The 962,524-nt window shown below is 44.9% G+C and overlaps 17 protein-coding genes, 2 long non-coding RNA genes, 1 other non-coding gene and 4 pseudogenes across 67 annotated transcripts; 9 read left to right on the top strand and 15 right to left on the bottom strand.

The window, feature by feature from the left end:
- Positions 1-4,250: 4,250 nt before the first annotated feature.
- Positions 4,251-241,135, top strand: PPP1R12B (protein phosphatase 1 regulatory subunit 12B). Of its 17 annotated transcripts, none has more exons than XM_050762836.1 (26): positions 4,251-4,695; positions 71,390-71,520; positions 77,589-77,707; positions 80,509-80,668; positions 81,915-82,059; positions 83,736-83,810; positions 85,910-85,989; positions 86,664-86,803; positions 89,819-89,931; positions 93,032-93,235; positions 95,956-96,038; positions 97,687-97,812; positions 100,289-100,471; positions 104,189-104,371; positions 141,330-141,420; positions 145,954-146,157; positions 148,111-148,300; positions 148,389-148,501; positions 150,338-150,379; positions 211,681-211,697; positions 215,486-215,630; positions 217,195-217,299; positions 220,546-220,596; positions 221,913-221,963; positions 227,815-227,995; positions 233,334-233,430. In XM_050762836.1, the coding sequence occupies exons 1-25, from the start codon at positions 4,405-4,407 to the stop codon at positions 227,947-227,949; spliced, it is 3,177 nt and encodes a 1,058-aa protein (XP_050618793.1). In that variant the 5' UTR covers positions 4,251-4,404; the 3' UTR covers positions 227,950-227,995; positions 233,334-233,430. The 17 variants fall into 17 exon arrangements, 13 of the variants coding, with proteins under 13 accessions (XP_050618793.1, XP_050618784.1, XP_050618811.1 ...); XM_050762827.1 differs by having other exon boundaries at positions 220,543-220,596; XM_050762914.1 differs by lacking the exon at positions 4,251-4,695 and adding an exon at positions 73,094-73,139 and having other exon boundaries at positions 71,448-71,520; positions 220,543-220,596.
- On the bottom strand, positions 65,034-65,137 carry LOC126944583 (U6 spliceosomal RNA). The gene has a single exon (XR_007722122.1). It is a non-coding gene; the product is annotated as a U6 spliceosomal RNA (small nuclear RNA).
- On the top strand, positions 93,296-95,943 carry LOC126939076 (peptidyl-prolyl cis-trans isomerase FKBP8-like; annotated as a pseudogene). Its single transcript, XR_007720301.1, has one exon. The product of XR_007720301.1 is annotated as a peptidyl-prolyl cis-trans isomerase FKBP8-like (transcript).
- On the top strand, positions 138,313-742,622 carry TMEM183A (transmembrane protein 183A). The gene is made up of 9 exons (XM_050763835.1): positions 138,313-138,331; positions 726,078-726,256; positions 726,454-726,543; positions 727,305-727,472; positions 733,966-734,125; positions 735,039-735,219; positions 737,615-737,695; positions 739,901-740,056; positions 741,938-742,622. Exons 2-9 carry the CDS (start codon positions 726,148-726,150, stop codon positions 742,121-742,123), a joined length of 1,131 nt encoding a protein of 376 aa, XP_050619792.1. The 5' UTR covers positions 138,313-138,331; positions 726,078-726,147; the 3' UTR covers positions 742,124-742,622.
- LOC126945155 (uncharacterized) lies at positions 180,708-180,825 on the bottom strand (annotated as a pseudogene).
- Positions 248,346-363,633, bottom strand: SYT2 (synaptotagmin 2). Of its 2 annotated transcripts, none has more exons than XM_050763964.1 (9): positions 363,435-363,633; positions 258,046-258,240; positions 256,893-257,059; positions 255,449-255,568; positions 254,825-254,992; positions 254,325-254,492; positions 252,819-252,936; positions 251,694-251,827; positions 248,346-249,435 (listed from the first exon to the last, which is right to left on the bottom strand). In XM_050763964.1, the coding sequence occupies exons 2-9, from the start codon at positions 258,221-258,223 to the stop codon at positions 249,229-249,231; spliced, it is 1,260 nt and encodes a 419-aa protein (XP_050619921.1). In that variant the 5' UTR covers positions 258,224-258,240; positions 363,435-363,633; the 3' UTR covers positions 248,346-249,228. The 2 variants fall into 2 exon arrangements, with proteins under 2 accessions (XP_050619921.1, XP_050619923.1); XM_050763966.1 differs by lacking the exon at positions 363,435-363,633 and adding an exon at positions 294,982-295,141.
- Positions 380,979-464,447, bottom strand: KDM5B (lysine demethylase 5B). 5 transcript variants are annotated; one of them, XM_050762293.1, is made up of 28 exons: positions 463,086-463,526; positions 431,317-431,394; positions 428,276-428,398; positions 426,733-426,903; positions 421,374-421,508; positions 420,847-420,954; positions 419,574-419,670; positions 417,687-417,796; positions 415,119-415,277; positions 413,096-413,215; positions 410,754-410,912; positions 409,657-409,838; positions 406,963-407,125; positions 404,746-404,865; positions 403,029-403,223; positions 399,599-399,780; positions 399,311-399,435; positions 395,827-395,977; positions 395,558-395,672; positions 394,528-394,883; positions 393,827-393,965; positions 390,671-390,850; positions 389,886-390,044; positions 387,260-387,745; positions 385,677-385,788; positions 384,763-384,917; positions 383,273-383,593; positions 380,979-382,738 (listed from the first exon to the last, which is right to left on the bottom strand). In XM_050762293.1, the coding sequence occupies exons 1-28, from the start codon at positions 463,287-463,289 to the stop codon at positions 382,601-382,603; spliced, it is 4,743 nt and encodes a 1,580-aa protein (XP_050618250.1). In that variant the 5' UTR covers positions 463,290-463,526; the 3' UTR covers positions 380,979-382,600. The 5 variants fall into 5 exon arrangements, with proteins under 5 accessions (XP_050618250.1, XP_050618227.1, XP_050618240.1 ...); XM_050762270.1 differs by lacking the exon at positions 420,847-420,954 and having other exon boundaries at positions 463,086-464,447; XM_050762283.1 differs by lacking the exons at positions 420,847-420,954; positions 463,086-463,526 and adding an exon at positions 462,947-463,011.
- LOC126939606 (uncharacterized) lies at positions 465,887-467,250 on the top strand. Its single transcript, XR_007720428.1, has 2 exons — positions 465,887-466,374; positions 467,121-467,250. It is a non-coding gene; the product is annotated as an uncharacterized LOC126939606 (long non-coding RNA).
- LOC126939143 (alpha-1,3-mannosyl-glycoprotein 4-beta-N-acetylglucosaminyltransferase-like protein MGAT4E) lies at positions 478,716-481,796 on the top strand. The gene is given in 4 exon segments (XM_050764126.1): positions 478,716-478,840; positions 479,265-479,361; positions 480,620-481,501; positions 481,504-481,796. Coding segments are annotated over 4 exon segments (1,137 nt in total). The 5' UTR covers positions 478,716-478,735; the 3' UTR covers positions 481,557-481,796.
- On the bottom strand, positions 506,352-517,818 carry LOC126939546 (tubulin alpha-1C chain-like; annotated as a pseudogene).
- On the bottom strand, positions 540,162-549,498 carry RABIF (RAB interacting factor). Its single transcript, XM_050764633.1, has 2 exons — positions 548,916-549,498; positions 540,162-540,950 (listed from the first exon to the last, which is right to left on the bottom strand). Exons 1-2 carry the CDS (start codon positions 549,207-549,209, stop codon positions 540,705-540,707), a joined length of 540 nt encoding a protein of 179 aa, XP_050620590.1. The 5' UTR covers positions 549,210-549,498; the 3' UTR covers positions 540,162-540,704.
- KLHL12 (kelch like family member 12) lies at positions 551,036-590,354 on the bottom strand. Of its 4 annotated transcripts, none has more exons than XM_050763572.1 (13): positions 590,197-590,354; positions 586,985-587,224; positions 582,300-582,453; positions 580,408-580,625; positions 577,622-577,663; positions 572,664-572,813; positions 570,004-570,118; positions 556,849-556,955; positions 555,433-555,628; positions 554,502-554,660; positions 554,092-554,190; positions 553,151-553,337; positions 551,036-552,574 (listed from the first exon to the last, which is right to left on the bottom strand). In XM_050763572.1, exons 1-13 carry the CDS (start codon positions 590,263-590,265, stop codon positions 552,448-552,450), a joined length of 1,863 nt encoding a protein of 620 aa, XP_050619529.1. In that variant the 5' UTR covers positions 590,266-590,354; the 3' UTR covers positions 551,036-552,447. The 4 variants fall into 4 exon arrangements, with proteins under 4 accessions (XP_050619529.1, XP_050619547.1, XP_050619537.1 ...); XM_050763590.1 differs by lacking the exon at positions 590,197-590,354 and adding an exon at positions 589,110-589,296; XM_050763580.1 differs by lacking the exon at positions 577,622-577,663 and having other exon boundaries at positions 590,197-590,316.
- ADIPOR1 (adiponectin receptor 1) lies at positions 607,474-624,423 on the bottom strand. Of its 3 annotated transcripts, none has more exons than XM_050764173.1 (8): positions 624,307-624,423; positions 617,050-617,284; positions 614,840-614,956; positions 613,390-613,561; positions 611,638-611,824; positions 610,426-610,613; positions 608,676-608,869; positions 607,474-608,357 (listed from the first exon to the last, which is right to left on the bottom strand). In XM_050764173.1, exons 2-8 carry the CDS (start codon positions 617,188-617,190, stop codon positions 608,229-608,231), a joined length of 1,128 nt encoding a protein of 375 aa, XP_050620130.1. In that variant the 5' UTR covers positions 617,191-617,284; positions 624,307-624,423; the 3' UTR covers positions 607,474-608,228. The 3 variants fall into 3 exon arrangements, with proteins under 3 accessions (XP_050620130.1, XP_050620141.1, XP_050620120.1); XM_050764184.1 differs by lacking the exon at positions 624,307-624,423 and adding an exon at positions 624,031-624,106; XM_050764163.1 differs by lacking the exon at positions 624,307-624,423 and adding an exon at positions 620,339-620,446.
- On the bottom strand, positions 627,670-771,526 carry LOC126939198 (NADH-cytochrome b5 reductase 1). Of its 2 annotated transcripts, XM_050764302.1 has the most exons (10): positions 771,523-771,526; positions 632,966-633,037; positions 632,524-632,673; positions 632,303-632,375; positions 631,662-631,768; positions 631,158-631,287; positions 630,394-630,477; positions 629,428-629,513; positions 628,851-628,950; positions 627,670-628,484 (listed from the first exon to the last, which is right to left on the bottom strand). In XM_050764302.1, exons 2-10 carry the CDS (start codon positions 632,978-632,980, stop codon positions 628,312-628,314), a joined length of 918 nt encoding a protein of 305 aa, XP_050620259.1. In that variant the 5' UTR covers positions 632,981-633,037; positions 771,523-771,526; the 3' UTR covers positions 627,670-628,311. The 2 variants fall into 2 exon arrangements, with proteins under 2 accessions (XP_050620259.1, XP_050620268.1); XM_050764311.1 differs by lacking the exons at positions 632,524-632,673; positions 771,523-771,526 and having other exon boundaries at positions 632,966-633,097.
- LOC126939515 (60S ribosomal protein L39-like) lies at positions 644,199-644,532 on the top strand. The gene has a single exon (XM_050764904.1). The coding sequence runs from the start codon at positions 644,199-644,201 to the stop codon at positions 644,367-644,369; it is 171 nt and encodes a 56-aa protein (XP_050620861.1). The 3' UTR covers positions 644,370-644,532.
- LOC126939171 (alpha-1,3-mannosyl-glycoprotein 4-beta-N-acetylglucosaminyltransferase-like protein MGAT4E) lies at positions 653,919-655,153 on the bottom strand (annotated as a pseudogene).
- LOC126939017 (alpha-1,3-mannosyl-glycoprotein 4-beta-N-acetylglucosaminyltransferase C-like) lies at positions 668,583-686,623 on the bottom strand. Of its 4 annotated transcripts, XM_050763864.1 has the most exons (5): positions 686,467-686,623; positions 686,211-686,340; positions 684,885-685,059; positions 683,808-683,964; positions 668,583-670,108 (listed from the first exon to the last, which is right to left on the bottom strand). In XM_050763864.1, the coding sequence occupies exons 3-5, from the start codon at positions 684,990-684,992 to the stop codon at positions 668,973-668,975; spliced, it is 1,401 nt and encodes a 466-aa protein (XP_050619821.1). In that variant the 5' UTR covers positions 684,993-685,059; positions 686,211-686,340; positions 686,467-686,623; the 3' UTR covers positions 668,583-668,972. The 4 variants fall into 4 exon arrangements, with proteins under 4 accessions (XP_050619821.1, XP_050619840.1, XP_050619811.1 ...); XM_050763883.1 differs by lacking the exon at positions 686,211-686,340 and having other exon boundaries at positions 684,885-685,093; XM_050763854.1 differs by lacking the exon at positions 686,211-686,340.
- LOC126939597 (uncharacterized) lies at positions 686,763-704,091 on the top strand. 2 transcript variants are annotated; one of them, XR_007720424.1, is made up of 5 exons: positions 694,009-694,070; positions 696,347-696,504; positions 697,222-697,426; positions 702,995-703,152; positions 703,968-704,091. It is a non-coding gene; the product is annotated as an uncharacterized LOC126939597 (long non-coding RNA). The 2 variants fall into 2 exon arrangements; XR_007720425.1 differs by lacking the exons at positions 694,009-694,070; positions 696,347-696,504 and adding an exon at positions 686,763-686,823.
- On the top strand, positions 745,620-798,393 carry PPFIA4 (PTPRF interacting protein alpha 4). 12 transcript variants are annotated; one of them, XM_050762548.1, is made up of 30 exons: positions 745,620-745,813; positions 757,795-758,427; positions 762,865-762,966; positions 763,398-763,562; positions 763,846-763,920; positions 764,159-764,248; positions 764,867-765,058; positions 765,335-765,481; positions 765,742-765,876; positions 767,706-767,789; positions 768,062-768,193; positions 768,402-768,464; positions 769,157-769,248; positions 771,244-771,352; positions 773,564-773,772; positions 775,211-775,451; positions 775,904-775,939; positions 776,159-776,292; positions 776,571-776,740; positions 778,970-779,063; positions 779,557-779,638; positions 780,029-780,229; positions 780,954-781,016; positions 781,632-781,658; positions 783,492-783,667; positions 787,707-787,804; positions 788,464-788,639; positions 791,408-791,476; positions 795,247-795,427; positions 795,989-798,393. In XM_050762548.1, the coding sequence occupies exons 2-30, from the start codon at positions 758,194-758,196 to the stop codon at positions 796,036-796,038; spliced, it is 3,627 nt and encodes a 1,208-aa protein (XP_050618505.1). In that variant the 5' UTR covers positions 745,620-745,813; positions 757,795-758,193; the 3' UTR covers positions 796,039-798,393. The 12 variants fall into 12 exon arrangements, with proteins under 12 accessions (XP_050618505.1, XP_050618492.1, XP_050618565.1 ...); XM_050762535.1 differs by lacking the exon at positions 795,989-798,393 and adding an exon at positions 795,638-795,742; XM_050762540.1 differs by lacking the exons at positions 745,620-745,813; positions 795,989-798,393 and adding exons at positions 755,069-755,364; positions 795,638-795,742.
- Positions 798,394-803,127: 4,734 nt separating this feature from the next.
- Positions 803,128-806,138, bottom strand: MYOG (myogenin). The gene is made up of 3 exons (XM_050764379.1): positions 805,510-806,138; positions 804,648-804,729; positions 803,128-804,031 (listed from the first exon to the last, which is right to left on the bottom strand). Exons 1-3 carry the CDS (start codon positions 806,053-806,055, stop codon positions 803,910-803,912), a joined length of 750 nt encoding a protein of 249 aa, XP_050620336.1. The 5' UTR covers positions 806,056-806,138; the 3' UTR covers positions 803,128-803,909.
- Positions 806,139-852,244: 46,106 nt separating this feature from the next.
- ADORA1 (adenosine A1 receptor) lies at positions 852,245-891,271 on the top strand. Of its 2 annotated transcripts, XM_050764289.1 has the most exons (3): positions 852,245-852,405; positions 852,893-853,214; positions 889,158-891,271. In XM_050764289.1, exons 1-3 carry the CDS (start codon positions 852,288-852,290, stop codon positions 889,795-889,797), a joined length of 1,080 nt encoding a protein of 359 aa, XP_050620246.1. In that variant the 5' UTR covers positions 852,245-852,287; the 3' UTR covers positions 889,798-891,271. The 2 variants fall into 2 exon arrangements, with proteins under 2 accessions (XP_050620246.1, XP_050620237.1); XM_050764280.1 differs by lacking the exon at positions 852,245-852,405 and having other exon boundaries at positions 852,822-853,214.
- Positions 891,272-891,640: 369 nt separating this feature from the next.
- Positions 891,641-899,763, bottom strand: MYBPH (myosin binding protein H). Of its 2 annotated transcripts, none has more exons than XM_050763823.1 (11): positions 899,401-899,763; positions 899,177-899,311; positions 898,279-898,446; positions 895,815-895,867; positions 895,213-895,408; positions 894,891-895,030; positions 894,122-894,281; positions 893,076-893,212; positions 892,729-892,915; positions 892,447-892,497; positions 891,641-891,915 (listed from the first exon to the last, which is right to left on the bottom strand). In XM_050763823.1, the coding sequence occupies exons 1-10, from the start codon at positions 899,603-899,605 to the stop codon at positions 892,481-892,483; spliced, it is 1,398 nt and encodes a 465-aa protein (XP_050619780.1). In that variant the 5' UTR covers positions 899,606-899,763; the 3' UTR covers positions 891,641-891,915; positions 892,447-892,480. The 2 variants fall into 2 exon arrangements, with proteins under 2 accessions (XP_050619780.1, XP_050619772.1); XM_050763815.1 differs by having other exon boundaries at positions 895,779-895,867; positions 899,401-899,758.
- A 3,362-nt stretch (positions 899,764-903,125) lies between these two features.
- On the bottom strand, positions 903,126-959,949 carry CHI3L1 (chitinase 3 like 1). Of its 2 annotated transcripts, XM_050764100.1 has the most exons (11): positions 959,940-959,949; positions 910,808-910,913; positions 910,502-910,531; positions 909,375-909,576; positions 908,764-908,820; positions 907,827-907,977; positions 906,919-907,040; positions 905,360-905,483; positions 904,665-904,847; positions 903,956-904,072; positions 903,126-903,780 (listed from the first exon to the last, which is right to left on the bottom strand). In XM_050764100.1, exons 2-11 carry the CDS (start codon positions 910,830-910,832, stop codon positions 903,640-903,642), a joined length of 1,152 nt encoding a protein of 383 aa, XP_050620057.1. In that variant the 5' UTR covers positions 910,833-910,913; positions 959,940-959,949; the 3' UTR covers positions 903,126-903,639. The 2 variants fall into 2 exon arrangements, with proteins under 2 accessions (XP_050620057.1, XP_050620048.1); XM_050764091.1 differs by lacking the exon at positions 959,940-959,949 and having other exon boundaries at positions 910,808-910,956.
- Positions 940,693-953,758, bottom strand: CHIT1 (chitinase 1). 2 transcript variants are annotated; one of them, XR_007720275.1, is made up of 12 exons: positions 953,639-953,737; positions 952,580-952,609; positions 949,683-949,884; positions 949,051-949,107; positions 947,501-947,666; positions 947,140-947,264; positions 946,204-946,327; positions 943,674-943,859; positions 943,226-943,339; positions 941,767-941,893; positions 941,400-941,560; positions 941,081-941,164 (listed from the first exon to the last, which is right to left on the bottom strand). XR_007720275.1 is itself a non-coding variant. In XM_050763847.1 (11 exons), exons 1-11 carry the CDS (start codon positions 953,661-953,663, stop codon positions 940,920-940,922), a joined length of 1,401 nt encoding a protein of 466 aa, XP_050619804.1. In that variant the 5' UTR covers positions 953,664-953,758; the 3' UTR covers positions 940,693-940,919. The 2 variants fall into 2 exon arrangements, 1 of the variants encoding a protein (XP_050619804.1); XM_050763847.1 differs by lacking the exon at positions 941,400-941,560 and having other exon boundaries at positions 940,693-941,164; positions 953,639-953,758.
- Positions 959,950-962,524: the final 2,575 nt, after the last annotated feature.

Genomic DNA, 962,524 nt, shown 5'->3' with positions numbered 1-962,524 from the left:
TTGTATTTTTAGTAGAGATGGGGTTTCACCGTGTTAGCCAGGATGGTCTCGATCTCCTGACCTTGTGATCCGCCCGCCTCGGCCTCCCAAAGTGCTGGGATTACAGGCGTGAGTCACTGCTCCTGGCCTATTTTTTATTTTTTTGAGACCTCGGTGGGCAGATCGCTTGAGCCCAGGAGTTTGAGACCAGCCTGGGTAACATGGCAAAACCCCATCTCTACCAAAAAATGCAAAACTTACCCAGGCATGGTGGTGCATGCCTGTAGTCCCAGCTACTTGGGAGGCCGAGGTAAGAGGATTGCTTGAGCCCAGGAGGTTGAGGCTGCAGTGAGCTGTGATTGCACCACTGCAAATCCAGAGTGAGACCCTGTCTCAAAAATAAAAAATAAATAATAAAAGAATGGAGTACTTATTTAGGAAATTTAAATTACCATACTTGTTTAATGAGCTGATTGTGTAAGTTATTCTCAGAAAGCCCTGGTTGGGAAAGATGTTTTAGAAAAAATAGGATTTTGATGTGAAAATCTTTTTAAGTCATTATAGGTAGAGGAATGTTTTCATGGCATCTTTTTTGGCCGAGCCTGTAAAATTAATTAGATTATAATAATTATTACTACTTTCAATAATCATACAGCCAGAAGCTATATTTCTTTCTCTCCAAGTAGGTATGCACTTAAACTATCCAAGGAATTTAGCTACTTACACTTTTCTGTCAAATCTCCAAAGAAGGTATTACATACTTACTTCCACAGGAAAAAAAAAAAAAAGAAAAGAAGCAAATAAAATAGGTATGGTAAGGAAGTACTTCTGGCTTCCTGGAACTTCCTTATATTGAGACTGAATTCTTGGCCTGGCGTGGTGGCTCATGCCTGTAATCCTAACACTTTGGTAGGCCAAGGCAGGTGGATTACAAGGTCAAGAGCTTGGCCAATATGGTGAAGCCCTGTCTCTACTAAAAATACAAAAATTAGGCATGGTGGTGAGCGCCTATAGTCCCAGCTTCTCAAGGAGAATTGCTTGAACCCGGGAGGTAGAGGTTGCAGTGAGCTGAGATCGTGCCATTGCACTCCAGCCTGGAGACTCCGTTTAAAAAAAAAGAAAAAGAAAAAGAGACTGAATTCTTGTTGAAATTTAAGCTCAGGCTGGGCATGGTGGCTCATACCTAAAATCTCAGTACTTTGGGAGGCTGAGGTGGGAAGACTGCTTGAGGCCAGGAGTTCAAGACCAGCCTGGGCAAAATAGCGAGACCCGTATCTGCTTAAAAATAAAATAACATAATTTTATTTTATGTGCCTATAGTCCCAGATACTCAGGAGGTAGGAGGAGAATTGCTTGAGCTCAGGAGTTCGAGCCTGCAGTGAGTTATGTTGGTACCAACTGTCTCCAAAAAAGAAAGAAATTTTAGTTCCTATCTCTTGGGAAAGTAAGGATTTAACCTGGAGTGGGTCAATTTTAGCTTATTTAAACAACTGGAACTAGATATTTTTTGCCTCCTAATTCTGAATACAAAAAGAATGCAGCCAAAAGAATCATCATTATTGATCCCTGAAAAATGTACTCCAGTTCAAAAATCCTTATTAGAAGACCAGTATGCCAGTAAAACATAAAGTTATATATATATAGGAGCAGCTATCATATACCAGGAACATAATACTGAAATGATGCATGAGGACTGTGAATAGGATTAGGCTTCTAGCTGAGTATTCCTACCTATTTGATTTAATACCAATTTTTCTTTTATCCTTTACTGAGAGTTCTATTTGGGTGCTTAAGGGCAATACAAATTATCAGCAAGAGGCTGAATTGGAATAAGAGGAGGTCCCACTGTGATATGTTACAAAGTAAATCTCATGAATAATTTTTTTTTTTTTTTTTTGAGGCAGTCTTGCTCTGTCACCCAGGCTGGAGTACAGTGGTGTAATCTTGGCTCACTGCAATCTCCGTCTCCCAGGTTCAAGCGATTTTCCTGCCTCAGCCTCCTGAGTAGTTGGGATTACAGGCACCTGCCACTATACCCAGCTACTTTTTGTATTTTTAGTAGAGATGGGGTTAGCCAAGCTGGTCTCGAACTCCTGACCTTAAGTGATCTGCCCGCCTTGGCCTTCCAAAGTGCTGGGATTACAAGCGTGAGCCATCACGTCTGGCCAAAAATTTTTAATTGCAATAAATGATGAGACATGACAAGTTCTATCATGGCCATAAATAAATGTATGTAGCAAGGAAAATGAGGTTACATAATGTATACATTATTATACCTTGATTTTCCTTATGTACATTGTTATTCATAGTTCACAGATTTGACATAAGGTTTAATTAGTATTTATAATGTATTTAAGAATACCCTACTAAAGCATATGGTGGGTAGACACAGTATTATTAAACATAATAATTTTTACATTTATATGTCACTTTTCATTTAAGGTTTTCAATTCAATAACTAATTGTTTCCTTAATGTATGATTTCCACTTCATTTCAGGGGGAATTTAGGAACAGGCAAATTTTCACATGACAGAATATAATAAAGTTTCCCTTTACAATACCCCGATCATTTTGCAACATTTTTAAATGAAAAATTTTAAACATACAGAAATGTTTAAAGAATCTAATATTTGCATATGTACTCCTTCATTATGGGTAACACATTTAATTATATTTTGTTCAGGGCTAGAGCACTGGAGGTTATAATTATTAAATCAATCGGACTGGCCGGATGTGGTGGCTCATGCCTGTAATACTAACACTTTGGGAGACTGAGGTGGGTGGATCACTTGAGCCCAGGAGCTCAAGACTAGCCTGGGCAACATGGCAAAACCCTGTCTCTACAAAAAATACAAAAGTTAGCCAGGCATAGTGACGCAGGCCTGTAGTCCCAGCTACTTGCGGAGCTGAGGTGGGAGGATTGCTTGAGCCTGGGAGGTTGAGGCTACACTGATCCATGACCATGCCATAGGTGACAGAGTGAGACCCTGTCTCAAACAAAACAAAACAAAACAATCAGACAGATATACGTTTTTTAACCCAGTCTTGGGGAACATAAGAATGTCCTATTTGCTACCTTAGGAATTTAGTATGATTTAGTATGCTTGATAGTATCTTTCTCTAGCTTTGAAAAAAAAAATCATGGGCCAGGTACAGTGGCTCAGGGCTGTAATCCCAACACTTTGGGAAGCTGAGGCAGGAGATCGCTTGTGTCTAGGAGTTCCAGACAAGCCTGGGCAACATGGTGAGACCTTGTCTCTATAAAAAAATAAAAAAAATAGCGGGTGTGGTGGTGGGCACCTGTAGTCCTAGCTACTTGGGAGGCTGAGGTGGGAGAATCACTTGAGCCCAGGAGGTTGAGTCTGCAGTGAGCCGTGATCGTGCCACTGCACTCAGCCTGGGTGACAGAGTGAGACTCTGTGTCAAAAGAAAAGAAATAAAAATCACGGAAGACATCTATTCTGTCTTGTAAAAATTTAAGATATATGAAAAGAGTAGAGGAGGAGGAGGAGGGAGAAGGAAGAGAAATTATTTATTGGGATGCAATATGTGCCAAAGATAGTATTAGGCATCCTTGCATGTATTATTTTATCTGATCCACACGACTACCCTGTGAGATATTATACCCATTTTTCACATAAGAAAACTGGCTCAGAGAAGTCAAGTAATTTGTCTACGGCTGTGAATTCAATTTAAATTCACAGCTTAAACTCTTCTCACTACATCTGAATGCATCATTTTCAAGATCTTTTCTGGGCCTGGAGTAAGTTGACAGTATTTATGTAAAACATGTAATACTGCTCCTCCTCCCCACGCACATTCACATTTACTGTGATTAATACACATGTTAATAAAACCCTAGACTTAGAACTAGGATATAGAATCCAGTCGTTTAGGTACTTAATGTTTAGTTCTCCCCTCCAGAAAATAGGAATAATTACCGCGTCTCTTCCACTCCAAAGAATTGATGTGATAATTAGGGAGCTAAGATTAGTTACCAGTCATAACAAGAATAAACTACGACTCCCAAAATGCCCAGAGGAAGAGGTTGACGCCAGTCCAGGAGACAGTTCCAGCTTTAGGGCAAAGGTGACCTCACTGAGTCCCGTGGCGAAAGAGCCGTCTGTCCTCGACTTTTTTCTGATGCATCCAGGGATTTGTAGTTCCCTTACGGCCACCAAGTGCACTTAGGGCAGGCCTCTTACTACGAGTCCCGTGATGATCCGAGGCCGGGCAGCGGCTGCGTATTGAAGCCGAGGGAACGTGCGGGCGGTGCTAGTGGCGAGAGGAGTAAAGATGGCGGCGCGAGGGTCTCCGCCCTCTGCTCCCGGCTGAAGCGCTCTGAGGGAGGCGGCAGCGGCAACCCGAGCCCCAACAGTAATTTAGTGTTGGTAGTTTTGGCAGCAGCTGCCGAGGCCGGAGCAATGGCGGAGCTGGAGCACCTAGGAGGGAAGCGGGCAGAGTCGGCGCGAATGCGGCGGGCAGAGCAGCTTCGGCGCTGGCTGGGCTCGCTGACAGAGCAGGAGCCCGCAGAGCGACGAGGCGCGGGGCGGCAGCCGCTGACCAGGCGCGGGAGCCCCAGGGTCCGCTTCGAGGACGGTGCTGTCTTCCTGGCCGCCTGCTCTAGCGGGGACACCGACGAGGTGAGAAAGCTTCTGGCAAGAGGTGCTGATATCAACACAGTCAACGTGGACGGCTTGACAGCCCTGCACCAGGTAACTCCTTTCTCGGTCTTAGAGGCGTCCAGTCTCCTACAGATGTGTCTTTGACCCTGCGAGCCGCCCCATGGAGAGTATCAGTGTTGCCGCCGAGTCCTTCTGCATGGACACTGCCTTTTTGGGCTAATCGGTTTCATTCTTGGCCAGCTTCCTCCACTAATCAAGTCTTTTTCTGACCCCAGGATCTCTCTACCTGAAGGAATAGTGTCACCCCGCTGCTTGGTCAGTGTTTGTGTTTCCCTCCACCTACTTGTGTTGTCATGGTTACTGGTGATTTTTGTCCCTGGTCGTATCCCTATAGATTAGTTATCTTCACTTATGTCTGGTTGGCGTGCCTGCACGCCGTGTCACTCATAGGCACAGTGTCATTTGTCTGATGCTCTTTCAGAAAATTCAGTTGTTGTGTGTCTCCATTATAGAATATCTTAGATCACTTAAAGAGTAAAGCCCTATACTGGGTAAAGACAAGCAGGTCTGAAACCACACCTCTTGTTTTGTTGATTTGTAGTACTTAAAAACAGTTTGTGTCGCCTCTAGGCTATAGCTCCTGGAACACCCCGGACCTCGTTGTTATAGGTATCTTAACTTTCTTCTCAGCAATGCTACCTCCCCGAGAGCTTCCTGTGGAGAACTAAGTTATTGAATTACTTCTGTCTGTTTGATACTTATGGAATAGCTTTTCTATTTTTCTATTTTTTTTTTTCTAAAGCGCTCTATAGAAATCCCATGCCCTATACGTAGCTATACTATATGGATTGTGGATAATCTGTGCTTGGTAACGACACCTTATAGTTCATCACCTAATGCAGCAATATTCTCTATCTACTGACTGCCATGACTAACTACACCCTCTCGCCTCAAATCAGTTATTTTGGTGAGCTGAGAGCCGGACACCCACTCTTAATCTTTTGTCTTTTTCTTCTTCTGCCGTCTGTGCAAAGTGAATGTGTTGGCATGAGAATCCACTTCTAAATAATAACTCAACTTTATGTCAGACCACTTCCCTAAATATATTTAGTCAATAGCTTAAAGTTACTTCTATGTTTGCAACCCTTCTCTTTCAGGTAGAAGAAACTTTTTCACCCTAATTTTTTCTAAACTAATTCACCCATTTTTTTTTCCTGCTCGTAATATTTCCCCATCTGTGGTAGTAACCAATATTTCCAGAGTGCTTTGCTGTTTGATTTCATATGTCTTACCCCATGTGAGTTTCAGCAGTGATCCTTTGAAGTAGGTGTGGCAGGTACTGTTGTTATTCTCATTTTACAGATGAGGAAACTGAAGCTCAGGAAAATTATTTGTGCAAAGTTAGAAAGTAAAGAAGTGACCCATAGGCATGGATTTTTCAGATTTACATCCCAGAGATCTATATCCCACTTAATAAGGAGCTGAATGTAAAATGAGATAAAAGCTAAGAGAACCACATTAAATTTTAAACTTTACATTTCTGAACTATTTGGGAAGGTGAATTCTTGTTTTTCTTTTTTTTTTGAGATGGAGTCTCGCTCTGTTGCCCAGGCTGGAGTGCAATGGTGAGATCTTGGCTCACTGCAACCTCCGCCTCCTGGGTTCAAGTGATTCTCCTGCCTCAGCCTCCCAAGTAGCTGAGATTACAGGTGCCTGCCACCACGCCTAGATAATATTTGTATTTTTAGTAGAGATGGGGTTTCACCATGATGGCCAGGCTGATCTCGAACTCCTAACCTCAGGAGATCCACCTGCCTTGGCCTCCCAAACTACTGGGATTATAGGTGTGAGCCACTGTGCTCAGCTTAGTAATCTATTGAAATAAGAGAAGAAGGGGATGACAGCTATTAATTTTTTTAACATCTATAAATGCAATGTAAGCGTTCCTTTCAATTTATAGGGCTGACAAGGAGTTAAATTGAATAGGTATACTCAATTCTAGACAAATTCAGGTAAAAATTAAGCTGCTTAAAGATTTGAGGTCTTCTGTTGAGAAATTATATCTTTGAATCCAGACAACGGGCCTTTATTGGCTTCAGAACATTGCAAGTCAGTTTCCAAAGAGTTACAATATGTTTTTCCATGACTTGGAGAAGTTTTGTTGTTATTGTTTTTTAAAAAAATAAAACAAAACAGAGTCTCACTCTGTCTCCCAGGCTGGAGTACAGTGGTGCAGTCTCGGCTCACTGCAACCTCCACCTCCCAAGTTCAAGCTATTCTCATGCCTCAGCCTCCCAAGTAGCTGGAACTATAGGTGCCCACCACCATGCCCGGCTAATTTTTGTATTTTTAGTAGAGATGGGATTTCACCATGTTGACCAGGCTGGTCTCAAACTCCTGGCCTCGAATGATCTGTCCGCCTCGGCCTCCCAAAGTGCTGGGATTACAGGCATGAGCCACCATGCATGGTCGACCTAGAGAACTCCTAAGGTATGTAAAAGACTATTTTCAAAAGTGAGACTGGAGCTATCTGTAGCTGAACCACCTACTTTACAACAGATTCACCTTCTGTGAAATGCAGAGTGAGTGGTATAATTATATGAATTATTTATTTAAAATGTCCATCTGTTATATAAGCATGATATAAATTATCTGGATAATTGCTTCTTTTCTCTCTTTTGACCATGGCCACTTGACCAACTGTGGATTATTGTCTTGGCATGTTAGTAGCCCCCAGATAGTACTGGGGGACAGTTTTTCTCCGCCTACAATGTCACAGTAGATGATTTGCACTGCAGCTTGTGGTGCCTTGATGCTTCTTTTGGACTTAGAGACCTTCTTTCCTGGCAGCCTTTGCTGAGACCACGAGGTGCTTGAGTCAAAGATAACAAGCTCCAGGGGGCCTATTAATAATACTTGAATTAGACTGGGATAAGAAGTATCTCAAAGGTTAGACCAACTCTGATGAAAGCCTTGGAAACTGATGCAGACTAAATTTCAGTGACTATATTAAGATTTGATGTGTATGCATGTGTTGTCCTAGAGTCCTTAATGAACAAGGTACTAATCTGATTATAGAACCCTTGAAAGCACTTGTTTGCTCACAAAGGAATTTCTGTTTCATTTGCATATACACATTGTAAGGCCAGGAATATTTGTTAATAATTCTATGTGGTCTAGTACTTTAAATTTTTTCTTTTATTTATTGAATAAGTTTGACTGTTAGCACCTATCTTGGTATCCTTAGCATTATAATCTTAGGTACTCTAGGCCTAGATACATGCCCTTAAAAACTGTATCTACCAAATTATTGCTGTTGGAAGAGGCAAGTACCTGCTTTCAGAAAAGAGATTTTTCTAGGATTCATTAAAATGAATGCTTACTTACTTCAGTATGTATTACATTGACTCTTAAATCTGTGCTGAGTGTGGTGAGGGATACTGGATGCCAATCACCATAGGTCTTGTCTCTTAGCACAGTCTGATCAGTTTTCCTTGGATGAATATCAAGGAGACTATCAAGGAGATTAGAATAATTCCATACTTGACTCAGAAACTCAGATGGGCGGCCCGGGGCAGTGGCTCACGCCTGTAATCCCAGCACTTTGGGAGGCCAAGGCAGGTGGATCACAAGGTCAGGAGTTCGAGACCAGCCTGGCCAACATTGCAAAATCTTGTCTCTACTAAAAATACAAAAATTAGCCTGGTGTGGTGGCGCACAACTGTAGTCCCAGCTACTCAGGGAGGCTGAAGGCAGGAGAATCGCTTGAACCCGGGACGTGGAGGTTGCAGTGAGCCAAGATCACACCACTGCACTCCAGCCTGGGCAACAGAGTGAGACTCCGTTTAAAAAAAAAAAAGAAAAAGAAAAAAGAAATTCGGACTGTCTTTGTGAAGTGCAGGGTCCAAATTTGGACCCTCATGGGCACCCCAGACTGGAATTGAATTTGTAGTTGAATAAGCCTTTGTCATTCTAGAGTTGCCTCAGTCTGACGCTGTAGCCTCAGGGAGGCTAAAATCACGTATTTCTCGTGAAAAGAGATGGAGATAGGAACAAGTGAGGGGAGGAGGATAGGCTGAGCAATTTACATTCAGACAGAGACAGAAGATGAGCAAGATGACTGTGTGTTCAGTTCCATATAAAATAGTATATTTTGCGTGCTAACTTATATGGTAAAATAAAACTTGTGCTTTTAACCTTTTCTCTTTTATTCTAAATATATTACTCATTCCTCTCCTAGTTCCACCTTTGAAGTTACTTTTTCCTTACCCTGAATGTTGATGAATTCTGCTTAGTGTCAGGACCCATGGCAACATAGGATTCAGAAAATCCTGTTTGCTCCTTTATTACTGTTCATCTAGAATAGTCGTCTGTCCTGAACCATTTTAGTAGCTTACCTCTTCAAATGGCTTAATATGTTGCATCAGACTATGTTGGACCTCAAAGCCATATTGGGAAACTCAGCTTTGTGTGTGTGTGTTTTTGTTTTTGAAAGTATAGATAAAAATGACTTTCATTTTTTTTTTTTTTTTTTTTTTTTTTGAGACGGAGTTGCAGTGGCACAGCTCAATTCTTTTACCCTTCTTCTTCTTTAGCTTCTTCTTTTTTTTTTGCTGGGATTACAGGCTTGAGCCACCGCGCCCGGCCAAAAATGACTTTCATTTGTTTCACAGAATTTCTTCCCTATTCTTCTTCTTCTTCTTTTTTTTTTTTTGGTGACAGGATCTTGCTCTGTTACCCAGACTGGAGTGTGGTGGTGTGACCATGGATCACTGCAGCTGCAACCTCTCAGACTCAAGTGATCCTCCTACCTCAGCCTCCCTAGTAACTGGGACTGCAGGCACACCCCATCATACCCAGCTAATTTTTAAAATTTTTTGTAGACAAGAGGGTCTCACTATGTTGCCAGGGCTGATTTTGAGCTGTTGGGCTAAAACAATCCTCCCCCTTCAGCCTCCAAAAGTGCTTGGATTACAAGTGGGAGCCACCACACCTGGCCTCTCCCCAATTCTTAAACTCATGCTGAATAACTATATATCACCATTTGGGCTTTTATAATCATCTTCTCCATGAGTATTTTGAAATAGGCAACCTGTTAAGATATGTGGATTAAGCACAGTTCTGCCAAAGGTAAGGAGTTGGACCAGTCTTGTTGGTAACAGAAAACTAAGTTGTTTATTTTTTTCTTTTTAAATATTTTAAAATTAAGATATACTTTGTATACAACAAAATTCCCTCTTTGTAGTGCAGCACCTTATGAGTTTTGACAAATGTGTACAGTTGTGGAACCACCACTATAATCAAGATGTAGAACATTACCATACCCTCAAGATTTTTTGTGCTCCTTGGTAGACAGCTCTTCCCACCCTCAGCCCATGACAGTCATTAATCAGTTATTTTGTTCCTATAATCACAATAGATGGAGGCTGAGGCAGGAGGACCACTTGGGATCAGGAGTTTGAGACCAGCCTGGGCCACAATAGCAAAACCCTGTCTTTACAAAAAAATAAAATTAGCCAGGCACATTGGTGCATGTCTGTAGTTGCAGCTACTTGGGAGGCTGAGGCAGGAGGATAGGTTGAGTCCATGAACTGGAGTTGCAGTGAGCCATGATCATTCCAGTGCATTCCAGCCTGGACGACAGAGCGAGACCCTGTCTCTAAACAAAGAAGAGCCACCATGCTGGGCCTAGAGTAAAGTTTTTTTTTTTTTTTTTTTTTGAGACGGAGTCTCGCTCTGTAGCCCAGGCTGGAGTGCAGTGGCCGGATCTCAGCTCACTGCAAGCTCCGCCTCCCGGGTTCACGCCATTCTCCTGCCTCAGCCTCCCGAGTAGCTGGGACTACAGGCGCTGCCACCTCGCCCGGCTATTTTTTGTATTTCTTAGTAGAGACGGGGTTTCACCGTGTTAGCCAGGATGGTCTCGATCTCCTGAACTCGTGATCCGCCCATCTCGGCCTCCCAGAGTGCTGGGATTACAGGCTTGAGCCACCGCGCCCGGCCAGAGTAAAGTTTTTGATATTTGAATAATATGCCATTAATTACATGTGTCTACTATATTTTTCTCTTTAGAAGTTTTCTTAGATTCTTAATTAACAGCTAATGTTGAACGTCTAAATGTTAGATTGTAAGCATGTACTAGAGTATATATGTGGTATAATTTCTGCCCTCAAGGAACTAACAGTCAGGTTTGGAGACAGATAAATAAAAAAATGATTCCTTTCAGAGTTCCAAATTCTATGATGCCCTGGAAAGGATGTGTTCCTAAGTGGGAGGACAAAGGAAGGCAGTCCAGGATGATAGAGCAGCATGGGCGAATAAATAGGAATGAGTGTGGTATGTAGGCAGAGGACACTAGGAGATCCTAATGGATGTGTTTGAAGGGTTAGAGATGAGAGAGAGTCGGGGTGACATCCTAGAGGGCTTTGAACATCAAACATCAGGCCAAGGAGGCTTGATGGACTCCTTAGTAGAGAATTTTTGTGGGTTTGAGCAGGGTTGTTACCCAACCAAAGCAGTATTTTGGGATTCTGAAGTGGCACTTGGATTTCTGAATGAATGGAGAGACAGAGTTGAGAGAACCAGCTGAGTGAATGGAGATGAGAAAAAAGTGTAGCACAGTTCTAGCTTGTGAGTATGAAATAATTGTGTTATTCAGGTAGAAATAGTATTCAGTCAACGATTAGAGTGAGGTACTCTGAAGATGTACAAGTAGAAATCTCCTATAAGTGCGGGGCATGGTGGCCCATGTCTGTAATCCCAGCACTTTGGGAGCCCAAGGTGGGAGGATTGCTGGAGACCAGGAGTTTGAGACCAGCCTGAGCAATGTGGTGAGACCCTATCTCTCCTACCCCCCCAAAAAAATTAGCTAGGTATGGTGGTGCACACATGTGGTCCCAGTTACATAGGAGGCTGAGGTGGGAGGATCACTTGAGCCCAGGAGGTTGAAGCTGCAGTGAGCTGTGTTCACACCACTGCACTCCAGCCTGGGTGACAAAGCAAGAGTGTGTCTCAAATAAATAAGTAAGTAAATATCCTGTAGGTGTCTATGTGACTCAAGGCTAGTCACTTTCCTATCTAGGCTTCAATTTTCTCATATTTGAGACGAGACTTGATTTTAGCATGAAGGTGAGAGTTGAAGTAATGAGTGTGAAAGAGGAAGGGGAGAAAATATATAGAGAAGAGCAGAAAACACAAACAGCTGGTAGGCAGAGAATGCAGAAATTCAAGTTAGAGCCATTGGAAGATGTGGTAGGATGACTAATGGTGCCCCAAAGATGTCTAAGTCCTAATCCCCAGAACATGTAAATATGTTACCTTACATGGTAAAAGAGACTTTGGAGATGTGATTAGTTTAAGGATCTTGAGATAAGGAAATTAACCTGGATTATCCAGGTGAGCCCAATATAATCACAAGCATCCATATAAGAGGGAGGCAAGAGAGCAGAATTAGAATAGGAGATGTGATGAAGGAAGCAAGAGATTGGAAGGATTCCAGGAAGGGTCTGTGAGCCAAGGAATGCAGGTGGACCCTAGAAGCTGAAAAAGGCAAGGAAGTGGATTCTTCTCTCAGAGCCTCCGCATAAGGAACCAGCCCTGCCAGCAATTTGACAACTCAGCCCAATGAGACTGATTTCAGACTTCCTTTTTTTTTTTTTTTTTTTTTTTTTTTGAGACTGAATTTCGCTCTTGACCCCCAGGCTGGAGTGCAACGGCATAATCTTGGTTCACTGCAACCTCCTCCCAGGTTCAAGCGATTCTCCTGCCTCAGCCTCCTGAGTAGCTGGGATTACAGGCACTCACCACCACGACCAGCTAATTTTTGTATTTTTAGTAGAGACAGGGTTTTGCCCTGTTGGCCAGCCTGGTCTCGAACTCCTGACCTCAGGTGATCCACCCGCCTTGGCCTCCCAAAGTGGTGGGATTACAGGTGTGAGCCACTGCATCTGGCCATGATTTCAGACTTCTGACCTCCAGAATGCTATGATAATACATTTGTGTTGTTTTAAGCAACTAAGTTTATGGTAATTTGTTAGAGCAGCAATAGGAAACTGATACAGAGAAGAACTGACAAACAGTGATATTGAGGTATTTCAAGGAATGGATGGTAAATAGTGTAAAAGGAAATTGAGGAGAAGGCCTGTAGAAAGACTGTTGGATTTGGTCATTTAAACTTTGAAAGAGCACTTTCAGTAGATATATTTTTGAAGACTTTTGTGGAGGTTATATGCAGGTTTTTTGCATTAAGGATAACTTGTCTTTCTGTTGACTTTTGGGTGAAAAAATATAGATTGTCCATCAATATAATTGTAATTTAAATGAGGGCCCAAAATATATGACAAATTCAGGCTAGTTCAGGTGGTTTCATTATTCATGAGTTAAGAATATTTTAGGATATTAAACCTGACAGTAGGGGCAAGAAGGTTATGTCCCTATTACTGATGGCTGATTATCTAGTTTATTTTACTTCTCAGTCTAGTTTGGCCCATTTCCCACTCATTAGCACTTTCACTGGAAGGCAGCCTTGGGGGAACAGTGATAGGGAGGTTAGTACCAATAAACAGTTTCTTCTGCCATTCTCTTTTATTTATTGAGTGTCTACTATGTATCTGATTCTGTGCTTCTTGTTACTTTTACTTAGCAGTAGATACAATTTAGAAACGAAATTGAATTTTGGGAAGGGTCTCCAGAATAGTTGGTTACTATTATAACTTATAATAGGAAATCGGCTACATAGTAATTTCTGTTCTAGCATTCTGGCTCTTGAGGAGTGTCAGGGGAGTACTATATTTATCAGTATTTGAGACTATTTTATGCTTATGGAGGAGAATTACATATATATCTTCTGTAAGATGGTGAGAGATGGCGGATGTCTAATAAATCTTTAATGGTTCAACATAGTAATAATAAATTCAGATTAAGATCTGGTCCAGGCGCCCGCCACCGCGAATGTTTTTAGTAGAGACGGGGTTTCACCGTGGTCTCGATAGGACAAAGGAATTGAACCCTCATTAATAATAAATTCAGATTGCTAATTGAATGCTTGCCCAATTTGTTGATGTTGTTTTTGTCTGTGAATATGTTGGGGTTTTTACTGCTTTTGAAGGGTAACTTAAAAAATTGTTTCTTAAACTTCTGATCTTAGATTGTAACCAGTTTGAGTAAAATTTGGGAGCTTAAAGTTTTATCAGGCATGCAGAGTTTATGTTTGTTTCATGAGGTAGTTCAATTGAAAAACTGAAGCTTTGGCTGGGCGCGGTGGCTCACGCCTGTAATCCCAGCACTTTGGGAGGCCAAGGTGGGCAGATCTCAAGGTCAGGAGATTGAGACCATTCTGGCTAACAGGGTGAAACCCTGTCTCTACAAAATATACAAAAAATTAGCCAGGCGTGGTCACACGCGCTTGTAGTCCCAGCTACTCGGGAAGCTGAGGCAGGAGAATCGCTTGAACTCAGGAGGTGGAGGTTGCAGTGAGCTGAGATGGTGCAACTGCACTCCAGCCTGGGTGACAGAGCGAGACTCTGTCTCAAAAAAAAAAAAAAAAAAAAAAAAAAAGTAAAAAAAAGAAAAGCTGAAGCTTAGTGTTCAGAATTGAAAATTGACTTGCATGTGGTTTTTAATGAAATATTCTACTTCATTGTAGTTATGGAATAGGTTTATACAAAAATTTAGAAATTATTTTATATTTAGTATACTTAAATGTTATAATACAGTGTTAATCTGTTAGAATATTAATCTAATGCAAATTTGGGGAACTGTTTTTTGGTGCAATGCTCTAAATATTCATGATATATCTGGCATGATATATATATCTGGCTTTTCTGTATGACTTATTGGTCTAGTGACTCTCTTTTTTTTAAGCGTTTTATTGTGGAATATTTCAAAATAGAAGATACAAAAGTAGAGAGAATGGTATAATGAATTCTCAAAAGTGATAAACTTATGGCCAATCTTGTTTCATTTATAGATCCTCATCTCCAGTGTACTGGATTATTTTATAGCCAATCATAGATATCACATACTTTTTTTTTTCTTTTGAGATGAATTTCACTCTTGTTGCCCAGGCTGGAGTGTAATGGTACAATCTTGGCCCACTGCAACCTCCACCTCCTGGGGTGTCTCAGCCTCCCAAAGTAGCTGGGATTAGAGGCATGTGTCCCCATGCCTGGCTAATTTTGTATTTTTGGTAGAGACAGGATTTCACATGTTGGCCAGACTGGTCTCGAACGAACTCCTGACCTCAGGTAATCCACCCGCCTCACCCTCCCAAAGTGTTGGGATTACAGTCATGAGCCACCGTGCCCAGCTTATATTTTATTTGTAAATATTTCAATATATATCTCTAGAACGTAGAACTTTAAATAAAAAAAATCGGCTGGGCGTGGTGGCTCATGCCTGTAATCCTAGCACTTTGGGAGGCCAAGGCGGGTGAATCACCTGAGGTCAGGAGTTCGAGACCAGCCTAGCCAACATGGTGAAACCCCATCTCCACTAAAAATACAAAAAATTAGCCAGGTGTGGTGGCGGGTGCCTGTAATCCCAGCTACTTGGGAGGCTAAGGCAGGAGAATCACTTGAACCGGGGAGGCAGAAGTTGCAGTGAGCTGAGATTGCACCACTGCACTCCAGCCTCGGTGACAGAGCGAGACTGTGTCTCAAACAAAAACAAAAATAAAAAAAAAATTTCATTAGCATACCTAAAAGTCAAAATCTTGTTTCTTAAAATTTTATTTTAGTAATGTTTAAATTTCCCTGATTGTTCACAGGTGTGTGTGTGTGTGTGTGTGTGTGTGTGTTTTAACAGTTGGTTTATTCAAGTCATGATTCAAATAAGGTCTGTTTTGATTGATATGTATTTTAATCTGTGGTTTCCTCCTCATTTTTTTTTTCTCTTACCTTATTTGTTGAAAAACTGGGTTGTTTATACTTTTAGAGTTTCTCTACAATCTAGACTTTTCTGACTGCTTGCTTGTGATGTTAATGTGTTCTTTTGTCCCACGTGTTTTCCATAAACTAGTAATTAGAGATGAGATCTGATGATTAAGGTTCAATTTTTTTGGTAAGAGTACATCTTAAGTGGTGGTATGTACTTCCATGAGAAGGCAATTAATGTCAGATTATCTCTCTTTGTGATTTAGTGGCCATTGATGGCCTGCAAAAATTTTGAAGTTTCAAGCCAGTGTTGACTAGACCTGAATTCAATTAATTAGTTAATTATTCTAGTTATCATCACATCACAAGAAGCTCCTTGTATTGAGCTTCCAATTGGGTTACCAGTGATCAGCTTAAAAAATGTAAATTGGCTGGGTGCAGTGGCTCACACCTGTAATCACAGCACTTTGGGAGGCCGAGGTGGGAGGATCACCTGAGGTCAGGTATTCGAGACCAGTCTGGCAAACATGGTGAAATGCTGTCTCTACTAAAAATACAAAATTTAGCTGGACCTGGTGGTGGACACCTGTAATCCCAGCTACTCGGGAGGCTGAGGCAGGATAATCGCTTGTACCCGGGAGATGGAGGTTGCAGTGAGCCAAGATTGTGCCATTGCGCTCCAGCTTGGGCAACAAGAGTGAAACTGTCTCAAAAAAAAAAAAAAAAAAAGGTAAATTGTGAATAAAATGGTTAACATGGGTTTAGTGTATTGACTGTTGCAAGGCTTGACAAGGTGCCCAATGTTGAGATTAGTAGTACTCTTCATATGTAAATTTTTTCAGTGATTGGCAATGGAGTAAACTTTTTCTACTGTCATTTCAGATCTTTACCATTAACTCTTAACCAAAGTTCCCTGTATTAGTCTGTTTTTGTTGCTATAAAGGAATGCCTGAGACTGGGTAATTTATAAAGAAAAGAGGTTTAATTGGCTCACAGTACTGCAGGCTATACAGGAAGCATGAAGCCAGCATCTGCTTGTGGTGAGGGCCTCGAGAAGCTTACAATCATTGCAAAAGGCAAAGGGAGAGCAGGTGCATCACATGGTGAGAGCAGGAGAAAGAGAGAGAGGTGGGAGGTACCATACACTTTTAAACAATCAGCTCTCATATGAATTACCAGAGTAATAACTTACTCATTGCCATGGAAAGGACCCCAAGCCATTTATGAGGGATCTGCTCTTGTAACCCACACATTTCCCACCAGGCCTCACTTCCAACATTGGGGATCACATTTCAACATGAAATTCGGAGGGAACAAATATCCAAAGCATATTATTCTCTTTATTTTGAAATATTGTTCAGAATTCCAGTTCAGTAATATGGTTTCTTATTCCCTAAGACAACTGCCAACCCTTGAGGTCCATTATGAAAGAAAACTTCAAAGGGAAGCCTCCAAAGAAAACTAAAAAAAAAATAGAGAGTAACTTGGTGATGTAAGGAGAAGAAAGAGACCTGCTTTATAAGAGAGAAGATAGGAAGTGTGTCCATTCTAGCTACATCAGTTTTGGGCAGTCAACTGTGGGCAAATGATGTGCTTGTCTTAGAAAATGGAAGTGACATTGGGCATTCATATGGAGATTGGGTTGGTTGGCTGGCTGTTGTGCTCTTTGAGGTCTAAGAGAAATTGGCCCTTCTAATTGAATGTGAATTTCACAGTGGGATGTATGGTTTTATGAACTGTTTTGTTTATATGCGGGCATTTCAGGCGAGGCAGGTTGCTTTTTTTTTTTTTTTTCCCTGCTTCTTGGCAACATTTTTGCCAGGTTTCTTTTTTTAGTTAGTGATTTTTATTTTTTTAAAAGTTGGTTGGTCTGGCAATGAAATGTGACTTTAATATGCCAAAACAGATTGTGTTTGGGTCCTGTGGATGCAGCTTCACTGTTTTATAATTATGCCTCTTGTATTGATTTTCCTCCCCATGTTTAAATTGTTCCTCCTTGACAGTAAATAGCATGAAAAATGAGGTCAAAAGAATAACTCACCTCATTATAAATCACTAGGGGTAATGGAAAGTGATTCTGAAGGATGACCAAGATTCCTTCTATCTGTTGAGAATCATTTCACCTGTTGAAGAGTTCCTACAGCGCAAGGACTCTAGTGAGGAGCTGCATCCATTCATACTTCACAATTGCCATACAGGGCTAGTATTAGGAGAATTTGACTGCTAGAACTCTAAGTGCTTAACAGGTATTTTTTAAAGTAGGCAACATCTTTATGATTGGCACCAGTTTTCAGTTGAGAATGGAGACTGCCTTGCTTCAGCTCTGTGTGTGTATAGTCACTTCATGACAGAATCACCAAGGCCCAAGGGTTTTTTTTTTGTAATAAGGAAATAACTTTGAAAAATTATAATTATAAACTTAATTTTTCTGCTCATTACCTAACTTATTGCAAGATTATCTTCATTTTTCTTAATATCAAGAGAAATGTTCTGTCCTATCTCTATAATGTACTTCTGTAGTTTGAATGTTTATTTTTTTATGTTTGAGACAGTTTCCCTCTGTTACCCAGGCTGGAATGCAATGGCACGATCTCAGCTCACTACAACTTCTGCCTACTGAGCTCAGGCGATTCTTGTGCTTCAGCCTCCTGAGTAGCTGGGACTACAGGCATGCACCATCATGCCCAGGCCGATTTTTGTATTTTTAGCAGAGATGGGCTTTTGCCATGTTAGTCAGGCTGGTCTCAAACTCCTGGCCTCAAGTGATCCACCCATCTTGGCCTCCCAAAGCGCTGGAATTGCAGGCGTGAGCCACCATGTCCAGTTTGTAGTTTGAATCTTTAAACAGTCAAATGATCTCTTATTAATTTTGAGGGCACATTTGTATTGAGCACTTTCTGGATGCCAGATGCTGTTGTATACTGGGATACAAAGATGGCATACAACTGTGTCTTGCTCTCAGGCATCCCACAGTTACTGACAAACTCATAATCTTAAAGATCTGTTCTGGTCTATATTGCTTGTACTTCATGTTGATTCCATTTCCTATTAATCTCTTCATAGTAAAAGTGGAGAAAAGGGTATTGATCATTATCTACACATTTACTTTTGTATATTTTAAGATAATCAAAACCTTGTCGTTAGCCTTCTCTAATCAGGATAAACATGTCTATTCTTTAATTTCCAAATCATTAATCGTTTTGTCTATCTCTCCTGTGAATTTCTGGTTCCTTTTGGGTCCACTGGCTCTGTGAGAAGAGACAGTAATGTCTTCAGCTCTGGGGACCACCACTAGGGTGAAAGAGTATTATAGGACCACTTGAAAGTACAGAGTTGCAGGACTATCATTATGCATTTGCTTTATGAGAAGATTATGAAGTTCCAGGATATTATAGCAAAAAGAACATTAGAGGACAACATTTGGCCCACCTGTGCCATTTTATTTTATTCTATTTATTTATTTATTTAGAGACAGAGTCTCCCTCTGTTTGTTGCCCAGACTGGAGTGCAGTGGTGCAATCTTGGCTCACTGCAGCCTCTGCCTCGAGGGTTCCAGTGATTCTCCTGCCTCAGCCTCCCTAGTTGCTGGGACTACAGGCACACGCCACCATGCCCAGCTAATTTTTGTATTTTTAGTAGAGACGGGTTTTAGCATATTGGCCATGCTGGTCTCGAACTCCTGTCATCAAGTGATATGCCTGCCTTGGCCTCCCAAAGTGCTGGGATTACAGGTGTGAGCCACTGTACCTGGCCCATTTTATTAATACAAATGAGAAATATGAGGCCTAGAAAAAAGCTAAAGGAATACCTTAAGCATGGTACAGATATAAGATATAACGAAATGTTCTATTTATCAAATTTCTGCTTGATATTCTTTTCTATCTATGGAAATGTAGTTATTTGCAAATTATTAGTACTTTGAGAAGAAGCAAAATGTGCTGTAAATTCTTGTGAAGAACTTTTGAAGAAGGATGATGCCTTATAGTTTTATTCCTCTTTCAAAAACGTCAAATTAATAGAAACATCGGGGTAATTATTCATGTTCCAAGATAATTAATCTAAGGATTCTATTAAGAATTGGTTTTACATTTGACTTATTCATCTCTATATCTATCTATTACTAAGCAACATGATAACATTACAGGGTCTTACTCTGTTACCCAGGTGAGAGTGCAGTGGCTCAATCATGGCTCACTACAGCCTTGACTTCCTGGGCTCAAGCATTCCTCCTGCCTCATTTTTTAGTTTTTTGTAGTGATGTGATCTCACTGTGTTGCCCAGGCAGGTCTTGAACTCCTGGGTGCTCAAGTAGTCCTTCTGCCTCAGCCTTCCAAAATGCTGGGATTACAGGCATGAGCCACCGTGCCTGGCCAGCAAAATTTTTTAAAACAGAAAACAATTAGTATAAATACCACCCTAACATATTAACTGTTTTTTTCTCTTTGTTCTTCCTCAGGCTATCTTAGCTTTTGCAAATATTTTAACATAGTTGAACTCATGGTATGTTAAAATTACCATAAGTAGTGTGGCCAGGTTTAGTGGCTCATGCTTGTAATTCCAGCACCTTGGGATGCCAAGGCAAGAGGATCACTTGAGGCCAGAAGTTTGAGACCAGCCTGGGCATTTTTAGACATAGGGAAATCCTATGTCTAAAAAAAAAGCCAAGTGTGGTCGCCCGTAGTTGTGGCTACTCAGGAGGCTGAAGCAGGAAGATTGCTTGTGCCCAGGGGGTTGAGCTAAGATTGCACCGCTGCATTCCAGACTGGGCAACAGAGTGAGACAGTCTCTAAAAAAGAAAAAAAAAAAAAAGTAATGTTTACTGAGTGCTGCTTTATACCAAGTGTTGCTATGCATTTTGCTTTTTAAAAATTATCTTTACATCAACAGCTCTACCAAATAGGTGGTTTATTCCATTTAATGATGAGGAAGAAGAATCAAAGAAGGTAATTTGTCCTCACCTAGGGATCACAGGTCATGGTGGTATTTAAACTCACATCTGTCTAACTCAGAAGCTTTTAGTCTTCTACCTAGGTTGTGCTGGTTTTCTGAAATCCTGGCTTACCTCTCCATTTAGACCTCTGTATTTTTTTAAAAGCCTCTTAGCACCTGTAATGCCAGCACTTTGGGAGGCTGAGGTGGGCAGATTGCTTGATCTTAGGAGTTCAAGATTAGCCTGGGCAACATAGCAAAACCCTATCTCTACAAAAATACAAAAAATTAGCTGGGCATGGTGGCATACCTCTGTAGTCCCAGCTACTCAGGAGGCTGAGGTGGGAGGATCACCTGAGCCTGGGAGTTTGGGGCTGCAATGAACTGTGATTGCACCACCGCACTCCAGCCTGGGTGACCGAGCAAGACCCTGTCCCCGCGCCCCCGCCTCCCCCAAAAGATCTCTTAGAGACATAGTTTTATAGAGGTAGGATTCTTTTAGCATTCCATTGCTACTGAGATTTTTATATTATCAGAATTCTGCACCTACTCAGTGTGAAGTAATAGCTAAAGCATTGCTTTCCTACCTCCTTCATGTCATGGTGTACACAGAAAATGACATTTGTATAACACCCCGGTAAACTAGAGGATATTTGCAAATTTGATACAAAAATTCATTATTGCTGGGTTTGGTGGCTTATGCCTGTAATCCCAGCACTTTGGGAGGCTGAGGTGGGCAGATCACTTGAGGTCAGGAGTCTGAGACCAGCCTGGCCAACATGGCGAAACTTTGTCTCTACTAAAAATACAAAAATTGGCCAAGCATGGTGACACATGCTTGTAATTCCAGCTACTTGGGAGGCTGAGGCAGGAGAATTGCTTGAACTGGGAGGTGGAGGTTGCAGTGGGCCAAGAACACACCACTGCACTCCAGCCTGGGAGACAGTGAGACTGTCTCAAAAAAAAAAAAAAAAAAAAAAAAAAAATCAGTTGTATTTTCTTAATACAGTAATGATAAGAAAATGCATTAAAAATCAGACATTGAGCAATAGAATAAAAATATATGAATATTAAATAAATAGACTAAGAACAACCAAGAAACTACAAAATTATGTTTTATTTAGGAACAACTAATAATACCATATGTATTAATAATGATGATATTGATTATAATGCTATTAATGGCAAACATACAGAAATTGTGGAGCAATTAGAGCAAATTAAATAGAAAACGTCATTTACATATGCGTGCAAAACATAGAACCTCACTGATGTTAAACAATGTAGACTAAAATAAAAATATAGGCTAAAATGATTCAACAGGAAGATCAAGAGAAGGGGCTATTTCATGGAGTCACTGTACTGTGCCATGTGCATAGTTTTATGCACCAAAACTATGGAACATAAGTGGTTCCACATAGTGAAGTCATGTTTATAGTTTTCCGTATCAAAATTATAATTAGGGGCCGGGCGCGGTGGCTCAAGCCTGTAATCCCAGCACTTTGGGAGGCCGAGACGGGCGGATCACGAGGTCAGAAGATTGAGACCATCCTGGCTAACACGGTGAAACCCCGTCTCTACTAAAAAATACAAAAAACTAGCCGGGCATGGTGGCGGGCGCCTGTAGTCCCAGCTACTCGTGAGGCTGAGGCAGGAAAATGACATAAACCTGGGAGGCGGAACTTGCAGTGAGCTGAGATCGCGCCACTGCACTCCAGCCTGGGAGATAGAGCGAGACTCCGTCTCAAAAAAAAAAAAAAATTATAATTAGGAAGTTTATGTAGAGAACCATATGAATCAAATATAACTTTACCCATCCTGAATTTTTAGTTGGTTGCAAAACATTTTTAATACAATACAAAATTTTATTCAGAAGATCTTTATATTACACTACTTATAAGACATTTTAGAACAATAAATGATTGGGAAGTTCTGATATAAAGCCTTTTAGCTCTAACATATTGATAGTATGCATTCAGTAAATATTGAGTATTGTTATGTTGAGTTAGTAAAACAAAGTGGTTAAGATTATGAGCTTTGGAATCAGACATACATGGTTTCTAATCCTGGTTTTGCTACTTACATAAGCTTTATGTAAGCTGTCTGTGCACAGTGCCTTATTCTTGGTAGGCATTTAGGTGATTTTCTTTCAGACTAAGATGAGGATAAAAGTCTTTAGTGAGTCTTCCCGTGACCTACCAGACACTGTATGATCTGATCCCCCATTAGCTCTCAATACGTGTCTTTCCCTTGTTCGACCTATTCCAGTCACATTAGCATCCTCCTTGTTTCTCAAAAACTCCAGTTGCTAGGAATAGATGCTTAAGGGCCTCACATCTGTTTTTCCTTCTGCCTGGAATGCTATTCCATCAGATACACACGTGGCTTGCAAATGTCACCTTTGCAGTGAAGCACTTCCAGGCCATCGTATCCAAAAATTTCAGATAAACTTTCCTCACTTTCTCATTTTTTAAAATTGAGGTAAATTTTACATATAGTAAAATACTAGCTTAAATCTACAGTTTGATGGGTTTTGACAATGTATATAACCATGTAACCAATATGGTTTGGATATCTGTCCCCCCAAAATCTCATGTTGAGATGTAATCCCCAATGTTGGAGGTGGGGCCTGGTGGGAAGTGTGTGGGTCATAGGGGAGGGTCCCTCGTGGTTTGGTGCTGTTCTCAAGATAGTGAGTGCAGTCTCAGGAGATCCTTTTTTTTTTTTTTTGAGACAGAATTTTGCTCTTGTTGCCCAAGCTGGAGTGCAGTGACGTGATCTCAGCTCACTGCAATTTCCGCCTCCTGCGTTCAAGCGATTCTCCTGCCTCAGCTTTCCGAGTAGCTAGGATTACAGGTGCGTGCCACTATACCTGGCTAATTTTTAGTATTTTTAGTAGAAACAGGGTTTCACCATGTTGGCCAGGCTGGTCTTGAACTCCTGACCTCAGGTGATCTGCCTCCCTTGGCCTCCCAAAGTGCTGGGATTACAGGTGTGAGCCACTGCGCCTGGCCGAGATCTGGTCATTTAAAAGTGTGTGGCACTGCCCCCTGCAACCTTGCTCCTATTCTTGCCCTGTGATGTGCTTGTTCCCCTTCATGCTCCACCGTGAGTAAAAGCTCCCTGAGGCCTCCCCAGAAGCCAAGCAGATGTCAGCACCATGCTTGTGCAGCCTGCAGAACTGTGAAACAATTAAATCTCTTTTCTTTATAAACTAGTCAGCCTCAGATATTTCTTTATAGCAACACAAAAATAGCCTAATATAGTAACCATCACCCAAATCAAGAAATAAGACATTTTTGCTTCCTTTGCAAGTTTTACCCACCACCCCTGCATCCTCCCCCAGGCCACCACTGTTATAATTTCTATCATTCTAGAATAGTTTTGGCTGTTTTTTTTTTTTTAAGAATATTAACTATTCTTTATTTGATATTATATATAAGCCATATAAAATGCCTTTTAATAAGTTAAAAGAACCATTTTATTTTGAGATAAGGTCTCACTCTGTCACACAGGCTGGAGGCAATGGCAGGATCATGGCTCACTGCAACCTTGACCTCCTGGGCTCAAGCCATCCTTCCATCTCAGCCTCCTGAGTAGCTACAACTACAGGAATGCACCACCCTGCCTGGCTATTTTTAATTTTTGTAGAGACGAGGTCTCTCTATGTGGTCCAACTTGTGGCCTCAAGCAGTCCTCCCACTTCAGCCGCAACAAAGTACTGTGATTACAGGCATGAACCACCATGCCTAGCCAAGGAACCATTTTAGACACAGAGAATTCTAATTAAATTGGCATAGTTAAGACCAGAAATATAAAGTAGACATTGCTACCTCATGTTCAGTCCTAGCCTTTAAGAGGCATGTGAACACAGAACACAGGTGGGTCTTGCTTGGTTCTGAGGCAGTGAAGACATTTCCCCAGTATTTAAATATATTCGTATAGCCAGTTATATAAACCTGAATATAAAGCCAATCTCCAATAGGTTTTAAGATGGCATTCACAATCTTTGTGAAAAGTTGAACACTACGAATTAAGTCCAATCATAGTTTTAGAAGGGGGAAACAGTGATACCATTTACTGAATCAGAATTACTATTAAAATAAAAAAAAAAAAAAACCCAAATGTATTCATTTAACCACAAGCTAGTCTTAATTAAATCAGGACTGCTCAACAAAAATAATGCGTTATTCATGATCTGAATTCTGGTGTATATAAGAGAGCTATTAAATTATGTACATATAAAAAAGTCATGTGGTCAATTATTACTCATTATTAGCTTTTCTGAGATAAGCTATCAAGTCTGTCCTTTCTGCCTTCTTCTTAGTGCTGGCAGTGGTCATTTTTGTTCCAGGGATGTGCTTCTTGGGATTCTACAAATACTCCATCAGTGTCTTCTCTCCTCAGGTGATGCCTCTGTTCTCATTGGCATCTGTGTGAGAGAATTCGGTGGCCTGACCTGTCTTCTGCATAAAGAGACCATGGAGATTTGTCTCACTGTTGTGCTTGCCTCGCTTTACCATGGTGTGGCACTGGGCACACCTTTTTTTTTTTTTAAGACAAATTCTGGCTCCATCATCCAGGCTGGAGTGCAGTGGCACGATCTTGGCTCACTACAACCTCTGCCTCCTGGGCTCAAGCCATCCTCCCACCTCAGCCACCGGAGTAGCTGGGACTATAGGCACGTACCACCATGCCTGGCTAATTTTTGTATTTTTTATCAAGACAGGGTTTCGCCATGTTGCCCAGGCTGGTCATGAACTTCTGGGTCCAAGCAATCTGCCCACTTCAGTCTCCCAAAGTGCTGGGACTACAGGCATAAACTACCATGCCTGGCCTTGGGCACACTTCTGAACAAAACGCTTCTTGCCTTTCTCAACATCACCCATATTTTTTTTTTTTTTTTTTTTTTTTTGAGACGGAGTCTCACTCTGTCCCCCTTGCTGGAGTGCAGTGGCCGGATCTCAGCTCACTGCAAGCTCCGCCTCCCGGGTTCAGGCCATTCTCCTACCTCAGCCTCCCGAGTAGCTGGGACTACAGGCGCCCGCCACCTCGCCCGGCTAGTTTTTTTGTATTTTTTAGTAGAGACGGGTTTCACTGTGTTAGCCAGGATGGTCTCGATCTCCTGACCTCGTGATCCACCCGTCTCGGCCTCCCAAAGTGCTGGGATTACAGGCTTGAGCCACCGCGCCCGGCGACATCACCCATATTTAATTCTGTCTCTCATCACTGGTGCTATGAACTTCCTGTTCAGAAGCCAGACATCCCACTCTTTCAGTTTTAGCTGTTTTAAAAGGAATATAGAATATGTACCTTTTAAAGTTTGGTTTCTTCAACTGAACATAATGTTTTTGAGATTTATTCATTTTTCATGTATCCATAGTTTGTTGTTTTTTGTGGCTGAGTAGTAGTCCATTGTGCAAGTATTCCAAAATTAGTTTATTCTTCTGATTATTGGCATTTGAGTTATTTCCTTTTTTGCTATTATGAATAAAGATGATAAAGATGCTATGAATATTCTACAAATCTTTTTGTAGACATATTAGTTTTATTTCTCTTGGGTAAATACCTGAGAATGAAATTGCTGGGTTATAGAGTATATACTTTTTTTTTTTTTTTTGAGATGAAGTCTCGCTCTGTCGCTAGGCTGGAGTGCAATGGCACCATCTCAGCTCACTGCAACCTCTGCCTCCTGGGTTCAAGTGATTCTTCTGCTCCAGCCTCCCTAGTAGCTGGGATTACAGGAGTCCGCCTCCACACCCAACTAATTTTTTGTATTTTTAGTAGAGGCGAGGTTTCACTATGTTGGCCAGGCTGGTCTCGAACTCCTGACCTCAGGTGATCCACTTGCCTCAGCCTCCCAAAGTGCTGGGATTACAGGCGTGAGCCACCATCCCCGGCTGCGAATATAAAATTTTAGCTTTATTAGCAACTTGCAGCTTTCTGATGTGGTTGTACCATTTTATACTACCCCTAGCAATGAATTAGAATTCTATTTGCTCCACATCTTTGATACTTGATATTGTCATTCTTTTTGAATACAAGTTCCATTTATTCCACATCTTTTTTTTTTGTTTTGTTTTTGAGATAGAGTCTCACTGTCTCACTCTGTCACTCAGGCTGGAGTACACTGGCTTGATCACGGCTCACTGCAGCCTCAATCTCCCAGGCTCTTGCCTTTCTCTCACCTCAGCCTTCCAAATAGTTGGAACTACAGGTGTGCACCACCACACCCAGCTTTTTTTTTTTTTTTTTTTTTTTTTTTTTGAGACAGGGTCCTGCTATGTTGCTCAGGCTGGTCTCAAACTCCTGGGCTCAAGCAGTCCTCCCACTTTAGCCTCCCAAAGTGCTGGGATTACAGGCATGAGCCACTGTGCCCAGCCCACATCTTTGTTCATATTTAATATTGTCAGTGCATTTTTTTCCTTTTTAATATTAGCCATTGTTTGTATAGTGTTATTTCATTCTGGTTTTAATTTACACTTCCCCAATGACTAGTGATGTTCAGCACCTTTTTGCATATTTATTAGTTATTTGGAGTGTGTGTGTGTGTGTGTGTGTCTGGTTTAAGTCTTTTGTACATTAAATTTGCTTTTTGCTTTTTATTGATTTGCAGGCATTCTTGATGTTTTCTGGAATAAGTCCTTGGTCAGATAAATATAGCTATTTTACCCCCGTCTATGCCTTGTTTCTTTACGTTCTTGTTTTGTTTTAATAAACTTTTTATTTTGAAGTGATTTAAGATTTACAAAATTTGCAAAGATAGTTTAGAGAGTATTTGTATACCCTTCACCCAGCTTTCCCGAATGTTAACATTTTACATAAACATGGTGCATTATTCAAAACAAGATTTTTTGTTGTTGTTGTTGATATTCTGAATGCCATTTCCTTCATTATAGTTTCTTTGTTTTCTTTTTTTGAGACGGAGTATTGCTCTGTCACCCTATGCACTCTACTGCAGTGCAGTGGCGCGATCTCAGTAGAAACCTCCACCTCCCAGGTGCAAGTGATTCTCCTGCCTCAGCCTCCCAAGTAGCTGGGATTACAGGCAGGTGCCACCACATCTGGCTAATTTTTGTATTTTTAGTAGAGACGGGGTTTCACCATGTTGGCCAGGCTGGTCTCGAACTCCTGACCTCAGGTGATCCACCCACCTTGGCCTCCCAAAGTGTTGGGATTACAGGTGTGAGCCACTGTGCCCGGCCCCTTCATTATATTTTCTAATCAGTTTTTCTTATATTAGAAAAGTAATTTTTGGCTGGGCCCAGTGGCTCTTATCTGTAATCTCAGCATTTTGGGAGACTGAAGTGGGTGGACTGCTTGAATCCAGGAATTCAAGACCAGCTTAGGCAACATCTCTAGAAAAAACACAAAAATTAGCTGGGCGTGGTAGTACGTGCGGATAGTTCCAGCTACTCAGGAGTCTGAGGAGGGAAGATGGCTTGAGCCTGGGAGGCAGAGGCTACGGTGAGCTGAGATCAACACCGCACTCCAGCCTGGGCGACAGGGTGAGACCCTGTCTCAAAAAAAAAAAAAAGCAATTTCGCCTGGACAAGGTGGCTCACACCTGTAATCTCAGCACTTTGAGAGGCTGGGCAACATAGAGAAACCCTATCTCTGCAAAACAAACAAACAAACAAACAAAAGAATAGCTGGGCCTGGTGGCACATGCCTGTGGTCCCAGCTACTTGGGATGCTGAGGTAGGAGGACCACTTGGGCCTGGGAATTCAGGTCTGCAGTGAACTGTGATTGTGCTGCTACACTTCAGCCTGGGCAACAGAATGAGACTCTGTGTCAACAAAAAAAAAAAAAAAAAAAAAAAAAAAAAGGAGTTTTTAAAAAGTAGTAGTATTTATTTGATTTTCTTACTGAACTATGTTATTAGTTTTCTCAAACTCTGGATTTTTCAGTTATATATTAGCATCTATTAATCATGATGATAATTTCTTTTTCTTTTTCTTTTTTTGTAAGATGGAGTCTTGCTTTGTCACCCAGGCTGGAGTGTAGTGGCACTGTCTCGGCTCACTGCAACCTTTGCCTCCCTGGTTCAAGTGATTCTCATGCCTCAACCTCCTGAGTAGCTGGGATTACAGGTGCACACCACCATGCCTGGCTGTTTTTTGTGTTTTTAGTGGAGATGGGGTTTCACCATGTTGGCCAGGCTGGTCTCGAACTCCTGACCTCAAGTGATCCTCCCTCCTCAGCCTCCCAACGTGCTGGGATTACAGGTGTGAGCCACCACACCTGGCCACTGATAATTTCCTTTTGTTTTTGCCCCAAAGGTTTAAATCTTTAACACTATAAGGTTTTTAATTTTGATGATGTCTAATTTCTCTAATTTTTCAGAGAAAAATTTGAGAATTTTGTTGCTTATACTTTTAGTGTCATATCTAAGAAATTATTGCCTATTCCCAAGTCACAAAGATTTACAGGTATGTTTTCTCTTAGAGTTGTGTAGTTTTAGCTCTTACACTTGGGTCTTTGATACATTTTGAGTTAATTTTTATATATGGTGTGAACTAGGGGTCCAGCTTTATTTTGCATGTGGATATCCAGTTGTCCCAGCACCACTGTTGAAAAGATCCCAATGTTTATGCCTTCCTTTTTTTATTTTCTGGTCTTCAGTTTTAACCAGAACATTTAGAACACTATTAATAATTGTGACAGAGGATGTCTTTGTTTTTTTTTTTTCCTTTAATGAGAATGTCTCTAGCGTTTCTACTAGAAATATGGTGTTTAGTTTCCAATAGCTTCTTTGATTAAGGAATTTTCTTATTTCTAGTTTATGAAGGTTTAAAAAAATCCCCTTTTTATTGCAAAATTTAACACAGAAAAGTGTACATAAAACACAAACGTATAACTTAATGGATTTTTATAAAGCAAAGGTTTGAGTTACTACCACTTTGGTCAAGAAATAAAATATTATTTCTAATGGTTTTAAGATCAAGAAGGTATATTAATTTTTTTATACCCTTGATTATAAAACTGTTAATAACCCTGGGAAATTTAAAAGGATTATTGGGATGATGTCTCACATAGTATGCTTTAAAAGTGACAGTTATCAGCTATAGCTTTAACTGAGGCACTGAGGCTGCCATTATTTTACATTTTCTCCTGAGCTTTATAAATACATATCCAGCTGGATTCTCATTATCTTTCCTTGGAGGCTCGCAGGTACCTCAGACTCAACATATTTTATATGAACTGCTTCTCCTCTGTTTCCTGTCTCGGTAAAGGGCACCTCCCTCTACCCAGTCATTATGCTAGAAACCTAGGTAACATCTGTGATTCTTTGTTATTTGTTCAGTAATGTTTATCCAGCAGTTACTATGTGCTAGATACCTAAGACTGTGAATATAGTAGGGAATAAAAGAGACATGGACCTCTCATGCTGGTCCTCTCATGAGCTCGTAGTCACCAAATCCTGTGGATCATACCTCCTATATATCTATCAAATCCATCTGCTTTCATTTGTCTCTCTCTCTTTTTTTTTTTTTTTTTTAAGACGGAGTCTCGCTCTGTCACCCAGGCTGGAGTGCAGTGGTGCAATCTCAGCTCACTTGCAACCTTTGCCTCCCGGGTTCAAGCAATTCTCCTGCCTCAGCCTCCTGAGTAGCTGGGGCTACAGGTGCATGCCGCCATACCCGGCTAATTTTTTTGTATTTTTAGTAGAGATGGGATTTTACCGTGTTGCCAAGGCTGGTCTCAAACTCCTGAGCTCAGGCAATCTGCCCACCTCTACCTCCCAAAGTGCTAGGATTACAGGCATGAGCCACTGTGCCTGGCCTCATCCACTTTAGTCCAAGTAATTGTCTCTCACCTGGGTTATAGAAACAGTCTGCTGCATAATTTCCATGCTTCTATTCTACTTTCTCCAACTATTTTCTTTTTCTTTTTTTTTTTTTAAGACAGTCTCATTCTGTCGCCCAGGCTGAAGTGCGATGGTGCGATCTCGGCTCACTGCAACCTCCACCTCCTGGCTTCAAGTGATTCTCCTGCCTCAGCCTCCCGAGTAGCTGGAATTACAGGCATGTGCCACCACACCCGGCTAATTTTTTGTATTTTTAGTAGAGACAGGGTTTCACCATGTTGGTCAGGCTGGTTTCGAACTCCTGACCTCAAGTGATCTGCCTGCCTCAGCCTCCCAAAGTGCTAGGATTACACAGGTGTGAGCCACTGCACCCTGCCTCTCCAACTATTTTCTATGCTTCAGCCAGGAAGACCTGAATATTTCACACCTTTCTTAAAATCTTTCAGTGGTTGTCATTGCCCTGTTCTCCAATCTCACTTCTTGTCATTCCCATTTTTTAATTCTACACTTCAACCACACTGATCGTTTTTCACTTTCTCAATTATATCATTTTCTCATCTCCAAGTTTTAACACATTTCCTTCTCCTACTTCTGCAATCCTTATTGTCTCTCTTTGATTACCAATTTTACAGGTCTCAGGTTCAACATCAGTGCCTCTAAGGAGCCTCCCATGGCATAACCCATACTGTGTTTTCCCTTTATATCTTTTTGTTATTTTTTTTAAGAGATAGGGTCTCACTATGTTGTGCAGTAGTATAATCATAGCTCACTGTAACTTCAAACTCCTGGGCTCAAGGGATCCTCCCAAGAAGATAGGACTACAGGTGTGTGCCACCATGCTTGACTAATTTTTTAATCTTTATTTTGTAGAGACAAGGTCTCACGATATTGCCCAGGCTGGTCTCAAATGCCTGACCTCAAGCAGTCCTCCTACCTCAGACTCCCAAAATGCTGGCATGAGCCATGGCACCCAGCCCCAACTTTGTTTCTTATAGCTTACCTGTCATAACACTTGTCATATAGTCTTACAGTTTAATTTGTCATATATCCTTATGGTCAATACACTTTAGGCTCTGGAAAGGGGGGGACTGTGCCTGACTTATTCACTATTATTTTAATTGCATCTACCGCAGTATCTGTTAAGTCTTAGGCACTGGGAATAAAGATTTGTTCAATGAATGAACTAAGCAGAGGAAGGGGGTGGTGGCAAAAAAACAGCAGTGAGGTGTTCCAGTTGATAATTTAATAAGAATAATCAGAGTTGGAATAATCCAAGTTTGTGCTTCAAACCTTATAACTTCTTTTGCTTAAAAATACTTTATTTTCTTTCTTAATAATTGACTCTTGTTTTAGTTTTTTTTTTTATTAGTTAAACTTTGGTTGGGTAGGGCTTAACAGGGAATTAGCAATTTGATAGCATGTTCTTATGTCTTTTAAAGACCAAGAGAACTAGAAGGAGAGCATAAACCAGGATTTTAGATGCTAAAAATATTACAGAATTTAGATCCTTGACCTTCAGGGAGTGTATCAATGTGAGGAGTGCAACTGTTAGGAATAAGTACCTCTGATGTTGAAAGTTCTTGCAAAATTTAGACAATTTGCTGTGTCATAGGTATTGAATCAGCTGAAAGCAAACTGAAAGTATAAATTGAATGGATGTACAGAAATGTGAGTGGTAGTAAGAATAAAACTAAATTTTAAAAACATAGTTTAGGGATTGGTATGTAAATACAATCTTATATGTAAAGATTGCATCCTTTTATAAGTTGTATGTGGATTAAATAGTCTTAATCATTTATTTGATGTAAAAATTACCCTGGAAGTTGTTATCTGTAATAAAGGAATATGGGAAGGATCATTAAAGTTTTTTCAATATAATGTAAATATTAAATAATAGGATAGTGGACCAACCAGAGTTCATCAGAGACTATTTTTTTCAACCTTGTACCTTTTTATTCTTTTTGAATGCTGGGAGGTGAACCTTTTACACCAAGCTTGTCCAACCCATGGCCCCTCAGGCCACATGCGGCCCAGGACGGCTTTGAATGTGACCTAACACAAATTCATAAACTTTCTTAAAACATTATGAGATTTTTTTGGCTTTTTTGTTTTGTTTGTGCTCATCAGCTATCATTAGTATTACTGTGTTTTATGTGTGGCCCAGGACGATTCTTCCAATGTGGCCAAGGGAAGCCAAAAGATTGGATACCCCTGTTACACCATTTGGTGAGCTAAGACATGGTTACATGAAAACAGTAACAACTAACTGTTTAAGGCGGGATAATTATGGAATGAATACACTGGCTAATTAGATGTTCTGAGAAGATAGAGGTTACTTTCAATTGGGAAAGGCATGGTTCCTGGCAGGCTGGGTATCTCGTAACTGCTTATGAGATAAACAGGTTGAATATTTTGAAGTAGAGTAGTAATGTGAGAAGGGTAGTATTTTAAGTGATTAATTTGATAAGACTGTGTTGGATGGATTGATTGGAGGAAGGAGGGATGAGTTAAGATGCACAGTAGCTTATTAGCCTCTAAGGCAGTAGTGAAAGGCATTTAAGAGAACAGTAAAGTAAGATGTGAATAGGCATTTAAGAAAAATAAAGGATGTTGAGACTTACTGGTTATGGGAAGCAGGAGAAAGAAAGGTCAAAGACAATTTTAAGATTTTGAGAATACTGATATTTAACAAATATTTATTAAGCATCCATTCTGTGCTAGATGCGGAAGTAAGTTAAGTGCCAGGGGGAAAAAATGGTGAGGAGTGAGGAAGATGGTCCTTTTTCATGTAGCTTTCATTCTGCTCTATGATATGAATGCAAAGGAGGATGGCAAGAAAGGAAGCTGATGTGGAGGAAGAGTAGAGCTTAGTTTTAGACACTTATAATTTGTGGTAAGATTGTGAGATACCAAACTGCTAATGTGTGGTGAACTATTGGAATTTAGAAAAAAGTTTAGGGTCAAGGATAGATTTTGAAGTCAGAATCAGCTGGATTCCCAATCTATTAGTCATTACAACTCTCCTTTCATAAGGGCCCTCATCTTCCTTTAGTTTGGGTTCAGTGTACTTTGCATTTTCCCAGTTCTGCTCTCCTAAACTTCATGGTGGCGGGGTGGCTCACGCCTGTAATCCCAGCACTTTGGGAGGCCGAGGCAGGTGAATCACTTGAGGCCAGGAGTTCCAGACCAGCCTGGCCAACATGGTGAAACCTCATCTCTACTAGGAAAATAAAAAATTAGCCAGGTGTGGTGATGCACGTCTGTAATCTCAGCTACTCATGAGAGGCTGAGGCATGAGAATTGCTTGAACCCAGGAGGCGGAAGTTGCAGTGAGCTGAGATTGTGCCACTGCACTCCAGCCTGGGCAACAGAGCAAGACTCTGTCTCACACACACACACACACACACACACACACAAAATTCCTTATTGACTTCATAACAACTATATTGATTTTTGTATTAAAGAAGCAGCACCATAGAGTGTTTAAGAGCACAGACGCTGGGGCCAGACCACCTGGATTTGAATTCTGGTTCTGCTACTTACTAGCTTGGGCAGATATTTAATCTCATTGTGCTTTAGTTTCTTCATAGGTAAAATGAAGATAGAGTTTCAAACTCATACAATTGTTATGAGAAGTAATTGCATTAATGTATAAAAAGTGCTCAGAACACTACCTCACACAAAGTAAGTGCTTACATGTGTTTTTGTTAAATAAAATACTCTTATCCTGGTCTTTATTACCTCCTGCCAATGTTTTAATCATCCCAAGTGGCTCTGTTTCTCATTTTCATGCTTCTAATCGCATCTTTACTTTCTTTCCTATTTACCACTATTTCTCAAAAAAAAAAAAAAAAAAGACACACTTTCAGCACTTTCCTCTCCTCTCCACCCCCAGACTATCTTTGTTATCATTCCTCCTTCTTTTACAGGCTAATACCATCCTTTCTGCCTCTTCTAGGATGATAGTAGATCAATTATCTCTTCATTTGTGCCTTCTCCTGCTGTCTTCTTTTCCTTAAAATGCCTCAAGTTGTTGTCATTCTTTTTTTGGTCCTTATTCTTAAAAATAAAAATGGCCACCAAAAGAACTTTCTTTCAGTCTTACCTCTCTTGCAAACCACTGACCCATCTCTTTCCTTTCTCTTCAAATTCTCCTTAAGGAGTAGTGTAAACCCCCTATGCTACTTTGCTCCGTTATACTGAAACTGCTTCCTCAAAGGTCATCGCAGACTTCCTAAATGCCACACCTTATCATCCTTCTAATTCTTTTGTTGTTGTTGTTTTGGGACAGAGTCTTGCTCTGTCACCCAGGCTGGAGTGGAATGGTGCGTTCTCTGCTTACTGCAACCTCTGCCTCTCAAGTTCAAGCGATTCTCCTGCCTTAGCCTCCCGAGTAGCTGGGATTACAGGCATGTGCCACCACGCCCAGCTAATTTTTGTATTTTTAGTAGAGATGGGGTTTCACCATGTTGGCCAGGCTAGTCTCCAACTCCTGACCTCGTGATCTGCCCACTTCGGCCTCCCAAAGTGCTGGGATTACAGGCGTGAGCCACCGCACCCAGCCATTTTTCTAATTCTTATCCTTTTGGAGCATTTTATAACATTTTGTCTACTTTATCTCCATATGAATTAAAACTCTTACTCTTTGGCTTCCAAAACAATGCTTTTTCCCCCCTCAGATCCTCCTCTTACCTCCTGAGTCACTCTTCTGCTCATGATTCCTCTTCCATTGCCCACTCTTTTTTTTTTTTTTTTTTTTTTTTTGAGACAGAGTCTCGCTCTGCCGCCCAGGCTGGAGTGCAGTGGCGTGATCTTGGCTCACTGCAAGCTCCGCCTCCCGGGTTCACGCCATTCTCCTGCCTCAGCCTCCCGAGTAGCTGGGACTACAGGCGCCCGCCACCTCGCCCGGCTAGTTTTTTTGTATTTTGTAGTAGAGACGGGGTTTCACTGTGTCAGCCAGGATGGTCTCGATCTCCTGACCTCGTGATCCGCCCGTCTCGGCCTCCCAAAGTGCTGGGATTACAGGCTTGAGCCACCGCGCCCGGCCCATTGCCCACTCTTTACCCAGATTTCCACCCCCAACTCACTTTCTCTATATTCTTTCTTTCTTTGTAACCTTACCCACTCCCATGGCCTCATCCCTCACTATGTACTAATGATGTCGAGATCTGTCTGACTGTGACCTGTTTAGACTTGACTTTTTTCCTGGACTTCAGATTTGCATTTCCAACTGCCCATTAGACATCTTGATATAGACGTCTTACAGGTTTCTCTTGGTCTCAGTATTTCCAGAGCAAAATTGTTCTCATCCTATCACAAAATCTGTTGCTTCTCCTCGTGTTTTCTCTTTTGGAGAGAAGTGTCATCAGCCACTCAGTCATTTAAGTCATTGAGTCCCAATTGACTGCATGAGAATCACCTGGGGGCACATGTTAAAAATAGAGATTGCTGAATTGTATCCTCCAAAGAGCCTGATTCATTAGGTCTATGATAGGACCCAGGGATCTTTTATTCTGATGCTTATCCAAGTTTGGAAATCACTGATGAAAACTGATTTGCTCCCTCCATCCGTATCTCCACCGTCTACTGAGTTACCAAGACTTATCAGTTCTATCTGTGTAATGTCTCATAACTCTGTCTTCTTGTCTCCATTTACACTGCTAGTATTCTAGTTGAGACTGTCATCCTTATGGGAACTTGTAGGTACATAGTAGGTATTTTTAAAATTCTTGTTGAATAAATGAATGCATCATTGCCATAGTCTGCCATAGGTCTATTTTTTCCCCTAATTTCACACCTTTACAGTCTATTTCTAATAGTACCTTGCTATTTTTAAAATACCAATCCAATGGTATAACTTTTCTTTAAAAAAACAATCCATCAGTGGCTTTCAAGCTTGGTTATACATCAGAATACTCATTAAATACAGATTCTGTCTGTTTAAGAATGAGGACAATTAAAGAAAAATACAGATGCCTGAGCCCCAACTCTGGCAATTTCAATTTAGTAGATCTGGAGTAGAGCACAGGAATCTGTATTTTTACCAGGTATCGCAGAGATTCTGATGCAATTGTGCATTTTGAAGCCATTCACATGCAGAGTAAAAGAGCATCTAAAATGCTTTCAACCTGTCTTACCAGTTTTTTTCCCTACCACTCCTCAACCTCACTCACATACCTTCTCATTTATTAATTGCCATCTCCTCAGCACTCCATGAACTTTTTGTTCATGCTATTCTCTTTGCTTAACTGCTCCTGCTCCCCTTCTGTGCCTGGTAAAACCCTCCTAATCACTTCAAGGCTTGGCTCAGGTGTCATTTCCTCTGTGAAGTTTTACCTTGTCAGAATGTATTCATCCTTCCTTCTTGTTCTCATGATACGTTGTTGCTAGTTTAGAAAACCACAGGTGATATTATCTTACACAAATTTATATTTGATTTTTCTCATGCTAGAGTGTGAGTCCTTGATGACAGGAAGCATGATTGTCTCAAACATCTTTTTCTCCTTGGTGCCCAGCACACTACTTGAATGAATGGATCAATGTTAAAAATTATGAAAGATGAGCTCTCTCATGGTTGAGATAAGTGGAAGACTGAGGTCTGTCCCTTGGGGAAATTACATATTTTGGGATAGGAAGAGGAAAAATAAGGAATGATCAGAGGGAGAAGCTGAAGAACTAGTTGGTCTATCATGGAAGCTTAAGGAAGGAGAGAGAATTTGTTCACTTGTTCATCCGATCATCCATCCATTTACTTAAAAGTGTATATATTTATTGAGTATTTACTATATGTCAGGCACTGTTCTAGGAAAGAAGAAATCATTCTTTAGAAAACTTGAATGTGTATTTGTGTCTAAAATAGAAAAACAAAAAATAAAAATAAAAATTAAAAAATCTTAACCTACCACAAAAAACTTGGTTTTTATCTCTGATGAGGTTTAGAATTGAGGCTTCTTCCTGCCTTGTCCTAGTTGGTTATCTTAATCTCTTAAAGGAGAGAAGGCCAATACACAGTATTGGTTGTGTTGAGCTGAGATGGTACCATTGCACTCCAGCTTCGACGACAGAGCGAACCTCTGTCTCAAAAAAAAAAAAAAAAAGAATCAGGAAATGGATGTTGAGACAATCCATACACCTTATTCAGATGTCACCAGTTTTACTTGCATTTATTTGTGTATGTGTGTGTGTACAGCTATATACAGTTCAACCACATGTGCAGATTTATATAGGCACCAACACAAGATACAGCAGGAAATTTTTAAGATTGGTTCAAGAGATTCTCCTGCCTCAGCCTCCCAAGTAGCGGGGATTACAGGCACCTGCCACGATGCCTGGATAATTTTTGTATTTTTTGTAGAGACAGCATTTCACTACATTGGCCACGCTGGTCTTGAACTTCTAACCTCAAGTGATCTGCCTGCTGCAGCCTCCCAAAGTGCTGGGATTACAGGCGTGAGCCACCACGCCCAGTCCCTGATTTTGATATCATACTAGAGTTATTTAAGGTGTCCCTGTGGAAGAAACTGGGTGAAGGACACACCGAACGTCTCTATATAGTAATTTCCTATAAATACACAATTATTTTCAAAGTTGTTTTAAATTCATTCTGTTGATTTAGATTATGTAACTTTTTTTTTTTTTAAGAAACAAATTTCCAACTTGGAAAGTTTGGAAAACAAAGCATGTTATGTTGGAGGAAATTAATTTCTTTGAGAGCTTTAAAAAAATTGACTGTGGCTGGACACGGTGGCTCACGTCTTATAATCCCAGCACTTTGGGAGCCTGATGGGGGTGGATCATTTGAAGCCAGGAGTTCAAGACCAGCCTGGGCAACATGGCAAAACCCTGTCTGTACTAAAAATAAAAATGTTAGCTGGGTGTGGTGGTATGCACCTATAATCCTAGCTACTCGAGAGGCTGAGGCAGGAGAATATCTTGAACCCTGGAGCCAGAGGTTACAGTGAGCCAAGATTGTGGCACTGCACTCCAGCCTGGGGACACAGTAAGACTCTGTCTCAAAAAAAAAAAGTTGACGGTGAGATGTGTATCAAAAATCCAAGAGTACTTTATAACATTATTATTTAATAGTGATATCAATGAAGTTTAAATCTTGTTGATCCATCAAATTATTTAGACTGGTTTCATTATATAGAGATAGTTATAGAACAAAAACAAATTGTCATTATATTCTCTTCATCCAGGACAAATAACTAAAAAATTTCAAGTCAATTAAAAAAAGTTTCCAATTCATATTTTAAGAACTGCATAGTCTAACAGACTGCCTTAGGGTTTGGATTTTTGATGTGAGGAAGCCCTAATGCTTTTTACAGTTCCATCTTATTAAACTAAGAAGTCCTATGAGATATTGTTTAACTGTGCCCCGTTGACCAATTTCATATAAGGTTTATGAAAATCAGCTTAAGAGATAGACCGGCCAGGCACGGTGGCTCACGCCTGTAATCCCAGCACTTTGAGAGGCTGAGGGAGGCGGATCACGAGGTCAGGAGATTGAGACCATCCTGGCTAACACGGTGAAACCCCGTCTCTACTAAAAATACAAAAAAATTAGCCGGGCGTCGTGCTGGCAGGCACCTGTAGTCCCAGCTATTCAGGAGGCTGAGACAGGAGAATGGTGTGAACCCGGGAAGCGGAGCTTGCAGTGAGCAGTTTGCACCACTGCACTCCAGCCTGGGAGATAGAGCAAGACTACCTCTCCAAAAAAAAAAAAAAAAAAAAAAAACCATTAGCAATACAGTTGAATATATCTTCATATTTTTTACTTCATAGGAATGTATTCCTAAATATTTTATAATATTGTCTTACATTTTTGTGATCTATAAATGGCATCATATTCTATTTATCCTTTTGCTATGTGCTTTTTAAAATTTCCCATATGGTCAGGCGCGGTGGCTCATGCTTGTAATCCCAGCACTTTGGGAGGCTGAGGCGGGGAGATCACTTGAGATCAGGAGTTAAAGACCAGCCTGGCCAACATGGCTAAACTCTGTCTCTATTAAAAATACAAAAATTAACTGGGTGTGGTGGCACGTGCCTGTAATCACAGCTATTTGGGAGGCTAAGGCACGAGAATTGCTTGAACTTGGGAGGTGGAGGTTGCAGGGAGCCGAGATCCCACTGCTGCACTCCAGCCTGGGCAACAGAACAAGACTCTGTCTCGGAAAAAAAAGATATAATCTAAATTATATTTGTTAAGATGTATTTCTTTTGATATATACTGCACCTGTTCATTTATCTTCACATTGATACATGTAACAATAATTTATTTTTTATATTGTCCTGTAGTAGCCCAGTGTATGACTATACCAAAGTTTCTTTTCTTACTGATGGACATGTAAGTTTCTAGGATGTTGTTGCTTGCTTGCTTTTCTTTTGGTTTGCTTTTAATACATAATGTTGAAATAAAAATGGACAATAACAAATAATGGTGAGGGCATGAAAAAATTGGAGCCTCATACGTTGCTGATGGGATTGTAAAATGGTACAGCCACTTTGGTACACAGTCTAGCAGTTCTTCAAAATGTTAAGTATAAGAATTAACATTTGACCCATCAGTTCTGCTCCCAGGTATATATCCAAAATAATTGAAAACATATGTCCACATAAAAACTTGTACATCAGTGTTCATGGCAGCATTATTTACAATAACCGAAAGGTGGAAACAGCCCAAATGTCCATCAACTGATGAATGAATATGCAAAATGTGATATAGCTATAAAATGAAATATTTTTCAGCCATAAAAAGGAATTGAATTACTGATATATACTACAACTTGGATAGACGGTGAAAACGTTATGCTAAGTGAAAGAAGTCAGACACAACAGGCTACATATTATATGATTTCACTTATATGAACTGTCTAGAAAAGACAAATCCACAGAAATAGAAAGTAAATCAGTGGTTGTTAAGGGCTTGGAAGGGGTGGATGGAAAGTGATTGCTAATGGAACAGGTTTTCTCTTTGGAGAGATGAAAATGTCCTGAAATTGGTTAGGATGATGGTTGCATAATTCTGTGAATGTATTAAAAACCATTGAATTGTACACTTTCAAAAGGTGAATTTTATGGTATGTTGATGACATCTCAATGAAGATGTTATAAAAGACTACTAAAAAATTTATAGTGCTACTGTGAGTATTCTTATACATGGTTTCATGTGTAAATGTGTTAGAATTTTCCTAGGGTTTATGTGAAAGATTAAACATTTGTGCATCTTCACTGGATAAGTGATGTTCAAAGTGATTGGCTATGCCAGTGTACACTTCCTCTAACTGTGTAGGAAAGCTCCCATTGTTCTACATTTCCACTTACAATTGCTGTTGTCATATTTTTATATCACTAATTTCTCAGATTAAAACTGATATAATTCTTTAATTGACTATTCTCAAACAATGCCAAGAGTGCAATACTATTTGCAAATGGCTCTTGATTATTGCTGTGTGGATTTCCTGGTGATGAGCTGCAAAATATCAAGTCCCAAGTAATGTATTGGTTTATATTTGGGGTTTGTGCATGACCAACTTCATATAAGGTTTATGAAAATCAGGGAAAGATTGGGCAGGTCTGTTACAGAAAATCTTCCTTAGCATCTCAGACAATTACATCTGAACAATTTATGCTTAGACTGTTCAGTTTGTATATTATTTAGACTGTTTACATCTTTTACCATCTCTCTCAATAGTTTCTTCTTCATGCAGCAGTTCTTTTTTCCCAGTGGCTTCTTCTTAGTTGAGGAAGTGTTGTGTTCTCTACTAGATGTTTTAAAAAGAAATGTCTAAATTCAACTTCAGATTCAACATCTGGAAAAAAAATTCATTCAAATAGCACCAGCAAACACCATAAAAATCTTATGACATAAACTCATTAGTAAAATAAAAGCATTCATTTTAGTTGTTGTTTCTCGAGGTTTTTAGGGTATTAAAATCTATTGGAAATTGTCCTAGACTCTTTGGGGCTGAGAGCAGTATAGAATAATACAGCTGGAAGCTACCCTAGTGATCAACCCTATCATTTTTACAGATCAAAAAACCTGAGGTTCAGGAAGGTGAAGTGATTTATGCAAGGGCTCACAGCTAAATCTATTTCAATCATACAATAACTGTCACATTTTCCTTTGTCTTATTATTATGGATTAAATGTTTAGTCCAAGAGGGTTTGTGTGTGTGTGTGTGTGTGTGTGTGTGTGTGTGTGTGTGTGTGTTTGGGGGTTTTTTTTGTTTTGTTTTGGTTTTTAGTAAGGATTTTATTCAAAAGGTTTACTGTAAGGGATGAAGGGACAATTATAATAAGGTGATTGCTGTAACCATGAGATTTGCAAGTGCCTGAAGAGCTATTTTTCTTTTCTTTTCTTTTTTTTTTTTTTTGAGACGGAGTCTTGCTCTGTTGCCCAGGCTGGAGTGCAGTGGTGCAATCTTGGCTCACTGCAAGCTCCGCCTCCTGGGTTTATACCATTCTCCTGCCTCAGCCTCCCAAGTAGCTGGGACTACAGGCACCCGCCACCACGCCTGGCTAATTTTTTGTATTTTCAGTAGAGATAGGGTTTCACCATGTTAGCCAGGATGGTCTTGATCTCCTGACCTCATGATCTGCCCACCTTGGCCTCCCAAAGCGCTAGGATTACAGGCATGAGCCACTGCGCCCAGCTGCTCAAGAACTATTTTTCTATAGTAAAAACTACATGTGTAACTTCAGAATGTAAATGTAAATTTGAATACTTATGATGAGTGTCTGTGTATTTAATATGTTCTGTTGACTTTCTTTGACATTTGGCAAATTTAAGGCACTAAATAATAGTGAATGGCTGAAGTACTATGGTATTTAACACTTTGACAGAGTTTTTTTTGGGGGGTGGGTAGTATATTTATCCTACTGCTGTTTGATTTTTATAATATGCTAGTCTTCATGAAGGCCATTTTCATAAGAATATATTTAGGTATATTTTTGCCTAAGGACTTTGCCAAACTGTAGTTAAAAGAATGGAATTACACAACTTTTCATGGTATCCTATTATTTTACAGAAAGGAATGGAGAAGTGAAATAAGAGTAAGTTAGGGGATAAGAACATTTTAGAAGAGCTTTTGTTCATTGCTAGTCCTAACTTAGTCTAGTGACTAAGAAGATGTAACTATTGATGTTCATATTTGCATGCAGTTACTGATTTTGTGTCAGAAAGTCTTCTGGTACTTGCTGTGGTCTTTCCAGTGCTGTTAAGCTGGAAGAATGACTTTGCTCTTGGCCTTTACCATAGCCTTTGAAAACAAAGTATTACGTTATTTTAAGCCTTTGAGTTTTTGCCATTCAGCCTTAAATTGGCGTACTCTGTCAACCATGTCAGTGTGGCATATCAACAAGACTAACTGTGCTCCAGAAAATGGGCTGGGTTAGTACAAGTTATGTAGAAGGTTTCACTGAGTTCTAAAATTTTACAGAGCAAGAAAGGTGAAACTTAGTCTCCAAAACATACGGGGATCATCTCTGCTTAGTCTTAATTAAGTGAAGACTTTGGCACCCTAAAAGCCTAAGGAGTGAGGTCTCTGTTGGTATACTGCTATTTCAGGTTCATTTGAATTAATCTCTGAGGTTGTTAACTAGATAGCTGTAACTCCAAATAGACAACTTAAACATGCCAGCTAGCTATCTGACTACTCCTTAAACTTGGCTTCATTTTAATGTTTCAGTGGTACAAGGTTTTGTTTTTTTTTTTTTTTTTTTTTTTGCTGATTCTCTTAAGGTAGAAAAGGATTATTTAATGATTTATTAAAAGGTCAATAATTACACTATTCAAAAACAAACTCCAAATTTGATCCCTTTCTGGCTGTCCCTTCAGATTTGACTGTTGTGATCTTATAGGTCACATTCCACTGGGTGAGAAGGCAGTTTTCTATAATAGATGCACTAGAAGTTTAATCTAGTGTTATAGGGTAATTCTGAATAGCAGATTTGGGAAAGATAGGAGTGTTGTCACTTTACCTTTAAAGCAAGTCTTTAATTTGCCGTGTGTCACACAATAAGAATATATGCAAGTTAGTTGTGGAATTAACACATAGTTATGGGATAAACTAGCCATTGTTTAAAAGCAGAATAATTCTAAGGTAAATGAAATTTCAGAAAAAAATTTATATAAATTTAATTTGAGTCAATACAAAATAGTTTTTGAAACCATCATTTGGAATATAATAGGTATACATTTAAGAATGTAATGAGAAAGAAGATCCTGTTCATAGAAGCAGAAAAAAAAAAAACAAAAAACAAAATCATTAGCAGTAAACCCAGGAAGAAATATGTAAGACTTTTTTTTTTTTTTTTTTGAACTTGAGTCTTACTCTGTTGCCCAGGCTAAAGGGCAGTGGCGCAATCTCGGCTCACTGCAAGCCTCCTGGGTTCAAGTGATTCTCCTGCCTCAGCCTCCCGACTAGTTGATACTACCGGCACACGCCACCACTAATTTTTGTATTTTAGTAGAGACGGGGCTAATTTTCATATTTTTAGTAGAGATGAGGTTTCACCATGTTGGCCAGGCTGGTCTCAAACTCCTGACATCAAGTCATCCACCCACCTTGGGCCTCCCAAAGTGCTGGGATTATAGGAGTAAGCCACCACACCCAGCCTATAAAACTTGCAGGAAGAAAATATAATACTTTATTATAAAGAACATGAAAGAAGGCCTAAATAAGTGGAGCTACTGATAGAAATAGTATTGTATCATCTCTCTTAATATTGATCTAGTAGTACTACAATAGTAACTACCTCATAGAATTGTTAGGATTAATTAATATATGAAAGATCTTAAAACAGTTTCTGACACTTAGTAGGCTCCATAGTGTTTGCTATTATTGTTTTTATTATAAAATCCATGTAACTCTAGTCAAAATTTCTGTGGAAAAATTTGGCAAGCTCATCCTGAATTTCATGTGAAAGAATTCATCTGCAGAAATAGTCAAGAAAATCCCTCAAAGTTCAATGAGGTAGGTCTTGACCTACCAGATGTCAAAATATAGTTAAGTAATTAAAATGCTATAGTATTGATAGAGGGATAGATAAATACATAAATGAAAGAAATAGAAACTCCGGAAACAGACTCAGTTATAGATGGGAATTTAATTTTGATAATGGTGCCATTTCAAATTAATGGGATAAAAATTGTGTTAGGAAAGTTGGCTCTCTACTTGGGGAAAAAAATTATACCCCCTAACTCTCACCATCTGCAAAAGTAAGTTCCAAGGAATCAAATAGTTAATATAATTTTTAGAAGAAATATAGGTGAATAATTTTATAACTAGTAAGCAAGGAAGAGGTGGAAGGGAGAAGGCTTCCTGAGTAAAATGAAACTCAGAACTTTTCTATGACAAAAAACATCCTAAAAAAAACTTGAAAGACAAATGACAGACTAGGAAAAAGATTTTGTGATCAAGGATTAATATCCAGAGTAATGAGCTCTTTATATAAACAATTTAAAAAATTTAACTGGCCGGGCGCGGTGGCTCCCGCCTGTATTACCAGCACCTTGGGAGGCCGAGGCGGGCGAATCACGAGGTCAGGAGATCGAGACCATCTGGGCTAACACGGTGAAACCCCATCTCTACTAAAAATACAAAAAATTAGCCGGGCGTGGTGGCGGATGCCTGTAGTCCCAGCTACTTGGGAGACTGAGGCAGGAGAATGGCGTGAACCCAGGAGGCTGAGCTTGCAGTGAACGGAGATTGCGCCACTGCACTCCAGCCTGGGCGACAGAGCAAGACTCCGTCTCATAAAAAAAATAAAAAATAAAAAATAAAAATTAACCGTTTGAAAAAAAAAAATGAGGAAAGGCTATGAATGGGAAGTAGTTTATGTGGTTAATAAACATATGAGATAATATCCACATGGAAGGCCAGGCGAGGTGGCTAACGTCTGTAATCCCAGCACTTTGGGAGGCTGAGGCGGGAAATCACTAGGGCAGGAGTTGGAGACTGGCCTGGCCAACATAGTGAAATCCCGTCTCTACTAAAAATACAAAAATTAGCTGAGACTGAGTAGTCCCAGCTACTCAGGAGGCTGAGGCAGGAGAATTGCTTAAGCCCGGGAAGTGGAGGTTACAGTGAGCCAAGATCGCTCCACTGCACTCCAGCCTGGGCAACAGAGCAGGACTCTGTCTCAAAAAAAAAAAAAAAAAAAAAAAATCCACATGGAATTGCCAGGGACCCAGAATAGCCAAGACAATCCTGAAAAGAAGAACAGTGTAGGAATACTCACACTTCCTGATTTTAAAACTTACTACAAAACAATGGTAACCAAGGGTAACCAAGACAGTGTGGTATTGGCAGATAGGTAGACATGTACATCAATGGAATAGAATTGAGATTCCAGAAATAAACCCATGCAACTATGGTCAACTGATACAGGACAAAGGTACCAAGACCATTCACTGGGGAAATACAAAAATTAACTCAAAATAGATCAAAGACCTAAATGTAAAAGCTAAAGCTATAAATCTCTTAGATGAAAACATAGCGGTAATGTTTTTCATGACCTCGCATTGATTAATTGATGGAATTTTACTGAGGAGCTATCAAATTGGATCCATGACCTCAGATTTAGCAAAAGATTCTTAGATATGTCACCATAGCATGAGCAACAAAAGAAAAAATAATTTGAATTTATAAAAATTAAAAGCTTTATTTATTTATTTTTAAGAGGCAGGGTCTCACTCTCTTGCCCAGGCTGGAGTGCAGTGGTGCCATCATGGCCCACTGCAACCTCAAACTCCTGGGCTCTAGTGATCTTCTAACCATAACCTCCCAAGTAACAAGGACTGCAGGTGTGTGACATCACACCCAGCCTTTTTTTTTTTTTTTTTCTTTGGAGATGGGTTTTGCTTTGGAGCTCAGGCTGGTCTCAACGTCTTGGCCTCAACTGATCCTCCCACTTCAGCCTCCCAAAGTGTTGGGATTACGGGCATAAGCCACCACCACTCCTGGCCTAAAAGCTTTAAAATACTTGAAAGGACACTATCGAGAAAGCAGGTAGATCACTTGAGTCCTGGAGTTCAAGACGAGCTTGGGGCAATATAGCAGGACATCATCTCTACAAACAATTTGAAAAATTAGCCAGGCATAGAGGCACACACCTGTAATCCCAGCTGCTCTAGAGGTTCAGGTGGGAGGATCATTTGGACCTGGAAGCATCACTTGCAGTGAGTTGAGATCGTACCACTGCACTCCAGCCTGGGTGACAGAGTGAGACCTTGTCTCAAAAAAAAAAAAAGTGATAAGACAACCCACAGAGTGAGAGATGTTTGCAAGTTATATATCTTGTAAGTGACTTGTATCTAGAATATATAAAGAACTTTAATAATAAATAAATAAACTTTATAATAATAATAATAAGACAAAATATCCCAAAATGGACAAATAATCTAAATAGACATGCCTCCAAGGAAGATACACAAATGACCAATAAGCACCTGAAAAGATATTCAACATCAATTGTCATCAGCGAAATGCAGTGAAAACCATAATGAGATACCACTTTGTAACCACTAGGATGACTAGAACCAATAAGTCAAATAATGACAAGTATTGGTGAAGGTGTGGTGAAATTGGAGCTCTCATATACTACTGGTAAAAATGTAAGATGGGGCAGCTGCTGAGAAACAGTCTGGCGGTTCCTCAGACAATTAAGCATAGAGTTACCGTATGATCCAACAATTCTACTCCTCGGTACACCCAAGATAAATGAAAACATATGTCCATACCAGCAATTGTACTCCTAGGTGTACTGAAGATAAATGAAAACACATATCCATACAAAAACTTACACAAAAATGTTATGGCAGCATTATTCATAATAACCAAAGGTGGACACAACCCAAATATTCATCAACTTATGGATAATCAAAATGTATATCCATACAATGGAATATTATTTAGCCATAAAAAGGAATGAAATACTGATTCATGCTACAGTTTGGATGAACCTTGAAAACATATGCTAAGAGAAGTCAGTCACAAAAGTCTACATATTATATGATTCTATTTATGTGAAAGTCCAGAATAGGGAAATCTCTTGGAGTGGGAAAGTAGGTTGGTGGTTGCTTAGGGATAGGAGAAGGGAGGATAAGAGGGTAAGGAGCAACAGCTAGAGGATACAGGACTTCTTTTTTTTTTTTTCTTTCTTTTTTTTTTTGAGACAGGGTCTCACTCTGTCTCCCAGGCTGGACTGCAATGGTGTAATCTTGTCTCACTCCAACCTCCACCTCCTGGGCTCAAGTGATGCTCCCACCTCAGACTCCCAAGTGACTGGGACTACAGGTCCACACCACACCTGGCTAATTTCTAATTTTTTGTATTTTTGCTAGAGACAGGGTGTCACCATGCTTCTCAGGCTGGTCTCAAACTCCTGAGCTCAAGTGATCCATCTGCCTTGGCCTCCCATAGGTGCTGGGATTACAGGTGTGAGCCACTGTGCCTGACCCCAGGGCTTCTTTTTGAGATGATGGCAATTTTCTAAAATTGACTGTGGTGATGGTTTCACTTATCTATGACTATAATAAAAAAAAAAAAAGTACCTTTGAAATTATATTTTTAAAATTTAATTAATTAATTTATTTTTCCAAAGACAGTGTATCTCTTTGTTGCCCAGGCTGGAGTGCACTGGTGCGATCTCAACTCACTGCAACCTCCACCTTTCGGGTTAGAGTGATTCTTATGCCTCAGCCTCCCAAGGGCCTGGGACTACAGGCATATACCACCAAGCCTGGCCAATTTTTTTGTATTTTTAGTAGAGACAGGGTTTTGCCATGTTGGCCAGGGTGGTCTCGAATTCCTGACCTCAAGTGATCTACCTGCCTTGATCTCCCAAAGTGCTGCGATTACAAGAGTGAGCCACTGTGTCCAGCCTGAAATTATATACTTTAAATGGACAAGTTGTGTGGTATGTGAATTATATCTCAGTAAAGCTGTTTTAACATTTAAAAAAATTTCAAAACACATGAGAAACTTCTCAGATTTCACTGTTAATTAGCAAAATGCAAATTCAAACACTCGTGTTTTTCTTTTGTTGTTGTTCAATTCTTTAACAGAAATTTAAAAATTAGTTCTTTTTTTTTCCTTGAACCAAAAGAATTAGTTCTTTCAAGCATAGATATTGATATGGAATTGGGGAAATGGGTACACTTAACTGTCTTGTAAAAGGGCAAAGCCTTTTCAGAAGGCAGTTTGGCAGAATTTATAAAAATATATGCAGATAATTTGGCTCCTAAGTTTTACTTCTTTCCTTATTCTAGCACATGTACAGAAAGGTGTATGTACAGAAATGTTCTTTTATTGCTTGTTTATAGTAAAAAAAAAATTAGGAAAAACCTAAATTTATATAAATGGGGGAATGGTTAGATATTCACAGTATGGAAATCTTTTGCTGTTATGAACAGAAGAGGTAGACCCAGGTCTGGGCATGATGGCTCACTCCTGTAATCCCAACACTTTGGGAGGCCAAGGCAGGAGGATTACCTAAGGCCAGGAGTTTCAGACCAGTCTGGGAAACATAGCACGACCCTGTCTCTAAAAAATAAATAAATAAAAATCAAAAGAGGACCTACATAAACCTGTATTAACTACACAAGAACATTCTATAAGAATTTTAAATTCACTGAAGTACATGTAATATGGCCAGGTGTGGTGGCAGTAATCCCAGCACTTTGGGAGGCTGAGGCGGGCGGATCACGAGGTCAGATTGAGACCATCCTGGCTAACACGGTGAAACCCCATCTCTACTAAAAATACAAAAAAATTAGCCGGGCATGGTGGCATTGAGATCGCACCACTGCCAAGATCGCACCAGCCGAGATCGCAGCCGAGATCATGCCACTGCACTCCAACCTGGGCGACAGAGCAAGACTCCATCTCAAAAAAAGAAAAAAAAAATTCTGAAAGATATATGAAAAGTACATGTAAGCACATAAGTATCTAGACAGTATATTAGCAGGATATATACCAAATTGTAGTTAGATTTTATTTTATTTTCTCTTAACAATAAAAATATACTCTGTGTTACTAGATTACTTTAAGAAAATCAATTTGGGGCTGAGCACAGTGGCTCATGCCTGCAATCCGAGCACTTTGGGAGGCTGAGGCGGGCAGATCACCTGAGGTTGGGAGATCAAGACCAGCCTGACCAACATGGAGAAACCCTATCTCTACCAAAAATACAAAATTAGCCAGGCATGGTGGCACATGCCTATAATCCCAGCTACTCAGGAGGCTGAGGCAGGAAAATCACTTGAACCTGTGAGGTGGAGGTTGCGGAGAGCCGAGACTGCACCATTGCACTCCAGCCTGGGTAACAAGAGTGAAGCTCTTGTCTCAAAAAAAAAAAAATTAAAAAAAAAAAAAAAAGAAGGAAGAAGAGAAGAGAAGAGAATCAATTTGGGCTGGGCCCAGTGGCTCATGCCTATAATCCCAGCACTTTGGGAGACTGAGGTGGGTGGATCACCTGAGGTCAGTAATTCAAGACCAGCCTGGCCAACATGGTGAAACTCCATCTCTACTAAAAATACAAAAATTAGCTGGGTGTGGTGGTGGGTGCCTGTAATCCCAGCTATTTGGGAGGCTGAGGCATGAGAGTCACTTAGACCCGGGAGGCAGAGGTTGCATTGAGCTGAGATGATGCTACTGCACTCCAGCCTGGGCAACAAAGTGAGACTCTGTCTCAAAAAAAAAAAAAAAAAGAAAGAAAGAAAGAAAGAAAGAAAGAAAATTAATTTGAAGAAAAAGGCTACAGTATACCTGATAGTGGATGGAGCTTTGGTTTGGAAGTTAGAAACCCACAGCGTTAGTTCTGCTATTGTCATAGACTTAAGCCCTCTCAAGTGGTTTAGGTTTCATTTGTCTCACATAACTGAGTGTTAGGAAGTAGTATTAGGACCATGTTGTTCCCCATTGTCACTTCCTGAGCATTATTTCCTATACCGTCTTATAAAAATAAAATACTGCTGCTCCTTTGATTTTCATGCCACATTTTAACCCCCTCATTCATCAAAGACTTAGCTCACAACTTACTCTCCATCTCATTTTGCTATCAAATCATCCAACATTCACTTGGGTGACTGTTCCTGAAAATGTTTCTCATTTGGGTGATTTTTTCCCTCCACCTTGCTCTGTCACCCATTTCCACAGTTGTACCCATGACACAAATTTCACCTATATCTGCTGCTACTCTAATGCATCTGGCTTTTTGGCCATAATATGGAATTGCTAGTTCAATCACTGCTATTATAACCAGTTCTAATTGGGACTTCCAATTCTTTTTCCCATTTACTTCTTTAAAGTGACCATCATGGTCACCAAATTCAAATAGATCCTTTCCATTGTGTGGAAACCCAGTCGTGTGTCCCTGGCCAACTCACTCATTTCTCTGGAATGGTCATTTCATTCTTCTGTATGCTCCTCACCCTTCTGACCATTCTACTTCCTCCCTTTTTCTTAACAGTCGATATCACCTCCTACTGCTTTGCTTCCTACTCCACAACCACTCTGATCTGGCTTTTGTCTTTATCACTGCACCAAAAAAACCCTTTTAACAAGTACTTTAACATGAGACTTGTGAAAGTCTCTACTGCCCTGTAGGTTGTTAAATTTAGAATTGGTATAATAAAATGGTTCAGAATTATGCTCTGGAGCTAGACTGATTGGATTTGAATGCTGGCTCGTTAGTTTTTAGCCATGTGACCTTGGGCATGTTACTTAATCTTCTAAAAATGATGATGATGATAATAATAGTAATATTTATCTTATTAGCTTGCTAGGAGGATTTAATGAATTAACATATATGGGGCAGTGTTTCACCCATATATAGTAAGCCCTTAATAAATATTAACTTATATTATTGCTCCTACCACTACCTCTGTTACTACTGTGATTACTGCTACTTCATAGATAGGATAGAAAACAGAGAAATTAGATGGGAATTTCTTGTTATTTTTTTTTTTTGAGACAAGGTCTGTCTTTGTCACTCAGGCTGAAGTGCAGTGTCACACTGCAAGGCTAGGCTCACTGCAAGCGATGCCTTTGGGGCTCAAGTGATCCTCTCACCTCACCCTCTCAAGGGTGGGACTATAGGTGCGTGCTATCATGCCTGGCTAATTTTTGTATATTTTGTAGAGATGGGGTTTCACCATGTTGCCCAGGCTCAAATTTTATCTCTAAACCACTCTACCTATGTCTGAGGCATTCTCTTTTCCTTCCCTCCTATTGCAGTGGAGAGTTTTTCCCATTTAAGGCTAATCCTTCTGTCTTTGTTTTGGAGCCTTTCTCTTTAAACTCACGCTATCCAACCTTATTTGCCAACCTTTTCTTTTCATGTGAATGCTTCCAAATGTAATTAAACATGCTCAAGCCTCTTTCATTTTACAACAACAACATTTTATGACCCCTTCCTGGCCTCCATATATCACTCTGTCTCTTTCCTCCCTTTCTTAGCCACATTTTTCAAGACTTATCAATGCTCTCATTTCCTTTCACTCTTCATTCCATTCTTATCTTGCTCTTGCCCCATTACTGCACTGAAACACTTCAAGCTCAGGTCCTTCATGACCTTTACATTACTAATTCTGACATTTCCTTTCTTTTTTTTTTTTTTTTGTTTTTGTTTTTTTTTTTTTTTTGAGACGGAGTCTCGCTCTGTCACCCAGGCTGGAGTGCAGTGGCCGGATCTCAGCTCACTGCAAGCTCCGCCTCCCGGGTTTACGCCATTCTCCTGCCTCAGCCTCCCGAGTAGCTGGGACTACAGGCGCCTGCCACCTCGCCCGGCTAAGTTTTTGTATTTTTAGTAGAGACGGGGTTTCACTGTGTTAGCCAGGGTGGTCTCGATCTCCTGACCTCATGATCCGCCCGTCTCGGCCTCCCAAAGTGCTGGGATTACAGGCTTGAGCCACCGCGCCCGGCCGACATTTCCTTTCTTTAGCTTACTTGACTGTTAGCAACATCAACCACTCTCTCTTTCTTGAAACCCTTTCATCCTATGGCTTCCATGACAAATTTCTTTTTCTTTTCTCTTCTCTGGTTATACCACCTTTGCTTGCTTATCCTTTCCTACATGGTTTTTAAATGCTAGAATTTCTCATAGCTTTGTGGTAGGCTGTCTTTTCACACTACTCTCTTGCCAGGTCTTGTCCACATGCCCAGCTTCAAATAGACCAGAAAAATATTGGCTGCTGTCACCAGTATTATGATATTCCTCAACCTCTCCCTTCCTTAGAGGACTTTTGGGAAGACACATGGGGATATATTTAAAATTTGAGTTTTTTGGAAGAAAGGATGGCATTATAACTTATATTATTCCATTGAAATTAATCTAGCTCTAAAATATAAGAAAACCCAATCCTTTTAATCAGATATATTAAAATAATATGTTGGAAGAAAAAAATTGTTGATAATAGTGTGTCTAAAGTTACTATCCCATGAGTTAGCAATTATGAGAATGTTCAAATTCAGCGATAATTAAATACTATACATGAAGGTATTTTCTGGCACCGAAGAAAATCATGATAACAATGGTAGTAGTAATAACAATGGCATTGGCAAGAATACAGCATAGTCCTAACATAAATATTTTCTTTTTTACTTTTGAGATGGAGTCTTGCCCTGTTGCCCAGGCTGGAGTGCAGTGGCGCAATCTTGGCTCACTGCAACCTCCACCTCCCGGATTCAAGAGATTCTCCCACCTCAGCCTCCCGAGTAGCTGGGACTACAGGCGTGCGCTACCACACCCAGCTAAAAAGTATTTTCTATATGTTTGATTTTTTTAGGCGACAGTTTGCCAAATTCCTTAAATTTGGCAGATTCTCATAGTATATGATCTCATGCTCTGCAAGAGGGAAATAGACCTCTGGAAAAATGGATAATTCTCAGCCAGTGTATTACACACACATGCACACACACGTTGGAAACAAAAGAAGCAAAACCAAAAACCCAAGGACAAACTGATTCTGATGTCATTATTTCCACAGCAAACAGCTGGGATTTTTACATATGTGACATTAACTTAGAAAACTTAGAAAATGGAAAGCTCCTACTTCATCTTCACTGCCATGTTAGTGTCACCTAGGGGCTGCGATCTGAATCTTCACTGGACTCTCTTCGTTATTATAGCATTATATTGATTTTGATGATATTAAATTGCCTTTTGGAAGATATTCACTATTTAGTTGTTGGAGTTCCCTTCCTCCTTTAACCCGTTCTCCCAAAACAGCTTTGATTTTTTTCAGAGACAGTATGCCAGGCATGCTGGTTAGCCTAGAATTAGTAGACACAAGGAACCTTCTGTCAGAGGGATTGCTGTGTCTGGCACAGGATCATTTGGGCACAGTATCATAGCTTGCCTGGCAGAAGTCTAAGCAAAGGGGCACAACACCCTTGGCAGGTTGAGAGTGGCAAGGGTAATGTCTTAGGTTGCCCAAGTAACTCTGTTTTAGTTAGAATCCTGACTAGCTGAGAAAGCATACTTCTCTCAATGGCCTTGGTGAAGCCTTTTGATGATTAACTGTTTCCTTAAGAGTTTAAGAGCAGGCTCAGAAAAGGGCTTTCATTCTGTTAACTTCTTGCTTTTCGCTATATACGTTGTTATATTGGTAGAAATTTCACATTTCATTATTTTATTTCCTTTTCCCCTCACTACTAAACACAGATTTTTTTTTTTTTGTAAATTCAGGTGGGAGATGAGCTTTTGAATCTCTAAAAGCTAGTGTTGTGATGATCAGTGTGTGGATTCTAAGATATCTGCTACCAACTAATAATAGTACCAAGACAAACTCTGGATGCTCACTGGATATGCCTGGGGATGGATATTAACATGGTCAATTTTACTCAAAATAGGATATTAGAAATTATTTTCATATTTAATTATATTCACATTTGTCATATAACTAGGAGATTTCTTTTCTTTTCTTTTGTTTTCTTTTCTTTTGAAAGGGTCTCGCTCTGTCACCTACGGCTGGAGTGTAGTGGTGCATACATGGCTTACTGCAGCCTTGTTCTCCTGGGACTAAGCGATCCCTCTGCCTTAGCCTCCTGTGTAGCTGGGGCCACAGGCATGTGTTAGCGTGCCCAGAGAATTTTTTAATTTTTTGTAGAGACGAGGTCTCATTTTGTTGTCCAAGCTGGTCTCAAACAATCCTCCCTCCTTGCCTTCCTAAAATGCTGGGATTACAGGTGTGAGCCACCGCACCTGGCCTGATTTCTTTCTTTTTTTTTTTTTTTTTTGAGATGGAGTCTAGCTCTTTCGCCCAGGCTGGAGTGCAATGGCGCGATCTTGGCTCACTACAAGCTCTGCCTCCTGGGTTCAAGCCATTCTCCTGCCTCAGCCTCCTGAGTCGCTGGGACTATAGACACCCACCACCGTGCCCGGCTAATTTTTTGTATTTTTAGTAGAGATGGGATTTCACCGTGTTAGCCAGGATGGTCTCGATGTCCTGACCTCGTGATTCGCCCAACTCGGCCTCCCAAAGTGCTGGGATTACAGGTGTGAGCCACTGTGCTCGGCCGATGTGTTTTTCCTTGATGATGGGTTAAAAAGATCTTATTTCATTTATTTTTTATAATTTCAACTTTAGATTCAGGGGGTACATGTACAAGTTTGTTACATGAGTATATCGTGTGATGCTGAAGTTTGGGATATGACTGATCCCATCACCCAGTTAGTGAGTATAGTACCCAACAGTTAGTTTTTCATCCCTGGCCCCTCTCCCTTTCTCTCTCCCTCCCTCCCCACTCTAGTAGTCCCCAGTGTCTACTGTTGCCATCTTTATGCCCATGAATACCCAATGTTTAGCTCGCACTTATAAGTGAGAACATGGAGAATTTGGTTTTCTGTTCCTGTGTTAATTTACTTAGGATAATGGCTTCCAGCTGCATCCATGCTGCTGGAAAGGACATGATTTTGTTCCTTTTTATGGCACATAACTAGGAGATTTCTATCCTCATTATTAATGTATTAGCTTGTTTTCTGTATTGTTAATATCATTAAGCAAATACATTCTTTGTGTGTGTAGAGCACTATTCTGGGCTCTGGGGATACAATTAGTAAGTCATACTACTTACATACTTACAAGGAGTCTTGCTGAGAATTTGACCTATCAAAGATAACTACAATAAAATCCAATATACTACAATAGGTAATGGGAAACTGGTGGTAGTGGCTAGTATCTGCTAGGATGAGAAGAATAATCAAGGCAGGCTTCATAGAGAAGGTAATGTTTAAACTAAGTCTTTCAGACCACGTAGAAGCTCTAAGCAGGAAAATGCATTCCAGGCAGAGGAAACAGCATGTGAGTGTGGCACACTTGCAGAATTGTTAGAGATTGTTATGGAAATGGTTTATAATAGCTAACAGCAATATGCACGAGCAGTTAAGTTGTGCCAGACACTGTTCCAACTGCTGTGCCCGTACAAAGTTATGTAATCTTCATAATAATACTGAGAAATAAATACTACTGTTATTTCCATTTTATAGATGGGGTAACTGAGGCAGAAAGAAGTTAAGGAACTAATACAAGGTCTTATAGCTATTAAGTTCCACAGCTGACATTTGAATTCAAACTTTCTGGCCAATGCACTAAATTGGGGTCAGCAAACTATAGCTCATGGGCCAAATCCTGCTCACTGCTTGTTTTTGTACAACCTATAAGCCAAAAATAGTTTTGCATTTTTAATTAGCTGAAAAAGAAGTAAAATATTTTGTGATATGTGAAACTTATATGAAATTCAGATTTTTAGTATCCATGAAATTTTACTGGAACCTAGCTATAGTCATTGGTTTAGTACTATCTATAGCTGCTTTTAAATTATAATGACAGAGTTGAATGTTTGCAAGAGACTATGATCTGCAAAGCATAAAGTACTTCTTTCTTTTTTCTCTTTTTTCTTCTTGTTTTTTTAGAGACAGGGTCAGGCTCTGTCACCCATGCTGGAGTATAATGGCACAATCATACCTCACTGCAGTTTTGACCTCCTGGGTTTAAGCAATTTTTTCATCTCAGCCTCCTGAGTAGCTAGGACTACAGTTATGCACCACCATGCCTGGTTAATTTTAAATTTTTTTTTTTTTTTTTTTTTTTTTGTAGATACAGGTTCTCGCCATGTTGCTCAGGCTGGTCTTGAACTCCTGGCCTCAAGCAATTCATTCACCTTGTTCTCTCAAATAAAATACTTTCTATTTGGCTCTTTACAGAGAAAGTTTGCTCTAAATCAATGCACTCTACTGCCTCACAGTATATTTTGTTTTATTAATTAACACGAAGAATATCATACGTTAATAGCAATACTTGGAGTTATGTACTAGTTATCTTTTTAAAAGTCTCTTTTCTTATTTGTCATCTTGTGTCCTCACATCAACCCTGAAATTAAAAAAAGGTTAAATTTGGTGTTTCTCTTGTATAGCTAGGAAACTTAGCTGTGGAAAGATTAGGATGGGCTGTGACATTAAAGTCAGACTCTTTTGCCTGTACAGCATCTTATAACATCTTCCATTCTGTTCTGAAATTTCTCCTCTACTTCTGTCCTACATACACAGTTGTTCAGAGTTTGGGCTTGAGGACACTCTATAAATGAGACATTTGAGACAGATTGAAAGCAAGGTAACACACACTCTTTCCTTAACCTTTGGTGCCTCTGCGGGAGCATCTGAAATTTTCTGTCTTGGCAAGCTTCACCTAAGTCTGAGCACCCTGCCAGCGAAGTGCTCCAGCAGGCTGGGATTTGATTGCAGATAAGTAAGCATTTACCGTCAAAGGAGACAGGGGGTGTTTCTCATTTTCATTTCCATAAAGGGATGCCATTGCTTTGCCAGGCTGTGTGGAAAGCCTTTGCCTTAACAGTGAATCTTGAGTCCCTTTCAGGTTTTTACCTGTCCATATTCTACTTTTGGAACATGAGGTTTCTACCTTTCTGCTATTCCTGATATTTTCCTTGGCTTAGGAATGCCTTCTCTTACCAACCAAATCACAGAAGCTTTTCTTGTTACCTTGGTACTACCACTAAGCTAGTCAGGGAGAGTGGAATCTAACTCTTCTATTTGTGACCTCAAGGGATGTTTGTGTTATTTATTGGTTTGTATTTTTCATTCTACTTCCCTTCTTCTAGGACGTAGCAGTCTGAAGTTTGAACTATAGGCCATGTTTTGTTGTATCATTGTGCTTGATGCTTTCAGGAAAAAAAACAAGTTATTTAGATTTCTAAAGTCTTAATCTCTAGTGTGTCTTCTGTTTTCAGCCTCAATAGTGAATTTACATTATCAGATATCCAAAATTGATTATACCCAGATTTGGACTGTTAAGGCCTAGCAGAAACAAGGTACAGCTTTAAGAGAGGTCAACTATGTTTCTGCTCATAGCCAGCATTTCCTTGGCCTCAGACAATGCTTAGGTCAGAGCAATGTAGAAAAACAATTCTCTGTCCAAGGAGTCAGATGCCTGAGAGATGCAACTCAAACACCTACAATGAGAGGTAACATATACAGACATTTGTCAAAATTTAATGAATGTATACTTAATATTTATGCTTTTTACTATATGTAAATTTTACTTCAAAAGAAAAATAATACTGTAAAGAGGTATTGAACTCTAGTTTATAGTGAAGTATTTGGAGAAATTATTACTAATGTCTGAAATGTGATGAATGGATGAAGGGATGCATACATGACAAAGCAAGTACAACATTAATGGTGGACGATAGCTTGTGTGGGTATATGCGGTTGGGTGGGTCACTGTGAACTTCTTTCAACTTTTCTGTGTTTGAACATCTTCATAATAAAATTTTTTGGGAAAATAAGTAAAGGGGATGGGCAGGTAATATAAATTAATAAAGCAGGCTTGGTATAACACAGTAGAGAGAGATGGGGCCTAGGGCACTGAGAAATGCATGTTCTGCCTAAAGAAGGCGGCTGCCACTCAACTCCAACCAGTTGTTGCTTTGTGGGAATCTGGCCCCAGTGTTGTAAGGTAATCTAATTTTTTAAAAGGAGTTTCAAATATAGAATTTTTGTGTGCAAAAAAATCTTTAATTTTAAAATACCATATGGGCCAAACAGTCTATTTTTGATTTACCAACTCATTTTCTATTCCAAAGATTTCAATTTTCGAGAAGAAATTGGGGGTGTCCTCTTGAGTTGTAAAGTTACCATTGTTATCACTAACACGTGCCTTTAAAGAGATTTCAGCTGTAGCAGAGACCTTATACTGTAACCTCAATTCCCCTGTTGTGTGGGCTGCTGTACAGTAATGCCTTGCCAGGCCCATGCCATGGTATTCATGACACTGACCCAACCAGGACTTTGCTGTGGGGCAGGGAACAGCTGTGAGGCTGGGCTGGTTGGCACTGATTTCTCTAGGCTCACTTTAGGATTATTTAATATGGAAAGGGCAACGGTAGTTGTTAGTTTGCTGCTCAAATATAGTTCCTGAGTGTAAGTCACTTAAGCTTTAAGAGAAATTAGCACTAGTTGGGAATCAGAAACAGAAAAGACTTCTAAGACTTCCTTATATTCCCTGTTTTGTCTAAGTGGTGTCACAATTCACCCACAGTCCTAAGCTCTTAACAATCTCCATGTTATCCTTTCTCACCACTGACATTCTAATAAGTGACCCCGTTCAGTTCATTCTACCTCAGGGGTACTTCTCAAATCCATGTCCTCCCCAGTGTCTTCGCTGCCAGTACCTTACTTCAAGACCTCATCCTCTCTAGCCTGGATTACAATTTCCTCACTGGTGTCTCTCATGAGTTTTCCCTCCCAGTGGTTCAGTCTTCATATTCCCACTGTAATTATCATTCTAAGATACAATTCTGATAGTATCACTCTCTGGTGTAAAAACCTCAATACCTCCCTGTTGTCTTCAGGATAAAGGTGAGTGAAACTCTTTATCATGGATGGGATATAGGGACCTTCATGACTGTCAACGTACCCTACCAGCCACAATTCCCTCTATTTTCCATTAGCCTATAAGGTAAAGTTCCAATTTCTCAGTATGGCAAATGAAGCCCTACTTAAATTTCTATGCATGTCCCCACCCCTTTCTTAGTCTATGCATGCATAGAATTCTCACTATTCCAAAAAATGGACATTTTCTCTCTCCTCCAGACCTTTGCCTATGTTATTCTTTTTGCTTCAGATCTCTTCATTTGCTGCTGTTTCAGTGTTCTCTTTCTTCTTTATAACTCAATTAAATAATTATTTTTATTTTTATTTTTAAAATTTTTATTATTATTTTTTTGAGATGGAGTCTCACTGTGTCGCCCAGGCTGGAGTACAGTGGTGCGTCTTGGCTCACTGCAACTCCACCTCCCAGCTTCAAGTGGTTCTCCTGCCTCAGCCTCCTGAGTAGCTGGGACTACAGGCGTGTGTCACCACACCCGACTAATTTTTTGTATTTTTTTAGTAGAGACTGGGTTTCGCTGTGTTAGCCAGGATGGTCTCCATCTCCTGACCTTATGATCTGCCCACCTTGGCCTCCCAAAGTGCTGGGATTACAGGCGTGAGCCACCGCACCCAGCCCAAATAATGTTTATACTGGGAGATTTTTCCTGTCACTCCTGGACCAAGTTAGCAACTTCGTACTCTGTACTACAACACTTTGTACTTATCTCTCATTTTATATTAGTGATTATTTCTGTTGCATTGTATCATTTACATGTCTCTTTCCACCACTAAATGGTAAAGTCTTAATCATTTTTTATTACTGCATCTCCACCTGAGGACCATGTCTGGCATAGTACAGGCCTTAGTAAATATTTGTTATGTGAATAAATGGAAATGCACATTACAGTCAGGGAACACTGATTACTGGGACAAATTCTTAACCTGTTCTTTGGTAATGTGAGTCAGTGTCAGATCCAGAACTTTATCTTCTTAGATTTTCTGCTTGTGCTAACTATTAGACTTGATGGACCCTCAGCAGCCAGTGACTCTGTTATGGTAAAACGCAGTCTAAAGCCCCTCAACTTCCTTTACCAGCTATAGGAGTCAGCTATAGGAGCCCTGGCCCATTGTTTTTCCTTTCCTCTAATCCTAGCTTTAATTAACTTTCATCTCTTATGAATGAAACCTGACTGTGATTTGTTTACATGTACAGGAACTTACATAGAGCTCATATTTATATTTAAGTATAACATTACTTATGTAGAACTATATTTATGTTTAAGTATATCGTTTTTGCTCTTGTGTAGAAAGGAGGGTCCCTTGTTAACTCTGGAGGTTATACAAGGGTAATATAATAATAGCAGCTAACACATAACATTTAACTGTGTGCCAGGCACGAAGTGTTTTTATGTACATTAGCTCATTTAATCCTAATTGTAACCCCATGAAGTAGTTCTTATGATTGATATGATAATTTAACAGATGAGGAACCTGAAGCAGACGAAATAACTTGTTCCGAGAACACAAAACTACTTAACTGGTAGACCTGGGATTTGAACTCAGGAAGTCTTACTTCATAGTCTGTGCTCTTAACTATATACTGTACTGCGTAGGGTTATTTAACTGCTTTCTCTCATGTCTTCTACCATGTAGTACTCTACCTCTGGGAGGACATGACAATAAGTGTTATGGACTAATAATATATTATTAGCTTTGACTATATAAAACTCAATGAAAATATGCTGGGAAAAATAATAACCTTTTATTTAATATCTCCTTTTAGGGATAATATTTGGTGTGCTGATTTATACTTTCTGCAGATTTAAACTGCCTGTAATTTCTTTGTGGCATTCACTCCTTACTCAACTCAGATCCCAGAATTGCCTTCCTTCTTTTCCCTGGACTTACTTAATAGCTATGGAGCATTGCCCATGCCGTAGCTTTCAGGCTGTGCTCTTGTGGCTTGTGAAATACTTGTTTATGGGCACAGAGTGATCTGGAGTTAAATAGAAAAATCCCTCTCCATGGGACAACAATTTACTGTACATGCCAACTTGGCAGCAGGGTAGACCATTGGGGGGCTGTGATTAAGACAGGTAGCCAAGATAGGAAGGAGGTTTCTAATCCAGACTCATGCTAATAAACAGAGTGGTAACCAAAGCAATTTAATGAGATCTTTGTGTTTTGCATTTAATCTAGTTAGGAGTAACCAACCTAAATTGACCAATTGGCCACATTTCTCATATAAAATTTTTGGAGGTGTAGACTAATATCAGTTAACACTGTATATACTGAAATAAAGCTATTTTTAGGGAGATGATATTAAGCATTGAAAATGTTCCATGAAGCAAGTAGTTTCTTGACCCTGGCCATGAACTCTATTTCGATCACCTCTAAATTGGTAGGTAGAAAGCATTTAGGTGGTTCTGTGACTGAATATATGACCTTAAATAAGAATCATTTAACTTTTCCAAGGCTGAGTTTCTTATCTGTAACATGAAAAGTCCTAATGCTTATCTCTCCAGCTTCCATATTCTTTTTTTCCTTTACTGCTTTGTTATAATAGACTTTTTCCAAGGAATGTCTTTGATCAAGTCTGTAAAGGTGTATCATTCCATTACTTAGTGTGTCTTAGCTCTTATGTGCAGAATTTGTAAGAAGGCAATTTCAACAGGACTTTCTTATATTCAAGTGTCAGAGTTACTCAGCTATCTCACCTTTGATCTGAAAGAAAGTCATACTTGGGATTTTTATCACAATTAGTAGGCCACATTTATTCCTCAAAATTATAATTATCAGTGAGTAACAAAGTAGAGATTTGGAGACTGGAACATACAACTTCTGTTTGAAGATGACTCATGAGCTTTGAGAAAATGCAGGTTTCATTTTCTGATCTCATTCTTCATCTTCTTTCTCCTCAACTTTCAAAAAAACATGATTTGATGATAAGAGATCAGACATGTATAACCATAGTGCAAAAGTTGCCAAATTGTAAGACAGCCGAATGAGTTTTTCTTCATTTAGGTGAATAAAAGCATGGGGAATAGAGAAGATTGAGGGAAAAGTTATTTGAAGCGAAGTGCTTGTTAGAATCCAAAATGAACACATTTTTGACACGTAAGTACTGTTAACCCTTAGGCAATATGATGCTTGCTCTTACTTGAAGGAAGATGTTCTTTGGTCCCAACTTGTAAGCATTTGCAGTCTTGAGGTAATATGCCAGTTTACTGAGAACAAAATCTTAATCAGTATGACACTTCATGGAAAATTCTTTACTTCTGCTCTCTTGGCTGTCTCTCTTGACAGGGTACAGTTCTGTGTCCAGAGCCTGCCTGATCACTGAGTACATAATCAGATATAGTTCTCATCATTTGAGAGCCACACTGTCTCTGCCAATGGGGTTATGAGTCTTTCACACAGTGCAGACAGTTGCTGGGGTCACCTGTCATATTGGAGCAGACTGCTGTGATGATTCCTACTTAAGCAATAGTTATATTATATCATGATTGGAATGAAGAGACAGGTACTTGGAAGGACTGACTGAAGCTCTGGATCAGTCAATCTTAACTACTAATAGGTTAAAGCCTTCATGTAGTGAAGATCCGATGGTGGAGATTGCCAGATTTACTGAGTCCTTTATTACCTTTAATTTATTTGTACCACTGGCCGTCTGTATCTGTGGATTCTGCATCCATGGATTCAACCAACTGCAGATTGAAAATATTTGGGAAAAATAAAAAATAAAAATTTAATATTAATAAAAATAATACAAACAAAAACAGTATAGTATAATGACTATTTACGTAGTATTTACATTATTTTAGGCATTTTGGGTAATCTAGAGATGATATAAAGTATTTGAAAGGACGTGCATAGGTTATATGCGAATACTATACCATTTTATTTAAGGAACTTGACCCTCAGTGGATTTTGGTATCTACAGGGAGTCTTGCAACCAGTTCTCTATGGATACTGAGGGACAGCTGTATAATTTCTTGGCATATGATTTCTTGGCCGCCTACTTGGGACAAGGGGACTTTGAACTTAGAAATGTTGGGTTTCACAGGGACCTCATCAATCAGTATTTCTATCCCAGTTTCAGTCCTCAGCCAGAATACCTTCAGTAAAATGCCTCATGTGAGAACCATGATTAGTTCTTTCAGGGTTTTGCTGTTTGAGCCAGAGATTGGTTAAACAGTTTCTAAAACTTTCTACTTAATGTAGTTGTCTTTTAAAAAGTCGTATGATAAATTTATTGATCACTTTTCATCTGTCAAAGAAGGGATCAGTTACAGCTGTGATTTTCAGTTATTAGTAAGGATTGAGGATATGGCAGACTCTCTAGGTCCTGATTCCCTATTCTATGGCAAGTTTATTAGTTTCCTGTGGCTTCTGCAGCAAATTAATACAAACTTGGTGGCCTAAAACAAAATTATTCAATCATTCTTCCACAGTTCTGGAGGCCAGAAGTTTAAAATCAAGGTGTTATCAGGGCCGTACTCCCTCTGGTATATATATACATTATATGTATATACCATATTTTACTTATCCATTCACCCATCAATGGGCTCTTCAGTTTCTTCCACATTGTAGCTGTTGTGAATAAGGCTGCTGTGAACATGGGTGTACACATACCTCTTTGAGAGACCCTGCTTTCAATTATGACTATTATTATTTCTTTCTTTTTTTTTTTTTTGAGACAGAGTCTCGTTCTGTCCCCCAGGCTGGAGTACAGTCTCTGCTCACTGGAACCTCTACCTCCTGGGATCAAGCAATTCTTGTGCCTCAGCCTCCTGAGTAGCTGGGATTACAGGCGCATGCCACCACACATGGCTAATGTTTTGTATTTTCAGTAGAGACAAAGTTTCGCCACGTTGCCCAGGCTGGTCTTGAACTCCTGAGATCAGGCAGTCCACTCGCCTCAACCTACCGAAGTGCTAGGATTACAGGCATGAGCCATTACGACAGGCATCAATTATTTTGAGTATATACCCAGAAGAATCCTATTTTTGAATAGAAAATAGAAATGGTAAGTCTATTTTTAATTTTTTGGGGAACTTCCATACTGTTTTGCATAGAGGCTATACCATTTTACATTCCCCTGAGCAGTGCACAAGGATTTTAATTCCTTGCCAACACTTTTTTTTTTTTTTTTTTGAGATGGAGTCTTCCTGTCACCAGGCTGGAGAGTAGTGGCGCGATCTTGGCTCACTGCAACCTCCGCCTCCTGGGTTCAAGCGATTCCCCTGCCTCAGCCTCCCAAGTAGCTGGGACTACAGGCACACACCACCACGCCCAGCTAATTTTTTGTATTTTAGTAGAGATGGGGTTTCACCATGTTGGCTAGGATGGTCTCAATCTCCTGATCTCATGATCCACCCACCTCGGCCTCCCAAAGTGCTGAGATTACAGGTATGACCCATCGTGCCCAGCCAGCACTTTAAAAATATTTCCTTGCATGCTAAAATTTTATTTTTATATTTTATTATTTATTTTTAGAGACAGGTCTTGCATGTTGCCCAGACTTGAGTGCAGTGGTGCTATCATAGCTCACTGCAGCCTCGATCACCTGGGCTCAACCGATCCTCCCTCCTTAGCCTCGCAAATAACTGGGACTACAGACTTATTTTGTTTTTTTGATAATAGCCATCCTAATAGGTATAAGGTGCTATCTCATTGTAGTTTTGATTTTTATTTCCCTAATGATTAGTGACATTGAGCATTTTTTCATGTGCTCATTGGCCATTTGTATATCTTTGGAGACGTGTCCATTCAAATCTTTTTTGCCCATATTTGAATCTGGTTGTTTATTTTTTGTTGTTGAGTTTTAGGATTTCTCGATATATTCTGGCTATTAATCCCTTAATAGATATATGATTTGCAAATTTAAAAAATTTATTACATACATATATTTTTGCTTATAAAAAATATGGAATGCTTCATGAATTTGCTTGTCATCCTTACGTAGGGGCCATGCCAATCTCTGTATTGTTCCAATTGTAGTATATGTACTGCCGAAGTGAGCACTGATTTGCAAATAATTTTCTCCCACTCTATGGACTGCCTTTTTACTCTTTCGGTAGTGTTTTTTGATATACTCCCTCAACAATTTTGTCCACATGATTTGTTGAAATCAAGGAAAGCGTGGGCTGAAAAATCCAAACAAGTAGGTGTTAGGCTGCACTAAGCCCAGCTTCTAGTGTAACATATGCCCAGACACCTGGAGCTGGGTTTTATGGGGAAGAGTTGTTCTGAGGCCAAGGCAGGTAGTATTCGTGATATTCTGAGACACAACAGCAAGGTCAGCTCTGAAAGCTGGCACTTGCTGCTGGCAACAGTTGCAGGCTATTTTGGGAACCGAGGAGGCTTTGTTTTGTGAGGCCTTCTCTGCACTGCCAGATTTAACCCTGGCCCTGATTGATCATCAGCCACTTTTGCCTTTGATATGAAGAGAGCAGTATCAGGTACAGTAGTGAGATCACAGTGCTCTTTCCCCAGATTATTGGTAAAATCAAGTATTTTTCCTTGGAGATTGTCATTGCCAGAGAAATGTGACGTACTGATGTTAGGAAGCTTTAATTTATTACCTGGCAGTTTTTCTAAATAGTTCCTTTATACTAGTAATTAAGTTATATCTCTATTTCTTAAGGAGCTTAGAACATGTTGTTACTTTAGTAAATTTTGATATGTCTTCAGGAATGCAAAATAGGAGGAAATGGCTTAAACTACATCAGAAGGAATCTAAGTCAAATGCAAAGAATTTCCCCATTATCATGGGTAACATCAAAAGCTTGTTTAGCCTGCTTCCGAAGAAAAGGAAAGACCTATCTCTCTGGAAGGTTTAGCATAGCGCTGTGTAGAGGCATGGTGTTGAAGTTCATGTCCCTGGACACAGTTTTGTAAGTGGGCGAATCTGCTCATCTACCATGTTTCAGTTGTGAATGAGTCAGCAGCGCAGCTGCAGATGGAGTGGGCAGAAGGGCATCTAAATTTAGTCGTTATTCACTGGAGAAGATTTTCAGGAACTATGTGTCTCTCATCCATGCTTTAGTCTCTTATCCATGCTTTAGTCATATTCCTTCTTCTGGAGGCAAACAAACAAACAAATAAACAAACAAAAACAAAACCAGAGAGAGAGCAAGAGAACAGTTATTCCAAGTTGCTTAATGAGAGTGAGTGTCCTACAACTCTTGATTGGTCTTACCTACAAGGATGATTCTCTTCCACCTTAACTGGGTGCATACTATTTTATTCATATAGCTCCTGAATTTAAGAACCCATGGGATTCTGAACATTAGAGAGGGAATTTTCTGCAGTTAGACTTACAAACAAGCTCCAGAATCTTGCTAGTTCAAAGACATTTTTAACCAAACTACTTTCCTCCTGTAAGGTACTGGGGGTGGGGAGGGCTATGATCAGTACTCAAAAATAAGTACTTTTTGAGTTTTTTTTTTTTCCCCTTGAGGCAGTTGCTGTGTGTTACACTGTTGCCTTAACAACAACAAAGTCAGGAACAATTCCAAGGGCTTATCTCCTTTAATCTTTACAAAACCTTATAAGGTAGGTGGTACTCCCAATACTATAGATGAGTACATATGCTTATAGTTAGGTTAGATACCCCACTGTGGGTTATGTGCATCAGCAGAGCTGGTATGCAAGCCCTGGTCTGTCTGACTCCAAAGCTGGTGCTTTTATTTATTTTACAAATAGAGATGGGGTCTTACTGTGTTGCACAGGTTCTCCTGGACTCAAGCGATCCTCCCACCTCGGCCTCTCAAAGTGCTGGGACTACAGGTGTGAGCCACCATGCCTAGCCAAAACTGTTTTAAACAATATACCATCCTTCACTTTGTGGAGGGTATGGGGAATGATTTAGACAGTTGGCCTCCTTTATTTTCTCTAAGATGGTTCTTCACAGATTGATGATCGCTAAATTACATTTTTAGAGTAGGCTAGTTTTGTTGTTGTAACTTCCTTACAGCGTCATTCCCATAAAATTTTGTATCAAACTGGCTGTAGTGGCATGTAGCTGTAGTCCCAGCTACTTGGAAGGCTGAGACAGAGGCTTTTTGAGCCCAAGAGTTAATGACCAGCCCTGGCAACAGAGCGAGACCCTGTCTCAGAAATTTTTTTGTATCAAGGATTTGAGATTTATAAGACACAATATCACAAAATTTGAAAGAAGAGAACTGAAGTAGTGATGAGGTGAAGGAGATTAAGAAAAGGAAAGAAGTAAGAGGGGAGGAAAGAGAAAAGATAAGTTTTCTCCCATTTGATACCTGGACTAGCTGGGCTTATTTTAGGGCCTCTGGAATGTGGCTGCTGTTGTCTTTAAAGGCCAAAGAATGATCTTGAAAACATTGGCTTCTAAAAGTCTGCTTGATAGTGGTGTGGACATTAGAGCTAAGTTTTTAGATTGTTCTTTCAGAGCCAAAGAAATTTTGCAACCCAGCAAGAAGCAATTGACCTAGCTGTCCTGGCCTACACAGGTTTAGACGGCACATTTGGCCTTCTTGATATAGGAGTATTACTAAGGGCAAAGAGTGTTTTTAGCACAACCTTTAAAATACTTTTTTATTCTTGGACTTCAGTACCTTTTTGAAAGTGTCCTCTTCCATTTTTTTTACTTAAAAATGCTTATTTACAAAAAAGAAAAATAAATAAAATAAAAATGTTTATTTACAGTTTTTAGTGAGGTACTCTGCGAGAAGTTGGCTAGACCTTGCCATATGGGATTGCAAATGGGCAGACATACAATATATGACCAATTTAGTGATAAGCATACTTATGAACTATTTGTAAATATGAATAATTATTAAACATTTTACATGGTAAAGAATGGGATATACTTGTGGAAGTTGATAAATCTAAGAAAACATCATAGAAGAAATATAATTTCTGGAGCTGCTGTTGAAAACTAGACCACTATGAATACTGGCTATAAAAGTCAGATTGGCCAGAAGGTCAGGTTGGAGGAATATATTATATAGCATCAAATCAAACCTAGATTGGCATTTTTAGCTAATCTCAGTAACTATAAAAGAAGTATCAAATATTTTGGGAAAAAAAAAACAAAGATGCTGTTTGTAACCAAGTTATCTAATTAAATTTTCATCTAAATGAAATCACCCTTTTTTCATTCATCCCCTTCTAGGCAGGATTGATATGAGGTTTATCTCTGAAGGGAGTTCCTGTAAGTTCTCTTGGTATGATATGTACTACATAAGTCCTGTAGTTACAAGGACCCTCTAGAGTTCTAACTTTAATTCTTTCCACAGTAATCTTTTGCCATTTAAATAGTTCATTATCACCATGAAATATTTTTTGGTGTGTTTGATTAAAGACAGTGGTTATCAAACTGATCTCAGGATTCCTTTATACTTAAAAAATCATTTAGGACTCCCAAAATTTAACCAGGACTTTGTTTGTATTGATTATTATATGTTACTGAGAAATTTTTAAAATATGTAGTTATTAAATGTGTACTTATTAAGTCATTTAAAGCAACAATGACGCTGATTACGTGTTAATATAAATGACATAATTAAAAATAATGATATTGTTTTATGTTTTTACAAATTTATTTTAATGTCTGTATTCAATCTGTTGTGATATATTATTTTGATGAAAGTATATAAAATGTGGCCTCTCAAAGGGAGAGGGAGGACCATTTAATAGTCTGTTCAGACAATTGTAGATGTTTTTCTTGGATATTATACCAAACTCCAACAAGTGATGGTTTGTTTCTTTTTCTTTTTCTTTTTCTTTTTTGAGACAGAGTCTCTGTGACCCAGGCTGGAGTGCAGTGGTGCCATCCTGGCTCACTACAACCTCTGCCTCCTGGGTTCAAGTGATTCTTATTCCTCAGCTTCCTGAGTAGCTGAGATGCACCACCATACCTGCCTAGTTTTTGTATTTTTAGTAGAGATGAGGTTTCACCATGTTGGCTAGGCTGGTCTCAAACTCCTGACCTTAGGTGATCCACCTACCTCGGCCTCCAAAGTGCTGGGATTACAGGCATGAGCCACCACACCCAACCTGATAGTTTCTTAAATGTAAGTTTTGGAAATGGTAGTTTAAGACATGAGTTTCTTAAATGTCCGTGCAGTGTGGAAACTGAAACCATATCAATGGACTTTTCTTACTCTCTTACATTAAAACGCATTAGTCTAACTTGTACTTTAAATGAATCTTTTACTTCATGCGTGATTTTCTAACACCATGCATTTGTTTATTTGGAAAATATAGGTTGATTGAGTTATAGAGATCTTACAAATCTAAATACATTTCATTATATAATATCAACAAATCAGATTTGTTGATAGACAGACCTTATCAGAAAAGTGAATACTGGGAAGCTGTCAAGCTCATGGTGGTAGCTGTTTCCGGAATTCTTATCTTCACTTGGATGGTCGAATTTTGTTGCAACACATACTGATTATTTTCTCTGGAGTGACAGGCTTACTTTGTTCATTTTCAAGTCCGAATTATCACAATTTGTTGGTTATTCTTTTGAGTAAAAATGGTGTTATTTTGATTTTAAAAAGTGGCTAGTTCATCTCACACCTGAAGCAGATGCACAAGTGGTGTGTTTTTATTTTTATTTTTGTTTTTGTTTTCAAGACAGGGTCTTTCCCTGTCACCCAGGCTGGACAGCAGTGCTCACAGCTCACTGCAGCCTCGACCTCCCAGGCCTAAGTCATCCTCCCACCTTAGCCTGCCAAGTAGCTGGGACTACATGTGCATGCCACCATGCCTGGCTAATTTTTAATGTTTTTGTAGAGATGGGGTCTGTGTTGCTCAGGCTGGTCTTGAACTCCTGGGCTCAAGCATTCCTACTGCCTCAGCCTCTCAAAGTGTTGGGATTATAGGCATGAGTTACCATGCCTGGCCTTAGGTGCTTTTTCCTAGAATCAACCATCATACCTCAAAATGCAGCAGAAGTGCTTTAAGTATACTTTCCATTTTCTCACACAGAATATTAAAAAATTTCTACTGCTTCTTCATGGTTATTCTTAAGTGAAACTGGCTTTCTTTTTTATTTTTTTAACTGTATGTGGTGGGGAAGAATATAGTGCCTACTGGTAGTTTTTGATGCCATTGTCTTGCTTCATGCTAAGGCACCAGCAGTTTTACTCACCATTGCTTTTGCATCATTAGTGTAAATGTCAATACAATGAAAATGCAAGTAATATCTTAATATTATTATGAAAATCCTTTGATTTGGATAATTCTACCTGAGCTGAAGTTTTAGCCTTGTTTTTTAAAGGAGGGGATTAAAAGGCAAGTTTTAAAAAGGGAGTCTCATTTGTTTCTTGGTCCTGAATTATCCCAATGGTTTTGTAACCATCGAAGCCTTGATAATGATTACCATTTTCACATGTGGACCTTCTACCACATTTTTATTCTGTAGCTATGTCAAGACCTTTTGGTTTTTTTAGATCTCATTGCTGTCCATGACTGTTTCTTTTAGTCTTATGGTAAGCCTAAAGCCTTTATTCAAAAAGTTTCTGCTGTCTCCTAATTGCTGCCATGAAATGAGCAGATGAGACTCCTAACCATCCATAACTGCAAGCATACTTTGCCATAGTGTTTGAAGCCATTCAGAAAATACATGAAAATACATTTTTTCTGTTTGAAATGATCACCTTACCATTTCTCACCAAAGCAAGGTTTATTTAGCAATTCTAGAGTCGTAAACTACAACTTCCCACTGAGAAAAACTGCATTTGATCCTGTGTGATTTTTTCTTTTTTAAATGAATGAATGAATGAATTTTTTTATAATAGAGACAGGGTCTCACTTTGTTACCCAGGCTGGTCTCAAACTCCCGGCTTCAGGCAATCCTCTGATTATTTTCTTTTAAAATTAATAAGCATCTGTGACAAATAGGTGGCAGTGAAATAAAATAAAATTCATATACAAATCAGTGTTTTGTGACATGCTTTCCTTTTCATAATATAATGATGAAACAGCTTATTCATTTATAGCACTTTTGAAATCACTTTCATAATTAATCCTAATAATACTATAAATAAGATTAAGTATCATTATACGTGAAACTGTGTTTCACAGTTGAGATATTAAGGCATAGAGACATTTAAGGAGCTTGTATAAGATCACAAAGCCTAGAAGTCATGCTCTGGAGACAGAATGGAAGAAATAGAAATTAATGTATTATTAGAATTGCTGGGCATTGTCAATGCCCAGAGCAGCGTCTGGCACATAGTGGAACCCAGTGAATACTTGTCGAATGAATGAACGGACTTTTCTTTTCAGGCGTGTATTGATGAAAATTTGGATATGGTGAAGTTTCTGGTGGAGAACAGAGCCAATGTAAACCAGCAAGACAACGAAGGCTGGACACCCCTTCATGCAGCAGCTTCCTGTGGCTATCTCAACATAGCAGAGTGAGTGAGCCTCTGTGTGTGTGGCTTTGCAGTATTGGTAGGAATAGCCTTCATTACTCCTCTATTCTTAGGAATTTGAATTTTATAAATAATTATAGTCTCTCTTTATTACAGATTACAAAAGCAGAAAGTTGAATTATCTTTAAGACATAACTAATACAATGTTTTGTAAAGCTGCTAAATCCATAGTTTTTTGGTTGAAACTTTTTGTTTGCTTCTATTTGCAGGTAATTTATATTTGCTGGGATATGCAGAGGTGGCTGTTCCACTGTCTGGGTTCACTTTCTGAACAACTGTAGCTGGGCATGTATATAGGCAGGCCTGGAGATTTTTTTCTGGATTCTTTGTAAACCTGTTTCATTGTTTTTTTTGTTTTCTTTTTTAATCAGTGCTTAGTACAAATGAAGGTAAAAAATGCCTAGCATACCAGTCACAGCACTCATGTAGTTAATAGCAGAAGAATGAGCCTAAACATATGGAACAAAGGAAAGGTGGGCACTGGCATGTGTTCTCCACATTAGTTGAATGGGAATGTTTAATAAAATACATTAGGAGGTACTATCTCCAGGACAACTAGTTTCCCCTCCCGTGGGTAGAAGAATCCTGACCATGTGGTACCTGAGATATAAGAGGCACTGAATAAATATCTGTTGTTTGAAGGAATGATTGGGGAGTTTAGTTTTAAACAAGGAAGAGACTTTGGCAGTCGAAACATCTTTAAAATGAGGCAGTTGAGCATATTCTAGATGAGGGTAAATTTATATTGTTAAGGTAAATTCCCTAAATAAAATCATGATATTCTATGCTCCTTTGAAAATCAGATTGCTTGTTTGAAGGCCCTTTTCAATAATATGAGTAGAACTCCATTACATTTCTCCTGTTCAGGAAACAGCAGGGAGAATTTTGTTGGCAGCTCTGTAGAGGCCTAAGAATGACTTCCCACAGAATCTGATTTGCCCAGGTTTCCTAAGGGAGAGTCTGAGTTGCTAGGTTTGCTGCTGACCCAGGGATGCTCAGTGGGAGAAGTTAGACAAAGGGAGAGTCAGAGCCAGAGAAACTTTAGGCAGCAGTACTGGTGTTTGACTGGGCTACTTGTTCTAAAAAGTGGATGACTGGGTTGGCCCCAAAGCAACCAGAAATAAACAGTGCAGTTTTCTTCACTCTTGATTCCTCCCTCTGTTCCAATTTAGTAAAAATCAGTAACCTCTTCATCCCCTAGGTTGCCCATTTTCAGAGTCTAACAGGAAGGAGGGCTCTTATTCTCAGTCTTATCCAGTAACGCCAGAATTCTGATGCCTAAGAGTTGAGGTGATTTTACTTAAAACATTTATTTAAGAAACATTTATAGAACATGTTGGCCTTTCAATTGCTATTTGTTCGGGTGGCATGCTTGTGATATTCGAGCTACCAAATCTCATTACATTCAAGGATTCAATTTTTTCCTAAGTTTTTTTCTTTCACTTTTCTAAGGAGAGCACATGCTTAGAATTAGGATCACTTGTGCTGGCATTATCCTCCTGTGTGTGAAGCTAAGTACAGAGAATGATTGTAATTGCTTTTTTTTTTTTTACAGTGATTTCTTTAATTCATCCTTATGAACAAATATAATTCTTCTGGAAGTAAGTTCAAAATGTAACAATCTCTAGCTCAGACAAATATTACCTTGTATGAAATAAATCTGTGAGAGCTACTATTTCCTAAGACAAATTATTACAAATTAAACTTGGAAGTATGACCAGGAGAGAGGTGATCTAGACCAGAATACATTGCAGAGGTGGGGTGGTGGTAGAGATGGCCTTCTTTATTTTATTTTTCACTATACATATCATTATTAGACAGGTTTTGACTTTACTGTCATTTATTTATTTGCAGTATGTAGCTTTTATATATCTATATACACACACACACATACATACAAACACAATGGAAAAAAAAATTGTACTATTCATTTTGGTTGCTTTACCTCAGGGCCAATGGAGAATGTTTTAAATAAGATCAGTCCCTGATCATCTCATCGTTTTTATTTTTGTATCTGAAAGATCTTAGACTATGCTCTTATTCCCAGAATCATTAGGAACTCTAAATTTCAAGGGAGTAGAAATGAATAAAGGCAAACTGGCTTTCTAGGAAGAATCCAAGTACATTCTATTTCATGTTTCATGATGATCTTTTTGTCTCAGTATGTTGCATCAAAAGGAGGGAGCTTCAGAGGCTTTTTTCCTCATTTTAAAATGAGTTCAGGCTCAATGCTAGTTAGCTGGGTGTTTTTACATTTTTATTATGAATAATGTTTAACTTAGAAGCAGCAGATTGACCCAAACGTACAGCATTTGGCTTTATAGTTTATTGAGATGCTAATTTATTCTCAGTTTTTGAACATATTTCATTTTCTTTCTTCCTCCCTTAGATTAGTAGCATAAAGACCTTGTATTGGTGTTGAGTTAGGAAGGACAAGAAGGCTTTATTTTCTTTTTTTTTTTTTTTTTTTTTTTTTTTTTTTTTTTTTTTTTAAGACGGAGTCTCGCTCTGTCGCCCAGGCTGGAGTGCAGTGGCGCAATCTCAGCTCACTGCAAGCTCCGCCTCCCGGGTTCACGCCATTCTCCTGCCTCAGCCTCCCGAGTAGCTGGGACTACAGGCGCCCGCCCCTGCGCCCGGCTAATTTTTTCTATTTTTAGTAGAGACGGGGTTTCACCATGGTCTCGATCTCCTGACCTTGTGATCCGCCCACCTCGGCCTCCCAAAGTGCTGGGATTACAGGCGTGAGCCACCACGCCCGGCCAAGAAGGCTTTATTTTCTAGGGGCATATTTATTGAGCTATGAGCCTTTGGGCAACTGTAAGGATTCTCAGAGATAAAGTAGAAATTACTTCATAGGTTGGTATTTATTCTTGTCCAGGTAAAGGTAAAACTAAAGAGGTTTTTAACTTTTTTTTTTCCCTAAAACTGGAGAAAATGGAAAAACAGAGAGCCAAATTACTTTCTAAAAATTCATCTTCTTGATTGTAGAACATGGGAAAAACAGGGTCCTGTATACCCAAGTGACATTATGCCTGATCCAGTAGGGATGGAATAGATGTCAGAGTAGAGTGGTTACATATTTCATGTAGTTCAAGCAATATTTATGGAATGCCAAGAGAAAAAAGCAAGTGTCAGATGCCATGGCGATGATAATAGTGAGGAAGACCCAGTTGTTGCTATGAACCAAAACGTATCTGAGACAGGTTTCAATCAATTTAGAGGTTTATTTTACCAAGGTTAAAGACGTGCACCCAGGAGACAGATCTGTGCCTTTCCCCAAAGATCAAGTTGAGAACTTCAATACTTAAAAGGGAAAAGCAGCCTGGAGGGGAAAAGGGGAGGGCATGGTCACATTCCTGAATTCACAAGGAAAGGAGCCGGTAGGGAAATAGTCAATTAAATGTTCATCTCATGCCCAGTAAATCTCACTTTACGTAAGATGAGGTGAACATAGAGGTAAACGTAGAACCTGTAGAGATATTTAACTTTTTATCTATAGCTATCTGCTTAGGAACAAAAGGTAAGGCAACTTCTTGCATGACTCAACTTTCAGCTTAATTTTTTTTTCTTTTGGCATAGTGAAATTAGGGTCCCAAGTTTTTATTTTCCTTTCACATTGCATTCAAGTAGCTTTCAGTCTGATGGAACGGTTGCATCGAGGTACAGTGTAAGTCATGACCGAGGTCTAGAATTAGTGTTTGTTGGGGAGGAGAAGAAGAAGGATGGGGTTAAAGGAAGGAAAGAGGGAATTCAGTGTGTGAGAACAGGCAAAGCTTTCATGAAGGCAAAAGCATTTTAAATGAACTTTGAAAGAAGTGAAAGGTTTCTAGAAGGGAAAGAGAAGGGAGAGAGTTCCACCTAGTTGGAAGAAACAAGCTGTGGAAGAGAGCTGGGTGAGAGTTGATGTGTTTGGGAACAGTAAGTGGTTTAGTTTAATTATAGAGTATAGGGTACACTTCAATCCAGGAAACATTTGTTGAGTGCTTACTATGTGTATTATTTGCATTTTGATATTTCAGGGTTGGGGAGGTGTAGCTGAATATTCCTTTGGCCTAAGGGAGAGGAATCAGAAGAGAGGAGCTATTGAATATGTGGAAATGAAGGGTAATTTATGAATGGAATACTAGGACTTGATAGAATTAAGAATACAAATAGAGGGAGTTAGTTTTGGAATTGAGTAAGGTCTGTCTTCCTCTGAGACTGTAAGGGAAAGAAGGAGATGGTTAAAAGTCAGGTGAATTGTGAAGGCCTTTGAGCTTCATACATGTAGAATGGATCTATAAATTAACAAACATTTGTTGAGGCCCTATTATACCAGGTACTAGGCACCGAGAAAGCAAAAACATGGTCTTACTCTCTATTGATTCTTTTCCCTCTACCAACTTTTTTTTTTTTTTTTTTTTTTTTTTTGAGACAGAGTCTTGCTCTGTCACCCAGGCTGATCTTGGCTCACTGCAACCTCCGCCACCTGGGTTCGCATGATTCTTGTGCCTCAGCCTCCTGAGTAGCTGAGACTACAGGTATCTGCCACCATGCCTGGCTAAGTTTTATATTTTTAGTAGAGACGGGTTTCACCATGTTGGTCAGGCTTGTCTCAAACTCCTGGCCTCAAGTGATCTGCCCACCTCAGCCTCCCAAAGGATTATAGGGGTGAGCCACTGCGTTTGGCCCCCTCTGCCAGTTCTTTGAATGCAGTGGCCAGTGGCCACATATTATCTCTCTCTTTTTTTGTAATCTCCTACAGTGTCTAAAATGTGGTTCCTATGGCTGGGCGCGGTGGCTCACACCTGTAATCCCAGCACTTTGGGAGGCCGAGGCAGGCAGATCACGAGGTCAGGAGTTGGAGACCAGCCTGACCAATATGGTGAAACCCCGTCTCTACTAAAAATACAAAAATTAGCTGGACATGGTGTCACGCACCTGTAATCCCAGCTAATCAGGAGGCTGAGGCGGGGGAATTGCTTGAACCCAAGAGGCGGAGGTTTCAGTGAGCCGAGATTGCACCACTGCACTCCAGCCTGGGCGAGAGAGCAAGACTCTGTCTCAAAAAAAAAAAAAAAAAAAAAAAGGGTTTCTTGAATATAGTAGGGGACCAGTAAACGTTTATTGAATTGTTGAATGGATTGAAGTCTAATCTGAATTATTTTTCTTTTTCCTTTAAATACTTCTGAGTATTTGATAGAGCTCCTAGCATTATTAGGGTTCTCACTGTCCCAAAAGTGACTTGATCTAGAGAAAAGATGAACTAGATTTAAAGTCAAGACTGGGGCTATACCCTCTGCCACTTGCCTGCTATGTGATTTTGAGAAAATTACTTAATATGTATGAACCTCAATTTGTTAAAGTCATGGTAATAATACCCACATTGCCTACTTCCTAATGTTGCCTAAGACTTATGATATAATTTTATGTGCTAAGACTTAAGATACAATTTTACTTGAAAGTACTTTGAAAATCAAAAAGGATCTATGTAAGGTATTGAATTATCAGACCTTTCTTCTTCAGAATCAAGTCTTCTATTTGGATTTAGAATTTAGTTACTTAACATTTTAATATTTCTTAAATAATTTAGTTTCGTCTTAGAGTAGAGGAAGATTTCATGTGGATGTCTGGTTGATAGGAGACTTTTGTGGAGGCATAATTTAGGCAGATTTATACAAATTTTAATGGACACTTTATTCTTTTATTTTCACACCCACAGCACTACTTAATAAGCTCCAATGTGGCACTGGGAAAGTTTAAGGCTACATGCCTTTTTTATGTTACTTAGAAATTCTCTTGCCATCCACTGAGAGTGAGAGGATGGGAGTTAGTAATATAAGTGTGAAAGAAATCTTGTTTGTTGGCATTGCTGTAGTGAGGAAATAGGGAAGCCTTTAGTCTTAATTACTGAAGTTTAAGGCACGTAGAAACTAATAATGGAATATCTTAACTGAGACCATATTTTAAACTCAAAATAGAGACTTCTCTGTGTATTCAATGCCAGATGCATGAGTAACATTTATATTAGATTGACATAAAATATTGATCCTGGATCTTGTCTACAACAGGTATTTCATTAATCACGGAGCCAGTGTAGGTATTGTCAACAGTGAAGGTGAAGTTCCCTCTGACCTTGCAGAAGAGCCAGCCATGAAGGATCTTCTTCTGGAGCAAGTAAAGAAGCAAGGTAACCTCATGGATTGGAGGGGGCCAGGAAAGACTCTCAAACACTGCCATTTACAGAAAATAATCCATTTGCTGTGTAGAGCATTTCACTGTCATATGACAGGAGAGGATTTGATCTGTCTGCACTGCATTAATCATTAATCCAGCATCAAGTATCCTCATAATAACTCACACAAGAGTAGGCCAGATGCCAAAAGGATGACTAATCATTCCTTGTTTTTGCCATTCAGAGGTTGCATACCCATTATACAATTAAGAGTGACCTGATGAGGAGTGTGAACATTTCTTACTGTGTGTATGCATGGTATTGGGATACAGTGTAAATTTGAGAATTGGCCAAATACAGTTTGTGACTTTGCATCTTTTCCCTTGTTGAGAGCTAAAAGTGGTGCTGGTAAAGATATTTATTGTAACTAACCATGAGAATTAGTATGATAATTTGTTAAGGTGAGGAAGCTAACTTAGAATAATATATTCTAAAAATGCTTATTCTTATTTTATAGTTTTAGGAGAATCAATTTCACAGAATAGGATGGAATTCTTCAACCTGGAAGTCCCTGGGTTCTTTTTCCATTACAAAACTCTGTGGACAAGATTTGTAGTGATTTTTTTTTTAAGTCCTTCTGCTGAACTACCTTACTCACAATCTGCAGTCCATCCCAGAGGATTTAGCTCCAGTGGTCTTTCCCAATTTGAACTTTTAGAACAGTCAGGGCCAATTCTTGCCATGCACATTGTTTACATATTATCCAAAACTGCTTTTGTGCTACAACAGCAGAGTTGAGTAGTAGTGATAGATTGGATGAACCACAAACCTGAAAATATTGGCCCTTTGGAGAAAGTATGTTGATCCTACTTTAATATAGTGATGTTCTAGATCAGTAACTACTTGCTTTTGCTGCCTTTCATGTATAGTTTTTGTGTCCTTTTTTTTTTTTTTTTTTTTTTTTTGAGACAGGGTCTCACTCTGTTGCCCAGGCTGGAGTGCAGTGGTGTCATCTCGGCTCATTGCAGCCTCTGCCTTTCAGGTTCAAGTGGTTCTCCTGCCACAGCCTCCTGAGTAGCTGGGACTACAGGTGTGCGCCACCATGCCTGGCTAATTTTTGTATGTTTTGGTAGAGACATGGTTTCACCATGTTGGCCAGGCTGTTCTTAAACACCTGACCTCAAGTGATCCACCAGCCTCGGCTCGCAAAGTGCTGGGATTAAAGGCATGAGCTATGGCTCCTGGCTTTGTGCCCTATTGAATTGAAGAATTTTATGCTTAGCATAACCTCCAGTTTCACTCAGTTTTATCTCCTAACTTTTGCTTTAAAATGTACAAACAACTTTTTAAAAAATCAGTTTTAAAAAATAGTTTTGATTGGAGAAACCACTTTTTCTATTTTGATTGCTGACTCTTCAGTGAGGGAGTATACGCTATTGAAAGGGGTATTCGTATATATGTTTAACTTTGCAGCACTGCTAACACTTCTTTGTGTTTGGAGTACTGATCTGTTTTAAATTGGTTTTAAACTGATCTCTTCACCCCATCCTCCTCCCAAAATCATACAGATAATACTTAGGTATTTGACAGGTTCTCTTTTTTTTTTTTGAGACAGAGTCTCACTCTGTCTCGCAAGCTGGAGTGAAATGGTGCAATCTCAGCTCACAGCAACCTCTGCCTCACAAGTTCAAGCAATTTTCGTGCCTCAGCCTCCCGAGTAGCTGGGATTACAGGTGCCCACCACTACGCCCAACTAATTTTTGTATTTTTGGTAGAGACAGGGTTTCACCATGTTGATCAGGCTTGTCGCAAACTGACCACAGGCAATCCACCCACCTAGGCTTTCCAAAGTGCGGGATTACAGACGTGAGACACCGCACCCGGCAGGTTCTCTTTTAAGAGCTGAAAGGGAGTAGACCAAGCACAAAGACTGCTAATAAGTGTAAAACTTTTTGAATGGGTATATTTGTATTTGAGACATTTTATTATTTTGTATAATGGGGTATGCCCCACCCTAACCCCTTTTCACTGGCACAGATATTGGAAAGTTATTGGCTAAAGGGAGTAACTCTTGGAGTTTTTTCATGTTTTTAAGGAAAACAAAATCTGCATTCCCTTGAAAGCAGACAGGTTTTTAAACTGCAGATCACCTACTAATCTGCCCTAGATTATATATATTCAAGTCAGCGTATTTGCCTGTATATGGAAATGAACTTTAGAGATAGTTCAATTTTTAAAGTATATCAATACCTGAAACCAAGATTTTGGATACTAATCCTATGGTATAGTGAGTGGATAGGGACCCAGAAGAAGAATGACACAGAGGGACCCAGGATATCGGAGTTCTAGTGGCAAGCTCTGTCACTAATGTGTTTTGTGGCTTTGAGCCAGATTCCTAATCTTTCTATTTTTATTTCCTCATCTGTTAAATGAAGATTGTAATATCTATTATATTTACCTTGAAAGATTGTTGGGAAACTAAAGTCGTATAACATGTAAAAAGACTTGGAAGTTTATAGCTTTGCACAAATATTATAATGTAAAAATAATGTCCTCTTTGTCTTTATGTTCTGTTGAAAACAATTTTAGGTGCATTCCCTTAATGGATCTGTATCATATAATATTTAACCTCATGATTTAATCCTGGTAAGACCATTAATATGTGTACAAATGCCATTGATCTTCTAAATTTGATAATTACCCAACTTGATGGCTAAATTGTTATTTGTATTTATATTTATGATGTGTTTTAATCTAAGGAAAATATCCACTCTTAAGTGGAGCTTTAGTAATCCTGGCTGTCCTGGTTTCTGTAGGAGTCGATCTAGAGCAGTCAAGAAAAGAAGAAGAGCAGCAGTTGTTGCAGGATGCCCGCCAGTGGCTCAACAGTGGGAAAATAGAGGATGTGAGGCAGTCTCGCTCAGGAGCTACAGCCCTTCATGTGGCTGCTGCCAAGGGCTACTCTGAAGTCCTCAGGTATTGTCCATTTACATCAATCAGGAGTGGTTCACTGGGAGAAGATGAAATGGGTTTTGGAAGCAGAGGCTGACTTAGATTTTCCACTATGATGCGTTTTCTTTTTGTTGGTTTGCTCTCTGATTGTACAGTCTTTCTCACATTTTGCTGGTATTCATCCATGGATTGTCTCCCTCCCTCCCACCATTCCTCTAGCTTCTCACTAACATGTATGGTGTGAAACACAGTTGAGGTATATGGTCCTAGGAGGGGACTGTAATACTTGTGACCATTTGTTCCTTTTTGACTTATATAATTTATTTGGTGTCATTAGATTAATTATATAGATCTTGAGTATGCAGTATCCAGCTGGCACAGGATAGCCAAAATTATGTGAGGGATTTGGACTCTACTACTCTGTCTGTTCCATTTTTCCTTACATCCATACATGCTTCCTGTAGCTCTTGGTACTTAATGTTGGCAGGCTTTCCCAAATACTTGAGTTGCCAAAGGCATTATATGTGCAGTTGTTAACTGGCCTCTTCCAGTATTTCATATTTCACCTAATACAGGGTTCCTAGTAGGTATAGCAGTGTTTTGGTGCTCCATTTCTGCCTGAGAGTGATATCCATAAGGGCCCCAATGTAGTTTGGGTCTTCAAGAGTCAAATCTTTTCTCTTGCATGCATACAAGTTAAATTATAGCTTTATAGTTAGCAAAAAACTGGAGTTATGTGGGTATACAGTAAATATAGTGTCCTAGAAAGATCAACCAGAAAGCTAGTTAGGAAAATACCCTGAAGAGAATTAAGTCTTCATTTTATTTTATTTTTTTAAACTTTATTGTTGACACTATTACAGATAGATAGAATGACCACAGCCTATTAGAGTCTTCATTTTATATGTTACTTCTTCCCTGCACTGGAAAATGGAAAATGTACCTTTAACAGAGTTATGTGATTTGGCTAATTGAATTATGCTTTGGTTAATCTTAGGTCCATACCTTTCCATATACTCCCCTTGTATGGTATAACATGGATATGCCTAGGAAATATCTTGACTTTTTCGAGAGGATTGATAAAGATCATCTGTGATTGGTATGCAAAGTAGTAACTATGAAACCCAAACTGTGCCTTAGAGGGCAGAAGTAATCATAAGACCCCTGTGGTTCAGGGCCAAAATCTGAAATATCAATTAGATAATAGTTTATTTGTCAGAAAACTGTAATATAGAGGAGATACATGTCTTGTTTTGGGTTTTCTTTTTAGACTTTTAATACAGGCTGGCTATGAACTCAATGTTCAGGATTATGATGGCTGGACTCCCCTCCATGCTGCTGCACACTGGGGAGTGAAGGAGGCTTGCTCCATCCTGGCAGAAGCACTCTGTGACATGGATATTCGAAACAAACTGGTGAGTGAGCTTGAACCTCTAAAAGAACAATGAGATTGGTGGCTGGGTCTCTAAAATAAAAGGCTTAAGATCTCTATTCACTGGCAGTCTGACTGTTCTGGTGAAATATACATCACTGGTAGCTATAATGTTACCCTCCACCACCCTACCTCTGGCCCTATTAACACAGAGTTATGTTTGTTATTTAAAATAAAACTCCATGGACCTTCTGATTGTATTTATGTTCAAGCCTCTAAAACAGGAAAAAAATATATTTGTTCTTGGCAAAAAATGAGCTTTGAGGAGCCTAATGTTACTGTCTGTGGTAAGATATGAAAGATTTTATGGTTGCTGTATTCATGTGAGTCATTAAAATGTTATAATGACAAAGATCCTTGAGTTCGGCTGAAAATAGTGTTATTCAGCCTCACTTCAAACAACTTAGAAGCTCTGGAACTCCTATCCCTATGTCTACTGATTTTATTTTATTATTATTATTATTATTTTTGAGATGGAGTCTCACCCTGTTGCCCAGGCTGGAATGCAGTGGCACGATCTTGGCTCACTGCAAGCTCTACCTCCTGGGTTCACGCCATTCTCCTGCCTCAGCCTCTTGAGTAGCTGGGACTACAGGCGCACCCTACCACGCCCGGCTAATTTTTTGTATTTTTTTTTATAGTAGAGATGGGGTTTCACTGTGTTAGCCAGGATGGTCTCAATCTCCTGACTTGGTGATCCACCTGCCTCGGCCTCCCAAAGTACTGGGATTACAGGCGTGAGCCACCACGCCCGGCTGATTTTGTTTTAATTAATTTTTTTTCTTTCTTTCTTTCTTTTTTTTTTTTTTTTTGTAGAGATGGGGTCTCACTGGTTTCCCAGCTGGTCTCAAACTCCTGGGCTCAAGTGATTCCCCAGCCTTGCCACTTGTAATCCCGAACTCTGTGTTTAAAGAATTTAGTGTTTCTTGTTACATGTCCTCTGTGATAGATGAAGGTATTATCATAATGTATGGTAGACTAATTAGGGAAGCAGTTGCTATTGGAATTAAAGGCAAAAAGTGAATATTGAATAATATTGAGTAATCCCAAAGTGTTGGGATTACAGGTGTGAGCCTGTATATGTACTGATTTTCTGGTAGTGCAGAGACATGGCCTTTTAATTAGTAGATATTCTTATCTGTGTCACATCTCTCCCGAACCCAGGTTTCATTCTCAGACTATGGGTCAGGATTCTTAATTATACTGATGCTTCCTAAAAGGAGTAACTTTCTTGTCAGTCCTCCCCTCACTTAAAGGAAGATGATTCCTGTGATTTAATCTTTATTGAACATGTGCCCTGAACCTCCCTCTGAAGTTTTGAAGAGCTCTTTATGGAATTTATCATAGCAATTAAGACCATTTTAGAACAGATACAAGTAGGGATTTCACTTGATTATTTGCCAGGTGGCAATAAGGATTAGAAATGGTGTGATTTCTGCAATACTGTTGTACAAACTCTATATTTAAAGGATTTGGTGTTTCTTGTTATGTGTCCTGTGTGATAGATGAAGGTGTTATGATAATGTATGGTAGATTAGTTTGAAAAGCAGCTACTATTGGAGTCAAAGGCAAAAAGTGACTATTGAATAGTTCCCTAATAAAGTCATGTGATTGCTGCTTCTGTTTTCTATCAGTCATGGTGCTCCTTTTCTCTGCTAGGGCCAGACACCATTTGATGTGGCTGATGAGGGTCTCGTGGAGCATTTGGAGATGCTCCAGAAGAAGCAGAATGTGGTGAGTCTCTGATTGGTGCTTTTGAAACTTTTCTAATAGTTTGCAGTTCACACTGAGTATCTCAATTGCTTGTTTCAGTTATGTCTGCTGAGAGTTGAAATGGACATATCTGCATTCCAGAGATGTTAATTGTTCCCTTCAGGAACTATAAACAGTCTGTTAGAAGAATATATTCCAGAAACCATTATTGCTCAGGATTTTTGCTCATTATAAGATAGCCTTCAAGGAGCTAAAAGTTAAAAACAGCCGCAAAAAACTAATACCCTTGATTTCTAGAAAATGAATGTGATATGTTCAAATCATATGTTTTTCCAAATAGAAAGTACCAGAGTGGAGGACACCTCGTAGCTTTTCTCTTTCTTATTGACTAAAAGACTATCTTTATTTAAACACATTGATTACAGAGAAGAATATATTTATTTCTTAAAAAATAAGGAAATACACACAATACTAAAACTGTCATTTCATATAGAGAGTATTTGATCAGTGATTCATACTTACTCCAGTTTTATGAAACATCCAGAATTCAGTCCTCCTTTCTCTGCTCCTCATTTTGAATCTTTTATTGTTTGGTCATGCATGCCTTTGGCTTAATTAGTGCTATACAGGAGAACTACATAAGTATGGTATTTGTGTTCAGACTGCAGGATGGAAAACTCACCCAATATACAGATGAAGAGTGAATAAGCCATATTTTTTACTCGTAAAGCAGATTAATAATTTGAGTGGGGAGAATAAAGATCAATGACATTAGGGGCAAAAAAATCAATGACGTTTTTTGTTTTTGTTTTTTCTTTTGCACATGCTGTCACTCAGGTAATGTAAACTAAAGTTTAAGACACATGTGGAAAACAGCAGTTCTGAATCAAAGAACTATACAATGATGGGACAGATCATACCTAACCTCTGTTGTGTTCAGCATTATGTCTGGTATGGTAAAGTGAAGATTCTGGTTATTTTAAGGCTCAGTGGAAAAGTCACATACATAAAGCTCAGACAAACACAACTTAAAGTTCGTTTTGTTCTCTTTGTTGAGCAGTCAGGATCACTGAAACCAGGATTTTCAAATACAGTGTCAATGCTGTTATTTAGCAGCAACAGCCTTCCTAATTATAAGTTGTATATTTTGCACAGTTAAGTTCTTGTAATTTTATTTTTTACTTTTATTTTATTTATTTTGAGACGGAGCCTCACTCTGTCGGCCAGGCTGGAGTTGCAGCGCACAGTCTCGGCTCACTGCAAGCTCCGCCTTCCGGGTTCACGCCATTCTCCTGCCTCAGCCTCCCTAGTAGCTGGGACTACAGGTGCCTGCCACCACGCCCGGCTAATTTTTTGTATTTTTAGTAGAAATGGGGTTTCACCGTGTTAGTCAGGATGGTCTTGATCTCCTGACCTTGTGATCCGCCTGCCTCAGCCCCACAAAGTGCTGGGATTACAGGTGTGAGCCACCGCACCCAGCGGTTCTTGTAATTTTAAAAACTTTTTCTGGAATAAGTTTAGACTCACACAGAAGTTGCAAAAATAGAGAGTTCTGTGTATTCTCTACCTAGCATGGTAAGGTTTTTGAACATCAATAGTATTATTCATGAAATAATATTTCTACACCAGTGGGAATGGTACTTATCTTTGCCCTCTGCATAACTTTGAGTTCCAGGGATATAAATACATTTCATCTAGAGCATGCATCTAAATAGCAGACCATTTTCTCTAAGGGCTTATTTCCCATTTGGTACCTGTGTTTTCTTTAGAAATATTGCCAGCTTATTTCAGTATATGAATCATAAAGAATTCTTTCAGGTTCCTTTTGGCTTTTTATCCTTCAGAATCTAGACTTTTTTTTGAAGATTGGGTTTGGATATTTGATAGGAGCAGTTTTATTGAAGTTCTTAACACCATGGCTTTTCTCTTCTACCTTGGATGAGTTCTGTCATCTAAGGAGACCCAACTGATATGTTTCTCTTTTTCTCGGGTTCCCCACTACCTCTTTGGTGTTGGTCCTATTTTCTTCAAGATGACAGTATCATTTTGGTTCTCAATACTGCTGATTTTTCACCAATAGTCAACTTCTTCCCTTTTCTCTCTGTTTTCTCCGTTTCCAGCTTCGAAGTGAAAAGGAGACACGGAATAAACTCATTGAGTCAGACCTGAACAGCAAGATGCAGAGTGGGTTCTTTAAGAAGTAAGACATTTAGGCTTGAGTAGTGGGATGAGCTTTGCTCTGTGTCAGTGACATACTTAACTTCAGAATTTATAAAGTGAAGAAACTCTGTGTTTGTATTTAGCCACATGATCTATAAACTTGTGGGAAAGTATGTGGAACAAGAGAGTGGCATTGATATGTGAGGGAGACACTTAGGAAGGTTGACTGTGTTTTAAACTTCAGAATTAATTTAGACTGTGTGCAGCATTTCAGCATTTAAAAATCCTGGCTTAGGCATTCTTAGTCTCAACTTCTGCCTCTGCTTACTGTAAGTTTCGTGAACTCAGAGACAGTGAGACAATGTCTATTTTGTTTATGACTATACCAGTGCCTACCATGATTCCTGGCATGTAATAAGTACTCAGTAAACATTTGTTAAATTATTTTTTTGAATATTTATCCACCGTCATCAAAATTCATAGCTCTCCTTTTTTCTGTGTGTTAAACAGGCCAGATTTCCTTGAGCCATACTCTGTAGTAAAATACTAAATCTTAGTCTGCAAAAATGAAGAGTTTGGAAGAACACACAGATGTAAAGAAGAATTTGAATGTGTTTCTGTTATTGCTTCCACATACAGGTTTATAGACTTGTTCCCTTTATTATACCTGATTATCACTTCTGAGTTACACTCAAGTTGTCATCTTTAATTTAGCAAAGAGAAGATGCTTTATGAGGAGGAGACACCTAAGTCCCAAGAAATGGAGGAAGAGAACAAAGAATCTAGTAGCTCCAGCTCAGAGGAGGAGGAAGGTGAAGATGAAGCTTCTGAGTCAGAAACTGAGAAGGAGGCAGGTAATGCAAAGATGTTCATAGTAAAGACCCTCTGTCTCCATAGTGTAAGGAGATTACTCGTTGTCAGAGAGCTAGCCAGGCCTCACAGGACTCCAAAAAGAGCTTGAAGTTTAGTTTTCAAGGATAAGATATCAAATTGCCGGTGACCCCCTTATATAAAAACTGTGAGCTATGTTAGACTATATCTACCAATTCCTGTGTAGCCATAGGATAAGGTGCACAAAGAATTCTTAGGTGCATGCTGGGTACGGTGCCTCAGCACTTTGGGAGGCCAAACAGGGTGGCTTGCTTGAAGCCAGGAGTTCTAGACCAGCTTGGGCAACATAGCAAGACCCTGTCTCTACAAAAAAATTTAAAAAGAAAAAAATAATAATTATTATGTGAGGAATCCAATTCTCCTTACCCTGGGTTGGTAGATGGCATAGAAACCAAAATCCAAAAGTCAGTATGCTGAGAGGCAGAGAAGATGAGATCTTGCAGAAGCTCTTAGGGTCAAACCAACTGGTGAATACTTGCATTTAATTCTCAGGTTTGCCTGATTTCCTAAACAGAATCCTAAAATCTTTTTTTCCCTCTCGTGAGTTGGGGAGTAAGGAAGGAAGAAAATCATATTTATCTTTATGGCTATTATTGATAATATATACCTCATATAGGGCTTCCTCTTTTTTTTTTTTTTTGAGACAGAGTCTCGCTCTGTTGCCCAGGCTGGGGTACAGTGGTATGATCTCAGCTTACTGCAACCTCTGCCTCCCAGACTTAAGTGATTCTCATGCCTCAGCCTCCCAGTAGCTGGGACTACAGGTGTGCACCATCATGCCTAGCTAATTTTAGTATTTTTAGTAGAGACAGGGTTTCACTCTGTTGGCCAGGCTGGTCTCAAACTCCCGACCTCAAGTGATCCGCCTGCCTTGGCCTCCCGAAGTGCTAGGATTACAGACATGAGCCACCGCACCTGGCCCTAGAGCTTAAGTTTATTGTTTGACAAGACAGGAACCCCAACAGTGAGTGAGATGTTGAACATGGTCAGACCAACAAGCTAGAAAATAATCCACAAGTTTTGATTTATAGTCAGGCAAACACTGAGAAAAGAATAGTGTACCTATGCCCCACATTCACTGCCATATTAAGATGAAATGTTTCTGCTATAGGGGAAAGAGTCACACATTATGTTTACAATGGAGTCTGTGTTTTCCTCTGAACTCTGCTATGGTTGTCCTACCTATAATATATATATAATTTAACTTACTCTGTTGTCTGGGCACCAGCTCCTCATGAGGTCTGGCTTTGCTGATATGATTTCTCTCCATGATGGGAAAATACTACCCTTCTTCATGTCTTAGTCTCTGAGGCTCACTGAATGTCAGTCACCAAAAGGAAGTCAGAGAACCATCCAGTTCTACAGAGAAGAAAGGCACCAGCTAAGTTTACAATATAGGAGTTGACCTTTTATTCATTGAGACTTGAACTTCTATTATTTATCATGCACAGTATGCTCTGGAAATGTTATTGTAGTACCTATAAGAATTTATAAATGTGCATCTTTTTGATATTTTATTATTTATTGAGTACTTACATGTTCTAGGCTTCAAATATTTGGAACAAATATCTGAACTTGCTCTATTCTCGATTACTTTTGTTAGTTGCTAAGGTATGAGAAAAATGGGAGGGAGCTGCCTGAATGACTGTCATTGCTTTGTGATTTGTACCCTTGCCTTAGATCTCTTACTCTCTGTAGCCCGTCTTCACATTGCTATTGGCATAAACACCCACAGTACCCTTTTGATTATGCTACACCTCTGTTTAAATCTATGACCACCTCCCTCACTCTATCTTTGCCTACAGAGTAAATAAACCCCAAGCCCCATAGTCTGGCCTTCAGGACTTTTCATAATCTAGCTCCAGCTGACCTTTCCAATGCTGTACATAGATAAGGACACATTTTGGCCAAGTTGGACTGCTTAATTTCCTCAAACATGCCCTGAGCTTTCCTGCTCCTGAACATTTGTACCATTTAAGCCTAAATTCATTTCAGGCCATTAATGCTCATTGAGTGATTTCTGTAGAAAACTATAGGATCTAGCAGGTTGAAAAAGTCTTTCTTTAGGTTTTTCTGGTATAGGAAGCTGAAAGGAAATGGGCCACCTCACTGTTCTTCTACCCCATGATTGTTCTCTGTTTATGTCCCTCTAGCACTGCCTACTTAACTCTGCTGTAGCACTCATCATTTTGGCTGGGAACTCTGGGTTCATTGTTGAACTCCCAGATCTCAGCTCAATGCCTGGTACATAACAGGCATTCACATTCATTAAATGTTTTTTGTTGAATATATCTAGTCAGGGAATACAAAGGTGTATACATGAATAAAATACATGTCACATGAGATATGTAAGTGTAGTCAATGGTATTCACTAGTCAGAAACATTATATCTAGTTCAGGGAATTACAATAAAACTTTACATTTGTATAGTGCTTTTTACTTTGCACCACACTTAAACATTTTTCTTTAATCTTCACAGCCACACTCTGAGGTATATATTATTATCACTACTTTTTAGAATGGGAAATTGACACTGTAGGAGGTTAGGTGAGTTAGGTTTCATAACTGGCAAGTGGCGTGCCTAAGATCTGGACTTTGATCTGGGACTCCTCAGAGTAGTAGGGACCCAGGTGGAAATTATCTGCATAAGAAGTGAAGGGTAAAACTGTAGAAAAGGATGAGATCCCCAAAGGACAGATTATATATGGATTTTATATATGATATAATAACGTGGAGATAGTTTTCAGTTTTTATCTGAAAGTTGGAGTTGGAGCCTACCAAGATGGGAATAACGTGGAGTTTATTTTCTTCTGCCAACAGTTGCAAGAGATCTTATGTTAGTTTACATCCAAGCATTACAAGGCCTTAATAATCTGTTTTGATAATGGGCAAATCTTTTCTATTAGCAGAAAAGGACATAGACACAAAGATAAGATTTTTATACTAGTAGTTGTTAATTCTCTTGTCTTAAATAACAGGTAAAAAGCCGGAAACCTTTGTCAACCATTCCAACTCCGAAAGCAAGAGTAGCATCACGGAGCAGATACCAGCACCAGCTCAGAATACCTTCTCTGCCTCTTCTGCTAGGAGGGTGAGTACTTTTTGCTTAATTTGGGAATTAGATTTTACCCTACCGCAGTAGCACACATCCAGAAAGGCCTTGAAGGTACATTCTTGCAAAATAATAAAAAATACATTTTTGCCTGTCGTAATCGGCTCCTATAACAAAAAACACAGGCTGGGTGGCTTAAACAACAGAAATTTATTTCTCACAGTTCTGGAGGCTGGGAAGTCTCAGATCAAGGTACCAGCCAATTCAGTTCCTGGTGAGGGCCCTCTTTCTGACATGAATATAACCACCTTCTCGCTATGTCCTAACATGGCAGAGAGAAGGAGCTCTGGTATCTCTCTCTCTTCTTATAAGGTAACCAGCCCTATCGGATTAGGGCCCCACCCTATTAACCTCATTTAACCTTCATCACTCCTCACAGACCCTTATCTCCAAATATAGTCACACTGGGAATTAGTGCTTCAATATATGAATTTTGGGAGGACACAAACATTCAACCCATAACATTGCCGCCCAAAATCTATAAGGTCATTACCAAACAAATTTGGCTACCATGTGTTAAGATAACATAAGATAGAGTAGTCCGAGGCCAAAGAGATTTTGTCATTTGCCTCTTTTCTTTGTATCTGAAGTTAAGATGCCTACATGTAAAGTGTGGACTGGGCTAGAAGATACCTAGCATCCAGTATTCATTGTTTTGGTGATTATTCTCCTTTTTATGTTTCTCCTTTAAGACTTTCATGAGTAAAGTCTTTATACCTTATGATAAGTAGAGGGCAGATGTAGAAATAACTTGTTGAAATACCAGAGGCACGTCCTCCTGTAACTTTGTGCAGGCCTCTGAGAATCTGTAGGCTTCTAGTCAGTGAGACTGAGTTGAATGATGACCCTGCTCTACAAAGTATAAAAGTTGTTTTGCGGTTAAGAATTGATTTGAGTTCTTTGGAGTGAAGCTGTTGAAAAAGCTCTGTGGTTATATAGGTATGAACTTAATGATCTTCTTAGCACTTCATGAATTGGAAAGATAGGCTTGTGGTATTCTTGTGGAAATGAGAGAACAAAGGCCTGGCTACTTATTTATCCCTAGAAGCATCATTGTGAATAATTAAAGAGGTTTCCAATAAATGTAATCTCACTCATTAATTCAGTCATTTAGGTGTACCTCATATACTGCCACTGCTTCTAAGGATGCCTAGACTTCCTACTTTTTTCAATAGAAAAATACTAAATTAGACAGGTACAGTGGCTCACACTTATAATCTCAGCACTTTGGGAGACCAAGGTGGGCAAATCACTTGAACCCAGGAGTTTGAGACCAGCTTGGGCAACATGGGAAAACCCCATCTTTAAAAACAATAAAGCAATTAGCCAGGCATGGTGGCATACATCTGTAGTCCCAGCAACTTGGGACTGGGAGGCTGAGGTGGGAGGATCACTTGAGCCCGGGAGGTCAAGGCTGTAGTGAGCTGTGATTGTGCCATTGCATTCCAGCGTGGGCAACAGAGTGAGACCCTGTCTCAAAAACAACAACAACAACAGCACCACCACCACCACCACCACACACACACACACACACACACACACACACACACACACACACACAGATACTTATTCTACTTTGCTAAAATGATGCTGGGGAAGGCATTTTCCCCCTTAGAATCAGAGTAGCTTGTAAAAAGCTGACATTATTGAACCCCTAAAGCTGGAAGGAGTACATACATGTGTACATTCAGATGACTGATGAAAAGAGAAAATCTTATGTGAGTTGGAGATTAGTGTTTAATAGTTTTATTTATTTTCACCGTATCAGGCAGTAAAGGTAGCCTCATATTGGAAGAAAGGCCTAAGTCTTCTTGAGAAGGTCTTGGACCTCAGGAAGGGTCTGTTGGCTTGTGTTCCAAAGACTAGTTGTACCCCAGACTGGTCCTTGGCCTAATGCTGATCTATGATGTTTCCCTAGTTTATGGCAAAATGAGATAATTAAGGACAATGTAAGCTTTCCATAAAGCTTTCTTTTTTGATATTAACATTTCATTTTTAATGAAATGGTGGTGATGATGAGTTCAAAAAGAAAACATCTTTCAGAATGTTGTTTTCTTTTGGCAAAATTAAATTTAAAAGATAAAAAGATAGCAACCCTTTGACCTCTAGTTTTATGGGGTTTTTTTTGTTTTTTTGGGGGGGGCTGCTCAGTGAAATCTAAAGCTCTCTAAACTGCTACTCTAGATCAAATAAATTTCCTTGAAATTAGCAGAATTTAAGTGGAGTGGCTTCTAGAATTTTTATCAATGTTAACTTAAATCACTTTATCATAGTACCTTAAAATGTATTTATAAATTAGCCTGTTCCTGGCTGGACATGGGCTCATGCCTGTAATCACAGCACTTTGAGAGGCTGAGGTGTGAGGATTGCTCGAGTTTAGGACTTCGAGACCAGCCTGGGCAACACAGGGAGAACTTGTCTCTATTAAAATTTAGAGAAAATTAACCAGGCATGGTGGTATATGCTGGTAGTCCCAGCTACTTGGTGGGCTGAGGTGGGAGGATTGCTTGAGCCCAGGGGGTCAAGGCTGCAGTGAGTTCTGATTAGGCCACTGCACTCCAGCCTGGGTGACAGAGTGAGACCCTACTTCAAAAAAATAAAAATAAAAGATAAATTAGCTGGTCTCATTTTTTCCAGTCTCCACATATTATAAGGGATTAAGCTCATTATCGTCATTTTACAGGTGAGCATGTTGAGACCTAGAGAAGTAAAGTATCTTATTTTCAGTTCCACAGTGAGTTAGAAGAAGATACATTACTCGAATACAATCTCCTGGTGTTCCAGGTCAGTATTAATTGCACAAGGATAGCAAATGGTATTTAATTTCTCATAACAACTCTGTCAGGTAGGAGCACCGTGTGAAGAATCTGAGGCTATTTTTGACTTAGGAAGAAAGAGCCTGGAGAGGTTATTAGTGTTTGCCGGGTGAGGGAGGGAACATTGGCAGAAAGACTGCCCTGTATTTGTTCTTAGCTACCTTATGTTGCCTCGCTGAACTTAGTTAAGTGTGGAAAAGGCAAATAGGCTGAAAAAGAATCATCAGAGCCTTTATTTTTCATTTCTTTTGCTTCTCTCGTAGTTCTCTTCTGGCCTTTTTAACAAGCCAGAAGAGCCCAAAGATGAATCTCCTTCTTCGTGGAGATTGGGACTGAGAAAAACTGGCAGCCACAACATGCTGAGTGAGGTGGCCAATTCCAGGGAACCTCTAAGGGACCGAGGCTCTTCCATCTACCGTTCCTCTTCAAGCCCTCGGATTTCTGCTCTACTAGACAACAAAGATAAGGTGCAGTTTGGGAGGGTATGGGGGAATTCCAATGCAGTTTTTTCTCCATGAAAATTCAATCTTAGGAACAAATGAAAATATTTTCTAGTCCTTAAGTTGATTTTGGAAATGCAAAGCCTTTAAAGGGAGACAGGCACACTGATAGTTTAATCAGGTAGCTATTTGCTTGCTATTATTTACTTGGCCAAAAAAAAAAACTTTAAAAATAGCTTTTCCTTTTGGTTCGTTCAGTCTTCCTTGCCCCCTTACCTAAAGCAAAAAGTAGATCAGAAACATAAAAATTTCAATATGGCGGAGGGGGGCACAGGACCGCAGGCAGGGGTCCTGGAGCCAGAGGGCCAATTCCTGTCCCCTCAGCAGCATGGCATCGTGTGCTGACCCTCTGAGCCCTCTGCCCCCACCTCCTGCCAGGGTCCCACTGCTCGAGGACTTCGAGGTGCTGGATGGGGTCGAGAATGCAGAGGGCAAGGAGGGAGAGGAGGAGGAAGATGACCTTAGAGAGCTGCCACTGCTGGAGGACATGGGACAGCCCCTGGTGGAAGAGACTGAACAGCCCGGGACCTTGGCCCGAGAGTTCCTCACTGCCATGGAGCCTGAGCCTGCCCCGTCCCCGGCCCCAGAAGAGTGGCCAGACATAACCAGCTGTTGAGGAAGAAGACGCTTGTCCCAGGGCCACCGGGTTTGAGCTGCTCAGTCAAGGGCCAGGTGGTCACCATGCATTTGCAGACATCATGAGAGAATGGCATGTGGGTGCAGGAGGAGCCGGAGCTAGTGTTCACCCTGAGCGTCTGTGAGGTCATCCAGGCCCTGGATCTCAGTGTCTAACTCATGGACGTGAGGGAGGCAGCCATGGTCACTGCTGACTGCATGTACTGCTACAGCCCCCAGGACAGGAGCCCATACATCCCCCGCACGCGGCCCTATGCCTGGAGGTGACCCCGAAGATGGCCGTGGACTGGCCTGACCTGGAGATGCTCATAGGGCAGGAGCGCGTGGCCTTGGCCAACCGGAAGTGGGAGTGCGGCAGTGCCCACTACCAGTGGGCGGACTTCGTCCTGGCCACCAACTCCTATGACCTTGCCATCAAGACCGTCACCTCCAGCGCCAAAGTGGACATGACGTTCGAGGAGGAGAAGCAGCTCCTGCAGTTGAGGGTGAGGTGTCTGAACAACCTTGTGGCCTCACAGGTGAAGCTCGACCACTACTGCACAGCCCTGCGCTCCTGCAACCTCGTTGGAGCACCATCTGGACAACATCAAGGCTGTCTTCCACAAGGGCAAGATACTGCCCCAGCAGGGTGAGTACAGTGAGGCCATCCCTATCCTGAGGGCGGTCCTGAAGCTGGAACCTTCCAACAAGACTATCCACGCAGAGCTCTCGAAGCTGGTGAAGAAGCACGCAGCACACTGGAGCATGGAGACCGCTCTGTACTAGAAAATGCTGGGCAACCCCAGCCGTGCCCCAGCAAGGGTGCCTGGTCCAGCCCATGGAAGTGGCTGTTTGGGGCGACTGCTGTTGCTTTGGAGGGTGTGGCACTTTCTGTGGTAATTCCTGCCAGGAACTGACGGCCCAGGTGGCCACCACCCCATCTGCACACCATGGACCCTGCCCTGCGCTCCCTAACTCCCCCAGGCTCCCTGTCCACTGCCCTCCCTAGTCCAGCCGCCTCCTCTGAGTTGGAGGCAGCAAGGATTGGGGGTTGTGCAGCCCAGCCAGTAGGAGGGACTGAGGCCCTCTAGGAGGAATGCTCAGAGCAAGGGGGCCCTCATTCCTTCAGACCCAGTTTCCCCCCAACTCCCCTTCTCCCGCTGGGCTAGGTCTCCGCTGGGGCTGGCCTCAACTTCTCCTCAACAGGCTTGGGGGCAGCCCCTGCTGCCTTGCCTGCCCCACGCTGTCTAGGCTGCTTTCCCGCCACAGTGAAATAAAGCCTCCTACCCTGCAAAAAAAAAAAAAAAAAAAAAAAAAAAAAAAAAAAAAAAAAATTCAGTATGGCCTAAGAGGTTCTCTGGGCTTTGAATCCAAATTAAGCTCAGGCAAATTAGTACTTGGAAAAATAATTTTTAACTTGTCATTCATTCATTAATATGGTTAGGCTAACTTCACAAATAGTTTGTATATTCATTCAAGATTAGTAAATTTTTATTTTCTTCACTCTTTAGTTCCAGATTTTATAGGACTCTCTTAGTGCTTTTCTCTGGGGTCACATCTTCCTTTTAATCACAGTCCTCTTGCTTTATATCTCTGGAGACTACTCAAAGAGATGAGGCATATTGGTTGGATTAACTCTGCAGCATACTATTGTACATATTCCTAAGGAAGCTGTATTTCAAGGAAAAGATGTACTGGGGACTACTGGGGACTACATAAATCTTATTTCATCAAGAATATTAGAGTGGAGCTTTCTGTTTGTGGCTTTTCAAAGGCTCTCCTCCTCTCTTGGCAGAGGTGCTGCTTTGTGTAATTTGTGCTGCTGTTTTCTTTATTTGCTCATCCTGACTTTCCCATGAGAATTATTTCCCTTCATACTGTTTTTTAATGGAAGAAAGTTAGGAGTAAGCTTTTGAAAGCTAACCTTTTGTAAATACCACTCAAAATAGAATTAGTGTTGGATCCAGAAATAAGATTATATAGGTATATTAAGTTCTGCTTTTTTACTCAAAATGTTTTACAGTGTGCCAGTATTGTACCTTTCTTGTGCTTTACTTCTTTTTATTTTACAGGAGAGAGAAAACAAAAGCTATATTAGTTCACTAGCACCCCGGAAGCTCAACAGCACAAGTGATATTGAAGAAAAGGAGAACAGGTAATCCTAAAACCAGCCAAAAGATGGTCCTCGTCCTCTTAGGTCTGCTGGACATAGTCATCTCCTGGGCATTACTCTTCTGCATTTTTCCCTCATTTCCTTACCACATTATGAATTGTTCGTTCCTTCTGCTTAGAACACCTCTCAACTCTTATATCCTTGCTTTGCTAGTTCTTTATTCTTCAAATTCTAACTCCAGCTTAGACATTACCTTCTTTAGGAAGTCTTCCCTGATTTTTCCACACATGCATTAGTTTTGGCCCACCAGCAGGCTTTGTAAAGGTAGGGTCTGTGTCTGTCTGGTTTCTCAAGGACCCCTAGTTCCTAGCACAGTGCCTAACACATAGTGAACACTAAAATAATGTTATTTAATTAAATTGACCAACTTCTAATTTGTCAGAAGGTAAAATTAAAGTCTTCCTAATTAGTTAAATATAGGGATTTTGAAGTATTGCTGCATCTCTGGACAAAATGTGATCTCAAACTTTAGCAGCATTGGCATCACCTGGGTACATTTTATTTTTATTAAAAAAAATTTGTTTTTAATAGAAGCAGAGTTTTGCTATGTTTCCCAGGGTGGTCTCAAACTCCAGGCCTTGAGTGGTCCTCCTGACTTGCCCTTCCAAAGCACTGGGATTGTAGGTGTGAGCCACTGCTCCTGGCCCGGGTTCATGTTAAGACTCCAGAATCTCAGGCCCTACTCCAGATCTACTGAATTAGAATCTGCATTCTAATGAAATTCCCTAGGTGATTCAAATATTAATACACATTAAAGTTTGAGAAGGATTGTGCTAGAGAATCTTGTGAAGCATGGAAACCCATAGGTTTTGCAGCAAAGACCCTGAGTTGTGGATCAAAAATCCTAGTACAGCACTTTCCTGGATACCTTTTCATTTATAATGCTAAAGAGGCTTCCAGCAAGTCTTCCTTCCCCTTCCCCTTCCCCTTCTGTAATAACCTTTTTTTCTCAGTAACTTCATCTTCCCCCATCATTTCCTTCTCTGCTTAACTTAAAAGCCACCTACTACTAAGACTGATTGCAACACACTTTTTTCTTTTTTTTTTTTTTTTTGAGACAGAGTCTCACTCTGTCGCCCAGGCTGGAGTGCAGTGGCACGATCTTGGTTAATCGTAGCCTCTGCCTCCTGGGTTCAAGCGATTCTTATGCCTCAGCCTCTTGAGTATAGGCATGTGCCACCATGCCCGGCTAATTTTTTTGTGTTTTTAGTAGAGATGGGGTTTCGCCATGTTGGCCAGGCTGGTCTTGAACTCCTGACCTCAAGTGATCTGCCTGCCTTGGCTTCCCAAAGTGCTGGAATTATAGATGTGAGTCACTATGCCCAGCCGCAAAGCAGTTTTTAAGTGAGGATCAAAAGTGACTTCTTATTACAAAAGAGTTAGAGACCTTTGACATGAGGAATTTGGTACCTGTTGAAATTAATTGGTTCAAAGTTGATAAAAGAAAGCAGGCAGTAATACTTCTCTTCTGTACAGAAAACAGGTACATAAAACAGAATCACCTGAAGAATGTGTCTATTAGCCATGTTATAGTTTGCCTGTTTGTCTCTTCTCTCTCTGTTTGCATTGTATCATGGACAAAAACTGGTGGTAGGAATCAGTGTTTTGTTTTCCTTTCATGCTTCTACAGAGAATCAGCTGTTAATCTAGTGAGGAGTGGCTCCTATACCCGGCAGCTATGGAGGGATGAAGCAAAGGGAAATGAAACCCCACAGACAATTGCCCCCTCCACCTATGTATCAACCTACTTGAAAAGGTACCAGGCTCAAAGGGGGTGGGAGATGTTCCTTTCACTCTAGCCATGGGAATATGGGTAAGGATTGCATGCCTTTTTATGTCCGATTAACACCACAGAAATGAATCAAAATGAATTACTTTCAGGTTTCTTAGAATTAACATCTTGAATAATTTAAAATTAAAATTAATTTATTCTCTTAATAATTGAATTAAAGTAAGCTAATTTCAGATTCTCACTACTGGCTTCATACTTCATCCTCTCCATTCTATTAAAATTTTCAGTCAGAAGTGGCTTTCAGTAATGTCTGGGCAAGACTGAATTTAAGTTATCCTTGTCCAGTAGCTGGTTCTCCTTATTCTGAAACAGAGTAGTTCTCATCCCATGTGCTATTTTTGGGGGGAGAAAGGGAGGGATACTATAAAGTGGGGAGGGATGGGAAATGGGGACAGTTTTCTATTGTATTAAAGAAGTTTCATACTGAAGCCTGTTAATTTAGGGACTTGAGTTGTTTTTTTTCTTATGACTTTAATGGCCCTCAGATCCATCAAGATGTGAAACTCGCAAGTTTGGTGCAGAGAAGGTACATGGGTTTCCTTCTTTTCTCATCTGTATTCCCTTTCTGCAATTATTTTCTTTGCCACATACTAGCCAGCAAACCAAGCACCTTTGCCAGAGCTATTAAGCTACAAAAATACTTAATATTTTAATTTGAACTTTGCTGCTAATGTGGAAGAATCTGTTTTTTATTGCCTACTTTGAATTCTTTCTTCACTTCCACTTAACCCCTCCCACTATCTCCTCATACCATAGCCTTCATCACTGGGTTTTTTTAGATGATTGGTTGGCCACCTTAGAAACAGGCCCTGGCCATAGACTAGATGAGCACGTTAACTCTTTGTAATCAACACTTATTTCCACTTGACAGAAAAACTTGTCAACTAGTTATTGTTGAAACATGGGAAATAGCTAGAAAACAGTCATTGTTGCCTTTTAATGTTCTTCAGTTCTGTAGATACATTCTATAAGAAAGGGCTCAACTTGGGAAGTATGAAAGTTTGATGGACTCACTGATGCTTTATTACACAAAAGAGGTGTTTCTTGCTCTATGAGGCTATCACCTATTTGTCTTAATGGCTAAGGCCTTGGTCTTCCTGGATGCATTATTATTCCTTATAGTTGAATCCAAGATCAAGAAAACTTTTCTGAGAAAATAATGTTCTAGATCAAGGGAAGGGAGAAAGCTGCCATTTAATTTCCAGGCATGGAGTTATTCTGTGGTGAGGTTGTTGATTTTTGTGATCCAAATAATCAGCAAATGGGTTGAGAGGCATTTGGTTTGATAGATGTAGTTTGGCAAAGTTATGGTGAACAGTGAAGGGACAGGCTGCCTCTATTTAGGATCAAAAGCATGCTTAATGATGTGAGCACTTTTTGAGGAAAAGATGTACAACTTGCTTCATATCTTGAATTTCCAAAACTCTTCTCCTGTAACCCTAAAGCATTTTTTGATTTTATAAAAGCCGATCTTATGATTTTTAAAAGGAAAGAATCTTATGCCATCACCATTTAAAAGAGCAAGTGTAAGGAGAAATTTGTCATTTCCCAGCTATGCCAAACCTTCATATACATTCCATTTTCTAGTTCATCTCTTGTGTATAGGCAGAAATTCCTTTCATATAGCCCATATTAAAATACCTCTTTTCCAAGGAAGGCTTTATAGCTTTTTTTTTGGTTATCTCCTCAAGTGTCTCATTTCTATTATAGTCAAGAAGTATTTTTGAAATTTGAACCCAAATAATTTTTTCCTGCAATTGAGATGGTTCTTACCTGTCTTCAATTGAAACAAATAAAAGTTGCCCTTTATTGCTCATACAGTATTACTTTCTAGACTTAAAACTTTAAATCCTCCCAGAGGCAATTTTGCTTTAGGCTGAATAACTGCAGTTCTCAAAGTCACTTTTTTTCACAGAGCTTCTTTACCCTTTTCCACTTTTAAATTTTAAATCTCTGCTCCACAACCTCTCCAAATTCTCTGGTCTTACTTTTGCTTTTGCAGTGCTAATTCTGTATCAGGTAGACATTTGGGGTTGCATGATTATTTGCATTGGGTTTGTTGGGAATTATTTTCTTCTAATAAAATTATCCTATTTCCTATTATTCCCTTTGTTAGCCTCTCCTCTTATCATATATTCTACTTTCCTGCTTTCCCTCATTCAGTATCATCTCTCTTCCTCCACGTTCCTTCACTTTTTTGGATGATTGACCAAAAAGACCATCCTTCAAAGAGTGATGATTCCTTCATTCTTTTGGATGATTGCCTGCTTGCTGCCAGTGACTCAGCTCTAACTGGAGTTGATCACTTCACTTCCCAGTTGTCATACCCTTTCTTTGGTCTATATTCATTTCAAGTGCACAATCTGGGTGGGAAGGTGGTGCTGGGAAATGGTGGGTGAGCAGCATGTCCTGAAGAAAGTGACTGTGTGCTGTTTTGCAGTGCTTCATTTGGTAGAAGTAGTGACCCCACAAGTCCCTACATTTCAGCCAATCGCAATTCATCTCCTGCTACCTCACCCATTACCATTGGTTCATCTACCTCTCGGGGCAGCCAGTGGCAACCTGCCTCTTCTTGCCCTGCACCAATCAGTGCAAACACTACTGCATCTGTACATCATGGCAGGTAAGGCTTCTTGGAGCCATTTGAGTTGCATTCATCAAAGTTAATGGCTCTGAAAACAGATATGAAATTTGAACCAAAGAGACTTTGTCACTATAAAAGCAAGTTAGAATTCCTGAGAAAATGTCTGAATTTAATGAAGATGCTTTTGCTTTGACTTGTATTAACCAGTCAACAGTTGCATATTCAATAATCAAAGGGTATGTATAATTGTACTTGGTGTTTGGACATCAGCTTAATATGACTGATTTCATCTCTCAACAACCTTACCAGTTGTGATTACAATTTAAGGGTCATACTATTGTGCTAAATTAAATATTGAAAATATTTTCATATTTTACTTCTATTAATTTTCCAGTAATTATAATAGGAATCTCTTGTATTTAGTCTTTTAAATGGCATGCAAACCCAAAGCAGAAAGAACGCTAACTCATTTTCCAAAAGCCTGTGATAGCCTTCTGAAAACTCCCAGCCAACGAGAGTATTTTGCTGGAAACATTGTGAAAAGGGACAGATTTGTGTTTGTCTAAACTGTGTTCTGGGGGGCAGTATCTTCTTGGTTTCTAGTTCAGCTAAGGGATAGCATGGTAGAATGTTATTGTGAAAGTACATTAGGACTTTAGCTGTAATTTTAACTGTGGCTTTTAATCCTTTATGTGTGGTGGGAAAGGGTCTCTTTTTTTGGGTCTGTGTCTACAACTGACAAAGAAAATGAAAAAAATCTTAATGATGGTGTTGGTGCAGGAACGCCAGTGATGGTGCTTGATTGATATTTGTCAGTTTACTAGATTTCTTTCCCTAAAATAAGTGGTGATCATTAATTCAGCCAGGAGGTAAGGGTTTATGATGGATTATTAATAATAATACTGTGTAATTACAGGTAAATTTATTAGGTCCTTATAATAATCCATTTGCATAGACATGTTAACTATTATCACCATAGATGAAGAAACAAACATAGAGAGGTTATTATTACTATATTATATTACTATATATATATATGTATTTTTTTTTTTTTTTTGAGATGGAGTATTGCTCTGTCACTCAAGCTGGAGTGCAGTGGTGCAATTTTAGCTCACTGCAACATTTACCTCCCAGGCTTGAGCTATTCTCCTGCTTCAGCCTCCCGAGTAGCTGGAACTACAGGTGCATGCCACCACACCCGGCTAATTTTTTGTATTTTTAGTAGAGATGGGGTTTCACCATGTTAGCCAGAATGAAGATGATCTTGATTTCCTGATCTCATGATCCGCCCGCCTTGGCCTCCCAAAGTGCTAGGATTACAGGCGTGAGCCACTGTGCCTGGCCATATTACTATATTTTACATATATAATATTACATATTATATAATAATACTATATTGCTATTACTATAACTATGAAGAGCTGCAACTGAGAGAAAATAATTACAACTGCAATTTGTTGGACCCCATTATGTGACAGGCATTTGGTTAGGTATTATATTGGGATTTAGTTTGCTTACATGTAACAATAAATCTAAGTAGTAGTGGCTTAAAGAAGATAAAGTTTTTTTTTCTTGCACTTAAGAAAGTCCAGAAATATGCAAAGCTGGCTCAGTAGCTCCACAGTCATTAAAGGATCCAGGTTCTCTCTTCTCCACAGTTCTTGTGTCATGGCTGCCATTTCCATGGGTGGCTTCGTGGTCCAGAATAACTGCTGTAGCTCTAGCTATCATGGCTGTACTCTATGGAAGAAGAAGGAGGAAAGAAGGAAGCAGACAAAGAAAGAATGCCTCTGAACTGAGAGTTTTCCCAGAAGTACTAGTTGTCTGCATATGTCTTATTGAGTACCTCTAGTGGCCAGGAGACTTTGAGAAGTGTGTACTTTAACTAGGTATATTGCTGCCATCAATAATATAGGGATTCAGTTCATAAAGAAGAAAGGGACAATGGATATGGGTTAGACAACTAGCTGTCTCATGCATACATATATCATCTATTCTCTTATAGTGAGCCCCCTATTATATAAAGTATTATTTTATAGATGAGGAAACTCGGACCGAAAGGTTAATCATCTGCCCAAGGTCACACAGCCAGTGAGGAACTGAGGTGGGATTTGAACCCAGATTTGTACATTTCAAAGCTATTATCTATTTTGTCACTGTTTGTTTCTGCTGAGTTTATATTTTATTCTGGGTACTATTTTAGGTGTCCTGCAGACATTATTTTATTTAATCATTAGAAGAACCCTGTATTTTAAGGTGCCACTATCTCTATTTTGTCAATGAAGAAGAGATCAGAGAGTCTACATTTAAGCAAATGTTGTGTTTCCAAAGCCCATGTTTATTCTACCCCATTGCATATCCTCTGATCTCTGCTCTAGGGCTGTGCTTATTCTAACAATCTACTTGTAAAATTACACTGCATTTCAAAATAATAGTAAAAGTCCTATTATGTAATTTAATAAAATAAAATCCTTGGCATTTCAACAGCATAAGAAATTACAGTGAGACCAAAACATGTTATTAACCTAAAAAGAACTTCAAGTAAGGTTTGGTTAAGTGTAATTTTTTATAGCTGTGTGTCTAGCTAATTTTATTAGTACTTCCTATAGATTCTTATCTTGTAAGTCTGAGGAATTTTTTGCCTTTTCTTTTTTTATTAAAAAATAACTATAAAATTTCACCTTTTTTTGTAGTCATTAATTGCTTCTGGAGAATTAGCATGTGTTTTTTAGATATTACTTCTATCTTTTAAAATAGTCTGCTTTTATGTTTTGTCTAGGTACCATATTTATATTTTTATATTTTTATTATTTTTTCAAGCTTGTAATGTGATTATTTGGAAGTAAGCTTAGAGCTACCTGTGAACATTTCTGCTAATAATTGTGAGTAGGTGAAAAAAATAGATTTTTAATATTTGTGCTTTTCATTGCTTTCTCCATCTCTGTATCAGTTGTGGACCTCTGTTACCCCAGCAACAGCTGTGACATCACAAATGATAGCTTTTTGGGTGGAGAGCCAATGGTTGCTCTCAACTCTTTGTTAAGAAACAAATATCTTGTTTTCATGTAAATGAGTTTAATTATACAGCTTGCTGTTGAAAAGTCTGTAGTTAAGGATACTTATAGAATCTGGTTTGGTTTTTGTTTCAATTTCTCACTTCTGCAGTTATGAATATAGACAGGCATTTGGTTAAATGGAAAGAGAGAGCAGTTACTGAACTAGGTGAGGGAGAACTAAGCACACTGAGCTGTAGTATCAGTTGTCTCTGGATAATCCAAGAAGATGGTCATCAAATCTAGACTGAGGACTACCACAAAGACTCCCACTGCCAAGAATTAAGGAACAGGTAGAGACTAATATCGTAAGTGACTTTAATGTCTTTTTCTTGTGTAGAGAGGCCCTGTCTCTGTGTGCATGTGTGGAGACCAGATGTTACTGGGGAGTCATTTAAAACACTCTTGCATATGTCACTATCTTGCCTTGTGCCATAGCTAATGATTTTTGTTAAAACGAAATCTCAGGCACACACATACACATACAAGTCTCATAAAATGTAACTCCTCAGGCAAAGGATGTCAGACTAAACGTGTAATTATACTATTCCAAACTGTAAGAGCTCAAAATTAAAAATCCAACAAACATCAGAGCAAGATTTCCTAGATGAACCGCTCTTTAATCCTTCTGTCTCTGTGCCAGTGCTTTGTTGTATAGCATGCCTAACCATTTCCTTTCTGCTTGTATCTTTTTTTATTTCAGGACTCCTCACAAATCCCAGGCTGACTCGACAGCAGAGAAAACAGCAGACAATGTCTCTTCTAGCACCCCGCTCTGTGTGATCACCAATCGCCCTCTGCCTAGCACTGCCAATGGGGTTACAGCTACTCCTGTACTCTCCATTACTGGAACAGATTCCTCTGTGGAAGCCAGGGAGAAGAGGAGGTATGTTGAGTTACTGATTTCATTTGTGGGGCTCTGCTTTGAGGTACAAGATAAAGGAATGGGCATAAAGTGCTTTTCCCAATTTCAAATACATTTATGAAAATTTATCTTTTTTTTTTGAGATGGAGCCTTGCTCTGTCACCCAACCTGGAGTGCAGTGACACCATCTCGGCTCACTGCAACCTCCTCCTTCTGGGTTCAAGCGATTCTCCTGCCTCAGCCTCCCGAGTAGCTGGGACTACAGGCGTGTGTCACCATGCCCGGCTAATTTTTTTGTCTTTTTAGTAGAGACGGGGTTTCACCATATTAGCCAGGATGGTCTTGATCTCCTGACCTCATGATCCATCTACCTCGGCCTCTCAAAGTGCTGGGATTACAGGGCTGAGCCACTGTGCCCAGCCTGAAAATATATCTTTAAATTATTGTTCTGTCTTTTGCCTCTGAGCAGTCAGTTTTTGGTGACTCAATTATTTATGATTATTTAGCATAGACACTTATACTGTTATGGATTTAGGCATATCTTTTTTCTGTTTGTCTTGTGATAGAGACAATTGTTAGGCATTATTTCACCATTTTGTAATGGAGAACCTGTGAAGCACAGAGAAGGATCTTTTGTTTTGTTATGGATAGTCTATGTTGACTTCTCTGGCAGCAAAGAAAGGGAGCAGTATGACACAAGGCTCAAAGAAATAGAGCTAGGATATAAACTTTTGATTACTTTGAGAAGAATACCAGAAAAAGAAATGAATAGTATGTGATGATATGGTAGAAGAATAGTAACTAGGTATTCTGTAATTTCCTTAGAGAGAAGTTGAGAGAACATTGTGAATTGACATAAAAGATATTTAAGGTAGACGCTAAGAAAAACTTTTTGATTGCCAGCATTAAGAGAAACCTTGGAAAATGTGACCAAGCAAGAATGGGTCATTTTCTCCTACTCGAGGAAGTATTAAAAATAGAATGTACCGCATTTGGGAGGTTCAAATGTACTTGAAGACTAAGGCTATAATTATCCCTTGTTAAGATTAGACCAGGTGAAATCTTATCAAAATTTAGATTTCAGTTTGACTTCGTATTATTTTGAATATCCAAAGGAAGGAGGTTTTATATTTGTGTGTATTTAGAGACTGTCTTTTCTCCAATGTATGTTCTTGGCACCTTTGTCAAAAATGAGTTCACTGTAGATGTATGGATTTATTTCCGAGTTCTCTACTCTGTTCTATTGGTCTGTGTGTCTGTTTTTATGTCAGAACTATGCTGTTTTGGTTATAATAGCTTTGTGGTATAATTTGAAGTCAGGTAATGTTATTCCAGTTTTGTTCTTTTTGCTTAGGGTGGCTTTGCTATTCTGGGTCTTTTGTAGTTCCATATGAATTTTAGGATTTTTTTTCTGTTTCTGTGAAGAATAGCATTGGTATTTTGATAGGGATTACATTGAATCTGTAGATTGCTTTGGGTAGTATGGACGTTTTAACAATATTGATTCTTCCAGTCCATGAATATGGAATATCTTTGTGTGCTATTTAATTTCTTACACTCATGTTTTATAGTTTTCATTGTAAAGATCTTTTAGTTCTTTGATTAATTCCTAGATATTTTGTTTTATTTGTAACTATTGCAAATGGGTTTACTTTCTTGATTTCTTTTTCAGATTGTTCACTCTTGGCAAATAAAAATGCTACTGACTTTCGTATGTTGATTTTAAATTCTGCAACTTTATTGAATTTTTCAGTTCTAATAGTTTTTTTGGTGGAGTCTTTAGGTTTTTCCAGATATAACATTGTATATCTGCAAACAAGGGTAATTTGACTTCTTCCTTTCCAATGTGGATGTCATGTATTACTCTCTCTCTCTTTTCTTTTTTTTCTTTCTTTTTTTTTTTTTTTAAATAGAGATGGGGTCTCACTGTGTTTCCCAAGCTGGTCTCAAACTCCTGGACTCAAGACATTTTCCCACCTCTGCCTTCCGAAATGCTAGAATTACAGGCGTGAGCCACTGTGCCCAACCTATTACTTTCTCTTGTCTGATTGCTCTAAGTAGGACTTCAGCATTATGTTGAATAACAGTGGTTGAAAGTGGACATCCTTGTCTTGTTTCAGATCTTAGAGGAAAGGCTTTCTGTTTTTCCCCATTCAGTATGATAATAGCTGTGGGTTTGTCATATATGGCTTTTAATGTGTTGAAGTATGTTCCTTCTATACCCAGTTTTTTGAGGGTTTTTATCATGAAAGGATGTTGAATTTTATCAAATGCTATTTCAGCATCAGTTGAAATGATCATAGGGTTCTTATCTTTCATTCTGTCAATATGATATATCATACTGAATGATTTGTGTATCTTTGAACCATCCTTGCATCCCTGGGATAAATCTCACTTGGTCATGATAATTATCTTTTTAATGTGTTGTTGAACTTGGTTTCCTAGTATTGGCCTGTAGTTTTCTTTTTTTGATGTGCCCTGTCTGATTTGGTATTAAGGTAATGTTGGCCTCATCAGGTGAGTTTGGAAGTATTCCTTCCTTTTCTGTTTTTCAGAATAATTTGAGTAAGATTGGTATTAATTCTTCTTTTTTTTTTTTTTTTGAGACAGAGTCTCGCTCTGTAGCCCAGGCTGGAGTGCAGTGGCCGGATCTCAGCTCACTGCAAGCTCCGCCTCCCGGGTTCACGCCATTCTCCGGCCTCAGCCTCCCGAGTAGCTGGGACTACAGGCGCCCGCCACCTCGCCCGGCTATTTTTTTGTATTTCTTAGTAGAGACGGGGTTTCACCGTGTTAGCCAGGATGGTCTCGATCTCCTGACCTCGTGATCCGCCCATCTCGGCCTCCCAAAGTGCTGGGATTACAGGCTTGAGCCACCGCGCCCGGCCTCTTTTTTTTTTTTTTTTTTTGAGACGGAGTCTCGCTCTGTGCCCCAGGCTGGAGTGCAGTGGCCGGATCTCGGCTCACTGCAAGCTCCGCCTCCCGGGTTCACGCCATTCTCCTGCCTCAGCCTCACGAGTAGCTGGGGCTACAGGCGCCCGCCACCTCGCCCGGCTAGTTTTTTGTATTTTTTTAGTAGAGATGGGGTTTCACCGTGTTAGCCAGGATGGTCTCGATCTCCTGACCTCGTGATCCACCCGTCTCGGCCTCCCAAAGTGCTGGGATTACAGGCTTGAGCCACCACGCCCGGCCGGTACTAATTCTTCTTTAAGTGTTTGGTAAAATTCAGCAGTGAAGCCATCAGGTCCCATGTGAGTGTGTGTATATGTGTAGTAAGTATAAAAGATACAATACAAATTAAACAAGATACAAGATACAATACAAATAGAACTTTTTATTTTTGCTTATTATAATAAGGACAGCTCTAATGTGTCTATTATAAAGACTTTTTTTTGTAAAGACACATTTTGAGAAGGAAGTTAAGGGAGATGTTGAGTTAGAAAATAGTGTTTTTCTTCTTTTCTTTTCATTCCTTCCTTTTTTCTTTTTTTTTTTTTTTTGTTTGTTTTTCATTTCTTTACATAAAATGGCAGGAAACTAATTTTTTGGGCTAACAGGTTTCAGAGCCAGTAACTGTCTTTTTAAAATTGGTCTCCAGCCAAGGAAATAGTAATAAGTCAATCTTGAATAGTAAATACTTATATACTTAATAGCCCAAATATAATTTAGATACTATTAGTTTCACCTAGAAACTAAATGCAAAAGTAATCTTTTCATTAGCTGACAAAAACTCTCTTTAAAAAATCTTTCTGAGCTGAGAGAAGTAAAATGAGTTAAACTCATCATTAAGACCTTGATGCCAGAAAGGATGGGGATATCAGGTTATTTATAAGACTGCATTATTAAATACCTTGTTGCATGAACTGTTATTTGAAGAAACTTAGTTTTACTGCCTTCTGGAAATGTTGTAACCTACAATCAATAAGATAGTACCTGTAACAGACCAAATATGTGACTCAAAGGGTTAAATCAAAATATTAGTGAATTATGAGTTGAATGTGGTACATCAAGTATAGGTCAAGATAAGTGTATTTTAGGAATGGCACAAGATAAGTAAGTAGGGAGATGTTAGATGTAGACTGGTTGGACTCATTCACTGGATATGTTCTAGCATTCATTCATCTTCAAAGTACTTATTGAATATTTTAAAGTACCTGTTGCCAGGTGCTATGAGAAGCCCTGGTGATGCATCAGTAAACCAGACAAATATGATGTGACCCCTTGTGAAACAAATATGCTAGTGAAAAAGAAAAATGTAAATAATTATATTTGTGTAATATATTATAAAGTAGTAGTATGAGTTGTTACAACAGTATCTTACCGAAGATCTGCCGACAGAAGACTTCCCTTCTTGGCCAGGTATGGTAGCTCACACCTGTAACCTTGGCATTTTGGGAGGCCAAATTGGGAGGATCACTTGAGACCAAGAGCTCAAGACCAGCCTGGGCAACATAGCAAGACCCCATGTCTACAAAAATAAAATTAACAGGGTGGTGGCATATGCTCCCAGCTGCTTGAGAGCCTGAGGTGGGAAGGGCTCTTGAACCCTGGAGTTTGAGGCTACCATGAACTATGATAACACCACTGTACTCCAGCCTCGACCACAGAGCACAACCCTGTCTCTAAAAAAAAAAAAAAAAAGATTTCCCTTCTCCTAGAGGATGAAAGAAGGCTCTCATGAAGATATGATACTGCTCAACCTGAGATCTGCTGGTTAAGTAATAGCTAAGTGAAGAGAAGGGAATGGGCATTCCAAACAAAAGGTCTGGCAATTGAAAAGACACTAAAGTGAAAAGGCACTTGATCTTTTGGAGAAACTGAGAGAAGGCATTGTGACTAAGAGTAGAGAATGAGGGGGAAAGGTCTAGGATGAAGCTTGAGGAGTGGGTAGGAGCTATATACGTATATACATATATATAGAGGGAGAGAGAATTCACATACCATACAATTCACTCATTTAGAGTGTACAATGCAGTGGTTTTCAGTATATTCAAAGATATGTGGAACCATCATCACAGTAAATTACAGAACATTTTCATCATCTTAGAGAGAAATCCTGTACCCTGTAGCTATCCCCCACAGTCTCCTCATTCCCCCTGCGCCTAAGCAACCACTGATCTACTTTTTGTCTATGGATTTGCTTATTTTGGACATTTTGTATAAATGGGATAAAAATACAGTCTTTGGTGACTGACTTCTTTTACTTAATGTTTTCAAGGTTCATCCATGTGATAGCATGTATCAGTACTGTATTCCTTTACATGGGTGAATAATATTCCATCATATAGATAATGCCACATTTTGTTTGTCCATTCATAAGTCAATGGACAGTTGAGTTGTTTCTGCCTTTTAGTTATTATGAATAATGTTACCATGAGCATTTGTGAGAAGTTTTTGTGTGAACATATGGTTTCATTTCTCTTGATTATATACCTAGGAGTAGAATTTCTGGGTCATATGCCACTAGAAGATTTTAAGCAAAAAGTACCATGACCTGACCTATAGTTTTTAAAGTTCTGGCTTTTAAACTCTGGCTGCAGTATTACATATGAATTGGATGAGGAAAAATAGACAAGAATGGATGTGAGATGACCAGCAAGGAAACCATTGCGGAAGAAAGGCTCATGAGAGAGAACAGTGGCTTGCACTAAGATAATGGTAGAAGAGATAGAGAAAAGTGTGAATGATCTTGGCCAGGCACTGTGACTCGTGTCTGTAAGCCCAGCACTTTGGGAGGCTGAGGGAGGGTGGATCACTTGAGGTCAGGAGTTCTAGACCAGCCTGGCCAACACAGTACAATCCAGTCTCTACTAAAAATACAAAAATTAGCCAGGAGTGGTAGCACACGCCTGTAATCCCAGCTACTCGGGAAGCTGAGGCAGTAGAATCGCTTGAGCCTGGGAGGTGGAGGTTGCAGTGAGCTGATCATGCCAGTGCACTCCAGCCTGGGCCACAGAGCAACAATCTGTCTCAAAAAAAAAAAAAAAAAAAAAAAAAAAAAAAAAAAAAAAAAAAAAAAAAAAAAAGAAAGAAATGTGAGTGGTTTCAAAATATGTTTAGGAGGATGATTCCAACATGGTAGATGGAACTTGTAAGGCTCCCTTGCCCATTATAAACAGAAATTCGTGGTTGAATTCAGAAGAATGATAGGGAACTCTCACATGACAAAAGTGAAGAGTACTCAAAATCCAGAGTCGTTTGAGTGACCCAGGGTTGGTGTCAGACCTATATGTAGATCATAAGGTCTGGACGCTCAGATTTTAATGCCACGTGTGTGTAGAAAGCATGGCTTTGGGCCTACTAAGGCTGCGAGCTGTAACTAAGAAACTATGTATCGAGCTAGAAATCTCGAAGGGCTGCCCAGTTCATGAAAAGGGTACTTAGCCCATAACTCAAGGAAGTGGCAAGGAAGGAAATCTATACAAGGATCATGGTAGGGGCAGACAACTCATTTGTGAGAAATTTTGACTATTCATATAGCTTAGAAATCCCAGAAGTCAAGGATTTAATACAGAAACTGTGTCTGTACCCTTGAAACTCTGGGGCCCTGGCACAAGTAAATTCAAAACCACCTTGAAGGAACACATCTGCAACCCAGAGTAAAAAACTGTAAACTGTAAAAACAGTTTGAACCAAAGATGAATTCACATAAAACATAAACACTGAAGGTCACCATGAGGGAGAGTTCTGTGATAAACTCATAGATGCAGACTAACATGTAATAAAAGTTTTTAATGCAGAAAGAAACCTCAGACTATATTGGAATAGGTAACAAGAATTACAGTTGACCAGCGGTAGTGAAGATAGACACACGTATAGGAAGAGTTTGGTAAATGAATCAGGAATGGTTTTTAAAGTATAAGATTTTGCAAAATAGTATTATCTATATAGAATCTTGTTTAAATGGGAACCCACATATATAAAGCACCTAACAACCATTTATTGAGAGACTGCCATGTGCCAGGCACAGAGACATTAAGGATACAAGACCAAAGAAAACATTTTTTTTGGCCAGGCACAGTAGCTTACACCTGTAATCCCAGCTCTTTGGGAGGCCGAGGTGGGCGAACTACTTGAGGTCTGGAGTTCAAGACCAGCCTGACCAACATGGCGACACACCTTCTCTACTTAAAAAATACAAAAAATTAGCTGGGCGTAGTGACATGTGCCTGTAATCCCAGCTTCTAAGGAGTCTGAGGCAGGAGAATCACTTGAACCTGGGACGCAAAGGTTGCAGTGAGCTGAGATTGCATCATCGAACTCCAGTCTAGGCGACAGAGCGAAACTTGGTCTCAAAAAAAAAAAAAAAAGAAAAAAAAGAAAACATTTTTTCTGCCCTTGAGGATATAACTATCATGGGAAGGCAAACAAGTACATCAAATATTATTGTATAATTGTTAAGTGCTGTGGTAAAGATATGTGTAGATTGCTATGAAAGCATAGAGAAGGGGAATCTCAATTAGATTGAATAGGGTGACAAGGAAGGCCTACCAGAGAAGGTAACTGGAGTTGAATTTTGAAAGGCAACTATAAGTTAGCTATAAGTAGTAATAGGGGGATGGTATTTGAGAGGAAACATAAGAAATTCAAGAAACAAACAAGTTCAGAATGCCTGAAGCTGGGAGAAGGTGAGGCAAGGTTAGCATTTCTGAAAGTGTCTTTTGTGGAATAGATTTAGATGAAGGAAAAAAAAAAGTATGCTGTGGCCAAATGAATTCGGGAACAATGGATTAAACAAAATTAGATAGGATCACTCAAAAGCCTTCTTAGGGTCATTCCTCTCTGGGGTGTGGGGAGAGTGGGACATGGGAGTGGTTAGGGGATTTGCAGCATTTTCCAAATTTCTGAGTCCATCCAGTAGTTTTGTTTTGTTTTTCAAAGAAACCCAAGACTGGTATTCCACTGGAGAAACTTTGGAAATTGTCAAACTAGAGAGTTAGGCAGGAACCAAATCATGTAGATTTTTGTCTGTACTGTGCTAAGAAATTTGAATTTCTAGTCTTGAAGCTGTGGAATACAATTGAGGGATTTCCAGCAGGGGAATGACTTGATCATATAAAACATATCATTTAAGCCTTTATAGAATTAAAGCCATTTCATTTCTCTGGCTAGACAACATAAACTGAAAGAAAAAAAAAATCAGATGTTTTGAAAACAGCTAAATTTTCCTTCTGAAAGAGCATGCTGGATGCTAATTCTCCGCTTGAAGCTGCGGCTTTCTCTGTAATCAGCTCATTGTGGAAGGATTTTGAATCCTACTGGGAAACCTTAATAAAAGCCTGAAGCCTGTGTTCACAGGTCCAATTTCAAACAAGTAGTGAGCATTGGGATAAATGGGGCTTTAAAACTGGCCACAGCTAGACCTGAGTAGTAGAAGGTTCTCTCTCAGAAATAATCTCCATTTGCAGTGTAATTAGAGCACTTCAGTTGGGGAGTGGGTTTTACCATTAAATTGCACAACTGGCTCTCCTTTTCTGAGAATGTTTTATCTTAAGAGGGAATAAGTGGGTATGTGCATACCAGTTGGCCAGTGATCAGTCTTAGCTTTACACTCTTGTGCTAACAGTTCTTTACGCAGTTTGTTAATTACAGATATGTTGCTAAATGAACAACGCTAGATATAAAAGAATACATTATGATATCAAATAGTAATAAACTTAGAAATGTTAATATTGGATTTTTGGGTCTATTATGGATACTTTTTATTTTTATTTTTTCTGTATTTTCCAAAGTTCCAAAATGATAAAGGATTATGTTATGATGGGGCAGAGGGAGCAGGAGGGCATGAAGGAAAATTAATTACAGGGACAACAGTCTTTCTTATAATGTAAGTCTGTGAAGAAGGCCGTGATCATTGAAGAGTAAATATAATAGAGATTCAAGGTTTGCAGGATTCTAGATAATTTATGGTTTTGCGTACATAACTCAGTGCAGAGCTTCTAAAACAGTTTATTCCTTTTGAGAAGGGCATAATCTTGGATTTGTGAAGTTCCTTTTTTTCCCCCCTGAAAAGCTAAAGTGTGCTTGAATGTATTCTCTTTACAAGATGGAAAGGACTAGAACATATGCTCCCTATTTTACAAATGGGAATGCTGAGGCCCTAAGAGCATAGAGTCATTTGCTTAATATCAAATTTTGAGTCAGAGGCATAGTAGAGACTATCACCTAAGCCTTCTTTTCCTTCTTATTGAATTCACTGACCATTTCTTCTATTGAATTTAAGTATTATCCATTCAGAATAAAGGTTTTGATTCAGGGGCCAGTCCACAGCTCAGAATGCAACAGTCTCTATCTTTAGGGCATTCTGATAACTGCCATTCAGTCTTTGGATTGCTTGTGAGAACTATAGAAACAAGGTCATCTGATTATAAAGGGACTGATTTGACAGGATAGAAATGGCAAGTGGCAAGCTGTTGGCAGATAGCTCTGCAGAAATACCAGGGCCAGGCAGCAGCTGTCACAATAGTGTAGTGGTTGGGTTCTTTTTCCAAAGCTCTAAGTTTTCCTTAGCAACAAAATGTAAACAATTCCCATTGCTAATATTAGAGTCTAATAGTGTCTGCCTTTGATTCTTTTGTTTCTCCTTTAGCTTTTTCTCTCTCGCCCAACCCTGAATTTTACATTTGTTTATGGTGCTCTTTCTTTTCTTTGTAGAAATGGTTAAAAATAGTTTTTCTCCACAATAAACTAAAATTGTCTCTCCCAAATAGCTCACATTACATATGACTGCTTGGTCAACATACAGTGAGTACTGGCTGAGTCATATATACCACACTTATCGACCTTCTTCAGTTCCTTGGGGTCTTTATAAGCTAGGTACTTGTACCTACTAATGTGAAGCTGTCAGCAGATTAATTTGGCATCATCTTTGGAATGTTTAAAATTTAAACCAAGAATTTAAACTCTGAGTTATGGTTTTTAAAAGTCATTTGATTTGTTCCTCTGTGTCCAAGCTAAAGACTGGCAGTTGTCAATTCAAAAAGGTACTCTAGAAAAGAGGTTCCACAAACAACTCCAATCTTTCTCCATTTTTGTTCTAAAGTGTTTAGTTTCTAAAAGTCTGCAGCCATGCTGCCACTACCAAGTTTTTTCTCTACTGAAAGAAATAAGCTCTCTCTTCCTAAGTATGAATATTGAACAAGAAGAGAGTGAAACGTATGTAGCAGTAGGTACATTTTCACTATATTACCATTCTGGAGGTTTCTGAATTTCTTATAGAATTAGGATTATGCTGTGGGACTTTGAACAACTCTGGAATAGAAAGAAAAAAGGCGATTCTTTTAGTGCTGTGGCCCTAATCCTTAGGTAGTAGAATGACAAGAGACTTCACCAGGCTGAATATACCTTACAAACAAACTGCTTTCAGTGTCATATGGCACCTCTATGTAATTTTTTTCAGAATATGTCTCTTTGAAATAGTAGTGATGATATGTTGCTGCCTGAGAGATGAGGCTACCCCTAGATAACTGTGAATGGCTGGACTTAGTGGGAAATGCACAGGATTGATTTAAGAGTTCAGTTCAAATGGGGTGTGGTGGCTGATACCTGTAATCCCAGCTTCTTGAGAGGCTGAGGCAGGAGGATCACTTGATGCTGGGAGCTCAAGGCCAGCCTGGGCAATATAGTGAGACCCCCATCTCTTTAAAAAAATTAAAAAAAGAAGAGTCCAGTTCAGCCTCTTGTATGTGTGATTTTGGTTAAATAAATCAAGTTCCATTTCTGACTCTTTCCTCATATGTCAAAAAGGGATAATGCTTACCTTGTTTGTATGTATATGAAGATTAGAAATAATTTACGAGTAACCTAGATTTTCCCAAACCTATCTCATGGAGTTACTGTGAGGATCAAATGAGACAGACTATGTGAACGTGCTTTGCAAACTACAAAACAATTTAGAGATATATATGATAATTATGTATGTCATTACCAGTGAAATGCTTTTTTGACTTTCATTAAGATCCATTCCTAGCTTCTCCAGAGCCAATACATTTGGAAATAAGATCCACCCTAAAATGCTAAATGTTAATACCATTTTAGATTTTAGGTTGTTTTATTTAATTTTTAAACCCTACATGCTATAGGGATTCCATATCTCAAGTGTAGGAGACTTAATTTTTAAATTTAAGCTCACTTGTCCTGCCTCTGATCTCCTTACCAATTATTTATAATGTCATACATTATTTTCTGCAGCCCTAAGGGAAAATCTCCATTGTGGTACCACAGTAAGTGGCAGCCATACACAGGTACCTTCTTATGCCTTTTTCCCCTCACCAAGCAGTGTCCAGGAATCTAAGCACTTGAACATTTATTTGAGGCAACAGCTAGTGAGCTGAATGTGATAATGGTAGCAGTTGACCCTTGCAGGAAAGTTCGAGCCTGGGCCTCCTATCCCAGTGGTATTCTTTATGCTAAAAATGTTAGTAATTCCCTCCCACAGATTCCTTTCCTGCCTAATTTAGTGAGGTCAATTTCTGTTGTTTCGCAAACAAGTACACTCCATACTATGCAGTAGTGGATATATTTGATACTAGGGTGAGCATGTTTTAAAATTGGTTATAGTGATGATTGCATAAATCTGAATATACTAAAAATCTTTAAATGGTACACCTAATGGGTATGTGAATTATGTCTCAATAAAGCTGTTTAAAAATAACGTTAGTACTGTTTATCTCCGCCAAACAGTTCTGGGAAGGGAGGCCTGGATGGTGTCTACTAAGAGTTAAAGCAATGAGATGTAGAGCCTTGAATAAAAGAGTCTATTTTATTTTTTGCATATTTCTGTTGCTAAACATGGCTATTGCCAACACCATCTCACTTCATTTTCTAGAGACAAGGGCATTTGTCATGCAGTTTCTCAGCCCACCACTTAACAGTTCAGGAGTGGAAGCTTAAAGTGTTTTCCCCTCCCCCTCAGGACATGTGCATTTAGAAGAAAGGACAAGAGTCCATTTCCTTATGTAGCAGAACCTCTGGTAGTTCTATCCCAATTCCCAGCCACTTCAGAGTGAAGACAGTCACCCAACACCTGCTACTAAAAGCCCTTATCAGTCATGTTTTTGAGGTTAATCTCCTTCTGATAAAGTGGTTCATTTTTCAGAGCTATGAATATTGGTGACATGTAGGAGGGACCAAACTTTTGAGCCCTCATTCAACCCTCCCTTCTCGTTTATCAGTTGATTTTCCCATGTTAGAAAAGGACAGTTGCTGGTACAATCTCATAAAATGGGCTCCAGTGTTTAGAGAAGGACAGCCAGAGGAGTAACCACCAATTTGTTGAAAATTGGGCTTCTGGGAAAGTTGCTGCACAGGTGTGTGGCAAGGTGTGTCTGAGGTAGCTTGACCTGCTCTCACCTGGAATGATTTGATCTGGCAATAGAGTTTCGCCATTCCTGGTTTTATGGAAATCAGAGGCACAGGAAGTTGATCTGGGTGTTCTGGGGAATTGAGACAAGCCTCTGCCATAGTTCATTAGCACTGTCTGTGTTTGGAGGCTAACTCCAGTGTGTTGAGTTGAGACATCAGCGAGTGCTGGACCTGGAATGTCAGAAGCAGCAGGTAAAACTTCTTTGTTTGATAGCTTTAATGTCCTAGATACATGTGTCTTTGGGAAACTGGCTTGGTTGCATACTTTGATTTGGTAGTATGGTTGGGCAAGTGGTAAGAATAAGATATAACCAGTTTGGAACTTCACTAGTGTTTGTTCACATTCCTAATGAATTTAAACATATGCACTGACTTATAAAGATCAGACCCAAAAGATTAGGGTAGCAGAGGACAATTAAGAGTTTCAAGAAGTAGAAACATGCTTCTCTTTTGAAGAAGAAACTGGAATTGGCACTGTTATCCTTAAGTTGGATGGTAAGACACAGGTGATGGTTTATTATTCTTTATATCTTTTTTGTTTACCTTAAATATTATATATGTTTTAAATAAGTAAAACAAAAAGAATTGTTGGATATTTAGGCAATTACAGAAAGAAGCTCGTTTACGTAGGTGAAGGGGCAGTTGCAACTTGAGTTGGCCTTTGAAATTATAAAATGAAGAGACTAGTTTGACCAGGTATAGGTAAAAGTTGTTTACTTACTACACACTCTACAATCGGATTGAATATTAATGGAAGTTAATGTTTTTCCATGTATGTAAGATTCCTAATTGATCTTGTTCAGAGGACCAGTTTCTGGACAGAATTCAAACACATGCTGAGTCAGGCAATATAGAAAATCCTACTGATCGTTAGTCATTTTAGTCCTGTAGAGAGAGCACTCACCAAACTCTGAATTCAGCCTACCCAGGACTATACTTTTCTCCCTATTTTTCTTATCACTTTCTCTCAACTCTTCTTCCTGGTAATTGAGTCACTTTATTCAGGTAGAAAGATTAGGCCTATTTCCTGTAGGTTTTACTTTCATGACCCTCTTTCTTTGTCCATGGGTGACCTTCTTTCTGGAGTGGTTTTTTCTCACCTTCTCTGCTTAACAAAATTGTATTCATACTGTAAGAACTCCTGCAAATTAGAACCCACTGCTGACTACCCTGCTACACCCGAGCCCCAGGCTAAAACACTCTTCAGTGTTCTTTTTTTGTAACACTGTTTTAGGATTGGTTTACTAATTAATTAAATGGTATGTTGTTGCTTTTCATTACCACATTGTGAGCTTCTTGAGGATGCTTTTTAATTGGGTTTTCTTCGCAGAGCCTAATACATAGTAGATGATGGGTAAATGTTTATTGAATAAAATTATTTCTCAAATGAAAATAAGCCCATGTGTAGTATCTTCTATGCCCATAAGATGGCAGCAGAAGAATGTCTGTTGATCTACTTGAGTGTGAAGCTAGCAAAGACCGTTTTGTGTTTGGATGAGTTTGCAGATGAGCCTTTCTATCCCATTCCATTTAAGTGTTTTAATATAGGGAATGCAGATATTTTTGGCACATGAGGCCGTTTGTGCATTTTCACTCTGGCACTTCTTCACACAAGAGCAACAGGTACAAGATATAAAGCTCCCTGGGTTGCGAGACAGGATACCTTGTTTACTCTCCAGCTAAGCCCACAATTTATGCCTTTTCAGGCAAGCCATTTAACTTCTCTTGTTCAGTTTCTTAATCAGCTAATTGGTGGAGTTATGAGATCTATAGGGAATATTAGATTATAAAATAATAGCCTTCTAAGTCATCAGTGACTGTCTTAGTTATGTGCTCAATATTGTGTTAAGAACTGTGTCATAAAAAAGGGACATGCCCTAGGTGCTCTCATGATCCAAGACATCAGATGTACACATAGTAAGGCATGAATGTATATTAAGGAATAGTATATCCTTGAGAGCAAAATTATGTTTAGGTAGGTATATTAAGAGTTCAGAGAAGATAAATGGTATAGGATGGAGTAGCCAGAAGGGGCTTCGTGGAGCCAGAGGAGATTGAGTTTGCCTTTAAGCATATGAAGGGTTTAAATGCTGTAAGAGAATTAATGTTTTTGGAAACTTACTATATGCTAAGTACCCTGCTAGATGCATTTAACCTTTGTAACTTTGTCAGATAAGTAATATTCTTTTCTTAATACACATAAGAGAATGCATTAAGGCTCAGCTAGGTTAAGGAATCTGTCCACAGTCACAGAATTTGTAATGAAAAGCCAGAATTCAAAACGAGGTCTTTCGGACTTTGAGGCCCATGCTTCCAAGAAAATGTGTCCAAGGGGTCAGTCTTCATTGGATATTTGTATACCATGAGCTTGGCAATATAAGCACAATGGTTAGAATCTCTTCATATTTATTTGAAGGGGAGGTAGAACTTCTAGGAAATGAGTCTTTGTATAGGGAGATATCACTTCTGAAAGTGAAGCAAATTGAAAACTTGCTAGCCTCTCTGAAATCTAGATGGGAAATAGGGTTTTTTTGTTTTGAGAACCAAATGAGAGGTTGTCTTATGGGTCACCTGGCTGTCCAGGGTTGGCTGAGGTTGCTGAGTATAAGAAACTTATCTTTGGGAGAGTTCCAGAGCCTTGGGCAGGCATATTTCTATTTTAACACGTATTTTTAAAAATGGAATTGGCTGACAGCAATTACCTGAGGGCTTGTTTCTGATTCTTCTTTAAATTAAACAGTGATTTTTTTCTTCCTCTTCCTCAGAGTCTCTTAGATAATACTGGATAGTATACTGACCTAACTTTTAAATTTATTTTTTCTAAGGAAATCTAGTCTTCTAACCTGATAAAGGGAACTAGAGTATGATTCAGAATCCTTGCCCAGTTGTGCTGAAAATGGCTCAACTGACATGTAAATAAAATATAGTAATAGCTCAAGAATCCTTTGAGAACTAAATTTCTTTATAATGAAACTGACAGTGTTTAATAGAACACTTAGCATACAAAATTCATAAACATTGGGAAGCAAAACTGCAAGCTTAGCTCTATCTATGACAAAAATACACCTGCACAATGATTTTATTTGTCCTTGACAGTTGCTTGTTTTTCCATCATAATAGAATTCACCTTTGACCCTGCACTGCTCTCTAGGGTTACCATATCTCACTCTTCCCTTCACTGTTCATCTTGAAACAGTCTTCCAATTTCACTTTATCCATTTCTTGGCCTTCTATTCACTGTTCAAATATTGAAATAGAAATTCTACCCACCCCCTCAATCCAGTGAATTTTTTCTGGCAAAGGGCCCTGTAAACTTTCTAATTACAGATTCCTTAGTCACTTCATCTTTTACCTTGAATCCCGGCAATAATTATAATGTTGACTATTGCCTTCCTAAATTTTTGTTCTACCATAACCTCTCTGATAGTATTCTTTCCTGGCTCACTTCTACCTTTTCTGATTGCTCCTTCTTTGTGTTCTTTTTAGCCCTTTTTTTTCTGTGAACACCTTAGGTATTGTTCCTTAAGCTTCCTTCTTTTCTCTCCTTAGGACTCTCCCTAGCTGACCTCATCCACTCTGATTGCTGCAGCTAGCACTCAGATCTCTCTCTATCCAGCTCAGACTTTTTTTTTTTTTTTTTTTTTTTTTTTGAGTCTTGCTGTGTCACCCAGGCTGGAGTGCAGTGGCGCCATCTCGGCTCACTACAAGCTCCGCCTCCCAGGTTCACGCCATTCTGGGGCCTCAACCTCCCCAGCAGCTGGTACTACAGGTGCCCGCCGCCACGCCCGGCTAATTTTTTTGTATTTTTAGTAGAGACGAGGTTTCACCATGTTAGCCAGGATAGTCCCGATCTCCTGACCTCGCCGCCTGCCTCGGCCTCCCAAAGTGCTGGGATTACAGGCGTGAGCCACCACACCTGGCCCAGCTCAGACTTCTTTGTAGAAGTTCATTATACTACATGTAAAGAACTTACTTAGGACAGCCTGACTTCATGTAGGCACTCCGTAACAATAGCCATTTCTGGCTGTTACTTTATCTCCTTATTTCTTATTTCCTTTTCCCTTTATTTATTTATTTAAAGTAGTATTATAGGCATGTATTTCTGTAAGAGTTCTCAAGTCCTCTTTAGGAAGAGAGAATAAGCAAACAGGTAAACCAAATCTTTCTTTCCTCTAGCCTTAAAAAGGCAAGAGAAAGTCTCTGTTCTCACTTTCTTTTAGAAATCTCTTTGCTAATGGTCTTACATGTCACCCAACTGAGAACTTGGAAATCAAACTAGAAGGCTTTTCATTATTTACTTCTCATATTTAGTCTGTCACCAAGTCCTGTCTTTCATTCTCCTTCAGAATCCTTCAATTCCATCCTCTCCTCTCTCTGTTAACTCAGGCCCTCCTAACTGGGACCTTTGGCCTTCCTCTCCCCTGCCCCACCCCACCATTCCACCATCTACAGTGAAGCATTAGTGATCTTTCTAATATGCAAATCTCATCCAGTCACTCTCTCCTGCTTAAAATCTGAGAATGGTCCTGCAAGCAATGTTGTCCTCCCTTGTTTTCTAGAAAGTCTCTTATTCTCTTTAGATTCTGCCCAGATCACGCCCCCTGCAGCATTTTATTCCTGATACTCCTCAGATTTCCTCTCCAGAGCTATCTCTTTGTGGCATTTTTTTGTCTTAAATTTTAATTATCAGCACTTAGTATGTCCAACTCCCTTACAAGATCTTGCTTCAGAACAGACATTCATTTTCATATGTAGTATCTGGAACAGGTAAAGAAGTGGTGACTGGGCACGGTGGTTCATGCCTGTAATCCCAGCACTTTGGGAGGCTGAGGCGGGCGGATCACCTGAGGTCAGGAGTTTGAGACTAGCCTAGCCAACATGGTTAAACCCCATCTCTACTAAAAGTACAAAAAATTAGCCAAGCATGGTGGTGCTCGCCTGTAGTCCTAGCTACTTGGGAGGCTGAGTCATTTGAAGCCAGGAGGCGGAGATTGCAGTGAGCTGAAATCGCACCATTGCACTCCAGCCTGGGTGACAGAGCGAGACTCTGTCTCAAAAAAAAAGAAAAGAAAGGTAAAGTGGGAAAATGGTTGAATAGAATGAACAAAATAAGTGCATGAACCAATACACTATTGACCAGACTTTTAAAATGGTAAATAAATATGTAGGAAATTAGGGTCAACCCTAAAACAAAACTGAATAGCTCAGATTCTGAGTTTTATCCATAACGTTAATTCAGTTCAATAATTGTTTTAGAGTACCTAATAAAGAGTAGGCACAATGCTGAATTTTAATGATGTAATGATAAAGAGTAGTTCTTACCTTCCTAGAACTTCGAGAATGATGGTTAGTTGTGGGTAGAATAGCACTTTTTTTGTTATAATCTACAGTTTAGTATAGTGGCCAACATCTGACTTAATGAGCTAAGACAGTTGCTGGTTTACATATTACTTTCTAGTGTGAGAAAAAGTCAATGTGTTTCTTCAACAGTGAGTTTTAAAAATAACTGTTGGGTACTAGGCTTAGTACCTGGGTGATGAAATACAATAATCTGTACAACAAACTCTGTGACATGAGTTTACCTGTGTAACAAACCTGCAGCACATGTACCCCTGAACTTAAATAAAAGTTAAAAAAAATTTTCCTTAGGCTAGGACTGGGGTGACCACTGAGTAGCATGAGTGAGGTTTGGAGGGTGACAGAATTGTTCTGTATCTTGATTATGGTGATGGTTATAAGACTTTATGCCTTTGTCAAAACTCACAGACCTATATGCTAAAAAGGGCAAATTTTACCATATGTAGACTTACCTCAGGAAACCTGACTCAAAAAAGAAAAAAAAAAAAAATGCCACTGAGTCTTAAAGGAATTTGATTCATCTGCAAAGTAGGGTAATTGGAAAGTGAAAATAATAGACTTATTTTAGAGGCTTTCTCTGAAGATAAATCTAATTTAGGTCTATTAGGGAGTTCTTTCTTTCTAGATCCTTTCGTTCATAATCTGAGCTAATGGAAAGTTCAGAAATCCCTGAAATTGCTAGCCAAATTTTGTGTATACGTAAGTGCTTTTTTAGGGGTAGGAGATTACATTTCTTATCTGATTGTTAAAGATGGGTTAGATTTCAATAAAGGTTAAGAACTGCAGGTCTAAGAGCTTTTCTGCTTCCCCAGGTACCCCCTTTTTCCCTACTGGAGGCCATCCTAGTGATTACAGGAGCTGGAGACCAATTTCTAGGAGTTGGTGAGAGTAGAAGAGTCTGTGAATCTACTGGTCGTAATAGAGAGAGTCCATGTATGCTAACACAGGTCTTTTCCTAATTGCCTACTTACACAAGTTAGAACTCCTTTTTCTACCACTTCTGACCTCTTTTCTCTCTCTTTGCCCCCTATGGCTGACCAGTTATTTTCTGGCATATTTAACTTCCTTTAGTATTTAGCATATACTGAGGAGTACCTGTGCTTTCTGTATCACTATCAACTATGGTAATAAAAAAAGTGTGAAATACAAATACATCTCTTTTATGTATATCTTACTGTTTGGAACAGTCCTTTAAATATTAATGATCATTTTTCCAAGTTAAAAGTTTCTAACCTTAACTTTTAAAAAATTTACAAAATTTTCCACAATAACTGTATTTTAAATAGAAAGTAAAAATTGCACATATTCTCACCATCAGCAGTATCACTGCTAACATCTTTATATATTTTATTTATTTTGAGATCATGCTGTATACAGTTTTTTCTTTTAAAAAATTATTGGCCAGGTGCGGTGGCTTATGCCTATAATACTAGCACTTTGGGAGGCAGAGGTGGGAGGATCACTTGCACTCAGGAGTTCGAGACTAGCCTGGGCAGCATAGTGAGACCTCATCTCTACAGAGAATTATAAAGAAAAAAGAACTAGCCAGGCATGGTAGCCTGTGCCTGTAATCCCAGCTACTCAAGTGACTGATGTGGGAGGATCACTTGAGCCCAGGAGGTCGAGGCTGTAGTGAGCTATGATCGTGCCAGCTGTACTCCAGCCTGGGTGACAGAGCAACACCTCATCTCAAAAAACAACAACAAAAAATGAAAACAAAAAGTTATTAAATATTACAAACACCCAATCTATCCATCTTCTGGTCTGATCAAATCCCAATATTTTGCCATATTTGCTTCCGTTATTAAGAATAAAATATAGTTAAGCCCCTGTGTATCTCTCCTCAGTCTCATCCTTTGATTCTCTCCCTAAAATTAATCACTATCCTGAATTTGCTATTTATCATTCTCAAATTTTTATCACTATTATTCATTTGCATACTTATATAATCTTTTACATATTTTAATACTTTATATAAATGGTATAATCAGCACACATCATTCTGAAACTTGCTTTTGTCACTTAGCATTCTGTTTGTTCATTCTAAATGCTTATTTTAATCCATTATATAATTATACCACAGTTTGTTTTTGTTTTTTTCCTGTGCTGATGGACATTTAGGTATTTAGATCTTTTTTTTTTTTCTTCCCCTAATACTAATGATGCTGCTGTTTACATTCTTGTTCATGTTTCTTGACACAAACATGCAAGAGTTTCTCAACAGTATTTATTTCCAAATGGAATTTCCGGATCTATAGGATAAGTGCATCTTCATTGGAGCATGATTGCTCTCCTGTTTACTCTCACCAGCAATGTACATGATTTTCTAATTATTTACAGCTAGGTTAGACTTGAATTTTCTTTTTTTTTTTTTTTTTTTGCTGCTGCTTTTTTGGTAATCTAAGGAAGATAAAATCATTTATCATTTTAATTTGCATTTTGTTTTTATTACTAGTGAAACAACATTTTCTTTTATGTTTATATGCTTTCTGGTTTCCTTTTTTGTGAATTTCCTGATTATGTATTTTGTTGATTTTGTTGTTGTCATTAGGTTGGTTCTTTTTTAAAAAATGAGTAAAAGTTTTTTTATATATTCCAGATATGAATATTTTGGAACTTATGTATATGTAGTACTTTTTAGTTTGTCTTTTAATGTCTATAATATTTTATCACATGAATGTTCTTTAATTTATTTAACCATTCCCCTTATTGTTTGATATATAGGTTATTTCCATATACATTTTGTATGTTTAATTTCTTGGGCTATCTTGTTAAAGAAAAATAAGTGGTGGTGCTGAATTTGTCTTGGTCTGCTTTGCAGTAAATGATAAATATTTGAGACAGTTGGCCTGGTACAGCTGATGTGTATGAAATAAAGCAGCACTCACTGGCTTTGTTGGTGCTTGAATCTGCCATTCTTACCATCAGTAACACTTGTTCTGACCAGGAACTAACTGTAGAGTGACCTACATAAGTAAAACATTGTTATTGTGAAAGTGGCTTTGGCACTTGAGGCTGATGTGTTTTTAATGAAACAAATATTCAGATGGAAAAGAATTAAAGATGATATAGTAGTTATCTAAGGTAGGTCACAGAAACACTAGACTCACACTTTCTCTAAAGCAAAAGGACTTCTCTGAGCCATAGCTTGGTGATATATAACTTAAGAGTCTAGAGCAGGGATCAGCAAACATTTTCTGCAAAGGACCAGATAGTAAATATTTTAGACTTTTCAAGCCACATTGCTTCTGTTGCAGCTGCTCCCTTCTGCTGGCGTAGCACAGCAAGCAGTAGTCATACAGCTTTGCCCATTCATTTATGTGTTGTCTATAACTGCTTTGGCCTCACAACAGAGCTGTTGAGTAGGCCTGCAAAACCTAAAAGATTTACTGTTTGACCCTTTACAGACAAAATTTGCTGACTTCAACCTCTGCAAACTCAGCACTCTTGACATTTGGGGCCAGTTAATTATAGGTCTCAATTCAAGAAATGCTTAGTTTGGCTGAGGGAAATTCTTTCTTAAAAAATTCTTAATGGAATTGTAGCTTTGATTCCTTGCTTAAACGTCAGCTCTGATCTCAGTGTTAAATTAGAGAGGCCAAAAATGACACATGAGCATTTGAATGCAGCTGCCCTAAACTGTGAAATCAGATCGTATTTTGATATGTGACACATATTAGATCTAGAAATCTTCCTGATCTGTAGCTAGCTTATCAAATTGAGTGGTATGTACACTCTTTCTCTATCTAGGTTTAACCCATTTATAGCAGATATGAAATTTGTTCCTGCATTTCTGTGTGTCAGGTGTTCCTTTTTTATCTATCTCTTCACAGCTGTTGGCATTTGCCAGCTGGCTATGCCTGATCCTCAAGTGAGGCAGTATTTACAGCTCAGTTGGATGGATGCAGCAACTAGGGTAGCTCAAGGGCAGATGAAATAGGATCCAGAATGAGAATGCTGCATCTCTCTTTGCTCTGTCTTCTTTCACATGAGGAAGAATTTCTCTTTCTCCCCTCCCTGTCAGATGAGAAGTAGTATTGATTGGTTTGGTACAGTGTATAAAACATGCATCTAATGGAATGTTATTTTGGGAACTATTAGCAGCATTGGCTCTGCCGAGGCCCAAGATTTTGCCTTCTTTCCGTTTTCTCCTCCCCTTCCTTCTCCTCCTCCTTAGTAGCAGCTCCTTAGCAAATTACAAGCTTTGCCTCTGGCTTGCTGTATAGCAGTGGCAGTGCAAGCCTTTTCCAGTTTCCAAGGGAGACCGGGTGCTGAGACTGCAGTCTTTCCCAGCAGCCACTTACCTTTCTTGCTATTCGTTTCCACGCGTCTCTTGACCTTCGTTCTGCTATGCAGGCCTGCTCGAGGAGGTAACAGCCTGTTTTCTTGGAGCTCTCTTTGTCAAAGGGGACAGAGGGAAAGTAGGGTGGTACAGGGTAAGGCATACAGAGACAGCAGAGTATAAATGCTGCAATTGGGAAAAAGTAGCTCTAAAGTGTGCTGTATCTGTGAGCTTGTTCCTATTTGCTATATCTATAGAACTGTTTGTAAAGGTAGGAACCCCAACACTATCGTACTACTTAAAGTACCACATATAAAAATGTAAGATTACTGTAATACTGCCTCCAGGAAGCATAGGAGAAAAATGAGAACTTTGAGAAGAAAATGGAATCAATTGCTTTTAAACTTAGCTGACTAACAAATTGCTTTTTTTTTTTTTTTTGGGAGACAGAGTCCCACTCTGTCTCCCAGGATGGAGTGCAGTGGCGTGATCTCACTGCAACCTCTGCCTCCCAGGTTCAAGTGATTCTTGTGCCTCAACCTCCCCAGTAGCTAGGATTACAGGTGTAGGCCACTATGCAATTTTTTCTATTTTTAGTAGAGACAGAGTTTCACTGTGTTGGCCAGGATGATCTCGAACTCCTGGTCTCGGGTAATCCGCCCACCTTGGCCTCCTAAAATGCTGGAATTATAGGCATGAGCCACTGCGCCCAGCCACAAATTGCATTCTTGATGAAATTTTGTTAAGTTTATGTTTTGTGAGTTGGATCTGGCTTTCAGGTTTGAGGAGAGGGCTTGGTAATATTGTCTTTTAATTGGGTTATTGGGACTTCTGGAGCTGTGATGTGCAGTATGGTAATCAGTAGCCATGTGTGGCTACTCAAATTTAAATAATTAAAATTAAATTTAAAATTTAGTTCCTCTTTTAAGTGCTCAGTGACCACATGTGACTAGTGGCAACCATATTGGGCTGTGCAGGTATACAACATTTCCATTATCACACAAAGTTCTGTTGGACAGTACTAAAGAAGGTAACCTTATAAAAGGTTATAAAAAATTTAGTATTTGGCCAGACTGAGGAATAGACATTTTAGTGAGGAGACTTAGAGGCTGTTTGTTCAGAATCAGCATAAATATGGATTCACCATGGTTTAAAGCTAAATGAGGTCTTTCAAATTTTAGATTTACCCCTTTATTTTACAGATGAAGAAACTAGAGTTCCAAGAGATTAAGTGATTCTCTTAAGATCAAACAAGTAATTAACGACAGAGCTAAAACTAGAACCCAGGTACTTGTTCTTTCTATTGTACCATAGTATTAGCCTCCCCTTCCCAATTAGAAACAGCAAGGAAAATTTGAACTAAAATTTACCTCATAGGGTCCTAGCAACTGTAGAGTCAACTGCATCCTGCAAAGAAGAATTTATCCCTAATATTTTTAACGTTTGTAGTTTGTTCATGGCAGTCTTATAGCATGTTGATGGAAATTTCTAGAAATGTAAAAATCATACTTTCCCAAGAATGGAGTGTTGATTACGACAGACTTTTGGGAAATGTCAGAGGATGCTAGGAGAAGTTTACTGCAAGACATTGTTATCCATTAGTTCCCAATATTGCAGGATTTGGAAGAAGAAATGTCTTGCTACATAAATCTACATAGCTAGAATACCATGGTACTGAGTGGAGGAAACAGTGTTCATTGTGGTGCAATATAAGAAAAGCTATACCCGAAGAAGGAGAACATGGTTAAAATCCCTTTAGGTATATAACATTGTTACCTTGGGTGTTTTAGCATCTCCTTAGGCCTTTGTTGACTCGTCTGTAAAATAGGAATACATTTTTTGTGTCTACCTGAAGTCTTAAAATTAGATCAAATGACGTCTTGAAGTCACAAAGTCTGTAGGCATAGGTCTGTGATTCCCATTATCTCCCTAAGTCTGCCCCCCTGCCCCCGCCCCCAGTAGCTATCCGTATATACTTCCATGTTGATATCAAAGAAGGTTTTTTTGGGATCTCCGAAAAACTTCTGTTGATGTGATCTTATATTAATACACACATATTGGCTGCGCATGGTGGCTCATGCCTGTAATCGTAGCACTTTGAGAGGCTGAGCCGGGCAGATCACCTGAGGTCAAGAGTTCGAGACCAGTCTCGCCAACATGGTGAAACTCCGTCTTCTCTACTAAAAAATGCAAAAATTAGCTGAGTATGGTGGCATGTGCCTGTAGTCCCAGCTACTAGGGAGGCTGAGGTGGGAGGATTGCTTGAACCCAGGAGGTGGAGGTTGCATTGAGCCCAAGATCGTGCCATTGCACTCCAGCTTGGGCAACAGAGTGAGACTCTGTCTCAAAAAAAAAAAAAAAAAAAAGGATATAGTTCAATGAATGATAAACTATCTTGTAAGACCATTAGATGTTCTGTAATTAATGACCACAGCATCCTCAGTGGTCGGTATTAGACATATACTATAAAATATTTATATAGTATGTCTTTAACAATGTTTTTATATATTATAAGCTATATAATATATAAATATAGTAAATTTCTATGGTTGAGCTGTGGTGGCTTACCCTGTAATCCCATCACTTTGGGAGGCTGAGGCAGGGGGATCACTTGAGGTCAGGAGTTTGACATCAGCCTGGCCAACATGGTGGAAACCCCATCTCTACTAAAAATACCAAAATTATCTGGGCCTGGTGGCACATGCCTGTAGTCCCAGCTACTCGGGAGGCTGAGGCAGGAGAATCACTTGAACCTGGGAGGCAGAGGTTGCAGTGAGCTGAGATCATGCCGTTGCACTCCAGCCTGGGCGACATAGCAAGATTCTGTCTCAAAAAAAAAAAAAAAATTTTTTTTTAAATAAGATATATACTATAAGAGACATCTATAAAAGCTATATACTCAACTTAGTTCCTTTCCTGTTTGGAGTGAACATATTTAAATACCATTCTCTCCTCAACAGATTTGAGGTATAGAACTCTAAAGCTACTTCAAAACCCAATTTCCTTCTGGATTCCAGACAAAATTTGTTATCATTCTAGAGAAAGCAGCGTTGTTCTGTCCTTGGAAATTATGGTTATTTCTTTTTCATTCTTCTACTTGGAGTAGTTTTATTTTACTTAGATAACCCTATGAACCTTCATGGAGAATATTTCAAGAGAATTAAGACCTCTTCCAAATGAATTAGCCATACCTGGTAAAAATAATTAAGGGGAACTCTTTGATTAAGATGTGATGAATATTGTAGCACACCTATCCTTTCTTTATTTTCCAAGTTATTACTGATGAGCTTTTAATATGACAATGAAAATAATGTAGTAGTAAGAGTGTTGGTAGTGATGATAGTAGTTCTGGTCATGGTAGTAGCAGCAAACGTGTGCCAGGTTCTATTCTAAGTGCCTTACATGGGTTTGCATTTAATCTTCACAATTCTATTAATATATCTGTGTATATCTATTACAACTGCTCATATCTTCATTGTATAAGAAACTTAGGTGTAGAGTGCTTAAATAATTTATCCACAGTCACCTACCAAGTATGTTGAGAAGCCATGGTACAAACAGGCAGTATGATTTTTATGCCAGGGTACTTTATCACTACACTATACCTGTCAAAAGGTAGTTTAGGTCTTTTATTATTTATTGTGACTTTTAAAATATTCACTGGTGATTTGCTGGATGTTTTGTACAACTTCCTTTTTCTCTTTTTTTTTTTTTGAGACAGGCTCTTACTCTGTCACCCTGGGTTAGAGTGCAGTGGTATAATCATGGATTACTGCAGCCTTGACTTCCTGGGCTCAAGTAATTCTCCCAAAACAACTTCTTGAGACAGAATTTGCCCATTTATAGTGTGTGAAGGGGCAGTGTAAACTTTAGAGGCAAAGTACAAAGTATATCTGTGAAGTCATGCTTAATTCTCTGTAATCAATTATTTGAATGCCACTGATTGTGTAATCTCAATATCATAACAAATACAAATAAAAATTATTCCTGCCCTCTAGGAAACATAGTAGGTAGAGATGGTAATAAAAGGACTTTGGCATCTGAATTCCTTCCCATGCTACTAGACTGCGAGTGTTAGCCTAGTTTTATCTGGATGCCAGAAGGTGAGGGGACAGATGAGAAGCCATGGCTTCCATTATTTTTATTTCTGTTTTGTGAGACTATATCTGTCTTTGCATGGCGATGAAGAATCCTGTAGCATTCAGATTCATGGATGGCTGCAATGCTTCTCAGAAAAATCAAGGAGTGTGGAGTGTGGGCTTGCTCTACCTAGGGGTCAGCAATATTTTTCTACAAAGGGCCACACAGTGATTATTTTGGCCTTTGCAGGCCATGTTGTCTCTGTTGCAGTTACTAAACTCTGCTCTGTGATTCCAATAAAACTCTATTTACAAAAATGTTGCAGGCCAGATTTGGCCCAAGATCATAGTTTGCTGACCACTGGTCTAGATTTTAGAAAGTGTTACAGAAGGACCTAGTCTCTACTGAAAACGTAGTATGTCCTCAACGTAGTTATAAGTTAGGCACGTTACTTCCATGATCCTTGGAGTGTCCATCTGAGATAAAGAAAAATTAATGAAAATGTTCCTTCAAAAACATTTACAGTTCAAGTACTGGAATTTATGGGTTTTGTTTTTATATATTTTTTCTTAAATAGTAAAACTCTCATATATTGACACAGGTTACAGAATATATGTGTGATATTCATAGTATATAGTTTTTTTATAGTTTTATAGTTTATGAAAAACTATATATAGTTTGTATAGTATATACATACAATCTGGACTTATATGCAGCAAAATAAAAATGGGATTATCTCCATGTGATAAAATTTTAGTTGATTTTTGTTTTCATATTTTTGTCTGTTTCTTACCCCTGGGAAAAAGTGTGATTTCACATGTGTGATTTCAAATATTTAAGATTCCAAGTCAGGTAAAATCCTCCTGATCTTACCTACCAGGTTTTTACGGGATATTTCTCTCATTCAAAAAAGACTCTAGAGTAGGCAGTAGGATAAGGGAGTTTGAACGCTTTTTCTTTCACTGTGCCTTCTATCCTATATGCAAAGAAGAGATAAAGATCAAGAATTCAGTATAATAGTGATACTGTATGTTTTACAGGTAGTAATAACATGTAAGTAGGTTTGCTGGTAATCCAGACAGAACTTCATGGGAAGTTAGTTCTCACCAATTCCAATATCTGGACTACAGCTTTAGTTTTGGGACTTAATTTTTTTAGTTCACTCAGAGGAGAGGAATTTATTAAGGAAATACTCAAACCTACTTAGACTATAGTGTATTAACACATGTATTGGAATTCCAATTTACTAATTTATATTGAGGGAAAAAATATGAGTATTAAAAACATTGTCTGGTTGGGGACTTCTGCTTCAGTCTGTGGCATATTTTGTTTTATGTAAAATCTGCCACTGAGAATAACTTGAAAAAACTGGATAAATATAAGAAAAAAGTTTTTGAAGGTACTTGAGAGTTATGAAGCAAGTGAGAACTTGAGAGATCAAGATCCTGGAGAGAAGGAAACTTTAAAAGGGTAAACACAACATTTGGCTCTACTTTTCCCCTTGAGGTATTTGCTGATTAGTAAAGCAGTGGCTATAAACCTGAGAAACTGAACAAGATTTTGGTAATCTCATGGGACTCGGGGAACGATCGGAGTTCAGAAAGAGAGCCCAGCAGATACCCCAGACTTTGACTTAGAACCACTGAAGGGCTACATTCTAAGGGCTTACCAGAAATTGACCAGCCCTTGAAAAGACTGAAGCCTAGCTTCCAATCAGCTGAGTCTCAAAGTGGATTAAGGTACTTCGCCTTAGTCTCCTGGTTCTTAAAGTGTGGTGCCCAGACCAGCAGTATCATCTGAACTAATTAGAAATGCAAATTCTCAGACCCCTACACCAGACCTGCTTAATCAGGACCTCTGGTGGTGTGGTACTCAGAAATTTGTATTGCATAAGCCCTCAAAGTGGTTCTGATACAAGTGAAAGTTTAAGAACCACTTCCTTAGCCTCACTGCCAGGGGGAAAGAATATCCTCTCTGAAGGGTAGCAACAACAGAGTCATGAGTTATCACTCACTACTTTTTTTTTTTAATTAAATATGCCTGATGTTAATTTAAAAATTAGCATACATACCAAGAAATAAGAGTTACCAAAAGACCAAAAGAAAAACAGACAATAGGAACAGGTCCGGATACTGATATTATCAGACATGGACTTTAAAATAATTGTGATTAATATGTTCCAGAAAATAGATAAGAAGTGGAGATTTTCACCAGAGAACTGCAATCTATTAAAAACAATCAACTGGAAATTCTAGAAACAAAAAATCACTGAAATCAAGAAACTCAGTTGGTGAGTTTGCAGTAGTAGACCAGCTAAAGAAATGATTAGTGAACTGAAAGATTGGACAGTAGGAAATATCTAGAATGAAGCACAGAGAGATAAAAGGATGGAAAATACAGAAAAAGCATGATAAATCAGTAGAACATGGCCAGTAAGCTCTAACATAAGTGTTTGGAGTCCTAAGAGAAGACAGGAACTAGCTTCATTTTTCACAGAACACTGTTTTTACTTCAAAGCGTTACTGATGGTCAAACAATGGTTATTCACACCTGAGTAATTTGGCAGACATTTTCTTGAAAATAAAGTCAACCGGTTGAGTATTTGTTGCCAATTAAAAATTTAAACTTTCAAGCAGAAATTAGAATTTTAGAAAACTTATATGCCACCATGAGTAATATTATTGACAGCTTCCCAATATTTGAAGTTCTAAGATCAAAGGTGATATTAAATAATTTATTTTTACTATTATTATATAATGTAGTATGTCAATACTGGGAAGATCTGCTTAATGCAGCAATATTTTACAAATGCACCAATATTTTACAAATGACTAATGAAGATATGCTATAAAATCATGCATGACTAAGAAGATTCTTTGAAAGTACAGATAGACCAAAGGATTTCAATGTAACAGAATATGGAAAATCTATTAATATGTTTTAGAGCAGTGTTCCCCAACCTTTTTGGCACTAGGGACTGGTTTCATGGAAGACAATTTTTCCACAGACTGGTGGAAGCGTTAGGTGTCGGGGATGGTGATGGTTTTGGGACGAAACTGTTCTACTGCAGATCATCAGGCATTAGTTAGATTCTCATAAGGCATGCACAACCTAGATTCCTGGCACGGGCAGATCACAATAGGGTTCACGTCCCTGTGAGAATCTAATGCCACGGCTGATCTGACAGGGGGCAGAGCTCAGGCATTAATGCTCACTCGCTCACCTCCTGCTGTACGGCATGGTTCCTAACAGGCCACAGATCGGTACTGGTCTGCGGCCCGGGGGTTGGGGACCCCTGTTTTATAGTACACATTGTAACTAACCACCACTTGTGTTGGTGTATCATCAAAGAAAAATATCTCCCAATTATCTGAGAAAGCTATCACAATACTGCTCGCTTTTCCAACTATTTGTGCAAGACTAGATATTCTTTATATATTTTAACCAAGACAATATATTGACTGTCTTCTATTAAGCCAACATTGAAGAAATTTATAAAAATGTAAAACAATGCCACTCTTACAATTTTTTGTTTTGGAAGATATAGTTTTTTGTTTTTTTTTTTTTTGAGAGATATAGTTTTTTTAATAAAAAATAATATTGATGTTAAAATGTATTAGGACTATTATTTTCATTTTTATTTTTAAATTTATTTGACATATAACTATATATTTATGGAAGTACAGTTTGATGTTTTGATACATAGCTATGCTGTATAATGATCTAATCAGAGTAGTTAGTATATTCATCATCCATGCATTTATCATTTTCTCGTGGTAAGAACATTCAAGCCGGGCGCGGTGGCTCAAGCCTGTAATCCCAGCACTTTGGGTGGCCGAGACGGGCGGATCACGAGGTCAGGAGTCGAGACCATCCTGGCTAACACGGTGAAACCCCGTCTCTACTAAGAAATACAAAAAAACTAGCGGGGCGGGCGAGGTGGCGGGCGCCTGTAGTCCCAGCTACTCGGGAGGCTGAGGCAGGAGAATGGCGTAAAGCCGGGAGGCGGAGCTTGCAGTGAGCTGAGATCCAGCCACTGCACTCCAGCCTGGACGACGGAGCGAGATTCCGTCTCAAAAAAAAAAAAAAATTCAAAAGCATCTATTTTACCTATTTTGTAATATACAATATTTTGCTGTTAACCGTAGTCACCTTACTGTGCAATAGAACGTCAGAATTTATTCCTCCTAATTATAACTTTGAACCATGAACCAACCTCTCCCCATCCTTCTCTCACCTCTTCCCTCCCCAGTCTCTGGTAACCACTGTTCTACTCCGATTTTATGATATCAACTCCCCCCACCTTTTTTTAGATTGCACATGTTAGTGAGGTCATGCGGTATTTTTTTTTCTGTGTCTGGCTTATTTCACTTAACCTGATACTCTCCAGATTCATCCATGTTGTTGCAAATGACAAAATTTTATTCTTTTTTCTTAATGGATGGATACTGTTCCATTCTGGATATACACATTTTCTTTACACATTCTTCCATTTTTGAGGACTCGATTCCATATTTTTGTTAATGTAAATAGTGCTGCCATAAACATGGTAGTGCAGATAACTCTTCAATATACTAATTTCCTTTCCTTTGGATGTATACACAGTAGCAGGATTGTTGAATCATATGGTAGTTCTATTTTTAAGTTTTAAAGGAACCTCCATACTGTTTTCCACAATGGCTGTACTAGCTTACAGTCCCACCAACTTGTGTAAGTGTTCACTTTTCTTCACATCCCTGCCAAAACTGGTTTTCTTTTGTCTTTTTGATAATAGTCATTCCAAGTGGTGTGAAATGGTACCTCATTGTGGTTTTGATTTTTATTTCCCTGATGTTTGTGATGTTGACCATTTTTTCTTATACTCATTAGCCATTTGTATGACTTCTTTTGAGAAGTAAATGTCTATTAAGGTCTTTTGCCCATTTTTAAAATCAGGTTTTTGTTTTTTTGTTTTGTTTGCTGCTGAGTTCCTTATATATTCTGGATATTAACTCCTTGTCAGATGTATAGTTTGCAAATTTTCTTTCCCATCCTTTAGGTTTTCTGTTTACTCTGTTTAATACTTTCCTTTGCTATGCAAAAGCTTTTTAGTTTGTTGCAATCTCATTTGTCTATTTTTGTTTTTGTTTCCTATGCTGTTGAGGTCTTATTTAAAATATCCTAGTTTAGCCCAATGTCATGAAGCATTTCTCCTATGTTATCTTCTAGTAGTTCCATAGTTTTGGGTTTCCATGTTAAGTCTTTAATCTACTTTGAATTGATTCCTGTATGTGGTGAGAGGTAGGGATTTAGTCTCATTCTTCTGCATGTGGATGTCCCACTTTCCCAGCAGCATTTATTGAAGAAACAGTTTCTCCCCTAATGTGTGTTCTTGGCACCTTTGTCAAAAATCAGTTGACTTTAGGTGTGTGAATTTATTTCTGGGCTTCCTATTCTGTTCCATTGGTCTATGTGTCTGTTTTTATGCCAGTACCATTCTGTTTTTGTTATTACACATTTGTAGTATATTTTTAAGTCATGTAGTGTGATGCCTCCAGCTTTCCACTCAGAATTGCTTTGGCTATTCATTTTTTTTCTGGTTCATGTGTATTTTAGGATTTTGTTTTATTTCTGTGAAGACACCATTTGTGTGTGTGTGTGTGTGGTTTTGTTTTTGTTTTTGTTTTATGGAGTCTTGCTGTGTCGCCCAGGCAAGAATGCAGTGGTGCAATCTTGGCTAAGATGTTAACAAGAAATTACAAAAGATAGAGAACAGGAAAGATAAATCTATAGAAGAGCTTCTAAGAGAAGCCCAAAAAGTATATGTAAAAAGAGAGAAGGACTGACAGAGGGAACAGAAGAAGTCTATGCCCAAAATCCCAGTGAGTAGTTTGGCGGGAAATACGGTTACAGAACAGGTGACTCAGGATGACTCAGGTCAGAGCAGGTGATCAGGGGTGACTCAGGACAGAGCAGATGATAGAGGCTAGGAGGGGATTGTTTACTGAAGCTAGAGGCAAGAGGGCAAAGAGAACCAGGAAGTTAAGCTTTAAAATGGAGAACAGAGAATAAGAGAGCTGAATATACTGACATACTGATTCTTTGAAGAGAAACTTGGAGTTCACTACATTTAACACCTACTGTTATTGTATTGCAGTCTATCTCTCCCTTTACCTCTAATAATACTTGCTTTATATATCTGGGCACGCTGATCTTGGATGGATGGATGTTTTTATAGTTTTTATATCCTCTTGTTTAATTATACCCTTTATCAATGTCTAATGACCTTCTTTGTCTTCTTTTACAGTTTTTGACTTAAAGTCTATTTTATCTGACATGGTTACTCCTGCTCACTTGTTTCCATTTGCATGGAATATCTTTTCCCCTCCCTTCACTTTTAGTCTATGTTTGTCTTTAATGGTTAGGTGAGTCTGTTGTAGGCAGTATATAGTTAGGTCTTGTTGTTAATCCATTCAGCCACTCTATATCTTTTAACTGGATAATTTAATCCATTTATATTTAAGGTTATTATTGATACAGAAGGTCTTACTCCTGCCATTTTGTTAATTTTTTTCTGGTGGTTTTATAGATCCTTCATTCCTTTCTTCCTCTTTTATTTATTTCTGTGGTCTGGTGGTTTTCTGTGGTGCTGAGCTTTGTTTCCTTTCTCTTTCTTGTTTGTGCCTCTGCGGTAATTTCTTTCTTTGTGGCTACCATGGGCTAACATTAAAAGTCTTATAATAGAATGTTTTAAGCTGATAGCAACTTAACTTTGGTTGCATTAAAATACTCTAGACTTCTCTCTTTTGTTGCTGTAATTTACTTTTTTACCTGTGATTGTGTTCCTTAGCTACTAATTGTAACTGTCATGGGTTTTGACCATTTTGACTTTAAACCTTCGTACTAGAGGACTGAGAGACTTACATAGCACCATTACATCACTGGGCTAGTCTGAATTTGATTTATAAATTTACCTCTATTGGTGGGTTTTATACTTTCACATCTTTTCATGAAAGTAATTATCTTTTGTTTCCAGTTATACCATTCTCTTAAATATTTCTTGTAAGGCTAGTCTATTGGTGATGGATTTTTCTCAGCTTTTGCTTGTCTGGGAAGCTCTTTATTTTTCCTTCATTGGTAGATGATAGTTCTGCTGGATATAGTATTCTTGGCTAAGAGGTTAGGGTTTTTTCCCAAAAAACTTTCTATATATCATCTCATTCTCTCCTGGCCTACAAGGTTTCTCCTGAGAAACCCAGGGGGACAGGGCTGCTGCTTGACCAACTATCAGGCCAAGCATGGGTAGAGCAAGGCCACACAACCTTGCAGTGGTCTGTCTTTGGGGCAGGGTTGCTGCTAGACTGGCTGTCAGGCACAGTGGTATGTGGCCACAGAAGGGTTGGGTGGTTCTGCAGTGGTCTGAGGGGTGGAACCACTGTAGGACTGGTTGTTGGGCTGGATATGGGTGTGCATGAGTTCAACTGGCCAGCTAGCTGTGCAGTGCAGGTACGTACTGGTGAGGGGACTGGCCAGCAGTTAGGCAGTTTCACCCCTGTGCAGGTTTGGCTCTTCCTGGGGTTGGGAGGGTAGTGTGCCACATGGGTGCAAGTGCAGAGGTCTCAGTTGTTCCATCTGGCTAGGCTTCAGGCAGCTAGGATCATAGTGCTACAGGCACCTATGCAAACATGGTAGAGTGATGGCAGGGCTACAGGAATGGAAAAAGTCCATTCCTATACTGGACCACAGGGAAGGGCACATTCTAGTAGTAGGTCCAGTTTCAAGATGGTACTGAGTAGCAGCAGCTTAGGATGTGAGGGTCGGGGGCAGGGGGTGCTCAAGGTGAGCTCCTACTCTAGGCACAGTAACTGCATGAACTCCTGGCTACTCTCCAAGCTGGATTCAGGGCCTGTGAGGACTGGGGGACTCTCCTATAGCAAGAATTTCTGGCATTTATGGTAGCAATGGGGATCACTGGTGATCTCCAGCTTACTTTTTCCCCTTAAGAAGCCCCCTCTGGCTCCAGGCTGATCCTGGTAGGGGAGTGTGGCAGAAGCAGAATGCCTTGCTCCCCTCTCTATGGTGCTGCCCTGGGCTTTTGTCTTCCACAGGGATTTTGCTGTTCCCCTGGTGCTCTCCAGAGTACTTCTTTGGTCATTTTAATTGAAATATAGTTGTTTATTCTTTGTTTTGGTCCCTTTTTGTGGAGAGGATGGGCTTTAGGTAACTCAATTTGGCCATCCTGCTGACATCACTCCAACTTATCTAGGGCTATTTTAATATTACTATTATTATTATTTGAGACAAGGTCTGGCTGTGTCAACCAGGCTGAAGTACAGTGGTGCATTCTCAGCTGACTACAACCTCTGCCACCCAGGCTCAAGCTGTCTTCCCATCTCAGCCTCATGAGTAGGTGGGACTACAGGCACGTGCCACTGTGCCCGATTAATTTTTGTATTTTTTGAAGAGACGAGGTTTTGCCATGTTGCCCAGGCTGGTCTCAAACTCCTGGGCTCAAGCCATCTGCCTGCCTGGGCCTCCCAAAGTGCTGGGATTACAGGCGTGAGCTCCTGGCTGCTATTATTTTTAAATTAATAAATACATTTTTTAATTTTTAAATTTTAATTTCTAGTAAGATAAATATTAATCCCCATATAAACAAAAGCTGTCTGGGATTCTCAATAATTTTAAAAAATATTAAAGGATCTTGAGACCAAAACCTTTTGAGAACCACTGCTCTAGATATTAAAATAACAATTAAATATAGTCTAAGGGTATTATTAACAACTTTATGCCACTAAATGTGATAATATAGACAAAATGGAAAGTTTCTTTAAAAACCAAAATAGAAAATTTGAATAAGCCTAACTCTTTTAAAGAAATTGAACCCTTTATTTAAAACTTTCCCATGAGGGCTGGGCACAGTGGCTCACGCCTATAAACCAGCACTCTGGGAAGTCGAGGTGGGAGGATTGCTTGAGCTCAGGAGTTCAGGATCAGCCTAGGCAACATAGCGAGACCTGCTCTACTAAATATCAAAAAAAGTTAGCCAGGTGTGGTGGTGTGCACCTGTAGTTCCAGCTACTTGCAAGGCTGAGGCAGGAAAATCGCTTGAGTCTAGGAGATCAAGGGTGCAGTGAGCTATGATCACGCCACTGTACTCCAGCATGGGCAACAAAGTAAGACTCTGTCTCAAAAATAAAAACCAAAAATCAAAAATAAAACCCTCCCACAGGGAACACTGTAAACCTAGATGACTTGATTGGTGAACTCTTCCAATCATTTAAGGAGGAAATAACCCAAATCTTACACAAATTCTTACAGAAATAGACATGTAGAGAACACTCGCAATTCATATAACCTTAATTCATGAAGCTGACCAGCATATTACAAGAAGAGAAAATTATAAGCCAATTTCTTTCATGAATGTGGTAGAAATTCTAAACTAAATATTAGTGAATATGTTTAAAAATCTATATAAAAAGATGATACATCTTGGCCAAGTTGAGCTTGTCCCAAGAATTCACCGTTGCTTTATCATTCAAAACTTATTCAATGTAATTCATCTTCCTAACAGAAAAAAGGAGAAAAGCAATCATCTCAATATATGGGGAAGAATAGCATGTGATAAAGTTCAACATACACTAATGATTAAAAAACAGCAATGAGAAACCCTCTTAGCCTGTTTTCTATAGGAATAGAAGGCAGTTGCTTTAGTTTGATGAGTAGTATCTGCATAAATCTTACCAAAAAAAATTACACTTAATGAAAAAATGCTGAAAGCATTCTCTTTGATGGCAGGATTACAGAGAATGAAAGCTTACTATCATCACTGCTTTTTAGCATGTCCTAGAGATTCTAGCCAAAGCATTAAGGCAAGAAAAGAAATAAAAATTGGAAGGATAGGAAAGAAGAAATAAAATTCTCATTTTACAGATGACATGATTCTGTGTGAATAATAATACATTTACAAATACAATAGTCCCCTGTTATCCATCAGAGATACATTTCATTTTTTTTTCTTTTGAGACCGAGTTTCACTCTTGTCACCCAGGCTGGAGTACAGTGGCGCCATCTCAGTTCACTGCAACCTCAGCCTCCAAGTTCAAGTGATTCTCTTGTCTCAGCCTCCTGAGTAGCTGGGATTACAGGTGCCTGCCAGCATGCCTGGCTAATTTTTGTATTTTTAGTAGAGACAGGGTTCCACCATATTGGTCAGGTTGGTCTCAAACTCCTGACCTCAGGTGATCCACCCACCTTGGCCTCCCAAAGTGCTGGGATTACAGGAGTGAGCAACTGTGCGATACCTTTCAAGACTTTCAGTGGATGCCTGAACCTACAGATAGTGTAAAACCCTATATAAATACTATTTTTTCCTATAAATACATATCTATGCTAAAGTTTAACTTATAATTAGGCACAGTAAGAGATTAACTATAATACTAATAACTAATAATAAAATAGAACAGTTATAACAAAATGCCAGCATCACTACTCTTGCATTTTGGGGCCATTATTAAGTAGAATAAGTATTACTTGAATATAAACACTGTGATATCACAACAGTGCATGATTTGCATCTCAGGAGGGACAGAATGGAACAGCACGAAATTTTACCACACTAATCAGAGCAGTGCACAATTGAAAATGTATGAATTGTTTATTGATGGAAATTTTCATTTAATATTTTCAGACCACATTTCACCATGGGCTACTGAAACCACAGAAAGCAAAACCACAGATAAGGGGGAACTACTGTAATGACTTGGATTCCGTAATGTTTACTGATGGTTGATAGCATTTCTTGTCATTAAGTTCATTCCTAGAATGTGGAAATCTCTTCAGTATGTGGAAGCACTTTGTCATTCCTCAAGTACAGGCAGCAAAGATCTTGCTTTTGCTATTACTCTTTTTTCTCTGCAGGTCCTATCTAACTCCTGTACGGGATGAGGAAGCAGAGTCTTTACGGAAAGCACGCTCCAGACAAGCTCGGCAGACACGAAGGTCTACTCAAGTGAGTGTGGCTTTTTTTTTTTAATGTCATTTTGTCTATCTACCCTTCTTTTGGAGGTATGATCAAAACACACTACAATATCCATGTTCATCTGCTGATTTGAACAAACACACACAAACACACACACACACACACACACACACACACGGCTTGGCATGGTGGCTCATGCCTGTAATCCCAGCAATTTGGGAAGTCAAGGAGTTGAGACCAGGAGCACTCCTGACTTGAGGTACGAGTTCGAGACCAGCTTGGCCAATGTGGTGAAACCCTGTGTCTACTAAAAATATGAAAATTAGCCAGGCATGGTGTTGAGTGCCTGTGATTTCAGTTACTCGGGAGGATGAGGTAGGAGAATTGCTTGAACCTGGGAGGCAGAAGTTCCAGTGAGCCAAGATTATACCACAGCCCTCCTAGGCAACAGAACAAGACTCCGTCTCAAAAAAACAAGACAAAATAAAACACATACATGAAAATGACTGCCCTATTCCAGCCACAGTCTTAAAAACTTTCATTGTGTTGAATCTTACACTACATAGAACCAAATTAATTTACAGCTACATCTACCCATTCTCACCAATATTCCTCCAGACTTAGAACAGGTTTATCTCCTTTCCTTCACAAGATTAATTATTCCACTTGTGCTCAAAGACCTTAAGAACCCCTGTACATCCCTATATCCCTACTACATTTTAAGAATCCCTAAGGGAAAAGAGTTTGGCAGTTCCTCAAAATTTTAAACATAGAGTTACCATTTGACTCAGCAGTTCTGCTTAAGAGAAATGAAAACATGTATTCATATAAAAACTTGTGTATAGGTGTTTGTAATAGTATTATTCATAATGGCCAAAAAGTAAAAATAAGCCAAATGTCTGTTAACTAATGAATGGGTAAATAAAATGTGATATATCCATACAATGGAATACCATTTGGCAATAAAAAGAAATGAAGTACTGATACATGTTACAACATGGATGAACCTTGAGAAAACATTATGCTAAGTGAAAGAAGCCAGACAAAAACACTCCATATATTATATGATTCCATTTATATGAAATATCCCAAATAGGCAAATCCAAAGAGACAGAAATTAGATTAGTGCCAGGGCTAGGGTGAAGGCAGAATGGTGAGTGTGTGGTTTCTTTTTGGGGTGATGAAAATGTTATGAAATCAGATGTGGTAATAATTTTATAACTGTGAATAAACTAAAAACTAAGGAATTGTGTACTTTCAAATGGTGAGTTATATGATATAAGGATTGTATTTTAATAAAGATGTTACAAAAGGAATCCCTGAGGGAGTCATTGAAGCAGTTTAAGGGAATATGACATAGTCTACATTATGTGTTAGAAAAATCACCCTGCAGATAATTGATGGGAATGGTAGGTAGAGGTACGTTTGCCAAGCCTGGAAGCAAGAAGACTTGCTGGGAAGCTGTATTGTAGTCCAAGCTGTATTGTAGTCCCAGGAAATTACAAGGCAATGAAATCAAGTTGTAATGACAATGAGAATGGAGAGAAGGCTATGAATTTCTTATTTAAAGAAGCAAAGAAAGATGAGCCCCTGAAGCAGGATGAAAAGAAGCAGCAAGAGCGGTGAAAAGAAAATCAGAAAATAGTAGCAGCATGGAAGTAAATGAAAAGTCCATTTCCAGTGAAAAGGAGAAGTTCCACAGTTTTGAATACTACAGAGGTCAAGTAGCAAATTTGATCACTGGAAAAGAGACATTATATATGGCAGCAAAAACACGCTTGTTGTCTTCCTTGACTCTCCCAAAGTAGGTTATATATTCTTCCTTTATTTTTACTTGATGATTGTCTATTTCATCCACTAGAATGTAATCCCCATGAGGACCAAGACTGACTGTTTTTTTGTTTTGTTTTATTGTGGTGAAATATATCTAACATAAAACTTACCAGTTTTACCATTTTTAAGTTTACACAGTTTAATGGCATTAAGTACATTTACATCGTTGTATAACTATCACCACTATTCATCTCTAGAACTTTCTTCCTCTTCCCAAACTGAAGCTCTGTATCCATTAAATAATTACTCCCCATTTCCCTCTGGCAACCCCGCTTCCACTTTCTGTCTATGAACTTGACTGCTAGGAACCTCAAATAAGTAGAATCATATCGTAGTTGTCCTTTTGTGTTGTATTTTACTTAGCATAGTTATCAAGGTTCATCCATGATACCTGACACATCATGATACATGACACATTGTAGCATGTGTCAAAGTTCCTCCCTTTTAAAGGCTGAATATTTCAGCCTTTTATGGATACTGCATTTTGTGTATCCATTCATCTGTCAGTAGACATTGGGTTGCTTCCACCTTTTGGCTATTTAATGCTACTATGAGAATGGCTATACAAATATCTCCTTGAAACCCTGCTTTCAATTCTTTTGGGTATATACCAAGAAATGGAATTTGCTGGATCATACAGTAATTCAATTTTTAATTTTCTGAGGAACTCCCATACTGTTTTCCTTAGCGGCTGTACCATTTTATGTTCCCATCAGCAGTGCACAAGGGTTCTAATTTCTCCACATCCTCACCAATATTTGTTTTTTTTTGTTTGTTTGTTTTTATGAGATGGAGTTTCGCTGTTGTCATGCAGGCCAGGGTGCAATGGTGTGATCTTGGCTCACTGCAACCTCTGCCTCCAGGGTTCAAGCAATTCACCTGTGTCAGCCTCCCAAGTAGCTGGGATTACAGGCGCCCATCACCACACCTGGCTAATTTTTGTATTTTTAGTAGAGACGGTGTTTCACCATGTTAGCCAGGCTTGTCTTGAACTCCTGACCTCAAGTGATCTACCCACCTTGGCCTTTCAAAGTGCTGGGATTACAGGTGTGAGCCACCACTCCCAGCCTGGTATTTTTGCTAGTAACCATCCTAATGGGTGTGAAAAAGAAGACTGACTATATTTTTGCTCATCTTTTCCACCATCATACAGTAAATAAATCACTATATATTTATTGAGTAAATAAATGAGTGAGAAATAAATGATATGGGAAGATAAATTGCTCTGGATTGATTTCAAGTTTGTTTATGAAGGAATGGGAAGAGATGGGGAAGTTGCTGGAGAGGGGCATAGAATTGAAGGTGGGAGAGACAGGAACATAGAACTGTCTTAGAGGGAAAGATTCAGTAGAGAGGGAGTGAAGGTCCATGTCAAAACTTGAATAGATCTTTGAACTCCTTGAAATGTGTACATAATTTTTGAGGAGATTTTATTAGATTCTCAGTAGTCTTCATGAGATTCTCAAAGGGACCACTGACTCCCAAAGAAAGTAAAATCTAAGCTTCTTAGCATAGCTTACAAAATCTGTTATGACCTAGCCTCTGCCTGCTTTCCTCAAATCACCTATCCTCATTCTCCCTCTCTCCTCCCACTTTCCTTTTTTTGTTGTGTGCTTCATCTTTGCTAAGTTACCTACATATTTCTAAATCATCCATGGCCTCTCTCGTTTCTGTATCTTTGTACAGGATGCCTCTACCTATAATGCCTTTTCTCCCTCCCCCTACCCAAGTTCTTTTTACTCTTTAGAACCCAGTGTTAGGTATTCCTCTTATATATTCCTGTGTTTCTGTTTTAATACTTACATTCTCTCATTATACTGGTCTGTTTTCTTATGTCTTTTCTGCTAGACTAAAAGGTTCTTGACAGTAATCATTTGATTTGTCTTTGTAGTTCTAGTGCCTAAAGACACCTAATTCTTTATTAACAGAATGAGTAAGTAAATGAATTAATAGTAAAAAAGCCAGGTGTGGGGAGGGGAAGCAAGTTGTGGATACAGTACCTGATCAACTACCTTCCAGCTTTGGAACTTCCTTCTTCTGAGGACTCACGCACATAACTACTTGAGTTGGAATCAACTCATGCTCTTTCTAAACTCCTTTTCTCCCTTCTCCTGTAGTTTTGTCATCATTTGCCTTTCTTCTGTCTTGCTGCCCCTATGACCCTGCAGGGCGAACGTTAATTGTTGGAATATCCATATATGATTCCTAGAGTGACTTGGGAATTGATGTTAGAGAAAAGCTAGTCTAGGAGTTTTAAGAGGTTGTGTTGTTGTTATTCTAGCCTAGCTCTGAATTTTCATCTTGTTGAGCTAGGTTTTTCTTTTTTTAAGTGAAATTTTTTTCCCAGTATCTGCTGTTTAGAGAATCTCTGTTCGTAACCATTTGATCTTGGGAGGGTAGGGACCTTTCAAATAAAGATAAGGAGAACTATTTGGTATGGAAAAAGTACATCTATAACAGGCAGACATCAATGTTGACCTATTTTCTGGAGATCAAACTAGAAAAACTAAAGTATTACATTCAAAATATACCTAGACTCAGGCCTGGGTTCTTTGTACAGTGAGATGCTTATTTTAAGCATATATTGCTTGAAGTGACCTCATTATGCATTTTGGGGGGCTTCATTTTGGTATTTGATAACTAGTAGATCTTTTTGGGAATACTGCTGCTCAATCAAGAGTTATTCCATGGTTAGTGTGAATCAGCCCTGATCTTATGATATTTTCCCAGGGTGTCACCCTAACGGATCTTCAGGAAGCAGAAAGGACTTTCAGCCGGTCGAGGGCAGAGAGGCAAGCTCAGGAGCAGCCTTGTGAGAAGCCCACAGACACTGAAGGGCTTGAGGGGAGCCCTGAGAAGCATGAGCCCTCAGCAGTTCCAGCAACAGAAGCTGGGGAGGGCCAGCAGCCCTGGGGCAGGAGTCTGGATGAAGAGGTGAGCTCATTTTTGCTGGCATGTACTGTGCTAAAAGCAGGGTAATTAGTTTGGGGAGTGTCTTCTTCACTGATAGTTCAAAGGCTATGTTCTACCTTGCAATGGACAACTTACTCTGTATGGCTGTCTTTAGTTGGGAAACCTGTGTGACAAAAATTTAGAGGATGTTGGTCCTTAAATGACCATTTTTTTTTCTTCTGAGAGTTCACTGATGCTTTTGAATAAATGTCCTTCTATTCTAAAAAGAGAGATCATAGTATGACAAAATGCAAATAAAAATATAAGCATGTATTGAGTGTTTACTTTACTCAATACATGCTTACTTTATGCCGGCACTATTTTAAGTATACTTCTTATGTATTAATGCATTTAATCCTCATAACAACCCTCTGAGGTAAATATTACTATTTCTATTTTATATATGAGGATATTGAATCACAGAGGTTGAGGAATTTGCCCAACATTTCACATAGCCAAGAAGTGGTTAAGCCAGAGTTTGAACATAGGCAGCCTGACTCCACAGCTTGCTCTCTTAACTGCTAGTGTATTGTTTTTCAAACTCTTATAACCTAAGGGCTTACAAAGCACTCATGAGTGTCACCGTTGGGAAGGACATTTTGATTTATGTTTCATTTCTCTAGTGGAGTTGGTAGTCAAAGGTATAAGTTTATATTTAGGGTGAACATAACTCGTGGTTTATCTAAGATGGTTCCAATTACAACTGTTGTCTTTGTGTAATTATCATTACCACTCCTTTGCACTCTCAAAAGTGTCCCAGTTTGGACAGATAAATATTATGGTCACTGTGGTTATAGAGGAAAGTAATCTCCTTCTTGCTTTGACTCTGAATGGCTAGATTCCATAAACTGAAGTTCTATTTTGTATTTTGTTTGTTTTATAAGCTACTATTTATTGAGTACCTATTACCAGCTATTCTTCTAAGCACCTAATGCACATTTTCTTATTTAATCCTCATAATCCTCTCTGAAGAAGGTGTTATCTCTGTTTTATAGATGAGGATGTTATGGCTCAGAGAAGCTAAGTAACTTATTCAAGGTCACACAGCTAGTAAGTGCTGAAGCTAGAATTTGAACAAAGATCTGTCTGACTCCAAATGTACTACATTTTATTGTATGTGTCTTTATAAATCACAAAAATGTGTACAATCTCTATGTCATAAATTTAATGTGTAGTAAGGATTTATCTATCTCTGAGTCTTCCATAAACCACGTTAAGGCTTATTGTTAGGCTCTATCTGTCCTAACTCTCAGGTTGGAAAAAAAAAAGACAACAAAACAGAATTGCTTGAGCCCGGGAGGCGGAGGTTGCAATGAACCAAGATCGCACCACTGCACTCCAGCCTGGGCAACAGAGCAAGATTCCATCTCAAAAAAAGAAAAGAAAAAGAAAACAACAAAACAAAACTACAAAAAGGAAAATGGGAACTTTAGAAAGTTTCAATAAGCCTGGTTATGGCAAGCTAGTAGAGTATTCAGAACTCGGTAGGATACATTTGTTCTCTGTTCTCAGATAATCCCTACATTCTGCTGCTTAATGCTCCTGATCTTTTTGTTTCCCTACATAAACCTTGCCTTTCAGCACTCCATCTTAAAAAGGCCATCATTCTTGTTTTCATTACAAGATCAAAGGAATTTTTTTTACACAGTTAATGCTGTGTAGTACCCTTTGGTCAATTGATGAGTAATTCGCTTGAACTGCTCTCAACATGATGGGATTCTCAGAGTAGGAGTCTAGCAGCTGTTTTTTTTCTGTCTAATTAACTGACTTTAGCTTAGTTCACTTATTGAGGACCTATTCCCAGGTACTCAATATTGATCATCATCTACTCATAAGCCTCTTAATATAGGAAAAAAAGCATTTTGTATAATCCTGCTGTCCTTATCCTTTAGATGGACTTGACTTCTAGTATCTCATGTTGTGGATTATTTCCAGCCTATCTGTCATCGCCTGAGGTGCCCAACTCAGCCAGACAAACCCACCACGCCAGCATCTCCTTCTACATCAAGACCCTCACTCTACACCAGTTCCCATCTGCTACGGACAAATAGATTTTCAGTCCCTGATTCTGAGAGTTCAAAGACTACCACAGATACTACAACTGCAAAGGAAATGGACAAAAATGGTATGTAGAGCTTCAAAAGACACAGGCCCCTCCACAGTGCACATCCCCCAGATTCTTAAAGTTCATACTTTATTTTATCTCTGGCCAGAGAATCAAGAAGCAGATTTGGATGAGCAGTATTCTAGGAGGCTGTCCGTCCGAGAGAGGAGGCGGCCCAAGGAACGACGAAGAGGTACAGGCATCAATTTCTGGACAAAGGATGTAAGTGGATTGGTGTGTGCTGAGGCATAGCGTATTACTCTTGGCCACCATCCTTTCAGTTGAGTTTAAAAGAAAGAGTCCTGCATGGTGCCGTGAATCTTGCAGATTCTCAGGAAGTATTACTGAGGAAAAAAGAAGAAAGACCTAACTAGTGTGGGACTCATTTGGTATGTTCCTGCTAGATTGCCAGTATCTAGTACAGTGCTAAGCACATGGCAGGCACTCAGTAAATAATTGGCAAAGAATTAAAAAACTGGAAATATACAACAGCCATATAAACAAGTATAACAAGTGAATAAGCTTGTCAAGTTTTAGTAGTCCTTCCTAATATTCCCTGAATGTCATGTAGTGAGTCAACAATATCTTAATGCCACATATGAGCAGAGATTCTAACTAAATATTGTAGGAGTACTACAAGAAGTTCAAGGAACTTAAAACCTCTAAGTAATACAAGGTCACTTAGTTTTACTCTTTTGGAGAAAAAACAGAACAAATAACATAAAATAGATGAACTTTGGCTTTCAAATAAAGACAGATATACCAATGTTTACTAACTACAAATACACATTCAGTAGTTCCATTCATCCTCTTCCATATCTTGTTTGGTACCCTTCTCATTCAACCTTGTTATTGGCATTTTAAAGAACAAGTGGCCAATAACTTGGACAAGAGGACCTGCCTACCAATGACTCATTTGAAAATTGGACAAACTTTATTCAGTGAGACAAGAAATGAGACAGTAATAGTCATCTATTATAAATTATTTATTTATTTTTTTTGAGACGGAGTCTCGCTCTGTCACCCAGGCTGGAGTGCTGTGGCCGGATCTCAGCTCACTGCAAGTTCCGCCTCCCAGGTTCATGCCATTCTCCTGCCTCAGCCTCCTGAGTAGCTGGGACTACAGGCGCCCGCCACCTCACCCAGCTAGTTTTTTGTATTTTTTAGTAGAGACAGGGTTTCACCGTGTTAGCCAGGATGGTCTTGATCTCCTGACCTCGTGATCCGCCCGTCTTGGCCTCCCAAAGTGCTGGGATTACAGGCTTGAGCCACCGCGCCCGGCCTTTTTTTGTATTTTTTAATAGAGATGGGGTTTCACCGGGTTAGCCAGGATGGTCTCGATCTCCTGACCTCGTGATCCGCCCGTCTCAGCCTCCCAAAGTGCTGGGATTACAGGCTTGAGCCACCGCGCCCGGCCTATAAATTATTTTTAGATAAAAGTATTTTATTGTTATAGGGCCAAATTGATAAGTATTGACAAAGATGAAATTAAGTCTGTCTGTCTGTCATCTGTCTTAAAGATATCCCTTTTCCGGTCGGGCACGGTGGCTCACGCCTGTAATCCCAGCACTTTGGGAGGCTGAGGCGGGCGGATCACCGGGTCAGGAGATTGAGACTATCCTGGCTAATACGGTGAAACCCTGTCTCTACTAAAAATACAAAAAATTAGCCAGGTGTGGTGGCAGGTGCCTGTAGTCCCAGCTACTTAGGAGGCTGAGGCAGGAGAATGGCGTGAACCCAGGAGGCAGAGCTTGCAGTGAGCCAAGATCGGGCCACCGCACTCCAGCCTGGGCTATAGAGTGAGACTCCGTCTCAAAAAAAAAAAAAATCCCTTTTCCAATTGTGGTCTATTTGACTTTTTAGACTACAGGTGACATTTCTAAATTGCCTGCCTGTGATGGCTGTGAAAAGTAGCAGTAACAGAGCATCACTTGGAAGTCAATTCTCATTGCCCATGTTTGAAATGCCAAGATGCATAATTGATGGGATCTGACCTTGTTGCTTTCAAGGATGCCTCTGACGATGAGCCTCTTGATTTTCTTCCTTTTTCTTTTTTAGGAGGATGAAACTGATGGCTCTGAAGAGGTCAAAGAAACATGGGTAAGTGACAAACCAGTGAGGCTTGTCTCTTGAGAGCATAGTCTTGCTCTTGTATATAATTTTAGTAGAAGAAAGGGCAAGACTTATGCAGATTTTAGTTGAGAGGGAGTTTGGAGATAGACATTCCTCTAAGAGATGGGGCAGGTGTTAGTTTGTGGTACTGTTTTCTCATGTGGTGTAACAACGCCTGTGCTCTTGAACCAGTTTCCTACATTTTTCTTTGCCTGCTGCCAATCTTTCACCCTGTTAGAGGATCCATCATTTTCTCTCTTCTGAGTATGTTATTGGATTATATGAAATACTTTGAAATCTTTGAATGAAAAGTGATACCAGTTCCTTTTTGGATCCACACTAATAGAGAGGGACATAAATGTGGAGAATGTAAAACATCAGACAGTCCCCAAGTCATTTATATTTGACTTTGAGATAAGATTAAACATCTGGCATCTTATATAACTCTGACCTTTTAAGGCCTGACATCCAACTCTTCCCTGCAGTGAAAGGCCTAAGTTCAGCTTTTCCGAAGATACTCCAGGCTCCTGTAAGCCACTCAGACATGATTGGTGGTGGTTTTCTTTTCAGTACTGTTTTCCAAGAAGGAAGGAAATTGGTTTTGACTAAATTATTTGAAATACACATGCTTTTCTATTAAAATTAAGTAAAAAGATGACCTTTTTGTATCCTGCAACTTATGGGAAGTATGTTCTCAGAGTATATTTAATAACCTATACTGAAAATTAACATCTAACTCATCATTAGCAGAGAAGATATAAATAATATACTGTCATTTAACTGCCTATATTTTTGTCTAGATCCAAAACAGACAATAGTAGCCTTCCAGAAAGTAGTGTCTTTAATGACTAATGGTGACATAGGTGAGAATTGCCTGTCCTTGGTTGAAGCTGGGGCTACTTCATAAAGGCAAGCTGTGTGGTGTGGAAATAGTATATAGAGGTTCCTTGGAGCAAGAGTGTGTGCATGTGTGTATGTGTATAAATTACAGCAATTCTTAGTTTCTTCAAGGGGCTTGGAAAGGCTTTTGGAGGTAGGAAGAGTGAATACAGGAAAGTTCCTTTGGGGAATTGTAACTCTAAAGAATATGTAACTCAGGAAATATAACTCAGAAGATCTGAGTTATAGATTATAGAGTACTGAAATGGAACATTATCCATACAGAATTACATAGGCCATTTAAATCCAGGGAATTGCAAAAGGGAAGTTTTTGTTGTCTAAGAATGTCTTTTGCCAGTGAAAATTCTTTTCTCTACTTTTCTAATCTTCTTGGCAGTGGAAAATCCTAGCCTACAGGGTACCAAGTAAGGAAAATTAAGATGATCTTGATCTTAATCTTGATCTCTAGGAAGCAGTACTTCCTAGAGAATTTTACTTTAGGACTGTTGACTTGAAAGTATGAACAAAAGCAGAGACTGTTGCAGTTTGATGTGAAAGGCATTTGTCAGACTAAAAATACTCCACACATCCAATTGCATAAGGCATTTACTAGTGTTTACCATGTGTCAAGAAAACAACAATGTGAATCAAAAAGAATAAACAGCCCAGTATCTCTGGACTGGTACATTTGAATTTATGCAGGTAAGCTAGGGATTGCTATAAGAAATATATTCCAAGTTCCAATCTCCAGCCTCGCCAATAGTGCAGAAAGAAAGGCTGATAATGAATCAGCATAGGGTGAGGCATCCTTTTTGTCAAAGTTTTATATTTGCTTGTTTCATTTATTTCAGTTAAATTCTTAACTGTTTTTCTCCCTTGAGCACTCTCTCCTAATGCTAGCAGGCATGATGCCGTTATCTATATGGGCCTACAGAGCCACATGCCTCATCATGACCCAGTGTAAATTCCTACATTTCTACCTCAAGACAATCAGTAGTATCTTATGACCACCTCTCTACCCTAAATCCATTTTCATCCATCAGGCAGTACAGTTTACTCAGCTCTGCAACAGCAAATGAGCCAGTCAGAGTGGGGGGCATTCTATTGAAATGGTGCTGTTAACTAATCAGCATGGATACAGTTGAGAAGCCAGGGCAGCTCTTTCCTTTTTTGGTTTTTGGTTCAATAAAACTATATCTGCTATTGAGGTCATGCCGACTTCCTTCTCTTCCCTAGCCCACTCCTTAAGAGTGATAGTATCTATTATTTTTAAAGTTATCTCTTCCCAAGACTCTAATATCTTTTTTTTTAACTGAAATATAATTTACAATTAATGCACAGATTTTAAATATAGTGTTTCCTGGGTTTTGACACTTCTATGTACCAGCATAACCACTACCCAAATCAAGATACAGAACTTTTCCATCACCTTAAAACATTTCATCATTAATGCTCAAGAATAAGCAATACTAATTTATGGTGATAGAAATCAGAAGAGTAGTTGCCTCTCAGGACAGAGAATTGAATGGAAAAGATAGAAATCAACCAGCAATAATGTTTAATTTTTTTTTTTGAGACAGGGTCTTGCTCTTTCACCCAGGCTGGAATGCAGTGGTGCAGTCATGGCTTACTGTGGCCTCAACCTCCCAGGCTCAAGTGATCCTACTACCTCAGCGTCCCAAGTAGCTGGGACTACAGGTGCAAGCCACCACGCCCAGCTAATGTTTGGAGTTTTTCTAGAGACGGGGTTTCACCATGTTGCCCAGGCTGGTCTCGAATTCCTGGGCTCAAACAATCCTCCTGCCTTGGCCTCCCAAAATGTTGGGATTATAGGCATGAGCCACAATGCCCAGCCAATAATATTTAATTTTAATGCTAGAAAGGAAGCTTTAATGGTTATTATCTTTATCTTATGCCTCCAGTCAGAGTTAGACCTAAATGATTCAAAATACCTATGGTTTTTTCCCCCCTCTTCTTAAAGATTTCAAAAGAAGATTGTTTAATACTTCACTTATATAGCAGTGACAACAGCATGGTTTAGGAGACCTTTCTGTTGTTTAAACTGAATCTCTATTGAGGTCATTGAAGTTCGTTTCCTTTTTTATATAACAAGAAAAATGTAACCAACATTTATGTACAGGTAAGATATATGGTCAGGAATGGCCATAATGTTTGCTGTCAATAGAATATTTGGTCAGGGAAATGCAAATCAAAACCACAATGAAATAGATCATCTGATCTCTTAGAATGGCTGTTATCAAAAAGACAAAAAATAACAAAACCTAGTGAGGATGAAGAGAAAAAGAAACTCTTAATACACTATTGGTGGGAATATAAATTATTGTAGCCATTATGGAAAACAGTATGGAGGTTCCTCAAAAACTAAAAATTGAACTACCATATGATTCAGCAGTCCCACTACTGGGTATTTATCTAGAGGAAAGAAAAACAGTATATCAAAGAGATGATGCTCCTGGTGGTCTAGTGGTTAGGATTTGGTGCTCTTGCTCTCTCTCATGCTCTGTCTCTCTCCCGCTCTTTCTCTCTCTCAGTCTCACTCTCTCTGTGTCTTTCAAAGAGATATCTGCACCCTTATGTTTATTGCAGAACTATTCACAATAGCCAGGACATGGAATCAACCTAAATGTCCATTAATAAATGAATAGATAAATTAAATGTGGTATATGTACATAGTGGAATACTATTTAGCCATAAAGAAAACTGAAATTATGTCATTCACAGCAACATGAATGATCCTGGAAGCCATTGTGTTAGGTGAAATAAGTCAGTCACAGAAAAATAAGTACCTCATGTTCTCACTCATATGTAGGATCTTAAAAAGTTGAGCTCATGGAAGTAGAGAGTAGGATTATGGTTACTGGAGTATGGAAAAGGGGGACAGTCAGAGGTTGGTTAACAGATATAAAATTACAGGTAGGGGAATAAGTTCTAGTGTTCTGTAGCACTAAAGGGTGAATATACTTAATGATAATTTATTGTATATTTTCAAATATTTAGAAGAGAGGATTTTGAATGTTTCCAACACAAATTATTTTTGGTGATAGATATGCTGATTACCTTGATTTGATCATTACATATTGCATATATGTATTGAAATATCACTTTGTACCACATAAATACGTACTATTATAATGCATCAATTTAAAATTTTTCAGAAGAGAGTATGTGATAGACTAGTCATGCATTGCTATGCTGGGGACAGCAAGGAACATGCTTAGAAGGCTGGGGACCCTACTTAAGCCCAACATAGTACATAATTTTAGTCCGAACCCATCCCCATTGGTAAATCCATGCACCAGTGAAACTAACATGAATATTTAAAATTGGCATCTTAGCACCTGCTTGACAGATGTGTTTAAAAACAATTCTGTTTTGTTTATCCACATTAGGTATATGACAGTCTCTGAGAATCTTAATAGATCCTTTGTCTTTCTAAATAAAAAATAATCTGCATCTTAATTTGAGGAATAGGGTTATTCTAATTATATCTGAAAACGCTTTTATATTCAGCAGTGTGTTTGCTGTTTTCTTTACTATAGTAGTAATCACATAGAATGTTTGCCCTGGAGGGAACAAGCATAGGTACACCACAGAAGGTAATGACCATTGGATTATTTCCATCTTTTTTAACCTGCATCTTTGGCCTGGATTCCATTTTCTTTACATTGAATTTTATCTATTGCTTTCTTACTGTTTTCCCTGTTTACTCTGGAGCTGTTTTCCAAGCCAATCCTGTTGTATAATTGAATTTATCACTAGAGGGCACAAGTGGTCAACAGAAAAGATGTTGGTGCACAGGCAGAATGGTGCCCTAAAGAAGCTGAGCAAAAGACAAATTGCTTTTGTTTTAAAGGAATTGTTGAAAGACCCAGTTCAATGTAGTAAAGGTACTTGCCTCCCAGCTTTTGGTATCATAGGATTGGAAGAGAATCTAGAGATATCTTGGGTTAGGAACCTCATTTTATAGTTAAGAAAACTGAGGCCCAGAGAAATTAAGAATTATTTGGGCATGATATCTCTGCTAGGTGAGCAACCTATACCTTTTTTCAGGGAACCTCTTTGTTTTACTATAGTGAGGCAAACCTGAAATTAGGACTTGTATCCTTTTTTATTCCCTATTCATCCATTTGGTTTTTTTACTCAGCAGGTTACATGTTCGAATTGACTTGCTAGTAGCATCTCACCTCCTTGAGTGAAGGAACGTCTTCTTGAAGGACAACTTAAAAGCCTACTCAGAGTATCAAGATTCAGTGGGTAGAGCATCAGCATTCTTCTGCTGTCCTTGACATAGGTGGGTAGTTATGTATGTCAGGAAGTAAGACTTTTCATACTTTTCTTTTCCCCTAGAATCTCTGTTGCTTTTAGATGAAACAGGTGGCACTCAATCTGAACAAAATCACTGAAACCTTACCCTAAAAGTTAGCAATGTAGCTGTCCCCATCCAGAATGCAACCAGTAGGTCTGGATTACTAATCATCCCTCAAAACTCATTGGTAAAGGAGATAGTACTAAAGAGTTACTGAATCATAGATATCAAGGTACCTGCCTCAGATAACTGGGGGTATGCTAGTGGAGAGATCTCTTGGTAAAAGTCTTCTAAAAGAGGTAAGCAATCAAATACAAGGTTTTCAAACTAAATAAAAGAACACAATTGGAATTTGCTAGGAGAGCTGAGTTTTGACCTTTAACAGAAAACAGATGCCCTAGAAATATACCAAAAGCCACTAAATGCATTTTCCATTTTGTCCTGCCTTTACTTTCATAAGCATCTTAATTCAACAAGTGCTTTTAACTGCCTATTATGATCAAGCACTTTTCTAGATTCTGGGGATGCAACAATGAACAAACAGCCCTGCTTTTATGGAATTTACATTCTAGTTGGGGAGACAGACTATAAAATAAATATGTAAATTAAATATTATGTTAAAAGGTGATATGTACTATGGAAAAACCATATAGAGTAGACTAAGGAGGAATCAGAAGTGCCAACATGAAAGGAGGATGACATTATAAGTAGGGTGGTCAGGATAGGCCTTACCAAGAAAATATGATTTAAGCCTAGACTTCAAGGAAGCAAGGTGGGAAACTATGTAGACATGTGGGGGTAGAGTGTTATGGACAGAGGGAACAACAACTGCAAAGACCCTAAGACAGGTGTCTGGCATGCCTGAAGACAGGTTAAAAAAAAGAAAAAAAATCAGTGTGGCTAAAGTGGAATGTGCAAGAAGGCCAAATGGCATAGACTGATAAGTTATTATAAGAACTTTGGCTTTTGTAGTTTTGAGCAGAAGAGTGACATGATTATACTTATATTTTAAAGGATCACTGCCTGCTATTTTGGAGAATGTACTCTGAGAAGACATTAGCGGAAGCAGGGACATCAGTTAGGAGGCCATTATAATGCAACAATCCAGGGGAAAACAGATGGTGGTTTGTACCAGGAGAATAGCAGGCAGTAAAGATGCTGAGAAGTTGTCATATTCAGAATGTATTTTGAAGTTAGAACCAATGAGATTTGCTATTTTCTTGGATATCAGGTGAGAAAACAGAAGGTTGTCAAGGTTGACACTAAGACTTTTTAGCTAAGGCAACTAAAAGCATGAAATTTTATTAACTGAAATGGAGAATACTACAGGAAGAATACATTTGGTGGGGGGACAGTAGGCATTTGGTTTTGGTTTTAGAATTGTTAAATCTAATAAATCTGATTGACATGTTTCCACATGGAAATGTCAAGAGGACAGTTAGATGTAGGAATCTGGAATTCAGGATTAAGGACCAGGCTGGAACTATGTCTTGGATATCAGTAAACCTAAAGATTGCATTTTAAAACCATGAGATTGAATGTGACCACCAAGAGAATGAACGTAGACAGAGAAGAGGCTGAAAGAGCCCTGGTGCACTCCGAAATTCAAAGTGAGGAGAAGTGGAAGAATCAGCAAAGGAAACTGAGCAATCCTGGTACCTGACCCTGTGAATATGGATGTAGTTTCCGCCTTTTCCCAAAACAAAATCAAACAAAACACATGGAACAATAGGCAGTTTTATCATTGTTCTTATTTTACTTCTTTTTTCGAGGGCTATTTCCCATGAAATCTGCTCAGTCTATTTCTAAATGGGCTATGCAGTGGTATAGGAGAGCTGGACATTCCAGAGCATCTTCTGGCGTCTTTTGAACTAGAAATTGCTTCCTTTCTGCAACGTTGTCTAGAGGCCTTTGAAGTCCAGGGATGTCATAAGACTCTTCTTACTCTTCTTACTACATCAGAGGGATTCTATTGATTACCATGTCTCCAAATGATCTGTTAACTTACCTCTTGGTCTCCTTTGCCAAATTTTCTTCAGCTCTATTACATCTTTGAATAACTGTCACTTGCAGTTAAGAATACTCTTGGGACCGGCCATGGTGACTCATGCCTGTAATCCCAGCACTTTGGGAGGCTGAGGCAGATGGACCAATTGAGGTCAGGAGTTCAAGACCAGCCTGGCCAACATAGTGAAACACCATCTCTACTAAAAATATAAAAATTAGCTGGGTGTGATGGCGCCTGCCCGTAATCCCAGCTACTCGGGAGGCTGAGGCATGAGAATCGCTTGAACCTGGGAGGCGGAGGTTGCAGTGAGCCAAGATCACACCACTGCACATCAGCCTGGGCAACAGAGCGAGACCCTGTCCCCCCACAAAAAAAGACTCTTGGAAAAACTTTTATTAGAAATAAAACACCTAACACGTAGAGATGTTACTGTATATTAAAATTTGATTTATTAATAGCTCTGGGGTGGCTAGAATGACAGTTATAGACTAAATTTAAAGCTAAAAAATACTTTAAAGGCCACCTAGTTAACACTGTCATTTTGAAGTTAACCGCTGAGGCCCAGGAGGTGTGGAGGTTAAGTACCTTGCTAGTATCACAGAGTCGTAGTCCTAGTGCACAGCTGTTGCACTACCTTCAAAATTTGTATCTTTATATGTGTTTTATCTCTTATATCATACCACATACTGTTATGACAAGTAATATGGCATAATAGTTAAGAGTGCAGACCCAGGAGCTAGACTCCCTGCGTTTAACCCCAGCTTAAACATTTAACTATTTTGGATAGGTTATTTAACCTTTCTGTGCCTCGGTTTCCTCATCTGTAAAGTAGGGATTATGATAGTCTGCCTCTTAGCATCGTGAAATGAAAATGAGCTAATACATTTAAATAGAGATAATTACGATCCATTTAAATTATTTTCCAGATCCCTAAGTTCCTACATCTGGATGAGAGCAAGGCTTTCGGAATACTTTTTTTGGCCTTAGGATCATGTGATTTTGAAGTTATTAATTTATCCTTAAAGAGTGGATTATTTGGAGAGTCACAGAAGTAGCCCCAAATCCTCTATAACTCCAACATGTGTTCTGACATATAACTGAAGAATTTTGAGGAATAAATTTTAAAGGAGATTGCTGAAGTAGGGAGAAAGAAATGAGTAGAAAGGAAAGGAACAAGAACTAAATGTTTTAAATGCTGTTTGGAACCTGTTGAGCATCTGATCAAGTCAAGTCCCTGCAGCTTCTCTGTCAAGCAAGCAGGCTTTCATTTTTATGGCCTAAATAACCCATCCCATTTATGCTTCTTTGCCAGTCCTTCCAACAGTCCTAGTTTCAGAGATCTTTACTATTTTTTCCCACCTTCTTTCTTTGAGTAAATAGCAACCCTTTTTCTCCAATGTTTCACAGCGTTGCTTCTGGCTATTTGCTGGATCCTTTCTGTTGAGCAGAATTTTTTAATCTTGTTACTTAATCTTGTGAAGCCTGTTTATCTGCTGGAGGGTATCCAGCAACTTTCTGTCCTCTCTCCACCACTAGTCAGTATTTTTGCCATTCTCCTTTTAGGTAAAATCCTAAGTCTGTTTTGTTTTCCTCTCTCTCTGGGGCCCGATTGCCTAATATGGTAAGGTATTTCCCAGACAAGATTGCACTGTGGAGTTAGAACAACAGTTTGACTAAGTTTAAAGACACGGTAGGTGAGCTATCTAATAGTTATTTATGTAGTAAAGTAATATTTTTTTTTTGCAGTATATTACATAACCACCAAGATCTATTTTTAAAGCAAGCCTCTGTTGCTTTTAACAGACTTAAAGAGATAATAAAATATAGATTTTTCTCCTCTCAACCTGTTTAATCTTTAGGCAGATTTTTTTTTAAAGAAAGGAAAAGGTAGCTCTTCCCCAGAATGAGAGGGTTTTGAGAAGTCTGAGAAATTTGATAACATGATAATGTTCATAAGGATATAAAAGTAAGGGTAAACTTAATAAGCAATGGCTGTTATAAACAGTCCTGTGGTAGCCAGCCTCTGGGAATTGGCAGGCATTCCACATGTAGAAAAGCAAGCTGTCCTGGATTTCTGCAATTTATGACAATGGGCAGTCCCAGGGAAAAAGACAGAGGTTGAGAAATGGCAGCCAACCAATTCTGTATGTGGGAAGCTGCCTGTTATCCAGCGTGCACTGAAGAATCTTCTCTAGAGGTTGACTCCATGTTGGCCTCGAAGGATCTTTCCTCTCACTGTACATTTGCTCTTGCTTTTCAACTATAGTTTCTTAAAATACTGCAGATGCTGTGATTTTCTATATATGGGTTGTGTCTTGCTGTAGCCCAAGCTGTATAAACCATCTTAAGAACAAAGTTTCTTTTGGCATCTTCCTTTTATGGACTCTATTAATTTTAGGTCGTGCTGTTACCCAGGAAATCTCAGTAATCAAAGCTCACATGTATTCCTTTGAGACCCTGTAATTTTTGGACCTAGTGTCCCATTACATCAGTGAATTCTGCTTTAATCATAAATCTTTTTTAAGATAGAATAAATTGATCTTTGAGGTATCTGTTTGGACTTCTGTCATACATCTCATCCAAAGATGTGAAAGGTTTATCCGACTACTAAGGATAGTAAATTTCTTGACCTTTTCTTTTTTTGATTTCTTCTTCTGCCTCCAACTGCTTTCAAGATATTAGTTTGTGTTAGTGACTTGACCTTATGTCTTTTTATTAGAGGAACACAGATGAGCTTAAAACTCTGCTGGAGCTTTAAAAAAAAAAAAGATTGTAAAAGATAGTAAATTTCATTAAAGAAAATTCATGAAGTATAGAAAAATATAAAGCAGTAGCTCTCAAAAGCAGCAGGAGAATTGCTAGAGGAGGTTGTAAAAATTCATAGAGCTACTTTCAGGGAATACAGTGATGGGGGATGTTCTACATGTATTAAGTGGAAAGCGTGAGAGATGCTAGATATCCTAAAATGCCCCATATCAAACAAATATCCTGAAGCTTGCTTGACTTTTGACTGTCTCCCTTGACAGTCATAGATGAAAACCTATCGGTTATCTGAGTCTAAAACCAAACTTGATTTTATGTATAAGCTCATTTTTGATGGTGGGGAGGAAGACAGTTCTAAAAATTCAACCACCATGTAAATGAGGAGAAACTGCTCTTAGTTTTATTTATCCCTGACAGCAATGCCACTTATTATGAGTACATCATGCTACACGTTCTGTAGATCTGCATTTAACCTCTGCCTTCATGATAATTATATGATGCATCCAAATCTCTGACTGATTCTTTATGCCTCCTAGTTTACAGGCCCAAGCATTAACACATTAAAATGCATATTTTATTATAAAGTGCTTTGCTTTTATTTCTTCTTCATATTATGTTACTATTTTTTAATGATTTTAGGTAAGTTTTATATCAGTGATTTTTATTTCAGGATAGTAAGGGGGTGTTAAAAATATTTGTTATGAAAAGGGATTGTTTCAGCTATAAAAGCTAAGAAAAAATTGTCCATAACCATCCGTAACCATATTTTTCAGAAGAAATTATTAACATTCTAGTGAATTTCCTGCTGTTATTTTTCCAAAGTTTTTCTTTTTAAAAAACATATTCAAAACCAACTAATGACATTCTTTAGAAAAGGATTGTTGTCAACTTGAGCATTCCTGGGACACCATCATTACTATGATGACAATTTTATAAGGTTATCTTCAAAGCACTTGGGTTCAACTCTTTTATCAAAGTAGTCCTATGATGGCTTTGATCATAGACAGCCTCCAGGAATAATTGTTTCTCTTTCCGTTGGAGTCTAAGGGTTACCTCAGTTACAGAAGTATTCATTTCTCCTGTTGATAGCATGGCTGGAGAGCCTTAACCATGGCTTAGGCTTAGTTAATGTTAGAGTTCTAGCCCCATGATTGAGGTAGAAAGCTTGATGAAGGATTTGAAGTCCTTTTTCAGCAAATGGAGTGTTTATAGATTTGCCCCAGCAGGAACGTTGAGCTTAAGGCACTAACAGACATTACCTTTAAAAGTGTTATTTTGGTAGAATCTCAAAGGTAGGATAGTTGGACTACCTATCCCAAGCTGTAAAGCTTCCTGTATAAAGCTTGTAAAAATGTAAAGATGAATGGCCACAACCTCCTAGTTTTAATTTTTCTCCATACTGTCTCAGTCTTCAGTAAAGCAAGTTCAAGAATCAGATAGCAGCCATTTAGTGACATGAATCTCTTCATAGAGAAACCATAGTTTTGTAACCTAGTATGATCCTTTAAGGTACATAAACGTTCACACAGATGCGCCTTCATAGAATATGTACTTTTAAAAAACTCTTGACTTTTTTATACTTTAAATTTTTAAAAATCTTTTATTACAACCTGAACTCTTACACCTTAAACTATGTCAGTATTATTGGCTACCAAGAGGAAAGCAGGGAAGTTTTAAAAATCTGTTGGCAAATTAATATGTAGCATAATACATAATACAAGTACTTATTATGGCCTTGGAGCTTACAGCTCTTGTTATGTTTCTAAAAGTTTTTTCAGGTAACAGAAGCATTTTAAGAGGCAAACAACATGTTTGAGTATTACATCACCAAATAAAACATTGTATACTTTATTATGGCATTTTAGGAGTTGGAGGACTTTCAAAAGTGATATGCCAAATGGGTGAAACATGGGGCTGTTTATGGTGGCTGAATGCTATATTTCTAATATCTCCAAATGTCTGGTATAGCTACTACTTGCTGGCTGTTGTGAAGAGTCAACACTCTGCCTTTCTGAGGCTGATAGAGAAAGCAGATGTTTATACCTATTCTCCAGCAGTATGTGTTGGGGGTGGGACAGTGGTAGCAGCCTCACTTCATCTTTGGCACGTAATGCTCTAGGTCAGCAAACTTTTTATGAAAAGGGCGTTATAGTAAATATTTTCCACTTTGCTGGCCACGTAATCTGTTGCAATGACTCAACTCCACTGTTATAATGGGAAAGCAGCCATAGATAATATGTAACTAAATGGGAGTGACTATATTCCAATAAAACTTTATTTACAAAAGCAGGCTGGTGGACTGGATTTGGCCTGCAGGCCACACTGCAGTTTGCTGGCCTCTGCTGTAGGTTACTGATACAGAAAGTATTTGCTAATGTCCAAATGTCAATTTTCTCTCATCCAAGCACTTCTCTGGTAACTCAGCATTGTGCCAATTCCCCTGATTCTTTGTTATCAGCAACAGTTTGTGGGGGAACATCATGTGTTGAGAGGGATAAATGTTGTTTGGGACAGCATTAATGAGTTTTGGCCATGCAGCAGGAAGCAAGCTGTAAAGCTTCCTGAATGAGAAAGTGAAGGAAAGAAGGGGAGTTGCTTCCGTGTCTTTTTAAATATAGTCTGTTATGTTTCAGTTCATTACCTTTTGAGGAGAAAGTCTGAAATGGTTCTCCCAGCGTGTCCCTATCTGTTTTTCTCATCTGATCCTATTCCTTCTTACTTCTCAAGGACCAATCTTTGAGGTTAGCTAAGATTACAGTTGGGAATATATAATCACTTAATACTTGAAATTCAGCTTTTGTAGACTGACCATAAGTAAGTTTGCCTTTGAAGCTCACAGGTTCTTGGAAGAGTGCCTGTCAGAAGATTGTTAGTTGCTGTCATTCACTTTAATTTAAGCTTGTTGTCATTTGAATTCCTTAGTTAGGAGTAGATTATGGAATTTACTAGTCTTTTTGCCTTGTCAACACTTAGTCTGCTGAATATGTACGGGAAAAACATTTTGGGGATTAGTGGAGGGGATGACAGAAATCTTCACAGTGATAACCCTGTGCTTGCTTGAAATGATAGTTAAGAGGGGTGGATCTGGGGGAAGAGAAGCTGAAATCCTGATTCTTCAGCAATTTTAAGGGAAAAAAGTGATGAAAACTGACATTAATATGTCACAGTAAAGGCTCATATAAGGTGTGGGAATTGAGCATGGGATGGCATAATTAATTTTGTGCCAAGTGAACAAAATCAGATCCTTTCTTGAGAATAAATGTTCACACAGATGTGCCTTAATAGAATATGTACTTTTAAAAGCTCCATATATGACATGTTGTGTGAGAAGGCCTCTCTTAGATCACTGGTGACCTCTAGTACTTTGGAATACAACTAATGAAATATTATTCGGGCAGTTTATGTATCATTTCTGGAGTTCTTGACTTAGAGCTAAGGGCATGTATAGATATTGATATCTAGCAAGCTGAGCCATTTTCAATTATAATAACCTAATGGGTAAAGCTTCTATAGTAGTCTCCCTCAAACCTGTCAATAACAGTCACTGGGGTTGTTTACAATGTAGATTTTTAGACCACTCCCCTTGAGATTCTGGATAAGGAGGTGACATGGTGCTAGCGGGTGGAAGTCCTGGAAATCTATATTGTAAAGGTCTTCCAAAGTGATTCTTAACAGGCAAGCCTGATGGATAGTGTTCCTAGAGGTATAATGTTTAGGGACTGCTAACATCCCAGGTGGGTCAATCCTTAAAGAGTAGGATTAACTGTAGCACACTAAAGGAACTTAGAGTCAACCTCTACTCCTTTCTGTCCTCCCAAAATACACATTTAACCCAGAGTACCAAATTCTCAAAGACCCTCTAGGACAATTGAGTCCCATTTGGGATGTCTTTTGCTCTCATAGCAGCATGTGTTTATTCAGTCAACATATATTTATTGATGATCCACTATGTGTCAGGCACTATGCATTAGGGATGCAAAAATGTACAAGGTAGACAAAATTCCTGACCTCATAATACTCACATTTTAATGGGGCAGGGGATATTTCTTTTTCTTTTTTTTTTTTTTTTTTTCCGCTCTGTCTCCCAGGCTGGAGTGCAGTGGCGCGATCTCCGCTCACTGCAAGCTCCGTTGCCACCCAGGTTCACGCCATTCTCCTGCCTCAGCCTCCCGAGAAGCTGGGACTACAGGTGCCCGCCACCACGCCCGGCTAATTTTTTTTGTATTTTTAGTAGAGACGGGGTTTCACCGTGTTTGCCAGGATGGTTTCAATCTCCTGACCTCGTGATCCGCCCGCCTCCGCCTGCCAAAGTGCTGGGATTACAGGCGTGAGCCTCCGCGCCCGGCTGGGGCAGGGGATATTTCTATTAGACATCCAAGTTGAGATGTCAAGTAGACAATTGTCAACTAAGAATTTGGACTTTATGGGAGATATTAAAGCTGGAGAAATATAGATGTGGAAGTCATTACTTTAGAGATGGTATTTAGAGTCAGAAGACTGGGTGAGATCACCAACAAGCATAATTAAAGCAGAAAAGAAGGCCCCTGACGAGGCTCTAGGATATTCCAGGGCTAGCCCTAGAAAAGAGCAGGTATATTTCTTCCATGGTACGTATACAGATACTTGTTGAATCTCTTGTTGTGAAAGTGAGATCATGCCGATCTGACTTATTGTGATACATACACACATACCCGTTTATACCTAGAAAGCAATTACAGCCTAGGGTCCAGATGAAAGGTAATGAGCTAAGTTTCTAATGGTAGGTATGGAGAGAATGGAACAATGTAAGAAATACGAAAAACTTGGCAGAATTTGATGTTTTACTAGATGTGGATGATAAAAGCCTAAAGAGCAGTCCCAAGGTATTTGGGAAGATGCATAGAATTGGCTTTGCAGCCAGAAGACCTAGGTTCAAAGCTGGTTCCATCTCCTATTAACTGGCTGGTCTTAGAAAAGTAATTTAACCTTTCTGAGCTCTGAAAGTTCTTTAATCTGTAAAAATGAGATTATTATCCTTGTTTTGTAGGCTCGATATAAGGAACAGCAGTAACAATGTATGTAAAGTGTTTAGCACAGTGCCTACCTTTGGTAAATTTTTAAATAAATAAAGGCAACTCATATGGTAGTATTTCACCAGTCTCCCCTCCTCCCATCTTTGAGCTTTCATACATGTTATTTTCATTCTCTAGAATCCTCTTCCTCTTACTGCCTCTTCCTCTCCCTACTCCACTTTTTAAAAACATATTCATGTTTTAGGTTAAGCACCACCTCCCCTAAGAAGCTTTCCTTTGACCCCCTCCCTGGAACTAGGTTTTATTAAATTGCACAGACTAGTTTCCCCTAGCACTGTGAATTTATTTTTAATATGGAGTGGTAATCATACTATGTTGTATTTGCCAACTAACTGAACTCCTTGAAGGCAGGGTCTGTTTCTTTTCTTCTTTTATTTCTTTTTGAGATAGAGTCTCATTCCAGTGCCCAGGCTGAAGTGCAGTGGTGCAATCTTGCATCATTGCAACCTCCACCTCTTGGGTTCAAGCAGTTCTACTGCCTCAACCTCCCAAGTAGCTGGGATTATGGGCATGAGCCACCATCCTTGGCTGAATTTTGTATTTTTAGTAGAGATGGTGTTTCACCATGTTGGTCGGGCTGATCTTGAACTCCTGACCTCAGGTGGTCCTCCTGCCTCAGCCTTCCAAAGTGCTGGGATTACAGGTGTGAGCCAATATGCCCAGCCTGTTTCTTGTTCATTATATTTACAAGAATATCTAGTATTTAGGTATGTCTTCCGTGAATAGAGAACAATGCAATAAATGATACTCTTTTTTTTATTATGATGACTGCATAGATAATATGCCATTAATAAGATTGAGAATTCAGGAGGAAGAATATGTTTGGGGATGAAGATAATGATTTTGATTTTAGACATACGGAGTTCAAGGTACCTGTCAGATGTAAGAAAGTAAATGTCCTATAGGCAATTAGGTACATGGGTATGAAGTATAGGAAAGTTCCAGGGCTAGAGATAAAGAGTTGGGGCCAGGCACGGTGGCTCACGCCTGTAATCCCAGCACTTTAGGAGGCTGAGGCGGGTGGATCATGAGGTCAGGAGATCGAGACCATACTGTCTAACACGGTGAGACCCCGTCTCTACTGAAAATACTAAAGAAATTAGCCGGGCGTGGTGGCAGTTGCCTGTAGTCTGAGCTACTTGGGAAGCTGAGGCAGGAGAATGGCGTGAACCTGGGAGGCGGAGGTTGCAGTGAGCCGAGATCACGCCACTGCACTCCAGCTGGGGGAACACAGCAAGACTCCATCTCAAAAAAAAAAAAGAGAGAGAGAGTTGGAAGGTATCAGCTTGCTGATAATAGTTTTAAGCTAAGAAAAACACATTTCCCAAAGTTAACTTTTAGAGCAGTGATTCCCAACTTCTTTTCTTCCCCAGCATTCTGATGGATATAAGGTACTCACTGTGTAACTGTGGTTCAATGTCTCAATGATTCTGAAGCAGGGGCAAGCAAAAGGAGCATGTTCCCCAGGGAAGGCCTATCCGAATGATTGTGGGATGCTAAGGAGGGCCACTGCTATGAAAAGAGTACACAGTTGAGAACAGAGCCAGGGCACACCACTGTTTGAGACAGGCAGAAGGGGAGAGGTACCCATGAAAGAGATCAGCAGGGTAATGGTCAGAGAAGAAGGAAAAGAGCCTGGAAAGGAGAGTTCTGCTTTTAGCTCTTTGAGGAATTGCCAACACTGCTTTACGCAATGAATACTCCCACCAATAGTGTATAATCATTTCCTTTTTCTGCAACCTTGCCAGCATCTGTTTTTTGTTGTTGTTGTTTTCTTTTTTTTTTTTTTTTTTTTACTTTCTACTAATAGCCATTCTGACTGGTGTGTGATGGTATCTCATTGTGGTTTTGATTTGCATTTCTCTAATGATCAGTGATATTGAGCTTTTTTTCTTTTTCTTTTTCTTTTTTTTTTTTTTTTTTTGAGACGGAGTCTCGCTCTGTGCCCCAGGCTGGAGTGCAATGGCACGATCTCGGCTCACTGCAAGCTCCACCTCCCGGGTTTACGCCATTCTCCTGCCTCAGCCTCCCGAGTAGCTGGGACTACAGGCGCCCGCCACGTCGCCCGGCTAGTTTTTTGTATTTTTTAGTAGAGACGGGGTTTCACCGTGTTAGCCAGGATGGTCTCGATCTCCTGACCTCGTGATCTGCCCGTCTCGGCCTCCCAAAGTGCTGGGATTACAGGCTTGAGCCACCGCGCCCGGCCTATTGAGCTTTTTTTCATATGCTTGTTGACTGCATATATGTCTTCTTTTGAAAAGTCTCTGTTCCTGTCCTTTGCCCATGTTTTAATGGGGTTTTGTTTTTCTCTTGTAAATTTAAGTTTCTTATAGATGCTAGATATTAGACCTTTGTCAGATGCATAGTTTGCAAATATTTTCCCCTATTCTGTAGGTTGTCTGTACTCTGTTGATAGTTTCTTTTGCTGTGCAGAAACTCATATGTTTAATTAGATCCTACTAGTCAATTTTTGCTTTTGTTGAGATTGCTTTTGGTGTCCTTGTCATGAAATCTTTGCCCATTTCTATGTCCAGGATGGTATTACTTAGGTTGTCTCCAGGGTTTTTATAGTTTGGGGTTTTACATTTAAGTCTTTAATCCATCCTGAGTTGATTTTTGTATATGGTATATGGTTAAGGAAGGTGTCTAGCTTCAGTCTTTTGCATATGGCTAGACGGTTATCCCAGCACCATTTATTGAACAGGAGTCTTTTCCCCACTGCTTGTTTTTGTCAGCTTTGTCGAAGATCAGATGGTTGTATGTGTGCAGCCTTATTTCAGGGCTATCTATTCTATTCCATTGGTCTATGTGCTGGGTATATACCCAGAGGAATATAAATCGTCTACCGTAAAGACACATGCATGTGAATGTTCATTGTACCACTATTCACAATAGCAAAGACATAGAATCAACCTAAATGCCCATCAGTGACAGATCAGATGAAGAAAATGTGGTACATACACACCATAGAATACTATGCAGCCATAAAAAAGAGTGCGATCATGTCTTTTGTGGGAACAAGGATGGAGCTGGAAGCCATCATCCTTAGCAAACTAATGCAGAAACAGAAAACCAAATACCGCATGTTGTCACTTATAAGTGGGAGCTAAGTGATGAGAACTTATGAACACAAAGAAGGAAACAACAGACACTGGGGTCTACTTGAGGGTGGAGGGTGGGAGGAGGGAGAAGAGTGGAAAAGATGACTCTTGGGTACTAGGCATAATACCTGGGTGATTAATCTATGCAACAATCCCCTGTGACACAAGTTTAGCTATGTAACAAACCTTCACATGTACCCCGGAACCTAAAATAAAAGTGTTTGTTTGTTTGTTTTAAAAAGAGTAGTATTCAACCAAACAAGGGAATGAAAACTTTCAAAGACTCAATGTGACAAAAACTTAACTTCATATAGCTCAAGCATAAAGGTTTATGTAGCTAGAAAATCTGCATATTCAGCCTGGCCTAGCTTCAGGCATAGCTAAATCTAGGAAACTGAAACTTACCAGATCCCTACTGCCTTCTCTGCATAGACTTCAGAGGAAGAAAGACCTCTATCCTAGTGTCCATATATCTTTTTTTTTGTTTTTGGTTTTGGTTTTTGCAAACATAATTTTGCTCTGTTACCCAGGCTGGAGTGCGTGGCATGCTCACGGGTCACTGCAGCTTCTACCTTCTAGGCTCAAGCGATCCTCCCACCTCAGCCTCCCAAGTAGCTGAGACGATAGGCGTGTGCCACCATGCCCAGCTAATTCTTTTTATTTTTTGTAGAGATGGAGTCTCACTGTGTTGCCTAGGCTGGTCTCAAACTCCTGGGGTTACGTTGTCCTCCCACCTTGGCCTTCCAAAATGTTGGGATTACAGGTGTGCACCACCACACCTGGCCTCGTAGTGGTCATGTATCTGATTGACCTTTCCTGGATCAGATGAACTTCCCTGAACCAATTTCTATAGCCAGAAATTAGATGAGATTTAGCTAGAGAGGCAGTGAAGCCTGAACTCTAAAACCAAGTTTAATTCAAGTCCCTCCTCTGCTACCTACTGTGTAAGCTTGGCCAAATTATATACTCCCTGTGTCTCAGTTTCCTCAACTTTAAAATGAGAGAAATCATAGTACTTATCACGTAGGTCATTTCTTTAAATGAGATAATACATATAAAGCGGACAGAACAGTGTCTGGCACATAGTAAATTATCAATAAATCTTAGCCACCATGATGATGATAATGATAACAATAGTGGTAGTGCTGGTTACAGTGATGAAGAAGAAACAAGAGCAACAGCTACCACTTGTTATAGGGGTAGGGTTAGCAGAGGGTCAGCTACGTGGAATAGATTCCCCATAGGAAATAGGGATTCTGTTATCAAAAGAAGAGAAAGAGATAAAGGGTTGGAAAGATAAATTATAGCTACCAATAGTCCGCTATAATCACATCCAGTAGTTTGAGAGCTGAAGAGTATCTCGTAGGTTTGCCAGTAAGGAGATGTTGCTGACTTGTGAGAGCAGTTTGGTGGAGTGGGGCTAGGGAGCATGAAAGGATGATATCTTCTCTTTGTGACTCATCTGCATGAGAACAATTTTGATGGATTTTCTGGAAGTTAATAGCCGTTGGTTAGTAGCCATTTGCTTTGTGAGCAGAGCTCCAAGATAGTTTGCCGTTAAAAAAAATCTTCATAAAGGCTTAAACAGGGTTCAAACAGATCTAATTGTCATATCATTTGGCACATTGTGGTACCTGATTCCGTCTAAATTGCTTTCCCCTAACAATCCTTAGTCCATGTTTCTGCTTTCTCTCCTTGTTAAGAATAGATGGCAGATCAACATTCTTGCCTACTCCTGCAAGAGCATCTTGAAGGAATGAAAGGCAGTTATACTTCTGCTGCAGAGGAGCATTTTTCACATGTTATGAAAAGAGCTAGTTACTGGATTAGTCAGTGAGGTGTGATTGTCAGTCTTCATCAGGTTCTCATTACTGGTAATGTTGCCCAGACCTACATTTTTTCTCTGAATGTGCTTCTGCCTTTTCTGTGTCTAGTTACTTGTTTACAAAATGTTTTCATAGAGAAAGCCTAATTCAGGGTTGACAAAGTTCTGCTAAGCCACCCCAAGATTATCTTGGCTAAAGAAGTTTTTACAGAGTACAGTTGTGGGAAACGGCTCTTAAGAGTTTCTGGGTTAATCTAGAATGATTTCCTAAAAGAAAAGTTTTAGAAGAATTATTAAAGGAATCTTTTCCTCCCAGCTCTCCCCTCCCAAATTACAGCAGCACCCACAGACAAATATCACATGTAAAACCAAACTGTATAACAGATAAATATGAGGAAAGAATCAGGAACCGACAACTCTAGCCTCCAACTTTACTATTAATAAAAGCACATTACAGTGTTCCAGACTTGCTCTGTGAATAAGCTGTTCTCAGCTATATATTTATGTTAGTTCCTTAGGTTCCTTCCAGAATTTATTTCCTAAAAATATTGGGGCTTTTGTTGTTACTTCAACCCACAACTGACCTTCCAGGAATAATTTAGATTTAGATAAGTGATTATTAGAAAGCTATTTCAAAATAGACAATAACAAGCATAAGAAAAAGTGTATAACCGGCCGGGCGCGGTGGCTCAAGCCTGTAATCCCAGCACTTTGGGAGGCCGAGACGGGCGGATCACGAGGTCAGGAGATCGAGACCATCCTGGCTAACACGGTGAAACCCCGTCTCTACTAAAATACAAAAAAAATTAGCCGGGCGAGGTGGCGGGCACCTGTACTCCCAGCTACTCGGGAGGCTGAGGCAGGAGAATGGCGTGAACCCGGGAGGCGGGGCTTGCAGTGAGCTGAGATCCGGCCACTGCACTCCAGCCTGGGCAATAGAGCTAGACTCCGTCTCAAAAAAAAAAAAAAAAGAAAAAGTGTATAACCTTACTGGTGTTCAAAACTAAAATTATAATGAAGTAACTCTTTTTTTTTTTTTTTTTTTTTTTGAGACAGAGTCTTGCTCTGCCACCCAGGCTGGAGTGCCATGGCGTAATCTCAGCTCACTGCAACCTCCGCCTCCCAGGTGTGAGCAGTTCTCCTGTCTCAGCCTCCCAAGTAGCTGGGATTAGAAGTGCCTACCACCACGCCCCTCTAATTTTGGTATTTTCAGTAGAGACAGGGTTTTATCACGTTGACCAGGCTGGTCCTGAACTCCTGACCTTGGGTGATCTGCCTGCCTCAGCCCCCAAAGTGCTGGGATTACAGGCGTAAGCCATCACACCCAGCCAAAGTAACATTTTTTTTTTACCAAAGGCAAAGACTTTGAAAAGATAATGCCCAATTTAGCTAAGAATGTAGTGAAATGGGCCTTCCCATATTTTGCTGTTGGGAATGCAAATTAGTCATTATTTTCTGAGAAGCAAATGGCTAGATTGACAAAAGTCCCAAATTGACCCAAAATAGCCCCCTATAAAAATGTATCTCTGGGAAACAGTTCTAAATATGGGAAGGAGGGGGAGTTTATGCACAGAAATTGTTATCACAAGGTATGTTATATATAGGCAGCTCTGTAAACATCCATTCAACAAATACTTGAGTACCTACTATGTGGAAGGCTATTATGCACTATTGAACAAAACAGACTTATTGGAAACAGCCTACTGTCCAGTATTCTGGCAGCAGTTAAGTAAACTATGATTCATCCATCTAATGGAACACTATGAATCATAGTTTGCTTTACCATTCCCCACCAACTAGCCATTTAGGGTGTTTCTTTAAAATAGAGTGGAATATAAAGCAGCCATTTAAAAGTGAATTACAAAGATAGTATAATAACTTGGATAAATGCTTATAGTATAGTATTACTAAATGAACTAGATACACAATTGTATATGTCATATGATTACAACCATAAGGGCGAAGTGGTCACTCAGGCCCAGGTAAAGAGACCAGGGAGAAAGTGAGCAAAGTGTTAGCAGTGGTTGTATTTCTGTGATGAGACTAAATGTGACTTTTTTTCTACTTTTCTTTATTTCCCAAATTTTCTTTAATGAGGCCTTGTTATTTGTGTAATTTTTTCCTGCCTTAAATGCTTTGATAACACACTTACAAAAAGTTTGCATGAAAGTGAAGACTGCTCAGTGGCTATTTTGTGAACTGAGTGGGAATTTTGTCAGGGAACTTTATCCCTTTCTTTTGACTGATGGGCTATTTCAGCTGTGGTGGAAGTATGCAATAGTGGATAGAATCTGCTGGACACCCACCCTTAATATAGTCTGCCTATACATATATGGCAATGTCGATGCAATACACTGTGCCTCACAAATAGCAATGTAGATGATAAGATGCTTTTTGTTGTTTTTTTTAGAAAACAGTATATCTTTAGTATGTTACTTGAAGAATCGGGATTATGGCTAGCTGTGTGCCAACTTTCCATCCTTCAGACCTATAAAGTCTGAATCAGTTTGATTTTTTACTGTATTGTGGTAAAATTAAACAATTCACATAAATTTTTATTGTGGCCCATAGTTAAGGTTCTAGGAAGCTCTGAGATTTAATCTTGAGTTTTCCTTGCCACTTAACCCAATTTAAAATATTTTTTTTTCTTTTTCTTTTGAGACAGGGTCTCACTCTGTCACCCGGGCTGGAGTACAGTTGTGTGATCTTGACTCACTGCAATCTCTGCCTCTAGAGTTCAAGCGATTCTCATGCCTCAACCTCCTGAGTAGCTGGGATTATAGGTGTTCACCACTACACCTAGCTAATTTTTTTTTTTTTTAGTGAAGATGGGGTTTTGCTATGTTGGCCAGGCCGATCTCAAACTCCTGGCCTCAAGTGATCCGCCCGCCTCTGCCTCCCAAAGTGCTGGGATTACAGGCATGAACCACTGTGCCTGGCCTCAATTTAAAAATTCTTAATCCACTCTTAACTTCCATTTAGTGGAACTCCAGTTTTATCCTTTCCTTTCTCATTGTCTTCTCTACATTTCTGTTCACATGAAATTTCTAATTGTACAGACTTTGCAGTGTGCAGAGTCAAATCTCTCATATCCTGTAACTTTGCTGCATGCTCCTTAGTTTTTTCTTTATCTACACTTATATCTGGTCAGGGTGATACTTTCTTTTTTGGTCTTCTCAGCTATTAGAAACAGACGTGTTTGTAGAAAAGAACTCTCACCATTTGTTGTGTCTGGGACTTGTGTGGAGGGTTTTTGTTTTGGTCTGGGTTGGTTTGCTTTTTCTATTTAAAACTTAGATTGTGTGTACACCCACACAGAAACTTCATCCAGCTACTAGGCTGTTCCTTTGCAGAGTGGTGATCAAACAAAAATATGCATCTAGTGATTCTTTCATTTGATTTGAAGACTGATTTCAGAAATACATGATTTTCTTCTTTTACCTGGCAGGTTATTACTGAGCAAGCTGAAGAATGGAGGACTCAGCCTACTTATAAAGTACCAAACTGTTAAGGTCACAGAAAATTATTTCTGGAAGGTACATTAGAAGTTGTTCTAGCCCAACTCTCTGATTTTACAGATGGAAAACCTGGGGCCCAGAAGAGGGCCTGGCTTAGCCTAAGCTGTATTATGACTTAGTGTTAGAAAATGAACTAGAATATTTCTGAATTCCCAGTCCAACATTCTTTCCACTAAGCTGATGGCTGTCTTCCAGGTGCAGGAGTGCAGGTTGGTGCTTATTACAGGACTGCTGGCTGCAGTGGCTCTTCCTGGTGCTGTGGAAAGTACCCTCTTCTTTGCTCAGTCTGATTCCATTTATGGGAAGCAGTGACGAAGTTTGTACATAAGATTTACAGTAAAGTCTGCTGCTGTCCCAAATTTCTTAACCTTTTAAAAATCATCTTCCTTCTACTTCTGATTTCCTAGTACATCTATTACTTATTTCAATGTAAACAAATTCCAAATAATGGAAATATGTCTCTACTACAGCTTATTCAAGTTTGAACTTTGGGTATATATGCTAATATTTACAGACTGGTGAGGTAAGGAAAATTGAACTGCTATTATTTCAAAAGTGAAAGCTACTCTGGGACTTCTAGGTCAGGGTGGCAGAGTGAATACTCTTGAATCTTAATTCCTCTCATTCAAAAACAGAGAAATTATACATAAATATTTTTAAAGGTTTTTAAAAATACATAGTTATTCTTAAAAATAAGAGAAAAAAGTCTCTTTGGACCAGTAATAGAAAAGCCACTGGCAGGGGGTGGTGCTATGAATGGATATGGGCAATTGGGACCAGGGTTTTTGCAATGATCCTGTCTGTGCATGAACCCAGGACCCAAGAGCACAATGCAGATGGGAGCTGGGTTAGTCTAACTTATCCCAGCAGTGTCACAGCCAGGAATAAGCTGCTTGTTCCTGACCAGAAGTAAAGAAGAATTGGCAGACACAAACAAGCACAGGAAACCACTCAAGATAGAACTTGGACCCAAAATACTTTTGGGCTAAAAATTCAGAACTGGGCTACCTAGGAGGAAAGAAAGCCCAGAGCTACCAACTTAAGGTCTAGTTCAAGGTTGCCACATTATCAGATTTAAGCTGAGGCAACTTAGAACTGCCCTATAGATACTTAAAACTGTATATATAGTTACAGATACTTACATTTTTTAGTCATCATTAAAAATTGAGCCCTCAAAACTTTACAAAGAACTCAGTAAAACCTAAGATCATGAAAAAGCAGTCAAGAGAACCCAACAAGTGAGAGAAGTTATATCTGAGGAAAAAAGAACACTCTGAAGAGATTTAAAAATAAGTTAAAAGTCTCAATATATGTACAGAAGAAACTAGATTTTACAGAATGAAGAGCAGATAATGAAACAAGAAAAGAAAGCTGTGAGAAAGGAGCATTTAGACATCTTGAAGTGAAAAATATATTGAAATGTAAAAATACAATATTGAAGTAAAAGAACAGTTATACTGTACATACTTTATATAGCTTAAGAGAAAATTAGAGAATTAGGAAATAGAACTGAGAAAATCTTTCAGAATGCAGTTTAGAGAAAGTTAGAAGAAAATGAAAGAGAAAGATGGACATGAAAGATGACCTGAGGAGCTCTAACATGCATGTGCTAAGAGTTGCAAAGGAGAAAAAAGAATGAATAAAAAAGTGGCATTAGTAATAACAGTAACTGCAGCTAAGAATTTTTTCAGAAGTGATGCTGAGTCTTCAAAATAGAAAATGCTGCCATGTGTAACACAGGATAGATAAATCCACAACTACATATATGATAATAAAATTGTAGGAAATTAACGATGAAGAGAAAATCTGAAATTCTGAATACAGATATAACAAAAAATTCTGAATAATGGAATGGTAGTTGAATTGGCAGTAGGCTCTGGCAACAGTAGATACTAGAAAACTGACTAGTATCTTCAAAGTGCTGTAGAAAAATAAGTATGAGCTTATAGTTTCATACAGTGGTTTATATACAGAGTGGGACCAAAATAAACACATCTTCAAGATACACAGAGCTAAGTTTTCAACTCACAAACTCTTGGTGATAAAAGAACTAAAGGATGTTCTTCAGCAAAGAAAAAAATAAATGCAGAAAGAAGTGGAATACAAAAGCAAAGAGTGTTAAAATATGAGATAAAGCTAATATGCTTCAAAAGTTAGGACTAAATATTAGCAATAATATGGTATTAAAAGATGTAAATGTGTACTAAAGTCCTTGTTTGGAGTAGAAAAGACACAGATTAATTTTATAGACATTTAAAGAAAAAATATATTTAAGTATGTTAAATATAAAGATATTCAGTACAGTAATAGAAGTATAGAAATAGAAGGTGCAAATTCTAAATCAGTAGAGGAAAGAGAAAAGATAGGTAATATTTTAAATGCTTTCACTCCATTCAATAAAGGGCAGGAAAGAAGATAAAAAGAAGCAAAGGAAAAACATGGAAATAGGAAATACAAAATAAAATGTGTAAGTAATCATAATATAAATTAATCTACAAAGCCAGAGAGATACTCAGATTATCCTTCCATATGCTGTTTTCAGAGTAACACTGAAAGACAAAAAATAAAAGTATAGGAAAAATTTTCTCTTGGTTACCACCAATTGAAAGCTGGCAACATGCATATCATTTGAAACATGAACATGTTTTTGCTTAAAAACATCAAATGACAGAAATATATGTCCTACTTATAAATAGGGAACAATCCACGAAGATGATATAAAATGACTCTAGATACTGAAAATATACTCTCAAAATATATAAAACAAAACTGACAGAATTACCAAGAAATGGCATATCCACAGTCAGTGTTGCAGATTTTAACACACCTCTCTTAGAAACCAATATATCGAACAGACAAAAATACTCAAGAACATAAAGGAGTTGAACAACATAATACACCAGCTTAATGTAACAGATATATAGCACATGTAGGGCATGTGTATTGTGACCATGCTAAATGAAAAAATCAACACTCATTCATTCAACAAATACTTATTTGTCCATTATTTGCCAGATATTGTTCAAGGCTCTTGGAATCCTTTAGTCAACAATGTAGACAAAGATCCTGACCTGCTGAAGTGTACATTCTAGCAGGGAGTAAGATGAAAAGGCAGACCATAAACAACAAACATAATAAAGTGTATAATATGTTAGACACTGATGCAGTTTGGAAAAAAAAAAACTAGAAAGGAGAATTGAATAAAGAGGATTGGGTGGAGAAAGTACAGGTTGTAATATAAACAGTGGGTCTGAGTAAATCTTATTGACAGGTTGAGATTTGAAGAAACTGAAGGAGTTAGCCACAAAGATATCTGAAGGAAGAACATTTCTTCAGATGTACTGTAGTGAGGTCCTCTAGCAAGAGGGTACAACTAGAGCAAAGGCCATATGGTGGGAAAGTACTGGCACATGAAAGAAATGACAGGTGAGAGTAGCAGGAAAGAGAATCAGATCATCTGAATGTAGAGCATCATAGGCCATTTACTATGCACAAAATGAGGAGCCATTGCAGGATTTTGAGTAAAGGAGTGATGTGATCTGACTTAAGTTTTAAAACAATCATTCAAGCTGCTGTGTTGAGATTAGACTTCAGACAGAGGTAGCAGCTGAGCAGCTATTACAGTAATCCAGGCAAGAAATGATGATAGGGGCTTGGATCACATGGCAGCAATAGAGTTGTTGAAAATTGGTAAGATTCTGGATATATTTGAAGGTAGAGCCAACATTTCCTGGAAGGGCTTGTGGGATGTGACAGACAGAGGGAGGAATTTTAGATGATTCCAGGGTTTTTTACCTAGGCAACTGATAGGATAGAGTTACCATCAACTGGCATGGGGGAGGCTAAAAATGAAGCAGGTTGAGGAGGAAAACTAGGAAGCCAGTCTTATTTATTTATTTATTTAATTTTTTTTATTTCCATAGGTTTTTGAGGAACAGGTAATCTTTGGTTATATGAAAAAGTTCTTTAGTGTGATTTCTGAGATTTTGGTGCACCCATCATCCAAGCAGTGTACACCGTACCTAATGTGTAGTCTTTTATCCCTTACCCCCCTCCCACCCTTTCCCCTGAGCCCCCAAAGTCCATTGTATCATTCTTAACACCTTTGCATCCTCATAGCTTAGCTCCCTCTTATAAGTGAGAACATACGATGTTTGGTTTTCAGTTCCTGAGTTACTTCACTTAGAATAATGGTCTCCAGTTCCATCCAAGTCACTGCAAATGCCATTATTTCATTCCTTTTTATGGTTGAGTAGTATTCCACGGTATATATATATATACCACAGTTTCTTTATCCACTCATTGATTGATGGGCATTTGGGCTGGTTCCAAATTTTTGCAATTGCAGATTGTGCTGCTGTAAACATGCATGTGCAAGTATTTTTTTCATATAATGACTTCTTAGGAATCCAATTTTATTTTTTATTTTTTTGGATGGAGTCTTGCTCTGTCACCCAGGTTGCAGTGCAGTGGTGCCATCTTGGCTCACTGCAACCTCTGCCTCCTGAGTTCAAGTGATTCCTCTGTCTCAGCCTCCCGAGTAGCTGGGATTACAGGTGCCCGCCACCACACCCAGCTAATTTTTGTATTTTTAGTAGAGTTGGGGTTTCACGGTGTTAGCCAGACTGGTCTAGAACTCCTGACCTCAAGTGATCCGCCCACCTTGGCCTCCCAAAGTGCTGGGATTCAGGTGTGAGCCACTGCACCCAGCCAGAATCCAATTTTAGGTATGTTGGTTTGAGATACCTATTAGATTTCCAACTGGAAATTTTGGCAGTTTGGTTATACAGATCTGCCAAATTGCTGTGGAGTATTTAGATGATATTTAAAGCAATGAGACTGTATCAGATAACAGAAAGAAAATATAGAAAAGGGAAGAGGGCCCAAGAAGTATCTGGTGTCCTTTCCAGTGTGAGTGGAAAAAAAAAAAAAAAGTATCAGGAAAGAGATAGTTGTCAACAGTGTTAAATGTTGCTGATAGCGTCATGTAAGATGAAGACTAAGAACTGACCATTGATTTTGATAACATTATGACCTTGATAAGAGTGGTTTTGTTGGAATAGTGAGACAGAAAGCCTGACTGAAGTAATTTTAAGCCACATTGAGAAGAGAGGAATTGGAAACATTGAGAAAAGTTATTTTTTTTTTTAAGATAAGTTTTTCAGGAAGGGGAGTTGGCAAGGAAATGGAGTGGCAGCTTTTGGGGAGATAGAGTCAAGAAAAGGGTGTTTTTTTGTTTTGAGACGGAGTCTTGCTCTGTTGCTCAGGCTAGAGTAGTGCAATGGCACAATCTTGGCTCATTGCAGCCTCCACCTCCCAGGTTCAAGTGATTCTCCTGCCTCAGTCTCCCGAGTAGCTGGGATCACAGGCGCCCGCCACCACACCTGGCTAATTTTTTGTAGTTTTAGGAGAGACAGGCTTTTGCCATGTTGACCAGGCTCATCTCAAACTCCTGGCCTCGGGTAATCCTCCCACCTCGGCCTTCCAGAGTGCTGGGACCACAGGGGTGAGCTACTGCACCGTGCCGGAAAAGGGTGTTTTTTAAGCTACATGTTTGCTCCTGAGAATGATCCCAATGGAGAACAACAGCAACAACAAAAGATGATGTAGGAGGAAGAATGGAGAGCTGCTGTAATGAGGTCCTTGAGTAGGGTCTAGAGTACAAGTTGAAGGATTTGACTTCAAATAGAAGCATGTTAGGTTCATCAATGGTAACAAGTGAGAAGATGGTAAATGGTGGTTAAATGTGGTGATAGTCTGTGGAAGTTCTTTTCTAATTGCTTCAGTTTTCTTAGTGAAATAGAAAGCAAGACCAGCAGCCAAGAAAGAATATGAGGAAGGAAGTGATAGGTGTTTGAGTTAAAAGGGAAAGGGGTGAAGTATTTATCTAGGAAAGTAAATGGAGTAGGGAAGTATCTGTGTGTGCATTAGAGTCCACTAAAGGTTCAAAGTAATGAATTTAAATTGAGACCAATGAGCATGGTTGTTTTTTTTTTCAGCCACATTTAGTTGCACAGGTGCAGGTGTGGAGTAGGCAGAAAATTTGATTTAAACAAGGTTGTAGTTTTGCCAAGCACTATGAGGGGAGAGAGGGGTGAGTGATGATAGTAATGATAAATCATGGAATGTAAGCTCGATAAAGAGTAGAGTGAAGGAACATCAAGTGCATGAGAGACAGTGGAGATTCCATGAGGTTGAATGATAGTTCAGGGTCACCCTAGTAGAAAGAATAAGCTGGAAAGATGGGATCTGGAGATACAGAATTGAGATTATGGAGGGGTTATAGTTTTTTTGTAATGGCAACAAAAAGTTAGCTGGAGAAGAAAAGAACACTTCTGAAAAGTATAAACTTCCTTGTAGATACTGCATGGGTAAGGAGGTAATTATAATGAGAAATACAAAATATTTAGAGTTAAACAACAATGAGATTACTTCACATTAGATCTTGTAGAGTAGCTAAAGAGAGAAAGCTATAACCTTAAATACATGTTTAAGGTTAAAAATTTTGAATAAGTGAAAATAAATGAGCTAAGCTTTAAACTCAAGAAGTTGAAAACAGAGTAAGCCCAAATTAAGTAGAAGGAATGAAATAAAGATAAAAGCAGAAATTAATGAACAGAAAACAGAATAGCAGTAGAATAGTGTTAATACCAGAAGCTGATTCTTTGAAAAGATATAAAATTCAATAAACCTTTTTATTTTGCAATGTCCACCTTGACTGCAGTGTTCTAGGACTCAAAGGCATCTTATATGCTAGTCTGGGGCCTGGGATGCAAACAAAAACAGATCAGAGGCAGTTATTTTGGCAACAACAGGGAGAGGGAAAAGTCTTCAAGGTCCCTTAAAGCAACACGTATAACAATTGAGCTGCATACATAACCCGGGAATCTACTTTTTCCAGCCACTGCACACTGAGCCCCATTAGGGAGGTTAAGATGCAGTAAATCTTTGACAAGCTGAACTAGAGAAAAACTAGGTGTGGGCCGGGCGCGGTGGCTCACGCCTGTAATCCTAGCACTTTGGGAGGCCGAGGCGGGCGGATCACAAGGTCAGGAGATCGAGACCACGGTGAAACCCCATCTCTACTAAAAATACAAAAAATTAGCCGGGCGCGGTAGTGGGCGCCTGTAGTCCCAGCTACTCAGGAGGCTGAGGCAGGAGAATGGCGTGAACCCGGGAGGCAGAGCTTGCAGTGAGCCGAGATCGCGCCACTGCACTCCAGCCTGGGGGACACAGCGAGACTCCGTCTCAAAAACAAAACAAAACAAACAAACAAAAAAAACTAGGGGTGAACAAATAGTATTAGGAAGAGAAATAGGGACAAAGTTAAGATAAACGTATTTAAAATATAAGATTATTTTGAGCAACTTTATGACAATAAGCTTGAAAACCTGATTTAAGTGGATACTCTTCTGGGAAAATATAAAATATCAAAATGACTTAGGAAGAAATGGCAAAACAAAGAAGTCCAGTAACCTTTAAAGAAATTTAATCATACTTCACCACCACCTCCCCAACCTGCTGCCAAAGACACCAAGCCTAGAGTAATTTGGGGGATGAATTTCATCAAACTGTCAAGGAACGAGTATAATAATACTTGTCTTACATAAACTGCTTCAGAGAATAAAAAGAAGGAAGCCAAAATCTAGATTGTTTTGCCTCCAACTTGTTTAGTAACAACAAAAAGAGGCTAAGAACTGAGGCAAAGAAAAACCAAAATAAAGTCTGAATACTTCCCACAAACAGCATTAGAAAAATACATTTGATAATACCCAGGTGGTACAGGTTTTAAGGATTGGACCTTTGACTTTGTACTCATCCTTCTGTGTGGATCAGCTTTGCTCTTTGATTCCAGTTATTTTAGTTCCAGTTGTAATGATGGGTTTTGGACACACTCAGTCTGTATTATGACCAACAGCATATATTTGTAAGATAGCTAGGTCACTAATAGTCTGTGGCATGGAAAAATTTTTGTTTTAATATGGTGCTAACTAAGCATACAGAGGTTGACTCTGTAACTTTAACTCCAGCAACACACTGTTATCACCACCCAAACTGACCAGCCTAGTTAGTAACATCATATGTGGTATCATACAAACTACTTAGAACCATGCCTGGGACACTCAGCTGTTAGCTCTTACATGCCCTTTGTGCTCAAAGAGAACAATTTGTGGTTGTATGCCAGTCAACTCAGTCATCATGGAGCTTAGTTGTTTACAGTATTGCATGCTAAGCAGTAGACTCTAGGAATCTAATTAATTTGATTCTCACATTGGTCCTGTTTGCCACAAACATTGCCATGCCTCATGAACCTCACAAGTTGTGTTTCTTAGAACAGTGCATATGTAGTTCTTATACTCTGCAACAGTGTTTGCCTCAGCATAATTGTGTTTATGTGGAATTGCATTGGCATTGCAATGTGAGAATGACAGAGTTGATAGGACCATTAATGTGTATACCCTGGGAATTATTTCCCTCATCCCCATAGCTGGCTGAAGAAACTTTATTTCTGAGTTATTATGTAGGGACTGAAAGGTTTTTGATTTTTTTTTGGTTGTTTTTTTTTTTTACATGTATGTACAGACTTTTTTACCTACAGTGAGCAAAAATAATCTGGACAAAAAAATAATGCTCTCCCTGTTTTTTCTTTCAAACGTATATATATATTTGAAATCTTAGGCATGGGAAAAAACTTTTATGTCATCTTCAGAGCTACAGCCATATTTTTTAGCTAGGACCAAATCTTAAATCTCTCCTGACAGAACCCTAATGAAGGGGACAAAGTGATCTCCAGTGGAAATGTGAAAGGCATAAAAACGAAAAGTTCGATATCTGGAGGATTCAGATGACACAAAAGAAAATAAGTTGAGGATAAAGGAAATGAGAGGATAAACCTGGTAGTACAATGACATCTTTCATCTTCAACTATTTTAAAGTATTTTTACCTGAAAACATGAAGATAAAGTGTGTATAGATGACACATAGACAACTGATAAATGAATAAACATTTACACTGTATATGTCAGAAGTATCTGCAAAGCAAAAATGGTGCATGTCAGTTCATTGTTGACCAGGAAGAGTCTTTTGTATACTCTTCCAGGATCTATGTTATTTAAAAAAAAAAAAAAGAAGAAGAAGTAGTTAGATGTTAAGTTTGGGAGTATTTTTAGTAAACCCAGATGAACAGAGCAGCTTTTATTTCTGGATCAACTGCAAATTCACAACTCTGAAGACTAGTTGAAATGTTTAAAGTTCTAGATGAATCATACATAGATTGCTTTTCTTAGGGCTTTTTCCTTAAAACTCTGCAGTTAACTAAAAATGGGAAATAATTATTTTTCTTAACACCTGATGGACCATTCACCCTCATTTATAGGCTTTAAAGAAAACTAACAAAATATTTTTTAAAATCAAGTTGATGACAATTTAAAAACTTACATAGAATTTCTGAACCTTCTTTAAGTTATAGGTTACATTTTCAAGAAACTGATCGTTATCAAACATGTGAGCTTAAATTTAAGTATGTTGCTACCAGGCAGTAATATGTTTTGCCTGTCATACAGATTATAAACACAACTTAACTATCATAGATACCTTTGAGAACTGAATGGATTTATTTATTTTAAAAGTTATTCTAAAATTAATTCCATACCTTTCTCCTCTGTACCTTTCTCCTTAAGTTTTTAAAACACCTTTCTTGACATAAAATTTCTGTACGACTACACATATTTAAATTGTAATATCTGATTAATTTGAGGAAACTATCTCCCCAATTCTCCCTAACTGTTAACTGCACTAAATATTTATAGTCTTAACAAAAATTTCAGATAAATCATATGCTTTAAAGCTACTTATTCAGTGTTTAACTGACACTATATAGAACCCTTTTGCTACTTTTAAGCTAATCAAAAAAATATATAATATACCCTGTTACTGCTTCTAATCAGTTCAAGCATTTTTTTTTTCTCATCAAGGTGCTGTGAGCATTTGGCAGGGTAATTCTTCACTATGTGGGTCTATTTCCAGAATAGCAAGCATTCAGCATCCCTCAGCCTGGCATTTGAAACACCAATAGCACTCTCCAATCATTGTGCCAATCAGTGTCCCCACATATTTTCAAAAGCTCTTGTGATAAGTGTTGCCCCTTCCCCTCCCTGTGACAAACCTCTGCCCCTTATACCTTTACTGATGTTTCTAGCCTATATGGCCTACAAAAAAAGTGTGAAGGGGGAGAAGCTATGTTGTTCACATTAAAAAGAGGTAGGTTTTCATTTCTGCTTTTTGTAAGCCATTGCTAAAATTAAATTTAATTTCAAAATATTAAACTCATGAACCAATTCTAGGACAGGTTTGCAGAATGATTTTCTTAAAGGACCTTTATAATCTCTTACCCTTAAATGAGTTTCTGAGACTTAAACATTCATGACACTAGGGCATGATTATTTAAATATATGGGAACAAGATTGGGAACATTTTGTCGGCTTGTAAGTTATTGTGAGCTCCATGCTGTGCAACTTGTAGATCCTGTCTTGCTTTGCCTCTCTGTTGCTGCCTTGTACTCCAAAATAGCACCATCTCTTCCCCCTACTCCTAGCAACCCACTAGAGTATGCATAAGCCGTTAGTGGATATATTTTGTTGGTCTGATTTTAGCTTTTTTTGCTTGTTCACAAAGTGTCAAAGGCCCTTTATTACACTGAAAGAATTGCGTGACTTTTCTGTATTCTGCATTTCCTTACAAGTGGAATGAAGGCTGACTCTTTAAAGTCATTTTAGATGATTACCATCACAAAAGGAGAAGTGATGGTAAGTGATTCATTTTGTGGTAAAGTCCCTAATATGTCTCCCTCACTCAGGAGCATCTGTACAGGAGTCAACATTAAATGTGAGTTATCATTATTGGTCTTTTCCATCACCCCCAAAAGGGGAGGATTTTCACATCACATAAATTAAAACAGGATTGAGATGGAAAAATCAAAAGAGAAGAAATGACTAAGAACCTCCTATTTCCTTTAGAACTTCTTATTTCCTGCCCCCAAGTAACATTTGTGGCCCTTCTAAGTACCCAGTAATAAAACGTCCCTATAAAAGCGTAGAGTAGTAAATGAAGCTGTTATGAATTCTAGACTATCTTCCAACTTGGCTGTGTGCTATTGATGGTCTCCTTTAAAAACAAATTGTTTGTTTAGTATGAGATCAAAATTATTTATATAAAAATATATGGAAGAGTAGGGCTTGATATTAATTTTAACAGTATGGAGATCTTTGTAGTGATACAAATTTTGAGATTTCCTATAATCTCTTTGAAGACACCAATCATGTCTTAACAGAACTTTGTATATCCCTATCCCTAATAGTACCTTGCATAGAATAAGAACTTAATAGTTGTTAGTTGATGGAAGAAAAGTATCAGTTGAAAATAAAAATATTTTCTTTGGATCTTATATTCATAAACGGACTGAAAATGACTGCCCTGTTCCAAAAGGAGGAGCAGAGAACTTAAACTGTACTTCTTAACTGGTAATACTTGACTCATCACCTTCTTACCTAAATCTGAACTAAAATACTGTGTGTTGTACCTACTCAGAAGTTTATAAAACTAACCTACCAAAAAAATTGCTTAGAGGAAGAGGCAGAGACATTTTTGAAAGACTAGGTAATGTCCACCTAACTATTGATATCCTTTGGGCCTTGAAGGATCTTGTGGTTTTGTTACCAGGAAGGGAGTTTCAGTCTGGACCCCAAGAAAGAGTTCTTAGATCTCACGCGAGAAAGAATTCAGGGCAAGTCCCTAGAGTAGAGTGAAAGCAACTTTATTTAGAGAGTGAAGGAATAAAAGAATGACTACTCCATAGACAGAGCAGCCCAAAGGGCTGCTGGTTTTATGGTTACTTCTTGATTACATGCTAAACAAGGGATGGATTATTCATGAGTTTTCCAGGAGAGAGGTGGTCAATTTCCAGAACTGAGGGTTCCTCCCCTTTTTAGACCATATAGGGTAACTTCTTGATGTTGCCATGACATTTGTAAACTGTCTTGTCACTGGTGGAAGTGTCTCTTAGCATGCTGATGTATTATAATTAGTGTATAATAGTCATGAGGACGACCAGAGGTCACTCTCGTCACCATCTTAGTTTTGGTGGGTTTTGGCTGGCTTCTTTATCGCAACCTGTTTTATCAGCAAGGTCTTTGTGAGCTGTATCTTGTGCCAACCTCCTATCTCATCCTGTGACTGAGAATGTCTTAACCTCTTGGGAATGCAGCCTAGTAAGTCTCAACCTTATTTACCCAGCCCCCATTCAAGATGGAGTGCCTCTGGTTCAAATACCTTTGACAAAAACATACCTATACCTTAGTCTACTATGTGTAATGCATTCCAGCATTTGCTATTCTGTTTATTCACTTTTTATTGATCTGGTTGTGGCCACTAAATTGATTCATAACCTAACAATGAGTTTCATTGTACCTTTAGCTCAAGTGACTACCTGCTTCCATTAGCAAACCCAATTCTTTGGTGAACATATAATCTTAGAGTCCTCTGTAATGAGAGACTATCTTTCAAAAGTTGTTAGGAATTAAAAAAGAAAGTCACTTCCTTATGCCCCTTTCTCACTGTAGTGAGATGAAAAAACTCTGTTTTTTTTTTAAACACTGTTAAACTTATAGAAATATTTCAAGAATAGATTAAAGAATTGCTGTATATCCTTTATGTAGAGATCACATTCACTTTTTTTTTTTTTTTGAGATGGAGTTCCACTCTTGTTTTCCAGGCTGGAGTGCAATGGCGTGATCTCGGCTCACCGCAACCTCTGCCTCCCAGGTTCAAGCGATTCTCCTGCCTCAGCCTCCTGAGTAGCTGGTATTATAGGCATGCGCCACCACGCCCCACTAATTTTGTATTTTTAGTAGAGATGGGGTTTCTCCATGTTGGTCAGGCTGGTCTCGAACTCCCGACCTCAGGTGATCTGCCCGCCTTGGCCTCCCAAAGTGCTGGGATTACAGGCGCGACACATTCACATTTTTACCAGTTGTCCTAATAAAGTCCATTGGAGCAGACAGATCCAATCCAGGATCACTATTTATACCCAATTTTTGTGTATCTCTAGTTAGACTTTCCTCGACTTATATGACCTTGTTTTTTTTGTTTTGTTTTGTTTTGTTTTATGTTGCCCAGGCTGAAGTGCAGTAGTGTGATCTTAGTTCACTGCATCCTCTGCCTCTTGTGCTCAGAGGATCCTCCCACCTCAGCATCTTGAGTAGCTGGGACTACAGGTGGGCGCCACCTTGCCTTGCTAATTTTGGATTTTTTGTTTTGTTTTGTTTGTTTGTTTGTTTGATAGAGATGGGGTTTTGTGACATTGCCCAGGCTAATCTTGAACGCCTGGGCTCAAGAGATTTGCTTTCCTTAGCCTCCCAAAGTGCTGAGATTACAGACATGAGCCATCACGCCTGGCCGACCTTGGTATTTTTGAAGATAGCAGGCCAGTCATATATGTCCCTCAGTTTAGGTTTATCCAATGTTTTCTCATGATTAGACCCAGTTTATGCATTTTTGGCCACAATGTCATAGAAGTGATACTATATTCTTCTCATTTCATGCTATCAGTTTGTCATGTTACTAGTGGTCTTGTCTTTGATCGCTGAATTGAGATGACATCTGCCAGGTTTCTCCATGGTAGTTAGTTTTTCCTCCTTTGTGATTAGTAAATGTTGTGTGATGTGATACTTTGAGATTATGTAAACTCCAATTTCTCCTCTACTTTTACCCACTACTTTGAATATCATTAATACTTCTTTCTTGGATTGATTTTACAGTCATGGTTGCCAAATGGTAATTTTTCTAACTTTATTACTCCTTCTATATTTATTAGTAGGCATTCTATTGTAAGCAAGAACCTGTTCTCCTCCCATTTATTCTTTTCATTCATTTATTTATATCAATGTCTACTCAGGGGTTCCTAGTCAGTGGGTTATAATTCGTTGCTATCATTATTCATTTTGATGCTCTTATTATCCCAGGTTTGGCTTTTTAAGCAGGCTTCTGTGTCCTTATGTCATATCACTTAAGTGTTGTTTGAGAACTTTCTCACCTTCTAGCGCAAGATATCGGGCTCATTTTGTTTCCTTGCGCCAGCTCTGGAATTAGCCATTTCTCCAGGGAGCCCTGTTCCTCTTAGCAGAAAGTGGCATTTAGAAACAATAATCTGGGCACTAGGCATGCTAAATGCTGCTGGAGTGTTGCTCTTCCCAGGCCCCTTTCAGTGGACAGAGCTAGGAAAGACATATGTATGGATGCATTTGCTTAATATACATGTATGTTTACATCTTTATTTCTTTATCTATCTATATTGAAAATCATAAGTTCATACCAATACCTTCAATTCCTACATACCAACATAGGGTTCTTTCTAGCTTTCCTTTTTTTTTTTTTTTTGTATTTATGCCTGCCTTCTCCAACAATGAGAAACCTAGTTGCCATTTTCAATATGTTTACTTATTTGCTCAATCCCTTGTGTAAAGCCAATCCTCTAACTAAACCCAAGTAGACCAGGCTACTGCCTCACCACTGTACCCTCCTCTTATTGCCAGGGCTTTGCCTTCTAAGAAATAAGGAAAGTTGGGAAGAGGTAAGGAGAAAGATAGGTAGAGATAAGTTTTTTCTTAAAGCATTTGAAAAGGAGATTCTGATGTCTTTTTCAGTAACCTTTTACATAATCACAAGGAAAATAAGTGCATAGAATATAAAAATTGATATTTAAGCTCTTTGCTTCAGGGTTTCATTTAGATTCTTACATATATTTTATACATGCATGTGCGTGTTAACCAAGCATTTTTTGTGATAATGACCATGTATTGAACATGACCACATGCTAGGTACTGTGATGGATGATTTTGTGTGTGTGTGTGTGTGTGTGTGTATGTGTGTCCTAAACCATATAACAATTCTGTAAATAAGCATCCTTGTCACTATTTTGGGTGATGAACCAAATAAGATTCAATAAGGCTGAAGAACTTGATCATACCAGTCAGTTAAGCAGGGGTTAGAATTTCAACCCAGGATATCTGACCTCAAATCCATACCCTTCCCAAACCATGTGTACTGTACTGTGCTATATTGGTAACATTGGAAATCATCACTGGGGAGCATTTTATCCAACATCACCCTTAAACCATGCCATTTAGGATTTTTCAATTTAAAAAATAAAAAGAGGAAAAAGTAGAAATTACTTAACTGGTTCATTAATTTCTTCCTTTACTAACTTTTGGGAGAATTGAATCAATGAGAGTCAATGATTAGGATTCACATCATGAGGCATTTTATTGGCTTATTCACACATTAGATGTGTCCCATCTCAAAAACAAACATATGCAGTTCTTCTGTTTGATAGTTCTTATATTTTTTGGAAACTCTGTTGAGCTGACTACCTGGGGCTCTTAATTCAGTTATAATAACACCCTAAAGTTTATAGACTTTTTTCCTCCCTCTTTTTTACCCACAAGAAATAAAATAGATGAACTCAACATCCTATCCTGCTTATCTGGAATGAGTTATTTTCTAAACAAGTGGCTGTTTGCAAAGCTCATCCTGTAGAAGTCTGTGGTCAAGAATATTTCCATTCAGTTCTTGTTTTCACAGGGGAATTAATGTCTTTTCAGTCAGCAAGGAACAATAAATGCTTGTTGGCTGTGTTGAAAAAAAATTAAATCTACAAAAAGACAAATGAAGAAAAAAAGAGCTTACATTCAGCTTTCTGGAGAACTTATCTATGTTCCTCTGTATATATGATGTGTTCCTGCAAGTGTCTCAAATACCCAGAATTTTACTGAAGGATTTGAATTGGTAAATCTTTTCAGATCTGTTTTTACTTTACTTTAATCAACCAAAGTTTATTCTTCAGGCAGTTGTGTTTTGCTCCCCTTTTATTGGCTGTGTGCCTTTGGCCAAGACACTTACCTTTCAGAACTTCACTTTCTTCATCTGTAAGATAGTAATATAGTCACAAGTCCCTTAACGACAGGGATACATTCTGAGAAATGAGTTGTTAGGCAATTTCGTCCCTGAGCAAACATCAAAGAGTGAATTTAATACAAACCTAGATGGTACAGCCTACTACACACCTCGGCTATTTGGTAGAGCCTATTGCTCCTAGGCTACAAACCTGTACAGCATGTTACTTACTATATTGAGTACTGTAGAGCTGGAACATGATAAGTATTTGTGTGTCTAAATGGAGAAAAGGTATTATAAAAATACTGTGTAAAAGATTAAAAATGATATACCTGTATAGGGCACTTACCATGAATGCACCTTACAGGACTGGAAGTTGCTTTGGGTGAGTCAGTGAGCAAGTGGTGAGTGAAGGCCTAGGGCATTACTGTGCACAACTATAGACTATTAACACTGTATACTTAGGTTATACTAAAGTTATAAAAAAGTTTTTTCTTTCTTCAATAATAAATAACCTTAGCTTACTATACTTTTTTTACTTTATACATTTTTAAAATTTTTTTAACGTTTTGACCCTTTTGCAGTAATGCCTAGCTTAAAACACAAACACATTATACAGGTCTACAAAAATATTTCTTTATATTCTTAATCTATAAGCTTGTATCTGTTTTTTTCTTTTTAACTTTAAAACTTTCTTGTTAAAAACTAAGACACACACATGTTAACTTAGGCCTATGCAGGGTCAGAATCATCAGTATCACTGTCTTTCACTTCCATATCTTATCCCATTGGAAGGTCTTCATGCATGGAGCTGTCACTTCCTATCATAACAATGCCTTCTTCAGAATATCTCCTGAAGAACCTGCCTAAGGCAGTTTTACAGTTAACTTTTATATATATAAGTAGAAGGAGAAGTACACTCTAAAATAATGACTAAAAATATAGTATAGTAAATACCGGGTGATAAGAATTTTTCAGTTCCATTATAGTCTTATGCAGCCACCATTGTATATGTGGTTTGTTGACCAAAACATCAGTTATATAAGGCATGACTGTATGGTGGTATACTTTTCAGTGTGGTTGAGAGGATCAGGTGAGATAATATATGTTAAAACACTTCATAAAATATAAAAGAGTTTGTTATTGTTACTACTTTCTAGAAGTGGACGTAAGATAGAAGTAAAAAAAAGACAGAGAGGCCAGTTTGGAGTAAAAGAGGTTTACATCCCTCTCTAATTGCCAGGGAGTGTGAAATCACTATATGAACCTTACAGAAACAGGTCAGGAAACTGTGTCTGATCAAGTTGTTCTTGCCATGTCTTTAAAGAATAATGTAAACCGGTGAGTTTCATTCACCATAACAAAAAAGTATCACTAAGCTTTCCCTAGCCAATCATGCTACCAAGCATGGGAATGTTAGTATTTAGGTTTACAACAGTATTTCTTTAAGTGAAAAGATCTAATGGAGACTCACCTTATCTGATGAGATTAGTTATATAAGCTATATCCTTAATATACATCATATAAGATCTGAATTCCCAAGATAATTGGCCCTTTTTTTTTTTTTTTTTTTTTTGTTCTTGTTGCCCAGGCTGGAGTGCAATGGCACGATCTCGGCTCACTGCAACCTCTGCCTCAATGTTTCAAGCAATTCTCCTGCCTCAGCCTCCCGAGTAGCTGGGACTACAGGTGCCCCCCATGACACCTGGCTAAATTTTTGTATTTTTAGTAGAGACAGGGTTTCACTATGTTGGTCAGGCTGGTCTCGAAATCCTGACCTCATGTGATCCACCCACCTGAGCCTCCCAAAGTGCTGGGATTATAGGCATGAGCCACCGCACCTGGCAACAGTAGGCCTTTGAGACATAGTGTATTCTGGTTTATGATAGAATTGATCAGTCTTCTTAAGGAAGACTAAATAATTTCCAGGACCCCTAATAAAGGGGTTCTGATTCATTCCCAACCTAAAAGAATGAGTTTGTAAAACTCTTTTCAACCTATATTCCTCAGACCAACTTCCAAGTAGCTGATCACTTCCCTTGATTTAATTTCACAAAATTGATCACAGGAATAAAGAAGTTGTCAAAGCAATTAGAGGGAAAAGAATAGCATGTTGAGAAAGTTTGAAGTAAAAAGTATCAATTTCATGTGAAAGAAGGGAAAGCAGGATAGAGTTTCCAAGAGTCCAGAGAAAAGAGAGTTGTTACTTTGGGGATAAACCCGTTGGCTTAGAAAGCATTTGGCCTAGAAATTTTGGTTAGTGTAGTGGTAACAACAGAGTGCAAAAGATTAAATTTTAGATGTTTCTTCCAGGTCAAATCCGAAAATCCTTCAACACTATGCAAATAAATTCCTCTCTTTTTAATTTCATTTTCCTGTACTTCTGAGTCCTGTAGTCTTGCAGTTGCACTACTGTCTATTTTCTCTCTTCATTTCTGACCCTTCTTTCTTTTCGCTCACCTTTATACCCCTTTCCATTGTCATTTTCCCTGATTGTGGCATCTTAGGAAACTCTGGTAAGCTTTATACTTACAGATCCAGCCAGTAAGGTCTGTAATGGACAGAGAACTTTCTTTGCAGTGAGCCAGAGCTTCGGTTTGCTTCCTCATGGTGCAACAGGAATGGCATCTCATTAAAATGGAACATTAAAGGCCTGGAGGTGCTTTGACTAATTTTTGTGTCTGAGCGTTGTTATTTAAGAGATCTAGAAGTTGAAAAATCCCCCTTCTCATAGTATTCAGAGCAATCAGTTTTAGAGACTTCTGCCTTCTCTGAGGCAGGGCACACTGGAAGGTTGGTGAAGTTTGCCCCTCAGCATGCCCCCAAAGAGCCTCCCTTTATTCCTAGAAGCTGGCAGGCTTTCTTTTCCTCCTACAAGTGGCAACCCGAATTCTGAGTTGAAAGTGAATCTTTGCCCTTGGCTCCTCTCCAGCATTCCTCACTGAGCGAATAGGGATTTGGAATGTCAGAAAATAGAAGAGGGGAGGGGAAAAGATGTGTGTATGACTGTGAGTGTTTATATGTAAAAGCAGCTTCGTCTGGGAGGACTTAGGGAAACTTGACTTCCTCAGACTGCTTCCTTCTTATAAACTCTTGGTTCCTTATTTATCCTTTTTTTTTGTTTTTGTTTTTTAAGTTGTTTGACCTGATTTTATCATAGTAGTTCCAAATGTCTTACAGTCCAGTGGAGTCAAGCTAAGGAAAGACAGCATGATTTCCACAGGATTTGTATTTCTTCCCTCTGGATAAAGTGATAGTAGTTGTTCCCAGACTCGCTGCCGGCAGGATCCAAGGTCGTCTTTCCTCTGGAATTTAATCTGGTGTCATCAGGAACCTAGACTCAGGTTTTATTGGAGAGCAAGCCTCAATAAGAAGTGTCCTTTGAGGAGAATCAAGGACTCAATCTAGGCATAAAAGGTGTTGCTTAGCACAATACCCTCTACGGTAAGCTACCAGTCCTGAGAACCTGTGGTCAAAACTGAATTGAAAATATTGATGGAACTCAGACTCTGTGGAACTGGGGACTGGTTCAGAGCTCAAGACTATAATTTACAGGGCTGCTTTTATCCTTTATTTAGTTCTATCCAAAGTCATCTTGCATCAACTCAAAAGGAGAGATTCTGTGAGGGTAACCTACAGGGGAAATTTCCCAGCTTTGTGTGAAGAATCCAGTGGTTGAGTGTCTATCTGCATCCTGAGGAACCATGTCCTCTTTATATACCCGAAGTAAAGAATTCACTCGGAATAGGAAATCTCAGTCTGATTCTCCCCCAGCATCTCCTTCCCCGACTGCCAAGACACTCCGAGTAAGCAGCATTTTTTATTTACATATGTTCATAGACGGGTCAAAGGTAGAGGATGTGTGTGTGTATGTGTGTATATATATATATATATATATATATATATATAACTTGGGGCGTTAGGTTTAGAGCAAAGGGATTTCAGAGCATACGGGAATCGGTACAGGAAAAAAGAAAATTTGCAAGTAAAGACCTTGTAAGCTTCTCTGCAAGAGGTTGTGGTTCATAATACTTAATACAGTCTTAAGTAAAAGCAGACTTAAATATGTCAGGCTGCAGTTTCTGCCTTTTAGCTTTTAACTATCAATTGTAAACTGCTTAACAGTAAGATTTTACAGTCCTTATCACTTTATCTTACGAGGCTTTTCTTAATTTCTACGGCTATTTTAGTCACTGCCTTTCTTGTGTTTTATGGGTCAATACTATGTTTCAAGAGAAAAACCTCCGAAATGGCCACAAAACTATATACATTAAACTTCAGTTGTGAAAGTTCCGTGGTGTATTTGTGTGTGTATGTATGTATGTGAGGTAGAGTATGCCTTTGCCTATTTTGTATGTCTGTCTGTGAGAAAGACCAAAATGAGCAAGGAGTTATGACCACTTGAAACTTTACTCCTTAATCACCAAGTACCTTCAGGAAATTTCTTGCTTAAAAGCCCAAGAACTAACTAACTGTTGGCCATTGACAACTACTTCTATGGAGGTATTTGTGATGTCGTAGGTAGAACCATTTGAGACTTTTCTCCATTTTCTCTAATGAATGTCTCAATGAAGTGATTTGCATATGGGCATTTGCATCTAATTTAGTGTCTTCCCCTGTGGGAAGCTGACAAAAGCAAGAACTGCTACCAATAGCAAGTGACGAGAAGTTCTGATGGGCATATTAGGTAGCAGGCCATATAGCAGTTACTTTTTCGGGAACTAGATTGTGCTTTGCTGTATATATAGAGTAAGAAGAAGGATGGCCATAGCTTCCTTATTTAGGGAGCTACAGGGAGAAAATTTGCAAGAAGCCTGGATAGATTAGTGTGGGGTTGTTTTTTTGTTTGTTTGTTTTGTTTTTCAATTATTTTGTATCCATTTTCAATGTCTGTCTTACCAGTATAAATTACCATGTAGTAGAATTTGTAATTCTGTTGGTCTAAGACCTCAGCTAAGGATGAGAATACCAAAGGATATTGTTACAAAGTTATTTTATTCACAAGTTTTTGTGAGAGCACCAAGAGGGGCTCCAATATATATGTTACTGTCATCGAGTTCCAGGAGTGTCTCTTCAACATGTAGACTGGTACCTTTTTTTCCCAAGGAGCCACAGAATGCTTTCACCCCACTAGCTATTGGGTATTCTTTGGTGGCTACCAATCGAGGTCCACAAAACTGGACACTTTACTTCAGTTAGTGTTTATCTTTGCTCCTTATATACTCAGTAGTACCTTTAGTTGTAAAGAGCCCCTTATTAATGTCTCTTCACCACTATAACCAAAGCTCCCAGAGCAATGTGGTGAGCAACCAACAATTACCTGTTTGGTGACCTTCCCCCATTTTCCCTTTCTGTTTTTCCTTTGCTTTCTTAGAGTTAGGTACTGCTTTCATCTTGTCTCACTTCTAACAGCTGCCATCCAACCTCCCTACCCTTGTTTCACAACCCCTCATCCCTGCCTTTTAGACAGAGGTCACAGTGGGAGAAAATCTGAATTATAGGAAACTAAAACATAGATGGCTTAATAAGAGACTGCTTCCCAATATTAGTGGTCACTGGATGTGGATTCCTACAATAGCATCAACTTACTCTAACCAACTTCCAGTGTCCAAATGGCTTGAGACTATGTTAAAGAGAATGTTGATTTTCATATACCACTCATGTTCCATTATGTTGCTTATGTCTTTAACGTCAGAATGAAAGATATGCAAGACTCATTTGGTGGCTGCTGACACTAAGGACTGGTTATAAAATTATAAAATGAAGATTTCATCTCTTAAGATCTCCCTAGCCTAGTTCATTTTCTCTCATGTCCAACTAATTAGGGTACTCTTTAAAAACTGATTTTGATTGTTCTTTAACAACTGGTTTTGTGATGGTGTTCTTGTGCTCATATGCCTTTTGATACTTGGTTGTAACTGGCTGATCCTTAGCCACCCCGAAAGGTGGGTATTGCTATCCCTATTTTACATATGAGGAAACTGAGATACACAGAAGAGAAGTGGCTTGCCCAGCATTGCTCAACTAGTAAGCAGCAGAGCCTTGATTAAAGCACCGCGCTCGGTGACTCTAAAACCCCATATTCGCAGCAACATTGGCGTACATCTCAAATATATTTAAAGGTCAAGTTTAAGAACATGCTAGGGCAAATATGACAGTTAAAAGCTTACGTAGCTGTGGGAGTCCAAAATTTATCCTTGATGGAGACACAGGAAACCGAAATTGCAGGAAGGAGGAAAGCTGTATTTATAGGCCAAGGGAGGGAATTGACAGGCCATAACTGAATCTCCTGTGCCTGCTTCTCAAATCCCAGTCATACTCTCTGGGACCATGGAGCCCTCAGAGCCTGAGATCTTGCGGGCTTCAGGGTCTTCATACTTCTCTTTAAAGTGGAAATGCTTGAGTCTTTACAGTAGAGATACTGGGGAGTTTCTGTGTGCATTTCAGAGTTCAGTGCATTTAAGAGTTAAGGACAGCTCTCTTAACTGTCCTCTTTCAAACTTCTTTGACTTGTTTGTATACATATACACAGTTTCTTCTAGAGATGGCACAGAGTTACAGAGGGACAGCCCCTGATCCAACATTCTTCAAAACAGAGGATTGAAATTTCAGCCAGCATTTAAAAGTTTGATTCTTTTTTGAGTGTTGTTAACAGGGCTAAATAGTAAATGCCCCCATATAAGGAAAATATCCTTAGAGAGAATTTTAAAATAATAGCTATTCACATGGAGAGAATATTTTGGACACCATACCCTTCGTCAAATGTTCAAGAAGTAGTAAAGGCAAACTATAAACTGTAAGTCAAACAGGTTATTATTTTTAACTTGAGAAAACAAAAGGCAGGATGATTTTTCAGTGACTAGAAAACAAACTTTTATCATATACCTTTACTTTTAAACTAGTAACAGCAGCTGATACTTTTCATAGTTCAGTGTTTCTATACTCAGTAAACCTATGACTCTTTTAAATAATATAAAAATCTAATGTTTGCCTTGAGATTATGTGTAGGGAGTATACCAATATACTCCCTAATGAAAAATCACTCATATGTGGAAGGTAATGCATGTTCTCACCAGCCAAGAAGATTTTTGTTTACCTTCTCTAGTTTGTATTTTGAAAATAATAAATATTTTTAATTCTCTGAACACAAAATTATGCTATTAAACATGGTTTTTAAAAATATACATCCCGGCTGGGCGCAGTGGCTCACACCTGTAATCCCAGCACTTTGGAAGGCTGAAGCCTTATGGACTACGAGGTCAGGAGTTCGAGACGAGCCTGGCCAACATAGTGAAACCCCATCTCTACTAAAAACATAAAAACTTAGCTGGGCATGGTGGCGGGCACCTGTTATCCCTTATCCCAGCTTCTCGGGAGGCTGAGGCAGGAGAATCTCTTGAACTCGGAAGGCAGGGGTTGCAGTGAGCCAAGACTGCACCATTGCATTCCAGCCTGGGCAACAAGAGCGAAACTCCATCAATAAATAAATAAATAAACAAACAAACAAACGCATCCCTCTTCCTCACTAGAGAGAATTTCATCCATCCCTTTGGCATGCCTTCACTCGCTTCTACCGACACTAAGAATGACTATTATAAGTGGTATGCTCCTAATATTGCTGTTTTGGTCTCTGTTAATCCTAAATAATGAAATAATTTTTTTTTTTTTTTTTTTTTTTTTGAGACGGAGTCTCACTCTGTAGCCCAGGCTGGAGTGCAGTGGCCGGATCTCAGCTCACTGCAAGCTCCGCCTCCCGGGTTCACGCCATTCTCCGGCCTCAGCCTCCCAAGTAGCTGGGACTACAGGCGCCCGCCACCTCGCCCGGCTAGTTTTTTGTATTTCTTAGTAGAGACGGGGTTTCACCGTGTTAGCCAGGATGGTCTCGATCTCCTGACCTCGTGATCTGCCCGTCTCGGCCTCCCAAAGTGCTGGGATTACAGGCTTGAGCCACCGCGCCCGGCCGAAATAATTTTTTTTTACTGCTACTTTTGGCTTTCATATGAAGTTTCCATTAGTTCAGCATCTTTTTTGTGTCTAAAAGTTGAGGAGTTCCCTTAGTAACAGCTCTGATCATCTCTGATTTGTTAGGAAAGGCGGAAAAACTTCCAGATTCACTTGCATTTCTAATGGGAACCACACAGGTAGATATTGATGAGAATTTGAAAGCTCAGTCTCTTTTCTCATACCGTGAAACAACCCTAATATAAGATGCTGGGTTCATACAATTAGTAGTAAAACTTTCTTTTGACAGTAATTTTACAACGTTAAAAAAAATTATTTTTCTTAGTCTTTGTAGTTAAAGAAAAAATTCTGAACTACAAATACAGTAGACACTTCTAGCTCTTGATTTTTAATCACTGTGTTATATTATTGGGTCTAATGTTTATAAATTCTATAAATTAGGAACTACTCAATTTAGATGATTTTGCATTTTTAAATCATCCTAAAAGTAAGAGCCAGGTAATCTTTGGTCAATATTCTCAAATTTTTATTATTTGCTAATTTAAAATTTTTTTGATACAGGGCATATTTAAAGGAAACAAATACTAGAGGATGTCCAAATTGTAGTGCTTATCTGATATTTATTATATTGAATAAATCTTGAAGTAAGTGGGTCATCACATGAACCCTGGGAATCTTTTAATTAGGCACATTTTCATTGTGTTGGTATTTGTTATAATAGGATTTAACCTGCATTTATAAAGCAAGATCAGTAGCATGTTCCCATTTAGTCTGGATTGCTATTCCTTCAGTTCTAACATCTCAATTTTTTAAAATGACAAAGAAAAACCAAAAAAACCCAAAGATTTTACATAATATTTTTCAGTCAACCATTAATGTACATAAAGGGAACATTTAATCCATTAGCTTTGTTTTATAACCAGTCCTACAAACTAATTAGGGTACATTTGGTAAATAATTGAATGATAAAGTATTGTTGCCTTCTTGAGAGCTTGTCTACATAGCAACTTTAGTTAGTAGGCCGGAGGCATTCTGCCTCTTTGCCTTCCAGACTGTCAGTGTTGATAATTATTTTTTGCATGTGCTTTGTGTCCTCCTCTGACAAGTACCAAACATTTATTTAGCATATTATCGTATCCTGTATACATCCAACACTACATCTGATGCACTACCAATCTGGAATCCATTTTTACTCCACTTTATAATCCATTGTCATGGAATGAGAAACACTTGGTTGAACAATGCTAATTAGGAGTACAATCTGTTAACCATTTTTTTCTGCCTATTTAAAACCATGAGTGTATTCTTTTTGGGGGTTTTTTATTTCACTCAAGGAAAATCAATAGCAGTAATTGTTCAGCCCAAGGAATCTTCCTAGAACAGTAAAACCTGTGGGAATAAAAGTAGCTTTCTCATTTGGACCCATTACACGAATTCTAGGTAGAGAGTGGCCTAGTTCACTCATATTCTACATAGAGCTGGAGGAGATGGCATCTGAAGTCTTGGTTTGTTGACCAGAGAGACTGGGAGCTTCGAAGGCATCAGCTCCCTTTCCTGCAAGCAGTGTCCTGCCCTTCTACTCTAATTTTTAGTTTCATGATAAATGTGTATCAAAGCCACCTGCCCTATTGTGAATCCTCCCACATTTTATGAGTGTCTGCTTTGTAGTAGGCTTTATATTGGACACCGGAATTCATAAATGAAAGACACAGTTCCTGCCCTCAAAGGATTGGCAGTCTAATTGGGGAGATTAAGAAAATCAAGAATTAGAACACCAGGGAGGTGAATTTTCTAATAAAGACATAGGTTCAGGGTGTTTTAGATCAGCCATGTGGTTAATACACTAGCCTGATATTTGGAGAACAATAGAAGCTAGATGGACAAAGAAGAAGGAAACAGTACATTACAAAGGTAGAAAAAGAATATGAGAACATAATGGCATTATTCTGAGAGCTGCATATCGGTGTGGCTAGAACGAAAGATATATTTAGAAATGTAATAAGAAATAAGGCAGGAGGCTTAGCAAACCCAGGTCATGTGAGGCTTAGTATGTAATTTTGAGGATTTGGGGAGTTATCCTGTGGATAAAGAATAAAGGAATGAAGATTTGAAGTAAAGTTGCTGTGCTCAGAATTGCATATTAGAGAATAACTTTGGCAGCTGTGGAAGCTGGATTGGGAGGGAGGGTCAGGATGTGATCAGGTCATTGGCCCTTGATTGCAGTATTCCAGGTGAGAAATGTTAAGGGCCTGGGCAGAGATTTTTTTCTGGGAAGTACAGAGAAGCATTCAGTTGTTTAGAAGGTAGAATTGACAAGACACGGACTGATAGAATGGGGATAAGGATGAGCCTGAGATAGGGCAGAGTCAGGAGTGACTACCAGGTCTCTGGTTTAGGTGACTGGTTAGAAAATTGTATGATAAGGGTCAGGTGCAGGGGCTCACACCTGTAATTCCAGCATTTTGGGAGGCAGAGATGGGAGGATTGCTTAAGCCCAAGAGTTTGAGACCAGCCTGGGCAATGGAGTAAGACTTGTCTCTTCAAAAAATTGTAAAACTAGCCAGGTATTGTGGCATGTGCCTATACTCTCAGCTACTTGGGAGGCTGAAGTGGGAGGATAGCTTGAGCTCAGGAGGTCGAGGTTTCAGTGCGCCATGATTGCACTACTGTACTCCAACCTGGGCAACAGAACGAGACCCTGTCTCAAAAAGAAAAAAAAAAATAATGTGACAAAATTGAGTTGGCAAACACAGGAGGCTAAATGCTGTTGAGTGGGGAAATGGTTTCACTTTTTGATATGTTGAATTAGAGGTACTTTGGGACATTCAGATAGTGATTTCCAGAAAGTAGTTGGTCTGACACTTAGAAAATTATGGGCTAAAAATACTGATATTTGTGATTGAAGCCCTAAGAGTGGTGAGCTTGTCTAAGGAGTAGATGTAACATAAGGAAGGGCTGAGAGTAAACCTTGAGAGGAGTAACCACAAGCAGATAAGAGATACGTTTCTTTTTCTAATGGTTCTTTCCTATTCCATCACCACTGGAATCACATGCAGGAAAACAGCAGGTCTTGTATCTGGTTTCTTTGTTCAGAGGTATTGTGGTCAAACTTATGTTACGGTGATAAGTTTCAGTTCTCAAAGGATTCAGAAATTTAGATTAGTTAAGGGTCAATTGGTTATGAGTTTTGTGTTGGGTTCTAGTTTTGTTTTCAGTACCTAACCAGCTGTGTGACAAGAGATTATTTTTAAAGTTTGGAAAAGTTCCTATTCAGCATTGGTTTTTAATTTCTTTCCTTAATCTGATAATATTTGGGTGAGCTGGCAATTCATTACAGTAAGAAGACCAAAGGGAAACAATCAGAGTTAGCTTTCATCAGCTTTTTATTTCTTTTAAGCCTCTTTTTTTATGCTATTCTCGACCTGGTTATCATGCAGTTGGTGATGGTTATCCACAACTGGGATGTTAGTTCTCATAACAGTTCCAAAATCCAACAGCCTTCTTTGGTTACACAGCATGGAAAGAGTTCTACCAGTGACATGATTAGATAAAGATACTGAAAGTGTGTCTGGACTTTAACCCTTCATAGTTCATTATGAAAGCAGCGTTTTCATATGGGAGTTGTACATAAAATTGCAAGTGGCTATTTTAAAAGTTGTTTGTAAAAAGTTAAATATTCTAGATTTGAATAAAATTGTAAAATACGTGAGAGTGTATTACAGCATTTTTAAAAATGTTTTGCGTTGATTTCCAAAATCAACTTTACATGGTTGGTTGTCTGAAAGGACATATATCCATCCAGACAGTAAAATAATGACCTTAAATGTTTGTAGATTAGAAAGGGAAGTAGGAATTAGCCTGGATAATCAAAATCTACAAATAATCAAAACCCTTTGAGTGCTGAGGAATTTATTTGAGCTTATTCCTCTTGCAGCCAACAAGCATTGGGAGAACCAAAAGACCAAAGAGGGACAAGAGAGAGAATAGAAAAAAATAGGGAGAACTGTAGTAATATCAATAGCTAACATTTATTGAATATTTACTCTTCGTCAGTGCTGTACCAAGCACGTACATGTATTGTCTTATTTAATACATTCGATAACCATAAACACCAAGTACCATTTTCTCATTTTAATGACAAGGACACTGAACAGAGAAGTTAAGTAATCATGTAAGATCACATAGTAAATGTTGGAGCCAGCAGTCTGGATCAAGAGCCTCAGCCTTAACCAGTAAGGGATGTAGCTGTTCCAGTGAAACTACTGTCTTTTCTTTAAATAGCTCCTAGATTGTTACCGGTATCCCTGACTATTGAATCTGACTTGGAAAGAGAGATGGCGACAACAAAAGCTATTTTAAGGAAAAATGTAACAGAATAACAGGAACAGACAAACCTAGATTAGTAAAAAGTCAGAATTTTTTCTTTTTCTTTTTCTTTTTTTTTTTTTTTTTGGAGACAGGGTCTCGCTCTGTCACCCAGGCTGGAGTGCAGTAGCACCATCATGGCTCACTGCAGCCTCAAACTCCTGTTCCTTCCATTATCTCCTTGCCGAAAATATCTAGTCAGTATCGGTCTCTCCCTTTCCTAACTACCCCTTTTTATTTACTGCATGTACTAGATGGTCTAACATTTGATTGCATTTAATCAATTACTTTCTTGAATTACACTCTTATTTGTTTTATGAGTGTGCGTATTTTACCTCCACAAAGAAGAGCTCTTTGAGATCAAAGAGCCATGTCTTAGATTCTGTAATTGTCGATTTTACTTCTCTAAGTACTACTCACAAGGCTGGGCACATACAGGTGCTTAATGTAAATGCAGGGAATAAATGCTGCTGCCTGAGATTTGATCTCTCTGCTCCTATCCCATTTAGCCATCTGGAAAGGACTGAGAGGCCACACACTTGCGAATCTTATTTCTAACATGAAGGCTAACCATAGATCTTCCCAAGTCAATTCAGATTCCTGTTTATTGCAATTTGCTAGTATATCTGTCGCTCCAAAATATGTGAGTTAATATTTTGGTTTTTGTGGGAATCAAAAGAGAAAAACCCTGTGGAAGCTACTCAGAAATAAAAAGTTCCACCCTATGTTACTTAGGTCCCAAGTATTAATATTTATTTCCTCATGAAATGTGAGGTCTGGAGAGCCTCACTAATTCCTTTGTAAAAGTTTTGATTCACAGCCTAGTAAATAAAGTTAAAGTGACTGCTACCCAAACAGGCTGCTGGACTGTGACATTTACCATATGAAAAAATCCATCTCTTCCCAGGCTTCATGGAAAGCTTACTTCCTAAAGAGGTATAATGGTGGTCCGTAACATCATCTATTGAAGAGCCTTGACAGACTAGTGGGGAGAGACCTGGAATCTCAATTAGAGAAATGGAGTAAAACTCAAACAGTGGGATTTAAGGCCTAAATAAGGACTTTTAAAATGTACGATACACTCTATGCTGTATTCTAACAATATTTTGAGGGACTGATCAGGCTTCTTTTCTCAGGTGTTCACTGAGGCTATGTTTTTTTTTAAAACCATCTTAATGTATTTCATAGTTTCAGATGGCCATACACATCTGTGTGAACCTGAAACTCCAAGCTATGCGGAAAGTAAATATAGATATTAAATGTAAGAAATGTGACCCGTGTGCTAGAGCCACACAAGTTTTAGAGCTCCTCATTCCCCTGTTGGTCATTTTCATCCCGTATAGTACACAGCATGTGAAAGGCTAGATGGAAAATATGCCTGAGCCTGCAAATGCGTTTATGAATCACAAGAGTTTATAAATTATAAATATAAAATGGTTTGCCTTAGATATTTTATGGAGGCCTTAGTATATCCATATATTTCCTTCTACAATGAGTGCATTTTATGAGTTCCCAAAAGATCCAGAAATTCTTCAGAAGCTGGGAATATTCACAAAAGGGAGGTACAGGTCTGCATAGATGCTGAGAGCTTTAAAATTCTAATAATATTAGGTAGCGCAATAGAGACAACAAAAGATGAGTCTATTTCTATCATTTAATGAACTTAATGGTTTTTCTTTTAAAATATAGTGACATGTACTGCAATATGTGAGGTGACATTACATGATATCATTTTTACATGCCTTAAATTGATAGGGTAGTCACAATCTGGCATATGAGATTTTTCAGAAATATTTATAATATGAACTGAATGTAAGTACTATATTTGACTATTTTAACTTTTTGTTCTATATGTATTAAGTAGTTGGTAAAGACAAATCAAGACATATAATATGATGAAGACATATGTGATTTAATACTTGCTTTTAAAAGTTAATGTGTCCGTGGAAGTGTGCTCTCTTACACATATGTATAGCAGGTCACATGGACGCCTGTTTTTTCCCTGTATAAGACAGTGCTTTTGGTATTGCCCTGATTCTGAATGTATGCAATCACCTAGTGCAGCTGAGAGGCCGTGTACTGTGGATGTTTCTTTTAGGATGTTACAGATAAATTTGACCATTTTTTTTAAGGGAGATCCTTGTGATAGTTGGAATTTCTAAAATGCCTCCCCAAAATGTCCTCGCCTAATCTCTATAACCCACGTGTATGACAAGATAGCTCTCCCATGATTGTTATGTTACATAGCACAGTTGACCTTAAGTTAGGGAGGTTTTCCTGGGTGGGCCTGAGCTAATCACATGAGCCTGGAAAGGCAGAGAGCCTTCTCAGCAGATGATGGAATGGGAAGCCAGAGAAATGTGAAGTGCGAAAAGAACTCAATGCTTCATTGCTGGTTTGAAAATCAGAAGGGCCATGTGAAAAGGAATGTAGGAGCTTCTGCAAGCAGTAAGCAGCCAGTACCCTGAAAGGCAGTGGGTACCTGAAACCCCACAGGACTGGATTCCTGCCAACAACCTGGATGAGCTTGAAGCAGATTCTTCCCTAGATGCTCCTGATAAAAGCCAGCAGCAGACTCCTTGATTTCAGACCATTGAGAACTTGAGGGAACCCAGCAGAACTGTGCAGACTTCTGACCTACAAAACTGTGAGATAATAAATGGGTTTTTAAGCCACTAAATTTTGTTTTGGCAGCAATAGGAAACTAATGAAATTGAAAATTTGATGGTATTAATTTTTTTGATGTAGAAAAACAGCATAGGCCTCATTATCATTGTCCTCTACTGTCACATCTTTGCATAAATCTTGGAAGTTCTTGTTCCACCCTCACATTTATTTCCAGATTATGCAGGATCCCCAGATAAATTACTAGAACAGTTCAGGCTTCACTTCAAAGTTAGAAACTGGTAGATTCTCTTTATTTCAAGTTTCCTAAGAATCTTGTCTGTTTGAATTATGAAGAAATATTTTCCCTTAAGATAGAAGGCTGGAAAACTTTAGTCTCTCTTGGACGTATGTATGAAACCAGAATGATTCTTAAAAGTTACAAAATTATACTATTTTGCAATTAACTCAGACCGTGATTAGGTTTGCAGTACCTCTGAAAATTTGAAGGGTCCTTGCTGCAGCCACACTCACATCATTGGCTTGTTCATCATCAGTCAATATTCTGAGAACACTGAAGGGAAAGAAGATGGTTCTCTGTAGGCCGTCCCAGAATAGCTCAAATTGTTTCCCCTGGCTCAGCTAGTACACAAGAACATAATATAAAATGTTCCTTCTGCTTAGTCCCTCTTTGGGAGAAAATGTAAATAGAAGTTTTTTCCCATCACTGTGGGGTCAAGCCATGACTCCGAAAGGAACATGAGTTAAACCAGTTTCAGCCTTGGCAGCAGACATGTGACTTGGTCTCATTCCTTTCCCTTGGGCCCAGCTTTCCTGAGCCACAATTTTATTTTAAACTTGGTAGAAGGAGTTTGGTTTTAATTATGTGCCTTCCTGAACTCCTGATAACTTTCAAGTTGAAAGCTTTTGTGGGGATTTTTCTAAGCCAGTCTCTGGTGTTTTAAGGGCCCTATACATTTCACAAATGAAAACCAGTCTGGTTTCTGTCCCTTTCTAAGATTGCCATCTGAATTAATGATGATCTTCATTCTGTTCTTTTATTAGAAACAGGTCCAAGCAATGAGATTATTATGGGAGAATTTCAAGAGGTATGAAAGGAAGAAGTCTGCTTCTTAGTTTTGGGACATTTTTAAAACTATGGTCTATCTAGCTAATCATTCTTTTTACCTGTACTCTCTGTATTCGTATTGGTTTCTGAGCAGCTTTTAGTCTCTTCTTCTCCAGAGTCTCATTCACATTATCTGTTGTCCCCAGTAGGACCATAAAAGCTGTGAAAGTAATTCCTTCTTTGAACAGTTTCTATCTAGTTCAGACACACCAGACAGTCTCATTTTAGTGGCCATGATTTGTCTTCAGTAGAAGGTAGAGCAAAACAATCTTTAACAAAAATACTTATAGAAGTTCTAAGACTTCCAGATTAGAGCATACAGCATAATAAATTTGTGAATTAACCTACCAATTAGAGAAAGACTCATGCCTTTTCTAAAATATATGATATCATCATGTGCAGATAAGCTATTCAGACTCTACTTACAGAGTAGACTAACTTCTGTTTTTGAGAAGAGAGAGGGAGTGTACAGAGGAGAGAGAATGGAAGGATGGGACCATTGCCAGAGCATAGATAAGATGAGTCCACATTCCTAGCCTCTAAAGGATCATTGATTTGGCTGGAGTCCCTTGGCCCTGTGTTCTAGGACTTCCCCTTATTTCCTGCCCACTCAGCTGACCTCTTAGAATCCTCTTCTCTGGGAGAAGCTTCAGTGTTCATTTCCCTACCCTATGTTATGCTTGCCTCTTCTGATGTCACTTCCTGGCTCACTGTTCCCTGAGATTACTTAGGCAAACTCCCACTCTGTCTTATCTCCTCTAGATTTACTCAGTAGTCTCCCTGCAGGATTGGCAGTCAGCTTTCTTGAATGAAGTCGTGTTAGCCTAACAGTTGATTTGATCTGTGCTTAGTTTGAATGACAGGAGGATGAAGAGAAAAAATTAAAGTTAAGTCTTCTGCATCAATCCAGCCACTCTGCTTCTTTACCCAAGAAACCCCAACTTCTCTCTCCCTAAATCCAACTAGTGTTTTTCATCAAACCCCGGATTATCTAGGGTATCAAGAAGCCAAGCAAAACAATAGTTTCTAGAGGTATTCCACCAGTGAAAATTAGGAAGTATGATCTAAAAACCCAAGCCATTTTATCAGAATTGGGGGAATTAAACATTAAACCCTATATACTTTTAAGCTATCTTGCCTTACTCTTTTTAGGCTAAAAACCTGAAAGGAAACCATTTCAATTACAATGAGAATAATTCACCCTTAGAAGTCCAGTTTTCTTCCTTTTTTGAAATAATATTGTTTGTATTAAGGTAACTGTGTTTCCTCTGCTGCATCCAAATCTCACTAATCTCTGAGGTTTTAGGAGGTTTATATGCTCTCCTTTAATTGGTAGGGTTGATTTTCCTAGGACATTGCTAAGGTTAGCCCCTGAAGGCAATAATATTTAAAAAAAAAAAAAAAAAAAAAAAAAAAGGATTCCACATAGCTCCAAAAGTCTGGTAAAAGCTGGAGGGAATTAGAGGTAGTGAGGAAAGATCGAGGATTAACTTGCAAGCTCTGTTTTCTCTAATATCTGGATCTAGGTAAATTGTCTACCACCTTGTCTGCTGGATCACTTATCACCTACACATTTTATAAAAGGTTACCCAAAAGTAAATTGTTAACAAGGGATGTTAACAAGCCTTTAAAAGCTAATAAACAACAGACTATGATGTTTGCTTTCAGTTACTCCTGGCAAGCAGAAGAAAGAGTGTAGGTCATCAACTTCCTAGGTGGCTGTAGGGAACACCTCCTACAGTAAGCCAATAGGGACAAAAACTGGTATGGCAATCACAAGTGTGAGCAGTGTTATCATTATCTTCCTCCATGTGCTGTCATTTGTGGAAAAATTAATCTAGGCCTCTTGAAAACCCTGTGGAATCTGCCTTTTCATATCCAGGAACCCTCTGGGCTTTTTCTGATTGCTGCTTGATAGTGCTAACCTATTTTTTGTGTTTTTCAATTTTTAAGTGTTTGTGTTTTATGTCAGCCTCCTCAGTGAAGGTCATATGGTATACACAGCCATACTATGCAGCCATATATCTGAGAACTTTCTTGGCTTAATTGTGCTTCCAGAACATTGTAAATGAAAAGCATTAATGTCATTAAAAAAGTAAAGTAATGGAAATTATTAGCATGTATTGATTTATAGATAATGGCTAAGATTGATGCCTGGTAAAATCCTAATTTCCCTGTTTTAATGGAAAAAAAAACAAAAACAAAAACTTGTTTCGTCACCATAGAGGCAGCTACCAGAGTCTACACAGCAGAATTTAAATCTAAAGATATAGTAAAATCTTACCCAACAAATAGGATATTTACAAAGAAGAAACTAAAAACAAACAAACAAACAAACAAAAAAAACAAAACTCAAGTGAGGTTTCACATTTCAAGAAAAAGTCAGCAAAAAAGCATGATTTAATTGTCAGAAAGTTAGGCCTCAGTCTGTGCACACCATGGAGAAATGGGCTCCTAGTTCAATAGGAGGAAGATAAAGAAGGCCCAAGGGACCAGTATGATTGTAAACAGGTCATTTTTCCATACCTAAGATGATGCGGAAAGTATATCTTTGAAGAGAGTGTCAAGAATGCTACCCCCATATGAAGGATATAGTTTGAAGGCTGTTCTACTCAGAAACACTGAGAGAAGCTAAATGGTCTTCTAAATTATTGTTCCATTTGGTTACATGTGGACTCAATTCCCTGAACCAAAGGTACAAAGTTTTAACTTGGTACTCTAACCAGCGTCAATAGCCAATATAATATTTTATTTATTTATTTATTTTTGAGACAGAGTCTCACTCTGTCGCCCAGGCTGGAGTACAGTGACGCTATCTCGGCTCACTGCAACCTCCACCTCCTGGGCTCAAGCAATTCTCCTGCCTCAGCTTCCCAAGTAGCTGGGACTACAGGCATGTGCCACCACACCCAGCTAATTTTTGTATTTTTTGTAGAGATGTGGTTTTGCCATGTTGGCCAGGCTGGTCTCAAACTCCTGACCTCAAGTGATCCACCTGCCTCAGCCTCCTAAAGTGCTGGTATTACAGGCGTGAACCATTGCACCTGGCGTAATACAATATTCTTACAATTTAAAAAATGAAAGCAGAGGAATGGTGAGGGGGAAGCTGACATTTTAAGAGTTCACTTCCTTGTAGTTATCACAGTTGATTCTTACTGTTAGAATAAGTGGTAACTTGCCAAGGTCATATTGCTAGATGTCAGAGCAGAAATTAGAACTCAGGTCTAGCCAAGACATCACACTTCTCAGAGCATTAGCAATTCAGTTCAGTTAGTGTTTATTGAACGCCTATCGTGTTCTGGCCCTGTAGGTACTAAAAATATAATTAGGAATAAGATGGAATTTTAGTGAAACGTTCCCTCCATAACAATATGGTTTTTTAAAAAATGTGTGTATCTCTTCTGGGTCTTTGTTATCAGAAAAAAAAATGTGTGTTTGTGTGTGTTTCTCTAATATGATCCTCCCAAAACTCATATCTTTTAGGAGGTTTTCTTAGTTGGGGCCAATGGGTTACCACTGTTATCTCCGTAAACATGAGAATACATAGTATGCATTCTCATGTTTTCCCTACATTGCTTCAGGTGAACTTGTTAATTACGTTCACAGTGCTCTCCTGGTTCTGTCATTCAACTTGTTCTGCTTCTTCCTCAGTGCCTCCTCTACAGGGCTCTGCACACAGTGGGTTCTTAAATACAATAAAATGTTTTGCGTTTGCTGGTATGGAGTTCAGGCTCAATTATTCACAAGTATTTGACATGTCACAATAAATAGTTTTCCTGGACCATGAATTTTAATTCACCCAGATGCTAGGTCTTCTCACAAAGCTAATGAGTAGCCCATAGCCCAGGATCTCAGCTTCACTTGCATACTTTTTGTTTGTTTGTTTTGTTTTCAGATAAGGCCTCACTCTGTCACTCAGGCTCAAGTGCAGTGGCACAAACACAGCTCACTGCAGCCTTGACCTCTTGTGCTCAAGTGATCCTCCTGCCTCGGCTTTCCATGTAGCATGGATCACAGGTGCACACCACCATGCCCAGCTAACTTTTAAAAAATTATTTTGTAGAGATGCGGTCCTGCCATGTTGCCCAGACTGGTCTTGAACTTCTGGGCTCAAGTGATCCTCCTGCCTCCAAAGTGCTGGGATTACAGGTGTGAGCCTCTGCACCCAGCCCTATATATGTGTTAGTTCTTGAGAGGTGATTAAAATGTAGTTTCTTTTTTGAAAAAAGACATCAAGAAAAAAAAACTTCAGGTAAAGTTGAGAAAGTAGGCATTGATAGTGTGGGGTATACATATGAGTGCCACTAGAGATTAGATATATAAATGTGGAACAGAAAAAATGCCTGGAATTGTCCTGAATTTTAGATTTCCAACTTTCAGGATTCTCAACTCACTGTATGAGAATATACCATATACTTTTCTTAATGAGTCCTAATGATTCCCCTACCTCAAATGGGGGCATATCTCCATGTTCAAAAACCTTCGTTTAGTCCAGTGGTATTTAACCAGGGCTGTACAGCAGAATTACCTGGGGTACTTTTTAAAAATACATATAGGAAGGCTGCATTCTAGACCTACTGAAACAGAATCTCCAGTACTAAGGTTAGGATATGTACAGTTTGCAAAAGTGTGCAGGATTATTCTGATGGGTATAACCCCTGATTTAAAGACAGATTCCATGAGGAAATGTCATCATTTATCAGGGTGACTCTATTCAGTCCTCTTTAGTCACATGTGCTGTCACTGTATACTTCTCCTGGACAGCTGTAGGGTGTGGTGTGTTGGGTTGTCCTGCTATGTTGTTTGACAAACCAGTGGCTTCCAGGGACTGTTTAATGCAAAACAGTGTCATTGAGTGACTCCTCAGAAGTTCAAGAATTCATTATCCATTTTGTAGATTATTGGACCTTTGTTTCTCTTCCTCCTCTTGTCTGTCTTGAAGATTTTGTTGTTCTGTAACACTTCATAAAAGGAAATAATTAAGTTTATTTAAACCAATTGAATTTTTATTTGCCAGAGTTCTTTTAAAAAAAAAAAAAGAAGAAGAAGAAGGGATAGGAGGGTAAAGGTCATCTACAGTAAAAAGTAAATGTCAAACACAGACATAAGCACTTTTTGTTGTTTGATTTGTTTACAATGACCAAGCATACTGGTTGTATCTATAAAACTCCTTTCTTTTGAGACCTCAAGAGTACCTACTTTTTTTTGTTTTTAAACCAGCATCCTAGGGACTAGGATGGGACTTTCTCCCCTCTCCCTTACTCTTCTGCTTTCACTAGCGATCTGGGAGAAACTGAGGAAGTCTCCTGAGTTTTCATATTTGTAGTTTATTTGTAGTTGCAGTATTCACTCAGGGCAAGGTTGGGAGTTTGTGAACTGAAGGAAATTAATAGAATGAATGTTGAGATCCAGAGAGGCCAAATGTCACATAGAAAGTCAGTGATAGTCACTCCTAGAACACAAGCTTGGCTAGTTAGTTGGGTGGGGAGTTGGAGCAGTTTTTGATCATTTTACATTTTGCTAACTTCTAGTTTAAAAAGATGCTATCCCTAATACCTCAAATCTAGTGAGTCATGGCATACAAAGAAGTGTGAACTAGGGCTAAGTCACCTTTGTGTAGTCAATTTGATTGCTTTTCTTAAATGGCACCCCCATCTCCAGCTGTGAAGTTCAGCCATCTGATTTGAAAAGTGCATTTATAGATGGAAATAATACAAATCAGTCTCTTGCTAATGCTGTTTTCTTTTCTTTTTTCTTTTTTGTTTTTGTTTTTGTCTCCTTTCTCTAGCATGAAAGACTTTCTAGGTAAGAACTCTCCCTGTTATATATGCATGCTTAATACTTGTGAGTGAATGCATGTCTAATTAAACTTAGCATTATATAGTAATTCAGTAATATTTCTCACATCCTTTCCTTCCTTTTCCTTTTCCACAGCCATCACAATAATTCAGACTTTTATTACCTCCTGCCCAAAGCAATGGAACAAGCTTTTCAATTTACCTTCCTGCTTCCAAATTCTCCTCTTTCCAGTTCACCTTGTAGACTTCTTCTAGATTAATTTTTTTAAAGCACCAGTGTACCAGGCACCATGCTAGGTATTAGAGAAACAACATGAATAAGATAGTATCCTTACCTTCAATTAGCTAACAAGCCCCTGGAGAGACAGATCATTTCAATAGAACGTAATAAGTGCCCATTAGAAGTACAGACAGGTATTCTGAGCACAGAGAAGAGCAATTAACCTAACCTGATGTTCAAATTGAGGTTAGATACTGTTATTTAATAGTGCATCCAGCCAAATACCTGGTACCTAGATGGTGCTCATTAGTAGTTTGTTGAATGAACAAACTAAAGACCTGTTTTGCAATTGCTGAAAAATTAAAAAAGGATATCAAAGTTGGGGGAATGACCCTCTGCAGTTTTTCACCTAGTATCTAAAGGTACAAAACTGATCTTCTGAAAGAAGAAACTAAATAAAAAATAATACACTATGGAGCCAAAAGTTGGAATCTTTCTTTTTCTACTGTTGCTCTGATGGAGAAAGTAAGAGATTGGGAGAAGATATAGTTATGGGACCATAGAGCAAATGAGTTTTCTTATAATTTGTTTGGTATTGAGCTGGTTCTGCCTTATTAATATATTCTAAATTTTATGTATGTTCTTCCTCTGCTTGTCCTCTCACCAGGCAGCAGCTGAGGACAAGTCATTTACTTCTAACCTAGCAGAAAATTACTTAGTTTTGCAAAATTGTTGGAGAGTGGTATTTTGTTGTAGTTAATCTTTTGTGAACTCTCTTGTATTATAATAGCCATTTGTGAAAGGAAACTTTTTCCCACAGACTTCAAAATATGCTGTGCAACTACCAATTAAAACAGTGAAGCACCAGCTCAAGAATAAACAAAGAGACCTATGGAACACAATCCATAGCCCCCCAAAAATCACAAGTATAAGGTGACTTCATCTCAGTAAGGAAATAATTATTCAATAAGTGAGGAAATAATTATTCAATAAGTGATCATTGGGACAGTTAATTATCTGTTTGAGCAATTATATCTTTCCCTTCAGCAATACCAAAAACAGATGGATTTCAGTTGGATTACAATTTTTAAGAGAAAAGTGTTTTACCATAAAAGTTAGCAGAAGAGAATATTTTATAATCTTTATATAGGAAAAGCCTTTCCAAGTGTGATACCGTTACCGAAAGGGGTCCTGATTCAGACCCCAAGAGAGGGTTCTTGGATCTCATGCAAGAAAGAATTCAAGGAGAGTCCATAAAGTGAAAGCAAGTTTATTAAGAAAGTAAAGGAATAAAAGAATAGCTACTCCATAGACAGAGCAACTGGTTGCCCATTTTTATGGTTATTTCTTGTTTATATGCTAAACAAGGGGTGGATTATTCATGCCTCCCCTTTTTAGGCCATATCTTGTAACTTCGTGACTTTGCCATGGCATTTGTAAACTGTCGTGGTGTTGGTGGGAGTGTAGGAGTGAGGATGACCAGAGGACACTCACGGCCATTTTGGCTTTGTGGGTTTTAGCCAGCTTCTTCACTGCAACCTGCTTTATCAGCAAGGTCTTTATGACCTGTATCTTGTGTCAACCTCCTGTCTCATCCTGTGACTTAAAATGCCTTAACCGTCTGGGAATGCAGCCCAGTAGGTCTCAGTCTCATTTTACCCAACCCCTATTCAATATGGAGTTGCTGTGGTTTGAATGTCTCTGACAATACCATAAAGATAAAAATCATCAAATTTAATAATATAAAATTGAAAATCTCTAAGTAAAAGACACTATAAACAGAGACAGAAAGTAAAGTGGGAAAAAAATATTTGCTGCCTATATTAGTTTTAAAAGCCCTACTCTGTAGGAGGTTCCCCCACTACTCTAAGAAAAAGATGATTACCCTACTGAACAAAGGCTATGAATTGGCAATTCAGACACACAAAAAAAGGAAAAATAACCAAAGATATTGATTGTTCATAATGATTTTAAAATATTAAAATTAATGACAGATATATTTCTGTCATCATAAGAAATATTTCTATCATAAGGTAACTGGACAAAGGCACTAAGGTTTATAGATAAGTCTGCTCATTTTAGCGTTGTTTATAATAGCTAAAAAATTTGAAAAATTTAAGTGTCTGTCAATAGAAGATTAGTTAAATTATCTTACAGGCATGTAATGGAGAAGACTGCAGTCTTTTTTTTTTTTTAAATGAGGCAAATCTATTTTTACTTGGATGGCAAGATGTCCACAATCATAGTGGTAAGTATAGAGAAGAGGAGGAGTTAGACAACAATATATGTTATCTGAATTTATTTATAGAACTATGTATTTTAACATATTTATATGCTTGACATTCTGCAAGGATATGAACTAAACAGTTAAAAGTAGTTATTTCTTAGGCAGGATTATGGGGTGACCTTTTCACTTTCTACTTTACATACTTCAGTATTAACTTTTTCTACAACCATATATTGCTTTTATAATCAGGAAACTTAATAGAGATTTCTATTAACAAAAAAAAAAGAAAAAAGAAAAAATGTTTTGAAGAATGTGGGACTTAGCATCTCTGTAAGTGAAAAGTGGCCACTATTGTCATTAGAAGCTAATTACTTTGCCTCTGCTTTCTCTGTGTCATCCTTATTGCTTCTCTATCTCTTCTAATACTTATTTCAGCTTCCCCACCCCCAGCTATGGCAAATAGCTACCACAGGACAGACACATCAGATGCAATTTTCACAATTGTGACTCTTCAAACCATCCCAGTTCAGGATATGGCACTCTGCAGGGCTGATTTCAGTTTCATATGTGCTGCCTTTTAATTTGGAAAGAGCAAAGTCTGAGAAAAATATAAACCAGCGTTAAGGATTTACGGTGATAGTTGTACACTTAAACAGGTAATCAGCTGAGAGATCCTTCCCTTAATGAACTTACCAATACTGGAAATAAAACCACTATCAACTCTGAGAGCTCAGTTGCTAAAATATGTAGAAATTCTAATCACAGGCACAGCAGTCTCGATGTGGAATATGGATAAGATGGTAGAAAACTAGCTGTTTGGGCACTGTGTTGGTATCCCTAAAATGTTTGGGATTCCAGCAAACCTGTAGAGCACCTTACCATGGCATACGTACCATGCCCTAGTGGCTGTTTCATTCCTATTCAACCTCCAGCTCTAAGTCCATATGTTTCTGATTCATTGACAGTTCATTGTAATCATTTTTCCAAGAGCCATTGAAATTCAAGAAATCTTTAATTTTAAAAGCACACTTTTGAGGGAAGCTGTTCAATGCTAAACTAATTTGAAAAGCTCTAAGATTTAAGTCAGCACATAGGTCCAAACCACTAATTTTTCAATAAGCTTCATTCTTGGCAAATGATGGTTAGCCTCCCTCTCCAAGCTCGTGCAGTTTAGCCCTGAGGTCTGGGAATGCTGGCAGAGAGATTGAAGGAAAGAATGTTATGAGTTGTTTCTGGCCAGGGCTCCGAAATACTTCTTAGAAAAGGCTCTAACTACCCCTGAGCATTACCTTCCCGCCACTACTTTGTTCTCAAAATCAATTTTTATCTTTAATATTATCTCCCACAGGTTGGAATCAGGAGGTAGTAATCCTACAACCAGTGATTCTTACGGTGACCGGGCTTCAGCAAGAGCCCGTCGGGAGGCCCGGGAGGCCCGTCTAGCCACCCTGACCAGTCGTGTAGAAGAAGACAGCAACAGAGATTATAAAAAAGTAGGGTCTTTATTCAATTTTCTGGTTCTTGGGTGACATGTAAACCTTTCAGCCTTCCTCCACCACACCCAGAAAAATTCCCATAGCTCTGAATAAACAGAAGAAAAGGCACTTAAGTAATAATAATTCCTTGCAGTTTTCTGGGTTTACTTCACCTCTCCAAAAAGCTAGATAAAGACCCCTTCATATATTGAGGTGTTTTGTTTTTTGTTTTTTGTTTTTTGTTTTTTTGAGACAAGGTCTCATTGTTATCCAGGCTGAAGTGCAGTGGTGCCATCATAGCTAACTGCCCTCTCAAACTCCTGGATTCATAGGGTCCTCCTACCATAGCCTCCCACGTAGCTAGAACTATAGCCATGCCACCACACACGGCTACATTTTTTATTTTTTATGGAGATTGGGTCTCACTATATTGCCCAGACTGGTCTTGAATTCCTGGCCACAAGCAATCTTCCCACCTCAGCATCCCAAAGTGCTGGGATTACAGACGTGAGCCACCATGCCCAGCCATATATTGCTTTTAGTACAGTAAGTATATAGTTAGAATCAGATATTTAGAAGTGTAGGGAAAAGTAAGAAATTAAGAATATAAAAAGGGTGAAAAACCTAACTCTGTCTCTCTGAGCCCCTGAGAATCATTTGGTAGACTGTTATTTTTAACAAACATATGCTTCTAATAAGGTCCTGTGAATATCAACTAAATACTACTTTGTGTTAGTAAAAAAAAGAAAAAATCATCATCATTGAAAAGCTCTAAGATTTAAGTCATCACTTTACAGTTTATTTCCTTTGTTCTTGTAGAATAGTACCTAGCTCCAAGAGTAGACTTAAAAACTTTCCCTTTCAGGTGTTTGAGATACCAGAAAAAAATATTTTTGTAAAGAAAATATTTAGGATGGGCATGGTGGTTCATGCCTGTAATCTCAGCACATTGGGAGGGTGAGGTGGGATGATCACTTGAGCCCAGGAGTTCGAGACCAGCCTGGGCAACATAGTAAGTCCCCCATCTCTACAAAAAATAGAAAAATTAGCTGGGCATGGTGGCTCATAGTAGTCCCAGCTACTCAGGAGGCTAAGGTAGGAGGATTGCTTGAGCCTGGGAGTTCAAGGCTACAGTGAGGGGTGATCGTGCTACTGCACTCCACCCTGGATGACAGAGCAAGACCCTGTCTCAAAAGGGAATAAAGAGTGCTTATTCTGTTAATGTTTTGTTAAACAGAACTTGACTAAAATCAATATACACAGTAGGCTGGTTCCAAAAAAAAAATTCTGTTTCTCATTGCTCTTTTAAGCAATGAAAATGTCCCATAGGATAAAATGTAATGACTGTTTTTTCCCCCAAAGATTAACATTATTGAAGTTGGAGCATCATCATTCTCTTTCTGTTCATCACTTTGAAAAAGCAAGAGACTAGTTGGCTGAATGTACTCTGCTCCCTACTTCCTTCATCTTCTCTATCTACCATATAGTGGTGGCTTGGGGCACAGAGCCCTGGGCATTCTCGTGTGATGAAATGGTGTGAGTTCTAACATGAACCCTGATCCTCTTTTTCCCCCTCCTCTAGCTCTATGAGAGTGCTCTGACTGAAAACCAAAAACTGAAAACAAAACTTCAGGAAGCCCAGCTAGAGCTAGCAGACATAAAATCCAAGCTTGAGAAGGTAACCCAGGTAAGAGGGAAGAAGAAGAAAAAAGATGGAAACCAAGCGTTGATGTAAGGAAGCAAACTGGACTAGGGATCTAAGGGATAAGAAGCAAGATAGAGTCAAGATCGGGCCTTCTCGTGGGCAATGAGATGGAAGCTTCTTCGATTCTAATTTGATTTTAGGTTTCAATCAGTTAACTTAAAATGGAAAACTGATAATTCAGTGAACAATTCCTGATGGTCTGAATGCTAATAATTAATACTATGGATCATCATCTACTTATTTATTAGTAGAAAAGCATAAACCAGCACTACAAAGCTAGTCCTAGACAGTTCCTCTTGTCCTGTTCATTATGTTTCAGTTCAGTTTATCTACACTTCACCTCTTGGAGAGAGATAAGCAAGACACTATTAAACCTAGGGCAGAGAGGTAACAAATTAAACCTAGAGAAGTAAGTGGTTTGCTTAGGCCATATAACAAATCAAGGGCAAAGGTGGTGCCACAACAGAGGATTAAGTCCCAAAGCAAAGATTCTGTAGCATATGTTATCTCCCCAAGCCATCACTCTTTTTCAGCCTACAAATAAGGAATATTAGTGGCAGAAAGACTGATAAACTATTTCCTCTCACTGCTAGGTTTGATTTAATTAGATGATGCTTTAGAGGATGCTGGAGGTAATAACCTCATCACCAGTGAAACAAACTCTGTAGCTGAAAGCTAAATCAAGCACTACCTTGGGTTATTGCTGAGTTATCAGGAAACCTGTTGAGTTATTTCCCTTCTAGAATGCCTGGGGACTTAGAATTTCGAAAGCTGAACTGAAGTAAAAATGACTCTTTACCAGGAACGCTTGAAATGAAAACCAGAGGTGGCTAGTCATTCTGGCAATATGATTGACTATCCAAAAGCAAAGACTAAAATGCTAGGGTTGTACGGTACCAAATACATGGAGTTTGGAGGGCAGGGGTGTTAATTACCCTCTAAACATCCTATTGTAACCCCTTTGGAATTGGATGAGCAGGAGGGTGCCAACACTTGGAAGACGGCCCTACAGAGCTGTGTAGGACTCCAGCAGGACAGCCAGGACCCTCACTTTCTGAGAAGGGCTTGCCCAGGTGCAAAATGTGAACTGCCTGTCAGTTTAGAAGAGCCACCCCCTTTTTCCTGATTGTAGTAGCCCAACATGGCTCTACTGGGAATTTCTGAGACTTACTGCAACACAGATAGATAATAACTAGGCTTAAAGTGATTTTGTGGAATAAGAAAAGTAGGTTTCTAAATCTAAAAGAGAAAAATATACACATAGCTATAGCCCTGCCATAGGGCAGGGGGTTAGACTGAATAAATCTTAAGGTCTCTTCTCACTCCAACATTATTGAGCCAGGCAAAAAAAAAAAAAAAAAAAAAAAAGTCTCATTCACAGTAGACCCTCAGAAGAAATCTCGGGCCAATTTTTTATTCTGAATGGCACCACATATTGGCAGTGGTTTATAAATACAGATCTTACGCTGGTTCTCATCAGTTATTACTAGGATTGTTTTACAGAAAATTAAGGAGCAGTCATGTGAGGAACCACAGGAAGAGCAGTTTCACCTGCTCCCCACTCTTCTCAACGGAAGCTTATGACAGCGTATGTCTTGACCTTTAGGGGTTCTCAGCGTTTCCACCAGCCCGTGCCTTAGAACAGTGAGCAGTCTAACAAGCTGCTGACATTGACTTGCACAGAGAGCACTGAATGTAAAATCAACCTTTCCAGTTGCTGGGGAAAAGCATTTACTCTCCGGCCAACTGCTTTGTTGGGTGTGTCAAAATATACTTAGTTGTGCCAAATACAAGTTATTGAAATTCAGAAGAAATGGTGCTGCTACAAACCAAGTCTCTGATGTTTACCAAAAATGGAGTTGTTTGGCAGGACAGCGGAGGGAGGGCTTCTCAGCCTCACACATTTGTATGGAGACAGTTACCACATGAACATACACAATATCTCTACATAAAAGATCCACCCCAACTCTAAGGGAGTCAAAATTAAAAACAGAACAAACAAAAAAACTAGTTCTTTGTGTATATAAACCTTGAAAATCATGAAATCATCACAACTTCTACAACTCCTCAGGCTTAGGAAGAAAGACTTATGAGGATATGAACAAGCTGTAGGATAGGATCTATTTTTGCATTTTTTTATTTTCCTTCTGCTTCATAGTAGATGCAGGATAAAGGCATACAGCCATGCCCTTCCAAACAGAAGGCAAAAGCCCAGGACAGGAGCCAGAATTCTGAGTTTCACTGTTAGTTCTGGCCATTCCTTAATTTTTTTAAAGAAAAAAGAAACTGCTGCAAGAAGACCAGCATAATTTCTATATTTATTGTTGTCTCTGCATGACACTAAGCAAAATAAAAATAATCACCCACCAGTTATTAAATGTCTACTGAATGTAAGAAATTCTGGTGAGTTCTATGACCCTAAGGCCAAAAGGGACTTAAGGGGTTTTTTATTCCCCTTTTAAAAAAGGATCATTATCTGAGGTTATTCTGTTTTTTTTTTACCATAAGGCTAAATCTTTTCAGCCCCTCTGCAAAATTTAAGTCAAAGATGATCTAAAATAAACATTCTAAATCTTTTATTCAAATAAAATTACCTTATCTGGAAGCCCAATATATAAGACAGATAAAAGTGGACTACCTCAGTTCAAAGCAGGGCAGATGCCATGAATGGACTCCTAACAACCCCTGAAAGCCCACCCACATATGAAAACTGCTGCTCTAAAAGAAAAATGGTATCAATTCCCAAAACAGAAAGAAGAGGGGAAAGGGGATTATTTAGGCAAGTGCCATTGGCCTTAGACTTTCACCCTCAGAAGTTGCCAGCCTTTTAAAGAAAAGCCTTTTTTAAAAAAAATTTCCTCTGGATTGTGATATTACTCATAGAATGAAGAGAGGAGAAGAATGGTGAGATGTAAAATTGTAATTAGCATCGAAGACCTAGAGAGAGAAAGAGAGATTGTGTGTTGTAAGTAATGTCTTTGTAATTTCAGGGAATACTACTACTGCCTTCCCCTCCCCAGAGGGAATCCTGCAAACTTCAGAGAGGTGATAATGTTAGGCCTAGAGATCTATCAGAACCTGCTTGCTGGGGATACCTGCTATAGGGGAAGTCCAAAGTTTTACTGTTTATTTCTAGATGTCCAGTAGTGAAGCTGAACTAGACTAGGCGTTCTATTGGCCCTGAGACAACTTAAATAACAACTGTTTTCCTTCCATTTGCACCAGCAGAAACAAGAAAAGACCTCTGACCGATCATCAGTGCTGGAGATGGAGAAACGGGTATGTGCATGTCTGTTTCCCCCCCACACCCCGTTTCATCTCTTCTTTCTGACTCTCTCCCACTTTGTTGTTCATGCCAATGGAAAAAGTCCATCTTAAGAAGGAGGGAGTTCTGCCACATTCCATTCCCAGCTTGATGATAAATTCTTTTTGTCTGACTCTAGGCAGTAATTTGATTGCTAGTCCTTTTGATTTCCTCAGATGGTCAGTACTTTCCACATATTTAGCCTTAGGGTGGGAAGGGTCCTTGGAAGGTCATATCATACACTGTTCTGACTGTGGGCAGAACTGCATACACACACAACCCATAAAATTTTGGTTTACTGTAAATCATTGCATACACACACACACACACACACACACACAAGTCCAAGGTCTCTTTACCCTTTTCATCACCTTGAACAGAAAGGAAGCTTTCAGTGGGACCCTCTGCCATTTAGGTCTTACGACTTGAAACATGAGCCAACACAGTCTTTCACTCATTTTGACTGAGGGGAGGATTTCTGGTTCAATTACTGATCTCCTCCCAACTGTACTCAGAATATTATTCTGGGATTTTACGTTCTTGGATTGGGAAAATTCAATTAGATTTATTGAGGGACTCTAGCTTTGATTTGACCCTAGAGATATAATATGTTCCCATCTATCCTGTTGTTTTCTGTTTAATTTGGAAAGCAGCTAAATTTTACATTTTATTCCTTTGGCCTGTAACCAAACCTCCTTGGTATCCCATCTGATCAAAAACTCCTCATTGGGTTTAGGCTAAACCAAGAGTCAGTTGCTGGGAAAGAGAAATGGAGTGGGAGAGGAGCAACTACAGGGGGAGGGAAGAAACTAGGGGGAGAGATGCTGTTTCTTAGACAATGATGTCTACTTCCCGGCTCACCATCTGCTCTCCATCATGAAAGAAGCAGTTTCCCTAGAATTTAGGGAGAGCATTACTGAAGATAATGATGCCTTTTGATCATAGAGAGCAAGGGCCCTAGTCACTTGCAGACATTTGAAATTCTATGAAATCTTCAACCTGCACAGAGTAACTGAATGTCCTGGTCTGTTTGCATATTAGCAAGTTGCTTCTCCATGTATCTACTGATTTTATGATAGGAGATTTAGATAATGTGATTTTTATCAGTGAGGTAGCTCCATCTCACAAATGGCAGGATCAGATAGTGCTCAGATCTCCTGCGTAAGGTTTGCCTGAATCAGTAGACAAATCTTTGACCATGAATCTGCTGATCACACAGCAGCTAGGAGGCAGCATTTTTACTCCCTTCTGAATTCAATAAATGTTCAACAGTCTCATTGTTCCAAAACAGGAGAGGCGAGCCTTGGAGCGCAAAATGTCAGAAATGGAGGAAGAAATGAAGGTATGAAAAGATTTTCTTTCTCTTTGTATGCCTATTCTCTGAATGCCTGCCAAGACTGGATATTTGAGCATAGGCCTGCCCCCTCCAGATTTCACTACAAACGCAATACCTGCAAGAAGAAATGATGTGTAAAAAAGTGAGCATCTCTCTTCAGCCATTTTGTAGGCTCTCTCAGCTCACACAACATCCATTGAGGCCACCTTAAAGGCGTTCTAGGAAAAAATGCTGCCTTTGGTTTAAGGAGAGATCTTGGCAGGCTTGAAACAAACTTGAGTTGAACTTTTAAGGCTTTTCAAGCAGTATCTTTGCCCTCTAGAGGAGAAATGAGAAGACTAGAACAAGTTCTCCAGCTCTGGGAACCTCCCATTAGGTGTCTGGGGAAGCCTGAGCATGGCCATAAGCTTTCCTCCCTGGTGCCCCTCCCAGCCCATCCCTTTGCTGGGAAGAACACAGTTTGAATCATTCTGCAACAGAATAAAAATGTATTCACATATTGATTTCCTGCCCCAGTCCATTTCCTCTGAAATATTCAGGGATGCTTGGCACTCTCCCACTGGAGTAAGCTCATGCCACCAGATACACCTCACAGCTCACTACTTTCCTTTCTCTCCTCACCATGACCTGCAGTGACCATCACCTCTATTAGCCACTTTAATGGACGACTGCCATCCTGGGCAGTTTTGAGTGCTAAGAACTGGAAATCTACCCAAAGGAGTCAATTTGCTGCCATGGGAGGCAGTGAGGCAGTGGGAGGGGAGGAGGGTGAAAGGGGGAAGATGGATACAGAGCTGCAGGGAATATAGAGCTGGTCAGGGTAGCCACCTGGAGATGATTTTGAAACATCTGATTCCTGCAGTGCATGATGCCACATGCCCATAATCACTTAGCACCTGCTCAGCATTTTTCTTTCTTCAGGCATCTTATTTTACCAGATACATGATGCCAAGCATTCATTTGGTGAGACATGTTTCTTCAGCTGGGAAGCTGAAGCACTGGGATAGTATTAGGCAGATCCCCAAATGTCTTTCTATGAGCAAGCATCCCTAGTATGCAATTTGGGAGAGACGTTTATTGTTCCAGTGGCCTAAATGGATTGGTTATTTGTTGAAAAAAAAAAAAAAAAAAAAACTTTTTAAGATCCGTTGAGGTTTTAGTTTACACCAGATCCAGTGCTCATAATCAATCCTGTTACTCTATAATTCCAGAATGAAGGCGAAATCTTGAGTCTTGCCCCTGCATTTCCTACCACTATCCCAAGGCTGTAACAGTAACATTCACATAGAATTATAAGCAATACCTGCTTGTATCTCAAACATTTTAAATCTTCCAAGTTGATTCAAAGCAGCAAGAAATAGAAATCATAAGTAATTGATTCTCCTGAAATGGTGGAACAGTATGCCCTAGCACCTAAACTTCTCCATCTTGTGATTTTTTTCAAACACACCTTACTACCACACAGAAGTATTCTCTCCCACTTAGAGCAGTGACTTATTAGAGATAACCAGTTCTTTTAATTTTTAAGAGATGGAGTCTCACTATGTTGCCCTGGACTTGAACTCCTGGGCTCAAACGATCCTCCCATCTCATCCTGCCGAGTAGCTGGGACTACAGGCACATGCCGCCACACCCAGCTGAGCTAACCGTTTCTTCACGAGTGAATATCCACAGCTCCTTGTTGCATGGAGGCTTCTCCATTTTTGAAACCTCCTGAGTTATACCATCTGTACTCTGCTGTTAGGCAGCTGTCAGTGTTGCTTATTAAGAAATGGCCTAAATGCTGATCTAGAGCATGTAATTGAGGCCAAAGCTAGAGCCTTCCAAGGAGTACCTGGGAGCCCAAAGCCAGCCTCCACCCACCAGTCATGGGGCTCTGTGTCACATCCAAGCAGACCCACACACAATAATCCAGAAAGTGGTCAAATTAGAGAAATTGAGGCCCTTTCTTATTTCTGTTCCAATTCTAAATTGGGAATTATGGAAGCCCCTTCAGTGGTTCTAGTTGCTCTCAATTCTGTAGGTTGAGATAGGCTTACATTTTTTCTCTGTCTCTTTATATTATCAGTCTATGATTTCCTCAACTACATCATGAGTTACTTCGTTTCCTCAAGAGATTATAACATATGAAAGTGTTTGCTTTCCCCAGCCATAAGCCATTTGCCAGCAACTCTAAAATCAATTGTTTAAATTATCAAGTGGAGCCAGATCATGAATGTTTAGTCCCCAAACCAATAGGTAAGCTGTTTTGAGACTGATTTTTTTTATTTTTATTTTTATTTTATTTTATTTTTTTTTGAGATGGAGCCTCACTCTGTAACCCAAACCTGAGTGCAGTGGCTCACTGTTGGCTTACTGCAACCTTTGCCTCTAGGCAGATTCAATTGCTCAAGCAATTCTCCTGTCTCAACCTCCCAAGGAGCTGGGGCTAGAGGTGTGTGCCACCACACCCAGTTAATTTTTTTGTATTTTTAGTAGAGACAGGGTTTTACCATGTTGCCCTGGGTGGTCTCGAACTGCTGAGCTCAGGTGATCCACCTGCCTTGGCCTCCCAAAGTGCTGTGATTACAGGCGTGAGCCACCACGCCCGGCCAAGACTGACGTTTTTTTAGTTAAAACATTCACTGATTCAGTCAGTCAGTGTCCATTATTCTGCATTATCCATTACAGAGCCAAATGAAGAAGAAATGCCTGTAAACTCTAAAGCCCCTAAACACTGCTCAAATCAAAGCCCAATGCCAGATTTGCAGCTCGTCCAGCACCCCCTAGAGGACTAAGGGGGAGAAGCATCTGTGCCTTTGCATTCTCACCAGTTTTATGTTTCTGTCTGTACCTACTTGAAGGCAAAACCTTCAAAGACACAGATATATAAATATAAAATTGGTATCACTGGCCCTAAATGAGTCAAAGAAAATACTTGTTTAGCTATCAAGCTCTTCATTCAGACTATGGTTTATGGTGACCAACATTGCTAGAGTGATTAATGGCCAAAATCTCTCTGTACTAGGCAAACAAAGGTACAGGTGACTTTCTTGCTGAACTGGGACCCAGTAGAGCTTGGGGCCAGTTGGTCATGTTTGTTGCATGTTCATTTTGTACAGATGCTCAAACCTCCTTGGAGCAATCAGTAGGGAACAGTAGAGGGGGCTAATATCCAGTGAACCCTTAAAAATACAGTAGGTTACTCAAGGAAAGAAAGTGACTTCAGTCCTATTTTTCTAACTCTACCAAATAAAGTACAAAGGCCAGGTGAAATGGGGGAACCATGAGATGGGCTAACCCAGATGTATATGCGGCTCTGTGGTTATGAGGTGTGTTGTATCTTTCTTGACTTTTATTGGAAAGGTAAGTATTTATGAATTCTTGTCAGGAGAAACTCCACCCAGATCCTCGATTGGAGTAGGATTATATGCCAACTTCTGACAGGTGTGCATGTCAGTGTGAGCTGTGCCAGGCCTGCACCTGGTCTTGGCCCACATCAGATGTGATTACTTCTCTACTGCATCCTCCATTCAGCATCAGCCTCCTTGTCAGAGCTCCCCTTCCTTTCCTAGGTCCTTGCATGAGAGGCACCCAGCAACCAATTCCCTTTTAGATTGATCCTGGAATTTTTATTTTTATTTGGAAAGATGACTAGCTGACCCTGCTCCTTAGCCCTGCCCTTGCCCATTCTGTGCTGGGCCCTGCCCCTTCTCCTCTCCTCCTTGCCTTGCCTTGTTTTCAATACTGCTTCCCATAGAACATTCCACCAGATTGTTTCCTGCCTCTCTCCCTCATGCTTGATAACTTCCAAAGTCTTTCACCTTGATCTGCTTATACTCACTTGTTAAATTGAGTCACTTTCATTATTCATGTCTTTAATGTTATTCCCTGGGAGGCAAGTACCACTTCATACAATGACAATTGTTTGACAATGATTATATTGAAAGCTTTGTTCCAGTGTCAACATCAAAGAAGGGTGAGAGCCAGGGACTTTCCATTGGTTTTTAAATTTGGTCCCTGCCCATTGCTTTAATCTTTTCCATATGCTGTACCATGATCTCCCTCCTCTGTCCTCACCATGGCCAAGATGCTTACAGTGAGCAAAGAAGATTGCCCAGTCCTCACCCTCCAATGGCTACATGAGACAGTTTGGCTAGCCTACCTTTATTCCAAGGTGGTCATTCTTTCTCTTTGGGAAAAGAGAGATTCAGCAGTTTGTCTCTGCTTGTTTTTCCTTTTCACTGTTTTTCCCCTTCATGCTACCATTCATTTTCTTGCTTCTTCACTCCCAAACAACTATAACTCCACTAATCTTTCATTTCTATCCTTCCCACTTATAGATATGAGAGACTTTTCTCTGATACCTGGCCACCTTTCTGTAGTCATCGTAACCCACAGGATTGTCCATCCTCATACATGAAACCCTGTTTGCATAAAAAATCATTATTCTCCTCCCAAAGAGTTGATGGTCTCAGTTTCGGGGCAGTGCAGATGACTACTTAGGAAGGACAGTAGCAGAGTCGGCAGGCCTTTGATATAATTCCATTTATTAAAGTCTTTAAATGTCTTATGGAATATGGGGTATCAGGAAGAATGTCTGTGGACTGGTTATTCTGTTCCACTTGCAACACTGACAGACAGGGCTGGACTAGCACATTGGTCCAACTAGTTTCATTATCATTGGACATTTATGATTTCTCCAGCTTTTTTGCACAGCTATAATTTCCAGAGTATGAGTCTGTTTATGAACACCTTTAAGCAGCTCCCAAACTGCTTGAACTGAGACAAAGAAAGCACAGTTAGCTGTGAATTTAGTGATGCATATAATCATATAGCAGGTCAGAGACAGGTTAGCAGTTATTGGATCCTGAAACAATCTCTCTGGACTGCAGAGGAAAACTAGCAGGGTTAATGAAGCTTCCTACAAAGCAGGTTAGAGGACGATCCAGAGAGCTGACAGTTCTTTCTTATTTGGGTATGTGTCACTTTAACCTTCTAAACAGTACATGCCCTGGCCAAAAAAAAAAAAAAAAAAAAAGTGCTTAAATAATAGGCCTCTCTTTTATTTTCCTTGTTTTATTTTTTTTAAATAAGTGAGGCCAAGTGCAGTGGCCCACACCTGTAATCCTAGCACTTTGGGAGGCTAAGGCAGGAGGATTGCTTGACCTCAGGAATTTGGGACCAGCTTGGGCTACATGGCGAACTCCTGTCTCTACAAAAAATATAAAAATTAGCCATGTATGGTGGTGCATGCCTGTAGTCCCAGCTACTTTAGGAGGCTGAGGTGGGAAGATGGCTTAAGCCTGGGAGGCAGATGTTTCAGTTTTGTGCCACTGCACTCCAGCTGATGTGACAGAGTCAGACCCTATCTCAGATAAATAAACAAACAAAGTGAGGGTAAGGAGCTGAGTATGGGGGGAAGGTTAGAGGAAGGGAGAGAGAAAGGGGCAGCAGCTAGATTTAAGAACACACCAAGTCCTCATCTCTAATCTCAGTCATGATGAAGGGTCCCTGAAGTTATGCCTCAACCATGTCAATTTGGTTCAGAAGGCTCCAAACCACATGCTGGGCTTTCATTCTCAAAAGCAATCCATATGTGCCTTTTGAGAGCCTGGCGGTTATATTCATATGGCATATTTAGATCTTAGCCAAGAATCAGACACAGCTCTCCTTCCCTGTTGCTTTTCTCCATCATCCTTCCACCTGCCCTCCATTTGCTCCATGACTGCTGCCTTTCTCATTTCCTTTCTTGCATGCAAATTAAAAACAAAAACAAAAAGTCACGTGATTTCTTTGTCCTACTTTTCTCTCCTCTGGTCTGTCTTGTCTCTCTCTGTCTTGTCTGTCTGTCCTTTTCATGTCTCACTCTCTACAGAACCTCCACCAGCTAAAACAGATTCAAACCTTGAAGCAGATGAACGAGCAACTGCAGGCTGAGAACAGGGCCCTGACCCGAGTGGTGGCCAGACTCTCGGAGTCCGTCGAGTCCTCGGACACCCAGGAGCTCTAGTTCTTGTCCCTCCTCTCCAACTCACTTCCCTCCTCCACTACTCCAGGCAGGTTCAGTCTTCTTGTTAGTCCCAGAAGCTCTGTGCTCATCCCCTCCATCCGAGCCTCCATATGCAGGTTCCTGTAAGGCTTGTTTATCTGCAGATGGAAGCAGCCAGGACTGAGATCATAGAATGGGACTTAACAGCCTAGGTCAAGGGAGGCAGTGAGACCTCAACTGGGCTACCAGTATATTCAGTTGGTAAGGTCACCACATTACCTTCTCTTCCCCTAGAGACTAAGTATGAATTTGTTCACTCAGCTACATATAGGTATACACAGTATGTGCATATACCTATGTACATACACATGTACATATTTCATTGACAGGGTCATTGCCAAATGGAGATTGATCTTTCTTAGACAATAGTAACCCAAGTGCAACCCGCTCCCCTGGAGCAGTTGGGGTTGGGCCTTGGGTAACCAACGTCAGGGGCTCTCAGTCTTGGCTGCAAGAAACATCTAGGAGCTTTTAACATATACCTATGGGTATATTTTAAACATATACATAGCTTTTAACATATACACATAGGGATGTCTGGGTCCATCCCCAAATAATCAATGGTCTGGGTTGAGACCCAGGCATCAGTGTTTTTTCAAAGCTCTCCTGTTGATTCTTTGTACAACCATGGTTAAGAATCATAACCCTTTGGATACCAGACGGTCCTCATGGGTGACAACATTACTGATGGAGAGGACTAAAACTCAAGGTTGGAACTGTTCCTGCCCAGCTCCACTACCAGCAAAAACACTCTCCATCCCACTATTCAAGCATAATTGGATAAGCATTCTTTGCCTCCTGCGGTAGTCTTTGCTTTCTTCTCCCTCCTTAGGAGGCATATCTCTCATTCCTGTCACAAATCTTTGGGCCCTAGAGATGTGCCCCTCCCTGTCCTTAGTGTGTGGGCTGTGAGGCAGATCACAGCCTATATAAATGAGACCCTCATGGAGCCAGGCCCTCCCTAATGGGGCCAGCTTTGCAAAGGAGATGGCAGGCAGTGGAGCAGAGATCAGAGATTTATTTTCAACTGAGAACCAAAACTGTGCTTGGCAAACTAGAGCCTTTCCCTGGCTATGGATCTGAAAGACAAGCTCACAGACAACTGGTTTTTCTGTCTCAAGATGGTATGATGGGGTCACCACTCCTCTGAGATGAATTTTTAATTGTCAGCAACAACCTAATTAGTCCTGGCCAGAGCCTGTTCTTTCTTTCAGCCTATTTGCTTTTGCCTTCAGGCAATGGGCTTATGGCCCATAAGCCATACAAATAGTCAAGGTTAGTAGCTTCAGGGTTAGTAGCTGGCAACTAATATCCACTAGAACTGAATCACCCGAATTATCATAGGACTGAGCTAATATCCCACTGTAGATGCTGTCATAGGCAGAAAAAAAATTGAAAAGGAAGTCCTACTATGGCCTGGCTGTAAGCAGCCACTGTTAGGTCCAGACTCCATGCTTTAACATTAGCCTCAAGATTCCTGGAAATTTTTACTTAGGGCAAACTAGGGACCCCCCCCAAAAAATGTCCCAGTTATTTTTAGTATCCCTTTGTTGCAAGATCGTATAGGATATGGGGCAAAACTAGATCTCATGCTTTCAGTAGTTAATAACCTTAACAGTTGTCATTTATTAAGGCCTGTGCTGAATACTTTATATAGTTTTTCTCATTTTTTCTCCAAAACCATTATTGTAAAAATGAAAAAAAAAAACTGAGTCACAGATTAAATAACTTGTCCAAGGTCACTCCGAGAGTAAGTGATAGAACCAAAATTCAAACCAAACATGTCAGGTTCCAGAGTGCAAACTTTTCACCACTGTAATATAAGCTGTCTGCATATTCGGCACAGTTTTCACCATTTGTTAAGCATACGGCCCAAACAATGCGAGAAGGATCTATTGAGCGACTACACTGTGCCCCCAGTATTACAGCTGAGGGAGGAAGGGCAGCATTCTGCTTTCTCAGCACTGTGACTTCCTTGTCAAAGCCTAACTTCTGAAGAGCCATTTACCTACCAAAAGATTTTGCTGCCGTGAAGAAAGCCATTGCCTGGTATATGACCATAGCAAGGGTTAGCAAACTGTGACCCACCAGTATGGCCCATAAGCCATACAAATAGTCAAAAAAGAAATCAAAAGAAGAATAATATTTTACAACATATGAACACAAACATTATATGGAATTCAAATTTCAATGTCCAAAATAAAAGTTTTATTGGAACTGAACCATACTCCTTTGTTTACATATTATCGTTATGTCTGTGGGTGCTTTTGTGCTACAACAGCAGAGCTGAAGAGTAGCAACAGAGACTGTTTGACCTGCAAATCCTAAGATACTTGTTGTCTGGCATTTTACAAAAAAAGCTTGCCGATTCTTGCCAGAAGGAAGGATGAGATAACTAAGCCAAACTGGCAGTGCAATCGAGAGATTTTGCTCTACCTTTTTTTTTTTTTTTAATAGTTCCCTGGAAAAATCATCTTATCTCAGCATGTAGAGCAAACCACTTACCAACAAAATACCAGAGGGAACTCCCTTCCCACTTTCCTTGTAGTTAAAAGCAAGACAGCTCATGTAAGACTCATCCTGAGTCCCTCTCAACCTATGGCTAACCTTGCCCTATGTCTCTGAAGCTTTAGGACCCCTATAGCCCCTTCCTCTTTAACACATTCCTCAAAGACTGTAAGAAGTAATAGTTGAGAAATGTGTACTTAATTTTATTTGCCCAGGGTATCTTTAACACCAAATTGTGGTAAGCTCGGAACTTACAAATTAAGAAACAAAGATCCAGAGATTTAAAATGATAAAGCTTTGTTAAACTTCATACTTATATCGTACTTTCACATATGTTCTTATTTAACCATTATTTAACTTCAAGTGGATATCAGATAACACTATTCATTTCCCCCTCCTCTGAGTTTGAACTTTGTGAGGCTTTCGCCCTGCCTTGATTTCTACATTCCACCTCTTACACTTTTTGCCACTCCCTTTAGATGTCAATTGTAGCATGTTGCAGCTGCAAAACTGCCTTGTCCAAATTTTTTTTCAAGGAATTGAGTTCTTAATGTGGAAATAAATCACTAAAACTCTACAAGACTCTACAAGTTGTTTATACATTTTTTAAGGCAGCTCAGTTCTGATTTGATGAGCTGCTAAGCAGGGAAATGTAATCCATTGCCATATATAGCTTCTTCCTACCTATGGAATCCTATTATGGAAATGTGGCTTTCACAGTCTCACTTATACCCAAGCTGCAGCCCCAGGATGGGGCATTAAAGAGCAGATTGAACACGGAAACATGAGGCCACCCTGGATTTTTTCTAAAAATCTCATTGAAATGAGTTTCCAAGCATTCAATCTGGTAGACAAGGCTACAGGGATAGAGGAATGAAGGAGAGGGCAGCCAGACCTGCTTTGATTAAATCAGAGGTAGGAGACCAGGGTCAAAGGACTGCAACTTTATTTTTATATTTTCTGGATCAGAGTCTTCTTAATGAAGTTTGCAGATTATTTGCCTGCCCTCCCACAGTCATGAGAAGACTCACAGTGATTGTAGGAACACTCAATATCGCAAAGCTGAGTATATATGTCAACACACTTCCACATCTGTTACCTCCTGTGAGCCTCGTAGAGTCCCTACCGTAGGAGAGAGTAGGACAGGGACTGTTGTTCTTATAGAAGTACAAAAATAGAAATGCAGAGAAGGTGAGTGATCTGCCTAAAGTAATAGATCACTAGTGACAAAGACAATGCTGGAATTTCAGTTTCTAGGCGTCAAACATTTTTGGTGTTTTGTTTTCCATCCCACGTGTAATAAAAGAAGGATCTTTGGAGTCAGGCACATTGGGATTCAGTATTAGCTTTGCTGGGTGCCTTGAACTAGTTCTGGCACTTTTCATTTCCTCATTTGTAGAAATCGGGATAACAACTGTATCATAGTCTCATGAGGCACTAGGGAGACCCTCTAGCACAGTGCCGTCCACATTATAGATATTCTGTAATTTTCCTTTTATTTCCCTGATACAAATTATGTATCTGTGATGCATATTTGTGTACATACACATATATTTATATAATTTAACCTGTATATTCCCTGAGAGATCAAGGAAACAGATTATATTCCTTAAGGCACAGTTAGATCTCCTAAGTGGTTAATAGCAGAGCCAGAGCTAGAACTAAATAGGCCTCATAACACCTCAGCCCAGGTACCCTTTACTGGGGGCATTACCTGCCCCTGGGGTCCTGTAAGTTTAAATGACTAGTCAAAGGACACCTGTATTGAACAGATACAAATGTAGCTTTCTGTAGCCTGCATAGTGGTGATACATTTACCCGCTGTCCTAAATCGCTCTTGCTGCCAGTGGGACCCACACATAAACTGTACCCTTATCAACATCCCATTAGGATTTTTCAGATGCACAGTGTACTTGTCAAAAGTGCCTGATCATGTAACAAAGACTTGGACTTCCAGGATGGGACTTGAGGCTATTAGTTTTCCTTTTTTTCACAAGTTAGACAACAGTATGTGTAATGTTCCAAGATGGCAGAACTGATAAAATTGAGTTTCTACTCCCTCCCCTGCCTGACAAGCATCTATTTCTGTGAATTACAATGCCATCCCCTAAAACTGCTGATAAGGCCTCTGGGTATCCTTTGGTGACTGTCAGTGGGGAGCTTTGGCAAGGATTAAATACATGCCTAGTGTTCACTGTGCCTGACAGCTCTGTGACTGTAAGTTTTCTGAGTTTTAATGATTGAAAGTGGATATGTATAGTATGGCCAGTGAGAATTTGGAGGATTATTCACTGAAGGCACCAAGTGGAGGACCCTTAAATCATCTTGTGCATATGGCAGGAAAGCTGAATGCTGCCTCTGTGGCCTTTGCTCTTGTTTTTGATGAGATGTGAAGCAGTATCCTCCTTTAACTCTTCTAGTTGACCACCACCCCCTTTCTGAATTCTTTCCCTATGTCCTCACTAGCCCATTTTGGCTCTCTCCCCAATTTCTTTAGACTAGGGATGAGTTTAAGGGCAGGAGAAATTGAAAGTGGTTACTGATTCAATAGAATGAAAGGATATACAGTGTGAAATGTGAGGTCTGCCTATGAAGAAATAAGATATTACTGCTAAATATGCCAGCTCAAAAGATGGAGGGGCTATAATCTCCCTGAAGATTAACAATACCAACTCAATAAATAGGAAGATTGAAAGGAATTTTATCCCTGGGACAAGGGACCATGAGACACATTGTCTCAAAAGGCCCTTGATCACCAGGTTGGCCTGGCCTGGTCAGGGAGGGCAAAGGAGGATCCTGCCAGGCTCTAACTCACCTTTCCCTCTGTCACCCTACAGGTGTTAACAGAACTGAAATCCGACAACCAGAGGCTGAAAGATGAAAATGGTGCCCTCATCAGAGTCATCAGCAAACTGTCCAAATAGGCTAGGCTCCAGATTTATGAGGAAACAAAGGGACAGTATTTACTGCCCCCACCCCTCTTTTCCAGTCCTTGCCTTCCAACCAAAAGAAATGGATGTTTTGGTGGAAGGACACTTCTTTCTAACACCCTCTTCAGTCACCTCTATACACTTTACATTTTCTCTGCACTTTCAATGCCCTGTTCTTCCAAAACCCCTATCCCAAGTTTTATGACAGTTTCAATTGAAGCATGATTGTGATAATTCGAGCCATCTGGAGAATGCTCTGGGGAGTACACTAGGCTCAGCTGTGGACCCCTCAACTTCCTGCTGCTCAGCTACTTTGTCCACATTGGATTTGGTCCAAACATGTAAGGCTTCTACCCAAATCAGTATCCTTCAGCTTTTTACATTGACCCAGTGTCCTCTGATATAGGTGAGTCTTGTGGTAGCCACTCCAGGATCCTGATTGGGGTGCCAAGAGAAACAGCAGGATGTTGAATTGATCATCAGATGGCCTCCAGAGCTGTTAGCATCCAAGGTGACAGTGACTGCATTGAGGTGCTCTATTCTTCTTCACCTCTCAGGAACTTTTATTTTTTCTATCAACACCCAGTAATCTCCCTAACTAGTTTTAACCTTTATTCCTCCCTCATACCTAGCCCTTTCCTCAAGGCTCAAATGGCCCTGGCTTCATTTATTCCTTTCCTTTCTATCCTTTTATTTTTTTCCCTCCCCCACCCCCTCACTCAATGGTATAAAAGCTAGGACAGAGCACCTGACCTCAGTTGTCTTTGGCCGTTGTGGGGAATCATTATTCTGGAGACAAGAAAATCATCACTCTGGTGCCTTGGTGGCAGCACCACTGCCCTGAAAGCTAGACTATGGCATAAGTGTCAGCTCATTGTTTTCATCTCCCACTTTCCCCTTCAAAGTGATTTTCTTTATAAGAAAATCTGGCTCTGAATACCCCATTCTGCCTCACTTCCTTGACCTTGTTTTCCTCTCTTCGTTCTGACACCTGCTTCTAATGAGAAATGAAGTCAGTGCAGGGAGGAATGAGAGGTGGGGAGGGGAGATTGTTGGGAGATGGACTAGGAAGTGGAAGCAGGCTGGAAAGACACATATGGTGAAGGTCAAGTATCTGAGGCCACTTGCAACATTGTGGCAAAGAAGGTAGAAGATAGCAGCCCACTGGACTGTGAGAATAGTGGTGAATTTGATTATTTCCAGTGGTTAGATTTAGCGGAGAGATTTACTTTCTTGGAAATTAATAGGGAAATGGCACTTAATAGAGGTTTAATGGAATGAAGTACTTTCAACCCATTGATGAGAGTCATGGAAGTTTAGAGTGGCAAGGCCCAGAGGTCATTAGGTCCAGCTTTCTATTATTGTGTCACAGGGACCCCTGCTACCACAGTTTTGACCCATGGGCATGGTCAGGTAGCCTCTGGTGGCTATGCATTTATTACTTAAAAGTTGGGCAACTCTAATCGAGAGAGTTTTTCCTGATATCAGCTGAAGTCTGCCTGTGGATTCTCCTTGTAGTCCAGATCTACTATCTGCAACTCTTTAACAGCTCTTCAGATATGTGCAGTGGGTGGTCTCCCCCTCAGTCTTACTTTGAGCTGCTGTTACCCTAGTCCTTTCAGTCATTCCTCATATGGCATGCTTTTCTTACCTGTCACATCTTGGCCATCCTCCTCTAGACAAAACCAGCCTTTAAAATATCATGCCCAGGCCTGGAAAGAATACTCTACACATCCAGTGCAAAATTAAACCATTAGTTCTTGATGATAACCTAGCATTAATACTTACAGTATTTTCCTTTTGTAGGAGCTTTATCCCTTGGTTCACTTGAGTGTGCAAGTCATTAAATCCTCATCATTTTAGGGTTACCAATGATATTCAGTGTTTAGAGTGGTTCATTTCCTTAACATACACTACCTCTGCCTGTTGATTCCTTTCCTGACATGACGTGTAGCTGTCCATGGCCCTCCCTCTGAAACATCACATGCTCTTTAAACTAGAAGCTGTAATTCAAGACCCCAATTCCATAACAGGAGATATGTTTCCTCTGACAAAACCCCATTTTTAGAGTATATAAAATTCTGTCTTCCATTTCCAACCATTTTTCAAGAGAAGCTGCTACTATCTTGGGACTTTGGATTATCATGGGAGTACTGTAAGTTCAGTTCTCAGGGAATGCTAAATTAGAGTAATAAGTTTTATATCTTTCACTATAAGCATTTCCTTCATTCTGGGAGAGGAAATCAACATAAGGTGTTGACTTATTGATTATCCTGGAACATTTTGAATATTGGGGAAGGAAGATGATACTGCTTTCTCAAGAAAAGAAAATTGGATTATTGGGAATACATCTTGACCCTTTTCCACTCAATAGACCAGGGAAAGGGGTTACAGAGAGTCCCCTCAGATCTGTTTGTGCCTTTCAAAAGCACTGGGGGCAGATTCTCAAAACTCTTAGATTGGTGTTGCACCCCTGCCACTTCACATGGCCCTTTCATGTTAAAGCTGACTTTTCTTGCCAGAAAGTTTTCCTTGTGACAAGAAATTTGCAAGCTTTTCAATCTCAGGAATACCGGATTCTATGGCCAGGAACTCATGAAAGTAAGTGTAAACTGTCCTAGGTAATTTCAGGTACTTTCTCTTACGCATTTAATTTTATTAGATGAACTGATTTCTGGTCTATCTCCAGAAATAAAATACCATTCCTTCACAACTGTATTGTCTGGAAGCCCCATGAGGTGGTAGTTATAGGCCTTCTACTAGCCAGCAATTCTCTCTGGATACTGGCATCAGCAGGTCTCCCTTTTCTTGTGCTGCTTGGACAGGTACCTACCACTGGCCTCTTCAGTGGCCACAATCCTCAGTCCTCACCTGCTGGTTTGGACACTCATGTCCAAACAGCTCAAGCTGAATCAATAGCTGCAGACTTGGCCAACAACATGTGGCACAGGTTTATCACTTAACTTAGAGTCTTTACATGAAATATCAGAATGGGAAAGAGAATGTTCTTGGCACAACTCTGTTTTCATTAATTTGTTATTTTTCAAAAACCGAGCCACACCTTTGAAAGTAATGATTTGGCCATTCCAGAGATTCTGTGGCTAAAGTTTGTTTTTCTAGGGCTGCTGATCCCTTTCCAGATAGTTCCAGAGTGTGATGACCCCTAGCCCCATCCCAGTCTCTAGCGAAAGGGTTACGCAAATCTCAGGGTGTTGCCACTAAAGAATCTAAAGAATAGACTTGCTTTGGGCTTACTTAGTGCACTAGATTCTCTAGTGGGCCATTCTCATTTGATGTTCACTAGAACCTCCTTGTCTTTCAACTGCAGGATGTGTTTGCTTCTCTTCTGGGTTTTCTGTGGTTTCTGTGCTAGTTCCCACCCCAAGTTTAAGAAGACTTAGATTCATATATTGCTATCTGAGGCCACTAGTGAGATTTCAGATCACTGTTTTGCAACATTTTACCCATTTCCCTTCCTCAAACCATGTGCTTATTAGATGGTTCCACTCAGGAAGCAAGGAAGCTAAAACTCAACTTAATAGTCTGTGGATCCCATGAAAGTGTGTGTGAACTACTGACCATTTCTCCATTAGAGGCATTTAATTGAGCCAAAGATGATGGAAGAAGAAACTCTCAAAGGCATGTACTTTGTTAGGTGTCTGGATTTTTGGCCCCTTTGCAGCCTCTCCTAGCGACAGACAGACACTGTCTCCTCTCAGAGAAAGGCCAGTGTTTCAGTCCAGGCCACTGGTGAGTGTCGGCACCCTTGAGGTGGGCATGGAGTGAGCAGAAGAAGCCTGAAGGAGAGAGAACTATTTAAAGTGTTGCCAGTTATTCAGCTTCCAGGTGGCTTTGCACCTCCAAAGGTGCAAAAAGGAAAAAGAAAGCAGAAAGGATTCAGCATTCAAGCAAAAAGGAAAGGGAAATTCTACTCTACCGGATGAGCCACTGGTTCCACTGGAGATTTTCAGTGAAGTAACACTGCAGGAGCCCTGATATCCTTCCCTCAGAGATATCATCAGGGGCCCTCAAACCCCATTGTTTATGCCAGCACTGACCGCACTTTAAGCACACACTTACCAATCAGAGGTGGTGCAATTGGCCTAAATCTAGGCCCAGTTATTATTGCAGATCTTAGTCACCATACTCTGTTGCCCAGGCTGGATTGCAGTGGTGTGATCTCAGCTCACTGCAACCTCCACCTCCCAGGCTCAAGGGATCCTCTCACCTCAGCCTCCCGAGCGGCTAGGACCGCAGGTATGCACCACCATGCCCAGCTAATTTTTGTATTTTTTTATAGAGATGGGGTTTTGCCATGTTGCCTACGCTGGTCTTGAACTGCTGGTCAAGCAATCCACCTAGCTGGGCCTCCCAAAGTGATAGGATTACAGGATTAAGGCACCATGCCCAGCCCACCATACTGATTTTCAAGGCAGGGTCTAACCCCTCATAAGATGTGAGTTCTTCCAACCCAATAAGAAAGGCAGCTTTGAGGACAGAAAAAGGCAACAGAAAAAGATAAGACCCTAGAAGTCAGAACATCTGTATTCCAAGGCTACTACACCTTCTCCTTTTAGTCATGTGACTTTGGGCAGGTCACCCTCCCTGTCTGTAAAATGAGGTTGGACTGGATAATCTTTATGTGCCCTTTCCTTTTGGCTTAAAATTCTGTGATTTATTCATTCTTAGGAAGATCAGAACATTTATTGGGATTTCTGCTTCAAAAATTCTAATCTCAAAAATCCAAGTCCAAAATTTTTTGTTTTCTTCTGGATTTAAACTGTTTAACATGAGCACATCGAGGTTGACTTCTCATCCTTGTTGGGAAGTGAATTTAATATTGAGGGTAATTGAATGATGTTGCAATGGCTTTCCCTCCTGATGGCTTGGTAAGAATATTAAAGCCTGCAGAGGTGGAAATTGGAGCTCATGGAGAAATGGATAGAAAGCAATTTGTTGCAGGCAGCCTTTGGACAAGTTGTTTTAATAGGAAACAGACCCGCTGCTTCATAGGTTTCCTCAACCACCTTTCCTCAGCTTTCTCAAAATGTGATCTACATTGGCTCTTCACACCCAAATAGCAGACTAATAGTTTTTCTGCTTAGCACCATCTGGTTCATTGTCTTGAACTCTGCCTTACAGCAGCAAGAAAATTTTCCTCGATAAGAACCTCAATCTTTAGTTCCATTGAGCTCCCCCTCTGGATTTTGGACTATCAGAAGTAGGAGGTTCTGATACCATTCTAGATGATCTTTCCTTCAAAGCAGGTCTGAAGAGGAGACTACCAAAGCAGTAAGTGTTTACAAACCCAGAGTCCACACAACCACATTGCATGGAACAGCACTTGGCTTTTGCAAGCCTCCTACAGGACCTGGTGTAATTGGAGTGAAAGGGCAGAGACCCTGGAAGTGGAGGTGGCTGTGTGCTGCGATGGGAAGAAGGCAGAAGGCCCAGGGGCTTTGGACATAGAGCAGGGTGGAAGCTGCAAGTACTGGGAAGGAAGAGAGTTTCACAGAACCAAAGCTTTGGCACACAGAGATGAGTTCTGTCTCACTGGTGACTTCATCCCTCAGGCTCCAGCTGAGCAGAGATTTTAATCAGCTTCCTTAATGGGTATTGACACTGCTCAGGAAGTAGTAGACCCTATCAGGGACAGCTATTGATCTCTTGTGTTCTGATTAGATTGGAAAATAGATCAACTTCATTGTAGTCCAGGAACTGTTGGTCACAGCTATTAGAAATGAGGTGATTTCTGAGGCCTAAGAAAAAACACAGAATCTTGACCATCAGCCAGCAGCTGCATGGTAAAAGAAGATGCATTCACTTCTCCTTGGAGAGTTGGGGTTGAGGGCAAACATAGAACCCAGGTTTGGCTTACAACCCAGTGTCCCGGAAGCCCTCCTTCGGGAGAACTGTAAGTAAGAGGTGGGTGTGTCTAAAGACAATACCATTAATGAATGTTTTGGCCTTACCTAAAAAGGTTTAGCAATTTGGGGATAACTCTTGCATCTAGCTTATGTGTGTTCACATGCACATTTGCTAGCCCGGAGCTTTTAAAATGAGGTCTGGCATATACTTGATTACAAATGAGAACTCAGAAACCAATTTTATCCAAGTATATTACTAAATCCTATCTTTTGTTTTTTCCCCCTCCCTTCTAATCCCCCAAAGGACCTATTTGAGCCGTTCCCCAATTCATCTGCTTATCATTTTGGACTGTGAATCTGCCAGAGTGATATTTTCTGTTATTTCTCCTCCAAATTTTTCCCTGATGTTTCCAATAAAGATTTGCTTGGGTGGCCCCTTAAGGTGACATCAGGATGCTCTTATGTCCTTCCAGGATAAACATACACTTCACTCCTCTCCCTCTCACCTCCCTCCACATTCTTAATTCCTTGCTTTTCTCACTTGGAGCCGAGGGTGCTTTAGCGAGGTGGTTTTCCATGAATCAGCCAAGATTCCCGGAGAAGTTGGATATACCAACTACCACCACCACCACCACTGTCCCCTCTTCCCAGTTTCAAAGCTCCCTGGCTATGCTAATGTCCCCTCAGAGATGAGGTTTGACTTGTAGGCCCGTATGACTCCTCCATAGCCTGGCCAAGGAGACCATGAGTAGCCATATCTGGTTTACTCTTTGTCCTGAGACTGTTTATAGCTTAAAACAGAAGTGTGTCTTCCCAGCACAAACCTAATCAGTGTATCAGTGCATCTGGTGGCAACAGCTCAGCCCATTCAAAGAGCAAGGATTCAGGAAAGGCACACTGATGGTGGGGAGCCTCTTAAGAGCCGCTAATGTTCTCCCAAAATCAGAGTTGAGAGTCAGAGTGCCGGTCCCCTGGGCCCACTGTTCCTGAACAAGGGACATGCTAGGGCCAGAAGTAGCTTGACTCTCGCCTAATATCTGTGCCTTTGCCTGTCCTTTCTCCCATTCTACTGAAACCCGGAACCGAGTCCTGCTTGCCTTCTGATGAAGAGAGGCCACATAAAGAGAGTTTGGAGGAAAAAAGACACCAGGAGGCAGGCTGCGGAGTAGGAGAAGGTTCTGAGAGGATGCAGCAATCCAGAATACCTCCTTTTCTAGCCAGCATCCCTTGAACTTTTGAAAGGTTGTGCCTACCACTGGCTGGCACACCAGGCAATGATTTCTCTGCAGAAGGAAGGAAAGAATGTTTCACCCTTGCATCCTTCTTGGTGAAGATACAGCCTATGCTCAGTTGAGTAGTTCACACTCAAGACTTTGGCTTTATGGTTTTCCTTTCTTCTTGTCTTTGCCCTGACTTTAATCAACAGGGGTGAAAAGAATCACCCTGGTGTCTTCATGCCTCTCCCATTTTAGTGGTAGCATTTTGTGTCTTTACTCCACCCTTCACCCTATTTCCACCAAGGTTAACGCACCAGATATAACTGTTTTTCAGCTGAGTTGTATGGATTAACTCAGTCCACTGTAAATACACCTGGGATGGGGTGGGGTTGGGGGGTGTTTAGGGAGAAGAAGCCAGACTTGCTTTGTGAACTGAATGTATTTTTATGCAATTTTGAGTGGCCTTTCAACCCTAAGATGAATGGTTTTGTTTTACTGGCTGTTATTATATAGTATTGAGTATTCTGTGTTTCAAAGTTTGGGAATAATAATATTCACATCTATATGATGCCTGTAAACACAACAGTATTTATAAATGAGTAAATAAAACTGTGTTTTAACTTTGTGACTCTCTCCACAGTTCAGAGCATGGGATTTATAGAATCTCACATCTGGGGCAGCCTCTTGTGATTTTACATCCTCTTTACCATTGGTGGGGGCCTTGCCCACCAGCCTGCTACAACTCCTGTCCACATAGAGGCCCCTTCCCCAGGGACAGCCACAGTGAGTCATGGCCACTGATAAGGGTCTCTGGTAGAATCAAGGAATTTCCTAAATGGAGTCAGGCCAAGGAGAAGCCTAGATTGGAGTTCAAAAGAACCATAAGAAGATATCAAGGTTCCAAGCTTCAAGTAACTAAGAGTGTGGTTAGTTCTTGGAAGACACCAGGTTTAAGTGACAAGGGTGAGGAGGCCATCCAGGTGACTACTAGCACCTGGGAAAGCTGAGGTCTAGGTGGTGATTTCCTCGGGCTCATGGAAGTCTCCTGCCACCACCCTTAGTCATCTGCTGTATACATAACAGTCTTCATGAGGTCATTGTTTAAGTCGGGAGATCCAGAACTATTCTGTAGTTCCAAACTACAAATGTAGTTAACTTGGGGGTTATTGAAGGTTAAATCTAAACTCAAAATGAAGGAGCCATGCCCAGAAAGGAGCTGTTCAGGCCCGCTGGCAGGGTTTGTACGTAGGTGGCCAGGTCTGACCCCAGGCAGCCAGGATCTGGGTCTGGTTTCTCCATCCAGCAAGCCCTGCCTCTGGCTTTGCTCAGCCTTGTGTTTCCTGCCAAGCGGAAATCCCTGGTCACTGACTTGGTGAGAGGTCAGGAAGGGAAGATTCTTTTCCCCTGCTGTCACCCAGCTGTTTGCAACCCAAGCAGCAGCAGAACAAACACACTTGATGTCATGGTTGAAGAATTCAGTCCTGTCCTGGGGCGCAAAACAGAGGCAAAGAAGCATGACGGATGCAAAGGGTTCCTAGACTGCAAATGTTTCTCTTTCTGACCCCCACTGGTTGTAGTAAGGTCTGCAGAGACAGTATCACCTAGCTGTCACGTGGTCCAGCCCTCTTCAAGGGAAAGGAGAAGGCCACAGCCTATTAGCAGAGTAAAAAGCTCACATTCTCAGCCAGGAGACCCTCAGGTGATCAATCCCAGTCCTGCTGAAAGGCTCATGCCCCTCACCCTACCCATCCTCAGGGACTGAAGCAGCAAGACAGGATAGATGTTAAAGGATCTGGGCTCATGCTCCCTCAGGTGGGCAGCTCCCGTCCCTGGCTTGCCTTCACTGCCCCCATGCTGTTGGACCTGATGGACAAACACACATCTAGCCAATGGTGTTCCTGGAGGACAGGTGCTGGTGTAAACTGAAAACGGTAGCTGCTGGTCTATCCTGAAGGAGATGAGACAGGTGGAAGTGGGAACTGAAGAAAGAGTTTTACTCTTCCCTGGTCTTTGGGAGCAATGCTGCCCTACTCTCCCTTTCCCTAAAATTCTGAAACCCTATCCCTGGTCCCTAACACCTTTGCTTTAGAAGTTAAAGACATTTCAAGTTCTTTGCAAAGAGACAATTGAGGACTTTGTAGAAATTCTTACTTTTCAAATTCCCATTTCCCAGGGCCAGCCTCCCTCTTGTCATTGGGGTCAGACTGTGGCTATTCCCTAAGCCCAGCTCTACTGGAAGGGAATTCAAGAATATAGTCCCCACCATCACCCCACGCAGCTTCCCAGACAATGTTCCCCGGCACCACCATGCTCCCCACAATTCCACAGGCCCGGCATGTGTCCTCAGGAGATGTGTGGGCCCCAGCACCCACGAGAGTGCCAATCTGGTCTTCCCCCAAACCCAGGAGAGAGGGGACCTCAGCCCCTTTTGGTGCTTCCCTGAAGGGAGATTCTGGGTTAGAGGCCAGAGCCTCAGGACCATCTCACCACCCTCACCCACCACACTGACCCTCACAGGCAGCTCCCACACCCTCACCCCCACCTCAGCGCAGCAAAAACAACCAGAGACACCCCCCACCCCCAGGTTTCTTTCAGCTCATTTCTTTAATAAGGAGACGCAGCTCATTACAAAATAACAATTTGACAAGAGATCAGACAAGAACAAGAGTCCACATAAGGGAGATGGAGAGCATTGCCAAGCAGAGGTGGAGAATGGGCCGGGGGCCGGGCTGTACATGTGTCCTTCCTATGGAGACAAAGGCAGGGCTCCTGGTGGGCTGACCTGGGGGAAGCTAGGCTCTGCCAGGCCCTGATTTTGAAGTTTTCAGCCCCAGGGTTTTCAGAAAGCAACAAATCAAGTCCTTAGATGGGCAGGAGTCAGGGCAGAAAGGTCAGCATCTTTGAAGAGGCCCCACTACAGTCCTGATCGCTAAGGCAGGCAGGATGGAGGAACTCCTGGTGCCCCACGCACACTGCTCCCATCACCTCACCAGACAGACACTCTCTCAACTCCTGCCTCAATTTCTGTCTCTGCTATGGGTGTGGAGAGTGGGAGGGCCCCAGAGAGAGCTGGAGGAAGCAAGACATGTCTTCACTCGTCCAAACACCTGATTCCAGCCTGCTCTGAAATGGTCCCCTCCACCTTCCTCACTCTTTCATGTCCCAGCACAAAAGTCCCTGGGACTTCTTTGTGCTCATGTGTTGTGGTTTGTGCAGGGCAAGCCTGCCTCGCCACCTCTGGCCTCATCGAATGTGCCCTGCCTGATTACCCTCCCATTCTCTCCATCCTTCCTCATACTCGTCACAGTTGTCAGGCCTGAGGCATCCTGGACCCTTCCCATGCAGTACTGCCCTCAGGTGCCCATGGGGCCAGGGGCGGCAGGCAGGGGGGCTACCTGTCCGTCTCAGTTCAACAGGATGACCTGAGGCCTCGGAAGCCCCCAGGCCCCTCTACTCGCCTCTCTGCTACTTGGTGCAATTGACTGGGGCTTCACTGGGGAGCAGGTGTGAAGGTCAGCGGGCTTAGTCCACACCTGCTCTGCCTGAGCCTCTGAGCCTCCCTCACAGCTGGACCTGCCCACCCCACTCTCAGGGGAGCCCTGGTAGCCCTGAGGTCGCCCTGCTATTGGGCTGCTTTCTGTCAGACTGCAGGAGGACACACGAGAAAAGAGCATCAGCCCCTGTATTCACCAGCCTCTCCCTGAGTCCCTCCTCCATCACCACCCACGACCCTCACACCACAGAGGTGAGTAAGCAGGGATGGTTCTGTCATCCCTGACTGAGCCCCTGGTTGAGCCACTGACTGGCTGCTCCTGAAAATCCTGGTTGCCTCCACAGGGACCCCAGGAAAGGTATCCAGAACCATGGAGTCCCACTGCTGCTTGCTCCTCGCCCAGCATAGAGATGGAGCTGAACTGTGAACCCAGGCCGAGGAAGCCAGCTCAGGCAGGGCCATCATGGGCATCGCCTAAGGCCCCACCGGAAGCCCTGGACACCATCCATTCTCATGACACAGGATTGAGGGAGCAGGAGGGGGTGACAACAGGTGAGCCCTTCACAAGTGTTCTGTGGGGAGCCAGTTGGAGGGACACGGGGGCTCCTGGGAGGAGCCAAGGGAGGCCAAGTCTCCAGCAGGAGGTCCCCTTTATGGCTTTTCAGTGAATTCAGACAGTGGGAGGAAGGGGCACACCACACACATACACAGAACACGGAAGCTACTGGGATGCCAGATACCAGGCTGGACACTGCACCGGGCCCCAAGGGTTGGCTCTGCAGACAGATGTGCAGCAAACAGGCCTTCAGGGCGACCTCCAGCATCTCCCGAGGCAGGGCTGGACTGGGGCAGGCACCGACTCCCGCCCACTGATGACTCCCATGGGGAGGTTTCCCGATGGGAGGAGGCAGGGGTGGGGCTGGGGGACAAAGACTTTACACAACATAAAATCAAAGGAGCAGCCTCAACCAGTTCTGTAAAATGGGTCTGAGGTTGGGGATCAAGGGGACTCTCAGCATTGCCATGCGGCTATTTACAGAAAGTTATAGACATGCATCTTGATTAAACAAGATTCTGTTCATATGTTTCTAGGTAATTATCTTCTTTTATATATAATTAAATATACATGGATGGGGGCAGATGAGGCTCAAATGGCTTCAGAAGGTTCTTATTTTGTTGTTGCTTAAAAAATAAAGTAATTCATGTGTCTTCAAGTCACAGTGTCCCCTTCTCAATATTGCAGTTCAAAAAACTGGTTAAGTCAAATCCTTGGGGTTCCTGGCCCCCTGGGACCAAAGGGAGAGGGGAAAAGTCATAGGGCAGGGTTCCCAGACACAATGCAGGATGGCCAGTTACATTTGAATTTCAGATAAACAACGAATTATTTTTTAGTATAATATGTCCCAACTATTGCCTAGGACATACTTACACTTAAAAATTGTTTGTTGTTGAACTGAAATTCAAATGTAACTGGGCATCCATATTTTTATTTGGCAACCACAGAATGGGGCTCTGGGCCACCAGGATCTTGGGACTCCTCCCTGCCTGCCACCACCCAGGGCTCCGAGAAAGGGCCCCAAACAGCTTTAAGTGGGAGGGGCAGAGGAAAGGGAAGGGAAGAGGCAGAGCAGAGGATATGAGGGCAGTTCCTGGCTCAATCTCTTTGTACCTTTGAGTGGGAGGGGATGCCCTCAGGAACAGGCATTTTCTCTATGAGGTTGGGTGAGACCCAGGACTCAGATGCCTTATGAATTAACCTAGGACATTAAGGGAACATGGAAACTGTCACTCCCCAAACCCAGGGAGGTTCATCAACCTCTTTGCTATCACCCACCCTTACCCCCCCACCCCACTGCATGGAGGCAGGTTTATAAGAGAGCTGCTTTTACCCGCAGGAGGGCTGTAGCGACCCCTCTTCTCCCTCTCGCTGAAGCCTTGGGCCAGCAAAATCATCCCATACTGATTCCGCAGAGACACAAGTTATGTACGCTTTCCTAGGAAGAAAGATCAGGATCTGAGACTGTGGCCTAATCCCTGCTGTCTCATCCTCCAGCTGAGGGACTCCAGGAAAGTCACTTCTCATTCATGCTGAGCACCTGCCTACTGTCTGGGATTGCCCCAGCATTCCTTACCCAGCCTTCCCCAGGCCTCAGCTTCCACTTCCAAAGTCCAAAAACCTGTCTGTAGCTCTGACAGAATTAGCATCCCTTCTGGAACAATTATTCAGGGAGGAAGAAGAAAACAAGCTTTCAGACCTTATCCCAGTTTCTGGGTGGGATTAGGCTTGGATTTTCATGGTCTCAGCTTCTCTAAAAATCACCTCTATACTACTTTCCTTTCTCTGGAACAGACTTTGAGATGAAAACTTATAGCCCCAGAGGCATCCAGAACACCTTACTAGCCAAACACCCTAACTCTATCCTGCTTAGTGCCTACACCCCAGTACCCTGACATCCCCAGAAATAAACCTGCCCAGCAGTGAGTGTTTGGCATGATGCCCTGTGGTTTCAGCTGTCAGTCCTTAGGTATGGAAAACACACAAGCAGAAGCATGTTCCCACCAAGCCTATGGACCAAGACAGATGCCATCCGCTAGATGGCACATCAGGACCAGCTGGGACCTGGGGAAGGCACTGCTCCCCACACCCACACTGGCTCCACACTGGTGCCAAGATTCAAAGTCACTCAGCAACCTGTCCCCACCCCTCAAGGCTGCTCACTAGCAGTGGGCTCAGAGTAATAAAATCCAGCCCTGGTCACCAGGCACATGGACACCCAGACCACCAGAGGTTCCTACCATTGCCTTTCCTCCCTGTCAAGGGAGTGCAAATCTTGGGCTTTGGAAGGGCTGAATGAAGTTCATGAATGGAAAAGAATCCCAGGTGGTAGAAGGTGAATTGGGAAAGGGCAAAGGAGTAAAGGTAGAGGGGATATTGACAAGGGGGTCTCCATGAATGAGTCTGTGGGATATGGGTGAGGAGAATGAGTCTGGGGAGAGACCCTGAGAAAGCACCAAAATCCCACAACTCTGGGGATGGGAGAAGAGTCCAGTGACTTCTGATGTCCATACCAGGAAATCCCTCTGTGGCCACCCAGATTCTGAAAGCACCCTATTGTCCTACAACTCTCTACCATGACCACACCTTTGGTCCCAAGGACCACAGTTCATAATCCTGATCAGAGTCTTACCTTCCCATCATTAAGTATACACACACACACACACACACACACACACACACACACACACACAGTAAAAATATAACTTCCCATGTACCACTAACAAGACAAAGAAGGATCTCCGAGAGACAGGGAGGCTTCCCAGTCTGTTTCTGGTGGGGGTATTCCCTCATTTCCCCCACTCCTTCATCCAAAACACAAAGCAAAACCAAAAGCTCCTTCCCCCTTTTTAAAATAAAATAAAAAGACACTCTGCAACTTCTTCACGCTGGATCCCCAAAGCCTGATTCCCTCCAACACTGTCCATCTGTCTCGGGTGTCTACAGGAAGCTGAAGTGGCCCAGATGGGGCAGGATAGAAATGCTGCCATTTGTACTGGGAAAGAGAGATACTCAGGCTTCTGGAGAAGCCATGAGTTTTCTGTGGTGAAAAAATGGCAAGGGCCTGAGGGCTTCATGGATGGAAGAGAGAGGCCAAAGGAAGGGAGGCAAGGAAGGATGGCCTCTGGCCACAAGGGGACCTCACTCTGTTGTCCAGGCTGAAGGTTTGGAAGAAGACTCAGTGCAAACCTGACTAACATATATATGGCTTTTATATCAGTGCTGGGGACAGAAGGTGAACAGGGAGTGGGACACAACTGAGCATGGGTAGAAACCCCAGAAGGTCTCCTCTGCTACTTATTTGGAATGGATGCCCTTTGTTTCTTAGTATTCATAAAGAGAAGCCCCCTAATGGTAGGACGAGTCCTCCCTATAGGTCTCCCTGGGCCACTCCAGCTACCTATCAGCCCTCCAGCATGGAGGGCAGAAGGCCAAGGAAGCAAGGAGTGGGAGTCTGGGGGGAATTCCAGTGCTCCCCTATATCTCCACCCAGGAAATCTCAGCCATCTGTCCCCCATCCTCTTCTTACCACCCCCTTCTTACCTGGACCTCAGGGGAACTAAGAATATTTAAACTTTCCTTTTAAAGTTCTCTGGCTCTGCACAGATAACGTGTCTTCAGACAGTGTTGCTCCACTTAAAAGAGAAACAGAAGCAAAAGCACAGTGGGGAATAAATGCAAATGAACTGGGCTGCTTATATTCTGGAAAGGGAGAAAGCATCTGTGTTTCCCACTGGATGGGGTGACGATCCAGGAGTTTAATTTTGGTCTTTCTGGTAATAGGACTTCTGTTTCTTCATAGTTTGATATTTATTGTCAATAAGAGTGAGATTTTGGGACTGAGAGTCCCTGTTAGAGTCTGACCCAACTAGTGAATAGCTCATATCCATGAATGTCCCCGGAACCACACTTCTGGGGAAACCATGACTGGCAGGAGGAAGTCTTTGATGGCATCGTTTGGTCCTAGTTCTGAACACATCCAGTCTTCACATCTTGCTGCCTCCCAAATAGCCACCAAGAAGAGTATGAAAGCCCCAGCATCTGAACAGGATCCTGAGACTTTGCCATAGATGAGAGAAGATCTCCCACTTAGTGGACTTCTTCATGTCAGGGTCCCCAAAGAGCCTTCTTTTCCCACACAACTTTACTGTCCATGGCTCATTCCAGGAATGAAGAGAGATGCTCAAAGACACACACACCACACACCACACACCACACACGACACACACACATACACACACACACACACACGGATCATTAGCCACTGTGATGCCTTCCCTGTCAGGAAGCAGGATGTGCTGCCATTTTGTTGGTCCAAAAGGCTCAAAAAACAGGAAGTGCTGCAAGCTTGCGCCAGTAGAGGACCTCGCTTGGGGTGAGGCAGATGTGAAGCTTTGAAAGAGTCGGGGGAACTGTGATGGCATGCAGCAAGGGCAGCTCCTGGGACCATGAACAGAGCCAGGCTTCTCTTTCACCTCTTAGGGGACTCTCCTCACACAGCCATCAAAGGGAAGTTGGTCTTTAAAAAGAGAAAAACAAGGAAAAACAAGGACACAACCACCAACAAATGAAAGAAAAAAGAAAACCTCTAAGGTTGCATAACTGAGGTATTGATAGCTCTGGATCTTGTCAGTGTCCGTGAAAGGTGTGGGGTCCCAGCCGCTGCTGTCTACTTGTTCTTGCCCAGGAGTGCATCCACCTCCTCCTCAGGCTTGAGCGAGTGCCACTGGGCGATGGGCCTCCGGGGGTTGGCCAACATGTCAGACCAGTGCCGCAGCTCTGTGCCTGTGGCGTTGCTGCCCACGAAGATCTTGCCTATGGCTTCGTTCTTGCCCAGCTTGTCGTAGTCCAGCACAGTGACCACTACCTGGACTTTCTGCAAGGAAAACAAAGGAGGGAGGGAGTTGGCAGACAGAGACGTGGGATCCCATGACCAAATTTATCCTCCATCAACCTCTACTCCAAATGATTGGGAAGGAAAGGCCTCCTGAGGCTCCTTGGTTTCATCTGTGCTCCAGTGAAGACTGAATTGACATGGAAGCAGAGGCCACGCCTTTGGCAGCCTTTGTTTCTACCACTGGGCATTTATTGAGGGTGTACTGTGCTCTAGACACTGTTAAGCACTTGTAGGGGGAGAAGAGGGAAGGAAAAATGAAAAGATGAATTTCACCTCAATGAGATCAGCAGACATGTAACTGAAAACTTACAACATGAAGTGATAAAGGTTATCCTAGAGAGATAGGCACAAGGTACTGTGGAAACTCAGAGGAGGTGACAGTCCTGCTAGGGCCAATCAGAAAAGGCTTCACAGAAGAGGTGACTGGGACATGAAGTCTGAGAATTTCTCTAGGAGGACAAAAGAAGGAAGAGGATTCCAGGAAAACAGATTATCTTGCGTAGAGGCATAGAGACCTGAGAGTACATTTGGCATCTGAGAAACATTAGATAATCAGTCATTGAGGTACAGGGTGAGAAGCAGTGGGGCAGGAAATGAGACTGGTAGAGTAGGTTGGGGTCAGCTGAGGAGTTTGCATTTTGTCTTTCAGGCAAGCAGTAGGGGACTCCTGACGACTTTAAGTAAAGGAGTGTTGTGGACATTTGAGAGAGAGAGCCCTGGCATTGAGGTGGAAGATTCACTCAAGGAGGAGTGGGCCTGATGGCAGGGAAGAGACCCGTCAGAGGATGCTGGAGGGTCTGGGAGGATGGATCCCAAATACCTGAACCAAGGCAGGCACAATGGGGATGGGAAGTCAAAACCAGGTTGGAGGGGTATTTAGAGAGACAATCAAGAGGACTTGATGATCAGCTGGATTTGCTGAATGGTTGATGCCTTTTTCTCCTGTGACTCCAGCCAATTCAGATTCATCCTTCAGGACCAAGCTTTCTCTGGGAAGCCTCACTACAGTCCTCCACTTCATGGACATTGAAGCTGTCGTCTCATTGTGCTTTACTAGACTGTTTACTGGTGCCCTCCTGCTGTGAGGTCCTTGACAGCAAGGACCGTGTCGATTACACACTTATTTCCTCATCCCCTAGCAAGTGCCTAGCACTTAGGAAATGCTCAGTAAAGTATGTTGGATAAATGAGAAAGGAAAAAGGAAACAGTCAGTCTAAGGTGATGTCCAGGTTTCTGACTTGGGCCACTGGGTAGATGAGGGACTCTGGGGTCATTCATTGAAAACAGAATTCAGATGAAACAGGCTTGGCTGGGAAGAGGTAGGGAAAAGAACATTACATTGGTTTTAGAAATGTTGAATTTGAGATGCCTGGGTCAGGATGCTCTAGATGTAAAATTCTCTGTAATGAGGACTTCTCTTGGATTAACGTTATCACTGAGCTGCCCAATGTTCCCTTGAAGTATTCCATCAATAACATCATACACATCTCCATAGATGACAGTACCAACTCTGAAGATTCTCTTGCACCCTTGCCCCCAGCCCTCCTATGGGGAGGAGAGGGGGTGGGATCAGTTTACTACAAAGAAGGAGAGACCAAGACTCCATGATAATCGACCACTCTGCAAGCCCCCAGCTGAGCTTGACTCCCCGCCCAAATGGGTGGGTCAGCCTTGTCCTACCATATCCAGATCCCACTCATACCCGGAAATGGTAAAAACCAGACCTCATCTCCAATATTTACAGAGCTTGCTGGTGAGAAGGAAGGAAGAGTGGAGAAGGCTGGAAGGGTGGCGGGAAAGAGGAGAGGAAGCAAATCAGAGGAGTAGATGGAAAGGACCTAGAGAGCAGTAGAAGTGGGGCAGGGATGACCAAGACAGGATGCGGCTGGAGAGGATGGAGGTGGCAGCGGCCAGTCCCACCCTCTCAGCCAGCTCCCAACACCTCTGGCACCTTTGCTACACCCCCATACACCTGTGCGCATGACCATGGTCCTGCAAGTCCTAAAGGAATGATTTGCAGAATTTTTTGAATTAGTTCATGTTTATCTCATCAGAAAAGGGGGATCCCTGAAGCACTTGGGAAGGAGATCCCACCTAGACACCATTAGACCTCGAGCCTTCCCCCACCAAGAAAGGCTATTCCGTGGTCTCTGGATGAGTTCCCGCTCTTCAACCTCCCCATACATATTTGCCTCCCCAAACCCTGCTCCATGCCTAGGACCCCAGGGCTCCAGCACCTGAATCTGCTCGAAGGGGATCTCAAAGCTGAAGGACTCGTTGAAGTATGGGTTCAGGGTCTTCTTCTTCACGGTTGTCTTCTTCTTCTTGAGCCGCTTGCCATTCTGCATCAGGTGGATCTTCACATAGGGGTCTGCGGAGGGAGAATCCCAACCCCAGAGAGGTTCCCCTTAGCCCCCAGCCCTCCTGCCGAATGTACCAAGGCCTGCCCAGAGCATCGGTCAAGATGGGGTCTTCATTCCGCTGAGACCAGGCCCTCAGAAAGCCCCAGGTCACGCCATCCAGTTCAAAGGTGGCAAAAGACTTCACCTCAAGGACCAACTCTGACCAGTTGGTTGTGGCTTCCTGAAGCATTGGGTGGGGGGCATTTCTGAATCTAAGGCCTTGTGAGAAAGGGTATGGGGATTCATCTGTGATCCTGTGCTGGGGAGGGGGTGGGGAGTGCTAAAGTCAGGACACACATCTGCTGGGTCATGATCCCAGTCCAATCCTCCTAATCTTGCAGACGAGAAACTGAGGCCAAAGAACAGAAATGACCTGCCCTAGGTCACACAGCAGGCCAGTGACAGAGCCAGAGCTGGCATTGAAACATGCTGGTTGGAGCCCATGCCCAGGGCTGATTCTCTGGGAAGGCGGCTGAAGCAGCAGGCTTCATTCTCCAGAGCCCTGTGCCATGGCCAGCCCCATTCACTGCCAGGTAAATGTGATATTCAGAGCATCTTCCACCCCTTTCCCTCACCCTCCCCTTTCCAAGGCAGAGCCAGCAGAGCCTACAGCTTCTTCTGGAAACATGTCCCGATTGTGGTATCACGTTTTAGGCGAAGCCCTGCCCATTTCCCTGGGAGAAGTAAAATCGTAAGTCATGAACTTATCTGGGGATGAAATTTCTCTGATCCTTTTCTCTGTAGCCCACAGTGCAAGGCCAGAGAGCACTGGGAAGGCAGTTCTGACGGGGACAAGGGGCCCTTGGAGAAAAGGAGGGGCTGGGAAGCCAAGGCTCCACCGCTCCTCAAGGAGACATCTCAGTCCTAGGGCAGCAAACTGTTCCTGTTCACTGGAGTGTGCAAACTCTGCTAACTGGCTCGCTGGTGCCACCCAATGGCAGCCAGAAGCTCTCCACATACCTGAAAGGCCGCCCACATCCATCTTCTTGAGGTTCTTGGCCTCCAGGATGCAGACAGTGAGCTTCCCAGCCGTGGGCACATAGCGCAGGGAGGTACAGATGTCGCCCAGCTTCTCTGGCTATCCGGGGGAAAAGCAGGACTTGGGTCATCTCAGCCATCCTAGTGCCTCTCTCATGGCTGGCCTCTTTCTTGCCAAAATTAGCAAGGCAGTGACGTGTCCCTGCCTCCCTCATCACCAGTCCCCATATATGTGATGGCTGAGAAGGTCTTCCAGCATCTGATCTTGGGGCCCCCTGATGCAGTGCAACAAAGTCCCTGAAAGTGACAGGTTGGGACCTCAGGAGCCATGGGCTGAGGATGAGGGGGGTAGAGGACAGCTGTGGATCCCTGGGTGGATCTGAGATCTGGGAGGTTGGCAGTATATTTGGGCTCCTACCCCAGGCTCTGGTAAGGTGGAAAGGGGTGCAAGAAGCCCAGGGGTTAGCCACATGTCCACCTCCAAGGGCCCTGAGGGACTGAATGTCTCAGAAGCCTTCTTTCCCTGAACACTCCCACCCACCAAGGTCTCTCCTTGTGGACCATTCTACTTGTAGTATGATTTGTGGTTTTCGGAGCAATTTGCATCCCTTCCTTTGTTACTATCACTGCAACTCTTTCATGTAAACAAGACAAGAATTCTTCGTAACCAATGAGAAACTGAGGTTCCCAGAGGCCATGGTTTGCTCAAAGTCACACAACAATTTAGCACTGCAGGCAGGCCAAGGACCCAGGGCTCCTAATTCCTAAGGCCAACACCACACTGCAGAGTCAAAGCTGCTCAAAGTCAAAGCCACCCAGGGCAAGACTGACCACATCACACAGGTCCTGGTTCAGGTGTGCTGGACTTCCTCCCAGGCACAGGGGACAAAAAGGACAAAAGGATGTCTTAAGCTTCTCTACTCAGCCCTCCATCACTGCCTAGAGTGTGCTGGGTAGCAGGGCCCTGGCCAAAACAAATGATTGATGCCCAGAAGGAGGAATGGTTAAAATGGAGTTTTAGGTACATAGCAATTGCTCAGCAAATATTTACTGAGTGAATGGATGCTGTAGCAGTTCTGGGAGGACAAGTCCCTCTGCTGAGTATCCTTTAGAACAAACATGAGTTTCCTTATGGGTAAACTGAGGCACAGAGGCATGAATCACAGGCCTTAGGTAATAGCAGAAGCTTAGGAGTAACAGTAATAATGGCGTTTGTATTTATTTGAGTACCTACCAAATACCAGTCACTGCGCTAGGCACTTTATGCAGGTAGTGAATCCTCATCTGTAAAAAAAGACTAAAGGAGGGAACCCGAGTCCAAACAGTGTAAGCAACTTGCCCAGGTTCACACAGCCAGGCAGTGTGGAGCTGGGATTCTAACCCAGGTCGCCTGCCTCCAAAGCCCATCCTATTTCCATCATGCCAAGAGGTGGAAGCCCACTTGTACATTCGTGTTTTTGCCCGACCTGGCCTCATCTCTGCTCTTACCTCCTCCTTTTCCCCGCCTTGCAGGTCTCTCCACTCCTCAATGGGCTGGCCGAGGTCCACTGTGTTCATAGGCACCTTTACCTCTCCAATGATGTCATGTTTGGAGAAGCGGTCAAAGTCATAGATGGCCATCACCAGAGTTTTGCCCCCGAGCTCCTGGTATGGCACCTGCAGGGCACAAGCAGAATCAGAGGGGGCCGGAGCGATTCACGCACCTCCAGGGGTGCTATGGGCAGAGGCCTCTATTCCAGCCCACAGGGTCCCAGTTAGTGTGCGGAGACAGAGAAAGACCCAGGGCTTTTGGGGAGCAGAGTGTGAGGGTGGGGTGGGAGGGATCCCCATCCTCCAAAGAGGCCAGGGGGGCCCTGCAGTCCAGGCTGCCATTGTTCCAGGCTGAGCAATGGCTAAAGACCAAGGAAAGGTCTGTAGAACTCAGCGGAGAATTGGGATCAGGGAGGGATCAGGGAGGGAGCTGGAGTCACCCTTCCAGCCCTCAGCACCTTGAAGGTGAAGGTTTCATTGAAGGCAGGGTTCAGTGTCTTCCGATGGACTTTGGTCTCATATTTCTTCTTCTTGTCAGGAAGGAGGAAGACTTTGACATAAGGGTCTGAGGTGCCTCCCATGTCCAGGGCAGGCAGTTCAGCAGCCTGCAGAACGCCCACAGTAAGCTGTGGAGAGAGAGGGGAGAAGGGGCCTGAGTCTCAGGACAGTTCCAATACCACAACTGGCCCCAGACCCAGTTCCTACCAATTCCTTCCCAGAGGAGGCAGTTGGGGCAGGGGAATGAGGGGAGGCAGGCTGGTGCTAGAGAGGAAAATTGGTCTCCATTTCCACCCCAAGGAATTTGGAATGGCATTTAGGGAACCTGAAGTTGAAAGAGAAATTGCTTTGCCCAAGGTTGGTGGGCAGGTTAATAGCATAATCAACTTGGAACCTTTCGCAAAGCAGGCTGGTGGCCAAGCCAGCATCAATGTCCAGAGCTATAGGCCCTGCCGTTTCCAGCCTGCCTCATTCTAAGGGAAGAGCAGCGCCCACACATCTCCAAGGGAGCTGTTTCTATCCCCCTTCCACCCAACTCTCAGGTCTCTCCCCATTCCCCACTCTGCCCCCACAGCCCTGCATACCTGATTAGCCTGAAAATCATAGTCCAGGGAAAACTGCAGTTTGCCCAGGTTCTCTGGCTCTTTCTCCTCCTCCCCTTCACCTTCCCCCTCAGTCAGGCCTGTCTCTGCATCGTCGTCATCCTGTGGGAGCTGGGGGAGAGAGGGAACAAGTTAAAAGGGGAGGACAGAGGAGCCTGGCTTGGCGCAGGGTGATGGGAAACCAGCCCCTCTGTGGTAGACCCTGACTCAGAGCTGTGTGTGGTGGGGGTAAAAGAGGGAATGTGGCCCTGCCATGGGACCCTCCTTCATGGCCCATCAGAACCCCTAGGCAGCTCCTCTACCCCCAGCCCTGTGTTTGAGACATGACTGGTTTGGGCACCGCTCTCCTGCCTCTGAGGCACAGTGCGCCAAGGGACCAGGCCCGTGCCAAGTGCTTCATAGCTTCTGGAGGCTGGGGTGGGGGTGGGATTTGCTTCCCTTGTAAGCCCTCTCCCAAACACTTTCCCCAGCTCAGGCCCCACGTATCCTGGGCAAGACATACCAGAAGTACGGTCCAGGCAGACAGGAGCAGAGTGAGCCCACAGACGTGGAGAGAGAAAGAAGAAAGTGATATAAGAGAAAATCCTGCAGCTCAAACCAGCCCCTAAAGTCACCACAGCCACTCATCAAGACCAGGAAGGGCTACACCCAAGTCATCCTGGAACCCCTCCCAACACACACTCACACACACTGCAGGTTCCTTTTGGGCCCACATACACACACATACCTGCATGTGCACAGACATATACACACACACGTGCACTCAAAGGCCATTTAGATCCCTGGCTTCTGAGATCAAGCCCTTCCCTCCATCCTCCATATGGATTCCTTGAGCAAAAGATTCCTCCTAGTCACCCCCAAACAAACATGGGGGAAAGGGAAGCACGCAGGGGCCTCTGCAAACTTAAAACAAGAAAAGGAGCTTTCTAGGCTGACCAACACCAAAAGACAGGGGAAAATAAATTATGATATGATTAATGATGGATTCTACTTGGCTCTGTCTTAGTGCCTCAGGGCCACTCTTCTGCCTCATTTGATTCCTGCCCCATGCCCAGTTAGATGCCTCCCATGAGATATTGTCCTTCAGTCTCTCTGGCAGGAAAACACAGGGTTACCCAATGGTGTCTTGCTGGTGGGGGGGTGTCTCTTTCCAACATTTTGTCCTAGTAGCCTCACTGGGGGGGTCAATATATTGTTCTTCACTGTCTTTCCAGGGATGAGTTCATGCTAACACAGGAATAAGGCACCCCCTCCCAGGGACCTCTAGGTAGATGGTGTTATACTAGAGATGTAACTGAGAGAGCCAAGTTTTAAGGAGGGGAGGAGGTTTGGTTGTGGAAGCCCAGGAGCTTTTGCTTACCCTTTCAGCATCAGGAAAGCCTGGGCTGAGCCCCTTCCAGTCCCCCTCACAACCAATGTGCCCTACCTGACCCCCTTTCATGTCCTTCATGTTCATGGCATTCTTCATGCCTTTGCCCTTTTCCTTTTTGTTCTTCTTCTTCTTGCAGCAGCACTTCTTGCAGATGCAGAAGCAGCAGGTGAGAAGCAGGAGCCCAGCAACCACAGCAATGGCGATCAGTGCCCAGGGTGGTACTGCCCACACAGAGAAGATCCCGGGGTCAGCAGTGCCATGTCTTGCAGCCCCTGACCCCGTAGCATTGGCAAAAATGGGTGAGGAATGTGACTGCCCTCCCACAATGCCCACACCCCACATTTTAAAAGCCACACACCCATCAGTGATTTGTATGTGAGTTGCATATACTTTGCATGCCTTTTCATTAATACCTTGCTTTTTTATTTATTATTTATTGATTGATTGATTTTGCCTACTGCCCTTGTTGGCATAGCCCGTTAGCTGAGAGGTAGCAAGTAGGTGCATGCATGGAAGAATATCAGTTTAGCTCTATTGAGTTTTACTAGTGTGATCTGTGGAGTACTGTCTCACACTGGAGAGGATGGGATGATGCTTATCAGTCCCTTGGCCTCCACCCCTTTTGCCAAGTCTTGAGAGGCGTGATGCATAGCTGGATAGGCAGGCCAAGCTCCGTAAGATTGAGTCTGGACCTAGACCACTGCTGGGCTTTGCAAAACCCAGCTGTTTGGGGATAGGTCCTGAGCTGCTCTCCGTGGTTCTGAAGTACCATCTCCCACCAGTGTGACTGCTGCCCCTTAATCTGCATCTCTGGTGTCTCCTATACAGCTTCTGCCAGAAATTCAAAAGCAGCGAGGGCTTTTATTTTCTATCTTCCAACATAAATTTCAAAGTATTATTGGCAAACTTGAATAGTGACTTCTGTTTCATAATTTTTCATTGCCTTTTGGTTTCATCTTTGGACAGTTTTATAAGAACTTTTCTTCCCCTGAGAAGTTGAAGTGCATAAACCCCCTTGTTTGCCACATTAATGGCAGACCCTACTTCCCCCTCCCTGATTCCTGCAAGGGCTCTCCAAAAACCCAGCCTGAAATCTAAGCATTAGGAAAGAGCCCAGTCAATCACATCTCAGTGGTATCCCCAACGCTTCTTCACCTCTCCCAGACTCTAGCCTTGCCCCACCCTCTCAGCCACCAGGAACACTCACAGGGAATCTTGTTGATCTCATTGAAGAACTTTTCCTTCAATTTGGCAAACATGTCCTCCTGGCTCTCCGCAGGACCCCCACTCTCGGTGGAGTTATCCACGGGTCCAATGGGCATCGTGGTGGTGGTGGTGGCAGGAGCCACAATAGGCTCCTGGTTCCTCTTGAAAATGTTCCTCATGGTGGCAGAGGGAACAGCTGGGGACGAGAGGGGAAGAGGGCAGGGTGAGCATCCCGGAGGTCGTCTTCCCCTCAGAAAGCCCTGCCCAAAGGACCAGGAGAAGCTCTTTATAGATCAAAGATATTTTGTACAATATTAACAACTCTAGTAAACCAATAATAATAGACATCATCCAATTAGTACATGGTCAGTCTGGGCACCATAGCAAGACCCTGTCTTTAGAAATTTTTTTTTTTTTTTTTTTTTTTTGAGATGGAGTCTCGCTCGGTCGCCCAGGCTGGAGTGCAGTGGCCGGATCTCAGCTCACTACAAGCTCCGCCTCCTGGGTTCACGCCATTCTCCTGCCTCAGCCTCCTGAGTAGCTGGGACTACAGGCGCCCACCACCTCGCCCGGCTAGTTTTTTTTGTATTTTTTAGTAGAGACGGGGTTTCACTGTGTTAGCCAGGATGGTCCTGATCTCCTGACCTCGTGATCCGCCCATCTCGGCCTCCCAAAGTGCTGGGATTACAGGCTTGAGCCACCGTGCCCGGCCAGAAATTTTTTTTTTCTTAAATTAGGCATGGTGGAGGCTGAAGTGACAGAGGATCACTTGAGTCCAGGAGTTTGAGGTTGCATGAGCTATGGGTGACTAAGTAAGGTTCTGTCTCTTAAAAAAAAAAATAGTACATATATGTGTCAGGCACTATGCAAAGCAGTTTCTGTGCATTATTCATCTAATCCAAAAAATACCCTAATGGTTTTTATTGTTTCCATTTAACAGATGGGGAAACAGGTTCAGAGAGGTTAGACGGTTTTTCCAAGGTCACTTAGCTGTCAGTTCTGAAACTGAGATTTGAACTGGTCTGCCCAACTCCAGAGCCTGTATAGCTAAATCACTCTCCTATGTCTCATTTAAATCTAACCCTCTAGGAAGGAGATAAGGTTTTACACTAAGGGCTCCTCTTTCAACCTCTCTCCTTGACTTCCAAGGATTTCCAGATACTGCTCTGCCTAGATTCTCTGCCCAGCTCCATGACGCTTGAACTCTCCTCATCCCTGACTCCAATTCCTCCTCCTGCCCTCCAAGACTCCTCAGCCCTCTGTGGTTTCTTCACCGGCTCCCTCAGTGCTCACTCAGGGTTTGTTTTGACCTCTCCTGTAGGAAGACCCACATCTCCATCTCTAGCCCTTCCTCCCCGGTCTACTCTGTAGCCCCTACTCCAGGTTCATCTCTAGCCCTTCCTCCCTGGTCTACTGTGTAGCCACTACTCCAGGTTCATCTCTAGCCCTGCCCCACATGCAGATGCACATTAGCTTTCCTGCATCAAAGATGTAATGTTTATTAATAACAGAACCCCGACCTACTGTAGACAATTTGGGGAGAGAGAGAAATCCCCCCCATAATTCTACCTTCCAAATCAACTAGCATTTGGGGCATTCTATGCTGGCATTTTTTCTGAATATGTTTTACATGTTGAGACCATACTATATATAGTTTTTTTGGAAGATTTTTTACATAAAATTTCATAAGCCTTTTCCTGTATTGTTTTTTATTATTAAATAGTTACATAATATCCTACTACATGGTAACACCATAATTTGCTTAGCCATTCCACTATTAGATTAGGCAGTTTTCAACCTTTTGCTAGTAAAACACTGAGCATAAATGTTGGTCTTCATTTAAGGCAATGTTCTTAACGAGCTTCCAAACTCTACCCCCCACAATTCTGTCCTCTCCTCCAAGCTCGGGGCTACGCACTCATTTCTCAACTGAAAGTCCCATGAGGGCAGATCCTGTGTTGGCAACAGCACCCCTCGTGCCAAGCACACAGTGGGCACTCGGGGGATATTTGTTGACTGAGCTCCTCTGAAAGAACATAGCAGCATACACCCACAGGTATTCCAGGATGCAAGAATAAACAGCACAACTCCCTGAAGCATCCGTTTTACTGAATGGCAATTTACAGTATTTTAAAATTAAAACAAGCTGGAAATACAGAGTAGGATGCATACAGCACAAGAATTTAAAGAAAAAATGTGAGACTTTTCTCATTGCATGTAAGGGATGAGTTAACTCTCCTCTGGACTCAGGGTTCTTCTGAAGGAACGTTTTAGGAGCTCTTAAGTTCTGTCCCTTCCTTTAAAAACCTGCTGAGATCCCCTCCCCAGCCCTAGAGACTGCTCCAGCCCTAAGTACTTCTAGTGACCTGCACATTGATGCAATGTAGGTTCATTCACCAAGCATTTATTAAACTCTTACTACATGCCATGCTGAAATAGCCTTGACCCCAAAACTGATCTTGAAGTGAAAAACCAAGGTCCACTGGACACTTCACCTCTGGGGGCAAAGAGATGGGTCTGGTCTGGCAGGAACTTGATCCAGGGGATCAAGATCTGTGTCCAGAGCCTTCCGCCGTGTCCATCTCCCCTCACTTCTACCACACTGTGAAGGCCTCTGTGGCCTTTTTTTTAAAAAAAACAGCTTTATTGAGATGTAATTCATATATCTTATAAGTCACCCATTAAAGTATACAGTTCAGTGCATTTTATTGTATTCACAGAATGGTGGAACAATTAGCACAATCTAAGTTAAAACATTTTCGCCACCTCAAAAAGACACCCAGTCCCATTAGCAGTCACTCTCCATTCCCATCCTCTTCCCAGCTCCAGCAACCACTAATCTACTTTCTGACTCTATAGATTTGTCTATCCTAAACATTTCCTATTGATGGAATTATAAAATATGTGGTCTTTGTGACTGGCTTCTTTCATTTAGTATGATGTTTTCAAGGTTCATCCATGTTGTAGTATCAGTATCTCATTCCCTTTTTATTGCCACATAATATTCCATTGTGTAGGTAGAACAGTTTTTTTTTTTTTTTTTTTTTTTTTTTTTTTTTTTTTTTTTTTTTTTTGACAGGGTCTCACTCTGTCACCCAGGCTGGAGTGCAGTGGTACAACCATGGCTTACTATAGCCTTCACCTGCAGGGCTCAAGTGATCCTCCCACCTCAGCTTCCTGAGTAGCTGGAACTACAGGTGCATGCCATCACACCAGGCTAATTTTTGAATTTTTTGTAGATATGGAGTCTCCCTATATTGCCCAGGCTGGTCTCGAGCTCCTGGACTCAAGCAGTCCTCCCACTTCAGCCTCCTGAAACATTGGCATTACAGGCATGAGCCACTGCACCTTGCCTAGAACATATTTTATATTTATCCATTTATCAATTTATAAACATTTGGGTTATTTCCACTTTGGGCTATTTTATAACTAAATATAGCTAATAATATCCCACTTGCAAGATATTATGAATAATGCTGCTAAGAACATCCATGTATAAGTTTTTGCGTGGACATATGTTTTCATTTCTCTTGGGTATATACGTAGGTATGGAATTGCTGGTTCATAACTATGTTTGACATTTTAAGGTGCTGGCACCAATTTGTGTTCCCACCAGCAATGTATGAGGGTTCCAAGCTCTCCACATCCCAGACAACACTTGTTATTATGTCTTTTTGTTTATAGTAATCCTAGTGGAGGTGAAGTGGCATTTCATTGTAGTTTTGATTTGCATTTCCCTGATGACTAATGATGTTGCATATCTTTTCATGTGGTTATGGGCCCTTTGTATGTCTTCCATGGAGAAATACCTATTCAAATCCTTTGGTCATCTTAAAATATTTTGTCTTTTTATTATTGAGTTGTAAGAATTTTTATATATTCTGCATACCAGTTCCTTGTTGAACATATACTTTGCAAACATTTTCTCCCATTCTGGGGTTATATTTTCATTTTGTGTGTGTGGTGGTTTTTTGTTGTTGTTTTTGAGATGGAGTTTCACTCTTGTTGCCCAGGCTAGAGTGCAATGGCACAATCTCAGTTCACTGCGACCTCCGCCTCCCAGGTTCAAGCGATTCTCCTGCCTCAGCCTCCCAAGTAGCTGGGATTATTATAGGTGCTTACCACCATGCCTGGCTAATTTGTGTATTTTTAGTAGAGACAGGGTTTCACCATGTTGGCCAGGCTGGTCTCAAACTCCTGACCTCAGTTGATCCGGCCTCCTTGGCCTCCCAAAGTGCTGGGATGACAGGCATGAGCCACTGTGCCCTGTCATATTTTCAGTTTTTAATGATGTCCTTTGAAGCAAAAAGGTTTTCAATTTTGATGATGTCCAATTTAGCTATTTCTTTTGTTGCCATATTTTTGGTGCTATATATAAGAAACCATCACTAAATCTAAGGGCACTAAGATTTACTCCTATGTTTTCTTATGGGAGTTGTATAGTTTTAGCTCTCACATTCAAGTCTACAATCTACTTATTTTTTGATACAGGGTCTCACTCTGTCACCCAGGCTGAAGTGCAGTGGCATGATCATGGCTCACTGCAGCCATGGCCTCCTGAGCTCAAGTGATCCTCCAGCCTCAGCCTCCTGAGTAGCTAGGACTATAGCCATGTGCCATTACACCTGGCTAATTTTTAATTTTCTTCTAGAAATTAGGTTCCACTATGTTTCTACAATCCACTTTGAATATGGCATAAGGAAGGGGTTCACATTTATTCATTTGTATGTGGATATCCATTTGGTATAGTAACATTTGTTGAAAAGACTATTCTTTCCTCCATCCAATTGTCTTAGTTCCCTTGTAAAATATCAACTGACCATAAATATGAGGGTTTATTTCTGGACTCTCAATTCTATCTGTATGTCTAACCTCATGGCAATACCACACTGGTTTTATTTTTTATTACTTTTTTTAATAGCACTTGCCTACTCTTGACCATACTGTCTTGATTACTGTAGCTTTGTAGTAAGTTTTGAAATCAGGTAGAATGGGTCTTCCAACTTTTTTTTTTTTTTTTTTTTTTTAGCCAAGGTCTCACTTTGTCACCCAGGCCAGAGTACAGTGGCGTGAACATGGCTCACTGCAGCCTTGACCTCCCGGGCTCAGTTGATCCTCCCACCTCAGCCTTCTGAGTAGCTGGGACTACAGCCCCATGCTGCCACAACTGGCTAATTTTTGTATTTTTGTAGAGACGGGGTTTCACCATGCTGCCCAGGCTGGTCTCCAACTTCTGGGCTCATGCAATCTACTTGGCCTCCCAAAATGCTGGTACTACAGGCATGAACTACTGCACCAGGCCTTGTTCTTCCTTAATCAGGATTGTTTTGGCTATTCTGGGTTCCTTGCATTTCCATATGAATTTTAGGACCAGCTTGTTAATTTCTACAAAATAGCTGGAATTTTGATAGGTATTGTGTTGAATCTGTAGATCAGCTCAGGGATATCAACAATATTGAGTTTTACATTATTTTTCCACTTATTTAGACCTTTAATTTCTTTCAAGATTGTTTTGCAGTTTTCAACATACAAATCTTGCACTTCTTTTGTTCCTCGGTATCTTATTCTTTTTGATGTCATTATCAATGGAATTGTTTTCTTAATTTCACTTTCAGATTGTTCACTGCTAGTGTATAGAAATATAATAGATTTTCGTAGCTCAGTTTTGTACCCTGCCACATTGCCGAACTCTCATTTGTTTTTGTTTTTGTTTTTGAGACAGAGTCTTGCTCTATCGCCCAGGCTGGAGAGCAGTGGTGTGATCTCGGCTCACTGCAACTTCCGCCTCCTGGGCTCCAGCAATTCTCGTGCCTCAGTCTCTCGAGTAGCTGTGATTATAGGTGTGTGCCACCATGTCCGGCTAATTTTTGCATTTTTAGTAGAGATGGGGTTCCACCATGTTGGCCAGGCTGGTCTTGAACTCCTAACCTCAGGTGATCCACCTGCCTCCACCTCCCAAAATGCTGGGATTACAGGCATGAGGCACTGCGTTCAGCCAGAAATCATTTGTTCTAATAATTTGTGTGTGTGTGTGCATGTGTGTGTGTGCATGTGTGTGTGTGTTGGTGGATTCCTTAGGATTTTCTATATATAGAATCATGCAAATGAAGATAGTTTCCCATTTTCTTTTTCTTCCCTAATTGCCGTGGCTAGAACTTCCAGTCCACTGTTGAACAGAAGTGGTGACGGTGGGAATTCTTGTCTTTTTCCTGATCTTTGGGGGAAAATCTTTCAATCTTTCTCCATTTAATATAATGTTAGCTGTGGGCTTTTTGTAGATGCCATTTATCAGGTTGAGCCTAGCTCCTCCATTCTACCCTTGCCCCTGGATTGCAGTCCTCCTCCCCTTTCTGCACACAGCTCCCCACAGCCGGTGCACAGTCCCTACAGCACCCCACCCTCTCACTCTCCACTGTGGGGCGGGCAGGAGGCAGCACAGGCTGGGGGAAGAGGCTGAATGTAGTCCCAAGAATGCCAACCACTTGTCATTTGACTCCAAATAAATCCCTTTGTGAAACTTGATTTCCTTAATATAAAATTGTGAAAAATAATACCTACTTTTCAGAACTGCTGTGAAAAGTTTAAAAACAAATTTGGTTGTGTCTGGCACATAGAGAGCATTCAATAAATGTGGGTTGGATGTGAATCTGAGAAGTGTTCACTGAACCCTGTCTGAGGCACCTGGAAGTGGCCTTGGCACGGTACAGGGACCCAAGGTTCATGGCGGATGCGGGCTTTCTCTCTAAGACTGACCATCCAGAAATGGTCCTGTAGCAAAGTAAAGCTGCTTGGGAGTGAAATAAACCTGCCAGGAATGAAGATGCTGAATGCTCCAGAGGTTCAGGGAACCTGCAGGCCAGGAATGAAGGGGGAGAACTGCATCTCAGGAGTGTTGGAGTCCAAGAAAAGGAGATTAGACCTCCCCCTATACCCAGCAGGGACCACTGAAGGGTGCTGAGCAGTTGTAAGTGGGGGTTTGTAAAGTTAGCTCCATGGGGAGTGGAGCAGGGAGGCTGGTTCCACAGACCAGAAATGGTAAGGATCTGCACTAGGGTGGGAAGGTAGGGAATGGAGTAGAGAGAACAGATGTGAGAGACACATGCATGCATTCATTCATTCACTCACTCACTCACTCACTCAGGTATTTATTGAGCTCATATCATGCTTCCCTCATGGAACTTACCATGCACTTCACATAAGTGCATATAAAATTGTAATTATGAGAAGTGCAGGAAAGGAGAGCCATCTGGTGGTGGTGAGCATCTATAATGGGGCATACCTGAACTAATCTGGGAAAGCAAAAGTGCTTTCTTGAAAAATTGATGAGTGAACTGAGACCTGAAGGGTGAGTATTTATCCAGGTAAAGAGCAGATGCAAGGGCGGCCTAGGCAGAGAGCACAGCCTGTGCAAAGGCCCAGAGGTGGGATGCAGTGTGGTGAGTCCAAAGCCTGAGAGAAGGCCAGGGCAGCTGGAGTGGATGGAGGATGGTTCAGGGTGAGGTTGGCAGGCCGGGCAGGGCAGGATCAGGGGCACCATAGGCTGCATCAAGGAGTTTTGTCTTTCCCAAAGAGGAATGAGAAGCTGTGGGAGGCCTTTAAGGGTGGGGGCAGGGGTAACATGTACAAATGTATATTTTGAAAGTTTCACTTTGGCTGTAGTGAGTAAAAAGACTAGGATGGAGCATAACTCCAGAGGAAAGGGGGGAAAGGGTTGAAAACAACCAATAACAAATGTCTTATCATCCCTGAGCTCTTATGACAGACAGACAGTGTTCCCGGGGAATCCACCAGAGGAAAATGACTTAGAGCTTCAGAGAGGGAATGTGGGGAGTCCATGAAGCAGCAGATTGGAGGCTTTTCCAGACTCCAACACAACCAGGAAGCTATAGCTGCCCAGACAGCAAGGGAATAGAAGATGCCTGAGAAGGAGCCTCTTGGTCAAAGGCAGGCATGGCCAGTGGGCCCAGAGAGTGGATGGAGTGGATTCAGGGCCCACCTCTCAATTATGCACCCAGTACATGGCACCAGGTGCTGGGATCAGAAGCCTTGGGGCCATCCTCCCATCCATGTGGGGTCACCCCCCACATCCCAGGTGTCTGCAAATTCATCAACAACCCACAATGCTTTCCAAACCTGGCCACTTTCCACCCTCTACCTGGAGTACCACAGTAGCCTCCTATCTGGAAGCTTCCACTCCCCTCCACTCAGCCTGATCTCCACACTGCAGCCAGACTGATCTATTTTAAACCCTCCTGTGGCTTCTTGTCACATTTAGAGTAAGATCCCTGCCTGGCCTGGCCCCTGGCTGGCTCCCACAGGCATTTCCTGTCCCTGCTGTCAGTCACTCAGTTCCTGCCATGCTGGCCTCTTGCCACCAGCCACAAACCCACCAAACAGACCCCCATCCCCCAGCCTCGGTACTTACTCTCCCTCAGCCTAGAATACTGTTCCTGGAGAAATCTCCCTGACCTCCCCAGGACACCATCACCCCTCTAGTCTTCTTTTCCCACCATGGTCCGTGGTGCCTACAACTTCTTCCCAATTCCCTACACTCCCTTGGCATTTTTGTGGTACTCGCCTGGCAAAGTGCCAGCCCTGGAGAAATCCCACTGACAGCTTTCTCCTTCTCCATGGCTACCCCCGACTGTTGAGCCCCCTAGTGAGATCCCCCTACAGTACGAGGGCAGCCCGTGTCCCATCAGCCCTCAGGATCACCCAGGCCCTCTGCATTGCACAGAAACTGTGGGAAACGCCTCCCCACCAGCTTTGCCTCCTCCTCCAGTCTCCGCAGGCCTGTGGCTCCTTCACACCCCTCCTCTCTCTTTGCTGTTATTTTAAGGAAAAATAGAAGTGAGAAATCTCTCAAAATGTCCCAACCTCGGGTCAAACCACAGACCTTTCCTCCTGACCCCTTCTCAGTCGAGGGCTTTTCCTCTGGTTAAGCCAGTTCCCACTCCTGCGCAGGAGCCCTCCTGACTTCTCAGGAAGTCTTTTCCATCCCCACCGTTTCTTGTGCCTGACACTTCCCCCTTCCCTCGGCTGAGGCTGGATCAGTCCAGTTTATCACATTACCCACCAAAAATGAGCCTCACCTGCTACCTTGTTCTTCCCTTCCCTTTGTGACCACACACACTTGCACACACATACACATATGCACACACACATACACACGTGTGCACACACACACGCACACATGGTCCCCCTTTCTTCACGTTCACCTGACTCGTCAGCCCCTCCGTTGTGGCTTCTGCCCCATCCCTCTGCTGAAGTAGTTCTTTGTAAAGTCAGGATGAGGACCACAAGGTCACTAAACCCAGGGCACATTTTCATTTTCCTTGAGTTGGACCCCTGAGCTGTGGTCACCAGCTGGCCACTGCCTGCTTTCGTCATAACTGTGACTACTCCTCCTTCTGTTGCCTCAGGCTTGCTCTTGAGGTCCTTCCCTCCTCAGCTATGGTGTCTCCCTGTGTGGTTCCTTCCGCACCCTGGCATCAGTGCCATCCTCTTCTGTCAGAGTCAAACCACTTCTGAGCTCCAGGCCCACAGGTCAATCAGCCCCCAACATAGCCGCCTGATCTCCTGAGTCTCCTCTTGCTCACCTCCAGTCAGTTCCATATTTGCCACCAAGGCAATCTTCATAAAATGCAAAGCTGGTCATGTCACCATAATGAAAAGCCACCCAAGGGAGACAGGCCAAAAGCCCTAGCATGGCCTACAGCCCCTCATGCTCTCCATCCAGCAGCACCTCGGCTTTCCCTCCCTGGGTTGCTAACACCAGCCCACACTCCTTGTTTCCCCTCATACACTGTATTACCCTCCTCGGGGCCTTTGCACATGCTGTGCCCCCTTCACGGAGCCAAAGCCTGTGATACAGTTTGGATCTGTGTCCCTGCCCAAATCTCATGTCAAATTGTAACCCCTCATGTTGGAGGTGGGGCCTGGTGAGAGGTGATTGGATCACAGGGTCAGATCTAGTGATAGTGAGTTCTCATAAGATCTGGTCATTTAAAAGTGTGTAGCGCCCCCCAAACCCCGCTCCCCTGCCTCTTCTTCCTGCTCTGGCCATGTGAAGGGCTGGCTCCCTCTTCACCTTCTCCCATGATTGTAAGCTTCCTGAGGCCTCTCCAGAAGCCAAGCAGATGCCAGCATCATGCTTCCTGTACAGCCTGTGGAACTTCGAGCCAATTAAACTTCTTTTCTTTATAAATTACCCAGTCTTGTTTCTTTATAGCAGTGCAAGATCAGACTAATACAGTCTACACATCTTTCTCAGCTCAAACAGCACTTCCAAGGACGCCTTCCTCCCCACACCCATGGCTCCCTCCTCCCCTACCCTGCATCAAGGCCCCAACCACCTGCTTTCCCGGCTCTCCATTCTCATCCCCATGGTACTCATGCAGCTTGTGACTGTATAAGCAGCCAGCTCATTTGTCTTGCTCACTGTTGTCACTCTAGTGCAGGCATTGGCCAACAGTGGTCCAGGTGCTAAATCCAGTCCCACACCTAATTTTTGTAAATAAAATTTTGTTGGGACACTCACTTGTTTATGCATTTTTTTTTTGTTCATTTGTTGTTGTTGTTGAGACCGAGTCTCGCTCTGTCTGCCAGGCTGGAGTGCAGTGGCACAATCTTGGCTCACTGCAACCTCTGCCTCCCGGGTTCAAGCGATTCTCCTGCCTCAGTCTCCCAAGTAGCTGGATTACAGGTGCCCACCACCATGCCCAACTAATTTGTTGTAGTTTCGTAGAGATGGGGTTTCACCATGTTGGCCAGGCTGGTCTCGAACTCCTGACCTCAAGTAATCTGCCCATTCAATAAATATGTGGGTCTGTAAATGATCAAGCAAGACAGACTTTGAGATTGGGTCACATTATGTCATTTCACAGAAGACACTGAATTCTGTGGGGAAGTGGCCTTCCCAGGGTACCCCCGGCAGTACAGGCTGGCTCTGGGCCCAGGGCTCTTTCCACAAACCATGTTAAGACTCATTTGTCATCAGGCTATATCCAGGAACACACACCCAAGCATAGATTGGGAAGGAACCAAGGCCTGGTGTGAAAGAAAGTGTGTGTGTGTACAGTGAAACCCCAAAGCTGGCATGGGAAGTGGGGGCATTGCACACAGCTCTGGGAACTGCCCACCCTTCCTCTCCTCTTGCAGCAGGCCTGGGACCATAGAGAGTCAGACATACCCCCTTCTGAGCCATTTCACCTCAGGTGGTTTCTTTCACCTCTCTGAGTGTCAGACTTTTTAACTATTGGAACGCAGCTTTTATTCCTAAACCCTCGAGGTGAGGCTGGGATTAAATGAGATGTTGCATGGGTAGTGACCACATGTCCTTCAGTCTGCCCAGCCTACAGTCTGGGCAGCATGTAGAGAACCACTGCTTATTTTTCCAAGGCTGCCCTTGGGTTGCATTTCATTTTCCCTGGAAGACACTCCAGTAGCTGAGAGACCAAGATTCCCTTGGCAGACTCTCCTTCTGATGTGACCCCTTATCGCCTGGCTCTGCTGTCCCTTCTAGAGTCAGAGGAGAAAAAAAAAAAGAAAACAGCAAGAGCCCGTTCATACCCCACATGCCACCTGAGACTCCTGGAGGCCCAGAGAAGTGAAGCCAGTTGTCCAAGGTCGCACAGGCATTTGGTGGAGGAAGAATCTAAGTTCCTGGACCCCCAGTCCAGTGCTTCCTTCCACAGCCCAGCAGCCTCCTCCGCCTCCAGGACTATTTCCCCCACTCTAGGAGGCAGAGCTCCCGTGGCTGGGGAGGAATGGCAGCGAGAACGGTGTGAGGGAGAGCCAAATCCTCAGGGACTCACAGCTGCCCCGGCTCCTGCATGGCTGGGAGCTGCAGTCCTGGGGAAAGCAGCCAGCTGGAAGACTTGAGGATGATAAATGGATCAGGGTGCCAGGGCTCCCAGGACAGAGTGAACTCCTCTGCCTGGTCAGAATCACCCAAGCAGAAAAGCATGAAATGGCGCCATTAGGTGAAGGCTGCAGCTGTCCGGGGAGGGAGGCTGGGGGTGGGGAGAGATGCCTGCTCCCAGCCTGCTGGGCCACAGGTCAAGGTCTGAAGAGGGAGGGGCCTGGGAGGCCCCATCAAGGGAGAAGACATACAAGGGAAGGGACTGAGGAAGGGTCGCTCAGGCTTGGCCTGCATCAAGACCCCCTGGGAAGTTTGTTAAAATGCAGACCCTCTGCCATTGCACCCTGTCCCCCAGAGCCTAACACAGAAAACTCAGTGGACTGGAATGTGCCCAGGGATCTGCATTATAACAAGCACCTCCATTTCCTCTGATGCAGGTGATCTGGGCACCACACTTTGAAAACATGAGGTTCTAAGTAATTAAGAAAGATTTGCCAGAGAGGTCAAAGTCCAAGCCCAGTTGCTGGAAGTAAAATAAGCCTCAAAGGCACTGCGGACCTGGAGGGCATCAGGGCAGAGCGGGCAGGAAGACACTGGTGGCAACAACAGGTTCAATCACCATAGCTCTCTTTGGTGAGGACAGAGATGTTCTCATCTAACCCACCGGGGGGGAGGGCACGATTACCACCATCATTTCAAAGGCAAATTCTGCTCAGACAGGTAGTAAGTGACCTGCCCAAGGTCACACAGTTGGTCAGAGTAAAGATCCAGGTCTAAATTTGACTGAGGCCAGGTCTCCTGCTCAGGAGCAAGGTAGGGGGCCCAGTCCTCAGGGAAAGCTCAGGAAGGGGGAGTCTCCAATAGTGGGAAATGATGCTGGAAAAACAGGGGTAGACCAGAAGCAAGGCCACTAAACAGAATCCACACAGGAATTCCCTTCTCCCCCTGGTCCACTGGCAGCTGTCCTGTCTGCCCAGGATGGCCACTTGGCCCCTGTGACGGTGTCAGTCCCAAGCACTCAGGCCTTTCCAAGTGGCCCCAGGGTTGGGAGCAATGGGTCCAGGAGGAACCATGCTTGGCATGCATGTCCCTGCACAGACCCTAGAACACGCTGGGGTCTCGGGGTACTAGTTAACTGCCTCTGGTCCCCTTTGCTAGGGAGAACAGCCACATTTGGCCTGGGGTAGGAGAGGAGTTGGGGAGCAGGTGACAACCTGGTTGGCTTATCCTTTATCTTATCCTTTTTTTCTATCATGTAGAGAGCTGTCAGGGCAGAAAGCAGGACTTCAGGTGAGTATCAAGAAGAATGCTCTCAACAGAGCCTAGGGATACACCGGGATGGGGAGTCAGGGGGAAGGGGCTGCCATCTCTCCCTCCATTATGAGCCCTCTTATTACAAGCAGAAACAACATGTCTGAAGGCTCTTTTTCCCTTAACTCCAAGGGCCCAGATGTGCTCAGAGCTCAGCCGCAGTTCTTGTACCTAAACTAAAGGGAGACTTGATTGACAATCAAGTTGAGTAGGAGGGAAGGGGAGCTAGGCTGGAGGAGGAAGGTGGGGTGAGACGACCTCGCACACTCACACTCACACTCTCAGTAATTCTGGGATGTTCTGCTTTGAGGGTCTTCATTCTGCCCATGGTCAGCCCATGTGGGAGAATCACAGAAGGCCCAGATGCCCCAGAGCTTCACTCTGTGTGGGCGAACAGGGAATGATCTCCAAGGGAGATAGTGAAAGAATCGGCATGAAGGGGAGTGAGCATGGTACCTGCGTAAAAGGGTGAGGGAGAAGTATATGTACGATTGTATGCTTCTATATTCACAGCACAGCTCTGGAAAGGTGCATAAGGAATTCATGACATTAGTTGTAGTTGCTTCTGGGGAGGGGAGTTGGGAAAGGAGGAACTAGAAAATATTTCACTGGGTATCTTTCTGTATCTTTAAAATTTTGAATCCCATGAAAATCTGCCCGTCTCTTCCACCCTCTGGTACTTCAGAACCCTGGAGCTGGATCCTCAGCCTTGCGAAGGAGAAAACAAATGAGGGGGTTTGTGTATTTTTAAATTTATTTTATTTTATTTTTTTGAGACAGCGTCTCACTCTGTTGCTCAGGCTGGAATACAGGGGCGTGATCATAGCTCACTGCAGCCTTCAAACTCCTGGGCCCAAGCAATCCTCCCACCTCAGCCTCCCAAGGAGCTAGGACCACACACGTGCGCCACCATGCCTGGCTACTTTTTTAAATTTTTTGTAGAGACAGGGTACCACTATGTTGCCCAGGCTGGTCTTGAACTCCTGGCCTCATACGATCTTGCTGTCTTGACCTCCCAAAGTGCTGGGATTATAGGCGTGAGCCACTGCACCCAGCCAAAAGAGAGAACAAACAAGTGGGTTTGTGTTGCTCACCCAGGAATCACCCAACCTGCTCCAGGTGGGAGGCATGCTGCAGGGAGAATGCCACCAGGACCTGCCCCCCTCACCCTCAGAGAATACCTGGGCTCTCACCTTGCCTCTCTTCTTCCCTACAAAAAGTCAGGAGACCAGAAGCCCTGCTCTCTCCTCTAGCAGGCTTCTGGGATCCCTTCGTGTGCCCCTAAATGAGGCTGCCTCCAAAATGGGATCCTGATGCCACATCAAAGATGGGTAAGTTCGATCCTCACCCTCACCAAAAGTGTGTGTGTGCACGCATTTAATGAATTAATTAATTAATGAATTAATTTTCTAGCTCATTCTGAAAATAAATTACCCATTTCTTTGAGTTCCTTGTGTACAGAGGCCTGATGAGCCTTCTTGGTCAGTCCACGCACTCCTCCACTTTGGAGCAAGGTTGTCATTCCGCACGCACAGAAGCAGGGTCTGTTCTTGACTGGCCCTGGGGAAGCTAACAACTGCTGGGTTCCTGAGAGTTGGAACGCCCTTCTAGAGTCTAACTTCAATCTCTCCTGCTGCGTCAACACTCATTTTCCTTCCCTCGCATCTACGCTGAGATCAGCAATCCCAGGCCACCTGATGGGCGCCTCAGAATCCAATGGCTGAGGATTGAGCCCTTCCTGCACCAATCTTGGGCTGGCCTGTTAGCCTCCCTGTGCGTGTGCGGCTGTGTGTTAAGTGAGGGTTAAGCATCCCTGCCCTGCCTGCCTTAAGGACGGCTTCCATGATCAAAGGTGAAGGTTCCTGAATAAGGCTCTGCAAACCTGCCGCATCTCACACCTGCCTCGGATTATTTCTCTCTGAACCTAGACCCCAGGCATGGATACCCTTAAATCACAGGCAAATATTAATAAAACCCAGCCCGTGAGGGCAGAGGGACTCTTACAGACAACGCAGTCCACAGCCCCTTTTCAAAAACAAACCGAGGCCCCAAAGGGAGGTGGCTTACCTCCATCACACAAACAACACCGCTAAATGGTAGTGGAACTGCCTGCGTTGTCACTTCCTGGAATCCAGGCCTTTGTCATCCCTCAGGCCACGCCGCCAAGCCCTGACTCCATTTGATCCTTGGCTAACTCTTGTAGGGTGCAGGGGTAGCAGTGGTGAGGGGGCAGAGGGATGCCCTGGCCAGGCCAAGCCCCTCAGCACACCCTCTGCTCTGCCACCCCAGCCAGGATCACGACTTGAAACAGGACAGAGGAGTCCGCCATCCCCCTGGGAGAGGAGCTGGAGCCGGGCTCCCTGGAGAGGGAGTTAACACTGCAGTGAGGCGCACTCTAGCCAAGGCGGAGGAGTTGCTGAGTCACAGTCCAGCCGCCTGGCCAGCTCTGAAGGCCTGCGGGGGCCCCCAGCTGCTCCCAGCCCAGGGGGCTGCCTCTGGCCCCCAGACAGGCTGCCTTCCCACCTCCTTCACCAGAGACTCAGAATCTTGGGCCTCCAGGGTTCCCCACTCCCTAGCACCCCACATCTCCCAAACCCACAGGCAGTGTCCTGGGGCAGAGGAGAGGGTCTTCCACTGGTTGGGTGTCAAGATGCTTGGGAGCAGGCTGGGAAGGGTGGGGGACCCCGAATGAGTGACTGAGTGTGGACAGATGGAGGTTTGGGGACCAGCAAGCCCTGGGCTGCCTGGTGTAGGATATGGAAAGTGTGTGTCCGGGGGGGCTGCACCCGTGAGTCCCAGGAGGTCTGTTGTGCACATGCTCTGAGTGTGAGGGAGGACAGGTGGGACCGTGGGGGTCTGCCCGGGTCGTGCTCCCAAGAGAGGTGCTGAGCGCGTGGGCAACTGCCAGCCGGGGGAGCACTCACCAGGGGAAAGGGGAGCTCTCTGTGGCTTAGCAGTGATGAACCCACACAATCAATGGATCCTCCGGCCACAGTGTGAGCAGCTCTGCCTCATGTGAGACACAAAGCACCTTCCAGCACAGTCCCGATACCCTTCATGCCAGATGCACATCTTCAATTTCAGCTACAAACCATTACAAATTGATGCATTTTCTTTCTGATTAAATGTTACAAGGTTTGAACACACTAGCTCTGCCGAGCACCGCCCCTCTAAGGGACGGGGTTAGAGGTTTGGCACGAAAGCAAACTAGCCTTTTACTAGGAGTGTGTGAGTGTGGTTGTGTGTGTGTGATGTGTGCATACGTGGTGTGTGCATGTGTGTGGTGGGTAGCGGTGTATGTGGTGGTGTGTGTGCGTAAGATGTGTGTGCTGCATGTATAGTGTGTAATGTGGGGGCTAGGGTGTGGGGGACAGTGGGGTGTGTGTATATAGTGTGAGAGGTGTGTGTGATGTAGGGGTGGTGTGGGTTGGGGTGGAGGGTCTAGTGGGGTGTCAGGGGGTATGTGGGTAGTGGTGGGTAGTGGCATATGTGTGGTGTGTGTAATATGTGTATGTGTTGTGGTGTGTTGTGTGTAGTGAGGTATGTGTGTGGTGTGTAATAGGGTGTGTGTGGTGTGTGTGTGGTGTGTCTAGTGTGTAGTAGGGTGTATATGTGTGGTGTGTGCATGTGGTGTATGTGGTGTGCAGTAGAGTGTGTGCGTGGTGTATGTCTGTGGGGCATGTGTGGTGTGTAGTAGGGTGTGTGTGTGGTGTGTGTCTCTGTGGTGTGTGTGGTTGTGGTAGGGTATGTGTGGTGTGTATCTGTGTGGTGTGTAGTAGGGTGTTTATGTGGTGTGGTGTGTGGCATGTAGTAGGGTATGTGTGGTGTGTATCTATGTGGTGTGTGTCTGGTGTGTGGTGTTTAGTAGTGTGTGTGGTGTGTAGTAGGGTGTGTGCGTGTTGTGTGTGTATGGTGTGTCATAGAGTGTGTGTGGTGTGTGGGTGTGGTGAGTAGTAGGGAGTATAAGATGTATGTGGTGTGTGTGTGTGGTGTGTAGTAGTGTGTTGTGTGTGGTGTGTGTACAGTGTGTGTGATGGGTAATAGGGTGTGTGGTGTGTGTGTGTGATGTGTAGTAGGGTGTGTGTGGTGTGTGTGTGATGTGTAGTAGGGTGTGTGTGTGGTGTGTAGTACTGTGTGGTATGTGTGTATGGTGTGTGTGATGTGTAGTAGGGTGTGTGTGTGATGTGTAGTAGGGTGTGTGTGTGGTGTGCAGCAGTGTGTGTTGTGTGTGGTGTGTGCATATGGTATGTGTGATGTGTAGTAGGGTATGCGGGATGTGTGGTGTGTAGTAGGGCATGCACGTGGTGTGCATGTGTGTGGTGTGTAGTAGGGTGTGTGCAATGTGTGTGGTGTGTGTAGTAGGGTGTATGTGTGGTGTCTGTGTGGTGTGTAGTAGGGTGTGTGTGGCGTGTAGTAGGGTGTGTGTGGTGTGTTTGTGTGATGTGTGTCATGTGTAATAGGGTGTGTGTGGTGTGTATCTGTGGTGTGTGTGGCGTGTGTGTGGTGTGTATGGCATGTAGCACAGCGTGTGTGTGGTATCTGTGTGGTGTGTAGTAGGGTGTGTGTGGTAGTAGGGTGTGTGTGGTGTGTCTGTGTGGTGTGTGTGGTGTGTGTCTTTGTGGTGTGTGTGGCATGTAGTAGGGTGTGTGGTGTGTCTGTGTGATGTGTGTCTGCATGGTGTGTGTCTGTGTAGTGTGGTGTGTGTCTTTGTGGGGTGTGTGGCATGTAGGTTGTGTGTGGTGTGTCTGTATGGTGTGTCTGGTGTGTCTGTATGGTGTGTCTGGTGTGTATTAGGGTGTGTGTGGTGTGTAGTAGGTTGTGTGTGTGGTGTGTGTATGGTCTGTGTGATGTGTAGTAGGGTGTGTGGTGTGTAGTAGGGTGTGTGGTGTGTATGGCACGTAGCACGGTGTGTGTGGTGTCTGGTGTGTATTAGGGTGTGTGTGGTGTGTAGTAGGGTGTGTGTGTGGTGTGTGTGGTGTGTATTAGGGTGTGTGTGGTGTGTGTGTGATGTGTGCCTGTGTGGTGTGTGGCATGTAGTAGGGTGTGTGGTGTGTGTGATGTGTATCTGTGTAGTGTGTGTGTCTGTGTGGCATGTGTGGTGTGTATAGTGTGGTGTCTTTGTGGTGTGTATGGCATGTAGTAGGTTGTGTGTGTGGTATGTGTGTGGGGTGTGTGGTGTGTAGTAGGGTGTGTGTGTGGTGTGTGTGGCGTGCAGTAGGATGTGTGGTGTGTGTGATGTGTGTCTGTGTAGTGTGTATGTGTGGCATGTGTGGTGTGTGTAGTGTGGCGTCTTTGTGGTGTGTATGGCATGTAGTAGGTTGTGTGTGTGGTGTCTGTGTGGGGTGTGTGGTGTGTAGTAGGGTGTGTGGTTCGTGTGTGGCATGTAGTAGGGTGTGTGGTGTGTCTGTGAGATGTGTATGTGTGGTGTGTGTCTGTGTGGTGTGTGTGGCATGTAGTAGGGTGTGTGTCTGTGTGGTATGTGTTGTGTGTAGTAGGGTGTGTGTGTGGCATGGGCTGGGAGTGTAAGGGGAGGGGGCATTGCCAGTGTGCGGGGAGGAGGAGAGAGGCGCGGGCAGGGGGAGGAGGACAGGGGCGCAGGCAGGGGGAGGAGGACAGGGGCGCGGGCAGGAGCAGGAGCCCTGGCTGGGTGGCAGGTGCCCCGGCTCAAGCTGCAGGAAAGTAGCTGGAGAGACCACCGCCTCCTCCCCAGCCCACTTCCTCCCCAGCCCACTTCCTCCCCACAGCCCGGCCCCGGCGGGGCGAGGAGACCTAGTGGTGCCCCCTGCTGTGCGTCCAGGAGCCTGCCGCCTGCCTCCAGCCCCATCTCCACCCAAGCCAGGCCCACGCCCTCCGCACACAGCCGCACCACAGCCAGGCTTCACTGCCTCCCAGGCCCAGTCAATGCTCACACCCTGGAAAGGAAGAGGTGGGCAACCGGTGGGAGGCTGGAGGCAGAAGGAGGCTCCATTAACCCAGTAATGGAGCAGGACATCAGCACCGTGGCATCTGCTAGCTGGCAGCACCGGGAAGGGGGTCCTGTTTCCATCTCTCAGGCCCAGCTGAGATGGGTGACAGCAGCCAGTGCAGGGACATGGCAGAGAATGCCAGAAAGGCTGTGTATGTGTATGAACACCATCTCTGAATGTATAAACATGCATGAACTGGCACTGTGAACATGAATGCAAGCAAACATTGTGTGCAAGTGCGTTACACGGCCATATGTGGGAATGTGAGAAGCCCTAGGGAAGGGAGGGCTGGAGGTCTCGGGCCACACCACTTGTCCAGGAAGCTGAGGTGATAGCTACAGGCCCTGTATGTGGGTAATGGGAGGGGGTGGACTACGGTGCGGGTCAACTTACAGCCTCGGGATTGGAAGAGACCACAGGGTCACCAGCCCCCACCCTCCCTCTGCAGCAGCGGCATCTCTTGCCAGACCCTCTGTCTCCAAAGGTGGCACGAGGTCTGGGACCTGAAAGAGGTATCAGGAGACCTGGTTTCTCTCCCCTTCTTTCCATCCTTTGGAAAGTGGCTTTGCATCTCCCAAGATAGCCTCTCAGCTTTCATTTTTATGTTTTTGAGACAGGGTCTCACTCTGTCGCCCAGGCTGGAGAGCAGGGATGCAATCACAGCTCACTGCAGCCTCCACCTCCCAGGCTCAAGGGATCCTCCTGCCCCAACCCCCATGAGTAGCTGGGACTATAGGGGCACCACCATGCCTGGCTATTTTTTATAGAGAAGGGGTCTCACTATGTTGCCCAGGATGGTCTCAAACTCCTGGGCTTAAGCAATCCACCTGCCTCAGCCTCCCAAAGGGCTGAGATTACATGCCTGAGCCACTGCATGCAGCCTAGATAGCCTCTCAGCTTTTAAAACCCAGCATTCTGAGATGCTTGGAGAGTTCTACCTCTGAAGGTGAGTGGCACAAAGGGTGGTGGGGTCATGAGAGAATGCAGGCTTTAGAACAGCTGGGGCTGCTTTCCAACCTGACACTTAGCAGCTCTGCAGCCCTGGGAGATGAGTTCATTTCCCTGGGATCATTTCTTAGCTACAAACCAAGGGTCAAGTGCCTGTCTCACAGGGATGTTATGAGGATTGAAGAGGCCACGTGTGCTGGCACGAAGTGCACCCTAAATAAATACTCATTTCCTTTCCTCGGTTCTCCTCTCAGTGGGGCTAGGCTGAGTCCATGCTGACCGTGGACTCAAGGACAGACCTTGTGTTCCCCACAACGAGGGCTGCAGTGCTCGCCAAGCCAGGGGTTCTGAGCCAGCCCAGGAGGGCAAGGGTTGCTGCAGAGGTTGTGCGGCTGGGGAGCCTGAGGCCCAGAATTCTCTTCCCTGGCTCTGTGTGTTCCTCTCGCAGAGACTGTGCCACTTCTGCCTGGTGTCAAAGGTACTTGTATAAGCAGCTCAGCTCCCAGAGGACCACTAGGGCTGTGAGGTGGGAACATGTCTTGTTTATGACTGCATTTCCTGCCAGCTCCCAGAGCAGCAGCTCGATTGCCGAGCCTGGCAGCAGGCCACAGAGGAGGTGGGGGATCTCACCAGGCACTGCCCCCCAACTCTGGCAACCTCCGTCCCATCAAGCTCCCTGCCAAAGGACAGAAGAGAAACCCCAAAGGTGAAAAAGGCACCCTGTCTAGGTCAGACCCTGACACCCAGGGCCTGAGTGGTCATGGGGCGGGGTGTGAACAGGCAGGTGCACTGCCTTGCGGGACTCCACTATAGGCAGGCGGGCCCATGGCTCCCCACGGGGAAAGGAGGTCCAGTGCAGCTCAGGTTCTCCAGAGAGTAATGCGCAAAGGAAGGGTATGAAGACCACTTCCCTGGTTAATGAGGGGCTCACCAACAATTGTCTGCCTTGCCCAACCTTGAAAATAACCCCGAGCCTGTTTAATTGCTTAAAAATCCACTCTCATCTGATCTTCACTTTCCTTTCCTCCAAATCCTGTGGCAAGCTCCATGCTAAGTGCTGGGAATACAAGATGAATAAAACCCAACCCCATCCCGAAGCAGCTCACGGGGAGATGACAGAGCTCAGGCCTTTGGGAGGTGCAGCAGATGTGGTTCTGCCCCTTGACAGAGGAGACAACTAAGGCTCAGAGATCAGCTTGCCCAAGGCCTCACGGTGCACTTGAACCCTGACTTCCTAGCACCCAGCCCAGGGCTCTTTCCTTCCCAACAAAGAGCCCCAGCGAGCTCCTCAAGCACACTGGGAAGGTGGGTCTAACGGGAAGATCACAAAGGCACTGGGCTCAGAGGTAGGTGCCGGAGGCAGGGAGGGAGGCCACGGTGCCCACTCCGTGCCAGCAGCGTATTCATTTCATCCGCGCCCTGTGAGGTGGGGACTGTGATTCCCATTTTGTAATTGAGGAAACTGGGCCTCAGGGGGAGTGAAACAGGTGGTTCGCTCACAGCACCCTTCCCCAGAGGATGGAAAGAACTGTACTCGAAGGTAGCAGAGTAGCTCGCTTTGGGCCACACCGGGACCTGGGAGAGGTCATGAGACATCTGGGAAGCCCAGCCTGCTCTCGGTGGGAGCTGGGAGCCAGCACCCAGGCAGGGAGCCGGCCAAGGAAGGTGCAGTCTGGTCCTCCCGTTTCCAAGAGCACCTCCATCCTTCCAGATGCTGGCCAGGCCCCAGGGACAGAGATGTGCCCATCACTCTTCAGACAGAGATGCCCATTATCACCAACACCTCTGACAGCTCATGGTCTCCAGAAACTAAAGTGGAGCATGCAAGTCCCGGGGGCACAATTAGGTGCTCCGAAGAAGCCAGCTCTCTCCTGCCTGACCGGGGGCTGGGACAGACATGGGAGATAGGGGCCAGGAGGGATGAACCATCACCTCAAAGCACCCATGGGCTGGAGGAGGGGAGCAATGAGGGGGAGAATTCCAAATTGGAAAGTCTCAACTTGGAATTCTATGTGGATCCAAACCTAGAAGACAGCTCTGCTGAGGAAGAGGAGCAAGTGAAACACCAGGTGCAGCCAAGTGGAGTGAATTAGCACCTGGGCTCTGGGCAGACTGACCTGGATTGGAGTCTCGGCTCTCCCACTTTTAGCCATGGGAACTTGAGCAGCTTGTTTAACCTTTCTGGGCCTCAGCACTCCATCTGCAAAATGGGAATGATAACGGAAGCTGCCGCACAGGGCTGCGAGGCTTAGGAGCACTGTATGGCATTATGTCCATGGCTGGTTCCTGAGCCAGGCTGGGCATGGGCCTGTCAGAAGCACACGGGGATGGCTCCAGTGAAGTGGTGGGGCAGCCTCTCTGCTAACCTCCTATTAAGGACCAGGTTAAGCCAACACCCTTTTTTTTTTTTTTTTAATTTCCTGGGATAATTCAGGTCTCTCTTAATAAATGGTCCTCCTTCTACCCATGCCTTTAGCTCCAGCCCAGACAGCCTTCTTGATAACCACCTCTGGGCCAAGTCCTCTCTTCTGAGACCATTCTGGGCAACTATGTTGCACTATCCCTGGCTTCTTTCCTGGTCTGTGGTTGTCAGACACCCACCCAGGTGGACGTCTCTTGCCTGGAGACTGGACAGCCTCTTCCAAGCCCACCTCATCTCCTCCTCCTAAACCTTGGCCCCTGCTGCTCTTCCAGGAAGCCTTTCCTCAGGGGCCGCCTGGCTCTAGGCGCCTTTGCCGTGTGGTTCTCAGCAGAAGCGCCTGTGCATCATGGGAAAGCCGGCTGGCGATGGGATGCACGGCGCTCCGTTAGGGTCTGCACTGGAGTGCAAGCCAGGACACTGCACTATCCCTGGCTTCTTTCCTACCCCTGTGTCCAGACACTGCCAAGCCTTTCCCCCTCCTCCAGCCCCCCTTCCCCAATACTCAGGCCTCTCAGCAGCCGCGGCTTCTCCAACCGTGGCTCCTGAGTCTCTATTTTGGTTGCTCAAGTTTTCAAGTTCTCATTTGTGGGTATCTGACCGCATCCTCCTCTCAGAAGTCAGCAGAGTCTAGCTGTTCTTCCTCTAGCTGCCACTCCCATCCTATAGATGACAACACTGGGATGTGAAGAGGTGAGGTTGCCCAGACTCCCCAAGGATGTCCCAGCCAAAACCTGCCCCTAGTGTGGTGGCTCACGCCTGTAATCCCGGCACTTTGGGAGGTTGAGGCCAGCCTGGGCAGCACAGTGAAACCCCATCTCTACAAAAAATTTTAAAATTCAGCAGGCATGGTGGTGCGTGCCTGTAGTCCCAGCTGCTCAGGAGGCTGAGGTGGGAGAATCACTGGAGCCCAGGAGTTTGACATTAGGTGAGACCGAGCCATGCCAGCGGGCCAGCCAAGCAGCCATACCCAGCAGGCAGCTGGGCGGGCAGGTGAATTGCTCAGAAGTGACGCCAGAAGTCACTAGCACAAAAGAATAATCCACTGGGGAGAGTGTGGGCATCAGAAGAAATCCAGAGATGGGCTTCTAGAAATATCAGCATTTGGAGGATTTGTAGAGAAAGAGGAAAGCCAGGGAGATTGGGGAATGACCAGGAATGGGAGGAAAGCTCTGAAGAACAGAAAAGGACTCCATGGCCATACAGCTGTTACACTGGAGGGGCAGGCAGGGGCTGGGAGGGGACAGGGATCCTTCTGGGGAATTTCTTTGGTGATTATACAGGTGCATATACCCATAAGTTGTGCACTTTGCTGAATCTAGGTTATAACTCCATCAAAAGAAAAACGAATGTGCACAGCAGAAAGAGCTGGGGGCTGACCCCTGGCTCCCACACACTCTGGCTTGAGCAGGTGCTGGAGGACACCATGGAGAGAGGGAACATAGATCCTAATGGAGCGCCATGCATCCCATCGCCAGCCGGCTTTCCCATGATGCACAGGCGCTTCTGCTGAGAACCACAGGGCAAAGGCACCTAGAACCAGGCGGCCCCTGAGGAAAGGCTTCCTGAAAGAGCAGCAGGGGCCAAGGTTTAGGAGGAGATGAGGTGGGCTTGGAAGAGGCTGTCCAGTCTCCAGGCAACAGACGTCCACCTGGGTGGGTGTCTGACAACCACAGACCATGATGGGACTCCTCACAGCCCCCACCCTGGAAAGCGCAGGGATGACAGCTGACTTGGGAAGGTGATGATACAGCCGAACACACTCCTGGCTCCAGAGAAGCCCTCCACAGAGCCTGACCTAGGGCAGGAGAGCCTCCCTGGTCCAGGACGCCAGAGGCCTCTAGGCTTTTCCTCATAGGAGCAGAAGCATCGTTCCCCACCACGGGCCCCAACAAACATTTGAGAAGGGGCCACTGCCCTGCCTAGCAGTAAAATACACAGGGCTCTGGCCTCCCTGCTCTGGGCCAGAGGAGAGGGGGAATGGAAGTGGGCAGAGGACTGTCCTTCATATGACCACTGGTGACAAACACTGTGTCCTGCAGAGCACGGCCCAGAATAAAGCACCTCCACCCACACACACAGCATTCGGCAGCTGCAGGGCCCAGCCCCACACCATTTCTGAAGGTCGACACACAGCACATATCACAGCCGAGGAAACTGACAGTCAGAGAGAGGAAGGGACTTGTCCGAAGTGACAGAGTAAGAAGCCTGCCTCCCAATCCAGTGCTCTTCCAAGCTGGCAAAATCCTGAGCCTCGGAGAGGCTTAACGAGCTGCCTGCCTACCAAAGCCGGCATGGGTGAGCATCTGTGGCTCTCTGGAACCGCATGGAGTTCCCATCACCCTGCGGATGACCCCTGCTCGGAGCTGTGACTATAAGTGGAATTCCCGGGGTAGCTCCCATCAGACGCTGACTCCCTGGAGCTGGCAACAAAGAGCCGGCATGTAACCGTCCCTGTAGACGGAGCTAGCGTGCAGCAGGGTTTCTGATGTTCTGCCACAGGCTCACTTCGCACTTGAGAAGCAGGAACGACTTCAGTTTTTTTCTAGCAGCTTCTCAGCTCTTCCCAGTGGCCCCTCCCCCAAGCAAAGTCCCCTGAGAAGAAAAAATCACACCACATCTTTGTGGATCAGCGGTGCCTCTGCCCCTACCCACGACACCACGCGTGGTTCCTCATGAAGAGTGACTTGTGGCTCCTTCGCAGCAGTGCGGGCTGGAGGCGGAAGATGGACGAACCCACTGCTGGGGTCTCGTCTCTTCATGTGAGAAAATAGATTTAGGCTCAAACCGAAGGAGGGTTTTTGCACAGTCAGCACCACCCATTGATGGGTTCATGGTCCCAGGAGGTAATGAGTGCTCCATCATTGGGAGCATTCAAGCTGAGGTTAGCACACTATTGGGAGGGATGTTATAGACAGGACTCAGGTAAGGGGACACAGCGTTGGCCTAGATGAAACTTGAGGTCCCCCTTCCAACCCTGAGAAGAAACCCTGTCTCTACTAAAAATACATCTAAATCTCTGACATCTCTATCCCAGTCCTTGCTGCCGACTGGCCTCATTCGCCAGGCCCTGCTGGTTTGCCAGGCAGTTTGTCCTCAAGGAGAAGTAGCTGCCAATTACATGGGGACCACAAGAGTTTCCTTTATGACATCACCACCCTGCAGGAAGGGGCTGAGGTGGGATAAGAGGGGAGAAACAAGACAGAAGGCGGCACCGGAGAAGGGGCCAGCTCCCGAGGGCCTGGAATCTGCAGTGTTGCCACCACTAGGTAATTTGTGGGGCACACTGCTGTAGGGGTCTGAGGAAGCCACATCTGGGCCCAGAAGGGAAACAGCCCAGTTCTGGCCTCCTGACTGGGGTGGGGGACTGTCAAGGGAAAAATGAGCCCAACCTAGCTCTCTGAGGTTCGTTAGAGAAAAAGGTGAATGTTGAAGACGTGTCATGGCAGGCAGCTCATTAAGCCCACGGAGCTTAAAAATAGTGAGACACACAGGCATTGGGGGATGGAGAGCTGGGGCTGAGACTCCGGCTCATCACACTAGAGGCAAGAACAGCAAACCTGGGAGAAACCGACTCTACAACCAGTGGAAGAAAGGCTGTGTAGCCATCGCCGGATCCCTGGGTAAGCCTGGAGCCCAGGCCTACTGGAAATGTCAGACCCTGTTCTGTCGATGAGAAGACTAAGCCCAGAGGAGGGCGTTCCCAGGCATTATCCAACAGGCTCCACTGTTCTCCATGCAGGGGAAGAGAGAAGACCCAGAGACACAGACCTGCCCCGAGGAATCCAGAGCCCAGCTGCCCAGAGAGGCTCCACCTGATTTCCCTGGGTCTGGGCACCCCCTTAAAAGCCCTTTATGCCATCTTTCCTTTCAGTCAAGTGACACAGGCTTTGGGACCAGACAGCCTTTGCTCAAATCCTTCCACTGTTATCTCCCGGCTTGGTGGCCTTGGAGGTATTATTTCCCTGTCCTGGATGTGCTTCCTCTTCTATAAAGCAGAGACACTACAAATTCCCACCACAGAGGGGTAAATGCACCATCCTGTATGTTATGTGCTTGGCACAGGACCTGCGGTGCAGGAGGCACTCTGACCGGTGGGATCCAGGAAGTAAGGAATATGGACTAAAGGGAGGGCCAAGGAAAAGTTTACAGGATGTGGCCTTGCAGTTGGAAGATGCAGACGCGCCTCGCTTGGTGCTGCCAGGTTGGGTTTGCAGAATGCAATGAATGCTCTTGCTGACTAAGGATGCGGAAAAGTGAACTGGGGAATCATGACCTAGGGGAAGCCACTAGGTCAAATACTGATCCCTATTTAAGTCAACTAACATACGCTGGGCACCCAGTGGTTGCCCAGCACTTTCCCATCAATGATCCCAAACCAGGATCTAGGTAGGCCAAGCCTCCAAAGGCGGCTGGGTAGTTCAATGGAATGAGGGCTGCAGGGACTCCAGAGGGAGCAGGACTCCAGAGAAGGGGAGCCGGGGAAGACTGAGGGGATGTGTAGGTGAAGTGGCTCTCTTCTGGCTCAGAGAATAGACGGTCCTCAGCCCACACCAAGGGCTCTATAATAGAAGGGAGGCCTAGGGTGGGTTCTCCCCTCTCCCCGTCTTCATCCCACTCAGCCCCTACCTGGCCTTGAGCACACTGGGTAGGAGAAGTGTTGCTGAGCACAGCAGTGACCTGAAGCCCTGGGCACCCAACCCAGCTTAGCTCCCCAGGGGGCTCCGGATGCTGAGGAAGAACATAGAACTTGTATAGGATGGGAGAGCTGGAAGGAAACTTAGGATCAATTGTTCCAGCCCCTAAATGAACACTGGGGAAACCCAGAGACAGAAAAAGGAAATTACTACCCCTTCCAAACCAGTGAGAGAGCCAGAGCTAGAATCCAGGGCTCTTTCCATGATATTGCACCTCCCATCTCAGCCCTGTCTCTTAGGAAATGCTATGTTGAAGCTTTAGGTATTGGGGAAATTTAACTGAGGCTCAAAGGGACACAAATTCCCTAAAGCCACATGGTGAGTCAGACATCGAAATGCAAAGTGTCTGGTCCTTTCCCAGCATCCAACAAACTTTTCTTGGGCACCTACTACAGTCAGGCTGGGAGCACTTTCAGACATTCTCTCACTTAAACCTCCCATGTGGGAGCAAGCTGGTGGCAGAGTGAAGGGCCAGAGGCCAGGGTCCAAATCCTGGCTCTCTTAGCTGAGTCTCCTTGGACAAGTCCCTTGATGTCCTTCAAATGATGCCTCCATTTCTTCACTTTTTAAGAGGGAGATACATAATAGTACCTACCTCATAGAGTATAGTGATAATTAAAGGAGATTATCCACACAAAATACTTAGAACAGAGCCTCATAATATAAATATGCCATTTAAAAATAAGTATACCAGCCGGGCATGGTGGCTCATGCCTGTAATTCCAGCACTTTGGGAGGCCAAGGCGGGTGGATCACCTGAGGTCGGGAGTTCGAGACCAGCCTGACCAACATGAAGAAACCCTGTCTCTACTAAAAATACAAAATTAGCTGGGCACGGTGGCACATGCCTGTAATTCCAGTTACTTGGGAGGCTGAGGCAGGAGAATCACTTGAACCGGGGAGGCGGAAGTTGTGGTGAGCCAAGATCGTGCTATTGCACTCCAGCCTGGGCAATAAGAGTGAAACTCCATCTCAAAAAAAAAAAAAAAAAAAAAAAAAAAGAAAAAGTATACCATTTGACAATCCTAGGCATATACCCAAGAGAAATGAAAACACATATCCTTATGAAAATCCTTCCACAAATGTTCATAGCAGCGTTATTCAGAGTAGCTGAAAAATGGAATCAACTAAATGTCCATCAACTGATGAATGGAGAAATAAAATGCAGTATATCCACACAATGGAATGTTATTTGGAAATAAAAAGAAATAAAGTACCGATACATGCTTCAACGTGGCTAAACCTTGAAAGCATTATGTGAGTGAAGGAAGCCAGTCACAAAAGACCATGTATTATATAGTTCCATCTAAATAAAATATCCAGAAGGTGCAATTTCATAGAGACAGAAGGTAGATGATTAGTTGGCTAAGGCTGGGAGGAACGGAAGAATCAAGGGTGACTGCTAATATGTATGGAGTTCCTTTTTAGGGGTGAAAAAATGTTCTGAAATTAGATTGTGGTGATGGTTGTGCAATTCTGTGAATATATTAAAAACTATTGAATTGTGCACTTACATGGGTGAATTGTATAGTATGTGAATTATATCTTAATAAAGCTGTTTTTAAAAAGTAAATATATATTTAGGAACTTTCATAAATAAGATAGTAAATCATATCCATTCCAATTTAATGATAAGGCTCAGAGCGAGTCAGTAACTTGCCCAAAGCCCCATGGCTAGTAGGCTGCAGGACCTGACTTTGGACTTTGTGTTGTTTGGACTCCTTGTCAGGAGTCTGACAACACAAAGCTTGACTCCTGTCAAGTTCCTAAGACCTGATCCAGCCCAGACTCATGGAGAGCAGGTCTGCCCTTATGTATCTTGGGGAAAGCCTCCATTCCCTGTCCCAATGAGGCCATTCAAGAAGTTCTCCCCGCCCTCTAATCTAAACCCATTCAACTTACAAGGGATGATGTTCAGGGGGATTTGAGGTCAGGAACAGGGTCACAGGAGACAGGCACTGGAAGGGAAACCTACATTTCTAGCCAATTCTGGATGTCTTCTTTAGGGAAGCCTGGGGAAGGGGGCAGATGAAATATAGTGGACTTCAAGACATGAGCCCACAGTTGATTTTGGGGGTGACCTTGGCCAAAAAACCTCAGCTCTGGGGTTCTTGGTAAAATGATATTCAGGAAGAATCTCTGGGGAAAGCTCCAGAAGCAGACATTTCTAAGGCCATTTCTAAAGTGGCCTTCCCTCTGCATATTCACAACTCACCCCAGATGACCAGGTGGGAAGTCTGTAGGGCAGTGGGCATCACTTGGTTGCTTGCTTGGCTATACACAGGCTGGCCACTCCCATGGTTCTTGGCAGAGGATACTGGGGCCAAACCATGAGGCCCTAACCTAACCATCAATCCAATACTGTGAGCAGGTCAGACTGGCTCTTCCTCCCAGTCAGGAAGGAGGCAAGAGGAGGAAGCGACAAGGGCACTAACAGTCAGGGTCCTTGTCTTACCTGGCAGGAAAGATGCTGACTGTGATATTGACTCAATGTGCTGCTTCTGGTCAGCCCCTGCCTGCCTCCCTGCACTGTGGATAGTCTGGTTGCAGGTGGTAGGGGGAAGGAGCTCCCACTTTTCACAACCCAGGGAAGGTATCACCTCCGTCTGTCTGGGGCTCATGGCCAGGGTGTCCCAGCTTGAAGGAGAGGTTCTCCTGCCCCCTTCTCTGCTTGTACAACTATAGACTGCATTCAGAAACACGCCTTCTCCCTTGCTAAGGAGCATTAGGAGATGCAAAACCACCATCCTTTTTCCAAGTGAAATAAGGAAGAAGAGAAAATGAGGAGGGCCATATTCAGCTCAGAGCCACCCAGAGTCCAAGTGGCCTCACTGGGAGAGCAGTCCACTGGGTCTGGTGCCATTGGGAGAAAGCCCAACATGCCAGGACCTCAGCCAGAAAGCCAGCATGTACTCCAGAGCAGGGGCAGGAAGAGGCCAACCTGTGCATCCGCTATGCTCACTGGCTTTTTCAGACCATCATCCACCTCATTTGATTCCAGGACATCTTGGGAGAAGTGAGGAAGACAGGCATCCCTCTCCACATTTTTTAATGGGGACCACTGAAGTCCAAGAGATAGGGAAAACCCGCTCGCCTGGGGCGATGTGCAGTAACTTAATAGTGGGTTCACTGGGTTGTACATTCTCCTCATTAAAGCCAATCATATCCCTGCCTTGCCCACTCCCAGCTCTGCTGCTAAGCTTATCTACAAAATATCCGTCAGTTTTCAGAAACACCATAACAACACTCTTTATAGCACTTGATAGTGAAATCTGTATAACACAGTGTGTCAGGCACTGCCTATTCTTAGAGCTATATGTAAATAGTCATACATCAAATCCTCATGCCAACCTGATGGCAAGCTATTTCATTTCCATTTTACAGATGAGGAAACTGAGGTAACAAGTGTTTAAATAACTTAGCCAAAGTCCCACAGATAAAAAACTGGAGGACCTGGCATTTGAACACAGGCAACCTAGCCCTAGCACCTGAGGTTTAACCACTGTACAACAGTGCCAAGCACATACAAGTACAAGGCTCCACATGTTCCAAGTCACACTAAGACATGGACTAGGGGCTGGGCAGATGGTTCACACCTGTAATCCCAGCACTTTTTGGAGGCTGAGATAGGAGGATTACTTGAGCCCAGGAGTTCGAGCCCAGCCTGGGAAACATGGTGAAACTCTGTCTCTACCAAAAAATAATTAAAAAAAAAAAAAAAAGAAACACCTCCCAAAACAAAAATTATCCAGGCATGGTGGTGCACACCACAAGCTATGTGGGAGGCTGAGGTGGGAGGATCACTTGAGCCTCAGGAGGTGGAGGCTGCAGTGAGCCATGATCACACCACTGCACTCCAGCTTGGGCGACAGAGTGAGACCCTATCTCAAAAAACCTGAAAACCAAACCAAAAACCATGGACTGGGGCGCAGCTCAGGACAAAGTACACATGCAGGAAGTCCACATAAGTCCAGGAGCTGGACTGTGCTCTCACCCAGGCAACCATGTGCTGGGGGCAGGGACGGGGGACAGGCTGCAATCTGTCTCTGAGCAGCCGGCTGCCCTCAAGTCCCAGCCCAGCCCAGCCCAGCAGTGGGGAGCAGGTTGAAGGCAGGCTTGGAGCTGGCAGGCTCCGTCTGCCCCGCTGTGAGCGGCAGCGTTGAGAGACTCTCCTGCCGGCTGCTCATAGGTGCTGCAGTATCTCTCCTGGCTGTAGGGCTGGCTGGGTTAAGGCAAGGCCAAGGGCCCTCCTTGTCCCCTTTCACCTTCTGTCCCTCCCTCAGTGCCCAGGGCCAAACTAAGGGCTTAGGAAGCTACTCTGGCTTTCTGGTCTCCAAGGACTGCCAGCCCTGATGATCAATTTGGTGGCTGTGGGACCAGGTTTAGGCTTGGGTGGCAGCACTGACCTCCAGGAATGTCACTGTGGCCCCTTCAGGGACAGGTAACAAACCTGGCTTATTCCCAAGACAGTAAGGAGGTCCAGTGGATCAGCTCCCACAGTTGTCCACCTAGTAGATTTGCCAACAGCGGGCAATTCCCCTGGTAGGAAGTCCTTCTTGTACCTCACATGAGCCCTTCCTGCTGCAGTATAGCCCCAGTACCTTCTACTAGAAACCCTTCTGCTTCCAAATGCACCCTTTGTTAAACTGCTAAGCTGTGATTCCATGAGCAACGCAGCCATCACAAAAGCCACTGAAGCAGACGGCAGCTGCTACAGGGTTCAAGAATTCCACTCCGGCTGGGGAAGGCTGTGGGCTTTGCCCCTCCTCTCCTCCCTCCCAGCCCCTCCCCAATCTCAGGACAGACAGAAAAGAGGAGCAAGATGTGGAGAAGAAAAATGGAAAGATAACAAAACAAAAGCAGAAAAAAAAATTCACAGCCTCTCTTGACCTGCCAAGGACTTTTTCCACATCTTTCCCTAGGCTCGGGGACCCAGATAAGGAAGCGAGCCTTTCTCACAGCTTCTGCAGCTTCTGCCTGAGAGACCCGCTCAATGAGCCATCTGCTCGGAGGCCTTTCTGCAAAAGCTTCAAAAGTTCCATTTCTCCAGGGAGCTGGAAGCTGGGGAGGTGTCAGCTCCAAACAATAAGGGAAATTTATTAGGGATCAGGGCTTCTGGGAGGATGGTGCCTGTGAATGGGGCCGGATGCACTCCGAGATACAAAGGGTTATTTAATGTGGAACATCCAAAGGCTCCTTTAGAAGTCAAATCCTCACAACCAAGGCCCTACACGCCGCAGTCTTCCTTTTCAGAATGACTCCCCACCACCCTACCCTGTTAGCCCCTACCCACCCCATCCCAAGTCAGACTTACTCCCTATCCTTTGCCACTGGGCAAATATTGACTTTCTTTCACTCAGCCTTGTCAATGGAAGTGAGACCACTGGGGCTGGCTATTGTCTCCCTCCTCTCTCCTCTCAGAGGGCAAAGCAGGCTGTCAGCCTCAACAGCTCTGAGCAGGGGCCAACTGAGACAAGCTGAGAAAGCAAAGCGTGGTCTTGGAAGTAATATTTCTGTCTTTTGGTCTTTTGTCTTTCTGTCCTCCCTCCCTTCCCCAAGCCCATCTGGGTTTATTTTTTTCACATTTGGCTATCCTGCTGCCCTGTCTGGCTCAAGAGCAGCAGTGTGGCATAGCTGGCATAACTGAGAGAGCTCAGGCCTGGGAATGCAAGTGTCTGATACTGGGTCACCTTATGCTAGTTGTTTAATTTTCTTGGGCTTCCGTGTTCTATTCTGCAAAATGGGAAGGTTGGATCCCATGATTTCAGTATCTAGATCAGGAAGTTCCTTCCTGTCAGGACTCATGTCGTTTCTGCTGCAGTCAAAGCATTTTACCTTGTGCTCTGATTTTAGAAAAGATGGAAAATAACTGCTTGGTGCTTAACAGGGAGGAAGGAAAGAGCATTGGACTGACGGTCTACAAGGGCCGGCAAGCTCCATCGCTGGTGCTAACCTGCTGTGTGGTCCTGGGCAAGGAGCTCCCCCTCTCTAAGCCTCAGTTTCCCCATAATCAAAACAGAGGGCTGGATGAGATGATCCCACAGCCCCTTTCAGTGCCTCGTCCTGCCATGCCACTCATCTAACACATCCCTGTGGAAGGCGATGTCCCCCCCTCCTTCAGCCTTTTCTCCAAGGCTGCATCTCACAGCCTTTCCTCATGACTAACCTTGAATGGAGGGATGCCACGCTGCTGGCTCGTGTTCCCTCATCATCAGGAGCCTTTTGTCAGCCACACTTCCCTCAGACTCATGCTTGCTTGGCCTTTGGCCTCTGTGGATGAGCTCTTCCTTTCTCCAGGCCCCATGACAAAGACCAGCACATGCAAACTCCTGGAGCCTGAGGCCAGTGCACAGCAGAAGGACAACAGAGAACACTGGGGCATTTTGGGGGAGCATGTGCATGGTGACAACTGCAGGACTGTGAACTGTATCCCTGCTCCTTTAACTTGAGCCCTCTCTGTGATAACATAGAACCTCAAAAACCCATTCCTTGTACATTAGTCAATATCACACTAAGGACTTCCTATTCCAGGTTGGTAATATTCCCTTTTCACAGGTGAGATAATTGAGGCTCAGAGAGGTTGATAATTTGCCTGAATTCACAAAGATATTAAGGAGCAAGCCAAGATGGGGACCTAGATATATCTATCTGCAAAGCCTTTGCTTTTAACCATCAGCACTCTTACTGAGAAGGTGAGGTCATCACCTCTCCCCAAGCTGACTTATAGGACTGGAATCAAAGAGCAGAGAACACCCAAAGCCTGAACGACTCCAACAAACCTCCCACCTCACCCCACGCCACCCCACCCCTCCCCACCCAGCCTCGGCAAAGGCAGAGCCAGAAGGGCCGTGGATCAACAAGGCCAGAAGGACTTTGGGTCATCTAAACCAAGCTTTCGCTTCACATATGAGAAAACTGAGGTCCACAGTGGTGTGCGACTTGCCTAAGGTCACACAGCAAGTCTACGGTAAACCTCAGTCCCGGCCATGGGGTCCTGGGAATCCTCCTCCAGGTTGAGCCAGTCCCTTTGCCACTCCTTCCACCTGGGTGTAGACATGCCTTCAGCCACTCACTCCAGGGACATCCAGCCTTATCCCTCTCTGCTTCTCAGTTGGTCCATTTCTAGAAGGTTCAGGCAATGGAGTAAAAGGCCCATTTTGTCGTAACCACAGAGGTGTGGCAGAGAGTGGGGAAGGAAGAACCAAAGGAAAACTGGTGTGAGCTTATTGGAAAGTCAAGCAGTCTCTCTGTTTCCCATGGAGTTTCTACTGCAGAACGGTCCTACTGGTCAGAGACAGAGAGACAGTGCTGACATTCCTATTCTGTAGCGAAGCTTTGAAGATGTTAGGGGAAGATCACACTGCAAGTCCACAATCTTTCCCTGCTCCCCATGGCCACTGCTCACAGCTGCCCTGCCACCTGCTTGCTACATAGCTTGTATTATTATTAACAATAGCTACCACTCATTGAGGACTTAGACAGCTCAGCACTGGACCAAGTATTTACATATGCTTCTTGTTTAATCCTCATAAAAACCCTAAAATACCACCACTATTCTCATTTTGTTTTGACTACTTAGTAACTGAAGCTCAAAGATATGAAGTAATTTGCTCAAGGTCACACAGCCAATAACCAGTAGAGCCAAGGTCTCCTGGGGAGTCCCTCCAGGGGTGTGCCGGGCTTTGAAATTCATACACAGTATTTGTCTCAAGTTGTCTCAACTCTGGTGACAGAAGTGGGAGGGCAATGCACTGGAAATTCCTGGAGTCCACCTGCTCCCATCACCCAGCCAAGCCTACTTCCTGCTACTCAGACACCAGCCCAGAACTGCAGCCACAAAACTGTGCGGTTGCAAGGGCCTGAGAAGTTATCTAGTTCTACCTTCTCAATGTACAGGGGAGGAAAGCAAGAAAGGGCCTTGACCCAAGGTCACACAAGGTCACACAAATTGGAGGCTGAGCCTGTGAATTAAACTCAGCTCTCTTGTCTCAAACTGGGACTCATCCACAACACCCGAATGCCCAGTAAGAAGCCATTGTCTCATCTCAACTGAAGACAGAACCAGAGTTCATCCCAAAAAGGAGTTAGATTAGACTTTCCTATGGCAAGGACTGTCACATTGCACAATGAGGTGCTCTAGGCTATTGCAGTGGAGATCTTTCTAAAACGAGAGGATTCCTTCAGATCTTCCTTATCTGAGGTGGAAGCAGCCCTGTCTGGAGGTAGAGAGCAGACAGCATGACCTTGTGAGGTCCTTGACATCACCCTTTAACCTATGGTCATCTATCTGTCACAGCGAACCTTTCCCCAGGGAAGAATCCGTCCTCTGCAAAGAGGATGTGTAATGCTGGAAAGCCAGCCTTTCTCCCCATCAGCTGAATTCTGAGAGTGGGGAGAGATGACCAATGAACAGGCTGAGGGTGTCACAGCCCTGCTACTTTGGGATAGGGGGTGCAGTAGGGGAGCTACAGTCTTCCGGAGGCTAGGTCATTCTACCCAGCTGCACCCCACCCCCAACCTTTCAGTGGGTGACACCGGCAGGGTGTTGGGGCTGGGAAAAACCTCAGATACCTTAAATTCCAAACTCCATTTTCCAGATGAAGATACTGAGACCAGAGCGGGTCAGTGAGTTGCCCAAGGTCACAGGACAGGTCAGAATGGAAGCTTTCGGACTCTCCCTGGGGCGCTGGGTTCACAGCTCCACCTTGCCACCCCCTGCTCAGGAAGTGAGCACTGAACTCACTTAAGAAAGGCCAGTGACCAAAGGCAGCGATTCCCAGGTAGAGGCTCGGGCAGGCATGCCCATGAGCTTGTCCCCCACGCACCCTCCCCCACCTCGTCCCCATTCCTGTCTTGGGCACCATGCGCCTCCATCATCTTGAGATTCAGAGAGGTGTAGCGGCTTGTCCAAGGTCACACTGCAAACTGAGTAGGACGTTGTTTCCACTGCCTAGCTGCCCCCTCCCATTGCCCGCCCGGGTCTCTGCAAGCTTGCCAGGATCCCCGGGAGCCTACTTCCTCCAATGCACAGAGCCGTGGTGCGTGTCAAAGTGTGGGAAAGTTCCTGGGAGAGGAAGGGGTGGAAAATGCAGCCGCGCATCCCAACTCTGGACGGCTGCGGCAAGGCGGGGGGCTCAGAAAGGCAGCCAGCCCTGCGCACCGCGGATGCCTCCGGCACACCCCACTCTGCGCCAGGGGCTCCCCAGTGTTGCGCAAGCGTGGTCTTCCAGCTCCTCAGCGAAGCAGGCGCGGCGGGGTCCCACGCGCCCCGCACCCACTTCTCCCCGCACGCCCACTTCATGCACCTCCCCACGCCCTTCCCACGGTTTCTCTGCGGCGAGGCGCCTTCGCTTCCCCGCAGGTCCCCGGTCCCAGCACTAAGACACCGCGGCTTCTCTTGCCTTCTCTCCGCGTTGGACCCTGGCTCTCCGAGGGGAGAAACTGGTTGGGGGCGAGGGGTTCCCGAGATAATTCAGGACACCTCCCCCGGATCTAGCCAGGTAATTCCGACGCCCATGGATTTCCAGATTACAGTTCCCACCAAGGGCTCAGTCCTGTACTTAGTTTATCCCGCCGTGAGCGCCAAGCCCCAAAAGTCGGAGTGTCCCTGTCTGGCGACCCCGCGTCTGCCCACGCCCCAGGCCCTAAGGATGACCACTGTCGGTCGAGGCGCGGCTTCGCTCGGGACTACTGGCTGCCCTCGTGGGGTGCCCTGCCTGGGGTTCCCTCTTACCCTGGGACGTTCCGGGCGCGTTCAGCCTGCGCTGGTGGAGAGGGCGGGGGCGGGGACGCCTGGGGTCCTGAAGTCCAGGTCCCTCTTCCCACTTCCCCGCCGGCCCTGCCGCTGCGGCCCTCGCTCCCGCGATTCTCTCCCTCTCTCTCTTCTCTTCCTCTCTCTCCCTCTCTCTCTCTTCTCTTCCTCTCTCTCTGCAGTAGTAACAACCTGATCCCGCTTCCCCCGCCCGCCAATTGAGATGCTCCTCACATCCGCCTGCACACAGCGCGCGCGGCCCCTCCGAGGGCGATCCCCGCAAACCGCGACGCAGGGCCCCCCGCCCCAGGCAATCCCCGCTGCGGGAGAGGCCGCCTCCGCGCGCCCACACCCCCCTTCTCCAGTCCGGACTGCCAGCGGAGGAGGAAACGGGCGACAGGGGAAGGGGAGGTGTGTGCGGGAGGGACTAGGCTGGGGGAGAGGGGTTTAAACTGGCGCGGCCCTACAGAAGTTTGGGGAGGGCGGGGCCGGCTCCGCGCCCCCGGAGCCCTACGGGACTCCCCCGATTCTGCGGAGGAGTCCCCGCCAGCTCCGTGCACTCCTGCGACACTCCCCACCCCACCCGCCAGCCTTGAGTTTACAGCCTCTCAGGTCCGGGAATTGGCTGGGGGGAGGGGACACCAGGGAGGGGACCCCCTGGCTGTAGGGAATGGCGTGCGGGCGGGGGTGGGAGGGAAACGATTTGCTTCAGGAGATACGGATGAAGGTTTTCCTGAGTCAAGGGAGAGAAGGGAGGGAGAAGAAGAGAGATGGAACAAAAGGCAGACGCTGGAGGGGAAGGGGAGCTGGGGAGTTCGCCCGGAGGACTCTGGCAGCCCGCGGTCCCCAGCCTCAGTCTGTCCCAGAGGGTGAGGTCAAGGCTGGTGCCAGGGCTCTTCACGGGCCACCTGGAGAGGGGAGAAAGGGGGATGGAGGGGTACGGGGTTGGGGGAGAGGAGGAAGAGCGTCTGCTGGCACAGGACCCTCTGCCTGCTCCCAGATAGGAACCCAGCAGAAGGGCTCTGCCATGGACCCAACACCTCCCACCTCCGCAGCTCTGCTTTTTCCCACTTGGGAAGGCGAGGCTGACACCCACTGTGAGCACCAGAAAGGGGCAGGGAGGACGGCGAGCCCGGGCAGCACTCCTGTGCCTCAGTCTCACCCTTGGGCCGCACCCTCAGTCCCCTCAACCTCACCTCGGGGCCCCAGCTGGCCAGGTGGAATTTCTGCTGCTGTCTGGCCATTAACCACCCCTGACCTTCCCAGCTCCACCCTATCCTCGCCCTCTCCCCTCAACCTCTCCTTCACCCTCCATGCCGCTGCTTTCTGTTTGCCTTCTGCTCTGCACACTCAGGACCAGGACTCGAGTTTGGTGTTTGACCCAGGAGGTGACATTCCTCACCCCCCCACCCCCAACACACAAAAATCCTGTGTGCATGTGTGTTGGGGGGACAGTCATTCAGGGCTTTCCACGGCTTCTCATCCCCACAGAGTCTGGGGAACTGGGAAATTCCCAATACCCGCAGTGAATCCCCCTTCCTCCCCTCCTCTAGGCATCCCCCGCCCCAGGACATACACCTCACTCCCGAAGCCTGGGACTGCAGTGTTGCAGCACCCGCTGCTCCTAGCTGGGCTGGAGCCTCTCTTCAGAATGGCAGCAGCTCGCTTGTCACAGACCCTGGACTGCAGAAAAGCTGATTCAGGGATTTCCGGGCTGCTGGTCCTGTGGGGGAGTGTGCATCTGCATACCTGGGTGTTGGGAAGGGTGTGTGTGTGTGTTCATGTGTGGGCTGGGGGAGAGGACCCATGCCTGAGACCCTCTAGTCAGGTCTGCTGACCCCTCACTGTTCTTCAAATGGAAAAGGGGACCTGGGGTAAAGGGCTCAAGGTCAGATGCTCAGCAGGAGGGCACCAGGGTTTTCCCCCTACTCTGGTACACTCCCGTAACCTACTCCCATCATGCCACCTCACACCGAGGAGGGGACCTGTCACCTGAGATGAGTATGCACACTGAAGAGCAGCACCTGCTGCTCCTCTTCGGTTTCTCCCTGGGGAGAGAAGTGCTTCTTTTGTGAAATCTCCCCCAAAGCTTCTTTTGCTAGGAGGGAGGGAGGATGGGACTGAAATTTCATTCAGCAGGCTGGATGCAGGTTTGACTTTGGGATTTCCTGATGCTAAGGGTCTGGGGCAGCATCCTGCTGACAGGGAAAGCTTATGCCTTCACGATTGGAATGTAGTGCTGCTGGATGAAAAGGGATGGATGAAATGACCCTCAGGGTTCCTTCTGATAAAATGGACCAAGAAATGCCTGAGCCTTACGCAAAGCTGCCTCCAGTAAAATAAAGTCTAATTACAGAAAATAAAGCAGTTATCTAAGGTTATGTCTGCTCCTTCTGAAAATACCGTGTTTAATGTCTATGCTGCCTCCAATGTGCCCCTTCCCCTCTTGGGCAGAAGTGGAATTCTGATGGCATGTGGAAGGATCGGGTGACATTTGCACAGGCAGAGGCTGGGCCAGAATGGGGGAGGATGGAAACACGGTGGGTCCCTGGAGAAAACACAGCTGTGCTTCACTCGGAGCCCCCTCAGGCCTCAGAGGACCCTTCCCCTGATAGGGATGACAATGACAGCCTGACAGTCTTAATTTCACTGGATTCTTATTGACTTCCCCAGGAGGCAGCAGGGTGAGGAAGGGATAATTCTTCACTCCATTGAGGCACAGGGAGACCCCAAAGGGTGGATGACTCACCCAAGGTCCTGACGTAGGCTAGGGCATGGAGCTGGGTCTTGTGAGTCTAGGTAGGCTGGGTGTATATCTCGACCTCCACCCTCCTCCCCAGGTGCTCCTTAGGTCCTGACTGTCCATCCTACCTTTTCAGGCTTCCTGCACCAGCATCTCTAGATGCAGCCCTTACCCACCTTCCAACTTCACCTGGCACTGCCCACTCCCTCACTGTCTCCTTGCAGGGCCCAAAGGGCTATGCTCCTTCCCGCTGCGGAGCTTTTGTACATGCTGTCCTCCACACCCCACTACACCAGGCCAACCCCCTCCATCCTGCCAGTCCCAGTTACCTGACCCCTCTCCCTGTGTGCCCTGTGCTTCTCCTCTGCAGCCCTCATCACACTTATCCTTCCTTGTTCTAGTCTCCAACAGTAGACTGTAAGCTCCAGGAGGGCAAGGACCCTGCTCACCTAGCCTACTGGCCCAGGGTAGGCACTCAGTAAACACCGCAAATGCTGCATCCTCAAATCCTTGTGTTGCCTCTGTATGCTGTATGACTACAGGCAAATCGCATAACTTCTCTACGCCTCAACTTTCTCACCTGCGACATGGGGATTTTGATTATAAAACAGACTTTTTGTAAGGATTAATGGGATAATGTATATAAAGAGACTAGTTCAGTGCCACTCTTGGCATAGCAGTGTTGGCCTTGCTGGGGAAGACAGAGGGCTGAAGGAATAAGGGAAGGAGCCTCTTACTCCACCCTCAGCCTTCTCCCCCAGGGTTCTAACTATCCCTCCCCTCCCTGACCCCCAACTCTGTCTCCTCCATAGCCTCACCTCACTTAGTGGCTCCTGAAATCCTAACTTCTCCCTCTAGGCTTACTGGACAAGGTGGACAGCAGCTGAAGCCAGTTCGTCCCCACCGAGGCTTTGCCTCTCCAGGTCCGTAGTCCAAGCACAGGATTCTCTGCACTGTCCCTGGGTTGGCCTCAGGTGTCAGCACGAACAAACCCCAGGCCTGGAGTTGTGGTAGCAGGCACTGGCAGAACCATGGCGGCCAGGGTAGGGTTGGGAAGACTTTACCCTCCTTCATGATCTCTATCAGCATCCTCCCCAAAGTCACCTCCAAATAAGTCCACAGACTAAAATAAAGGCCCCTTACCTCCCTTCCAATGAGATGGCAACTCCTAAACCCCTCCTCTACAGAAATGCTGGAGCTGCCCTGGAACTCTGGGCTCTAAGCCAGCGCTGCAGGATCAGGCTCCTGTTGCCCATATGTTTCCAGGGCCTGTAGAGGGAAGGCTCATGTTAGGAAGAGGTGCCTCAAAGAGTACTTTTGCAGTCTCCTGGGCCAGTTTTCTGTGGCTGTTCAGGTGTCCTCCTTTCTCTCTCAGCGATCTAGGCCTTAGTGAAGGCTGCTGCTTGGGAGGCTGGCGGCCCCTTCCCCCCAGCCATATTCCATGAGCACCCCCAGCAGCCGAACCCTACAACAGTAGCTGAGGCAGACCGCCTGGGCAGTGTGAAGGCAGCCTTCCTGGAAACCCCAGCCCTGCCCCCAGGCCCTAGCTGAATGAGGAGCGAGAGAGGAAGAGGGGAAGGGAGAGAAGAGGATGCTTGAGAAGCTGATGTAGTTCTTCACCTTGACCGAGTTCCCTCCCCACTTCAGACCTGCCCAAACAAAATAATGGCTCTCAGTATTCCCTTCTAGAAACGCAGCAACTAGATTTCTGCAAAGAGCTTCTAAATCCTGCAGTCACTACCGTGACCATCACTAGTGCTAAGAGAGACCGTCTCCCTGCTCCTCCTCCCCCTCCTCCCACCCCCTCCAAATCACTGAGCCATGGGAGCAGCAGCTCTTAGTGCTTGTATAGAGCCATAAGACATGGAATCATTGGATCTCACGGTAATTCTGAGCATTAGCATGGATACCATGATGGTTCAAATACAGGCTCTGAAGCCAGACCACTGGGAGTAGAATCCTGGTTCTGCCATTTAGCAGCTGTGCAACCTTGGTCAAGGCACTTCACACCCTATGCCTCATCCATAAAATGGAACAGAAACAGTATGAGTTAATACATGTAAAAAACTTTGAACATCATCTGGACATAATAAGGGCACAGTAAATGTTAGCTGTTTTGTTTGTTTGCTTATTTGTTTTGAGACGGAGTCTTGCTCTGTTGCCCAGGCTGGAGTGCAGAGGTGTGATCTCAGCTCACCGCAACCTCTACCTCCTGGGTTCAAGCGATTTTCATGCCTCAGCCTTCCAAGTAGCTGGGACTACAGGCATGCACCACCATGCCTGGCTAATTTTTGTATTTTTTACTAGAGATGGGGTTTCACCATATTGGCCAGGCTGGTCTTGAACTCCTGACCTCAAGCCATCTGCCCACCTTGGCCTTTCAAAGTGCTGGGATTACAGGTGTGAGCCTATAACTTCTATTATCTCTGCTTTGCAGATGAGGAAACTGATAAAAAAAAAAAAATACCTACTGGTTATTTTGTGCCTGCTATGTACCAGGCAGTTTATACATGTTGCATGGGGCAAGGCATCCAGGATGGGTTGCAGCTGAGACTGAGATGCATACCTCAAACCCAAGGCGTCTGCTGGCATCCATCTTCCAGAGTATGGATTTGCATCCACTGGGTTACCTGGGAGCTAAGGAGGAGTCCCTGGGGGGAAAAGCTTGAAGTGTTTTCACAGCCAGGCTCCAGACATATAGAGAGGTTTCTGGCAGTTGTTAAGTAGGGGTTATTGTCAAAAAGAAAGAATTAAGCTGACAAAACAAGTGAGTCTGCACAACAGGGCTTGAGGTCAGACAGTGAGACCCTCCAGCTTGGGCAGAGTGGCTGGCTCTTGACCTTGTCTGACCCAGCGATCCTGGGAAGAGGAGTAGCTATGTGTAGAATGAAAGAGCTGTCTCGAGAGCAAGCTCACTAAATCTAACACTTCAAGGCCCAAGCAACCTGCTGTGAGACTCTGCCCCTCCAATAATCACATCACCTAGGGAGGGACTGTTCTCATTCTCTCTTTGAAAGAAGGTGCTGAGCAGCTAAGGCTGCAGAAGATTGAAAGCCTTGACAGCCAGGCACATCAGCAGGAGGAGCAGGCCCCAGGCATCAGAGGCCATGCAGCAGCTTTGGACAGTGGCGGTGCCAGAGGAACTGGGGACATTGAAACCAGCATCAAGTGGCAGCCCAGACAGTATGAGGGTGTGTACGTGAGCTTTGCGGGTCTCCCAGATCACATGCTGGTATGAAGCAGATCCAGAGGAGACAAGATTTCCTGCAAGAGCAGGTAGGTGCCTAGAGTTAATGCAATTCAAGTGTTGAGATGATGATATTGATGAGGCTGACAGCAATGGTGACAGGAAGCACACATTCATGCTTACTATGTGCTAGGTACTATTTTAAGGGTTTCACATGAATTTACTTCGTACTTACAACAACTCTAGGAGAGAGGATTATTCTTATTTCTATTTTCAAGATGGGAAAACTGAGGTAAAGAGAGATATAATATCTTGTCCAAGGTCACACAGCTAGAGATGGGAAGATGCAGGATCTGAACCTCATCGTTGCCTCCTGAAGCCGCACTCCAAACCCCTGTGCTATATGCCTTGCCAGTTGATACAGGTGCCCTCCTTTCTCAGCCATAAACCGAACAGCATTGTAGACATTTGGGTCCTACCTCATCCCTGTAACTACTTCATGAAACTGGTATTTGTCCCCATATCACAGCTGGGAAAACTGAGGCCCCCAAAATGCAAATGACTTGCCCTAGTCTGCATAGCTGGGAAATGCCAGAGCCAGGATTCAAGCGCTGGTCTGTGGGGGCGCTAAAACCCATCCACCCTCTGGGGAGTGATGTGACCTGCCCAAGACCACACAGCTAACTTCAGTCTCCCAGGCTGCTGTCAGTCCAGCTCCAGACTTCCCTGCACAAAAGCACAGATCTTCTCCATCCCCTCTGTAAGGGCTTTTTCCAGACATAGGGAGCGATTCCAAGTCCTCTCTAGATTCAAGCCAGACATGTAGGCCATCTAAGAACAGATGTTTGGCAGAGGGCCCCGGAAGAGGAAAAGAAAATTGTGGTTGGGTTCAGAGGATCTTCCCAGAGAATCCAAGAAGCCCAAATAATCAACTCCCCTATCTGTGGGTATGTAGACTGTAGTCTGAGGAATCTACCTGGGTGAGCCCCGTGTTCCAGGTACTCCTGCCCACCTGCGAGCCAGGGTTTCCAGCCTGCCTCAGAGGACCCCAGAAAGGGTCATGTGCTTGCATGCAGTGACACTTCCACTGCCACCTACTGGCTGGGCACATATATAAGGGGCAGACCCTATGTGTACATTTCTTCCAGAGTAGCTGGGTCTTTGCGGGAGAGAGGATCCAGCAAAGATCCCTCTGCCAAACACTCATTTCATATGCTTTTTTTTTTTTTTTTTTTGGAGACATAGTTTCACTCTATCTCCCAGGCTGGAGTGCAGGGGCACACTCTTGGCTCACTGCAACCCCTGCCTCCTGGGTTCAAGTGATTCTCCTACCTCAGCCTCCTGAGTAGCTGGGATTACAGGCACACACCACCATACCTGGCTATGGTATGTTTTTTACTGAATACATACTATGTGCCCTGCACTCTGCCTGGCCCTGGGATACAGAGTTCTGTAGGACACAATCCCTGCCCACAAGAGTTTGGAAGTTTGCTGGGGGAGACAGGCACATAAGCAGATAACAGTGCAGCATGGGGAAAATAGCAGGTATGCACAAAAGCCCGTGGAGCCACAGGCCTTGGAGCCTCCACGGGGGTGAGGATGAAGGAACAGTCGGAGAAGATGGCTTCTGAGTGGCTCTTGAAGTAAGTACACCTCTGATCCGATCCCAAGGAAAGGCGGTGTTCCTGGCAAAGGGAACATGTAGTGCTCCAGCATGGAAGCAGGAGGACACTGGGCACGTCGCCTGGAGGCACCGGGCAGAGTGGGAAGGAGGGGCCGGGAGTGGGGTGGGAGGGGCATTGGAGCCTGGATGCGAAGGGCCTTGCAAGCCGGGCTAAGGGGGTGGGGCTTCTGCCCACACAGGCAATGGGCACAGTGGAAGGCCTGAAGCAGGGCGCTGGCAGAGAGGGGGTGTTGCGGTAAGTCAAGGGAAAGCTAATACCAGTCTGCACCATGGAGGAGCCATAGGAGTGGGAAGGAAGGGATGGATGTGCTCATCTAGAAACAAGACTCCACACCATGTGGCTAATTGGGGGTGGGCGTGAGGAATAAAGAGGAGTTCAGGGTGACTTCTGGATCTCTGGCTTGTGAAACGGGAAAGATGGGGACGTCAGTCACCAAGAGAGGAAGCACAGCGGCGGGTGGGAGTGAGGAGATCAGCCTGGGACATGATCAGTTTGGGAGCCTGAGCCACATCCAGGAGGAAATGTCCAGCAGGCCCCTAGAATTGTGGGCCTGGAGCTCAGAAAGGAGGTTGGACAGAAGACATGGAATTCATTGACTCATAAATCATACAGGAAAACTTGCTCTGAAGATGTTAAGAACCTCACACATGGCAGTGACTGGATTTGATTCCAGACTATTGGACTCACATGCTGGTTCATTCTTTCCACCTCAGCACATTCCTATCTATCAATAGTTATTACCTCACAGCTAAGAAGTTACAAAAGGCTCCTAAACAATCTTTCTTTTTCCTAAAGCCTTCAGGTATAAGTTTCCATTCAGATATTATTCTACCCAGTTTACAGAATTGGAAAGCTGAAGAATATATTTAAATCAGTCACACAGCGGCCGGGTGCGGTGGCTCACGCCTGTAATCCCAGCACCTTGGGAGGCCGAGGCAGGCGGATCACGAGGTCAAGAAATCGAGACCATCCTGGACGACACGGAGAAACTCCATCTCTACAAAAAATACAAAATTAGCCGGGCATGGTGGCGTGCGCCTGTAGTCCCAGCTACTTGGGAGGCTGAGGCAGGAGAATCGCTTGAACCCGGGAGGTAGAGGTTGCAGTGAGCCGAGATCGTGCCACTGCACTCCAGTCTGGGTGACAGAGCGAGACTCCGTCTAAATAAGTCACACAGCAAGTCTGAAATGGTGCCTATCACAGCCAACCATTCAACTATCTCTGGGAGAGTTGTTTCCTCTGCAGAGAGTTGGTGGTGGCTGATGCCAGTGGAAGGGGCCTGAGGAGCCGCATGTGCATCTGTTGAGGGAACAGCCATCGTCCCTTTGCCTTGGGTGAGTGGCATCTGAGGATGGCTCCCTGGGGAGAAATAAACATACGTCAAGGCTTGTGGTGATGGTAGAAGAGGAACTCCTGGGGTCATGCATGGATCTGGGGTGGGGGTGACAAGCAGGGGTCAGTGGAGTCAGCCTCTGTCTTCACTGTTCTTCATCTCTCACCTCTCCCTTTGAATTTGGGCACCTGCCTTTCTGTAGGAGGACAGGAGGCCTGTCCCAGATCAACTTTAGAGCACCAATGTGTCTTCCCTACCTCCTGCATCTTTGACAGTAATGGAGTTAGTACACAGCGACAGGAACTCAGTCCCCTGTGATGCAACAGCTGGAAGCTGGGGACCAAAGCAGGAGGCAGCTTGCTGCTGGGCCCTCTCAACTTCTCTGCCCAACAGAGACACTTGAGGAGCTTAAAGGAAAGGTGCCCAGCCCCATCTCCCAGAGACTCCCTCAGCTATCCTGGGAAGGGTCCAGGCATCAGTCATTCTCCATGTAGCCAAGGGTGAGGGGACCGCTTTGGTGGAAAGACCCTGGATTCAAAATCAGACCCAGAATCGTGGCTCTGCCTTGTGCTAACTATGTGACTTGGATTAATTACTTAAACTCTCTGAGCTCCAGATGAGCTCCAGTTTCATTTTCTTAAGGAACATTCATCACCAATTCACCTAAGATAACCCATTTAAAGCACAGTGCCTAGAGCCTGAGTTGGCCTTTGATGCATATCATTTTCCTTCCCACCCCTGCCCCGCCCCTTAGAGTTTGGATTTCCTCCCAACCCAGCCTTTCACGCAAGTCCCCCAGCTCAGCAGCCCATGGAAAGAATGCCCCTCCCTGATGGCGTAAGTTTTTCCTTGTCTTTTTGCATGAGCGGCTTGACATCTCATGCCACAATTTTCATTGAAAATCTCGATTGTCACCTTTTCCAGCTGCACCCAGACAAAAGGCCCTTCTCCAAATGGCCTCACCTGATCACTCAACTGTCGTGCCTCTGTCCCCAACATGGAACCCCCGAACCCTCCAGCCCATCTGCATCCTCATATTCCTGCATAGATTCATACTTCCCTATAGGTTCACACACTTACCTAGAGTCTTTAGTTCTCCCTCGAAGCCCCCTAAATCCATCTCCTCACTCATCACCTGACTGACGTGTCCTCACAGACACACAGCTCAGCATGTCACTATGCACCGGCTGGTACTGTTCTCCAGTCACTTTGCTTGTACTACCACAGGGGACTTGTCCCATACCTTGGCAGTTACCCCCACTCCACCCCACCCCAAGCATCAAGCACAGTCTGTGCACATAGTAGATGCCTGTCTTAACTGCTGACCTCATATGGGGGTCAAAAAGAGACCAGAACCTGTATGCCCACAGACCATCCCCAGAGATTGGGAATAGGGAATGGTGGTATCTCCAAGTCCACTCCCCACAAACACTGGCCTCATTTTCCAGACAGGGAAACAGAGACTGGGCGCTGGTGTCCCGCGATGGAGGCAAGTACCACTGCATGCTTCTCTAGGAGAGCTATGCTGTGTGACTACATGGCTGCAACCCGCTGGACCTCTGTGAGTTACCACAGTGATTTCTGTACCTCTTCTTTTCTTTCCTTGAAGAGGAGGTCCTGGTTGAAGAGGCTGGGAGCCTGGGTTCTAGGTCTGTCCCTAGAACTAATTTGCTGTGTGACCTTGACTAAGTTATCCTCTCTCTGGAGTGACATCCCTGGGGCCTGAAAAACTTATGTCTTGATCAGAAGGGTCAATGAAAGATGCAGAGTCTGAAGGTGGCCACTGGGGCTTCAAGGGCCCTGGCAGCCTGCTTTCAGCCAACCCTCCTGCCCAGGTCCCTCTACCCCTCCCACTCCAGGCCCCAAACAGAGGAAATTAATTGAGTGTTCAAGTCTCTTCCCTTGCCTAGCCACAGCTGAGCTTACTGGGGAAATTAGGGTGACATTGGTGCAAATAATTGAGTGTCTTTCCCCAAACGGTCTTCAGGCCCCGTTGCTTTAGCTGCTGCTTAAATGGATGGGCTAATTAACTTAACTAATTGCTCCCGAGGACTAATAGTTTCCTAGTCACGTGACCCAAGAAGGCACATTCTCCACTGCAACTCTGCTGCCCACACTCCCTGGCAGACCCACTTTCTGAGCCTGTGATAGCTGCCTCCACCTGCAGCGCCTGCACTTAGGCCAGCCCTGTTTCTTTGAAGGCACCAGAACGCCTTCCTCCAGCCTCTCCGCCCAAGTGCAAAACCTGACTCCAGACTCACTCCTGCCAATTCATTCATCCATTCAACAATCTTTTGTTAATTCATGTGTCAAATGCTGTTCTCAGCATCCATCAGGGAGTTAATGATGAACAAAAGCAGACAAGCTTGTGACCTCATGGGGTGTTCCTCCTACTTGGAGAGGTGACACTCATCATTAACCCCTGCCCCCGCCCAACACACACACACACACACATCAGATCTGTGCTACAACCAGCACTATGGAGTGTGGGACGGTGCTCTAAAATAGATGGACTCAGACCTCTCAGGGAGTTCAAGGACCACTTCCTGGAGGGAGTGGCCCTTGAACTGAGAGGCTTGAAGGCTGGGTCAAAATTAACTAGGCAGCGAGGAGGGAAGTGCATTCCAGGCAGAGTGACCAGCTTCTGCATAATCCAGGTGAGAGATGCTAATGGCTGGCCCAGGCTGCTGGAGAAGAGGCAGAGCGTTCAAGAAAGAAAAGAAAGTGACTGGCTTTGGTATTGGGTTGGATGTGAGCGGAGAGGATGAAAGGGCACTAAGAGCAACTCCTAAGCTCCTGGCTTGTACTATGGGCCGAATGGGGGTGTCACTCACTGCGATATAATTCCCTAGAGTCAGACCAGGTGTGAACAAGAGGGTAAGAGCATGAATTGGGTGTTGAGATGCCTTAGAAGTGTCAAAGTGGAGTCACTGAACATGCAGATCGGTGAGCAAGCGGGCTTAGAGGAGGGGTCTGGGCTGAAGATTCACATTTGTGAGTTATCTGCTTAGAGGAGGCAGTTGAAGCTGAAGGGTGTGGCCATTTCGGACAGCCGGAGATGTGAGCCCAGGACAGGCCTTGAGGAAGCCCAGAATTATTCACTGCAGGCTCATCCCTAGCAGACTTGAAACATACCTCATTTTTACAATGTCATTTTGTTCTTTTTTTTTTTTTTTTTTTTTTTTTTTAATCTCAGAGTCATTTAAGTTCCTTCCATTTTCTTTATCTACTGTTGAGACGACAGCTGATCAACTGCCTGAGAGTCTTCAGGGACAAGGGGACACGACCATTAATTCAGGCACAAGGGAACACCACCATTTAGCTACGCACTGTGCTGGGTCTTTATGTGCCAAACCTACGTGACCCTTGTGGGAGAGGTGTTCCTATCGTTGTTTTCCAGAACAGGACACTGGGGCTCAGAGAAGTTAAACAGTGTCCCTAGGGTCCTGCAGTGAGTGGCAGGGGTTGCACAATCCTGCTTGGCATGTTCTCACTTCCAGGTGCTGTCTCTCTAAAAGAAATGGTCATGTGTTTGTGAGGCTAAGGGAGGGTCTGAGGGACCCCAGGAGTACCAGTCACCTTTCATCTGTGTCATGGGCGGCAAAGACTAGAAGATGTGGATCTCTGATGTCCTCCCACTGGTCCAGGGCTGCACTGTGATGCTGGCAGGAGGAACACAGGGAAGGGTGATCACATGCAAGGTGACCATGGAGTAAGTGGGCCTGCTTGGGGCAGAAAGTGCTGGGCCAGGTAGAAGAGGGGGGCTTCCCTGTCTGAGCAGCAACAGGTGTGACCCCAGGCCAAGAAACAAGGACCAGAAAGTGTGGCTTATTGTGTGCAGAGAGGAGGGGGTGAACAGGCCATGCCTGTGAGAAAGGGGGTGAAGAGTGAGCATGCAGCACTGGTGGGAGAGTGGGCTTTGGAACGCACACACACACGTGCAAATATGCACACTTGCATGCATGCACACAGGCACGAACGCTCACATGCTCCAATCAGAACAGTCAGCCATGGAGCATCAGCCTGGTCAGGGTAACCCAGAGGCTGAACTCTGGGGTCCCCTGCTGGTCATTGCTGTTGGACTGCAAAGTAAATAGAAATTTCTCAAAACTCCAGATCCTCAGCCCCCGAGGGCTTTGGCTCCCCTATCTTCTTGATTTTAGACTCAAAGCAGGAGTGATGCAAGCCTCTGTCTGGGCCCTGTGAGCCTGAAACTTGGAGCCAAGAATAGTAGAGTGCAAAGACCAAGGGATCAGGAGCCAGACAGACCTGGGTTCAAGTCCCAACTGCTGCTTCCCAAGTGGACAGCCTTAGGAAAATGTCTTTAACCTCTCTAAGGCTCATTGTGTCATCTATAAAAGCAGGAAATAATGCCCTTTTTGGCAAGGATGGTGTGAAGCTTAGATGCGCTGGACCACATGTTAAGTTTGACATACCACACATACGTGGAGGGCCCAACCCCGTGCCACAGCCATGACATAGTAAGTTTCCTTGGTGTTTCCACTTAGCTATCCCCAGCCCAACCTCCTGCTTCATGCAGGAATTCCCTAACCAGCTTCTGCTAGAACATTCCAGCAACAGGCAACCCACCACATTACGCTCTTCCCACTGTTTGGACATCTTTAAGAGTTACAGTGGACTTCCTTATCTTGAACTAAAATCTCTCTCCCTGTGGCTTCCACTGCCAGAGTCCAGCCCTTCAGAAGACAGGACCACTCTCCAGCTCTCTGGAAGCAGCCACCATGGCTTCCCTGGGTGCCTTTGTCTAATCCAAACTGATCTCTCCACTTTTGTTCCAGTGTTTTCCACTGCCTCTGCCCTCCTGGCCAAATTCTTCCGGGCAAGGCTCAGTTTGTCTGTGTCCTTTTTAAAATGGGATGTCCAGAGAAGTACAGCACACCCTACATAAGAGCCAAATGTCCAAATTCCAGGTCAGACTGAGGCTGGGCCAACCTCATCATGGTCATGGCACAGAAGCCTTTTCATTGGGTCTGATCTCTGGCACAGCCAGTCCAAACACACCCACACAAGAGCCACGTTCACCATGGTCTTTAGAGCAACCCACCAGAAGAGTCCCCAGGGCAGCCTTTAGAAGAGATGCCCAAGATCCAAAGTGGGCCTCTTTCTCCACCTATGATTCTCTCTCCTCCCAGTGAGACCTGAAGTCCATTTCCCTGGGAGGTGGGGTCAGGACCCTGGACAGAAGCTGCTCCTGGCTTCTCAGGCGTTTGAAGGGAAGGCATGCAGTGACTGGGGGCTACCACAAGGCTCTGGGAGAAGTCAGGGAGGGAGCAGTCAGGGAGCAGCTCTGTGACTTGGAAAATGTTGATGTGGCAATCACTGCATTTCCCCTCTCCTCCCTCACACTGGAGAGCTGTGAGATTGCCTTGGGGATCCTGGCTCCTGGGGTGAGAGATATAAGGGATCCCCCCTTGCTTGGCCTCCTCCCTCCCCTGGTGTCAGCACCTGGGTCCAGAAACTGAGTGCAGTCAGCACAGACAACAGCTCTGGGATCCTCTCACTGTCCTTGACAAGCACTGGAAGCCAGCAGGTGGGTAGAGGGCTCCTGGAGGGTGAAAGCAGAGGGGTACAGTGGGGCCAGGGCCCTGGGGGGAGCTCAGGGTATGTTTGCTGGGGACGTAATGCTGATCCTTCATCTCCTTGGCCGCCTTGAACAGCTAATCAATGAATTCATTATTCAATCAGCAGGAAGTCACTAGCCCCTTCCTGGGGACCCTCTCACTTGGGTTCGCTCAGCATGTTTCAAAGCACTTTCTGTGCCACCTCAGGGCCCACACTGTAGGATCAGCTCTGCCCAGAGCTCACTGAGTGACCTTGGGCAAGTCACCTTTCCTCTCTGGGTCTGAGGTTCCTTATTAATAAACTAAAAGGATTGGACTAGATGATCTCTTAGGGCCCTTTCGGCTCTGATATTCCATGGCTCTGTAAGCTGGGAGACTGGAGTGGGTGGATGACAAAGCTTCCTGGCCCCTTTTTTGGAGAGAAAAAGGAAAAAATGATGAGGGCATCTGCACTGGATGGTGCCAGGAATGGGACTGTGCAGGTTTCAGCTAAAAGTGCCCTGAATGGTGGCAATAACCAGAGTGTGTGGCAAGGGCAGTAGAGGCAGCAGAGCCACAGACCAGGAAGCCAGCCAGGCCTGGCCACATGTCCCCTCCCTGGGTCAGAAATCCCCACCTTTGCCTCTACTGATGCCTCTTGGATCCTGTCCTGGGCCAGTCCAGAGCTGGGTGGCAGGATGGCTGGGGCCCCCTCCCTGCCTCTGGCCCCCAGGCTATGACAGCAGCTGCCAGAGGGGGTAAGAAGACCGGGGGCCTAGGTGCAGGCTGTGAGTATGTGTGGCGTGTGTGTGCCTCAGACAGCAGCTGAGCAGCCTGCACCAATCTCAGAGGCACTGCAATGCAGTGGTCGGATTTTTTTATTAGTTTTTTTTTTCCCCTAAAAGTCCCCATTTCCCAGGGAAATGTGCAGCCAAATGCTTTTAAAAAGGAGTGGCCAGATTGCCTCAAAATGTGTCAACCCCTCCCGATTCAGGGTGCTGGCACCCTCCTCTTGCCCCTGCTAGTGTGCGGCCCCCTGAACCCTGCTCCTGGTGAAGTCAGGAGGTCTAGGTAGAAAGAGTATGAAGTGGCCGATTTTCCCTTCCTAAAAGCTGGGACACAGACGGATTGAACTTAAATGCTTGCCAGATTGGAGCACTTCTCAATTTCCCAATCCCTAGGGGATCCGGCTTAAGGCTCCTTCACAGAGGCAGAGGCCTTTAGACTCAAGAAAATCTCTGCCTCTCTTTCTGAATGAGTTTTTTGACGGATGGAGGGAGGATGACAACACCCTTCCCACTTTGGAGTATCAAATACCAAATCTGCTGCAGCATTCTCAGAAGGGCATGAAATTGACCACCCTGTCGCCTTCCCTGGTAGAAGGGACCCCTCCCCTTTCCCAGTGCACAGCAAACTAATTCTACACACATGTTACCTCTGTCCCTGTTCTTCTGATCTTGGATTTCATTTTAAGGGAACTTTTTAGTCCAGCTCTGTTTTCCTCATTAAAAAGGTGATGAGTTCAATCAGCTGTGAAAATAAATCCAGAAGAAGGGCTGAATGGAACCAGGGGCAGACCTATCCCTGCCAGCTCAGCCCCTCCCTTCCAACAAGCAGAGGGTTTCCCAGGACTCCAACTGCCATGCAGGACACTGGGGGCGCTCTGCTGATAGAAAGAGAGTGGTAAAAAAAGACAGCTTACAAGTGTGGTCGGGCTGGCAGTGTTTGGCCAGTAAGTGGCATTTTAGCCTTGGAAAAGACTCTGAAAGCCCCTTGCAGGGGAAGTAGAGCTGCCCCTGCAGTCTCTGTCCCGGCTCTCAGGTGCCCGATTTGGGAACAGCAGGTGGTGAGCATCACAAGGTCCTAAGCTCTCTCCCCATGACCTGGAGGGGCTGTGAGAGCCCCGTCTGCCCTTCTCCTCTAATGTTGGGTCTCTCTTGGGCACAGATGGTTCTAGCTTAGGGGCAGCCAGACCACAGCCAAGCCAATCTGGGTACAGCCCAGGGAGAGGTGCTGCCAGTCGGCCCATCTGTCGAGCAGGTGACAGCTGCTGACATGTAAGTTAGGGGTGAGGGGTGGGGAGCTGGGCTGGTAGGGTCAGAGCTACTACCTGCAGGACCTCTCCTCCCTGCCATTAAACTCCCTGGGTCCCAGGCAGGAGGTACCTCCAGACCCGAACTTGGCACAGAGGTCCTTCAATAAAAACAAACTGATTCTCTGCCCAAGAATCTCCGTCCCTCTGCTTCGCGCATTTCCACCAAAACACAGGCTGGAGCGCATGCCCATTGCCAGTTGAGGTGACAGCTCTCTCCTCCTGAGGTCAGGACAAGGTGCTGGGCTCTAAGGACAGTAAGGGGGACCTGAGTTAGCCACAAGGGGGAACATCTCACCAGGAAAGCAGAAGGAACTAGCAGAGCAGTACAGTGTAATATGTACGAGCTGGACTTCGGTCCTGACTATGCTACCTTTTAGCTGTATGATGTGGGGCAAGTTCAATAACTTGTCAGAACCTCAGTTTCCTCATCTGTAAGAGGAAAAGTAATACTTCATAAGGCTGCTGGGAGGGTCACATGACAATGCATATATGCCCTCAGCTAATGGTGGCTACTACTTCTGTTACTGCTACTACCCCAGCATAGCAGGTGAGAAACACAGGAATCCCTTCCACAGCAGCTTTCACCACATAGCTCCCAGACTTTAACATGTATTGAAAATCTCCTGGAAACTTCCATAAAGTTCAGATTCCCAGGCCCAACTCCAGAGATTTTGATTCAGCAAGCTCAGTTCAGGTGCTCCAGGAGATTCTGACACAGTGGTCAGCGGACCACCTTTAATATTTTTAAACACTTTTAATTTTAAAAATATTTTTGTAGAGATGGGGTCTTGCTATTTTGCCCAGGCTGGTCTTTAACTCCTGGGCTCAAGCAATCCTCCCACTTCAGATTCCCAAAGTAGTGGGATTACAGGTATGACCACCGCGTTCCACCAGTGGATCACATTCTGAGAAGCGCTTCTCCAGAGGAAAGGAGAGATGGTTCTGAACCTGTCACTCCCAGGTGGTTAGATGCAGGCCCCCTGTGCTTGCAGCACATTGCAAGCTTCCTCTCCCCCAGCCTTCCTTCCATCCAGACTTAAGGACTCTCTAGTGCTTTTCTTCTTCTGCCACAGTATCATACTTCTACATCCCCTTTCCTCAAGTCACTTAATCATTCAGCACATGCTTATTGAGCATCTATTGATTCCATCAATGCTATGGAATGCTGACTCCTGCTGGGCACCGTGCAGGATGCAAAGGTTAAGTGCAAAGCCCTTCCTGTCAGAAAAGGGCCATGGAAGAGATAGCCCTTAGGACCACCTGCCCCTGGGAACACTCAGTTCCAAATCCCAAGCCAGAGTGCAGGGTCCAGCCAGTTATCACTTGCCACCTACTGGCTATGCCATGCAGAAGCAGCCTAGAAGAGATGGATGGCTTGGCCTTCCTCCCCAGCTCACTCATTGCCACTGCTGAGTACAAGGTATTTCTTTTTCCTCCGATGTAGCCTTGTCCCTTTGCATGATCCTATGCCTCATAATTACATGTGAGGATGGGCTAATCCCCCAAACACGGTGTCAGGCCATCGATAACATTCCCTCGTGGTTGCCCTGTGCCACTCAGCAGCCTTCGCACAGCCTGGCAGGGGGAGCTCAGCCCGTGGCCTCGATTTTTCATGCCAGTCCTGCATCCATCACCGGCCTGCCAACTCCAGTCTCTGCTCCAAGGGGGCAGGTGTTCAGAGAGAACACTCTGCAGGCGCTGGCCCTCTCCCTCCACCCCTGCGGGAGTGTTTCTAAAGCGCAAAGGGCCTTCGAAATTCATTGGATTCAATCCCCACATTTTGTTAGTGGGGTAACTGAGGCTCAGAGTGAGATCCTAATTTGCTCAAAATTGATCACAAATCTAGTATATTTACTTCATTAATGCACGCATTTACCCATTCATTGGTTCACTTGTCAGACACCTTGAGAGTCCACCAGGTACCATGGCTGTGCTAGTCACTGGACATACAAGGATGACACGCTGTGGTCATCCTTGTCCACAAGAGGCCCGCCCTCCAATAAGGAGACACACATATGATCACAATGTAATGTAAAACGTATGATGATCAGTGTGGTGGGAACAGAGAGGAGGGTGCCAAACTGGCCCGGGAGCCAGGGGGCCTGCTGAGCAGAGTTTTTAGGGGAGAATAGGAATTACCCAACCACGTGGTATAAGAAGGGCATCCCAGGCAGAGGACACACCAGGGGCAAAGACCAGGAAGCGGCAAGAGGCATAGTGTATGCGAGTTGGCGGCAGAATTGGAACCATGCCCAGATCTTCAGATCCCAGTGTTTTTCCCCTATCTCTGCAGCCTCACTACTTCCTAAAGATGCAGAGATTACACTCATTGATCCCCCTGCCTAGGGCAGAGCCCCATACATTCAAGGCAAGGAAGTTAACCCTCTAATTAGTAATGATGCTCAGGGCAGCATCTGGAAGACAGCACGTCAATTACTAAAACTCACTGAAGCCAAGGGCTCCTCCATAGTCTACCTGGACTATGAGAGTGCAGATACTACCGGGGCCAAGTGCTACCCTTCCACCAGCTCAGGTACATCATTAACCGAGGGGCAAGGGGTGGAGCTGGGTGGGTGGAAAGACCCTGTGTATTCCATCCTCTCTTGGTGAGTGCACACATCCCCAACTTCTCTGGGCACGTGCCAGGCTTATTAAGAGATGCTGTGTGTTATGGTTGCAGGTACAAGCTTTGGCATTACACAGAGCTTAGTCCCATCATGAGCTGAGCCTTTACTACCTGAGTAGCCTTGGGCAAGTCAGGTAACCTCTCTGGGCCTCAGGCACATCACCTGTAAAAGAGGGTTACTAATATCCATCTAATAATGTTGTTGAGGATTAAAAATAATGTGTACAGAATTGATTTGCAAAGTCCCAGGCACATAGTAAATTGTTGGTAATAATAATGGAGAATTGACTGGGGCTTTGAAGGGGAAATGAGCTCGTTCTTTCCCAGAGGAGAAAAGCAGTAGCAGGCTGCAGTACTAACTCCTTGGATATGCTTAGCAGTGTGAACAGTCACTTAACCTCTCTTGGCATCATCATGAGTCCTCTTTTCTGGAAGTTTTCCTGGGATTATGAGTATGTGGGGCAAGGGACAGCAATCAAAGTATCAGCCCAACACATGGGAGGCCCTTTCATGGCTACCAAGAAAGGGAACTCAAGCCAGCCAACCTTCACCCCAGGGAAAGCAAGGCGTTCAATCTTCTCAGAGGGAGAACCAAGGGATGCGGAGGTCATTACCTTCAGCATTAAGGGCTCTGGGATAGCAGGTTTTATGGGCAGCCATTCTAGCATGGACATTCAGTTGCCACGCCAACAGTTCAGCCTTGCTCCTGGCCCTGGCCTCCTCTTTCCAGTTTGCTGGGTGTTACCAACTGCACCAAGTACACAATACTTCCCCGAGAAAACTCCAAAAACCTTTGCCTCCAAACTGGCTCCTCTTCCTGAATCCCCTATGTCTGTCCACGGCACCACTGTGTTTCTGTTTACTCCACTTCGAAACCTCAGCGGCAACCTTTTAAATAGATCTTTTATTATGAATATATCCTCAAACTTACACATAGGTACAAAGGTGAGTATAATATGCCTCATGTGCTCGTCACCCAACTTCAATATATAAGAATATTCTACAATCTCCTTTTACTTCTTCCCCCCTCACACTTTTTCTTCTGGAGTATTTTAAAGCAATTCCAGACATTATCTCCTCTGAGGCTGGCTAAGGAACTTCCACTCAAGCTGCAGGGCTGTAGGAGATGGCAGGAAGACAGGGCTGTAGGAGAAGGGACAGGAAGACCATGGGGCAGCTCTGGATGCACTCACTATGCCTGGGATGCTCTGGGGATCTGGCTGCTCTGTCTGCTGGGCTCTTAGAAGAACAGATGCTCCTTTTTCTGGGTTTACACTAACTTTTGGAAGGGCTTGGGATCCAAGAAGTTCCTCCCCTGGATGTAAGGTCAGCCAAGTTATAAAACTCCAGGATTCCACGAGCACAGTGCCCTCTGGAATCTGCAACGAGGCAGCACTGGGGATGTCAGCTGCCTTGCTGCATGCTCTTCTACCTTCAAGTCATTGTCTTCTCTTTGCAACACAGGTAAGGAAAGGCAGGCTCAACCACTGCCTGAACCCTGGCTTCCCCAAACAGAGGATATGAATGTTGAGAGGGGTAGAGGGAGGACCCTCCCATGTACAGGGAGGAAAGAGATTCCAAGACCCTCTTTCTAACAGTCCACGAGGCTCTTGTGAAGTCCAAGCTCACGCCTCTCATTCTGGTTCATCCTTAACTAGGAGGAAGGTGGCTCACTGCCATCCCACTTGGGTTTCCTGCACGCACACAACAGCAACAAGGCTCCAGTCTCCATCACTGGCCTCATTTTACGTTTTCCAATCAGCTTCATTGAATTATAATACATACATATAATGAAATATCCACATTTTAAGCATGCAGTTTGATTAATTTTGTTAAGTGTATATGCACTTTCCCACCACCCCAATCAAGATACAGCACATTTCCATCACCTTAAAACATTTCCTTGTGCCTCTTTGCACTCAGCCCCCATCATCCCCAGCCCCAGGTAACCTCTGATTTGGTTCATCGTCAAATTTGCTTGTTTGAAATTCTTACACGAATGGAATCATTACAGGATGCACTCTTCTGGGATGGCTCCTTTTACTCAGCATAATTATTCTTTTTTGGAGATGGAGTCTCACTCTGTCGCCCAGGTTGGAATGCAAAGGTGCGATCTTGGTTCACTGCAACCTCTGCCTCCTGAGTTCAAGCAATTCTCCTGCCTCGGCCTCCCGAGTAGCTGGGATTACAGGGTGCCCACCACTATGCCCAGCTAAATTTTGTATTTTTAGTAGAGATGGGGTTTCACCATGTGGGCCAGGGTGGTCTCGAACTCCTGACCTCAGGTGATCTGCCTGCCTCGGCCTCCCAAAGTGCTGGGATCACGCCCGAACTTCTCAGCATAATTATTCTAAGATTCATTCATATCATTACAGGTAAGAGGAGTTCATTCTTTTCATTATTGAATGTAGTATGCCATTCTATGGTGTGCCTATTTAAGTTTTTAATTTCAATTTAAAATAATTTATTTATGTATATTCTGCCCTTATTCTTCCTACAGTCTTCTAAGAAACTCTGCTGCCTTCTAAGAGGGTAATGAACTTGTCCCTGGGATGAAAGTGATGAGGAGGAGGCCGGGCGCGGTGGCTCAAGCCTGTAATCCCAGCACTTTGGGAGGCCGAGGCGGGCGGATCACAAGGTCAGGAGATCGAGACCACAGTGAAACCCCGTCTCTACTAAAAATACAAAAAATTAGCCGGGCGCGGTGGCGGGCGCCTGTAGTCCTAGCTACTCAGGAGGCTGAGGCAGGAGAATGGCGTGAACCCAGGAGGCGGAGCTTGCAGTGAGCCGAGATCGCGCCACTGCACTCCAGCCTGGGCAACAGCGTGAGACTCCGTCTCAAAAAAAAAAAAAGAAAGTGATGAGGAGGAAAAGGGCGACAATAACAACAGGACAGTTTTTGCTGTCACCTCTTGCGTAAAGCACAGAGTCAAAGATACTTAGGTATGTCTCGTTTAGGGAAAGGATGAACCAAATAACTTCTATACTCCTTTTTAGTTTTCTGATTCCCTTTCAGTGACATTCATCAAAAAATTATGAGCACTTACTAAGTCCTGGGCTAAGTACCCATGACAAGGCGCCTGACCTCAAGGCCCTTGTCAGGGAGACAGGCAGATGAACATGTGATGCCTGGTGTTTCTTCTGGACTAAAGCAACCAAGAGAAAAATCTGTTTGGAGCTCTGACTCCTGGGCCTTCAGATAGTCTATAGCTGGGAAGATAAAGCTACTTTAAAAGTCCCCAGCTGTGACATCCTACAAGGCCAGAAGAGTGGGGGTATTGCTTCATGAATTATGGGTCTGTTTCTATACTTCCTCATTTTCTACACACCAGGATCTCTCGAGAGGGCCTCGGTGCCCTCTCTCCTCACTTGTTCTTCTCTCCCTCCCCTGCATCTGTCTCTCACTCCCCTCACTCGTTTGCTCCTTGTCTACCTTTCCACAGTCATTGGTCATCAGTGCAACATTTATACTTGTTTTGTTGTTTATTAAATGGAGCTTTGTGATCATGATTTGTAATTTAAGAAGTGAGTCATGAATTTATTTCTTTAAAAACCTAACTAAAATTAGTTAGTTTTGTGAGCAGCTCTCAGTAGGAAAAAAAGATTATCTAGTCCCTGGTCCTCATGATGCCAAACAATTAATTTCACTTAAACTTCCCCAGTGATCTGACAGCTTGACTGGCTGTTTCATCAGAATCTAGACCCAGTCTGCTGGTGAAAATGGTAGCATTCTCTTCCTTCAAAGAAGATTCCCAACCAGGAAATCGGGACAGACCAATGCCCCACCGAGCAAAGCTGGAATGCGGAGGGCCCAGAATTTTGCATCTTCTTTAGGCCCACACATCATGTACAGAGAGGAGAGGGTTTGAAGGCTGAATACTGGGGATGCTGGGGTAGGGCAGCAGAAGAGAACAATCTCTCCATGATAAATACCTACCATTTCAGAGGTATGCCACAGAGTAGCCCAAAGTGAATGACTTTATTGGTCTATTGAGACTCTCTGGGACCAATGTGCTTACCACGGTGAGTCACAGCACCTGGCCCCCAATCCTCCTATTAAATTCACTGTTTGAAAGACCTAGAAGGCCAGGCACGGTGGCTTATGCCTGTAATCCCAGCACTTTGGGAGGCCGAGGCGGACGGATCACCTGAAGTCAGGAGTTCAAGACCAGCCTGGCCAACATGGCAAAACCCCATCTCTACCAGAAATACAAAAATTAGCCGGGTGTGATAGCAGGCGCCTGTAATCCCAGGTACTCAGGAGGCTGAGGCAGGAGAATCGCTTGAACTCAGGAGGTGGAGGCTGCAGTGAGCTGAGATCACGCCATTGCACTCCAGCCTGGGTGACAGAGCAAGACTCTTTCTCAAAAAAACAAAACATACAAAACAAACAGACAAAAACCCAGAAGACTGTTATTATGTGCTCTTCCCCATATAAAGGATTTCTCTCTATTTGTCCCAGAGTATTTAAGCCTTGTGAATCTTATAGTAATTTAACAGGTGATAGAGAACTGAGAAGTCAGGCGGGGAAAAGACTCAACCGAAAGGAAAACAGTATTAAAGAGCCACTACCACTCCTACGGCTGGGAGGAAGAAAAGGAGGAGGTGGTGTTATCAGGACCCAGAATCTGGGGTCTTCTATTAAAAACTAGATCCATAGAGGAAACACAACTACTGCCAGAGAGGCCACTTGAGTCAAAGAGAGAAAGGGATTCTCCCCTCCTCCCACCCTCCATCTCCACCAGCACCTACCTGGCTGCACCTACCCAGAATCCACTTGTCAAGGGAGCTTGGGAAATGTGGTTTGCTGAGCAGAGGAAAGGATCTAAAGACAAACAAGCAAGTGACCAGCCGCGCACGCGCGCGTGTGTGTGTGCACTTTCCTGTGTGGATTTATCAGAAAGGGGTGTGGAGACTATTTTGTAGTGGTCATTCTAAATAAACCCCATTGCTATGTGTAACCATGAAGATTACGTCAATCAATAAATCAGTCAATACATAAGTTCCATGAGAGTAATGGACTGAGCCCATAGTAGGTTTCTCAGACACTTTCTTTTTTATTTTTATTTTTTTTATTTATTTTTTGAGACGGAGTCTTGCTCTGTTGACCAGGCTGGAGTGCAGTGGCATGATCTTGGCTCACTGCAACCTCCGCCTCCCGGGTTCAAGCGATTCTTGTGCCTCAGCCTCCTGAGTAGCTGGGATTACAGGTGCACGACACTATGCCCAACTAATTTTTGTATTTTCAGTAGAGACAGGGTTTCACCGTGTTAGCCAGGCTGGTCTTGAACTCCTGACCTCGTGATCCACCTGCCTTAGCCTCCCAAAGTGCTGGGATTACAAGCATGAGCCATCACACCCAGCCCAGATATGTTCAGGCAATCCGCCCTCTCAGAACCATCAAAGCCCATGTAGCAGCTCAACAGCACACAAATAAATGGAGAAGGACATTTTGGTGGGAACAGAATAGAGGCAGAGTATAAAATCATTGAATATATTGTAGGGCCCCAACACTCTAGTCACAGACACGTGGAGATATGGGCTCACACATCTCTCGTGTGCTCATCCACATCCGTTTGTACACTCAGACACACTCAGATAAACTGGTTAAGACACAGGTCTGCTTCAAGTCTTGTTTTCATTATGGTCTAAATCTCTCAGGTGTGATGTGGAAGATAAATAGAATAGTATATGTGAAAGTGCTTTATAAAGTTGATAGCACATTACTCAAATAAATGCAAAAATATAATCGAGATTATACTTTCATTCTGTAGTTTGTTAAGAGTGAAAACTGCTAGCAATGGTTATAGGTAGAATTACTATAAAACCCACAGGGTTTAAAGGCTCTGGGGCAAATAGAAATCCTTTATTTGGGGAAGAGAACGTAATGACAACACTCATTTATCAAGTACTTACTATATGCCAGACCTGTGCTAGCAATTTTATGTGCATTATGCCACTTAGAAGAAGAATAATTCCTTGCCTTGAAGTATTTCTTAAAGGCAGGCATTACTCTGTCCATTTTCCAGAAGAAAAGCAGGTAACTTGCCTAAGAGCTTGTGGCCACCAAGGGACACAGCTGGGATTTGGGCTTGAATCTGTCTGACTCCAAGGCCCACCCACCACTGCATAAGGCATCTCCTCAAAGACAGGGCATCGAGGCACTGACTGATGGCCCTGGGCAACTCAATGACCTTCATTTGAAGCCATATGTATTTCTTGAAGTAGAAGTCAGGAGGAGGCTTGTTACATCAGGTAGAAATGATTGGCTGAGTAGGAGGAGATCTTGTAGTAATCAGGTATCTGTGTCTCGTTTATGTCAAGCCTTCAGGAATTTGGGATCTGTTGATGCTTCTGAAAGTCTAGGGTACAGTTAATAAATTCAGCATGCGTTAATTCCACACAAGCCATGAAAATATCAGTGAGGCTAAGCAGCTAGTAACACAAAGTGAGATACTGCGAGTCACGTAACTAGACAAAATCTTTGCGTCTCTTTACATCTTGCATTAAACTGTGCACTAAAATATTGTTTAGAAATACTAATTAATGTTTAATTCTTATCTTTAGTGCAGGCTCAGTGGCTCACACCTATAATCCCAGCACTTTGGGAGGCTGAGGCAGGAGGATCACTTGAGCTCAGGTGATTGAAACCAACTGGGCAACATAGCAAGATCTTGTCTGTACAAAAAAATAATTTAGGCCAGGTGCAGTGGCTCGCGCCTGTAATCCCAGCACTTTGAGCGGCCAAGGCGGGTGGATCATGAGGTCAGGAGTTCAAGACCAGTCTGGCCAAGATGGTGAAACCCCATCTCTACTAAAAATACAAACAGAGAATTGCTTGAACCTGGGAGGCAGAGGCTGCAGTGAGCCAAGATCACACCATTGCACTCCAGCCCGGGTGACAGTGCAAAGACTCCGTCTCAAAAAAAAAAAAAAAAAAAAAAAAAAAAGTTAAATTAGCTGGGCCTGGTGGTGGACGCCTGGGGTCCCAGCTACTCAGAGGCTGATGTGGGAGAATCACTTGAGCCCAGGAGGTCAACGCCACAGTGAGGCATGATCACACCACTGAACTCCAGCCTGGGTGACACAGTGAGACCCTGTCTCAAAAAAAACACACCCACAATTCTTATCTTTAATAGATTTCAAGACCATAGTTGAGTAGTCAGAGCACCTGGCCCCCAATCCTCTTATTAAATTCATTGTTTGAAAGACCTAGAAGGCCAGGCACAGTGGCTCATGCCTGTAATCCCAGCACTTTGGGAGGCTGAGGTGGACGGATCACCTGAGGTCAGGAGTTCAAGCAGTCTCTCATTCAGTCAACCCACCTAGGAGCCCTGGCCTTTCAGATCTGGGCATAACCAAGGCACTGCCATCTGCCTGGTGACAGCTTATTCTCGTTGGTGTAACAGCAGAGGGCCTGATGAATACAAAGCTTGCAGGTCCAGATCCATTGAACAACAGTGCCACTCACACCCCAACATTCATCAGCACACCTGTACTCACTGACATATGCCAACGCTCGTGAGGAATAAGGGCTTGTGGCAACCCAAGAGGGAGAAAGACTCAGAGAATACCACTAATGCTATGAGCCTGGGGTCCTAAGGGAGGCGTTTTCAGCATTTAGGGCGATGCAGGAATGTTAGAATTTAGCCTCTCTGCAGTTTGTGAGGTCCCATGAGTGACCCGGCCTCACAGGAGCACTGGGAGCAGACCGAGAAGGAACTGAGAAGATACCGTTACTCCTGAAGCTCAGGAACCTAGGCCAAGACAGCATGGGATTGCAGGATCATAGAGAAGTGGGAGCATTGGGCGCTTAACCCTTTAACCCCTGTATTGCTAAATTTCTTTTGGTGCCCAAGGAGCTACTGGCTGAAAACTGTGGTGGGACTTCTGAGGTTCCAAGGAGCTGAAGAATCCCCCAACCCCAGCTAGCTCTCCCTGGGAATTCATTCTTTCTTCAGTCATTAAATGTGTAGAAAAATGAAGGGGAAGAGGGAAGAGGAGCACAACTCTATTGGGTGCTAAATCGAGATTAATGAAGTTCTCGCCAGGATCAATTACTGCACTCCCTAGTTGCTGTGAGCATAACATGGGCATGACCATTTGTAATGGCCAAGTCTGGTTGGAACAACATGGGTGGGCGAGATGGGTGACTTAGCCCTCTCCACACCTAATGTTTGAAAGCAACTGTCAAGGGAGCAGCATGAAAGGAAGGTGCCCCTGACAGCCTTGGGTCATTGCTCTGTATTAAAATGCATCTTTTATTTGTCCCAGTCTGTTTTGATCAATATGGGCTCTGACAAATCATGCACAGCCATCGGTATCATTGATAAAACAAGGGCAATCACTGATCCAATGAGTGGTGGATGGGGCTGTATTCTAAACATTCACCACCCCAAGGCTGCCCCGTGATCTCTGCTGGGTGAGCTGGGCCTGAGTCTGTTCACCTGGTCAGAGTTGATAGAGGCGAGGCCAAAGAACCAATTCGTTTTGATAAGCAGCCCGTCACTCCCATCGGCGATCCGCTGGCCTAACGAAGCAGTCAGACCAGCAAAACTCCCATCACCTGCATGAGCCTTCAACCTGTGTGAGGGGGGCAAGAGGGGCCCCTCCTTTTAGAAACAAAGTCACGATCAGCCTTCCCCACCTCTGAAAAAAGAACTCAAACACGATTGGGGAAAGCATGAGAAACAGAGGCAGCCCCTGATCTGTCAAGGCCTTGGAGTTGGAGCCAGAGGGAAGTGCTGCCACTCCTGCCTGCCTGGGACAAGCTCACGGCCATGGAGGCCAGTCCCCAGCACAGCACCAGGGCTCAGGGCAGCCAAGTGTGCATGGGCCAAGGCGGAGAGACCCACTTTTAGCGAGGGAAGTTAGGCCGTCAAGATTGACCCTCCCACTGAGGAAAAACGCTTAATGAAATACAAAAAGCACCTAAACAGCATCAAAGACAAGCTCATGAGCAAATGCTGGACCCAAATCTAGAAGACAACAAAACCCCAGAGCTGGAAGCCGCTTTTGCCCTGAGAGCATTTGTCCATCAGGAGGAAGCTGCTGAGAAACTCGGCTTGGCAGGGCTGCACTTTCGGCAGCCTCCCAGAGCTAGAGAAACGAAAGTCAATAATGTCCGGGATCCACCAAAGCAGGCCTTTGATAAACTACCTATTGCTTTAGAGTCGACCCCAAAGGGGCTCATCCCTTATCTGCATTGCAGAACAAAACCAGATGGGCTTCTAAGCTGACTTCACTCTCTGGCTATGAAAACTTAAGCCCTGGCCGGGCGCGGTGGCTCAAGCTTCAGGCGGGTCACGAGGTCAGGAGATCGAGCTATCCTGGCTAAACGGTGAAACCCCGTCTCTACTAAAAATACAAAAAACTAGCCGCCCTGTAACTACTCGGGAGGCTGAGGCGGGAGAATGGCATGAACCCGGGAGGCGGAGCTTGCAGTGAGCCGAGATCACGCCACTGCACTCCAGCCTGGGAGACACAGCGAGACTCCGTCTCAAAAAAAAAAAAAAAAAAAAAGAAAACTTAAGCCCTGAACTTGAATTAAGGTGCCCCGCCCTAAGAAAGGCCCCAGGCACACTGCAGAAGCAAACAAAAATTCTCCCTGAATACAAGAATAAAAATTAAAAAGAAAGAAAAATTTCTCTCTGGGGAAGATAGCAAATGATTTGTCAAAAACAATGCTTAGCACAAAAGGAACTCAGGCACACAAGGAAACAAGACACCTTGAGAAAGAACTGGCAGGAACAACAGATAACAGAAAGAGATCCACAGGGACTCCAGATAGAGGAACGGCAGGCACTGATTATAAAACAACTATGTTTTCAGTATCAAATAAATAAAAAGCCAACATCGAAAATTTCAGCAAGGAGCCAGAAACTATAAAACGTGCCATAGGATAGTTTGAAAACAATAAAATATAAAGCTTATAATTGACAAATGCAATGTTATGGACTGTATGTCTACGTCCCCCCAAAATTCATATGTTGAAATTCATTGAACCCCCAGTGTGATGGCATTTGGAAGTGGGACCTTTGGGAGAGAAATAGGTTTAGATGAGGCCATGAAATGGGGGTCCTCTGCCATGGGAAGAGGATATAGCCAGAAGGCGGACACCTGCAAGCCAGGAAGAGGGCCCTCGCCCAGAATCACATCTGCCAGCACCTTGATCTTAGACTTCCAGTCTCCAGAACTGTGAGAAATAAATATCTGTTGTTTAAGCCTATGAAAGTCTATGGCATTTCATTTTAGCGGCTGGTGCAGACTAAGATGGTAAGATTGTATGTTATTGTATTTACATACAATAACTGAAAATACAAGTTCAATGAACAGATATAACCTCAAGTTTAATACAGCTGAAGAAGACATTAATGAATTAGAAAACAGATCAGAAGAAATGATCCAGAACACAGTGGTAAAAACTTGGCAGAAGCAGAATAAAGGGTAAAAGAGGATGAAAAGAAAACACATTTCATTGGAATTACAGGTGGGAAATGAGCGGGCGGGGGAGAGAGAGGAAGGGAAAGAGATGGATGGAGGGAGGGAGGGAGGGGCGAGAGATGGGGGGGAAAGAGAGAGAGAGAAAGAGAGAGAAAGAGAGAGAAAGAGAGAAAGAGAGAGAGAGAGAGAGAGGCAGGCTAAGGCAACACTTGAGGACAGAAAGGCAGAAGAAGATACCAGAGCTGATAAAAGATATCAATCCACAGATTCAAGAAACCCAACAAATCCCAAGCAGCAAAAAATAAAAAATAAAAAGAAAGTCATGTCTAGACATAGCATAGGAAAACTGCAGAAAACTAAAGAAAAAGTCTTAAAAAGGTAGAGCCAAAATAACCAAACTAGCAGCTGGGAGGGCAGTACAGGCTCCAGATGTCTCACAATATCCAAACGTTTGTTAGTATGTAAACTGAATGAAAACATTTTTCATTTCTTCCCCAGAAATCCGGGCTTATGGATGGTGCAGGGGGAGGTACAAGAAAATATTGGAGATAGGAAACAAAAGGAATAACATATTAGCCATCCCCCAAGTGTAGATGGTGGGCTTGGGTTTACTGAACATTTTAATCAATCATCTGAAGAGGGGAAAACGTCTGAACTATAAGTACTATTAAGTCTTCTAGAATAAACAGCAAGACCCTGTGTGGCAGGTCAGCTTCAGTGTTGGAACATGGAAGTTAAAAGGTACGTGAAAATGGATCCAACCATATAATAAAATCATGGGCCTGGAACCTCAGTTACATTGCAGGCAAGAATCAGTAATTCGCGTCTAAATCAGGCCCAAACAAACCAAAAATGTATCAATGTTCATACTCTGAAAAGTTTGGAGTTTTGACTCAACAGGTACTTTTCCTCCCCGAATGGATCCAATGAGACGGATGTTTCTGTGTCACGAAGATCGATGCTCACCCACATCCTTAGGTGGGGGTCCCAATGGCTCCAGTTGAAGGGACACATTACCCAGGGAATGAGGCCATGGTTACCTTGGGGTGGCCTCCAGGAAGACCTGCCCACACGCCCAGCTCCTTTCCTTGCCCTGGACAGCCCCAGCTGCCGGCACGCCCCTTGCAGATTTACTACTCTGTTCCCATGGCTGTCTCCAGCCACCTCTAGTTTCTCAGCCTTTAATGTGTTTTCTACATCTGTACAAGATTTATTTGAGGCAGGGAGATTTACTTAGCACATTTATGCTCAACAGAGAGGACAATTCCTCATAGAGTTCTGATCTCATTTGCCGTTAGAAGCCTGAATGAGATTGCCTGGCTGATGGGCAGTGAGAGTTGGCTGGTTCTGGATAGGAGTGGATATGTGAACGTGCCGTTACATACACGTGCTATAGGTGTGTAACACATGAAGGCCTATGTGGCAGGTTAATGTGTATTTTTTTTAATGTGTGAGTACTCTTGCGCGGGTATGTGTGTGAATTTCCAAACAATGTGAGAGCACAGGTATATTTATTTGTTTTATTTTATTTTTTGAGACAGAGTCTCACTGTCGCCTGGGCTGGAGTGCAGTGGTGTGATCTTACCTCGCTGCAACCTCTGCCTCCTGGATTCCAGCAATTCTTGTGCCTCAGCCTCCCGAGTAGCTGGGATTACAGGCATGTACCACCACGCGTGTACCACCACGTGAAGCTAATTTTTGTATTTTTAGTAGAGACAGGGTTTTGCCATATCGGCCAGGCTGGTCTCGAACTCCTGACCTCAGGTAATCTGCCCACCTCAGCCTCCCAAAGTACTGGGATTACAGGTGTGAGCCACCACACCTGGACTAGGTGTTTTTAATTATGCATATACCCCAGTGTTAGCATGGTCCATTTGAGCATATGAACATCTGTGTGGAAGGATGTGACAGTCTGTGTAATATGATGTGATACGTATATATGTGTGAATATAGAAATATGAACTTTGATAAATGGCTGAAAGTACTTAGTGAGATTATGCGTGTTCAATCACTCATCCATATCTGTATTACTGATGGGAGTATGATCTGTTATCAGCCTGAGGATTCTTTTCAAATGGTAAACCAAATCATCTCTCCTCAGCTTAAAGTTTTCCAAGGACTCCCATTGCACTTAGTATGAAACCCCCACTGTTTAATCTGACCTTGGCAGTCTCGGCTTCCCACCTCACTGGTCGCAGCTCTGCTCTCTCACCTTCACACACTGCTGTGGTCACACTGGCCTCCATACACCCTCAGACTGGCTGGTCCCCTCCCCCACTGCCCAGCATGCTCTGCCTTGAGCACTTCACCCCAATCTCAACGTCTCCTCTTTATGAGAGGTCACTCATGATCTCAGCCTGCTTCGCTTCCTTCAGAGCACTTACTACCATCTGAAGTTATCCTGTTCAGAACTCACCTTGTCTATTGTCTGTCCACGCCTCCCAAGAAAATGCCAGGTGCTCAGAGAGGGCCATGGTTTTCTTGTTTATTACAGCATCCCCTGAACAGTGCTGGGTGCACAGGAGGGCCCAGTAGTAACTGTTGAATGAGGACGGTACATGTGCAACCATATGATGTCTGCATATGTGCACTATGATGTCTACTAAGGAAAAATAAGATGTGGTGAATACTGAGCATGTTGGGCACATGAATTAGAATGAGTCTGTATGACCATATATTTAATGTGCAGTCATTCATTCAACAAATTACTTACAAGTAAGTGTGTGCCAAACACACTAACAGGCCCTGCTCTAATTGAGTTTACAGTCTTGTGGGAGAGACACACACTAATTATATATATATAAACACAATTGAAAATTATGTGAAGACTATGAATGCAAAGCATAGAGAGCCATGAAAGTATTTGACCAGGGGCCGTAGTTGAGTTGGGAGCTCAGGAAAGGCTTTCCCAAGGGGCTGGAATCACTCTGAGAGCTTCAGGCACTCAGGGAAAGGCTGGGCTTTTCTGTTTCTAACCCACATGTGGATACATGCACTTGCAAATGTTATCACTAGAGGTCCTGGACACCGAGCAGGAAGAACCCCAGTCCTCAAGAAAGGGACATACTCATTCACTGATACCCAAATGGATTTCTCACATGACCTGCTGGCTGGTCCCCTTCCACCATACTCCATTTCCTCTAACCAGTCCAAGCAGCCAGGCTAATAATCCTGAAACAACACCTAAAGGACCAAATTAAAGCTCTCCAGCTTAGGGTCAAGCCACCTGTCATCTGACCCTAGCTTGAATGGTAATCATTCCTAACCTCTTTTGAGCATTTACCATGTGTTAGGTGCATTACACTGTGCTAAACACTTTGCATCTTTCCATTTAATCCTCACAGCCAGTTTAGGCAAGCGTTACTATGTCTATTTTACAGATGAGGAAACTGATAACTTGTCCCTCTGGTCATCTCACTAGTAATTGGCAAGCCAGGTTCAATCCCAACCCAACTCACTGGCCCAAAGACCAGTCTCACCAAGGCCACTGCCTTTCCACCCCTGCAGCCAGTTGGATGTCTCACTGTTGTTCCAGTCCAGGATACTCAGGCTGTGGTCCCAGCTTCAGAATGCCCACCTTCCTCCCTTCCCCCCACCCAATTCAGAGTCTGCTTAAGTCCCACTTCCCACATTCAACCACATTTATTGAACCAGGTGCCCTCCAGGGAGTTGGGGATGAGGAAATAGATGAGACACCATCCTAGCCTGGAGGAGCCCATGGGGCAGAGAATCCTTCCCAAAGCCAGCTCTTAGCTCAACACCCATCCTTTCCCACCCTCTCTGAACTCCTCTACTCAACTTACAAACCTTCTCCCTGTCTATGGGCATCTGTCTCTTTGTATATCTTACAACGCCTAGCATGCAGACCCTCATTCAATTCATTCTGATTCCGTTCCTCTTTACCTTTCTTGCTGAAGCTCCTGCTTAAACAATTGGCATGAATCTTGCATTTCACATCAGACAACCAGGCTTAGCTTTTTGGATATAATAGTGCTGATCAAAACAGAAGCTTTTCCCAGACTAGCATTTTGACTTTAATAATAGAAGGCTACACTGAAACCAAATTCATGATATTGCTAACAGCTCCTCCTCAATCCCTGGACGTGAACACCAGCCATGACAGGTATAAAAAAGTAAGTTCAGCTCTAAATTTCACAAACATAATGCTGAGTGAGAAAAAGCAAATTAAAGAATATAGACTATAAAATACTGTTTATGTAAATACTTTGCTATGGTTTGGCTCTATGTCCCCACCCAAATCTCATGTCTAATTGTAATCCCCATATGTTGAAGGAGAGGCTTGGTGGGAGGTGACTGAATCATGGGGGCAGACTTCCTCCTTGCTGTTCTCACGATAGAGTTCTCACAAGATCTGATTGTGGCCGGGCGCGGTGGCTCAAGCCTGTAATCCCAGCACTTTGGGAGGCCGAGACAGGCGAATCATGAGTTGGAATCGAGACCATCCTGGCTAACACGGTAAACCCCGTCACTTCTACCTTCGTGTACTCCCAGCTACTCTCTCTGAACCCGGGAGGCGGGGCTTGCAGTCTGAGATCCGGCCACTGAAGCCTGGGCAACATTGTGCCTGTAGCACTTCTTCGTTCTCTCTCTCTCTCCTGCTCTTGCCACGTGAATACAGTGCCTGCTTCTCCTTCACTTTCTGCCATGATTATAGATTTCCTGAGGCCTCCCAGCCATGCCTACTGTATAGCCTGTGGAACTGTGAGTTGAGTAAATCTCTTTTCTTCATAAGTTACCCAGTCTCAGGTAGTTCTTTATAGCAGTGTGAGAACAGACAAATACAGGTTTTAAATGCATATGTGGCAGATTCTCATCTCCCATCCCATATGTTCTTCTGATAGTGACTTTGATGTTGAGAGAGAGGGTCTGTGTACCCTCTCCTTGAAATTGATGGATTTTGTTACTGCTTTGAGTGGCAAATTATGGCAGAAGTGATGCTACATGACTAAGGCTAGGTAATGAAAATGTAATGCACTTCCACCTTGTTCTCTTAGGCACTTATTCTTGGAGCCCAGCCACCATGCTGTGAGGGAGCTCAAGAAGCTCACGGAAGGATCCATATAGAGAGGAACAGAAAGCCCTGGCCCACAGCCCTCACTGAATTCCCAGCTGATGACCAGCCCCAACTCACCATGTAAATGAGCTATGTTGAAGGTAGATCCTCCAGAGGCCCCAAGGAAACTGACACCATGTGGAACAAAGATGAACCATCCCTGCTGAGCCCTGTTCAAACTGCAGATTTCTGAGCAAAGTAAATGATTGTTTTTGTTTTAGGCCACTGATTTGAGGTGGTTTATTATGAGGTGTTTCATAATATCAGGTAAACCCAACACTATATGATTTATGAAATATGAACAGCAAAATTATCATGGGTGCTTTTGAGGAAGTGGATAAGGGGTAAAATCTCCAAAAGGGATTTTAGCTTTACCTGTGATGGTTTATATACATACCTACATTTTTATAAAAAAGAACGTGTACATATATTATTTGTGGTGTTCTTCACTATACAGGGAAAAAGACTGAACAAACATTAACATTTGTTATTTCTGTGAAAAATAGATGATTGGGGCCAGGCACGGTGGCTCATGCCTGTAATCCCAGCACTTTGGGACGCCAAGGTGGGTGGATCACTTGAGGTCAGGAGTTCAAGACCAGCCTGGCCAATGTGGCAAAACCATGTCTATACTAAAAAGACAAAAATTAGCCAGGCATGGTGGCAGGCGCCTGTGATCCCAGCTACTTGGGAGGCTGAGGCACGAGAATCATTTGAACCTGGAAGGCAGAGGTTGCAGTTAGCCGAGATCACGCCACTGCACTCCAGCCTGGGCAACAGAGCAAGACTCTATCTCAAAAAAAAAAAAAAAAAAAAAAACTAATAAAATAAAATGGATGCTTGTACTTTTCTGCTCTGTTACCTTTCTAATTTTTTTTTTAATATGGCACTGCAAAGATTCTATCATTGAGGTAAAATCAGATTTAGCATCTGTGATTTGGAGACTGCATCTGTTTCTTTCACCATCTTTCCAACTCTCCACCTCTTCTCCTCTTTCATCTTTTCATTCCAAGGCTCACCCAGTACACCTCCCTCTCTGAGATCCTGTTTTCATATGGCTCCCTTAATGTTCATGTCCCTCCCTGAAATCTGTATTCAGTCTCTTTCTCTGGGGCTTCCCCGCTACCTATAGGCCTCGAGAGGGACTGTACTTAGTTCTTTATAAGGTCAGTCCCTTCACTTAACCCCTCTTGCCTCTGCTAGGATCCTGCTCGCCAATCGTCCCCAAACTTCCTTCTACCTTCAACTCACTTTGCCTCTCCTGTCTACAGATAAGCTCAAGTTTGTACCATTTATAAATTAAAACACACATGACCTCCAGCTACTCACACATATCTTTTCTTCCCAATACAGACGTGTGGCTGTTCCCTGGTGCTACGCTCAGAGTCTCCACCACGCACCCTCCCAACTACTGACCCAACACCCTACATTCTGACACACATCGCCCTACATTCTGACTCTGGCCCTTCTTAACCAATGAAACAGCTTTCACAGAGGTCCCCAGTGGCCTCTGAAATGCCAGTTCTCAGGGACACTTCTGCCCCTGCCTGGCTTGGCCATGCAGGCATTTGCCAAGGGCCACACCCCTTCTGCCCTCTCTCCCTTGCTCTGAGGCGATGCCCATCTCTCGCTCCCCTCCTACTGCTCCTTCCCTCCGCTGAGCTTCTCCTCCTCAGCTGCTGAGGAGGAGAAGCTGGTCCCACTGGTGTCAGCATCCCCCAGGGCTCATGGCGACTCCCTTCTCTGTCTTCCTCCTGTTCCCCTCCTACAGCTGCCTCGATGGTGAAGACTCCCTCTCTTCTCCTAGGGCTTGGGCCTCCCCTGAGCACCAGCTGCCACCCCTCCCCCACCACGCCCCACCCTGCCACTTGCAGCTGTTTATTGGTAATTACCCAAAGGTACCTCAAACTCCCCATATCCAAACTAAACTCATTGTTTCCCTCAAATCAGGCCCAGTCTTGTTCCTGTATTTCCCTTCTCAGCTCCAGGCACCATCATTGACTCAGTTGTCTGGTTCAGAGGCTTAGAAATCATCACAGAGCTTCCTTTTGCTTTATCTCCCACTTATAATTGGTTCGCAAGTTTGGTGCATTACTCTTCCTAATTAGCTCTCAAATGCAGACTCTGTCTCCCAGAGGTCCAGGCCCTCATCATTTCTCACCTAGATTCCACAATTATCTCCTAACTACTTTCCCCGCCGTCTGCGCCACTCCCCTTCAAACCAGGAGTCACATGTCTGCCAGAGTGAACTTTCTAAAAGGCACATCTGGTCATATCACGTCCCTGCTTAGTATCGTTCAATAGAAAAAATCCAAACTCCTTAGCCCAGCATTCAAGGCCCTTCATGATCCAGCCTCCACCCTTCTTTCTAGCTTCAACCCCTCCCAGGCCCTCATTCAGATTCTAGGCTTTCTTAAGCCCTCAATGCTGTGCCACACCTTTCTACTGTCATCCTTGTTGCTTTCTCTGCCTAGAATGCCCCTATTCATCAAATGACCTCTACTCCTCCTTCAAAACATCTATCAGATGTCACCTCCTCTGGAAGTCCACCAGTCCTTAGCATAACCAGTGTTCCATCCTCCTGAATGCCATGTCACTGTACTGAACTAATAGTTTGCATGTAAGTTTCCCCAGGATATGCACTCTCTGAAAGGAGGGGCCGTGGCTATTTGTTTCTATATACCAGAGCCTAGCACAGGCCTGCACTTAGTTGGGGTTCCATACATTTTACCTAAATATAGAACTTCCTAAAATCAAACAGGAAAATTCAGAGGATTCAAATTAACATCTGCCATTATGTAATTGGTGCTGAAATGGGGACTAGAACATACCAGTTTCTACCCCTAGGAGCCATAGAAAATTGGACCTACCTATGGAATCTTTGTGAATAATTCTTTCTCTCATACATAGAACCTTTTGGTGACTAAATTTGCTACTGTTGGCCAGGCATGGTGCCTCATGCCTGTAATGCCAGCACTTTGGGAGGCCAAGGTGGGAGGATCGCTTGAGCCCAAGAGGATGAGGCTGAAGTGAGCTATAATCATGCCACTGTACTCCAGCCTGGGCAACAGAGTTACCCCAAATCCTACTTAACCACACAACTGGCATTATTCCCACTCATTCCCAGCTTCTTCCTTGCCCCTCTCTGCTTTTCTCTATCTGAAAACATTCCCAGAGAGTTGAAGCCCTTGCCCATATCAAACACCTGTGGTGCTGTCCAACAAGCGAATTCCTGAAGACAAACGGGCATGCAGAGCGATGGCATGATCCCATCATTCCAGAGCTTGCATGTGGATTTCCATAAGCCCCACTGCCTACTGTAGGCCCTGGGAAAATAGGGCTGGGCTAAGCTGGCAGGTGATTTGAGGAGCCAGAGAAGAACTCTTGACAAAAACACTGTTTCCCCATCACTGCTGCTGCTAAAGCCACTATGAGGCCTCTGACATGGGTCTCTGTTCAACCTTCCCTCAAATGCAGTCCAGCTAATGCCTCAGTGAGGTGTTAGATCACTCCAAATGGCCAGATCCTCCCCACACCTGGTCCCACCCTGGCTCCTGGTCTCACCTGGATCAAGCCACACCCCCTCCTCCTGCCCCCAGCCACAGCCAAGCCACGGGAAGCTCACTTTCCCTTGCTGCCCACAACCCTTTCACCCTCCTGGAAGCCACCCCTCCCACTGCCCTCCCTGAAAGCTGCACAAGGGATCCTCCCTCCATCCAAACTGCACCAGAGGTGAGAGGGAGAGTTAAAGGGACGAGTCCTGGGGTTGGAGCCCAGGAAACGAAGTAAGAGCCAGCAGCTGCAGAGACTCCTCCACCTCCCGACTGGAGTCTCGTCTTATTTAACTGGAGAAATCCCCAGAGCAGGGTCCTTAACTTCTCCTGCTATGGCCCCGCTGGCAGCAGGGAGCACTCAGGAAATGTTAAGTGAAACCTCTAAGAGGCTCCCCACTGAAAGCCCTTCATCCTTGGGCTGATAAAAAGCTTCAGACCAGAGTGCATGATCTTGAGCCCCGAGGGCAAAGGCATGAGCTTGGCCCAGATTCAAAAGGCAACAGAGAGCAGGACCAGCCCAACGATCTGTGGGCAGGGACGTTGTCCTCTGGGTAAGGGGACAGCGGGGCCTCAGATGGCTGCTTGGATGACTCCCCAGCAGTGGGCACGTGTGGCATGAGCATCCCCACTCCCCTGCCAGCCTGGGCTAGTAGCACCAATAAATCAGCTGAGCAGTCAGGGGATGGAAGGATTCACGTCTCCCAGCACCACCTGGCCAGTGAGGCAGGACTTGGGGTGCCTGGAGCAGACATGAGTGATGCTGCTTGCTTGAGAGCAATTATGAGGCTCCATGGGGATCAGATCCAAGACCACGACCTCATCAGCTACTCCTTCAAAAAGCCAACCGTGGAGCTGCTGACAGCTCCACCTGATGAGGCCAGGGCCACGGCGGCTGGTGAGCCACAGCCTTCCTACTCCTCTGAAATCCAGCCTCCCAGACCACTCTGCCCAGAGCCAGCCCAGCCCAGCCTACACTGGCTCTAACACCACCTCTGTAGCTCCCTGGGTCCCTGTCTTGCCTTACCAGTGAGACTGACCTCTCGGGGGTTAGGTACCATTCCCTGCCGCATTTCTCCCCAGCTGCCAGCTGGGAGTCAGGCACATGGGGGTAGACAGGGGAGCAGGTTAGTTGACTGAGCAACCTGGCAAGGGGGGTGGCACAGCATGATGGGGTTGGCTTGTGCATGACTTCTGACTGCCCCTCCCCTGCCTGGATCAAACACGCCCCCACAGTGGGAAACGCAGAGGTACTATCTACGTGGGCATAAATACAAAAAGTTAAATAACAAGCTAAGCTAGCAACAGAAAGGTGTCTCAAGGCAGAATACAGTTCATTGTGAAAGGAGGCAGACGGACAAGAAGGGCAGGGTCAAGGAGGAGGAAACCATCGTCTGAGTTAGGAAAGCTTCGAGGAAGAGGTGGGATTTAATCTGAACCTTAAAGGGGGTGGCTTGAATCAGCAAAAAGGCTGCTGGAGAGATTTCCAGCAGAAGAACACACCTGGACACGGGTGTGGAGTGGCAAAGCACAGAGCAGATTCAGGCCTGGGTGTACTCCCATCCAACTGAGGCACGGACTGAGGGTGGGGACCACTGAGAGTCAAGGCCGCAGAGCTAGCGTGGAGCTGATCATGGACTAACCTATACCCTAGATGCGGGGTGGACTTGATCCAGTAGGTAGGTGATGGTGGGAACAGGGATTCAATTAGCTACAAACCTAGCCCTTCTGCTTTAGGAGGAAACTCACAAGTGAAGGATCAGTGCCTGGGCCTTCAACAGAGGTGGGAATCATGCCCACAAATCAACAAGAAAAAGATGACCTAGTAGAAACACGAGCAGAAGACCTAAATAGTATCTTCAATAAAGGATATCCAAATGGCCAACAAGCATTTGGAAAGGGACTCAATTCTTTTAGTCATCAGGGAAGTGCATGTTGAAATGGAACAGAGATGCCATGTACACCTGCCAGAATGGCTAAAGTTAAAAGACAGAGAATACCAAGAACATGGAGCAGCAGGAATTCGCCATCACTGCTGGTGGGAGCGTAAGCTGGCAAAAGCATTTTGGAAAATGCATACCCTACAATGACCAAACAAAACATACCTATCCCATGACCCAGCTAGAGAAATGTGCTTCCCAAAAGGCATGACAAGTATGTTTGCAGCAGCACTAGTCATAACAATCCCAGGCTGGAAATGATACAAATGTCATTAACAGTGGAAAGGACAAATGAGTTGAGGCACAATGACACGAGGAAACATGACACGTCAAGGCAGATAAACCATAACCACATGTAACAACAGAGTGGATTTCACAAACATCACGTAGCAGAAGCCAGTCACAAAAGAGTGTATACTGGCAAATGTGGTGGCTCTCGCCTGTAATTCCAGCATTTTGGGGAGGTGGAGGCAGGAGGATTGCTTGAGCCAAGGGATTTGAGACCAGCCTGGACAATATAGCAAGATCCCATCTCTACAAAAAAATTTTTTAAAAAATAGCTGAAAGTGGTGGTGCATGCCTGTGGTCCCAGATACTTGGGAGGCTGAGGTGGGAGGATTGCTTAAGCTGAGGAGGTCAAGGCTTCAGTGAGCCATAATGGTGTCACTGCACTCCAGCATGGATGACAGAGTGAAACCCTGTTTCAAAAAAAAAAAAAAAGAATGCGTACTATATTATTCCAGTTCAAAAACAGGCAAACCTTTTCTATAGTGCAAGAAGTCATGCTTGGAGGAAATTGAGGCTTTTCCCATTCACTAAGAATCATTTCCAGCCTCTAGACTGCTGGAAATGTTCTATTTCTTGGTCTGGCTGCAGTTACACAGGTGTGTTCAGTCTGTGTATATTCATCCAACTATCAACACTCAGGATTTGTGCACTTTTCTGTGTACATATCATGTTAAATATTTACATGTTATATATAATGTATATTTTACTGAAATATATTTCAGTAACAAATTTTAATGTATTTTTGTATATATTTAGGTGTACAATGTGACATTATAATATACATATACATAGTGAAATCATTACCACAGGTAAGCAGATTAGCCTACCTGTCCCCTTCCATAGTTATCTTTGCTCTTTGCAAATGTTCAGCGCATGACGCAATATGATTAACTGTAGTCTTCCTGCTGTAGATGAGCTCCTAGTCCTGCTCATCCTACATGACTGCAAGTTGTACCTTTGACCTCCTTCTCCCCATCCCTGGTAACCACTGATCCACTCTCTGTTTCTATTTATTCAGCCTTTCTTTTTTTTCAATTCCACATATAAGTGAGATTATACAGTATTTGTCATTCTGTGTCTGGCTTATTTCAGTTAACATAATGTCCTCCAGGTTCATCCATGCTGTCACAAAAAGCAGCATCTCCTTTTTTAGACGGCTAAATAACATTCCGTCGTGTATATGCACCAATTTCTTTATCCATTCATCCGTCAGTGAACTTTAGGTTGTTTCCATATCTTGGCTATTGTGAATAGCGCTGCCATGAGCATGGGGGTGCAGGTGTCTCCATAGCTGAAAAGGGAGCATGTGTAGAATTGTGTCCACAGGAATTTGTCTCTGGGTGTCTCCGCTCCAACATCCCCCTCACCCATGATGTATTTGGTTTCAGTTGGTTAGTGAGGGTTACTTCTTTCGGCCCCTTCATTCTGACTTACCATGTCGCTCAGCATGTTGTGAAGCCTACCTTCTGTCCCCACAGGCCATGATGTTCTGATGAAATGGCCCATCCTGACTGATCCATCTCTAACTCACTGACTCCTAGCATTGACACCCAACCCCTCTCTCTGGCACCTGATGCCCTCCAGGACACAGCAGGGAGGGATGACATGCTCAAAAGGTATTCCAGGAATATCTGTGTGGCAGTGGGCTGCAGGCAGGGTTGGGGGAGTGACCAGCCTAAACTAGGATGAGGCCAGCAGCATGCAGAGGACAACATAGAACCTGGGAAGAGGGAGGTCAGACCCGGTGGTTGTCTGTGAGGGGAAGTCCGGGAGTTCAGCCCTGTCCTGGCAACCTGTTGATGAAGTGGCCACCTGAACAAACAGTACATTTCCTCCTAAGGAGTAAAATAAACTAAAATAGAGCCATTTCCCACTCACCTGGCTGGCATTCATCATTCTCTGGGTACAGTTCAGTTATAGGTTAAGAGAAATAGAAGAGGGGGCTGCTTAGAGGAACCAGATCTGCACCAGTGCCCCCCCAACCACCACCTGCTATTCCAGGCCCCCATCCTAACACCTCCATTGCTCACACCAACAGAATTCCACTGGCAATGTGGAGAATCAATTGAGTTTAATTATTCAAATCCAGGCATCAGGGGCTTTTAAATGAACTCACTCTTTCTTCCAGAATTCTAAAGTCACCATTATTTTGAAAATAAAAGGTCTCAGATGTCCTGGTCTCTCTTGTCAGTGGGCACACTGGTATTAGCCCTTCATTGACCCAGCTTCTTTCCCAGGTAATTCACCGCTTCACCCCGCCTCACCACATGAAGGGATGCTTGGGTGGGGAGGAAAAGAAAGTTTGAGGGAAATGCTACCCTTGGAAGCTGGTGTCTGGGTGAGATGCCTGCATTATTCCTTTTTAATGCTCTGTTGCAAACTACACCAAGTGTCTTATTTCAATCCACACTGAAGCATATTTCAGGGCAAATTTCCTATTGCCTGTCACAGCTCAGGGGAAAAATGAATGCACATTTCCCCAGCTCCATTAACTAGGGAAACAGGCTCACATTGCTAGAAGGCATGTTTCCTGCAAGCAAGGCGAGGGAATGAGATCATCGGGACACAATCTCAGAGGGTCTGGGGCATGGGGGTGTGCAGATGCAGGAGCTCTCACCCTCTACACTCCTGGGGAGGAGTGCTCCTGCCAGGAAGCCCCCAGGGTAGGGTCAAGCACATCCACCAGAGAGAGGGTCTGCCCAGGAGGATATGACCCTGGGCCCCTGATATGGTTTGGATATCTGTCCTACCTAAATCTTATGTTGAAACGTAATCCCCAATGTTGGAGATGTGGCCTGGTGGGAGGTGTTTGGGTCACCCTGTGGGGGTCCCCCTTCACCTTCTGCCATGATTGGAAGCTTTCTGAGGCCCTCGCCAGAAGCTGATGCTGTCCCTATGCTTCCTGTACAGCCTGCAGAACCGTAAGCCAAGGAAACCTCTTTTCTTATAAATTACCCAGCCGCAGATATTTCTTTATAACCACATAAAAATGGCCTAATACAACCATGTTAACACTTTGCTCCAGGGGTTCTTGCTGTCATCTTCTTGCCTCAGTCTGCCTTCATGTCATCTCTACCTTGTCTTAACCTCAGATAGACAGACAGACAGACAGACAGACAAGGTCTCAAGGAAAGCATTGAGCTCATAGCTTCTCTTTCCTTCTTGAAGGTGGATCCCTGATGCCTATGTCCCACTGGCCTGGGAAAGAAGTGCCATGATAATGAGAGGTAGGGGGAGGTCCTCAGGTCCTCCTGAGGGGCCAAGGACAAGTCATCCTGGTCATCCTGAAATCCATTCCCTGCACCTCTGGGCTTGGGCAGACAACAGCTACTGCTCTGACCAGTTCCCACCTTCTGTCACTCCTACGTCATTGTCCCAAACAGGCCCCTGATGCTAGCTCTCTGCCTCTTCCAAATATTTTCCATACCCTGCCAAATGCACGCCCCTCTGCCAGCGTTTGCTTTCCTCTCTAGCTCTTCAAAGCCCACCAAGGGGCTTCACACCTCTGAGTCCTCATTCTCGTGATTCCTTCTGCTTGAAACAATGTTCTTCCCTTTGTCCATCTGGAAAATGCCTACTCTTTCTTCAAGCACCAACTCAAGCTCCTGCTCTGTGAAGTCTTCTCTGATTCCCTTGGGTGGAACTGACAGTTCCTCATGCTCACTGAGCTGCAGCCTGACAATCTATATTCACTTACACTTCTGTATTCAAATGACCTGTTGACGTGCTTGGACTGTGAGTTCGTGAAGGGAAAGGGCTGTGTCTTAAGCATCTTTATATCACCACGGCTTAGCAAAACACCTGCCCTCCTGGTGTGTACTCCATCAAATGTTTGCTAAATGAATGGCTGAATTCTCACAGGAGCCACTGAGGTGTGTGTCTAGTTCAAGTGCCCTCCTCTCTGAGTCCCCTTCGCCCTATCAACCTAGCCCTTGGTTTTCTCATCACCCTTGAACTCCAAAAGCCCATCTTGGGTAAGCTGGCCCCACCTGGCCCTAAGTGCTCCATCCCTGTGACAGGTTTATGTTGCTGTCTCCTGACATTTTCTTCATCTCCACATGAGTTACTCTCAATCTCTATCATGTTGCTCAGAGACAGAGTAGCGCCTTAACTCCATGGGGCTGCTTTCTTCCTCCCTGCAGAACCTAGCCCTGGGTGGGGTGTGTGGTCGACTTTCAGCTAAGCGTGACAACTGCTTGACTGTCGGACAGAAGAAGCAGCTCTGCGGAACAGGGCCTCCCCTTGACCAGATGCCAGGGAGAAAGAGCCTCATACGGAGGTTGCAATGAGCCGAGCTTGCGCCATTGTACTCCAGCCTGGGCGATAAGAGCAAAACTCCATCTTAAAAAATAATAATAATAATAAAAGAAAGAGACTTATAAATGGTGCAGCCAACAGCATATGTGGCTCAGACCAGGGGGATCAAAAGGATTCTGCAAGAAAAGCCTTGTTTTTGTTTAAGAATAGATCCTGTTAATTTTTTCCTTTGGGAATCTGAGACACAAAAGCTACCCTTTTTCTCCTCCTGTCTCTTCCTATCTGCCAAGTTCTTTGTACCTAACACTGAACTGAAGCTGAAATAAGCAAGGGAAAAAACGTCTTTTCACAATGTCATCACAACTCTGAGGACACACTAATGGGATGGAGGCGGTGCCCTGGATGACAGCATGTGCCTGTGTCATGCTGCAGCCCATCTGGTCCGCGCAGCCCCTCCTGTAGCGCAGGAAGACAGCAGAGACCCCATCTGTGAGCAAACGCCTGGCTTTCTGGTCACTGTCACCCCCCATACCCAGAGGCTAGCATTCAGCACAGGACCCAAAATGCTTTCACGCTCTACTCTGCAATGTGAACTCTGGCATGCCCCTTTACTGAGTCTCAGCTTCCTCATCTGCAAAATGGGCTAATGTGACCTCCCATGGTGGCTCAGTCTTTCTCCTCCAGCCCAGAAGGGTGAAATGAGAGGATATGGGGAAATCTCACTAAGGTTTTTATTCATTCCTTAGCAGGGATGACCCTGTTGTGCTCTGTCCCGCCCCCTGTGGCACAGTTGAGGATCTGGAACAGGCTCGGACTGCATAAGGCAGGGGACAGCAGCAGGTCCTCCCTGTTTCCCCTGCAAAGATACTCCGATTCGGTCCCCTGAACAGGAATCAGGTATCAAGTGGAGAAATGTGTCAAGTTGGAGATGAGAGATAGCTACAGAGGGATTTGGCTCTAAACCCAAAATCCTGAATTGCATTTTCCTCTCTGTTAAGCAAGCATTACTCATCCGTCACCCACGCCTGTGATGTTACATGAGACCTTGAAGAGAGAGATCTGCAGCCCAAGGAACAAGAGGACATATTCATTTGCAGCAAGAAGGTCTCCAACTAGAGAGCAGGAAGAACTTTCTGACAGTGGAAGGAGCTTGTGAAATGCTGAAAGGGATGGTTGAGGGCGCTGGCCCTTCCGTGGGGTCTTTTAGAACTGGTGAGTGTGGTCTGGGTTGAGTTGTTCATTCCTAAAGTAGAGATGTCCCCAGGTGGCCTCCTCACCCAGCCTCAGATGGTGACAGAGTCATGAAGACAGTGTGGCAGGGGAAAGATCCAAATGGGGATCTTTCATGGGGAGTCAGGACATGGTGTTCTAGGTGTGGCCTGCAGCTCCACGGAAGGTTAACAGTTCACAGAGCAGCTCCAACGGGCCAGCCCCAGCGAGGGAAGGAACTTCCAACCCCCGTGTGGAGCCAGCCCCCAGACTGAATCTCCTGAGATCCCTGAATTACTGGATCTGATCTATGAGGGAAGGGATCACTGTCCTCCCTGCTGAGCTGTGATCAGGAAAGGCAGGAGCTGGTATGGCTGAACCACTCTTAGCCCCTTACTCCCTAAAGAAGGGAAGGAGATTAGCACATACCCCTGAGCACACATATTGAGCCCACCACCTCACATGTGCAAGGATGAGCCTCAGATCCTCCCTCAACACAAACACGTGTGCACATGTGTGCACACACACAGATGTTCCCGTAACCCATCCCCCATCAGGGACCAGCCAGCTCTCTCAAGCACATGGATGCTTGTGGCTATAATTCTATCCTGGGATCCCAATAACATAATTCCCACAGAGTCAGTGGGGAAGGTGAGGAGGGGATGAGGTGGGCATGGAGCGGGGAGAAGAGACCAAGGGACTATCTTCGCAGACAGCTCTGTGGAGTGGTCTTGTGGGAGGAGTCCAGCTCCACAACTCACCAGCTGTGTGACATCAGGCAAGTCATTTAATCCCTCTGAGCACCCCTTCCTCATCTGCATAATAAGGCTGTTCTACAGAGTTATTTTGAGTGTCCAGGGGGCAGGGAACATTGTGGGGGAGCAGGGTTTAACTCATTCTCTTTCCAGCATCAGCATCCTCCCAACCCTCTTAGACATCCCAGGGCTTCGGGCTGCTCCTTTACCATTAGTGATTCCTCCTGTTACTTCCCCAACATTCTGAATGTTGGGCAGTGTAGACACCCCCACAAGGTAGGTAAGTCAGGTCCCAGAATTAAGGGCCTTGCCCCATCCCCTGTAAAGTACTTCCCCTGGAAGTGCCCACCTATCACCCCACAGCTCTGAGAGTCAGGGAAACCCAGGAGTCCTACACCTACCAGGAGGGCAGCATGAAACATCTGATTACACAAACCTGCCACAGTCCCTGCTGAATATTTCATACAGGAGCAATGATCCATTAGTCACCATCAATTATTCATCTCCGTCAGGGCCAGAGCCGGGGACGCAGCAAGGGAACAGCTGGAGTTGAGACCTACACTCACTCTGCCTGTACTCCCCCTGAAGGCAACCAGCAATCTCTCCTACACCCCACCCACTCAGGGTCCTACTGAGCACCCACCTCTGAATACTGTATGCAGTCATCAGACGAATACCACCCCACTGAACAGATGGCCAGCAAGTCACAGGCCAAGCTGAGCCTGAGACACAGGAACCTCACAATAAAGATTTCCAAGAAAAGATAAATAGACACGCTCTCTTTATCAAGTCTGACAAGCATGCGTGGCAGCAGGTTGATGTAGCAGAGACGGCTGGGCAAAAAGTACTGAGCTGCATGTCCCTGAGAAAGACACCCACTGCTAGCCCTGCTCCAGCCCCATTCTAGAGGTCTCCTTTCTTCAAAAGAGGTCACAGATCCATGGATTCTCAGAGCCAAAGGGAAAAGGGCCTCAAGTCCAAGCCATCAGTGCTGCATGAGTCCCTCCAACAATCTAACAGTTTAATGGTCCCTGGCCTCTGCTGAGACATGCTCAAGGACAAGGCGGTCACATCTCCTGTGGCAAGCCACCGAGTCTCTGGACGGTTCTAATTCTTCAACATTCATTCGACAACTATTTACTGAATATCTTCCAAGTGCTAGGCACTGAATAGGGCACTGGGTTTACAACTAAAACAGACTAAGTTCTTGCTCTATTAGAATTGTCTTCCTAAGGTGAAGGAAGACAATTCTAACAGTCTCCGTGTAACTTGTGCTTCCTTGACCTAGTAGAAGATAAGATCCTCTCTAAGACCCAAAGCCTTAGGCTCACTGCAGTAAGACTACGGGACCAGCTTGCTCCCCCAGGCTGGCCTTGTGTCCCGGAACTGCTCCCATATCTGGGCAATCATTTTCAGGTCTAGACTTGACCAGTGGATACTCCTGGTATTCGAGGTTTAAGCCTCCAGTTCTCCCCCTACTCACACATGCACACAACACTCCTCTCTGCTAAGCAAGAGTCTGCCTCCACTAGGTCCAGACCCCTCCACCCCCCAAGAAATGGTCACTTGGCATCTCTGAAGGCAGCTTAAGAGCAAGACCTTCTTTCCAAAAGGGGAGATAGGAGGTAATCTAAATATTGCCTGAAATTTCCCCTTTTGTGTTTGGTGGGTTGTGGAGGGTTCCAAGTGATCCCACTCAGTATACAGAGCCTGGGCTAGCTTTCCCATGACCTAAGGGACAATAGATACACCTTCTGCTCCAGGCTAAGTGCCCTGGGCCAGAAAACAAGGAGGGCTTGAATTCTCAGTTGGTGAGAGGCATGGTGAAGACATGTAGATTGGCCAGGCACGTTGGCTCACACCTATAATCCCAGTACTTTAGGAGCCAAAGCAGGAGGATTGCTTGAGCCCAGGAGTTTGAGACCAGAGCTGGGCAACACAGTGAGATCTTGTCTCTACAAAACATTAAAAAAAAAAAATTAGCCATGTGCAGTGGTGTGCACCTGCAGTTCCAGCTACTTGGGAGACTGAGGCAGGATGATCACTTGAGCCCAGGAGGTCGAGGTTGCAGTGAGCTGAGGTCACGCCACTGTACTCCAGCCTAAGCAACAGAGCAAGACCCTGTCTCAAAGAGAGACAGACAGACAGAGAGAGAGAGACAGAGAGAGAGAGAGAGAGGTAGACAGGAGAGGGTGGGAAGAAGAGGAGCTAGAGGATAGAGAAGAGCTCCCTCCTCCCAGGAGGTTTTCTGGAGCCTGGAAGCAGAGGATGACCCTATTCAAATGAATCAAGAGGCCAGAAATGTGGTGCAGCCCTGCTACAGGCACACAAGGACACAGCTACCGTCTGGGCACTCTATTCTCTCTCCCACCATCAAGCACCCCCAGCCCTCAGAGCTCTGGAGAGCTGCCAGTCTCTGCCCAGTACTCCACTCACATCTGGCTCCATGCCATTCTATCCAGTCATGCCTCCTCCTCCCACTCCAGACTGCTCCCACTGCAGCCCAGCGCTCCTACTGAGGTGGTGTCACTGCGACAGAGTGAGGTAGGGAGAGCCCAGCTCTGGTACCCTGCTCTGACCTGACATAGAGAAGCCTTGGCTCTCCCCGCTAACCCCTACGTAGCTTGCTCCCCTCCAGGCGTGCGTTCAACTCCACCCTCATTTGGAGGCTCTATCCCCAGCTAAGCTCACGTGCCCTCTACCTGCCACAAAAACCTACCTAGCCCACCAAGACAGGCTGCATTTTTGCCTATGGGTGGGGCAGGCAATGAGGTATCTGGGATAATAAATATTACAGGGAAGAGTCCCCTGCTCTAAACATTTCAACAAGCTGAAGAAAGATGCAAGGCACTGACTTTGGGAGAACATTGCCAGACTGCAGGACCTGAGGTCATGGCTTCCTATCACCTACAGGTTAAACTGGCCCCACCCTAACTCAGGCCTTGCATGTTGAGATTACTTTTAAGGACTTTCTGGGAAAGGCAATCATGGACACTCAGGCTCAGAGAGTGACTGAGCTTGGAGTTCACCCTCCTCATTCTACAGATGAAAAAGTAGGACCTGTAGAGAGGAGGTGGCTTGGCTAAGATCTTACAGTCAGTAAAGGGCAGAAACAATGTCATACAACACTGGTTTTCTCCTCAGCCAGCTTCTACCTCCAAAATTGGAAAGTTAGGGCTGGGGGCAGTGGCTCACACCTGTAATCCCAGCACTTTGGGAGATCGAGGTGGGAAGATGGCTTGAGCCCAGGAGTTCAAGACCAGCCTGGGCAACATAGTGAGACTTTATCTCTACAAAAAAAGTTTTTAAAATATTATTGAAAAAGAAAGAGGAGGAGGAGGCAAGTTAATAACGACAGGAGAAGGAGGGGGAGGAAGACAATAGGACTCAGCTTAAATTTTTTTTTTAATTTCAATAGGTTTTGGGGGAACAGGCGGTGTTTGGTTACATGAATAAGTTCTTTGGTGGTGATTACTGAGATATTGATGCATCCATCACCAGAGGACTCAGCTGTGAGCAGAGGAGGGCAGCACTGAGCTCTGTCCATGGTGCTGAACCTCCCCGTCTGGAGCGGCCACGGCTTGCATTGCTAAATACTGTTGGGGTTTCCACAATTGCAAGGGTGCTATGGAGGATTCAGGGGCAAATTGATGACACAATCCAAGAGGTCAAAGTGAAGGTGGCAGAGACTAATTCCAAAGAGATAAATAAGCATACCGTGTTTCAAGACAGATACCCTTCAAGACCATGGGGAAGGGTTCAGTGCACAATCCAAAACTCTCATTTCTACTCATCACCTGGATCTGGGCATGACCACCTGACCCTAAAGTACTGAGATACAAGTCCTTTCAGAGAAGCTGAGTAGGAGAAAACAGCCTGACTTATACTGATGACTGAAACAGCCAAAGGGGAAGTGTCTTTTTTTTTTTTTTTTTTTTTTTTTTTGAGACGGAGTCTTGCTCTGTCGCCCAGGCTGGAGTGCAGTAGCGCAATCTCGGCTCACTGCAAGCTCTGCCTCCTGGGTTCACGCCATTCTCCTGCCTCAGCCTCCCGAGTAGCTGGGACTACAGGCGCCCGCCACCACACCCAGCTAATTTTTTATATTTTTTAGTAGAGACGGGGTTTCGCCATGTTAGTCAGGATGGTCTCGATCTCCTGCCCTTGTAATCTGCCCACCTTGGCCCCCCAAAGTGCTGGGATTACAGGCGTGAGCCACCGCGCCTGGCCCCAAAGGGGAAACTTTCTAAGAAGGAGGCCACCGGAAGGGCAAGATAAATCTGGAGCATATGTAACAGGATTTGGGGTGATTTAGATAGGTCTTGCCAAGAGGCTGTAGGTTTGGAATAAAGATCTTTCAAGGTCGTACCTCCAAAGTCCAGGATCATGACTGTGACCCTCCTGTGGGTCCCTGGAGTCAAGTTTGGGACAGTATCAAAAAAAACAGATGTGGGCGGGGCACGGTGGCTCACGCCTGTAATCCCAGCACTTTGGGAGGCCAAGGCAGGTGGATCACGAGGTCTGGAGATTGAGACCATCCTGGCTAACACGGTGAAACCCTGTCTCTACTAAAAATACAAAAAATTAGTCGGGCGTGGTGGCGGGCGCCTGTAGTTCCAGCTACTCGGGAGGCTGAGGCAGGAGAATGGCGTGAACTCGGGAGGCAGAGCTTGCAGTGAGCCGAGATCACGTCACTGCACTCCAGCCTGGGTGACAGAGCAAGACTCCATCTCAAAAAAAAAAAAAAAAAAAAAAAAAAAAAGATTAACTGTCCATTCCTCCTCTGTTGGTGAGATTGTGTTAGTCCATTTTTGCATTGCTACAAAGAAATACCTGAAGCTGGTAAGTTATATTTTAAAAAGAAGTTTAATTGGCTCGTGGTGCTTCAGGCTGTACAGGAAGCATTGCACCAGCATCTGCTTCTGGGAGGACTTCAGAAAGCCTGCGATCATGGTGGAAGGTGGAAGGGTGAGCAGGCACATCACATGGCAAGAGCCAGAGCAAGGTGGGGGGTGGTGCTACACACTTTTAAACATCCAGATCTCGCATGAACTCAGAGCAAGAACTCACTCATTACCACAAGGAGGACACCAAGCCATTCATGAGGGATCTGACCCCATTACCTAAACCCCTCCCACCCGGCCCCACTTCCAACACTGGGGATCACATTTCAACAAGTGATTTGGAGGGGATGAACATCCAAGCCATATCAGAGTTTTATGCATTTTCTAGCATAAATCCTTAGATATCCCTGGGATACATGTGTAATGGTATCAGATTTGTGTTAGAAAAAAGGAGCTGAATCTATCCTGAGCCCCAGACTGGTGTTCCTGCTGAAAGAATCTAGAAGCTGCATTCTTCACAAGGCTTGGTTGGACTCTTCATTCTCCCTTCAAAATTGAGGGTGGATGGCTGTGGCTTTCTGGCAGGGCAAATGTTCAGCATGTGTAAACAGACCACATATAAAGGAGCTGTTTTAGTAGGCGATGCACAGAATCCTGAATTTAAATGGGCAGCCTGCCCACATGGTGAGGGGTACCTGCCTGTCCTATTGCAGGCTTGACTATCGTAACTGAAGTCTCCTGAGGCTGAATTTACACACACACACACACACACACCATCCCTGACTCCAGCAATAACATTATGGCACTGATAAAGGAAGGGGTTCCACCCTGCTAAGCCCTATTATGTCCAGCATTATTCACCACCACCACCACCTCCCTCCTCCTTCTCCTCTTCGTTCCTCTTTTTCCTCTTCTTCTCCTTCTTATTCCTCTCTCTCCCCCTCTCCTCTCCCTTCCTCCTCCTTTCCTTCCTCCTCCTCCTCTTCTCCCCTGACACTTTAATACATTTGTATAAGTCAACTGGTTGACAACTGTGCATACCTTCCTCTCTCTAACATGTCTATACTCACACTCATATATAAACCCTTGGCTGCAAGAAATCGCGATGGACAGTTTATCTTTTTCTCAATGTCCATCCTATCCCAGACCACTCTTCTCCTTGAGGGAGGTCTCACCCCCTGCTTGGTCTTCTGTTACAATATCTAACCATATTTAGTGTTTGAAAATTCCTCCTTATATCTACCTAAAATCCTTCATGTTATAGGTAAATCCCATGCCTTTATGACCTTATGAACCATTTTTCGAAGGTGTAAAGCACCTTCCTCAGTAGAAATGGAAAGCAAGGTGTCATTGGACCTTTTGTAATCTGCAGACAGACACATGCATTAATGCAATACACCCCGCTCACACACACAGGGAGAACCTGCGACCACTGGTAACAACAACAGAAAGTCCAAGAACACAAAGGACCCTTGGGAGGGCATCTGACCCATCCCCTTGATCTAGAGATATAACTGCCTCAGGGCCTCCTGAAGAAAAGGCTTCACAGCAGCCCAATCCCACAACCTCGAGGAACCCATCTCCAGCCCTTGTTTCTAGGTCTGAAACATGAAACTCCCGGGCCTCCCTTAGCCTCCAAACCCAGCCTCCCCAGTTCCCACACTGTCAGCAACTAATACACTTCTCAGAGCCATATTTATATTACAGCAGGACAAGAGAGCAAAGGTGCAATTGAACTCAATTTGATTGAGTGTGACAACTGCACAGTTAGCCACATGTGTCACCGAGAGATGTGAACTGGGGAGAGTTTATGGTCAAAAATTCATTTCCAAGGGGACCTGACATCTTCCTCTCACAGACATCCAGACAGTGCTGACATCAGTGGCAACGTGAGGAGGGGAGATTCATGGATTTGTCTGAGGAAGAGACCTTGTAAGGTCATCCATCGCCCCTGCCTCCATGCAAAACACCTCCCTCTGAAAGGCTCTTTCTCTGCCTTTCTGAAACATCTATATGACACTCTCCCTTACACCTCTTTAATCACCTGCCAGTTGTCTCAGTGCTATAAGCAAGAAAACGCTGCCTAATATCGAATCTAAACTCTTCTCGTTGCAGTTCCCAACCACTGCTCTAGCTGCACCTTCAGTGCAGTGACATGTCTCCATCCCTGAGTCCAGACACCCTGGGGATGCATCTGCCATGTGCACTTCTCCATTTGTGATACCATGGTCCCCTGACTCTGGGCTTGCTCTTCTCCTCCTCCCTCTTGCTCTCTGGAATTAGTGGCCTTTTCAACCCTGTTTCTACATTCCTTTCTCAGTCTCCAGTGGAAAAACTCTAGTTTGCCTTTGGAAACCTCTAATGTTTTTCTGAGACTCTGGGAAGGGACTTCAGGGATTTTTCCAGTCAAATCTCCTCATTTTACAAAGGATGGAACACAGAAAAGAGAGAAAGTGACAAGTTCACAGTCACCTGGGGAACTAGAGGCAGAGCCAGAAATTCCAGTCCCCTTTACAACCCAAATCATGCCTCCCAGCTCAGAACTCTTCCTATTGACCCTTCCAGGGGTGGTGTAACATACATGCCAGGTGCACACACCCCTGGCAGTGCCAGAGAGTGGACCTGATGCCTCATGAAAAGACCCAGGATGCCTATGGCGGCTGCCCTGAGAGCCCAGGCATCATGGTGGCCATGCACCCACCATGTTCCCCGCCCTGCTAAGCCCCCATTATAAACCCTCAGAGCATTAAGCACTTTTTACTTCATGCCAGTGATCATAATTGTAATTAAATAAACAATCGTGTGATTATTTTGTTTAATGTCTTTGCTTCCCTCTGCCTGTGAGAGGCACGAGGGCCGGAACTGTTTGTTCCGTCTTCACAGCAGTTGCAGTCTGCACAGAGAGCTTGTTCCACGGATGTGTGTTCCTTGGATAAATGAACGAATGGCTGAGTGGTAGCCTAGGGAAATGTGGCCTGAGGCACAGGGGAGCCTGGCCAGTGTCACACAGATAAGAAGCTGCAAGGCCAGGGGTCCCAGCTTCTAGTCCTGGCCCCAACACTGAGGAGGGAGTAGAGGTAATGCCACAAATTTTCCTTCTCTACAGAACTTTGGACACAAAAAAGGCATCTTAGCACTATGGGATGTATTTGAAGCAGGGGTATCAGGTGAGCTCTTCGCATTGGTGCAAAGATTTAATGAGTCTACTTGCTTTCATCCATACCTTTCTTCCCCATCACCCTCTCTCCCACCACCTCTGTCATGAGGACAGTAATCTAAGTCACAAGCTTTGGTCCCAGACACATGGTCTCATTCACCTTCCCACCAAGCCCCCGTTTCTGAGGACAATAGCCCCTATCAATGCTGCCTCCAGACAGTGTACTGCTAACGGCCACAGTTGAGCAAGCTTCACTGAGAGCATTAGCTCCTAATGGCAGATGGCAGCTGCCACAGGGTCTGAAAAGGCAGCAATGGTTGGGGAAGCCACAGGTCCAAAGTCTGCAAGCAAACCACATAACTACAAGGCACTGAGCCAGAACCCAGCCTAGGATCCCACCTGGAGCAGTCCTGAGCCCAGCCGGGAAGTGGCGTGTGGATTAGGAGAGAGGACCAATGTCACCCGAGCAATCTCCTTCCAGCTGGAGATAAGGCTTCAGGTTCAATTTCATCCTCACTTTCCAAGGAATGTGAGAGAGAGGCACCTCTGCCCATGGGCAACCTGCCAAGAGCCACGTGTGTGGTCTGTTTGCATCTGTGCATGAACTTGTATAAAGTTGTGAGTCTTCCCTACTCTGAGCCGAATGTCCTGACTTGCTGCAAACCTCACACAAGAAGGGAATGTTCTCTGAAAGTAGGGCAATGGCCAAGACCCAGAAGGGGCTGTCTGAGGAATCTGTCCAGTTTATTTGGGAGAGGAAAAGAGCCAGAGCATTGTGTCCCAGGACTCAGGGTCCCAGGGGTCTCAACCTACTTTAGGTGTCCTCACCACTGACACACACAAACACAGACACACACACAGCAACTATGTGTGCTGATGGGTGTGCTGATTAATTCGATTGTAATAATCACCATATAAGGTATATGTATGTCAGATCATTACATTGTGCATCTTGAATATATACCATTTTTATTTGTCAATTACACCTCAATAGAGCTGAAAAAAAGAAAATGTTACATTTATAAAAGAAAACCCTACCCTAGAGAGACTGCTCCGGCCTGCCTCCAAGCACTCCCACATTCACTATTGATTTCGTCCTTGCCGAGAGCTGCCAGGCCCAGGGTCTGTCTGCAACACAGCTCCTTGGTATGGACAGGAGGAGCCAGAGGGAAAGAAAACATGGCTGGGGATGCTGGGAGGGTGAAGGATCAGGGACCCAGTTCCTGCGTTAGCTGGATGACCTCCACAGGGCAGCATCCAGGGTCTCACCACCCCCAACTAAGGGAAGTTCAGTCTGCTCAAGTGACCCCTCTCACCACAGGGAATACCCTCCCTTTCATCTTTTACCATGTCTAGGTCTTTCCCCAAGCATGGTCTAAAATGGGTGCTAGAAGCAGCCCCTATAGAGAGGCGCCTGGACAGCAGTACAGTCAAGGTTGGCCAAGCTGGAGAAGGAGCCACGTGCCAGGGCAATCAATTACCCAGGCCTGTGCCCGCTGAAGAGCAGAGAGACGTGTGCTCCCCGTTACACCAGGTGTGCCTGGGTAGACACCTGACTTCGTCTGAAGGTGGCTCCTCCACCATCCTGCAAAGCCTCCCTGCCCTTCACTCCACTCATCCTCCCAGGAAGAACTGACCACATTCTCTCAGTGCCAGAGCCACAAAAAGCCACAGAAGAGACATGAGGACTGTCTGGCCTTCCTGTGAAAAGAGCAGCCATCCTTGGAGATCGGGGTACTAAATGTTAACTACAGCAGGCAGTTGTTTAGGCAGACAGTCCAGACTCTCTATCCAGCTCTCAGCTTTTCTCTGTGGCCTCTGAACTCTATACACCCACCCCTAACTCACTAGGCAGAACAGGAAGGGTGGGTAGGAATAGGAAATAGGCATTCAGTACAGCAAGAGGAATGCGGCTAGACACAAGGAAGAACTTCCTCACCGTTAGGGGTCACCAGGGTTAAGGACTGATTTTACTTCCTAGAGATTGTACTTCCCAGCAGGCGACTCTTAGAGGGCCTGCTCAGTGAGGAGTTTTAGGTCCCCTATGAAAGACAGGCTAAGGGAAGCACTTCAGGTCCCCCATTTGTGGAGAATTCAAGTTCTGAGGGGGCTGGGATCCAGGTTTCCTCTGCATCCAGAGTTGTGTGGATAGAACCAGTAACCAAATTGTCCTTTTTTTTTTTTTTTTTTTTTTTTTTTTGACACAGGGTCTTGCTCTGTTGCCCAGGCTGGAGTGCAATGCAGTGGCATGATCTCGGCTCACTGCAGCCTCAACTTCCTGGGCTGAAGAGATCCTCTCACCTCAGCCTCCCCTGTAGCTGGGAATACAAGCATGCCACCATATCCAGCTAATTTTTTTTTATTATTTGTAGAGATGGGGGTCTCGCTATGTTGCCCAGACTGGTCTTGCACTCCTGGGCTCGAGTGATCCTCCTGCCTTGGCCTCTCAGAGGGCTGGGATTACAGGTGTGAGCCGCTGCACCCAGTCTCCAGTGCTAAAATTGGACTGGCACAAACAGCTCTAGAGAGAGTTCCACGAACACCAGCCTGCGGTGGGGCATTCGTCCATGGTCCCCAAACAGCGGACCACCTGACCCCCTTCTCTGCAGTGTGCAGCATGAGCAGGGTGTGGCACTGGGACAGAAAAACTTGAATCTGGATGTCATTCTGCCACCCAATAGCAGTGTCACCTTGGGGATATTTATTTACTTTTCTGGGACTATTTTTCTCTGTAAATAGGGGTAATAGATCACGTGCTCTAAAACTGCATTGTAGTGATAGCTGTATAATGTAAATTTACTAAAAATCACTCAATTGTACACTTAAAGCAGATGAATATTATGATCTATAAATTATACCTCAATAAAGCTCAGGCTTGTTGTAAAGATAAAGCAAGAGAATATACAGGAAGCTTTTTTATCCAGTGTATGAATATTTGCTGCGTTCCTGCTGTGCAGCACTGGGCTCTGCCGGCTGAGAGGCTCTGTCTAGCATGGTCTCGCACGTCGGTTTTGCCTTGATCACTGCTGAGCCGATTGCTTGCTGTGTATTCTCTGAGAAGTCAAATTCCCTCTCTGGGCCTTGTCTTTAAAATAAAGAGCTGGACTACAAAGTTTTGAAATCTTCAGGAAGCCTCAAACCCCTTCCTTTAAACAGAAGCTTAAGAGAATTCCAGTAGAAGAACCCCAATATGCAAGGCAGATAAACGCAGGGTTGCTCTGGTGAAGGCAGGGGTTGGGGCAGTCGAGGGGGACTCTCCCTAGACACCCCTCTCTCCCAACTCCAAGGAAAGCTCTCCTCCCCAGGCAGCCCTGGAGGGAGCTTCATCCCCAGAGGCCACCTGGAAGCCAGGGGTTAGGTGCTCCCTGGGCTCCCTTCACCCCGTGCAGCTCTGGACTGTTCTGTTCCATGCAGCCTGCCCAGTAAGGCTGCCAGGCTGACCCTGGACTTCTGAGATACAGAGAATGCCCCCAGGTTCTGCCCTGTGACACGAAGCCCGGCACTCTGGAGGAGCATGCGGTCCTTATCAAGCATTCACTGTGTACTCGGCTCTGGGCTGGGCTTCACCGAGGACAGTGGTTCTCAAACCTTTTGGTTCTAAGACCCATTTATTAAGGACCCTCCAAAAGCATTTGCTTATGTAAGTTAGATCCATCTATAGTTACCATATTCAGAATTAAAATTGAGAAATTTCTAAATTAGCTCAAAATACAATAGTAACTCATTACCTGTTAATACAACATATTTAATAAGAAGTAACTATATTTTCCAAGACCAAAAGAAAATCTAGTAGACATTTTCTCTAGTAAAATATCTAGTAAGAAGGAGGCCTTGTTTCACATCACTGCAAATCTCTTTAACGTGTGGTTTACTAGAAGGTAGCTAGAGTCTTATATCTCCTTCGGTGTTTGGTCTGTCTGCAATACGTTACTTTGATTGAAAGATGAAGGAAAATCCAACCTCACTCAGATATGTAACTGGAAAGGGGAGGGGTATTTAATAAAGCCTTTTCAGATCATTGTGGATATTTTTCTTTGATATGACATCAACACTCACCAAGTGGTAGTTTCTTAGATTGGTTTCAGTGGGGAACCTGAAACCTTGCACTTGGAATGCATGTTTGCCTCTGTGCATGATTTTGCGACATCATTTATTTATCATTTGGAAGATACTGGTTTGCCGAATTGTGCAGATCTTTCAAATATTGATGAATTTCATTAAACAATATTAACCACCTCCATTAATATAACCACTGATCTTATCACAAAAGTCCTTTTCATAGTAATATGTGTGAGTTTTCCAAACTTCTTTTTTTTTTTTTTTTTTTTTTTTTTTTTTTTGAGACGGAGTCTTGCTCTGTAGCCCGGGCTGGAGTGCAGTGGCCGGATCTCAGCTCACTGCAAGCTCCGCCTCCCGGGTTTAGGCCATTCTCCTGCCTCAGCCTCCAGAGTAGCTGGGACTACAGGCGCCCGCCACCTCGCCCGGCTAGTTTTTTTTTTGTATTTTTAGTAGAGACGGGGTTTCACGGTGTTAGCCAGGATGGTCTCGATCTCCTGACCTCGTGATCCGCCCGTCTCGGCCTCCCAAAGTGCTGGGATTACAGGCTTGAGCCACCGCGCCCGGCCCCAAACTTCTAATTTTTGCTTGAAAGCTTGAATTTTATCATTGGCCACAAATACTGTCAATTGTTTTTCTGGAAGTGACAAGCTCACTTCAATCATTTTTGCAAAAATGCCTGCTCAACACTCAAGTCTGAATAACTGGAGTTTGTCGGTTGTTCTTTCAGATAAAATGGTATCCCACGAACAAATGACTAGTTCAGCCTGCAACTCAAACAGATGCACAGGTGATTGGCATCGTTCACTTGCTTATTTGAGAAATTATTGCGTAATATTTTTGTAAGCAGCAGAAGTACTTTATGTGTACTTCTCATTCCATCACAGAGAATATTAAAAAGATACAGAATCAAGGTTCAATATAATTATAATCTTTGCTGCTTCATGAAAAGAAGACATTCTTAAGTGAAACCGGCATTTCGTTATTTACCAGTTACTTTGCTTAGCGGGTGTGTGGTGTGGAAGAACACAAAGACGGGTGCAGTGTGATACTACTACCTTGATTCACGTTAAGGTGCCAGTAGCTTCACCCACCACTGCTTTAGCACCATCAGTGTCAAGCATGGGAATGGCAAATAACTTAAGTGTTATCATGAAAACTGTTTTGACCTTATGGACCCCCCTGAAAATTCTTAGGGACTCCCAGGGACCCGTGGCCCGCATCTTGATTACTGCTGTAAGAAAAACTTCACAAGGGCCTGTTCCCTGCACGTTACTGTCTCCATTTTCAGCTGAGGATCCCAAAGTTCAGAAAGTTTAAGTAACTTGCCCAGGGACACATGGGCAGGAAGTGGCAGTCTTGGTTTGAACCCAGGCCATCTAACTCCCAGTCACACACATGCTGTTTCGGTTATGCCCTATAGAACATGCAAATATGGGAGCCTCTCCTCTCCCCCTTCCCCATTGCCTCACCTCCTGAGGTCTTTGGGGCTCATCACCTACTCCAGGGGAGGCGCAAAGACACCTCCCAGCCTTGCAGTGGTGAGGATCTGGGATTCTATTACTGTCTGCCCCAGGGCACCCCTGCCACCCTCTACCAGTAGGAGACCTGATGGGGGCAGAGCATGCCTCCCTGGGAAGCCTCAGACGTCTGGGGCTGGCTTGCCAATGGCAGGCTCAGTTCTTGATGCTTCCCTGCCTCCTGCAACAGCAGCAGCAGCAGCCAGCACAGTTCCCAGCATCAAAGAGCTAATCCAATTTCTCAGCTGTGCTTCCCCCTTCGCCTCCTGCAATGTCAGGATTGATTTGGAACCAGGGCAGCCTTATTAAAGTGATGCCTTTTCCTCCTCGTGGAGAGTCAGACTGGGAGAGGGAGCCCTCCCACAGCCAATTAACTCCATGCTTCCTGCTAACACTGATCCTAGCCACAGCCACCCTTGAGATTCCTGGGGTTTACCTGTAACTCTTCTTGGCTCCTAGTGGTGAGGATGGATTTCAGTTCTAGGTCTGCTTCCCTCCAAGACCCCAGAGCACTTAACCAATAGGTTCTTGTTCATCCTTCCTGTACTCCTAGAGTGTTGCCTGGGTGATCCCCTCTCCTCCTGCTTTCAGGCCTCTATCCCCATCTCCTAATATCCCATCTCAGTCCCTGTGACTGGGCAGGTCACTTGGTCCATCTGAGTTGATACAATGAAAGATCCATGGCAGACAATGAAAATGGGAGGCCAGACAGCCCCAACAGGGACAGAGGTAAAACCCGTGCATTTGTTAAAGGGGCTTTTCTCCAAATCAACACAGGAGGCAGAAGACAAGGAGGGTCCTCAGAGACCTCCACCACTCTCAGCCCAGGCCCCCTTCCTTGCAGCTTCACAGCCCTCCTCTAATGTAGGGAGTTAAGGTGTAGCAGAAGCAGGGGAGGTCCCACTCCAGAAAATGCTTCCTTTCTATAAACAACCTAAAAACTGCTTCCCCAGTCACTTTGTAGAAGAGGAAGGACATCCCAGCACATCTGGACCATTAGTTCAGACTGGAATCAATGGTGAGGAAAAGAGATTTCTCTCAAACCATCCAGCTCTTAGGGAGCAGAGGTTCTCTGAGAAGGTCTTTGGAGCTCAGAGCACTGGCTGACCTTGGGGCAGCCATTTCTGGTCTGGAAGGGAAAAAATGAACACCACCCCTTTGACACCCCCCACCCCTGCCCCTGACCATACACATGGCCCTACCCAGCTCGGCCCTGCACTAACACAAATGCCTCATTTGACTTCAGAGGAAAATGAAGCTAAGAGTAGGAATGAGAAAGGCAGTAAAAAGAAGCCGGGGGGTGGGGGGACCAAGTGGGGAGGGGGAGATGAAGGTACAAGGTACCCTCTCCTCTCTCTCACATGCACACTACTGCAGGTGGTCACAACTCTCTTCTCCGTTTCTCCACAGCTGAGCAGGAAACCGGGAGAAGAGCCCTTCTCCCCTGCAGCCTCTCCCTCTTGGCCTCCATCACCACTCTCCCAACCCCTGCCAAGCCCTGCATCTGATCCTACATGAGCTAAAGAAGCAGAAGGTCCAGAGGCAGCCTGTGATTTTTGGCTCAGTCACCTCTTACAAATACAATGGGCTGCTGGGCTCGCCCTAACCCTGCATCACCCCAGGCTGTTCCTTCAGTCTATTTGGGTATGGAAAGGGTTAAGCTCCTCCCATCCCCTCCCTCCCTCATCCCATTTCTCCATTCACTTCTATTTTCCCATCTGCCTAGTGCCAAGCTCACAGTTACAACCACTTACACCCTGTATTAAGATGCATGGAATAGCAATGGGTAAATTCCATCACTAATTGCAATATTCCCTAATTACTAAATTCCAGAGCCACCGTATCAACCCAATTATGGGAAGTTCTGCCAGAGTTCTCCATGGTCTGAGGACTCCCTGCCTTACTGAGAGGCACCTGACAAATGCCTCGGGGGAGCTTTCCTGACTCCCCACCCAGCTACTGTCCTTCCCTGGTCCCAGCCTGTCCAGTAATGAGGCCCTTGGGCTTCTAGTTTCTCTGCAGGGGGAGGAAGTGAAGAAAGTTTTGCGATTGAGGAAAGCCTTGTGTTGACAAGCAGCTATCCTGGAGTTGGAGAGCATCTGGGAGTCCTGTCACTCTGCACCAGCTACCGCCAGCGCTCCCAGCTTCAGAGCTCTACTTTGGGGGCTGGGGGGACCCAGGAGAGGAGGAGGAACCACATGCCCTGGCCCTGGGGAGTGCCCAGGCTGATAGAGGAGACATGGTTATTTTGAGTTCCCCCTTTACATCCCAGGTGCCTTTTACAGACTAGGTGCTTAGTGCATTGGAGTGGAATGTGGAGGAAAAGCGGAGAGGAAAGTAGGAAACAAGGAAGGAATAGGGTGCTCTGGCTCAGGCTGATTTTAGACTCTGGCTGCACCTGCATGCAAGGGTTGACTTTTGGGCTGTGAGTCCCATAGGGATCTGACTTCTCAGGTCTGGAGTCTCCAAAGGAGTGAAGCAGTCACACACCAACTAACTCCCATTCTCCCTGCCTTTGCAAGGAGCCCTCCTCCCCAGCCCACCCCTAGGACCCTGAATACACATATATACACACACATGCACACACACATGGCCACTGGGCTTCAGAGGAGTCATTTAATTGCCAAGTTGGAACCTGCAGGGGCTTTTGGTGCTGATGACATCAGCATGCCATCACAGATAGGGCTGCTGAGGCTGGAGCTGGTCTGGATTCAGCAGGGCATCCCATCATGCACTCAAGACGGCCCACCCTGAGGCCTCCCTCCTTGTTTCAGAGCAGGTGTTCCTGAAGGAGGTGCCAGAGCCCTTATGGGGAGCCCAAGGAAACCCAACACCAGGGAGGGAGAGTTGATTCAATTCCTCCAAGGAATCACTGCCTAATTTTTGTAAAGGCTGCTGCTTGATTTCAATCACCCAGCCTCCTGCTTCTACTCAATGCGTTAGCGGCCTCATCCCAAGGACCCGTACCTGTATTCTCGGGCTCCATTTGCCATAGGTAGAGCTGGTGAGAAGGGGCGAGGAGAGGAGGAAGGGTTCTGACCACTCAGCTGCCGTGGCCTGAAAGGCCCCCCCCAAAGCACCTATGATCTGGGGATTTTGAACAACCACACAACTTCTCTGGGCCTTTGCCCCTTCATTGTAAAGTGGGGACAGCGATGGCACAGCCGAGGACTGCAGTGATGAGAGCTTGACCGCCCTTACGAGCCGCTCTATCCTGCAGCAGGTGAGCGGGAGGCACAGGGAGTGGGGCAGGGAGGAGCTCCGAGGTTCCCTGTTGTGCAGGACCCACGCTGGCTTTGCCCTTTCTTATGCCTGATGCTTAGTGTTACTGACAGCAAAAGCTGAAATCCTGAGGTCCCCAGCTAAAGTGGCCAAAGAAGGACCTCTCCTGACTTTACAGCAGCAGGTAACTCCCCTTTCTTTCAGATTTGGAGGCTCCTTGGCCATTTTAATGGACCCAGCTACTCACATCCTACTTCCCTAATTGTGAGGGGCCTTCAGAAGCTAACCTCCTCCCTGGCACTCAGCCAGCGGGGACTTGATCCTCATCCGAAAATTATCCAAGGAGGAAGCTTCTACAATATCTACTGCTTGTCCTGGATGTGGGAGTCCTTTTTATTTTTTGATACTGGATCTCACTGTCTTCCAGGCTGGAGTGAAGTGGCATGACCATAGCTCACTGTAGCCTCAGCCTCCTGGGCTCAAGCGATCCACCTGCTCAACCTGGTGTGCCCAGCTAATTTTTAAATTTTTTGTAGAGACAGGGTCTCCATATGTTGCCCAGCCTGCTCTGGAATTCCTGGGCTCAAGAGGTCCTCCCACCTCAGCCTCCCAAAGCGCTGGGATTACAGGCGTGAGCCACTGCATGTGGCCTGGGGAGGCCCTCTGGATGTTTAGTTTTAGACCTAGCCTCTCTAGGGGAGTGGGCTGGCAGCTAGGTGCTCCCCTGACCTCCAGGCTCACAGTGACTGTCAGGTCCCTCTGGGCCTGGATCCAAATTTACCCATCACTCTGGCTACTTCCTCGAACCGTCAGTTCCAAAGATGAAAATGAAGGATTGCTGGGACAAATCCTTCCCAGAAATCAAGCTTTGGCAAGAAAGGACTCATTAGGCATAAAGAAGAACTGTCGGGTGAGGGGGATGAAACGCGGGAATGACCACCAAGACATGATGGCAGCTCCTTCCCTTGAGTTTTAAGAATATCAAAGGTGGACAATGCTCCCTCCGGCTGGAGCACCCAAGACAGTGTTCTGTGTGTGGGCAGGAAAAGGAGCACACAGGACACCAAAGGATGGAAAGCAGTTTCGCGGCACTCCTCCTGCGCCAGGCACAGTTCTACACGCTTTACAGGAATTAACCCATTTCATCCTCACCAAGAACAACCTACATCATAGTTACAAATTTTAGCTCCATTCTACAGATGGGAAGACTAAGAAACAGAGTGTGACTGACCTGCCCAAAATCACAGCAAGTGGCAGAACCAGGATGAACCCCAGCAATCTGGCTGTAGTCACTATGCTGCCACTTAGAAAAAATCTCTGACTTGATGTTTCTCCAATGAAACTATGTTATTTGTCACAGGCTTCTGGAGCCCAGGAGAACCCGTAACTGAATCCCAGCTTCTCTAGCCTGGCTTCTCTGACTGAATGGAAGACGAAGAATCGGCTTGTTGCCTATGGATGGATTATTCATGTGGGGAATTTAGAAATGCATCTGCCTGGTGGGCCAGGGGCTACTTCTAAAATAACACGAATAGTTATCAGTTCTACAATACTACCCTGAGAGTTAAGCATTATTACCTCTGTTTGACAGAGAAAACTGTGCAGACATTGTCAGGTCATCCTGTTACATGCTCTCAAAGCATCCTACACATCTTCATAACTCTCGGCACAGTCATGATGAATTCTTTATGTAATTATTTAATTGTGTGGTATTCACTAGATTGTAAGTGCCACAAGGGCAGGAAGCAGGTCTGTTTTGTTCCCCCCTGAATCTCCACTGCCTAGCATAGATTCTCAAAATGCAATAGTGGCATGAATGCAGAACGGATGCTGAGTGGCTCAGTAACATGTGTAGGGCCTGCCACTGTGCTCACTCCCCACCCAGAGAGACTACAACAGTGGCACACGGTAGGTACTCACTAATAAAATACTTGTTGCAAATAAGGTCTCACACTTTGTACTTGGCACCCCCGGAATTTGAACCCAGGCCTGTCTAGCTCCTGGCCTCTTCTTTGGCGCTTCGTATTTAACCACCGCACTGAGTAAATCCCCCCACCCCATTGCTCTCTCTGGCTTGCTGTTCCAGTCCTTAAAGAGTATCCCCACCACCCTGGACCTTCAGTGATGTCTGGCTTCAGCTAGGACCTGCCTAGATCAGGAAAGTCCACAGAGCAAATCCCAAAGCCAAGTGAAGTAGTGTTTCTACTCATCTGCAGCCTCAATTCATCCACGAGGATGTTTCTGTCCAGGGAAGGGAATGACAGCCATTCTTCCAGCCAAATGAACCCCAACCTCCTCCCACTCTGTCCTCACTGTCCTCTGTCCCCCTGCTTCCAGTGCACTCACTGCCCCCCAATCTACTCTACCCAGAGAGGGAGGCATAGGCCTGTCAGAGAAGAAAAAAGGAGACCCCACTGAGATAGCACAAAGTTCAGATGGAGGCAGAAAGAATGACTAGAGGTCAGGCTTGCCTAGGGGCTGGGGAACACTGGGATAGCGTGGTCCCCAGGGGGGCTTGAGAAGGGCAGGGAGGAGGCTTCTCCAGCTACCTCCAAAGCCCACCCCCAGGTTTCTGCAGTATCATAGACAGCCCTGTCACACCTGCCTGGAAGCTGCCTAAGGGTAGAAGGAATAGAATGAGCTCCAGCTGCAACGTGAGGGCAGGAGAGCCCAGACCCAGCTCCAAAAAGGGTCTCCCGGGCCCTGCGAGGTCTTCAGCAAGGTACATGCTTTGCCCAGGTGAAACCAGTTTCAGTCCTAAATTGAAACCAGTTGCAAGCTTCTCTAGGTGAAAGGTCAGCGTTTACAAACACCAACACTTTTTGCTTCCCCTGGTCCTGTTCTGTGGATGTCAGACCCCAAAGCTGAAAAAGAAATGTTCTTGAATAATCACCCCCTTCCCTCATAAGAAAACCCAAGTTCCCTGGACACAAGCTCCCGGACTGCAGAACAAAGCAGACTCACAGCAGAGTGGTCTGGTCTCTCTTCCTCCAGGGGAAGGTGGGCCAGGTCTGTGTGAGGCTATAACCTAGACACTTTCCTCTGCCTCCCTCTCCTCCTCCTCTGGCAAGGCGAGGAGGGGAAAAGGTAAGGATTAAGCCCAAGAGGTCTCCAGAAAAAGCCAGGCCTCTTGGGGGAGTCCTAGAGGGTGAAGCCAGGGATCTGCCTGGCAGCCAAGCAGAGCAGAGGGGCCACCCTGAGGGAAAGGTGGTTCAGTCAGGGTTCAGCGGGCACTGGCCATTTTCCAGGGGCATGGGAGGGGACGGGTGGGAGCTGGACTCCCTAGGCCACAGTGTGCCTGGCGTGGACCCCTGACGCTGACTCACCCCCAGGGCCCTGACACACGCTGCAGCTTGCAGTGCCTGCCAGGCTACTGCTCTCGTTCCACAGGACCAGATGCCAGGCACGTCCCACTGCATCAGTGCCACCCTGCCCCCTTCCACCTGTCACTTGGGCCTGCCTTAGGAGCCCTGGGCATGGCTATTTTTTTCAGCACCTCTGCTGGTCACAGAGATGTTTCTAGCAGCCCCAAAGCTGGCCTTGGTCCTAAGTAGGGAGAGATGGTTGAAAGGATTAAGGGCTTCCCTGATTCTCACTGTCACCCCCTCTAATGAAGTGCCAGGTTATGGGGAGCTGGATAGATTGGATGGAAGACAATCTATTCCACCTGGGAGAGACCCCTCAGGGCGGCAGCAGTAGGGGAGGGAGAAGGGCACCGTTTTGCTTTCCAGGTCAGACCCCAGTTCACCTTTCTGGCTTCCTGGGCGCTCCCAGATCCTAAGGACTTCCTCCTCCTCATAAGCCAACCCAACCTGGGCTACCTGCCCACTGAGCCTCTGTCCTTCCCTCCCCACTGCAGTGGCCCCTCCTGGGCCAGCGCCTCCTCTGTCCTTGCACTCTCTTCGTCCTGCTGCGGGGAGAGCACCTACTCTACCACCTCAGCCAGCGTAGGGGAGGACACTGCCCTGCCAGGAGAGACCCCACCAGCCGTGGGCTGGGGGTGTCCTGGAGGCACCTGTGGAATGTGGGGATGAAAAGGGAGAAGGAGACAGGAGGAGGGAGCCTGGCTTAGTGGGATGGGAAAGGATAAAGCTCGTCTTTTTAGTTGAAAAATAAAAACCCTATGCCCCAGAGGTGGGAAAAGGAACACAGGCAGGGGAAGGGGGAACCCCAAACGGGAAAGATACATGGAAGAGTCCAGAAAAGGGAGTCGGGTTGTCAGCACCCGCCAGGCTGCGAGCCCAGCCCTGGGGACGGGGCATCCTAGGTCGTGCTGAGTCATGAGATTTGGAGAGAGGCGAGGGGCGCCTCTATACCCTTCTTGGGCCCCTGCCCCAGCTCTTCGTGCCCATTGCTTCCAGATGGCCCCTGCAGTCTGTCTCCCCAACCTCTCCCTGACCCAGGGTCTCCGGCTCTTAGCGCTCAGACCTCCCCCCATTTCCCACGACGGCGGTGCCAGGGGTCCCCGAAGCTTGAGGCTGGGGCAAAAGAACCTTCCTTGGAGACCGCTTGGGCGGGCGGGGGCTGGGCTAGACGCGAGTGGGGGCGTCCCAGGGAAAGGAGAGAGGGGCGGGGGCGCGTCGCCCGCCCCTCTCTGCAGCAACTCGCGGGGAGACCGCGGGAGGAAATCTGCCCCCAGCCAGCCCCAGTCCCTCAGAGAAGCCGGCTCCTCGCCCCTCGGGTCCGGCTCCCCTAGACGAACCTTCCATCCGGACGCTTCCAAACTCCCCCAAAGGACGGTGCGGACTCCCGGCCCCCTTGGCCTCAAACTTCCCCAACCCCACTCACCTCTCGGGAGCCAGACCACCCCGTGGCCCCTCGACTCAGTAGCAGGAAACGAGAAACTTTGGAGAGGGAGGTCCGTGCCCCCACCGGCGGGGGTGTGGACTTACCGGAGAGCGACCCGAAGGAGGCGGGAGAGATCCGGGGTCCCCGATGTTAGGGGGCGTCGGGCCGCAAGGACGCGGCGCTGGCGACGGTTTCGCAGGGGCGCCCGTTCCCCTGGGGCGCGGAGTCCCCGCTCCGCCGCTGCCCCAACTCGGCTCCGAAGTGCCTTTGCCGCAAGACTTGCTGAGCTTAGCAGTCTGCGCCGAGGCGGCGGAGGGAGGGGGCCTGATCGATGAGCGCGCGCTGCAAGCGCTGCAGTGAGGGGAGGAGACCTAGCGGCGCGGGAGGGCGGGGACCGAGGCGGAGGAGGCCCGGAGGAGGCGGAGGGCGGGCCTGACCCCCTGGGACGGGTCCTCTCTGCGCAGCCCCCCAGGCGCTCGGCGACCCCGCCTCCTGCTCAAGGTCGAGGAGGCGGTTTCCCCAGCGGGAAGGCGAACGGGAAAGGGGCTCCATCCTCCCCACCCCAGAGGGCCGGTCTCTTTTCGAGCCAGCTCCTTCTCTCCAACTTCCCGAACCCACCGCAGCTCATGGCTAAATTATTGGGCTCAGGAGCCCCCTTCCCCATGGCCATTTTGGGATCCCTGAGCCCCTAGCCTCCCCTTCTCCCGTCCCCGCTTAGGTCACCGCTACCTATAGTGGCCACCTGGATGGTGGTGCTTCTGAGCCTAAAGGATGGGTGAGAAAGAGGAGGATGCTTGGGAGAAGACAGCGGGGCCTGAGGCCTATGGAAATAGAACGGCGGAGGGGAGAGGAAGAACTGCAGGGTGGCAAGGAGAGAGGAGCTGGAAGGCTGTGGAAAGAAAAGGAGGACGCTACCGGTTATTAAAGACAAGGTGTTCACACATGTTAGTTTGCTTAAGACGTAAGACATCCTTTTAAAGTGGGCATTTTGGGTGGGCAGTTTGCAGGTGGGGAAACAGTCCCTGAATGGTGCGTTGGGCCAAGGAGCTGCAGACAGTAAGTGGTGGCATTTCGGAAAAGCCTGCGGGAACGAGAAGGGTGGCAAGGGCAAAGTGGAGCCTTTCCTAACCTACCTAGGAACTGCCAGGGCAGCACGAGGACTTCCTTACAGCACAATTTGAATATCCACTTTAACTCTTTTGTAGTTAACTTTGGTTTTTTGTTGTTGTTGTTGTTGTTTTATTTTTTTTTTGAGGCGAGTCTCACTCTGTTACCCAACCTGCAGTGCAGTGGCATGATCTCGGCTCACTGCAACCTCTGCTCCTGGGTTCAAGGGATTCTCCCGCCTCAGCCTCCCGAGCAGCTGGGATTACAGACATGCGCCATCGCACCCGGCTAATTTTTGTATTCTTAGTAGAGATGGGGTTTTGCCATGTTGGCCAGGCTAGTCTTGAACTCCTGACCTCAAGGGATCCACCCACCCTGGCCTCTCAAAGTGCTGGGATTACAAGCGTGAGTCACTGCGCCTGGCCTGGAGTTAACTTTTATAGTAGGACTGTAGCATCCTGCCTCGCTTTTGGGTACAAAACCATACATGGACTGAGGTCAGTCTTCAATACACACTTGGTGAGTGAGAGGTGGAATGAATGCAATAGGAGGAGATGCAAAGAACAAGTGGGATTCAGGCTTGAGGGAGAGAAGAGGCAGTGGCGGGCACTTTGCAGATCACTGTGCCAATAATACCAGGTGTTACTGGCAGACCATCCCAGTTGGAGACTATCCCCAGTTTGGCTTGCCTCAGAGCAAGGCGGAAAGTGACTGCCACCTCAGTGGATGTTACAAAAGAGGTGGGGGAAGACTTCTGGGGAGTCCTCAATCAGACTGAAGCTGTGCCCACAGCCCCTGAGGCACAGAGGTCCTCCCCGTTCACCTGTGGAGCAATCATAACAAGGGCAGTGGAGGAAGTGGGGAGCCAAGTTACAATGGACTAGGAATGAGACCTTCACAGCCAAAGAGGATACCCACCACCCCCACCCTTAGCCAGGACTTGTTGCTTCCCCAAAGGGGCTGGCTCTACTCTATTCGCTCCTTCCTACTCCCCATGCTGACAGTATCTGCATGACTCCAGCCAGAAAGAGGGCTGCAGCCTCCTTGCACACAATCAAGCCCAGCGAACTGGCCTGATGCGCTTCAACTTTTCCACGGCAGCAGACTCAGCTGCCTACTGTTCTGATCAAAGCCTTTGTCAATCTGGTGCCCCAACTTCTTCTCCTAAGCACGTCAGAGGAAGCCAGCCTGCCTTCCCAGGCTATTAGGAGAGTCAATGCTGCAATCAATTTGGTTAAATGAAAAATGTGGTGTCCCTGGCTACGGCCTTAATGTTCTTTTAATTCATCAGGACCAGTAGTGTCTGGGTTACAAACCTAATCAGGAGCTCAGCATCCTTCTTGCTTATTCCCCCAGGCTTTGGGAGCTGGAAGAGGAAAGAATGGAAAAGACATACACCCCATCCACGCCCAGCCTATTATTAGATACTTTGCTTTTCAACTGTTCATCATTGTAGAAAGATGAGCCTCTGGTATCTTAGACCAACATCACTCAATTGCAGGCCCATCCAGGGCCACCAGGGCAATCCCTCTGCTTCCATGCAAGGTCATTCTGAACCCACAAAAGGTGGGGGAGGGCTGTCTAACACTGAGAGTTATTTAGGAAGAAAGTCTACAACTCCCTGATTACATTGTTTTACCACTTTCTGCTGAATAGAGTGCTTCCTGGTGGCTTCATTTTCTGTTTTTTTCTAGGGAGTAGAAAGAAGAGAGCAGGGAACTGCAGCATCTTGCCCCTGTCACAGCTTTTCCTGGAGATTGAAAGCCCCTGTACTTTTTTCCTGCCTGCCACCCACCTTCTGCTTAAATAATTCCCTTTTCGTCCATCCTTGATCATAGGTCCACTAGCACTTGCACTACCTCACACTTGGATTGTTTCCCTGATGTTCTGGTCAGGTCTTTGTCCTTGCAAACTTGTTCCAGGCCCTGCTGTCGTCATTAGAGCAAACAGAAACGAGCTGGGACAGGAGAGCGAGTCTTCATCACCGCTGACCCTGGCCAGCTCCCATTTTCTGCTTTCTCTTGACACACACAGAAACAAACACCTCTTCAGAAAGCTGTTGTTCTCTCCCTCTCACCCCTTGCACATACCCATATTATTTTTCCAGAGCAGTTTGTATTGTTCCTGACAATTAAGCAAACAATGACTAAACTCTCCTCTGAAACATGCCTGCTCTACTGGTTGTAACTGAGTAAATGGTTCTTAAAAGCTTACAGCTGGGCAAAGTGGCTCATGCCTATAATCCCAGCCCTTTGGGAGGCTGAGGCCAGCAGATCGCAAGGTCAGGAGTTTGAGACCATCCTGGCCAATATGGTGAAACCCCACCTCTACTAAAAATACAAAAATAAGCCAGGTGTGGTGGTAGGTGCCTGTAATCCCAGCTACTCAGGAGGCTGAGGCAGGAGAATCACTTGAAACCAGAAGGCAGAGGTTGCGGTGAGCTGAGATCATACCACTGTACCCCAGCCTGGGCAACAAGAGTGAAACTCCGTCTCAAAAAAAAAAAAAATTACATGCAATTCCTATCACTAAAGATCTTGGTTTTCTTCTTCTAATCTAATTTTGTAGACATACCAAGCTTAAATGTATTTTAACTTTTATTTAAATTACCCTCTACTCTAGCTCCACTGAGCTATTTACATTTCCCTAAGCCACATAACAGTAGCTATCTATTTTGCTAAGGCCCTGCTCAGTGTTTATAACCATTATACTACTTACTCTTCAATAATACATGTCTGGCCAGGTGTAGTGGCTCACACCTGTAATCCCAGCACTTTGGGAGACTGAAGCAGGCAGATCACCTGAGGTCAGGAGTTTGAGACCAGCCTGGCCAATATGGTGAAAACTCATCTCTACTAGAAGTACAAAAATTAGCCAGGCATGGTGACGGGCACCTGTAATCTCAACTACTCGGGAGGCCGAGGCAGGAGAATCACTTGCACCTGGGAGGCAGAGGTTGCAGTGAGCTGAGATCGTGCCACTGCACTCCAGCCTGGACAACAAGAGTGAAACTCCATCTCAAAAAAATAATAATAACATATTTCATACTGCAGTCAACTTTTAGATACCCCATGAAATATTTTCCTTTTTTTATTCTTTTATCTTCTTTATTTTACTTTATTTATTTTGAGATGGGGGTCTTGCTGTGTCACCCAGTTTGAAGTGCAGTGGCACAATCAGGGCTCACTGCAGCCTTGAGGCTCAAGTGATCCTCCTGCCTCAACCTCCCCAGTAACTGGGACTACAGGTATGCACCACCATGCCCCATTAATTTTTTAATTCTGGGTAGAGACAGGGTCTTTCTCTGTTGCCCAGGCTGGTTTTGCATTCCCGGACTGAAGCAATCCTCCCACCTCAGCCTCCCAAAGTGCTGGAATTACAAGCGTGAGCCACTGAACCTGACCCCAAAATGCTTTCAATACAGAAGACATGAACTGATCAGACGTGGGGAAAGAAATCAAACATGAGCAAAATAAAGATAAATATCATATATCATATAATCTACATGATATCTTAGGTTTTAATTAAAAAAGAAAAACCCTAGTCTTCTAACAGGCAGTGAAGGCCAACTCTTCCAAAAAGCTGATTAAGTGGACTATAATTATTTCTTCTCTATGCAGTGAACAAAATAAAAACGAATAACTCTGAGCTCAAATAAAACTTTTAAATACAACAGAATGGGGAAGACAGGGGACTACTGGATCTATAACATTATATTCCTAGAGGGGAAGATTTTTAAAGTTTTCAAGACCATCTCTGGCATATGGAAGAAAGTCACTAGGATGCAAATAATAATCACAGAATTTCATCAAATCCCAGGAGCTAAAGAATATCATTAGGACCTCGTCTTTTCTTTCTTTCTTTTTTTTTTTTGAGCCCAGGCTGGAGTGCAGTGGCACGATCTCGGCTCACCGAAAGCTCTGCCTCCTGAGTTCACGCCATTCTCCTGCCTCAGCCTCCCAGTAGCTGGGACTATAGGCGCCCACCACCACGCCCGGCTAATTTTTTGTATTTTTTACTAGAAACGGGGTTTCACCATGTTAGCCAGGCTGGTCTCGAACTCCCGACCTCGTGATCCACCCACCTCAGCCTCCCAAAGTGCTAGGATTACAGGCATGAGCCACCGTGCCCGGCGGACCTCGTCTTTTCATGTAGTAACAATGATTGTTTTTCCTTCTCAGATTCAAAGGGAATAATAACCTACAACACCAGAGCAGACCCTTCTTCCTTCTGCAGTGAAGTACCAGTCACAGTTTTATGTCCCAGGTAAGTTTCGCTGAGCCTCAGTTTTCACCCCTTCATAGAAGAGAAGGTTCTTCTGAGGCGCTCGCGTTCTGGAATGTGAAGAGCAAATGGCTCAGACTAATCACAGGAGGGCAGGATGTCTCTCCTTACCAGAGGGCAACTGTAGGCTTTGAAGCTACCCATCATGGGGGAGATGAAAAGCAAGTCGGTTGAAACATTTTCTGAATAATTAACCCTGGTGCTTTAATATCCCTGTGTCCATTAAAACTCTCCATAAATTGGAGTTGTATCACAGAACTGTCCTTGGGATGTGCCCTAGCTGTGGAAGGCAAGCACCAAAGCACAAGAAGCCACAGCAGAGACAGGTGGGGAAGAAGCTCTAGGATTGATACAGTCCTTTCTTCGTTATCCCAAGTCCATCTGCCACTCTTCTCTGTAGCTCAGGAGCAAATCTGAAATAAGTCTCTTAAGCTTCATATTTGTCCATGTACCCATCACCTATCCAGTCAATAACATTTACCACGGCCGGGCGCGGTGGCTCACGCCTGTAATCCCAGCACTTTGGGAGGCCGAGGTGGGTGGATCACCTGAGGTCAGGAGTTCAAGACCAGCCTGACCAACATGGTGAAACCCCGTCTCTACCCAAAATACAAAAATTAGCTGGGTGTGGTGGTGGGCACCCATAATCCCAGCTATTTGGGAGGCTGAGGCAGAAGAATCGCTTGAACCTGGGAGGCAGATATTGCAGTGAGCCGAGATTGCACCACATCCTGGGCAACAAGAGCAAAACTGTCTCAAAAAAGAAAAAAAAAAAAAAAAAAACCCGGAAAAAAGAAATTATCTAGAGTGCAGATAATACCACTACCCAGGGTATTATCTGTCAGGAGCCCTGCAAGGAGCGGGCAACGTGGAGGGGAACACTTAAACGCTTCAAGGATTTCACAGCCTCCTTGACGCAGGAAGTGAGATACTCGTGCCAAAAAACAAAAGTATAAGATGCTGTGGGAACCAGAGAGAGTCACTAACTCAACCTGGTAGGAAGTCAAGAAATAATGGCAGGGCTTCCCCAATGAAATAACCTTTCAGCTACCTCTAGAGGAAAGACTGGTTTTCTAGGCAGGCAATGAAGAGAATGGCATTCCAGGCAAAGACAGCAGTAGTGGGATAAAAGTATGCAGTGCACTCATTGAAGAGCTTAAGCATTGGAGTCAGAAAGCTGTGTGACTACTCCACAGCCTCAGTTTCCTTGTTTGTAAAATGAAGACTTCACCACCTACTTTGAGGGACTGTTGTGAAGATTAAATAGTATAATGGTTATAAACAGCAAGCAGGGCCTTAACAAAATAGGTAGCTTCTATTATGTGGCTTAGGGAAATGTAAATAGCTCAGTGGAGCTAGAGTATAGGGTAGCTTTGTGGAGGAGGGAAAGATCAGAGGCAAAGGCAAGCTCATGACAGATTCTGTAGACCAACTGTTTGGATTTTCTTCAGAAGGTAATGGAAACCATTGAAGGAATCTAAGTATGGGAGCAACCTGATCCATTTTATGCTTTTAGAAAAACCACTCACAGCTGGAGTTAGTTGTGTTAGAGGGCCTGTACCTTCCCTTCCCTTGCTGACTTCTGAAAGGCCGCCGCATACTACGTACTGTCGTGCTTACCAGTTTGGATTCTGGAGCCAGACTTCCTGAGTTCCAATCTCGGCTCACCTCTCAGAGGCCATGAGTTAGTGACTTCATTTCATAGCAGTGTGGTGAGAGTCAGCTGAAATTATCTGATATCTAGCACAGTACCTGATGCTCAGTCAGTGCTCAGTGCGTGTTGACTATTACAGTAACTGTTATTATTTCTGGCTCCAGAAGACCAGCAAGCCTAATGATGATTCTCTACATTGTTTGCTCCAGAGAGGTTGAGTGACTTTCCCAAGGAAGCTCAGTGAGTCTAGAAGCCATGGGATAGCTCTACCTCCTCGTACTGTCTAGGGCCTGGCTGGAGAAAAGTTCAAAACGGAGGATTGAACACCCTTTGTTAGATCCTGTTCCTCACCACCCCAACCCCTGGTCATGGGACATTGATTGCACATGGTCTCATTTCTAGACTCACGATGGCTGTGTGTGCATGTGTGCATGTGCGCACATACTAAGACCTACAGGAAAAACATGTTTATTGAGTCTTTTTAATTTTTTATTTATTTTTGAGATGGAGTCTTGCTCTGTTGCACAGGCTGGAGTGCAGTAGTGTGATCTTAGCTCACTGCAACCTCCGCCTCCTGGGTCAAGTGATTCTCCTGCCTCAGCCTCCCAAGTAGCTGGAATTACAGGCACCCACCACCATGCCTGGCTAATTTTTGTATTTTTAGTAAAGACAGGGTTTCACCATGTTGGCCAGGCTGGTCTCGAACTCCTGACCTCAGGTGATCCACCTGCCTCAGCCTCCCAAAGTACTGGGATTACAGGCATGAACCACTGCGCCCAGCATTGTTGGGTCTTTTTTCTGCGTTTTGGAGCACTGTCTAGGAGCTTCTGCCCAAAAACGTTCTGCTATCCCAAGGGCAAGCTACCTTGGGTCTGACCTGCCTAATGCCGTGGTTTCCTTTCCCTAGTCAGGCCAGGCACCTTAAGAGTTTCCACACATTTGTTATGCAGTTCCCCATCACTAAGGTCTTCTTGTATGGGATTTGCTTTGGTTGCCAGGAATGCAATATACCTGGCCTCAGTCCCAACTGAGGTGGCTTTGCTGATGGTGGGTGGAGGAGTTGGGGAGAGTTGAGTACCATGGTAGAACTGCCACCCACCCCCCACTGGGCCCCTGGGGGCAGGGTCCCTGCCTACAGACCTGAGTGTCTGCCCTCTGGGGCAGCAGGTACCATAGCCTTAAAGAGGCAGCTGAAATGCATTTGCAACTTGAATGAATTACCCAAACCAGTTTAGGAAAAAAAGAATGTTCACTCAGTTCTCTAAAAGAAGGCTTATATAAGCCTCACTCAACTACTGGTGGAAGAAAAACCACAGCCTTTAAGGGCATCCATCAGCAGCTATGTTGGGGAGTCATTAGGAATGGTTTACTGCTTTGCGGAACCACACATCTGAAAGGCGGCTCAGAGGCCTTCCATCTTGTTTACAGGGCTCAGCCTCAGGAGCCAGACTGTCTGGGTGCATCCTGGCTGTCTATGTACCAGCTGAATGGCCTTCAGTCTTAACCTCGCTGAAGCCCAATTTCCTCATCTGTAAAATGGGTGTGATAGTATCAATCTCATTGGGATGCTGTGAAGATTAAATGAGTTAATATATGCAAGGGATCCGGAGCCTGGCACGTACTAAGTGCTGTGTTAGCTTTTATTATTTCTCATCATGAAGTGTGCTAATGTGAAATGCCTTCTTCCTCAGCTTGCCCTAGATGCACATCTAGTTCTGGCCCCACAGAAGTCACTGAAGGTGCAGAGTGGGACTCCTGGGACCTCTTCCCTGGTTCTTCTCCATTCACACAAAGAGTTGCCTCAGTATTCAAGGTAACCACTGAGCCAAGGCCTGTCCCTAGTCAAGAGAACCATTACTGGAACAATTTGCAGCCAATGCCCCTGACTTACCTTAGGTGGTGCTTTAGGGTGCTGCAGTCAAACCAAACTTATGAGGGGAGGAGCAGATAAGGACAGAGTACCCCGGGGACCTTGTAAACTAGTCTTATTTTAAATATGCCAAGCCTCCATCTTTGGCAAGGCCACATGGTCAGTTTGACAATAACCTCACTTCAAGTGTCAACTCAAATCCAATTTTCACCTTTCCTAAGCCTTGCTCTTTCTTCTCTAGCTCCATCACAATGTGTAGGCACAATGGAACAAGAGACTTGAAACATTTTTTCACATAGTTTCCTTCTACATTAAATTTCAAGCTCCTTGGGTGCAGTGCAGTGTCCATGTTCTATACAAATCTACAAAGCCTAGTCCTGGGCTGAGAATACAGGAGGTGGTTAGTATGCTAGGCACATAACGGGGATCATCACTGGCTTAGGAATTGGCTCCACCTCAGGTAGAATGAGAATCCAAAGCCTGATCTTCAGTCTTAGGTCTACAGCCCAGTTCAGCCTGGGCAATAGCAAGACTCCATTACTAAAAAGATAAAAATTAGACTGGGCATGGTGGCTCACACCTGTAATCCCAGGACTTTTGGAGGCTGAGGCAGGAGGATAGCTTGAGCCCAAGAGTTAAAGACCAGCCTGGGCAATATAGTGAGACTTTATCTCTATTTTTTAAAAAACAGAAAAAAAGAGTAAAAACTTAAAACAACATTAAATCTACAACCTAATCTTCCAAACAGCAAGCAGGTTAGATTTAGATAATGAACTGAAGAATTTTGTGAGGGGCAAAACATTGCAGAAGACTAGATCCTGATGTCCAACTTTAGGGCAGGTCGCAGACCAGAAAAGGAACGGAGAGTGGCCTTGGGTATTCAAGTCTTTCCACCACCACTTTCCCTCCCGTGGAACTAGGAGGGGAAAGCAGCCCAATCCTAGTCCTCTGCTGCCCTCTTTTGTTGCTTATTAGAAGCTCCTCCTGGCTTGTCCCAAAAGGCCTGGAAAAAACCCACTTCCTCTCCAGTATCTCATCCCACCTGCCCCACCCTGTGGTTTCAGTATATTAGGGGATTGATATTACAAGCAAGAAAAATAACTGTGATTGCCATTAGTTCAGACTGGGCTACTAATTTGTCCTAGTGAGCAAAAAGCAGTAGACTTGGGCACAGCCTTCTTTTTTTTTCTTTTTCTGAGACAGAGTCTAGCTCTGTTACCCAGCCTGGAGTGCAGTGGAATGATCTTGGCTCACTGAAACCTCTGCCTCCCGGGTTCAAGCGATTCTGCTGCCTCAGCCTCTCGAGTAGCTGGGACTACAGGAGCAAGGCATCACGCCTGGCTAATTTTTGTGTTTTTAGTAGAGACGAGGTTTCACTATGTTGGCCAGGCTGGTCTCAAACTCCTGACCCCATGATCTGCCTGCCTCAGCCTCCCAAAGTGCTGGGATTACAGGCGTGAGCCACCGCAGCCAGCTAGCCTTCCTTTTCAGAACGCTGGAGTTGCCCCCACCTCCAAGGATCTGGCAGATATGGTGCATGCTCCTTATTTTGAACTCTAAAGCTAACAAATTATCCTATAGAGGCAGTTGTTTTGTTTTTTTAAGCTTACAAGTGAGGGCACAATTTTGCATCAAAATTCCAGCCTTCCACCCTCACCCACAGGGAATATTACCTCATGTGTTACAAGGATTAAATAACATATGTAAAGCCCTAAGAAGACTGGGCATGGTAGCTCATGCCTGTAATCCCAGCGCTTTTCGAGGCTAAAGAGGGACGATCACTTGAGGCCAAGAGTTGGACAGGAGTTCAAGATCAGCCTGACCAACATGGTGCAATCCCATCTCAACTAAAAATACAAAAATTAGCCAGCATGGAGGCACATGTCTGTAATCCCAGCCACTCGGGAGGCTGAGGCGTGAGAATCATTGGAACCCAGGAGGTGGAGGTTACAGTAAGCAGAGATCTCACCACTGCATTCCAGCTGGGGTGACAGAGTGAGACTCTGTCTCAATTAATTAAAAAAAAATATATATAAGAACAATATCTGGTAGTTAGTGCTATAGAAGTGTTTTTGTTGTTGTTTTTTGAGATGGAGTCTCACACTCTCACCCAGGCTGCAGTGCAGTGGCGCCATCTCAGCTCACTGCAAGCTCCGCCTCCCGGGTTCACGCCATTCTCCTGCCTCAGCCTCCCGAGTAGTTCAGACTGGGCTACTAATTTGTCTTACTGAGCAAAAAAGCAGTAGACGTGGGCACAGCCTTCCTTTTTTTTTTTTTTTTTTTTTTTGAGATGGAGTCTAGCTCTGTTACCCAGGTTGGAGTGCAGTGGTGTGATCTTGGCTCACTGAAACCTCTGCCTCCCGGGTTCAAGCGATTCTCCTGCCTCAGCCTCCCGAGTAGCTGGGACTACAGGCGCCCGCCACCACGCCTGGCTGAGTTTTGTATTTTTAGTAGAGACGGGGTTTCACTGTGTTAGCCAGGATGGTCTCAGAGTCCTGACCTTGTGATCCGCCCGCCTCGGCCTCTCAAAGTGCTGGGATTACAGGCGTGAGCCACTGCACCCAGTGTGTTTTGTTTAAACTCATTGAGGTGACAGACGTCACAGTATTAAAAGGACATGGGATTGGAGTCTGGCTCAGCTACTGGCCACAAGCCTCATGCCACTTCTGCCCATATCCCAGTTTAAGTCACATCTCCTCCACAACTGATTCCTCAGTGCTCAGTCTATAGGCCATCTAGCAAAAGAGATAATGATCCCTTCCTATGTCTGCTTCCCTGAGGACCTCATCATTCAGGACTCATAAAAAGCCCTCAGTAATAATACATGCCAATTCTGTCCCCCACCCTTGTCCAGTGAAGGTAGCTCTGGAGTAAGGAATTAACAGTGAAGTTTCAGATCAGCACTTTGGCCCTCTGACCAGGGTTACCTTTTCTTGTGGTCATCACTTAAATTGTAATGCCTACACCAAGAGCACCTCGACTCTTCCCATTTTCCCTTTGATATATACATAAACCTATCCCATGACCAAAGTTTAGGGGAGAAGGTATGCAAAGACGCAAAGGTTTTCTCCGCTAGTAGGGGCTGGAGCCTTATAACCCCTAATAATCTTATTGAAGATTGGTACCTAAATTCAGTGTCATGTTTTCCCCTCCTTCTGGCCAATAGGACCAGCCATCGATATGGCAAGAGGATACCTGGCCCTTATGGAAACCGAATGGTGCTGTCTGGTGGCCAAGCTGAGTGGCAGCCAGAGTTGCCCTAAGTTTAGCAGTGGCTCAAAGGAGACATACTGAATGATATCAATAGGAAAGATGTTGAGAAGTGCTTGCATATTCAGTCACACCGCCTTATTCTCTCTTCAAACTCCCCTTTGCTTAGCTCTCTGGACATTCTTTTCCTTGATCCAATAAGACCTACTTTAGTTGTTCACTCTTGCTCCTTGAAGGGTTTGAGTGGAGTGTGAGGTGGTATGGAAATGAAGAGGGCACAGAAACAGGCTGTGGGCACTCATGTCCACCAGGTCCTCTGCTAATCTCCCAAGGCATGCCAAAGTCCAGAAACCTGTGCCCAGGATCTGCCTCCTCTTGTGAAATTGCCTGAGAATATACGGAGTTGTCTGTGGAACACAACATGTTAAGGACCACGGGTTCCCAGTCTCAAGAGGGAAAAGGAAACTAATCATTGAGGCATTTTGGCCATTTGAGGGTGGCCACTTCAAGGCTAAACATGGCTGCTAGATTTCAAGACATCTCTAAAAAATAAAAGTACTCCACAAACAGGGCTATTAAAAAAAAATGATCTATCAGTGACTGGAGGTCAAACCCTAGGTCACATTTGCCCACTCTATTCCCTGCTGGCTGGGAGCAAGAGGAAATGTGGAGACAACGACAGATGAAGCAGGTTCACCAATTCCAAGACCAATACTCTTAGTCCTTTGAGACATGTAGAATGTCCTGGACAAGGAACTAGAAAGCAACTACACCAAGAGCTCTTCCTTACAATAAGGCTAAGGCCCAGATTAGGGATAAGGCCCTCATGTTATTCCAAAGCCCACCTCTCTTAAGGTGGCTTAAGTTTTCATGCCTGTGACATAGGACAGTGACTATGATGGGTTAAAAGCATTAAAAGAACAAAATTCCAAGTGTGCTATAACTGGCCAGTGGTTAGGATGGCTTCAGAATCTATGAAGCATCTTAAATACCAAGCATCTCCTAGGCGCTCACTCCTGTAATCTCAGCACATTGCGAGGCCCAGCCAAGCGGATCACTTATGGTCAGGAGTTGGAAAACAGCCTGGCCAACATAGTGAAACCCTGTTTCTACTAAAAGTACAAAAATTAGCTGGGCGTGGTGGTGGGTGCCTGTAATCCCAACTACTTGGGAGGCTGAGGCAGGAGAATCACTTGAACCGGGAGGCGGAAGTTGCAGTAAGCCAAGATTGCGCCACTGCACTCCAGCCTCGGTGACAGAGTGAGACATCTCAAAGAAAAAAAAAAGAAGAAGAAAGTCTTGCAAGAGGCAGACCAAATGATTTAAAAACACATACTCTCTTGCCTGTAATGCCAGCACTTTGGGAGGCCAAGGCAGGATGATCCCCCTGCTGAGCACAGGAGTTTGAGACCAGCCTGGACAACATAGTCAAACCCCGTCTCTACAAAAAATATATTTTTTTAAATTAGCCAGGCTTGGTGGCCCACACCTATAGTCCCAGCTACCTGGAAGGCTGAGGTGGGAGGACCGCTTGAAGCATGGGAGGCGGAAACTGCACTGAGCTGTGATCACGCCACTGCACTCCAAACTACGGAAAGAGCAAGGCCTTGTCTCAAAAAAACAAAACCAAAACCAAAAACCACACACACACAACCAGATACTGACACTCTCTTAAGCAACTTCGATTAACCTACACTCTCCCTCTACATTCCTTCTGTAAAATGTACTCAAGGTCTTGGCCTGCTGAGCACCTGTGGCCTGCTCTCTTTTATTCTCACCGAGTAGTATTTGTTCCTAATCATATACTAGTCAACTTGTTATAGTAACTATGTTTTAATTGACTATTACATAAACCAATGAAATGAGTGTGAAAATAGTTTTTTTAATAAAAAACTTGTAAAACTGTCAATTTAGGTGGGTGAAATTCTTACAAAAGATTGAGAAAAATGAGTAAATATTTAGAATTCTAAAATCAAATTCCTAGGCCAGGCGTGGTGGCTCATGTTGGGAGGCTGAGGCGGGTGGATCGCTTGAGGTCAGGAGTTCGAAATCAGCCTGGCCAACATGGTGAAACCCTATCTGTACTAAAAATACAATATTAGCCAGGCGTGGTGGCATATGCCTATAATCCCAGCTACTTGGCAGGCTGAGGCAGGAGAATCCCTTGAACCTGGGAGGTGGAGGTTGCAGTGAGTCGAGATCGTGCCATTGCACCCCAGCCTGGGCAACAAGAGTGAAACACTGTCTTTAAAAAAAAAAAAAAAAAGTCAAATTTGTTATTCAAATTCTTTATGCATTTTAAAGAAGTTCAATCAAGCTGACATCATAGATAACGCATTATGGCTATTATGAATGAAGGCCCTCATCCCCAAACTGTAATTTTTCTCAATTTTAGTTTTTAATAAATGGATATACATATTTATGATTTAGGTTAAATGTATCTTTCTCATCCAATAATTTAACTTTTTTATTAACTGTTGAACTACTTGTCGTGATCATATATAAAAGGGGCTTTTATGAGTGTGTGTGTGTGTGTGTGTGTGTGTGTGTGTGTTCGCAGCAGAATCATAGTCAGTGAAAACGTATTGGCAAAGGCAGAAAGAAAGCAGGGTTTGAAATTCCACTCTTCTCCAACTTCTAGCTAGGTAAGTTTGCCAGGAGCTAAAAGTTTTGGTGTTTAGTGGGGTGCCTTTGGACATTTATTTTAAATAGAAAAAATAACTTTTGTTTCCTCGGAAAGGCAACTTTTTAATTTCTCAATTTTCCCATCCAAGGGGAGGCAGAAAGAATGTTCTTTGGCCTCCACTCACCTGGAACAGGTCAAATGACCTCACCATTCCATTCCTCTACTGCAATGCAGCTGGTTATCCTGAAAATAAGAAACACACCCAAACTCACCACTTTCCAGCCCTTCATCCTTGCACAATTAACCCAGAACACAAACAGGGAGCTGGATTATCTGTTCTGTTGTTGACTGGCTTTAAATGTTCCATTTATACTGATAAAAACGTAACGTGCATTCCTATGTAAGCAATATTGAAACATGAAAAACTTGTTCACATAAAAACTTGTTCACATAAATTTGAAGGAAGAAGTGAAAATATAACTTTACAAATTGATTCTTTACACCTTGAAGATGGATTTACAACAGTATTACTTTACACAAATTCCTACTTTATACAATTTTTTGTTTAGGCAGCTTTTCAGTAACATTTCTGTAAGTTACATATGAAGCCTCTGAAAAGAAAGCTGAGAGGCTTAAAAGAACCACATGCAAAGCACTGGTGACAGAGGGGCAAAGAGGGCGAAGCCATCACTCTGCTGCTTCATAGTCACTAGGAGTCGAGGGACCCTGACCCTCATACGTAGCTCAATAAAGGCCGACACTGGGATCTTCATTGCTTTCCTCAGCTCTTCTTCCCAAGAAGCAATGTTTCATCAGAAGGGATTGTGTTTTCTGCAGCACTATGGCAAGGAAAGACTATTTTAATATAGGCTGACACTAGCATGGACTAGCATGTAGTCAGTCTGATAATGAATAACCAGCTCTGGCTTAATGCTTGACAATGGGCAATGACTTTAAAAATCTTTGTTGTCCAATTCTGTCTCCTGTTACAGGTATATAGCATCTGGAATCCATTCCGGTCTATGCTACATGGCAACAAACATAGGCAAGACTGAGCCCAGAAAAACACCTGTGGGTACTAAATACCAATCAATGCCTGCTCCAAGCCAGAAGCAGGTCTTAACAGACTGCCAAATATCCATCAAGATTTTTAAGTGGAATAAAAAGAGGCAGAAAGCCATTACAAAGGAGCTTCAGAGTACAACCCGAATCAGTAGAGAGCCATGTTTCACCCTCTTCCAGGTAGAGATCTGCTCTATTCTTAGGCTAATCTTGCACTAACACCCAAAGGACTGTGTTGCTTTGGATGGTGAGCATAATGGCAAATTAGGTGCATTTCAGACACTTCTGCCAAAATATCCAAAGCCTCATTTTCTTAAGCTCTTCACTGGAGAATGAAGCAGGGAAATTCCGGTTTTTACCAACCTCCATCACCACAAGTGGCATCTCTCCCTTAGGTTAACTCGAGATAGAAAAATGAATCCCGACCTCCTAGGATACTGAAATGAAGCTGTAAAGAAGTCAACTTCCTTTACAACTAGTCCAAATTACATAACCTTTCTCCAGGATAGAGGGTCCATATAATCAAGCCCTTTATTCTATATAAGAAATCCCTGGGCCGGGCGCAGTGGCTCACGCCTATAATACCAGCACTTTGGGAGGCCGAGACAGGCGGATTACCTGAGGTGGGGAGTTCGAGGCCAGCCTGACCAACATGGAGAAACCCTGTCTCTACTAAAAATACAAAAAAATTAGCCGGGCGTGGTGGCGCGTGCCTGTAATCTCAGCTACTCAGGAGGCTGAGGCAGGAGAATCGCTTGAACCTGGGAGGTGGAGGCTGCGGTGAGCCAAGATCGCACCATTGCACTCCAGCCTGGGCAACAAAGGCGAAACTCGGTCTCAAAAAAAAAAAAAAAAAAAAAAAAAAGAAATCCCCCAAAGTCTGATCTGGAAGGAAAAACAAAAAACAAACAGTATTCACTTAGGTGAGGTGGGAGGCACACCTCATCTACCCTTTCTTTCTTTACCCACTGACCCTCCTTCTGGCTCAGGCTCTAACTTAACACAGTCCTTCCCATCTCCCACCTCACAAAACTGCAGGACTACTGAGACAGAAACCGAAGTGTCAGTTTCCGTGTGCATTTCATCATTTTTCCCTACAAGTTCAGAGGTTTCTCTGACACAGGCCAGCTTCATTGCTAACACACAATGAAACATGGTTTTTAGATCCCATCAGTCTGTAGTCATTTTAGGGATACAACAGAAGGCATAAATTGGAAAGTAAATGTATCTCTGTGTTCATTAGTGTGATGGTGTACAAGGTAGGAGGAATACTGTAGGAAAACTGGAAGACAAAACCCAGGCTTTGTTATTTACTAGTAGTACAGTATAGCTTTGGGCAACTGACATTCTCTTTAACTTCAGCATCATCACACGTAAAATGATGAGTGGTTCTCATCCAGGAAGGGAGTGGTTCAAATACATACATGCCTACCTTTTCTGCCTCACTCACAGATACAAAGATCTGACCTCCTCAAAGATGCTATTGTCAATGACTATGTACCACCCACAGGTGAAGAAGAAAAACTAGTAGGGATTGGGGCAGGGGTTGTGCTTACTAGATGGCAAAAGCTCTCTAAAGGCAGTGGCTTTATATTAGCAGCAGGGTCTCCTTTTAAGCTTAATTTCTCAATGGAAGGTGAGGACTGGGACAGTTGGCATCCTATCTCAATGTCGGGGGTGATGGAGGGGGTTCTAAGAATTTGAACACTGACAAGGCCAAACCACGATGATTCCAGATTGTACTCTGGAGACTATTCTTCTCTATTTGCCCCAGAACCACCATCAGATGAGGAGAAACATCACAACAACTGCAGAAAACTGCAGACAACTAGAAGTCATTCTTAAAGAGATTTAATTATTTGAAGTGCATAAAAGGGGAGAGTACATTTAAATCTCTGCTATATCACAAACTGCTGTTTTTGTTGTTGTTTTATTAAAGACCCACCAGTTTTACTCATCTTCAGGTTTATGGCTATAGAATGTGGGGAAAACAAAAATTGGCAACAGAATAGGAAAAAGCAAAAGTCCATTCATCAGGATATCTTCTCCAGTGCAGAACAGAGCCCTTTAAAAAAGAAAAGCAAGGAAAATAGCTATGGGCTATCCACAGCCGTAACGATAGCTACAGTTAGAAAGAAATGAGAAAGGAAACCAGGAGGCAGAGTCTGGCAATTCACAAGTCTCTTCTCAAGACATACACTAAACCCGGACCTCTATGAGGATTAATTTTCCTTAGATTTCCTTCAATGTCTTAACCCTAAACCAAGTTCCCCTATCAATTCAAATATAATAAAGGCATCATTTCACAAGGAGGACTGATTTGAGGATTGAAGTGATTTGCCAACATTCTGAGAAAGCGTATTTTAAAAGAGCACGGCTTTAAAGATGGGTTCTAGTCCTTTAAGACAGAGGGGTTCTTTGTTAGTGAGGGCTGTAGGCATATGGCCCACCAAACAGAGCAGGACACAAAAGAAGAATCCCCTAATGTTGTTTGCAGGCTAACATCCACTGCTACTGCAACCTGGTTGGGCAGAGGCAAAAGCAAGCAGCCCCTTCTGGCTGTGCAACAGTAGAGGGGCAGAAGAAGCTGTGCTCTAATGGCTCTAAATAATCAGCATTTAGTGTTCTGTTAGGACGAAGGATTTATTCCACAATATAAACTGTAACATTTGATACAAGCTACCAAAAAATAGGGGAGAAAGGAAGGGACAGGGAGAAAGCCAAAATACAGCTGTGGCAATTACTTACAGAGAGGTCTCTTTTCTACATCACTAGTTCATCAGTGACACTAGAAACTAGACATTTGTGTTCTGTACATCAATCAATCGCTAAAGCACCAACACACTGTTTGGAAGTTTGTTTTGTTTTGTTTTAATTCCAGCCACTGAAACCAACACAGAAGTTATTGCTCAGATAAATAAACCTAGTCTACCAGGAAAAAGAAAAGTGGATAAAGGAAAAGAAGAAACAAACAAAAACCCCCAAAGTGAAAAACTTAAAAATTTCCCCAATGTGGTAACAGAGTAAACAAGGGAGAGTTTCCTCAAATGAGGATTTACTGGAATTTCTGGTGGGTGCCCTTTTGGGCACTGGAAGTGAGTTGGACTCTTAAGCTGGTAAATCCCAGAGAGAGGTAAAATTTTAATGCTGTACATGAAAAGGTGCAAGCTTCAATGCCTTCCAAATTGGTGGGAACCCCTGCAAAAAACAGTCAGCTTTTCAAACCTCAACAACCACAAATAGCTCTTAAGGAAAAAATACAAAAAGTGTCAAAAATTTTTTTAGTTGTTTTTTCTTTTCTTCAAAGAGTCCTGGAAAAATGATCCCATAATGAATAGAAATAGCACCGTTTACAGGCTGGCTTGAGTACCAGTCCTGTAGCTTTGCTGAGATTTGAAGAAATCCTCTTGGTTGGAGTCCTGAATTACATTAAGTTGGGGGGTATCTGTTTTTGTTTTTACTTTCGGCTTGGTGCGTCCTTCACAGTACAGCGCACACAGATGTAGTCTTCTTTCTCTGCCATCTCTGGGGAGACACCAACACAGACCTGATGAAACCACTGATTGCAGCTGCCATCACACTGGACCCAGTCCACCTGGTTACAAAGAGCAGGAAGATGGGGTTTTCAGAGGAAAAAAATGGATTCAAAATTGGGCAGGCCAGCCTCAAGAAATTCAGGCCGTTTGCCAATAACGGCCACTGTCTCACCACCAGGACCTCTGGCACAACAGCTAAGCCAAATGAGTGTAGCTGGCCCCCTATCCAAAGCAACCGAATCAAAGTCATTCTTCAAGTCGTGTCTGCTTTGGGGTTAAGACAGCGCTGCCCTGTGATAAGTAAGCCACAGGGCATCACATCAGCATCCCTCCCACCTTCTTAGCGCCGGGAAGGTGAAAGCTGGAAGAGCAAGAAAAGGAAAAAGGGAAGAACAAGAGTTTCTTCAAGAAAAGGGAGGAGACCCAGGAACGATGGTAAGAGCAGAGATATCAGTGGGGGAAGGGCTGAGCAATCCATTCAGATCAGCTCAAAGCAGATAAGCAGAGGAGAAAGACCCAGCGAGATGAGGTCTAGCTTACAGGGTTTCTGAGTTAAGGGAAAGCATGTCCTCTATGGCCCAAACCTCACTGACCTCATCTCCTTCTGGCTGCAGGCAGCTCACAGCTGGGCAGATGGCATCTTCATCCTCAGAGTCTTCCTGTTCAGAATAGGATGTGTCTGAGGGCAGGGAATGAGTTTCAGCAGAACGAACTAATTCATAGCTACGCTCTCTCTCTAACTTGAAATTGTTCATGTCCTTGGGGTGGCTCAGTTTGATTTTCTTCTTTTTGGGGGTCCGCATTTTCTTAACTCGTTCCCACCGCTCACTGGAGAGGCCCTCTCTTTCCAGGCGTCTCTTCAGTTTTCTCTCAAGACTGTTAATTCCATCTCGCTTCCCTCGGCAACAGTCATTCTGGGTAGAAGACAGGAAAGTTCAATTTTAGCCTATGGTTCACCTATTACTAAAACTAAAGAAGCTAAAGAGAGCACGTAAATTAGAAATCAGATGATCCCCCAGTCTACACACAAAAAAATACTGCATCTTAACCACTCCCTTCCCAGTCTTATAGAAGACAACCAGTTTGGGTTTAACATACTTCCTTTCCCTGTCACTGTTAGTGCTACCAAAGGATCACTGGAAAAAGGAATGTTGGCCAGGCGCGGTGGCTCAAGCCTGTAATCCCAGCACTTTGGGAGGCCGAGACGGGAGGATCACAAGGTCAGGAGATCGAGACCATCCTGGCTAACATGGTGAAACGCCGTCTCTACTAAAAAATACAAAAAAACTAGCCGGGCGAGGTGGCGGGCGCCTGTAGTCCCAGCTACTCTGGAGGCTGAGGCAGGAGAATGGCGTGAACCTGGGAAGCGGAGCTTGCAGTGAGCTGAGATCCGGCCACTGCACTCCAGCCTGGGCGACAGAGCGAGACTCCGTCTCAAAAAAAAAAAGGAATGTTAAAGATGTGATTAGCCTTCAAATTAGCCAACCAATACCAGAAGATGGAGAAGTGCCCACTAAGAGTCTTCCTTTCACCAAATCCCTGAATGACTGACTACTGTATAGTTTCTGTCTAGGTGTTTATGTCTATCCTTTGACCGATAGGCTCCTGAGGAATCACACTAACAATCTTCCTTCTTGAAGGATGTACACCCCCGACACCATATAGGAGTAAGGTGCATTAACTGAACACATTCAATGATCGTGCCATACTACTTGGTATCACAATGAAAAATGAAATTCTAAATGTCAACATCAGCCCTCATGCTATCTTTAGTGAAGTTCTTCCCTAATTTGGCTTCAGGCTTCCTAGCAGATTTCTATCCTAACTATATTCTCAGGGGTGTTAAATGTGATGGGTCAGTTAGTTCACTAGAAGGAAGTGGCAGCAGCCGCAGTATCCTTAACTATGTTAAGAAACTGGACATTAAGGAGTATCCTTCAAGTAAGTCAGCATTCAAAATGGGTCATCCTCAGTCTAATCACCCAGTGCTCACACCAGCTGCCTGGTTATGTTTGGAGGAGTAAAAGAAAGCAGACCCCCACCCCAGACTGTGTCTTGCCACAGAAGCCTCTCAGACACTCACCTTCTCACTGCTGGGTCTCACTGGTGAGCTTCGGTCAGTCTGCTGAGCAGGGCTTGGCTTTGCAAGTAAAGTCTGGTAAAGTTCCTGAATTTCAGGAAGGGATACCTGGAGCAGCTGGGCTTCCATCAACAGTTCATTCACTTCTGGACTAACGCCTGTAAAAGACCAGACCAAATCAAAATGATAACAAAGGGTGTTTCACATTCACATTTGGGTTTATGAGACAAATAGAAGGACCATCCCTAATACCATACTACCCTCTCCTTCTTATATTACAAATTATCTTCAGTTGAAGTGAGGTTTACTTAATGTGCCTAAAGCCACAATATAATAAACAGAGCCAAAACTAGATTTCCTAAGTCTTTGATTACTAGTATTAATTATACACTGAATCCCCTTCTCATTTAACTTATTGCTAACGCAGAAAAACTGTACTTCTGCCTTAATGGCTTCTAACAGAAAGCACAGAAACAAACTGATGGCCACAGCATGAACAATCTGAGTAGATCAAGGAGGTCTAACCACATTACTAGACACACACTGAGATGCTATGACTAAGGATCAGGATTCTAGTAAATGTGGATTATCCCTAAGATTCTCAAGTCTCCTAAGTAATGAAGCAACAAGGGAGCCCATGACTAGCATCTGACTTAACAGCTTGATGTTTATCAGTTGGTGTGGCATGAACCCTTTCATCCCTGAGGACAATGGATATAAAGCCTTCCTCTCTGTTCCTTTGCATTTATAAGCCTTCAAATAGGATCCCTTCCCTATTTTGCAAATATGTAATAGCTTATATCCTACATTACAGCATAAAGTCCTTTTTTATGGTACTTGATCATCTATAACAAAAACCTAGTAATACAAGATCACTCATTAGTATCCAGCCTTCAACATAACAACAAAATACAAACCATGGAGGGGGATACAACTTCGTCCAGTAGAGAAGGGAGAGTGCAAATATGAGGTTCTGTTGTCCCAGTCATCAGGTAAGGAAAATGATGTTGTGCCAGGAGGTTGAGATACCTAATGGAGGGAAAACGTTTTATAATAAAATCTCCTCAGGATTAAAAATACTCCCATTAGTCCAATGACAGTAGCTTGCATTACCCAGGCAGGCAACCAGGGAAAACAAAAAACAAAAAACAAAAAACTTGATTTTCCCCTGCTGAAGAGTCTTCTGGCGTTTCAGAACTGGCCAAATCAACTTATATCTTCCCAAATACCAAGCCTTCACTCTTTCCAGTTTTACTTGGACTGATTTCAGAGATGTAAAGAAGACCATTGGGAAATAAGCCACTTTCTCAGTGTGAGAACAGATCATACAGCCTTTTAATCCTTTTCTAATTCTCCTTATTGAGGGTTAAAATACAATAAACACGTATGTACCCCTTCGAGTAAATCAAATGTCAGAAATCATCCATAACCACTTTCCTATCTTCCTTAGTGTTTTATATTAAAAGAGCTAGGGGAAACACTCCTTTGACCATGGATTAATATAATAGTTGTGTCCTTTCCCTTTACTAAGAAGGGTAAACAACTAGCACATCCTGGGTAAAGAACACCAATGACTCCACTTTGGGAGTGTGCACAATGCCACAACTCATCTATGCAACAAATATTTAATTTATCATCTATGTGTCAGGCACTACATTTCAGATACCTGCAAAGAAATAAAAAACCAAGGAAATAAATATGACAGACTGTTTTGGGTTTTTTTTTTTTTTTTTTTTGGTCTTCATCTTATCAACAATGTAATTCATATAATCCATGTGTCTGTGCTCATATGGCACAAGAGAGTTGTGGTATCTCTGGTACGGAGATGTTCAGCAAATTTAAAAACCATCAGATTAACCTCATAAAGATTGAATACTGCCTTCCTAATTGTACTTTTCTATTGTCTTCACATTCTTTTACTGCAGCCACCTATGGAAGATGACAGAAAACTCTGCCCATCCGGTGATGGTCAAAAGAATCTGGCTTTTGGCAGAAAGATCACACATGGTGTGTAACCCAGCTTTCCTCTGAAATAACACAGTGCTCAAACACTTCTTCCAAAAAATATGTTCCCTTAAAGGGCAAAAACAGATGAAAGGCAGGAAGTGCTTTCCCTTTCTACTAATTGACTTACATGAGAAGAAGCAGGGTAAAAAACTTTTTAGTCAAGCAAAGACTTAAAGGAACATCATAGACATATATGTAAGATATATATGGGTCAGCACACATATAAATGAAAAGATCATTGGTATCTGTGAAAAGCTAAATATGTGCTCTATAGAAAGAGTGCCTAAGAAACAACTTCTATTAAGAGCAGAGGAAACTAAAAGAATATGTTGTACCTGCTGCATGGTCTTGAAGTGGGAAGCTACAGGTAAAGTGGGTGCTATTAACAGTAAAGTGATCACCAAGGGAATAGCAACACCAAAGCTACAGGTTCGAGAGAAAGATACAGAGCTTTGCAAATTCCAACAACCCAATAAGGAAAGTCCAAATTCACCTTGTTTGTGTCTGACACCTGTCCTGCTGAGGCCTGCCATCTGCTATATAACAGTCCTGAGCCCACTCGATCTTGCACAAATTTAAGATTCCCTGATGAAAGCAGTTGCTGGGCTCTGTGCTGCCAGTTCACGGTTCTTTCAATCATATATCGAAGTGCATCTCCCTCAGGAAGGCGAACTCGGATACGCTGAAGGGAGGCGAGCAGGGGCAGAATTTTCTCTAATGGAGGTTTCTCTGACCTCCGACAATGGGGACAAAGCCAGATTCGGGGGCCCTGTGAAATACTGGGTACCGCCACACAACTGGTGTGGAAAGCATCCCTGCACAGTTCACACTGAATCATAGGGGCAGCTGGGGCCTTCTGACATAGGCAGATTTTTATATCCACGTCTTGGACAGGTGACAGCAATTTCCCTTCGTTGGCAAGTCTGAGAGACTGCAAGGCTTCCATTTCCCTTAGGCGAGCTTCCCCGAGAGTTGCCATCTGAAAAAAGAGTTAACAATCAAGGATGATGTCCTAGATAACTTGGCCTTCCCCTAAAACTCAAAGTCCTGGTGGTTAAGAGCATGGGGGCCGGGTGCGGTGGCTCAAGCTTGTAATCCCAGCACTTTGGGAGGCCGAGACGGGCGGATCACGAGGTCAGGAGATCGAGACCATCCTGGCTAACACAGTGAAACCCCATTTCTACTAAAAAATACAAAAAACTAGCCAGGCGAGGTGGCGGGCACCTGTAGTCCCAGCTACTCAGGAGGCTGAGGCAGGAGAATGGCGTAAACCCGGGAGGCGGAGCTTGCAGTGAGCTGAGATCCGGCCACTGCACCCCAGCCTGGGTGACAGAGCGAGACTCTGTCTCAAAAAAAAAAAAAAAAAGAGCATGGGATCCTGAGTAGATTATCTGTATTCAAATCCTGACTCTGCCTCAGACTAAGCTGTGTGAGTGACCTGGTGCCACGTATTCCATTATGGCTAAATTTCTGCCTGTGTAAAATGGAGGTGATAATAATGCCCACCTCACAAGGCTGAGATGACAGTTAAGTGACAGATGTGGGATAGGACACTCTTTGCCTGGCACATAGTAAACAAGTTCTCAAAAAATCTGTCACAGTTAAAAAACCATTTCCAATCATCACATCTATCCCCTTTCAGATCCATCACGATTCACCAGATGAAGCAGCCTTACAAGGGCAGAATAAACTCTCCATTATCTCTATTATTTAAAAAAAAAAAAAAAAAAAAAATCTAAAAGCAAATCAGGTAAAGACCTTTGGTATATTTAAAAAAAAATCCACTTCTTTTGTAAATATAATATACAGGTAATATGTGTGGGTTTTATGATAACAAGGTAACTTCTCAAAGCTTAGAGATGGAAAGCAAATGACTAACCTTTGAGGTCTACCATAAATTAACAGATAATATGTAGGGAGAATTCTTCAACCAGGGGTCTACAGACAGATGGGCACAGACTAAAATCTATGAAAGATACTGCATGTAAAGTTTCAAACCAACATATAAACATCTCAGGAGGGTGACTGTAACTTTCAGTTAGTCTTTATAAAAACAAACCACAGATGGAATGGAAGACCTCTGATGGCAGAAATCTGTCTAGAACCTGACTGAATATACAAACATACACTAAAGACTTTATCTGTGTCAAAATACCTAAATAAATCAAAGCAACCCATGTCTATCGCAAGAGGTCCGGCAGTTACAAAGAAATCAATGGGAGAAGGTGCCCGGATCCACAGATGAACCCATTCAATCTAGTCCCAGTAGCAGGTATACAGTCCCACTCTAGAACGGGCAATGCTTCGTGCCATTAAAAGCATCACAAAACTATCCCTTTTTAATCCTGAGAAGGTGCTTAATGTGTAACATTAGTTACATATTGCTTCGTCAACAGTATGTTGAATCAGAGATTTTTTTTTTTTTTTTTTTGAGACTGAGTCTGGCTCTGTCGCCCAGGCTGGAGTGCAGTGGCCGGATCTCAGCTCACTGCAAGCTCCGCCTCCCGGGTTTACGCCATTCTCCTGCCTCAGCCTCCGGAGTAGCTGGGACCACAGGCGCCCGCCACCTCGCCCGGCTAGTTTTTTGTATTTTTTAGTAGAGACGGGGTTTCACCGTGTTAGCCAGGATGGTCTCGATCTCCTGACCTTGTGATCCGCCCGTCTCAGCCTCCCAAAGTGCTGGGATTACAGGCTTGAGCCACCGTGCCCGGCTGAATCAGAGATTTAAGGTCTTCTAGATGAGTATCAAAGTATCCAGTAAACTTTTAAATGCACTTCTTAACTATAAACTAATAAATTGGCACTGCAGTTTCATGTATCTATTCATATTAGTTTCAATATATTTAGTTAGCATTCCTGGATCAACCCACAGGCACTAACAAGACTGTTTCTGTGTCTGCCAGTCCCTGACTGGGAAGCCTACCCTGAATCTTTCGCACTTCTATGCATCTTACCATTCAAAACTCGTAACACTTGACAATTTTCAAAAAGTCTTTTTAGTAAAACTGAACACTTTCAATTTACTCTACTTGCCTTCTCCAAATTCCTATAAACCAGAGAGGGTCAGAAATTATTCTTCCCAATAACACAGAAAGGAGAAGAAAAAAACCCCTACATACAGCTGAAGCAGTCTCTTTGCTTTCAGTTAAAGCTCTCTCCAGGTCACTCAGACTCTCTAATTTGGTGCTTTTTTTCTTTCCATTTGGCAAGGGCTCCTTTAACTTTCTCTGTTTCCTTTTCAATCCCAAAAGGCCAATATCACATCGAGGACACAGCACCTAATGTGGGACAAAGCACAAGGAACGGTAAAATAAATTTCAGATAAAGCATTAGGTAGGAAGTCCCAAAATAAAAGCCTAAGCAGTAAAAAGGATGTGCATTTCTTAGTATTGAAGATTTTCTTTGGAATGTGCAACCCTCAGACTCTCCTTTACAAAAGGAGGAGGAAGACTTATGAGATTGACTGATTCCTGATTCAATTAACTAACAAGTAAAAAATGTGATATATACCAACTGATCCCAGTCATGAGGCACAAGCAACAGTTTACAGAAAATACAAAAAGTGCAGTTAAAGCACTTTTAAAAGATGGGGGAGATCATTTATCAGGCTTACGAAATTCAGGTGGGTAAAACATGGCCAAGTTTAAGAGTCCAATTTCAACACAGAGGAATTTCACCCAGTAGGAAAAAATTTTCTTCTTTAAGATACTGTTATCCTAAATGAACCAAGAAAACATTTAAAGGTTGCTTCACCAGAAGATTAGAAGAATCTCCCTGGCTTTTCTGGAAGAACAACTCACAGAATATAGATTAATCTGTGATGTCATCTTTGCATGTGATGAACTGCATGTTTTACCAAACTAGGAGATCTAAGGTCTTGCAGATGAGCTGGTTGTAAACTTACCTCTAAGAGAGAATATGGAGAATTCTCAGTCAAGAATGTATTAACAGCACATTCTTTCCAAGCCTGAACCTCAGCTACTAGGGATTCCAGTCTTGGCAAAGAATTCAGATGTACCGGGATAGATCGGCCTCGTGTAACAAGTTCTATGAGTGTGTCTAACACTGGCACACGTCCTCCAGCCTAATAAATCAAGGAAAATTACAGCAGTTTAGAAAAAAGAACACTTCTATGAAAAACAGGAAAAGCATAAATCAGATTGGTTCACTGAGTACTTCAGATTACTCCAAGATCTCAACATGCTAAATTCACAAAAAACATGCTAAATTCACAAATGTCAACCTGCCAGCTGACCAATAATGTTGGGGGTAGAAGTGACACTTAGAGAACCTAGTTTGGTCTTTTGTTGTTGGTGGTGTTTTTTTATTTTCTTTTTTTTTTCTTTTTTCTTCTTTTTTAAGACAGAGTATCACTCTTGCCCAGGCTGGAATGCAGTGGTGCAATCTCAGCTCACTGCAACCTCTACCTCCTGGGTTCAAGCAATTCTCCCACCTCGGCCTCCCAAACTGCTGGGATTATAGTGAGCCACTGTGCCGGGCCTAGAGAACCTAGTATATGCTAGACTCTAAGGATACAAATGTGAACATGGCATATACTGTGGTCCCTTTGTTCTATTTATACCCTTCTAAATTCACTCATCACATTGATCCCTACTGATAGTTTGAAAAAAATTTCAGCAGAAATGAAGGTTTGTAGAAACTCAAGACTTTCATACGGAATTATACAAATAAAAAGTAACAAAACAATATTTTACCCCAATCCACTCACCAATGATTAATTAAAGCAACTCAATATAAATTATTCAGGAAACTAAAATAAAAGTTGAGACAGCCCAGTGGTTCTCAAACTTTAGCATACATAAGAATCATCTGGAAGGCTTGTTTAAACAGTTTCCTTAGTCCTATCCCCAAATATTCTAATTCAGTGGGTCAGAGAAAGGTCCATAAATTTGCACTTCTAACAAGTTCCCAGGTGAAGCTACTGTTGCCAATGCTACTACTGCTGGTCTGGGAACTGTATTTTTAGAAAAAGATAGCCAAACTAGAAGGAGAGTAAAAGCATTAGGTTATGGAGGATGAAATGCATTGGTGTTGCTCTAATACAATGTAAAACTTAGCATCACTGATGTCAGGTCATCCAGATATGTCTCCTGTTGTGATGCAATATAGAATATACAGTATTACCTGACATTTTAATGCATTATATTAAAAAATGTTTAACTTGGATGCACCAGGGTTTTAAAACTAACTTCCAATTTATAGAAAATACAGAGAATAGAACACTCCACAAAGAAACCACCAAACAAATCCAGAAGGTGGAGTATACCACAGGATAACTGTCTAGTCAGTGACATGAGAAAAACTGGGGTAGGGAGGAAAATGCTACAAGATCAAAAGAAACTTAAAGAGATGCCAATTAGGTGCAATGTGTGTTCCTGGGTTAGACAAACAGCCATAAGGGACATTTTTGGGACAACTAGGGAAGACTGGGTAGGTTATTTTGCTGCCTTTGATATTTATTCTTAGAGGATTAAAACTGTTAGGGCATAAATGTTCTGATGGACACTTAAGAACGTGACTCATAAATTAATGCTATTCCTATGGTATTTAATTTAGAAATCCGAGTGCTTCCTATGTGTAAAGCAGAATACTGCCTAACATTTTAAAATAAATAATCCACTAAATAGAAAATAGTTCCTTGTTGTTAGTCATGTCTATTAGTCCTTAAATATATGATTCAAAAAAAAGGTAGGCTACTTTTTCAGGAATGAAGCAAAACTTGCCTTTTGCCCTTAATGGCACTGTTACAAACATAGTAAAAGTAGCATATACATATAAAATATGAAGGAAATAAACGCATCCAGAAGCATGCCCTTGCTTTCTGATTTTATATGCCAGCCTCTCCTTATTGCCATGAGCTCACCTTCTGGCTGCTAGCAATCATGGAGTAAAAAGGAGGACCATGACTAAAACTAATTACTACAGTACCAACTATCATTGACAAGTGCCTACATCTAAAACTCTCATTAACGAAGTTTACATCCATAGTAAATACTTTGTTTTTTTTTGTTTTTGTTTTGGCTTGCTGGAGTCAGTCCTTAATTATGTAATCTCCTCAAACAATATATCTTCTTTTCCCTATTAACAAGAACAGATGCCCAGATGCAAACATTTGTCTAGAATTGTCCTGTTTGGTACTTCTTGTTAGCAACTAGCCAATTAGCACCACTTAAAATTACACAAATATTCAGAAAGCCAGATAGTATTTTTATTTCTAGAATTTGAGGACTTCAACAAAACAGAACCTGAGACTTTTTTTTCTCAATAGGTCAGTAACACCTATTAGTTTATGATGATAAGAGATAAGGGAAGACATCCCCCATCAAACACTTTTCAAATTAAGTCATTCAGTCAGTCGTCTGAAAACTGGGAAAATCATATTAAATAATGCATTCTTTTTGTACCTTAACAATGCTACAAGTGAACTTAATTATTTTTTTAAACTTATATACAGGTCAAAAAGTATGACATCTAGCATAAAACCACAAATACTTGGTGGCAATGACTTTGGATACTTTGGATAATTACTCTGGAACTGGGTAGGTTTTTATTTCTTTTTAGGGTTGGGAGGGTACTTTGAAGTCACTACTTCATGAAAATTCTGGGCCTTGGGGCTTAGTTTGGGCATTTAGTCATATAACTAGATTTGTTGAATCTGCTATTACTGATTGTCAGAACTTCAAAGTTGTGGACAAGCCAACAAGAGGTAATCATACTTATCAAAGAGTAGAAAACTACTTTCTCTCACTACTTCATTGTTAGTTCTTTTGCTTCAATCTGCAGTCAAGTTTGTTATGAAAGACTCCCCAGCTCCCAGAAAAAGTTGGTGACACTGTCTAAGCTTTAAATATTTGAGACAACTGGTCAGGATAATAGCTGGTAAGTACATCCAAATAAATCTGAATAGAATTAGTCTTCTGGTCAACCCCTAAAATACTGAAACTGTGCAGCGAGATCCAACATATTATTCTTCACAACTTTCCAATATTGCTCTTTCTGGATGCACTTACACATTCCGTATATACTTTTTAAAACCAACCTGCAGGGCCTCTACATCCTGAAGCCAGTCTCTGGCTCTCTGCACTGAGTCTTTCAGAGCTGCACCATTGGGCAGATATGCGGGGATCTCTTCGATTTCCCTTACTGCCGTAGCAAGGCTATTCAATGAATGCCGTGGCCTACAAAATGCAAACAAAGACTTTTTAGTATTTTATATGATGGTTCATTTTTCTTTAAATGGTTACCAAAAAGACTAGCATTTCAAAGGAAATTCAGTATGGCAAAGAAATTTTTTCAAATGGCATTGTCTGTTCATGTTGAAAATTATCTGCACTGTTTTCTTGCAGAACAGTGCCTACTGACTCTCACACATTTCTCTTTAAGACTCCTTGGAACCGTATTAATTAACTGTGAATTTAAACAGCTTCACCTATTTGTAAGTATTTTCCTCTCTCAAAGATAGGATATTAACAGGATCCAGGGAAATTTTATTAAACCAACTCTAGAAAAGGTGTATCCAATTGAATTATTCATTTTATAATCAGTAAAATAAGAAAAAATTAACATTCTTTTATTCAGGTCCCAAAGCAGCTCCAAATATCTCAGCTGTTTCTACATGTCTTCCACATGCATAATAACCGCAGCTACTGAGCACGTGCCATACACCAATTGTTGTGCTCTATGTTTAAGATGGAGAAAACTGTCCAACCTTCCCAAAGAAAGAGAAGTCTGCTTTTTCACCTGGCCTTGAGGAGACTCTTGGCTTTGTCGTCCCAGTGCTCTGACACTGTGAGCAGTTCCTGCAGCCGGGCCATAGCCTTCTCCACTGCTGAATACGGGGCCAGCCCTACCCCTAGGTCTATGAGACGTCTCATATCATCTAAAGTAAGGGAGCTGGGGTCTAGGCAAGCTTGCTGCACCTCTTCCAGCCAACGGGCCTGTTCCAAACGGATACGCATCTCAGCAAGCTGTGGAAGTTCAACATCAAATTCAAAGCTGACATCTAGCAAGTCCTGCAGCTCCGCAGCACTAGGCATTTCCTCAGACAGTAGTTTCTGACTATGCTGTTGAAAATCTTCTACACGATTCAAGAGATCCTAAAAAAATACACAGGTTATTGCATTAAAACAGTAATTTTCAGTAATTGGCTTCTTTCAAACTTAGAATCTTAAATTCATATTCACTGAGATACTCTAACATCTCATTTAATTTTAGTAATAATATAGGTAAATAAGATAATACATAAGCCAACTGACAGCAAACACTGAGCAACTATAACGGAGACCTTATCCCAACTCGAACTAGCTGAGGTCACTTTCTTTCTTTTTTTCCTGCAACCTCTGTCTCCCAGGTTCAATCGATTCTCCTGCTTTCAGCCTCCTGGAGTAGCTGGGACTACAGGCATGTGCCACCATGCCTGGCTAATTTTTGTATTTTTAGTAGAGATGGGGTTTCACCAGATTGGACAGGCTGGTCTTGAACTCCTGACCTGGTGATCCGCCTGCCTCAGCCTCCCAAAGAGCTGGGGTTACAGGTGTGAGCCACCATGCCCAGCCAAGGTCACTTTCAAAGGAAAAATTTCCAACTTTATTTCCCCTCTGTGGGCCTACTATTATAATCCATTTATATACACATACCACTCAATGTATTATTAAAAGCATCTGCAAAAAAATGTACATACTAATCAAAGATTACTTAGTAATGTCAATCGAGTTTATATACAAAATACAGCATTACCAAAGTATTCTCCCACACATCCCTCTATGGTTACCTTTAGCAATGGTGTCTGACTGAGGACACATGGAAGAGCATACAGCTGTGTTACAAACTGCCGGAGCTCATTCACTGTCAACTGATTTTGGGATTTCCCTCCACCAGATCGATATCTATAAAGACAAAGGCCCAAGGAAGCCATATAAGAATATATATATATGTCCACCACACCCAGGTGGTCACAGAAATTCAAGACAGAAGGAGTCACAACAGGTTTCCAAACATAGGTGCCAAAGAATCCAAACTCACGCAGTCAGAAGCACATACCTAGTTTGCCTTTTGCCATTAAGCAATTGCTGCGCAACAGAGGCACACTTCTCTGCATCCTGTGTGACTAGGCGAAGGTGTCGCAAAAGATCATTGTCTGGGAATTTCTTCATTTCAGATTCTTCAATTAAAGCCTTGAAGCTGACAAGGCCTAGGAATGAAGAAAAAGTCATATTTTCTGTAATCATTATGTTTATTACTACTGGTATGAAATTCAGAGGAGATTGGTTTTGTCAGTTCTTGTCTAGAAATGTAACTTCAAATTCTTGCAATGCTTTAAATTATTAATAAATTTGTTGATTTGATTTTTCCAGGGTGGTGGCTGAACACGGAGTTTTTTTGAGACAGAGTCTTGCTCTGTCACCCAGGCTGCAGTGCAGTGGCGTGATCTCAGCTCACTGCAAGCTCCGCCTCCCGGGTTCACGCCATTCTCCTGCCTCAGCCTCCCGAGTAGCTGGGACTACAGGCGCCCGCCACCTCGCCCGGCTAGTTTTTTTGTATTTTTTAGTAGAGACGGGGTTTTACCGTGTTAGCCAGGATGGTCTCGATCTCCTGACCTCGTAATCCACCCGTCTCGGCCTCCCAAAGTGCTGGGATTACAGGCTTGAGCCACCGCGCCCAGCCGAACATGGAGTTTTTTAAACAAGTGTCTAGAGTTGAACTTAAATATAAAAATGCTAAGACCTGACATGTTTTAGGGCGGGTACAGTGGCTGACGCCTGTAAATCCCAGCAATTTGCGAGGCCAAGGCAGAAAGATCAGTTGAGGCCAGGAGTTCAAGACCAGCCTGGTCAACACAGCAAGATCTCATCTCTACAAAATTAAAGAACTTAGCCAGGCATGGTGGCACACAACTGTAGTCAACTATTTGACAACCTAAAGCAGGAGGATTACTTAAACCCAGGATTTCAAGGCTGCAGTGAGCCATGACCATGTCACTGTACTCCAGTTGAGATGACAGAGCAAGACCCTGTCTCAAAAAAAAAAAAAAAAAAAAAAAAAAAAACAACCTGGCATGTTTACAATAGACAAAAAGAAGAAAACAACTGACTTATGAAAGCAAAGTAAATATAAGTCTTACTGTGTGGCTTGAACCACTTCTTCCTCCTGCATTTTATTCTACAGTTAGTGAGTAACTAGTGTGCTCAGTTACTAAAGCACAGTAGACTCAGAGACAATGATATTGCTCCTTTCCCCTAAATAAAAGGGGGTGGAGTTATGTGTTGGGCTACAGAAATGAAAGCAAGTGAAAACACTCTGAAAGAGAAATGAACTGGTACAAAAACAGACACACAGGCCAATAGAACAGAATAGAGAACCCAGAAATAAAAATGCACACCTACAACTATCTGATCTTCAACTAATCTAACAAAAACAAGCAATGGAGAAAGGATTCCCTATTCAATAAATGGTGCTGGAATAACAGCTAGCCATATGCAGAAGATTAAAACTGGACCCCTTCCTTATACCATATACAAAAATTAACTCAAGAGGAATTAAAGACTTAAATGTAAAACCCAAAACTATAAAAACCCTAGGTGACAACCTAGCAATATCAGTCAGGACATAGGCACAGGCAAAGATTTCATGAAGATGCCAAAAGCAACTGCAACAAAAGCAAAAACTGACAAATGGGATCTAATTAAAGAGCTTCTGCACAGCAAAAGAAACTATCATCAGAGTGAATACACAACCTAGAGAATGGAAGAAAATATTTGCAAACTGTGCATCTGACAAAGATCTAATATCCAGCATCTATAAGGAACTTAAACAAATTTACAAGAAAAAAATATTAAAAAGTAGGCAAAGGATATGAAAAGATACTTTTCAAAAGAAGACATACATATGGCCAACAATCGTATGAAAAAAAAGCTCAAAATCACTGATCATTAGAGAAATACAAATCAAAACCACAATGAAAGGCTGGGTGCAGTGGCTCACGCCTGTAATCCCACTTTGGAAGGCCAAGGCGGGCAGATCACGAAGTCAGGAGTTCAAGGCCAGCCTGACCAACATGGTGAAACCCTGTCTCTACTAAAAATACAAAAATTAGTTGGGCATGTTGGCGTGTGTCTGTAGTCCCAGCTACTCAGGAGACTGAGGCAGGATAATTGCTTGAACCTGGGAGATGGAGGTTGCAGTGAGACGAGATCATACCACTGCACTCCAGTCTGGGCGACGGAGCGAGACTTGGTCTCAAAAAATAAAAAAAATTTAATAAATAAATAAACACAATGAGATATCATCTCACACCAATCAGAATAGCTATTATTAAAAAGTCAAAACGTAACAGATGCTGACAAGGTTGTGGAGAAAAAGGAACTCATACACTGTTGGTAGAAGTGTAAATTCGTTCAACTATTGTGGAAAACAGTGTGGCGATTCTTCAAAGATCTAAAGACTGAAATATCATTTGAACAATGCTATTACTGGCATATACCCAAAGGAATATAAATCACTCCATTATAAAGACACGTGCATGTGCATGTTCACTGCAACACTACTCACAATAGCAAAGACACAGAATCAACCTAAATACCCATCGATGATAAGACTGGATAAAGAAAAATGCGGTACATATACACCACGGAATACTATGCAGCCATAAAAAAGAATGAGCTCATGTCCTTTGCAGGAACATGGATAGAGGTGGAGGCAATTAGCAAACTAACACTAGGAACAGGAAAGCAAATACTGCATGTTCTCACTTATAAGTGGGAGGTAAATGATGAAAACACATGGATGAGTAGAGGGGAATAACACATGAACACATACAGGGGAACAACACACAGTGGAGCTTATTGGGAGGGTAGAGGGCAGGAGGAGGGAGAGAGTCCAGAAAAATAACTAATGGGTTATTAATAATAACCTGGGTGATGAAATAATCTGTACAACAAACGCCCATAACACAAGTTTATCTATGTAACAAACTTGCACATGTACCCCTAAGCTGAAAAGTAAAAAACAAAAAACAAACTATATTTTCATAAGAAGAGAGAGAGAGAGATAAAAAGGGTAGTAGTGACTTTCAAAGGTAATGACAAGTGCCAGGGACCTTAACCTTAATTAGAACTAAGAAGTGATAAACTACCATTTCAGAGACTCCTGATATAGTGTCATGCTGCCTTTGTCACAAGATGTTTTGGTTTTTTTTTTTTTTTTTAAAGAAGATTTCAATGTCTTTGTAAGAAATGTGAAATTTTTATTTCTGAGACAAAAATAAAGGTTTCCTAACAATATCGTTTTTGTTAAGTGATGTTGCACAACTCATATACCGAAATTTCACTATGATGTAAGGGCATCTGCATTATCCACTCTCGGTTTTAAAACCTTCTCTGCTGGTGCTCTGTAAACCTGGCTACATAGAGGGGATAACCAAGGATGAGGTCAGGCTGTTTCAAGAAATGTTTTGTTGACCTTAATTTGGTTACATCACAATGAGCCTCAATTTGCCAATCACCAAGTCACTTTATGTACCACATACTTTTCTTCTTGTTGATCTTTGCCTCCAAAGCTTCATTCACATTCAGGGCCCATTCGTTGTAAGATTCTGCTCGAAGCTTCAATGCATTCATCATAGGGTAGAGATCATCCAGCGTGTATCTATACCTGGAAATAATACCACCACATTTAGCTTTGAGACGTGTAGCTTTGGAGAAAACTAGATGTTTTATATTTAACATTTCAGCCCCAGAACTGCGAGGTCATTGAGCTTTTAGTAAGGATCAACTGTTTTCCATAGGGAAAAAAAAAAATCATTCTTCCTACTTACCGCAATTTATATTTATAAGGCGGACAGGGACACAATTCTTTCACATGATGCAGGCAAACAAGCAGGCCAGGTTTACAAGAACAGGAGATGGCAGACATGAAGCATGTAGTTTTGCATTTTACACACTGACGTTCATCATCTGGCAATAGCTCAAAATCCATTCTTTCCGAATCAATCACTCCCTAGAATAAAGTATACTTTAGAGAAACCTCCAAAGGATAATATAATCCACCAGCCCAAGACAAGCATGCAGTAGTACTTGAGTTTAAAAAAAAAAAAAAAAAGCCTTACCAAAATAGGGATGCATGATTTTAAAACATGTGGCATACAAGAAACAAATGACCTAGCAAATATAGGCAAGTTCATTTGTCTAGGGAGATCTCCTTTTTCAGACAAGGCAGGTCCTTATGTTTGGTCATTTTGATCTGAGTATGAACACAATAGGACTAAAACTACTGAGGTTAGTTGTCTGTTCTACTCCAAATTAGCCTTGTCCACATTTTGGGTATAGATAAGAGCAAAAGAAAGGAATATGCTTCCTACTTCTGAGGAAATATGGAGAATCTATTTTTTTTTTTTTTTTTTTTTTTGAGACAGAGTCTCGCTCTGCCGCCCAGGCTGGAGTGCAGTGGCGTGATCTTGGCTCACTGCAAGCTCCGCCTCCCGGGTTCACGCCATTCTCCTGCCTCAGCCTCCCGAGTAGCTGGGACTACAGGCGCCCGCCACCTCGCCCGGCTAGTTTTTTTGTATTTTTTAGTAGAGACGGGGTTTCACTGTGTCAGCCAGGATGGTCTCGATCTCCTGACCTCGTGATCCGCCCGTCTCGGCCTCCCAAAGTGCTGGGATTACAGGCTTGAGCCACCGCGCCCGGCCTGGAGAATCTATTAAAAGGACAAAAATAAAAGGAAAGAACATGGGACAAGTGGAAAAGACTATTATGCAGAAATTGTTGAGTTTGGGAAGATGCTGAGTGGTCTCTTAGCCTTTTACAGGAAGTTATCTGAAAGGATATCATTACCTGAATAGTTAGAAAATTTGTGCAATAGGAAAGACTAAAGCCATAATAAAACATTTCATCCAAAAAGACTGCCAGGAACGATAAGGTCTTGAACCAGTAAATTTCAACATAATCTGTACCACCGAACATCTAGAGAACCCTTCTTGGATATACCTTTTGTCATTCAATGACCAAACTTCTATCACCATTTTTTCCCTATCTAAAACTGGATCCTAATCCAGTCTTCAGAATGCCAGTCAGTTTATGAACCACTGGGCTTCTTTCATTTATTCTCTTATACTGTATTTTAACCTTTTAACTATTTCATATCTGCCAAGTATATGGGCCAACAAAGATGAGGAAGGTAAGGAAAATGCTAATTAGATTTTGGTTTTATTTTTGAATTGGTCATTAAAAAGGACTTCATGGGATGGAGAGAGTTAAAATTTTTGTTTAAAATAAGATTAAGGACCAATTCTATGGATTTTAGTTGAGAATGAATCATGTAGTTTATACCCAATTTTAATGTGTAAATTCCATACCTGGAAAAATTCTCAGAGTTCTAAAAAATGAGCTACCATTTTTGATGTAAGACTTTCATATAAGTCACTTAAACCCTCTGGACACTATTTTCCCCAACTGTAAAACATAAGGAGGGAAGGTAGGTGACCTGCTGTTAAACTATAATGGGCTGCAGAGAGCCAATATTCTGGGATTCTACCCAAAGAGGCACATTTAAAAAACAAACGAACAAACAACAACAACAAAAAAAAACAGTATTACTATTTGCAGATATTATTATTACAAAAGAATCCATGAAAAAGCTACTGGAAATTAAGTGACTTTAGCGAGGTCTCAGGAGACAAGGTCAATATACAAGTCAATTGTCTCTCTAAATACTAGCAATAAACCATTAGAAATTCAAAGCTTTTAAAAGTACAATTTATAACAGTGCCAAAAAACATGCAATATAAAATCATACTATGTTCATGAATTGGAAGACTCAATATTATTAAGATATCAATTCTCCCCCAAACTATTTATAGTTTCATGCAACGTCAATCAAAATTCCAACAGGAATTGATTTGGCAGGAATCGGTAAGTTGATGCTAAAATTTACATTTTAAAAAAGTAAAAGAGATAAAACGAATTAAAAAAAAAAAAGTTGGCCGGGCGCGGTGGCTCACGCCTGTAATCCCAGCACTTTGGGAGGCCGAGGCGGGCGGATCACGAGGTCAGGAGATCGAGACCGTCCTGGCTAACATGGTGAAACCCCGTCTCTACTAAAAATGCAAAAAATTAGCCGGGCGAGGCGGCGGGCGCCTGTAGTCCCACCTACTCGGGAGGCTGAGGCAGGAGAATGGCGTGAACCCGGGAGGCGGAGCTTGCAGTGAGCCGAGATCGCGCCATTGCACTCCAGCCTGGGCGACTAAGCGAGACTCTGTCTCAAAAAAAAAAAAAAAAAAAAAAAAAAGTTGGAAGACTCATACTACCTGATTTCAAGACTTCTTAGAAAGCTACAATAATCAAAACCATTTGGTATTAGCAATAGAATAGATGCACAGATCACCAGAACACAACAGAGTCCAGAAATAGACCCATACTTATGTGGTGAATTGATTTTCAACAAAGGTGCCAAAGCAATTTAATGAAGAAAAGACAGTCTTTTCAAGAAATGCTGCTGGAAGAACTAGATATCCACATGTTAAAAAATGAACCTTGACTCATATTTTTGAAAAACAAAAATTACTTGAAATAGATGAAAGACCTAAATGTAAAACTTGATGACTTTGACTTTGTAGGAGAAAAATCTTTGTAACTTTGGATTAGGCAAGATTTGTTAAATAGGAAACCAAAAAACCATGATTCACACAAGAAAATAATTAACAAACTGAACTTCATCAAAATGAAAAACTCCTGCTTGCTGAAAGACACTGGTAGGAAAATCAAAGACAAGCCACAGATTGGGAGAAAATATTAGCAAAACGCCTATCTGATTTAAAAAAAAAAAAAAAAAACTGGTAGGCAGAACACATAAAGAATTATTACAACAATCAAATTTTTTAAAAAATAAAGGGCAAGCCGAGTGTGGTGGCTCACACCTGTAAACCCAGCACATTGGGAGGCTGAGTCAGGTGGATAGCTTGAACCCAGGAGTTTGAGACCAGCCTGGGCAACATAGTGAGACCCTGTTTCTACAAAATATTTTTTTTTAAGGGGCAAAACATTTGAACAGCTACTTCAAAGAGACATATGTACATGTGGCAAATAAGATAGTGAATAAAAATTAAAACCACGAGATACTACATCTATTACAATGGCCTCAAAGAAAATACGCTTTAAAAAGACTGCTTTAAATGATATTAAAGTGCGTAAGAATTTTACTAAATAATACCCAATGACAACATGCAGTTGGATTTCCATAAGCCTTACCAATTTACGGACAGTTTCCCTTAAAGCTTTCTCATCCTCAATCATAATGGCCATGTCTTTCTGAACAGTTGAAGCCACTACAACATCTAGTACATCAGCCTTGGAAGCCATCTTGCAGATCATCTCATCGTGGGAAAACACACAATATCGATGAAGCGAGCGATAATGCTCCACACACTGTCGGCCTAATGGCAGCTGTATCAAAAGATGGAAAGAAAAAAATAACATTCATCTTTCTTCTATCTGCAAACACCTCTGACCCATTATCATCAAATTACCAAACATCACACTATGGGTCTTAACACGTATCATTTACCAACCCTAAAACCAGACTCTGGGCCAGGTGGATGGCTCACACCTGTAATTCCAACACTTTGGGAGGCCAAGCCTTGCATGAGTCTAGGAATTGGAGACCAGCCTGCGCAGTGTGGTGAAATCCCATCTCTACAAACAAATATTAGTTGGGTGTGGTGGTGCACGCCTGTAGTTCCAGCTACTCAGGAGGCTGATGTGGAAGGATTGCTTGAGCCTGGGAGGTCAAGATTGCAATGAGCCATGATTACACCACTGCACTACAGGCTGGGTGACAGAGCGAGACTCTGTCTCAAAAAATTTAAAAAAACAACACATCAGACTCATAAGATTCCTAGCCTAGGCCCTAGGCCTTATTTATCTTTGCATACCAAAGATCTATAATGTTACGTATCTTAATTAAAAAGTGTTTTTTTAATAAAAAAGACCCAATGTATTAACAATGTATTAGTATCTACAACAATGTAGAATCTAGTTAGAAGTATGACCTTATATATTTCCTGAAATAGTTGTGCTGAACTGGTAAGATCAACCTACTTCAGGGAATAATACTCCAAAAAACTACATAATGGAAAATAAGTATAGATATAGCAAGTACCATTATGACAAAATAATAATTCATTAGCTTTAACAACACTTAATCTAGATCTTTTTAGGTAAAAGTATTAATACAAATATAAAAATTAAACGTTACAACTAACTAAAACCAAATGTGTCCTTAAATTGCTGTACTGTAAATAATTTAAGCCAGTACTATACAAAGTATAGCCTTTAGACTGGAATTATTTATCAGTTTGCAATCAGATGCTGAGCTTCAGCCAGAATGTAAATCAACAGACTCCTTTCTTTATCAAGAAAATCTTGCTACAAAAGAAAACACATCAGCTGAACTAAGCAGTATGCTTAGGTAATTCATGCTTGATTTACACTGTGGTACAAGTGCTTTATCTCATTGTGGACTGGTAAATAATTTGCAGACTGACTATTTGAGCAGTAATGGGTCAAGGCAACTACCCGTGTGACATTTATTTATTTTTTTGAGGCAGAGTTTCAGTCTCTTGCCCAAGCTGGAGTGCAATGGCATGATCTTGACTCAATGTGACCTCCAACTCCTGGGTTCAAGTGATTCTCCTGCCTCAGCCTCCCAAGTAGTTGGGATTATAGGCGCCCACCGCCACGCCTGACTAATTTTTGTATTTTTAGTAGAGATGGGGTTTCACCACGTTGGCCAGGCTGGTCTCAAACTCCTGACCTCAGGTGATTTGCCCGCCCTGGCATCCAAAAGTGCTGGGATTACAGGCATGAGCCACCGCACCTAGCCCACATGACACTTTAAAACATTATATTCAATTTCCTCAAGAAAAATAATAAATTTGAAAAGGTTCACTAAATTGCAATTACATACCCAATCAACAGTGCAGAAATTAACAGCCTCAGCAAAATTAAAACCCTGGTTAAAACCACTGTGGTAGGCTCTTGGAAATGTAATCACAAACTCCCCAGCACACTGATTAGTTCGGTAAACCTAAAGAGACAGAAATTGAAGATTTTTGAGTTTCTTAAAGAGTGACATTGTTACTAAAACCAATCTGGACACAGACTATTAGATAATTTCCAAAAAAAGGCAGCTTTCTGAAATTGAGCCAGAAGAAACAAATTACTATAGTAGAATATCACCTAGCGATACTAATTTATGTCACAAGATGGAGCAGTATCCCAGACTACCAAAGTTGATTAGTATCCGAACACAAAACAAAAATGTGGCCATATTAAGATTCAAAGTATAACTTGTAAAAACAGCTACAATTAAGAATATCCTAATATATTATTATTACCCCCAAATAAGTATCTTCTACCACCAATTAAAGAAATCCCACTCTATTTCAAGAATCTCATAACATACAGAGCTCCTCCTCATTTGGAACTCAAACTTATCTCCCATCATTCCCTTCTTCCTACCACTACCCTCACCCCAAAATTACCTATAATGCTCTAGGCACACAAATCCTTACACTGGGCTTATTATTATATAATAATATTAGATTTCCTTTTCAAGCCTCTATATTTCTACACCAATGCTTACCTAGTGTATGGTCCCCCAGAACAAAAGCATCAACATTCACTAGGATGGAAATGCAAATCATCAAGCCCCACTCAGACTAACAAAATAGCAGGATCAGAAATTCTAGGGGTGGAGACCAGCCATCTGTGTAGTAATATGGCCTTCAGGGTTCTGTTAAAAGACCCATCACAGGAACACCATATCTTCTACCTGGAATACTTCTCCTCCTTCCCTAACTCTGCCAAACATGTGATAATTTATCAGAGTTCCAGCTCCTACTACAGATGTCATCTCATTTATGAGCCCTTTCTGATTCCCAAAAGAGTTATTAGATCAGTCTCATAGTTGGCACCACTGTCAAACGAAACCACCCTTTGATTATCTGTATAAGCATTATCTTTTACCTCATATTGTGAATCCCTAAATGCACAAGGAGTTCATTCATCTATCTCTGTAGGTCCAGAATCTAACCTCAGGAGGTTTGCTCAATTATTAAAGAACCAGGGTCAGGTCTCAATTAAAGCAATCTACTCTTAACAAATTGGAAAAAACAGTCAACATAAGGAAAGAAAAATATCAATGAGAAAAATAACTACGAGAAGATGGTGAGATTGTGGTGCTTACTGGTGATTATTTTCTAAGCTATGGTCTATGCATAATTTATAATGCCTCAAATAAAAATCCTTTCTGTTGTCTCCACTGACTAGCCTATGAACCCAAAAGCATAAAATTTAGGTCACAACAAGTTCAAGAATTCACTTTAACATTGTAAATGTATCACTGACATTTGATTTAGCTAAGATGGACTCTTCATACATTTCAATATGGCCTCCCAAATATCTTCAGAGTATTCTCCAAAAGGAAGCCAGTATAGCTGTGCACCACATAACAACATTTTGGTCACAGACAGACCACATATCAATGGTGGTCTGTAAGATTATAATACCGTATTTTCACTGTACCTTTTCTGTTTAGATACAATACACAAATCCTTACTATTGTGTTACAGCTATCTAAGGTATTCAGTACAGTAACATGCTGTACAGATTTGTAGCTCAGCATCTATACCCTATACCATATAGCCTAGATGTATAGTTGGCTACACCATCTAGGTTTATGTAAGTACACTCTATGAAGTTCACATGACAATGAAATCACCTAGCAATGCATTTCTCAGAACATATCCCTGTTGTTAGGTGTCACTTCATTTAGCAACCTCTAGACTTTTTGGTCTAGACTGTGAACCCTAAAATACAAGCCCAAGACCTTGAAATAAATTTTCACATACAAATATACTAAAACCAATGAATTGCAATTATTACTTGCAAAGGAAGGCTGTTTAGCAATCTAGTTACTAGCTGCAACAAATTAATTTTTATGGTATCTAAGGATCCAGTCCCACTGAGTAAATGTACAGTACCGCAGCAAAACAGCTGTTTCTGCTATCAACTTATGCTATGGAAAACACAGAATCAAATCAACATCATAAAAAAGTGAATAAAAAGGAAAAAGAAGTGGTAAATTAAGCTTGAGTGGCAGAAAGATTAACCCAGAACATACAGGCACTTCATGAGTCATCAGGGTATTGGGGTTCATGATGGTCACAAGCTGATGGAGGAGATCTGGCTGGGACACAAAGAGTTCTGGAGCTAGTTTCTTCATTACATTTTCTAGCTGCTCAGCAGCATACCCTGGGACTCCATACCAGGTTTTTGGCTCACCCCTGGAAATAGATTATAAAAATAAATCAATCTGCAACACCAACACAAACAAAATGGGTTACCAGTTCATATTTTTCAGACTTGGCTTTGTAAGACTACGCTACAAAGGAAACCGCAAACTGACAAAGTATCATTAGAAATGTGAATGTGGGCCGGGCACGGTGGCTCACGCCTGTAATCCCAGCACTTTGGGAGACCGAGGCGGGTGGATCACAAGGTCAGGAGTTCAACACCAGCCTGGCCAACATGGTGAAACCCCATCTCTAACAAAAATACAAAAATTAGCCAGGCATGGTGGCAGGCACCTGTAATCCCAGCTACTTGGGAGGCTGACGCAGAAGATTCAGTTGACCCCGGGAGGTGAGGATTCAGTGAGCCAAGACTGCACCATTGCATTCCAGCCTGGATGACAAGAGCAAGACTCCACCTCAAAAAAAAAAAAAAAGAAAAAGAAAAAGAAAAAGGAATGTGATGTGAACATATGTAATACATTTTCCCCCTTCAAGTATGAATGAACAGAAGACTTTCCATTTAAGGTTCCTCTCCCCCCTCCCATTTTTATCTGATTCTTTAGAAAATGCAGACACCTAGAATTTCTTTTTTTTCTTTTTTTTTTTTTTTTGAGACTGAGTCTTGCTCTGTTGTCCAGGCTGAAGTGCAATGGCGCAGTCTCGGCTCACTGCAACCTCCGCCTCCCAGGTTCAAGCAATTCTCCTGCCTCAGCCTCCTGAGTGGCTAGTATTACAGGTGTGTACCACCATGGCCAGCTAATTTTTGTATTTTTAGTGGAGACGGGGTTTCACCATGTTGGCCGGGCTGGTCTCGAACTCCTGACCTCAGGCGATCCACCCACCTCAGCTTCCTAAAGTGCTGAGATTACAGGTGTGAGCCACCGTGCCCAGCCGGTATCTAGAATTTCTAAGAATATAAGGTATCGTATTCACTTCAGGATATGTTGTTACCACAGTTTCCTAAAGCAACTGACAAGGGAAGGCAACTCGCCATTTTTCTTTTCCCTTGCCCATTCTGGCAGACTAGGTTAAATCAAACACTAATAAGGCAATTAGCATTTCTAAGGAATTCTTATTCTTCAAAGGACTTTAAATTATCAAACAATTTATCTGTATCATCCCTGTGAGGTATGGTAAATATAATCTTCATTTTACAGCTGGGAGCAACTGCCTAGGGAAGTAGAATTAATTCTATACATATATTTGCCAATTCTCTTTCTTGTGGTACATCCTCAAATTCCTTGTGTGAGGATTTGAGTGAGTTATAGATTTTCAAATATTTTTATATTTAGAAGAAAAATAGAGAAGAAAACAGATGTGAAGAAATGGCTTGAAGAGTTTAAAAAGTAAAGAAGCCCAAATATCTGCACATCCCTCCCACCTTGCCCCCTCAATGCACACACAAAGATAAGGCTCACTCTACTGTGCGTAGTGATACCTGAATTCAGCACAACAAAAGAGAGGCTGGTCATCACACAGACCTAGAGGACACTGTGGTACTACTAAAATTCACACTTCTCCCAAAAGGGTATCCAGACTACCACTGGCCATCAAATTCTAAGTAAAAGTAACTTTTACTTAGAATATGCTTTTTCTATAGGTAAAGACTTCTTTTTGTTTTGAGGCGGAGTTTCACTCTGTTGCCCAGGCTGGAGTGCAATGGTGGGGTCTCTTGGTTCACTGCAACCTCTGCCTCCCGGGTTCAAGTGATTCTCCTCCCTCAGCCTCCCAAGCAGCTGAGATTACAGGTGCGCACCACCACACCCAGCTGATTTTTGTATTTTTAGTAGAGACAGGGTTTCACCATATTGGCCAGGCTGGTCTCGAACTCCTGACCTCAGGTGATCTGCCCACCTCGGCCTCCCAAAGTGCTGGGATAAAAGGTGTGAGCCACTGTGTCCGGCCTAGGTAAAGACTTTTTTACTTCAGATAAAAACTACCTTTTCCCCCAGAAATATGTTGTTCTTGCAAAGTAGTGTGTGTGCAATTTCAGGGAATTCATGGATGCTCTAGGAATCTTAAGAACCACTGTCTTACCCGGGCACAGTGGCTCACGCCTATAATCCCGGCACTTTGGGAGGCTGAGGTGGGCGGATCACCTGAGGTCGGGAGTCCGAGACCAGCCTGACCAACATGGAGAAACCCTGTCTCTACTAAAAATAGAAAAAATTAGCTGGGCGTGGTTGCACATGCCTGTAATCCCAGCAACTTGGGAGGCTGAGGCAGGAGAATTGCTTGAACCTGGGAGGTGGAGGTTGCAGAGAGCCGAGATCGCGCCATTGCACTCCAGCCTGGGCAACGAGCAAAACTCCATCTAAAAAAAAAAAAAAAAAAAAAAAGTCTAGAGAACCACTGTCTTAACTTGTCAGGACGCCTGTTCTAATAGAAGTGAAAAACCTTAGGGAAAAAAAAGTAGTTCATTACTCTTTAGACACAGTTAAGACACATACATCTGCACTGAAAAGGAAAGTTTTCCTATCCAGCTTGCATACTATTCATGGGTTCTTTTTGGAACTTCTCACCAGTGCAAGTAGTTAATTGAATAGCTCCAGTGGTCTTCAATATGCCAGCAGAATGAAGAAAAGCACATTCCCACATACAACCAAGGAAGTTTCATGCCACATATATCAGCAGTAATATGTGCAAGGACAGACTGCTCCATCACTGGCATGTTGTTCAAATTCCAGCCACTATCAAGATACTCCTAAAAATAAGAAGACAAAAGAGGATAAAGGTTTAGCTATATAATGCTAACATTTTAGAACTCTGTTTCAAAAGGCCAGCTAAAAATATTCTCCTCCAAAATAAAAAAGAAATGTGGAAGAAGAGGGGCCACCATGCTGACCTTCTAGGATGCTCAGAGATTTGTTTTGCCCAGTTTTGAGCTTTGTGTAAAGGGATTTATACAGCATATACTTTTGTATCTATCTCTTTTTAAATATATATAGAGGAACATAAGCCATGAGTCCACTTTAACAAAGTTCAAAATCAGGCAAACTAATCGATAGTGTTAGAAGTCAGGATAGTGATTATCCTGAGGGCATAGTGCTTGTCCTGAAAGAGGAAAAGTAGTGAAGGAGAGCAGGCAAAAAGATAACTTCTGGGGTGCTAGGAATATCCTATTTCTTGTTTTAGTTAGTGCTGGTTACATGGGTGTGTTCAGTTTGTGGAAATTCATCAGGCTGTATACATAATAACTATGTACTTTTCTGATCATATGTAATATTCTCAAAGAAAACTACCAAAAAAAAAAAAAATCACACTTTCCTACCAAGATAGAAATAGAACTCTTCCTAAGAATAGTTTGCTAGTATGGAAAAAAATACTCAAAAATATTAAAGTTCAAAAATAAATAGACCTGGTCTCAGTCCTTCAGGTTTTCTTCAGAAAGAGAAACCAAGGTTATAAAATCTGAAGGCAAAGGGTGGTAAGTAATTTTCCCCTATGACCACAATACAGGACATAGTTAGGACTAGAATTCTTCTGTAGGCTCTTTCTACTTTTCTTGAAATCATTAAAAATCTGGTAATTAAGGATTTGCTCAAAGTAATCATAAGTTACTTCAAGCCAATCAAACAGACTTTCAATACCTCAATTTCCAAGCCACTTATATGCCTACCTCTTCCTCGGGTGAAAGTTTGATTTTCCCATCTCGGACAGGAAAGCCACTGCCAAATTCCTTTGAGGCAATGTCAGCTCCATATTCCACTGTGACATCCTCCTCAATAGTGCTTACCAGTCTCCAAAATTCTTTCTCAACAAGCTCTGTGGGGACCATCTGGAAATACAAGGAATAGAAAAAATGAGTTCCCTCACAAACTGTCTGTGACCAATTAAGCTTAGTGATGGGAATCAAAGAACAGCACTCTACGGAAAAATTGTGTCTAGAATGTTCTATAATTGATCTTAGGCAATTCAGAAAACCTCTACTGTCTAAAAGGAATTCATGTTCCTCTATCACCAGCCATGCCACAACTGTAAAAGGGAGCCAAGGAAAGCAATTATTTATGACTTGGAGATATTTCTGTGTTTCAAAAAATGTAACATAAACTGTATAGTAATAATGGTTAGTTGTGTTTGAATAACGTATAGTACTGTACAGTTGATAATAGCACAGTAATAATGGTTTGTTGTTTCAATGATGCTTTTATACTTTGAGATGCTTTCAAATACATAACCTGAGTCCATCCTTTCATTCTTTTCACTGGACCTGTCTGAGAGCAATGTAGGCAACCAACACAAAAAAGACAGTATAGGCCAGGCGCGGTGACTTACGCCTATAATCCCAGCACTTTAGGAGGCCAAGGCAGACGGATCACGAGGTCAGAAGATTGAGACCATCCTGGCTAATATGGTGAAACCCCATCTCTACTAAAAATTCAAAAAATTAGCCGGGCATGGTGGCAGGCACCTGTAGTCCCAGCTACTCGGGAGGCTGAGGCAGGAGAATGGCGTGAACCCAGGAGGCGGAGCTTGTAGTGAGCTGAGACTGCATCACTGCACTCCAGCCTGGGCGACAGAGCGAGACTCCATCTCAAAAAAAAAAAAAAAAGACAAGTCTATAGCAGTGATCCCCAATGTCCCTTTGTTTTTGGCACCAGGGATGGGTTTCATGGAAGGCAATTTTTCCATGGACCCCTAGGGAAGGGCAGGGCGCAAGGGCTGGGAGGTGGGGGGATTAGATTCTCATTAGGAATATGCAACCTAGATACTTTGCATGGGCAGTTCACAATAGGGTTTGCCCTATGAGAATCTAACGCAGCTGCTGATCTGACAGGAGCCAGAGCTCGGGTGGTAACGTCTGCCCACCAATCACCTCCTGCTGTGTGGCCCTGTTCCTAACAGGCCACCGACTGGTACTGGTTCATGGCCAGGTGGGGAAGGGGTGGTTGGAGACTGCCAGTATATAGGATATGACAAAAGGAGCAATTTGTAGCAGCACACCCTTAGAATAAAGAGTCACCAGATTAAATGTCAATCTGTTGTTAATCTGGTGTAAATCTAGAGGCAGGTAACATTTAAACGTCTATCCCTCAATGTCCTCATCTAATATTTCGTCAAAATATACAGTTAACCACAAATAGAAGAGGTTACATGCAAGTCATCAGGATTGGTTAAGCAAAACATATTGGCAAATATAACACATATGGAAGTCAAGAGAACTGAAAATTCAAATGGAGTATAAATTTAAGTCCATTAAATAAGCAAACATTTTAAGTAACTAATAGCTGATGTTAGAGGTGTTGGGGAAAAACAAGTTCACTCATACATTGCTGGGATCCATAAATTGCTACAGCCACTGGGATGGAATGAGGGAGAATGACTCTCATCTGACTTCAATAATCATCCCAAGAAAATCATCCAATTAAAGAGTACTACATGCATTAAGGGTTTGCTGCAGTGCTTTATTAGTAGTGACAAAAACCATAGTTTAAATATCCAGAATTAAAGCATTACATTTTGGTGTACTCATTTGATGGAATATTAAATGCTGAATGGAAAATGCTTATGCTTCAAAGTACATAAAGGGGAATTAAAAATGGACTCATCCTGAAATTTATAATACTAACTTATGATTACATAACAATATACAACAAATGTGTTCCCAATGCATAGTACACTCCTTGGCACATAGCAGTCGTTTAATACATTTTGTTAAGTATTCTTTATATTTGTTGGACCAAAACGATTGCTGATGATTTTCTTTATTAGTATTCTATTACTGGTGCTGTATGATCAGTGTGGAAGAGGTATCTTTAGAGAAATCCTAAAATAAAAAATTAGAATGCTTTTTAAAGTATTGTGAAATTTTAAATACCACAAAACAAATTAAAGGTTTCATTCTGCTTTCTGTGTGATAATGCCTAATAGAGTGAGGCCTCAACTAAAAATCCGTCTTCAGGTACACTTTTCTCCAAAAGCTATTAAAATCCTAAATCGAAGCAGTATATATGTACATACATGGACTGGCATGTTGAAGTAATCAGATTTGAACGCATCTGCCATTTCCCCAAAAGTACGGAGGGTATAGTCCCTGGCTGCTTGTTCAAAGCCAAATGCTTCTTGTGGCTTACTACATTCCTGAAAATAAAAAAGAAAATTATGTTCTAGGTGACACTGAAAACACCAAGTATACTTGGTCAATCATCAAGCTGGCAGATACAAAACAAGGCTCTGTGTATTCTACTGCTATGCTAGGTCTATATTATAAAAATAAACCTGCCTGAAAAATGTGGTTATTTTAATAAGCAAATGAAATACATTTTATTTATTTGCTAATGAGCAAATAAAATGTCAGTTTTAACAACCACAACTTGGATAAATTTACATACTTATAAGAGGCAGGCTAAAGATTCGACTTCCTTCAAAATCAAATAATGTTTTCAATACTGAAAATGAGAGTAATAATGTTCTCCTGGGAGTTAAAATTATAAAATCAACATACAATAGATCAAAATAGAGATAAACCACTTGATGGAAACAGAATGGCTCTCAGGCCAGCAATATTTGATTATAATCTAATACTGGGAGTTAACAGGGGCAGTATAAACTGCCTTAGATCTTCGTGAGCCAATAGACTTAAATATTCCAGATCCATTGATAAGGTCATCCCTATTACAAGTTATTAAATAATTTATCTAACATCCATGACCCCCTGCCCTGTCCCATGCTTAATGACCTCCCATTGATAGAGACATCCTTATGTTGTAACATAGCTACACGGAAAAGCACTCAAACCTTTATATCCATGCTATACTTAAACCTCCTTACTATTATATTACAATTTAACCCTAACAAGGGTAATAGACTGACTGCTACATAATATTAATACAAAATAATCCTAATGGCTGGACGCAATGGCTCACACCTGTAATCCAGTCCTTTGGGAGGCCGAGGCAGGCGGATCACCTGAGCTCAGGAGTTTGATAAAAGCATGGACAACATGGCAAAACCCTGTCTCTACTAAAAAATACAAAAATTAGCTGGGCATGGTGGTGCAAGCCTATAGTCCCAGCTACTTGGGAGGGTGAGATGGGAGGATCACTTGAGCTGGGGAGGCAGAGGTTGCAGTGAGCTGAGATCACACCACTGCACTCCACTGTACTCCAACCTGGGTGACAGAGTGAGATCCTGTCTCAAAAAAAAAAAAAAAAAAACCTCAAAAAGATAATCATAGATCCTTTTCAGATTTTACCAATGACAGCATGCACTATTAAAAACATCAGTAATCAAAGTGCTACATGAAAATGTCTCTATAAATGAAAAAAGCAGATTACTAAAATTACTTATATAATGTAGCTCCATTTGTTTAAAATAGAAAAAAGGCAGGATGAATATACACCAAGACATTAACAGTGGTTATGTATGCACTGTGAAAGCATAGCTCTACTTTTTAAGTTGTTCAGTGTTTTAATAATTCTTGCAAAGAGCATGTAATGCTTTTTATAAGAATTTTTTTAAAAAAAGATAGTTATTACAAATTATTTTCTGCCTCTTAACTACCCACATACATTGTGGAACTCACTTCTAAGACCTCTTTCCTATTCAGGTCCATCCCAGTTTTCTTCATGGACCTCATTACTGTCGACTGCCAAATCTAAAACTCAAAGGCAGGCCAAATGAGGTGGCTCAGACCTGTAATCCCAGCAATTTGGAAGGCCGAGGTAGGAGGATTATTTGAGGTCAGGAGTTCAAGATCAACCCTGGGCAACATGGTGAAACCCCTCTGTACAAAAAATACAAAAATCAGCCAGGCATCATGGCATGGGCCTGTAGTTCCAGCTACCTGGGGGGCTGAGGTGGGAGAACTGCTTGAGCCAGGGAGGTTGAGACTGCAGTGAGCCATGTTTGTGCCACTGCACTCCAACCTGGGCAACAAAGTTAGTCCTTGTCTAAAAATAAAATAAAAAATAAAAAAAACTCAAAGGCAAAGAAAAATGCCCTAAAAAAATCTTCTAGTGTTACCTCTACCATTAATTATTACCTGAGCCAAACACTTAGGACACCTCCAGTCTCCCTTGGGAACATCATGGAGAGGTGGGATCAAGCAAAAGGTATGGTAACTGTCATCACAGCCATCACACAACAGTAGCCGGTCTTCATCATTGCCACTGCCACATAAGAGACAGACATACAGATCCACCTGTAGCAATAAAAATGGGTAGAGAACAAAGGAACATGATCTATTATTTGATTTTCTAAAATTCTAGAAATGAAATGGATCTGAGGCATAATCTAGTCTCTACATCCTGCTACAAATGCTTCAACCTCTATAAAGGATACTTTAAATAAAAATGCTTCACTTTCTATGAAGGATATTTCACAATACCTCATGCATACCCAAATATAAGGTGGAATCTCCTAGCTTTCTCAATTGTCATATGTTTAAAGTTTGTTATTTAAAGTTTTTAGTAGGTTCCAAAACAACAAGATGCTAAGGTTACAGGCCAAGTGTGGTGGCACATGCCTGTAGTCCCAACTATTTGGGGAGGTGAGGCAGGAGGACTGCTTGAGCCTCGTAGGTCAAGGTTGGAGTGAGCCCTTATTGCACTGTTGCACTCTAGCCTGGGTGACAGAGATCCTGTCTCAGAAAAAAAAGAGAAAAAAAAGACACCAGGTAATAAATTACCAACCTAACCAAAAGTATAATTTGTGAAGGAAAATATAATTTTTCCATATTTAAAACAAAACTGTTTTAAAGTTCCTGGCACAGTGGCTTAAGCCTGTAATCCCAACACTTTCTGGGGGCCTGGTGGGACTGCTTGAAGCCAGGAGTTTGAGACCAGCCTAGGCAATATGGCAAGACACTGTCTCTACAAGAAATTTAAAAAAGAAAAATTAGCTGGGCATGGTGGTGCACACCTGTGGTCCCAGCTACTTAAGAGGCTGGGACAAGAGGATCCCTTGAGCCCAGGAGTTCAAGGCAGCAGTAGCTATGATTGTGTCACTGTACTCCAGTCGTCTCTAAAAAAGTAAAAATAAACTACCACTTTTAATTCTAATTAAGGGGTCATGGTTAAGAACTTCCCCTAATGCCCAGTGATAAGGCATAGTTGTTACTTTTTTTTTTTTTTTTTTGAGACGGAGTCTAGCTCTGTCGCCCAGGCTGGAGTGCAGTGGCTGGATCTCAGCTCACTGCAAGCTCCGCCTCCCGGGTTTACGCCATTCTCCTGCCTCAGTCTCCGGAGTAGCTGGGACTACAGGTGCCCGCCACCTCGCCCCGCTAGTTTTTTGTATTTTTTAGTAGAGACGGGGTTTCACCGTGTTAGCCAGGATGGTCTCGATCTCCTGACCTCGTGATCCGCCCATCTCGGCCTCCCAAAGTGCTGGGATTACAGGCTTGAGCCACCGCGCCCGGCCAGGTATTACTTTTTATCAGGTACACTGTATTCCCCCAAAAACTCGTATGTTGAAGTCCTAACCCTCGGTACCTCAGAATGTGACTATATTTGGAAATGAGTCCTTACAGAGGTAATCATCCAATATGACTGGTGTCCTTATAAGGACAAAGATATGTACAGAGGAAAGACCATGTGAAAGACAGCCATCTACAGCCAAGGAAAGAGGGCTCAGAAGAAATCAACTCCGCCAACACCTTGATCTCAAATTTCCCAGCCTATACAACTGTGAAAAAATAAATTTCTGTTGTTTAAGCAACTCAGTCTGTGGCACATCCTTATGGCAGCCATAGCAAACTATTACTCAATACTAGAAAGCTGAGAATTCAACTAAACGGGGAGTCTAACTGTTTCAGTATATTTACTGTAGCAAATAGGAATCTAGCTCTGTCAGTTTTCTGATTGTATTGGGGAGAGGGGGTGGGGCAGAAGGTGACATTTATGGAGAGAACACTCAATTAGAATAATTTCTAGTTCCATGAAAAAAAGCACTGTTTCAGGCTCTCAGAAGGGGGTAGAGAAGAACCAGATCCTTTCTAATGCCATCAGGCTTTACTTTTAATAAAAGTTTTCCACAGAATAAACAGCTCCCAGCCCTCTAACTCTGCCATGCCCTCCTCCCTACTCCCCACTGCTTTCCTTTGTTCCTTTTCTTTCTCTTCCTTCCTTCTCTACTTCCTTTTCATTCCTTCCTTCCTCTTCCTCCTTCCTTTCTCTTTTTTGTTCCTTCTTTCCATTTCCTTCCTTCCCTTTGCTAGCTGGAAAGTTGGAAAACACTAACTTGGATTTTTGAGCTAGCCTTCAGCTCATGTAGAAGGGAGCTAGTGAATTAAGAGCAATTCTACGTATAATGAGCTAGATTACAGTTCATTATTATTCAGTGCTAAAACTGAATGTATTCCAGAAAATGGCAGTCAATGCCCCCTCCAGATGTTACTACCATCTTTATAGTACGATCATGTATTTCCTCATTCCTCATTTATTAACTAATACTACAAACTGACTTCAAAAGATATTTTTATTGTCAGACACTAAGTTAAACAATCTTATTTAAAGCACAAATTTAAGTTTAAACTTGGGGGTCAAGGGGATTAAAGAAAGGAAGGGAAGAAGGAAAATAGGAAAGAAAAAGGAGAAAGGGAGATGTCACTCACAGCATTGGTGGCCTTTTTAGATCGACTCTTGGGCTTTTCCTTCTCATTTTCTACAATATAATCTTTCCTCTCAATAGGTTCTTGCTTGATGCTACTCTTCATTTCTTTCTCTGTAGGAGGCAATCCAAAATTAGCTCTTTCTGTACAATGCTTTTTTCCACTTCCTCCCTCAACTGATCATCTCCCTCCCAAAGCACATACCGTACACAAACACAATTTCATGTGTGTTTTCATTTTAGTAGCAATAGCACCCAGTATACTTTATTCAAGGGCTCAAATGCTGATTACTTTATGATAAAATGCAAACTCTTGTGCCATTTAAATTTCAGGATGTAGGTTACTTCTGAAGATGTCTCTCAGGTTTGTATGCTTTCAAAATAGGAACTAAGTTTTCTTAAGACCAACACATAACATATACTGATGAAATCAAATTCCTCTTGGCCATGACTGTAAGAGACCAACAGTTCCCCAACTATACCTCCTCCATATAACACATTATCTCTCCATGATCTAAGATGACTTCCTGGTCATCCTCCTGGTCTCCAAATTCCTGGTTCTGAAGACTAAGAAGTTTGGCAAAAACACTGGCTATCAATTACTGAACTATCATGTGGTAGGCAGTGTGCTCAATGCTTCCCATAAAGTATTTAATCCTTCACAACAAACCCATTTCAAAGGTAAGAAAACTGATGTTGGCCGGGCACGGTGGCTCAAGCCTGTAATCCCAGCACTTTGGGAGGCCGAGACGGGCGGATCACGAGGTCAGGAGATCGAGACCATCCTGGCTAACACGGTGAAACCCCGTCTCTACTAAAAATACAAAAAAACTAGCCGGGCGAGGTGGCGGGCGCCTGTAGTCCCAGCTATTTGGGAGGCTGAGGCAGGAGAATGGCGTAAACCTGGGAGGCAGAGCTTGTAGTGAGCTGAGATCCGGCCACTGCACTCCAGCCTGGGTGACAGAGCGAGACTCTGTCTCAAAAAAAAAAAAAAAAAAACTGATGTTAAAGTAAGTCAAGAAACATCTCTAAGGTTACATAACTAGTTAGCGGTTATGCCAAGATTACTGTATTACTTTATATTGTACTTTCCACTGCATTGTGCTGCCTTTCCACTACCTCACTAATCCCTAGGTGGAACACATTTTATTAACTTCTTAATTTGTATGTGCCTCATATATAAGATTTCTCTTAAGAGAATCTCGGGTGCTGACGAGTTGATGGGTGCAGCACAGCAACATGGCACAAGTATACATATGTAACAAACCTGCACGTTATACACATGTACCCTAGAACTTAAAGTATAATAATAATTAAAAAAAAAAGAAAGAAAAAAAGAAAAAAAAGTGCTGTGAATTATAAATTTGATCTCTTTTAGTACTCTTTAAAGATGCAAATAAATTTCAGAATAACTTTAAACAAAAAAAAAAAGAGAATCTCAAATCCACCTCTCAGTGACTTACATCAAGTGATAGCCAGGCAAGCAATTAACTACAATTCAGATTTAGGAACATGTCTGTTTGCCTTGCCTGAAATAAATCTATTAGACACTCGGTCAAAGGCACCTATGTTTTTCACAAATTACTTCAAGTAACTGCGTTAAATCAAATTTCAAAGTAGCAACTCACTAGAGCTGAGAAACTCATCCACACTCCTAATATGCATACATATAGTTTCTGTTTCTCTCTCCCACTAGTCAGTTAATTATGAGAACAAGGACATTGTTGATATATTAAGATTTTATTTCTCAAAGCTCAACCCAGTGTAATAGCTGCTCTAATGTTTACTTTTTAATTTTTTCCATTGACTTTTTCAGCTTATAATGTTTACTTATGAATAGTTATTTACTTTATTTTCTTTTTCTTTCCTATTCACTGATAAATTTTCTTACCATTTTCACATTTTGGAGTTGGACAACCCATTCGACGTCTCAGATTATGAGTTCTGGCTTCTGTTGTCTCCTCAGGTTCTATTTTAATATTCATGGCCTAAAAAAATTGTCACATATATGAATATTTCCTTTAAGAAGATATAATCTTTAAAAATCCAACTGGAATCTCAAGATGACTATATCCTACCAATTGCCTCTATTAACAGAGCATTCAAAACATACTTCTCTCTCTTCTTAAGGAAGAAAGCTCACCTTTGAAACTACTATTAAAGCATGGATGAGAAATTTTAAAATAGGGAAAAGTTGGCCAGGCACAGTGGCTCACACCTGTAATCGCAGCACTTTGGGAGGCCAAGGCAGGCAGATCACTTGAGGTTAGGAATTCAAGACCAGCCTGGCTAACAGTGAAACCCTGTCTCTACTAAAATTACAAAAATTGGCCGGGCATGGTGGCATGCACCTGTAGTCCCAGCTACTTGGGAGGCTAAGGTAGGAGAATTGCTTGAACCCAAGAGACAGAGGCTGCAGTGAGCTGAGATCATGCCATTGCACTCCAGCCTGGGTGACAGAGCAAGACTCCATCTCAAAAAAAAAAAAAAAAAAAATAGGGAAAGTCAAAGGATCAAGAACAAATTGTGGCTGGGTGAGGTGGCTCACACCTGTAATCCCAGCATTTGGGGAGGCTGAGGTGAGTGGATCACTTGAGGCCAGGAGTTTGAGATCAATCTGGCCATCATGGCAAAACCCCATCTCTAACTAGAAATACAAAAATTAGCCAGGTGTTGCATACTCGGGAGGCTGAGGCAGGAGAATGGCGTAAACCTGGGAGGTGGAGCTTGCAGTGAGCCGAGATCGCGCCACTGCACTCCAGCCTGGGCGACAGAGCGAGACTCCATCTCACACAAAAGAAATTTTAATTAGTTAGGCATGCATGGCATGCATCTGTAGTTCTGCATGGCATGCATCTGTAGTTCCAGCTACTCGGGAGGCTGAGGTGGCAGTTATCACCTGAGCCTGGGAGTTGAAAGTTGCAGTAAGCTATGATCATGCCACTGTACTCCAGTCTAGGTGACAGAGCGAGACCATCTCTAAAAAGAAGAGGCCGGGCGCGGTGGCTCACGCCTGTAATCCCAGCACTTTGGGAGGCCACAATGGGTGGATCACGAGATCAGGAGATTGAGACCATCCTGGCTAACACAGTGAAACCCGTCTCTACTAAAAATACAAAACAAATTAACTGGGCGTGGTGGCACACGCCTGTAGTCCCAGCTACTGGGGAGGCTGAGGCAGAAGAATTGCTGGAATCTGGGAGGCGGAGGTCGTAGTGAGCCAAGATCGCGCCACTGCACTCCAGCCTGGGCAACAGAGTGAGATTCTGTCTCTAAAAAACAAAGAAGTCTGAGAAAAATGGCTTTAACTGTCTTCTAACCACTCTGTTTAAAAAACCTCCTAATCTACATGTTTTCTAGCCTTAATCCCCATTAAACATTGCCCAACTTTGTGAGGGTAATGGGCAATCCAAGTAGGAACACAGAACACCAATTCTTCCTAAGGCCTTGATTGGTAACAAGCAGCAGTCTGTACAGGCAGCATAAACTTAGAAAGACTTCTTCGATTCCTTATCCCTTTGATGGCACAATTCACCCAAGTGTAAAAGTTGGAATACAAACAGCATCCCTTTGCGAGATTAACAAGGTTCAAAACTACAAAGAGCATACACATGAGAGAAATCCAGTGTCAGACAGCCATTGGTAATAGGGCTTGAGAATTCCTTCTAAATTAACCTCATGAGGCTCTTACCTCTGCTCTCATGCGTTTTGCTCGTCGGGCTGGGGGGCACGTTTCCGAAGGCTGCACAGACTGCCTCTGGGGAATATCATGGGGTTTGTACTCCTTGTCCTTAGTGTCTGTGGTCAGGTTTGGCTTCTGCAAACACTAGAAATAACAACTATACTGATAAATTCCTTCCCTTTTTAATCTTACAGAGTTTCAGTGGATTTTTGTAAGGTACATTTTACAACTATTTATCTAGACAACAGGCCTATAATTTTTAAAAATCTAAATAAAAATAAAGACAAGTCTGCAGTTACCAACCACATACATACATCTATAAAGGTTTAAAACATTTTAAAAATTTTTAACAGGGGGTTTTGCTTTGATTTTTCATTGCTGACATCATCAGGTTACAACAGACCATAGCTGTCTCAAGGCATTCCCAATAAACCACTTGGAATTATTTGTGCTTGCAACTGTCAGTTAATGGAAGGTCCATATTGTTAGAAAGGCCCCTTATAAGCTCCCAAAACAATTTTCCATATTAAAAATATCTCATTTTTTAAAAGTGTTTTCTAGATTTTACAACTGTATAGTTTCAGATATAACTAGCAAAGTTATCATCCAAAGATACCACCTGAATTGAGAAAACAGGTCATTTAACTAAAGCAGTCTTCCTCACTAGGGTTTCTATTTACCACAGTATATCCCTACAAAGTCTAACTCGCAAGGCAAAGATCAACTGGTAGCCCACAGCAATAACTTTGGTTCTGATCAAAAATGCATCTCTCTTCTTGCTTTGGTTTTTCTTTTTAGTTTTATTCTAAGCTATTAACACAACAAAATGTTGCCACTGAAGCTAATATGAATTTCAGGTAAGTACTACTCTTTCATAAGAGGACCCACAAACCTCATGAAAAACCTCTGTAAAAGTTTCAAAAGTAACCCTCTGGGGTGTGTTATAGCAGCTATATTTGGAATGAGATACATGGAAATAACAACCTTCCTGAAGCACTGACACTACGGGCAGTTACTACCATAGAATCTCACTAATGAGATTGGCCCCTTTCCTCCTCACATTTGCAGAAATACAGAGACGGGCAAAAGAACAAAAGAAAGTACAAAGCGACAAAATGATAAAATTTATTTCTGATAGTTAAGAAATATGATATACTATTTAAAAATACTGACTCATTACTTGTTAACAAGTAGTAAATCTACCACTGGTAATAGCACCCTATAAATATTAAATATTCTACTCATTCTACTTAAAACTACACATTGATTTGATCCAGAAAAGTTAACTATTATATTCCTAATAGTTAAGCATTTACATTCTGAAAAAAGTTGGTCAGGTGCGGTGGTGCCTTAAATAAGGTACCTTATTTAAGACTTACGGCTAGGTATAGTGGCTCACGCCTGTAATCCCAGCACTTTGGGAGGCCGAGGCAGGTAGATCACTTGAGGTCAGGAGTTCAAGACCAGCTTGGCCAACATAGTGAAACCCCGTCCTTACTAAAAATACAAAAATTAGCCGATGTGGTGACACATGCCTGTAATCCCAGCTACTCAGGAGGCTGAGGCAGGAGAATCGCTTGGACCTGGGAGGCAGACATTGCAGTGAGCCGAGATCGTGCCACTGCACTCCAGCCTGGGTGACAGAACATGATTCCGTCTCAAAAAAAAAAAAAAAAGAAAAAAGAAAAAATTATGAGACAAACTAAACACCAATGACAATTGAGAGAAAAAAATATTTTGTTTTTTACAAAAAGTAGTATATAGAACATTGCCTTCTGTTTTGTAACAAGTCCTCAGTTGAGCATTTACAGTATGTTTAATGAAAGCATGCAGAGGGGAATAAAACCTGTTCATCATGTAAATTAATCCCCTTTATGTATCCAACGTACTTTCTATTGGAGACACAAAAGTATGAGTGATTAGGAAAATACAAATTGAGCTGAATTACATAAATTGTACTAAGTGGATGATCACATATGTGGTTCCTCTCTCCTACTAGTTAGTCTCAATGGTTCCATCATCTATGGTCAGCTTGGTTCTGTAAGGACTTTGCAGATCTAAGACAATCATGCCCTGTAGTTTTTTAGAATAAATAAGAAGAGCTTTATTATTTTGCTCCAAACCACAATTTAAAATACACATGATATGGTTTTATATCTAGTGTTATTAACATACAGACGCTAATTTTAACCTTTATTTGAGAAACTAGGACTTACAGGTGATTTAATATCATCATCATGCCATAACCACATCATCCCACAAAGGCAGAGCAATCCCTTAAGACATTTAGAAAACATGATGATGCAAGATTGAGGCCTCTGTTCCACTGGAACAGTGTATCAACTTTTCTCAAGCTTCCTAAAATTTAACTTATACTCTCCCTTCACCCTTCTGCAATAATTCCTTCACTGTACACCTCTGTTTTTCCTAAGTATATGTTCTTCAATTCTTCTCTCCCTAATAACTATTTCAAAAATCAGAAATAGATGTGAAAATTTACATACAAGGAATGTTCATCATAGTATTATAATAAAAAACTAGAATCGACCTAAACATTCTACAATAGAAGAAATAAAAATAAGGTCTGGCTATAAAAAATGGATTGCCACAGTCATTAGAAATCGCATTTTCAAAACTATTCAATGATATGGCAAATGCTCATATGATTAGTAAAAAAACCCAAGATGCAATGATGTATACATCATTGAAGAAGAGTACACTTTCAATTTGTGAATGTATGCATAAAAATAGCCCTGAGAGAAATAACAGGTGGAAGGATCAGGAGTGATTTTATTTTGCCATACTCTCCTCCTGTGTTTTTAAACTTTCTACAATGAATGTGTATCACTTCCTAAAACATACTTGGCACACAGTAAGTCACTCACAAATATCTACCTTTACTGTAGATGCAATGTTTACAAAAGGGTACCTTTTAAATACTTACTCCTTTCAACTCCTTGATTGTATAAATATTTAAGTGACTTTTAACCATAAAACTACATTGCCTTTTTAAGTATATAAGTGACATGTTTCTAAAATGTTACAATCCACAAAGCATCATTAAAAGGACTCTCTCTTCCTTTATTCACTATAACTTCCATACTTAGGAAGAGTTCAAGAAGAGAAAATTAACCTATTACGGGTAACTGTATCTAGATGTGACTATGAGGCAAAAACGTTCCACATTCAACATTCTATTTTTTATTTTTGTTTCTTTATTTTTTGAGACAATCTCGTTCTAAGTCTTGTTCTGTCACCCAGGCTGGAGTGCAATGGCGTGATCTTGGCTCACTGCAACCTCTGCCTCCCGGGTTCAAGCAATTCTCCTGCCTTAGCCTCCCAAGTAGCTCAGATTACAAGCGCCTGCCACCACATCCAGCTTTTTTTTTTTTTTTTTTTTTTTTTTTGTATTTTTAGTAGAGACGGGGTTTTGCCATGTTGGCCAGCCTGATCTCAAACTCCTGACCTCAGGGGATCCACTTGAGGCCTCCCAAAGTGTTGGGATTACAGGTGTGAGCCACCGCACCCAGCCTATTTTTTTTTAATTTTTTTTATTTTTTGAGACAGAGTCTTGCTCTGTCACCCAGGCTGGAGTGCAGTGGCACAATCCCAGCTCACTGCAACCTCCAACTCCTGGGTTCAAGCAATTCTCCTGCTCCAGCCTCCCATGTAGCTGGGACTACGGGCGCACGCCACCATGCCCAGCTAATTTTTGTATTTTTAGTAGAGACAGGGTTTCACCATGTTGGCCAGGATGGTCTCCATCTCTCCATCTAGTGATCCGCCCACCTTGGCCTCCCAAAGTGCTGGGATTACAGGCCTGAGCCATCGCTCCCAGCTCACACTCAACATTCTAAACAATTTCATCCATGGGCTCACTAAACATTCACATAATGTACTAAACAAACAAACAAAAAGTTTTGAATGTCAGATTGGCCACTTTCTTCTATGCTAAAAAGTGTTAGCCAGGCCTGTAATCCCAGCACTTTGGGAGGCTGAGGCGGGCGGATCACGAAGTCAGGAGATCCAGACCACGGTGAAATCCCCTCTCTACTAAAAATACAAAAAATTAGCCGGGTGCGGTGGCAGGCGCCTGTAGTCCCAGCTACTCGGGAGGCTGAGGCAGGATAATGGCATGAATCCGGGAGGCGGAGCTTGCAGTGACCGGGAGATCGCCCCACTGCACTCCAGCCTGGGGGACAGAGCGAGACTCCATCTCAAAAAAAAAAAAAAAAAAAGTGTTCACCTGGAATCAATAAGGGAAAGAGGGAAGAAAAACAAATCTACTGGATTTAAGCATTACAGATGGTGTGTTTGTGTGTGTATAGTATTAGGACGGGACTTTGGTTAGTGACTTACCCCTCAAAAACTATGTTATTCTCTTCCTACCTCTCTACAGCACAGAAAACAATTCTTAAAATTATAGGGCTCACTGCTGTAGTCCTAAAATAACTCAAAGGGTGTGAATGGATAATGACACCCCTCTTCTTTCTACCAAGGCATGGAAATAAATGGGAAGCTTTTATAGTATTGTTTTACTTACAAGTTTTTAAGTGAATAATTTCACAAATACCATTTTGTCAGAAATGAACATGGCTACATAGGAACTGCTAGAAGAGGAACCCATTAGCTATGCAGCATTATAAAATCCCCTATCTTTACCATATCAACATTCTGACAATCTCCTAAAAAATCTCAGCTGGCAAAAGAGAATAGGTAGGTAAGTTATTTCACAGCTTATACCTTCATATGACAGCCAGGAATACTTTAGCTACTTTAAATTTAAAGAGAACAAAGTTGTAACAAGTAGATAATAATCAACTCCTCAGCTTTTGACAGTAAAAAAATTTCCTCCACAATCTTATTCATTCCAGAAACAAACTTCTAAGTATAGTTGCTCTCAAAGCAGAACAAAAACACTAGAGGAAAAAACACAAAACAAGGTATTTTTTTGTTTCAGACGGAGTCTCGGAGTCTCGCTCTTTGCCCAGGCTTGAGTGAAGTGGCACGATCTCGGTTCACTGCAACCTCCACCTTCTGGGTTCAAGCAATTCTCCTGCCTCAGCCTCCCGAGTAGCTGGGATTACAGGCACCCACCACCATGCCCAGCTGATTTTTGTATTTTTAGTAGAGACGAGGTTTCGCCATGTTGGCCAGGCTGGTCTCAAACTCCTGTCCTCAGGTGATTCACCTGCCTTGGCCTCCCAAAGTGTTGGGATTACAGGAGTGAGCCACCGCACCCCGACAAAACAAGGTCTTCTAAAACAAGGTCTTCCAAACACAATCAAGGCCTTTTCATTTTCCTGAAAAGACAATGTACTGATAAGTAGTAAGATAAAACAGGTTAAGGCTAGCCCCCAAAACTTACCCTTAAGCTGTCTCCGGACAGGAATAAGTTGTAGGGGTTAAGGATTCGTTCATAATGCCCTCTGATATGTGAGCCCACTGCTTTGCCAGGAGCAAATCCCATCTTGGTGGCAATTTTGGTCCATTTTCTATCCTTGCAAACAACTGCAAATCCACCTTCTTCTGCAACTAACTGTTAAAATAGCAAAATTAGAAACAACTATATGGAGTCACTTCTAATCGCACCTAAGTATGACTCCAAGGGGAAAATGTTCTTGGCTATGGTTATCTTTTAAAAACATGTTTTGCCAATCAAATATATATATACATACACACACACACACACACATATATATACTCACACACACATATATACACACTACTAATTTTAAGTTAGAAATTTTAAACATCTCTCTTGACAACATGGTCCATAAACATTTTGTCCCCTCTAAGCTACTTTTCACATCCCCAAAGCAATCATGTGGAAAGAATCAGTTTACCTAAAACTAAATCTCTACCAAAGAAGGGACTATAATACTTGGTCTTACTCTGGACTCTTAAATAAATCTCCAAAAACTAAAGACTAGGATGCATGCCAGCATGTTTGATGGAAAGAACGTAAAGTTCAGAAATCAATTGGGCCTGGTATTGAATTATGGCTCAGTTTTTTTTCTTTTTTTTTTTCCCTGAGACGGAGTTTCTCGCTTGTTGCCCAGGCTGCAGTGCAATGGCGCAATCTCGGTTCACTGCAACATCCGCCTCCTGGATTCAGGCAATTCTCCTGCCTCAGCCTCCCAAGTAGCTGGGATTACAGGCATGTGCCACCATACCCAGCTAATCTTGTATTTTTAGTAGAGACGGGGTTTCGACATGTTGGTCAGGCTGGTATGGAACTCCTGACCTCAGTTGATCCACCCGCCTCGACCTCCCAAAGTGCTGGGATAACAGGCATGAACCACCATGCCCGGCCATAGCTCAGCGCTTTTTAGCTTTTTATCACCCTGAGCCTCAGTTTCCTTATCTGTAATAAAAAGAAATAGTTTGCAGAATTTTTGTAAAGTGTGAAAATGAGAAAAACAGGTGGCAGCAAAATATTCCACAAGGCTTCAAGACCTGGGAAGCAGAGCCTGATGATCCTCATCACTCAACTGACTTGAGAACCTCATTTTGCACATCTCAAAAAATAAGTTTCTTTGTTCTTTCTTTCTTTTTTGGGACAGCATCTTGCTCAGTTACCCAGGCTGGAGTGCAGTGGTGCAATCACAGCTCACCACAGCCTCCACCTCCTGGGCTCAAGTGATCCTCCCTCCTTAGCCGCCCAAATAGCTGGCACATGCCACCATGCCTGTCTAATTTTTTAATTTTTTGTAAAGACAGGGTTTCCCTATGTTACCCAGGCTGGTCTCAAGCAATCTTCCTCCCCTAACCTCCCAAAGTGCTAAGATTACAGGCGCGAGCCATCTGACTGAGCAGTAAGTTCCTTTTTAAGGCAAAGAAGATCAAATTCATTCTGTCAGTAAGATTATTAAATGAGTAAGATGGTAAGATGGTCATTAGCCCATTACCTTATTAAGCTGAAATAAGTCCAAGATCTTCCTCTCCACATGTGGAATTTTCAGAGTACTTCCCTGTAACTCCCAGTACTTCGCGATCTGGTCCAAGAAATTCAATTTTACTCGAGTTTGAGCCTAAAAGACAAAGAATTGATTGAGTTTTCATCTCATTTAGCTTATTTTAAAGCTCCTATTACCTGCCCATGTGATATTTTCTTTCACAGAATATTTAAGTACAATACCATTTTTTAAAAAATTTTTTAAATTTAATGCTCTTTCAGCAGAACCATATAATACCACTTTCTGAATTCAATGAGAAACAGCCAAAAATACAGAAAATATAGCTGGTTAAATAATTATACATGGCCAGCTGGGCACGGTGGCTCACGCCTGTAATCCCAACACTTTGGGAGGCCGAGGCAAATGAATCACAAAGTCAGGAGTTCAAGACCAGCCTGGCCAACATGGTGAAACACCCATCTCTATTAAAAATACAAAAATCAGCCGAGTGTGGTGGCGCTTGCCTGTAATCCCAGCTACTCAGGAGGCTGAGGCAGAAGAACAGCTTGAACTCGGGAGGCAGAGGTTGCAGTGAGCTGAGATCACACCACAGTACTCCAGCCTGGACGAGACAGCAATACTCCATCTCAAAATAATAATAATTATACGGCTGGGTGCGGTGGCTCATGCCTGTAATCCCAACACTTTGGGAGGCCGAGATGGGTGAATCATGAGGTCAGGAGTTCAAGACCAGCCTGGCTGACATGGTGAAATCCCGTCTCTACTAAAAATACAAAAAATTAGCTGGGCGTAGTGGCAGGCGCCTGTAATCCCAGCTACTCGGGAGGCTGAGGCAGGAGAATTGCTTGAACCTGGGAGGCAGAGGTTCATGAGCCAAGATCATGCCACTGCACTCCAGCCCAGATGACAGTGCGAAACTCCGTCTCAATAAAAAAGAAAAATAGGCCGGGCGCGGTGGCTCAAGCCTGTAATCCCAGCACTTTGGGAGGCCGAGGCGGGTGGATCACAAGGTCAGGAGATCGAGACCACAGTGAAACCCCGTCTCTACTAAAAATACAAAAAATTAGCCGGGCGCGGGGGTGGCGGGCGCCTGTAGTCCCAGCCACTCAGGAGGCTGAGGCAGGAGAATGGCGGGAACCCGGGAGGCGGAGCTTGCAGTGAGCCGAGATCGCGCCACTGCACTCCAGCCTGGGCAACAGCGTGAGACTCCGTCTCAAAAAAAAAAAAAAAAAAAAAAAAAAAAAAAATAAAATAAAAAAGAAAAATAAAAAAATAATAATTATACATGGTCGGGTGTGGTGGCTCACACCTGTAATCCCAGCACTTTGGGAGGCCAAAATGGGCAGATCACTTGAGGCCAACAGTTTGAGACCAGCCTGGCCAACATGGTGAAACCCCATCTCTACTAAAAACACAAAAATTAGCTGAACATGGTGGTACACGTCTGTAATCCCAACTGCTCAGGAGGCCACAGCAGGTGAATCACTTGAACCTAAGAGGCAAAGGTTGCAGTGAACTGAGATTGTGCCACAGCACTCCAGGCTTGGTGACACAGCGAGACTCTGTCCCCCCCCCCCAAAAAAAAAATATAGGCCGGGCGCGGTGGCTCAAGCCTGTAATCCCAGCACTTTGGGAGGCCGAGACGGGCGGATCACGAGGTCAGAAGATCAAGACCATCCTGGCTAACACGGTGAAACCCCGTCTCTACTAAAAAATACAAAAAACTAGCCGGGCGAGGTGGCGGGCGCCTGTAGTCCCAGCTACTCGGGAGGCTGAGGCAGGAGAATGGCGTGAACCCGGGAGGCGGAGCTTGCAGTGAGCTGAGATCCGGCCACTGCACTCCAGCCTGGGCGACAGAGCAAGACTCCGTCTCAAAAAAAAAAAAAAAAAAAAAAAAAAAAATATATATATATATCTCCCCCCACCCCCCCCCCCCACACATTAACTCAACAAAAATTTAATTCAGGCCAGGCATGGTGGCTCACGCCTGTAATCCCAACACTTTGGGAGGCCAAGGCAGGTGGATCACCTGAGGTCAGGATTTCAAGACCAGCCTGGCCAAAAAGGTGAAACCCCATCTCTACTAAAAATACCAAAATTAGCCGGGCTTGGTGGCACACACTTGTAATTCCAGCTACTTGGGAGGCTGAGGCAGGTGAATGAATCACTTGAACCCAGGAGGCAGAGGTTGCAGTGAACCAGGATCATGCTGTTGCACTCCAGCCTGGGTGACAGAGCGGGACTCCATAATAAAAAAAGTAAAAATCTTAAGTGACTTTAAAAAAAAATTTAATTCAGCCCCTACCACGTGACAGACAAGGAATTAAACACTCAGTAAACCTTCCTGTGATGTAAGTAGGCACTCTGAAAGGAACTTAAGTAGTACTGTAAGCACAATTCCATATTATTGTTTAAAATTATATGACAAGTAAAGAAGCTTTTATATGCCCAGCTTTGGGAGGCAGAGGCAGGAGGATCACTTGAGCCCAGGAGTTTGAGACCAGCCTGGGCAACATAGGGAGACTCCATCCCTACAAAAAAAATACAATTTTGTGTGTGTGTATCTTCACATATGTAAATATGTATGATACAGGGTCTTGCTCTGTTGCCCAGGCTGGAGTGCAGAGTGCAGTGGCACAACCATGGCTCACTATAGTCTTGACCTCCCAGGCTGAAGCAACCCCCCCACCTCAGCCTCCTGAGTAGCTGGAACTATAGGTACACACCATCATCATCACACCTGGCTAGTTTTTAAAATTATGTTTTACTAGAGACAGGGTCTCAGTATGTTGCCCAGGCCAACCCTCCTGCCCCAGCCTCCCTAAGTGCTGAGATTACAAGTGTGAGTCACCATGCCTAGCCAATTCGATACTTTAAAGACCTGTTCTCTACAGAAATATTCTTATTTGCTCAAATACAAATCTAAAAACAGATTTACAATGGTGATTCTATAACAATTTTAATATATCCTAATAATTTCAAGGAGGGTCCCCCTGGAATACAGGCAAACAGAACACTAGTGAAGACATTACCTCCAATTCATTCAGTCTCTGGATACGTGGCGTAAAATGAAGTTTATCAACATCACATGCAAATGGTGGCTGCCAATCCTAGGAGAAAGCAAAGGCTCTTATTAGAGTAACTTGTAAGTATTTGAGATTTAAAATTTTGTTTTACAATTAAAACCCAGGTTAGGTAAATCTGATTCTAACCAGTCAAACAAAATAGAACACAAAGTAGTGGTTTCTCAACCTTTTGTCCAGGAGAACAGCAAAATATGTATGAACACCCTTTCCCAAATAAATATCACATATATACCTCTCCCCACAAATCTTCCCACTGAGCAATGTCACTGAGCCTGTTAAAAAAAAACACTCATTTAGGGAAAAGACACTTTGACTTCTGTATTACCATAGAAGTATCTCATTTTTTATATAACAGCTATATATCTATAACTTTAAAAAACACATTTAACCTTCCAGTCACATTAACTTTTTTAATTTTTTTTTTTTTTTTTTGAGATAGGGTCTCACTCTGTTGCCCAGGCTTAAGTGCAGTGGCATGATCACAGCTCATGGAAACCTCTGCCTCCTGAGCTCAAGCGATCTTCCACCTCAGCCTCTCAAGTATCTGGGACCACAGGTAAACACCACCACACTCAGCTAGTTTTTTAAGGTTTCTGTTAGAGACGAGGTCTAGGTACATGTATTGCCCATATCAGTCTCGAACTCTACGGCTCCAATGATCCTCCCACCTTGGCCTCCCAAAGTGCTGAGATTACAGGTGTGAGCCACCAAAGCCTGGCCTACATTAACTTTTCTTATCAAACTGGGGGTAAACTCTACAGTGGTGTCAGGGGGAGAAAAACTGACATCCAAATCCAATTTTAAAAGTCATCCTTGGCCGGGCACAGTGGCTCAACCTGTAATCCTAGCACTTTGGGAGGCTGAGGCGGGTGGATCTCCTGAGATCAGGAGTTCAAGACCAGCCTGACCAACATGGTGAAACCCTGTCTCTACTAAAAATACAAAAATTAGCCAGGTGGGGTGGCAGGCACCTGTAGTCCCAGCTACTCAGGAGGCTGAGACAGGAGAATCGCATGAACACGAGAGGCAGAGGTTGCAGTGAGCCGAGATCACGCCACTGCACTCCAACCTGGGCAAGAGAGCAAGACTTCATCTCAAAAAAAAAAAAAAAATTGTCCTTAATATGTATACTCATATAAACTGTTCTCTAGAGAATTGTCCTATCATGGAAGAACTGCCATCATGAGAAAGTAATCAGACAAGTAAAAAAATATATACATACATATTTTTATATACACACATATATATGTCAATTGTTACCTACAAAGGGAGAAAACTGAAAATGAATGTCCACAACAAGAGAAGAGCTAAAGGTATAAAAATGTGTTAATAGGTTTCAGTCTGGGATAATGAAAGGGTCTGGAGGCAGACAATGGTGACGGTTGTACAGCAATGTAAATGTACCCAATGCCAGTGAACTGTATCCTTAAAAATGGTTACAAAGGCAAAAATTTAATGTTATGTACATTTTAATATTTTAATACAATGAAAAAAGAAAAAAAGGAAAAATGTACCCTGTAGTATAGATTTTGTATGTATGTATGTATGTATTTATTTTGGAGATAGAGTTTCACTCTGTCGCCCAGGTTGGAGTACAATGACGTGACCTCGGCTCACTGCAGCCTTCACCTCCCGGGTTCAAGCAATTCTCCTGCCTCAGCCTCCCGACTAGCTGGCATTACAGGCATGTGCCACTACTACGCCCAGCTAATTTTGTATTTTTAGTAGAGACGGGGTTTCACTATGCTGGCCAGGCTGGTCTCAAACTCCTGACCTCAAATGATCCACCTGCCTAAGCCTCCCAAAGTGCTGGGATTACAGGCATGAGCCACCGCGCCTGGCCGTGACCTAGTAATTTTCTGATAGGAATTTATAAATATCTATTACCACTCACAACACCTGGATATAGGCAAAAGAAAATTCACTGCAAAATTCCTTCAAGTTAAAATTTAAGCACCTATCAGTAAGAGAATAACCTAAATAAATGTTGGTATATCTATAACCAACAATAAAATACCACTCAGCTATAGTAAAAAAAAAATCTAGATGTTCTAAATATGGAAAGATACCCAAGCTTCAATGAGCAAAAAACTAGAACAAAAACATGTATTAGGTTGGTGCTAATGTAATTGCAGATTTTGCCACTACTAAAAAAAAAAAAAAATACATACACGTATGTGGCAAAAGCTGTAATTTTGCCATTACCTACATACACATATGGCAAAAACCACAATTACGTTTGCACCAAGCTAATAACATTGTGTTGAACTTTACATATGCAGATTTTAAACAGTATCACAATAATAAGGAGAAAAGAGGCTTTTTAACATTTCAAATCTGTACTGTTGGAACTTATCATTATAGATTGCTTTTAGTTTAGAATAAAAATAACGGCCAGGCACAGTGGCTCATGCCTGTAATCTCAGCACTTAGGGCGGCAGCAGCAGGAGGATCACTTGAATCTAACAGTTTGAGACCAGTCTCTACCCATCTCTACCAAAAAATGTAAAAATTAGGCATAGTGGTGCAAATCTGTAGTCCTACCTACTCAGGAGGCTAAGGCAGGAGGATGACTTAAGCCCAGTGGTTCAAGTTTACAGTGAGCTATGATTGTGCCACTGCACTCCTGCTTGGGCAACAGAGCACGACCCTAGCTCTAAAATAAACACATAAATGAAACTGTTTTGTTTTAGTGATAGCAAAGACTTCAGTAAAAATGCCCACCAGCGATGCATGATAAAATGTTAAGCTAAAAAGCGATGGGTAAGGTCTTCAAGTGTTTAACATGGTTGTACTGTCTTTTTATGGTTAATGTTTAAAATGTCAGTTAAAAACATACTATACTTTGTTAAAGTTAAAAAATACCTCCATCCCAAGTGAAAAAGATTAAAGTCTGATTTGTTTTTGTTCAACTCAATAACTAAAAGCTAAAGTAATGTGTTTAATTTGTACAGAACACATCCTAGCAAAAGGAAATGACACTGCTTCTTCATATTCTATGGTAGGCTAACAGGAAGTCTTTATATTGCTCAGAGCTTTGCTTCTAGTGTGTTATAAAAGCTGTTGGTTTTCAGAAATGAATTGATCTGGGTTAAGGTGAGATCAAAAGCATATCAAAAATAATGTGTCAGAATATAGAAGTAAATGTTCAAATATTTAGTCTAAACAGTTTCAAAATGGCCTGAAAATTTTAACTAAGACTTACAGGTGATATATGTTATTCGCTGATTGATCAGATAATTTACCTTCTAATCCCAAAACACAATGATAAAGATATTAATCTGATGTTCTCAAAAGCCTATATATTAAAGTTTTACAAATTAAAATGAGCTTCTTTCTATGTATGAATATATACACAGTATGCTTATTTTGCCTAAAGCTAAAATGAATCCTGAAAATGATTCATCAAATGGAAACTAGTACATATCTGTCAATAAGAATGCTCATACAGTGGGTATGTTTAAAGAAATAGTTTGAGAAGATCATTTTTGCATTAAAAATAGATCACTACAAACTCTGTCATCTCTTCTGGTTATAAAGAATGAGAGAAGATATAAATGTCATTCAGTTTTGGGACATTCACTGTCAGCTGCAAAACTAGACTCCAATAAAAAAATCAAATTTATTTGTAATGTTCACTATCATATGGAACTAAGATACCTTTGACAAAGTCTGGTCTCTTTGGGACATGAATCTTTTTTTCTTTTCAAGTAGAGATGAGGTCTCACTATGTTGCCCAGGCTGGTCTGGAACTCCTGGGCTCAACAATCCTCGCATCTAGGCCTCCCAAAGTGCCAGGATTACAGGTGTGAGGCATGGCAGAAGCCAATCATAACTTTTAAATGGGGGGTAGGTGAAGTCACTATGAAAGGTAAATACAAGAGATCATAATAAAGCTTCTAAGGTGAAAATTTTGAAAAATAATCCTCGGGGCCGGGCGTGGTGGCTCACGCCTGTAATCTCAGCACTTTGGGAGGCTGAGGTCGGGGGATCACGAAGTCAGCAGATCGAGACCATCCTGGCTAACATGGTGAGACCCCATCTCCACTAAAAATACAAAAAATTAGCCAGGCATGGTGGCGGGTGCCTGTAGTCCCAGCTACACGAGGCTGAGGCAGGAGAATGGTGCGAACCTGGAAGACGGAGATTGCAGTGAGCCGAGATCGCGCCGCGCCACTGCACTCCAGCCTGGGCAACAGAGTGAGACTCCGTCTCAAAAAAAGAAAAAAGAAAAAGAATCCTCAAATTACGTAGCCAAATAAACAATCCAAATCCCCACTTAGAGACATTGTGATAATGTTTAACTTGATGCTTAAGTGTCTAAAAGGAATATAATGTAAGCTGGCCAAAAAGTAAAACTTATACTCCCTACCAATAAAATGGATCATAAATCACTTTTTCTAACATAAAACAGCCTTTACATACTAACTAGATGTAATAAGAATTTGTAGATTACATGCAGTTCCATATAAATTCCTTGCTGAGATTATTTTAATTTCCTTTACTTTCAAAACTTGAAAGTAAGCCAGGTGTGGTGGGGTTCACACTTTGGGAGGCCAAAAAGGGGAGGACTGCTTGAACCTGGGAGCTCAAGACCAGCCTGGGGGCTGGGCACAATGGCTCACGCCTGTAATCGCAGCACTTTTGGAGGCCAAGGCGGGCGGATCGCCTGAGGTCAGGAGTTCGAATCCAACCTGGCCAGCATGGCAAAACCCCATCACTAATAAAAATACAAAAATTAGCCGGACATGGTGGCACGTACCTGATAAAATAAAATAACTCTCATTCTTTATAACCAGCTACTCAGGAGGCTAAGACAGGAGAATCACTTGAACCCAGGAGGTGGAGGTGGCAGTGAGCAGAGATTACGCCATTGCACTCCAGCCTGGGTGACAGAGCAAGACTCTGAAAGAAAGACCAGCCTCGGAAACATAGTGAGGCTCTGTCTCTACAAAAACAAATTAAGTTAGCCAGGCATGGTGGCATGCAGCTGTAGTCCCAAGCTAATCAGGAGGCTGAGGTGGGAGGACTACTTGAACCGAGGAGGTCAATCCTGTAGTGAGCCATGATCATGCTACTGCACTCCAGCCTGGGCGACAGAGCAAGATTGTCTCAAAAAAACAAATAAAAATAACTTGAAAATGGTTTTATTTTAACCCTTACAAGATAAAGTACAAGAACCTTACTATTTAAAAGTTCAGGCTGGGTGCAGTGGCTCACGCCTGTAATTCCGGCACTTCAGGAGGCTGAGGCGGGTGGATCACGAGGTCAGGAGATGGAGACCATCCTGGCTAACACAGTGAAACCCCGTCTCTACCAAAAAAATACAAAAAATTAGCTGGGCGTGGTGGCAGGCGCCTGTAGTCCCAGCTACTCGGGAGACTGAGGTAGGAGAATTGCAGTGAGCCAAGATCGCACCACTATACTCCAGCCTGGGCGACAGAGCGAGACTCTGTCTCAAAAAAAAAAAAGTTCGATTAGTTTCCTTAAGACTCAAAAATGTATTTCCTTAGGAAGGCAATTAAGTAGAAAGTTGAAGCTTCAAAATCCTCAGAGGCCTGAGAAACATCAGGTAAACATTTTCCTCAGTGCCAGCACTAACTTAACAACTAAAAGCAGATTTTTTTTTTTTTTTTTTGAGACGGAGTCTCGCTCTGTCACCCAGGCTGGAGTGCAGTGGCCGGATCTCAGCTCACTGCAAGCTCCGCCTCCCGGGTTTACGCCATTCTCCTGCCTCAGCCTCCCGAGTAGCTGGGACTGCAGGTGCCCGCCACCTCGCCCGGCTAGTTTTTTGTATTTTTTAGTAGAAACGGGGTTTCACGGGGTTAGCCAGGATGGTCTCGATCTCCTGACCTCGTGATCCGCCCGTCTCGTCCTCCCAAAGTGCTGGGATTACAGGCTTGAGCCACCGCGCCCGGCCTAAAAGCAGATTTAACTGAGAGAAATGTTTAAAAAATAAAGTCAACCACTGTGAAAACAACTTTCAAAAGATGCTGAAGATTTTTCCAAAAAATGCCAGGAAAATTCACTCTGTAGAGGATCTGCTATTAACACCCACATATTTAATATATTAGAATACTGTTTTTATCTTTCTAAGTATAGAAAGGCTGTCATTTTGAGATCTGATAATTAGCAAAATCAAAAAGTATATGCTCTACAGAGGCTACGAAAGTTGGCTCTAACTCCCTGCAGACAAAACCAATTAGAAATCAGTGTCACAAAAGCACATTCTTGTTAGTTTACAAAGAATAACATCAACTAAGGACCAAAGCATTGTTTTAATTGTATATGTTCTATGAAACCCAGTCATCATAGAATAAATGCACTTGCAAGTTAGCAAACCTTTCAGGTGAGGATGACAAAATTTAACTTTAATATAAAGATCAGAATAACCGATATATGAAACATAATTTAAAAGACCACTTTCTCATCAAGTGAATGGTTTTAGGTCAGTAATATGCCCTTAAAACACCTGCACAGATGCAAAAGGTAGAACCAAGTATATCACAACTATTATAAACTCCTCCTATAAAAGACAAGCAGAGTTAACTATTGACGAGCCCCCGATGGAGTCTAATTGCCACTCACTGATAGGTATCTATCAGAAAAGCTTTGTAATACAAAGAATTGCATTCAAGATCTTCCAAACAGGGCCAGGAGCAGTGGCTCACGCCTGTAATCCCAGCACTTTGGGAGGCCCAGACAGACCTTGAGGCCAGGAGTTTGAGACCAGCCAGGCCAACATGGCAAAACCAAGTCTCTACAAAAAATACAAAAATTGGCCAGGCATTGTGGCACACACCTGGGATCCTAGCTACTCAGGAGGCTGAGGCACGATAATTGCTTGAACCTGAGAGGCAGACACTGCCCTCCAGCCTAGATGACAAAGTGAGAGCCTGTCTCAAAAAAAAAAAAAAAAAAAAAAGTACAGACTACCTTTTAGGACTATGGTGAGAACTGATTTTACAAATATAAAGGTTTTTTCATCAAATTGGAAAGTAAAAGTAACAATTATAATTATGTTAAGTTCTGACCACTGAAATATTAATTTTCCTCTACAAAAAGTGCTGCAACCTCAACTTTCAAGGAGCATCTGACCTCTAAACCTTACCTTTAAGGACCCTATCCTTCCAGCCTAACCCTAGTTGGCATGTAATTGTCAACTAGCATATTTTATCATAGCCACTTTAACACAGGTTAAAGGCCTCCTCTGTTTTCTCCATTGTTATTTCTCCAGTGGTCATTTTTTTCTTTTTTTTTTTGAGATGGAGTCTCGCTCTGTCACCCAGGCTGGAGTGCAGTGGCCGGATCTCAGCTCACTGCAAGCTCCGCCTCCCGGGTTTACGCCATTCTCCTGCCTCAGCCTCCCGAGTAGCTGGGACTACAGGCGCCTGCCACCTCACCCGCCCGGCTAGTTTTTTTTGTATTTCTTAGTAGAGACGGGGTTTCACCGTGTTAGCCAGGATGGTCTCAATCTCCTGACCTCGTGATCCGCCCCTCTCGGACTCCCAAAGTGCTGGGATTACAGGCTTGAGCCACCACGCCCGGCCCAATGGTAATTTTTATAGAACATAGTGATGCCATTTGCCTTTACCTTGTACATCAGAATAGATGTCAAAGAGGATAGATTTTCAAGTCACACACACTGCCTGGGTTCAAATCCTGGTACCACTGTGTGGCTTTGTACTAAGTTAAGTTCCTTGTACCTTACATATGTGAATAAAGGGATAATTGTGAGGGTTAAGTAAAATAATACAGGTAGAACCCTTAGACAACATTTACTTAACTTTAAGTAAATGGTCAAAAAAATACTTGTTTTGGGAAGGTGTGTGGTGGCTCAGGTCTGTAATCTCAGCATTTTGGGAAGCCAAGGCAGGCGGATCACGGGGTCAGGAGTTCGCAACCAGCCTGGCCAACATGGCAAAACCCACTCTCTATTAAAAATACAAAAATTATCTGGGTATGGTGGTGCACACCTGTAGTCTCAGCTCCTCAGGAGGCAGAGTACAAGAATTGTTTGAACCCAGGAGGCGGGTGTTGCGGTGAGCCGAGATTGCACCACTATTCCAGCCTGGTCAACAGAGGCAGACTCCTAATCCAAAAAAAAAAAAAAAATAGGGCTGGTTTTTCTTAGGAAAATATTCATGTTGCAAAGCTTTCGTTTCCAAGAGGCCTAATGCAGGCTTGTTTTTTGTTTGTTTTTATTTCTTTTTTTTTTTTTTTTTTTTTTTTTTTGAGACGGAGTCTCGCTCTGTCACCCAGGCTGGAGTGCGGTGGCCGGATCTCAGCTCACTGCAAGCTCCGCCTCCCGGGTTCACGCCATTCTCCTGCCTCAGCCTCCTGAGTAGCTGGGACTACAGGCACCCGCCACCTCGCCCGGCTAGTTTTTTGTATTTTTTAGTAGAGACGGGGTTTCACCGTGTTAGCCAGGATGGTCTTGATCTTCTGACCTCGTGATCCGCCCGTCTCGGCCTCCCAAAGTGCTGGGATTACAGGCGTGAGCCACCGCGCCCGGCCTGTTTGTTTTTATTTCTGTTTTTTAAGAGACAAGGTCATCCAGGCTGGAGTGCTATGGCATAAACTTGGCTCACTGCAGTCTCGATCTCCTGGGCTCAAGTGATCCTCCCACCTCAACCTCCAGAGTACCTGGGACTACAGGTGCATACCACCATGGCCAGCTTTTTTTTTTTTTTTTTTTTTTTTTTTTTTTAAGAGATAGGGGGTTGGAGGGTCTCACTATGTTGCACAGGTTGGTCTCAAACTCCTGGGCTCAAGCGATCCTTCCACTTTGGCCTCCCAAAGTGCTGAGATTACAGGTGTGAGCCACCACACCTGATCCAACCTTGCTTTTTAAAATAAGAGCGTATACTGTTAAGATTTCCATGCTTGAAGAGCTTTTAAGTTGTTTTTAGATATACAGTTCAAGGGTAAAGGAGACAACACACTGAGAGTAGAGTTGCTGGGATGGCAATGGAATTGAACTTGTATACCATAAAAGTTAACAATGTAGCCAGCAAACCTAGGTATGGTTCCATGATAGCAGTATTTCACATTTACAAGGTTGGTGCAAAAGTAATCGTAGTTCTGCCATTAAAGCAAAAATGCAAAAATGGCAAAAACCACGATTACTTTTGCACCAACCTAATACCATGCCACTTCTTGTGTGCCCACTATACAAAACTTCTTGACTGCATGTTCTCTTACTGGGGCAAAAGCTAAGCAACAGAATTGATTTAAAATAATTTAAATAGAAATGTAAGGCTTATTACTGAAGTTTTAGAAAGTACATATACTGGCCAGGCGCAGTGGCTCACGCCTGTAATCCCAGCACTTTGGGAGGTCGGGGTAGGTAGATTACGTGAGGTCAGGAATTCAAGACCAGCCTGACCAACATGGAGAATCCCCGTCTCTACTAAATATACAAAAAGCTAAGATCTTAGCTTTATTCCTACTGAGTCATGTCTTTGCAGAATCAAGTTTCCCTCTTTTTTTTCTTTTTGAGACAGAATTTTGCTCTGTCCCTAGGCTGGAATGCAGTGGCACAATCATAGCTCACTGCAGCCTCGAACTCCTGGGCTCATGCAATTCTCCCACCTTAGCCTCCTAAGTATACGTGCAGGCTACCACATCAGGCTTTTTTTTTTTTTTTTTTTTTTGAGACAGAGTCTTCCTCTGTCACCAGGCTGGACCGCAGTGGCATAATCTTGGCTCACTGTAACCTCCGCCTCCTGGGTTCAAGCCATTTTCCTGGCTCAGCCTCCCGAGTAGCTGGGATTACAGGCGCCCACCACCACACCCGGATAATTTTTGTATTTTTAGTAGTGATGGGGTTTCAGCATGTTGGTCAGGATGGTCTCGATCTCCTGAACTCGTGATGCACCTGCCTCAGCCTCCCAAAGTTCTGGGATTACAGGCGTGAGCCACCGCGCCCAGACCTCAGGCTAATTTTTTAAAGAAATTTTTTGTAAGGCCAGGCGCGGTGGCTCAAGCCTGTAATCCCAGCACTTTGGGAGGCCGAGACGGGTGGATCACGAGGTCAGGAGATCGAGACCATCCTGGCTAACACGGTGAAACCCCGTCTCTACTAAAAAATACAAAAAACTAGCCGGGCGCGGTGGCAGGCGCCTGTAGTCCCAACTACTCGGGAGGCTGAGGCAGGAGAATGGCGGGAACCCGGGAGGCGGAGCTTGCAGTGAGCTGAGATCCGGCCACTGCACTCCAGCCTGGGCGGCAGAGCGAGACTCCGTCTCAAAAAAAAAAAAAAAAAAAAAAAAAAAAGAAATTTTTTGTAGAGTCAGGATCTTCCTATGTTGACTAAATTGGTCTCAAACTTTTAGGCTCAAGGGATACTCCAACCTTGGCCTCCCAAAGTGCTGAGATTACAGGTGTGAGCCACCAATCTGACCAAGTTTCCCTTTTTAATCTGCAATAACTCAACATTTTGGCCTTAGGAGTCCTTTAAAATCTTAAAAATTGAGGGCCTCAAAGAATGTTAATTTACACGAATTGTATCTATAGATTTTTATCACATTAAAAATTAAAACTGAAACATTTTTTAAATGAATTAATCTCTTTAATCTGTAATGCATTGTATTATTTTGCAAATCTCTTCAATGTCTGGCTTGATATAAATAAACTGGGTTTCAATTTCTTCTCCAGTCAGGTGTGGTATATTGTTTTGGTTAAAAGTATGTCAAGTAGGCTGGGTGCGGTGGCTCACACCTGTAATCCCAGCACTTTGGGAGGCCAAGGTGGGTGGATCACAAGGTCAGTTCGAGACCATCCTGGCCAACATTGTGAAACCCTGTCTTAAAAAAAAAAAAAAAAACACACAAAAAAAAAAAAACACAAAAAAAATTAGCTGGGCGTGGTGGCGGATGCCTGTAATCCCAGCTACTTGGGAGGCTGAGGCAGAATCACTTGAACCCAGGAGGCAGAGGTTGCAGTGAGCCAAGATCATACCACTGCACTCCAGCCGGGGCAACAGTGTGAGACTCTGTTTCAAAAAAAAAAAGTATGTGAAATAAATCTGGCCTCCCACAGATATTTAGTTCAAAGGGGGGAGTTTTCTTGGATCCACTGAAAGGGTCTTGGGAACCCTCCAAGGGTTCTCGGCCCACACCCTGGAAATAACTGTCCTACTGGACGCCCTGCAGATCACCCCATATAATCTGTCCTTCCAAAGAACTCTTTCCATCCAGATTTAAAATACAGCCCCTTCAAGTGTATTCTCCATTCACTAATAGTGATTTATTGACCACCTATTTTTACAATGTCAACATTTTTAGAAAAGTTATACCTGGGTCAACCCAGTCTTCCCTAAAGTCCTATCACCAAAAAGACCCTGAAAATACCAACGCAAATCATGTGGACTTTTTTAATAGTCATTATTAAAAATAAATACCAAGGAATGAGAACTTATATTAAAATTATAACTTTTACAGATAGGTCATGGTGAAAGCTATCAGTTTTAAAGAACTTGTTTCAAAGATTATTTTAGCTTCTGAATATTAAATACTTGGGAATGCAAAGCACTGTTTCTAAGGAATATTAGTAAATAAAAATATAGTAGTAATAAAGGGATATACCGTGCTATTTACTTTTTAAGCATTAGTCACATTAAATTCCTCTTTCACCACTTTTAATAAAACTTAGCAATAATAATAATCTGTATTTGTAAGTCCTCTAAACAGGAAAACATTATTTCTTTCATGTCATTCACAGACATTTTATGATACTTCAATCACTGAATGGGATCAGAAGAAATTTCAGATCCTTCCCCCTACATCAATTATAACTGGTGCACATATTACTTCAGCATGCCTATACCAAGCCATGCTGTACTCAAGTATACATAATTTCACAGTTTTTTCAAGGAGGTTCTTTAGTAACTAGCTTTCATTGTGTTTTTTCCATACCTAGAATCCAAGGAAGAAAAAATTTCTGGCAGAAAACTGAGGCTGCCAAGGTTAAGAAAAGATTATATACTTAAAAAGATTCCAAAAATGATTTGTCTGTCAGGAGGAAGGGATTTAGGAAAGAGATTGGACTCTGCCCCCAACCTTGCCTAAGCAACACCCAAACCTACCTGGGCACTAAGGGCAGGGGAAGCTTAAATATACCACACCCTAACTTTAAAGCCTCATTAAATCTGTAAACAGACGCACCTTTAGTCCTTTATAAACTGGTCACTCCTGAAGATTCAACAGCAGGGTCAGGAAACGAACAGAAGTGAGACTAAAAATCAGTCTGAGCCTCAAAAAATACTGCAAGACGGCAAAATCTTTGTTGTGTCAATATCCCATCTAAAGATGATGCATTTGCAATTGTATTAAAAAAAGAAAGAAGGGCCGGGCACAGTGGCTCATCATGTCTGTAAGCCCAGCACTTCGGGAGGCCAAGGCAGGTGGATCACTTGAGGTCAGGAGTTCAAGACCAGCCTGACCAACATGGCGAAACCCCGTCTCTACTGAAAATACAAAAATTAGCAGGACACAGTGGTGGGCGCCTGTAATCCCAGCTACTGAGGAGGCTGAGACATGATAATCACTTGAGTCCAGGAGGCAGAGGTTGCAAAGTAAGCAGAGACAAGTGAGCTGAGATGGTGCCACTGCACTCTAGCCTGGGTGACAGAGCGAGACTCCATAGGAAAGGGAAAAGGAAAGGGGAAAGGAAACAGAAAAGGAAAGGAAAGGGGAAAGGGAAAGGATAGGGAAGAGAAAGAGAAAAAGAGAAAGGGAAGGGAAGGGAAATGGGAAAGGTGAGGGGGAAGGGAAGGGGAGGGGAGGGGAAGGAAAAAAGGGAAGGGTAAGAAAAGGAGGGAAGAGGGAAGGGGGAAGGGAGGGGGAAGGTAGGGGAGGAGGAAAGGAAGGCAAGGGAGAGAGTAATGGGAAAGTTAAGGGAAGGGGATGGGAAGGTGAGAGGGAGGGGAAGAGAAAGGGGAGGGGAGGAGAAAGGGGAAGGGAAAGGAAAGTAATTGAAGACAAATTCAAGACCAGCCTGAGCACTACGGCGGGACCCTACAAAAATAATTTTATTTTTAATTAGCGAGGCATGGCAGCATGCACCTGTAGTTCCAGCTACCTGGGAGGCTGAAGACAGAGTGAGAGAGTGAGGAGCAAGCCTGAGCAACACAGTGAGAAACCATCTCTACAAAATGTTAAAACATTATCCAGACATACTGGCACATGCCTGTAGTCCCATCTACTGCAGTAAGCTACAATAGCGCCACTACGTTCCAGCTTGGGCAACACAGCAAGACCTTATCTCTAAAAAATAATAATAAGGTTGGGTGCGGTGGCTCATGCCTCTAATCCCAGCACTTTGGGAGGTTGAAGCGGGCGGGTCACCTGAGGTGGAGGGTTCAAGACCAGCCTGACCAACATGGAGAAATCCTGTTTCTACTAAAAATACAAAAAATTAGCTGGGCATGGTGGCATGCAACTGTAATCCCAGCTACTCAGGAGGCTGAGGCAGGAGAATCTCTTGAACCCGGGAGGCGGAGGTTGCGGTAAGCCAAGATCACACGCCATCACACTCCAGCCGGGGCAACAAGAGTGAAACTGTCAAATGAATGAATGAATGAATGAATGGTAGGCCACGCACTGTGGCTCACGCCTGTAATCCCAGCACTTTGGGAGGCCGAGGTGGGCAGATCACTTGAGGTCAGGAGTTCGAGACCAGAGTGGTCAACATGGCAGAACCCCGTCTCTACTAAAAATACAAAAATTAGCTGGGCATGGTGGCACACGCCTGTAATTCCAGCTACTCAGAAGGCTGAGGCAGGAGAACTGCTTGAACCCGGGAGGCAGACATTGCAGTGAGCCCAGATGGAGCCACTCAACTCCAGCCTGGGTGGCAGAGTGAGACTCTGTCTCAAAGAAAAAATAATAATATAAAAAATTTATAAAAATAAAAATAAATAAAAGAGTTGCAGGAACCTACACCCTAGGCCCCTTTTGCCCTTCCACATACCAGTCAAGGCACCATCTTGAAAGTGGAGACCTGGCCAGCACAAGACATCAAACCTGACAGTGCCTTGATCTTAGAGTTCCCAGTCTCTAGTACTGCAAGAAATAAGTTTCTATTATTTATAAATTACCCAGTCTCAGATATAGTTATATTAACACAAATGAACTAAGATACTGACCAAGCTTCAAGGCTAGATCTCCCACATTAAAGAGATAAGGATGCACTAATAATACATAGGCATGCTCAATTTAGGATGGTAGATAAGTACGTCAAAAGATCTTAAAAGAAACTTACCCTATGATATATTTCAGACTATGCTGTGTGACTGTAGTAGCGTGCTGGTATTATCAAATGCTTTATTTCTTTCAAATGTATTGCCATGGTCCAAAATAAATTTGATTTGAAAGATAACCCACTTTAGCCTAAAATATGAGGAAGCTGCAGCCTGACAAAACTGGTTTTCATTTGAATGGCTGCCTGGTATCAATGGGATATACTCTATAAAAACTGTAAGTATCTACTTTTCCAGAGTTTTACAGCTGTGTCTAGAGTTGAGACTTCAGAAATATCACCATTAAGCCACCTAAGTCTGAAATACTAACAATGAACTTACTATTTTCTCCTTAGCTTCCTAACAACACATTTCCTGGTACCTCCAACCAAATTCTCTTCCTTCCTTGAATATTGTTGTTTTGTAGGGGGATGTCATGACCCTCATTCTCATTCTACACACCTATTTCCTCCTGCAACCCTACTCTAATCCAAGTGAAGCAAAGCCTTCCCAGACAGCTCCCTCTCATCCACCTCCATATCCCCCAACCTTCAACCACTCGGTATATAACTTCTATTCCTTGCATACATCATACTTGCTAATCTTTCTGACCAGTCAATTATGAGTTCCTTTATTTATTTTTCAAATTTATTTATTTATTTGAGATGGAGTCTCACTCTGTCTGGAGTGCAGTGGCGTGATCTCGGCTCACTGCAACCTCCGCCTCCCAGATTCAAGCGATTCTTCTGCCTCAGCCTCCCGAGTAGCTGGGATTACAGGTGCATGCCAGCATGCCCAGCTAATTTTTATATTTTTAGTAGAGACAGAGCGTCACCATATTGGCCAGGCTAGTCTCGAACTACTAACTTCGTCTAAGCCTCCCAAAGTGCTGAGATTACAGGCATGAGCCACCTAGGACTTTAACACAATGCACTTACTGACATATCAATAATAAGTACTGAATTGAGACCACAACCAACTCCAAGGACTCAATTCATTCCTTCATTCAACAGAGTTGATAAAAAGAATTGCCCAGTTTTCCATAGTAGAACTGAGAAATTTCTGATTAATTTGAAGTCAACAGGTAAGATAATTCCTTATTTTTTTCTTTTTTTATTTTTATTTTGTTTTCTATATTTTGGGGGATTTTGGTTTTTAGATTTTCTTTTTTTTTGAGAATTCCTTATGTTAGCTGCCTAAACCTGTCATGAAATCACCTAAACCAGTGGGTCTCAAACCTAGCAGAGCTTCCAGAGGAGCTTTTTAAAATTCAAACACTTAGGCCCAAATGAGATTCTAATTAAGTAATTCTGGGATGAACCCCAGAATGACTTTGATGGGAGGCAGAAGTACATTTATATAGGGAGCCCCGAGTCCTAAATACTCTTCCTATGTGAAGCTGAGTGGTCACTGGAGTTGATGAGCCACGAGTTTACATATGAATGAGCCAACAAACTAACAGTATATGAATGGGCTAAGCTCATAAATACTGATAAGTAGATAAAACACACAAATCTAAATGGTACTTTGATAACTGTATACATGCAGCATACTATTATTATTAATGCATTTAAGTTTGGGTAGCCAGAAGGAAGAGAGAGAAGACCACGGTCAAAAAAAGACTGTAAGGGGAGATGAAAGAGAGAAGCAGGCTAATATCTCGATCTATGAAGGGAGCCATTATATATTAAATTAGAAGAACACTGAACTTGGGAATAAAGAGTCATGGTTTGCAACATTCAATTTGTGCTTTCAAGGCTGTGTCACCTTAGGCAAGTCACTTCTCTCAAGCTCAGTTTGTTTCCTTTTCTATAAAATGGATCTGCCTTAGCAGCAAAAACCAACAAGTATTTTGTTTTTGGTTTTGTTTTGCTGAACCTACCAGGATAGAAAGTATATAAACAAAAATTAATAGATTCATAATTCCCATTAATCATCCCATGAAATCACAATTATATCATTACTATGGTTATATTAGAGGCAATACAGTAGTTAAGAGCAGTAACTGAGGACCTGCACCACCAAAGTTCAAATCCTGGCTCCACCAGGATTTGGGCAAGATTCCTTACCTCTTTAGGCCTCACTATGTAAAGAAGGGCTGATATTTTAGTCTGCCCATTTTATAGGCAGATCAATAGAATAAAGCTCTGAAAATAGTCATGACCCTCCTTAAGGTTAGGAGCTCAAGGATAACATGGAAATAATGGAACACATGCCAGAAACCCAACATTTTGGCTCCTACTCTAGTATTCTTTCCACAAAATCTCTATTATCTTGAAGATTTCATTTCCTAGCTGGCTAATGTCACCCATCAAAACCAAATTATCTTAGAATCCTAAATCAAATTCTAAGCTTTGTTCTTGTCAAAAAAATCTTGATGAGCAACTATATATTCTATAAATCAAAAATACATTTTAGAAATGAAAGATGGGAAAAGCCACAAAGATACCAGAGAAAAATAGTAGTTATAGAGGAACCCAGAAGAATAGGCTGCTACCAAGTACAATTTTTAAAAACCCCAAACCCATACTCTACCACAAATCCCTGAAGCCAGCCTCCCACTGGAAAATTTGGTGGCTGTTCTCAATTTGTCCAAATGCATCATATTGAATGAAAGCCTCTCTGACACAGGGAAAAGTTTAAAGATCTGGAATTTTACAAAGTGGAAGCAATACTCAAATTTCACTGTATAAACTTTTCTTATATCCACCCCTTTCCCCATTGTCCCATAAATAAAAAGATAACAGAATACAAATCCTAAGAGCTCCTACCTCTCATCTCTTCCAAGTTAAAGCTTGGCAAGGATGAGATATTACCATCTGGTTTAAATATCACCAAATGATGAGTTGGTATAACCACAGAAAATTGGGAGGATCCTGCCTTAAAGACCTTGTAATTATGTGGGCTTCATAGGGATTTGTTCTTTGTTTCTGGGGTTATGTGATTAGAGTAATATTATAATGTTTCAGTATCTGTAGCCTGTAGTATGTATGCCCCATAAGAAAATGTACTTAATGAAAAGTTCCAATCAAGTGCTTGAAACACACTAAGTTTAGGCTTTAGTTCTCTGAACATTACAATTTGGTCAAGCCAGTGAGATGGCAAAAATCAACTCAAGAATGCACAAAACTCTGCCTAAGGGCACATAAAGTACATAGCTGGGAAAAGAAATCTTAGCCTAGCTGTCTGCTCCTAACTAAAATACCTAAGCATTTGACAATTTTAAATGGTACATGTACCATTGGGGAGTGTCTTAATACATTTAGAAAGCAGTATTAAGTGACTGATTCAAGACAAAAAAATCCACATTAAAGTCACAGTAGCAATATAGTATATGGTAGTCCCCACCCTTATCTGGAAGAACACATTCCAAGACCCCCAGTGGATGCCTGAAACCATGGATAGGAAGTACTAAACCCTATATATACTATGTTTTTTCCTACACATACATATCTATAAAATTTATAAATTAGGCACAGTAAGAGATTAACAGTAACAAACAATGCACTGTAATAAAAGTTACATGGGGCCTGGTGTGGTGACTCACACCTGTAATCCCAGAAATGCGGAAGGCTGAGGCGGGCAGATCACTTGAGGTCAGGAGTTCGAGACCAGCCTGGCCAACATGGTAAAACCCCCATCTCTACTAAAAATACAAAAATTAGCCGGGCGTGGTAGCAGGTGCCTGCAGTCCCAGCTACTCAAGAGGCTGAGGCATGAGAATCACTTGAACCCGGGAGGTGGAGATTGCAGTGAGCCAAGATTGCGCTACTGCACTGCAGCCTGGGGGACAGAGTGAGACTCTGTCTCCAAAAACTAAGTAATAAAATAAATAAATAAAAGTTACATGAATGTAGTCTTTCTCTCGAAATATCTTACTATACTGTCCTCACCTATTTTGGACAGCAGTTGACAAATTTTTTTTTTTTTGAGACAGGGTCTCGCTCTGTCGCCCAGGCTGGAGTGCAGTGGCACAATCTCGGCTCACTGCAAGCTCCGCCTCCCGGGTTCACGCCATTCTCCTGCCTCAAGCCTCCCAAGGAGCTGGGACTACAGGCGCCTGCCACCACGCCCGGCTTATTTTTTGTATTTTTTAGTAGAGACGGGGTTTCACGGGGTTAGCCAGGATGGTCTCGATCTCCTGACCTTGTGATCTGCCCGCCTCAGCCTCCCAAAGTGCTGGGATTACAGGCCTGAGCCACCGCGCCCGGCCCAAAAGCAGTTGACAAATTCTATCCATGGTTTTCCTTTCTGCAGTTAAGAGGAGACTACTAGAGGCTGGGCGAGTGGCTCACACCTGCAATCTCAGCACTTTGGGAGGCTGAGGCAGATGGATCATCTGAGGTCAGGAGTTGAGACCAGCCTGGCTAACACAGTGAAACCCCATCTCTATTAAAAATACAAAAATTAGCTGGGCGTGATGACACGTCCCTGTAATCCCACCTACTCAGGAGGCTGAGGCAGGAGAATCGCTTGAACCCGGAGGCAGAGGTTGCAGTGAGCTGAGATCACACCACTGCACTTGAACCTGGGCGACAAAGTGCAAGACTCCATCTCAAAAAAAAAAAAGAGGGGACTACTCTCTACCTGGGTCTACCTAAGAGCCAAAGTTATGAGGTCCAATAACGGAAGATATATTTGAATTAAAAACTGGGAAATTTAAGTTTATATGATTATATAGGGGTCCTAATTAGCTTTTTTTAAAAATAAGATTGTCTAATTGTTGGTAAATAATAAAATATAGGGAGTAAAATACAGGGAGCCAGTCTTGATGCAAGGTGAGGCCAGAGCTGGAATGGGCCTGACCAGCCTCACACTGCACAAGCACCAGTCTAGAGCCAGGACTGAAGCTACATGATGACGGACTAGGACTCTGGGGGCATTAGCTCCCTCCAACAAATGGTGGTCTCAGGTTTCAAGGGCTGTGGTCACCTGCTTCCTCATGACACCCCTAGACATAGTGGAAGTTCCATTTCCAGTCTCAGTGCCTGCTGGTGGTCAGTGAGCTGACACCTTCCTCCAGACTTCAGAGCCTCTCTTATGCCAAGCTGCCCTCCTCTCTCCAATCATGTACTACAATGATATCCTGGAGCCTCTGTACCTATGACCAAATGGTCCCTGCTGTGCCACCTGGTTTTAAGACCCTACCAGCTTCACTGGTACCATGGATGCCTCTGTGAAGATTTTGAGGCACAAGGGCACTAGGACCTGTGGAGTGGCCTCCCAGCCACGCTGGTGATGGCTGTGCCAGCTACCACCAACTACTTCACTGCCTACAACCAACTCGAGGCCTTCCTGTGTGGCTGAGCCCTTACCTCTACATAACCTAGTAGCTGGTGTGCTGGCCCACCCGGGCACTATCACTGCAATTATCAGTGCCCTGGAGCTTATGCAGACAAAGGCAGGTTCAGCATATGTTATACTATGTGCTGATACCTGTAGTTTGAGCTCCGGTGTCTTAGAGTGGTTGGTGCTCACTGTGGCTGTGCCGAGACCCCACTATCCTTTGAGATGTGCCCTTCTCAGCCCTGTACTGGTTCAACTAGGAGCTAGTGAAGAGCTGGCTGAATGGGCTCATGCCAAAGGACCTCCATGGTCCCATGACAACCATGAGTGTCAGCTTTGCAGCTGGCAGCATCATGAGGATGGTGGCTAGAGTGCTGACTCTAACCTTTGTCGTGGTGAAGACTCAACACCGGGCCACACTGGGAGTGATGGAAGTTGTGGGAGTGACACCCCTGGATGTGGACTCTACCTGGTTGCTCAGAGGTAGATCTGTGCCAAGTCAGGCATCAGAGAGCTCTTTGCAGGCTTCCTCCCTTGGATCATTAAGGCTATCCCCTCCTATGCTATCACAATCACCACTTCAGCAAAAGCTTCTTAAAGAGACTCAATCAGGACCAGCATCTGGGCCATTCAAAGGGCAAGGAGGCAAGGACTCCCATCTCTCCAATGGATGGGGAAAGAGGGGAGGAGGGACTGAATCAAGTGCCTTTTCCTCAGCCCTGAGGGGATGATCCTTGTTTCCCCTCCTGCTAGTCCATAGCCCCAGGGGCCCAGGGGTAAGCTGCCCCTCTGGGCAGCCCAGACCTTCCTCAGACATAGTTTCTTCCTGCTGCCTCCATCGTGGGGATCATCAATTTCCCACCCTCCAAGTTCAAGACCAAATCTGCTATCTGCCCCTCCCCTGTGTTTCCCTCCGTGCTTGCTGTAGCTGGGCCTGCCCCAAGGAGCCAAGAAATCCTGGGACCTGGTCTAGTCTCATCCCTCCTTTGTTAATTCCCTAAGTCTAAATACAATTAACCTCAATAAATAAATAAATAAAAGAATAAAATATGATGGTAGCTCTTATCCTAAAATATTTTCTTAAAAGATCTAGGTAAACATTTTTCCTGCCACTCCTACTTTTCTCCCCACTTTACAAGTAGGATAATTGCAAAATTACTAGACTTCAACTATTGACCCCTCCTGTCAGACACGAATTGAGATTATTTAAATTATGTTAGTAAGTACAATATCCTTGTATTTGCATGGCTTCCACAACGTCACGGTCATCCTGTATTAGGGGAAATTTAAATCACTGTAAACCCTTCTTAACACAAATCTCACCAAACTAAACTCCTGCCTATATACACACACTACATAAGACACACGAATACATCCGCAAATTTTCTGAAATAATTTTTAACAGCTCTACCTTAAAAAAAATATTAATCTCATTAATCCGTTTAGGGACAGGCCGGGTGTGGTGGCTTGTGCCTATAGTCCCAGCACTTTGTAAGGCCTAGGTGGGCAGACTGCTTGAGCTCAGGAGTTCAAGCTCACCAGCCTAGGCAACATGGTGAACCCTGTTTCGATTAAAATAAACAAAAAAACCAGCTGGGCATGATGGTATGCACCTGTAGTCCCAGCTACTCAGGAGGCTGAGGTGGAAGGATGGCTTGAGCCCAGGAGGCGGAGGTTGCAGTGAGCCAAGATTCCATCACGCTGCACTCCAGCCTGGCAACATAGTGAGACCCTGTCTCAAAAAAAATAAAGATTCAGGGACAGAAAAGCTTCATCTAAACTAATAGAAGAATTATAGTCTACATATTCTAGGGGTTTTTTTGTTCAATTGGTTTTTGTACAGATAGGGTCTGCTGTGTTGCCCAGGCTGGTCTCAAATTCCTGTGCTCAAGCAATCCTCCCACCTGTGCCTCCGCAAGTGCTGGGATTACAGGTGTGAGCCACTGTGCTGGCTATACCCTCGTTTTGATGATGGGTTTTTGCCCTTTTTTTGGGGGGCGGGGGGCAACGGGGCAGAGGGGGTGCCTTTTCAAGTTTCACTTTTAAGACATCCCTTCATGGCCAGCCTGGCTAACATAGTGAGACACCATCTCTACAAAAAAATTTGAAAAATTAGCCAGGCATGGTGGTGTGTGCCTGTAATCTCAACTAAATGGGGGGCTGAAGTGAGATCACTTGAGCCCAGGAGTTCGAGGCTGCGGGGAGCTGTGATTGCGCCACTGCATTACAGTTTGGGCAACAGAACAAGAAAAAAAGAAAACAGTCCCTTCACAGCCAGGTGCAGTGGCTCATGCCTGTAGTCCCAGTACTTTGGGAAGCTGAGGTGGGAGGATGGCTTAAGGCCAGGAGTTCGAACCAGCCTGGGCAACATAGCAAAACCCTGTCCCTAAAAATAATAATTCTGGGTGTGGTGGCATGTACCTGTGGTCCCAGCTATTCAGGAGGCTGCGGTGAGAGGACGGCTTGAGCCTATGAGGTCAAGGCTGCAATGACCTATGAATGCACCACTGCACTCCAGCCCAGGCAACAAAGCAAGACTCTGTCCCCGGGGGGTAAGGGGAAATCCCTTCACTATATGGGAAAATGAGGGATGTGTATTTGGCACTAACTCTTGCCTCACTAAATCTGTCCCCAGACTCTTCTTAGCAATGAGCAAATAAAGCTTTGGGATTTAAGCTCCTTGCAATCCATCAATTAATTAGTCTGGACAGCAGCCCTAGGTCAGTGTCAGATCCCCTTAGAGCAGATGATAAGCATACGTTGCAGTAAAATGACTTTGTCCACGGTCATGATGTAACTAGACTGAAGACTCTACCCACCTATTTTTTTAAATCTAGAAAATATCCCTCCTGTCCTTTTACATAATAGAGGAACTGGCTTTTGAAAAGTAATTTTAAGCCGGGCACGGTGGCTCATGCCTGTAATCCCAGCACTTTCGGAGGCGGAGGCGGGAGGATCACCTGAGGTCGGGAGTTCGAGACCAGCCTGAACAACATGGAGAAACCTCGTCTCTACTAAAAATACAAAATTAGCCAGGCGTGGTGGCACATGCCTGTAATCCCAGCCAATAGGGAGGCTGAGGCAGGAGAATTACTTGAACCTGGGAGGCAGAGGTTGCAATGAGCCGAGATCACGCCACACTGCACTCCACACTGCACTCCACACTGGGCGACAAGTGCGAAACTCCGTCTCAAAAAAAAAAAAAGTAATTTAAAAAAAAGAAAAAACTATGACAAATATGTATATACACACAGTCCCCTTGATAAACCTCATTTTTATCCCTGCAAAATAATAGTTAAATTTCACAGCATGTTACAAGAGATTGCCATGTGAAATGAAATCAACAAGTTCTAAAAGGTCATTATGTGACCTTCTGCCTGGTGGCATCTCCTATCTGAGAAATAAAATTATTATTTCAGGGAAGCAGGGACAAGTCTTTAGATTTTAAGGGATATTAATAGAAAATATTTTCCAATGACCTAATTTTTAAGTTGAACCTAATAATCTAAGAAGAAATTCATTAGACTCTTCAAATTCTCATTTCCCTAAAACGTCTTTTCCAGAAAGGGACTTTCGTTTTGTTTTTGTTTTTTGAGACGGAGTCTCTCTCTGTCACCAAGCTGGAGTGCAGTGGCGCGATATTGACTCACTGCATCCTCCACCTCCTGGGTTCAAGTGATTCTCCTGCCTCAGCCTCCCAAGTAACTTAGTACCACCACGCCCAGATAATTTTTGTACTTTTAGTAGAGACAGCGTTTCACCATGTTGGCCAGGATGGTCTCAATCTCTTGACCTCATGATCCGCCCACCTCAGTCTCCCAAAGTGCTGAGATTACAGGCGTGAGCCACCGCGTCCAGCCATTTTGTTTTGTTTGTTTTTGAAACAAAGTCTTGCTCCGTTGCCCAGGCTGGAGTGCAGCGGCATGATCAGGGCTCACCACAACCCGGAACTTCTGAGTTCAAGCCATCCTCCCACCTCAGCCTCCTGAGTAGCTGGGACTACAGGTGCACGGCACCATTCCCAGTTAATTTTTTGTCTTTTGTAGAGATAGAGTCTCACCGTGCTTCCCAGGCTGATCTCAAACTCCTGATCTCAAGTGATCCTCCTGCCTGGAGCCTCCCAAAGTGCTGGGATTACAAGTGAAAGCCACCATGCCTGGCTAGAACGTCATTCTATTTCTTCGTTACTACTGATGTCAACTCTGTTTTGTCAGGCAAAATACCCACTCTGACCAGAAGGCCCCTTCCCAAGAAAGGAAAAGTTGAGATAAAGTCTGGCCAATATGAAAATGAACAGATAAAGAATGAAGTGATGTTAGCAGAGACAACCTCCACCCACCAACCAACTCCCACACCTCCATGTGCCAACAGACCTGCAGCTAGTCAAGTTACTTGACATGTCCCAACAAATGTGTAACAAAGCAACAAAGCCATTGACTAAAACTGAGAAACACTATCCCCAACCTAATTGGGCAAAATGACCATCACTGACTAAAGGCTAGAAAGCTCACTCCTAATTGCCGAAATGTCACTTATAACCTGAATAGGACAAAAGCTAAGCCAAGCTGTTCTTTACAAATGAAGATCCCTAGAGTATTCTTTCAACTCCAATGCTGCTACTCCACTTTCGGCTCTTCAATCCAGGAAAATAGCTAAAGTAACTATTCTTTACACTTTTGTGTATTCTCGACATTTTTCATAATAAAATGTTTTAATTTACTCCCTGTAAGTGATGGGTCTAGCAGAACAAAATGATTAGTTTTTATATCCGAAAGAAAGCTTAAATGCTTTAAAAAAAGAAGCAGTAGCACACATGGGATGACTCTAAGGCCATGTGTAAAGATATATGCTGATGGTGCTTTAAGAAGGATGGTCTACAGTTAAAGGTTTGAGTGTCTTAAACCATGGTGTGGGGAAGAGGACTTAAAAGAATGCATTCAGGGCCGGGCGCGGTGGCTCACGCCTGTAATCCCAGCACTTTAGGAGGCCGAGGCGGGCGGATCACAAGGTCAGGAGATCGAGACCACGGTGAAACCCCGTCTCTACTAAAAATTACAAAAAAATTAGCTGGGCGCGGTTGTGGGCGCCTGTAGTCCCAGCTACTCGGGAGGCTGAGGCAGGAGAATGGCGTGAATCCGGGAGGCGGAGCTTGCAGTGAGCCGAGATCCGCCACTGCACTCCAGCCTGGGCTGGGTGACAGAGCGAGACTCCGTCTCAAAAAAAAAAAAAAGAATGCATTCAGTCAAATTCTGCATCTTTGTTCCAAACATCCTACAATTATGGAACCGAAATGCCTCACTGTCCCAGAGATATCTTTTCTTCATTAATCTGGTTTATAAACTTGGTTGTAAAAAGCAAATTCACCAAAGAATTCATCTAATAATAGAAAAAGAAACATTTCTGGACGAATTTGTGGAGGTATTCAATTTAATTTTTCATTTAATTTTTATTTAAAATTAAATTTTCATTTAATTTCCCTCTTTAATCCCATGCAAGGACACAGCAGTAGAAATATTTAAGAAATACTTCTCAACTGCATACAATTCTTATGTCTAAAACAAGTTTCTCACAATCTGGATTTTATAAATCCAGTTATTAGTATCTCAAACTTTAAATAATCAAAAGTCAATGGCAGCAGCCCAAGAATATGGCTTTCCCAAGGTATTAACTCACCCACCCACTCACCCCAAAGGAACTTGTCGGTATGCCTCTGTTGAGTCCCCTTCAAGAGACCCAAACTTAAATTTGAGAATGTGTAGCCCTCCAGTTCCCAACCTTCATTCCATCTTTTTTTTTTTTTTGAGGCTGGCAATAATCTGTACTATAATAGCTATATTAGAGAACACCTAATTCTCTTAGAGGAAAAAAAAAATTGCACAGCAATCTCAACACAAATGAAGCTGAGAGGACTGTCCAAGGATGAAAGCAAGGTACTCCTAGGTTAGCAGTTTTTCAAACCTATAGATGACATTTGGAAAGAAGTATACGCATAAGACTTCAAAAACCCTGAACACCAGAGACCTAATTAGCACATTCATTTTAGGAGCATGGGCTTTCCCTTATTCTTTTCTATAGCCAACCTTAATGGGGTTCAATTAAGGCAACAATGAAAGGTTACAAAAGTCTACAAAAAGGTCCCATTACAGTATTTAAACAGGGTTCGATTTTTTAAAATCGAATAGTTTACACCTTTTTGTTGTTGTTGTTTTGGGTTTTTGTTTGTTTTCTTTTTTGAGCCTGTCGCCCAGGTTGGAGTGCAATGGAGTGATCTCAGCTCACTGGAACCTCTGCCTCCCAGGTTCAAGCAATTCTCCTGCCTCAGCCACCCGAGTAGCTGGGATTGCAGGCCCCCACCACCATGCCCAGCTAATTTTTGTATTTTTAGTAGAGACAGAGTTTTGCTATGTTGGCCAGGCTGATCTCAAACTCCTGACCTCAAGCAATATGCCCATCTAGGCCTCCCAAAAGTGCTGGGATTACAGACATGAGCCACTACGCCCAACCCCGTATTTTTTTACCTAAGAGAAAATTCCTCCACTGGCTGATTTCTACCCACTTATAAATGTAAACCAATAAACACATTTTTCACTAATCTATCAACCTGACATACTCCAATACTCTAAGTCTAGGCCAACAGGTCATAAAGAAAATTACCCTAGAAACAGAGAAAGAATAAAATTAAGGGTTAATAATTTTCTTTTAACTTTTCTTATCAGTGTCTCAACAAAATAATTCAGGCCAGGTGCACTGGCTCAGGCCTGTAATCCCAGCACTTTGGGAGACCAAAGCGGGAGAACTGCTTGAAGCCAGGAGTTCAAGATAAGCCTGGGCAACATACTGAGAAACCCCATCCCTACAATTTATTAGAGGCTGAGGAGGGAGGAGCACTTGAGCCCAAGAAGTGGAAGCTGCAGTGAGCCTTGATTGCAACACTGCATGCCAGCCTGGGTGACAGAGATTTTTTTAAAAAAAGGGAGATTTCAAGCCCTGGCTTTTAAGAGAGAAGTATATTAACGCTTTTCAAAGGTAATTCTCTACCCATTTCACTCTTTTAAAAGTTTAGATTGCATGTTTAAAACCATACCCTATAATCATAGGAAGGGAAGGAAATTTTTCCAGTGGGGGTGGGGACTCAAATCTTTAGCTGACTCATATTTGCAATATCATTCACATTACATTCTTAAATTCTACAAGTTTTGTTTATTAGTTCACTACGAATTACAACTGGGTAGATATGTTTTGTGGTTACTAATGTGCCCAATTTACCACTGGCAAAGTCAAATTTAGCTAAACACCCATTCAATAACTACAATAAATGAAGTTTGTTTTTGCTTTAAGGTAGACATTTGTGGCCTGGGTACGGTGGCTCACTCCTGTAATCCCAGCACTTTGGGAGGCCAAGGTGGGTAGATCAACTGAGGTCAGGAGTTCAAGACCAGCCTGACCAACACGGTGAAACCCCATCTCTACTAAAAATACAAAATTAGCCGGGCGTGGTGGCGCACGCCTATAACCCTAGCTCTCAGGCGGCTGAGGCAGGAGAACCGCTTGAACCCGGGAGGCAGATGTTGCGCCACAGCACTCCAGCCTGGGCGACAGGAGTAAAACTCCATCTCAAAAAAAAAAGGTAGACATTTGTGGCCTGGAACTGTAAGACTTAATCCAACCTCCTATCAAGTTTTTATCCTGGGCATTATAGTCTTAAATTTGTCTTTAAAAGTAGTTACAAGTGAGTTCAGGGTTTCTTTTGAGAGCGATGAAAATGTTCTACAATTAATCGTGGTGATGGTTGTACAACTCTGTGAAAATATCAAAAACCACTGAATTGCACATCATAAATGGGTGAACTCTGTGGTATATTTCAATAAAAGGGTTATTTTTTAAGTAGTTACAAGTTGTTCCCTTGCTCAAGGATGTTTCCACTGATAAGCCTCTTCTCCAAACGTTGAAGGCTTAAAGTAGCCAAAGATACCACAAGTAGGGAAAGATTTCGTGACACCAAAGAAATAGGGAAAACCCAGAGAGGGTTAGGTCTAAGTTAATCAAACTCCAAATTAGGGAGAATGATACGCTGGAAAGGGAGTAAATGAGCTCCATATCATTAACACTTCTACCATACAAAGTGTGTAAGTTCCTCCCTCTTCTCTAGGAGTGGAACCAATAGGCTCACTCAATAAAAGATGCTGACTGTGGCCGTCGCGGTGGCTCACGCCTGTAATCCCAGCACTTTGGGAGGCCAAGGCGGGTGGATCACGAGGTCAGGAGATGGGGACCATCCTGGCTAACACGGTGAAACCCCGTCTCTATTAATACAAAAAATTAGCCGGGAGTAGTGGCGGGTGCCTGTAGTCCCAGCTCCTCGGGAGGCTGAGGCAGGAGAATGGCGTGAACCCGGGAGGCGGAGCTTGCAGTGAGACGAGATAGCGCAACTGCACTCCAGCCAGCGCCACAGAGCAAGACTCCGTCTCAAAAAAAAAAAAAAAGATGCTGACTGTATTAAAACATTTAAGGGCAGTTTTACACTTGGCTATAAAGATGAAGGAATCAAACTAGTAACTACAAGGAGTTAAAGCTGAAAAAAATTCTGTCTCTTGTGCCCTTGGGTTTGATTTAAACCTTCTCTGGACACAAAGAAGAAATTTGTGGAATCTAGGCCGGGCACGGTGACTCACACCTGTAATCCCAGCACTTTGGGAGACCGAGGCGGGTGGATCACCTGAGGTCAGGAGTTCAAGACCAGCCTAACTAACATGGAGAAACCCTGTCTCTACTAAACATACAAAATTAGCCGGGCGTGGTGGCACATGCCTGTAATCCCAGCTACTCACGAAGGCTGAGGCAAGAGAATCACTTGAACCCGGGAGGGAAAAGTTACAGTGAGCCGAGATCGCACCATTGCACATCAGGCCTGGGCAACAAGGGCAAAACTCCGTCTCAAAAAAACGAAAAAGAAAAAGAAAAGAAACTTGTGGAATCTATCTATGGCGAAATGTGAGACATGACATCTGAAAGCAAGAAAATAAGTTACTAAAGCCATAACTATATTCCTATCAAAATTTGGGAAACAAAAAAGTATTTACTGAACAGCCAACTATTTTTCTGCCTAATAGTTACACCCTTAAAATTATTAATCTCCAACTACCACAAAGTGATATGGAAAAATATCATTTGTCCTTAAACAGACATCTAAGTACAGTATCAAGGAGGAAATTAAAATTTGCATTTTAAAGGTGACAAAACCAGAAACCATATTAATTGTAAATTTAAGGTCTTGGCCCAGAAAACAAACCTGGTTATCCTACGTAGTTAATATAATTTGAAACAAAGGTGTCTGTTAAACTTCAAACTCAGAATTGAAGTATAATCTTCTTGACTTAATTACGTTTTCTCACATTTATCTTAGTATATTTTCAAATTTCTGAGAACCCCTAAGCTGCCATATACAAAATAATATAAGCACTCTAAGGTTTTCAGAAGCCAAGCAGTTTTGGGAGTCTCACTGAGAAAGCAGCTATAAACTGAAGCTATATTAAGTACCATTGGTAAAGATACAAAGGTAAGAACAAAAGGAGACAGAAATGTTTTATACTTCTCCTTACCTTCTAACAAGTAAAATATCAATAGTCCCAGTTCCCCTTCTAATATAACCATTTGTGTTCCAAAAACTCAGTGAACAAAAATCATCCAGAAATACAGACATTACATATATGACCATGGAAAATATTTCACACCTCTTGAAGGGTTTTTTTGTTGCTACATATCAACTATATGAAACCACTTGTTCACAGTTAGCTTTCCTAAAAACAAAACAGTTTCTAAAACAAAGACTGTTTACATCTCTTAAGAAGCCTTTGTTCCAACAAGACCCCTCTTCAAGAGCTACAACTTCTGGAAAGATTTCCCTTTTTGTGGTTATATCAACAACAAATACTCTCAAACTCTTTCCATTTGGCATAGGAGTTTGTTAAACAAAGGAGGAAGCAAGCCCCCTCCACACAAAGGAGGTCTCCAAAACAGCACTGGTTGTATTTGTAGATTATTGGTGCCTCTTTAACCCCTTTCCTCAGGCTGTACTATGTAGTACTCTCAATACAAAATGGTGGCCATCATGTCTGTCTGACATTCAGAGGGGGGAAAAGGCAATTCGATCACACATTTTGCAAAGATTACCATTAATATTCTAGCCAAGATGAGGAAATGGGTAGCCAAGCCTAACCAGAGCAACACTATCTTTTCAGGAAAAGGGCCCTCTAAAAGGCAAAGAACAAGAAAGCAAGATAAAGGATTTACCCCAGCCCTGGTATACCACAATACCAACATGGAGGACACCTCCCAGGAATCTGACTCCCCACATTTTGGTTACTAACAACTTAGTCAAGTTACCCAATTTCTGAATAAAATCCCATTAATGCAAATGTGCGATATTCATATTCACCCCTTCTAGCATGTGACATAAAGCCACATTACTACAGTGTGAAACATGACCTATTATTCAAGAATTAAAACCTTGGCTCTAACCAGCCCTGTTATAACTTCTGCAGGCCTCTTTGCACTAAGAGAAACGTACTTCCCTTAAGCAGCAAGAATCAACCTTGCCCACTTCGCTGTAAGAAATGGATCTATTTTCAAACATTTCCCTCATATTCGCTGGCTAGTTATTTTGTGAAGCATATAGTTCATCTCCCTTTTCAAACTTGCTTAAGAAAAACTAAAGTAGGTGTCCATGTTTTAATTTGGGGCGGGGAAGAGTTAGGATAAGAAGCCTTATTTTCAGGGATCTCCCTGAAAACAGCTTTCCAAAACATAATGATTACAAACAGAATCCCTACAACTCAAAATGGCATTACAAAGAGCAAGCTTAAGGGAGAAAGGGGTGGGAAGGGGTCTTCCTCCACTTAGGAGTGGGGGTGGGGGAAGAGAGTGGGGAGAAGATTCTTAAACAGTAGGAAAGGCAGTTAAACCCCCTTCCCAACGGTCCCAGCCCGTCCAACCGCCGCTTAGGCCAACTCGGACTCAGACCCTCCAGAAAGGTGAGCAAAAACCAGGGGTGTAGGAGCGCACCCAGTTCCGGCCACGGGGGAAGGAGTTGGCCGGGCTCTCCTCAGCGAACGTTGGAGCCGTTGGGGATGGTTTCAGCAACACCCACCCCTCACTCACTGCCCCCAGGCCCGAGGCGCTGTAGACAGGGCTGCAAGGGCTGCGGTGGGTGACTGCCTTTCAGCGCCCAGAGGCCGAGGGCCGGGGAAAACGAGCACGAAATCTTCGGAGGTCTCTTCGTCTGACATTCCCCTACAAACACGGCCTCGCCCCGACCCCATCCCCAACAGCACAGCCCAGGCCTCCCCGGGGAGCCGAGCGGCTAAGCCAGAAGAAGCCGGGTGTGTGAGCCTTCGGGAGCGCGGGCGGGCATAGGGCCCACCACCGCCTGTCCTGCCCCCGCCGCCCCAAAAGTGTCCCCCCAGACACTAACGCCCCCCACAACACATCCGCTCCGGGGCCGGACCTGCGGCTCCTCCCCGCCCCCAGCCAGCGCTGGCCGCCCCCTTCTTGACCCCGGCCCGGGGGACACCTGGAGGCCCGGGGACCAGGCGGTGGAGGGGTGCCCTGGTCTGGAGGGTGGGGCGCCCAGGTGAGGGCCGCTCCGGGCCGACGCCGCCACCACACAAAGGACCAGGGGCTCCCGCCGCCATATTGAAAACTTTCCTCCTCGCACGACAACTCGCAAGTCCCCCACCCCCACCCCACCCCATCACACACCCCCGCACCCCGGGAGCGGAGGCGAGGACCAGCCTGCTGAGCCTCGCCGGGCCCACAGTCCTCCCTCCAGCCCGCGCCTCCGCCGGGCTACGTGAGGAAACTCCCCCGCGACCACCCCCGGTTCCTGCCATCACTCCATCCGGAACCGAACCCGAACCTCCGGACCCGGCCGCCCGAACCCCGCGGCGACCCGGCCCTCCCGTGGCACCGCCGAAGTCCCCGGTTCTCCCACGCTACTCATCTCCCACCCTAGAGAAGCCCCCATCTTCCTCCCCCAGCCTCAACTCCAACCTTCTAGGCAGCCTCAAACTTGACGAGGCCGGTGGGGCGACCGGCTCCCCGCCCCCCGCGCCTCGGGCCTCCCCAGACCCGCGCGTCCCCGCTCCCTCCCCCAGCCACGAGCTGGATCCGGGGTGCTGGCGTGACTCACCGGCGGCGGCCGCACCTTACAGATCCCAGTCTGCTCGGCTATAGGCCGGATCTTGTGGATGAAAGCGAAGGGGTCCGCGAACTCTTCCCAGCTGGGCTCGAAGACTGGGCACTCGGGGGGAGGCAGGAACTCGCCCAGCGGGCCCGGGCCCCCAAGGGGCAGCGCCGGGCGCGGGCCCGGGTGCAGCGCGGTGGCCGGCTCCATCACTGCAGGCTGGGCAATAGGTGAGGCGAGGGTGGGCTCCGGGACCGAGGCTGCGAGCTCCACTCGGTCCGAGACCCGTGCAGACGAAGCTCTGGCGACAGCAAGTCCGAGTTGTACGGGCAACGGCAGCACCTTGGGCTTTTTCAGCCTCCGACGACGACGTCTCGCCGCAAACCCACGCCGTGCGCCTCCGCCGCCACGGCGAGGAAAAAGAGTCCCACCCCACCCCCACCCACCCACCCTCCGCGCATGGCTCCCCGCCCCGCCCCCGAATTAGGAGGGGCCGCGCCTTCCGCTGTGGATGGAGTTTATCCTTAGGGTTTCAGTTGAGCCAACTTTTATTGACCATTTACTATGCATCAGACTTCCTGCCCTGAAGAAGTTAAGTCTGGTAGAAAGGATCAGTCCCATAAGCCAATCATTCAATCATGTCAGTACACAGTGGTAGGTGCAGTAAAACCCAGGAGGGGGTTTTGGAAAGAGTATTGGAAATGGAGAAGGATTTTCCAGTAGAGATAACAGCTTGAACATACAAACAGCATGTTCGTGAGAAGGCAATAGTAGTAATAATAATAATAACGTAACACTTTTGGTCACTTTCATATCCTAGGCACTGTTCTAATTGCATTGCATGATTAATCACACAACCCTATGAGATAGGTACTCTTATTTCCACTTTACAATAAGGAAAGTGAGGCATAGGTAGATTAAGCAATTTGCCAAAATTCACATGGATTTAATAAGTGATGGAGATTATTGGGAGGTGGAGATGTTGCAGGGAAAATAAATATCAACAATCTATGACAAGGTCAGACTTGAGAGGGGCAAAAGGCTCTTGAAATAATCCAGACAAGAAATGATAGGGCTTAATTTAAGGCAGTGGTACTGATGATTATGAGGAAGGGATGCAAAGATAGGAAATAAAATTAGGACACAGTGACAGATTGGGGGGGAAGTTGAGGTATTAAGATTCAGATGTCTGGCGTATCTGCCTGAGCAGATGCTAGCCGGTTGGCATTGGTGGGACGTTCACCCCAATTATATACACAAGGCGAGTTATTCAAGGGAAGAAGATGCTGTGCTCATTTCTGGACATTTTGAATTTGAGGTGTCTCTGGTACAAACAGGTAGAGATACCCAACGGGGTATCCTTCAACGGACTGGAGGGCATAAATCAGAAGGGGCGAGATCAGAATTGGAGATATAAATCTGGGAGTTATGTGCATATGGGTGATAGCCGCTATTTAATGCTACTGTGTGTAAGGCACTGTTCTAAACGCTCTGCATGTGTTAGCTCACTGAGTCTTCGCAACCACCATATTGAGTAGGTACGATATTATCTTCATTTTGCAGAGCAGGCAACGGAGGCAAAGCGAGGTTAACGAACTTTAAGAGATATGAACACTTTTGAGGCGCCTTTTTTTTTCCTTTTGGCGGGGGACGGGAGACGGGGGTGGGTGGGTGGTGTCCAGCAGCCTCAGAAAAAGGGAGAAAGTTCAAAAAGTAGAACGTCAACATTGAAATGACCTCTTTCATCCAAAAAGGTGCCAAACGTATGCAAGGACTGCTTGTCAAGATCTTAGTTCTGCTTTCAGATTCACCTAGTGGAAGGAAATCTTTTATGCTTAAGAAGTCTTCAATTAAAAGGGGGGATGGGCGTGGGGGGAGAGGACAACCGCGTTCCCTTCAACAAATTATTCCCAGAGGTACCTGACCCCGGAAAGAGTTCACAGTGGTCCTGGGAGAACGTAGTCCTTTTCTTAGATCTCTAGGGCTTTGGGAGCTGGAGCCTCTTCCTGCTCCCTACTGCAATGGAGAATCAAGCCCAGGGGACAGCTAGCACACTATTAGAAGAATTATCAGTGCAAGATAGATATGCGATGTGGCAAGTTATGATAGAATCTAGGTAGTGGGTATAGAGGAATTTGATGCAAATTTCTTTTAACTTTACTGAATATTTGATAATACTAAAGAAGTTGGGTAGAAGAATTCTTATCGTCGATGGCTCTTTGGTGCGCATTCTGTGCCTCTGTGGGTCTTGATGAAGATTATGTCTTGTTACGCGCCCTCTCGGGAGAGCGTTGACTATTTTCACTCTTAACGTTTGCATCCTACAAGCCAGGTAGGCATAACTTTGAAACAAATTCTAGACTTACATGAGTTATGACTATTAACTGAGATCGACAGCAAGAACAAGCCTAAGAAAATCTTCCAATTCTCAGCTGCGTCCTACTATTCTCTATTCTCTATACTATTCTCGCTCCCAACTCTCAAGGTCTCCCAGTCCCGCTTCCTCCATTTCCGGTAGTGACCCTAAGTGATGAGATTCTATTGCTCCCAGATCGGGCCGCAGCTGTTTGGCTCCCAACGGACCCGGTGTGACGTTAAGGGAGGGGGCGGTTGCCGGCGTCTTGAGGGGAACCTAGGGACCGAGAGGACTCTCCAGGAAGGCAGCCGCTCCCCCGCCCGCAGCAGACGCTCCCCTTGCCCTTTATGATGTTTACATGGGCGGAGGGATCCCTCCCAGCTGACAGCCACACCGCGCCGGCGCTTCTTTTTTTAAAGAGCCTAGCCACGGGCGCTGATTGGCCGGCGGCCGGGCGCGTCAGCCTCCGGGGGCGGGGCCCGGGCCGCATTGTCTCGTCTGGGGCCGGCTGGACACCCCAGAGGCCGGACCTGGGCAACCCCAGCCTGGAGGTGACGGGGCCGGAGCTCCCAGAGGGCTGGGTGCGATGTCTGGGCGGGGTCAGGTTCGGGTTCCCAGGCCATAGCGGAGCTGCAGCCCAGGCGACCTGAGCGGAACCCAGCCCCGCTCCGAGTGCCACGTCTCCAGGAACCCCCTCCTTACTCTTGGACAACACTCCGCCCCCGCCCGGGCCTCCGTCCCCCAAACCGCCCTCATTTGTGCAGCGCCAGATCCTTTGGACACATCCATAGGTGTCTCCATCCTCATCCGGTCCATCCAGCTCCCAGACCTCACGTCTCCAACCGGCTGCACCCCACTTTCCAGCCTGCGCCCCAGATCTGCAGCCTTCACCCCTAGATCCACCCGCCTGCTGATGAGGCGCTCCCCGCGTTCCTTCCGGTAGCTGCGTTGTGAAGACCACGCTGCCGGGTTGCAAACTTGGGGGGACTTCCACCCCCCCCTCCTTGGGCGCCGTGCAACTACCCTGGGACCGGGTTCGGGGATGAGGGGGGCTGGCCGAGCTCCCCAGCGGCCGGCGCAGCACGTAGCGCACGTGTAGGGCCCGCTCCCCACCCCCTCGGTGCCTCTGACAAGTTTCCAGAGCTCCCGGGGTCGTCCGTGAGCCTCCCTTCCGCCCTGGCCTCCGGTCTCTGCTTCGCGCGTGCTTCTTTTTTTTTTTTTTTTTTTTTTTTTTTTTTTGAGACGGAGTCTCGGTCTGCCACCCAGGCTGGAGTGCAGTGGCCGGATCTCAGCTCACTGCAAGCTCCGCCTCCCGGGTTCACGCCATTCTCCTGCCTCAGCCTCCCGAGTAGCTGGGACTACAGGCGCCCGCCACCTCGCCCGGCTAGTTTTTTGTATTTTTTAGTAGAGACGGGGTTTCACCGTGCCAGCCAGGATGGTCTCGATCTCCTGACCTCGTGATCCGCCCGTCTCGGCCTCCCAAAGTGCTGGGATTACAGGCTTGAGCCACCGCGCCCGGCCCTCGCGCGTGCTTCTACCACCACTCTTCTAGCACCACCCTTCCCCTCCCAGCCTGGTGGATCCTCTTGTCTCCCCCAATCTCCAGTGCACCGGCTTTCCCTCGTCCTCTGCGCAGTCCATCTCAGCTTATTTCTCCAATGCCATTCTCTCCTCACCACCTCTAGGTGCCCTGGAATGTTTGCTGTCAGATGTCCCTTGTGAAACCCACAAACCCTTGCAATTTGGCCTTCTTGTTTTATTTTGTGTATTCCCACAACGTCTTATTACTACCCCCATTACAACACTTATAACTCAGTATTTGTCTTTTTTCCGCAGTGTCCCTGCACTCTCCCCATACATGTTCCTCTCCTGCCAGATTGTAAGCCTCTAGAGGGAAGGAGTAATGTCTCTCTCCTTGGCACCAGGCACGTGGCAGACGCCCCACAAATATTTGTTGAAAGGGAGGGTAAATGGCCTTGAGTTTCTGTGGCTCCAATTGGCTGTGGATGGAGCTTTCGGCTGGACAAAGAGAAAAATCTGGTTGACCTCATGAAGCAGGAAGGAGGCTCAGAACGGTGTTGATGGAGCCTCCACAATGGGTGGGCACCACGGGTGAGATAAACCCATCCTCCCCCATTCCCTGCCCTACTTGACTCCCAGGAACCAGCAACCCCTCCTATGCTATCGTCTTCTGCTGAGCTGGTCCCTTATGGGGGACTTCGGTGCTCCCTGTTCTGCCCTAGCCCCAGCTGTCGGTGCTGCCCTTGGGGAATGGCTCACACCTTGACCAGGCGCTCATTTCTGGGTTTCTGTCCTTGGGAAGCTGGGTCTGGGTCCTAAGAGCCACCTTGGTAACTAATAAATGCCTCTTCCTCCTCCCATCTGCTCTTCCTCTCCTGTCCTGGAATCCCTTTCTGATGACTCAGCCCAACTGAGTTCCAGGGTAACTGCGCTCTCAGTCTTGGGCTTTGGTTTACCTGGGTGTGGGGCTCAAAGGGCTAGACCCTTGTTGGGGTCAGTCGCTGACAAGTGGAACATTCCCACGGTGCTGCCAGCCCTGCCCACAGGGATTGGGAAGGGCAGGGTTAGCCACACCAGGGCTTCAGGGCTTGTTTCTTCCCATTCCGGTTGGGCAACTTTAGAAGCCCTGGACTCCCAAGGAGCAATCCTGTGAGCTGCTTAGAGAAGCTATAAGGATTAGAGGGAAACTCATGTTCCCTGTTCATCCCTCAGTGGCACCACCAGCACCCCTAATTCGGGTCTCTGGGCTGAGGGGCCCCTGGCGGCATGCTCAATGGCCGTGGATAGCTGGAATGTTTGGAATTGCCTGCATCTTGGATGAAAGTCTTACAATAGAATGAAAACTGCTGCAACACTGTGTCAGCACTTTACAGACCACCACTGTAAATTCCCAATTGTAACTGGGAATTTGGAATTCCATGTTCAACCAAATCATGCTGAGTGCCCAGCACAGCATCTGACACACTAAATGCTACAGGTGAATTCCCTTTTTCCTCTTTCCTGGCAGGAAGCAGGGACATGAGAACCACTAGAAACACTGTAGTAACATGAATAAGACGGCCATTAGCCAGGTGGAAATCATAGTCTACTGAGCACATCAGCCCTGTGAAATGAGTGGTATTAGTGTTACCATTTTTCAGATGGAGAAATTGAGACTCAGAAAGGTTAATTAGCCAAAAGTCAGACAGTAATAGCAGAGCTAGGAAAAGAATGTTATCCTAGTACCTACCTTTGATCTTCCCAAAACACCAAACTGACTTTTCTAAAGCTGAGGAAAAAGGACACAGAAGCCTCATCTCAGATCTCACCACCAGCTGCCCCTTAATCTGCCAACATTGATCCACTCTCCCCTCTAGACTACAGTGGCTTCAAACTTTGACTAATCTCCAGTATTTTTGTTTACATAGCAACAGCAACAAAAGTTTCACAAAACAGTATTACCTTTATATAGTGATGGACTTACATATGCTGGTTGAAACTCATTAAGTTGATTTTGTGACTTACAATGGACCTGGGCAACATAGGAAGATCCCCAACCCCATTTCTATAAAAAAGAAAAAAAAGGCTGGGCGCAGTAGCTCATGCCTGTAATCCCAAAATTTTGGGAGACCAAGGCGGGCAGATCATGAGGTCAGGAGATGGAAACTATCCCGGCCAACATGGTGAAACCCCGTCTCTAATAAAAATACAAAAATTAGCCTGGCATGGTGGCACGTGCCTGTCGTCCCAGCTACCCAGGAGGCTGAGGCAGGAGAATTGCTTGAACTCAAGAGGCGGAGCTGCAGTGAGCAGAGATCGTGCCACTGCGCTCCAGCCTGGGCGACAGAACAAGACTCTGTCTCCAAAAAAAAAAAAAAAAAAAAAGGTGTGGTGGCACACCCCTGTGGTTCTAGCTATTTGGGAGGCTGAGGTGGGAGGATCACTTAAGCCCAGGAGTTTGAGGCTGCAATGAGCTATGATTGTGTCACTGCACTCCAGCCTGGGTGACAAAGCAAGACCCCGTCTCTAAAAAATAACAATAATCGGCCGGGCACGGTGGCTCACACCTGTAATCCCAGCACTTTGGGAGGCCGAGGCGGGCGGATCACGAGGTCAGGAGAGCGAGACCATCCTGGCTCACACTGTGAAACCCCGTCTCTACTAAAAATATAAAAAACTAGCCGGGCGTGGTGGTGGGCGCCTGTAGTCCCAGCTATCTCAGGAGGCTGAGGCAGGAGAATGGTGTGAACCGGGGAGGCGGAGCTTGCAGTGAGCCGAGATTGCGCCACTGCACTCTAGCCTGGGCGACAGAGCGAGACTCTGTCTCAAAAATAAAATAAAATAAAATAAGATTTAATTTAATTTAAAAAAATTTTTTAAATCTTAATTTCAGCCACTCCCTCTATATTCCCCATGAACAATGGAAATCTCTCAGAATATCATCTGAGATATCATATACAAAATCAATAATTATATCTTTTCTCTTCCATTTGTTTTTCACCATTTAATTTTTTCACTGGTCTGCTTTTTTTTTTTTTTTTTTTTTTTTTTTTGGAGACAGAGTCTCCCTCTGTCACCCAGGCTGGAGTGCAGTGGCGTGATCTCACTGCAACCTCTACTTCCCGGGTTCAAGAGATCCTCCTGGATCAGCCTTCCGAGTAGCTGGGATTACAGGCACAGGCCCCCACACTCGGCTAATTTTTGTATTTTTGGTAGAGATGGGGTTTCACCATGTTGGCCAGTCTAGTCTCGAACTCCTGACCTCAGGTGATCTGCCTGACTCAGCCTCCCAAAGTGCTGGGATTACAGGTGTGTAATCTGCCACCCTGCCCAGCCACCTTTTCCTCTATCTCTATCCACAGCCCTTCAACCCCAGGGATCACTTTGTGCCTTATCTTTATAGCACCCTATGCTAAACAGGTGCCACATATAAGACCAAGAGCTAGCATAGAGTCTTCGAGCCTCTCAAGACCTGAGTGAGAGCAGGAGTTAAAAACTCAAATGCCTGTGTAGAAGCCAGACAGGTACATGGGGGAGGTGAGCAAAGTGGAGTCTGTGGAGAGGTGAGAATGCACGTCCAGCTACTGGGGGCCATCACTACTCAGACCAGGGTTGCACCAAGTTTCTATTTTTCAAGAGAAGCCAGTTATTTAGGCTTTTAGGTAAGCTCTCCCAGTTTGTTTGTTTGTTTGTTGTTTGAGACAGGGTCTCCCTCTGTCGCCCAGACTAGAGTGCAGTGGCATGATCTCATCTCACTATATAAACTCCACCTCCCAGGCTCAAACAATTCTCCTGCCTTGGCCTTCCAAGCAGATGGGATTACAGATATGTGCTACCAGGCCCAGCTAATTTTTGCATTTTTAGTAGAGACAGGGTTTTGCCATGTTGACCAGGCTGGTCTCAAACTCCTGACCTCAAGTGATCTGACCACCTCGGCCTCCCAAAGTGCTGGGATTACAGGCGTGAGCCACGCCTGTTCAGCTCTCCCAATTCTTTTTTTTTTTTCCCCTGGCTGGAGTACAGTGACACGATCTCGGCTCACTGCAACCTCTGCCTCCCGGGTTCAAGCTATTCTCCTGCCTTAGCCTCCCAAGTAACTGGGACTACAGGCACACACCACCGTGCCCAGCTGATTTTTTACATTTTTATTAGAGACAGCATTTCACCATATTAGCCAGACTGGTCTCAAACTTCTGACCTCATGATCCGCCCACCTAGGCCTCCCAAAGTGCTGGGATTACAGGCGTGAGCCTTCATGCCCACCCTCCAATTCTTAAATGTTCAATCTTTCATCAGATTTTTAAGAAACAGTGTGTGGTGGGCAGGGCGTGGTAGCTCACGCCTGTAATCCCAGCACTTTGGGAGGCCGAGGCAGGCAGATCACGAGGTCAGGAGATCGAGACCATCCCATCCCGCCTCACACAGTGAAACCCCGTCTCTACTAAAAATACAAAAAACTAGCCAGGCATGATGGCGGGCACCTGTAGTCCCAGCTACTCAGGAGGCTGAGGCAGGAGAATGGCGTGAACCTGGGAGGTGGAGCTTGCAGTGAGCCGAGATCACGCCACTGCACTCCAGCCTGGGCGACAGAGCGAGACTCTGTCTCAAAAAAAAAGAAACAGTGTGTGGGCCAATCACACATGCCTGTAGCCATGCCCCTTCTCCACCTGCCAGAAGAGACTAGTGGGATGATGAGTTTCTTGCCCTTCAGAAAAAACAATGGTTGCCAAGGGAGCATTAGCTACGGTACCCAGAGACAAATGCTGGAATGGAGGTGAGCTCCTGGCCTATCCCTACCCTATGGGTCTAGTTCATGTTCTTAGGCTTAAAGAACTCTGGCTTCCAGCAAAGTGCAGAGCCCACTCCTGGAACACATACCGGCTACGGGCACACTGTCATGGATGGCCACCCCTAACTGCAATGTGGATGAGGAACCTGGGTGGGGTGTCAGAGCTTTTTAATATTTATTTCTCCTTCTCTATTTTTTGCCTCCTCTAAATCCTTTAGAAAAGTGGGAATCGGATGGCAAGATACAGGAAGGTTCTCAGAGTGTTGTGCATCTGTGTGAAAATCTAAAAGGAAAAAAATTGGGATGAGGGTTTAGGAGTAAGGGAAGGTGGACCTCTCAGGTATGATGGGAAAGCGAGCAGTGCTGGTCTCCGTGGTTGAAGATGGTAGTCATTCCCTACAGAAAAGAGCTAACATTTATTGAGTGCTTGCTATATGCCAAGTATGTTTATATGGATACTCTCTTTTTTTTTATTTTTAAGAATAACTATTTATATAGAATGATCTCTTTTGATCCTCATAAGAACTCTTGAAAGTAGTCATCATTTTACTTTATTTTTATTTATTTTTTGTTAGCCCAGCCCTGTCCTGGGTAGCCATCATTTTTATCTCCATTTTATAGATGAGGAACTGGGCTTCAGAGAGGCTGAGTCATTTGGCTAAGGTCACATGGACAACAAGTCTCGCAGAACTAGATTCCAGCTCTGCCTGTCTGAGTCCTGAATTGGAGCGCTTAACCATCACCCACATATTGCCCTTCTCTCGAGTTCTGGCCAGTCCCCCGACACCGCTGTGCCTCTAGCACCTAGTGTAGTGTTTGTCCAAGAAAGGTGACCATTCATCATTATCATGTAGTCCCTATGATTGGCGAGTTAATAAATACTTGTTTAGTATGTTCTCTGGATCAGGTTTAATGCGAAGTGCTACGGATACAGCACTGAATCAAACAAAGCCCCTTAAGGGCTTATATTCTAATCTAGTGGATGGAGACAGACAATAAACACACACACAAAGAAGTAAGTTAGCTTCTGGTAGAAATAAATGCTGAGAGGCCGAGTGTGGTGGCACACGCCTGTAATTCCAGCACTTTGGGAGGCCAAAGTGGGTGGATCACTTGAGGTCAGGAGTTCCAGACCAGCCCGGCCAACATGGCAAAACCCTGTCTCTCCTAAAAATACAAAAATTAGCCAGGTGTGGTGGCACATGCCTGTAATCCCAGCTACTCAGAAGGCTGGGGCAGGAGAATCTCTTGAATCCAGGAGGCAGAGGCTGCAGTGAGCCAAGATCGTGCCATTGCACTCCAGCCTGGGCAACAGAGTGAGGTTCTGTCTCAAAAACAAAACAAAACAAACAAAACAAAACAATGAAATAAATGATGAGAAAAACAGAATACATGATAAAAGTACTGGGAGGATGGAATGGGAGGAGTGGCAAGGGCTGTTAGCCACAATGATCTAAGGCAGCAAAGAGAACATCAGAACTCAGATCCGAATGTTAGGAAGAAAGCAGCTATTGGAAAATCTATAGTGGAGAGTTCTAAGAAGAGGAACATTGAATGTCATGAAGACATTGTAAAATTAAAAAAAAAATAGAAACAAATTTTAAAGAGGAACAGCATGTGCAAAGACCCTGAGTCAAGAAACAGCTTGGTGTGTCCAAGGGACATACCAAGAAAAACAAAAGAAAAAGAAAGTCCCTGAGGCTAGAGAGTGGGGAGGGAGATGAGGTCAAAGCAGCAGGCAGAATGCTAGATCAGAGGTGGGCGTGGTGGCTCACGCCTGTAATCCCAGCACTTTGGGAGGCTGAGACAGGTGGATCACTTGAGGTCAAGAGTTCAAGACCAGACTGGCTAACATGGCGAAACCCTGTTTCTACTAAAAATACAAAAATCAGCCAGGTGTGGTGGCAGGCACCTGTAATCCCAGCTACTCAGGAGGCTGAGACCGAAGAATCGCTTGAATCCAGGAGATTGGAGGTTGCAGTGAGCTGAGATCACACCACCGAACTCCAGCCTGGGCGACAGAGCGAGACTCTGTCTCAAAAAACAAACAAACAAACAAACAACAAAAAAAGCAAACACTAGATCAGGTGAAAGCCTGCAGACCATGGGTAGGAGTTTGGGTTTCAACTTATTTGCAGTGGGAAGGCACTGGGGAATTGTAGGCAGGGAGTGGGTATCATTTGATTTACAATTGGAAAAGTCTGTCTGACTGCCACGTGGAGAACAGATTGCAGAAGAATCAGAGTAGAGGTGAGAGATCAATTAGGAGGTGGTTGCAGTAGTCCAGGAGATGATTTTGAAAAGTGGTCATGTTCTGGGTAAATTTTGGAGGAAAAGGTAGCAGGATTAAATAGACTGTGGAGTATTAAGGAGAAAGAAGGCTGGGTGTGATGGCTCACACCTATAATTCCAGCACTTTGGGGGCCAAGGCAGGAGGATCACTTGAGGCTAGGAGTTCAAGACAAGCCTGGCCAACACAGCGAGACCCTGTCTCTATATAAAAATCAAGAGTAAAAGAAAAAAAAAGGAGAGAGGCACCAGGTATAACTCCTTGATTTTTTTTTTTCCTCTAACTGGGTGAATGGTGATGCTATATACTAGGGTAGAAAAAACTTGGGGAGGAAATTATTTGGGAGGTAGGAGGAATCTGTAGTTTTATTTTGGTTCTGTTAAAGTTGAGATACCTTATCATCCAATTGGAGATATTGAATAGTTAGGTAATCTGGAGCTCAGGATAGGGATCAAGATAAGAATCGGGGCTAGAGATAAGATTTGGGAGTTACCTGATACATACATACACACATTCATGTATGTGCGTGTGTGCGTGTGTGTGTGTATATTACTTAGAGCCATGGGACTGGGATAAAATCACCCAGGGAAAGTATGTAGGAAGAGAAGAGAGCCCTATGACACTCCTACATATATAGGTTGGGAAGAGATCGAGCCAAGTAAGGAAACTGAGAGGGAGCAATCAGCATGGCAAGAGAGATGCCAGAGCAGAAAGTCTCTCTTTTTTTTTTTTTTTTTTTTTTTGAGACAGAGTCTTGCTCTGTCACCCAGGCTGGAGTGCAAGTGGTGCAATCTTGGCTCACTGCAACCTCCGCTTCCCAGGTTTAAGCGATTCTCCTACCTCAGCTTCCCGAGTAGGTGGGACTACAGGCGTACACCACTGCACCCAGCTAAGTTTTGCATTTTTTTAGAGATGGGGTTTCACCATGTTGGACAGGCTCGTCTCAAACTCCTGACCTCATGATCTGCCCGCCTCGGCCTCCCAAAGTGCTGGGATTACCGGCGTGAGCCACCACATCCGGCTGTGCCCCCAGGAAGTCTTTAAAGGAGGTGGTAGCGGTCAACTGAATCAAAGTTGCAGAAAGGTTAAGTAAGATGAGGAGGGAGAATGTGAAATGAAGTGGGGCTAATTAACGAAGACAACACTTTAAAGGGGCTTTGCTGTGTGCGGTTGTAGAGAAATGGCACAGAACTGGAAGAGAACGCGAATTCAGGGAGGTATTTTGCTTTTTGCCTTCTTCCCATTGGGAGATAATAAACTTCCTTTTCCTAGTGATGAGAATCGTCCAGTAGAAAGGGAGAAGTGGATCATGCAGAAGAGGAAGAGGATAACTGCAGGAGTGGAGAACTTGGGAAGGCGAAAGGGAGTAGGAGTCTGAGCCTAAGAGTCAGTGGAACCAACAAGAGGGAAGGAGAGAATGTAGGAGAGATGTAAGGAAATAGGGTACACGGTGGGGGTGGGGAGGTGAGTGCTCAGTATCTAAAAATATACTGATGCTGGTCTTTAGGGTGAATGCGAAGTCATAGCTCCCAGTGATGAAGCACACACAGGTCACATGTAAGTCCTGCGTGTTCCTCTGACAATGGGGAGTAGGTGGCTAGGACGCAACAGTAACATCACAGAGGGAGCTTAGCTCAAGGGTAGAAAACTGGGGAGACCTTTGTTTGCTGTGCCTGGTCTCACCGTCTGTTCATTACTCCTAGAGTGACTGGTCCTTATCACCCCAGCTCCTTTTTTTTTTCTCTCTCTCTGTCTCCTGCCTTTTCCAGAAGTCTGTCAAGCTCAGAGGGCTGAATGAGAGCAGTCTTCCCTCTGTGGCTGGGAAACTACACAGGAGGTACCAAAGGGGAACAGAGCTTATGCCTGTGGTGGTGAAACCCTTTAACTGCAATTAGAGCCTTACTCCCTGCCTAAAGTCTTTTTTTTTTTTTTTGAGGGAGAGAGAGAGAGACAGAGAGGGTCTCACTGTCCCCTAGGCTGGATGGAGTGTGCAGTGGCACGATCTCAACTCACTGCAGCCTCGACATACTGGGTTAAGGCGATCCTCCCACCTCAGCCTCCCGAGTAGCTGGGACTTTAGGCACATACCACTACACCTGGCTAATTTAACTTTTTGTAGAGATGGGGGTCTCACTATGTTGCCGAGGCTGGTCTCGAACTCCTGGCCTCAAGTGATCATCCTGCTTTGGCCTCCCGAAATGCTGGGATTATAGGCCTGAGTGCCCACACATTTTCACTGGGTGATTTTTATCCCAATCCCACCTCACCTGGCCCTAAAGCCCCACCTCCTTTCTTTTTTTTCCCCTGACGTGGAGTCTTGCTCTGTTGCCCAGGCCGGAGTACAGTGGCATAATCTCGGCTCACTGCAACATCCGCCTCCCAGGTTCAAGAGATTCTCCTGCCTCAGCCTCTTGAATAGCTGCGATTTTACAGGCACGTGCCACCACGCCTGGCTAATTCTTGTATTTTTAGTAGAGAAGGGGTTTCGCGCCATGTTGGCCAGGCTGGTCTCAAACTCCTAACCTCAGGTGATCCACCCGCCTCGGCCTCCCAGAGCGCTGGGATTACAGGCGTAAGCCACCATGCCCAGCCCCTAGAGCCTTTTTATTCAGTGTATGTGCATATATATATATATATATATATATGACTAAAAGTCTTTCCTTAAGGAAGTCAAGTAAGAAATGTTTAATCTGTAAAGCCTTACTACTATAAGATTTTTTTTTCCTCATCCCTGTGATTACCTGGAGATATAAGTATTATTGTTATCATTATTTTTTTTTTCCTTAAACAGAGGTGGAGCTCTCCCTGTGTTGCCCAGGCTGGTCTCGGAACTCCTGGGCTCAAGCGATCCTCCTGCCTCTGCCTCCCAAAGAGTTGGTATTCCAGACGTGAGCCACTGTGCCCAGCCTACTTTTATAACTCATCAAAAAGTGAAGTGGCTAAGGGAGAGAAGCATGTTAACCTCTACCAAAATACTAAATTGGAAGGCATCCCTGGGGGAGATTAGCGAATAGTATGGCCTCAGGAGCACAGAAATCACTGACTACAGCTTTTTTTTTTTTTTTTTTTTTTTTTTGAGACGGAGTCTCGCTGTGTCACCCAGGCTGGAGTGCAGTGGCCCGATCTCGGCTCACTGCAAGCTCCGCCTCCCGGGTTTACGCCATTCTCCTGCCTCAGCCTCCGAGTAGCTGGGACTACAGGCGCCCGCCACCACGCCCGGCTAGTTTTTTTTTTTTGTATTTTTAGTAGAGACGGGGTTTCACCATGTTAGCCAGGATGGTCTCGATCTCCTGACTTCGTGATCCACCCGCCTCGGCCTCCCAAAGTACTGGGATTACAGGCTTGAGCCACCGCGCCCGGCCTACAGCTTTTCTTTTGTGTACTGATCACACAGGGAAAGAATCAAGAAGGGGTGAGAAGGCATATTAAAGCCTTTCCTCTGATCATCTTGAAGCAATCAGAGAAACACATCTCGCCAGAGAAAAAACACTCACAGAGGAAGAGGGCAGCATACAAGCGCTTCTGAGGCTGAGCCAGCCTGAATTCCAATAACCCAACACGCAGGAAAGGATTTTTTTTTTTTTTTTTACTCTAAGTTAACACAATCACATTCTAATCAAGGTCTGTGAATAAGATTAAAGATTGGAATAAACTAAGGATACTCTTTAGGGAAAAAAAAAACTGACAAAGACACCAATCTGGCATAACACTTGGCAACACTTCAAGTTTAATTGTTTTAATAGTTTGATTTTTGTTTTAAAAAGTGTGGGAGGCAGGGTGTGGTGGCTCACGCTGGTAATCCCAGCACTTTCAGAGGCTGATACAGGAAAATCACGTGGCCCCAGGAGTTCAAGATGACCCTGGGCAACACAGGGAGAGTCTATCCTAAAAAAAAAATAATTTTTTTTTTAATTAGCTGGGTGTGGTGGTGTGCATCTGTCATCCCTGCTACTTGGGAGGCTGAGGTGGGAAGATCGTTTGAGCCTGAGAGGTCAAGGCTGCAGTGAGCCATGATCACACCACTGCACTCCAATCTGAGCAACAGAGCAAGGCCTTGTCTCAAAAAATAAAATAAAAAAGCAGGGGTAAGGAGGGTACAATGGCCATCTGTTTACTCAGATAAATTGACTGTATCACTAAAGCCTCAGCCAACCTTCATCATTTTGAGTAGGGGAGACTTTGGGGAAGTTGAATCTCCAAGCATATGAAGTGAACGCAACAAATATTATCACGAGACAAGTGACCTTCCTTCTTCAGGCAGGGAATAAGGCTCTATTGTATCAGGTTCCTAGATCAGATAAAAGGGTGTGCTTGGATGGCGGGCACACGCCTATAATGCCAGCACTTTGGGAGGCTGAGGCGGGCAGATCACTTGAGGTCAGGAGTTCGAGACCAGCCTGGCCAACATGGTAAAACCCCGTCTACTACTACAAAAATTAGCCAGGCACAGTGGCACGTGCCTGTAATCCCAACTGCTTGGGAGGCTGAGGCAGGAGAATCGCTTCAACCCAGGAGGCAGAGGTCATAGTGAGCTTAGATCTTGGAAATAAGTTAACGATGAGGAAAGGTAGAATATGGGGGCAGACACAGGGTGGTTAATACAAGTGGGGAAGCCTTCAAGAGGGCAGAAGGGAAGTTCTAGGCATGGACTGGAGGGAGAGAGTCCTCCAGCTGTACACGTTGACTTCTTGCTGTAGGAACCGTATCCTGACACAGACGCGATGCGGTGTTCCATTAGGAAATGCTTCATACAGTCAGTGGGCATCGTATTCCTGTGGCTCTTCATCACTTTGAAAATCCCCAAGGAAACTGAAGATGACCAAAATGTGATGACTATCAAAGGCCAAGTAGCAAGGCTTGAGTCTTATCAGTTTGGGAACTGGGAATATCGGGTGGAAATGGTGTGGACAGGCAGATTCTTGAAAACCCCTGGGCTTTCTTCCTTCCTGTACCTTTTCACCTGAGAGCAGGAAGCTCCAAAGGGAATGGGGGTATGGACCTGGGCCTATTAGTCCATGAAGAAGCTGTATTTATTTTCCTTATTCATTAAGGTAAAGAAAAGAGTAAATACTGCTTGAGCCCTGGATATTTTAGCCAATGGACAGGTATCCTGAGAATGTGCCGGGCTCACTTTAGGGAGAATGGTTCACTCCACCTCTTTCCCTAGAAAAGCTGATGGGGAGCCACTGGGGTGTAAACTTTGTTCTTTTTATGAAAGGATATATATGTTTACCCTTGTCAATGCCCCAGGAGGCCAGTTATAACAGCAGGAAGGACCCAAGACCACTCGAAGACTGGCAGAACCTCACCTTCAAATATATGGAAAAAATCCAGAAGAGAAGAAAGAGTGAGTACCAACAAGAGGGAGGAATTCAGTATCCCAGGGGAAGTAGGGACAGCTAGCCAGAGATCAGGCAGATAGGAAGGAAAGTAGAAGAGGGAAGGAGAAAGACAGACTGTGCCCAGGAATATTAGAATTTGGCAGACAATGACCAGGTGTGGTGGCTCATGCCTGTAATCCCAGCACTTTGGGAGGCCTAGGTGGGTGGATCACGAAGTCAGGGGTTCGAGACCAGCCTGGCCAAGATGGTGAAATCCCATCTCTACTAAAAATACAAAAATTAGTTGGGCACAGTGGGGGATACTTGTAATCCCAGCTACCCAGGAAGCTGAGGCAGGAGACTCACTTGAACCTGGGAGGTGGTGGTAAAAATGAGCGGACATTGCTCTGGGCGACAAAGCGGGACTCCATCTCAAAAAAAAAAAAAAAAAAAAAATCTGGCAGTTAATTCTCTCCTCCTTCCCCCAAGGTAAATATTTATATATCAGCAGTATGAGGAGGAAGGAGGAAAAAGATAAAGTTGGCTACTACTTTTATTTTTGCCCTACTTGGCCAGTTACTAAAGTTAATTGCTATAAGAAGGTGGAATCACTAGATTAGAGAACATTTGGATTAGAGGGGGTCTTAGAGTCGCATAGTCCAACTGCCCCAGTTTATGGATCAGGAACTAGACTCATGGCTGAAGGGACTTGCTCAAGATCACACAATCAGTAGCAGAACTGGGACAAAAACTCTGGGCTCCTGACTTCCAGGGGAAGTCCTTTTCCTAATATATCTTCTTCAAAGGACAGCTTTGGGAAGATGACAATAATTGACAACAATATAATAACATAATTGACAACAATGATAACTAAAATAATAGCTAATATTTATTGAGCCCCTAAACCATATGCCACAAAGTTCCAGGCTCAAAGAAGACTGAGCAGAACCCACAGAGACTCAGCATCACCTAGTTTAGTACTTCTCAAACTTTACTGTGCATACAAGTTACCTGGTGATGCTGTGAAAATGCCGCTTCTGATTAAATCTGAGGTAGGGATCAAGATTCTGTATTTGAAATGAGCTTATAGATGAGCCTGATGTTGCTGGACTAAGGACCACACTTTGAGCAACAAGGATGTAAACATCCCCTCTGCCAAAGGGAAAAACAGGTGGGAAATAAGAGGGAGGAAGGAAGAGTGAAGGTCCCCCAACCCCTAACCCTTCTGAGAATGGTCACTATTACTGTGCACTAACAGTCATCCCTATTTTTACCTCTCCTCAGCATGGCTGACAGTGGGGATATCGTCAGTGCAGCAAGGGGACAGAAGCAGCCTCTTGTACACATTGGTCTCCCTGTTCCGTGTTTCCTCTAAGGCTGAGCAGAAACACCTCACGGTGCTGGTCCACCTGGCAGATTCTGACCTCACCTGGCTCAGAGAAACTGTTGCCCATATTTCAAGCCTCTTCAGCCCGCAGATCTTGAAAGGGCAGTTGCTAATGATCCATGCTCCATCCGATGCCTACCCCACTGTTGACAGCGTCAGAGATGAAGCCTTTTGTGGCGAATTCTACTCCAAGCAGAACGTAGATCACGCCTTCCTCATGAGCTTTGCCACAAAGCTCTCTGATTACTTCCTGTTAATAGAGGACAATGCCTTTTTTGCCCCCAACTTTGTTACCCACATTCATTCAAGGGTGAACACCATGAAGTCCAACTCATGGGTGCTACTGGAGTTCTCCAATATGGGCTTCCTTGGCAAACTGTTTCACAGCAGGGACCTCCCGCTCCTGGCCCATTTCCTCCTCCTCTTCTACAAGGAGAAACCCCTTGACAGCCTGATTTCTCATTTCCGTATGCTCCTGGTCCAGGAAAGCCCAATCCTCTGCAAACCTTTCCTATTTTACCGCAGGGTCTCCTACACCACCTTTGATCACAAGCAGAAGGCCACAGCACTTCAGAAAAAGAATGCTGATGGTCCCAACAACCCACCTGGAGCTGTCTTCACTGATATGCAGGTTTCCGACGTGCATTTCCCCTGGGAGGCCTACACTCTGGATGAGTCATTCTTTTGGACACACAACCTTAGTACAGGAAACCACCTGACAGTGATTCTGAACCATCCAGCAAACCTGAGCAGGGTGCAAGTGATAACGGGCTCCATTGTGGATGGGAGGTATGCCCTGGAGAAGGGGCAGGTGGAGCTGGGCTACGAACCTGAGGGGGTGCCTCAGCACTGCACCAGCTTCGCCTTGCTGGGACATCTTTTAGAGGGGCAGATGGATCAGGAGATATATCTGAAAGGTATGGGGTACCACGTGAGCTGTGTGAGGCTGGTGGTGACAGCTGGTCAGGCTGGGGGGCTCATGATCAGGCATATCTACCTCTGGGAGAAAAATCACAAATAGCAGCAAGTGGATCAATGCTGAAGATAAATCAGTAGGGGGATGAAAAATTAAAATCTTAAAGCCATTTCATTCTAGTCTATATGAGTAACACAGGGGAGACACAAGGGAATGAAGGGCAGACAGAGAAGACTATCAGTCTTTTGGTGCTGCCAAGATGTCAGGAGACTTGTTGCTTCCTTTCTACCCAAACAACTCTCATAGGATATCTTTTGCTGAGGCACATATAGCTTATCTGCATTTGGGGAGAGTTTTGGTCACTCCCAAATTCTTTAGATACCTGGGATGCTGAGATCAGCCCAAATCAAGGTGTCTGTGTGTACATGTGTGTGCGTGTATGCACTTCTGTGTTCAAACACAGGCAGAGGTGGGGATGAGGTATATGGTCATGGGAGGGCAGGCAGGAAAATCATGGCTGAATCCCTAGAATTGACATTATAAAAAGCCATAAAAGGGACTCTCATTAGAAGTCAAAATCTCTGAAGTGCAGGAAAGTAGCAGATAGACAAATAGCAATAAAACGAATCCCTTAACTCTATCCTTGAAGCTGTTTCACAGTGCCAATCTAGTTCCCTCCTTTCCTCACCAATAAACTTGGGCACAAATAGGTTGCAACTAGGCTGGGTATGGTGGCTCATGCCAGTAATTCCAGCCTTCCTTAGAGGCTGAGGTGGGAGGATCTCTTGAGGCCAACAGTTCAAGACCAACCTAGGCAACACGGCAAGACCCCGTCTCTACAAAAAATTAAAAAGTTAGCCAGGTTGTGGTGGCATGTGCCTGTGGTCCTAGCTACTCAGGAGGCTGAGGCAGGAGGGTCACTTGAGCCCAGGAGGTTGAGGCTGCAGTGAGCCATGATCATACCATTATACTCCAGACTGGGCAACACAGTAAGACTCTGTCTCAAAAAAAAAAAAAAAAAAAAGTTTGTAACGAAAGCTTCACTCTCTCATCAGCAATTCACTCCTTAACTCTGGTTTCTGTGTCCACACTGGCCTCTGCATCCACAATGCTACTGAAACTCTTCCCTATTTGTCATGACGAGAATAGTCAAAACCCAGTGACTTTTTCAGATCTCATTCTCCCTAACTTTCTGCAGCAATACACAGTTCTAATTATGTCTTCCTTCTCAAAATTGTCCTCTTCCTTGACTTCTGGGATTCATCAGATATTTATTGAGTACCTACTACATGCCAGGCACAAAAAAATGCTCCTATCTGTGAAGAGGGTTTTTGTGGGAGTAAGATATACACAAGTGTGTTAAGCATCACATTGAGGTTAAGTACAGGGTCCTTGGGAGACAGAATTGCTGTTCCCAAAACATTCTTGGGGACTTAGGAAAGGTTTTTTGGGAGATATGACATCTAAGCCTAGACTTGCCAGATCATTAGAGAAAATATCCAAGTGATATGGGAAGAGAGGCAGGAAGACTTTCCAGTAGAAGAAACAGCATGCGGTGAAATGGGCCAGAGGTGATACAGAGTAAATCATTTAGTGAATCTGGAGATGGAGGACAAGGCTGGGTGAGGGTAACGCAGATGATGAAGACACAGGACAAAGAAAGGGCCAGCTTAAGAAGGTCAAAGGAGGTCAGGCACAGTAGCTCATGCCTGTAATCCCAGCACTTGGGAGGCTGAAGTAGGTGGATTACTTGAGTCCAGGAGTTCGAGACCAGCCCGGACAACATAGTGAAAACCCATCTCCACAAAAAAAAAAAAAAAAAATTAGCCAGGCATGATGTCACGTGCCTGTAATCCCAGCTACTCAGGAGGCTGAGGCAGGAGAATCGCTTAAGTGTGGGAGGTAGAGGTTGCTGTGAACCAAGATTGTGCCACTGCACTCTAGCCTGGGTGATAGAGTGAGACCCTGTCTAAATAAATAAATAAATAAATAAAAGGGCCATAGATAATCAAGTGGGGGAAAGAATTGTCTTTCCAACAAATGATGTTGGAACAACTGAATATCCACATGCAAAAGAATGAAGTTGGGCCGGGCCTGGTGGCTCACACCTGTAAGCCCAGTAATTTGTGATGCCAAGGTAGAAGGATTGCCTGAGCCCAGGAGTTCGAGAGCAGCCTGGGCAACATGACAAGACCTAGTCTCGAAAAACAAGAAAAAGAAAAATTAAATTAAAAAAAAAAAGAATGAATTTGGATCCCTACCTCACATCATATAAAAAATTAACATAGACAGGCGCAGTGGTTCACGCCTGTAATCCCAGCACTTTGGGAGGCCGAGGTGGGTGGATCACAAGGTCAAGAGATCGAGACCATCCTGGCCAACATGGTGAAGCCCCATCTCTATTAAAAATATAAAAAAATTAGCCAAGCATATTGGTGGGCACCCGTAGTCCCAGCTACTTGGGAGGCTGAGGCAGGAGGATAGCTTGAACCTGGGAGGTGGAGGTTGCAGTGAGCCGAGATCACGCCATTGCACTCCAGCCTGGGTGACAGAGTGAGACGCCATCTCAAAAAAAAAAAAAAAAAAAAAAATTAACGTAAAAAAGCATTGTAGATCCAAATGTAAGAGTTAAATAAAATTCTTAGATGAAAACAAAAATATCAATCGTGATCTTGGATTAGGCAAGTTTCTTAGATATGACACCAAAACACAAGCACTCAAAGAATAGATAGATTACACTTCAATAAATTAAATTTTTTTTGTGCTTCAAAGCATACTATTAAAGTGAAAAGACAACCCACAGAATAGAAAAAAAATATTTGCAAATCATATATCTGATAAAAGACTGGTATCCAGAATACAGAAATAATTCTTTCTTTCTTTAGTTTTTTTGAGACGGAGTCTCGCTCTGTCGCCAGGCTGGAGTGCAGTGGTGCCATCTCTGCTCACTGCAACTTCCGCCTCCCAGTTTCAAGCGATTCTCCTGCCTCAGCCTCCTGAGTAGCTGGGATTATAGGAGTGTGCCAATATGCTCAGCTAATTTTTGTATTTTTAGTAGAAACCTGGTTTCACCATGTTGGCCAGGATGGTCTCGATCTCTTGACCTCATGATCCACCCACCTTGGCCTCCCAAAGTGCTGGGATTACAGGTATGAGCCACCTTGCTCCGCCACAAAAAGAATTCATACAACTCAATGATAAAAAGACAACTCACTTTAAAAATGGGCTAAGGGATTTCTCCAAAGACAACATACCAGTGGCCAATAAGCACATGAAAAGATTTCATCATCAGTCATTAGGGAAATGCAAATCAAAACCACAATGAAATACCACTTCACACCAGCCAGGATGGCTTTTTTTTTTTTTTTTTTTTAATGGAGACAGAGTCTTGCTCTGTCGCCCAGGCTGGAGTGCAATGGCATGATCTTGACTCACTGCAACCTCCGCCTCCCGGGTTCAAGCAATTCTTCTGCCTCAGCCTCCTGAGTAGCTGGGATTATAGGCACCCACCACCACGCCCAGCTAATTTTTTGGATTTTTAGTAGAGATGGGGTTTCACTATGTTGGCCAAGCTGATCTCAAACTCCTGACCTTGTGATTCTCCCGCCTTGGCCTCCCAAAGTACTTTGGCCTCCCAAAGTATGGAGGCATGAGCCACCATGCCCAGGCGGCTATAATTTTTTTTTTTAAAGGAAAATAAATGTTGTCTAGGATATGGAGAGATTAGAACCCTCATACATGCTGCTGGGGTTGTAAAATGCTGCAACCACTTTGGAAAAGTGTTTAGCAGTTCTTCAAAATGTTAGAGTTGCCATATTATCAAGCATTTCCACTCCCAGGTACATACTCAAGAGAATGAAAACATACATTCACACAAAGGCTTATGCATGAATGTTCATAGCAGCATTATTATAAATAAAGCATGGTAACAGTCCACATATCCACCAACTGATGAATGGGTAAGGAAACTGTAGTACCTTCATACAGTGAAATATTATTCAGCAATAAAAAAGAATGAAGTACAGATACATACATGTATGAACCTTAAAAACACTCTGCTACATGAAATAAACCAGTCACAAAAGGCTACATATTGTGTGATTCATTTATAGGAAGTATCCAGAATACACAAATCCATAGAAACAGGAAGTAGATTGGTGGCCAGGGGCTGGGGAAAGGGGAATGGGAAATGACTGCTAACAGGTATGGGGTTTCTTTTGGAATGATGATAATGTTCTGAAATTGACTGTGGTGATTGTTGCACTACTCTGTTAATATGCTAAAAACCATTAAATTGTGCACTTTGAAAAGAATGAATTTTGTGGTATGTGAATTACATCTCAAAAAAAGTTATTTAAAAAACAAACCAGCCAGGAACAGTGCCTCACGCTTGTAGTCTCAGCAACTCAGGAGGCTGAGGTGGGAGGATCACTGGAGCCCAGGAGTTCAAGGCTACAGCGAGCTACAATCACGCCACTACACTCCAGCCTGGGCAAGAGCGAAACACTGTCTCAAAAACAAAAACAAAAGGCTGTAGAAGCAAATGAAAGGGTTTAGGCTATCTTGATGGTAATAGGGAATCATCAAACAGTTTTCAGAAGGACAAAAAAATGCTCTGAGTTGTGCTTTGGAAAGATCACTATGGGCATCATGTGAGGACTAGATGGAAAGAGGTCACAGTGGGCAAAACAATTAAAGAAGAAAATATGGGCCAGGCGCGGTGGCTCACACCTGTATTTCCAACACTTTGGGAGGCCAAGGCAGGCAGATAGCTTGAGCTCACGAGTTCGAGACTAGCTTGACCAACATAGTGAAACCCTGTCTCTACAAAAAAATACAAAAATTGGCTGGGTGAGGTGGTGCATGCCTGTAGTCCCAGCTACTTGGGAGGTTGAGGTGGGAGGATGACTTGACTCCGGGAGGCAGAGGTTGCAGTGATCCCACCACTACACTCCAGCCTGGGCAATAGAACCAGACCATATCTAAAAAAAAAAAGAAGAAGAAAATATGTGTAAGGTGCTGATTTCAGTGCCTGGCATATAATAGATATTTGATAAATGGCACTTCCCTTTTCTTTCTTCATGGACTGAGATCATATCAGGGCACCCTCTGCCTTAGACAGTGACTGAGGCCTCATTCTCCTGTCTACAGGGGCTGCAAGACAACATAGCTGGGTAAAGTAGGCCTGGTGTAAGAATCCAGTAGCGGCCAGGCATGGTGGCTCACGCCTCTAATCCCAGCACTTTGGGAGGCCGAGGCAGCAGATCACCTGAGGTCAGGAGTTCGAGACCAGTTTGACCAACATGGAGAAAACACCTCTCCACTAAAAATACATAATTAGGCATGGTGGTGCATGCCTGTAATCCCAGCTACTTGGGAGGCTGAGACAGGAGAATTGCTTGAACCCGGGAGGCGGAGATTGCAGTGAGCTGAGATCGCACCATTGCACTCCAGCCTGGGCAACGACAGTGAAATTCCGTCTCAAAAAAAAAAAAAAAAGGGAATCCAGTAGCAAAAGTGTCATTATAACTGACAACTGAGGCTCAGCCTCCATGTCTGGGGGATGGTGGAGAGTGGTAGGCTCATGGTGAACTCGGGTCCGCATGCCCTCTCTGAAGCTCAGCTTTACTGGACAGGTGCCCTGGTGGAAAGTGGGTACAGCATTGCAGATCTGGTCATTTGTCAAGAGAAGCTGGAAATTTCCATTTTTATATTAGACCTCTCAATTTTCTGAATGCTGGCAACTAATTCGGAATGTTATCAAAAGATGATTTTAACACAATGGCCAGGTGCAGTGGCTCGCATCTTTAAATCCCAGTGCTTTGGGAGGCTAAGTTGGGAGGATTGCTTACACCCAGGAGTTCAAGACTAGTCTGGACAACAGAGTGAGACCCCTACCTCTACAAAAGTAAAATAAAAACAAAACAGAATCAGCATCAACAAAAAAACAACAAAAAACACTATGAACCACTGTTTTGCTCTGCTCCGGGGAGGCTTTCTCAAGTTAAGAGTTTGCCTCAGGTTGCCACGTACTTGATTGGGTTACAACTTGCTGGAAATCATTTTTAACTTCAGAAGCACTGGTCCCCTAAACGGATTCCTGGGACATACCCTTATCTCTATCAGTAACACTAAGCCCCTCTGAGCGTGGATTACTCTGCAGATGGCCAAATCGATCTGTTGTTGATTCTATTCACTCCACTTTCAGAGGTTGGCATTTTCCTCGTACTGACCCACCCACCCTATTTGAGGCTTAACATTGTTTAGGAGGAGCGAGCAGATGATTTACAATGAGTGTTATCATTCAAAAGAAAGTCCTATTATTTGCTACAGACTAGGGTGTGGTATCAAAGATTGGAGGGGCCTGGAGTTTAGGGTGGAGTTCGGGCGAGGTCCTGGCCAAGCCCTCACATGCGGGCGATGTGAGTTCAAGTCATACACAACCAAGTGGGCATGCCATGTCTCCGAGACAGGCCTCCTTTTCGTGTGCTGGGTTGTGGGTTTCACCTTGAAGAAGGTGAATGGCGAGCATAGACAATGAGGGAAGTTATTATGGGGCTGGCAGGGGAAATGCAGTTAGGAAAGAAAGGAACGTAGGTCACCGCATAGTCCCAGGGGCTGTGGTGATGAGTTCGGAGAATGCCACCCTTCCTGGGCCCTCTTCTCCTTAAAGGTAATGCCAGTCAAGGGAGGGGGTTTACTGACTGAGTGAGCCTTACTGGCCTCCCATCCCCCAAACCTTCTTCTCTGGGACATTCTTTTTTCCCTAAAGTGGAGGCCTTGCCTTCTGTTCCAAGTGAGGGTTAGGGCAGGGGAAGACAAGAAAGTCAGCGTGGTAAAACTTGCTGGCCAGACGTGGTGGCTCACGCCTGTAATTCCAGCACTTTGGAAGGCCGAGGTGGGTGGATCACCTGAGGTCAGGAGTTTGAGACCAGCCTGGCCAACATGGCGAAACCCTGTCTCTACTAAAAATACCAAACAAATTAGCTGGGCATGGTGGTGGGCAACTGTAATCCCAGCTACTCAGGAGGCTGAGGCAGGAGAATCACTTGAATCCAGGAGGCAGAGGTTGCAGTGAGCTGAGATCACACCATTACATTCCAGCCTGGGTGACAGGAGCAAAACTCTGTCTCAAAAAAAGCAAAAACAAAGACAAAAAACAAACAAAAAAAATCACAATGTACCTTAATTTTCCTTGGGGGACGTGAACTCTACAAGGAGATCAGCCTTGGTTACCAGAAAGCAAGATACTTCTCTGAGCATAAATGCTGCTTTGCCCTCCTCCAACTCCTTGCTTGGACTTTTTGGGATAGGTGAGATGTGGAGGTAAGGGGCCTTGGGCTTGGGTCTGATTTCTGGTTCACTCTAGGCCCTGGGCCCTTCATAAATACTTTCCTCCAAATCTTCTTTCCATGCTCTGCCGACCTCATTCTGGCCTCTCACAAGCTGGACACCCTCTTACAAAAAGCTCAGGGAATTAAGATTCTGTTTTTGGGAAAGAGGAAGGGTGACATCCTCAAGTTAAGGAAATGTTGCTTAAGAGGATTTTTGGAGGGTTGAATAAAAGTGAAGGGGCTTTCTAACAAGGAGGTTAAAACCATGGCTTTTGGAGTCTGAAAGGGTTCAAAGTTTACCTGTCATTTACCAGCTGAGTGACTCTGGGAAGTTACTTTAACGTCTGGACCCCATTTTCTCATCTGGTAAAAAAGGGTTATGAATACAGGCTCTGAGGATTAAGAGGTGAGAAGTACAATGAATACTTAGAACATTGCTTGGTACTTAGCACTGAAAAATGTTAGCCATCACTAGTTTTACCAAAGAAAAAAGGAGAAAAGATGATGTGGTTCCTGGCAGGTGTTTGGTGGCTCCCTGACACCCACATACTCTGCACTGCCCGGAACCTCCTCCCTCCTTGTCTGTATTAGTAATCCCTGCCTCCTCTGCAGGAGCCAGCTCAGCGGCCCCTCCTCTGAGCTCCCAGGGCACCTTGAGTTGGATTTGTCTGGACATTGGGTTCCTGTGTTACCTCCAAATCCACTGCTCGAGCTCAGTGGATGTTTGTTGAATTAGTGAATAATCCCTTGCATTTGTACGTCACTTCAGTTCATAAAGCTCATAGGAATACATTATCTGATTTAATCTTCAGAAGCACACTGCAGGGAGGATCCTGTTTTATGGATTAAAAATACTCGTATACAAGAGACGGGTTACCTGGAGTCTGCACAGTTCATGCAGATTGCGACAACCTAGACCCTGCCTGAGGTGCAGCTCCTGGGTCACCTCACGTAGTCAAAAGTGGGTGTCTCGGGGAGGTTCCCACCAGCGCAGGGAGGTGGTTTCTGAGCAACCTCACTGAAGTCTGCACCAAATTGCCAGCAGGGCCCAGACCTTTCCCTGACTGTCCCAGCTCTCTCAGTGCAATGAATCTGGGAAACCCAAACATACTGCCCCTCTCACCCCATCAGACCTGCCCTTCCAGGGATGTGGCTTTCCCTTACCCAGGGAAAAGGCTGAGGTGGCCTCAGGCTGCTGTGGGGGACATGGGTCCTTTCTTGCTGTCCTTTCTTGGTGAACAGCAATTTGACCTTAGCCAGTGTGAAGAGTGGGGGGCTCTGACGGGGGTGTGGGAGGAGGAAACGAAGTGGGAGCACAGCCCACCCCCATCCTCTCTGCAGCCTCTGGGGCCCCCCTCAGGTCTGTCTGGCAGCTGTCTTTCCCACTGACCTCTTTTCCTCCCTCTGTGTTGGCCACATCCTTCCTTTATCAAAAGCAGCTGCTTCAGGTTCTCCTGAATTGCCTTTTAGGGGAAAGGCATTTGTGTCTCTTGGTAGCCGGTTTCTGCTGAGAAAGGTGGGACAGGCCCTGGCTTCTTAGGTGAGACTGGAGAGGCCAAGGCAATCTTTCACTCCTGGAGAGCTGGGGAGAAGCCCACACCACTGGGGCAATTGAGACCCCATCCCCTCCCCTTCCCTCCCCTCCCTTCCCCTCTCTCCACCTCCAGGACCCAGCAGCAACCCTTTTTGCTCCAGGTTTCTCATTCATCCAAACATTTACTAAGCTCCTAGTGAGTGCTAAGCACCTGAGAGGAGGGTCTCAGTCCTCCATGAAGCTTTGGAGCTCTCCCTGGGAATAAGTAAGCTCTTCTCTGGTTACTGTGGCTCAAAGGAAGGTTCACAGACGGTGGTGCCACTCAAACCTGGGTTTTAATTCCAGTGCTATTTACTAGCTGAGATTTTTTTTTTTTTTTTTTGAGATGGAGTCTTGCTCTGTTGCCCAGGCTGGAGTGCAGTAGCACGATCTCGGCTCACTGCAAGTTCCGCCTCCTGGGTTCATGCCATTCTCCTGCCTCAGCCTCCCCAGTAGCTGGAACTACAGGAGCCCGCCACCACACCCAGCTAATTTTTTGTATTTTTAGTAGAGACGGGGTTTCACCGTGTTAGCCAGGATGGTCTCGATCGCCTGACCTTGTAATCTGCCTGCCTCGGCCTCCCAAAGTACTGGGATTACAGGTGTGAGCCACCCCGCCCGGCCTAGCTGAGAGATGTTATGTTATTTAACCTCTCTGAGCCAGTCTCCCCACCTATGAAACATGGATTCCAGCTAGCACACAGGGTTGGCACTGGCGCTAAAGGGAGTTCTCCATGTAATGCAAATGAGAGACACTCGGAGGACATCAGCTCAACTCTCCCTCTCCAGGAGATGGAGGTGCCTAGCCTTCAGCATTTGTCAAGTCTGGCACCCTCTTTCACTCCATCACATCCTTCCATGGGGAACCACAGGCTCCAGCCCACGCCAAGGGCCTCTGTTGCTCCTGCTGACGTATCCCTAGAGGCTCCAGGGCAACTGCACACTCAGCCCTGGTCTTTGGGCTGCCCCCTCACCGGGTCTGGGCTCCTTCTTTGTCAGGAAGCTTCAGACAGGCTCAGGCAGGCAGGACATTTCCACTGTTGCCAGCCCTGCCCCAGGTGGGTGGGGAGGGGCAGATTTCTCCCACCCAGTGGCCTCAGGGCATAGTTCTCCCTTTTCTGGTTAGGCTACTTTAGGAGCCCTATGCATGCAAAGAGCAATATTGTTACCATGAGGGCTAAGAGATGGGGCAGAGAGACCATCCGGGCTCCCTGGGTCCCCTGCAGGCATCATCACCTCCCTTGGGTGTGGTGGTGTCTCTGGTAGAAGAAAGAGCAAGAGGTGGGGCAGAGGTGTGGTCTGGATATGTAATTTCAGACATCTGACCTCCAGCTGGAATAAGGATTCCAATTGTCTTTATCTGTAAAACGGAGGTAATATCTTCATAGGGTTACTGTGGCAATCAAATGAGACTAATGTGTGGGAGGGTTCAGAACTGTAAGGCAAGAAATCCATCACAGGACGTTACCCAATATAAAGTCCTTCCATGCCTTCCCTATAGCTTTTGGGGTAAAAACATGTTTACCACAGCCTCCAACCAGCTCACTAACCTCATCTCCCACCATCTGACCCACATGGTTCTTGCAGCTGAGCTCATGCCTGCTCTGGGTCTCCTGCATGCGCTACTTCCTGGCTCGGACTTCCTCCATCTAACCAACTACTCGTCATCAGCTTTTTAATCTTTCTCAGAGAAGCCTGACCAGGGCTGCTTCTTACTTGCCCTCTTTGGACCTTCATCTTTGCACACTTATAAAGAGTTGCGTGACTGTCTGAGGTCTGCATCCACCCACCTGTGTTCCCTGAATGTGGGCTTCCTGAGGATAGGAACTGAGCACCATGCCGACAGTATCTCCAGGCTTTGCAGAGCATTCAGCACACAGTAGGCATTTTATTCGTTGAAAGAAAAAAGCAGCTGGGCGCGGTGGCTCACGCCTGTAATCCCAGCACTTTGGGAGGCCGCGGCAGGTGGATCATGAGGTCAGGAGTTCAAGACCAGCCTGACCAACATGGTGAAACTCCACTTCTACTAAAAATACAAAAATTAGCCAGGCATGGTGGTGCACGCCTGTAATCCCAGCTACTCAGGAGGCTGGGGCAGGAGAACAGCTTGCACCCGGAAGGTGGAGGTTGCAGTGAGCAGAGATCACGCCACTGCACTCCAGCCTGGGGGACAGAGTAAAAAGAAAAAGGCAACTGACTCAGAGGCAGCTCTGCCCCCAGGCCCCCAGGCTCTTCATCCACTCTCCTTAGCCTGAAGTCTGTGGCATTCGCAGTCCTCCCCAACTCCACCCGACTCAGCAACTGCTCCCAGTCCAGCAGAGGAATCAGGAGCACTGTTCTGACTTTCTTCCTTGCTCCTCCCTATCAAAACTCAAAATTCTGGTCACTTGCATCTTCCTTCTTGACTCCCTTTCACGAGGCCAGAGAACACATGGCCTGTTTACCATGTCACCTCAGTTTCTAGTTTGGGGCTGTTCTGTAGATGGATTACTTGCCTATTAGTAAACCTCATGAAGATGGCTCCCATCCCTCCCTGTTAGGCAAAGAGTAGAACCTCTCGAATCCAAAGGCTTGAGCACAGGTCCAAGTCCAGCACTATCCCAGTTGTTAAGGCTTTGGACAAATCAATTACTGCACCAGTTTCCTCATCAGTAAAATAGAATACCACTTCACAGAATGGCGGAAATCAGGAGGTACACAAATTACGGTGTGACACTGTGCTAAGCACTCTACCTGCTTTCATCTGTGCAGCTCAATGTGATAGACTCTACTTCATTTTCCATGTGGGGTAACTGAGGCATGGAGGGGTTACACTCTACCTGCTTTCATCTGTGCAGCTTGCTCACACCACCATTAAAGCAGTCTGAACTCAGGCAAGCTCCCCGAAGAGACCCAAGCTCTTTCCTAACTGCCAGGCTTGCTTTGTTCCCTTAAAGTCAGGGGCAGAAGAAGTGCTCAGTAGTTTCAGGTTATTTCGATTCAAATTTGGCCAGACATGGTGGCTCACACCTGTAATCCCAGCACTTTGGGAGGCTGAAGCGGGCGGATCACAAGGTCAGGAGATTGAGACCATCCTGGCTAACATGGTGAAACCCCACCTCAACTAAGGATACAAAAACTTAGCCGGGTGTGGCGGCGGGCGCCTATAGTCCCAGTTACTCGGGAGGCTGAGGCAGGAGAATGACATGAACCCGGGAGGCGACAGAGCGAGACTCCTCAAAAAAAATTAATTAATTAATTAAATAAAATAAAACAAGTGAACTCATACCTTGTTCTTGCAAGGGGGAACAAGAAATTACAGTGTAATGATGAGACAAGAAGAAATTACTCTGTTCAAAAGAGGTGAAGGAACTTGAGTCCCTAACACTATTTCAAATTTCTTAACCTTGGCAAGTTAGCAAACAAGGTTTTCTTTTTTTTCTTTTGAGACACAGTTTCGCTCTTGTCGCCCAGGCTGGAGTGCAATGACACAATCTTGGCTCATTGCAATCTCTACCTCCTGGGTTTAAGCTACTCTCCTGCCTCAGCCTCCCAAGTAGCTGGAATTACAGGCATGTGCCACCACACCCAGCTGATTTTGTATTTTTAGTAGAGACGGGGTTTTGCCATATTGGCCAGGCTGGTCTCGAACGCCTGACCTCAGATAATCTGCCTGCCTTGGCCTCCCAGAGTGCTGGGATTACAGGCGTGAGCCACTGTGCCTGGCCATTTCTTCATTTTTTAAAGCTACATTTTGTTTGGGCTATGAATGTCAGAATGAGGAATTTTTTTTTTTGGAGATGGAGCTTCACTCTTGTTGCCCAGGCTGGAGTTCAATGGCACGATCTCGGCTCACTGCAACCTTGGCCTCCCGGGTTCAAGCAATTCTCCTGCCTCAGCCTCCCGAGTAGCTGGGATTACAGGCATGCACCACCACGTCCAGCTAATTTGCTATTTTCAGTAGAGATGGGGTTTCTCCATGTTGGTCAGGCTGGCCTCGAACTCCTGACCTCAGGTAATCCACCCGCCTAGACTTCCCAAAGTGCTGGGATTATAGGCATGAGCCACTGTGCCCGGCCGAGGAACCTTTTTTTAAAGCTATATTTTGCTTGGGCCATGAATGTCAGATTGAGGAACCTTTTTTAAAGCACGCACCAACACAGTTTTACTGCATTCTTGTTTCCTTAAATGTCTGAGGCTCCTAGGGCAGTGGTTCTCAACTCCGCTGCACATTTGCCTCACTTAGGAAGATTTTTATTTACTTATTTAATTTTTTTTTTTTTTTTTGAGACAGAGTCTTACTCTGTCACCCAGGCTGCAAGGCAATGGTCTGATCACTGATCACTGCAGCCTTAACTTCCCAGGCTTAAGTGATCCTCCTGCCTCAGCCTCTCGAGTACCTGGGACTACAGGAAAGCATCACCATGCCCAGCTAATTTTTTCTATTTTGTGTAGAGATGGTATCTCACTATGTTGCCCAGGCTGGTCTCGAACTCCTGGGCCCAAGTGATCCTCCTGCCTTGGCCTCTCAGTGTTGGGATTACAGGTGTGAGCAGCCGCACCAGCCTAGGCTAATAGAAATGTTCTGAGCATGTTTAAAGGCGGCTAGGCTAAACTCTAATGTTCACTGGGTATATTAAATTGACTTATGATCAGTTTATTAGGACGCAAACCCATCATAAGTCGGCGAGCAGCTGTATTTATTAAGAGCTTCCCACGTTATTCCAATATGCAGGCAGAACTGAGAAGCGCTGACCTAGAACCGGTATTCTCAGTGTGGTCTCAGCCGGCGTTAGCATTGCCTGGGAACTTGTTAGAAATGAAAATAATCAGGCCTCACCCCAGATCTCCTGAATCAGAAACTCAAGGGGTAGGACCGGTAATCCGAGTTTACAGCTCCTGCAGGGGATTCTAGTACAGGCTAAAGAACTCTGATGGAGGCACTCAATTTTAAAGCAGAAAATAATCAAAAAGGATGTCTTACCTAAGTCTGTCCTTTTGTTCTCTGGGAAAAGGAGGGAGAGTTAAACAGCTTCCCATCATGTTCTTGGCAGAGTCAGACCTAGAAGCTGGGTTTTGCTCCCCACATGCAGTCCCCTCCTCCCTTGTTCTGTCCACTCTTGCACAGCCTTGTGTCAGTCCACAAAGGATACTATTCCTACTACCCTCTACATGCCTGTCACCTTTCCCATCAAGAGGCAGACTTGATTTCTCCGTTAGTTCACTAGGGTGGCTGTAGCAAAGTGCCACAGACTGGGCAGCTTAAAACAACCAAAATGTACTGTCTCATGGTTCTGGAGGCCAGAAGTCTGAGATCAAGGCATGGGCAGGGCTATATTTCCTCTAAAGGCACTAGGGAAGGATCTGTTCTGGGCTTCTTTCCTAGCACCTGCTAGCTGTGGCAGCATAATGCCAGTCTTCACACAGTCTCCTGCCTGCCTGTGTGTGTATGTTGTAATTTCTCCATTATAAAGGACACCAGTCATATTGGATGAAGGGCCCACCCTATTCCAGTAGGACCTCATCTTCATTAATAAGATCTGCAATTACTTTATTTCCAATTAAGGTCACATGCTGAGGTACTGGGGGTTAGGAGTTCAAAATTCAGTGTTGGGAAGACACAACATTGTGCCTCCCAGTGAAGGTGGACCTTAAGGCCTAAGTCTTTTTCTTGAGACAGGGTCTCATTCTGTCACCTGGGCTGGACTGCAGTGGCATGATCTTAGCTCACTGCAACCTCTTCCTCCCAGGCTCAAGCAATCCTCCCGCCTCAGCCTCCTGAGTAGCTGGGATTACAGGTATGCACCACCACACCTGGCTAATTTTTTGTAGAGACAATGTTTTGCTTTGTTGGCCAGGCTCGTCTCAAACTCCTGAGCTCAAGCAATCTGCGTGCCTCAGCCTCCAAAAGTGCGGAGATTACAGGCGTGAGCCGCTGCTTCTGGCCAAGGCCGAGGTCTTAGAAGGCCTCACAGTTTGTTTTCTCTCTCTGGAAGCCAACTGCCATTTAAGAAGTCCAGTTACACTGCGGGAGAAAAAAGCCCTGTAGGATAAGGGCTAAGGAAAAAGCAAGGGAGGCCCCCGGCCATGCCGGCAGAGATGTAAGACGTGCGAGTGTGGCCATATTGAATTCTTGAGTGGCCCCAGTCAACTCCACAGACAGGGTGCACCGCCACCAAGCCCTTCCACAAACTACAGAAACGTGAATCAATGGCAGTTGTTTAAAGCCACTCAGTTTTAGGGTAGTCTGTTACATAGCAAGACATACTGAGACATGCCTCACACAGCACGGGGCCTTTGCAATTCATGCTCGATTCCTTCTGTTGGAAGCCCTTCTGTCAGGCCAGTGCCTGCCTATCACTCAGATAAAATATTTGGGTCTCACTGCTAGCGGAGTGGCTGGGAATGAGGACAAAGTTGTGCTTGTATTTAATGAATGGCACCCTCTGACCTACCTAAAAGCTTCTGAGAGCGCGGGTGAGAAGCTGGGCCCCTGGCGTGAGCAGGGGAGGGCCAGAGAGGTACTGAGGGGCGCTTTGTGCGGGTGGGCTTACAGCCAGAGCTTGGGCGCACAGAGCCAATTGTGTGGGCTCCAGGACACTGGAACCTCAGGGGGTAAGAGGAGGAATACAAGTAGCGAGAGGCCTTGGCTAGGGGAAAATTGGAATAATTAACCATTGAGAACAAGCGTCTTCAAAAGAGCTTAATTTTGGGGAAATGAAGAGCTACAGAGAAGCACAAATAAGTGATTACTTAGAATAGGAACAGAGGATTATTATATGGAGAACAGTGAGGGAAGAGAAAGTGCTTAAATACATAAAGCCCCCTTTCCTCCCCCATGGTGGATTATGGTCCCAATCATATTGATAATAGTGAACACTGATGACCACTTACTGTGTCCCAGGTACTGTTCTAAGCACTGTCTATTTAATCCTCAAGATGACCCTGAGGGAAGTACTGCTGTTTTAGTCTCATTTTAGAGATCAGTAAACAGGCCAGTAACATGACCAAGGCCACACAGTTCTGAGGTGGCAAAGCTGGGACTCAAATTCAGGTATTCTGGCTTCAGAGTCTGTGTTCTTCATCACCTGTGCTGCTCTGTCCCTTTTTTTTTTTTCTTTCTTTCTTTCCTTTCCTTTCTTTCTTTTTTTTTTTTGAGACAGAGTCTTGCTCTGTCGCCCAGGTTGGAGTGCAGTGGCACGATCTCGGCTCACTGCAACCTCCATCTCCTGGGTTCAAGCGATTCTCCCGCCTCAGTCTCCCAGGTAGCTGGGATTACAGGTGCCTGCCACCATGCCAGCTAATTTTTGTATTTTTAGTAGAGATGAAGTTTTACCATGTTGGACCAGGCTGGTCTCGAACTCCTCAGGTATCTGCCCACCTTGGCCTCCGAAAGTGCTGGGATAACAGGTGTGAGTCACGATGCCTGGCCTGCTCTGTCCTTTCTAAGGCCAGAGCACTGTCTCATCACACCTCTACAGAGCCTTAATCGCAGCAATTAAACATGGCTTGTGCTGGGACTAGTAAAATCCACTCCAAGGGGCCTAGCCCTCAGGGTTGGGGACTATTTTGTAGTGCGATGCTCCGGAACAAGATGACCACACAGGCGAGGCGCTGCCGCAGAAAATCCTCCATGGGCCTGTCCACTACCTTTCTGACAGCCTGGAAGCAGCTCCTCCCAGAAGAGGCACTCACAACCCTTTAAGAACCTGCCCAGACTTGATGAGGGACAAAAAAAATCAGACTCCAGATCAGCAAGACAGGATAGGGTGTGGGAGGGATGCCTACACCTGAGACAAGACACCCTTATCTTTTTTTCCATTTCTTCCCAGTTGCTGGGTTCCACATAGAGACATGTGGTGGTCACGGTGGTGGTGCAGGGTGTTTTTTTTTTTTTTTTTTTTTTTAGACAGAGTTTCACTCTTGTTGCCCAGGCTGGAGTGCAATGATGCGATCTTGGCTCCCCACCACCTCTGTCTCCCGGGTTCAAGCCATTCTCCTGCCTCAGGCTCCGGAATAATTGGCATTTCAGGCATGCGCCACCATGCCTAATTTTGTATTTTCAGTAGAGACAGGGTTCATCCATGTTGGTCAGGCTGGTCTCGAACTCCCAACCTCAGGTGATCTGCCTACCTTGGCCTCCCAAAGTGCTGGGATTACAGGCATGAGCCACCATGTGGTTCAAGCGATTCTCCTGCCTCAGGTTCCCGAGTAGCTGGGATTTCAGGCATGCACTACCACGCCTAATTTTGTAGTTTCGGTAGAGACAGGGTTCCTCCATGCTGGTAAGGCTGGTCTTGAACTCCCAACCTCAGGTGATTCTGCCCACCTCGGCCTCCCAAAGTGCTGGGATTACAGGCATGAGCCACCATGCCTGGCCAAGGGTGTTCTTAGCTGGAGGTTTAGTCCAAGTCCCTGAATTTATAGACAAGTAAAGCATCCAGAAGAATTACTTGACAAGGTCTTTACGCCTCCCCCAAGTGAGAGAGGGGGTCATCTGTTTTCCCAGGGCTGATACACTGCACTGTCTTTCTTCCCGAAGACTGAGGACTGGGGTGAGGAGGGGTGGGGAAAGGAAGCACGTGCTGTCAGCTTCCGCATTCTTCCTGTCCGTAAGGGAATTCCATACAGCCTCCTTAACTGAGTCCTGCCACATCCTTTTGAGCAGGTGTTCAAGTCCCCGGTGAAGCCAGCATCAACAGCCCCCTAGCCTGCTCCTCAGGCTGCCCAGAGTGCCCCAGGAAGTATGTAGAGACAGTCCCAGCTTGACGCCCTGAACTTTCACTAGGATTGGTTTCTAACTTTGTTCCCTCTCTCCCTGGCCAATGAGCCAGCTTCACTGTGAAGGTATCAGGGACATGAGAATCATCTACATTTATTACCATCCCTTGGACTCTAATTCCCAGACATCTAAGGCTTTAAGTAGCCACCATCTTTCTCCCACCGTAAGTTAGGGCTCCAACTCCTATCATTCTGCCTCCCACTGGGTTCAACCTAGCTCAGTACCCGAGTATGCACAGGATGGGGTAACCAGGACTGCACGGCATGTGATTAACTCACACCCTGCCCTTAAAGCCTTATGCACTGGGGGAGCCCCTTCCTGTCACTCTTTGGCAGGAACCTTTCACTTTGGTCAGAAGATTCCTGCTCCATGGACACACAGCCTACCTGTGTTGAGCTTTCATCTCTTTTCCACCACTCTGCCTTTCTCCTTAAGCCCCAGCATTAGGGAGCTTGTTACAGTTCTGAGATAGTATGCTGCTCCCCCTGCCTTGTTCCTTCCTGGTCTGTCTGGCCAACTCAGCCTCCAAAATCCACTGCCATTTACTGCAGGTCTGCCCTGCTTCTGGACTTCTGTCACATTTCTACACATATTTGTCATGTTATGTTGTGATTTGTTTAGAGCTTCCCCTTCCTAACTTTGCCCTCTTCCAAACTTAGACTCAGAGGGCAAGTAGGTTTCATGCTCTATGTGCTGGGTACTCTGGGCCCTGTCAGGGCTCAGAAGCAGGTGGGAAAATGCATGCTGTTGATGGAACTGGGGGCTAGCCTTCACCTGCTTTATCTTACTACTTACTGGTACATTGTCTTTTCAGGGAAATAAAAAGGCCTTCAGTGTGTTTGGAAGATCTTGTTTTAGAAGACCTTGTTTGGGCTGGGCGCAGTGGCTCATGCTTGTAATCCCAGCACTTTGGGAGGCCGAGGCAGGTGGATCACCTGAGGTCAGGGGTTCGAGACCAGCCTGGCCAACATGGCGAAACCCTATCTCTACTAAAAATACAAAAATTAGCCGGGCGTGATGGCGGGTGCCTAAAATCCCAGCTACTCAGGAGGCTGAGGTAGGAGAATAGCTTAAATCTGCGAGGCTGAGGCAGCAGTGAGCTGAGATTGTACCATTGCACTCCAGCCTGGGCAACAGAGCGAGCCTCAGTCTCAAAAAATAAAAAAAAGTAAAATGAGGTCATAAGGGTAGATTCTAATCCAATAGGACTGATGTCCTCATAAGAGGAGGCAATAAGGACACAGGCCAGAGATGGCCATCTGCAAGCCAAGGAGACAGGCCTCAGAAGAAACCCACCTGCCGGCCGGGCGCGGTGGCTCAAGCCTGTAATCCCAGCACTTTGGGAGGCCGAGACGGGCGGATCACGAGGTCAGAAGATTGAGACCATCCTGGCTAACATGGTGAAACCCCGTCTCTACTAAAAAAATACAAAAAAATAGCTGGGCGCGGTGGCGGGCGCCTGTAGTTCCAGCTACTCGGGAGGCTGAGACAGGAGAATGGCGTAAACCCGGGAGGCGGAGCTTGCAGTGAGCTGAGATCTGGCCACTGCACTCCAGCCTGGGCCCCAGAGCGAGACTCTGTCTCAAAAAATAAAAAATAAAAAAGAAACCCACCTGCCAACACACCTTGACCTCGGACTTCTAGCCTCCCAGATGTGAGGCTCATTTCTGTTGTTCAAGACACCTCGTCTGTGGTGCTTTGTTATGGCAAGCCCAGCAGACTACTACATCTAAAACTGAATTCTTCTCCAAGCCCAAATGGGAAACATGGGAGGGAGAACATCTCATGCTGTCCAAGGCAGCAAGTCACCCATGACCCTTCTCCCTGTGTGCCATGTCAACTGGTCACTAAGTGCTGTGACCCAACCCTTTTACTCTTCCCTCCCCCATCTTACTGCTCTGGTCCAAGCATTGGTTTTTCACCTTGATTACTACAACAGCCACTATCCCTCTACTGTACTGTGCCCAGAAATCTATCTTCTTGCAACTGTCAAGCAATCCTTTAAGGCAATATTTTTTTTTTCTTCTTTCTTTTTGAGACAGAGTTTCGCTCTTGTTGCCCAGGCTGGAGTGCAATGGCGCAATCTCAGCTCATCACAACCTCCGCCTCCCAGGTTGAAGTGATTTTCCTGCCTCAGCCTCCTGAATAGCTGGGATTACAGGCATATCCCAACATTGCCCGCTAATTTTTTTTTTTTTTTTTTGAGATGGATCTCGCTCTCTCACCCAGGCTGGAGTGCAGTGGCGCAGTCTCGGCTCAGTGCAAGTTCTGCCTCCTGGGTTCACGCCATTCTCCTGCCTCAGCCTTCCGAGTAGCTGGGACTATAGGCGCCTACCACCATGCCTGGCTAATTTTTTGTATTTTTAGAGACGGGGTAACACCGTGTTATCCAGGATGGTCTTGATTTCCCAACCTCATGATCCACCCACCTCAGCCTCCCAAAGTGCTGCAATTACAAGCGTGAGCCACCACGCCCGGCCACGGCCAGCTAATCTTTTTATATTTGTAGTAGAGATGAGGTTTCTCCATGTTGGTCAGGCTGGTCTTGAACTCCCAACCTCAGGTGATCAGCCCACCTCAGCCTCCCAAAGTGCTGGGATTACAGGCGTGAGCCACTGCACCCGGCCTAAGATTTCTTAATTTCAACAGTATTGACATTTCTGGCAGGATAATTCTTTGTGGTGTGGGATGTCTGTTCTGTGCTTTGTAGGACTGAGCCACATCCCTGGTCTCTATAGGCAACACACCAGATCATTCCTACCCACAGTTGCAACAGTCAAAAAACATCTCTAAACATTGCCAAATGTCCGCTGGAGGGCAAGTGTCCCAGGTTGAGAACCACTGCTTTAAGGATGGGTTATCTCTGAATGCAGGCACCTGAATGCCACTAAACATTTTATACAGGAGAAAGTTAAAATTTCTTTGCCCCCCACAATGGCCCCCTAACATCTCAAATCCATGGTGCTCAACAAATATTTGAAAAAGAAATCCAAACCAAGGTCATTCAGTCCTGTAACTTGTTCTCTAGTTCCTTCCTCCATTCCAAATTCCATCTACAAGGTAGTCGAGATCACCCAAATATAACGTGCTCGTGTTTTCCATATTTTTTCCTGTAAGTCTCTGCCTTGAACCCTGCCCTGTACCCCAACTCATTGTCAGTATCTGGTGCAAGTGCCAGTCCTCCTGGAAAGCTCCCTTCGTCTTGCCTGAGGCTTCCTGTGGCCTCCAGGCACTGAGCATATGTCTCACCCACTCTACTGAGCTTTAAGCAGAGGGAAGACAGAAAAAGAGCAGCTTCCTCACTGCAGGTGGGTGTACTAGTGCAGGACACTGAACGCCTAGAAGCAGCAACATGAGTCACATCACAGGATCTCAGATCTGAAGGTGGGGATACAGGGTAGAGCTGAGAATAGCACAAGTCTTCATGAGGGAAAAGTTAGGCCCCAAGATCCTGTCTTTCACTTTATACAAGCAGACAACTAATGCATCCAACAGAAAACAAGTTTACACCCTGGGGCAGTTAAATCTAAAACTCTGGCCTCAGATACAGCTCAGGCTATAGGTGAGGAACCAGACTGAAAGCTGGGCAGAACTTACTGAGAGTCTGCACTACAGAGAAAAAGAAACAGTCAAGGTCTCCTGTCCCATCTATGCGTTCTTGGAGGTCAGAAATGGTTGGATTTCTAATAGGGACCGGGCACTTTGGAGGTGCTCTGTCTTCTCTTAGGCCACTTCCCCTTAGTTTTCAGTTCTGCATCACCAGAGTAACCACCCTCCTCTACAAGGACTCCATGGAGCCAGCTGAGCATGGGGACCTGGGTCTTGGGGGAGTTATAAATGGAAGCCAATGTGACCTGCAGGAAGTCATCTAGGTTTAGATCTTGTTATGGCCAGGACTAGGACTAGAGTCCATCTGCTGCATCCTCCAGTAACAACATCCGTGAGAAAGCCAGCCCAGGAAGGGCAATGCTTACCTATGCTCATGCTTTAAGTAGAATAGTTGACCATTGCACAATATGGGTTTGAGAGGCATGGGTCCACTTAGATGCGGCTTTTTCTTTTTTTTTTTTTTTTTTGAGACGGAGTCTCGCTGTGTCGCCCAGGCTGGAGTGCAGTGGCCGGATCTCAGCTCACTGCAAGCTCCGCCTCCCGGGTTCACGCCATTCTCCTGCCTCAGCCTCCCGAGTAGCTGGGACTACAGGCGCCTGCCACCTCGCCCGGCTAAGTTTTTGTATTTTTAGTAGAGACGGGGTTTCACTGTGTTACCCAGGATGGTCTCGATCTCCTGACCTCGTGATCCGCCCGTCTCGGCCTCCCAAAGTGCTGGGATTACAGGATTGAGCCACCGTGCCCGGCCAGATGTGGCTTTTTCAATACAAGTTGCATTGAGTGTGCCTGCCTTCCCTTTTACCTCTTCAACCCTCTTTTGCCTCTGCCACCCCTGAGATAGCAAGAACTCCTCCTCTTCCTACTCAAGGTAAAGATGAGGATGAAGACTTTATAATGATCCATTTCCATTTAATGAACAGTAAATATATTTTCTCTTAGATTTTTCTCTAGCTTACTTTCTTATAAGAATGTGATATGTGGCCAGGCGTGGTGGCTCAAGCCTGTAATCCCAGCACTTTGGGAGGCCGAGACGGGTGGATCACAAGGTCAGGAGATTGAGACCAGCCTGGCTATCACGGTGAAACCCCGTCTCTACTAAAAAAACACAAAAAACTAGCCGGGCGAGGTGACAGGCACCTGTAGTCCCAGCTACTCGGGAGGCTGAGGCAGAATGGCGTAAACCCGGGAGGCGGAGCTTGCAGTGAGCTGAGATCCGGCCACTGCACTCCAGCCTGGACGACAGAGCGAGACTCCGTCTCAAAAAAAAAAAAAAAAAAAAAAAAAAAAAAAAAAAAAAAAAAAGAATGTGATATGTAATATATTAATAATATGTTAATTGGTTGTATTATTGGTAAGGCTTCCAGTGAATGCTAGGTTATTAGTTAAGTTTTGGGGCAGACAAAAGTTATACGTGGATTTCTGACTGCACAGGGTCAGCACCCCAACCCGTGTTGTTCAAGGGTCAACTGTGCTTGTTAAGACTCCAAGAGTCTCTAAGTTTCAGGTCACAACCCCAAGACAAAGAATTTCTCTTCTCCATCCTCACCCTATCAGAGGTTCCATAGTTTGAAAGGAACCCAAGCAAGGCTCCCAAGGGACTGGGCCCTATCTGGGTTTGGAGGTGGGGAGGTGGGAGGTAAGGTCGGGCAAAGACTGAACAAAAACGCTTCCTGTTTATTTCGAAAGTACAAAGAGGGATGGGTCATAGATGAGAACATGACTTACCTTCCATTCTGTCTGGGGGCCAGGAGAAGAGGTATGGCAGCTGCTAGGTTATCCAAATAAATCGTCGAGCTTGCTACCCTCAGCTTTAACTGCTCATTCTATCTGTTATCTAATCACAGGAGAGTGCTCAGGGTTAGGAGTCCAACCCTCACCGGATGTTCGCCTTCCTGTGGCATGGGGCATGTGCTCTGGGAGGGGTGGTCTCTCTACATAATGGATTAAACTGCTAATATGTATGAATTCATGGGCCTAGTGAGAGGAAGAGAAGGAAAGAAAACATCAGCTCACTGGTTTCTGGGTGAAGATACTGGCAGAGCAGACTAGGGGCACCTGCCAAACATCAACAGATCCAGGTCCGTTAATAGGCACTTTATTTTATTTCTTTATTTTCTGGAGACGGAGTTTTGCTCTTGTTGCCCAGGCTGGAGTGCAATGGTGTGATCTCAGCTTACTGCAACCTCTGCCTCCTGGGTTCAAGCAATTCTCCTGCCTCAGCCTCCTGAGTAGCTGGGATTACAAGCATGCACCACCACGCCCGGCTACTTTTTTGTAATTTTAGTAGAGACGGGGTTTCACCATGTTGGCCAGGCTGGTCTCGAACTCCTGACCTCAGGTGATCCACCCGCCTCAACCTTCCAAAGTGCTGGGATTACAGGCATGAGCCACCGTGCCTGGCAATCGGCACTTTAATAGAGCAAGTTTCTCCCACCTCTTTCCCTTCCTTCTGTGCCCTTATTCCACCTCTAACCCCAGTACTAGAGGAACCAGTAGGTTAGGAGTCTCCTGGGAACAGCTTTGGTGAAAGACTCTGGAGTAAAATAGAAAAAATCAACCGCTATAGCAAGGGAGACTTGTGTTGCTTACATGAAAGAAAGAGGGCACACGTAAGGACACATACCCACGTCAGAGCCATGCTATTCGCAAATTAAGACAAATGAACACAGTAGGTTTAGGCCCTTGTCTTTTGGGGACTATGGGGACTCAGGCAAAGGGGGAATACAGCCAAGCAGAAGACTGTCAGACCTCTCTGCTCAGAAATGCAAATACAGAGGAAAATGGTAAAAAAGGAAGAGGGCCAACACGTGGGGACTGACCAGTACACAGGGCCACAGCCCCTCTGGACCTAAGCATGCAGTTCCACGGTAGGGGCAGTCTGTGACCCTGGGCACTATGCGGTAGGCTCTGGGATTCCATCCTCTTGGCAAATACCCGCCCAGGGATCAAGGAGCAAGGCTCACAGATGCTGGGAATAAGTCTCTAGATTAACGCTAGTAACCAGTTTCCTGAAACCAAAGCAAGGCCATGCACCACTGCACTGCAGCCTGGGCGACAGAGCGAGACTCCGTCTCCAAAGAAATAAAATAATAATAAAAAAATAATAATAGGCCGGGCGCGGTGGCTCACGCCTGTAATCCCAGCACTTTGGGAGGCCGAGGCGGGTGGATCACGAGGTCAGAAGATCGAGACCATCCTGGCTAACATGGTGAAACCCCGTCTCTACTAAAAATACAAAAAAACTAGCCGGGCGAGGTGGCGGGCGCCTGTAGTCCCAGCTACTTGGAGGCTGAGGCGGGAGAATGGCGTAAACCCGGGAGGTGGAGCTTGCAGTGAGCAGAGATCGCGCCACTGCACTCCAGCGTGGGCGACACAGCGAGACTCCGTCTCAAAAAAAAAAAAAAATAAATAAAAAATAAAAAAATAAAAAAATAAAAAAATAAAAAAATAATAATAAAAGCAGCCTCCCTGAACCTGGACTGTTCTAGAAAGGGCCTTTTGTTTAGCCATTAACTACTGCCAGAACCTTTTACTAATACACTGATCTCTGAAACCACATGTGAGCAGAAATGGTATGCCTCTAGAACAATAGTTCCTAATTTCCTCATTAGGAACTCCGTTGAGAATAAGAGATATGGATTTCTTGATTAAAAGTCTCATAGGCACTTTTAAGATTTACTTTATAGCCAGGCATGAGGTGGTACCTGTAGTCTACCACATGGGGAGGCTGAGGCAGGAGGATGGCTTGAGCCCAGGAGTCCAAGGCTGTAGCATGCTGTGACCACATCTGTGAGAATAACCACTACACGCCAGCTCGTGCAACACAGCAAGACCCTGTCCCTTAAAGTAAGTTGTTTTGAGGCCGGGCGCGGTGGCTCACGCCTGTAATCCTAGCACTTTGGGAGGCCAAGGTGGGTGGATCACGAGGTCAGGAGATCGAGACCATCTTGGCTAACACGGTGAAACCCCATCTCCACTAAAAATACAAAAAATTCTCCGGGCATGGTGGCAGGCGCCTGTAGTCCCAGCTACTCCGGAGGCTGAGGCAGAAGAATGGCATGAGCGCAGGAGGCGGAGCTTGCAGTGAGCCAAGATGGTGCCACTGCACTCCAGCCTGGGCCACAGAGTGAGGCTGTCTCAAAAAAAAAAAAAAAAAAAAAAAAAAAAAAGGAAAAAAAAAAAAAGTTGTTTCGCATCTTCATAGTCCCAGGCTGGAGATCACTGTTTTTTGTTTTTTGGAATCTTATTTCTTGGACCCTGTGTTTGTAAGGCATCAAGACAGAGCCCTCAAGTCTAAGATGGTTGCTGTGGAGACAACCTCTACTGCCCCCTCTTGGTCATCAGATGGGAGGAGTGGTTAGAAGTGCTTGACTCCTTGTGGCACTGAAGTCCAGCAGTTTCTGTCCCAGAATGCTGGGGGCAGAGAAACTTTTGGCAGCTTTCATCAGAACCTCCAGAAGGCTTACTCTTCCTCGAAGTGGGCTGGAGACAAGGGGGTACACATAGGGACCCCTGTGAAGTACTACAGCCTGGGTGCTGAGCTGGCGAAGAGCTGTCAGGGTGGTCCGCTCACACGGGAGGGAAGCAGTGCCAATCCTATACTAGACATGCCCTGGCTGGAGGCCCTAGCGGCAGAGGCCACCCTGCCCTTTAACTTAGAAAGACATCAAAGGAAGCTGAGAAGCTTAAAGATGGCCCACTGCCTGGGCAGAATTCCACAGAGTTCCACATTGCTTGCAACATCCATTGTATTTGTAGGGGGTCAGGGAACAGTGGAATGAGATGCACAACTGTGGTGCGAGAGACCAGGTATTACACGTGCCAGGACCCCTAGAACTCCTCACGCTCATCCTCGCTGTCCAAAGATTCTGTGCCTACTTCATAATCCTTCTCCAGGGCAGCCAGGTCCTCTCCGGCCCAGAGAGCTCCCCTTCCTCCATGCCCTCGTCCACATACCAGTGCATAAATGCCTGCTTGGCATACATCAGGTCAAACTTTGGGTTGAGGCAGGTCCAGGCCTTGGTGATGGCTGTGGTATTGTTTAGCATGCAGACTGCCCGCTGCACCTTGGCTACGGCACCCCCGGGCACCACTGTGGGGGACTGGTAGTTGATGCCAACCTAAGAAGAAACAAAGAAGTATAAGCACCTGGTTCTGTGTTTCCTGGAACGGTAGTATAGGGATCCCCATAACTGGGGAAGGGGCGTTTGTCAACTTGTAAGAAATAAAGATAGAGGAAGATGATCACCACCACAAGGAAACAAACAAGTCTAGAATGAGGGAGCTTCTGCAAGACAAGACTAGTGCCTTCACAGTCACAGTCAAGAAAAAGGGGGCCAGGTGCAGTGGCTCATGCCTGTAATCCCAGCACTTTGGGAGGCCAAGGCAGGTGGATCACCTGAGGTCAGGAGTTCGAGACCAGCCTGGCCAACACGATGAAACCCCAACTCTACTAAAAATACAAAAAAAATTAGCTGGCCTCGTGGCAGGCACCTGTAATCCCAGCTACATGGGAGGCTGAAGCAGGAGAATCGCTTGAACCCAGGAGGCAGAGGTTGCAGTGAGCCAAGATCACGCCATTGCACTCCAGCCTGGGGGATGAGTGAGACTTTGTCTCAAAAAAAAAAAATAGGAAGGCCGGGCGCGGTGGCTCAAGCCTGTAATCCCAGCACTTTGGGAGGCCGAGACGGGCGGATCACGAGGTCAGGAGATCGAGACCATCCTGGCTGACACAGTGAAACCCCGTCTCTACTAAAAAATACAAAAAAACTAGCCGGGCGAGGTGGCGGGCGCCTGTAGTCCCAGCTACTCGGGAGGCTGAGGCAGGAGAATGGCGTGAACCCGGGAGGCGGAGCTTGCAGTGAGCCAAGATCATGCCACTGCACTCCAGCCTGGGCGGAAGAGCGAGACTCTGTCTCAAAAAAAAAAAAAAAAAAAAAAAAAAAAGGAAAAAGGGTGGACTCTTATGCTAGGAGACAAATAAGCATAATGCCTGCTCCTTGATTAGATCATGACTGAAAAATTGACTATAAAAAAACATTTGTGGGCCGGGCACAGTGGCTCACACCTGCAATCCCAGCACTTTGGGAGGCTGAGGTTGGCTGATCACTTTGAGGTCAGGAGTTCAAGACCAGCCTGGCCAACATGGCGAAACCCCATTTCTACTGAAAATACAAAAAATTAGCCGGGCGTGGTGGCGCATGCCTGTAATCCCAGTGATTCGGGAGGCTGAGACAAGAGAATCGTCTGAACCCTGGAGGTTCCGTGAGGTTGCAGTGAGCTGAGATGGCACCCACTGTACTCCACCCTTGGCAACAGAGCAAGGCTCCATCTTCCCCAACCGCCATCCCCCCGCAAAAGTAGTGAGTTTAAATGGGTCAGTAAAGCAAAAATAAAAGAAACAGACCTAGATGTTAAATCCAGGTAGTGGCTATATGGGTGTTAAATGAACTAGTATCCCTACTTTCCGGTAGCCTAAAAAGTGTTAAAAGTTAGGGAAGCTCTCCAATTAGACCTACTTTAACCATTTGTCTACCCAGAATATGTTGTTTTATTTTTTAAGAAACAGGGTCTCGCTCTGTTGCTGAGGCTGGAGTTGGGGGTGCAATCATAGCTCACTGCAGCCTCGACCTCCTGGACCCCGGTGATCCTCCCACCTCAGCCTTCTGAGTAGCTAGAACTGTAAGCACACACTAGCACGACTGGCTAATTTTTTTTTATATTTTGTACAGATGGAGTCTCACATTGCCCAGGCTGGTTCAAACTCCTGGGCTCAAGCCATCCTCCCACCTCTGCCTCCCAAAATGCTGGGATTACAGGCCTGAATCACTGCACCCAGCCCAGAATATATAATACATTTTAGTGTTTCTCATCCTCAAAAAAAAAAAAAAAAAAAAGTCAACGTCCCATTAGTGTCTCTGGGGACAACAAGCTGAGCATGTCCTAACGGCAGTCAGTTCTTCCTGTAAGCAGCTAAAGATCTTCCTAATATGGAAGCAGAAACAGTCTGCTTCCCAAAGATATCCTACCCTGCATTTCCATTTCTGAGCTACAGGACAACTCTTCCACACTAGCAAGCAGCTATTATCCCTGCCTCTCCTCCTGTTGTGGTCATGTCCACAGCAGTGTCATGGGGCAGGAAAATTATATATGTTTTCTAATGCCACAGGTACCGTCTTTAATCTTTCTGGAGCCTTACCCCAGAACAAAACCCATAAACCAAACTAGGTCATATGCCCAGCACCCTGGGAAGGTCAACCGATAACAGGGTGGGGCATAAATGAGTGCTTCTTCCTCATTACTGCAAAAGGAAGAGAACGCATCTACAGACACAGAACACAAGAAGCCTCTGACCTGATCCGCACTTTCCCCATCATCTGATAATGGGTCTCTCTGGCTTCTAAAAGCCTTCCCTTCTGAGCAGGAGCCACAGCATGTGGTTATGTCCCTAGCACAAGTGACGAGGAGGCCATTCTCCCCAGTGTGACTGGCAGCCCTAGGGAACGCCTTTTTACCAGGCTAAGTAAAATGAAATGGATACTTTTCCTTTCATCAAGGCAATCTTTTTTTTTTTTTTTTTTTTTTTTTTGAGACGGAGTCTCGCTCTGTCCCCCAGGTTGGAGTGCAGTGGCGCGATCTCGGCTCACTGCAAGCTCTGCCTCCTGGGTTCATGCCATTCTACTGCCTCAGCCTCCCGAGTAGCTAGGACTACAGGCGCCCACCACTGCGCCCAGCTAATTTTTTGTATTTTTAGTAGAGACGGGGTTTCACCGTGGTCTCGATCTCCTGACCTTGTGATCCGCCCACCTCGGCCTCCTAAAGTGCTGAGATTACAGTGTGAGCCACCGTGCCCGGCCTAGGCAATCTTTCAAGTAGAACCCACCCTGGCTTACAGTCCAAGGCCTGGTTTCTAGACCAGCCAAGATCTATCTAGTTAAAGGCATCCTCTGGCAGGGCACAGTGGCTCATACCCGTAACACTTTGGGAGGCCATCGTAGGTGGATCACCCATGCGCAGGAGTCTGAGACCAGCCTGGGCAATATGGTGAAGCCCCACCTCTACAAAAAAATACAAAGTTAGCAGGGTGTGGTGGCACAAACCTGTGGTCCCAGCTACTGAGGAGGCTGAGGCAGGAGGACTGCTTGAGCATTGAGGTCAAGGCTGCAGTGAGCCAAGATCATGCCAGTGTACTCCAACCTGGGTGACAGAGTGAGATCCTGTGCATTTGTTCCTCACACCTGCTCTGTAGGAAGCTCCCTTCTCAGCAGGTATACAGGCTATGTGCTAACTACCCTTTACCCCCACTTGCCTTGAAACCTGTGGGATACCAGTCCACAAAACGAATATTCGCTTGGTTTTAATGGTGGCATTCTCATTCCTGGGCACCACTTCTTCACGGCAGAGCATGCAGCAGGCCATGTACTTGCCGTGGTGAGGTTCACACTTGACCATCTGATTGGAGGGCTCAAAGTAGGCACTGGTGATCTCTGCCACTGAGAGCTGCTCATGGTAGGCCTTCTCAGCTGAGATAATGGGTGAGTAGGTCACCAGAGGAAAGTGGATGCGAGGATAGGGCATCAGATTGGTCTGGAACACTATGAGGTCCACATTGAGGGCACCGTCAAAACGCAAGAAAGTAGTGATGGAGGACGCAATCTGGCTGATGAGCCAGTTGAGGTTGGCATAGGTAGGGCACACGTTGTGGCAGCAGAGATCATAGATGGCCTCGTGGTCTACCATGAAGGCAGTCTGAGTGTTCCAGTGTGGTGTGGGTGGTCAAGATGGAGTTATAGGGTTCTACAGCTGTCATGGACACTTGGGGGACTGGGTAGATAGAAAATTCCAACTTGAGGCTGGGCGTGGTGGCTCATGCCTGTAATCCCAGCACTTTGGGAGGCTGAGGTGGGCGGATCACCCGAGGTCGGGAGTTCAAGACCAGCCTGACCAACACGGAGAAACCCCGTCTCTACTAAAAATACAAAATTAGCCAGGCGTGGTGGCACATGCCTGTAATCCCAACTACTAGGGAGGGTGAGGCAGGAGAATCGCTTGAACCTGGGAGGCAGAGGTTGCGGTGAGCCGAGATCACGCCATTGCACTCCAGCCTGGGCAACAAGAGTGAAACTCCGTCTCAAAAAAAAAAAAAGAAAATTCCAACTTGAACTTCTTGCCATAGTCAACAGAAAGCTGCCCCATCACCAGGAAGGTAAAGCCTGAGCCAGTGCCATCCCCAGAACTATGGAAGATCAGGAAGCCCTGAAGCCTGGTGCACTGGTCTGTCTGGAGTAGGCGATAACATCACTACTTTGGCCTACAAAAGTGCTGGGATGGCAACACCCCATCTCTACAAAAAAATACAAAAATTATCTGGGTGTTGTGGTGTGCACCTGTAGTCCTAGCTACTCAGGAGGCTGATGTGGGAGGACCACTTGAGCCCAGAAGGTGGAGGTTGCAGTGAGTTGTGACTGCACCACTAGTGGCACTCCAGCCTAGGCAACAGAGCAACTCTCTCAAAAAAGGAAAAAAAAAAAAAAAGAGATGAACTACAAGAGGTTTGGAGTTCCTAGGGAAAAGATGACTTGGAAAGGCAGTGTGGTGTATATACAATGGTCGGGATGAGGCAGGACACAGGATTTGCAGTCAGAGAGCCAGGCCCTCTCTGTTTTGTTGCCGTGCCCCCTAGTTACAGCAGAGTGGGAGTGGTGGTGGCATCCTGTTGAACATACAGATTACCAGGCCTCACCTCAGACTGGAACCCAGGAACCTGCAGCTTTAACAAGTACCCCACGTGATTCTCATATAGCTGTTCCTTGGGTAAGAAAATCATCAGTCTACACCAGACACATGGGTAGTGACAGTATAAAAGAAGTCTAACGCTAGGAGGTTTTGTTTTGTTTTTGTTTTTGTTTTTGAGACGGAGTCTCGCTCTGTCGCCCAGGCTGGAGTGCAGTGGCGCCATCTCGGCTCACTGCAAGCTCCGCCTCCTGGGTTCACGCCATTCTCCTGCCTCAGCCTCCCGACTAGCTGGGACCACAGGCACCTGCCACCGCATCCAGCTAATTTTTTGTATTTTTAGTAGAGACGGGGTTTCACCGTGTTAGCTAGGATGGTCTTGATCTCCTGAACTCGTGATCTGCCCGACTCAGCCTCCCAAAGTGCTGGGATTACAGGCGTGTGCCACCACGCCCGGCCCCTAGGAGGTATTTTATTTTCATTCTTGAGGAAGGGAGCACAGAATCAGGTCACTTCCAAGTCCTCAGTCTCTACTGAGCAGCAGAGAGTAGTCTAGGCAATCCCTCTACAGCAACAGCGCCAAAGTCCTGGCTCACAGGTAGCCTCACTCGTAGTTCTCAGTGCCTCAGATAGGGGAAGGGTGAACTGGAGAAATGGTTGAGCGCTAAACAGGAGCCCCTCCCACCTGGACAGATCTGCGTAGGAGTCTAAGAACGGCAAGCTGAGCTGCTGTAGAGATAGATCAAAGGTCAAAGAAGGTTTGGATCAGACAGACCTGGCAAAGTGAGGAACCACCAGGGCAGAAGCTTGAGTCCACAAACTCAAGGCAGAGTAGGTTATTCAGGCTTCCAACTCTAGAACTGCACCCAGGACAGAAAACATGTATCCTCTTAGGAGAGAGTGAATGGACTGAGAGGCCAGAGGAATGATGTCAGGTGCCAGCCCACGCTGTGGTTGCCTCCCAGCCAGGAAGAGGGTTAAGGATGCAATGACCTCCTGTAGGTGCCGGAGGCCTGCTCGCCAGTTTTCCGATTCGCTCCAGCACCAAATCGATGGTCTCCTTCCCCGCAGTGTAGTGGCCACAGGCATAGTTGTTGGCAGCATCTTCTACGCCAGATACCAGCTGCCCAGGGTGGAAGAGCTGCCTATAAATGTCAGTTCTTACCCCATCCTGAGGGGAAGAAAGAACAAAGGTAAAACAAGCTGGTTCATCCCCAAGGGAACGCCAGACACCAGAACCTTTGCTGCTAAGCCTCCCCAGGTACAACTGCCCAACAGAGTGATGATACACGGCGTCCCAGAGGCCCACTTCTTTTTCTTTTCTTTTCTTTTCTTTTTTTTTTTTTGAGACAGAGTCTCGCTCTTGTTGCCCAGGCTGGATGCAATTGCACGATCTTGGCTCACCACAACCTCCTTCTCCCGGGTTCAAGCAATTCTCCTGCCTCAGCCTCCCAACCAGAGACCCACTTCTAAGGCTGGGTCCTGCCTGGGCCTAAGACGGGGAGAGCAGGTGGCACCTTCAGTGGTCCCTTCCCTCTGATCACAGCCACTTCATTGTGCTGGGTGAGGAATCAGAGTGGTGTTAAGGAGAATCTCACTTCACTTTTGAATGGGGTAAGAATACAGCCCAATGTAAATTTTCACCACAGAAAGAGAGAAAAAAAAAAAAGAATACAGACTAATGAAGAAACCCAGTCCACCATTTAACATCTAAAATAACAGCTTTAAAAAAACGCAGGAGGGGTAGAATTGTCATGATTAGGAAACTGAGGAGATCCAGATGCAGAACGGAGGAAGCAGGAAAGCCCCCGGAAGCCAGCAACAGCCAAGTTCACACAGGCCCACATCCTACGTGGGGGCCTATTTCAGTTAAGGCCGAGCAGGGGGCCATTATGAATGTTCTCGGCTCCCTGCTTCTTACGTAACAGGCTGCCCTCAAGAGTCTGAGGACACTGAAAAGCAAGTTTTAAATTTCTGCTTTTACATCTGCTCCTTTCTGCAGTCTGCATTCTAGGCCTGATCCCTGACTCCTATCTGGCAGTTTCCTGGCAGAGCTGTGCTAATGATCTTCCTCTCAATACAGGAAGCCTCCAGGACCCCCTCTGAGGACATAGTCTAGACAAAAGCAATAGACTTCAGACTTCAGTGCCGTTCATGGCAGGGGACTGCTTGCATCTCAAGTGTTTTCCCCTTAAACAGACATTGGCACTAGCAAAAACTATGGCCTAGGGGAAGGGGCCCCTACTCCTCCATCCACTCACCTATGACAGCAGGTTCCAGGTCCACAGACAGCCCAGGACGCATGCTTGCCAGGCTGGGTCTCCCTGAAGAAGGTGTTGAAGGAGTCATCGCTGCTCCCCAGGGCCTTGTGGCTGAGCATGGTGCCACTGCGCTGGGTGTCGTGCTCCAGGCAGTATAGCTCCCAGCAGGCATTGCCCATCTGCACTCCGGCCTGGCCCACATGGATGGAGATGCACTCACACCGCGAGGGTGAGCCCTGAGTGGTGCAGAGCGAAAGGTGGGGACCTGAAAAGCCTTCTCTGGGAACATCCCTCGTCTTTCCTCCCTAAAGGCTGAAACTTAGTGTTACCTAGTCCAAAGTTCAGACGACTGGCCGGGTGCAGTGGCTCACACCTACTTATAATATAATCCCAGCACTCTGGGAGGCCGAAGCAGGCAGATCACCTGAGGTCAGGAGTTCGAGATCATCCTGCCCAACATGGTGAAACCCCGTCTCTACTAAAAATACAAAATTAGCCGGACGTGGTGGTGGGCGCCTGTAGTCCCAGCTACTTGGGAGGCTGAGACAGGAGAATCACGTGAACCCAGGAGGCAGAGGTTGCAAGGAGCTGAGATCACAACACTGCACTACAGCCTAGGCGACAGAGAAAGACTCCATCTCAAAAAAAAAAAAAAATCAAACCAAAGAACCCAAATCCAGAAGACCCAGTTCTCTTTCCAGGCCTTCCCATACTTTAAGCCAAACCACCTCCAGGCCCTCATGTTCCTTCATTCACTCAGAGCTTGAGGTGGTTATGCCTAGGTTTCTGGGGCAGGAACTAGAGAAAGCCAAAACCAAACAGCCAAATCTCACTGCACAGTGTCCTCCTTGCTGTTTGGGGTGGCTTGGGAAAGCTCAGAGTCCTGTATTCCAAGACAGGCCCACCAAGAGGTTCTAGACTCAAGCACCGGGGCCTAGAAAAGGAGGTCTCCCATGGGCAGTGACTATCTCCTCAGCATCCCAAAAGGGCAGAAGACTAAGTTCAGACCTGTGGATCAACTGAGGAAGCAGCCTTGCAGTTAGAGCTAGCCTTCTGAAAGCTCACCCACAAACTCCCCTTTTTGGGGGACAGGCACCTATCCTAGACACCTGTCCCTGCCAACTGCAGTACAAGCAAGCGAATTCATGCAAGTACTCCTTAATTAAGCATCACAGCGGAGACCAAAAGACACACCCCACCTTTCGACTCTTTTCACTCAGGTAACTCCTATGATGGATAAACCCTCCCTCCCATCTTCTGGTCCTTCACCCCAACCCACAGTCTAGGGGGATCAATTTAAAAGGGCTGCGCACCTCCCAGATACTGAAGCGATCTTCTAGGATGACAGTAGGCAACAGTTTAACAGTCTTAGGAACTACCCTCCAAGACAGCCTCAGAGCCTTTAAGGGGGCTCAGAGCAGAGGCAGTGATCAAGAGGTTTCTGGGGTGCACAGGGACCTCTGTGTACCCACCTCAAGTTCTTAGGGTTTTTTGTTGTTGTTGTTGTTTGTTTGTTTGAGACGGATTCTCGCTGTCTCCCAGCCTGGAGTGCAGTGGCGAGATCTCAGCTCACTTGCAAGCTCCGCCTCCCGGGTTCAAGCGATTCTCCTGCCTCAGCCTCCTGAGTAGCTGGGACTACAGGCGCCCGTCACCACGCCCGGCTAATTTTTTGTATTTTTTAGTAGAGATGGGGTTTCACCGTGTTAGCCAGGATGGTCTCGATCTCCTCACCTTGTGATCCGCCCGCCTCGGCCTCCCAAAGTGCTGGGACTATCGGCGTGAGCCACCGCGCCCGGCGTTTTGTTTTGATTTTTTTGAGACGGAGTTTCACTCTTGTTGCCCAGGCTAGAGTGCAATGGCGCGATTTCCGCTCACCGTAACCTCAGCCTCCTGGGTTCAAGAGATTCTTCTGCCTCAGCCTCTTGAGTAGCTGGGATTACAGGCATGCGCCACTACGGCCGGCTAATTTTGTATTTTTAGTAGAGACGGGTTTCTCCATGTTGGTCAGGATTGATCCGCCCGCCTCGGCCTTCCAAAGTGCTGGAATTACAGGCGTGAGCCACCGCGCCCGGCCAGTTAAGTTCTCAGTTTTAACAGAGGGACCTTAAGTCCTTGGGTAGCAAACAGGAGAAAACTCAAGAACACTGTTTTCTAGGCCCCAAGAGCTTACAGGAATCCCTAGTCAAGTATGGGACCAAAGGTCGAGGACCTCTACCTCTGGCAAGAGTCGGGCGTCCAGGACAAAGACATTCAGGGAAACAGGTTCTGAACTGGAGAAACCTGTTAGAGCTTCCCAATCATCCTGGGCCCTGCCTCCTGTGCGGGAGTATGATCTCAGAGGGAGGCGGGGACCGCAGCTACAGGCGGGCACTTCTTTGTCCAGGACCGCAGCGGGAGAAATATGGGGCAGGTCCTAGATCCCCTCCAGGCTCCTGAGCGCGCTCCGCCGCAGAGCACTCTGCTGCCCGACCTTGCGCGCAGCGCACAGGCGACCCCACCACGTTCTCGCCCGCGCTTTACTGCTCGCCAGCCTCCCTAGTCCTGCAGCGCTTGTGGAGCGCTCAGAACGTTTCTAGCTCGCACCGCCTCCCGCAGGGGAAGTAGGGTAGAAAAGTTGTGCCGGGACTCCTCGGGCGTCCCAGTGCTTTCTGCAGAGCCCATTTTCGCCCTGAACGTCCAAACGCCCCTGGCATCCCCGCGCAGCCCACCCCACACCCTGGACTGCCGGGGCGCCCTTCCTTTCTGCGCTGCGGGACCTTCCCACCGACCCCCCGAGCGCCCCTGGCATCCTCGCCATCGTGCAGCACCCTACCCCGCACAGCATCCCTCACCACCATGGTTGATCCAGTAGTTGAAGTTGGTGGAGAGTCGCTGACTGCAGACACTCCTCCGGTCTTCAACAACACTACGAATCCCAACGCGCGGTTGCTGGCGGGCCTTATAAATCCCCGGAGGGCCGCCGGTTGTGCCTCCCAGCGGGGGCTCCCATTGGGTCGCAGCTAGACAGAGGTCGTCCCCCACGCGACTCTCACTGGGCCAGGCCCCCACCGAGGCCCGCCCCTCTCTCCGCTATTGGCCGGCCGCTTAGGAAACATCCCCGCCGCAGACGGTCATTGGGCAGTTTGTACAGCCAAAGGGAGGCAGGGTCTCGGGCGTCCGCGTCCTCCCGGCTAGCATAACCCTCTGCTCTGTTGGGGTGAGGGCTGGTTCTAAGAGGTGGAATCTTTGGGGAAACAGTTTCGTTCTGTTTTGGTTTTAGGACTTTACACCAGTGACGCCGCGGACCTGATTCGAAAAATGTGTCGGCCTTGGAGGAGGGTGCATACTTAACTTCAAAAACCACTAGAGAGGGAAAAATGCTGTGATGAGAACCGACGGCTGGGAGCTTCCAGAGCGGGACAAAATGCGGCTGGGGTGGATAGCATGGGCAGACAGGCATGGGAAAGGACACTGCAGGCGCCAGTAGTTGACGTTTACTTCCCTTTTGACCGAAGCAACTGCTAAGGTCCAGGTGACTCAGATTCCTGCAAGAGCAAGGGGTCCGGGCTGGCCAAAGCAGACTGAGGGGGGCCTGTGGGGTGGAGGTGAAAAGGAGGCGTGGGGCCTTCAATCCTAGGCTGGAGAGTTTGCATATAATTTCCCTGGCATATAATTTCAAACCATCGAGGGGTTTTGAGCAGAGGAGTGATGCGATCACTGCAGCATTCTGAGCAGTACTGAGATGTTACTTGTGCATTATTTTTTCCAGTGATGGTTTCATATTGTTCCATGCTAAACAGCATTCACATACTTTTCCCTTTTTCCAAACTTTTCCTTAGCTGAGATGTTTTACTTCCAAATACCTTAGTGTAACAAATTAGCGCCTTTCCTTTTGGGAGGGTTAATTAGTGTTTGGTTTATCAAATGATTGGCCACCCCGCCCAGTGATTACCCTTACTATTCGTGAGGCACATTCCAGAGGAACCCAAAGCATCACCATCTCCTATTCATCCCCACTTCCCGTGGACAGGTGATTGCATCCAGTTGGTATAGAATCAGGCTTGGAGACTTGAATTACCTGAGGAAAATCTGCAGCTGATATGACTTTCTGCTGACAGAACTCAGCAAGACCTTGTCATTGGCCAGTGTGACATCAGACCAGCTGTCCCCTGGATGCCTGCACCCATTTTTACACAAGACTCTAGCCATGTCATTCAAAACTGTCCTGAAATGTTTTGAAATGAAAAACTTAAAAGAAGGTTTAAATCCAGGGTGCAGAGGTTAACTTCAAAGTTTGAAAAGTATTATTTGGTCTCAACCCTTGTTAATGGGCTTCATGAGGCTGCCAGCTCTAAAGTGATGCCTCTGGTTAGGGGATAAGGTGAGAGAATGTGGGGAAACATCCAAATAAGTGCTTTTTGTAAACCTCATATATATAAAGAGTTAAGGCCGGGCGCGGTGGCTCAAGCCTGTAATCCCAGCACTTTGGGAGGCCGAGGCGGGCGGATCACGAGGTCAGGAGATCGAGACCATCCTGGCTAACACGGTGAAACCCCGTCTCTACTAAAAATACAAAAAGAAATTAGCCGGGCGTGGTGGCGGGCGCCTGTAGTCCCAGCTACTCCGGAGGCTGAGGCAGGAGAATGGTGTGAACCCGGGAGGCGGAGCTTGCAGTGAGCCGAGATCGCGCCACTGCACTCCAGTCTGGGCGACAGAGCAAGACTCCGTCTCAAAAAAAAAAAAAAAAAAGAAAAGAGTTAAGACACGGCTATTCATTGGCTGTCACTACCCCTAGCAAACAACTCAAATGTTGCATTTGAGTTGTTGCCTTTGACTGAAGGCAGGCCTATCAATGATTAAAATAAAGCTACCTAGTAATAAACTCAAAACATCATAAACTCAACACTATCATCTCTTGCTTGCCTCACCTCATGAAGCACTCATTCTACCTGCTGGTAGAGCCAGCCAGTTAAAAATGTCTTTCCATTCCTGACTTGACTCTAACCCAGGGATTATAAATACATTTGAAACAGTGACATTCAGTGTTATTTATGGAAGTTACACAATCCCCCACCCCTGCCATTGGCAGTATACTTCTTTAATCAAACTGATTAAAACTAATCCTCTTATAAGCTATTTGGAGTTATTTCTGTTATCCAGACTGCCTTCTAGCTTAGAGTTTTATTTCGAACTTTTCCTCCTCCTCTACTCTACATCACCCTACTTAACTCCTTTGCCATTACAGGCACACCATTTTCACACACCTCTTCAGGAATTTAAAATATTCCAAAATTCAGAGGGTCTCATTGTTGCTGGAAAAAGGGGTCCAATCCAGACCCCAAGAGAGGGTTCTTGGATCTCACGCAGGAAGGATTTCAAGGCGAGTCACAGAGTGCACAGTAAGAGGTAGTTTGTCCGGAGCTGCACGCCCCGGCCATAGCGAATAATAATTAAGGATTAAACGCCTGAGCTATATTCATTTCCACCCCACACCTTCTCCCTATCTTTGCCTTTTTTCCCCTGTACTAATACCTCATTAAAGATGGCGCTCTTCCTGCTTCTTCTTCACTCACTTTTCCCGCGCCCGGGAAAATTGTCACTTAATAGCGCAAGCGTAACATGACTTCCGACCGGAGAAACCGAAACTAACCTGGCCACGCCCTCGGCAATGAGATCATTTCCGCCTTAGCCCAACCCCTTCCCTTCCAAGTGTACATAAGGCAGTGCATTACCGCCATTAAACGAGACTTGATCAGAGCACTGTCTTGTCTCCATTTCTCCTGTCTCTTGTTCCCCAAATTCCCACCCCCTCCTCCAGGGCCTGCTCTGACTATCCCGCGGGCCGGGATAGTAGTTTATTGAAAGCTACTCAGTTACAGAGTAAGGCGTCCTCAGAAAGCAAGAGGAGGAACGTGCCATCCCTGTTTTAAACTCTTCTTATGTAGGGGTCTTACCTATGTTAAAGCTAAGTTGTGTCTACGTGCTGGTGGGCTGACAGCATGACAATTTAGAAGTTTGTTGATTGAAAGAAAGTTATCCTTGGCATTTGAGTGTGTAAGTACCTCAAAGCATGATTATAACTATCTTAAAAGCATATATTGTTACTCAATAGCAGGACATCTGGACATTCTGCTGTCATAGGAGTTTGTCCTCACAGGCATTACTAAACTGATTCCTTAGCCTAAACATCTTATGGCCACGGGTGGTGACTGGCAAGGAATGTGCCTTGCTGGTTTTAGATGGAGTTGATTTTTTTGTTTGTTTGTTTTTTGAGACGGAGTCTTGCTCTGTCGCCCCGGCTGGAGTGTAGTGATGTGATCTTGGCTCACTGCAAGCTCCACCTCCCGGGTTCACACCATTCTCCTGCCTCAGCCTCCCAAGTAGCTGGGACTACAGGTGCCCGCCACCATGCCCAGAGAATTTTTTGTATTTTTAGTGGAGACGGTTTCACTGTGTTAGCCAGGATGGTCTCGATCTCCTGACCTCATGATCCGCCTGCCTCGGCCTCCCAAAGTGCTGGGATTATAGGCACGAGCCACTGGGCCCAGCCCCTAGATGGAGCTGATTTTTTAAAATGGCATCACCCTGGCTCTCCTATGCTCCTGTTTCCCTAACATAATCCTCGATTTATAAGAGATCTCTTAATCTTAAGGAGAGATGAGGTACGAAGGTCATTCTTCTGTAACTTCTTCTTGCTGATTTTATGGGCATAAGATTGGAGAAGTAAAAATTCTCTGGATGCCCCATCTATGGGCCCAAAGGCAGGGTGTCTTTATTTCTTGGGTCAGAAAATGGGATGGGCTGGAAGCCTTATGCCAGCATCATGTAGAATTGTAATCTAGAAGACACAAACTTCACTAGGAGTTAAACAAGTAAGGGGCTAAGATTGGTAACAACCAGACAGCTATCAAAGGTCTTAAGAAGGGCAAAAAAGCTGGGCGCGGTGGCTCAAGCCTGTAATCTCAGCACTTTGGGAGGCCGAGACGGGCGAATCACGAGGTCAGGAGATCGAGACCATCCTGGCTAACACGGTGAAACCCCGTCTCTACTAAAAAATACAAAAAACTAGCCGGGCGAGATGGCGGGCGCCTGTAGTCCCAGCTACTTGGGAGGCTGAGGCAGGAGAATGGCGTAAACCCGGGAGGTGGAGCTTGCAGTGAGCTGAGATCCGGCCACTGCACTCCAGCCTGGGTGACAGAGCGAGACTCCGTCTCAAAAAAAAAAAAAAAAAAAAAAAGAAGGGCAAAAAAACAGTGAGACTCGGGAGGGAACATCTTTTTGAGATGGACTCTTGCTGTGTCGCCCAGGCTGGAGTGCAATGGTGTGATCTCAGCTCACTGCAGCCTTCACCTCCCGGGTTCAAGCAGTTCTCTGCCTCAGACTCCCGAGTAGCTGGGATTACAGGTGCCTGCCACCACACCTGGCTGATTTTTTTTTTTTTTTTTTTTTTTTTTTTTTTGAGACAGAGTCTCGCTCTGTCGCCCAGGCTGGAGTGCTGTGGCCGGATCTCAGCTCACTGCAAGCTCCGCCTCCCGGGTTCCCGCCATTCTCCTGCCTCAGCCTCCCAAGTAGCTGGGACTACAGGCGCCCGCCACCTCGCCCGGCTAGTTTTTTGTATTTTTTTTTAGTAGAGACGGGGTTTCACCGTGTTAGCCAGGATGGTCTCGATCTCCTGACCTCCTGATCCGCCCGTCTCGGCCTCCCAAAGTGCTGGGATTACAGGCTTGAGCCACCACGCCCGGCCTGATTTTTTGTATTTTTAGTAGAGACAGGGTTTCACCATGTTGGCCAGGCTGGTCTCGAACTCCTGATCTCAGGTGATCTGCCTGCGTTGGCCTCCAAAAATGTTGGGATTACAGGCAAGAGCCACCATGCCTGGCCGCAAGGGCACTTTCAATGGTTGACCAGTTAAGACACGGCCTGTCACTATTCTTTGCCTGTCACTACCCGCAGCAAAACAACTCAAATGTTGCATCCAACTGAAGGTGGGCATATCAATGATTAAAATAAAGCTACCTAGTAATGACCTAGGGATTGGTGTCTTGGTTATATTTATGCAACCAGGCAGTTTGTTCATATATTTTCTGTATATCTTCTTCTATTTGACTGGAGGCATTTACATGAGTGCAGCAGGGTTTACTGATTATAGTACATACTCCCCCTTGTTCAACCAGTAAGTAATCTAGTGCAAATCTATTATCCATTGCTGTATTTGCTAAGGAATCAAGGAAGAGTTTTGATGTATCTAAAGCCTCCCCCATTTTATAAGACAGTCTGTAAAATGAAGTAAAGTTTTGAAGAGTTGCCTTGGAATACGCAAATTTTCCCTGTAGGGCCAATAAGCCATTGGCAGCCCCAGCCCCAGCCAATATAAGGCCAATTGCCTGCTTAGCTCTCAGGTAAGTGATGTTATGTAATTATATATTAAAGAGCTTTGCTGGTCCTATTACACATTGACCCCCGAACCAAACATTATCAATACACTGGTATCCATGGGTTCCGTGATCCCAAATGAGAGACAAGTTATTTATAGGCTGGTTGAATGGGTGACCACATAGCCACAGGTATCCGTTGGGGGTGCAAACCTGTATGGGAGGGGAGTTGTTAAGAAGGTTGAGTACCTGTAGGAGGGACTGAAGATATTACTTATCTCTTTCTTTGCAAAACAACAGCTTTAGGTCTTCTAGGGGTTCACAAGTGTAGGTTGTGGTGTCTTTCTCAGGTGCCTGTGGGGACTCGTAAAAAACAGGTTTAATCTTGGACCAGGCATACTCAGCTAGTGAGATCCCAAAGCTCTACAGCAGTGGGGGTGCTGAGCTTAACAATACTCCCCAGAAAGGGCCCCTTCATTTTGGTTGCAATTGATTTTGGGGTGATCCTCCTTTCCAAGGTGTTTTTTTGTTTGTTTTTGTTTTGACAGAGTCTTCCTCTGTCGCCCAGGCTGGAGTGCAGTGGCATGATCTCATTTCACTGCCACCTCCATCTCCCAGTGCAAGTGATTCTCCTGCCTCAGCCTCCCAAGTAGCTGGGATTACAGGCACTCACCATCACACCTGGCTAATTTTTGTATTTTTAGTAGAGATGGGGTTTTGCCATGTTGGCCAGGCTGGTCTTGAACTCCTGACCTCAGGTGATCCACCCACCTCAGCCTCCCAAAGTGCTAGGATTACAGGCGTAAGCCACTGTACCCAGCCTTCTTTCCAAGTTTTTAATAAGATTAAGTCTCCTAGTTGAACAGGGGAGCTATGAATATTGATGGCAGTGGCCTGCCTGACACAGATATATTGAACAAACATGCATGTAACACATGACTCTATTTACATTGCGGTGAAGACTTAACCCGACGCCCAGTCATAGATCCTCTTTATAATTTGGTATCTTATTGCCATAAATAACGTGTTCTGTAATTCTTATGATCTCTATTTTAATGTGAATGCTTGTCAGTTGTGTCTGAATCGCAAGAGGGGAAATGTATAGTGAGGTGTGTCTGACCCCCAGTTTCCCATCATAACCTGAACTAGTTTTTCAGGGAATTTTTTTTTTTTTTTTTTTTTTTTTGAGACAGAGTCTCGCTCTGTCGCCTAGGCTGGAGTGCAGTGTCACGATCTCGGCTCACTGTAAGCTCTGCCTCCTGGGTTCACGCCATTCTCCTGCCTCAGCCTCCCAAGTAGCTGGGACTACAGGCGCCCGCCACCACGCCCGGCTAATTTTTTGTATTTTTAGTAGAGATGGGGTTTCACCATGTTAACCAGGATGGTCTCGATCTCCTGACCTCATGATCTGCCCACCTTGGTCTCCCAAAGTGCTGGGATTACAGGCGTGAGCTACCGCGCCCAGCTGTTTTCAGGGTATTTTTAAAATTCTCTTTGGCCAAGAAGGGGGTCTGCTCTGTTGGGGAGCTTAGGGTTTTTTTATTTTTTAGTTTATATTCCTCCTTTTCTGTCAAGGTATGCCAGAGGCAGTATTAAAAAACAAACCAGGCCAGGCACAGTGGCTCACGCCTCTAATCCCAGCACTTTCGGAGGCCAAGTCAGGCAGATCACCTGAGATCAGGAGTTTGAAACCAGCCTGACCAACATGGTGAAACCCCGTCTCTACTAAAAATACAAAATTAGCTGGGTGTGGTGGCGCATGCCTGTAAGCCCAGCTACTCGGGAGGCTGAGGCGGGAGAATCGCTTGAACCCAGGAGTCGGAGGTTGCAGTGAGCCGAGATCACACCATTGCGCTCCAGCCGGGGCAACAAGAACAAAACTCCATCTCAAAAAAACAAAAAACAAAACTAAACAAAACAAGAAAATAAAACCCCAAGAGTTTACATTTTGTCAAGATAATTCCTATGCTATGTTTATTAGGATTTTGGTTGCTAAAAAAACTGAGATTTAAAGGGTTAAAGCTTTTTTCTTTTTTTTTAAATACTTGAAGTTCTAGGGTACATGTGCACAACGTGCAGGTTTGTTACATATGTATACATGTGCCGTGTTGCTGTGCTGCACCCGTTAACTCATCATTTACATTAGGTATATCTCCTAATGCTATCCCTCCCCGCTCCCCCAACCCCACGACAGGCCCTGGTGTGTGATGTTCCCCACCCTGTGTCCAAGTGATCTCATTGTTCAATTCCCACCTATGAGTGAGAACATGCGGTGTTTGGTTTTCTGCCCTTGCGATAGTTTGCTCGGAATGATGGTTTCCAGCTGCATCCATGTCCCCACAAAGGACATGAACTCATCCTTTTTTATGGCTGCATAGTATTCCATGGTATATATGTGCCACATTTTCTTTTATTATTATTATTATTATTATTTTTATTATTATACTTCAAGTTATAGGGTACATGTGCATAATGTGCAGGTTTGTTACATATGTATACTTGTGCCATGTTGGTGTGCTGCACCCATCAACTCGTCAGCACCCATCAACTCGTCATTTACATGTGCCACATTTTCTTAATCTAGTCTGTCATTGATGGACATTTGGGTTGGTTCCAAGTCTTTGCTATTGTGAATAGTGCTGCAATAAACATACGTGTGCAAGTGTCTTTATAGCAGCATGAGTTATAATCCTTTGGGTATATACCCAGTAATGGGATGGCTGGGTCAAATGGTATTTCTAGTTCTAGATCCTCGAGGAATTGCCACACTGTCTTCCACAATCATTGACCTAGTTTACAGTCCCACCAACAGTGTGAAAGTGTTCCTGTTTCTCCACATCCTCTCCAGCACCTGTTGTTTCCTGACTTTTTAATGATCGCCATTCTAACTGGTGTGAGATGGTATCTCATTGTGGGTTTGATTTGCATGTCTCTGATGGCCAGTGATGATGAGCATTTTTTCATGTGTCTGTTGGCTGCATAAATGTCTTCTTTTGAGAAGTGTCTGTTCATATCTTTGCCCACTTTTTGATGGGGTTGTTTGATTTTTTTCTTGTAAATTTGTTTAAGTTCTTTGTAGATTCCAGATATTAGCCCTTTGTCAGATGGGTAGATTGTCAAAATTCTTCTCCCATTCTGTAGGTTGCCTGTTCACTCTGATGGTAGTTTCTTTGGCTGCGCAGAAGCTCTTTAGTTTAATTAGATCCCATTTGTCAATTTTGGCTTTTGTTGCCATTGCTTTTGGTGTTTTAGTCATGAAGTCCTTGCCCATGCCTATGTCCTGAATGGTATTGCCTAGGTTTTCTTCTAGGGTTTTTATAGTTTTAGGTCTAACTTTTTTTTTTTTTTTTGAGGAGTCTTGCTCTGTTGCCCAGGCTGGAGTGCAGTGGCAATCTCAGCTCACTGCAAGCTCTGCCTCCTGGGTTCACACCATTCTCCTGCCTCAGTCTCCCAAGTACCTGGGACTACAGGCACCCGCCACCACGCCTGGCTAATTTTTTTGTATTTTTAGTAGAGACGGGGTTTCACTGTGTTAGCCAGGATGGTCTCGATCTCCTGACTTTGTGATCCGCCTGCCTCAGCCTCCCAAAGTGCTGGGATTACAGGCTTGAGCCACCGTGCCCAGCTAGGTCTAACATTTAAGTCTTTAATCCATCTTGAATTAATTTTTGTATAATGTGTAAGGAAGGGATCCAGTTTCAGCTTTCTACTTATGGCTAGCCAGTTTTCCCAGCACCATTTATTAAATAGGGAATCCTTTCCCCATTTCTTGTTTTTGTCAGGTTTGTCAAAGATCAGATGGTTGTAGATGTGTGGTATTATTTCTGAGGACTCTGTTCTGTTCCATTGGTCTATATCTCTGTTTTGATACCAGTATCATGCTGTTTTGGTTACTGTAGCCTTGTAGTATAGTTTGAAGTCAGGTAGCGTGATGCCTCCAGCTTTGTTCTTTTGGCCTAGGATTGTCTTGGCAATGCAGGCTCTTTTTTGGTTCCATATGAACTTTAAAGTAGTTTTTTCCAATTCTGTGAAGAAAGTCATTGGTAGCTTGATGGGGATGGCTCTGAATCTATAAATCACCTTGGGCAGTAGGGCCATTTTCACGATATTGATTCTTCCTATCCATGAGCATGGAATGTTCTTCCATTTGTTTGTGTCCTCTTTTATTTCGTTGAGCAGTGGTTTGTAGTTCTCCTTGAAGAGGTCCTTCACATCCCTTGTAAGTTGGACTCCAAGGTATTTTATTCTCTTTGTAGCAATTGTGAATGGGAGTTCACTCATGATTTGGCTATTTGTCTGTTATTGGTGTGTAGAAATGCTTGTGATTTTTGCACATTGATTTTGTATCCTGAGATGTTTTTGTAACTGAGATTTAAAGGGTTAAAGCTTTTTTTTTCTTTTTTGACAGAGTTTCTCACTCTGTCGCCCAGGCTGGAGTGCAATGGCACGATCTCAACTCACTGCGACCTCTGCCTCCCGGGTTCAAGCTATTCTCCTGCCTCAGCCTCTTGAGTGGCTTGGATTACAGGCACCTGCCACCACTCCTGGCTGAGTTTTATATTTTTAATAGAGATGGGGTTTCACCATGTTGGCCAGGCTGGTCTTGAACTCCTGACCTCAGGTGATCTCCCTGCCTTGGCCTCCCAAAGTGCTGGGATTATAGGTGTGAGCCACTGTGCTTGGCCACTTTTTTTTTTTTTTTACATAAAATCATCCTCTTTATAACTTGCCTTACCAAAAATACATCTTCGTTTCCAAAACTTTCTTCTTGGGCAGTATCTCTCTCCCCTACCTACTGGTTTCTTTCTACCTTTTTTTCATAAGTAACCATTTTCTTTTCTTGAGATGGTGTTTCGCTCTTGTTGCCCAGGCTGGAGTGCAATGGCGTGATCTTGGGTCACCGCAACCTCCTAGGTTCAAGCGATTCTCCTGCCTCAGCCTCCTTAGTAGCTGGGATTACAGGCATGTGCTACCACGCCCGGCTAATTTTATATTTTTAGTAGAGATGGGTTTCTCCATGTTGGTCAGACTGGTCTTGAACTCCCAGCCTCAGGTGATCCGTCCACCTGGGCCTCCCAAAGTGCTGGAATTACAGGCGTGAGCCACTATGCCCAGCTTTTTTTTTTCCAAGATGGAGTCTTGCTCTGTTGCCCAGGCTGGAGTGCAGTGGTGTGGTCTTGGCTCACTGCAACCTCTGCCTCCTGGGTTCAAGCGATTCTCCTGCCTCAGCCTCCTGAGTAGCTGGGATTAGAGGGGCTGCCACCACACTCAGCTAATTGTTGTGTTTTTAGTAGGGACAGCGTTTCACTATGTTGACCAGGCTGGTCTCGAACTTGTGACCTCAGGTGATCGTCCTGCCTCGGCCTCCCAAAAGTATTGAGATTACAGGCATGAGCCACTGTGCCCAGCCATAAATAACCTTTTTTTTTTTTTTTTTGAGATGGAGTTTTGCTCGTTCCCCAAGCTGGAGTGCAATGGCATGATTTCGGCTCACCACAACCTCCGCCTCCTGGGTTCAAGTGATTCTCCTGCCTCAGACTCCTGAGTAGCTGGGATTGCAGGTATGCGCCACCATGCATGGCTAATTTTGTATTTTTAGTAGAGGGGGGTTTCTCCACGTTGGTCAAGCTGGTCTCGAACTCCCAACCTTGGGTGATCTGCCCGCCTCAGCCTTCCAAAGTGCTGGATTACAGGCGTGAGCCACCGTGTCTGGTCCAAGTAACCATTTCCAAGTCCATAATTTGAATCGACCCTTAGATAGCTTCTGAATTAGACAACATTATTCTTTTTCTCAATAAGACTAGTTCCCAGGAGGCTTTTGCCCTCCAATGCCGCCCAGAGAGATGCTGAATTAAACAACCCAAAGAATGAAAACCATCAAGACGAGAAGGAAAATGACAGGTGTAAGTTTAGGGCATACAAGCCGAGGGTGGCGTGTGTCACTAGTGAGGCATAGACAGCAAATATGCAACCGACAAAGGGGACAAGGGGGACTGAGAACTAGTAGGTGCTGGCAAATATGTCTCTGAACCTCAATTTATCCAACAACCCTGGGCAGGGGCCTCTGACTCCCAGTTCTCAGTGAATATAAAAGAACATGAGCATCCCATGACTCCTGGGGCTCAGAAGGCTCAGCAGGAAAAGGAACAACACAGGGAAGGGAAGGAACACAAAGGGCACTCACCTGTCTGTGAATCTGAAAACTTAAGAAACAGTTTGTAGAGAAAACCATTCCACAATTCTAGAAACATGTTTTTCCATATCATAAACTTTTCTTAAATGGATATAACCCAGACATCCATCAAGTTATCCAAGGAGAGCTGTGGACCAAAATTGTTGTTAAAATCTTTAGGGAAGTTTGGATTTTTGGGGGTTTTTGTTTGTTTGTTTGTTTGTTGTTGTTTTTGAGATGGAGTCTCACTCTGTTGCCCAGGCTGGAATGCAGTGGTGTGATCATGGCTCACTGCAACCTCCATCTCCCAGGCTTAAGCAATTCTCCTGCCTCAGCCTCCTGAGTAGCTGGGATTACAGGCATGCACCACCATGTCCGGCTAATTTTTGTATTTTTAGTAGTGATGTGGTTTCACCATGTTGGCCAGGCTGGTCTCAAACTCCTGACTTCAAGTGATCTACCCACTTTGACCTCCTGAAGTGCTGGGATTACAGACGTGAGCCACCACACCCGGCCGGAAGTTTGGTTTTTAAAAAGCCTTTTTCACATTTTTTTCCTCAGTGTCAAATGAGTCTCTAATGTTTCCATTTTATCTAGAACTCACTGAACTGCATAAGAAGAACAAAATCTCAGCCAGGTGCAGTGGCTCATGCCTGTAATGCCAGCAGTTTGGGCACCTGTATTCCGAGCTATTCGGGAGGCTGAGGCAGGAGAATCGCTTGAACCTGGGCAGAAGAGGTTGCAGTGAGCTAATATCATGCCACTGAACTCCAGCCTGGGTGACAAGAGCCAAACTCCGTCACAAAAAAAAAGAAAAAAAGAAAAAAAGTTATCCTTGACATTTGAGTAAGTATGTCAAAGCATAACTATAACTATTTTTAAAACATATATTGTTATGCAATATTGGACAGCTGGACGTTCTGCTGCGACAGAAGTTTGTTCTTGCAGGCATTACTAAAACATCTTCAAAACGTCGTCTGGCCATGGGTCGTGACTGGCAAGGAATGTGCCTTGCTAGTTTTAAGCTGGAGTTGATTTTAAAATGGTGTCACCCTGGCTCTCCATGCTCCTGTTTCCCTAACGCCATAGTCAGCTCTAGTTTTCAGGCAATCCAAAGTATCCTGATAAACCTGTGTCCTTTCTCTCTATATATTCTCCCCATCTTCCTCCACCACACAGCAATGAAATGACACTGTGAATTGAAGTAACACCCATCTGTCTGGGCAAGGGAGGGACAAAAGAAGTTGGAGAGGCTTTTGTGGGAACAAGAATATCCTGTTAACCTAGTGGTGAAGAATTAAGGTAAACAGTGATAGACCAGTATCATGTTTCAGGATTTATTCTTGAGCCAGTGCCAAGACTGTACATGCAGTACCTGGCTTTCAAATGGTAGAATTTCTTTTTCTTTTTTTAATTTTTTTTTTTTTGAGACTGAGTCTTGCTCTGCCACCCAGGCTGTAGTGCAACCTCCACCTCCCGGGTTCAAGTGATTCTCCTGCCTCAGCCTTCCAAGTAGCTGGGATTATAGGCACCCACCACCTTGTCCGGCTAATTTTTTTCTATTTTTAGCAGAGATGGGGTTTCACCATGTTGGCCAGGCTGGTCTTGAACTCCTGACCTCAGGTGATCTACCTGCTTCAGCCTCCCAAAGTGCTGGGATTACAGGCATGAGCTACCACGCTTGGTCTGGAATTTCTTACAAATACCTTAGAACAGTCGCCCAGGCTGAGTGTCGATATGAGCTTTCTTTTCTTACTGAGCTTGAAATTTATTTCCCCTTTGACTCAGGCAACTGCTCCCTAGGATAGGACCCCCAGTTTCCAGCCAATCCCTATTTTACATCTCATTTCAGGGCCCATTCAGGACACAGGAGAGAAGGGATGATGTATAAACCCAGAGCTGCTCACTCTCCTCTTACCTCCTTGGGGCAGTAAGTATTCCCAGCCCACATTCTATCTCCTCAGTAGTTTCCCTACCATTACATAAGTCGGAGTTTATCCTGATCCCCAACTTGAAATAGACTGTCTGGGGCTCACCACGTTTGGATTGTGAAGGGACCCTGCCCTCACAGCAGCAAAGGCCTTGCTCCTGGCATCCAACATTAGAATTGTTTGTTATAGCGCTGTGCTTCCGGTACACATATGGGCTAGTGTCATAGGTTAAAAACTACTCAACATCTATTGTTTCTCTCTGAGGCAAAATGCATTCTGTTTCAACTGACTTCAAGTGAATTTGGTGGACACTCCTGCCACTTAACTGTAAATTCTGACACCTACAGATTCCAGGAATTTAATTTTCCAAACACAAGAAAATCTTGGTCATAATTGAATGGTTAGCAGATTAGCTGGGCGTGGTGGCACACGCCTATAGGCCCAGCTACTCAGGAGGCTGAGGCATGAGAATCTCTTGAACCTGGGAGGTGGAGGTTGCAGTGAGTGGAGATCACGCCACTGCACTCAGCCTAGGCCACAAAGGGAGATTCTTTCTTAAAAAAAAAAAAAAAAAAAAAAAAAAAAAAAGGTTAGCACTTGCTGAGGTTAACATCTTTATTCCCTTACCCTCTGAAGACACAGCCATGGTCAAAACCGCATTGAAATACTCTTTCACTAACCTGTATAACTGTTTTCATTGTCTTTTTCAAACAGCATTGAAAAAAAGTACAGTATCTTTTTTTTTTTTTTGAGACAGTTTCTGGCACTCAGGCTGGAGTGCAGTGGTGTGATCTTGGCTCACTGTAACCTCAAGCTCCTGGACTCAAGCAATTCTCCTGCCTTGGCCTCCCAAAGTGCTGGGATTGCAGGTGTGAACTGCCACATCTGGCCCCCCACTATTCCTGTATCAGAAATGTAACTCGCCCACTCACCACCAGCCCACACTCTGGGTTCTCCCGTCACTCCACTGCCTGCTCCTCTGCTGATCACACTGGAAGAAGAGATCATGGCACTTGTCACTGACAATGGCTCCAGCACATGCAAAGCTGGCTTTGCTGGTTCAGTTTCCCCTGAGCCATGTTCCCCTCCATCATCGGGCATCCCCGGCACCAGGGCATGATGGTGGGCATAGGCCAGAAGGACTGCTACCTGGGTGATGAGGCCCAGAGCAAGTGCAGCATCCTGACCCTGAAACTGCCCCCTGGACCACCGCATCATCACCAACAGGGATGATATGGAGAAGATCTGGCACCACACCTTCTACAATTAGCTGCAAACGGCTCCCAAGGAGCACCCAGTGCTGCTGCCCGAGGTCCCTCTGAACCCCAGGGCCAACAGAAAGGAGATGACTTGGATTGTGTTGAGACCTTCAACACCCCAGCGAGGTACATGGCCATCCAGGCTGTGCTGTCCCTGTACACCTCTGGTCACACCACTGGTATTATCATACACAGCCGAGACCCACACGGTGCCCGTCTATAAGGGCTATGCCTTCCCCCATGCCATCCTGCGTCTGGATGACTGGCACCTGACCAACCACTCCATGGAGATCTTCAGGGAGCCCAGCTACTGCTTCACCACCACAGCCAAACGGGAGATTGTGTGCACCATCAAGAAGCTGTGTAGTGCCGCCCTGGACTTTGCAGAGATGGCCACCACAGCGTCCTCCTCCTCCCTGGAGAAGATCTAGGAGCTGTCCAAGTGTTTCCAGCGTCTGAAGGCACTGCTCCAGCCCTCCTTCCTGGGTATGGAATCTTGCGGCATCCACCAGGCCGCCTTCAACTCCATAAAGTGTGATGTGCACATCCGCAAGGACCTGTATGCCAACGTGGTGCTGTCTGGTGACACCTCCATGTACCTGGGCATCACCTACAAGATGCAGAAGACCACCACCCTGGTGCCTAGCTCCAAGATCATCACCTCCCCTGAGTGCAAGTCCTTGTGTGGACTGGCAGCTCCATCCTGGCCGCCCTGGCCACCTTCCAGCAGATGTGGATCATCAAGCAGGATTAGGATGAGTCAAGCCCCTCCATCACCCACTGCAAATGCTCCCAAATGGACTGCAAGCAGACACGTATCATGTGCTTCATGGATTAATGTAGAAGTATAAATTTGCCCCTGGCAAATGCATACACCTCATGCCAGCCTCAAGAAACCAGAATAAGCCTTTGAAAATAAACTGGTCCTTGAAGCTTGTATATCAGCACCAGATTGTAGAACTTGTTGCTAATTTTGACTTTGTCAACTGTTCCCTTGGTATTTAACACCCTGTACATATCTTTGATTTATACCCTTAGTACATGTGGCTCAGTAACTTCATGGCTGACATGAGGACATGCTTGTGGTAGGGAAGTTTGTGAGTTGGTGAGTCTGTGTGACCTGCAGTCTCCTTATGTCTGCAGGTACTAATGTGTCAGAGCTCAGTGTTCCAGGGTTTTTCTTTATTCTTTTCTGAGATGGAGTTTCGCTGGAGTGCAATGGTGCAATCTCAGCTCACTGCAACCTCTGCCTCCTAGGTTCAAGCTATTCTCCTGCATCAGCCTCCCAAGTAGCTGGGATTACAGGCATGCACCACCACACCCAGCTAATTTTGTGTTTTTAGTAGAGACAGGGTTTTTCCATGTTGGTCAGGCTAGTCTCAAACTCCCAACCTCAGGTGAGCCACTGTGCCCAGCCATTCCAGGATTTTTCTAGAGCCTGGCAAGAGCTCCTGAACCAGTTTCATTTCTGTCTTGCTGGTCTATTAGTGTTAAGTCTTGAGCTAGAAGTGGTTTGCATTTACACCTGTAAATTTATTCATTCTTTTAATTTATGTAAGTTTTTTGTACATAATTCTCAATTTTTAAAGAGATGACCACAAATTTTGGTTTTCCATTGTTATTTGTGTAAGGAAAAATAAAGTGCTGCAGTAAACCAAAAAATAAATATAATTTCCTCTAACCTTTAGCTCCATTTTGAAAAATCTGCATGAACTTCTTTAAATTAGTCCCATTAAAATGATAACAGTATTCAGCAGAGTTTATTTTAAATTCTCTTTAAAGGCCGGGCGCGGTGGCTCACGCCTGTATTCCCAGCACTTTGGGAGGCCGAGGCGGGTGGGTCATGAGGTCAGGAGGTCGAGACCATCCTGGCTAACATGGTGAAACCCCGTCTCTACTAAAAATGCAAAACACTAGCCAGGCGTGGTAGTGGGCGCCTGTAGTCCCAGCTACTCAGGAGGCTGAGGCAGGAGAATGGCGTGAACCCATGAGGCGGAGCTTGCACTGAGCCGAGATGGTGCCACTGCACTCCAGCCTGGGTGACAGAGCGAGACTCCGTCTCAAAAAAAAAAAAAAAAAAAATCTCTTTAAAACTATTTACTGAACTATTATAACTTTGTCAGACACAAGCCATGCACCAAGGGCAAATAGGATATTTATTCTGAGTCCTTATGCTTATGAAATGTATCGTCCTTAGAAGTGAGGAAGTAGAGTCAGGCGTTTAATTTTTAAATATGTATACATTTAGGAGATAATGGAAATGAAATGCTATCTGATTTTGAAGGGAAGAACTGATGTTTAGAAAAGTGGGCTTTGTATAGAACCACTACTTACATTCTTTTAAAAATCTTACTGTCGCCAGGCACAGTGGCTCACACCTGTAATCCCAGCATTTTGGGAGGTTGACAGGAGGATCACTTGAGGCCAGGAGTTCCAGACCAGCCTGGGGAACACAGTGAGACCCCATCTCTTAAAAAAAAAAAAAAAATAGCCGGGCATGGTAGCATGCACCTGTAGTCCCAGCTACTCATGAGGCTAAGAGGCAGGAGGATAATTTGAGCCTGGGAGTTCAAGCTTGCAGTGAACCACAATCATGCCATTGCGCTCCAGCCTCGGTGACAGAGGCCCTGTCCTCCCAAAAATAAAAACCTTATTGTGAAAATATATGTTCAGAAAAGTGCACAGATGTACAGCTCAATTTATTACATAGCAACTATCAAGATTTTTAAATATAGAATATTACCAGCATTGCAGAAGCTCTCCTCATACCCCCTCCAAATCATTACTCCTACCTTTATCATAAATCAAGTGTCCATATATATGCATAGGTCTGCTTCTGAGCTCTTTTGTTCCATTAGTCTATTTGTCTATCCTTGTGACAAGCTACACTGTCTGTCCAATAGAATAATTCTCCCACCTTGTTCTTCTCCATGACTGTCTCGGCTACTCCTGGTCCTCTGCATTTTCATTTAACTCTTACAATCAGTTTGTTGAATTTCACACACATAAACTTGTTGAGTTTTTGGGATTTACTGAATTTATATATCAGTTTGAAGTTGAGATTGTTAACAATATTAGGAGGTAACAAACTTTTTTCTTAAAGGGTTAGATAAGTATTCTAAGCTTTGTGGGCTGAGGCAGAATTGGAGATATTATATATTTATATAACCATTTACAAAACATAAAAACCGGCCAGGTGCGGTGGCTCACACCTGTAATTCCAGCACTTCGGGAGTCCAAGGTGGGAGGATCGCTTGAGCCCAGGAATTTGAGGCCAGCCTGGGCAACATGGCAAAACCCTGTCTCTACCAAAAATAAAATTAGCCGGGTGCACTGGCACGTACCCGTGTTCCTAGCTACTCAGGAGGCTGGGGTGGGAAGCTCACCTGAGCCTGGGAGGCTGAAGCTGCAGTGATCTGTGATTGTGCCATTGTACTCCAGGCTAGGCAACAGAGTAAGACCGTCTTAAAAAAAAGTAAAAACTATTTTTAGCTTGAAAGTTTCTGAGCCTCAATAGGTACTGGCTGAATGAATTTGGCCTGTGGGCTGTAGTCTCCTGGCCTCATGAATTTCTTTTACTTTCTCTTAGTAATGTCATATAAGGTTTTGTGTTGTGGTCTTACACATCTACTGTTAGTTAACTATCTAGCCCCTAATTTTCTAGTTCTCTCCTCAGTTGTGCCTAAGCTGCTGTTAAAACGTTCCAGTGAACTTGAAATTAACAGGCGGGCTCACTTTTGCCCTGGCTTGAGTATAGTGTCATCATCATAGCTCACTGAAGCTTCTAACTCCTGGGCTCAAGTGATCCTCCCACCTCACCCTCGAAACCAGCTGGGACTACAGGCAGGTGCCGCCACACCCAGCTATTTTATTTATTTATTTGTAGAGACAGACTCTCACTATGTTGCCCCTGCTGGTTCCACTGTATTCTTTCTTTTTTTGCGATGGAATCTCTCCCTGTCCCAGGCTGGAGTACAGTGGCGCAATCTCAGTTCACTGCAACCTCTGCTTCCTGGGTTCAAGTGATTCTCCCACCTCAGCCTTCTAAGTAGCTGGGATTACAGGCGTGCACCACCATACCTGGCTAATTTTTGTATTTTTAGTAGAGACAGGGTTTCACCACGTTGGCTAGGCTGGTCTTGAATTCCTGAACTTGTGATCCGCTGGCCTTGGCCTCCCAAAGTGCTGGGATTACAGGCGTGAACTACCATGACTGGCCAAGTTTCCACTGTATTCTTAATTTTGATTATTGGATTCTTACAAATTCTAGAATTCACTTTAGAAAAAAAAGCATGTCCACGTAGCTGCTGAAATTCCCAAACTGGTGTCTCTCCTTGAAGATGGTAAGCAGTTATTTTAGTCTCTTTGATAGCACCAATATCTCTAGCTACTATGGGCCTGCTATCTTGTCTCACATGCCTGCTTACATCTTGTTGTACTCAGGATATTGTATTAACAAAATTGTAGAAATAATCTGAAGTTTAGGATAATAATATCCTCTAGAGAGGGTTTTTGTTTGCTTATCCAAAGAGTTTGGGCAAACTACCACTCTGGGATCACCTTAATCTAATTTCAAAGATTAAGATCCATAATCAGAAGCTTGGCTGCAGTCCTGAGAGCCTGTTTCCTACACTGCCTCACCCTTATTCCTGGGGTGCAAAAGACTGAGGGCTTCAACCAAAAGTGAGGGATGGCCGGGCGCGGTGGCTCACGCCTGTAATCCCAGCACTTTGGGAGGCTGAGGCGGGCGGATCACAAGGTCAGGAGATCGAGACCATGGTGAAACCCCGTCTCTACTAAAAATACAAAAAAAAATTAGCCGGGCGTGGTGGTGGGCACCTGTAGTCCCAGCTACTTGGGAGACTGAGGCAGGAGAATGACGTGAACCCGGGAGGCGGAGCTTGCAGTGAGCCGAGATCGCGCCACTGTACTCCAGCCTGGGGGACAGAGCGAGACTCCATCTCAAAAAAAAAAAAAAAAAAAAAAAAAAAAAAAGAAAAAACACCAAAAGTGAGGGACACCACCAAGTCCATCCCCCTTTCACAGGCCCTGTCCCCTACTTCTGAAAGGCTGCTAAAATCACTGCTAAGCCTCTGATTCGCCTCCAAGTTTGGCAAATGCTCCCAAGAGAACGGTGGCCCATCACACCAAGCCCACCTCCCAGGGTTCCCATCTCCTCTGCCATCCTCGTTTAGCAATTCTTCAAAGTCATGTTGGCTCTCTTGGTGCCTTCAAACCAAGATTCTGAAGTATTTTGTCCAGCCTTTCTAGTTAACCAGTGAGCTGGTCAGTCCAAAGGACCTATCCACCATTACCAGAAGCAGAAGTCCTCATAGCTACTTAGTTACATGTGCAGCCTCATATACAATTTGTGAAATGTCGGTGCACCATTGCCCATCTTTCATTCTGTGTTTTTGTAAAACAACAGATGCTTATGTGGAAACAATCAGACCTTCGCAAAATCAACTGCTCTCCCCAATAGAAAACAGAGGTTTCTATACTAGGAGTAGAAAGCACAGGTTGCCTCTATCTACCTACAGCAAATAGCAGCTGATTCACAAGTATGCACTGAGAGCCTACTATGTGTGAGGGAAATGAAGAAATGACATTGGCATTTTATAGGAGACTAGATAATCAGTTGGCTGACCTTAAGCTAAACCCCAAGGTTCAGGTTTCAGCTCTCCTCTGTTTTTTCAATTTATATATTCTTTCCAAGGACATGCAGAAATCTAATTTCCATTGCTTAAATGCCTTTATTTCTTTCAGATCAAACTGAAAAGGCAGAATAGCAACTTGGTAGTTTTGGCTACTAGGGCAACATTTGGCAGTTTTCAAAAAAGGAAACAGAAATGACCGATACGTACATAAAAGTTTCACTAAAAATAAAATAAATGCAAATTAAAACAATGAAATACTATGGTTTCCTATTCAAGTCGCTATATATATATGTATGTATTTGTGGTTGTTGTTTGAGACAGGGTCTCACTCTGTTGCCCAGGCTGGAGTGCAGTGGTGTGATCTTGGCTTACTGCAGCCACCATCTCTGGGGCTCAAGTGATCTTCCCACCTTAGCATCCCAAGGAGCAGGGACTACAGGTATACACCACCATGCCCAGGTAATTTTGTTCATTTTTTAAATAGAGATGGGGTCTCACTATGTTGCCCAGGCTAGTCTCAAACTCATTTAAAATATGCTTAGCTTAGGTTCTGGCTTGTGATGTGAGGGGCCATGTGCCTCTAGAGGCATCTACTTGGGTTATGCTCCTGACTTGAGTGGATAACTTTGTTTTTCTTTAGATGCCATAACAATGGACATGTGACCGTTTGTTGGAAAAACACAGTTCTCTCAATTGCTTGCTTACTGAAGCTCATTCAGGCTGATTGGAGGAGGAAGCCACCTTTCCAGGGGAGTAGGTTGGTTGCAAAAGTGTGCCCAAGGCCAGCTTTCACTGCAGCGGGGGAGCCCTTAGAAAGTCTGGGGGTAAAGGAAGGAGGAAGCAACTAGAAAACAACGGAAGAGGCCGGGCGCGGTGGCTCAAGCCTGTAATCCCAGCACTTTGGGAGGCCGAGACGGGCGGATCATGAGGTCAGGAGATCGAGACCATCCTGGCTAACACGGTGAAACCCCGTCTCTACTAAAAAATACAAAAAACTAGCCGGGCGAAGTGGCAGGCGCCTGTAGTCCCAGCTACTTGGGAGGCTGAGGCAGGAGAATGGCGTGTACCCGGGAGGCGGAGCTTGCAGTGAGCTGAGATCCGGCCACTGCACTCCAGCCTGGGTGACAGAGCATGACTCCGTCTCAAAAAAAAAAAAAAAAAAAAAAAAAAAAAAAAAAAAAAGAAAACAACGGAAGAGACTTCAGATGGTAAGGTTTCTATTTAGTACTTATTTCAAGTTTAGGCCTCCTGAATGGTAGAGGTGGTGACAGGAAGATACCTGAAACCTTGGTTATATAATAAACTTCCTTCTATGACGGTGAGTCATTTCAGAATAGAAATGATGGAATAATTGGAAATCAAGTTGAAGGCTTAAACAAGTCTGCTGATATCAAACTGGGTTGGAGCAGCCCTGGAGCTATGGAAATAGAGGCATCTGGATGGAAGTTTGTATCCTGGGTTGGCACAGAGATTCCAGTTGAACCAAAACTCCATGAGGACCATGCCTAGTAGGTTCAGTAAATGATACTATCCATTAAAGAAGTTCTTGCCTGTGAACAAAGGCAGAAAGTTACCCGTCCAGATAAAGCGAATTATAAACTTGTGTGTAATCTGGCAAAGGCCTAACCCTCATATCCTACACCCTCCACTCTCATTCCAAGAGAGCCTGGGTAAACAGCCAGGGCTGGGTTTTCCTCTGGCTGCCAGATGGGGTTAAAAATCTGCTTCTCACCTTCTAGGCTGTAGCAGTGGGGAGTTAATATAAAAAGAAACAGTAAGATTTCAAAGGAAGAGGGACCACACCCATCTTCACAATAAAATGTCATTCTCAATCTAGAGCAGAGGCGCTCAAACATGGTACTGGAGATGCATCCCAAGTAATGTTTCTGGTTAGTGGTTTAAATACTGAGTTTTGTAAATGCTTTACTTTTAGTTTGATTAAATTACTGTAGATCACAAGGGTAGCTATACAACAAAGTCACTCTCAGATATTTGTATGCCTTCTTGAATGAGAAAAAGGCAGACTTTCAACTATTAGTACATAAGCATCTTTTGTTACGTGTCGTCATAGCTAAACGGTTGAATACTGCTCTTCTAGAGCAAGAAAAAGAGGGAGCCCCTGGGCAAAACAGAGCCTAGACAGAATGCGAGGGAAGAGATGAGATTTGTGGAGGTAAGCAGTGTCCCAAAACTGGGGGAAAAAGGAGCTTAGGAAATGTGACGCAAAGTGAACTAGGCAGGAGGCATGTACGTGAGGCTTTAGGAAGCAGGATTAACCCTCTGCATGTTCAAGTGGACATGCTGGTACTCAGTATTTATATTAGCACAGAGAAGGAGGCAGCAGAACAGTTAGACCACATTAAAGGCCAGTTCTTGTGGGGAGCAGGTTTATCTTTGGAGGTGGAGCTGGGTACCCTTCTCCTCAGTTACTCATGGGAAACTCGTTCCAAGGCCACATAGAAACTGTTCTTGTCATCTAGGCAATGCCAACCAATTGGTCCAATTTCACAGTCTGCGCAGACCAGAAACTTGATGTTGCCCACGTCCTTGGTGAAGCCCACATTCTCAAAAATGAACATGTCCTCAACCAGCCAGTGTTCCTGGAGGAGATCACCATCAGGATTGCTGCCGTCAGACAGAGCTGGCTTCTTTCTCATGGAGGGAAGGAAAAGCTGCAGTGGGAGAGAACATAAAGAATGCAGCAGTTGAACTGGCCCAGTTCCATCAACACCCCCATTCTAGGTACACTTCACATTGCTCCTTAGCAGGAATGACAAACTAAAAAAGAGAAGCCGTCTCGTTAAGCTGTAGACGATAATGCTGGGTGGCTCTTCTTTGCCTCTGGTCTCTGCCCTGATTCTTTTTTTTTTCTTTTTTGAGACAGATTATCCCACTGTCGCCTAGGCTGGAGTGCAGTGGCGTGATCTCAGCTCACTGCAACCTCCGCCTCCCGGGTTCACGCCATTCTTCTGCTTCAGCCTCCCGACTAGCTGGGACCACAGGCGCCCGCCACCAAGTCCGGCTAATTTTTTGTATTTTTTTTAGTAGACATGGGGTTTCACTGTTAGCCAGGATGGTCTCGATCTCCTGATCTCGTGACCTGCTTGCCTCGGCCTCCCAAAGTGCTGGGATTATAGGCGTGAACCTGATTCTTTTGTTTTGTTTTTTGAGACGAGTCTCGCTCTGTCGCCCAGGCTGGAGTGCAGTGGCGCGATCTTGGCTCACTGCAAGCTCCGCCTCCTGGGTTTACGCCATTCTCCTGCCTCAGCCTCCTGAGTAGCTGGGACTACAGGCGCCTGCCACCGCGCCCAGCTAATTTTTTGTATTTTTAGTAGAGACGGGGTTTCACCGTGGTCTCGATCTCCTGACCTTGTGATCCGCCCGCCTCGGCCTCCCAAAGTGCTGGGATTACAGGCGTGAGCCACCGCGCCCGGCCAATGAACCTGATTCTTAAGAGAAATGAAAGAGGGGCACCAGCTGGGTGGTCTGGGAACTCGGTCTCACTGCTGTCCTCAACATGGGCCCCACATGGTCCTAGTTTCCCTGGCTCATTATGCTTCAGACACACTGGCTTTCTTGCCTTCCTCAAACAGCATTAGTCTGTTCTGCCCTCAGATCTTGGCATGGCTAGCTGCTCCTCGGCAGTCAGCTCAAATGTAGCCTTCTTAGGAGGTCTTATCTAACCAAACAACCTGAATTAGCTTTACTTACTGCTCACTATATATATTTTTAAAATAGCTTGAGGTAAAACTGACATATGAACTGCACATATTTTAAATGCACATCAGCCTGGGCAACATAATGAGACCTAGTCTGTACAAAAAGCAATTTGAAAAAATTAGCCAGGGCTGGGCGCAGTGGTACATGCCTGTAATCCCAGCACTTTGGGAGGCTGAAGCAGGAGGATCGGCTGAGCTCAGGAGTTCAAGACCAGCCTAGGCAACGTAGTGAGACCCCTATCTCTACAAAAAACACAAAAATTAGTTGGCTGTGGTGGTGCACACCTGTAGTCCCAGCTGCTCACAGGGCTGAGGCAAGAGAATCGCTTGAGCCCAGGAGGTTGTTGAGGCTGCAGTGAGCTGAGATTGCACCACTGCTCTCCAGACTGGGCAACAGAGTGAGACTCTGTCTCAAAAAAAAAAAAAATTAGCTGGGCATGGTGGCAAGTGTCTGTAGTCCCAGCTACTCAGGAGGCTGAGGTGGGAGGCTCACTTGAGCCGGGGAGATTGAGATTGCAGTGAGCCACGATCATGCCACTGTACTCCAACCTGGGTGACAGAGTGAGATCCTGTCTCAAAAAGTAATAAAGTAAAACGCACAGTTTATTTCACTTTAGCACATGTATACCAGTGAAACCATTATCATAATCAAGATAATGAACACATTCATTTCCCCTGGAAGTCTCTTCATCATGCCACTCCTACTTGTTTACTTATTGCTTATTTTCTGAAATTACTGTATTAATTTATTGGCTTATTTACCACGTGTCTACCTCCAATAGAATATCAGCTCCTGGAAAGCAAGGAGCTTACCTTGTTCATTACTCGATCTCTAGTGCTTAGAATAGCAACTGGTATACAGCAGGATCTCAATGATTTGTTAAGAGAACGAGCATAGAATATCTAGCTTTGATCTATTCCATCACTGTTAGGGATATACTAGATTTATCTTATAAAAAGGAAAATCTAGTTCTACAATTTGGAATTATCAGCTCTAGGATGCTTGTACCCTCCAACCTATATGACTTCTCAATCATTAGGAGAAGGCCTCTGGCACACACAAAATTGCTTTAATTTCTTCCATATGGATAGTGTATATACTCTTAGCTGTCCCAGACTACTGCAAAATATCATGCCAGCCAAGTTTGCTACTCCTCTGCTCCTCATACGGCTGCTGTCATATCACTTATTTCCCATTTCCCACCCCATGATATACTTTTTTGGTTTTTTGTAATTAAAGACGGGGTTTCTCCACATTGCCCAGGCTGGGTTTGAACTCCTGGGCTCAAGCAATCCTCCAGCCTCAGTCTCCCAAGTAACTGGGGTTACAGTGCAAGCCACTGTGTAATACTGCTACTCCACTCATTCTTTATGCCTCATGTTCAAGGTGTCCTTAACACTTTGTTCTACCTTAAACAAAAACAGGAACAAGTAGAGGCAAAGAGAGTTAGGAATCAAAATTAAGGAACCGGGAAACCTGAATTCTGGTCTCATCTGTAACTTTCTGTGGGCCTCAATTTTACTATATATATTTCTGTCTTATCCCCTCTACTGTAGGAATGAAATCTCACACATCTTCACATAGACGGAGTAAACTTCAGTGGACTAGTTAAGACATCTAACCAATCAACCAAGAATTTGATGTGTCCAACAAAACAAAAGGAAAACTGACTAAAGCATGAGTGTTCAGGAGGTGCCCGACAAAAGACCACCACCTTCCCTCTCTCAGTTCCCACTTGTGGCACAAAGCGTCACCTGTCCAGTTGTCTCTCCTTTGATCTGTAATTTAAAAGTACTACCATAATTAACAATCCATTCAAGACATCATATTGGGTCCTGTTTGCTCTATTCCTCAACATTCCCATTTCAACTTAGACCCTCTCAGTCAGGCCCACAAGAGTATATCCATATATATGCATATGTATGTGCATCTCTGCCTGGATCTCAACCTATTTACTGCAATGCCAAGGACAACTGCTAGGGCCAGGAGATAGCTATAACACCTGGCATATAATGAGGCTTTCTGCATAGGCTACTGGGAGTGGCAACAAAAAAATTAGTGATTTGAGGCAAACTCAACTTGGTGTGAAGTTGCCAGTGAGATCCCTAACCAGATGGGTTACCTTTGTTCTGTCAGGACCCCAGCGAATCCTGGACAGCCTCTTTAGAAACAGACTGAACACCACAACTCAGTGAGACTGCTGATATACTACTAACAGCACCCTTTTAAAAACAAAATACTACCTTTCTCATTGTAAAAATACATTTTCATTATAGAAAACTTGGCAAGCATGCTATAATATAGATGAGAATAAAAACTGTTACAATACAGAGTACACTTCTGTTAACTTTTTTGTAATTTTTCCCCTTCTGGGAGTTACTTGTGGTGGTTTCAAAACACATCCGAAAATTCTCTGATAATCCTTCCACCTAGAGTGGAGTCCATACCCCTCTCCTTTGGTCTGGGCAGGCCATGGTGATTGCTTGATGAATGTATGTGGTGGTAGTGACAGGCTGGTTAGAAAATGGCATGCAACTTTTGCCATTTCTCATGGGACACTTGTGCTGGGAGCCTTCAGTCACTGTGTCGTAAGTCCGGCTATCCTGAGGGTGCCATGTAGAGATCAGGCTGGAGGGGGGGTCCATGTAGGGACAGAGGTGGCCCCAAATCCTGTTCCAGTGCTCAGGTGTGTGAGCCCTCCCAGCCCACAGGCAGACGCGTGACGGAATGACCTTTCTGACTGCCATCACATCAGAGACCCCCAGTGAGAACTGCCTGGCTAAACCCAGTCGAACCCTAAACTCCTGAGCAAAATATATCACTGTTTGGGTTGGGCACAGTGGCTCACACCTGTAATCCCAGCACTTTGGGAGGCCAAGGTGGCCGGATCATCTGAGGTCAGGAGTTCAAGACCAGCCTGGCCAACATGGTGAAACCCCCATCTCTATTAAAAAATGCAAAACATTAGCTGGGCATGGTGGGGGCACCTGTAATCCCAGCTACTTGGGAGGCTGAGGCTGGAGAATTGCTTGAACCCGGGAGACAGAGATTAGGTGAGCAGAGATCGTGCCACTGCACTCCAGCCTTTTTTTTGTTTTTTTGTTTTGTTTGAGACGGAGTAAGACAGCATCCCTGGCTTCTACCCACTAGATGCCAGTAGCACACCTCCCTCATTCTGACAACCAAAAATGTCTCCAGATATTGCTAAATGTCCTCTGGAGAGTGTGGGAGGAATCGAGAAACATACTGCTTTAGACTAAAGTACTCTGGAACATAAGATACAGTAAGTGCTAGGCCCTGGATCACCTCAAAGGTAGGACTGGCAGTCTAGTTCTCCAATTGTTCCCATCTGCAGGCTACTAGGCTATTCCACTGTGTGGAGTGAGAGAGAAAGCTGTAGGCCACCTCTAACCAGACTCCGTGCATACCTTTCTCCAGGCTTAAGGGCTGAGAGTGCTCCTTTAACACCTGCGGAGATGATTAACAGCCCTGCTGTAATTGCCCTAATGGTGGTTTATCTGCAATATGTCACAGTGATGACAAAAAAAAGAGCTACCCCAAACCTTTACGGGGTTTACCCCAAAGCTTTAGTTAAGGAGCTCGGCATCTCAGAAGCTGCCTGTTCTAAGGATGGAACTGTTTTTCCCCACCTTAAAATGTGTGACACAGAGCAGGGAAAGGACTAATAAATAACTGGTTAGAATCTTCCATGAAATTTTCTACTTTCTATTTACATCACGTCCTAGAAGTTATATTTTTGCTGAAATTAGTATTTGAGAAAAGAAAGGAGAAAACAATTAGGACTGAGAGTAAGGAGAACACTGGGTTGGATTACAGCTGAGTTGTTCGAGTCCAGAAAAAGGGATAGGATTCTTCCAACAATTCTTTCTCAAGAAATAGGAAATTTCCAGAAATACTAAAGCCATTGTTAAAAAACACAACAACAACAAAAAAACACCTTTTTGCGTTTTTAAAAGAGGGAAAACATTTTAAAACACACAAAATGCATTAAAGAAAATTCTTAGGCCTCTTTCTAGAATAGGGGCCACTGTGTTAGTTGAGAAACAAAAATAAATGTAACATATATAATTTAATTTGCTCACACAGTTTTTGGCAGATCAGTTTAAAATAGTATCAAACAAGAATTAAGAATTTTGGCTGGTTGGAAGCTGCAGTGAGCCATACTTGTGACGGAGCACAACAGGGAATGGGGAGGGAAGAGGAGGGGAGGAGGGAAGAGGAGGGGAGAAGGGAAGGGGAGAAAGGAAGGGGGGAACGGAGGGGAGGGCAAGGGAGAGGACGGGAGGGGAGGGGGACGGGAAGGGAGGGCAGGGCAGAAGGTAGGTCCTGTGGGGCGCAGCAGCTCACCTGGCCTACATGCTGAAACCCCATCTCTACTAAAAACACAAAAATTAGCTGGGCATGGTGGCATGCACCTGTAATCCCAGCTACTTGGGAAGCTGAGGTAGGACAATCACTTGAACCCGGGAGGCAGAGGTTGCAGTGAGCTGAGATCGTGCCACTACACTCCAGCCTAGACAAGAATGAGACTCCTCTCAAAAACAAAACAAAACAAAACAAAAGAAAGATCCTGGCCAGGCCCGGTGGCTCATACTTGTAATCCCACCACTTTGGGAGGCCAAGGTGGATGAATCACTTGAGCCCAGGAGTTGGAGACCAATACAGTGAGTGCGTCTATGTTTTTTCTGTTTTTTTTTTTTTTTTTTTTGGTGGTGGTTGTTGTTTTGTTTTTTGAGATGGACTCTTGCTCTGTCACCCAGGCTGGAGTGCAGTGGTGCAATCTTGGCCTACTGCAACCTCTGCCTCCTGGGTTCAAGCGATTCTTGTGCCTCAGCCTCCCGAGTAGCTGGGATTACAGGTGCCCACCAACACGCCCAGATAATTTTTGTATTTTTAGTAGAGCTGGGATTTCACCATGTCCGCCAAGCCAGTGTTGAACTCCTGACTTCAAGTGATCCGCCCAACTCAGCTTCCCAAAGAGCTGGGATTACAGGCGTGGGCTATGTTTTTTGTTTTTTGTTTTTAAGAAAAAAAAATGAAGAATTTTAAAACAAACTATAAACTCCATTTAGAAGTCTCTTAATTTATGTCAGTTGATAAATTTAGACAAAACCTTGCCATGGAAAAGATGGGAATTAACCTATACATACTACATACTAGGCACAGTGCTAAGTGCTTTTATATAAATTCTTCCATCTATCATCATCTTCATTTTACAACAAGCTTGTCCAACCCGCGGCCGGCATACGGCTCAGAACGGCTTTGAATGCGGCCAACACAAATTTGGAAACTTTCTTAAAACATCACGAGATTTTTTTTTTGCAATTTTTTTTTTTAGCTCATCAGCTATCGTTAGTATATTTTGTGTGGCCCAAGACAAACCTTCCAATATGGCTCAGGGAAGCCAAAAGACTGCACACCCCTCTTTTACACAATAAGCAACCTGCATCTTATGGAGGTTAACTTTTTTTTTTTTTTTTTTTGAGATGGAGTCTCTCTCTGTCGCCCAGGCTGGAGTGCAGTGACTCAATCTCGGCTCCCAGGTTCAAGCGATTCTCCTGCCTCAGCCTCCCGAGTAGCTGGGATTCCAGGCGTGTGCCACCACGCCCAGCTAATTTTTGTATTTTTTTTAGTAGAGATGGGATTTTGCCATGTTGGTCAGGCTGGTCTCGCACTCCTGCCCTCAGGTGTTCCGCCCGCCTAAGCCTCCCAAAGTGCTGGGATTACAGGCATGCCGCGCCCAGCCTAACTCTTTGAATGTTAATGAATGGTAAAGTCAGGACTCAATTCCATGTATGTTTTAATTCCAAGATCCATGTTCTTTCCATTGACTCCATAACGCTACTAACTTCGTAAAATTAATTGAGAACTCTAACTCCCAAACCTTGGAAGCCTTAAAAGAACCCCGGGACCTCCACCAATCTCTAGATCAAAAGTCATCAAAATACCTACAAAACAACATAGATTCCTTTTTTTCCTCCTTTGATGGAAGGCTGTTTTGGAGGAATGGGTGCTTCTTGCTCTTCTACTAGACTTTACACTTCACGATCTGTTCAACCACATGGAATAATAAAATGGTCTGCATATTTTTAGAAATAATTTTGAATGATAGGATGTTCCTATGGTTGAAATAACATATTTGCACTTCAACACAAAGTTTACCGAAATAAAATTTTTTTTCAACGTTCTCACTTGCGATGATGGTGGTAGGAAGGATATTAAAATCCCTAAACTGACGGGAAATAGTTTTTCTTCGAAATTTACTTCCAGGACGTCAGGGATCTAAGCACTTCAAATATGATTCATCTGGAAAACCAGAGGCTTCCAGTGCCTCGGTAAAGTGGATTGGTTACCAGGGTTATTTTGCCGCGTCCCCTACACCAGTTGTTTCTGGGGCTCCTCTGTGGAGCAGACAGGTGCCTGTCATAAATAAGATGGTGAATTCAGGACTGGCGGGTGGAGTATGAAGTGGGACAGGAACCCGGCCACACTCGCGGTGAGCCGCGGCCGACAGGTACCTGCCGGGTCTCCTGCAAGCCGGCGGGAGCTCCGGAAGCCGGAATGGGGCGCCTCCCTTCCACGCGCCCGCGGAGCAGCGGCCCTGGACGGCGGCGGAGCGCACGGCCCGCGCTCGAAGCCGCTCCAGGGGCGAAGGGCCGGGTGGCCCAGGGAAGGGTTCCCGCGGCAAAAGACGCCGGGGCGGGACCACGTTCCCTCCCTGGCCTCTGGCGGCCCCAGGGGCGGAGCCTCGCCGAGCGGAGGCCCGAGGGGCGGGGCTTAAGGCCGCGCGAGGAGGGCGCGGTCTCCGGAAATTGAGGAGCCGGGATTCAGATACTGCCCGTGGCAGCTCGTCCGGGAGACTGCGGGTGTAAACGGCCTCCAACCTGCCTCCCTACCTGTCGGCGAGAGAAGAGAGCGGTCCCTGGCTGCAGCACCCGGGAGCCGCAACGCTGGCACAGCACCGCCTTCCGGTTTCGGCCCTCGGCTGACACTAACTCGCTCAGCTGCTCCGCTGGTTCCATTGCCGCTGCCGCCACAAGCTCCTCAGCCACGGCTGCGCAGGCGCTGTTTCTGCTGGCTCGTTCTTCACTGCGCTGGCGCGGCTTGGCGTGAAGCGGACGGTCACCACGTCTCTGCGCAGGCGCCCGCTTCCCCGCTCTGGATTCTACTGCGCAAGCGCCTTCATTCATTGCCTAACCTGAGTGGTTAGGTGTCGGCAGGCTTTGTGACAGGGACACTTCTTGGGACCAGTGACATATCTCCATACCCACCTGGCCACTGGGCTTCACTTAATATTAAAACCTGTTGACCTGTTTAGTTTTCTGAGATCTGAATTTAGTCTCCTGAATGGGGACATTATTGGAGGCAATGTGAAGGTAATCTGGGTCGGACTTCCCATCAAGTTTTAGCCACACTAGCTTCTTAAACTACTTAGAGGGGCATGTATCTTTTCGGTATTGGAAAAAGATGCATGGAAGCTTTAATTGCTGGTCTCTTCTACTCATTGTGACCATTTACTATGCGGCAAAATGTCAAAGCGCCTTTAGAAACTTACCACATCATCACAGTTTCCTTACGGAATCGGCACTCTTGTGCAGGAAATGAGAAAGGTAAAGATCAGAAAGGTTGCAGCACAACTCTAAAGCCGCTGCTCTTCATTAACTAGGATTGTCAGGAAGGCAAGATTATTTCAGACAGAATAGTATTATATATGAACAAAGGTGAGAACAAATTTAGGAATGGTTAGTAGACCACTGTGGCTGATCCACATTACATCTGGGGAGAAGCGGTAGTAGAGGTAGGTAAGATCAGGAAGGTAGAGTGGACTCAGAGCTCCATGGATGTAATGTCATGCTAAGGAATTTAACATTAATAACATGAACAATGGGAATCTGTGGAATTTTAGGCCAGAAATAACTGTTCGATATTTACTGTCTGATGTTAAGTACTGTAATGATCCTATCTGTGCTTCAGAGAGACAACCTATGACTAAATGGAAAGGATTGAAGAGAGGAAAAAGAGTAGAGGTAAGGATATCAGTGGCTATTACCTTGAGTCTAGCTGAGAAAGGCCCTGAAGCTAGCAGAGGGAACAAAGATATGGGAATGGACTCGGAACAATTAAAATTGTACAGAACTTAGAAACTAGCTGGATGTCTGTGTTGTGATGGGGGTGACACAAAGCAACTGCTGGTTTTCCTGGGTTAGATGACTAAGTAGCTGGTTGCCAATTATGGGAGCTTGAAAAAATAAGATGAACCACCAGATTAGGGGTATCTCTGTGTATATATGTGAGCACGTGAAAGTGTACGATTGTGGAAAGAGTGAAAAAGGAGCTCTAAGTTTTACATGTTGATCTTTCTGTAGAACATTCCATCGTAGCTTCAGTGTATGAACTACTTGTGAAGTTGGTCTGAAACTCATTAGCACTGAAGACAGCATGGGAGCCATCAGTCCTTCACCCTCCCCTGGATTTATTCCTGAGATAGGAAAAGCCACGTTTTATAGGCTGTGGTTTAATTAGCAGGCGCAATCCATCTGCCAAAGTTGGCAGGTATCTTTAAGGAAAATAACTTCCTCATGTGGTTGCTCCTCCCTTTTGCTCTGGAAGCATCAGGATTGTTGCAGTTTTGCAGGCCTTCTGCATAGCTGTTTATATATCACATGCCATAATTCAAATCAAATGGAAAAAAGGACTAGTGTGACTGAAACCCTAAAATTCAAGTGGGTGTTAAGTGAATTCAAGATGTCTCTTCTTTGTTCCTTTGGTTTTCAAGTAACTCCAAGCATGAGAGGGAATAATGAATACAGCGAATCAGGAAAATATTTTACTGAAGAGGATCTCCAAAGTGTAAAGTGGCTACCTCTTACCTGTGTCTAACAGAGAAATAGCGGAACTAGCTGGCAAACACACAAGATGAACAGGTTGAAGAGACGGGAACTATGGCTGATCCCTACATCTTTCCCTCCCAAATATCTGCTAAAGGCAATGCTGGTTAGCCACAAACTCTCGGCACTTGACACCAATGATTTTTAATATTTTCTTAAAAAAATACAAAGGAAATTAACTCTGTAGGTCAATACAATTCAAGGAAAGAGGGGAAAATGGAATTTCAGAGCAAAGATTGTTTAGGTTATCACATTCCCACACTCCCAATACCCATAAAACAAGAATTTCACTCCATGACACGGAGGAACATTGAATGATAGCTCAGAAATGCTGCTAGCTGAGGTACTGAAACTAACAAAAGGATTTTGGTTGTCCTTGATTATTCTGTCCTATGATGAATAAAATCTACACTAAAGGACAGGTAAAGAAAACTTATACCAGAAAAAAAGACCAAATGTACCAAACACAGCAGTACAAACCACTCCTTGGCAGAAGTGTGCTTCTAAAAGAACGGGGCAGCAATCAGGTAGCTGAACTACTAGGCTACTGTCACTCCCAGCCCATCCCCAAATAAATAGTGTGGAAGTGTAATAGTGTAGTAGTATTTGATTCAACAAAGAAAGGCTTTCACCCCCATTCAAGGCAAACATTGCCATGGCTAGATAAGCCCTGGCAGGTAATAAGACGACTGTAAAATCACAGGTACTTCTAGTTTATCCCCAGTTATAGTGAACTCCCACATTGATGTCATCTTCTCTCATCCCAACATTTGTTCACTCTTTTATGCTGTCTCCAGTGCGAAAGACCTTGGGGAAATAAAAAGATCCTTCAAATAATATACCCTTCTCAGTCTTCCAGGTTATGTCATACTTCAGTGCTGTTCTAGGTTCACTCACATTCCATCACATTGAGTTTAATTCACTTATTCTAACTTCAATTCTGATATACAAACCCTGACCTCCAAAAGAAGTGTCAGATGAGTCTCTCTCTCCCTTGCCCCCAAAGTTTTGTGGGGCTCTCCCTTTGGTTTCCCTCTACAATGGAACTGTGTTGCCCCTAGCTACCTGTAGATGAGAAAATGTAGTTGTTGCTGGAAAAAAAAGAAAAAAAAAAGACTTGGATTTTACCAAGCTTACTTAAATTGGTATCTTTCCAATCATCTAGGCTGGATATTACCCACATCTAGTAGGCTATACTCACCTTGCAACATATGAGGCACAACATACATATAGTACACCAAGCACGTGGTAAGTTAGAAATGACAGGAAAATGCTCCCCAAAGCAGTGGGAAAGGCAATGTGGTCTCTCACATCCATTCAATGTGCATTCTTTTCTCTGGAGTATCTGTTACCCACCCTTCTCAGGAGCAAGACCCAGGACGAGGGGGAGTATGTGTCAAATAAGTACAATCATCACTGCACTGGTGCCTGTAATCAACCTGTGCACATAGTGAGAAACAGACATTCTGGAAAGGATTCTTGATTCTCCCACTAACTGTCCACTGGACTGGAATAGCTCTGGATGGTGCTCCAACAATGGTCACTTCTCACGGAGAACACACACACCAGCATCACAGCGCTGGGTTCCCATGGATGTCACGACTTCCCAGCTGTCGATGATAGGGTCATAACATTCAATGCTACTTAGCAGGGAATTACCATCATATCTGAGTGGGAAAGAAGCAAAAGAAAGAAATGAGTCAGTTGCATGCAGTGGCACGTGCCTGTAATCCCAACTATGCAGGAGGCTGAGGTAAGAGGATTGCTTAAGTCCAGGAGGGAATTTGAGAACAGCCTAGGCAACATGGTGAGACCCCGTCTCAATAAAATTTAAAGAAAGAAAGAAATTCGCCTTCTATTCCTTTCCACACAAGTCCTTCATTAAGGCTGCCACTGGAGGCCAGGCATGGTGACTCTCGCCTGTAATCCTAGCACTTTAGGAGGCTGAGGTGGGAGGACTGCTTAAGCCCAGGAGTTGGAGACCAGCCTAGGCAACATAAAAAACTAGTCTGGCACAGTGGCATGCACCTGTGGTCCCAGCTACTCTACTCAGACTCCAGCCTGGGTGACAGAGCAAGACTCTGTCTCTAAAAACCAAAAAAAATCTAATAAAAAATATCAGGTTGCCACTGGAGATATCTACCCCTACCCAAGTCTTGTCTCCATCCAAAAATGAGGATCAGATCACATAGACTCTTGGCTCTGGCTACATATTGAGTCTGGATTAGTTTCTAAATCCTCACCCTGCAATTGCATAGAGTCTCCCCCGAAGCACTGTGGCCCCTACATAGCATCGTGGAGTGGTCATACTGGTGACAGTTGTCCAGGAATCAGTGCGAATGTTGTATGCTTCAACGGAAGAAAGGTGGGCTGTACCATCAAATCCCCCCACCACATAAATATGGTCATTCAGCAGGGCTACTCCTGCACCTGGGGAAAATGAAGGCATTAGCAAACGAATGGTACTAAGCCTAGAATCTGAATTACAGAAATAAACTATCGTCACTAATGACTAGCTGAGTTCTAGAGTAGATGAGAGATATGGACTGGGTCCATACGGGCCTAGAATAATCTAGTCCAGCACAAGTTATTCCACCTATAAACCCTTTGGCTTGGACTTGAAATGATAAAAGGTAAGTAACAATTGTTCTCCTTACTTTCATTAACTCAGAGCCCAACCCTTCTAATTAGGAGAAAGGGAGGAAGAGAAAAAAAAGGCAGCAATAAAGGTTGATGGAGGGAAAGGAGTTGTGATTATGCTTCTGAAGCAATTTTTACCCAGAATAAGTAAACCAGAACGGCACAGTGTTTTCTCCTTTTCTACATCCCAGCCTGCTCCACTTCAAAAAGTTCTCGGTGAAGGTAAGTAGCTACTCTTTTGTCCTTATGCATTAGAGACTTTATTTAACATTTATTTAACATGTACTACACAGACAAAATTGTACTAGATATTCTAAAAAGTAGGGAGAGAACAAAGACATGAAGGCTTTTGCTTACAAATGTATAATCTAGTTGTTAAGTATCAACTGTCTTTATCTTCACTAATATTTAGAGAAAACAGAGATAAGGAGGAGAGCAGAATCTCATTTTTACATTAATCTACAGTTTGCCCCATGCACCACCATTATATATGCAAATGTCTGACAGTACCATCTATTGTCCCTTCCCTCAGATCTAGTCTTACCAGAACGCTTGGTGGCCATTGGTGTAACATTAGTCCAATGTCCTGTATGAGGGTCATATTTCTCAACGGAATTTAAGATATTCAAGCCGTCATATCCTCCTGGAAGACAGAGATCATTCCAGAAAGAGTGGTAAATCCTCATGCCCATTTCTGGTCGGTCTTTCTCTGAGTGCTTCAACTAACTATTTTAGTTTCAATTTTCCCCCAAGAGTTCCATAAGAGAAATCTGACAGTACCCTACTTTCTGCTTATAAGAAAAAGATAATCCCAATTAATGGAAAATATATTAACACACACCAGGGTTTTAGTTGAAGGGAAGTCTATGAACTTCATCCTAGTAAAAAGGAATCCTTACTCACAGTCCACTACCCATTGAGTTCTCTCCCATTCCTGCATCCCAGACTCGATACCTAGACAGTAGATCACTCCGCTGGCCACTACGAGTCCGGCACCTTCCCGAGCTGTCTGCATATCTCCCAGCATGCTCCATTGGTCAATGTTTGGATCATACCGCTCCATACTGGTGTGACGCCTGCTTCCGTCAAAGCCCCCAGAGACATAGATCATATCTGCTCAGAATAAACAAATTACAGACTATTAGAGAATGACAGATTTCTAAGAACTCTTTCCTCTACAAATTTTCCAAGGATTCTTTAAAAGTCTGGGAGCAAAAACAAAGTATTTTTTAATGAGATAAGTCAATTAAGTTTTATAGACAAGGAAGACATCCAAAAAGAATGGGGTAAAATAAAATCCTTAAAAGCATTCAAAGACCACCTGGGAGTTTGCAAAAATACAACTAGTGCCAATTCCCCACCTAGCACGTTGGAACTTGATTTGCCAACTTTGTAGTCAGTACTGAAACATCCATGAATATCGAACAGCTTCTATTACACTGATATTTCTGAAAGCAAAAAGGAATATTTGTCAGCTGGGCACAGTGGCTCACACCTGTAATCCCAGCACCTTGGGAGGCCAAGGCGGGTGAATCACTTGAGCTCAGGAGTAAGACATCAGCCTGGGCAACATGGCGAAACCCTGTCTCTACTAAACATACAAAAAAATAGCTGGGCATGGTGGTGCATGCCTATAGTCCCAGCTACTCAGGAAGCTGAGGTGGGAGGATTGCTTGAGCTTGGGGAGGTTGAGGCTGCAGTGAGCCGTGATCGTGCCACTGCACTCCAGCCTGGGCAACAAAGAGAGACCCTATCTCAAATAATAGTAACATTTGACCTTAATTTTTTCTCCATATTTCATGCTCCTGCCAGACAACAGGAGAGGTTAAAAACCCTGGTCCAGCCACAGTAAGATGGAAATAATTGCCCTGCACATCCAGCCTACCTCCCAGGGTGGTGGCTCCAGCAAGACCTCGTCGGACATTCATAGGGGCCACAGAATACCAGACCCCATCCTCATCTGCTGTGTAGTCTAGACATTCCACTGAACTAAGGCGGGAACGGCCATCATAGCCACCAATGACGTAGATCCGGTCATGTAGGGACACTGAGGCCACATAACGTCTCTTACGAGTGATGCTCTATGGATTTGGAGAGAAGAGGTACAGAGCATTTCAGTTAGGCAAGTTTTAGGCCTTACCTTTTGCTATCTTCCCTGTTGCATCTGCACACCTCTATGCTTCTTCACCTGTTATCATGAACCCTCCCTGAGTGGTTCATCCTCAAGTGGCTCCCAAATAGCTATCTACTGAATGAAATGCTTGTGGTGCTCTTAAAGATACAAGCTTTCTGCACATCTGCCTCTTTCCAAGGCTTCCAAAAGATTTAACAGCCTTCTGTTATCCAGTATCTGACTCCTTTCTTTTCCATAAGGCACTGGGCTAAGAGACTGATATCCTTCCATAAAGTGGAAAAGTATTCCCACACTGCTAATCAAAGGGCCAGGATTTATTACAAGAACCTTAAAAGGTAGGAGGGTTGGATTTCCATGTTTTCTTAGAAAGTACTATTGTTCATTCAGCACTGAAAGAGACATGCTGAGGAAGACAGATACAAACTTTTTTTTTTTTTCCTGAGTTGGGATCTCACTGTCACCCAGGCTGGAGTGCAGTGGCACAATCACAGCTCACTGCAACCTCGAACTCCTGGGCTCAAGCAATCCTCTGCCACAGCCTCCCAAGTAGCTAAGGACTACAGGCATGCACCACCATGCCTGGCTAATTTTTTTGTTTACTTTTTTGTAGAGACAGAGTCTCACCATATTGCCCAGGCTGGTCTTGAACTCCTGGCCTCAAGGGATCCTCCCATCTCAGCTTCCCAAAGGGCTGGGATTACAGGTGTGAGCTACCACGCCCAGCCCAAACTTAGCTCAACTGAACACTAGGTTCAATTACACACAATTTAACATTCAGTTCAGTTTAACACAGCATGACCAATGAAATGTGCTGGGAATTATACAGACAGCTTGGAAAGGCACCTAACTAGTGGTGGCCATCTGAGTTTACCTTGACACAGGGCCACTGACATTACTAAGGCATAATCTTCTAATCTAAACAGTTAAAAACTGTTTAGTGAGTACCTACTATGTGCACAAGACTGCTGTAAGAAACATGATCCTGTTATTAGGCTTTTCTACTCTTAAGGCTGGATTAGCTACGATCTGGAGCCAGAGACTAAGGACATTTAAGCTCCCTCCCAACGAATGGCTTTTCTACTCCTAAGGCTGGATTAGCTATGATCTGGACCCAGAGACTGAGGACATTTAAGCTCCCTCCCAACGAATGGTTTCACCATTATTTACTGGCAAAAAGCTCCACTCCTGAGTCTTGGGGTCGTATTTCTCTACCACGTCGATGGGAGACTGCTGGCTTCCGAAGCCCCCAACCACCAAAAGCACTTCATTGGCTCCTGAAGACAAAGGCAGAAAAAAGATGGGTTAGTTCAGCATCCCTGGATGGGTAACTAGTCACAGGGAAGTGTCAACAGAAACAGTTCTAGGATGTCTTGTTTTATGTGACTGAGGGATGCAATCTGAAATGGGAGATAATCATAAGGCTGTCGAATGGGGAGTTATTTCTCCTTGAGGCTGTAGCTCTCAAGTCTCTGAAACTTAAATTTCTGGACAACATTAAAACTCTAGAAAGCAAACTTCAACATGACACTGCACCATTTCTTTTTTTTTTTTTTTTTTGGAGACAGAGTTTCACTCTTGTTGCCCAAGCTGGAGTGCAATGGCACAATCTCGGCTCACCACAACCTCCACCTCCTGGGCTCAAGTGATTCTCCTGCCTCAGCCTCCCAAGTAGCTGGGATTACAGGCATATGCCACCATGCCTGGCTAATTTTGTATTTTTAGCAGAGATGGGGTTTCTCCACGTTGGTCAGGCTGGTCCTGAACTCCCGACCTCAGGTGATCTGCCAGCCTCAACCTCCCAAAGTGCTGGGATTACAGGCGTGAGCCACCGTGCCCGGCAACACTGCACCATTTCAACCTATTGAGATGACTGGCTGACATAATACTTGAGGTCTTAAGTGCAGGTGAGAGGCTAAAGGCACTCTCTGCACTTCTCAGCCTGAAAAAACCCAAATTGGGAGGGTTTTTTTGTTGTAATAGGGAAAGAACTCTCCTAACCTTGTCACAAAAAAAAGCTGCATGTTGAAACTTAGGATCCAAGTGATGGATTTAAAGTCTCTTTTTCTGAATTGAGAAAGGGTCTCGCTATATTGCCCAGGCTGATCTCAAACTCCTAGCCTAAAGTGATTCTCCTGCCTCAGCCTCCCAAAGTGCTGGGATTACAGGAATGAGCCACTGTGCCTGGCCTAAAATCTCTTTTTCATGAACATTTCCTTCTCCAATGTAGTCAACTATATGATCATATTCCCTGCCAATTCATCAAAACCACAAGGCAACAAAAGACTAGAGTTTTAAAGGAAAAGTCTTTTTCTCTATTTTCCCAAAGAAGCTATTCTGACAGCCTTTATATCTTCCCCTTCCCCTAAGGCCTTACTCTGATAAAATACTTCCTACCCTGGCTCTTGGAGACAGGGTCTTGCTATATTGCCCAGGCTGGTCTCAAACTCCTGGCCTCAAGCGATATTTCTGCCTTGGCCTACCAAGTAGCTGGGGTTACAGGTATGAGCCACAGCACCTGGCTTGGCTTTTTTCAAAGAGCAAAGTCTCTTTGAGAAAATCCCCTGTGCATGTGCTCCATTAGAACTCATGGAGAGAACAGTTAGCTGGAGCTTTGGAAAATTCAATCACTAGGAAGCATCTAGGAGACCAAAGTGATCTTACAAGTAACCTGGACTTGAAAGAGCAAATGTAGTACCTTGAAGCTGACAGGAAACACAGATAAACACCTAATGAAGTAATGGATTTGACAATTATCATCAATTGCTGGGCTAGAATCATTATTTCAAAAGCTAACATATTACTATGAGACATTGTGTGCTTCCTAATGGTGATGAATAGGAAGGACCACACTACCATCTAATGAGTCTTTTTCCTAAAAAATTGAGGCTGACTCTTAACAACCCTCTAGTCCAACCACTAGTTTACAGGCAATACATAGGAGAAGAACATGTTAAATGACAGTATAAAGATGCCAACAGCAGAGTCCAGAATGTGGGAAATTCTACAGGTCGAATAGCTTGTTTTCTTCAAGAAATAAATTGATTAGTAAAAACCAAAACAGGATGGAAACACTTTGTATTAAAAAGAGACTGAAAAGAGACATGAAATCACTAGCAACGTGTGGACTTTGTCTGGCTCCTGATTTGAACAACGTAAGTACTCAAAAACAAACAACAAAAAATTATGGAAAAAAAGTTACACAAACACGTACTTATGACAATAAGGAACTGTGTGATTTTAAACAGTGATAATGGCATTCTAGATGTGTCAAAAATTTTATCCTTTTTAGAGACACACGTGGAAGTATGACACATAGTGATGGAATTATTTCCAGTCTGGAATTTGCTTCAAAATAGCCTGGGCACAGTGGCTCACGCCTGTAATCCCAACACTTTGGGAGGCCAAGGCTGCCAGATCACTTGAGGTACGGAGTTCGAGACCAGCCTATCCAACAAGGCAAAACCCCGTCTCTACTAAAAATACAAAAATTATCTGAGTGTGGTGGTGCACACCTGAAATCTCAACTACTTGGGTGGCTCAGGTACAAGAATGCTTGAACTCGGGAAGTGAAGCTTGTAGTGAGCTGAGATGGCGCCACTACACTCCAGCCTGGGCCACAAGGCGAAACTCTATCTCAAAAAAAAAAAGCTATGTGTTGATAATTGTTAAAATTGAGTGATGGGTATGGGGGATCATTGTATTACTGTTTTTATGTTTGAGATTTTTCTTAATAAAACATATACACCCACACATAAACTGTGGAGTTTTTCTAAGAGGACACTTGTCTTATGTACTTGCAAATAAAGTGGACCCTCTCCAAAGTAAGCCAGCAAGTAGGTCTCAGGAGTCAGCTCCTTCGAAAATGAAAGCATGGCCAGGCGCGGTGGCTCACGCCTATAGTCTCAGCACTTTGGGAGGCTGAAGCAGGTAGATCATCTGAGGTCAGGAGTTCAAGACCAGCCTGGCTAACATGGCGAAACCCCGTCTCTACTAAAAATACAAAAATTAGCCGGGTGCGGTGTGCGCACCTGTAATCTTAGCTGCTTGGGAGGCTGAGGCAGGAGAATCACTTGAACCCAGGAGGCAGAGGTTGCAGTAAGCCGAGATCGCGCCACTGCACTCCAGACTAGGCAATAGAGCAAGACTCCATCTCAAAAAAAAAAAAAAAAAAAAAAAAAAAAAAAATTCAAAGCATATGAATGAAGGGTTCTTTAGTGATTGAACTCACTTATGTCTGCCTAAGAGTACTTCAAATTGGGAGAAGCCAGGACCACAAGTTATTTGTTTTTTCTTTGGGAACACTATTCCCCTACATATTCCTTTTTCTTACTCCACCTCTTCTCTTCCTGACTGGAATAGACAAGGTAAGCGTGATCCTTTTATCCAGACACATTTCCCATGTAGATGAATATGATGCCAGCAGATGATATATGTATGAATAAAAATTCCCACACCAACCAAGAGGTATTTCCTGTGCTATGCAAATTTTAAAGTTTTCTCCTGATTTTTCAGCTCTTATTTCTGTTGCTTTATATGACTCCCTGCCCCACCCTGCCAACCAAAAAAAAAAAAAAAAAAAAAAATATATATATATATATATATATATATATATGTATGAAGAGGTCAGATACAGTGGCTCATGACTATAATCCTAGCACTTTGGGAGGCCAACGTGGGCAGATTTCTTGTGCCCAGGGGTTCAAGGACACTTTGGGTAACATGGTAAGACTCCTATATCTAAAAAAAATAGCTAGGTGTGGTGGCAAATGCCTGTAGTTCCGCTCCTCCTGAGCCTGACATGGGAGGATCACTTAAGCCCAGGAGGTTAAGGCTGCAGTGAGCAAGGTTGTTCCACTGCACTTTAGCCTGGGGAACAGAGTGAGAACTTGTCTCAAAAAATAAAGTAACATAAAATAAAGAAGGCTGGGAGCAGTGGCTCATGCCTGCAATCACAGCATTTTGGGAGGCCGAGGCGGATGGATCACTTGAGGTCAGGAGTTCGAGGCCAGCCTGGCCAACATGGTGAAACCCTGTCTCTATGAAAAATATAAAAATTAGCCAGGTGTGGTGGCACACACCTGTAGTCCCAGCTACTCGGGAGGGTGAGGCATAAGAATCACTTGAACCTGGGAGATGCAGGTTGCAGTGAGCAGAGATTGCACCACTATACCCCAGCCTGGGTAACACAGCAAGACTCTGTCTAAAAAAACTAAATACAAATACAATACAAAAATTAGCCAGGTGTGGTGGTGTGTGTTTGTAGTCCCAGCTACTCTGGAGGCTGAGGAAGGAGAATCGCTTGAACCTAGGAGGTGGAGGTTGCAGTGAGCTGAGATCACGCCACTGCACTCCAGCCTGGGTGACAAAGCAAGAATGTCTCAAAAATAAAATAAAATAAAATAAAAACCCCTCTCTTTCTTGATATTTCATTCAGGTACCTTTTGAAGGGTGGGAGAAAATAAGTAGAAAGGAAATAGATTATAATAAAAACCCAGAGAACGGACAGTACTTCTTGTTGGCTGAAATTTTCCCAATAAACATTCTGGTAACTATATGTCTACGGTGGAACTTGGTAAGAGGTGTTGGTGTGATTTGCAAAGGAGTTTGTTTTGTTTTGTTTAAAAGACAGGGACTTCCTCTGTCACCTAGGCTGGAGTGTAGTGGCACAATCTCAGCTCACCACAGCATCGACCTTCCAGACTCAAGCAATCCTCCTACCTCAGCCTCCCGAGTAGCTGGGAGCACAGTGTGTGCCACCAAACCCAGCTATTTTTTTTTTTTTTTTTTTTTTTTTTTTTTAAATTTTTTACAGAGAGGAGGTCTCACTATGTTGCTCAGGCTGCTCTCTTAACTCCTGAAGCTCAAGCCATGCTCCTGCTTTGGCCTCCCAAAGTGCTGGGATTACAGACATAGGTTTTATGGCTCTAAATGGCTGGGATCCTTCCATCACTGATTCTCAAACTTCTTTGCTGTGAAGGACTCTCTTCATTGTTTTCCCCTGACAGATCCTGTGTTTTGACAGACTGTCTACCAAAGTGAGTTTAAGTAATTAACTTCCCCAGCAACTGCCAACAGAGCTTCTGATAACTATGAGAGCAACAGTGTTTCACACTGAATGGATACAATGTTAGCTAAATCTGAAGTCTTTATTTTGCCTGTTCAGCTTTTTCTAGCACAAAAATGATTTTCTTTTAGAATATTTAAAAATAACTCAAGGACTAGTATAATCACCATCCCCACTCACATATTACCCCTCCCTGTTAAAAAGACTTGAAAAGTTTTTTCCTTGTGATTATAAAACATATAATATACATTTTTACTGCTAAAAAACTTGGAAAATACAGACAAGTATTATGAAAAAAATTACCCACAGTTCCACAATACAAAGACACACCAAAATATAACATAATTTCCTTCCAGCCTTGTTTCTACACATTTATAAAACACAAATGGGGGCCTGGCACAGTGGCTCGCACCTGTAATCCCAGCACTTTGGGAGGCTGAGGCAGGTGGATCACGAAGCCAGGAGTTTAAGACCAGCCTGGCCAACGTGGTGAAACCCCATCTCTGGTGAAAATACAAAAATTAGCCGGACGTGGTGGCACGTGCCTGTAATCCCAGCTACTCGGGAGGTTGAGGCAGGAGAATTGCTTGAACTCGGGAAACAGAGATTGCAGTGAGCCAAGATTGCACCATTGCACTCCAGCCTGGGTGACAGAACAAGACTCCATCAAAAAACAAAAACAAAAACAAAAACAATCCAAAAATAAACAAAAAACCCCACAAATGTGACCATATTATATTATATGCTGATGTTTTTCATTTTGCAAATATATGAATAAGTCTTTTAGTACATGGTTATAATATTCTTAGGCATTTCGGGGTTCATAATTTTGGGTTATAAACAATCACATAAATAACCCTGTGATAAATATCCTGAACGTGAAACTTTTCCTAGTTGTTTTCTTAAAGAAATGGGAAGAATGCTGAGTAATTAACATGAATTAGAAAAAAAGTTTTTGAGCCAGGCATGGTGGCTTACACCTGTAACCCTAGCACTTTGGGAGGCCAAAGCAGGCGGATTGCACAAGCCCAGGAGATCAAGACTAGCCTGAGCAGCATGGTAAAACCTGTCTCTACTACAAATAAAAAAAATTAGCCAGGTCTGGTGGTGCACACCTGTAGTCCCAAGTCCCAGCTACCTGGGAGGCTGAGGTGGGAGGATCACTTGAGCCCAGGAAGTGGATGCTGCAGTGAGCCAAGATCATGCCACTGCACTATAGCGACAGAGTGAGACCTTGTATCAAAACAAACAAACAAACAAAATAGACGACCATGGTGGCACACGCCTGTAGTCCTAGCTACTGAGGAGGCTGAGGTGGGAGGATTGCTTGAGCCCAGGAAGTGGAGTCTCAGTGAGCCAAGATCATGCCACTGCACGCTAGCCTAGGAGGCAGAGTGAGACCCTGTCTCAAAAAAAAAAGAAAAAAAAAATTTTTATATATAAGGTGTCTTTTTGAAATTGTTACCAATTATACCCCCACCAACACTATAAAGGTGCCAACTCATTCTATTTTCTGAGGCACTGGATAGATTTTAAATCTCTGACACTCTGGTAGGCAAAAAATTGTATGTTTAATTCTTTATTACTAAGACCCTATTATTAATTAGGTTGCACTCCCTCCCTTATATCAATAGCCAGCTTTACTTGCCCTTCTGCAAACTGTGCACTCAAATCTATATTGTTTCTCTCATGCATTCTTGTTTATTTTCTTTTTAGATACAAGGTCTTGCTCTGTTGCCCAGGCTGGAGTGCACTGGTGTAATCATGGCTCACTGCAGCCTCAGCCTTGACCTCCTGGCTCAAGCATCCTCCCAGCCTCCCACTTCAGCTTCCCTAGTAGCTGGGACCACTAATTTTTTTCTTTTCTTTTCCTTTCTTTTTTTTGAGACAGAGTCTTACTCTGTGGCCCAGGATGGAGTGCAGTGGTGTGATCTCGGCTTACTGCAACCTCTGTCTCCTGGGCTAAAATGATTCTCCTGCCTCAACCTCCCCAGTAGCTAGGATTACAGGCGTGTGTTACCATGCCCGGCTAATTTTTATATTTTTTAGTACAGACAGAGTTTCACCCAGTTGGCCAGGCTGGTCTTGAATTCCTGGGCTCCATCGCCCACCTCAGCCTCTCAAAGTGCTGGGATTACAGGTATGAGCCACTGCTCTTGGCCCTGTCTCATGCATTCTTATGAGCTCTTTACACACAAATGGTTTTAACCCTTTAACGCTTTACTTATTTATCTATTTTTTGTTGTTGTTGTTGTTGTTGTTGTTGAGACAGAGTCTCGCTTTGTCGCCCAGGCTGGGGTGCAGTGGCCAGATCTCAGCTCACTGCAAGCTCCGCCTCCCGGGTTTACGCCATTCTCCTGCCTCCGAGTAGCTGGGACTACAGGCGCCCGCCACCTCGCCTGGCTAGTTTTTTGTATTTTTTAGTAGAGACGGGGTTTCACCATGTTAGCCAGGATGGTCTCGATCTCCTGACCTCGTGATCCGCCCGTCTCGGCCTCCCAAAGTGCTGGGATTACAGGCTTGAGCCACCGCGCCCGGCCTTATCTATCTATTTATGAGATAAGAGTTTTGCTCTTGTTGCCTAGGCTGGAGCGCAATGGCGCGATCTTGGTTCACTGCAATCTCCACCTCCCGGGTTCTAGCGATTCTCCTGAGTAGCTGGGATTACAGGCATGTGCCACTACGCCCAGCTAATTCTGTAGTTTTAGTAGAGACGGGATTTCTCCATTTGGTAAGGCTGGTCTCGAACTCCTGACCTCTGGTGATCTGCCTGCCTCAGCCTCCCAAAGTGCTGGGATTACAGGCGTGAGCCACTCCGCTGGCCAACCCTTTAACCCTTTAAAGGGTTGTTCCAAACCTATGTTCCTAATTTGTCATAATTTTGTATATTTTTTTATTCAAATATGTTTTTATTCTTTGTCATTTCTTCCACTATTTTGTGCCTAGAAAGTCTTTCTCCTCCAGAAGAACTCCTAAGGTTTTAATGTTTTAACCCTAAGTTGGAGACCAATACTTAAACAATCTGACTCGTGTAAAAGAAAGTTAATGAAAGAGTCAATCCAGAAAGAAGCCTGTTTGTTCTCTGCCAATGATGGAGTACTTGTTAAGTGAGATTTTTATCTTTTTAATGAGAAAACCTTGTCTAGGACATCTGACAAGAACAGTGTGAAAAAGCACATTTCTAAAACTGAAGAACCTGGCAGTGGCATGGTCATTATTTTTAGGAGGGGAAGGGGAGTGTGTGTATGCCGTGATACGTTTTAGAGGAATAGGTGCTGTGATACGCTGTTAGAGGAACAGGGCAGATGCAGGACTGCTAAATAACAGGGTTCAGAGACTCACATTTCCATTTGCATTGATCTTTAGTTCAAAAAAGGAGACAGCCACAAATTAGAAAAGCAATTTCCATTATATCTTCTTTGAGACAGTAATGGGTAAGGTTAATAACTAAAAATCCCTTATTTGGCAGACTATTTTTTTTTTTTTTTTGAGACGGAGTCTCGCTCTGTCACCCAGGCTGGAGTGCGGTGGCCGGATCTCAGCTCACTGCAAGCTCCGCCTCCCGGGTTCACGCCATTCTCCTGCCTCAGCCTCCCGAGTAGCTGGGACTATAGGCGCCCGCCACCTCGCCCGGCTAGTTTTTTGTATTTTTTAGTAGAGACGGGGTTTCACCGTGTTAGCCGGGATGGTCTCGATCTCCTGACCTCGTGATCCGCCCGTCTCGGCCTCCCAAAGTGCTGGGATTACAGGCGTGAGCCACCGCGCCCGGCCAGGCAGACTATTTTAACTTGGCTGTCAATTTAATTTCCTTCTGCTGTATGCAGAAGAGTCATTATCCTGGTAGCTGGTTTAGCAGCCAATATGATAGAGATGGGTAGAGGACATGATGGTAAGAACAATCTACTTTCTAAGGCAATAACAAAGCGATACTAAGCATCTAATTGGAAACTGCTTCAGCATTTCCCTTCTAGAACTTCTGAAAAATAACCTCAAGACTATGAAGATAGTAGATTCACAGTCTAATCCTTTAACGTCAGGGGAATAAGCAAGTTCTCTAACCAAGCAGAAGCCCCTTTTGCTGCCTGTTCAGAGATACGCAGGAAATGTACCTTCAAAGAATCTTCTGGGTTTTCTGATTCACAAAAATTTTCATTAGCTTTTAGTTCAATTTAATAAGCAAATAATGAGTACTATCATGCAAAAAGGAAACATTTTTCTATGTTGGAAAGTACCTTAGTGATTGAACGTTAACTCTCTTGATATAAAGAACTGGAAACCCAGAGAAGTTAAAGGACTTGTCCAACAGCAAGTTACCAGAGTGAGTGACGGACACGGGAGTAAAAATAAAAGTAAGCAAAATGTCTTATCTCCTAGTGCCAGGTTCTTTCCACTACGTCACTGGCTCTCATAGTATAGGTTGAGTAACCCTTATCTGAAATGCTTAGGACAAGAAGTGCTTCAGATTTCAGACATTTTTGGATTTTTGTAATATCTGCATTATTTATTTGCATAACTATTTGCACATCCCTAATTCAGAAACCCCAAATTCAAAACGCTTCAATGAGCATTTCCTTTGAGCATTACGTTGGCACTCAAAGTTTTAGATTTTGGAGCATTCTGAATTTCAGATTAGGGTTACTCAACCCAAATTTTTTTTTTTTTTTTTTTTGAGACAGAGTCTTGCTCTGTCGCTCAGGCAGGAGTGCAGTGGCGTGATCTTGGTTCACTGCAGGCTCTGTCTCCTGGGTTCAGGCCATTCTCCTGTCTTAGCCTCCTGAGTAGCTTGGACTACAGGAGCCCACCACCACGCCTGGCTAATTTTTTTTTTTTTTTTGTATTTTTAGTAGAGACGGGGTTTCACTGTGTTAAGCAGGATGGTCTCGATCTCCTGATCTCGTGATCCACCCGCCTCGGCCTCCCAAAGTGCTGGGATTACAGGCGTGAGCCACCGCACCCGGCCACCCAATCTGATTTTTAAAAATAATAATTATTTTTTAAAAAACAAAAGTAGGCCGGGCGCGGTGGCTCACGCCTGTAATCCCATCCAGCACTTTGGGAGGCCGAGGTGGGCGGATCACGAGGTCAGGAGATTGACACCATCCTGGCTAACAGGGTGAAACCCTGTCTCTACTAAAAACACAAAAAATTAGACGGGCGCTGTGGCAGGCACCTGTAGTCCCAGCTACTCGAGAGGCTGAGGCAGGAGAATGGCGTGAACCCAGGAGGCGGAGCTTGCAGTGAGCCGAGATCGTGCCACTGCACTCCAGCCTGGGCGACACAGTGAGACTCCATCTCAAAAAAAAAAAAAAAAAAAAAAAAAAAAAAAAAAAAAAAAAAAAAAAAATTAGCCAAGCATGGTGGCACACACCTGTAATTCCAGCTACTTGGGAGGCTGAGGCAGGAGAATCACTTGAACCTAGGAGGCAGAGGTTGCAGTGAGCAAAGATTATGCCACTGCACTCCAGCCTGGGTAACAAGAGCAAAACGCCATCTCAAAAAAAAAAAAAAAAAAGTTCCTACCCTGGGAGGAAAGGGAGAATTGGGAGTTATTGTTTAATGGGTACAGAGTTTCAGTCTCGTTAAGATGAAAAGAGAGATTGATTGTATAACAACGTAAGTGTATTTAACATGATTCAACTGTACATGTAAAAATGGTTAAGATGCTAAATTTTACGCTAAATATATTTATTTATTTTGAGATGGAGTGCAATGGCACAATCTCGGCTCACTGCAACCTCCGCCTCCCAGGTTCAAGTGAGTCTCCTGCCTCAGCCTCCGAAGTAGCTGGGATTACAGGTGTGTGCCACCATACTCTGCCAATTTTTGTATTTTTAGTACAGATGGGGTTTTGCCATGTTGGCCAGGCTGGTCTCAAACTACTGACCTCAAGTGATCTGCCCACCTTGGCCTCCCAAAGTGCTGAAACACAGTGCCTGGTCTGTTACATATATTTTACAAAAAAGAAAAAAAGACTTCCATCCAGAAGGTATACAAATATTTTCCTATAATTTCTTCTAATATTTTCATAGTTTTTCAACATTCAGTCCTTCAGTCTATCTTGTGTTGATATGTATCTTTGTACGAAGCATATGAAACACAGATCACATTTTGTCATCTTGCAGTAATAGAAAATACCATCAACAATGCCCTTTCTAAAAGTTCTCTTTTTAAAATACAGTATCTTTGAGTGGTAAGATTATAGATGATTTTTATTTATTTTTTGGTTCTCTGTATTTCTAAAGTTCTACATTGAACATACAGTACTTATGCCATTAAAAAATATAGGGGAGCTAGCCACGCATGGTGGCTCATGCCTGTAATCCCAGCACTTTGGGAGGCCGAGGTGGGTGGATCAATTGCAGCCAGGAGTTTGAGACCAATCTGGTCAACATGGAGAAACCCTGTCTCTACTAAAAATACAAAAATTAGCTGGGGATGGTGGCAGTCGCCTGTTGTCCCACCTACTCGGGAGGCTGAGGCACAAGAATTGCTTGAACCTGGGAGAGGTTGTAGTGAGCCAAGATTGCTCCACTGCACTCCAGCCTGGGTGGCAGAGCAAGACTGTCTCAAAAAAAAAAAAAAAAAATTTTATATATATATATATATATGGGACAACTGTAATCCCAGCACTTTGGGAGGCCAAAGCAGGTGAACTGTTTGAGTCCAGGAGTTCAAGACCCAGCCTGGGCAACAAAGGAAGGCTCTGTCTCTACAAAAGAATACAAAAATTAGCCAGGCATAGTGGCCGGTGCCTGTGGTCCCAGCTATTTGGGAGGCTAAGGTATGAAGACTGCTTGAGTCCAGGAGGCTAAGGCTGCAGTGAACCGAGATCATGCCACTGCACTCCACCCTGGGCAACATAGTGAGACCCCATTTCTATTAGAAAAAATAAAATATAGGGGATAAATCACCATTCTACCTAAATCCATCAGTGAGCTGCTTAATTATCAACACCTTAGCATGCATGATGAGTCCTCAGTCAGATAAAAGGAAACAATAAAACAAAATACCACCCCATACATATAGAGTAATTCATAACTTATAAAATGCTTTTATACATTATACACCTAGGCTCTTGGTACAGTGAAGCAGAGAGAATAGGAAATGTAAAGTATGGTAAATATCTGAGTACTTAGTGTGTGCCAGCTATAGTGTTAGGTATCTTATATACATTATCTCATTTAATCCTCCCAACAGCTCATTGAGATAAGACACTAACTCTCATCTTAGTGGTAGATGCATAGGCTCAGATAAAACCAGTTACTGCTGGGGCTTGGATGTGAACGTAGATCTATTTGCTAAGATAATAGCTAATACACATAGTTATTATGTGCCAAGAACTGTATTAAGGCTTTACATAAATAACTTTATTTACTTTTCATAACAATGTTACAGGCAGGTGCTATGATGATTCCAGATGAGGCAACTGAAGCACACAGAGGTTAAGGTTCCTGCCCAAGTTAATATACCTAGTACGAGGTAAACTGGTACCTACACTGACAGTCACTGCCAAAACCCATGTACTTTCTACCATACTGGGCTCCTTTTCTTCCTCTCTTCATTCCGGAATGGAAAAACCACACAAGGGGAAGTGAAGAGGTAGGTGGAAGCACTACGTGGCACTAAAATTATCTGATTCACAGAATCTAAATAATATTGACAAAAAATTGTAACATGTTATGTAATGCTTGACAATGTATCAAGTGCTTTTAGATTTTATCTTATTTAATTTCCAAATGGTTATGTGAAGTAGATAGAGAAGATATCCTTGATTATAGGAAAGAAAACTTAGAGTGGTAAAGCGACTTGTCTGAGATGATAGAAGAAAAGATCTGAAACAAGGTCTCTGTACTTCTTTTTTTTTTTTTTTTTTTTTTTTTTTTTGAGACGGAGTCTCGCTCTGTCGCCCAGGCTGGAGTGCAGTGGCCGGATCTCAGCTCACTGCAAGCTCTGCCTCCCGGGTTTAAGCCATTCTCCTGCCTCAGCCTCCCGAGTAGCTGGGACTACAGGTGCCCGCCACCTCGCTTGGCCAGTTTTTTGTGTTTTTTAGTAGAGACGGGGTTTCACCGTGTTAGCCAGGATGGTCTCGATCTCCTGACCCCGTGATCCGCCCGTCTCAGCCTCCCAAAGTGCTGGGATTACAGGCTTGAGCCACCGCGCCCGGCTGTACTTCTTATAGAGTGTTATTTTCAACTACGTTGTCACCTGCAAGAAGTAGCTGAAAAGCATGCCCTCATTCTGCCAAGATATCAGCTTACCTAGGCGAGCCCTTGTCCTGGGTCCCTGCATCTGACTCCGAAGTTCAGGCCTCAGATGAAACTTCTTTGCTTCATCAACCAGATCCCTGCATTGTAAACTACAGCGGATGAAAGGCTGAAATACAGCAGACAGTAGAGTGAGGCACAGGGGATACCTATAATACTATAAGAGTACAAATGGCACATGCAAAGAATTAACTTCTGACTACAGAAAACCAGTTTCCAAAGCCCTGTGATTCCAGGAGTACTGCTGGTAGTAACTATACTCTGAGTTTCCAGAATGATTTTTAAAATTTACTTGAAAAATAGATAATATATGAGATGAATAAAAAATCAAATGACATAAACATGTATGTTGAGCAGTATTTCCTATCTATCTCAGTGCTTACATTTAACTATTTTTACATAGTTTGTACGCCCTTTCAGGGATTACGCAAACATAAGTACATAATAACTAATAAGAATTTTAAGGGGGAAACCAAAAAGATTGTTATTTTCTGGGTGACAGGAAGAATCGTATTTTGTCTGAAATATCTCCCCCACAGTCTTGTTGTAATTACCATGTCTGTTTTGGATAGCTCTGTACTAGACATCTTTCATCTGCCTCCCAACTTGCTCTGTACCCTTTTCCATTCTGTTCTCTGGCTCAGAAGACTGGCCTATATGAACTGTGTCAATAGGGCTTTCTATGCCTTCTAGCTTCTGGTTGGGATCAGCCCAACCAAAGGTCAAGGCTTCTCTCAAGGAAGTGACTCTCCATGATTCTCTTTCCTTTAAGGTTCTAGTAACCACTCCTCAACCTTGTCCCTTTGGGCTTAGGGGTTGCTAATAGCTTGTGTCCTAGATCCAGGTTATTTCATGGTCTTTTATTGTTTCTCTGAACTTGCACCTTTGTAAACAGCTTCTTTATTTTAAAAAACTCTTCTGACCGGGCGCGGTGGCTCAAGCCTGTAATCCCAGCACTTTGGGAGGCCGAGACGGGCAGATCACGAGGTCAGGAGATCGAGACCATCCTGGCTGACACGGTGAAACCCCGTCTCTACTTTAAAAATACAAAAAACTAGCCAGGCGAGGTGGCGGGCGCCTGTAGTCCCAGCTACTCGGGAGGCTGAGGCAGGAGAATGGCGTGAACCCAGGAGGCGGAGCTTGCAGTGAGCAGAGATCTGGCCACTGCATGCCAGCCTGGGCGGCAGAGCGAGACTCCGTCTCAAAAAAAAAAAAAAAAAAAAAAAAAAAAAAACTCTTCTAAAATTGTCCTGTTTTAGACTATAGCATCTGTTTCCTGTTGGGACCCTAAAGGACACAGCTCTAATTAAATAGCACCTCTATTAACCTGAGCCAAGAAGTTCTCAGTTGAACTGGAAAGGAAAACAAACAATAAATAGTAGTAAACACTTATGTAGAAAGACATGGTTTTAAAAGCTTTCACATAGTTACTCAATGCTAACAATAACCTATGAGGAAGGTACTATTATCATCTCTGGTTTACAGATAAGAAAGCTGAGGCACAAATATATTAAGACATCTGCTAAAAGTTCACAGAATAAGTGGTGAATTTGGGATTTCAGGCCCGAGTGTGGTTCCAGAGTCTGTGTTCCTAACCACAATGTAAAGAACTGACACAAGGGATATGTGAATTGGTTGTAAGAAAGACAGAAATCACAAATAGGAGAAAAAGAGTTTCAGATGTGACACTAACCATCCTGCAACTTTTCTAATGTGAACAACTGAAGAACTGTTAGTAGTTAACTAAGAGATCTAGGACTGGGCCAGCAAGAGGAACTCTCTTGCTGGCTCACCTACATGTTATAAATCAGTGCTCCTTCGAAGTATGGTCCAGGCAACATAGGTGGCATATATGGTAAAAATTATGAAAAAGTATCACAGAGAACTTAAGTTGGAGAAACCCTTTTATAAATAAACTCAACATGATATGACTGAAGTTGACACTAAAACACAGCAAATTCCTTTCATGCTGGCTTCACCAGAAGTCAAAAATGAAGAGGCGGCCGGGCGCGGTGGCTCAAGCCTGTAATCCCAGCACTTTGGAAGGCCGAGACGGGCGGATCACGAGGTCAGGAGATCGAGACCATCCTGGCTAACACCGTGAAACCCCGTCTCTACTAAAAATACAAAAAACTAGCCGGGCGAGGTGGCGGGCGCCTGTAGTCCCAGCTACTCCGGAGGCTGAGGCAGGAGAATGGCCTAAACCCGGGAGGCGGAGCTTGCAGTGAGCTGAGATCCGGCCACTGCACTCCAGCCCGGGCTACAGAGCAAGACTCCGTCTCAAAAAAAAAAAAAAAAAAAAAAAAAAAAAAAAAAAAAAATGAAGAGGCTTGCTAAGTGTGGCATAAGGGCAATTTGGAGAAGGGGACAAAGTTTATTATCAGGTGTTTATACAAAACACTTAGGGGCATGTAAAACATATACAGCAAAACACAAAATTGAACCACAGATTTTCATTTGTGTCAAGAGTCTGCCAAGAAATTCACTTTTCTTAGAAATATGCTTGGGAACTACCCAGCACCACTCTCACTGGCATTCCTAGACAGGCAAACCAGGAGACTCTGTGCCTACGTTAAAATAATCAGTTTTGAATACAGAACACTAAGGTAAGAGTTTGTCAAGGTTTTGGATCCTGAGAGTGTTGCACCACTTACCTCAGCATCTATTACATCCGTGATATACCTGGGGGTCAGCAGGGGCATACGCACATACTGTAGCAGGTTAGGCAAGGATTCTTCCCGCTCTTTCTTGGCATGCTTCACCCAGTTGATGACAGCCTCAAAGACTGGCTCTTCAGAATCCACCTGTAAATGTGTAATTACACACCGTGGATCCTACTTTTCCAATTAGCTCACCATCTCAAAAAGTAACCACGTTCACTTTCTCCTTCCTGCTTTCCCATTGTCCATCACCATTATTTCCCATCTTCCAGAAACAGCTAGGCTCTTGGGAAAACATTTTTTTCAGACACAGCTAACAGACCAGGAAAAGAATTATAGTCAATTTGGGTTATACACACACACACACACACACACACACACACACACGAATGATAAACAGTACGTAATAAATCACTAGTCACATATTGGCCTTCGTTTCAGAATTTTCCCCATTCCTGAATTGCCTCGGGTCATCTCTCTAACTTTAGGGAAGGTAGGTGGGGGAATCTGTTGCCTTATTGACAATCAGCTCTTGAAATAATTTTTAGTCATAATTGTTATCTAATGATCTCCAGGCTCACCCCTCAAATTGTTCATCCAAGCCTCTGAAGCAGGAGCTTTTCTAACATCATTAGTTGCTGTTTTCAAAAGCATTATCGCCTTTCTGCCCGTGGATGCTGCCAAAGAAGTATCTTTAAAGTCTGTCTTCTCCCTGCCCTCAGGTCTAAGTCAGAGTCTCCTAAAGAGCCCGAACAGCGGAGGAAGCTCTTCATTGGAGGGTTGAGCTTTGAAATAACCAATGAGAGCCTAAGGAGTCATTCTGAGCAATGGGGAATGCTCATGGACTGTGTGGTAATGAGAGATCCAAACACCAAGCGCTCAGGGGCTTTGGGTTTGTCACATTGGCCACTGTGGAGAAGGTGGATGCAGCCATGAATGCAAGGCCTCACAAGGTGGATGGAAGAGTCATGGAACCAAAGAGAGCTGTCTCAAAAGAAGATTCTCAGAAGACCAGGTGCCCACTTAACTGTGAAAAAGGTATTTGTTGGCAGCATTAAAGAAGACACTGAAGAACATCACCTAAGAGATTTTTTAACAGTTTGGAAAAATTGAAGTGATTGAAATCATGACTGACTGAGCCAGTGGCAAGAAAAGGGGCTTTGCCTTTGTAACCTTTGATGACCATGACTCTGTGAATAAGACTGTCATTCAGAAATAACACCCTATGAATGGCCACAACTGTGAAGTTAGGAGAGCCCTGTCAAAGTAAGAGATGGCTAGTGCTTCATCCAGCCAAAGAAGTCGAAGTGGTTCTGGAAACTTTGCTGGTGGTCGTGGAGGTGGTTTCAGTTGAGATGACAGCTGTGGTGGTGGTGGATAGGCGGCAGTGGGGATGGCTATAATGGATTTGGTAATGATGGAAGCAATTCTGGAGGTGGTGGAAGCTACAGTGATTTTGGCAATTACAAGACCCATGAAGGGAGGAAACTTTGGAGGCCGAAGCTCTGGGCCCCTATGGTGGTAGAGACTAATACTTTGCCAAACCACGAAACCAAGGTGGCTATGGTGGTTCCAGTAGCAGCAGTAGCTATGGCAATGGCAGAAGATTTTAATTAGGAAATAAAGCTTAGCTGGAGAGGGGAGCCAGAGAAATGACAGGGAAGCTACAGGTTACAACAGATTTGTGAACTTAGCCAAGCACAGTGGTGGCAGGGCCTAACTGCTACAAAGCAGATATATTTTACACAAATACTCATGTGTATGGGCAAAAAACTCGAGGACTGTATTTGTGATTAATTGTATAACAGGTTATTTTAGTTTCTGTTCTGTGGAAAGTGTAAAGCATTCCAACAAAGGGTTTTAATGCAGATTTTTTTTTTTGCAGCCATGCTGTTGATTGCCAAATGTAATAGTCTGATCGTGATGCTGAATAAATGTCTTAAAAAAAATAAAAAGGAAAAGCATTATCAATTAGCCTTCAAGGAACTACTGTGTATTAGGCACTATGCTATTTGAGAAGATATAATTAATTAATCATCTGGAGAACTTAGGTCTAAGATTACATATGACCAATTAGATAATGGGAGATACACTCTAAAAAAAAACCTATTCTACAATACTGGAAGGTCCTAGGTATATAATAACACCTAGAACTTCCCAAAGACAGACACCTGAATACAGGTCCTGTGTCCCTTCTACAAGCCCCTAGAGAGTACATATTCTGGGAGATACCTTTCAGAGTGTCACTGTGACCAGATAAAAAAATCACCCTGTAAACTTTTTCCAAGAACTGTGATACTCTAAAAATGCAGACAGTGTTTCAAAAAGTGCATTCATTTGAGGGAGTTACTGAACTCCTCTCCTAAGTGCCAGGCACTGCCCTGGAAACTGATTACACAATGGTGAACAAATCAGATATGGTGAACAAATCAGATATGATCCATGCTCTTAAGTGGGGAGTCAAACTGCTAAATCAGAAAAATGAAAAAACTCACTATTATTACATACTATATAGGAAAGGTACTGGGGCTATGAGACAGAACAACATGAGATTTTCTGGTTTAGATTGGTGAGGCAGGGAAGGCCTCCTTGAAGAAGCAACAAATTGAAATCTGATGGATGAGTAGCAGTTAGCCAGGGGGAGTAAGACAGTACTCCCAGGCAGGACCCGGCACGGTAGCTCATGCCTGTAATCCCAGCACTTTGGGAGGCCGAGGCAGGCAGATCACGACGTCAGGAGATCGAGACCATTCTGGCTAACACAGTGAAATCCCATCTCTACTAAAAATACAAAAAATTAACCAGGGCGTGGTGGCGGGCGCCTGTAGTCCCAGCTACTCAAGAGGCTGAGGCAAGAGAATGGCGTGAACCTGGAAGGCGGAGCTTGCAGTAAGCCAAGGTCGCGCCACTGCACTTCAGCCTGGGCGACAGAGCAAGACTCTATCTCAAAAAAAAAGAAAAGAAAAAAAAGAGAGAGAGAGAGAGTACTCCCAGGCAGAGAGAAGAGCACACTCAAAAGCACCAGAAGTGCATTGTCCAATACACTACCCATGTGTGGCTATTTACATTCACCATAATTAAAATTAAAAATCAGCTTCTCAGTTGCATTAGCTACATTTCAAGTGCCCGATAGCAACATGGGGCTAGCAGGAGCAAACTAAACAGTATAGATATAGAGTACTTCCATCTTCGTAGAATGTTCCATTGAACAGCTCTGTCCTACAGCAAAAAAGAACTGGCAGCTTGAGGAAATGACTAGAAGGCTAGTGTAGCAGAGTGAATGAGGGTGATAGAGGAGTAAAATATGAAGCTGGAGAGTCAAGCAAGGGCCAGATACAGAGAGCATTAGAATACTGGATTTCACTCTAAGTGCAACTTGAAATCATCCGAAGGTTTCAAGCAGGCTACTGATATGATCATATTGATGTTTTGTAAACATTATCCTGGCTACTGTGGGTAGAACAGTTTAAAGGGCCAAGAGCTAGAAGAGCTTAGACGCTGCTCTGGTATATCAGGCAAAATGTGAAGGTGCTTACAGGACTATAGTTGTGGCAGTGGTGAGAGAGAAATAGACACATTGGAGAAATACTTGGGAGGTCAAACTAACTAACCCAGGCAATTGTTGGATAAGATGCAGGGGAGTGTACAGAAGGTGTCCTTGATCTTAATTTAAAACTTTTATATGATTGGCTAATAGTTTTAAGCAGATACATGCTAGACTCTGACACATTCTAGGTTAAATTAGATACATCAATTTAAAGATGGAGCTTTTCAATAATGAGCAGAGGTTTTTTAGTTTCTTTTTTAAGACTAATCAAGGCCGGGTGCAGTGGCTTACGCTTGTAATCCCAGCACTTTGGGAGGCCGAGGCGGGCAGATCACGAGGTCAGGAGATCGAGACCACGGTGAAATCCCATCTCTACTAAAAATACAAAAAATTAGCCGGGCATGGTGGTGGGCACCTGTAGTCCCAGCTACTTGGAGAGGCTAAGGCAGGAGAAAGGTGTGAACCTGGGAGGCGGAGCTTGCAGTGAGCCGAGATTACACTACTGCACTCCAGCCTGGGCAACAGAGCAACACTCCATCTCAAAAAAAAAAAAGACTAATCAAATGAAGCAGCAGGTGTGGAGCAGGAACAAAGAAATCTGTAACTGAGTATGATCAACAGTTGTAAACACCACTGCCCTCAGACCAGCCATGAGCAGATAATCATGAGCAGAATTTAGAATAAATTAGAATTGCAGAAAAACAGCTAATGGGGAAGAAAAAACCCAAACATTAATGCCTCACTACAGAGAAAAATAGATTTTCTCCACAATAGATTTTCACAAAGAATTCTCTTGTGTATTAGATACTGGCGTTCTTATTTTATGCTCGGAACAGTCCTGTGTACTCAGTACTAATATTATCTACATTTTATAGAAGAGGAAACTGAAGATTAGTGGTTAGGTAACACATACCACACAGCCAAGACTAAATCCCAGTTGGACTCTAAAACCCATGCTGTTTTAACCAACAAGACATCCTGCTTTCCATTGTTTTAAGTACTATTATTTTATTTAATAAGAGGAAGCATTAGCAACTGGGAGTCAGACATCTGGTTCCTATTTCTGGCTGGTATATGGAACAGAAAACAATATGTCACTTGCTTTCTTTCCAGAAAAAAAGCAAAGGGCAGTCTTGGCACACATTTAAAAAAAAAACTATACATAAGAGTTCTCAAGCTGTTTTTCATTTCAGCTTCTAAATAAGGTTAGTTATTTGTTCTCTCCAGCCCCATCCAGTTTTATTCCAAAGCCTGTATAGTTCCAAAAGAAATGACTTCTGTGATTGTTTCCTGACTTGGACAATTAGAAACAAAATGGAAACATGACCAGCTCATAGCTGAGTGATTAAGAGAATAGACTCTGGAGTCAGACTACTCGAATTTGAAACCTGGCTCTACCACTTACTAGTGCTGGTATGATGGTTAAACTCCAATCTTCACTTTCCTCCTGTGAAAAATGAAGATGTGAGAATTAAATGAGAGAAAAATACCAAGAATGGTGCCATTAGAATGGAAGCTCCAGTGGACAGGGATTTTTGTTTTGTTCATAATTTGATCTCTAGCACCTGGAAATGTTCTGGGCACACAGTAAGTGTTCAACAAATATTTAGTAAGTGAACCAACAGTAAATGCTGAGTAAGTATTAGCTATTATATGTAGTGAATGTAAAATCTGTAGTGCTCATTCTATTCACTGTATTTTCCAATATGTGGACAAATCAAGAAAAATCAAGATATTCTAGTGAACTGCCAGTTTCCAAGTCTGATGAATATGTTTTTTGGCTGTGGCTGTGATTTCAGCACAAGGATACAACGTCCTGCACTAAGAGGCTGAGAACTACGATTTTAGCAAATTCTTGACTCAACAGCATTTGCAACAGCAGCTTCTCTGGGCTGATACAGAGCCCAGTATGTCAGGCTAGAAAATAATTCCTCTACAGTTGGAACCAATGTCACTAATGTGCTCTAATCCTTTTTCCCTCAGAACAGTCACTAGAGAAAGGTGTAAAGAACCACTTGGCTAAAATTTGATAAGAAATATACTTAAGGCCAGGAGCAGTGGCTCACGCTTACAATCCCAGCATTTTGGGAGATCGAGGTGGGTGGATCACCTGAGGTCAGGAGTTCCAGAGCAGCCTGTCCACAACAGTGAAACTCCGTCTCTACTAAAAATACAAAAATTAGCTGGCATGGTGGCGGGCGCCTGTAGTCCCAGCTACTTGGGAGGCTGAGGAGGAGAATCACTTGAACCCAGAAGGTGAAGGTTACAGTGAGCTGAGATCACATCACTGCACACTCCAGCCTGGAAGAAGTATACTTAACACCTGTTATTCTATTGCACAAACATCCTAGTTTTAACAAAATAAATCAGGAGAGAGTAATCATTTAGTTTACAGAAGTATATTATAGGCTTTCTTTAAATGGTATTGCCTGAGCCTAGTATTGCTTGAGCCCAGCAGTTCAAGACCAGCCTGGGCAACATAGTGAGACCCCATCTCAACAAAAATTTTTAAAAATTAGCCGGTGTGGTGATGTGCAGTTGCAGCTACACAGGAAGATGAGGTGGGAGAGTTGCTTGAGCTCAGACATCCAGGCTGCAGTGAGCCATAATTGCACCACTGTACTCCAGCCTGGGTGACAGAGTGAGACTGTCTCAAAAGAAAAAAAAAAAAAAATTAAAGAATTGGGCCACTGGAGATCAATACTACGGGCTTCAAAGACATCTAATAACTATATTGGACTTCTCACTCCAATTCTTAGCCTCACTACAGACCTATATGGAATAAAAACTCTGCTACTGGTACTCTGATTTAGAATTAGGATTGACTTTTCTTCTGTGTAGGTTAAGTCACTGAATGCCTGCCTGGCACAGGTAGTATCCCCTGGTAGGTGAAGTATTTTTTTTTTTTTTTTTTTTTTTTTTTTTTGAGACGGAGTCTTGCTCTGTCACTCAGGCTGGAGTGCAGTGGCCAGATCTCAGCTCACTGCAAGCTCCGCCTCCCGGGTTTAGGCCATTCTCCTGCCTCAGTCTCCCAAGTAGCTGGGACTACAGGCGCCCGCCACCGCGTCCGGCTAGTTTTTTGTATTTTTAGTAGAGACGGGGTTTCACCGTGTTAGCCAGGATGGTCTGGATCTCCTGACCTCGTGATCCGCCCGCCTCGGCCTCCCAAAGTGCTGGGATTACAGGCTTGAGCCACCGCGCCCGGCCTAGGTGAAGTATTATTCCTTTTTCTTCGCCTGCAAGAGACAGGGTCTCCCTCTGTTGCCTAGGCTAGAGTGCAGCAGTGTGATCATGGCTCACTGCAGCCTCAACCTCCTGGGCTCAAGAGATCCTCCCACTTCAGCCTCCCAAGTAGCTGGGACCACAGGTGCTCACCACCATGCCAGGCTAATTTTATTTTTTTGTAGAGACAAGGTTTTGTCATGTTGCCCAGGCTAGTATCAAACTCCTTGCCTCAAGAAGTTCTCCTGCCTCAGCCTCCCAAAGTGCTGGGATTACAGGTACAGGTCACTGTGCCTGGCCTACTATTCCTTTAACATCCAGTTTGCGTGTCCCTTCCTTCCATCCCCTGCGCCCTCACAAGACAGTTATGATTTGGCTCCTGCTTCTGTAGATCCTCACTTCCAAACTTTTGTCTCTTCATTTTTGATCCACTCCTGAGCAAAGGTTTATTCTTCTTTCTTCTACGTAATGTCCTTACTTTGTATAGGCTCATTATTCTTATTATCCTCTTTATTTTTTATATACATATATAGAGTCTATATCTCTGTCTCTACTAGCAGGTTGTGAATTTTTTGAAAGCAAGAACTATATTTACCCATTTGGGGATCTGTAGCACCTGGCATAGTAATTGCTACATAGTAGATATTCTCAGTAAATGTTTGTGAAATGAGTGAATGGGTAACAGAGAAGTGGTCTACAGATATCTACTTTACTTCCAATTTCTGCTTATTCTATACTCTGTTTAATAGTGATTCTTACCCACTCGGATCATATATCTAATTGAAGAAAGTGGCAAACTCCCACTCCATAAAAATGCAAATAAATTTGGTACAGGAGGGGTTAATGAAATCTTTGAGCCAAAATACACACTTGATTATGAAGCCCTAATGGTAAGTAACTGCATCCTACTTTGCAAGTTTTGTAACTGCCCAATCTTGAAGAAACCATAACATCAAGACAAATCTGTACCTGAATTTCATCGCACTTGATTAGTTTTTCCACCTCTCCTTGACTCAGAAGAATGAACTCTTCATGCTGTACCACTTCAGGAAAATGTTTCTGGCTAAAAACCTCAGCTGCTTGCATCAGGTCAACACAATTGTGGGTTTCTGCAAAATCCCTAATGCCCAGGCAATTAGAAGGGTCCAACTGACTTTCTAAGAACTCACAGCAGGCTTGTTTCACACCTAGGACGGACACAGGAAGCAAACACTTTAGAACAGTTGGACGGATGTGATCTAGTCTATATTCTTGTATCTCAACATCTTCTCTACATGTTATCAGATGAACCCTTGTTTCAACACCTAAGAAACAGATGAGAAATTCTTTGCTTAAGGAACTTAAACCCTATTTCTGGCTTATGTACTGCGCCACTTTCAGCAAGACCTTTACACCTGTCTCTGTTTAATCTTTAAAGTGAATATTGCAAGATGAATCACATCCAGGGACCTCGCAAAATTCAACAAAAATGCCTACAAAACTCTTGGGAATCAAACTATAAAACTAATTACTAATTCAGCATAATGTACCCATTTTTCTACTCTACATGAAAACTTACTAAAAGACTAGAGTGAAAGAAAAGCAGAAGATAATAACAAATCTCATATTCATCTAATTGAAAAGTTCAGGGTATTTTAATTTTATGACTATGCACTAATGCAAAAGCTTCACACTGTTTAAACCATGTATTAAAAACTAAAAATGTATCAATTATGTATATATAAAAACCAAAAACATAACTGAATTTTAAAAAGAAAAAACTGAGGACCAGGAATGGTGGCTCATGCCTATAATCCCAGCACTCTGGGAAGCAAGGTGGGAGGATCACTAGAGTCCACGAACTTGAGACCAGCCTGAGCAACACAGAGAGAACCCGTCTCCACAAAAAAAAATTTTTTTTTTTTTTTTTGAGACGGAGTCTCGCTCTGTCGCCCAGGCTGGAGTGCAGTGGCCGGATCTCAGCTCACTGCAAGCTCCACCTCCCGGGTTTACGCCATTCTCCTGCCTCAGCCTCCCGAGTAGCTGGGACTACAGGCGCCCGCCACCTCGCCCAGCTAGTTTTTTGTATTTTTTAGTAGAGATGGGGTTTCACCATGTTAACCAGGATGGTCTCGATCTCCTGACCTCGTGATTCGCCCGTCTCGGCCTCCCAAAGTGCTGGGATTACAGGTTTGAGCCACCGCACCCGGCCAAAAAATTTTTTTTAAAAATTAGCTGGGTGTGGTGGCATGTGCCTGTGGTCCCAGTTACTCAGGATGCTGAGGTGGGAGAATTGCTTGAGCCCAATAATTCAAGGATACAGTGAGCTGTGATTGTACCACTGTGCTCTAATCTAGGTGACAGAGTGAGACTCTTGTCTCAAAAACAAAATAAGAAGTCTAAAAAACCTGGGAACTGTAAGGGAAAACAAACCACCTGTAATCCTGTGAAAACATACTTTAATATTTTGTGCATCAATTTAAATTTCATTTATCTTAATGAAATACTACCACTTAATGGCCAGATAAAGAGTATCCATGTAGATTATGTATAGTATCAGTTTTTATTATAGTTCCTTATAGGTGTGTTATATACATGTATGTAAGAAAACACATAATTTCTCCTTCCTACATTTTTTTTTTTTAAACAGAAAAGGTGCAAATGCTCTCTTTTATAGTGCCAAATACTCATATCTGGAGAAGTTCCTTTATAGTGCTATTGACATCTGATCTCTTATTGCTCAATGAGACAAAAGCCATGGCTAGTAAACATAAGCATCCATAGTTTGTCTCCAAAATGTTCATGATTAAGTTTACACTATTAATTTTCAATCTTTCCAGGGCTATTTCAACATAAATAATACCAAGTTTTAATGTCTGTACCTTTCAACTGAAGCAGACAGGCTGCAGGAAGCAGTTCTTGTACATTCTCCACTGTCACATGTACTGTTTCTGTGTACACAAAGTCCAATAAAATTTCCATGGTAGAGGCAGTCAAACCTTGGATGTCAACATAAGGTTTCCCCTTCTCTGAAAGCTGAAAATTTGAAAGGTAAAAAAGAATGATGGTTATAATTCCACAAGATAAAGGCAGAATCTCATACCTAAGAGCTTAGAGATGTTAGTAACATTAATTGAACATATATCTTTAAAAATTATAGGCCAGGCATGGTGGCTCACGCCTGTTATCCCAGCACTTTGAGAGGCCAAGGCAGGCAGATCACCTGAGGTCAGGAATTCAAGTTCAGCCTGGCCAACATGGTGAAACCCCATCTCCACTAGAAATACAAAACTTAGTCGGGCATGGTGGCACATGCCTGTAGTCCCAGCTACTCAGGAGGCTGAGGCAGGAGAACTGCTTCAACCCAGGAGGCAGAGGTTGCAGTGAGCCAAGATCATGCCACTGCACTCCAGCCTGGGCACCAGAGTGAGACTCTTTCAAAAAAATAAAAAAGAAAGAAAATAAAAAAACAAAAGTACGCTCTATTTTGTTGGATTTTAATAAAGCAAATATGGGCCGGGCGCGGTGGCTCAAGCCTGTAATCCCAGCACTTTGGGAGGCCGAGACGGGCGGATCACGAGGTCAGGAGATCGAGACAATCCTGGCTAACACGGTGAAACCCCGTCTCTACTAAAAAATACAAAAAACTAGCCGGGCGAGGTGGCGGGCGCCTGTAGTCCCAGCTACTCGGGAGGCTGAGACAGGAGAATGGCGTAAACCCGGGAGGCGGAGCTTGCAGTGAGCCGAGATCGCGCCACTGCACTCCAGCCTGGGTGACAGAGCCAGACTCCGTCTCAAAAAAAAAAATAAAAAATAAAAAATAAAAAATAAAGCAAATATGGCACAATATCTGTAGTTTTCCAAATGAAGTGGGTAGTTATCTATACCCCAGGAGTAAGTAATAGGTGACACCTTCCTGGAATAGCAATTTTGCCAGTGAATAACTTTAAAAATCAATTTCTTATTAAAATACAGATGTGTTACAGAATAGAACGCAAAAGTTCCCATGAACATAACACTGTCCATGAATTTTTAAGATAAGACACAAAATTTCAAAGAAATTTCATGTTTGTAGAGGACCTTGTGGGTTATAACTTCAGTCTCTCCAGGATTACCTAGTTCCTATCATCTGTCCTTAGATTACATTTTTTCTTCCTTGAGATAGGGTCTCACTCTGTTCCCCAGGCTGAAGTGCAGTGGTGCGATCCCAGCTCCCTGCAACCTCTTCCTCCCAGGTTCAAGTGATTCTCATGCCTCAGCCTCCCAAGTAGCTGGGATTACAGGAGTGCACCACCACATCCAGTTAATTTTTTTTTTTTTTGAGACACAGTCTTGCTCTGTTGCCCAGGCTGGAAAGAAGTGGCACAATCTCGGCTCACTTCAAGCTCCACCTCCCAGGTTCAAGCGATTCTCCTGCCTCAGCCTCCTAAGTAGCTGGGACTACAGGAACGTGCCACCATGCCCAGCTAATTTTTGTATTTTTAGTAGAGATGGGGCTTCACCATGTTGGCCAGGCTGGTCTCCAACTCCTGACCTCAAGTGATCTGCCCACCTCAGCCTCTCAAAATGCTGGGATTACAGGCGTGAGCCACCATGCCTGGCCCTTAGACTACATTTGGTAATGATGAAAAATAACATGCAGATCATCCTAAGGGACTTTCTTATGTAACACCATCCGAATACAAATAAACTATTTGTTACTTTTTCAAAATATTGGGTTAGACTAACTTAATTACTACCAGAATATTTAGTCTGAATTGTTGTAGTATATCTTCTTGAAGCCATGAGTACTGATGAGGCCAGATAATCATAGAAAACTGTTTAGCTAAGGGAAGAAATCTTCAACTTTACAGGAAACTATCTGAAAATACCTTATGAAAATTTTACTAGATCTTAATCTTAGTTTAGAAATTCATTTTACTCACGAAAGTCTGGTGCATCTCCATTATTAACTAAACGGCTTTATTATTTTTGATTTCTCCATCAGCCAGAGAATAACCAAAAAGCACTCTCTACCAAAGCCAAGAACAAAATCAGTCCCTAACAGTAAAAAAGTCACTAGCACATCATTTTGAAAAAACATATTAGGGTTTATTTACATTTAATACAGTACTAATATTCATAAACAATTACTGTCCCAACACATTAAATGCATTCAATAATTATGATACTGAAATATGTAAGTACATGTATTCCAGAAATTTCTCATTCAATAAACTGTATTTCCATCAAATAGTTTAAATATGGAGACAATTTCACTATGTAAGAACTCAGAGCAATTATACATTTTACATTTATATTTTGCTTTAGAATTTTTCAGCATGCTTCTCATTTACTACTATTTCATCTGATTCTCACAGCAACCTGGTAAGGTAGTTAGGTCTGATATTATTACTATTTAAGGGATAAAGGGTCTAAGGATCAAAAAAAGATGCAAGACTTAACCAGTCATTTAGCTAGTAAGAGACAGATATCCTTCCTATCAAAGTATTTCAGAAAAAGAAGAGAGAGAGAGAGAGACATAAAACCCAGGTCCTCTTGCCTCAATCTTGTGATCTTTCAATCAGATGACATTTGAGGAGCATTTCATGGCTGAAGAGAACAAGGAAACCATCTAGTTCAACTGCTTTATTTTACAGATCAACCCAGTGAAGTGAGATGGTTCCCAGGGTTTATACAGAATTGCTGAAAGAACTAAGCCTAGAATCCCGGTCTCTGGACTCTCTCCTTTAAACAATTACTCTTAAAAATAAAGACAAAACCATCTAGCATTTTCTTGCCTGATGTCAGTTTTTAAAGAAAGAAATCATCACTGAAGAGAAAAAAAGAATTTCCAAATAATGAAAGAGTAAAGACAGACTATTTTCAAGCTGACAACAGGATGCACAATATATAATTAGCAATCAGCAGTTCTAGTGCATTTCATGCTCAGCAGCTGCTGGGTGACACTCTCTTTACCCAGTTAAATTCCAAATGCTTCTGATGATCTTGGGTATATATCATGGCAAACAGTATAGGACAGGGATCTGCCTTGTGATATCACACAAGTTCATTTAAAAATTAGCCTGGATTAGCTGGAATGACCTGTCAGGTTCCTGTTTTCCCTACTAGCCATGTGACTGAGCATTGGCTCATAGTATTTTTAACTATACCGGTTTTAAAATTAGATTGTAGGATACTTTGGAGGCTAAGGCAGCACAAGGGTTAAAAACTGTTCGGGCTTTAGAGTTGGAAAATATAAAATTAAATCCCACCTCTAGCACTTACAAGCCATGGGACTTTGGGCAAGTGATTTAATATCTGAAACCGTGTTCCTTCATTTGTAAAATGAGATGGTAATACCTACCCCTAGGGTGAGTCAGATATGCACAACAATCACTAGCACAGTACCTGACCCATAAAAGGTAGTTATCACCATTATACCATTCTGATCCAGCAGCAATATCTTCACTAAGATGATAGAACTAAAAAAAAAATACTTGTGCTTAAAAAGACTTTTAAAAAAGTGTTTTCATAATGAAATATTTCAGGCATACATGTAAGTGTAAATTATATAATAAACAGTGGTGCACCCACAACTGAGCTTTGAAAAAATAAATCAAGATAATTTATTTAAATGTGCTCTTAAAATCAGACTTGGGATCTTGAAAAACAAAGACTTGCAATGTTCTTTTCTGTTCAGCTTTCTAAGAGTATTCAACACAATATATTCAACAGCCTTACACTACATTTCAGGTATTTTGTCAGGCAATTACTAAGCAGTTTTTCTTAATACTTTGTGAGCACTACCTGTATTCTCTCAAGCCAACCTTTTCCTAATTCCCTTTGTTAAGTGCTTATAAGTTAACATCTTTTTTCAGGTTATACACTCTATGCCTGCACAGCTATTCATTAAAAACTCTTCTTCCTTTCATTTGAAGTTATCCTAACATCTACACTGATTTTCTTCACATATTGTTAGGAGGAGTGGGGTGAGGTCTGAATCCTACTCTTCTCTCCTTCCTTCCTCCTCATCCCTCTGGTACTCACTTAAAAATTTTTAGACTTTAGAAGGAGAAAAGGCCGGGTGCAGTGGCTCACACCTGTAATGCCAGATGTGGCCACTCTGGGAGGCCAAGGTGGGAGGATTGCTTGAGCCCAGGAGTTCAAGACCAGCCTGGGCAACACAGTGAGACCCTGTCTCTACAAATAAATACATAAATAAATAAAATTAAAAACAAAAAAAGGAGAAAAATTGGAAAACAAATTTAAGAAATAGTAAAATCCAATAGCTGACATTTGTGTTTTACTGCATATTAAACTACTCCAAGCATTTTGTACGTTATTTCATAAAATAATCTTCACAATAACCTTAATAACCAGTTATTACATATTACTATTATTCCTAACTTAAAGATGAGGAAACTAAAGCATAGTCATCTAAGTGGTAGATCTTATCCAGAATCTGCCAAAACATCACACTGTAAAAATTCACAATTATATCAAAGTTCTACTATTTTATTCAGTGAAATAAGACAACTAGAGTACCACGGGAGTTTCATTTGTGTGGGGCTAACTTATCACTTACCTCACTAGTGAACATGGCACAGAAGTAATCACTACAGGCAGCCAGCACAATCCGATGGGCAGGGAAGTCCTTCTGCTCTACTCTCAATGTCACATCACAGAGGGTATTGCTCTTCCTGAGGGAGTTCATTGAATTGAGGATGGATTTAGCATGAGTATTTGTCATTATGTCTTTGGGGGCCATAATGCCTCCCATAAAGCAGTGCGGAGAAAAAACAAAATGGGTCCTTGGATTCTGAAGCTACAAGAGAAAAAAAACAATGAGCATATTCAAAGAACTAGGGAAACTGAACATATTTAATTAGTTTTACAAATTAAGAACCTAAGAGGCTTCCCTCAGACCCAAACATACACAAGTTGAGGGCACTCCTATGCCTGGCATCACCACCACTATCTAGCCACTATCTAGTACATGTAAAAGTTCTCTCTTCTTTCTCTGAATTCCTCTATCACGGAGTGTCCCTACCACTTGACATTTATTATGATCAATGCTGAAACGTAAGTAGAGATAAACAATATATGTCCTGTAAATCTTCACAAGGTTCTTGTCTCAAATGACAAATTGAAAATATACAATTTCTTAAAGGTGTTATATCATTACTATTTAATATCCTTAAGTAGATAAGTATTTAGAGGCTGAGGATCCTGCTTTATATGTATGCTTTCTATCCTAGAAGTTGCACAATGAATGTTTACAATTTAATGTAAGAAAAAGTGTGTATTCAACTTCAACTTAGAGAGAGAAAGGCCAGTCAGTAAAAATAAACTTTTTTCTAAAGAAGTAGCCAAATAATTATGTCTGATGACTTTCAGCTATATCTGGATTTCTTCTTAAAATGAAACTTCAGGCCAGGCCCAGTAGCTCACGCCTGTAATCCCAGCACTTTAGGAGGCTGAAATGGGTGGATCAGTTGAGGTCAGGAGTTTGACACCAGCCTGGCCAACATGGTGAAACCTAGCCTCCACTAAAAATACAAAAAATAGCCAGGTGTGGTGACGCGCGCCTGTAATCCTAGCTACCAAGGAGGCTGAGGCACGAGAATCGCTTGAACCCAGGAGGTGGAGGTTGAATTGAGATGAGATCACACCACTGCACTCCAGCCTGGCAATAGGGCGAGACTCTGTCTCAAAAAAAAAAAAAAAAAAAGAAACTTCAATTGACCTATTACCCTAACTGAATAGTGGAAACCACGCAAGTTATCGATGGACTTACACTTGCTTAAGATATTGAAGCTCCTCAACAAGAGGGTATTCCTACTCTATATCTGTAAATGTCCATTACTGGTTAACGAATCAATATTGGAATCCAAAACTTTCTGAAACGATCCGGCGGGGCGGGGGTAGGGGGACGGCAGGAAATCAAACTGTGGTCTCCAGAAGTTCGCAACTCACAAGTAATTTTTCAACAGGAAAAATGAGATCCTAAATTCTCATCTACTTCTGTTTATAGTTGGCATTTTACTCTATAAGCACTATAGATAATCTCTCCAACAACTGCATGACCCATTTTACAGAAAAGGGGGTGATTCATCAAAGCATATGTTTTTCAAAAAGACTTAAGTCAACTTAGTTTCAACTCTAGGGGTGCAAAAAGAGTCTGGAACAAATGTCCATTTACAGTGAAGACAGCCTGGGGGGTGTTTTATCGTTTCCGTGCCAAAATGACAGTACCCCTAGTGCAGAGTGGCCTTCCTTCTAGAGGATTCCTGCCTCAACACTCCAAGTCTCAGCATATCCTTCACCCTCACCCTTCTGAAGTGACCTATTTTCTAGAACTTCCGTTAACATCTGAATAGAGGGATTCCACTTCGGGAGATTCGGGGCAGGAATGGGGTAGTAAATTCCGGAAAGACTACATTCTAGAGAAGGAAACGAACTCCTTCCTTCTGATACCACCAGGCATATGACCGGCGCCGCCAGATGGAGGTATCGCAGGGGGGCAATTCAGGGGAGAGTTGAGAGGGCGACTGAGGCCAGATGCCCCGCCCCCCGCCAGCCTTCCTCCTCTCTCCGGCATGTCTCCCATTCCGCCTTACAGGGAGACCAAGGATGGGGGGTAGGGCCATAACCCGGAGTTGACGGACAGGAAGGGAAGGGCTGACTGCCATCACTTCCGCGCAACTCACCTCCGCTCCCGAGCCCACACAGCAGCGCCGGGCCCGTCCCCAGCCTGTGGGGATGGAGTGGGGCGCGGGGCCAGCAGGCGGCTCAGGAAGAGCCGAAGAGCCGCCGCCGCCGCCCCCACCCGGAGGCTCTGGAGGCTCTGGAGCCGTCCAGGTCTGGTCCCTGCGGCCGCGCGACGTGATGACGCAATGCAGCTGGAGCACCGCCCTCCTCCCGCTCGAGTCTGCATCACGTGAAGAGGTGGTGTCACGTGACCTGCCTGTACCCTCGTGCCGGGCCTCTGCACGTTTCTAGGAAGCCGAATTAGAAAAAGGTCTGGTGGGCAGGGCATGGTGGCTCACGCCTGTAATCCCGGCACTTTGGCAGGCCGAGGCGAGCGAATTACCTGAGCTCCGGAGTTCCACACCCGCCTGGGGAACACGGCAAAACCCCGTTTCTAAAAAAAAAAAAAAAAATTAGCCCGGCGTGGTGGCCCCGACTGTAGTCCCAGCTACTCGGGAGGCTGAGGCAGGAGGATCACTTGAGCTAGGCGCAGCGGTTGCAGTGAGCCAGAGTCGCCACTGCAGAGACCCTGTTGAAAAAAAAAAAAAAAAAAAAAAAAAAAAAAGTCCGGGCGTGGTGGCTCACGCCTATAATCCCTGCACTTTGGGAGGCCAAGGCGGGTGTATTACTTGAGGTCAGGAATTTGAGACCAGCCTGGCCAACATGGTGAAACCCCATCTGTACTAAAAATACAAAAAACATTAGCCGGGCGTTGTCGCACGCGTCTGTAATCCCAGCTACTCAGGAGGCTAAGGCAGGAGAATCGCTAGAACCCGGGAGGCGGAGGTTGCAGTGAGCAGAGATCGCGCCACTGCACTCAAGCCTGGGCGACCGACTGAAACGCCGTCTCCAAAAAAAAAAAAAAAAAAGAAAGAAAAAACAAAAAAGGCCGGATGTTGTGGGGTCCGGCAGGGAGCCTGGGAATGTATCTACAGCTCAGCGACTGTCTGAGCCTGAGTTCCTCCCTACTGCTCACGAGGCAGGGCACGCAGAGAGAATTCCAACGCTTAATATGCCAAGCATCTGATTGCAGCAAGTATGTTTTACCTTCCAGGTACTGAGAAACTTTTTGACATCGAGAAAACCCACAGAGGCCTCAAATTTTTTCACGTCCATTGTCCACAATGGCCTTTTCGTGCCGAACAACGCTGCGGCGAGAATCCTCTGAGCCCTACGACCCACAGACCTCAGTATATACTCTGCATCATAATGGTCCCTGTCATCACCTATGAATTGATTCTAAGGAAATTCTAATTGATTCAGTAAATTCTAATTGATTTTGGTGCACTTATCTTAGTGACTGAAAAGGCAAAGAGGTTAATTAGTTCAGCTTATCTCAATGTCTAGACAAATTGTGTTTGGTAATACTATTTTTCTCTGTGAGCCCTTTGATTTTTTTTTTTTTTTTTTTTTTTTTGAGACGGATTCTCACTCTGTAGCCTAGGCTGGAATGCACTAGCGCGATCTCAGCTCACTGCAACCTCCGCCTCCCGGGTTCAAGCGATTCTTCTGCCTCAGCCTCCCGTAGTAGCTGGGACTACAGGCGCACGCCACCACGCCAGACTAATTTTTGTATTTTTAGTAGAGACGGTGTTTGGCCATCTTGGCCGGGGTGGTCTCGAATTCCTGACCTTGTGATCCGCCCGCCTTGGCCTCCCAAAGTGCTGGGATTACAGACGGAAGCCACACCCCCTGGCCCTTTGATTCTTAAGGATTCTAAAACCATAGCCAAGTGGGTAGCATTCTAAATTTACATTGTGTCCCCATCTTCCATATCATACCTTCCTGATCTAAAACTGTCCCTGACTTACATATTGTAGAGAAGAGTGCAAGATTGGTATAAAATTTATTGGGGGCATTTTGGAAATATTCGTCGATTTTAATAAAATTTTTCTTCACATATACTCGTGCACATGTAAAACAATGTATGTACAAGATTGCTAACTGCAGCATTGTTTGTAGATTAGATTGACAACAACCTTAAATGTCCGTTAGTAGGGGACTGATTCAATAAAGTATAGTACATCCATAAAATCCAATACCATGAAGCTGTGAACAATTTATATACTCTATTATTGGTGCAAAAAGGTGGAAGATATATTCATATTTACATGTGTATGTGTAAACTGTATTTGAAAAGACAAAATAAATTGGTAACATTGGTTTCTTTGGGGAAAGGAACTGTCTGGTTGTGAGACAGGGTGGGAAGGAGATTTTTGCCCTTTATAATTTAGTTTGCCTTTTGAATTTTGCATCATGTGAATTAAAAATAATGTTAAGAGCCTGGTGCGGTGGTGTGCACCTGTTGTCCTATCTACTTTGGAGACTGAAGCGGGAAGATTGCTTGAGCCCCGAAGTTCATGACCAGCCTGGGCAACATAGCAAGACCACGCCTCAAAATATATTTATATGTTCAATTTTTTTGAAAAGTAAAAATAGGCTGGGCACAGTGGCTCATGCCTGTAATCCTAACACCTTGGGAGGCCGAGGCAGGCGGATCACCTGATGTCAGGAGTACCAGACCAGTCTGGGCAACATGGCAAAACCCCGTCTCTACTAAAAATAAATTAGCTGGTCATGGTGGCCTGAGCCTGAAATCCCAGCTACTCGGTAGGCCGAGGCCAGATAATCGCTTGAACCTGGGGAGCAGAGGTTGCAGTGAGTTGAGGTCACCCCACTGCACTCCAGCCTGGGCAACAGGGCAAGACTCCATCTCAAATAAAGTAATTAATTAAATAAAATAAAAAGTAAAAATACTTCCTTGTTTTCAGGATGTGAAATAGTACTTTAATGATATTGCCTAATTCCTGGTGGCTAAATTAAGGATTTTTCCAAATATGAAAAGGCACTTAATAAAAGCAGCTTTGTTTAGAGTATGCCCACTCCTTTTATTCACAAAATAAAAGATGAAGAAGCTGTTAGCAAGAATATCACACCAAAGGAACTAGTTCAGACTTCTGACTTTTTTCTTTTTTTTTTCTTTTTAATATTTGTGTGTACATAGTAGGTGTATATATTTAGGGGGTACAAGAGGGATTTTGATACAGGCATGTAATGTGTATGAATCACATCATAGAAAGTTGGGTATCCATCCCCTCAAGCATTTATCCTTGTATTACAAATAATCCAAGTATACTTTTAGTCATTTTAAAATGTACAATTCAATTATTATTGACTGTACTCACCCTGTTCTATCAAATACTAGGTCTTATTCATTCTTGCTACTTTTTTGGTACCCATTACCCTCCCCACCTTCCTCCAGTCCCCACTGTCCTTCCCAGCCTCTGGTAATCATCCTTCTACTTTCTGTCTCCATGAGTTCGAATGGTTTGATTTTTAGATCCCACAGATAAGTGAGAACATGCTATGTTTGTCTTTCTGTGCCTGGTTTATTTCACTTAACATAATGACCTTCAGTTTGATCCATGTTGTTGTAAATGACAGAATCTCATTATTTTTAATGACTGAATAGTACTCCATCATGAATAAATACCACATTTTCTTTATCCATTCATCTAACCTAAGTTGATGGACACTTAGGTTGCTTCCAAATCTTAGTGAACATGCTGCAACAAACATGGAAGTGCAGATATCTTTACAACACACTGACTTACTGTATTTCTTTTTTTTTGAGACAGAATCTCACTCTGTTGCCCAGGCTGCCGTGTGGTGGTGCTCTCTCAGCTCACTGCAACCTCCGCCTCCCAGGTTCAAGCAATTTTTCTGCCTCAGCCTCTCAAGTAGCTGGGACTACAGGTGCCCACCACCACGCCTGCTAATTTTTGTAGTTTTAGTAGAGACAAGGTTTCACATATTGGCCAGGCTGGTCTTGAACTCCTGACCTCGTGATCCACCCACCTCAGTCTCCCAAAGTGCTGGGATTACAGGCATGAGCAACTACACACAGCTGATTTACTTTCTTTTGGGTATATACACAGTAGTGGGATTGCTGGATTGTATGGTAGTTCTAGGTTTAATTTTTTGAGGAGCCTCCAAACTGTTCTCCATAGTGGTTGCACTAATTTACATTTCCACCAATAGTGTACAAGGGTTCCCTTTTCTCATATTGTTGCCAGCATTTGTTATTGCCTGACTTCTGGATAAAAGCCATTTTAACTGGGATGAGATGATACCTCATGTAATTTTGGTTTGCATTTCTCTGATTAATGATGTTGAGCACCTCTTCACATGCCTGTTTGCCATTTTTATGTCTTTTTTTGAGAAATGTCTAAATATTTTGCCCACTTCTATTTTTTAAATATTTATTTATTTATTTTGAGACAGGGTGTTATTCTGTCACCCAGACTGGAGTGCAGTGGTATGATCTCAGTTCACTGCAACTGCAGCTCCCCTGTGTCCGGCTCTAGTGATCCTCCCACCTCAGCCTCCTGAGTAGCTAGTATTACAAGTGCATGCCACCACGCTCTGTTAATTTAAAAAAAATTTTTTTTATGAGAAGAGGTCTCACTATATTGCCCAGGCTGATCTGGAACTCTGGACTCAAGTGATGCACCTACCTCAGCCTCCCAAAGTTGGGATTACAGGTGTGAGCCACTGCACCTGGCCTTAACCAGATATAATCAGATTATTAGATTTTTTTCTATAGAGTTGTTTGAGCCCCTTATATATTCTGTTGATTCATCCCTTGTCAGATGAGTAATTTGCAAATATTTTCTCCCATTCTGTGGATTGTCTCTTCACTTTGTTGATTGTTTCCTTTGCTGTGCAGAATCTTTTTAACTTGATGGGATCCCATTTACCCATTTTTGCTTTGGTTTCTTGTGCTCGTGCAGTATTACGCAAGAAATTTTTTCCAACCCCACTGGAAACAAGAATTAAAAAAAAAAAAATAAAGAAATTTTTGCCCAGACCAATGTCATGGAGATTATCTCCAAAGTTTTCTTATCATGGTTTCATAGTTTGAGGTCTTAGATTTAAGTCTTTAATCCATGTTGATTTGATTTTTGTATACGGTGACAGATACAGAGCCTAATTTCGTTCTTCTGCATGTGGATATCCAGTTTCCCCAATACCATTTATTGAAGACACTCTTTTCCCCAGTGTATGTTCTTTGGGAGCTTTGTCGAAAATGAGTTCACCATAGGTATGCGGATTTGTTTCTGGATTCTCTGTTGTGTTCCATTGTTTTCTCTGTGTGTTTTTATGACAGTACTATGCTGTTTTGGTTACTATAGCTCTGTAGTATAATTTGAAGTCAGGTAATGTGATTCCTCCCATTTTATTATTTTTGCTCAGGATAGATTTGTCTACTCTAGGTCTTTTGTGCTTTCATATACATTTTAGGATTGTTTTTTATGTTTCTGTGAAGAATGTTATTGGTATTTTAGAGATTGCATTGAATCTGTAGATTGCTTTGGGTAATATGGACATTTTAATAATATCGATTCTCCCAATCCATTAACATGGAATATCTTTTTATTTTTTGACATTTTTCTTCTATTTCTTTCATCAGTGTTTTATAGTTTTCATTGTAGAGATTTTTTTTTTTTTTTTGAGATGGAGTCTCGCTCTGTCACCCAGGCTGGAGTGCAGTGGCCGGATCTCAGCTCACTGCAAGCTCCGCCTCCCGGGTTCACGCCATTCTCCTGCCTCAGCCTCCCGAGTAGCTGGGACTACAGGCGCCCGCCACCTCGCCCGGCTAGTTTTTTTTTTTGTATTTTTTAGTAGAGACGGGGTTTCACCGTGTTAACCAGGATGGTCTCGATCTCCCGACCTCGTGATCCGCCCGTCTCGGCCTCCCAAAGTGCTGGGATTACAGGCTTGAGCCACCGCGTCCGGCCTTTTTTTTTTTTTTTTTTTCCTGAGATGGAGTCTCACTCTGTCGCCCAGACTGGAGTGCAGTGATGTGATCTTGTACTGCAAATTTCGCCTCCCAGGTTCATGCCATTCTCCTGCCTCAGCCTCCCAAGTAGCTGGGACTACAGATGCCCGCCACCATGCCCGGCTAATATTTTGTAGTTTTAGTAGAGATGGGGTTTCACCGTGTTAGGCAGGATTATCTCAATCTCCTGACCTCATGATTTACCTGCCTCGGCCTCCCAAAGTGCTGGGATTACAGGCGTGAGCCACCACACCTGGCCGAGATTTTTTATTTCTTTGGTTAATTCCTCAGTATTTTTAATTTGTGGTTATTGTAAATGGGATTACTTTTTTAAAATTTCTTTTTCAGATTGTTCGCTGTTGGCATATAGAAATGCTACTGATTTTTGTATGTTGATTATGTATCCTGCAACTTTACTGAATTTATCAGTTCTAATAGTTTTTTGGTGGAATCTTTAGGTTTTTCCAAATGTAAGATCATGTCATCTGCACACAAGGATAATTTGACTTTTTCCTTTCCAATTTGGATGGCTTTATTTCTTTCTCTTGTCTGCTTGCTCTAACTAGGACTTCCAGTACTATGTTGAATAACAGTGGTGAAAGTGGGCATCTTTTCAGGTTCCAGATCTAAGAGGAAAGGCTCTCAGTTCAATACAAGCTGTAGGTCTGTCATATATGGCTTTTATTATGTTGAAGTATGTTCCTTCTATCCTTAGTCTTTTGAGAATTTTTTTCTTTTTTTTTCTTTTTTTTTTTTTTTTTTAGCCGGAGTCTTGCTCTGTCACCCAGGCTGGAGTGCAGTGGCTGGAGTGCAGTGGCACGATCTCAGCTCACTGCAAGCTCTGCCTGCCGGGTTCACGCCATTCTCCTGCCTCAGCCTCCCGAGTAGCTGGGAGTACAGGCGCCTGCCACCTCGCCCGGCTAGTTTTTTGTATTTTTTAGTAGAGATGGGGTTTCACCGTGTTAGCCAGGATGGTCTCGATCTCCTGACCTCGTGATCCGCCCGTCTCGGCCTCCCAAAGTGCTGGGATTACAGGCTTGAGCCACCGCGCCCGGCCGAGAATTTTTTTCATGAAGGGATGTTGAACTTTATCAAATGCTTTTTCAGCATTAATTGGAAGGATCATATGATTTCATTCATTTAACATGATGTATCACATTGACTGATTTGCATATGTTGAATCATCCTTGCAATCCCTTGGAAAACCCCACTTGGTCATGATGAATAATCTTTTAAATGTATAGTTGAATTTGGTTTGAAAGTATTTTGTTGAGAATGTTTGCATCAATATTCATCAGATATGTTGGACTGTAGTTTTTTTTTGTTTTTTTGTTTTTTGATGTGTCTTTGTCTGGTTTTGGTATCAGGGTAACACTGGCCTTGTAGAATGAATTTGGAAGTATTCCCTCCTCCTCTATTTTTTGGAACAGTTTGAGTAGGATAGGTATTACTCTCATTACAAATGTTTGGTAGAATTCAGCAGTGAAGCCATCAGGTCCCATGCTTTTCTTTACTGAGAGACTTTTTATTACAGATTTGATCTTGTTACTTCTTACTTGTCTGTCCAGGTTTTGGATTTCTTCATTGTTCAATCTTGGTAAGTTTTATGTGTCTAGGAATTTATCCATTTCTTCTAGGTTTTCCAATTTATTGGCATATAGTTGCCCATAGTAGCCATTTTTTTGTTGTTGTTGATCTTTTGTATTGTTTTCTTCATTTCAAATTCACTTATTTCTGCTCTGATCGTTATTATTTCTTTTCTTCTACTAATTTTGGTCTCTGTTTGTTCTTACTTTTCTAATTCTTTAAGATGCATCGTTAGATTTTTATTTGAAGTTTTTCTTCTTTTTTGATGTAGGCACTTTTAGCTATAAATTTCCTTCTTAATACTGCTTTCACCATATCCTATAGGTTTTGGCATATTGTCCTTCCATTATCATTTAATAAATTTTTCAATTTCCTTCTTAATTTCTTCATTGACCCACTGGTCATTCAGGAGCATGTTGTTTGATTTCCATGTGTTTATATAGTCTCCCAAACTCCTCTTGTTATTGATTTCTAGTTTTATTCCATTGTGGTCAGAATCTTTTAAGACTTGTTTTGTGATCTAACATATGGTCTGTCCTTGAGAATGATCCATATGCTGAGGATAAGAATGTGTGTTCTGCAGCCACTGGATGAAATGTTCTGTAAATATCTTTTAGGTTAATTTATTCTATAGTGCAGATTAAGTTCAATGTTTCTTTGTTGGTATTCTGTCTGGGAGATCTGTCCAGTACTGAAAGCGGAGTGTTGAAGTCTTCAGCTATTATTGTGTTGGGGCCTATCTCTGTCTTTAGCTCTAATAATATTTGCTTTATATACCTGGGTGCTTCAGTGTTAGATGCATATATGTTTACAAGCATTATATCCTCTTGCTGAATTGTCCTGTTTATCATTATTTAATGATCTTCTTTGTCTTTTCTTGTTTTTGTCTTAAAATCTATTTTATGTGATACAAGTATAGCTACTCCTGCTCAAGTTTCTATTGGCATGGAGTATTTTTTATCCCATTATTTTTAGTTTCTGTGTATCTTTATAGGTGAAGTGTGCTTTCCATAGGCAACAGATCATTGGGTCTTGTTTTTTCATCCATTCAGCCACTCTATCTTTGATTGAAGAGTTTATCCATTTACATTTAATGTTGTTATTGATAGGTAGAGACTTGCTTCTGCTGTTTTATTATTTGTTTTCTGGTCTTCTCTTCCTTCTTTCCTTCCTTCCTGTCTTTCTTTCAGTGAAGGTGATTTTCTCTGGTTGTATGCTTTAATGTCTTGCTTTTTATCTTTTGTGTATTCATTGTATGTTTTCAATTTGAGGTTACCACAAAGCTTGCAAATACCATATTCTAACCCATTATTTTAAACTGATGATGACTTAACACTTATTGCATAAACATGCAAAAACTAGTAAAAACTCTACACTTTTTCATCCCACACTCTCTTTAACTTTCTGTTGTTTTCTTTTACGTCTTATTGTACTATCCATGTCTTGAAAGTTGTTGTAGTTATTATTTTGGATTGGTTCATCATTTAGCCTTTCTACTTAAGAGCAGTTTACCCACCACAATTACAGTGTTATACTGTTTTTCTGTGTTCTGTTACCAGTGAGTTTTTTACCCGCAGATGATTTCTTCTTGCTCATTCACATCCTTTTCTTTCAGATTGAAGAATTCCCTTTAGCATTTATTGTAGGACGGTCTGGTGTTGATGAAATCCCTCAATTTTTGTTTGTCTGGGGAGGCCTTTATTTTTCCTTCATGAAGGATATTTTTGCCAGATATGCTATTCTAGAGTAATTTTTTTCCTTCAGCACTTTAAATATGTCATGCCATGCTCTCCTGGAGTGTAAGGTTTCCACTGAGAAGTCTGCTGCCAGATGTATTGGAGCCCCACTGTATGTTGTTTCTTTTCTCTTGCTGCTTTTAGGATTCTTTATCCTTGACCTTTGGGAGTTTGAGTATTAAATGTCTTGAGTTAGTCTTTGGGTTAAATCTGCTTGGTGTTCTATAACCTTCTTGTACTTGAATGCTGGTATCATTCTCTAGGTTTGAGAAGTTCTCTGATATTATCCCTTTGAATAAACTTTTTGACCCTATCTTTTTCTCTACCTCCTCTTTAACGCCACTAACTCTTAGAATTGCCCTTTTGAGGCTATTTTCTAGATCTTGTAGGCATGCTTCATTTTTTTTTTCTTTTTTCTTTTGGTTCCTCTGTGCATTTTCTTTCTTTTTTCTTTTTCTTTTTTCTTTTCTTTCTTTGAGACAGATTCTCATTCTGTTACCAGGCTGGAGTACAATGGCGTGATCTTGGCTCACAGTAACCTCTGTCTCCCAGGTTCAAGTGATTCTCCTGCCTCAGCCTTTCGAGTAGCTGGGACTACAGGCATGCACCACCACGCCCAGCTAATTTTTGTATTTGTAGTACAGACGGGGTTTCACCAGGTTGGTCAGGAGCGTCTCGGTCTCCTGACCTCATGATCCACCCGCCATGGCCTCCCAAAGTGCTGGAATTACAGGCATGAGCCACTGCACCTGGCCTGACTGTGTATTTTCAAACAGCCTGTCTTCAAGCTCACTAATTCTTTCTTCTGCTTGATCAGTTCTGCTATTAAGAGACACTGATATATTCTTCAGCATGTCAATTGCACTTGTCAACTCTAGACTATCTGGTTGATTCTTTTAATACTTTCAATCTCTCCGTTAAATTTATCTGATAGAATTCTGAATTCCTTCTCTGTGTTATCTTGAATTTCTTAGCATTTCCTCAAAACAGCTATTTTGAACTCTCTGTCTGAAAGGTCATGTATCTCTTTTTCTCCAGAATTTGTCCGTGGTGCCTTACTTAGTTCATTTGGTGAGGTTATGTTTTCCTGGATGGTGCTGATGCGTGTCAATGTTTCTCAGTGTTTGGGCATTAACAAGTTAGTTAGTTATTATAATCTTCACTGTCTGGGCTTGTTTGTCCCTGTCCTTCTTGGGGAGGCTTTCCAAGTATTTTAAGGGACTTGGACCCCAAGCGCAGTAATTCTGTGTTTTTTGCAGACTCATAGAGGTACTGCCTTGGTGGTCTTGCATAAGATCCAGAAAAATTCTCTGGATTATCAGGCAGAGACTCTTGTTCTTTTCCCTTACTTTCTCCCAAATAAACAGAGTATCTCTCTGTGTGCTGCACCACCTGGAACTGGGGGTGTGGTGATGCAAGGACCCTGTGGCCATCACTGCTGGGACTGTGCTTGGTCAGACCTGAAGCCAGTCCAGCATTAAGTCTTTTCCAAAGCCCTTCCCTTCAGGGCAGTGAGCTTCCCCAGGCACCAGGTGTGTCCAGAGATGCTGTCTGGGAGCCAGGGACTGGAGTTCAAAACCTCAACAGTTTACTTGATGTTTATTCTACTGCAGCTAGGTTGGCACTCAACCTCAATACCAAGTCCTTCTCACTCTTCCCTCCCCTTTACACAGGCATAGGAGCTTCTCCCTGTGGCCACCACAACCACCATTCCATGGGTTCTTCCAGGCCACCACCCATGTTCACTTAAAGCCCAAGGACTCTTCCATCTGCTTGTGGTAAATGCTGCCAGGCCTGGGACTCACCCTTCAGGGTGGTGTGCTCCATTCTGGCCCAGGGCAGGTCCAGAAATATTGTTCAAGAGCCTAGGCCTGGACTTGGGGACCCCAAAAGGCTGCTTGTTGCTCTGCCCCACTGTGCCTGAGCTAGTATCTAAGGTGTATAACAAAGTCCTTTTACTTTTCCCTCTGCTGTTTCTCAAGCAGAAGGAGTCTTTCACTGTAGCCATCACAGCTTGGGATGTGCTGGGTCACGCCTGAAGCCAGCACATCTCAGAGCCCAAGGCCCACAGTGTACTCCCTGGATATCACTGCTGGTTATTCAAAGCCCAAGGGCTCTTTAGTCAGCAGGTGATCAATCTTGCCAGGACTGGGTCCTTTCTTTCAAGGAAGTGGGTTTCCTTTTGACCCAGAGTCTGGCTAGAAATGTCACTCAGAAGCTAGGGTCTTGAATGGAGGCCTCATAGCTCTGCCTGGTGCCCTAACCTACTGTGCTCAGCTGGTATCTAAGATGCAAGGCAAAGTCCTCTTTACTCTTTGCTTTTCTCTCCTTAAGCAGAAAGGAGTCCCTTTTATTGCTGGAAGCTGCAATGAAGCAAGGGAGGGATGGCACAAGCAATCCCTTAGCGGCTATAGATATTGTCTCCTTAGGTCACGTGCCACACTAGTCCACTGGCTCTAAGCTCAGCCCAGCACTAAGGACTGCCTAGGGATTGCAGTCCTCATGTCCTAGACTGCCTTTCAAGTTTACCTAGAACTACAGAGCACTTCAGCTCATGGTGGTGAGGCTTGCAGAGAAACTCAAGTTCTAACTGCTGGGATGGGTGATTCTCTTCTGGTTTAGGCTAGTCCAAATGCTCCCTCTGTACATGGGCACTGGCTGAGCCCTGCATGGTTTTATTCCCCACTGTGACAGGGCAGCACTAAGTTCAATGTACAGTCTCCTGGTTGCTGTGTTCTCCCTCTCCCAAGTGCAGATTCCGTCTCCATGTCGCATGGCTACTGCTGGGGGATGGAGGGTGGCATTGGCAATTCAAGACTGTCTGTCTTGCCTTCCTCAATGCCTCTTACAGCAATATGTAGTTAAAACCAGGTACAGCAATTGCTCACCTGATTTTCTGTTCTTGTGAGTGCTTTTCTGTGTATAGATATTGGTTAAAATTTGGTGTTCTGGCCGGGCACAGTGGCTCAAGCCTGTAAGCCCAGCACTTTGGGAGACTGAGGCGGGTGGATCACGAGATCAGGAGTTGAAGACCAGCCTGGCCAAATGGTAAAACCCCCTCTCTAAGAAAAATACAAAAAAATAAAATTAGCCGGGCATGGTGACAGGTGCCCATAATACCAGCTGCTTGGGAGGCTGAGGCAGGAGAATCCCTTGAACTCGGAGGGCAGAGGTTGCAGTGAGCCGAGATTATGCCACTGCACTCCAGCCTGGGCGACAGAGTGAGACTCTGTCTCAAAAAAAAAAAAAAAAGGCCGGGCGCGGTGGCTCAAGCCTGTAATCCCAGCACTCTGGGAGGCCGAGGCGGGCGGATCACGAGGTCAGGAGATCGAGACCATCCTGGCTAACACGGTGAAACCCCGTCTCTACTTAAAAAAATACAAAAAAACTAGCCGGGCGAGGTGGCGGGCGCCTGTAGTCCCAGCTATTCGGGAGGCTGAGGCAGGAGAATGGCGTAAACCCGGGAGGCGGAGCTTGCAGTGAGCTGAGATCCGGCCACTGCACTCCAGCCCGGGTGACAGAGCGAGACTCCGTCTCAAAAAAAAAAAAAAAGTGGGGTTCTGCGGGGAGGAATAGTATAGACTTCTATTCCACCATCTTGCTCCACCTCCTTCTCCTGACTCTTGTTTCCTTCAGGGTTACAGTCTTGGCATATATTTGGGTCTTTCTCTCATAGGACACTATCCTTCCCATACAAGAATATTCCCAGTCATTTGGATATCTGACCCAATACTCCACATCCCAGAATTCTGAGTTTCTTAGGTCTATTCTGGAGGGGTGGGTCTGGATAATGTGTCAGTCAGGTTCTATACATCATCTTGCCTTTATGGTTTGGACATTTGGTGTGATTCTGAGAGTTCATAGCTACTGAAGTGAGGGAAAACGGAGTTTTCCTTGGAACTCTAGATCAAGTACATAGAGTGTAGATGGAATCTGCAAACCCACCAGGCAAAGTACATTGCATTTTTGTACTGCCAGAGTATGGCAGACATGAGGATGCACCTCTCAGTTACTCACTGGGTGTAATCCAAGCAGTGCCTCTGTTGCTGCTTAGGACTTCATTCCCTGAATTTGCACCCAGGCCAAGGTTGTGCCCCCCAAAGGCTGCTGCCTACCCGTGACTAGGGAGAGCCGAGATATGCAGACAAACCCATTTCAGGGGAGATCGGACTCCTTTGTCAGTGAAGGGACTTGTCAACAGATCAAGGACCTCCCCGAAACAACTTTGCTGAACCTTCCTTAGATTGCAAGGCAGCTTAGAACGCTGTTCCCTATTCTCTTTTCCTCAAGGTCTAGTGGCTGTCCCAGTCTTCTCTGGGCCCCTTCCTATTTTCCTTTACATATAAGCATTTCCCCTAATAAAATATATGCACATTTAATTTCATCTTAGCAAGCACTTTCCTGAGAACTAGACTAACACGCAGGACATGTGAGAATTTCTTTGGGTCCTATTCATTTGCAATAATCCAAATTTACTAATGTTCCCAAAGTTATATTTTTTAAAAATTAAAAATGGATGGTGTATTAGTCTGTTCTCTGGCTGCTAACAAAGATATTCCCCAGACTGGATAATTTATAAAGGAAAAAAAAATTTTTTTTTGAGATAGAATCTTGCTCTGTTGTCCAGGCTGGACTGCAGTGGTGCAATCTCAGCTCGCTGCAACCTCTACCTCCCAGGTTCAAGCAAGTCTCCTGCCTCATCCTCCCACGTAGCTGGGATTACAGGCATGAGCCACCATGCCTGGCTGGTTTTTGTTTGTTTGTTTGTTTGAGACGGAGTCTCACTCTGTTACCCAGGTCAGAGTGCAGTGGTGTAATCTTGGCTCACTGCAACCTCTGCCTCCCAGGTTCAAGTGATTCTTGTGACTCAGCCTCCTAAGTAGCTGGGATTACAGGTGTCTGCCACCACACTCAGCTAATTTTTTTGTATTTTTAGTAGAGATGGGGTTTCACCATGTTGGCCAGGCTGTTCTTGAACTCCTGACCTCAAGTGATCCACCCACCTTGGCCTCCCAAAGTGCTGGGATTACAGGCGTGAGCCACTGAGCCTGGCCAGCCTGGCTGATTTTTGTATTTTTAGTAGAGACAGGGTTTCAGCATGTTGGCCAGGCTGGTACTGAACTCCTGACCTCAAGTGATCCACCCGCCTCGGCATCCCAACGTGCTGGGATTATAGGCGTGAGCCACCGTGCCCAGCCAGGAAAGAGTTTTAATTGGCTCACATTTCAGCATTCATGGGGAAGCCTAGGGAAACTTACAATCGTAGTGGAAGGGGAAGCAAACACATCCTTCTTCACATGGCCATGGCAAGAAGTGCCAAGTAAGAGGGGGAAAACCCCTTATAAAACCATCAGATCTCGTGGGAATTCACTCACTCTCATGAGAACAGCATGAGGGTAACCACCCCTATGATTAAATTACCTCCCACTAGATCCATCCCACGACACATGGGGACTATGGGAACTACAATTCAAAACGAGATTTGGGTGAGGACACAGCCAAACCATATCAGTCAATAGAAAACACACACACACACACACACCCCTCAAATTTAAAAAAAAACGAAAATTTTTTAAAAAAGAAAATGGATGGCTTATAGAGATAAGTTAGGCTCTCCCCTATTTTTTGATTTAGTGATAGGAAAAGGGGCAAAATCAGATTCTTAGCTTTTATTCTTCGCCTTTCTTTAATTCAAGTTCATCAGTGTTTTTGTTATTTGTTCTAGCACATAACAGGTCCTCAAGTATTTAGAAAGTAAGTGAATGAACCAGAAGTATGCAATTAGAGAAAGAAGGTAACAGTGACTTGCTGCTAGTTAGCAGTTCTGACAAAAGCAAGGGAAGATGTTGAAAACAGGAGCAAAAGGAATTTTTAAGTGACCTGAGTCTTTATAACATGGGCTTTAAATGAGAATGACCTGGATTCAGATACTGGCTCCAATCCTGTCCCTCACCTTAGGAAAAAGTATTAGTTTTCTGGAGGGATCTGAATTTGCAGCCACTAGTATTGAACTGGAAGGAAACCTAGATATCACACCTGATATAACTCCATCCATTTTCTAGATGAGGCAATAAGCAGATCCATAGCAGCTGAAATCCAGTGTGGTCCTCAAACCCGTTAGGTGCTACGCACTATGGAATAAGTAAATGACAGAAACACTAATGAACTGTCATTAAAGAAAGGCCGAGGTGGGCAGATCACTTGAGGTCAGGAGTTTGAGACCAGCCCCCGGCCAACATGGTGGAACCCCATCTCTACTAAAAATACAAAAATTAGCTGGGCTTTGTGGCATGTGCCTGTAATCCCAGCTACTTGGGAGGCTGAGGCAGAAGAATCGCTTGAACCCCAGTGAGCCAGGTTGCAGTGAGCTGAGATCGCACCATGGCACTCCAGCCTGGGTAACAGAGCAAGACTCTGTCTCAAAAAAGAAAAAAAAAAAGCCAAGAATGAAAGCTGAGAATCTGATTCTATCCCTTTCCTATTAGTGAATGAAGAACTAGGGGAAAGACTAACTTATTTTCTACCTACACTTACTATGTATTCCACAGAGTCAACGATATAAAATGACATACTAAAAGTAACAAATAGGTGCTCAATAAATGTTATCTCTTAGATCCTCTTTCCCTGATCTCGTCTAGTACGGGGAAATGAAGAAATACACATTAGGTTGTTTTTAAATTTATTTTATTTTATGTTTTTAAGAGATAGGCTCTTGCTGTGTCACCCAGACTGGTGTGCAGTGGTGTGGTAACAGCTCACTACAGCCTCCAACTCCCGGACTCGTGCAATCCTCCCCCACACACTAAGCCTTCTGAACAGCTATGGATCTCATTTCCTCATCTAGAACATGGAGTTGGATCAGATACGATCCCTAGGTTTCCTTCCATTTCTTATACTAGCGGCTGCAAACTCAGATGCCTGCAGGGGCCAGCAGATGACTGCACTGAGACCATCATTCTAGGTAGGGACCATGATGAACTGGAGAGCACCAGCCTTCTATAAAGGACATACATAACTGCTTTTGAGCCACCGTTGATGATTCTCACTGTGCAAGGCCAAACATGTCTATGGATGTTTTTGATGTACAGGTCATGAGTTTGTGACTTCTGCCAACAGTTCCTCAAGCATTTTTTAAGACTTAAAATGGTTTTGGATTAAACATATAAAACATTCATTGTATAAAGGCAGTAAGTATCACATGATCCTAGGCACAAGGATCACACATGTGGTCACCACCTAACTTCAAATAACACAAACTTTAAAGATTCTTAGTCCTTCAGAGGTAAACATTATTCTGAATTAACATTCCCTCTTTAAAGTTTTTATCGTGTTTGTATCCTTAAACCTATCATTAATTTAGCAAGTTTCTTAATTTTACATACATGCAATTATGCAAATGTATTCTGTTGCTTCCCTCCCTTCCTGCCAATCTTATTTCTGAGGCTCAACCATCTTGTTGCTTGTCACTGTAATTCATTTTCACCAGTAGTGTTTCATTATATGAATACACCAAGATACATTTTTCCATTCAACAGTTTTGGACATTTGGCTTGTTTGCAATATTTTGCTACTAGACAGTTGCAATGAACCCTTTGGCACAAGCCAGGTTTTTCAAGAGCAGTGTGTTTCGAAGCGCGAGTAGTGACCCATTACTGAGTCATGAGAACAATTTAGTGGGTCAGCCAGCACTGTTTTTAAGTAACCTAGGGTAGGTATCAGATGCATTTCATATTGTATAGTGTCGTTTCACGAAATGTTTGAATGTTGTAACATGTATATACTCTGTGTGTGTCCACATAAAGTGGTCCTGCCAATGTATACTTCCACCAGCAGCATCTGGTCTGCTCCACATCTGCACCAACACTCAATATTAGGCTTCTAATTTGGTTTCAGTCTGGTCAGAGTGGGACAGTTTATCATTTTGGTTTTAATTTACATTTCCCTGGTTACCACTTGAGGCAGAGAAACTTTTCCTGTTGGTGTAGGTGGATTATTTTTTTAAAAGGATAATTTGTTCTTCCACTGTAGAAACTTGACCCTTGATGTGAACCCAACCTTAACTCAAGAAGACTGCCCTTAAACTGCCTGTATTAGCTGAGAAGTGATTACTGCTATCTTGTGCTATATAATGAACAGCACTCATGTCAGCTTGAGCACAATTCACAGTAGCACTGAAAGGCATGGAATGACCCCTGGATGAGACCTTAGGCAACGTGGGATATATCCCTAAACTTTGGGATATATTCCAACACTTTTGATAATCTTCTAATTATTACTACTATTACTTTTTTTTTTTTTTGAGATGGAGTATCACTCTGTTGCCTGGAATGCAGTGGCACCATCTTGGCTCACTGCAACGTCCGCCTCCCAAGTTCAAGCAACAAGTAGCTGGGATTACACGGGCCTGCCATGTCTGGCTAATTTTTTTATTTTTAGTAGAGACAGGGTTTTACCATCTTGGCCAGGCTGGTCTTGAACTCCTGACCTTGTGATCCACCCACCTCAGCCTCCCAAAGTGCTTAAAGGCATGAGTCACCGCGTCCAACCTATTACTATTATTTTTTTGAGACAGTCTTGCTCTGTTGCCCAGGCGAGTGCAGCAGTGTGATCTCAGCTCACTGCAACCTCCACCTCCCGGGTTCAAGTGATTCTCGTGCCTTAGCCTCCCGAGTAGCTGGGATTACAGGGCGCCCACCACCACACGAGGCTAATTTTTGTATTTTTAGTAGAGATGGGGTTTTACCATGTTGGCCATGTGGGTCTCGAACTCCCGGTCTCAAGCAATACACCCGCCTCGGAGTCCCAAAGTGCTGGGATTACAGGCGTGAGCCATTGCACCCGGCCCTGAGAATCTCCTAATTATTGAACACTACTATAACATACTGATTTCTCTAACAAGATGGTCTGTTCTTTTCAAATGGCTCTATGAAAAAAAAACTTAAAAAATGTAAAAAGATAATTCGTGCAACAATTACATAAAAAAGCTGTATTGGGGAACGGATGCTAGGAATTCAATTAGGTTCATTTATTGGCCTGCATGTGCCAGCCTGTCAATGCCTATGATTCAAATTTGTGCCTCAGGAGAATCTGAAATTATCACAGGTCTGACTTAATCTTTTGGAGTTGTGTGCAAATAATCAAGACCATACATGTGAAATCTTTGAATGCCAAGTGTCTTCTGTACTTTCTTTTATTAACATCATAGTCTTTGCATCAAGATACATAGCAATGATAGCAGGTTTCTCTTTAAAGCTTAGTATTAAATATTAAATATCTTTCCCCATTTAAATTTTACATTACTCTGCCAAGAAAAAAAAAAAATTAAAACTCAAGTTACTTGAAGCCTGGACACACTTCCATGATTAGCCGGGCTAGGTAAAAGTTGGTGGCTTGCTTCTTCCTGCTCTGTAAGCAGATCCAGGCCCTAGAAAGATGGGACCAGGGTATATAATTGTTTTTGAAAAGTGTGCTACAAAAATGGATGGCCTGTTATAAGCCAGGATACAAAGTTAAGGATGGGGGTAAGGGAGGGACATTTTCTTCCAGAAAAAAAGACAGAATTTCTGAAGAGTCCCAGTCCAAAATTTTCCCAAAATGGCTGGAGGAGAGGATAAAATCTCAACATGAGTTTCAAAGTACTGTCTCTGTGAGGGGCCGGTAGATGCCTTGCTGAGGAGGGTAACTGCTAGGGGGGATGGCTGAGTCTCACCATGCCCCATCCCCAGCTAGGAGAATGGAAATGGAAAGTTTATTGCCCAGTGGGGGTGAAACTGGGCTGAAGCTTGGTTGGTACTGAATTCTCTAAGAGGTTTCTTCTGGAAACAGACAACTCAGACTCTTCCTCTCACTTCAGCAAAGAAGTTATTTTTAAAAGCACTTGGGAAGTTCCTCCTCCACCCCGCAGGTGGGAAGGCTCAGAGAAGGGTATCATCAGTACAGCCGCCTTCCAGGCCGTAACGGAATTCCTGAAGGTTGGAGACCCCATAGAAGTGGACAAAGGCTGCTGCCACCACCAGGACATGGAAAATCTGATGAGACTGGAACTGTAGGAATAAAAAAGAGAAGAGCCTTTAGGATAATGCAAGGAGGAATAAGAAACAAGTAGGAGAAAGCATTTGCTACTTCTAGTTTCTCCTTAATTAAACAAATTTGTTTTAATATCATAAAAGTGGTATAGTTTTAAAAACACAGTCCTTGTCAGAAATACACCAAAATGTTAACACTGACAATTTTCCTTCAATGTACATATATGTACCTCCACACACTATATGATCCCAGTCTCTCACCACCTTTGCCTCAGACCTTTAAATGTGGGCTGTTCATTCACCATCACAGGCCCTGCTGGAAGACTCATTTCTTACCCATATGTCAAATTTTCCAGGAAAGAAGCGCTCAGGAATTCGAGCAGCATAAAGGCCAGCTCCAGTGATGTACATCACAGCCATGAGGAAGAACCAGCCCATCTGGCCCACTGTGGTGGCCTTGACAAAGCCCTCAGCAATAGTAAAGTGCATGGTGGGCACGACGCCACTTAAGCCAAGTCCCAGGAACACGCCTGAACAGAACAGACATAAGACTGTCAGACAAGGAAAGAGCCACCACATGGAAGGCACTGCTTACTCTGAAATTTCAATGTTTATGATAATTAGCTATTTTTGGATGAACAGTACATGTTTAGGAAACTTAGTTACCAGATGGATAACACTCAGCAGATATTTCTTCTATGTCCTGAATGGGAAGAAGCTGTGTAAGTGCTTACTACCTTTTAAGGAGCACCAAGAACAAACATCTCATATTTTTCATTATCTGTTAAGGAATTTAGGTAAAAATGATATGTCAAGACCCTCTGATGTCTAATTTGGGTACAGAACTTAGATGGCAAAGGCTTCAGTTGGCTCCCAAGTCAGAGAAGCGTAGGGGAGGCTTCCTGTTAAGATCATAAAAGTCTTACATAACCGGGACTCTGACCTCCTGAGTAGACAGATATACCCAGATTAGCAGTTATCCTGTAGCTGCCGGGACACACAGATAAGGCAAGAGCAAGGGAAGAATGGGTACTTGTCTCAATACCATTACACTACACATAACTGAAGGGCAGGGACTACCTCTCCATCTTTGTAGATACCCTTGTTTAAGCACAGTGCATGGCACGTGGCTGGTGCTTGATAAATATTTCATTATTATTTTTCTTTTCTTTTCTTTTCCTTTTCTCTCTTTCTTTTCTTTTCTTTTTTCTTTCTTTCTTTTTTTTTTTTTGACATAGAGTCTTTCTTTGTTGCCCAGGCTGGAGTACAGCAGCACAATCTTGGCTCACTGCAACCTCTGCCCTCCCTGGGTTCAAGTGATTCTCCCGCCTCAGCCTCTCGAGGAGCTGGGATTACAGGCGCCTGCCACAGCGCCGACTAACTTTTATATTTTTAATAAAAACAGGGTTTTACCATGTTGGAGAGGCTAGTCTCGAACTCCTGACTTCAAGTGATCCGCCCGCCTCGGCCCCCCAAAGTGCTGGGATAACAGACATGAGCCACTGCTCCCAGACAATATTTAATTAACTGAAGGTTAAAATATAGCAGATATAAATTGTAAAGGAGATAAAGACTAGTGGTAATTGGTGGTGTTGCTGCAAGTAACGAAAGCTTAAAATAAGAGTCCAGATGAGATGAGACAACACAAAGATGTTTATGCTTGTAGCTATTACTTTGTTACCAGTGTTTATGCTCAAGGTATTTTCATTCACCAAACCAGGTATTCCATTCCCTTAGTAAAATGCCTCTGAGGGTTTTAATTTTAATCCATTGATCTGAGCTTGGGACTCAGGTCACTAAAATTACTGTGCTTGCTACATTTTTAAACTGTCACAGACCAAGTATAAGAGTAGCTATATCTGTGCTTGCAGTTAATTGACTAGCTGGGTAATGATCTGTCCTATTAGCATTCTACTGAAATAGTATGAACTGAGCTTTGAAATTGATGCTGTTTTCAAAGTTCTGAAACACAAATCAGGGCTTGGGTGGGGTTCTCAAGCTGCAAACCTTAAGGCTCAGATAGGTTTGAGCCTATTAGGCCTAAGGTCTAAATACTTTTGAGGTTTACATATGTCTTCCGACCTACCTGCTCTTGTCTGCCGGTGCTTAGGAGTGGCAAACCGGTCCCACTGCGCCACAATGATGGCAGAAATGCCCAGGACACAGACGATGGAGAGGTAGATGAGCCGTGGCTGTGGGGAGCAGTAGAAGGAATAATAGAGCCAGGGGACAAAGCTCCCCATAATTAGAAGAGCAATCCCTGAATAGTCCAGTCTAAAAAGAACCACAAAAATGAAACAAATCAGTGGGGGAAATGAATTTGTATGGCTCCTTTAACTAGCTCTTTCTGTTCTCCACCTGCTCCCAGATTGAACCATCCCCTCACTTCCCATACAATCTATCCTGTATTCTGGATTAAAATTCCACAAGGTCACTTCTATTTTACGATGGAAAAGTCTCTAAGAATCCCCATTCAAAGAACTCTATCCCTTTCCCTTACTAGTGAACAGCTGTATCTCTCCTAGTAGACACTCGAATATAGAAATTCCATCACAATCCAGCTAGTTCCCAGCATCACACTCAGGAAGGGCTTTGAAAATTCTCCTATTCTGATAGAATGAGTTCTAAAAACAAAATTCTTAAATTGGGAGTGGCACTAAGGGATACTCTAGCTTTTTCTATCTTAGTTGACTTTTTAAATGAGGAAAATGTACCCTTCTTACTGATGTTGTTAGGAAAAACAAAATAATATACCACTGTCACCACCAAAACCAATAATAACAAAAACAAGCAAACAAATAGAACCCCAGGCTCACAGCTGGGGAAGAGAGAAAGCACACGATGATGGACATCTGGAGCTTCCAGCAATGCATGGGCAGCAAAGATAAGCTTTACTTGACTGGTGGGTACGAGCACCAGCAGAATGAAGCACAGACTATTCACCACACCCTACTCTGGCTTGGGCTAATAGTAAGTTACGCTAGGAATGGGTACAAGGTCTTGGAAAGCAGCCAGTGCACTGGCACTCTAGGCCACACAAAAGATAGTACTTTTCAGGTAGAAAATATATTCCACAATTGGTCCCTCCATCTGTTGAGGAGGATGCAGTAAGTCTGTTCATTAACTGTTCAGGAGAAAAGCTTCATCACCCCACTATCCCCACAGAACAGAGAGGTTTTCCTCTGGCATATCAAGAAACCTTTAGGAGTAACATGAGCTCCTAGCACCCAGTAAGCACTGGGATCTCAAGATGTGACAACAGTGCACAGTCCTTTCCTATGGTGTTCTTTCAACTCACTTGGAAAAAGTCCGAGAGACTTTCTCTGAATGACAATAGACGGTGTGAAAGAGCCAGGAGAAGCTGAGGCAGAGCACTGCACCCAAAAAGAACATCCCAAAAACCACCTTCTCCTGTAGAGGGGCCATGAAGTACATATTTGGTCTGAGCATGGTCAAGATTCCCAAAAAGAGAAACAGCACGAAACCTGCAGGAGGGTAAAATAAAAAAAACCTGTAAGAAAAAAGGGAATGTGTACGCTTTGACGGTTGATGTTTTTGAATCAGTGAGCTAAGGGCAACATCACTAACGATCAGGGAAATAGAAATTAAAAGCACTATGAGATACCACCTTACTCCTGCAAGAAAGGCCATTATTAAGAAGTCAAAAAACAACAGATGTTGGCATGGATGTGGTGAAAGGGGAATGCTTATACACTCCTTGCGGGAATGTAAATTATAAATTAGTATAACCTTTATGGAAAAGGGTACAGAGATTCCTTAAAGAACTAAAAGTAGAGCTACTATTTGATCCACCAATCCCACTACTAGGTATCTACCCAAAGGAAAAGCAGTCATATGAAAAAGACACATGCCCATGTTATGTTTATTGTAGCACAATTCACAACTCTAAAGATATGGAACCAACCTAAGTGTCCATTGACCAATGAGTGAATAAAGAAAATGTGGTGTATGTACACCATGGAATACTACTCAGCCATAAAAACGAATGCAATAATGTCTTTTGCAGCAACCTGAATGAAGCTGAAGGCCACTATTCTAAGTGAAGTAACTTAGGAATGAAAAATCAAATACTATGTATGTTCTCACTTACAAGTGGGAGCTAAGCTATGAGTATGCAAAGGCCTACAGAGTGATATAATGGATTATGGAGACTCAGAAGCGGGAGGGTGAGATAGGGGTGTGGGATAGAAAAACTACATATTGGGTACAATGTACACTGCTCAGGTGATAGGTGCATTAAAATCTCAGAATTCACCAGTATATAATTCATCCATGTAACCAAATCCAATCCCCACCCTTTGTAGCCCAAGAGCTATTGAAAAAAAAGAAAAAATCAGAAAGCTATGAGGTTTAGCTGTGTAATTGCAGTCAAAAGTTTCAAAGAAAGTGGCACCGGTCACAGAAACCCAGACAAAAAGACCATTTTTTGAAACGTTGGCATTTTACTTTTTTTTTTTTTTTTGAGACAGAGTCTCGCTCTGTCGCCCAGGCTGGAGTGCAGTGGCCGGATCTCAGCTCACTGCAAGCTCCGCCTCCCGGGTTTACGCCATTCTCCTGCCTCAGCCTCCCCAGTAGCTGGGACTACAGGCGCCCGCCACCTCGCCCGGCTAGTTTTTTTGTACTTTTTAGTAGAGACGGGGTTTCACTGTGTTCCCCAGGATGGTCTCGATCTCCTGACCTCGTGATCCATCTGTCTTGGCCTCCCAAAGTGCTGGGATTACAGGCTTGAGCCACCGTGCCCGGCCTACATTTTACTTTTATAGTCGGAAATTATGAAGTACAGGGAATTGTCTCCACCTAGAACAGTTCTGCCAGGGATCACAAAAGAATATCTAGTCCCAATTTCTTTGGTTTCTAGGCCTTTTACTCTCAGTCTTAAAGATCAGTGATCAAGGGTCAACCAAGGTCATTAGTAGTTTAAAGGCAGAACACCAACTGTCAATGAATCCGAGCAACTCTGTTCGGCTCTATAATCCCTCGGCAGTTAGGGAGACAATGAATTCGACTTTTCCCCATCCAAACCACTCACCAAGCAGATGGGTCCAGATGTTGCCAGTTTCTGTATGGATGCGGAAGATGCTCTTGAAGCAAGCTCGAAAGGAGGGCATGGGTGGTCTGTGACCATGTAGCAGATAGTCATTGTCCTTTAGCCAGTCAGGGAGCACATCATATGGGATGACCCTCCAACGTCCCTCCCAGACCTAGAACATACACACTTTCTCTAGGTAGGGCACTAGAGAATAGTACCTTCCCCAAGGACAAGCAATGATGGAGAACCAGTCTAAGAAGATGTCAATGAGGCTCTGAATGGTCCTAAGTAGTAGTAGAGAACCAGCCTGGACTAGGAGATATCCAAGACATAGCATGAATGGGACTAGCAGAGTCCTGACTCATATTTTGACCATTAAAAAAAAAAAAAAAAATCCTGGCTGGGTGCTGCGGCTCATGCCTGTAATCCTAGCACTTTGGGAGGCTGAGGCGGGTGGATCACCTGATGTCAGGAGTTCAAGACCTGCCTGATCAACATGGTGAAAACCCTGTCTCTACTAAAAATACAAAAACTGGGCATGGTGGCAGGCACCTGTAAACCCAGCTACTTGGGAGGCCGAGGCAGGAGAATCATTTGAACCTGGGAGGCGGAGGTTGCAGTGAGTGGAGACTGCACCACTGCACTCCAGCCTGGGTGACCAAGCAAGACTCTGTACTCCAAAAAAAAAAAAAAAACCCCTTTGTCTTTGTTTTATGTTAGTTTATCTGGAGAAGTTTTAAGTAAGTGTTTCTCAACCTTTTAAGAAAATATGGTGCAACCAGGCTGGGCACAGTGGCTCCCGCCTGTAATTCCACCACTTTGAGAGGCCAAGGTGGGCGGATCACCTAAGGTTGGGAGTTCGAGACCAGCCAGACCAACATGGAGAAACCCTGTCTCTACTAAAAGTACAAAAATTAGCTGGGCGTGGTGGCACATGCCTGTAATCCCAGCTACTCGGGAGGCTGAGGCAGGAGAATGGCTTGAACCCGGACGGCAGAGGTTGCGGTGAGCTGAGATCGTGCCATTGCACCTGGGAGACAAGAGCAAAACTCCGTCTCAAAAAAAAAAAATATGGTACAACTTCCTTTAGGCTACTTGAAATCTCAAAATTGATATACTGAATAAAAACAAAACAATTATAAACATCATTTTAAAAAGCACACAGATCCCTCCTTTGCCCCTCTCCAGGAGATTCTATCTCATGTCCCATCCCTCCACCAATTAGATTCTAAGTTCTTTACTTTTTGGAGTAGGGGTTTTCACGTCTTTTTAGAGTAGGGGTTCTTAATCTAGGATCCATGCACTATGGACAGGATCCAGGGAGTAGATGGCAAATCCACTCCTTCCCAGGAGTAAAAGCTCTTCAACCCAGTGGAAGCTTGCTGGCTGGGGACATCCCAGACAGGCCTGCTGCCCTTCCTCTTCCAGGACAGAAACTCATAGGCCATACCTTGTACACAAACTCCTCCATCTTCTCCATGGCGTGGTGGGCTTGCAGGGGAAGTGTCAGTACCCGCACCTCCTCCTCTTCTTCCTGGGGCACTGGACATGTTTGCTCTTCTTCAGCCTGTGGGTGAAAAACCCCACAACAATCCAGGGAGTCATCTCATAAACTCTGCTATTCCAGAGCAGAGACCCAGAAAAACCCAAACCTAACGCCTTCTGCCCAGCCTCTTTCCTATAGAGGGTCTTGTGGTCTCTTCTCCAAAAGCATACATACTTAGTTTACAATACTAGTTAGAAATTTATTAATACTTCATAAATGCTGGAGTGAACATTCTATGCAGTGTGTAAAAGGACTCTCACAGAGACTAGCATTGGGGAAATGCAGGATTAGCATACCAGCTCTAGGTACTGAATGACATCCTTTCCTCTAGGATAGTGGTTCTCAACTTTCCTCAGTTTCCCAAAGAGTTATCTCTTCTAGGCCATTACATTTTCTTTCTTTCTTTTCTTTCTTTTTTTTTTTTTTGAGATGGAATATTCCTCTGTCACCCAGGCTGGAATACAGTGGTGCAATCTCTGTTCACTGCAACCTCCGCCTCCCAGGTTCAAGCAATTCTCATGCCTTGGCCTCCAAGTAGCTGGGATTACAGGCACCCACCACCACGCCTGCCTAATTTTTGTACTTTTAGTAGAGATGCAGTTTCACCATGTTGGCCAGACTGGAACTCCTGACCTCAAGTGATCCTCCTGTCTTGGCCTACCAAAGTGCTGGGATTACAGGCTGTGCTACCAGCCCAGCCTACATTTTCAAAACAATGAAAAAGACAGAGTTTCAGAGAGTTCCATAACAATAATTCTGTTCAGAGTTCCCTGTTCACTGACTCTAGGGATGCTGTCATGATTGAAACTTTGTATCTATAGCAGCTCCCCGGAGTACCAGGGCCTCAAAACTGGTTCCATGGAAAACAGCAGTACTGACTCCAGGGCCTAAAAGAGCACACCCAGGAGAGCACTTGCCTGTGAAAGGAAGGGAACTTTTTTCTCTCTCTCTATCCCAAGGCTCTGAATCATGTCTATAGAAAGCCTGGCAGTTCAACTCCTTTTCTGGGCTATTTCTCTCCTGTTGTTGATGGTCACTGGTAAACACATTGTCCATCTTAGATTTTGTGCTACAGCTTCCAGCCAGCCTACCCCAATGTCCATTCTCTCTCTTCCTAAGTAACAAAGTCCACAGTTTTGTTCAGGGTGGCAATGTTACTGCAATTTTACTCAGGCTGCACTTTCCAACCTCCACTGCAGCTGAATATAGCTATGTAAGTAAGTTCTGGCCTAAGTGTTATGAGGTACTTCCTGATAGTCCCTTTATTTTTGTTTTTCTGAGAGGGGGTTTCACTCTTGTTGCCCAGGCTGGAGTACAATGGCAGGATCTCAGCTCACTGCAACCTCTGCCTCCCAGGTGCAAGTGATTCTCCTGCCTCAGCCTCCCGAGTAGCTGGGATTACAGGCGACTGCCACCACACCCAGCTAATTTTTGTATTTTTTAGTAGAGATAGTCCCTTTAAAAGGGAAAGAGGTGGCCGGGCACAGTGGCTCACACTTGTAATTCCAACACTTTGGGAGGCTGAGGCAGGAGGATCACTTGAGCCTAGGAGTTTAGAAGATTAGCCTGGGCAACATGGCAAGACCTTATCTCAATAAGAATAAAAGGGAAAGAGAGGGCCTTTCTTCTCCTTTCCCTTCATGGGGGGTAGAATGTGGGTATGATGGGCAACATATTAAGAGTGATGGGGGAGCAACACAGGTGCCTGATAGTGGTAGAGTCTCCATATTAGCCCTGGATTGGTTACTTCTGAAATTCTTTTGCTTGAGAGACTTCTGTCCTGTCAAAGCTGTAAGGATTTTTGTGTGTTATATGAAGCCAAACCTAATCCTAATTGACTGCTTCCTTCATTCATTCAGATATTTACTGATTATTTATTGCACTGCAGGCCTTGTGCTAGGCACTGGCGTTACAAAGATGAGTGAATTCCCAAAAGCTTACAATGGGGAAAGCAGACAACAGATGTTTATAATAGTATGATAGAGACTCGGATAGAGACATTTCCAGAATGCAATGTTCCTCCTTTTGGACAGTGAGATCTTAAAAAAGAGAAACTGAGAGAGTTCTAAGGAGAGAAACTGAACAAGGGGATGACTCCTGGGAAGATGACTTACTTTGGTTGGGTTGGCGATTACCCGTTTGCCCTTCTCTTCTAGCAGGGGTCCTAGTTCAGCCAGTTCCACCGTGTCAGTTTCCCTGTTACTGGCAGGAGTCCCATTCCCCTGTGCCACCACAGATCCTTTGTGGGAAGACATCTGGCTGGTACCTCAATACCCTGCAGCTTCAGCTTGGGGAAAGGTTGGGGTCTCTCAGCCCCAGGGGGCAGAGATCTCCCTGTGATAGTAGACACTAAAAGCAAACACAAATATGAAGGATTGACAATTTATTCCTCTTACAGTTTCATTTCTATACTCTAATATTGAATAAGAAGCTAATCAACCCATATCCTGTCTCCAATTCTAAAGGCCAGTTAATTGCTTGAATGAAATCTATTCCTGTCCTCCCTCTTTAACGTCAGCCTTTACCCAGAACCTCACTGATCTTATAAGTAAGGCTGAAAATGTAACACCTAGTTGCTTGCTTTCAAATGATCTAAGGTTACTGCACCAAACTGTCACCACAGAAAAACAGCTACCCACCCTCAACTCACTCCCACAGGTATGGAACCATTTAGTGAGAAGAGTCTCACCTACCACTCCCAAAGCTCACTCTGCCCAAGAAAGGCCTAGCTCTGAGACTGAGGAACAAAAATATAAAGCCATCATCTGGCTGCAATTACTACACGATCATCCAGGCTTAGAAATGAATTAAATGCCAACTGAACTCAGTTGGACCTTATCTACAAATGCTTTGATAAATGTGTCATGCATACAAAAGGAACTTGGTTATGGGACAGATGCCTAGTGGTTAATTTCTCTGCGAAGTCTACTAATTCTATTATAGCATTATAGCCTGAGTTCAACCCTGGGATAACAAGCTTTCATTACAATCTGTCCCGCAAGCAAGCAAGAACTTACCTGGAAGCCGGAAGGTAAAGACAAGGAGGCAGCCCCAGTTTACCCTTTGCCACACACATACCTAATAACCAGCTCCGCAAGAACTTGTTTCAACCACCACAACCCATAATCTAAGCCCCACTCAAATGAGTATTTCAGAAACTAGAGACAGGCACACACAAAATCAGAAAAACCCAGAATTCCATTTTCTAGGAAAAATCTCAGACACTTTAGGTTTTCCTGGGTTGGACTTTCACAGTAGTCTTTAATCAGGCCTCAGGGAAATGCAAATAAAAAAAGAGGGAAAGAGGGAGAAAGTTTCCAAAGATTTCCACCATGCTGTAAATGATTAGTTCTTTCCCCACCCCTACCCCACACAAAGGACTTTATTAGTTATAGCAATAGCAGTTGCCAGAATATTAGCATTTTCTGGCATTGGTTACCCAAGCCCCACCCAAACCCAAATAACCACATTGCAATGCAGGGAGGGCCAGGTAACACCTGCGCATGGAGTGGGTTGCATTCCGGGAGAGGAAACTTAAGCTTAGGGAGCTCCAATCTTTTATATTGGGCAGCAAACATAACTTTGCTCCTGAGGGAGACACTATATCATCCATGGCTATTCACTATATACAAACATCTTTGATATCTTGTGTTAGTTCTTTTTTATCTAAGAGTAATCACAATTCCTTCTCAGGGATTATAAATCTCTTTCTCTGACTCCCTAACTCTGTCTGTCTCTCTGTCTCTCTCTCTCCCCCTCCTTCCCTCCTGGGGCTGGGACACCCTTCTTTTCCTGCCCTTGGACATCAGAAACTCCAGGTTCTCCTGCGTTGGGATTCTGGGACGTGCACCAATAGCCCCCTGGGTTCTCAGGCCTTCAGCCTTAAACTGAACCAGTTACGGACTTCCCTCGTTGTCTAGCTTGCAGATGACATACTGTGGGACTTAGTCTCCGTAATCTCATGAGCCAATTCCCCTAATAAATCCCACCTCTATCCATATGTATGTATCCTATTGGTGCTTTCTGGAGAAACACTTACTAACACATCAGGTAAGGGCAATCCTCAAGCTTCTAAACAGTCATGAGTCATGCTACGCTCAACCCACAAGCACAGCTGAAAGCAACCAGCAATTTAGTCCAAGAGAGACAAAAACAATAACTTGCTATACAGCAGACCTTTATATGGTGTCAACACATAGGCAGTTCCTCTTCCTTTAAATGTGCAAGACTCTGATGAGATGCCAGCACACAGTCATAGTGAACAATTGAGCTCAAGGAGAACAGGAAGCTGAGGGGCTCTGAAAACCTTGAGGATGGGCAACCCACATGACAGGGACACTAGGAAATCTTTCTCAATAGGCTGACCTCAAAACATATTTCCTCAAAGTGAAGTACTACTGAATCAGCACCTTTACTTAAAAAAAACATTATATCGCAAGCAAAAAACAAAAAAACAAACAAACACTTTATATCGCAAGCAAAAAACATAAATAGTTTTGGGCATCTTGGATAAATCTGAAAAGACGGGCACACTTAGCTTGCGATACTGTTGGCAGTAATTTAGATCTGACCATCAGGGCAGAAACAAAACAAAACAAAACAAAATTCTGGTTCTGAGATGCAACACACGGATCATAAGATAATAAATATACTTTATTTTGGTTAGAACCCGTTTCAAAATGAATGAATGGGGCAGATTCCAGCTTGCGAGCATATGACTTAACTTCTAGCCACTTAGATAAGGGCTTATGCACATTTTCTTGTGCTTGTGGTGGCTTCTCTTATCCCTTTCCCCAGAGTAAGTCAACACATTCATTATCTAGCAAGTGTATTTAGGAACAGCACCCTAAGGCATTCTAAGATACTGTGCAAAATACAAGTTGAACAAGTTGTAGCATTGTTTTCAAAGAGCCAGATAACATAGGTAGTTTGTCATATGCACAAAAATAAGTGATACAATTTGATTGCTCCAGGAGGGCAGTGGAGGGAGAGAACCCCTCAACTAGAACGGTCACACACTAAATTTAGTCATTTTGAGTGCTATGTAACTATTTTATTAGAGGCAATGAGAATAATATAGAGAAAATTTAAGTTGGGCAATTAGGGTCCAAAGATCATATGCAGAATCCAGCTTGGCATTCTTACTAATTTCATCATTTGATCTGAAAAGTTTTTATGCCCTTAAGTCTTCTGGTTATCATCAGCCTTTTCCCTTTTCAGTCCAACACAATTACTATTAGTTCTTCTGATTCCCTCTAGCTCCTCTATCACTAGCTCCTATATCACCTCTACACATCTTCTAGACCCAGAGTCACCAAAACCTGAGACCCCAGTTAACTCACAAACCAGCCAACAGCTACAACTCATCATACAAAATATATCATCATGCATTAAAGTACATACAATGGAGGTCAATGGAGATCATGTCATCATAGTGAGCAAAGTCCATTGTCCAGTTTGGTCTTCTAAACTGTAGTAACACAGAGACAGGAAAGGGAGAGATAGGGATCGGACGTCTGGCAAGAAAGAAGAGCAAATAATACTAGGATCTGAAAATACCACTTCTATGGGGTGGATCACTCACAAACAATGGAGAATTACAAGTGTGTTTTAGTCTATGATGTAAAATCAGAACAAACCCCTAAGGTGTTAGAATGATCCTAGGAGAGCCAACTTTCTGCCAGTTTTCTATGTCCTTATGTATTTTAGAGGAAATGCCTTTCCCCTCAAGCTTGCCACACCCAATATTGCAAATTATATTTGAGCCAAACTCGACTGAGTGCATTTTTGATGGGATTTCTTCAACTCAAGCTAATAAACTTTTACCACTAAGCTTTCCAACTGGGTAAACCTAGGATATTAGAGAGTAAAGCTGTGGAGCAGGGAGGTGTTTGTACTCCTATAAATAAGATAATCTTGTGCCAAACTTGGGGAAAAGACTGATTTTTAATCACCAGCCAGTTAGCTGGAGAGTTATTTCACTGATAGTTTTTGGAGACATTTATACTGTGAACCAATTCCCAAGTTTTCCAGGTTATAGCACACCTTTCCAGGAGGCAAAGACACAAAGTTTCTAAGAGTTTAGTTCCCGGGCCTTTAGAGAGTCTGTGGGTAGGCTCTTTCCATGCCTAGCCTGATTCTTGTGCTAAAGCAAGACCAGTCTAGCAGTATAGATAAAGAACACAGTCATCTTTCCCCTTATCTACTGTATGTTAGGGAGGATAGTTTCACAGCTTTGTTGGAGAAATATGAGTCAAAGCAAAAGCACATGTTTGAAATCACCAAACTACAGTAATAGGGCCTCAGCTCTCCTACTTGATGCCAAGCGTCCCAAAGTCTGAAGTGGAAAAACAATCTGACTTCCTTCGTAGTTCTTCCCTAACAGAAGAAGTCTTTTAAGAAAGGGTCTTGCTCGGTCATCCAGGCTGGAGTGCGGTGGTGTGATCTCAGCTCACTGCAGCCTCAACCTGCCGGACTCAAGCGATCCTCCCACCTTAGCTTTCCAAGTCTTAGTAACTGGGACTAAAGGCATGTGCCACCATGCCCAGCTAATTTTGTTTAGTTTTTGTAGAGACGAGGTCTCACTATGTTGCCCAGGCTAGTCTCGATCCCTCCAGCCTTGGCATCCCAAAGTGCTGGGATTACAGGTATGAACCACTGTGCCTGACTGAAGAGGTGTTTTTGAGCCCTAACAGACAGGCAAACTTTGCTAATGTTATGACAAAAAAAAGTGAACAGTATACAGGCATATGAAGGATTTTAACGCCAGCCCATTTTTTATTTTTTATTTTTGGAGTCAGGGTCTTGCTCCCAGTTCAGTCAGTTCCAGGCCCAGGCTGGAGTGTGTGGCATGATAATAGCTCACTGCAGCCTAGTACTCCTGGACTCAAGCAATTCTCCTGCATCAGCCTCCCAAAGTGCTGGGATTACAGGTGTGAGCCACCGCGCCCAGCCAATGCCAGCTCCCACTTTTTTTTTTTTTTTTTTTGGAGACAAGAGTCTTGCTCTATCCCCCAGGTTGGAGTGCAGTGGTACAATCTGCTCACTGCAACCTCCGCCTCCCAGGTTCAAGCAATTCATTCTCATGCCTCAGCCTCCCAAGTAGCTGGGATTACAGGCACCTGCCACCACATCCGGATAATTTTTGTATTTTTAGTAGAGACAGGGTTTCGCCATGTTGATCAGGTTGGTCTCGAACTCCTGACCTCAGGTGATCCACCTGCCTCAGTCTCCCAAAGTGCTGAGATTACAGGCATGAGTTACCATGCCTGGCCTGTGCCCCCAACATTTCTGAGCAGGAAAAAGGAATCAACTTCGAGCATGGTGAGAGGAACAAAGTCCAGGAAGTGACATTAGGGACAAATGGACATAACAACATTGATGAGTACTGACCCAACAAAAAAACCTCACCATAATTCACAAAGCTTCTAGATATAAAGATGACTGCTTATCTTACCTGTGTGATAATAAGTAGATGGGACAGGATAATGTGGTAGGAGTGATAAAGGTTTTCAGTTTGACTTTGTATTAGAAGTCAAAGGAAATTTCCTAAGGAAACAGAGAACAAATATACTGGCCTAGAAAGAAGGGCAATTTCTTAACCTTCATTAATCTGAGAATACGGATTACTTACAATATGCATGGTGTTGTGGTCAGAGAGACAAAGCAAAGAGGAGTCAGAGGGTTGAAATGGTTGTTGGCCTCTAAATGGGGGAAATAACTTTCCTAATATCATTTTACAAGGCTTAGTGCCATTATGTGCAGGAGGAATTCAAAAGAAAAGCGCAACTTTAGTTGAAGTGATCAGAAAAGTTTTGTGGAAGATTTTATGAAAGGAGCTTGATAGGTGGAGATGGAAACAGGGCATTCCAGGAGTGTATATGGTGTGAACAAGACATGAAAGAACACAGTCCCCAGGGCAGTAAACAATTCATTTTTCCAAAGAGTCCTGGAAAGGTAAAATGAGGCCAGACTGAAGAAACTGAAAATAGCCTAAAAGCCTACTTAAGGTGTTGTACTTTATAAATCAGCAATGGGGATCGGTGGATTAATGTTGCTTCCTGTTACTTTTCTGAGATTCTCTCCTACCTGCAGGCAAAGTCTTGACCACTGAGAACAGAAGGCTTTCAGATTCTACTCTACAATTAGGTATAGTTTTGCGGAGGTCTACCCTAACATGGGCCTTCACAGGTAACACTGGTTTTTATGACTGATTTCCCAAGTGCAAATTACAATATGGGTACATAAAAGTTACTCCTGGAGTAAATACACTTAGTGGCTGTAAGCCGGAACCCCGACATTGCAATCTGTTTAGCACCACCCTAAATTCCTGGCAGTATACAGATACTATACAACCTCAGGAACCGAAGTTGCACCATGGTGCCCTACCCAACTACTAGCAAAAGAGAAAAGCAGTGAACAGACCCCACTATTACTTCATTTCAGAAAAGAACCAGCCATTATAATATTCATTTGTTTTGAAGACCGCAGCCTATGTATTCTCAGCTGTATTTTCTAGTCCTTCTTCCAAATTATTTGAGGGAAGTACTATGGTTAATCTACTAAAGAACCATGGCCTCCTGGTGCTCCTCTGACATCTGAAACGGTGTAAACTGAAATTGGCCTTGTCAGTTTCCCATTCTCCCACGGAGCACCAGAGGGAAACACTTACCTATTTTCTTAAAATCGAAGGCTTGAAGACCAAAATTCTCAAACAGAAGATAGTATACATCAATCCTAGATATCTCAGCTAATGAAATTTCATTTTCCCCCAAAGTAGCTTCGATTCTGCCCCGCATTTCAGCCTTCAGGATTTCCTTAACCCTGCAGAGCGATCACCAACCTCCCTTCCCACCCCATCAAAGTGAGGGCACTGTCACGACGTGGCTTGCCAAAGGTTGTTGGTGTAGGAACCTTTGGGCTTCCCCGCCACCCCGTGCGGCTGTTCCCCGCTGAGAGGCGGTTCGCGACCTAGGCCCGCAGCACTCCCTGCCCACGCGCGGCGGCCTCGGGGCCAGGCTTAGCTCTGGCTGTCTGGTCCCGATCCCGGGAACCCATGCATCTCCACCCCGTGGGGCTAAAGGCGCAGCACTCACAAGACTGTCGGGAGTCGGGGGACAGGCGGGCACTAGCGCCCACTGCACCTAGGCCTCTTCGGAGGCGGCGCGCAGTGGGAGGGGCCGGAAATGTTTACAACCTCAACCGGCTGGACGCTGGGAGGCCGGGCGGCTCCAGGGCTGGGGCCCGGGCCCCTTGGCACTTCGGAGCGGGTTCCCCCAACGGCTGTCTCCTCCCCAGGCCTGGGTAGGGGCCCCCGGGTCCCCGCGCTCCCACCTAGTCCCCGCCCACCGCGCAGCCCCGGGGAGACTTACAGCCCGGCGGGCGGGCGGGCTCTGCTGGGGGCCGCGGTCCCCCGCGCTACATCCCGCGGCGCTGGAGGCGGCCTGCGGCCGAGCGGCCCCGATCTTCAGCGCCCTCCCCGCGCCGGAAGGGGCGCGCGACCGCCCGCGTCACCTCCGCAGTCGCGTCACCTCCTCGCGGGCTCTGCCTCGCCCGTCCAATCCCAGGCCTTCTCGCGGAGTCCCAATCACAGGCCCGCGCCCGCCGGCCACACCTCCCGCCCGGAGCCCAGCTCTGCCGCCCCGCCTTCCCTGCCGCCTGCCCACCCCCTCCGCCGCGGCCAGGTAACCTCCACCCGCCCTGGGCTTGCGGTCGCTCGTCCGATTCCACACTCCACCTCGTTCCACTTCGTTATCGCAGCCTGAAGTGCGTGATGGAGAAGGAATTTCAGAGAATGAGGCCGAACGTCGGGAGGGAATACTGAATTTTCTACCATACACCTTGTCTCTCATCTCCTCTGTCCCCAAGGCTAGTCTTTTCATCTCTGAAACACTTCTTAATCCCTTCTTCAACCGCACAGTCCCTCCCTCCCACAAACTACTGAGCGCCTACCATCTGCCAGGCCCTGGGCTAGACCTCAGTCTGCCTCCTGTTATTTTCTTGTCAGAGAGCGGAATTGTTTCTAACCACTCTTGCTGGTGAACCCGTGCCCCCGCTCCTGCTCCTACAGGCACCCAGAGTGCAGATCGGGGAGACGACATAGGGTATAGTACAGCTCTTGTCTGAACCACACAACACAGAAGGGGATTTCAGGGTCTGCCATTTTCTCATTTCTCCCAAGAATGAAATAGTATTATTTTATTCCCACTTTTCAGATGACGTCACTATCATTTGGAGGGGTTCAGTAATGTGCTCAAGGTCACAGACTGGCCAGGGACAGAAGCTTGGCTCTATGTGACTCTAGAGCCCACGCTCTGGAGCCCCAGACACAGCAATACACAGTTGCTGAAAAGCAGAAAAGCAATGTCGATCTTCCTCTTGTGAGCGAACCTTCAACTCACAGGATTATTATAAGGATTAAATTATGTGATATAGATAGAGTACTTGGCACAGTACCTCGATATGGCTGTTAACTCAAAAAAAGTTTTAATTTTTTTTTTTTAGGGACACGTTCTCACTGTCACCTAGGCTGGAGTGCAGCGGTGCAATCATCAGATCATAGCTCACTGTGCAACTAGTGCCATTCTAGAGGCAGAGAAAGTGACTCATTGTAATCTGATATAGGTGCCTCAGGGACGTGGCGTTAATTCTCTTCGTCCTGGTTAAAAACATGGGCTCTGGAGTCACACAGAGCCATGCTTCTGTCCCAGGCCAGTGTATGATCTTGAGCACATTACTAAATCCCTCCAAATGATAATTACCTCATCTGAAAAATGGGAATAAAATAATACTATTTCATTGGGTCTTTGTCAGGATTGAGTGAGATAATTCATGCAGGTTCTTATGATGAGGCCTGGTCAATGGTAAGTGCTTTCTAAATGTTAGCTATTACCGTGTTGCCCGTTGTATAAAACCCTCAGAAACTTCCTACTGTCCAAAGGATTGAGTCCAGGTTTCTTCAGCATAGTGTTTCAAGGCCCTTTGTGAGCTGCCTGTAACCTCTAAGGCCTCATCCTCCATTTTCCCTCTGGCATGTTGGGCCTTGGTGAACTAGTTCTTTAAAGTGAACTTCTCTTTCATTCCTCCAGGCTGTTGCACATGCTGATCCTTCTGTTGGACTGCCCTTCTCATTGTCTGCTGCAAGATGCCAGCAGATTACAATGCCCACTTCTAGGTTTGAGTTTGGCCTCAGACAATCCTAAATTTACATTTAGGCTCTGCCAGCCACTTACCAGCTGTATGACATTTGGCAAAGTATTAATCTTCAAGTCACATGATTATCATAAGGATTAAATTATGTGATGTAGATCGAGTACTTAGCACAGTACCTGGTACATGGCTCAAAATATTTTTGTATTTTTAGGGACAGGCTCTCACTCTGTCACCTAGGCTGGAGTACTGTGGTGCGATCATGAGATCATAGCTCACTGCAGCCTTGAACTCCTGGGCTTCATGGGATCCTCTCACCTCAGCCTCCCAAGTAGCTGGGCTACAGATTCGTGCCACCACGCCCAGTTAATTTTTTATTTTTGTAGAGATAGGGTCTCACTATGTTGCCCAGGCTGTCAAAAATGTTAACTCTCTTTCCCCCCTTCCTCCCTTTCTGAATCTTTCTCAACCTCTTCCCGCTTTGTGTGTACCTCTGCTATGGTATTAGTCACACTGTGTTATAATTATTTGTCACTTGTCTATCTTAGACTGTGAGTTTTTTGGGAGTCTAAGACCAGTCTTGGTCACACTTGTATCCTCAGGGCCTAGCACATGACAGATCCTTAATAAACGTTTGTATGTTGAGTGGATGAGGCAAAAACCCATGTAAGACAAGGAATGGTGATCTTCCATGTAGGAAATTCTCTTTACCAGCCTGCTTCACTGTCTGAGCCCAACATTCCTAAGCAAGATTTTCCTTCCTGGAGGTGAGGTGGCTGAGACTGTGTTACAGAGCACAGTGCATACACATATTAGCTGATCAAGAAATGTTGGATGGCACACCATCAACAGAATTTAGTGAAGGCTCTGCCCTAGGGAGGGGTGAATTCTGAGGGTCCTACAAACCTTTCTCTCAGAAGCCCCAGAAACAGCAATAAACAGTTGCTGAAAAGCAGAAAAGCAATGTTGACCTTCATTCTGAGCCCACCACATTGTTTTGTTGCAATGAAAGTAACAAAGAAGAATCTAGAGAGGCTGCCCTAGTCCTACCCTGGGAAAGGGAGTAGATTGGGTCATGCTCTCATAGCAGAGGAGAAGGGCGCTCAGGACAGATGGGCCTGGGGGAGGCCAACTCTATCCGGGCATCAACAAGTCTGGCCAGGGCTGGTGATGTCAGGTTACTTTTTAAAGAAGGCTCCTCTTCCAAACAGAAAGGCAACACTTTGATTTGTGTGCCAGGTTCCCTGAAGGATAAATATGGTGAAGGACGGGCCAAGAGAAGGAGGAAGGGGAAGAGTAGCATATCAAGGGAACACTGTGAGGAGCAAGTGGGCTCAAAAATGTCCCCTCTAATGTGTGTTCTCCTTCCCCCACCTTGAGAGCCTCCAGGGAGAAGCAGAGCTCTGCCTCTGCTGAGACAGCTGCTGAGATGATCACTGAGTCTGCTGGCAGCTAATATTTCAGCACATGGTACAACTTCTCAAAGGTTCTTTGGAACACCTGGGAGAGTTCCATGCTGGCAAACCCTTCCTCCCTAGGTCCTCGGGGATTTGGAAACAAGGACCCCAGACACAACAACCCTTTCCATATCACACAGGGGCCTCAGCCCCATTTATTTGCACAGCCAGGGGTTCCTGCCACAAACAGCAGTTTTCGATTATCAGTAGCTGTTTCCCTCTAGCCTGGGCAGGGGCTGAGAGAGACACACACAGAAATGTGATATTTCAGACTCCTTTGAGATCTGAAGAAACCATTTCCTCCTTTCTTGCCATCTCCATAAGATACCTCTGGAAGTATGCTCATCTTATACTCACATGTACAGATTTTCCCATAGGTTAAATAGTGAAGGTTAAGTAAAACCCATTGCACAGACTGTTCCTTTCATCACAGACACAAAGAAGGTGAGACTAAGATGCTATCAAGGAACTAGCCAATCTTGGACCAAGCATACATGCTCCCTTTTTTCTTACTCCATGGAAGAGACTGCTCCATGGGCCTCTCCTGGACCTGTTGCCACGGGGAGATTTAGGAGGCCTTCCAAGGAATGACTCAGCCTTGGCCCTCTTCCATGGCTACAGGAATATTGTTCCTGCAGGTACTATCCAGATTTCAGCTCTAGATGGAACGAAAATAGCTGAAACTCTCAGGAAAGGAATCTAGGGCTTATAGTGCTTGAGTACTGATGGGGAACAATGGCAGCAAACAGCACCAGGGAAGCTGGAGGATGCTCAGTAGGTGAATCGCATCTTTTGCGAGTAGCCCAGTTTGTCCAAGTTGGGATGGCAGGCCAGCTGCACCATTGGGGGTGGCCCACAAAGCAGCACCAGCACATCATCCCCTGGAGCAGGCAGGTGTTCCCGGATCATGTCGGCAGTCACAAAGCCCTTGCTGTAGGCCCAATCTGAAGTTTGGGGAGAAGAAAGTACTTAATACTCCAGATACATGCTGGCAAGCGGGTGTGGTGCCATGAAACTGGCGAGGGCCCTGAAAAGCTATGGAGAAAGTGTCAAGTAGTAGTAGCAGCTGGGAATGGGTATACTAAGCCTGCCTCAGGCTAAGCCTTAGCAGCACAGCCATCCCTGTCACCCACCTGGTAAACAGGAACCCAGAGAAAAGGGACCAGGAGATCCCTGTGTCTGTGCACTCAGACTTCCGAGTTGGCAGTGTGAGGCAAGGTTGATTTAACCAAAGCCAGAACTCACAAAGGGGCAAGGCTTTGATTGTGATGATGAGGGGTTAGTGGGATGTCCAGAAATGGGAAGGATACCTTTTGGGGGATGATCCAGAGTGAACCAGAGCTTAAAGCGATTGGGATAGCGGGCCTGCAGTTCCTCCAAGTCCTCTCGCAAGATGATATCCTTTTCTGTCTGAAATGCAAAGGGGAAGGAAAGTCTTTAGGAGTCTTCTCAGGCCCACATAAAAAGTTTTCTGCTATAACAACTTTTCAACTAAGAAAAAGAATGTTAAGGGAATGCAGAAGTTCTAGGAAATAAGCAAGACTTGCAGTGCTTTTAGGGAGTTAGGATAAGGAGAAGAGGGGAACAGCCTTCATCTACATATTATGAAGGAATAAAGATGAATATTTAATCAAGAAGATCTAAGTTACTGTGCTCCAGACTAGATGCCTTAAAAGTTTTCTTCTTTCCTTGGGGGCCAGCAAAGGAATGTGATTCAGTGCTCTGTCCTTTCTCCTCCTTATTGAAAGAGGACCCTGTACCTTACAGAGGGACCTTGGGCAGAAGCTAAAACAGGGCACTGGGCCAGTTCTGCCCATCCATACCGTGTCTCTTAGCCCTACCCACACAGCAACTTTGAAGTCTTAGGGTGGAGGAAAGCAAACCAACCTGGTTGGCAAAAAGCAGAAAGCACTGGGTTGGATCTTCAGGGACTTTGAGGATGGCCCGGATCAGCTGTAGCATTGGGGTGATTCCTGCATGAAGATACCCCACAATGAAATGTACTGGCCACACTCTGCCCTGTCCTGGGTCCTTAGCTGACCAGCCCTTTCATCTTCATTCTGCTCATTCACCACTGCGCTCCATTTTCCTTTAGCATTCTCATCCTCTAAACTCCTCCTGCATATTCTCCAACATCTGCATTTCCAGGCACCCTTCAAATTCATATGAGTTCATATTGTAGAAATCTTTCTTAGGAACCAATCTAAGACTCTTAATGAAAGTCCTTTGGAGGCTAGGACTTCAATGTCACGGATGACTACAAGTACCTCCAGATTCAAAGATGAGGGTTCTAGAACACTGTATTTGCAGAGGTTAAGTGCATGTACTTAGGCATTAGGTAGAGCCAGATACTAATTTTGCTCTAGGCCATTACAAGTGAAATAACCCTGTGGAAATCATTTAGCCTCTCTGGACCTCCATTGTCTCTCTGTAAAAGGGAAAGGCTAGTACCTACTTCATAGATACATATATATGTGTCTAATTTATGTGTCTAATATATAGTAGTGTATTAGACTACACAGTGTCTAACACATGGTAGTGTCCAATGTGAATTTTCTTTCTTCCTAGCTAGTCATTCCTAGCTGCTTCTCTCTTCTCTCACCTAAAAACTATTAGATCCATTCAATATGAGGAAAACTCATTTAATTTGTTTCTCTAATTCCATCAGTTAAAATTTTTTTGGTTTCTACCTGGTTATGATTTTGTTTTTCATATGCTAGGGAGCTCTAAGCATTGCTGGAAATCCCCTGATGAACAGCTTGGCTATGATTACCAGTCTTCAGAGAGTCACCTAGGAATTTGCATGGCAACAGGCAACAATAGTGGGAGAGAAAGGCCCTCAGTGTAATGCACCTGTCCCGCCGGCAATCATCCCCAGTTTCTTCGCCACTCGGGGTTCTGGTGGAGATTTCTTGTTGGGCTGAATGTTAAAATGCCCTGAGAAGTCAAGTGAAGAGAGCAGTGGAAGAATAAAGTCAATACAGCGAACTCAGAAAACAAATGCAGAGTTGAAAATATGCCCGAGGCCAGTTGAGCAGCTGCTATGACATCTGATCCTGGAGCTTGGGTGGAAGTTTGACTTGAGCCAGCCCTGACAATAATATACTTGAGGGACAATGGGGCCAGGGCTATCTGTGAGTCAGTTCAGGGCCACACAGCATTATCAACTGCTTCTGGCAAAGTGTCACTCCCTGGTGAAGGAGACAGGCACGAAGCCAGGTGTGAATCTATTTTCCGAAGTGACACACAGCAGCTCCAGGGACTTGCTAATGCACCCAGCTGTTCCCATGGGAAGGGCTGAAAGCTATCTCTGGCTCTCTCCACAGCTCACCCCGGGGGGCAAATTTTTGAAGGAGGGGAAGAGGGGCACATGTTTGCTTTAGTAATCTCCACAGCTGCCATGGCTAGGGAATTCAAGTGGAGGAGGAACTGCTTCCTGTGGCAAATGGGGCTGAGAAACATGCCTTTCTGTCGTATCAGTGCTATGTTTAGAAGGAAGGGCGGCCCCGGCCCTTACACACATGCACACACATGTGTACACACAGCCATACTGTGCCAAGAGGACTATGGGAACTGATAAAGTGGGAGACAGGTTCAAGGAGAAAACAGGTCATTACCTTTTCCAGTGTAAGTGAGCAACCCGCTTGGCCCCCGAAACTCCACCACATCCCCAATCTTCAGGCTATCTAGGTACTGAGACATCTTCCCTCCCTCAGGAAATTTGGGGTGCACACCCTTCAGGTAGACCTTACAAGACAGAGAGAAAAATACCTTATTTGGAATGTCAATGGTTTCTGAGCCCCATGTTGACTAAACCTCCCTGAGGCTGGGGCAGGGATCAGATATGTGCTATCTTTTCGCCATCTACATACTTTCTTTTTTTTTTTGAGTCAGAGTTTCGCTCTTGTTGCCCAGGCTGGAGTGCAGTGGCGCAATCTCGGCTCGCTGAAACCGCCTCCTGGGTTCAAGCGAGTCTCCTGCCTCGGTATCCCGAGTAGCTCATACTTTTTTCATATCCACAAAGTATATACCATTTCCGGCTATCAGGCACATCTTAGAAATTTCTACAAATCCCAGAAAGAATGGGTAAGCAGCCCCAGGGTCCCTTCCTAGCCCCTTACCTTGATGACAAGATCCACGTAGCCTTGATCCTCATCACTGGTGACAGGAGTGTATGGTCTGATGACCAGGCTGCCATCAATTCGGGTGGAGAGGTAGATATGTTTGCCTGGGGACCGTGCAGAGAACTACATAAGGGCTGTCTGTGATGTGCTGCATCCCTCAAAATACTCAAAGAGATTTGAGAGAACAAGATGTCTTGCTTCCTGCTGTGGTTCCAAGGAGTTACCAGGCAGGGAAGATTCACCCCGTTGAGCCCTCAGTTGGATCTCTCATAAGCCCCCAGTTGAGGAAATGCTTATTTCCAGCGTTTCCTGCCAGTTACTGCCAGGACCTTGACAGATGAGTCAAAAGGGTCTGGGCAATGGGAAAAAGTTAGTAGTGCTTGCTCAGATGGAGTAATTAGCAAATCCTGCAGGGAAGAGGCAAGACTGTTGAGTGTTAAAGCTGGTTGGGGGCCACGGAAGCCACACCCTAGAGGGGCCCAGTGGCACCTCACAGCTTGGAGGATGCAGAGCCAAGTGGGGGAAGGGGAATGGTGTGTGGAGTAAACCGGTTGAAGCAGCCTGTTTCATGAGACCCCAGGAGGGGAGTCACCTTCTGAGGATACCAGGGAAAGGAGCCCATTCCACACTTTCCTTACCCACAGGCAGCCCCAGAGTGTGGTGGGCGGTGGGCAGGGCAAAGCGGAACCTCTTGGTGTTGTGGCTCACAGTCTGGAGGGTGGAGGACACAAGTGTTTCACCAAGCGCGCCTGGCGCTGCCACGTCCCTTGGACATCCCAACCACCGTGGGTGCTGTACCCTCCATGCCAGAAGCACTCTGGTCCCCTCCTCCACCCTGCCCCTTTCTTCCCCAACTTACCGTCTTGTCTAGCAGTCGTAGCAGGTACTTTTCATTGGGGTCCAGGAGAGTGATCTGAGGCCGGCGGGACCTCCGAACCAAGTAGGAGCCCACAGCCAGGCCGAGCAGAGTGACCAGCCCCACCCCCAGGGAGGCCAGCAGGACTGGGCTCTGTGGGTAGAGGAGGCAGCGTAACCGCCAGGCTGGGAAAGAGCCCGGGGCTTGGGTGCTGACCGTCCCAGGGGTGGCGATCCCGAGCTCCAGCGCGGAGGCATGCCAAGGGCAGAGGAGTAACCTGACAGGGTCCCGAGCCCGGATGTGCGGGACCGGGACCCCAGCATCCACTGTGGGCCCAGAGCCCTGCGGGGCGGGGTCGACAGCGACAGCCCCTGGTCCGGAGCTGAGTGGCCAGAACCAGATGGGGAGGGGTCCCCCAGTGGAGGATACTGAACGAGGGTCTTACCGGCTGGATCCCCATGACGGAGCACCTTTTCCTCCACCACCCGGCAAGCAGACAGATCCCACAGTGCGCCGCGGGGCGGGTCGGAGGGCCGGGCAGGCCTGAGGCTGGGCCGGGCAGGAGGCGGGACCTTGCGGCGCCGGGGGGGGCAGGAGGCGGGGCCTGGCGGGGGGTGTCTGTCCGGGGCGGGGCCTAGCAGGAGGCGCCGGCGGCTGGGCCCGTTGGGGGCGGGGCCCGGCAGAGGCGGGGCTGGTCCTCTCTGTGCCCCACCCGGAAAGGGAATTCCGCTACTCGGTAGCTCAGGGTCTCCGGTGCTTATTCAAGATTTTTTAACTTTTTATTATTTTCGCTCTGTCGCCCAGGCTGGAGTGCAGTGGCGCGATCTCGGTTACTGCAACCTCCGCCTCCCAGGTTCAAGTGTTTCTCCTGCCTCAGCCTCCCGAGTATCTGGAACTACTGGCATGCGCCTCCACGCCCGGCTAATTTTTTTATTTTTTAATTTTTTTTATTTTTAGTACAAACCGAGCTTCACCGTGTTGGTCAGGTTGGTCTCGAGCTCCAGGCCTCAAATAATCTACCCGCTTCGGCCTCCCAACGTGTTGGGATTACAGGCGTGAGCCATCGCACTCGGCCCAACATCTTTTAAGACCGCAGCTCCAGTCTCTCTTCCCAGAGAAGTGGTCCCTGCCACTTCGACCCGCTTATATCCGAACAGGATGGGAGTTCTGCCTAAGGTAGAACCACGCTAAATTGGGGGATTGGAAATCTCTTGAGTCTGCGGGTGCTGAGCGGAGAGTGTTAACGATGAACCGGAGACAGGCTCAAAGTAGAGCAGAAGGGCCTGAAGTTAATCGCTGTGTAGCCACCTTAGTTTTTCAACCGGCTGAATTGCAGCAAGAGAATGGAACAGCCCGGAGGAGTCTCTTACAGGAGTGAACAGTGGCATGGCAACTTCATTTCCTGGTACCTTTTGACAAAAGACTGATTTTGTTTACAGCGCCAAGCTGTCAGCCTATCAGGATTATTCAGGAGCTTCCTTTGGCTTCAAAGTCCAAGCTTCATATCCTGATTTGGGTTCTTGTGCCCTTAGGGTCAAAGAAATTGACTTTTGAGGCAGAGTGTACAGAATAAGAATCTTGCCTCTAGCACTTATTGGCTCTGTGACCTTAGATAGCTTACTCAACCTTAGTTTCTTCATCTACAGATGGATATATATTATCTACAGACAGATAGTATCTAGTTCATAGCCTTAGCGTGAGGCTTCAATTGACATATGCTAACGTGCTTAATGTAGTGCCTGTCATAAAGCAAAATATTCAACAGATGGCAGTTACTATTATAACTTAAAAGACAGGCCGGGCGCGGTGGCTCAAGCCTGTAATCTCAGCACTTTGGGAGGCCGAGACGGGCGGATCACGAGGTCAGGAGATCGAGACCATCCTGGCGAACACGGGAAACCCCGTCTCTACTAAAAAATACAAAAAAAAAAACTAGCCGGGCGAGGTGGCGGGCGCCTGTAGTCCCAGCTACTCGGGAGGCTGAGGCAGGAGAATGGCGTAAACCCGGGAGGCGGAGCTTGCAGTGAGCTGAGATCCGGCCACTGCACTCCAGCCTGGGCGACAGAGCCAGACTCCATCTCAAAAAAAAAAAAAAAAAAAAAAAAAAAAAAAGACAGCACAGAGGGTCAGCTAGGGTTTTAGGAATGAGCTCTGTCTGAGGCACAAGCATGGGACAGGAGGCGGCAGGAAAAGACATCAGGAGCCGCTGGAGCTACAGATTTCCTAAGATGACCATTCTTTCTCACACATGAGTTTCTCAACTAGAATGACATTTGCTTGTTGATGTACAGTGATGGATGAGATCTCTGCAGATGTCAATGTCAATATCTTTTTTTTTTTTTTTTTTTTTGAGAGGGAGTCTCTCTGTGTCGCCCAGGCTGGAGTGCAGTGGCCGGATCTCAGCTCACTGCAAGCTCTGCCTCCCGGGTTTTTACGCCATTCTCCTGCCTCAGCCTCCCGAGTAGCCGGGACTACAGGCGCCCGCCACCTCGCCCGGCTAGTTTTTTGTATTTTTTAGTAGAGACGGGGTTTCACCGTGTTAGCCAGGATGGTCTCGAACTCCTGACCTCATGATCCGCCCGTCTCGGCCTCCCAAAGTGCTGGGATTACAGGCTTGAGCCACCGTGCCCGGCCTCAATGTCAACATCTTAAACTAATACCATCGGGGTAGCAGGGACATTGGAGCCCCCAGTTTTCAGTTGTATTTGGTGAACTCTGAATGATTCAAGAGATACTTAGTTTTCCTTTTCCTCTGCACTGGCTGAAAATGTTCCTAAGACCCCAGTACACGTTCCTCTGAATTTTTGAAGCAGCCTGCACACTGACTTGAGGGAAGTGAGTGCACCAGCGCATGGTGACGTGCCAATCCATGCAGAGACTGTTGAAAAGGGGAAGGAAGAGACCCTTCCTCTTTTCTGAGAGAATGAAGCGATTATGTTTCGGTGCTTCTGACACCCCCACTGCTGGCTTGGTTAAGAAGCCACACTACTGATCCTTGCTACTGCCCTGCTCTGGCTAAAGAGGTTCTAGGCCTTCCTCCCTCTAGTGGATAGATGTGGCAAGAGGGGGAGGTGTGGAACCAAAGGAGAGCATAACTACTACTCGGGCTTCTCTCAGTGATTGCATTTTCTGAACCCCAAAGTGACACATTCTAACAAGTTTGAGTGTATCACTGGGAACCACAGGACAGAATGGTTGGGTACGGGCTTATCCTGGAAACTAAGCGTCAGACTCAGTAATTGTGGGAAAGCTCCTTTGTTCCTGAAAATGAATGCTGCAGGAGTGGTGGGAAGGGGCTGCTGCCTTGAGTAGGATAGAGATGGGACCAGATGATCTGCAGGTCTTCCTGTCTCAGATTCTGTGGAGAATTCCACTCCACCATGACTCACAGTAATCTTTCATTACTCCTTGTTTGGAGGAAAAGATAGACATTTCTGAATTTTTATTTAACCCAGTCTTTTAAGTTTAGGATTTCCTACTGGGTATACAATAAAGAATAGAAGAGACTGGGTTCACACCTGTAATTCTATCACTTTGGGAGGCTGGGGCAGATGGATCACTTGAGCCCAGGAGTTTGAGACCAGCCTGGGCAACATGGCAAAATGCTGTCTTTACAAAAACACAAAAATTAGCCGAGTGCGATGGCACTGGCCTGTAGTCCTAGATACCAAGGAGGCTGAGGTGGGGGGATCACTTGAGCCTGGGAGATCAACGCTGCAGTGAGGCATGATTGTGCCACTGCACTCCAGCCTGGGCAATAGAGCAAGACCCTGTTTCCAAAAAAAAAAAAAAGAATATAATATACTATAGTGTGAGGGGGAAGTAGAATTTCAAACCTGGGTTTTATAATTCTGAATTAGGATGTAAAACACAGTGGCCCTTTTTAGATAAGATGTCCAGAAAGAAGCCTGGAAGAAGACTTGCTCATACAGAGGAGATGGCATGGAGGAATCAGACCAGGAGATGTAATAATGACAAAAAAAATTAACATTTATCGAACATGCGCAATATAGCAAGAACTTGCTTTTCACATATTCTGACAACATCCATTTAATCCTGACAACAACTGTGAGATAGATATTATCATTAGTAGTTTCATTTTATGGAGTGGGGGGAAACTGAAGTTTAGGACAAATAAGTAACTTGCCCAAGATCGCCTACTAAATGGCAAACTCAGACTACATACCAGGCAGCTTGATGCTGAAAACTAACAACCCCACACCCCTTTTTGAACTTTTTTTTTTTTTTTTTGAGTCAGAGTCTCGCTCTGTCACCTAGGCTAGAGTGCAGTGGCGTGATCTCGGGTCACTGCAACCTCTGCCTCCCAGGTTCAAGCGAGTCTCCTGCCTCAGCCTCTTGAGTAGCTGGGATTATAGGCACGCGCCACCACGCCCAGCTAATTTTTGTACTTTTAGTAGAGACGGGGTTTCACCATGTTGGCCAGGCTGGTCTCAAACTCCTGACCTCGTGATCCGCCTGCCTCGGCCTCCCAAAGTGCTGGGATTACAAGCATAAGCCACCATGCCTGGCTGAACTTTTTAGTATGGAAACTATCAAACATATACAAAAGTAGACAGAACAGTATAATAAAGCCCCATGTACCCATTACCCTCTTCAACAATTACTAAATCATGGTCAGGTTTCTTTCATTTCTTCCCCAGTCCGTTCCTTCCTCCAGTATTACTTTTAAGCAAATCCCATACTTTATATAACTTTGTCCTTAAATATTTTAGTGTGTATCTTTAAAAGATAAGGACTTAAAAATAACCATAATGCCATTATCACATGTAAAATAATTAACAACAATTACTTAGTTTCATCAGATAGCTAGTCAGTATTCAAAGTTCCAGTTGTCTCTTTTTTTTCTTTTTTTTTGAGATGGAATCTCACTCTGTCACACAGGCTGGAGTGCAGTGGTGTGATCTCAGCTCACTGCAAGCTCTGCCTCCCAGGTTCAAGCAATTCTCCTGCCTCAGCCTCCCGAGTACCTGGGATTATAGGCGCCTGCCATGGCGCCCGCCACAGCACCCGGCTACTTTTTGTATTTTTAGTTTCACCATCTTGGCCAGGCTGGTCTTGAACTCCTGACCTCGTGATCCACCTGCCTTGGCCTCCCAAAGTGCTGGAATTACAGGCGTGAGTCACCGCGCCTGGCCCCAGCTGTCTCATTTTAAATTTGTAATTGTCATACATTAAAATAGACTCTTGAGCATACAGTTCTATGAATTCTAGAACATATATAGATTTGTGTCACCGCTATAATCAGGATATAGACTAGTTTGATCACCCCGCAAAACTCCCATATGCTATCCCTTTATGGCCACATCCTCCCCTTACCTTTAACTCCTGGTTATCGCTGATGTGTTCCCTGTCAATACACTTTTCCCTCTTCATGAATGTCACATAAATGAAGTCTATACAGTATGTAAGCTTTTGAGTGGATTTCTTTCACTCAGCATAGTTTGAGATTCATCCAAGTTATCATGCGTATTTATGGTTCGTTCTTTTTATTGCTAGTAGTATTCCGTTGTATGGATGTATCATAGTTTGTTTATCCATTCATCAGCTGAAGGGCGTCTGAGTTATTTCCAATTTTTGGTGGATGATTGAAACTGGTTTAAACATTCCTGTGCAGATTTCCATGTGAACCTAGTTTTGATTTCTCTGAAATATCCACAAGTGTGATTTCTGGATCACATGGAAGGTGTATATTTAACTTTATAAAAAGCTGCCAAACTGTTTTCCAAGGTGATTTTACCATTTTGCATTCCCACTAGCAACGGATGAGAATTCCAATTGCTCTGGCATTTTCATTAGCACTTGGTATTGTCAGCACTTTTGATTTTGGCCATTCTAACAGGCATGAAGAGGTATCTCATTGTGATTTTACTTTTTTTGCTTTTTTGAGATAGAGTCTCCTCTGTCACCGAGGCTGGAGTGCAATGGTATGATCACAGCTCGCTGCAGCCTCAACTTCCCCGGCTCCAGCGATTCTCCTGCCTGAGCCTTCCTGAGTAGCTGAGACCGCAGGCATGTGCCACCACTCCTGGCTAATTTTTAAATCATTTTTTTTTGTAGATATGAGCTTTCACTTTATTGCCCAGGCTGGTTTTGAACTCCTGGGCTCAAGTGATCCTCCCGCCTTGGCCTCCTAGAGTGTTGGGATTACAGATGTGAGCCACCATGCGGTCCTCATTATGATTTTAATTTGCATTTCTCTAATGGTTGATGATAATAAACATGTTCTTATTTACCATCTATATATTATCTTTGGTGAAGTGTCTGTTCAAGTATTTTGTCCATTTTTAATTGGATTGTTTTCTTCCACTTGAGTTGTGATAGTTCTTTTTTTTTTTTCTTGAGACAGAGTTTCGCTCTTGTCACCCAGGCTGGAGTGCAATGGCACGGTCTCGGCTCACTGCAACCTCTGCCTCCAGGGTTCAAGTGATTCTCTGGCCTCAGCTCCCCAAGAAGCTGGAATTACAGGCACCTGCCACCTTGCCCAGCTAATTTTTGAATTTTTAGTAGAGTTGGGGTTTCACCATGCTGGCCAGGCTGGTCTCGAACCCTTGACCTGAAGTGATCCGCCCATTTTGGCCTCCCAAAGTGCCAGGATTACAGGGATGAACCACCGCGCCCGGCTGAGAGTTCTTTATATATTCTGAGTACAAAACTCCTTGTTGGATATTGCGAATACTTTATTTCAGCCTGTGGCTTGTCTTTCCATTGTCTTAAAGTGTCTTTTGCACTGAGAAGGTTTTAAATTTTGTTGAATTCCAATTTATCCATTTTTTTTTCTTTAAGATGAAGTCTCGCTCTGTTGCCCAAGCTGGAGTGCAGTGGCACAATCTCGGCTCACTGCAACCTCCAACTCCCATATTCAAGTGATTCTCTTTCCTCAGCCTCCTGAGTAGCTGGGAGTACAGGCGCGCTCCACCATGCCCAGCTAATTTTTGTATTTTTAGTGGAGACAGGGTTTCACTATGTTGGCCAGGCTGATCCAATTTATCAATTCTTTAAATGCAGCATGCTTTTGGGTGTCATATCTGAGAACACTTTGCCTAACCCCAGGTTACAAAGATTTTATCCTATATTTTCTTCTAAAAGTTTTATAGCTTTGTGGTTTACATTTCTATCCATAATCTATTTTGAATTTTATTTTGCATGAAGTATAAGGTTTAGGTTATGGTTTGTTTATTTTTGTATACAGATGTTGTTTTGTTCCAGCTTCTTTTGTAGAAAAGACTATCCTTTCTCCATTGAGCTGCTTTTGCACCCTCCTCAAAAATCAGTTGGTATGTTTTTGTGGGTCTATTTATGATTTCTGTATTCTGTTATATTGAACTATGTGTCTGTCCCCTCATGAATATCATACTGTCTTGATTCCTGCAGCTTTATAGTAAGTCCTGAAATCAGATAATGTGATTCCTCCAACTTTATTCTTCTTTTCCAACATTGTTTTGACTATTCTGGTTCTTTGCCTTTCCATATAAATTGAGATTAGCTTGTCTATGCCTCCAAAAGAATTCTGCTGGGATTTCAGTTGGAATTGTGTTAAATCTATACATCAATATGGAAGAGAATGAGATCTTTATTATGTTAAGTTTTCAAATCCATGAATATAATGTCTCCATTTCTTTAGGTCTTTTAAAATTTCTTTCATTAGTATTTAATACTTTCCAACATACACATTATGTATATGTTTTGTTAGATTTATACTTCAGTTTTGGCACAACATTTAGTTATAAACAATAAGAAACTTGAAGAAAATTGCTGACATTTAGTTATAAACAATAAGAAACTTGAAGAAAATTGCTGGATATAAGATGAAGCTAAAATAGAATGAAGTCCATTTCACCATAATTATTAAATATACAGTAATAGTTTAGTATGCTAATATCAACAGAAAATACAAAGTACCTAGGAAATAAAAATAACAAAGGAGGTACAGGACTCTCATGAGAAAATTATCAAATATCCTTAAATGACAGATAAAGAAGTCTTCCCATTTCAGTGGATGGCAACTCCATCCTTCCAGTAGTTTGGACAAAAACTTTGCAGTTATCCTTACTCCTTTTCTCAATGCTTACAACCAATTTTCAGAAAATCCTTTCGGTTTTGTCTTCAAAATATATTAAACATTTGGCTGTTTTCACCGCTTCCATTGCCACCACTCTGGTCTAAACCACCATCTTTTCTTGCCTGGATTCCTGCAGAATCGTCCTCATTGGCCCTGTTTCCATCCTTGTTCCTCTATAATCTAGTCTCTACATAGTAGGCAGAGTATTACTTTTATAACTTCAGCCAGATCATGCCAAACCCTTCACTCGAAACCCTGCAGTTCTTCTGCTTCACACTTGTTTATCTTCTTTATCTCTCTCCTGCTTTAGTATGTAAGCTCCATGAGGGTTGCAAACTTGGTCTGTTTACCGATGAACCTCAAGTGGCTAGGATAATGCAAATAATAAAAAAGGCAATTATTTGTTCTAGGAAAAAAATTACACACAAACTATAATCACAGAGCGCTACTGTTTAATCAAGAGGTCAAACAATTCCCAAGCACAGTGAAGCTTCTAGGCCGACTTGCCACATCTCCATAAGTCCAGTCGGTCAGGAAACAGTGGGCCCTTGAGTACCCATGACACAGCAGGCAGCATGGGCTTAACAGTTCCCCTTTCCCCGAAAGTTCCAAAAGAGAACTTGGTGAACTGTAGCAATGTTGAGTGGGACTGGGTGGATGCTGAGCACACAGTGGATCTGTCTCACAGCTGAGAAATGCTAAGCTTAGGAAACCCCTAGTCTTATAAGGGGACCGCTAGCAAGCCTGCCCAATCTTTGCCCCACAGGGAGACATTATCTTTATTTTTCTGGTTAGCAAAGAAATATCTGGGGAGGCAGAAGTGGGGAGATCTTACTATCCCTTAATATGGCTGGAGAACCATGCTTCTAAATCTCTCCCAGAGGGAGTCACTGTCTTAATAAACAAACCTGCCCTCTGCCAAAGGAAGACACTACCTCTAGCTTCTAAGGCTGTTTGCTGCCCAAAAATCCTGGAAAAGATAGTCTGAGATGTACAAATGCTTTGGAGAATTGTCTCACAACTACTTGTTCAGCAGTGAATGTTTTACAAAAGCATCATAATGTAAGCATTAATTTAACTATATTGAAAGAATGGGGCTGGGTGCGGTGGCTTATACCTGTAATCCCAACACTTTGGGAGGCCAAGGTGGGTGGATCACCTGAGGCCAGGAGTTCGAGACCAGCCTGGCCAACATGGTAAAACCTCGTCTCTACTAAAAATACAAAAATTAGCCAGGCATAGTGGTGGGCGCCTGTAATCCCAGCTACTCGGGAGGCTGAGGCAGGAGAATCACTTGAACCCAGGCGGCGGAGGTTGCAGTGAGCTGAGATTGTGCCACTGCCTCCAGCCTGGGTGACAAAGTGAGACTCTGTCTCAAAAAAAAAAGAAAAAGAAAAAAGAAAGAAAGAATAGGAGAAAGATAAATGCATATTTGTTGAGTTGGATAAAAAGACATGTCCTAACATGACAAGGAATTGTCTATAAACATTTAAAAAAAAACATTTAAAACAAACATTTAAAAATGGCAGTGTAAGTATATTATTTAGAAAGATGGATGCAACACTAGAAGAAATAGTAGAAAGCCTTATAGTTATGTTTAGGGAACAGAACTAGGGAAAAGGGAGGTGGGGCTGTTTTTCTCTTTCTCTCCCCTTCCTCCCTTCCTTCCTTCCTCCACTCCTCCCCTCCTTCCCTTCCTCCCCTCCTTCCCTTCCTTCCCTTCCTTTCCTTCCTTCCCTTCCTTCCCTTCCTTCCATTCCTTCCCTTCCCTCCTTTCCTTCCCTTCCTTCCTCTCTTCCTTTCTCCTTCCTTCCTTCCTTTTTTATTGTTTCTTTCTTTCCTTTCTGTCTTTCTAGAGAGTTTCGCTCTTGTTGCCCAGGCTGGAGTGCAGTGGTGCGATGTCGGCTCACTGCAACCTCCGCCTCCAGGGTTCAAGCAAATCTCCCGAGTGGCTGGGATTACAGGCATGCACCACCACGCCCAGCTAATTTTGTATTTTTAGTAGAGATGGGGTTTCTCCATGCTGGTCAGGCTGGTCTCTAGCTCCTGACCTCAGGTGATCCACCTGCCTTGGCCTCCCAAAGTGCTGGGATTACAGGCGTGAGCCACTGTGCCCGGCTGGGGCTGTTTTTCGTTATAATGCTTTTGTTGATAATTTTTTTTTAACCTCCAATGATCTGTGATCATGCCTTATTGAACCTGACCGATCAGCAGCCTTTGATCCAGCTGATTATTACCTACTTTTGAAGCACTGTCTTTACAGTACACTCAATTGGTTTTCCTCCTACCTCTGTATCTACCCTTTCCCACTCTCTTTTCTTGGTCCCCCTTCATCTGCTCTACCTCTTGATGTTGAAAGGATCCAGGGCTTGGTCCTTGCCAATCTCATGGCTTTATATGGTGACAAATCTCAAATTGTGCAACCAGGAAGTTATTAGAAATAGTGACAATAACAAGTTTGGTTGAGTGGTAGAGGTAAAATCTGGGTTGGAGGGAGTCAGAGAGAGAAGTTCATAGATTTATAAAATATAGGTATAATCCTTTCAAGGATTCAGATTATTTTTACACTATAAATCCCAAGTGCTTATATTGACCAAACACAAATCTAAATGTAAAGACTTTACATTCATGAATTTTCCCTTATAAATATTTTTCCAGGCATGTTTTATGTACCATGACTTCTTCGTTGAACTAGTGGTTTTGCCTTTTGTGGTGGAAAGAATTTCTTTTGACCCATCTGCTGTTTGAAGAATCTATTCTCTCCTTGCATCATTTTGACACTCTCTGCTTTTAGGACAACTGTTTAAATGTAGTCTCACCCTGTCACGGAAGCTATTGCTGATTTATCACAGAGCAGGGTTTCTCAACCTTGGTGCTATTCACATTTTAGACTGGTCAATTCTTTGTTGTCAAAGGCTGTTCTGCCCATCATAGTTTGCTTAGCAGTATGAACCAAAAGTATCCAAGACAGGTCTCAATCAACTCAGAAAGTTTGTTTTGCCAAGGTTAGGGATGCACCTGTGACACAGCCTCAGGAGGTCCTGACTACGTGTTCCAAGGTGGTCAGAGCACAGCTTGGGTTTATACGTTTTAGGGAGACATAAGACATCAATCAATACATGTAAGATGTACTTTGGTTTGGTCCAGAAAGGCAGGACAACTTGAAGCAGGGGCTTCCAAGTCATAGGTAGATAAGAGACAAATGTTTGCATTATTTTGAGTCTTCGATCTGCCTTTCACTGAATATGCAATTTACATGTGAGGTGGGAGTAGAGGAATGATCACTTATGCCTTAGCTTGGCTCGGTGAATCTGCATTTTTACATAAACAAGAAGTCAGAGGGATATATCAGATACGCATTTGTCTCAGGTGAGCAGGACGACTTTGAGTTCTTTGTCCCGCATCTTTGAAGAGAAGCTATCAATTTCCATTGCCAAGGTGAAATTCAACAGAACTGTTTTAGGGTAAAGATCCTGAGGCCCACAAGGAATTTCCTTGCGGGCAAATGGTGAGGAAGGAATATAGCTTTAGAAACAAAAAATCTGCTCTCTTTTCCTTTCTCTGCTATCGTGGTGTGTTCTTGCTTCCACTTCTCGCCATGTCTTCTCACAGGACTTTCAGGATTAAGCGATTCCTGGCCAAGAAACAAAAGCAAAATCGTCCCATTCCCCAGTGGATTCGGATGAAAAATGGAAATAAAATAAGGTACAATTCCAAAAGGAGACATTGGAGAAGAACCAAAGCTGGGTCTATAAGGAATTGCACATGAGATGGCACATATATTTGTGCTGTCTGAAGGTCATGATCACATTACCATATCAAACTGAAAATGTCACCACTCTCTGGAGAGTTCGACGTATTTTCCTCTCTGAATCTATTATGAGTGCGTTGGTTGGCTGGGTTCAGTAATAAATATGTGAGGCCTTTCATTTCAAAAAAAAAAAAAAATCTTTGTAGCTATCTTATTTAGGAATAAAATGGGAGGCAGGGCTGGGCGCAGTGGCTCATGCCTATAATCCCAGCACTTAGGGAGGCCGAGGCGGGTGGATTGCCTGAGGTCAGGAGTTCGAGACCAGCCTGGCCAACATGGTGAAACTCTGTCTCTACTGAAAATACAAAAATTAGCTGGACTTGGTGGCGGGGACCTGTAATCCCAACTACCCGGGAGGCAGAAGCAGAAGAATTGCTTAAACCTAGAGGGCAGATGTTGCAGTGAGCTGAGATCGTGCCACTGCACTCCAGCCTGGGCAACAAGAGGGAAAACTCTGTCTCAAAAAAAATAAATAAATAAATAAAAGGGAGGGAGGCAGTTTTGTCTGATTGACACAGTTCCCAGCTTGACTTTTCCTTTTGGCTTAGTGATTTTGGGGTCCTGAGATTTATTCTCCTTTCACAGCGGCATCCCCAGCTATTGCACTAGATGTCGATAGTATCCTCTAGTTGTGACAACCAAAAATATCTCCAGACATTGCTGAATGTCCCCTGGGGGGAAAATTGCTCCTGATTGAGAACTACAGTCGAAAAGAGGACCCTGGAACAATGGAATGCAGGGAGGCTGGGAAGAAAGTATATGCAGGGCGATGGTAGAGTGGAACTAGGGAAGCAAAATCAAACACTTCTTGGTGGTCTCATTTTATTTTTGCTTTTCCTCTGTTCTTTGCCACTCTTTGTTGTTTAAAACAGCCCAAGTGTCAGCATCTATTTTTCAGCATCTGCTATACTTCTTGCACACCTTTCCTGCCATGGTAGAGGCTGGGGTGAGAAGCCAATATCTGGAGGGAATTAGTACCATCCATGGGCACAGAAAGAGCCCTGGAAATAACTGAGAATGATTGTTCCTTTCTTTTTTCTAATTGTTTCTTTAATCTTTGTTTTCCTGCCCACTACCCCTCATTGTGAGTGGTGCTGTGCCTTGATCAGTTTTTGCTAAGGACATGGTCTGAATCAAGTCCAAGTTCTCCATGCCTCTTTGAGCCTTGAAATTTGTCAAAGAATAAAGGGAAATGGTATTCCAGGAAGTGAGTAGAGTGTAGGATGGTCAGTAGCAATGAGCTGGCAGATGTACGCAGTGGCTAGATGGCATTCTTGCGAAGAATTAGGAGTTAACCCTTTATAAGATGATGATACTGATGGTATTAGCTAATAAAAACAAGCCCTTAGTACATGCCTGCTACTGTTTTAACTGTGTTTCATTAATTAAATCATTTAATTTTCACAACCTCATGAGTAGGAGATATTTTTATTCCTGTATTAGAGATGAGAAAAAAAATGCCCAGAGGGGTCAAAATAACTTGCTCAAGAGGCAGAGCTATGTTTTTTCATTCATGCACTCTGCCTTCAAATCCTCATTCTTAAGGCCAATGATATTTACAAACCACATGGTCACTCTAGAAAATGCCAGTGACATTGAACAAGGTTCCTATGAAAGTTGGGGATACTTTGTTAGATTTTTGTTGGTTTTGTTTTGCCTTTAGCAATATCTGCAGTGGCTGGATTGTTTTCAGTGGGGAGATCTCCTCAGGTACTGGGACAAGGTTTCTGATAAGCATGAGAGGTCATCAGGGCTCCTCATGTCTTGATATCACTGACACCGAGTACTGACCCAGACATTGAACTGCTTGCATCTCCTACCACACCTCACCTCCCTGATATCTTTTCTTCCATGCTTACACAGATTTAACTCAGTGGTCCATCCCTATAGTCATTGCCTTGCATATATTTCTAACTTCTTTGCTTCTCAATTAATTGTATAAGATTGGAAAATCCACAGCAAAGTTTAAATCCAATGGTCAATCTTCTCTATTCTGAGCCTTCACCTATTTAGCTCACCATGGCTAGGGGAAACACACAACCGTGCTGATTGGCATCATGTTGAATTCAAAATCAAGAGCCTTGAGTAGGCCCTTAATGTTGTCTGTAATGCCTCCCTAATCCATTCTGTCTCATATTCTCATAGACAATTTCCCACCTTCTCTGTCCTCTAAGCCTCCAATACCGTTTCTCCATCCTCACTCTCAATTGATAACTTTACCTCTTTTTTTAACTGAGAAATTAAAGCAATCAGAAGAGAACTTCTACAGACTCCCTCCACCGTATCTACCCAGCCACCAGCTTTAGCATCCATATACTCTGCCTTCTCCACCTGTTACCATTAGTTAATTTAAAATCACTCCCTCTGCTCAAGCACTGGATCTCATCTCCCTTCCTCTAATGAAGAACATTGCTGTACAATTCTCCTATAAATAAATTACCAGTGATTTATTTATTGGCTTCCTTCCTTCATAGCAATCAAGTTTGCCACATTGATTGACTTTTCCTTTCCCAAAAGATTTCTCTGTGGTGGGTGACACTGTTGGATAGCATTTTACACACAGTAGAACTTCTTTCAAAATTGGAGTCAGTCCTCTCACATCCTGCTACTGCTTCATCAATTAAGTTTATATAATGTTCTAAATCCTTTGTTGTCATTTCCATGTTCATAACATCTTCACTGGCAGTGGATTCCATTTCAAGAACCCCGCTTCTTTGATCATCTGTTGTGGGAAGTCAGGGACCCCGAATGGAGGGAGTGGCTGGAGCCGTGGCAGAGGAACATAAATTGTGAAGATTTCATTTTAATATGGACATTTATCAGATCCCAAATAATACTTTTGTAATTTCTTACACCCATCTATATGTCAATCTCTGAAAATAAGTTTTGGAGATTTCATTTTAATATGGACATGTATCAGTTCCCCAAAATAATGCTCTTATAATTTCTTATGCCTGTCTTTAATCTCTTAATCCTGTTATCTTCGTAAGCTGAGAATGTACATCACCTCAGGACCATTATTGTGTTAGCTGTACAAATTGATTGTAAAACATGTGTGTTTGAACAATATGGAATCAGTGCACCTTGAAAAAGAAGAAAATAACAATGATTTTCAGGAACAAGGGAAGACAACCATAAGGTCTGACTGCCTGCGGAGTCAGGCAAAATAGAGCCATATTTTTCTTCTTGCGGAGAGCCTATAAACAGACGTGGAAGTAGGGAAGATATCACTAAATTCTTTTCCTAGCAAGAAATATTAATAATTAATACCCTGGGGAAGGAATGCATTCCTGGGGGCAGGTCTATAAACGGCTGCTCTGGGAGTGTCTGTCTTATGTGGTTGAGATAAGGACTGAGATACGCCCTGGTCTCCTGCAGTACCCTGAGGCTTATTAGGATGGGGGAAAAAACCCAGCCTGGTAAATTTGAGGTCAGAATGGTTCTCTGCTCTTAAACCCTGTTTTCTTTTGTTTAAGATGTTTATCAAGACAATATATGCACAGCTGAACATAGACCCTCATCAGTAGTTCTGAATTTGCCCTTGTCCTGTTTCCTCAGAAGCATGTAATCTTGGTTCTCCTTTTTGCCCTTTGAAGCATGTGATCTTGTGACCTACTCACTGTTCTTGCACCCCCTCCCCTTTTGAAATCCTTAATAAAACTTGCTGACTTTAAGGCTCAGGTGGGCATCACGGTCCTACTGATATTTTACCCTGGAGGCCCAGGTGTAAAATTCCTCTGTTTGTACTCTTTCTCTTTATTTCTCAGCCAGCCGACACTTATGGAAAATAGAAAGAACCTATGTTGAAATATTGGGGGCTGGTTCCCCCGATAATCATCCATAAGAAGTAACTCCTTACCTGTTCAAGTTTTATCATGAGATTGCAGCAATTCAGTCTTATCTTCAGGCTTTACTTCTAATTCTAGTTCTCTTGAACCAGAAGTACCACCTCTGCAGGTACTTCCTCCATTGAAGTCTTGAAGCCTTCAAAGTCATTCATGAAAGTTAGAATCAATTTCTTCCAAACTCTTGTCAGTGTTGATATTTTGACCTTCTCTCATGAATAAGAAATGTTCTTAATGGCATCTGAAATGGTAAATGCTTTTGAGATTTTTCAACTTATTTTTCCCAGATCCATCAGAGGAATCTTGCAACTATCACCTCACTAGGCTGGGTGCAGTGGCTCATACCTGTAATCCCAACACTTTGGGAGGCTGAGGTCAGCAGATCACTTGATCAGGAATTCCAGACCTGCTTGGGCAACATAGTGAAACCCTGTCTCTCCTGAAAATAAAAACAATAGCCATGCATGGTGGCAGGTGCCTGTAGCTTTTGCTACTCAGGAGGCAGAGGCAGGAGAATTGTTTGAACCCTGAAGGTAAAGGTGGCGGTGAGCCGAGACTGTGCCACTGCACTCCAGCCTGAGTGATGAAGCGAGACTCCATCTCAAAAACAAACAAATAAAACCAAAAAAACTATAGCCTTATTAAATGTATTTCTTAAATAATAAGACTTGAAAGTCAAAATTACTCCTTGATCCATCCATAGATGACAGAATGGATGTTGTGTTGGCAGGCATAAAAACAATATGAATCTTCTCGTATATCTCCATCAGAGTTCTTGGGTGATCAGGTGCTTTGCCAATGAGCAATAATGTTTTAAAAGGAATCTTTTTTTTTTTTTTTTTTTTTTTTTTGAGCAACGGTTCTCAACAGTGGACTTAGAATATTCAGCAAACCATGCTATCAACAGATGTGCTGTCATTCAGGCTTTGTTATTCCATTTCTAGAGCACAGGTAGAGAAGATTTAGCATATTTCTTTAGGGCCCTAGGATTTTTGGAATGGTAAATGAGCATTGGCTTCAACTTAAAGGCCACCAGCTGCATTAGTCCCAAAGAAGAGAGTGAGCCTGTCTTTTGATGCTTTGAAGCCAGGCATTGACTTCTCCTCTCTAGCTATGAAAGTCCTAGATGGCATCTTCTTCCATCAGAAGGCTGTTTCATTCACGTTGAAAATCTGTCGTTTAGTGTAGCCACCTTCATCAGTGATCTTAGCTAGATCTTCTGGATATCTTGCTACACTTCAGCTCTTGCTGCTTCACCTTGCACTTTTACATTATGGAGAGGGCTTCTTTCCTTAAACTTATGAACCAATCTCTGCTAGCTTCAAACTTTTATTCTGCAGCTTCTTCATGTCTCTTAGCCTCCATAGAATTGAAGAGAGTTAGGGCCTTGCTCTGGATTAGGCTTTGGCTTAAGGGAATGTTTTGCCTGGTTTGATCTATCCAGACTACTCAAACTTTCTCCCTATCAGCAATAAGACTGTTTCACTTTCTTATCATTCATATGTTCACTGGAGGAGCACTTTAAATTTCCTTCAGGAACTTTTTAACTGTATTCACAGCTCAGCTAACTGTTTGACACAAGAGGCCTAGCTTTCAGCCTGTCTTGGTTTTCAACATGCCTTCCTCTCTAAGTTTCATCATTTCTGCCTTTTGATTTAAAGAGAGAGACATGTGATTCTTTTTACTTTAACACCTAGAGGCTGGTGTAGGTTTATTAACTGGTGTAATTTCTTTTCTTTCTTTCTTTCTTTCTTTCTTTCTTTCTTTCTTTCTTTCTTTCTTTCTTTCTTTCTTTCTTTCTTTCTTTCTTTCTTTCTTTCTTTCTTTCTTTCTTTCTTTCTTTCCCTTTCTCTTTCTTTCTTTTCTTTCTTTCTTTCTCTTTCTTTCTTTTCTTTCTTTCTTTCTTTCTTTCTTTCTTTCTTTCTTTCTTTCTTTCTTTCTTTCTTTCTTTCTTTCTTTCTTTCTCTTTCTCTTTCTTTCTTTCTCTCTCTCTCTTTCTTCCTTCCTTCCTTCTTTCTTTCCTTTTTTCTTTTTAATTTGAATCTGAGTTTCACTCTTGTTGCCCAGGCTGGAGTGCAATGGTACGATCTTGGCTCACCACAACCTCTGCCTCCTGGGTTCAAGTGATTCTCCTGCCTCAGCCTCCCAAGTAGCTGGGATTACAGGTGCCCACCACCACACCTGGGTAATTTTGTATTTTTAGTAGAGACAGGGTTTATCCATGTTGGTCAGGCTGGTCTTGAACTCCCGACCTCAGGTGATCTGCCCATCTTGGCCTCCCAAAGTTCTGGGATTACAGGCATGAGCCACTGTACCCGGCCTTTTTTTTTTTTTTTTTTTGAGATGGAGTCTTACTCTGTTGCCCAGGCTGGACTGCAGTGGTGTGATCTTGGCTCACTGCAACCTCTGCCTCCCAGGTTCAAGTGCTTCTCCTGCCTCAGGCTTCTGAGTAGCTGGGATTACAGGCATGCACCACCACTGTCTAATTTTTATATTTTTAGTAGAGATGGGGTTTCACTATGTTGGCCAGGCTGATCTCAAACCCCTGACCTCAGGTCTCAGCCTCCCAAAGTGCTAGGATTTCAGGTGTGAGTCACCGTACCTGGCCAGTTGGTGTAATTTCAATATTGTGTCTCAGGGAGTAGAAAGGCCCAAGGAGAAGGAGAGGGATGGGGAGTGTCTGGCTGGTTGTTGGAGCAGTCAGAACACACACATTTATTGATCAACTTTGCTGTCTTATAAGGGTTAGTTCATGGCACCCCAAAATAACATGAGTAACATCAAAGATCACTGACCACAGATGACCATGACAGATATACTAATAATGATGAAAAAGTTTGAAATATTTTGAGAATTATCAAAATGTGACACAGAGACATGAAGTGAGCATATGTTGTTGAGGAAATGGTGCTGAGAGTCTTGCTCAATGCAGGGTTGCCACAAACCTTCAATTTGTAAAGCACACGATATCTGCAAAGAACATTTTAAAGTGAAATGCAGTAAAGCAAGATATACCTGTATAATTTTCCATGCTGTCACCTTCAACTTTTTTTAAGTTGTTAGATTCAAGTGAGCCTCTTTTTGATAGGAAAAGCTGTATTTGTTTTCTAATTGAGTGAGACAATCTGTTTTTGGCTAATGCATGTAGTTAATTTCTGTTTTTAATAAGTTATGTTTATATTTATGGATTTTTAAAATCTCAAATGTGATGTATATCACATCGCACACCTTTTATTTTTATTTTTATTCCCTCTTTATTGCCTTTAGTGGGGGATTGGTTGAGTTTTTCTTTTCTTCCCCATTACATTTCTTTTTCTCTCTAGTTTGGGCATTAAACACTATTTCTAGCATTTGGAATTATCCTAAAAATTTAACACAAATATTTTTACTTAATGTTTAAAGTTAATATGATTACTCTTTCATTGAACTAGAAAGTTAGAACACTTTAACCCTGATTAACATCCCTCTCTCTCAATATATAAATATGTATACACATATAAAATATATTTTAAAATGAACACTTCTGTATATGGTTATATATTTAGAAATCTATACACAAATGAGCAATTACTGTTTCAATGGAAATTGAAACAATTTTAGCTACCTGTACATTTACTAATTTCTTTCTCTTTGTTTGAGAGGGAGTCTCACTCTGTTGCCTGGGTTGGAGTGCAGTGACACTATCTTGGCTCACTGTAACCTCCGTCTCCCGGGTTCCAGCAATTCTCCTGCTTCAGCCTCCCGAGTAGCTGGGACTACAGATGCGTGCCATGGCACCTGGCTGATTTTTGTGTTTTTAGTAGAGATGGGTTTTCACCATGTTGGCCAGGCTGGTCTCGAACTCCTAACCTTAAGTGGTCTACCCACCTTGGCCTCCCGAAGTGCTGGGATTACAAGCATAAGCCACCATGCCCAGCCAACGTTTACTAATTTCTTTCTTTTGTTTTCTTTTCTTCTTCTTCTTTTTTTTTTTTTTTGATACAGTCTTGCTCTGTGGCCCAGGCTGAAGTGCAGTAGCACGATCTTGGCTCACTGCAGCCTCTGCCTCTGGGGTTCCAGTGATTCTCTTGCCTCAGCTTCCCTGGCAGTTGGGATTACAGGCCCATGCCACTGCGCCTGGCTAATTTTTGTATTTTTAGTAGAGATGGTATTTCACTATGTTGGCCAGGTTGGTCTTGAACTCCTGACCTCAGGTGATCTGCCCTCTTCACCTCTCAAAGTGCTGGGATTCCAGGCGTGATTACTGATTTTTGCTGTTAAGTCCCTTACTGGTGTCATCAATATTTGGTTCATCTTATTATTCATACCATCTTTAAAAAATCCAACACTAAGTATGCATCCAGATATTTGCTGGATACATGAAATAATGTGTGAGCCTAACTTCTTATTTTCCAATGGAAATAGATTCTACTGTAAGTGACATATTGTTACAGCTGCTGGTTTAGCTATTCTTAACTCTTTTTTTTTTTTTTTTTTTTTGAGACGGAGTCTCGCTCTGTCACCCAGCAGGCTGGAGTGCAGTGGCGCTATCTCGGCTCACTGCAAGCTCCGCCTCCCGAGTTCACGCCATTCTCCTGCTTCAGCCTCCGGAGTAGCTGGGACTACAGGCGCCGGCCACCACGCCCGGCTAATGTTTTTGTATTTTTAATAGAGACAGTGTTTCACCGTGTTAGCCAGGATGATCTCAATCTCCTGACCTGTGATCCGCCCGCCTCGGCCTCCAGTGCTGGGATTACAGGCGTGAGCCACTGCACCCGGCCCTATTCTTAACTTTTCAGAAGATATGGAACATATCGATGCTTGAATGAAAGTAAAGTATCTTCTCCTTAGAAAAAATGCACTTATGAGCCTACAACAAATTTTGCACATAGTTATAGGAAATTAACGGATACTTGAAGCATCCATTCCTGAAACCCGGCTCAGCAAACTTTGCTTTGGAAAGGTCTCAACCTTGGAACATTGGAGGTTTGGGTCTACAGATGTGGAATAAAGTCAATTCCACCCTCATGAATATACTATTAAGACTATTGCCAACTCTAGATAGATAGAGCAATAATTTCCTCAAAGAGAGATCCGAGAGCATTATACCTGTATGTAGACAAGAACAAGGCAGTCCATGGTGACACCTTCCCTATCCCTGGCGTTTGGAAGCCAGAAGGATATTGTCTTGGCTTCACCCCTCATTAGACTGTGTCATCTCTCTTAAAACTCATCATTAGGGGGACATTACATCTCATCTTGCCCGGGACAGTCCTGGTTTACATCTGTTGTTCTAGTGCAGTTTTTAAGAGTGCTTCCTTTCACTATCAAAAGTGTCCTAGTATGGGCTGGGCGCAGTGGCTCACACCTGTAATCCCAGTCCTTGGGAGGCCAAGGCGGGCGGATGATCTGAGGTCGGGAGTTCGAGACCACCCTGACCAATATGGAGAAACTCTGTCTCTACTAAAAATACAAAAAAAAATTAGCCAGATGTGGTGGTGCAAGCCTGTAATCCCAGCTACTCAAGAGGCTGAGGCAGGAGAATCGCTTGAACCTGGGAGGTAGAGGTTGTAGTGAGCCGAGATTGTGTCATTGCACTCCAGCCTGGGCAACAAGAGTAAAACTCTGTCTCAAAAAAAAAAAAGTGTCCTAGTTTGAATAATAAATTATATGACCACCCTACTAAGAATGAGTAGACTTGGATCAGTGCCTGGATTTATTTCTTCCCAACCACATAGATTCCATTCTCAAACCCAATTCTTCCAGAATCCCCATTGTGCCTTCTATCTCTCCTCTTCATCAGGCTCAGTCCAGACTTTGATCTGCTTGATCAGGAGCCAAGACTCTTGAGATGCCAACACCAGCAGCCGGATACAACTCAACTCTTCCACAGACTCTTCTTCAAAAAATACTATCTGGTCCAAATTTCCTCCTGCCAGTGGCCCTAGCAGGGCATAGCGAGCACAGGATTTGGGATCCTCCTGGGGTCATAGCCCAGTTCCACTTGCCCCTGCTGCAGTCGGTACCTCCCGTCTTTGTCAGAGCCTGTCAGCACCACTATCCGGGTGACTTTTTATGGCCTGTCCAGAATCACGGTCAAGTAGTTTCAAGTAGTTTCCTTTCAAAGGATCTAAGGTAGAGTAGCCCTTCTTGTTCAGTGTATAAGTGTACTGTGGAATCACAGCCAACCTTGACACCATGTCAGTGAGGACAGTAGCAACAGGGTTATCTGGTTCACCAAAGACCCTGTCCTTCTCCATAGGAAAGCATATTCATGAAACATAGAATAATCGCCTGTGTGGTTGAAGACAGAGGGACTGAAATGAATAGGAACATTCTGGGCCAAGAGAAGACAAAATTCAGAGAGAAGCAAGTGAGTACGAGTGTCCTTATGGAAGAGGAACAAGAAAGCGGTCAGGTGGGAGAGGTCACTGGTGCAGAAAACTTTCCCAGAGATGCTCAGGTGGGAGAACTCCAGGATCACCCAAGGTAGTTCTTTCCAGGCTGATAATGCCGGAGAGATGGCAGCAGCGAATTTGGGGGTGCAATGAATATGATCTTCCAACAAAGTAAAGTAATCAGAGAGGTTGCTAGCAAAGTTCATGAGGAGGGCATGGTCTACTTTCTGCCTGGAATAGAGGGCTTCACAGGGTGACGAGTGATTAACGTCACTCAGATCTCCTGGGAGAGGGGAGCCACCATGGATGACCAGCAGCTTCCCGGCCCCAATCTGTGCTGTGAAGAGAGCTGAAATATTGGCAGCTGTTTGGACGAGCCATGCAGGGTCAGGACCTGACAGGTGGACCAGCACCATGATATACTCCAGCTCACGTTCTGAGGAAGCTTGGAACGTGGACTGCAGGGTGTCCAAGAGGTAGCTCCCACGAGGATGCTGCATTGAGGCAATCCCCACGGTCCGCAGTCCTGGGGGAGAGATGAGGCACATGAGCACTTCAGGCTGGTGAAGAATTCCTAGGACTCTCCTCCCAGGTCTTCCCCTTATGCCGATCCCAGTGACAATTCACATTCCTTTTCCTGGGGCATGTAGTCCAGATGGGAGGTTAATATCTGACCAGAAATTGTGATGTGATTTTATTTGGTCAGAGTATTGTGGTCAGTATTTTGGAAGGCTCTTGGGGAAGCTTTATGAAGGGCAAAGCTCTCTCTCATGGGCAAGGCTGCCGGTCACCAAAGGCAAATTGCTGGGTTGGCAAAGTGTCTTAGCCTGGCCTTGACCTTCAGCGTTATTTCAGCTACCACAGTTCAACCAGACCTGGATTAGAGGATCTCTGGAAATCTATGTAAACCCAAGGGTCCAACAGTCTAGTGCACTGAGATCTGAAGTCCACATGGCCCTCTTTGCCTGCCCTCTACCCAATGCCTTTTCCCATGGCTCCCCCTGGCTCTTTCCCCTTCCTGTCTTCCCCCCACCCCTGGGGCCGACCATGACTGAGCTTCACTATGGAACAGCTCCTTCCCAGGGTCGCTATGGCCCTTCTGTCCTGTTGGTCATTCAAGGGGTGACCAGATGGGAGGAAAACACACTCAGGATTATAACATGGACCAAATTCCACAGCGTGGCCCTGCCTCAGAGCACAGCCTTTCCTTGCCACATGCCAGTCACTTCCCTTTTCAACCCTCCTTCCCTTTTCTGGCTAAAATACTCTGTCTGGTCCTCTCCCAGTCAGACCACTCCCTCCCAGGTACTCACTCTTTTCCTGGGGAGGGGCTCCAGCCAGGAATTGGTAGCTGGCATGCTGGAGAAGAGGGGAGTCTCTCTGCATCTCCTTGAAGGTTCACAGATGGTTCTTACTTTCGTAGTTGATTTGTTTGACAGCTATTTGCCAAGCTATGTCCTCCTTTTCCTTCTGAGGATAAGATATGTCAGTCCTGAGGTTCACCCCCAGATTCTCTGGAGACAATTGAGGAGCAGATCTCCCTTTTAGGACAGGTTGGGCAAGCCCCAGCTTCCTGTGCCCAGGGAAGCCGAGTGTGGGGCTCAGGGAACCGCTCTCCCCACCTCATCATGAGAACATGCAGGGCTTTCCAGCACTGGCCATGGGTCCTGAGTTGGGAAGTGGGGCTCCCAGGTTTGTGTGGAGTGCCTGCGGGAAGGGCCAAGGCTTGTGTGGAGAAAGCACTTGCCTGACCCCACCGTTGTCAGGCTGGCCAGTGTCGTCTACCTCAGCTTAGGCCTGGGCTAGGTTCTGTGAGATGTGCTGGTGTCCAGTGCCTGGCCCTGTCCTCAAGGAACATAGGCCCCGGTGCCTCAATTCTAGAGTCCTTTCTTTTGCTCAAATCTGACCACGCACACATTTCTGAACCACTCCCCACACCTGTCCTGTGCTTAGCTCCAGCTGGTCTGAGGTGTTTTATGAAAAATGTGGATTTCGAAGCCTGGCCAGGAACTGTGTGGGGTTTGGTCTTCTCACTTGCAGATGTTGTCCACTTAGGGAAGCTATTTCCAATCCTTCATGTGAGAAATAGGAAAAATAACATCTCCATGCTAGGTCCTGGCTGGGAAGTGGCCAGCACCCAGGTCCTCATCGCCTGCTGGTCCTGCCAGTCAGCCTGGTCCTCTAGAGGTGGGCGTGTACTGCCCTCTCCACACCTGGAGTCCCCTTTCTTCCTCCCTTCCCCTAGTCAAATCCCACCCATATTTCAAGACTGGTTCATATTTTTTTTTTCCTGACATTCTCGTGATTCTTCACGTGTTCTCTCCTTAGAACGCCTATGATGAGACTAGAGTATTTCACAAATTTGAAAAACTCCCTCCTACTGAAGGGTTGACAAACTGCTGCAGCCTTGATCTCTGGTACTCACCATAATACACTGTATTCAACATGCTCCTCTTTATTCTCTTGGAGAATGAAGCCCAGGATGACTAAGGATATAGCAACAATGATATATCTCCATAGGCAGCAGTGCATGGTGCTGGGACTGGGAGCAGCTCTGCAAAGAAATGTGAGTTGGTTATATGTATCCTGAGTTCCTCTTGCTCAGAGAGCATCTGGGTATTTCCTTCTGCCTGGCAGCCTCCTACCTCCTTCCCCTCATCCCTCTTCCTGCACACTACTGCTTAAATATTTCCTTAAACTTTTTCCCTCCTGGTTCCACTCTTCCCACCACTTGTGCCATCTAAGGAAAGACAACGATCATAGAGTTTGATTCTGTTCAGCCTCCACCTTCTTTCTCCCTTCCCTGAATTTCCAGGTGAAGTTGAAGGAGCTGCCTTCATTTATCCACTCTGGTTTAGAGACCCAACCAGAGGGGATGTGTTACCAAGAAGAGGAAATCAAGAAGTTAATTATATTTTTCTTATATATTTCCTTATGTATTTGGAAATATATAATTTCCAAATTATATTTGACTTCAAATTCAAGCCAAAGACTCTTCTTGGATTTATTGACCAATACATTGGGTCTTGTCTATTAGTTCCCCATTACTTTTGCATCTGATCCTTTCCAGGATTATGTTAGGCAGATACGAGGTTTTGACTCAAATCAGAGGGATAGAAGGAAACGCGTATTAGTACGTCTTCCCCGTGCTGGGACTGGTAAGAAGGATGAAACCTCAGAGTGGCTAAACACTTCCAGTCATGTGCAAGTCTCCACCATATTGGGAGCACTATATCCACTGACATCTTTTTGTCTAACAGAAAATGTGGATTTCTCCAAGTTCAAGGAGAAAAACTTTTAATGAAGGATGGGGTCCCAGAGGGACTCCTCAGAGGTAGCTGAAACTGGCTACCACTCCTAGGAGAACCCACTGTTCTCCTTGAATGGGGTTCTTGTTCTCCCTGAATAGGGGCTGCTCACCCCTCTGAACTCATGTCAAGCACCTGTTTCTGGGTGAAGCAGGGTTCAGGGTGGGATATACTTTCAAAACCAGCTTTCCAGTCTTTTACCTCAAACCCTGACATTTGGAAAGTAACTATCAGTTACTTTCAGATTCAAACCGGCGGACTCAAAGACAGTCGACAAAGGTGACTTTTGAATGACCTCTTTCCGTACGAGAGGGCCCCCTGGACGAGTCACTGCTGCCATGACACACCTCTGTCCCCAGGATACTGCCTCACTGTGCTGCCTGTCGGTGGGGGGGGTGCGGGGGCGGTTTCCTCGTCACCAGAAATTGCTCTTCAAATCTCCAGTTCTCCCTTGGGCCCACAACTGCCCAGTGGGCCGCTAGAGTTTCCTTTTCTTCTCTTTATTTTTATTTTTTATTTATTGTTTTTGAGACAGCGTCTCACTCTGTCGCCCAGCTTGGAGTGCAGTGGTGCAAACTCGGCTCACTGCAACCTCTGCCTCCTGGGTTCAAGCGATTCTCCTACCTCAGCCTCCCGAGTAGCCGGGATTACAGGCATGAGCCACCATGCCCAGCTAATTTTTGTATTTTTAGTAGAGACAGGGTCTCACCATGTTGGCAAGCTGGTCTAGAACTCCTGACCTCAAATGATTCACCCACCTCAGGCTCCCAAAGTGCTGTGATTACAGGCATGAGCCACCCTTTTCTTCTCTTTATTCGTTCTTTTCCATTGCTAGGAATGTTTTTCCAGTTCTTCCTCCCTACAGTTATAGTTTTACTTATGTTCGTGTTGTTCTTACGAGGCCATATATTTTAAAACTATAGGCTTGACTGGGTGGGTGGCTCACGCCTGTAATCCCAGCGCTTTGGGAGGCCAAGGTGGGTGGATCCCTTCAGCCCAGGAGTTCAAGACCAGCCTGGGCAACATAGCAAGACACCATCTCTACAAAAATTACAAAAATTATCTGGGTATGGTGGTGCACATCTGTAGTTCCAGATACTCAGGAGGCTGAGGTGTGAGGATTGCCTGGACCCAGGAGGTTGCAGTGAGCTATGATCATGCCACTGTACTCCAGCCTGGGTAGACTCCGGAGACCTTGTCTCAAAAATAAATAAATAAATAAATAAATAAATAAATAAATAAAATTTTAAAAATAGAAGAACAAGAGGAAGAAAAAAAGAGAAAGAAACTGCCAAACTGTTTACCAAAGTGACTGTACCACTTTGCATATTGAGTGGGAAAACATAAACTCTTTTTTTCTATTCTTGCACACAACAACAATCAACACAAAAGACCTCACCGTGTTGGGAGCACTATATCCACTGATGTCTTTTTGTCTAACAGAAAATGTGACTTGAGGGCTTATCGAAAACCACACGTAGTTTTTGTTTTGTTTTGTTTTCCCACACACCCAGCAACTCCAGCTGAGCTCAGTTTTGACACTGCCTACCTGGGCACAGCATCAGATCCCAGAGATTGAGGGCTCAGTCCTACAAGACCACCCGCTCATAAGACACCAGTAGAAAGTCCAGGCCTCTGGAACTTCTGACTGATTAGCTTTAAGTTGGGGTTCCCACAACCACTTCTTTGGGTTTTATTAATTTGCTGGCGCGCTCACAGAACTCAGGGAAACACCAACGTTTACTGGAGGTTCCTGGACGGTGGTGAGCCCAGGGAGGGCACAGAAGCTCCACACCCCATTCTCTACACCTTGCCCTGTTCATCTCTTCATCTGTACTCTTTGTAATATCCTTTATAATAAAGCAGGAAATGCCCAACAAAAACAGAGTCAGGTGGGAAAAGCACTCAGCGAACGTAATATTGTTCCAACAATGTAATTCTGCACAAGTCTAGCTGCTGAAACTGCCTTTGTAACCTGAAACCACTTTCCTCTAGTAGCTACTGAAACAACCTGCTTAGACTCGGACTTGTTTTACCTACGGCCATCACTTACCAACTAGTAGTTTTCTAAGCTTTATTAGTGCCAAGGAACTTTTTGGAAAAACTATACATAACATTCTCCCTTTTATTTTTGTTTTTTGAGGCAAAGTCTCATTCTGTTGCCCAGGCTGGAGTGCAGTGATATGATCATGTCTCACTGCAGCCTTGCTCTCCTGGGCTTAAGTGATCCTCCTGCCTCACCTCCCGACTACCTGGGATTATAGGCATGCACCACCATGCCCGGCTCATTTTTGCATTTTTTGGAAAGACAGGGTTTTGCCGTGTTGTCCAGGCTGGTCTCAAACTTCTCAATCTCAAGCAATTCTCCTGTCTTGGGCTCCCCAACTGCTGGGATTACAGTTGTGAGCCACTGCACCTGGCAGAGTCTGAGAAGTTTGATCCAAATTGTGAAGACTCTTGTGAATAATGCAGGATTGGTGTTGACGTGGGAACCAGTTAGTAAACATCTGTGTCTTTAGGCGTGCCCCATGTCCTAGCCACATTTGCCCTTTCCCTTAGGCTCCCCAGACCTTCCAGGACCTTAGCAACAAAAGAGTTAAGACCTGGCTCTGCAGGGGGCTTCTAGGACTCTGCCCTGGCATTGGAGCCAGTGCCTGTTTTGATTGGAAAGTGCTTGTTGCATCTAGATTATTAAATGTTTCAATCACCACTTCTGATACAGTGTAAAGGAAAACGGGCCAGGTGCCTATAATCCCAGCATTTTGGGAGGCCAAGATGGGAGGATTGCTTGAAGTCAGAAGTTTGAAACCAGCCTGGGCAACACAGTGAGACCCCGTGTCTACCAAAAAATTTTTTAAAATTAGCTGGCCATGGTGGCATGCAACTGTAGTTCCAGCTACTTGGGAGGCAGAAGTAGGGGATTGCTTAAGCCTAAGAGGTTGAGGCTGCAATGAGCCGTGATCACACCACTGCCACTACACTACACTTAGTCTGGGTGACAGAGCAAGACTCTGACAAAAAAAAAGAAGACAAGAAAAAAAGAAAGAGTCGAGACAGCTAAAATTTACTGAGCAACTTTTTTGCCAGACACAGTGGTGATGGTGATGGTGATGGTGATGGGAAGTTACCTGCTAATGTGTTCGTGCTGAGTCCTCACAAATGCCATTGAATGTATTTATTATTGTCTCTATATTAAAGATGAGGAAATGAGGCCAAGAGAAGTGAAGGGAAGGAGCATTTATCAAGGGTCTGCTCTTGCTAGATGCTGCCCTGCTTCTGCCTTTGGTCATGGCTCCTTTTGGTATTTGCATTTTCAGACTCTAACTCCTGGGAAGACTTAGCTCAGGGACCTTAGGATACCCAACTTAACGTTGACCTCTAGCACCAAGTGTATTCTCTGGTCTTCACCCCATAAACAGCTTTTAGAATGTACGGAAGACCAGTAAAAGACAGCATGATGGACAGCTTCAGGTAAGATGGGTGGGGACAATATAGTAGAAGAAAAACAAAACAGAAGCAGTTACTGAAAACAGGTCTGGGTGCACTTGAGTTTCCTACTCAACCTCTCTTCTACATTAGGTTTCCTACTCAACCTGTCTTCTACATGGGATATTAGAAAATATCAGAAAGGGCTGGGAGAAGCTGGAAGGAGCTCATTAATCCTTACATTGATTTTGGCCTCATCCCAGGTATTTTGAATGAGTATCAGGCTCTCTATAATCAGCCCCAGCTCTCTTTTCAAAAAAATTGGGTCAGACAGTTGGGTAGATATCTACAGACCTTAGTCTACATTCCAGGAAGATGTGGAGTCACTCTGACCACGCTGCCACTGGGACCAGAGGCTCCAGGCTCATTGATGATATGGTCAGGATTAGTCTGTCCTATTGGGACAGCCTCCTAACCTGGGAGGCCAAGAGTTACTGGAGTTTCTCTGGATCCTTCCCTGCTCCCCAACTGGCATGTAATGCCTAGTTGGGATCCTTAACTAGTACCCAAGCCAGCTGACAGGGACTTGACTACCTACTCATACTCTTTTTAAATAATTAGGGCCTGTTTTTGTTTGTTTGTTTAAGATGGCTTTTTTTTTTTTTTTGGAATGATCCAGCTTTGTATCAGAAATGTACCCTATCTCTGAGCTGAAAATCTCAAGCCCGGGGCCTCTTCATCTGAGCTGTGGTACAGATCATGTTCTATACAACGGGAATGACAGGAAACTAAAATCCACCAATAAAAGCCCCAGTTTGGGCTTTTCAAACCGGAAGCCACACACTTTAGACAGGAGTGCCTTTTTCTAATTTTGGGAAATCACCTCTTCCAGTGCTGAAGAGTCCAAAGTTGCAGGGATGGGAAATATAAAATCCCCCACTGGGCCATTGAAGTGATGGTACATGGGGTCCATGCCTGCATCCACCCTTAGGTTTCCAGACCCATGTATTCTTCCTTTTGGAAGCCATATAGAGGTCTCTGATTTAGTACATGTGCCTCATCCTGAAGAATGACTTGCCATCGTTTCAGAGTGTCATCTCTGAGATGGCAGTTCAGCTGTACCTTTAGAAAGCTATTCCAGTGCTCCATAAGGCCAGCTGCTTCTAGGTGGAGGGTAATATAATATGGCTGGTGGATCTCATTATCAGTGGCCCACTTCTGTACCTCCCTTGCTGTGAAGTGGGTTCCCTGGTTGGACACTATGTTGTATGGGACTCCATGCCTGATGTCATGCATTTTATAAGCTCCTAGATAGTGGTGCTGGCTGGGACACTGTGGGCAGGAAAAGACAAACCATATTCAAAAACGATGGTCTATGAGGAACCACTGGCCATTCCAGGATAGAAAGGCCCAGCGTAGTAAACTTGCTGCTGAGTGTCTGTTTGGTCATCTCAAAGAACGGGGCCATGTTGGGGACTTGCATTGGTCTCCAGTGCTGACAGAGTGGATATTCAAAGGCGGCAATAGCTAGGTCAGTTTTGGTAAGTGGGAGTCTATGCTGTTGAGTCCACATGTAGCCTCCATATCTGCCACAGTAGCCACCCATTAATGTGTCCTCGTGCCACTTTCAGGTTGGCTAATGTCGGTTGGCTGAGTCATTTGTCTACATAGTTGTTCAGAGCCTCTTTCAAGGGGATACTTTCTGGTGGGTACTTTTGAAGATACAAAATTCTTCACGCTTTTTACACAAGCCCATTTGTCCTTCCACATTCCTCTATCTCATCCTTCTTATCTCTTCTTCTAGTGCTTTTCCTGCCAGCTCCCTGATCAGACAGCCAGACCTTTGGCCACTGTCCGGGAACTGTGAATGACCAGGCGCACCGCTCAGAGCTCTGCTCATTGCGAAGATTTTCTTTCTCTGCTGTGTTTCAGGTTGCCCCTGAATGTGGCTATCATGCAGCCACCATCCCTTTTCAGCTTCCATCCACAATTTTTTTTTTTTTTGAGACAGGGTCTCATTTTGTCACCCAGGCTGGAGTGCAGTGGCACGATCACGGCTCACTACAGCCTTGACCTCCTGGGCTCAAGCGATCCTCCTTTCTCAGTCACTCAAGTAACTGGAACTACAGATATGCACCACCACGCCTGGCTTTCACCACGTTTCCCAGGATTGTCCTGAATTCCTGAACTCGAGTGATCTGCTGGCCTCAGCCTCCCAAAGTACTGGAATTACAGGCATGAGCCACTGCATCCCACCCTACCTACATATTGAGCAGACCTATGTTTACACCAAGCTTGAGTCTTTTCCCTTTCTTCCGACTGCTCATATGGGTCCCTCCATATGGCATGGGTGTGAGTTGGGAGAGGGTATGGTGCCACTGTGCTGGTTGACATGGAAGTCTAAACTACCTGCTTTTGAAGCTTACTTATATCCTGCCCCGCTCAGGCTTGATCCCAGATGTGCCATTTTCGTCTTTTGATGGACTGCTGTTGGGCCTGTACAATACTATGACTTCTGAGCTTATGACATAATTCAGCTCATAATGGGAAGTTTTGGACACATTAACCAGGTGCCCATGCTGAAGCATTTGGTATCCACCAGGGCTCAACTGCATGCCAAGAGATGTTTCTCAGAAAGCCTATAATTCTCTGATGCAGATAGTATGGCCTTACTCCAGAATCCCTTGTGATTCCCCACTGGGGCTTGTCACAAACGCTACTCTGTATCTTTCCCCGTCACTGTCTGCCACCACCAAGTGTGCTGGATCACATGACCCAAGTTGCAAGACTCCTTTCCTTGTAGTCTGGATCTGCTGTAAAGCCCTTTCTTGCTCCAGGACCTACTCTATGCTAGCAGCTTTCAGTGTTGCCTAGTAAAGGAACTGGAGCAGTATTCCCAGGCATGGAAAGTATTGTCTCCAGAACCCAGGGAAGCCTACAATGTGCTGTGCTTTCTTTTTCATGGTAGAGGAGGCAAGATGCAGCAATTTGTCCTTTACTTTGGAGAGATTATCCTGACATTTCCCTAACCTTTGGAGCCCTAAAAACTTAAGTCGGCTGGGTGTGGTGGCTCTTGCCTGTAATCCCAGCACTTTGGGAGGCCGAGGTGGGCGGATCACCTGAGGTTGGGAGTTCGAGACCATCCTGACCAACCTGGTGAAGCCCTGTCTCTACTAAAAATACAAAATTAGCTGGGCATGATGGCAGGCACCTGTAATCCCAGCTACTCGGGAAGGCTAAGGCAGGAGAATCGCTTGAACATGGGAGGTAGAGGTTGCGGTGAACCAAGATTGTGCCATTGCACTCCAGCCTGGGCAACAAGAGCAAAACTCTGTCTCCAAAAACAAAAAACAAAACAAAACAAAACTTCAGTCAAATGGGGCAGGTATCTATATCTTTGCAGGGTTTATTTCCCACCCTATTACCAAGGCCTCCAGCATCTAAGTCACTGCTTGCTTGTCCTGCCTAATAAGCATGATGTCATCGATGTGATGAATTAATATGGTGTTCTGTGGGATATCTAGGCAGCCTAAATCTAAGCATGATATCATCAATGTGATGAATTGATGTGATGTTCTGTGGGATATCTAGGCAGCCTAAATCTAAGCATGATGTCATAGATGTGATGGATTGATATGATGCTCTGTGGGATGCCTAGGCAGCCTAAATCTCTTTGGACTCTATTGTGACAGAGGCCCAGAGAGTTAACATAGTTCTTGGGCAAAAATATGAAAGAATATTGTCATTTCTTATGAATATGAAATGTTTCTGACCTTTTATAATCAGAATAGACAAGAACACATTTGCCACATCAATGACTGTGTCACATAAACGAAGGGCCTATTAATATGTTTAAGTAATGATACCATGTTTGGCACAGCAGCTGTGATCACGGCTACTTAATTGGATGAGCTTGTCTATGGTCATTTTTCAGGATCCATGTGGTTGCTGCAGGGGCCAGACTAATGAATGAAACAGACATACACTAAGGACCACTAGCTCTGTATCTTTTAGGTTCTTCAATGATGGCTCTAATCTCTGCCATCATCCCTTAACCTAGGACATAATACTTCTTGATTTACTATCTTGGCCAAGGATGGGGGCAGTTTCAGAGGCTTGGTCTTCCCCACTATGATTGCTCTTATTCCATAGGCCAAGGTTCCAATATGGTGCCCCAATATTCGTTAGCTTATACTTGAGACAAATATATCATTTCCTGCTTAGGGTCTGGGAAAATGACCACTGTATGGGTCTATGGACCCAGTGGTCTCATGGTAAGCATGACTTTGGCAAAGACTCCATTTATAATCTGGCCCCCTTAAGCCTTAAGCTTTGAATCTCTGGGCATCAACATCAACTCAGACATTGTGTTCAATAGTTGTGAAAATGTCTGAGTATTCCAGAGTTGCATAAACCTACATAGATGGCTGTAGGTACCTTTGGGTAAAGATTGGAGGAATTGTTACAGGACATGTGTGTTTCAGTGTTCCAGTTTCTTTCCTTCTAAGGATCTGACCATCTCCTCTATCAATCAGTATGGATCTGAAAATTGACTCAAGTTCAGGAACTAAGCAAGGATTGTGACTCCTTATAGGGATGAATGCCCTCAGACTCCTGCTCTTTCATTCTTGCTTTGTTTTGGTTGCAGATGCTAAGTAGCATCCTTAGTGACTGCATATAGTATACATATTTTTTTTTTTTTTTTGAGACAGAGTCCCAGTCTGTCACCCAGGCTGGAGTGCAGTGGCATGATCTCAGCTCATTGCAACCTTCTCCTCCCAGGTTCAAACAATTCTCCTGTCTCAGCCTCCCGAGTTGCTGGGACTACAAGCATATGCCACCAGGCCTGGCTAATTTTTTTGTGTTTTTTTTTTTAGTAGAAAACAGGGTTTCACCATATTGGTCAAGCTGGTCTCGAACTCCTGACCTCAGGTGATCAACCTGCCTTGGCCTCCCAAAGTGCTGAGATTACAGGCTTGAGTCACCATGCCTGGTCTTTTCTATAGATAGATAGATAGATAGATAGATAGATAGATAGATAGAGATATTTCTTTTTTGAGATGGAGTCTCACTCTGTCGCCCAGGCTGGAGTGCAGTGGCGCGATCTCGGCTCACTGCAACCTCCGCTTCCCAGATTCAAGTGATTCTCCCACCTGAGCCTCCCAAGTAGCTGAGATTACAGGCACACGCCAGCATGCCCGGCTAATTTTTTTGTATTTTCACTAGAGACAGGGTTTCACTATGTTGGCCAGGCTGGTCTTGAACTCCTGACCTTGTGATCCGTCTGCCTCAGCCTCCCAAAGTTCTGGGATTACAGGCGTGAGCCACTGCGCCTGGCCATCTGCATATTTTTTTCCACAGTGATACCATGCTCTATCAGCCTATTTTAACCTCTACTACTACAACTCTCTGAAAGTCATGAATAAGCCAGTCCCAAGTCCTCATCTTGCCATCTGTTTTTCTTAGATCACAGAAATTTACCAAAATTTTTGTTAGTTCACACTTGCCAAGCAGCTGACACAAAAATGGGGGTTAGACACCAGAGAGATTTATTAGTGAAGGGAGAAGGAAAAGGCGGGAAGAAAATTCAGCCTGTAGGGAAGGTATGACAGCTGTGGAAGGTGACAGAGAAAGAAGGATTGGCTAGGGAAAGACCAGGACTGCAGTGTGGTCCAAGGAAGTTTGGAATAGGTTTATGGGGAGTCCTCAGGCTAAAATCACCTCTCAGAGGTGTCTCTCATCTTGCCGAAAGGGGCTGGCTTTGTACCATTCTGCTGTGGTTAGTCACAGCCCGTGGGAAGTGAAGCCTTGGCACCACACTGTGGTAGGTCCAAAGGGGAGTGGTGGGACCAATCATGCTGGCCACAGTGGAGATTTGATCCCTACACTCTCATGGCTGCCATATATGCTTGCCCCATTCCCCTGCATCTGATGTCCCCAAACCTCAACCTCCTATTCTTGCTCCCATGCCATTATTCTGTTTCCAAATTTTCTAGTTCTTTCTAACCACTTTGATTATAACTTATTAGGACACTCTGTCTGGCTTTTTATTTGAGTTCTTCCCAAGTATTCCTCTTTTTATTTTATTTTTTTTTTTGAGAGAGGGTCTTGTTCTGTTACCCAGATTGGGATGCAGTGATACAATCATAGCTCATTGCAGCCTTGACCTCCAAGGCTCAAGCAATCCTCCTTCCTCAGCCTCCCTAGTAGCTGGGACTACAGGGGTGCACCACTACACCTGGATTTGTTTTTTGGAGAGAGATGAGGTCTCGTTTTGTTGCCCAGACTGATCTCGAACTTCTGGCTTCAAGCAATCCTCCTGGCTTGACTTGCCAAAGCACTAGGATTATAGGCAGGAGCCACCAAGCCCAGCTCCAAGTATTCCTCTTAAAGTGTTCCTTTCCTTTTCTTTTCTCCTTGCCTTCATGGATTATAGTTTTCAAGGTAGTGGAAACCCCTCTGCAGGCCCTGCACATGAGTTGAGCTCAGGGACCAGATTTTTCTGGAAATAAAGATTTCATAGCCAAATTGAAATAAAGATGTTAGTAAAATATCCAAAGTGTTTCCTAACAGAAATACTCAAGTTACCTATAATCCCTTAGATATGACTAGAGAAGCTAGCAGAAATCACAACACATTATTTTTAGTAATTTTAATGGTGTTTACAAAGGAATGCTCTGGCATTTTGGCTGATTATGTAGAAGGGAACTGTGCCTAAACATAAAAGGTACTCAAATAAATGTTTATGGAATGAACGAATACCTTATAATGGAAAAATGAGATCACAGAGAAAAGAGTCATATTCTTAGCTGATTGACTTTTTCCTGTCACATAGGAAGTTGTCTTTAACGAATCCATTTCCTGGCTGGTGGAAGGACTTTTGTCTTCTCTTATGCACCGTTACAGTCTTCTGACGTGAGCATCAGTTAGTCTTACTCACATGTTCCTATTCTTTGTAGAGGTCTGGCATTACTGATCCAAGGAAAGAACTTTGGATGGTAGACCCTTATAGACAGAACACTGGAGAAGGAGCTGGGCATAGTGGCTCATGCCAGTAATCCCAGCACTTTGAGAGGCTAAAGTGGGAGGATTACTTGAGCCAAGGAGTGTGAGACCAGTTTGGGCAATATAGTGAGACCCCGTGTCTACAAAAAATAAAAGATTAGCTGGGCCTAGTGGCATGCATCTGTGGTCCCAGCTACTTGGGAGGAAGAGGTGAGAGAACTGCTTGGGCCTGGAGTTGGAGACTGCAGTGAACTATGATCACGCTACTGCACTCCAGCCTGGGCGACAGAGTGAGACTTTGAGATAAAAAAAAAGAGAGGGAGAAAGAAATAAAAGAAAAGAAAACCAGAGAACGTCTTAAGAAACCCCTTCTACCCACCCATGACTCTAGGATCACCCATGAAGGTGACCGAAAGGATGTTACCTTCTCTTGGCCTTTCAACATGCTGTGTCTTCTGTACTTAGAATCCTGAAAGGACCTAGTAAAGAGATATACCTGACCAATTTCCAGACTTTAATGTTTTGTTACTTCTGTAGACTCTCCCTCCAACCTGAGCACTCCCAGAAGTCCTACTGGAATCTCCACATATTACTTAAACGTTACTTAATCCAGAGGTTGATGTGCCTGACTATTAATCCTGAGGGCAGAGCAGCTGTTACAAGCAGTCTCACACATTTCACCTTCTTCCCAGACTCTTCAGATAACACCTGCTTATCCAGGATGCCATTCACCAGTAGCCCCAGCAGAATGTAGTCATCACAGTCATTAATCCGATTGGTAGAGTCATAGCCCAGTTCTACCTGTCCCTCTTTCACCTGATTCTCCTCTTTCAGTTCAGAGCCAGTCAGCACCTGAACTCGGAACACTGTAGCAGGTATGTCCAAAACCACAGTCAGGTGGCTGCCAGCCTTAGCCTCCTTGATATAAAAGAAATTCTTATCCAGACTATAGGCATTCATAAGAACAGAGGCATTGGTAACATTCAGACTAGTGTGAATGGTGGCAGCAGGGTTGCCAGGAGGGCCAATGTTATTTCCCTCAAACTCTTTATCTGTGAGGCTGTTCAACTGACCTTCAAAGGAGGAGTAATTGCCCATGTGCTGGAAGAGGGAGGGGAAGAATTGGATTGGTTTTTTCTGCATGAGAAGGTCACGGAAATGGGAGAGAAGGTAGTCACAGGGCATTTCTTGGTAGAAGAGGAGAAGGAAGCGAACAAAGCAGGGGAGATCTCTGGCATGAAAGAGTTTTCCAATGAAGCCCAGCCTAGAGAACTCCAGAGTCACCCAAGCTTTTCTTTCCCAGGCAGACAGTATAGTAGCAATCTGGGAGACAAATCCAGGAGCACATTTCACATCATCTTCGATCATTAGGAAATAGTCAGAGTAGTTGGTAGCAAAGTTCATCAGGAAGGCATAATCCATATTTTGCTTGGAGCGAAAGGTTACATGGGTGGGAGTGTCATTAAAGTTTTTCTTAAGGTTCTTTAAGGGAAGATAGCTTTTAAGAGGAGTGTTGATCACTACTAGCTGTCTGGCCTGGACGTATGGTTGAAAGAGGGTTGAGATATTGGAGATCATTTGATCAAGCCAGTTGGGATCAGGATCTGCCAGGTGTACCAGAACAGTGAAGTATTTCTGCTCAGACAAGGAGGAAGCAAAGAAGAGAGATTGCAGGGTGTCCAAGAGGTAGCTTCCTTGGGGACGCTGCACTGAAGAAATCCCTATGGTCAGCAGTTCTAGGATTGGGGAGAAAAAGGACCTTTGTCAACTCAGAGAAATTAGAAAAGTATTTGCTATGGGTAAGGCTATGATATTCTCTTAGGTCTTTCCATATGCCAACTTTTATATATTTCTGTGGTTATTTTACATTTTCTCTCTCGCAGGACTGACCACAGACCATATTAGGAGTTAATATCTGGTCACAAGTTGAGAGTTCCTTTAAAAATCACTGCTGTTGAAAACAATTGTGGGGGAAATGGATAAAGATGACAAACTAATATTTGCAGCTATGCCCCACCCCAAATTCCTTCTACCCCAAATTTCACTAAGCTTATGCCTATAATTTCAACCTCAGGTGTGAATCTCAGCACTTTGGGAGGCCAAGGTGGAGGATCACTTGAGCCCAGGCATTCAAGACCAGCCTGGGCAACATGGCAAAACCCATCTCTACAAAAATTACAAAAAAACTAGATGGGTGTGGTGGCATAGGCCTGTGGTGCCAGCTACTTTCGAGGTAGGAGTGGGAGGATACTTGAGCCTGGGAGTTTGAGGCTACAGTGAGGCGTGATTGAACTACTGCACTGCAGCCTGGCCAACAGAGTGAGACTGTGTCTCAAAAACAAACACACACACACAAACAAACCAAAACTTCCAACACCCTTACCCCAAAAAACAAAAACAAAATTCCAATTAAAAAAACAGAAAGATTGCCCTGAACCACACTACTTGGAGAACCACACAATTTGGAGAATTCCTGGAAGATAGAGAGACTACAGAACAGGACTGGTGGAGAAGTATAAGCAGAGGAATGCACAGTCCAAAAGATATGCAAGAAAACACAACTGCACAGGTGCATCTTTCTACAGAAGGCCTCAAAAAAATTTGAAGTTCAGAGCCACCAAATATAAAGTAGAGGAGTGAGCCCTGGGATGGTCCTCTGGATACTTGATTATAGAACTATTTCCAGGACCACTGGGCTAGTGCCCACCAAGGGGCTGGTGGTGGCAATGTCCATTCTCACATTAAAGTTCTAAGTATTTTTGTGTAAATAAAGTGGATGTTCTGCTAGGGGATAGGGCATGGCATGAGTCCTGCGGCTGAAAAGAGCATCAGAAGTGACCCCAGATGTCACTCCTGCCTTACAATCGAATGAGGCAGGTTTCCATAATCACAACCCACTTTTACAAAGAGGCAAACAGGGATGGCTCTTAGAGGGAAGAAGTTCACTGTTCACTCTAGATCCTCAAATATTAATCTGAAACAAGAAGCTTCAATATAACGGAAGAGAAACAACTAAATCAGAAAGAAACTACAGAAATAGAAGCTAACAGAGGAAACAATGATTGAAGAATGCCAAATAAGTCAAATAAATACTCAGATCAGAGAGGAAATCACATTCTTTGGCAAAATAACCGGCTGATATGAATCATAAAGAGTTTGTAGAAAACATTAGTATGAGGACTTGACCAAGTTCAGGTTAGATTTTGGGGCAATAATACTTCATGCATTAGTGATGTGTTCTTTCATCTGAAGGCACAGAATAGCAGGCTGCTTCTGTTTTTATGATGTTAGCAGCCTTTGATTTCAGTGCCTAGATCTGTTAATACATTACTGGTTGCAATATGGTGATATTCTAAGTTGAGCATTCCTGCTTTGTATATTATCTGGAATGTTTCCGTAAAGAGAAAATTCCCCTCATTCACTCTTTGGTTACCCAGTTGTAGTTCATACAGAAAAGCAGGATAAATGCTGGTTCCCTTTTATCAGCTTTCAAATAAAATAATGACTTGGTTCCCTAGCATTCTCAAATGGTGACAAAATGTATCAGGTTTTTTTTTGTGGGGGAGATCCTTATAAACTCATATATTTCATGTGTTTCAAATCATGGAAATTTTATTCTCTCTCTCTCTCTCTTTTTTTTTTTTTTGAGACGAAGTTCGCTCCTGTTGCTCAGGCTGGAGTGCAATGGCACGATCTTGGCTCACTGCAACCTCTGCCTTCCAGGTTCAAGTGATCCTCCTGCCTCAGCCTCCCGAGTAGCTGGGACTACAGGTGCCTGTCAGCACATCCCGCTAATTTTTGTATTTTTAGTAGAGATGGGATTTCACCATATTGGTCAGGCTGGTCTCAAACTCCTGACCTCAAGTGATCCACCCGCCTTGGCCTCTCAAAGTGCTGGGATTACAGGCATGAGCCACCATGCCCAGCTGGAAATTTTATTCTTATTGATGCTTAAATTATCCTGTCTTTGGCAAATAAGCTCTTGAAGTTGGATCCTGAGCTGTTCTGATACAACTTTAGTCGTTTTTATAAAGCTTCTCTGCTGTCTTCTATGACATTTCCTGCCTTGGATTTGGAATCATCCACTTTTTACAACGAGCCCCTCCCCTTGTTGTAGTGGAAAATGAGAGTTAGAGTCTATGATCTGGCACCAAGGGTGCTCACTGTTGGTCATTTCTAGGCCCTTGTGGACAGAGCTAGAAATATTTAAAAAAAAAAAAAAAAAGATAAAACACATCATGAGTTCATACCGATATTTTAAAACACATTCCATTAAAAATGCATCTAAACTTAAAGAAAAAAGTGGGTTTTCATTGAGAGTTCTTTGTGTTATTAAAACCGACAAATGTAAACACTCCTGAACTTCATCTTCTTTGGACATAATAAATAGCTTAGATCTGTCTCTTGAATTTTTAAAGTACTTGAATCAAGGCTGGGCATGGTGGCTCACACCTGAAATCCCAACACTTTGGGAGGCTGAGAGGCAGGTGGATCACCTGAGGTCAGGAGTTCAAGACCAGCCTGGCCAACGTGGTGATAACCTGTCTCTATTAAAAATGCAAAAATTAGCTGGGCATGGTGGCTCACCCCTGTAGTCCCAGCTACTCAGGAGGCTGAGGTGGGAGAATTGCTTGAACCTGGGAGGCAGAGGTTGCAGTGAGTCGAGATCTCACCACTGCACTCCAGCCTTGGTGACAGAGCGAGACCCTGTCTCAAAAAACAAAACAAAACAAAAACAAACAAAAAAAAGAAAAAAGAAAAAAGAAGTACTTGACTCAGGAAGATCTTATTCTGTCTCAAGGTTTATTTCTTCTATTAAATACTGTTGTAACCTATGGAGATCAAACAGGTGTCACAGTCACACTTCAGGAGGGTACATGGTGCCAAAGTGAACCGGTTCAGCAAGAGAATCACAAAGCCCTGATTGAACTGACAGGAAAAAGACCACATGTTCTCCAGCCAAACACTTCAGTAGCAGCTGCCCACAGGATTCTCAGTGACAGGGGAAATGGGACACATATTCTTGCTGCAGAGGCCAGTGAGGACCACAGGTAGATCAAGGCTGGTTCTATACTTTTGGGAGCAATTAACATATAGTTAGGGATTAAAGCTGTGGGATTGGATGAGGTCACCAAAATAGTGAGTCTAGACTGAGCCCTAGGGTACATCAACATTTAGAAGTTGGAAAGAGAAGATAAATCAGCAAAAGAGACTGAGCATCTACCAGCAATGCTGGAGGAAAACCAGAAGAGTTTGGAATCCTGGAAGCAATGGAAGGGAATGTTGAATGAAGACGGTCATTTACTGTGTCAAATGCTGTGATAGGTCAAGTAAGATAGAGATTGGAAGCTGACCAGTGCGTACAACAACATGGAAACCATGGGCTACATAATCAAGAGTAATTTTGTTGAAAAGGCGAAGGCAAAAATCTGTGGTGTTAAGAGAGGTTTGCTTTCTTTTATCAAGATTTGAAAAATATTATAATGTGTTTGTATGATAAGAGGAGGGAGGGAAAATCTGTGGCCCACGATAGAGAAAATTGCTTGAGTGATATTAACGAGTGGTCAAGAGAGGTGAAATCTAGTGTGAAGGTTCAGAGGCTGTAACTAGATAGGAGCGTGGACAGTGCACCTGTACTGAGAGAAGGGAACTTTGCTGATGACTGATCATGAGTTCTAGAGGGCACAGTGGAAGACATCAGAAGTTGAGGAGGTGGGAGTTAGGGTCAGAAAAGAAGACACATGGAGCCTTATGAGAAGAGACTGTGTGGGATGAGAACTGCCTTGGGTTTCTTGTAGTAACCTGGCACATGCTTTTCTTAAACTAGGGATATCCATCTTCTCATGCGGAAGTTTCTTAAATCTCTCATTCCCACTTCCCTGTCCTTGATTGGCTTATTTCTTTACTGAGATAATCACTCTGACATGCACTGACCCACAGTTTTCTTTTAGGGCTGGGTGTGGGGAACAGGCCCCCCAAAATGTGGCCATAAACTGGCCCCAAAACTGGCTATAAATAAAATCTCTGCAGCACTGTGACATGTCTATGATGGCCATAATGCCCACGCTGGAAGGTTGTGGGTTTACCGGAATGAGGGCAAGGAACACCTGGCCCGCCCAGGGTGGAAAACCGCTTAAAGGCATTCTTCAGCCACAAACAATAGCATGAACGATCTGTGCCTTAAGGACATGCTTCTGCTGCAGTTAACTAGCCCAAACTATTCCTTTATTTCAGCCCTTCATTTCCCATAAGGGATACTTTTAGTTAATCCTGTTTCCCATAAGGGATACCTTTAGTTAATCGAATATCTATAGAAACAATGCTAATAACTGGCTTGCTGTTAATAAATATGTGAGTAAATCTCTGTTCGGGGCTCTCAGCTCTGAAGGCTGTGAGAGCCCTGATTTCCCACTTTACACCTCTATATTTCTGTGTGTTTGTCTTTCATTCCTCTAGCGCCGCTGGGTTAGGGTCTCCCTGACCGAGCTGGTCTCGGCACTGGGTTATTACAGGTAATGTGCACATGCAGCCTCCTTCTCAGCTTTGTTAGACTTTCGTGCTCAGTGGAGTGAAAAACAGGAGCAAGATTCTGTTCATCTGAATGGTTAAATGCTTGTTCTACAGACCCAATTTCTTGGGTTTCTATTTTGTTTCTTTAAATCTGAGACCAGAGGACACTGGAACAGGAGGGGGTGGGATGCACTCCAAAGCTGATTGTGTTCTTGGATCCCAGACACATCTTCAACCCAGCTTCATGTGAAGAAAAAAGCGGGAGATGTTTCATTTAACTACCTATCCAACCTCTATGTATTTCTGAATTGGACCCAAGGTTAATAGGAAAGAGGGGTATCTGGAAAAATACTTCATTTAATATCAATGTTAAATGAAATTCAGCTCTATACATTTTATAAAACACACACACACACTACAAAAATGTCGAAAATATAGTACTGAAAAATATATTGTTTAAATGTTGACAAATAGAACTCACCTATTTCAAAGCTACATATGAAATAAAACTTTAGAAATCTAAGCAAAAATAAATATATCCATAATCACACTGGGAAATATTTAGCCTCTCTGGAAATCAATACATTAAGTAAATGAAAATCAAGAAACAGTTTTTACTAAAACAATTAACAAAATTCATCGTGTGTACGTGTGTATGTGTTTGTGTATGTGTGTGGTGCTCATCAGCTCATCAGATGATACACATTCCTTTCAGATATCCATAGAAAATATTGGCTATGCATTAGACCATGAAGACAATTTTACTTTTAATTGTCCTGAATATTGTAATTTTATATCTCATATTCTTTGATTATAATGCAATAAAGTTAAAACTAATCATGAAAATCTAACAGCATCCCTTTGGAAATGAAAAGTCACTATTCTAAATATCTCTTGGGTTAAACAGGAAATCCAAATGGAAATTAACAGGTACTTAGAAATAAATGGAAATAAGAACATGGTAGACCACTACCTGTGGGACATGGTTAAAGTGGGAGTGGGACGTAGAGAAGTAACATCTTTCAGTGTATTTTCTCGAAAGCAACATGAAAAGAAAATAAATAAAATGAGAAAATAAAGAAACCAGGCAAAAATAAAACCAACAGAAGCAGAATGTGGAATTAAGAAGATAAAAGCAGAATGTAATTAAATACAATAGATTAAAAACTGTAAAAGATCAATAAGAGGTGTTTGTTAGAAAAGTTTAATCAGGCCGGGCACGGTGGATCACACTTGTAATCACAGCACTTTGGGAGGCTGAGGTGGGCGGGTCACGAGGTCAGGAGATCGAGACCATCCCGGCTAACACGGTGAAACCTCGTCTCTACCGAAAATACAAAAAATTAGCCGGGCGTGGTGGTGGGCGCCTGTAGTCCCAGCTACTCGGGAGGCTGAGGCAGGAGAATGGCATGAACCCGGGAGGCGGAGCTTGCAGTGAGCAGAGATGGCACCACTACACTCCAGCCTGGGCGACAGAGTGAGACTTCATCTCAAAAAAAAAAAAAAAAAAAAGAAAAAAGTTTAATCAACTAAACTTACAGTTTTTTGTTTTTGTTTTGAGAGAGTTTTGCTCTTGTCACCCAGGCTAGAGTAAATGGTGAGATCTCAACTCACTGTGGCCTTGCCTCCTGGGTTCAAGCGATTCTTCTGCCTCAGCCTCCTGAGTAGCTGTGATTACAAGCATCTGCCACCACACCCAGCTAATTTTTATGTTTTTAGTAGAGATGGGGTTTTGCCATGTTGGCCAGGCTGGTCTCGAACTCCTGACCTCAGGTGATCCATCTGTCTTGGCCTCCCAAAGTGCTGGGATTACAGGCGTGAGCCACTGCACCCTGCCTAAACCTATAGTTTAAAATGGTGAAAACATAAATAATATTAAGAATGAAAATATGTCACAAGTAGATAAATGAAGACTTTAAAAATTATTATAAATACAAAAACTATTAAGAAAATATACAAAATTTACGAACTGGCATGCCACAAAAAACAAAAAACTATAAATGATCAATAGATACATGAAAACATGCATGATCAACAGGCAGTTGCTCAACCTACTGGTAGTCAGGGAAGAGCAAATTAAAACCAAAGAATTACAGCAGTTGAAAAATCTGGGCCAGGCGTGGTGACTCATGCCTGTATTCCCAGCACTTTGGGAGCCTGAGGCAGAAGGATGGCTTGATCCCAGGAGTTCGGGACCAGCCTGGGCAACATAGAGAGACACCTACCATCTCAATTAAAAAAAAGAAAATCTGACAATACTAACAGATGGCAAAGACGTGGAACAACAGGGCTTCATATCTTGATGGTGAGAATAAAGAGTGAACGAGTAATAACTGTGATGGGTGTGCTTTTTTGTTTTTATTTTGGTAGGCCATTTTAGGGATCAATTTGGCAAAATCTAATAAAGGAGAAGATATGGATGTCTTATAATCTAGCAATTTTACTCCTAGGAATATATCCTAAATAATTGCTCATGTGTGTTCATACAGATTTGTGTACAAGAATATTCATAGCAACATTGTTGTTAATAGAAAAAACTGGCAGTAACCTAAGTGTCTATCAACAGGAGAATGAATCAAAACATTGTGATGGTTCATTCAACACGAAGTCGATGTCGAATGTTTTACACAGAGTATAACACAAATGTAACATTAGGTGAAAAAAGAATGAATAGGAAGTAAAAGGAATCTCACAAACATTAAGTGAAAAAAGTAAGTTCTGGAAAAAACACTCACAGTTTTATACCATTTTTATGAAGTTTAAGAACAGGCAATTAGGCCAGCTCATGCCTGTAATCCCAGCACTTTGGGAGGCCCAGGTAGGTGGATCACTTGAGGTCAGGAGTTTGAGACCAGACTGGCCAACATGGTGAAACCTCCTCTCTACTAAAAAAATACAAAAATTAGCTGGGAATGGTGGTGGGCACCTGTAATCCCAGCTACTTGGGAGGCTGAGGCAGGAGGATTGCTTGAACCCAGGAGGCGGAGGTTGCAGTGAGCCTAGATTGCTCCATTGCACTCCAGTCTGGGTGACAGAGTGAAACTCCATCTCAAAACAAAACAGAACAAAATGAAAACAAACTGCCGAAATCCTAGAGGAATTAAAGACACACACATAGAAATATAGAGGTGTGAAGTGGGAAATCAGGGGTCTCACAGCCTTCAGAGCTGAGAGCCCAGAATAGAGATTTACCCATGTATTTATTAGCAGCAAGCCAGTCATTAGCATTGTTTCTGTAGATATTAAATTAACTAAAAGTATCCCTTATGGGAAACAAAGGGAAGGGCCGAATTAAAGGAATAGGTTGGACTAGTTAACTGCAGCAGGAGCATGTCCTAAAGGCACAGATCGCTCATGCTATTGTTTGTGGCTTAGGAATGCCTTTAAGCGGTTTTCCACCCTGGGCCGACCAGTTGTTCCTTGCCCTCATTCCGGTAAACCCACAACCTTCCAGCGTGGGCATTATGGCCATCATGAACTGTCACAATGCTGCAGAGATTTTGTTTATGGCCAGTTTTGGGGCCAGTTTATGGCCAGATTTTGGGAGGCTTGTTCCCAACAACAAACAAACAAACAAAAACACAAAAAACAGGCAATAATAATATTAGTTTGGAATAATTAATTGTAAGTTTATTGAGAAATATAAGGGAAGTATAAACATCAAATTCAGGACAGCATTACCCCTGGTGGAGGGGAAAACAAGGGAGATTGACTGACGGGCCTGATTCAATCAGGTGAAAGAGCACAACTGAGGCTTCTCTGAAGAAGAAGAAATCCCACCTGTGGATAGCAGCTTCTGTTCTTGCCCTGGCGTTTCCAGCCTCCCCATACTGATGACCCACCTATGGATTTTGGACTTGCCTTTCAGCTCCCACAATCGCCAATTTAGTGCAATAAATCTCTTAATATATCTGCTACTGGTTATGCTTCTTTGGTTGAATCCTGACTGATATATCTACTTTAGGCTAAACTCTTTGTACTTTAACTCTATGAAAAGTTGAGTAAGATTTCCATTGTTTGATACTGCAGTCCACCTACTGTATCCTCTCTGAAGAGATTAAGATAAAAGTGCTTTTGATATATTGTAAACCTCAAACACAGCACAAAACTTTGTTTATCCTTTGACACATGTAAGTTAAAAAATTAAGAAAGCATCATAATGATGAACTATTATAGAAGAATTTCTATGGAAGTGAGGAATAGGACAAAGATGCTTGCGTCTACTTATAATGGTCAGTGAAATAATGTAAGAAATGAGAGAGTGAAATGTCGGAAAGAGACAAAGTTGTCACTATTTGCAGATAATATCATGGTCTGCATAGCTAACTCAAGAGAATCTGATGAACGATTAGAACCAACAAGAGAGTCCAGGTGTGGTGGCTCATGCCTGTAATCCCAGGACTTCGGGAGGCTGAGGTGGGTGGATCACCTGAGGTCAGGAGTTCAAGACCAGCCTGACCAACATGGCGAAACCCCATCTCTACTAAAAATACAAAAAAAATTAGCTGGGCATGGTGATGGGTGCCTGTAATCCCAGCTACACAGGAGGCTGAGGCAGGAGAATCGCTTGATCCTGGGCAGCAGAGGTTGCAGTGAGCCGAGATTGTGCCACTGCACTCCAGTTTGGGCGACAGAGTGAGAATCTGTCTCAATAATAATAAAAAAAAGAACCAAGAGAGTTCATTAAGATGATAGATAACAGATCAGCACAGAAACAACTAGCATTTTTTCAAACTTACAATAACCAATTATCAGACGTAGTGGAAAAGGAAGTCACAAAGTGTGAAGAACTGCAATATATGGGGGAATGTACCTAAAACAAATGACAAAGCTTTAATGAAGCCCATACAAGAAGCCTGGAATACATGTAGATACATAACACATTCTTGAATGGTATGATTCATTATTAATTACTTTTTTTTTTTGAGACAAGGTCTCACTCTGACACCCAGACTGGAGTGAAGTGGCATAATTTTGGCTCACTAAAACCTTTACTTCCTGGGTTCAACTGATTCTCCTGCCTCGGCATTCCAAGTACTGGAATTACAGGTGCCCACCACCGCACACGGCTAATTTTTGTATTTTTAGTAGAGACGGGATTTCGCCATGTTGGATAGGCTGGTTTTGAAGTCCTGACCTCAAGTGATTTCCCTCACCTCAGCCTCCCAAAGTGTTGGGATTACAGGCGTGAGCCACCACGCCAGGCTATGATTTGGTATTATAAAGATATCAATGAACTCCAAGTCTCTCTATACATTTAATGCAATCTCAGTCAAGAGTATGTTTTACATGATGTTTAATAAGCTAATTAAAAATTCATCTGGAGGAGAAAAAATAAAGAATAGACAATAATTTGAAATAGGACATAAATAAGTGGGGGAGGAAGGATTAGTCTGACAACATATACAATAAACCATTAGAAGCTCAAATCATGTGGAATTAGTACAGGAACATTAAAAAAGTCAATGGAACAAAATGATTTTCAAAAATAAACCCATGCACATATGGGAGTTTCTATGACAAAGGTGGCATTTCTTCTCAGTGGGAGGAAAAGATGGAATATTCAGTAAATGGTTTTGAGATCACAGGATATCCAATTGTAAATAAAGTATATTATTTATCTCAGATCCTAATTAAAAATAAATTTAAACTATGTGAAATATTTCTACCTGAAATAGAAAAATCAGAAGAGTATTAGAAGAGCATATAGTAAAATTTTCCAAAAATAATATTGTAATAGGGACTTTTCCCCCAAAACAGTCATAAAACCTAGAAGCTATAAAAACCAAGAACGAATTTGATTATAGAAAATATTCTTTTTTTCTTTGCCTGCTTCATTTTTCCTTCATATGACTATATACGATTTTTAAAATTCATATGACAAATAACCATGAACAAAAGACAAGTGGCAAAGAGGGACATATTTAACAATAGATAAATGCAATGATATGTATATAATATATAAAATGAGCACTCATTATATATTTTAAAACTCCTAGAAATCAACAACAAAAAGCAATCAACACGGTAGAAAATTACCAGAGGATATGAATAGACCATCCACAGAGTGAATAAATATGACCCTTAAACATAAAAAAAGCTCAACTGTCAAAATAATCAGGGATATCAAATTATCACAAATATCACCAAATCAAAAGAAATATTTTCTGCCCTTCAAACCGACAAACAACAGCAGCACTGGCAAGATTGTGAGGAAATAGATATCCATAAACTGACGTGATTAATAGTATGCTTTTTTCCATGCAATTTTGAGGTGTCAATCAAAATCCAAAGTGCATGTGCTCTTTCACTCATTAGTTCCACACACAGGTATATTTCTCGTAGAAATATTTTTACATATGAGCAAAAATATATTAATTGTGATGTTGTTTGTAGCACAAAAAGTTGAAAACAATTGAGTTCTCATCAATAAGAATAGTCAAGTAAATTTTTTTACATCCACACTATGTTGATGACAGCAGTTAAAAAAAGAAGGAGGTAAGGAAAAACTCTCCAAAATATACACTTTTTTCCAAGGCAGGGTCTCCTCCTGAATTTTTGCAAACTATGCATCCATCAGAGGTCTAATATCCAGCATCTATAAAGAACTTACACAAATTTGCAAGAAGAAAAAAGCAAACAACCCCATTAAAAAGTAGGCAAAGGAAAGGAACAGACACTTTTCAAAAGAAGACACACATGTGGCCAACAACCACATGAAAAAAATCTGTCACTGATCATTAGAGAAAGGTAAATCAAAGCCACAATGAGATACCACCTCACGCCAGTCAGAATGGCTATTACTAAAAAGTCAAAAGCCAACAGATTCACAGATTCTGGTGAGGCTGTAGAGAAAAAGGAATGCTTACACACTGTTGGTGGGAGTGTTAATTAGTTCAACCATTGTGGAAGACAGTGTGGCGATTCCTCAGAGACCTAAAGACAGAACTATCATTCGACACAGCAATCCCATTACTAGGTATATACCCAAAGGAATAGAAATTGTTCTATTGTAAAGACACATGCATGCGAATGTTATTGCAGCACTATTCATAATAATAAAGATATGGAGTCAACCTAATGCCCATCAAGGAAAGACCAGATAAAGAAAATGTGTACATATATACCATGGAACACCATGCAGCTATAAGAAAGGAGATCTTGTCTTTTGCAGGGACGTGGATGGAGCTGGAGGCCATTATTCTTAGCAAACTAATGCAAGAACGAACAGAAAACCAAATACTGCATGTTCTCACTTATAAGTGGGAGCTAAATGATGAGAACACATGGAAACATCGAGGAGAACAACACACACTGGGGCTTACTGGATGGTGGAAGGCGGAGGAGGGAGAAGATCAGGAAAAATAACTAATGGATACTAGGTTTAATACCTGGGTGATGACATAATCTGTACAACAAACCCCCATGACATAAGTTAACCTATGTAACAAACTTGCACATATACCCCTGAATTTAAAGTAAAAGTTAAAAAAAAAAAAAAAGACAAGAGTCTCCCCTGTGTGGCCCAGAGCTGGAGCACATTGGCACAATTATAGCTCACTATAGTCTCAAACTCCTGGACTCAAGTATTCCTCCCGCCTCAGCCTCCCAAAGTGTTGAGATTACAGGTGTGAGCCACCAAACCCAGAAAACATGTACAAATGAATGAAAGAAAAAAGCAAATCTCAGAACAATACATATAAGATGGCCTTTAAAAATCCCCCAGACATGTATATATGTACGTGTTAGAAAGATATCTGGATCTCAAGAAGGGTACTTATTAGACTTCTGGGGGAGAGGACAGGAATGAGGGAGAAAAAGGAACTATCACTTTTTACTCGCTATACAATATGTATATACTTACAATGTATTGTATGGAAATAGTTTATAATGAGAATATGTTTGTTTACTACAAACGAAGTTCCATAAAGACTGCAAGGGTAGCCCACACTGAGGATGAAAAGGGCAGGGTCTCCATCATATGGACAGTCTAAAAAGCATCAGAACTGATTTTGCTGATCTGAAACATGTGCTAGTCCTGGCTGTGCTCTCCAGAATCATCTCTGTGCCCCAGATCTATGAAAGCATACTTCTCAGGCTTTAATGTGCATACCAATCGCTTGGGGGTCTGGTTAAGATGAAAATTCTGATTCTGTAGGTCTGGGGAGGACCTAAGATTCCACATGTGGAACAAGCTGCCAGACAGACGCTGCTGACGTCCATGGACACTAGCTGTCAGTCTGTGGACCACAGCACGAGTGGCTAGCTATTAGATGCTCTTTAGAGCCCCACAGAACCCGACGGGACTACCCACTCAAGACACTGCATTGTCCCCTCCCTAGTTCTTTCCCTTTTACTCCGTCCCCCTTCCCATAGTTTTCTCCTGTACTTTTCCCATTGTCTCCCTTGTTTCATCAGAAAAGGGACTGGGAGATTCATGGAGTCAGAATTGCTATCTTTTGCAGTCAAATTCTTTTTTTTTTTTTTTTTTTTTTTTTGAGATGGAGTCTTGCTCTGTCACCCAGGCTGGAGTGCAGGGGCGCGATCTCCTCTCACTGCAAGCTCCGCCTCCCGGGTTCACGCCATTCTCCTGCCTCAGCCTCCCAAGTAGCTGGGACTACAGGCGCCCACCAGCGCTCCCTGCTAATTTTTTTCATTTTTAGTAAAGACGGGGTTTCACCATGTTAGCCAGGATGGTCTCGATCTCCTGACGTCGTGATCCGCCCGCCTCGGCCTCCCACAGTGCTGGGATTACAGGCGTGAGCCACCGAGCCCGGCCCTTTTGCAGTCAAATTCTATAGGCCTGGTCCTTCATTTCAGCATCCCTGTTTTCTTCCCGAGTTATCTGTTCCCTTTCCTTTCCACTTGCCTTCCCCCTCTACCCTTGCCTAACCTGGATGATCTACACCCCTGGTGGACACTCACTTTTTACTGTGGGAGAGGCTCCCAGCAAGATGTGGGAGTTCACATTTTCAAGCGGTTCTGAGTTTTTCTGCATATCTTTGAAGGTTTTCATGTGGTTTGTTCTACCAGGATTGATCTGCATTCGGGCTCTCTGCCAAGCTACCATCTCCTTTTCCTTCTGAGGAAAGAGTGAGTTTTAGCTCTGTGATTCATCCCTTTTGGGAAAAATGGTTAGTTACATTTCCCTTTGCATAATATAATGAAATCATCTTCAGGATACAGGGCAGGTTGGCTCAAGCTCAGTTCAAACTTCTTCCTTCTCTTCTGAAGCAATCCTACCCCAGGGGTTGTTACATATATAGATTATGGATCCTGGAGTAAAGGGAGTTGGGATTTCTCTAGCTCTCCTTAGCTTTATGTAGGGAATGAGACAATGTCTAGCTCTGCCATTCTTCACCCACAATTATCCTTTTTGATTACAGTCTAGTATGGGTCACCTAATCCCAAGAAGGGCATAGCATGTGTTAAGCATGAGAGATACAGGAGGCCAGTTAAGCACCCCAGTGCTTCACTCTAAATTCTTTCCCACTGGTGGCATTTCACCCTTCCAAGTTCATTCACCACCCTCCCTTCTTTTCTTTGCCTTTTCTGGGTTCTGGCAGAATTTTCTCTGCTCCTTAAAACTTTTCTTGACTTGGAGAAATGACTTAACTGTTGTGAGCTTCAGGATCCTAATGCATAACTTTAGGGATAATGTATAACTTTGAAAACCAAGGGAACTTTTCTGTAATGGGAAACTTACCAAACAAGAAGAAAAATCTCTACATCATCAATTGCTATAAGAAAAGGGCAAACTCTGACGAAGCATTAAATCAGTGTTATTTCTTCCCAGCCCTGAATTTTGTTTCTTCCAGAGTGTTACCATCCCTTATTGTCTCCATCAAGGAAAAATATGTTGATTCCTCAAACTTGCTTGTCTTTTTTCTTCCTTGAATGTCTATAGCATTTGTGACAGTTTCATTTAAATATACACTCAGATAAATGCTTTCTTTCATTCTGTCAGGAAAGTTTGCCCCACTTAAAATTTCTGGTACTCACCAAAGACAGGAAACTTGCAGTATCAAAGGGATTTTCGTCAATGAAATAGTAGATTGGGAGCACTACTGCTGTTGCAATAATGATGAGTTTCCATAGAAAATCTCTCATGGTGCTGGGGTTGGAAACTTGCAGAGCTGTTTCCCGATCTGTGATCCTTCAGTGTATTCTTGGATGTCTGAAATGTACACACTACTGAGAAAAGTTTTCATCTGATGGTAACATAAAAAAATTCAAATTACAAGATTATCAAAAATATCAAATTATAATTATCATTGAATAAGTATAGTTTCCAAAGCCAGTAATATTAAACCTGGGGTTCTTATATATATTCTTAAGAATCCTTAATGATTTTTTTCCCCTTAAAAACAGAGCTATGCCTTTCTTACGTTTGAGAAACACAGATGTATAAAAATGCATGCAAAGTGCCCTTAATATCACAGCTTCAGTTGCCCCCACTCTTGCCTGCAAGTCTCCATATCCATTCCTTCATTTTCCTTCTTCTGGACACCAATGTTTAATTAAATTTCCAGAGCTCTTTCTTACCTTGATTGCCCCAACTCCAAAGTCCCTGACATGATTTCTGCCAAAGGCAAGGTGAAGAGAAGAGACCTTGATTCTGTTTTAATAGGAGTTTCCAAGTGCATTATAGAGAACATTTCTTATTCACACATTTGAACCAGACAGCATTCATCGAGGAGGTAAGGAAGGTGTGATGGGAATAGAGAGGGTGTGATCTCTAATGAGTATTTGTAATAGAAAAATCTTGCAAGAGCCTATTGACTCCTTCACCCTACTGACTCTCTGGAGTCAGGAAGATATTTTTGCAGACTTTACTCTAGTTTGTATATATATATCCTACATTAAGCATCATGGAATGTTCTAGAAGGAGATATCTGAAGCCTTTAATTCTCTCTCCCCTCCAAGTTCTATCCTTTCCAGAGTGCCCACTGCGCCCTGTCTACCACTAACTCTTATGTTCCATACAGATGTCTATTTGGCTCATGTTGAGCCAGTTCTGTGAGGTGGAAATCTTTATCAGTTGCTAAGCACCCTCTTCCTCATCTCTTTCTACGATCCTCGATGGGATCAGAACACACTGAAGCCATATCCAAAGGCTGTAGCTCCAAGAAGAAAAGACAGTGTGTTATTTTGTCCTCTCCAAACCTGAACCTTGAGCCACCATTTCCTCTCGTATTTAGATGTGATAGTCCTATGTTCCCACAGGTTTTCCTGCCTGATGCCAGAGACTGTTTTTCCTATATATCACTGCTTCTCAGGGGCTTTGGGAGCAAACTCAGATTCTTCCAGGGCAGTCCTCTCCATTACCTGAAGTCTGGACCCTTTTTGGTTAGGCATTCATCTTTCATGACTCTTTTTCATGTCAGTTTCTTTTGTTCTTCTAGATGACTCATGGAACAAAACGTAGACATGGCACTTCTAAGCACTTGTTAAGGACCTAAGGTAGGTGATGAATGGCATCAAGTCAGAGGTCCCAGGGACAATTTCCCTTTCTGACATGAAACTTCCAGTCCCCCAGAACTTTTGAGGGGACAGTAAATAAGGAGATTGAAAAGGTCCTCACCTTGACTGGAGTTGTAGTTTCATTTGAGATTTTTTTTTTTTTTTTTCCCCAGGATGCACGGCGACTGACCTGACCTCTATACCACTTGAATGTTCAGGGCTTTCCCCAAAGTCAAGAAGAAGAAAATAAAATGTTTGGGGACCCTGGGATGGGGCCAGAAGGTGTATGCATCCTCTGAGGCAAGACAAAGTTAGTCAGATGACACCCCCTCCCATGACAACCATTGTTCTCCCTGAATGGGGGCTGATTACCAACACCCAGTCTCACAGCCAGCACCAGCTCATTGTGGAAGGAGATGGTGAGGAAGATCTAATATCAGCTTCCTATGATTCTGAACTGGATCTAGGGTTGTGGACTGTAAGTGGTCACATTTTTCTCCAAATAAAAATAGTTTTGGCAGGTCACGATGGCTCACACCTGTAATCCCAGCACTTTGGGAGGCCGAGGCCGGCAGATGACTTGAGGACAGGAGTTAGAAATTAACCTGCCAACATGAGAAAATCCCGTCTCTACTAAAAATACAAAAATTAGCTGGGTGTGGTGGCGCACACCTGTAATCCCAGCTACTTGGGAGGATGAGGCAGGAGAATCACTTGAAACTGGGAGGCGGAGGCTGCAGTGAGCTGAGATCATGCCACTGCACTCCAGCTTGGGCAACAGAGTGAGACTCTGTCTCAAAAAACAGAAACAAAAACAAAAAAAATAGTTTTATTGATATTTTTCTCAATTATGAATATAATACATGTTCGATTAAAACATTAAATCAATTACAAGAAAAAAGAGTAAAAATGACTCAAAGCAATGACCTCTTCTTAATATCTGGTGAACATCTTGAATCTGTCAATCAAGGAAAATGACCTAGGCAAGTCTCAGTCATTTTAGGAGGTTTATTTACCCAAAGTTAAGGACACGTGCCTGGGAGACAGGTCTATGCTTTTCACCAAAGATAATTTTGAGGGCTTCAATAGTTAAAGGGGAAAGGGCAGGATATAGAGAAATACACAATTTTCATGTGAGGGGGGTAGGGGAAAATAGTCATTAATGCCTTTGGCCAAGTGAATCTGTATTTTTACATAAGATAGCGTAGACAATAGGCAGAGGAAACAATCAGATATGGATTTGTCTCAGGTGGGCAGAGGGATGACTTTGAGTTCTGTCCTATGTCCCCCTCTACCCAGCACCTGTGAAAATAAGCCATCAATTTACATTGCCATGGTGAACTTTTAAAGGAAGCTTTTTAGGGTAAAGATCTTGGGACTCACAAGTGGGCAAAACGTGGGGGAGGTATGTGGCTTTTCATTTCTGTTGCCATTTTACTCAGGAACAAAAATGGCAGGCAGGTTTGCACGCTTCAGTTCCCAGGCTTGACTTTTCTCTTTGGTTTAGTGAGTTTGGAGTCCCAAGATTTATTTTCCTTTCACAAATAAAAATGAGAAGGATGGATGCAAATCAAATATGGCAACAGAGGTCAAGTGACTCAGAAGCTCTCCAACAGTGTCATTTGAGCAACACAACTTCTCAAGTGTGGTGATTTCTCGGGGAGTTCAGGGAAGAAGTAAATCTGTCTCCACAAGTGGACCATTTTCAGTTTTCTTGGGCAATTTCTAATTCTCACTTATTCCAGACATGCTGTCCTTTTCCCCTAAAATTTTCCACCACTCCTCTTTATCTGTTGTCTTCCTTATTGTCCTTAATAATTAATATCCTAAGTCTGTCTTTCCCAGCGCTATTCCTCGCACCCCACCCACCATTCCAAGACTGCTCTGGAAAGCACATACCATTAGCCGCTATCTAAGGAAAAAATGATGGCAATATAATGCGATAATTTTTATAAGTCCAGAATTGCAGTATGCACTTGTAAGACAAGTTCTTTCAAAAGAACTAGATCTGAAAGAAGAATTAATTTTTTTTTCTTGGTAATGATGTTGCTTTAATAAAGTCACATGCCCAGAATATGTTCCAGTTTCTCTCTCCCTTTTCCCTCTTCTTCTTTGGTTCCATATTTTCCATCCTCCGTCTTCTTCTTCTTGATCTTTATCTCCTTCCTATTCTTCTGCTACTTCTCCTGGTCGCCAAGGAACACTCCTTAAAAGAATGATGTAGAGAGCGCCTGGCACAGCCTCAGCCGCCGGAAGCTGCGTCCCGCGGGGCGCGAGGCTGCCGTGGTGCAGGTGGCAGAGGCTGGGGCGCCGCTCCTCGGAGGGTGCCCGCTGAGACCTACCCTTTGACGCACCCTCCCTGCGGATTGGGGTCTCCGTCTCAAAGCAAGACTGGGCCCAGCCGCGAGCAGGGTAGGAGGCAGGGTGGATGTGGCAACGACGGTGGTGCGATGGTAGCCCTGGAGGAGCCTGTCCACTTCTTGCATCTGTACAGCCCCTGGTGCAGATTTGGATTCAGAGGTTGGGTATTTAAAGGACATTATCATGGATAAAGAATTCTGGGTATTACAGAGATTTCATAGACAAGTACTGTCAGGAGTTTGAAGACGCAGAAGAGAATAATCACCTGTGGTGCCTTAAAAAAAAATTTTTTTTTGAGATAAAGTCTCGCTATGTTGCCCAGGCTGGAGTGCCGTGGTGTTATCAGGGCTCACTGCAGCCTTGACCTCCGGGCTCAAGCAAATCCTTCCATGTCAGCCTCCTGAGCAGCTGGGACTACAGGTGCACATGGCTACTTTTTATTTATTTATTTTTTTTAAGGGACCGAATCTCACTATGTTGCACAGGTTGGTATCAAACTCTTGGATTCAAGCAGTCCTTCCACCTCAGCCTCCCAAAGTGTTGGAATTAGAGGCCTGAGTCACCATGCTTGGCTATGCTGCCAATTTTTTAAAACTTTTATTTTAGGTTCGGGGTACACGTGCAGGTTTGCTATGGAGGTAAATTGCCTGTCACGGGGATTTGGTGTACAGATTATTTTGCCACCCAGGTAATAAGCATAGTATCTAATAGGTAGTTTTTCCATCCTCACTCTCCTCCCTCCCTCTACCCTCAAGTAGGCCCAGGTGTCTGTTGTTCCCTTCTTTGTGTCCATATGTTCTCAATGTTTAGCTCCCACTTGTAAGTGAGAACATGTGGTATTTCATTTTCTGTTTCCGGGTTAGTTCCCTTAGGAAAATGGCCGCCAGCTCCATCCATGTTCTTACAGAGGACACAATCTCGTTCTTCTTTTATGGCTGCAAAATGTTCCATGGGGTACATGTGCCACATTTTCTTTATCTAGTACAACATTGATAGGCATTTAGGTTTATTCCATGTCTTTGCTGTTTTGAATAGTGCTGCCATGAACATATGTGTGCAAAACCCAATAATGGGATTACTGGGTCAAACAATAATTCTGCTTTGAGTTTTTTGAGAAATTGCCAAACTGCTTTCCATAGTGGCTTAACACTCCCTAACTAATTAACACTTCCACCAACAGTGTATAAGTGTTCCTTTTGCTTTGCAAACTCACCAGAATGTTAATTTCTGACTTTTTAATAGTAGACATTCTGACTGGTGTGAGATGGTATCTCATTGTGGTTTTGATTTGACTCTGATGATTAAGTGATGGTGAGCATTTTTTCATATGCTTCTTGGCCATGTGTATGCCTTCTTCTGAAAAGCGTCCATGTCCTTTGCTTACTTTTTAATGGGGTTGCTTTTTGCTTGTTGATTTATTTAAGTTCCTTATAGATTCTGAATATTAGACCTTTGTTGGACGTGTAGTTTGCAAATATTTTCTTCCCTTCTGTAGGTTGTCTGTTTACTCTGTTGATAGTTTCTTTTACTGTGCAGAAGCTCTTTAGTTTAATTTGGTCCCATTTGTCAATTTTTGTTTTTGTTGCAATGGCCTTTGGCATCTTCATCGTGAAATCTTTGCCAGGTCTTATGTCCAGAATGATATTACCTAGGTTATCTTCCAGTGCTTTTGTAATTTTAGATTTAAGTCTTTAATCCATCTTGAGTTTGTTTTTGCATATGGTGAAAGGAAGGGGTCCAGTTTCAGTCTTCTGCATATGGTCAGCCAGTTATCCCCACACCATTTATTGAATAGGGAGTCCTTTTCCTATCGCTCGTTTTTGTCAACTTTGTGGAAAATCAGATGGTTGTAGGCATGCAGCACTATTTCTTGGCTCTCTACTCTGTTCCATCGGTTTGTGTGTCTGTTTTTGTACCAGTACCATGCTGTTTTGGATATGGTAGCCTTGTATAGTTTGGTAACGTGATGCCTCCAGGTTCTTCTTTTTGGTTAGAATTGCTTTGGCTATTCCACTTCTTTTTTGGCTCCATGTGAATTTTGAAATAGTGTTTTTCTAACTCTGTGAAGAATGTCATTGGTAGTTTGATAGGAATAGCATTGAATCTGTAATTTGCTTTGGGCAGTATGCCATTTTAACAATATTGATTCCTCCTGTTTATGAGCATGGAATAGTTTTCCATTTGTTTGTGTAATCTCTGATTTCTTTGAGCACTGTTTTGTAATTTTCATTGTAAAGATGGTTCACCTCCCTGGCTAGTTGTATTCCTATATATTTTACGCTTTTTGCGGCTGTTGTAAATGGGATGCATGCCGCCTATTTTTAATGAATGTACCTTCTTGGTAGAAAAGTGTAAAAAATTTGTAAAAACAAAACCAAACAAAAACCCCAAACAAACAAACAAAAACACAATGTTGGTGAGGATGTAGAGAAATTGGAACCCTCATACATTGCTGGTGGAAATGTAAAATGATGTAGCCACTGTGGAAAACAGTTTGGAAGTTCTTCAAAAGTTAAACATAAAGTTAACATATGACCCAGCAATTGTACTTCTAGGTATATACCCAAGAGAAATGAACATATATGTTCATGAAAAACTTTGTACATTTATGTTCATAGCAGTATTATTTAAAAGAGCCAAAACTGAAAACAACCTAAATGTGTATCAATTGATAAATGGATAAAGAAAGTGTGATTCCATACAATGCAATATTATTCAGCCACAAAAAGGAAGTGTTGACCCTTACTACAACAGGTATTAACCTTGAAAACATGATGCTGGGTGAATGCCAAACACTAAAGGCCAAACAGTGTACCATTCCATTGATATGAAATGTCCAGAATAGCAAATCTACCAAGATGGAAAGTAGAGTAGTGGTTGCTAGGGGCTTGGGAAATGGGGAAAGGGGAGAGTTTGATCATTGGTCTAGGGTTCCTTTTTGGTGTGATTAAAATGTTCTGGAATTAGATACTGGTGATCGTTGCACAACTTTGTGAATATGTGAAAAAAAAACCTCACTGAATTGTACTTTTAAGGGATTGCTCTTATGATGCATGAATCATGTCTCTATTTTAAAAAGAACTCTAAAGTCCTAGAAAAAAAAAAAAGAAATAAAATTATCTGGCTGTCCTGGGACTGCTATTTCTCCTAAAATATCTTCTTGTATTCAGTAACCCTACTACTTCTCTGAGTAGACACCTGCCCAGGTGCTTCTGAGTCAGATTTCTGTGGGATGAATTGATGTTGAGCATTCTCCCTGGGATCCCCTTCCCCTAGCATTCATGTTGGTGTGTCAACAACATCACACAACATCACACACCCTCTCCATTCCAAATACCACAGACAGGATTTACACAAATCATCTGTGTGAATGTTACCAGTGGAAGGGATACAAGTTACCAGCGGTGAATCTATAAGGGTGTGCAGCAACTTCAAGAATTCGACTGAGGGGCAGAAGTCAGAAAAAGAGGCTGAGGCAAGTTGCAGAGGAGGAGTGGAGGTTTATTAAAAAGCTTTAGAGCAGGAAAGAAAGGAAAGTACATTTGGAAAAGACCCAAGTGGGCACTGAGAAGGTCAAGTGCAGCGTTTAACCTGGATCCTAGGACTTCAGAGGCTGGCCTCCTGCTGGTGCCTTGCACCCCTTTCCCATGATTCTTGCCTTAGGCTGGAAAGCCTGCATGAATAATGCCCTCCTTACCCTTGGGAAGTGAGCTCATGCAGTGTGTTTAGGAAGTTGTGTGCATGCCCATCCGAGGCTTTCTTCCCTTTTCTGGTGGTGCACCCCTGGAATGTCATATTCTGCCATTTTGTCTCTTACTGCACATGGCCGGGAATTTGCTTCCTCCTGGTGTCTGCATTCAATTAACACTTTAGTTCTGCATCCTTGGATTTCAACCAACCACAGATCAAAAATATTCAGAAAAGAAAAAATAAAATAAAACAACAATAAAAAATACAAGTTAAAAAATACAGTATATAACAACTATTTATATAGCATTTACAATTGTATTAGATATTATAAGTATTCCAGAAATGATTTCAACTATACAGGAGGATGTATGTAGTTATACACAAATACTATGCCATTTTATATCAGGGACTATAGCATCTGCAGATTTTGATATTCTTTGGGTGTCCGGGAACCAATTCCTTGGGGATACCAAGGGATGACTATAATGTGATCATGTAACCAGGAGAGTGCATTAGCTAGGGTGGAGGAAGTCAAAAACCCCGCATTCACACGCTTCAAATATTGTGGGTTTGCTTGCTCAACATCCATTTCAACTTTTCCTAAGGTGCCTCCCTGTTTGCAGAGACTGGAAAACTAAAACCTGCATTTTCAGATTCCTTAGCAGCTAAAGTTCTCATATGATTTAGATATAGGTTTCCACAGTCAGATGGACATGTATGAGATCTGGAAATGGAACATTTGTAAAATGGGGATAATAATAATACCTATCTCATTGAGTTTGATGTGAGAGAGATATATATAAATACTACATATACATTGTATTCTCTCAGTCTATGTAATATGCTATATATAATATAAACTATATGTAGTATAGTCAAGTAGTAGCATATAGTGAGTATAGGTGTATATATGTATATACAACACATACATATCTAGTCTATACTATATGTAATATATATTTTATAGAGTATAGTGTATATATACTTATCTATACTAGGTATAGTATATATAACCACCATATATAGTATGGTGTATGTTGCATACATATGTGTATGTATACACACACACACAATTATCTCTTGATATCTGTGGAGGATTTTTTCCAGAACCCCCTGTGGATACCAAAATCCACAGATGCTCAAGTCCCTTATATAAAATAGCATAGAATAATACATCCTTGTATATATGCTATGCATATCCTCCTGTATACTTTAATCTCTCAATTACTTATAATACCCAATACAATGCCTACACATCACTTCATCCATATAGATTCAACATAGCACTTGGCATGCGGTAAATTTTGCTTTTTGGAATTTTGTGGAATTTTTATTTTTCAAATATTTTTGATCTGTGGTCAGTTGAATCCATGGATGTGGAATCCACAGATATGATGGGCTGACTGTCTCTCCCTCTCTGTCTCTCTTTCTCTCTATGTATATATAATAGAGTGCCTGGCCCATAGTAGGCAGCATATATGTTTTAGCTATTATTAGCTATTTTTAAAAATTACATATTTATAAGGTATAGTTTAATGTTTTGATACATTTATGTGTTGTATGCTGACCAAGTCAGGGTATTTTTTGTTTCCATCACCTCATGCAGATCTGCTGGTGATGGAAATCTAAAATGCAGCCAAGCTTGGAAACCACTGGCATTGGGCCTTAATCTTGGTAAGGAACTTGGGCTTTAATGCAATCGGAAGATGCTAAAGGGCTTTAAGCAAGGGAATAATATGACATTTAAAAAATATTTCTGGCCGGGCGCGGTGGCTCAAGCCTGTAATCCCAGCACTTTGGGAGGCCGAGACGGGCGGATCACGAGGTCAGGAGATTGAGACCATCCTGGCTAACACGGCGAAACCCCATCTCTACTAAAAAATACAAAAATCTAGCCGGGCGTGGTGGCGGGCGCCTGTAGTCCCAGCTACTCGGGAGGCTGAGGCCGGAGAATGGCGTGAACCCGGGAGGCGGAGCTTGCAGTGAGCCGAGATCTTGCCACTGCACTCCAGCCTGGGTGACAGAGCGAGACTCCGTCTCAAAAAAAAAAAAAAAAAAAAAAAATTTCTAAGAGATAGCTCAGGCTTCAGTGTAAAAAGACAGGAAGTGGGGAAGGAGAAGGAGGAGGAAAAGAGTCAAGTGGTTATAGAAGCCAAGTAGAAGATGATGGTGGTTATGCAGTTTTAATAGAAACAAGAGAAAAACAGCTGGGTTTGTGATATCTTTTGGAAATGGATTTCACCAATAGTACTGATAGATTGGATGTGGGTAGCTGTGATGGTTAATTTTTTTTTTTTTTTTTTTTTTTTTTTTTTTTTTTTTTGAGACGGAGTCTCGCTCTGTCGCTCAGGCTGGAGTGCAGTGGCAAGATCTCGGCTCACTGCAAGCTCCGCCTCCTGGGTTCACACCATTCTCCTGCCTCAGCCTCCCGAATAGCTGGGACTACAGGCACCCGCCACCATGCCCGGCTTATTTTTTTGTATTTTTTAGTAGAGATGGGGTTTCACCATGTTAGCCAGGATGGTCTCAATCTCCTGACCTTGTGATCCGCCCGCCTCGGCTTCCCAAAGTGCTGGGATTACAGGCGTGAGCCACCACGCCTGGTCTGTGATGGTTAATTTTAAGTGTCTACTTGACTGGATTAGGAATATACAAAGAGCTGGTAAGGCATTATTTCTGGGTATTCCTGCAAGGGTGTTTCTGGAAGAGATTGATGTTTGAATCAGCTGGCAGTAAGGAAGATCCACCCTCAATGCAAGGGGTGCCTATCCAATTGCTGAGGGCTTGGATACAAAAAGACAGAAGAAAAGATAATTCCCGCTCTTCTTCTGAAGCTGGAACGCCATTCTTCTCCTGCTGTTGAACATCAGAACTCCAGGTTCTCTGGCCTTTGGACTCCAGGACGAGCACCAGCGTTTCCCCAACCCCTGCTCCACACCCTCCAACTCCGAGTTCTCAGGCATTTGGCCTGAGAAAGAGAGTTACATCATTGGCTTACACCTGGTTCTGAGGTTTTTGAACTTGGATTGAGCCATGTTACTGGCTTCTGGTGTTCTCCAGCTTGTAGACAGCCTATCTAGGGACTTCTCAGCCTCCATAATTGTAATCATTTGAGCCAATTCCCATAATAAAACTTCTATCTATCTATCTATCTATCTATCTATCTATCTATCTATCTATCAATCATCTATCTCTATCATCATCATCAATCAATCAATCATCTATCCATCTATCCTACTGGTTTTGTCTCTCTGGAGAACTCTGAATGATAACAGTAGGTTAGACTAGATGAAGTAAATCAAAATCTCTGGGGCATCTCTGACAGCATATGTGTCTCCCAATCACATTTGCATGGGTTCTGCTAGATCACAAGTCTCAAGTGGCAGGATAGTTTGCTCCACAACCTTGACCTTCTGTAAAGATTTTTCTTGCTCCAGGTCTGACTCAGAACTATCATCCTAATGTGTTACTTGGCAAATGGATTGTAGCAGCATGCCCAGAAGTTGAGTATGTTGCCTCTGAAATCCAATAATTTTCACCAAGCATTGGGTGTCTCTTCATGGTGAATGGTACAAGATGCAAAGCAAGGAAACATGTCTAACTTTAGAGGGAATAGCCCAATATGCCCTATACTGCTGGAACCCTAGAAACTTCATGGTGTATCAGGCTCCTGAATTTTCAGGAAGTCTACCTCCTAACTTTTGGTGTCCACATATCTGACCAAGGAATCTAGAGTAGTCACTACTACTTCCTGATCACAGGTCCAGTGAACATAATGTCATCAATTTAGTGGGTCAGTGTGACAGTCTGTGCAACATCAGGACAATCAAGGTCCCTGAAAACTATTGTGACAGAAAACAGGAGAAGTGAAATAGCTCTGGGCCAAGGCGTTAAAGTACACTACTTCCTACCTTCTAAATACATACTGTTTTTGATTCTCCTTACGGTAGGAATGAAAAGAAGGCATTTGCCAGATTAGTAGCTGAATTTAGGTGCCAGGGGCTTCACTGATCTACTCCAGTAAAGATTTGCAACTTAAAACTGACTACATTTGCCACAATTGACATCAATATTTAGGATCTGTCTGGCATCTGCACTAGCAAAATGGGTGAGTTCAATGGGGAATTATGGTGGGAATCACACAATTGCACCTATTGATTCTTTTGATGATGTTCCCAATCTCTACATTTCCCCCTGGCATTGCTTTTGGCTTACTGTTTTGGTGAGAGTCGGTTTATTCTGTAATAGCCCTTCCACCATGGGTCAGGGAATCAATGTGGTGTTTATCTCTGCCAGTTCTAAGTATATTTATTTCTTCTGTACAATCTGGGATTTTTCGGGAGAGGGGACAATGAAATATGTGTTTTAGGCTGTGATGGATAGGCTATGAGATGGGCAAGGGAAAAGACGCTGTTACCTGACTTTCTTAAACCTCCTCTTTGACCCATGGATGATGGTGGCAGTTTGGGTGTCCAGAATTAATGTTACTTCAGAGCCAATATCCAAGAATTCATAAAAAGTCTGCATATTTCTCTTTCTCTGGTTCATAGTCATCCTGGTAAATTGCTGCAGGTTTTGGAGGGAAGGCTTGGGAAGATTCTTGGTATACTCTTATTAGTCAAATTGTAGGTCCTTCCTCAAAAAGATCTGGCCTCTGTTTCAGTGAAGGGGCTCCCTGAGCTGGCTCAGGGAACTGAGTAAAATGCTATGAATTCTCCCTTCTGCAACTCAAGTATGTGTTTAGCAGACCTAAAATTTTTTTGCGTGTGTCAACAGCCTCTCAGTAAATGACCTAACTGTTTTGTCTCCTTTCTTTCTTTTCTAGAGCCTGTGGATCAGTTAGTCACTGCTACAGATCCCTGTGCATCAAAGCACTCTGATTCTCTGGCTTACTATAGTAAGGGAGCTCACCTAGTGGTTAAATGCTATTACTTGGTCTCTACACTCCAAGATCCCATTATTCTCAATGAGGTCAAAGAACCCAGTTCCACTGGGCATTTTTATTGTCATCTCCAGTTTGCAGAAAACAGGTAACACAGAGCTCTTCAATGATGTGAGTGTCCCCGCACCAAAATATCTGTAAATGTCTTGGTGAAGGGGTCCTCTGGACCCTCCTTGGAAGCATGGTTCCAGCATTCCCTATATCCCTGAGCCTTTAGACTCCGTTTTCTATGGCATGCCTAGTAAACTCAAGTATTCTGATCTCATTAACTATAAACCATCGTCAAATCCAGGCTTCTGTGAACACCTCCATTAGTTGTAGACCATGAATGTAGGCATTATTAATATGTTGGCTCTCTAATGCTCAGATGAGTACATTTAATCTTGAATTCCAGGTTAATGTATCTATGTCAATGAATTCAGCTGGATAGAGCCTTACATTCCTTCTCCCTAAGAGTCCACTCCTGTATCTGCTGTCTGGGCTCCTGCCAATACAGATTGGTGAGGGATCTTAATTCTTTGAGTTTATAGGCCATTTCCTTCTGGAGCAGGCCTTGTACCATGTGGCCTTATGGGCCTAGAGACAATGAGATGTGCAGAAGAGGACTGGTTTCTTTATATAGGGGTAGACTGCTTATTCTAGAAAGTGAGGCTTAGAGGAATTTGGAGGTTTAAATCTCATCCATGTCTGCCAGAATGTTCCCATCTTAAGTCTCAGGGTCCACTCCTTCCTCACCAGTGCACTTATCTTAGATTGAGAGAGGGCTGATCATTTCCTTGGCACTGCCAACTTGGCAAGCCTTGTAGATAGTCCCTGGATCTGGTTTTCAGTCATAAGTGCCCTGTGACTTCAGGACTCCTTCAAAATTGCCATTTTTTTTTTTTTTAGACGGAGTCTCGCTCTGTGGCCCAGGCTGGAGTGCAGTGGAGCGATATCGGCTCACTGCAAGCTCTGCCTCTCGGGTTCATGCTATTCTCCTGCCTCAGCCTCCCGAGTAGCTGGGACTACAGGTGCCCGCCACCACGCCCGGCTAATGTTTTTGTATTTTTAGTAAAGGCAGGGTTTCACCGTGTTAGCCAGGATGGTCTTGATCTCCTGGCCTTGTGATCCGCCCGCCTCAGCCTCCCAAAGTGCTGGGATTACAGGCATGAGCCACCATGCCTGGCCAAAAAAAATTGCCATTTTTAAATTGTACTTTTCACAGCCAAGTGACTCTATAATCTTTGTAATTGCTATTGTTTCCATAGAGACTAAAGGCCACAGCCCCTTGATTCCTATGGCCTCACCCTCCACCTGAAATTTTTTTTTTTTTTTTTTTTTTTTTGACAGGTTATTGCTCTGTTGCCCAGGCTAGAGAGTAGTGGTATGATCATGGCTCATTGCAGCTTTGAACTCCTGGACTCAAGCAGTCCTTCTACCTCAGCCTCTCAAGGAGCTGGGACTACAGGTGTGTGCCACCACACTTGATTAATTAAATTTTTTTTTTTTTTTTTTTTTTGTAGAGACAGGATCTCACTGTGTTACCCAGGCTGGTCTCAAACTCCTGGCCTCAAGCAATCCTCCTGCCTCAGCCTCCCAAAGTGCTGGAATTATAGGCATGAGCCACCATACCCAGCCACCTGAACTTCATCTAGTGCTACTTACCACTGAAGATAATTTGAGTAATCATGATGCTGCCATTTGCCAAGATTATCCATGCTCCACTCCCCATCATTAAGAAAGTTATTCTTATGATGAACCGAGTAACTTTAGTTCCAGAATCCTGATCTGAGAACTAGTTTCCTGGAGCCACTGCTGCTAGCAACTACAGTTTAGTCCAGTACTGTCCAATAGAAATACGTGAGCCACGAATGCTTTTTGCCGCTTAGGTAATTAAAAATATTTCTAATAGCCAGATAAAATAATGAGATAAAATTAATTTTAATAATACATTTAATTAATCCAATAGATTCAAAATATGATTTCAATATGTAATCAATATAAAACATTATTAATGAAATGTTTGTTCTTTTTCATATTAAATCTTTCAGCTGTGCATTTTAGACATATAACACATCTTAATTTCATCTAGCTTCATTTCAAGTGCTCAATAGCTGCATATAGCTACCATATTACACAGTGCAGATTTAGTGAGATGGTTATTAGATAAAGGTTTAATAACAGAACTATTTACACAGATGAAGGTAGTGGGGAGAAACTGGGGGCTAGTAACAGAATTGCCACTACCCCTCAGCCTCCAGCACCACGATACACTCCAGCTCACGTTCTGAGGAAGCTTGGAACACGGACTGCAGGGTGTCCAAGAGGTAGCTCCCATGAGGATGCTGCATTGAGGCAATCCCCATGGTCAGCAGTCTTGGGGGAGAGATGAGGCACATGAGCACTTCAGGCTGGTGAAGAATTCCTAGGACTCTCCTCCCAGGTCTTCCCCTTATGCCGATCCCAGTGACAATTCACATTCCTTTTCCTGGGGCATGTAGTCCAGATGGGAGATTAATATCTGATCAGAAATTGTGATGTGGGCCGGGTGCGGTGGCTCACACCTGTAATCCCAGCACTTCGGGAGGCCAAGGTGGGTGAATCATGAGGTCAGGAGATCGAGACCATCCTGGCTAACATGGTGAAACCCCATCTCTACTAAAAATACAAAAAAATTAGCTAGGTGTGGTGGCGGGCGCCTGTAGTCCCAGCTACTCGGGAGGCTGAGGCAGGAGAATCGCGTGAACCCGGGAGATGGAGCTCGCAGTGAGCCAAGACTGCGCCAGCCCGGGCAATAGAGCAAGTCTCCGTCTGGCGGGGGTGGGGGGGGGGAAGAAATTGTGATGTGGTTTTATTTAGTCAAAGTATTGGGGTCAATACTTTGGAAGGCTGTTGGGGAAGCTTTGTGAAGGGCAAGGCTCTCTCTCATGGGCAAGGCTGCCAGGTACCAAAGGCAAATTTGCTGACTTGGCAAAATATCTTAGCCTGGCCTTGACCTTCAATTATCTCAGCTACCACAGGTCAACCTGTGGATTAGAGGATCTCTGGAAATCTATGTAAACCCAAGAGTCCACCAGTCTAGTGCACTGAGACCCAAAGTCCACAAGTTGCCCTCTACCCAATACCTTTTCCCACTGCTCCCTCTGGCTCCTCTCCCTTCCTGTCTTCCCCTCCCTAGGGGCCTACCGTGACTGAGCTTCACTATGGAACAGCTCCTTCCTGGGGTCACTATGGCCTTTCTGTCCTGTTGGTGATTCAAGGGGTGACCGAGGGGAGGAAAACACACCAAATTCCACAGCATGGCCCTGCCTCAGAGCACACTCTTTCCTTGCCACATGCTGGTCGCTTACCTTTTTGACCCTCCTTCCCTTTTCTGGCTAAAATACTCTGTCTGGTCCTCTCCCAGTCAGACCACTCCCTCCCAGGTACTCACTCTTTTCCTGGGGAGGGGCTCCAGCCAGGAATTGGTAGCTGGCATGCTGGAGAAGAGGGGAGTCTCTCTGCATCTCCTTGAAGGTTCACAGATGGTTCTTACTTTCGTAGTTGATTTGTTTGACAGCTATTTGCCAAGCTATGTCCTCCTTTTCCTTCTGAGGATAAGATATGTCAGTCCTGAGGTTCACCCCCAGATTCTCTGGAGACAATTGAGGAGCAGATCTCCCTTTTAGGACAGGTTGGGCAAGCCCCAGCTTCCTGTGCCCAGGGAAGCCGAGTGTGGGGCTCAGGGAACCGCTCTCCCCACCTCATCATGAGAACATGCAGGGCTTTCCAGCACCAGCCATGGGTCCTGAGTTGGGAAGTGGGGCTCCCAGGTTTGTGTGGAGTGCCTGCGGGAAGGGCCAAGGCTTGTGTGGAGAAAGCACTTGCCTGACCCCACCGTTGTCAGGCTGGCCAATGTCGTCTACCTCGGCTTAGGCCTGGGCTAGGTTCTGTGAGATGTGCTGGTGCCCAGTGCCTGGCCCTGTCCTCAAGGAACATAGGCCCCAGTGCCTCAATTCTAGAGTCCTTTCTTTTGCTCAAATCTGACCACGCACACATTTCTGAACCACTCCCCACACCTGCCCTGTGCTTAGCTCCAGTTGGTCTGAGGTGTTTTATGAAAAATGTGGATTTCGAAGCCTGGCCAGGAATTGTGTGGGGTTTGGTCTTCTCACTTGCAGATGTTGTCCACTTAGGGAAGCTATTTCCAATCCTTCATGTGAGAAATAGGAAAAATAACATCTCCATGCTAGGTTCTGGTCGGGAAGTGGCCAGCACCCAGGTCCTCATCGCCTGCTGGTCCTGCCAGTCAGCCTGGTAGGATATGCACTGCCCTCTCCACACCTGGAGTCCCCTTTCTTCCTCCCTGCTCCTAGTCAAATCCCACTGATATATCAGGGGACAGTGGAAAGTGGCTGTTTTAAATTCAGGAATTTAGAAAGTAACTGTGAATCAAGCTGATAGTGTTGGTTTTGAATGCTTTTTTCAATAATACAGAAGTCCTTTGCAGAGTTTTTGAGGGAAAGCTATAGGAAGTCTCTATCACTCCTATTCCATACCCCTCTGGCAAGCAGGTTTCTTAGTAACCACAAATCAGGCATCTAATCGTCAGTTGTCTCCTATGTCTGGTACTACTCTGTTTTACCCTGGAAATGTCCCTTTTCTTCATCTATACTTCTCTACTGTCACCATTGATGGTTATAACAAATTACTCATTTATTTCTTTCATGGGTTAGCAATTTACAGAAAGTGAATTGCCTTTTTTTTTTTTTTTTTTTTTTTTTTTTTTGAGACAGGGTTTTACTGTGTTGCCCAGGATGGAGTGCACTGGTGTGATCTTGGCTCACTGCAACCTCTCCCTCCTGGGCTAAAGCCATCCTCCTACCACAGTCTCCCAAGTAGCTGGGACTACAGGTGTGCACCACCATGCCTGGCTAATTTTTTGTATTTTTAGTAGAGACGGGGTTTCACCACATTAGCCAGACTGGTCTCAAAAACTCCTGATCTGACCACCTCGGTCTCCCAAATTGCTGGAATTATAGGCGTGAGCAACTGTGCCCAGCCATCTTTTCTTAAGGAAAACAAAACAAAATTATTTCACTTCCATTTATGTTTATAAAAAAAAATTATTCTGTCTTTACTTCTCTTTTCTAAGAACATTTACAGTGATTCTAGAGTTTCTCACATAGATGGAGCCTAAATGTTGACTTTTATTTAGCTATTTTCCTATTTAATAATTGAAAATGGGTTCCACTATCAGGTTCTGGTACTCACCAACAGAAGTTTACATTCAGCATTTTGGATTTTCTCATGGAGGAAGAAGCTCAAGAGGAATAAGGATATAATTGCTGTAACATATTTCCCAAAGCAATGGTGCATGCTGCCAGGGGTTGGATGTAGCTCTGCAGAGAAATGTTGGCAGCACATGGATCTTAAGTACCTCCTCCTCAGGGAAGCACACCAGCGCCATTTTCTTACCCTTTCCCCTTCTGTTCCTACTTCAAGGTATCACTGGCTTATTCTTTCCTGAGCTTTCTCCTTCTGCCTACTAACACCTCTCACCCCAAATTTTTGTTATCTAAAAACGGCAAAAATTGTCATCTAAATGGCCTTTTAAAAGGCCAAGGAGCTTGATTCTATTTATTCTTTACAATCTGTACCTTCCTCATCGGTTTTCAGATGTATTCTTATTTTCTAGTTTTTTAGAACAGGAAGTTAACTAAAGATGCCTTTATTCATCTGCTTAAGCCAAGGATACGTCTTAGGAGGACCATGCAATAGAACGGAAGAACCCTCTTGGAGTAGGGATCCAACCAGAAGAGGTGTTGTACCAAGGAAAGGAAACCAAAATAGAAGGTAAAGGGCCCAAGTATGATCCTTTCAAATCCCACATCTCCGCTAAACCTCTCCTCTCCTGTCTCCCAGCCATTATGCTGACTGATTCCTCAAGGCTTACCCTTCCAAACTCATGTTTGGTTGGGGCAGTAGAATTTTTGTAGGAACTTCTACCTCACAGTCAAGTAAAAAATCGGTATTTGAGTATAAGCCCTTCATTGCATGTGCCACATTTCCAAGGCAAATATTGAGGTAGCAAGGAAAATGGAAACTAACTGGAAGTTTCTAACCATGCGAAAATTCTCACAATAATCAGAGCAGTATGTCCACTGGTCTGGCTCTTGGATCACACACTGACAAATATAATTTGAAGTTCCTCTGAAAGCGGGGATTTTTCTGAAACTAAAAATAGAACAACCTTAGTGTCTGAAGGGCAGGGCTCTGACTGCACAGAGTAGGTGAAGCCACTGAATGTCTCCTATAAGACAGCCAAGCCTGGTCAACACTCCCAGAAGACACTACCTAGCAACCACTGTTCTTTCTGAATGGGGAGCAGGCAGCTCACCATCTCCCCCATCATTTGTAAGTGAAGGTTAGATTTTGGTGGTGAGAAATGTTAACACCAGCTTTCTAGCTGTGGTAACTACAGAAACTCTCTTTAAATATTCCATTTGCTCCTCTATTCCTGGCCCCCTTGCAGTTAGGTGAGGCCACAATACTAACTCTAGTCAATGAAAAATGAGTGGAAATTAGTATGTGTCCTTTCTGGGGTAAGACAGTAAAAAACCTCCATGAAATTCTCCATTTTTTTCTCTTCCCTTACTCTGGTGACTAAGTTGGCTATGCATTCCAGATGGCATAGCTGCAACACAGTGGAGCATCTGTCAGCCTAGTTCCCTGAGTGACTATATGGAGCAGAGTCAACACTCCTTCCTTAAATCTGGATGAGACATGTAATTTGGGGGAGAAATAAACTTTTATTGTCTTTAACCACTGAGATTTGGGGTTGTTTGTGACCACAGCATAACTTAACTATTCTGATTTAATCCAGTATTTTAGAAATTGTTTAGAATGCAATTCTATCACTTTGAATTACATTGGCAGGTTTCGAATAACACCTTCAACAACTTAGAAAGCCCTCATGGAGAATTGTAAAGAAGAGCTACAGGGAGGTGATGAGTCTTTCTTCATTACTCTCATTCCACATCCCCTTTCCATATTACTCTCTTTCCACATCCCCTTTCCAGGTTAAGATCAGGCCCTATGGGTTAGTAGATCTCTTAGTTACCACAAATTGGTCATTAAACCTCTTTTCTTTCCTAGCCCCCTTGATGTTAATGTTTGACCCAAAAAATTTCCATATTCTTCCTCTGCTCTTCTTCAGTTTTATCACTGACATCATCCCACTTTTCCCCTGGCCTTGTGGAATTTTACTGTATTTGTGCATGGCCCAGTAGTCTTGACTTGAGGAAACTCATATGCAGATTTCTGGAGTTCTTTTTCCTGCATAGTTCTCTCTTTCCTGGAATTCTGCTCTGTAATGTCTGTGGTTCAGAAATTACCTCAATGCAGAAAGCCAGGGGAACTGTAGGCTTACTTTGTGTCTGTCCTTTCTCCCTTGGGTTATTTGTTGTTCAATGTCCGAAGGCATTTTTTTCTTATATTTTAACCAATTTTCTAGTTGTTTATAATAGGAAGTTTAACACCAGTTCTAATTATCCCATAAAGATCCTAAATTCAACTTTTAAATCTAAAAAAGTCTACAATTATAGATGAGCTTTACTTAGTGATAGTATTATTTTGCTAAAGGCACATGTACAAAACTATAGCATTATGCTGTGGGTCATGACTCACTTGAGACTGAGATAAATAAGCATCTTTTTCCTCTTCCTCTTCTAATTTTCCTTCTCCTACCCCTTCCTCCTTTTTCTCCTTAGTCTTTAAAAAAAGTTTCCTCATCTTCTTTCTTTTCTCTCAACCAAAATGCCTCCTTTAAAACAATTTATATACAAGTAAAAATGAGCATAAAATTTCCAGTATAAAACACAATTATTAGTCTAAGAGCTAGCATTATTGTAACTTTGGTTTGAGACTCCACATCTTGTTTTCTACATCATTTTAGAGAACTAATACATTAAAAAAAAACAATTATTAGTCTATGTTTTTGGACACACAATGTACAAAGATATTTTATGATATCAATAGCTGAAAGGGGTGGGGAGCCAACAGTATAGGAGCAGAATTTTTGTATCTATTGAAGTTAAGCTGGTATAAATTCAAATTAGGTGTCATAACTTCAGGATGTGAAGTGTAAAATCCCCACGGCAACCTTAAATAAAATGGTTATAGAATATACACAAAACGGAATGAGAAGAAAATTAACCATTTTCTGTGGGAAAAGAAAGAGAGATCAGACTGTTACTGTGTCTATATAGAAAGAAGTAGACATAAGAGACTCCATTTTGTTCTGTATTTGAGATGCTGTTAATCTGTGACCTTACCCCCAACCTTGTCCTTGCAAGAGACATGTGCTGTGGTGACTCAAGGTTTAACGGATTTTGGGCTCTGCAGGGTGTGCTTTGTTAAACAAGTGCCTGAAGGCAGTATGCTTCTGAAAAGTCATCACAATTCTCTTAATTTCAAGTACCCAGGGACACATACACTGCCGAAGGTCGCAGGGACCTCTGCCTAGGAAAGCTAGGTATTGTCCAAGGTTTCTCCCCATGTGATAGTCTGAAATACGGCCTCGTGGGAAGGGAAAGACCTAATTGTCCCCCAGCCTGACACCCGTGAAGGGTCTGTGCTGAGGAGGACTAGTATAAGAGGAAAGACGGCCTCTTTGCAGTTGAGATAGAGAAAAGCATCTGTCTCCTGCCCGTCCCTGGGCAATGGAACATCTCGGTGTAAAACCCAATTGTGTGTTCTGTTTACTGAGGAGAAAATCACCTTAGGGCTGAAGGTGGGACGTGCTAGCGGCAATGCTGCTCTTTATGCACTAAAAAGGTTTATGGAGATGTTTACATATGCATATCAAGGCACAGCACTTTTCCTTAAACTTATTCATTCACAGAGATCTTTATTCATATGTTTTACCGCTGACCTTCTCCCTACGATGATCCTATTATCCTGCCACTTCCCTTTTTCTAAGATGGTAAAGATAATGATCAATAAATACTGAGGGAACTCAGAGATCGGTGCTGGCGCGGGTCCTCTGTATGCTTAGCGCCGGTCCCCTGGGCCCACTTTTTCTTTCTCTATGCTTTGTCTCTGTGTCTCATTTCTTTTCTCAAGTCTCTCATTCCACCTAACGAGAAACGCTCACAGGTGTGGAGGGGCAGGCCACCCCTTCACTAGTCTACTTCTATGAGAGTGACTACTGAGGTACCCCACTCGACATACTAAAATTTTGTCATAGCTTATTAAGGAACTATATTCTAGGACTTCCCTTTAGAAAAGAAAGAAGGAGTCACAGAAGGAAATTGGAAAATACTTAGAGATAAATGAAAATGAAAATACAACATACCAAAACTTAGAGGATGCAACAAAAGCCATGTGGAGGGGTTCATTTATAGCTATAAATTCTCATATTTAAAAAGAAGATCTCAAATCAACAACCTTACAGTTTCAAGAACTAGAAAAAGAATAACAAAATTCAAAGCTAGCAGAAGGAAGGAACTAATAAAGATAAAAGGAGAGATAAACAAAATAGAGAACAGAAAAATAATAAAGAAAATACGATGATTCACACCTGTAATCCCAGCACTTTGGGAGGCCGAGATGGGTGGATCACTTGAGGCCAGGTCAAGACCAGCCTGGCCAATGTAGTGAAACTGTCTCCGCAAAAAATGCAAAAATTAGCCAGGCATGGTGGTGCACATCCATAATCCCAGCTACTTGGGAGGCTGAGGTGAAGGGATCGCTTGAACCCGGGAGGCAGAGTTTGCAGTGAGCTGAGATTGCACCACTGCATTCCAGCCTGGGTGACAGAGCAAGATTCTGTCTCAAAGAAAAAGAAAATAAAGTAATTCAAAAGTTGTTTTTTGAAGAGACCAACAAAATTGAGAAATCTTTAGCTAGACTGAGTAAGAATAAAAGGAGAGAAGACTAAAGTACTAAAATTGGAAATGAAAGTGGGACATAACTATTGATTCACAGAAATAAAAAGGATTATAAGAAAGTATTATGAACAATTGTTTGCCAACAAATTGGATATCCCAGATTAAATGGACAAATTCCTAGAAACACAAAACCTACCAAGACTGGATCATTAAAAAATAGAAACTATGAGTTGACTTATAATTAGTAAGATCTAACCAGTAATAAAAAAATCTCCTGACAAAGAAAGCCCAGGATCTGATGGCTTCTCTGGTGAATTCTACCAAACACTTAAAGAACTAACATGAATCCTCAAGCTGTTCCAAAAAATTTAAGAGGAGGAAACACTCCCTAGTTCATCCTGTGAGGCCGGCTGGTTTTTTGTGCCCTGATACCAAAGCTAGCAAAGGTACAATAAGGAAACTACAGATCAATATCCCTTTTGAACATTCATGTAAAAATCCTCAACAAAATACTAGCCAAAAGAATTAAGCAGCATCTTAAGGATTATACACCATGATCAAGGGGGATTTATTCCTGGGTGTAATAATGGATTAACATATGAAAACCAATGTAATACACCATATTAACATAACGAAGGGGAAGAAAACCACAGAATTATCTCAACTGATGCAGAAAAAGCATTTGACAAAATTCAACACACTTTCATTAGAAAAACATTCAACAACCTGGGAATAGAAGACAATTACCACAACATAATAAAAGTCATATATAAAAAATTCACAGTGAACATGAGACTCAATAGTAAAAGGCTAAAAACTTTTCCTGTAAGATCAGGTACAAGGCAAGGATGCCCGCTTTTGCCACTTCTACTCAACGTAGTACTGGAAATTCTAGCCAGAGCAATTAGGCAAAAAGAAAGACAGAAAAAAATCCAAATTTGAAAAGAAGAGCAAAATTTTCTCTGTTTGAAGATGATATGATCTTGTATGTACAAAGTCCTAAAGATTCTACCAAAAAAACCTGTTAGAATTATTAAACTAATTCAGCAAATTAGCAGGATACAAAATCAACACAAAAACATCAGTTGAATTTGTATTTAGCAATAAACAGAATAAACAGTCTGAAAAGGAAATTAAGGAAAAAGAAATCTATTTATAATACCATCAAAGAGAATAAAGTCCTTAGGAATTCACTTAGCCAAGGATGTGACTTGTACAATGAAAACTAGAAAATATTGCCAAGGAAATTAAAGAAAGCATAAATAAATGGAAAGCCATCCTATGTTCATTGATTGGAACACTTAATATTGTTATGATGTTAATACTTTCAAGGTGATCTATAGATTCAATGCAATACCTATCAAAATCCCAATGATGTCTTTTGCAGAAATAGAAAAATCCTTCCTAAAAATTCGTATGGAATTTGCCTTGAGTAGGTAAAACAGTCTTGAAAAAGAAGAGCAAATTTGGAGGACTCACACTTCCTTATTTCAAAACTAACTATAAAGCTACAGTAATCAAAATGTGTGGTATTGGCATAAAGGAAGACATATAGACTAATGGAATAGAAAAGAAAGCCCAGAAATAAACTCTAACATATAGTCAAATGATTTTTGATAAGAGAGCCAAGACCATTCAATGGGAAAAGGACAGTCTTTTCAACAAATGGTGCTGAGAAAGTTGGATATGCAAGTGCATAAGAATGAAGTTGGATCCTTACCTTACATTACATACAAAAATTAAATTGACATAGATGAAAGACAAACTTGAGAGCGAAAACTATAAAACTCTTAGAAGAAAACATAGGCAAAAGCTTCACAGTATTGGATTTGGCAATGAATTTTTGGATATGACACCAAAGGGGCTGGCAACAAAAGAAAGAATAGACAATTTATACTTTATGAAAATTAAAAGCTTTTGTGCATCAAAAACACTATCAACAGAGTAAAAGGGCAACCCACAAAGTTGGAGAAAATATTTGAAAATCACACATCTTTTTTTTTTGACAGGATCTTTCTGTGCCAACCAGGCTGAAGGGCAGTGGCACAATCACAGCTTATTGCAGCCTCAACCTACTGGGCTCAAGTAATCCTCACCTCAGCCTCCCGAGTAGCTGGGACCACAGGCTTGCACCACCACATCTGGTTAATTTTAAAATTTTTTGTAAAGACAAGGTCTTGCTATGTTGTCCAGGCTGGTCTTGAACTCCTGGGCTCAAGCAATCCTCTTGCCTCAGTCTCCCAAAGTGCTGGGATTACCGGCATGAGCCCCACATCCAGCCCAAATCATGTATCTTATAAGGGATTAGTATCCAGTTTATATAGAGAACTCCAAACACTCAACAGCAGCAGCAACAACAAAAAAACCTGATTCAAAAATGGGCAAAAGGAGTTGAATAGACATTTCTCCAAAGAAGATATATAAATGGCCAATAAGCACATGAAAAGATGCTCAACATCACTGATCATCAGGGGAGTGCAAATCAAAACCACAGTGAGATTCCATCCTACACATATTAGGATGGCTATTATTAAAAAGAAACAGGAAATAACAAGTGTTGGCTAGGATGAACAAAAGTTGAAGTCCTTGTGCACTGTTTGTGGAAATGTAAAATGGTGCAGCTGCTGTGGAAAACTGTATGGTGCTTCCTCAAAAAATTAGAAATAGAATTGCCACATGATCCAGTAATTCCACTGCTGGATATACACCAAAAGAACTGAAAGCAGGGTCTTGAAATAATATCTGTGGATCCATATTTACAGCAGTATTATTCACATTAGTAACTCAAATGTCCCTCAACAGATGAATGGAAAAACACAATGTGGTGCGTACATAAAATAGAACATTATTTAGCAAGAAAAAAAGATGAAGTTCTGATTCACGTTACAGCATGAATGAAACTTGAAAATTCCCAGAGATCTCAGCTAATTATAGTAACTGCAAGTAGAGTGTTTATAGCTAGCAATGGAGCTCCTTTTTTTTTTTTTTTTTAATCCTACAGAGCTCCTATGTTACCCAGGAGAAAGGAATAGAACAGGTATTCCCTGATAGAGGAGATAGTATAAAGATCCTAAGGGTTAGACTTGGGTCTCACCCCCAAAATTGACTGGATCATGAGGTGTGGGATTATGAAGCTGAGGAAGATTGTGTTCACCCCCCAACTCGTTCTGATCTGCCCTTGGGACGTGGTACTTGATCAAACCTCTTCAATTAATAGCAACTCCTTCTTACCTGGCCCCATTGCATACTAAACCTTGGCCGTGCCCCTTATAAATTAGCAATGTGATTCCCAAACTTTGTAAGGCTAATAATTTGCAAAAGCAAAAACAGCATTTATCTGGACTGATGCCCATCTTAAACAGAGTGGAATAGAGAACACAGGTTATAAGAGGAGAAAAAAGAGCATTGTCACTGTGAGAGTGGCCAGAGAGATAATGAAGAGAGCTAAAAAAATGGAGTGTCATGGTGAAGATTATTTCAAGAAGGATGAGATCTCATAGAAATATAAGAAACAGAATGTAGAAAATGCAATGAAGAGGTCACTGGCTACCTTAAGAGTAGTTTCAATGGACAGGTGAATTTTGAAGCCCAAGTTTGGTGACACAATCATTTAGGTGCTGAAGAAACAAAGACAATGGGCAAAAGCTGTTCTTATTAGTCATGGTAGATAGGAGAGGCAGCAGTGTTTGTCATGGAGGTTTTCAGGACAGAGTAGATTTGTAAATTAGAGAAAGGAGCCTATAGGTGGGAAAAATAGATTCATTTCTGTGATTCCTGATGTGCTTATTTTTGTAGACTCAATTACCACGTACTGAGGCTATACTGCCCTCATGTGGTGCAGACTGCCCAGGAACTTTATTCTAAACTAGAAGTCTGCAAACTTGCTGTAAAGGGCCAGATAGCAAATAATTTAGACTGAGGATCATTCGGTCTTTGACACAACTACGCCTTGTAGAGTGAAAGGAGCCACAGATAGCTCTTTGAGGAAGACTTGGTCCCAGTTGTACTGGAACTCTGGTCCATCCGCTCCTGCAACTGACTCGCCGCTGCTCACCCTCTAGAGGAAATCATGCCACAGACACAGCTTTTAACAACATGAGAAAGACATCCCTGGAACCACAAGTTAATTGGCTGAATTAGAATTACCCTAACTGGCTAGGCGCGGTGGCTCACGTTTGTAGTCCCAGCACTTCGGGAGGTCGAGGCAGGTGGTGGATCACTTAAGCCCATGTTCAAGACTAGCCTGGGCAATATAGGGAGACCCCTTCTCTACAAAAAATGCAAAAATTATTCGGGTGTGGTGGTGCGCACCTGTGGTCCCAGCTACTCGGGGGGCTGAGGTGGGAGGATCTCTTGAGCCCAGGAGGTCGAGGCTGCAGTGAGCTGATACAGCACCACTGAACTCCAGCCTAGGTGACAGAGTGAGACCCTGTCTCTAAAAATAAAATTACCCTAACTAGCCGCAACCTAACATCCCTGGCGAAGATGTGAGCTGACTTGATCAAAAGTGCAAAGGAAAATAATCTCCAAGTGAAAGGACCATTTTGGATCCCTACCAAGATTCTAAGACGCACTAAGAGAAAAATTCCTGTGGTGAAGGTTAAGACTTAGAAGAATCCAAGATGAATCCCCATGAGAATCCACAAGCGACTCACTGACTGACACAGAACTTCTGAGATTGCTAAATTGATTACTTCCATGAGTATTGAGCCAGGTGTTGAAGTCACCTCTGCACAGGATTAATCAATTTTATTAAAGTGATTATCAGTTGGTTAAAAAAGAAAAAAAGCAGCCACAGATAATACATAAATAGGTAGGTGTATTTCAATAAAACTTTATTTACAAAAAATAAGTAGGGGTCAGATTTGTCCTGTAGCCTCTGGTTTGCTGGCCCTTGATCTAAACCTGTGTTCTCAATATTTGGACTGAACATTAAAGTTATCTTGGGATTATTTTTGTTTGTTTTGTTTTGTTTTTAAGAGAATAACTCCTGGTCTTAAAGGATCCTCCCTCCTCAGCCTCCAGAGTAGCTGGAACTACAGGTATGGGCCACCAGTCTGGCTCTCTGGGCATTGTTTTAAAATAACGTGAGTGCCCAGGCTACACCTCAGACTGATTGAATATGAAACTTTGGGTGTGGGGTCAGGTCACTAGTACTTAATAAAATTCCACCACCAGGGAGGGAGTCCATTGTGCAGTCATGGCTGAGAGCTACTGATTCAAATGAATATGCTTCTAGTTTTAAGTGTAGCCCATCTTTATTGAGTGCTTATTATGTGCCAGGTGCTGAGCTAAGAGCTTTCCGTACATTTTGTTATCTCAGTTAGTCCTTAAAACAACTCTATGAATTGGGAACCATTATTAAGCTCATCTTATAGATAAGGAAACTGAATTTTCATGATTTAAGTTATTTGTTCAAGGTCATGTAGCTATTAAGAGAAGAACAGTGATTCAAACTGAGAACACCTGCCTCTAGAGCCTGAGCTTCCCATCGCTAGGCTACTCTATTTGTTACTATTATTTTTAACTGGAAACCACTCAGAACTATGTGAATTGAACTATTTTATCATATACTATATTTTTATTTTTAAAATTTATTTTATAAAATAGAGATGGGGTCTCACTATGTTGACCAGGCTGGTCTCAAACACCTGGCCTCAAGCAATTCTCCTGTCTCGGCCTCCCAAAGTGTTAGGATTACAGGTGTAAGCCACCACACCTGGCCATATGCCTCGGCATCCCAGAGTGCTGGGATTACAGATGTGAGCCACTGTGCCCGGCATCAATATACTATATTTTAAACAAGGCATGTAAGGTTAGTCACAAGCAATTTTCCCTAGATTTAATAAATGCACTTTTTCTAGTGCCACGGTTCTTTTTTTTTTTTTTTTTTTGATGAAGTCTCACTCTGTCACCAGGCTGGAGTGCAGTGGCGCGATCTTGGCTCACTGCGTTCTTATTGTGAATCAGATTCTTCTCAGACCTTTTCCACAGCTTCAGTGCATCACGGCAATTCATTGTTTAAGTACACTTTCAGTTTGTTTTCTGTTACAGGTTTTCTCTGTCTTAGCCAGTTTGACTCCACATGTACTTAGTGTTACATGCGTCCTTATAAGAGACCACCTGAGCATGAGCAGGCTTAGTGTGAGCAACAAGGCTGTTTATTCACTTGGGTGCAAGTGGGCTGAGTCCGGGAAAGGAGTCAGCGAAGGGTGGTGGGATTATCATTGGTTCTTATAGGTTTGGGATAGGCTGGTGGAGTTAGGAGTAATTTTTGCTGGTGGGAGGATGGATGTTACAAAGTACATTCTCAAGGGCAGGGAGGATGTTACAAAGTACATTCACAGGGGCAGGGAAGGAGTATTGTCACAAGGGCAGGGAGGATGTTACAAAGTACATTCACAAGGGCAGGGAGGGTGTATTGTCACAAGGGTGGGGAGGAATGTTACAAAGTACATTCACAAGGGCAGGGAATTTCACAAAGTACACTATCACAAGGCGGGGGGGGGAATGTCAGGATGGCTTGACCATGGTGCGGCCAGCTCAGAGGAGCTTACATTCCTGTCTTTTTATGTTAATAATGAAGAAATAAAATGAGAAAGAGTAGTGAAAACTTGGGGTGAAAATTTGGGGGGGCGGTATGGAGTGGTGATGGGTGACATTTCTCAGGGCTGCTTTGAGCGGGATTAGGGGCAGCACAGGAACCTAAAGTGGGAGAGATTAGGCTGAAGTGAGATTTTGGGGTAAGGGGTGATATTGCGGGACTGTTAAAAGCAACATTTGTCATATAGAGTGATTAGTGATAGCCTGGATGTGGTTTCGTAGGAATTGAGAGATTAATTGGAAGACACAAGGCCTGAATAAGAGAAGGAGGAAGACAGGTCTTAGAGGACTAACGACTGGAAGAAGCCAGGATACCCAGTTAGAGAGTGGCCAGGTGGGTCTGGCGTAATTAGTTGCCTGATTAGCGAGTTTTTGAGCTCTGTCTTTGAGTTTTTTGATGGTATCACATACCAGGCCAGACTGATTTAAGTAAAAACAACACTCTTCATTAAGAAATATACAAAGTCCTCCTTTTTCAGCAGTGAGTAAATAGAGGCCTCAGTGGTTCTGGAGGACAGCTGCAGCTAAAGAGTCAACCTGGGCTTGGAGGACAGTTAAAGTTTGTGATATATCTCTAATGCTAGCAAAGAAGTCATTAGAGGGGCTGTGGAATGTTGTGACAGAGGTTGAGATACCTGCTATTCCACTTCCAAGTGCAATAGTGGAGGCAGAAAGTCCTAGACCCACAAGTAAAGGGATTAGTGGGATGACTCTTTTTTGTCGTGTTGGTGTCATGAGGGGGACAGGCAGTTGTTCGTTCCCATCTGCAAACTGGATTTTGGGGGTAAGGAGGACTAGAGTAATGTGCCTGTCCAGTTGGCAGATAGGCACATGAAGGTGGAAGAGCAACATAAAAAGAAGAGACCTTGTGTCAGGTAGAACCGGAGATGTAAAGTGAAAAGGTGAGAGGGTATACTGAAAGAGGAGTCCTGCACCCAAAATCCTAGAGCTCCAGCAAGGGCAGCAGCTGTTAGAGGCTGTAATGGGGATCGATGGTACAACTGTGCAGAGAGAGGTTCGGTTCTCATGGTGTATGAGAAAGCACATACAAGTAACCTTTCACTGCCATTCATGGGGCTGGGGATAAACAAGCAAGAGGAGGGGCCAGGAGGAGAGTCAGACAAACAGGTGGAGGGTAGCCAAGGATGGAGTGAGATGCAGGGTAGGTGTCTTCCTAAACAATAGTGACTGCCAATGTTTTTTAGTTTGCCAGTAATGATAGAGAGCTTATCAGCAATGCGAAGCTGGAATGCTCCCATCTGTTTGGTAATGTGTGTGGCTGGATTCTGGAGATAAAGAGTAAAAGAACATCTGGACGGTGGAAGGTTGACTAAAGGGATTCCAGTAGGTTGTTGTTGTGAGATGCGTAAGGGAGCAGCAACAGGGATAGTTGTTTGTGTGGGTCCAAATATTGCGGGGGTGGGGGTGGAATTGACATAAGGAGAGGTGCCATTAAGTAGATGCAGAGAAGTGTGGCAGCTTGTTGGTGTGAAATGTCTGGCGAGTTCTCACCAAATCTGTCTAGAAAGTAAAGAAGTTCCTCAGTAAATAAAGATGAGGGCTATTAAAGGAGGTTTGGAGGTGCAGGGAGACAGGAGAGGTAGCCCAGTCAGCCTGTAAAGCGGGGACGGCTGTGTAAGAGCAGGAAGAAAGGGAAATGCATAGCCAGCAATTCTTTGCTAGAGGAGGATTGGAGGCAGTGAGGAGAGAGTGGGAGAGATTGATAGTATGCTGGCGGTAACTAGGGAGAGGTAGAGAGTGACTGGAGAATGGGGGCAAGGATAAGAGTGAGCAGAAAAGTGAAAAAAAGGACTTCATCAGGATAGAAGAATGGGAGTGCACCTTGCCACTGAAGATCTTCTATCCACTCCAAGAGAGAGTTAAGGGTGGCGGTAAAAGTATCGTCAAGTCTTTTATAAGTTGGAGGCTGAGCTTGGTAAGGTGTGTTTTTAAAAGACCATTAATTCTTTCTACCTTTCCCAAAGATTGAGGACGGTAGGCGGCATGAAGTTTCCACTGGATGCCGAGGCCTTGGGAGACTGCTTGAGTGACCTGACTAATGAAGGCTGGTCCGTTTCAGAGTGTATAGAGGTAGGAAGGCCAAACCAAGGAATTATGTCTGACAGAAGGGAAGAAATGACCGTGGTGGCCTTCTCAGACCCTGTGGGAAAGGCCTCTACCCATCCAGTGAATGTATCTACCCAGACGAAAAGGTATTTCAGTTTTTTGACTTGGGGCATATGGGTAAAGTCAATTTGCCAGTCTTGGGTGGGGGCAAATCCTCGAGCTTGATGTATAGGAAAGGGAGGGGGCCTGAGATATCCCTGAGGGGTGGTAGAGTAGCAGATGGAACACTGAGAAGTAATTTCCTTGAGGATGGATTTCCATGATGGAAAAGAAGTGAGAGGTTCTAAGATACGAGCCATTGGCTTGTAACCCACATGAAAGAGGTTATAAAAGGATAAGATAGAGTAAGCCTTTGAGGCAGGAGGGAGGAATTTTCCTTGATCCAAGAACCATTTGCCTTGAATAGGAAGGGATTGATAGGTAATAGTTTCAGTGGGAGAATAGGTGGGAGTGATAGATGAGATGGAAAAAAAACTGGCCGTGAGGGACAGATGTGGGAACACTAGATGCTTCTTTCACTGCATTATCAGCATGAACATTGCCTTGAGCAATGGGATCTGGTGACCTCTGATGCCCCTTGCAGTGAATGACTCTGGCTTCCTTGGGCAGTAGAGCAGCCTTAAAGAGGATTTTTATTTAGGAAGTGTTGATGATGGACGACCCTTGTGTAGTGAGAAAACCTCTTTCTGCCCATATAACAGCATGGTGATGTAGGATGTGGAAGGCGTATTTGGAATCGGTGTAGATATTGACACATGATCCCTCTGCAAGGGTGAAAGCCTGGGTTAAAGCAATGAGTTTGGCTTGTTGAGAGGTAGTGGAAGCGGGCAGGGCAGTAGCTTCAATGACAGATGTGGAAGACACTACAGCATAGCCTGCCCTTGCTGGTGACTGATGATTGGGCCTTGAAGAACTACCATCAATAAACCAAGTGTGGTCTAGATTAGGAACAGGAAAGAGGGAAATATGGGGAAATGGGGAGGATGCCATATGGATTAGAGAGATACAGTCATGAGATTCAGGTTTGGTGCTAGGTATAAGGTGAGAGGCTGGGCTGAAGTCTGTGCCAGGAACAATGGTAATTGTGGGAGTTTCAACGAATAGTGAGTACAGTTGGAGGAGTCAGGGGGCAGAAAGTATATGCGCCAACTGTGAGGAGGAAAATAGATTCTGAAAGTTATGAGAGCTGTAGAGAGTAAGTGGGGCATAGTTTGTGATCTTGAGGACCTCTAGAAGTATTGAAGTGGTGGCTGCTGCCACATGTAGACGTGAGGACCAGCTTAGAACTGTGAGGTTAAGTTTGGATAGGAAGGCTACAGGTCGTGGGCCTGGTTCCTGTGTAAGAACTCCGACCCCACAGCCTTGTATTTCAGCGGTATGTAAGAAGTAGGATTGGGACAAGTTAGGGAGTGCTAATGTGGGGGCTGTTTCCAGGGCTGTCTTTAAGGAATGAAAAGAAGAGAGGGGAAAGGACTTAGGGTCTATGGGGTCAGTCACGTTTCCCTTTGTAAGTTTATATAGTAGTTTAGCTAGGACGGCAAAACCTGGTATCCAAAGGTGAAAGTATCCAACCACGCCTAGGAAGGAAAGGCGTTTTTGCTTTGTAGAGGGGTTGGGGTTTCGGAGATTAGCCAGACACAGCAGGGAGAGCACGTGTGTTTTGATGAAGGACTATGCTGAGATAGGTAATGGATGGGGAACAAATTTGGGCTTTAGAGGGGGACATGTGGTACCCCTTTGAGAATAGATGTTGAAGGAGCAGGAGGGTATCCTGTTGGGAAGTTTCAAAAGAGGGGCTGCAGAGGGGAAGGTCATCCATATATTGAACAAGGTGAGAAACAGATAGATGGAAAGAAAGTAGATTATGAGAAAGAGCTTGACTAACGTAATGGGGGCTGTGTGAAGCCTTGGCAGTAGAGTCCAGGTGAGTTGCTGAGATTGGTGGCTATCAGGGTCAGTCTATGTGAAAGCAAAAAGAGGTTGGGATGAGGGGTGCAAAGGAATAGTGAAGAAAGCATCTTTGAGGTCGAGGATAGAATAACGAGTTGTGAAGGAGGGTACTGAGGATAGGAGAGTATATGGGTTTGGCACCACAGGATGGATAGGTAAGACAATTTGTTTAATAAGGCGAAGATCCTGAAACAACCTGTAAGATCTGTCCAGTTTCTGGACAGGTAGGATAGGGGAGTCTGTAAGGAGAATTTGTAGGCTTTAAAAGGCCATGCTGTAACAGGCGAGTGATAACAGGCTTTAGTCCTCTTAAAGCCTGTTATGGGATGGGGTGCTGGCATTGAGCGAGGTGATTAGGTTTAAATGGGATGGTAAGGGGTGCCCGATCAGTTGCCAAGAAGGGAGTAGAGGTATCCCATACTTGTGGATTAAGGTAGGGAGACATGAGAGGAGGATTCAGAAGAGGCCTTCAATTGGGCAAAAGGGCAGCAATGAGGTGTGGCTGTAGTCCAGGAACAGTCAGGGAAGCAGATAATTTAGTTAAAAAGTCTCAGCCTAATAAGGGAACTGGGCAGGTGGGGATAACTAAAAGAGTGCATAAAACAATGTTGTCCAAGTTGGCACTAGAGTTGGGGAGTTTTAAGGTGTCTAGAAGCCTGGCCGTCAATAGCCACAGCAGTTACAGGGGCAAGGGAAACAGGGCCTTGAAAAGAAGGCAATGTGGAGTGGGTAGACCCCGTACCAATTAAACAGGGGATGGACTTACCCTCCACTGTAAAGGTTACCTGAAGCTCCATGTCCGTGATGGTCCAGGGGGCTTACAAGGCGATCAGGCAGCATCAGTCTTCAGCCGCTAAGCCAAGGAGATCTGGGAAGGAGTTGGCCAAGGAACGTTGGGTTTGAGCTCCAGGAGCTTTAGAAGCAGTGGCGATGTGAGTCGGATAGTACAACTTCCAGTGGGGGCCCATACAGACAGGGCATGGCTTAGGAGGAATCCTGGGCTGCAGGGATTCCGAGGCCCAGTGGCCAGGCTTTTGGCATTTGAAGCAAGGTCCACGAGGAGGTTTTGAAGGAGCTCCTGTGAGCTGTGGCTTGGATGTTCTGAAGGTTTTGTATGCTGGAGATGTAGCTGTGGGTTACCTTACAGCGGGGCAAGTAGCTGTAACTCAGAAATACATTGCCACTTTGTGGCTTCTTCTCTGTTATAGAACACCTTGAAGGCGAGGTTGATTAAATCCTGTTGTGGGGTTTAAGGGCTGGAATCCAACTTTTGGAGTTTTTCTCTAATGTCAGGAGTGGATTGGGTGTTAAAATGCATATTAAGGATGAGGCAGCCTTCTGGCCCCTCTGGGTCTAGGGCTGTAAAGCGTCTAAGGGTAGCTGCTAAGCAGGCCATGGGCTGGGCTGGGTTTTCATATTTACCTTGGGTAGTTTCCTTTAGCTTGTCATAATTAACAGCTTTGTATGCTGCCTTTTTGAGCCCTTCGACTAGGCAGGAGACCATGTAATCTCACTTAGCTACACCTGGGGAGTCTGTCTGGTATTGCCAATGGAGATCCTCTCGGGGAACTGACCCTCTTGGAGGCCTGGCTCATGAAGCTGGCGGGTGTCTGGGTAGGACTGGGCTAGAGAATAAACTCTTTCTTGTTTATCTGGAGAGAGGTTAGAGGTCAGGATGACATTTAAGTCACTCCAGGTTAGATTGTAGGACTGAGTTAGATATTGGAATTCCTGTATATATTTAGTGGGGTCTGATGAGAAAGAGCCTAAACACTGGCTGATTTGGGAAAGGTCTGATAGAGAAAAAGGCACATGTTCCCTGACTATGCCTTCAGCTCCAGTCACCTCTTTAAGAGGAAATTGTTGGGCAGGTCGGGGAGACCTAGTCGTGGAACGAAACTGTAAGCCAGACCCGGTGTGAGGAGGGGAGGTAATAGAAGGGTTATAGGGCAGGGGAGCAGAGGCTGAGGAAGAATTGGGACCCGATTCAGCCTGGTGAGGAGCAGGCAGGGGAGGAGTAGAGAGATCAGAGGGGTCAGTGGAAAAGGAGGATTCTGAGCTTGGGGTGGAGACTAAAGGAGCGGATGGGAGAGAAAGAAGGAAAATCTGGGATGAGTCACACTGGAAGCAGAGACTAGGGAGGGAGTGAAGTATAAAAAATGCCTGGACGTAAGGCACCTCAGACTATTTGCCCAATTTTCGACAAAAATTATCTAGGTCTTGTAAGATAGAAAAATTCAAAGTGGCATTCTCTGGCCACTTGGAACTATTGTCGAGTTTGTATTGGGGCCAAGCGGTATTACAGAAGAAAATAAGACGTTTACGTTTTAGGTCTGGTGTTAGTCGAAGGGGTTTTAGGTTTTTAAGAATACAGGCTAAGGGGAAGAGGGAGGAATGGATGGCGGAAGGTTGCCCATAGCAGAGAAGGTAAGTTTAAAGAGGAAGGTAGAGACACGGAGAAATGGGGGTAGCAGCTACCAGGCTTCCAGTAGGCATCTCTGACTGAGTCCTGGCCTGTAACGTGGGTGAGCAGCCAAAGCAGGCATCCCTGCAATTGACCTGCCACCACGGGAATGTGGGTGAATGATCAAGGCAGGCATCTCCATGGTGATCAGACACCAAGGGAAGACTGTCTTCCCAAGTCTGTTACTGACGTCGTAGGTTCTGAATGCACGGATAAAGTGTGTCTCCTTTTTGTCTCTACCAGGAAGGCAGAGAAACTGAAATTGAAAGGGCAGAGATTGAAGGGAGGCGAGAAAGGTTAGGCAGAGAGTGAAAAAACTGCTTACCCAAGTGGGAAAAACTGCTTACCGATTTGAAATTGGTGAGATGCTCTTTGGGCTGGCTGGTCTGATGACCTGAGGTCATAGGTGTATCTCCTCACAGAGGGAGCATGAGGACTGGGGACTAGTCTCCTGAAGGAGTTCCCCTGTCCTGGGTTTTGGCACCAAATGTTATGCGCATCTATATAAGAGACCACCTGAGCAGCCTCAGTGTGAGTAACAAGGCTGTTTATTCACTTGGGTGCAAGTGGGCTGAGTCCGAGAAAGGAGTCAGCAAAGGGTGGTGGGATTATCATTGGTTCTTACAGGTTTGGGATAGGCCGTGGAGTTAGGAGCAATTTTTGCGGGCAGAGGATGGATGTTACAAAGTACATTCACAAGGGCAGGGAGGACTATAGTCACAAGGTGGGGAAGAATGTTACAAAGTACATTCACAAGGGCAGGGGAGGGTGTATTGTCACAAGGGCGGGGAGGAATGTTACAAAGTACATTCACAAGGACGGGGAATATCACAAAGTACATTATCACAACGCGGGGGAATGTCACAATGGCTTGACCATGGTGCGCCCAGCTTAGAGGAACTTACACTTAGACTACCAATATTAATCAAAGGCAAAAGTTCAGTACGACTGTTTTAATCTTAGAGGCAGGATAAGACAGTGGTTTTTATTTTCAGTTCTTATTCTTATTTATTTACTTAACAGAGATGGGGTCTCACTATGGTGACCAGGCTGGTGTTGAACTCCTGGCATCAAGTGATCCTCCCATCTCTACCTCCCAAAGTTCTGGAAGCCACTGTGCCTGGCCAAGACAGTGTTTTTTCCTGCCTCAGACTCCTGAGTAGCTGGAACTATAGGCATGTGCCAGCATGCCTGGCTAATATTTTTTTTCTTTTTTTGTATTTTTTTTTTTTTTTTTTTTTTTGAGACGGAGTCTCGCTCTGTGCCCCAGGCTGGAGTGCAGTGGCGCAATTTCGGCTCACTGAAAGCTCCGCCTCCCAGGTTCGCGCCATTCTCCTGCCTCAGCCTCCTGAGTAGCTGGGACTACAGGCGCCCGCCACCGCGCCCGGCTAATTTTTTGTATTTTTAGTAGAGACGGGGTTTCACCGTGTTAGCCAGGATGGTCTCGATCTCCTGACCTTGTGATCCGCCCGCCTCGGCCTCCCAAAGTGCTGGGATTACAGGCGTGAGCCACCGCGCCCAGCCCTTTTTTTGTATTTTTAGTAGAGATGGGGTTTCACCATGTTGACCAGGCTGGTCTCAAACTACTGACCTCAAGTCATCCACCTGCCTCGGCCTCCCAAAGTGAACAGTGTGTTTTTTAATATATGAACTTTGGAGATAGTCTGAATTCTAACCCTGCCACTTGTATGTTAGGTACTAACTAGTCTTTTAGCATTTTAATAAACTGGAATGAGTTACCTTCCTTATGACTCTATGTATTCTCTCCTCATGCAGTAGAAGCAAAAACGAATCAGTCACCTAAGGTGTTTTCAAATAACAACCACCATAACTTTTTCATCACTATAATAACAGCTGAGAGGATTACTATGTGCTATTTTTAGTGCTTTTTATGGGTTAATTCAATTAATTATTTCAACAACCCAGTGAAGCAGGTGTTTTTATTATCTGAAATTTATAGGCAAGGAAACTGAGCTTCAGAGAGGTTAAGTAACTTTTCCAAGGTCACATAGATAATAAATGGCAGAGGGAAATTTTGAACACAAGCAAGTCTGACTTCACAATCTGCACTCTTGACTACTTTCAAAATACTTTTTTTTTTTTTGAGACAGAGTCTCACTCTGTCACCCAGGCTGGAGTGCGGTGGCATAATCTCGGCTCACTGCAAGCTCTGCCTCCCGGTTCGCGCCATTCCCCTGCCTCAGCTTTGGGAGTAGCTGGGACTACAGGCGCCCACTACCACGCCCGGCTAATTTTTTGTACTTTTAGTAGAGACGGGGTTTCACCGTGTTAGCCAGGATGGTCTCGATCTCCTGAGCTCATGATCCGCCTGCCTTGCCCTCCCAAAGTGCTGGGATTATAGGCGTGAGCCACCGCGTCCGGCCAAAATATTGCTTTTTTATACTAAACTGCCTTTAGTAGGAAATCCCACTGTCATGTATGTATTCAAACCGAAGGGATACTTTTCCAATACCTCCAAAGCAATGATTCCCAGGCTTTAGGGTTTCACAGGCTATTAAAATTTAAAAGAAAATTATGACAACCAACATAGATTTGCCACTTTTAAGTTTTCATGAGAAAGGACCCTAAAAAGCAAACACCTCCTGTGATCATTTACTATTAGTGCAAAATAAATAACAATTTTCTTTTTCGAGATGGAGTCTCGCTCTTCACCCAGGCTGGAGTATAGTGGTGAGATCTCGGCTCACTGCAACCTCCGCCTCCTGGGTTCAAGCTATTCTCCTGCCTCAGCCTCCCAAGTAGCTGGGACTATAGTTGCCCGCCACCATGCCCGGCTAATTTGTTTTTGTTTGTTTGTTTTTTAGTAGAGACAGAGTTTCACCATGTTGGCCAGGCTGATCTCAAACTCCCGACCTTGTGATGCACCTGCCTCGGCCTTCCAAAGTGCTGGGAGTACAGGTGTGCACCACCGTACCCGGCCTAAAGGACAATTTAATACCAAAAAAGTAGGGTGGACATAATCTAGAAAGATAGCATTCAAATGCCGTTATGTATTTATATATTGTCCTTAAATTTCCCACTTTTCTGAGGAAAATATTTGAAAACATTTTCCTTCCACTTTCTTCCTAATAGCTAGGTTAAGCCACTTGCATTTAAACATAATAACAATTTTAGTAATTTTTATTTGTCTTCCTAGCAAGAACCTGTATCTTCTGGTCTGGAGATTAACAGTGCTATTATTAATTAAAAGTTGTTGCTTTTTAATAAAAGGTGGAATGAAGGAGCAGGATCATTTGTTCCACTATAGTGGCCCATGGATTTGCTTAAAATCTTCTCAGTCTAGAAATTTTGAAAGATGAAATAAACAGTTTTGGGAACTAGCATTTCTTTCATCCAATGCATTAAAATAGTAATTACACTGCTGAAAAATGAGAGAACATTCTTGTTAAAACCCAAGTTTTTTATAGTGACAATGTAATAGGGTTTATGTTTCTTGTACATTTGATTCCCTCCAGAATCTGAATGCCTGAGTGTTTTCAACAGGGTGCCACATGAGTAGAAATCTACATATATGTCAGCCTTGTGAATTTCTTATTACACTTTTTTTTTGGTCTTTTTTTTTTTTTTTTTTTTCCTTTTGGTGGAGAATGGGGTCTTGTTGCTGCCCAGGCAGGTCTCAAACTCCTGAGCTCATGGACCCTCCCACCTCCACCTCCCTAGGTGCTGGGATTACAAGCGTGAGCCACCATACCTGGCCATGAATTTTTTATTGATAACATTGTAAAATGAGAAGTCTCAGCACTTACCATCTGCATTTTGAACTGGACTACAAACATGAATTGCATATCAATAGAAACCTTATTTGAAATAATTTTCTTTTGTTAACAGTTTATTAGACATTTGTTTCATGTTGTAACCTTAGATAAATTAAATTTGAATATTTCACAATTGTAATCAATTATCTTCAGCTTCAATTTTAATTCCTAATTGATTCAAGCCTATTAGCACGACCCTGGTGGTAGTCTGTTACATAATGTTAGTAAAAGGCCTGAGGTTTTTCTCCTAAAGAACTTTGTGCTCGCTGGTTAGACTGAATATAAGACACTCTCTGGTAGATCCAGCGGATTGGATGCCTGGGTCTTAAGTTTCCCAAGCTAGGGATAATCAGCCTTTAGGAGCTGCAAGGAAGTTAGAAGGATAAAGGAGAATCACTTAGGACACCAAATAACTTCTTTTTTTTTTTTTTTTTTTTGAGACGGAGTCTTGCTCTGCCGCCCAGGCTGGAGTGCAGTGGCCGGATCTCAGCTCACTGCAAGCTCCGCCTCCCGGGTTCACGCCATTCTCCTGCCTCAGCCTCCCGAGTAGCTGGGACTACAGGCGCCCGCCACCGCGCCCAGCTAGTTTTTTGTATTTTTTTAGTAGAGACGGGGTTTCACCGTGTTAGCCAGGATGGTCTCGATCTCCCGACCTCGTGATCCGCCCGTCTCGGCCTCCCAAAGTGCTGGGATTACAGGCTTGAGCCACCGCGCCCGGCCCCAAATAACTTCTTATTCGTCGTGGTGATACAGTAAGCATCACTGATAAGGAAGCAACCCAGGGTCCTGCTCCCTTACAGTTCTGTAACCTTCACTCAGTGACTCGCTTTTGTCTCAACACAAAGGAAAGACGTTATTTTTTCTTTTTTTCCTCTTTTTTTGAGGCAGGTTCTCGCTCTGTCGCCCAGGCTGGAGTGCAGTGGCACAATAATGGCCCACTGCAGCCTCGACCTCCCGGACTCAAGTGACCTTCTTGCCTCTGCGATAGTTTTTCATGGATGCTTCTAGTAGTTTTTTGGAGGGACGGTGTGTTAGGAACAAACTGCCCAAAAAGCTTCTTGGTACTGCCGACACTTCCCCCAAACCCTTCCGTGCTGTCCACCCCTCCCCCTAATGCTCTACAACTCTTTTCCTCCCCAAGCCTCTTTACACTTCTAAGCCCTTACGACGCCAGCAGACTTCACTTATCAGACCTTGCTGCAATAAACCCCAATTACAAACCATCCGGACCGCACGGGGAGGCGGTGGGAAGCATAAACAAATTTTACCTACACCCTCCTGTAATAAACGTCACAAGGTAATATGTGGCAAAATTAACCAGCAAACAACCCCAGGGTCTCTTTCCCCCATATAAAACCCTCATTTTGTAAGCTCAGGGGTGCCTCCTGTCTGTCGTGTAGCAGCCGGCAAGTTAATAAACTTCCTCGCCTGATCGCGGGTCTCTCTCTCGTCCTTTCTCTCGGCTAACCTTACATGGTGATAGATTGGAAACTTTGAAGAACTCCTCCTATTTTGAGAATTCAGAAATTTATTTATAGCTTTCGTAACACAGAGTGAAGACTCTTACAGACCTATGTTGGACTAGCAGGCGCTCAGTCTCTGTGGTCCGAGATAGAGCACGAAGATTACAGTGTATACGCATTTTGGTGCTGACGTGGACCTGGAGTGTGGACAGAGGAGTTACTATGAAGAATCCCAGAGACCAGGATGTAAACTCTCAATTCTAATCAACACAGGTGTGGGCTCCGGGTCTGAAACACCGTTCGTCTCACACGAGTTACGGCAATACCCGACACCACCGAGCACAACAGCTGTCTCTCTACCTGGAACCCGGACCCAGCTTGCTTCGCGGGTGCCGAATGATGACGTACCCTTGCACCTGGCGATGATTGGTTCGCGTAGAGCGGCGTCGTCCGCCAAAGCGACTCGGACCCCGGACCTATGTTCTCGCGAGAGTTAGCGGCCTCCGGTGTGGGATGGCCGCGGAGCCGGGCGGAGCTGGCCTGCGGCTCCCGTGGCCGGCTCTCCGGCCGGAGACATGGCCCGGGGGCCCGGCCCGCTAGGCAGGCCTCGCCCGGATACGGTCGCCATGCCCAAGAGAGGAAAGCGACTCAAGTTCCGGGCCCACGACGCCTGCTCCGGCCGAGGTAGGTTAGGGGGGCAGGGGCGCCGAAACATTCTGGGGCTGGCGGCTGGGAGGGGGCTGGACCGTGCGGAGGTGAGCGCGTCTGTCCGCAGCTGGAGGGCGGCTTGGTCCGGGGGCCTGCAGCGAGGAGGAGGTCTTTGGCGGGGAAGACGCTGACGAGAGAAGGCCTCTTCCTTGAGGGTTGGTGCTGTGTTGCAGTGACCGTGGCGGATTACGCCAACTCGGATCCGGCGGTCGTGAGGTCTGGACGAGTCAAGAAAGCGGTAGCCAACGCTGTTCAGCAGGAAGGTAAGCTTTGCGCGAGCCTTTAAAGACTCATGCCGCGAAGACAGAACTAGGCATTTTATTTTGTTTTTCTTGCAATCCTTTAGTCGTCTTCCTGTAACCGTGTTTGCTCTTGTCAATGTTAACTTATATATTGGGGGCGGAGGAGGATTAGTCAAGAGTAGCAGTTTCTGCAGCAGAAGTATTTTCTTTCTTTCTTTGCATTTAAAAACATGTTTGCATACTCTAGTTTCCACTGCATTGTTCTCGGGTAATCTCTTTGCTGTAGTTCACATATATTTTACTCTGCAGTTTGCTTCCTTGTTTAATAACCTTGGAGTGTTCTTTTCCTTTTCGGTGTTTTGCTTTCAGTCTGTTCACTCATGGGGCTGAGACTTGTATTTTATGAGACCTACTGCCTCCAGCTCAGGACCAGGGCTAAATTGGATTCAATTTGTCTCAAACATTTCTCTGTAGAACTTACGAGAATACAAATCATCTTGTATCTTGCAGGGTTTATAGTGGAAAAATTGTGCACACCTTTTTTCTTCAGGGCTGAAAAAAGGAGTTTCTGCAACTTTGGAGTCAGTTTGCCCATTACTTTCCTTTCTTTTTTGTATTTAAAATACTAAAATCTTTATTTTTTTTGGTGATAGATTCTCACTTTTCTCTCTCACGATGTTTTTATCCCCCCTTTCCTGAATGGATGCTGATACCTTGGCTAAGTTGTTTGTATTTCTGGGTGGAGCTGTGTGCCATCTCATTCTTCTCTTATTTTCTTCTAGTAAAATCTCTTTGTGGCTTGGAAGCCTCTCAGGTTCCTGCAGAGGAAGCTCTTTCTGGGGCTGGTGAGCCCTGTGACATCATCGACAGCAGTGATGAGATGGATGCCCAGGAGGAAAGCATCCATGAGAGAACTGTCTCCAGAAAAAAGAAAAGCAAGAGGCACAAAGGTATGGAGCTTGCTCTCTTTTGGTTTATTAGACCTGCCTGTGGCGACAAATTGAAGATGTTACTTTCCTGGTAGCACAGGAGGAGGTATAAGAGGTGATACCAGGAGAGTTTGAAGAAAACTTGGCTCTCCACAAGAACCTTGGTAGTGGGACAGGATTTAATACACTTGGGCTTTCTTTTTTCTTTTGTCTGAATTCGAGAGGGAAAGAGATTAGTATGTGTTATAGAGTTCTGGAACTGTGAACTGGACTATAGTAGCCCTTCATTGAGAACATGTTATTATCAGGTTAAAAACCCACATGGCAATGTGAAAATAAAAGGCCTTTGCATTTCTGGATTTCTGAATGTTACTGTAAGGAAGCAGAGATGTAACCAAAAAATGTTTTCCCAAATATGTGGATTTTATGTTACAAGTTTTGTTACACACAAACATAGACATTATCATGGGCTTTTAAGTGCTCTACAATTAGTAAAGTCTGCTTCATGTCTAGTAACTACTGTGGGAAATAGAAAAGTAGGTGATTTTTTAAATATCCTAATGGCAATGAAATGTACACAAATGAAGCAAAGAATAGTAAACTGATGGTATATAATGTGCCAAACCATCATTCAGATTCTGGGTTTTCCTCCAGACTTAATGAGTCAGAATCTCTTGGGATGGAACTCAGAATTTTTTTTTTTTGAGACAAGGTTTTGCTCTCTTGCCCAGGCTGGAGTGTAGTGGCAAGAGCATGGCACACTGCAGCCTTGACTTCCCGGGCTTAAGTGATTCACCCATCTTTTGAGTAGCTGGGACTACAGGTGCTATGTCATCATGCCTGCTAATTTTTTCTATTTTTTGTAGAGACGGGGGTCTCACTATGTTGCTTAGGTTGGTTTTGAGCTCCTGGGCTCAAGCAGTCCACCCACCTCGGCCTCCCAAAGTGCTGGGATTATAGGCATAAGCTACCATGCTTAGCCCAGAATTATTAAAGCTAAAGTGGTTCTGATGATCAGCTGCGTTTAGGTGAAATAGTGAGACTGGGCGCAGTGGCTCACACCTGTAATCCCAGCCCTTTGGGAGGCCGAGGTGGGCAGATCACAAGGTCAGGAGTTTGAGACCAGCTTGGCCAATATGGTGAAACCCTGTCTCTACTAAAAATACAAACATTAGCTGGGTGTGATGGTGTGCACCTGTAGTCCCAACTACTCGGGAGGCTGAGGCAGGAGAATTGCTTGATCCTGGGAGGCGGAGGTTAGAGTGAGCCATCACATTGTGCCACTACACTCCAGCCTGGTGACAGAGTGAGACTCTGTCTCAAAAAAAAAAAAATCATCATAATAATAAATGATGTATGTATTTTTGGTCTCAGATTTACCAGTACTTTCACCTGTACCTGAGAATCAGATAATAGATATTTTTATTTGTTAAAGTATATTGAAGTAATAAGTTAATGAAATTAATGGTATGATTGCTTTGGAATTACTCCAGTTATTGTTAGTCATATTCCTCTTTTTCAGGATCCAAAAATTAATACAGGTTGAGCATTCCAAATCTGAAAAGCTCCAAAATTTGAAATTTTTGGAGCACTGACATGATGCTAAAAGGAAATGCTTATTGGAGCACTTCGGATTTCTGATTTTTGATTAGGGCTGCTCAACCAATAAGTACAGTCAGGATATTCCAAAATGTGGAAAAAGCCAAAATCTGAAACACTTCTGGTCCTGAGCGTTTCTGATGAGGGATACTCAGCCAGTATTGACATTCTTCATACTTATTTGTCCTTAATTTTTAACTTAAAAGTTGCTACTTATCACCATTCTATTAGGGATTTATCTTGTTTTGGACTTGTTCCACAGAATGGCTTAGACTTAAGAAAAAATTGAGATAAAATTTATTCCTTTAAAGTGTACAATTCAGTGGTTTTAGCATATTCACAGAGTTGTGCAACCATCAACATGGTCTAAGTTTAGAACATTTCCATTACTCTAAAAAGAAACCCCATACTTATTAGCATCCCTTCTCATTCCAAACCCTCCTCCAGTCCTTGGAAACCACTAATCTACTTTCTGTCTCTACAGATTCACCTATTCTGACACTTCGTGTAAATGGAATCATACAATATATAGTCTTTTGCATGTAGCTTCTTTCATTTAGCATAATGTTCTCAAGGTTCATCCATACTATGCATGTATCAGTATCTCATTCTTTTTTATTCCTTTTTGTTTGCTGCTATGAACATTCATGGATGAATTTTTCTGTGGACGTAGGTTTTTTCATTTTTGGTTAGATAGGAGTGAAATTGCTGTATTATACAGAAACTCTCTGTTTAACTTTTTGAGGAATTGCCAAACCATTTTCCAAAGTGTGTGCATCGTTTTATATTTCCACCAGCAGTATATAAGAGTTGCAGTTTCTCTACATCCTTACCAACACTTATTATTGTCTGACTTTTTAAATTATAGTGGATGTGGATTAGTATTTGTCTCCTTGTGGTTTTGATTTGCATTTCCCTATGGCTAATGATATTTGCCCATTTTAAATTGGATTATCTTATTATTTTTTTTTAAATTTTTTGAGATGGAGTTTCGCTCTTGTTGACCAGGCTGGAGTGCAATGGCGTGATCTTGGCTCACCGCAACCTCTGCTGCCCAGGTTCAAGCAATTCCCCTGCCTCAGCCTCCCGAGTAGCTGGGATTACCGGCATGCGCCACCATGCCCAGCTAATTTTTTGTATTTTTAATAGAGATGGGATTTCTCCATACTGGTCAGGCTGGTCTCGATCTCGAACTTCAGACCTCAGGTGATCCACCTGCCTCGGCCTCCCAAAGTGTTGGGTTTACAGATGTGAGCCACCGCACCCAGCTGTCTTTTTAATACTGAATTGTAAGACTTCTTTATCTATTCAGATTACCAGTCACTTACCAGATATATGATTTGTGGCTTACAGGCTCTTAACCATAATTCATATTTTACTTCCTTATTCTACTTTACCTCCGTTAGGGTTCTCCATTCCATCAGACTGGTCTTTTTTTTTTTCTTTTTAGATTTCTTTTTATTTTATTATTTTAGCAGGTGTAATGTATTTTTTCTTCTTTTTTTAAAAAGCCTTTTTTTTTAATGACACATGTAGAAGAAGAGAGAATAGTCTGATTATAACTCCATATAACTATTAACCCAGCTTCAACAGTGATCAACTCATGGCTATTAAAAAGTTTTTTTTTTCATCTCTACTACAAAATACAAAAAATTAGCCGGGCGAGGTGGCGGGTGCCTGTAATCCCAGCTACTTGAGAGGCTGAGGCAGGAGAATGGCGTGAACCCAGGAGGCGGAGCTTGCAGTGAGCTGAGATCCAGCCACTGCACTCCAGCCTGGGTGACAGAGCCAGACTCCGTCTCAAAAAAAAAAAAAAAAAAAAGTTTTTTTTCTCTTTCTTTTTTAAATTACCATTTTGTTTTTATATGTTATCAACTCACGGCCATTTTTACTTCAGCCATTACTCCCCCACCCCAACACACACACACACACACACACACACACACACACACACACACGCTGGCCATTTTTACTTCAGCCATTACTCCCCCACCCCAACACACACACACACACACACACACACACACACACACACACACACACACGCTGGCCATTTTTACTTCAGCCATTACTCCCCCACCCCAACACACACACACACACACACACACACACGCTGGGTTATTTTGAAACAATTTCCAGATATACCATCATCATCTCTGTAAATATCTTAGTAGTTATCTTTTTTAAAATACCATTATCACATCTAAAAGACTTAACAGTAATTTCTCAATGTCATTAAAATCTTGTTAGACTTTTCTGTTTACTGTTCTCACATGTTTTGCTTTTCTGAGTCCCTTGGTTTCGTGTTAGCATTTATTCACTTGACATGCTTTTCCTCTTAACCTATGCCTGTCAAAATTCTTCATGTCCTTCATGACTTACCTCCATGAAGCTTTCATTTACTGATTCTATTTACTTCGTTTTGAAAACTCATTTAATAATTATGTATAAAACACTGACAGTTCTTCATTGTTTACTAAATTTTGTCTCTAAAGACAAAATTTTTGATAGTACTCTGCTTTGTAAAAGTCCTTATGGGTCTCAGTAGAGGAAATTTTTGTTTGTTTTTTTGGTTTTTGTTTTGGATTTTTGAGACAGGGACTCACTCTGTTGCCCAGGCTGGATTGCAGTGGTGCAGTCATGGCTCACTGCAGCCTCGACATCCTGGGCTTGATTGATCCTTGCACCTCAGCCTCCTGAGTAGCTGAGACTACAGGCATGTACCACCATGGCTGGCTAATTTTTAAGTTTTTTTATAGAGACTGTGTTGCCCAAGCCGATCTTGAACTCCTGGGCTCAAGCCATCCTCCCACCTTGGCCTCTCAAAGTGTTGAGATTACAGGCATGAGCCACTGCAGTCAGCCACAATAGAGGAAATTTTAACTGTCATTTGCCTTCTCTTTCAGAGAGAGAAGAGGTAATATGGAAGAAAGTGGGGCCTGGACATGGTAGACTGAGTCTTGCATGATTACTGGAGATTATAAGAGGGATAAGAATTAGAAAAGATGATGTTTTAGACATATTGGGTCTCTGTTGTGAAGAACCTAGCCAAAGAACTTGATCTAATCATAGAGTTGTGGGAAGTAGTTAGCTAGAAAAGCAGGGGCAACTTTGGGGAGATGGTGTAAGGGCTTTTTCCCCAGGAAGGAAGAAAGCTGATAATTTTAGGATAGTTCTAGGACTAGGTTTGAAATAAGGGTTAGGGTTAGGATTAGCTCAGATTCAGGTTATGTTTACAAAGCATGTGTATTAACTGAACCTGAGAAGTATAGTAGACATCAAGGTCAGGAGAATTAACACTAATGAGTGAAGAAGGAAAAGATAGGGATACTTTTTTTTTTTTTTCTTGAGATGGAGTTTCACTCTGTCACCCAGACTAGAGTGCAGTGGCATGATCTTGGCTCACTGCATCCTCCGCCTCCCAGGTTTAAGCAGTTCTCTGCCTCAGCCTCCCAAGTAGCTGGGATTACAGGCGCCCACCGCCACGCCCAGCTAATTTTTTTGTAGTTTTAGTAGAGACGGGGTTTCACCATCTTGGCCAGGCTGATCTTGAACTCCTGACCTCGTGATCCACCTGCCTTGGCCTCCCAAAGTACTGGGATTACAGGCGTGAGCCATTGCACCCAGCATGGATATGTTGTTAAAGAATGACTAGGTGTCTCTGGCAAGGATCATAGGTCAAACTTGCAATGAAACAAGGAGAAACTAGAAGAAAAAAACATGTTTACAGGTAGTTGTGTGTAATGAGAATGCACTGTAACTTATCTGTTTTTTTAATTTAATTTGTACTTTGAGATTTCCTTATACCATCCTTTTTTTTTTTTTTTTTTTTTTTTTTGAGATAGAATCTCACTCTGTCACCCAGGCTGGAGTGCAGTAGTGCCATCTCAGCTCACTGCAACCTCCACCTACCGGTTCAAGCGATTCTCTTGCCTCAGCCTCCCAAGTAGCTGGGATTACAGGCATGTGCCACCATGCCCAGCTGATTTTTGTATTTTTAGTAGAGTCAAGAGTTTCACCATGAGGATGGTCTCAATCTCTTGACCTCGTGATCCGCCTGCCTTGGCCTCCCAAAGTGCTGGGATTATAGGCATGAGCCACTGTGCCCAGCCTCCCTATACCATCCTAAAGTCAATTTTGTTTTTTTCCCGACTGAAAATGTTTAGTGGGTGGAGACTTAAGAGAAACCAAGAGCAGGGCTTAATAGCATAAAGCTGAAATTCGGAGTCAGAAAATCTTGGTTCTATTTCCTTTGAGTGACAAGGTTTTTTTTTTCTTATTAGTAAAACAGGTACAATAATATTTTTCTTATTCTATTGAAGAATTATTAGAGTTGAATGATACAATGTGTGCAAAGGCACTTTTGAAACTTCAAAATGATGGCCAGGTGCAGTGACTCACGCCAGTAATCCCAGGGCTTTGGGACGCCGAGGCGGGTGGATCACTTGAGGCCAGGAGTTCGAGACCAGCCTGGTCAACATGGTGAAACCCCATCTCTACTAAAAAATTAGCTGGGTGCGGTGGAGCATGCCTGTAGTCCTAGCTACTCTGGTGGCTGAGGCATGAGAATCGCTTGATCCTGGGAGGCGGAGGTTGTACTGAGCTGAGATTGTACCACTGCATTCCAGCCTGGGCAACAGAGTGAGACTCTGTCTCAAAAAAAAAGTAAAACTTCAGAATGGTATTGCCAATAGTTGTTAAGTAAAGGCCTTAAGAACAAAACCTATTTACTTGGGCAACAGGAGGTAAAAGTTTCCAGCAGCTAGGATGAGCAGGAAATGATAAGTTTGAAGCGTTTCCGTGGACCTATTTAAAACCATTTTCTTAACTGTGCAATCCTCGGGAGAAATGAAATGAACGAGTATCTTCAGATATGTGTGTAGAAGATCAGAGATTATTCTTTTTTCTGTTTCAGAAGAACTGGACGGGGCTGGAGGAGAAGAGTATCCCATGGATATTTGGCTGTTGCTGGCCTCCTATATCCGTCCTGAGGACATTGTGAATTTTTCCCTGATTTGTAAGAATGCCTGGACTGTCACTTGCACTGCTGCCTTTTGGACCAGGTTGTACCGAAGGTGCGACCACAGAGACCTCACTCTTTTATCTGTGTAGCTGATTTCATTACTGTTTGTGATTTGGAGCTACTCACTGGATGGTGACCTCTTTTCACTTTCTCTACTCCATGTTGTCTGGGCATGACCCAGCTTTGGACTCCTTGAGCTCCTCTCTAATTTAAATTTGATATTATTTATTATCCAGGTAATTGTCTTCCATGTGGTTGCCTCCTTCCCCACTCCAGTATCCAGTTTCAGCAAAATGTCTTGCTTCAAGTCCCAGAGAGAACTGTCTTTGACTTTTCTTCAGAGGCTTATTTTAGCTAGAATGTTCAAAGCTGCAGATGCCTATCTGCTCATCTTTCCAGCTGGATTAGGTGTTGCTTTGATTTGCTAGTCGTCTTTAAGTATCACACAGTTTTTGTACTTATGCAGCCTTATGTATAGTTGTAGTGGTGAGGAGTAGGTAAATTATGTGATTAGTAAAAGGGCTCATTTTTGATGCTCGGTGTGGAAGTGTAGTGACAATTGTAAACTGTCAGGCTGTGGTGGGAAAGAATGTTGAAGTAGAAAGGAGTAGAGAACTCATTGTAGACCTGACAGGAGAACCTGGTGGCTCTTCTCCAGTATAGGTTCCTCTAGGACAGGTTCTCTTTGAGCAGTTAAAGCATAATATACTGATACCAAGTCAGAGTTTGCTCTTGTGTTCAGGAAAAAAGTGAGGATTTCAACTTTAAAAATGGATGGTGAACTGCAGGATTACAAGGCAAAGACGTAAAAGTTGCCAAGAGGTCAAGTAGCACTGGGGACAAGCTACCTACTGGCCAGTGGAATAGTGCAGTAAAGTTCATACAGAGACCAGGAGTCTTAGGAGACTGACCTAGAGCAGGAGAGACAGGTCACATATTGGTAGGAGTAATGTGTCATGTTTCAGGCACTACACGCTGGATGCTTCCCTGCCTTTGCGTCTGCGACCAGAGTCAATGGAGAAGCTGCGCTGTCTCCGGGCTTGTGTGATCCGATCTCTGTACCATATGTATGAGCCATTTGCTGCTCGAATCTCCAAGAATCCAGCCATTCCAGAAAGCACCCCCAGCACATTAAAGAATTCCAAAGTAAGTGAGAATTTGTGTTGGGGTTTGACTAATGGACTCTTGTATGGTAGGCCTGTTATCATGGCTTGTCTCCAGCTTCCTTGATGGGGAGGGGTGTAGGTCCCAGGCTACTAAGGGACTAATGTAAACTTTCAGGGCTCAGAGATTTCACTTCTCCAAGACCTTTCTGCTGTGCTAGCTGGCTTATCTTATACTTACCTTAAAGCTTTCCGGTGCTTTTAGTGTATTCTTTATTCTTTTATTTTATTATTATTCTTTATTCTTTTTATTTTAATTTATTTTCATACATTGTACATTGGACCCCTTTGTACATGTAGGGGTACATGTACATGTACATGTACTTTGTACATGTAGGGGCTAGGAAGAGCATAACTGAAATGGTAGATGTATGCTGTAATTTTTAAGAGGGGCTTTAAATCACGGTACACAGAGGTATGACGTGAACGTCTGACTATTTTTCTCTTTCTAATGCAACCTTGACATCAGGGATTCCCCTTTATTGTTGACCTTCTTAAAGGATTCTGGTGTAGACTTGACTTCTGTAGCATTTGGAAGTGCCCTGTGCCAGACTATTGCCAGGCTCTGGTAGGTCATCTCATAGACTATAAGGTACCCTGATTCATAAACCTTAGTTCTCTCAAGTTCTTTCTGTGTTCTAGGCTCTTTTTATCTCAGGATTTCCCTGATATTTTATATTCATACATTTATATTCAAGTCTCTTGTCATTCTTCTGATTTGTAAATATGTCTACTAGCCTTTGGTCCATTCTCTCTTTTTCTCCTCCCTGGTAAAATTACTAAATCATCTTTGCCAAACAAGGTTACTCTGTTCCTACCTCAAATCTGATGTTCCATAGCATTTCCCATTCTCTTGTAGTTTGTTTTTATGGTATTGGACATTATATAATGATTCTTCTCCCCCAGTTTAGCTCTAGGGTGATCACATTCTACGAGATATATATTAATTAAAAGGGTACTATTGATTTCAAGATTATCGAGGTTCCCCCCAGCCTTGTAAACTGAGGTGGTCAGGGCCATTGGCTGAGCTCAATTTAATATCATGCTAACTGGTGGATTTAGAGGAGTAGAATGCCAGGAGAGTAGGATTTCACCCAGCAGCTGCTTCTGCCTGTAATATGAGTGGACAGTGTATCTTCTCACATTTACAGTGTCCCTTTCCCCCAAAACATTTGATAGTATCATATTAACTGTGGTGAGTGTGGGGATCATCCGAAAGTTAGCCATGCCAGGAGTGAATCAATTGCTGGGAGCAGAGCAGCATTGGGCAAACTCCTCATGCTTGACACATCTTAGCGGCTCCAGTGCACAATGCAAGTGCTACTGCCTAAATTCTAAAACACCCCTATCTTCATATTCTTATCATTGTCTATTAATTTTTTTAAAGTGACTGTAAAAAGCCAAAGTAGAATGAAAACTAAGGTCTTAATCCAGATAGTAAGCCCAGGCCATCTGGCTGCTGCTTTTGTGCCTTGTTAGAGATCTTCTGAAGAGGGTGTGGGGCCTGCAGTGGCAGGTGTCCCATGCTTGGCCTTGCCACTTGTATACCCATGATTGCGTGGCATTCAGGGAGTTGCCAGCATGCCTAAAGGAAGTTGTCCCATGTTCCTGGACTCCAGCTTTTCGTATTTGATTCCCCCTCTCTCTCTTTTCAGTAGCATAGCTTGTGTGGGACACTGGAGCCGTTGTGATGGCAGCAGAAGTGTTTTCCCCTTAAAGCCAAGCCCATTAATTTTGATGGAACAGCAGGACGTACAGGGCATGTCTGAAGGGCAGGACAGCTGGCACGGCGGACGACCCACCCCTTATCCCCTGGGAGGTACTTCACTTCTTGTGCTTAACCCTAGCTGTAGCCTGGCTTTCACTGAGGGGCTTATTCTAGACAGAATTCAGCCTAGCTCTGTAGTTTCCTTACTGGCTGTCTGCTCCCAGAGGGTCCTGAGCAGTTTGCTTCTATTATAGGGCCAGCCTCTCTGCCTACCTTATGGCCTTGTATCATCTTGCCTGGTGGCTGCTGGCTCTCCTTACATTTTAATGTAGAGGATTAGCCTGCTGAATCAGAGAGGATGCCCCAGTTTCTAGATACCACGTTTCTGTCTTTGAAGATAAGAACAATAGGGGTTGATGTCAGTAACCTCTGAGGTTGACTTATATTGGTCCCTCCTCTCCTTATTGAACAGCCCTGGGATTGTCTGTTTTTATGTTGAACCAGTGTCAACTTGGGAGTCTATCTGTGCCAAAGTAAAATCTCAGCATTGGGACTGTGGCTGGCTTTAGAGCTGTCAAACAGAAAGGTTTTTGCTGATTATTTTGATTAGTGTATTTTGATTTTTTTCTTTTTCTTTTTCTTGGTTTATTTTATTTTTACTTTCTTATAGTGCTTACTTTTCTGGTGCAGAAAGATTGTTGGGAACAGACAGGAACCAATGTGGGAATTCAACTTCAAGTTCAAAAAACAGGTATGTGGTCTTCTCTTTGTTTTTCAGATAACACCTTGTTCTAAGAGATTTTCCTAGATATCTTTCTTAGTCTGTTTGTGCGGCTATAACAGTGCCACAGACTCTGGGTAACTTAAAAAAAGAACAGAACTTTATTTCTTCACAGTTCTGACGACTGGGAAGTCCAAATTCTTTGCAGGTTTGGTGTTTGGTGAGGGCCTGGTCCCTTTGCTTCCAAGATAGTGTCTGATTGTGTCCTTCAGAGGGAAGGAACACTTTGTCCTCACATGGTGGAAAGTGGAATGCCAAAAGGGGCTGAACTTAGTGTGGAGACTCTCTTATAAAGGCTTTAATCCCATTCATGAGGGAGGGCCTCCCCAGTAGGTCACCTCCTAAAGGCCCTACCTCTTAATACTGTTGTGTTGGAGATTAGGTGTCCACATGAATTTTGGAGGAGACATAAACGTTCAAATCATAACACTGGACATGAAATTGCCTTACTAAAATCAAACAGTATATAGCCTAAAAATCCAAAATCTGAAATGCCTCATAATCTGAAACTTTCTGAGTGCCAACATGATGCTCAAAGAAAATGCCTTTTGGAGCATTTTGGATTTTGGGGTTGTGGATTTCAGATGCTCAACTGGTATAATGCAAATATTCCAAAATCTGAAAAAATCGGGAACACTTCTGGCCCTAAGCATTTCGGATAAAGGATACTCAACCCGAAATGCCATGAAAACAAAAACTATGTTGTATTGAAAGACAAGGATAACAACCTACTGCAAAGAGTAAATCTTGAGTGGATCCTGGATAAGTGAACAAAGCTATAAAAGACATTTTGGGGCAATTTAGGAAATCAGAATGTGCTATGGATAATATGAAATAATTGTTAATTTTCTTATGGGTGATAATGATAATGTGGTTATATGTAAGTATATGCTGAATTATTTATGAGTGACGTATAAATGTTGAGAGAACATATTAAGAGAATAGTTCCCAAAAGATTAATTGCCATTACAGGATAGCAGAAGTCTTAAGTCACCTTTACTTTGTCAATATATTTATGTATTATTTAAACTTATTTACCATTGAAAAAAGCTTTCATTATGGAAGGGGAAGCCTCATGTATTTCTGAATGTAAGCCTAAGAGACAGAAGACAAATTACATGAACTCTCCAGTTGCCAAGCCAATGAAAATTTTTTAAAACCTGGAAAAATTATGCCAGAGGCACACACATTGTTTACTAATCTGATTACTGGCCAAGCCTTGAACAGTGACAGTATTACTCAAAGGACAGCTGTATTATTAGGTGTAATTATGATCACCCTATATTCTTATGTGGAATTATGAGCAGATATGGCAATCGGTTTATAGAAACCCATAAACCCATTTCTCAGTAGAGGAGACAGGTGAAAACACATGGAGTGGGGTGGGGTGGGGGGTGCGGGGGTGAGGTGGGAAGGGAGGTGTTTTCACTTGTCTCCTCTACTTAGTGTCTCACTGATGAGACACAAATACTATTAGTTATTCCTCACGTGATGGCAGGTGGGTTACAGATAAGTTTGTAGTTAAAGTAAACCTTATTTTCTTATTGATTTATTTCAAAAACATGGTTCTGGGGAAGAATTTTAGTTCTCATATTTTGCATTTGATAAGATCTGCACAGTCTGTGGTATTCATTAGACATTGGTAGTAAGTCCACCATAGACCTTTCTGAGAAGGAATTGAGAGGCAGTCTTAGCAGTGGTGAAATGTGACTAGAAGCAGACAGTAGGATTACTGCAGGAAAGTGAATGCTGAGATTTCCTTTAGTTCCGAGACTTGTGATTCCTTTGTTTTATGGGGTCTGGAATTAGGTGGCCACTTCTGCTTCCTTCCCTTTTGTACAGCAGATGTTCTTTGGAGTCTGACAAGTTACAAGGAATTTGCAATCTTTCAAACATTGTAGAACCTCTGGTAGAGGCTGTAAGTTTCCATTTCTTGTCAGATGGCAAGGGATACCATCTAAATGAAGTATAAACCCGCTCATCCAAATGTATTTCCCCTTCTTTCAAAGGGTAGATTTTCTTTGATCTCTGTATAGAAACATATATAAAGAGAGAGGAGATAACGGAAAAATGTATCTCACTAGCTTTAGTTGAGCCATAGGATTTTCTTTGGTAGACTCTTAGAGCCATATACATTTCTTCTAAGCCATTGGGTTAATTCTTAGTTCTCTTTAGTCCCCTAGGTTAAAGAGCAAGTGTACAGGAGGATTGCAGCCTCCCGTTCAGTACGAAGATGTTCATACCAATCCAGACCAGGACTGCTGCCTACTGCAGGTCACGACCCTCAATTTCATCTTTATTCCGATTGTCATGGGAATGATATTTACTCTGGTAAGTAGGGACTCAGGATGTCATTCTCAGCTCTTTTTTTTTTTTTTTATTCTGAAAGGAGGTGAACCACAGCTCTTTTTTTTTTTTTTAAAGAGACATGGTCTCACTCTGTCACTCAGGCTGAAGTGCAGTGATAGAATCATCGCTCACTGCAACCTAAAACTCCTGGGCTTAAGCTATCCTCTTGCTTCAGCCTCCCAACTAGTTAGGACTACACATGCGCACCACCATCCCTGGCTAATTTTTATTTTTTGTTGCAATGGGTGTCTCACAGCGTTGCTGAGGCTGGTCTCAGACTCCTAGTCTCAAGCAGTTCTTCCACGTCGGCCTCCCAAGTGCTGAAATTATAGGTGTGAGCCACTGCCTTCAGCTTTTTTATAGACTTTTGCTATATCTGAGGTTTGAAGGATATTTGTAAGTTTAACCATGAAGGAAAGTATCTTTAAAAAAAAAAAAGTTTGAAATCAGTCCTGTATATTAGCAACAGACAGATTTGTGGAGACGTTAATTATATCTGAGAATATTTTACCTTCTTTTCTTCATTGTAGGAAAGGGAATGTTTTTGCATTTTCATGTGTAGTGGTCATTAATGATTGAGAAACATTATCCTATTAGGAAGAATGATGAGATATATACATGAGCACTGTATGTCAGGACCTTGAGGCATGCATAAGGGGTTACAAATGAGATATTAAAATATAGAGTGACCGGCTCAGCTCTGTCCTTTGTGTGATATTATCACTGTTCAAGGCTTGGCCAGTAATTAGTAAACAGTGTATGTGCCTCTGGCATATTTTTCCAGGTTTTAAAATTTTTTCATTGGCTTGGCAGCTGGAGAGTTCATGTAATTTGTCTTCTCTGTATCTTAGGCTTACATTCAGAGATACATGAGGTAACCCTTCCACAATGAAAGTAACTTTTTTTTTAATGGTAAATGACTTTAAATAATACATAAATATACTGACAAAGTAAAGGTGACTTAGACTTTCACTATCCTATAACTGCAATTTATCTTTTGGGAACTGTTCTCTTAATGTGTCTGTTAATATGTACGTACTCTGTCTTAAATAATTTTGTATAATTGAGATTGTGTCATATATGCAGTTTTTTTTTTTTTTGAGACAAGAGTCTTGCTTTGTAGTCTAGGCTGGAGTGCCATGGTGCGCAGTCTCGGCTCACCGCAACCTCTGTCTCTCGGTTTCAAGGGATTCTCCTGCCTCTGCCTCCGAAGTAGCTGGGATTACAGGTGCCCGCCACCACACCCAGCTAATTTTTGTATTTTTAGTAGAAATGGGGTTTGGTCAGGCTGGTCTCAAACTCCTGACCTCAGACGATCTGCCTGTCTTGGCCTTCCAAAGTGCTCATTAGTGAGGCTTTCTTTAGCATAGTTTAAACGTGAAGCTGAGAAGGCCTTATAATATTGTCCTTAATTTTTTGTATCTTTAAAGGTTGGCTGGGTGTGGTGGCTCACTCCTGTAATCCCAGCACTTTGGGAGGCTGAGGTGGGAAGATCACCTGAGGTCAGGAGTTTGAGACCAGCCTGGCCAACGTGGCAAAACACTGTCTCTACTAAAAATACAAAAATTAGCTGGTCATGGTGGTGCACACCTGTATTCCTAGCTACTCAGGAGGCTGAGGCACGAGAATTGTTTGATCCCGGGAGGTGGAGATTGCAGCGAGCCAAGATCACATCACTGCACTACAGCCTGGGCAACAGAACGAGGTCCTTTCTCAAAAAAAAAAATGATGTTCGTGTTATAATTTAGAGATTAATCTTGTGACCTAGCCAGTGTAAATTAGTGTGGACTATTTCATTTCGGAGTGAGCTGTTGGAAACCAAGGTTGTGTAAGTTGGATACTGAATCTGCTTTTCCATTTCAGTTTACTATCAATGTGAGCACGGACATGCGGCATCATCGAGTGAGACTGGTGTTCCAAGATTCCCCTGTCCATGGTGGTCGGAAACTGCGCAGTGAGCAGGGTGTGCAAGTCATCCTGGACCCAGTGCACAGCGTTCGGCTCTTTGACTGGTGGCACCCTCAGTACCCATTCTCCCTGAGAGCATAGTTACTGCTGCCTATCCCTTGGGGCAGCCCTGAGTCTAGTCCATTAGTAATCAGATTCCAGTTTGGACGGGGCGGCTGGATTGTATATCTGGTTAGTAATGTACATGCTCTTCAGGTTCTAGGGCTCCTGTTAGGGGAGGGAGAAATGTTGAATCAAGAGGAAGAACAACTACTATGATTTATAAACATATTTTAATGTAAAAATTTGCATTTAAAAGGAGTGGCCCTGTTTTCTGTGTTAAAACCCCATTTGGTGCTATTGAGTTTGTTCTTTATTCTTTTATCCCAGTGAAAATTGTTGATCTTGCTCTAGGGAAAAATTAAACTCTTTGAATCTCCAAACAAGGAAGTTTCAGCATTCCCTTATGGATTAGAGGAACCTTAGAGGCCTGAAATTGTTGCTTCCAGTTTAGCTGCCCCTCAAATTCAAGTGAATATTTTCCCTTCTCCCTTTACCCTTCTTCAGAAATAAAGCAGGTGACAGGGTTTTCAGAATCTTACCAGATTGACTTGTGTATCTTTTTAAAAAAATAATTTGTGATATTTATTGCATACATTTTCTTTTGCCAGTTTTGGATTTTAGGTATTTCTTGCATGAGGTTGATAGTGATGATGATGACTTTATACCCTTGGTACTATACTAGGAACTTTACATAGTATCTCAACTTCTTACAGTCTTGCAAGGTAGGTGGTATTATTCCCATTTTATGGTTGAGAAAGCAGAATTAGTGATTATACCTATAACACCAGTAAAGGCAGAGCCAGGATTCTGACCCAGGTCTTTTTGTTATACCACAATTTAAAAAGATGAGTCTCATTTTTCTTGTGGTAGATGGTGGTAAAAGGGTAAAAGGGAGAGTGTACATAGATAAAAAAAAAAGTAAAAGGGTAAGTGAAAAGTTGATTGTGGTATATACCTTATTCTAATCAGCCGAAAAAGTATAGAAGATTGATGAAATGATATTTTAAATATGTTATTTCTAAGTGAAATGTAAAACCAAGAAAGCTATTTCAGGAAGGATAGTGACACTTTCATTGAACTGTTAGAAAGGCATTTATTATGCTAAAATGTCATTAACAAAATGCATTGCATGTTGAAACCAGCCTCTTGAACCATAAGCACTTAGCGACTTTGCTCTGCCCTGTACTGTGCTGCTTCTGCCGTCATCCTGTGTGCCTACAGAAGCCTGGTCTTCATGCAGAAATGCTTATGTCCTCCTGTTCAGATGACTCCTGTTGTTCAGGTGTACTCTGAGAAGAGGATCACAAACATTTTTCTGTTTTGCTAAGAGGAAAACCTTGCTGCTTGTCTCTCCTCCCATCCTCCAACATCCAAAATTAATCAGTGAGCTGGATATTACCTGGATATTGCCAGGAGGTGGGCATTAAGACAATATTCTTTAAAAATGAAAATCTTGTGGAGGAGAATCTTTGAGGCAAACTGCTAAATTTGCGGGGTTTTTTTTTTCTTACCATCTTCCCCAGGAATATTCTTAGAAAGCATCTGCTTAATTTTGCTCCTAACAGCTAACCCTATCCCACGTTGAGGGTGGTAATACAAGAGTGAGCCTGGGTCGGTCAAAAACAGAATTTGGGCATTTAAGTGATAACAGACAAAAAGCCTAAGGACAATGAGCACTTTGCAAATCTCTACAATGAAAAGTTGCCTCTTTGAGGCAGGAGGAGAGAAGCACAGTCCCTGCCTGGTTGCCTGAACTAAAGATGCCATGGAGCAGGAGTGTCTTGGTGCATTGTTCCCCGCTTAGGAGTACCTTTAAAAAGGGGGTGAAATAAATTTGGCTTAATAATTGTATTCTGACTCAGCTCTGAGTTTTTTGTGTCAAATTCCATGGTACAGTGACAGATACAGTACTAGATACTGCCTCAGCTCTCTTCTCTCAGCATAATATTGACAAACACTTGGTAAAATGTGTTATCAGTGTATCTTGGCTTCAGCCTTCCTCTGCATTGACTGAGTTGCTGTTTCTAGCATGATGCATGCTTTGTTAGTGACAGGACGTGAAGTGTCTCAGGGATTTCCTTTTGGTGAGGACCCCAGACCACCCAAAGAAGAATTGGAACTTTCTGGACTACAGGTTAAAAACAGCTTTATAACTTAACATATGTATATGTTATATATTACATATATATAAATATATAACATATATATATATAAATATATACCGGGATTTTGCTCTGTCAGTCAAGCAACATAAATTGACCCTTGAACACTGTGAGAGTTATGGATGCAGACCCTCTCACACAGTTGAAAATATGCTATAACTTTTGACTGCCCCAAAACTCAGTAGCCTGCTGTTGACTGGAAGCCTTATTTATAACACAAACAGTTGATTAATGTGTATTTTGTATATGTAGTATATACCTTATTACAATAAAATAAGCTAGAGAAAAAAATGTTATGAAGAAAATCATAAAGAGGAGAAAATATCTTTACTGTTCATTAAGTGGGTCATCATGTTGAGCAGGCTGACGAGTAAGAAGAGGAGGGGTAGTCTTGCTGTCTCAGGGGTGGCGGGGAAGGAAGAAAATCTGCATGTAAGTGGCCCTATGCAGTTGAAGGCTGTGTTGTTCAAAGTCACCAATTTAGCTTCACTTACCACCCCTCAGATCAGAATTACCCAGATTTCCCTGTCTTCAAAGAGACGCAAGGAAATTATGCCAAATGGTGAATATATAGGGTGGAAGTTAAATGAGAGAAGGTTGTATGTGTCATTGATCTCAGCTATGGCATTTGCTGCTGATACAGAACATGCTGTGTATATGTCTATAAATACATACACGTGAACACATTGCATGTATATAGAAATTGTTCACACTTTTAGTGGTGCTTACTGGGTATTGGTAAAGGATTGAGTAGGCACACTGTGATGAAACTTCACAAAGCAGATGGAAAAGATGCATTAATAGCCACAGGGGGCAGGGTAAGGGAGCAATTCAGGAAAATGGAGAGGCTTAGCTAAAATTTGTCAGTCAGTAATTCTGGCATTTGAGACTTGTTTTCATACTATGTATATGTAATAGACAAACCATTTTGTAGTAACAGTGTTAGAACAGCCAGGTGCCTGAAGGCAAGCGACACAATTCACTGAACTGCATACTACAGATGTAGTATCTGGATATCAAGTTTCCCCACTTAAAAAACGGGTGCGATCAAAAGAAAAGCAAGTAATGGGCAGGAGAGAGCAAGTGTGAAAGGTGGCAAACTAAATTGACAACAATTACAAGGCCGAGACTAAGGCCAATTTAGGGAACAGGCTGTTAGACTCGGAACAGGGGCGAGTTCAGAGGGAGGGGGCAGAATGTTGGCAGCACTCCTGTGACCTGAGACCCTCCTGCAGGGTAAAACCCTGGCACTTTGCCACCTCCGAGGCTGAACCAAGATGGCGCGCAGCCTCAAAGCGGCGCTCTCGTCACGTGCCGGGACCGGAGGCGCTTGGGGGCGGGAGGCGTGGCCTCGGGCGCGGCAGCCCGGCCCCGCCCAGGGGGCGGAGCCTGGGGGGGGTTGTCCACGGAGGAAGGGGGCGGGGCTTCGCGGCCGGGCGCTTGGGCGGCGGAGGTTGCAGCTACCTCAGCGCCGGCTCGGTTCTAGGACGTGTCGGTCTGCACCGGTCGGGGGCGGCTCCCTGCTGCCTCCGAGCCTAGCTGCCTGGCCTTCGGCATTTGCAGGCAGGTGAGCGCCCAGAGCTTGGACTGGGGTAGGATGCGTCTTTTCCCCACCTCCAACTCCCCTCGACAGTTTGGGGAGGGGTCTCGTCTATCGTGCCTCAGGAAACAGCCCTTTTTGACTCCCCATGTGCTGTCTCCGGCAGGCGTCGGTACGGCTCCCCCCGCCGCCCCTCGCCAGCCTTTGCGGTGCCCTGTGCCCTTGGGGGTGAAGATGGGGGCGATGCCCGATCTGCGGGGAGGGTGTGGGGTGCGCCCTCTGCTCCATCGGCTTCGGGGGAGGGGGCCGAGTTGGCTAGTCTCCCGGTGGGAACGGAGCAGACTGCGCCCCCATTTCCCCTCCAGGAGAGTCAGAAAAAGCGCCTCTCGGCTCCAAGGCTAACCCCACTCCTTTGGGGACGCGCTTCTGAGGAGCTGAGGTCTTCGCTCTTCGCGGGGGTCTTAATCCTTCCCGCGTTCCTCATAGCACCCCTGTTCCTGTTGCTAGCTCTCCATTCCTCGAACTGCCAGCCTCAGTCTGTGCCAGAGATGCCCCCATCTCCGCAGTGCCAGGGCGGTGGGGTGGAAGGAGCGGCCAACCCGAGGCCTGGTGGGGGTGGCGACAGGGGTGGGCGCAACAGGAAAAGAGGGCTGGAATAGAGGTGCCTGAACTGGAGGGTGGGAGTGGGGTGCTGACTTACGTCCACGCAGTAGGGATGTTTTCTAGCACAGATTTTGAGGTTTTGATGGTGGGTGGGAAGAGAGAGGTCGGGTTGGAGGACTTGGAGACATGGTGTAGGTGGTTTTTTTTTGAGAAGGAAGAGGGATCCAGGACAAGGTGCCACTAGGCGCTGATGTCACCTTTGAGGAGAGGTGTGCTGGTAGTTTCCATCAGAGGAGCGGAAGAGTTGAGGCCGTTCTGTGTGGAGAGCAAGTGGTTAAGGAGCCTTTGCTTAGCAGGGAGATCCCCTCCTGGTGTGCGCTTAAGGGTCCTCTCCAGGAGCCAGGTTCCGGGGATTTCCCATAGTCCTTTCCAGAGTTGTTGGATCTGGTACCTAGTACTTTGTTCAACATCCAGCAAACATTTATTGGACACCTACTATCTGCCGGATACTATGCTCGGTGCTAGGTCTTCTGAAGGCAATTTACAGCCACGGAGCAGCTGAAAGGTACACATAGTAGGCACACGTAGTAGGTATTCTGTTAACACCTCCCTCACCCCCCACCCCCATTCTGTTACATTACTGTTGGATTAGAAAAAGAAAGAACTGTGTCCACGTACTTTCAAGCAGCTGTCTGAACTAGACTGTAGCCTACACACCCCCTACCACTATTAACTGGCCAGGTAGTCCCAGGGAAGCTGCCTAAGCAAAAGGGCAGCTTGAATGATTTTCCTTGGTTATTTTCTCAGATTTTGTCCTGAGGTTTGAGGAGGCTTCCTGGGATAAATGGTATCTCCAAGTAAGGAGATAGTGAATGACAAAATGGTTATTGGGGGCCAAGAATGTCCTAGACACTCTGCGTTGTGGGAGACGCCATCTCTGGAAGATGGAAGAGTGTGGGGGAGGAGGGCGTGGAAGGGAATTCTTATCCAGTGGGGTTGGGGTTTGTGCTGCTGAGCATGTCATGATGTCAGAACTGTGCAGTGCATGAGGTCTGGCTGCTGGGCTGTAAAGGAGGGCTGGAGGGGCAGGGCATGGCAGGCAGCCAGGCTCCTGGGTCTTGTCTCTGAGTTGATTGCTGAAATCTTAAGAGTTGAAAAGAGTTGTCAGGGATGGCTTGTAGTTCCTCATGGAGCCTCCGAGGATGGCAGAGCTAGAGCTAGGCAAGAGAATGAGTAGTCAGGCTGTGGTGGTGATGAGGTGGGGATGAAGGCTCAGCAGGGCCAGGGAGCTGGGTGCTAAGGGGGTTTTAAGATACGGGCGGCTAGCCGAGGCCTTCGAATGCCAAGGACATTCTCCCCTGGGCTTTAGGCCCTACTGTGTTGGCTCCATAGGTGAGTTGCTGTAGAAACAAGGCATGGCAATTGAGTGTATGGAGGAGTGTGTGTGCGTGTATGTGCACACGTGCATGTGTGTGCACATGCGTGAGTGTGTGTGCTTGTGCTTGTGTTGGAGAGGAGAAGTGGTGGGGAGCAGGGAGGATTGAGGGAGTGAAAACTGCCTCAAAGTCTGGGTCCCACATAGGGAATTGAGAGAAATGGAGGGGAGGGAGTGGGGTCAGAGGGAGGGACAAGTGTGTATTGCAGCCACATGAAGTCACCATCTGTCCCCCTCTGGCCTGCTAGCTCACTGACCTATAATTAGCTCTGGAGGGCACACGGTGCTGGCTCACAGGAGCGTGGCACTTCGGGTGGCCAGCAGAGTGGAGGATTCAGAGGGACCATGGTCCTCGATGTACTGTGGAAGGGGCTGCTTCTAGGGGACCCTCTGCATTTGCTGTACTGGGAGGGGCCTGAGGCAACTGAGAATGTCACAGGGACAGCGCTGGTGGGGGAAACAGCAGTGGGGGAAGGAGCTCTAAGCGAGGATGGCAGGAGACTCCAGGGCTGGGCTGAGCCTGAGGCCTCCCCGCTTGTTGCCTGGCTGCTGGCACAAGAAGCACGATTGCTGCCCAGCTCATTGCTCTGCTTTCAGAGAGGCTCGGGTGCTGCAACCTCAGGGCCTCCTTCAGGGATCTCCATCCCCCGAGGTGAAGTCAGCTCTAGCATGTAGTAGCCACCTGCCTTTCACTTGGTGATTGAGAGGCCTTGGCTGGGGCTGCTTCGTTTTGAGAGAGCTGGAGGAGAAGCTGCCACCAGTTAATTCAGTTGGTCAAACTCCAAGTGGTGTTCAGCACTGACCCCCTGACTGTGCCAGAGACTGAGTGTTTGGTCACGTGCTTCTCTGTACTGCTGTCCAGTGATTACATGTGTATCTGTGTTCTCTCAAGTAGCCTGTGGACTTTCTGTCTTACATGTCTTTTGCTTTCGTAACAGTATCAGATGCATGGAAATCACTCAGTAAGTGATTGTTGGATTGAATTGAAGAGGTCTGTCTTCTGATCCCGAGTTCCATGAAGCAGGGCCTCCTTGCCACTGGAGATATTTAACCTGGAGCAGCGAAACCTCTGGGGACCCAGGACACTGGTGTTACATCCCTGTGGGGGCATTAGATGCAGTGGGCAGTAGATGAAGTGAAAACTCCCCAGTCTCTCATAAAGCATGGCAAATGGATTTATAACCCTGAACAGTAATATGAATGTATAGTATGGTATATACGTATTTTATATCATGTAAATATATACTGTATATACTACTGTACAGTGATTTTACAAAGAGTACATATGCACAATATAATTTTGTAGTAAAGTGTCAGATGAAATAGCCGATTTGATTTTAGAGGCCTTTACTGCTTATTTCACCCAGCTGTTAGAGTTGAATGCTCATAAGTTAGAGATCTACTTGATGTGCCTTCATGGCCACTGTCTTCAGATAGATAACTGTCATTTCAAAGAGAGATGGGTTTTCCATTCAATGGAAGAAAAAGCTTCCTTAGAACGATGAAACCTTCCTCATTTGATAGTGAGCTCCTTGTTCCTGAAGGATAATCAGGTCAAGACTGGGCTGCCAGGGATGTTGTGAAAGAAACTCCCACACAGGGTGGGAGGTGGCCTTTGTGACCTCCGAGAGCCCTTCTGAGTCCAGCTGTGGGGTGAGGCTGGATGGGAGAGGGCCTCGGCAGCTGCTTCAGAAGATGGCTCTCCTTTGGCCTAGAGGAGCGCTGCTGGGACTGGAGGCCTGGGGAGTGGGGCCGGGCCTGGAGCTTTGCCTGAGCTGTTCTGTGAGGAGTGAGCATTTTGGGACATGCAGGGGGGCGACCCCAACAATCTCATGGACATGGAGGCCTGGGCTTGGGAGATGGTGCAGTGCATCCCCGATGGGTGAGGGTAGGTAGAAAGTTGGGGTGGCCCCAGTTCCATGACTTCAGCTCAAACTAGGCTAGTTGTGGAGCGCCCCAAATTTTTGGTCCTACTTTGGGGCAGAGCACCTGGAGCTAGTGGAGCTTTCATTCTTTCAGTATCACCCCCTCCCTCCTCTCTCGCTCATACCTTCTCACATAGGTTCAAGGCCACACATGGACTTACACTGTCTCATGACCACCAATACACTTTCATGATCACACACGCATGCTGGCACAAGCTCTCACAGCCCCCATGTGCTCCTGTGAGCATGTGTGATGTTATGAATCCCAGGTGCTTGTGCATGTATGAACATACACATTTACTGTCATGGCTGTGTACCCACACGTGTGTTCTCATGACCACAATTATATGCAGTCATGAGCCCTGATGTACTTATGACCACACACATCTACACACTGTCATGAGTCTATACACCTACTTGCTCTCATGCTTATGCTCTCAGGACACCATACTTATGACCATAACTTTACACACAGACATACACACAACATACACACGCTCTCTCTTTCCCCCTCTCTCTCCCTATTGCCCACGCTGGAGTGCAGTGGCATGATCATGGCTCACTGCAGCCTCAACCTCCTGTGTTCAAGTGATCCTCCCACCTCAGCCTCCCTATTAGCTGGGACTACAGGTGCATGCCACCATGCCCAGCTAGTTTTTGTATTTTTAGTAGAGATGGGGTTTTGCCATGTTGCCCAGGCTGGTTTCAAAGTCCTGAGCTTAAGCAATCTCCCTGCCTTGGCCTTCCAAAGTGCTACTGAGCCCAGGGCTTATGCCCGAGGTATGAACTACTACTGTGCTGGCTTCTCTTCCTTTTTGCCACACATATATACCATGCATTCTCACGATGACACACACGTTCTGTTGCATGAAGACACATGACACACCCCCATTCTCTTTTCACACTGCCCTCCACTTCTGTGACCACATACAAATGCACATTTTGTATGATGCCTACATTCCTCCCTGCAGTTCTGTACTCTGGACTTTTTACACCTGGTGCCTATTAGCACTCTGGACCATCCTCTTCTCTGCTCTGCGATGGCTCCCTAATCTGATGGGTTGTTCTACGAATGCAGTGACTTTGAGGATCGTGTTTAATATTTGTCCCACATGGATCCCTAGTTTTGAAATATTTTTATTCTCCAAATTTGCCATGCTTATTACTTTGTTTCTTCTTCTGCAAACATTATTTGAGGACATTTGTGTTGATTAATGGCTCTGATTAGCAGAAGATGCCTAGAGTTTTCTCTGGGAATGTACTTAATGATGTAAGTTTAGCAAAAGCTGTGTCTGTGTTCGGTGGTGCAGAGTCATATTTTGGCTTGGTAACTATATGATCTCTATTAGACATTTGGAGTGTGGAAAATAGTTGGTTGGCTCCTGGTGTTACTTGTGTAGCATTCCCAGTGTTGTCATTGTTGCACTGATGTACAGCCTTTCTGAGAACGTTTTTTTTTTTTTTTTTTTTTTTTTTTTTTTTTTTTTTTTTTAGCAGGGGCCTTCTGTAGACAATATTTAAACTAGGGATTTTCTAACCTCTTCATGGACTTGGAATCCTTTTATACGATTGAAACCTTAATCAGATGTCCCATAAAACGGACAGATTTGGAGTTGATGGGATTAAAGTAAGAAAAGGGAATTTAGAGCCTTTTGAATTTGTCACACCTCTTCACCCTCCTTTTGGCCCTGGACTGCCCCTAAAGGTACTTTGTCATAAAGCTTAGCTTGCAAACCCCAGTCTTAAGTTAAAGAGGTAGGTGTGATGTCTATAATTTTGGGTATTTCAGAAGAGGAACTATTTGCGGGTGGGAGCTCAGAGGCTTGTAATTCTGCCTTCCCTGCTGGTTTTTTTTTTGTTGTTGTTTTTGAAATAGGGTCTTACTCTGTCACCCAGGCTGGAGTAAGCAGTGTGATCTTGGCTTACTGCAGCCTCCATCTCCTAGGCTTAAGTGATCCTCCCACTTTAGCCTCCTGAGTAGCTGGGACTACAGATGCATGCCGCTGTGCCCAGCTAATTTTTTTTTTTTTGTAGAGAGGATGTTTCACCACATTGCCTAGGCTGGTCTTGAACTCCTGGGCTCAAGCAATCTCCCAATTCATCCTCCCAAAGTGCTGGGATTAGAGGCATGAGCCACCATGCCCGGCCTTCCCCATTAGTTTTGACATTAGTCCTCCTAGGGTGGCAATGACAAGGGTGACCATATGGCCAGGTGAAACCTGTGTTCTGGTGTGATTGTTAACAGTGGTTTACTGTCTAAACCATGACCCTGTAAACCAAGAGAGTCCTGGTCTGGACAGTAAGTTCTGTGCTCACTCAAGTGATAGGCCATGTCTTGGGAAGAAGTGGCCCATGTCTAACTCCTGGGGAGCAGCTGGAGAGCTGGGCTTCACAGACTCAGGCCCAGGGGAGCCTGTCTGAACAGATGCTTCCTTCCATGTCCCCTGAATGAGCCTGGCATTAGGAGGCTGAGTGTATTCAGAAGCTGGTGCTAACCTGTGCTTGGGCGGCATTTTATACTTCTCAGAACTGTTTCATGTCTGTTACCTCTTTGAGCCTCATGACAACCTGTGAGAGCGCTAGAGTGTATTGTATGTTACAGTGTTCCTTTTCCAGACTTGGGAACCTGAAGCACAGAGGGGTAAAGTCTCACTGCTAGGCGTGTCGGGGGCCTAGAGAACTGGATGCTTTTGAAGGGATCTGTGGCTAGCAGTGGAAACTCTTAAGTAGGGCTCTTCCGAGAGTTTTTTTGCTGGGAATGGCTTCCTGTAGCCAGAATAGATGTTTAATTTTCTTATTGTAGTTCATTGGGCCCAGACTTGAGGCGCTTTGGGAGCCTAGGGTGCTGAGAGTTCATTAACACTTACGGAGTGTTGCTGGGTGCTGATCTCAGCACTTTGTGTAGGCTGACTGTAGACATCCTGTGTCCCAGCTGTCTGAGGTGGGTACTGTTATCATCCCCATTCACAGAGGATATGGGGAATGGAAGCGCAGAGAGATTCAGGATCTTCCCAGGGTCACCTGCATGGTCCGTGGGCATGACAGCCTTCGGAATCATCAGCTGCTCTGGAGTCTGCCTTTCAAGACAGGAGCAGCCCCCATCTTGCTCTCAAGAAGGTTTAATTTTCAGACCGAGTGTGCTGGCTCACGCCTGTAATACTAGCACTTTGGGAGGCCGAGGTGGGCGGAGAGCTGAGGTTAGGAGTTCAAGACCAGCCTGGCCAAAATGGTGAAATGCCATCTCTACTAAAAATACAAAAACAAACAAACAAACAAAAAACAAATTAGCCAGATGTGGTGGCGGGCGCCTGTAATCCCAGCTACTCAGGAAGCTGAGGCGGGAGAATCACTTGAACCTAGAAGGTGGCCATGTCAGTCCTGTTTTGGAGTTCCCCTTCTTTGAAGTCAGTCAGGGATGGACTGCCCTGGAATGACCGTCAGCACAGTTCTGTTCAGTTCCATGTGTGTTAGGGCCCTGTGTTAGGGTACTCAGAGATGGGTCTACAGATGAGATGATGTGAAGTAAGAGAAGTCCCACGAACAGAGGTATAACTAGAGGGCAGCGCTGGCTCAGCGGAAGGCAGATCTCACACATTGGAGGGATCAGAAGAGACTCCTTGGAGGAAGTGGTGTTTGAGATGAGCTTAGCAGGGTGATCTAAGCTCCCTAGACCAACATGGAAAGGGAGATGAGAGGCAGACCAGTGAGGAGCTGGACGAACAGGAGCTATAGATGGGCCCTGGGAACAGGCCTCAGTGAGCAGGGCTAGGGAAGGGCTAGGGAGCAGCAGGAGAGGAGGTGGGGCTGGATTTCTGGAGGAGAGGATGAATGAGGGCCAGGCTTCTGGGGGTGCAGAGCTGGACAGGGAAGAAGGAGAAACTTCTGGGCAGCCTGAGGCATGGGCAGCTGAGCTGCAAGCCCACGGCGGGGAGAGTGTCTGAGAGTCCCAAGGATGAGGGCTCCCAAGAGTGTCTGTTTCTGCAGTGCCTATGGGAGTGGGGGGCAGTGGGGGGGAACTCAGGGAAGCTGCCTACAACTTGCTGTGGAACCAGCTAGGGGCTGGGAGCAGAGATTTGGGTGCATGGAGGACGGGGCCTTCCAGGGGCGCCTTTCAGTCACCCATGGCCTCATGACCATCTTGGCTGCTCTGCAGAGGCCTTCCCCCAGGCTGGAGGAGGAGAGGGACAGGGAAGGCTGAGGGGAGCTGTCCTCCGGCTGCCATCACCCTGATGAGGGTGGGGAAGGTTTGTTGGAGGAGACATGAAGTCTGAAGGGGTTGTCTTTACCCTCTCTCTTCTTCCTCCTTCTTCTACCCTTCTTTGGCATGAGACAGACGAATTGAATCCTGGTTCTTCATTTCACTAGCTGCATAGACTTGGTTACATGACATTGCATCTCAGTTCTCACTTCTGTGAAATGGGAAGAAAAATTACATCTTCCTTGCAAATAATTATGAGGATTAAAATAATTCATACCATTTGGAAGCACAGTGCTGGGCACATGGTGAATGTGAGTGACTCATAGCAGCTCTGGCGACCGTTATTTTTCTGGAAGACCCCCGCCCTCCGCATTTCCTCACATCCTCCCCCGACCTCCAGTCGGACGGGTGTCTGACCCTCCCCTTTTCCCTCGTAGCTGCCACCTGGAGGCTCCATTTTTGCCAAGCTGAATAGCCCCTCAGATGCTCCTAGCAGCCTTGCCCCGGGCTGTGGTCTCCACAGGGGCTGGCAGCCTTACCCTTGTCCAGCTCTCTTCATGGCCGGGCCTGCCATCTGGTAGGCAGGAGGGAGCCAGGCCTGTGTGTGGGGCCAGCCAGAGCAACAGACCCAAGTGCCCATCCCTCCTGTGTGTTAGGAAAAGGTGGGGGTGACTTTTGGGATGCCAAAGAGGCCCCCAAGTTGCCTCTTGTGTGTTTCTGAAGGCCCAAGGCCTACTTTTTGTCCAATCCCCCACCCCCCACACGCACACTCACACCCACTCACTCTTGAGCCCTCTTCTGCTGTTTCACAGCCTGCCCACACTCCTCCCCGGCAAAGCCCCTTGCAAATGCTTGCTTTGGGGACTGGCAGCTTTCGCCTCTGAATCAGGACCTGTGAGTGTTACTTAGAAATTGTGCGGGAGTTGAGGAGGCTTCTGTTAGGCCGAGATGATAATTGCGCTATTTAAAGATGGCCCTGGAGCCAGAAGGAGCCGGAAGGAGCCAGATGCCCCACGTGGCTGTCCTGGGGCCCCCTTCTGCTCACTGTGCCTGTGCAGCAGACAGGACAGGGGCAGGAGGTCCTGGACAGTTATCTCAGGGGCATCTGCCTGGCAGTCCTCTCTGGGCTATCTCCAGACCAGCTCTACATGATGCCATTTGGCCAGGGGAGGTGGAGTTGCTCCCTGGCACCTGGTTTAGAGAGAGGCCAGGAAAGGGCTAGTGAGAAGAGAAGCAACCAAAGCCAGCTTCTCAGTTGCTAAAATGACCAGGAGGATTTGGGGAGGCCAGGTTGGACCAGATAGCCAGTACCTCACAGTGGGCAGCCTGAGGTTCTGTTCTGCCTTCCTGAGAACTTCTCCAGCCCCTTTCCTGTAAGAAGCTTTAAAAACTCCACCCACAGGCGGCCAGCACTAAGGTAATTCACACTTCCATGCGATCACAGGGTGCTTTCTACTCTTCATTTACTGCCCAGCCATGAGCTCATCCCTCTAAGGTAGGCAAAACCAGGGTTGTGGGTTTTGTCTTATAGCCAAAGCCTCAGTAGGTGGTAACAAGCCTGAGGTCACCCAGCTGGTCTGTGGCAGGACTGTACCCTAGTCTCCTGAGTCCCTGCTCTGGGTTTCTTCCTATATGCTACGCTGCAGGCTGCCTGGGGATCTGCTGGGCTGGGGTCATTCCTGGGGTACCTAAACTCCTTCCTGGCACAGTACAGTCTTCTCCAAAGTTAGTCTTTGCCACAAGGGGCCACTTCCCCAGCCTAGTCTTCTCTTTTGGCCTCTCATGGCATCTTGGTGTGTGTGGAGGGGTGGGGGAATATGGGGGGAGGGGGCAGTGTGCCTGGATGTGGATGAACTTGGGGAGGTAGGCTGGGGCCATATGGCCTTTCAGTCGCAGGGCTGGAGCATTCAGGGTGGAGGGGCCTGGGCATGGTGGATGGGAGAATTGGGGGAACGGCTGTTTTCAGCCTCAGGGAGACGGCAGCTCTGGACAGACTGGGGCAGTAGCCCCTCCTCTCCACTCACAGCTGCTCTGAGGGGCAGGGAGGTGCGAGTAGGCTGCCCTGGGAGCAGCAGTGTTGGGGAAAGGAGGGGGCAGACCAAGCTTCCACTTTTTACTTCTGTAGCCTTCTGGGACCCTGCCCTCCACAGTGGCCGTGTGGTTTGGGAAGGATCCCCTTGACCAGAGTTTGTGTCCAGTTTCTATGCATGGGAGTGTGTATGTGGCCACGTGTGTATCTGTTCTAGGTCTCTGTGTTTCTGTCTCAGTGCATGTGTGTGTGCATGCCCACATGCCTGCTTGCACTTCTGAGCCCCCCTGGGAAGGGCTGTGAGTGTGAGCTCTGAATTTTCAAGCTGGTGCACTAACTTTCCTTGGATCTAGACCCCGTGTTGCTCCCCAGTCTCCCTCTTCCTTTCCCCTATTTCTGCCTAGAGCATTAGTACTCTGGGGAGGGGGTCCAGGTAGGAGAGGCCAGCCGTTCCCCTGTTGGGTTCAGTCCTGCCACAGGCCTGTGCAGTGTCTGACCTCTCACCTCACACTGGATCCTGATGCTTCCTGTCCACCCTGACCCTCCTAGTCTGCCTGTTATTCTCACCCTGAGGGTGGACAGAAGGCTTTCCTAGCGTCTCCCATAAGATAAAAGAGAAGGAAAGGAGGGAAAATGTCATTTTTGGGCCACCTCCAGTGTGCCCATTGCTGTGCTGGGGGCTTCACATCCCTTCTCTCCTTCTACTGGGGCCTCTGAAGACAGTCCTCCCTGAAAAACGACTCAGGTGGTAGCTTTCTAATGTGGACAGGGAGGTTGGAATCTGATTGTAGGCAGAGAAATCCCCAGCTGCACGCGGCCTTTCTCGTTACTTCCGCGTTACTTCATCGCTGGCTTCCGTTGCTCTGACCATTGGGCCCCTGTGCCAGGCTCAGCGTATCAGCAGAGCCAGGCTGTGCACATGCTAACTGACCTCGCTGGTGGGTTCTGCAGTGTCAGCAATGGGTAATGATGCCGAGGGAGCAGATTCTCAGCCATGATAGGGGCCACACTGTAGCCCCACCCTAGGAGAGTGGCACCCCGCACCTCTACATCACCCCTGGGTTCCTTTCCATCATTCAGTTCCTGCCAGAGGTAGGAGGCTGTGAACTCAGAATCCAAGCCTGCTGTCTGCCAGGCCTGTGTGCTGTCCTCCTTGGCAGGTTTTGGAAGTGGGGAATGACTTGAGCCAGAGCCTCCTCTCTGAATTATGGGCAATGCAGCAGGTCAGGGCTCTCTGCCTGCCCCAGTACCCAGTCTGTGCCTCTGCAAACCCTTAGCCATGTTGTGCCAGTGTCCAGGGCAGGAACTACTCTGCCCCTGTTTCCTATGACCCCAAGAGGTCCAGCCTTTAGGACTCACAGCCACTCCCACTAAGAGTCCTTTCTACCCATCTGCATTTGCTTGGTTGACTTAAGTGATGGGGAAAAGGTTGGGGGTGGCACAGAGACCCTATTTCCTCCCCTCTCACCCCCAGGTCTCAGGAGGACTCTTGGCATCCTGCCGGCTGCTCCCCTGCCACTGACTGAATCATTTCTATATTTGGCCAGTGAGCCACGTGGGTAGGGGAACCACTGCTACTGCGGCTGCACTTCTGACAGCTGTGGAGAGCAGGGGGAGGCAAAGGCTGGGCAGTAGGCATGTGCATTCCTTGGGAGAACTAAGGAGGTGCCATCAGAGTGAGTAAGCCTGGAGAAGGGGCATGCGCCAGCACCTCCCTCTCCTCCACTTTCTAGTTCAGGTCCTGTCTCCTCTGCTCCACCCCCTCCCCGATGCCCTTCTCCACCCAGTTGGTACTCACAGCAGTCTCTTTTCCCACAGACACACTGCCCTCCAGAAACGATGGGTGTCGCTAGATCCAGCTGGGACTCTGCCAGCCTCAGGCGCTCAGTCTAAGAGAAGGGCCATCTTCCAGCCCTGCTCTCCCTGCCTGTCATGGCCACATTCGGCTGCTGTCTGCATGTCTGGGGACACAGGGCACCCAGCCCCAGCCCTGAGAAGTTAAGCCAGGCCTTCTGGCTCAGTTCCACAGGGGCACTCCAGACCCCAGGCCCCTTTCAGAGCAAAAGCAACTGATGCTATGGGAGAAGCCCCTGCCCACCTGTCCACTCACCTGGCACTGCCCACTCTGAGACCCATGCACTGGGTTCCCCTGGAGGTGCCAACCCTGTGAGTCCCTCCCTGTCCCCTGACGCTGAGAAGGCCCTGCCCTCCCCCACCATGTGTGAGGTGATGCCCACAATCAATGAGGGGGACCCCCTGGGGCCCCCTCTTGGCGCCGATGCTGACGCCAACTTCGAGCAGCTGATGGTGAACATGCTGGACGAGCGGGAGAAGTTGCTGGAATCTCTTCGGGAGAGTCAGGAGACCTTGGCGGCCACGCAGAGCCGGCTCCAGGATGCCCTACATGAGCGGGACCAGCTCCAGCGCCACCTTAACTCTGCCCTCCCCCAGGTAAGGCCCTAAGGCCTGCGTCTCCCTTAACCCCTTTCCCTCCCCTAGCCCTGCTAGATCCACTGGGCCCTCAGCTCATCTGCGTCTATTTGCATATCAACAATTGGAATTAACCAAGCATTTACTCTCCTTCCTCTCTCTACTTGAATTCTTTCCCTGTCACTTCCAAGCTCCTCAGTCTGGAATTGGTTTCCCCTGGAGAAATGGATGGAATTTGATGTGGATAGAAAAACGCAACCATAGGTGCCAGCTGCAGTGAGCCCAAGCGGCCAGTAGGTGGCACCCTAGACTGGAAAGAAACCTCCTCCCTGCCTACTTCTCTCCAGTGCCTTGTTCTTGGAGGTGGTGGGTGGGGAATCACAGACAGTAGAGACGGGAGAAGCCTTAGAGATCATCTCATCCATCTCCATTACTGCATAGATGAAAAAAGCAAGAGATATCACATGGAAGATGATGGGCAGAGCTGAGTCTAGCGGCCGGATGTCTTGACATCCTGTCTCACACTCCTCAACAGCACAGCCACTAGCTGTCCTGTAGTCCCGTGTACTGTGTCCTTTCTGTGGACCAGGCACTTTGTAAGGATTCTCCCACTAAATTCTTATAACCCTGAAGTTGGTGCTATTACCACCATCGTCCTATTGTACAAATCACGGAACTAAAGCTTGGGGAGATGAGTAAGTTGTTCGTGGCCATCCAGGTAGTGTGTGGTGGAGGTGGGAACTGAGCCTGGGGCTAAGTGCCTGGAGAGGCCAAGTTTCTCACTACCGCACCTATTTCTCCCTCACTGCATTGGTCTGGGAGCTCCCTTCTGATGCCTGCTTATCACCCACTTGGTAGATATTCTAGGCATGGCACATGCTCTGGGGATGCAGGAGGGAGTGGGAGCCTAGATGGTTTGGTTCTTGGGCTGTTTAGCTTCTGCTTGTCAAAGAAACTGTGAATTCTGCCTAATAACCAGGCCCAGAAAGGGCTGGGGGTTGTGTGTCTGTGAGACAGTGCTCACACTGACTGTGGGAGCATCCGGCCCTCTCCGCCCCTCGTATGAGCAGAGAGATGGGTATTGGAAGCTGGCTCTGGACACGTGGCATAGCCTACCCTGACCCAGTGGGGGTGCTGCTGGGGTTGGGGAAGCAGCCCTGAGGAGCCGAAGAGCTCAAGCCTCAGTGCCAGGCCCTTGCCGGTGTGTGGGGAAGAGTACCAGGGCTGGGCCTGGGTGGGTGAGTTTCTTACGCAAAAGTGATGCTTAGTGGACAAGAATATGGAGCCCTGGTGAAGCAGCCAGGTGGGCAGGTGGGGCCCTCCTCTTTCACTGTGCACGAGGCTCTGAACTTGCCCTAGAGTGAATGAACTAGTTCCTGCCCCCAAGGAGCTCATAGACTAGGAAGGAGACATACAACCCATGTGACCGGAGAGAATGCAGAGGAAGATAAGAGAGGCCCAAAAGGGTTATTAAGCACAGTATCAGTGATAAAAATAGCTGCCTTTGATGGGCTTGGGCTAAGTGCTTTCTATACATTGGCTCATTTGACTCTCATACCAGCACCTGGAGGGAGGACTGTTACCTCTGTCTTACAGATCAGAGAATGCGGCTCAGAGAGGTTAGGTAACTTGTTCAAGGTCATACAGCTAACAGGGGCAGAGCTGAGATTTGATCCCAGGCCTACTCGACTTCCCACACTGAAGCGTCATGAGGGCAGGGGTTGTGTCTTTCTTGTCACTATATCCCCAGTGACCCGCACAGGACCTGGTATGTGATAGGTGCTCACAAATATTTGTGGTTGAATGATGGGCTCCCAAGTTGGTGTTCTTGACCACTCCTCCAAATGGCTTTCTGGAGAGGGAGAGAGCCTCCCCATGGGGAGTCTGGACAGCTCCCAGCAAGGCTTTATCCTTTGAGATGGGCTTTGAAGGATGATTACAATTTCATCAGGTGGTGACAGAGGTTTTCTAGGGGGAGGGAGTCCACTGAGCCAAGATGTGATATTAGGAAGGCACACCGGTGTTTAGAAGCAGCAGGTGAGGCTGGGCGTGGTGGCTCACACCTGGAATCCCAGCATTTTGGGAGGCCGAGGTGGACACATCATGATGTCAGGAGATCCGAGACCATCCTGGCTAACACAGTGAAACCTCGTCTCTACTAAGGAAAAAAAAAAAAAAAAAAAATTAGCCGGGCCTAGTGGCAGGTGCCTGTAGTCCCAGCTACTCAGGAGGCTGAGGCAGGAGAATGGCACGAACCTGGGAGGTGGAGCTTGCAGTGAGCCGAGATCGTGCCACTGCACTCCAGTCTGGGTGACAGAGCAAGACTCTGTCTCAAAAAAAAAAAAATGGAGAAACAGCAGGTGATCCAGGTTGACTGGGTCTTAGGGAATATGGAAATGACATGAGAGAGAAGTTTGAAAACCAGGATAAGAAGTTTGTATTTGTAGGCTGGGTGCACTTTGTAATCCCAGCACTTTGGGAGGCTGAGGTAGATTGCTTGAGGTCAGGAGTTCAAGACCAGCCTGGACAATGTGACAAAACCTCATCTCTACAAAAAAACCAAAAATTAGCTGGGCATGGTGGCAAATGCCTGTGGTCCCAGCTACTCGTGAGGCTGAGGTGGGAGGATCACCTGAGCCCAGGCTGCAGTGAGTTGAAATTGAGCCAGTGCACTCCAGCCTGGGTGACGGAGGAAACCCTGTCTCCTGTGTTTGTAGACAGCATTGTGCTTTGGGAGATTTGTAGATAGCAGTGCGTCAGATAGGTTAGAGGTGGGAGGGAGGGTACGGATATCCTGTGGTGAGGGAGATAAGACAGCTGCTGAGCTTGAGGCCAGGAGGGGGGTAGCACCAGCCTTTTGGTGGTGGTGTCATGGTGTAGGGCTAGGTGGCAGGCTGTCAAGCCCTGTCTCTGGGTACAAGCATGTGTACTTGAGTGCGTGTGCCTGTGAAAGTGTGACTGTGTTTGTGCATAAGCTGAGGGATGAGGCAGCATCAGGCCTGGGCTTCTGGAGTGTGAGATGCTTGACCTTGACCACCTTTGGCCATGGCCCTGATAGAAAGGCAGTAATCGAGTAATAATGTCAGAGGCTCATGGTTTCTCATGCTCTGGCATCTCTTGTCCCTTGTCCCCTCCCACAACCCTTCTAGCCCCCTTTGCCCTGTCTGGAGTGATGAGAGGGGATTGGGAGTTCTTCCTTTGGTCACCAATGCTTGGTGTGTGAGGGAGGCTTCAGGTTAGGACAGGGGTGAGGCCTGTTGCATTGCTCTTTGACCTCGGACATCCACAGAGTTTGGGCCACTCATTTGAAAACCTCCCTGCAAGGAGGTGATGTTTAGCTAAACAGGATATGTTGAGCCTGGAATGTGGGAGCAGTCTGTCACCCCAGTATGCTTGTCCTGATGTGGGAGGGTAGGCTGACAGTGTGGAAATGGATCCCTCTAGAAATGATACTTGGTACATAGATATTTGGTAAAGCCAGGGCAAGTGCCTTGGCATTGGGAGCTGGGACACAGCCCTTGCTTGGTTGAGCAGGGCTCCTAGAAAGCCTGACTGGGCAGGTCTGCATGCTCTCTTGCTCCTATGTAGGTAGGTCCTTTGATCTGCTTATTTCAACAACTACTTGCAGTTTGCAAAGCCCTGGGATAGGGCTAGAAGAGCTCCCTGGGTCACTCATGCAGACATTATCTTCAAAACCTCTTTCTCTTCCCCCTTATTTATTTATTTGAGATGGAGGCTCACCCTGTTGCCCAGGCTGGAGTGCAGTGGTGCTCACTGCAACCTCCGCTTCCCGGGTTCAAGTGATTCTCCTGCCTCAGCCTCTGGAGTAGCTGGGATTACAGATGTGCGCTACCACGCCTGGCCAATTTTTGTATTTTTAGTCGAGACAGGGTTTCACCATGTTGGCCAGGCTGGTCTCGAACTCCTGACCTCAGGTGATCTGCCTGGCTCAGCCTCCCAAAGTGTTGGGATTACAAGTGTGAGCCACTGTGCCGGGCCTTCTCTTTCCTCTTTCATATCCATCAGTTTCTGTTTGGACTTTACTCCACCAAACCAGAAGCGAAACTCCCCTCCATCAGTTTCTAAAAGAAAATGTCATTGAATTCCTGGAGAAATGGAAATGCCAAGTGGGAGGGAGGATGTGATCTGGTCATATTGGTAGCTGGATGGGGAAGGGTCTGCAGAGCAGACTCAGTGACTTTCTCACTCTTGTGTACAACTCTGTTCCCTTGGATTCTAACACATGGAATGCATGGAGGACCCAGAGATGTGGACCCCTCTGGAGGAAGCACATGCTAGCTACAGGTTTACTGACCTGCAGTGTGGATGGATTGGGATTTTGTGGGGGAGGTAGTGGAAGTAGGGGATGGGTGAGAGGATCCCATCGCTGACTTGCGCGTGCAAGGCACTGCTTTGGGGGTGAATCCCCAAGCACTGAGGGGCCTTGGGGGTTTTCAGGAATTTGCCACCTTAACCCGGGAGCTGAGCATGTGTCGGGAACAGCTTCTAGAGCGGGAGGAAGAGATATCAGAGTTGAAAGCAGAACGGAATAACACACGGGTAAGTGGGGATGACCTTGTTTGTTTGTGTGTGTGTGCGTGTGTGTGTGCATGTATGGGGGTGTGTTGTGAACACGTTGACCAAGAGAGCAGGCAAGAGTGGGGCCAGGCACAGTCCTAGCTCAAGCCCCATCCTTCCCTCCTCCTGTCTCCCATCCTGGGGTGAGAGTACCTCATTTAACCACCAGTACTGGGCTCTTCACCTGTAGTTGCTGGTTCACAGAAAGCTCAGGGTGCTGGGGAGAGGCCGGGGCAGCCAGCTTGGGTAGTATCAGCTGGGGCAGCAGCTCTGTGCCCATTTGGAAGTATTTCAGTGTTTTCACAGTGGGATGGCTGTACTCATGTGTGTTTGAGGACCACGTGGACCCTGCTTGTAGCCCCTGGGGCACATGCTTACAGCCCTCCCTTTCACCCTCCCTTGCTCCCTGCCAGCTGCTTCTGGAACATCTGGAGTGCCTGGTGTCCCGCCATGAACGGTCACTGCGGATGACTGTGGTGAAGCGCCAGGCCCAGTCACCTTCGGGAGTCTCCAGTGAGGTGGAGGTGCTGAAGGCCCTCAAGTCACTGTTTGAGCACCACAAGGCCCTGGATGAGAAGGTGCCCACCTGCCTGCCAGCCCCCACATCCAGCTAGGCTGCCCTGGAGCCTCCCATGTATCCCTTCTCTGAGATTTCTGTGGCTGGTATTTAGGGAATACTGGCTCCCTCCAAACATTGTCTTAACTTCAAGGTCCTCCTTTTAGGCTCCCTCCTGCAAATGTGCTTCTTAGTAGGCCCTTCACTGCCCTTGTGCTCGGTGATGGTAGACCAAGCCCAGGCTCTTCCAGCCTGACTCAAGTGGGGTCCCCCTTTCTTCCTCCATCTCCCCTTACCTCGAGCAGGTGCGAGAGCGGCTCCGGGCAGCGCTGGAGCGAGTCACCACCTTGGAGGAGCAGCTGGCAGGTGCCCACCAGCAGGTAAGCTGCCTGCTCACTCTCTGCAGCTCCTGGAAGTCCAGGCTGGTTCACCCCTGTGCCCTATTCCGTTTCTCATCGGATTTCTCCCTGCCATGGCTGGAAGCTGCTAGGCAAGGCTAGGCTCAGCACCTCTTTATAGGAGACACTTTTTAACTAAATCAGGGGCTTTGGAAGGGTCTGGAATGTATGGGAGGTTCTCTTCTCTTTGACTCATTGCCCTGGGACCTGTGCCCTACAGGTGTCTGCCCTGCAGCAGGGGGCAGGGGTGCTGGATGGAGCGGCAGAAGAGGAGGGGACTGTGGAGCTGGGGCCAAAACGCCTGTGGAAGGTAGGTCATGGGGAACTGTGTGGCCGGGATCATGTGTTCCCCAAGGTGGGAGGTTGGAGGCCCCGCCCTGCCTTAGTTCAGTAGACCAACTGCTTGAATTAAATTTGGGGCTTTCTCCAATATTTCCCCTTCTCCTTTCTTCTTCTCCCTACCCCGTTTGCAATGAAGTCTGTAGATTTTTATTTAGTGCCCAACACATGCTGGGCACATTGTACGCTTGAAACTACTTGAGTTGTTAGTAGATTTGTGTGACTTGTGTTAGTATTTTTGTGTGACATTTGACTTGTGTGGCAGCATCAGGCAAGATTCCTTCTCTCTCTGAGCCTTTGTTTCCCCAGTCATGCCCCTTTCTGGGTTACAAGAGGCTGGCATAACAGATAAAACTAGAAACTTGTTTTTCAAGAGAGACACAGGATAGCAATGTGTTTGGTCATTGTCAGGAGTGACCTCCTGGGGCCCAGAGGGAGGCAGTTGTAGCCAGAGGAGTGCTGTGATGTTGGGGACAGAGCTGTGACCTGCTCTGGGTGTGCTGTTCCTCCTCCCATCCCCTGGGATAGGGGAGTGGGGTGGGTGGGATGCTCCTGTGACTCACAGAGCTCTCTGTCCCTATCCCTGGAGGAGGATGCGGGCCGGGTGGAGGAGCTGCAGGAGCTCCTGGAGAAGCAGAACTTTGAGTTGAGCCAGGCCCGGGAGCGACTGGTCACCCTGACAGCAACCGTGACTGAACTCGAGGAGGACCTGGGCACGGCCCGCCGGGACCTCATCAAGTCGGAGGAGCTGAGCAGCAAGCATCAGCGGGACCTCCGGGAGGTGTGTGAGGGCGAAAGCCTGCTCCATGACCTCATTGTGGAGGGTGTGGAGGGAGAGCCAGGCAAGGGCTCTGGGGCATGAGAGTGAACACCTGCCTACTTGGCCTTGCTCCATTGTGGGGGGCAGTCATGGAAAGGGTGGGCCAAGGCCAGAAACTGACAGGGGAGTGTAGCTCATGCCCCTTAATGGGTTCCAGTCAGCCAGGTATGGGTGGGGAGGCATAGACAGGGGCTGGGAAAGGCTGGTGACCGTCCCTCTCTTCCCGTCTTCTCCCAGGCTCTGGCCCAGAAGGAGGACATGGAAGAGCGGATTACTACACTGGAGAAGCGCTACCTGGCTGCTCAGCGTGAGGCAACATCCATCCATGACCTCAATGACAAGCTGGAGAATGAGTTGGCCAACAAGGAGTCCCTGCACCGCCAGGTACCTCCTCGGGGTGTGGTGGGCATAGGCATTGTACTTAGCCCTGGAGGTGTCCTCGTGAACCTACTGGTGGTAGCTGAGGAGCCCCTGGGGTCCTGCAGGTCACCCTTTGAAAGGGGAAGTCAGGCATTTCGGGCAGCCAACAACCAAGATTGTCCCTTGCTGCTTCTGACCTGTCATCTGCTCTCTGCTGAGGCTGGGGTGGGGGTGGGGGCTTCAGAGCTCCCTTTTGAATCACTTCACCGCCCCCACATTGCTAGTGTGAGGAGAAGGCCCGACACCTGCAGGAGCTGCTGGAGGTGGCAGAGCAGAAGCTGCAGCAGACGATGCGCAAGGCAGAGACGCTGCCAGAGGTGGAGGCTGAGCTGGCCCAGAGAATTGCAGCCCTCACCAAGGCAAGTGGGCCAGGGGCCTGGGATCTGCCTCTGTCCTCCATGTTCTGAGCTCTCAGGGAGCCAGGCAGGGAAGGGAGTGCGCAGGAGGCGCACTGGGCCAGGAGCCAGAAAACTGCTTCCCGCCGTGTGATTCCAGGGAGCACACTGCCTTGTGCTTGTCAGTTGGAAGAGTAATCCCTGTCCTCATCACCCTGCAGGGATGTGACAATCTCATAAGAAGGGGTATAAAAGTACTTGAAGGAGAAGAAACTATGTTGATGCAAAGTGTTTTTTTTTTTAAAACCTCTACACCGTTGTGGTGAATACTTTCTTTCACTTGGGGCTGGAGTAGAAAGATTAGGAATTTCATCTCTGGAAGGATGAAACCCTAGAAGAGATATGGTATATATATCCCTGAAGGGGAAAGGGGTGAGAGTTAGGTTGAGTACATCTTTCATTGCCAAATTGAAGCTTCTAGATCTAGGGACTGCTCCTGGTTGTTTGAAGCCTGCAGTTTTAGGATGAAGAAAAGATAATATAATTTTATTTAATGGATACTTCATGAAGTAGTAATTCCTGAGAGGTATGCTGACTGAAAACATAATAGGTGCCGGAAGAGTCAGGTAAATGCATGGATGTAGACATGCAGGGGTTAATAAAAATAATTTAGGAGTGTTTTCAGCTGGTTAGTCTCATATGGGATCTTCGAACCTGTGGCGAGAAGGAAACCGGTGTTTAGGAAGCACCAGGCACAGTGCTCAGAAGGGAGAGGTTGGCCAGCCAGTGTGCAGCTCAGCTGCTTCGAGGACGGAACCCACAGCCTGGCTGTGTCCCAGCAGACCCAGGACCAAGACTGCTTCTGCCACTGACTGTCTCTGCGACCTGGGAAAAGTCATCCCCTCCCTTAACTGGGCCTCAGTGTCCTTACCACTATGGTGGAGTTAGACGGGATGGTCTTGGAGGTCTTTCCAGCCTCGAGGAACGAAGGATTGGGTCGAAATCACAGCAGAGGATGTTATGTGTGGGCTGCTTAGCAGTCAGCTTTAGTATCTCCCAAAGCTGACATGAAGGCCTGGGCTGAAATGATTAATACAGTCAAGTGAGTCATCGCAGGAGGAGTTTAAAGAAGGATTTCCTGACTGTAAGAGATGTGGCTCTCTAGAATATCTTGCCAGCAGAGACAGTAGGGTCTCCATCTCTGGACACCCATAACTGGAAAGGGAGATTACTACACCTGGGCTGGTTTAACAGCAGAGCTGTAACCATGCAAGGCTAACATTTGTTGAGTGCTTACTGTGTTCTCAGTGTTCGCCTTGGATTATTTCATTTAGTCTTCGTGATGGTCCAGTGGGCTTGGGTGCTATTATTACCCACATTTTACAGTTGTGGAAACGAAGGCACATAGAGGTTTGGTAACTTGCGCAAGGTCACACAGATGGTAAGAGGGAGCCAGGATTTGAACCCAGGCAGTGTGGCACGAGTCCATGCTCTTCAGTGTGGTTCTATCCATCTGGAGGCATAGAGGTTTATGGTAGGTCATGCTTTCAAGTGGAGCTTTTTCTGGAAGCATGGGGATTATTTACAGTCTCTTGAACTGCTAGCTCCAGGATGTTTTAGGGCTAGGCCTGAGTGAAGAGGAGGCAGGGGAGACCTGGCAGGTATTGAAGTACCTGGGAAGAAAGGCAATGGGGATGGTGGTCCTGCTCCAAGTTGATAAGTGGAGGCTGAACTTCATTGATACCGGGGGCCATGATCCCCAGGGCCACCCTGGCACCAGGGTGCAGGGGATATGGGGCCTGAGCAGGAGGAACAGAGATCTGCGGGCTGCACCGACCCATACCTGCCCCTAGGCTGAAGAACGACATGGCAACATTGAGGAGCACCTGCGGCAGCTGGAGGGACAGCTGGAGGAGAAGAACCAGGAGCTGGCACGGGTGAGGGCACCCGGCTGGGCCCTCAGGTCCCCTCCTTCCCCCAGGACAGGCTCCCAGGGCGGTCTGTGGAAGGGGCATGGAGGAAGGGCCTGGCCAGGGACACAGTCACAGAGAGTGGGAGGAGGCTGGCAGGTGAGGGGGGAGGTGGTCAGGAGAGTGGAGAGAGGGGCTGCCAGAGGATGAGAAGAGGACAGGGGAGGGAGTCGAACCCCAGTGGGAGAAGGTGGTCCTCCCTGGGAGGGTGGTCTGGTGCGAGGCAGGTGGCTGTGCAGGTGCGCCAGCGGGAAAAGATGAACGAGGACCACAACAAGCGGCTGTCGGACACAGTGGACCGGCTGCTCAGCGAGTCCAACGAGCGTCTACAGCTCCACCTGAAGGAGCGCATGGCAGCCCTGGAGGAGAAGGTGCCTGGAGGGGCGGGGTTGGGATGTGAGAGGTTAGTGCTGGGTGTGGCGGGGGATGGGGGGAGGCGGGACTGCGATGGGCGCAGGCAGGATCTCACTGGGGTGGGTAGCCAGCCTGGAGAGGAGGGACTGAGACTGCACACCCGGAGGCTCAGGTCTGGATTGGGAGAGGAAGGCAGGGGCCTGGCTCACGGCTGCTCTCCCCCAGAACACGTTGATCCAGGAGTTGGAGAGCTCCCAGCGGCAGATTGAGGAGCAGCACCACCACAAGGTACCCGGCTGAGGCCAGCCCTGCCCAGCCTGGGAGGGCCGGGTTGCAGGGAGGAAAGGACACCCTGCTTTTAACGCTGCTGCTCTGATACCCGGCAGTGTTAGTGCCTATGTTAGTGCACTACATACGTTATTCCGTGATTTCTTATTAGAGCCCATCATAGTAGATGCATCACTGCCCACAGGTAAAGAAGAAACTGAGGCCAGAAGCTTAGGGCAGAGGTGGACAGCAGAGAGGCAGGGCCCAGTGAGGGGCTCCACCGCAGGATTTGGAGGGAGCTTCAAACCCTGGTGCAGCCAGAGCCTGGTGATTCTGGGAGGATTTGCCTCTGTCCTGGCTTTGGCAGTGTCTGTGAGGTCTGAGAGGGCACTGGGGCCCTCTTGCTGCCCAGCCTCATCTGCTGTGCGTTTGTGCAGTAGTGAGGCGTCAGGAGGCCTAGGCTAGTAGAGCTCTCCCCAGACAGACCCCCTCCTGGCCCTGCCCCTCTGCCCATCCTTCCACTCACTCTCTGGTTGGACCTCTTCTCTTTTGGTGTCATCTGTGGGCCTGGCTTGGGGCCCCTGGCTTTGGACTTTGCAATACATTCTTCAGCATCTCCCCAACTCTGCTGTCTTCTTTGTCGCTCTCTGACTCCCGCCCTCCCTCTCTGCCCCTCCCTGGCCCCCACCCCCACCCCGGGTCTGCTGGCACAGGGCCGCCTGTCTGAAGAGATTGAGAAGCTGCGCCAAGAGGTGGACCAGCTGAAGGGCCGAGGGGGCCCGTTTGTGGATGGCGTGCACTCCAGGTACTGCAGCGCCGGAGGTTGGGCATGCCAGGATGGGGTCCTGTCAGACCCTGCGGAAGGAGACTTCCTTCCAACAAAAGACTGCCCAGGACCTCAGGGTCCTCCTCCTGTTCAGGGTGGGACACTGAGGCTCAGAGAACTTGGTCAAAGTCACCCAGCTTACTTGGGCAGTTTGGGAGGGAACACCTGTCCTCCGAGGGCTGCTGAGAGGCGAGTCATCAGACAGTCAGTGCTCTGTCCCCGCTGTGGTAGGACATAGGCCATGGTTTCTGCTTCCTTGACAGAGGGCACACCCCTGAGAGAGGCCTGCACATCCCTTGCTTAGCCCTGTCCCACAAGGCCCACTGGTAGGGAGGGCCACTCATTCCAGTTCTCTTGAGAGTCAAGGACCACCCAAGTTCAGGCAGCAGGCAGAAAGGCAGCAGGAGAGATTGGAATGAAGCATCAGAAACTTCCTTACTGGAAGTTGAGATGCCGTGGCGATCCTACGGTCTTGGCATCCCTTTTCTTGAAACCATTGTAAGAGAGGGAGCTTACCTCCTAATGCTTGAATTAGGCCCATGTTTAGGGAACCTCTGGATTTTCCCCCACATTTTGTGGAGCAATGGGTATTGAACTCAGACCTCGAGCCTGTCCTCAGTACCCAGGCCAGAGAGGTGGGGTGAAGACAGAGGAGACTGAAGTGGATGGTGCCACTCAAGGTTCATGGCTCTTGGCTGTTTCCTCTCCAAACCAAAGTCTCTTAGATCAGAACCCTTGCCGTTCCCTTTGATCATGTGCTTGCTCTATCAGGGAAATGGGATGAACTACCGTGAAGAAAGGTTAATGGAAATATGCATATGGATGTGTGTGGAGGGGCAGTGCTTGAAATAGGGAAGGGGATGTTGAGCTTGAAGAAGAGAAGCCTGTGGGTATCTGGGTTGGGAGAGACTTTAAGTACCATCTCCATGTTCACCAGGAATTATTGTATATGGCTATGAAGAGAAGCAGAGGATGGAGACAGGTAACAGTAGTTGGGATTTCTCCTACTTCTCCCATCCTGACCAGAAGAGACAACCCCTCAATTAGTAAAATATGGCCAACAGTACACCAAGCCATTTGCCACTGCTTGGCTTTTTTTTTAATGGTTGGGAATGCTTGGGTTCGACTATAGAATCATTGGGTACATCATGGAATTGGGGCTGAGTTGCAGGGAGAAAAGGGGAATATGCGGGAACTTCCCTCTCCATCCAGCGACCTCATATAGTCTGTATAGACACTGTGTCCCTTCATTCTGGACTCCCTCAAGGGTTCCAAGTAGAAAGGCACAGGGAAGAAGTATCACTGGGGAGGCTTTCAGATATTCCAGGGGATTGTTGCTTGGGTTCTAAAATCTCAGGGTTGGAATAGACTCTTGGGGCAGTCAAAGTATTTTCTCTAGCTTGTGTTTCTGACAGTGTCAGGGCCTCCTAAAGCTTCCTAGGCATAAGGGTATGCCTGGCTTGAATTTTAACCGGGGACTTGGTCCAGATTATGGGGAGACCCAAGGAAAAGTGCTGGATAGAAGACCAAAAAACAAACACCCTCAGAGTGAAAAGGACCTGTAGACATCATCCCTTCCAACCTCTCCCAGTGCCTGGAGCCCTCCTGCGCCATGTGTTTCAGATGGCCAGAGAGCCTCTGCTCGAATACCTCTTTGATGGGGAGCTCAACTTTTTAAAAGCCACCAGTTACATCATAAGCCAACCCTTGCCATTAGAAGATCTTTCTTATGCCAGATGGAAAGCCACTCTCTGGAACTTTCTCCCCTGGCTCATTCTGACCCCCGGAGCACCAGGGCATACGTCTACTCTTTTGCTTACACGGCAGCCTTTCAGACATTTATGACAGCTCCGTGTTCTGCTAAGACGTCTCTTCTCTGAGCTGAAGATCCCTTGACTCTTTGGGCCCACTGGGTGTGAGCTGGGGCTCTCAGTCCTCAGCGCCTGTCTTTTCTCTCCCCCATCACCGCTCAAGGTCGCACATGGGCAGTGCAGCAGACGTGCGGTTCTCCCTGGGCACAACCACACACGCACCCCCAGGCGTGCATCGCCGCTACTCGGCATTGAGGGAAGAGTCTGCCAAGGTGAGGGGGTGGAGGGATCTCCTCAGGGAGTTTGGGGTCAATTCGGCCGCGTGCCTGGCTCCAGTTACGCAGACGGCTGGTGTGTGGGGCAAATCCTTCCCCTTCCCTCCCCTGTGTCAACGACAGCTGCAGCCCTGGGGTTGAGGCCATCGTCAGCTGCAACAGCTGTGCCCCCCCCTTGCCTTGGCCTCCTGGTGGGCAAGAGGTGGGGGCTGGCAGGCAGCCAACAGTCCCTGAGGCCCCACTGAAGTGTGTGTGCGTGTGCCTGGGCGTGCAGGCGTGTGTATCTGGTGGTCGGGCGTGGGGGCCGGGGGGATGCTTCATGGGTAAGATGGAATTGGCAAACTTTCTGGAACAAAAGCTGTGGTTCATGGGGGAGATGAGGGAGGGATGACAGGTTAACTGGCCCTTGGGATGGCACCTGGAGTTTTCTGAGAAGCAGCTGTGCGTTCATGCTGTCTGAGTCTGCCTAGGGAGATTAGGGGAGAATGAGGGAAGATATGGGGCAGAAAAATGCCGAGTTCAATCTTTTGGGAAAGTGCAATTATTCGTCATGTTCTGTCCTGAGTCCAGGTCCTCTAAATATCATTTAGAGCACTGGGGCATTAGAAGATATAGATGGAGAAAGAGGGAACTCTTAGTCTCAGGGGAAGATTCATTCTGCTCTTAAGAAACTCCTAGTCTGATGGGGGAGTCACAATCTGAAGGCGCCTCTTTTTCTTTCTCCCCTGACTTCTTTACTCTTTCTGTTTATAAGAACATAGCAGCTGTCCAGGAGCTGAGAGGCTGCAGGAGCCTTGAGGGGGAGCTAGGAGGCTTGGGTCATAGAGGATGGGTGTTAGAGTACCTTTCTGTCCCTGGCCCCCTTTCTTCCTTCTCTGCTCTTCTGGCTCTCCCAGCCCAGTTCTCTGCCCTCCCCTCTTCTGGGCCTTTGCCCGCTGGATAGGTGTGTAGGATGATTTCAGAGAAGCTGGCACCTCTCAGGGTTGGCCGGACTGTCCTATGATGAGCTGAAACTCTGCAGAATGTCTAGTCAGGCCTGCTTGGCCTTTCTGGCTCCCTAAGTGTAGTCAGCCTTTGAGTTTGTGTGAATGGAAAGTGATAGCTTTTATATAGTGCTTGCTTTGTGCCAGGCACTGTGCTAAGGGCTTTACATGTATTTTCCTCATTTGATCCTCACAGCTATCTATAAGGTAAGTACCTTACCATCCCCATTTTACAAATGAAGAAACTGAGGTACAGAGAGGTTAAACAATTTTCCTGTGGTTGCACAACTAGTATTTGGTGGAGCTAAGATGCACACCAAAGCAGTCTGTGTCTGGACTCTCTTCTTAACAGTTAGAGCAGTATTTCTTTTTTCTTTTTTTTTTTTTTTTTTTGAGACGCGCCCAGGCTGGAGTACAGTGGCCGGATCTCAGCTCACTGCAAGCTCCGCCTCTCGGGTTTACACCATTCTCCTGCCTCAGCCTCCCGAGTAGCTGGGACTACAGGCGCCTGCCACCTCACCTGGCTAGTTTTTTGTATCTTTTAGTAGAGATGGGGTTTCACCGTGTTCGCCAGGATGGTCTCGATCTCCTGACCTCGTGATCCGCCCATCTCGGCCTCCCAAAGTGCTGGGATTACAGGCTTGAGCCACCGCGCCCGGCCAGGAGTGGTATTTCTTAGAATATAATGTGCAAACAAATCACCCAGGGGTCAGCCGGGCGTGGTGGCTCACGCCTGTAATCCCAGCACTTTGGGAGGCCGAGGTGGGCAGAGTGCCTGAGCTCAGGAGTTCGTGACCAACTTGGGCAACATGGTGAAACCCCATCTCTACTAAAACACAAAAAATTAGCTGGGCGTGGTAGCATGGTGGCATGTGCCTGTAATCCCAGCTACTCAGGAGTTTGAGGCAGGAGAATTGCTTGAACCCGGGAGGCGGAGGTTGCAGTGAGCTGAGATCGAGATCGTGAAACTGCACTCCAGCCTGGGTGACAGAGCAAGACTCCATCTCAAGAAACAGACAAACAAAAACAAAAACATAAAAACCACCCAGGGGTCTTGTTAAAATGCAGAAGTTGAATTGGTAGGTCTGGTGGTATGGCCTGAGATTCTGCATTTCCAACAAGCTCCCAGGAGATGCCAGTGCTGCTGGGTAGAGGTAGGGAGGGTCCTGCTCTGCAGTTATCTGGGTGTCTTATTACGACTCCTTTACCCTCCTCCTTTGCTAAGGACTGGGAGACTTCTCCGTTGCCTGGGATGCTGGCCCCGGCAGCCGCCCCTGCCTTTGACAGTGACCCTGAGATCTCCGACGCAGATGAGGATGAGCCAGGGGGTCTGGTGGGCTCTGCGGACGTTGTCTCCCCCAGCGGCCACTCAGATGCCCAGACCCTGGCCATGATGCTGCAGGAGCAGCTGGATGCCATCAATGAGGAAATCAGGTTAGGGCATAGCTGGAGGGCTTGGGGAGTGCCTCGAAGGGCAGGGGGGCCCTTTGTGTTGGAAAAATCCTATATGGGTTTGTTCACCTCTTACACCTGCAACTTAGAATACCACAATTCAGGGACCCTCTGTGGGTCATCAGGCCCGCTGGCCCAGTGCTGGAGTGAGAGGAGCAGGGCCTCAGTGGACTTCTCAGGCTTCACCTTCCCTCTCAGGGCTTGCGATGTGGCTGGGCTCAGGAGGATGCACGCTGTGTTCCTGCAACCCTGCAGCTGATCATAACCACTAAGAGTGTAGCTCCTGCTTACTGAGGCCAGCTCAGGGTGAGAGCTTTGTAAATGTCACTGTCTATCTTATCACAGTCCCTGAGGTAGGCAGCATGATCCCTGTTTTACAGACAAGGGAACAGAAACTCAGAGAGGTTAAGTGACTTGCCCAAAGTCACACAGAAGTGACACAGCCAGGATTCAAACTCAAGTCTGAACTTGGTCCACTGCACCATGCTTCCTGTCCCTAATGAGGCATCAAACGGAAACAGTGACAGGGAAAGTTGTGAAAACTTTCATTCTATCGTGCCTTTTTAATGAGTTTATTAATGTTGATGACACACAGCAGGGCAATATCTGAGCTGAAGTGTATCAGAGCTTTATAAGCTGTACAGGATATCCAGTTCAATGGTTCAGTGTATTGCACAGACCAGTTACAAAGAACACACACACACACACACACACACACACACACACACACACAGAGAAAAAGGTACAAACATAAGACCACTAGCTTTTTATTTTGCAAAGTAAAACATTAATTATAAGGACTATCTATTATCACAATCATTTTGCAAAAGAAAGGACATTTTAACATTCCTGAAGTAAGAAAGACATACTCAGAATAAAGGCAAGTCCTTCTTTGTGAAAGGGAGTGGGCATCTTTACTGGAGTATGTGTGAATGTGTACATGTGTATGTGCGTGCACTCGTTGCTCAGTGCCTCCCAGGCACACACGTGCACCATTTTCATTATTTCTCTCATTTTTCTGTGACACAGGGAAAACCCCATCAGGGTCAGCATCATTTAAAAGTCCTATACTTGGAAACTGCTGACTTATACCACTTCAGACATTGCATATGTTGGGAAACTGAGGCACAGAGAGCAAAATACCTGACTCAAGGCCACCCCTGTAGTTAGGGGTAGGTCAAGAATTCTGATTTTCAGGATGGTTTATGTTCCACTAACCAAACTGCCTCCTTCCCCAGCAGCTGCTTTTGTTAAACGGAGGGAGCAGGCAAGCTAACAAGAAGGAAACGTATTTCTAAGCTCCAGCGGGACAGACAAAGCCTGCCTGCCAGTCCTCGGTGGCGAGTGCAGGCATCGGCCCGTGCTGCCTCCTGGTCCTGGCTGGGTCTCATGGTGAGGTCTGGTTTTGCCTCCCTTCCAGGATGATTCAGGAAGAGAAGGAGTCCACGGAGCTCCGGGCAGAGGAGATTGAGACACGTGTGACCAGTGGCAGCATGGAGGCCCTAAACCTGAAGCAGCTGCGCAAGCGCGGTTCCATCCCCACCTCTCTGACAGCCCTGTCCCTGGCCAGCGCGTCCCCACCACTCAGCGGCCGCTCTACACCTAAGCTCACCTCCCGCAGTGCTGCCCAGGACCTGGACCGAATGGGGGTCATGACCCTGGTGAGAGGCAGCTGAGGAGCAGGCCTGGCGTCACTGGGCCCTGCAACGGGGGAGGTTTTAAGGGATGGTAGGACTCATGTGCTCTCAGCTGGGCCTGCCGTCGTCTTCCCATGATGTGTGCAGACCCCGACATGTCAGGCCACCAACCTGTCCTGGGTTTGAGAAGGGCCTAGGTCATATCTTCTTTGCCGTCTTCCTTGGACGAGCCCAGACTGCTAAAGAAACTCACCCACTGCCCTCACCTCTTCCTTTCTTCCAGAAAAATAAGCCCTGGCTTGTTTTTCTAGGCCAGCTTTTTTTTTTTTTTTTTTCTCTCTGGTGTGATATTCTTTCTGGGCCTGTGTGAGGCATTGAATCCTATCGTCTCATCCTAAGACTACTGGGCTCCCCTGGGGTTGGCTCTAGGGCATGGAGATGGTAAGTCCAAGCTTACCCATCCCTCTCTCTTGCAGCCCAGTGACTTAAGAAAGCATAGGAGGAAGCTGCTGGTGAGTGCTGCCTGATGGCCCAGGTACTAACGGGTTCGCTGCTCCCATGCCCTTTCCTTTCGGCTTCCTCCCCCAGGGCCCTTCAGTCTGAGTCTGAACTCAGAGAGGCACCCAGGGCCTCCCCACCGCATTTCTCCACGCTCCTCCACCTCTTCTGGGCTGGGTAGACAGGCCCGAGATCTCTCCCTCTATCCCCTGACGGCTCCACTGTCTGTTCAGTCGCCAGTGTCTCGGGAAGAGAACCGAGAGGATAAAGCCACCATAAAATGTGAGACTTCTCCTCCTTCCTCACCCAGGACGCTGCGGCTAGAGAAGCTTGGCCACCCAGCCCTGAGCCAGGAAGAAGGCAAGAGGTAAGTGGAGCAGACCCTACCTCCAGTCTCTGCATCCGCAGGGTCCTCTCCTCCCCTCCTCTGCCTCTGCAGGGACCGCATCTCCCCTGTCCCAGTTTCCTGAATGTCTTACTTCTCTTTGAAACACCATCAGGGAAGGGAGTTCCTATGTCTCCCTTGCCCCCATCCCAGTTCTGACACTTAATAGAAGTTCTTCCTGAGGTCTAACTTCCATCTTTCCTGCTGTCACTTAAGTATGTTTCCTCTTATTCTTTCCCCTTCTGGCTATCACCCTGTAGTGCCTTGGAGGATCAGGGCAGCAACCCCAGCAGCAGCAACAGCAGCAGCCAGGACTCCCTGCACAAGGGCGCCAAGCGCAAGGGCATCAAGTCTTCCATTGGCCGCCTGTTTGGGAAGAAGGAGAAGGGCAGGCTGATCCAGCTGAGTCGGGATGGAGCCACAGGCCATGGTCTCTGTCCCCTTCCTAACGGAGGTCTGGGCGGGCATTGGGGCATCAGAAGCAGGAAGGTGTACTTGGACTGGCCTTCTCTGCCTGCATCCCAGGGACCAGTTGGGGGAAGCCCCAGGCAGGTGACCTCAGATCCGCAGAAGCAGTTTTCGGTTAGAGCTATTCATGGTGGAGTGGACTGCCTTATGAGGGGGTAAGCTTCTGCCTCTACAAGTGTCAGGAAGTGGCTAGATGGCTTTATTTGGCATGCTGTGGAAAGGTCTCCTGTACTGAGTGAAAGATTGGGCGTCTGGGGTTTCTTTCAATTTGGAGATTTTCTGATGTACTGTGCTCGGGACCTTCTGGAGAAATCTCTTGGTTGTTTCTTTAGAAGAGTCAGTTCTTGATTAGAACTTATTTCTGGGTACCTCTGGCCTCTGGGACTCAAAATGTGGTAACACCTAGTTATAGCTTTGTAGACATTAAATTCAAGGAAGCTCTTAGGCAAGCGTGACATCGTTATCACCTCTATGATAGTATAAAGGTCTAGTACATACTTGGCATGTGGTGAGTACACAATAAATGTTAGCTTTCATCTGCCCCCTCTCTTCTATTTCTTCTTTTCTCTTTTCTTTCCTGTTCCATCACCTTTTCTTTCTGTTTCCTATTCAGCCATTTGTTCCACAAACATTTATTGAGTAACTACTGTATGCCTTAGTAACAGGTGCTGACCAACAGTTCATTCCTTCAAGGAGTTCAGTGTCTAATGAAAAGGAAGAAGTAAAGAGACAATTCCAGAACAATCTATTGATAGAAATGTGCCCAGGGTGCTTGTGGGACTCAGAATTCGGCTATGGAATGATGGGGACAACAGGGGTGGCCTCCTTTGGTAGCGACATCTGAGCTAAAGTGTGAAGGCCACATAGGAATTAGCTGAGCCAAGGAGAGGTCTGTGTGTGGAGGAAGGGGGTGGTCTGGGAAAGGCAAAGTTTGTGGGTGTGAGAGGTTGGTATGTACTTATGCCTGTTCAGAGTTGAGAAGAAGGAGGGTGGGAGGAGTGGGGAGATGGGACTGGACAGCTAGGCTGGGGCTAGCTGTAAGGGCCTTGCAGCATCTGTTTTAGTTTAAAAGTTCCCCTGAGGCAGTGGGAGCATTGATGAATTTTGTGCAGGGGAGGAACTCATCAACTAGAATAAATGAACCTTTGGACCCCAATACATAATTAGACCTTTCTGCACCTCAGGAAGATGTGAATCAGAAGATAGCTAGCTGTCTGAGGAGGAGGAGGAGGGAGAGCATGAGAGAAGGAGGTCAGAGAAAGAGGAAGGAGAAAGAGGAATTCGCTGAGACGGGGAGAGGTCTGTGTGTGAAGGAAAGGGGTGATCTGGGAACAGGGAGGAGGAACATGGCCATGTCTGCTCACAATATGGGAGTGTCAGCCCAGAGAATGAAGTCCAGCTCCTTTCCCCAGTCCACAGGGGTGAGGGGAGTTGTGGAGCTGGCCACAGACAGGGGAAGCTGAAAGGTTTGATCAGGGGAAGAAGCATTTTGGGTGAAACCTTATGATTTCCAACGCTCTCCACACCATGCTGGCACCTAAAACTGAGACAGCACCTCAGATTCGTTTCTGGGTTACCCACACTTGTTGCATACTGTGTACTGTGTGGGGGTGACCAGGGCTTAAAAGAATTCTAAGATTCTGCCTCTGGCCATGAATTCTGTAGGGTTCTAGCATCAATTCAAGGAAATATTTAATAGAAGACAGAACTCTGCATGTTCCCCTTTATGGTTTTGTGCAAGTGAATGCACCCAGAGAAGGAGGCCCAGAGATGCAGCTCTCAGTGTGTGGATTTCCCCACCCCTGACCCAAGCCAGGGTCATCCTTCTCTCTGAGCCTTGTAGCCCACTTGTGTTTGGGGCTCTGCGTTTCCTTTGCACCTTGGCTTGGAGGAAGGACAGGTTCTGTCTAGGATTCTAGGGTGGGATAACTTGGGTCCATCTGGCTGGAAAACACCCCCAAGGCTGAGGCTCCCAGGGAGACTCTGAACTGGGGATGACCTGCTTGATGCCATTCTCTGAGACTGCCTGGATGCAGGGACACTGAGCAGAAGCTCCAGGAATAATGGTCCCGTCAGGCCATGGGTTGTCCTTTGCTGAGGAGCCTCCTGCTGCTTCTGTTCCCCACCCCTGATCCAGGCAAGGGAGGAGAGGCAGAGCGGTTGGCTGATACACGCATCTCTTTCCTTGTAGTTCTGCTAACAGACTCCGAGTTCAGTATGCAGGAGCCTATGGTGCCTGCCAAGCTGGGGACCCAGGCAGAGAAGGACCGGCGGCTAAAGAAGAAGTAAGAGCCACAGGCCAGATTCTGCCAGGATGGGGCCCAGCCCCCTACGCACTTCCCTTCCCCTGGCCTGCTGTGAAACTGAGCTCAGGGACCCAGACCCCAGCAAGGCCCTTCCTGAACTGAGTTGGCCTGGTCCATATGGGCACAGCAGGGCTGGGAGGAGGTTCTTAGGATAAGCCTAGGGAGAAGGAGGCAAGGGGGTTATGGGAGAGTGACCTGGGTCCTGTGGGTCTCTGGCAGGGCAGATTGAAATCTAAGTCAATGTCAGGTCACACGCAAACAGAGAGCTCCTCGCCCTCTGGGGGTGGAGAGGTGTTCCTGCCCCATTTCTTGTCATACTTCTTCAGAAGACGGAAGAGCAGAGCAGAGGAAGTCCAGGGTGGGGAGCAAGGGTTGTGGGTGTCCAGCTCTTGCACAGCCCAGTGGTCCCTGGAGCAAGAACAGTTAAGAGACAAGGAAGAACTAGTGAATCTGTTGTTCCTCTTCCTATAAGACACCAGCTGCTTGAAGATGCCCGCAGGAAAGGAATGCCCTTTGCCCAGTGGGATGGTCCTACTGTGGTCTCCTGGTTGGAGGTAAGCCTGAGCAAAGGGAGTCCACTCAGGGGTCTGGAGGGAAGGATGTTTGGGGTGGGCAGAGGGGTGATGTCCTAGAACTTTTACAGTGTGTTTCTTCCCTGCCAAGTGCACATGTGCCATACCTAGCATTTAGCCCCCCTCCCCCACCCCAACACACACACATACCAGTCAGAGGACAGAGTTAATGCTACTTTTAATCTGTAAAATGAGAGAGTGAGGATTTGAGGACCTCCACATTCCTAAAGTCTGCATTTGCTATTCGAGTCAGTGGATGAGGCCTGGCCCTTGAGTCAGTGGATGAGGCCTGGCCCTTGCCCCTTGCTATTGCCAAACTCTTGGTGGTAGGGCCCAGGCCTTGAATTACCTCCCTGTGCCCGGTGTCTGCAGCTCTGGGTGGGGATGCCTGCCTGGTACGTGGCAGCCTGCCGGGCCAACGTCAAGAGTGGTGCCATCATGTCCGCTCTGTCGGACACAGAGATCCAGCGGGAGATCGGCATCAGCAATGCCCTGCACCGACTCAAGCTCCGCCTGGCCATTCAGGAGATGGTGTCACTGACCAGCCCCTCTGCCCCGCCCACCTCCAGGACTGTGAGTGGCCCTTCCCTTGCCCAGGACATTTTCAGAGGTTCTGGAACAGAGTTTGCAAGGTCTCCTGTTGGGCTTTGGGAAGATGGCAGCATTGAGCCCTGCCCCTTCCTTCCCATCCTCACAAAGGGCTCTCCCTGCTCTTCAGGAGGATATGACGTTGATTCTAGGAGGATCCCAGCAGCCTTGGTTCCCTCCCTCTCACATACCACCCATGGGGCTCCATCTCCCCATCCCTACTCTGCCAAAATTTCCAGGTCTCTGGGCAGTTTCCAGGATGGGCTTTCTGGGGTTTTATATGGTTGCCAGGTTGGGGGAAACAAAGGGAAGAGGGCATTTGTGAATATTGTCTTGGTCCTCTAACCTCAATCAACACAAGAATGCAGACTGTTTCGCCGCCCCTGGGGTGGAATCTTTCATTACTGGCCATCTCCATGATTGGGTCAGCCCCATTCCAGGTCAGCACTGTGCATTCTTACTTATCCGGGAAACATTTATCGCACACTTCCTGTGTGCCAGGAACTGTGCTAAGCATCGTGGATATGATGATAACAGAGATGTGGCTTCTGCTGTCCACTTGCTCAGAGCTAGGCAGTGTGCAAGCTGTGGGCTGGGCCCACTGGAGGACTCGGGGAGGGAGCTTTGTCCTTGTCCTTTGGGCTCCCAGCCTGATGGGGATCCTGGGAACCCACACCCAGGACCAGCTGGGTTTCCTCTCTGCCTACAGTCTTCTGGGAATGTCTGGGTCACCCATGAAGAGATGGAAACTCTGGAAACATCTACTAAAACAGTGAGTCTGGCCCTTGGCCTTTGGCCCTGGGCCTGGGGTTGGGACTGATGACTCCCACAAGGATGAGGGAAAGGCTGTGGGCAGTCAGAGTGGGCTGCCATCGATCTCATGTGAGGTTGGTATCCCTGAGGTGTGATCTGCTCTTAGGGTGGACGGTTGCCGGGAGAGGGGTGAGGCTGGGAGCAGTTTGTATGTGTGTGGTCCTTCCCAGGAGGTCACAAGCTTGCCCTGGGCCGCTGGTGTGCTGCAGTGGAGGAGAGTTGGGCTGGGGAGGGCTTTGCCCTGCTATGGACTTGAGCCACAGGGTCTCTGCCCTTGTGCTTCCTCCCTGGTGGAGGAATGGGGAGTGTTGGGAGAGCTGCGCATCTTGCCTGGCTCCCAGTCAAGCCTGGGAGGTGTGTGTTTTTGCCACACACACATTTGCCCTGCCTCACCGCAAACGTGGGTGCACACACCAACCTTGTGTTCTCTCTTAACCATCCTGACAGGCTTTCCCCAGTCACCCAGCCAGATACTGGGACATCTTTTTCCTCTCCTTGATGGGGTCTAGGGTAGAGCTGATAGGTTTCTTGACTTTGCCTGTTTCCCCTAACACGCTGCACTTGTTCCTGCTAGGACAGTGAGGAGGGCAGCTGGGCTCAGGTAAGACTCCCTCCCCTGTCTAGAACCAGCTCCCAAAACTTCAAGACAATGTTCTTCCAGTAGGTTCTCTCCCCAGCAGGAATCTCTGAGTCCTTCTTCACATGAAAAGCCCTGGATACGGGTTCTTTGCTCCCATCAGAGCGCCCCCCCACCCCCACCCAGTACCCTCTAGCTGCTTGTTCTGGTTTCTCAGGGTGGCAGGTGAGGAGCCCTGGAGGGCTGTGGCCCCTGCATCCCTGGCCCTTCTCCTCAGTCTCACCCTTTTCCTGGGAATAATGAGACCTAGATTAGTGTGAGTCTTTCTCCTCTCGCTGTCCCTCTCAGAGGCACTCTGGTGAACTGAGCGAAGGTCTTTCATCCATTTCATGAGCAAACATTTATTGAGCAAATATAGGGATTAGGCCTTTCCTGACTCTCTGGATATAGAAGTGAAGAAAGCAAGCCCTCATGGAGGCAGTAAACAAATAAAGGAATAATATCAGTAAACAAACCATGTCAATAGGGATAAAAAAGACAGTCTCAATAAGTAAACAAATAAAGGGACAATATTGGATAGTGATGCGAGCTGTGAAGAAGAATGAAGCAGGGAGCAGCACTGTGTATATCTGCTCAGGGAAAACCTCACGAGCAGGAGACTGGCTGAATCATTCACGCCATAAAACACCCTTGGCAGAGGTGATTGGGGGGATCTGAGACATAGGATGTTAAATGAAGAATGCAGATCCTAAAAGATGCATGGAATTTGATACCAAAACTCAAAACCAAACAAAATTAATCATATATTGTTTAGGAAAATATACATGGATGATTGTAAAAAGTGTAAAACAGTTTTTTACAACCAAAGGAATAGTCAGAAAACTCAGCATAGTGGTTCCCTTTTAGAGGGGCAGTAGGAGACGTGTGGTGACAGCGAGCATCAGTGTGCAAACAGTACAGTGTGGGTAATGCTCTGCTGCTTAGCTTGGTTGGTGTCCACTGTTGCTAACTTCATTTATATGCTTCATAATGAGCATTTTACATATAGTCTTGTGTGTATCAGCTATTACATTGTTAAAAGAGAACAAAATAGACTTTTTCCATCTAAAAACATCAAGTAAGGATAAGGAAAGAGTCGGGTAGGGTTGCTGTGAAAACTGAAGCTTTCTCAAGATGGGTGGTTAGGGAACACCCTGCCCAGGTCAGGAGGCGACGTCCACATGGCACAGGCCCTGCAGGACCACACGGCGGGGTGTGTGTGGGAAAGCAACAGAGGACCTGGAGCATTCTCGGAGCAGAGGCTCAGGCCTTAGAGAATGAGCGCTGCTGGCTATTCAGGCACAGGCCATCATCCTTTATTTTTTTCAATCTTCTGCCAACATTTAACTTCCTTGCTTCCTTCATAAAACCAGCCTTGTCCCGGAGTGAGACAGGCTTCCTTTGCCACGCTTCAGGTCCTCTGTAACACAGCCTCTCCCTTGGGCTCAGCGGGCTTGAGGCTCACTGAGAGTCAGGAAGGCACGGCTGCCGCACAATACCGCAAATGCAATCCAGACTCAACAGGAAGGATTTCATATTAGCTGCTGCCGGGATAGCTACTTCTGTTCATTAGTGTAGATAATTGATATGTGAGTGGAACTGTATCATTTCGAGATCTTATAAAGTTCCATTTAAAATCCCCACCTCCCGCCACTACCAGCCCCCTTATTGAAGATAAAACTGAAATTGTATTGGAATGCCCTTCCTCCCTCATGGGTGGAGGATGGATTCATGCATCTCCCAACCAGCTATACCAGCCTCAGCCTGCCGGCTCTACCTTCCTCCCCCATAATAGCCTTCTGCATCTCGTTTCCCTAGACCCTGGCCTATGGGGACATGAACCATGAGTGGATTGGGAATGAATGGCTGCCTAGCCTGGGGCTCCCGCAGTACCGCAGCTACTTCATGGAGTGCCTGGTGGACGCCCGCATGCTGGACCACCTCACCAAGAAGGACCTGCGGGTCCACCTGAAGATGGTGGACAGCTTCCATCGGTGAGTGCGGCTGGGGCCCAGGGCCACCTCCCTTGTGGGGGCCTCCCCTAGCTCTGAGGGTCTGCCTCCAGGAAGAGAGGTGCCTTCATCTCTTTCTGTGGCCTGTTCTGAATGGCAACAGGTCTCCCCCTTGGGAAAGTCTCCCTTGTCAAATCCTTGTCACATCCTGTAATTTGAGGATTTGATCCTCAAATTGACCAGGTTTCTGTCCTTATAATGACTAGGTCATTATGTCTAGTCCTAAAGATACAAAAAGTCATTTTTCTTTACCTTCACCTCTTTTGAGATTTTCCCCCAGGTCTGAATTTTATTGCTTGTCTTTGCACTTGCTGAATTTGCTGTGTTAACTCTCACAAGACTCAAACTGAACCTAGTGTTCAATTTAGGTGTCTCATTCCAAGTTGAGGGGGAAGATCTTCCTGGGCCATTGCCCTGCTGACATCCCAGATCGGAACCTCTCTCCTTTGGGCTCACATCCTTTTTTATAGGATGTCATCCAGTCCTTTCCTCCTCTTTGCTGAAAAGATCTTCTGTTCAAAAGTGTCTGCAGCGCAGGTCCCAAACTGGCAGCCTGTGGGCAGAATTTGGCCCACAGACTTGTTTTTGTTTGGCCCACATATATCTTAACAACTCAAATTGAGCTGCCAGTATTTAAACAGTAGATTTTATATACAATTCTGGATTTCTGGTTTCTCTTGAAGACTTGAAAGCTCTGTCAACACATTCTAGCATGGAAGCAACCAGCTGGAGTTAAAGAGCGGAGTCCACTCAGGATGGGTGGGCCTGCTCCAGGGCCTCCCAGCCCCCTAGCCTCTTCTCTCACTTGTGTTACCTGCTTGGTCCCAGCAGGCATTTGTGTTGGAGAATGCAGTTGGTGGCCATGGTGCTAGGAGTTGGCAGTTTTTAGGAAGTCCTTCTTAACATCCAGCTTCAAGTTGTGTGGGTGGCTCTTTGAGCCAAGACTTGTCGTGGCTGGATAGTAAGACCAGGAATAGGGCTCTTCAAGGTTCTTTCAGGGCTCTGTGGATGTCCTGTGGTCTCTCCAACTCAGAAATCTTATAGAAAGTTAAATCTGGAGGGGATCTTGTTAGCGTGCCTGTTTTGTGGATGAGAACATTAAGGCATGGGGAGGAGCAGTAACCCAGGTCACTCAGGGATGATAGCAGAGTACAGGGGAACCCAGGTATGCTGACTCAAGTCCAGTGCTCTTGGCACCACTCTGCGCAGAACCTCCTGGCTTGGAACCCTTGGCCCATCTGACCCCAGCATGAGGGCTGACTTGTGAGGGAAGACTGCATCCTTCCCTCTGCACCCGCCCCCACCCAAATCAGCTAGGGCTGAAAGGGAATCATTTGTCTCTGCCTGGAGGCTGCCAGACCCAGCTCCACCTGTCCCCTTCTCAGTGATTGATAGGGCTGGGGAGAGATGAGCTGTTCCCCTGCCAAGCCGGGATGTGTCTGGGCTGCTAGAGGATCTGTCAGCCCGGCCCCAGCCAGGACTGTGGAAATCCTCCCCCCAGCCCCTCTGCCCCATCCCCAGGAAAGAACTGTGGCCTGAACGTGGGGTTCTAGGTTCAGCTCCGAATCTTGAGTACTTCAGAGTTTCTAAAGCATTTTCACATCTCACCACCAAACTATGTGTCTACCTGCTTTTATTCCATGTAACATTTCACAAGCATGTTCTTACGTCTTTAAAATTTCTTTTAAATCATAATTATTATAAGAAAGGGATATTTTAAAACCTTATTTTACAGATAAGAAAAACAAGTTCAATAGAGGTTGATTTCCATCAGGTCACCCAGCCAGGTGATTACAGAATGGGGCTCAAATCCTTGTCTCTAGACACCCCACTCAGAGCTCTTTTCCTTGGGACATGGTGCTCTATCGAGCAGGTCTTCTAGAAGAGCTCCTGCTTTGGTAGGACAAGCATGCACGATAGTCATAAATGTCACCCACTGCCACTTCCGTGCTGCCACTTCCGAGTGCCTGTAATGTTCCCAAAGGCTGGGCTAAGCCCTTGCATTTATTGTCACCTGCAAGACAGGTGTGACCCCATCTCACATTTGCTGGGTGCCTCTCAGCTAGGAAGGGGCAGAGCTGGCATCCAAACCCAGGTTGACTTAACTTTAAGGACTTTATATTTTTGCCATGGTATGCAGCAGCTTTGAAAGGAACTGGACTGGGCCGGGCGTGGTGGCTCAAGCCTGTAATCCCAGCACTTTGGGAGGCTGAGATGGGCGGATCACGAGGTCAGATCGAGACCATCATGGCTAACATGTTGAAACCCCGTCTCTACTAAAAAAAATACAAAAACCTAGCCAGGCGAGGTGACGCGCGCCTGTAGTCCCAGCTACTCCGGAGGCTGAGGCAGGAGAATGGCGTAAGCCCGGGAGGCGGTGCTTGTAGTGAGCTGAGATCCGGCCACTGCACTCCAGCCTGGGCGACAGAGCCAGACTCCGTCTCAAAAAAAAAAAAAAAAAAAAAAAAAAAAAGAAAGGAACAGGACTGGAAATTATAGTGAGTGAGATTGAAACTAGACAGAAGGCATTTCCAGTCATGAGCTGTGTGTGCGCATGCCCGTTCACAGTGGACCAAGGCTTAAACCAGCGGCTTGAGCAACACATGGGCGACTTGGGCCAGAAAAGGGTTCCTGGAAGTGGTGTCTCTGAGCTCTGTTGTAGGCAGAAGAGCCTCCTGCTGGGAAGTGAGGGGAGAAAAGGAGGGAGCAGGCTGCACAATTTAATCTCACAAAGCAGTGCCCTCAGTAAGAGTCAAAAGCAGGCAGAGTTGGGAGGGACTTTCCATTCTAATTCTGTAAAGATGGAAAAACTCAGAGAAGCTGAATGACAAAGTAGCGTTCACGGAAGGAAGAACACTATAGCTCTTCCAAGAGGGAATGAGCTGCCTTGAGAAGTAATGAGTTCACTGTCCCTGGAGGCACTCAGGTACAGGCTCAGTGACTACTCTGAAGGAAGCTACAGGGGTGACTCCTGCCTTAGGTGGGAGCGTGGACCGATGGCCTCCAGGGTTCCTTCTGACCCACAGAATCTGTGGTTCTGTGTCTGGCTTAGTTACTGAATGCTTGCCCTGCACCTGATACTGTGTAAGTGCTTTTACTAATTTGTGTGAATTAATTATTTCATTTAATTAATCAAGCATTTGTAGAGTACCTGCTCTGCGCTAGGGGTTTAGGATCAGTGAACAAAACAAAGACCCCTGCCCTCATAGAGCTTATATTCTAACTGGAAGAGACAGTCAAGGAATAATACATATATGGTATGTTAATAGACAAAACATGCTAGGAAAAAATTAGACCAGGGTGAGAGGGATTGGGAGTATGGGCCAGGGGTGGTGATGGTGATACTGCAATTTTAAATCTGATGAACAGTGTGACTAATGAATTGGACTGAGAAGGTGACATTTAAGCAAAGACTTAATGGAGACAAAAGGAGTAAGCTACACAGCCGACTGGGGGAGGAGTGTTCCAGGCAGAGGCAGCCACCAGTGCAAAGGCCCTGAGGCCTGCAGGCCCAGTGAGCCTGCTGTGTTTGAGGAGCAGCAGGGGTGTCAGTGTGGCTGCAGCAGAGAGAGCAAGAGGGAGAGTGGCTGAAGGGGCTGTTAGACAGGTGGCGGAGCAGATCATGGAGTATCTTATAGGCCGTTGTAAGGACTCTGAGTGAAGTAGGGATACAAAGGGGTATCTTGTTTTTGCTTTTTCTTTCACTTGCAGGTGGTAGGGGTCTTTGCATTCCAGTGCCTGGAGAGAAGGACATGTTGGTTTCATTCAAAGAACTTTTTTCCCATCAATCCAGGCCCGCTTCCTGACTGAGAGGGAGGATATGGGTTAGACAGAGAAAGGGAGTAACCCTGGGATGGTTCGCAGGCAAGCCCCTGGGGAAGGAGGAGCATGGGGAGGCTGGGGTGCTCTTTGTGCTGGAGGCAGTAGGTCTGGACGTGCTGTAGCTAGTGCTGGATGTGAGACAGGTGGCGTGGGAGTGTGGCCCCACTGAGGCTCTGGCTCGGGGGCTGTGTGCCTGCAGAACCAGTCTTCAGTATGGCATCATGTGTCTGAAGAGGCTGAATTATGACCGGAAGGAGCTGGAGAAGAGGCGAGAGGAGAGCCAGCACGAGATCAAGGGTAAGCTCGTCAGGCTTGGAGAGGGTGCAGGAGTAGCCTGCTTGGCTGGTCCCTGCCTTGGGCCAAGTGGAGGGGAGGCATTCTGTCTCTCAGGGAATCTTCCAGTCTGACAAGGAAGATGCAGCCTCACCTTAGGGAGCTCCCAGTCTGATGGAGGAGACATGGTCCATGCCAAGTTCGCTATAATCCCCTCCCTCCACCCCACATACCAGACTGCAGCCACTAACTGGACAAATGCAATGAATCCTCTGGGACGGTGTTATAGACTGGTGTGCTTGTGGAACTTGGTGATCTGGATGGGGTTGGATGGGAGATGCAAATCTTAGAGAAGACCTTGAAGGTGAAAAGAATATGAAGACTATTCCAGCTTGTGGCAGGGGGATGACCCGTGCAAGGGCTCTGGGGAGAAAGCTCAGAGCCTGTTGGCCTGACCCCAGGTCCTGTAAACTGGCAGGGATGAAATGAGTGGGGGGTTGGTTCCCCAGGAGCCCAGGTTCCAGGGAGGACAGAAAGAAGATACAGAAAGTTGGGGATGGGGTGGGGGCCAGAGAGCAGGGTGGACTGGGGCTCTGGGTTTAGGGAGTTCTGCTTCTGTCCTTGGAGGGTCCTTGATGAAACGTAGTATCTTCTTCCATCCCTTTTCTTCCCCCACACTCCAGATGTGCTAGTCTGGACCAACGACCAGGTGGTTCATTGGGTTCAGTCTATTGGGCTCCGGGATTATGCCGGAAACCTGCATGAGAGTGGTGTGCATGGAGCCTTGCTGGCCCTGGACGAGAACTTTGACCACAACACACTGGCCCTGATCCTTCAGATCCCCACACAGAACACCCAGGTGGGTAGCCTTTTAATCAGTCAACCTGTCTCTCCCTGTCTCCCTTACTTGCTCTCTTTCTTTCCCTCATACACAAAGGCTTAGGTATCTTGGGGTTGGGGAGCTTTTCTAGGGCCTATGCCAGAGGGGATCACGATGTCCTCAATCCTCCTCTAAGTGGTCCCCTGTGCATAAGCAAGCCCTCATGGGAACACATGGTCTTCACATACAGGGCACACCTAGCACGGGCCTGGCACACAGTGTGCTCTTACAATGCACATCCCCATCCTGCCCTGGGTACCTCCATCTCCTCCTAACCCCACTTCATAGCTGAGACGCTGAGTCTTCCATTTCATCCTGCTTCTCTGATCTGACTTTTCTTAGAGGGGAATGAGCCCCATGGCCCGTAGGGACCAGAGAGCCCATATCACCTTTGTCTACCACCCTAGGGATCTGCTCCTGGGCCCCCAGGCTTAAAAAAGCGAAATATACCAAATTACACAGCCCAGAGCCTCTCCATGCCTGGGCTTTGGCTCTCTGTCAACAGCTCAAATGATTAAACATCTCATGAAATTACGTTTCATCATTTTTATGGAGCTGTCATCTAAGAATATATCTAAATTTTCTTGAACCTATTTATATTTTTGGCCTTTCTAACTTCCTGTGGGTAATAGATTCTAGAAGTGCTGCTTGTTGTGTGGAGTACTTCCTGATTTTATTTGTCCTAAGAATGCCCCTGTCAGGCCCCTGGGGAAGGAACTACCTCCTCCTAATAGTTTAGGTTTGGTAAGGCTATTTGTATTTAACCAGTTCTCACCTTTTATAATTTCATAAACTCTGATTGTATTGCCTCTGGGCCCAAGCCTTTGTCTCTCCAGACAGAGTGTTCTTAATTCTTTTAGGCTTTCCTCATATAGACTTGCCTCTGTTCCCTGATTGTTTTAGCTGCCCTTGTCTGGACTGTTTGCAGCTGTCAGATCTCTTTTGAAATCCAGCCACCAGAGCTGCACAGGCTATTCTGGGAGCAGACACGTTTTGGCTCGAGTGCGGGTAGGGCTGTGTTGTCTCGTAATTCTGGGCAGTGTGTTGGCCTTTTAGGGGTGGTGGCAGTGTACAGGGCCAGTGTGTCCTGTAGGCATTCTGCAGTGACCCCCCACCCCCACCCCAGCCAGTCAAAACGGATAGGACAGATCCCTTCATTCTCCAAGAGAAGCCTGGATTTCTCCCCCAAGTACAGTTTTCTCCACTTGCCCACTTTGGACAAGCCTCATCTGCCACTTTCCTACCCACTCACATTGCTTTGTGAGATGCTTCTGAAATGTACACCTGTCCTCCTCCCCTTTCACTGCCCAGAGGAGCAGTGTCATTTGGATACTTGAAATTTACTATGCTTCTCCTTTCAGATCATTTCTAAAAATGTTATGTTCCCGATACTGGCCCAGACTGTCCTTATTGAACTCTATGCGTAATATTTTCTACCCAGAAATGGACTTTTCTCTTTCTTTGATTTCCTATCTCGAATGCATTCAGTTTTGGAGGAAAGCAATAATTCTGTAAATAGCAGCAGGGACACCTCTCCATGGCTTTCTAACCTTTCTTAATATCCTGACCCAGTCATTGAGCTGTCGGAAGAAGTAGTGTCTGACCCAATATGGAATCCCTCATTTAAAATGGTTAAAAATGGCTCGATGTGGTAGCTTAGGCCTGTATGCTCAGTATTTTGGGAGGTCAAGGTGGGAGGATTGCTTGAGGTCAGGAGTTCAAGACCAGTCTGGGCAACATAGTGAGACCCAGTCTCTACAAAAAGTTTAAAAAATTAACTGAGTTTGGTAATGCATGACTGTAGTCCCAATTACTGGGGAGGCTGTGGTGGGAATTTTGCTTGAGCCCAGGAGTTTAAGGCTGCAGTGAGCCATGATTGTGCCACTGCACTCCAGCCTGGGCAACAGAATGAGACACTGTCTCACTCAAAAAAAAAAAAAAAAAAAAAAAAAAAAAGGTCTGGTAGCAGTTTTGAAAACTTTTCTGTTTCTGGCATTTCTGAAAACTGTGAATGAATTAATCTCCTGGGAGGCCTAAAGAAAGTCTGTATGTACACAGCCCAGGGACAACCAATATCCATAGCTGAGCAGGCTTCCTAATTTTAAGTTTTTGATGTGAAAACTTATCAGATATATTTATTTAATCCAAATCAGTCACATTCTGGTTATCCATGGTTTACATGCTGACGTACCCCTCCAGAAAGACAGGCACGATTTTCCCCTTTCAGACAATTTTTTTTTTCCAACTAGGTGAAGTCTCTTTATCTATGTGTTCTATGATCCTACTTATTTTTTTCTTAGAGACAGGGTCCTGTTGTATCACCCAATCTGGAGTGCAGGTGTGATCATAGCTCCCTGCAGCCTCAGACTGGTGGGCTCAAGCTATCCTCCTGCCCAACCGGTATCTGGGACTGTAGGTGTTCACAACCACGCCCATTTAATGAAATTTTTTTGTTTGTTTGTTTTTGTTTTTGAGACAGGGTCTCACTATGTTGCCAAGGCTGCTACTTTTTTAAAAAAATTGTTTTTCTAATTTGCTGTATATGAAAGAATCCTAGGCTTACAGCTTTACTTATGAGTTTGCTTGAAGGAGCAGCTTCAGAAAGGTGTGTAAAGGCCTCTAACAGGCTAAATGCACTGAAGCCTTGTATCTCTGCCCTTGGACCCTAGGAAAATGGTGAAAGATGGCATAAAGGTAGTTAACTATAGCCCTTCCCACCTTTCCCTCTCCTGCTCTATGGACTCCAGGCACGCCAGGTGATGGAAAGAGAGTTCAATAACCTGTTGGCCTTGGGCACAGACCGGAAGCTGGATGACGTGAGTACCTGGCCATGAATTAGAAACCTTGGGGATTTGGTCATCTTAATTGGACTGAAGTTCATGAGTTCTGCCTTCCCTGGGCTAATTGTTGGAAGGCTAGTCTAAGGGAGGAGAGCCAGAGGGGATGGGGATGATGAATGTCAGGGGGTTGAGGAAATGGACCAGCCCTAGAAGAACTTGTCTGGGGTAGTAATAGGTTGTGGAGAAGTCTCTGTGAAACTCCTGTGCAAAAGCTGAAGGCCCATGTGTTGTACTTCCATCATCTTCTAATTCTATGCCCTGCCTTCCTATCCACATAGGATCAAAGATTTTCCCCAAGGGCCATATCTTTGGGATCACACCTTTTTCTTGATGTCTCAGACCGTATTTCTTCAGTGCTGAGCTCAGCACACCTCCAGCCTACTTAGTAAGATTCCAGCCCATCCTTCAGGAGTGTGGGTGTGTGGAGGCAGATCCCTGCTGAGGTTGTTAAATTACAGGTTTGCTCTCCTGCTCACCAGTGCAGTCTGCACAGCTAAACACACGCTCAGGCTTTTACCATCCCAGGTTTCCCTAGTTTCACCCTCTGGTCTACCTTCACACCAAGTTAAAGTTTTCCTCTCTCCACCCTCCTGGTCACTGAAGGAACAGTCCCTTGCACTTGATTTCATCAGGCCTTCCCCTTGAGTTGAGGGCATTCTGAGCTATGGTCCCCTTTGAGATGCCAACCTAAGCATCCTGCTGTTTTGTTTTGTTTTGCACTGGTTTGCTGAGGTCATAGCCCCTCCTTGGCCCCCGTCTCCTCTTCCTCCCTTCTTCCTCCCGCCTCACTTTCCTATCACTGCCCTTGCCTGTCAGGTCTGCCCTAGTTGATTTGGTTCCAAACAAGTTAAAAGAAAGCCCAGAGTGTTTTTCGCTGCTCCGTCTTCAGTCAGATCACTGTTTCTTAGTAGGGTTTAAAACAGGGCTAAAATCCACCTTTGTAGAAGGATTGCTCTGCCTCAGGGAGACACAGGGTACTCTCAGGAATTTTTGTGGAAGTGTTTTCTTCACAGAGGTACCTTGAAGTTTGGGAGAAAAAAATATTTATATAAGTATTTGTTTTGGTCATTTAGATACCTTAAAGGGGATAAACTGGCAGCCCCCCCACCCCAACCCAGAGCTGTTGCAACTCTTGAGAGATCTCTGTTTTCCTAATGCCCCTGTGGTATTGACCCTCCCACTAATTCCACGTGCACTTAGGATCTCTGCTTTCTTTGTTGCTCTCTGGAGAAATGACTCCCATATATTTATTAGTGTGGTGCTGTCTAATTTAGAAGCTATGTAGTCCTTCACTCCTTACAAAAATATTCTTTGAATGCCTGCCCTGTGCCAGGTATTGTGCCAGGTATGGTGGTTAGTGATGACGATGTCTCACTTTATGGTAATGATCACCACATGAGATAGGTTATGATGCCCATCTTACGGATGAGGAAATTGAAGCTCAAAGAGGGAACTTATCTGCTGTGGCAGAGCAGGACCGGAACAGATGCGAGTCTGATTTCTGAGCTCTTCCCCCTTGTTCCACTTCCTCTGGGAAGCTTGTGGAGCTATGTGACCTGTCAGGCCCCAGACACTTGGGTGGAGTTATTGATTAGACATTGGGGTGTACATAGAGCTGTGCAGTGGAGTTTTTGGGACTGCAACTAGGTGTGGGCTAGAAAGGATGGTTTTTGTGGGAAGTGTAGAGTAGAAGCCAGGTCCTGGGAATAAGGTAAGATTTGAGGGTGAGGGGAGGGTCTGGGGTCCAAGGAGACTGCTTCCTGTCCAGCTGTCTAGCACATCATCAGCAACCTTGAGCTGTCTCTTGCAACCACACCCTCTGCCGATTTTGGTTCTTAGTGTCCCTTCTGAAGCTTCAAGGCTCTTAAGGGCGGTATCCAGTTCTCCCTGTACATGGAGATGAGGACTGAAGGGAAATAAGGAAGAGGGGAGCGGGAAGGAGTAACATCTGACGATTAGGGGACAGGGGAGGAATGCAGAAACAGGTCCTTAGGGTTGGCTGAAGGTGGAAATGGAGACAAGGGGAAGGCAGGAGAGAGAAAAGAGGCTCTGGGCTAGTGTAAGAGCAGGATCATGGGGAGGATAGCAGTGACAAGGCAAGTTCCCGACAAACTCAGGAATGGGACTCCTGCATAAAGAGCCAGCTGCCACCTATTCATTTAATGAATATTTATTGAGTACCTAATGTGATCCCAGGCACCGCTCAGAAGTTGGAGATACGTTGGTTGGAACAAAAAAGATTATGGTTTCTGCCCCGTGGAGCATAGAATTTGAGAGGGAGAAAGAGTGAGAGAGAAAGTGAAAGGTATGGAGGTAGGGAGAAAGGAAGGAGGTGGGAAAAGGAGGAGGAAAGAGATGCAGTCATGCATGGCTTAATGATGCTTAGCCACGGGGATAAGTTCTGAGAAATGCATCATTAGGCAATTTGATCACTGTGTGAACATCATAGAATGTACTTACACAAACCTAGGTGGTATAGCCTATTGCACACCTTGGCTGTATGGTATAGCCTGTTGCTCCTAGGCTACAAACCTATGCAGCTTGTTACTGTATTGAATACTGCTGGCATTTGTAAGTATTTGTATAACTAAACATAGAAAAGGGACAGTAAAAGTATTATAATCTTATGGGACCACCATTGTCTATGCCGTCCATCACTGACTGAAACATTATGTGGTGCATGACTGTATTAATGAAATAATCTCATAAATACATATAAAAGTGCTACTAGGATGAGTGCTGTGACAGAGAGGTACATGGTGCTGAGAATTTATCAGAGCATTTGACCCACTCAGGGCATGTACAACAAACCCTAGGGGGTCAGGGCTGGGAGGGGTTGTTGAGGCAAGAACAGGCGGGTGAATGTCCATTGTTCCTGCTAGTCCCACTTTGCCTGCATCAGCTCCGAGAACATGGGGTGGAGGGAGATTGGGCATGACTTCCAAGCAGGGTGATGGAGGCTCTAAGTGTGGGGTGCGGAGGCCTGTGCAGAAGGGGATCCTGTAGGGTTGGGGTCCTGGGTGCCCTGTGGCAGAGATGGTTATTTTGGAGACATGGCTGGCATGGGTGAGGGGGGGCAGGGGGGCTGCCTGCCATGTCCTTTGGAGAAGCCTGCGTCTGCTTGGTGGTCTGCCTGACCCATCCCTGTTACAGGGTGATCTCATCTGATCCCATTAGTGATAGGCAACCTGAGAAACAGGTCGGGAATTTTACCGATGAGGAAACAGAGGGGTCACTCACCTGGTACAGGGTCACATAGCCAGTAAAATGGCAGAGCCAGGTGTCTGACTCCCGCCAGACACAGTACTCTTCTGGCATACTGGGCTACAGCCATTCGGAGGCCCCAGAAGGACAGGACGGTGTATATAGGGACTGGCTGTCACCTCCCATGGACTGAGGCTGAGGAATGCCTTGAAAGGTGAATGGTCATGCCAAGCCCACTTTGAGAAGATTGCGGTGGGCTGGGAAACAGTTCAACTGCAGGATGGCAGACCCAACAAGATTCTCCCTCACACACTCCCTCCATCCGCCACCCGGAGACAGGGAATTTCAGAGTCGCAGGGTTTCCCCATTCACTGTACAGATGGAAAGACTCAAGGCTAGAAAGGGAAAGTGACCTCGCTCCCTCTTTCCAAAGGGGTGGGAGTGGTGCCCCTAGAACCAGCTGCGACTGGCCCCCTCCAGGCAGGGCATGAGGATGGCAATTCCAACAGGCCCTTGGGCCTCTGGTGTTCCCCACGGTGCAGGGGGATGACAAGGTGTTCCGCCGCGCGCCCTCCTGGAGGAAGCGCTTCCGGCCGCGGGAGCACCACGGTGGCGGCGGCATGCTCAGCGCCTCGGCGGAGACCCTCCCGGCGGGCTTCCGTGTGTCCACCCTGGGGTCCCTGCAGCCCCCACCGGCCCCGCCAAAGAAGATCATGCCTGAAGGTGAGTAACAGGCGGGCTGGGCATGGCCGAGGCCCAGCCGAGCGCGGGCTCCTTCCTGGCACCCTGGGGCCGGGCCGGGTGGAGAGGGGCGAGGCCGAGGCTGGTGCCCCGCGCTCTCGGGCTGCCGCTGCACTAACGCCCCGCGGGGAGCGTGTGCGCGCACTAACCCGCCGCTCTGTGTGTTCTCCCGCGGCTGCCGACTTCTCCCAGCCGGGACGGCGGGGGCGCAGAGACTGGAGACCTCCACGGTTCGGACCTACTCCTGCTGACCCCCCACCCTCCCGCCCGGGGTCTGACGGGGGGTGTGCCCGTGGCTTGGGGTAAGTGGGCCAGGCCCAGGGACGCAGGCACCTTGCTGCTGGCCCTCGGCCCCACGCACCTGCCTTTGGCTGCCGGCCTGGCCCTGCCGCTCCAGCCCCGCTTACCAGCACTGCCCGGCTTGTCCCTTCCTGCTTCGTCTGGCCCGGGGCGCTTTGCGCTTGGAGCACGCTGCATTGCCGCTGCCGCACACATCCTGCAACCTGTCTCACAGTGTGATGCCTGTCTCTCTCTCTCCCTCAGCTCACTCCCACTATCTCTACGGACACATGCTCTCCGCCTTCCGGGACTAGCCACGGCCCCCAGGGCTGGCTTCCTTCTTCTGGGTTTCACAGGCTCTACTGGCCCTGACCCCTCCTGCTCGTTCCCCTTCCTTCCGCGGCTCCTAGTCTCGTCCGTGACTTTACGGTTGCCCTGGATCTCAGAATATATTCGTCCACCCCCTCGGCACCCCACTACCCAGAGTCCCACCGTGTGTCCATTGTAAGTCTGGTGGGTGTGGCTGGGGTCTCCTGGTATTGTGGAGGCACCCAGGTTGTCCACACTTGGGATTCTGGGGGAAGGAGAGAAGGGCCTCCCAGGGTGGATGTGAAGCCACCCTTCCTCTTCTGGACCCAGCCTGGTCTGCACCGCAGCCTCCACCAAGACCAGGATCCTGGGCCACGGGCTGGGATGATCCTTCTAAGAAAGGGTCATTTCAGACGCAGCCCTGTTTGGGCTATTCAACCTTAGGGTCTCTTTCCACGTCTGGCTGTGCCAAATGGTTTGGCAGCTGGTTTTGGCATCCCCAGCATCATCACTCTCCCAACCCATCACCATGACTGCGGTTCCTGTCCCCATTCTCTTGGGGACAGGGAGGGACTGGGAAGGGCTACTGAAGACCCCATTCTCCCGCAGGATGGTGAGGCTGGGAGGAGGAAGACTGAGGTAGAGATTCCAGGCCCTGGCATAAGCTGAATCCCAAATGTGGGTTTGGGAAGAACCAGAGAGAAATGGATCCCTGAGCTCTGAGCCAAGGGTGAGGATGGGGAAACTCTAAGCCCCTGCCCAATAAGAGGTGCAGGCAGACCAGCCAGAGAGAGAGCCGATGGCCTCTGGGTAGCCTTAAGCCCAAAGGGCAGGGGGAATGTCCCCTGCCCCAACCATCGGGTGGAGCTTCTGCTGGGCTGTGGGGAAGGGAGGTTGTGTGGATCTTGACTCTGGGGCAGAACAGATCTAACCATGCATTGCTAGCTCTGCTCCCAGCATCCCTTTCCCTTCTCTCCTCCTCTGCCTCACTTTAGTAATCCCAGCCCTATAAAAATGAACATGATGGGCGGATGGAATATACATTGACCCTAAAGTCAAGTTTGGGGAAAAGGCAGACTGAGGCCTCCTTTCTCTGACCTCCCAGGAAGAAAATAGTTTCTCCTACAGTGATTCATGTCCCAGATTCAGGAAAACCAATGTTGGTGAAGTCAGCCACTCTCCTGCTTGTCCCCACATCACCTAACCCTCATCCAGAGCTCTTTTGGTGTATAGGGACTGCCTCCTCCTGGAATTCCTAAGATCCACCCAGCTTCCACCATTTTCATTGCTTTCCCCAGCAGCATGGTAGGAACCTGAGCTGAGGGATACAGGTCCTGTTTTGGTAGGAATATTATTCCCAAGAAACACCCCCTCCTCACCTACTCTCTCATCCTACCTAGGTGCCTGAAAATGTTCAAGACTTATGTTCAGGGTGGGATGATGGAACCTAGGGCTTCATCAAAGTGAGAGGAAAGGAAAAGCATCTGGCACGTGTTTCTTGGAGAGGGGCCAGTGCAGTGCCATCCTGCAGGTGGCTGGAGCAGCTGCATTGCAACCTGATCACCTTGAGTTCTGAGCAGGGGCTAGGCTTGCAGGTGAGATAATGGGCCAGGGCACCCAGTCCAGAAGGAGCAGTGGCACCTGGGCAGTGCCAGGGCTTAGAGCCTGCTGCTCCTTTTCAGTAGAGGAGAGGCTCATCAGTGGTGTGGTGGGGTGGGCTCTCCCCTAGGCTTGGGCAAGGCAGCCACTTGCCCTTGCTCTCCCTTAGTGTTCCCTGGCCTCCCTGCCATCAGGTTGCTGGGAGTGGAGATGGAGGGATTATTGTGCAGAAAATGAGTTGGATGGAGATAAAGAGCTCCCATCCCTGCATAATGGTTGTTAAGATGATGGAGATTCCTAAGATTGGTGGAGTTGGGCAATGCACAGCCATCTGACTCCTTCAGGGTGCTCTTGATGGGCTGGCTGTATGGGAGACTCAGTCCCAGCCTCTCTCCTCTACAACTCCTGCCACTGTTGGCCATGTTGTAAGGCAGTAGCTGTGCCAGGATAGCTGGGTCCATTCAGAGCACCCTGAGAAGTATTGCAGGGAGGTGTTAAGAAGAGAAATCTGGAGAAATCTGTGCAAACAGTGATGGAAGGCTGTTGTCTTGGTGTATCCCTTGCCTCATAGTCAATATATTTTTTTCTTTGGTGAGTCACCAGTGACCCGAGCCCTCCACACCAGCCTCCTGTATCTCATCAGGTCCCTTCTCAGTACTGTACTTGCTCAGTGCATCAGGAATGGGTGTATGGGTGTGTGTGGGTGTGAGTGTGGGTGTGTACGTACTAATAAACAACCTGGTTTTAAGATAATGTACAAATGGCCTCCAGTCTTTTTTTTTTTTTTTTTTAAACTCTGAACTCACCTGAGATTTCCAGCTGCTTTCACAGTCGTAAAGGCTGCTGTACTCTGGGAAGGAAATATACAATTTTCAGAACTTACAGTCAATAACTGTCTGTTTATGTAAGCACAGGATTGATAGATTAATGTTTGGGTTACATGTGCCCAGTGGGTAAAGGACCAGATAAGGAGAGAGGAGCCTGGTGTCTTCTTTCATCTCTCTCACCTGGTCAGGCTGTCACCCTTTCCCGCTGCTCCTGGAGTTCCTTCTCCTGAATGCCGCTTGGTCACATCACTCCACTGTTCCCACTTTCAGCAGCTCGAAGCACCTCTAGCTCAGAGTTGCAGTTCCTCCTCAGTGTGGCCTAAGAAGCCATTCATGACTTGGCTCCTTCACCTCTCCTCCTCCCACCAGTCCCCAGTCCACCTAACTCAGAAACATGGTGTCCACCCAACCCCGTCACCAGAAGGCAGCATGACTGCTTCTGTCCTTACCGTTGTAGTTTTGAGCTGACAAGACCACTTCAGGCATCACTGGGGAGGCATCACCTGCCTTTCCCCAGCAGAACTAGTTAACCAGCAACCTCTGCTCTCTGGACACTCTGCACACTGCACAGGCTGGGCAGTGATTGCCTCCCACGCTGGACTGCGAGTTCCCTCCTTTGGGGCAGCCTCGTTGATCTCTGCACCCCTAGGTGTATATCCTCAAATGAATAAATGCACCAGCCTTCTCTCAGAGGGTTGTATAAGGATTAATATTAGTAAAAGCTAAAAATTACTGAGTAATATTGTTTGCCAGACACTGTTCTAAGCATAGTAAATATATTAACTCATGAATCCTCACATCTCTGATATATTCTTAGTATTTTATAGAACAGGACATTTTAAGACTAAGATAATACAGCTGGTAAGAGACAGATGTGGATCTCAAACCTAGGCCTTCCTGACTCCGGTGCCTTGTCCTTAACTATATGATATGTGTGTTCAAACTCCTGACCCAGAGCCAGGAGTTTTTGTCTTTGTTTTTTTCATTAGGAGTAGCATGATGAAAAGGAATGCTTATCAAATGTTGCTGTCTTCTCTTTTAAGTGAACTCAAGCCCCTGCCCCTCAACAAGCCTTCCCAAGCTACCCAGCTCCCTTTCGCTGACTCCTTTGTGTGTACAACTCACGTGGTCTTTGGCTGCTATGAATCTTTGGGGGGCCGTGTTTCCCCTGTTCCCATGAGTGGTGAACTCCCCTTTGTGTAGCACAGTGCACCCTGCATCCTTGTGTCCTCTTTAAGGCTGATGGTGCCCCAAACATGGATGGAACAAGGACAGCAGAGTCCATGGGCACAAGTGACAGGAGGGAGTGGGACAAGGCACCCTGGACACAGCCCAGGGAGGGAAAACAGAGGTGAGGGAAGGTACTGGCCCTGTGCCTACAGGCCTCTGGGAGTCCCTTGCTACCCTCTCCAGGATCAAAGGTAAAATTGATGAGCCTTGGTGACTGGCTAGCCATGGGAATGAGATCTTCACTGGAGGGATCCAGGAAAACTATGACTTCATTGTGCTGCCTTCCACTGGGACAGGGGATATAGACGGAGCCGACTTATGTGGAAATGGGAGTTTGATTTTGGACATGCTGGGCTTAAGGTGAGAACTGGACATCATGGTTCCATCTGCACTTGTATGGAAGAAGAATCTAGGTGTCTTTCCTTGAACCCTTTCCTTTGCTCCCTCTAGGAATGTTCCAAGCATTGAGGGGCCAGGAGCCCAGATCCAAGTGGGGACCTGTGGCTGAGGGGGACAGGGATGAGGCACAGCCAGAATCGTGGAGGGGCTATGATTGGAGTTCCCACTCAGGACTGGGTTGAGCTTCCTTAGCCAAGATCCCGGCTCAACCTGAAGTCTTCCAGGCCCACCCTCAGGCTTTTCTGCCCCAGCCTGGGGTCCAGAAGCCCGGGGAAGCCCAAGGAACCTAACATGTTGGGGTGGCGTTTTATCCAGGAAACAGATACCTGAGCTGAGGGGTATCTTTTCCTCTCACCCTCTGCCATCCCTCCGCCGCCTCCCTCTCCAGTTGATCCACGCTGTCTACACCTGCAGCACTTAAGAAGGTTTTCCAGTCTACCAAATAAATTACTCTGAGAGGTTAGATCCCTAGGAATGCTTATCGGAGTGCCACAAGTAGCACTGTAAGCATTCAGTTCACACCAATTATCTCAGCATTCTAAGAAGTTCCTATTTACACACCAACAATTGGTATGCCAATTTTAAGTAATATTTATCTTTTCATTGTAGTGGATTCCCTAAAGTCCATTATTAGGCAACATTTGATTAACCCGGTTTGATTTATTGTAGGTGCTTCCAACTAAAGAACACATTTGCGCTAATCTCCCTAAAGAACTCCAACTCATTATTCATTAATTAGAGTCTTCTCTGTAATTCTGTTGTGAAGATTAAGCATTTGCTAATCTAAGGAAGTCCCCATGTGGCCGGGCACAGTGGTTCACGCCTGTAATCCCAGCACTTTGGAAGGCCGAGGCGGGTGGATCACGAGGTCAGGAGATCGAGACCATCCTGGCTAACATGGTGAAACCCCGTTTCTACTAATAATACAAAAAAATTAGCCCGGCGTGGTGGTGGGCGCCTGTAGTCCCAGCTACTCGACAGGCTGGGGCAGGAGAATGGCGTGAACCCGGGAGGCGGAGCTTGAAGTGAGCCCAGATCGTGCCACTGCACTCCAGCCTGGGCGACAGAGCGACTCCGTCAAAAAAAAAAAAAAAAAAAAAATTCCTCCTGCTTTGATAACAACTGTTTATTCTGTGAAAATAAGGAGTGAGGCTGGGCTCCTGCTTAGCAGAGTTTGCCATTCACACCTGTGGAATTCTAGCAAATTGTTTTTCCCTTAAGGACTTAAAGACATGAAAAAGTAAGTAGACAGTGACTACATTCCACCATGGTAGGGATCTATTGCATCCAGTGTCATTGCTGAGGACTGTTCATTCTTTCCAGAGTCTGAGCGAGACCCTCACTGTCTAATTGTCAGAATAACTGAAGAGGAGTAGACTTAAAAAAATATATCCAGCAGCCCCAGAACCTGTGCTTCAGCAGAGCTGAGTGCCTTCCTTGGCCAGCCCTTCTTATCCCAGTGAGAAGGAGGGTGAGGGATGGGCAGGTCACAGCTGCAGGTGACAGGGCTGTTTCCACCCTAGGAGCGCGGGAGGTGCCAGAGGCAGAGGAAATGAACTTGAGGGGAGAAGATCCTCCATGAATGTGTTCTGAGAATTTTTAGGGGGTAATAAAGGAGTAAATGTAGATTCCAGAGCCAAGGCATTGCAGCTAGCCCAGTTGCCCTCCTCATTCTCCAGGGCAGTGAATCAGAGCTAAGAGTCATGGAAATGACCTTGGTCTTCCTCTCCAGCCCCTCCAAGGGGGAAAGATTAAACTCAGTGACACCAAGTTGAAAAGAAGAAAATCCCACCAATGGGAGCAGAGGAGGCCAATTTGGAATTCCCAATAAGCCCTGCCTGACTGGTTTGGGACAAGCAGGCAGTGGGGGAGACCCTCCCTTCTGCACCCTCACCTGAGTTCTGTGAGTCTCCAGAGGCTTCTTCTGATTGTTTTCCTTAGGCAGAGTTTCTGAAGAAACTGGGGGGGCACAGTGTTAACTCTCCTCTCCAGCAGTAAGGTCAGGAGGGTGGGTGTGGGAGAGATGGCCCAGCTGAGCTCAGAGCGGGTGCAGGGGGGTCGCTAGAGCCTCAGGCAACACTGGGTTAAGTCCATTGTCAAGGGCCCCAAAGAATTAAGTAGGGCTGGAATGTACCATGCTCTGAATCCCTGCTTTGGTAATGATTCTGAAACTTATAATTTGCAGTAAATCAGATGAACTTAGCCCCAAGCTGTTGGAATTAATAACGTTTTCAGTAGATGTCCATGTTCCGTTTGAATTCTAGCTCCTGTTAACTCCCCAGTTAATCCTTGTGTAATGTCTAACCAAAAATCTCTGTTCTCAATTTCCCACTCACCTTCTACCCTCAGGAAGCTAATATTTGAAAAATATCACCCCAAATGAAGAGAACCCAGCTTCTCTTCGATTGTTCTTTGTGGACCCCTTTACCCTCCCTGAGCTAAATCTGAATCTCCTTCATGCTGGGAGCTGCAAGCAGGAACCACAATCCCCTTCTGCCTGGAGGGAATGGAGGAGAATGGGGAGGGGCCATGCTATTTGGCCAGCAAGGAAATGACAGTGTCTGACCCCACTGCCTTCCTCACCTCCCACTTCTCTATAGGGCTCCTGGTATTGTGACACCAGGGCAGAGGTGGGGACTAGGGAAGGGAAACCACAACTTCTAGCTCTGCACCCTGGCTGTAGGCTGAGCACTGGGCTCACGAATTGCTCAGTTAACTGAAACCGGAGGACCTGTTGGGACATGACGCAGAGCACAGCAACCTGTGAGCAATGGCTGTGAAGTATAGTCCTAGCCAGTTGTCCTCCGTGTCCCACAAGGATGTCTGTGGAATCTGGTCTCCACCTAGACTGAGGTCTAGACATGCTCGACTTCCTTCCTCATAGTGAAAAGAGCCGGGGTCCCCAGTGCCTAGTGACCACCAGCAAGATGAGGCCCTCAGCGCTGTGGAGCCCCGCCCACTAGGGTGTGTCTGGACTGCTCAGTGGGAGAGGGCAGGGCTGTCAGTCATTTCCCTCCCTCTGCATCATCACCGACACTCTTCTGGCAACCAGTCTTTATTCATTTTTTAAAAAAGGAAATCCAAATAAGTTAGCAAAAAAAAAAAAAAAAAAAAATACAAAACAATGGCAAAACCACACGATGCTTAGTTAACAAAAGAAATCACCCCCAAGAGCCCCCAACCCCCTTTCCCTGCCTGTCCCCGGCAACTTCAGCACAGGAGACCTTGGTCAGATGGCAGCTTTACAAACAACACACAAAACAAAACAAAACATAAAACCACTGGAAGGTTCCCAATATTCACTGCAAAAGTTTGGCCCCCCAGGGACTTGGGAACAGAGGATTGTTTCTCTCCCTTTCTTTTCTCTCAATTCAGGGCAGGCCCAGCCCAGCCACTGGCATCGGGAAGAGACCAGAACAGGAGACATGCACAGCTTGTCCAGGTCAGGACACTGTCTGTGTCTCTCAAACCGTTTCACTTAGGGGGTGGAATTAGAGGCCATGTTATGATAAAAAGGAAACTCCTGAGTTTGCCCCCTGAACTGGGGCATACATGAGGGGGCGCTCTGGTCCCCTGCTTTACCTTCCTGGAAAGGGGATGCCCTGTCCTCTAAGGAGGCAGCTGAATGAGGGCATCCAGTACCTTGCTGGGGGGTGGGTTAACCTTACATGGATGAGGAAGGGGATAGTCTGGCCTATGGCACCCCAGAGCTGGCTTCCTAGCATCAGGGCAGCCTGGCTTAGGAGGCCCCTGCTACAGAAGCAGTGGCATCTGTGGTCAGCTTGGGGGGCTTGCAAGGATGCCTGGCTTGGCAGACAATCTCAGTTGGGCATGGTTTCATCTGGGAAGGCCACAGACACATCTTCCACTGTGATGCTGTCCACGATGGAGGTGAGGGAGTGCAGGTTGTGGGCATCTGTAGGGTCAGCCGTGAGCAGATGATCTGTAAGGGGAGGTGGGAAGGTGGTACCTGGGTGAGGAGTGGGGGTTCTTGAGGCCCAGAATAGAGGATGGGACCCTTGGGGTGACACAGGTTTTCCAGGACAGATGGGGGATAAAGCTCCGGAGTTCTACTCCCTGGTCCCTGCCTTTCCCCATGCTCTGTGTGTGTGTGTGTGTGTGTGTGTGTGTGTGTGCGCGCGCGCGCGCCTCTTCTCTGAACTCCCCTAGTGAGGTAGGGTTTGGAAGCAGTCACTCAAGTTGGAGCAGGATGGAGCTCCCCAGAGACTGGACCTGCCCTTTGCTCGGCCTGGTTTTGCAGCACTGACTCAGCACTTCGCAGGGACCCCTGGGGCAGGGACATTGTCCTCTCTGTGGAGAAGGTCAACCACCAGGCATCAGCTGGGGAGCTGCAGGAGCCACTATCACTCCTTTGCTGGTCAAGACTGCAGGGCTACACAGAACCTCCCAGCCCACCCTTTGGGTCCTGGAGTCAGCAGGTCCCTGGAGAGACCCAAGGGAAGAGGACCGGAGCAAGGAATAAGGTAAGAGGGAAGAACCTCGCCCAGGGAGGGACTGAGGGATTGGAGTCAAGGTTACCAGGGTCAAGCCTCACTTACCCCCGGGGTTGGCGCCGAACTCCAGTGCGCTGCCCCACTCTGGACTGCAGGAGGCGCTGTGAGAGCTGCATTCGCTGGGCACCTGCAAGACAGGGCGAAGGCCCAAGGTCGGGGCACAGCCGTTCTTTGATGTGTCTCTCTGCCTAGTCCCAGTGGGCAGAAGCACCTGTGGTGGGGTTGGAGGGTGGGCCACAGGCTGTGGCCTTCCAGCCCAGGCCATCCCCAACCCCAGAATCTTAGTAACCAGCTCCTCTCATGTCCTAGAGGGCCCTGCTTCCAGGCCTTCTTGGCTTCCATCCTGAGTGGTGGTTCTGCCCTCACAGGACCCCAGGTTAAAGGTCCCTGGTTCTCCTGACTCTGGTGATAAGGGTGATGGAGACAGATTTTCTGGCCCAGTGAAGGTCACTCTGTGCAGGCCTGCTGGAGTTCCAATGAGACTGAGTGGGTTTTCTCTCTGCTCAGCCACACCCAGGATGGGGGTGGGGCAGGGGGCAAAGCAGCCTTCTCTGGTGAACTTGGCCTGGCTTTTTAGGCTCTGACTCAGGCTCTGCGATTAATCCTCACCCTTACCCGGGCTGACTGTGGCCTTGCTCCTGATCCTGATCCTTTCTTCAGTCCTGTGTTCCCCACCCCCACCCCTTCTGCACTTCCTCCCCACTGCCTCTATCTCGTCTGGAAAGAACACAGGACACAGGGGGTCAGCTGGATAGCCCAGCTCTGACCAGGGAAGGGCTCCTGAAGCCCCTCGACCCTGTCTGGCACCTGCTCCAACCCTCTGAGCCCCTCTTGGGGTCTTGAGGCTGTCCAGGTGCCTCCCTCTGGCCCCCTCCCCCTGGGGCAGGGGGACGGGATGGCCACTTACCCCTGGCTGGGGCCCACCCCCGCCCCGGTAGCGGAGGTCACGCTCCTCCTGGTTGAGGGAGCTGAGCAGGGTCTGGAGGCGCTCGATGTATTGGATGGCGCTGCGCAGGATCTCCACCTTGGGCAGCCGCTGGTTGGGGTTGAGCAGGGTGCTCCTCTTCAGGGCCTCGAAGGCCTCATTCACCTTCTTGAGCCTGCGCTTCTCCCTCAGTGTGGCCGCCCGCCGCCGGTCCACGGACACCGACTTCCTCTTACACACCTTACACGCCCACGGAAGGCACTGGCCCGGACAGTGCTCGGGGGTGCCCAGCCCCTTGTCTTCGAGGGGCCCTGGGGTCTCGGGGCTCAGGGTGAGCTCCGTCCGCTCATAGCCTGGTGGCTCGAAGCCCTGGAGGTGGACAGGCAGGTAGTTTTCCCCGTCATAGAAGCGGGGTTCCTGGTAGAAGTAGGGGGATGTCTCATACAGCTCCATGGGGTCAGAAAAGGCTTGTTCCTGCCACCAGACCCCAAGCTCCTGCAGCCCCTCACGCCAACTGCTGGGTGCCATTTAAACCCTCCCCGCTGGCATGGAACCAGAGATAAATATAGCCAACGCCACAGAAACCTGAGCCCCCTCTAAGCTGTTGCTGCACATCAAGACGTTTACAGTGGATTAGATGTGATTCCCCTTCTCTCTCCCCCATGGCCCCCACCCCACCCAGCCAGCCTGTCCCTGGCCCAGGCGGGCTCCTGTGCACGGGTCGGGAGGCCGTCGGGTGTAATTTGATTAGTTTTCATTTCTCAGCAGCCCCTGTGGGGCAGGGGCATTGGGGGAGGACACATTCCCCTCTCATCTGCTCCTTTCAATTACTCCTAGCTGGGCGGCCTGCCTGCTCTCTCCTTGCTAGTCTCCAAGAAGCTGGTGGGTGTAGGGGGAGGAGGGAACAAGGAAGGGTAGGCTTAGGCTGGAAGAGGCCTTAAGAGCCAACTTATCCATCTCCCTGCTTCCTGACAGCACCTTAACCACACTACATCAGTCGATGAGACTCTTAAAGACCTCCCTCCCGAAAGAATGGGACTGCTTCAGATTCTGGGCATTCATGGGCACTCAGTATCCGGGGATAAAAGGGATCAAGACTCAGAGCAGCTAATAGATTCCACTTTTGGGGTTCCCAAGCAGCTCTGACCTGTATGTTCTCTTAGGTCTCATGTGATGGGGGGTAAGTTGAGGCAAGAGAAATTATTTGGGTTTTGGTTTTCTTGGCAGGGGTCAAGAGAAATTTTCTCTTTAATACAGCGGCCGTGGTCAGAGCAGAGATTAGAATTTACAGCTTACACGTGCCACCTTCCCCAGAGCCGCAAGGTCAAGATGTACTAAGCTCCCTGTCTCCTCCCTGTCTCACTCCGGACCATTGATCTGTCCTTCTATGTTACCTCCTCAACTCTTTTTCCAACACCAGAATTTTCCTGACTCATTACTGTGGATGGGGGTGAAAAAGGAGAAAAAACAGAGCCCTTCAAACTCAGTTTAAATCTCCTCTCTCCTTGGCCATCGGGCTTGGTTGTTCTGCCTCTTCATCTGAGCCATCAATTTTACATGTATCATGCAGGTCTCAAATGTCAGGTGGAGCAGGGACTGTATAATCTTCGGGCCTCTCAGGCCATGGTCGCCTCTCAGTAGGTGCCTCAGGGTCTGAGAGGACAAATTCTTTCCAATGCAGTGGGCAGACCTCAGACACCAGCAGTGAACAAGGCTCAGTCTTAGGGCTGGGGATTATAGGGACACCCCAGACAGGGTCCCTGCCCTCGACCTTACCATCTGGTAGACAATGGTGGTCACCTCTTTCTACCTAGCCCCTGATGACCGAATCTCCTCCCAGGCAACCACTGTTCAGCTTCTGCTCACGTCAGGAGACAGCCCGTTCCATTGACGTGCAGCTTTGAGCTGCAATCTTCTCCCTCTATCTTTTACCCTTTGTTCCTAGTTTTTTCCCTTAGGCCCCATAGACCAAGTCTGATCTGTCCTGCTCCTCATCCTATGACAGATCAAAATGACAAGTTCAAGCCGGTGGCAAGGACAATGAGAGGAAGGGGAACCCTGCTGGGGACTCAGGGGAGATTACAAGGGAGATGAGATCTGTGCAGCATGTGAAGAACCAGTGTTCCTTCCTCTCATTGTTCACAGCAGGGAGCCAGGAGAATTCTGATGTCCTTTTGGGATAGGAAACGGGGGGAAGGAGGGAATATAGCTGAACAATAAAAGAGCCCTAAGCATGTTGAGGGAGAACAGTGAGGTCTTAATTCTGTTCTTGGCCTTACCAGCATGATAGAAAGTAGCAGCATAGACTGGGTGTGGTGGCTCATACCTGTAATCCCAGCAGTATGGGAGGCCGAGGCCGGTGGATCATGAGGTCAGGAGTTCAAGACCAGCCTGGCCAAGATGGTGAAACCTCGTCTCTACTAAAAATACAAAAATTACCCGGACATGGTGGTAGGCACCTGTAATCCCAGCTACTCAGGAGGCTGAGGCAGGGAATTGCTTGAACTCAGAAGGCGGAGGTTGCAGTGAGCCGAGATCGCGCCACTGCACTCCAGTCTGGGCGACAGAGCGAGACTCTGCCTCAAAAAAAAAAAAAAAAAAAAAAAAAAAAAAAAAAAAAAAAAAAAGAAATTAGCAACATAGGTACTGTGTGGGTTCTAAACTTTGCTTTCCCCTGACAAGCTGGGCTGAAGAAGAGTCTCTATTTCCAACACATCCCTTGCCAAACAAAGAAAAAAGAAAAAAAAATGCCTCAGTTTACACTCCAATCCTATGAGCCCTGAGAAAAGAAGTCATGTTGAAGCCACTATAGGAACCCCCGTATTTGCATCTTTTGTTATTCCAGGATCCAGTGTGACTTACCTCTAAATAATGTGTCTTCTTCCTCTAAAATGGAGGCAGAGCTGGCTTGCTCTATGGTGATTTCAAGACCTTACTATCTAGTTGGTGAGCATGGGCTGACATGTCAAAGCTGGATTAGAAGACAAGGGAGAGCTATGATGATTCCACAGCAAACATGGGGGCTGTGATCAATTGCAAACCAGTAGATTCTTCAAAAGCGTTTCGGGAATTTTTGGGATGGCAAAATCGCTGAAGGCTGGGGCTCTGCAAAAGGCTTGGGGAGCATGCTGGGCCAGCTCTTGAGAACTGGTAGGATTCGGATGAGGAGAGAGGAGCAGGGGAAGGGGTCTTTGGGTAGGCTGGTTTGTATGGAGCTTGGGGTTCAGGTAAGGGGGCGATTGGAGACAAACTTGCACAGAGGGGAGGAGGCCCAACTGGGCAGGGAAGGACTTAAGAGCTGAGGCAAGGAGACCACACAGAACAGCGTGATGGTCATCCAGGAATGAGATGATGAAGGTCTGAACAACCCCCTCAGAGGCAGGAGGATGAATTCGACTGGGAGAGGGCGCATGTTTCAGACTAGCAAAGGATGGTGAGTATGCACGCAATAGGGGAATGGTTGTATTAAATGATAATGTACTTGGCACATGGATACTCCTGGTAAATGTTATTCCCTTTTCTTGGTTTGTCTTCTGTTCTACTTCTGCGTGCCCTGCAGGGGACCACAGCAGCAGGAATGGAGGAGGTAAAACCTGGCTCCACCCTGGGTGTGTTTATTCATTCATCCATTTTTTTTTTCGATCAAGTACCGTGCATTCAGCACCTTGTGCCAGGTGCTTGGGTTACTAAGACATGCCCTCTCTGCCTTCAGTGTGTTCACTGATGCGTAAGGAGAATGAGTTCACAAAGTCATCTAACCAAGGTAGAAAGAGCAGGCTAGAGAAAGTGCTGATGTAATCCAGAGAAGGAATTTATTCATTCACTCCATCTGCTCAACACACATTTACTGAGAACCCACTCTGTCAGTTCCCCGGCTGGGACCTGACCTGGGGCAAGAGCAGTGCCTAGACTCGGCACTTGCCTGCAGAAGCTCTGTCGGGCATGCGTTTGGCCTTCTGTCTGGATGATGTTTGCCTCTGACCAAACATGAGGGCAGAGCCGGGAGGTTAGGGTGACCTTGTGTGCCTGGTTTCTGTGAATCCCTGTCTGTGCGTGTGTTTGTGTATGTCTGACTACAGCAGCGTGGGGACCATGTCAAAGCCCAGCTATGGGGCACAGACCCTCCTAGGACTGAGCTGATAGAGTGAACCAGGTGTCTTTGACCTCTCCATACCCTGATGGTGGGGGGATTGGCCCTTTACCCATCTTGTTCTTCTCTCAGAGCCAAGCTGTGGAGACGCCTCATCTAGAGGCTTGGTCCTCCTCCCCCCGCACCCCCACAAGCTGCCCTCTGATGGATGGGAACACATTGGTGCCAAGCACAGAACAGCCTTTGTGCTCCGCCACCAGCGGCGATCCATCAGCTCCAACCTGACAGCAGGGCGTCCGGCCCTAATCCCCATCCCTGCTGGCTTGGGCACACAGGGCCCCCTGCCTCTACTGTAGCCTCCTCCTCCAGCAGTCCTGCGCCCTCCAGAGGAAGCCCTTATCCCCTACTGGGGCTCCAGAGCCACACTGTTGGCTCCCCCACCCTGACTGTCTCAACTTGATTCTGTCTGTTTGCATGCTGGGCTGATGTCATTTGCATGGTAGCAGCTGGATTTCAAAATGCTCAGAAATCCCCTTCACCTGCTCCTTGCTCCGTACTACCCCTTCTGCTGCACACCCAGTCACAGCTCTCTGGCCTTCAGCATCTTCTTGTCCCTGCTGATGTTGCAGGTGGGCTGACCTGGGCTGCATAGTACTTGGCTAAAATCAAAGCAAATTTTCCATTCTGGAGTCTCATGCACTTGGGAATAGAGGAGCAAGAAGGAGAAGGGTCTGGAAGGGTGGGGGCCTCTCGCTACTCCAAACAGGTCTCCCACCATATATTTTCCTAGGCTGGATAGGATGAGGTGGGGGGGGTGGGGGGTGGGAGGTGGGGGAGGTGGGTGGCAAATGCATGTGCATTTCAGTAGGACGTAGATGCATAAAAATTACATGCAAATCAGCACTGATTATTTGTGGGGCAGTAGCTTTGCAGCAGAATGAGAACAGATCACAGAATCACAGAATGTCAGAGCTGCAAGGCAGTCTAGAATCCACTAGTCCACCTTCTTCCTCCACACGTGGGGAAATGGAGGCCCAGAGAAGGGAAGTGACTTGCCCAAGGGTACAGAGGATGAATGTCAGAAGTGTGAAGAGTGCCTGTTCTGAATCCCGGAGCCTCTTCCCTCCCTGCGGCTGGCAGGTGAGGAAGTGTAAGTAGTAAGCAGCAAGTGAGTAGATATTTCCCGGTGGGCCTGGGGTCACAAGTAGGCAGACAGTGAGGGGTTGGAGAGTTTGAATGGAGGGTTTAGAGAGGCATCAGGAGAGGTACTGCTGAAGAGATGAAAAGAAGATACAGGAGAGGTGTGAGAGAGAGAGAGTGGGCTGGAGGTGCCGGGCAGAGGCCTGAGGGATTGAGACAGGGGAGATTTGGAGGCAGATGCCAGGATTGAGATGTGAAGAGGAGGGGAGGGTCCCCCCTCCACCAGGCCTCTGCAGCCACACATTGTTTCCATGGAGGACTGAGCATCAGATGACCACTGGGAAATCCCATCCCTGCCTGGAATCTGATGCTCAGAGCCAGGATCATTCTTCAAGAATTTCTGGCTTTAGGGTATGGGAAGGTGCAGACCTGGAGGTGGAAGGGGTTGGGTTGGAGGAGAGTGGGTGAGGGTCAAGGGGAGGTGTTTGGTGGAGACAAAGCAGAGAGCTGGTTTTAAAAATAACCAGCACTGGGCTCAGCAGTGTGAACTGGGGACCTGGCTCTGGTGGGGCCTTTGGAAATGCGGGCGGGGATTTCTTACAAGAATCCTACATTCCTATGGGAACAGGGCCTTCGGGCCTTCAGCTCCTGGTTAGGACAAATACTATCAGGATGTGGAGGGAAAGTAGAAGGAGCCCTGGATAAGGCAGTTCGTGTTGCTGTCCTGTCTCCTCTTTGGTTCTCAATTTCCCCATCTGTAAACCAAGATGCTGGACTGACTGGTTAGGATGCCTTTTGTTTGTTTGTTTGTTTGTTTTCCTGACTTAGCATGTGCATCTGGAGGAAGTGCTCATGGAATCAGGGCAGGAGGACTGTTTTGTCTGAACCAGGTTTAGCCCCGAAGAGTAGACTCACAGGATCAGAGACGGTAGATTTCCTAGAGATACTTTGTCCTTTTCCCATCTCCACTTCGGCTCCCAGGTTTAACCTCACTGAAAGGTAACCAGATGGTTCTCTGGACCCATTTCCACCTACTTAGAACTGCTTGGCATATATTTGTCATACTCACCTCTGGATTTGCCCCCCTGGCTGTCCCCTTCCCTGCTACTCCCTCCCAGCCCCGCAAATCTGCCCTCTCTGTGGGTTCAGAAGCCTTAGCATGCCACTACCCACTCCATTCACTGGACTGCATCTATTTCTGCCCCTTTGACAAGTTGTAACATATTTGCAAGCAGCTGCTGCCTGGGTGGAGATGCCTTTGCTCTCCTCCCAGCTCTGTCCTCTCCTCCCCAGTCCCTCTCCGGACAGCCACCCCTTCCCAGAATGTGCCCTATGACCCTCCCTACATTCTCCTCTCTGGGACTCAGACATCCAACATTTCCTAGGTTTCTGCAGGGGTGGCCAGGGCTCTACACTGACACAGAGGGAGCCTTCTGGGATAGAAAGTCATGTGGCCAGGGGTGGGGTCAGATCTCTTCTATGAAGTCCCAGGCTGTATGGTTTGAGGCAATTCTCTTCCTACTGTGGGCTTCATTTTTCTATTTTTAAAGTGTGGTGATGAATCATGTCTTCCCCACCAATCATAAGTAACTTTGCCACCTATTAAGTGTAGAGACTTGGGGACGTTCTGCCAGTGCTGTTGATCCCATTACTTTTATCTCTTCTGAGGACTTCATTCCATTGTTTCTGTCTGCTGGGCTTTCCTTAGATAGATATGCTGATCTAAACATGCTGAAGTCTCTCCCATAAAAATAAAAAAAAAAAATAAAATAAATTCCTTCTCTTTTCCATGGAGCCTTCTCAGCTATGGCTTGAAAACTAACCTTCCCTTATTCACCAAATTTCTAGAAAGAGGAGTCTACACTTACTCTTTCCACTTCCTCGCTTCCCATTCGCTTGTCTGCTTATTGGCTTCTACCTTCCCAAGTTACTAAAATGGGTCCTCCCAAAATCAAAGAGACCCTCACCGGGCACCATCCCGTGGATATTTCTCAGTTTTAATTTTACTTGATTGGTCTGTGTCTTTGACAATGTTGACCATGCTTCTCTTAAAACTCTCTGCTCACTTAGCTTCCAGGACCCCTTCATCTCCTGGCTCTTCTCTAACTTTTCTCACCATTTCTCCTCCTCTCTTTGCTTCCTCTCTCCTCTCCTCTTTGTTCTTTTCACGCACTTCACCCCTGCCACCCTTTAAGAAGGATTTTTAATTTTTAGTCTACTTTTTTACAGTCTCCCTTTGTAGTCTCATTCTTTCACCTAGTTTTAACTACCATGTGTATAAATGCTTGGTAAATGTTAACATCTCTTAACTTTATGTACCAAATTATGTATTTATGTTATGTATTAATTACTCCCAAGTCTATATTCTAGCCTCTGCCTCTTCCCTGAGCTGGATCACATATCCAAGGTGCTAGTAGACTTCTCCACTTCCATGTCATGCAGACTCCTAAACTTAAATCTATCTGATATAGAATTTATTCACTCTGTCCTCCATTCCAATATCCCTCTTATATGGTGACTGATGCCACCACCCACCCAGTAATTGCTCTTCATTTCTTATCCTTCCGCATCTAATTGTTCAACAAGTCCAACAACCCTGCTGTCTTCTTCATCTCAGCAATTCCTAGGCCAGGCATGGTGGTTCATGTTTGTAATCTCAACACTTTGGGAGGCCACGGTGGGGAGGATCACTTGAGTCCAGGAGTTAGAGACCAGCCTGGGCAACATGATGAGATTCTGTCTCTACAAAAAATAATTTTTAAAAATTAGGTGAGCATGATGGAGTGTGCCTGTAGTCCTAGCAACTCTGGAGGCTGAGGTAGGAGGACTGCTTGAGCCCAAGAGGTCTGAGGCTGCAGTGAGCTGTGATCACACCACTGCACCCCCAGCCTGGGTGGCAGAGTGAGACCCAATCTCAAACAAAACAAAACAACACAAAACAAAAAAGCCCCAAACAATTCCTAGATTCACATAGGGCCAGGATTTTTTTCAATTCCACCAGTCAAAGTGAGAGGGCTCACTGAAGACATGGGGCATTTAACTGAGATCACAAAAGGGTCACACCTTAGTAATAAAATAAAAACTACTCTAGATCTGCCTTCAAAAAGTTTCAAACAAGCCTCAAAACCATCAAATTCATTTAACTGTCTTCCAAAACAAAGTCCAATACTTTTTAAAGGACTATAACAAAATCTAACACTCAGTTATGTAAAATTCACAGTGAGTCATCCAATAAAAAATTAGCAGACAACAAAGAAGCAGGGGAAAATGTGACTCATAATCAGGAAAAAAATTAATTAATTGATATAGACCCAGAAATGATAGGAACATGATAGAATTAGCAGATAGGAGTCTGGGCACAGTGGCTCACACCTGTAATCCCAGCACTTGGGGAGGCCAAGGTGGGCAGATCACTTGAGTACAGAAGTTTGAGACCAGCCTGGGCAACATGGTAAAACCTGGTCACTATTAAAAAATACCAAAAAATTATCCAGGCATGGTGGTGCATGCCTGTAGTCCCAGCTACTTGGGAGGCTGAGGCTGAGCCTGGGAGGTCGAGGCTATGGTGAGCTGTGATCATGCCACTGCACTCCAGACCAGATAGTGTGAGACCTTATCAAAAAAAAAAAAAAAAAAAAAAAAAAAAAAAAAAAAAGACTTAGCAGATAGGACCATTTAAATAGAGATTATAAATTTGTTCAGTATGCTCAAGGATTTAAAGAAAAACATGAATGTAAGAGAGAATTAGAAGATATAAAAAGGAATCAAACTTTTACTGGCTAGTATTATGTATTAGTCTGCTCAGGCTGCCGTAACAAAAGACCTAAGACTGGGTAGTTTAAACAACAGACTTTTATTTTCTCATAGCTCTGGAGGCTGGAAGTCTGAGATTAGGGTGCAGCATGGTCAGATTTTGGTGAGGGCTCTTTTCCTGGTTTGCAGATGACACCTTCATGTCCTCATGCTTACCTGGCCTTTCTTTGGTCTCTGAATGGAGAGAGAGAGAGAGAGAGAGAGATAGAGAGAGAGATATCTCAGGGTCTATGGTATCTCTTATAAGGACACTAATCCCATGAGACCAGGATCCCTCCCTCATCATCCAGTTATCCCCCAAAGGCCCCATCTCTAAATACTATTACATTGGGGGTTAGGGCTTCAACATATGAATTTTGGAGGACACAAACACTCAAGTCAATATTAGATCAATAGCAGATTAGACATTGCAGGAAAAGTTTGTTGAATCTGAGTACAAAGCAATAGAAACTACCCAAAATGAAATACAGAGAAAAATACCAAAACAGAAAGAGCTTCATACTTGTGGAATAATATCATATCAAGTGGGCTAACATATGTGTTATTGAAGTTCCAGAAAAGGGCAGAAAAGCCTAGAAGAAATAATTTTCTAGGTTCCAAATCTAATAAAAACTGTAAACTCATAGATCTAAATAATTCAATAAGTCCCAAAAGAATAAACACAAAGAAAACCACACCAAGGCACATCATCAAATTGCTGAAAGCCAGTGATAAACAGAAAAAATTTTAAAGCAGCCAAAGAAAAAGAGACACATTATGTATAGAGGAACAGATAGGAAAACTGATGATTTCCCATCAGATAGAATGAAGGCCAGAAGACAATGGAGCAACATCTTTAAAGTGCCAAAAGAAGAGGCTGTCAACCAGGAATTGTATATCCATTGAAAATATATTTCAAGAATGAAGGCAAAATAACTTTTTCAGACAACAGTATGCTGGGAGAATTCATCACCAGCCATTCTTCACTGGAAGAAATGTCAGAGGAAGTTTTTTACACGGAAGGAAAATGATACAAGATGGGAATGTAAAGTACATAAAAGAATGAAGAGCATCAGAAGTGGTAAACATATGGTGAATATAAAAAGACTGTTCCCCCTCGTTTTAAAATGTCTTTCAAAGACAGTTGCCTACTTAAAGCAAAAATAATAATGTGTTGTGGGGTTTGCAGCATAAATAGAGATAAAATGTATGACAACAATAGGATGAAGAATGGGAGGCGAGGACTAGAAGTATACTGTTGTAAGTTTCTCACATTATATGGGAAGTGGTATAATATTATTTGAAGGTAGACTGTGATAAATTAAAGATGCATATTATTAACACTAGAGCAATTACTAAAAAACAAAACAGTTATAACTAATCAGAGATAAATTGGAACGTTTTAAAAATACTCAGTTGATCTAGAAGAATACAGGAAAAGAGCAAGAAAAGGAATAAAGAGAAGATGAGACAATTTGAAAACTGTTAGCAAGATGGTAGATTTAAACCTAACCATATCTATAACTGCATTAAACATATAGTGGATTTAAAAGCAAGATCCAACTATTGGCTGTCTGCAAGAAACTAATTTGACACATAAAGATACAGCTAAGAGTACAAGGATGGAAAAGTGTATGCCATGCAAAAGCTAATCATAAGAAACCTGGAGTGCCTATATTAATATCAGAAAAAGTATATTCCAGAAGAAGGAATATTGTCAGGATTAAAGAGACACATTCCATAATGATAAAAGGGATCAGTTTATCAGTAAGACATATTAATCCTTCATTTATACGTACCTCACAACAGACCTTCAAAGTCCAAAAGCAAAACTGAAAGGAGAGATAGACAAATCCAAAATTTTAGTTAGAGATGTCAGTGCTCCTCTCTTAGTAATTCATAGAACAAGTAGATGAAGTTGTTATGGAAATAGAAAACTTAATCTATCAATTTAACCAATTGATGTTCATAGGCTATTCCACTCAACAATAACTGAATACTCATTTTTTTCAAGGACACATAAAACATTTGCCAAGATCATACACTGGGCTATAAAATAATTCTCAATAAAATTTAAAATACTGATAATAAAGAGTATGTGCTGTAATCACAATGGAATTAAATTAGAAATCAATAATGGAAATTTCTGGAAAATCCCCAAATATTTGGAAATTAAAATTCTATATAGCCCATGGGTTATTACTTACTAAACTAGGTAAAAATAAAGCCCTGAGTTAAGTGCTACATAAACCATGCCACATTTAATCCTCACAATAATGCCATAAGGTAATTACAGTGATCACTGTTTTGCAGATGAGCCCCCAGAGCTCAGAGAGGCAGCTGGTAGGTTGTAAACCTAGGAGCAAAAACCCAGGTCTGTCTCATGTCAAAGCCTAGTTCATGATCAGTGTGTTATTCCACAGGCAACTAGTTACAGCAATCAAGATGGGCACCCACAGAGAGCTGTGCTGAGTACCCTGTTGGGTATGAGGGGTGAAGGATGTATTGCTGATGCTGCCTGCCTTCTCGCCAACTCCCTGTCCACAATCTCACCCCTAGGCTTGGTGCTCAAGAGCCTTCCCCATGGAAACTCTACCATTGGGTGTTCTCTTATGTTCTTCCTCACTCTTGTTCTTCTGTTGTGAGCTTCCTATGTCCCCAGTGAGTTCTTTCCTCGGCAGGGTCACTGGCTTTCCCTGGGTGCTTGATCCAAACACCTCATAAGGCCTTCTTCCTTTAAGGGTCTCATCCTCACTGCTTTTACTTCTGGCTCCCCCATCCTGATCTCAGCAGGCCTGCTTTGTAATCCAGGGCTTTCTGGACCCTTATCCAGAAAGATGTGGATCCAGGTCCAGATGTTGCAAGACCTGCAACACTATTCTTCTGTTATCCTTAGGCAGCCTTCTCAGACCAAACCAACTGTCGCTGGCCCACCTGGAGTCCACCAGTAGCCAGGGGATCCCCAGAGTCTCCAGAACTGCTCAGTGGCTCACTTTATCTTTCTCTTTTACTTAAGAGATCTTTGAACCAGACTGCCTGGATTTTAAATCCTGGAATTATCACTTGATAGCTTTGTAATCTTATGTAAGTCATTTTACGTCTTGGTGCCTCTGTCTTCGTCTTTATGCTGCTATAACAGAATACCACAGACCGGGTAGTTTACAACAGACAGAAATTTATTTGGCTCATCATTCTGGAGGCTGGAAAGTCCAGAAGCATAGCACCAGTATCTTGCAAGGGCCTTTGTGCTGGTGAAAGGTGGAAGGGCAAGAGAGGGCAAGAGCAAGAGGAGGGCCAAACTTGTTTTTATAACAACCCATTCTCATGATAATTAACCCACTCCCAAGATGATGACATTAATCTATTCATGAAGGCAGAGCTCTCAAAACCCAATCATCTGTTATTAGGGCCCATCTCTCAATATTGTTGCATTGCAGATTAAGTTTCCAATACATGAAGTTTGGGGGACACATTCAGACCATAGCAACCTCCATTTCTTCATCTGTTTAATAAGGATAAGAATGGGATGTGTCTCACAGGGTTGTTGTACAGATTGAATGATTTCATATGTATAAAGTGCCTCGCACTCAATAAGCATTAGTTCTATTAGTTTTGTGAAACAGGGCCTCATTCTGTTGCTTAGGCTGGAGTGCAGTGGTGCAGTCATGTCTCACTACAGCCTAAACCTCCTGGGTTCATGTGATCCTCCTTCCTCAGCCTCTGGAGTAACTGGGACTACAGGTGCGTGCCATCATGCCCAGCTAATTTTTTTGTTTTTTGTAGAGGTGGAGCCACCCTATGTTGCCCAGGCTGGTCTCGAACTCCTGGGCTCAAGCAGTCCTCCCACCTCAGCCTCCCAAAGTGATGGGATTATAGGCATGCGCCACCATGCCTAGCTCTGTTATTAATTTACATCCTTTTGTCCTTGTCTCCTCCATCAGACTGGGAGCTTCCTGAGAGCAGAAGTAATGTTTCTTCAATCACTCTATTATCCTGGGAGCTCTCTGGCGGAGTAGGGCTGCATCTCTTCTAAAGAATGGGGGCTCCCTGAGGTCAGGGATTGTGTCTCCACCATTAGACAGGGACTGCGTCTGCCTCTAAGGCTCTGAATTTTTTTGTTTGCCTGCTTCTCAGTTCTCATAAGAGGACTGTGAATATGGGAAGCGCAGTGGAGCTCTGGGCAGTGAAGATATTCTGGGAGGGGCCCGGGAAGCTCTTTCCAGTGGATAGATCTGGCCTTGGTGAGGGAGCCGGGAGATCCTAGGCAGATTCCTTCCCAGAGCAGCTCCAGAAACAAGATCCCAAGGCAGCTTCCAGGAGCTACTTCTACCCCCAGGAAGGGGCAAGCTGGGGAGTTCTTCTAAGACACTTCTGTCTATGCACACCATGCACACTATTCTGAGGAAGTTCAGCCTTAGCACAGTTTTACCCCTTTCAGTCTATCAGAAGACAGGAGATGCAATATGGCATTGGGCAAAGAGCAGACTAAGATAGCATTGAATTCTGGCTCTGCCACTTGCTAGCTGCATGGAACCTTCCTTTAATATCTTGGGACCTTCGTTTCCTCATAGGCAAAAATGATAATAAGAAAACCTTGTTCTCCAGTCATATTGTGTGCTCAATAAATGTTAGTTGAGTGAAAGAATGCATATTCATTTCCTTTCTTTGGGGGAGTTTAGGGAGTGGCATAGCCAGCCCTGCCTCTGGTAAATTGAATTCTACCATCTGTGGGCTGAACAGGTCATCAAGATGACATTTAGTTCATTCCCAGCCTTTAATCCATCTCAGGCACACACTTAAATAAGCTCCCAAAATGGAACCCTTGGTAATGCATTCCCATGCTTCGGTCATGAGAAAATCCCTTCTAACATCGCATTGCCCTCTCCCTACCCCACCCCCAGTGGCACATCACAGGCATGTCTTTTCTTTGACTCTTTTCTGTAACTGGAGTAAGGAGTGTGGAAAGTTGGGACGTTAGATTCTAGTTCTAGCTCTGCCATTAACCTCTATGTGACTTTGAGCATTGGAAGCTGGCATTTATTGAGCCTCTGCTCTGTGCTGAGTACCTCACTCCCTTCTCACGGCGTGACTGTGGAGATGACAGGGTCCCCATTTTACAAAAGACAAACCTGAGGATCAGAGAGGTTAAGAAACTTGCACCAAATCACACAGCTATGGAGTTCACATCTCCCTGACTCTACACTCTTTTTCCACTGCACAGTGCTGACTTCCCTAGGGACCTATTTCCTGATCTGTAAAATAAGGGAATTGGATTTAGTGTTCTAGAAAGTTCCTTCCAGTGTTGGCATTTTGTCACCACCTGCTCTGGGCCTCTGGAAGAATCTGAGGAAATTTCTGCTCAGCTTCCTGGCTTGGCTTCCTTGCCTTTCCCTGACCTTCTCGTTTGTTTGTCTATTCTCAGGACTTCCTTACCATCCTCTCCAGTGAGTTGGTGTGAGACAAGGAACCAAATGTTTCCCTGGAGTTAGTGCAGTTCCATCTGCCGCGTTCCCTGCATAGCGGTCCGTGGGAACACTGCGTTCCACCCTCCAGACCCTGGTGCCTGGAGTGTTTTCCTTGAGCCACACTGCCTGTCTGCATTCCCCTTTCTGTGGGGGCTTGGGCCAGCCTAAGTCAGAACCCATTTGCTTTTCTGACGGCAGATGGCTTCCTAGTGGTAGGGGCAGGGTTGGGTGGACTTGCTTCCCAGGCACAGGGGTTTTTATCAGCAGGCTGTTTCCATTTCTAGAGTGCCAACCCTTGTGTCCTCACACCACTGAAGGAGTTCATGCAGACATTCAGTGATTCACTTGTTCCACATCCTTAGCCCGTTTTGGCTGCCCCACAGTGGAGACAAAGCCCTGACTTCAGATTTCTAGCTGTGGCTCACCTCACCTGTGGTTTGCTTTCCTGCGCTTATAGGTGGGGAAGTAGAGGCATTGGGAGGTGGGTCAGGGGCCGGCCTGGGATAGGAGCTCAGGAACCTGTCCTTCCCTGATTCGGTGTCCTCCTACCGTGCTCTTTCAGTAGGGCTGCAGCCACAACACGGGCCTCATTTTTCTTGGCTGTTACTAGATTTCTGAAAGCAGCTGTTTGTTGGCTTGTGAGCTCTCATACTTCTTGATCCAAGGGCAAGGAGCAATGGTTTTGTGTTTTCTGTTTGTTTGTTTTTGTTTTATTCTTGAACCTAGAGCCAGCTGCATTCTCATGTAATGTCACCTGGTAGGGGTTGGATGGTCAAGGAAGTACCTGGGCCCAGAGTAGGATTACCTCAGGAGGACAATGTGACCATCATCACTATGCCATCATCAACAGTTGCATCATCATTTAGGACCTTCCTGTTTACTGGCACTGTGATAAATGGATTAGGCACATTAACTATTTTGTCCCTACATTGAATCTATGAGCTAGGTATTATTACCAGTTTTCAGACCGGGAGTGGTGGTGTGTTAGTCTGTTTTCACACTGCTCTAAGGAACTACCTGAGACTGGGTAATTTAGGAAGAAAAGAGGTTTAATTGACTCACAGTTCTGCAGACTGTACAGGAAGCATGACTGGGAGGCCTGAGGAAACTTACAATTACGGCGGAAAGTGAAGGGGAAGGAAGCACCTTCTTCGCATAGTAGCAGGCCGTGGGGGGGAGTTCCATACACTTTTAAACAACCAGATCTCAGCCGGGCGCGGTGGCTCACGCCTGTAATCCCAGCTACTCGGGAGGCTGAAGAAGGAGAATTGCTTGAACCTGGGAGGCAGAGGTTGTAGTGAGCTGAGATTGTGCCACTGCACTCCAGCCTGGGCAACAGAGCAAGACTCCATCTCAAATAACAAACAGACAAAAAACAAAAAACCCAACCAATTCTCACAAGAACTCTATCATGAGAGAGCACTAGGGGAATGGTGCTAACCCCTGAGAAACTGCCCCCATGATCCAATCATTTTCCATCAGGCTCTGCTTTCAACACATGGGGTTTGCAATTTGACATGAGATTTGGGTGGGGACACAGAGCCAAATCATATCACATGGTTAAGAAATTTGCTGTGGTGCTAATGGAAGATAAAGGCAGGATTGGAACCCAGCCCGGCTTACTCCAAAGTCAGTGGACAGTCTTCTCCATTAAGATCTACAGCCATTAAGGCTGACCTTGGACAACCTTAGTGACAACTCCTCTTTAGAGTGTGTTTACTGTAGATGCTCAGCAAGTGCACATTGTGGATATTCACTACACGCTCATTGAGTAGTGAAACTAAGCAATAAAGGTCATGTCATCGAAGCAAGTCTGTTCTATGGCACAGAATGAGAATTCAGAGATCTGAATCCTCTGAATAGTTGCATGCTCTGTGACCAGGGGTGAATTACTGGCCATTTGGACCTTGGGAAAAAACAAGGATGTAATTCAGAGGGACATAGAACTGTAGACTGCATCCGGGGGCTGGATGACTTGACCTTCAAAAAGATTGTTGCAGCCGGAGGAGTAGGTGAGCTGCATCAAGTTGCCTGGGGCTTTGTTTATCCTGAGACAGACAGCCTCGCTCCTGGAGTTGTGAATTTCTGAGCATTCCATCCACCCATTGGTGGGGGTGCCTGGCACCAGTGCCTGGAGCCCTGGGAGTGGGTGTTGGCAGGATCAGTTGTGCTTGTGGTGCCTCACTCCCTGCACATGCTGCTTCTGGGCTCGAGCTTGGGGAGCAGACAGTGCCTCCTGACTGGTTTTCCTTTTGCTTTGATTTTGCTGGCTGTCCTTGCCAGGGCTCGGCTGTCAGCCTTGGTGGTTGATAGCCAACCTTTGACCTTTGACATCCAACCATCCCCCTCCCCCACATGTGCTAACCACAGTGAAATCACAGATGCACAAATTATCAACTGGGAAGAATCTTAGACCAACTGTATCATTTTAAAGAGGAGAAACTGAGAAGGAGGGAGGAGGAAGTCCTTGCCTAAGGTGACAGATGGCAGAATGGAGTAAGCCACATTGGACTTTAGCAGCCTGCCTGCCTTGTCTTCAAGAGCCAGGAAATATTCATTTAATATCTTCTACATATAATCATACCACCTTTACCTAGGTGATCACTTAGGTACACACACACACACACACACACACACACACACACACACACACACACACACGTTGTCCAGAGCCTCCCTTCTGGACTTCTCCTGGGTCTGCTAAGCCCCAGATCCTTCTAGATTCCTGTCACTGCCACCCAATCAAAGCTCCTTGCCCAATTTTCTACCCCTAGTGATCTTGCCTCTGTTGGGTGGCAAAGGGCTCTGACATAGATGTGATATTAGACCCTTGGCCTCTCCTCCTTCCCATACGGAGCAGGCAGAGCACTTCACTACTTATGGATATGAGGCCTTAAATTGGTTCCTTACCCTCACCAAGCCTCAGTTTTCTCATTTTGGAAATGGGGATAATAACGCACTTAGCTTATTGCCTGGCACCTGGTTAGCTAATACAATGTTAACTATTATTTATTATTATTAATGGGACTATGATTATTCCTAAAAGCAGTGGCTCTCTGGAAGACTTCTCATCTAGCCTGTAGGAGGGGGCTTGGGCTCCATAACCTTTCCATGGTGGTACCCCCATCCCTAAAACAAAGTCCTGCATTCTAGGAGGCCTTGTGGAGGTCTCAATCCCTACCCTGGCCCCAACCATTGTCAGCCAAGCCTCTTGCATTTCACGGATCTCAACTCTGCCTGTTGCAAGTTATAAATAACCCTGGCCATCTGTGCTATGAAACCCCAATACTGAGACCAAAGCAGAAGCTTCCTAGATCCCTGCCTCCTTCCCCATCTTCCCCTGCTTCTGGCAGGAGTTTTGTTTTCTCTGCTTTAGAATTTAAAGCTTCTTCCCTTTTGTGCTTCCTCCCCCATACCCAAGCCTGTGCATGGACTCTCCATCACTGCAGATGTCGAGGAACTCTCTGGGGAACAGTTCTCTTAGAAAGAAGTGCCCATTTCAATAAATTGCACAGAAGTGGTGTGCTCCCTCCTGAGCCATTGGCTGGACAGGGCCAGCAGCTGTCAGGCGGATGAAATGTGCACAGAAAACACGAGGGGACTAGAGGCAGGCACCACTCACAGCAGAGGGGCTTCGAAGTTTCAAAGCCAAGCAAATCCTCAACCTCGTTGGGGGTTGAGGGGAGAATCCTTGGGCTCTTTCCTCACTCTCATTCTCACCCTCTAAGAAAACATACTCTTGATAAGTCCTATGCACCTGGGCCCCTCTCAACCTGCCAAAGTGATAATTAGCTAATCTGGGTGGCTATATGTTAGGGACTAAATGCTTGTGTTCCCAAAATTCATGTACTGAAGTCCTAACCCCCAGTGTGATGGTCTTTGGAAATAAGGCCTTTGAGAGGTAATTAGGATTACATGAGGTCATGAGTGTGGGGCCCTCATGTTGGGATCAGTGACCTAATGAGCTTGCGTGCACACTCACTGTCTTTCCCTCACTGCCTGTCTGCACCTACGGGTCATGCATACATCAAGAAAATGCCAGATGAGTGCACAGGGAGAAGGCAGCCATCTGCAATTCAGGAAGAAAGCCCTCACCACAGCTGGACTATGCTGGCACACTGATCTCAGTTCTGGCCTCCAGAACTGTGAGAAAATAAAATTTCTGTTGCTAAAGCCACACAGCCTGGGATATTTTGTTATGGCAGCCCAAATTGACTAATAACACTATAAATGGAATGGCCAGGACATTCCCTCTTCTTAGAAAGAACATGTGTCATCAGGGGCTTCCTGCAGACAATGCCGATGACTGACGGCCTGCTGGGTTAATGAATTCTAGTACAGAGGCAGCCATGTGTTTTTCCATCTTGAGCCAGATGATCCGACATCCATAAAGTTATAATTGTTGTACCAAATTTTACTAAATAGAAGGAGATATTTACAAATCGTAATGTACAAAATAATCCAACAACATTCATATCCCTGCCAATCTGGTTTAAGAAAGAGAACCTGGCAGCATTTTCTTTGAATAATCTTACCCATTCCTTCCTTGAGCTGAGCTATGTCATCGCTAATTTCATGCTTCTAATTTCCTTGCTTTTCTTTGTAGATTTATTATTGTTTATTTGTATCCTTAAATGATATGTTGTTTGATTTTATATGTTTTTAAATATTTTGTTAATGGAGTCAAAGTTTACATCTTCTTTTGTGACTAACTTCTTTCATCTGTGTTGTGTGTGTTGCAATTCATTTTCTTTTCATTGTAGTGCAGAATTCCATTGTATAAATAAACCACAACTACTCGTCAAGTTTATTACCAATGGAAAGTATTTTCCCCCAGTTTGGGAGTACTAAATACTATGCTGCAGTGAGTATTCTACTTCATGTCTCTTGATTTCCTATATGGAAAAGTTGCTTTAGGATATATATATAATACAGAAGTGAAATTGCTGAGTCACAGAGTATATGCATCTTAAATATTGCTAAATAGTGTAAAAATTCTTTTCTAAAGTGGTTGCACCAACTTACACTTCCAAGAATAGTGGTGTCAGACTTAATTTTTTAAATTGTTTATCTGGAGGTAATAAAATTGTATCTCTTGTGTTAAAAGTTAAATATTCCTGATGACTAATGAAGTTGAACATTTTTTCAAATGTTTACTGGTCATTCAGATTTCTTCATTTGTGATATTCCTATTCAAATAGTTTGCCCATTTTTCTATTGGATCATTTGTCATTTTCTCATTGATTGCAGAACTTCTTCAGATATTCTCAATGGCAGTCTTTTTGTAATGTGCTGTGTGTGTGTGTGTGTGTGTGTGTGTGTGTGTGTAATTACAAATGTCTTCTTCCCCTCTGGTTTGCTTTTTCACTCTCTTAAGCATGTCTTTTGGTGAACAGAAAATTTTTATTTAAATGAAGTCTAGTTTGTCAGTCTCTTACTTTAGGGTTAATGCTTTTCATTCCTGTTAAACCTTTGCTCATTGTAAGGTCACGCAGATACTGTTTTTCTGTTTCCTCCCAGGAGTTTTATTGTTTTATGTTTCACATGTAGGTCTTCGTATGCCTGGAACTGAATTTTGTAGGTGGTTTGAGGTGGAGGAATAAACATTTATTTTTCCCATCATATGGATGTTCAACTGACATAATGTGATTTATTGAAAAGATGATTGTTTCCCACTGCAATGCAATGATATCTTCGTTGTAAATCAAGTAACTATATATATGCATTTCTGGACTATATTGTCTCCCATTTACCCTTGCACCAGTTGTTTTGTTCTTCAAGACTCTTTTCTTCATTTAGAACCAGCTTGCCAATTTCTCCCAGAAAACCAACCAAGCAAACAACAAACAAAAAAACTCCTAGAATTTGGGGAAGGACTAACATCTTCACCATATTGAGTCTTTTAACCCATGAATTTGGTATATCTCTCCATGTGTTTAGATTTTTCTATAATATCTCTCAGTAAAGGCATGTAGTCTTCATTGTAAAGAATTTTAATATTTTTCACTAGATTTATTCCTAGGTATATGATTTTGGATGCTGATATATAAAGGCTCTGTAAGTTTTTTTATTTTAAAATTGTGTATTGCTAGCATATAGGGATACAATTACTTTTTAATACTAGCTATATATCCAATGACCTTGGGAAATGCACTTCTAAGTTTTAATAGTTTACATATATAAGTTCTTTTGGACTTTTTATATTCACAGTCATGTTATTCTCTAATAATGATAGATTTTTGGTTTTACATTTCTTATTCATTTTAATTTCGTATTGCCTTATTGTACTGGCTATATCTCCAGTGTAATGTTGAATTGAAATCATAATAGCAGACATCCTTATCTTGTTCCTGATTTCAAAGGGGGACTCTTTATATATTTTACTACTAAGCATAATATTTGGTGTTATTTTAAAAATACTTTAACAAAATCAGATTAATGGAGTTCCTTTCTTTTTTTTCCTAGACCAATTCTAAAAAATTTATTTTTTTGGCATTCAGTCTTTAATAGCTACAAGGGATAAGGCTAGAATTTATTCTTTTTCTTTGATAATTTTTTAAATTATACTTTATGTTCTAGGGTACATGTGCACAGTGTTACCTATGTATACATGTGCCATGTTGGTGTGCTGCACCCATTAACCCGTCATTTACATTAGGTATATCTCCTAGTGCTATCCCTTCTCCTCCCCCACCCAACAACAGGCCTTAGTGTGTGATGTTCCCTTTCCTGTGTCCAAGTGATCAAATTGTTCAATTCCCACCTATGAGTGAGAACATGCGGTGTCTGGTTTTCTGTTCTTGCAATAGTTTGCTGAGAATGATGGTTTCTAGCTGCATCCATGTCCGTACAAAGGACATGAACTCATCCTTTTTTATGACTGCATGGTATTCCATGGTATACATGTGCCACATTTTCTTAATCCATTCTGTCATTGATGGACATTTGGGTTGGTTCCAAGTCTTTGCTATTGTGAATAGTGCCGCAATAAACATACATGTGCGTGTGTCTTTATAGCAGCATGATTTATAATCCTTTGGGTATATACCCAGTAATGGGATGGCTGGGTCGAATGGTATTTCTAGTTCTAGATCCTTGAGGAATTGCCACACTGTCTTCCACAATGGTTGAACTAGTTTACAGTCCCACCAACAGTGTAAAAGTATTCCTATTTCTCCACATCCCCTCCAGCACATGTTGTTTCCTGACTTTTTAATGATCGCCATTCTAACTGGTGTGAGATGGTATCTCATTGAGGTTTTGATTTGCATTTCTCTGATGGCTAGTGATGATGAGCATTTTTTCATGTGTCTGTTGGCTGTATAAATGTCTTCTTTTGAGAAGTGTCTGTTCATTTCCTTTGCCCACTTTTTGATGGGGCTGTTTTTTTCTTGTAAATTTGTTTGAGTTCTTTGTAGGTTCTGAATATTAGCCCTTTGTCAGATGAGTAGATTGCAAAAATTTTCTTCCATTCTGTAGGTTGCCTGTTCACTCTGACAGTAATTTCTTTTGCTGTGCTGAAGCTCTTTAGTTTAATTAGATCCCATTTGTCAATTTTGGCTTCTGTTGCCATTGCTTTTGGTGTTTTAGTCATGAAGTCCTTGCCCATGCCTATGTCCTGAATGGTATGCCTAGGTTTTCTTCTAGGGTTTTTATGGTTTTAGGTCTAACATTTAAGTCTCTGATCCATCTTGAATTAATTTTTGTATAAGGAGTAAGGAAGGGATCCAGTTTCAGCTTTCTACTTATGGCTAGCCAGTTTGCCCAGCACCATTTATTAAATAGGGAATCCTTTCCCCATTTCTTGTTTTTGTCAGGTTTGTCAAAGATCAGATGGTTGTAGATCTGTGGTATTATTTCTGAGGGCTCTGTTCTGTTCCATTGGTCTATATCTCTGTTTTGGTACCAGTACCATGCTGTTTTGGTTACTGTAGCCTTGTAGTATAGTTTGAAGTCAGGTAGCATGATGCCTCCAGCTTTGTTCTTTTGACTTAGGATTGTCTTGACAATGTGGGCTCTTTTTTGGTTCCAGATGAACTTTAAAGTAGTTTTTTCCAATTCTGTGAAGAAAGTCATTGGTAGCTTAATGGGGATAGCATTGAATCTATAAATTACCTTGGGATTCCTTTCTACTCCTAGTTTTCAAAGAATTTTACTATAAATGAGCATTGAATGCATTTTCTGCCTCTATTGAGATCATTCATTCTTTTCCTTTCTTTGTTCTGTAAATGTGGTGAATTATGTTGATTGGCTTTTGAATGTCAAGTCATTTTTATATATAATTTTTATACCATTGCATTTGATTAGCTAATATTATGTTTAGACTTTCAACGATGTTCACGAGGGAGACAGATGTATAATTTTCCTGTCTTACAAAGTTTTGTCAGGTTTTAGTACCACATTTATAAATACTATCCTCATAAAACAAATTGTGGGATGTTTTTCTTTTTCTATTATCTTGAAGAGTTTGTGTAAAATGTATGCCCAGTTCTTCATTAAATGCTTAGAAGAGTTCATCTGGGAATCCATGTAGTCCTAGAGCTGGGAAATTTTAAAATTACAGATTTAATTTCTTCATTAGAAATAGGACACATAATAAGTTCTGTTTATCTTAGTGCTAATTTTCATAACTTGTATATTTCAAGAATTTTTCCATTTTGTGAAAAGTTTCAAATGTATTGGCAGTTGTTCATAACGTTTTGTTACATTTTTAACATTTGTAGGATCTGATTTGTAGTGATGGTCCTCTTAACTCCTGATGTTGGAATATATGTTTTCTCTGTTTTGTCTTTGAAGAGTTTTTTATTAGTCTTTACAGATAATCAACTTCTGGCTTTGTTGATTTTTTATTCTGTGGTGTTTTTTTTCCAACTGTTTCATTGATTCATGCTCTTATCTTTATTATACTCTCTCTTGCATTTTCTTTGGGTTTAACTTGCCCTTTTTTAATAGGTTCTTGAAATGGATGCTTTGATTATTGATTTTCATGCTTTATTTTTATTGTATGTATTAAGGCTTTATTTCTAATATATGAATATAAATTTCCTTCTAAGAACTGTTTTAGTTGTGTCTCACATGTTTTGATATCTTGGGTCTTTATAACCATTTAGTTCACAGTATTTTCTAATTTACATTGTGAATTCTTCTGTCCTCTGTGGGTGATTTAGAAGTATGTTGTTTAATTTCCAAACATTTGGTGATATTCAAGTTATCTTTTGTTAGTGGTATTTTGCTTAGTTACTCTGTGGTCAAAGGACATGCTCTGTATGATTTCAGTTATTTGAGGGATGTTGTCTGTCTTGTTCCTCACTGGATGCCAGTTTCTAGTGCAGTGACCAGAATATATTAGGGGCTTAATAAAGGGGTGGTCCAGTTCTTGACTTCAACATGGGGCACAGCAGTGATCTGATTTGCCTTCTGTGCTACAAGTGAACCTCAAAAGCTGGAAAGATGCTGCACCTGAACACATCCTGGGATTTTGATTGAAATTGCGTTGAAACTACAGATTAATATAGGGGGGAGTTGACATCTTTATAATTTGAAGATAATTGACATCTTTATAATTTTATGTATTTCAATCTATAAATAGGATGTCTTTTTCCATTTATTTAACTCATTATGAGAGGCAACATAATACAAGATTAAGAGCATGGATTCTGTAGCTAAGCTTCCTGGGGTCAAATTCTAGTTCTGTCACTCAGTAGATTTGTAACCTTGGGATAGTTTCTCATTTGCTTATCTGTAAATGGAATGATTATAGTAATAGTGCCTTTCTCATAGGTGTGGTTATGAGGATTTAATAGGTTAGTAATTGTAAAGCATTAGAACCACTGGACATGTTGTGGGTCCTGCACAAGTGTTTGCTACATGAAGTAATTATTTAATGCTTCTCAATAGTTCTACGCATTTCTCCATAAAATCTTGCAAATCTTTTGTTAGATCTATTGCTAGTTACTTTACAGTTTGATGTTATTTTGAATGACCATAGTTTTTAAAGTTACATTTTCTATCTGTTTTTGCTGGTTTATGAACATGAAATTGATTTAGTAAAATTGATTTTTGTATATTGATTTTTGTGTCAGTAACCTTGCCAAGTGCTTCTATTTATTCTACTCATTTATCCGTGGATTATTTAGGGTTTGCCACATAAATAAACTTATCCATGAAAAATAACAATTTTGGTTCCTCTTTATCAATTTTTACAACTTTTCTCCCACCCTCCCTCCCTTTTTTTTGCATTCCTCCTTCTGTGTCTAGCTTGGAACTTCCAGGTTGATATGGTGGTAATGTACAATCTCTTCTTGTTCCTGATATTTTAAGGAAGATAGTCAAGGATTTGCCATTAAGTATATTCGCTGTGAGTCCTTAAAAGCAATCTTTTATCAATATCTTTCTGTCCCTACTTTGCTGAGTTTTTGTCATAAATAGATTTTTAATCAAATACTTTTTTCAGCAGTAAGTGAGATGATTCCTTTCCTTTCATCTATTAATGTGGTGAATTACATTAATTTATATATTTTTTAAAAATGATAAAGCAACTTTCATTCCTGGAATAAGCCCATCTTGGTCAAGATGTGGTACATTTTTATATGTTGCAGCATCTGGTTTGCTAACATTTTGTTTAGACTTTGCATTTATATTCATGAGTAGAATGTCCTGTAAAACTCTATTCTCATACTTTTTAAAATCTGGTTTTGACATCAAGGTTCTGCTAGGTTCATAAAATGAGTTGGGTTTTTTTCTTTAAGTCTTCTGGAGTTTTTGTAAGATTGGACTTACTTGTTTCTTGAATTTTTACTAGAGCTACTAATGTAATTTCTTTACTATTTATAAGACTATTCAGGTTTTGTTCTTGACTTAGTTTTGGTAGGCTATATTTTTTCTAGGAATTTTTCCATTTCATCTAATTTTTTGGCACAAATTTTTTCTTAATATTATCTCACTATCTTTAAAAAGTCCTTGCAGCCGATATAATTTTGTCCCCCCTTTCAATTCTTAGTATTTTGGAATTGCTTCTTCTGCTTTTTACTTGATCACTCTTGCCAGAGTTTTATAGATTGTATTGGACTTTTCAAAAAACTAGCTTTTGGCAGTTTGTTCCTATTGTTTCATTTCTTCTTAATTCTCTTTTAATTGGTTTATTCCACTTTCTTTGAGTTTAACCTTTTTAATTTTTTTGATGAATTTTTGTTGTAGGGGCTGTCCTGTGCATTGTAGGATGTTTAGCAGCATCCCTGGCCTCCACCCACTAGTTGCCGGTAGCACCACTCTTCCCTTCTCCCCCAGTTGTGACAACCAAAAATGTCCCCTGGAGGGCAAAATTATCCTGTCTTGTGAAACATAGTGCTCTCTGTTTTTCCCCCCATGAGCTGTCCCTCACGGTGTCTCATTTTCTTGTGTTTAGTGATTTTTTTTTTCTAATTGCAAACTTGTATTTCTCAGAGCTATGTTTATGAGAAATAAAAAGACCCTCACAGACTTTTATGAACACCTCTATGCACAAACTAGAAAATCTAGAAGAATTAGATAAATTCCTGGAAACACACAACCTCCCCGGGGAGGTTCAATCCAGACTGAATCAGGAAGAAATTGAAACCCTAAACAGACCAATAACAAGTTCCAATGTTGAATCAGTAATAAAAACCTACTAACCAAAAAAAGCCCTGGACCAGATGGATTCACAGCTATGTTCTACCAGACATATACAGAAGAGCTGGTACCAATCCTACTGAAACTATTCCAAAAAATTGAGAAGGAGGAATTCCTCCCTAATTCATTCCATGAAACCAATATCATACTGATACCAAAGTCTGGCAAGGCACAATGAAAAAGAGAACTACAGACCAATATTCCTGATGAATATAGATGAAAAAATCAACAAAATGCTAGCAAACTGAATTCAGCAGTACATCAAAAGTTAATTTGCTACCACCAAGTAGGCTTTATTCCTGGGATACAAGGTTGGCTCAACATATGCAAATCAATAAATGCGATTCACCACATAAAATTAAAAACAAAAACCATATGGTCCCCTCAATAGATGCAGAAAAAGCTTTTGATAAAATCCAGCATCCCTTCATGATAAAAAGCCTTCAACAAAGTAGTCATCGAAGTAACATACCTCAAAATAATAAGAGTCATTTACACCAAACCCACAGCCAACATTATACTGAATGGGCAAAGCCTGGAAGCATTCCCTTTCAGAACTGGAACATGACAAGGATGCCCCCTTTCACCACTCCTATTCAACATAGTACTGGAAATCCTAGCCTGAGGGATAAGGCAAGAGAAAGAAATAAAAGGCATCCAAACAGGAAGAGAGGAAGTCAAACTCTGTCTCTTTACTGATGATATGATTCTATACCTAGAAAACCCTAAAGACTCGGCCAGAAGGTTCTGAGACCTGATAACCAACTTCAGGAAACTTTTAGGATATAAAATCAACATACAAAATCAGTAACATTTCTATACACCAATAATGTTCAAGCTGAGAGCCAAATCAAGAATGCAACAGTAGCCATGCACGTGCACCTAGGGATATAACAAGGAAGTGAAAGATTTCTACAAGGAGAACTACAAAACACTGCTGAAAGAAATCATAGGTGACACAAACAAATGGGAAAACATCCCATGTCCATAGACCGAAAGAGTCAATATCATTTAAATGTCCATACCACCCAAAGCAATCTACAGATTCAATGCTATTCCTGTCCAATTACAAATTATTTTTTTCACAGGATTAGAACAAACTATTCTAAAATTCATATGGAACCAAAAAGGAGCCTGAATAGCCAAAAAAATCCTAAGCAAAAATAAAAGCCAAAGGCATCACATTACCTAACTTCAAACTATATTACAAGGCTACAAGTAACCCAAACAGCATGGTACGGGTACAAAAATAGACACATACACCAACGGAACAGAATACAGAACCCAGAAGTAAATCTGCACAACCTACAACCAATTGATCTTTGAAAAGTCAACAAAAAGAAGCAATGGAGAAAGGACTCCCTATTCAATAAATGGTGCTTGGAAAACTGGCTAACGATATGCAGAAGAATGAAACTGGATCCCTGTGTATCACCATATACAAAACTCAAGATGGGTTAGATACTTAAATGTAAGACCTCAAACTATAAATATCCTAGAAGAAAGCCTAGGAACTACCCTTCTGCACATCATGCATGGCAAGGAATATGATTAAGTCCTCAAAAGCAATTGCAACTAAACAAAAAATTGACAGATGGGACATAATTAAACTTTAAAAAGTTTGTGCACTGCAAAATAAACTATCAACAGAGAAAACAGACAATCTACAGAATGGGAGAAAACATTCACAAACTATGTATCTGACAAAACACTAATATCTAGAATCTATAGGGAGCTTAAACAAATCAATAAGAAAAAAACAAATAACCCCATTAAAAAGTGGGCAAAACATGAACACTTTTCAAAAGAAGACATACATGCAGCCAACAAGCATGTATATCAACAAACTCAACATCACTGATCATTAGATAAATGCAAGTCAAAACCACAATGAGATACTACCTCACACCAGAGTAATTATTATTAAAATGTCAAAAAACAAAACAAAACAAAAAACCAAACAGATGTTGGTGAGGTTGTGGAGAAAAGGGAAAGCTTATACACTGTTGATGGGAAGGTAAATTAGTTCAGCCACTGTGGAAAGCAGTTTGGAGATTTCTCAAAGAGCTAAAAATAAAACTACCGTTCAACTCAGGAACCCCATTACTAAGAATATACCCAAAGGAAAATAAATAGTTGTACCAAAAAGACGCATGCACTTGAATGTTCATCACAGCACTATTCATGATAGCATAAACCTGGAATCAACCTAGGTGCCCATTAACAGTAGACTGGATAAATAAAATATGGTACATACACACCATGGAATACTATACAGTCATAAAAAAGAATGAAATCATGTCCTTTGCAGCAACACGGATACAGCTGGAGGCCATTATCCTAAGCAGGTTAACTCAGGAACAGAAAACCAAATACTGCATGTTCTCATTTATAAGTGGAAGCTAAATCTTGGGCACACATTTATATAAAGACGGGAACAATAGATACTAGGGACTCCAAAAGGAGAGCGGGAGGAAGAGGGGAAAGGGCTGAAAACTTTTCTATCCTTTCTATTGGGTACTGTGTTCACTGTCTGGGTGATGGGATCAATAGAAACCCAAACTTCAGCATCACACAATATACCCTTGTAGCGAACCTGCACATGTACCTTGAAAATTGAAATAAGAAAGAAAAAAACTGTATATTTGGGAATTCTCTGATGCCTGGCTTGAAGATATTTTCCTTTCCTCCAGGAGAGTCTTTCATTTGCATCAGCCAGGCATCTGAGGGAACTGCCAGCCCTGGATCACAAGAAAGTAAATTATTGGCTTTAGGTTTCTAGAACCACGAAGATAGTGTGAATTTGTACAGCAAAGCTACATAATAAGGGCTAGCTGGTAGTTGTTAATTTTCAAGGGAGATGTTTTTCTCCCTTCCATTCAGTGTCAGGTTTAAGGCAGGCAGGTAGGGCACTGATTTATTCTGAATTCACCGTTAGACTGAATTGTAGCCTTTGGGTTTCAGGTTTATGGGATGATGCTGGGGGTGTGGTCCCCTATTGGACTTCCCACTGTTGACAAGCCCTTGGTTTGTGGAAATTGAAGCTCATTGTAAATGCTGACATCAGTACAAGGCTTATCTCTCTGGGTGCCTGCTTCTCATGATTTTAGGCTTCTGAATTTACCTTTCATTCTTTTCCAATTTATTAATGTATTTACAAAGAGGTTTTAAATCTTTTGTCTGAATATTTGTTGTTGTCTTTACTGAGAGAACTAATTGGTAAACTACTCACTATACTTCAGAACTGAAGTCTATAATGTTTGAAAAGAATATAGTTTTCTATATTAGTGAAGCTAGCTGAACAGATTTATGGTTTGTTAACAACAGTACAAAAGCAGTTGAATTAACATAATTTATGTAAACATGCACTCTTACTGGCCCATGCTAGATGTGGGTCAATTTTGAGAACATCAGTGAAGTCCACAAGGATAGGTACTTAACAAATGGCACCATGGAGTGTGCTTAGTCAGGGCACATCTCAATACACGTCCCAGATTTTCATCACTGTGATGGCTCTCAGTGCTGATCCCAGTCACTTCATGAAAAAAGAGAAAATGGACTCAAACATTCCCAGTGTTAGACCACTGACCAGTACAACATTTCGGGCTCTGGGATTTATCCAGTGCTTTATAAAGTTCTAGGAAAACTGAGTCTTCTTGGCGAGCATAATTCACTTTCAGCTTAATAAGTTCCCTGGAAATGATGCCCCACTCACTGATAGGGGGTTATTTATTATAAATACATTGTCAAGTTTATACACAAAGTGGTTAAAAGCACTCAAGCCAGACTGCCAGACTTGGAGTCTAGGTTCTCCACTTAAAAGTATGGTTGCCTCTTCTCTGTGCCTCAGTTTTCTCATTTGTGAAATGGGAATAATACTAGACACTATCCTGCAGGTTTGTTTGTAAGACTTGAATGCATGAGTACGTGTGAACATCTGGAATGTGCCTGGAACATAGAGGTTAACTTCAAAAAGGTAAGCATACAGAAGCTTAGAGTAAGATTCAGACTTATCAAAACCTGAGAATATATCCTAAAATATGATTTTATGTCCATCAAATAGCATTGCATTCATTGCATTGCTTTTTCTTTTTTCTTTCTCTCTCTCTCTCTTTCTTTCTCTCTCTCTCTCTCTTTCTTTCTTTCTTTCTTTCTTTCTTTCTTTCTAGACAGGGTTTCACTCTGTCACCTAGGCTGGGGTGCAGTGGCACAATCGTAGCTTATTGCAGCCTCGAATTCCTGGGTTCAAGCAATCCTTCTGCCTCAGGCTCCCGAGTAGCTGGAACTACAAGCACATACCACCATGCCCAGCTAATTATTAAATTTTTTTGTAGAAACAAGGCCTATGTTGCTCAGGCTGGTCTTGAACTCCTGGCCTCAAGTGATCCTCCTGCCTTGGCTTCCCAAAGCATTGCAATTACAAGCGTGAGCCACCGTGCCTGGCCTGCATTTCTTTATGATTAGTGATTTTATTGTGCTTAGAATAGTCAAGCAGTAAGAAATGAAAGCAGGTTCCAGTGGTCAGTCACCTCGTCCATGTGGGCAGCTTAAGTTCAACCCAGGCATCAACATTGTTTCAAACAAGATTAGAGTGTTTACAAGTCTTGTCACATCAGTAAGACCTCAGGTCAGATGAGTTGAGTCCTTCAAAGCCTTTTAATTCTCCATGGTCCTTCATTTGGGGAAGCAGTTCAGTAAATATTTCTAACAAGTTTCCATGACTTCACCACCCAACAGCATCAACATAAACAGTATCTCCACACTCTGCTTCATCTTCCAAAATTTCAGTAAATACAATAGTTGAAGCACGAGAGCAACAACAACAAAAACCTCACAATTTTGGTGGCTTCCTTTATGATATAATGCAATGAATGTGATTTGCAACGTGCACCGTCTATACTCTTCAAACGAATAACACGGTGCAAACTCTGCATGGGAAGAAACTGCTGAGATACCTCTTCCCTCATCTCTCCCCTCATTGCAGGTGTCCCATCTGCCAGCAGTGAGCTGAGTTTTTGCATGTTTATAGCCACACTCTCTTTTTAACAAGCTCTTCTTAGTTTTGGTTGAGTTCTCGTTTTGTCAAGTCTCCTGCGACCTGCCTTTCAGGGCCAGGAGCCGCATGTTCCTCCCTGGTCTCATGGAGGAAGGGAGAGAGGCACCTTCAAAAGTATGAACCTTGCTTTACATTTCTGAATTTTCTTGTTTTCTTTGTTAATATTTATTGAGCATTTACTATGTGCCAGGCACTATTCTAGGTGCTTTTCATGTAATTCATTCTGTCAGGAAGGCAACAAGCTCTTTAAGCTACATTTGCCTTTTTTGAATGGGTCAGGAGCAAAGGAAGAGTGAGAGACCCAAATAAAAATTATCATCTGCCTCTAGACGTGCTAGACATGGCCTTACTCTGTGCCTCCTGTCTCAGTGGATGGCTCCACTCTCCACTCACCATGGGAGGCAGAAACTTAGAAGTCATAGGAGACCTTCCTCCATCCCCACAGCCCATCAATTCCTGGTCTCACGGCCGCAGCCCTACTGGCTTATCTCAGTCATAGCTCTTTTCACATTGATCTGTAACCATCTGTCTTCCCTGTTAGGACACAGACTCTCTTTGATCTCTGAATACCCAATTCCATAGCAGGCCCTCAAAAGACACTGGCTGAATGAATGAATGAAGTTCTGTCATTTCTGCCTAAGAATTTATTGGATTATCCTTCTCTCCTCACCCCATTGACTGCCCAACATAGGGTCCTACTCTTCTCAACAGAACTCTTACAGTAACTTCCTACTTGATGTTCCCTCTCTCCGCTTTGCCCTATTCCCACTCACTTTCCTCATTGTCTCTAAAGGACAAATCAGGGTGTGCCTTTGCTCTGATTAAACCCTCAGTGCTTCTCATTGCCCTGGGGATAAAGTCAAGGCATCGTCTCTTGTCTCTGTCTCTCCTGAGTCCTGTGTCTAGCCATATGAACGGTAGTGTACGTGGTATGGGTGTGTATTTAGGCCTCAGTTCCTTTGCATGTGTGCCTTTTACCTAGGATGCTACTGCCTTTTCTCTGCCTGAAAATCTCCTGTCCATCCTTTGAGCCCCAGCTCAAACGTTCTTTGGTCTGTGAAGCCTTCTGGAACCCTACAGCCTCAACCTTTAGAGGATTAGATCTCTATTTGAGTGTTTGTGGGCTGGCTGTCATAGTCTGGTCACATATCTACGCCTCCATCTCTCCCCACCTGACTAGACTCTCAGCCACTGAAGAGCACAGTCCTGAGCTTGGTATCCCTAGCTCCTTGGCAGGCTTCAAAGAATACTAGAGGGAAGAAGGGGGGAGATCCCGTCTTCTACGAACAGTGAAAACTGTTGTTGATCCAAAGGGTCTGGAAGAAAAGCCTGCATCGACACTGTAACTGACAGATCTGCTGAAGACAGCCCAGCCCTCATACGTGGGCTTGATGCCAGCTTCCCTCTTCTCATTTCCCTTCTTCAACCCTCTCCTCTCTTTCCTTCCTTCGTGCTCTTCTTCCCTCCCTCCCTTTTCCCTCTTTCTCTTTTATTCACTTTCCTTTCCTGCCTTCTTTCCGTTGCTGTTTCATTTTAGCATTAATCATATATGCACAAGCAATATTACAGCAATATTAATGGAATTAAGTAAATAATAGTGCCCCCGCAATTCTGCTACTCCAACAAATCAGATTGGTTTCATTTGTCTATATTCCTTTCCCGTCTCTGTATGCCCACATCATTTTGCATAGTTGTCATCATAATGTAGTTTTAATTTTGTAGTCTACTTTGTAACTTAATATCAGAAGCATCCATGCTCCTACATAATCTTCACAATTATTATTTTAATGACTGAGTAATAGTCCACTGAATGGATATGCCGAGTTTTACTTAACTGTTTCCTTTCTGTTGTACAGTTCCAGCTTTGCCCTGTTGCAGAGAGTGCTGTAATAAATAAGCCTGTACTTTTACTTCTTTCTCTTTCTTGCTTCTTCTGTTCCCTTTTTTTTTCACCTTTTCTCTCTTCACTTTTTTTTCTTGTATCTCCTTTTACCTCCTTGACTGCAGCTCTCTCTCCTAGAGCAATAATTTGCTTCTGAGTGGATACAGAAATCATGATAGTGGGACCTAGGGTTTTGAAAAAAATTACTAAAAATTTGTAATAAAATGTTCCCAAGGACACATTTGTTACATTTGTGCCCTTAAAAAGAGTTACATGATAAATCTTTTTGTTCACAAGAGGTAGAAACACAGGACCAGGTGGGACCAGGTAAGACTAAATTGGAGAAGGCTAAAATCTGTGACAGGGACATGTTATTTGTAGTGGGAGAAATTGAGACACAAATGCCTATCAATAGGGAAATGGCTAAACAAACTATGATGTGTCCATGCTAGAATTATGTATCATTTAGAGGTTGCAGAGCTATATGTACTGACTTGATAAGACGTTTTTAGTGAATTTAGTTGCAGAATATTTGTAGTTTACAATTCATGTAAAAAAATAACAAAACCCAAACCCATGATAGTACTACATATTTTTTTATATATTTGCATATATAAATGTGTGTATATGGGTATATACATACTCTTATTTATATGTAATGTAAACACACTTCTGTGTAAATGTACATATACACACACACTTATATTATGCAAATACATAGAAAAATTCCCGGAAATATGCACATCAAACTGGTAACAATGGTCACCTCTGCGTATAGATGAAAGGGTCTTGATTTGGGTAACTGGTCAAATGGAATTTGAGCCCGAACTACAGTGGTTTCACTTTTTCATCAAGGAAAGTGCATTCACATATTGCTTATATAATGAAACATTAATTGAAAATGTTGCCACCGTTGTGTCTTTCTGCTTACCATCTTGCACTGACCAGCTTCCGATTTAGGGGCTGGCCATCAACAAGTGAAATGTAACAGGAGAATGCTATTAAATATGCAAATGTACTTTGGGAAGAGTGGGCTTTTTGCTTTTTCAGTTGTAATGTTGGTCTTTTGGGACAGTGCTGGTGGGCCTGGGGCAGGGGAGAACAAGGCCTGCTCTTCTAGGACATAAGGAGCCCCCCAAATCAGACATCATACCAGCCAGTCCTTCCCACCCGCTCCTGGCAGGTGGAAGTTGGGGGGTTGAAGTGTAGTCTCTTGCACTGAGTCCTGGATGGAGGACAACAGATGGGGCCACACAGCCCTGCTGCTCAGACCGAGGGGAACAGGTGGAGGTTCTGGGGTCAGAGTGTGAATGCTGGCGATTCATGAGTGGTGCAGGTGGGCGGAGTGCCAGCTCAGGGGCAGCGACAGCTGGGCAGCATGTGGGCGGGGGAGGGAGTGGGGCAAGGGGGCTGGGAGACTGGGTGGGTCCAGCCATGGGGGAGGAGGTACTAGAGGGCAGAGAACAAGAGAGGGAAAGAGGGGGAAGCCCCCTCAGGCTGGGCAGGAGTGAGGTCAGAGGTGTCTGGCCGACCTGAAAGGCTTAGGAAGCTGCAGGGTGAGTGGACATACTGGTAGAGAAGGGTGCCCCTGCTCTGCCTCCTCACACTTCTCCTTTACCCCCAGCTGTCCCCTACCTAGGCCTAACCTGAGGCATTTGGGCCATTGCAGCAGCTGTGCCAACCCTTTGGCACTGTCAGGGCATGGGCAGGGGAGGGACGCAGCTGCCACCCACCCCCTTGCAGACAGGGGGTGGGAACGCAAGGAGGTGGCCAGGTTGGAGAAGACCCAAGCATGTGATGAGGCACTCTGCACGTTTCTCTCCAGAACTACCTGCCCATGTACCCTTCACCCCATTCTCTCTTTAGTTAAGTGTTAAGGTAGGAGAAGTAATGGTCATTATTAACATTTACCAAACACTCACTATTAAGCAAGGCACAGTGCTGTTGATTGTATAATATGTCACTGAATCCTCCCAACAGCCCATTAGGAAAGCATTATAATTTCCATTTTACAGATGAGAAAACGGAAGTTTCTTGGTTCAGTAATGTGCACAAAGTCACACACTAAGAAGAGACATAAGTGAGATTTCGTGCCAAATATGGCACTAGAGACCAAACTTAAAACCTCTGAGGAGTGTTGAAATAACAGAGGGTTCTATGCCCAGTCGAGGGCCAGCCATCCCCCAACAAGGGGTGACTTCTGGACGTGGTGGATCAGTCTAAGTTAGCCTTCTTCACTGTGGGAATTGAGAGCAGCTAGATGAAGTGGGGTGAAAGTAAAGGCGCTGGAAGGCCGGGCGCGGTGGCTCAGCCTGTAACCCCAGCACTTTGGGAGGCCGAGGTGGGCGGATCACCTTAGGTCAGGAGTTCAAGACCAGCCTGGCCAACGTGGTGAAACCCAGTCTCTACCAAAAATAGAAAATGAACCGGGCATGGTGGCAGGCACCTGTAATACCAGCTACTTGGGAGGCTGAGGCAGGAGAATCGCTTGAACCCAGGAGGCGGAGGTTGCAGTGAGCCAAGACCGCGCCATTGCACTGCAGACTGGGCGACAAGATCCAAAGAGGAGGGTTCTGTTCTCTTGGGACTGGCTTAGGAGATTTGCCCGGAAACGGGAGGAGACAATGCTGTGGGAACAAAGCACTTTGGACTGGTTGTTAGGAGACCGAATCTGTCTCTTCCCTCCAAGGAGGAGGGTCTGTTGGGCCTTCATAGGCGCCGTCCCGTTTGGCCTTTCTGCAGATCAGCTCAGGAGAGGCTCCGGCAGGTGGGGAGCTGAGGCGCTGCCTGTTTTGTCTGTTCTGGCCCATGATGCCGGGTGAAGCATCTCACCTGAAGCCTTGCGCAGTGCTCCGCCAGGCGCTCTAATCCTGAGCCCAGCTACGGCTCCTCCTCCTTCTCCCTGCCGCGGGAATCCAGCACCCAGCGCGGCGGGGCAGGGAACTCAGGCTGCGGGACTGGGGCCTGGCCCTGCCCAGCTCCTCGCCCACGCCCAGGCTTCCATTTGGCCAGCAGGGGGACCCCGAGCCCCGGACAACAGCCCTGAGCTGGGCGGATGCTTCTGGCTCTAGATCCCGCTGCTCAGCAGATCCACCCTCCCCGCCTCCCGCCCCCAGCCTCAGTTTCCTCCTCTGCGAAATGGGAAAATGATTATACTTATTTCACCGGCAATGCCATGAGAGTCAAATGACTTCTAAAGCATAAAGCGTTGTGAGACTTCCTTCTTGTACTCTCAAAGTGTATTACTCTGAACACTGAACGTTCGATCAATGTTTCTGGAGCTCTATGCACCGGGAGCTATTTTAAGCCCTGGATCAAGTCTGTCCAACTCCGGCCAGGGATAGTGAATGAAATAGAAAAGCTCAGTAAGTGAAGGGCTTCTCTGTGTCTCCCACCCCACTTGACGAGCCAGAGGGAGTGAATGGCTTTTAACTACAGAGTAGACAGACACCTCTAGCAAGCTGCTGTGTGTTTTTCTGGTGTGGAATGTGGGACTTTGGGATGAGCCCACAGAAGACCAGGGAGCCCAGGCCATCCACTACCTCTTTACCCTGACCTGAGGAACATGCACTTAGCGCAAATTCCTTTCCATGCCCAGTGCTGGCTGGTGACAGGGTTCAGGGCAGAGGGGGTGAGGCAGATCTCAAGGGAATGATTCTAGACTAGCACTTTGGGTTCTGCTTAACATCAGGGATGTTGGGGCCAGGATAAGACTGGAGCTGAGGGAATGGGCTGAAGCCGGAATCAGTGGCCAAGCCTGTGTGACCAGTTCTGATTCCTGAGTGTAATGAGTGAATGCCTAGTGTTTCCACACCTGGCTTCCATTGCTGCTGGGAAGGGCTTCACTCAGAGAAATAACTATGAGAATGTGTGCATGGTGGGCTCTCCTGCAGGCTCTCAGGGGACCCAGGGGTACTGGGTGAGGACAGGGGCCATCATCTTAGTTAACTTTTTACTGAGCGGAGCAAAAACTTGTTCCTTCCATGAAGCCTCTGGCTTCAATCTCAGCCCTCACACCCCAGGTCATGGCCCATGAAGCACCTAATTGGGACTTCAGAAGGATGAGGTGATGGTTCACATGGAAGATGTTGCTTTTCAGTTCCTTCTGTTTCATTCCCTCAGTGGACTGCAGACTCTCTGAGTGGGCTATTGTGATGAACTGGAAAGAACCTTGGAGTGGAAATCAGGAGGCCTCAGCTCAGGGTTCAGCGCCAGCACTCAGTGGTTTCAGGTCTCTCCTTGAGCCTCAGTGTTTTTTGTTTGTTTGTTTGTTTGTTTTTGAGACGGAGTCTCGCTCTGTCCCCGAGGCTGGAGTGCAGTGGCACGATCTCGGCTCACTGCAAGCTCCACCTCCCGGGTTCACACCATTCTCCTGCCTCAGCCTCCTGAGTAGCTGGGACTACAGGTGCCCGCCACCGCGCCCAGCTAATTTTTTTTTTGTATTTTCAGTAGAGACGGGGTTTCACCATGGTCTCGATCTCCTGACCTTGTGATCCGCCCGCCTCAGCCTCCCAAAGTGCTGGGATTACAGGCGTGAGCCACCGCGCCCGGCTGAGCCTCAGTGTTTTAATCTGTCAAAGGGGATCATAATAGCTTCCCACCCAGGTGGGGTAGATACAGGGGATAAATGTGAGAAAGGGCCAGGCAGGTGCTCTACCTTTCATTCTGTCCGTATCTACCCTAGAGAAATGAAAACATATCCTCATATGAAAACCTGTATGTGGGCCAGGCGTGGTAGCTCACGCCTGTAATCCCAGCCTTCCAAAGGCCGAGGCGGGTGGATCACCTGAGGTCAGGAGTTTGAGGCCAGACTGGCCAACATCGTGAAACCCCGTGTCTACTAAAAATACAAAAAATTAGCCAGGTGTGGTGGCTCACACCTGTAATCCCAGCTTCTCAGGAGGCCAAGGCGGGAGAATCGCTTGAACCTGGGAGGCGGAGGTTGTAGTGAGCCGAGATTGCACCATTGCACTCTAACCTAGGCAACAAGAGTGAAACTTCGTCTTAAAATAAATAAATAAATGAATAAATAAATAAATAAATAAATAAATAAAAGCTTGTACACGAGTGTTCATAGCAGCATTATTCACTATAGCCTAAAAGTGGAAACAAGCTAAATGTCCATCAGCTGAAGAATGGATAAACAAAATGTGGCTTGTCCACAGGATGGAATATTATTCAGCCTTAAAAAAGGAATGAAGTATGGATACATGCCACAGTTCAGATGAACCTTGAAAACATTATGGTAAGTCAAAAAAGCCAGTCACAAAGGATCCTATGTATCCTATGTATTGTGTGATTCAATTTATATGAAATGTCCTGAATAGGCAAATCCATGGAAGCAGAAAGTAAATTAGTGGTTGCCTACGGATGGGTGGTGGGGGGAAGGGTTGGGAAGTGACTACTGATGGGTGCAAAGCTTTTTTGGAGGAAAGGTAATGAAAATGTTCAAAAATTAAATGATGGTGATGGTTGTACAATTCCATAAGTAACTCAAACCATTGAATTGTACACCTTAAATGGGTGAACTTTATAATATGTAAATTGTATCTCAATAAAGCTGTTAAAATTTTTTAATTGGGTATCCTGAATTTAGTCTGGTGACTTTATTTCTGCCCATCCTTCCTTCTTTCTCTAGTCTTGACAGCCTTCTTCTCCCGACTGGAACATACAGAAGGTAGTGGGGGTATTTGTCTTTCTTGAGGGACAAGGACACTTCTTGATGGGTGGGGAGGAATAAGGGAGCGATTAGGGAGTCAGATACCAGGCTGCCTCACCTCCAACAGACATCACATCATCTCCCCTGCCTCAGTTTCCCCTTCTGCCTAGTGAGGGGCGGGGAAACAGAGGATTCCTTGCCTTTGAAGGCTTGGAAGTGCTGTTGGAGGAGTCCAGGAAGGTGGGGTGCATGTGCTGGCTGGGATGGGGTGGGCTGCACAAGGCAGCATGAGTGCTTATGAGTCTGTCACATGGTGGATCTCCCAGACAGTGGTGGGGTGGCAGGTAGATTGCCCAGAGGCACCTCTTTGGCTGCAGATAGGGGCAGAGAAGCCAAGAAATCCATGACTGGTACCCCATGGGCTAGGGTTAGGGGTTGGGGCTGGGCCACAGGCGTCAGATGAAGAGGAGCTGGTGCTGGGAGAAGGCTGAGTCTTTAATGGAACTGCAGTGTGGCTGGCCAACTGCTGGCCTTGTGTCAGGTCGGGGAGTGGAGGGGCTTCAGGGAAGGGCCAGGTTGGGGTTGAAGACCTGGGAGCCTCCCCTTAGGACCCAGTGGCAGTGGGGGAGGGCTTGGAACTGGTGGAGAACTAGATACTTCCAGTTCTGGGGACATCCAGAGCTCTGTGCCCAGCCAGCTGTCATTAACTGCTTAGCTCCTTGGGGTCTGTGCTCAGCCTCGTTTCCCTCTGATTCATCTCTTCCTTGCCACGGCTTCCCTCCCTCAGGTTGTGAGCATGCTCAGAGCTCCCCATGTAAAACCAACCTCTTTTTGACCCCTCTCTCCTGCAGCTCACCATCCATCTTTTGTTATCCTCCCTGCCAAACTCTTTCAAACTAGACTCGTCTGCACCCACGGCCTCCACTTTTCCTACCTGCTGCAGCATCAGCCTATGAGAAGCGCTCCTACTCCCCCATCCCCTGAAGCTTCTTTGAGGTCTCCACACCCTTCTTTCCATGAAATCCAACCACATCCCCCTCAGACCTATCACAGCTGCCCTTCAGCTCTCAGCCCTGAACCACTCAGCACCCCTGCTTCCTGAAACGTCTGGTAGCCTGCTCCTCCCCTCTGGCTGCCCTCCCTCTTGATTATTGTGGGCACAGCCCAGCTTCTCCCCAGCATCTTCTCTGCATCCTCTCCTAGGTGGCCTCATCTCTCCCAGGGCCTTGACTGTCACCTCCATTGCAGTGACCCAGCTCCAGCTCCAATCACCCTTTGGCCATTTCCAGAAGGCTGCTGGACCCCTCCTATGGGCACAGCCAGCCCAACCTGTCCAGGAGTGGGCTTCATATCCCATCCTCTGTCCCCCCAACCAGCCTGTCCATCATATCTTCCTCATCCTCATCAGCATTTCCCTGGGAACTCAGCTTGAAATAGAGTCATCTTTGCCTCCTCGGTCCCCTAGCCACTATGCCCGGAAGTCCTCCCACGAGACATCTTTCCTGTCCATCTTCGTCTCTGTTCCCACTGCTTCCTCTTAGGTTTAGCTTTTCATCATCTTTGACCATGACTGCTGCCTGCAGGTCTGCCTGCTCTCACCCTCTCCTCCTCCCCTCTGCACGGTGTCTTGGATGATCTTCCTATAGCATCTTTCAGGTCCGTCAGAAAATCCTCAAAAATCCTCAAAAGCTTTCCATTATCAACAGAGTAGAGTATATTTGTCTAGTGATTTACAACCTAAAAAGCACTTTCACATAAAGTCAAAGAGGTAATGTTCTTCTTCTTCTTTTATGGATAAGAGAACTGAGGCTCAGGGGTGTGTGGGGAGTGGTCGGGCTTCACCCAGTGCTACAGGGCAGATCTAGGACTGGGGCTGAGGCCTTCTGTGGGTGAGGCTTTTAAGTGAGTGCATCGCTTACTACAGTCCTCTCAGTCTGCCCTGGGGACCTCAGCAATGTGGCCCCTAGTTGTCACCCTGCTGCCCAGCCTGGATCCAGTGCCCCTGCCAAGCCCTTGGTTTTGCCCAAAACACACCGGGTAGTTTCTCACACTCCTTGCTCAGGCTGCTCATTCACTCTCTGCCCACAAAGTCCTCCTCCAGGCCATCAGCCCGTCTCTGCAAGCACAGAGCATCCGGCGCCTCCTCCAAGGCCCAGGCTACGTGTTGCTTTCTCGAGAATCCTTCCCAGCCCCTGCCAGCCAGTATGCTCCTCCCTTGTCTGGGACCCCTGGAACACACCGCTGGGAGCTCCAGCTGATTCTGAGCAGGAATTGACCCAGCCGGGCCTCCAGCCCTCATGCTTGCAGCCCTTGGGGGGCATCTTAATAGTAGGTCCTCCACAAATGCCAAAGAAATAAATGGTGGATGGGGCTACCCGAGATTCTCCTCCTTGAGGAAGCCCTTTCAGACCAATTGGCCCAGCAGTTCCAATTACCTCCCGACCGTCACATACACCTTTATGGGTAAAATGCATCACACGGCCGGGCGTGGTAGCTCACACCTGTAATCCCAGCACTTTGGGAGGCCGAGGCGGGCAATCACGAGGTTAGGAGTTTGAGACCAGCCTGACCAACATGGTGAAAACCCTTCTCTCCTAAAAATGCAAAAATTAGCCAGGCATGGTGGCGGGTGCCTGTAATCCCAGCAACTTGGGAGGCTGAGGCAGGAGAATCACTTGAACCCAGAAGGTAGAGGTTGCAGTGAGCTGACATCGCGCCACTGCACTCCACTTTGGGTGACAGAGTGAGACCCTGTCTCAAAAACAAACAAAAAACAAAACAAAACAAAACAAACAAAAAACCACACATCATACGTGGCGCAGGCCTCAGATGGTCCAGGTTCTAGTGTCAGCTCTGCCACATGGCTTCCCTTGAACCTCTCTCATCTGTGACCAGGGACTAATAACACCTGCTTTGCTATCTCCCTGGTGTGTAGTGAGCATTCAATGGGATACCGTCTGTGAGAATTTCTGTATTTTTATTATACCAACAAGAATAAGCTTGAAGGGAATTCTCTTATAAACACTAAACTTCTGTGCACCTGTGAGGGGCTTTATAATTATATACAGGTGTGTCCACCTAACACTGCCTCCCTCTGCTCTAAGGTGGGGAGGGTGTGAAAGCCCAGAATCCTCACTTCATCAGGTTCTAAGGTTAAAGGGCTGATGCTTGAGGGATTCTCGAGGGATTCCCTGAGGGAAGGTGGGACCAGGGCTCAAAATGAGGCTCACCTCCGGGACCTTCCTGGGCACCAAGCCCTGCCCCTCACTGCTGGATGGGTATGGCTAAGTTCATTCCTTCTCTGGGTCTCAGTTTCCTTATCTGGAGGGGTTGGATTGAAGCTCAGATTTTCACTTTTTGTTTTTAAGAGCCACAAAGCTAATAAAATCTTATGTTCAAAGAAAGTCTTATACCAGGAACCCATATATGAAATAATCAGAGCTGCTTCATTTAAAACAGGGTGACTCCCTGAGCCCCCGAGACCTGACCCTGCTTCCTAGCCTCAGAGGTCCTGAAGCTCCTCTGTGGAGCCCTAAGGGGTCCTCAGTGTATCAAGACCCAGGAAACACGTCCTGATCCTCACTGGAGGGACTGTGTGTTGAGGCCCTTCATGCCTTCCCTACCTGAGTGTGAACTCTTTCTGGAGCCTGCAGGAGAGACTGTGGCTGTCTTATGCCTCTACCCCTCAATGCTCAGCTCACTGTCTGATACACAAAAGGGGCTCAGGAAATGTTTACCCAACAGAATAAATGAATGAATGATGATGAGATTAGGAAAGAAATGTGAATGACAACCTTGCTTTAGGAGGTAGGAACAGTTCCATGCTGTCTGGAGGAACAGGAACTAGATGGCCTTGACCTGCCCCGTGCCTCCCTGCCGCCTCACACACACACAGGGAAACACGCTGCCTGTGTTCTTCCCGTAGGCCCAGTATCTGGCCCAGAGAAGCCCTGACTGGGGAGAAGTGAGCTGGAAGGAGGGAGGGAGAAGGAGGCAGAGAGCTCCAGAGTACAAATGAGAGCAGAAGGAGGGTGGTGGAAAAGCAGAGGAAGGGAACTTCCAGGAAGTCGCTGCCGGGGCAGACAGGCATGGTTATGCGCCCCTCAGGGGAAGAGCTGAGGGCTTTCCTGACACCCAGAAATCTTTTTGTCCCAACTGCCTGCTCTTATCCAACAGTTCTCCTTGTGCACACACTGGCCAGAGCAATGCTGAAAAAAACAAGACAGGGACCAAAATATCCTTCTGCCTGCTGGAAAGGACAGAGAAAAATTATAAAACCTCCTCCAATCCCCAAGCTCTCCCCACAGGGCTGAGCCAAGCCTTGACAGCCACTACTCCTTGCCTTCCTTCCTGGGCTGCTGAGGGGTGTGCTGGGATACTTCAGCCTCCTTGGGCAGCCCTTTCCGACCTGGGAAATCTAGTCCAATTTGGAGAGTTCCAGGGAGAAAAGAGCAGGGCTGCTCAGCAAGGTTCCCCTCACCCAGGAGTGCTTCCCCTTCAGCCCTGCCTCTTCCCCACCCGCCTCTGCCCTCAGTGGGGATGCTGCAGGTACAAGGAGCCAGTGGAGAGACCCAGGACAGGGGCTCAGGAAGAAAAGAAGTAGGATCAAGAGGTAAAAGGACCCTAGGGGATCTTTACGTTTACTGTGGCATTATCTCACCCCCTGAGCCACATGGGAAATAGTAGCTTTGCATTGGGCATCTTGGAGGGCACCTAATCTTGGTACCTGTGGGATTTGGTACCAACATTAGCATCCCTGGTTGCACAGTGCAGATTTCGTAATTTTGCACTCTTTTTCCCTTTCCACCCCTGTGCTTCACTGGCCTGGTGCTGCCTGCTTGCCTTTTTGATAAAATATCAGTGCTAGACACTTTCCAAAAGCCAGCTCATTATGTTCTCATAACCATCCTACACAGAGGGGTATTCCTACACTGCTGTTACAGATGGGGAAACCGAGGCTCAGCTGTTGAAGGCAGGTGAAGCTGGGAGGGTCGCATGGCTGCGGTGTGTGATGGGACCCTGGTGTGGGGACGGTCATCTTGTCTAAGGGTCCTGGACACACTGTGAAAGCCAGAGTTTTGGCTCAGGATACATTCCGGACACCTTGGTTCCACCTGTTCTGCCTACAGCCTCCCTCATTGTCCTTTCCTCGCTATAGACCTGTGACCTTGCCTCTTTCTCTACTTGCCTCCATCACAAACTTCCCCTTCTCTCACCCCTGTTGTCTGCCCCTCATGGGGGAGCTGGTAGTTAGAAGGTTTCCAGGGGGAAGGACCCAGTTCTGTGGTCTCCATCTCAGCCCATCTCTCCCACCTTGGAATGGACTTACCAGCTGTTGATGTAGGATGGGTAAACTGAGGCCAGGAGAGGAAAAGTGGCCTGCTTGAGGTCACACAGCCAGTGAGTGGCAGAGTAGAGCCTAGAAGCCAGCTTCCAGCTCTTCTGACTCTCGGTCAAGTGCTCTTTTCACCACACCAAGTGACCCTGCCGCCCAGGAGATCTTAGCACCGACTCTCCCACCTCTGTGTCAAGCCAGAGGACTGAGGAGACCTTGTGCTTCCCCCAGGGCCGCTCTCTGGAATAGACCCTGCCTTGGCCAGTTCTGTTTTCAGATAGGCTGGTCTAATCCCTGAGGCCTGAGAACAGGCAGGAGTGGAAGGATGGAGAAGAGAAGGGAAGAAGATTTTGGCTTATTTTGCCCAGAACTGTGAAACAAACAAATTACCTACAGGTATTATGCAAATGCATCCACTACATGTCAGCAACCTGTGTGGTAAGACGAATAGGAGGTGGGAGTGTATGTGTGTGGGAGGTGGTGGTGGGTGCTCAGGTGCCTTCCAGAGCTGAAGATGCTGCCAATAGTTAGAGAGGGTGACCCCACTCACCCATCCCCGTCCCCAAGCCGGGCCCATCTGGGTCTTCGCAGTCTCTTCTGACATCTAGATGTGTGACCATTGGCAAACTGAGTGTAAACTGAGAGAGAAAGCCTTGAGCCAAAAATGGCTTAAGCCAAGGAAAGGGTGGAGGGGCAGGGGATGGTCGCAAAGGCCCGCATGTCTGGGTGGCAGGGGGAGTAGGCAGGATGTCAGGTGCCCTTGGGCGTTTTGACAAAGTCAGCAGGGGAAGTGCAGGGGGACGGGGAGGAAGGAGAGTTTACACTTCCTAATTTCTCCAGCTAGCTGCTAGGGAAGGAATGTAATTTTGTCGTCTGAGGCACTGATTCCTTGCTCCCCCTAAAGGCAGAAATGGAAGTTATCTTTCCCCACAGAGGGCTTCCCCCTCCTCCTCAGAAGACTCAACTGCCCTTCCTCCCTGCCTCCCAGCTACCCAGGTTCTGGGTCCCACATCATTCCTCACTGTGATTCAGTGCAGCCCCCAACGGAAGCAACGTGCCCATCCTCGTCTGGGCAGAACCCTTTTCCTTGCATTCTGAGATCCAGTGACGGAGCAGTGCCCCTAGAGGCCCGGTTGGGTTGTGGCTAGCTAACATTGGGGTCCCCAGCCTGACTCTCTTTGCCCTCCTAGGACCCTGGCCCAATACCCACAAACAAGGATTTCTCAGGTTGGGATCTCTGTGAGGCATCCATGCATTTCCAGGGTCTGGTCATTAGTTAATACCAGTGGACTGCCTAAACTGAAACTGGCAGAAGGCGGCCAGGGGAGGGGTCTGGACACAGTGGAGAGACTCAGGAGCCTGGGATTCTTATTTTGCTCCTGTTAAGATTTTCCCTGTGACCTCCGGAATTCCCTTCCTTCCCTGAGCCTGCTTCTTTATCTATAACATGAGGGGATTGAACTGGATGCCTTATGGCTTAGCGCTGTGCTACGAAGAGGGAGAAGGAGGAAGGAAAAGGAGCGCAGAGCCGGTGACACCGACAGGCGATCCTGGGAAGCCAGGTCCCTTCCCTGAGCCTCCGCATCCTCATCTGCAAAATGGAAATTGCTAATAGACTAAAAGGCAGTTCTGAAAGATGGATGAGAAACGAATATAATGACTCAGGGTAGAGCCTGCAAAACAGTGTGGGATGAGAAGATGCAGGGACTGGTTTCATAGAGAGAGCGGGGTTTTAGAATTGGGGGAGGGTGCCAGGACTACAAACTGACTGCTTTGGGAGATCCCAGAGGGGGCATTCTGAAGTCCTGCCGAAGGGATTCTGTGCCGTGAGGGGTGAGGGGTCGCTGGAGGCCAGACCAGGGCTCCCAGGAGTCCTGCATTGAGAAGGGAGAGAGTGGACACAGGAAGGCTGCGCCTCTGTCCAGTCCTGAGGCTGGGCGCGCACACCAGGCCCTTCGAAAAGCTCACATTTTTTCCAGCTTTTCTCACCCAGTATCACTTCCTTTGTTAAGAGGAGGGGGTGGGGGAGGAGACGGAGGATGAGGAGGGAGGGGCCCGCGGGTGCCGCCGCCGCCCCCGCCCCCTCCCGGTGTGCGGAGCCCGATTGTCACTCAGCTCCCGCGCCGGGGGCGACAGAGCCGCCGGTGCCCGAGTCGAGTCCCAGCCAGCTACCATCCCTCTGGACTTTACAGGCCGGCCTTGGCTTCCCCAGGAATCCCTGGAGCGAGCGGCTGCTGAAGGCGTCAAGGTGTGGGGGCACTTGAACAGAACAGCTCAGGTAGCCGGGAACTCTGCCAGCTTTGGTGACCTTGGGTAAGTCTGAGTCTCGTTTAGCCCCTGGGGCTCCCCAATGGGGGTGCAGGAGAGGGTTGAAAGAAGAGACCGGAATGCCCCCTTGGGGCAGGCCATGGGCAAGGGTCCCCGACAGAGCGGGACCCGGGGACTGCTAAGATCCAGGCACCAGACGGGTCTCAAGTGGGTGGCGCAGGGCAGGTGCGGGAACGCTGGGGTATAGGGAGAAACGCCCCAGCCTTGTCCTGGGCTCCGTCCCCAGACCCACGTCTGCCACCCCAGTCCCAGGTGCGAAACAGGGGCGCTACCTCTTTAAAAGTGTCCGGGGCTGAGTCTCTGCCGCACCATGTGATTGCTTGAAAGGCCGGGCTGGGAGCTCTGCGGCGGGAGCCGGAGGACTATGAGCTGCCGCGCGGTGTCCACAGCCCAGCCCAGCCCTACCGCGCGCGGCCCGGAGCTCTGTTGCCTGGAACTTTGGGCACTGCCTCTGGGACCCCTGCCGGCCAGCAGGCAGGATGGTGAGCTCCCTGTATCCTGTTCTGTGCACGAGGGTGGGCAGAGCCAGTCGTAGGAGACCCCTCTGTGTGTGTGTATGTGTGTGTGTGTGTGTGTGTATGTGTGTGTGTGTGTGTGTGTTTGCGCGCGCGCGCGCGCGCGCTCGCGAGCTGGGAGCTGCCTCACACCTGATAAAAAAGCCAGTGGAGGAGTGAGCGCTGCTATTTTAAGTTGCTGAATGGAACCTCTGGGAATGATAAAGGGAAGGGACAAAAATTAGGCAGTGAAGGAGCCAGGTGCCCCTCCAGCCTGGGTAGGAGCTGCATGTGCCAAGTGGGACATATTTCCATGGGGTACCTGGAGTTCCAGGGCAGCCTGAGCTCCCTGCCCCTCCCAGACAGGCTTCCCCATCCCAGGCCTCCCTGACCACACAGGTGCTTGCCTCGTGCCCCTTGGTGCCCGTCTGCTGATGTGCCCAGCCTGTGCCCGCCATGCCGCCCTCCATCTCAGCCTTCCAGGCCGCCTACATCGGCATCGAGGTGCTCATCGCCCTGGTCTCTGTGCCTGGGAACGTGCTGGTGATCTGGGCGGTGAAGGTGAACCAGGCGCTGCGGGATGCCACCTTCTGCTTCATCGTGTCGCTGGCAGTGGCTGATGTGGCCGTGGGTGCCCTGGTCATCCCCCTCGCCATCCTCATCAACATTGGGCCACAGACCTACTTCCACACCTGCCTCATGGTTGCCTGTCCGGTCCTCATCCTCACCCAGAGCTCCATCCTAGCCCTGCTGGCAATTGCCGTAGACCGCTACCTCCGGGTCAAGATCCCTCTCCGGTGAGTCCACAGTCGCTGAAGGTACTCACAGCACCGCATGATGGCTGGCTGGAGGGCTATCTAGAAAGGATAAAAGGTAGAGCATAAGACCCCAAGTAAGCCAGATGTTCTTTGGGCCATTGTGCTCCAGTCCTCACTCTGCCTTCCTGTGCTCCGCTCTGCAGTGCCAGAGAAGCAGGAGGGGGATGGGTGGCTGGAGGACTGGACTGTGAACTTACCAGTGCCCATGACCTCAAAGCTGAAGCTCTTGCAGCCAGGGAACCTGAGGCTGCCTGTCAGGCCTGGGGTGGAGGTGAAAGATTTGGAGGAGCCACTAAGGTGGGGTCACAGTGAGTGCTGGGTAGGAATGAGCTGAGCTCTGCCAGTCCCGGGAAGAGGAAGAGAAAGAGGCAGAGAAGAGATTTAGGGTGCGGTGGCAACATAATGAGGGTGGCACAACAGGGGCAGGAGCGCTGCTTCTCCAGCCAGACCCCAGCAGGCTTCCTGAAGGCACGCTTTGGCTCTCTTGTTCACCAGGTATCTCTGTGCTAGCCAGCTGTTCCTTCCAGGGCTTTCCAGCTGAACCCAATGGTCTGATTACCTTTGCCTCACTCCCACTTATGGGATCTCTGTTATAGACAGGAGGAAGGAAAAATGCTGGTGCCTACTCTTCTTATTGCTGTTGTGTTGCAAAACCATGTCTTTGCTGGTCACAGTAGAAGTGCTTGTGCTGCTTCCAGGCAGCACTGGGATGGGTGGCCTGATGGTGCTGTCCTCAGTGTGAGTGTCCAGTCCATGTTGGGGCTCCCTGCCTGGAGCTGCCAGGCCACAATCTCATCACCAGGCAGTGCCTTGGGCCACCAAGTGCCAGCGAGTGCCTGGGCATACTGCCAGGGACTGGCCCTGCTGGGACGGTCTTGTGAGGCGTGCTTGCCCCTTCTTTGAATTCTTGCCCCCAATAGATTCCTTTTCTCCTAGGGAGCTCTGACCATCTCCAGCATCTGCCACCCCCGGCATAACTTCTCTGGGATGTAGGGCCTCTGACCTCACTTGGCCCCTTGCCCGGGTAGGCCTAGGGACCCATGTTTCTCCCTTTGTGTTACATTTGTGCACATGTAACTTTTCAAAGCCTTTCTTACATGCATTATTTTTTCCTGTTATCATCATGCTGCTGTAAGGGAGGTGGAACAGGAGCTTTTAAAGGGGAAACTAAGACTCAGAGGGTCTCCTTGAAGCTCACTCGGAGAGAAGTGTGATCTAATTATCTGCCTTCCTTCCTGATTCCCCCATGCCCAGCAGCTTGATGCCAGTCTCTCTGCCCTATCTACCTCCCTCCGCCCTCCAGGTTTTCCAGGGAAGGTGGGGTGAAGAAGGGAACGCAGCCAGAAGCCCCATAGGCTCATCCACTGAGGGGCCCACATGCTGCCATTAGTCACAGGTTGCTGCTGGGCTGCACATAGAAAGCTGGTCTCAGTGCATTAGAAGAGCAGGGCCTCTGGGCCTGGCCATTATAACAAAGTGTTGCCACATTTGGAAACTCATGCAGATGTTCAGCTGTAGGAAGGCTGCTGGAGAAATTCTGTCTGCTGAGTGCTGAGGTGTGCCAAAGGTCCTGTCTTGCAGTGACAGAATGTGCCCTACTTGCCCCGTGGGGCGGGGATGGCTGTGCTGGTGGGGACAGCAAGCTTATTCCTTCAGGAGGCAGCTGCTGTGGCTTTGGGGCTGGCGTCCTGGGGAGCTGTCTTCTGAGGGTGGAGGCAGGGGCCTACACAGAGGCTGCCGTGGGCCTGAGTTCAAATCCTTGCTGGGAATTTCTAGCTGTGCAAAAGTCGCTTATTTAACCGCTTTAAGCTTTAATGTCCTTATGTATAAAAGGGAACATTAATAATAGTGCCTACTCCCTAGGGTTATTGGAATAATTTAATGAACTCATATATGCAAAGCACTTGTATTAATATTATGCCTAATATATGCAAGCCATAGGGAGGTCTTATTTGTAGTTTTATTGTCACTATTAACATACGGCTCAAGTGTGGCTGGAGAGGCAAGCCCTACTCCCGCCACTCACGCTCTTAGGTGTCATTCGGTGTCAACACATGTACACGAAGAAACACACACACAAACACATACACAACACATCTCCAAGGAGGTGTCTAAGTACTGTTAAGTTATATCTATACATGTTTCTACTCCTCTGGTGGAGTGTTGGTGCCTCAGGGCAGCAACCACATCTTATTTGTTTCTGCAAATTCTTCAGAATGCCCAGCTCAGTGTCTGGCACATCACAGACCCTCCATAAACATTGATTGAATTGGCCAGGTTTCCGGAGCGCACACAGTTGAGCCTCAAGCAGATCTTCCAGAAGGCTAACCTCTCACTTTCTTGCTGTGGGCTAGACCTGTCCCCACTTCTGATTCAGGGCCATGATCACAGATGCCCCCACCAGCTCAGCGTGGCTCCTTGACAGCCACACAGCAGCAATGCCCAGGAGTGTCCTGGCACACTGGAGAGGAGCCTTTCTCCTGAGTTAGGGAAAGGCTGCTGGGGCCTCGCTTCTCAAGCAGGGATCCTGGCTGAGGTTTTGGGCCATTCTGGGCTCCTGCGTGCCACTGCCCAGGTCCCCTTCAGGAGGAACAACATGCTCTGTTCCTCTCTACGTGGCTGGAGTCAGCAGGCTGCTGGGTCTTTGAAACTCCCCTTGGCCAGAGGTCCCTGGGCACCAGGCTTGCTGGCCTGCCATGCCAGTCAAAGGTAGATGTGGCCCTGGGCACAGAGAGTCATACTGACTGAGCATTGGCGAGGTGTGTCTGGGGCACCCAGATACAGGTGTCCACTGGCTCTCACCAAGTGGGGCATGGTTTGGTCAGTGAACCATGAATTTTTTCTTTCTACTTGGCAGAAAACCAAGAGAGAAAAGAGATTCACACCATATAATATGATCCAGTTACAAACTTTTTTTTTTTTAAAGCTCAAATTGTTGATTCATCAGTAACCTGTGGTCATTTGCATATGGTTTGCATGCAATTTGCATAGCACCTCCACATGCTTGGTAATTGAAACCCTATTCCCCTCAGCTCCTGGTTCTAGGGAATCTCTATCATTTGTCCCCTACCTCCTGACCCAGAGTTTTCTTGGTGGCACTCTGGCAATTTAGTGCCTACTCCCGGGGGCTAGTTATAGGGAAGGGTGCTAACGGGGAGCTCCCTGACCAAACCTCTCTGTGGGAAGGAGACCCCAGCAAGGGGGCTGTCCATGGCCAGCTGGGTTGGAGTGGAGTGAGGGGTGGTGGGTTTTTGCGAGTCAGGCAGACCTGAGTTTGAACCTTGCTCTGTTACTAATTAGCTATGCAACCTTTGATAAGTTATTCAGCCTCTCTGAGCCTTTCCCCTTCACCATCTGTTAAATGAAGGGGTTGGAGGCGGGGCATGGTGGCTCATGCTTGTAATCCCAGCACTTTGGGAGGCTGAGCTGGGTGGATCCCTTGAGACCAGGAGTTCGAGATCAGCCTGGACAACATGGTAAAACTCCATCACTACTAAAAAATACCAAAACCAAATAGCTGGGCATGGTGGCACATGCCTGTAATCCCAGCTACTTGGGAGGCTGAGGCAGGAGAGTCGGTTGGACTTGGGAGGTGTATATTGCAGTGAGCTGAGATCACGCCACTATGCTCCAGCCTGGGCAACAGAGGAAGACTCTATCTCAATATAAATAAATAAATAAATAAATAAACAGAAATAAATGAAGGGGTTGGATTTTAGGTCTCTGAAGTTCCTTTCAGCTCTAATTCTGTGGTTCTTCCTTATCCTGACTCCTGCCAGTGCTGTGTTGGGATCCTGGGAGGGTTTTGTTGTGTTGTGTGTTTTAGCTCCTAGGGAGTGTATGCTAGGAACAATGCTATGTTTTTAATATACTTCATCTCATTCAATGTTCATAGTCTCACTAGTAGAGCTTATTGTTACCCTCATTCTATAGACAATTCTTTTTTTTTTTTTTTTTTTTTAAAGACAGTCTCGCTGTCACCCAGGCTGGAGTGCAGTGGCACGATCTCAGCTCACTGCAACCTCCACCTCCGAGGTTCAAGTGATTCTCCTGCCTCAGCCTCCTGAGTAGCTAGAATTACAGGTGCTTGCCACCATGCCCAGGTCATTTTTTGTATTTTTAGTAGAGATGGGGTTTCACCATGTTGGCCAGGCTGGTCTCAAATTTTTGACCTCAGGTGACCCACTCGCCTTGGCCTCCCAAAGTGCTGGGATTACAGGCATGAGCCACCACACCTGGCCTCTCTATAGACAATTCTTTAGCTAAATTGAGGGCTGAGGCTTAGGGAGTTTCGGTAATTTGCCAAACAGCTTGTCAGGGGCAGAAGCAGGATTTGACTCTAGGCCTAACAGATGCCTTCAACCAGTAAGCCCATGTGTATCTTGTGTCAGCCCAATAAGCTGTAGGATTTTTGGAGGAGTTTCTAGGAAGCTGTCAGTAGGGTGATTTTTCTCGTCTGATCTTTGCCAATGACCTCTGCACTCTGCTCAGCCCCCACCCAGCATCTTCCCCTCCCTCCACCTTCACTCCAGTGGGCAGTTGAACCCTTGGCAGTCCTGCCTCTGTCCACAGCTGGAAGCCTGCCCCACTGGGCTGCTGACCCAGGGAAGCACAGCAAGGAGTGGTGGAGGAGCCCGGCGTGCTGAGCCGGAGCAGGGAAAGAAATCTGGTAAATTAGGGCATGTTCACTTTTAGGCATCAATTTAGCCCTCCCCACCCTGGCTAGCCTGGGCTTTTCTTGACAACCCTGAAATGCCTTGTGTGCCGTCATGCCCCCGCAGGTGACTGTCTGTGGCTTGTGGGTCCCAGAACACTTGTTCTCAGGTCTTGCCATCCGCTTTCAGAGAGGTAGGCTGTCTTCAGATCCTGTGTCTGAGGATGGATTAGTCATAGGCCTGAAGTGTCTGAGAGGGAAGAGGAGTTGGAGGAAGCCCTGAAGCCCAAACTCTCACACTTGTGGACTGAGGAGGAAACCGAGGTTGGAGAGAGGAGGAGCTTACGCAAGATTACTTGGCTGGGAGTTCTTTCCTCCTCTCATCTGAATACTTGCTCCCCCGCCTCTGATGTAAAAAGCTTGAGCAGAAGAGCACTTTGTAGTCACCCGCCCCTCAAGGAACAGAAAAGGGAAATATGCAGCCTCAGTGGGTGAAGTCAGCAGATCAGTGGCAGGCTTAGAGGGGAATGAGACGGAGAGAAGTTGCTTTCTGATTGAAAAATAATTTCTCTGAATTAGGGATAGCCTTCAGGTGGGTTAGGCCAAGCAGCTTGCTGGGCCAAGGGAGAACATGGCCTTTAATTGAAGAGGCATCTGGACTCCTTTCAAGTGTGAAAGCTTCCCCCAGCTGGCGTCGCGTGGTTTCCCGGAAGTTTCTGAGTGCTTGAGGAGCAACCTGCCGAGGTGTCAGCCCTGCGTGGAAGCCAGAGAATGGCCAGGATGCCTTTTACCCAGAGGCGGAGCTGTAGGGACCGCACCCTGACGTTTGCTGTTTATTTCTGAGCATGAAAGTAATCCATGTTGATTGTGAAAAATGGAAGAAAGAATAAAGACGGTAAAATCACCAGTAATTCTACCACCTACAGAGAACTACCGTTAACATTTTGGTGTTCCCGAAAATTTTTCCACACACGCGTATATATAGATATATTATTTTTACATATTGAGAACATCTATATATACATAGTTTTATATCCTATTTTATTCACTTAACATTACAAGCATTTCCCTGTGTCAACTAAAATGATTTTGTAAGGATTTTTATGGCGGTATAATATTGGATTATATTATTACTCATCCTTTGGGTCTCAGCTAAAATGGGTTCTCCTTAGGGGGGCCTTCCCTGAGCCCCACCCCACCTGGACCAGGTTAGTTTCCTCTGTTAGGCACTTGGGTTGAATCTCCTTCTCCTTCCAAGTCCATCACTCATCACCTGGGTTGCTTTCTATTTAATGTCACTCTTTCTGGGCTTGGTAAGTTCCCAAAGGCCAGGACGACATCTGCTTACATACCCCCATTTCCCCATGCCTGGCACAGAGCAGGCATGCCGGAAACCTTTTTTGAATAAATGAATATTTGAATATCATATTTATGCATTCTTATATCACTGGCTAATTCAATTGTTTCTGATTATTTATTGTTATGAAAAACGCTGTACTGTGTAATAAACCTGAACATGTACCCCTTAATCTATTAAAATACAAGTTGAGGCTGGGTGTGGTGGCTCACGCCTGTAATCCCAGCACTTTGGGAGTCTGAGGCAGGCAGATCATTTGAGGTCAGGATTTCAAGACCATCTTGGCCAACATGGTGAAACCTGTCTCGACTGAAAATACAAAAATTATTTTGTATTTTCGTGGTGGTGCACGCCTGTAATCCCAGCTACTTGAGAGGCTGAGGCAGGAGAAATGCTTGAATCCAAGAGGCAGAGGTTGCAGTGACCTGAGATCATGTCACTGCACTCCATCCTGGGCAACAGAGCAAGGCTCTGCTCAAAAAAAAAAAAAAAAAAAAAAAAAAAAAAAAAAAATTGAAATTATAAAATCAAACAAAAAAACACTTTAATGATTCACATTGTTCATAGGGTCAGAGCCAAGTCAGAACCTGGGCTGTGTCACCCAGTAAATAGCATAGGTGCTATCTGGAAGGAATGCCTTGTGAGGTTAAATATTTCCCAACTCCCTTTACTCCAACTCTGCTTTCTCCCTCACCAATTTTACCCACACTGCAAATCCCCAGGGGGCATTTGGCATTCTTTAGCCCACTTCCCCTTCTGGGCTGGGTTGGGCAGGACTGTGTGGGTCCCAAGTCTAGTCCTTATCGCCTGGTCTCTTTCCTGAAATCCTCGGCATCCTGGTGGTAAGGAATCAGTGTCCCTGGGAGAGGACTTGGGGTGAGGCACATCTTGGTTGGCCTCATTAGGCAAGTGGGGACAGACATATGGAGCAGAGAGGAAGGAAGTGGAGAGATGCAGCTCCTTGGGCGGCGTGAATCACTCCTTTAACCTCAGCCTTCTTAATTCAAGCCCAGAGGGAACTATCACCTGCTACCATCCAAAGAAAAGCCTGGCAGGTGGCCGTGGGGATAAGGAGAAGAAGGAGAGGCAGGTGGGTGGGTCTTGGCATACACAACTTCTTAGAAATACTGGCTTGAAGGTGGGCAGGGAGATGGGGACAGCTGGCAAGGGGCTTCCCTGACCCCAAAGAAGAGGACATGGGGGTACCTTCTCCTGCCTTGCTCCTTATCCTGGAAGTTTATTCCCCAGCAGAACTGCAGAGAGGTGTGGGGCTGAGGGGCTGGCAACATCCATTTATCTATTTTATAAGTGTGCTACGAGTACCTGCTATATGTCAGGCACTTTGCCAGGCCTAGGGATACAAAGATGGGCAGGCTGATCTGGTCTCTACCTCTGTCTGACAGCTCAGAGTCTCTGCTGAGATGATGGATTCCCATGGAACAAGGTGGCCAAGGAGAAGCTCTCACCCAACCTGTGGTGGGAGTGGGGATGGCAGGAGACTGGCCACTGATGCCTTGCAGAGCTGGGCTGGGCAGCTGGATCCCACTCCACACTCACTCCATGCAGCCCGGGTTGTGTAGGAAAGGCTCTTTGAAATTACCTTCTTGCCTCTTGCTTCCCCTTTGAGAGAGGAGGGCAGCTGACTTGTCCCTACACAGGGCCCTGGTACAGATAGACCTACTCATTCATTAACTCATTCATTTGTTCATGTATTCAACAAATACTTATTGAGTGCCTCATATGAGCCAGGGTCTGTTGAGATACTTTCATCAATAAAACAGAGATCCTCATGGAGAATGAATTCTAATGAATTGGAAATCAGATGCTAAATAATAAATGCAATACCTAAATCATGTAGAGTGTTAGAAGGTAGAATGTGCTATTGAAAAAAGAAAAAGGGGGCAGGGTAAATGGGATTGGAAATGCCCCAGCCCAAAATGGGGCTGGGAGAAAGGGTTGCAACTTTAAACAGGGTGGTCCAAGAGGCTTCACTGAAAAGGACCATTTGACCAAAAGCCTGGAGGCGAGGGAACATGCCATGCATGTGTAGGGAGGGCGTGCCGTGCAGGGGAGAGAACTAGAACAGAGGCCCTAGCACAGGAATGTACCTGGAGGGTTTAGGGACTAGCAAAGGGGCCTGTGGGGCTGAGATGGAGAGATAAAGGGGGAGAGTGGTCAGAGATTATGGGCCACTGGCCCAGGTACAGCACGGAGGCCACTGGAAGGACAATGGCTTTTACTCTGAGGGGAATGGGGAGCCATTGCAGGATTGAGAGCAGAGATGTGACATGATCTGACTTAAGCTTTAAAGGATCACTCTTGTTGCCATGTTGAGAATGTGCTTTAGGGACAAGGGTGCAAACAGGGGAGTAGTTAGGCGCTATTGCAGTGATTCAGGTGAGGGAAGACGGAGGTGGCTCGAAGCTGAACGATAGCAGAGGAGGTGGTGAGAAGTGGTTAATTCTGGATGTGCATTTAAAAATTTTAACTTTTAATCCACTTTGTATCGAAGTAAAAATTTTATCCAGTAAAGTGGATAAATCTCAAGTGTTCAGCTCTATAAAATTTTGCATATGTATATACCTATATACCACTACCCCGATCAATATTTAGGACACTTCCAGCATTGTACAAGGCTCCCTCCCAGTCACTACCCTCCAAAAGGCAACCTCTATTTTGACCTTTATTCTTATAGATTGATTTTGGTTGTTCTTGAGCTTTTATAAGTGGAGTCAAGCAGTTTATACCCTTTTATGTCTGGCTTCTGAAGCTCAAAATTCTTGCCAAGATTCATCCCTGTTACTGAGTAGGATTTTCCCCCTCATTGCTGTTAGAATTCATACACTGTATGAATGTACCATGATTTGTTTAAATTCATGATGTATTTTGGAAAAAAGAGCCAAAGAATTTGCTTATGACTTGGATGTGGGAATTTTCCTATAGATTGGATGTGAGAAAGAAGAGTCAATATGACCAGACTTCTACTTCTAAGCAACTGGGAGGATGGAGTTGGCATCATCTAAGGTGGGAAAGGCTGCAGGTGGTGGAAGTAAGAAAATGAGTTCAGATTTAGACATGCTGACTTTGGCGTGTCTAACAGATATCTGAGTGGAATGTTGAGCAGGTGGTTGGATATACAAGAATGAGAGGCCTGGGCAGGTGGTTGTAAGTGTGAGAGCCATGGTATGTAGATGGGTTTAAATCCATGAGGCTGGATGAGATCCCCAAGAGAGACACAGAAGAGAGGAAGACCAATAACCAAGCATTGAGAAGGTGGGAAAAGAGGAGGCACCAGCAAAGGAGACTGAAGGAGAACTCCAGACACAGGAAGAAAACTCAGAGCCAGTGTGGTACTCTGGAAGCCCAGTGTAGACATTCCACTAAGGAGGGTTGACGAATGGGTGAAGTGAGATAAGGACTGAGAATTACCACTGGATTTTGCAAGGCCATTGGTGACCTTGACAAGGGCAATGTCAAAGGAATGATGGGGGCAAAGCCTGAGTGGAGAAGGCTCAAGAGAAAAGAGGACTGGTATCGAGTACTCTTGAGGAATTTTGTTGCAAAGAGAGCAAAGGAATGGGGCAGTAGCTGTCAGGGGAAGTGGAAGCGAGCTATCTTACGCTGGGATTTTATTTATTTATTTATTTATTTATTTATTTATTTATTTATTGAGACAGAGTGTCACCCTGTTACCCAGGCTGGACTATAGTGGCATGATCTCAGCTCACTGCAGCCTCCGCCTCCCGGGTTCAAGTGAGTCTCCTGCCTCAGCCTCCCAAGCAGCTGGGATCATAGGTGCATGCCGCCACGCCTGGCTAATATTTATATTTTTAGTAAAGACAGGGTTTCACCAAGTTGGCCAGGCTCGTCTCAAACTCCTGACCTCAAGTGATCCGCCCGCCTTGGCCTCCCAAACAACTGGGATTACAGGCGTGAGCCACTGTGCCTGGCCCCCTGTGTTGTTTTTTAAGATAAAAGGGAGGCTAGTGAGTTTGTGTGCTGACAGAAATGATCCAGCAGAGGGTAAAACATTAGTGATGAAACAAAGGAGAGAATTTCTAAAGTGATATCCTGGTTTAGGCTAGTGGGGCATACATGGAGAGACTGGCTTTAGACGGGATCCTGGAGGCTCTTCTGTGGCAACATGCGGCATCCGTGGGTGCAGATGCTGGTAGGTGAAGCTCTCTCCCGATTCTTTCCATTTTCGTAGTGAATTGGGAAGCAAGGTCACCAGCTAAGAGTGAGGATGCAGTAGGAGGTGTTGGAGAGAGCAGCAAGTGTGAAATAATTCTCTAAGAAGTGGGAGAGTGACTAGGCTCAGGAAGTCTAGTATAATTGAGGGCAGCATGAAGGGCCCCCCTTAAGTTCACAATGATGAATTTGAAGTGCAACTCAGCTGCGTGGTTGTGTGTTTCTCACCAGCCACGTTCGGCTGCGTGGGCCCAGGCGTGGAGGAGGCAGAGAGTTCATTCCTTCATTAACTCAGAATGCCAGATTCATGACGACATTAAGGACCTTACCATGGGCAAGAAGGGGACCTGGGTCTCTGCCCTCATGGCACTTAGAGACTAGCAGGGAGCGAGAGCCCAGGGACACACCAGCAAGCAGGTGGCTTCGACTGCCATTTGTGAACTTAGAGGGAGCCGTGCTGGTGTTCTCTGGGGCAGGCCCTTGTTGGTTTCTCCAAAACCCCACATCGATGTCCAGAGAGACCCACAAGGGCTTCAGTAAGGCCTTGGAGGCCTTGTGGTTCCTGCTCAAGAGTTTGGATTTTTTTCTAAGTGCGCTATGAAGCTTCTGAGTGGTTTAAGCAGGGAATGACATAATTCAAATTACATTTTAAAAAGGTCAAAAGTCCTTGAGAAAATATTAGCAAATCAAATCCGGTGATATAAAAAGGATAATATATCACCACCCGAAAAGGTTTATTCCATCTAGGCAAGGGTGGTTTAACATCTGAAAAAAAATCAATCAGTGTAATTCATCACACTAACACAAGAGAGTCACTCTGCCTGCTCTGTGGAGGATGGGTTGGAGTGGGGTTAGAGAGGATGTAGGGAGCCCAGTTAGGACTGGGGGGCAGCAGGTGGGGCTTGAGGCAGGCAGGGAGTGGAGGAGGCCGTGGAGATGCACAGAACTGGAAACATTTCAGGCATGTTAGAGTTGGAACCAACTGGAAATGGGTTGAGGTGCGATGTGGGGGAAGGAATCCAATGTGACGATGCACGCTTATGGCTTAAGGCACTGGTGGATGGTGGTGCTGTTTCTGGGGATGGGGAAGGGTGGGGAGGAAGAAGAAATTGGAGGATGATTCAGATCCTATTAGGTATCCGAATGGAAGCACTGTGATGGCAGGGCCGCTGGTGTCTTCTCTCTCACCACTCTCCAGCTCTCCTCCCCTGATGTGGTCAGGCGGAGGGGCTCTCTCTTGCCTCACACAGCCTCATGGAAGGGTCTCTTAAACACCCACCAATCCAGACATTCCCAGATGCCTTCAGCCACTCCAGCTGCTCTCTTCCCACCTTACTTCTCAGGAAGCCATTGCTTTCTCAGACTGGGACCACAGCAGTAGGAACATGAGGCTTCAGGCTCCCTGAAGCTTCCAGAAGGAGACAGCAGAGTTGGGGGGCCCTCTGGCTAGGCTCCTTTAGAATGTGGCACAGTGGCTTCTGGGACATTAAGGCCTCCTATCCCTACCCCAGGCCTCTGCCCCTCCCCAGTAATGCTTAGGAGAATCCTGGCCTCTGCGTGCCTCCAGGGTCTCGTTTCTCATCATTGCTGGAACCCAGCCAGTGGTCTGCATTGTGGATTGTGTTAACTCCGGCACAGTGGTTCCTACTCTGACTCACAACAATCAGGGTCCTCTCATAGCTGCTGTAGAGCACTGAGTGGCCCCATTTCAGCTAATGCAGCAGAGAACCTGGTCAATCAATAAGCAGGCATCGACAAGTGCCAGCTCTAGCCTGGCCCTGATAGCAGAGCAGGAGGGATGGGGAGCCCCAGGGTTGGCATGGGGGCACGCTGTGTCCCAGTCATCCTGGCCTGCTCGTGGCAGCCCCGTCAGCTCCTGCATGCAGAAATCATCTCCTTTTGCCTCATGTAGCAGAGAACACTTTGCACTGCAGTTGGCAGGGTTGGTGTGGGCGGTGAGAGCCAGACCTCCCAACTCTCACCATGCACCCTGCTCTCAGAGGCTACCAGTTTCCAATTCTCACTTCCCCACCACTGGGAGAGCAGGGGCTGAGACTCCAGCATGGCAAGAGCCAGTTCTCAGCTCCTTTTCTCTATGCCAACAGAACTGAGGGCTCTGATGCATACCCACCCTGCTGGAATGGTAACGCACCAGTGATTCTTTAGGGGCAGGAGATGGGATGGTCTGTTTGGAAAAAGCTCCTCTAACCTGGATTTTTTTTTTTTTTTTTGAGATAGAGTCTTGCTTTGTTGCCCAGGCTGGAGTGCAGTCGCACGATCTCAACTCACTGCAACCTCTGCCTCGTGGGTTCAAGCGATTCTTCTGCCTCAGCCTCTTGAGTAGCTGGGACTATAGGCTGATGCCAGCACGCCCAGCTAATTCTTTTCTATTTTTGTTAGAGACGGGGTTTCACCATGTTGTCCAGACTGGTCTCAAACTCCTGGCCTCAAGCGATCTGTCTGCCTCGGTCTCCCAATGTGCTAGGATTACAGGCATGAGCCACCACGCCCAGCCTAACCTGGATGTTTTTAATGACCCCCCTTTCCAAGAGGCGTCTTCCTCCTGCTGCTTTACAGAGTCACTCTAGTGAACTGAAGGGTAAGAGCAGTCTCCCCACGCAGTCAGACTGGAGTAAAAATCATAGTTCAGGTGCTTAGAGCTGTGTTGTCTTGGATAAGTTGCTTAACCTTTCTGAGCTGCTTCCATTTCCTCTTCTGTAAAGCAGGATTCATAATGCCTCCTTCCTAGGGTTGCTGTGAGGCTAGGAGATAGTGTACATTCAAGGGCTGGCACATAGTAGGCACTCCATAAGTGGGGCTGTTACTGTTGTTAAATAATCCAAAGTTTGTTTTTTATTTACCACTTGATGTTATGTGACCACTATGATCCCTGTGGGTTCAGGTCAGTGTCAAAATGATTTGCATGCACTATGAGGGCAGGGCATGGTACCATCCAACTCTCCTGCCCATCGTAACCAGCACCTAACGTGTGTCTGACTGGCACTTAGTAGGTGGCTTAATCAATGTCTGTGGAGTGAAGAAATGAGGGAATGCTCCAATAGAGGAAGGACACCTTAGTGGGGAAGACTGAGTAGCCAGGTTGGGAAGAAGTCATTTGGATATTTTATATTCACCTACAGAAGACAAAGGTAGGTAATGGAGAAGGAAAGGTTATTTAATTAAAACATCCCTAAGAGTTCAGAGGGTGGGGTGCACAGAGGGGTGAATGGGGTCACCGGAGCTTGTACAGCAAGTTAGGGTGTGAGTATCCTGGTCTCCTGGCTCTCACCTTGGCTCCCTGCTGTCCCCATGCTGCCTGTTTGTATGCGGGGAAGAGTGTTGACATGACTGCTTCCAGGGTGTGAGTAGTTCCTCCTGATCCCCCCTTCTCTTGGAGGCCTTGTCCTGTGCAGCTCCTGGTGGGGAGCTGGCTCTGAGGGAGCTGAAGTGAGCGCTCCCCTGGGGCCTGGCAGCTCTGTAAATTGACTCTAGGGAGGAAACCGTTCAGTGTGTTTGGGGACTCAGCAGGCTGTGCCCAGCACACACACCTGCCACAATGCCCTGTTCTCTGTAAAAACAACCCCCCAACCCACCATTATGGTCTCCTGGGGCCATAAATGGGAGAGCTGATAGAGTGGCCTTGATAACAGTGATGCAAACAACATTCAGAGTGGCTGTGTCAGGTCCCAGGGGCTAATAACAGCTTAGAATAAGGGGTGTTGTCTCAGTCCGTTTTCTGTTGCTGTAACAGAATACTGCAGACGGAGTGATTTACAAAGAAATAAATTTATTTGGCTCATGGTTCTGGAGGCTGGGAAGTCCAAGAGCATGGGGCTGGGATCTGGCGAGGGCCTCCTTGCTGTGTCAGAGTGGAGGGCATCACATGGTGAGAGGGCAAGAGTGTGTCAGCTCAGTCCTCTTGTCCTCTTCTTATAAAGCCACCAGTTCCACTGGGGGGACCCCCACCTTGATGACCTTATCTAATCCTAATTACCTCCCAAAGACCCCACCTCCAAATGCCATCAGCATAAGAATTTAGGGATTTAAGTTTTCAACACATGAAATTTGGGTGACACAGTCAGGTGTGAAGGCATGAAGCCCCCCTCCACCACCACCTTTAATCATGACAGGAGGCCACAGTGGCTTCAGGTTCTTAGTGGGGTGTGTATTCACATATGTACACCTGTGTGTCTGTGTGTGTGTGTGTGTAGGGGGTTATAGCTTTTTAATCTTTATTTATAAGTCAAAAAATGATATTCTTGGCTTCCAGACCTTTCATTCAATTCTGCTTGCTCACTTCCATGCAGCCCCTGCCCCTAGTCCCTCATTCTCCACGGGCCAGACAAGAGTCTAATGGTTTCCTGTTTGTGCCCCACCCATTAATCCTTCTTGATGTAGATTACATGTTCAAGACAACAAGTGTTTTCTGACGGCATAAGTCTGTTCTCAAGGACGTAGACCACAGTCAGTGCGGAGACAGGCACGTTTCCAACTGCCGCGGTGGCAGGAGGCCTGAGCAGGCCTGGCCCACGTCCAGGCACACAGTGCAAGGCCACCTCCCCGGCCTGGAGGCGCAGCCCCACACCTCCTTCCACCTGTACTCAACACTCACTTTCCTTGTCTCCCAGTCAGTCTCTTCTTAACCTGTTTAAGAGTTATGGAGAATGATAAAAGAAAGGGATTTGACATCAAGACCACCTCTTACACACACACACACAGCTGTTCCCTTCTCTTGTCTAATTTCTACTTAGTCTTTAACACTCAGCTCAGATGACACCTCCCCCAGGAAGCCTTCCTTGTTTTGGCCTGCATGTTCCCACGGCTCCCTGTGTTCCCCTTTAACATAACCCTTATCAAGTTGCACTGGCCTGTGAGCGATTTGAAGGTGGGGTCCAGGCCTCTTCATCTCTCTACCCACAGTGGTGGATGGTTTCTGCTGTTTCAGTATTAATGAATCACTGAATGAATGGTAATAGTAGTGACGCTTGTGTGCCTAGGATTGCTAGGCCCTGTGCTAAATACTTTATATAGATTATCTTGCTGAAATCCTTGCACAATTTTATGAAGAGTCCCTAATAGTATTTTATACTAATAAATTAAATAATATATCCCCATTTTCCACATGAGAGAGCCGAGACTCAGAGAAATTAAACTACCAGGTAACAGCCACACAGCTAAGTAAAACCAGAGTTGTTGAATGAATAATTGAATGCATGAATGAAAAGATCCGTACTTGAGCCTTGACTCCAGTGCTTGCTGCTGGGTGACCTTGAGCAAATCACTTACCTCTGTGGGTCTCAGTTTATAGGATGGGCACCATTCCAATCCCCACTGCGGAGCTGTCTGTGAGGCAGTGCTCTTGGAACGGGAGGGAGAATGGCTTCATTGTTCAGGGGTGAGTTGGCTCTGAGTGTGCCTGTGGAGGGGTTGCCCTGACAGGAAGAGTAGGGCCTAGAGAATGTCCCCTCCCTGTCTATGCAGACTTCAGCTGTGGGAGAGACACCGACTCACACCCACCTCCTGTGCAGAGGCCCCAGAGCCACCTCATCCTCAAGGGATTCAAGCCCAGTGCCAGCGTACAATTCAACCACTGTGGGCTCCCTCCCCGCCATCCCCAAGGCATGGCTCCCTACCTCATGTGCCTGGGAGTTTGAATTCAGTCCACAGTCAAGACTTGAAGAAAAAATGTTCAAAGGAGGAGAACCAAGGACAGGGGAGGCCCCCACCGCCCACCAGACTTATAAACCAATGTGTATAAGAGGTGGCCTTGATGTCAAATCCCTTTCTTTTGTCATTCTCCACAACACCAAGGCCTAGACAGGTTAAGAAGACACTGACCGGGAGACGAGGAAAGTGTGTTGAGTCCAGGTAGAGTGAAGTGATCCCGCAATCTGCCCAGCACAGGGGAGACTTGGGGCTGGGAAAACAGGATGCCTGAACTCTGGGCCTGGGCGCCATGGTGCCCACTTGGAGGCCACCTTCCCCTCTGACCTGCACCCTCATTAGTAAATGGGAATAGCAACCCAGCCTGACTTCTCAGGGTTGCTGAGGCAGGTCTGGCCGCCTGTAAGGATCCGGTGAGTGGTGGGTGTGTGCAGGGGCTGACAGAAGGGAAGGGGCGCTGAGAGTCACAGAATGCTGAGTGCAGCCTGGAGGGACACAACACAGCTTGGGCTTTGGAGTCTGGCTGGCCGAACCAGTCTCCCAGTCCCAGCTCTGCCACCTGCTTGCTGTGTGCCCGTGGCTGTCCTCTTTGAGCCTCGGCTTCTACGTCTGTGAAGTGGAACTAATATTATGTGCCTCACAGGACTGTGGAGGGAACCAGTGTTTAACCACCATCTCTCTCCAGTTTCAGGGGCTCATTCTTCTTTTCCTGCTGTTTGGTGGGAGGGAGGAGGATGGATGGATAGTGGCGGGTGTGTCTGTCTGTCTCTGTTGTAGTTGGGGTAGACAGTGTGGCTTGAGGAGTTCCTGTACAAGCCTGCCAAGGCCTGAAGTTGGCAGGCCCGGCCTTGGGGAAGTGATTGTGGCAGGGCTGGGAGGCGTCTAAAGCCCTGCACTCAGGTCAGAGTGTGCTCCGCCACTGCTCACTGCTCTGGGTATGGTGCCTGGGGCACCTGCCTCTGAAATGTCAGATGGGCACCTCCCTTCCTCCTTCCAGTTCCTCTGGGAGCCCAAGGGGCTGCCTGGCACTAGAAGTTCCCAAGGAAGGAAGACTTGCAGCCTGGTGGGGGAGGGGTGCCTACATGTTGGGCATCTCCTCAGTGTCAGGGGTGGCACCGGGTAACTTCTTTGGTAGCAGATTTAATTTTATTTAGTCTTGCAAGGCTGGTATCAACATCACTTCCCTTCGCCAGTGTCTTCAAGGGAGTTTCTAGGCTGAGGACAAGACAGAATATAAGATCTTGGCCAGGCATGGTGGCTAATGCCTGTAATCCCAATACTTTGGGAGGCCAAGGTGGGAGGATCGCTTGAGCCCAGGAGTTTGAGACCACCTGGGCAACATAGGGAGTCCCTGTCTCTAAAAATAATTTAAAAAATTAGGCAGGTGTGGTGGCGTGATCCTGTGGTCCCAGCTACTTGGGAGAGTGAGGCAGGAGGATCGCCTGAGTCTGGGAGGTTGAGGCTACAGTGAGCCATGAGCACCCCTGCACTCCAGGCTGGTTGACAGAGCGAGATCCTGTCTGAAAAAAAAAGAGAGAGAGAGAGAGAGAGAATATGGAAATATGGGTTCAGTCTCAGCTTAAACACTAACCATCCAAGTTGTAGCTGTAGGCATGCACTGAACCTTTCTGGGCCTCAAATTTCCAACCTGTAAAGTGGCAACCGCAGAACCTGTTCTTCTTAGCTCATAAGCTGGAGTGTGCATTGGATAGGATCGTTGGTTTGGAAGTGCTTTGCCAGGCGTGTTGTAATGGACTGCTATCATTTTGCTGAGGCAGGGAGCCTCTTTCCCCTCTCTTCTCCCATCCTGGTTCCTGGCCTTTCCTTTCCTCATATCGGGGGAGGTGGCTATCCATTAAGAGAAACTGGTCTCACTGGTGAATCTGTGATGGATCCTGCAGGGATTTGTGTTCCTATTTCCTTCATGATCCAAAACAATGCCTTTCTTTTTCTGGGCTTCCTCAATCACCCTCTTCCCCAAACAAGGGTGGAGAGAGCTCCTTTTGTGCCCGATATTGGGCTGAGTGCCACTGGGCCTTGCTACTCAAAGCATGGTCAGGGACCAGCAGCCTTGGCATCTCCTGGGAGCTTGTGAGAAATGCAGAGTCTCAGTCCCCAGCCCAGATTGTCTGACTCATCATCTGCATTTTTAAAGGACCCCAGGCGATTCACATGCACATTACAGTTTGAGAAGCTCAGACAATGAAGGATACTGCGGAATATAAAACCGCAGTCCCTGTCCTCAATTTCTTCACAGCCTCACGGGAATGGCAGTGCATGAAATACAAAACACTGATTTTAAAATCTACTCTTATAGTAATTTTGAAAGCTGGATTTGCTCACTCCACAACGTATGTTTTGAAGTATTATGTTGTACCCCATAAATATATACAATTAGTATTTTTCAGTAAAAAGAAATAAAATTCCATGAAATAAGCAAACAAAGGACTTGGTAGCTCATGCCTATAATCCCAGCACTTTGGGAGGCCAAGGGAGGCGGATCATTTGAGGTCAGGAGTCTGAGACCAGCCTGGCCAACATGGTGAAACCCCATCTCTACTAAAAATACGAAAATTAGCTAGGCGTGGTGGTGCACGCCTGTAGTTCCAGCTACTCGGGAGGCTAAGGCAGGAGAATCACTTGAACTGGAGTGGCAGAGGTTGCAGTGAGCCGAGATCCCGCACCACTGCACTCGAGCCTGGGTGACAATGAGACCTTGTCGCAAAAAACAAACAACAAAAATACATGCTTTAGAGGCAGCTGGCCTAGGTTGCAATGACGATTCTGGCAGTAGCTGTATGACCTTGGGCAAGTTGCCCAGTCTCCACCTGTGGAGATGGGTCCCTTCCTCCTAGGATGAAGAGTAGAGGAGGGCTGTATGCGAAAGCTCAATGCTAAATGGTAGCTCTGACATCACCGATGCAGCAGACAAAGACTCCATCTTACAGATGAGGAGCCTAAGGTTCTGAGAGGTGACGTGATTTGCTAACAGCAGGTCTGAGTCTGATTCCAATCCAGGTCCTCTAACGCTGTCAAGAGTCTGTCACAGTGTTTTGTCACCCTGAGCCTTGGCCCCCCTAGCCAGCCAGTGTGCTCTGTGGGAGACGGTGGGCACCAGCTGAGGAGGTTGGGAGGAGAGAGAGCAGTGTAGGGGTCAGGCCTTTGTGGAATTGGAAGTTGGAGGCCCTGGGGTTGAACCTTCCAAATGTCCCAGACTGTCAGTGTTTCTATCAACTGGGTGAGGGAAGCCACTCTATGCCTGTTCCCCGACGTGCCCTCTGTGACACTGCTCATGTCCACCCCTCCCCTGGTCGCAGTGCATGTCCTGCCCGATTCTTGCCTAGTGGAGTTCCCCAAGGCCCATTACTACTGGCTCTCTGCATTTTTTTTTTTTTAGATGGAGTTTTTGCTCCGTTGCCCCATCTGGAGTGCAATGGCACGATTTTGGCTCACTGTAACCTCCGCCGCACGGGTTCAAGCGATTCTCCTGCCTCAGCCTCCTGAGTAGCTGGGACTACAGGTGTATACCACCAAGCCTGGCTAATATTTGTATTTTTAGTAGAGACAGGTTTCTCATGTTGCCCAGGCTGGTTGTGAACTCTTGACCTCAGGTGATCCACCCTCCTCGGCCTCCCAAAGTGCTGGGATTACAGGCATGAGCCGCGGCGCCCGGCCTGCATTTCCTTTTTCCAGCTCTGAGCACAGCACCTTGAAGTTTCCATGAATGGTGGATGGAAACAAAAGGATTTGATTTAATAAGCTTCCTCCTCCTCCACACACACCATGCGTTTCCCCCTTCCAGGGTCGTGGCAGATCGGAGTGATTTATAGGACTTCGCAGAAGTGGAAGAAATGACGGAAATTGAGTTTATTGATCAACCCTCAGAGAAGCTGCCTGGCAGGCTCCTGGCCTGGGACATTGCCAGCAGCTAACATGCTGTTCCGTTTTACCCGTGCAAATGCCGGGGGCACAGACCAGCTCCCAGAGGAGGAGGACAGGCTGTTCCCCACCTCCACCCAGGCTGGGAAGTGAGGAGAAGGGCTGGTTTTGCAGTGGGAGGAAGTGTGCTAGACGCCTGCGAGGACCACCTAATTAACTGGCTTGAGATATTGGGGCTGGGTGGTTGAGGCGGGACCTTCGAGTGGAGACCCTGAGCATTCTGTAGGAGTCCCCTCAGCTGAGACCGTGGGGAGCGGAGCTCTGCTGCCTGCCAGTAGGGATGTTGTTGTTGAGATGAGCAAGAAGACTCAGGATGGCTTCCTCTTACCAATTCCTCCTACTTTCTTAACGTTTAAGGTGACGATTGCAATACTCGGCTTAATGATCTGCCATGTTTGTAACTGTTTTCTAGTCATTATGTTTGTTTTCTTTTTTCCTTTTCTTTTTCTGCCTCTCTGGTTTTAATTGAGCATTTTATATGATTGCATTTCCTTCCCCAAATATTATTGAGTCCTTACTGTGTGCCAGATACTGTGGTAGGTGCTAGGAAGATGATTTTGAACCAGATTTGGTCTCCGCCCTTCAGGTACTTGCAGTTATGTGCTCTGGGAGAAAAATAAAAGAATTTTTCTGATTGTCTCACATGGGGAAGAGAAGGGAGCCAGCCCCTAGATGATCTAGGAGACCTCACATTCCCACTTCCTGCTGCGTGTTATTCTGGGGAGGGGGGTCTCTGGCTCACCTGTACCCACTGGGTGAGCCTGGGTGCCCCCCACCTCCCACTGCATCTGTGTGTCTGGGCCCCTCCTCCACAAAGCCATCCCTGGAGCTGGGGCAGAAGCCCCTGAGCACATGCAGTGGGGCGGGAGGGCTGTAGCTGCTGCTAAACTCTTTCTTGGGCTCTGCCCTGGCCTGGGTGACTGCTGGCTGGGGAGGACTGGTTCCTGGATTGGGCCTTGCCTGTAGCTTCTGCAGGGACTCTGTACACTGTGGGCTTGGTGAGTGCTTATGTGGAGGGACACAGGGCAAAGAGAGCGTCAGGAGATACCAAAGAGGGACAATGGAAAACTGCTGGGTCCCGGGGTCCTTCCTGCTGTTATTTGGGCTCTGCACTCCTTTGCCTGGTTGCAAGGTGGGGAGAAAGGCCAGGAGCGGTGAGAATATGACTGTACTTCCTCCAGGTCCCAAGAGTGGTGTCTCCTTGAGTTCTGATGCAGCAGGAAGAACTGAAGTTAGACTCTGGGAAGGACTTTCTAATGTGGAAGCACAAGCTATGGAATGCGGAGCTGAGTGTGGGGGTAGACTCTTTCTTTGGAAAGATTTCCAAGGTGGTGAGCTCTTCCTGTCCTCTCTGTTCTCCTCTACCTGCTGTCTGTCAAATCTTTTCCAGAGTGGGGGACTAGGTGCTGTGATCTTTAGGGGGCCCTGACAACCCAAGCTCAGTGAGAACAGCCGCCTCCTCAGAGCACAGCATCCCAATCTCTCCGGCTCAAGAGGCACCTCCTCTTGTCACTCCAGGCTGTCAGCAAGCATCCAACCTGTTTTCTAGGTCCCAACCCCAGCTGGTGCCTTTGGGCTGATCTCGAGTCTGCACGGGATCTCTCCAGTGGGGGTCGGATTTATAGTCCCTTGGTGGAAATAGGCCTTCACGCAGATGCCCTGTACCCCGTGGTTCTAGGCAGGCCAAGAGATGCTCTGAAGGGAGGTGGGAGGAAGGGCATGGGTTCCCCCTGATTCCACCTCCCATATCTCCAGTATTCCTCCCTGGCCACTTCCCCAGTGGAGCTTTACTGGGGTTCTCCAGGGAGTGTGGCTTCTCCAGGATCCTGTGTAGGGTTTAGTGCTGGGCTGAGCAGGTTCCCAAACCCCCACCCCAGACTCAGACACTTTCGTCAGTTAGATCAGGGATCTAACCTGTTCTGTACGAGGTTGAGTTAAGTAGGAGAGCTGGCTGTGAAATAGATATGGAAACTATGTGACTTGCCTTCCAAAGTGAAACAGAAGTAATTTTTTGTTTATCTATGTCCTTGCAACCTGTTTTGTATCTCTTCAAGGGCCGATTGTGTATTCCCGTAGAATCAGGGGTGTGCTCCTGTTGGAGATAGCAATGGTCACCTGGTGCTACTGTTCATTGAGTGCCCAGATAAGTTACTGCGCCAGCCTCATCCTCACAGGGGGCCTGCCAAGCCAGCCTTCTCCTCCCATCGTGACCAGACAAAACAAAGGCTCAAAGAATTGTTACTTGCTCAAGGCCACAAGCTGTTAACGGTGGAGTCACAGTTTGAACTCGGATCTTACCCCACAGCACGCTTCATTCATTCATTCATTCATTCATTCATTCATTCATTCCACTCAATACATATTTATTTCTCTTTACATTCCATCTTGCCCCCCATCTTCCTCTCCATGGGGCACAGAGCTAGAGCATGCAATCCTTTCAGGAGCGGCTCCCTTCCGGGGAGGTGTGGGTGCCCCTCACCACTGCCCCTGGTCTCCTCTTCCCCATGAGGAGTTGGGTGCTCAGTGCCCCTCCCTCCCTTTGCTAGTGCTGAACTCAGCTCTCCATAGAAGATGATTTGACGCATTCCAGAAGAAGGGAACCGTGACCTGCTAGAGCCCAGAAAAGATCTCATTCAATCCCTCATCATCCCGACACGGACACAGAGGCCCCAAAAGGGAAAGGGTCTCCCCCAAGGCCAGCTCACCTCTGGCACAGCCTGGACCAGAACAAGGGTCTCCCAATTCCCACCACAGTGAGGTATTCCAAGGGAGGACTGCCCTCCTTTGAGGGTCCAGCATGGGCCCCCTCTGCTCTCCTGAGCCTGCAGAATTCTGTTGCTTCCTGGCTCCCTCCTGCCTGGGCTCTCCCCATGTGCCAGCTGGGCTGGAGAATTCTCTGCTGCTCTCCTAAGTGGCCACAGTCTGCAAAGACCAGAGAGGCCTATGGGAAGCCGCATAAAGCCATCAGCTCCCTTCCCACCACGGCAGGCCTTTCCACTTCGCTGGAAAAGGAATTTTGCCCCTGTTAGCACCCTGGCCATCCCAGTGAGGTCTCCCTGCAGCAGCTACTCACAGGTCATTGAGTCTGAATGCAGATGGGATGGTTTTTTCCTGTCCCATGGGATGAGTCAGAAACAGTCACCCATAGCAGGTGGGGCCAGTTGGCCTTAGTCCTTTTGCCATCCCGGTCTTCCTTGGAGAGGTGGAGAGAATCAAATCTCAGTGCAGAAAGAGCTGAGAATGCCGAGGTCTGGGTCCAGTTTTCCTGCGTGTACTGTCCAGGTGAGACACCCTCCTCCTCGAGGACCAACCCCTTACGGGGATGTGGGGGCTATACCTGAATTTGGGAGGTGAGGAGGTGGCTGCATTGTGAAATCGCCCAGGGCATTGTCTCAAAGTGCGATACCTTGGCCTCCTGGCTGTGGAAAAACATTCCATAGGATATGCCCTGGACTGGGAGAAAGGGATGAAGATCAGAGGCAAATATACTTTGAAAACATGCCTCCTCCAAATCTGAAAGCCTCCCACTTTGCACCCCACCCTCTGAAGCCCCCTCTGGATCAGAACCACAGAGCAAATCCAAACTTCTGTTTGTTGGGATGAGAACGCCCACCTAGAGAGAGAGAGAGAAGAGCTCTCTGCAGGCACACAGGTGTCCGGGGAGCTTGTGCTGTCAGTCATCCATGAAACCTTTGAGTGGGGGTGCTGGTGGCGCTCTCTGCCCTGTGCGTTGCAGCACACACCGCTCTCATCAGACTGGGGATCCCTTTGCTCAGGTGCTGGGCCTCTCCTGTGGACTGAGAGTTCCTTCCTGGTGGGAGCTATGTTTATTCTGCTCATGTCCAGCGCTCAGAAAGGGGCCCTGAATCCGAAGGACAGATGGTGGGGGAGGTTGCTCAGAATAGAGGGTGTTACTGAGTCACACACAGGAACCTCGTTATTTTTCCCACCAGGCTGAGGAGTTATTTGTCCTCAGCAAGTGACCAGGAGTGATTTCCAAGGCCCATTACACTAATGACCTAGTCAATTTATCCTGCTGTTTTCTTTCAAGACACAGAGTGTCTTCCCCACTCCCTGTAGCCCTGCAGGCTGGCCTGGGGTGTCAGCCCCGGTCTCCTTTTGGGGATTGATGGGCACTGATGTTCTAGATGGTGAATGACGCCACAGAGCCCCTCACAGTGGGATTCAAGGCAGGATTCTTAGGCCCGATATCCTGCCCCCTCCCCAGGGCCCCTGAAGCAGACTCCCCTGGGCAATGTTACTGTTAAATATTTGGCCCCTGGAGTGTGCCCAGCACTTTTGATTGTATCTGGTTTCCTGTTCTCCTTGGGGAGGAAGAATTTCTCTGCAGGAAGTAGTTTAATAGTCTGAAAGCCTTATTTTCCTGCTCTTGAGATCCAAGTTTCCAGTTACAAGTGGCTGAGAACCTTGATAAGAGAGGAGGCGGGAAGGAGGGGACCAGAGCTATGAACTGTCACTCCTTCCCAGCCAAGGGCGAGGGAAGGGAAGAGGGAGGATTCAGTCCCTAACTATCCAAACCGCAGGACCGCAGAAAGACGTGGACCTCTGGCATCCCCCGGCCCTCCACCTCCCTGCACCCATGTCCTTCCGTGAGGAACACGTGATGAGAAACAGGGATGGCCAGGCCTGAGGACACTGCTCCGGTCTCAGCAGTTGACAGGACACTGTGTCATCCTGTTAGCATTTTCCAAACCCACGTGTGGGTTCTTTCGCCTCTGAGTGAAGGCGTTTGTAAGAGTTGGGTGGCTCACTCATACCTATACCTCTGGCAGGGGTTTCTTAGAGATGACTGTGCTCAGTTCTTCCTGATGCAGCTTTACTCTTGAACCATCTGAGTCTAACCAGGAACACAGAAATCATTTTAGGTGTTTACAGCTGAGGGTCTTATACCAGGAATTGGTGATGAAGCAGCCGAGACACAAACAGGGAGAGTGAAGTAACCCAGAGATGAGTAACAACAGGAAGCTACCCCGAGGCAGAAGGACAAAGTGAGGAGGTGGTGATCCCGGAGCCCAGGGGCTGCAGTTGGCTGGTGGAAGCTGCACCCATGGTGGGTTTGTCTGGTGTGTAGTGGAGCCATGGAGGAGTCATAACCACTGCCTAGTGCACGGCTGGGTCAGGGAGGTGGACAGCTCCCGCCCCCCGCACCCGTCCCCATTGCTCCAGCACTGCAGTATTTCCTGTGGACCTGGATAGCCCCAGGGCTCGGGAAATGCAGCCTGCCAGGGTCAGCCCCATGGTGATACAAAGCAGGGCAGGGTCAGGAGAGAAAGCCAAGGACAGACAGCTTCAGAACCGGCGCACTCCAGTCTCATCCCTGCAGTGGTGGCTGGCTTCTTTACACCTTTCTCGCTTTGGCTGTTCTGCATTCACCAAAGAGAATTCTGTAGGGCCTCTATGCCCACTCCCTCTTCCTTCTTTTTTCTCTGTCAGATGTATCTTTGCTGATTGGTCCCATGGTGTGTTCACCATCTGATGGCATCTTCCTACTTTTTTTTTTTTTTCCATTATTTTTTTGAGATGGAGTCTCGCTCTGTCACCCAGGCTGGAGTGCAGTGGCATGGCTCACTGCAACCTCTGCCTCCCAGGCTCAAGCGATTCTCCTGCCTCAGCCTCCTAAGTGGCTGGGACTATAGGTACCTGCCATCATGCCCAGCCAGTTTTTGTATTTTTAGTAGAAATGGGGTTTCACCATGTTGGCCAGAGTGGTCTCGAACTTCTGACCTCAAGTGACCGCCCGCCTTGGCCTCCTAAAGTGCTGGGATTACAGGCATGAGCCACTGCGCCCAGACTGAGCTCTTCCTATTCTAAAGTGGCTTATCGTTTATGTTCTCTGAGTCAGCCTAACAATCAGTCCCCAGTGGCATCCAGGAGTGCCCTCTGAGGGTGTAGACAAGGAGAGGTCACCCCTCTGTGTGCCGCTGGGCCTCCAACTAGAAGTGATCTCATCCCTGAAAAGGACGATTCATGAGGCAAAGGACCAACGAGGAGCGTGGGCATTCTCATGATGTCTTTTGGGAATTAGCATGAGATGAAGACTTGCTTTTCTGGGATGCAGGCTAAGAGACTCTGGGGAGGCAAGTTCTGGCCCGGGAAGCCTCTGCTGGTCTCACAGTGTGCAGGGCAATGCTGGGACTCCAAGCCACTGTGGACGTGTTGGTGGCTGGCTGGTGGCCTGGTGGCAGTTTCTCATACATTTCATAAGAGGCCCTTGTCATAGCAGCCTTATGTTGCAGGACCTAGGCAGGGGACCAGGAGTTGTCTGATTCAGCAGTGGATTCCCTACAGCTCCCAGCACAGCAGGGAATGAACCAGAGAATGATTTTCCTCATCCAGGGCATCATAATTGCCTTCAGGGCTAGGGTCATGCCTTTCTAATCTGACTGTCTCTAATTGAGCACCTATCATTTAATCCTTATCTCTTGTTCCCTGAGATGTACTCACATAGCAGGTCCTCAAGCAATCATTTCTGAATAAGTGGATGTATGGTTTCATTAATACATTTTTACATGTATTTATTCATTCATTCAACAAATAGTTATTGAGCACTGATACAGGTACTGGGGATGCAGTGGTAAACATGCCAAATAAAGGTTCTGTCCTAATGGGGCTCATATTCTACTGGAGTACTGGAGGGAAACTGATAATAAATGCATAGATAGATAGATAGATGGGGGGGGGAAGAGAGGGTGTGAGAGAGACAGAGGAGGGAGAGGGTCAGGAAGTGATAAGCTCTATCAGGAAAATTAAATCTGGCAAGAGGATACAGTGATAGAGACTATTTTTCAGGAGAGTCAGGGATCTTCCCTTAGGACCTGCCATCTGAGTGGAGACCTGAGTGAATGGAGAATGCGCCTTCCCAGACATTTCAGGAGATGAACAGGAAGTGCAAAGGCCCTGAGGTGGGAGAGTGCCCCAGGTATGTAAACAAAAGAGTGTCTACTAGCATGGTGAGAGTAAAGTGGAGTTCAGGGAGAGTGAAGTGGAGTTCAAGGTAAGGGGATGGGCCCTTCGGGGAGAGAAGGTCAGGGAGACTGGGGGAATGACAGGGCACCCTCTGCTCAGAGGTCAGGATCAAAATCAGAGTCATCTTGTTGATTCTTTCTCTCAGCTGGACATCTGTCTTATTTCATTTTCTGCTGCTATAATGGAATAGCACAGTCTAGGTAATTCATAATGAACAGAAATTTATTTGGCTCACAGTTCTAGAGGCTGGGAAGTCCAAGATTAGGGGACCATGTCTGATAAGGACCTTCTTGCTGCCTCATAACATGCTGAAGGCATCACATAGGCAGGAGCTGAACTCATCCTTCAGAAGGACCCCACTTCTGTGATAATGAACCTGTTCCTGCAGTATTGGCATTAATCCATTCATATGGGTGGAGCCTCATGACCTAATTACCTCTTAAAGGGCCTACTTCTCTGCACTGTTGCAATGGGGATGGTTTCCAATATATGAGCTTTGAGGGACGCATTCAAACCACGGCATTCTGCCCTGGCCTTCAAAATTCATGTCCTTCTTGCATGCAAAATACATTTATTCCATCCCAGTAGCCCCCAAAGTCTTAACTAGATCCAGCATCTACTCAAAAGTCCAAAGTCCAGAATCTTATCTAAATCAGATATGGGTGAGGCTCAAGACAGGATTCATCCTAAGGCAAATTTCCTTCTAGTTGTGAGCCTATGAAATCAAAACAAATTACATGCTTCCAAAATGCAATGGTGGGACAGGAATAGGATAGGTATCCCCATTCCAAAGGGGAGAAATGGGCAAGAAGAAAGCAGTAACAGGACCCAAGTAAGTCCAAACCCCAACAAGCCAGACAACATTAAATCTTAAGAGTCTAATGCCCTGAAGTTATTAATGCCCTGAAGATTCCTGTGCCGGAGGATAAATATACTGCCCAGGTGGATGCCAAAGAAAAAGAAGATGTGAAATCTTGGGCTGAGTGGGTGTCTCTCTCAAAGGCCAGGATTGTAGAATATGAGAAACAGATGGAGAAGATAAAGAACTTAATTCCATTTGATCAGATGACCACTGAGGACTTGAACGAAGCTTTCCCATAAACCAAATTAGACAAGAAAAAGTATCCCTATTGGCCTCACCAACCAATCAAGAATTTATAAAATTGAGTCTGGGAGGAAGCTCTGGCCCTTGTATTACACATTCTGGACATTAAAAATAATAATTACACACACACACACACACACACACCCCAAAAGAGTCTAGAATAGCCTTTTACTCCATGTACCACCTTCTGGACATATTGGCTCTACTGGGCTCAGCCCATGAAGCAACTCTCATGAACTGGAGTCTCATGCCTGCAGCTCTCCCATACTGGAGTTGCATGCTGGTGGTCCTACAGTGCTGGGGTCTGTGCAGTGGCCTCACTCCCATGACTCCAGGAGGCATTGCCCTGGTGAAGGATCTCTGTGGTGGCTCTGTCCCTGTGACAAGTTTCTGCCTGGGCCTCCAGGCTGTCCATGATATCCTTTGAAATCTAATTGGAGGCTGGCGTGACCCCACAGCTCCCACACTCTGTGCACCTGCAGAATCCACACCATGCTGACACTGCCAAGACCTACCTACCACTTGTGTTCTCTGGAACAGCAGCACAAGCTACATCTGGGCCTGCTTGAGCCATGACTGGGGCTGCCAAGGAGCAGTGTGGTGGAGCAGAGTCCTGAGGTGGCCCTGGGCAGCAAACGCCGAGGTCCCGCTTGGTGTCTCTGGAAACCTTGCTCTAAAGGTCCTCACCTGCCTTGAAAATCTCTGAAATGCCTGTGTGGTCATTCTCCCATCATCTTGATGAATAGAACCTGGCTTCTTTCTATCCATGTTATTCTCTTTAGCAAATGGTGTTTTGGCCACATCCTTACTATTCTCTCCTGAACACACTTTTTAATTCTTTACATGGCCAGGTTGAGAGTTTTCCAAATCTTTCCATTCTGCTTCCCTTTTAATGATAACTTTCATCTTTAAATCATCTCTATCTTCCTTCATTTTGCTATAAATGGCAAAAAGAAACCATGTAGCACCTTGAATGTTTTGTTGCTTGGATATTTCTTCTGCTAGGTATCCCAGTTAGTTGCTCTAAAGTTCTGCCTTCCACAAGACACAATTTCACCAAGTTCTTTACAACTACATAACAAAGATGACCTTTACTCCAGTTTTCAGTATCTTGTTTCTTGTTTCCATCTGAGACCTCATCCAAATTTCTTTAGTGTCCAGATTTTCTGCTAGCATTCTAATCACGACCATTCAAATCATCCCTTAAAAGATTCAGTTGCTCCCTACAGCTCTTGTCTTCTGAGCTTTCACCAGAATTACCCTTAATGCTCCATTTGTGGCAGTCTAGGCATTTTCTTTTTTGCCTACTCCTCCAAACTCTTCCAGCCTATACCTGTTACCCAGTTCTAAAGCTGCTTCCACATTTTCAGGTATTTGTTATAGCAACAACCCCACTTCTGGTACCAATTTTCTGTCTTAGTCCATTTTGTGCTACTATAACAGAATACCTGAAACTGAATAATTTATAAAGAAAAGAAGTTTACTCAGCTCACATTTCTGGAAGCTGAGAAGTCCAAGATCGAGGGTCTGAATCTGACAAGGGCCTTTTTTTCTGGCTCATCCTATGGCTCAAGGGTGGAAGGACAAAAGAGCACACTCTCAAGACAGAAAAGAAGGTGGCCAAACTCATCTTTTATAAAGACTCCACTCCTGTGATAATGAACCCACTTCTGCAATAACGGCATTAATCCATTCAAGAGGGCGGAGCTCCCAGGATCTAATGACCTCTCAAAGGTCCCACCTTTCATCATCATTGCATTCAGGATTAAGTTTCCAACACATGAGCTTTGGGGGACACGTTCAAACCATAGCAACATCCAAACTCAGCAGCAGGTCCTGTTGGCCCTGTTCCTAAATACATCTCAAAGCCATATGCTTCTTCTCAATTCCCATGCTGCCTGCTACAGCATCCCACCCTCATCTGCCTGGATGGCTAAAATAGCCTCCTGCTGGTTTTCTTGCCTTCCCTCATTCCCTGCTGCAACGCATTCTCCACACAGCAGCCTGAGTTGTTTTTTAAAAACAGAAATTCGATTATATTATTCCTTTGCTTAAAATGACTTTCCCTTGTACTTAGAATAAACCCCAGAACACTTACTGCAGCCCTCTCAGCCCTAGGCCTCTTCTCTGACTGAGCCGGCCTCTCTGGCCTTCACCCCTGTGGTTCCTTCACACTGGCCCTCTCTTGCCACTCTGGCCTCAGCACCTCTCCCAGATGGTGCCTTCTGCCTAGAAGGCTCTGTCCCCGATCTTTCCCTGGCTGACTCGGTGGTGGTCCTTTGGCTCTCGGCTCATTGTCTCATCCTCAGAGAGGCTACCCTGCGTATCAGCAGTGTGCCCTGCCCACTGACTCACTCCTGGGTGACCCTGCTTATTTCGCTTGGTAGGTCTTTTCACTCTCTAAAATGATCTGGTTTATTTGTTTGCATATCTATTGCCTGTTTCTCTGTCTGCAGAATGATACTTTCATGAGTCTGTTCTCTTTTATATTCCTGAACCCTAACACCTAGAACCTGGCACCTGATAGGTGCTCAATGAATACCCCTTCAATAAATGAAAGGGTGAGTCTCAACCACCTGATTGCCCCCAGAAGGAACAAGACACCAACTAAATAGCTGGGCAGCACATGCATGTGAACAGGTCATTCTGATGACTCAGAAAGAGGTCAGACTTTGCGGGAGAAGGGAGGCTCCCAGGCAAGGCACAATGGCATCCTCACAACTGCTTAGTCCAGGGAGATTTGCCTGGGGCAGGAGAGGCTTGCCTTCCGGGCCCTAGCCATGGCTCCCTTCTTCTGCTCCAAGCTTCCGCCCTCCAATCCTCACGTGTCCTCCGTCTCCCAGAGTGGCAGAGCTGGGTCCAATATGGGCTTTGCACTTGGACATACTGGAGTCTTAGAAATTCTTTTCCTGCTTTTTCCTGGCAGAGTGGCCTTGGACATGTTTTCTAATCTCTCCAAGTCTCAGTTACTGCAATTAAGAAATAAGAATAATGGCACAGGTTGAGTATCCCTTATCCAAAATGTGTGGGACCAGAAGTGTTTCCAATTTGGGATTTTTTTCAGATTTTGGAATATTTGCATTATACTCACTGGTTGAGCATCCCTAATCTGGAAATCTGAAATGCTCAAATGAACATTTTCTTTGAGTGTCTTGTTGGCATTCAAGTAGTGTTGAATTTTGGAGCATTTGGGCTTTTGGATTTTCACATTAGGGATGCTCAACCTGTAGTATCTAAGTGATAGGGTTGTGCTGAAGTATCAATAAAACCATGTCTATAAAGTCAGCGCCCAGGGCTGGGCGCAGTGGCGCACGCCTATAATCCCAGCACTTTGGGAGGCCAGAGCAGGAGGATCACTTGAGCCCTGGAGTTTGAGATCAGCCTGGTCAACATAGTGAAACCCCCATCTCTACAAAAACACTTAAAAATAACTAGGCATGGTGGCCCACACTTGTCCCCACTACTGAGGAGGCTGAGGTGGAAGGATCTCTTGAGCCCAGGAGTTTGAGGTTACAGTTAACTGTGATTGCACCACTGCAATCCAGCCTAGGAGACAGAGTGAGAGCCTATCTCTTAAATAAATAAATAAATAAATAAATAGTGCCCAGCGCATAGAAATAAATGTTAACGCTTACCAGCATTTTTATTGTTGTTATTATTGATCAGATAACTATTATTTTCGAACTCCTTCCTCACTTAGCCTCCAGAATCTCCCACCCCTCCTATGGCAGCCCTGCCAGGGTGTCCTGGGAAGAACCAATGGCTCTCTCTGCCCTGCCCTATTTGGACACAGGATTTGAAGACTTCGTTCCCTCATTTCCACCTCTAAACCATATTGACACTCCTGCAGCAGCTATGATATGAAATCCTTTTCTGTTCAGCCACCAGCTCTTGCCAGCACTGAGAGGCTCAACAGGAACCCCCTTCCATTTCTTTCCTCAAGCGATCCCTTTGCCTCTCAGGGTCTCTGTAGACCATTGCTCTGGGGACTCAGTCTTTTCATGTTATCATCATCAATAAGAAGTTCCGACTAATAAACTAATTCATACTATGGAGTTCATGTCATTTCAGCTTTTAAAAATAACACACAAGTGGGCGTGGTGGCTCATACCTGTAATTCCAGAACTTCAGGAGGTCGAGGGGGGAGAATTGCTTGAGCACAAGGTGCTCGAGATCAACCTGGGCAACACAGGGAGACCCCGTCTCAATAAACTAAATAAATAAATAGCACACAGAGAAGGCAACTCTTAACCCAAAGGAATGTCTCATTCCTTGTGGGATTTTATGCACTTTGAAGGAGATTCTTGAGGTGGGGCTCTCCCTGGTTGCCTCAGGGCTATTTTTTTTTTTTTGAGACAGAGTTTCGCTCTTGTTGCCCAGGCTGGAGTGCAATGGCGCAATCTCACGATCTCGGCTCACTGCAACCTCTGCCTCCTGGGTTTAAGCAATTCTCCTACCTCGGCCTCCCGAGTAGCTGGGATTACAAGCATGCGCCACCATGCCTGGCTAATTTTGTTTTTGTTTTTTGTTTTTTTTTTTTTAGTAGAGACAGGGTTTCACCATGTTGCCCAGGCTGGTCTTGAACTCCTGACCTCACGTGATCCTGCCTCGGGCTCCCAGAGTGCTGGGATTACAGGCATGAGCCACTGCACCCGGTTCTCTCAGGGCTATCGTTAAGGCACTGTCTGCCCTGCTGGCCTGTGGATGGGGCCCCACTTGGTGTTTTCCTGTCTCTGTTCCGTTGCTCTCCTGTTCGTGCACGCCTGAGTTGCACACTCCTGAGAGCAGCATCTCCCTGCTTAGCTCCCAGCACAGCCCTCGGGGATGCTGTGGACTTGGGAGGGGCATTCACAAGTCAGAGGCACCTTCCATACACCCCGACCCCATGCATGCTCCAGGACTTGCAGCCTCTGCTTCCTTTCCCACGTGTAAGGAGAGGTGAGCTTCCCCCCTGGCCCTGGGAGGCAGCCCTTCCTGTGAGAGCCTGCCCCACCTCAGCCAAGGTCTTGGGTCCAGCCCTTTCCCACAAGGGAGAAAATAGCAAGAAAAACAGATGAGAGCTGATACCCTAAGCTGCAGGGTCTGCTGGGACTGGGTACTGGAGGAGCCCCAGGAAAGCTTTAACCCCGGGGGCTCCAGGCGGTCAGAAGGGTGAGGGGTGAGGAGAGAAGAGGGGAGGGAGCCACCTCTGTAGCTAGAAGTTGTCTCTTCCCTCTCTCCTGTCAGTGTCTAGACTGTCACTGTCTACCTCTCCTCTCTCCATAAGTCATCACTGCCCTGATGTCAGTCCCAGGCTAGATCCCTCAATCCATAGGCTGGACGGCAGCACCAGAGGTCACCTGGCCCACCCCACTGACTCTGGGTGGTGCCTTCCTTGGGCAAGGTCTAGAAGTTCCCCTTTTAAATCTAATAGGCAAGGGATATTTTCAACCTGCCAATCATCTGCATCTCAGCAATCCACAGTCAGCCTGGCACCCTGAAGGTGAGCTGGGCTTGGAGTCAGGAGACCCAGGCCAGTGGAGCTTCTAATCTGTGAAATGGGCATTCCCTTGTCTGCTGTGCTCACCACAGCAGCGGTTATGGGGATTACCCGAGATAGGACTGAGAAAGGGATTTGTACATGATAAATGTGGTATAAATAGCAGATGTGATGGGTGGTAGGGGTAGGCAGGACACCTGGCCCTGTCCTCTCTGCAGCAGCAGCTGTCTTTCCCTGCTGAGGTTCACCTGGGGATCTGGCCCTGCTCTCCGCTGTGTGGCTGCTGAGATAGCATCTCTCAGCCTTCAGAATGACCAACGTTCCTTTGGTCTTTTCCTGTAGACTCACTCCCGGAACTTTTTCCACCATATCTGAGAGGACACGTGGGGAACACTTTGAGATGGTCAGGAACAAGATGTGAGGAAGATGTTTAAATAGCCCTTAGGCTGTGTTTGCTAAGCATCCAGAGATACTGGAGTTTTCCAGGTGGCCATTTGTCTAGGAGCTTGGAGGGGTAAGAAGAGCTCAGGCAAAGGAATACTGGTTGCGTGTTTACAGAGTACTTGCACACGTAGTATCTCATTTGATCCTCCCCCTCTGAAGTAGGTCTCTTTTACAGAGGAGACATTGATCTAGCAAGTTGCAGACTGGCGGCCCAAGTTTGGGTCTTCTGACTCACAGTGTCTGCACCAGGCCTGGCCATTCTGCTTGAGGATACAGAGGAGGGAAAGGGCTTCAATTACAGCAAGAGAGTGAGGATTGGATCTAAGGAAACTTCAGAGTCACAAGTGAACCAGTCACCTCTCAAGGCCCCTTGGTGGCGGTTTGGGGCACAAGAATCCTATGATCACAGAGTAGGAGAGGGGAACTGCTCTGAAGGTGTTGGAGTCATCTAGTCCTCAATTTCTTCACTGGGACAATGAAGGGATAGAAAATGAGATTCCAAAGGTCTCTTGTAGTCCTTATCTTCTAGATGGGGTGGAGAGGGGGCATCTGGTTCCTCCCACTCTGCAAATTGTCTCCCTTCCTACTTCTATAGCCTTCACAGAGCAGGTGGGCTTTGATGGATGGTAAAGGATCTAGGAGAAGCGTTGTCTGGGGTGAGACAGACTTTAAGCATCATCACCATGCAGAAGAAAGCCGCAGATTCTGCATCCCTGGGGCAGAAGGAAACGGTCGGCAGCCTCTCCCTTCACACTCCTGGGTCTCAGAAGCTGTTTACATGCTCAGGAGGGCACTCCATCCATTTCAGAAGCTGCTTTGGAAAATAACAACTGGGCAAGCTGCTGCTGCTCAGCCGGCTCCTCAGCACAGAGCTGGCGAGACCCAGCCCTTGGCACTGTCTCCAAGGCCGGTGTATAGGCAGAAGCCATGATGGCTGCTGGCTAGATTGGTTTAAAGGGAAGCAGGAACCCCTGAGATGTGAAAACGCCCAACCCTTGTGGCTCATGAGCAGCCTCGTCATCCAGAGGTTTCCATCTTCTTTGTGGGTCATGACATGAAAAAAGTTAGGCCCTTGACTCAACCTATTTCCTTTAAAGGACGTATCATGATCTATAGTTGTCTCGTTTATTTTCTTGCTTTGGTGTTATCTGTCTCTTCACCCAAAATGTGAGATATGTAGAAGCAGGGATCTTTTATCTTATTCTCAGCGCAGAGAGCAATGCCTAGCACAGAAAGCACTTGACAAATGCTTGCTGAATGAATGCATCCATGTATGCGCGCGTAAATGCATGAATGAATGAGTGAAAGTATCCAGCACGTAGTAGATGCTCAGTGAATATCAGTTTTCTTTCCTGAGCATCATTTCCAGTTAGCTTGGGAGTGCAGGGCTGGTTCTTGAGATCAAGCTGTTAGGAGTTAAGTGCTGCACAGTGATTGGAAGGGGAAACAGGAGGTTAATGTAGAGGTGGGAGACAGGGTATGGCAGGGGAGTATGGGACAAGGCCAAGAGAAGGGGGGTTGTGTGAAAGATTTTTTGAAATGACAGTTGTGTCTGCTGGCCTAAGAGAAGGGATGGTTGGTTAATCACCTGGGTGTTTCGGTCAGTGTAGACATGTTTTAGGAAGCATGGAATGGCGCTGCCACCTTCCATGTGGCCTTGGGCAGATCCTGTGACTACTTTGAACCTCAGTTTCCTCATCTTTCGATTGGGTAGCCCTCATTCTGCCGGTGACTTCCTACGCGACGAAGGCTGTCATGAAGCAAGGGTGAGATAACCAGTGGGGGCGTGCTGAGCGCATGGGAGGAATTTTTACTTTTCCTTGAAATTCCTAAAGGAGCTCCTCCGTGATTTTCTATTATTATTTTTGTTATTAATCAGGATTTCCTTTCTCTGCAGGAGAGTGAGCCAATGCATGGCAAGCACTAAATCTTAGATCCTGAAGACTCGGCCCTCAAGCAAAAGACATGCACCTCCCCACTCACTGGGCCCTGGATGGGGAGGGTGCTCCTCTTAGAGGCCCCTGGAGGCCAGGTGTGCCTCGGAGGGGCCTTTCGAGGCAGCTGGGAGGCAGATCCTGACACTCTGCCCTCTTCTCCCCCAGATACAAGATGGTGGTGACCCCCCGGAGGGCGGCGGTGGCCATCGCCGGCTGCTGGATCCTCTCCTTGGTGGTGGGGCTGACCCCTATGTTTGGCTGGAACAATCTGAGCGCGGTGGAGCGGGCCTGGGCAGCCAACGGCAGCATGGGGGAGCCTGTGATCAAGTGCGAGTTCGAGAAAGTCATCAGCATGGAGTACATGGTCTACTTCAACTTCTTTGTGTGGGTGCTGCCCCCGCTTCTCCTCATGGTCCTCATCTACCTGGAGGTCTTCTACCTAATCCGCAAGCAGCTCAACAAGAAGGTATCAGCCTCTTCTGGCGACCCGCAGAAGTACTATGGGAAGGAGCTGAAGATCGCCAAGTCGCTGGCCCTCATCCTCTTCCTCTTTGCTCTCAGCTGGCTGCCTTTGCACATCCTCAACTGCATCACCCTCTTCTGCCCGTCCTGCCACAAGCCCAGCATCCTCACCTACATTGCCATCTTCCTCACGCACGGCAACTCAGCCATGAACCCTATCGTCTACGCCTTCCGCATCCAGAAGTTCCGCGTCACCTTCCTTAAGATTTGGAATGACCATTTCCGCTGCCAGCCTGCACCCCCCATTGACGAGGATCTCCCAGAAGAGAGGCCTGATGACTAGACCCCGCCTTCTGCTCCCACCAGCCCACATCCAGTGGGGTCTCAGTCCAGTCCTCACTTGCTCACTGTCCCGGGGGTCTCCCTGAGCCTGCCCCAGCTGGGCTGTGGGCCAGGGGCACGGGGGAGGCTCTGAAGAGATAACCGCAGGGTGTGGTCCCTCCACTAGGAGTTAACTACCCTATACTTCGGGGCCCTGCAGGAGGCTTGGGAGGGCAAGGATCCTACAGAGGGACCGGGTGTCCAGAGGCAAGAGTGTCCTGAGCCTCCACCTGCCTGACCATCCCATGAGCAGTCCAGCGCTTCAGGGCTGGGCAGGTCCTGGGGAGGCCAAGACTGCAGAGGAGCCACCTGGGCTGGGAGAAGGTGCTTGGGCTTCTGCAGTGAGGCAGGGGAGTCTGCTTGTCTTAGATGTTGGTGGTGCAGCCCCAGGACCAAGCTTAAGGAGAGGAGAGCATCCCCTCTGAGACGGATGGAAGGAGAGAGGTCGAGGACGCACTGGCCTGGCTGTCTCTCCTGTTCTGTAGGAGAGGGTGGCCAGAGGCAGCTAAGGGGCAGGAATCAAGGAGCCTCCATTCCCAACTCTGAGGACTCTGGGCCCCAGGCCATACCAGGTGCTAGGGTGCCTACTCTCCTTGCCCTGGGTCAGCCCAGGATTGTACGTGGGAGAGGCAGAAAGGGTAGGTTCAGAAATCATTTCTGATATTTGCTGGAGTGCTGGCTCCATGCCCTGGGGAGTGAGCTTGGTGCGGTGGGTGCTGGCTTCAAACAGCCATGAGGTGGCAGCTCTGAGCCCTCCTTCTTGCCCTGAGTTTTCCAGGGAGGAGCCTGGAGTGTAATTACCTGTCATCTGGGCCACCAGCTCCACTGGCCCGCCCGATGCTGGGCCTGAACTGTCCTAGGTGACCCCATCTCTGCTGCTTCTGGGCCTAATGGAGAGGAGAACCCTAGACATTCTGCCTGCCTGGGGATGGGGTGGACGAAGGAAAGGGTCTGTAAGGACTCAGTGTTGACTGTGGGTCCCCCTGGGGTGGGTTTAGCAGGCTGCAGCAGGCAGAGGAGAGCACCCCCCGAGAGTGTGTGGGAGAAGGCCTTGCTGTCATGTGAATCCCTCAATACCCCTAGTATTTGGCTGGGTGTTCAGGGACTTTGGAAGCTCTATTGCAGGTGTCTGGGGGTCTAGGACTTTAGGGATCTGGGGAAGGACCAACCCATGCCCTGCCAAGCCTGGAGCCCCTGTGTTGGGGGGGTGAGGCAGGGAGCCTGGAGCCCCGGTGGAGGGGAGGTAAGGCGGGGGAGCCTGGAGCCCCCGTGTAGGGGGGGGCGAGGCGGGGGAGGGGAGGTGGTCACTGAGTTGACCTTCTGAACATGAGTGTCAACTCCAGGCCTTGCTTCCAGGCCCTTCCCTCTGTTGGAAAGGGGGTGTGCCCTGGCCCCCAAGGGAGGCCCAAGTGACTAATAAAAAACTGTGAACCCTGTGGAGAGCACATTGCTGGGCGCAGCTTTAGCAGAGAGGAAGCAATGGCGGGGGCCGGGAGGAGCTGCAAGAGTGGGCCTGTGGAGGCGTTCAAGGAAGGAAGGTTCCAGAGAGGGTGTGTGTGTTTCCATAGTTACACACTTGGGGTAGCAAACCCTGATCAGGAAGTGAGATCCTGAAAACTCACATGTCCAGAACCCCCACCCCCTGCCCCAGCCATGACATCCTGAGACCTCTCCCACTGGCATCTTCCTCATGGTGACATATCTGGAGAACCCCTCATGGTGAAACATTCAGACACCCCCGCCTCCTGGTGACACAGCACCTCCCCCTAGATGATGACGCTCAGTGGCACAGAGGCCCCGCGCTGTAACACCACGCATCTTTATTGGAGTGCTTCCCACCCAGTGCGCAACTCCGCAGGGCACTCCAATCTCTGCGCCTTCCAGCACCCCTTGAGCCCAGATAGCATGGCCCGGGGCCTACCAGGCCCAGTCCTGAGTTCTGGACAACTGCCTCTGTGGGAGGGAGGCCAGCAGGTACCAGGGGCAGTTCCATCAGCCGTCGCTATGGAAGTGGGGGTCTTGGACATCTCTGGAGTTTGACTGTGGGCCTGGCGGACCTGACCCTTCAAGCCTGCAGCACCTGGAGGAGGACATGCTTCCTGAGCCCTGGTGTGAGCAGAGCTCGGCTGCAGGCCAGAGAGGTGCAGAGAGGGGAGGGGGAGCAGCACCCTCTTTCTCACCAGGCCTCCCTCCCTCAGGACCAAGCCCAGGTCTGAACTCTGCCCACTGCAGTTCTAGATACTTCTGTACTTATGCAGAGCCGCAGAACCACCAGGGGAGGGAAGGCAGGGAAAGGTTGTTATCCCCAGTTTTCGGATGAGGAAATGTGTCCAGAGAGAACACCTTTGCTGAAGGTCACTCAGAGCTGGGAGCAGACTCTGGTCATGTGGCGGTCCACGGAATCAACCCCCTTCTGGACCACACCGGCATTGCCTGGCCCTGCAACGTCACTGCAAGTCTCTGGACATGCGTGCTAGTTGCCTGTGTCCTCAAGTTTGTACCCAGAGCTGACCACCACCTTCCCTTTTCACTCCCACCCCCTGCTCCCGGCCTCCTCTCTGCTTCCGTGCCACCCACAGAGGTGACAGAGCGGGTGAGTCAGGCCATTTACCTGGCTCCTCATCACAGCCTCCTCCTGTGGCTCTTCAGTGCGTGGCTGAGGCTGGAAGAGAGGCTGCAGTTAGAGTTTGGGGGAAGTGGCGGGGAACTGACAAGGTTCACGGTTATACACCCTCTTCTACACCTGTCCACCCTCCCACTTGGAAAGTAATCAGCACAGCCTGACCCCAATCTTACTACCCCTTCTCTTCTGCCTTGATTTTAAGCTCTCTGCTGCCTCTAGTTCAGCTCCAGAGAGGTGCTTACTCCCGTTCTCCCATCCTCAAACTCTCACCTTTGACCTCCAGCCGGCAGTCCACAGATGCCTCCCCTAGCACGTTGATGGCCTTGCAGGTGTAGACCCCAGAATCAAAGGGGCTGGGTTTCCGGATCTCTAGGGTGCAGACGCCTTGCTCAGAGAGGGCACGGTATTTGGGGTTGCCCTGGATCTCCATCTTGTTTTTCATCCAGATGATCTTGGGCTGGGAGGCATGGTCAGAAGAGAGCTGGGGAGGTGTAGACTGGAGCGGGGCACTCAAAGGCTATCCCCAGGCTTAGGTGTGGATGCCTGGAGGATTCCTCAGCCCTGCTGTCCCCATCTGCCCCCACCAGCCCAGGGCACAGCAGGGCCTGGACCCTCACCTTGGGTGAAGCTCGGACACTGCAGAACAGCTGGGTGCTGTAGCCAGGGGTGGAGGTGTGGTCAGCCAGGGGCTGGGTGAATGAAGGGGCTTCTGAGAAGTCTCGCTCAATAAACCCTTTAGGTTTGGCAGCAATATCTGGGTTCAGGGGAGAAAGTCGGGTGAATCTGAGCTTACAGGAGTGAAGGAGACCTGTTAGGACTGACTGTGATCCACGATCTATGGATAGCAAGTCATGGCTTATTTGCGGGAACTTGGACAATCTCAAAGAGGCAGAGAGAGCTGAGACTGTAGCTGGGTGGGTCAGGGTGGTGAGCAGAGAAGAGAAGGTGGAAAAACGAGAGATGAGAGCATCTTGGCAGAAGGTGGAGGCTAGTAACTCAGAGATGCCATATTTCCTTTGTGTTTGTCATTGGAGACTTGACTGGCTTTCCTTTTCTAAACAAAAATTTCTTCCTAATTCTGTGCAGTTCAGGCTAGTGTTAAAAAAAGTTTGCCTTCTGGAACCCGCACAGACTGTGGGTTGGAGAGGGCCTCGGGGCACACAAGGGACAGGGAAAAGGGCCCAGGGTTTAACATTTGACACAAGAGGGTCAGGTGCCTGTGTGGAGACAGTAAATACTCCTATCTCTCTTGTCCATCTATGTGGTGTGTATTAGGGTTGGGAGGCTTGCTTTTAGCAAACTCACCCTTTTTAGCACACTACCTATCCATGACCTGTGGGTCACCCTTTAGATTCCCTTCGGACACTTTCTGCCTGAAACTTGGCGGATGCACACACATCTCTGGAATAAGTACACAGCCTCCAAAGGGGCATCTTTCATTTGTGTGGATTTGCTCTGATGTGTTTGTTAAAATCAACCAGCCACATCCACTACTTTACAGCCATTCTGTGCGTGTGTATGCATAGCTGTGGAGTGAGGGGACAGCCCGTGTTCCAGGGGCAGACGCCCAGGAGAAGCCCAGAGAGAGGGGTGCAGAGATGCCGAGGAAGAGGCAGGGACAGAGAGAGAGAGTTAGCACAGCCAGCTCTGGGCCCAAACCCACCTGCCTTCTGGATGTGGGCGAGCTCCTTGGTGATGGTGGCTGAGGCGCTGAGTCCACACAGGTTTTCTGAGAAGACCCGGAAGGAGTACGAGTTGCCGATGATGAGGTCAGAGATGGTGCAGGTGGTTGGGTGGTAGCGCTCCAGCACTGTGAACCATTGCTGCAGGGCCCTGGGCGTCACCCTCATTTCTCACCCCTGTCCTCGCCCTCCCTGCTTACCCTGGAGCCCTCTCCTCACAGGAACTCATTCCATGCCCCCAACCCTGGGATGCTGAACCATCCAGCTTTGAACCTCAGGACATTGAATTGGAAGAAGGGCCCCCTGGGTCACTCAGGTGACCTCTGAAGGGTCCTCAGAGAATCCTAGAGCCTTCGCGTGCAAAGTGTGGCCCACAGATGTGCAACTTCAGCATCACCTGGAAACTTCTTAGAAATGCAGGCCCTCAGCCCCCACCCTGGACCTACTGAGTCACACTCTGCCTCTTAGCAAGCTCCCCAGGTGACTCATGTGGACATTAAGATTTGAGAAGTGTGGCTCCGGAGCTTGAAAGGCTTCAGACAGCCCGGGCCAGCCCTCCTCACAGTCTTCAGGAGGCATCTGAGGTCCAGAGAGGAAAAGTCTTGTTAAGGGCCTCCTAGGGAGTCAGGTTAGCAGTGGGCAGACCAGAACTGGATCCCTAGACTCGGTCCCTAGACTCAGTAGGATGGGCCTTCTCCACCACCTTGACCACTTCGTACCCTGACCCCACTCTGCCTCAGCCAGCCTCACCCCTGTCTTTTTGTCTGCCTTCTGCACCGTGTAGCCCAGGAGCTCTGTGTTGCCTGTGTCCTGGGGTGGCGTCCACTGAAGAGCAGCGTTGCAGCCCCAGACGTCCAGGAGCCGGATGCTGCTGGGAGGTCCAGGTTTCTCTGTAGGCCCAGAGTGCGAGGGGAAGTGAGCGTGAGGGCCAGGCTGGCCACAGAGCCCCTACATCCAAGATTTGGCTCCTGCCACACTCCCTTGGCCTGCTCCCATCAGCCGTCAGCTCTGGGATAGGAGGTCGGGGGCTCCAGGTCCCCCTTGAGGCAGCACTGTTCCCCTGGCTCCATACCAATCACCAGGATGTCAATGGCTGCCTTGGCCTCCAGGCCTTCCACGTGCACGGTGAGCTCGTAGCGGCCCGAGTCGGAGCGCTGGGCCGAGCGAATGAAGAGGATGGAGTCCTGGTCCCCGGTGCGCACGCTCACCCGCTGGCTGTCCAGGGCATGGCCGTTGTGGGTCCATGTGGCCTGAGGCTTAGGCTTCCCCTGGCAGGGAGGAGGCCCCAGGGTGAGTGTAGGGAGGTGCCAGCGTCCCCACACCCCCTTAACTCTAGGAGTCTCGAGCTATTCTCGGGGAAGCCTGTCCCTTTGGCCCTTCTCAGGAGGGGCAGCAGAGGCTGGAGCCACAGGGGCTGCCCTGAGCCACATCTTCCAGGTGTCCAGCCCGCTCTGGGGCCCACCTGCCCATCCCCAGGCTGAGAATCACTAATGAGTCATGTACATGATTGTGGGAGGATGAGGCCGTCTCACTGGGTCTCAGCCCAACCCTTGGAGATCCTGCCATTTCCCAGGCTCCCCTTAAATGGGGGCTCTGGTTCCCACCCAGCCTCTTACCCTTGGTGGGGGAAATACCCACCTGGAAGGGGATTTGCAGGTTGACCGTCTCTCCTACCTGGCGGATGTAGGTCTGACGGAGGTGGCGGGGGACACGGATCTTGGGGGCCTCTGGATCAAAGCAAGAGTCTGGGCTTAGCAGTGCAGTGGGGTGGCTGATTGGGGTTTCTGAGGTGGGGCAGGGGATAGCTGGTGAGGGATGCTGGCTGGGAGGAGGGTCCTGCGTGTGCCTGGCTGCCGTGGGGTCCCTCCTTGCAGGAAGGGTGAAACTTTCACTCCTGAGGTCTAGGGGCCCACGTCCCTTAAGGGAGCAGGAGGTTTCAGGAGGTCAGCGCCTCCACGGTGTGAACTGGTAAGCATCCTGGGCACTCCCTTGGCGCCTCGACTCTGCCAGGATGGGATTTGCCTTGCAGCCCAGGCATTCCCAAGCACCAGATGGGCCCTAGCTGACTCTCTGTCTCCCCCTGCTGGGGAGCAGGTGCTGCACCTGTCCGGCTGCACTTCTAAGAAGGGGAGGCCACTGCCGTCTTCCTGCTCTAATACCCCCCACCCTCCACAAGCCCAGGACTTTCAGAGAAGTCCTTATGAAACCCTGTTTGTCCATTCCTCTGTCTCCAGGCCTTATTGAGAGGATTAGGATCTTTCCCTTCCTAAGTGAAGCCAGGGCAGGTATCCCCCCTTCTTCCTCTGTCACCCTCCCATAATCTGTTAGTCTCAGAGCTGGGAAGTCCTTCCTGAAGTCCTATTTCAGCCACCTGTTATGCTAAGGAATGACCTTCTGACCCTCACCTGGTCAGGGGCAACCACTGAAGCCCCTGGGCATTCTAAAGGAAGCTGCAGTGGCCACCACCCCTGTCCCCTGGGGCGGGTGCTGGGCCCATGACTGAGGTTCCTTTGCAGCAAACAGGTGGCAGCAGTTGGTTGGTGGCACGCAGGGCGGAGGAGGATGAGACAGTGAGAAGGAACACGGTGTCTCTGAGGATTAGCTGAGTGGGCACTTGGCTCTGCGAGCTCAGCCATGGAATGCTCTAGGGACAGCTGCAGGGGGTCAAGAATGTTTGGCAGCTCCAGGTGGCTGAGGAGGGACAGCTGAGCAGTCAAGGATCCTGGACAGGGCCCCCACTCTGCCCTGCCCATGACAAGCCTGGCTGTTCCCCACTTATTCACAGCCTCCTCTCCCTCTTCTCTCCAGGAAATCCCCTTCTCTCCTGCCAGAGGAATTTGAATGGAGAAGTGGGTGCTGAGTCTGGCTGGGTCCATCAATGCTGGGCCTGAGGGGCCTCTCAGAGTCTGAGCTCCCTGGTTCCCTGGGGAAGCCCAGCACCCTCCCAACCAAGAGGCCTTCCTGGCACCTCCAAGACTAGAGTCAACACAGCCATACTGCAGCTGCCAGGTGGGGCCACATCTCACTCAGAGCCAAAGGCTGGGAATGTCCTTGGGTTTTGGGTGCCACCGGAGAAGAGGCCCTGAAGTGCAGTGGGGCATGAGTGGTCCTGTGTAGGCATCAGACTCTGGGACTGCCAATAAAAGGCTGGGTGGCCTCAAGGGATGCTCTGGGCTCCTTGGGATCTGCTTGGCCTCGATAGTCTATGAATCTAAGCTCCCTAACCCCATGGTTCCCATGTCTCTCAGGCCTCAGAGCTGAACATTTCCTTTTGAATTCAGACTTCACCCCTCCTATGGATCCCCTCTCCTTCTGGAGGCCTTGTCTAGAGCTACAGAGTTCTGTTTAGCCTCTTCCAGGAACCATCCATCCCCTTGTGGAGGAACAAGAAGGAAGGTGGAGAAGGCCTCAGGCCACCTGCCTGCCTGTGTCTCTCCTCACCCTGGGGGACTGTGCTGTCCCCAGAGACCTCAGATCACACCAAATGACTCACTGTCATTAACAGACTGAAACCTGATCAGCTCTGGGAGGGGAGCAAGGGGAGGATTGAGGCTAATGCACCTTGCAAATAGAAATATTAGCAATGGGGATGGCAGCTGGCCTGCGGGGCCCCAGTGAGGTACGCCCTCTGCGATGGAGAAGTCCTCATGGACCTTTCGCAGACCCTCTTTTTCTTTCCACTAGGACCGTGGTGGAACGAGGGGCAAGTAGGGCCTTCTCTCTGTTTCAAGACCTTTGAGAGAATCTGGAACCCAGGACGCAGGAAATGGGCAGAAAATGAGTGTTTATGGCCACTGGAGGAATTGAGATTAGATGGGAGAAAGAACACATGGACCCTTAGCATTGAGCAGGAGACCCAGGGAACTTGACCTTTTGTTTCTGAGCATCAGGAAGCCCCTTCCTCAAGGCGTGGGGGCTGGACCACTCAGGGAAATGGCTTCTTAGACCTCCAGAGGCCCCTTGCTGCTGAGGAACCTGGAACTTTCTTCAGGCAAGATGTGATAGTGTGTGGCTTGTGCATGTGAGTGTGGGACGGGGGAAATGACTGCCTGGCTCCCTCTACCTGCTGGCCTCAGTTTCTCCATTAGATGAGGTGTTTGGGAAGGGCTGGGGAGCTGAAGGCCAGGATGGGCTTTACCGATATTCTCTCGGATGTGGACGGGCTGGTCCAGCATGGCCGGCGGGCCAGCCCCTGCGGAACTCACTGCAGACACCCGCAGGAGGAGCTTGTCTCCCAGAGCCAGGTTCCGCACGGTCTGCTGGGTCACCATCATGGGCCGGGCACTCACAGGCACCCACTCCGAGGCTGAGGGGATGGAGAGAGTGTGAGGTCTTGGCAGTGTGGCCACAGGCGCCCCTCTCCATGGGGCTTCTTTGCCTGCTGGTGATCTGGGGAAATCGGCCTCCCTCTCTGGGCCTCATTTTTCCCTTCTCTACCTTCCCTGACTTCTTGTCAAATGGCATAAAAGACACCTGATGTTAGAGCCCTGAAATCATGGCCAGAGACGAGGTTGTTGAAGCCCAGAGAGGGTTGGACACAATTGCAAAGTCACACAGCAAGGTAGGGCAGAGGCAGAGGCAGAGGCCAGGCTGGACTTGGGCCATGGAGGGGGACAGTGGCATCAGGGATGTAGCCCCCATACTCCCACCCCATTCCTGCTTTCTCCTCACTGTCTCTTATGCTAACATTCCTCTCTCCTGCTCCTCCCTCTCCACTTCCTACACTTCAGGGTCCTCTGAGACTTAGCACTTCCTTCCCTTCTCGCCAAAGGAGAACCCAGAGTCCCCTTACCCTTCTCTTACTCAGAGACTCCTTGGAACTGAGGACAAGGGAGCCCCTCAACCCACCCACCTACCCTTTCTTACTCTCCTGCTGGTGGAGCAAGAAAGGATAGGTGGGTTGAGGAGCCCACCGCTTGCATCACCCCCTTCTGTGTCTCTCCCAGACTGACCAACAACATGGCCTACGCACTTGTCCCTGCAACTCTCCATGACAACCTCCCCTGGGTGTATGCAAGACTTAGCCCAGAACTCACCTCCCTCTCTGCAGAGCTCCAGCACATAGCCCTGGAGGCCCAGCCTCCCCAGCCTCTCTGGGGGCTCCCAGCTCACAGTCACAGAGCTGTTGCTCACATCCTCCAGAGTCAGCAGCAGTGGGGCACTGGGGACATCTGGGGAGATGAAGAGGTTCATGGCCAAGAGCTCCCCTCCACCCCTGACATGCCTGCCTCCCTCCTTCCCCTGCCCCACCTTCAGTCACCTTCACTTGGGGGTGCAGGCTTAGTGGTTACGGGGGCTGCAGGGGCCTGAGGGGCAGGGGCCTGCGGCTTGGGCACCTGCTCTTCCCCGGTGGACTCTGATACTGCCACTTCTCCGGGAGGCTCTGCGGTGGGCACCTTGGCAGATTCAGATGCGGTCTCCTCTGGACTGCAGGCAGGGTCCTCGGAGGTGGTTTTTTCCATCATTGCTGGACTGGCTGGGGGGCCAGGCTGGAGTGTGCAGGGGTCAGCCGTTGGGGGGCCTGGGCCTCTAGGGTGCCCAGGACACCTAGGTCCAGGCTTATATAGTCAGGGGCTGCCCCACCCCCAGCAAACGATTCCCAGCTGTGGGGTCAGGTCAAGCAGAAGGACTGGAGGGTGGAGAGGAGCCCAGGCCAGGAATAGCTCTGGGGGAGGAACCACAAGGGCCCCTTGAGGAGTCACTCCGTCATCCATCACCCCGACTGGCCTTCAGCAGCCAGGGTGCTGGTGCCCAGCTGGGGGAGGGTGCAGATGGGTGAGATGGGACATCAAGCAGGCCATGTGCCAGGTGTCAGGGCAATGGGAGGAAGAACTTCTATCTGGAGAATGAGCCCAGCTCAGGCTCTGTGTGTCTGGCCTCTATGGAGCCACTTGTGCCCAGAGCTTCTCAGACTGGGTGCTGGGGCCCTGAGAGTTTGGAACAGTCTTCCTTGTGAGCACTACCAGCTTTGCCTCTGGGGCCCACATTCCCCGGGCTCCCACAGTTCCCAGGGACTCTTGCCTGTGCTGTATGAGGCTGAGGGCCCTAGAGAGGGAGGGAATTGAGATGCTGAGGGTGGAGCTGCTCAGAGGATGGTCCTCCAGCACTGGAACTAAGAAAGGGGGACTAAGTCCCCTGGCTCCTGTCTCTATTGGGCGGCTGGTAAGGAGCTTGTCTCCCCTGATGCCTGCCGTGGGCCTCAGTTTTCCACCTATTACAGAGAACCCCTTGCCCTTCGGGGTGGGGTGCAGTCGTAGGCAGATCTTGAAGACGCCCCAGTGGAGGAGAGCACTCTGAAGCTTCTAGACTCTTCCAAGCAGGCTGTGGGCATGGACTTTCTCAGTGTGCCAAAGGAGGCAGATATGGCCAGATTTCTAGTTGTTGATTCATTTATTCAATAAAATGTTAAGACTGGGAATCATTGGAAAGCCAGAAAATACCATGTGTCAGGAAGGAGGGAGAGCATTAAGAACTTTTATTGCTGGGGTTGGAGCAGTCACTCTGGAAAATGTGAGAGTTTTACTAGTGCCTAGTAAAATGGATGAGGTGCCTACTCCGTGACCCAGCCGTGCCACTCATGTAACACCCACACACGCCCCAGGAGCCATGAAGAAGAAGGCTCATGGTAACGTTATTTGTACTTGTCAAATGTGGGGGGAAACAGCTGTCCCTCAACAATGTGATGGATAAATAACTGTGGAGTGTTTATGCAAATCTAAAGCAAAGCATGGGGTCAAATGAGCAACTTCAGCTACTCACAGACCCAGTGAGAGCAGAAGAGCAAGGCACACAGAAATGGTGCGTCTCATCTGTCTCATCTACATTAAAGCCAAATGCAGTCAACACCGGGCTCTCTTCTTCAAGGTGCATCCGTGGGTGGTAAGGCCAGAGAGGAAGATGAGGCCAGTACAAAAGTTAGGATGGCGATGGCCTCTAGGCGGAGGAACAGGGTGTATGTGATCATGGTGGCTGCAGGGGTGCTAATGAGGTTTCCTTTCCTGACCTGGGTGGTGGTTACACAGGTTCTCACTACATAGTCATTCTTCAAATCAAACAAATACATCTATGCACTCTTTAGCATGTAAGACGTGCTCACAATGTAAAAATAAGTAAATGTGATTTATTCAGGGGCCTCAGCAGCATGCATGCTCTTCCCTTTCCTGGGGACTGGGGACACCAGGGTGTGGCTGCCTCTCAACCCTGCTGTCTCGGCTGGGGAGTGGCAGTGCAGGGCCTGGGAGCCTCTGGATCTGGCCCTCCCTGGATGGCCTTGCCTTCTGCTAGATGACTCCATGTCTTGCCAGGCAGACAGCGGGTCCTGGAACCACAAGGGCCCCTTGAGGAGTCACTCCCTCATCCATCACCCCGACTGGCCTTCAACAGCCAGGGTGCTGGTGCCCAGCTGGTCCGATCTCCATCCTTGGCCTCTGACTCTGCAGCTATAAGCGAATGTGACTAACCCCACAGTACCCTGAGTCAGCCCTGGAGAGCCTGTCCCAGGCGGGGGGAAGGGTGGCCCCAGGGGAGGGCGGTTGGCTGCCCATGAGGGCTTGCAGCCCTGGGGTTTCAAAGATCCCTGTGTGGTGGGGTGGGCAGTGGCAGGGATTAGGGAATGCTTGGCCCCACCAGCCAAAGGTGAAATGCCAGGTACCCCCTCCCCACACCCCACCCCACGCCTTGCCGAGTCCTTGCTTTCTTCGCCTTCAGCAGGGCTATGACCTTGGGATCAGTAGCATCTGCCCAGCTCCAGCTGGTTCAGATTTCAGATATTTCCTCCTTCCCTCCACTTCAAACCAGAGTCACAAACCATCAGGCCAACTTGTGATTATCCCAAGTCACAGATAATCCAAACATCAGAGAATCCACAAATCAATTCTCTTTAGTTTTGGAGTGTATATCTGGAGTCTCTTTGGATAAAGGCATTCCTGGGGCTCTGGGAATTCAACAGAAGCCTGATGAGAGCATCTCCATCTCATAAAGGCTGGAAATCTGTCTATTCTTCTGAACCACCCCATCACATCCTCCCGACCTCCTATCTCAGTCCAGCTTGAGCAGAGGTACTTTGATCTCTGGATGGGTGGAGGGATGAGTGTTAGGGGAGGGATGAGCAGAACAAAGGGCTAAGCCCAGCCCTAGGACTGCTGACAGATTTCAGTCCAGCAACGGAATGGGCTGCTTCCAAGGTGATGAGCTGCCCCTCACTGGGAGGCTGGAGGGCCATCTCTTAACCACTTTGAAGGGACTCCAGTCCCAATAGGCAGGAAGGGTGCATGAGATGACATCTGCATTTCCTGCTGGCCCTGAGGGTCCAGGGTTCAGGGCTTTCTAACCTGGTCCTGTGATGAGCTCCCACCACCTTCCCGTGGGTCAGAAGAGATGGAGTGTTGGGATGAAAAGACTTCTTTCCCAGGGCCTGCTAACCTTCAGGAAACATAAAAAGTTTCTTTCAATAGGGAATTTAATTTAGAAATCTGGATGGCAATGACTTTTTTTTTTTTTTTTTTTTTTTTTTTTGAGACAGAGTCTCCCTCTGTCGCCCAGGCTGGAGTACAGTGGTGTGATCTTGGCTCACTGCAAGCTCCACCTCCCGGGTTCAAGCCATTCTCCCGCTTCAGCCTCCCGAGTAGCTGGGACTACAGGCACCCACCACCACGCCCAGCTAATTTTTAAATATTTTTAGTAGAGACAGGGTTTCACCATGCTAGCCAGGATGGTCTTGATCTACTGACCTTGTGATCCACCCTGACTCGGCCTCTTAATATTTGGAAGGTCATCAGCCATGCTTGGGTTAAGTCCAAGGCAGGTGAATCTGAGGATGCTGGCCTCCCACTGGGGCTCACTGCAGCTAGGCAGAGGACATGGTGGCCTCATCTCTGCAAGCTCAGGGGTCCCAAGCCTCAGAGGAAGGAATCCAGAAGAGATGGGGGAGGGGAGTCCAATGGGTCTAGTGGGCACTCAAAGATAGACCAAAGCAAAGCGCCAACACACTGTTAAGCTCTTGTACTTTATTGAGCAGCTGTGGAATTAGGAAGGGGAAGTAGGATAGGGGACACGATTACATTCCTAAGTGAAGATTTCAAACTGGGCTTTGCAGAGGGTATAATTAGTATGGTCACTGTGTCTTGTAGGATGTTTGGCTACTTGGTGATAGAGCTTGCCAAAATGGTGTCCTTTGATAAGAACTGGGGGGCAGGGAGTTTAAGAAATTCCCTTGCCAGGCTTGGGGATCTGTAAATATTTCCATTAATCAACAAGTGTGTACTAATCCTGAGTCTTACATTGTGATGCCTCACTATCCCCGCAGCCCCATCCCTACCTCCCTGCCCACCAGGGCTGAGCTCAAATCTGTGTGTTGTGGCCCTCTGCATAGGCTCCAAGGGAGGGAGACTGAGGCTCAACCTGGGACTCAGCAGGGCAGGTGATCAGGCTCCTGGCCAGCTGGAGCCAGAGGGGGATGGGGCATCCTTGGCCCCCGTGCTGTGTGCAGAAGAACAGAGGGCTAAGTTGCGGCGAGGGCATCCTTGATGGCATTGGTAAGAGGGAAGCGCAGATCCTGGCCACAGAAGGAGCCCTGGAAGTCATCCAGGTCCAGGGCCCATACCATGGCGCCTGCCAGCTGCCTGTCCTTCAGGTACTGCACCTGGCAGGGGAGGCCCAGAGGAGCAGGGCTGGGTTCCCTGGTACAGAGTGTGTACAGGGCACATGTGCTCTGTGAGCCCAGCCCAGCCCTCAGTGCAAGGGACAGGAATCTGGCTGCTGGGAGCAGGGCCTCCTTCTTTCTCTTTGTCCTGAGGCGTGGCCTTGGGGAAGCCTACCTTGCTTTTGACGCTTTCCTGGTCGTCGTATCCTACCCACTGGTTGCCTTTGGTGGCATAGGGGACCTGCTGGCCGAGGATTCTATGGACTGTGGCTCCGCGGAGGAAGTCACAGATCTGAGCAGATAACAGGGGAGAGGTCGTGTGGGGAGTCGTTCTGAGACCTTGCAGGTCACCAGGAGACGCCACTCTCTAAATCTCTTTTAGCTCCTGCTGCCTCCTACGGCCTCACTCTCTCCAGGGTCTGCAGGCTGCATGCGTCACACAAGTTTATATAAAACAGATGCAAATGTCCCAGAGATGGTGGCTGCCTTGGCCCTGCTTAGCTTCTTCCATTTAAACAGAGATGCGAGGCCTGCTGGTTGACACTGAGGACAGGCCCAAGGACACACAGAGCAGCGGAGGCTAGATGAAACAAAACCCTGCCTCTTGACCTCTGCTCTTTCCTGGGCTGGAAGGAAGACCTCAGCCCCATAGCCAGAGGGATATCCCAGGGGCCTAGTGCTGCAGGCCCATGTGCCTGTACCTGCTGGAGACTTTCAGCAACAAATGTCCTAACCTTTCCCTTCCACTTCCTCAGGCATGCGGGGGCAACCGGACATTTTCTTTATTCCCAAAGGAGAAAAAGCAAGAACGTGGTGGGGAATCACCTTCCCCAGGGCTGCTGGTGGTGTGGGGGGAATCCTACCTTCTCCCCTAACTCCTTTACCTCATAGTAGGCAAGGGTCCCTGCCTCCTTGGTGAACCGGCCTGGAATTCCTGGTCCCGAGATTGGGGCTCCAACACCAGTCTCAGAAGAGGCCAGAGTGAAGCTTTTCCCGAAGGTGGGGATGCCCATCACCAGCTTGCTGGCAGGAGCCCCCAACCTCAACATGTACCCCACAGCATAGTCCTGGGTGGGGTAGGGTGGGAACAACGTGAGCAGTTAGTGCACAGGTGCGGAAGATTGAACAATTAATACTGCTGCTGTCTTGACAGCGATTATAGGTATACGGTGCACTGGGGATTCCCCTGTCCCTCCGGGAACTGATCATGTCACTTTAAAGTGAATTTTACGGTTGCATTCTTGAAAAAAATCCTTTGAGGCATAGGAAGGGACTATTACTATTTGACAGATGCAGAAATCAGGTGATTGGCTCTGGGGGCACAATGGCTCCCACCTCCTCAGTTCCCAGCTTCTCCCCATTCTGCCCCCTGCCTACACTCCATTTACCCTGCAGACTACCTTCCCAGAGCCACGGAGCATACCCAGACTTTGGGCCTCAGTTTCCTAATCTGTGGAATGGGCCTCATACCCCCTGTCTTGCAGGACTGTACTGAGGACTAGAGGGGTTGGTGTGTGAGCACTGGCAGATGGCAGGTCTTGCGGCCCCTTCCTGGCCCTCCCTCCTTCTGAGAACTCACAGTGTTGCTGAATCTGTCAGGACTCGCATCCTCCTGGCCTCGGAACAGGGGACTATGATGGCCTGTGGTCCCACGCCAGGCTCCATGAAAATCGTATGTCATGATGCTAATGAAATCCAGGTGTCTGAGGAGGAAGGCGATGGAGGGTGAGGCAGGAAATGATTAATCGAAAAGATTTAGGCCAGGTGCGGTGGCTCACACCTGGAATCCCAGCACTTTGGGAGGCTGGGGAGGATGGATCATGAGGCCAGGAGTTCAAGACCAGCCTGGCCAAGATGGTGAAACCCCCGTCTCTACTAAATAAGCCAGATGCGGTGGCAGGTGCCTGTAATCCCAGCTACTCGGGAGGCTGAGGCAGGAGAATTGCTTGAACCTGGGCCGCAGAGGTTGCACCACTGCACTCCAGCCTGGGCAACACAGTGAGATTTCATCTCAAAAAAACAAAAAAACAAACAAAAAAAGAGGAAAGCTTTTGGGCTCCCATTTAAGGCTCCAGCAGGATGTGAACAAGGGAAGCAGACAGCAGCCGGACAGGCTGCTAGCCTGAACCCCATTGCTGGCACACCACCCTGTGCCACTCCAGGGCATGGGCTCAGGGTCCCACAAGGGCACTTCAGTCAAGAATGGGTCCTCTGTTATGCCCAGCACACGTTTGGGAGCTGGCTTCTATCCCACCTTACCCCCACCACTCCTGCCATGCTTATCTCAGTGAAAGCAGATTCAAAGTAGCATCAACAGACAGCCTGGCGGGGAAAGAGCAAGGCCAAAGGATGACCTGAACCTAAGAGGCACTGGGTGGGAGGAGGTTTTGCACACCCGCAAAACCCGGTGAGCCCACTGGGGGCGGATTGCATGAATACGAGCTTCTTCGGATATGTGGGGCAAATGTTTGAGAGCCACCTGTTTCCCACCCTCTAAAGAATCCGTTTAATTAAGCACTGAGTTCACACCTCCCTGGGATCCTAAAGGAAGCTCTGAAGTCATTTTGGAGAGTCTTTGTTCCTTACTCCTGGGTTTCCCGAGACCCATGGCTCTGCTCTCTGGAGAGATGAGGCTGCTTGGCTGCTCCTTGTTCCTCACAGGCATGAGGGGCGGGGTGAGGATGAGGCGTGGGGCCAACAGGAAAGGGGGAGGCCTGTGTGTGTGAGAGAGCCTTGAGGACTCCCCAGCACTCTAGAAAGAGGCTGCTGTTGGCCTTTCCAGGGCCCAGCACTCTGCTCAGCCTGGCATGGAGAAAATACTCTGCAATGGCCAGAGGGTTTGAATAGCTTTTTCCATTTCCCTTTCCAAAATACTTTCATAGCAACTCTCTCAACTGCTCAACAACAGCCCAAGTGAAAAAGGAAAGGCAAGGATTGTTATGCACCATTTGACAGATGGGGCAACTGAGGCACAGGGCAGGTAAGCGACTTGCTCAAGGTCACACATCAAGGCTTTGGAAGAACTGGGACTGGAAGCCCAGTGTCCTCAGTCTACATGCAGTGCTAGGGCTGGGGGTGGTGGGGAAACAGGAGTGTTGACAGAGGTTCTGGGGAAGCTGCCTGGGGCAGGAGACTCACTCGGATATCTGGGCAATGTCATAGCTGCCGTCAATGGTGACCTTCCCCGCAGACACTGCTGCACTGAGCAGGAGCTGCTTTTTCCCTGGCTGGGCTTCCTTTGCAAATTCGGCCTTCATTTCCTAGATGGGAGACAGGCAGGTGAGAGAGGGGGTCCCAGAGGGCACGAGAGGTAGACTTGTCGAGGGGGCCTAGGTCTCTGTGCATCCCATTTGCTATGATCTCCAACCTGCCTGGGGCCTGGTGGAAGTGATAAAGTGGCTCATCAGTGGTCCCATCCTCAGGTCACCCATCCTTTTCCTAAAAAACTGACTACTCTTGTCACCAGACCCATGCACACCCATCAGCACTCAATTACTCCCTGTCCTGGAGGGAGCATCGGAACAGTGGGTGACCCCTATTGGCCCGCAGATGACTTTGGGGGACATTTGCCTTTCGGTCTGTGCTTTGTTCTAGCTGGTACGTGAAATCCCAAAGTTAAAGTGATTTTTATTGGTATTGTGAACAATTTGTTTAGACTTCCTTCTGCCCCTGGTAACTGGAGATGCTTGGGCTGCCCCAGACAGAGCTGAGAGCCGCTGGATGCAGTGCATGCTGGGTATGGGTGGCATCAGGATGGGATCGCAGGGTGGACAGTGGGCATTGCACTAAGTGGGTAGTGATGAGTGGGTGCTCCGCTCAGTCACAACCTTCCACCTCTTAGAACCCCACTCCCACCTCCCACCATGGTCACAAGAAGCCTTCCTTGCTGTGTGAGGTCTTCAGGGCACGGGGTCCCAGGACACTGCAGCGAGGCTTAAGTCTCTCTTTACCTGTCCTCAGGAGGACAGCAGCTGAAGCCAGCTTCTAGCCCACTCCATTGCCTCCTACCTGCCCACCTCCCTCCCTGTCCCTGACCTGACCAGCACCTTGATTAGGGTGGTAAAATGCTGCTTGTCTCTCCGTCCAGGGTAGAGCCAGGCAAGGTCCAACCCATCAAAGCCGTGGGTGCGCAGAAATGGCGGTACTGACTTGATGAAAGTCTGGCGACTCTGGGTGTTGGAGGCCATCTTGGAAAATCTAGGACCAAATCAGCCCCGTGGTGTGCTTGCTCAGTACTGATATGCTAGGTGCCTTGGGCCTTTGGTGGGGTTTCCAGGACCTGCAGAGCTGGGAGCCTGAGGCCACACAGCTCTGGGAGGGCATGACTGGGAGAGGGGTCACCTCCAGGCATGCATGTGCCTTAGAGCCAAGCATTCCAGGTTTCCTAGTCCTACTCTATCACTTACTAGCCAGCCACTGTGAAAGGTTATAACCTGAGTCTCAGTTTCATCATCTGTAAAATGGGGACAATTATAACAGCTCACCGTGCTGTTGTGAGGACGACATGGGATCATGGGGAGACAGGGTGCTAGACACAGAGAGAGCACCCAGCACATAGGTGCCAACAATGGCCATACCCAGCCCCATTTCAAGCCCTGCTCCAACCCCACCTAATTCAAAGACTCCTCCCAGGGTCTCCCCACTCCTCAATTTCACCATTGGTTTCCATCTGTCTCTTTCCAGCCCTAATGGCAGTAGCCCCAGAAGTCCCATATTTTCGAGCCTGTGAGGTAGTAAATAGAGCGTCGGCAGGGAATTGGGAGATCCACTGTTAACTTGCTGTGTGACTCTTGGCAAATCCTGCTCCCTCTCTGGGCTCTGCTTTCTTTGCCACACATCAGGCAGGCCCCTGACAACCAGGTAGGCCTTGTACCTAACCAGTCTGGAGCCCCTGGAACATCCCTACCGTGGGTGGGGGAGACCCAAGCTCCTCACTCCTATGCCATCATCCTCTGCCATCCTGCCCCTAGGAGAGGCTCCTACCTTTGAGAGCCAAAGTTCCATCCTCCGACAGACAGGAGCGTCTTCAGATTGGGGTTCCTGTGGGGCACAGGGAGGTGGGGAGGGCAGGGGTGGAATGTGGTTGTCATGACACTGGGTGTGGCCCCATGTCTGAGAGGCCATAGTAGGTTTCCTGCTTTGGGTGAGAGGCTGGGTTAGGTTGCTGATGTCCTCCCATAGGACTTCTTGGGAATCCCATAGAGATTCATAGTGGTGGATCTCTGAGGGGTCACAGGCTTCATGGGAGTTACTCTGAGGTCTGCTGCCCATTTTTGTTTTCCCCAGTGGAGAAGACAGAGTATGGCAAAGTAGAGTCATGCACATTTTCCATGCTCCCTGGAGAGCACGTTGGTGGGGGGGAGAGGGTTCCCCCTTCCCACAGAGGCTCAGCTGTGCTTCCATCTACACTCTCTCATCACCCCAAATATTGCCCAGCACCTACGGTCATCCCCTCCGCCCATTTAAGCCAAGCCCCTCTAATTCTCCAGTCATAGATGAGTAGGGTGGGGCCTGGCCCATCCTTCTGGGTGGGGTTGCCCTGTCCTGGGACCAGCCCAGCTGGTCCCTCCTCTCCTGGCCAGCCCTGGCCCAACCTGTTCTTGAGTGTGTTGAGCATGCCGTAGAGTGTCACATCATTCCACTCCCAGGTGTCGATGTGATCGTTGCTTATATTGGCAAAGCTGTAGATGATGTGGGTACAGAGGAAGCGGTCAATGGCATCTGGGAAGCAGCTCCCATCGCCTTCCCGGTACTGGGACCAGCTGGTGTAGTAGCAGACCAGTTTGTATGCAGAGCCTGAAGGAGAAGTCAGGGGTGGGGCCCGGGCCAGGATTCGGCAAGAGACCTCAGGCTGAGCCCAAAGCTGAGCACCAGTGGGGTGTGGGGGTGGGTGAGGAGGAGTGGGATGCAGATTGTGAGCAAAGTCATAATTCTTAAATGAAAGGAGCTGGTTCAGGTCCCCCTGCCTCTGGGGAGTTCCCTGACTGGTGAAAATAAGGCCTGTTCTGGAAATGCTTAGAAAAGATCAAATGCAGGGGATGAATACGCTACAGGCATTGTGTGGGGGAAGGGTAGGAGCTGGTGAATAAGGGTGAAATGGGACCTGGTGCCAGCACAACAGGCTTCTTGGAAGCAGTGGCTTTGTGGGAGGGGAAGGCCCAAGACAGCCTGTGTCACAGATGGCTCTGGCTTTCAGGCTGGCACCTTTAGTGACCTGCAGTGAGGTCCTTCATCCATGAGGGACTCTGGCCCACCTTTCTCTGCCTCCTGGTGAGACTGCCTTTAACTTGTAACCCACCCAGAATGGCTGTCCTGTGCTCTCTCAGCAGGTCCCCCAAGCTGGGGCACAATATCACAATGGACCAGGAAGTCCTTCCTTGCCTCTAATTCCGTTTCTCCTGCTGCAAACAATGTGGGCATCACTCATCCAAGCAGCTATTGGGCAACTGTACTAGCGGCTCCCAGGGACTGTTAGTCAAAGCCTTCACTGAACCAGGACCTTTAAAAGTTTCTTATTTTGAGAATTTTCACATAACCAAAGAGTATAGTAAAATAAACATCCATATACTCCTCACTCCGGTTTAGCAAACGTGAATATTAAGCCATTGAAAGAACAGAAGAAACTGGCCAAGTGTTCCCCTGGATCTAAGACCTCTTCCACACCTGCCCTGTGCCCTCACCACACCTCTGGACTTAAAGTAGGGGTGGAGGGATTACTCACAGCACTGGAGCAGCACCAGGACCACAAAGCCTGAAGAGAAATCCAGGGTCAGACCCCTGCAAGTGCATCCTGCCCTTCCGCCCTGCTCCCTCCCCCAAGCAACTGAGAACCCCCCCTCATACCGTCGTGCCCCCACCCCACCCCGCCTCCTGGTTGCAGCCTCACTCCCTCCCCTGGCCTCTGGCTCTGCTTCCCCTTCCCCTTTCCCCACTCCCTTAGTCCCCTACCCAGCAGGTAGAGGGCTCTGCGGGCTGTCTGGGCCTGAAAACACAACTCTGATGGATTGACCGTGACTAGCCCCGGTACCTGTTTGAGCCGCCTTCACACACATTCTGGCTGCCGCAGAGCAGGTCAGGGTGTAGCCTCTTCCCTTGCCCACGGCTCCTGGTGCCAGCTACCTAGACAGGGCCTCTTCCACAGGCCCTGTACTTCCTTTATATACCTGTCCCACTCCACTCCCCGACTCAGCAAACCAGCCCTTTTATGGGAACTGAGCTATGTGTCAATGAAGGAATCACGAGGCTGGCAAGTGGAGGCGGGGGAGTACTATGGATTACCAGAGGAGGGTTGAGAAACCACAGAGTTTTGAAAACTTTGGGTCAGGTCTTCATGAGGCACCTGCCAGCAGAGGAGCCACCAGGGTGATGATGGGGGGCTTCCGGAGATGTGATTCAGCCGCATTTCCCAGCCTTCCTCCCACTCCTGCACCCCACCACTGGCGCTCTTGCCAGCAATTTCCTGGCTTTTCTGGCAGCCTCTACCTTTGCATCTTCAGCATTCACTCCAGGCCCCTGGCCAGGTGGAAACTGGGCACAATTGAGTTACATAAGCCACAGTGCCCTGAACAAGGCTGTTGTTTTCTTCCCAGGCTCAGCATTGCCCTGCCTGACCTACCCTCCTACCCTCCCCCTCACACTTTCTCTGTGTCTTCAGGCTGGGCAAGGGCCAGAGAGCCTTGGGAGGAAGGAAAGCACACAGCCTGAAACTGAGCACTCCCTTTTGGGCTCATGTCTGCTTTTTTTTTTTTTGCAATTTATGTGCTGATTATTTAGAGGGAAAGACGGGGAAATTCCCAAGAATGGTTTAAGCCCTGGTGCTATTTTGTTTCTGTTTTGAAATTCCCATAAAGATGAGTGAGATAGGATCTTTTGCAAGCTCGGTGCTGCAGTGAGGCACTACGGAGGAAATACAGGCCCTACAGGGCAGCTGCAGGGAGCATCTCAGATCAGTCAGCTCCCCGGCTCACTCAGTGAGGCTTTGGAACCCAAGCCTGATGATACAGCCCTTCTCTAAATCCTTCAGTGATCTCTCATCACTCCTAGGACAAGAACAAAACTTCTTAACGAGGCTCTCTGCCTGATTATGTCCCTGTTTGTGGATAATTTTTTTTTTTTTGGCCAAATATCCAGGACAACTCCATTCTTTGCAGGCTTAATAGGCAGTGAGTGAAAAGTTCAGATCTCCAAGAGCCAGAATGGATCCGAGGGCTTCTCAAGAAAGTATGTTCATTTTTCACTAATGTTAGGTAATAATCGAATTTTGTCCAGGCTGGTTTTGCAGCTCTCTCTTGGTGAGGTCTCTCTCCTCTCTCCCTCTTCTCTCCCTCTTTCCCTTTTGTCTTCCTTTAAAACTCAGCCAGTCCCTTCCCTTCATTGTAAGAGGGGTGGACAAAAAGCGGCTTGTCCAGAATCACGCTTGGTGAATACGAAAGGGGCATCACTTTTCCTTTTTAAGATGACCGCCTCCTTTTGTACGCAAGATGACTGACAGCAATGATAGTCAATGATAGCTTCTTCTTGTTCATTTGGGGCGCTGAGAGGAGGACTTCTAATTTCTAATAGTGATATTATGAAGTGGCATGCAAATGCAAAATTTTTCACCGCAGAGCACAGGGTGTTAAGAAAACACCTCCTATTTTCACTATCTTCCTTTGTTAAAAATTATTTCACAGGCTTACATTGGCCCAAGCCTTGCTGTCCTATGCTCCCTCCAGCTCAGTTTATTAATTCCACATGTTCTGTCTGAGGGCAGCTTTGTCACAACGAATGGCCAAGATACCCCCTGGGCCTGTGTCGACAGGATTTGCCAAGCGTCCCATAGGCTTACCACCTCCCAGCCTTATCTCAGGCCGTGACCCCCACACTCCCTATATTCCACTCATGCTTGTATGTCTTTTTTTAATTCCTTATATTTGCTCTACTGACTCCCACCACAGGGCCTTTATATATGACATCCACTTGCCTGTAAATAACTGTGAAAGATCTGAGATTTTATGCTGCTTGCAAATTAATGAGATAGCTACAGTTTCATGAATGTTGGCAGAAGATAGGAGACTCCTAGGTCAGAGACAAAGGACTTTATTATCCATGGCACAGCAAGCAGCATGAACTTCATGTTTGGGTCAGTTCCTCTTAGCCCCCAAGTCCCACAAGGGCAGTGTTGGAGGAGCCCGGGTAGATGCTGTGGATGCAATGAGTTACATCACAGCAGAGGAATCACTAGTTTAAGGAACCCAAATCTTTCATGCTGAGCAGTAAGCCTTCCTCACCTTGGCCAGCCCAAGATAAGGGAGACACTATCTTTATTATCGGACAGTAAACAAATCTGCCTTTTGGTCTGGAGGGGGACACTCTTGCTATCTTCCAAGGGTGTTTGCTGTGCAAACATCACTAAAAAGATTGCCTAGAACAAAGAAGCCGGTGCCTCTGCCCATAAGCTGTGCAGGAAATGCAGGCCACCCATGGAGAATTGCAGCCTAACACTGCTCTTCTTTGGCTGCTTTATTCTTCCTCATCCTTCAGATTGCAGCTCAGCAGGCACCTTGTCTGCAGAAAAGGCAATCTCCAGGTGACAGAAAACCTGCTATGGGGCTGTCAGAGCACTTTGTACCTCTCTCCTTAATATGTGACTCAGTTATAATTTTATATGTTGTGTGTGGGAGTGGATGCTTTATTGTTTGCCTCCCTCACTAGACTACACACTCAGTAAAGGCAAGGGCTGGGTCATTTTATCCACCTTTTTATCTATCCCCAGTGCTTGAGACATAGTAGATGCTCAGTAAAGTACTCATTGAATAAGTTAGTAAATGAACACATGATCTCAAAATGGTGCATAACTTCATACTCTTACATTTTGAGTTTAAACCCTGATGTTCTCAAAATTTCATCTCATTCAATAGTTTTTGTTACTCTGTGAAGAACTGACTCAGGAGGTGCCGTAAAACCACAAAACAAGCTTCCTGACTTAATTTCCCTAATCAAACATTTCTAGGCCCCACAGTACATTGATAGTGTTCAATCAATGCTTGTTAAGCTAGTGTACTAGACTAGTTGTCTTGCACTGAGGTAGACAGTAGAGACAGAAAGGTGAATGGGAACAGAGAGGCAGTCCCTGTCCTCATGAAGCATACAGTCTGGCCAAGAAGATGGATATTAAACAAAGAAAAACAAGTAATGTATTACAAAGGAAAGGTAGGTGTTAGCCTGCCCCCTGCCCACTGTAGCCCCACAGAAAAAAACTGTGCAAAAACCTGGGGCAGGAAGAGGCTGTTATGTTCCAGGAACCAGAAGAATTCAAGAGTGGTTGAGGCATGGAATTAGGGGGAGGGAGCTCAAGAGAGGCACAAGATGAGGCTGGATCAGGAGCCAGAGGGTGGACATTACCACCATTCAGAAAACAAGTTCCCGGGAGCCTGGGCTGGCTCCTTGGGCACAGTGGTTTTGAGGATTCCTTCATTTTGCATGGCGTGTCAGGGCAAACAGAGGTGGTATTGACGCCCCACCAAATACTTGAGGAGAATTCTCTCTTTTTCAAGCAGTCTCTTCCTCCAGAGGATGGACTTCTGCCAGGCAGGAATTCAAATCATCTCCAAATCCTCAGCTCGGCGGTGGTGCTGGCGCACAGTAGAAGCTGTCGAAGACTCAGAGGCAGAAACACTTAGAGAAGAAAACAGTTGCTTGTGAAAAGCGGAAGCGAGTCAGATTTCAGAAAGATGGGCTCTTCAAACACGAAACGCAACAAGTATTTGAAGGGGAAAAAAAATGACCCAAGGTTATCACGTTTGGTGGAGATCAGCATCATTTTTACAACACAGCTTCACTTAACGGCATAGCAAAAATCAGGGATGAAATTGTTTTTGTCAGGGAATTCTCTTTTTTTTTTGAGGCAGGGTCTCACTCTGTCACCCAGGCTGGAGTGCAGTGGCGTAATCTGGGCTCACTGCAGCCTCAACCTTCTGGGCTCAAGCCATCCTCCCGCCTCAGCCCTCCAAAGTGCTGGGATCATAGGCGTGTGCCACCGCACCCAGCTGGGAATCCAAATTTATGGGAAATAGCCAAGGCTTATTATTTTAGAGTCCTAAACCAGTCAGGATAACATATTATTTTTGGCTTATCTCCAGATGCAAATTATCCCCATCCCCACCGCGCAGTGGTACTTGGTCATGAATGAAGCCAGCAGAGTGAAGAGTTGGGCTTTGCATCTATGGATTTTCTTTCCTTGTGGGCAAATCCTTGCCATTGAGGCATGGGTTTAACAGTATATGTTGCTTAATAACTTCCTGATGCAGCATCATCAAATTGATATTTTGTTTTATTTGACCAAAATTTATTTCTATTGACATAACAGGAGGTGTTGATGAATAAATAAATACTTTCTTTTTGTATGGCTAGTGAAACCAGAGCCACATGATATTAATGCTTTACAGTGAGCTTCTGTCTGGAGGCTTTGTAAAGCCCCTAGGGCTGGGAAGAAATTACTTTTATGTGTAAAGTATTATATCAGCACCATTTTCTCTAAGATTCCCATATGTGTTAATATTCCTAGACTGCCAGGAAATGTAGGTTTTATTTATTCTTTTTTTTTTTTTTTTTACTACCTCTAAGGCTGGAATTTCATCAGTTCTAAAGCCATGCCAGAGTTTTCTAGAGGACTTCATAGGTGTCATTTCCACATGTAAAATGTAGTCTTTATTCCTTAATAGTGGCTTATCATATAGCAAAAATTCTTTGTTTGGCCAAATTTCAGTTGGGCTTCTGAATCTTCTCCTAGGCCCATCTGTGCGCTTCCTTGTAAAATCTGGTTTTAGCAAAGAGCCCTGCTAAGTCAATTTAGCAAGAACCCCCTACCCTCAACATCTGATCACCCTTGACATCTGACCAGGTTCCTCATCCTTCATCATGCCCCAGGGGATGTTTGATCACCCTGGCCTGTCTGCAGCAAGAATCCTGTTAGGTCTGTTTAGCCGGAATCCCCCTTACTCCTGTTTCCTCTTAGTAATTTCTATCCACTGACCTCCTGGTCCTTAGCTACTGATTTTCACTTGCCCATGCTGTATTCATAGTTGAGTCCAATCTCTCCCTACAACCGCAAGACCCCATTGCCCTGGTTCCTGTACCTATCATGACGATCTTGAATAAAGATATCCTTACATACTTCAACAAGTGGCATTGGATACTTTTTTTCTTTAACACATACCTAATTAAGTGGAATTTTGGCATGGTCAATATCCAATTATTTTCTGGTAAGAAAAAGGACAGATTCTCATTGGATCTATATAAATAACCTACATGACCATAAACATTCATTCTATCTAGAAGTGAATAAGCTATATTAATTTATTTGGTTACAATTTTCCCCCTCAAATTTATAACATAGGATATTTGATCATAAAAAGGAAAGGAACTTGTAAAAGCACTGATAAGAGGAAAAAACATAAAGTGTGCTTGTTCTGTTCTCTCACTCAACACAATGACAACCATCAATGCAGGAGACTTCTGCCACCAAGTGTGTGGGTCTCTCGCCATCACCAAGCAAGCACTCGCAGTGAACACCAGCTGGGTGTCCTCCAGTTCAATTCTGATGCTCTCGGCCTGCAGAGAGCATCAGATCCCACAGGTTGAGGGCTCAGTCCTACAAAACCGCTGCCCCTTCAGGCATCAACCACAAGTCTGGGCCTCTGGAGCTTTTGACCGACCAGCTTCAAGTTGGGGTTCCCACACTCACTTCTTTAGGTTTAATTTGTTAGAGCGGTTCACAGAACTCAGGGAAACACATTTACCGGTGCATTATAAAAGATATTACAAAGTATGCAGATGCTGAGATACACAGGGCGAGGTATGGGGAAGGGGCTTGGAGCGTCCATGCCCTCCCTGGGGGTGCTGCTCTCCAGGAACCTCCACAGGCTCGGAAGTGCTCTGTACCCAGTCATCATGGCCATTTATGGAGACTTCACTGGGTAGTCATGATTGACAACCATGTAGAAATGTGATTGGACAAGAAGGGTGTGGTCTAATACTAATAGAGGCGATAGGGAAACCCAGCAAGGCCTGTCTGTTCAGATTCTTATTGGCCTCTATGCAGCACTCCTTCCTCCAGGGAACTGGGCAGACTCTCTTTTGAAACAGGGGTCTTAGGACCTGCAATCCGACAAGGTAGGTCAGGGGATTTCTTTATGACCAGAGAAGGGGAAAGATTAGAGTATATTTTTATTGTCTAAGGCCTGCTTCTGAGGCCTATGACACCCCAACAGTAAACACAAGATTGTAACAAAGGCTGCGGGAGTTACGAGTACTGTTCTGTAGACAAGTCCAGTTGACACAGGTCATTATAATCTGATCAGGCTGCACAGTGAACTTCTGACCGGAGGCTTTGTAAAGCCCCTAGAGCTGGGAAGAAATTGCTTTTATGTGTGAAGTATTATATCCGTGCTATTTTCTTTAAGATTGCCATATTTGTTAATATTGCTAGCCTGCCAGGAAATGCAGGGTTTTTTTTTTCTTCTTTCAAAATTGTCCTGATGATATACTAGTTTATAATCTATTTTAAGATTTCCCATGGGATTGTTTTTTCTTTTGAAATTTGAAAGTTCAATTGGGACGAAGTGACATTTAAAGAGTGCTTCCATGTGCTGTAAGTATAAAAACCAACACTGGATTTGAAGACATGGGTTGAAAAAATAAGATTAGCTCTCTCATTAATAATTTTTAGATTGACCACATGTTGAAATGTTAATATTGTGGGTATATTGAGTCAAATAAAATATATTATTAAAATCTTTTTAAAAAGAGTGCCTTACTCCAGTTTGTGTAGGTATATGTTAAATTGAGAATGAGAGATAGGGTAAGCAGATTTTTTTTTCTGATATTAATTAAAATAAAATATCAATCATAATGAAACCAATTCTTAATCCACTTAGTCCTAGGTAATTCATTTTTGTTTTGTTGGTCTTGCGTTAGGTAGACCAAACTTTCTTCTATAAAATTGTGTACTTTCTGATCAGTTGCTCTCACTCTGTATGCAACTACTCAACATGGCCCTTGTAGCAGGAAAGCAGCCATGAGAATACCGAGCCAAGGAGCATGACTGTGTTCCAATAAAACTTTATTAAAAAAAAAACCTGACAGCCAGTTTTCTGACCCCTATTCTAGAATCTAGACCAAAACCACTCTGGAGAATCTGAGTCAGTCCCTTGGTTCAGTCTAACAGGTCCAAAGCCAGCTTATAGAGGGAAGCCCTTGTCCATGGGTGTTTATGTCCTGTGATATCAATAGTCCTGTTCTTTAGCTTGTAGCAGGAACCTTTAGTATATGGAAGGAAAATGGAAATACCATCCATTTATAATAAAATTAAATGGTTCTGGTTAATCAGCTAGAATGGAGGAGAATGGAGTCTTTCATTAAGGTATAATGTGCAATCGATTTGTATGAGAGAGTGGGACATTAACAAATCTCCAGGGCCTTAATTTTATCTTTATGGGTAAGAATGTCACCAATTGACAAGGATATTTAAACCTAGAGACAACATTTGAAATAAATGACATATGATAAGACATATAATTAAGTCCCATTAGGCCTTTTAAGAAGAAGCATCACTGTTGAAAATCTGAGTAATTTGGAGATCTCCTTCTGAATTTAGCAGCGCAATCTCTCTCTTTTTATGTACGTATCCTTGCAATAATGCTCCCTTTTTAACCTCATATACACATTTCTGAAGAGACATTATTTTTAAATCGTTTGATTAATTATTATTATTATTATTATTATTATTATTTTGAGACAGAGTCTTGCTCTGTCACCCGGTCTGGAATTCAGTGGTGTGATCTCACCTCACTGTAGCCTCCACCTCCCAGGCTCGAGCAATTCTTGTGCCTCAGCTTCTTGAATAGCCAGGATTATAGGTGTGCACCACCACACCTGGCTAATTTTTTTTTTCTTTTTGTATTTTTAGTAGAGACAGGGTTTTGCCATGCCAGCCAGGCTAGTCTCGAACTTGTAGCAGGAAAGCAGCCATGAGAATACTGACCCAAGGAGCATGACTGTGTTCCAATAAAACTTTATTAAAAAAAAAACAAACCTGACAGCCAGTTTTCTGACCTCTATTCTAGAATCTAGACCAAAACCACTCTAGAGAATCTGAGTCAGTCCCTTGGTTCAGTCTAACAGGTCCAAAGCCAGCTTATAGAGGGAAGCCCTTGTCCTGGTCTCAAGTGCTCAACCCACCTCAGCCTCCCAAAGTGCTGGGCTTACAGGAGTGAGCCACTGTGCCTGGCCTAATTAATTTTTGAGACAGGGTCTCATTCTGATGCCTGGCCAGAGTGTAGTAGCATGATCACCGTTCACAGCATCGTCAACCTCCCAGGCTCAAGTGATCCTCCCAACTCAGCCTCCTGACAGGCTGGGATTACAGGTGCACACCCCCCTGCCTGGATAATTTTTAAAACATTTTTTTGTAGAGATGGGATCTCACTGTGTTACCCAGGCTAGTCTTGAACTCCTGAGCTCAAGCAATCCTCCTGCCTCAGCTTCGCAAAGTGCTGGGATTACAGGCGTGAGCCACAGCACCCAGCATCATTTAATTATTTAGAGAAATTAATGAAAGCTGATTTTCCTTTTATCTTAGCTATAGGAATTTTACCTTTGTAGCTATCAATAGCTATTTGGACCATAATAACTTTAAAAGTCAGAACTTAAGGATGAGGACTGAGCGTGGAATGAAAAGAACCTACTGACACCAACATGAAACACATACCACAGAGAATTCCAACAGTCATAGAGACGTCAAACAATTTCTTCAACCCTGTATTCTCAAACTCCAAGAAGTCTCGGAATCCTTGGACAAACACATTCACCCTGAAAATACTACCAGGGGGGTCAGATTCCAGAAACCTCGTCTGCTGATCCTGACAGAAATCATGTCATGGTCAGGCCATAGCATCAAACCCAGATTCCACTCCTGCTGCTACCAATGTGGGCACAATTGGCTACGCACCATCAGAACCAGAACCAGAAACAGACTTGGCAAGAATTGGTTTAGCTCTATCGTTGCACAGGAGACATTTCAGAGGAGCCAGAGGAGGTGGGCTGCAGATCAGATCCAAGGGGTAATGTGCACTGTCAGTTCCACCTGTTTGCTGGCTCCCTTGCTTGGAGCCAGGTGGCCAATAGCTTTGTAGAACCTACAGGAATAAGTTGTCAAAGGAGGACCAGAGACTAATACATTTGGAAAAGAAAAGAAAACAATGAACACTTCAAATCAACTCTTCTAGCTATTTTGAAATATACAATAAATTATTGTTAGCTATAAAAAAAAAGAGAAGAAAACAAACTTTCACTTGCGAAGAGTGGAAGGGAGTCAGCTTTCAAACAAAACTGGCTCACCAAATATAAAGCACAAATGTTTCAAGGAAAAAGTCCCAAATGGCCTAGATGACCGTGTTCACTTTGGTACCATTTCTTCACAGTGGAAAACAGCAACTTTCTCACATGGTCATCAGAGTCACAACGTATCCTCAGACTTCAGCAGAGCAAAACTCAGGGATCAAATGGTTTTTGTTAGAGAGGCCAAGTTTCTGGGAAATAGTCAAGGCTAATTTTGGGGACCAGAACCAGTCAGGGCGACCCTGTTGGTTTTTTTTTCCTACCATGGTATGTGAAGTGCTGAGTCATGTTGGAAACAGGGCAAAGTGTCAGCAATGCTTAGCACACATTTGTTAAACTAAACTGAACTGAAGTTGACTGTCCTTCATAGGACCATGAAAACCTGGTCTCTCTGGAGAAGCCACATGAAGATAATAGACAAGTGATTGTACAAGGGTCCCCTTAGCCAGCCTGAAATCAGTTTCCTGGTTAGCAGACAGGGTGAAACGTGGCCCTGCGCCCCATTTCTGCCTGGATATGGGGCAACTGTGTTCAGGCGGCCTCTCCTGTAAGGGAGCAGTGACTCCCAGGGTCTGTGCTTTCTGGCACACAGCAGCCATGGGCAGGGGACTGGGAGTGAAAGCGGGGTAAGGAACTAATCTAGAAGTCGGGGCCGGCGGTCTTCACCCCTCTGAAGGCCCCTGGAGCAGCCATGTGTGTATGTATTTTCCGGACCCTGGTTTTGGCCCATCTTGTTAAAGAAGTGATGGCCACTCAAGCTGATCTGGGTGTCCCCCATCCCAGGGATCGACTGACTTGCTCCCGCCTTCACAGAGTAACCCCTATTCTGGTGCCCACTCCTCACTTCAGTGATTCCTCTCTCTGTTCCAGACTCAGCTTCTTCTGGAACCTTCCCTCTTTCACAGGCTCACATCTAATTGCTCTATCCTCTGACTGTGTTCTTACAACAATTGGGCCTGTGAGTTTTGGGAACACCTGTGTCTATGGTGGTGTTTTAGTGCCCATGTGTCTCATCTTACCTCTCAGACTAGAGGCTCCCTGAAGGCAGGGCTGTCTCTTCCATCTGCCACACACTTTAGGATCTCCCTGAAGGTAGGGACTCTCGCCTCCTTTTCTTTTCAGATCTGGTGCCTCCTGAGGGCAGGGGTTGTGTCTCTGTCTGCTGGACTTCCCATAGCCATGTTTGGGTGAGGGCCTGACTCTCTCAACAGATTTCTTTCACCCAAGGACCCATGTCTCTAACACATCTCTCTGGATGGTGATTGTGATTTCGAACCACTGTTCTGAGGGATGCTTTGCACTTATCTATAGGGCATGCAAAAGGTGTTCTTAGTGATGTCTTGTTGACGATCTTAAACTCCAATCCACTGGATGATCCTCCTTCTCCTCTCCATTCGGTATGCAGAAGTAAGTGGAGGTTAATGAAATACACACACACACACACACACACACACACACCCACACCACAAACACTCCTTCTCCATACATTCTAAATCCCATCTACAAATTTACAGCTCTAACCTGTCTAAATAGCCCTGTTCACCATAAACAACCGTCCTCTCCTTGGAATTGTTTTTGATGCCAGGATAAGAGGAGCACTGGCAATGTACAAAGCCAGAGCCTAGGTGACCCCAACCCCACACGGTCCTGTGGTAGAATCAGAAAAAGTCCCCAACCCCCATTCGGCTCTGCCACTTGCTGACCTTGTTAGCATGACTCAGCACCCTTGAGCCTCAGCTCTTCACAGGATTGTGGTAAGAATCCACTGAGGTATGCAGGTGAGGGTCTGGCATGGAGCAGGTGTTCTGAGGAGGCCGGTTGCCCTTCTCCAACCCCAGCTTCATTTCTGGCTCTCCCGTGAGATTTCCACCTTCTGCAGTTGAGATGATTCTGTGGCTCCCCCACTAAACACTGAATTTGGAAAACGCATACAGCAGAGCTACATGGATCCCTTTTGCCGTAACAGAGATGGGTCAGGTAGCAGTTATAACTCCCTTTAAGAGCCTTCAACATTAAAACAGGCAACTAGCCTGGGTGCAGTGGCTCATGGCTGTAATCCCAGTACTTTGGGAGACCAAGGCAGGCGGATCACCTGAGGTCAGGAGTTTGAGACCAACCTAGCCAACATGGTGAAACCCTGACTCTACTAAAATGGCTCAGGTATGGTGGCACGCACCTGTAATCCCAGCTATCTGGGAGGCTGAGGCAGGGGAATCGCTTGAACCCAGGAGGCAGAGGTTGCAGTGAGCTGAGATCTTGCCATTGCACTCCAGGCTGGGTGAGAGCAAGACCCTGTCTCCAAAAATAAAAAATAAAAATAAATAAATAAAAATAAAAGCAAAACCAGCCAAACAAAGAAAACAGGCAAATAAAGGTATCTACAGACTCTCCATCCTTAGGAGTACTTAGGGGACTGGGCCTCACCCTTAGGGGACCAGGCCCTTTGGCCTGCGATGAGATGAGAAGGTCCTTCCTGAAGCCTGGGAGACGGATGCGATTTGAGAACAGCTTATGTAGTAAGGAGGTTGTGGTAGAGAGAATAATGGCTCCCCAAAGATGTCTGTGTCTTAGACCCCAGAATCTAAGAACATGTAACCGCACATGGCAAAAGAGACTTTGAAGATGTGTCTAAGTTAAGAGTCTTAGTTGGGGAGGTTATTTTGGATTATCTGGGTGGGCCCAATGTAATCACAAAGGTCCTTATGAGTGGACGATGGAGAGTCAGGCACAGAAAAGGGAATGTGACAAGGGCAGCAGAGGTAGGAGTGATGTGCTTTGAAGATGGAAGAAGGAGCCACAAGCCAAGGGATGCGGGCAGCTTCTAGAAGGTTAGAAAGGCAGGGAAATGGATTCTGCTCTGGAGACTCCAGAAGGAACACAGCCCTGTGGACATCTTGATTTTAGCCTCATCAAACTTATTTTAGGCTTATAACCTCAAAAAACTGTAAGATATTAAATATGTGCTGTTTTAAGTCATTATAATTTGTGGTGATTAGTTACAGCGGCCACAGAAAACAAATACAGAGATTGTTTTCCCCATTGACAATGAGGAAGCAGAGAGCAGGTGACCTTTCCAAGCCACTTGGCTGCTAAAGACAGAGCCTGTCCTGGAGCCCAGTCTCCAGGCTTCCTTTGACCAGGCATGGCCCAAAGCCGACCTGAGTGCAGGGAGTATGAGGACACGCCTGAAAGTGACCTTTCTCCTGCTAGGTAAGGGCCTGGAGGAGATGAAACCTGCGTGGTCTGCAATGCCCCTGATATTTGAAAGAAAGTGCCAGCTCCCTCAATAAAAATAAGCTCGAGGCAGGCCTACCCAGGTTGGCACTGGGTGAATACCTCCCTGGTGTGGAGGAAGAAGCAGCTGGACTGCAAAATCCCTGTGCTGTCACTCAGATTCACTAAGAGGCACCTTTCCCTTAAGAGGTTGTAGCCAAGGTGGTCTCAGGGGCACTGGTCACCCCTTAACACTCTGGCCCAGGAGGTTTCCTCCCCCTGAAAAGCGGAGCCTGAGCCAAGGCATTCAGATAAGACTCAGGGCAGGCTTGAGGGTGAGGCAGGGGAAGTGCACGCTTCGAGGTGGGTCCCGGACTGTCAGACCTTCAAGCTATGCTTGACTCCTGATTCCACACGGAGGGCGCCATCTGTTCAGGGACCCCTGTTGAAGGATGCATCCCTACTTCCAAGTCGGGGCCCTCTTCCGTCTCCCTAAGGCTAGTCTTCTGAGCTCTGGTTTCCAATAAAGATACAACCTGTCCCCAGGGATTGGAGCTGGGCACCTCCTCTTTAAGGAGACAGAGCTCTCTGTCTGTAGACATGACCTGACTCATCACTCAAGCCACAACTGAACTGAGAAAATATAACAGTCCCCTAACATCCAAATCACTTCTACACTCCCACTGTTTGGGTAAAGCATTACATTACTCACTGGAGCCCAGAGTCCTTTGGCTGAAACACTAATTCACTCCATTATTTATCCTGAGGGGCAAGGGAGACTTGCTTTGGGTGCCAAGTGCTCAACACATGCTATTCCAGTCACCGCCGCCCCCCGCCAGATCCTGGAATGGAGCTGTTGGCCTTATCCCTCTCAGTAGGTGAGCAAACGGAAGCTGAGAGAGGATCAGTGCTTTGCCCAAAGTCGTGCAGATTTTATGTGGTTGAGCAAGATTTGAACCGAATTCAGCTCTTTCAACATTGAGTGCGGGGGCTGTTTAAGGCTGCTCTTGTGGGATAAAAGGAGAGTGGGAGGAAAAAGAGACGAAGCCCATATTGTAAGAAAATTCATGATACACAGTGGGACAATAGGACAGAACAGTAGAAATCAGGACTGTCCTAGATAGCTGGTATAGATCTTGCCAAGAAAGGAAGTCAGAAGCTAACTATAGACTGAGGACCACGGGTGTAAGAACACGGTCAGTCCCTGGATTCTGCCACTTCTCCCTGATGGTAATTTTCCATTCTCCCCACTGTTCCCCTGCAATGACTAGCATTTAAACCCTGAAACCGAAAGGGACAGCTAGGAAGCGAATAGCCAGTCTTTGTCCAGTTCTGCAGCTATTTTAGGGGGAGAAAGAAACTCGACAATATGGTGTTTATGAGGGAAGTTTTGAGAAAACTTAAAAATAAGGGGAAAGGAGAGTGAATCCTTGGTGGCTTAGAAGGAGAAACTAAAGAGCTCACAGGAGTCTGCTTGGGACTAAGGGCAGCATCTGCTCATTCTTTCAGGAAAGAGTTACTGAGCCCCTATTAGGTGCCAAGACCTGGGCTAAGCTCGGGAGAGTGAGGAGTGGAACCTGCTCTAGTTAGAACAGTCAGGGAGGCCTCTCTGAGGAGGTGATCTTGAGCAGAAATCTGAGGGATGAGAGGGAGTCAGCTACCTTAAGAAGAGAGAAAATGATCCAGGCAGAGAACGCCATATGCAAAGTCCCAGAGGTGAGAAAGAGCTTAGCTTGTTGAAAACAAAAAGAGTAAAGCACAAGCGAGCTGACCAGCTGGCTAGAGTAGATTGGGGAGGTGGAGAGAGGCAAGAGGCCCAGAGGAGAAAGGCAGGTCTGGGTCCTGAAGCCTGTGGAAACCACAGAGGGGTTTTGTCCTCTGTGCATTTAAACAGGCAGTCCAGGATAAAGTTTGTGTTTCGGAAAGTCACGCTGGTGTCTCTGTAGAGAATAGATTTGGGGTGTGGCAAGAGTGGAAGAGGCATGAGCATAAGCAGCTATTAACAAGGTCCAGGCAAGAGATACAGTGGCCTGCCCTGGGCTGGGGGCATGGAGGTGGGAAGAAGGGTGGACTATGGACTTTCTGTGGAGGCAACATCCGCATACCTGCTGATGAGTTGGATGTAAAAGGATGAGGGAATAGAAGGACCGGGAACCACCCGGTGAGTCCTACCTTTAGCAAGGTGGACAAGGTTGTGCTAATTGTTTAGTGTGAGGAATTTGAGGGGTGGGGATAAGTTTTAGGGTAGGGGGTCTGTCTCAGCCATATTAAAGAGCTGTTTATGTTTTATCTGGATAGAGAGAGCAAGCGGGCTGAAGGATACATGCATCTGGAACTCAGAGGAGAGGTCTAGGCTGGAGATACATAAATGTGGGAGTCATTGGCATCAAGATGCTATTTAAAGCCATGGGAACGGATGAGTTCACGTAGAGCAAGAAGGGCAGAAGCCCATGCCCAGGCCCTGAGGCATCCTGACATTTAGACATCAGGTGGAGGTGGAAGAGACCCAGAAGGTACCACAGCAACTACATCATTCAGCCCGACATCCACAGGACCTGCAGGTTCAGCCCCACTGTTCCAGGTGCTAGGGCCAGCAGAGGAGGGGGATGGGGCCTTTGCCCTCAAGGGGCCCAGGGTCTATATAGGAGGCAGTTGTTTGAGCCAATACTTACAATGCAATATGGTAAAGTATTTATAGAGATGGGCCCAGAAGGAACTAGAAGAAATGTCTGTGGTCCCAGGTCTCAGAAGCTAGGGCTATGACTGAGTCTGGGAGGGGCCATGGGCCTCAGAGAGGTGGAGAGAAAAGATGCAGAGGGCCGGGCGCGGTGGCTCACGCCTGTAATCCTGGCACTTTGGGAGGCCAAGGCAGGCAGATCACGAGGTCAAGAGATCAAGACCATCCTGGCCAGCATGGTGAAACCCTGTATCTATTAAAAATACAAAAATTAGCCTGGTGTGGTGGTGGGCACCTGTAATCCCAGCTACTCAGGAGGCTGAGGCAGAATCGCTTGAACCCGGGAGGCAGAGGTTGCAGTGAGCCGAGATTGCGCCACTGTACTCCAGCCTGGGAGACAGAGCGAGACTCTGTCGAAAAATGGAAAAGAAAAAAGGCAGAGACCTGGAACTATTCCAGGTCTGGCATCCTTCCCTGAGACCTCCAAGTCCCCTTGAAGCTCGTTGTACCTCCTTCCCTTCTGCTCACCGCCAGCCTCCCACCCCACCTCCTAGTGGGCCTCCAGTTTCTCCACACTCCCCGATCTTCTTCCAGCAAAGCCCCCACCGCTCATGAGTAACAACATGGAGCCTGCTCCTTCCTCATTCCCATTCCTACCCCAGGCCCCCCGGTCTCTACCCCTTCCCTGACAGGCCAGCCTCCTCAGGAGAAGTGTTTTCTATAACCAGGATTAACTTGCCATGAAAATGACCACAGCCTGAAGCCTTGCCCTCCATCAGGGTGGGATGCTGTCTCAAAAACAGTTGCCTCATTTCCTGCTGTTGAGAAATCATGCTTGTTGACCAGCTTACATTTCACATTACTAAGAAAGGAGAGAAATCTGCCCCGCTGAGCTTCTCAGACAGAAACTTGGTTAACCCCTGGGTCTGCGGGTGAGGGTCCTGCACCAACCCCCTTCTCTCCTGTCAGCTGCAAGTGCAGCGGCTGGGTTGCTGGTTTACTTTGCTGCCTGGGTCACGATGCCCATGCAGTTCACTCTCTCCCATGGCTATGTGAAGTCCACAAACCTGGACAGTTTGGCCTCAGCCTCTCTCTCCATCCTTATCCCCTGCTGCCTTTTCGCGTGCCTGGTCCAGTCTGGACACACTCTGGCCTTCAATCTGAGGTCATGGCTCTAAGTCTCATGGCTGACTGCCTGAGACTGCAATGAGGTCTGAACCCTCATTCAAAGCTTGATCTCGGCTCTGCTGTTTATTTACGTTAGCATCCCCATGGATCATCCAACCAGAGGAAATTTCCTCTGAACATATTTAATTTGTTCTTTTTTAATTGTTTATGATTCATTTAATCTTGAATTATAATATTTGTGGGCATGCTTTATCCCCTCCCTTCTAAACTCTATCAACTCCAGAAGCTCAGGCCTTGAATCTAGAGTCAAATCTCGTTTATTTTCATCCACAATCTCAGCCAAGAGTTTGGACATGCTTGTGGAATGAATGAGTTTTGATTAGAGTTGTAGAGGAGAACTTGAGCTGATTGATATGGGAAATGCAACCTAGGGATTGATTTATTGGTTCTGTACAAAAATGCACCACTAACAGCTAAGAGCAGAGTCTATAAAGGGATAGAGAGCAGTTCATTTATTCACTCATTCATTCAACAAACACATATTAAGCATCTACTGTTTGCCAGAAATAACATTAGATTCTGGAGATACAGTAAGAAACAAGGCTGATGAAGTTCAGCTCACATGGAGTTTCTCTTTTAGCCCAGAAAGATGGATAGTCAACAGCAAAAACAAACAAACAAAAAAACATCGCGCAGCAGTGCCATGATAAAAAACAATTTGGAGTGATGTGAGAGAGTGACAGGGAGGTGGTTGAAAGGACTCTCTGAAAGAATGATGCTTTAGGGGAGACCTGAAGGGTAAGCTGGGTTGCCATGGGAAGATCTGGGCATGGAAGTCCAGGAAGAGAGAATAGATCAGACCAAGCTTTGAGGTCAGGGCAGGTGGGGAATAGAGATGGGACGAGTTTAATGGGTTCAGAGAACAGAAGAAAGGAAAGAGTAGCTGGATCATTTGTTCATTGCCTCAGGGTGATCAAGGGGGCAATGAACAAAGATCATCAACAGTTCAACAGGAAGATAATGGCAAGGTAGAAAATAGAAATGGTATAGTGTCAGCAGCAGAAGCTTTGATCTGCAGATGAATTGGAGTCCTGACCAATTGTTACGGTGTGTGAGCTTGGGCAACTTTTCTAGGTCTTGCTTTTCTCAAGCCTAGTTTTTAGAGTTCTTGCAAAGATGAAATGGTATAATAGAAATGAGCATCTACCAAGTGACTTTGTGTAAGTGGTAGCCTACAATCCAGGTAATAATCTGAAAACCAGCCTTACAAGATTAGCGTTGACAAGAAGCATGGAGCAGAAAGCAACGATCCAGCAACTGGGCTTAACAAGCCCTCCTTGCTGCTCCTCACCTCATCGCCCTCTTTCCCTCTCCTTTCCACTGGTCTGCCCTTTCTCAGCTTTTCATGTTTTCCTTATCTTTTTTTTGTCTTTCTCCTTTTCCTACCACAATTTCTCACTCTTTCTTTCCTTTACATTCTTTTAAGTCACATCATCTCAACTGCCTCAAATTTGGAAAACATATTTTAACATATTGGTCATGTTTATTTTGCATGATTTTGTCTTCCTTTAAAAATCAGGTGTTCTTAATGTTTTCTACATCTTTCTTAATTAAAAAGAAACAGCAGCAGCCACGCCGAACTTCAGTAATTTTATACAGTGATGTATGATTTTCCACTGAGGTCACTGTTCCTTAATAGAAAATGGCTCCCACCACTGGATTAAGGGATTAGAAAGAGATTGTCTCAAGGCATTTGGGGTCTGGTGTGTCGGGAGATCTCTCTGCTGGCAGAGGGGAGGTCTGGATGTGTTCAAAGGTCAGTGGCCTGAGTCACTGTAGGGATGCTCTGGAGCTCAGCCTGGGCATGCGGCTCCACCGCTGGCTGGCTGCAGCTCAGTGGCTGATGCAGATGTGGAACCTGACAGGTGGAAGGCCAAGGAAGGCCTGTGGGGTCAGCTAGTGCAGACTGAGACCCTGAGGAATCTCTAAGGATAGGCTCTGGTGTGAAGTGCAATGTAAGACACCCTCCCATTGTTGCAGGCCCTTGTGCTTGGCCAAGAAAGGACAAGTTTCCTCTGCAAGCACGCGTGTTGCACAAGGGTGTGGTGTGTGTGTGTGCTTGCGCACATGCATACACATGTGTCAGGAGGAGGAAGCCATAGAGCAAGTCTCCCACATTTAGCTCAGGATGATATTGCAAGGAGCCTTCTGGTTGGGGGATCAGGGTGAAGAGGTGATGCTTGATGCCAAGTGGAGACTCTGGCCCTCCCTTGCTTTCCTTATTTTCTGAGAAGAGGTACGCAGTGGCTGGTCGTGGCTAGCTGTGGCCAGTAGGTCATCTAGTCCAACCTGACCACTGTACAATGGGACACAGAGGACTTGGGATGAGAAGTGACTTGCCCAAGGGGTAAAGACCTCGTGATCTTCCCTCCATACTGAGTCACCTTTGCGTCCAGGTGATGGCAGTAGGAAGATGGTGGGGGGGACATTCCTTCTGTACTCTGACTTTAGGGATCCCAGATGTCGAGCATGAAGCCCTGCCCTGGCTCGTGTTACGGAGCCAAGTACCCTCATACTCCAGGGTTGAGTGACGTAGCACTGGGTTGTGCAGCAGAAGGCAGCCCAGGACTTAATCGTGGGCACAGATAAGCTACATGTGTACACAGAGAGTTAACTTTAAACATGGAGAGGGTGGAGATTTCCACCTCTAAGGAGGCCCAAGTAAGGTCATATGAACTAAAGCTACAGCTTGACTATCTTACCCTAGATGCCAAGAAGGAACTTAGGGAAACAAGGGCACCAGTGGGTGGGTCTGGGCTGGTTTGGGTGGCCTGGCTCCCCCGTGTCCCTGCTGCTCTGCTTCGGACAAAGGCCAAGGACAAGCGGTGGTAATGGCAGTAGTTGTGGACACTGGGCCCTTGTCCCTTTTCTCTAGATGCCCCCCTTCTCAGGTGACCCCTTTACTGTCCCCCCTTGGAGTGTGATCTCCAAGGGTGGAGCGGCTGCGTGGATGGGGGACTGGGAGGTGTCCTCACCTAAGCCTGGGCTTCTGCTTGCCTGGCCTCATCAGTTTATTATTGGCCCGGGTGACAGCTGGGAATGGCAAGGACACCCTGGAGGAGGGAGTGGGTGGGGCTGGGGCCATCCTAAGCCCCCAAGATCCCACATGCCTGTGGAGGGGGTGCCAAGGAATGACGGGAATGTCTGCATGCTCTCCCTTCCTCACTCCCACCCTGAGCGAAATGAGGCGAGGCCCAAGACAAATGTCGGTGTAGACCTTTGGAAGGGTTGTTTCTTTCCTTGAGATATATTTGAAACACATTTGTTGCCCTAATGCCTGAATTAATTAAGAGGGATCTGGCTACTTTCTCTTGGCACCAAGCTCTGAACAAGGGGAAATGGGCTTTACGAACAGGAAGAGGTTGAATGAGCATAAAGAGTGCTTGTTAGTAGTTAATCTAGCCTAGACCAGGTGGTGGCATCTGGGGAGGAGGCCTAGAAAAAACACAGTGTGGAGGAGGGGGTTGCCGGGAGACCCTGCAGCTGCACCTAGCTCCACCAACCTTTCAGACGCGCCTCTGTCTACTGCTTTGCCACCTTTTCCATTCTGCATCTCTGATGGAGTTGCTGTCTTAGCCAGGGTCCCCTTCAGTTCCCCCCAAACTCAGCGACAGCAGGCCCTAGAGTCAAGGGACATGCATTTCCCATGTGAGAGCCTTATACTGTAGGAAAACTGGCATCTTCAATGGCATTTACAAGTGATAAAAGAAAAACTTCAACTGGGCGTGGTGGCTCACTCCTGTAATCCCAATACTTTGAGAGGCCAAGGAGGGCAGATCACCTGAGGTCAGGAGTTCAAGACAGGCCTGGCTAACATGGTGAAACCCCATCTCCACTAAAAATACAAAAATTAGCCAGCTGTGGTGGCATGTGCCTGTAATCCCAGCTACCCAGGAGGCAGAGGCAGGAGAATCACTTGAACTTGGGAGGCAGAAGTTGCAGTGAGCCGAGATCACGCCACTGCACTCTGGCCTGGGCGACAGAGTGAGACTTTGTCTCAAACAAAACAAAACAAAACAAAACAAAAAACAAACTACAGCCGAAGGAGTTTAAGGAGTTTAATTGAGCAATGAACAAATCACAAATTGGGCAGCCCCTAGAATCACAGCAGATTCAGAGTCTCCAGGGGTGCCTCGTGGACAGAACAAATTTATAGACAAAAAAGGTAAAGTGAAGTAGAGGAATTGGAAGTGAAGCACAGAAACAGTGAGATTGATTACAACTTGGCGTTTGCCTTATTTGAACGCAGTTTGAACATTCAGCAGCATACGAGTAATTGAAGTATGGCCGCTGGGATTGGCCAACACTCAGCTATTGTTACAGGTACACACTACTAAGTTAGGTTTTCAATTTTGTCTATTAAGCTAGGTTACAGTTCATCTACAAGGACCCAAATATTGGAAGTATGGAGTCCTTCTCAGGCCATAGTTAGTTTGCTTTAACACAATGTAGGGAAAGGCTATACCTGTGGGGGTGGACATGGAGCCAGGGGAGAAGAAGGGAGGGAAGAATACAGGAAGCAGGTTTATTGAGCCTGGATCCTCTGGAGATCCCTGGGGGAATCTGTGGATTCCTTCAGTGAGAGAAGTGAGGGCAGTGCCTCAAGATGAACAACTTCCCCAGAAGGTTCTTAATTATTCATGGCACTTTCAACAATCTGGTCTCACTCCTTGCCTTCTGGGAGAATCACAGGTTTATGGCATCTGCTCTATCCCTCTCCAGGGACACTTAAGAGGGACAGATGGGAGGGAGAGATCACTAGCAACTACCTCGATTTTACGCCAAATAAGGGCTCTTGCACAGGAAACAGAGATGCTGAGTTCTGAGTAAGACAAGAGCAAGTTCTAATGCCACTTTCTACCACCCTCAGTATCATTTGGGGAGAAAGAGGAGGATCTTGGCCTAAGAAGGGACAGAGAGTTTCAGCTTTCTACTTACTAGAGGGAAAATAGAAAACGCAATAGTCCTGTAGCCACCAAAGACACTAAATTGGTGTCAGTTAAAAATTATCCTTAAAAAAAAAGCATTGAGCTGATGGCTTTACTGGTGGCTGCTACCAAATGTTCAAGGAGCAGATAAGTCCTTTCAACACATCCATCAAAAAATAGAATGAGGGGACCTTCCCAGCTTGATATCCCAGAACCTTGATACTTCAGGTCAGTTTATTATTGGCCTGGACAACAGCTGCGGGTGCCGAGGACTTCCTAGAGTGTAAGAAAGAAAATATGCAGGTCCATCTTACTAATATATGTGTGAAAATGTGAAAAAAATAAACCAATCCAGCAAAGTCCAAAAAAAATTAATATAGCATGACCAAGCTGGCTTAATCCTAGGAGTGTAAGATGAATTTAACAGGGGAAAATGAATATGATTTATTTTAGTAACAGAATAAAAGCAAAAATTTATAAATGGAAAACCATATGACAAAATTCATATCCATTCTTATAAAAACTCTTGGCAAATTAAGAGTAGAAGCACTTCTTTAGTCTTATTAAAGGCATCTATGCAAAACCTACAATAAATGGCGTATTTAACATTGAAATATTGAAAGCATCCTCTTTCAGGCCAAGAACAAGACAAAAATGTCCATTATCACTGCTTACACTCACCACTGTACTGGATGTCTTAGAGCAGTTTGCAAGACAAATGAACAAAAGGTATATGGTTTAGAAAGGAAGAAACAAAACTTATTTCTGCAGATGATATGACATCACTATCTACATAGAATGCTGTGCAGAATTTGCAGAATAATCATCAAACTTAATCAGAGAGTTGGAAAAGTTGCTGGATACAACATCAACATACAAAAGTGGTATTACCATACACCAACAACAGTTAGTTAGAAAATTTAATTTTTACCATGGATAAAATTTATAACAGTAATAAAAAATTTAAAATACCTAGGAATAAATCTAATAAAAGATGTATGAGACCTTTAGGAAAAAATTTATAAAATTTTATTAAAATATATTTAAGAAGACAACTAGGGCAAGGTACAGTGGCTCACACTTGTAATCCCAGCACTTTGGAAAGCTGAGGTGGGAGGATTGCCTGAGGCCAGGAGTTTGAGACCAACCTGGGCAACATAGGGAGACCCTGTCTCTATTATAAATAGAAAAGATTAAAAAAAGAAGTAGAAGACAACTAAATAGATATACCATGTTTTTAGATAAGGAGACTTAATGTCATGCAGTTGCCAATTCTTCTCAATCTATAGATTCAATGCAATTACAATCAAAACTTGGACAGAATTTTTAATGGAATTTGGCAATATAATTCTAACATGTACATGGAAAAGTAAGCGTTAAGAACATCCAAGACATTTCTGAAACAAAGAACACAGTATAAAGATTTGCTGTAATAAATATCAGGATTTATTATAAGACTTTAGTAATTAAGATAGTGAGTTATTAGGGCAGCAAAAGAAAAATACACCAATGGAACAGAAAGATTTCCATGTGTGTACAGAAACATAATTTGTTTCAGGGATGGTATTGTAGGTTAGTATGAAAGGGATAGATTATTCAATAAATAGTGCTGGAATAACTGGTTATCCATATAGAAAAAATAAAATTAGATACAACCTTACAGCATATTTAAACGGCAATTTCAGTAAGACTAAAGGCTTAAGTGGGAAAAAAGTTACAAAACTTTTAGAAGATAATATAGGAAAACAGCTCTTGACTTCAGACTAGAGAAAAATTTCTCAAGATGCAGAAAGTAAAAACCGTAAAGAATAAGATTGGTAAATCTGACTACTTTAAAAGGCACCTAAGGAGAATGAAAAGCTAAGCCTCAGCCCAGAAGATTTAGCCAAACCTGCAACCATGAGTGGATTTGTGTTCGGAGCATGGAAAGAAAACCTACATTTCAATAAGAAAGATATAAACAACCCAAGAGAAAAATGACAAGAGACACATTGGACTATTCACAAAAAGACAAACACATATTGCTTATAGGTATAGGAAAAGATGCTGAAACTAATGAGTAATTAGGAAAATGCAAGTTTAAACTCTAACAGGATACCATTTTACACCTCTCAAGTTGGTATAAAGTATGATATGATAATGGTGAGGATGGGATACAAGAAAATCCTGCTGATGGGAGGGAAAAGTTACACAACCACTTTGGGAAAACACGTTGCCTGCACCTGCTAAAACTGAACAAGCACATAATTCACATCCCATTCATTCTACTCCCAGGCAAATTCTACACATATGCACTAGGAGACATGCTCAAGAGTGTTTATAGTAATATTGTCCACATTAGCCACAATCTAGAAACAACCCAAATGCCTGTTGACAGTGAAATATATAAGTTGTGGCATACTCATATGATGGAATACTATACAGTAGTGAAAATGAGTTATGGCCATGTGAAGCATTGGGCCACAGAAGATACCATATAATATGATTCCATTTATGTAAGTTTCAAAACCAGGGCAAACTGAACAATTTTTTTAAAAAAATGCACATCTAGCTGGTAAAACTATAGGAGAAACCAAGAAAAGGAATAACCAAAATCTAGTTAGAGGGCTATGGGATTAGGGAGGAGCACATCAGTCACTGTTCATCAGGTGCTGATAATGTTGTTTCCTTATCTGAGTGACAGACTCATAAGAGTTCCTGAACATATATGTTTTGAACACTCTTTGGTATAATGTGATATATTTTACAATGGAGACAAAATTAAAATGATAAACAGTGTCAGCTCTCACTGCTGCAGGTAAGGTGTGATGGAGAGTTTGGTCCCTGATCTGACCAGCCAAAGGGGGAGTCAAATTTGCCTGGGGTTCCAGCAGGTGTATCAGATGTAACAATGAATGTTATGGGAGAGGAGAATACAGGGGCCTCTTCTTTACGGGCTAAGAGTGGTCATCACTGTTAAGGAGGGTGCCCAGACGTTAGTGGGTTAAGCCATCAAAAAGTAAATAGCCCCAAATTCCTTTCAAACTGTATTGCTCAATGTCAAACACACTAACAGTTCAAGCAGCATTTGTGCCTGTCCAAAGGCCATGCAAGCTTGCATGACCTAGTTTATAATTAAAGTGTGTGGGGCTGACAGGGCAGTCTGGTGGGCACAGAGAGAAAGTCTTGTTATAAAAAGTGGTATTTACTTTGCGGTATAGGTGCTCAAACTTCATATGTCAGATTGTCTTGGGCAATGAGAGCAAGAAGTTCACCCTAGGTAGAGGCAATAAGAATGGTTTGTATACAGAGAATTTTTAAAAAACAAGAATAAAGACAGGTTTGGCCTGTTTTTTATTATCCCCATGAGCCTGCAGCTCCAAACGGCATCAGTAATGAAGTACCTGTACTTTCTCCCGGGGTTGATTTTTTTTTTTTTTTTTTTTTTTTGAGATGGAGTCTCGCTCTGTCACCCAGGCTGGAGTGCAGTGGTGCGATCTCAGCTCACTGCAACCTCTGCCTCCCAGATTCAAGTGATTCTCCTGCCTCAGCCTCCTGAGTAGCTGGGATTACAGGTACATGCCACCATGCCCAGCTAATTTTTGTATTTTTAGTAGAGACAGGGTTTCACCATGTTGGTAAGGCTGATCTTGAACTCCTGACCTCATGATCTGCCTGCCTCAGCCTCCCAAAGTGCTGGGATTGCAGGCATGAGCCACTGCACCAGCCGGGTTGATCTTTTGACCCTTGGTGATAAGCTGATCCTGGAGACCCGCACCAACAGTCCCACCAAATGGAAACACCATGAGGTCAGGGTTTATTTCTGCATTTCCCTTAGACCCTAGCACAACTCCAGCCACATGGCAAATGCTCAGGCAATGCTTATTGTTTTAAGCATTATTAAGATTACTTAATATCTTATCATTATTAAGATACTTAGGTAAACCATAAAATCAGATATTATAGAGGACAAGAGCTGAGGCATGAAGGAGGGTGCACCAGGGAGAGCAACCAAAGACATGGGTGGGCCTGGGTCAGGCCCTGACTCCACTGCTGGCTTGACTTGGACACCATGGTTTCTGCACCTGTGATCCCACGGGATTGACAGCAGAGATAAATGGACCTGAACATTAGCGTATGGCTGGAGACAGAGGAAGTGTCCAACACTCATGACCTCTGAGGTCTAGACACCAATAGCAGGGTGAGGAGATAAAAGAAATGCATATGATTTTAACTTGGGGGAGGAAAAGCCAGCAGTCTTCTAGAAAGCAAACTTGGGCTCTGGGTCTCATCTAGACTGGCATCTAAATTGCAGTTTTAGGCCAGGCGTGGTGGCTCATGCCTGTAATCCTAGCACTTTGGGAGGCTGAGGTGGGCAGATCACTTGAGGTCAGGAGTTCAAGACCAGCCTGGCCAACATAGTGAAACCCCATTCTCTACTAAAAATATCAAAAACTTTAGCTGGGTGTGGTGACATGTGCCTGTAATCCCACCTACCTGGGAGACTGAGGGACAAGAATCACTTGAACCCAGGAGACGGAGGCTGCAGTGAGCTGAGATCGCACCACTGCACTCCAGCCTGGGCGACAGAGTGAGACTGTCTCAATAACTAATTAATTAATTAATTAATTAATTGCAGCTTTGCCACATACTGCTAGTATAATCCAAGGGAAACAGAAAATGATGCGTCCTTTGCAGGGGTACAGTGAGGATTAAATGACACAGGTTAATTCACTTACTATTCATTCAGTAACTATTTATTGGATGTCTAATACATGTTTAGTATGCTCTCTGGTCATGCAACAAATGTTAATTCCCCTGTCCCTTTGAAGGACAGGACTAATGGCTGGACACTAATATTAAAAGAGTCAGTGGTATTCAATAGAAGGGTTTGGAAGAGTAGTGCTCTTGTCATGAAATAGCACTTCGGTCTGGAAATCCTCTAAGTGATTTCTACGCCCGAGGATGAAAGAAGAAAAAAAGTCAGAAATTATATGGTCCAACATTTACTGAGCCTCAAACATGTGTCATGGTTGGAGAGGACCACTTAAGACATTGTGCTTGACCTTAGGAGCTCGGAACCTAGGGGAGGAGTCTAACATCTACACAGATCATGGCGGCAGCATATGTCAGTGTGGCCCAATGATCTAGGGTGGCAAGGAGGCAGTCACTGATGTCCAGGGCACCCGAGGATGTTTCCTGCAGGAGTAACTCAGGAGCTGACTATCTTAGGGTGACTGGCAGTGGCCTGGGGGGAAAGGAAGGATGGCACAGGCAGATGTGAAGCACAGGTAGAGACATGCTCGAGGAAGGCATGGCCTGTTTGGAGACTCCTGATGGTCTCCTGGGATATAGGTCACCACATTGGATATGGGACACCAAGGGTGGTTTCCTGCCAGCAACCTAGAGCAGAGAAGAGGGAGGGTGTTGTACCAGACCACGCAGACAGACCATGCCCTGGGCATAAGGGCATGACAGAGGCTGGGGCAGTCACCAAAGGTTGACTCTGAAGGTACAGTCCACAGGTTGGGGCAGTAGCCGGGAGCCCTGACCTCAATCGGTGCTACATAAAAGGGCACCAGGCAGGTGGGATTGAGGTGACAGTTGACATAAGGGATAGGGGAGCAGTCATTGCTCTGGAGGACCTGTCCATGGGGCCGTGATCACCGCCACCAGACTAAGGGCCTACACAAGGCACCTGTGCCAGGGGAGAAATGGGGCCAAGGCAGGGCCTCTTGGGGACATTTAGAAGAGGGGACCAAGGCAGGACTCTGCGCTATAAGCTGGGTTAACAAAGGCAGCCAGGGAAGAATTGCACCCAGGTTTACCCCTGAAGACTGTGGATCTCAAAAGTATATGGGCAAATCTTCCTTAGACTTGGGATCTCATCTCAAATGTGGCCTCCACTGAGCCTTCTCTGACCACACTGTGCACAGCAGTCCCCTCACCCCCATCCTTCACTCTCTAGCCATATCTTGTTTCCTTTTCAGCACTCATTATTGCCTGAAATGGTCCTATGTTCATGTTTGTTCATTGTCTGCCTCCCCCAAGAGAATGTTAGCCTCAGGAAAGTAAAGCCCCGGCTCTTGTCCCTGCTGTGTCCAGCTGGACACTAGGCCTGGCGTAGACACGCGGTATGCTGAGAAACTCAGCAGCAGCAGGAAGACTCCAGCCACATGGGGCTTCAAGGCCAAGGTGGAGTCAAAAGAGACAATCTGGCTGGGCACTGTGGCTTACACCTGTAATCCCAGCACTTTGGGAGGCCAAGGCAGGAGGATCACTTGAGCCCAGGAGTTGGAGACCAGCTTGGGTAACATGACAAAACCCTGTCTCTACACAAAATACAAAATTTAGCAGGGCACAGTGGTGCGTGCCTGTAGTCCCAGCTACCTGGGGGGTGGGAGGATCACCTGAGCCCAGGAGGTCAAGGCTGCAGTGAGCTGTGATTGTGCCTCTGCACTCCAGCCTGAGTGACAGAGAGAGACCTTGTCTCAAGCAAACAAACAACAACAACCCCATCTCTACTAAAAATAAAAAAATTAGCCTGGTGTGGTGGCATATGCCTGTAGTCCCAGCTACTCGGGAGGCTGAAGTGGGAGAATTGCTTGAACCTGGGAGGCAGAGGTTGCAGTAAGCCGAGATCGCACCACTGCACTCCAACCTGGGCAACAGAGTGAGACTCTGTCTTAAAAACAAACAACAACAACAACAAAGAAAACCCAACAAACAAAAACAAAACAAACAAAAAACAAAACAAAACAAAACAAACAAAAAGAGACAATCTGAACACTAATGGCTTTTAGGGAGCTCTCATTGTTCTTGTTCTGGGCAGGATTCATTCAGAAAATGGCGTGGGCCTGAGCTAGCCGGGTGACAGAGGGCTGTGGGGGTCCCACATGAGGAGCTGACATTGATGGTTGAGGTTAATGCTGACATCAGGGGTACCCAGCAACTTAACTGGAGTGGGGATATCAGGAGATGTGACCGGAGAAGACACGAAGGCCTGAGAAAGGGTCTCAACACTGTGCTGATGGGTGGGGACTTTCTCCTTTGGGCAGGGGAAGCTGTTGATAGTTTTTCAGCAAGGGAAGTGACAGGCTTAGCTCTCTATTTTAGAAAGATCAAACTGTGGTGTGGTGACTGACCGGAAGAGGGGGTGGGCAGGAAGCAGGGAGGCCAGGTGGAAGGTGGGTCCAGGTATGAGGTGATGCTGGTTCTAGCTGAGGGAGTGGCCGTGAGTTTGCAGAGGAGCAGGGTGGATGTGAAGACCAGAGAGAGGCTGTGGCTAATGCTTTCCTGAGGGTAAGACTAGTGCAGGTGTAAGACTGTGTACTCAGGGAGGACTTTGGTTATTTGGATGCTTGTAGGAGGGCGCATTCTGCTAAAAGGAGACTACAGTATTTGCTAAATTCTTGACATATCCAGCTCACAGAAGATGAAGAAGGGCTGAGAAGGGAAGAGGGAGGGAGAGAATGAGCACTGATCATAGGGTAGGTGTGCAGGACTTCACTGACTCCTCACAGTTCTCCCATCCTACAGCAGAGGACTGAGGCTCTGCTTCTTTGCCTGAAGTCACACAGCTGGAGTGCAGCAAGCCGGAAGTCACCCCTGCACCTGGACTCCACTCTGAACAGCTCATTGGGATGTGGTTGGCGTATCCCTCATTTGAGACCTCAGGGGGCAGAGCACATGCTCCAGCAGCTTGTGCTCTGGACTGAGGAGAGCAGGTTTCAGAATGCCCGTGGACAGGCAGGCTGCCGGAGTGACGAGGGCACTGGTGCTCTGGTGCTGGTGTACTCACGTGGGGGGCCAAACCGCCTCCCCCTCATCTCACCTGTCCCAATCCTCAGCTGCCTTCCCAAGTCCCACCCAGAAACCAATTTGGAGTGAATAACAGGCTGGGTCATTAGGCTTTGTGCAGATTTTCTTCAAACAGAATGATCAAGGTGCAGCCCAAAGCAGCCAGGAATGTTGGGATGACTTTATCTAACCAGGACGCCGTATGCATGCTCTCTGGCCCGTTTCAGGCCTTGGTTCTGGACTCAGAATTGGTTAGAATCAGTCTTCAGTTTAAATGCCTGTAAAGTGAGAATAATCATTGTTCCTTCTTCATCTGGTGAACGGGGGCAGTAGGTGAGATAGGGCCTGCAAAGGGCCCAAACAGGATTTATCTCAAAGACCGCTGAGTACCAGGGGTCCAAATTCTTACTGTAATGTTGTGTGGCTGCTCGCAGAGCACTTAAATCAGGGAAAAGTTCTTCTCTGCTGCCATCTAGTGGTATTTTGGGAATAACACCTGCGTGAAGGTCTGCAGAAGCTCCTGTTTCCAGGCTTCTGAGCCAATAACCAAAGAACGTGTTGCACTTGGGGCCGTGCTCTGGCTGCCATCACCTGTGTACTGGAAACCACCCACTGGCATATGGACTCATGAGGCAAGACCTGCCACAGGGCCTGGCACATCCTGCACCGACCACCTTCCCACCTGGCTCTGACCTGCGGATGTTTTTGGAGTCAACAGTGTGCTTAGAGAGCCTCTTAAGTCACCACATCTTTGGGGAGAGGGGCACAAACCAAAGATTTATTTTGCAAGTGAAAGGGGCAGCCCAGGAGACCCAGAAAAAAGGGAGGCAGGGCTGAGAGCAGAAAGCCTGGGTAAAGGAAGACCACAGAGAGGCCTGCAGGAGCCAGATCGCAGCCCACAGGGAAACCGCAGGAGGCAGGCTGTAGAGTGATCCTGGGCCCAGCCTCGAAGCTGGGACTGGAGGGGCCTTAGGGACTCAATTCCAGGTGCAGCATTTGCAGGAGGAGCTGAACACCAGGCCTGCCGGGCAGCTCTGCTGGAACAGCCGCCCCCCTGCACAGCTGTAGAAGCTGGACCGTTCCCGAGGGTTGGGATAGAGCCCATCAGCTTTGCCCTGGCAGAACGTGTCTTGTCCGGGGCTGGGGCCATGCTCAGGTTCAGAGGGCTGACCTCGTGTTGGAACTTCAAGCTCTGGCGTGCCTGAAGGCACGTATGGAAGACCTGGGAAGACAGTGAAGATTCAACCAAGGCTCCCCCTAAGAGATCCCAAACCCACAGGCAGAGCACACAGGCAGCAACCATTGGCAGGCAGCAGCGCAGCACCATATGCCCTACAGGCTGAGTACAGCCAGGTACCCCAGGCAGAGAACAGCCAGACAACAGCCATACCTACAGCTGAAGCACAGTGCCACAGACAACACCTGGCTACACATGTGACAGGCAGTTAAGTCTTTACCCATCTGCAAGCACAACCCGATACTGCTGAGGGCAGGTGGGGGTGACACGCTGCAGGCTAAGGGGAGGCTTTCTCCCAGATAAGAGAGGAACAAGCTGCTGCTCCCAGGCTGGGGGCCCTCTGGAGGGAAGCCACGGTTACAACACCCTGGGCAGGCATTGCTACAACCAGGAAGAGAAAGCGCAAAAAGGAAAATTGTTTTGACAGTTTCCTTAGCTCCTAGGGGTGCATGAAGCTTGGGAAATTACAGTATTGGGGCAAAGTCATTTCCTCAGAAGGACCCAGGACCTACAGTTCATTGGATGCATGGATCTGTGTTCATACCCCACCTCCAAATTCCGCCACTGGCCCGGGGCACCTTACTTACTCAGTTCCCGCCGCAACGTCTGGATGAGAGGGTATCGGCCCTGGTCGCAGGAGAAGCCGGCAAAGTCATCTAAATCCAGTGCCCAGACCATCGCCCCGCCCAGTCCCTTCTGCTTCAGATAGCTGACCTGTGCAGGGAGGGGATGCAGTGGAGGAGCCCGGGGAAGCCTAGCCCGGCCAGCTGCAGAGCCTGGCTACCTCATCTGGACAGGGCCCTTTTTTCTCCAGCAGCCTCAGGCCTGTGAGTGGCTGCAGGTTCTGGAGACAGCACTGGGCTGGGAGCTTGGGTGCTGAGTCCTCATGCTGCTTGGACATCAGTCATTTTGCAGTCTCCTTGTCTTAACATAAGCATGACCTGGGGTGGGGCGGGTATGCCGGGAAGATGTGTGCACCTCCCTAAGTGGGAACCCTTCACAGCTTGGTCATGTGTGGGCTGAGCTGCTTTATTTAAGGGTACTGTATGCTGGTCAAGGTAAGTTCAGTTACCATAGGGAACAACTCAGAGTTCCAAAAGATCTCAATCAAGGCTTGCTTCTGTCTTCATGTCTTTGTCTTCCCTGAGAGCCATCTTCCCTCCACCAGATTCCTGAGGCTTCCTGAGGGTATGACTGTGTTTCCTCAGAGTGGGATTCTCTGTCCTCTAACCCTGCCAGGGGGCCATGGTGCTTGATCCCTTGCTGGCCCCAGCCTCCCTTTCAGCTAGCTCCCTTCCTCTACCTGCCCTGCTTGGGGGTCCAGCTATGTGGGCCTACACTTTGTTCTCAGAGTCCAGCCTCTACTTGCTTCACACCCACGTCTTTGCTTGTGCAGTGGCCTGCTCCCTCACCCCTAAGAATGGCCACCTTCTATGCTTTAGGACTTATCTGAAACACCCTTCCACCCTGACCCCTTCTCCCATCTCCCCAGCCAGGATCGTGGCCACCTGCAATTCTCCACCTCTAGAAGCTGCCACTGTCAACCACACAAGATAATTGATGTGGGATGTACAGATAAACTAGTGAAGCATCCATCTTCAGGAGCTAACAGTTTCACAGGGGAGAGTGGCATGAAACCAGGTAAATGCACTAACTCTTCAGGCCACCAATATTGGGCAGGAGAAGGGGGTCCTATAAGTAAAGCAAAAGATCTGTAATTTGAACATGCACCAGCTATTGCCAATGGGCTGAATAAAGCTATATGCCTCACCATGTGTATTTCTCCTCTTCATATGTCTGTAGAATTTGTATAGTATTTAGAAATCCTTTCCAGGGTGCTACTAAATGTAGAGTAATTTTTTGTCATTTTGTCTTTTCTGAGTCAATAGGTAGTAAAGGTACAAAATACGATCACGTGGAGATTTATGAAATGTTGGGACATGTAAAGGAGACTCACCCTTGAGGTCCTGAACTGCCCTCATTCCATGTCATTGACAGGCCTTGTTCACTCAGGACCACCCCCCTGCCAGCAGAGCTGGGCCTCACCTTGGTTTTGAAGCTCTCCACATCATCAAAGCCCACCCACTGGTTGTCCCGGAAGATGTAGGGCACCTCCTGGTCCTGGATTCTCTGTTTGGTGGCCCCCTTCCAGGAGCAGACCTGTGGGAGCAGAAGGCAGCACTGGGGAGGAGGAGGGAGGCTCTTGCAGGCACCTTCCCTTCCTCACCAGGAGGAGACTAGAGATTGGAAAATTCCTGTCTGAGGAAGCCTGGAGAATCAGGATGTGCTTTGCAGTGACCTAGAACGCTGAACTCAGCTTGAGGCACCTGGGCTTAAGGATAAATTCAAGACAGTATGGATGGTATGGAATTTACCTGGCCAGAATTCTCTGCACCTGGCTTCCTTACTCAGAAACGGTGGGAGAAGGAACCCTCTGCTCTCTCAGGCACCCCCTGACCCCCACAGTACCCAGGGTGGTTATGGGTTTTCCTACCTCATAGTAGGCCAACATCCCTCCTTCCTTGGTGAAGGGGCCAGGAGTGCCAGACCCTGTGGCTGGGGCCCCCACTCTGGTGTCTGAGGGGGAGGCCAGGGTGAAGGAGCGTCCGTAGGTAGGCATGCCAAGGATCAGCTTGCTGGCAGGGGTCCCCTTCTGCAGCCACATTTGCACAGCAGCATCCTGGTGGCGGAAGAGGGCAGGGTTAATTTTCTCAGCCCTTGGCCTGGTTCTAAGTCTGGGGGATCCAGAGACAGAACTAGGAGGGCAGGGGCTCCTCAACTGGAGCCCCAAGGGCCTTCGTTAGTATTCCAGCCCTACCCCACCTTCTGTAGAGCCTGCCTTAAACCCGTGACCCCAGTGAAGAAGCTGCATGGCATGATAATCAGAGAGCATGGGCTTCAGATGCAGACAACCATTCACTGAATCATTGTGTACTGATGGCCCACTGTGTGCCAGGCGCTGTCCATGGTGCTTCAGACACACCAGTGAACAAGGCAGACACAGATCCCTGCCTTTCCCAGCAGCTTATTTAACCTCACTGAGCCTTGGTGTTTTGTCTGTAACATGGGAATAAGGAAAATATCCATCTCTTAGGGCATTGTGAGAATTAAAGGTTATAATGCATGCAAAAGGTCAGCACAACGCAATAAAGGGTCACTATGGTCATCATTGTTATCATGATTGTTGTCTTAGTTTTACCCTGAGTACAAAAGCAGGGAATCGAGTCTGCTTTATTTATCTCTGTATCCCCAGTACCTAGAATGACACCTGATGCTCAGATAGAACAAAGGCTTCCTTACCCACCTCTGAATAAGGCCTTCCCCCGGTTATGTATTACTTGATGTGACACCCCCAGGCCTGTGACGGGAGAAGGTACCCGATATGAGTGTGATAAATTAATGAATAATGAAGCCTCATTCCTTAAGCCAAGAGTATGGTTCACTTTCCCCCAGAAGTTGCCCTAGTTTTGTAAGGTCTAGTTACTCTGAGCCCACTTAGCACTTAGGTAAAGAACAGCTTTCACTACATTTATTTAAATATATTTCTTTTTGTCCATCTATACGACTTATCTTTGATCAGACTGGTGCTTTCTGAAGGCAGAAGTCGGGGCTTCTCCTGATCTGTTATAGCACTTTTGTGCAAGTTGGGAAAAGTCACCCCTCTGGCTAGAAGCAATCCCCGGGCACATCGTGTGGTGAGTAGAAGGCCTCTTTGTAGAAATAAGATAACCTCCATTCCTCAGTGGATTCAAGGTACACAGTGTGGAGAGCAGGGTGCTGGAGGGACTCCAACCCCACTCACCTCTCGGCTGAATGTCTTTCTTTCAATGTCTCCCCACCGGCACAGGGATACAGTTTCCTCCAAAACTCACACAGTCTTCCAGACGGGGATGGAGAGGCCAGACTCAGTGTGAAATGTGGGTGCCTGGCTCACTGGCTAAAAGAGGTGCTCTTTATTCATGAAAGAGCCAGAAAGTCAAAGATGTCCCACTCCAGCTGATATACAGAGATGTGGGCTCTCCAAAAGTAAAAAGCATTTTAATTTAGGGCTTTCTCTTTGTTGTTTGGTTTTGCTTGTTTTAAGAAAGAAAAACAATATAGTTATTATAAGCCCTCTCTGTAGGGTTTTATAAACCCTCTCTATATTTTAAGATATAGAGAAGGCTTATAAAGAGGATCTAGGCTGAGCATGTTGGCTCATGCCTATAATTCCAACACTTTGGGAGGCTGAGGCAGGAGGATTGCTTGAGGGCAGGAGTTTGAGACCATCTTGGGCATATAGCAAGACTCCATCTCTACAAATTAAAAAAAAAAAGCTGGTCATAGTGATTCCAGTTACTCAGAAGGCTGGGGCAGGAGAATAGCTTAAGCCCGGGAGGATGAAGCTGCAGTGAGCTATGATCATGCCACTGCGTGCCCATCTTGGTGAGAGAGCAAGACTCTATCTCTTAAGAATAAATAAAATTTTAAAAATTAAAAGTGTCTTGGTTGCTCAATGAGGAAAAGTTAGGAGACCCCAACCTACCCTAGTCTAAAAATGAAGGCTGCCCTTTGCAGGTGCTGGGGGTGCTTCCATCCTTAGTGACATCCGTGGAGATGTTATCAACTTGGGAAAGCTCCTACCCCTGAAAGCGCCTTCCAGAAGGTCAACCAGTGTGACCATGGAGCACAAGTCTGCCCACTGTCTTGAAGGAAATGGGGTGGAGGTGTGTGAGGGAAGCAGCAGGCCTGCTGGCTGGAGACTCAAGCTCAAAGTGGGCTTCCCCATTGGTCGCTTGTTTGTCATCAAATTGGTTTGCTGTGTCTACCATCAGCCAAGATGCTCCACAGAAGTGAGGTTTCCCCTCAGTAGGGGTAGGGACCAGGAAAATAGAAGAAAACAAGCAAGCAAAGAAACGAAAAAGCTTCTGGTTTCTCAGCGCCCTGTGTCTTTTTTCCTATGAGGGCCTTGGGGCTCAAAAGAAGCCACCAGACAGGGCCTGCTGGACAGGGGAGTCCTGCCTCAGCCCTCCGGCCACACGTACCACGTTGAGGCTGGCCGCTGCACCACTCTCCTCTTGCCTCTTGTAGAGGGGACTATTATGTCCCGTGACCTTCTCCCAAGAGCCATGGAAGTCGTAGGCCATAAGGTTGACAAAATCCAGGTTCCTGCAGGAGGCATGGAAGAGGAGGTGAGGAACAGGGATTGGGGGCGAGGGGAGCCCTTCTTTCTTACTCCTACTCCCTCAGTGCATGGCCTAGGGAGGAACCACTGGGGTCAGAGGCAAAGGTGGCAGGCTCACCTGGCTCTGCAGAAGATGACCCAGACAGCAGTCCCAGCCAGCCCCCTTATGGAGGCCATTCTCATTCTCATTCAAACTTGTCATCCTCACCCCACTGTCCCCTCAGCACCCCCAGGCCCTCCCTATTCCACTCAAGAAGCCTCCTGCTACATTGCTATTTTGGAGGAAACTCTAGCTCAGGGTTTCTCCCACTTCAGTGTGCACACAGATCGCCCAGGAATCTCATTAAAATGAAGGTTCTTCTTCAGAAGGCCTGAGGTGGGGCCTGACAGTCCATAATTCTAACGAGCACCTGGTTGTTGTGGGGGCTGTGAGTCCACATGCTGTACTTTGAGGAGCAAGGATCCAGAAAACACATTTTCTGGAAGACAATGGCTTCACTACCGGCTCAGGGGCATTTTCACCTTAAGAATGAGTTCCCAAGGAAGAGGGCAGAGATCCAAAATGAAGGATCTGGAACAGGGCAGCAGCAGACACTGAGAAAAGCCTTTCTGGATGTGTCTTAGTTTTACCCTGAGTACAAAATCAGGGAATTGTCTGCTTTTGTTTTGGTGTAAGGATGGGACTTTCCAAATGCCTTGTAGGTGAATACCCGCTCTACCCCCGGGAAAGCTCAGTCCACCCTTGGCCTCTCCTCCTTCTGAGAGCACAGTTCCAAGCCATCTGCCTGAGACTCACCTGGCGATTTTGTCCACCTCGTATCCAGCATCCACATAGGTCCGCCCAGCTGGAACCGCTGCACTCAGAAGGAGGCGTTCCTTCCCTGAGGTCTGGGCTTCCTGCTGGAAGGCGTTGGCCAAGTCCTGTGGGAGTGGAGCTCAGAGTCAACACAGGGGCACGTACCAGGCAGGCAGCCCCTGTGAGCCCCAGGTAGATGTTCACTGGTAGAAGTCTGAGAGCTGACCACAGGGCTGATCTATGCCACGCAGATACGTGAAGCAGCTGGCTCTGGGGGCAGAGCAGCCCTCATATGTGCCGTGGGGGCTCCAGCTCTGGGTCTCTGCGCAGACAGGGTGATCCCCGCCCCACCCAGCGGTACCTGCACCAGGGCTGTGAAGCGTTCCTTGTCTATGGCAGGGCTCCCCCGGCTTCCTGGGTACTCCCAGTCAAGGTCAAGGCCATCAAAGCCGTATTTGCGCAGAAATCTGATGGCTGAGTTGACGAAGGTCTGACGGTTGTTGGCCGTGGCTACCATATCTGTGAACCTGTGAGGTGATGAAGGGGAGTAAGGGCCTGCCTTGGACCAAACAGGAGGCCGCTCTCACTCAGAGACAGGCGAGAAAACACTCAGGACAGTGCGTCTCTGTGTCTGGGCCGGGAGGGGCGCTGGGAGGGCTTCTTCAGAGGCTGCAGGGATATTTGCTGGTGAGTTATGGTCTGGGTTGAGGAAAGGGGACCATCCAGAGCGCTTTCTACCCCCGAACATCGACACCACCAGGGGCTCATGGATGCCCTAGAAGCCTTTCCCAAAATTCCCTCCAGAGGCTCCCTCCAAGCCCCTGAATTGTCCCACCCCGAATCAGAGCTAGTTGACACCCTCGGAATGAAGGTTTAAAAAGAAGAGGAATTAGAGAAACTAATTTTTCTCTAATTAGGATTTTTCTCTAATGAGAATTTCTCTAATTCCTTTACTAAGGTTAGTAAAGACCCGGAGAGCCCACTGTTTTAGTTTCCTGGCAGGTTAACCTGGTCATCTTTCCTCTAGCTCACACCTGTAGAGTGCTTTGTGTTTTTATTACTATTACTAGTCTGGAGCTCGTCAAAATCCCCACGCTGCCTCAAGAACCACCTCTCCACATCTGCCTTCCTTAGTGGGAAGTCCCTGAACTTCTTGGGGGGTCTCAAGTCCTTTACAGATTGATCCTATTTTATTTTTATTAATTTAGTCTGGGGACACCAGGCTAAAAACTCCTGTATTTCAATAAACAATCTGTATATAAGCATTATTTTGGAAGATGAGTCATAACTTTCATCAGATTCCCAAAAGGGTTCATGATCCAAAAAAGTTTTAGAAAGACTGTTTAGAGCTTTGGGAGCCATATATTCTGGATTTTCTAGAAAACACCAAGTTTCAAATACTCCATTCCATTATCTCCATAAATCATTAAAAAATGTCCCCCAAATGCCAATACTTTGGCACCCAGGCTCAATCTCACAGATTACCTTTTATACTCAGAAGTGGAATAGACATTCTCTCTGGGACAAGATAACCCATTTCTGAGCTCAGAAAACATAGACACTGCATGTTGTCAGGATTAGTTGGGACCCTCCCTCTTCTCATTTCATGGAAGAAGAGACTGATGCCTGGAGAGGTCTGAGCCCTCTGCTGTGTTTAGACCTGTGCTTCTGCCAAGACTGGATCTGAAACAGCCTGGAATGAAGCTCACTGTGCTGCCCTCCTGCTGGGGTGCCAAGAACCCAGAAAGAAATGCAGCCCCCAGAGTTCAGCTCCCCTCTCCTTTCCCCTGACCACACCTCAGCCTGGCCCGATTCCCTGACCAGTGCTCCCTCTGACCAGGGCTCCCTCTGGCCAGTGCACCAGGTTCTCATCCAGGAACTTTACCACACAGGTGACCACAGTCAACTAACCTCTGAGTGCCGAAATTCCAGCCTCCGATGGCTAACAGGGTCTTCAGCTTGGGATTCCTGGGAAAGACAGGAGACACGGCAGGATTTACTCTGCCAGCTCTCAGGGTTCCCTGGCAGGGATGTTACCATGGGGAGGAGCAACAAGGGTGGGGACGTGTCAAAGTGTCTATGCACAGAGCCTGTACTAGCATTCCGGGGACAGCTGTAGATTGGGAAAGGGAAGTCACGTTCCTGACTCCCAGAACCACCTGTCCAACCGGGGAGACACCGCTGCATGGGCTCAGGAAGCAAGGATTGGGGCAGATTCTCAAGAGGCTTTGTGAAGGCACCCAGAACACTGGGGCTGAAGGGTGGATCAATTTCACAATGAGGAAGGGCCTTCACGGGAGACAGAAAGTCTCACAATCCCGATCCCACTTAGACCTAAACTGGAAGGGTCCTTTGGGATCCCCTAAGCAACCCCTACCTCTTTCATTAAGCACAGGAGAGCCCAGAGAGGTGATACAACTTGCCCAAAGCCACACAGTGGGTCTGTGGCAGGTCCTTGGTTCTGGGGAGGTGCCTGGCTCTGGGAGGAGGTTGTCTGTCCCCCCACCACACCCCACCCACCCTGCTCCTCTGCTTTGGCTCACATCTTCTTCTGGCCATTGAACTCCTGGTAGAGAGTCTCGTCATTCCACTCAATGGTGCTCAGCTGGTGGTTGGTCATGCCAGCGAAGGCGTAGATGAGGTGGGTGCAAAGGCTGGGGTCCACGTCCTTGGGCAGGAAGCGAGCCTCCCCCTGTCTGTACTGGGCCCAGTTGGTAAAGTAGCAGACCAGTTTTGCAGCAGAACCTGGCCCGTTGGAGTAAAGAAAAGAGATAGCTGTCAGCAGGGCCTTCTGGGGACTTGTGACCCTCCGTCTGGGGCAGGCAATGTCCTTGGACCTCCCTCTTCTACACCTGGAGTCAGTGGAGGGACGCGACAGGCAGAAATGGCATTTGCTTTTGTGTGGGTGGAGCCTTGCAGGTGGGAAAGCATTTTCAGAGGCCAGACATGGGATCCTCAGAACACTGAGTGGGTAGGGCCATCATCTTCCAAGACTTGTTTTCCCGGGAAGCAAGTTGAGGTTCACGAGCTTGGGGCCCATCCTCATCAGCACAGCTGCTAAGAGGGCAGAGCAGCCGTGCTGCGACCCAAGCCTCTTGACTCCTTGACATCCTTAAAAGTTGCTAGTCTCAGAGTCTGAGCTCCCAGGACTAGGGTCTGGCAGGCAGGTCTCCCTACCCCCAGTTAGGGTCTCCCTACCCCCAGTTAGGGTCTCCCCTCCAGGCCCCGAAACCTGAAAGAAGGTAGCCCCAGGCAGCCCCAGCATGAGGCCCAGAGGGAATTAGACATGGCATGCTCATCTGCAGAAGGAAGGCAGGCAGAACTTTCCAAAACGGTTTGGAATACCTCAGAATACTTCATTAAAATGCAAACTGATAAGTAGCAGAGAGGAGGCCCGGGTCACAGGCCTGGGTTTATGTTTCTTTAGTCTTGCATTAAAGCCATTTGCATTTGCCTGTTATCCCTTGTAGATAATCTATGTTTATCAATATCACTGCTGAGATTCTAATAAAGAGCTAATTTTATCTAGGAGAAGGCATCTTGTCTCTAAGTACCCCACACACTATAGGGTACTTGCCTCTAGAGTACCCTACAGTGTGTGAAAAGACTTTGCAGGGGGTAGGATGGTCTGTTCCCAGTGAGGGCCTGGTGGTGATGACCCCCACTGAGGTCAGCCCTGTGCAGGGTTGACCAGGACATCAGGAAGCAAGAATGCTAGTCTTCATTCCAGCATCTGCCAAAAATAGACTTTGGGTCCAACTCTTTTTCAATCCTGGCCCCATCTGATAATGACTGTGTGGTCTCTGGGGTCTCTTCCATTCTCTCAATCTATGATGGTGTGGTTCGTGTGAGCCAACATTTTATGCCAAGATCTTGATGGAGCAGTGAGTTTGGACTGGATCGTGTCTGTGGCTGGTGTCTAGAACCTGGGACTTCCCTTTGCCCCAGCAGGGTCTCTCTGTATCCCCTCCAATGCCCACATGGACAGGGAGGGGGCGAGGAAGAGGAAGGGTGCAAAGTGTCTATAGGAGAGTTTCGGGAAGAGAGCGCTCAGACAGGCCTCAACTAGAACCCAAGAGCATAGAGGGCTGACCCTGGGCATACACGTGGCTCTGGAGTTGTCACTGTTTCTAACCAGGGGGCACCCCGGAGTGCAGCGTGCTGGTGGGGCTGGGGTGTAGCCTGCAGTGATACAGGAGAATTGCTGAACTGCCCAAAGCAAAAGAGAGGAAGGAGGGGATGAACCCAGAGAACTCATCCTCCAGGCCACGTAGGAAGGAGCCAGGAAGCTCTTTTTCTATCATGTCGTGCTGTCGCATATCAAATATTGTTATGAATTTCTGTACTATGGAGAAAATAAAGTGCAGTGGTTAACAGCAGGGACTCTGGCATGTCAGTGTCTGGGTTGAAATCCCAACTTTGCAACTTACTCACTGTGTGACTCAGCTTCCTGCTGTGTGAAACAGGGAGGCCATTGGACCTCCCATAATGTGTGTCACACGACCCCCGTGTGGGCTAAAGTTAATACATGTAAAACACTCGGAGGAACACTGCATGGAAGAAGTTCTGTTCTAGGTGTTTTGTGTGTATTAACCCTTAGTTCACACAAAGTCCTACTATTATTACTATACTGCAGAAAGCCCAGAAGTAGCCTGGACTAAAGCTTTTTGAGAAATCTCCCACCTCTCATCTTCCCCATGTTTGCTGTACCTGTATCCGCGGCTGTTCCCTCCTATGAGGCTGAGAGGGAAATGTACGTCCAACGCCACAGCCAAATGTGAGAGGCACAGTCACAGGACAAGGTCTGAGAGGCCAGCATTCCCAGGCCACTGATGCCCAGGGAATGAGGTGGGGCAAGAGGGGGATCAGGAGTCTGAGTTGCTGAAGGTGCCCCAAGGTCTCTTTTCCATTTGACACAACAAGGAGCTCCCTCCTGCCTCTCTCAAGCTCTACATCTGATCGGTTCAACAGATCGGAAGCAGTGTGTTATCCTCGCGGAGCTAAGGGGCTGGGGATGCTGAGCCAGATGAGACTAAGGTTCCTTATCCCCAGCAACTTGGAGTCTGGTGCAGAGACACATCTGAGCCAATAACGAGAGGCAGTGCAAAATGCGCTGTAAAACACACAGGTGCTGCAAGAGCACAGAGTGCAGAGGAGGGAGCCAGCGACCCCAGGAAAGGAAAGCCCTGAGAGAGCTGATGTGCAAGCTGGCCCCACACATGTGCAGGAGCTCAGCTAGTGGATAAGGAGGCAAGGGCCTTCCTGGGAGGGCTGCTAGGGGATGGGGACATTTGCAGGGTCTGAGCTTTGGAAGAGAGTCACTACTGAAATCTGGAGCTCTTGGGGAGGTGTGGCAGGGAAAGTGTGTTGGGACATGAAGCAAAGCCCAGGGAAGGGGCTAAGGGATTCAAGAGCTAGCTCCAAGAAAGAGGCCACTTACCCCATGGGATCATCAGCAGGACCATGAAACCTGGAGCAACACAAGAGAGAAGGCCAGGGTTACGCCGCCATTCTCACCTTCCCAGGCCCCACAGCTACGGAAGCACAGGAGGTGGTCAGGGAGGGCTGATTTCCTACGAATCAAGCTTTCTCCTTCCAGAAGGGACCCAGGAGGGCACTGTGCCCATCCCTTCATGCAGGCCAGACCATGGGGGTCCCTTTCTGGCCTGGGATGGCTCCCTGGGCTGAGGCTGCCCCCTCTCTATGTCTCAGTAAAGGGCAGTGTGGATTCAGGAAGCCTGTGGAAAAACCGCTGACTTGTGAGTTATTCAGAGAGACTGCTTCTCTTTTGGAACAAGAAGAAAACCTGTTCTGGGGCTAGAAAGAACCAATCTGGAAGGGCTGCACGGGGAGAGATCACCTCCTGGGGAGGGCCTGTGCCTCTGCTCCCATCGTTAATGCTTCCTGCTGCCTTTCCGCCGCCTGGCTGTAGCAGGCATCCACAGCCGTGGAGACCTAGGCCTTGACAGGACTCCTTCAAAGAGATCTCTTTCACCTGGTGACCTTGGACTTCTCTGTCAACCTAATAGAACCTGCATGAAAATTTGCAAGGATGCCCAGGGTCCTGGCCCCAGGCTGCCTTCTTGCAGGACAGCCAATATGAGGTTAGAGAAGAGGCTCTTCGCAGTGGGTGCTTCTTGGATAAGGCCAACAGGAGGGACGTAAGAACATGGGAAAGACACAAAGACCCAGTGCAGGGGCCTCATTGACTCTGGGCTTTCAGGACAGAAAGAGGAAAGTCAAGTCATCTTCAGCCTGTTGAGAAAAGCCTTCCCTTGCAACACGAAGTCTCTTGGGTTGAAAGAGCCTAAGGGGGAGCCCACAGGAAAGGTAATTAAGGGGCTGCAAGCCAGGAGGCATGGAGAGGGATAAAATGACCCTCTGAAGTTCTCCTGAGTCCCCCTGCTTCCTTGCAAAGGGTAGCAAGGGGTCCCTGGACATGCACATCCCCACCTCCCCACAGCTCCCGAGACCCAGCCCACTATCCCTGACAGCTCACCTGCCCAGACCACAGACCGCACCATGATGCAGCTCAGCGGCAGGCTCAGCCCATACAAACCAGCATTCCAGGTCCTGCTTTGCTTTTATCTGGCCACCCTGTCCCACCCCAGCCAGGAGTGTTGCAATCAGGGGCACTAGTGGGAGGAGGGGTGGGAGCAGGGTGGGGCAGGGTAAGATGTCAAGTAGCATGAATTGGGCAAACTTGACACAATGGCCTTTAGCAATTCTTGCTTTTCTGGAACAATCAGAGGGTGGCTCTTAGTGTTGCCAAACAGAGGAAAGCGGAAAATGGCCCTGAACCTCCTGATGGATGAACATGACCCTGACTTTGTTTGTGTAGGTGGTGAGGACCATAAGCAGCCCCAGACTTAACAGGGCTTTGGAGGAAGAGAAATGACTCACGAGTCAGGCAGCTGGGTTCCAGACCAGCTCTCTTGCTTCTCCGCTGCCCTCTGTCAAACTGCTTCTCCATCTGGAAGATAATGGGGTTGCAAATATAATTTATTTTTCATGATAGTAATATTTTCATATCCATTGATGGAGAAAAATAGACAATGATAAATAGTGGCTATGAGTTTGGTAATAGCTTGAAATGCCTACGTTTCTTATGAAGAATAATAACGGTGGACATTCAGGCCAGGCATGGTGGCTCACACCTGTAATCCCAGCACTTTGGGAGGCTGAGGTGGGCGGATCACCTGAGGTCAGGAATTTGAGACCAGCCTGACCAACATGGAGAAACCCCATCTCTACTAAAAATATAAAATTAACCAGGCGAGGTGGCACATACCTGTAATCCCAGCTACTCGGGAGGTCTGAGGTAGGAGAATCGCTTGAACCCCGGAGGCGGAGGTTGCAGTGAGCTGAGATCGCACCATTGCACTCCAGCCTGGGCAACAAGAGTGAAACTCTGTCTCAAAGAAAGAAAGAAGGAAAAAAAGAATGGTGGACATTTGTATCGGTTTCCCAGAGCTACTGTAACAAATGGCCACCAACCAGGTGGTTTGAAACAACAGAATTTTATTCTCTCACAGTTCTGGAGGCCTGAAGCCTGGAAACAAGGTGCTGGCAGGACCATACTTCCTCCAAAGGCTCCAGGGGGAATCCTTTCTGGCAGCTTCCAGCTTCTGATGGCCCCTGGTGTTCTTGGGTGTGCAACGGCATCACTCCAGTCTCTGCCTGCCTCCATTTTACATGCCCTCCCTCTCTGTGTCTCTGTATGTCTCCTCCTTTCTGTCTCTCAGAAGGACATTCTAATCCAAGATGATCTCATCTTGAGATCTTTACCTTCATTACATTTGCAAAGATCCCTATTCCAAACACAGTCACGTTCTGAGATTCCAAGTGATGTTATCCTTTGCGGAGCTGGGTGGTGGGGGGCGGGGAGGCGGTCACCATTCAATTCACTACAGGACCCAAGTGGGGACATATTTCTGTAATGTCTGCAGACAATGTCTGGTGCATGCATGAACTCCAGGGTCCCTGAGAAAGCTCTGCAGTTTCTAGGGGATCCCGTCTTTGGCCCATGTGCTTAACATGAATGGCCTGGATGGCCATGTGGGAATACTGCGTGTGGCAGGCTCTGTAGTCAGGTTCCTGGGTTTGAATTCCACCTCTGCCATTTACTATCTGTGTAAACTCAAATGAGTTCCTTAATTTCCCTGAACTCCAGTTTCTTCATCTGTAAAGGGGAATCCTCAGAGGACTGTTGAGAACGCACTCCATGGTGGCTGCCATTATTCCTAGTTCTGCCAAGTGCTGCCAGTTCTGCCTGGCCTGGGGGTGTCAGAGGGCTCCAGTAACCTCTTTGAGGCCCCTGAGAGGGTTGGACCTCAGCACTCAGATAGACCAGCCCTGAGTCCTCCCTTTCCCTGCTGCAGTCATGGCTTCTGTTTCCTTTGTGTTCAGCCCTTTCTCTCAGGAATCCTGCAAAGGAGCCTGTTCAGGGTCACCTGAAATGTGCAGAGTTGCCTGAGCTCCTTGGTGGTGGGGGAGTGAGAGTGGGATGCAGGAGTGAGGACTGGGAGGCCCTGCGCCTCGGGGAGGAGAGGCCTCTCTGGAGAGTTAGGGGCCTCCTTATCTCACCCCCACCTCCATATACACAACTGACCTGTCCACTTGGTGCATTTCTCACTGTGCCTCATGTCCCCAGGAGGACCTGCACTGCAGTGCCCAGGTTCTGAGTTTTTCCAAACACTGTCCCATTCCCCATCGTCTTTAGGTTTTCTAGAAAAACAGATCAAAAATAATAATAGAGTTTGGTAATATGGCTGGATTTAAGGTAAACATACAAAATGAATAGCTTTTCTCTATATTAGCAATAACCAATTAGAAATAGAAGTGAAGGAAATGTCTGATTCACAGAAGTGTCAAAATCTATAAAATATTTATAAATAAATTTAATAACAATAATAAGTTTAATAGTAGAATCTGTAAAACTTTACCCATGGGATATAAATTTGCAATAGGATCTGAACATGTTCTTGCACGGGAAAACAATATCATAACAAATGTCAATTTTATCAACTAAAAATAAAAATAAAAAACCAGTAATGATGGTGACACACTATACAAAACTTATTATAATTCCATTGGGACTAAAATAGCATGGAATTGCCACCACAACTGACAAACAGAGGTAGGTCTGAGCATATATGGAGAGGGCATATGCAATGAAGGTAGCAGTTCAAATGAATAAGAAAAAGACTTTTTATAAATGCCAATGACTTAATTGTCTACCAATCTGGAAAGAATCAAAGTTGGGTCCCTCACACCATATACAGCACAAATGACACATGGTAAATGAAGCAGGGCACAGGGAGCAGAGGAGCTCAGGGAGAAACACCAGCCAGGGCGGGGTGGGAAAGGCAGCGGAGTGATGCTTGAACAGAGCTTTGAGAACAAGCAGGTTGCCGGACAAAGAGAGAAAGGGAAGGAAGTTATAACAAACACACCAGATGCTCACTGATGGAGCCTCTCAGTGAGGAAACTGCCCACGATACATGTAGGGACAGTGGGACATCATTAAAAGCTCTGTGTCCTGTTGGTTGAGAGCCACTGGTTGAGGTAGGCAGGTGGGGGTGATCTCTGCTGAGAGGCTCTGGGTAAAAGGGCACTAGACATGGCTGGAGGGAGAGGAGAGGGGTACAATGCCTTGCCAGCCTGGATTTATTTCACAGTATGTCTCAGGCTAGGTAGGGCACATCCTGGGCCCACCTGATGGCCAGACCTGAACTGCAAGATTTCAAGGAATAAGTCCCTGCTGGGAGGCTGAGACCAGAAGGCAGGCCCATGTCCACCAAAGCTGGGGAGGAGCTGTCCCCAGTGACTGACCCAGAGTGCCCACCTAAGTAGGCAGGTCCCAGCCACCAGTACAGATTGCCCATGTGTAGAACTGAGAGGTCTCTGATGCCTTCAGCAAACTTCAATTAACAGCCCACCATGCCTTTGCTCCTGAATCATGTCCCTCCTGGGGCTGCCCTCCCTGGCCCTCAAGTCCTACAGAGATCACTCTGAGTTAAGCCTTGCCTCTTCCCCAGTCAGTGTTGTTCATACTACCTTCTGCTATCTTGGAACAACTCCTTAAATCCAGAATAAGAAAACCCTGGCTTGGAGACAGACAGAACTGAGTGTACCTCAATGGATATCCCCAATAAATTACTTTCATAAGCTTTATACCCTCCTTTCCAGCCCCATTGGCTTCTCCCACCCCTCTCTCAGCCACTGCCAAACCCTAAACCAAGTAAAACCAGTGTGCTTGATATAAAATGAGGCTTCAAAGCAAGTCCCCATCCCACCCTACTGCAGAGCAGATGCCTGTATAGAAATTCGAAAGCCTCTGCTGATTTGCATCCAACCTGGCTGGCTGAGCTGAGGCTAGTCACAGTTTCTCCAAGCCTCAGTTTTCTCATCTGTAAAATGGGGATAATACTACCTATCTTATTTGGTAATGATGTGGATCGAATAGATAATGTGTGAGAGGGCTTTGTAGGTGGGAGGACAGCAGCCGGATCTTATGGGACTGCATCTTGATGGTTGGTATCACACCGTTCTCTCTTGCTTCATGTGAGCATCTCATCTCTGTAGCTGGACTGTCCACAGCCAGGCAGAGCAGGGCCTCTCCCCACACCTCTCTATGTGTCCCTCAGTGCCAAGCACACAGAGAGCCTTCAATTAATGTTTATTAACTGCTCCTTCCCACATCTCACCCCGTTCTTCCCCTTAGCAGTAAAAGGCATCACCACATACCTGCGTCCCCAAGTCACCTAGGAAGTGTCCTTGATCCTTCCCTTTCCTCACCCTCAATGATCAGGACCTACTAGACATCCTGCCTCCTGCTCCATCTCCTTCACCTCCTAACCACCGTCAACTCCCACTTGTCCCCAGAAGAGCCTCCTACCTGCCTTCCTTCCTAATTCTCTTGCCTCTGCAATCCATTCTCCTCATAGCAGCCAGAGTACACTTTGAGAAACTTAAATCAGATCCTGTTGCTTTCCTGCTAAGACCTTGCAATGGCTCCAACTTAGAATAAAATAGTAACTCCTTAACTCTATCTCTTGAACACTCCAAGTCTGTTCTTTCATTAGGACCTTTGCACCTGCCATTGCCTCTGCCCACAATGTTGCTGTCTGTGGTCTTCACATGGCTGGCTCCTTCTCCTCATTCACGCTTTTCCTGACCACTCATAGAAAGTAGCACCCTCCCCTCAAGTCACTCTCTGTTCTGTCCTGATGATTTATTTTTTCCTAAGTACTTTCATGAGCTGAATTAATTAATAATTCATTCATTCATTCATTCATTCATTCATTTATTCATTTGTGTGTAGTGTCTGTTTCCTACTACTAGAATGTAAGCTTCATGAGAGGATGGACTTTTCTTGTTTAGTCCTCTTTGTCTAGTACACAGAATATTTCCCAACACATAGTAGGTGCTTAATCCATATCTATTGAATTAATTAATTAATTAATGTGACCTCTCTGCATGATCTGGCCCTCTATGATATTGTGATATAAGAAATGTATATTTGGTCTTTGCCCCCAATTTCTGGCACAGAACTCCTAAAACCCTTAAAATTTCTTGAGAAATAGGGGTTCTGGCTGCATCTCTTATTCTAATGTTTAGCCTTTGACCCTAGTTTTGACACAGAACTCCTAAGCCCTTGGAACTTCCTGGGTACTAGGAGCATCTTTTGTTCCAATGAGGTGCCTCTTTGTGGGCATCTGGAGGGGTGTTGGTCACCAGAAAGACCAAGCCATGATGAGAAACTTGGAACCTTCATCTCCACCCCCCATCCTCTGGGAAGGGGAGTGGGGCTGAAGACCAAGTTAATAATTAATCATGCTTATGTGGGGAAGCCTGCATAAAGATCCATTAACTAGGCTGGGTGCAGTGTCTTATGCCTGTAATCCCAGCACTTTGGGATGCCGAGGCAGGAGGATTGCTTGAGCTCAGGAGTTTGAGACCAACCTGAACAACATAGGGAGACCCCCTTTCTACAGACAAACAAACAAACAAAATCCATGACCTATGGGGTTTAAAGAGCTTCCAGGCTACTGAACACATGGAGAGAGCAGAGCAGCTCCAAGCCCTTTCCATCTTCCTTGGACTATGCATCTCTTCCATCTGGCTGCTCCTTTGTATCCTTTGTAATATCCTTTAAATCAATGGGCCAATGTAAGTAAGTGTTTCCCTGAGTTCTGTGAGCTGCTGTAGCAGAGGAAGAGCAGAGGAAGAGTGTCATGGGAACCCGTTTTAAGCTGCTTGATCGAAGTGCAGGTCACCACCCAGGACTTGTGATTGGCATCTGAAGTGGGGGCAACCTTGTGGGACTGAACCCTCAGCCTGTAGATCTGACTCTAACTCCAGATGGATAGTGTCAGAATGGAATTAAATTATAGGATACCCTGTTGGTGTCTGCTGGAGAGTTGTTTGGGTGTGGAGAGAAATCCCCACACCTCTGGTCTCAGAAATGAAGTAGGGGGAGTGAGTGTGAGAATAGTAGGAGAATATAGTCAGTTTGTGTGTTTTTCCATTAGGCCACCCGCCTACCTCTCAGCCTTGTGCTGGTCACTCCACCCTGAGCACCCTGGTTCTGTTTCATGAACATGAGTGTGTCAAGCCCTTTCCAATCTCAGGGTCTTGGCACAGCACCCTTTGCCTAGGATGTGTTCTCTTTCTCCTTCTCATCTTCTGGGGCTTGTCTCTGCTGTCGCCTCCACAAGAGGCTTCCCTATGTCTGCATATTTCTCCATGGCAGGGCAGTCCTGCTACTCCCTCCTGAAAAGGTGTTTCTTTTTCCGCCCCAGACCTTATCCTAATTTGCAATTATATATTTATTTTGCGAGCTTACGTATTTAATGTCTGTAACTCTCTCTAGACTGGAAGCCCCAAGAGCAGGGACTGTGTCTCTTTGTCCACTGCTGTGCATCAACAATCAGTTGCCTGTATAAAGAACTGACCTCAATAGACATCTGTTGAATGAGTTGATTATTGAATACTATTTCTTCAACATCCCTTGTAACTCAATGTCAAGTGCTTAGTAAGAAGCTGGTTGATGTGAGAAGTGCAAACCACCCCTTAAGACCTCTTAATGTACTAGCAGAAGCTATGCTCCCCACATTGCAATGGAAGAAAGAGAAGCCAGAGAATTTGCAAACCTTCTAGAGCTAAAGTGGAGGCTTTCAGGTTCTTCCCTTTCCATTTGGTTATCTTGGGACAGGCCTGGCTCCCAGGCAGAGGTGGAGCTAGTGGCTGCTGGCTGGTGTGGGCTTCAGTCATGCTGAAACTCATATCCTGGAGTCAGGGCACTCTCTGGGGACAGAGAGCACCTTGAATCCTCTCTGGCCATGTGGGTTCTGGCCTTGCGTGTCTAAATGTCAGCCTGTTTCCAGTGAACCATATCCCAGTGGTAGCTGTTTCTTTCACTATTAACAGGTTTGAGCCTGAAGCAGTTGGCATGTAATAGGCAGTAGAACTAGAAGGGAAGGGTCAGGCCTAGGTGGTGAACGTGGGCCAGGACTGGAAGTACAACCCATTCAGACCCCCACATCACTTCCTGACCTGCTGTCTTCAGATACCTGACATTCTGCATGAACTCCTTCCCTCCTCCTCCCCTCCTTCTCTCTTTCTCACGCCCTTCCTTTCTGTCCCTCTCTTTTTTTCTCCTTTCTTTATTTCTACACATAATCACTGTTGTACAATAATAATGTCCCATTGCAGCATTTCTTAAAATAGCATAAACCTAAAACTGTCTTAAGTATTACCAACTGGAGCCTGAAATTCCATACTTCATTGAAATGAAACAAAAATGTCCTCAATATATTGTTAAAGGAAAAAAGCAAGATGTGCCCATTTCATGTGGTAGATTGACCACAGGTATTTAACTCCGCTCTCTCCTGAAATCCCTTGAAATCGCAGGTAAAGGAATAAAGTGGTGTAAATCCACTAGGACAAAGCAAATAGAAGAGGAAACTAAAATTAGTAAGAGATGCCAGCAAACGTTTGGAAGGTGAAAACAGAATGAACAGGTGAAACTGGCTTCACAGACCCGAAAAAGCTGAAACCTTGGTCTTTCATGTGTGGCCTCTTTCCTCAAATGTCTGGTGATCAGGCTGCATGCAGGTGGGGAAGCCCACAGGAAAAAAGAGAACTCAGGCCAAAGGACCCTGAAAAGGTGCAGGAGTCAGCAGATAGCTGGCAAGTGGGCTAAAGCTGACAAGAGTAAGTGACGGCGACCTGTTGGACCCCTGGATCTTCTTTATCCCAATTAAATACGGGGATGGTCCAGAGGGACTGAAGACTCAGTAATACCTGGATCAGCAGAGGATGGTGTGGGGGCTGTGGTGGGTAGGGAGGGTGCTAGACTGAAGACTGAGAGAAATGACTGAGGAATTAAATGGAAGTCTGCACATGGGATGCTCAGAACTTCCAGCCTTTCCCCCCACTAGGCTCCCAGAGTCCCAGGCAGAGGACTGAAAAATTCCTCTCAAGGAAAGCTGGCCAGCCTAAGAGAAAAGTTACCAAAGCTCAGACTACCAAATTCAAATGACATTTGAGGGCCCCCAGCACAACAGCTGGGTTCTTCTCCATCACCTCAAGGTGGGGCCCTTGGATAAGAAGCCCACCAAGCCTCTAGAGCTTCCAGTGGGCTTTTATTTTTTATTTTTTTTTTGAGACGGAGTCTCGCTCTGTCGCCCAGGCTGGAGTGCAGTGGCCGGATCTCAGCTCACTGCAAGCTCCGCCTCCCGGGTTTACGCCATTCTCCTGCCTCAGTCTCCTGAGTAGCTGGGACTACAGGTGCCCGCCATCTCGCCCGGCTAGTTTTTTGTCTGTTTTAGTAGAGACGGGGTTTCACCCGGTTAGCTAGGATGGTCTCGATCTCCTGACCTTGTGATCCGCCCGTCTCTGCCTCCCAAAGTGCTGGGATTACAGGAGTGAGCCACCTCGCCCAGCCTTCCAGTGGGCTTTTATTGACTCACATGGAAGAAAAAGCCTGGTCACCAGACATTCAAGGAAAGAGTCCCCACATGAAAGACCAAAATAAACAAAGAAGGAACTCAGAGAAATCAGAGTAGGCAGCTGCCAGGGATTCTGACTTTCTAACCTCAAACGACTGTATTCTGCTCATTAACAATGCATTACTTTTATTCTTAAAAATTACTTTATGCTAATCAATGGGCATAAAGTTTCAGTCAAGCAAGATGAATAAGCTCTAGAGATCTGCTGGACCACACTGTCCCTACAGTCAGCTGTATTGCATTGTATACTTCAAAATTTAACAGGGTAGATCTCGTGTTAAGTGTTTACCACAAGTAAATAAAAAATTTTAATGTGCCTATTCATTGCACACTTTCTAGGTAACAGGTGCTTGCCAGGCACTGGGGAC

Source organism: Macaca thibetana, chromosome 1 (assembly GCF_024542745.1).
Source record: "Macaca thibetana thibetana isolate TM-01 chromosome 1, ASM2454274v1, whole genome shotgun sequence".
NCBI lineage: Eukaryota > Metazoa > Chordata > Mammalia > Primates > Cercopithecidae > Macaca > Macaca thibetana.
The sequence above is the reverse complement of the archived record's forward strand: the minus strand, read 5'-3'. Positions and strand labels throughout refer to the sequence as shown.

Excerpts from the sequence above, each read along its gene's own strand:
- PPP1R12B (XM_050762827.1), top strand. The coding sequence starts at position 4,405 with ATGGCGGAGCTGGAGCACCTAGGAGGGAAGCGGGCAGAGTCGGCGCGA. Across the intron at positions 80,669-81,914 it reads GGCTACTCTGAAGTCCTCAG|ACTTTTAATACAGGCTGGCT; the intron begins GTATTGTCCATT and ends TTTTCTTTTTAG. Across the intron at positions 97,813-100,288 it reads GTATCAACCTACTTGAAAAG|TGCTTCATTTGGTAGAAGTA; the intron begins GTACCAGGCTCA and ends GCTGTTTTGCAG.
- SYT2 (XM_050763964.1), bottom strand. The coding sequence starts at position 258,223 with ATGAGGAACATTTTCAAGAGGAACCAGGAGCCTATTGTGGCTCCTGCC. Across the intron at positions 257,060-258,045 it reads TGAGATCAACAAGATTCCCT|TACCACCCTGGGCACTGATC; the intron begins GTGAGTGTTCCT and ends CTGTGTGGGCAG. Across the intron at positions 254,493-254,824 it reads ATGAAACCTTCACCTTCAAG|GTGCCATACCAGGAGCTCGG; the intron begins GTGCTGAGGGCT and ends TGTGCCCTGCAG.
- KDM5B (XM_050762293.1), bottom strand. The coding sequence starts at position 463,289 with ATGGAGCCGGCCACCGCGCTGCACCCGGGCCCGCGCCCGGCGCTGCCC. Across the intron at positions 426,904-428,275 it reads ACTTATTTCAGCTTAATAAG|TTAGTTGCAGAAGAAGGTGG; the intron begins GTAATGGGCTAA and ends CTATTTTAACAG. Across the intron at positions 382,739-383,272 it reads TGCAGCCAGAAGGAGATGAG|GTGGACTGGGTCCAGTGTGA; the intron begins GTCAGTGAGGTT and ends CTTTGTAACCAG.
- RABIF (XM_050764633.1), bottom strand. The coding sequence starts at position 549,209 with ATGAATGAAGGCGCTTGCGCAGTAGAATCCAGAGCGGGGAAGCGGGCG. Across the intron at positions 540,951-548,915 it reads CTCTCTTCTCTCGCCGACAG|CTTTTCCTTCCCTCCATGAG; the intron begins GTAGGGAGGCAG and ends CTCCCACTGCAG.
- KLHL12 (XM_050763572.1), bottom strand. The coding sequence starts at position 590,265 with ATGGACGTGAAAAAATTTGAGGCCTCTGTGGGTTTTCTCGATGTCAAA. Across the intron at positions 587,225-590,196 it reads AGTTTCTCAGTACCTGGAAG|CTTCAGAATCCAAGGACCCA; the intron begins GTAAAACATACT and ends TTTCTCTTGTAG. Across the intron at positions 554,661-555,432 it reads TGGAGCCACCACCCTGGGAG|ATATGATCTATGTCTCTGGG; the intron begins GTAGGCTGGATG and ends TATTCTGAGCAG.
- ADIPOR1 (XM_050764173.1), bottom strand. The coding sequence starts at position 617,190 with ATGTCTTCCCACAAAGGATCTGTGGTGGCACAGGGGAATGGGACTCCT. Across the intron at positions 614,957-617,049 it reads TAATCGCCAACCCAACCAAA|GCTGAAGAAGAGCAAACATG; the intron begins GTAAGTCATCTT and ends TTTCACCCACAG. Across the intron at positions 610,614-611,637 it reads GTCTCTCGGACTTTTTCCAA|ACTGGACTATTCAGGGATTG; the intron begins GTGAGTTGAAAG and ends GGTTCTTTTTAG.
- LOC126939198 (XM_050764302.1), bottom strand. Across the intron at positions 631,769-632,302 it reads CACTCTGGGGCTGCCTGTGG|GCAAACATATCTACCTCTCC; the intron begins GTAAGGAAAGTG and ends CACGGTCCCCAG. Across the intron at positions 628,951-629,427 it reads TTCTGCTTTTTGCCAACCAG|ACAGAAAAGGATATCATCTT; the intron begins GTTGGTTTGCTT and ends TTTGCATTTCAG.
- LOC126939515 (XM_050764904.1), top strand. The coding sequence starts at position 644,199 with ATGTCTTCTCACAGGACTTTCAGGATTAAGCGATTCCTGGCCAAGAAA.
- LOC126939017 (XM_050763864.1), bottom strand. The coding sequence starts at position 684,992 with ATGAGAGATTTTCTATGGAAACTCATCATTATTGCAACAGCAGTAGTG. Across the intron at positions 683,965-684,884 it reads CTGCAAGTTTCCTGTCTTTG|AAGGAAAAGGAGATGGTAGC; the intron begins GTGAGTACCAGA and ends CTCTTTCCTCAG. Across the intron at positions 670,109-683,807 it reads AGCCTCTCCCACAGTAAAAA|AACTGCTGACCATAGGGATT; the intron begins GTGAGTGTCCAC and ends CCCCAATCCTAG.
- TMEM183A (XM_050763835.1), top strand. The coding sequence starts at position 726,148 with ATGGCCCGGGGGCCCGGCCCGCTAGGCAGGCCTCGCCCGGATACGGTC. Across the intron at positions 726,544-727,304 it reads CAACGCTGTTCAGCAGGAAG|TAAAATCTCTTTGTGGCTTG; the intron begins GTAAGCTTTGCG and ends ATTTTCTTCTAG. Across the intron at positions 740,057-741,937 it reads TGGGAATGATATTTACTCTG|TTTACTATCAATGTGAGCAC; the intron begins GTAAGTAGGGAC and ends TTTCCATTTCAG.
- PPFIA4 (XM_050762535.1), top strand. The coding sequence starts at position 758,194 with ATGTGTGAGGTGATGCCCACAATCAATGAGGGGGACCCCCTGGGGCCC. Across the intron at positions 775,940-776,158 it reads AGCATAGGAGGAAGCTGCTG|TCGCCAGTGTCTCGGGAAGA; the intron begins GTGAGTGCTGCC and ends CTGTCTGTTCAG. Across the intron at positions 787,805-788,463 it reads GAGCCAGCACGAGATCAAGG|ATGTGCTAGTCTGGACCAAC; the intron begins GTAAGCTCGTCA and ends CCCACACTCCAG.
- MYOG (XM_050764379.1), bottom strand. The coding sequence starts at position 806,055 with ATGGCACCCAGCAGTTGGCGTGAGGGGCTGCAGGAGCTTGGGGTCTGG. Across the intron at positions 804,730-805,509 it reads GGGGTGGGCCCCAGCCAGGG|GTGCCCAGCGAATGCAGCTC; the intron begins GTAAGTGGCCAT and ends CCTGTCTTGCAG. Across the intron at positions 804,032-804,647 it reads GTTCGGCGCCAACCCCGGGG|ATCATCTGCTCACGGCTGAC; the intron begins GTAAGTGAGGCT and ends CTCCCCTTACAG.
- ADORA1 (XM_050764289.1), top strand. The coding sequence starts at position 852,288 with ATGAGCTGCCGCGCGGTGTCCACAGCCCAGCCCAGCCCTACCGCGCGC. Across the intron at positions 852,406-852,892 it reads GCCGGCCAGCAGGCAGGATG|CCTTCCAGGCCGCCTACATC; the intron begins GTGAGCTCCCTG and ends CCTCCATCTCAG. Across the intron at positions 853,215-889,157 it reads CGGGTCAAGATCCCTCTCCG|ATACAAGATGGTGGTGACCC; the intron begins GTGAGTCCACAG and ends CTTCTCCCCCAG.
- MYBPH (XM_050763815.1), bottom strand. The coding sequence starts at position 899,605 with ATGATGGAAAAAACCACCTCCGAGGACCCTGCCTGCAGTCCAGAGGAG. Across the intron at positions 899,312-899,400 it reads GCCTGCACCCCCAAGTGAAG|ATGTCCCCAGTGCCCCACTG; the intron begins GTGACTGAAGGT and ends TCATCTCCCCAG. Across the intron at positions 895,031-895,212 it reads CATTGACATCCTGGTGATTG|AGAAACCTGGACCTCCCAGC; the intron begins GTATGGAGCCAG and ends CTGGGCCTACAG.
- CHI3L1 (XM_050764100.1), bottom strand. The coding sequence starts at position 910,832 with ATGTGTGTGAAGGCGGCTCAAACAG. Across the intron at positions 907,978-908,763 it reads TGGAACTTTGGCTCTCAAAG|ATTTTCCAAGATGGCCTCCA; the intron begins GTAGGAGCCTCT and ends ATTTGGTCCTAG. Across the intron at positions 904,848-905,359 it reads CTGACAGATTCAGCAACACT|GACTATGCTGTGGGGTACAT; the intron begins GTGAGTTCTCAG and ends TACCCCACCCAG.
- CHIT1 (XM_050763847.1), bottom strand. The coding sequence starts at position 953,663 with ATGGTGCGGTCTGTGGTCTGGGCAG. Across the intron at positions 949,885-952,579 it reads CCTGCTGATGATCCCATGGG|GTTCTGCTGCAAAACTGGTC; the intron begins GTAAGTGGCCTC and ends CCAACGGGCCAG. Across the intron at positions 941,165-941,766 it reads GACGTTGCGGCGGGAACTGA|GTCTTCCATACGTGCCTTCA; the intron begins GTAAGTAAGGTG and ends CTGTCTTCCCAG.